General features: G+C 42.9%; 15 protein-coding genes, 2 long non-coding RNA genes, 4 other non-coding genes and 1 pseudogene across 30 annotated transcripts; 12 read left to right on the top strand and 10 right to left on the bottom strand.

Annotated features, from left to right (window-relative positions):
• The first annotated feature begins 5,781 nt into the window (after positions 1-5,781).
• LOC119647734 (peroxidasin) lies at positions 5,782-221,468 on the top strand. Of its 3 annotated transcripts, none has more exons than XM_038048843.1 (11): positions 5,782-6,098; positions 48,171-48,592; positions 108,802-109,017; positions 133,487-133,558; positions 148,357-148,592; positions 148,826-149,404; positions 157,599-157,814; positions 193,544-193,719; positions 200,980-201,149; positions 213,679-215,522; positions 219,443-221,468. In XM_038048843.1, the coding sequence occupies exons 2-11, from the start codon at positions 48,441-48,443 to the stop codon at positions 220,171-220,173; spliced, it is 4,392 nt and encodes a 1,463-aa protein (XP_037904771.1). In that variant the 5' UTR covers positions 5,782-6,098; positions 48,171-48,440; the 3' UTR covers positions 220,174-221,468. The 3 variants fall into 3 exon arrangements, with proteins under 3 accessions (XP_037904771.1, XP_037904769.1, XP_037904770.1); XM_038048841.1 differs by having other exon boundaries at positions 5,782-6,253; XM_038048842.1 differs by having other exon boundaries at positions 5,782-6,271.
• On the bottom strand, positions 114,340-115,561 carry LOC119647736. The gene is made up of 4 exons (XM_038048846.1): positions 115,241-115,561; positions 114,718-114,849; positions 114,528-114,665; positions 114,340-114,465 (listed from the first exon to the last, which is right to left on the bottom strand). The coding sequence occupies exons 1-4, from the start codon at positions 115,518-115,520 to the stop codon at positions 114,443-114,445; spliced, it is 573 nt and encodes a 190-aa protein (XP_037904774.1). The 5' UTR covers positions 115,521-115,561; the 3' UTR covers positions 114,340-114,442.
• On the bottom strand, positions 126,213-127,409 carry LOC119647735. The gene is made up of 4 exons (XM_038048845.1): positions 127,113-127,409; positions 126,747-126,878; positions 126,554-126,694; positions 126,213-126,489 (listed from the first exon to the last, which is right to left on the bottom strand). Exons 1-4 carry the CDS (start codon positions 127,390-127,392, stop codon positions 126,440-126,442), a joined length of 603 nt encoding a protein of 200 aa, XP_037904773.1. The 5' UTR covers positions 127,393-127,409; the 3' UTR covers positions 126,213-126,439.
• A 4,910-nt stretch (positions 221,469-226,378) lies between the features above and the next one.
• LOC119647737 (acyl-coenzyme A thioesterase 13-like) lies at positions 226,379-239,762 on the bottom strand. Its single transcript, XM_038048847.1, has 3 exons — positions 239,561-239,762; positions 226,805-226,986; positions 226,379-226,733 (listed from the first exon to the last, which is right to left on the bottom strand). The coding sequence occupies exons 1-3, from the start codon at positions 239,645-239,647 to the stop codon at positions 226,577-226,579; spliced, it is 426 nt and encodes a 141-aa protein (XP_037904775.1). The 5' UTR covers positions 239,648-239,762; the 3' UTR covers positions 226,379-226,576.
• A 13,075-nt stretch (positions 239,763-252,837) lies between these two features.
• Positions 252,838-264,384, bottom strand: LOC119649356 (acyl-coenzyme A thioesterase 13-like). The gene is made up of 3 exons (XM_038051465.1): positions 264,193-264,384; positions 253,239-253,429; positions 252,838-253,181 (listed from the first exon to the last, which is right to left on the bottom strand). The coding sequence occupies exons 1-3, from the start codon at positions 264,283-264,285 to the stop codon at positions 253,025-253,027; spliced, it is 441 nt and encodes a 146-aa protein (XP_037907393.1). The 5' UTR covers positions 264,286-264,384; the 3' UTR covers positions 252,838-253,024.
• Positions 263,998-275,555, top strand: LOC119649355. 2 transcript variants are annotated; one of them, XM_038051464.1, is made up of 5 exons: positions 263,998-264,078; positions 264,276-265,430; positions 274,215-274,689; positions 274,762-275,137; positions 275,341-275,555. In XM_038051464.1, exons 2-5 carry the CDS (start codon positions 264,404-264,406, stop codon positions 275,506-275,508), a joined length of 2,046 nt encoding a protein of 681 aa, XP_037907392.1. In that variant the 5' UTR covers positions 263,998-264,078; positions 264,276-264,403; the 3' UTR covers positions 275,509-275,555. The 2 variants fall into 2 exon arrangements, with proteins under 2 accessions (XP_037907392.1, XP_037907391.1); XM_038051463.1 differs by having other exon boundaries at positions 264,044-264,184.
• A 6,040-nt stretch (positions 275,556-281,595) lies between these two features.
• LOC119647459 (enkurin) lies at positions 281,596-288,806 on the top strand. The gene is made up of 2 exons (XM_038048391.1): positions 281,596-282,423; positions 288,325-288,806. Exons 1-2 carry the CDS (start codon positions 281,731-281,733, stop codon positions 288,505-288,507), a joined length of 876 nt encoding a protein of 291 aa, XP_037904319.1. The 5' UTR covers positions 281,596-281,730; the 3' UTR covers positions 288,508-288,806.
• Positions 288,543-441,633, top strand: LOC119647460 (cleavage and polyadenylation specificity factor subunit 5). Its single transcript, XM_038048392.1, has 5 exons — positions 288,543-288,999; positions 300,264-300,528; positions 300,630-300,795; positions 440,904-441,018; positions 441,087-441,633. The coding sequence occupies exons 1-5, from the start codon at positions 288,863-288,865 to the stop codon at positions 441,106-441,108; spliced, it is 705 nt and encodes a 234-aa protein (XP_037904320.1). The 5' UTR covers positions 288,543-288,862; the 3' UTR covers positions 441,109-441,633.
• LOC119647461 (transcription factor Adf-1-like) lies at positions 400,658-403,375 on the bottom strand. Of its 2 annotated transcripts, XR_005248876.1 has the most exons (4): positions 401,842-403,375; positions 401,625-401,787; positions 401,204-401,571; positions 400,658-401,139 (listed from the first exon to the last, which is right to left on the bottom strand). XR_005248876.1 is itself a non-coding variant. In XM_038048393.1 (3 exons), exons 1-3 carry the CDS (start codon positions 401,951-401,953, stop codon positions 401,373-401,375), a joined length of 474 nt encoding a protein of 157 aa, XP_037904321.1. In that variant the 5' UTR covers positions 401,954-403,375; the 3' UTR covers positions 400,658-401,372. The 2 variants fall into 2 exon arrangements, 1 of the variants encoding a protein (XP_037904321.1); XM_038048393.1 differs by having other exon boundaries at positions 400,658-401,571.
• Positions 400,658-406,548, bottom strand: LOC119647462. The gene is made up of 2 exons (XR_005248877.1): positions 406,355-406,548; positions 400,658-401,035 (listed from the first exon to the last, which is right to left on the bottom strand). It is a non-coding gene; the product is annotated as an uncharacterized LOC119647462 (long non-coding RNA).
• A 7,567-nt stretch (positions 441,634-449,200) lies between the features above and the next one.
• On the top strand, positions 449,201-449,742 carry LOC119647919. The gene is made up of 2 exons (XM_038049243.1): positions 449,201-449,330; positions 449,398-449,742. The coding sequence occupies exons 1-2, from the start codon at positions 449,298-449,300 to the stop codon at positions 449,662-449,664; spliced, it is 300 nt and encodes a 99-aa protein (XP_037905171.1). The 5' UTR covers positions 449,201-449,297; the 3' UTR covers positions 449,665-449,742.
• Positions 449,728-450,452, bottom strand: LOC119647918 (probable small nuclear ribonucleoprotein Sm D1). Its single transcript, XM_038049242.1, has 2 exons — positions 450,297-450,452; positions 449,728-450,178 (listed from the first exon to the last, which is right to left on the bottom strand). The coding sequence occupies exons 1-2, from the start codon at positions 450,308-450,310 to the stop codon at positions 449,821-449,823; spliced, it is 372 nt and encodes a 123-aa protein (XP_037905170.1). The 5' UTR covers positions 450,311-450,452; the 3' UTR covers positions 449,728-449,820.
• A 5,675-nt stretch (positions 450,453-456,127) lies between these two features.
• LOC119647917 (neuronal calcium sensor 2) lies at positions 456,128-1,084,921 on the top strand. 2 transcript variants are annotated; one of them, XM_038049241.1, is made up of 7 exons: positions 456,128-457,591; positions 608,912-608,953; positions 645,663-645,727; positions 904,616-904,728; positions 950,046-950,189; positions 1,052,796-1,052,924; positions 1,068,521-1,084,921. In XM_038049241.1, exons 4-7 carry the CDS (start codon positions 904,618-904,620, stop codon positions 1,068,695-1,068,697), a joined length of 561 nt encoding a protein of 186 aa, XP_037905169.1. In that variant the 5' UTR covers positions 456,128-457,591; positions 608,912-608,953; positions 645,663-645,727; positions 904,616-904,617; the 3' UTR covers positions 1,068,698-1,084,921. The 2 variants fall into 2 exon arrangements, with proteins under 2 accessions (XP_037905169.1, XP_037905168.1); XM_038049240.1 differs by lacking the exons at positions 456,128-457,591; positions 608,912-608,953; positions 645,663-645,727 and adding an exon at positions 670,574-671,320.
• LOC119647704 lies at positions 462,380-467,738 on the bottom strand (annotated as a pseudogene).
• Positions 557,449-557,522, top strand: Trnai-aau. The gene has a single exon. It is a non-coding gene; the product is annotated as a tRNA-Ile (tRNA).
• On the top strand, positions 558,784-558,857 carry Trnai-aau. The gene has a single exon. It is a non-coding gene; the product is annotated as a tRNA-Ile (tRNA).
• On the top strand, positions 559,152-559,225 carry Trnai-aau. The gene has a single exon. It is a non-coding gene; the product is annotated as a tRNA-Ile (tRNA).
• On the top strand, positions 570,094-570,167 carry Trnai-aau. The gene has a single exon. It is a non-coding gene; the product is annotated as a tRNA-Ile (tRNA).
• On the bottom strand, positions 687,662-688,423 carry LOC119647702. The gene has a single exon (XM_038048787.1). It carries the CDS (start codon positions 688,421-688,423, stop codon positions 687,662-687,664), a length of 762 nt encoding a protein of 253 aa, XP_037904715.1.
• Positions 1,084,922-1,085,088: 167 nt separating the features above from the next.
• On the top strand, positions 1,085,089-1,100,553 carry LOC119647916 (neurocalcin homolog). 2 transcript variants are annotated; one of them, XR_005248965.1, is made up of 5 exons: positions 1,085,089-1,085,690; positions 1,085,753-1,085,871; positions 1,094,460-1,094,648; positions 1,099,469-1,100,139; positions 1,100,502-1,100,553. XR_005248965.1 is itself a non-coding variant. In XM_038049239.1 (4 exons), the coding sequence occupies exons 1-4, from the start codon at positions 1,085,621-1,085,623 to the stop codon at positions 1,099,661-1,099,663; spliced, it is 573 nt and encodes a 190-aa protein (XP_037905167.1). In that variant the 5' UTR covers positions 1,085,089-1,085,620; the 3' UTR covers positions 1,099,664-1,100,553. The 2 variants fall into 2 exon arrangements, 1 of the variants encoding a protein (XP_037905167.1); XM_038049239.1 differs by having other exon boundaries at positions 1,099,469-1,100,553.
• A 23,837-nt stretch (positions 1,100,554-1,124,390) lies between these two features.
• On the bottom strand, positions 1,124,391-1,140,250 carry LOC119649683 (flightin). Of its 4 annotated transcripts, none has more exons than XM_038051947.1 (4): positions 1,140,104-1,140,244; positions 1,131,678-1,131,919; positions 1,131,464-1,131,616; positions 1,124,391-1,124,567 (listed from the first exon to the last, which is right to left on the bottom strand). In XM_038051947.1, the coding sequence occupies exons 2-4, from the start codon at positions 1,131,887-1,131,889 to the stop codon at positions 1,124,438-1,124,440; spliced, it is 495 nt and encodes a 164-aa protein (XP_037907875.1). In that variant the 5' UTR covers positions 1,131,890-1,131,919; positions 1,140,104-1,140,244; the 3' UTR covers positions 1,124,391-1,124,437. The 4 variants fall into 4 exon arrangements, with proteins under 4 accessions (XP_037907875.1, XP_037907872.1, XP_037907873.1 ...); XM_038051944.1 differs by lacking the exon at positions 1,124,391-1,124,567 and adding an exon at positions 1,130,836-1,131,033 and having other exon boundaries at positions 1,140,104-1,140,250; XM_038051945.1 differs by lacking the exon at positions 1,124,391-1,124,567 and adding an exon at positions 1,130,836-1,131,033 and having other exon boundaries at positions 1,140,016-1,140,130.
• Positions 1,140,251-1,140,390: 140 nt separating this feature from the next.
• On the top strand, positions 1,140,391-1,146,561 carry LOC119649684. The gene is made up of 3 exons (XR_005249175.1): positions 1,140,391-1,140,462; positions 1,140,537-1,140,763; positions 1,146,221-1,146,561. It is a non-coding gene; the product is annotated as an uncharacterized LOC119649684 (long non-coding RNA).
• Positions 1,146,562-1,153,433: the final 6,872 nt, after the last annotated feature.

The following is a 1,153,433-nucleotide window of genomic DNA, read 5'->3' as shown; positions in this document are numbered from 1 at the left end:
AGGTAGGACTCGTCAAAAGAGCCAGCAATGCCCATTTGTTGGCATTTATATTGCTTCTTCGGTAATCGAATAAACATTTCAACCTTACGGTTTTGGTATCATTAATCGGCTTAGTTGATTCGAAAATTAGTCATTTAAATCAAGGTTTCAGGGTGGTATCTTAAAAATTTTAATATTTCATTCTACTTGCCGATAGGTTCCTCATTCAGATTCACTCCAAATCATTTATTCACCTCTTCCAAGTTGTTTGGAATAAAAGATGCGTATTCAACAGAAAAGCCAAAACTTTTTGGAAATTTCTTAATGAAGTATCTGTTACTAGGGGCTATACGCTTCTATAATCAGTAATTTTGCCAAGAATTGATTTGAATAAAGAAACCATAGTTTGGGCCCCAACCCACCACTCTTACATAACAAGGATAAGATATTCTTCACTTATAAAAAGATCCAATCTATTGATTTTTATTTCCCAACAAAGTTTAAAATCAAATCACTCAACAAGTTTTCATTTGGTATTCACCATGAAGATACTGACTCCCAAAGAATTAATTTATCCTTCAACAAAATTCGGATACTTGAGAAAAGAAATCATCACCGATAGAATTAAATAGATACTTAGACCCGAGGCCAAATTGTGTTATAAAAATTTCAGTGCGGATTAGGCGCGGACTCAATCGAGGAACATCCATAGTTGACATCCAAAAAAAAAGTTTATTATTCCATACACGACTCATCCGAGGGATACCTACATCATAGCCGGCTTTACTGCATGGGGGTAGGTGGGCTAGCGTGGTTTGAATTCCAATGGCCATTGGTCACTACGGTTCCAATTCAACTGATAAAGATACAAGATACACACGTGACGGTGGCGATGAAGCGATCGCAAATAAGAGATTATAGACAAGAATATACGAAAGACTTATCGATTATGACCGAAAACAATGTGCTCACCGGAGGATATTGTTGTTTTACGTTTTCTTGTTACAGGAAAAGTTTTCCAGTGCATCTCACGTACAGATGGTCTAGGTCCAGAGATTTTGGAGTGTGAAAACCAGCAAATGTTAGTCGGAGAGAGTGGATGTGTGACAAGAGCGACTACGGTCTTCTGTTGTGGGAAATTTACACTGGATATCACGAGTATCTTCCTTTTCTTGATATTCGTTATTTCGTCCGAATTGAACAGAGTTTACGGTAGAATTGTATAACATAATTTCTTTTTTGTCCCGAAATTTAATTATATCTGTCTTGTCAAGAATTTGGCTTTTTATAGCCCAGGGCAAAACTACAAGTCTTAAATTTTGCATCTTGGGTGCTTGCCCAAGAACGAGGGTTCCGTGGACCACAACCGCGAAAGTATGTTGCTTTGCAACTGGCCCGACCCGCCATTAACTGGATGGCGGACTTAGAAATGCATCAATTCCTAAACAAATTTTTTTTATTGGTCTTGTTACCCGGGCTCGAAACCGCTTGAATCAGTTTCGACATGGACTTTTGCGTTCTTCTTTGTGCTCATCCAGTGATGGCTGCTTTTACTAAACCCCTTATGATTTAATTGCCTTACGTGTCTTCCTATCAGGTCCATCAACAGCAACATAACTCTCTTTACTCTACTTCCCACTATCATTTATCAAATGTTTCGCCACCTAGCTTTCTAACCAATTCTTCAGAGTTTCAGAGTGGTTGTTAATGTGGTTCCTGCACTTCAAAGCAAGGAAGGAAGAAGTTCCCAACGCTCTTTATTAGGCCCCTTATCATTTCCTCATTTTATCGTGATCCCTCTACGAAACTCATATGACCTCAATTTCTTTGCTTCTATTCTACTTAAATTTTAATTGCGCTTTCCTGCTGACACTAAAGTCGGTAAATACTATTTAATATGTTATGTCATGTTGCGCCTTAAGGAGGAGGAGTTCTCGAGATGCCCGTAATTATCCTCTACACAAAGTTCTTTTGTGGCAACCCACTCATCGGGCAACTTGGCAGAAGGCGAAGCCCACCGTCCTCAAATGCAATCGATCTTAAGATGAGGTGGAACAAAAGCACACGCGGAGCAGAGTGGCCAAGAGCTCGGACGCTAAACAACGTGGCCAGCAGCTACTCACGTGTGGCGCGGGCGAATGGTAATTCCGCTAGCTGGGAACTAGTACCGGAAGTGTGGACTAGTGTTGAGGCCAGTCTGTCGGAGACGGTCATTGAACGTCTTCTGGACGCCAGAGCGAACACACGGGATCCATTCCCTGCTTCGATTCCTCTCAGGTGGTCCGTGGATTCCACGTAAGAGCTTACGAGGACCAATTCTCCAGGGACTTCCTTGGTTCGTGCGTCGCTAAGATTAGCGACGCTTGGGAGGCCGTAAAGCTCAATGTCATCCCCTACGACAAGATTCTCAGGTGACTGGTCGATCGCATTTGATTGCTGAAGATCCGCATGTAGAAGGACAAGCTCGCCCAATCCCTGCGCCTTCAAACCCCCAGGATTCCCAAGTAGGACTGGGTTGTTATCAAGCAGGAAGAACCCCAAATAAACAGCTGACATTTTTGCTCCCTATAAATGGAAAGTGCCGGGAGGCTTTAAAAGGCAGACTATAAAGTGCGGTTCGGAGTCAGGAACGCCAAGCTGAAAGTGTCCCGCGCTGTAAAATCGAAGATCATGCTGAGTATGAAATGCGCCTGAGCTAATCTGCTTGTCTCCTTGATGAAGACATTGACATTACACTAATATAGGAGTCTTCGGCCGGAGGCAACCCAAGCCTCAATGGGCTCCAAAGCAAATATTATAATTTAATTTAAAGCACAGGAGACGGACCTAGAGCATGTATCCTCGCAAGGAAGAGTCTGCACGCTTTTCTGTGTCCGCATCTGAGCTCCAGCGACCTAGTTGAAGCCAAACTGCTGGGGGCAGGAACGTGAATATTTCCTCTGCTTACATGAAGAACAGCAACACTTGATGAGCACCATAACAAGGAAGGATGGCCAGCCTGTTGATAGACTGCGGCGCCAATGCAAGTATATGCTTTGGATCAGCTCGGAAATCAACGAGAGAGGTGAGTCGTTCTTTGATTTTATTATTACTATAAGCCTATCAGTGTGTAACAGGTTGGGACGAGATCTTTGATATCATCCTAATAACCGACAATGGGATTCTTAGGGTGGAGAACTGGAGAGTGTCTGACCAGATACTTTTCAGTCTAGATCTCACTGCAGAGGTCTACAAATCCGTCATAGACTCCAGGAAGATCGACTGAAGAAAGTTTGGTCAAGAAATTAAGAACAACCTCTCCGGTGTAAAGATTGCCAAGCGGCATGGCAAGCGAACTAGAATGAAAGGTCGTGGCTCTGGAAAAGGCATTCGACACCGCCTTTAAAATCTCGTACCCTGTTAAATACAGCGAGAAGACCATGCCATCATGACGGAATGAAGATCTCTTCAGTCTCAGGAAGCAGCTTCTCCGCATATAAATCTCCGGGTCCAGATGTCATAATGCCAATCATGCAGCCGAAGCAGCAGGAAAGGATAGTGTGTGGCTTGGTGAGATTTTCCGGAGCTGCATCTCATTAAGATACGTACCGCATCCCTGGAGACGCGCACGAGTGGTTTTCATACTGAAAGTGGGCAGGTGTAGCCATGAGTCCGCGAAGGACTTTCGATTTGCTCAAAGAAGTTCATCATCGAGTCGAGCATTAAACCAAGGTATTTAACAGCTGGTTTTGACTCTATAGCCAACTCGCCTATGGGACGCAAGGTCGAGATTCTCTTTCTGGTCAAGATGACTACTTCGGTTTTTTCCAGTTCAAGACTGAAGCCATGAGCAATTATCCGTCCGTTTAACCGTCGCATCAATGTGGCAAGTCTGCTTTGCGCCTGTACAACTGTGCGTTCGGCAACAAGTACCACAACGTCGTCTGCTTAATCGACCAGGCGCGACTCGGGCATATCGAGTCTCCCGATGTGATTTCCATCCCCTTCTATCCCTCTAGCGTCTCATGGAGTAGGGAGCGGTCTTTCACATAATCCCCCAATATTTGCAAGAGATAGCTTGGCACGTGGAATGAGTTTGCTAATATGCCTAGCAATCTGCCCATCTTACGGAATGGAAGGCATTTCTGACATCAAGTGTTATAAGAAGCACTATCCGCGGAGATTGGCGACTACGACCTCCATAATAGCATCCACTGTAGATTTCGCTGTTCTAAACCTGAACCGCCTTGGGGATACGTCCCCGGCAACGCGGATCATTTCAACGAATCAACTCCTGATGAGCTTCTCGAGCACTTTCCCGGCCGTGTCAAGCGAACACAGTGATCGGTATGTAGACGGGAGTTCCGTTTCTTCTTTACCCTTGCTGATCAGCGCGAGTCTGACCACTTTCCAGCGACAAGAAAAGATGCCTTCCTTTAACCAAGCGTTGAACGCCTCAAGCAGCAAGTCCGCTGTTGGCGGAACATCAGCTTGTAAACTTCCGCCGGGATGCCATCAGGACATGGCGCATTCTTGTTTTTCATAGAGAGAACTGCTTCTTCGAGCTCTCTTTCCGCGCTATTGACATCAACCCGTACAGGATGTCTGGAGAACAATGCCCGTAGAATGTGGTCCATCTGGTTGGTAGTTATTATGCATGGCCTACGTGGAGCCCCGATTTTCCGGGTGGCAAGGTTATAGGCCCCTACGGGTCCTCATTTACCTCGTTGACAAAGCTCTGCCAGTCACGAACTTTGCTTTTGTTTATAGCGCTGCGGAGTCTCCGTTTTGCTAATCTATACTCGTTGGTTGTGCCAAACGGCGGAGCATGGAAGCCTCATACGTTGTCGTTATCAGGTTCATCAGTGAATTTACGACGGTGTCAGCTCCTGCAGCGCGGCTCAGCCTGCTCCAAGAGCTTCGATGAATTTCCCGAGAACGCAACTTTCGCTTTCATTGAAGGTCTTCACTTGATAACCTACTTGGCCGCATCTCCGGCATGCTGTCCTCCTGTCCGGTACCTTGCAAGTTGCTGATATGCGTAACACTTGGCAGGGACTATCAGCATTCTACCCATCTAATTTTGATTCTCCCGCTGCTAAGGAGTTTCCCCGCATATTGCTCGACTGAACTTCCACCACGACGAGTTTTTGGCCTCGAGCATTTACAGAGCTGATACCTATCCGGACATTGGTTACCTCTGGATATTCACGCCTTATCGCCTATTTCACTTCAACCTTTTCAGTGAGGCATTTTTGTGCTGCGCCCAAACGCACTCAGGTCTTCCTTCTTTCCTGTTATTTCGTCGATTTTCTTTTTGTTGGTTTATGTGTATTCTCCACGATGAACCCAAATGGACGTATCAACTACTTGGCGTATGAAATTGACACACCGGTCAGTCTAGGATAATTAAACAAAACCACAAATCCTTAACTATGTTTCGGTCATAGCCAAAATACAATGGAATCTTGGGACGTCCTATGTTGCTTTCATTAATCGTTTCACCTTCTCTGAAAAACCGAACAATTGGGGGGAGGACAAGGGATCAATATAGTAACCCTTTCGCATTATTTAACCGGAGTGTCTAAGGCTGTTTTATTAAATCAGGCGCTCGAAGATTGTCTTCACTTCAACGCTTGGCTCCTTGCCCACTAAGAAGTTTATTTCGTTACCACATGGAATAGTGAATTTACTCCCCAAGAAAGTTCCAACATCCATGAAAGCTTACTCAGATCATATAGTGTAAATGCTCCATGACTGCTCCATCTCGTCCACAGCATCGCGAGTTGTGTGTTTCTCTTAAGCAGAATATCCGGCATAGTAGAAGCCCATCGGCGTCGAGGCGAGCTCCACATCAGAGCCCCACAGCTCCAAGAGTCTTCGTTCGGAAGTCTGTCTGGACGGTCGTGAACTTCGTGGCTCTTCCCAGAATTCGATACCGGTCCTTTGGGAGGAAATTGAGATAATTCCTTGGTAGCGATTCGATTCCCAAAGTGCGTTGGAGTGTTCGTGGAGCACCTGTTTGCTTACTGTCGTTGTTACGCGGCTAATTCCCGTCCACCCTCCAAGTGCGGTCCTGGAAGTGTTCAGTGCTTGCGGATACTACAGAAACGCTTGGAGCGTGTACCTGTACACATATGGTTAGCAATTAATTATCACCTGTTCCATGTTAATTAGTGTTGAGTGCAGAGTGCTGATCCATTGAAGTGATTCTAATGAAATTTTGGAGTGCACGTTCCTATTGAGTTGGCCACATAACATGGACCACTAGTGCGGATCGATTGTCGGCTGCCAGGTAGGGGAAGCCAGTCAGGTAGAACTTTTTGTCTGGTATCTAGACTTTGTATTTTAGATGGGGGAGAAGAATAATTTAATTCGGTGATAAAAACGAAATTAGCTCATTTTCGGTAAGACAGGGTGAGATTTAATTAAAACCCCTTTAGGCGAGAGCGTTAATTAAATTTGTGGGATGGTTCCTTTTGAAGAGACCGTTAAAATTTTCCTCTTTTTCTTTCCGTTTTTCCGGTTTGTTTTTTGACTTCAGGCTATTTGCATTTTCAACATTTCACGGTGAAGTCGTGCAAGTGTAAGACATCTGTTCGAAAACTCTGGTTCGCGAATGGTTGAAGTCCACAAAGGACTATAGTTTTCTTTGTACGGTTTCCAGCACATAGCTCTTGAAGGGCTGTTCTAAAAATATTTATTTCTAGGAAATTCAGTAATAATTCAGAAAATGTCTGAGTTTAGATCAGGGATTCAAATATGGGAGAGTTACGTTAGGTTGTATTTGGGTGTACTTTGTAGTGTTTTTTCGACTTTTTTTAATGAGATAATCCTTTGTAACCATGGAAATCCTTTAGAGAAACTACTATTGGAAAATTCAGAAAATTAACTGAACGCAAAAAGAAGAATGCGTGGCTATAAAAACATGCATTCCTTTAAAAAATAACATTCTCTTCGATATCTTTTTCGAGTATGTAGTATCGTGTCAATGTAATATTAGGTTGTTGCACATGAAATGGCCAATTTGGTACTAAAATTTTAAATGAGCTTAAAAAAATTAATTTAATTAATAAAAATCATTGCCAGTCGATTCAAAACACTTTTCCCAACGAGGTACTAGCGAATGTATGCCAGTTTCGTAGAAGTCCAATTTTCAGGTGCTGATAAACTAGTTGAAGGCAATTTTGACAGCCTCTTCGTTCCTGAATTGTTTTTCCGCCAAAAAATGATCTAAATGCTTAAAAAAAAGGTAGTCGGTTGGCGAGAGGTCCGATGAATATGGTGGATGAGGCAGAGTCTCATACTGCAATTCGTTCAACTTTTGAACCGTTGTTCTGGAAACATGAGGTCGTACATTTCCGTGAAGGAGTATCACACCATCTCTGGTAACCAATCTCGGCCGTTGAATACTCAATTTTTGGTGCATTTCCTCGAGTTGGGCACAGTATTTCTGTGCATTTATCGTTTCTCCAGGTGCCAAGAAAGAATAGTGGATAACTCCAGCTGTAGACCACCAAACAGTCACCACCACCAGTCTTCGGATGGAGGCTCGGTTTCGGCATATGGTTCGGTGACTAATCAGCATCTAGCAATTGTGCTGATTGGCGACTATCGTCGTATGATATCCACCTTTTATCATATGTCACTATTCTGTGCAAAAAGGGATGGGTTCTGTTGCGAGAGAGTAAAGAACTGCAAATTCCCATTCGAAGCGCCATGTTTTACTCCGTAAGGGCATGCGGAACCCATTAGTCGAGCTTTTCACCTTTCCAAGTTGTTACAAGTGCGGGGAAACTGTCGAATAGTGTACGCCCAGTTTCTCTGCAATATTCCTCACAGACTGACGTGTGTCGGATTTGACTAGCAAACGCAGCTCGTCGTTGTCAATCGATGGTCCTGGATGTCCACGTGGCTCACTTTGAAGGTTTACGTCGCCTAACCAGAATTTTTCGAACCATCGCCTTGTGGTTCGTTCGGTTACCGTATCAGCTCCAAATGCGCTGTTAATGTTCTTGGTCGCCTCCGCCGCTTTATGATTGAGTTTGAACTCATACAGAAAAAGTATACATTCTTAGCTCTTTTCCATCCTTTTTAAGGTTTTGTGTAAACACAAAACCTTATTAAAATCGGTTTACTGTCTGTCTGTCTGTCCATCACACGCATTTTTCTCGGAGGTGGTTGAAGCGATTGACACCAAATTTGGTAGAAAGCTGGGATCTGTGAACGCTCACGCATACAGTGAGTTACATCCTTTTACGACGAATTTAAGGTGGGTCCCATGCAAAAAGGGGGTTTTCGAAGCCGGTCATAGTTTAGTGCGGGGTGTTGAAAGTGATCATTCCTCAGAAACTATCTGAAAAAAATCAGGAGGCTGCCACTGTATGGTGCCTGGGCTCCGAAATACCCTCCATATTGATTTCTGTACAAATAAAGTTAATAATTATATATTACTATAATTTTTAGTAATTGGTAGCAAAACCCCTCTTAAGTTCATGCTAGCACCACGAACAACAATATAGGGTATAATATAGGGCATGATCTCACCAATTTTGGTGGAAATCGCACTATCACTAACAAAATTATAATACGTCAAAGTTGTCGCTTCTTTCCAAATTCAAGACTGTGAATGTCAATATAACCCGAAAGTGAATATTTTCACATAATATATGCATCCATTACGTGCTACGTACTAAGAAATACACAAAACCTTTGGTACCTGAAGCGTCCAGCTTCCGGTTTCCGGACCTGTTTTCCTTCTTATTTTTTGTTATCACAACGATGGTCAAAACTGAAATGACTCCTTGATTAAATGTAGGAGTATTTATATTTCATTATCCTATACCAACAGTGCTAACTGGTGATGGTTTGATACAGCAAAATCGCAACTAACTTCACTTGATTGCCAAATCGGCCATTTCATATGCAACAACCTAATAAAAGCCCAGAAATATCTGCAATAGAAAGATTTCTATATCAAAAAGGAAAGATACTACTCGATTAATATATAATTATTTGTAGTCATAGTTTTTTCTGACCCGGTAGTGTTGTTTCTATCTAGTATCTTGTGTAGTTTACTTGCAAGTTCAGTTTTGAGTTAGTATTTTCCACATACCCAATTGTCTTAAATACAATATCCTTATTATTATTAATTCCATAATGTGACTTTGGTGATTCAGGTCTACGTTTCAATAACGCAGGATTGAAGTGATTCTTCTATTCCACTAAAACAAACTTTTGTTCATTTTAGGACATAAATTATTTATATGGGAATGTGGCCAAGATTCTGGACCGTATTATTCGCTATTATACGTACGTTAGATAAAGGTGTTTTAGTGGGCGAGGATGATATGATTCAGAATATTTATAGTTTTTGTTCCTCTCACTTTACCTTATTGGAATAAGAAAATTCTTTAGAAACGCTTTCATGACAGTCAGGATTAATTGAAATGAAAAATAATGGGAGACGAAAGATGGTATGTAAGTGTAGTAGTGTAGATAGTAGAATACTTTGATGCTTGCAGATTTGAGAAGAGGTAGCGATGGGTAGATTATCAATGGAGTTTGGAGATTTGGCTTATTTTTTGATCGGTTGACCACGGGCAAGGAAAGACTGAGGATCAACGTTCACCTTCTGTCTCGGTTGTCGCAATGCGTCTTAAAAGAACTATTGTCCCCCCTTACTGTTCATAGTATATTTATAAACTATAGTATGCCATATAAATCTATAACCGACAGAAACTTTGTTGTGTTCCCTACTTCCAAATGTTTCAACCTAGCATCTGATATTAAATACCCTCCCAGGTACCTGAACATATTTTGCACAAGTGCCGGACACCGTTCCAGAACATGTGTATAGTTGTCATCACCATCACAAAATCTACAGACAGTGTCCGTAGATATCCCTAGCTTTCCAGGTGATAGCTTAGCCTGCAGTGACCAGTGAGTATTCCCACTATGATCCGGAAGTTCTTCTTGGTGAGGGTTAAATAATTTTTCGAGCGTTTGGGCTCGTATCCTCCATGAGCACCCTGCATTGTTCCACTCCTGGTAAGTTCGCCTGTTTAAGTTCCCTCAGGCGTTCCACTTCATTTGTCGGTATCGTAGTCATTTCCGACATTACAGAATGACTCTGGTCCGTATAGCGAGGTCGCTGCTCCTTTCTTGCACAGCTCGTCCATGTCTTATTGCCTTCTAACCCAATATGACCTGGAACCTAGAGTATCCAGACCTTACTGAACGAGCCGAGTGTGTTCAGTAAGTACCTTAATAGCCGCTTGGCTCTTGGTTAGAATAGCAATGTATTGCCCCATATAGTTCCTTTTGAGGGTGAAGGAGACACATCTGTCCATGGCGTATATTTCCGCCTGAAATATAATGGCGTACTTACCCATTGGTTCAAAGTGTATTTTCCTTTGACCAATGAATCCCCATTGCCCCACTGACCCAGTCTTTGAAATTTGTGTAACTCTTTTGCTGTTGTGCTGAGCTCCATTCTTTCTGCCCAGATTATCAGATTAATCATTGGCCTTACTATTACAGTGCAGGATTTTTGGGGTGCATGCCCATTTTTTCCCTGCTATGGACTTGGAAACTCCTCAGAGCTCTTGTGGCTTTCCTATATATGTATGGAACATCTGTTTTCCAGTGTAGTTTTTGATCTAGTGTGATTCCCAAATATTTGACCTCTGTTATTTGCTTTCCGTCCATGTCATGTAATCTAATGACTTTCCTGTTATTAAGCTTCTTAATGAATGGTATTACATATGTTGACCGTAGCTGGATTCATGTGCAGCTTCGCTTTCCTGCACTAGTTACTAATGATTCGTAGTCCAGTTTGGATTCTGTCACATAAGGTATCCTTATATTTGCCCTATAGATGGAAAAAATGTCATCAGCGTAACCCTGGACTAGTATTCTTGCGTTTGTTAGCTCGCCTAGGAGTTCATTTACTACCATGCTTCATAATAATGGTGATAATACCTCACCTCGAAGGCTCCTTCGATATCCAAAAACGCACATCTGTCAGCTGGTACAGAGCAGTTTCGGTTGGCGGTTGGATCCTACTCCGTAAGCGTGCTGACATGGGTGGATGGGATTGAATAATACAGGGTGCGGCAGCATATTGTATGCATCGGAAAATATTTATTTATTTTTTATAATGTAGGTACATGTCTAAAGTTTTTATTTACATTGTTTTGAAGATCAAATCTGTTAGGTGACGTCCTCCATTCTCCATACATTGTGTAAACCGATTTCTGGTGTTTTTCATGACTCTTGTTAGCATAGCAGGTGTTATGTTGGCAATTTCTTCTTGGATGTTGGTCTTCAAATCTTGTAGGGTTCTTGGACGGTTCAAACGGGATTTCAAAAAACCCCATAGAAAAAAATCACAAAGGGACACATCGGGAGAGCGTGCCGGCCATTCCAAATCGCCTCTAATTGAGATAAGGCCATGGGAAAAAAAAATTCTGTAGCATGTTTACATACCGGTCCGAATTCACTGTCACTGTAATCTTATTTTCCTCAAAAAACCAGGGATCAATAATTCCAGCTGAGGAAATTGTACACCACACTGTGACTTTGAGTGAATGCAAAGGCTTTTGATGCAATTCTCGAGGGTTGGTGTCAGCCCAGTAGTGCATGTTTTGTTTGTTAACCGACCCACACAAATGAAAATGGGCTTCATCGCTAAAAAAACAATAGCACCCTCGGGAACGACATCAAGAAGAAGCTCACACGCGTTCATCCGAGAATTCAAGTCACGTTCTGGAAGTTCCTGCACTATCGCCATCTTATAGGGATGAAAATGAAGATCATCGCGAAGAATTCTTCTCACAGAACGATCGAATAGTCCAAGGGCAGATGCGTGTATGCACGCAGAACGCCGTGGCGATCGCAACGTTGACGCTGTCACTGCTTCAATGTTCTCAGATGATCTAACGGGCCGAGAGACTCCAGTTCTTCCTTCTGTCGCACTTGCAGTTTGTCTGAATGTGGTGACCCATGTAACAATTGATTTGCGGTCTGGGACGGGAACCAACGGGGCTAAATTAAAGCGATTCCGAAATGCACGCTGTGTTGCAATAACCGAATATCCGCTTGAAAAGTAAACCTCAACGGCAAAGGCACGCTCCTCACTATTCCAACGCATGATGGCGACTGAACCGTGTCGGGACAAAACTTTACAGTATCCCCTCTTGAACGAGACCACTAGCGCTCCGCTATGACATCAACTAACTGAGTGGTGCGCATTTTAAAAAAGGAAGTTATGCTGCCGCACCCTGTAGAACTTTAGTTCTGTGTCTATGACCTTCTCCATCGTCTTAAGTACGAACGATGTCAGGCAAGTTGGTCTGAAAGATTTAGGGTGAAAAGGATCCTTTTTACTCGCTTTCAGAATAAAGATCACTCTTTCCCGTCTCCACGTCCTCAATATAAATCAGAAGGCTATGCTGTCCCTTACTACTCTTAACAGAGATCCTAAGATAATTTCTGGGCCTCTCTGGAGTAGTGCTGGGAAGATGCCATCTACTCCGAGTGATTTCAGTGGTTTAAAAATTACCACTGCCAATCTTACGCTAGCTATCGAGTATACCTCTTTCGTTAGTTTCCAATTCAATTTTTTCCCGTTCTATCCGTTGTTGGGATGTCAGGTAAACCTTCCGCAGTGGAATAGGACACCGGCAAATGAGTTGTTGTTTTGTTTTACTTCTCTGATTGCGTTGCTATACGTCGTCAGTGCGCTTTTGTACCTCTGCCAATCCCTCATTTGTTTTGCCCGGTTCTTCTTTTGATGCGCAAAGAAAAATATTGAATACGACATATTGGATGGATCCTTTACGATTTAGAACTCTCTATTTCCAATATTCAAGGACGAAATTGTAAAAAGTCGTTTCAAAACCTGTGCAAATTGCGTTCTCTGGCTGGAGCGTATACAAACTCAACTCCAAAGTAGAACAACCTCCAACCAAATGAAAGCAACTTCATTTTAATTTCCTAGTTTCTACACAACTAGAAAGTTGCAACAACGTTACTTTCCGGCGAATAGGCCTCGCACGTACACTCACCCAGCATACCATCATATTTGAGCAGCAGTCCTCCCAAATTCAGTTTTTTGTAGTTGCCTTAGACGTATCACGTTAAAAATCACTTGCTTATACACAGCATGGGCTGGGCACGCAAAGTATAGCGAAATCAACAACAAAAAAGGTTAATGATCCCTTTTGGTTATTTGAAAATCTCTGTATTATAATTGTTTAATATTTAAATAGGCTTAAGGGTTTTGGTAAATTCAAAAGAATTTAAAAGGAGAATAAAGCACGTGGATGCTAGATGGGAGGGAAAGGGGAAAAGTTAGACGCCGGAAAATAGATCTTTTCACCAGCTGGTTGCAGGACATATGCCAAACTGCTGCGAGGCAGCGGATACTAAAGACGCAGAGAGTGGTAAGGTTTTGAGACTTATCATGATGGTGTATCCAAGGAGTACCGACCGTCATTCATACGTGGAACACATTCTTTCCCAAGCTTTCGCGATCATACACTGTAGTAGACAGTGTTAACAGTCTATTCTGGAGATATATCTAAACTTCGCAATTTTCATCGAAGACGACACTTTTCATTAGCCAATTATAGTTTTCTTTTCATTCAGGGACTCCTAGGATGTGAATTGGCATACCATAACCCCCTGATGGTAAAATTATATTCTATTATGTTAGCTTTCATTCGACGGTTAGAGACAGTTCGCCTTTGTACATGACTGATATTTTTGTCGGACTGTGGTGAGCGCCCCAATTAATTAATATCGGTATTTTTTCTAGCTAGCTTCCTTAATTAATTTATTTATTTACTGAGGATAATACACAGAAAAAAAATTCCTTATTACATATTGTCCTCAGAAAGAGGAGCAAGTGAATGGCTTATTTTACGCTTAAAACTAGAGAAGGAAATAGAGTCAAAGGTCCCAAGCTGTAGGGTATTGTAGGACCGGCATAGCCTCAGGATCGGAGAGTTGAAGTAAATCTCGAGCTCCGCGAAGAGTACATCAAAAATGGCCGCATTACGTGTGTTATGAGACGAGGCGATACGGAAAGTGATATCCAAATTGGCGGAGCAGTCCATCAGACAATTGCAGAGGAAGATGCGGCGTTGCTACAAGGAGGGGAGATCGAGGGTGCGGAGTCGTGACGGATAATCAACCCGTGGAAGGTTCTTTTTGTAAAAAATGGTCCGGGTGAATTTGCGTTGTACAATTTGGCAATCACGAATGCGGAAGGGGGACCAGACTACACAGCAATATTCAGGGATGTTTCTGACAAGCGAATAGAAGAGTGTTAATGAGGATTGAATTGAAGTAAAGTCGGAGGAGGAAAGTAGGATGAAACCAGACATTTTGGAAGCTCTATTGATGATGTCAACGAAGTGGGAATTGAAGCGAAGTTTGTCGTCAAATATTGCACCCAGATATTTGAAAGAGGTCAGTAGTGGATAGGGTTGTCCACTGTGAAAATAGGAAAAGGATGTTGGGGAGGGTTTAAGGGAATAGCACATCCAGTGGCATTTGTTGACATTCAGTGTTAGCTTGTTGACCGAACACCAACGGGCTAAATTATCAAGGTTGGATTGTAAGAGAGCACAGTCCAATGGAGACGAAACAGAGGCAAATAATTTAAGGTCATCTGCATAAAGCAAATACGGACAGGTGAGGATGGAGGCGAGGTCATTGATAAAAAACAGGAAGAGTAGGGGCCCAATTGTAGAGCCTTGGGGAACACCAGAGGAAGGAGAGAAGGAACCAGATGAGTGACCATGAAAAGAAACTTTGCTGGAATGGTATGAGAGATAGGAGGAAAGCCAGGAGATGACTGAGGGAGGGAAGTCTAGCGAAGAAAGTTTAGAGAGGAGAATATTATGGTCATCGGTGTCAAAGGCTTTGGAGAAATCGGTATAAACAGCATGTACCTCCTGTCGTGAATTCAAGCGTTTAGCAACAAAGTTGGTAAAGACCAGAAGATTTGAAGCCGTTGATCTATGTTTCACGAAACCATGCTGCTCTTTGACAATGAGGTGACCGAAGTGCGCGGCCAACCAGTCGTTGACGTATCTTTCTAGGATTTTGGAGCAAGAGGAGAAAAAGGAAATGGGGCTTTAATTCAGAGCAAGAGAAGGGTCTCCACTCTTTCCAGAGATGGAGAAAGTAGCATTCTCCTTGACTTTTGTTGTAGATTATACTCAGGGGGAGGGAAATGTGTTTTTTATAGTTAAAGATTAAGAGGTTAGAAAGTGCATCGGGGCCATGTCCGACATTGGGGTCAAGATTACCAATGAGGAACCCAACCAAGGAAGGCGTAAGGAGAGGAATGGCTAGTGATTCGGAGGAGTCTGTGGTTAAGAAAGGTGTAGAGGGTGAAGGGCTCGAGGGAGAAAACACTGAAGAAAAGTAGGTGCAGAGAAGGTCGCAGGATTATTGTGGGGAGTTGGCAGTGGAGTCAGCGAAGCTGATAGAGGAAGGGACAGATTGAGTTGGATTACGAGAGTTGCGAGCGTGAGACCAAAAGGGTTTTAAGTTACCGCGGGTAAGGGCGGCTTCGACGCTCAATAGGTACCTTTTACGCGCTTTTCTGACCATTGACTTCACAGTAGATCGTATAGCCTTAAAGTGAGCAAGTTCGGCGTCATTTTTAGATGCCCGAAACTTCTTCCGTGGTGTATGTTTCAAGCGAATGTTAATATGAAGTTCCGTTGTGAACCAAGTTGGGTACGAACGTAGGCAGGGAGGGGAAGAAGGGACATAACAGGAGAGGAGATCAGAGAGGATATTGTAGAAGGTGCTAAGAGCTTGATCACACGATGAATTACTTAATATATGTACCCAGTTGAAAGACGCTAAAGCTGAGTTCAGACCGTCAAAATTGGCTTTGCGGAAGTTGAACTTACTGGGTTTACGCTTAGTTTTGGGTTTTGAACGGGGGAGCTCGGCTTCAAATTTAACCGCGGTATGGTGAGCATCGGTTTTTACATACGGGGATGTGCCAGGAAATAAAGAGAGGTGGTGCTCGGGGAGGTTGGAAAGGAAGAGATCGAGAGTGCGGCCCAAGGAGTTTTTGGTGGTATTGAAATTCAGGGCAGAGCAAGTATACATAAAGGAAGAAAGTGGGAGGGAAGAATGGGAGAGGTTGTTGAAAGGAATTGGAAGGCTAGGATGATTAGGCCAGTTGAGCATGGGGAGGTTGAAATTTCCACAAAGGAAGAAAGGGAGGGAAAGGAATCTGACGGCAAGGAGTTCAGACAAACTGTCAAACAATTCTTCATACAGGTGAGAAGGGCTAGCACAGGGGACATATACACAAGAAACAATGAACGGGAGGAAGTTGGGCGGGGAGACGCAAAGAGCAACACAATCAAAAGGAAAGCCAGAGGAGGAGAAGACGAGTTCAGAGGGGAGTGAATCTTTTATAGCAATTGGGACTCCACCGCCAGTGGACTTACGAGAAGCATCCCGGCCCCTGTCACAGCGGAAAGTGGAGTACCCTTCGGGGAGCTCGGAGTATAATATGGCATCGTCTAGCCAGGTTTCGGAGATACAGATGGCATGGTGTTGCTGAGCCAGCGCGGATAAATTGCAGGCCCCCAGCTTGGTTCTTAAACCCCTGACGTTCTGATAAAACAGACGGACAGTGAACATGGATCCAGTTATATAGCTCGGTGAGGCAGGCGGGTTACCCTGAAATTTACCCGCGAATTGGGGCGCTTATATGGCTTGATGAATACACCTTCAGGCCAGAAAGAAGGGTTGCTGAGGACAACTTCGTGTGGATAAGTAACCTTGAAAGATGCAGTCACCTGGTCGGTGTTGTCGTCTGTTGTGAGTTTAATACAGGACAGAGGAGAGAGTAAACCGACTTTGCTCCTTATATACTCCAGAACATCATCCGTAGAAGTTGAGAACGCTAGCCTGGAGATGAAGAGCTGTTTAGGTGGGGACGCCACCTTTAACTAGGAGCCACTGGTATGGATGGATGAAGTGCCAGGATATATGGCGGTAGCGGGAAGCGGAGCTTCGTTGGCGACAGGAACGATATCAGAAAGTGGGGCGGCTGTGTTCCGATTCGAAAGTTGCTGAGGAGGGTGCGGATATTGTCCCGTCGTAGGCGCGATGGAGCGAGACAGGATCGGAGGCTCGGTGGACCGTAACTCGTCGCATGGGGGCCGCTGGATTAGGGATGTAGAGCCAGTGGAAGCAAACCTGATGTAGAAGGGCATTGCAGGCGAATTCAACACAGATTGAGAGGCCTGGTGCATAGACTCCTGAGATGATGTTGCGGCTACATTGTTATGCACAGTAGGAAGCGCTTTTTCGGAAGTCACAGTCTCGTCTAACGGATTCCTGAGCCGTCGGGAACACGCAGATGACAACGTCGATCGCTGCATTTTTGGCACTGCACCAGTGTTGCGATTCACGTTCTCAGGTTGGAGGTAGAGGCAGCGTCTGATGAACTGCTCTGCTCTGAATGAAACCGTAGTCGTCTATCTTTTTGTTAATGCCTTTGTGGCTGTCAAATGCGGTGGTGATTGTACACGGTAACATCGTAGCTATTTATACGAACAATATTCTGGGAAATTGTACAAAAAAGGAATATTCACGTGTATCTTATTATGTTGTTGAACAGATTGTACAAAAATCCTCGGCATAATTCCTTGATATTATAGCCAATAAAGGGCGTAAAATGAATTTCTTTGAACTCGACTCGAGTATAGATATTTTCACCATGGTCCTTCCAAATATACCATAGTATCGTATACAATCAGAAGCATATTTTGCATTCCTTTAATAACAGAAACCAGCTCTGGTTCGCAATCACTGTTTCACTCCAACCAGGCACACTCTCCACCGCATCCTATGAGTTACAGTAAATGTTTAAAAAGTTGTGGTTGCCTTTTATGGAATAAATGCTGCAGGTTAATCGGCAAATGGTTTAGTACGTACGAGTACCTTTGATATTTATTCATGAGTTTGTTTTTTAGCTTTGTGTTCTGCAAACTAAGTAACAAACTTGAGTGAAATGTTGCAATCATGTTATGGAGATTGGAGCATGGAAGGTTTATAAATAGAATGCGAGTAGATGTTGGTGGTTTTTCCTTTTCTGTCATTTTCTTCTAGAAAAGAAGGATAAAGGCACTGAGAGCAGATTCCATTAAATGTTGAGTCCCATATCACTCACATCAGGATCGATGTATGTAGGTTATTAGAAAGAATTAGGATGAAATGTTCGAATGTATTGTATGTGTGTACTGAATTCATAGTTATATATAGATCATGAAAACATCCCTAAAATGAATTGACTTGATTAGAAGAAGGCCTTTTTCGTTGAAGGAACTTGTCCTTTACTGCTTCACAGTGCGGTTTTGTTTGAAGCTAAATCTCCTTTTATTTCTGCTCCTACATCCAATAAAACCTTGTAAGTGGAAATCTGTTTCCGTATTCTTTGGGGTGTGTTTTCCCCTATAAACAGGCATTTCTGCCTCAGTCAAGATAGGCCATGGAGGTTAGGGAATGTGAACCCCGGACAAGGGGAAAATAAATTTCGACCGGTCCGTCTCCCAAATGCCAACATCTCCTCAGGCACCTGTAGGGTCACAGTTCAAAAGCCCAACAGAAATTGGTGGCTATGTCCTAACCAGGAAAAAGAGAAGGGCTTCGAGGAGTCTGCCAATATCCTCAATCTAGTCTCCGACGATTAAACAGCAAAAGGTTTTTGGAATTCTACCAACCATGACTCAACTCAAAGCTTTCCCTAAGGTTACCCAGTCTGAGGACCTAAGCAAAACCTTTTCTCCAATGGAAAAGCAAAATATAGTTCTTATGGAGCGAGACGCGAGAACGCTCAATGTAAAGCGTACACAGTATGTGTGGAGAGAAGCAACCCCACGACATAGATAGATAAAATTAACGGACAGGAAAGAATTGAGGCTTTCAAACCCCTCAATTTCCATAAACTTACGAGGCGTCTTAACCTCAGAGAGCAGGTAATTACGGTCAAGGAAGTTTTTTGTAAATCAGCGTCCTATGCGAACAACTTGGCATCCGACAATCTATTGGTCACATTAGGGCTGAAAGCATACATTTCGTTGAGAAATACCCATAGATTTGGGATTATCAAAGGTATCCTCACGGATTTCTCAGAAGATGAAATACTACAGGATATTAACTCTCCGATTAAAGTGGCGAAAGTGCAAAGGCTGAATTTCAGATCTAAAGGAAACAAAGATGTCTTCCTTCCATCTCGAACAGTCAAACTGACCTTCGTTGGGTCTGAGATTCCCAAACATATCTCAATCGGTAGCGTGAGGGTAGAGATTGACCATTACTTCAACAGACCGAGGCAATGTTTTGCTTGTGGTAGATTGGACCATATTGCCACAAACTGTAAAGCGAAATCGAGTAAATGTTTAAAATGCAGTGGTCCTAAAGATCAGTGTGATGGCAACACTTGCGAAAAGAAATGTGCTCTATGTGGTAAGTCAGACCATGACGCCAGAGACAGGAATTGCACCATCTGGGTCGACATGAGACGGCAGCAATAAAAAATATCTCCATGAAGGAAGCTACCAAAGAAGTTAAATAATAATTCTGACTCACTGGACTGCAATGTTGCCTTCCCTCCGCTGGAGAAAAGAACAAGTTCGAACAACTGGACGAGAAATCCTCAAGATGAGTTCAACATAACCATCAGAGGGAGTAAAAAATTCAGTTCTGCTGTCAAATCAAATCCACGCCCGAATACAAGAACACCCTTTCCCAAAGGCAACTATCAAGAACCACCTACGCCAAACCATCCTGTTTTCGAACACCCAACGTACACGGTTGTATCCGAGTATCAGAAAGTATTGTTGCAAATCCTTAAACTCCTTGGCAGAAAACATACAAAAGATCAAAAAACAGACTGACAAACTCAACATCACAAGCGACTTAACATTCGTAGCGTAAATGCTAGGCCAATAACATATGATAACGAGATGGACATCATTATCGCTAAGACCCTGAACCTTACTCCAAACATCACCATTACCCCCATATACATGCCCCCACATACAACTACGACTACTTTCAAAGCAGAACTGGACAAGCTATTTCAATTTCTGAACAATACCCCAAACACAATAATAACGGGCGACCTAAATGCCAGGTCATTGATACTCGGGGATTCCATCGAGAATAGTAAAGGGAGGCATCTCTCAAACACAATATGCAGATCAGACTTTAGACCACCCAACAACGGTTCACTAACCTTTGTGGACCAGGTAACAAATGGCAAAACAAGAGCATCTGTCCCAGACGTCACCCTCACTAATTCCAATACTATATCCTGGTCCTGGAACGCACTGGTACAACCGATTTCTAAGAGCAGGCATAAACTAATAGCCATGCACAGTAACACCATTGTAATTCAACAGAAAGACAAAATAGGCCTCTTGCATCTAAAAAGTGCCTTGCAGTCCATCCCTCCCACGGAGAATTTGAACGGTCTGACATCGGAAATCCAAAGTAAAATTAAAGAGTCGACATTCAAAATCCGCAAGGGCTCCTCCCACAAACTATGGTGGAACAGTGATCTGAAAACACTATTTGTAGAGAAAAGGCAAGCTCTGAGAGCCTACCACAGTAATGCCAATCATAGTAACTTCATGTCCTTCTCAGTTGCAAACAAGAAATGGGTACAGGCGGTGAAGGCGGCTAAGAAAAAAGCCTGGGACGAAATTTGGGAAGAACTTAGTGCTGAAAAAGACGCTAAGGTATTCTGGAAAAGCATAAAAAATTTTAAAAATGTTCAAGAGGAAGAAACCAGAAACCGGAGCTGGGGCTCTGAAAATGACCAGAAATACCTAGACTTTCTTAGCTCAAGCTACAACAACCCAACTCCAAATAATTTTACATCCCACTTACTGTTACCATCGCTGCAACAAAATTTTACTCCTGAGGAATTCACTCTGGTCCTCAACAAACGGAAAAAGAACTCCACACCGGTCAACTACCAAATTACATACACGTACATCCAGTGGCTAAACCCATCGGACAAATCTGCTCTGTTAACCTTCATTAATGAAACTTGGCTAAATCTGAACCCTCCACAGGAGTGGTCTATTATTAAGATAGTTCTTCCACTTCAGACCCATATCCCTGATTAATGTTTTCGCCAAAATCCTCAACACATTAATCAAAAATAAACTAAATCATTTCATTCAAGAGCACAAAATTCTCTCTTCCAACAGCCATGCCTATCAGAGCGGATTATCCACTGTGACATGGCTAAACGACAGCCTTCTCTCAATCTCTATAGCCAAAGGAAACAAACTTCAGGCGCAAGCGGTAGTTCTTGATGTATCCAAAGCATATGAAAGCGTTGATCTAAAAACCCTTGAATCTAAAATGATCTTATATAAAATACCAGACGAAATCATTATCTGGATCTCAAGGTTCCTGGCTAACAGGAAACTTAACCTGGGTGATGCGAAGGTGGAAATTATCATAGTAATCGTATACCCCAAGGATGTGTCTTGAGCCCCACACTATTCAACATTTACACGGCCTCCCTTCATAAACCAGTCAACCCCAACATAAAAATCTACCAATATGCTGACGATTTTTTCATATTAGCCACTGGCAAAACAATTCCGGAAACTGAAGCCTCCATTAAAGTCCTCATTAACGAATGCAAAAACCTAAATCTTCATCTTCAATCTTCGCCTGAAAATAGTATCAAATTGTTTAGAGTGCTAATACGACCCATCCTAGATTACGCCGCTGCCACATCTGTAATAGCACCCAAACGCCTAAATAACAAATAGCGGCCACAATCCTAAAAAGATGCCTAGGGCTTACCAAAACTGCCCCTCACCTGTCCACGTTTGCTTTGGCAAATGAACCACCCATCTCAGAATAACGATTTTAGCAACTAAGGAGCTATTAAGGCTTCATGCAAATCGACCTCATGTCTTTCGGAATGTCCAAAAGAGTGCAGATGATAAAAATGGCCACTCTGCAACTTACAAACGTTTCTCTCACTTTTTTGACCTCCTGAAGGCTGACAGAAAATCAAGCCCCCCACATACCCTACAGGTAATTATAACTCAGGCGACAGGCAGAAACATTCCAAAAACTGCGTTAACAAACGGGATCAATGCCACCATATGCAACTACAAATCCAGAAACTTTGAAATATATGCCACCGATGCCTCTATCAGAGGACTCGGTGTAAGCATTGCAGTGGTCAATGATCATGCTGAAACGGTGGAGCAACACAAGCTTAACCAAATCACAACGTTATCAGCAGAACTCCAAGCGGTTTGGCTAGCCACAAAATATGCGTTGGAAAAAGGTCATAAGAAAGTGGTCATAATTACAGACTCCTTACACGTGTGCCGGATCCTAGGCAAAGAATCTACCGCTCACTACATGGTCAATGAAATTCACAACAACATCAAATACATGAACTGCGAAGCAGTAGTCATAATGTGGTGCCCGGCAAGGAGTGTCATCAAATTAAATGAAAGTGCACATCTGACAGCTACTGAAGGCCAGAACAGCGCCGCGATGATGAACTGTCACCTAGCACCCATTGATATAAACCTTCTGGTGGCCAACCAAATAGCAGGGGAGTGGGACTCAAGCTATCAAAATGACATTCGCTCCAAAGGGAAATTCCTCCGAAACCTCCGAAAGACCTATCCAAACAAAAGGTGTCGCAGATAAAAACTGACTCAACCATGACTCAAAAAAAGGAGAATCATAAGAAATAACAGGTGCAATAAAACATGCAGGAAACCTTAGATCACATCCTCTTCAAATGTACTAAGTATATCCAAATCAGAAATAATTTTAACTGGGATAGATCCACCAACTCTGTAGAGCACCCACTTGCAGAGGACCTAAATAAACACCTTGAACAAGCAGAAATAAAACTTTAGCACTTAAATAAAGCCTAGGTAAAAGCCTACCACTTTACACTTATAAGTCAGATAAGGAGGAATTTTAGTCTCTCGAGTCATCGTAGGTGGTATCTGGTGTCATACATCGTTAGCCTGCCAGTACAACGTGGGACAAATCAATAACACACACACACACTGCTTGACTATGTCTTTTATAAATCAGTTTTTTATAGGAAGAAAGGGCAAAACAATTTTACATCATCATCAACGGCGCTACAACCGGTATCCGGTCTAGGCCTGCCTTAATAAGGAACTCCAGGCATCCCGGTTTTGCGCGGAGGTCCACCAATTCGATATCCCTAAAAGCTGTCTGGCGTCCTGACCTAAACCATCGCTCCATCTTAGGCAGGGTCTGCCTCGTCTTCTTTTTCTACCATAGATATTGCCCTTATAGACTTTCCGGGTGGGAATTATTTAATTATTGTTTCCTAAATTACCTCATATACCCTATTTCGGGAACCATTTGTTTGCTTCTTCAGTACAATATTTTTGGGAGTAAAAATACCGAATTGAAGAAGGAAACTACTGGTTACTACAACACCCTACATGCGGTTATTCTATGAAAAGATATTTAGCCAAAGAAAGAAGCTTCTCTTATTTATCTACATTTAGATACTTTTCTTCTACAATCACCAAAACAATTGGTTCGGGGAATTTTAGGAAGTTATCAAGAACGGGGAATTAGTAATTCTTGTTCAACTGATGGAGCAACTCTGAAACATGTACAACTAAGCTGAGTAAATTATATGATATAATGCCCGGATCCATGGATATTATAATATATTTCATGAAATAGTGTATATCTGAGTACATATGATGGCAACGAAAAGGCGCTTAAATACCGACTGACATGAAACAAGATTTGAGCTGTTTGGCTTTATAAAATGATAAGGAATTACTTTGGAAATCATAAGATTGTTCATATTCCTTAACGAAAAGTCAGAAACCAAGGTCAAAATTTCCTACAAACAAAGCTTCATTTAGATCTAATTTATCTATCTAACTTTGGACATGCAGTTTATTGGAATTTATTGGAAGCCAATTAGTGTTCAATCAAATATAGAAGGCGTATTTGGAAAGTAAGAGCTGTTTGGTTATTAAGAAAAATATATTCATTAGATATTTGTTTTATTGATGGATTTTGGTGTCATACAAATTCACTTCACTTTTTTTATAGAATCGCCATTAATTTATAAGCAATTTTCTCAACGCTGCACTAGATTCATTAATCAATTTCGATACTATTTGGCCGCCTGGGAAATAAATCAGATTTTAATGGTGCTGCTGAGTTCCTCCTTGCCACTATCCACTACTTTGCTTCACTTGCTTTAATCACCCGAAAAGGAAATAGTTGTTGGCAACAAGGTCCGGATTATTGGGTGGGTGATTGAAAACTTCCCTCCTACATATGCCAAAGGGGGTGTTATGTGGTGTATCTGGGAATCATTCTATATAACAGGCCTCTTTGGAGCAAACATATAAATGCATAGATATAGCGAGCTTACACAATCCAGTCCATTGGTTGCAGGCGGACAAATATTTGTTTATGCATACGTTTTGTGGTCGGTTAAGGCGAATTAGGCGAATGGAGCGATCCCTTCGTTTGCCATCCTGGGAGAGCATGTCGTATTCAGCAACAAAATTGTCCACTTCCATTAATATGTGACCTATCCACGGCCACTTCCGCCTGATCTTGGTCACTTTCCATCTGCTACTCCCACATATCAATACCGAAGCAACATTAGCACAGAACAATCTCAGCTTGATCTTCGTGTTGAGGTAACTTCCCCAACTTGCAATGAAAACGCATCTAGCGCTATTAATGCGTTGGGCGACATTCAATTCGGTATCACTATCGTCAGAAGCCATACTTTCTAGATATACAAATTGATTGACACCTTCGATACTCTGCTCATTAATGCAGATAAAGAATGTACGATGACTACCGTCAAACTGAGAACCCTAGATTTGTTGGTCCTCATGTTCAGTGCAACTCTACTTGCCTCTCTTTCCTAATCCAGAGTCTCTGGCCAAGGTCCACAGCCCGCAGGAAAAGCAAACATCATTAACGTAGTCGAGGTGTTTCAGGAAAGGTGGCTTAGTCAATTGAACTCCTCCACGTCCCTCGGGCAAAGCAGCATGAAGAACGTCATCCATAACAAGAAGAATTAATATCGGTGACAAAATGCAATAATGCGGTGCAGCACATGATATTTTGCGTCATCATATGCGCTTGTAACAGTTGTTAGTTTCACCGTAATGGCCCTGCTGTGTAGAGCCCGACAGATGCACTTCTTATTCACGTTGTAGAAAACATGCATATTGAGGTGCAGGTAAAGCAAAGATCTAAACTACGTTCACTGTTCCAAAATGATTTATAAGAGATTGGTGCGGTGGATGCAGGAAGATTTTTAGACCAGTCTGCTGGACTAGCTCCGCTAAATTGGTTGCCACTGCTGATGACAAGGATGTTGTTTCCATGATAATTGACGGAAGTGTGACATAGAACTTATCAGCAATGTGGGCTATAGTTTGTAATGGTTGACCATCCATCGTCGCCATAATTGGTTCAAGAGCAGATGGCAGCCGTCTTAACTTATAGACTTTTTACAGCGGCTTCGGAACCTTAATACCGCCGAGACATTGCAGGGGCGGAGGAAATGAGAAGGTTTCTGATCACTCATATATGTGACGTCCATGAGCTGTCTCATTTTCCTCTCCTGGCTGGCATACAACCGCTTTACTAATTGCTCGCGCAAGCTTTTATATGAGCTATCTGTCACGAACTCCTTAATTATATTGGGACTTCGGTGACATATCGCGGTCACAGCACTGTTATGTTGTTGTGGGTCTTTTATGTTATACCTCACAAAATTTGCCTCTACTATTTTCAACCAAATCTCAGGGTCGTGGAGATTGAAGTCTGAAAAACTTGGTACCCAGTTTACCGCAGTCTTATACTCGCGGTCATACTCACAAAAAAACAGGTTAATGATCATTCTTTTTTCGGAAGGGCTTCTTTTTTTCTTGAGCCTTTGTCCCGTTCACAAGCGAGGTCGGCACGTCGTGGTCGGTTTCGCCGTCTGGTTCTGTCAAATGCCTGATCTGGATGCCTTCACGAAGCTCTTAAATTCCCATTCCGCGTATCAAGCCACCATTGCTTTGACCAGCCTTTTGATCACTTACCATCGACTACGGTGTTCAGACCAATCTTGACAAGCGAATTCTCGTTAGCGCGAATTACGTGACTATACCATCGAAGACACCTCTCTCGCAGATTTTCCACAATCGGTGCAAGCCTCATTTTGAATGTGATCAAAACGTATCACGCCGCTAGTCCAACGCAACACCTTCGTTTGCATAACCGCCAGGCGCCGTTCATTGTTTTTTATAGTCGGCTAAAAATCGCTCAGATCTGGGCAGGTCACTGCCGCTAACAGTCATTGCGCCTGTTTCATTGGGATCGGTCGTCAAAAATTCTATTTTATTCAGATTCAATCTGAGACCGTGTTGCATGAGGCGATCATTCCATTTTTGGAGAGGTTGCTCGAAATCAATTGAATCCAGCGCCCAAATTCTTCTGGTACTAAATGTTGTCTTAGAGCGTTCCAGACAAGTTCGTGTGGTACATGGTCAAACGCTTTCTCTAGATCAAGAAATGTAAAGAGATCGATGCTTCCCGCGGTGTTTCTCCATGAGTAACCATGCAGCGTGTAATGCGTCAGTAGTTCCGCAGTTTTTGACAAATCCGACTTGATTCATGGTTATTTCAACGATTTCGCGAATACGGTTTTCAAGAATGCGTTCAAAGATCTTTATGATGTGGGAAGGTATTCGGATCGGACGGTAATTTGAACATTCTGCTGGATTACCTAGATTCTTGCCAGTCAGATGGTGTTCTACCTTCCTGTATAACTCGATTAAATAATTTACTTAACCACAGTGTTGGGTCCCACCTCTTCGCTTTCCAGAGCTCAGATGCGTAAGGTCCTGTTGCCTTCCCCGATTTCATTCGTTTTATTACTTCTGGAACTGCTAAAAATGGCGGCAATGATTGTGGAAATGGAGGATGAACAAATTCTTCAGTTGAAAGCTGCTCAAAATATTCTCGCTATCTATCCGTCACGGCTCGACGCTTGGTAAGCAAAGTACCGTTCTTGTCATTAACACAACAGAAGTGTTCGACTTCCTGTGTGCATTCTTGTCGGCCTTTGGCAAGTCGATACAGAGATCTCCCTGGCCATCCCCAGTGTCCAGTTTATCGTAAAAATTTTTGCAATGGTCCGCTCTTGTGATAGCGATCGTTTTTTTTTTGCTTCCCGGTTGGCGATCTTATAAATTTGCTAATTGGCGAGCGTTTTATCGTCGAAAAACTTGTGGTAGAGGCGTTTCTTTTCACGGGCTTTAATTTCAACATCGTCATTGCAAAGCCAACTATCTCGGTTGATGTACCGCCCGCTAACCTGGCTTGGTAACCACGAGCGCTCCATAGGCCGCTTTGTGGACCGGGTCTTTAGTTTGATTCACGATTCTTGCACATTCGTAATGGTTGGTAATCGCACAAGTCAGATAATTTCTTCTTTCTTCTCACGAAATCGATACCGTCACCGGCAATGATGATACAGTCATCAGCAGGCACGTTACAGGTCTTTGCATTAAGAAGTTGCCAGAAGGCATCTTTCTCGGCATCAGGTCGACCTGTCTGTGGTGAATAATGCGCAGCTGATATAATGGTGAGTTTCATATCGTTCAACTTCTTTAATGGCATTACGGAAACCCTCGTAGATGGCAATGCCAACACCGTATTGAGTATGTGGGCTACCAAAATAGAGAAGTTTATAGCCAATTTTACCGTGTTCGTGTTGTATGTCGCAGCTTTTGGCATCAGAGCGCAGATATTTCCGAAAGGCTCTTGCGAGTTCCTAAGTTACTTACGTCCTGATGCCGTTCATGCGTCAAGAGCCTATTTCTCGACGGGGCCCGTCCTGCCGCGTCGAATGATGTGGACGCCCTACCATTTTCCCCGTGATCTAGATCTGCTACAGTTAATGAATCATCCAAGAGATATGTTTCAATTACCAATAATGTATCTATAAAACAAAACGATAGTGTGAATCTCCTTCAATGGAACGATAAAATAATTCCTCTAACGGGGTTTTTTGGAGGGAAAGAAAATGGCTATATGTATGTATGATGTAAATCTACTCAAATAAAAATCACACCATCGAACCACATCTTTTCGAGTTAGGCAACCTATCAGCCAAATAGGGTCCAATCAAATAACGTTCATACACAATTGGGAAAATCGTTCTCTCTATGCGGAAGTCCCATGTGTACACCAGATATAACTCACTGTATGCGTGAGCGCTCACAGTTCCCACCTTTCCTCCCAATTTGGTGACAATCGCTATAACCGCCTCCGAGAAAAATGCGCGTGACGGGCAGGCAGACAGACAAGCAGACCGACAGACAGGCAGACGGAGTTCGAGCTCCGGCAATCGAATCGGCAAAATCCAAGGGGAATGAAAATGGTGGATGGACAAAAATAACTAGTAAAAAGGCGAAAGTGCGAATTCGCTCAAGAGCAATTGTAATCTCCAGCAAGGGAAATTTGTCCTACGCGGAGATACTGAAAAAAGTCAAAGCTGACCCCAACCTAAAACATTTAGGCGAAAATGTCAGCAAGATTCGAAGGACCCAGAAGGGTGACCTCATGTTTGAGCTGGAAAAATCCAGCTTGGGAAGAACTGATGACAACCGAACTCAAGTTAAGAACTCAATTAGGGAGAATGTCACAGTGCGAACCCAAAAATATGAGGTGTACTTACAGTGCAAGGATCTCGATGAAGTGACATCCAAAGGAGAAATTTGCACTGTTTTGATGGGATAGTCCAAGCTGGAGGAACTTGCCGAGGAGTCGATTGTGAGTTTGCGGAAAGCTTATGGCAATACTCAAACGGCCACATTGCGATCACCAGTGGACCCAGAGCAAAAGTTATTGGCGAAGCGTGCATGTCAGAGGGGATATTTTCAGCGGCATGGAAGCGGTAGAAGTTAGTACTTCTGCCTAAGTCTGTTAAACCTTCAGGTGAACTATCCTCATACAGACTCATATCTCTTTTGGACTCTGTGGGGAAAATGTTAGAGCGGGTAATCTATAATAGATTACTCCCGATTGCTGAAAGCCAAGGCGGTCCAATCCTTGATGTCATTAAATCAGTTACTTGCTTGGCGGAAGATGCAATTCACGGAAATGGTAGTGCCAGCAAATATTGTATGGTAGTAGCCCTGGACGTGAAAATCCATTCACTTCGGCCAATTGGAATCTACTACGCAATCCCTAGCGAGGGTTGGTATTTCCGCATATCTCGCTCCTATTGTCGATAGTTATTTAGCTGAAACGAGGCTCTGGTATGACACTGATGATGGACCTCAGGAGTTGGCTGTTTCCGCGGGTATCCCTCAGGGCTCTGAATTGGTCCGCTGCTGTGAAATATAATGTACAATGATGCACTTAATCTTCCCCTTCCAGGAAAGCCACGGTGGTGGGTTACGCTGACGACATAGCGGTGGTTGTTATTGTTAAGTATCTCGAAAATGTCAAGTTATACTCAGGCGAGGTAATCGGTGCGGTTAAAAGTTGGCTAGGGAGCTCTGGTCTGACACTTATGAACGAAACAACGGAATCGGTCCTCATCAGTAAGCGCCGGAAGAGAGGGTGCTAATAGGCAGTAAGTTCAGTTATAGGCAACACGTGCAGTATGTTTGCGACAAATCAGCCACTTCAACTATGGCCCTGGCAAGGATAATGCCAAACGTGGGAGGGCCACGGTATACCTCTAGGTTGCTCATAGCCAGGCTGGTGACCTCAATCATGCTCTATGCGACCCCAGTTTGGAGGGAGGCGTTGCGGATGCCAGTTAACGCTAATAAACTGAGTGCAGTCAACAGGAGGGCAGCCCTGAGGGTATGCTCTGCCTTCAGGACTGTCTCAGATGATGCAGCATTCGTGTAGAATGATGGTCATTGACATCTTGGCAGATGATGGCCAATCTCTCCCTCATCGCAAACGAAGAATGCTGAGAGGGAGAGATCCATAAATAGATGGCAAGAGCGGTGGGAACACTCGGGAAAGGGTCGGTGGACTCACAGACTTATTCCTGCCATCAAGAAGTGGTTGGAGAGACGACACGATGAGATTAATTATAATCTCACCTCGGAGAATATTACCAATACTTGCGCAGGTTCAAATTGGAGATCTCACTCGACTGTCCAAATTGCGATGGAGTCTCAGAGGACCCAGAGCATGTATTCTTCCACTGTCCCAGATTTGTGGAAGAAACGAGGAATCTAGAGGAGACTCTAGGACAATGAAAATGATAAAAAATGCTATGCAACGGGAGAATGCTGCATGCATGATGAATCTTTTTGCTAGCTCGACGAGCGTATTTATTCAACATTACCATAAAAATGGCATTCACGTCTGTATTGCGTGAGTTCATCTACTTATCAACGCCCGCGAGATATCATGTGCAAGTTCTGTATGCGATGCGATCTTCAAAACAATTCATCCGAGGACAATGGGAAACAACTGCGCTGAAAGCACAACTTCAGAAATTGCCTGTATTAATGAAGGCAACAACTCATTTCTAGTGTGTTGCATCTTCAAAGCGAATTTAGGTCATCCTCGTCGAGTACTTTACATCAAGGACAACCTCCCGAGCAACGAAATACACTTTGCCACTAAGTATATTAGGATCAATTTAGTGCTGTTGAAATTCCGAAATGGCATTTAATAGTGCTACCATGGGATATGGTCTGGGGGATTCATGGGAATTGCCACCCGTAGGATATTCGGTAATTCTTTGCTTCCAGGTATGTACATAGGCTGAAAAGTAAAACAAATTTCTTCCCCTTACTTGTGCAAGCTTTAGTACAGTAATGGCAAATGGTAACCTCTCAGCTGCTGCTCTTCAAGAGGATAATGATTACCAACATATTTGATGATGATAGGAAGTAGTTTCGCTTATAACCATATTATATATATGTACACGCTTCCTACATGCGATGTGAAATCTATGACTGATAGACTAGATACGACTATATAAGACGAACAGTCGTAAGAGTTGAGTAAACAACTTAAATTTCCCCCCAAATAGTGGTTAAACCACTTTCATCCTGTGAGATATTTCTTGTCAATCCTTGAAATTGAACTCTGAATATGGGTTACCCCGTTCCTCCCTCATCCTTTGAAAACTCCACCACATAAAATACCTTCCAGATCCTTTCAAGTTCTGAAAATAAACAAGGGGTGGATTTGATGCGCAACATCTATAAAAAGCAGCCGTGGGGCATTTAGATACATGAACACATTCCTCAGCGAACTAGCTACGAAGTCAAAGTGTGGCGGTGCTGGGTTGTGTCTTCAGGCCGGAAATGCAACATGAGGAATATGTGCATCACAAGATTGAGCAGATACAATATATGTAGTTTGTTTTCAGTGAACTGCAAGTGGGTGTGTGGGATGCCAAGATACATTTCGAAGAATGTGTAAATGAAATCGTTATCGTGGATCATGAATTTTCTGCACCAAGCAACAACTGGAAGCACATGTTATTTTTAAAAGACATCAGGCAGTGGGAAGAGTTATGCGGACGCTAGTAGAGCCAAGCTGGACCTGAAATATTAAACCAAATGCTAACATGGATAATGGCACGTACAGAAGAAGATGGTAGACTTTTTGTGATGACATAAGAGCCCTGTTTATCTCCTTATTGCTTTGTTGATTATCATATGTGCGTACATATACGTGTTCTGTGATAAAAATTGAAGAAACCATAATGAATACAATAGAATGGAGAATATTTAAGACTCCTCAGCATAAAAGATGCCAATCATTATCATTGTGTAAGGAAAGATACCCGGGAATGGGATGGGATATTGATCTCGTTTGTTATGGATAATAAGATTGAATAAAAGTCTGGGCCTTTCTTTATTGAAGTTCATTCGTTTACCATAATATAGTGAACTTTTTGCCCTTTTTTGCAGTTCTCACCTTATATACCTGCTTTTCACCTTTTTGTGCAGTATAGGACATCCAAACAGCCCCTTGGTTCTTATTGTTATTCTTGTCCATTCTATTTTCAATGAGACTGTGTTTCAGTTTTATTATCATCATCATCAACGGCGCAACAACCGGTATCCAGTCAAGGCCTGCTTTAATAAGGAACTCCATACATCCCGGTTTTGCGCCGAGGTTCACCAATTCGATATCCCTAAAAGCTGTCTGGCGCCCTGACCGACACCATAGCTCCATCTTGCCTCGTCTTCTTTTCCTGCCATAGATATTGCCCTTATAGACTTTCCGGGCTGGACCATCCTCATCCATACGGATTAAGTAATCCGCCCACCGTAACCTATTGAGCCGGATTTTATCCACAACCTGGCGGCCACCGTATCGCTCATAGATTTCGTCGTTATGTAGGCTACGGGACCGTCCATCCTCATGTAGGGAACCAAAAATTCTTCGGAGGATTCTTCTCTCGAACGCGGTCAAGAGTTGTCGTAGACCGTTGTTGATGTCGAATGGTCTTGAGAGTGATCCTGCTGCTTTTATCTGGCCTCGCCCATTGGTCAGGGTCAGCTTAGTCAGTCTTACCAATTTCGTCGGTATACCGAAATCTCTCATGGCCGTGTACAGTTTTACCCTGGCAATGCTATCATAAGCGGCTTTAAAGTCGATGAATAGATGGTGCAACTGTTGTCCATATTCCAACAGTTTTTCCATCGCTTGCAGCAGAGAGAAAATCTGATCTGTTGCTGATTTGCCTGGAGTGAAGCCTCTTTGGTGTGGGTCAATGATGTTCTGGGCGTATCGGGCTATCCGGCCTAGCAACATAGCGGAGAATATCTTATAGATGGTACTCAGCAACGTGATACCTCCGTAATTGCTGCACTGTGTGATATCTCCCTTGTTATGTATGAGACAGATAATGTCTCGTTGCCAATCGTCAGGCATTGATTCGCTGTCCCATACCTTCAGCACAAGTTGATGAACCACTTGGTGTAACTGGTCGCCTCCATATTTAACTAATTCGGTTGTAATTCCATCAGCTCCTGACGACTTATGATGTTTAACCCGATGACTAGCTCGGACTGTTTTTCCTATACTTGGTGGTGACAGTATTTGTTCATCGTCTTCAGTTTGCGGGACCTCCAACTCGCCGATGTTCTGGTTGTTCAGTAGCTCATCAAAGTACTCAACCCATCGCTCCAATATGCCCATTCTGTCGGATATCAGATTTCCCTCTTTGCATCGCCAGGATGAACATCGAGGTGTGTAAGACTTCATCCCAGGTTCTCCCAGGTTTCCTTTTTCCGTCTGTGAATTCGCTTCCCCTCTCGCCGGAGTTCGTGATAAGTCTCCGCGCCTGCCCGCGTTCTTTGAGAATGCAACATTACTCGGCATGCGGCATTCTTCTGTTCCGTTGCTAGCTTACATTCATCGTCAAACCAGCCGTTCCAACTTCATTTGCGGCTGGGGCCAAGCATGTTTGTGACCGTATTTATGATAAGGTTCTTCAGGTGATTGTGAAGATCATTTGTTGATGCTTCGTCTCCAAGATCTCTGTTGACTGCGGTTATTGCGGCATCCATGTCCTTCTTATAGGTGTTGCGGAGGGCTGAGTTGTGGATGGCTTCAGTGTTAACTCTGAACTGATTGTCAGAGGGGATTCTGGGTGGTGTTGTTATTCGAGCTCGTAATACTATGCCAACGAGATAGTGATCCGAGTCTATATTGGCCCCCCTACATGTTCTGACATTCATCAAGGCGGAGAGGTGGCGGAGTTCGATCAAGACGTGGTCAATTTGGTTGAAAGTGGTCCCGTCTGGAGAGGCCCACGTATGTTTATGGGAGCGCTTTCCGCGCAAACCAGGTACTTCCAACAACCATTTTGTTTGACACTGCTAACTGAATGATCCGCAGCCCATTATCATTTGTATTTTGGTGTAAGTTATAGGAGCCAACGTATAGCCCGAATACGGGCTCCCTCCCTACTTGGCTGTTAAAATCCCCAAGTATGTATGATTTTGATATCATACTTGGGACAGGCTTCGAGGGTCCGCTCAACTGCCTCGTAGAAGGTATCCTTCTCCGACTCTGCAATCTCCTCTGTAGGAGCGTGAACGTTAATGAGGCTTATTTTTCAAAATTTGCCACGCAAGCGCAGAGTGCATAGCCATTCGCTTATGTTTTCAAAGGCGATAACAGCAGGTTTCAAGAAACCTACTAAGAGCACATGGTTTACTGGATGGCCACTGTAATATATGGTGTAGCGACTCTTCTCCAGGAAACTGGTCCCTGTCTATCGCATCTCTTGCAACACTGTTAGATCAGCCTTATATTGGGACAGGGTATCGGCTAGCTGCTCAGCAGCATTCGGTCTATACAGGGAGCGCACGTTCCATGAGAAAATGCGCAAATCGTTAGTCCGTTGTCATTGCAGGGTTCGTCGTTGTAAAATCCATCCTGTCCGAGGTTCCTTCGTAACTTCGGTTTTCCGTGTAGGGCTGTCAGCTCTACCCAACTCGAACCTGGAGGACCAGTACAATTTATCCCGTCTTTAGGCGCGGGAGACTCGCCTTCATCTTTCTCCGTCTGTAGCTTTTCGTTAAGAAAGAGCTCCCAGCGGTCACCACGTGGAGGTGGAGATAGGATTTGGTAGTAGAGCTATTGGTGTTGATTGAGCAGGCGTTTCCCAGGTTTTATGCTCCATCGTGGGTACCAATCCACGTTTCGCCCTGGGACTTATACTACCTTTTGACCACCAGTTTTATTATCGTCATGCTTAATACTCAAATCAAGAGGCTTTTTGGTCCTGATATCTGATGGTGCGTTCATGCGTGGTAGGTCTGGATGCGGCGCAAGTCTCACGTTTTCCTTTGGATGTCAGTTCGGTTTTGGCGGCTGACCTTTTTGCCGTGCTTCAGGCCATCAAGGCGGCTTTCAGGATCGGTGAGGAGAAAGTTGCAATCACTACCAGCTCTCTCCATACTTGCAAACAAAATACGTCACGCATGCGGGGCACCCTTTAAATAAACTTGCCCATGTAGAGCTCCGTAAGGTTCTTGGTTCTATTTTCTTAAGAATTGCGAGTTCCAAAGTCCACATCCACCCGATATCACACCGGGCCATATGGGGAGCAACTTACTCCCTCTTTTTTTGGTCCACGGACCTCTCGTTTAGGACTTAGGTTCCAAACTTTAAAAATATTAGGCGATGATGGCTTTACGGTTCCTTACCAGGGAAGAGGCAAATCGTTAGAACCTTACATCTGCCTTGGGAGTAGCGTGACCGAGGTCGTAGATGTTAAGTACTCCGTTATATAATTCGCAGAACACAACATGACTTCGAATGATATTGAGCGTAAATCCGCCCACATTTTGACCAAAGCTTGGCTAGAGCTGAACATATTTTTTTAAGAATTGCGGGGTGCCAAGTCTGTATCCACCTGATGTCGGGCCGGACGAAATGGGTTCTAGTCTCACAATTTTGGTCGAATTCTCCCTTGTAGGCAATTCAGGATCACTTCAATAGAGAGTGGGATGATTACATTTTGGCGATATCTCGTGTCAAAGGACCATTTTTGACACATTGACGCTGTTTTACCCATAATTCAACCTCAGGCTACGCGTATGGTGCTCCAAAGTCATTGCCGATCATTTCAACGCGTGGGCTTTAGACGGGGGTAGTCGAGTGACGAACACCAGAGGCTAAATCCTGCTTGAAATCTTCGCGAAGCTAGACATCGTGCTCGCCAATGCTGGATGCTGCGACGCAAGTTCTATCACAGTAGGAAACCAAACTACTGGTGGAACCAAGAAATCGCGCTGTTAAGAGTATCGTGTCTGCGAGCGAGGCTTTTGCCAAAGAACTAGAGGGAAGCCAGAACGTCGGCAGTTGGAGAAAGAATACCGCGATCTTCGAAGTAGCCTTAAGAATGCTATACGGGAAAGTAAGTGAAATTGCTACAAGCAGTTGTGCCTTGAAGCAAAGACATCGCTGCTTACAAGATTGTAATGAACAAGATTCGTGGATAAAAATCACCTCAAGTGACGTCTCCGCGACTCTTGTTCCAAATAATCGTATTTCTTTTCTCAAAATAGGAAGAAAGTGGGCCTCAGCCATCGGTTCACCTGGATGTCTTCTCAGTCTTCGTAGTGGCCGAGGTGGAACTTCAAGAGGTCTGCTGCTAAAATCAGTCCCGCATGGTTCAAGGCAGAGGTTGGTTCTACTACCAAAGCCCCAAAAACCACCTGGCAGACCCTCTTCATACCGCCCTATGTGCCTTTTAGACACTATGGGGAAGATGTTAATTTGAGAAATATGGCACCTCATCTACGCTTCTAATGAGGATGCCTTCACTGACCTTAAAAGCCGACACTTGTAATGAAATCGTCCCAAGTCCGTAGTAGAGCCAGCAGGCAGCTTGTTTCCGGTTCAGCAACACCGACAGCAAGGAAAGTTTCTGGCCTATCGTCTTTCTCTTCTGTTTTGTTGCCTGGCGACAACTATATTTTTTTGGATACCAAATGGTTCCAGAACGTCACTTTTTGAACGATGGCAGCTCAAAGTTGAAGAAGGAGTGGTACTGCCGTAATATTTTAGGTTTATACTTATCGAATCGGAGTGAAGCTTGACTCCTTGTGAAGATAAAGTCCTTATAGCTTGGAAGTTTCTTTCGAAATTATTCGCACTGCTCAATGCCGTAACTGAATGGATTGATGTCGTCATATAAGACCCATCCATCGGGTTCGATAGTCTTAGCTGCAAATGAAAACTTAGCCGTTGTCGGCCGAGTCTTCTTTGCTACCCTTTGGACTAAGGACGAGAGAGAGCCGATGTCGTTTCGGTTTGCCTTTAACTGCAGATGCCCCGGATAGTCTTTCCCTTGAATTTTGACACAGCCCAGCAGTTGCAGTTTGCCATAGGCGGTTTGCCCGAAGGTGGTCTTCCTGGAGGCGGTTGGTTCAGACACATTATTTTGCCTGTAGGCTGTTTTTGCCCGAAGGCAGATACTTATCCGTGGACAAGACTTTGGCTTCAGCAGGTAGCGCCCGCTGGAGTCCGGGGTCAGGAGAACTGACAAGAAGGTCCTGTTTTAGATTGTCTTTAAAGATTAGCTCAAAATTGGATTTATCCTAAATTGAATCTGAGTCTAGACACATCAACAAGCTCAAGGTTGCTCCTTTATTCAGAGCAACATTATATTTTTGTTTGTAAAAGTTTTCATGGTTGGCTGGGTAAGGGCCAGATGAAATTGGGGGTTAACGGCCATTGTGACCATTGAACCTTTGGAACGATAGTTACACCTTGGCTTAGAGTTATCGCTTAGCTTCGGTCACCTCTGGTTTCCTAGAGGTTCGTCCTTACTGAGCTCCGGAAAATGGAAGGAATATATTGCTACAATTATGTTCTAATTGTTGTTTTTAAAATAATCCGATATGATAACTAAGAAGGCATCACAATATCTGTTTATTGTAAATGTGGACCGATAGGAGCTCTTAAATGGGTTGAATTACTGAAGGTTCATAAAGTAGGAGAATTAGATCCTTCAGTCAATTTCTAACAATTGATAATTTGTGGGTGTTGTTTGCGGGAACTCTCAGTCTCTACTTCCGTGTTTTTTGGCACTCAGAGCTATTTTTGCTAGGCGTTGATAGAACTTCTATCAGGGGGGATGTATGAATGACTTCCTCTAAGAATTTCAAAGAAGTATATTTAGAAGGCTAAGATAACATTCCGCAAGATAAAATAAACTAAAAACTGTGAGATGCTGACTCCCAGTGATCATCTAAATTTTATACTAAAGTAATTATCGCACATTTCCCTTGCGGATCTTCCGGGGCTCATAGTATATATATTCAAACACTAGTGAAACTCCGGAGTGGTTCCTCTCCAGTCGCTATGTCATGGGCTAATAATACTATTTTCGCAGAAGCACGAAAACCATGATAATAATCCCAAATGGCCGAGCATAATCATCGTGGTATCCATGCAATGCGGCTGGGGTAGTCACATGAACAGCATCAACACAATTTCTACACAATAGTGGAGGCACAAGATAACCAGAATTAATCAAACATTTTGGCGGTGTGGGAAGTATCGCCTAGAAATGAGATGACCGCATTTTAAACTCCATTCCGATTAGTGTTTATGTCATTTTAAAGTGAAACGGGTCATGACTATCATGAGTTGCGTTGGGCAAACTATAAAAAGAAAAACAATAAATAAAAGAGTCATGTGACAAAGATAAAGTTCGCCGAAATGGATCTTTTCTATCAAGCACTCAAGTGTCCTTTAAGAATATCCTTATTTATGAAAGCATGACATTCTTTCTTCTTGTGAAACAATGAATGTTTCAGTTGAAAATATGGAGTTTTTCTGACGAAAGGTAGCTTTTATTCCTGATGCTATTGTTCCACCCTGGTTGCCATGTCCTGGAAATACCTATCCACTTGTATAGAGATATAGAGCATTTGTTAGCATATCTTCAAACAATATTTTTTTGTGAATTCGTCTTTGATTTGCTTGCACGTTTTGAATTTCCTTTTCCTGATTATAAAGCAGATTGAGCCAAAAAAAAAAAGTAGAAATGATACAACTTTGGGGAGACTTGACATCTAGTAAAGTGGTAAAAGGATGACCTTTATCCTGAACTTTCAAGTTTCTTTTCTTTTGATTTACATTTTGACTTTTTACGATTGGTGTTAACTTCCTCTGCTACAAAGGATAACAGCATCTTAGAACAAAAGAAAATAAATCATCCAACCTTCTTGTCGCTTTATTGAGTAAACTTTTCGGAAGGAACAATATATTTTCCGATTCTTGTTTACTGAAGTAGATGGAACTGCGTTTTTTTGTGGTTCATGACAATAATCCTTGATAAATGGAAGATTTCATTAATACCTTCATGTGTGACTATTATTAGCAGGAGAGCACAGCTACAAGAAATCGAAGATAACTGCAAAATTCCAACTTTCGTTGTTCTGACTACTCAGTGGGGCTTTTGCCATCCAACCCCAATGTGTTGGGGTAAAGCCACCAGATTTTGTGAATAAGTGTTATACTTATGTCACTCTGGAAAAAGCAATAGCATTGTTGGATCTGAAACCTGAAACTATAGTTAGTAAGTAGGGTCATCATGCCGTAAATCGCAACCTCCAGGTCGGACTAGAGGGGGACAATTGAGGCTAAATCCCTCCGGGCCCGAAGTTTTCTCTGAGATGTGAACCCTATCCACCTTCGGCTCGGACCTCCTCTCTACGGCTTTGCTCATTTATGAATATTTGTTAGTTCAGGAAACCCCTTGCCATCTGGCCCCTCCGCCGGTGAGCTCAATCTGCTTCGCAACAAGAAGAGCTCGAACATAATGCGTAACACGACTCCTTCAGCCAACGCTCCTAAACATCTCCCTCACCATGGTGTCTGGAGATAACTCCCCTGTATCTGCGTAAAGCTGCTAATGAAAGTCGTTCCACCTTTCACAAGAAACAAAGGTGTGTTCCACGTTGACCGCTTTTCCATTGCAGAATACACAATCAGGAGATCATGCCTTTCCAATCTTGTGCAGGTAAGACTGAAAACCTCAATGCCCACTTAAAAGTTGGATGAGGAAGTAATCAACCTCACCATGCGTTCAGTTCAGCCATGGATCCAAATTGTCGATCAGCCGCGCAGTTCATCTGACTCTCGACTCATCTTGCCAAGAGATTTGCCACTCGGTAAGTCTGCATTGACGTTCTTCACGGGCTCTTAAATCTTTGTTCTTGTAGCTGAAGATAGCTCTGCGTTCCTTGTCAAGGCGATCAACATGACGGTCGGTTCTGAGGTAGTGCGATAAACAGACGCCACTCGCAAAGCTCCCCGTCTCTGCACTTGTACACGGCGCTTACGATGCACCTCCTTGTCAAAAGCATCAGCCCATAACTCCACGCCATAGAGTAGAAGGGACTCAGTTGCTCCCATAAGGGAACATCAGCTGGAAGATACAGGGCCTCCAAAATTCACCATTAGCCCACTCAAGGCCGAGACTCCCGCTGCAACCTTGTTCGCAGTTACTCTGATTTGCTCTAAGAAGCTCATCTTCGAGTCGAGCATTAATCCAAGGTATTTAACCGTTAGTTTTGACTTTACAGTCAGTTCAACGATCGATATGGGACGCAGGGCCGGCCATCTCTTTCTGACCAAGATGGCTTCTCCGGTTTTTTACATCCGCTTACCCGTCGCATCAATATGCCAAGTCTGCTGTGAGTCTGTTCAACAGTGCCTCCGGTAATGTCCACATAATCGACCAGGCGAAACTCTTCTGGCTTGTCGAGCCTTAGCAGATTATGGTAGGAAGCGTTCCAGAGGTCCGGTCCTAGGATGGATCCTCGTGCTACTCCCCACGTAATCTCCAACTTTCTCCTGCCCTTTAACGTCTCATAGAGCAGGGATCGGTCTTTCAGATATTGCGGCTGTGTGCCTCGGCTCGTTGAACGGTATCCACCGTGGATTTTCCTAATCTGATCCTTAACTGCCTTGGGGATAAGTCGCTGGCTACGCGGATCGCTTCAGTTAGCCTACTCCTGATGAACTTTCACAGCCATGTCAAACAGACGTACACAGTGGTCTGTATGCAGACGGCAGCTCAGGGACTTCTTTTCTTTTACTGATTAGAGGGAGTCTCGCAACCTTCCAGCGACAAGGAAAAATACTCTCCTTCAGGCAAGCATTGAACGCCTCGAGGGGTAAGTCTGGTCATTGGCAGAGCACTAGTTTGTAAACTTCCGCTGTGATACGATCAGGACCTGGCGCCTTCTTGTTTTTCATGGTGAGAATTGCTTTATCAAGCTTGGCGATTTTCCGGATGACAAGTTTATAGTCAAGCCCCCGCGGGTCCTCATTTACTTCGTTGACTAGGTTCTGCCAACCGCGAGTTTTGCTTTTGTTAATCGCACTGCGGAGTCTCCGTTCTACTAATCTATAGTCCGCCTTTATGGCGCATGCCTCTTCGCAGGCACGTAAACGTTGTGCCATATGGCGGAACTTATGACACTCCTTCCATAGGTTAACAATGTCTGCTGTCTACCAGCACAAAGAAGACTTATTACGGCTGGCGTGGCCTCACACGCTCTCGTCATCAGGTTGGTCCATCATTGAGTTTACGACCTGGCCAACTGTAACGCAACCACCCCCCGAAGTGCCCTCTGGTGCAACTCTGCCCGTTCCAAAAGCTTGGATGAATTTCCCGGGACGTTGCACACACAAGGGAACATCGGGTTGGTGCACGCCGGTAAGTAGCATCAAATACTTCGAACGCGATATATTAGTGATCGCTTGCCGGGAACTCTTCCAGGACTCGCTACCCCGTCTACCAACGGTGCCGGAGGTTGCGATCCAAAAGCTATATCAGAGAGTCTTCCTTCACAGCGTTGGCATGCTAGTCGTCCACGGGACTAGTTCGACGATAACTCTGCCACTCTTCGCTTTCCATATGCAAGACTTCCATTGCACAAATGTCTTGGCTTCCGTCGGCTTAATGAGCAGTGCCGACGGTCTACCCTACCGTAGCCTCCTTGTCTTTGGACAGATGGTCATCTGGCGGCGTAGCGAGTTTCCTCCTTTTATCCTTCTTTATCTTCCTTTTTAGGCCCTGGAAACTACTTGGTCTCCTCCAGGCACGTCCTCCTCTTTCCACCTTTTCCCCAGTTCGCTTTACAGTGGGCTATCTGTGAACTGTTTGGAGCTTGCAGTACTCTGAACGGGAAGTACGGCTGTCCTCGGGGTCCTCCGAGATTCCCAGTGTATCCCTACATGTACTAGTAATAAAGAAATAAAAAATAAAAAAGTTTCCCACTACTGAGGCACAATGCTCGCTTGATACCGATTGTCAACAACTTCTACCCATTGCTAAAATTGACAAAGGCCTACACGAGTGATAGTATAGGTTTCGGTGCAGCTACTCCTCTGTAAGTGCAAGAAATCTGATTGCAGATTTTCTAAGATTCCAAGCAAATTCTGTGTTCTCATTCCTCCCCGCTAGAAGTGAAAATGCGTTGAGCTGGGTGAATTTCTAAGGAATTATGGGTGCGTTGGCCGTAATAGATATATCACGGCCTGGCGTGTTTTTATTTTTCGTAGGGAGAACTGCTTATTCAAGCTTTTTTATGGTGGAAACCGGCAGTCCTCAACGCCTCCCCCATCACCTCATACGGGATGTTTAGAAAATACCGCCCGCACAATGCGATGTATTTGATCGGGGTTAAGCACGTAGGGTTTCCCCAAAGCCCGAATTTTTGGAGTTACAAGTTTATAACTGAGCCGCCACGGATCTTCATTTACCTCGTCGAATAGGTCTCACCAGCAGTAAGCTTTACTTTTGTGCATCGCGCTACAGAGTCTCCCTTTGGCAGATTTGTACTCTGTTATTGTAGCCCGTGGTCCTTCCAGACGTTTAAATATTGTGCCAACCGGTGAAGACTATGACAATCCTTCTGGAGACTGACAATTTTCGCGGTCCCGCCAGGGCATGGAAGTTAGGTAGTCTATCGTTATTAAGTTCATCACTGAATTTACGGTAGAGTCAACTGCTATGCGACCAGTCCTCAGAGTGCCTTCAAGTGCAGCCCGCCTTACCAAGAGTTTCAATGAATCACTCGTTGTTCACCGTCAGGACGTTCTACGTGCAGGGGGAGCGCCGGGCTACTGCACTGCGTCAAATAGCTTGAACCACTTCGAACAAGATGTATTGGTGGTTATTTGTTGAGAAGTACTCGCCACGTTTCCGCCGACGGCGCCAGTGATTCTGATACAAAGGTTACGTCAAGGATGCAAGGTGTGTACCGCAACGTTGAAGTGGATTCGGTGTTTAAAACTACAAGCCTCATTCTAGCCTCCATCTCTGGGATCCGTTTCCCTGTGCAGTCTGGTTGATGCATGCTCCATTCAAGAGACCTAGCATTGAACTCGGCATCGAGCAGGATTCATTTATGTGTACCCACAACCGCGTCGAATATCCGGCGTCGTTTCATTTATTGCTAGATAAGCGTATAAAAAAAAACATTATCCTTAAACACTGAATCCAGACAAAACTATCCTCGACCTTGGTTAAGGACCTGTAGTCAGTGCCGTCTTGGACCCAGATGCAGCGGTAGCCAATAAGCCTAGGAGGTATGAAACTCGGTCCATGTTCTGGTATTGCTCCCTTATCAGCACTAGATTACCTTTTACCTCCGCAGTGAACTGCGTTAGCCACTCGGGACAAGTTGAGCAGATCATGTCAGCCGCGTCCTAATCCTTTTCAGATCCACCCTGAGGACTCGAAACTGCTCTGGTCCCGCAGTGACTTGACCGCATCTACGGCATGCCGCCTTCCTATCAGATGTTCGGCAAGCTGTAGATGTATGCCCATAGTGTAAGCGTCTGTAACACTTGGTGAGGGCTATACGCGTTCCTATCCTACATACCACCTAGCCAATTTTGGTTTTCCTGCTGTAAAGTTTCTACCAAGTTGGGCTCTAAAATTCGCAGAGGTGATACCTGTGCAAGCATTGGTTAACACCGGACGTTCACGCTTGATGTCCTCCTCCACTTCGACCTTTTCTGTGGAACAGTCAGGATCTCGGATTTCAAGAGAGCACGTACGCGCTAGACTGTTAGCTGTTTTCGGGTCTAATTCAACGACACCTTCACCACACTTTGTCTCCTGATTTAATGAATAGAACCGGCGGCTAGTCTTTCTTCGTTTCCTCGTTTTTTCCGTTGGCGATTTATCATTCGTAACCGCCTTGAATTTGGGCATATGGTTTTTCAACGCCGTGGCGTGTCCTTTTGTCTTGTTTCTCTTTTTGGACCCTGAAGACTACTTGGTTAAAGTCTCTTGTAGATGCGTATTCTTTTATCCGTTTTTTCTCCTTTGTAACGGACTGCCTTCGATCCGTTTGTCGTTTACGGAATTCTCATCGGGAAGGGGTTTCTACTTCTGCTGTTGTAGAATGAAAGGAGGTCCAAAAGTTCTTCCAGTTCGGTCGACCAGTTTTTAATGCCTTTGCTGACTTTCTTCCGGAAGAACATTGTGGACTGCCTGTGCCTTACTGCTTCTGCGCGATTTTTGATAAGCCTTTTTCCTTGGAGAGTAGCCAAGACAGTTGGTTACTCTCCCATTCGGCATATGTTCGAATTCATCTACCCTAGAATTGAAATTTCTCTACGCTTTTTCTGGATCAAGAATACTGCAGGATACTAGATGGAAAAAGTGATAAATTCTGTTTTACGTGAGAAATCTCAGGGTTTATAGTACGAATTATTATTATTCTGTTAACGGAAAGTCGCACAGCGCCCTTGAAGAACTATTGTGCCCCTTTTACTGGTTATAGTGTACCTATTGATCATAGTATCTCAAGCAGGCCTGTAACCGTTAGGAACTTTAGTATGTTCCCTACTTCCAGATCTTTCAGCTTTGCATCTGGTATTAAGTGTTCTCCCAGATGTCTCGACCTACTTTGCACAAGTGCCGGACACTTTCGCAGGACGTGTATAGAGGTTTCGTCCTCCTCCTCACAAAACCTACAGGCAATGTTTGTAGATATCCCTAGCTTCAATAGGTGATAGTTCAGCCAACTATGACCAGTGACAATTCCCACTATGATTCGGAGGCTCTTTTTGGTGAGATTTAAGCAATCCTTTGTGCGCATGGGTTCGTATCCCCCAATAAGCACCCTGGACTGCTCCTTCCCTGGTAAGCCCGCCCAATATAGTTCCCTCAACCGTTTTTCTTCGTTTCTTAGATTCACAGCCATGAAACCGTTTCCGATTCCACAGAAGGGTTCTGGCCCGTGTAAAGACGTCCCTGCTCCCTTCTTGGCTAGTTCGTTCGCTGCCTCGTTGTCTTCCAACCCAGCATGGCCTGGAACCCAAAGTATCCAGACCTTGTTGGACGAGCCGAGTGTATTTAGTCCCTCAAGGCATTCCCATACCAGTTCAGAGTTCACCTGGTTGGACCTAAGTGCCTTGATCGCTGCGCGGTGAGAATAGCTATGTTCTGCCCGCTGTAGTTCGTTTGCAGATTAAAGGAGACACATTTGTCTATGGCGTATATTTCCGCCTGGAATATGCTAGCGTACCTGCCCATTGGCTCAAAGTACATTTTTCTTGTACCAATGACACCCGCACCCGCTCCCTCTGCTGTGAGGGATCCGTCAGTGTACGAAGTAATCAGTTGCTGGTTTAAGCCTTATGTCGCAGCCACGCTCTCCCAGTTTACCTTGTTACTCCAACTTGTTTCAAACTTCTTATCGAAGTGAAACTTCGTAAATTTTGGTCGAGCGTAGTTCCCAAATATTTGACTTCTGTTTCTCGTTTCACCTCCATATCATGTAATGTTATGGCTCTCAGGTGATCCAGCTTACGCCTCCTAGTGAATGGTACTATGGTGGTTTCGGTTGGGTTGATCCGCAGTCCCACCTTCCTGCGCCAGGCACTAGTAACCCTTAGTCCAGTTTGGATTCTATCACATAGGGTATCTTCATATTTGCCCCTACAGATTAAAACAATGTCGTCCGCGTAACCCTGGACTTGTATTCCAGTATTTGTTAACACGTCCAGGAGTTCATCCACTACCATACTCCACATTGGCGGCGTTAGTACTCCACCCTGTGGACAGCCTTGAGTGGTGTTCATGATAATAGAATTTGTACCTGTCGGTACCTCTATTTGCCTGCTTTCCAGCATTTTGCCCATCCAGAGTGCCAGAGTGTTTCCCACTCCTTTGCGGCTCAGGGCATCCTGTATCTCTGTGTGCGATGTGTTGTCGAATGTTCCTTCGATATCCAAAAACGCGCACAGTGCAATTTCTTTTGTTTCTATGGCATCCCGTAGTACCTCTGTCAGCTGATACAGAGCAGTTTCAATTGACCGTCCTGCCTGGTAAGCGTGTTGACAGTGATGTAGGGGAGTACGCTTTAGAACGTTAGTTCTAATATAGTTGTCTATGACCTTCTCCACCGTTTTGAGTACGAACGATGTTAGGCAAATTGGTCTGAAAGATTTAGGGTGAAAAGGATCCTTTTTACCAGCTTTCGGAATAAAGATCACTTTTGTCCGTCTCCATGCCCTTGATATGTAACCCAGTGCTATGCTCACCCTTTCCACCCTCAGAAGAGACTCTAAGATAATTCCTAGGCCTCTCTGGATAACTGCTGGGAAAATGCCATCTACTCCGGGAGATTTCAGTGGTTTAAAAGTTCCCACTGCCCATCTTAGCCTAGCTTCTGAGCATACCTCTTTTGCTAGTTTCCAGTTCTCTTTCCTTCCCCTTTTACTCGTTGTTGGGGTGTCAGGCAGATTGTTGTCGCTTGCCGCCGAGGGGTAGGACCCCGGGAAATGAGTTCTTGGAAGCAGGTGTACCCTGTCCTCCTCATTCTCGGTGAATGTCCCATCTTCCTTTTTCAAGCAGACAGAGGATATTCCCCCGTCTTTGGCTACAGCCTTGTACAGCCTGGTTGCTTCTGTGATCTGTTCGATCCCTTCACAGAATTTCCTGAAGCTGTTCCGTTTCTCTTCCCTGATCGCGTTGCTATACGCAGTCAGTGCATTTTTATACCTCCGCCAGTCCCCGGTTCGTTTTGCCCGGTTAAAGAGTTTTCGTACCTCCGTTCTCATTCTGGCTAAGTTCCTGTTCCACCATGGTACATCCCTTGATGACTTGACTGTCTTAGCCGGACAGCTAGCCTCATATGCGTCAATGACGATTGTGTTGAGGTTTTCTACCACCGTTTCTAATTCCAGTTCGCTCCTGATGTCACCGCCCCCTTGAAGGTGGGCAATGTTATTGCTCAAGTGCGTTGTGTAGGATTCTCAATCCGTTGTAGTACGAAAGATCAACGTCGCTAGAGCTGAAAATGTGGTACAAGAATATATGGTACTTGGGGAGATGATAAAATCGGAAGAAAGCATACTTTTATGTAGTTATTTTCGTAATTATAAGAATCCAGAACGATCTGTTGAAGGAGAGAAAGGTTGGGAGGTTTAAAAAGTCAAAATCTTGAGGGTCAAACGGCAAGAGTAACCCAAAGAGTGATATTTAAATGATTGCCGTGTAGACGCAAAGTTAGTGGGGCTGGGATTAGCTTCTAGTGTGTGAGATTCCCTTACGCACTTGTTCAAGCTCGAACGTTTTGATGAAGCGAGTGCATCCTTTAAAGGTTTTTATCATGTTCACTTACAGATATCCTGTTCGCTTATGATAACAAACCATAGATCCGTTCTTTAATAATCTAGTTCTCTCTTGACATATAATAAAATATATAGTTATCTGGCTTAGGTGCTTCCAGGCTATGTATTACTTCTCCTTGTCTCCGCAGAATAGACGGGAAGCGAAGCTGAATCTCCTGACTCACCAATCTGATTATTACAGCTTCAGCTATATCCTTTAAATGTGTTAGGAATTGAACCTAAAGCAAAAGTAAATGTCGAATGTCAAAGAGTCCGCCATTCCAGAAAGGTGGTACCAATGGTTAGCTATTCAAAGCGTAATGTTTTATTCTTCTTTCCTCGACAATATGAACATATCCTTGACTTCTACAACAAGAAAATTTACGAGGCTCAGTAATTTTGCCCCGGAGCTTTGCCTTGCTGATACGACCGGCAAAGTCAGGGTGAACTCCACTTATCTTCTTCCTGCCTATTATATGGATGTATGTACATATCAAAAAAACGAAATCCTTCTTTTTCCGGACTGCACTGCAGATGTTGTCCAGAGATACATTTAACACCACAGAAAATCCGCAGCTAGAACGTAATCACCATCACTATCGGTGCTCGAATATGTTGGATTTTTCGTAAGGACCTTTCATGAAGTTCACATTCCTTTTCATCTCATCTACATATACCGTATTCTGCTGTAGGTTGCATTCGCTAGTCTCGCTGAAAAATTCGTTTCGATTGTATAAATATTGAGTCAAATTGGTATTCATGGATTCGTTTCTAGAAATGTTATAACGTCCTTTCAACTAAAATACGTTTCCACGATCTAGATACCAGCAAAAAGCGGCTAAATCCGCATACATACGTAAATCCAATTCTAAATTTCATTAGAATCTCGACATTTGATGTGAAATCAAAGTGTCAACTTTTCGCTCCTTTTTCAATAGCAAGTGCATCCTTTCTTCTTTCTATTGCAGTTTCGATGCTTCCAAGGAACGTGGAGTGAATACGGAAAATACACAAGAGACAACAGACAGACGGGAAAAACGTTAAGTGGCTAATGGAACAAAAGGGCATTCAGTGATTTTGTGGTGAAAAGGATAAAGAACGAATTGAACGTTTCCTTTGTTAAAGCCCTCGGTGAAAAGTAAGGCTTAAAGGAACATCGAACTCATCGCCCGGGAGGACGATAGACCGAGTGGAACTGTGGAGCACTGATACCATCGTATATAAGAATCAAAACAAGGATGCTGGCGCTGGTCTTTTTCGTAGCAGCATTAATTGGACCGTCCGTAGGATTACCATGTCCGAGAGGATGTACGTGCGAGCAGGGCCGAGTTCGTTGCATAAATGTTCATTTATCAGCAATCCCTGCGGTGCCATCGGACACAATAGTGCTGTAAGTATAATCCTAGAGAACTAGACATTCCATAGCAGAAGATACGTAGAACTGTTAAGCGATAAATTCCTTGTCTGTTTGTTCTTGTAGTAGTGCTAGGGTTCTCGGTCAGTTGTAGCCAGGACCATTGGGTTGTAGTTTTTCTTTCTTCTAGTCGCAACATAATCATATTTATCCTTTCATACATTTTGGAATTCAGGCTGTTTTGTGGAATGATTATCAGGATTTGTGCCGGTGCTACCATTTCTTTGAAAGTTTAAAATTTTTTTTGTATCTATTAAGTGGTTATCTATTTCTATTGAGGTGAAGATAGAAAGAGAAGAGATATTGTGTAGCCCTAACAGTCATTATTCTGAAAACAATATTGCATCTACAAAGTTGTCCCCTAGGTCGTTTGACAGTGTTTAAGCAAAGCATTATTACAGCCGATTCAACGGCTGTCTATCTGTCTGTCACTTTCGAAATACACTGACCATGGCATACTAATATATATTTCTATCCATTGACCTCACAACTCACTGCTCCACTCCATAAGCTGGGTATTCACTCCAGTTAGTTCGAGGTTTACCTTCTTCCATTCACGGTTCGTTTTCTTGGCTTTCTCTGCTACATAGTTTATGTTGAATGGATCCAATCATTGAGTTGACCTCATCTCAATCCTCTCGTTTCGCTGGTACTACCAATTCACCTAGGTTTTTCTCCCAGCAACCTTGACAAACTTTTGCCATCCGTGTTCTCTGTTACTGTGGCTTTTCCGGGACAGGATGATTGTACACCATACATCATTGAACGTTATGTTTCACCAAAGTTGTTTCAAAACATAACTTTGTAGACCATCTACAATGTACTCCTTAGGTCCCCCATCGGCATAGAACCAAAGTGTTCTTTCAGCTGTCGATAATAACAACGAGATAGCAGGGAGTACCAATTGTTTCCAGGATCTTCCATATTAAGCTCCGGCATCCCGAATTATAAGAATTTCTCATATCTAGGGCAACTGCTGCGGAAAATTTGCTGGTGTTACTCTTTCTGTCAACCACATCCTCGGCTAAACGAAAAACCAAATTGATGTCATCATCATCATCAACGGCGCCACAACCGGTATCCGGTCTAGGTCTGCCTTAATGAGGAACTCCAGACATCCCGGTTTTGCGCCGAGGTTCACCAATTCGATATCCCTAAGAGCTGTCTGGCGTCCTGACCTATGCCATCGCTCCATCTTAGGCAGGTTCTGCCTCGTCTTCTTTTTCTACCATAGATATTGCCCTTATAGACTTTCCGGGTTGGATCACCCTCATCCATACGGAGTGACCCGCCTACCGTAACCTATTGAGCCGGATTTTATTCACAACCGGACGGTCATGGTATCGCTCATAGATTTTGTCGTTGTGTAGGCAACGGAATCGTTCATCCTCATGTAGGGGCCAAAAATTCTTCGGAGGATTCTTCTCTCTAACGCGGCCAAGAGTTTGCAATTTTTCTTGCTAAGAACCCAGATCTCTGTGGAATACATGAGGATTGGCAAGATCATAGTCTTGAACAGCAAGAGCTTTGACCCTATGGTGAGATGTTTCGTGCGGAACAGTTTTTGTAAGCTGAAATAGGCTCTGTTGGCTGACAACAATCGTGCGCGGATTTCATCATCGTAGCTGTTATCGGTTGTGATTTTCGACCCTAGATAGGAGAAATTATCGACAGTCTCAAAGTTGTATTCTCCTATCCTTATTCGTCCTGTTTGACCAGCGCGGTTTGATATTGTTGGTTGGTTCGTTTCTGGTGCTAACGTTGCCACCATATATTTTGTCTTGCCTTCATTGATGTGCAGCCCAAGATCTCGCACAATTGCCGCCTGCTCAATCCGGATGCAGGCAGTTTGTACGTCTCGAGTGGTTCTTCCCATGATGTCGATATTGTCAGCATAAGCCAGTAGTTGGATGGACTTAAAGAGGATCCTACCTCTTGCATTTACCTCAGTATCACGGATCACTTTCTCGAGGGCCAGGTTAAAGAGGACGCATGATAGGGCATCCCCTTGTCGTAGACCGTTATTGATGTCGAATGGTCTTGAGAGTGATCCTGCTGCTTTTATCTGGCCTCGCACACCGTTCAGGATCAGCCTAGTCAGTCTTATCATTTTCGTCGGGATACCGAATTCCCTGATGGCCGTGTACAGTTTTACCCTGACTATGTTATCATAGGCGGCTTTAAAGTCGTTGAAATTGATGTCATCAATATTTAATCTGTGCAAACGACAGTCTGCCAATTTGGTAGGCCTCCAAAGTAACCTTAAGAAGGCTATACGGGCAAGTAAGCAACATTGTTACTAGCAAGTACGAATGCTTGGGGCGCTGCTTACAAAGTTGTAATGAATAAGATTCTTGGACGAAAGTCACCCCAAGCGACGTGCCTATAACTCTTGTTCAAAAGAATCGCATTTCTTTTCCCACAAGAGGAAGAAAGTGGATTTCAGCCAAAATGGTTTACCAGAACGTCTTCTTAACTCCCAAAGTGACTGGAGAGGAACTTCGAGCGATTTGTGAACGAATTGGAGATAATAGGAATCTAGGATTGGACGGGTTTCCGAGCAAAGCCCTGAAGTGATTGCTACAATCTCAGAAATGAAAACTCAACACTGCCTCTGTCGCTAGAAGTAATTTTTATTCAACATATATCGATATTTCGGGAACAACTTGTTCCCTTCACCCGGCACTGAAGAAGCGAACAAGTTGTTCCCGAAATATCGATATATGCTGAATAAAAATTACTTCTAGCGACGGAGACGGTGTTGAGTTTTCACTTCTTAAAACTTTTTGCTAGAAATACCGCGAGCGCGCATTGATGTTAAAATCTAGTCCGCATGATTCACAAGTACATTGGCAGGAGTGTTTCCCGCTCAGTGGAAAAGACAGAGGGTGCTACCGAAGCCCCCAAACCCACCCGCACTATTGCTCTTACTATTGCTCTATCTGTCTTTTAGGCAACGTCGGGAAGACCTTGGGGGTATGATATACAACCGGCTGCTTCCGTTCGTCGAGCTAGCGGATGGTCTATCGGAGCGGCAGTATATATGTTTCAAACGGCGCGGTCTACGGTCGATACAATAGCAGAAGTTGTGGACTTGGCTCCAGAGGCTGTCAGGAATGCCTTTAATTTGGCCAACTGAGGTTGGATTAAAGGTATCCTGGATAAACTGGGTATCCCTAGTTACTTAGCTAGCATAATCGAGAGTTACCTCGTGGAGACACTTGTTTAATACAAAACGGATGACAGTCTGAAATAATCTGTTGTGACAAGCAAGTATTCCTCAAGGCTCTGTATTGGGGCCCCTGCTGGGCAACATAATGTATGACGGAGTACTCGGCCTTTGCGTGCCAAAGGAGGCAACGTAGATTGGTTTTACAGACGATGTAGCGGTGGTGGTAGTTGCAAAACACCCTGAGGACGTTGAACTGTATGGAAGTGAAACCATTCATGCGATCGAAGCATAGTTCTATGGATGCATCTAGCGGACGATAAGATGAAGGACCGCCTTCATTATTAATAATCGAAGAAAAAACAATACTGTCAAAATCCAGGTTGGTAATCACGGGGTCGTTTCAAAATCGGTCATTGGAGACTTGAAAGTGAAACTTCAAGGGGCACCTGGACTATGCAAGTAAATCGACCACAAAGGTTATTTTACCTCTAAATCTGATGATGCCTAATATTGGAGGCTCACAATCTAGTCGCCGCTGCTTATGGCAGGGGTGGTCAAATCCATCCTTCTACACGCGGCTCCTGTCTCGGCAGGAGTCTGTACAACATGGTGAACTAGAAAACAATGAGTTCGGCATACCGGCTAATCGCGCTGAGGGTGTGCAAAGCAAATTGGACAGCATCTGGTGAGGCAGTGTATTTGGGGGGGATGGTTCCCTTGGATCTTCTAGCAAATAAGGCGCAATTTCTCAAAAGGGAATCAGGCCAAGTACATATTGAAGCGATTGGTTGAGTATTTTAATGAACTGCCCCTCAGCTAGAATACCGGAATTTCCGCAAACTGAAATAGTCTGCCAATCTATCCACTTAAGAATCATAAGTTCCTAGGAACCGGAAAAATTACAGTTGAATATGGGGGCGACCATCATCCACTTATATATGCTTGAAGTTTGGAATAATGACGGACTGATCATCTATAGGATATACACTCAGAATATCATCGGTCCACAGTAAAGAGGCTTCATTCTAACAACAGATTAGATTTGAACTCTGCGGCAACATTATCGATTTCAAGGGTGCATATGATAGCATTTATGGTTGCCATTTACCCCTTACCATTTTACCGTGTTGTATAGCGCGCCAACCACACCTATGCACCATCGTTCGCGGTCACCTGAAATGAGCTTCAGCTCCCCCACAATTTCCTGAGATCCCTACACTCCCTCGCTAATATCCAGTGCAAACAACTCTTAGGGCTCTTGGTCTATCTTGGAAGAGTGGATTCCACTGCGCCGCATAGCTAGCAATATAACTGTCGTACCTCCTTAATATGTGACCTATTCACTGGCACTTTAGTTTTGCGATCACAACGCATGCACCGGATGCCAGGCATGTGCGTCGTCCAAATTTTTCTTTTGTAATAATATCATGCCAGCATACTCCTATCATGCAACGCAAACGGGTGTAGACGGAGGCTTGGAGTTTTTGGGTAACAGTGGGGGTCATGTGCTACTTCCACATAGCAACATAGAAAGAACACTAGCACAGAACAATCTCAACTTTATCTTGATGTTGTGATAATTGAATTTCCAGATTTCAGACAAGGCAGCGAAAACGGATCTAGCACTCTTATTGGGGACGGGTTGGGCAACAGCCAGTTCGGTGCCATCGCCAGCAGAAATCACGCTTCCTATATATACAAATTGATTGACGCTTGCGATGCTCCGTCCATTAACACAAACAGGGAGAGTACCATAACCTGTCAGACTGAAAACCTTGGTTTTGTTGACGTTTGTCTTCAGTCCAACTCTACTTGCCTCTCTTTCCAAATCCAGAGCCCTTTCACCAAGGTTCATGATCCAGCGATAGAGCAAACAGATGTCATCAGCGTAGTCGAGGTGGTTGAGAAAAGATGTCATGACCCATTGAACTCTTGCACGTCCTCGGGACAAGGTAGCATGAAGAATGTCACTTAATAAAAAGAAAAATAATATCGGTGACAAGATACAAGCCTGGCGGACTCCGTAGTGAATCTTAAACTCCTCTGAGATTCTACCTCAATGCAGCACGCGACATTTTACGCCTTCATATGTCGCTCTGATGATAGCTATTAGAATGCCCCTCCTGCGTAGAGTACTCCAGATTCACGCTATCGAAAGCTTTTTCGAAATCGATGAAGATCAGGGGATGCGAAGATCTAAGATGCTGTGAATGTTGGAGAATCCGGAGTGAAAAATAGGCTGCTCTCTCTCAGTCTAGCTTCCGATATGTTCTTTAATACGTTCCAGGATTATTTTAGCTATTATCTTTGTGACTGCAGAGAACGCCCTTCTAATTGTCACACTCAAAACGAGTGCCCTTCTTTGGAATCTTAACGCTCATCTCTTCTTGCACTTTCCGAGAAAGGCCTCAGATTCTCAGGCTCTCTTGCTGGGAAACGTCAATTTCCTCCGCTTTAGTCTGTTTCAATGCATTGACAGCGGAAATGATTTGGCTGGAGGAACAGTCCGTATCCGCATGTTACGGTGACTAGCCATTTAATCAAGAAGAGGAGGAACCTCACCGGTTAAGAATCGCGGTGAAGTGTTCTCTCGCCAGTTGCTGGCCATCGAGGATGAGAAATCGATCGTTAACCTTCTTCACAGGACCATCGAGCGATTTGAGACCGCATGCAAGCTCTTTCGTGATGCAAAAATTATTACGATCAATGACATCTCCCGATTCCCTGACCACTGCATTCGTAGCGGTCAATAGAACCTTCAATCCCTTCCTTTCATCGATTAGCTTCCACGCATCCGCAGTCAGCCAGATCCGACACGGCCGACGACCTGTGTGGAACCGGGGAAAAGAGCTTTTTTTTATGAGTATCCAGACCTTTTTGGACGAGCCAAGCGTATTCAGTCTCCCAAGGCATTCCCATACGAATTTACAGTTCACCTGGCTGAACCTTAGCGCCGTTATCGCTGCTTGGCTGTTGGTAAGAATAGCTATGTTCTGCCTCCTGTAGTTCCTTTGGAGATTAAATGAGGCACATCGGTCTGTAGCGTATATTTCCGCCTGGAATATGCTTGTGTGCCTACCCATTGGCTGGTCTATCCGAAGCCTTCTTCTTGGTTTCAGTCCTTCCTTCAGGTAACGCAGATACCATTTAGCGCCGCGTGCCTTTGCTTGTCCTTGCTTTTTGAGCACTGGTGTTTACTGGTTGTTGTCCTCCCCGTATACCTTGAATGCACTGCTTGACGTCCCAACTACTTCTTTCTTGGGTGTAATCGTCTGGCTCTCAGCATTTCGGAGATGTGCCTCCGCCTGGTTAACCAGTTTTTGTGCGGTACGGTGTCCCGCTTGTTTGGCTGCAGTTTATTATTTTATTTTATTCCACGAGTATGAGGGTTAGGAAGTCCGCCATGCCATTGCTCCTCGTAGCATGGTAAGGTCTAATTTACTCACTGAGGCGACCAGGTGTCAGTGAGGCTCCTTTCCAGTCAGTTGCCCCCCAACTGCAAACTATCCAATGGGCGCGGTTCGCATAATACCCTGGATTGTGGGAGGTGTTTTTCGACTCCCTATTCTAGATCCGTATCGTTTTGTTAATAGTAGGGTCACCTCGTACAAAGTGCGGCTATTGCCACTCACTAACGGTCTAGGTAGACGAGAGGCTTGGCCCCTGGAAAGCCACACATCGTCCTAGAGGAGAGACAGCTCACCCTCAAAGAGAGATAGTTTGGCCTCAGGGTGCTATATTTAGCATCAGTCTATCCTGCAGTGCACTGCTTGACCCCTTGCAATTTTGTTCTGTGGGAATACCTTAATCCAAATTTTATCGTCTCCGGTCCTTCCCTTGAAGGCCTCAAAAACATAATCCGGGCTAATATCGCAGAAATTTCTGCCAAAATACTTCAAGTGTGGAAATCTTTGAATTGATATCCATTCTCTTGCTTTGATATCTTCGTTATCCTAAGCTTGAATTTATGCGTTGAATCGACCAAATGGTGTAACCACTTGCATTAAGGATTAAGAAGTTAGGAAGTGAACCCCTCTAATATGTGGCGCAGTGAAACCTTACAACAGTAGAGATGTATTCCTTTTATATAAGGACGCGTGAATTCACCCTCTGGATGCCTTTTAATATCCTCAATCGATTCCAAACCGGCATCCGCCAAACCCAAATTACTCGGAGACAGCTATTTTTATGAAGTTGCGATTGCGACAATAAGTGTAAGTACCATCATATTAATTTTACAATTAATGAAGAAACTAAAGTTAGCCGACTCCTACGGGTGGCTGAAAAAAACCGTACTTCGCCCGATCACAGAAGTTAAGCTTTGTAGAGTGATTGGTACTTGGATGGGAGACCATTGGTGAACTATTTTATTTTTCTCAAATTATACGCTACAATTGTCGTCAAGTCAGTAACTATCGTGTGCTGTCCAGGTTATCCTTGGAACTGTGCTCTTGAATTTTTGACTGACTACAAAAGATACAGACATACTCCGCCCACTTTCTACATAAGAAAATCATAAAATCTGTCATATCTTTTCATTTTTAGATGTTTGCATTACGATGTAGATTATTTCGGCTCTAAAGTCCATCCTGATGCAAGTCCCAATGTGCCGAAGGTGAATTTTGTAAACTATTAAAAACCCTGCCCACTTTTGACGGTCAGTTCATTAGAGGTGCACTCAGAGTAAACCAAAACGACGAATATTGCCAATTTTCCAAACATGGTGTATATACCTTCCTTGATGATGAACCATAACCAACTTAGGTTGATAATTTGATCATCTCCCAACTATATGTTCATTATATCTTACTCTTGATATAAGTCAAAAATAAATCCTATCTCCTTTAAATACCACGACTAATCTATATTAATTTGACCTACATCGTGAATCCTGTTCTTACTCCCAACCTCTGTAATTTCCTTTAAGATCTGAAAAATATTAAACTCTATTGAATTTGAACTGATGGCATTCCTTAGAAAATCAAGTATCCATGCATTGTCCGTATAATGTCCTTTAGATAAGTATCTGAGTTTCAACACATAAGATAGATAGATTCATCCACCACTGACAACCCTGATTTTCATAATCCTGACTTCATCCCTCAAAGTCCCATTTACAACAATTGTGTTAGAATGTACAGTCATGAATGTTGTTTGCCGAGCGAACAACAAACATCGATGTCCAGACATTATTCAGGATGAATCCTAGCAGCAGGTTGCATATGGTGTGTGCTATACGTTCCACTGAACGCTGATCCGATTTTATCCGCTATTGGTTTTATGTCAAGCGTTATACTGCTCTGCTGAGGTTTCCATATTTTTTTCACCATTCTCATGTGCACAGAGAGAGAGTTGTTGCCTTGTCGACTCCGGACCTTGGGCAAGAGCCCGTGATTTTACCTAATGGCAAAAAGCATCTGAAATGTATCCTTTTAGTAGCTAAGTGGATTAGACCTCAGATATTTTTCATTCTTTTTGTGAAAAGGAGAAATCTCATCGATGGAGAACCATCCAAGTGGATCGGGAAACTTAATTTGTGTTATTGATTCAATTGAATTCACTATAATGGAATGTAGCCGTCCGGTGGCTGCAATCGGGTTATTTGTGCTCCTTTCATTTCCACTGGAAGCGAGCATTATCGGAATAAATCGATTTTTTATTAGCCTCGCTTGGGGGTGGGATGATGAGGGCTCTATTAGCTTCAAGTACTATTCAGCCTAGAAAAATTTCTTTTAATCTGCCAGAAGTGCATACCCTTCGTACTCTTGCAGTGAAGTGCATATCCTGAATATCCTTGTGGTGAAGTATTCGATAACCTTTTATTTTGTATTTATGATTATCATGGCCCTTGTTCAGAAAATCATTTTTCCTCTGCGCTTTTCTAGAGAAATGCAATGTAAGATTGTTTAAGGAACAATAACACTCGGCGCTTTTGTCGGAGCTACTCAAACAAAGGACTCAGAAATTTTCTTTTAAGAAAAAGTAGAAGGCTACAGACTTAACATGAGAAAGATTAAAATTGTTTGGTGGTTAAATGGTTTCTACTCTAATGTGATATGTTTAATTCGAATCAAAGTTTTTTTTGCTTCTTGAAGGTGGGGATTTATGTGTGCTAAATAGTTAAGCTTCTAAAAATTGCCTTCGGAATGTCCCTCTAACGAAGAGCACTCTAGAAACACTCCCTACTGATGCTGATGCTGTCTCAAAATTTATGGAGCGGAAATCTTGATCAGAGTTTATCCTGCGCTCATGTCAATATTCGCGTTCTCCTCTCATTCATTCTTCCGGCTGACTTCTTCCTGCCTAAGTTTCTTACAGGTCCCTGCTATCACTTTTTCGACTTCAGTCTACACAACCTACATTTCAACATATAATGCATGATATTTTAAGTGCTGCTCGGTGATAGCTACCAATGCATTCGTCTGAGCTGCGAATCTTAGGCAATAAAATAAAATATGTTCTGAGTTCTCTGAAATATTCGGGCACTTTGGACAATATAGCGTCAAGCCCAAATCGATTGAGATATGTTCGATAACCTCCGTGTCCGCTCGAAAACTAAGTTAGGTCGAAACCTTATTCGCCGTGGGGTCGCTCGGTTTATTTCCGTCCCATATGATTCTGTGGTTCCAGCATCAGCACTTCGAGAATTTATTCTCGTCAAGTCCAGCCTTACCTGTGTTAACCACCAGGCTAACTGTATCCATCGTAGACTTTCCCTTTCGAAAACTGAACTAATCCTCAAAGAAACCATCTTCTTTTTCGGCAATTGGAAGTAATCTGTTATAGATTATTCGTTCGAATAGTTTGCCATTATTAAGCGGCGCCTACCGCTGGAGCTAGGAGCTAGGAGTGCATCTGGCTGAGAAAAAGCCAGTGGTGCTGCATCAACAGGCTGCTGTTTGACTGCCTCAAACGCATGGACGGCCTCAGCAGATCACGCAACCTCGCGGGAGTTTCAAGTTTTGGGCCCAGACAAGTAGGCGTTAAAGATCGCTTGGTGATGAGCGGCATTGGGCATGAAACGACGATAGAAGTTCAATATACCCCAAAACCTTTGGAGATCTTTCACCGTGGTTAGCAGGGGAACGCTCTTAATCACCTCAGCCTTGTCTGGTACAGGTTGGATACCATCAGGGGTTACTAAGTGGCTGAGCAATTTTACCTGACGTTTGGGGAATCTGCATTTCTGAGCGTTTAGGATAAGTCCGGCCCGAAGTAGACGTTGAAAAATGCACTCGAGATGTTCCAAGTGTTCAGATTCTGAAGAGGAAAAAACCAAAACATCATCCATATAAACGAAACAAAAGTTCAAGTTTCGCTAGACAGAAAGGGTGAACCTCTGGAAAGTCTGCGCAGCGTTGCAGTCGAAAGTCATCCTGGTGAACTCGAAAAGTCCGAAAGGTATGCAGATAGCCGTTTTTGGAATGCCTTCGGGAGCGACAGGGATCGAAGATCGTAAAAATACAGCAATTCGTAAGTGAGTGCGCAAAATCATGGATGAGTGTCGTGGAGAGGTCGGGAACTGTGCGAATATTCAGACGCCTATTAAGTCATTAAACACTTTCTTCGCAACAGGGGGGTGAAAGTGGACGCATCCTTGAGAAGATTGGAGAGCCGGTAGTGTTGATGTGGTGCTGGAAATCGTGTTTAATTGGCGTGGAGAAACTCCTTTCTCTAGTAATGTTGCGGTACTTTCTGAGGAATGCGAGAATGCGGTCGTCGGCAACGTCCTGGAAAATAATCGAAAGAGTGTCATCTTTGCAGGTAGAAATTTTCCCTGACGTCTGCAAGGCCTTGTTTTGCAGGCTCACTAACAGCCCATAATGACACAGGAAGTCTGCGCCTGATATATGGATGCCAATATCCGCCAGATCGAAACGGCTCGAAAATGTTCGGGGCAGTCCGAGACTCAAGTCCACCCGCCTATAACCATAGGTGCGATTGGGAGAGGAGTCCGCGGTAGCCAATCGTAGGTTTTACGGAATTAAAGTGTTCGGACGGTGCAGGGAGAGTCGACACCTCAGCGCCTGTGTCGTACCAGGAAGCAGCGTCTGCTTAGGGGGTCGAAGATTGTAAGGCGACGTGGTACTGCGCTTCGGGTAGCCGTCGGCAAGGCACCCAGCGAGCCCAGTTTTTTATTGCGTTAAACGTGCATCCGGTGGTAGATTTAGTCGGTGAGGCTCTGTATTTACGGTGGTACCAACAAATCATCGATGCCGATGAGGGTCTGAGGGTCTGACTGCAAGCTTTTGGTCTTGGGTAAGGAGCATAATTTTATAGTGATACGCACCAACGGAGAAGAAGAGGCTTCCAAAGGTAAGTAATCATCATCAAACCTCGGCATAGCAGGGTCGCATGCTCACATTATGCGTCTTATGCTCTACCTTTCCTGATGCTGCACCGCCGGCATTGTGGCCTCCCAAAAGCACTCTCAATGAATGCATCCTCTTTTCACGGACCAGCCCTGGTTTCCAGCTGTACGGGAGCACACATTGCCTCATGGGCCATATTCGATCTAGAGGAAAATTGCCTGGTGGTCGCTGTAACTATAACATTTACTGACAAACCAGGCCATTCTCCTCGTCAATGTGGTACTCACATATGTCACACCGACCTGGTCCTACGAAAGGTGGACACATTTCCCGTATTTGCAAGCACCAAGTCTAGCTCCACGAAAGCCTCGAGCAGGATGCGACACCTGGTGTTCGTAGTTTGACTACCACAATCCACAACCCATGCATTGAAATCACACGCAATGATTTTGGGGTATCGACTTCTGCTATCGTCGTGCTTGGTGGAGCATAGCAACTATATATGTAGATGCCAGCTATTTTTGGCCTGACGAATTCACCTTCTTAAAACTCCACCACTTCTTGAATACTTAATTTTCACACGCCCATACTGCCGTGGTACCAGTTACATCTGTAGCCCAGGTACCACTTTTTTTGTTGCTGATTATGACCGCTTCGATTTTCTTCTCATAGATGGTCTGCGAGAATAGGTCTTGCGTTGCCTCGCAGTCGTTGAGGTTGATTTGTATCCACCTCATTTCTTTACTGCATCCAAGGGTCTCTTAAAAATCTGCTACCGTTCACAACGCGCCGACAGTCGACGCCCTTTTTCCCTTTGCAAAGCTTACATTCAGGCCTAACCTTGCACTCCCTGAACCCCAGATTTTCGCTTTCTCCAAGGTTCATAAACTTCGGATTGGATTTCACCTTCGTGATATAAGTATATATCGTATCACCTTTTTTCAAGATGATAATCAATTCCCTTTCCTTTCCACCAACTTTATTCCATGCTTCCTTGGTTCGTTTTGAGGGCTTGACCTTCCTTAGGACGATTGGAGTCTGTTTCCACGATTTTGGTCGCTTGTTTGTTTGCCTTCCCCTTTTTCGATGGGAGGCATTTTCTCGTCCTGCAAAGATCCTAAAGAATTATTCGCACCCTCTCTACTCATCTTTTCAAGCTTACCGCGCTTTGGATTTTGAGGGGGTGTCACTTGCGTTGCCTGAATGACGCTTGCTTTCTTTGAGACATTTTTTTCGTCCTTGGCACTAATTTGCAGTACACAAATGGCTCTGATCATGTTTTTGATGGCCTGGTGCACATTGTGTTTGTCCTTTATGAATTCAGACCACTCTATTTTTTTCGAGTAGAGCAAACGATTTTCCCACTGGAAAATTCCGTATTCATTAGCCTTCGGGAAGCTTCCCTCATTTCCTTCCTTCACCAACGTCGACTTTAGGAGAGATTGCAGGATCGTTGATATTCCCCTAATTGGATGACCAGGCCTCTGGTCTGTTTGTTCCTCTCTCTGTCACACGCACTTTTATCAGAAATGTATATACCGATTCACACGAAATTTGGCCAGAAGGTGGAAATTGTGAATGTCCGCGTCTTTTTACATTGAGTTTAAGGGGGGCTCCTCATACATTCATGTTGGGTAGCAAATTAAAGGTCTCGATTTGTTCTTTCCGAATCCAGTTTTAGTTTTGACGTATGTTGGAAAGGCGGGGACTGCGAGTACTAGAAAATAATGATTCTTTTAACGGAGCCTTTCTTAGAAACTACCCAACCAGAAAACCTGAAATCCCCCCAATACAGTGAATGTAAGCCAGCAACGGAACGGAAGAATGCAGCATAGGGAGTAATGTTGCATTCTCAAAGAACGCGGGCAGGCACGGAGACTTATCAGGAACTATGGCGCGTGGAGAAACGGCTTCACAGGCGGAAAAAGGAAGCCCGGGAGAACCAACACTAGGTGCTCATCCTGCCGAGACAAGGAGGAAAATCTGATTTCTGACAGAATGGGCATATTGGAGCGATGGGTTGAGTACTTTGATGAACTACTCAACAACCAGAACATCAGCGAGTTGGAGGTCCCGCCAATTGAAGACACCGGACAAATATTGCCACCATCGCCTTAAAAATCATAAGTGGCCAAAAGCCGATAGAATTGCAGCCAAATTGTTATACATGGTGACGACCATCTACAGCAAGCAGTTCATCAACTTATACTCAAGGTGTGCGACAGCGAATCAATGCGTGATGACCTGCAAAGAGGCATTATCTGTCCCATACATAAAGAGGGGGATATCATGCAGTGTAGCAATTATAGAGGTTTTGCGTTGCTGAGTACCATCTATAAGATATTCTCCGCTATCTTGCTAGGTTGGATAGCCTCATACGCCCAGAACATCATTGTCCCATACCAAAGAGGCTTCACTCCAGGTAAATCAGCAAAAGATCAGATTTTCGCTCTGCGGCAAGCGATGGAAAAATTGTTGGAATATGGACATCAGTTGCACCATCTATTCATCGACTGGGTAAAACTGTACACGGCCATGAGAGAATTCAGTATCCCGACGAAATTGATAAGACTGACTAGGTAATGTGCGAAGCCAGAAAAAAGCAGCAGGATCACTCTTGCGACCATTCAACATCAACAACGGTCTACGACAAGGGGATGCCCTATCATGCGTCCTCATCAACCTGGCCCCGGAGAAAGTGATTCGTGATGCAAACGTAAATGCGAAAGGTACCACCCTCTTCAAGTCCACACAACTACTGGCCTATGCTGATGATATTGACATAATGGGAAGAACAACCGTAGATGTACAGTCTACCTTGATCCAGAGGTCTCGAATCTACACCAATATTGACTCGTTCATCCTTCCGATTTCCGTCGGGGGTGAAAGTGTTGTGCAGGCTTTCTGAACAATTCGGAGAGGTTGCCGTTACATCTGTTGGAACCCTCCAGAGGCTTCCCGATACCGCGAAAAAGCAACAGACCGCAGATTGTACATTGTTGAAATTTTTTTTATGTTAACTAAATTTTCACTTGTAGGAAAGTACCCGTTAGTCCCTGCAAAGCTCTTACAAATAGGGACATCCTCAAGAAGGGGAGGGAACCACAGGGGCCGTGACTCGATGGCCAGCTGAGGCAGAGGAAAGAAGAATCGAGACTGTGATCCATCGTGGATCCCTCTTCCTAGATCGCGGCATTCGGATCCGGAGATTTACGCTTAAACGCGCGCGGTCGAGCCGTCGTTTTTAAGATTTTGTGTAAACACAAAACCTTATTAAAATCGGTGTACTGTCTGTCTGTCTGTCCGTCACACGCATTTTACTCGGAGACGATAATAGCGATTGACACTAAATTTGGTAGAACGGTGGGAACTGTCAACGCTCACGCATATAGTGAGTTACATCCCTTTACGTCGAATTTAAGGGGGTCATCCCGTGTGAAGGCAACTTTTTCGCTTTTTTTTCGAAATTTTTTGTGAAGAACTAGATGAAGATACAAATTAGAATTTTTCACCATATATTTATTAATATCTTGAGCATGCGTAGTAATTTTCCCAGCCGGATGGCATAGTTCAATATTGAAATACAGAGAAATTTATACACCCATCTCCAAAAAAATGTGTTTTCCTGCTGCCACGCTAGAGGGCGCTGCGATTATTTTAACAAAAAAAAACTAAACGGCATTTTAACGTACAGACTTAACTACAGTCCGCAAACTAGGATTACTAAGAAATAGGAAAGGCTAAATTTTTGGCAGCGTTTTAACCTTTTTTTTTGTGAATTTTGGTGTTTTTTTTTTAAGGTTTCTTTAACGAATAAAAAAAACTACTGAACAAATTGCAATTATCCTAGTTTGTGGACCGTAGAAATGTATTCTGAATAAGTCGTGAAAATTTCGAAGAATTCCGTTTGGTAGATTTTGAGCTATGGTAGCAGCCGATTTTCAACATGCGATTTCGAGAAAAACGCATTTAAAAAGTAGAATGCGATTTTTAGCCATAAAACCTTAACTGGCCATTAATCTGCTATACCTAGTCCATAAACCTTAGGTTTCTTGAAGAAACACATGCACAGCCTTGGCTTCAATTCTTGTCCTTCAGTGATTCGAACGTCATTCGACCCGAAAAATACTTGCTTTATTACGGCGATCGACATAAATCTGGCATGTGACTTATTACGTGTTTAACACTATAATTTCCGAAGGACTCCGAATATAATAAAAAATATTTTGCCCATATATTCTACACTATATCCAGATGCAATTGATGTAAAAAAAAAATCGTTTCCGCGGATCCGGCACACGGGATGACCCCTTTGATACTTAAAATTATCCGATTTAAGTGAAATATGCGCCGTTTTTTTCGCAAACTTGTTGCCATTTAGAAGACAATTCCATTATCCCCCTCTTATAACCCCCCATTTTTGCAAAAAACTCAGAGAGCCAGTTTTCGCAAGCCTCTTTTGAGGCAAACTTAGTAGCACAAAGAGCGTTTTGCATGGACCGGAAGAGATGGTAATCACTTGGTGCCAGGTGCGGACTATACAGTGGGTGTGATAGGACATCCCATCCGAACTCCCGTAGCTTCTGGCGGGTCATCAAAAATGTGTGAGGCCGAGCGTTGTCCTGGTGGAACAGAACACCATTCCTATTGAACAATCCTGGCCGCTTCTGGTCAATCGCCTGCTTCAAACGGCCGAGTTGCTCACGTAGAGGACCGAATTGAGGGTCTGGCCATAGTTGGGCAGCTCATAGTGGATGACTCGCTTCCAATCCCACCAAACACACAGCAAAACCTTCCTGGTCGTCAATCCGGGCTTGGACTGTCAAAGAGACACCTGTAGCCCAGATTGTCGTCTTCAAATCGCCGTATAGTATGACCCGATGCGATAAGTACAACACAAGATATGTTTAAGTGACGCCATCTATTGACAAAATACGACATTATTTTTTCCCCAACCTAATATTACGTGCTTCATACTAATGGGACAAATGCACAGTCAAATCTCTCCATAAAAGAAACACACAAAACCTTTCATACCTGAAGCGTCGAGCTTCCGGTTTCTCAACTTGTTTATTAAGGTTTTGTTTGCAAAACCTAACGTTATTAAAATCGGTTCAATGTATGTCTGTCTGTCTATGTGCCACACGCACTATTCCTTAGAAACGGCTATACCGATTGACATGAAATTTGGTGAATAGGTGGGAACTGTGAACGCCCAGACTTCCATTGAGTAGCATCTCTCTAGGTTGGTCTGGTGCAAAGTGAGGGTGCAACATTTTTTCTCACCGAGCGTAGTCATGTTGGGTATCAAGGTCTTGATTAGTTCTTTTCGATGCCGGTCTTAGTTTTGACATTTGTTGGAAAGGCAGGGAGTGGGAGGGGTCGAAAGTGATAATTTCTTTCATAGATCCTTCCAGCCGAAAAATCTGAAAAAAATCATGAGGCCTCTATACGGTGTCCTGGCCTCAAAGTACTCTCCATATCGACCATCATCATCAACGGCGCAACAACCGGTATGCGGTCTAGGCCTACCTTAATAAGGAACTCCAGACATCCCGGTTTTGCGCCGAGATCCACCAATTCGATATCTCTAAAAGCTGTCTGGCGTCCTGGCCTACGCCATCGCTCCATCGCTCCATCGCCGAGGTTCTGGTTTCCCGATTTGTTTTTATTTTCATCTTTCAAATTTCAGCTCACGTTTTGGTTTAACTCGTTAGGTTATATGAATGTTTGTGCGATTATTTTCAAGATCCGGTGCGGATCCATGCGTTGGTATAGACACGTGAATTTTGTATAATGATACGTGAGGCATCGTGGCGCTCAAATAATCCCGTCCCCCACATTCCCGGCCCTGGCTACCACAGAGGCGTGCAAGCACATGCCGACCGATCGCTTTAATGGAGCTTCAGTATTTGCTGGCGGACCTTCACAGTCAATTCCGTCAACTTTTTCGGCTTTTGGAATAACTCTTTCCTTCTAGGGGTGCTTCGGCCACTCAGGATGGTTGTTTGACCATCGCATATCCTCTTAGTTCATTACAACCGTAAGTAGTCTAAATTTTTTTTAAGAAAGTGTGTTTCCCTAAAGTTTATTGGTTCGAAAATGTTTTGGGTTCACCGCTTTGATGTTTGAATGCAAAGAGGCAATACCTCATCCAGATTTAAAAAGTGAGGCCTTAGAAATCCTTTAAAAAAATTCACTTTAAATTCGAATATAGAAGTTCCAAACTTGTTAAATATTAAACAAGTGAACAGAATTTTGAAGTTGTTATTTTCAGATTGCATGCTTAACTCATAGATAATCGTGTTAAAATAAATATTAGGAATTCTAAAAGCCATAAATGTGTAAAACTACGAGAAAACTTTAAATGCGAAAATCACGCATAGAGAAACGGTTGCGTTCATCCTGGCACGTTTCATCCATTGAATTAATTTCAAGTGTTTTACGTTACATTCTTGAATATTGTTAGTCCACAAAGTGCTCAAAGTGCTAAAATTTAATGACCGTTAAAGTCTACACTGACATCATCAAATTATCACATTTCTTGGGAGGCACTGGAGACTCCCTGCGCACACTTTCTACCACATTAGAATCCGAGAAGTGGTCACATGATAAGCTTGAAATTCAACGAGGCGGATAAGTAACCTTTCCATTTTCTAATCACGTTTGAAAATCACATACTCAACCCGCTACACTTGAAGTACCAGACATAAATTGGCAATGCTCCGTCGACCATCTAAATTTGATTAACATGTAAATAATTTATATTTATTGACTTGTGGGACAGAATCTGGATTAGAAAAGATCTAAGAAATCTGCTTATTATCGAGAAGTCAGCTTTGGTACCTCTTGGAAATGTGAAGTTATTGGAATTGGCACTGGAGTGCTAAAAGTAAGGAAAACATTGCATGAAGGTATTAGATTGGTCTGTCAATTTTCATTAATATACCAGTGATAATTTTCGCAAGATGACTACGATTGGAGTTGCATAATTCATCATATCTAACGAACTTTATTTGAGAAGTAAATAAAGAACGATGAGTTCTAATTGAATAGCATTCCAGCATTATTTTGAATATGTTTTAGTTTGTTTACATATTCAAAATAATGCTGGAATGCTATTCAAATAGGAAGCTTTTAGGTATAATATTTGTCTTATTTTGAAATCATTTTTAGTTTGTATCTTCTTCTTTTCCTACATAAGATCAGATCGTGTCACACCACTAGTCCAACGCAGCATCTTTGTCCCCATTACCGCAAGACGTCGTTAATTGTCTCTTATAGTCGGCCAACACTCAGAACCATAGAGAGGGACAGCACGGACGACATTGGAATAAATGTTAGATTTGAGATGTTCGTTGATATGTCGATCACAAAGAACACCAGGCGGAGATATTTAAATCGGTCAGCTCTGGACAAGTCACTTCCATTGACAGTGATAGTGAATGTTTCATTGGGGTCGGCCGTCAAAAATTCAATTTTATTCAGATTAAGTCTGAGACCATGTTGGATGAGGGGATCATTCCATTTTTAGACAAGTTGCTCCAGATCATTTTTCCTATGAGACGCCAGAAAAACGCCATCTGTATAAAGCAATGTACGACGTTGAATATCCAGTGTCCATAACAAGAACAAAGAGGAGTGGTGAGATTGATGAACACCAATAACGACGCGAAGCGGTTTTGATACACCCAACATACTTCGAACCTTACCTTACAATTGAACCCAGCGCGCGATTACCTCTGGTGTTGGATGTTGTCGTAGAGCAAACCAGATTAATTTACATGGTGTACGGTCAAACGCTTTCCCTAGAGCCAGAAATGCAATATAATGAGGGTGATGTTTCTCACGGTGTTTCTTTATGTTCTTGTTCCACAGTTCTTGGCAAACCCGGCTTTCGCGCTTTGGCGATTTCGCGAATACGGTTGTCAAGAATGCGTTCAAACATCTTCATGTTATGGGAAAGTAACCGGGTCAATAACAACAACCAAGTTGTACAGCGCAAGTCCACGCTTCAGCTCCACGGAGGTCTTCCCTTGATGTAGACATTACCACAACCGCCATGAAACTCTCATAAAGCCAACTGCAAATAACGTGGGAACGGCACTCTCCAAAGGGTTAACTGGAAGTAACTCGGAGTGGAGAACCGTAACGAAAACTTTCCACCAGTCAACTACCGCTCTGCATACAATACGATACATAAGATGTCACAAGACCATATTATCTCAAAACACACAAGACTGGTGACTGCCCGCGGCCACTATGGCCAGTCACCCATTATACTGCAGGCGAGGCAGCGTCGAAGAACTTCTTCTTTCATCGGAAGGCAGCACGCACATATTCATTAGCGCATCGGAGTGTCGCACTGCTAATAAAACACTGGCTAAAATCATAGATACCGTTCACCACGTGAACGTCTATGTCATCTAGATTCCGGAACCAGTCTTCTGCGTCTGCCCCACATAGAACGCAACCCTGACTGGAGGTAAGGTTCCGCGAGAAGAGAAACTCATTCAAGCTATTTCCCGTCAGGAGGAAGTCCATCTCAAGCCCGAAGCCAGAACGGAACTTCCTCTGGCAGACACATTTTTGACGTTCTCATATGTGACCCGACCTTTCCTACATTCGTTCGATCTAGATGTTACACCTTCATCTAGCAACCTTCTGACCGCAAGCGAGCCAAGACCCTCCAACTGATCTACCCTTACTAAATCCGTTGGCAGTAAAGGTACTAACCCTATCGGTCGTGGCAGGCCGGACTACTTCGAGATCAAGAGGAGGAAACGCCCAACAAGACCTGCATAGTCCTTATGACATAAGGAAGACACGCTAACAAACCCACTTACTGACAAGCGTAGAACAGTTTTCGCTGTGCCGTCATCGCAAAGTCATACAACATAAGGGGCCCGTATGTAGAAAATGCAAAGAAGAGTCCCACATATATGGATTTGGCAGCTCTCCTCCTTAGGCCCCATTCGAACCTCATCACAGACCTCAACATACCTAACAATTTAGTTAACCGTGGCTTGAGCTCACGCAGGTGTGGGCCCAAGGACATACGCTCTGCAATCGTGACTCTCAAGTATGTCACTTTCTGCTAGTATTTCAAATATACTCCATTCGATTTGACCAAGGGCGGACGTCGAAAGACAGCTTTCAGCATCATCGCGACGGTTTTATTCGTTGAGACCGCGACACTGACTTTTAGGGACCACGCGTTAACAAGGCGCATGTACTCAGTACCCCGCTGCTCGAGCTTAAGTCTATTGTTTCCCTTAACATGAATGTGGAGATCACCCGCGTGGGCAACACATTCAGCTACGGTAGGAAGCTCACCCAACAGTTCATCTATCATCAAGTTCCATATAAATCGACCTGTGATAGATCCCTGTGGGCAGCCCCGCACACCTCCCGTTGTGTAGTAAATCCAGTCCGAAGTTCCTTTTGTGGCTTCATAATAAGGTGTTTTCTATGTAAGGTTGTCAGGCCTACCCAATCGCCAACCTGAAGGACCAGTTGCTACAATTTGTCCCATTTTTAGGCGTAGGAGACTCGCCTTCATCCTTCTTCGTCTGCAGCTTTTCGTTAAGAAAGAGCTCCCAGCGATCATTGGTGTTAGTTCAGCAGGCGTTTCCCAGGTCTTATACTCCATCATGGGTACCAATCCAAGTTTCACCTTGGGACCTATACTACCCTTTGACTACCGTAACCGTATTATATTCGGTGAAATTCCTCCTCTTATAGATAAAATGGTTGGTCACAGTAACATGCAGATACGGATTTTTCCTCGAATTAGAAAAAAATCATTTGGGCAATCAATTCCCTCAAACGACGTAATACCGCCTGGCTTGACGGTCTCCCCGCAGAATTATGTATCGTTGCACCTAGAGGTCTACTATTTTTACTCGTACGGAGATTCTGGGAATCCGAGATCACAGAAACTGAAGAAGGGGATGATCGTTAAGATTCCAAGGAGAACACCCGTTTAAATTATGGCCATTGTAGAGGTGTCTGCGTGCTCCTTGTTGTCACAGATATAATTGCTAAAATATTCCTGGAATGAATCAAGGATCATCGCGAAAGCGTGATCGGCAGAGAGCGGGGTGATTTCCTATCCGGACCTTCCTGCACTGCGGATCGTTTTGAAACAGTGTGTGAATTTTAGATCTTCGCTTCACCTGGTCTTCATCGATTTCAAGAAAGGTTTCGGCAGGGTGAACCGGGACTATATCTGGTGTACTCTAGCTGTGAGCGACATTTCGGAAACGCTAATAGCTATAATCAGAGCGACATATGATGGCGCAAAATATCATGTGCTGCATCAAGATGAACAGAGGAGTTTGATGTTCAAAGCGGACTCCGCCAGGGTTGCATCTTGTCACCAATTTTATTTCTTCTTGTTATCGATGACGTTCTTCATGCTGCCTTGTCCGGAAGGCGTGAAGGAGTTCACGATCACGGACCTAGGCCCAATGGCTATAGATTTTGAAGAAGAGGTAAATATCGTTTGACTGAATATAAACACTAATGAAACCTAGTTTCTCAGTCTGACGAGTAGGCGTCGATCAATTTGTATATCTAGGAAGCGTGGTTTCTGGCGACGGTGGCATCGATCTGGATGTTGCCGACGTATTAATGGCACTAGATCAGCATTCCCTATTTTATATAATATCTGGAGATGCAATTATCTCAACACCAAAATTCTCAACTTGATCTTAGTGTTAGTATTAGTGAGACCTGCATTTCCAGATTTTATACAAGGCAGCGTACCAGTGTTTTTACTGTGTAGCTACGATAGAGCAGTATATGGAAAGTAACTGTCACTTAAAAGCCCCAATCTTTCGTCAACATCTGTATACTTCGTATCATTGGAGTACGCTGGCCTGATACTATTACAAACGAAGAACTTGGTCGGCGCACATGTCTGCCTTCCGTACGCGATGTGCTCGGAAGGCGAAAGTGGTAGTGGATAGATGACACATTAAAGAGGGGTGACAATTGCATTGCTACCTTCACCATGCAGGCAAATCCACTGTTCCAAGATGCCGACGAGCGAGTCCACGAGAAGTCGCGGGAGTAAGCTGAAGTGTCTTTCAGGTAACCACCAGCGATAGCGCATAGGTTTGGTTGACGCACTATACCCCTCCAAGTGTAAATGGCAACCATAAATCTCTATATCCCGGAAGGCAGCATGGGTATATTACCTGTAGCGTAGCGACCATTCAAGTGTACTAAATACCCCTTGAAGAGCGGTTTCTGTGGATTTGCTTTAAGGTGGACTTGCTGGGATTTCGACAGAGGTACCCTACCTATGACCGGATCTCCGACACGAAAGAGGTGAAGCTGATTGACCGAAAGTCGTTGGAAACTCATGGGCGCGGCTACCTGCTTTCAGTACCAAAATCTGTTGTGCATTTCTAGGACTGCAAGAATTTTACTGAGACCCGCTGATGTTTTTAATTATTGAGACTCGTTTGGTGTTTCTGAACTGGTACTTTTTAAGACAGTCCTTGTATAACTACCAGTATTTCTCCCTGTATCAGATATTGAAGGCTTCCCTAGTTAGTTTCCTGAAGTTGAAAACATCTTTATTCTACCCAGTGACAATGTCTTCTCCTGTATTTAGCAGGGCACGAAACTGTAAAGGCGGTTTCAAATCCTTTCTGCTATAACGTTACACCAGTGGTCTACCTAGGAGGAATCAAAACAAGGAATACATCTCCCTTCACATCTTCACCGCCAAATTGTCGGCACCGGAATTATGTTATTGTTAGCTTTTCGGTTTTTAAATCGGAATACCCTGGTCCCACGGGTAATCCGGGGAAAATGTCCACCCTGGCTTACTGGGTTGCTAGATTAATTCTCTTACTTGAAAGTAAAGGTGTCCAAGGTATTCAGACTCCGCATATTACTAGTCTTTGGCCCTTGGCCACGGAGTCCTCGGTGTATGCTATTCCGCATTAGGGTCCTCTTCCAATGCAACTCGGAGACCATCTCCGAGTTGTTGTTTCGGTCCATCCCCCGCCAGATTCGCTTGGCCCTAAAACATGCCCAATGGGCGAACAGATCCTCATCATATATATAATATATTATGAGTTACATACGAATGGAACCATTGTGCACCCTTATCTTATACTCAAATACTCTTGCAAGTGAAATACATATAACCTTGCACAGCTGAAGCGACGAGCTTCCGGTTTTCGACCTTATCGCTATTTTTTATTCTATTCAGTTTCAATGAGGTTACTCTTCAGTTTCATTATTATCGCACTTAATTAGAACAGCTGCAAGGTAATAATTTCCACAAATATCTGCAGTGCAACCTGGATTTGAACCCGGGGCAATAAGATGGAAGGGTTGAAGCTTAGCAAACTCGGCTAACGCACCGCCAGTGGTAAAACAGATGTGCATATTGTTATCTCGCAATGTCTTTTATGGAGCTGGAATATTTTCCATACACTACAAAGGATCTTTCTTTCTATTTCAATAAAAATAAAACTTATCCCACCTTCAATTAAACATTCCACATGGCCAATGTGCATTGCTCAACAAATCCCCCCCCCCCCCCACTAATACGATATATCATGGTGAGAAGCAAATATACTGTAGCAATGATAGTGGGGGATGTTTCACATGATTTTAAAAAAACGCCAGAAGAAACCTGACGCCCTTATGGAAAGGATACCTTATTTAAGTGAAAGCTCCTGGTGCTCACTTTCAGCCTGAATGGCCTTGGGGTATTATTTTATCATTATCATCTCAATGCACTCGAACAGGAAACCGCTGATTTTTTTAAATATATAATTTACCCTCTCATGTGTAGTTGCTCCACCTTAAACCGTGTCAAGCAAAGGAAAGAAGCAAATAAATCCTTCCCATGTTTGCAAGTGGATTTACTGACTGCATACCACCCACTTTTTCAAATGACTGCATTTCCGTGAAAGTGAGCGTCTATTTCCCAGATCCTGCACAAGATTATTTATATGTACATAGCAAGAGCCATCCTGAATGTCCCGCCGCATGTTTAAATAACACAAAGTGGCGAGTGTAACCTCATCATACAGGATCCCTTTTAAAACTTCACCACTTCAGTCAATGAGTGAATTCAAGGCCCTGTCGGAAGTTTCAACCAGAACTTGGTCATGCATATTCACATTTTCCTATGCACTTTGTAGTTGCAGAAGTGATTTCATTTTAATGATGGAAACCAACAGTACTTATTTGAGGTCTGAAAAACCTTTTTCCCGGTTGACTTTATGTCTGGATTTCAGCTTTCATTAGCAGTTTTTCCAGTAGAATCGTCAGAGTATGTATGAATTTTTGAAAAGTTATACACATTTGAACTAAAACTGGCCAACATTAAGTGCGTAAAGTGTGCTTTGAATATTGGGCAGTGTAATCACAAGCTATGTGGGGTTACTTTTTGAGGTTCTGTTGGAAACAAAGCCTTTTAAAATCGGTTTATTGTCTGCCTGTCTTTTTTTTTGCTTGGGGAAATCCATCAGGGATATGCATCTGCAATCGGGGGCGCGTAAGCCGGACTCTTACCGGCTAAAACCTTCCATATTTTCTCAACACTCTCCCCACCGGACCACCCTTCTGATATTGTTTCTGGGAGCTGCTCAGTTTTTAACTGTTCGCTCTACATGAGCTGGTATATCTTTTCGTGGTGTTAATCGCAGTAGCTTCCCTTCTACGCCTCCGCTCCGCTCCGCTCCTGCTTCTTTTTGTCGCTGGTGCATCCATTTCACCATTGCAACCACCGCATCTCATGCTGAATTCGACCACCTTACCAGATTTTCCACCGTTATGAGGATATGAAGCTCAGTTTCAAGGTTACTTCTTGAACCGGTGAAGAAAATGTTCTGTATTTTCGGCTGCACCATCACATGTAGGAGTCATTTATCAAAACGAAACCTATACCCAACCTGTACCCATCATGCCCAGTTAAGAACTGAGTCAAATCGTAACTCGTCTCACCGTCGTTTCGCGTAGTTCATATATTTACCTATGTTTGGGATAAGCCAATATGTCCAGCGGGCATTCTTCGCCCAGCCCCGTGCTACTTGTCACGTAGCTGCTTCTCGTGCGATTGGCTTGTTTCATCAGAGTTGTTCGTAGAGCGCTTAGCCGATATGCAGATTGAAGCTGCCTGCAATTTTTTTTAAATGGGATTTAAAACTCAGCTTTGAAAGTTACCCCTAAATATTTCAGCGATGGCTGAGAGTGAAGCATATGTGCTCCAAAGCAAATTAGAAGCACCGATTCCGCTGTCTGCTTCGGCCTGAAGTCTTTAAGCCAAGACGACTCGTTCGCATTCATCCCGACTTTGTCGGTGTGATTGGATGCTATGACCAGTTCAAGATCATCTGGGAATCCGACAACAGCTTGCTTAGGTGCTGGAACCTGCAGAACGCGATCATACATTATGTTCCATAGCATAGACCCCAGAACAGACCCCTGAGGAACTCCTCAAAATTTTTACTGCCGCGACGGGCGCTTCGAGCATATATAGTTCCATCTGGCCGAACTGAATGTTGAAAGTCACCAGTGACGCAGTATTTCGTCAAAGGATTTTCTGGCTAATTCAAAAGCCACTTTGGTAGCAACTGCTTACCGAGCCTTCCGAAAATCAAACGACCAATCTGATAAGTAACTGCCACTCTCAATTACCTTGCCTATTGTATTCAGAAGGCAAATAGATCTATGGGATGTTGGTTCACTTATCTGCGAGGAAAACCTCTTCTTTTAGGCAGGCTGTGAACACCTACGCGAACATGCAAGATACCATTCTTATTGCTAGTTTCAGCACCTTGTTGGGAATTCCATCAATACCGTGGACTGCGTTATTCCGGGCTCTTGTAACTGCGTCTAGAGCTTCGTCTGCGATTAATGAGAGGATACCTCCGGCATTCATTGCTATCATTAGGAAAGTATCCGTTTTGACAAATTACCTTAGGCGAGGCCTATTCAGTATAGGAGCAAAAGCCCATAGATTTAAAGAGTCTCAACTAGCCTGGCATCTTTCCTATCCATCTTCCTCTTTTTCGCCTTAAAAATGCCAAGTGTAACGTGCCATCTGGGCTCCACTTGCCTTCGCTCTAAAGTATGGCCTCAGTTATGGTGTCCAAGGACGCAAGACACCATTCCATCGAAGGATAATGGCGATGGCGCTCCCACCTTCTGCAGAAGAATACGTTGTGGCAGGCATCATCTAGCACATCTAGCAGACGATTGAACCCCGGCCGCAAGTCTTTGGTAAGATGCACGGTTTATCTACCTCTCGATTCTCTTTCCCAAGATTGCTGCCATGCGCAGAGAGTATGGGCTCTATCATCATAAGTGACAACTTTCTTATTCCCCCTGCCTTTCCAAAGGTATAGGTATTAAGTATATTATTCGCATGGAGAGCGAGCGGAATAACTCTTGCTATCACCAGCACTGCTGGCTCCGAAAAAATACGATATGCGGACACAACTCACAGGGCCCTTCGTCTTTGTGCTTTTGCTAGGCCCTTGCGGTAATCTCCTTACTGAGGGAGTCAACTCATACTTCGGAACCGTAAAAAAAGACGGTCTGAACCGAACTCACCCACGCCTGCTGGATAAGGGACCTACGATATTGGATATCAGCCAGCAAATCGCAAATTTTCTAGCCGCATTCTTGTCTGCGGCTCCGTAAATCTACTCGAAAAAGTTCATTTTCGTACCTGCTATGATGCCGAGGTTTCGACAAGATCGCGGTTTCATCAACCTGAATAGGGAGTAGTAACCCTCTTCCTAATCAGGACGACGGCTTCTTTTTTCTCCAGGGCTAGTTAGAATCCATGTTCAGCCATCCAGCTGCATCACCATTCTCAGCTTGCGCTGAGCTTGCTAAACCGTGCGTGCGATAAAGAATGCCGCAATTTTATCAGCGTATCCGACCAGATGCGCCAGAGCCATCAAAGACTATCGTATAAGGCGTAACAAACATCCGGGCCAAGGAGTGATCCCTTAGCTCTCATACGGCAGAATACGGTCCTTTAAATAGCCCCTCAATATCCACAATAGGTAGGCTGGAATAGTATGGAAACGATTTTCCAGTGCCTCAGGCATGTGCCGACACCTCGCAGAATTGAAAACGTTTCTTATGTCTAGGGTCACAAGGGGCACCACTCACCACCTCCGCATCCATTATGGATCGCGCCGCTCCAAAACTATGTTGTGTTGGTTAGTTGTCTCCCGTTGCACGTAGTCAGTCTTGGCTTGATGGGCGTCTCTGACAGCCTTCGAGGTAGTCTTCATCCTTGCTTATCAGCACAAGTCTCGCAATCTTCCAGGGGCAGGGAAAAATACCCGCTTGGCTTGGCTTGTATTTACATACGAATTTCAACACTTCGCTGGGAACACCATTTTTTATCCTTCATTAACAAGACCGCATCCTCCAGTTTCTTTCCAGTGCAAAATGGGCATTCCTCAGTACTCATTCCCTCATCAACAGCGTCAGCTTGTGTGGAGTGGATAGGAAAAAGGACCTGAACGATTTTTTCCATCTTCCCTGCTTTCATAGAACAGGGTGACCAATGGGCAGTGAGTTGTTTGGTTACCAGGTTATACCCGGGGCCCTATGGCTATCTGTTAACTTCGTTGATTAGTTTCTGCCAGCAGCGTGCCTTCCGCTTATTCATTTCGTGGCGAAGTTCGTTTTTCCTACTCTTGTACTCTGCAGTTTTAAGCGTCACCTCGTCTTGGCCTCTTGCGCGCTGAGCAATCGACCGAAGTCTGGGCCAGTTCCTTTGTAGGCTTGCAATTTCAGCTGCCTACTGGTAGTAATTGCTCGCGATATATTTTCCTTTTGATAGCTGATGCATTACTAGCTGTGGTGTTAAGGGTCATTTTTGAATAAACTAGCGATTTAGTCACGGATCTTTTGTCTGCGGTTAGGTTGTGCTTCGATGAATTCTGCAACGTCGATTTTCCCAATGCTCCACCCGGTAGTGTTTGCGTTAAGTCAGCACATCTGGAGGAGTCGTTCGTCACTGCGAAAACAATGTAATCTCTGTGTCTCGAAGATCTGGTTGAGGTATGCCGGTTTCGAAAGCCCTGGCCCTCGGACTTTCCCTTGCGTGTTTCTAATCTCATCCTCCAAGGCAGCGAGCTTATTCCGAAAAGCGGACATAGATTCGCTCCGTGTGAGGTAAATGCTGAAAAATGTCACTTCCCCAAAACGAAGTCATCTCCTCGACTGTGGGTTCGCATTCGCAAGTTAACCGTATCTCTAACCCAGATGGCAACAGTGCCAGCTATATCGACATACCATGATAGTGACCATCAGTTCTTCTTTCTTGCACCTTCTACCGCCTCAGGTCGTGAAGAGTTGCACTCTTGCTGGATTGCATGATGTACACCATGGTGCTTTGCTTTCGCTTTTTGTAACTCTTCTTTAAAGACTTGGACCTGCCCAGAACCGGGAACATGAGCTACATATTCTTTCTGCAGACCGCGGTCCTTCCAGAGGACATAACACTTTGCCAACTCACTAGTAGTCTTCACATATAATAGGAGACCACCTTTACCTTTTATTGCTGACATAACCGACGCGCACGGTGATGGTCCTTATGGGTATACTCTTCGCTAATATGCCTGTTTGACTAGCGAGTAACTTACGAAAGTAAGATCCTGGACGGAGCCTAAACGTGTTTACGTTTTCAACATTGGCCAGGGTGATGTTTAGGCAGGAGAACACCTCGAGTAGAATTCTTCCCCTTTCATTTGTTTGGTGCCCTCCCAACTTCACTGGTCAAGTGTCGAAATAACCAGCAATAGCGGAGTTGCCCTTTGTGGTTTCACTCGCTAGTCTATCTAGCATATGGCAATGCTCTGGCATTTTATACTTGGAGCGGCAAAGCAACTATAAATGCGGAGGTCATCGATCTTAACCTTCATAAAGATGTACTCGCGATGCTTCATTACTTGCTGGAAAGCTAGATTACTGCAAGTCCACATCACAACCCTTCGGCTTACATGCATTTTCCAAGCGCCTTGATGAACACTCTAGTGTTGTTCACAGACAATAGCAAAATTTATGCAAGGCACTTAAAGCGACCCTGTAGGCTGAACACTTGGTACTATTTGTTATGATTTCTCTACAAAAAATACAATGGGGGTTCTTAGTGCAGCTCGTGGTTAAATGATTTTCCCCTTTACATTTTCAACAAAGCTTGGATCTATCGGTAAATCGGACTGTACCTTCCCATCGGTTCAAACCCGAGGCATTTGAAGCACATTTTTAGTAGAAATCGCTCGCATAACCTGCAAACGACCTGTCCGATGTGGACTTTACCCGCAGAAAGTGCTCTCTTAGCTGGCGTCACAGACATGATTAGGGTAACCGTCTGCGTTCCGCCGTACGTTCTCCTTAGACCCTTGATATCCTTTTCCTGCACGCACCCTCCTTCCTCCTCCTCCTTTTTGTGGTCGCCTTATTCGTGTCACACTGTCGCTGAGCTCCTTCAACATAAGATCTACCTTAATTCTGCGTAGCATATCAACATAGAACATGCCTTCTTTTACTGTTATTACCAGTATTTCCTGGCGGTTTCGTTTCCGAGTTATCCTCTTGGCTTCGCCTCGCTCCTTTCTGGTTTTGGTCCAACTTGGACTCGGATCCCTTTGGCTGCCGTCTCTGTCTGTCACACGCACTTTTCTGGAAAACGGTTACTTTTACTGAAACGACATTTGATAAGAAAGTTGGAACTATGAACCTCCACACATGCGCTAAATTACATTGCTGCCAGATGAACTTAAGGGGGGTCGCCATACATCTACAGGAGAGGTGTAAAATTTTTTTATCGAATATAGCCATGTTAGGTATCAAATGAAAGGTCTCGAGGAGTAGTTTTCCAGACAGATATTAGTTTCGACATTGGGTGCAAAAGGGAACAGTGCGGAGTCCAAAAGAGGTCAATTACTTCCAGCACTCATTCTGAGAGACTACCCAACCGAAAAATCGGAAAAAAATCATGGTGTTCTATGCACATGGTATCCAGGCTTTGAAATACTCTCCGTTTCGATATCTGCTCAAATGAAGTTAATGATATTAGATTGTTTTATTTTGAAAATCTAAATTGCTGTAACATTGGCTTTGATATTAAGCCTAATACTAGAAAGTTCGGTGAGAGTGCAACTATTATTAAAAAAGTTACACCAGGGTAAAGTTGCCGCTTTCGCATCACATTACTCCCCCTTAAGGGATAATATGTCAATACAAGATCGAGCTATATATAAACGGAATCAACACCAGGAAATCTTTCATATCTGAAGCGCCGAGCTTCCGGTCTCCGCCTTGTTTATGCCATATTTTGTAGCGAGAACAATTCTATCTAATTGCACCTAGCATTTGAAGAGCTATAAATCATCGCCTAAACGGATTAGAGCTCTTAACGACTGAATTTGATATTGCATGATGAATTGTGTCCAAATTCTAATTAATTTCAGAGCATTTTCGCTCTACTTCATTCTGACTACGCCTTGAATCATAGAAGGCAATTAAATCACCCTTTTATCAAAGTCATTGGCACCCACTACTTTCCTCTTGTTACAGACCAAACTTAAATAAAACGTCCAAATAAGAAAATCTAATTTGTTCTTTCATCAGCCTCTAAACTGTTTGGAAATTTCAGAAAATCTGACACCAAACAATTAAGTAAAAACTTCAATTAGTTTTAATTAAAGCAACGTAAACTTATTCCTCATCAGCCCACACCGGGTCCGAATTGAACAAAGGGAGGAAGCTTGCAGAAGTAGTGGTGGTGGGACAGGGGGTAGACATTGCTAGGAGGCGTCTGTCGTCTACGATTGTGGCCAATTTTTCTCCTTCAGATAACATTCCTCCACTTTAATTGGCTTCTCGAGTTCACAATATCTGAGGCAGTTCACGTTGACTTTTACAGTCTTGGAAAATGGCCCAGCGGGAATTGTATTTTACTCGAATTTAAAAGATATATTTAAGTTGGTCGTGGTAACGTGGACAGTTAACTTTGCAGAAGTTTCGTCTGATAAACGGACAGGCCCAAATCTGTATCGATAAGAGAAAATATTGCAATTGTTCTGCGGCCTTTTTGTCCTATAAAATTTGAATTTTATGGTAATCAAGACAATCTGGCCAGCAATTGCGTCCGAAGTGCTCTAGCAAATGGCGAATGTAGCATATCATACATTTTATTAAAAGTATTATATATTACAGTGAACTTTTTTTTACTTTCACTTGCAATGAAGATACATCCGCAAGGAACAACAAACGTGGAGATGATGGGGCGGTCGGTCAAATGAACATTTAGAGGTGGAGTAAAATTGATTAAAAAAATTGTAGAAATTCACAATACAATTCCTTAATCAATTGGTTACTTTGTTTATTGATACACGAAGGTGTAAACATCTTAAGAAGACACGTTCGCTCCAGCTCAGCCGGGAGAGGTTCGGAGTTGGAACGCCACCGCATCAAGGACAATCCGGGTAATCATCGTAGCCTAGATCCAGATATTCTCTGCACCAGGGAAATGGATCATACCACTCTAGATTTTTTTTTCTTTTTGAGGAGGTGGAAATCTTCACTGGCCTGGACACGCCAGCGTGTGGGATTCTTACCCACTAAAACCACCCCAACTCCCCCCAAGCCCCGTGGAATCACCGTAGAGTATTACATCACGGGGCGGAGTGAGCTCATTTTAGCTTGGTCCCCTTCCGTCTCTACAAGGCGTATGTAACCGCGCTTTTCTAGTCTCCTCTGCCTTTCGCAGTTTTCTCTGGATAGATACGACCATGGAGTTGATCGCATCCCAGTCTTCCTGGCATGCTAACATTCTTCGCACCAGATTCTCTGGTACGAGCTCCTCTCCTAGAGTCTCCTCTAGGTTCTTCCTTTCCTCCACAAACCATGGACAGTGGAAGAATACATGTCCTGGGTCCTCTGGGACTTCATCGCAGGCTGGACAATCGGGTCCAAATCTAGTTTAAACCTGAACAGGTACTATCGATATCCTCCATGCCCCGTGAGAAACTGAGTAAGATTATAATTAATCTCACCGTACCCTCTCTCCAACCACTCCTTAATGGCAGGGATGAGTCTGTGTGTTCACCGACTCTTTCCCGAGCGTTCCGAACGCTCTTGCCATCTATTTAGAGATCTCTCCCTTTCGGCGTTCTTCATCTGCGATAAAGGCGAGATAGACTTCGCATTATATATAGTCGTCATCTCATCTGCCAAGTTGTAAATGGGCATTATTCCAGAGATAACGAATACTGTATCATCTGAGACAGTCCTGAATGCCAAGCACACCCTTAGGGGTGTTCTTCTGTAGACCGAACTCAGTTTGTTAGAGTTAAATGTAACCTGCAATGTCTTTCCCCAAACTGGAGCTGTATAGGGCAGGATCAGACTCACTACCCTAGCTATAAACAACCTGGAAGCATGCCGGGGCCCTCCCACGTTCGGCATCATCCTTACCAGGACCACACTTCCGTGGATGCTTTCTCATAAACATACTGCACGTGTTGCTTATAGCTAAGCTTCCCGTCTATCATCACTCCCAAATATTTGATGGCAGGCTTAGAAGTGATGATTTGATTCTCAATTTGAATACGGGCAAAATTTCTTTTACTGCGCTTAATGATAAGGACCGCTTCCGTTTTTTCCTCCGCAAGTGTCAGACCAGAACTCTCTAGCCAACCGTTAACAGCACTGATCGCTTCGCATGAGTATACCTTAGCATCTTCGAGGTGCTTTGCGACCACAACTAGCGCTATACCGTCGTCGTAGCCCACCACCGTGGCTTCCTCCGGAAGGGGAAGATTAAGTACATCGTTTTAAATGATGTTCCACAGCAGTGGGCCCAGTACGGAACCCTGTGGGACACCCGCAGAGATAACGTACTCCTGGGGTCCGTCATCAGTGTCATACCAAAGCCTTCGTTCTTGTAAATAGCTGTTGACAATAGCTGCAAGATAAGCGGGAATACCAATCTTCGCCAGAGACTCCCGTATTAGATTCCAATTGGTCGAATTGAATGCATTTCTCACATCCAGAGTCACTACCACGGAATATTTGCTAGTACTGCCCTTTCAGTGGATTGCATCTTCAGCCAAGCCAGTAACCATTTTAATGGCATCAATGGTGGATGTACGGAACCCATACTGCCGATCTGAGAGACCTCCCTGGCTCTCAACAGCCGGGAGTAATCTATTATAGATTACTTGCTCTAACATTTTGCCCTGTAGTAGGAGGTTTGCTCACCTGAAGGTTTACCAGCCTTAGGCAGTAGCACCAACTTCTGTCGTTTCCATGATATAGGAAATATCCGCGCGGACATGCACGCTTCGAAGAACTCAGCGAACATGTCCGGTTTTGATTTGACGGGAAGCTTAAGGGCCCTATTCGGCACGCCATCCAGACCCGGAGCTTTGTTATTTCCTATTTTAGCGCAGATCTTCAGCAGCTCGTTACTGGCGGTATTGGCGTGTCGTTCAGAAGTCGCTGGAAGCTGTCTACGCCCTCCTCTTGCTAGGGGAATAACCCCTGGATAATTTTTAACAAGAGTGAAGGGCCCATGATCTGCGGAGGTGATTGGCCTCTGAACCATCCCATCACGATTCTATAGGCGCTCCCCCACGGTTTTACGTCCGCTTCTGAACAGAGCCCCTTAAAGCATTCCCTCTTGCTCCGTTGGATGGCGGGCTTTAGGGTTTTGCGGGTTTCCTTATAAGTGCGCTCTTTTTGCCCTTGGTCGAGTCTGCCTACCGCTCTCTGAGCCGCTCTTCTGGCTGGCAAGTTCAGTATTGCATCAGTAGTTTGGTCTTCTACTGGGCAATGAGGACCTCCTAGGCATGGACGCGTCACACGCTTTGGCGATGCATTGGGCCCCATGGACAGCTCTTTTCGTAGAGGCACCTATTGAATTAGATTGGTCTAACCACACCTCTATGAAGGTCTGCCCATCCAGAGCTTTAGCAGACCAGCCTGACATTTTTCTCGGTTTCAGGCATGATGGTTTCTGCCCGGTGACTCCATCCATAGCCCAAAGAAGATTGCCTGGGGATCGCTGTGGGTGTAGCCATTGCTGACGCACTGTGGCAACTGTGCAAAAGCGTCTAATAGACTGCGTCCCCTTGCATTTGTCTCTATGCTACCCCACTCATGGGCCCAAGCATTAAAGTCACCAGCAATCACCCTTGGACGACGACCCCTTGCGTCGAGAACAAGACTGTCAAACATTTCCTCGAACTCGGGCAGTGTCAGGCTTGGTGCGGCGTAAAAGCTATACCACGTTTATTTTCGCCCACACAAAGCCGCTGTATGTCTGTACCCCAGTGCATTGTATGGATTTTCGATTGCATTCCAATATTGCCGCTACCGTGACGGTTTCTATAGGATTGGCTAATGATGGCAATTTCCAATTCGGATTCGTAGATGGTCTGTTCGAGTAAATCTTGAGCGACCCTACAATGATTGAGGTTTATTTGAATAAACTTCTTTTTTTCATTGAAGTCAGCGCCTTCCTAAATTCCGGTCGTTTAGCACTTCAGGCAATATGCCGATAATCCCGTTCTTCACTTCCTTCGCACAATAAGCATTTGGGGTCCCTATTGCACGTTTTAGCAATATGGCCTTTCTCCCCACACCTTCTGCATCGATCAGACCGATCAATGCCGCTGGTGCATGCCTTCGCGAAATGACCAAACGCGAGGCACTTGAAGCACCTCTTCAGAAAAATCTGCTCTCACAGACGGCAAACAACCCATCGGATTCGAATCTTTCCGCCCGCCAATAACTTCTGCGCTGCGTCCACTGGCAATCGCAATGTGACCGTTGGAGTATTGCTATAGACTTTCCGCAAATTCACAATGGACTCTTCGGCAAGTTCCTCCAACTTGAACTGTTCCATCAAAGCACTGCAAATTTCTCCTTTGGATGTCACGTCATCGAGACCCTTGCACTGTATATAGAGCTCATGTTTTTGGGTCCGTACTGTGACATTCTCCCCAAGTGAGTTCTTAACCTGAGTTCGGAAGGCATCAGTTTTCCCCGAGCAGGTTTTTTTTTTCAGCTCAAACGTGAGGTCACCCTTTCAAATCTTGCTGGTATTTCCGCCTGGATCTTTTAGGTCGGAGCCAGCTTTGATCTTTTTCAGTATCTCCGCGTAAGACAAACTTCCATTGCTGGAGATTACAATCGCTTCTGGGCGAATTCGCACTTTTGCCTTTTTCTTAACTACCTTGGTCTTAACCGTTTTCATTCCCTCTACATGAGGATGGACGATTCCGTAGCCTACATAACGAAATCTATGAGCGATACCATGACCGTCCGGTTGTGGACAAAATGCGACTCAATAGGTTGCGGTGGGCGGGCCACTTAATCCGTATAGATGTGAATGATCCAGCCCTGAAAGTCTATAAGAGCAATATCTATGATAGAAAAAGAAGACGAGGCAGACCCTGCCCAAGATGGAGCGATGGCGTAGGTCAGGACGCCAGACAGCTTTTAGGGATATCGAATTGGTGGACCTCGGCGCAAAACCGGGATGTCTGAAATTCCTTATTAAGGCAGGCCTAGACCGGATACCGGTTGTTGCGCCGTTGATGATGATAATAAACGGAAAATTCAATATTAAGCAGCAAATAGAGCATACTTGAGAAAAAGCGTCCACCACGAGTATCACTCTAGCGATGCCGAACGTAGCAGGACCGCGGCATACTTGCAGGCTGCTCATAGCCAGGGCGGTGTGTTCTATCATGCTGTATGCAGTCCCAGTTTGGGAAAAGCGCTGTACGTTTTAGGTAATGCACATAAACTGAATGCGATCTAGAGAAGATCAGCCTTAATGGTGTCTTCTGCCTTCAGGAGCGCGCTTGTTATTTTGTAAGAATGATGCCAATTGATATCTTGGAAACTGGCATGGTGGACATATATAAACTCAGGTCCATCTCTCCTTTACCGCAGGTGAAAAAAAACCGAAAGGGACAGATCCATAAGCAGATGGCAAGAGCAATGCGACCAGTCAGAAAGGGGACGTTGTACTTCCAGATTGATCCCGTCTATCGAGGATCGTTGGGAGGAAGCATGGGATGATCAAATATAATGTCGCCTAGTTTCTAACCGGCCATGGAGGAGACCGTCAATATCTGTACAGGTTTAAATTGGACAGCTCACTTAATTGTTCAAACTGCGATGCAGTCCTAGAGAACCCAGCGCACGTATTCTTCCAAAGTGCTAGATTCATGGAAGAAAGGAGGAATCTGGAGGAAACTCTAGGTGAAATTTTGTCCGGAAAAGGAGGATTGGGATTCAGCAATCGAGGATAAATTTCGAAAACCAGGAGAAGTGAGCAAGGGGCGATTACGAACCACGCGGATAGATGGAAGGAGACATAGTTAAAACAAGCTAACTCCGTCCCTTGATGCAATACTTGAAGGTGGTTCCACGGTTTAGGGGGGCGTCGGGGGTGGTTTTAGTGGGTAAAAATCATAGACTCTGGCGTGCCCTAGTCGAAGTCTTTTGAAGATTTCCACCTGCTTAAAAAAAAGAGGACAGAATTCAAAAGTCCTGTGCCACGGTATACGTTACCTTGTAATTTTCCAACTTTAACTGATGACTACGTCCCGAGAAATTTCAAGCCCCTTCATTTATAGTATTTTCGATATTTTCTCTAAAGCGATGCCTCTACCAACATACGATACAACTACATGGTTAAACGGAACAACATCTGCACTTTCCTCAAAAACAGGAGCCATAATTTGGTTAAATGGTGGCTTTAAATGCAATCATTAATCTTCCCAGCACGGTAGACGACTATCGTTCCAAAGCGAACAAAGATATTAACAGTACAAGAACAGCTTTATCAGCTATCATTAGAAAGGCATCACATCTAGCACCCAACAACCCTCCCATTCTGCAATCCATGGATTTCACCACTCCGGATAATTAAGGCGAATCCAACGGGGAGCAATGAATACCAATAAAAATCCAACGTGACAAACCTCTCTAATAAAATATTGAAGCAATTGAATGTAAAGGAGATTTGCGTGATGCTAAAAGCGAATTATCATCCGAGTCCTGCTGATTTCGCTCTGATTGATGTAATCGGCTTGAATCAAATTTGCCAGGACGGAAGGAATCAAAGGAGGAATTCAACAATTTCTATTATGCGATGTGTCCTCTTTTGTCTCGTTGCTTTCTCTCTGCTGATTGCAAGGGCGCGGGCGCTGGCTGGTTCGGTAGATCTCATTGTTATGTAAATTACTATGTCATTTCAGACGGAGTTGATTATGTCTATAGTCCTGAAATGGGATTTGCTTTTGCAATGAAGGTGGAGGGTCAACGCATTTGTCCTTGTAAATTTCATGAAAAATGTAACAATAGAGCTTTATGTGTTATTTATGGTGGGGAATGGTGGGAGGATAGTTTATAGGTGAATAGTTGTGCACGCTCCATTTACTCCTGTTCGAATAACAACAGATTGACGAAATCAACTGGAACGGAATGGTAAACATATATAACCTATTCCCATATCATATAAACAAAAGGCTTCTTCGTTAAAACAACATCATCCTTAATGGTGTAAAGTGAACAGTTTTCCACTTCCCTCAAGCAAGTTGATAAATTATGGAAGGCTACATACTTACGAGTACAACGCTGCACAACCGTCAAAAAGTGTATTGAATAAATTGATAATTTACTGGAAGATATATCGATTGCATCCCTCCTTTGAGTGTGAGGATTTGAGAACCAGATGGAACCCCAGGGTGTACTTGAGTCAACCAATTGTGCCGGGATCCCATCCCCTAGAATTTTTTCAGTGAAAAATTGAATTTATAGCTTCAAAGCGGAAATACTAAAAGAGATACAATTGGGGATGAATGTACTTATGCATATTTATTCATGCCTTTGTGAATAGTGGAACTGCTGTGCATACATTTTTAAGGTTTTGTTTGTAAAACAAAACGTTATTAAAATCGGTTCAATGTCTGTCTGTCTGTCTGTTTGTCTGTTTGTCTTTTTTTCTTTTTATTTTTTTATACGTTGGAAGCTGGAAAGGTTCAAAACCTACCGCTGGCTCCTGCCATACGGTTATGTGAGACTTTTACTCACTAAAACTACCTCCTTCTCCTTCGCTTACCCCGCGGGACTGCCATTTCGGTATTACATCGCGGGGCAGGATCAATTATGAATTGCGGCTTATGTCGTTATTTATAACTTTCCTCCGAAGCTCCTCCCTCCTCAACAGATTATGGATCGCCCTCATTAATTTTTCCACCGCCCTCCAAGATGTTTCAGAGGCTAGCATGGGGTCCATGATATTCTCGGGTGTCAACCGTGCCTCGGCATCAATTTCCGCTTCCGCTCTGTGTGCAGCGAACCGCGAGCTTTTAAAAACAACATGCTCCGCATCTTCCAGAATCATCACGCATGTCGGGCAATACGGGGAGTCGTCACACCCGAAGCAATAAAGGTGTGCACGGTACCCTCCGTGTCCGCTTAGGAATTGATTTAGGTGGCAACTAACTCACCGTGCCTTCGCTTGATCCATTTAGAGACATCTGGAATAATCCTGTGTGTCCAGCGTCCTTTAGGTAAATCATCCCACCTTTTTTGCCATTCAAAAATAGAATCACTTCGTGCCAAATGCCGACGATTGGTATAGGACTCACCGATTGCATATGATGGGTCATAGAGGCGTCGGCCCTCGTTCGCCAAGATGTCGATGGGGATCATGCCGGCTATCACACAAGCTGCTTCATCTGAAGCTGACGTACGTAATGCACTCAATCGGTATGGGGCTGCGATTTTTCCTCTGTTTGCTTCCACTTTCAAAGACGATGCCCAGACTGGAGCTGCATAAAGCAAGATGGAGCTAACAACACTCGAGATCAGGAGCCGACGGCTGCCTAGGACCACCTATATTTGGCAACATTCTTGCCAACAATGTAGCCAATCCGGAAGCCTTGGTTGGTAAATTTTCAAGATGAGACTTGAATTTCAATCTTTCGTCCACCATGACTCCTGGGTACTTAAGCGTTGGCTGCGACTGTATTATGTGTTCTCCAATCCTGATCTTTATCGACGTTTGCTTCCTTCGCTTTGTAATAAAAACTGCCTCGGTTTTATGCTCCGCGAGTGTCAGACCAGCTTCTTCTAGCCAAGAACTGATTTCAAAAATTGCCTCGTTTGTGAGTACCTCGATCTCATCAATGTCTTGTGCGACGATAGTTACTCCGATATCGTCTGCGAAGCCAATGATTGTCACTCCTTTGGGTAGTTGCAACTTTAAAATTCCGCCATACATTATTATCCACAGGAGAGGAGGAGAGGACCGAGGACTGATTCTTGTGGAACCCCGCAGGTTGTTGTATACGTTTTAGGTCCATCGTCCGAATCGAAACACAATATCCTCTCCCGGAGAAATTCCGTGCACCCAATTATGTGCACCAGATATTTAGGAGCGCCCAATTTAGTTAAAGCCGCAATTATTTTGTTCCATTTTGCCGTATTAAAGGCATTCTTCACATCAAGAGTAACTACCACGCAAGATTTATTGGCCTCCATTGCTTTTTCCGCAATTTCCGTCACCGTGCTGATGGCGTTGACAGTAGATCTTGCCTTTCGGAATCCGAACTGCCTGTCTGAGAGACCACCCTCCCTTTCTGTGATTGGTACAAGCCTATTGAAAATGACCCGTTTGGAAAGTTCGCCGATGCCGTTTAGCAGGCATATAGGTCTATAAGACGAAGGACCACCCAAAGGTTTATTTGGCTTCGGGATTAGCACAAGCTTCTGTTTCCGCCACTCTTCCGGGAAAATCCCATCTATGAGGCACGTCGTACATGTTTCAGAAAACCACCTTGGATCTATGTCTCTGTCTGTCTTTTTTTTTTTTTGCCCCGATGGAAGGTGGAAAGCTTCAAAAGCTACCGCAGGCTCCTGCCACACGGTTATGTGGGACTCTTATCCACTAAAACCACCTCCTTCTCCTTCCAGTCTCCCCGCGGGACTCCCATTTGGTATAACGTCGCGGGGCTGGATCAGAATTTATTCTGCGGTTATATCAACTTTCGTGTTCCTCTCGCGTTCATTCTTTCGGATGACTTCCTCTTGCCTAAGCTTCTTTCCGATGGCTGTAATCACTTTTTCAACTTCGGTCCATATCCCCTTGGCTTTCACCATAAGCTCCATGATATTTTCGGGTGTAAAGTGCTCCCCGGTTGTAGCTTCTAATGTAGCCCTTTGGGTTTCGAATCTGGGGCAGTGAAAAAAGACAATATGGCGAATCATCACGCCCAAATCGATACAGATATGCTCGATAGCCTCCGTGTCCGCTCAAGAATTGAGTTGGGTCGAAACCTACTTCGCCGTGAGGTCGCTCGATCCATTTCCGGATATCCCATATGATTTTGTGAGTCCAACGGCCTTTTTCTGACTCGTCCCACTTCTCTTGCCATTCCGCGACAGTTTCAGCTCGTGCGAACTGTCGCCGACGAGCAGAAGATTCTCCGGTGAGGTACGTTCGATCGTAAAGTCGTTGTATTTCTTTCGCCAGAATCTCAATCGGGACCATTCCTGCTATCACGCAAGTTGCTTCATTGGAAATTGTTCTGTAAGCGCAACATGTTCGGAGTACACTTATGCGATACGTAGCTCCAATCTTTCTCTTATTTATTATATTTTCCAGTGCATCTGCCCATACTGGGGCTGCATACAGTAGGATCGAACTGACCACCCTTGAAATAAGGAGTGGACGGCTCGGCCTTGGGGCACCTATATTTGGTAGCATTTTCGCAACCAGCGCTCCGATGTTATATGCCTTGGTTGCTGCACCTTCTACATGCAATCTGACCTAACCTCTGGTCAATCATTACACCTAAGTACTTAAGTGCAGGCTTGGAATAAATTGTTTGCTTTCCAACTTTGAACTTCATGGAAGTGGACTTTATCCGCTTGGTAATAAGTACTAGTTCCGTCTTATGCTCTGCGAGCTGTAGACCAGCATTTTATAGCCTCTCTCTCTGTCTGTCTGTCTGTCACAAGCAGTTTTCTCAGAAACGGCTATACCCGTTGACACGAAATTTGGTGAGAAGTTGAGACCTGTGGACCCCCAGACATACAGTGAGTGATATCCTCCTACGTTGAGATTTAGGAGGGGTCCCCATACATGTAAAAGGGGGGTGTAACAATTTTTTTCATCAAATATAGTCATGTGGGGTATCGAATGAAAGGTCTCGATTAGTACTTTTTGAAGCCGGTCATAGTTTTGAGATTTATTAAAAAGGCGGGGAGTGGGAGGGGTGCAAAGTGATGATTTCTTTAACGGAGCCATTCTCAGAAACTACCCAACCGAAAAATCTGAAAAAAATCATGAAGCTGCCTCTGTATGGTGCCCAGGCCTCAAAATACTCTCCATATCGATATCTGTTCAAATTAAGTTAATAATAGTATATTATCATATTTTTGGGAAAATTGAGAAAAACCCCCCTTAAGTTTACCTCAGAGTTATAAAAGTTGGTAGTAGTATAAAATATAATGTGAAGCATATTATCTCCAAGTTTGATCAAAATCATACTATTAGTAACAAAGTTACAGTAGCTCAAAGTTGTCTTTACCGTGTAAATTTATAACCCGAAGTACTAAATATGATATGCTAAATTCTACACTCAAATATACTCACACTAGAAGCAAACAAAACCTTTCATACCTGAAGCGTCCAGCTTCCGGTTTCCCGACTTGTTCTGGTATCTCATTTTCTGATCAAACCGTCCTCATACTGTCACACGAGAAATATAGCATCATTAAAAGAGAAAATCTCACATGTGAAAGTTCAATCCGATTAGCTCATTATAGTAAGTAACCATATCTACCCTTGTATAAGTGAAAGAAATAATATCTACCATGGGTGGTTTTACCTTTTACTTGCCATTATAAAAGGGCAGTCTTGGATAAATCAACGGGAGAGCACTAGATATTAATTATCCTTTTGAGTATCACTACACAAACAAACCCTTATAACCTTCAAGCTCCTGCTAGCGGGTAGCGTATTTAACTTTTAAATCTTCATGGTATGTGGATGAAAAAGTCCTGATCCTAGAACTTTTGATTAAGTTTATCGCACTCAAAGTACTCCTTTGAGCTCCAACATACAAGAGTTTGCACTTATTCTATTTGATCAAAAAAAGGTTGTTAATAGTGTGCTCGTCGGAACTTTGTATCTATCCTTCTATTAGCAAGATGTGTACATGTAGGGAATTAACAGAAGATAGCATGGATCCGTAAGTGTAATTATTTCTGTGTGATAGATCCCTTCCTTTGTAACTTTTTTTCTGGGTAGACGCTACCTGTCTTTACAATATCTACAAGATTGAACTATTCCTAATGCAGTTGAGGGGAATTTCAAGTAAAGATACATCGATTTTAGAAAATGCAGCGAATGTCTAGTCAAAATAATGGACCACAGATGGCTTAACGTCAGTCAGAAATCAATGAGTTCCCGGGAAAACGTTCTACTTGTTAGCTTTGCGTTTTACAGAACAACTGACGAATCAATCACCGCCTTTGGTCTGCCCACAGAGACTAATTCAGAGAATCGAACCAGCTAGTCATGGGTATTTTAATTAGAGTATTTTCATCACCATCATTACAATTATTCTGTCCAGAGAAAGTCGCATCGCGTCCTTAAGGAACTATTGTGCCCTTTTTGCTGGTTATAGTGTACCTATTATAACCGTCAGGAACTTTAGTATATTCCCTACTTCCAAATCTTTCAACTTTGCATCTGATATTAAGTGTTCTCCCAGATGCCTCGACCCACTTTGCGCATGTGCCGGGCACTGTATAAAGGTTTCATCACACTCCGCACAAAACCTGCAAGCAGTGTCCGTAGATATCACTAGCTTCACTAAGTGATAGTTTAGCCGACAGTGACGAGCCAGAATTCCCACTATGATTCGGAGGTTCTTTTTGGTGAGGTTTAAGCAAGTTGGACGAGCCGAGCGAATTCAGTCTCTCAATGTTCTACCTCCTTAGTTCCTTTGGAAATTAAAGGAGGCACATCTGTCGCGTATATTTCCTCTTGGAATATGCTAGTGTGCCTACCCATTGGTTCGAAGTACATTTTCCCTGGACCAATGACACCGGCACCCGCTCCCTCTGCTGTGAGGGATCCGTCAGTTTGCTATACTGTAATCAGTTGCTGAATTAAGGCCGTATGTCGCAGCCACGCTCTCCCAGTTTGCCTTGTTACTCCAACGTCTTTCATACTTCTTATCAAAGTGAAACCTTGTTGTCATGTTATCCCTTGGTATCAGTTATTCGGGATACCACCTTGAAAGAATATCAATCTTCCTTCGGTTTAGGCAGCTCCCCGCCTCACTAATTCTCCCGGCCATCCTGAATATTGCGCTCCTCGCCAGCATCTGCATATGCAGATGGAGAGGGGTTAATCCAAGAAGGACCTCCAGGGATGCTAATTCAAAGTAGTATCTTTGCGGTGCAACCCCATTTTTTCTCTGCTATGAACCTGCAAGTCATCAGAGCCCTCGTGGCTTTCCGACAAGTGTTTCCGACATGTGTCTTCCAGAGTAATTTGTGGTCTAACGTAATTCCCAAATATTTGACCTCCGTTTCTAGTTGCACCTCCATGCCATGTTGCCTTATGGCTGTCAAGTAATCAAGCTTACGTTTCCTAATGAATGGTACAGTGGTGGTTTTGGCTGGATTGATCGGCAGTCGCACCTTCCTGCACCAGGCACTAGTAACCCTTAGTCCAGTTTGGATTCTATCTCATAGGGTATCTTCATATTTGCCCCTAAAGATTAAAACAATGTCGGCCGCGTAACCCTGGACCTGTATTCCAGTATTTGTTAACACGTCCAGGAGTTCATCCACTACCATACTCCACATAAGCGGTGATAATACCCCGCCCTTTAGGCAACCTTGAGTAGTATTCATGAAATTGTGCCTGTCGCTACTCTCTAGCATTTTGCCCATCCAGAAAGCCAAGGTGTTTCTCTCTCCCTTGCGGCTCAGGATATCTTGCATTTCTGTGTGCGATTGATTGTCGAATGCTCTTTCGATATTCAAAAACGCACACAGTGCTATTTCTTCTGTTTCTGTGTCATCCCGCTGTACATCCGTCAGGTGATACAGATCAGTTCCGGTTGACCGTTCTGCCCGGTAAGCGTGTTGACAATGATGTAGGGGATTACGCTTTAGAACGTTAGTTCTAATATAGAAAGTATGTAAGTATGTGAGGCAAATTGGCCTGAAAGAGTTAGGGAGAAAAGGACCCTTTTTACCCGCTTTCGGAATAAACACCATTTTTGCCCGTCTCCATGCCCTTGGTATATATTCCAGGGCTATACTCCCCCTTACCATCCTCAGAAGAGACTCTAAGATGATTCCTAGTCCTCTGTGGATTAGTGCTGAAAAAACGCCATCTACGCCGGATGATTTCAGTGGTTTGAAAGTTCCCACTTACCCACCTTATCCTTACTTCTGAGCATACGACTTTCGCTGGTTTCCAGACGGGGTTGTAACTCGAGTCTGGAACACAGAGATAGTGATCGGACTCTATATTGGCTTCCCTATATGTCCAGACATTCATCAAGGCTGAGAGGTAGCGGCGTTCAATCACATATTTAGTTGAAAGTGATCCCGTATGATATTGCTCGCTGAATAATCTGCAGGCCGTTATCATTTTTATGCTTATGTAAGCTATGGAAGCCAACGTACCCCCGGAATACAGGCTGCGTCCCTACTTGACTGTTAAAATCTACAAGTATAATCTGGATATCATACTTGGACAAGCTTCAAGGGTCCGCTCAACTGAATCGTAGAAAGTATCCTTCTCCGACTTTACAGTTTCCTCTGTTGGGGTGCGATCGTTAATGAGGCTTATATTTCTAAATTTGCTTCGCAAACGCAGTGTGCATATCCTTTCGCTTATGTTTTCAAATTCGATAACGGTTCGTTTTATTTTTTGGCTGACTAGGAAACCTACTCCCAGCACCTACCGGATGGCCGCTATAATATATAGGACGTAATAACTCTTCTCCAAAAACCGGTGCCTGTCGAACGCACCTCCTGCAACGCTGTTTCGTCAGCCTTATTGGGTCAGGTTACCGGCTAGCTGCTGTCTGTACAAGAAGCGCACGTTTCATGAGAAAATGTGCAAATCGTTATTCCGTTTTCCTTCCCGAGTTCGTCATTGTAAACTCTATCCTCCCCGAGGCTCCTTTCGTTTTCGTTTAAGGTTGTCGGCCCCAACCTTTTTTAGGCGTTTTTAGGCACGAAAACCTTGCCTTGATGTTTCCCCGTCTACATTTTTTCATTAAAAAAGAACTCGCAGCGATCACGACTTGGAGATGGAGATAGGGTTTGGTAGTACTTACTTCATATTTATGTACAGTAGCCCGATGACTACTACAAGTTCTTTGGTTACCCAGAGGTGGCCCACACGGACAACATGAGACGCGAATTACAAAGCGGCTAAAGATCCACTATGGAAATTATGGAAGATTTCCAACGGAGACTTGAATCGCGAAAGACTGAACTTCAAGCCTTCAAGGAGGAGATTGCACATTTCGTCATGCCTGAAGATTCTGACTACATCAACTCAAGGTTACGGGACACCTATACGTCATCACTGTTAGTTCGCGTCAATGTACTAATGCCCCCTCCAAGATGCTTGTAATCCGCTCCAACTGTTTTACGCCACATAGTTCTAGAACAACCCGCTCGCCGACTATCCAAGGACATTGAGTTAGATTGCATGGCATTATCCGCAATAGAGTTGTTATCCTTTTTTAATGTGTCACTTACCTGTTGCACTACCGCTTTCTCATCAGCATTCCTTATTAATTATTGTCCCAATGAAACGATGAAGACATTTGTCTCTTTCTCTGATCTCAGCATTTTATTTTTGTTTTACTGAGGATAGTACAAAGTACGTTGCCTGAAACCCTCCTCTTTTACCTGGACTGGGACCTAACACTGTGGCCCAGTGGTTTCTTTATTCGGGTTATTCAGAAATCTAAAATTTATCGCGATGTCGTTCGTCCTGTCAGTTTCTGTGGTTCTGAGTGTTAGTCGACTATAAAAGACAATGAAAGGCGTCTGGCGATAATGGAGGCGAGGATGCTGTATTGGACTAGTGGGGTGACATGTTGATAACATCCGAAATGAGGATACCCGTGATCGATATGGGGTAGCACCGATCGGAGAAGCTGCGAAAGAGGCCTCTTCGATGGTATGATTACCTAATTCGCGTTAGCGAGAATTCATTTTACCAAGATTGGTCTGAACATCGAAGTCGATGATAAGCAACCAAAAGGCCAGCCGAAAGAACGGAGGCCTGCCACGCTGGATAGAAATATAAAAGCCTCGCGATTGCATCCAGGTCGGGCATTTGATAGAATCAAATGGCGGAACCGATCACAATGAGCCCAGCCCAGATTTGAATGGGACAAAGGCTGAAGAAAAAGAAGAAGAAGGAACGATGAAGACATGAACTAATGAAAGCTTGGAATACAGTTATAGTCACTATTCATGTACTACTCCCATATAGCAGCTAGTGTTGGGATAGTTGCAAGGCGGTGAGTATGGATTCAGTGCTATTAATTCGTTGAACGGCATCTAGTCCGATGCTGCCACTGGCGGAAATAATACTCCCTTGAAATGCAAATTGTTCGTTAATGCAAAGAGACAACAAAGAGTACATAAATATCCTCCTGTTCCCAGTTATCGCACTCAAGACAGGTGCCTTTTCAAAGTCTTAAGAATCACCCCCTTCTTCCACCCATTGGAAAACAACTCAGATTACCAAGATTATTTATGAGGAGTAGCAACAACTCAGCGCAGACTACAACATGGCTACACACCATCGCTCACGGTTATCAGAAATGCATTTCAGCTTCCCACGACTTCCCAAAATACTCGCGCTCCCCCTTCCCTGGTCTGCCTCAAGTGCGGGGAGCCGACGCACTCGTCCGCCATCTTGAAAGAGTGGATTCCACCGCATGGCATTGTTAGTCCTGCTCCTGTGTGAGCTATCCACTGCCACTTCCGCCTTCCAAGCTGTTCGTTCGAAATACTACAGTGTAGATCACTTTCTATGTACTGCTCCCATGCGAATGCTTCTAATAAGCATCGCCCCCTTGTGTTAGTCTCATTGCTGCCCCACTCGATGACCCACACATCAAAGTCACCGACTATCACCTTTGGATCTCGTCCCCTTGTGTCATGAATAAGGTCGTCTAAGGTCTTCAAACTCAGGCAGTGTGAGGCTCGGTGGGACGTAGCAGCTGTATACGAATATACCGCTTATTTTTGCTCACACAAAGCCACTAGCTGCCTGACCCATGCTATCTTATCTGGCTTGACGGCCGCGCACCCATATCGCCAGTCGAATCTGGTTCACTAATGATAGCATCGCGGATTCATAAGTGATCTGAGCAAGTAAGCTGTATATAGATCTCATGTTTTTGGAAACGAACCGCGACATTCTCCCCAAGTGAGTTTATAACTCGGTTACGAAATCTGTCAGTTTTTTCCACCCTGGATTTTTTCACCTCAAACATGAGATCTCCTTTCTGGCTCCTCCGGATTTTGCTTACATTTCCGTCTAGGTCTTTCAGGTCAGGGTCAGATTTCACCTTTTTCAGTATCTCCACATACGTTAGATTTCCTTTGCTGGAGATTACAATTGCCTCCGGGCGAATTCGCACCTTTGGTTTCTTGTTCCTTTTTTTGTTCACGACCTTAGTCCAACCACCGTTCTCATTTTACTTCGGTTTCGCTTCGCTAGCCGACATTCCTACTTGTGGCACTTTGGATCCTTCTAAACTTTTGGTTCCGTTTGTGTGACAGGTCCTTTTTGATGCCTGTTGATTCTCCAAACCTCTCTTTGTCTCGTACTCTCTTACTTGATCGAAGGTCGATGATCTTGTGCTTTGGTATCACTTGGGTCGCCTGTGACACTGTTGGGGCTGGGATGTACGATTTTTATTTCTTTCGTCTTCCTGTGACCTATTGTAAAGCACCCTGGTGGCTCTCACTATGTTCTTAATGGCTTGGTACACGTCGTGCTTTTCCTTGATGAATTCGGACAGCTCAACTATTTTATTCCCAAGCTGCGTAAAAGGTAGTTCTTCTGGGTCAAAGCTCTGTTCTTGGTGAGTCTTGGTCAGATTACTTCTTTTACAGACTCCTTTTTCAATTGCTAAACTCCCATGAGCTTTCTCTTTTGTCGGCTTTGGTATCGTAAAATTTATGAGCTTCTCCTGAATGGATCTATTTGCTGCTGCTGGATCAGATCCGGTGGGTATCGAAATCGCCTGTTTTGGCCAACTACCTCCTTTTAGCCCATCATTGTTTGCGCTTGCAATTGGTGTCCTTGGCAGAGCTTTACTTCATTCGAACACCTCCTTCTCCAAATCTAAAACATTTGTAGCAATAAATGTCACGGTGGCCAAATTGTCCACCACCGAGGCACTGCGGTCGAGGGATATCGAAGGCCGGGAGCCCGCTTGCTCACTCCCAAAAGCCATCTGCACTGGGGTTCCGAGCCCCTGCACCGTAACTTTACTCCTTCTTAATTCGTCCATGTTGGTTTTATTTTCTGGGTGTCTTTCTCATAGCCATTTTGGTCCACGAACCAGAGATGAGCAAACACTAGCCCATGCATAGTCAGAAAAGAAAAGCGCATGAACACATATTTACACATCAATAGGTATGCGCCTATCCGCCTGATGGGAGTTCCGGCAACTCCTCACAGGCCCACCCCAGGGTACTTGTCCGGACCTTTTCGCCAACTCCTTTCAGCCATGCCTAGAAAAAGGAATATTCCCTGTCCAGCAGGAAGAAGCAAAAGTTAGTGTTGCTTCCTAAACCTACTAACCCATATGGAGACCCAGCATCAAATCGCCTGTCTGCTGGATAAAATTAGTAGAGATGAGAGAGGCGGACATCTACAACAGGCAGTTACGCATCGTCGAAAACGGCAACAGGCCGCAAGGCCAGTATCGGTTTCGACGCGCCTACTCTACAGGGGATGCAATAAACAGGGTGACGAGTATGGCAAAAGACGTACTATATTCTGACGGCTGCTGGGTCATTTTGGCATTGTATGTCAAAAACGCATTCAATTCCTCAAACTGGGGCCGAATTAAGGACGCATTGGCTGACATAGCTGTTCCTCAGAGAGAACGCTCTGATACAAGACGGATAAGAGTCCCAAAGAGTTCATCGTCATAGCGGGTGAACCACAGGGCTCGGTACTGGGCCCCTTACTCTAGAATGTAATATATACCGTGAGTGCTTGCACTTCCCATCCATGAGAAGGCTAGGATTGTCGGCTTTGTCGATGGCCTGGCTACAATTATTGCAGGAGGAGAGGATGTGGAGAATTACGCGACGAAAATGGTGAAAGTGGGAAAGACCTGTCTAGAAACGGTCGGGTTGACTCTGGCGGAAGAAAAATGGAACTATGCATGTCAAAAAGCAGTTAGTGCCACCGCGGCGCTTGCAAGAAGTTTGCAGAAGAGCTTGTGGAAGTTTGCTTATAATCGGAGTATCATCTGTGTGAACGGATATGCTTGCAAACTTCCTGAGAAGGAAGGTAATGAATTCGTTTTACCAGCTCATGGCTCTGAGGATTTGCAACACTTTTAGAACCACATTAGATTAGGCAATATTGGTGGTGGCGAACATGATGCCATTCTACGAGTCTTCGGGGGTCGATGGACGCACAGATTTGTTCCCAAAATTAAGGTACGGCTTGAGCGAAAATACGAAGAAACCAACTAACCCATTAGCTACCTCATCTCAGGACATAGAGGTGGCTACAGGCAGTACCCAGATCGCTTTGATACTAGATGATTCACCGAATTGCCCTGTGTGCAATGGCATACCCAAGGATCCACTGTCCAAAGTTCGCGACGGAGATAGGGAGCGTAAATTAAACACTGGGAAGGAGTGTAGGCCTGAGGAGTATAGTTACGGAGATGATGAGATCGAAGAAGAATTGGCTTACAGTTTCTTCTACAATTGTAAAAATACAAAACGAGCTGGTGAAGGAAAGCTCAAAGGATGAGGAGCACGAGTGCATAAAGCCAAACGCACTACGCGAATTAACGCTTAAAAGGTGGCCCGGCGTGCTGAGGTTGGTCAGATCGGGAGTGGATTTTAGTGGGTGCGAATCCCACACGCGCCAGATCTAGCTCAGACGCAGCAAAAATTTAAGCCATGATTGTTCGAGAAACAGAGTCAATAGTATTATATATCTGCAGATATCCCACTTTTAGTTGTGTCCGAAAGGCTTACAGGGCAGATAATCGGTCTGACCACAAAGAGGGTTGTATTGGGCATCAGTTGCTCTTTTATCTAAACAAGTAAAACACTCGTCTTTTGACTATACACACATATATCTATATTAAAATAAGATGATACACTAATTATTATGGTACATTATCGCACTTTTTGAAAGTCTTTCAAATGTTTCTGAAACTATAATTTTATACCTCGATTCCAGCACTTCCGTAATTTCCCAAAGTTCTTTTTGATTCCTAAAAGCAAAATTCATTTGTAAGTGACTCCTAATTGCAGCCAACTGAAGTTTCCACAACTTCCTTTGCATCTCATTCTGAAGGCTTTTCTCCTTGAGTTTCTTCTCATATCTTGCAGCCAATTTATCCCGGGACTTTTTCAGTTTGTAGATGCAACTTCGCAAAAGATTCATTTTCATGGTTTCACGATTTGATTCGCAGTCTGTACTGCTTTTGAGATACAATTTATGTGTTTGTGTTGTCCTCGTCATTGTTATCCTTCCCAGATTGAATGCCGCCTCAGAATCAGTTTGAACCGCAATGGTTTCGCTGCTTACATTGCTCCCTGCGAATTGTGCTCTGCTGTTGTTGATTATATCATGTAGAGCCTGTTGGATGCGTCTTTCATAAACTTGTACCCTCATTTCAACATCATTACGGGGCTTGCTTTCAGGCAGAAACCTCAAAGCGGGAATGCTCGCTGATTTGCAGCTTAAGGAGCTAACTGAGCGCGAGTACGTCTCCAAGGAAATTGCGATGTTATCCAAGAAATCAAAAAACGTGGACTCAGAAACTTTAAGCGCGTTGGAGATACTCGCGTCCCCTTTTGGAGAAAGCTGTTTATAATTGCTTCCGCCACTCATTCTTCCACCTAAAATCCTTTTGTGGGAGCCATAGCTTTCAATAATGCTGTTAATTCTCTGGGATAATATATTTCTTGCTTCGATGCCATAAGGTGAAGGGAAAGAGAGCGCCATGACCGACTTATCTTCAGTTTCAACCGGGGGCTGCCTCAAAATTCCTCTCAATTCAATATCTTTTCTCTCTACTTTCATCTCTAGAACACTCTTTTCTCTTTTAACTTGCTTCAACTCATTTAACAATAAATGATTTATGTTCCTCATATTTACGATGAATTTTGTCAAATCATCAATTTGCGCCAGATGCCGATTTGTGATTGGAATTGCTTCGACACTTTGGCTCAAATTTCTAGGAGTCTCAGAAGCTCCATCAGATCCTAACCCATCAATAAGTTCAATCGAAGTTAAGGGAGTCTTTGTGGAAACCAGCTCTTGAGTATCGTCTTCCATAAACAAATTGTTGAAGTTCCAGTAAATTTTGGATAAATCGGTGAAAGGGTCTGACAGCTGCCCGTCCCCATCTAGTTGCTGGTACATCAGCGAAACCAGGCAGTTTCGAACGATCTTCTGGTCATCTCGGCAGTTATTGAATGCCTCAATCCATCGCTTGCAACAATTAACGTCTTCCATATTATGGAGTTTCAGAATAAGATTCTTTAGGTTTGCCAAATATTGAAAGTATAAAACGTCGAGATCCTCTTGTTGCTCCATTTGTATCTCCATAGTAAAATATATTGACTACAAATTATATTTTTTAATATTGAATTATTGGTGAAATGGAAATATTCAACTGACAGTTTCTGTCATAATTTGATTTTTGAAATTTGGGCTACATGGGAGGCCTATCCTGACTGAAAGGAATTGGGTTTCAATTTCAAGGTGCTGTTTTGATCATCTTTTCTAAGGGTTAGGGGCTGGGCTCCGGATGAGATACATAAAGGACAAGTTCGGGAATTAAAAGCTAGAGATTGGTACTAAGAATGGGTGGGTTCTGAAAATTGGGATTGGGAGTAACTAGCGGTGTAGAAGACTACTCTACCTTGGGGATCGAAGAAGTGGTTTTGGAATTGTATGGGTATTGGAAGACGAGGGAACAGATGGCTACAAAGAAAGTTCTCTTCGTCGTCCTCAATCTGCATGATGACAAGGGGCTGAGGTGTGTCTTGCATTTGGTTGAGAAGTTAACAGCATCGATCTCTGGAGTTTGATAGAAATCATAGAGGCTCTAGAAATACCTTTGCTTTTGTAAATATTAGAGAACTCGCGCAACATCTTCCCTGCATGTGAGAGACATGAAACCTTCCTATTGGAAACTATCGGTGCGGGAGATGAAAACGAAAATGTGGAGGGGTCTAATCTGCTATTGATACCAGAGTAGATTTATTTTTGGATTACTCTATTTTGGAATAAGGGACCGAGATTTGCAGGCACCGTTTGCACAGTTCAGTACTTTGAAAAGTGGGATACATGGGAGACACAGGAGTTCATTGTCGCCCGTAGGTGGGTGGCTTCATTCAATTGGCAATGGGCGTCTCATGGATTGTGAGAGAAAGGAAGGTGGTGTTTAACCTCTTTTTCGACGCATCTTCATGTAGTCGCAGAAGACATTTGCTTCACATTTGTCGGGTGTACGAGACAATTTCCAACAAGTAAAATGTCGGTACGTGTCCGAATGGCTCAAGTGGTTAGAGGGGGAGGGAGGGAGGGGCTGTCGTAGCGAAAGGTTCCGGTTCAAATCTCGCTGGTGGCAGAAAGATTTGGTATCGTGACTGGATATTGGCTACCAGTCGACTCAGCTGTGAATGAGTGCCTGAGTCAAAGCAGGGTAATAATCTCTGGCGAGCGCAATGCTGACAACATTCCCTCTTACAATGTACTGCAGTGTAACGTTACGATCTTGAATGAAATGCTCTAACGCACTCCAAGGCCCTGATCCAATTTGAATTGCTGCGCCAACGATTATTACTATTATTATTAAAATATCTGCAAAGCTCTTCCAAATAAGAAGAGTTTCGCCGTATTGTATAATTTTGATGGGATTACGTTTGGGACCCCTCTTAGGAAGGTCAGCGGTAAACCAAGAAGTCAAGATAGCTGAAAGCACCCCTTTAAGGGGGGATGAAAGTTGTTGTTGGATAGATTTCCTAGATTTCCACCAATCTAGGAAATTAACTTTCAGAGCTGCGAGTGGAAGTTAGAAATTTCAGACCATATAAAAGCGAGGCCGTATTATCATACGCAGCTGTCCAAAGTTTATAAGTCGGACTATCGTTAAAGTTTTCCGGTTGATACCGAGAAGAATGTTTATTCTATGGGCAAGAGGCCCGTTCTAGACCTAGCGTTTAGGTCTACTGGCGAACTGGAAATTGGCAAGTCTGCTCATCGATCATCGTCATCAACGGCGCAATAACCGGTATCCGGTGTAGGCCTGCCTTGATAAGGAACTCTAGACATCCCGGTTTTGCGCCGACGTCCACCAATTCAATATCCCTAAAAGCTGTCTGGCATCCTGGCCTACGTCATCGTTCCATCTCAGGCAGGATCTGCTTCGTCTTCTTTATCTACCATAGATATTGCCCTTATAGACTTTCCGGGTGGGATCATCCTCATTCGTACGGATTAAGTGACCCGCCCCCCGCATAGTGTTGAACCGGATTTTATCCACAACAGACCGTCACGATATCGCTCATAGTTTTCATCGTTATGTAGACTACGGAATTGTCCATCCTCATGTAGGGAGCCAAAAATTCGTTGGAGGATTCTTCTCTCGAACACGGCCAAGAGTTTACAATTTTTCTTGCTAGAAACCCAGGTCTCCGAGGAATATATAAGGTCTGGCAAGATCATAGTCTAGTACAGTAAGAGCTTTGACCCTATGGTGAGACGTTTCGAGTGGAACAGTTTTTGTAAGCTGAAGTAGGCTCTGTTGGCAGCCAACAACCGCGCACGGATTTCGTCCTCACAGCTATTATCGGTTGTGATTTTTGAACCTAGATAGGGGAAATTATCAACAGTCCCCAAGCTGTAGTCTCCTATCTTTATTTTTCCCGTTTGACTAGTGCGATTTGATGTTGTTGGTTGGTTGGTTTTTGGTGCTGACGTTACCTCCACATATTTTGCCTTCCTTCATTGATGTGCAGCCCAAGATCTCGCGCCGCCTGCTCAATCTAGATGAAGGCAGTTTCCAGTCCAATGATGTCGATATCGTCAGCATAGCCTAGTAGTTGGATGGACTTAAAGAGGATCGTACCCCTTGCATTTACCTCAGCATCACGGATCACTTTCTCGAGGGCCAGGTTAAAGAGGACGCATGATAGAACATCCTCTTGTCGTAGACGGTTGTTGATGTTGAATGGTCTTGAGAGGGATCCTGCTGCTTTTATGTGATTTCGCATGTTGGTCAGGGTCAGCCTAGTGAGTCTTATCAATTTCATTAGAATACCGAATTCTCTCATGGCTGTGTACAGTTTTATCCTGGCTATGCTGTCATAGGCGACTTTAAAGTCGATGAAAAGATGATGCAACTGATGGAGGTGGAGAGGGTTTGGTAGTAGAGCTGTTGGTGTTGGTTTAGCAGGCGTTTCCCAAGTTTTATGCTCCATCGTGGGTACCAATCCAAGTTTCGCCTGAGACCTATACTACCCTTTGACCGCCAGAAATGCTTTTGTTGTTGTAAATATTAGAGGGCTAGCGCAATATCTTCTCTTCATGTGAGAGACATGAAACCTTTCTATTTGGAGCTATCTGCGCAGAAAATGAATACGAAAATTATGAGGGGTGTTATCTGCTATTTATAGCAAAATAGCTTTAGGATTGCTCTATTTTGGGATAAGGGAGAGAGACTTGCAGGCAATGTTTGCACAGTTCAGTACCCCGAAATATGGGATACATAGGAAACACAGGAGTTCATTATCGCCACTAGGTTGGTGACTTTCTTGAAGTGGCAATGGATCATGGATTTTATGGGAAAGGGCGGCGGTGTCCCATATCCTTTCCGATCCATCCTCGTGTTGTTTCGTATTTTTCGGAACTAGGGGACAATTTCCAAAAGGTAAAATATCACTAAGGCTTGTCCAAATAGGAACTAGACAAGCTTCATCAAGAGAAATATTTTTTGAGGAAGTATAAAGGATCAGATCATCCCCGTATTATAAGATTTTGATAGGATTATGGTTAGGACTCGGTTTAGTAAGGTCAGCGGTGATCCACGAAAATAAGGTAGCTGAAAGGACTGACCCTTGAGGGACGTTTGAAGGGCATATATATGGGGATGAACGATGTTGTTAAATGTTGACTTGAGGTTTCCACCCATCTTGCAGACGTGCAAAAGTGCGTATGGAAGTTAAGAAAAGAAGCGCGTGCTAGACAGGGTATTTAAGTAGATTAGCGAACTGGAAATGGGGAAGTGTATAATTATTGTACGCATCGATCATATACTTAATTATCCACTCGAAGTTCTTGGCCGAGGAAGGTAGGGTAAATGTAGGCTTGTTTTATTGAGGTTATGAGGGTTTTCGTTTTCTTAGCGATGGAAGCAATCTTTCAACCGGACGGGAAGTGGCCGTTGAGGAGACAGTGGTTAATAATTGAGGAAAGGAAGGTGGAAATGCTTGGAGGACCTATTTTAAGGCAGCTATAAAGATATTCCGCAATACGATAGTCGATGAGGTGATTGAGAATCCATGGGGGTTTATTACCTGGGAAATCGGCGCTCAGGGGAAACCGTGCTCACTTAGTGCCGAACAGATAACCCTTCTTGTGACAGCACTAACAGCGACTGTTTTTAAATTGACGGAGACATTCGATGCTTTGCGTTCGAGAAGTAGGACTAGATCACGGTCGACAAATGCCATAGCATACCTGGCGCTGGCAGTTCGCGGGAAAAACTACGAAATGTACCAGCCGTTACACTGTTTCAAAAACTAGATTCGCCCGGAATTCTCGCGAAGGCTATCTGAAATATAGCACCACGTTGCCTGACGAATTACCCCTGGAGCTACTGCCTAATAGATACAGGTGATGAAGTCTCGTTTTCTCCCATATCCCGGAATCATAAAGTAACGCCGCAAACCTTAAAACTCGCAACAGCAGATTCATTGCTTTTCCACATATGTGATTATAGGCAGGAAAATATAAGTCTAGGACTTTGATGATCATTTTTTTGACACTCTCTTATCGCGGATATCAGCACTCCTATCTTAGGTGCAAACTTAGTGTACCACTATGGATTGCTAACGAAATACGTAACAGATTCCTCACTGACCCCATAACCTCCATATGGTCATCAGGACCTAGACGCCCAAAACCTCTTTTATCGTTTTTGAAGATGTTGCCAACTCATGTATTCTGTGCAGTTTCTCTAAGCCAGTTAAGGATGTTATTCAGCACCATCCCAACACTACTGGCTTCCCTATATTTTCTAAGCTGCGTCCGTTACCGCAGAAACACGCAGTTGCGCGGAAAGAGTTCATGCTACTTCTCAAGGAAGGTTTTGTGAATCTTCAGACAGTAGTTGGTCGCCACTTCACAGTGTTTTAGGGACCCAGTGGCGAATGACGACCTCTTGGCGATTATAATCGTCTAAATGCTCGGACAATTCCAGACCAATACTTCAATCCCTTTAACCACGACTTTGAGCACTCTATCGCAAACTGCCGTAATTTCTCAACCTTAGACTAAGTCAAGGCATATCGCCAAATCCCTGTAGCTTCCGAAGGCCTCCTAAAACGGCAATATGCACAACTTTCGGACTCTTCAAATTCACTTGGGTGGCCTTTGGATAGTGCAATGCGACGCAAATCTCTTAGAGATTCATTCACTCTGCGCTACGAAACCTCGACTTTTATCTCGTCTACTTCGATGATGTTTTCATGACGTGCTTCTCTTAGTTCTGGCGTTGAGAGTGCATTTTTCAGTGTCTGCTCGGGGCCGGTCTAGTATTCAACGTTGATAAATAGAAGCTTTTCTAACCGCAGGTGAAGTTCCTCAGCCGCCTGATTACCCCCGTCATCAGTCAAAGTACAAGCGGTTTCAAGCTTCGCGCTTCAGGGAGCAGTTCCGAATCTGAAAATGTTGTAGCACATGTTAAACTTCCATTGTTGTATCTTACCCAAAACCATCAATTGATCCTTAACTAACATGATTGCGTAGTCCCCAGAGGCTACCCAAGAATTCACAAACCACAAAGCAACAGCTGGTTGAAAATACACTTTTCCTCAAGAAGACCCACCCCTAACAATATCCGTCAATGCTTCCGACATTGCCATACGTGCTGCCTTTCTTCGAAAGGTGAATCAAATCTGGCAACCATTTCCTTTCCTTTCCTTCCTTCCTTTCTTAGCAACTGAACCCCAATCAACGGAACTACTGTACATACGATCACAAAAAAATACTTCCAGTATTCACCTCAAGGCCATTCACAGTGTTAGTGGTCCATAAGAAGCCCCATTCAGTTCAATTCCGCCGCATCTGGAAAGAATACCTTAATTGCGAATAGTTTGTCACGTGCTCCAGAAGTCAAGATATCCACCACCATCTATTTTCCGGTAATCGCAGAGGCGCTGGAGACGCAACTCCTAAGAGCTTCCGGACCAACTCCTAATACAAATTTAGGGAATTTTTTATCTTTTTATCTTCGGGGAAAGGTTCAGTATATACTGCTAGACCTCAGATAAGTGACCAAGGCCATATATTCCGGCCGGTTCCCACGAAGAAGTATTTCAACCGTTCATGATGTAGCGCACTCAGGCATCCGGATCGGTTAGTGACCGCAAAGTATTTCCGGCTGTCCATGAACAAGGACATTAATTCTTGGGTCAGACAGAGCATTTGTATCCAAGAAGTGCAAAACTACAAAACATTAGATGAAAAAGTTCGGGCGTGTTTCCCCGGTCCGTAAAGCACTTCTCGAGAGTCACACGGTTTCAGGTATTACCTCACAATCATCGAAGGTTAACGTGGTGGGCTGAAATGATACCTTTTAAAAACATTACTAGACAATCTTGTGCCGAGGTCCTCTGTCGAAAGTGGATTCCTCGTTTCGGTGTTCCGGCAATGATTCTCATTGGTCAGGGAATGCAGTTCGATTCCTCCCTTTTTTCGTAGTTAGGCAAACTCGTCGATTTCATAAACTGCCGAACAACCGTCTACCACCCGCAGTCCAATGCTGGTAAAAGGATACAGAACGCTGAAAGAAGCTATTATGGCCCAAGACGATCTTTCTTGTCCACAAGTCCTGCTATTACTTGGCGCCCGGAGAGCCTGCCTTAAGCCACTATCACCCGTCAACTAGACTACGCAGAAAAAATTGCCCAGGAATCTCGAATTCTGCACACACATCCTAATTAGGACGGACGTCTCTCGCTGCAGCTACGTTACGAGGTGGTCCTCGATCAATGTCCACACCAAGTTGGTTCAAAAAAGTCTCAATGGCCTGATTACAGCCTTTCTTCCTGGAAGAATGTAGCTAAAAAGATGGGTGCATAGCGCATCCACTTTGGCTTGCGGCATCCAAGCTGGATGGAGCCATACGTTTGGTTCCTCGCTGAAATTCTTTTGCTGGTGTGGAGCATTGTGATGAAAAGGGGCCCAAAGGAGACTACAATCAGAGTCCCGCCGTGACGGGCACAATGGTACTGGTTTATACCCATTGCAGGTTCAGCATTCATAACAGTGGATGCGAGGCCTATCTAACACCTTTGTCGCAACTACGGGAGTACGACGGCTGAGTTGTGCAGCGCAACTCGCGCTTGAGCCCAAAAGCAGCTCTTCTTGCAACCACAACCACCATGAAACTCCTGCAAAGTACCGAGCCGATAGCACATTCCCCAGGAATTTTCTCGGAGAAAATCCCGGTTCCTATGATACTAGATAACCTCTTGCGAGGCTTCGTGCCAACAGCCACTTCAGATAAGTCCTATCGCAGACTAGGGTCTGATTGGCTCCTCGGGTGCGTGGGGATGCCCCATGATATACAGTGAAACAATTAATGCGCTTCGTTCCTAGAAGCACCTAGGTGAGGTTCTATATTTCCACGAAATAAATAAAGGCATATTCATCCGTTATGCACTACAGAACTACATAATTTATCATCGCAAATGATGTCCATGACCCCTTTTAACTTTCCTCCGCTGGTGTTGTGAACACCTTTCAGTGCAATATTCCAAATGGCCGATGATATATTGTTGCTAGGCATCAGGGCGGGCATGCAACCCTTAGCTATTACATTTTTAAATACCTCCATGTGAACCACACATGCGACAATACTTCTAGTAACCACATTCATCCATTATATAGTTTCAACTTCCACCCGGACACCACTCAGCATCCCATTCCACCCACGAAATAGGTTTCCAAGTTGCTTTACAATTCACTAATGACTTCTATCATTTGACTTTATCATCAAAAAGCTTTCACATTACTCACAGCGGGTTTTCTTATCCTAAGACCGTCGCTCTACTTCTTATCCTAATCTAGATGTTCTCTACTATCTTTTCAGAGATTTACGATTCAATCAGATTCGAGCACTACCAACTAATGCTTTTGCCGGTTTTCCAAATCTCAGTACGATTTTCCTAAGTGAAAATAGGATCGGAATAATCCATGATGACGCTTTCGCGGGGTTGTCCCACCTTCGCAACCTCTACTTGAACGACAACAGAATCAGCAAGATCTCGGCGGATGCATTCCGAGGATTGCCACAGTTACAAAATTTGTAAGTATCATTTTCCATTGTATCTACACATTTCCATCCAATCTTTTTGCTCCAAATACATTTCGTCGAATGAAAAGCTGAATGCATGGCAGATAAGCGTGGGAAATGTATTCAATTAAAGTTTCTTAGAGTGAAGGGAAAAAGTCGGATTGGAGTCCTTGTTGACGATAATCACCTGCGCTACTTGTACTAGGGAGACGGCAAGGAAGATTGAATTGAAAGAAAGTTTCGTTGAATTGTTAGTTGTAGTTTATTTTATGCATTCATTTTAATAGTAAGAAGGACGACTTTTTGTAAGGCTTCAAACTTTTTTAATTTTGATATGGTGATGGGGCTGAAAAAGGGAGTGGACTTACATTTAAATCATGATTCTTGTACAAATTAAAAAATAACTTGTCTGAGAACGAAAACTACATACTATATTGGTTGTCCGAAAAGTTTCGACCGACAAGATGAAGAAAGAGTAAGTAAATCTGATTTCAATTTGTTATTTTGCTACAAGACCTCGCCCAAATAAGATCGATAACTTGTCAACCCTCTACAAATTATAACATATGTGACTCGCGAAATGTGCAACAATAATCACCTCTATGTCATCGGCGTAACCCACGATTTTGGCCTCGCTAGCAGCTGGAACCTTGAGGATATCGTTATTCATGATGTCCCATAATAGTGGTCCCAGCACAGATCCCTGCATAGACAATGTTTGTGTCGTACTAAAGTCTTCTTCCTGTTAGGCACCTGTCAACAAGTTCAGCTAAATAACTGGGTACACCAATTGGCATCAACCCTTTTTGACAAGAACATCAGCTTTTGGTATTTCCATACCTCAGGGAAGGTCCCATTCACCAAGCCTACTTCCATCAACTCCACAAATATGTCCGACCTCGTCTTAATAACCACCTTAAGGGCTTTGTTAGGTATAATGTCGGGGCCCGGCACTGCAAATCCCCAGTACTTCTTCCGTCACTACTGGAGATATTACAATCACATGGTCTTGGAGACTGTTGCTGGGCTTATCCTCCTGAGGAAGTAAACCTGGAAAAATTTTCGGGACATGTAATTTGGGGAGCTGCCTGACCTTTGAATCTCCCCACTGCAGCCTAGTGGGTGTTTCTCCATGGGTTTATATCCGGTTTTGCACAATGTTGTTTGGAGCAGTCCTTCTTACTTCACTGTACACGCGGCTTCACCTCCTAGTCAATGTTAGTCATTGCTCTCTGAGCCGCTCATTTGGCCCGTTGACAGGCCGACCAAAGATCAGACAGGTCACTTTTCTACCAGCATTTAGGCCTTTTACTCGGTATAGATAAGCTGCATGCGTCGCAATGCACTTCGCGATATAGAAGGCTCTCTCCGAAGATATGCCCGGGATAGCCTCCTGGTCAGACCACACATATAACTAGTCTTCAACTTAATTCGAACCGTTTGCTAAGAGATGCCGTAACTTAATTATTATTCCATCAAACCATCAATGAAGAACGCTACCGAACATAATTAATCCATTTGAAGAGAGCAATAGTCGAAAAACGACCGGAATATGCAACCAGACATGAGACCATAATTTTCCACTCGGCTTCCTATGGCGGCACCAGTCAAACACTATTTGGAAAATAGTGGCTTGGAAGTTTTGGTTCACCCGCCCAAACCTTGCCCCATCCGACTATCATTTATTTCCATCGATGTATAATAGAACGCCCTCGCTGGCATATGGTTCACATCAGAACAGGATATCAAAAATTGGCTTGATTCATTCTTGGCCGCCAAGCCGACATATCGTGAGCTACTAAAGGACTAATAAAAGCCAAATCCACAACCGAACCAGGCCCTTCTTTGCGGTAAGTATTAACCTGACCATCGCTAGCCCATATGATGTCCAACTATGCGAAATTCTACTTGCATTTGTCAGTATGCTTCCCCCGAATTATCTGCAATGACTTTTGATCTCCGCCCTTTTGCACTCAAGGTCAACCTGCTCAACATGTTCCCGAAACCAATCAATGTCACGCTTGGAGGAATATAGCAACCATAAACTTGTATGGAACTGCTAGAAGAATAAGTCAACAGGAGCACGTATTGCTTCAACAAGCCTAATTCGAATGAGTTTTCTAAGTACTCTTCCGGTCGTGTCAAGCTTATAAAGCGGGCTTAGAATCGCCTTTCATCTTACTGATCAGTCCAAATCTCGCCACCTTCCAACGAGAAGAGAAAATGTCCTCTTTCAGGCAAGAAGTGAACGCGCCGGGCAGTACGCCTAGCCGATGTTGGTTTACCAGCTTGTATACCTCTGCCGAGATAACATCGTGTCCTGGCGCCTTTTTATTTATGTAACTCTTTTGTAGAGGAAAGTAGGCAGTTCTCGTCGCCCTCACCACTGCCGTCATCATCCAGAGAATAGTGCCCGTACTATGCGGTCAATCTTCTCGACCTTGAGTGAACAGAATTTATGCAGAGCCCCGTGTTTGTAGGTTTCCAGTTTGTATAACTGGTCCTCACGAGTCCTCATTCACTTCGTCGACCAGGTACTACCAGCAGCCAGTTCTGCTCCTGTATATTGCGCTGCAAAGTCCCTTTTTGGTTGTTCTGTACCCTGCCATTATGGCACTCTATTATTATGGTCGTTTAAACATTGTGTCAGGCGGTGGAATTTGTGACACACCTTCCGGAGCTCTGCAATTTCCGCTGTCCACCAATACATCCTAGGAGTGAAAACTCGGAAGCCCTCGTTATCAGGTTCATAACTGAATTAACGACAGTGTCACTTTCACCACCACCACCTGTAGGAGTACCTGTAGCCCCATTTGATCCAAGAGTTTCAACAAACCTCCCGGTGCTCACCCTCGCAACGTTGCACGCACAGAAGGAACGACGGGTGGCGCATACCGAGAAGTTGTGTCAATCACTTTGAAAGCAATGTATCAATGGACGCCTGCCAAAAAATCTTCCAGAACTCGTCACCCGTCAACTAACGACCGCAGGGATTCTGAAGCGAGGATTGCGTCCGAACATTAGCGTAGATCCGCTTTTTAAAATTACTAGTCCTATTCTCGCCACCATTTCGGGAATTTGTTTTCCTCTGGAGTCTGGGTGAGGCATACCCCATTCAAGCGATGAAATCACCCCCGACCAGGATTCGCCTCTCTGTGCCCAAGCTAGCGTCCTCCAGAGCATCAAGTTTGTGTCTAAAGTTCGGCATCATCTGTATGATAGACAAAAAGAAACTTACCCTTAAACATCGAATTCAAACAAAGCGGTCGTCCCTTTAGTCTTGGGCAAGAACTTTAAGGTGGGTATTATCCCGAACCCCGATGGTAGCGATACCTGATATATCGTGGTACCATGAAACTGGGTCCTTATTTCGAACTGCACCAGCAAATCAGAAGCTGTTACATTCCGGTGCATTGTGATCTTGGGAATGTGGATGATATTAACTGCGTCCTGGCTCTCGCAGTGTGCGCAAAGTTCTCAGTAGACACGCTACGATCTTTGGATAGAACGAAACCCTCCTTTATATTTCAGGTGTTTGCTTTGACCTACCTGGCTGCATCTGCGGCATGTTGCCCTCCTGTCAGGCCCTTCGCAAGTTATAGACGTGTGGCTATAATCTACATATTACCCAACCAATTTTGATTTTCCCGCTATTAAGAACCGAAGGGACGGGTGGGTCGTCTCAAAAGTATTTTGGCAGAACAGTAGAGAAGGAGTGCAGGGATCTGAGGAATTCGTGCGGTAAGCTGAACTGAAGCCCACTTCAGACAACCGCGAACGATGACACATAAGTGCGGTTGATGCGCTATACCCCACCAAGGGTAAATGGCAAACACATATATAGGACAGGCAAACAACAGACGACCAAAACCACGATCGGTTCACCGACAAGACTGACACCCTAACCTTCCCTGATAATAAAGATAGAAAGAAACTTTTAACTATTTTACTATTTTTAACTTTTATGCACAACGTTATAGAATATGGGCCTCAATAATGACTCTGAGGAGCTTCTCGCATGATAATGTTCCGTTTGGCCTATCGTTCCTTAAGGACAACAGAAAGCTATTTAGGAGTACTCGAACTAACTAGCTAGCATTTAGTTCAATTCAAGTTTTGCGGCATTCTAGTCCAATAGACTAACTTGAAAATCTGTCGTCCATCTCCAACATCCAAAACTACTTGTGCGAGCTTCATCGCATTCCGCGGAAATTCCAGCTCCCAACGTTGTATGGTAGTAGTACCAATCCACGTTTCGCCCTGGGAGCTATACTACCTTTTAACCACCTGACCAAGAGAACATAGAAAGATTAAAATCGCCACAAAGGATGAAAGGAAGTAAGGGGAACAAAACGATTAGGACTTCAGATAATCTGTCAAAGTAATCCTCGCACAGCGAAGGGAAAATGTACAGGATATGATAAAGAGGCATACATTTGGCGAAATGACTCGTATGATGACCGAATCATAATTGGAGTAGGCAAAGATCATTTCCGCACGGAGAGGAGACTTAACAGCTATTAGGGCACCTCCGCCAGTTGTCGTGCGAACCGCAGTGCAGGAACTCGGAATCTAAAGTCCTGTCATCCAACCAGGTTTCAGAAATACAGATGGCGTGATGTTGGAATGTTAAGGCAGACAATTTGAAACCCAATAGCTTATTACTTAGTTTCCTTACATTTTGGTAAAACAGTGTAAAGTTGTGAAGAACATTTAAGTTCGGCGGGCGGCTTAGAAATTTTCTCGAAGCATGGTCCTGTGATAAGGCTTGACGAAGATCACTTGTGGCCAAAAGGAAGATTCAACGATAGCATCGAAGTCGTGGTGGTATGTCACTTTGAAGGAAGCTATCACTCCGTCATTAAAGCCATCTTGTCAGCTTCACACCTGGGAGAGGGGACTGAGTTGATTTGGCCTTGCTTCTGGTATAGACCAGATTTTTGCCGGAAGTGGTGGAATACGCTGGCCTTGATATGAACAGTTGTTTCGATGGCGAGGAAACGTTCAGCAGGGACCGCTGGAGTGACATGAGATCGGAAAGTCCGCAGGTGTGCCCTGCGATTCAACGATGGCACTAATGCGTCGACAGTAGGACAATCGTCAGAACTGCGTAGCGTATCCGATGCTGAGTAGAGAACATGTCCTTCGGATGGAAGGCGATTGTTGGCTTACGGATGTCATCGGGCTGATACGATCTTTTATAAATGGACTGGAACATTGCGTAGCATATAGAGGCGGGGGATTTGTCGACCAAAATAATATCTTGGTAGTCACCATACGCTTGATGCCATTTGATGTTGTTGGCCAACTTCTTATGTTTAAAAAATACATCTATTGAAATTTATTTTATTTATTCGCAGCATTGAAATTTACTTCACATTATGTCCTTTTGCTCTGCGATGAGAGTCTAGTTTAGTGTGGACCTATTTTGCGTCTACTAGCAGTAGAGATATGTGTGTACTGAAAAAAGATTGGGAGGAAAAAATCATAAATATTTCTAAAACATGTTTTTGATGTACAACCGTCATCTTCGTTGCAATTGTAAAACCATCGACCCTCGCTCAGATTGTTAAGGCACAGTGATTTCATGTCCAAATCTGGGGCATCCGTTCTCAAAAGTGGGTCTACAACACCAGGAATAGCGACCGATAGCTCTCCGTCTAATATGGAAAAAGTGATCATCGATTTTAAATCACAAATTATCTGCATTACTGTATTTTTGGCGCACTTCTATGGGGGTTGGCCAAAGGGGTGAAAGTATTCCAGTCCTATTGCTGTACATTCCTGCTTTGTTCCCAGTCGCGTTTTGAATTTGAGAGAATGTGTTACTACTGCCACCCACAACTGAAAAATTAATTTCCTTTAGAGCTAAAAAAAAATATCTTTTCTGATGCTTGTAATATCTTTCCTAATATTAATAAAATCTCGCAGCTTTTTCCCCTACAAAATATCTATTTTATGAAAATAACTATTTTGCAGGTACACAAGTATATGTGGACGTAATTCGGGAGCCAGTTACTCTCTTGTTCAGTACTGGTAGCCAAAATACTAAGGAAGGGAATAAACAGTTCCCGAAATATGGCTCTACATGAAATAACTATTTTTGTAGGAGGTTTCAGTTGCTTTTCAAAGTAACTTCTCCATAACAATTTATAAAGGTCTTTTGAATTTCGAAATCTGTAGGGTGTTTACACTGTGCACAATTAATATAAAAATATGAAATCCATTTATTTACCAATTGTATACAGGACCATTTCTGCATCTCGTCCATTAGAAAGTTTAATGCTAGCATCACTGGCGGTCATCACGTAAAACTTTAGATACAATTTGTATTCACTAGATTGGTTGTTTTTAAATACATCAATGGGAAAAAAATGTTCACAATGGTCCGAGTTTGTCACAAGTTCCTTGCAAGTTGCCAATTTCCACAATGGAACTGAAGAACGCGCGTTAGATGTTGCACTCGATAATGAATTTACGAGAAACGTAAGACAAATCACCTTCCAAACAATCATCTTCTACTTTTTAGTCACTTGGTCGAGATATGACTGTCTTATGATCGCTAGCAAAGTATTTATACTGAAACGTTTCCAAGATTAAGATTTTTACTAGCTTGCGAGCATGCGCATTTGACCTTTTCATAGACAAAGTTCTGATTGAAGCTTGCACGTCTTAGATAATTAATAGTTAATTAGAATGGATGACGTGATGCATATTGTCAACCCTGGTGTTATCTGCCTTTATAGCGCCTCATTCCTGGAAAAGATGGCTTGAGTGAAAGGAATCTAGGAATTCAGCCAAACATAAACTAACGCAGTGTATATCAAGCCTCAGCCTATTTTGTAAAGAATTGACCTTCCAACGAATGTCAGGAAACTTTCCTTTTTGCGTTCTTGCATTTTTTTTGTTTCATGTAGGCAGGTGAAATGCATTTACGCACACAGTGTAGAACTCCTGTCTCATACAGACTATCGGCTAAAACACGCCCTGGAATGTCTAGGACTCTGACTCGGAACAGTTTAACACATTACCTCAGGCCAGGTCTATTCAGTATAGGAGCAAAACCCCGTGGATTCAGTGAGCCGCAGCTATCCTGGCATTTCTCCTATCCATCTCCCTCTTTTCCACGGTCTGCAGCATGGCCTCGATTATGGTGTCCGATTGTGTGCAGGTAAGATTAAAAATACCCATGTCCGCTGGGCAGCTGGGTTAGGAATAGTCAACCTCACCGTACTTTCGTTTGAATTCTGGCTGCACGTCTTTGATGAGATGCATGGCCAACCAACTTCTTGATTCTGTTTCCCAAGATTGCTACCATGCGTAGAGAGTACGGTCACTCTCTTCACAAGTGGCAACTTCTTTATTTTCCTCGCCTTTCCTGAGGTATATAAGCCTCCGCTCGATAGCATGGCGAGCGATCGGAATAATTCCCGCCATCACCATTACAGCTGGCTCCGGAATGGTACGATAGGCGGACACAACTTGCGGAGCCCTTTTTTTCGTATTTGCGCTAGGCGCTTGCGGCACATTTCCTTACTGAAGTCGTCAACCCATACTTTGCAACCGTAAAGGGGAATGGCAACCACAAGCACCAATCGTCGACAGTGGCGACTGTGTGTGCCCCATCCAGGTTCATCGCCTGGACCAACCCTTCAATGGCATCAATTGTGTATCTCCCCGCTCTAAAATCTTATTGAGGTGGCGGGGAGGAAGATGGGGCGGCACCCCTATCGGCCAAACCAAAACCAATTGGCCGACGAGAACCTCCATAGTGGTTGCACCGGGAGACGCTATAATCACTTTGGTTTGCCGGCCGTGATTCATTAGGCGAATGCTCCAAAGGCCTAATCAGGGCGATCAGAGCCGAGTCTGCACGGGGACTCATCTGAAGTGGCAAATTGGTCGCGAAACCTTACCAAGGGTATACTGGTACCATGGACTACCCTGGACTCACATACTCCGGGTGAACTTCTGTTGTATCTGAGGACAGCTCGGTTATTTGCGGTTGGCCCCCCTAGTGTGAGTTTCATGGTGGTTGTGGTTATGCTCAAGCGAGAAGAGACCTTCGGGCCTCGACATGGTGTTGCGTATCAACACGGGTGCCGTACTCCATAGTTCGGGAGAGATTTAGGTAATTCTTGCATCCACCAATATGAATACTAAGCCATGCACTTGGTAAGACTGGTACCGTTGTTGCTTGTCTCAGCGGGGCTCTGATTGTGGTCACAAAATCAATCCGTGTCTGAAGAGGACCGTAGGATTAAGTCTCACGACAGGTGCCTACGTAAAACGCCAGGGGCTTCACTGTGTTTGTGAGTAGTCTCCCGCAGCACATATTGCGTCAAGCAGTCTTGACTTGATTTCTCAACCAGCTTCCCCGCTGTGTCTAATATACGGAGCGGACGCCATGCTGACGGCACCCCGGGGTCACATTTGCTGTTGCTTATCAGCACAAGTTTCGCAACCTTCCACCGAGGTGGAAAAGCACCTGCTGTGAAACATAGGTTGAATGCTGCAAGTCCGGTTTGTATTTACAAAAGAGTTTCAACACTTCGTTGGGAATACCATCCGTTTCTGGGGCTTTTTTCTTTAATGGACAGGACCGCCTCCTCTAGTTCCTTAACAGTCAAGATAGGGCATTCCTTAGTACTCACTCCTTCATCGGCAGCGTCAGTTCGAATTGCGTGGACAGGAAAAAAGCCTGCCTTTCTTCCATCTCCGTTGCTTCCATGGAATAGGGTCACCGATGGGCACCGAGCTTTTTTGGAAACCCAAGGCCCCATGGCTCTCTATTTACGTTCTTGATTAACTCCTGCCAACAGCATGCCTTCTACCTTTTCATTTCATGGCGGAGTTCCGTTTTCCCACTCTCATATTCTACGATTCCAAGCATCACCTCGTCTTGGTCCCTTCGCGCTGAGCAACCCGCCGAAATCCGAGACAGTTCCTTCGTAGGCTTGCAATTTCAGCCGTCTACCAGTACACGAGTAATTTCTTGGGACGCAGTTTCCTTTTGGGACCCGATACATTGCATACTGCCGTACTACGTTAAGGCTTATTGTTGAATGAACTAATGATTCAGTTGGAGTTCTTCTGTCTGCGCCTGGATTTTGTAGCTGATTTGCAATACCTATCTTCAGAGAGCTTCGACAAACTTTCCAACGTCGATTTTCCCGATGTTCTATCCGGTAGGTGTTTGCCGAGCAGCAGAACATTGGGAAGAGCTGTTTATCATTTCAAAGGAAATGTAATGATCACTGGCCGTGAAAAATTCCAGTACCTTCCATCGTTGAACCGCTGATGCTAAGGACTCCGTAGCAAAAGTTACGTTTCTCTCTCTCACAACAAAGCCTTTGGAATGCCGAAGTGCCACCGAAATTTATGCTAGGACAATAATTCCTGTCTTGGTGGCCATCCCTAAAATCTGTGAGCCTGAAAAATCTGGTTGAGGCATACCCCATTCGAGAACGTTTAAATCTCCTCTGACCAGAATTCTCCCTTCCCTGTTTCTAATCTCGTCCTCCAAGGCCGGGATCCTGTTCCGAAAAGCGGGCCTAGATTCATTCTGTGTGAGGAAAACACTGAAAAATGTGACTTCCGCACAACGATTTCACAACAATTTCCTCGACTCTCATCCAGATGCCAGCAATGCCAGATATATCAGCATACCAGAATGCTGAGCTCCTATCTTAGTACTGTTCTCTGAGAAGCAACAAGTCAGCTTTTCTTTCTTGCACCATCTGCTCCCTCAGGTCGTAAGCAGTTGCACTGCTATGCATGTTTGCTTACGCAATGTGGATTCTGGTGATTGATTTTTTCGCTTTCTGTAGTTCTTCTTTGAAGACTTGGCAACGCGCTGAACCGGAGACTTGAGCCATATCTTCTTTCTGCAGTCGACTTACAAGTCACAAGATGATAGTACCATTGTTCATTTAAGTAAGTTAGCCCGAACAAAACAAATACGTGTCTGCACGCTAAATGTTCGCACCCTAACTGGAAAGAACGAGGAACTCGCAAGGGCCCTTCGGAAAAGTCGCATTGATATCTGCGCTCTACAAGAAACCCAATAGTCTTGGGCCAAAAGCTGCGACATTGAACACAAACGCGGTAAAAACGGCTACAAACTTTTCTCAATACGGTGTTGGCATTGCCATATCAGGGGGTTTCTGTGATGTCATTAAAGAAGTCGAACAATTTGATGATCGGCTGATGAAGCTCACCATTATATCAGCTGATCGCACTATTTACTTCTTCACCGCGTACGCACCACAGACAGGTCGATCTGATGCCGAAAAAGATGCCTTCTGGCAACTTCTCGATGAAAAGACTTGTCATGTGCCGGCAACCTTAACGGTCATGTGTGTGAAAAGGCAGATGGTAACAGGTGCCATGGAGGAAAGGTTTGGAGCGCGTAATGAGGGCTGCGAGCGTATAATCGATTTTGCGGACACCCATGACCTTGTACTTATGAATACATTGTTCATCAAACGATTGTCTCATCTTCCTACATTTTATAGTGGGAATAGTAAAACGCAAATCTACTATATTCTCATAAGACGCCGCCATTTTACTACCGTCACTGATTGCAAAGCCGTTCCCTATGAGACCATCGCACCTCAACATCGACTGTTGATTGTCGTCCTGCGAATTAAACCACCGATAAAACAACGTAAGGGACGCACTGATGCGCCGATCTCACGTACGCGATTACCAACCATTACGAATGTAGAAGAATCCTGGAACCAAATGAAAAACACAATCCACAAGCCGGCCTCTGCTACCTTCGGGGTCACCAAGCCAGGTAAGCGGTAGATCAACCGAGATATTTGGCTTTGGAATGACGACGTTGAAATGAAGGTCCGTGAAAAGAACTCTATCACAAGTTTCTCGACGATAAAACGCTCGCCAATTGGCAGATTTATAAGAATGCCAACCGAGAAGCAAAGAAAGCGATCGCTGTCACCCGAGCGGACCATTATGTATCAAAACCGTTTCGTGTCTCTGTTGGTGTTCATCAAGAAAGCGCCCTCTCACCACTTCTCTTTGTTCTTGTTATGGACACCGTCACACGGGACATCCAACGTCAAGCGCCCCATACACAGCTTTATGCAGATTATGTTTTCCTAGCATATAATAGCAAAAATAATCTCGAGCAACTTGTCCAAAAATGGAATGATCGCTTCATGCAACACGGTCTCAGATTAAATCTGAATAAAACTGAATTTTTGACGACCGATCCCCATATGCAACGGGCACACTCATTGCCAGCGGCAGTGACCTGCCCAGAACTGAGCGATTGAAATACCTCAGGTCAACGCTATCAGCCAATGGAGAAATGCGTTATGAAATTGCTTCACGCATTAACGCAACCTGGATGAAGTGGCGTTCCACAACTGGTGTTCTTTGTGATCGACGTATCAACGAACGTCTCAAATTTAAAATTTACCGCAATGTCGTCCATCCTCTCGCTCTCTATGGTTCTGAGTGTTGGCCGACTATAAGAGACAATGAATTGCTTGCTGCGATAATGGAGACAAAGATGCTACGTTGGACTAGTGGCGTGACACGTTTTGATCACATCCGAAATGAGGATATCCGCGGCCGGTATGGAGTTGCATCTATCGTAGAAAAACTGCGAGAGAGGTGTCTTCGATGGTATGGTCACGTAATTCGCGCTAACGAGAATTCACTTGCCAAGATTGGTCTGGACGTCGAAGTCGATGGTAAACGACCAAAAGGCTGGCTAAAACAAGGGTGGCTTGATACGCTGGATGGGGATTTAAAAGCCTCGAGATTACATGCAGATCAGACATTTGATAGAGCCAAATGGCAAAACCGATCACGACCAGCTGACCCTGCTTTTGAACGGGACAAAGGGTGAAGAAAAAACGAGATGAAGGAATAATTAGTGTTTTTATCCATATACGAATGCAAAAATGTGCGGAGAAAGTTTCTCACATAACTTTATACCCGAAGCGCCGGCTTCCAGTATTTCGACTTGGAGTATCTTGTTGGGCAAGTGTCCCTTATGATCAAAAAATTAGAGACGATCGAAATTCGAAGACGTTTCAAGGACTAGTTGCATTTTCCACACTTGCAGTCATGCTTTAGTTTCACATGTATCTCACTGTCACGATTGATTCTGTCCCGACAGATAGTGCACGCGTTTGCACTATGTGTGTTTTTAAACTCGGCGAATTTCGCAGTGACTTTTGAGAAAGAACACCTATTATGCTTTGCAAAGTAGCCGGGTCGGAAGTCTACCAGTGAGCCAGTCACTTATGCCAAATTAGGAAGGTAGTTTGCTCCGTGATCGTAGCAGTATACGGTCGTTATTGTGACTCTCGAAAGCCTCTCGCGATCATTCTAAGGCTACAGACGTTATCCATAATCAAGGCCTACTTTTGAGCGGAAAGAATACCTTGTTGGTTTCGCCCAGCATAAGCTTGGTTCTTAGGTCTAGAGCCAAAAGTTTTGTTCTCCAGCCTGATCGCGAGATATTCTTCCTCTCGCCATAGCCAGCAACTGTTCGTCTGGGCTTATCGATACTTGTTTTACTTCGGCTGGCTTTACCGTCCTGAATTGTCTACTATGCAAATGCTTTTGAAGTTACTTCTTAGGAACCACTTTATTCTGCATTAGGTAGGCCCGAGGTTTGCTCGTTACCTGCTTAGCAAGATAACAATTCTTTCAATGCTCAACAATAGCCCTGCTCTCTGACAAAAGTATGCAGCATCAATATGCAGGTGGAAATGCTGGCTACTTTTAACAGCAACACGCTGGTATTGTAGTCAAAAGTAGCCGCTCGTTACCCATGTACAAAAAGTAAGTCCGTATTAATGACCACCATACGATCTGACTCCAACAAGTCAACAGGATGAAGCCTTATACACCTCGATGCTCATCCGGCCGAGACAAAGAGGGAAATCTGATTTCCGACAGAATGGGCATATTAGAGCGATGGGTTGAGTACTTTGATGAGCTACTGAACAACCAGAACATCGGCGAGTTGGAGGTCCCGCCAACTGAAGACGATGGACAAATACTGCCACCACCAAGCTTAGGAGAAACAGTCCGTGCAATTCATCGGCTAAAAAATCATAAGTCGCCAGGAGCCGATGGAATTACAGCCGAGTTGGTTAAATATGGAGGCGACCAGTTACACCAAGTGGTTCATCGACTTGTGCTCAAGCTATGGGACACCGAATCAATGCCTGACGATTGGCAACGAGGTATTATCTGTCTCATACATAAAAAGGGAAATATCACACAGTGCAGCAATTATAGAGGTATCACGTTTCTGAGTACCATCTATAAGATATTCTCCACTATCTTGCTAGACCGGATAGCCCCATACGCCCAGAACATCATTGGCCCATACCAAAGAGGCTTCACTCCAGGCAAATCAGCAACAGATCAGATTTTCTCTCTGCAGCAAGCGATGGAAAAACTGTTGGAATTTGGACAACAGTTGCACCATCTGTTCATCGACTTTAAAGCCGCCTATGATAGCATAGCCAGGGTAAAACTGTACACGCCCCAGAGTCGGTATCCCGACGAAATTAATAAGACTGACTAGGCTGACCCTGACCAATGTGCGAGGCCAGATAAAAGCAGCAAGATCACTCTCAAGACCATTCGACATCAACAACGGTCTACGACAAGGGGATGCCCTATCATGCGTTCTCTTTAACCTGGCCCTCGAGAAAGTGATCCGTGATGCTGAGGTGAATGCAAGAGGTACGATCCTCTTCAAGTCCACCCAACTACTGGCCTATGCTGACGATATCGACATCATGGGAAGAACGACCCGAGACGTACAAACTGCCTTCATCCAGATTGAGCAGGCGGCTCGCAATTTTTCTTGCTAAGAACCCAAGTTTCCGAGGAATACATGAGGACTGGCAAGATCATAGTCTTGTACAGTAAGAGCTTTGACCGTATGGTGAGACGTTTCGAGCGGAACAGTCTTTGTGAGCCGAAATAGGCTCTGTTGGCTGATAACAACCGTGCGCGGATTTCATCATCGTAGTTGTTATCGGTAGTGATTTTCGACCCTAGATAGGAGAAATTGTCAACGGTCTCAAAGTTGTATTCTCCTATCCTTATTCTTCTTCGTGTTTGTGTTTGACCAGTGTGTTTGATGTTATTGGTTGATTCGTCTTCGGTGCTGACGTTGCCACCATATATTTTGTCTTGCCTTCATTGATGTGCAGCCCAAGATCTCGCGCCGCCTGCTCGATCTGGATGAAAGCAGTTTGTACGTCTCGGGTCGTTCTTCCCATGATGTCGATATCGTCAGCATAGGCCAGTAGTTGGGTGGACTTGAAGAGGATCGTACCTCTTGCATTCACCTCAGCATCACGGATCACTTTCTCGAGGGCCAGGTTAAAGAGGACGCATGATAGGGCACCCCCTTGTCGTAGACCGTTGTTGATGTCGAATGGTCTTGAGAGTGATTCTGCTGCTTTTATCTGGCCTCGCACATTGGTCAGGGTCAGCTTTATTAATTTCGTCGGGATATCGAATTCTTTCATGGCCGTGTACAGTTTTACAATGGCTATGCTATCATAGGCGGCTTTAAAGTCGATGAACAGATGGTGCAACTGTTGTCCATATTCCAACAGTTTTTCCATCGCCTGCCGCAGAGAGAAAATCTGATCTGTTGCTGATTTGCCTGGAGTGAAGCCTCTTTGGTATGGGCCAATGATGTTCTGGGCGTATGGGGCTATCCGACCTAGCAAGATAGTGGAGAATATCTTATAGATGGTACTCAGAAACGTGATACCTCTATAATTGCTGCACTGTGTAATATCTCCCTTTTTATGTATGAGACAGATAATGCCTGTCGGAAATCAGATTTCCCTCTTTGTCTCGGCAGGATGAGCATCGGGGTGTATAAGGCTTCATCCTGCTGACTTGTTGGTAAAACTTCCGCGCCTGGTGCGGTTGCTCCCTGTACTTTTCTAGTTCACAGACTTGTTGGTTCTCCCAGGCTTCCTTTTCCCGTCTATGAAGTCGCTCCTCCGCTCGACGGAGTTCGTGATAAGTCTCTGCGCGTGCCCGCGTTCTTTGAGAATGCAACATTACTCGGTATGCTGCATTCTTCCGTTCCGTTGCTAGCTTACATTCATCGTCAAACCAGCCGTTCCGACTCCTTTTGCGGCTGGGGCCAAGTATATTTGTGGCCGTATCCATGATAACGTTCTTCAGGTGGTTCTGAAGATCATTTGTTGATGCTTCAGCTCCAGGTCCTCTGTTGACTGCGGTTATTGCGGCATCCATTTCCCTCTTATAGGTGTCGCGGAGGGTTGTGTTGTGGATGGCTTCAGTGTTCACTCTCACCTGATTGTCAGAGGGGATTCTAGGTGGTATTGTTATTCGAACTCGGAGCACCATGCCAACGAGATAGTGATCCGAGTCTATATTGGCCCCCCTATATGTTCTGACATTCACCAAGGCTGAGAGGTGGCAGCGTTCGATCAATACGTGGTCAATTTGGTTGAAAGTGGTCCCGTCTGGAGAGGCCCACGTATGTTTGTGGACCGCTTTCCGCGCAAACCAGGTACTTCCAACAACCATTTCGTGTGACCCTGCTAATTGAATAGTCCGCAGTCCGTTATCATTTGTTTTTTCGTGTAAGCTATGGGAGCCAACGTATCGCCTGAATAGGGGCTCCTTCCCTACTTGGCTATTAAAATCCCCAAGTATCATTTTGATATCATATCTGGGACAGGCTTCGAGGGTTCGTTCTACTGCCTCGTAGAAGGTATCCTTCTCCGACTCTGCAGTCTCCTCTGTAGGGGCGTGAACGTTTATGAGGCTTATATTTCTAAACTTGCATCGCAAGCGCAGAGTGCGTAGCCGTTCGCTTATATTTTCAAAGCCGATAACAGCAGGTTTCATTTTTTGGCTGACTAAGAAACCTACTCCGAGCACATGGTTTACTGAATGACCGCTATAATATATGGTGTAGTGGCTCTTCTCCAGGAAACCGGTCCCTGTCCATCGCATCTCTTGCAACGCTGTTATATCAGCCCTATATTGGGACAGGGTATCGGCTAGCTGCTTGTCAGCTTCATCTCTGTACAGGAAGCGCACGTTCCATGAGAAAATGCGCAAATCGTTGTTCCTCTATCGTTGCCGGGTCCGTCGTTTTAAAATCCGTCCTATCCGAGGCTCCTGTTGTGGCTTCGTAACAAGCTGTTTTCCGTGTAGGGTTGTCAGCCTTACCCAACCCCCAACCTAGAGGACCAGTTGGTACAATTTGTCCCGTTTTTAGGCGCGGGAGACTCGCCTTCATCCTTCTCCGTCTGCAGCTTTTCGTCAAGAAAGAGCTCCCAGCGGTCACCACGTGGAGGTGGAGATAGGGTTTGGTAGTAGAGCTGTTGGTGTTGGTTCAGCAGGCATTTCCCAGGTTTTATGCTCCATTGTGGGTTTCGCCCCGGGACCTATACTACCCTTTGACTACCTTTTACATCGATGACTCAAAAACAGAAGAGCCAGAGTCTACCCCTGGTATAAAAACGAGAAGTGGGCTTTTCCTTTGGGACAATATGCAACGGTTTTTCGAGCCGAAGTTTATGCGATCCTAAGGGCGACAAACTGGATGATTGACGAGCGGTTGAAGGGCAGGCGCATCGCAACCTACAATGATAGTCAAGCTGCATTGAGGGCGTTGAGTAGTCCTTTGATCACACTCGTTTGAACTCTATCTCTAGATTCAATACGGTGGAACAACTTCGGATGTTTTAGCAAAAGGGAGTTCAATCTCCTTCATGCCGGGACCGTAACCAGTAATCGGAGAATGAGTAGCATTGGCTAAGGCTACTTTCAAAAACTGGGAACAAGCTTTCCATAATGACAGCTGGCAGAGCCTAATTGCTGATAGAGACACCAAACTTTTCCTGTCAGAACCGAAAAGCAGGAGGATTTGCAGAAGTATTGTGGACATTCTGACAGGCCATAATTCACTAGCTGGGCACATATTCAGAATAGGAATTATTCAAGATGATACAGGTCCCTCCTGTAATGACGAAGCGGGATCCACGGAGTATTTCCTATGTGAATGCCCCGCCTATGGACGAATCAGGCATCAGATCTTCGGTGCCGATGTTCTCCATTTGCGACGAGTAGCATCAGATCCACTAACGGGAATTGGACGGAAATAGAAATACAAGATTTGGTACTATTAAAAGTAATAATATAATGCACAATTTTGGAAAGTTTTAAGGAAATAGAATTATTAATCACAAAGTAATAGAACATAAAAATTTTGTATTTCACGTAAATTAGTCAGAATCTAGGACTTGTATGACGGTGAATGGCGGAGTTGGATATATCAAGGAATATTTTGAATTTCTAGCTATGTATGAACATTCGAATTTACTTCACATTTTGTCTTTTACTTTGCCCTCTCATCGCAGTTGTTTATTTAGTTTACTGGTAATTCTATTTGGCATGGACTAACCGCTGAGATAGATTCTGAAAAAAAAAATTGGGAAGAAAAATTCGTAAATTTTTTTAGAACGTATTTTTGGTATATTACCGTCATCTTCATTGCAATTGTAAAACCATCGACCTTCACTCCTCCATACGTTCAGGCAGAGAGATTTCACGTCCAAATCGGGAGTATTAGCTCTCAGAAGTGGGTCTCCAACACCAGTAATAGCGACCGATAGTTCTCCATCTAATAAGGAAAAAGTGATGTTATCTTGGAAATCACAAATTATCTAGATTACCATGTTTTAGGCGCACATCTATGGGGGTTGGCCAAAGGGGTGAAAGTATTCCAGTTATATTGCTGTCCAATCCTGTTGTGTGCATAGCGGAGTTTCGAATGCGAGAGTATGTGTTATTATGGCCACCAACAACTGGAAGATATTGAATCTTTTAGATCTAAGAAAAAGTTAACTTTTCTGATGCTTGTAGTTTTTCCACCAATAATGAAAACTCGTAGCTTATTCAGGTAATAAAGGAAGGTAGTCCTTCTCCGGCGTTTTAATTGCTTTTATCCATAAGAATCTACAAGGACCTTTGGAATTTCGGAATAGATGAAGTATCTACACTGTACACAGTCAACATCAAAATAAATAGATTTTAATTACCAATTGTATACGGGACCATTTCTACATCTTGTCCATTAGAAAGCTTAATATTAGCATCAACTGCGCCCATCACGTAAAACTTTAGACGGAGTTTGTATTCACTAGATTTGTTGTTTTTAAATACATCAATGGGGAAAAAATGTTCACAAGGGTCCGAGTTTGTCACGTACTCCTGGCATGTCGCCAGTTTCAGAAATGAAATTGGAGGACGCGCGTTAGTTATTCCACCGAATACTGAGTTTACAAGAAACGCTAGACAAATCACCTCCAAAGCAATCATCTTCTACTTTTACCTGAATCGGCTGAAGGCATGATGATCACTAGCGGAGTATTTATAGTGAAAGCTGAATGTTTTCAATATTAAGATGTTTACTAGCTTCCGAGCATCCGTATTTGACCTTTTCATAGTTCTGATAGTACAATAATTGCATGTCTTTCATAATTAATAGTTAATTAGAATGGATGACGTGATGCATATTGTCAACACTTGAGTTATCTGAATTTTTAGCGCTTCATTCCTGGAAAAGATTGCTCAGATAGAAAGAATCTAGGAATTCTACCAAACATAAACTAGCAAAGTATTTATCAAGCCTTTGTCTATTTTACAAAGTGTTGAACCTCCTAATCAATGTGGCGTTTACTTTTTGCGTTTACGCTTCTCCTTTTTCTTCAACCTTTGTCCCGTTCACAAGCGGGGTCGGTTCATTGTGTTCGGTTTCGCCATTTTTTTTATTAAAAGGCTAACCTGGATGCAATCGCGGGGCATTCAAATCTCCGTCCTGCGTATCAAGCCACCGTTGTTTCGGCCGGCCTTTTGGTCGCTTACCATCGACTTTGATGTTCAGACCAATCTTGACGAGTGAATTCTCGTTAGCACGCATAAGGCGACCACACCATCGAAGACGCCTCTCTCGGAATTTTCCCACGATCAATGCAACCCCATAACAATCGCGAATCATTTTGGATGTAATCAAAACGTGTCACAAGACTAGTCCGACACAACATCTTCGTCTCCATTACCGCAACACGCCGTTCATTGTCGCTTATAGTCGGTCAACACTCAGAACCGTAGAGAGCGACAGGACGGACGACATTGCGGCAAATTTTCGATTTGAGACGTTCGTTGATACGTCGATCACAAAGAACACCAGTTGTGGAACGCCACTTCATCCAAGTTGCGTTAATACGTGAAGCAATTTCATTACGCATTTCTCCATTGGCTGATAGTGTTGACCGGATATATTTAAATCGCTCAGTGATTGTGCCTTTTTCATGGAGATACGTTGCCAAAAATTCAGTTTTATTCATTTTCAATATGAGATTGTGTTGCCTGAGGCGATCATTCCATTTTCGAACAAGTTGCGCGAGATCATTTTTGCTATTGGATGCTAGGAAAAGATCGTCTGCATTAACCAGGGCACTGCGCACTAGATGTCCCGTGTGACAGTGTTCATAACAAGAACAAAGAGCGGTGGTGAAAGGGCGCTTTTTTGGTGAATACCACCTGAGACACGAAGCGGGTTTGATAGGCCCACCACACTTTGAGCTTTACTTTTCAGATCATGGTAGAGAAATTGAACCCAACGCACGAGTTCTTCTGAAGCTAAGTGCTGTCGTAGAGCATACCAGATAAGTTCGTGCGGCACACGATCAAACGCGTTCTCCAGATTCAGAAATGTAATGTAAAGAGGGCGATGCTTCTCATGGTATTTCTCCATGAGTACCCGCGCAGCGTATTTTGCGTCAGTGGTTCCGCGGTTCCGGCTTGATTCACGGTTATTCCAACGATTTCGCGAATACGGTTGTTAAGAGTGTTTTTAAAAATCCTCATGGTATGGAAAAGTAACCAGATCGGACGGTAATTTGAACATTCTGCTGGTCTACCTTTCTTTTTTCATATTGGAACCGTGGTACTTCCTTCCCAATCAGATGGTGTCCTACCTTCCCGAATACCCCGATTAAAAAATTCACTGAACCACAGTGTTGGGTCCCAGCTCTTCGCTTTCCATAGCTCAGATGCAATGTCGTCAGGCCATGTGACCTTCCCCGATTTCATTCGTTTTATTGCTTCCTCGACTTCAGGTGCGGTGACAGTTATGTCCTTGAGGGTTTAACGTGAACACCTGTCTTGCGACTTAATCCCACGGTCTCCTTAAGACATGGATTGATTTTGTGACCACAATCAGAGCCCCGCTGAAACAAGCAGCAACGGTACCAGTCTATACCAAGTGCATGGCTTAGCATTCATACTGGTGGATGTAAGACCTACCTAAATCTCTACCGAACTAAGCAGTACGGCACCCGTGTTGAAACGCAATACCACGCCGAGGCCCGAAGGTCTCTTCTCGCTTGAGCATGACCAACAACCCCCACGAAGCTCCCACTAGGGGGCCAACCGCAAATAACCGAGCTGTACTCACATACAACGGGAGTTCATCCGAAGTAGGAGAGTCCAGGGGCTATCTCGGCTCCCATAGTACCAGTATACCCCTGGTGAGATTTCGTGGCCAAATACCTCTTCAGATGAGTCCCCGTGCAGACTCGGGTCTAATCGCCTTAATTAGACCTTTAGATCATTCGCCTACTGCATCATGGCCGGCACAGTAAAGTGATACAGCGTCTCCCAATGCCACCACTATGGAGGTTCTCCTGGCCCACCTGGTTTTGTTTCGGCCGACAGGGTTGCCACCCCATCTTCCACAAGCTACCTCTGAACACCAGTTGGGCTGACAGGTGGAACTGCTCCAAATTTCGGCAATAATTGTGGAACTGGCGGATGAACAACTTCTTCAGTTCAAATCTGCTCAAAATTTTCTCGGCATCTATCCGTCATGCCTGGTTGGTCGGCAGGCAAAGTATCGTTCTTGTCATTAACGCAACAGAAGTGTTCTATATGCTGTTGGCGCTAGTGTCGGCTTTTGGCAAGTCGATAAAGATCTCTCTCGCCATACCGAGTGTGACAGTAGTGACTGCGATCGCTTTCGTGGTTTCCCGGTTGGGATTCTTTTAAATTTGCCAATTGGCTAGCGTTTTATCGTCGAAAAACTTATGATAGAGGCATTTTTTTTCACGAATCTTCATTTGAACATCGTCATTTCAAAGCTTACTATCACGGTTGATGAACCGCTTACCTGGTTTGGTGACTCCGAGGGTTGCATAGGCCGCTCTGTTGATTGTATCTTTAATTTGCTTCCACGATTCTTCCACATTCGTAATGGTTGATAATCGTGTAAGTGAGATCATTTCTTCTTTCTTCTCGCGAAATCGTCAACATTTAATGCGCGGGGGTTCAGTCTGCTCATGTGCGTGTTTTATCGGCGGCTTAATTCGGCAGACCGCGTTCAACGGCCGATGTTAAGGGCCGGTTCTCATAGGAAAAGGCTTTGCTATCAGTAACGGTGGTAAAATGTCGGCGTCTAATGGATTTGCGTTTTACAATTCCCACTATAAAATGCAGGAAGATGAGACAATCGTCTGACGAACCGTACGTACAAGGTCATGAGTGTCGATTATACATTCGCCACCCTCATTAGGCGCTCCAAACCCCTTTCCTCCATGGCACCTGTTACCGTCTGCCTTTTCACCCACTTGATCATTAAGGTCGCCTGCAATGATGATACAGTCGTCAGCAGGCACATGACAAGTCTTTTACCTGAGCTTGGGACCAGTATCCTATGTTAATAGTATGGCGAAGTTGACGAACCCGGCAACGAAAACGGAATAATAAATTGCGCATTTTTTCATGGACAGTGCGCTCTCTGTACAGACCGAATGCTGTTCGGCAGCTAGTCGGTACCCTGTCACAATATAAGGATGATGTAACAGCATTACAAGAGATGAATTGGACAAGGACCGGTTTCCTGGAGAAAATTCACCACACCATATATTATAATGGCCATCCAGTAAACCATTTGCTCGGAGAAGGTTTCCTAATCAGCCTAAAAATGAAATCTGCTGTTATCGGCTTTGAAAATATAAGCGAAAGGCTATGCACTCTGCGTTTGCGAGGCAAATTTAGAAATATAACCGTCATTAACATTCACGCCTCTACAGAGAACACAGTAGAGTCGGAGAGAAGGATACCTTCTACAAGACAGTAGAACGAACCCCGAAGCCTGTCCCAAGTATGATATTAAAACCATGCTTAGAGACTTTAACAGCCAAGTAGGAACGGGGTCCGTATTCAGGCGATATTTAGCTTCCATAGTTTATATCAAAACACAAATGACACAACCTATCACGAACTCCGTCGAGCGGAGAAGCGACTTCACAGACGAAAAAAGACTCGAGAACCAACAGATCTATGAACTCGACAAGTACAGGGATCAACCGCACCAGGCGCGGAAGTTTTACCCACAAGTCCGTAGATTGAAACCTTACACACTTCGAGAAGGAGGAAACGTGGCAGAATATGCCTCATGGATGGAAAGATGTCATAGGTCAAAACACCAAACAATTTTTAGGGGTGTGGAATTGGTGGACCTCGGCGCACCTCAGGATGTCTGGAGTTCCTTACTAAGGTAGGCCTAGACCGGATACCGGTTGTTGTGCCGTTAATGATGATGATGTATTCGTAATCAGTATTATTTGCGCATTTTAGTTGACAATGTTCCCGCCGCAGTTGAAAAAATTGGGGAGTATCGTCGCAGGGTCATATTTCAACATGGTAATAATCCTAAGCTCCAGGGAAAAAAATCGTAAAGCCTTCTATTTAAAATGTCAAGTCTATGTAAAGTAGTTTTCAATATGTGATTACCATTGTCATCTTTTTGGTTAGTACACTTTGCCTTGCCTGTAAGCATTCTATTTTCTACACAGGCGACAGGGGTTAATTTTGCGTGACTCAGTTTATCGTTTCTCGGGAGCAACCAACTTTGTCAACAGTATTCCTTTACGTCTTAGCTTCTGTAATTCTTTTGCTACTTCACAGCCTCTATAATTTGCTGGGTGTTACCCTTTATAAGTTACACATTTTGCGGGGGATGCCCTGTTATTTCGCCATTTTGATAATTCACAGTCACCAACACATTTCACACAGCTTGGGTTTCATCAGGTGCTGCCAAAACTTGGTCTACTGATCGATAAATTCCTGATGTTGGTGTCAAGGCACTCAAAACTTTGCCGTTAAAAAGTAGCTGACAGACTGGCTCACCAAGACTCTGGATCCACAACCAGCTTTTGGTATCCAGCTATCAGCTGTCAAATCCACTCTCAGGGGGAGGATTCACGCAGCTGAATGGAGAAACTAGAACTGACGTCAGCCGAAAATTATTTTGAAGCAACCGTTGTCCCTTAAAAAGCGGGACATGAAAACCCTAGTAGGGGTTTTAACAGGACATTGCTCCTTAAATTACCACATGGAAAAAGTTGGAGTGGTTGCCTTGAATTATGCAGCGAATGTCTGGAAGAGAAAGAGACGTCCCTGCACTTCGTATGCAGCTGCCGGCCTCCTCACTCCTCAGACGAAGATACCTTGGTAAAGTTTTCCAATAGAAAGGATCTGCGCATTCTCTGTCTTCGGAGAATATTTTCAGATCCGCGAAAGCCTTTGAACGGCGTTGAATAGGCGATCTCTTGGGATAATACAATGGGCCTTGGGGTTCCGCCCCCCCCCCCCCCCCCTGTAGACTTGTAGCCAGAAAAAAGTGTTGGGGATATATTTTTTTAAATATGAATGCTCCCGCAAAGAAGGAAATTCAGAAGGTCTTTTTTCGTCGAATGATGTGAAAATTTCAGTAACAGGAGAAAGAGAAGTTTTCTAAAAGATATTTTTTTTCTACGGTATATATGTGTCCTTTCCACCCCTCTACTGATACTCAACCAACCAACCAATTCCCTAGTGCACCACCTCCGTTCTTAAATATTCATATGTTAGGGAGAAGAAGAGGGGGGCTTTTGACGATTACAACATTAACAACATTACATTTGAATCGTGAACATGACACCAGCTGACTTCGTTTTCAACATTTTCTGTTGAAAATTGTCCACTGCTAGCCATTAAAGAATATCCACAAATAAAGAGCAACTTGTGATAGTATCAAGTCCGAAAATGACATTTATTATGCATGAGGCCTAAAACACGCCAATTTTCCTAAAATTCTGACAAAGTCATTCAAGAACATTCTCTTAATCCGCAGATATTCCTTCGCCATTTATCCAGGTACCGTGCAAACTTTAACCTTTCTCTATAAATAAACTTAGATTAAAAGCCATGTTTAAGTGATTCATCAATATATCCTCCAGAGAAGGCCAATACTTCGCTATTCAATTTGCTACATTATAGTCACGAGTACTTAGTTCCGCCACTGTATGAATTGCTTCCCCCAAAGTATAATCCAAGTCATCATCTTTTTTTTTCGTTTGTCTACTTTCAGGTACTTGGAGAACAACGACATTTGGGAAATCGATGCGAAAACTTTCAACAACTTGCCGCATCTTGAAAGACTGTAAGTACCTCGAAGATGATGATAATCAGCCTTGTTCGCCTCGAATAACAAACCGTCATGGAATGGATGTGATGGGCTCTACGTCCTTTTGGAGTACATTGTTATGATACACTCAGCGTAGATTACTTTTGTCAAAACTCTCCCTCTCAGGAAACTTTCCGTATACAAACAGCAGGTACAGGTACAAGTGAAGGGCATTCCTGGTGGAGTGATTGGAATGGGAGGAACCTGGGAAAACGTAGTCAAGTGCGGGAAAGATTATCAATCTACTTCTTAGTGGAACTCTCGTCACTCACGAACTTGCTGGGGAATTACGGAAAGTTTGATTGAATTCAGTATTAAATAGTAATCCACTTAGTCCCCTTTGTCTTGTGTCAATTGAAGATAAAGTTATGCATCAGAATTATTTTCTGTTAATGCCTAATTGCCTTGGAAAGGATTTCGTGTAGAAATATAACTTTAGTAAACCAAGTGATTCCTGCAAGAGCAATGAATCCAAACTAACTTTTTTAATCCTGAGAAACTTTGATAACTTAAATGGACCCATACTAGTGGTGGCAATGGTATATCCACATTCAACATGAGAGGCGACTCCCCCTCAAATCTCCACTGCACTATTTTGCCTGGATGGAATAATATACGTTATACACCCCAGAAGTTACCCTATATTGTTCTACTTAAAAAGACCCCCATCATCAGCGTCCTTAGAGGAGTATCTTCGCAAAAAATGAAAAAGTATTATAGCAAAATGCTGGACTGGACTATTACGAACGTTACTACAATCTGTAATGCTCATTGTTCCCTTCCCTACATGTATACTAGGTACATCTCCTCGAATTCGAGACTTGAAATGTGGAAATAGGGATCCCAAAGCCCGCACCTTTCCAATACCAAGGACTTTTTTTTACTGTAGCAATCAGATCCCGGACGAGAGTATATTTTTTATATCACCTCGATTACTAGCTCCGCTGGTTTCCCCTTCCAATCCGTCTTCCAGAGCCTGGTTGACATAAATATATGCAAAGTGTGTCGCCTGAATACTTCAGCGAGGCTACGCCATTTATTTTCACCAAATTTGTGGATTCCCGTACAACTCTTTCCTTGGCTGGTTCTAGTCAGTCCTGATGATCATTCTGGCTATCATATTCATAGTATTCGCGTCATTCGGATGTTCCATGCAGGTGAAACTGTGAGGTGTAATCAATTCCAGCATTATACCTCGTTGTAAGTTTAGTTTCCCGGCAAAGTTCATCTTTGGAAGCTTGCCCTTTCATACCTACATGACGATTCTGAACCCAGTTGAAGATGGACGAAAACAATTAAGAAGAAACTGTCTCCCACGTTTTTGGACCTAATTTTTCCAAAAACTAAGAAGAGGGTTCAGAACAGATGCAGCTCATGAGATGTTGCCCCACTTCCGCTCTGGAAGCAGTCTGACCGGAAAAGGTTTGCAAAGCTCTGTCTACTTTGCCCACCACCCTTGCCCTCTCTCCAGGTCCTACTGAAAAGCCTACACCCCGCCTCTACTATCCTGCGATCCACGTCGGCTACCTTGGGAAAGTGGGTTCCATTCCAGGGCACAGCCAGCAATGCATACGCTGCCTTTTTGAAAGTGTTACTTATCCACTGCCACTTCTGCCTCTAATTAATACATATTTCCTTAACTAGTCCGAAAGCCGACTTGGCCATGGTTCGAGAATTTCTCAAGCCAGAATACCAATAACATGGCGGAGGCACGTGTTAACAAAGTCTTGGAGCTTTTGAGTAACAGTGGTAGTCACCTTACCTGCTTAAATATAACATCACAGGGAGGACGCTGACGCGGGAAAATCTGAATTTCATGTTGTTGTTGAAATTTTGGGGAAAAAACAACGAACTTGGATCTAACGCTATTAAAGCATCGGGCGGCATAATGTTCGGTGCCATCGGCTACCAAGATAGACAAATTGATCGATGCCTTCAATATTCTGTCCATTCATGCAGATAGGAAGATTGCAATGACCAGTTAGACTGAGAATTTGGCCCCTTCACACATTTTTTCAGACTCTGTCATGATCGGCACGCGCTCTGGAAAACGTGTTCGGGAATCTCTGGCAAAATCTTCGTCACGGGTGATTCGAAAAAAGGAGCGGAGTCGGCTCACCTTGATTGGTTACGTAATTTTGCTCGGTCGAAGGCCTGATCTGGATGCACTCACGAGGTTTCCAAAACAGCATCCAACGTACCAAGCCACCGTGGTTGTGCTAATGCGTAAAGCACTTTCATAACGCAGTTCACCACTGGCTGATAGAATTGATCCAACATATTTAAATCGTTCGGTATTGGGCGTTGCCACTGGTTTTCATTAGGATCGGTTGTCAAAAATTCTGTTTTACTCAGTTTCCATCTGGGACCGTGTTTCATAGGGCGATCATTCCATTTTTGAACAATCAGCTCGAGTTCATCTGTTAGACGCAAGGAGAACATCATCTGCATAAGACAGTGTATGGGGCGGTGGATGTTGGATGTCCCGTGTAACAGTGTTCATTAGAGAGAGAGATAGAAAAGAGTGGTGAAAGTGCACTTCCAAGATGAACACCGACAGAGATACGAAGCAGTTTTGATATGCCCGCCGAACTTTACTTTTCTTTACATTTCAATTTCCGAGGTTTTCCGCGGTACCGGAGGTACGTTCCTCCTCATTCGCAGCGACAATAAGCGCTTTTAATACCCTAGGCTCCTGGATCCGCTTCCAATATCCTGGAAGTTAGCAGTTTGTATATCGCCAGTAGCTTCATTTGCACCGAAAAGAAGTGCACTTTCAATGGCGACCCAGTACCCCACAGTCTCACTGTCAAAAGGCAGCTGAATCTTCTTGAAACTTCCACCCTTGCGAGAAGATATACACCCGATACTAAAGCAGCCAGGTCGCTCGAGGCCTATATCGCCGCTTTTTTTATTTCGTACATCCAGAAAACAATGCCTAAATGTTCGGCTGACCGCAATGTTATCAATCTGATTAGGTGTACGCTCCGTGCTCGAATAATGAAGAGGCGATGGAAGCTGGCTGAAGCTGCTAACGTCTCACCACTGTCTTTACGGTATTCAAGACTGCGTTTCCGTATCACGTGTTCAAACAACCTGTTATCAGAGCACACCCTGACATTCAGATGTATCATCACGATCGCCATGTCCTTTTTGGTAAGCTTCCTCTGAACTTCATTGAATTGTTCATAGGAAGCCTCCTTCTACCCTGCATCAAAAGTCTCCGTTGGTGAACTATTGAAATGTTGAAAATGAAATGTGACTGCACTATTGAAATGTTCCTCACTGTGGATCAGAATCTTGCAGTTAGTATTCGGTTTACAGGGCAAAATGGCGCGGCCAGCATCTGAAACAAGTATTATACTGACACCGTCTTCATACTTAATTTTCCGGCAAGCTTGCTGGATACAAAAGCACAGTGCCGCAGAAGAGAGGCGTACTCCCTCAGAGTCCCAATATCATAGCTCACGCAACCCCAGAATGTCCAGACTGTATCGCTGAAATTCTCGCTGAAGTTGAACAAATGGCCATTCCGGGCAATCTCGATACTGTAACCGAGAAGCGTAGGCACATTCCAGAATCCAATCATAAACCGTTCGGGAAAGTTCGGGTAAAGGCCGAGGCTCCCATTGTCTATTTCCCGTCTTCCGAGGCTGAGTCCTGACTAGTCGACCTGATGCGAGAATCACATCTCAAGTAGAGATACCATACTATTTCTCTCGCCACCGTGAAACTCCTCTATTGATCAGATGCTATCACTGAGAGTCAGCCGTAAGATGCCTGACATTCGTCGGTTACCCTAGTAGCAAAGCCCGGCAAAATCCGCCTTCGCCTTGATGTGCACGAAGTATCCTCTGTAGCTAGATTTATCAAAAGTCCAGATCAAAAAAGTATATTCCTAAAAATAACGCTTCATAAAAAGTCCCATTAAATTCCCTGATCTGCAAACTTTAACCTGAACGAAAAAATCTCCTAATTCTTTTCAATTAAAAGATTATTAAGAACTGCATTGAAGTCCTAACAATGACCTGAGATCCTCTCCATAAAACTAAAATTCTTTCAGATTGTTGCTGTCCTGCTTCCTTCTGAAAAGCTGATTTTATAGTTTTCCTAGTGCATGGGATAACCGACAGCTTAATGTAACATTTTAGTCCGCTCCATTCTGTAATTTCGTCATTTTGTCCTTCCTCCTTTCCGCGACTTTTACTTTGCCCCGTTGCTGTACAATATGAAGAACATAAGTAATCATGCAAATACGACATTTAGAATCCATTACCGTCTATGGCGCGGCAGGATTCGCGGCATTCGAAATTTATTTCGAATGTTGCGAATGCGGGTCCTGCCGCGCCACAAGTCTTTACCAGATAACGAGATATTCAGAAAGACCACGGTCATCCTGTTTCAACGAAGATCAAGCCTTTCCAAAAAAGATATCGTTTCATTATAACTTATGTATTATTTAATTAAAAGAAATTGCCTTTTTCTGAAATGGTGCCCAACGTGGGTCTTTAGAAATAATTTAATCTCCTTCAGCCTTTGCCCCGTCTAGAAATAAGGTACTTGATCAGTTTTACTATTTTGCTCCGCCAAAAGCCTGATCTGGACGGAGTCGCCAAGTTCCCATCGTTTTCGATGTCCAGACTAATTCTGGCAAGTGAGTTTTCGTTAGCGCGAATTGCATGTCCACATTATTGAAAATGCCTCTCAATTTTCCCACGATCAGTGCAACCCCATATCGATCGCAGCCACTGGTTCAACAGAACAACTTCATCTCTACATTACCGCAAGGCGCCGTTCATTGTCTGCAATAGTAAGCCAACATTCAGAACCATAGAAGGTGACAAGGTGGACAACGGTATTGTTCAATGAGTAACCGCATAATGCGTATTCCGTCAGTAATTCAACATTTATTGACAAACCCGACTTGGTTTACGGTTATTTAGACGATATCGCGAAAACAGTTGTCAATAATGCGTTCAAAAATCTTCATGCTATTGGAAAGCAACCGGATCGGACGGTAATTTTAACACTCAACTGGACTACCTTTCTTTTCCATATTGGAACGGTCGTGTTTTCTTATCAGTTAGATAGTGTTCTACCGTCTTCAATAACCCGAAGAAGAACTGAACCATAATGTTGCTTTCCAGGCCTCAGACATGATACCGTCAGGTTCTGTTGTGACAGTCTCTGTTCGAACCACATACTGCCAATAACAAACTCGAAATTCTTTCAAATGGTGTAACAAAAATGCTGTCCAGCCTCCTTGCGAAAAATTATTTTTGTAATTTCCCTAGTGCATGTCTAAACTAACTGCTAAATCCAGAAACCTCGGCGGTTCTTTTTTCTTATCCCTCGAATTATAATCCTACCATTAACGCCTTTAAAAAGCCGCTGACATTGGGGCATGCAACTCCCTACATTAACATATTTCCCTCACCCTGAAGGAGTTGCAAGAACCGTCAACTTTGGTACCCGTTCTCCCGGATGGTGTACTTCCGGAAGGGTCTGTACTGATTCCAGTCTGGAGCTCGTAAAATTTCCACCGAGTTTCCTAAGAGAGTCCGACTTGCCCAACTTATCCCTTTGAGGACTTCTGCACAGCCTTGAAGTCTCTCTTTCGCTTTTCAGTTCCTCACAGGACGCTCTAAAGGAATCTCGTTTCGAACATTTAAGGAGCCTCTTATGTTCACGCTAGGAGTTCCGCAAGTTCAACCAGTCTTCGTTTTAATTACTTTTGCAAACACGGTTCAGAAGTCGCCTAGTTGATTTCTTGGGTTCCACCAAGGAACCTTTTTACCGCTGTGGCCTCGGAAAATAGGAGAAGCCTGTTCATAGCACTCTAAAAGTGTGCAGTGCAGAATTTTCATTTCATCTTCAAGCGCTAAAGGAGTCTTTAGTCGTCTAGGAAGCTGCACTTTATTCCCAAGAAGTTCATTGAACTTTGCCCAATTCGTTTTCCTAGGATTCCGTCTTTGTATTGCAGACTGTTCGCCTGCGGCGACATAACAGTGATACCTCGTCTAACAACTGCCGGTGTGCAATCAACTCCAACACTTTTGAAGTACAGATTGTTAGGTCAATTATTTCACTTCTTCTCGTCCCACGAATATAGGGACGCACCCTACGTTTGCAGGCATGAGACCAGCTGAAGTGATGAAATCAAGTAGCTTCTCTCCTGTTGGATTGCATTTCCTACTGCCCCAACGAATATGTTAAGCATTTGCATCGTAACCTATTAAGAGTTCGAGACCACTTGATTCTGCGTTGGCTATCAGATCCCTTAGTTCTTGCGTCGGTGGAGGATACAAAGAATCATAGATTAAATATAGATTGTAGATTTGTCCTTCCTGGCATTCATGAACTTTACCCTCCAGTGTCCAAAGTCCATGCTCGGGTTCTGTTCGCCCAACATGCGGATGATGTCCTCTGCCTTCCTTCCAGGGGGCGGTAACCAACATCCGATATGTTCTGTCCTGCGTAGCACAGTGTTCACAATAGTGAACTTGGGCCGATCAACAGAACTCAAAGGCGGGATTAGCTGCTGGAGCCACTTTCAGGTAGCCTCATCAGTGTTTAATTAATCAGTATTTTATTTCATATTTGGTTATGGATTAATTTAAATTCCCTGTTGTATCAGCCATGTTTGAAATGACATTGACGACTTTTAACTAATTAACTATATTTTGAGTTAAATACAATGGAAACAATAAATTGCAAGACAACTCTCCGGAAATTGACGACTCTTTTCCTCGTACTGACAACATACTAAATTCATTTTTACAAATTTTATTATTTTTTTAAATCACGGCCTGCTCCGCCACGGAGAACACCGATGGTAGCCACTGTCAAATTTATTTCGAATGTTGTTAACCCCACTGCGCCACAAGGCCACTCTAAATAGAGAAACCCATCGCGAAAACCTTGATTGTTAAACCTTAACTTCGTTCCAGGCTCTAACATTTTTTCCACTGGCATTCCCGAAGGATGATAAATTGTCCCTCTGACATTTTGCCATCCTTGGAGGAAACTCCCACGACAGCGGTCAGAACTGAGGTTGTAGCTTGCGCCTATGACCTGTTCCTTCCCGTCTTCGTGTCTATATTCCTATGGGAGGGACCAGCTTCATTGAGATCTCTCTCGCTGCTTTCAGCACCTCCCGGCACACTGGTTCTAATCCACGCCGGACACGTAGATGTAAGGCCTGGTGCGAAGCACAGTAAAACGTTGGGCTTACACTTTTTGTGTGCATTATCGCTGACAGTAGGGTCTGGTGCATCCAATGTAGATCTAACAGGGGTTACCCGTTAATCCCCACCTTCCGCCGAAAATTCCGTTTCTTTGCGTCTGATTTCTCTGGACAGTACCGAGCTTAGTAGTACAGTCACGTTCATATCATTTTCAAGGTGCGTCATCTTCCTTCGCAGCGCCTTCTTCTGCCGTCAGCTTGGGGCTTTCCCAGGTTCACGGTATCCAGGCGGCTTATATCCATTTCCATATACCGGCGTAAAACCAGGAGCGTACACGTCACCAGCTTCGCTTCCTACCGCTCCTCCCGGTAAGGGTGAAAGAGAAGGTTCTGACGGGCAGGATTCAGCCTCTAGCCCTCCCCCTTAGTGGCCGAAGTTCCCTTCTGCCGAGTCTTCCCCTTCCTGTTGCGGATAGATTTGGGCTGTAGCACCGCAGGCCAGACGGCTGTAGTCGGATTTCCAATTTCTTGCAAGTTGAGAGTTTCCATACTTTCCTTTCTGGTTAGCTTCGCCGAAAGTACTAAACGCAAGCTTTCCACTGAGTCGGAAAGTATGCCTCTACAGAATTCTCCATAGGACGGTATGAAATGTAGTGAGGCCTCCAAAATCCGCGCCTCGGCCGCGACATGATTACTCATGGTCACGGTTGGATTCGAAGTTTGTGACTTATTACTACTTGGAAAGCTTAAATCCTTTGTTTCCATATTCATATTCACAGAATATGTAATTCCGATTATCTCATACCTCAGATCTGTCTCAGGTTACACGAAGGCCAGACTTGTCTTTGATCCTTTGTCGCACAATTCACCACGAACATTTCGGTAGAACAACTTGGGTAGAACATTTTCCATATAATCACAATCACCCAGTCGAGTACCACCAGCATATTCCAGAATACAATTCATATCGGTGGTCCTTAATGACATATAGCCTAACGTGGGCACATCTTTGTTCTCTCCGCAGGCCAGCACTCCGAAAGTGAATAATTTATTCTCTTTTGAGATCTGTAGATTCAAAAGAAAGGGACTATCAAGTTCACATTCATGAGTTGTACTCTGCGTTCAGCCAAGTTAATACCCCCACACCAGATTGCATGCGGAAAAAGTGTAATTGCTCATGGTAGCTGATTGTCCTTAAAGGGAAGTGTGATGTGTAGGGATAGGCTGATACTCCTTTCAACGTTATTCGAAATCGATTGAGTAAGTCTTTGCAAGTACAATTAGGATTTCAATTTCGCTGGTTTCAAGTCGAAGATATTGAACGCAAACATGTGGAACTTATCCCAATGTAGCGAAGGAAACCATCAAAATGCCAATCTGGATAGGATTTCCTAAAACGGAAATGATTGAACCCACTGAATATCTTTAGAAATAAGCGTGAAGGGGATGAGCCACTTTCATTGCCATTAACCTAAGAAGCAAGAAAAGTGCCAGCTTCAAAATTAACTTTTAGTCATGGTATCCTTCCGTGTTTCCTTAGAAGCATCACTATTTGCAGTTCCAGCGGTTCGAAAAAAAACAACAAAATCTGCACCCAAGGGCTCTGAATGAACTTTCTCGACTTGCCATATGTGATTCTCCTAATTTAAATAAATAATTCAAGAACTATTTTATCTTTGCAATTCCCGACAGGATAATCTATAGATTTGCTAGTCCTCAGAACGTTCCCTCAGAATATCTGAGAAATAAACAGAATTTTAAAATGGAAACCAGAAAATAAATTTTCTAAAACCACTAAAGACGCTTTAAACCATGTTTCAAAAGATATCTTCTCCCTATGTACTTGTCCCCCCCCAACCCCTTATCCATGATGAGCAAAATCCATATACATACATTATATATTCCTTTAATCTATCCTTGAAAGCAAACTTCGCCACAATTTCTAATCAAATATTGAATAATTAAGTACTTGGAACTTATACGAACAAGTAAAGAGATTTTAATTGCAATTAATTATAATAGTAATTATTGAAATTGGCAGTGGGTTTATAGAAGCCTTTCTTGCACAATATCCTATAAAGGGGCTTCTTTAATGCTATTTCTATGAGAAACATCTTCAGCTAACATGGATGGGAGTCGTCCCCTCTCAGGGGTCGTCAGCCACCTTTAATGGGTCGCCTTCGATACGGGGTGTGACGTCCCCGAGGTGTCCGAGTAAGAAGTTCTGACTCCCTAGCTGGCAGCATACCTGCGTCCTAGATAGTAGCCTCGAGAAAGCTTCTCGGTGAAGAGCGAACCACGAGTGAGCGGTACACATCCGGACACACTGGGAGTCTCCGGAGCCGTCGAAAACTCTCTGTCGACGTCGGCGGGGTGATGTGAGCGTAGCTCTGCCAAGGTGATAGTTGTGACGTGTATCAGGAGCCAGCTACTTCGGGACTCTGGTCGGCTAGTGTGCATTGAACCGATGTTAGTAGACCGCTACCCGAGCGAACGCTGATTCGTCCGTGAATTCCGGGATCAGCGAAGAGTAGGTCAGGCCTCAGAGAACTGGTATAGGGGCTGTGTCCCCGAGGGTACACCCGTTACTGGCTATTGCGGCCCACTCCCTTGCACACGATGTGCTGATTAGTTTTCCATGGAGATTTGGATGATTGTCGATGGAGATTTATAAAAAAAACATCGACGAAACAACAGGGAAGGAGGAAGAGCTGAATACGTTTGGGCAGAGCACAATAATGCGTCGTTCACCGTAGCGATCAGCGAAAGAAGCAGCGAGGGCTGACGTACCCGATACGATACCGGGGCGCCCAAATTCCTCTTTATTTATCCTTATCAAGTGGCGCGACTGGCCGTGAGGAGATGGCAACTCCAATACCTTGTAGTGCCCCTATTTCGAAAGAAAGCTCAATCAGAATCGCTAGTCCTGAGCAGAAGGGTTCAGACACAAACCGAGTGTAAGTGCAGTCGACTGTTCTAGCTAGAGCTGAAGAGGAAAGGCTCATCAGAAAATGCGCAGCAGTGTTGAAGCGTATGCGGTCGACAACGTTCCTCCAGAGGAACGTCAACAAAGGCGTCAAAAACAGGCTGATGAAACTGGAGGAACTATTGGACCGTATCTCCTTCTACAGGCGAACGTAGAGAGCAACGAAAGACGATTGGAAAGCAGAAAGAGGAGCACTCCCCGCTAAGAATGCTGCTTGCATCAAGCGGACCGCATATAGCCCAGTGCAACGCGAACTGAGGAAAAGGAGGAGGACGACATACCCGAAGAAGACTTTATCGAAGTAGTTTCCAGGGTCCAAAAAAGAAGGCGAAGAGGGGAAAAAGGAAACAAATGACAAGCAGGCTGCCAACCAAAAGCCAGGAGTAGAAAAGATGAGGAATCGAAGAAGGACTAGACCGTCGGCTCTGCTCATTAAACCGACGGAAGGCAAGATATTTCCGAAAGTTCTTAGTGAAATCCGGTACAGGATGAAGTCCAAAGACAACGGAGCAGAGGTGTCTTTCATACGGAAAACGAGGAGTGGCGGAGTTCTGCTCGAACTGGGCCCAAAGACGACTAACGAGAGTACATTCTGCGAAGCGGTCAAAGGGTTATTGGGGGAGAAGGCTCTTGTTACCAGCCTAGAGCCCTTGTGCTCTCTAGAAATCCGGGATCTTGACTGCCTCACAGAAAAGGTCGAATTGGAGGAGGCGATACAGCGTGAATGTCCAGAGGTAACCATTGCCCGGATAGGTATCACCTCTGTAAATGCCACAAGCTCCCCGTGGTGGAAGTCCCCGATCAATATGCGAGAAAACTCCTTAGCAGCGGGAGAATCAAAATTGGATGGGTAATATGCAGGATACAAATGCGGATAGTCCCCACCAAGTGCTGCAAGTGTCTGTACTATGGACACACGTCAGCAGCTTGCAAGGTACCAGACAGGAGGACAGCATTTGGAGTCAGCTACTAGTCTATCAATTTTAGGCTTGACTACAAATAGAAGACAATATGTAACCTCTCATCAAGCGAAGACCTGAAATGAAAGCGGGAGTTGCGTTCTCTACAGGGATCGTGGTGCGTCTGATGAGAGCGTCGCATACACCGCGGGCTCGGGAGGGTGTCCAATTTTCAGGCCGGAATTGAAAAGGGCTAGGGTCCGAATAGCATGATCCTCATTTTACAAATTAACATGCACCGGAGTGCAACCGCTCACCAGTTGCTAGCACAGTTCGCTGCGGAAGTCAATGCTGATCTAGTGCTAATTAGCAAGCAATACCGAAACAAGTACCCGGCCTCATGGTATCTCGACTTATCAGCGGTGCCATCTGGGTTTGAAACGACGTTCGACTTCGTGTTGACGTTCGACCGAAGGCCGAGGGAACGGGTTTGTCTGGATCCTGTGGTTTAGGGATAACGTTTTTTAGCGTTTACCTGACGCCGAACGAGGCGATGCCGGACTTTCGGCGCCGGCTTAATGCTCTGGAATACGCCGTTTCGAGCACGAAGGGACCAATCCTGGTAGGCGGTGATTTTAATACCAGGGACCTTGAATGGGGCATGCCTCAGTCAGACTCCAGAGGGAAACGGATTTTGGAAATGGCGGCGAGAGCCGGGCTCGTAGTTTTAAACACCGGATCCACGTCAACGTTTTGACGCCCAGGCTGTGAAGGAAGCATTCCTGACATCACTTTTGCGTCGGAAACTCTGGCATCATCGTCGACGGGTGGTGAGTCCTAGACGACTTTTCGTCAAGTGATCACTAGACTTTGCATTCGAAGTGGTCGACGCTACTTGCCGGCAAGCACCAACGCAACGCTCCCCCTGCCTGTGGAATATCGCGAGGGTAAACATCGCGTGCTGGAGAGCGCTCCGGGGGATGGTAGCGTCGCAGCTGACACCTTCGTAAATTCAGTCATGAACCTGATAACGACGGCGTGTGAGGCTTCCATGTCCCGGAGGGGCCTCAGGCGCGACAAACCTTATATGTACTGCTGGACGGCAGAAATTGCTGACCTACGAAGGGAGTGTCATAAGCTCCGCCACAACGTTTGCACACCAACGAGGAGGCATACGCCATAAAGGCGCAGTATAGATCAGCAAAAATGAGACTCCGCAGCGCTATAAATAAAAGCAAAGCTCGCGGCTGGCAGAACCTTGTCAAAGGAGTGAATGAGGACCCGTAGGGACTTGGCTATAAGCTTGTTACCCGGAAAATCTGAGCTCTGCAGAGGCCATGCATACTAGGTATAGACCAGTTCGACCGCATTGTGCGGGCATTGTGTCCCAGACACCCTGTACGGGTTGATGTCAATAGCGCGAAAAGCGTCGAGGATTGCTCCCTTTTCATAATGAGGGAGCTCGAAGAAGCGGTTCTCACTTTGAAAAACAAGAAGGCGCCAGATCCCGGCGGAAGTTTACTAACTGGTGTTCCGCCAACGGCTAAATTTTCTGCTTGAGGCGTTCAACGCTTACTTGGAAAGTGGCCAGACTAGTGTTGATCAATAAGGATAAAGGAGACCCGGAGTTCCCGTCTGCATACCGACCGCTGTGTATGCTTGACATGGCCGGAAAAGTGCTCGAGAAGCTCATCAGGAGTAGACTCGCTGAAGCGATCCGCGCTGCCGGGGACTTATCCCCAAGGCAGTTCGGGTTCAGAACTGGGAGATCCACAGTGGATGCTATTATGGAGGTCGTAGATGCGGTTCATCGAGCCGAGGCATACAGCCGCGGATCTCAACGGATAGTGCTCCTCACAACGCTTGATGTCAAAATGCCTTCAATGACGTAAGATGGACAAATATGCTAGGCACATTAGAAAACTCATTCCACGTGCCAAGCTACCTCTTGCAGATATTGAGGGACTATCTGAGGAACCGCTCCATGCTGTATGAATCGCTAGAGGGCCAGAGAAGGATGGAGGTCACGTCAGGGGTAACACAGGGATCCATTCTAGGGCCGGACCTCTGGGACGCTACCTATGATATTCTACTTAAACTCGACATGCCAAAAGAGTTGCGCCTGGTCGGTTATGCAGATGATGTCGCGGCGCTTGTTGCTGAACGCACTGTTGAACAGGCGCAAAGGTGACTCGGCATATTGATGCGACGGGTAAGTGGATGGATGACTACTCATGGTTTCAACCTTGCACTGGAAAAAAACTGAAGTAGTCATCCTGACTGAAAAGAGAATTCCGACCCTGCGTCCCATATCGTTCGGCGAGTCGATAATCGTGTCAAAACCAACGGTAAAGTACCTCGGGCTCTTGACTCAAAGATGAGCTTTTTCGAGCAAATCAAAGCAGCAGCAAACAAGGCTGCAGCTCGAGTTTCGGTGTTTAGTAGGCTAATAGCCAATATTGAAGGTCCTACGTCTAGCAGGCGACGTCTCCTGATGAGTTCAACGCAATCTGTCCTGTTCTACGGCGCAGAGGTATAAGCTGACGCTCGTGGCAAGCAGGAATATCGTACGCGTCTCGCGCAAGTACAGAGATGGGGAGCTTTGCGGGTGGCGTCTGCGTACCGCATTGTCTCTGAACAGGCAGTGATGGCGATCGCGAGAGTCTTCCGTCGCCCTTCTTGCTAAGGAGCGTCAACCCATATACAGGCGCAAGGGAGAAGAGCCAAGGGAGGTGGTGAAGAACGCAACGCACCTTAGACGAGTGGCAACTCTCTTGGCAAAATGAAACTAGAAGCAGATGGACTCTGCGGCAACTTAGGTCTGTGGCTGAATCGGAAGCGTGGTGAGACTAACTATTTTCTTACCCAGTTCTTAAATGGGCATAGAGGGTTTCAGTCTTACCTGCAGAAGATTGGAAAGGCACGATCTCCGGATTGTGCGTTTTGCAATGGAGTTGTGGACCACGCCCATCACGCTTTTTTTCTTGTAGAAGGTGGGATGGGATTCTTCAGCAACTCTATTTAAACACAGGGGATCTCTCTCCAGACAACATTGTCCAGGAGATGCTGAGGAATGCTGAAAGGTGGAGTCGTTTTGCCGTTCACGTTCGGGTCCTTCTCGTTGCTAAAAAGATAGAGCTCGACCGGTGGAGTAGCCGAATGGCAGGGTGTCCCTTGCACTGACAGTTCCTTTCCTCCTCTCTCCTCCCGTTGGTGAAAGGAATTCTGGGACTACCCCGAAGTAATACGACAAACGGTTCCAGGCTAGCTCTCTGACAATGGGGAGGTGTTTAGTGGGTATTCCGACGACATACCGAGTCGGGAGTGCAACACTCTGTGCGTAAATGCATTCAGCTACCCTACCCCAAAAAAAAATCAACTTTACCAAAATATAAATTTAGATATATTAAAGTCGTCCTTATACTTTGATCCATACCCCAGCGGTAACCGCAAAGGCACGCTATATATGTATGTATATAATTGTGTAAGCTCCACGTATTTATTCTTGTAGTTGATCATAAGAGATTATCCTGTTTGTGGCGAGGGTTCTACTTCATAGCAAAAACATGTTTTTCGTATTATCACGATGTCTGCAATATTGCTCACAATAATCAAATATACCTTGTTAGTAGGAAGCAGTATTTAAAACAATATTTTGCACATCTTGAAATTCGCTGTTACAAACAAATATTTTCGCCAACAGATATTTACAAAACAACAAAATCAACATGATCCCGGACGGAATATTTCAGGATTTACCAGCTCTGAAGCGGTTAAGGCTCGACCAGAATCCCATCGACTGCGATTGCGGTATTCATACCCTTCGCCATTATTTCACAAACAACAACCTGGCTGCCATGGTGAACCTAAAATGTATTAGCCCACCTGAAATATTCAACAAAACATTCGAGCAGCTGCGGGAAAGCGACTTCCATTGTCGTAAGTATTCTGTATGGAATCCACCAAGTAGTAATTGGGAGTCCATGTTAGAAAGTAGGAGCATTCCAGCTTCCTGGTTGGGACAATTAATCTTGCTTTCGCAACCATGGAAAATGGTCCTGTAAAAGTAGAATCTAATAATGTTAGTTAGACCCTAATTGATAAGATGAAAACTAACACGGATACCTTATTCGAAAGTTGTTGAATTCACCGGAATTTTCTCCCATTTTCAGAAAAGCCACAAATTACCATGGAACCCGAAGATGTCGAAATGACTGCAGGCGTGGATGTAACTTTACCCTGTGCAGCATCCGGCGACCCAACTCCTGAAATCGTTTGGATTCAAAACACCAACTTGCTGGAACAAGTTGGTCCTCGTATGCAAATCCTGGAAAATGGTACATTGAAAATTACTCATAGCAATCCCGAGGATACTGGAATTTACGAGTGCAAGGCTATGAATGCATTGGGTGAGGCTCGATCCAGGCCGGTACGAATGGTCATTTACGATAATAACACACCACCTGGTGGGCGGCAAATCAACCCCCGAGTAATTCTGTCGCCGACTAATTTAAGGGCGCCTACAAATGAAGCAATTCATCTGTATTGTAGAGGATTCGGTCTACCTGCACCGCAGCTTACATGGTACTTTAATGACAGGAAGCTGTCGCAGTCCACTGCTCACAGGCAACTTCATGCCAACGGCTCACTAATCATTTCGAATCCCGAGGAGAGCGACGAAGGAACGTACAAGTGTGAGGCTAGCAATCAACATGGAACACATTCGGCAGTTGCAAGGGTACAAATCGTAGGTGAGTGGCTTGGAGTAGATGTACTGCAGTTTCTTGTAAATTGTTCCGACAACCGTTGCTTTTGATGATTTAATGAGAGGCAGTGTGGTGGTGCTTGTCTTGATTTAACAAACATGATGTGTAGCAACCTGTGCAAACCAAGTCTATTAAAGGGTTGTTTCCATTGTATTGGCAACAGTCCACCATTTAATGGAACTATGAGAACTATGAGAAAACTATCCAAATTTGCTCAACCGGTTGGTACTACCATATATTACTTCTGAAAGTAGATCCCTTTTAAATAATTTCATCCAGTGAAACCCTTTTTACTAGCCTTTCCATTTTAATACTTTATCACGGATAGTACGTATGTTGTATGGAAGGTGGAACTATTAACAAATTTGTAGAATTCCTTTGTTTTTTTAAATCAGACACCAAGCAGTTCATCAACTTATGCTCAAGGTGTGGGACAGCGAGTCAATGCCTGACGACTGGCAAGGAGGCGTTATCTCTCCCATACTTAAAAAGGGAGATGCTGAGTACCACCTATGCGACTTTGAGAAATCAGATCGTGGCGAGGAACGGACTTTGGAGGCCTTACTTAATTCCTGTTCCCCCACGGAGAAATATGTGGAAGACAGGCTCTCCACTTCAGTGGAAAACCTACAACCGGTGTCTACAGCGCGGTCAGTCAAGAATAGTACAGTAACTCCCTTAATGAGAAAACCTGAAAATCTGCCTACGGCCGGCCTATCGGTGACACTGTTACCTAACTCTTCTAAAATACGAGAGAAGCAGGCTGGGCAGAAGGAATCCTTAGCCGCAAAGGAGAAGGAACTACAGGCTTACCTATCAGAACCTCCTCCTCGGCTTGTACCAGGAAAAACGGAAGAAAGGGAAACTGGTAATGTGGATGCAGCTGGTCTAACGTCGGTATATGAACACAGATCCATGCAGCCCGAACTCCGTAAACCTAGGGGGCTTCTAGCCGACGACAACGGAAGGCACTACGAAAGAAGGCGAAGTTTCTTCGAACTGAGGACATGGACTTTGCTACACCACCAAGAGAAATCGGCCACAAGAAAACGGAACTTTCGGCGGAAGGTGAGAGCAAGCTGGTAACCCCTGTGAGATCCACACTGAATGCAGCAGACTTTTCAGTTAGCGTCAGTTTTCATATTAGGCTGCACTTATGGCTAAGATTCTTCCTATCTACTAGCGGCAAAGCTGCCAAAGTGGCAGGACTGTCCTTACATATATCTGATTCAAGAGCCATGGGTTCGTTTTAACAGAACCTGCGGTATTGGGTCAGTCAAGGGGACTAGGATCTTCTTCGATGAAAGATCCTCGGGGCCGATGGCCCACGTTCTGATGTCAAAATTGTTAGAGGCAACCATGCTGCGACAATTCTCTCTCGGTCAACTTACAATACTAGGCTAATGGTAAGAGGAGAAACGTCATAGTTGCCTTTGCTTACTTACCCTATGATTCTTTATGCCCCCGACCGATGCAAGAACTAAGGGATCTGGTAGTGTATGCAGAATCAAGTGGTTTTGAACTTTTAATAGGTTGTAATGCGAACGCTCAGCATATTTTTTGGGACAATAGCAAATTCAATCCTAGAGCAGAGAAGCTTTTTGATTTTATCACTTCAGCTAGGCCGTAGGATGCCCCCCTACGTTCGTGGGGTCAAAAAGAAGTGAAGTAATTGACCTAACAATCTGCACTTCAAAGTTGTTAGAGTTGATTAGAAACTGGCGAGTGCTAGATAAAATCTCATTCTCAGATCACGGCTACTTAGAATTTAGTCTGACTATTGCAAGCGACCAGCCTGTAATACAAAGACGGAATCCTAGAAAAACAGATCGGACGAGGTTCAATGAACTTCTTGGTAACAAATTTGTGCTCCCTAGACGACTAAGGACTCCTCAATTGAAAACTCTGAACCGCAGAATTTTAGAGTGCTTTGAAAAGGCATGTCCTATTTCCCAAGATCAACGTGGTAAAACGGTTCCATGGTGGAACCAAGAACTGCAGAGACTGAAGAAATCAACCAGACAATAAAGGTGAAGGCTGGCTAATCTTCCGGAACATGAATATAAGAGGCTCGTAAAACGTTCGAAACGAGACTCTTTTAGAGCATACTGTGAGGAACTGGAAGGTGAAAGAGAGTCTTCGAGGCTATGTAGAGCCCTTAATAAGAATGAGTCAGCCAAGTTGAACTCTCTTAAAAAACCGGATGGTACTTTCACGAACTCCAGAGTTGAGTTTATATGGACTCTCTTGGAAGTACAACACCCAGGAGAACAGGTCTCAGAAGTGGAAAGAAGTGAATTGACGGTTTCTGCAAACCCTTCAACACGAAGGTGTTGCAAAGGGAATTGGGGCACTGCGATAGCGGTTGTTACCAATGAAAAGGCGAGAGCACCTGGCATAGATAGCGTCTACCCAGCGATGCTAAAGGAGGGTGTAGAGCACTTAGAGCAACTTACATGAAATATTTTTCAAGGATGTCCTGCTCTGGGTGAAATGCCTTCCTCTTGACAGGAGGTGAAGGTAGTCTTCATACCAAAGCCTAGAAAAAATGACTATTCAACAAAGAACTTCAGGCTAATCAGCTTATCATCATTTTCGCTGAAATGTCTGGAGAGACTGATTGAGCGTCACACTCTCGAGAAAGCGTTAAGGTCGCACCCACTAAATGAAAACCAACATGCTTGCTAATGTGAAAAGTCCTGTGAGTCTGCTCTTCTTTTTCTGGTTTCAAAGATAGAGGATGCAACTCTGAAGAGTGAGCACGCGACGGGTTGTTCGTGGACATTGAAGGGTTTTTGACTGTGCGCCCTTCCGAAAGCTCTGTGACGCCGCCAGAGAGTATTGTGTTGACGAAACTCTAATTAAGTGGCTCTACGCTATGCTAAAGCAGAGATTGCTGTGTGCTGAAGTAGGTGTTGATCGCTACCTGATAACGAAAGCAACAAAAGGCTGCCCCCAAGGAGGTGTGCTATCGCCACTTCTGTGGAGTATGCTGAACAACTCACTACTATGCGAACTGCAAAATCTGCCAACACACGTTCAAGCTCATCCGGATGAAATGGCTTTGCTGGATGTTGGTCGAAATCTCAGAATGGTGTGTAGAAATACACAACGTGCCGTTGATTTGATTGATAGTTGGTGTCTCAGGAATGGACTTTCAGTAAATCCAAATAAAACCACTATGGTATTATTTAAAAAAAGGAGCAAATTGAACGGCCTTTGTCTTCAGGAGATGAGGGGTACACAGGTGTTTATGAAAATGGATAAAAGAAGGAAAGAACGGGTAAAGTTATATTGGAGGACAGAAAGGCCGGGAGTAGTAGGCCAAGAGAGCATAGGAAGGTTAAAGTCGCCACAGAGGATGAAAGGAAGAGAAGGGAAGCTTCGTACAGAAAAGGGTGACTGAGACTGGGAAAATATACACAAATGACTCATTTGTTAACAGAATCGTAGGTGAATTAAGCATTAATAACTCTTTAATTGGCGACGGTACTGACGAGACATTGTAGGCAGCGGAGAAACTGCAAGAGTTTCTCGTCGCCCGTGGAAATACTCCCCATAACCTGGTTTGTTTTCTCCTCCTGGCTGGCACACAACCACTTTATCAATTGTACGACTCTGTCGTACGCGGACTTCGATTATATGACGCTGTTTGACTCTTTATACTAAAAATATAGTTTTACCATGCTTAGGTCTGAACTAGGCGATTTGAACACATTCCATAATTCATATTCAGGGCGTGCTTATACAGCCATATAAAGGAGCAAACAACACTTGATAATACTCTGCCTCTATCTGCCACGCACTATTCCAGTGCGTCTATAAAAGATCGTATCAACCCAATGACGTCCGCTAGCCAACTGAAAAACTGTCCTCCATCCGAGAGACAGGTCCCCTTCCGGCATCGGTTATGCTACGCACTTCTCGCGATTGTCCTACTGTCACTGTATTACCACCACCACACTCTTCCTCCTGTGCATCATCGACGCCCACCACCGCTGAACCGCAGGGGACCGCTCGGGCAACATGAGGTCGGAAAGACTTCATGTCGCCCGAGCGGCCCCCAATTGAACGTCGCCTCGCCTCCGAAACAGTTGTTCGTGTCAAGGCTAACGTACTCCACCACGTCCGACGAAATTCTGGCCTATATCAGAAGCAAAGCCAAGTCAACTTTGTCACCTCTTTCATTTTTGAAGCTGACGAAGGATGGCTCTTCTGACCGAATGATAGCTTCCTTCAAAGTGACATATCCCCACGACTTCGATGCTATCGTCCAATCTTCCATTTAGCCACAGGGGGTCTTCGTCAAACCTTATCAGAAGACTAAGCTTCGTGAAAATTTCCGGCCCGCCCGCCTGCCTCGCCGAACTTAAATGATTCCTACCACTATACACTATTTTATCAAAATGTAAGGGGTCTAAGTACCAAGCTGTCGGATTTCAAACTGTCTGTATGACAGGATTTTAAATTTTGAGCTCGTCGAAGGTTACTCTATCTTTCGTTGTGACAGAGACTGCACTGCGTTTTGCAAGACAACTGGCGGAGGTTCCCTAATAGCTGTTAAGTCCCCTCTCCATGCCAAAATGATCTTTTTCTCCTCCTCCCCCAGTTACGATTCTGTCACCATACGAGTCATTCCGCCAAACGTATGCCCCTTTATCATATCGTATGTATATTTGCCCTGCCTCAGCCTGCCTTCTCTATATGAGGATTTCTTCGACAGATTATCAGAGGTCCTAATCGTTTTGTTTCCCTCAGTTCCTTTAATCCTCTATGGCGACTTTAATCTTCTCATGCTTTCCTGGTCTTCCCTCCCTCCCTAATAACTCCACCCACCTTCTCTTTCTCTATCCACTTTCATGTACACTTGCGGCGCCATCCAGTTTAACCTTTCTAGAAACCGCTTAGATCGCACTCTTATAGCTTGTCCTCTCTAGCCTTCCTGTGCATTGCCTTTCCCAATCCCTTCATCCGCCGTCTTCCGTTGCTCCTCACGCCCATCATCCTGTTCTCGAAATCGATGCTCAAATATCCCGACTCCATTCTCCTGTCGTTTGGAAGCGTACCAAGTTCAAGTTTCGTATGACGAACTTCGAAGGTCTGAACTCAGCTCCACTCCCCCCCCCCATACGTGTGACCAAGCACTCAACACCTTCTATACCATTTTATCTGATCTTCTTCCTTGTTACGTTCCTTCCTCTCCTAAGTGCTTACGCTTTTACCCAGTCTGGTTCACCACTAAAGTTCACAGAAAACTACATCAAAAGCAGACTGCGAGGAAGAAGTTCCTGTCTTCTAGAATCTATGCTGACTTAGTTTTTCAAATCTCTACGTTATCCCCTCGGTCCATTAAATTCTTTGGTTCCTTAGCTAACTCCCCCTCACTACCTTGTGATTTACTCTGCCGCTACTTTTCCTCAGTCTTCCCTCCCCCCCCCCCCCCTCCCTCCGAATCCCTCGCGATAGTGGATGTCGCCTGCCCCGCATCGCCTACCATTCCCCTACTTACCCCTATCCTTGTCGAATACCTCATTGGCGAACTTGATGCCAAGGTCGGACCTGGCTACGATGGTCTTCCAAACCTCTTTTTGCTCAAAACTGATAAGTCCATTTCTCTTCCCATATCTTTTATTTTCAACAAAAGCCTCGAAGAGAATCATTCTCCTGGCCTGTGGACAAAGGCTCTCATCATCCCCATACACAAAAGTGGCGATCGTACGCTTGCCGAGAATCACACCTCTACACATGTTCCAAAATCCTGGAAAGAAATGCCATCGAGTGGTTGTCCGCCCACTTTGGCCACCACATACTGAAAGAGCAAGACAGCTTCGTTAAGCGTAGGTCCACTGCCTCCAACCTGCTTGACTTTACCAACTTTGTCGCCAAATGTCTAAATTCACGTCAAGAAGTACATACAATTTATACTGATTTCGCAAAAGCCTTCGACACTGTAAATCATAAGATATTTTTATCCAAACTCTCGTCTCTAAGCGTTCCCATACTACTTGTTTTATGGCTTGCCTCTTACGTTTCCAACCAATCCTGCCGCGTCTCGTTTGACGGACTGCACTTCCCATTCCTTCTCCTCCTCCTCTGGCGTCCCACAGGAATCTATTTTGGGCGCTTTGTTATTTTTATTTCTTATTAACGACCTGCCCCCCCCCTTCCTTACTCGTCCCTGTTTCGCTCTATACAGACGACCTTAAGCGGTTTTCCGCTATATCGTCGCCTATGGACTGTGTTTCCATTCAATCTAACCTAGATACTCTAGTTCGTTGATACTCGACTAATGGTTTAGCGCTATCCTCACCCACTTCTTTCTCCTACTCTCTTAACGGACATTCCTTATCTGCTTAAATTTTACTCAAGACCTCGGAGTCACTTTTGACTATAAGCTCCGCTTTGACACCCATTGCCTCGAAATCACCAGTCGTGTAGCAAAATTGTCAGGCTTTATACTTCGCCCCCCCCCCCCCCCCCCCCCGATTTTCACTCCTTCCAACCCTCCTTAGCTCTCTTCAATTCCCTCGTGAGGAGTACGGCTCCGTGATTTGATCACCCTTCCGTAACTGTGATTGTTTTGCCCTTGAAAATGTGCAACGTAAATTCACCCGTTCGCTTTTCTTTAAGAAAAGCTTCCCTCGTGTGGACTACCCTCTCTCGCCTCCACTTTCTGAACCTTTTCTTCCACAGCGTAGATCCTATCTGCATCTATGCACATTTTTTAAACTTTCCTCGGGTCTGATGGACTGCTCCGCCGCTAATGACATCACCTGCCGTCCTGCGTTTTATCACACACGTAACGCAGACATTTTAAACGTGTCCTTCGCAGAGCCCGAAGTCTATTTTCATTCCACGATTCCTAGACTTTGCCGAAATTACAGCGCACAACAGCTTGGTCCTTTTAACTTCTCTACTCTAAGTAATTTTAAGCATAGGATAAGATTATCGCTTTCTCCTCCTCCTGAGAACAATAAGTAATTGGAGTTCACTCTGTTTGTTGTCCGCTAAATTAAATAAATAAATAAATAATCTTTTTGGATAACGCTGTTTCCCCGGCAAAAGTAAGGCAGTATCTGATGAGTTGCCTTTCTCCTGAATAAAACCGCTAGTCGTCTTTTTTGAAAAGTTAACTCTTGGCCTCAAAGTAAGGGGTCTGTGAAGAAGTTAGGTGTTTGCCCCAGCATTCCTCAGTCCTTTAACAAAAGCAAAAGGCAGTGGCATCTGCAATGCATGGATGATTGGAGAATCCGTAGGTGCATAGTAAAAGCCAAAGTCTAAGGAAAACTTCTTAAAGGAGTAACATGCAAAAGACGTTAGAACGCAATTGGCGCGTACATCAAATCAGTGGAGGATGGGGTGTTTGAAACAAGAAGACTCGGGGCCCCATTTGGTCCGGTCTGACATCAAGTGGATGCGGAGTTAGGATCCCTCAACAGGATCCGTCAATCGCTGAGAAAGAAGAAGAAATTACGTATCTTAGCAAACCCATATGACCAAAGTGACGACTGGACGATGTAGTTATTGGGGGAAGGAAACAAAATATCGGTGTTCACTGTAAAATTTGGAAAGGAAGCAGATGTATGTTCTGCAGTCACCTGTATCCTATGGATTACTGACATGTAATAAACACGAACCACTAATAAATACTTCTTTATGAGGTGCGGAATATTAAATTATCAAAGGCCCCAGAATCGACGTTGGGAACCCATCTGTACCGAGAAAATCAACCAATTTTAACAAGAATTTTCTTCACATATCTGAATCTTAATCTTTAATTTTCCTTCCAACTACAAATCGATCTCAGTGTCTTCCAATGGAAGGACGCTTCTGTTTTATTATGATTGAATGTTCACAAAATCCGATGATGCTAGTTCAGATTCGTAATCCTGGATGAGCGCCATAAACTAAACTAACTAAAGAATTTCCAAAAAAAAACTTACATGGATGGAATAGCATCGAATGAAAGTTCAAAAACCATAAGTTAAGGAAATCCCTCTCTATCTCTCCACCCTCTTAACTTGTTGGAAACAAAATTTACGAACGGTTACCACACTCACATATATAATTTCTCAGCATACCCTGAATTTATTGCCAAAGATTTTTCGAGGTCGGAAAATCCATAAAATATCTCAACCCATATTATGTACAATAAATGAAACCTTCTTCACCTTTACAGAGGTTCCGAAGTTCATCCGGGAACCGGAAAGTCAAAAAGTGATGAGTGGCGCAACGATTATCCTTGAATGTGATGCCGAAGGCAATCCTGAACCGAAAATCTTCTGGAAACGTAATGGAACTGAATTGACACCATCCAACCTAATAACAAATCGAATAAAATTTGGTGAAGGTAACACAGAGCTACAAATTCAACACATCAAGGAATCAGATACAGGTAAGATTGCGACAGTTAAGATATGTTGAGTTGATTGATTCGAGTGTTTTGAGTGAATCTTTTAGAGTCATCAATAATTTGAGCTTCTAGTTTTGGTTTCTTTTCATTTGAGTGAGATATGCAAATCAAAAGTAACTAAAGTTTGCACACGCCCTCTAGATACACTCATACTTGGAACCGATATTCAGTTACCTTTAGAGAAAAAAATGCAATTAGCAAGGATGTGTGATGAGGGTACGTAACAGCCAACACGGAATTTCCAGTTCCTTTCAAAAATTTGTATTAAAAGGAATATCTACCGGAAAATTGGATTCATTGACGAAATTAGGGACATAAATTGAATATTCTACAGTTGTTTCCTAGAACCACAGGATCCTACATAAATATGTGCGTGTCGTTAATTCCATGGGATAGTAGAGGGATGAAAGTGGGGCCAAGGCCTTATTGCCCACAACGCTCCTGCCTGGACGTGGGCTTTAAAACCTTCCTGACTTACATCACATAAAACGCTCCAGTAACTTCAATCAATTTCCCTTCAAAACCCTAAACCCGAACTAAAGTTTTATTGTTTTAAGTTATGCCATAAATTTGGTGATTGAATAACACAAAGTCAATTCTGGGTGCACTGCACTCTTGTAATATATTTCAAAGGACATGTCGAACGTCCATAAAACAGAATATCGATTTTACTGTGTTGTATTGGTAGGAAGGGATCGTCGATTTCCTTTGTTGAGTGTAAATTGAATTATGATGTCGAGACATAACTATAATGTATATTGAGGAAGCTACATTAGGACCAGACATTGAGTTCCTGTCTGCACAATCCTGTGCCAGGATGAGTGATGTAATGCGCCACTACAGCCCATTCAATTTCCGTTCGTATTTGTCAGAAACAGTTGCGACTAAATAATGAAAGGCTCCTGGGAATTGCATATTAATGGAAGTAAGAGTTGAGTAATTATCCCGTAGAGAAGCCCTTCGCGAGGTGTGGGAAAAGATTCTTCAATTGGCAATCAGCGTCCAGAAAATCAGCGTCATAAAAAGTGTATTTTCCCATTAATTTTGTAATGAAGGTGTGGATTACTACGTTCAGGATGAATCATCTAAATTAAATGTCCAAAAAACGAACTCTTACTCACAAGAAGCAATCTTTGTTGCTATAGAACAATGACCACTCGCGAAACTTTTTCTGTTTAAATCAATTTATCTGAGTAGATTTTCCATACTGTGTTTTGACTATTGTGAATTATCGATGTTCAGAGACCATCCTGGTTAGCCGGAGTCGACCTAGAGAGGAGATATATGTATGATTGCCATTTACCGTTTAGTGGGGTATAGTGCGTCAACCGCAACTAAGCGCCATCGTTTGCCGATCGCTGAAATGCGCTTCAACTCACCCCAGGACTCCCTAGGATGACCACACTCCTCCTCTACTATTTTGCGTCAGGTACTCATGGGGAAACCCACTCGTCGGCTAATGCAATTATCTCCCCTCCTTAATGTGTGACCTATTCACTGCCACAGTGCGTACGAGTGTCTGGCCTGTGCGCTGATCAAGTTCTTCATTTGAAATAGCGCGTACTCTGATGACACAGGCAGGCAATGACAGTGGTGATCACTTTCCGCGTGCTACTCCTATATAGCAACACACAAACACCACTAGTCAAGAACAGTCTTAACTTTATCTTGGTGTTGAGATAACTGCATTTTCAGATTTTATACAAGGTAGCGCAAGCGGATCTTGCGTTGTTAATACGTCGGGCAACATGCAACAGGAATCTCGATTCCTAGATATACAAATTGATCGACGCCTTCAATGCCCCCCCCCCCCCTTTTAATGCAGATAAGGAGATTGCAGTGACCCGCCAGACTGGGAACCTTAGTTTTGCTTGTATTTATCTTCAGTCCTACTCTATTTGCCTTACTCTTCAAATCCAAAGCAATCTGGTCAGGGTCCATGACGCGGTGAGAGAACAAACAGATTACTTCAGCATAGTAGAGGTGTTTAATGAAAGATGCCACAGTACATTGGACACATACATGTCACACTCAAAACGGGTCCCCTTGTTTAGAATTTTAATGATCATCCCCTTCTTCCACTCTCTAGGTAAGGTTCCGGATTCCCAAGATTTCCTTCGAATATAAGCAGCACATCTGCAGTAATTGCAGGTGCAGTATTTATCGCTGCACCTGCACTCTGCAAGGAGACCGTCAAATCCAACGGCTTTACTCTGTTTGATGGCCGAAATGATTTCTCTTCTGCTTGGAGGAACAGTCCTTACCCGCATGTTACGGTGACTAGCCATTTCATTCACAAGAGGGGGAACTTCACTGGATGTGAAACAATTAAGAACCGTAAAGTGTTCCTTCCACCGCTCCAGTTGTTCATCATCGTGGATGAGAAACCGACGGTTAATGTCTTTCACAGGACCATCGAAAGATTTGCGACCACATGTAAATTTTTTCGGTATACACTTCTGACATCATTGTATTCTGCAGCATCTACCTCTTCCCTGACCGGGGGAATTAGGTCCTGGCTTAATATGAGTTCCTGTAGTATAAACTTAACCCCATGGAGAAGAAACTGATTAATTTTATGATCACAATCAGAGCCTCGCTGTAACAAGAACAATGGTATAAGTCTATACTGAGTAGATGGCTCAGCATTCATACTAGAGGATGCAGGTTCTTCCTAAATCTCTACCAAACTACGGAGTACAGAACCCGAATTCAACCGCAACTCGTGGCCCGAAGGTCTTGTCCGCTTCGACGTTAACTACAACCCCATGAAACTCCCACTAGGGGGCTAGCCGCTGATAATCGGGCTGAAAGTGCATAAATCAGGAATTCTCCTAAAATACATAAATTCAGAGGTCTATCCCGGTTCCAATGCTACCGGTATACCCCTAGTAAGGTTTCGTGGCCAAAGCCACTTCAGATTAGCCTCCGTGCAGGCTCGGGTTTAATCGCCTACATATAAGGTTTGATCACTCGACTACTGCATCACGGCGAGCAAGTCATACTAAGTACAGTATTTTCTGGTGCCACCTCGTGGCAGACTTTTGCAATACTGGTTAAAAGATCGTTGAAATTCACATACCTAAACTGTATAATAATGGGGTGCTGGGATTCCAAATACGTAAAAGATTCTCTTCCCCAAGTAATGCTTGGCATGTTCACGGTAAATCATTTAATCGGCTCCAAGGATGAAAAATTCGAGAGGAATCGAGAACAACTATTGGACCTATGTTTCCGAAGCGTGATCTGGGATATGAGCCGATCACATTGATATACAAGCTTTGAAATACCCGATCGGAAATGAGTATTCTTCCCATTGGACGTCGGAGCGTTTGGTTGGGAGCTTTTGACGCCTAGAATGTTTCACAATTACGGATGTGGTTCCTGACCTATGAAACCATTTTAGTCCGCAGTCAACGCAGGGTTTAACCAACCACATCATGTGCACTCAAAAGATGATCATGGGCACAGGCGATCATCTGAGCGTCAGCTTCTCCAGAATCCGAAGCTTGCAAACCTATTGCCCTTACAGCTTATCTTCTATAGCATGCTATAACATGATATATACCAATTTTTAGTGTAAAAATTGTAAATTAGGGAGTTTGATGGAACTCTCGGCATTCTCGTTTCTCTCAAAAGCAACCACTTTCGCTGGTGATTTGATACGAGATAGAGAATCTGGAACAAGATGTTCGATGTGTAACAGGAAGCGAGAAACCCTGAAGCTTCAATTCCCATCTGGCCAGTCTACCATAAAAGTTTGACTGCTTCATCGTCCCGGATCTATGAAACCAATGTTATGTTTGGACGTCTCATTCAGTAGAATTTGCCAGAAAGCAACCTTCAGATCTGGACTTGAAATAAATCTAACCTTCGGGGGACGGTTGAAAATCCCCTCTATGAAAGGTGAAGGATAAGAGTGACACTGTTCACCTTACGCGCATCAAGGCAAGGCAATTTTTCAATGACTCGCGAAACCAGCATTCGATCGACCTCTATATAGAATTGCTGCTCGATGGCGGGAGTGCCTATGTTTGATTATTAACATTGTGTTGTAGGGCTTGGCTCAAAAGACGGAAAAATGCCGGTGACAGCATTTTGTTTTGTTCGAGGGTGTGTCGTCACCTGGTGTTGGTTGACATCCTGTACATTGTCTATTGAACAAACTGAAGGTGCAAATAATCCTTGTGCGATTCTGCACTTCAACACAAAATCAGAACCAAGGTACAGATTCAACGTAAAAAACGGCGTAAGGAGGAACAATACCGATTCTGTTTGACGCGTCTAATGCGATAGTTTTTCTACTGTCGAGTGGCAAGTTCCGTCAGCTGTCCTGAGATTGACGATAAATATCTCATATTTTGTACCGACCATCGTTAATGATTTTCCAAGCAAAATCCAAAGCCAAATAACTAGTTACTGCGGTATGAGACATTTCCACCCAAGGCTGTGACATCCGCATAAGGAGGGATGTCATGACTGATAAAATTATTGAGAACGGTAGAGTAGTGAAGAATTGAATGTGCGTACAGTCCTCGACAACGGTGCTGAGAGCCTCCAGAATGTTTGCTTTCTCAAACTCGAACGAGGATTGCGACGATCTTCGCTAGGCATTATAAGCCTAAGCGAAGTAAGATGGTGGTCCTCAAGAAAGTGTTCCTCTCCCTCTTGCGGCGATGTGGTTTTGTGCTCCGGAAAGCCTGGCGGTAGCATATACGAGTGCTATGTCGACCTGCCCTGAGAACCAGTTTCTGACAGAATTCTGACTACGAGATTCCAATCCAGGTTTAGAAGCACCCCAACTTTAACCTCCGGGTAACAACGTACAGGATTGTTATGAAGAAGATAAGAGGGTGGAGGAGAACGAACAGCATAACTGACCATCTCGCAACTTCTTCACGATAGAAAGAAGGTGAAGTATAAACAAGCACTGGACGTTTTCACCACTATAATGCCGTTGTGGTTCATGCTTCCGATGCGCCGTTGCATCACCATGTCTGTGATAATTAACTTTTATAAGAACCTGCACAGGTCTACCGGACCTCAATTTGGCTCTCGTCCTCAGTAAACCTACTACAATCGCTGTAAAGAGCATCATTACCAACGCTTTAGAGGCATACATGGGAGAAGGAGTTTTCGTCTCACGGTAGAATCTTCATGCCGCCCAACTTGCGGGAAAGGGTAATTAATAACAGACTTCCCCCTGTCATAGAATATGGGCATGCCCTATCAGAGTGACACGTCAGGCTCATTCAATAGTTGACCCCATAGACATAGTTCTAAAGCTGACTGATGACACTACCATACTATACAAAAACAGCTGCCTCCAGTTACTTGATTAAGCTAGTCGAGATCTCTGTACCTCTCGAAAAGATTAGTCGAGTGCACAGTCTCGGCAGGAGTATAGGTCTCAGCGTTAGATAATCTCCTATGGAACCTTATGTACAATGATTTTTCGAATGCTCTCTTTGCGGTTGTTGAAGATGTTGATAGCGTACATAAAATCGAGCCTGGAGGTGATCCTAATTACTAACCGAGTGGGTGACCAAACGTCACATCAAACCCAGCTCCAATACCTGTGTGTGAAAAAATTTCAAGGGTTATCTGGAAAGCTTGTCAATTTTCCTGTTTTTGAAGTTTTGAAGGCTTTGTGTAACGCAATAAAATCGGTTCACTACCCCTTTGTCTGTATATCTACCCGGAAGTGAAGATGTAGGATCTTTACCCACTAAAACCACCACGGCACAGAATTATCTATCTCTGACTAGGTCTTCTTTCTTCTACATATGCACGGCGGTGGTAGTCGCTTTTTCCTGGTCTCTTCTAGTTCTTGTAGTTTACGTTGAATAGATCCGATTGTAAAGTTGATCGCATTCCATTTTTCGTTGTCCTCCAAGCTCCGTAAGAAAGTGGGTGAGAGCATATTTGATCTCCTCATGTTTTCACTCTAACCACTCCCCATCAATCTTACCATTCATTTATAAATTTCTTCCTTTCGGCGTGCTTCAGTTGCGTTATCGTAACTAGACTTCGTGTTATAAAGCATATGGGCGTCATCTCATCTGCCAAGATGTCAATTGGAAATATCTTCGAGATGAGGGATACTGGTTTATCTAAGACAGTCCTGACAGCAGTATATACCCTCAAGGTTGTTCTTCTAAAGGCCAAACTTAATTTATATGTACTACATAAAACATGCAATACCATTTCCCAAATTGATACTCTATTCAGCAAGATGCAGTTGATAATCCCGGCTATAATCACCCCCACAGATATACGGCGACCCCCCATATTCGGGGTCATCCTTGCAAGTATACTGCACGTGCTGCTTAAAACTCTCATTTTTATGAACTTCTTGCCACATGGGAATCAATAAAATTTACATGAAATCCATATCCTTAGAAAGATACCGGGCCCCTTTGAAATGGAAACTCTATATCATTGCAGAGATGAAAACTTTTGAGGGTAAATTGACATTCATTTTCCATTCGAACTTTGCAGATCCCCGGCCTTATTTCTGTGTGGTTTATTGAAAAGTTGCGAGTGAGTTTGCATATTTTAATATCTTTGACCAAACTTCAATTCCATTTCGACTGAATTACCACCTACACATTCCACTGGTGGTAATGATATTTTCGTTGTGCAATAATTGAGGCTTCAATTACGTGACATCCCACATCTCATCATTGCCTGAGATGGAGTGATGGCGTAGGTCAGGACGCCAGACAGCTTTTAGGGATATCGAATTGGTGGATCTCGGCGCAAAAGGGGGATGTCTGGAGACCGGATACCGGTTATTGGGCCGTTGATAATGATGATGTATTACCCCAATTCTAATACAAACATACACTATTTTACAATGTTTTGTAATGATGACTTGAGCTTCCCAGCAAAGTATTTAATAATAATAATAGTGTCATTCGGCCAAATGTATGCCTGTTTATCATATCTTGGGTATATTTTCTCTCCCTCAGCCCCCTTCTTTCTTCGACAGACTATCAGAAATGCTAATTTTTTTGTTTCCCTCACTTCCCACTTCCTTTTATCCTCTGTGGCAACTTTAATCTTCCTATGCTCTTCCTGGCCTACTATTCTCCTTCCTTCCTACCCTAACAACTCCACCCACCTTTCCCTTCCTTTATCCATTTTCATGAAAACCTCGCACTCTTGATCTTGTCCTCTCTAACCTTCCGATGCGTTGCCTTCCCCAACTCTCTCATGCCACTCTTACGTTGCCCTGACACCCATCATCCTGCTCTTGAGGTGCTCAGATATTCCGACTCCACACTAATGTCGCGCGGAAGCCTCGCAAATCTAACTTTTTTGAGCCAAATTTCAAAGGTCTGAACTCGGCGCTGGCGACAGTCAACTGGGTTCCCTCCTCTCTCCATTAACGTGTAACCAAGCACTGAACACCTTCAATACCACTTTATCTGATCTTCTTCTCTGTTCTCCCATCCTAAATCGCTGCCTTCTGGTTCACCACAAAGGTCCAGAAAAAACGTCAAAAACATACTGCGAAGAAGAAGTTCCTCTCCTCTCTAGAACCTACGCTGATTTCGGGGTAATAATACTTAAGTCCAGAAATGAATATCTGATCAGTGTTGAAGACTCAGTTCAGTGTGGAAACTTCAAACCTGTCTGGTCCCACATTCGCAACTATCGCAGTCCTGCTCAGCTATCCCTTCCGCACATTACACTCTCTGGTTCCTCAGTTAAATTCGCCAACTATCTTGTGATTTACTTTGCCCCTTCAGTCTTTGCTCCTTTTCCTACTTCCTCTTCTCCCCCACATCGCTAATTATTCCTCCTTACCCCTCTTCTTGTCGAGTACCTCATTGGCAAACTTGACGCCAATATCAGCCCTGGCTACGACAGTGTTCGAAACCTATTTTTGCTTAAAACTAATTAGTTCATTTCCCTTCCCTTATTCCTTATTTTCAACAAAAACCTCGAAGAGGATCATTTTTCTGACCTGTGGAAAAGGCTCTCATCATCCCCATTCACAAAAGCGGCAATCCCACTTTTGCTGAGAATTACTGTCCCATCCGTAACTGCATCGGCTGAAATGATAGATGATTGCCTCTGGAAGAAGGTTCTCTGTTACGGGACGGAGGGGATAGGACAAGGCTACGGTTTAGCGGATAGGTTCGCTGTGGTTTTGATTGCAAAATACCCAGCAGAGGTGGTGGTCCCAGTCAGGACTGGGAAGGATTGAGCTGACTCTGGTTGATAAGAAAACGAAAGCTCTCTTGATTACCAACTGCAGAAAGAAGAACACTCTCAAAGTGGAAATCGGTAGATATACGGTCTTCTCTAAGTCAGCCATCAATTATTAGGAGATGATGATTGACGCCAAAGTAAGTTTTAGGGAGCAGGAACGTTGACAGACGGAAGCACTGTCAGAGATCGTTTATAGTTGAAGTGATCCGTTCGGCTATACGTGCCGCCTGTGGGGTGGAAGCGTTTGCAGATTCTCGGAGATGGAAGCAGATGAGTTGGGTAGATCTTGCAATGGCTCTGAGTGGCGGGCATGATCTCAATCGAAATTGTGTACCATGGAAAAGGCATGGATGGGTGTGCAAAATAGAGAAACGCAGTGATCTTCAAAGGGTCTGGATCTTAATCTTAGAGCATGGATTGACCAATTACTATATTAAAAAGTGGTCACGCCGCTTTAGATTAGATGATACCTTCAATTGTTTCGGATGTGGTTTCACTACCGAGAGCCCCAAACGAAGTAAGAAACATGAACGTTTAGGGATGGATGCAGGATGCAATTGCATCCGCAATTGTATAAATGCAAAACGAGCTACCGAAGTAAGCTAGAATGGGTAGAGCTGCCTCTCAAAACACGAGGATATAAAGTCAAATTCGCCAAGCAAAGCAATACTTCAATGATATTCTCAAGAGCGGTCAGTTCTGGGAAAATCCGGGGATATTTTTAGCGAGTGCGAAACCTCTAGCTATAGCTTCGACATTGACACTCCTTGCAAAAAAAAAACGAATTTTGTGATATTGATGGTTCGTACTCCTCTGTCTGATCTAATCTTCATTGTGATCTTGAGGGTCTTATCAGGTACACCTTGGAATAAGGCCGCATTTATAAATCTATGTACATGATCACAAATCTTCTCTTGCTAAGGGAGAAACTCCTTAAGGGGGTCATCCCGTGTGAAGGCCGTTTTTGCCTTTTTTTGAAAATTATTTTGGAGGACTGGATAAAGATAGAAACGTGATTTTTTCACCATATGTTTACTGATATCTCTAGTATATGTGTTTATCTGAGGAAAAAAAAAGTAAACGGCATTTTAGTGTGGACAATATTCCACGGTCCGCAAACTAGGATAATTAGAAAATATTAAAAGGTAAATTTTTTTTGGGCTTTTAAACTTAATTTTTTGGATTTTAGTGTTTTTTTATGGCTTTTTTTTATGAATAAAAAAAAACTACCCGTCCGATTGCAATTATCCTAGTTTGCGGACCGTAGAAATATGTATTAAAGAAGTCGTGAAAATTTCAAAGAATTTGGTTGGATAGATTTTGAGCTATGGTGGCAGCCGATTTTCAAGATTTTAACTCACCTTTAATCTGCTATACCTGGTCCATAGAGAGCACCCTCCGTGTCTTCAAAAAAGTCTTGTAAGGCCGATTGTTGCTCTCTGGTTTCAATTCTGGCTCTTTTAGCGAGGTCAGTCGATCGTCGTTCGGACCGCCAAATTCGCGCTTCATTACGGCGGTCGACATAAACCTGACATATGTGACCAACTTGACATCCCTAGGACATCACTAGGATTTTGAGAATGCCATTGAATCCTTCATTGAAAATAATTACAGCCAGAAAAGTGACTATTTCTACGACCTTGGCCCCAGAATGAAGGTGTTTAGGAGCGAAAGTCCAGATCAATGCATTTAACGACTCATCGTTATTCTGGGTCTCTGCTCCTAAACATCTGTTCAAGAGATCATCTCGTGACAAATCTTCGTAGATTGGATTGATGACTGTTTGAACTATTTCAGTCAAAGGTGCCTACTCGTGGTGGAAACTATCTAGTTCTCTTTTAGCTTCCGCTTTGCGCCATTTGCACCAATTGTCCTCGCCTACTGGACAATTTTGATGCTGAGGATTTTCGTCTGTAGAACATTTATGGAAGAAAGTTGATTCATTCCTTCTATCGAATTTGCGTGTCGACGAATAGCTAGCCCAAAAAATGCAGTGAGGTCGTTAATTACCTTATCAGTAAGTTTTCCAGCCCCTTTTCCACCAATGCCTTTGTGATTCTTCTCTGCATTTCTAAGCCGCGTTCCCATTCTTTTCTCGACATGTCCTACGCATTCCTTTTTTAAGATTTTGTGTAAACACAAAACCTTATTAAAATCGGTTTACTGTCTGTCTGTCTGTCCGTCTGTCTGTATGTCTATCCGTCACACGCATTTTTCTCGGACACGGTTATAGCGATTGACACCAAATTTGGTAGAAAGGTGGGAACTGTGAACGCTCATGCATATAGTGAGTTACATCTTTTTACGTCGAATTTAAGGGGGGTGCGGGGGGTTGAAAGTAGTCATTTTTATAACGAACCCATTCTCAGGAACTACCAAACCGAAAAATCTGAAAAAAATCAGGGGGCTGCCACTATATGGTGCCTAGGCTGCGAAATACCCTCCATACGGATAGCTGTTCAAATAAAGCTAATAATAGTATATTACTATAATGTTTAGTAATTGTCAGGAAAACCCACCTTAAGTTCACCCTAGAATCACAAAATAGCAATGTAGGCTATAGTATGGAGCATGATCCTGCCAAATTTGGTGAAAATCGTACTATTACTAACAAAGTTACACTAGGTCAAAACTGTCGCTCCTCTGCAAATTCAAGACTATGAATGTCAATATCACTTGAAAGTGGCTATTTTCACATAATATATGCTACATGCTAATGGGACAAATGCACACTCAAATCTCTTTATAAAAGAAATACACAAAACCTTTCATACCTGAAGTGTCTAGCTTCCTGTTTCCCGACTTGCTACTTGCTACTACGTATATTTTATTATCTACAGAAATTTGCAGAAATACCGGAGAAAATTCCAGCAAAACCCAATATACAATATACAAAACTTGTCGCAATTGGAACATCCATGTTCATGCTTGCTAAAAGTTTCTTTGCTGATATTGATGCGAAGTCCTTTTTCTTCTCTGATAAGTATCGATTCCCATGAAATACTCGTTTTTTAGTGCGAGCATGACGTTGAACCTTAAAGCGATCTCCCTTCGTACGATCCATTTAAAAAAATCACTGAACACACAAAAAGCACAATACTTACAACAAAATATAACTGAGTAGCTTGAAAGCCTTTCAGTGCTCACTCTAGACTGGATTATTCTTTTTATTCCAAACAGCAAATAAGTTTAGACAATTGATTGGTTTTCCATCTTTTTATATTTATACCTGTGTTCGAATTTATAAGGCTCAGGTAAAAAACTAGCAGGTAAAAAACCATTCGATGCTCTTTCTCATAGAGTACTCTAGCCGCTGCTGCAAACTCCTTACCTGTTTAACAGTGTAATTTCTGAACGACTCGGAATATCGGAAAATCCCTTTGCCCACATATTCTCCACTATATATAGATACAATGCATGCAAAAACAAAAAAAATCGATTTCTCCAACCCGACACACGGGATAACCCCCTTAATAATTCAAAAAAGCTAGGAACATGAATTCCGTAGATTTAGCTTCACAGGCCACCCTTACCACCTATCCACCTCAGTGTAGTTGGATTCTTCCTTTCTTGTTAATCCTACCTACCTTCCTATGGGTCCTATTTTCAGCCAAAATTTAAGTTGCATTAAAGCTAGACATTTCAATATTACTTCAGGTGTTGTGCCTTCTATTGGTAAAGCATATATATCTTCTCGGTATTGGGGGATCGTAGACTTTCGTGATGAATTTTATGTGTGTAATGCGTAATACTTACTGGGCTCATAATTTCAGTTGGTTAATCATCATCATTCTTCATCATCATCAATGGCGCAACAACCGGTATCCAGTCTAGACCTGCCTTAATAAGGACCTCCAGACATCCCGGTTTTGCGCCGAGGGCCACCAATTCGATATCCCTAAAAGCTGTCTGGCGTCCTGACCCACGCCATCGCTCCGTCTTAGGCAGGGTCTGCCTCGTCTTCTTTTTCTACTATAGATATTGCCCTTATAGACTTTCCGGGTGGGATCATCCTCATCCATACGGATTACAGACATCCCGGTTTTGCGCCGAGGGCCACCAATTCGATATCCCTAAAAGCTGTCTGGCGTCCTGACCCACGCCATCGCTCCGTCTTAGGCAGGGTCTGCCTCGTCTTCTTTTTCTACTATAGATATTGCCCTTATAGACTTTCCGGGTGGGATCATCCTCATCCATACGGATTACGTGACCCGCCCACCGTAACCTATTGAGCCGGATTTTATCCACAACCGGACGGTCATGGAATCGCTCATAGATTTCGTCATTGTGTAGGCTACGGAGTCGTCCATCCTCATGTAGGGGGCCAAAAATTCTTCGGAGGAGTCTTCTCTCGAACGCGGTCAAGAGTTCGCAATTCTTCTTGCTAAGAACCCAAGTTTCCGAGGAATACATGAGGACTGGCAAGATCATAGTCTTGTACAGTAAGAGCTTTGACCCTATGGTGAGACGTTTCGAGCGGAACAGTCTTTGTAAGCTGGAATAGGCTCTGTTGGCTGACAACAACCGTGCGCAGATTTCATCATCGTAGCTGTTATCGGTTGTGATTTTCGACCCTAGATAGGAGAAATTATCAACGGTCTCAAAGTTATATTCTCCTATCTTTATTCTTCTTCGTGTTTGACCAGTGCGGTTTGATGTTGTTGGTTGATTCGTCTTCGGTGCCGACGTTGCCACCATATATTTTGTCTTGCCTTCATTGATGTGCAGCACAAGATCTCGCGCCAATTACCGCCTGCTCGATCTGGATGAAGGCGTCTCGGGTGGTTCTTCCCATGATGTCGATATCGTCAGCATAGGCCAGTAGTTGGGTGGACTTGATTTACTAGTGGACTTGCATTTACCTCAGCATCACGGATCACCTTCTCGAGGGCCAGGTTAAAGAGGACGCATGATAGCGCATCCCCTTGTCGTAGACCGTTGTTGATGTCGAATGGTCTTGAGAGTGATCCTGCTGCTTTTATATGACCTGGCACATTGGTCAGGGTCAGCCTAGTCAGTCTTCTTAATTTCGTCGGGATACCGAATTCTCTCATGGCCGTGTACAGTTTTACCTTGGCTATGCTATCATAGGCGGCTTTAAAGTCGATGAACAATGGTGCAACTGTTGTCCATATTCCAACAGTTTTTCCATCGGCTGCCACAGAGAGAAAATCTGATCTGTTGCTGATTTGCCTGGAGTGAAGCCTCTTTGGTATGGGCCAATGATGTTCTGGGCATATGGGGCTATCCGGCCTAGCAAGATAGTGGAGAATATCTTATAGATGGTACTCAACAACCTGATACCTCTATAATTGCTGCACTGTGTGATATCTCCCTTTTTATGTATGAGACAGATAATGCCTCGTTGCCAATCGTCAGGCATTGATTCGCTGTCCCATACCTTGAGCACAAGTTGGTGAACCACTTGGTGTAACTGGTCGCCTCCATATTTAACCAATTCGGCTGTAATTCCATCGGCTCCTGGCGACTTATGATTTTTTAGCCGATGAATTGCACGGACTGTTTCTCCTAAACTTGGTGGTGGCAGTATTTGTCCGTCGTCTTCAGTTAGCGGGACCTCCAACTCGCCGATGTTCTGGTGGTTCAGTAGCTCATCAAAGTACTCAACCCATCGCTCCAATATGCCCATTCTGTCGGAAATCAGATTTCTTCTTTGTCTCGCCAAGATGAGCATCGGGGTGTATAAGGCTTCATCCTGCTGACTTGTTGGTAAAACTTCCGCGCCTGGTGCGGTTGCTCCCTGTACTTTTCTAGTTCACAGACTTGTTGGTTCTCCCAGGCTTCCTTTTTCCGTCTGTGAAGTCGCTTCTCCGCTCGACGGAGTTCGTAATAAGTCTCTGTGTGTGCCCGCATTCTTTGAGAATGCAACATTACTCGGTATGCGGCATTCTTCCGTTCCGTTGCTAGCTTACATTCATCGTCAAACCAGCCATTCCGACTCCTTTTGCGGCTGGGGCCAAGTATGTTTGTGGGCGTATCCATGATTCAGGTGATTGTGAAGATCATTTGTTGATGCTTCATCTCCAGGTCCTCTGTTGACTGCGGTTATTGCGGCATCCATTTCCCTCTTATAGGTGTTGCGGAGGATTGGGTTGTGGATGGCTTCAGTGTTCACGCTCACCTGATTGTCAGAGGGGATTCTAGGTGGTATTGTTATTCGAGCTCGGAGCACCATGCCAACGAGATAGTGATCCGAGTCTATATTGGCCCCCCTATATGTTCTGACATTCATCAAGGCTGAGAGGTGGCGGCGTTCCATCAACACGTGGTCAATTTGGTTGAAAGTGGTCCCATTTGGAGAGGCCGACGTATGTTTGTAGACCGCTTTCCACGCAAACCAGGTATTTCCAACAACCATTTCTTGTGACCCTGCTAATTGAATAATCCGCAGTCCGTTATCATTTGTTTTTTTCGTGTAAGCTATGGGAGCCAACGTATCGCCTGAATACGGGCTCCTTCCCTACTTGGAGATAGGGTTTGGTAGTAGAGCTGTTGGTGTTGGTTCAGCAGGCATTTCTCAGGTTTTATGCTCCATCGTGGGTACCAATCCACGTTTCGCCCTGGGACCTATACTACCCTTTGACCACCTCATCATCATTCTTGCTAATCATAAAGATATCTTCACCAAAACTCTGTGTAAAGAAAATCCGCTTGACATCCCCATTTCTATAATACTTTTTTCACCCTGGAATGCTCCTTATTTATTGTCAATTACCCTGAAATAAAAATGATTTATATTCGATATAAACACAACCACCATTAGAAGTAATCGTGTCATGTTATAATACACTATACAGAATGATTTTTCACTTCATAGAACGTTGTGTCAACAACTTTGAGATACTTCCCTCCCCCAATCGCTTATCTATCGCATTTCAAATTCATGGACCGTATTAATCATGTTCACGTCTGTAGTATAGATGCGGCATCTATCGTGATTCTGATTTCTGTGTTCTGCTGTGCCGAAATGAAGGCAATGCCAATAGCCCGGATAGATTCAAAGATAGCATGCACGAACCTGGAATAGATGAAGCCTTTGACATATTTCTGATGATGAATGATATTTAGAACGACGACAAGCTTATCTGTTGCAGCCGTTGATCAATCGATACTTTGACTGCCTGTGACAGGATTGTAATTTGCCTCTCTCCTAATAGAACGCCACAGACGTTCTGTGATTTATTTCGCATGAAGGCGGTACAGTCAAAACGAGAATTCATTTGTACATGTCTAGTTCGCAAATGTTGCAATAAAGTATCTGAGAGCGAAGTATCTGAAAAAGCGCAAGAATGACGTATCTGTAATAACTTTTGATAGCTCCAGACTAAAGGGTAGAAAACATGAAACAGTGAAATTAGTTGAAATTTCTATTGAAAGTGTCCATCCTCTCCTATTTTTAGTCCAATATCAAATATCCGTGTAGGACTTCGATACTTTTTGATATCGGCTGCTCATTTATGCATAAAAAAGACTTGATAAGCAAGCGTCCATAAAGCGAGACAGCTTCTCTTATCAACATTCAAAGGGTCGCTTCACACAAAGTGAACCAATTTTACGAAAATAACTCGAAAGATACTTTGAACACCTTTCAATTTTCTGCCTAGCCTGAAGGTCATGCCCGATTTCAGTCCTGAAATCTTTCCCATATTCCTCCAAACAAAGATGGGTTTATATTTCTATAGGTGAGCTTCTCAAATTTCCAGGAAAAAGTTTCCCGTTCAGTCAAATTTCTATTTATATTTCGATTATCACGGATGGTAACTGCTCGTCAGAAGGCCTAGTTGCCGATGGTCTTTAGGTTGGAGGCGCAAGGAAGGAAAAAGGAATCGAAAGTTGTCTGCTGAAAATAACTCTAATTGTTGTTGTTTGCGGATTTTTGATTTACTCGAAGAGATTTTCCAATATCGGGGGCTGTATTCTATCCCATGTGCCTATATTTCGGAAGCCAGTTACATTTTTCTAATGCTTCCGAAGGCTCCTTTGTGAGTAAATGACCTATGGAGGCTTTGTAGACTAACAAGGAAACTGACTGTAAAACGACACCTTATTTAAATCGTCTGTCAGTCTATTATAAGGGACATTAGATAAAGATTTTGAAACTGAATCTCCATTATTTTATCTTGGGTGAAATGGGGGTCGCGCATATATGCAAGACAGGAATGTATAATACACATTTTCTCACTAAATACAGTCGTGTGGAGAATCAAATGAAAGGCACAGATTAGATCTCTCCAAGCAGTTCGTAATTTTGACAACGGTTGTAAAAACAAGTGGGAAGACTTCAAAGTTCACCCTTAGATTCTCAGACACTATATTACCCAAAAATTTGGGAAAAATCATAGTGATGCAGCTGCATAACGTGTAGGTGCAGAAACAATGAAGAACTACGTCGACGTACGGACCGATACCACGGATACCCGTGGACATGTTGATGAGAAGGCGGAGCTGGCAGTAGATTCGTCATGCACTGAGAAAAAGGGTGAACTCTATTGCGATTTATGGCATAGAAAACAGCCCACTACCTCAGAATGACCGGTAAGTGAGTGGTGCTAGAACATGGCGTAGTAAGAGTGTAAGCTTCTGGGAAAATCAAAGAACCAGCAATAACGCAATCTGACGCACACGGGAGTTATATTAACCGTGTGAATTTGCTGCACACACATAAGACATCATAAGGACATCAGTATCAAATTAAAGAAAAAAATCTGACACACTAATCTCAGCGTACATATCTTCCGGTCCTTGGCCCCCTTCTCGGTGGAAAGGCCACGGTCTTCAATTTTGGATCTGTTTCGCGGCTCTCTGGGTGGTCGATTACCTTCAACCTTTGCTTTGAATAAGCACCTACGAATCCCTATGCGTCCAAGGCCTCCACATCCACATAGTTTTGCTCATTGGAGCTTTCCAATCTTAATATATACGGCTCTTTCTGGTTCGTAATATAATAGGTTGACTTCAATGTTTTACCTCATTCGCCATCCGCCGTCACTAGACCTAAGATTCTCGTGTTAACTCGGCGTTCGAAAGTGTTTATTTTTATGCGCTCCAGTATAGTTTACCATCCACAACCAATTCAAAGTTTCATACATTTGTTAATGCCCGTACACATTCGTCCCCGCGTACTCGAGGTGGGTGATCAAACCGAGTCTTCAAGGGACTCATCTGAAGTGGCTCTGCCACGAAGCCTCACCGGAGGTTATCTGGTACCATGGGCCCTCTGAGAGCATATGCTCCAGAAGAATTCCTGGAGGATATGTTCTCGGCCCGGTTATTTGCGGTTGGCCCCCTAGTGGGAGTTTCATGGTGGTTGTGGTTATGCCTATATCGCGGGCAGAGCTCCTCGGAGCTCAAGCGTGGAGTTGCGCTGTACAACTCGGGTGCCGTACCCCTTAGTTGCAGCAGAAGTGTTAGATAGGCCTCGCATCCACAGGTAAGAATGCTGGGCCTGCACTCAGTATAAACCAGGACCGCTGTGTTTGCATGTGGTCCCAAAATCAATCCGTGCCCGAAGAGGACCATGGGATTATGCCTTCATGGCAGATACTCACGTTAAACCCCCCCCCCCCCCGAACTTTCACGCCCGTACACATTGGTGCTCAAAGGTGGCGGTGAGGAAGACAGGGCGGCAACCCTGTCGGCCAAACCAAAACCAAATGGCCGAGGAGAACCTCCATAGTGATGGCACCGGGAGACGCTGTACTCATTTTGGTTTGCCGGCCGTGATGCAGTCGGCGAATGCTCCAAAGGCCTAATCAGGGCGATCAGACCCGATCTCATCTGAAGTGGCAATTTGGTCACGAAACCTTACCAGGTACCATGGGAACCCGGATAACCCCTGGACTCTCATACTTCGGGTGAACTCCCGTTGTATGTGCGTTTAGCTCGGTTGTTTGCGGTTGGCCCCCTAGTGGGAGCTTCATGGGTGCTGTGGTTGCGTTCAAGCGAACAGAGATCTTCGGCTCTCAGCGTGGTGTTGCGTTTCAACACGCTTACCGTACTCCTTAATTCGGTAGAGATTTAGCTTGCTGCGACGAGGCTCTGATTGTGGTCACAAAATCAATCCGTGTCTTAAGAAGACCGCGGGATTAAGTCCACGAGACAGGTACCCACGTAAAACCCGATGACGTAACTGCCCGCACACATTTTTATTTGTTAGAATTGTATGTTGTATGATCTGTCTGTCTGTCTGTCGATGTGGTCCTTTGAGTCAATTGTGCCTAAATGTGTAAAACTGCCGCTACTTCATTAAGCTTCGCCAGGGTCTCCTTCGTTCTCTCTTTCCATCGTTTCAGTATCTGCTCTGCTGATTTGTACAGTAACGTATCATCTATATCCACTGGTATTTTGTGGAGTAGGATTATGTACTACAACTCGATGTTAATAAATCTTTACTTTGCTTTCATCCAAAGTCCATGCCAAAAAATCTTTTTAGTGTGTATCTTAACTTCATCGCCAAAATGACTCTTTGTCATTCTACTTTGTCTATTGTCTTCAACACTTTTTTTTGAGGAGGTGGAAATCTTTAAAAGACACTGGCCTGGACACGCCAAGGTGTGGACCACTTCGACTTCCTTCTTGCCCCGCGGAACCACCATAAGGTATTACTTCTTGGGCGGAGTTAGCTCGCTCAATTTGCGTCACTCTTCTTCTCGACATGACTTGTGCGACCGCGCTTTTCTCCTCTCCCCTACCTTTCGCAGTTTGTTCTGGATAGATGCGATAATGGAGTTCAACGCATCCCAATCTCTGGACGCGTCACTATTCTCGGCACCAGATTTTCTGGTATCAGCACCTCTCGTAGAGGCTCCTCTAGGTTTTTTCTTTCTATGGCAACAACTTCGATATTCTTGCCCTGCAAGAAACTTGTACTATTAACTATTTATTTTTGGTTTTCATTTAATAGCAAAGTTTAGGGAAGGCAGCTATGGTGGTGCCATTTTAGCATTCCGCAAATCCATTCGTTTCCGCCAAGTCAGCTATAATATCTTCCAAATTATGATATTGTCATAGCTGAGACACTTAACCTTACTTCTAATTTCTTGATTGTGTCAGTCTATCCCGCCTCCCAGTATGGATGCTGAAAATGGCCTCTCCTCGATCTATAAGTCGTTCCGCAGCTTGTTTGACACTGTAATTCGCAATATTATTCCCGCAACCTTTAATAAGATTCAGGTTCTCCTGTCGTATGATTTCGGCATCTCATGCTGCGTTCATGCGTGGTGAGTGTGCCTCTGCGGTGGTTGGTCCCGATGGGACGCAAGTCTCACGTTTTTCCTTGGATGTCAGTTCAGTTTTAGCGGCTTAACTTTTTGCCGTGCTTCAGGCCATCAAGGTGGCTTTCTGGATGTGGGAGCAGAAGGTTGCTATCATTACAGGCTCTCACCGTACTTGTACATTACTCAAACAAACTACGCTATTGCATTGTTAGCAAAATACATGCCCTTGCTTCAGACCCCCTTTTTAAATCTTTAAAATTTCTGTGATGTTCGACGCACGCGGGACACCCATTAAATGAACTCGCCCATAAGGCTCTGGGCTCTAGTCCCACAAATTCAATTCAGGAACACTCCTATAGAGAGTGGGAGGATGACTTTTTAACGATACCACGTGTCAACGGACCATTTTTCTCTACTTTTCAGGCTGCTTTACCCATAGTTCAACCGGAGGCTACGCGCTTTCGAAGAAAAATTACTGAATCGCCTTCAGACCAATCATACATATAACAACCTTTATCTCAAAAGGTTTGGAAACATAGATTTAGACAAATGCAACACTTGCATGGTTAAGGAAATTAACTATGTCGATTCGAGGGCATTGATGAGCTTTTATATTTCTTGAAGGAGACTAGAATCAAATATAATATATATAGTTTCAGTTTCTTCGCGGCACGGCACTTCCTGCCACCCCCGTTCTTGTTTCTTGCATTGATCTATTATTACCCCTCGGCGCTACAATAGTTCGCAACGGTTAGAAAAGTTGCGGGGAAGTACCTGATCCACACGGTGTCCTTTAAACTACCGAATAGCCTCTATGTGTTCGGTATAATCCTTGCCAGGGCCATACTAGCAAGGGATGCTTTGTTGCACACATTCTGCACGTGTTGCCAATAACTGAGCTTCCAGTCTACCTTCACTCCCAAGTATTTGATCGTCGGCTTGGAAGTGATTCTATGATTGTCAATTCTAATACAGGCGTAATTTCTGCTTTGGTGTGAGTGACGAGGACCGCTTCCCTCTTTTCCTCCGCAAGTGTTGACCAGAGCTCTCTAGCCAACCCTTACCAACCCTGATTACTACGGCTGAGTATAACTTAACATCTTCGAGATGCTTTGCGACAACAACCAGCGCTATGTCATCAGCGTAATCTACCATATGGCTTCCTGTGGAAGGTTAAGAGTAATTACATCGTTCTACATGATGATCCACGATATTGGGCCCAATACGGAACCTTGTGGGACATCCGCGGAGACAACGTACCCCTGGGATCCCTCAGCGGTGTCATACCAGAGCCTCCCCTCCCTTCAGCTAAATAACCATCGACTATAGCAGCAAGATAGGTGGGATTACCAATCTTTGCCAGGGATTTCCGCATTAGATTCCAATTGGCTGAATTGATTACATTTTTCACGTCCAGGATTACAACCACGCAATATTTGCTGGTACTACCCTTTCCGTGAATTGCATCTTCAGCCAAACGAGTAACCAATTTGATGACATCAATGGTTGATCTGGCTTTCCGGAACCCATACTGCCGATCTGAAAGGTCTAAAATTTTCCACGTAGTGTCCAGAAAACATATGAGTCTGTAGGAGGATGGTTCACCTGGAAGTTTACCTGACTTAATTTACCAACTTCTGCCGTTTCCATGCCGCTTGAAATATCCTCTCGGATATGCACGCTTCTAACAAATTAAGCAAACATGTCTGGTCTGGATATTACGGCGAACTTAAGAGCCTTATACGATACTCCGCCCAGGTCCAGAGCTTTACTGCCGCCTATTCTGCCGTAGATCTCCAGCAGCTCATCTCTGGTGGCTGGTCGCTGAAAATTGTCCGTATCCCTCTCTTTCAAGAGAAATAACCCCTGAATGATTTTCAGCAAAAGGGTGGAGCATGTGACCTGCGGAGATGAACAACTTCTAAATTGTCCCATCGCGATTTTGTGAGCACACTATCATGGGTTTATTCTTTTGATCGGAGCTCCCTAAGGCATCTCCCCTTATTTCGCTGGATAGTGGGCTTGAGTTTTGCAGGCTGCTTTATAGGCGCACTCCACCTCGGATTCATAAGTGGTCTGTTCGAGTAAATCGTGAGCGGCCCTACAATAATTGAGGTCTATTTGAATAAACCTAATCTTTTCATCGAAGTCAGCGAACAGTTAGTACTTCCGGCAATATGCGGTTGCCGTGTCCCTCCTTTCCTTCGCACAATAAGCATTTGCGGTCCCTATTGCACTCATTGGCAATATGGCCTTTCTCCTTACACGTAAGGCACTTAAAGCACCTCTTTAAAGAAATTTGCTCTCTCAGATGGCAAACAACCCATTTGATTCGAACTTTCCTGGCCGCCAGTAACTTATGCGCTACATCCACTGGTAATCACAATGTAGCCGTTTCCATAGGCTTTTCCAAAACTCACAATGGACTCTTCGGGTAAGTTCTTCCAACTTGAACTATTCCTTCATGGCAGTGCAAATTTCACCTTTGGATGTCACTTCATTAAGATCCTTGCACTGTATATAGACCTCATGTTTGTGGCATTCTGGACAAGCTGGATTTTCTCAGCTCAAAGATGAGGTTACCCATCTGGGTCTTTTAGGTCGGGGCAGCTTTGACCATTTTTAATATCTCCGTGTAGGCAACTTGTCCTTGCTGGAAATCACAATTGCCTCTGAGCGAATTCACACTTTTGCTTTCTTGTTCTCATGCTCGGAAAAGGAAGGTGTAATTTGCCACTTTTTTTCCACTGAATACGGTCGTGTGGGGTATCAAATGAAAGGCCTTCTTTTTGAGTTCGTATCCATTTGATGTCGGACTGTACAAATTGAGGAAAAATGTCCCTGTTTTTTGTACACAGCCTGTAAAATGTACTTAAACTAAAACAAAATTGTTATTACAACAAGGACAGAGGCGCCTTGCTTCTACTCTTGGAGCAGAGACCGCAGGAGGCTTCCAAATGTTGGTTACCTAATTTCTTGTAACACATATTATGTATTTTCGTCTACACTAGTAAGGACAATTGGGAAGTTCTAGTATAGTTTCCTGAATTGTAGTATTCAGATTTTACCTCCGGTTATCAGGACTTTCGGCCGAGCAAAGTAATATGCAAACTGATAAAAATCATGATTCCTTTCGGTCACTTCAGCAATTTCTGAAGTCTAGTGGTGGGCAATTTGCAGATACAGATATTTCATTGTTATCACCATCACCACCACCATGAATCTCTCTCCCTACTTTTAAGATTTTCCTTATGCAGGGTAATGTAGTCACTGAGAAGCTTATGCTCGATTTCATTAGGCATTGGTCATGGAAACGCATTAACCAAATAAAAATTAAGATCTCGCAATCAGATTGCTCTGAAATCTTGAAGGGATATCGATATCACCCCCACGCTTTGCAATTACTATTATAAACATCTTCGGTTACTTTCAATATAGAAAATGACTTCCAACATTTTAATATGACAACAAAACTTTTATCGCGAATGAAACTCAATTGAAAATCGAGTTAAGGAACTTCATTCCCTTTAAAATGGCGTCAGACAACACCATGATTTATCTTCGAGTCCCATAAAAATTAAATTATGTGATTTTATGGCTTTGAAGATTCTTTTTACGATTTGAACCTTTTATTACATAATATAGTATATATTAAATTTGGAGGGTGGTCAAGGATGAAAACTGTGCACCCTCACTCAAATACGCCAACACCTCAATGTCATCTCTGTTAGAGCTATCAATAAAATCCGCAAGCTACTTCATTAAATTGCTATCAACAGAATTATGTTTCGCTCCTCCGTTGTTATGGTCCAGCCTGAGTTCTTGACATGGAATATCCATAAAAGCCAAAGCAATTCAAGAATATCATCCAGAGAATAACCGTCTTAGTAGGCATTGTAGCAGAATTGAGAGAAAGTGTCCATGCCATTAAATAGAATGTAGGCTTCGAGATGATTCCCAAGATTCGCAGGATAACCGGATGTGAGAAGCTATAAAGTGACTCCATGTATGCAGTAGGAATTTATTTTATTTATAATAGAATGTGCATTACTTTACGGGGTCGTCTATTTTAGGCTATACATATAGACATAAAAGACAAAACTTCAGCTGATAAGTGTACTAAAGCCTCTTCCAATATAATGTGCCAGAAGTAACAGGCAAATAAGACAAGAAAATGTTACACTTGGGTCGTATTTTGCGAGGTGCCTTCCACGCACTTTCCCAAAATGATCGGTATGATGTGGACAATGCAGGATCTAGAAAGAAAACCAGCCTGCTCTCTGTCCATCAAGCTTTCAAGATGTTCTTTGATGGTTTCAGCATTAATTTAGCTTTTATCTTTGCGACGGCAGAGACCCTTCTAACTGTCACTTTCAAAACGGGTCCCTTCTTGACGATCATCCCCTTCTTCCACTCTCTGGGAAAGGTCTCGGATTCCCAAGATTTCCGTACGAACGGAAGCAGCAGATCGATAAACAACTTTGCGGGGAGTTTAAGGGCATTGATGGCCTAAATAATTTCTCTTCTTCTTAAAGGAACCTCACCGGAAGGGATACGGTTAAGAACCATGGTGAAGTGTGTTTTCCACCTCTTCAGTTGCTCATTACCGTGGATGAAAAATCAACCGCTGACATCCTTCACAGGGCCATCGAAAGATTTGCGACCATGCAAGCTCTTTCGCGATGTGATGTACAGTTCTGAAATCATTACGGTCTGCGGTATCTTCCACTTCTCTGACCAACGCAATAGCAAATTCTTTCTTTTCACGGCGTACACTACGCTGAACTTCTTGGGATTTCGCACGGTACCAGAGTTCAAGCGCGCCACGTCACGCCTGCCATCACTCACATCAGTCAGTACGATCCGCTTTCACGGCTTCGCAGTTAGCCAGATCTTATGACGCCCCTTCGGAACGTGGCCGAAGACCTGTGCAGCTTCTCAGGAAAGAGCATTTTTTATGGCAGCCCAATGCTCATCGATATTCTCAGGTGGATTTCTCAGTATATCTGCTATTCCATCAACGAGATAGCTCTCCCACTGTCGAATGACAGCTGAGTAATACAAACGGTCGATGTTGAACTTTAAAGATCGCAGCTCCCCAGCCCTGCGAGAAATGGAGGATGCAACACCCAAGCGAACGTAAGGGCCCATCAGATGGAGATCAGTTCTGAGCCCGATGTCCGCACCTCTCTTGTTACGTACATACAGGGGACAACTCCTAAATCTTCTGCTGATCGCGAAGTGGTCGATCTGATTGTTGGTAAGGCGTCGGTCAGTTGAAACCTAACAATGTGCCACCAATGAAGATGTGGTGGAAGTTACAAAAATGCACGAACCTCCCACCATTATCATTACGGTCGCCAAGATTGTGCTTCCCCATCATATGCCGAGCAAGGTGCTGTCCTTGGCATTCAGATCACCCATCATGGTCACAATGTTGCCTTCAGGAAACTTTCCCTAGACTACGTTTAATTGCTCGTAGAAAGCATCTTCCTCCACTATATCAGAAGTCCCCGTTGATTCATAGCATTGTACAATTGTAATGCTCCTTAATTTAGACCGAAATCTTGCAGTTAAAAGTCTGTCTTGCGGTAGCCGTCGGAAGCAGTCGGACACCAAATTCGCTCCTGCTACCACTTCGCTTTCCAGAGTACAAAAACACATTGCCGCAAGAGGGAGAGGAATACTCTCCAGAGTCCTATCATCTGACTTCGCTTAGGCCCAAAATATCCATATATCGCTAGATTTCCGGTTCAAGTTGGAGAAAGCGAGCATTCTAAGGGCCCTCGCTAATGTTATTGATGTTTCGATAACAATAAAGTTTCAAAATTTGCAGGCTGCTAGCCCACAAATTTCTATTCCTTTTGGTCGCCCCTTTCTACGCGGTGGTGCCCTCAGATATCAAAAATGCCTTTTATTTTACCAACTGGGATCGGATTTAAGACATTTAGGCTAAACTGCATAGGTCTACCTGACTAATTGACTTGGTTCATTGGACGTCAACTTTCAGAAAGGCTTTTCTGATGCGAAGCGAAAAAACACATTTGACAGCAAATGCACCTTAAGGTTCCATGCTGGGACGAATCCTGTCAAACGTAATGCACGATAGAGTACTTGGTCTTCGCGTGCCAAAGAAGGTAAGGTTGATTACTTTTGCATTGCAGACGACCTAGCGATGGTTTTAGTTATAAAATACACAGAGGGCGCAGAACAGTATGGAATTACTCACCAAATTATGGTTACGCATGGTGAAACTGAGCTTGGCTGACGTAAAGACGATGGCAATCTTCATTACAAATCACAAAACGAAAACCAGACGCTATACCATTCAGGTTGGTAACTACGAGGTCGTCACAAAATCAATCATTAAATATCTGGGGGTAACGTGCAATGCCAAGCTGCGCATTAAGGGCAATTGGACAATGCGCGAGAGAAAATAGCAAAAGCAAATTCATCTCTAACGAAGGTGAAACCTAATAATGAAAAGCTCCAATATCGTCACCAGTTCGTTGTCGCAGAGGTGGCGAAAGCCTTTCTGTTATAAGCGGCTCCTGTTTGGGAGGAGGCAGTTGGCAACCCTGTGAACGGAAGAAGGGTGAAATCGGAATACCGAGCAATCGTACTAAAAATTTGTTCAATGCATATAGTATAGCATTAGGAGAGGCACTGTCTGATTGGATCTTTTGGCGAATGAGGCATGCTCTGTCTACCAGAAAGGGAGGATGAATCCGTCGAAGGTTCTTTCGGACGATTAGAAAGGAACTGTATAGGAGATGGCAGCAAAGGTGAGATGATTCTCAAAACTCTCATTTAACAGCCAAGATAATGGTAACATAGTATTTTTTCGTCTCCCCTTACTGCCTATACCTCTAACTCTACTAAGTCCACCATCGATTGAACAGCCCGAAATAGCACGAATCACGGCGAGGGCGCGTATTGAATTTGGATGGCCGACAATCTGTTCCCCTACGAGCCCTTCTGGAAACATCGGTGTGTGACCCTTCACCTTCTTTGTGAAGAGGATCACTACTGGTCACATTGATCGTACCCTTATTCGCAGACACTTGGGTATATATGTTTCGCCAGCAATTTCAAGCACTCTCCTGAGATACTCCACTTTCTTCTGTTGAACTGTTCACACAGGCTCTTCCCCAGTTTCCCCTGCTCCATATTTTGAATGGCCGTTTTTAGTGTCTTTCTTGGCTCACCGTTCTGCTGGATGCTTATATGTCTCTTCCATTACGTTGACCTTATATTCAAAGGAATGAAATCACGCAGTCCCTTCATTTTATTATTCAATGTGATGAACGCCATTCCCGATTGATCACTGCATCTTACGTCTCTGGAGTGATTAGTGATCAGAATTTCCTTCTTCTAGTTCTTTCTCGCTACGCTCTCCTCTCTATTGATACATTCTCAATGGCGAGGGCTGCACCTTATACAGAGAAAATCTGCAATGAATCTGTCTGGGATCGTCGGTGGAATCGCTGAGTTCAAATTCTGTCACAGTAGCCTAACTTCCCACCCCCACTCCCAGAAACTGCCGGTGCTAGGTTTCCAAGCCGATATATCGTAACTCTCACTTCCTCTTCCATGCTTGGATTTATTTGTACGTATTCTTCCCATAGTCAATTTTTATCCAAGAATGAGCGTTTTACAGCTACCTACCAGGTCTATGCATAAGCATGCCCACACAGGCACATCTTCGAATGAGTGCGAACGTTTCCGCCCGAAGGAATGACCTTGATGACTGAATTTTTAAATCCACTCTAAAAGCAAGAAATCGCGCTGTTGAGAGCATCGTGTCGGTGAGCGAGGAGGCTTTGCCAAAGGACCACAGGGAAGCCAGAACATCAGCAGTCTGAGAAAGAATACCACGATCTTCGAAGTGGCCTTAAGAAGACTGTACGGTAAAGTAAGAGGAATTGCTACAAGCAATTGTGTCTTGGTTGTAATGAACAAGATTCGTGCCCGCGACCCTTGTTCAAAATAATCGCAATCCTTTTTCCACAACAGGAAGAAAGTGGACCTCATCCAATGGTTCAACAGGACGTCTTCATAATCCCCGAGGTAAATGAAGAGGAACTACGGGAGATCTGTGGCCGAATTGAAGACAATAAGGCTCCGGGATTGGACGGGATTCCGAACAACAAAGTTGGCTGCTAAAATCAGACCCGCATGATTCATAAGTACATTTGAATCATGCATGGTTGAAGGAGTGTTTCTCGCTCAGTGGAAAAGGCAGAGGTTGATTCTGCTACCGAAACCCCAAAAACCTCCTGGCGCACCCTTTTCATATCGCCTTATCTGTCTGTTATACACTACGGGGAAGATGTTGGAGAGCATGATATACAACTGGCTGCTTCCGTTCGCCGAGCTAGCGGGTGGTCTATCGGAGCATGCAAGGGACTCATCTACTCGGGGTTAGTGAATGGACTTGACAGTGATGTTATGCCGTCACGTTAATCACCCCCCTGCCTCCGATGCCACGAGGCAGATTCATCCACTCCACAGAATTTGGATATAGTAGTCCGTATCCGCCGCTAGACGTTTTCCAGATCGGTTTTCGTTCACGGCAATATTCCGAATGCATAAGCCAGTGAAAAGCTAGCGAATACATTAAATTCTTCTCCGGCAGATCCGATTTCACTCATCGCAGAAATTTGGACAGCAGAGCATCCTTCAGATCGCCAACTTGAGTATGGATTCCGTGCAGAATTCCTAGGTATTTGTAAAAGTCTGCCTCGGCCATAGCTTCGATATGCGGAGTGCTATGTCCGGCATGCAGCTCTTGATGACCTTTGCGGATGGCTTGGATTCCACACTTGTCTAATCCAAACTCCATCCGAATATCACTGCTACACATATCCACTATTCGCAGCAGACTTCTAAGAATACAGCTTGATGGCATCTTAGCACATCAAGTGTGTCAGCTCGCGCTTTGCATGTAGGCCATTTTTAATTGCAAAACCATACCCTCTCGCATCATTCAATAGCCATAAAAGGGGGTTCAGTGCCATGCAAAACCAAAGGGAACTCAAAGAATCCCCCTGGAAAATGCCTGTCCGTATATGGATAGGCTCTGAGGTATTGGCACTCTCAGACGAAGGCACTGATAAGGTGGTATGCCACCCTTCCATGACTGTCGCCAACAATTTTATTAGTTTCCGATCAATGCGATACAGATGTAGCACATCGATTAGCCAGGTATGCCCGTCCCGCATACCAAGCCTTGGCATAATCTATATATCAACTAAAGAGGTTTCTTTGGCCTCTAATTGCTGCTAGTCCTGCAACTACCGAGTCTATAATGAGCTACTCTTTCCAACCCCTTGAGCCAACTCGGCAGCCCTTCTGCTCTTCGGATAGAATGTTGTTGGCCTCGAGGTGCGCATTGACCCTTCCACTAATGATGAACCTTATGAATTTGTAGAGGGTTGGTAAGCAAGTAATCGTAAAGTCCACCCCAATACTCTTTCGCTTTGGTCACCGAAAGCTGGCCGGTCTGGGATGTTGGGATTCGACAGAAAGTTTCTTCTTTAGTGTGTCCAGAATTTATATACCCTCTGCGCTTTATTTTTCATCCGTCTGCTGGCATTGCCAGTGCTGATTTGAGTCAGCCTTAGTGAGTCACGCTGCAAGTAATGGAAGGGTTCTGATCTGTGATTCGCTATACAGTTACGTGTATGTACTACCACAAAGGACGGTAAGATGTTGCTCCTGCCCCGCCGTTATTTTGTAGTAGGAGCGGATGATAAAGAGGGTCATTTCCTCAGTCCACTTCATCCGCTGCCTTGCGAACCTTGCCGGTTGCTCGTACCGGACCTTAAGCTCCTCCGTCTTCTCATTTTTGGATTTGCATTTTATACCTAACTGCCAGGCGTGGTGATTGCTTTCTTAGTGAGTAGTTCGCAAGACCACAAAGCCTCTGCACTTTCTTTACCTACCCCCTGACACACTGCGATGGCGTACCACCATTCAGACTGAAGCTAACCATCCATCCTCCTTTCACATCTCAGCTTGGGACCGGATACAACGAAGTTTAGCGCCCAATGTGGGGCAAAGTAATAATTATTATTATTGCTTCATCAAGTAGGATCCCTTATATACCAGACAAAATGTTCTCTGCCTTAAAGGTAAGATAATTCGACAAACTAATAAATCCTTAATCACTAGGAGCGCGTATTAAGCCTGCCAGATAAAAGACATACCTTATAATATCCTCAAAATTAAAAGCACGGAGCTTCCAACGTGATAATGAAAAGCCAGTATCATTGTATGCAGGATTTAAGCATATTATACTCCAAAAAAATCATCGCGTATAAAACCAGTAAACCCTTAATTTAATAAACTTTATTGGAAAACTTCCCAATAGCAGTTTTTCACTCCTAAATCCTCGGTGCCTAATGCAATGTATGAAAAACTGCTCTGATTTAACATCAAGCCACTGTGTAATAATATCCCGCCCGAAAAGGATTTTCTTCCCGTTCCTCATAGTATCGACCATTAGGTTCGTACTTGCGAATATATTGTAGAAAATCGAATGCTCATTTAAATGTGAAGCTCAACCGTTTTGGCTCTACGCCAATTTTTCACAATTGCAAAGGATATTAGCGTATTTAATGTATAATTTGAATTCAGGGGAGACTGTACGTACTACCCACTTCGTGGAAGTATCTATATATATATTTCTGGCACATATGCACGTTCAACATTTTTAGTTGGTCAGAATGTCTTGCTTTTTACGGTTTTGTGTTAAACAAATCATTAGAATCGGTTTACTGTCTGTCTGTCCTGTCTTTTATTGTGGAGGTGGAAATCTTCAAAAGACATTGGTCTTGACACATCAGTGTGTTTGATTTTTACCTACTAAAAGCACCCCCGACTCCCTCCCTGTCCCGCGAAACCACCATAAGATAGTACATCACGGGACGGTGTCAGCTCACTCTAGCTTAGTCACTTTTCTTCTATACGCGGCGTACGTGACCGCTCTTTTCTCATCTCCCCTGCCTTTCGCAGTTTGTTTTGAATAGAGAATGAATGGAGTTGACCGCATCCCAATTCTCTTGATGTGCTGCCATTTTCGGCACCAGATTTTCTGGTACCAGCGCCTCTCCTAGAGTCTCCTCTAGATTCCTCCTTTCTTCCACAAACCACGGACAGTGGGGGAATATATGCTTTGGGTCTTCTGGAACTCCATCGCAATTTGGAGAGTCGGTTGAGGTCCCCAATTTAAACCTGTGGAGATATTGGCGATATCCTCCGTGCCCCGTGAGAAACTGATTATAATTAGATTATAATTAATCTTACCGTGTCGTCTCTCCAACCACTCCTTGATGACAGAAATGTGCCTGTGAGACCACCGATCCTTTCCCAAGCGTTCCCACTGCTCTTGCCATCTATTTATTGAACTCTCCCTCTCAGCGTTCTTCGTCTGCGTTGAGGGAGAGATTGGCTTCGCATTGTATATGTTCACCATTTCATCTGCCAAGATATCAATCGGCTTCATTCCAGAGATGACGAATGCTGCATCATCTGAGACATTCCTGAAGGCAGAGCATATCCTCAGGGCTGTCCTCCTGTAGACTGCACTCAGTTTGTTAGCGTTAACTGGCATCCGTAACGCCTCCCTCCGAACTGGGGTCATATAAAGCATGATTGAGATGCCTAGAGGTATACCTGGCCCTCCCACGTTCGACATCATTCTTTTCAGGGCCATATTTGCAGTAGATGGTTTGTCGCAAACATACTGCACGTGTTGCCTATAACTGAGCTTCCAGTCAATCACCACCTCCAAGTATCTGATGGTCGGTTTGGAAGTGATGATATGATTCCCGATTCTAATACAGGCGTAATTTCTCTTCCGGCGCTTAGTGATGAGGACCGTTTTTATTTTTTTCCTCCGCAAGTGTCAGACCAAAGCTCTCTAGCCAACTTTTAACAGCACGGATTGCCTCGCCTGAGTATAACTCAGCATCTTCGAGATACTTTGCGACAACAACCAGCGCTATGTCGTCGGCGTAACCCACCGTGGCTTTCTGCGAAATTAATTTATTAATTAATTAAGTACATCGTTGTACATGATGTTCCACAGTAGTGGGCCCTGCGGGACACTCGCGGAAGCAACGTACTCCAAGGGTTCATCATCGATGTCATACCAGGGCCTCCTTTAAATAACTATCAACTATAACTATCTCACTGCTATAGGCAGGAATACCAACTTTCGCTAGGGATTTGCGTATTAGATTCCAATTGGGCGAAATGAATGCATTTTTCACGTCCAGGGTTACTACCACGCAATAATTGAGGGTACTACCCTTTCCGTGAATTGCATCTGCGGCCAAGCCAGTAACCAATTTGATAACATCAATGGTTGATCTGGCTTTACGGGGTCCATACACTACGATCTGAAAAGCCGCCTTGTCTCTCAACAACAAGGAGTAATCTACTATAGATTACCCGCTCTAACATTTTCCCCACAATGTCCAAAAAACTTATGGGTCTGTATGAAGATAGTTGACCTGGAGGTTTACCAGCCTTAGGCAAAAGTACCAACTTCTGCCGCTGGAAATATCCCCTCGAACATGCATACTTCGAAGAACTCAGCAAACATGTCCGGTATGGATTTTACGGAAAACTTAAAGGTCTTATTCGGTACTCCGTCCAGGTCCGGCGCTTTATTGTCTCCTATTCTACCGCAGATCCCCAGCAACTCGTCTCTGGTGACTGGAGGAATTACCGTCATATTCAGAGGTGGTTGGAGTATGTCGGTGCGCTCCTCTTGCTGGGGAATAACTGAATGATTTTCAGCAAGAGGGTAGAAGATGTGATCTATGGAGATGAACGGCCTCTGAATCGTCCCATCATGATTCAACAAGCACTGCCCCACGGGTTTACGTCCGCTTCTGAGCAGAGCTCCCTAAAGCATTTCCTCTTGCTTTGCTGTATGCCAAGCTTGAGAGTTTTGTGGGCTACTTTATAGATGCACTCTTTTTGCCCCTGATTGACTCTACCAACCGCTCTCTGAGCCGCTCTTCTGGCTCGGTGGCAAGCTGATCGAAGGCTGGCCAGTTCACCATTCCATCAGTAGTTTGGTCTTCGACTGAGGAATGAACACCTCCTAGGCATGGACGCGTGACATGCTTTGGCTATGCATTGGGCCACAAGGACGGCTCTTTCCGTAGGAACGCCTGCTTTATCAAGTTGATCTAACCACACCTCTATGAAGGTCTGCTCATCCAAAGCTTTTGCAGACCAGCCTGTAATCTTTCTCGGTTTCGGGCATAATGCGTCTTTGCCCTGTAGCTCGATACATACTTCAAAGAAGATAACTTGGCGATCGCTGTGGGTGTAGCGTTCGCTGCGCTGAGGCACCAGGACTTACCACGCGTCCGCGCAGGGCTGACAATAGATCAGGTCTACAACCGAGCCTAACCCCCCTTTCTGAAAAGTATTTACAGCAACTTCGTTAGCCAAAAATAGGTCGATCTGCACAAAAGCTTCTAATAAAATGCGCCCCTTGCGCCCATGCGTTGAAATTACCAGCAACCATCTTTGGACTTCGTCCCTTTGTGTCGAGAACAAAATTATCAAGTATTTCATCGAATTTAGACAGTGTCAAACTTGGTGGGACGTAGCAGCTGTATACATATACACGACTTATTTTCGCCCACACAAAGCCACTGGCTACCTGACTTGCAGTACATTGTATGGCCTGTCGACCGCAAGACCATATCGTCGCTTCACCAGTCGAATCTGTAACCCATATGCCATCGTGACGGTTTCTATATAATTCACTTATGATGGCGATTTCCATCTTAGATTCGGACGTGGTCCGCTCAAGTACCTCATTTTCTCATTGCCGTCAACGCCTTCCTGAATTCGGGACATTTACCACTTCCGGCAATACGCCGGTCATCCTGTCCCTCCTTTACTTCAGCCAATAGGCATTTGGGGTCCCTATTGCACTCCCTGGCAATATGGCCTTTCTCACTTGTTCTGTATCGATCGGATCAATCAAAGCCGCTGATGCATGCCTTCGCGAAGTGCCCAAAAATGAAGCATTTAAAACACTTCTTTAGTGAAGTCTGTTCTCTTAGACGGCAGACTATCTATCCAATCCGAATATCTCCGGCCGCCAACAACATCTGCACTGTCTCCGCTGGTACTCGTATAGTGGCCGTTTGAATACCGCCATAGGCTTTTCGTAAACCACAACAGACTCCTCGGTAAGTTCTTCATACTTGAATTGCTCCTTTCGATATCAGTTCATCGAAATCCTTACATTGTATGCAGATCTTATGTTTTTGGGCACGCACTGCGGCATTCTCCCCAGGTAAGTTTTCAACTTGACTACGAAAGTCATCAGCTTTGCCTAAGCTGGATCTTTTCAGCTCGAACATGAGATCCCCTTTCTGGGTTCTTCGGATTCTGTTCACATATCCGCTCAAATCCTTTAGATCGGAATCAGCTTTGACCTTTCTGAGTACCTCCGCGTGGGACAGATTGCCCTTACTGGAGATAATAATCGCATCTGGACCAGTTTACACTTTTGCTTTTCCTTTCGCTATTTTGCTGGTAACTTTAGTCCATCCATTGTTTTCGTTCGTCTTGGGCTTTGCAATGCTGGTTGAGTTTCCTACATTCACTATACACTTTCCTCCCTGTGAGCTGTTGGTGCTGGTTTTCTGAATGTCCTGTCCGCCTTTTTTCTCTTAGGCGCCTGCTGATTATTTAGAGGGTCCCCCTCTTTTTCGGGTACTCGTTTATTTCGCCGTGGTTCGATGGCAGTACGGTAAGGCATCACTTGGGTCACTTGTGACACTGTTAGCACAGCAAGGTTCGGCGTATCTTCAGTATTCTTTTCCTCCATCTGCGATCTATTATAGAGGACTCTAATAGCCCTCACCATATTCTTTATGCCTTGGTGCACGTTGTGCTTGTCCTTGATAAACTCAGACAGCTCAACTATTTTTGCCCCAAGCTGGGTGAAAGGTAATTCCTCTGGATTGGGACTCTCCTGTCTATGAGCCCCAACAGGGTTACTCCTTTTATACGCTCCTTCACTTTTGACGTTTATTGACCTTGCCTGAACAGATGCGGTGGGTGTTATCACAGTTTTAGTTGTCCAACGATCTGCCTTCAGTTCATCTTTGTTTAGTTTTGTTACCGGTGTTCTCGGTAAGGTCGTACTTCGCTGGAACACCTCTTTCTCCAGATACAAAACACTTCTAGCATTATATGCCAAGGCGGCTAAGTCGTCCACCACCAAGGTACAGGTCGAGGGATATCGACGACCGGGAGCCCGTTTGCTCACTCCCAAAAGCCGCCGGTACTGGGGTACCGAGCCCCTGCACCGTAAGTTTCCTCCTTCTCTAGTCTTCTATGGTGGTTTTATGTTCTCGGTATCCTCCCCATAGCCATTTTGGTCCACACAACCTGGCTGTCTGTCTGTTTGTCTGTCCATCACACACATTTTTCTCGGAGGTATTCTCACATAATATATGCATATATTATGTCCTAGGTACTAATAGGACAAATGCACATTCAAATCGCTCTATAAAAGAAATACTCAAAACCTTTCATACCTGAAGAGTCCAGCTTCCAGTTTCCCGACTTGTTATTTATTTGTCAGACCTTCCTTTATTCTTCGCATGGCGGAGAGGTGTTTCTCTAAAGCTTGAGTGCAATTTAAAAAGTCAGACTTAAACGTTTAAAAAGTTCGCCCCAGTTAGTTGCAATTTCAATAATTCAAGTTTTGCATTATTTTGTAAGAAGGTTTGAGTGTCATCATTTGTACGACTCCCAAACTCATTTGAAACTTTCTTTCATGAACTTTTTTTTGTAATACCTCATCGTACGTATGTTCATAAAACAAAGAGAGAGCATTTCAACCCCATCTAGATTTCCACATTGACTACACCTTTTTCAATGCACAGTTGAAACCGTTGCCATCCCCTCCTCTTCCTGTCTACCGTAATTCATAGAATAAGAACACAGCATTCCGTATTCACATGTTTCTTGAATAGAACCCAAGAAACGACTATAAACAGATATAATTTTCATGAAAATAGAATAAAATCCTCTGCATTCATTTTTATTATGACACTAAGAGCATTTGAAACATCAGAGACCTCCTGAAAGCTGGAAGAAAAGAATTTATTGCATGCTGTAGTCTATGCAAAAAAACATATGTACTCCTATGATCCCGTTAAAATAGTCCTGCTGTATGATGCTGTTTTCCATTTACAGGGAAATATACATGCGTGGCGGAAAATGAAAATGGTGCCGTTGAAGCAATTGCAGATATAATCGTCGAGAGCTCCTGGGGGCCACCACGTCTCATCGTCGAACCTTATAATATGGATGTACTTCCGGATACTACAATCGAGATTCCTTGCCGGGGAGAAGGAGATCCTGCACCACAGGTAGGGAAGATTTTATTGCATCCCGTGTAGGAAAAAACTTAGTGAATCCACGTCCAATGAGATGGTTACGAGTATATGGAAATTAGAGTTTTCAACATAGGAATACCCATACCTATGCTAGTCTGCGATTCAACAGAATGTAAAAGCACGTTGAAGTGGAAAATTATGCATAATAACCCGAATTTTGACTTCGTTGACAGGATTCATATTTTCCATAAGATAGAAATTGAAATTTTATCAAATCTTTCTCATTTAGCGAAGATTCTTCGTAGGAATTATATATTCAATACCAATCAATTATTGAGAGATCAGCTAATTTTACTATTAATCAATTTGTTCGGAAGCATCTTCTTTTTCTTCAGCCTTTGTCCCGTTCACAAGCAGGGAAGGCTCGTCGTGATCGGTTTCGCCATTTAGCTTTATCGAATGCCTGATCTGGGTATAATCTCAAGGCTTTTAAATCCCCATCCAGCCTATCAAGCCACTGTTGTTTTGGACGGCCTTTTGGTCGTCTACCACCGACTTCGATGTTCAGACCAATCTTGGCAAGTAAATTCTCGTTGGCACGAATTGCATGACCATACCATCTAAGACGCCTCTCTCGCAACTTTTCCACGATCGGTGCAACCCCATAACGATCGCGGATATCCTCATTTCGGATGTGATCAAAACGTGTCACGCCACTAGTCCAACGCAACATCTTCATCTACATTACCGCAAGACGCCGTTCATTGTCTTTTATGGTCGGCCAACACTCAGAACCATAGAGAGCGACTGAACGGGCGACATTACGGTAAATTTTAGATTTGAGACGTCGATCACAAGAACACCAGTAGTGGAACCCCACTACATCCAGGTTGCGTTAATGTGTGAAGCAATTTCATAATGCAGTTCTCCATTGGCTGATAGCGTTGACCCGAGATATTTAAATCGCTCAGAGTTTGACAGATCACTGCCGCTGACAATGATTGTGCCTGTTTCATGGGGATCGGTCGTCAAAAATTCAGTTTTGTTTAGATTTAATCTGAGACCGTGTTGCATGAGACGATCATTCCATTTTTGGACAAACTTGTCAACTGCTCGAGATCATTTTTGCTATTAGACGCTAGGAAAACATCATCTGCATAAAACATTGTGTAGGGCACTGGTCGTTGGATATCCCGTGTGACAATGTCCATAACAAGAACAGAGAGGAGTGGTGAGAGGGCGCTTCCTTGATGAACACCAACAGAGACACGACGCGGTTTTGATACACCCGCCATACTTCGAACTTTACTTTTCGGATCGTGGTAGAGCAATTGAACCCAGCGCACGAATTCCTCTGGCACTAAGTTTTCTCGTAGAGCATACCAGATGAGTTCGTGTGGCACACGGCCAAACGCTTTCTCTAGATCCAGAAATGCAATGTAAAGAGGGCGACGTTTCCCACGGTGTTTCTCCATGAGTAATCGCGCTGTGTGTATTGCGTCAGTAGTTCCGCAACTTTGGACAAATGCGGCTTGATTCACGGTTATTTCAACAATTTCGCGAATACGGTTGTCAAGAATGCGTTCAAACCCGGATCGGAAGGTAATTTGAACATTCTGCTGGACTACCTTTCTTTTTCCATATTTGAACAGTAGTACTTTCTTGCCAGTCAGATGGTGTTCTTCCTTCTGGCAAAAAAGTACCACTGTTCCATGATCGCCTATATATGTATGGTTGCCATCCACCCATTGGTAGGGTATAACGCGTCAACCAAACTAACGCGGCATTGTTTACGGTTCGCTGAAATGCACTTCAATTAACCCCAGGTCTTCTCAAGACTCCCGTACTCCTCCTCTTCCACTCTAGGCAAGTTTTCTTGGAACGACTCAATTATTGGTCATCTTGGCAGAGCCGGTTCCACTGCGTGACGTAGCCAGCAATGGAACTGTTGTTCCTCCTTAATGTTTGATCTATGCAGCGCCATTTCCGTCTCCCGATCACATTGATCGCTGCACCGACCAAGTTCATCGTTTGAAATAGTATCAGGCCAGCATACTTCGATGGTAAACTTGGCGCTGCCACCGTTGCCAAAAACGACGCTTCCTAGATATACAAATTGATCAACATAGATAAGAAGAGTACGATGACCTGTCAGACTGAAAACCTTCATGTTGTTGGTGTTTATCATCAGTGCAACTGCACTTGCCCTTCTGTGCCAAATCCGGAGCCATTTGGCCAAGGTCTATAACCCGGTGAGAGAGAAAATAGATGTCATCAGTGTAGTTAAGCTGTTGGAAGAAAATTGTCTTAGCGCATTGAACTCCTCCACGTCCGCCGAATGAGGCAACACGAAGAACGTTACCATTAACAAGGAGAAATAATATCGGTGACAAGATGCAACCCTGGCGGACTTGGCTTTTGACCTCACATTTCTCTCAAATTTTATCTCGAAGCAAGCCGCCTCATTTTCCGCCATCATATGTCGCTGTTTATTTCTCTAGAATGTACCTTCTGCGTAGACTACGCCAGATACATTCCCTACACCCTGTAGAAGACACTGCTCCAAAATAAAACGGGAAGTGGCAAATTACCAGGCTGGAATGGGGAAATTTCAAGACTAAAGAAAGGGTTCAACAGGACTGGAAGAAAACCGCAAAAGGCTAGAAATACAGCCAACTCGGATGAGAGCCTGAGGAGTTCAAACTCCGCCGCAAAGCCTATAAAGACGAGCTGAGAAAATCCAGATTAGAAAGTTGGAGAAAGTTCGCTACTGCAGTAGGAAACGGAAATCCCTGGGGATTTCCTAAAAGTCTGCGCTGGAAAGGCTGCAGAGCGAGGAACCGCTCATCTCTCTCAAAGTTGGGGAAGAATCCACAAGAAAACGCGGTGAATCAACGTATTCTTAGGGACTCAATCAGGAAGCTGAGAGGCCGTCCGAAATTGCAGAGCTGGAAGCTGCAGCCAACCAATTTCGGAATGGTAAGGCACCAGGGACCGCTCAAATCGATGTGAAAACTCTTAAAAGAGCGGTCGATGCGATTCCACACGTTTTCCCTGCAATATGGAAAGTGAGATCGATTCGAGCCATATATAAGGAGGAGGGAAAGGACAGTGCAAAGGTGAAGTCAAACAAGCCAATACGCTTGCTCCCGATGGCTGGAAAATTGCTGGAAAGGCTCATCCTTAACAGGCTGAAATCATTTCTTAACGGTGGACCTAAAGTTTCAAAGCGACAGTTAAGATTCCGTACAGGGAAGGGTACCGAGGATGCAATATACGAAGTGGTGATTATTGTGAGAACCAGGCAAAAGCCCTATGTGCCTGCAATCGCCTTTGACATTGAAGGAGTCTTCGAACATCTTTGCTGGCCAGCGATATTTAAAGAGCTGAAAAGAACCTGCGCTCTATTGGCTCATCTTCAGCTATCTCCGCGACCGCATTATAGCTATAGGAGGCAATTTCGAGAGGCAAGAAAAAAGAGTTAGGCTGCCCTCCGGGTCCCACACTTGGGCCGAGTTTGTGGTATCTTGTCTTTGACCAATTAGTCATCAAGCTGTCCGGTATATCGGATCAAATTACTCTGGTTGCCTACGCAGATAACATTATCATCCTCGTCGGAGGTAGAAGTTGGAGTGAAATTGAAAACCTTGCCCGGAACGCCACAAACAATATTACCTCGTGGTGCAGCGATGTCACGCTTAAACAATCAGCGAAACTCAGGCAATCGTCCTGAAAGGGAAATTGCCCAGGAGGTACGGCTCAGGTACTCCGTCGGCAGCGTGCAGTAGATACAGACTCCATGCTCGAAAATGATCGGTGGGTTGTTTATGTGGTCAATGCAGGAGGATCCAGAGCGAAAACCAAACTGGTCTCCGTCGAATAAGGTTTCGAGATGTTGGAAGAACCATAAAAAGTCAAAGGGCAGACGACATTGCGATAAATTTTAGATTTTAAACTTTCGTTGATAGGTCGATCACAAAAAGTTGTGGAACGCCGCTTTATCCAGGTTGTGCTAATGCGTGAAACAATTTCGTATCGCAGTTCTCCATTGGCTGATAAAGAAATTTGAATCGCTCAGTTCTGAGTAGATCACTCCCGCTGACAGTGATTGTGCCTGCTTCATGAGGATCAGACGTGGTCAGGTGAGAGGTCATCGACATCACGGTGGCATCCCCTTACATTGCGGTCGGAGAGTATCAAATGATATCACCTTCCCAGATCACAGAGGCCTTGATTTCGTAATGAGCATGGATCCACCTCCACCCACTCCAATTCGGAACCCGCGGAAAACAGATTGGGCGACGTATACAACAGAAATAAGCGCCCGAGTCACGATTCCCTGGGAAACGCATTAAATCTATTACTGGAATTGAGAAGATAGCCCCACCTTTCCCCAGCTTTCCAAGAAAGCTGTCCACTCAAGATGCCAAAGAAGGATAGAACACCACGATGGAACTCGAATTTGGCTAAACAGAGGGGAACGACAAGGATACTCCTCAATCGTGCTCTGAAGTCTGATTCAGCCGCTGGCTAGAATTGTTATAAAGAGGCAGAGAAAGCTCTAAAGCGCATAAAGTCGGCTAAACGACAATCATGGAGACGTTTTTGCGAAAAAGCTAACTCTCTTGAGGCAACCTCAAAGCTGAAGCAGATTCTAGTTAAAGTAGGTAGTGAGAAACTGGGTTATTGACATTTACAGAACGAGAGATACACAGAAAGCGATGAAGCAACGGCAAACTATTTGATTGGAGTGCACGTCCCAGGGGCCGATCGGTGCACACTATCCTCAACGGAGAGACTGGAATCTGGCATCCAAAATAGTATCACAGTAAAATGGGCATTTAACTCGTTTCATAGATACAAGTCTGCAGGTCCAGATGGTATCATTCCTGCGCTAATAATAAAGGGAGGATGCCCTGGATCTACATATTCGGAATATATATCGCGCATCCCTAGCACACGCTTATATTCCAATTAACTGGCGTGATATGAAGGTGTTATTCATTCCCAAACCGGGGAAACCCACCTACACAGACACAAAAAGCTTGCTACCGATCAGTCTAACGTCTTTTCTACTAAAAGGACAAGAAAGACTAGTAGATCGGTTTATAAGGGATGCACACATTCCTTAGTGGCCACTTCACCATAGGCAACACGCCTACCAGAAAGGCAAATCCACGGAGACAGCACTCCATGAACTCACGGCAAAAATTGAAAAGGCGATGTTCGAAAAAGAATACGCCGTAGGTGCATTCATGGACATCGAAGGTGCCTTCAATTATGCCTCATTTGCGGCAATTTGTGATGCGGCAAGACAGCATGGAATCGAACCGCTGCTAATCAGTTGGATCCTTCACATGCTAGAGTGGAGAAAAATCCACATATCGGTCGGCCAGAAGTCTATTGAAGCAGGATGTCTTAGGGAATGCCTACAGGGAGGGGTCCTCTCTCCATTGTTATGGCTCTTGGTAATGAATACCCTGCTGTGACTCCTGTCGGACAAAAAAAGTCTTCGCGCAGTCATTTGCGGACGACCTGGCCGTAATAATTACCAGCAAGTTTGCGGACACAGTATGTGATCTCTTGAATGCAACTCTGCATGAAATCCACAGTTGGTGCCTCCGCAATGGACTCACGGTCAATGCTAGAAGGACTGGACTAGCTACGTTAACTAAGAACGTCAAGGGGGGGCAGCTATACGCTACCCGCAGGAGCGGAAATCCAGCTGACACAGACAGTCAAGTATTTAGGAGTAGATTTGGACTCCAAGTTAACGTGGAAGCACCATATCCAGGAACAATATTAGAAATCCTGTAGATTACTCTGGTGCTATAGGAATGCGATAGACCTGGGGACTTTCACCAAAACGGATACGCTGGATGTATACATCCATAATAAAACCCATTTTGGGCTGGTGGCTAACAGCAGGAAGCAGATTCAGAGGTTTGGTTGCCTAAGTATTACTGGAGCAATCCTAAATCTACCGCCGATTCACTTGGAGGTGAAACGGAAAGCCGCCAATGACGCATATAGACCCGATACCATTCGAGCATGCAAAATGTCTGCGACAAAAATGGAGGGGTCGCACCATTCAATTTTTTTTCTATATTTGGGTGGCATTATCAGCACTAAACAGCAATGCCATATCAAGCCAGTTGGTGTGGACTTGTCATCAGGTGCTGCTGAAACTTGGCCGACTGAACGAAACATTCCTGATGTGGGTGGGTGGGTAGTACTCTAACATCCCTGGTAAAGAGGAGGTTGACAGACTGACTCGCCGAGGGTCTGGATCCACAATGGTGGGGACAGAACCACTGTCAAGTCTACTCTGAAGGATGAAATTGCAAGGATTCACGCAGCCGAGTGGAGAAATTTGGACTCTTGCCGGCAGGCGAAAATCCTTGTGAAAGAACCTAGGGTCACTAGAGCGGCATTTTTGTTGTCCCTTAAGAAGTGGGACATGAAAACCCTAGTAGGGGTTTTAGCGGGACGATGTTCCTTAAACTACTATATGGAAAAGATTGGGATGGTGGTTTCGGCTATGTGCAGCCAATGTGAGGAGAAGGAGGAGACGGCCCTGCACTTTTTATGCAGCTGTCCGGCCTACTCACATCTCAGACGAAGACACCTTGGCAAGGTTTTCTTCAATTAAAAATCTGCACACTCTCTACCTCTGGAGAATGTTCTCAAATTCGCTAAAGTCTGCGAAGGCTGTAGGTGGGAAACCATTGAATAGGCGATTTACGGGGATAGTACAATGGCCTGAGTGCTCGGAGCTGCGGCTCCCCCCAGTAAACTAAACTAACTAACATTTTGACGGAGGAGTTTCAACACAGAAGCGATATGATAGGATCCGGTAGATATTCATCGGAAATATGCGTATAACTTTATGTGTATGTTTTTACGAGTGCATTTTTATGTATATCTAAATATTATAATATAAAGACCGTCAGCCTCTCAAGCATTTGTTGCCTCTTAAAAGTTCACCCATCAAAATTTTCTTAGCAAGCCTACACATATGTATGTGTTCTTGTTTGTTTTGAATTTCTAAAAAAGAGATGTTTTCATGGAAAATTCAGATAACAGAGCACACATAGAACAGTCTATTAGAAACATTCTAGCCTTATATACGTAGATTGAAATGGGCACTGATGCATTATATGCATTCCTTCTTATGAAACAAACCGTGCTCTATTGCCACGTGGAACTACATACAAATATACATATATATAAGACTCTTAACCCAAAATGAGATTTAAACCTTATCCATGCGTTACCTCTCCTTTTTGATAGGTGAAATGGCGAAAGGATGGTCGAACAATCACAGCCGATAGAAGAATCCGCATTGGTGCCACAGGAAGTCTCTACATTCAAAACGTCACCGTTACAGATGGTGGCCGCTACGAATGTTCGCTGACAAATGAACATGGACGCAAGACAGCAGCTGGACTAGTGACTGTAAGGTAAGTGCATCCACAAATATTCATATATAACGCATAGATTCCAATTTAGGTTTCCATTTTTCAAATTTGTTCATGCATAAATTGGGAAAATGTCCACGGTTATGCCCAGAAAACTTCTGCTTCCTAATATTTTTTTCCTAGAAATTATCAGTTGATGTATATTGCAGAGAGGTTGGGATCAGGACATTCTAGAGAATTCAGAAAAAAATAGAAAACTGAAAGTTTGACATTTAATTTTCATTTGCAAGCTGTGTTGGTCTCTGATTTTACCCATGAAAATAATTCATGAGGTAGCAATATCTACGTATAAATAGGACTTGATAGGGCACTAAATGAAAACGTACCTTCCTTCCTTCCTCCCCTTCCTGTTTAGACATCCATTTGTTGTCTCTAAAATATTTCCTGAAATTTTCATTACTCATACAAAATCTCTGAACACTTTAAAACACCTGCAAACATCTCATCATGAAATTTTAATGAGTAATAGAGATGAGTAAGTGATGTATGTAATATTACAAAAGTATTATCACCTTAAACTATAATATCATATTGTTATCACCGAGCGCAATACAAACATTACAACATCACCTAACATTTCCTCATCACCTACCGCATTACCCAACGTTACTGCATTGCAAAAGTGATGTTGTAATGTGATAACACATTTCAAAACATTGCCTAACATTACCGCTTTTCATAATACAACCCTCGGTGGCAATTGTCGACGGCGAGTATCGGACTGCTTTGGGCTTATTTTAGGCTGGCTCAAAGGTGACTTTTTGGCTGATTTCGGGCAACACAAAATTGATTTACATACTTAATCTCGAATGAACGCTTTGCTCAAGTCGACCTCTTGAATTCGACAAAGATCTTCCCGACGCCCTTTCCAAAAATGATGGCCGTCTCGTGAAGAAGCACCGAAGATGTATAGCAAAACGATGTCCATTCTTAACAGTCTACCAATTTGGAAAGAAAAGGGACTTGTCGTTACTACTCTTTACCTGCCCTATCATCAAAGATCACATAGCCACAAGTACTGATTCTTATACCGAATCATAGCAGAATATGAAAAGTGGCGCCTTTATGAATTTAAGACAAAGAAAGAGATGGGTGAGCCCAGGGGTTCACCAAAGCTGTAATAGGCCATAAAAACGGAGCATGACTCGCATAAGCCAACCTAATGTTCGACAAAAATGGGCCCACAACAAAGATCATGTTCACCCTCTCGTACCAGAATCTTCCGTTTTATGTTGTAATTCGCCGAAGCATTCCTTACGTTCTGGGTTACATTTATTTTGACTATCCTTTCCACGAATTTTATTTTCTGCCAAGTCATAGACGTTTTCGGTACATCAAACTCATGTAGCAGCGCCTACATAAAGGTTATTAAGGTTAACTAATTCATTACTTCTGCAAACCGCTTAAGAAAAGATTCACTTCCGAGAATTTCGTGTATGCTCTTTGGAATTCATCCTGAACCTCAGCGGAAACTTCAGATTGACGTTGAAGAAGAGGGTTACGAAAAGCACTGAAACTGTCGCCTGCAGTGCGGCGTGATGTTGTTGAAGCCGTCGTCTCCTCCCCTTATTGATTCTTGGTCAACAGTTTTCACGATAAGTTTATATGGAATGTGGTACCTGATGACGGCCGGGATTGTGTTGCTGTGAATAATAAAGCGGTATTCGTCTGAAACTCGCTGCACAGTCATATGCGGATATTACAAGAAGCGATAAGATGTTGTACTTGCCTCCGCCATTGTTATCTCGTAGTAGGAGTGCATGATGAAAAGGTTCACTTCATCCGTTGCCTACGCGAAGCTGCTGAAGTGGATGCCACAGATTGTTGCGAAACAGTTGCAGCAGGCGGAACCATGCCCTTGGTCAACGTTGATCGTAACCCAGTCACCAAATCAATCGACTAATGCCGATTATCCGTACCGGACCTTAAGTGCCTCCTCCTTTTCATTTTATGGGAGCGTCCTTTCTATTTAACTACCAGGTGCACTGATAGCGTCCCTCAATTCAGTGAGTATCTGCAAGACCGCAAAGTTCTTGCAAGCACCTACATAGACACACGCTTGACCAGTCGCTCCAGACATTTCAACGAAAATGATGTTATGCTGAATTGTCTGAAGTTTTTTGGATTTGAATAATCACCTTTCCCAGGCTTAAGTATAAAGACTACCTTAACCTTCTGCCAGGAGGTAGGTACGTAGCCCAAAACAAGACATCCTCGAAAAATATTTGTTAGAAGTTGCTCTAAGTCCTCTATGCCCTCCTTTTGCACCGTTGAATAGACGCCATCCAGACCATTTGAGGTGTTCAAAGGAGAGTGTAGCGGCTATTACAGTCACTCTAACAGTGTCCTAATTCTCCTTCTTGAAAGGTTCCGCCAATTCCCTCCCTCTCACTTCTATCACCTGTTCTACCGGGGGGTGTACTTCCTGTAGAGGGTCTCACTCTCGACTCTGAAAATTCTATCCGGTTTTTTAAGAGATTCCTACTTGGCCGGGACTCTGCACAACCTGCAAATCTCCCTTTCTCCTTTCAGGGGGAAAATCACCAGCAATCACCTCAGAATGTTGGCACTGTTGTGCCGGAAACCTCAAATTCCTACAATGTACCTTTACGGCAAAGTATGCATGTGACAGTTGAAATATCCCTTTAATGAAGTATGCTCCCTTAGACGGCAAACATTCCAGGGTATTTTGAACGACCTTGCGCGTAGGCCATTCGGAGACCCCAAAAACATTACCGTAAAAACAATTTCAAGCAACGAAAAATTTTTCTACATAATTACTTCACCACGGCATAACAAGCGCCTTTCGGTCTAGGCCTACCTTAGTAAGATCTAATTACTTTCTTGCCCACAATAAATTACCCTTCAATTGCCTACAACTTAAATCGCTCCTTCAGAGCAAGAAAGATTTCTATCCTCGAAGTAAGCCGTCCCGAACCCAGAGAGTAGCGGTATCCAATAAGTCGAGCGATTGCACTCCGGTACACGTTACTTTGTAGGATGCAGATGGTGCTAGTGGCGTCCTAGTCCTTTCTAGTTGCGCCCTAAAGATTGGACACCGACCCGAACCCGCAGTGTATGTAACGCTTTCACCAGACGCGCTGCGATTATTGCAGAGAACGCATTTTTCGCACTGCAGGTGTTTGCTTAGTGACCTACCTGACTGCATCTGCCGCATGCTGTCCTCCAGTCCTTCCGTCAGGTCTCCTGCAAGTTGCTAACGTGTATCCACAGTCCAGACACCCATCCGATTTTGATTTTCCCACTCTACTTCGACCCTCTCTAATGGGCACGTAGGCTCTAGACTAGAAACGAGAGCCTTCTCGCTCAGACTCCGCCACCCTTCGTTTTCCGTATGGAAGACACTTCTGCTCCATTGTCTTGCCTTCCGTGGGCTTAATGAACAGAGTCGACAGTCCAGTCCTCCTGGCTTTTGGTTTGTAGCCTCTTTGTCTTTGGGCAAGCGGATCTCAGACAGCTTAGTGAGTTCTTTCCTCTTATGCTTCTTTATCTTGTTTTTTTTGGGTGCTGGAAACTATTTGGATAAAGTCTCCTTCAGGTACGTCTTCCTCTCTCCGTTTTCTTCCATTTCGCTTTGTTGTGGGCTATAGGCGATCCGTTTGTCTTCTGCTGCTCTCCACCCCTCCGCCTATAGAAAGAGATGCGGTCCAATAGTTTTTCCAGTTCCATTAGTCCGTTTTTGACGCCTTTGTTAACGTTCTTCTGGAAGAACTTTGCCGACCGCACTTCACCAATGTCACGCATTTCCTGGTGAGCCTTTCCTCTTCGGCTCTAGCTAGGACGGCTGACTGCACTTCCACTCGGTTCATATCCACCTGCTCAGGATTAGCGATTCTGGCTGAGCTTTTTTTCCAGAGCGGGGACACTGCAGGGTATTGGAGTTGCCATCCCCGCACCATCAGTCGCGCCACTTTGCAGGGCTTTCTCTTTATTTCGCGGTCGCGGTATTACATAAGGTTTTTCAGCCTTCGTCGCCTCTTTCACTGCTCACTGCAGTGAGCGGTGCATTTTCGTGCTGCACCCAAACCAGTCAGCCCTTCCTACTTCCCTGATATTTCGTCGATTTTTTTTTTTGTTTTAGCATGTTTATTGGTCATGGACATTTCACCAGCGCATCGTGTGCAAGGGAGCAGGCCGCAATAGTCAGGGACGGGTGTACTTTGTTTCTCTTGAGTTTCAACCAACAGTCGCCAAACCGGTTCTTTACCTTCCGAACCTTCAGCTCCATTCATAGCAACGACCAATATGTCTTTCCAGGTTTTATTGAGTTATTAAAATCGACTCCTTGGATGTTTGCCTACTTGTCTATCACACGCACTTTTCTCAGAAACGGTTACACCTATTGACATAAAATGTTGGTGGAAAAACAAACTGTGAACCCTCATGCATGCCAAATTATGTCGTTCCACGTTAAAGTTACCGAATATAGCCAAGTGGGGTATCAACAGAAGGGTCTCAATTAGTACTTTTCGTAGCAAGTCTCAGGACTAATTTTCAGAAAGTATCCAAAGTATTAAATACATCGTTCCCGACGTGTTTTTTTAGGTGAGTGTTGGTTCCCCAATACGACTCCTTCCTTTTCCCGCACTCTTTTATTACCTCTTAATTTGCTAGCAATCCGTTTTGGTGCCATTTGCACTCCCTGTGATACTAGCGACCCAACAGGATCCAGCTTTTCGTTGGGCCCTGGGGTCTAATGTAAATATATAACCATAAATCTGTCATCATGTTTTTAAGGTTTTTTTTCAAAAATTGATTCGCTGTCTGTCCAGATGCCTATTTGTCCATCTTTCTCCATGTTCTAATCTAATCTTGATAGGGTCGCGGCTTTGCTCTTTATAGGTCTTAGCTGGGTGATCACCCTCATCATTCGAGCTATGCAGGAAGCTCCCCTGACCTTTATCCTTCATCTTCTTTGATCAGAGATGAGTTAAGGCTGAGAAGCTTTTTCTGCATAAGCCATCTCATGATCCTGAACTGCCTCCTGCCCCCTCCCATCTTGTATAAATGAAGCGGAAGTCACAACCACTTTGAATGACCAGATCTCTTTTTGTGGCTCATTATTCTACGTCCTTCCTCCTGCCAGTTTTGAACACTTCCTCCTCTAATTTCTTCTAGTGTAATGTATAGTAGATGCCAAGTACATAATCGACCACCGAAGCCCTACAATCAAGAAATCTCAATGGGGCACTGACAAATTTCATGCCATATACAAATGAGCCATCAGATATCCTTAATTATTTATGGAAAATAACTGTCATCGACGCCTTTCCCCGATAATATAATTTTCACTAAATGTTTCTACTTCACAGTATTAGAGATAAAGTTCTTACAACGTATAATCTCCTTTAAAAATTATTGAGTTAACCATGAATCCTTTTAAAAAAAAAATCCTACAAACTCATTCAGGACCTTCGTGTTTTTCTGAATAATCCCAACTGACACGGAAATTACTTTTTCAAATCAGGATTAAGTTTTCCGCAGCTATACGTTTCTGTGCCTCATACCACTCATCTTTCTGTCATTGTCCTGTGTTTTAAGGATTTATATATGCATATATTCTCCAACAACTGCAAAACATCATACCAAAACTGTTTCAACATTGTTCTTCCACCCCAAAGCAACGAATGACCCTTACCATAAAAGTACTTAGAAAAAACAACAGAAAAAACACTCGGTTGAAATAGTCCTAGAAAAAGGATACTCTCCGCAGTTTTAAACGTTCTGATTTAACTTTGGCAGAAGATTTCAAACCCGTTGAGATCGTAACCCAAAGTGTGGAGCATCATTAGCACAGCAGATGCTACATAGAAGTTGGTCCTTTTTCGTCGCAAACAAATAGAACCTAAAAGGGACGGATATTAAGATTTGCAGTTGGTTGTTTACTTTCCTTGAGATGTGTACAGAGGCTAACCGGGAATACCATGATATACACAAGCAAAAGAGAAACTTTGTCAGGATATCTTCAGTCTTCATTCATTCGAATTTTAGGATATGCGATTTATTCCATATTATCATAGAAATTTTTGAGTTGAGAGGAAACCCGAACTAACATAAATGTTTCAAATGAGAAACGAGAATGGATTGAAGGAACCCTTTGATATACGATTAAAATGATAAATGATGAGCGAGTAAGGAGTTGGAATTTTGGTTTTGAAACTATGCGGAAACAGCGGAATTGATTATTCATCAAAAGAGGGTCCAGAAGATTTGTAATATTGACCCGGTTTCCAGCAAAAACCCCATCGTTTTTAAGCATCAGAGAAAATTTATAGTTTTCGAATACGCTCGAGATATTTTCGAGCAAACATAAATTTTAATCCTTGCTTTCCTGGCACGTCATCACTTCATTGCCATTCAACTTGATGAAAGATAATAGGAAACATGAATGAATGAAAAATTACAATCAGGCTATATGCATTCTGATGTAATTACACAGCCCATCCACAACCTCAACCCGAGGACCTCCACTCCGTGCACAGGACAACAACCCCATTGTCGGCTTTTACAAATTCCGGTACTTTAATCGAACATTACAGCCGTAATTTTCATCTCTTTGACATAATATTCCAGATAAATATGCGTAAATATTCTGGGAAAAATGATGATGTACAAAAAATCATCCTTCCTTGTTAAAAGCGGGAATTAATCGATATAAACAGAATATTCGGAGCATTTTGGGATATGGGCCATGGTAAAATTTGTATTTTTAGTTTTTCCTATTTCTTCGGACATGGTGGTGGCGGGACTACTATTTAGATATTACTTCACGGGGTGGTTTGGCTTTTGACAATGACCCATCTGCCCAGCGCTTGGTTCAGATCCTCTCCTCCTCTCCTCTCCATTGCGAACCTTGGACAGTAAAACATCACATGTGCTGGATGCTCCGCATCTAGGATAATTCGGTGAATCATCCAACTCAAAGCGGTTCCGATACTGCCTGTAACAACCACCTTGCCCCGTGAAAAACTGAATAATGTGATAGTTGGTCTCCTCATGTTTTTACTCAAGCTACACCCTATTTTTGGGGATGAGCCTATGCTTCCACCAGAGGTCATTCACCAGAATGTCAACAGGAATCTATGTGGTTTGAAAAGCACTGCAAACCCTCAAAGTCATCAACCCGTAAACCGAATTCACTTGTTTCCGTTCCTGAGAGTTTGCAGGCACTTCTGTCAACACAGGTGACGAGTAAAGCAGGATTGACCACACCATCCCGGCTAGAATCAGCCTCCGATCGTGTTTCAGGCCGCTAGTATTCAGAAACATTCTTGCAAATGCCGCGGTGGTACTGGTTTCCTTTTGGTGTGCGAACCCTGAGTGTTCCCTAAGCTACCTGGGGGCTTTCTTTTGGTATGCATACTCCCTAAGCAACCTAGGCGTATTTACTAGCCGGCTTTGATACGACCGTATATCCATCGGCTTCCCCTTGCACAGTGTTCTTTTTCCTACTGCACTACTTCCGTCCACATCCTCTGCAAAGCCAACAATCTAGTTGTCTCTGGGAGGAAGAGCAAGCATCCCATTCCACATAATATTCCACAACAGAAGAGCCAGTGTCAATACCTGCGGTATATCCCCGCTGTGACAATGTACTGTTTGGATCCTTCATCCGTTCCACACAGGATAGTCCACTCTGAAAAGTAATTTTCAACCAGATTCGCTAAATACCCGGAAACGCCTATGTCAGCCAACGCCCTTTAGATTCTATTCCAGTTGGTCGATATGAATGCGTTTTTGATATCCAATGCCAACATGACACAGCAGGCGTCAGAAACAAGTACGTCTTCTGCCAGATTCACGACCATGGTTATTGCATCCACCGCTGACTGGGCACAACGAAAACCATTCTCTCGCTCCAACAAACTATTGCTGTCTTCTATCATGGGTAAGAGTCTGCTGACTCTCTCCGTTATCTTCCCCATGGTATCCAAAAGGTGGTTTGAGCGATATGATGCTGGGCCTCCAGGTTGCTTGTTAGGTTTGGGAAGAAACACCAATTTTTGCTTTTTCCACCGCTGAGCATGAAATATTAATATTATTAGCCAAAATGTTGGGCCTAATCTCCTGTGGCAGCTTCAAAGCTTTGCTGGAAATGTCATCTCAATCTAGTCTTGTCGCTGATTCTACCACATATTTCCTGCAGCCCACGCATAATTACTGGAGGTATTATATTATGGCCTCGTTGAGCTGAACAATCGCTTGCCTTCTATTACTTTCGTGGTGAGGAAGCAGAATGGTAACAATCTCTTTCGGGAAATGTGGGAAGATCACCTGGAGTGGTCTTCGCAGCCTTTTCATTAATACACTGTAGACCCCACTCCAAGGGTTTATATCGACATGGTCGCACAACTGTCGGAAGCAGTTCTTTACACCCCTCCGAAGGTTTCTTCTAAGTGGCCACGCAGTTGCCTGTGTCTCCTCTCGAACGTCGCTATCGCACTTTCCCCTTCTTGTCCGGAAACATGCGGCTCGCAAACTTGCGATTTCGTTCTTCCACTAGTAGCTGGGTTCGCTACTGGGTAGTAACCGCCTTCTGGGCGTAGTAGGCTTTGAACATAGAATTGGATGACTTTTTCTTTTGCCGTACCATGCGAAGATATTGTATGTCAGACTTCAGCACCGCGGAAAGCATGTCCCTCTCAAAAGCTTCCGCAGTCCAGCCAAGCAAATGACCAGGCATTCTGTGAAAACTCTTTTCAAACTCGATTCGCTTTTGACTTCCATGCAGATGACATAGTGGTCACTGTGAGTATAGTCCTCACTAACTTGCCAAATGAATCTATCGACCAAAGCAGCGCTCACGTATGTCAGGTGCACTACAGACCCTAGCATGCATAAAGCCCCAACATTCGCGAGTACCACTTCCAGCTCCGCTAATGCTTCGGACAGAATACGTCCTCTCGCATTCGTTGCCCGGCTGCCCATTCAAGATCCCAAGCATCAAAATCACCTTCCATAAGTATCGGCCAACGTCCTCTTGCATCCAAAACCAGAACACTCAGAATCTGCTCATACTTCGCAATTGTAGCACTGGGTGGAGCGTAGCGGCTGTAAATGTGAACTCCTTCACCTTTACTTTGATAAAGTCTTCCTCCGGATGGTCCATTATTTCCTAGAAGACTTGTCCTTCACACGCTCATAGCGCAGCCTGGTCCGTTTGGTCTTTCATCCAAATGCCACCATCCAGATTTCGATATGGCTTACGAATTATCGCCACATCTATGTTTTCGATAGTGAGTCCTGCGTTGATTTGTACCAACCTCATCAGCAATTTATGTTGAGGGCTGTTCTGTATTCCGGACACCGGCTGCTGTCTGCAATATGCTCATGGTCCACTTCCCTTAAAGAATTTTGTTTCAACTTCACAGTCCTTGCTGATATGGCGTTCTACTCCAAATCTCCTGCATTACTTTAACCTGCCATTTGAGCTGATAAATACCTTCGCAATATGACCGAAGCCGACACATAACCCAGCCTATTCTTATTCTCCCTGCTCCCAACAGTTTGGGGGCTATCTCTAATGATAGGCGGTTTGTGTTCTGCCGTAGGCTTTTCTGAGCGTTTTCATCACTTACTCTATATTCCGACAAGATCAAACTGTTTCTCCAACCCGTCGTAGTGATTTCAACTATATCTTTGCAAATTATAGTGATCTCCAGCCTGCTATCCCTTATATCGGCTTTCTGTCCTAACGACTTTCAGATTTGGCTCAAGAATTTCTCCATAGTTACAGCCTTGGATTTCTTAAGATCTTCTTTCTACGACCGTCTAACGTGGCTGACATTATCTCCTAAGTTTGTGAGTTCGCGGTCTACCTTCATTGTCCTGAGAATGTCAGCATGTGACCTTTCACCTCGTTTGGAAATGATAACTACCTCCGATCTTATCTTCCTCTGATCCTTTTTTTGCCAGTAGCCACATTTCTCCAGACTTCCACATCCGCCTTGAGAGATTGACTCCTTTCCCAGGAGTTACGGTTACATGAGTTTCGCCGACGGCTTCAGCCGTTGTCGTCAAGTACTCCACTTTTTTGGTAGTTGAGTCCTTATTTTTTTTTGGTCTTTGCTTACCTGTTAATTCGTTCAACCTCCCTGGCTTCCCCTTTTTTGTGTTCTGAACAGGCATTGCTCGTAACCCCTGGTTCACTTTTTCCTTCGAAACCTTCACCCCTCTTCCATCTTGAGCCTTGCCGTACACCTAATAGATGCCCCTTATCATGGCCCTTATATTCTAGTGAATATTCCAGCGTTCATTTATAAATTCACATTTTACCCAGTGCCATAAATGCAGCTCCCGATTGGTCGCTGCCACCAATATCCCTCGGGTGGTTCGACGGTAATAATGCCCCACCTAGTCGCCAACCTACCATACCGTACCTTCTGAGCATACATCAGATAGCTGGATTTACATGCGTCAATGCGACTCTGTTGTGGTCCATTGTTTCTAGTTCCAGGTCGCTCCTAATATCACCTCCCACATGCAGATGAGCTGTGTTATTACCCAATCTACTTTCCTTGGATTTAGGAGAGTTGTTCTCAATGTCGAATCCGTGAGTGTGTGGTACGGCATAAAGGGCTCATTCGACACCCTCCAATTCTTGACCAGCACGTTCATCAGAATGTTTCCTAGAGTCATGTTTAGTACCTCTTGCCGGGCACTAGTCACGAATGTTGGCATCTTCCCTAGATTATATATTTCTGGCCTTTTACCAAGAATGAGTTCAAGAAGATACTCACCTCTTCGATTGGCATAGTTGCACCCCAAGATCTCGTGTTGGGCATTAGCATCACAGCCGAAGAAGAACGGTAGCGCCCTCCTCTCGTAGAGCATCACTAATTTAACGATTAAGTCCTCTAGGATTCAAATGTAGTCTGATGGGAAGTAGCGCTATCCCACGACTGCCTCCCTGCCTCAATGGGAAGCTAATCTTTTCTCCTGCTCGATCCTGCCCTTTCGACCTCTATCGCCTCCGTGATTCCTACGGGAATATCGGTAGGCTATCCACCCAATGTGTCCTCCGCAGTATTTTTGTGCTTTTTGTACTCATGCACTTTTTTGTGTTCATGCACTTTTTGTGCTCATGCACAGGAATGTTGCCAAGTCTGTAATTGAGGCAATTACAGCGTTTAAATCCCTCCAAGAACCAATCATCTACCCGTATCGTGAGGTGTTTGCCTTTGCTCTCCATCTTACTTCTAAGGACTCTCTACAACCACGTGTGGAAATTTTTATTCTGAACAATTTAGAGGCCCAGAAGATTCTCCGTCGCCATGGTCACGACTTTTGGGAAGGTAGACTGTCATCATGTGGGACCCTGATATATCATCCAAACTTCATGTCGACATTATTCTTCCATTCCAACGTAGTCTTAAGTCTATAGTTCTAAGCCAGTCCACCGTGTCCTCCGTCGCGCAAACCACTAGTATGTTTGAGACCTTGCTCATCTGCATGACAACAAGGTCTTCGATGATTTCTTGCTCCTTACGACTGACTACCTGTTCCGGAAATAACTTGGGCACTGCAGCCAGTCACCGCTCTAGAATAGCTTCCTTCAGATAGCGTAGATACCATTTTGCGTCTGCATCACTGCTGGTCGCTGCCTTAATTGGTTGTGATCTTCGCAATAGACCAATGTTAACCTTGGTTCCAATGCTTGACAGGAATAAATGTTCTACATAAGAAGGACATTCCAAAAAAACCCGTAGCTATTATCAAAACGACATATGACGTCCAAAATGCCACGTGCGGCTTACAGGTAAATTCTCACAGTACTGGGAAGTTGAAAGCAAAATCTGCGTGCTACCTTGGCTGCAGGACGGGGAGGGTTTCAATGGATTATGACAACGGGTGCGGTGGTCGAGATGGTGGCGAGAGCTCCTTGACCCCACTGCCTCGAGTTCGAAGTCTGCTGCTCCCCGTTCCAATTTTGCCTAAGACAATATCTAACAAACAATGTGGTGTGTAGTATGCAGATATGGGCCAGATGTCCGTAGACGTGTTGATCAGGAAGCAGGAGCGGCAATGAATAGGTCACAAGTGGAGGAAAGGCAATAATTCCATTGCTAGTTACACCATGTAATGAAACCCACTTTCGCAGGATGGCAGAAGAACCGATCGTCCTTAAATTACGTAAAGTGGAATAGTGGAGGACAAGTGCAAGCTTCTTGGAAAATCGTAGAGGGAGATGTAGGGAATTGCGGGGAACTGACCGCGATGCCACAAAGGTGTGGTTGAGACTCTATACATCCTACATATGCGTCTCTGACAACCATATATTCCGATAATGAAGCACTCGAAACTGTCTATACGAAAATTTGCTTTAGTGAGATAATAGTCGCTTGCTTCATTTCGAGATAAAATATCTTACTTCTTACGATTGGTCGTAGCTGCAGGTATATAGCTAGCCAAAAGTCTGGGGGATGTTTCTTGAATAAGTCATTATTTTAAAAAGAAATAACTAATTATTTCTCATCATATATTCTTTCAGAGATAATGACATCCTTGCACCTGGCGATCGCTATGTTCACATTGCATATGAAGAAGCCTCTAATGACATCGACCTGGCAATCGGTCGCACAATGGAAATGTTATTCACGAATAAATCAGCGAATGGACGAAACCATGGCGATCTTTTCCGCCTCTTCCGCTATCCAAACCCAGCTGCACGAAACCTCGCTCGCGCTGCCGAAATCTACGAACGAACCTTGGTCAAGATTCGTAAATACATCGCTGAAGGTTCAAACCTCACTATGAATAGTTCAGATTATGAATACAAAGAAGTTCTATCACGGGATCACTTGGCCCTTATTGCTGAGCTGTCAGGCTGTACTACACACACCAGGCTTCTGAACTGCACGGACATGTGTTATCACTCTAAATACAGATCCATTGATGGTACATGCAACAACTTAAACAACCCCACATGGGGCTCAGCTTTGACAGCGTTCAGAAGAATCCACAAACCAATCTATGAAAACGGATTCAGCACACCAATTGGATGGAACAAAGGAAAGCTCTATAATGGTTTCCCGAAACCAAGTGCTCGTCTGGTGTCAACCACTTTGATTTCTACGAAAGAGATAACATCAGATACAGAGATTACCCATATGGTGATGCAATGGGGTCAATTTCTGGATCACGATTTAGATCACGCTTTGCCATCGGTGAGCTCCGAAAGTTGGGATGGTGTCGATTGTAAGAAAACTTGTGAATACGCTGCTCCTTGCTACCCAATCGAGGTACCGCCAAATGACCCTCGAATCAAGAACAGGCGATGCATAGATCTAGTTCGCTCAAGTGCGGTATGTGGTTCAGGAATGACATCAGTTTTCTTCGACACAGTTCGGCCAAGAGAGCAAATCAATCAACTCACCTCTTTCATAGACGCTTCCCAAGTCTACGGGTATAGCGAAGCCTTTGCCCAAGAGCTGAGAAATCTTACTACCGAAGGAGGTCGACTGCGCACTGGAGTACATTTTCCTAATCAGAAAGACATGTTACCGTTTGCGGCGCCCCAAGATGGAATCGATTGTAGAAGAAATGTGGAGGAAAGTAATATCAACTGCTTTGTTGCTGGAGATATCAGAGTAAACGAGCAAATAGGATTGCTGGCAATGCATATCATTTGGATGCGGGAGCACAACCGCATTGCAGACAAGCTGAAGGAAATCAACCCCCAATGGGATGGAGACACCGTCTACTATGAAGCGCGGAAAATCGTTGGAGCTGAAATGCAACATATAACCTACAAATATTGGTTGCCAATAATCTTAGGCCCAGAAGGAATCGAAATGTTGGGCGAATACCGTGGATACAATGCATCCCTCAATCCATCCATTTCAAATGAATTCGCAACTGCAGCACTCCGATTTGGACACTCGCTCATCAATCCCAAACTGCATCGGTTGAACTCTAGTTACCAAGAAATTCCCGAAGGACATTTGGACTTGCATAAAGCGTTCTTCTCTCCATGGAGGCTGGTATATGAAGGCGGTGTGGATCCTCTTATGCGAGGAATGATAAACACTCCCGCCAAACTTAAGAGACCAGAGCAAAACCTTAACAAAGAATTGACGGAGAAACTCTTTCATAATTTCCATGCTGTTCCGCTCGATCTAGCTGCCATTAATATACAAAGAGGACGTGAACATGGTATTCCGGAATATAATCATTACCGGAAGTTCTGTAATCTTCCAGTTGCTGAGACTTTTGAAGATTTGAAAAATGAGATAAGTAGCGCAGACGTAAGGAACAAGTTGAAGAAATTGTATGGCCATCCTGCGAATATTGACGTATGGGTTGGAGGAATCTTGGAGGATCAAGTTGAAGGAGGTAAGGTGTTTTTAATTTTTTAATGTCAGTGCCCTTATGACTTGTACATAGATGTCATTGGTTTCTACTTATCCTCATACATGTATACAAATATGAACTAAATAAAGTGATAAGAGCAGCGGGTAAGCACTCAAAGACTCGTCAGTGCCACCCATCTAAACCTATGTTAAGTACGCTGTTAGGTCGCTTTTTATTCTGCCTCTTGTGGCCATTTTCAAGATGACAATTGAATTGTCCATTCTTTTGGTTTTTCAACTATTCGTGCAAGTAGATAACAAGCTGACCAGTCTGGTTTAGTTGACCCTCGAATAACCCTCCTTTGTCATCATCGATGGCACTATAGCCCCATCCCGATTCTTAGTGAAGGTTCTCTGGGGGGTTTGTTGCCAGCGTCGATAGAATCCTCTGAACGCTTACTTGCCGGTGTACCCCATAATCTCCTTCGAGTTAAAAGACGCTGAAAACCCATAATACCCTTTATTTACCCCCGAATGATAGGGTCACAGCTTTCCCCTGCAGAAAATCATGCCTAGTAACGTGGCTCACCGATTAAGGAACGTACAACTGCCGTTCCCATTTGCATTCTACTTAGGAATTAGCCAAAAAGTTGAAGCCCTGAATTTTTCATCTTTTGATCAAGAAGATTATCAACTACATCTTAAATGTATCGTGCTCTAGAATGTCCTTTTGTTCCAGGTGACAAAATGCGTTCACGCCATTTCCTTCATGTCTGAATCCGTTGCTCGTGTTCCCAGAAGGGCGGACGGTTCTAGCAGCTCGTGGCTTATTTGACCAAAATTACACTCTATGTTACTCCAGTCCTACCTCCAAGGAAGTCTACACTAATTTAACTGTAGAGATCGTGAAATTTCAATCCGATTTTCTAGGAGACAACCTATTATGAGTTCAAGACGTGTGATGTGATTGATGTCCCTATGTGTCCTGCAGCTTTTTCAGCCTTGCAGTTAACAGAAAGGAAGAGGCTTTGACATGCTGCATGGTGATTTGACCAACCAACGATCCCCACATGATCGATTTCTCTAAAAGATGTCAGCGGTAATGCGCGCAAGAAGCGTAAGACCAACACATTTGTTGTGGCCAACGCTTTATTGTACCCTCCACCAGGGTTTACATCCACGCGTCCCGCGGGGATTAGGACCGGTGTGCCGGGAGGTGATCAAATCAGCGAGAGATCTCTCAATGAAACTGGGCCCTGCTATAGGAATACGGACACGAAGGCGGGAAGGAAGAGGACGTATGCGCAAGTTGCAGCCTGTGTTCTGACTGCTGTCATGAGAGTTTCTTCCAAGAATGGCAAAATGTCAGAGTGACCATTTACCATCCTCCGGGAATGCCAGTGGAAAAAATGCTTGAGCTCGGAACAAAGCCCACGATTTAACAATCAAAGTTTTCGCGATGGGCTTCTCCATTTGGAGTACACTGATGAGGCTGCGTTAAAGTGGCTCCAGCAGGCAATCCCGGCTTTGAGTTCCGGCGGTCGGCCCAAGTTCACTATTGTGAACACTGAGCTACGCAGGACAGAACATGTCGGATGTTCGTAACCGGCCCCTCGAAGGAATTCAGAGAATATCATCAGCATGCTGGGTGACAAGAACCCGGGCATGGACTTTGGGCACGTCGCGGGTAGCACAGGGATCCATCCTAGGCCCGGTTCTCTGCAACGCTTCCAATGATAGGTTGCTTAGACTTGACATACCAGAGAAGAGTCGCATCTGGTCGGTTATGCAGATGATGTCGCGATGCTTGTTGCTGACCGCACTGTCGAACAGGCGCAAGGCAGGATTGGCGTATTGATGCGACGGGTAAGCCGATGGATGCCCATGCTCATGATTTCAATCTCGCACTAGAAAAAAACCGAAACAGTCATCCTGAATAAGAATAGAATTCCGACTCTGCATCCCATGTCGATGGGTTAGTCAATAATCGAGTCAAACCTAACGGTAAAGTACCTTGGACTGACCTTTTTCGAGCAAATCAAAGTAGCAGCGAACAAGGCTGCAGCTGGAGTTTTGGTCTCAAGTCGGCTAATGGCAAGTATTGGGGCGTCTCGTGCTAGATGTCGAGACGTCTCCTGATGAGTTCGATGCAGTCTCTCCTGCTCTACGGCGTAGAGGTATGGGCTGACTCTCTTGGCAAGGGGGTATATCGTGAGCGTCTCGAGCAAGTACAGAGAAGAGAAGCTTTGCGGGCGTGTCTCCGCACCGCTCTGTCTCTGAAACGGCCGTGATGATCCTCGTAGCCCTTCTTGCTAAGTAAGGTCATATACAAGCGCAAGGGAGGTATTTGTGAAGAACGGCAACGTACACTAGATGAGTGGCAACTCCCTTGGCAAAGTGAGACTAGAGGCAGATGGACTGCGCGGCTCATTGACAACTTGCGCGGCTGAATCGGACGCATGATCAAGCTTCTAAGTTCGCATGAAAATTTCCAATCTTACCTTATATGTTTTGCAATGGAGTTGTGGATGACGCCCATTACAGCTTTTTTCTTGTGGAAGGTGGAATAGGATTCGTCAGCAGTCTATTTAAACATAGGCGAGCAGATGCTGAGGAGCGTTGACAGATGGAGCCGTGTTGCGCATTACGTTCAGGTCCTTCTCGTTGCAAAATTGTCGAGCAGATACTGAGGGGCGTTGACAGGTGGAGCCGTGTTGCGCATTACGTTCAGGTCCTTCTGGTTGCAAAGAAGATTGAACCAGACCGGTGAACCGATCGGATAGCAGGAGGTTTCTTAAACTAACGGTTGCCTTCCTCTCTCCCCCCCCCGTGCGAAAGGAATTCCCTGATTTGAAAGCTTCGCGGCGGAAGGGCTCGAGGTCTAGCCCGAAGTAATGTGGCAAACGGTTCCACGATAACTCTCTGACGATGGGAAGGTATTTAGCTGGAAATCCGACGGCGTATCGTTACGGGAGTCCAACATTACGTGCTTAAATATATTCACTCATCCTACCCCAAAAAATTTTTCAAATGCGCTCGGCACTAGCATCTAGTTCCGCACTTGTCACGAGGAACAGAACCCGTTTGCCTGCAGATGATAAAATCAGCGAGAGAGATTCTAATGAAGCTCGTTCCGCCCGTAGGAACACTAACATGAAGGCGTCAAAAAAGAGGATGTATGCGCAAGCTGCAGCGGTAGTTCTGACCGATACCGTGGGAGTTTTTTTTAACGATGGTAAAATGTCCGAGGCACTATTTGTAATCCTCGTGAATGACTGTGGAAAGAAAGGTTGGAGTCTACGACGAAGCAAAGGTTTAATAATTAATGTTTTCGCGATGGGCTCCTCTATTTGGCGTGCACCGATGAGGCTGCTTTATAATGGCATCAGCGGGTAATTCCAGCTTTTGGCTCTGAAGGTCTGCTCAAGTTCACTACTGTGAACACCGAGTTGTGCAGGACAGAGTATGTCAGATGTTGCATACCCGGCCCTCTAAGGAAGGCAGGGGACCTCGTTCACATGCTTGGAGAATAAAACGCGGGCATTGATCTCGGATATTGGAAGGGTAAAACTGGTAAATGATAGGACTCCACAAATATAGAGGCTTTCAGCTTGGTTTTCGAACTGAACCAAAGACCCTCAAGGTGTTCAGAGGCAGTTATAATACGATGCTCTACAGAAAAGTCTGTTACGTCCGGTGTGGATTTCACCGGAGTTTCCAGTTTATTCCCACCTTCCGCCGCAGATTCTGCTTCCTTGCGTCCGATTTCTCTAAGTATAGTAGTAAACTAGTGCAAGCTACCCTACCACAAGAAGGTGGTTTCCGAAGGGGGTCTTTAACTCATACTCAAACTTTAAAAACCAATATCCCCCCTCCACAACAGGAATCCTTAACGGAAATCTAAATTTAAGTTTATATACAATATTTTGAAATCTTTTATAAAAATGTCTTCTATCTTTCCAGGCAAAGTTGGACCACTATTCCGATGTCTTCTCATTGAACAATTCCAACGATTGCGTGACGGCGATCGTTTCTACTACGAAAATCCTTCATCATTCCTTCCTGAACAACTTGCACAAATAAGACAAAGTAGTTTGGCTCGAGTGCTGTGCGACAACGGTGACAACATAACTGAAGCTACAGACAACGTCTTCCTCTTACCAAGCCTTCAACATGGGTACAAGTCCTGTGAAGAAATACCTGGTCCCAATCTATATTTCTGGCAAGAATGCGACACATGCAACTCTCTTCCACCTCTCCTTAGCTCCTATGTCCCACAAACATATCATCGGTCAAAACGCTCAGCTGCAGATGACCCCAAGTCCGTTGTTGACTTTGTCGATACCACAGAGGAACGTATAACAGGACTCGAAGAACTGATCAACAGCTATCAAAAAGAACTTAAGAAATTGAAAAAGAAGTTGAAGAAATTAGAGACTTCGTGTAGTGCGAACACCAAGCATCAACATCACCACTGTCAGGATTCATCGGGAAATCGTAGATTGAATAATGAAATCTGGAATCAGGACGAATGTACCAAGTGTCAGTGCAAACATCCACAGGTTACCTGTATCACTGAACGGTGCGCACCTGTAACATGCCCCAATAATGTGCAGCCTGTAAAGTATCCTGGAGAGTGCTGCGAACAGTGTCCGAGTACTACCCCTAACCCGGAGCCAGCAGTTGCAGCTTGAAATTGAAAATTTATTAGTGACCAACTGTTCGTTACCACAGAAAATAGATTGTGTAAACTTTGAATAGAATGAAAACAGGTGGAAATTGTTATAAATTGCTACCATAGATATTATAAACTAAGAACTCAACCCTTCTTAATAGACAAAATTTATAAACAGATTTTAATGAATATGAGAATACGAACGAGTTGAGGTTGAAGGTATATCGCTGAGGATGTGGGAGAAATTTTCGGTTAATTTGCAAAAGATATTTTTATTTGCCTTTCAAATTTTAATGATGATGAAAATCTTCAAATTTTAATTAGTTTTGAACTAACTTATTATGATATGATCATCACAAATCCTTTGAATGTTTGATTTCCACTTCGTCTTTGTTATGTATAACACTCCTAGTGATATATCCTCACAGAAAAATCTCGCTTAAACCAATCCAATTCAAGCTCACCAACTTGCGTGAAAATGATCAACGAAAATGTAATTTTTCTAAATGTTTATTTTTACCTTTGTTTTTTATATTTCTTTCCACTTTGAATTTACAAAATAAATAATATACTTTGAAGCTAAATTTTTATCTTTTATTTTATTTTAACCCCAGATACTTCCATCATTCTTAACAACTAAGCTGATACCAAGCCTTTGCTTTCCCTTTTTCATTAAGTTTTCCTGGATCGTATCATTCCAGAAACTTAATAACTGACAGTAGAATGAATAGTCCAAACCAAAAAATTAATTTATTGGCCTTATCCAGTTCCACCCCCATATAACTTGTATCTTTCTTTACAAAAAAATTTAAAGATAATCGAACTATCTAAAATAGTAAAAAACCGCAGTACGAAAGTGTATTTTTGACGTAGTGCTATTCCTTTAGCTGAAGGTATAGATGCAAATTGTGGAAATATTTTCGTTTAGTCCAGTATCCTTATAGTGATATGATGTGATTTTAGGACTTTCTCTAATTTGCCTTTTACTGAATTCATCTTAAATTCCATAAAAGAAATTGGAACAGATTCAGAATCTGAGTCAATTCAAAATAAATTTTAAAAATGTCTAACGCACAAATATTTTTTTTTCTTCCTTCTTCCTATCTACCGAGGGTTTTTATTTATTCAAAAACCAGAACTTTATAAAAGTTTTCAAATGCTAACAACTCCAAAAACCCAGTAAGCACTTTACGGACATTGTTAATAAATGTAAAAATATAGGACCCTAATTTTAAGTGTCGTTCAAATGATAAAACCGTATATGCATTTACGACGACTGTGAAATTACATTTAATAAAATAAATAGAAAAGAAACAGAGTCCTTTTTTGTGTTATACAAATCCTTCTGAAAAAACATTCTTCATCCAACTTCAGGACTGTATGAATTATGGTGGTCAAAGAATAGTATAGGTCCCAGGGCGAAACGTGGATTGGTACCTACCATGGAGCATAAAACCTGGGAAATACCTGCTGAACCAACACCAACAGCTCTACTACCAAACCCTATATCCACCTCGACGTGGTGACCGCTGGGAAGGATGAAGGCGAGCGCGCCTAAAAACGGGACAAATTGTACCAACTGGTCCTCCAAGTTGGGGGTTAGGTAGGACTGACAACCTTACACGGAAAACCGAAGTTAAGAAGCCACAACGACGATCCCGTCAACGAAAAAGGAATAACGATTTGTGCATTTTCTCATGGAATGTGCGCTCCCTGTACAGATATCGGCTGCCAAGCAGCCAGCCGATATCCTGTCCCAATATAGGACTGACATCATTGCAGGAGATGCGTTGGACAGGAACCTGTTTCCTGGAGAAGAGTCGCTTCACCATATATTATAGTGACCATCCAGTAGACCATTTGCTCGGAGTAGGTTTCTTAGTCAGCCAAAAAATGAAACCTGTTGTTATCGGTTTTGAAAACATAAGCAAACGGCTATGCACTCTGCGCTTGCGAGGCAAGTTTAGAAATATAAGCCTCATTAACGTTCACGCCCCTACAGAGGAGACTGCAGGGTCAGGAGAAGGATACCTTCTACGAGGCAGTACAACGAACCCTCGAAGCCTGTCCCAGATATGATATTAAAATCATACTTGCGAATTTTAACAGCCAAGTAGGGAAGGAGCCAGTATTCAGGCGATACGTTGGCTCCCATAGCTTACACGAAAAAAACAAATGATAACGGACTGCGGATTATTCAATTAGCAGGGTTACACGAAATGGTTGTTGGAAGTACCTGGTTTGCGCCGAAAGCGGTCCACAAACATACGTGAGCCTCTCCAGACGGGACCACTTTCAACCAAATTGACCACGTGTTGATCGAACGCCGCCACCTCTCAGCCTTGATGAATGTCAGAACATATAGAGGGGCCAATATAGACTCGGATAACTATCTTGTTGGCATGGTGCTCCGAGCTCGAATAACAATACCACCTAGAATTCCCTCTGACAAACAGCTGAGACTGAACACTGAAGCCATCCACAACACAGTCCTCCGCGACACCTATAAGAGGGAAATGGATGCCGCAATAACCGCAGCCAACAGAGGACCTGGAGATGAAGCATCAACAAATGATCTTCACAATCACCTGAAGAACTTTATCATGGATACGGCCACAAACATACTTGGCCCCAGCCGCAAAAGGAGTCGGAACGGCTGGTATGACGATGAATTTAAGCTAGCAACGGAACGGAAAAATGCAGCATACCGAGTAATGTTGCATTCTCAAAGAACGCGGGCACGGGCAGAGACTTATCACCAACTCCGTCAAACGGAGAAGCGACTTCACTGACGGAAAAAGGAAGTCTGGGAGAACCAACAAGTCTGTCAACTAGAAAAGTACAAGGAGCAACCGCACCAGGCGCGCAAATTTTACCAACAAGTCAGCAAGATGAAGCCTTACACACCTCGATGTTCATCCTGCCGAGACAAAGAGGGAAATCTGATTTCCGACAGAATGGGCATATTATAGCGATGGGTTCAGTACTTTGATGAACTACTCAACAACCAGAACATCAGCGAATTGGAGGTCCCACCAACTGAAGACGACGGATAAATACTGCCACCACCAAGTATAAAAGAAACAGTCCGTGCAATTCATCGGCTTAAAAACCATAAGTCGCCAGAAGCCGATGGAATTACAGCCGAATTGGTTATATATGGAGGCGGCCAATTACACCAAGTGGTTCATCAACTGGTATGGGATAGCGAATCAATGCCTGACGATTGGCAAAGAGGCATTATCTGTCTCATACATAAAAAGGGAGATATCACATAGTGCAGCAATTATAGAGGTATCACGTTGCTGAGTACCATCTATAAGATATTCTCCGCTATCTTGCAAGGCTGGATAACCCCATACGCCCAGAACATCATTGGCCCATACCAAAGAGGCTTCACTCTAGGCAAATCAGCAACAGATCAGATTTTCTCTGTGCGGCAAGCGATGGAAAAACTGTTGGAATATGGACAACAGTTGCACCATCTGTTCATCGACTTTAAAGCCGCCTATGATAGCATAACCAGGGTAAAACTGTACATGGCCATGAGGGAATTCGGTATCCCGACGAAATTGATAAGACTGACTAGGCTGACCTTGACCAATGTGCGAGGCCAAATAAAAGCAGCAGGATCACTCTCAAGACCATTCGACATCAACAACGGTCTAAGGCAAGGGGATGCCCTATCATGCGTCCTCTTTAAGCTGACTCTGTCCATAGAGACACTTGGGCTTTTCTTTTTTAGATTTTTTTAGTTATTTGCATGTTAGTATCAATTACTGGAGACAGGTGTATGTATACGTATATGCTAATGAAATTTGCAGGTAGTGTTTAATAAGATGAACGCCTGTGGACGTACAGAGTAAAGTGGGCATGCATGAATATGCGTTAGATCAATTTTGTGCACAATATTTAGAGAGTCCTTCACATAAGATGAACACAAAACCTTTATACCTGAAGCACCGAGCTTCCGGTATTCCGACTTGTTCCACCTTCTTTCTTCTACCAACCACATTTCTCGTTGCAATCAACATACTATTGCAATTTTTAACAAGGCCATTCTAGCCGCCAATTTTGGCATCCCACCTTCCCACAGCGATCAAACACACCTTACGATCCCCAATCGAACTCTATCCTTGGATGGATATAGAATATTCTGTTGCTTGAAATGATAAACAGCCACTAAAGTTTAATCCCAATATGCCCAGTGTAAGCCATAAGTTCTGTCAGTAAATCGCAAAACATCGTAGCAAGAGATATAAGAAACGAAAAACAATGGCAACACTGAAGGTGTAATGTAATATATTTCCCCTCTTTCCCCCCACTTAAGTTTCGGCCCGCTTCAAGTAGTTGTTCGTGAGCAGCGAAACGATGAGGTTCGGCAACTACGAGAAACGCGTGGCAATTGTTGCCTTAAACAAGTGTGGAAAGACGGCTAAAGAGATTCATAAAACGCTGAATTGGCTGCACACTGTTCGGCCCCGCACTCTTTCGCAAATTTGAGGCTTAGATTTTATAAAGAGACGCCATTTTGGATTTTTCGTTTGGATAGTTTTTTGGGGGTCTCATTTCGAGCCTTGAAACATAGGGGAGTCCCTGTGTTTCACCACATATAAAAAATAAATCAGTTTGAAAAAGTACTAATTGAGCCCTTTAATTTGATATCCGACACGATCATATTCTGTGGAAAAAATACACTCCCCTTTCTCATGTATGGGAAGCCCCGCGATAAAATCAATAGAAAATGGCCCAATGAAGTCAAATTTATACAGAATTTTCCGCAGTGTACCGATTTTACTAAAACAGTTGAAGATAAGCAGTCACCAAACACCTACCGAATACATCGGGCATGTTATATCACTATGCCACAAATTTCATTCAGACAAAAGAGTGAATCAGTTGGTGGGGCGCGAAGACCATAAAGTGCCTGCAAGCCAAGAACAAAACCCTTGATAGCGTTAAGATCTATTAGCCGTTATTAAGCTAGCATTAAGTAATCATTGTCTAGTTGTAAGTCACTATCAGTAAATAAATGAAATGAAATGAAAGAACAAAACCGTGGAGTTCTAAAGCAAAATAATCAGAAACAATCTAACCCCCGAGTTAGACAGAATCTCCAATGAAACATTTAAACTGGCAATTAGAGAAACAGCAAGCATATTTGCTCAAGTATACAGACAAATTTAGTCATTTCCTAAATGAATAGACAAGTTTGTATGGTGCGATCAATTGTTGAGGCTGTTAAAATGATGGACGATTTAGCTGAAAAAGCGTTCGACGATGCGACATGAAATAAAGCAAATATTTATACCTACTTGGTTTGGATGAACGTATAAAGTTCCATCTTTTCTTCACCTGCCCAAAATTTCCGAGGATAAAGTAAACCTTGAGATAGAACTCGGACCCTGCATTAAGAATGTTTTTTTTTTTTAATTTTTCGGTTGTCTAGCTTCCACTTTAAGTTTGTACTTTTTAACTCCTGAAAAGTACTAATCAATACCTTCAGAAGAAAATGGCTTTATTCAAAGTAGTAGGCAAAGTAAAGGGTACATCGTGAAGGGAATCAAAAAAAATTTTAAAAGATACTGAGGTATGTGAGTATAAATAAAATTATGTATACTTATAATACAAACTTCAAAGTTGCGGCAATGCATTAATAGCTACACCTAACCACCATTCCTGTCTGTTTCTGGATATGTATTCCAGTTCCTCAATAAGTTAACATCCCTTATTTCCCCCACACCATGCACAATCGTCCCAACGCAGAATTCTTGTAGTTTTAGATTAGATTATGGACGGATTATGGATATTGACTGCTCCGCCAACTCGGATATTACTTACGGTACGGCCTCGTCTTATAACACACGTAGTGCGGACATTTTTTATGTACCCTCGCGGAGCTCGAGATTTACTTTCACTCTCCAATGCCGAGGCTTTGCCGGTCCTACAATGCTCTACAGCTTGGGTCCTTTGACTCTATTTCCCTCTCTAGCTTTAAGCGTAAAATAAGCCGTTCACTTGCTCCTCCGTCTGAAGACAATATGTAATAAGGAATTTGCTTTCCGTGTATTGTCCTGATTAAATAAATAAATAAATAAATGTAATGCATTGCGGCCCATGACGATGAAATTGCCGATTCCTAAGATTGTCCACTCCCTAAAACAACCCCTAATACTTCTAACTACTCATTTCTCATAAACTATTGAAACTACATATATAAATACTCTTATATCCCAGAAATAAATTATTTATTACCCCCTTCTGTTAATTTACAAGCACCAAACCTAAATTTCACCGGCACAAAACATTCACTGGTTCTATGGTTTTCGACAAAAAGCATTTACTGAGTTGACGCAACTAAAAGCATTACGTCAATGAAGATCCTGTCCATTAATCTATTGAATGAGAATTTTTCCCGCTCGTTAAAGGTCAATGTATTTGGTTTGTGTTCCTTTTGCAATCACTGAACCATCTTTTTTGTGACGTAACTCGCATTCAAGATAGGCTAAAGTTTTTCCAGCTCGTATTGTTTTTGCATCTACCACAACCACGTCGCCAAGTCGAGCAGCTTTCATGTAACTGTTAAAACAAATGTAAGTTGAAATGTATTTTTCAAATTGGTAAAAAGGAACTACTGTTTCGATTCCTACCTAACATGTAAATCGACCGTAACCCCTGGATGCTTATCCTTTGTCATAAGTGCATAGGTGGTGACATTATCAACTATAGTTGCTGTGAAGCCTCCGTGAAGGCCGCCACCTTGGTTAAGATGTTCCTCAGATACTGTGAATTCAGCAACACAGTTACCCTCTCCGCCACTAGTGACTGTGAACTAGAATAAGAAAAATATTTGATTAAATTAAATGAAAAAAAAGTCGGGAAACCGGAAGCTGGAAGCTTCAGGTACGAAAGGTTTTGTGCATTTCTTAGTACATAGCACGGAATATATGCATATACAATATTATGTGAGAATATCCACTTTCGGATGATATTGACATTTATAGCCTTGAATTTGCAAAGAGGCGACAACTTTGACGTATTATAACTTTGTTAGCAATAGTGCGATTTCCACCAAACTTGGTAACATCATGCTCTATGTTACACCCTATATTGTTGCGAAATTTCGTGGTCCTAGCATGAACTTAAGGGGCGTTTTGCAGCGAATTACTAAAAATTATAGTAATATACTATTATTAACTTTATTTGTGCAGATATCAGTGTGGAAGGTATTTCGGAGCCTAGGCACCATATAGTGGCAGCCCACTGATTTTTTTCAGATTTTTCGGTTGCGTAGTTTCTGAGAATGGCCCCCGTAAAGGAATGGTCACTTTCAACCCCCCGCACTCCCCACCTTTCCAACAAATGTCAAAACTAAGACCGTTTTCGAAAAGTACTAACTGAGACTTTTAATTTGATACCCCATATGTCTATATTTGATGAAAAAAAAAATTACACCCCCCTTTTGCATGTATGGGGACCCCCCCTTAAATTCGACGTAAGAGGATGTAACTCACTGTATGCGTGAGCGTTCACAGTTCCCACCTTTTTACCAAATTTGGTGTCAATCGCTGTAACCGTTTCCGAGAAAAATGCGTGTGACGGACAGACAGACAGACAGACGGACAGACAGACAGACAGACAGACAGACAGACGGTAAACCGATTTTAATAAGGTTTTGTGTTTACACAAAACCTTAAAAAGGGAACTAGCTATTTAACTATTAATAAAAACTTTCAATGCAAAAAGCCAACTAGTCTCAGGAACCCAGCTGCCCCGTAGTATCTGTGCTTCGTGGCATAACATGCCTCCAGAGAAATTCACAAAATTGTATGCACCATTACTTCTTTCCCTATAACACTGTTTTTTCCATCTCATTATACCAAGTCCAACTTCCTATACGGCATCCCCACACCATATCCATAAAAATTACCATAATTTAAACATCAATCTCAAAAGGATCAAATCAATTGAAAAAATTCGCCATCTTAGTGTTTTTCTAACAACTGCACGCGATCAAATGCATTTTGCCTAACGGCGCAATTCAGGAAATTGAAAAATTTTTGCTTATTGCTTTGTAATGAAACTGTGCAATGCCCGCCGCTGCATGAACTTTTTGTTGTTGCAAAGTGTTAAACTGATGCAGTGTAAAGAATCGATAGAGGACCTTCGACCTCTATGATTGTTCGGGTTAATTTTTGTTTAAAAAGGATGCAGAAAGTTTCCAGAAATATTATTCCGGTATCAAAAGCAACTCCATCTACTAGATGTTTATTTATGCATCCTGATTCAGAAGCTTGTGATCTGTTCAAAGTGCAGAACACCTTCTCAAACAAAGAATTGTATAGAATTTCCAAAAATATCCACCTACTCCATATCAGTCGACTCAACTGTGTATGAGTCAAGTGAGGGTGATAATCACGGAGGAGCACAATGCTGACCACATTGCCTCCTACACTTCAAAGTTTAAATCCAATTGGACTATTATTTTTCAACTTGCCACAATCTCGGCAAGTGCCGAATTTTACCTAATACTAGCAATAAGTCCCAAGCATTTAGGCTCGGACGATCCTACCTACTTGAAATATACATGGACACTGGCGGTGGGGGCTAGCGGTAGGTTTATCAGAGAATTCGTTGTGTCAGCTCGGATGGCGACTACGTCATCCTGAATGGTACACATGAATCCCTCCGTCTCAGCAAAGAGCTCCCTAGCACACAGCTATCTGTTCGACAAATGCAAATCAACAAATGGCTGCCAAAGGCAATTCACGTGTATTTGCCGTACATTATTTTCCACTTTCACGTTTGACGTCACCCCAATCAGATGATTGAAAAATCAATCCTTCAAATTAAGTGAAGTCAGCCTCCAATCTCCCTTACAAACAGTACCCTGCAAGGACTCGCCTGCATTTTGCTGTAAAAATAAGCGCGTAGCGAGTCGACTTGGCGTTGATGTCGTGTCGCCACGTTCACCACACTCCTGCCTCTGATGTGAGGTTCATCCGCTCCACCGCAGTGTTTGGATGATACATTCCGCCGCTATCCGTTTTCCAAATTGGTCTTCATCCACGGCAATATTCCGAATGCATAAACCAATGAAGGGAAAGCGAATAAATTTAGTGCGCTTATTTTATTCTTCTCGGAGGAATACGACTTCAGCACCAGCTTTCCTTTCAGTACTAACATACAACTTGATGTCATCTGTATATCAAATGTGCCAGCTTATTGCAAAACCATGTTCTCTAGCATCATTCAATGCCATATAGAACCAAAGAGAACTCAACGAACTTCCCTGGAAAATGCCTGTCCGTTTACGGATGCAAGTGATTGTATTATAGTTGAAGCAGCGACAATACAAGCACACAGTCGAGGTGCAAACTCATCATTGATTTGAGATAGAATTCTCGGAATTGCTGGAGATACCTAGAACCTGGGGATATTTAGTCCTTGCAAAGGATCCATTTCCGAAAATCTCCGGAACTTCGTCCGGACGATGGAAACGAGTGCTTCGGCAAACACTGAAACTGTTGATGCATTGCGGCGTAGTGTTGTTGATGCTACCGCATCTGCCTCCATTGACTTCTAGTCACAAGTTTCTGCGATGGCCTCAAGTAGAACACGCCCTCTGATGACGGTCGGAATTGTATTTTTAATATTTACACATGATAGATTTTACTTCTTTTAATTATTATATATTCTATATACCCCTTGAGCGCAATGGTGACCACATTCCCTCCTACAGTATACTGTAGTGTACCGTTACGGTCTTGAATGAAGTGCTCTTACACACTTTAAGGCCCTGATCCAATATGGATTGTTGCGTCAACGATTATTATTATTATACCCCTTAATGAGGTACAGCATCCCAACCACACTTATGCGCCATTACTCGGGGTTACCAGAAATGCGCTTCAACTACCCCCACGAATTCCTAAAAATCCCGTACTCCTCCTCTACTGTTCTCCGCCAAGTGATCTTGGGGCGAAACACTCAAAGGCCACCTCGCGCTCTTCCGCATCTTCCGCTTCCCTGGCTAACGCAATAAAAACATCAATTTTCTTACACCGCACACTACGTTGAACTTTTCAGGACTTCATTCGATGTTGAATTTCAAGCGCGTCACGCCTGCAGCGGTCAAATAGAGTCCTCAGTCCCAGCCGTTAATCGATTCTTTTCCACGATTCCACAGTCAGCCAGATCTTATACCGCTCCTTCAGGACATAGGCCATCCGAGATATGAATATTAGGGTGTAATTCATGGTTTCTGACATCCGATCAGCAAAATAGCACTCCCACTGTAGAGCGACAGCTGGATCCTATAAGAGGTAGATGGGAGTTACGGTTCTCCGACCCTGTAAGAAGTGAAGGACGCAACACACAAGCAAAGGTGACCCCTTTCGAAGCCGATGTCAGCGCTTCTCTTGTCACGCACACCCAGGAGACAAATCCTAAATTTACTGCTGATTGCGAAGTGGTCGATCGGATTATTCGCACGGTTTCGGTCAGTTGAAACCCAACTGACCTCATGGCAAGCTCTGTGCTAGAATAATGCGCTACCGATGACGACGGTGGAAGTTGCAAAAATCCACATCCCAGAACTGCGTGTAATTTCTCATAGAGAGCATCCTTCTCCACTATATCGGAAGGAACGGAGACTTCCAATTGTGATACTTCTTAAACTGAGCCGGAACCTTACAGTCAGAAGTCTCAGAAACCGGCTCCCAAGTCAGGTGAGCGCACCTTGCTGTAGCCGCCAGAAAACCCCGACACCAGATTTGCGTATATATGCTACCACTAGACTTCCCAAAGTACAAAAGCACATTGCCACAAAAGAGAGAGGAGCATTCTCCAGAATCCGACCATCATTCTTTGTTTAGGCCCAAAAGGTCCAGCTTATATCGTTGGAATTTTCGCTAGAGCTAGAGACGGCGAGCATTCTGGCGAACCTCGATGTCATTGTCAAGTAGTATAGGCACATTCCAGAAACCAATCATAGTCCGGCAGCCAAAGGTCGTAGCCGTGAGCGATGTTGACGCTTCGGTATCAGTAAAGTTTCGAAATTTGAAGATTGCCAGCTCACAAATTTCTACGCCTTTTAGGCGCCTTTTACGACATGGAAGGACTTTGAATGAATTTTTAAGCCCCTCCCAACAGGGTTCATATCTTGAAATTTTTTTTTTTTTTTACGTTAGGCTAGCTTTTAGTGGTCTGGAATTAAGGCTTCCAAGGCATGGTGATTTGTCATTTTTTGGGTGTTTTCCGAATTTTGGGCCAGGCAGTTTGTTTCTATCTCCACCGTTTCTTGGGCTCATTTCTTCAGAGTTGATCGAAAACTAAAACTCAGGGTCTGTATGCTTTGAGCCTAGATTTGATGTGCTCCCTAATTAATTAAATCATAATATCCAATAATGAATTTATGGAATAACTTTGGTCCCTCTTAATATTATTTGAGTGCTTTTTTATCTCAATGGTGAGGCTGTTTTTGACAGTACCTGGGACAAGGAGACAAGGAGAATTGATGCCCCGATACTAATTTGTGCTCCGCTAGGGCTGACTCTGTGAAGCGGTTGTGTTCCACATCGCTTTCGTGCTCCTTAGTTCGTTATTTTATTGTCCAACCGGTCTCTCCTATGCAGGGGCAAGGAATTCTATACATTCCTAGTGGGACAAGTGGCGGCTTTTTATCCTTCGGGGTTTTTAATATTTACCCTATTTTGGTCGGGGACTTGAAGATGGTGCGGATTTTGTGTTTTCAAAGAATTCTCCGGATTTGCTTCATCCTACCTTTTATGTAGGGTAATGCCGCGACTGCCTTTGATTCGACTTCTTTTTGTGAATCCTTGCTCTCTTTGGGACTCCTCTGTGCAAGATGGGGGATCCCATGGCAGTTGCGGATGTTTGTTCGTAAGATTGGTTGTTGTTCAGGAAGTACGTACTGGTAAGACAATGTCCTATAAGGGGATTGAGATGTACCGGGAACTTCGGTTTCTTTTTGATAATCTTCATGGTTTCCAGGATGGACACTTTCGTAAATAAGCATTCGACATCAAAACTGGCTAGTATATCCTTTGCTTGAATCGTTGAATTTTTTGTCTAAAAGTGTATGTCAGTGTTTCCACTGAATGGTGCTAATCATCTCATCTAAAAATCTAATCATTCTGTCAAGTAGCATGCCAGTTTATATCTATGTTGGAGAGTCGATGGCGCTTACAATCGATCTGAGTAGAACGTTTTTTATGCACTTTTGACAGGCCATATAATCGTGGGATTATCGGATTCCTTAGGATGAATTGTAGGCCGGAAAGATGATGATATTGAAGTTTCGGTTTAATTCTTGCAGTACACGGAATTCTGGTTTCATTAGGTTGGGTCGTGGAATGTTGTTTTTGGAAAATATGTTAGCGATTCTTCTCTGTAGGTCATTAGCTTCTTCGGACGACTTGGCTGATTATTTTTTGTTTGGTAATTTTTTTGGTGTGATGGCAAAGTTGTGCCCTTTCCATAAAGCTCTTATGGCCCAGCAATTAAAGACACATTCTCAATAATCATGGCCGGAAGATGCCAAGGTAAACTGAGGACCCGAAAGAGTACTATAATCTGAGACAGGAAAAACATGGGCTGACGATGCGATCCGTTATGGATCTTCCCTTCCGATGACGATATTCAGATCATGAGTTTTACAGTTCCAGGCGCGGTAGAACTGTTTTTATATTTTTCCCATTTAGCAATGCTTTCTGCGTAATATTGCTTCATTACTCCTTTTAATTTCTAGTGCTGTCCTAGCCATCAGATAAGGACACATGAAATTTTTGAAAATAACGTCAGAGAAACTGAAAAGCCCAAAAGAACCCCCATATTTTTTAGCCTGGCTAAGAGGCCTGCAAGTGCGCACCGGCAGGACATTTAAGTAGAACTGCTGACTACTGACTTACGCTTGCGGTCAACTCCGCCATTTTCTTTAGGTCAGGATAGCTCAGCGAGGATTGTAAGTGATTTTGAAGACTACATTAAATGATTATCGTGATAAACGAAAAATACTTTAATAATTAAAAAATAAAACTGTTCGTTATTCTGCACGAACCTAATAAATGAATATTATAGTCAGCTTCCAAATTAACTTCCTGTTCCTGTTCCCATCCACAAAATTGCAATTTTCTCTCTCCGCTTGAATCAATTCCAAAAAGCTGTCCTTTAAATTGTACAAAACCAATGGTTGATTAATTATCCTTATCAGACAGTTTTATATCAATGGAATTTACCATTTAAACAAATACCCATGAGCGCGTGCATGCTGAAAACACCAAGGATATACGGAAGTGCAATTACTCCCATTCAGTTTTTCTGTAGCATTTTATTGATCACTTGAAATCGAGCATTAAATGTTTGCTTTCATTTCATCATTTTTAATTGAAAACACCTGGAGCCCAATTAAAAGAAATGGTTCGAATGTACCGATGAATTGAAATTTGTAATTTAATAGCACGCACCGATTAAAGGATTCAACATTGTAAATTTGCTCGTATCAGATATGTGGGATGTTGGAAGGGTTTGGGAAATTTGTATATTGTTAAATATTTGTAATAAATTTCAAAATGCAATAATTGTTTCAGAAAATTAGGTCATACTTTCATGAGACAATAAACAGTTTTTATTAGTTATTAAAAAATAAAACGTAAAATATTCAAGCGAATATGGGGACATCGTTTAAAATCATTATCGTTGCAGCACTGCAGACCCCTAAAATTATTGTCAATATTATACATGACATACGAGGAGACTAACAAAAATTCGATAAAACTAAAATAAAAAAAATACACAAACGGCAAATTTCCCAATCCTTATTAGTTTGTCTTTTTTCGTCGCAATTGATTAAGTTTAAGGGGGGCTCCCCATACATGTGAATGGAGGGTGCAAAATTTTTTTTCACAGAATGTGACCATGTGGGGTATCAAATGAAAGGCCTCGGTTAGTACTTTTCGAAACATATTTGATGCCGGGTGAAAAATAGGGGAGTGAGGGCTCAAAATATGACCCTCGAAAAGTTTAACAGGTCTCGTTCTCAAGACCTATCTGATGGGTTCAAATGAGGGAGGCCGGCAAAAAGTCGAAGTTAACAGAAGCGATGCGGGAACGGCGTAGATAGCTATAGATCCGCTTACACGAGGAATACAAATCGAACTATTGCAGAAAAATATATTGAATAAAAATACTTTCTTTCTAGGGATTTTTTCGGATTTCCAATTTTTCTTTTTTTTTCTTCATCTTTTGTAGGTTTTCTTTAGGGACGAATGTCATCTCGAGGCGATGACTGAGGTAGCAAATTATGTTTGGAGAAGTAAGGGTGGATCCTTGTCTGATGCTTGTATGGTTAAAAAGAATAAATATCCACCAGCAGTACATTCCTAAAGAAGGACCTGATCCAACACAATTTATTGAAGATACATCGCGTTCTGGGCAGTACATTAACATAAAACAAAGAGTCTTTGTGTCATATATCAACAATCTGTAGTTTTTCCGTACAGAATATGCCTCCATGCAGGATGTCGCACCCTCTCATACATCCGTAGCTAGCATAAATTATCTAAATGCACGGAATCTGGATGGCCAGGCAATTCTCCGGACTTAAACCCAATAAAGAATTTGTGGTCTTATCTGAAATCCAAATTAGTACGGCGCATTCAGTAGACGGCGGGTGATGTGAGTTCAGTTTGTATGACAATGACATCACACATGTCGAAGTACAATGAATTCATATGTAATACACAACTTTAACCTTCTATAAATTTTTCCACAATTGTGTCTTATTTTGTCATTTGCCTTGATGCCACTGATTTCGTACTTCTAGAATGAATTTAAGGAGGGTTTTCAGGTAAATTTCCAAAATATAGTAACATGCTATTAGTAACTTTATTGGAGCAGATATCGGAATGGGATGTATTTTGATACCTAGATTTTGTATAGGTGCTTCACCGAGATTTTTTCTAGATTTTCCGGTTAGATAGGTTTTGAAAACGAAATCTGTTTCATTTTCTGGGGCACACATCTTGAGTCCCCACTCCGCTGGATTTCACCCAATGTTAGGAATAACATTTTCGAAAAGTACTAATTGGGCCCTTTCATTTGATACCCTACATGACCAGGATGAAAATTTGTTCCCTTCTTTCATATACAGGGTGCGGCAGCATAACTTCCTTTTTTCAAAACTCAATAAAAACTATTGTATGCATCGGAAAATATTTATTTATTTTTTATAATGTAGGTACATGTCTAAAGTTTTTATTTACATTGTTTTGAAGATCAAATCTGTTAGATGACGTCCCCCATTCTCCATACATTGCATAAACCGATTTCTGGCGTTTGTCACGACTCTTGATAGCATAGCAGGTGTTATGTTGGCAATTTCTTCTTGGATGTTGGCCTTCAAACATTGTAGGGTTCTTGGACGGTTCACATAAACACGGGATTTCAAAAAACCCCATAGAAAAAAATCACAAGGGGACAGATCGGGAGAGCGTGCCGGTCATTCCAAATTGCCTCTAATTGAGATAAGGCGCTCTGGAAAGTGTTCCCTCAAAACAGCCATCGATGCTCTTGAAGTGTGTGCTGTTGCACCGTCTTGTTGGAACCAAATGTCCCCCAAATCCAAATTTTCTAGCCGTGGGAAAAAAAATTCTGTAGCATGTTTACATACCGGTCCGAATTCACTGTCACTGTAACCTTATTTTCCTCAAAAAACCAGCGACGAATAATTCCAGCTGAGGAAATTGCACCCCACACTGTGATTTTGGGTGAATGCAAAGACTTTTGGTGTCAGCCCAGTAGCGCAAATGAAAATGGGCCTCATCGCTAAAAAACAATAGCACCCTTGGGAACGACATCAAGAAAAAGCTCACACGCGTTCATCCGAGAATTGAAGTCACGTTCTGAAAGTTCCTGCACTATCGCCATCTTATAGGGATGAAAATGAAGATCATCACGAAGAATTCTTCTCACAGAACGATCGGATAGCACCCTGTATATGGGGAGCCGCCGTTTAAAGTCAACACAAAATAATACAACACATGTGACAGATGGACAGACAAACAGATAGACGGACAGACATCGAACCGATTTTAGTATGGTTTTGTTTCAGACAACGGCCCGATGAACCGAAATTAGCTTAGTTTACGAACCATAGAAATATGATCTGGATAAGCCGTGAAAATCTCAAAGAATTTCGTTGGATAGATTTTGGACTATGGTGGCACCCGATTTTCAGCATGCATTGCTTTTAGTCAGCAGTATGAACTGTCGCATTTCTGTGGAATTTTTTGGCTTGTCTACAAGCAAATTTTAGTAAACTTGTGATAAGCACATTTCTCTTCGCTATTACTGTTTGACTAGTTTCAAAAGGGGTAGTAGATGAAACTTTGCTTTGGTGACATCATCACTTTTCTTACAGACTTTTGCTGCCTTGCCTTGTTGAACGGATTAGCTCCTTCTCGACTTCATACCGTTAACTGCCGTTTGATTTTTGGATCGTACTTGTAGAATCAAGCTTTATCATCTATAATGATTTTCATCGAGAAGATTTTTCCGCGCATCCCAGATACTGATCAAACATTCGTGGCGCAGCATGACATTTAAGCCCAGTTCATTAGCAATCATCTTGGGTCAATCTGGCATCTACGTCTATTTTAGCTTTTGTCATCAGTGCTTCCACATTTTGGGCAACCTTCACGCGGTTCATCCTTTGAAGAAGAGTGCCCAGTCTGGAATCTTCCAAATACTCTGGCATGGTTTTCAATGAAGCCGAATTCGTCCATATGCCTTTCGGCATTCATTAGAAAATTGCATTGGCTTTAGACATTTGGCTTTAGACGTTAAAGGATACCGCATCGAATATCGTCTTGTGTTGACGGTATAATATGTACACGCATACGTTTCCTGGTCTCCGTTTTCACTGATCTTCCTAAAATTTCCTACACAACTATGACAAATAACCTACAATTTTTGAAATCACCCTAACTAAAAATGAACATATAAGTTCACCGTCATAGGCAAACCTTTTTGAGAAACCAGGAGTTAATTGTAAAGTGTTTCGCATCGGTCACGCAACTCAACTGTAGATGCAGACACCTTGTAAACAACGTAAGGAAATTGGTCCTTGTGTTCCTGGAAGTGGCAACCGAAAGTGACCAAAATTTCATCAGCATTCACTTCTTGCAAGCTTCTTTCAGAATTTACGAGTGACGAGTAAATTCTTTGGATTTTGAACCCCGGATAACTATGGGTATTGCTTCCGTGAAATTGTCGTACAACACAGTGATTTATCTCAAAAATTATGGACTCTTTCCTCCGACTAAAATTCAGTCTAAGCATTTCCGAAAAGTGTGGTATCCAATGCAGATATGTAGATTTCTCTCGTAAGAATCATTAGCTTAAAGAAAACTTGTCGTTTTACCTTCACCCAATCCAGTATCCGGCCGATGCGAGGGGAAGATTTAGAACCGTCGAAAGTACCCTCTTAATACGGTATCGATTCCGAGCTCTTGCCTGACGCTCTCATTCAGATCGGAAAATGTTAAATCCTGGGTACTTTTTTCCTGTTCTGTTTCATGTTTTTCTTTTACGATTTTTACAGTAGAATTTGTCGTTCATGTACAACCGTATAGATAAGATAATTGTAATTTAATTGGACCACTAGATAGCATTCCCAACACTGAAAACTCTAGCCAGCGGTGAAAATTAAAAAGCACTAATGGGGTTTTCGTCCAGGGAAGAAGCAACTCATCAGATGCTGCATCACCTCTGCCCTGGGAGCAGCGTGACCAAACACGACATGAGTGCAAATTATAAACAAGTGAAATCCGCCTTATATATTCAGGCCCAAACTGGGCCCAAACAAAATAATTTCTATTTCAGGATTGAGGGAGGCCTAAGTCCGCATCCAGTTGATGACAAACCGAAGCAATTGGAACGAAACTTTCTTCCACATTTGTTGGCCACGGACCCGTCTTTTTTGAGGTAAATAGGCAAAAAATTCAAAAAAGGGGCTGACGCTTTCGTCCAGGGCAGAATATCACCTGTAGTCACAGCGCCTGATGAGTTGCCTCTGCCCTGGACAAAACCGTCAATCAGTTTGTTTAATTTTTTTGGGTATTTAGCTCAAAAAAGAAGAGATTGTAGACCACGAATGTGGAAGAAAGTTTCTTCCCAATTGATCAGGTCCGATACCAACTGGATGCTGACTTTCTCAATCCTCAAACAAAAATAGAATACATTTTTTTTTTTAATTCAAAGTTTAGCATGACTTCACTTTTAGTCGATGATAGCTTTCAACTTTTTGATACGGCTTCAAGCAATTTCCGTGTAATTTGGAGAATTAATATTTTTTATTATTGGAGTAAAACATTTTAAGATCATTTTTGCTCGAAATTTGGGGACAATGGATTTTTTTTATCCAAACAGATGGCTATACTGGTGATTTGATTAAGTGAGAGCAATCCTAAATTAGACAAAATTGAATAAAGCTCGATTTATATTTTAAGTAATGATAAAACCGAAAGTTGCGTTCCCAGTTTTCGATACCCTGTATCAAATTTGTTTTTAATATGTTAAAGTATGAAGTTTTTTTCATAGTCTTCTTCTTTTTCTTCGGCCTTTGTCCCGTTCACAAGCGGAGTCGGCTCGTCGTGATCGACTTCGCCACTTGATTCTATCAATCCTGATCTGGAGGCAATCGCAAAACTTTTAAATCCCCATCCAACGTATCAAGCCACCGTTGTTTCGCCCGGCCTTTTGGTCGCTTACCATCGGCTTCGAAGGTACTTCCTATAAACTCGAAATTTTCAAAGCGGACTACTGACGTGTGAACTCAAACCGTGGCACTGCTACCTCCAGGTTTAACGGTCGTTATTAGATTTTTATTTTGCAACTGCGCCAAAACATAAGACTGGCTGTCAGAGCTGAACATGTTAAATTTGATCTCGTCAGAGAATATGACTAACAAAAAAAAGCCGGCGCCCTAATTTGGGAGCTTATACTTTAAGGATTCAGCACAAAAGATAAGTATCCTTCGCATGAATACGCAGATGTCTATTAAGCCTAGGCATGAAGTAATATGTATCATCATAGAGTCAGAAAACGTACTTTGACCTGCTGGCAAAACGTCACTCTACGCCACTGGTGCGGCCAGTGACTTTTCTCAGCCAGCTGATGCAATGCATATGTGTAAACATAACCCGGCCGAATAGAATCTGTACACATTAGCATATCTCGAGCCCATTTACAACATATTCATGTTGATTTTCACCAAAAACTTCACTCAAACCTAACACGTCATGTAAACCTTCGAATCACGTGTAAACCCATTCATTAATCCCTGCTAAAATGCGTTAGAATACAGTTAGGTCAGTGATACTCACGTTCTTCAAACAACCACTAAAACCTTTTGATTTAGACGCGTAGTCAAACACAGACTTAAGTAACTCCACACCTTTCTTCGCAGACATTTTATTCGCGCTAGATCTCAAGGACTGTAAGTCAGAAAAACCTGCTTATCGAGAATGGAGAATAAATAATTCTTTCCTGTTGTGTAATATAAAATACGGAATGTCATTGTTCCAGCGCTTGCCAAAATGTCGAGGGTCATATCTGCAAGTGTGCTTCAAGTGGGTATGCAGATGACGGCTACTTCACAATGGGAAGTGACGCTCGAAAAATAACGATAAAGCTGCAAAAAGTTGTTGATTAAAGTATTACGACCAAATTTGCTAAGCGTCGATAATGACTATGACATCAACATATAACTCCATAAGGAGTACTAATACTTCAATTCAAACCTCAGCACTGAGGAAGGCGACAAGTAGTACCCGAAATATGCATATTTGCAAGGAATACAATTTTATTGTAAAGGAAAAGGTTTGGGTTTTTCATTTACTCAAGCGCTCTATATAAGTTGTGTTATTTAAAAAACAGGCTATTTGAGTGTCTTATACTTCCCAAAGCAGTAAACCGCACAATTAGAGAAAAAAACTGATAAATGTTATCCACTGGAAGATGAGATGTTAATGGTCTATTCATTTAATTTTATTTAACCTTATGGTAACAAACAACTTCAAACTACCAGTAGTAGCAGTCGCTTCGCATCCTGTCCTGTGCCATCATTCCATCTGAAGCAGACTTTTCCACTTCTTTTTTTCTACCATTGTATAGACTTTTATATTGCTTCCTTCTTTGATGATACTGTAGCCTTAGCTAAGTGGATCATATGGCTTAGATAGCAAGCATTTATCTTCCACTACGGGACCAAAAATTCTTTTTCTTTCTTCTCAAAGGCGATTAAGAAGAAAAGAAGTGGTCATCGTTAACAAGGATATGTATAATGACCTAATATGGAAAAAAAATCAAAGAAGGTAAGGTTCACCTTAAAACGAAAGATTCCTTTCCGAATCAATCAAGTGATCAAAGAAGTGGACAAGATTCTCACCGAATCCAACCCAATTATCATGAAAACCTCTGGATTCAGAATGGTTCTGCCCAAAATTAAATATCTCCCTAAAATTCGCAACCTAGGCAACGAAGACAGAGCAGCAGGAATAATTCACGGCCCAAAAGTTACATAGTATTTCCTGGATGAAGTTAACATATTAAGTCTAAAAACAGGAAAAATCACGGTAAAAAAGGCAGATTCGAGCTGGGAGGATACAAGGTCAAAAAATTATGTTCTCTTTTTATGTAAAGAATTTGTACTTATTCGAAGAGTAGGTTAAGATTCATGACGATTGAGTCGAGTAGAGTAAGAAGGACGCACCGTGGACATTCAGGAGTGCATTCTACAGAAGAACTGCCGAGCTAGCGATAGGAAACCCTCTCACGTCGCTTTATGCGAAATATTTACGGTAAACCTGGAGAATAAGCTCGCGGAGGCTTGTAAGCTACCGAGATTCTGAATTAGATATGTGGACGATAGGACAATAACAAAACGCACAGAAACATACCATTCACAATAAAAATGGATTTAAAAATAATCTGGAAAAGTGAAAGGTTTGAATTCAGGATATATAGGATTCAATGATCCATTAAATACAGCTCAACCTATGGCTTTCATCACAAAATCGGGCATACAATTTTACGATCCATGGAAAGCTTATTAATAATGTTGTCAAGGAACATCGCATTGCGTCCTAAAAGAACAATTGTGCGGCAGGAACTTTATTATATTCATAGTTTGAATTAACAGGAAGTTCGTGAGCCGAAATTTTAAGTGAAAGATTTGACTTTGAAGGTATTTTCCTTTATTGACTAAAAGTATTTTGAAATGTATACAAATACGTATTTTGGGACCTTCACCACAGTAGCACTCACATAACTTTCTCATAATTAATTCATAATATGAAGAATCGGCTCGGGAAACGAAGATTCCAAGTTGCTTTAACCAGCAGACTCATCTTATTAAGGGTACGGCTTAATCCATTAAGGTTAAAAAAGAAAGAACTGAACAGAGTATTTTATTTTAAGTAGAACAAACGAAAAGATTGCCCTAAGAACAACGCCCTGCATATAAAGTCAGCAGTAGCCAGACGTAAAGCGGAACAAGGACATCATCTGAAATAGAAAAACGCCGAGGTCATGATGGAAATAAGCAAAATAAGGAGTTGAATTCTCTACATATCACAGATCACCCCGGGAATGAAAAAAAATTAATGAATGAATGAACCTACATAATAATTTTCCTATCTTAGTTATGTTTTTTTGTCTCCATTTCTTATATTCTTTGTTTTTATTGATTTCGAAAAACCATTCGACAGCATCAACAGAACATGTTGCAAAAATTAGAAGCTATTATCATTATTATCAAGTGACATACGGCGGCGGAAAACATATCGCACTGTATTCAACATTTCTGATAGACCCCACCGAACAATTCAAGGATTGGAAGTCCGAAGAACAAGTAATCATAAGTGAAAAGGAAAAAAACAATACCGGGTAAAATTGCGAGGGAAAGTGGAGAAACGGAGAACTGGGCTTAGGAAAAACCGAAGCCTCACAACCAGAACCTCGGCAAGGATGGCGTAATAGCCTGGCTAAAAAGAGCTTGGACGAAATAACCAAGCAACTCAAGGCAACCCAAGAAGACTTACGCTAGCAGCGGAAACTGAATGAACATTTAACGGAACTCATCAAAGGATTTCAAAAATCGTTTAAAACAAAACAAGAAAAATCGGCATACAACAAAAGGATAAGGCCATAATCACCGCTCACCGAATCCAGCGCATCCTCCTCCGAAGAAGAAATGTCAACCGACGTCTCAGAAAGCCCATCTGAAGAACAGGAGGACTACACCGAATTCCCAGCATTTCCTCCCATGAAGCCCATAATTAAAATCGTACCATCATCAAAAATAGCAAAACCAGAGCTCAAAAAGGACTCGTAAGTAATATTAATAATTTAAGCAAAGAAAATGGCACAGTGCCAATTATATTAAAACAGGCGGAGAAATGGCCACAAGTACAAAAGAAACTGAAACGTCTGAAAATCCGAGTGTTGCATGCGCAAACGCATACACTTAGGCATTCGAATAACCACCGAAGAACTGGCAGACCATAGAAAAATGTGGAAGTTCGTCAGAGACCACTCAATACCATACATACCTTTTCTCGAAAGATAAAAACCTCAACATAATAATTAAAGGTCTTGAGAGAATCGCCCTCGAAGACATTAAAGGCGACCTAAAGGAGCAGGATTTTCATTCTATTGAGTGCTTTTTCCTCAAAACGACAAGCAAATTTTCCAGGATTGTAAAAGTGCTCCTGTCTAAAAACGAAACAGATATCTTTAATGTCAAGACAATATCAAACAATTGCTTTGCACAAGCAAGAGGCGTGAAATGCGAGGGTAACCACCATTTCATCGAAGGCAAGAAAAAACCGAAAAAAAGCGAAGTGCCCTAATCGAAATGGCAGACATCGATTAAGTTATGGAAGCTATCGCACAAAAATTTCTAAAACAAAATTCGCACAAATAGCGAAAACCCCAAAAAATCCCAAACCAGCGACCAACAACACACAGAAAACACCAAAAAGCCCTAATAATCCCCCAAAAGCCTCCAACCCAGTGTAAATGGAGCAAATTTTTGCAAACATGCAGAAACAGTTCTAATCCATGATGGAAACAATAATGGACAAAATGGTTCAAAACATATTTAATACACAAATCCCCCAACTATAACCCTCAATAAGCCAAAATGGTAGAATCTAATTTTACGATTCTAAACCAATTCAATTCAATAAAAGGAGAATCCAGAAAATTAGAGCAATTCCTAATAGACAACAAACCAGACATCCTTCTCATACAGGACATTTTTCCTAAACCCAAGGGTCCATTTCAAAATCCCCAACTACAGCATATACCGGAACGACAGGGGGAAAAGGGAGGAGGAATGGCCATCATAATAAAAAGGAATATACTTCACCACCAAATTCAAACTCCAGCCCTCGCTGAAATTAAAGCCACCATAATAGGTATAAAAACAGAGGCCCATGGGATGAACATCATCTCAACACACAAACCGCCAAGTTCAGTAAATATCATTCCAGCGTTAAAACTCCTTTTTGAGCAAGATACACCTGTAATTTTAGCAGGAGACATAAACTCTCACCACTGCAATTCATCTACGATAACGAACTCACTATCCACACCCCACTAGAAACTACCTGCTACAAAACCGGGCAAAAGGAACAATAACTTCTGGAGTCTGACCAAGTATTTTAAGAATGGCGCAAGACTCCCCATGAAGACACAAAGAAAGAAAACAACGCCACACCACCTCTACCACACCCAACAAACCACCAGGAAAATCAAGGATACCAGCTTGAAACTGATTTCAATGAAATTGAATAGAAAAAAAGCCCCGAGATGGGACAAAATTTCAAATGATTGCCTGAGCTACCTCCCAAACTACATCATACAGGCTCTAACTGAAATAATAAACTCAGCGTTCCAACTGAAATATTACCCAATCATTTGGAAGATCACGACCATCATTGTCATTCCAAATCCAAGTAAAGACCGGAAATTCCCACAGGATTGGCGACCAATAAGCTTACTCTCAAACATGGCAAAGATCGCCGAAAAGTTATCCTCTCCAGACATAAAAACACCCTCACAGAACCGAAAATCATCCCGGATTCGGATTTAGACCAGAACACTCGTGCAAACTACAACTTACTGGAGCTGCGAATCACGTCCACCGAGGTCTAAACCAAAGAAAATCCACAGGACTAATCATGTTCGATATTTGCAAAGCTTTCGATAGAGTGCCCCATCCAAAACTAATTAACAAACTAACAAAATTTAATATTCCCGCCCCACTAACTGATATAATTAACACATTTTTGAAAAAACAGAAGATTTAAGGTACAAATCGAAAACGATCTTTCTAACGAAAAAATAAATGAATCTGGAATCGCACAAGGATCTCCACTATCTCCCCTCTTATACACAACATATACAGCAGACATACTCAAATTCAAAAATCATCATCATCCTTTGCTGATGACACAACCATGTATCATACCTTTCGCTACTCTCACCTGATTACTAACAACCTACAATCTGCCACAAAAATACTAACAAATTACTTCAGGAAAAATAAAACAAAAACAAATCAGGAAACCGGAAGCTTGACGCTTCAGGTATAAAAGGTTTTGTGTTTCCCTATGTGAGGAGCATAACGTAGTTCTCCATTGGCTTATAGCATTGACCCGAGATATTGAAATCGTTCAGTTCTGGGCAGGTTACTGCCATTGCCAGAACTGAGCGATTTAAATACCTCGAAAGGCAAGTTACCGACATTGCCAAAACTCAGCGATTTAAATATCTCGAGGGGCAGGTTACTGTCATTGCCAGAACTCAGCGATTTAAATATTTCGAGTCAATGCTATCTGCCAATGGAGAACTGCGTAATGAAATTATTTCACCCATTAACACAACCTGGATGAAGTGGCATTCCCCAACTGGTGTTCTTTGTGATCGACGTATCAGCGCACGTCCCAAATCTAAAATTTACTGCAATGTCGTCCGTCTGCCGCTCTCTATAGTTCTGAGTATTGGCCGACTATAAAGATCAATGAACGGCGTCTTGCGGTAATGGGGACGAAGATGTTGCATTGCACTGGTGGCGTGACACGTTTTGATTACGTCTGAAATGAGAATATCCGCGATCGATATGGGTTTGCATCAATCGTGGAAGAGAGGCGTTTTCGATGGTGTGTTCATGTAATTCCCACTAACGAGAATTCAACAACCAGCATTGGTCAGAACATCGAAAGCAATGGTAAGCAACCAAAAAGCCGGCCAAAACAATGGTGACTTGATATGCTGGATGGGGATTTAAAGGTCTCAAGATTACATCCTGATCAGGCATTTGATAAAATAAAATGACGAAACCGATCACCACAGGCCGACCCCGCTTGTGAACTGAGGGCTGAACAAAAAGAAAAAGATGTGAGGAGCGACGCGTGCACGACAGCTCCGTGTAATATAGCTAAAAATTCCATTGCCCTCTATTTTCTAGAAAGCGATTTCATTTGATGGAAAGCCCTGTGTTGATAATGGTCAACCTCATACGCCTCACACCCTGAGTTTAATATTATTAGCAAATGCCAACAATTTAACCAACATCAAATATAAACAAGTCGGGAAACCGGAAGCTGGACGCTTCAAGTACGAAAGGTTTTGTGTATTTAGCACGTAATATATCCATATATTATGTGAGAGTATCCACTTTCGGGTGATATTGACATTCATAGTCTTCAATTTTCAAAGAAGCAACAAATTTGACGTTTTATAACTTTGTTAGTAATAGTGCGATTTCCACCAAACTTGGTAAGATCATGCTCTTTATTATAGCCTATATCACTGCAAAATTCCATGGTACTAGAATAAACTTAAGGGGGGTTTCTAACCAATTACAAAAAATTGTAGTAATATACTATTATGAACTTTATTTAAACAGATATCGGCATGGAAGGTATTTCGGAGCCCAGGCACCATATATTGGCAGCCTCCTGATTTGTTTCAGATTTTTCGGTTTGGTAGTTTCTGAGAATGGCCCCCTTAAAGAAGTGATCACTTTCAACCCCCCGCGCTCCCCACCCTTCCAACGAATGTCAAAACTAAGATCCGCTTTGAAAAGTACTAATCGAGACCTTTAATTTGATACCCCACATGACTATATTTGATGAAAAACAATTTTACACCCCCCTTTTGCATGTATGAGGACCCCCTCTTAAATTCGACGTAAAAAGGTGTAATTCACTGTATGCATGAGCGTTCACAGTTCCCACCTTTCTACCAAATTTGGTGTCAATCGCTATAACCGTCTCCGAGAAAAATGCGTGTGACAGACAGACAGACAGACGGACAGACAGACAGACAGTAAACCGATTTTAATAAGGTTTTGTGTTTACACAAAACCTTAAAAAGGGCTAGGCAGAATTAGATTCTTCTTGAATGGAATTTTAATATTTCACTCGAATTTCAATTATTCTCGTTAATTATGACGTCAGCATCTTATTTGTATGGTTTAGGTTAATTAGCACGAAATTGATAAGTTTGAACTGCTATAACTTTCCCACTAATAGTTGGATTTTCATGAAACCTGTGTATGCACAAGGCTGTCCTCTATGTCGGTGCAAAATTTAGTACACTTAGGATGAACTTAAGGAGAGTTTTTTAGTCTATTTCTAAAAGTTGATAATATACTATTAGTAAATTTTTTGAGCAGATACCGGAATGGGACATCTCTCAAAGATTAGATTTCACATAAGTGTTTTACACAAAGCCTTAAAAAGGGCTGCAGATAAATAGATTCTTCATAAATGTGACTTTAATATTCCACGCGAATGTCAATTTTTCCGGGTAATTATGACGTCAGCATCTGATTTGCATGGCTTTGGAAGCAGTAAGCTCCCGCGAAATTGCTAAGTTTGAACTGCTATCACTTTGGCGTTAATTGCCTGATTTCCATGAAATTTAGCACATATATACGAAATATTGTCCCCTATGCTGGTACAAAATTCCGAAGTCCTAGGATGAACTTAAGGGGGGTTTTTCAGTAAATTTCTAAAAAGTAGTAATATACTATTAGTAAGTTTATTTGAGCAGATATCGGAATGGGACATATTTTGAGGCCTAGATTTCATCTAGGCGCACCACCCTGATTTTTTTTAGATTTTTAGATTGGGTAGTTTCCGAAAATGAGTTCTGTCTCACTTCAAGTGCGTACATTTTGACTCCTTACTCACGCACTTTGCAATTTATGCCAAAACTAATGTCAGTTTTGGAAAGTACAAATCGAGACCTTTCATTTGATACCCTACACAACTATATCCGGTGAAAAAAAATTTTTGAATCCCCCCTTTGAAGCCCCCCTCTAAACTCCACCTAAATTTATGCCACTCCCTGTATGCGTGGGATTTCATAGTTGCCATCTGTCCACCAAATTTCGTTCGGATCGGTTTAGCCGTTTTGGAGAAAAATGCGTGTGACAGACAGACAGACAGACAGACAGACATTGAATCGATTTTAATAAGGTTTTGTTTTACACATGGCCGAATCGTACAGAAAGTAGTAATTTACATGAATGAATGAGTTTTACTTCACATTTAGGAATGAATTCTACAAAACAACTACCGATACAGCAATAGGGAACCCTCTTTCATCGCTTTATGTGAATTATCTAAGGAAAACCTAACGAATGAGCTCGGGGTTAAAAGACAAGACGTAGTAGCAATTCTCAGGAAACCAAACAAGGCACATAGAAACATATGGTTTGCCCTATAAATTAAGGCTTAAGAATACACTCAAAGTCCTGTCGTAAGAGGCGTCCAAAAGGGATAGAAATTAGTGGGCTTGCAACCTGTAAATTTTGAAATCTTCTTGCTACCGAAACGTCAACAGCGTCTCAGTTAGGGACTGACCTCACGTACATGACCTTTGGCTATCGAAAACGGACTATGATTGCCTTCTGGAATATGCACACGTTTCCTCAACAACGGTACCAGGGATCCTCAGAATGCTCGCTTTCTTCAAATGTACCGGGAATTCAAACAATATAAACTTGACATTGTGGGCTAAAGCGAAATAAAATTTGTGGGACTCCGGAGACTACTTCTTTCCCTTTTGCCGCAATGTGCTTTTATACTCTAAAAAGCTAAGTGATAGCATATGTCGGGTTGTTTCTGACGGCTACCGCAAGGCGCGCTCTCTTGAATTGGGAGGCGGTTTCTGACAGACTTCTAACTGTAAGACTCCGTTGCAGGTTAAGAAGCATCACAGTTGTACAATGCTACACACCAACGGAGACTTGCAATAAGTGGGGAAGGCTGTTTTGTACGAACAATTAAACGTAGTTTAGGGGAAGCTTCGTAAAGGGGAAATTCTGATAGTAATAAATGATCTGAATGGCAAGGTGGGATCTGACAACAACTTCCATCGCCTCGTCATTGGTGGCACATGGTTCGAGCACAGAGCCTGTCATAAGATCAGATGATCTGACCGACACAGATCGGCCACTTGGCGATCAGTAGCAGATCTAGGAGTTGTCTCCTGGATGTGCGTAACAAGAGGAGAACTATCTTGCTGATTGAACGGCAAATATTCTGACCAACCCACCTGAGAATATCGATGGACATTGGGCCGTTATCAAAAATGCTTTTTTTTCGGGTGCTACACAGGTCTCGAAGAAGCGTCATAAGATCTAGCTGACTGCGGTGTAGAAGCGGATCGCTGCGAGTGATGGCAAACTCCGATACCGAACGAAATCCCGGCAAGTTCAGCATAGTGTGCGCCGTGACAAGAGAAAATTTGTTATTGCGCTGGTCAGGGAAACGGCAGATGCCGCAGACCGCAATGATTTCAAAAATATATACGGCATTACGAAAGAGCTTGCATGTGATCGCAAATTTTTCGATGATCCTGTGAAGGACGTCAACAGTCGACTTCTCATCCACGTTAATCCTCGTATCAATGAAATGGCTAATCTCCATAACATGCGGATACGAACTGTTCCTCCAAGCAGAAGAGAAATCATTTGAGCATTGGGTGCATTGATGTAGTAAAGTCGCTGAGATTGATAGTCTCCCCACAAAGTTATTTATCGTTGCATTTGCGGTCACGGCAGATCTGCTGCTTCCACTATAACGGAGATCTTAGGAATCCGAGGCCTTTTCCAGAGAGTGGACGAATTGGATGATTGTCAAGATGTCAAAGAAGGGGGTCCGCTTTGAATGTGACAAGAGACTCCTCGCCTCATTTTCACTAATAGCAGAAATCATTTCTATGATGCAACAAATTGTCAAACACCTTTTTTGAAAAAAAAACTTTATTTTCTAAATTATCAGAATTTTGAATTTCAACCAAATTTAAACGCATTGAAAAACCCGCGCCATTGTGTCTCACTTCATAAGTCGCGGCAAGAAACTTCGAGAGGCCAACAACTGAGAGTTGCTCATTAACACCTCAAAATGCCAAAATTAATTTCGCACGCATTAACTGCACTTCCCCACTGCATTGTCGCTAGACCTTTAACGCTAGCATAAGTAAATCAATTATGTAACAATATGGCGAAGATTTGCATTAATTTAATTTATCGCACTTAAAAAATGTAAAATATATTTGAAGTAATCGATGGAGGCAGATATAAATCAACATCACAACAATATTATTCTGCTTAGTGTAATTAATATGTTGAATTCTCCATGTTGATACCTTTCTTTTCGAGGACGTTATAATTGCGAGAATTTGCTATACAGCTTGTTACCACTACTGCTGATACGTAAGGTATATTGAACGATTGTTCTTTCGCGCAATAATTCCCCACTTTTCTGTTAAAAACTGATTGATTACTTAAACAGTAACAAGTAACAAGCACTAATCCGTACACTTTAACGTAAATAAGATTCAAATTCCTCGCTCCAAGACGTTACATGAAGTGTGAGTCGATCACCGCGTTTTCTTTTCCGCCTTGTGAGAATTCAATTTTTAAACTATTATAATTAATAAATAAGCGTTCCGAATTGTTTTTTTTCAACGGATACGGTAATTGAGCAGGTGAAACTACTGTTTCGGCGTAAAAAACATATAGTTATTTCCTAACACGAGTCTATTGGAGGGGTATCAGCATGGTCCCTGCCATCGCAATGATAATATCTAAAAAAATACTGGAACGCATTAAAGAACATCTCAAAAGCTTGATCAACAGAGAGCAAGTTGGTTTCCACTCCGAATCCCCCTGCATCGAAAACATGAACATCCTACGGATCATTTGGGAACAGTACGTGGAGTTTAAATCTTCGCTTCACCAGCTCTTCATCGATTGCGAGAAAGCTTTCGATAGCGTGAATAGGGAGTATATCTGGATTATCTTACGCAGGAGCGGCATTCCGAAAAACCTGGTAACTATTATCACAGCGACATATGAACGCACAAAATGTCACATACTGCACCGAGGTAAAATCTCGGAAGATTGTGAGGTCCAAAGCGGAGCCCGCTAAGATTATATCTTGTCCCCGATATTATTTCTTGTTGTTATCGATGACGTTCTTCATGCTGCCTTGTCCGGTAAACGTGGTGGAATTCAATGGACAATGGTGTCTTTCCTCAAACACCTCAACTACGCTGATGATATGTTTGCTCTATGACAAGATCATGGACCTTGTCAAATGGCTCTGAATTTAGAAAGAGAACAAATAGAGACTGTTCTACATTAGTGTTGTTTCTGTGGTGCTATATGGGAGTAGCACATGGAACGCGAACTCCACTGTTACCCAACAGCTCCAAGTTTTCGTCAATACCTGTCTCGTACGTGTAGGCTGGCCTGATACTATCTCAAAAGAAGAACTTGGTCGGCACACACGCCATTGCAATGGAATCCACTATCCCAGAGTACGGTAGATCGCCTTAGAAACATGTGGCGCAAAACAGTAGAAGTTTAGTGCAAGCTTCCCGCTAAAGTCTAAAGAGCGCTGAAAAACACTTGAACAAACTGACGCCGATCGCACGCTACGCGTCTTTTTAGGGATAATATAATAGCAAACATATTTAATACGAAGAAACCACGACTGCTAAAAATCACGATACGATTCTTGACATTCTACTCCGTTTCGTAGCTGTTATTTTAAGCCTCCATTTTGGTTCCAGGCACTCGTGCATTGTTAAAATCAACATCCCTAAAGTCATAGTCGATCAACCTCCGCAATTTAGTAGTCAGAAAATGTCATAAGAACTAGAAGCTATTATTAAAGTGACACGCTGCGGTGGAAAACATATCGCAGTGCTTTCAACAACTGTTATTTACTTATAGTAAATGTTGAAAATTACCTCCTTTCATTTCAATACATTTCTGATGAACGACCCAGGTCCGGCGTACTTAGTAGCCAAATATCTTAGGCTAAGAAGTGACAGAGTAAAATTAAACAAATTAAGCCGAAGTTAATCAGGGGGCGTGAATAGTAAGCAACAATGATGAAATTTTAATGGAAGCTGAAGTTAAATTTAAAATCCAACGAGATAGCTTTCTCTCGCCATTGATATTTCTTACTATTATTCACAACATATTTCATTTTATCTTGGCTCTTTCAGACATCTGCCTGTTCTATCATTGAGCCATGAATCTTGGTGAAATTGCTTTGGATTTAACACAAAAGGAAGGAGTTTTAACTTAAAATTAAAACTGATGAAATCAACGTTTTCAGTTCAATTAATATGTATTAGTTGACAGGAACTAACCCACTTAGATATCGCCACTTCGCGCCTGCGAAGTAATACTTTTCTGCTACTTCTGCATTAGGGTAGTTTTCCCTAATCAAAAACTAACCAGTTTTCGAAGCAGGCCAACGAGTTTTCCACCCTAGAACCATATAGCTCAAATTATTGGCGGGTAGTGTAGGCGGAAAATTCTATCAAAGTCTATCAAGCTTTGAGCCTGCAATAGACGTTTTTACCAGTACTAACTACATCCTTGTAAAGCAACCCAATTTAGAGGGGAATTTCTTAAATCATACTTTTATCAAAAACTAAGCTTATATTCAATTTCTAAAGTTACCTCTTGGCCGCGTTCGAGAGAAGAATCCTCCGAAGAATTTTTGGCCCCCTACATGAGGACGATTCCGTAGCCTACACAATGACGAAATCTATGAGCGATACCATGACGGTCAGGTTGTGGATAAAATCCGGCTTAATAGGTTACGGTGGGCGGGTCACTTAATCCGTATGGATGAGGATGACCCAGCCCGGAAAGTCTATAAGGGCAATATCTATGGTAGAAAAAGAAGACGAGGCAGACCCTGCCTAAGATGGAGCGATGGCGTAGGCCAGGACTCCAGACAGCTTTTAGGGATATCGAATTGGTGAACCTCGTCGAAAAACCGGGATGTCTGGAGTTCCTTATTAAGGCAGTCCTAGACCGGATACCGATTGTTGCGCCGTTGATGATGATGATGAAAGTTACCTTAATCCTACTTCGTTTGAATTCCTATCTGTTTGGCCTGATTAGATTCACCAATTTTAACGATGATGGCAACATATGAATCGCTACTTCCTAGCATTCAAATGGATTTAACGGAGCTGTGAGTGAATACGTTTTCCCCAAAACCAAATTATTTATTAGCCGTGAATATTATGTGTAAAAAACTTAATCTGAAATACATTATTGACTTGCATTTTCACTTCATTGTTATGAAAAACTAGACACCGAATTACGTTTCCATCAACAAGAAATACCAAATATACTTAGCAAAAAATAACATGGATGGATTTACCATTCAACTGCATAAAAACTTTTTATGATTTGATGGGTGAATCAACTTCTTCCTGGTTCCTGCATCCTAAACACCAACGTACTTTGTTTGTGTACCTTTCGCAATCAGTGATCCATCCTTTTTATGACGTAATTCGCATTCAAGGTAGGCTAACAATTTTCCAGCTCGAATGGCTTTCGCGTCTACAATTACCTCGTCACCTAGTCGGGCAGCTTTCATGTAACTATAAAAAAAATGCACATAGATATGTTACCGAGAAGAAATATATCTTAGCTCTTACCTAACATGTAAATCGACTGTAGCACCTGTCGCCTCTGTCGGCCTTTCCTTCGTCATAAGTGCATATGTACTAACATTATCAATGATCGTTGCTATCAAGCCGCCGTGTAAACCACCAGCTGGATTTAAATGTTCCTCTGCTACTGTGAATTCCGCAACACAACTGCCGTCCCCGCCACCGGTAACCCTGAACTGAAATAATAAGGGCTAACTAATAACATATATCAGCATAACAACTCCATTTAAAGTACCCCCCCATTTTCGTGTCAGTTGGAAAGGATTCAACCAAGGTATTCAAACAAGCTTCCCTATTTTAGAATCTTTAACTAACCCTATTGGTTAACAATTCAGTTTGTTAAAATTTGAAAGTACTAAGACAATAACAGAATTTAGCGTATTGCTTCCTTGGCAGTCTCGAATCGACCACAACTGTTTTACGCAATGGCAGAAGATTCACCTTTCAGTACATCATTATTATGGACCCTCAGATATTCCCTTTTGACTGCTTGTTTTCATCATCATCAACGGCGCAACAACCAGTATCCGGTCTAGGCCTACCTTAATAAGGAACTCCAGACATCCCGGTTTTGCCCCGAGGTCCACCAATTCGATATCCCTAAAAGCTGTCTGGCGTCCTGGCCTACGCCATCGCTCCATCTTAGGCAGAGTCTGCCTCGTCTTCTCTTTCTACCATCCTCATCAATACGGATTAAGTGACCCGCCCACCGTAATCTATTGAGCCGGATTTTATCCACAACCGGACGGTCATGGTATCGCTCATAGATTTCGTCGTTATGTTGGCTACAGAATCGTCCATGCTCATGTAGGGGGCTAAAAATTCTTCGGAGGATTCTTCTCTCGAATGCGGCCAAGAGTTCGCAATTCCTCTTGCTAAGAACTCAAGTCTCCGAGGACTACATGAGGACTGGCAAGATCATAGTCTTGTACAGTAAGAGCTTTGACCCTATGGTGAGGCGCTTCGAGCGAAACAGTTTTTGTAAGCTGAAATAGGCTCTGTTGGCTGACAATAACCGTGCGCGGATTTCATCATCGTAGCTGTTATCGGTTGTGATTTTCGACCCTAGATAGGAGAAATTATCAACGGTCTCAAAGTTGTATTCTCCTATCCTTATTCTTCCTTTTTGACCAGTGCGGTTTGATGTTGTTGGTTGGTTCGTGCTTGTTTTACATTGTCCAAAATCCAGAATTGCGTTTTTCTTATATTTTTGATTCAAAACGAATGCATCTCGAAAATTTGAGGATAGAGAAAGTAACATTGATAAAACAGCGAAAGAGTATAAGGTAAAACTGGACGAAAGGATAGTTCTCCAGAATTTTGCGAGGAAGCCCATAGCCCCCCTCCGACCATTACCTAATAAAATATTAACAAACGAAAACTTTTTGACGATGAATTAAAGAAAACTGACGACAACATTGCGAGCAATAACACAGGACAAGCCTACCGAATAGTGAAGAGCCTGGGCGTGGATATCAATTCAAAACCATCCCTTGTAAAAGGAAAAACCAGGCAATCATTGAGTGCGAAAGTGAAGCATGTGAGAAATAGTCATCTTAATTCAATAAGCTCTTCAGCTTCACACACCAGAACCAAAAATTATATATTATATTACAAAAATTATGGTCGAACATAATGGTAACATTGAATCGCCAACACTGTCAAAAAATGAACAAAGCACAAGGCATGGATGACATCTTCGCTGAACTTATTCCTATCCATAATTTAGTTATTTCTACCTGGAACCAAGAATAGATTTCGCAAGAGCGGTCATGTTCTATCCATCAAAAAAGTGGCAAGTTGACTTGCAAAAATTACAGAAAATTATAATACCAGCAAGAAAAATGATGTCCACCAGGCAAAATATAACGATTGATATATACATAGGTAAAGGATGGAAATGAAGTGAACGATATAAAACGCCGGATTTAGCTCGCAAATAGAGCCTTCTACTTGGTCCTGCTGTATAGACAGGAAAGTTTCAAGTATACAAAACGATAATAAAACCTGTACTATGCTACCGATGCGAAACATAGACCCTAAAACAAACTTCCAAAAAACGGGTCAGTACCTTCGAGAGAAGGGTCCTGAAGAGAATAATAGGAGCTAACCAGAGGACGAACAGTTGCGAATCAGGCGCAATCAAAATAATCAAACGTGTCCAAAATAATAAAACTTCGGAAACTGCGATACACTGGCCGCGTTCAACTTATGGACAACACTCGGATATCAAAATGGGTATTGGAAGAGAGAACAAGAAAACGAAAACCGGTAGGAAAGCCCTGGACAGATTCTGTTGATGATTACAGTGCTTGAATTTCGGTGGATCGAGATGGTTGAAAGAAGTCCTTCTTTCTTTCTATCCTCAAGGCCAAGACCCAAAATGGCCTCCAAAGCCTTCCTCATGCTTAAGCTTTTCAACTAGTTTGTTAGAAACATTCTGGAGTGTTGCCTTATGATTTGGTCCCTTTCGGTAGTTATAAATGCAAATCCATCTACTTCGGCTCGTTTATGGCTCAAAAGGAGCGTGATAAAGCGGTCAAAAAGTATAAAATAAGGTTGCAACCATACCCACGTGCTACCGGGTTTATATTAATGTACTAGACAATCCAGTCAAATACCCTGCTTAAGAAGTCCTTCGAACTCTTTGTTCACTTCCGCTAACGATGTCCTCGGTAACTACTGTGCCGTTTTGGCGTTTGAGCCCAACAGCACGGTTCCTCTACCTGGAGGCCCAATTCACTTTGCCGGCGTCACAACGGACGCTGTTCGTTTCAATTACGTACTGGTCGGGCTGGACGAGGAGGCATCTTGTCTCCGACGTCCTCGAGGACTGCTCATATACTCGACTAAAAGAACAGCTCATAAAACGCTAACGCTAAGTGACAGTGCACCAAGCCAACTGCTGCATGAAGTGACGCAGTTGGGTGGTGACAAATTCGGCACCGAGCTGGTACAGTCTTTACCGTTGCAGAGGATCCCGGAGAACATGCATCCTGCAAGCCAGGTGGCCCAGCTACAACAGATGGTAACAGTATTAACAGCCACCGTCTCTGAATTGGTAGAGGCTGTCGGTGCTTCGCGTTCGGGAAATAGGACTAGATCACGGTCTAGATTCGCCTCCCGAAATGGGCAATCGAATAGCAGGCCATCGCAGGATCTTCAGCAAGTATTTTGCTGGTACCACTGTCGGTTCACTGAGAAAAAATAAAAATTGTACCAGGACCGGCAATTTTTCACCAAAAAAATCAAACTTGCCCGAAGTTCTGGCAACTGGCATCATCCCTCTACCCGGCGTAACTACCTGGATACAAGCGTAGAATTTTTGGTTCTTCCCATATCCCGGCGTCATAATGTAATACCGCAATCATTAAAACTCGCGGCAGAAAACTCTTCGTCGACCTGCCCGTATGGCTCCGAGTTCAGAACTCCGATGAGCGTTTTCTTAGCGCTTTAATGGCACACGATGACTGTTCACGGTCGCAAGTCTCGTCTTTCGTTCTACTTGGCCTACGTACAACCCATCGTGAGGAGTTTGTTGCCATCTCCGGCGAGCTAGTATACGGGAAGAATTTGAGACTGATTGAGTGATTTGAATAATCCTGTGTTCGATACCAGGTCAGCCCTTTCCACCAATGAACATTTGTGCTTGCTCCGGGACACCGTGATCAAATTAACGTCACCCCGCCATCCCGTCATTCTTCGACGAAGACTAACGCCCCCAAGGGCCTGGACGTCTGCCGTGTTAAAACACTTTAACTTTATTTTTCTGATATAATTATTAAATTATTAGCATATTAAAATATTATGTTTTTTCTGAGTTGCCACAATCTCGGCAGATGCCGCATTTTACCTAATACTAACACTAAATGTCAAGCATTTAGGCTCGAACGATCCTACCTGCTTAAATTATATAAGGGCGCCGGTGGTAGGTTAATGGGAGAATCCGTCTAGAACTCCTCGCAACATCAAACACGTATGTAGAATGGTATATTTCTGCATGGTTTGAACCAGACTGTGTGAGAGTACCAGAACATCAAAGGAAGCCGTGAGAGATTTAGATTATTTTACAACCACTTTCTCGAGGTGCGAAATTTCTTTGATTTCCCGAACCAGTTACTCATAGTTCATCTTCTTCTCCACGTATTTCGGTTCAATGTTGCTATTAAGGGGGATAGCAGCATCAATAATATATGCGGAGCCACCCGTCTTGTCAACTAACAACACGTCAGGCTTGTTGTGTAGAATATCGCGATCAGTTAGAACTTGCCGATCCCAATACATGCTATAAGTAGAACTATCAAGTACTGCTTGCGGGTCATATCGGTAAACCGGACATGTTTCCCGTGATCACACATTCTTATGGGCTTTTTATAAGCTCGGGTGGCGACCACACCGTCCTGAATAGAACACATGAATCCCTCCGTCTCAGCAAAAAGCTCCTCAGCACAAAGCCATCCGTTTGACGAATAGCTACCAAAGACAATTGACGTGTTTACCACGCATTGCCTTCGAGTTCCATTCATCGATCCACTCTTAGTCCGACTTCACCCCACTCAGAGGATTGAAAGGTCGATCCTTCAAATTAAGTGGAGTCAATCCACAGTATGCCTTACATGCAGCCGCATGCAAGGCACTCGCCTGTTCTTTGGTGTAGAAATAAGCATGTAGCGAGTCGACTTAGCGATGATGACGCCCCAACCTCCGATGTCACGAGGAAGTTCATCCGCTAAACGGCAGAGTTTGGATGATGCATTCGGAATTTGTCCATATCGGCCGCTGAAGGTTTTCCAGATCGGCTTTAGTCCACGCCAATACTCCGAATGCATAAGTCAGTGTATCACTCGCGAATACATTCAAAGCGCTTATTTTATTCTTCGCCGAAAGATGCAATTTCAGTACCAACTTTGCACGTCACAGGAATTCGGACGGCAAAATATCCTTCAGATCACCAATTGGAGCATGGATTCATTGCAGAAATATTAAATTAAATTATGATTATTAAATTAATAATTATTAGAGGGGAGTCTTTCTGCTCCTCATCTCTATGACCAGTCGTTTCGTTGTCCGAATTCCTGGGTGCGCAAGATCGTGTATTGTAGGGAATACTTGCTTGCGAAAAGTGGCCAAAATATATGACCTGGGTGCCTTTTCAGAGGTCTCGCGGAGTATTTCGGTGGTTGAATTGAAATTTGTATTTGGGGTTGTCGCTGAGGCTTTGAGATCAAAAAAGCGACCGTGGCAGGGATTTTAACCTCTGAAACGCGTGACAAAGCGTCTGCAACTACATTGTCCTGATAAAGTTGGCTAGGGGACGCGTTGTCGAGCTTCTGCTTAAAAGCGAAGGTAAGAAGCTTGTGGCCCGTGAACACTGTGCGTTGAAACTCCCCTGGAGTATCCAAACCGATTTCTGTCAGTTGACATATTGTAGTTCCAACAAGTCATTGTTTTTTTAGACACTTAGAAAACGAAAAAGCTTAGAACGGAATAAGCAAATCCTTCGAAACAAACGTACAAACGATATTTGGTTGCTCCATAGCGAAATTACTTTTCCTATTACCAATATATAAAGCTATTTTACGTATCTGATCAGCCTACATTTCTGTCCACTGAATTTCAATAATTTCTTTTAACCAATTTAAGGGAATAATAATAATTTATTAATGATTTTAAATTAATTTTTAACAACCCCCAACCGAGTTCCAGTAAAATGTGTGCAAATAATTTCCATTTACTACACAATTGCAGCAGCAAACCCGCTCCATTCTGCTCCCAATCATGTCCGGAAAAATTAGCTTTCATGTTTGTAAAAATCGATGGTTGATTAATTACCTCCATCGTATGGAGGGTGAGTTTGCTATAAATGAAAATCACCATTCGAACCAATATCACATTTTACAATACATATCCGTAAATGCAAAAACGACAAGCGTGTACTGAAATGCAATTAATTCGATTCTGCTCTTGTATGGTTTTTAATTGATCACTCGAAATCGAGCATTAAATGTTTGCATTCATTTCATCATTTTCAATTAAAACACCTGGACCTCGATTAAGGGAAGCGATTCGAATGTACGAATGAACTGAAATTTGTAATTGAATGGCGTGTACCCGTTAAACAAGATTGAATCTGGCAAATTCGAGGTTGTTTCAGATATGGGGTATGTTTCGCGGATGCAGAAAATTCGAATAATGTTAAATATTTGTCGTAAATCTCATTATACGACATTTTTTTATAAAATTGGGTCAGATGTTCATCCGCTAGTAAACTACTGATGGTGATCCTTAAAGTAGAGCAAATAAAGCCCCCAATGGGGGAAGAGGCTCTTTATTTTAAGTAATGTGGTAGAGCTCAACACGGGGACATGTTATTATAGTTTATTCAAAATACAAGCAATATGGGGAGACTTTTTCATGAAGCATGCTTAATTTCGATCTATCATCAGTGAGGCCATAAGTAAATAGAAGAAAAATCCATATGCAGACGGTATAACCGAGTACCACAAAATTACACGTATGTAATAGGTGTTGAGCAAGCCCTACTCTGGCAGGACTCCAACCTCAGATGACGTAGTGAAAATAGATTAATTCCTCACGATGAAATGGTGTGGTATACTTCTTAACTGCTCTCCTTAAGGTATAGATCAAGGTCAAATTCGCTATTTCAAATCCGCGCTAAGGATATGATGAAAGGCAATTCATTGCAGAATCCAGCACGGGACCTCCCCTTTCATTACATATATTGTCCTGGTTTATACATGTCGAGAAGTCTTCTTGGACTCGCCACCCGTCCAACGATGGTGCCAGAGATTCCAACGTCAGGTAAATGTTAAAGTATATTGTCCCTAAGCAGCAAATACAGACAAACCCATTCCCACTTTCTTGGGCAAGAACACGAAGTCGAACGCCGTCCGGAACCCAGATGACAGCGGCACCCGGTAAGTCGAGATGTCATGAAGCCGGGTCCCTGTTCCGGGATTGGTCGCTGATTAGCACCAGATCAGCGTTGATCTCCACAGCGAACTGCAATAGCAACTAGTGAGCGGTTTCACTTCGGCGGATGTTAATGTCTACGACGCAGATCATACTAATCGCATCCTAGTCCTTTCTAGTTCCAGTTTAGTTAAAAATTGAACACTACCTCGAATCCACCACGCCTCTTGCAGAGAACGCAAATCCCGCTTTCATTGTATGTCTTCGCTTGGTGACTTACCTGATCGCATCTGCGACATCCTGTCCTCCAGTCCTCCTATCGGGTCCCTTGCAAGTTGCTGACATGTGTTTATAGTCCAAACACCTATAGCACTTGGTGAAGGTTATCCGCATTCATACCCCGCATACTTCCCATCCAATTTTGATTTTCCCGCTGCTAAGGAGATTCCTCGCATATTGCTGGGGGAATTTTACCACAGCGAGTTTTTGGTCTCCAGTATTCACGGTAGCATCCGTACCTGTCCGGTCATTGGTTACTTCTGGACATTCACGCTTTATGGCCTCCTCCACTTCGAGCTTTTCTGTGAGGCAGTGAAGATCCCGGATTTTTAAAGAGCACATAGGCTCTAGACTAGAAACGAGAGCTTTGTACCCCAGTAATCACTTGACCGCTTTGCAGAACGTACTCTTGCTAAGTCGCCTTCAGGCCTAGCTCGAGGAGAACTCTTCCCCCTCCCCCTTCGTTTTCCATATAGAAGACACTTCTATACTTGTCTTTAGGTTTCTTCCTGTAACGGATTTCACTGAGGACTTCCGCAAATGTGTTGCCTTCGCAGGTCTAGTACTTGTTCGTTTCCTCGTCTTTTCTTTTACTGGTTTTTGGTTTGTAACCTCCTTGTCTTTGGACAGACGGGCGTCTGGTAGCGTAGCGAATTCTTTCCATTTATCCTTCTTTGGTGTTTTTTTGGACGCTGATAACCATTTAGATAGTATCCTTCAGCCATGTCTTCCTCTTTCCGCTTTTTCTCCAGTTCGTTTTGCAGTGGATTGTCTGGGATCCGTTTGGCACTTGCAATGTTCTCAGCAGGAAGCTTTCATTTTCCGCGCGTCTTCCGCTCCCCTACACATTCGCTTGTAGAAGGAGATGCGTTCCAGCAGTTTCAGGCTGGTCTGCAAAATCTTTGGATGAGCAGACCTTCGTAGAGGTGTGGTAAGATCAACCTGATAAAGCAGGCGCCTCCACGGAAAGAGCCGCCCATCTGACTCAATGCATCGCCAAAGCATGTGATGCGTCCATGCCCAGGAGGTGCTCATTCCCACGTAGAAGACCAAACTACTGGTGGAATCATGAACTGACCGGTCTTCGATCATCCTACCACCGAGCCAGAAAGGCGGCTCAGAGAGCGGTAGGTAGAGTCGATCAGGGGCAGAAAGAGTGCGCCTATAAGGCAGCCCGCAAAGGAGCTCTACTCAGAAGCGGAGGTAAACCCGTGGAGGAGTGCTTATAGAATCGTGATGGGACAATTCAGAGGTCGTTCATCTCCGCAGATTACGTTTCCAACCTTCTTGCTGAAAATCATCCAGGGGTTATTCCCCCCGCAAGAGAAGAACATCGACACATTCCAACCACCTCTGAATGTGACGGTAATTCCGCCAGTCACCAGAGACCAGCTGTTAGAGATCTGCGGAAGAATAGGAGACAATAAAGCGCCAGATCTGGACGAAGTACCGAATAAGGCCGTTAAGCTTGCCGTGAAATCCAGACCAGACATGTTTGCTGAGATGTTCGAAGCATGCATGTCCGAGGGAATATTTCCAGCGGCATGGAAGCGGCGGAAGTTGGTACTTCTGCCTAAGCCTAGTAAACATCCAGGTGAATCATCCTCATATCGACCCATATGTCTTTTGGAGACTGTGGGGAAAATGTTAGAGTGGGTAATCTGTAATTGGTTACTCCCGATTATTAAGAGCCAAGACGGCCTTTCAGATCGGCAGTATGGGTTCCCTAAAGCCAGACCAGAAACCATAGATATCATTAAATTGGTTACTGGCTTGGCTGGCTTTCCACTGAAAGGGTAGTACCAGCAAATATTGTGTGGTAGTAACCTTGGACGTGAAAAATGCATTCAATTCGGCCAATTGGAATCTAATACGCAAATCCCTAGCTAACCTTCACTAGGGATTTGCGTATTTTCGCCTATCTCGCTGCTATTGTCGATAGTTACTTAACTGAGAGGAGGCTCTGGTATAGCACTGATGACGGACCCCAGGACTACGTTATTCCCGCGGGTGTCCCGCAGAGCTCCGTATTGGGCCCACTACTGTGGAACATCATGTACAACGATGTACTTAATCTTCCCCTTGCGGAGGAAGCGACAGTGGTGGGTTACACTGACGACATAGCGCTGGTTGTTGTGGCAAAGCATCTCAAAGATGCTGAGTTATACACAAGCGAGGCAATCTGTGCTGTTAAATGTTGGTAAAAGAGCTGTGGTCTGATACTCGTGGAGGAAAAAAACAAAAACGATCTGCATCACTAAGCGCCGGAAGATAAATTACGCCTGCGGAATCATTTCATCATTTCCAAGCCGACATCAAATACTTGCGGGTTGTGATAGACAGAAAACCCAGCTATAAGCAACACGTACAGTATGTTTGCGATAAATCATCCACTGCTAATATGGCCCTGGAGAGGATGATGCCGAACGTGGGAGGACCACGGCATACCTCTAGGTTGCTTATAGCCAGGGTGGTGACCTCAGTCATGCTCTATCCGACCCCAGTTCAGAGGGAGGCGCTGCGGATGTCAGTTAACACTAACAAACTGAGTGCAGTATACAGGAGGACAGCCCTGAGGGTATAGTCTGCCTTCAGGACTACCTCAGATGATGCAGCATTCGTCGTCTCTGGAATGATGCGGATTGACATCTTGACAGATGAGATGGCGAATATATACAATGCGAAGCCAATACCTCCCTTATCGTAGACGAAGAACGCTGAGAGGGAGAGATCCATAAATAGATGGCAAGAGCGGTGCCAACGCTCGGGAAAGGGTCGGTGGACTCACAGGCTCATTCATGCCATCAAGAAGTGGTTGGAGAGACAACACGGCGTAATCTCATCCAGTTTCTCACAGGCCATGGAGGATATCGCCAATATTTGTACAGGTTTAAATTGGAGACCTCACTCGACTGTCCAAATTGCAATGGAGTCCGAGAGGACCCAGAGCATGTATTCTTCCACTGTCCGAGATTTGTGGAAGAAGGGAGGAATTTAGAGAAGACTCTAGGAGAGGTGCTGGTACCAGAAAATCTGGTGTTGAAAATTGGGATGCGGTCAACTCCATGATCGGATCTATCCAAACCAAACTGCGAAAGGCAGAGGAGAGGAGAAAAGAGCGGTAACATGCGCCGCGTAGAAAAGAAATGTAACTAAGCTAGAATGAACTAACTCTGCCCCGTGATGTAATACTTTATGGTGGTTCCGCGGGGCAAGGAGGGAGTCGGGGGTGGTTTTAGTGGGCAAAAATCTCACACGCTGGTGTGTCCAGGCCAGTGCCTTTTGAAGATTTCCACCTCCTGAAACGAAACAATGAAATAACTCAACTTCTGAACATCTAGGATCTAAATTAATGAACGAGTTACAATATAAGGATACTATCCTACTGATAGCACGGAAGCTAAAATTGTATACTCGTAATTATAACCAGATATTCGTGACTCGTTACACTACCCACTTTCCATGAATGTTCTATAGGTAAAATACCGCTCTACGCCACTGGACTGGTTCGTGACGTTTCCTCAAACAGATGATGCAGCCCAGTTGTAAACATAACCTGAGTGACTTGGATTCTCCGGCGATAATTTAGCGTATCTAAAGTGCATTTATGCCGGTAAATCAGTTCATTTCCAAGAAAATTTTACTCTAGTATAGTACGTTGTAAGCCTCTCCGGTCAGACATATTCAATATTTTCCGTTAAACTACCGTTAACCGAATGGTACTTACATTCCTCAAACAATTGCTGAAACCTTTCGATTTGGCCACTTCTTCGAAGACAGACTTTAGTAACTCAATGCCCTTTTTTGCAGACATTTTCATCACTTAAAATCCCTCGGATCCTTACTTCGCAAGACGCTCGGTGAAAGTGGACAGCGGTAGCCGCCTTATTGTTATGTAAACTAAAGAAGGAAGCGTTATCACCTCAGTGCTTGCCAAAATGTCGGGGGCGGTATTCACAGACATCTCCCAAGTGGACTTGCGGATGGAGGTCACCCGGCAGTTTCCGTTTCTACATGCAGACGGAACTCGTTGGACGGTTATCAAATCTTCCGACGGAGGAGCAGTTGTCTTCGAATTAATTAAGCTCGCAGCCGGGGAATCATCCTTCCAGCTATCAATTGGTGAAGTTCAACCTCCCAAACAGAAAACTATAATCGATAGGAAGGATGCTCCGGACATGATGTGTGCTTACAACCGCTCGGGCATATTGGATCGTCAGATCCTAATTCTCGACCCAGTTTACGCAAATGTTGTGGCCAATGAACCAACGCCGCCAACAATCACAAACATCTCATTGGCTCCGCCGGACCCGAAGTGTAAACTCGAATGCCCGCTGGCAATTGTATCGAGTGCAGGCGTTTGTGAAGTTCGCGGGCGCAAGGACGACATACGCCGCTACGATCACGTCTTGGTGAATGTTTCCGAAATGTGGGAAAACCAGTATTCGGCCAAATCCCAGAAGAATTACGATTCCGTTGAAGACCTGACCAAATACTATTCCAATCTCATTTTCACAGTCACCTGTTGGACCAACTCGATCAGTGAAGATAATCAGCGGACTCTATTCTGCGGAACTCGGTCCGGACTTATTTTTACAATTTCCATTTCTGCTTCAAACTCCAAAATTTTATCAGTAACGGAAAGCGATGTAAAACCGTTGAATTTCCTCAAATACTTTTCATTTGGGGATCAAAATGAAAATGAATTTTTGTTTTCTGCGTCGATAGCAGGTGTATGCAAAGTGTTCCGAAGGGTTGGTGTTTCGGAACTCAAAGAAGTAGCGACGCTTTGGGGAGTGAAGGATAAAATGGCATTCCATTGTGTAGAAGTCCACTACGACAAGGACAACAACCAAATTGTTGCAGTAGCATCTAAAGGATCTCATTTTCTTGCATTCATTCTGACGCCACAAGGAGAATTGCTTCAGAAGGCAACGCATTATATCGGAAACCTGGTTATCACTGGTAAGTTTATTTAATTAAATGTGAATCGTTTTAAAAAAAATGATATAGGCTACATTTAGTTTGTGGAAAAATGCAGATCTAAGAATTTAACTTTTTGATAGCCCCCATCACTGCGGAATTGTTATCATTATCATGTTTGTTTGGAATGTTTGTGACGCTTCTATTATTCCTCGGTCGGCAACTAATATCTAATCCAGCTAATCATCTGGCGGTCCAGATCGCATCAGAAACGACGGAACTTATCCAATCAACCACCATCAATTTCGTTAACGACCGAGGAATAATAGAATCGTGACAAATATACCGATGATAATGAACCCAACGGTGATGAAAATTGAATGGTAATGATAAGTGGTAAATGAGAAACTCAATGTTTATGATTCTTTGTTATGGGATGATGGTACAACCTAATTTTCCCACAGTGGTAATTCATGCGCCTAACATCTCTTCCCTTAAAATAAAGTTTTAGTTTAGTTTACTGGGGCAGCCACAGCTCCGAGCACTCATTCAATGGCTTCCCAAATACTTTGTTCGCAGACTTTAGCAGAGAGTGTGCAGATTCTTCATTGAAAAAAACCTTGCCAAGGTGTCTTCGTCTGAGGAAGCCGGACAGCTGCATAAAAAGTGTAGGGCCGTCTCCTCCTCATCACATTGGCTGCACATAGACGAAACCACCGCCTCAATCTTTTCCATATGGTAATTTAGGAGCCAGTATCCCGGTAAAATCCCTAGTAAGGATTTCATGTCCCCCTTCTTAAGGGACAAGAACAATGCTGCTCTGGCGACCCTAGGTTCTTTCACGAGGATTTTCGCCTGCCGGAAAGAGTGCAAATTTCTCCACTCGGCTGCGTGAATCCTTGCAATTTCACCTTTCAGAGTAGACTTGACAGTGGATGGCCGGATTCCAAAACCTGGTTCTGACCCCACCATTGTGGATCCAGACGCTCGGCGAGCCTCCTCATTACCAGCAATGATAGAGTGCCCCGGCAGCAACATCAAGAATGTTTCGTTCTGTCGGCTTGATAGGTCAGAGAGCTACGTGATGTTTGTCAAGGAGTTTCCAGATAGACGCATGACCGTATGATTAGCCGCCTTTCCACGCTCCAATGGTATCGAGTCTATATGCGTCTTTCCCTGCTTTCCGTTTCACCTCCAAGTGAATGGAGGGTAGATTTAGGAGAGCTTCAAGTGCCGCAGTCGGCGTAGTACTCATTGCTCCAGTAATACTTAGGCGAACAAGCCTCTGAATCTGCGTTAGCAGCTTCCTACTCTTAGCAAAGTTCTGTCTCGGCCACTAAACGATGCATACATCAAAATTGATTTTATTATGAATGTATACATCCAGTGTATCTGTTTTGGTGAAAGTTCCCAGGCCTTACCTATCGCATTCCTACAGCACCAGAGCAATCTGCAAGATTTCTAATATTGTTCCTGAATATGGTGCTTCCACGTTAATTTGGAGTCGAATAAATACTTGACTGTTTGTGCCAGTTAGATTTCCGTCCCCGCTAAGGTAATGTATAGCTGCCCCACCTGACGTTTCTAGTGAACATAACTAGTCCAGTCGGAAGCTTTTTTCATCTGTGTAGGGAGGTTACCCTTGTTTGGTAATAAATATCATCTTCACATGACGCCAATTAATTGGAATATGTGCGCTAGGCATGCACAATATATATTCTGAATATGTAGACCCAGGGCATCCACTCCCTCTATTACTAGCGGAGGAATGATGCCATCCGGACCTGCAGACTTGTATTTATGGAACGAGTTAAATGCCCATTTTACTCGCTCTACTGATACTACTTTGCATGCCAAATTCCAGTCTCTCGGTTGAGAGCTGTATGCACCTGTCGGCTCCGAGATTCGATTTTGGATGCTACCTGGGAAGTGCACTTCAAGCAAATGGATTGCAGTTTCTTCATCGCTTTCTGTATACCTCCCGTTCAGTAAACGTAAATAACCCAGCTTCATGCTGTTCATGTTCTTTAACAAGAATCCGCTTCAGCTTTGAGGTTGCCTCAAGAGAGTTAGTCTCTTCGCAAAAGCGTCTCCATGACGATCGTTTAGCCGATTTTATGCTCTTCTTTGGAGCCTTCTGTGCCCTTTTATAGCGATTCCAGCTAGCGGCTGAATCACATTTCAGAGCGCGATTAAGAAGCATCCTTGTCGTTCTTCTCTGTTTTTCCAACTCTGAGCTCTACCATGGTGTTTTACCCTTCTTTGGCATCTTGAGTGGACAGCTTTCTTCGAAAGCTAACCAAATTAGCCTGAAAGTCTTTTAAGACTACCATGCTGGAGCGGGACCGATCACTTCCATTGGCACTCAACAGGTCAAGATGTTGGACTACCCCACCAACAATTCACGGTTTTTGCATGAGGTACATAAATGTCTTGCAGCTATTGACCCGACGACTGATAAGTGCATTATTTGGGAAAGATGTCGAGGGCTGCACGTCCCCTTGAATGGTTTTAGGAGCCGACACTTGTAACGTGACAGTATCTAGCTCGTAGTAGGGCCAGCAGCCCAATTGTTCACGAACCTTCTTAACATCGGGTTCGGGAACGCCGATAGTGAGAAAAGTTCCCGGCCTATCGGCTCTCTCTCCTGTTTTACTGCCTAGCAGCATCCAGGTGGAGGTGTTGAGGTTATTCTGCACATCAAGTTATTCCAGAACCCCAGCACCATTCCGCTCTTGTTCTGGAAGCCAGAGGAAGCATTTTTTTAACGGTGTCAGCTCAGAGACTCTTTTCAGGATTAGACGCGCATCCTCCCACACATTGTTGAGGGAAGAGCAGTACTGCATGAGCCAGCTTAAAATGAAAGTTTGTATTATGTTTTGGGTAACACTTAGAATTTTAAAAGGGCCAAATCATTTTTAGGTGCTATCCTTACGGGCTTTTTGGCAAATTAGCACTTGTTTTCCTATCATCAGATCGTTCTTTCTGCTTTTCTTTGGTTTTCCCATTAAATTGTTTCGCATGCTCTCTCATTTGTTTTAGAATTCGTAGCGTCTTATTCAAAGTATCGTCTTGCCCTCATTCGCTGAAAGGGATTTGTGGTAATGTTTTCCTCCCAAAAAGTAGTTTCAGTTATTTCAGGGTCAAAATCTTCCCCATTATCTATTTCGGATGAGTCTGAATTAATCTATTTCCGGAAAGACTTCAAGAGGATTTTCGTAGATTTCGGGAACAAGTTCAGGAAGGTTCTCATCGATTTCGGGAACAAGCTGAAGAGGGTTTTAATCGATTTCCCTGCCCGCCGGGTGAGAAGGATCGTCCTCGATCTCTTCATCAATTTCTGATAACTGCATATTTTTGATTGTACCGTGTTTGAAAATTCTAAATATTTTGTCATTTTTTCTGTATATAACCTCACCATGTTTGTTGAATGTTATGTCTTCTATCATTTTCCTGTGCTTGTATTCCAGTATTTGTTCGGATAGATCTCTTGGATACGCCCCACATATTCCTCTATAATTAAATCGAGCATGTCGTCTTGTTCGCTCCCTCGTATATTGCGTCGATGGCGAAACTAAGAACCTCATCGATACTTAATTACCTTAAACGATCAGCATCATCATCATCAACGGCGCAACAACCAGTATCCAATCTAGACCTGCCTTAATAAGGAACTCCAGACATTGCAGTTTTGTGTTGAGGTCCACCAATTCGATATTCCTAAAAGCTGTCTGGTGTTCTGGCCTACGCCATCGCTCCATTTCAGGCAGGGTCTGCCTCTTCTTCTTTTTCTACCATAGATATTGCCCTTATAGGCTTTTCGGACTGGCTCATCCTCATCCATACGGATTGAATGATCTGCCCACCGTAACCTATTAAGCCGGATTTTATCCACAACCTGACGGTCAGGGTATCGCTCATAGATTTCGTCGTTAAGTATGCTACGGAATCGTCCACCCTCATGTAGGCCAAAAATTCTTCGGAGGATTCTTCTCTCGAACGCGATCAAGAGTTTGCAATTATTCTTGCTAAGAACCCAAGTCTCCGAGGAATACATGAGGACTGGTAGTAAGAGCTTTAACCCTATGGTGAGACGTTTCGAGTGGAACAGTTTCTATAAGCTGAAATATGCTCTGTTGGCTGACAACAACCGTGCGCGGATTTCATCATCGTAGCTTTTATCGGTTGTGATTTTCGACCCTAGATAGGAGAAATTGTCAATGGTCTCAAAGTTGTATTCTCCTATCCTTATTCTTCCTGTTTGACCAGTGCGGTTTGATGTTGTTAGTTGGTTCGTCTTCGGTGCTGACGTTGCCACCATATATTTTGTCTTGCCTTCATTGATGTGCAGCCCAAGATCTCGCGCCGCCTGCTCGATCTGGATGAAGGCAGTTTGTATGTCTCGGGTGTTTCTTCGCATGATGTCGATATCGTCAGCATAGGCCAGTAGTTGGGTGGACTTAAAGTGGATCGTACCTCTTGCATTTACATCAGCATCACAGGTCACTTTCTCGAGGGCCAGGTTAAAGAGGACGCATGATAGGGCATTCTCTTGTCGTAGACCGTTGTTGAAGTCGAATAGTCTTGAAAGTGATCCTGCTGCTTTTATCTGGCCTCGCGCATTGGTCAGGGTCCACCTAGTCAGTCTTATTAGTTTCGTCCGGATATCGAATTTTCACATGGCCGTGTACAGTTTTATCCTGACTATGCTATCATAGGCGGCTTTAAAGTCGGTGAAGAGATGGTGCAACTGATGTCCATATTCCAACAGTTTTTCAGAGAGAAAATCTGATCTGTTGCTGATTTGCCTGGAGTGAAGCCTCTTTGGTATGGGCCAATGACGTTCTGAGCGTATGGGGCTATCCGGCCTAGCAAGATAGCGAAGATTATCTTATAGATGATACTCAGCAAGGTGATCCCTCTGTAATTGCTGCGCTATGTGATATCTCCCTAATTGCTGCACTGCGTGATATCTCGCTTTTTATTAATGATGCAGATAATGCCTCGTTGCGAGTCGTCAGGCATTGATTCGCTGTCCCACACCTTGATCACAAGTTGATGAACCACTTGGTGTAATCGATCGCCTCCATATTTAACCAATTCGGCTGTAATTCCATCAGCTCCTGGCGACTTATTATTTTTAAGCCGATGAATTGCACGGGCTGTTTCTTCTATACTTGGTGGTGGCAGTATTGGTCCGTCGTCTTCAGTTGGCAGGACCTCCAACTTGCCGATGTTCTGGTTGTTCAGTAGCTCATCAAAGTACTCAACCCATCGCTCCAATATGCCCATTCTGTCGGAAATCAGATTTCCCTCTTTGTCTCGACAGGATGAACATCGAGGTGTAAAAGGCTTCATCCTGCTGACTTGTTGATAAAACTTCCGCGCCTGATGCGGTTGCTCCCTGTACTTTTCGAGTTCACAAACCTGTTGGTTCTCCCAGGCTTCCTTTTTTCCATCTGTGAAGTCGCTTCTCCGCTCGCCAGAGTTCGTGATAAGTCTCCGCGCGTGCCCGCATCCTTTGAAAATGCAATATTACTCGGTATGCAGCGTACTTCCGTTCCGTTGCTAACTTACATTCATCGTCAAACCAGTCGTTCCGACTCTTTTTGCGACTGGGGCCAAGTGTGTTTGTGACCGTATCAATGAAAACGTTCTTCAGATGGTTGTCTAGATAATTTCTTTATGCTTCATCTTCAGGACATCTGTTAGCTGCGGTTATTGCGGCATCTATTTCCCCCTTATAGGTGTTACGGAGGGCTGTGCTGCGAATGGCTTCAGTATTGTTTCTAATCTGGTTGTCAAACGGGATTGTAGGTGGTTTTGTAATTCAAGCATGGAACACTATGCCAACGAGATAGTGATCCGAGTCTATACTAGCCTCCTATATGTTCTGATCATCAAGGCTGAGAGGTGGCGGCGTTCAATCAACATGTGGTCAATTTGTTTGAAAGCGGTCCCGTTTGGAGAAGCCCACGAATGTTTGTAGACCGGATTTCGCGCAAACCAGGTACTTCCAACAACCATTTCGTGCGACACTGCTAACTGATTGATCCGCAGTCTTTTATCATTGGTATTCCTATGTAAACTATGGGAGTCGACGTATCGCCCAAATATGGACTCCGTCCCTACTTGACTGTTGAAATCTCCAAGTGTGATTTTGATATTATACTTCTAACAGGCTTCGAGGGTCCGCTCAACCGCCTCGTAAAAGGTAGCCTCCTCCGACTCTGCAGACTCCTCTGTAGAGGCGTGAATGTTAATGTGCCTTTTTTTAAATTTGCCTCGTAGACGCATTTCCAAAGCCGATAACAGCAGGTTTCAATTTTTTTGAACCTAGAAACCTACTCCGAGCACATGGTTTAAAGCTTTAATATATGGTGTAGTGTCTCTTCTCCAGGAAGCCGGCCCCTGTCCAATGCATCGGTTGCAGCGCTGTTACATTAGCATTATATTGGGACAGGACGTACGTTCTATGGGAAAATGCGCAAATAGTTATTCCATTGTCGTTGCCGGGTTTGTCGTTTTAAAGTCCATCTTGTCCGAGGCTCCTTCTGTAGCTTCGTAACATCAGTTTTCCATGTAGGGTTGTCAGCCCTAGCCAACCCCCAATCTGGAGGACCAGTCGATACAATTTATCCCGTTTAAGCGCGAATTACCTTGCCAATTCGCGTGCCATGTGGTGTTCAATTACATGTTTGGGTCTCGTGCGAACAGTGAGTGAGATAGTTAACAATTATATATAAAAAAAAGATTTTACATTATGAAATGATTCATCTTATACCTAAAATGTTAAATGATGTTAACATGCTGGAGGGCGGCCGGCTAGTTACGCTCCGTAATTGTTGATACAGCGGGGAGCCGTCCATCGTTTCTGCAAGTTCCATCTGCGGTGGATTCTGGGGCGGTCTGGACCACCAGTTAAATATCTTCTGTCGATAAACGAAGAATAGAAGCGTTATCACTCTCCCAATGATAATAGCCCCAAGACTCAGACCGGTACTGACGAGGTTTCGATGCGTTGTGAGTTGAAAATCGGGAGTAATCTCGATGTGTACTGGGCGAAACACCTGATGATCGATTTCTGCAATTGGCGGTGAACTAGTGGGTGAATTGTCCATCCATATTTTATTTAATTTCTCCGGCGGCATGGTCAGCGCGAAAGCTGAAACCACATTCCTTGTCTCCGAAAGTATGGATCCCGATGCCTTTTAATGCAAGCTCCGGCGCTGCCCGTTACAAGTTAGACATATAGCCAGCTGTTGCTCGCCATTAGCTCCTTCCAAGCCGTCCTGTTACTCGAAACAGCATACAACGGGCATGTCGGTTTGTATGGGCGTTCGAAGATTTTGTCAATCACGCAGTTCGGCACCTCATCTATGTTCTTAATGACCTTGGGTGAACATAAAAACCTCTCGCTGAGGCGGTTACACAATGCGAACTCGTCGTTGAGCTCGAAATAGTTTTCGTGGCCGTAGTCAATGGCGATCGTGGGAACGTTGATCTGAGAAATCAAATATCGCTGTTCCCATCAGCTCGGGGAATTGCAGTAACATGAAGCAACCAATAGTCATGTGGTCCAACTATGCAGGATCGCCCTCTCTATGAAACAGCATCCGTTCTAGTAAAATTGGTAGTATTTCAAAAGAAGGACCAATTTTGTTACGGTCGTCATCCACAGTTTTGGTAAGCGTGTTTTTTGTTAACAGACCCAGGTGATCTCTGCGACCATAGAGCGTGGATAGAATTCTGAAGTGCTTAGTGTCCAGCTCGTCGTAATAATCTACAGCCGCTAAGTATGCGGACACTACCTGAACACTTAGACTCGCCGAATCGGCTCGCCTAAACCAGCTACTCATTTCCTTTACTCTCTGATGATACAGTTCAGTTTTTCCCGCCAAACTCTTCCAGTCGATCAGAGACCGCTGAATGATACGCCTCAACCCGAGGGTTCAAGAGGACATTTTGTCGAGTTGAAGGCTGCAGTCCCACAAGCTGGTCGTGCCGGAGTTCATCGATTTCTCTTTATATAATACTTCGTCGTTTATGCTAAAAAGAGCGGTTAGTGCTTTGCCCAGTAACCCTCTTTTTTGTCTTCTCGCTTCCGGAACGATGAGTACCTCCTCGATCATTCGGACAATGTCTTCATATTTGAATTGAAGATCCTTTAACAGGGCGTCGCAGTGTGTGGTCGATATAACTTTTGAGGTTTCACGGCACATCGTTATCGAATCAACGAAAAGAGTAGCTGATTTAGGCAAGTCGATTCGGCGAAACTAAGTGTTGAGGTAGTGTCCGTATACTTAACATCATCATCATCATCACTAAATAGTCCAGAGTTCTATACATGCTCTATGGCCGCAGAGATCTCGTGGGTCTGGTAACGAAAAACACGCTTACCAAAGCTGTGGATAACGTCCATAACGACATTGGACCCTCGTTCGAAATACTACCAATACCGCTAGAACGCATGCTGTTCCATAGAGAGGGCGATCAGATGAAGATCTTCGGCTTCCTCTGCATAGTTGGACCATATCACTATCGGTTGCTTCATGTTACAGCAATTCCCCGAGCTGATGGGGAAGGGCAATATTTGATTCCTCAGATCAACTTCCCCACGATCGCCATTGACTACGGCCATTAAAACTACTTCGAGGTCAACGAGGACGTAAAAGTAATTCCCTGATTTGTCGGCTCCGGAAGGCGGGAGAGCGGGAGGGCTAGCCAGACGTAATGTGACAAACGATTCCATGCTAGTGCTGGGAAGACGTGAAAATCTATACAATAAGTTATTAACAAATTATTTTTTCATTCTTACAATTCCAGGCATTCAACAATTAGAAGGCAGTCAGTTCATCATTTCTACAATAAATTCTCATACGATGCTGGTTACAATCAATACAGCTTCAACCCCAATTCAAATCGAATCCAATGAAATTAAAAACGATCTTGATTCGAAATGTTATGAAGTGCTTGGTATGGTAACCACCACGAATAGAGTAGCCTGGATATTTCTACAGTTCCCCATTAATTTGTTTGAACATGCGTTTAAAAGCCCAACGATGCTTACAATTTGCTCTTTGAATGTGAAAGACGCTCTGGAGACGATGCAATTGAAAGTAGATTCAAGATTTTGTGAATTCGCTGATTGCGCGGAAGTTGTCAGATGTACATATTTGAAATTTGGACTCCCAGATGCACCACCTTACGATATTTTCACCGAAAACACATTTAATAATAAATTTATCAGACAATTGAAGATTTTAGCGATAGTTCTTGCTGCAAGGATTTCGTATTTCAAGTGAGTTGAGATACCTTCCCTCCATCATTATATATAATTTTTTTGTTGATCTTCTAAAATATATATTCACAGGAAGAAGCAACGAAGTGAGGATATGTTTAACACACAAAAAGAAATAAATAATGTACGCAAAGTTCTAGAAGTTCATATGGCTTACAGGCGCCTTAGTCATTTGGCGACTTTGAAAGAATTTACGAGAGTTCAGAAAATATCGAGCGCCTATTTTCGTAATAAAATGGTTGCATTTTGTCAAGATGACTCCATTGAATGGATGCAACATGTCCGCCAGGGATTTGTTCAAAGACTATCAGATCTACTGAAGAGAACGGAAGGATTTAATCAGGCAGAATGTGAGCAGTGCATTCTTTGTGATGACTACATAAATTTGGCAACGGGCGCTTGTAAGAACAATCATCAAAGGCCGAAGTGTTGCATTACTTTCTTGCAGGTATTATATGCTCTTCATTTTGTGAATTGAAATCCACATATCGAAGCCATAAAAGAAACACGAGTAATCTTTTCGAAAGCAACTAAACTAGTCCATGCAAAAGTAAAATATGAAACACATTTTTATGGTTTTTATTTAGTAAATTCCTTCATTAGCTTATAAAACTACAAATAACATTCAAAATCATATTCTCCCATTTTCAGGTTCCATTATTCGGGGCCATAGGTTGCGAGTCATGCCAATACGCAGCGATCAATGATGCTAACTTGTTAAAGCAAGTTTTATGTCCAGACGAGCCAATTTCATGTCCTCTATGCGATGGACCACTGACTGGTGCGAAAACTCTAATTTACTTTGATAAGCCAAATTAACATGATTCGAATGTAACAACCACAAAACACTTAATAAAAATTATAAAATTCACAATTACAACTGATACTGTTATTGTCCCATAAATACGAATCGCTCTCCCAATTGCTGTACCAGGCCGAAAACTGATTGAAATGGCTCTCATCAACAAGCAAGTTCCGGGCCAGATCATGATCGATCCTTACACGATTTTTCAATGCATTTACAGTTTGGTGACTAAGATTGTGTGTTAATAACGCGAAAAATTGATCGTAGGAAATCGCTTCTTCTTCATTCAAAACGAGACTCAAGGCCTTGATATAGTTTCTGGCCAATCGCAAAGTTTCTATTTTCGATAATTTTTGATTCGTATTCTCACGATTTACAAAATTTTGCCGAATAGGAATGCATTTCCGGAGAACATCGAACGCCTCGTTTAGTTGATGCATGCGATTTCTCTCACGAGCGTTGGCTTTAGTACGGCGCGTCCCGGCCCGCGAAACCCGGTTGCGATTGCGATACTTTCTTGGCACGTCCATAATATCTCCAGTCGTTCCGACAAATAATCACGTTAAACTGATAATGGGGTATCATAGAAGAATTCGGGTCCTTTTATAACGTTGACGGCCTACTCGTACTTACACACGTACAGAGTATGGTAATTAATCGTTATCAAATAACTGACGACCAGCGTACCGTTCGTTATCTTTCAACCGTGATACGGATATTAATTTATCTCTTGCACTTTCACGGATTATACGTATCGGCTTTATACGGAAAATTCTTCTTTCCAATTAGTTATAATTTCCCTTTATTGATTTGTTTGCATTTGATTATATTGATAATGAAAGCAGAGCTGCGCTTACCATATTATTATATCGACCAATTTGTCCGCAAAATTTGATGAGGATTAGATATTTGAAAACTGATAATAATAATAGAGAAACGTTTCTGGGAATTTTTCTAAGTTCAGCTATTCTGAAAAGGTGATACCTTCAGGCTCATTGTTATAAGTCAGATTCGTCGTCCGAAAGAGTCAATACCAAAAACAATGCTCAACAATACCCCGAAATGACTAGACCACTCGAAACGAGGTGAATGACGTACCCCAAATAGAGGAGAAGTGAAAACCTAATCGATACCTCATCCAAACGGGGAGGCGACCCAGATTCAGAAAAACCAAGCATTTTCACGCCAAGGTGCCCTGAAAGCGAGATATGGCAGAAAATCCACGGTCAAAGGAGCACATCAAAATCGAGGAAAATTGAAAATTTACACGACCCTGGGTCGTAAAAATTGGCAAAAACGCAAGATCGTCGGATCGCTGTGAAAGATACTTCTTTCGAACGGGGAGGCGGCCCAGATTCAGGAAATGCAAGAATTTTCACTCTACGGTGACAGGTGCTCTGAGGTGGCGGGGAGGAAGGCGGGGCGGCAACCCTCCCGGCTGAACCAAAACCAAGTGGCCGAGGAGAACCTCCACGTGGTGGCACCGGGAAACGCTGTATCGCATTGCGCAGTAGGCGAATGCTCCAAGGCTTAATCAGGGTGATCAGACCCGAGTCTGCACGGGGACACGGGGAGGTGGAAAATCTTAGAAAGACACGTCCGCCGCAGCTCCGCCGTCCGAACGGCGGAACAACAGCGGGCGCGTGTGGGATTCACACCCACTAAAAACCACCCCCGGTCTCTCCAGCCCCAGCCCCGCGGGACCACCATTGAGGTATTACTTCGCGGGGTAGGTTTGCTCTTAGGCACTCATCCTTCTCCTATTTGCAGCTTTCCTCCTTCTTTCTTCCTTCTGCAACTCCTCCTGCATTTGGATGATTGCGGAGCCAACCGCAAGCCACTTCTCCTCGGACTCCAGCATCTCAGTAACCAAGCTCTCCGGGGTCCCGCTCCTGCCCAGCACCTGGTTTAAGCTCCTTCTCTCCATCGCAAATTGTGGGCAGTGAAACATCACTTGCTCTGGATCCTCCGGTATGCCATCGCATCTGGGACAGTTCGGAAAATCATCCAACCCAAAGCGGTGCAGATACTGCCTGTAGCAACCACCGTGCCCCGTGAGGAACTGGGTAATGTGGTAGTTGGTCTCCCCATGTTTTCGCTCAAGCCACACCCCAATGTTGGGAATGAGCCTGTGCGTCCACCGACCTTTCGCAGACTCGTCCCATCTGCGTTGTCAGAGATCAAGCGACTCTGACCTTGCCGGATTTCTACACTGTGCATGCCCCTCCATATGTCTTGCATTGTACAGGACACTCATTTCTTTGGCCAGAATGTCAACCGGGATCATGCCTGCCACCACCAATACTGCCTCATCTGATGTGATTCTAAAAGCACTGCAAACCCTCAAAGCCATCCGTCGGTAAACCGAGTTCACCTGCTTCCGTCTCTGAGAGTTTGCAAGCGCCTCTGCCCACACAGGCGACGAGTAGAGCAGGATGGAGCGCACCACTCCGGCTAGCACCAACCTCCGGCAATGTTTCGGCCCGCCAATATTTGGCAACATTTTTGCAAGTGCCGTGGTGGCACTGGCTGCGTTTTGGCATGCATACTCTAGGTGCTCCCTAAAACTCAATTTGGTGTCAATTATTACCCTCAGGTATTTGATAGCCGGCTTTGATACAACCGTATGTCCACCGACCTCCACTTTTACAGTGTTATTTTTCCTGCGTTTCGTTATCAAGACCGCTTCCGTTTTCGCGTCCGCCAAGGTCAGCCCGGCCTTTTCTAGCCAGGACTTTACCGCTCTCACTGTTTCCGTTGCGTAAACCTCCACATCTTCTGGGTGTTTTGCTGTAACAACCACAGCTAGGTCATCAGCAAAGCCGACAATCGTAGTCCCCTCTGGGACGGAAAGAGCAAGCACCCCATTATACATGATATTCCACAACAGGGCACCAAGTACCGATTCCTGTTTTACCCCGGCTGTGACAATGTACTCTTTGGGGCCCTCATCCGTCCCGTACCAGAGAGTCCTCTCTGAGAGGTAGTTTTCCACCAAATTCGCTAAGTATCCGGGGACACCCATGTCAGCCAACGCCCGTTTAATTCTATTCCAGTTGGCCGAGTTGAATGCGTTTTTGACATCCAATGCCGCCACGGCACAGCAGCCGCCAGAAATCAGTGCACCTTTTGCCAGGTTTACCACCATGCCAATTGCGTCCACCGTAGAGTGGGCGTGTCGGAAACCAAACTGGCGTTCCGACAATCCATTGCTGGCTTCGACGATGGTCAGGAGTCTGTTGTTGATGACTCTCTCCATCATCTTCCCCATTGTATCCAACAGGCAGATAGGACGATACGACGCTGGGTTTCCAGGTTGCTTGCCAGGCTTCGGAAGCAGCACCAACTTTTGCTTTTTCCACTGGGCAGGGAATATTCCTTCTTTTAGGCACGCCTCGAAGGTGTTGGCGAATAGGTCGGGCCTAGTCTTCACTGCCAGTTTCAAATCTCGGTTGGGGATGCCATCCAAACCTGGGGCCTTGTTGTCACCGAACCTACCACATATTTCCCGCAGCTCCTCCACAGTTACAGGCGGTATTAGGCCGTCATTTGGCTGGACAAAAATTTGCCTTCCCCTATTTTCGTGGTGAGGGAATAGAGTGGTAACAATCTGTTTCAGGAGGCGCGGACAGGTCACCTGGGGTGATTTCCGCAGCCTTTTCATCACCATTCTGTAAGCCTCGCCCCAAGGGTTTATGTCGGCATGGTCGCACAGCTGTTTGAAGCAGTTCTTTTTGCTCCTCCGAATGGCTTCCTTTAGGCGGCCACGTAATTGCTTGTGTGCCTCCTCTCGACCGTCGCCACCGGGTTTTCCGCTGAGCCTCTGGCAGCCTCCTTGCCCGAAAACATGCGGCTCGCAAACTTGCGATTTCGTTGTTCCACCAGTAGTTGGGTTGCCTACTGGGGAGCAATCGCCTTCTGGGCATAGTAGCATCGCATGCTTCCGTCACCCATCGAGTGATCTGGGTGGCTTTCTCTCCAGCCGTACCATTCAGGGATATGTCGGATTTGAGCACCGCGGAAAACGTGTCCCCCTCGAACGCTTTCACTGTCCAGCGAGCTCGATCCGCCCTTGATCTCTATGCAGATTGCCTGGTGGTCGCTGTGAGTATAGTCCTCACTGACATGCCAAGCGATTCTACTGGCTAAAATGGCACTCACGTATGTCAGGTCCACTATAGACCCCAGGCCCCTTCCCCGGAAAGTGTACGAAGACCCAACATTCGCCAGTACCACGTCCAGCTCCGCGAATGCTTCGAGGAGAACACGTCCCCTGACATTAGTTATCCGGCTGCCCCATTCAAGAGCCCATGCATTGAAATCGCCTCCTATTATGATCGGCCAACGTCCTCTTGCATCTAAAACAAGAGCAGCAAGCATCCGCTCATACTCGACGAGTGTAGCGCTGGGTGGAGCATAGCAGCTATAGATGTGGATGCCCTTCACCTTCGCTCTGATGAAGCCCTCCTCCGGGTGCTCCATTATTTCCTGGAAGGCTTGTTCTCCACAAGTCCACAGCGCTGCTTGGCCACGGGGACTCATCTGAAGTGGCTTCGGTCACGTAACCTTACCAGGGGTATACTGGTACCATGGGAACCGGGGTAGCCCCTGGACTCATATACTTCGGGAGAATTCCTGTCGTATATGAGTACAGCTCGGTTGTTTGCGGTTGGCCCCCTAGTGGGAGCTTCATGGGGGCTGCTGGTGATGCTCAAGCGAGAAGAGACCTTCGGACCTCGGTTTGGTGTTGCGTTTCAACACGGGTGCCGTACTCCTTAGTTGGGTAGAGATTTAGGTAGGTCTTGCATCCACCAGTATAAATGCTAAGCCATGCACTTGCATTAACTGGTACCGTTGTTGCTTGTCACAGCGAATTTACGTGTTCAATCGAGCATTAAATGAAATTAAGTCATTTAATGTTCCCACTGTCTTTATTCACTCGATCGGAGGAGATCCGATCTTCAAACAACTTAGTTTAAATGAAGTTAAACATTTATTAAAGTAAAAATACTCCGTTTATTTCACAAATTTATACTTAGGCTTTAAGGGTTATTTTACCCAAGACGCGGTTTTTCAACCAGAGCACTTCGGTCTTCCACCGTTGTAACAGGACTGGCTAGATCCTTTGTCGTGTTCCTGAGGAAAGATACTGATCTGACTTTCCAATTAAGTTGGCTGATAACGTTCTCCTTGGGCGGATGCCAGGCGAGTTTTAATTAGTGTTGATAAGGTTCTCCTTAGGCGGATGCGAGGCGAGTTTTTAATTTGTGTTGCATCCGCTTTTGGGGCTCGGGTCGTAACTAGTAGTGATTGTGACCAAATGCTTTTGTCTCTGGGGCATTGGTCGCGTCGTGAGCGAAGATTGGCTTAGGGGATATTGTGTTGACGTGGGAAGCCGCGTATGTAACCGCGGAGCTCTGATTGTGGTCCCAAAATCAATCCGTGTCTTAAGAAGACCGCAAGATTAAGTCTCCACTCCAACTCTACGATGACAGAAACGCGAGATATCGCGTAAAATCGACGGTCAGAGGGACTGGCCGAAATCACGGAAAATTTAAAATTTACACGACCCCCGGGTCGTAAAAATTGGCAAACCGCAAAATCGTTGGATTGCTGTGAACGATACCTCGTTCGAACGGGGAGGTGGCCCAGAATCAGGAAATGCAAGAATTTTCACTCTACGATGACGGAAACGCGAGATATCGCGTAAAATCGACGGTCAGAGGGGCTGGCCGAAATCACGGAAAATTGAAAATTTCCACGACCCCCGGGTCGTAAAAACTGACAAAAACGCAAAATCGTCGGATTGCTGTGGACGATATCTCGTTCGAACGGGGAGGCGGCCCAGATTCAGATTCAATGTATCCTGATGGCCGAGGTTCGATTCATAGTAATGGTATCGTGTCATGAATGCTTTTTAAAATCGGACCGGATGTGAATGGACGATTTCATCGAATGCTGCTCTGCATCGTAAAATTATTGATTCAACTGAAAAGCAAAATTGAACATTTTGCGTGTAAAATCCTGAAATGTTTACTGCACTTGTTGGAATCAACATTCGTTCCTAGGCAACGCGATTATTGTTTTATCGATTAAACTGTTTGCTCAGTTGCGACTTTTGCACGTCATTCAGTTGAAACATTTATATTTTGAAGCATTTTGAAGAGGAGGTGGTAAATTTTGCAAAAAGATTATTTTTAGTACAAAAGGAGAAGGAAGCAAATCAGCATTTCGTAATGGCTATGGTATATTTAAAAGAACACAACGAAAACATTTACAACGCAGAGAGGATAATCAATGAACCACAATACCAGCATTCACTCCCGAATCAACAATCCCAGAAATCGTCGAAGAAGGGTTATCAAAAAGTGCTACCTCCTGATGTCTACGTCTCCAAGTTTCGTGCAATGGTCGAATCAGAAGCAAAGGCCCGAAAAGCAGGTCATAGAACGATGGGATACGCCAATACTCCATTGTCTCCACCGGACAAGTTTTTGAAGAAGAACCAAGGAATACGGTGGAAAAGCTCCACGGATCATAAGTGCATTAAGAAGAATATACCTCCTGTGCCGCGACATGATGAGGTTCCTGCAAAACCGCCAGCCCCAACAAAGTCGAAGGATAGCGAACAAAAGTCGAAGGAGACAATCAAATCCATTCCTAAACGTCCGCCACCACGCTATGTTGATACCCGTCATGGCACTGTACACGATCTATATTCGTCGGGTCTAATGCCCCATTATGTTTTCCGGCCAGCCTATGGTAAGATACCTGACTATATGTCACCAGGGAAAATACAACAGAGATACAAGGAAGGTTTTAAGGAATCAAATCAAAAACGTAACGGTGGGAATAGTTTTGGGCAACAGAATCAAGGAGAGAACGGCGCAAGGTATATTAGCCAGGAGGAAAGATGTTCTCTATTGACTGTAAGTATTAAGTATACAAACATTAGCTTAATTGTTTGGACGGGTAGACGCCAGTCTCCTCTGGGTTTACTCCGTATGTTGTCGCTACTCCTAGGCCAATTAGAATTTTTTCGGCGTTCTTTATTTTCATTTTAACAAGCTTCTGATTGTCAAATCTATTTGGAGAGCCTCGAGATCCAGAGGCGTCACATAAGGCTTCTCCGAGCCCTCGGTGCCACTTGATTTGAAACGTCCTGGGAGATTAGTTGCTCGGCGCGCTCAATGTCCTATTTCTGCCTTTGCTTCAACTCGCGAAGTTCCGCTCGATTCGCTATTTGTCGTCTTGGTTCGACATGTTTTCCTGGAGCAAATGTAGAATACGTGTCTCTAGACGTTGCCGCACCTTTCGGCCTCCCCTGGCTCAGCGCCCCTTCTTTTCACTTACCAGTGAGTTTTGCCTGACTGTGAGGTACCAAGCCCGATACTGAGCTAATATGATGGCTTTCCTTGGACGAGATCCAGAGTTTTGCTGTGGAAGAGCTGTGGTCTACGGCTAGTAAGGCGTCGGTCCTAGTCTGGAAGGGGCTGGTAATTGTCCGGATACATAGACCTTGACCGGGTATAGCATCAGATGGCTGCCTGAGAATAATTCTCTCTACTAGGAACCCTGGAATGGCTAAAATTCAATATATCCTACGGAACTGACTGTTTTTAGATAGCACTAAAAAGTTTTTGATATCTCAGTGAAACTCTTAGAAGTAGTTCCCAGAATTTATTCTGGAAGAGCAATGAAAGATTCTTATTGTTACCTTTGAAGGTTAAGGGATTGAATACTTCCTAGTGTTCTCGGGCCCCGACAGATGAGCTCAAGAGGTCCATCACACGAAACCGTAACAACTACTTTCGCTCAGGGCTAATTGGAGTTGCTACGCCTTTTTTTTTAACAGAGTCTCAGGCATGAAACCAGCAGAACTCTATCCCTAAAAAAGGTCAAGATCGGCTTGAAGCCAACTGGTGACCTACCTACTTAGTATAGAAGTCTATCTTTCAGTCGAATTTTATTTTGCATTTGCTAGAATCGATAGAAATACATAATTGCCGATTCTGAAATTGAGTACGGAAAGTTCAGACATCAATCTTCCTGCAGCCATAAAAAGTGCAATTAATCAATATGGATGAAGCGCATAAAAATGGTTACATAAAAAACAACGATTACTCGAAGGACATAGTGAGAACTGATGGGCATTGTTTAGATGGACGTATGAGTATTCGGAGTAAATCAGCACGGGAGATTCATTCGCTCTCTACGTTGACTCGCTTCAGGATAGTACTTTTCTATTGCTACGTACCAAAGCTTTTGGCGGAGACTTTCCATATCCTAAAACTTCCTTGAACTGAACCTTAATAGCCTGGTCTTCAGCAGACCGTAAATGGTGGCTTATGGTGCTCTATGTTTACCCTTTTATTATAGAGCCACGGCTTTACGCTATAGAAGCGTGTAGGTGCCACACTTGAGGTCAACACTCTATTGATACTTACCTTGGCACGTATCGAATGAGACACCGCCAGACAAAAGTATTCATACGTAACAATACGTTGCGTGTCAGCCACAAAAGTGTTCTTTCATATATTCACTATGCGAGTATTCATATTTACAAGCAGTAAATGTACCGTATCAGGCACAGCATAAACAAAAGTATATGGGCTTACTTACAGCTACGCGTAGCAGATATATTATAGGCCAAAACGTTCATACAAAATTATTCGTATAGGCGTCGTATGAAAACCAATCGAGGCTTCGTTTTTACCCTTTCAATTAAAGTAAACGTAGTAAATTTAATTGAGAACAATTTGCACTATTGCCACAACCAGTCGCACATCAAAGTATTCATCAAACCATACCAACAAAGTAATGTATCAGACATTCACAAACCGGTATGCCGTTGCACTACTTACTAAACACTTTCCCATCATCAGAGAACTAGCCTGGAACCGATTGACACATTACTTTGAGCTAGTCCTCCCGCTCTCCCGGCTTATGGAGACTTCAAGTTAAGGACTTGCTTTCACCAGTGGGAAGGGAGTTGTTAGCTCAAGGAATCCTTTGCCATCGGGTCCTTCCACCGGTCGACTCGATCTTCTTCGTGTCAAGTAGAACCTGAATGTAACTCATACCAGGACTCCATTTGCCTGCGTTCATTAGCGTCTCCCTGACAAAGTTCTCTGGAGAAGGCCCCCACGGATTTTAATTGCCAATGGGCAGCGTAGTCCATTTGGCTGGTTTTTCCAAGAGAGTTGCCACTCGGTAAGTGTACGTTGACGTTGTTCACGGGCAACCAACTTTCTTGCTCCATTAGAAGATATCTCATGGCAGATATAGGACCCCCAACAACATTGGGCTTAGCGGATTCAAGGCCAAGGCTGCTACTTTGATTTTCTCGAAGAATCTTATCTCGCTGGTTTTGACTCCATAGTTAACTCGTCGATCGATATGGGACGCAGGTTCGGGACTCTCTTTCTGGTAAAGATGACTACTTCAGTTTTTTTCCAGCGCAAGGCCGAAACCATAAGCTGTCATCCATCAACTTACACGTCTCATCAATATGCCAAGTCTACTTTCCGCCGTTTAACAATGTATCCGGCAATAAGTGCAGCAACATCGTATGCACAACTGACCAGGCGCGACTCTTCTGGCATATCGAACCTTAACAGGCTATCGTAGGAAGCATTCCAGAAGTTTGGCCTTAGGATGGATCTCTATGCTACTCCCGACGCGATTTCCATCCTCCTTCGGCCCTCCAACCTCTTGCAAAGAAGGGAGCGACCTCTCAGATAATCCCTCAATACCCGCAAGAGATAGCTCGGCACGTGCAATAAGTTTTTCCCTAGCACATTTGTCTATCTTTTGGAATTGAAAGCATTTTGAACATCAAGCGTTATGAGGAACAATATTTGTCGAGATTGGCGGCTGTGTGCCTCGTCTCGATGAACTGCTACATCCTCGAGGTCCATAACAGCCTCCACCGTGGTTCTCCGTGCTCTGAACCCGAAATGCCTTGGAGATAAGTCCCCGTCAGCATGGATGGCTTCAGCGAGTCTACTTCTGATGACATGTACAGAATACAGGGCAGTGGGTATGCAGAAGACTACTTAGGGTCTCCTTTTCCTTAGTTGATTAGCACGACCCTCGCTTCCAGCAAGAAGAAAAAATGGCCTCATCCAGGCAAACGTTGAATGCAAGCGGCAGGCTTGGCCGTTGACAGAACCCCAGTTTGGAAAGTTCCGCCGGAATACCATCAGGAGCTGTGCATTCTTATTTTTCATGGTGAGAACTGTCTCTTCGAGCTCCTTCACCTTCTGCGCTGTTGACATAAACCCATACAGGATGTACAATGAAGTCCATTTGATCATTACTTAATATGCAAGGTTTCCACAGAGAACCGATTTTCTGGGTGACAAGTTTATTGCTAAGTCCCCACAAGTCCCTATTTACCTCGTTGATTAAGTTCTGCAAGCTTCTGCTAGTTCTGCTTGCTCTTATCGCGTCGCGAAGTCTCCTTTTGGCTGATCTGTACTCCATCTTTGTAGCGTATGTGTTGTATCAAACAAAAGAGCTTATGACACTCCTTCCGTAGGTGGGCAATTTCTGCTGTTCACCAGTTATACATGCCCCGACGTGCGTGACAACCCTGCGGGCATGGAAGTTTATCGAAGTTTTCGAGACTTGTGCTGATAAGCGACCCCGAGGCGCCGTTCGCTTATCGTCCGCTTTGTATGTTCGACACAGCGGGGAAGCTGCTTGAGAAGCTCATCAAGCCAAGACTGACTGATACAATACATTCGCCAATACAATATTGTTTTAGAGCGTGGCGATCCACAATTGAGGTCATAGAGGAGGCGGTCCAAGCGGTGAAACTGGCTGAGGCATACGGTCATCACTGCTGCAAAGTGCACCACAGATGACACTAGATGTATGGAACACCTTCAATTATATGAGATGGAGCCACATGCTCGAGGCACTGGAAAATCGTTTCCATACTCCAGGCTACCTATTGCGAATATTGAGTGATTATTTAAAGAACCGTGCCATACTCTAAGAGACCCGGGAAGCGCAGCGTAGAAAAAAGTCACATCGGAGGCGGGTAAGAGATCTATCTTTAGTCCGGACCTCCGAAACGACTTATACGATAGTCTTCTACGGCTCGAAGTGCCTGATGAATAGCATCTGGTCGAATACGCGGATGATGTTGCGGCACTGGTTACCGCACGCATGGTTGAGAAAGCTCAACGCACACTGGGAATGGTGATACGGCGAGCAAGCAGATGGTTGGTGAACATGAATTCTACCTAACTCTGGCGAAAATCGAAGTCGTTGTCCTGACCAAGGAGAGGGTTCCCACAGTTTGCCCTATTCAGGTTGGTGACATCATGATAGACACGAAAATGAGCTTCTTCGAGCAGTGTCGCAACATGGCAGAAAAAGCTGCAGCTAAATGTTTTTGATTTGCGGCTGATGTCCAACATCGGAGGTCCCGCATCCAGCAGGCGTCGCTTGGTGATTATTGCGATTCAGTCTGTCTTTCTTTCATCATCATCATCATCAACGGCGCAACAACCGGTACCCGGTCTAGGCTTGCCTTAATAAGGAACTCCAGGCATCCCGGTTTTGCGCCGAGGTCTACCAATTCGATATCTCTAAAAGCTGTCTAGCGTCCTGACCTACGCCATCACTCCATCTTAGGCAAGGTCTGCCTCGTCTTCTTTTTCTAACATAGATATTGCCCTTATAAACTTTCCGGGTGGGATCATCCTCATCCATACGGATTAAGTGACCCGCCCACCGAACCTATTGAGCCGGATTTTATCCACAACCGGACGGTCATGGTATCGCTCATAGATTTCGTCATTGTGTAGGCTATGGAATCGTCCATCCTCATGTAGGGGGCCAAAAATGTTTCGGAGGATTCTTCTCTCGAACGCGGCCGAGAGTTCGCAATTTTTCTTGCTAAGAACCCAAGCCTCCGAGGAATACATGAGGACTGGCAAGATCATTGTCTTGTACAGTAAGAGCTTTGACCCTATGGTGAGCCGTTTCGAGCGGAACAGTTTTTGTAAGCTGAAATAGACTCTGTTGGCTGACAACGACCGTGCGCGTCATCGTATCTATTATTGGTTGTGATTTTCGACCCTAGATAGGAGAAATTGTCAACGGTCTCAAAATTGTATTCTCCTATCCTTATTCTTCCTTTTTGACCAGTGCAGTTTGATATTATTGGTTGGTTGGTTTTCGGTGCTGACGTTGCCACGATATACTTTGCCTTGCCTTCATTGATGTGCAGCCCAATATCTCGCTCATTGAGCTCGCTTGAGATTAGTACCCTGTATTGACTCAGATACTCATTCACAGCTGAGTCGGCTGTTATCCGACGTCAAATCATGATACAAATGCCACCAGCGAAATTTGAACCGCGACCTTCCGTACGACAACCTGTGCTCTAACCACTCAGCTATCCCGCGGGGATATGAGCGGAAAAGTGAGGGTGGTTTTAGTGAGTGAGAATCCCACAAACTTCTGAAACCTAGCGCAACAGCATCTTTTTAAGACCTCCTCTTCCTCCAAACATTCAGCCGCTCAAAACTCAGTGCAATAAATTCTCGTGAAATACAAGACTTTGACTTTCTATAACTTTGATAATAATAGGTGGATTACCTGCAAACTTTCCAGAATTATTATTGCCCGGATACGGTAGAACCTCGCTCAAAAAAAAAAAAAAAATCAAAGAAAAAAACAGCTCCCGTACCCGGAAGTTCATTACATAAAACAGAGGGAAAACATACATTTTCCTTGAAAATTTATTATCTAAAAGATCTTTAATTTCTTCTGATTTTACTTATGCAAAGTATATTTATATTTTTTCACAGGGTCTCAAGCAAAATTGGCAAAAACTGCAACAACGATATCAAGGTCTCTCCGTTCTCACCGATACAGAGCCCAAGAAACAAGTCAAAATGAATCTCGAGCGGGAACTCAAACAACTCGAGCAGGACATAATGCTTCTCGAAAACAATCCACATATTTACGTTTGCGATAATGCCAATCAATGAAAATCAGTCGTTTTAACATTTTCTCTAAATCTGCATTTGCAATCAATCATTTGAATTAAACTTGTGCAAATTTACAGCGGTTCCTTCACTGCATCGCCGTCTGGCGTGCAGAGCTACCAACTTGACGCACGCACCGCTCATTTCTGTGTGGTTTTGTTTTCATACGTCCAAGGCGTGCGGGTATAGTTCGAGAGGGAGCTTGTCGGCGGAGTGTAGTTTTTGATTGCAATTTATTTTCGTTTAAACGAGTAATATTGTGCTTTGTGCGGTTAATAAAGTTAGGAAAAAGCGGAATAAGATTCAGTTGTTTGATTTTTCTTGTTTGGTGTCGAATAACTTTGAAATTCGTGATAAAATGGCGTCAACACAAGTCTCGAATAAGCCGGGAACCGGCTGGCCGCGGCGGAGTAGTCAAGGTCCTGATGGCCAACAACTGAATTCGCATAAAGTTTCGCCTAATCAATCGGTGACCATTAACCGTACAATTAATCTGTAAGTATTTTGCGTTTTGTTGGGAAATTATGATGATGGTTTACTTAGCGAATGTAGCCGCATATTTGCGTCCATGTTTTCATTTGACTCTTTTAAATTTGCCAGGGGATGGTTTATAGAGATTGTCCTCAAGTTGTTATCAAATTCTATTACCAAGGCAAGCATTGCTCTTGCAGTTTATAAAGTTTCAGGCGGTAATAGTTACCCATAGGTGCTTTGTTTTATTGGAGGTTATGTTCGTCCTGATTTAAGTCTCATTTCGAAAATAACGGGAAGAACGCGGGTAAGAGATCAATTGTTGTAGGTTGTAATGCGTATTCTCCGGGAAGTAGCGGTACATCGCTTAGCTGATTGCTGAAAGAGGAATTCACCTCCATCTCAGCGGCCTCACCCGACTTCTATCGACCCACAAATTGTTGATTTTGTTTTGTTTTACGAGGTCCCGGCAAGCTAGCAAGGCTGTACCGCATCGATCCGGTTTACGATGACTCCCGCCACCAATGGAATGGCAAGCAGTGTTGCCTATGATGCAAACGTTCTGGATGTGTTTATGATGCAATTCATAGAAATGTTCTACGCAGTTTTGGGCAGTCTTACTAGGTTAGCAGTCAAAAGTATGACGTCACGGTGTCCCGTTGATACTGGTCCACATCTTTGAAGATGCTGGACAGGGAAAAGGAGACTGATTGGAACTTATTTCACAGCTGTAAAGAAAGTGGAAAAGAAAATAAAACAAGCGCGGGGTGTGGGGCTTTGGGGTGATTATTGAAGCAGAAATACAGCACACGAATCGTAAAAAAAGAAAAGCGGCAGGATTAGGTTAGACATGGAAGGTAAAAGGGGTGAAAACATCAGTAGGAGAGGGAAGCAAAACTGGTCTTCGGGCTCGCCGAAACCCATATTGCCGCTCTGAAAGGCCACCCGCAAGCTCGATGAACGGGAGCAGCCTGTTGTATATCACCCTCTCCAACATCTTCCCCATGGTGTCTAAGAGACAAATAGGGCGATATGAAGAGGGCACGCCGGGTGGTTTTCGGGGCTTCGGTAGCAAGACCAGCTTCTGCCTCTTCCACTGGGCGGGAAACACTCCTTCCGCCATGCATGATTCGAATATGCTTGCGAACCACCTTGGTCTGGCCTTGACCGCCACCTTCAGAGCCCTGTTCGGAATTCCGTCCAATCCCGGAGCCTTGCTGTCCCCAATACGTCTGCAGATTTCCCAAAGTTCCTCTTCGGTAACATCAGGGATCGAGAAGACGTCCTGCTGAGCTGCCAGTTGGGGTTCTCTTTCGTCCTGCTCCTGCTGCGGGAAAAGAGTTGCAATTATTTGCAACAAGAGCCGTGGGCATGTCACCTGAGGTGATTTTCGCCCGCAGATCTTCTTCATTACAACTTGGTAGGCTGTACCCCACGGATTCGTATTAGCCTCCATGCAGAGCTTCTGGTAGCATTCCCGCTTGCTTCTCCGAATGGCCTTCTTAAGGTTGCTTCGCAAGTCCCTGTATTCCTCTTCACGCTCCTGGTGCTCCGGCCTTCCCCTTGTCCTGTGGGAAAGTCTCCTCGCTCGGAGACAAGAGGATCTCAAGGCAGCGATCTCCGTGTTCCACCAGTAGTTTGGCCTCTTGCCGTGGTGCAAACGTCGTCGTGGCATCGTAGCGTCGCATGCTTCGGTTACACACTGAGACAGCTGTTCCATCCGGATCATGGGCTCCCTCCAATGCGGCCAGGAATGTCTCCTCGTCGAAAGCTCCGATAGACCAGCAAACTGCCTTAGTCTTTCCACCTCCAGAGCGTCGTTGACTGCTTCCCCGGTTCCCAATGCAGAGGAAGATGGCCTGGTGGTCACTGTGGGTGTAGTGCTCACTCACTTGCCAAGCCATCCCCCTCACCAGTGAAGTGCTAACAAATGTCAGGTCAACGATCGAACCCGACCCTCTTCCTCGAAAGGTGGGCACGCATCCAACGTTGGCCAGCACGATGTCCAGCTCCGCAAATGACTCCAACAGAATTTGACCTCTGGTGTTCGTCGATCGGCTTCCCCACTCCAGGGCCCACGCGTTGAAATCGCCCGCAATGATTTTAGGGCTGCGGTTTCTAGCATCCAACACCAGACTGTCTAACATCTCCTCATATTCTGCTAAGGTTGCACTAGGAGGAGCGTAGCAGCTGTAAATATGGACACCGTTGACCTTCGTCCTTATAAAACCGGCTGCCGGGGGGGCCATGACTTCCTGAATGGCCTGTCTTCCGCACGCCCAGATTGCGGCGTTGCCAGACGCATCCACCGCCCAAGTCGCACCGCCGTAGTTTCTGTACGGCTCGCAAATAACCGCGACATCGACATTCGACTCTCGAATGGTTTGCGAGAGCAGGTCCTGAGCTGCCTCACAGTGATTGAGATTGATTTGTATCAATCTCATTTGCCTGTGCGGTTCAGCTCCCTCCTATATACCGGACATCTGCTGCTTCCCGCAATATGCCGGTCGTCCACGCCCTCTTTCCCACTACATAACATACACCGTGGATCTCCGGTGCAATCTTTGATGAGGTGGCCCTCTTCCCCACACTTCCTGCAACTCCTCGACCTATCATGCTGGCTAGTGCATGCCGCCGCAAAATGGCCGAAATCGAGGCATCTGAAGCATCTCTTTAGAGAGATTTGCTCCCTGAGCCTGCACACGACCCAATCTACTCTTACCTTGCCCGCGGTAATTAACTTAATAGCTGATTCCGCCGGCAAACTAATAATAGCGGTCTGTGTGCCACCATATGCCTTCTTCATCCTTCTTATGGAACTCTGGTCTATATCACCAAGGTTGAACTGTTGCTTCAGCGCAGCACAGATGTCCTCCCGTGAGGTGACTTCATCTAGGTCCTTGCATTCGACCACTATCTCCTGTTTCCGAGCTCTTACCTCAGCTTCCTCTCCAAGTACACTTTCCACCTTCCCGCGGAAGTTATCGGCCGACTTGTCGGCGGATTTACTTAACTCCAGCATCAGATCCCCTCTCTGTGTTCGCCTGATACGGCTCACACTATCCCCCAAATCCTTCAATTCCGGGTCTGACTTCACCTTTCGGAGGATGTCGGCATAGGACATATTTCCCTTCTTGGAAATAATTATTATTTCCGGGCGGAGCTTCTTTTTGTCCTTTTTCCTCTTGTTGCTCACCTTAGTCCATTGTTCGGGCCTCCGGGCGTTGGTTTCTTCCACTTTTGTAGGTGTTGTGGCTGCAATCGTGAGATTACCGAGTTTCGCGAGTACTCTCGCCGGCTCCGCCTTCTTTGGTGAAGAGGCTTTTTTCTTCTTCGGGACTTGCTGTGGTCCAAGAGGCTCGCTGGTATCGTCTCTAGCCCGTTTTCCTGTCTTCCCGCCTGCTTTATCACGGGGAGGTGTCACCTTCGTTTCCCTTGTGATCTTGCCAACTGACGCTTGGGAATTCTTTTCTTCGAGTGCCTTGATATAAGACAATTTAATGCCTCTTATCAAGGCTCGAATATTTTGGTGGATATTCCGCCTCTCCTTGATGAACTCGCACAGTTCATTTATTCGTTCCCCGAGTGTAACGAACGCCATTCCGGTATGTTCCCGTTTGCTTTCGCGCCTTGCGCCACAAGGAATGATCTCGATTAAGGGACTATTCGTATTTCTTTCAGAATCCCGCGACGAATCTCGACTACCAAAAAGAACCATTGTTCTCGGTGGTGATCTCCCAAGCTTCGAACTCCTCCTAAAGGGATCCGGTGTGGACCTAATTTCCACTCCACCATTATCTCTTGTAGCATTAGATGCCACAGTAGCCAAGTTTCCCACTACTGAGGCACTGCGGTCGTTGGATATCGACGGCCGGGAGCCCGCTTGCTCACTCCCAAAAACCACCGGCACTGGGTTTCCGAAGCTCTGCACCGTAAAAAAACTACTTTTCTCCTCTTCCATATTTGGTTTAATTTCTGGGTGTCCTTCCCATAGCCAATTTTTATCCACGGGTGGGCGTTTACTTCCCACCTACCCGGCCTGCGCATAAGCATGCCCATACACGCACATCTCCGGATGCGTGCATGTGCACGCCCATGACACATTCGCCGAGCATTCCCTTATCCGCACGAAGGGACGCGCCTGATGGGAGATTTGGCAACTCCGCACAGGATGAGGACCTTAAAAGCTTGAAGAGGGTCAGTGATATTTAGGATTTTCTTTAACTTAACCGTACCTAACAATTTGATTGCTTGGACACTGGCCAGTAGCTCAACCGGGAGAACCGAGATTGTGAATGTCCAGGGCATAGAGCAGAGCTATTGCACCTTTGAGCACTTCCGGCGTTTGAGCCGTCGACGAGGTCAGGATCCTAAAATCATGAGCTTCCCATTTTTAGGTTTCGATTTCACAACGTGAACCAAGATCCGCTTTGAAAGAGGATTCGTCGCCTTCGTAGGGGTTTAATATCGAGAAGTGCTTGAACTCGATGGGGATTACGTCTGCCCCTGAATTTTCTAGAATTTGCTGATAAGGGCATAAACGGAAGGGAACATTTTGGCATTCTCTTTTGCCACTAGTAAGGTTTTCCTGTATGAGAGGAAGGAGGAGGTTCGCCCGCTAGAGCAAAGATGACATGTGTCGGTGAAAGCTAAGAGTGAGCAGTGAGAGATTCAATTTTCTTCTCAATGGGAGCGAATACTGCGGCGGAGGCACAGTCAAGAATTGGTCTGACAATCTCTCTAAATAGCTTGAGGGCTTCTCTAAGGTGGAGTCCACCGTGGCGAAATTTATGATCCTGGTCGCCTTTTTGGCCTTGTCCGAGATATATTCAATGTACTCCTTGATTGTGAGAGAGGCGGTGATGATTTTTTTTCCAGGAAAGTGGTTGACTTTTACGCTCAGATGTCATTGATATGTGAGCTTGAGTACATAGACCCGAGAACGATCAAAATAAATCGTGCAGAGAGGTCATAAAAATTTGTGGATTACCCGAGGACACATTCTTGGTGGGAATGTCGTTGTTAATCGGGAAGTGATGGCCCTGCATGGTTAATTTTCTAATCCATAGGATGTCAGCCATGATTCCTATGAAAGATAGGTCTATCCTCTCGTAGGCTTTACCGATGTCCAGGGATAGACCAAGAACAGGTTTTTGTGGCCTTTCTAAATGGCGATGTGATGCGAAATGATTGCGAAACTTGCTGTTATCGGCTTTGAAAATATAAGCGAAAGGTTGTGTACTCTGCGTTTGCGAGGCACGTTCACGCCCCTACAGAGCAGACTGCAGAGTCGGAGAAGGATACCTTCTACTAGGCAATTGAGCGGACCCTCGAAGTCTGTCCCAAGTATAATATCAAAATCATACTTAGAAATTTCACCAGTCAAGTAGGGACGGAGCCCGTATTCAGGCGATGCGTCAGGTCCCACAGCTTACATAGGGATACCAATGATAACGGACTGCGGATTATCCAATTAACAGTGTCATATGAAATGGTTGTTGGAAGTACCTGGTTTGCGCGGAAGGTGGTCCACAAACATACAAGGGCCTCTCCAGACGGGACCACTTTCAATCAAATTGACCACGTGTTGATTGATTGCCGTCACCTCTCAGCTTTGATGAATGTCAGAACATATAAGGAGGTCAATATAGACTCGGACCACTATCTCGTTGGCATGGTGCTCCGAGCTCGAATTACGACACCACCTACAATTCTCTCTGACTATCAGGTGAGACTGAATACTGAAGCCATTCACAACACAGCCCTCCGCAATACCTATAAGGCCGAAGTGGATGTTGCAATAACCGCAGTCAACAGAGATACTCGAGATGGAGCATCAACAAATGATCTTCACAATCACTTGATGCGGCCACAAAGATACTTGGCCCCAGCCGCAAGAAAAGTCGGAACGTCTGGCTTGACGATGAATGTAAGCTAGCTACGGAACGGAAGAATGCTGCATACCGAGTAATTTTGTATTCTCAAAGAACGCGGGCACGCGCAGAGACTTATCATGAACTCCGTCGAGCGGAGAAGCGACTTCACAGACGAAAAAAGGAAGCTTGGGAGAACCAACAAGTCTGTGAACTAAAAAAGTACAGAGAGCAACCGCATCAGGAGCGCAAGTTTTTCCAACAAGTCAGCAGGATGAAACCTTATACACCTCGATGCTCATCTTGCCGAGACAAAGGGGGAAATCTGATTTCTGACAGAATGGGCATATTAGAGCGATGAGTTGAGTACTTTGATGAGCTACTGAACAACCTGAATATTGGCGAGTTAGAAGGTCCCGCCACCACCAAGTATAGGAGAAACAGTCCGTGGAATTGATCAGCTTAAAAATCGTAAGTCGCCCGGAGCCGATCGAATTACAGCTGAATTCGTTAAATATGGAGGCGACCAATTACACCAAGTGGTTCATCAACTTGTGCTCAAGGACCAAATACGCGAGCATGGTTACCAACGTGAATAAAACTTTAGATATTTTAGAGACACTACTTCTGGGCTGCGTCCTTCGTTTCCTCGCTCTTGGCGATTCCTTCACAGTCGAATGCTCCTGATTGACATGACGTTCTTTAATCTGTTGTAGCGTCCAATTGGTGACTTGTTCGTCCTTCGGGCACACTTTGGTGATAGGACGTTTAATGAAATTGTGAGCTGTCTTGATGGTTACGAGTCTAACTAAGTCATCGCTTCCAGAATGCAACGCTGGGATTCTGCCCAGTGGCCAATGCATTGATCGACAATTTTCAATCCTGATGAGCACCAAGTCTCCTTCATGTATCTCCTGGTTTGTCGTAAACCATTTTGCCCTTTGCTGCAGTTGTATCAAGTACTCCAGATTCCATCGTTGCTAAAATTGTTCGTTTAATTTCTGCACTAACTGCAACTTATGCGTGAGACGACCTTCAGTGTTATCATCTGGTACTTACACAAACATTGTCCGGTTAAGAAATGACCTGTAGTTAACGCTGTGAAATCGTTAGGATCGCTGCTAACCGGTGTTAAAGGTCTTGAATTCATCAGGCTTCAATTTGCGTTAGCACCGTGTATATTTCCTCTATGTTTAGGACGTGGCTACTGATTGTTTTGGATAGGTGCCACTTCATAGATTTTACCGCGGCTTCCCAGATACCGCAGAAATGAGGGCTGCCTGGTGGGATGAATTTCCAATTTATATTACTTCCCGCCAATGTTAGCTGCGCTTCATCGACCATGCTTTTGAAATTCTTTAGCAATATTTTATTTGTTCCAATGAAATTCCATCCATTGTCATTGAGCCGGGTATGAACCATTCCTCTGCATGCCACGAAGCGTCTAATGGCCGCGATCCATGTATTTGCTGTCAAATCACTTACCAATTCGAGATGTATTGCTTGCGTAACCAAACAGACGAAGAGGACGATGTATCCTTTCAGTGTTTTAGTTCCCCTTCCACTGCTCGATTTGATGGATATAGGGCCAGCATAGTTAACACCGCTTCGTGCAAAAAGTTTCCCTGGGCGAACCCGCTCGATAGGCAATTCCCGCATCAATTGTTGGGTCGGTCTGGGAAACATATCAAGCAGTTCCTTATTAAAGATTTTATCGCAGTCAAGCCGTTTATGATCCAATACTTCTCTCGTATTGTACTAAGGACCAACTGCGCTCCTCCATGAAGCATTAGGTGGTGATTATATTTAATTATCAGATAATTATCAGATTTTGTTCTCGCAAACCGAACTCGGTTGTATCCTTCCCCCGACCCTGAGCAAATGCTCTGAATCTACAAATGGGTGAAATCGAGTCCTCGATCAATGTTCGTATTCATCAAGCACGACTTGTCATTACGGATTTCCTTGTTGACCATGGCTTTGTCGGTGTACACGTTTGTTTTTGGCAATTTCTTGCAATCTTCCGATAACCACGTTGCTCCTTCCCACCATAGGCTGTTTCCTATTTAACTCTGAGGAAAGGTTCCACGAGATATCAGCTGGATTGATCTTGCCATTGAGCGACATCAGAATTCGAATGTATTAGGCTGATTCAATTAGCGACAAATGTTTTCCATTTAAATGTTTGTTTTTGTATCCACTGGAGAACTATGGTGGAACTTGTCCAATAGTATGGTTTGATGTAGGAACATCTGTGTGCTTCCAATGTAGGTTTCATGAGTTTGGCCAATAAAACTACTCCACACAACTTTAATCGAGGAGTCGATAGCACCTTCAAAGGGACCACTTTGGCTTTAGACGTGGGTAGCCTTGTTGTAATCGTACCATCGGAACCCTGGATACGGTCGTATATAACTGCTGCGTACGCAGACTCTGAAGCATCACAGAATCCATGAATCTGAAGACGATCATTAGCCTCATATCGTAACCAAGGAGGAATTGACACGCTTTGTAAGGTAGGCAACTGCTAACGAAATGCCATCCATCTCGTACTGTCGTTCATCGTCAATAAGCTCATCCCAGCCCGTTTTGTTATCATTTTTCCTATGATGACGCATGGTTGTAGCCAACCGATGGGATCAAACGGTTTCAAAATTTCTGACAGCAATTGCCGCTTCGTCATTTTTTCCCTTCTAGTTCTGGGTTCAAATTTACTTTGAAGGTGAATGCGTCCTTAACCAGATGCTACGATGGCATAGTGTTTTGATATCTTCCGTAGTATTGATATCTGAGGCAATTGGACTTCCCGGTCATTTTCTGGAATCTTCTCAATTGCCGAGTCGTCGTTCGCGATCCATTTTCGCAGTTGGAAACCTCCTTTGCTGAGTAAAAAGTATAAAGTCCTGTTGCAGCTGACTAACTTCTTCGATGGTGGCACCACCGGACAGAACATCGTCAACATCAAAGTCTTTTTCCAACACTTGACATGCTTTAGGAAAATTCAAGCGTTCGTCATCTACTAGCTGTTGCAGAGTTCGAATCGCCAGATAGGGACACTGGCTGTTCCATAAGTGACAGTCGCCAGTTTGAAATGATTCAGTGTTTCCGATGGATGATTTTTCCATAAAATGCGTTGAAAATCTTGATCCTTTTTGTGGATATCGACTTGTCGATGCATCTTCTCGATGTCTGCGGCAATGACATACCTGAACGTACGCCATTTCGCCATTAGAACGTGGATAATGTTCTTCTGTAACGTGGGTCCAACCAGCAAGAGATCGTTGAGCGATTTGCCGGTGGGAGGTTGTCTGTGATGCGTTGAACACCACTCTAAGCTTTGTTGTTGTGCTCTTTGTCTTGCAGATTGCATGATGTGGCAATAGTTGCGCTTTGCTTTTGGCTGTTGCTCCTCAATTTCCCAAAATTTCCACAGCAGCTTCTCCGTGCTTTCTTCGGTGCTAACCATGGATATTATGCCTGCACCTGTGTCTATTGCATGTGTTGGCCCAAGCAGTAACCATCCAATTTTGGTGTTAATGGCGCGTGGAGATCCTTTCTTAAATCCATGTAGGAGTAACGAATGGTACACATCTGCCCCTAGTAGCACGATGATGTTGCCGTAAGCAGGATCAGCCAGATCTTCCAAGTTCAATCTGTTGGGTAGCTGGGCCTTATTCTCCAGAGCAGGGCAGACATTTTTGATGCTCGGTATGATTGAGCTTCAGATCACCATTCCTTGCTTTGATCCACCAGGAAACTTGACCTCTGGTTTGTATTGCCGATTTAGCACCCAAACCAAATATGACTTTAGCGCTAAGCCGTTTGACGTTAAGCAATTGCGCAGCTGCCTCCGTGATAAAGCTTCATTGGGACCCGGAATCAATCAATTCTCTGAGAAAAATAAATTGTCCGATTGCGTCCCGTACTTGAATTCTTGCTGTAGCCAGCAGAATGGTTGACTCGGTATCATTTTTGGCTATCAAGGCGTGTATATCGGGAACAAACGGCCTCTGATGCCTTTACCGCGTCGGTATGTAGCAGCGTATTGTGTTTCCGAGAGCGCAGCCGACATCGACTATTGGATGGGCATTTATTTACGTTATGCCCCTTCTTAAGGCAGTTATAACACAATCTCCTGTTCCGAACAGTGTTCCTTCGTTGCTGGAGGACTTGAACTTGCTGCATTGGTGTATATGATGATCCTTTTGACACATGTCGCATTCGGTAGCGTCGTTGGCCACGAACGTTTCGATCCTTTTGCTCTTCTTCGGAGAACCAGGAGCTTCTAAAGTTCGCAAGAGATCAGTTAAAAAATCCATAAATACTGATAGGTTCGGAATATCGAGTGACGCCCCTTACGATGTCTCCCATAGACGTTTCGACTCTTGATCTAGTTTCTGAACAATCGTGTAAGTTATCAGTAGATCTCAGTATTCAACGTTCAGGCCGATTCCTTCCATATTAACTAGAAACTCAGAGGTTGCGTCCATGGTCAGCTTGATAGTTGCATCTTCTCCTTTGCTATTGGCATGCTATGGAATTTCCGCAAGTATTCCAAGCGATCGCCCCTTTTGTTTTCAAAGCGTTTTCGTAAGAGTTTCCACGCTTTTCGGTAGTTATCGTTGCTGACCTCCAGATGTGGCACTATCCTGGCATCCTTCCCCTGTAGGTGAGTTTTTAGGTATTACATCTTCTCTACAGGAGAGATTCCTTCGTTGTTATTCGCGATAGACTTGAAAAGGTCGTTGAAAGCCCTCCATTGGCTATAGTCTCCGTTGAACTTGAGAATAGCCATTCGCCCCAGCCGTATCAGCCCTGGGCCAGCGGATGATTGCCCATCCTTCCCTTTTTATCCCTGTCTGGAAGCAGGTGAGAAGGTCTATGTAGATATCCTCCGTCAGTCCATACTCCTTCGTATATTCTTCCCGCTGGTCCGAAGTAAGTTTTATTTTGGATAGTACCACGGAGTGTAATTCCGTGCATGAAGTCCACAATTGCTTAAGCCGTTCCACCCTTGCTTCGAAGTACCCTAGTGAATGACGATCCTGGCTGTCCTTCCCAAAATTGCAACTCAGTTTGGCGATGCTCGCAAAATTGTTCCGTTGGAGAGTCCTATTGCTGGTTTCTGTCATTTTCGCTTGCACTTGCACTAAGGAAAACAAAGGGATAAAGTAATCAGTAATTCTTTATATCAGTGGAAGTTACAAATTCGTCTGCACCAAATTATTTGGGTAATAATTTAACGGTGGAGATTGTAAATCGTACTTTTCACTAAAGAATCCAATTACTTTCTCTGATAGCCGGCTCGACGGACCACGTTGATTAACCAGTCAAGCCCCTTATTTCAGTATTTAATTGTATTAAAATAATGTAACTTTTATCAATAATACATTTTTTATTTTATTAAATTTCCAGATATCCTCTCACAAATTATACATTCGGAACAAAGGAACCACTTTTCGAAAAAGATCCTTCAGTTCCTGCTCGGTTTCAACGGATGCGCGATGAATTCGATAGAATCGGAATGCGTAGATCGGTTGAAGGTGTTTTACTCGTACATGAACACGGTTTACCGCACGTACTTCTCCTACAACTCGGTACAACATTCTTCAAATTGCCTGGCGGAGAATTGAACGCCGGCGAAGATGAAGTTGAGGGATTGAAACGTCTCTTGTCTGAAGTAAGTTTTCAGTGATTACAAAAGATTGTTTTTCTTGTTCAGTTAATGTAGATTCCGTCTTCGAGTTCCAAGCGTTGCTTATATTGTATTATTTTTTTCAGACTTTAGGCAGACAAGATGGCATTAAACAAGACTGGATTGTTGAAGATACAATTGGAAACTGGTGGCGACCGAATTTCGAACCGCCCCAGTATCCTTATATTCCACCGCATATTACGAAACCCAAGGAACATAAACGACTATTCCTCGTGCAGCTTCATGAAAAGGGTAATGTGATCAAAAATTATTGTAAAAGTTTAGTTATTATTTAAATTCGGGTTCAAATTTATATCAAACATATCCGTTTTCGCAGTAGATTAATTTAAGAATCATAATTGGAGTAATTCATGGAATTCATGGGCATAAATAATTGTTCATCATCAGTTAAGGAAGGAGACAAATTATTATAAAATGAATGAATTTTCAGTCGAATATCGCGAAATCTATGCTAAATTTGCTTCGGTACTTTCCGATACGTTCAGGTCAAAGTTAATAATTTAGAAGTAATATTTTAGTTTCTAAGACGGTGAAACTATTAGAAACGCTATCAAGTGGTTTCGATGGATATGAAAAGATAAAGAAATTGATTTTTCGCAAATCAGATAGGACTATGAACACAGTGCAGTTATTTGCCAAATCATAATTTACAGGAATTATCTAAAACTTCAACAAATCTGAAATTCCGCATTCACATCTAGCAACATTGAAAAATCTTAGTTTCTTCAATTACTTTGAAGTGGAAGGTATATTATATGGTTTCCACAGCATTTTAAGATTTATCGATTAATGATTAGATATTTACTCGTGCATTTTCCTTTTTTTCTTTGGTCTAATGGTGGCTTCTGGCTACAAAAAAAGAATCTTTTACATACTGTATACGTTTTTAAAACCTACAGCCGCTTATACTTCATGGTAGGCGCAGTAAAGTGTCGAAAACGCGAAAATTTACACAATATTTTATTTTTACGAGTGAGAATGACGGTATCTGGATGTTATATCCTTAATGGAGCTGCTGACTTACTCCTAGGGTGTGTTGTTAGCGGCGACGGCTGTGCCTTACGTTTTCTCTCGCGGATACTTTATTAATTCCAAGAGGCAAGCGGAATAAAATGGCAAGAGAAATTCAAGGTTAACAAAATACTAAATTAAAACGGCCTGCCTGGTCGATGGTTCACAACTCCCTATCTCTATTCAATTATTTTTACAATACAAATCAGTTGGCAAGGCGTACTACGCCACGGAGAGCACCAGTGGTGGCATTTGGCATGTTGCTAGCCCTGCTGCGCCACATCACTCCTCGAGCTGGAAGAAATGTTCTCCCCGCTCGAGAACACGGTACGGGTCTTCGTATGTAGGCTGCAGCGGCTTCCGGACAGCATCCGTCCTGACCAGGACGTGCGTTCACGTGTCCAGCTCTTTCGAAGCACAGGCAGGTGCGGATGTGTGATGGGTGGGAGGTGTGTGTTTAAGGCGGTGGAGGTCGTCTCAGCAGACGCAGCAATCCAGAGTCTGTGAAACTCGATCCTTGGGGGGCCTTAGGTTCTCCCCGTATACCAGCTCCGCGGGGCTGGCAGCAAATTCCTCTCCGCAAGTTGTTTGTAGGACGAGAGATAAGACTTGAGCCCAGGACGTATCGTCGTGGACGATAATGGCGGCTTTCCGCGTCCGGTGCCAACATTCTAGCATCCCATGAATTGCAGGTGGTATCCCGTAGTCCGCTAGCGTTTGAACCCCAGGACTTTGCCTAACTCCGAGAAAAGGGTGGATTCAAATTGCATTCCCTGGTCAGTGATGATCACTGCAGGGACGCCAAAGCGAGGGATCTACTCTCGACAGAGGGCTTCGGCACAAGACTGCACCGTAATGCATTTCAGAGGTATTGCCTCAGGCCACCGCGTAAACCTGTCGATGATTGTAAGGCAATACTTGAAACCGTGCGACACTCGCAAAGGGCCTACGATGTCGAGGTGTAAGGTGTGGAACCGCTTGGTAATCGCGGGGAAATGAGCCCACTTCTTTTCTTACATGTCTGGTGACTTTATACTTCTGGCATGCGATGCACTCTGGCCCAGGAGTTGACATCCTTTTTCATGGAGGGCAAGAAGTTTTTTTCGGTGACTAGCCGCTTTGTCGCCCTGATGCCTGGATACACTAAGTCGTGAACTGCATGGAACACTTCCTTGCGAAAAGTGGCCGGAATGTATGGCTGAGGCCCCTTTCCCAAGTCTTCGCAGCAGAGAGAGCTTCGAGCCGAAGATGGGCAACTCCCGAAATTTGGATTTGAGGCTCTAAAGCACTGCGTCGTCCTCTTGCGCCTTGACAATAGCCGAGAAGTCGAGTGAGGCGGGGATGGTAGGTGCTGTAGTTCCGTTGAGCGGGGTTCAACTGTTTAGAGAAGAAGCCAGACTTGATTCACCTTTTGGTGTAGAGCAGCACCTACTGCGATGTCAGAGGCATCAACAAAAACGGCTAGGGATGCATCTTGTTGAGGAAATGCCAAGAGTGTTGCATCAGCCAGTTGTTGTCGGGAGTTGTCAAACGCGTGTACAGCCTCTTTAGATCACACAATCTCTCGTGTGTCTTTTGTTTTGGGGCCAGACAAGTACGCGTTCAAAACGGACTGGTGTTTGGTGGCCTTGGGCAGGAAACGACGATAGAAATTTAGCAAGCCCAAGAACCTCCGCAACTCCGCTTGTAATCGCTTGCAGCTTGTCTAGGTCGGGCTGTATTCCGTCATTGGAAATGAAGTGGCTGAGTAATCTCACTTATGTCTGGAGAAACTTGTATTTATCGACGTTTAGGACCAAACCGGAATTAAGGAGACGTTGAAAAATGCACTCTAGATCGGCTAAATGCTCAGTGGAAGAAGCGATCATCCAAATACACAAAACAGAAGTCGAGCTTTCGTAGGACTGAGTGGACGAACCTTTGAAAGATTTGCTCCGCATTGCACAACCCGAAGTATGTTCTGTAATCCCCACAGGGGCGCCATTCGCCGTTTGGCTTAGGGACAATATGAAGTGGGGAAGACCAGCAGCTGTTTGAAGGTCTGCAGATAGAGTTCAAACTCTTTCCGTGCAATAGCCAACTTCTGGGGTGGTAGAAGACGCACCTTTGAGAACATCGAGGAAACAGTGGTGTTAATGTGGTGCTCCACATTGTGTTTTACTGGTTTCGAGAGACTACATTCGGTAGTCATCTAGCTGAACTTTTGGAGGAGTGCCCGAACACGAGAGTCAATAATGTCCTCCAAAAGTACAGAAAGATTGTTGTTGGGGTGTGATGAGATTCAGCCTGACGAGTTAAGATTGGTTGTGGAATCTATAAGGGACGTGTTCTGCAAGTCTTTTATGTAAATCGTTCTCGGCGCACATGAATACCCTGTAATGCCTGTTATCTGCCATTCAATTGATTTACTTAGCAACAACCACACTCGCGTCGTCCTATTGTTTCCGTTCGAAATAAATTTCGACTGTTGCCAATCCTGCTGCGCCACGAGTTCATTAGAAACCCATAGTGACACAAGAAGTCTGCGCCTAAATGTGGGAAGCTGACATCCACCAGAATGAATCGTCACGGGAACGTCCTACGCAAGCTAAGACTCACGCCCACCTGCCTATAATCGTAGGTGTTAATGCGTGAGGAATTTGCCGCCGCAAGTTCGTGGGAATAGTCGGTGATGCCAGGGTACGCGAAGAACTGAAACCTCCGCACCAATATCATCAAGATAACTGTGCCTGCTGAGAGGGTCGTAAATTGTTAGGCGACGTGGCGCTGCGTTTTGAGTGCTCGTCACCAGGACCCCCCGCGGACCTAGTTTTTTGTGGTAGGCGCGAATTTACATGGGAGCGTACATCTGGTAGCTTTTTCGTCCAGCCCTCAAATCCAAGGATACTTTATTAATTCCAAAAGGTAAGCGGAATAATGGCAAGAGAAATTCAAGATTAACAAAATACTAAATTATCTCTATTCAATTATTTTTACAATACAAATCAGTTGGTAAGACCTATTACGGCACGGAGAGCACCGGTGGTGGCCACATCTTCTGGTCGTCCTGGTTGCTCCTCATTAAAAACGGATGTTTAAATACGTTCAACCAATATCGAACTGTGGTCATAGATGGCGAAGTGTCCCCATAAACAGCATTCAACTTTGCTTTTATTTCCTCGCATTTTTCCCATCTAAAAACCAAAAGCGAATTATTGAACGATTCTTGTTCTGTTCTTTTTCCAGTTTAGCGAAAATCACGAAACACGTCTTACTCGAATGCCTGCCAAATTCAAACTAAAGTAATGCGGTAATGTGATTTGGAAGCCTTACGACATTGATGACATTTGCCTTGTCCAGGGACATTCTGACGGGGGAATGCATTTAATAATATGCAATATTCCTTCGTTTTCTCCCGTCCTAACATTCATTAGCCTTCCTCAATTTGCCCGTAGTTTTATTTGTTTCATAAAAAAACTACTGTTTTTCCCCTAACCCTAAGAATTTATTTACATTTGCACAATTCCAAATTTTATTTTAATTTCCCCATTTGTACTATGCAAGCGAACAATGGGATACTGTACATTCACTTGACGTTTGTCATTTGCTACCAAAAATTTCGAATTTGAGCTCGTTGCTCCATTCCCATTCTCTAATGGACCAGTTATTATTTTCTCTTGCGCATTTGAGTCGTTTGCGAATGTTTACCCGTCGTAATAATGGTTTTTTTTGGCAACGACCCGTCCATACAAACCGACGTCTGAGCGTTGTATTGGATATCGGCTTCGGTATCGTTTGATTGATCTCGGCTCTAATATCTGGCACTGCTTTCAGTCTACACCGCTTACTTAACACTTATATAACTAAAATTAATAACACTTGAAGTTATTAATTTAATATATTTTATTGATCTTCATCCTCTCACAGTTCCAACTAGACTCCTCCTTTTATTATCTTACTGCTACCTTAATACCTACGATGCTCGCTCATTTGTGCATCCGTTATGCAGGTGCACTTAATAATGTTTATGATTCTATTGGTTTGTGCATCCGTTATGCAGGTGCACTCAATAATGTTTATGATTCTATTAGTTTGTGCATCCGTTATGCAGGTGCACTCAATAATGTTTACAATGTTTCGGAATTAACTGTAAATGGGAGATAAGCGACCCAAGCGGATATTTAACCTATATATATCTTGTAATGAGCGGCTACAATTATGATTATCACACAACCATTCTGAGTGGCCGAACACGACCTAGAGGGGAGAGCTATCCGAAAACTTAAAATAAATTGGCTAAGTTGACCATGAAGGTCTGCCCGCAAATATTGAAGCTCTGTCGACACGTGCTAGCTAGGCTCGGGAATGTGGGGATCCTTTGAAAGCTTCAATCCTTCACGTGTCATTCTACAAAATGCACGTGTTTTTTCGCGGTCGAAATCCCCCTGTCCATCTTGTCGGCACAATAAAGCGTACAACTCTCAAAATCATGCTCCTCGCAAGGCCCAAATCGGACCTCACTCTTCAACAGCCAAAAATGATATGATCGCTCTGCTCATCAGCTGTCTCTCGATCAGCCGGTCCCGCTAAACACAAATTACGAAAGGAAGTTATCAACTTTTCGCATGAAAAAATTTTTCACATAATTGAATGAATGCAATTTGAAATGTAAATTGAAGAATTTGCTACAACTTGAACTAGGAAAGAAACGAATGATTGATGAATTCATATTACATTGGCAAGTATTGATATTACAGGCTGAGGCTATTATATGATGAGCACTTAAAATTTCAAAATTGTTGACAAATTCCCATTATCACCGATGTTAATCGGTACATTGACATCATTATTGATATCAGATGCTAAGTTCATGATAGAACTGAATCTTTGCCTCCCTTGAGTCTTGGAGAGTTTCTGCGACCACTCGCGTAATTAGTTGCATTTCCACTCGCACCCGGAGGGTCTAAGTTGGATAACGCCTTGGCTAAACTATCCATATTTAACTGCGCCGTAAGAATTAAGTTGTTGGGGTTCGACATAATTCGCGGTTAAACATTAACTTATATAAATACAATTCATTGATTCCTCATATGGAGTCCTTTGGTGGAGATAATTCCTGTTGAGTCCTCGGGCAGGTCGCTGTTATTATGGGTATTGTCGGAACCACTTTATAATCCTTTGGCTTTGTCCTTTTTATCTCGTTCTGTTACATGGAAGTTACTTAGCAGCCAAACTATAAAGACATGCGTGCTTCAGAATTCGGTTAATTCTGGATTTCTGTTTTTTCCGATCGTGTTTATCTAAGTACGAACGCGCAACTTTATCTGTAAACTAACCAACTTCTCGGAAATTACGGACGAAATTACCAAGACCATCGGCCAGTCTCAGTACGATGTTAACACCTTTTAGACTTGATAATTTTTATTATTTTGTCAATTCTTGTAATTTGCAATTTGTAATTTTTCGCGGGCTTATCAAGTGGTCCCTGCTCGGGCGCCAGTTAATAAGTAAAAACAGGGATTGTGGTTAAAAAATATTTTCAGGGCTGAGCCTGATCTGTATTTAATCAAGGTTTACAAAAAACTGACTTAATTCTAAATATAACAACGTCCGATATTGTGCCAGTTCGTGTGTATGTTTGCATCCGATGGCAATTCTACATTAAGAACTCGCGATGTCTTATCTCTACAATGCACATTCCGGTGTATATTACTTTTCATCTATAATTTAGGATTTCCTTTGAGCGCTTTGATCCCTCACGCTTCATTACTCAAAACAACGTGTCTATTCCGATGCGTGGGTCCGCACCGGATTCTAAAATAGACGTTAATTAGGATTTCGCGACGGCCTATCGAATGATAACCAGAACGCGAACTAAATCGGAAAATAGGAAAGAAAAAAAACCGGCTCGACCGCGCGCGTGGAGCTGCAAGTCTCCGGACCCGAGTGCCGCTATCAAGGAGGGGAAGATCCACAACGGATCACCGTCTCCAATTATCGTCTCTTCCGCCTCAGATCTTGTATGAGGCGCGGCCTCTGAGGTTCCCACCCTTCCTCGACATCCTCAGGCCAGTTATTCACTTTGAGGATGTCTCTTTATAGAACACTTAAGCAAACATTGAAAATTCAAAAATTGGCCCTTTGACTGGGTCACCAATGAAATTCTCCCTAACCAGGCCGCAGAATACCGAGAATTTCATCGCGAAACCCACAAAGTCAAGGTCTCCAGGGACACTTTCTAAGAATATTGCCACCCAAGGTTCCTTCCAAATTGTTATTCTAGGAAATATTTCGTATGGCAATGTATGAAAATGGCAAAAATATGATAAGTGGAAGATTTATTATAGTTCTGGGCCCTCATATTCCCATGGGCGCCATCGATCTGCGAGAAACACTACACTATTAACGATCTTATGGATAATTTTATGATGGCTCTACCACCAACGATAGAGCTTCTCAAAAACTTCCATTCATTACTTTTGACAGGTCTTGAAACAAAATTTACAGGAAAATCCCCGAGCAGCATATACCGTTGCTGCTTAGCGGTACAACGCGCCACGACTGACTAACACATGTCAGTGTGGAAAAAACCTAAATCGTCGCGTCCGTTACAGCTAGCCGACGTGGTGTATGGCCACCCTTGAACATGGGAAACGATCGATCGGTTGAAGGACTATAGAGCAGGTACGTGGAAAGACACTTCGAGTGTTTTTTGGCCAAGATATGGAGGCACTATATCCGTTCAAATCCCAGCGACCCGGTGAAGAATAATTTTTTTTTGTTGTGGGCGAAAACTTGCATTCTACATTGCAAGCTGGCTTGACCCGCCACTATTCACCTATTATTTGGTATTCTCGTGAAGAGACATCCAAGCGAAAACAACAGCTGTTACTCTCTTGCGTGGTCCCACTCCTATCGGTACCGGGGCCTCGCCGTCGACAAGCACTTTTCTGCTGCCGCCTGGTTACTAGCTCATCCTATTGTAGCTAGTATGTTATGCCGTACAGGCTGCTATTGATTACGAATCGTGGTATTCTTCATATTCACATTACATCAACATATCTGGGGCTAACTCTTATCACTTCCAGATATTCTAGTGTAAGAATTCTTGAAAGTAGGCACCGATTCATTCCTCTTGCGGAAAATTATATAATACCAGGCACTCACTATTACCGTGTAAGTATAGAAACATAGAAGTTTTGGTTCCTTAGCAGAATATCATCCTCCAACCTTGATAAGGTCCCCTCCCTCTCCTAACTCTTGCAAAATGTAGAGACCTCTGCCTTGAATTGGTGTAATTCTTATTGATTTTCCCATTACTTGAAACTAGTAAGCTAAATCTATTTAAATGCTCGTGAAAAGCTTTCCCTAGCGTGTGTCTGGTTTGACACGCTTCAAGACGGGAGCGGAATTTCATTCGCCTCTTTCTAAACTAATTTGCTCAAATAATGCATTTAATAATGTGCAATTACCTTAATGTTCGCCACAGATTGCAGATTATTGCATATTGCTGTAACATGAACTCTTGGGTTTTAACAGAGTTCAAGACGAGCATCGGGGCATGGGGACCGGTTCCTGGGTGGAACGACCGGTGAGATGAGAGAAAGGTTTGGATTGGTACTGGAGAGAGCCAGGAGTATAAAGGGATACGGGTGGTGGTGGTAGTGGTGGTAATTCGGGTGATTGCTTCATTTAAATTTTTGTAGCGTTTGGCTTGGTTTTACATTTGGAACAGAGTCTACTAATGATAGCGAATGTAATGCAACCCCCGATTATGATAAGTATTTCGTACGTCGCCACTTGATGTATGCTGGTTTCGGCTCGCATCAATTGAATCTCACTGGTGTTGTTTATATGGAGATCTTCCATCATCTCGAGTGAGAGTATTTCCTGATACGCCTTGATTTCCAAATATGGCGGGCAGTACCTTTATCGCTGTAGCTTCACGGTTAATAAAAGTTCTTCCATTAATTGCCAGGCTTTTGTCAGGTTTTTAATTAAAACATTTTATTTATTTTACAACTTATATTTAGTTTTAGATAAAATACAAATGAAGTCGACCAGTCCGGTCGATGCTTAACAACTATTTCACAATCTAAATTAATTATCAAGGTCTACTACGCCACGGAGAACACCGGTGGTGGCATCTGTCAATTGAATTTATTTCGAATGTTGCCAACCCTGCTGCGCCACAAGTTTGGTCTTGGTCAACATTTTTTTCATAAAAAAAAAAACCAAAACATCACAAGCGCTTCAGGGTGTTTTGATCGAACAACTCGCTATTCCCGTGTTTGCTTCGACATAAACTGTCGTCTGCGCAAAACGTAGGATTTACACCAGAGATCTTCTTGGACAAGTTGACGGATAAGACGGTGAGAAACATTAAACTCCCTCGCAAGGGCCCTCATTGATATTGAAGGGTCGCGCCCTGTATGTATTCCAACATATTCCCAACTGGCGGCATGAAAAAGTTCCAGGGACCAAGCAAAGATTTATGGCCTTGTAGAACACTTGGGCAAACATTCGAAATTCAAAATTTGGCCCTTTGACTGGGTGGGGGATGAAATTCTCCCTAACCAGACCGCAGAGTACTGGGAATTTCACCACGAAAACCGCATAGTCAAAATCTGGAGGGCAATCTCTGAGAATATCGCCACCCAGTGTTCCTTCCAAATTGTTATTCTAGGAAATATTTCGTATGGCAATGTATGAAAATGGGAAAAATATGCTAAGTAGAAGATTTATTTACAGTTCTGGGCCCTCATATTCCGATGGGCGCCATCGATTCCCGAGAACACTACACTTTATCCATGTTATGGAAAATTTTATGTTGGCTCTACTACCGGTGATAGAGCTTGTCAAAAAAACTTCCACTAACTTCTTTATGACGGATTTGGAACACAAATTTGAAGGAAAATTCCGGAGCAACTTATACCGTTGCTGCTTCTCGGTATAACACGCCGCCACTGGCTAACACGTGTGGAAAAAAGCCAAAGACGTCACGTCCGTTACAGCTAACCGACGTCCTGGAAGGTCAAATCGTACAAAAAAAGCCATGTTTTTGTGATTTTTTTTCTAACGACACAGTTAAAATTTATTTACTCAACCAATGGTACATTAAAGTATGACATTCGAAGTATGTTTCATCAAATTTTTACAAAGAAATATTAAAAAATACGGCAATGGCAGCAATTGTTCGGACGTGTCTCGAAAAAAAGTTGAATTGCGGTGCCCCCTCATAACTTGGTGCTGGATCATCTGAAATCAAAAAATCAAAGTTCATTCGTTAGATAATAGTTTTCCCCAGGTAACGCTGTCGAGTTTTTTTTTTTCCCAAATTTTTTTCATTTTTTCGAACACTTTAAAGTGAAAAACACAATTTTGTGGAAAAAAATCGGCTAATTTGTTATTGCAAAATCAAAATTATGAATAAAAAAAAAACTCGACAGCGTTACCTCGTAAATGATGTACAGAAATAGTGTTTAAAATTTCAAAAGGATCGGTGCAGTAGTTTTGGAGTTATCAGGGGCACCGACTTTGAAAACTTGAGTTGTGGGAAAAACGCTTTAAAGTTTTAAGCACAAAATAATCTAGTTAAAACGTTTATAAGCGAATTTTATCGACATACCTCACACTGAGTCATCAATGCCAGGTCCATAGAGGATGTTGCTATCATCGATGATGTCTAATGCATCTTTTTGCTCCTGCCTACGAAGAATCCTGCCTTTTTTGGTTTGTCGTTCAGCTTCCTGCTCTGCTCGGCTTATGCGTATGGAGTCAGTGGATCGCGCCCAGTCATGAGCGCTTGATCCACAACTGATTTCCATGTCTTGCATGAAGGTGAGTAAAGCAAACGAACCTTCATTGAAGACACTGGCTGCCACATAAGCTGCAATTTCAACGACGACAGAGGTTCCACTCAAGTGCTTCGGTGAGATTTTCCAAATAAGTTGGTTCAAACTCTCATTGTTGTTCTGCGTGAAGCCTCCGACACATCGTTCCAGGAGGGCATCTTTGCTCAGATCTTCGTAGATAGGCTTGATTGCATCCAAAACATCCTTGGGAAGAGCACAATACGTGTGTTTGAACGAATCCAATGCATTAGCAGCTGCAGCTTTTTGCCATTCGCACCAGGAGTCCGCGCCGCTCGGGCATTTTTCGTGCTGTGGATTCTCGTCCGTCGAACTGTAGTGAAAGAACGTTGCCCAGATAGCGTTCTTCATATTTTCTACGGAATCAGAGTGACGTCTGATAGCCAATCCGTAGTATACCGTCAATTTATCGATAATTTTGGCCGTAAGCTTCCCTTTACCAGACAGACTCTTTCTTTTGATTTTCTTTCCAGCCTTAGTTTCGGTATCTACAACGGTCTTTTTGACTATTTCACGTAGACGAGTGCCCATTCCTTTTTGAACATGCCCTACACATTCTTTTTTTACTATTGAAAAATCATCACCATAAGGTTTAGAATTCACTAACCCGGAGTAAGCTTTGGAGTCACCGTCGCCGATATAGTTGCGATATCGTACACCATTATTTACCGAGCGTTGAAACATTGTTTTTATCGCTTCGACCTACATATTTCCAGATGCACCAATATGATTTGCCTGACAGTTTCCAGTATCTACATGAGCTTCATGCCATTCTTCGTATTCGGCAGAGTTCAATTTGTGTTCCCAAATTTTACATTCGTGGCAGTATGAACTTTTGACGAGAATGTCAAGCACTTTACCAGTAAAGTAACCGATTAGCGAGGTGACGCCGAATAAAGATGAGTAGCCTTTTTTTCCATGTTCCGTCGCCTGATACACTGAGTTCGCCGGCATCTTCAGTTTTTTTTCTTCGGCTGTTCCTGCTCTTTCTTCTTTTGTAGCAGATGAAAAAAACCGATTCGCTACTTCTCTTATAGTCAAGCACATTTTCGTCACGTAATTATTGTAAGTCGGTCTTGATAAAAATGAACTAGACAAATCCATCAAGCCGCAGAACTTATCACAGCCAACTAATCCAAGGCCTAATATCCTCATCACGAAGACAAACCGATAATTCACTTCGTAAATACCAGAGTTTATTCGAGCACTAGACGGAACGTTTGTAATTTGTTTACAACTTTCGCACGACACTTTGATGTGAAATCCAAGACCTTCTTTCTTAGTCGAATGAAAATTTACTTTTCCATCACACTTCACACACTTCACTAGCGTAGCAATTGTTGCAAAGACCAATAAAAAATCAATTACCCTATAATGTCGTTCAAGATCCTCCCTAATTTGATCTTCAACGGTCATTTTAATTTTTTCAGCTGACGCGCTTCTTGTCGTAATGTCTTCGCTTTTCCGTTTGTGGGGAGGTAAAATTTTTTTGCGTCGATATAATCTCGAACCAGTTGATTGTCTATCAGATCTTCCAATTTTTTTGGGCATTTTTGTAATAATTTAGCAACAAAAATGAATGAAAACGGAGGTGAAATTATGCGAAAATAAGAACACGTGGATACGTCTACTCGATAGGATATTGTCGTAAACACGCTAAACACAAAACAAACACTAACTGACAAATCGAATTGACACTGATCCGCCCAGGCAGGACGCTGGCTCTTTTCCTTCGCTGTAATGATTAAACCGATGTCCTCGTCGTCCAATTGAGCCTTGCGTATTTCTTCCGCAGACCATCCGATTTCTGGGTCCACCGCTAACGCGTTGAGTTCGATTTCGGTCGCCTTGTGTTCCGTCTTCCAACAATGTTTGCAATCCTGTGGACAAGGCCGTCGAGATAATGCGTCAGCATTGCTGTGGGTGCGACCTTTCCGATGTACGATTTCAAAGTCATAGGCTTGCAATCGTTCGATCCATCGGGCAATTTGTCCTTCCAGATTTTTAAAATTTAACAGCCATCGTAGTGCTTCATGGTCGGTCCGGACTATGAACTTCTGGCCATACAGGTATTTGTGGTAATGTTTCGTCGCCTCTACAACCGCCAATAATAGGTTTGCAGATCGTAGCCTTAGGAATACTTCTCGAAGATTTTTCAGATGTTCCTCGAAACTCCGACCAATCACGATTATGTCGTCGAGATACACTAGACAAATTTGCTAGCTGTCCTCGAAGTACGCATTCCATCAGCCTTTCGAACGTTGCTGGAGCATTGCATAGACCGAATGGCATCACCACAAACTGCCATAGCCCCGATCCAACAGAAAAAGCAGTCTTTTCTCGATCGCTTTCCTCGATTTCCACTTATTAGGTCCAGAGTCGAAAACCATACTGATCCTGCAAGTGTATTCATAATGTCATCGATGCGCGGCAGCGGGTAGTTATCCTTAGTGACATCATTTAGTTGCCGATAGTCTACGCAGAATCGAGTGCTTCCGTCCTTCTTTTTGACCAAGACCACCGGTGACCTCCATGGACTATTTGATGGCTCAATGATTCCCTGTTTTTCCATGTCGGCCATCATTTTGTCGACTTTAGGTTGCTTAGCGAGTGGTAGTCGACGAGGTGCCTGCCGGATAGGCTTTGAATCTCCAGTGTTGATTCGATGAGTTACCAGTTTCGTCCTTCCGCGATCATCGCTGCTTTCGGTAAAGACGTCAGAAAACTCGTCCACCAGATTCGCCGCCTTCTGATATTCTTCAGCTGACAACCGGTTTGGTTTCAGAACCTCAGTAGATACTCGTCGCAATGGCACCTCAGCTTTCATTTCACTCGATTCCAGCCTCGTTATCGTTGCCACTGGTTCGCAGAGACCGATTACGTCACCCTGTTTTATGGCTACTGGCCTTTCCGATGTGTTTAGGACTCTTATCGGTATTACATTGTCGTCGCGTGGTTTGATCAGTATTCTTGCGAGCATTAGATTTTTGACGGCTGGCGTTTCCATTGGCTCCACAAGATAGAACCTGTGGCCTTGCGGATTGCCGTCTATTTTTGCAGATATTAAACTTTCCGATAACGGTGAAATGGTCGTATTGCTGTCTATGATCACTCGCAGCCTTTTAGCTTCCATATGTGTGATTTCTATCGGAACTTCGACGTTCTGCCACTTAAGGAGTCGCTCTTTGAAGTCGAGTGAGAAGCCGTGCGCTTTGAGGAAATCCATTCCGATGATGCATTCGTCAGTAATATTCGCCACTAGGAAATCGTGCCTGAATTCCAGGTCGCCAAGCTGAACCTTTCGGTTGACCTCTCCTAGTACTGGTACTGCTTCCCCTGTCGCTGTTCTAAGCACGTAGTTACTGGATCCAAATAACCTCACATTCGCTATGTCTGGCCTCAGAATCGACTTCATTGCGCCAGTGTCGATAGTTATAACTCGCCATTCGCCGTTGATCCGTCCGCTTAAGCTCAAGTCATGATCGTTTTTGTGAAGACGGGCGATTATGATGATGTTGTCGTCGGGGCCACAGATTCTATTAGCCAACTTCTGCCCCACGAAATTGGCTTTTACTCGTTTCCCGCTTCCTCGACGGGAGAGGTGGGAGAGGCAGAATTGCGCGCCGTTCGTCTGCGCATAGCTGCACAATGTTGGCAGAAGTATGCCCGTTGTGGCTTTTTACAGTCACGTTTTAGGTGACCCTTTTCTCCACAATTCCAGCATCTTGGTGCTCCTGCTGCCGATGACTCCTTTAAAATTTCGGCTCGTCGTAGTGTCGTAAACACGCTAAACACAAAACAAACACTAACTGACAAATCGAATTGACACTGACAAGTTTGACAAGTTCCACACTAACAGGTTCCACAGACTGCGAGAAAATCCGGCGAATATTCGAGACCACAGTATACACAGTGACGTAAGTGTTCTCGCAAAGCGGAGAACATTCTCGCACACATTCGGCGAAAAGTGTGTGTGTAAATAAAACGGAAAATAGTGTTTTTAATCCAAACGAACCCAGAACGCATATAACAATATTTTCTGCTAACTGAATTTTGTACACTACACTGACAAAGTATACAGATCAGGTATAAACCCGTTTGTCCTTGCCTTGAAATTTCGATAGATGGAACTGGGAGGTAAGGTACTACATTAATAGAGAGTGAAACATCTGCCGGGTAACAATAGCGCGCTCGGGTCGGGGCGTTGGGGTTGGTTCGGGTATAGGTACAAAAATCCGGCAGGTATAAAAATACTCATAACTTCGTCAATTTTGCTCCAATTGACTTGAAAATTTAACACAATATTCTTCAGATATTACGGATTGAATTTCGAAAATAAAAAAAAATTAAATACCTAAATGTGGGGGGGTCCTTTGAGCGCTTTGATCCCTCACGCTTCATTACTCAAAACAACGTGTCTATTCCGATGCGTGGGTCCGCACCGAATTCTAAAATAGACGTTAATTAGGATTTCGCGACGGCCTATCGAATGATAACCAGAACGCAAACTAAAATCGGAAAATAGAAAAGAAAAAAAACCGGCTCGACCGCGCGCGTGGAGTCCTAAGTCTCCGGACCCGAGTGCCGCGATCAAGGAGAGGAAGACCCACGGCGGATCACCGTCTTAATTATCGTCTCTTCCGCCTCAGATCTTGTATGAGGCGCGGCCTCTGAGGTTCCCACCCTTCCTCGACATCCTCAGGCTAGTTATTCACTTTGAGGATGTCCCTTTATAGAACACTTAAGCAAACATTGAAAATTCAAAAATTGGCCCTTTGACTGGGTCACCAATGAAATTCTCCCTAACCAGGCCGCAGAGTACCGAGAATTTCATCGCGAAAACCACAAAGTCAAGGTCTCCAGGGACACTTTCTAAGAATATTGCCACCCAGGGTTCCTTCCAAATTGTTATTCTAGGAAATATTTCGTATGGCAATGTATGAAAATGGCAAAAATATGATAAGTCCAAGATTTATTTATAGTTCTGGGCCCTCATATTCCCATGGGTGCCATCGATCCGCGAGAAACACTACACTATTAACGATCTTATGGACAATTTTATGATGGCTCTACCACCAATGATAGAGCTTCTCAAAAACTTCCATTCATTACTTTTGACAGATCTTGAAACAAAATTTACAGGAAAATCTCCGAGCAGCATATACCGTTGTTGCTTAGCGGTACAACGCGCCACGACTGACTAACACATGTCAGTGTGGAAAAAACCTAAATCGTCGCGTCCGTTACAGCTAGCCGACGTGCTGTATGGCCACCCTTGACCATGGGAAACGATCGATCGGTTGAAGGACTATAGAGCAGGTACGTGGAAAGACACTTCGAGTGTTTTTTGGCCAAGATATGGGGCGCGGCGCATTCATCATATTGTCGTGATCAATTGTTGGGAAGCAGAGATTTGGTTCCTATCCAAAAAGTATTATTAGGGCAATGTATGATGATGATCATTTCGATCATAAATCTGAGAAGGTCTGAATGGTTTCCTTGCCAGGTAGTCGATGTGTAGGAGAGTCAAAGCCGTAGAACTTTTCAGCTTTTACTTCTGAACTAAGGAGGAACTATATCCGTTCAAATCCAAGCGACCCGGTGAAGAATAATTTTTTTTTTGTTGTGGGCGAAAACTTGCATTCTACAATGCAAGCTGGCTTGACCCGCCACTATTCGCCTATTATTTGGTATTTTCGTGAAGAGACATCCAAGCGAAAACAACAGCTGTTACTCTCTTGCGTGGTTCCACTCCTATCGGTACCGGGGCCTCGCCGTCGACAAGCACTTTTCTGCTACCGTCTGGTTACTAGCTAATCCTATTATAGCTAGTATGTTATGTCGTACAGGCTGCTATTGATTACGAATCGTGGTAATCTTCATATTCACATTACATCAACATATCTGGCGCTAACTCTTTATCATTTCCAGATATTCTAGTGTAAGAATTCTTGAAAGTAGGCACCGATTCATCCCTCTTGCGGAAAATTATATAATACCAGGCACTCAATATTACCGTGTAAGTATAGAAACATAGAAGTTTTAGTTCCTTAGCAGAATATCATCCTCCAACCTTGATAAGTTCCCCTCCCTCTCCTAACTCTTGCAAAATGTAGAGACCTCTGCCTTGAATTGGTGTAATTCTTATTGATTTTCCCATTACTTGAAACTAGTAAGCTAAACCTATTTAAATGCTCGTGAAGAGCTTTCCCTAGCATGTGTCTGGTTTGACACGCTTCAAGACGGGAGAGGAATTTCATTCGCCTCTTTCTAAACTAATTTGCTCAAATAATGCATTTAATAATGTGCAATTACCCTAATGTTCGCCACAGATTGCAGATTATTGCATATTGCTGTAACATGAATTCTTGGATTTTAACAGAGTTCAAGAGGAGCATCGGATCATGGGGACCGGTTCCTGAGTGGAACGGCCGGTGAGATGGGAGAAAGGTTTGGATTGGTATTGGAGAGAGCCAGGAGTATAAAGGGATACGGGTGGTGGTGGTAGTAGTGGTAACTCCGGTGATTGCTTCATTTAAATTTTTGTAGCGTTTGGCTTGGTTTTACATTTGGAACAGAGTCTACTAATGATAGCGAATGTAATGCAACCCTCGATTATGATAAGTATTTCGTACGTCGCCATTTGATGTATGCTGGTTTCGGCTCGCATCAATTGAATCTCACTGGTGTTGTTTATATGGAGATCTTCCATCATCTCGAGTGAGAGTATTTGCTGATACGCGGGCAGTACCTTTATCGCTGTAGCTTCACGGTTAATAAAAGTTCTTCCATTAATTGCCAGGCTTTTGTCAGGTTTTTAATTAAAACATTTTATTTATTTTACAACTTACATTTAGTTATAGATAAAATACAAGTGAAGTCGACCAGTCCGGTCGATGCTTAACAACTATTTCACAATCTAAATTGATTATCAAGGTCTACTACGCCACGGAGAACACCGGTGGTGGCATCTGTCAGTTGAATTTATTTCGAATGTTGCCGACCCCGCTGCGCCACAAGTTTGGTCTTGGTCAACATTTTTTTCATAAAAAAAAACCATAACATCACAAGCGCTTCAGGGTGTTTTGATCGAACAACCTCCTGGATTGATTGCACCGTTGGTCCAACGCTGTCTTCCATTGACAAGTTGAGTATTCCCAAACACCTTGTTTCTCACTTATCACCACTACATTAAATATTCACCTTCTTATACACTTTTTACAGTAACAACTGTTCATCTTGAACTTCCAGTATGAATTGGACCATTCTTCGGCCATTCCTTGTTTTTATACTGCTTGTTCCAGTTTCATATGTTCCGGTTTTTTACCGTTGCTTTCTTTATGTGTACGGTGTTTTTTATTGTTGTGTAAGTGGTGGGCTCTTGCATTGGACAAATGCAGGCTTTACTTCTACCTTGTAAGTTTGGGCTTTGGTTGACTTAGCGGACTTTTACGATTCTTATTACCTCATTATCTATTATCCCAGCTATTTCATCATACTTCCTCTTACCTATGTGCTCTTATTGCTTTTTTCTAGCTGTTTATGACTTGCCGATCTACCTATCCTTGAGTTTTAATTATGTTTCGTACTAAGTTAGATAAGTCAAATGGTCACCTATCCTATTTCCTAGTGAAATAGGAGGCTGACGTGCAGGCACGAGTCAAGGCCGTAGAACGTGTGGATTGTGCTGTTCTCATCAGCTTTTTTCTGACCTAAGGAGGCACTATTTCAGGGGTCTCTCCTCGTAATCAGCTGAGCACTATCCGTTCAACCCCCAGCGACTCAGGTAGGATCAACTTTTTTTGGGTTGGTCAACAACTTGCATTCTACCTTGCAAGCTGTCTTGTCCCGACGACAATCAACCTATGACCATTTTTTGAAAAAATTAAATTCATTCTCGTGAAGAGATATCCACGAACTGCAACTGCTGTTACTCTCTTACAAGGTCCTCCCACTCACAGTACAGGTCCTTGTCGTCTACAAGCACGTTTCAGTTACGTTCTGGCTACAGGCTCATTCTATCATTTATTGCTATCCTTATCTGCCGTAAGGCTGGAGTAGCAATCTTTAATGCGTATCTGGTTTACCATCTTACTACCAGATATTCATATTGTAGAGTGTAATTGCACAGTGGGTGACTGAGACCACTACACATGGGAGCAAACATCCCTCTCATCTGGACATAGCAAGAGAGTCCAGTGTTGAGGAACAGCTACATCTTGCTAGAGGGAGCCCGATGTTAAGAGATTGAATGGAGTTACCAAAACCCAACAGACAACATAAAGAGGAAAAAACTCAAAAAATTCCCCTGAACACTTGAAAAGGTTCAAGGAGATTCCAAGAGGATCCACAGACGTCATCCGAATAAGATTTTGGAAAATCTTAAGAGTTCAGGTGCCCAACTGCTTTCAGAAGAGCTGCCTTACATAGTCTGTAAGGCCCACGACTCTAGGTAAAATGATAAAATGTTCCACTTTACCTACAAATTATAACGAAATGAAATTATTGTATGAAATCATCATCATAAATCTTGCTCTATAGAGCCACATATACGTAAGCGAAAGAATGCAGCGTCTTTGCTTAGCTTCATGTCTAAAATACGTTTATAGATAATAATTATAACAACAACTCGCAACTATTAATAACTTGTCAACAATAAAAACAACCTTCTTCCATAATCTTGCACAAATACAAGTGCATGCATTAATTATAGCGTAGAAATTGCAAAAAAATATATGCAAATTCAACAATTTACCATGTACATTATGCAAATTTGCATAATCAATTAAGCATCGATCGCGCCACTGTGCGTAGACACATGTACAGCGATCAGGAGAAAAGTCATGTAATATTATGACGTGGCTCAAATGGTTAGGGCACTGGGATAAGTTTTTGTAACAGGAAAGGTCACGGTTCACATCTTATTGCTGGCGGAGAGTAAGCAGAGTCCAATAGGAATGTTCTTTTTTATGTCAAAAACAAATATATCAAATGAAATGCATTCAGGATTAATGTCTTGCAATTTAGGAGGATGCAATATGAAAGCTTTAGAGCTATAGAGATGGCAAAATAAGAAAAGAATGGAAATCAATGTTCAACGGCATCAAAGATCACAATTCCTTTAGGTAGTTATCCGAAACACCACAAATGTAAGTTCAACGGTCACTTCATTCACTAACAGAGACCATTTAGGATACTTATGAAACACACATTGCTATTAGCAATTGAAAAAATTTCACAAGTTCTTCTACAATCCTATCCCGAGACCGCACAGTATTGGTACATGAAGAAGGAAGTTGAAAGGAACCAATAAAACACGTCTACGGTTAGAAACACTGAAAATCTTTATTAAACTATTTGAAAAGTGACCTAGTACATGTGACAATGGTTGATTAATTAAGAAATGTTATCATGCTTTCATCGTTGAAAACAGTTCCACTGAGGGACATCACCTAAAAAGAGTTAATAATTAATACATTAGTTTTGATATTGAAATGTAAACACAACACAAATTTGACATTTGGTAAACAAGGCCAAGCTGCATCAACCGGAGCAAATATTAGGTTGTTGCAAATGAAATGTCGGATATTTGAGAAATTTCAAAAAACTACAACTTTTATGAAAATTAATTTTATTAGTCAAAATAAGAACCAGCAGCTTCAATGCACTTCTCCCAACGAGATACAAGGGCATTTATTCCAGTTTCGTAAAAGTCTGGGTTTCTAGAGCTAAGAAATTCTTCAAAGGCACTTTTGACAGCTACTTCATTGCTGAATTGTTTCCCCGCCAAAAAGTGATCCAAATGCTTAAAAAAGTGGTAGTCGGTTGGCGAGAGGTCGGGTGAATATGGTGGATGAGGAAGAGTCTCATATCGTAATTCATTTAATTTTTGGACCGTCATTCTGGAAACATGAGGTCGGGCGTTATCATGGAGCAGTATCACTCCATCTCTGTTGACCAATCTAGGCCGCTGAACGCGTAATTTCTCATGCATTTCATCAAGTTGGGCACAATATTTCTCTGCATTAATTGTTTCACCACGCTCCAAAAACGAATAATGAATAATTCCAGATGCAGACCACCAAACAGTTACCATTACCTTCTTCGGGTGAAGGCTCGGTTTTGGCATGTGTTGTGGAGGCTGATCGGCATCTAGCCATTGCGCTGATCTGCGACGGTTGTCGTACAATATCCACTTTTCATCGCATGTCACTATTCTGCGCAAAAAGGGATTGTTCCTGTTGCGGTTGAGTAGAGAACTGGATATTTCCATTCGCAGCGCCATGTTTTGCTCGTTGAGTTCATGCGGAACCCACTTATCAAGCTTCTTCACCTTTCCAAGCTGTTGTAAGTGCCGAGATACTGTCGAATAGTGTACGCCTATTTTCTCTGCAATGTCACGAATCGATGATCGGGGATCAGATTCCACTATCAAACGCAACTCGTCGTTGTCGATCGATGGTCCTGGGTGTCCACGAGGTTCACTTTGGAGGGTCATGTCGCCTGATCGGAATTTTTCGAACCACCGCTGTGTCGTTCGTTCGTTTGCTGCGTCAGCTCCAAATGCTCTGCAAATGTTTCTGGTTGCCTCCGCTGCGTTGTGACCAAGTTTAAATTCATATATTATAATTTGCCTATAATACGCTTTAAAAGAGTGTATTATCCCTTGATCCAATGGTTAGATCAAGGAGGTAGTATTGGCCGGTAGATACTGAATATTAATGTTTTTCAGAATTTTTGTTGTTTTGTGAGATGCAGCATTATCCACGAACAGAATAATCTTACGGTTTTGTTTGGCCATCTCCTCGTCTAGAGAGATTAGAATACTTTCCCAGATTTCCCTCGTCATCCACGCTTTTTGGTGGGGATAGTATTTAAGAGGCACAATTTTATTTTTAAAACAGCGTGGATTTTTCGGTTTACCTATGATAATTACTTTTTTATAATCACCGGTGGCATTACATATGAAAAGCAAAGTTAAACGATCTTTTGACGATTTAAATCCATTATTATGACTTTCTTTTCTGCTTAGGGTTGATACCGGTAAAGCTTTAAAAAACAGACCACTCTCGTCGGCGTTGAATATATCTGATGATTTGTAACCTTCAATCAAATTCGGGAAAAGTGTGTTGATGAAATTATTTGCACTTTTCGAATCGGCAGATGCAGCTTCTCCATGAATTTTTTTCAAGGATATTCCCTCACGTTTCTGCCAGCGCCACAGCCAGCCGGTAGTGGGATTAAAATCCTTGTTCAATGTCACAGCAAACTGTTTTGATTTTTCCAAAATCATATTTGTTGAAATGATTGCACCCGATGCTCTCATTTGATCAAACCAAATTGAAACATCTCGGTCAACATGCACCATTTCTAATTTGCTTGCTTGACAGGTTATGCATTTTGGAGTTTTCTAAAATGTTTTTTTCATTTTGGATAATTCTATTGATCGTAGACATTGAGCATTTGTATTTGACACACACTTCTGTTTGGTTTTTTCCTTACACTTGATTTCCTTAATGATTTGCATCTTTTGTTTTAAAGATAAGGTTACGTGTCTATTAGGACTCATTCGTTTCTGAAAAATATGCAAAGTTTTGCACTTTAGATATTATCACCATGTGTACATTTCTTAAATGCGTACCTTTTAGATTTTTCCGTTATTTCACAAGAAATTTAAACACTTAACTTGCTTTATGAACTTGCAGAATCTTTATAAACACTGGAAGCTTAAGTGACACATTTGACAGAAAAAAAACAACATTTCAGTGATGCCATATACATTTGTTGGGTTTTCTGTATTACAACTAATATTCATTTAAGTCTATTACGATTTCTTCAACCAATTTTTAGCTGTGCATTTAAGCGGGAAGACATGTGGACATTTTCTTAGGGACAAAAATTTGCTCTTACTTTTAATGCAATAAAAAGGGAAAATCAATTAAAAGGGACGCAATTAACCGAGAAATACTGTATATCAAATGAAATGCATTCAGGATTAATGTCTTGCAATTTAGGAGGACGCAATATGAAAGCTTTAGAGCTATAGAGATGGCAAAATAAGAGAAGAATAGAAATCAATGTTCAACGGCATCAAAGATCACAATTCCTTTAGGTAGTTATCCGAAACACCACAGATGTAAGTTCAACGGTCACTTCATTCACTAACAGAGACCATTTAGGATACTTATGAAACACATATTGCTATTATCAATTGAAAAAATCTCACAAGTTCTTCTACAATCCTATCCCGAGACCACAGTGTATTGATACATGAAGAAGGAAGTTGAAAGGAACCAATAAAACACGTCTACGGTTAGAAACACTGAAAATCTTTATTAAACTACTAGCTGACCCGGCCACGCGTTGCTGTGGCTAAAGTTTTTGTTATATTACATTATAGTAAACAATCTAAGAGGAACAATAAGAGAACATCAGTCACGGAGTCCACTATGCTTTTTCACACAGATGGTATTTGTAAAAAAATATGGTGATCTCCTTATTTGACTTTCTACTACTATAACCCTTTAGTACAATGAAATTATTTACGAACAAAGACGAAAATGTTGATGTTGGTATACAAATTCACTGGATTGAGATTTGAAGGGGAAGTACGTTGAACACAATTACGAGTAATTAAAATGTTCTTACACTTGATATTAAGCAGAAATCAATAGGTACAAAATAAAAATTTATCAGATTTATTATTTCCATTTAATTTTATAACAAATATAAGTATATTACAGTATAATACAGTAAATAACATGTGACGCTTAAACTCATGAATGAGGTAGGCAAGGCAGACAGTCTTAAACTTTTAAACATTAATATCTATTTTTTTGAATTATAAATACTTTCAATTTAATTTAACACCAATCGGTGCACAATGTTTTTGGTTAACCTGTCTTTAGCTAACACAAATAGATTCGACGGTTTCCCAACACGTGAACACGCAACATATAGTTGCCCATGAGAAAAACATGGATTTTCCAAATCTAAACCACAAATGGACATTGTTTGACCGAAGATGGGCAACTCCCGAAATTTGTATTTGGGGTTGGACTTGAGGCTCTGAAGTGTCGCATCTCCACATCCCGAGTCGAAGCAGAGGCAAGAAAAAACGCGAGAAAACTTTCTCTACGCAGTGTACTGCGTGACCCACGACGGACCCTCACCAGAAGTAGATTTTCACGCGACTTCCCGTACGCGCGCCCTCCTGCACAACACCTTTCACGCACCGGACCAGTCATCATTGCCACGACCTTCCGACAATCTTTGCAGGAAATACTATCCGCGCTTCAAAAGTGTTCCCAATGTGTGTGGTCGGATTAATGACGTAAAAATAATAAATCCGGAAAATCAGAATTGTGCAGAGTCCAGCCAGCGAGCAGGTTCAGAGCAATTTGGCGCTGCATCGTTCGGAAAGGATAAGTTGAACAACCGCCCGGTCTCCTCGCAGTCAGTGGCCGCGTCATTGCCGTCGTCATTTTGGGATATCTTCCAATAATTTCTAACCCCAGAATAAACCAACCATTTTTCCTCGGCTAAGACATCGCAAAATATCATCCCCGGAATAGCAATGACAATTTTAATGGAGAATTAAGCTGCCATAAACTCCTTGTTGAAATCCTCGCTTTATTTCACGCGAAAAGCCACAAAGTAAAATATCTTCCCATCAAAGACGAGCCAAGATTTTTTCTGCAGCAGAACAGACAACTCATACGTACAAGAATGGTGGAAAAGGGCAAAACGACAGCGAAGAAAAATAAGAGATTCCAAGGAAGTCGACGTTGCTGAAGAATAAGAAAAACTGACTTGTATTGTTGCTTCTCAAACGTTAGAGGCAGAAAAGACGTCTCGCTTCATTTGTTTCTTTTCTGCCCCTAACTCATGGCACACTTTTCTCGCCGGTCCTCCACTCCCGTGTCGTGCTCCGCAAAGTGGATAGATCCGCGCCATCTATTCGTTCGCACTCGCAACATTCGAAATAAATTTCGAATGCCGCGAATCCTGCCGCGCCACAGTATCATCGGAATACGTGGCAGCAGGACCACTTTTCCTTTAAACTTCCCAGCCAAAATGGTTGCTTCAAGAATGTTTCCGGAGGTCTTTTTGATGACCAAACGCGTACCGTTACATAATTGAGGTGGATTCAAATTACGGAGGAGAATAATAGGGGAACCAATCTTTAATCGAAGATTATGTGGTGGCATTCCAGGGATATCTAATGAATTTAAAAATTCAATCGGAAAATTTACACTTTCATTTTCATCAACAACAGTATCGATTGATTTAAAAGACATCAGATCACCTGGTAACAACTGTTGTATCTGGAAGTTAATTTCGTCAACATCAACGTTTTTGGCTGCCAAAATCGCCCGTTGACTAAGCCATTCATGATTCAAATAATTATTCTGTATATCCGAGAAAATACTCTGAATCAATTCATTTTTATCCTGAACAACAGTGCAAAAATTGTCTGGTAGTTTAATGTATTGCGTATTTGGTTGCAGTTCTATTTTACCGTTCCCAATATCTAGTAGTTGTTCGGAAAATATTTGTGCTGATGGATCATTTTGCAATTGTACTCGCATATTTATGGTCAATCGAAGTGTTTCAACACTTCGCCATAAGAATGATTGTTTCAAACATGCATTAACCTCATCCGCGAAAGTAGAGCGAGGTATAACCGGTAAGGTCTGCCGGAAGTCACCAGACAAAAGTAAGATAGCACCACCGAAAAGTTTATTATTGCTGTTTAAATCTTGCATAGTTCTGTTTAATGCTTCAAGTGAACATTTGTGTGCCATTGTGCACTCATCCCAAATTATTATAGAACTCTTCCGCAACACTGCAGCTATTCCACTATTCTTTTTGATTTTACACATTGCATCTGGTTTATTATGAACGTCCAATGGCAGCTTGAATGTTGAATGTGCTGTTCGCCCACCATCCAGTAAAGTAGCCGCAATGCCTGACGATGCTACTGCTAATGCGATTTTTTGTTGCGACCGTATTTTGGCAAGAATCAACGATATTAAAAATGTCTTACCGGTTCCACCGGGTGCATCCAAGAAAAAAAAACCGCCTTGTTCAGCAGCAACAGCCAGCATAATCCGATCATAAATAATTTTTTGTTCTGCTGTCAGTAATGGTTCACTGTTCATGATAATTGTTGCTAAACTTCCATGGTCATATTGATTTTCTCGTTGTAAATCGGTATTGACTAAGTCGGTGGCTGGACGATTAGGTGATGGCATACCATAATGATTAAGTGGTAAATTTGAAATAAGAACACATAAATCCTCGATCAAGACCAATGCTTCATTGTACATCTCTGGTGTAAAATCTATGTTTTGGCATTGATTTGTTTGTCTAATTCGGTGCAAGATGTCTTCTGTCATACAATTTTTATATTTTTCCCACAAAGTTTGTGCTTGCGAGGGATAACATGTCGTCAAAATAATTGCAAACAACTGACGAATGTTATTCGGTGTTGATGTCAACGCAGCATCCCAATGGTTATCGTCTTCTAGCAATTGCAGTTCACGACATGCATCCTGGTATGTATTGAATACTCGACCATTAACTGTTCGTAAAAATTCAAAAGACGTTGGTCCGGGAACATTCACCAATAACAAACGTAAATAGAAGCACTCACGTTGCTTTGGATATACCGTGTAAAGTCTCCCCAATGTCTTAGCTTTGAATATGCCTGTAATGGAAGGATGTGGTTTTCCTTGTTTCCGTGGCTCCCATTTTTTACTGGATTTGTTCCATGTGAAATAACGTGGAACATCACCAAACACCAATGTCTTTGCGAATTGGCCAAAAACATCAGGTTTTTGACACAATGTAAAAAATTCAGTTAGAGTCATTTTCGGAGCTTCGAACGCTCTTTAGAGAACATTTTTTTCAGTGAAGTATACACGTTGACCGTTTTCAAGATGTATTGCCAGATGTTGGACAGCAGGATCTCTTTCGTGGATGGGAAAGCTGGGAATATGCCAAATAGCTTCATTGCTGCTAATGTATCTGCCCATTTGGTATCGTGCTATTTCGTCATTTTTATTTATGTTTTGTACTTCAAATATGGCCAAATCACTGCCTTTGTTTACATATTTACAAATATACTTAATTGATTTAACAGAACTGCAAAGCTCAACATTGATATGAGCTTTGTAAGTTTTTGAAAGTAGTGGTGAGTATGGTGCCACCCACTGATTATCAAACTCAACTTGATTTGGAAAGTTCGGCAGTCGCATTGTAAATGTGTGGCCACCATTCGCAGTACTTCTGCGGCGATACATTGGATAACCATCAATATCCGTGATCGTGTCATTCGTATGCGGCTTTGGGAAGTTTTTTTTACATTTTCCATTTTCCATGCACGGTGACGTCATGTTGAAAGCACCGCATGGCCCATGGATCATGTGTTTGGTGACAATATCAAATAATTCTTGATCAATTAATGGGTCTGGAATTTCAACTGAAATTATTTGATCGATTTCTTCAGGACGGATTCTATCTTTAAGCCAAACCAAAATGTGGGCATGAGGCAAACCTCGCTTTTGCCACTCTATCGTATACAGCCAACAACGTGTGATACCAAAAATTGAATATTTAACAATAAAATCAATTAAGGATTTCAATTTTTGTTTAAACACACGTGCAGTTAAATCATGACGATGAATGGCTTGTTGTCCTGGCAATAGTAAAGTTTGTATCTCTTCCCAATTCGGATTACATGTGAATGTAATAAATAAATCCGGTCGGCTGTAATGACGTACGTAAGTCATCGCATCTTGTATGTATTCCTGCATGTTCCGTGGACTGCCGATGTAGCTTGAAGGTAAAATGAAAGCATTACCGATGTCATTGGGATTTAAATTTCCATCGATGTTTCCAGCAACAGCATCTCGTAAGTGAATATATTCTTCCGATCGTAGTTTTGCCTGGTTGAGTCGAAGGAATCGCAAGCGTTCGCTTTCGACCTTAGCATACATATCAACAATGTATTGATGGAACAGCTGACCATATCGAAGGATATAATTGTCTTGATGTTGCCTAACCATTATTCGGTGTGCGTAGTAGTTCATTGAGCTAACTTTATTATTTCTGTAATCACCTAAAAAAATAAAAAATAAAATGCAATACGAAATTAAAATCTATACATACAGTAAGAAAGTAAATAGATAATTGTCAAATTTACCGGTATTGGGATCATACTGTTTGATATTCATCTTGTCCTTGCCAAAATATCAATGGATATTGTAGTGCGTCATATGAACGGTGTAGATCCGAAATCGTACTGTCAGTGTTGTCTCGCCGTGTAATTTTTATAGATATTTTGTCAACTGGATCACCAACCATGATAACAACAACCTCATCAACAGTTGGAGCGTTGAATCTACCAGCATGTTCACCTAATGGTACTTTGTCGGCTTTTATGATGATTTGATAATTGTCATTTTGCAGTCGTGGCGAAACTCTTTTGATCAATTGAATTAGTTGATTGTGATCTTCTAAAAAATTTTCCAATAATATCACAATTGCTCTTTTCTCTGCTTGTTCAATAAAATTATACAGGCACCGAGTCGTCACGCGCTCTTCACAATCGCCCATAAAATAAATTTGAAGAAATTTCGGATTGTTATCAGGCATTGGCATCAGTGATCCGATTTTATGGTACACCTGACCTTGAATTTTGAATGTAGTTTCAAAATTACGTCCATCGGATGCACGGTCGCAAATTTTAGTTGCCACAAATGACGTCATTTGGAAGCAAGAATTAAATTTGCGTATCTTACGCAAAAATAATTTGGAATCATCTGAATTGCCAGTAAGAAGGGATAATAAAGGCTCCGGCGGAGCGGGTAAAGGTGACAGCACAACTTTTCCTGATGCGCAGCACATGCCGGCTGCTTCATTCCGAAATTTCAATGCCTGACAATATTGACATACTTTATCCATTCCACCGATAGCAATTTTTGAATGCGCTGAGTAGTTAATATCTGGTGCATATTCAAAGGCAAGCCGAACGAATGATGCACGTGTTAATGAGCGGCTGATCCGTTGCCTTTGTCGATCTAGTACTCGTACTGTAGCTATGTTTCGTTCTCGTGCCGCTCTTGTTCTCGTAATATTCTGTTGCAGACGTTCGTCACGCTGTTCTTGATTCTTTGAGCTGCATTTCTTGTTTCGATTTGTTCTGGTAATTGCTGAGCTCTTTCAACACGTTTGCGTCGTGACCCTTTGCTGCTCGCGTTGTTGAGGTTAGATTTTTTCGGTGGCATTTGACTGAAAATAATAATTTAATCATTTAAATATTAGAAAGAGGAACTGAAAAACATGTTATCATAGCACATTGAAATAATAAGTGCTAAATATTTTTTAATAGAGGTTAAATAAAAACAATAAAAAAAAATATTTGTACAACTATTGAAAAAGTGTAGGAAATTGTGTATCATTTTTGCATTGACATTTTAATTAAATTTTATAATTATGTGATATATTCAAATTAAATTATGAAGTTTTGATCAATGAAGCACAAATAAGTAAAAAACAGGATTAATTTCACTGTATTATCTTCATTATAATATGAATTCAATTTACACTTCAGTCTAAGTAACACGTGGCCGGCTATGCTAACACCAAAAATTTAAAAAGTGGAAATAATTGAATTATACGGTATTTCGTTCACTACAAAATAAATTTAATTAATTTTATAGCGTCAACAACACGTGGTAATTATGCTGTTAAAATGTAGCTTATATGACACGTTCGTAGATTTACCATAGCAGCGCCATCTATTGATTACTTACTCAACCCAGTCGAAAGGTATCGACATCTGTTAGAATCATTTGGAGTTAACAGATAATTGTGACTGTCAAATAATAACAGACAAATAATTAGCAATAAATTAAAATTGCAACTATAATTTGAGATTTAAACTATCCTATCTCTCAAGTTGGATCGAACTGCACATGGTGTGCGAATTTTATTATAATCGGTTAAGTGGTTTAGGAGTCCATTGAGGACAAACATTGTGACACGAGATTTATATATATTAAAAGATTTGAAAAGTTACCTATTACATGTGACAATGGTTGATTAATTATAAAATGTTATCATGCTTCCATCGTTGAAAACAGTTCCACTGAGGGACATCACCTAAAAAGAATTAATAATTAATACATTAGTTTTGATATTGAAATGTGAAATAAATAGTAAAACATCTTTTTAAGTTAGGATGATACTGTATGACAGCATTTGCTTGATGAATAAAAACAATGATCATGTAAACTCTAAGCACATATAATACTGAAATATACAGGGGATGAACAAATACGCGGGTCATGAGAAAATAGAAAGATCGTATTTCACACGAAGAAGAATTGACACAAACAAGCAGTAGAGGAATCAAAACTCCATACCTGAATGAACACACGTAAGAACATTCAACAACCCATCGGTATGCCTTCACTTTGTCATCGGAATTGTGATGCGGCATCTGAAAATCATAAGTCGCCAGGAGCCGATGGAATTACAGCCGAATTGGTTAAATATGGAGGCGATCAGTTACACCAAGCGGTTCATCAACTTGTGCTCAAGGTATGGGACAGCGAATCAATGCCTGACGATTGGCAACGAGGCATTATCTGTCTCATACATAAAAAGGGAGATATCACACAGTGCAGTAATTATAGAGGTATCACGTTGCTGACTACCATCTATAAGATATTCTCCACTATCTTGCTTGGCCGGATAACCCCATACGCCCAGAACATCATTGGCCCATACCAAAGAGGCTTCACTCCAGGCAAATCAGTAACAGATCAGATTTTCTCTCTGCGGCAAGCGATGGAAAAACTGTTGGAATATGGACAACAGTTGCACCATCTGTTCATCGACTTTAAAGCCACCTATGATAGCATAGCCAGGGTAAAACTGTACACGGCCATGAGTTACGAAAAGACAACACAAACTTTGCTACTCAATATTTATTTTAGACTGCCTGCTGCCGATTTACTTAGATCTAATGTAACCTACGAACGTACATCTTTTCCTTACAAACTAAAGACAATTCCCAGTCCATCTTATTATCTAATGGTACAGGGCATATCTTATCGGGAAATGTATAATATAATATAGATATCCGTTTCAAACCATATGTAAACGTAGGTACATGAGTTGTTAAAGATTTATGATGCTGCCGATGACTCAAGAGTAATTTTCTCATCTTATCTGTTTCCCAGATGTTAGGATTCAGTGTATAATTGTCAAACATTCTCTGTTGAGAATTTTATGTTTGCCATATGTGGGTTTTGCTCATAACTCACGTCCACTTGCCTGTACCCGTAAGTATTGATGCGGGAGGAATTTGCTACCGCCAGTTTGAGCGGCTGTGGATAAAGTCGATGATGCTGGGGTACGGCAAGAATCGAAACCTCCGCACCAGTGTCTACGAGGTAGTTGCGCCTGCTGAGGGGGTCGAAAACAGTTAGGCGACGTGGCGTAGCGCTCTGGGTGGCCGTCGCCAAGACCCCCCGCGGACCTAGTTTTTTGCGGTAGGCGCGAATTTACAAGGTAGCGTACATCTTGTCGCTTTATCTCCGAAGTTACGATGGTACTAGCAAATACCTGTGTCCGCAGGGCGCTGGTGTTGGCGGCTGTTGCGGTGGCGATGGTTGTGGCGGCGGCGGCGCAAATGTTGGAGCCGGCGAGCGTGATTGCGGTGGCGGCGCTTTGCTCCGCGTTCTCGGGGTCACCAATATAGAATTTGATTTTTACAATTCTATTTTGCAACATATATTTCCTTTTCGCTCACGTCTTGATCGCTCCGTAATTGCAGTGATTTTGGAAATTCGTAAAAATGTCGAACGAAGAAACGTCAGCAGATCGCAATGTGGAAATCTCAAATTATTCGCAGCAAAATGAAGAAGACAAAGCGAATGAAACCATTATATGATATAATAGTAAATGGAAAATATGTTTAACAGAAATTTTGAAATACAAAATCACTTTAATTGAAATTATCAAATTTAATAAATATAAATTGGTACAATTCACTGTTATCACTATATCTACTACTATGCCGGCCACTTCCTACCTCCTTCGTTGGTGGTTGAGACAGAAGAGACCGGCTTATTTCCATGCGGTCTCTTCTGTACCAACCAACGGCACTTTCTCACCGCTAATCCTCCACTCCCGTGGCGAGTTCTAAAACGAGTGGAGAGTTCCGTGCCATCTACTTGGCCGCATTCGCAACATTCGAAATAAATTTCGAATGCTGCGGATCCTGCCGCGCCACAATTTCATCGCGAAAACCACAGAGTGCAAATTTATGGAGGCAATTTCTTAGAATATTGCCACCCAGTGTTCCTTTCAAATTGTAGTTCTAGGAAACATCTCCTGTGGCAATGTGGCAAATATTAAGGAGCATGTAGTGGAAGATTCTGGACTTATCACTATTTGCGACTTTATGGCAAATTTTATGTTGGCTCTACCACCGGTGGTAGAGCTTCTTAAAAACTTCCACTAACATCTTTGTGTTGGAATTTGGAGCAAAATTGAACGGAAAATCCCAAGCAGCTTATGCCGTTGTTGGTTCTCGGTATAACTCGCCGCGACTGATTAACACGTGTCAGTTTGGAAAAAACCAAAGAGGTCGCGTCCGTTACAGGTAACCGACGTGCTGTGTGGCCACATATGATTATGTAAACGATCGATAGGGTAAAGGATCGACAGGTACGTGGTTAGACACTTCGGGTGTCTTGTGGCCAGGATATGGGGCGCGACACGTTAATTAAATTGTTGCGATTGATCGTTGGGAGACAAAGATTAGGTTCCTATCCAAATAGTACTATTTGGGAAATGTATGATAAGTGATTCTTTGGATCATAAGTGTGAGAAGGTTTGAATGGTCTCCTAGCCTGATTCCTATCGAACCAGGTGACCGATGTGCAGGAGAGAGTCAAGGTCGTAAAACTCATGGATTACGCTTCTCTCATCCGCTTTTACTTTTGAACTAAGGAGGCTCTATATCAGGGATCTAATTAGCTGAACATTATCCGTTCAACTCCCAGCGACCCGGGTAAGATAAACTTCTAGATTTGGATGGGCGACAACTTGCATTCTACATTGCGCAAGCTAGCTTGACCCGCGACTATCCGCCTATTATTTGGTATTCTCGTGAAGAGACATCCAAGCGAAAACAACAGCTGTTACTCTCTTGCTGGTCCCACTCCTATCAGTATCGGGGCCTCGCCGTCGACAAGCACTTTTCTGCTGCCGCCTGGCTACTAGCTCATCCTATTATAGCTAATATTTTATGCCGTACAGGCTGCTATTGATTACGAAACGTGGTAATCTTCATATTCACATTACATCAACATATCTGGGGCTAACTCTTATCACTTCCAGATATTCTAGTGTAAGAATTTTTGAAAGTAGGTACCGATTCATCCCTCTTGCGGAAAATTATATAATACCAGGCACTCAGTATTACCGTGTAAGTATAGAAACATAGAAGTTTTGGTTCCTTGGCAGAATATCATCCTCCAACCTTGATAAGGTCCCCTCCCTCTCCTATCTCTTGCAAAATGTAGTGACCTCTGCCTTAAATTTGTGCTAATTGCACTAGACTGTTTAACGATTTCCAAATGTAATTCCAATCCTTTTTAACAGCGCGAGAGATCCGTCGTTGTTTCAGGCTGGAGGCAGAAAAGAACGATTTGTCTTCATGTGTTTCTTTCTACCCCCAACTCATGGCACACTATCTCCGTTAGTCCTCCACTCCCGTGGCGAGCTCTACAACGTGGAAAGTTCCGCGCCATCTATTTGTTCGCATTCGCAACATTCGAAATAAATTTCGAACGCTGCGAATCCTGCCGCGCCACAAATTGGTGTAATTCTTATTGATTTTCCCATTACTTGGAACTAGTAAGCTAAACCTATTTAAATGCTCGTGAAGAGCTTTCCCTAGCATGTGTCTGATTTGACACGCTTCAAGACGGGAGCGGAATTTCATTCGCCTCTTTCTAAACTAATTTGCTCAAATAATGCATTTAATAATGTGCAATTACCTTAATGTTCGCCGCAGATTGCAGATTATTGCATATTGCTGCAACGTTAACTCTCTCGGCGTACCATACGCCGAGATTGGCCAAGCTTTGTGACAGCTGTGTCACTGTGTGCTTGGCTCGGGAGCTTTCATTAGCTCTTCTTTGTTTGGCAGCGTCCTTTCTAGCTACCATTTCTTTGTGAGCCGGCCACCCGTGATAATTCGCTGGGTGGCCTGTTTGACTGCAGTTGCAGCAGAGCAGTCCTTCGTCTGAAGTGTGTGTGAGGGTGTGTTTTTGTGCACTTGACACATTTGCCCACAATGGGATTATAAGGGACTGGTTATGAAGAGAAGGGGGGTCTTTGTTGTGGCGTTAAGCCTTTGCTCTTTCATGAGCCCGAAGACCTTGTCGTGTTCTTCCGCCGTCTCGGTAAAATGTGAGGGTTCTATCCGCCCTCGTGTTTTCAAGGGATGCTCTCAGTCCCTTGATTTTGAGTAATTCTAAAAAATGGGGCACATTCAGATTGTACCCGCTTATGGCTGGAATTTTGTCTTTTTTTTGTTTTCGGGGAAGGGGTAGGATTAGCGGATGCCTGTGGTGGGACAGTTACAATTTTAGCACCAACCTTACTTTTAAGATTTTTGCGTCTCCGGACGAAGTTAAACGGGTCTCCTTCCCTAGCAAGTGTCTGGTTTGACACGCTTCAAGACGGGAGCGGAATTTCATTCACCTCTTTCTGACTAATTTGCTCAAATAATGCATTTAATAATGTGCAATTACTCTAATGTTCGCCACAGATTGCAGATTATTGCATGTTGCTGCAACATGAACTCTCGGATTTTAACAGAGTTCAAGACGAGCATCGGGGCATGGGGACCGGTTCCTGGGTGGAACGGCCGGTGAGATGGGAGAAAGGTTTGGATTGGTACTGGAGAGAGCCAGGAGTATAAAGGGGGGATACGTTGGTGCAGAGCAAGTTGCTGATTATTTTAAAGGCGCCGATTGAGTTGTTGTTCTAGCGGGTGTGCCATGTAAACCTGGAATGACCCGAGATGATTTTTTCAACATCAATGCTGGTATCGTTGCGGATAATTGTCCAAAGGCTTTGATTGTGATTATTACAAATCCTGTGAACTCATGTGTACCGATTGCCGCGGAAGTTCTAAAATCCAAAGGAAAGTACCATCCCCGTCGTCTCCTCCGTGCTCGTAAATTCATTTCTGATTCATATAAAGTTGATGTGAATACCGTTGATATTCCGGTGATCGTTGGACATTCTGGTGTTACAATTATTCCCGTAATATCACAATGCATTCCAAAAGTGTCGTTTTCGCAGCCCGATTTTGAGAAAATGACAGTGCGCATCCATGAAGCTGACACAGAAGTTGTCAAGGCAAGGGCTGAAGCGAGAAGAGGGCTGAAAGGAGTTTTGATCTGTACCCGTTCCGCGGAACAACGAGTGATTTTGGCGATGAATTTTCGTTCATTTTGGAGAGATTAGAGTTGGGTAGTGCAAGAAGCGCGATACCACTGTATGAGGTACGAGTGCAGTCGAAGGATTCGTGAGAAGGTTTTTGATTAAAGCTGAGTTGTGTAAGTCGCAAATTAAAGCGCAATACTGGGTCTAATTGCAATGCGAAAGGGTTGGCATTTGTAATTGCCTAGTGGCTTATTTAATTGGGCACGACGCGATACTTTCCTCTGTGGGCAGTAAAAAACGAGAGAAGATGAAGACGAGCAGCTATTAGCCGTTGTGTATTATTATATGTGTGTATTAGGGGTTATTGTATTCAGGGGCGATTTTTAAAAAAATATGGTTTATTCACATTTTATGTACTATACGTTGGCTCTAATCCGGCCGTAGAGTATAAACTTTGTACCTCAATAACTTGTCTGTATGAGCACACAAGTTCCGCCGATCCTGTTTTGTTTCACCCGCGCGTTGTATTCTACATACATACTTTCCAATTCCTATCCACCACACGTTATATATTCGCATATCATTACTATCAGATGAGAGAGGAGATGAGTTCGCGACCGCCAGACGTAAATTTTCCGGGAATAGGGTGTTCGGACGGGGTACAGGGAGAATTGACACCTCAACCGCCCGTGTCGATCAGCCTCGTTTTTTGTTCAAACCTATACCCGGTGGTACATTTAGTCACTTGGGCCTTCGTATTTCCAATGGTACGAGCAAACCCTCGAGACCGATGAGGGTTTCGGCGTACGACTACCCGGGAAGCAGACCTCGACCCTGATTGCAATTGAGATCTACCTCCCGAACGCAAAGTACCTACCTTCGCAGCGAGCCTGGTGACCGCGTCACCCAATGTCGTCACCATAGATTTTAAGGGATCACCACTTTGGGGGGTTTATTCCCTAATAATCATTATCTCGATTCAAATTTTTATTTAAAGTTTATTTTATTTACTCCACTTTCTTATTATTTTTAAGGGTTTGTGTGAAACAAAACTTTATTAGAATCGAGTCTATCGAGTCCGTCTGTCTGTCACACTCGATTTATTCGGAAACGGTTAGACCGATTGTCACGAAAATTGATGAGAGCGTGTGATCTGTTGTTCTCTTTACATATAGCAAGTGGCTCAATTAGTACTTTTTGAAACAGGTTCTATATTTGATATCGGCTCAAACGTAGGGGAGTGGGGGCTCAATATGACGCCCAAAAAGTGTAATAGGTTTCGTTCTTAGAACCCATCCAACCGAAAAGTCGGAAAAAAATCACAGTGGTGCATCTCTAGGAAATCTAGGCCTCAAAGTACATCCGGTTCCGATATCTCCACAAACAAAGTTAATAATAATATATTTCCACATCTTAGAAATTTAGCCAGCAACCCCCCTTACGTCCATTCCAATTCAGTATGGGGATAAGGGATAACATGATGCACAATTTGGTCCAGTTTGAAGAAAACCCAACTATTATTAACAAAGTTATAGGAGGTGAAACTTTGCCATTTTTTGTGAATTTCGTGCATTCTACAACGTGTATGACGTCAACATCATATATCAATTCGTCAATACCACAACGAAGTAAGTTCATATGATATGATTTTTTAGTCATTTGTATATGCATATCAATTACTCTAAACAGACGTTGATCAGCTGTCCCCATGAACCAGTGCCAGCTGCCGATGGCATCGCCAAGCATGTACTTGTTTGCATCCGAAGTCGTGGAGTTAAAACAGCCAAACTGTTTCGGCGATATCCTAAACGGCCTCTTCCAATGGGCTACCCTGCTTGGGCGTTGGCCAAGCTCGCGCACTAGCTCCTGGATTTTTAATTAGAGGACCGTGGTTGCTCTCGTTCCGGGCTGCCGAAACTTAACTTCGGAACGATGGGGTAATCAAAAACTACTGGAACAGAAAAGGCTAACAGGTTAGGAATTATACTTACGTAGATTGACTTGGATTTAGTTAAAAAAACACTCGCGTTTCCACTTCTACAAACCTTTTATTACTACAACACACTATTCTACTTCTTTTTTTTTACAATTTCACTAATTAATTCTGTAAGTGAGTTCAAGATATTATCGCGCGAAATAAAGTGTTCCCGGTTAGAACACTTTATTTCTGTTCAGAGGCTTTTTGACTACTAAAAATTAAAAGTAATGCTATTCTTTAAGTCACTTATGTTTGACCCTTCCGTGTGAGGGAGTTCCCCTTGCAAGAATTGCGGTCCCTGGAACTACAACTTGTGAGCTACAAATTTCCGGGGACACATGCCCCTAGATGCACAATCTGCAGGGTTATGGCTTGACCTTACGTGGTGGATATCTGTGGGTGATCGCGGCTACTCGTCGCTTAACCAATTTGTTTTCGATATCCTTCCGACTCCGAATCCAGCAGAAAGCCACCGCGGAATCGGTATACGCCGTGAACTTTACTGGGCTAGTCCCTAGGTTTTTACGGACGTCGTTGAACAATTCCGTTAATAGTACTACACTTTCCAACTCGAGTTTGGGGATTGTGCATGCTTTGAAACTTATATTCGATCGTGTCTATAAAGGCGTGACGCGCCCTCGGGCTGCGATCAACCGCACGATGTAACCCGTCTCAATTTTGCGTCGGCTATAGATGACCGCGGCGTAACCATCACCGGATGCAACGCTGAAGCCTACTAGCTCCATCTCTTCATCCTTGGAGGTGTGTCCACTCCAACGTGGAACCCGTATTCTAGGGACGAGAACACATTTTCTAGTTGCCTTCGGGACGGTTCCTCAATAATGTCGTCCCAGTCGTAACCTTCCTGCCATAGACGTTGAATTTCTATTCTCAGCTTCATTACAACTGGAAGCAATCAACCAACAGGATCGAAAATAGAAGCGGCTATACTAAGCACTCTTCGTTTGGTATGCCCAACATTTAAAATTGGCTTGGAGAAACGGAAGTATTTGATGGACAAGTACGCGGCGAGCAGTTCGCGATCGTAGGTACTGTAGTTTCGTTGAGCGGGATTCAACTGTTTCGAGAAGAAGCTCAACGGCTGCCAAACTTGATCCACCTTTTGGTGAAGGGCAGCACCTACTGCGATGTCAGAGGCATCAACAAAAACGGCTAGGGGTGCATCTTGCTGAGGAAATGCCAAAAGTGTAGCATCAGCCAGTTGCTGTCGGGATTTATTGAACGCGCGGACAGCCTCTTCAGATCACACAATCTCTCGTGTGTCTCTTGTTTTGGGGCCAGACAAGTACGCGTTCAAAACGGACTGGTGATGGGCGGCCTTGGGCAGGAAACGACGGTAGAAGTTTAGCATGCCCAAGAACCTCCTCAATTCCCTCACTGTTTTTGGACGCGGGAAGCTTGTGACTGCTTGCACCTTGTCTGGGTCGGGCTGTATTCCTTCAGAGGAAATGGAGTGGCCGAGGAATCTGACCTGTTGTTGAAGGAATTTGCATTTCTCAACGTTTAGGACTAAACCGACCTCAAGGAGACGTTGAAAAATGCACTCAAGATGGGCTAAGTGCTCAGACTCAGTGGAAGAAGCGACCAAAACATCATCCAAATAGACGAAACAGAAATCGAGGTTTCGCAGGACTGAGTGAATGAACCTTTGAAAGGTTTGCGCGGCATTGCACAATTCGAAAGTCATTCGGGTGAACTCGAAGAGTCCAAAGGGTGTGCATATTGCCGTCTTTGGAATGTCTTCAGGAGCTACTGGGATTTGGTGGTATGCCTTGGCTAAGTCCAAGGTCGAATAGATGCGGCAATTCGCGAGGTGATGCGCAAAGTCGTGGATGAGTGGAATCGGATATCGGTCAGGAACAGTCTGTGCGTTTAGCCTTCTGTAATTCCCGACAGGGACGCCATTCGCCATTTGGCTTAGGGACCATATGTAAAGGGGAAGACTAACAGCTGTTTGAGGGCCTGCAGATACCCTGTTGAACAAGTTGTTTAAATTCTTTCCGCGCCATAGCCAGTTTCTGGGGTGGTAGAGGACGCACCTTCGAGAAAATCGGGGAACCAGTAGTATTTATGTGGTGCTGCACATTGTGCTTCACTGGTTTCGAGAGACTACACTCGGTTGTGGGGTTGTAATGATACGAGTGGAGATAGGAGATTAGGTCGATCATCCTTAGTGGCCGATAACGACCTAGAGGGCAGAGCTATCCCAAAAATCTAAACAATTTGGCTAAATTGACCGTGAAGGTCCGCCCACAAAGATTGAAGCTCCATCAAAGTGCTCGGTCGACATGTTCTTGCACGCCTCTGTGCTAGCCAGGCTCGGGAATGTGGGGGGGTCCTTTGAGCGCTTTGATTTCTCACGCTTCATTACTTAAAACAACGTGCCTTTTCCGATGCGTGGGTCCGCACTGGATTTTAAATTCGCCATTACAACGAATTTCGCGACGGCCTATCGATGGGCAAACAGAACGCGAGCTAAAATTGGAAATTAAAAGAGAGAAAAAAAAACAAAAACGGCTCGACCGCGCGCGTGGAGCCGTTTGTCTCCGGACCCGAGTGCCGCGATCAAGGAGGGGAAGATCCACGACGGATCACCGTCTCAATTGCTGTCTCTTCCGCCTCAGATCTTGTATGAGGCGCGGCCTCTGAGGTTCCCACCCTTCCTCGACATCCTCAGGCCAGTTATTCTCTTTGAGGATGTCCCTTGTTAGGAATTCTGCGGGAGTAAGGAGGAACGAATGGGAGGAAGTCCTCAAACTACGTTAAGATTATTCAGTCAACCTTGTACTTGTTCAAGCATTCAATACATATTACAAAAAAAAATTATTACAAAAAAAAAAAGAAATGAAAATAAAGATAACCAAAATGTAAGTTTAAAGAAAAAAAATGAAAATAAAATAAAAATAAATAAGCAAAATGTAAAATTTACAGAAAAAGAATGGAAATAAAATAAAAATCATAAAAAGAAGAAGAAAGAAAAGAAAATAAACAAATAACTTACCCAGATGTCATTCCGAGCTCGGATTGATGCTTCTGGTAATTATTTCCTTTTTACAATTCAATAGGAGGAACGCGTACGGCGAGGGCGGTCACTTGCGGGTCCGATGGGCCTGCCGCGTCTTTACTGTCGAACGACATCTCGAGTAACAACAAAAAAAAAATAATAGTTTTCAATGAACACGCGGTGAGTTTATGATGAAAACGCGGTGAATTTTGCTCCGACACGGCAGGCCGCACCCACAAATGCACACACGAACAGAGAAATGACGACCGAAGCGGACGCTCTCCAGCGCAGACCGAAATCACCACCAAGGAAACGGAGAACCCGCGATGTGAAACACTTCAACGCCGTCTCCTTTCCTGCGAAACTCCTTGCGAGGGAAGCAATTATATATTTTTTTTTATCGGACATAATTAGCACGTTGCCAACTTATGATGTTTCTCTCCTTCAAGTAATGAAGATTTTCAAATCTATTCTGAATATTTAAATTTTAATTTACTAATGAAGGGCGATACAAAACAGAACAAAGATCGGTATTAAAATTCATGTGTTCACCGCCGCGGTTGGAAACAGAAGAGACCATGCGGTCCTTACTGTCCCAACCAACGGCATTTTTCCACCGTTAATTCTCCACTCCCTTGGTCCGTTCTAAAATGCGTGAGTGGAGAGTTCCGCGCCATCTACCCGTCCGCATCCGCAACATTCGAAATAAATTTCGAATGCTGCAGATCCTGCCGCGCCACAATACTGTACAGGAAACAGTCATCCCTGGGACTATAGTGTAGGCTAAGGATTTTAAGGTCCTTATCTGCCTTATCAACCTCAACATATGAACTAATTCGGTGATTTTCGTCAATATATTTTAGGACTTCAGGGCAATTCGTCGCCCACTTCGTTAGCGGAAGTTTGCCTTTTCCTAGAGTTTCTGTGATTTTACGGATGACCTCTTGAGCTTCTTTTATACTGGACGCCCCGTACAACAGATCATCCATATAGAACGCGTTCTTGATGATCCAGTTGATCTCCTCATCAGGAGCATTGTCGTCTGCCACCTGGTGAAGCGTTCGAATTGCTTGCCAGGGTGCACAGTCTAACCCGTAGGTCACCGTTTTCAAGCAAAACTCTCTTATCGATTCTTCAGGCTTTGCCCGCCAGAGAATCCTAAGCCTGATCTGATCCTCCGGTCTCAAAAGTATCTGCCGATACATCTTAGTAATGTCACTAGAGTATACATACGCAAACCTGCGTATTCTAGTGAGAATGTCGAAAATATGGTTTTGCAACTTTGGACCGGGATGGATCATCTCGTTAAGGCTCACATCATTTGATGTTGGACTGGAAGCATTAAAGACATTCCGCAATTTCGTCGAAGTGGCCTCTTGGCGAACCACGCTTAAATACGGGATATAATATACCTCGCCGCTAGTGTCAGACTGATGACCCTTTGGAACTTCAGCCATGTGGCCCAAATTAAAATATTCTTTCATAAACTCATCCGATTTGAGCTTGCGGTCTCAACCACCTTTTCTCCTGACCGAAATAGTGCGGCACAGCCTTGTGGTAGGAGTTTCCTAGTTTAATATTATCTTGTCGCCAAGGGGTCGGTACCACGTATCGGCCATCATCCTTTCGGTAATGATCCTTTACGAATAGGTCCTCACAAATTTCGTCATCTATGCGACTTTTTGGTTTGGGGGCGACTTTTCCCAATCTATACTGGGCTTCGTCTCATGGCCGCACTCGCTGGTCAGTGAATTTGGCTGAAGTTTCAATTTATTTGGATGAGGGGTTGCTGTGTCAGCAAAGGGTTGTAGATATCGGAGGCTAGGAGCTTTTATGAGCAAAGTGCCATCTTAGGGCTATGTTTCTTGGGGTTTTTGTCTAGCCTATATGTATATTATTGGGCGTATGGACAAGTTTGAGATCAGATGAAAAAATATGTGTTTACAAGTCATGAGCGGCGATGGCTGGAGTAGGATAGGGTGATCATGACTTATGTATGGTTGCTCTGGTGTTTGTGGTAATTGAGAGGCAAATGATGATTTGCAATTTGGCCGTGTAGGCTGTTGTTGGGGTAGGCTGGATAAGGTTTTAGACCTTAATTTCCCAGTACAGCGTTCCTTTCCTAACGGAATTCTGTATACACTTTAACTAGTCCTTTAAGGACCTCATCAAGCGTTCCTAAAGGGGTGTGTGTCGCAATTTGCTGAAAATATAGATCGAGCAATGATGGGAGAAAAAGGCAAGGCATCGGGTAGTTTGCTATATTATCAGTATTTATGTAAAAGGAGAGATTTTTATTCAATATTGAATAAGGAATAATCTTTGGGCTGAGACTCATTCACTCTGTTGTTCTTCCAGTCTATGAAGGACAGGGAGAGGATGTGAGTTCATTACAGAATATTTTGGGTTTTCTGTTTGTCCCATAGTTGGGTATTACACTTTGTACGCCGAATTATAGGAGCAAACCTAGACTGTACCTGATGATGATAGCAGGTACCCATATGTGGATATTTAAGAGGAGGAGAGTATATGTGCAAATTGCAATTTCTTGGGTGAGCAACAATTTTTGGGTAAATTTGGGGTTTTTACTATTAAGAGGATATTAAGATATGATGATTTTAGGTTGAAGATGTGTTTTGTTGCTTTGTGATACGTACAGTATTATGGGGTGAAAACATTTTGTTCAGGATTTGTTGAAGGTTCTGGTTTTTCCAGAGTGTGTCTGGTGGGTATTGTATGATGGTTTTATATATGATCAGAGGCAGGTAGCTGTTTTTGTTTACGTGGTGATAACTGGCGTCTGTTGTGGAATTTCAGACGATTAATGATTGATGTATGTCGCGACGGTATCATTAAAACGGTGTATTGTGTTGACGCGTTTACCGGGGTTTTTATTTCGGGAATAATAGATTATGTGGATCGATTGAATATCTATGTTTCTGGGATTTTTGCGTTTTGTGTGTGTCATCCTCAATATTTGATGAGGGGTGAAGTATATTTGCGGTACAAATGTTTTGTACATGTAGTGTTAGTTTTGGGGTGTTTTCCAGTGTTATTATCAACGTAGAGATGATAATGGGGGACACTGTAAAAGGAGAATATGTGATATAATCCATGCTGATGGATATTTGAAAAATTAATAAAGTCCTAACATTTTACTCAATCGCTGTGTTTTTGTGGTTGAGAGATGTATGGGAGCCTGTTTGGCTATTGGAAATTGTTGATTTGGCCAAGGCACTTGTAATGTGCTGAGGGCCTACTCTCATGAGAAGAAGCGATATAGACGAGTAGCTCAAATATGGAAGTCTAAAATCGAAAAAACGACAAAAAAGGTGGGGTGGTAGAGGACGCACCTTTGAGAAAATCGGGGAACCAGTAGTATTTATGTGGTGCTGCACATTGTGCTTCACTGGTTTCGAGAGACTACACTCGGTAGTAATCTGGCTGAACTTTTGGAGGAGTGTCCGAACACGAGAGTCGGAGATGTCTTCCAAAAGAACGGAAAGGTTATTGTCAGCGTGAGATACCATTTGGCCCGACGAATTTAGTTTGGTTGTGGGGTCTATAAGGGACTTATTTTGCAAGTCCACCAGCAACTCATAGTGACACAAGAAGTCTGCGCCTAATATGGGGAAGCTGACATCCGCCAGGATGAAACGCCACGGAAACGTCCTACGCAAGCCAAGACTCACGTCCACTTGCCTGTACCCGTATGTATTAATGCGGGAGGAATTTGCTGCCGCCAGTTTGAGGGGTTGTGGGTATAGTCGATGATGCTGGGGTGCGGGAAGAACCGAAACCTCCGCACCCATGTCGACGAGGTAGTTGCGCCTGCTGAGGGGGTCGAAAATAGTTAGGCGACGTGGCGCTGCGCTCTGGGTGGCCGTCGCCAAGACCCCCCGCGGACCTAGTTTTTTGCGGTAGGCGCGAATTTGCAAGGTAGCGTACATCTTGTCGCTTTATCTCCGAACTTACGATGATACCAGCAAATACCTTGGTCCGCAGGCTGTCTTGACGACCTGCTACCCGAACGCCCTTTTCGTGTGGCAGACCGTGAGCGAGCTCGCGACTTGGCACTCGAACGCTGAGCGTCCAACGTCGCCCGCATCTCGGCCACGCTGGCAGTTAAGGCCGCGATCTCGCGCCGTAAGTCGCTGACCTCATCCGACGGTGGTTGAACGGCCGCTATGGTTGGGCGAACGTACACCTCCTGTACCTGGTCGGCCGTCGCTGCTAGTTCCTCCAAGGAACCGGAGACGCAGGCTAGGATCGCCTGGGTGCCCTCCGGGAGCCGACGCAGCCAGAGCGACTTGATCAGATCGTCGCCGATCTTGCTCCCACCCAATTGCCTCATTTCACGAAGCAATTTTGCCGACTCGCTTGCCGACAGGCGATTGATCAACTCGCTCTTGAGCTGCGAGTACGATGCCGACTTCACTACGTCGGACACCAGAAGTATGGACTCTTCGTCCAGGCCGACCACCGCGTAGTTGAAACGGGTCGCGTCCGATGTGATGCCGGACATTTGGAACTGTGCTTCCAAATGCACGAACCACAGCTCGGGGTTCCGCCTCCAAAACGGAGGAACGCGTACGGCGAGGGCGGTTGTAATATTAATGTTGGATCGCCATGTGGTGATAATTTACGAGAGGCAGGATTGTAGAGTAATAATTTGTGCGGGCTAACAGGATCGTAGTTCAAAGTGGAGCCGTCTGAGTTATCCTCAGATGATGGCAAGGAGCTAGCGAAAGAGTTCAAATAATAAGAAGGGAACACAAGGAATTAGAATTCCTTACCTAACGAAGCGGTGGGACCGCAGATATGATGGCAATATGTCCATCCCTGAACACTTGCCGTGGTTGCTAATTTGGATCTTAAGTTCTTTACTTATGCCGCGAGGATACGGCATGCAGAAATAAACCGCATGAAGTCAGAATCAATAAGAACGTATATTGTAACTTTTCATTCTCTTTTATACAATTTCTTAAACCTAAAATAACACTAAATCTACCAACAACAATATTGACCTAATTGGTTCGAAAGTAATTCAACACCAAATTACTTCGAACACTGCACTCACTAATAATTCACATGAGGCGCGTGCTCTCAAATTTCACATTTCATTCCGTGTGCATATGCATTACTCATATCCATATGCACACATTTTATTCGAGCTAGAAATGCATGCAAGAAATGCAATGCATGTGATTTATTCACACTGGCGTTTTTTAGAATATTTATTTCTAGGTCGTATCGAGTTCAAGTACCTTGGGATGGTATCTTGTAAAGTTTTGTTTACTCGATTACGTAATTTATTGTTTTGATGATGACGCGGGTTGGAATGAATGTTTACGATTTGATAGCTTACAGTGCACGGTAATAATATTGCGATAGCTTGTAGTACAGTACACTACACGGTCACTTGTGGGTCCGATGGGCCTGCCGCGTCTTTATTGTCAAACGACATTTTTCTTACCGAAAAGTACTAGTTTGTGATGCAGACGCGGTGAGTTTATACTGAAACGCGGTGAAATTTACACCGACACGGCAAGCCGTACCCACAAATGCACGCACGAACCGAGAAAAACGACGACCGAAGCGGACGCTCTCCAGCGCAGACCAAAAACACCAAGGAAATGTAGAACCCGCGATGCGAAACACTTCAACGCCGTCTCTTGCAGCGATTTTACTTTTATTGATTTTCCTTTTTTTTCTATTTATAATATTTAAATTTAAGAGGAGAACGCGAGTGTTCACCGCCGCGGTTGGAAACAGAAGAGTTGCAGATCCTGCCGCGCCACAAAAGTTTTATTTCGTAAGGAATGTTCCAGCGATCGAAACAAATGATAATCCGATGGGACAATATCTAGTGAATAAGGTGGATGAAGTAGAACTTCCCATCCTAACTCCTTTATTTTTTCTTGCGTGATTCTTGCTGTGTGAGGCCGGGCATTGTCATGTTGCAAAATGACTCCTCTTCTATTGATTAGAGCTGGCCGTTTTTCAATTAGCTTTGATTGAAGTCGTTCCAATTGTGAACAATATGAGTCTGCTGTTATCGTTTCGTCTGCTCTCAATAGCTCGAAGTGTATGATTCCACTGCAATCCCACCAAATTGAGAGTAAAATCTTCCTCATTGTCAATGTTGGTCTTGATGTCGGTCTTGGCGCCTGATTTGCTGAAAGCCACTGTCTAGAGCACCTGCGGCAAATTTTCTATACCAACTTTGACACTTGTTAACTTCCAACACTTCGCCATACGTATCGCAAATTTTTCTAGTCGCAGCAGCTGCGTTCGAACCAGCGTGCCATTTTGTCAAAACAAGTTTAATCTTGCTATGCACTTAGTTATACGTTACTCACTACCTGCTCTACTTGAGTTCATTGTAAATTAGATGTTATCACTTTCGCTGTTAGTACACGACTGATGACAAATTACTCATCCTCAAATAATTGATGACTTATGGGTACCCCTAATAATAATCACTAACCCACGTAAAATTCTTGTGTATAAATGACTTGTAAATAAGTGACTAATCAAAATTAACAACAGACCGGCGGCAGAAAGTCACGGTCAAGAACAAGAAAGTCATGTCGAGGCCAAATATACCATTTGGTAAGTAACATGCTGATGCAGTGGCGGAAAAGAATCTCGTGATGTCCAAACAGGCCATTTGTATAGCATGTGATGTAACGACGGAAGAGGTTAAATGCGCAAGCAGACTGGGTTTCATGGGGCTAGCTCCAAAGATGCGGCTGCTGGAGAAAATCCGGCGAAATCGCTTAAACACAAACTAATTACGTTTGTCGTGACCTCCACTTTCACTGTCCACTTCTTTTTAACACTCAAACTCTTTATTTCCATTTTTAATGAAATTTTATTATTTATTACACTTAAATTTGTTATTCATTACACTTAATTTACACTTTACACTTATATTTACGTTACTTTACATTACTTGAACTTTTCCTACCTTGCGAGTTCGCTTTTAAAAATCGACTAACACTAACATTTCCGTATGCTTATCTTAGACCTACCTTAACCTACTTTCTTATTCTCATTTGCCGACCCACGATTACCTCAAAACATGTTTAAGAGGTCAGTGCTGTTATGCAAACACTCAGCATTCTACAACACAAACTGACCGACAAGTATGTTCCGTATATTGTAATACAAAGCTTCCACTTTCTATCACAATATCGGTTACATACTTCCAGGTCGCGCCCAATGAGTCACCTCACGTTCAATACCTTTTAATATTTTATTCTACTTAAATATTTAATTGTACATATTCACAAATCTGTGGCGCGGCAGGATACGAACAAATAGATGGCGCGGTGAAACTGTTCTAGTCGACACGGCAGGCCGAACCCACAAATGCACGCACGCACAAAGAAATCACCTCCCAGAATTTCGCCCAGAGAGCGGACGACCAACGTCGGCGATGGAGGCGACGGTTGCGGTTGCTTTCTCGCCTTTTTGGTGCGTGTTCCGGGGTCACCAAATGTGCAGTTGCACAAATCTTCTGTAAATGTCAAACTCTTGTATATTACGTCTATAATCAGTAGAAGTTAGTTCGATTTTTCTATTTACTTTTGTGGGACTAGAATGTTATTGAGAATGTTCACAAATGTCATTGTTAACATTTGTCAAATGTCATTCTTGACATATCCCATATTTCATGACAGTCCCTCAGCGGTTTCTGCGACCATTGAATTCAGCGGCGGAGAGGAATTCATGATGGCACCTAGTTTCGCGCTTTCAATGTGCTGCCACAACACCACGATAATCTTGGTTTGGCTTTATTTTTTGCACGATATTCAGTGGTTTGTCCGCTGGTTTCCCAGTCGTTAACATAGATCTTTGCGGTTGAAGGTTGTTTTCGCAAAATACGTTGATACTCTGTCTGTCGAAGAAGTCGTTCGGTTTCAGCACAACCGTCTCCTTTCGCTGTCCTCCGAAGAATAAGGGAAGCGTGGGCCATACTCTACTCAAAGGACATGTCAGGGGTTGTGTTACGAGGAAAGTTCGTCGTTGCATTTCCTTGGCACCAACACGGTCACCCAGATTGTCTATCAACCAAACTCCCCTAACAGGTTTGCCAGTCGTGAACACCGAACGCGCGAAATAATATGTGGAATCGAACGGCACGTGCTGGAGCCGGAGCTCTTAGTTCACAAATATTATCTCCCTGTCAGGAGACAGACATTTTATCCACGTGCCTAGACCCAATACAAAAACAAAACTAAACCCACTAAACTGCTCTACTTGAGACATGGAGTCACGAGGCAGGTTCATACTTTGGATACTAATTTTTTAAACCACAAGAAAGGTTTTTTTTTGTTTTAGAGTTACCCTTTATTTGTAAAATATTTCACTACTTATTACAAATTTACTATTTCATTAATTGGATGAATTAATTATTGAAAAACTTATTTTTTTTTACCTTGACTGGTCGACGGAGTCGAGTCCAAATGTCACCCCAGTCTCGTGTTAGGCCGTCAGCTAGGCGTGGATTCTGAAATCTACGAACCGGTCAATTGGAAATACAAGGTCGATATTCCCTTTTGTCCGGTCGATTGAAAAGCACAATTTCTTCGATTTTCTTGACGTGTTGTTCTTCAGTGGAGGTTGATGATCGCCCAGAACCCTCTTTTCCTTCAACACTTTCACAATCTTCTTTGAACTGTTTATACCACTTGGAAACATTCCTTACTTACAATTTTTGGATCATCCTTGTCCAAAATTTCATTCAGTAAACAAAATTTAATGCAGCTTCTTTGCTCAATATAATTAGACATTGCAAAAATCGCCGAGTGCACTTTTAGCGTCGTATATTGTCGCGTAGGAAGGCCTTAGCAACTTTTAAAATGTGCTTTGGAATATTATCTGGTGTATTTACAAGATACGCATGTTGAAAACACTAGTATTGATTTATGTCTGACGTAGGTAAATGTTTCTGTCCGTGTCAGACAGTAGAAACATGTTTGTGTCCGTTTCAGACATCGGCCAGACAAATATCTGCGCCGGTTTCGGACAAATTTCTGCTTCAGGGTAATTTCTGTTTAAGGCAATCTTTTCCTGTATCTGTGTCATATATCAGGCAGACAGATGTCTCTCCGAACCATACAGTGTAGTAGCGCGATAATGAAACACAAATATTCGTTCGCTAACTACAGCGTAAATATAAATTTATTGAGACACGATAAAGTGCACGGACAGAAACAACGTGAACAACTTCAATCGTGGAGACGGACGGAACGACTTTTTTCAAAATGATGACGGCGGTTGTCCACTTGCGATGTGTAGCACTCCAAGCGGTGAAATTGAGAACGGGAAATGTCAGTTTCGGTTGCCACATTATCCCCCTCCTAGCGAAGACATGATGGATTGTCAACAAGACAGAATGTTGTTTGCGATTCGTTTGTCAATAATCGAGATGATCGAGATCATTGAGCGATTGTGACTTTCTTGCTTTTCGGTCCAGAATATGTTCGCAATGGTCGATTTGTACGATTTGTCGGAGTACAGATCTTTGAAGACGAACATGCTGTCTGCTCTATGATGTTCGACCGGTGTGGCGCGAAGTTGCTGCATATCTCGCCTGAATTTTTCGACGAATATCTGCGGATCGTTTTGCATTTCGGTGTCGAGAAATACGAGGGCGGTCCGATAAGTACTTAGCCTACCAAAAAAAAACGAAAATTTTTGAAAAGTGGCGTTTTATTTCTCGACATAGTCTCCTTTTAACGCGATACACTTCTCCCAGCGATGCTCCAACTTCTTTAACCCGTCTGAAAAATACGTTTTCTCGAGGTCTGCAAAGTGGGCTTCCGTGGCGGCTATAACCTCCTCATTCGACTCAAATTTCTGCCCGGCGAGTGACTTTTTCAAGTTAGGAAATAAATAATAGTCGCACGGGGCCAAATCTGGGGAATACGGTGGATGGGGCAGCAGTTCGTAGCCCAATTCGACCAATTTGGCCGTGGCGACGGCGGAAGTGTGAGCCGGTGCGTTATCGTGGTGGAAGAGCACTTTTTTCTTCACCAAATGCGGCCGTTTTTCCGCAATTCGGCGTCAAATCGGCTCAATAATTCGGCATAGTACAGCCCTGTGATCGTTTTGCCCTTCTCCAGGTAGTCGATGTAGATCACACCTTGTGAATCCCAGAAAACGGCGGCCATCACCTCTCCTGCCGATTGCACAGTCTTTGCCTTCTTGGGAGCACGTTCGCCGGGTAAAGTCCACTGTTTCGACTGTTCCTTGGTCTCTGGAGTGTACCAGTGGATCCATGTTTCGTCGACGGTCACGAAACGACGAAGAAACTCCTTCGAATTGCGCTTAAACAGCGTCAAACACTGCTCTGAAGTGGTTTCACGGTTGCGCTTGTTGTCCGGAGTGAGCAAACGCGGCACCCATCTCGCCGACAGCTTTCTCATGCCCAAAATTTCGTGCAGGATATGACCCACGCGGTCTTTTGAGATGCCTACTGTCTCGGCTATCTCGCGCACCTTCAATCGGCGGTCTGCCAATACAAGGTCATGGATTTTTGTAACGTTCTTCTCCGCAGTAGCCGTTTTCGGGGCACCGGGGCGTGGCTCATCAAAAACTGACGTGCGACCACGTTGAAATTCATTAAACCAATTTTTGACGGTCGCCATCGAAGGAGAAGCGTCATCGTACACAGCATCCAAGCGTTCTTTGATTTCGCTGCGCGATTTCCCTTCCAAAAACAAGAATCGAATCACCGACCGATATTGTTCTTTTTCCATTTTTCTAAAATTCGCCCGCACGCCCGCTTCTACACGCGCTAAAAACAAAACTACAAGTCCTATTCGACTAAAATTTTGACAGTAGCCGTCTACGAGAATGTTCTACACGACAGTAAATACTTGCGATAGTAGCGCCATCGGGCGGAGAGGCTAAGTACTTATCGGACCGCCCTCGTAGTTCGCCAGGCAAGCGAAGTGTTGTGCCGTATACGAGTTCGGCTGGTGAGCACTTCAAGTCGGATTTTACTGATGTCCGTAAGCCGAGTAGTACTGTTGGTAGAGTCTCAACCCATCGGTGATTCTCGTGGCACATAAGCGCAGTTTTTAAAGATCGATGCCAGCGTTCTACCACGCCGTTGGCCGCTGGGTGATACGGAGAACTACGTGTTCGCTTGCATCCAGTCAACTGAGTGAGAGCTCGAAAGAGGGAAGATTCGAACTGCGAACCCTGGTCTGTAGTGACGGTGCGTGGGGATCCGAATCTTGATATCCAATGCGAATAGAATGCTGTTGCGACAGTGTCTGCAGTTATATCGGATATTGGGACAGCCTCTGGCCATCTGCTGAATCGGTCGACCATTGTCAGTAGGTAGCGATGTCCTTATCATGGTGGCAACGAGCCAACTATGTCCAAGTGGACGTGCTCGAATCGGCTGCTCGATTGTGCGTACTGCAGTGGTATGTTTCGGACGTGGCGATGTATTTTTGCCCTTTGGCATTGAATACAGTTTTTGGCCCAGGTGGTGGAATCTTTGGCGATTCCGGGCCAGACATATTTCTTCCGCATTGCTTTGCTGGTTGCTCGGCCACTGGGATGTGATGGGCCATGAAAGACGTTGAATACTCCCCGCCTGAGAGAGCGCGGTACGTATGGTCGTATGACTTGCGCGGACGTGTCACAGTAGACTGGCTTGTCGCTGTTGCTGAAGGTGAATTGCTGCAGGACAAGCGAGGATGTGGATTTTAGCAATTCTTGAAGTTCTTGGTCGTCTGCCTGTGCGTCGGCGATTTCAGTGATCGTGATCGCTTCTAGACAGTGCATCCGCGACACAATTCTCCTGACCGGAGACATGGACGATGTCGGTGGTGAACTGTGAGATGTACTGAAGCTGTCGGCACTGTCTCGGTGATGCTTTCTCCAATTTTTGTTGAAAAGCATATATCAGCGGTCGATGGTCGGTGCGTATCGTGAACTCACGTCCTTCTAGCACATGTCGAAAGAATTTAACGCCATTGTATATTGCGAGTAATTCCCGGTCGTATGTGCTATATCGGGCTTGGGTTTCGGATAGCTTCCTGGAATAAAACCCAAGTGGTTGGCGAAGTCCATTGTGGAATTGCTCGAGAACGGCACCAGTTGCGACGTCGGATGCATCGGTGGTAATTGAAAGTTTGGCGCCGGCAACTGGGTGTGCCAACATCGTCGCGTTAGCGATTAGTCGTTTTGATTCTTCGAAAGCATGCTCGGATGCGGGATTCCAAACGATCGGACGTTTGTCGTTCTTTCGGCTTTCTCGCAGATAGCTGTTGAGGGGTGCGAGAATTGTAGCTGCTTCCGGCAGAAACCTTCGGTAAAAGTTGATTACACCGAGATATCTTCGCAACTCGATGATGTTCGTAGGTTTCGGATACTGTCTGATCGCTTTGACCTTGGCCGGAGATGGTTCGATTCCGTCACTCGAGATCTGGTGAGACAAGAATTCTATCTTGTTAACACCAAATACGCATTTGACTGGGTTGATCTTTAGTCCATACATACGCAGTCGTTCGAAAACGATTTTGAGGTGTTCCTCGTGTTGTTCTTCCGAATCGGACGCGATAAAGATGTCGAGGTATGCCCAAACGAAATCGAGACCACGAAGTGCATTATCGATATGTCGTTGAAACGTCTGTGCAGCATTACGGAGTCCGAATGTCATTACCAGGAATTGGAATAACCCGAAATGGGTTATCACAGCTGTCTTTGGAATGTCTTCGGGCGCGACTGGGATTTGGTGGAAAGCTCGTATAAGATCAATCACCGAAAAAATCTTTTTGCCACCGAGATGTTGTATGATGTCGTGGATGTGCGGTACCGGATAGCTGTCGGGCACGGTGATTTTGTTGAGACTGCGATAATCACCGCACGCACGCCATTCGCCAGATTTTTTTGCTTTTAGCAACAATGGACTCGCCCACGGACTGTTCGATGGCCTGCAGATGCCTTTTTCCATCATATATTCGAATTCGGCCTTAGCTGCTTTATATTTGTCGGGAGACAGTCGTCGGGGTTTTTCCGAAACCGGTGGTCCGGTTGTAATGATATGATGACATACCTGCGGGCTGATCGTCGTAGGCTGCAAGACAGTCGTTGTTATTTCGGGAAACTGTGCTAGAAGTCGATGGTAAGAGTTGTTCGGATCGATCGTTGATATTGTCGGATCGGCGCCTCTGAATCGGTATGCTGTTGAACTGAGGGATGTGTTAGAGTCTAACAGTCGTTTGTTCTTGATGTCGACAAGTAATCCGAAATGTCGCAAGAAATCTGCCCCAAGGATCGGTCGGTTGACTCGGGCGATGCAAAATTTCCATTTAAAGGCACGTCGAAGTCCGAAATCGAGATTCAGAAGCTTTTCTCCGAATGTATCGATGGGAGATCCGTTTGCAGCGAACAGTTTCACATCTGACGGGCTAGTGTTTTTCGAAAACATCTTCATCGGAACCACTGAGACGTCGGCTCCACTATCGACAAGAAAACGCAATCCATGACGGTGATCTCTTACGAGTAGGCGGTTTGATGGAGTCTCGTCGTCCTCAACCGCAGAAAGTGACGACGAGGTGATTAGTTTTCCGGCTGGCGAAAGGTGCATGGCGCACGACAATTCCTTGCGCCGTTGCCGAAGCGGCGATGATAGTAGCAAATATCGTTGGCGCCGGGTGACGATGGCAACGATGTGCTGGTTGTTCGTCGCCGTCCCGTAGAGCGAGATCGAGATCGTTGTCTCTGTTGGTTGTTTCGAAGTTCAGCCGTTAGTTGCTCGAATTTCTTGTTGATGACCGTAAGCTCTTGTTCGAACCGGTTTTCATTAGACTCGGACGAGCTGATGGCGGCCACGTGTGAATCGTTCACGCGTATGATCTTGTTGGCCATTTCGGTCAGGGCGTCTACGTCGATGTTGGTCGCTACCATTAAGATTTCACGCGCTCTGCTTGGCAGCTTTTTTAGCCACAACGTTTTTAGCGTATCGTCGCTAAGCTGACCGTCGACCATACTCCGCATCTGACGCCACAGGCTAGACGGCTTCAGATCGCCCAGTTCTAACTCCGATAGAGCCCTACTTAGCAGATTTTCTGGTGAATCACTGAACCTGATGGCGAGTTTCCGCTTGATTTCGTCGTATTTTTTCACTTCAGGCGGCTTCTCCACTATGTCGGCTACCTCCTCCATGACGGTGGCATCGAGCGCCGCGACAACCGCGTGGAATTTGTTGTTGTCGCTTGAAATGCGGTTCACAACGAACTGCGATTCAATATGAGCGAACCATAATTGTGGTCGTTGTCTCCAAAAATTCGGAAGCTTTAAGTTATGTATGGCTTCGACGAACTGAGACACGGGTTGACGAGCTATAAATGGATTGGGGCTAGCGCAGTTTTCTGCCAGCATCTCGTCCAGGACTTCGGTATGCCTGTTGGTGTAGGTAGCCATCTTGACCAACCTCGCACGATTCGAATCAGATATTACGACGCGGTTTTCACAATTCAGAACTTCCGAAACAAGGGTCGCACCGGCTTCCGAAAAGCACGTCGGGGTCACCAATTGTAGTAGCGCGATAATGAAACACAAATATTCGTTCGCTAACTACAGCGTAAATATAAATTTATTGAGACGCGATAAAGTGCACGGACAGAAACAACGTGAACAACTTCAATCGTGGAGACGGACGGAACGACTTTTTTCAAAATGATGACGGCGGTTGTCCACTTGCGATGTGTAGCACTCCAAGCGGTGAAATTGAGAACGGGACATGTCAGTTTCGGTTGCCACAACAGGTGTTTCCGTCTGAATGAGCAATTGACTCACACAGCACATACATATAGACAATTGCCACTTACGAAATAGACGTTTGATAGATATTTGCTTCTGAATTGGGAATCTTGCAGCTTTATTTTCAAAAACTGTTAGTACATTTATGACTGAAAGTATTGCCCACACTGGTCACTACTTTTTCCCATCCGGTAGCGACATTCATTATGCAATTGTTTAAAATTGTTCGATTCCTCGGCAGTTATTATGAATTCATTACACAAAATAATTTGAAAAAAATAAGCTCAATTGTCGTTTAAGAGATTTTGAGATTTTCGGGAAATTGCGACTGGATTCGCTGGCGGGCGAAAGAGAAGTGAACGAGTTGTCCCTCGTTCCGTTGAGTAGCGTCGCGAAAGCGATAATTTATTTATATAAGAACCTTCCCGTGGAAGAATTGCTTTTTTGCGCAGTCGCAGATGGTGCGGACGCCACATGTTGTGGGGACTTATGGGAAGTTGAGGTAAAAACTCGTGATGCCTCAAAAATGGGTTGTCCAACGTCTGCTATGACGAACCGCCATCGGAAGTCTGAATCAGAAGTGAAGCACAAGGAAACTCTCATATGGGACATCATACTCCTAAAAATCATAGATAGGTTCTTCTATAAGGGCCATTTCTAAAATGTACCCACACACGAGATATTCATACAGTAAAGCCTACTGATAAGACTCTGGACCTATCCCGACACCGCACAGAATTGATACATGAAGAAGAAACATACCAAGAAGAATCAATAAAACACGTCTACGGTTAGAAACATTGAAAATCTTTATTGAACTATTTCAAAAGTGACCTATTAATTACATGTCAGAATGGTTGATTAATTTACAAATCTTATCCATGCTTCCATCGTTGATAACAATTCCACCACTGAGGGACATCACCTTAAAAGAGACAATAATTAATACATTAGTTTCGATATTCAAATGTAAAAACAGCACAAATTTGACATTTGGAAATATCTTTGTAGGTTAGGATGATATAAGTATAGGGTTTATGGGTCCAGGAGTAGGAGTATTAAAAGAATGATAGTTTGGTTAAACTAAAAGTATTTTATTGATTTTACGCGCTTAAAGTATTACGTACGTACAGGATGATGGTGTGAATAGCTACTGCCGTTTTAATTACAAAGCATTCTATTTATATCCTAAATCTAATTACCCCCACGCGCTCGCATCTACTGCTAGGTACATGCTGTACTTGCGTGACCTACTTACTCAGGGTTTTCCCCCCGGGGGCTGCCCCGCAATGACCAGATGTGATTGTCTGGGGGTTTCCCCATACTTAATGAGCGTCGCTCTAATTATACTCTACGTACCACATAAGTATGGCAGCACTTGCTTGATCAATAAAAACAATGATCATGTAAACAACTCTAAACACATACAATACTGAAATGCGCGGGTCATGAGAAAATGGAAAGATAGAATTATTTCACACGGAGAAGAATTGACACAAACAAGCAGTAGAAAAATCAAAACTTCATGCCTGGATAAACACACGCACGAAGAAACCTCAACCCATCGGTACGCCTTTACTCTGTCATCGCAATTGTGATGCCGGCATCTTAAAAGGAAAACACCAGCAAAGATTCGAACGAAAATCGGGATGATACGAACCTGAACCTGAACCAGCAATAGAACGATCTCCAGCTCTTAAAAGACTAGGACACAACACTACAATCGACCTAGAAGAATTAATGGAAAATTAAGACAAACCTACTTACTGTCAGAATCGGTTAAACACAACATAAATAAAACAGAAAGCGCCATTTTGGAAATTAGAAATGTCATAGCTAGGTTAGAAAATTGAACAACAGACTGAACATTAATAATGACAATATACTAAATGTGTCCAAAACCATCAGAGAAAATTACCTAATCAAAAATAAAAGATAATTTTGCTGAAAACATCCGCCAACAAAAAGGTTTTACCTGATCCCAATGTCGTGACATGTTATTTCGGGCGAATTCCAGTCGAGCATCCTTATGATGCTGCTGTAATCGTGGTGATTTCCTCATTTTTTCCCGTACGAGATTAGGATTTCGATTTATTTCCCGCCATATGGTCGGAATCGATACAGAAAGCTTACATTCGTTCCTTATGTCTCTTAAACTGTTCGTGGAATTTGAAGTCGCTTTGCTTATGGAACGTCGATCTCTATCGGAAAGCACTCTAGGTCTTCCTTTTCGCTTTTTAGTACCGTAATTGTCCACATTATTTAAATAATTACGAACTACTCGATCCGATCTGCCTATTCTTGACGCTATTTCGCGTTTTGATATACCTTCTTTAAATAAGGCACTAATTTGCCCTTTTTCATAATCGGTAAGCTTAACCCCTCGTGGCATATTTAAAAAAAATTAATCAATGAGCAGAATCGATCAAAAGAAACTAACAATTTTACAAAAATATGTTTTTTCAGCAGCCTACAAACAGTATCAGTCGCGCGCGGTTATACTTTTGAAATAGCACAAAACCGGTTTTCTGTGAAATATTTCTGAACGGTTGCGACTAACACCGTTAGTCGGTATATTTCGAACAACAGACTATTACACTAACTGCTGAAAAAATGAGACAGCTGCATCTATATCGAGAACTATAGAACTTAGAATTTTGCCGTGCGGTTATAATTTTGAAAAGGAGTGTATATGAAAAATGCAAAATTGTCAGTCAGTCGTTTCAGTCCGAAATGGCCACGTATAGTTTTAAGTTCGTTGTCGTTGGTGGCGTTCCTGCACTAGGATGCGGAATCAGCGAAACATCTTCCCCCGTGTCGATAAGGAATCGATAATTTGTTCTCTCACTATTAGGCGGGTTTGTTGAGGAAAGTCCTTGGCCGCCTTAACCGCTGGTGATCATCCTAGTTTTTCTGCTGCCGCCGATTTTGCCATTCGCAGGACACCACATTTTCACGGCTTAGCGCCGAATTTGCGGTGGTAAAAGCAAAGCTGTGGACCTATGAAGTCGTCCTGATCCCTACCGGGATAATTAGTGAATAACTTGCTGCAGCAATTCCACTGGCGTCTCCTGAAATGTGTCATGAGCGGGCGGCTTGTCAGCCGTTGGCTGCACTGCTGCGATTGTTGGTGGCTGCTGATTCTCAACGATACGGTCTGCGGCTTCCGCCAACTTATCCAAGTCAACGTCGTTGTCAACGACTGTCAGAACACATTGCGCGTACTCGGGCGGTTGGTCCATGGACAACGTCTTAATCACGGTTGCACACGGCGAGGTTGCGTAAGTCCAGTGGATAGTGCAAAGGCTTTTTTCCCCATATAATGTCGTTTTAAGAGTCGTTTGAGACGTGTTTTCTCCGACTCCTGATCCGGCTCTCGATCGCCTAATAGGGGTTCACTCTCGGTAGGTCCTTGGCAATCGGTACAATTAGCGGCAAGAACTCTGGGTCCGTTTGTTGAATTACATACTCGAACTATGTTTGCGCGTGATCCCGGTTATATTAAACTCCGATCCTACTTGCGTGAACCAAAATTGTACGTCGGCTTTGTAAAACACCGGAAATTTAACCATCCTTACTGCCTGCACTTCCAAACGTTCGTCGGACACGGACTGTGCTCCGGAGGGGTTCCGGCCCAATTGCCTATTGCGCACTTGCTCCAGTTCTTGCTGCTGCCAGTTATGAGGATACTTTTCATTTCTTAAATTATGAAATACATAACCACACGAGTTTTAACTTCAACTTCCCACCACTCAATTTACCATTTCGGCCTGCAGCCAATACGCTTGTAGATATGTATATGTCGTCAATCATGGCTAAAATTATCTCACAAAAATTCCAGTCTTTCTGGTCAATCAGCTGGCTTCAACTCGTAGGTCAACTGAATTTTAAATGGCTGAATGTTCAGGTTTTCTTTTTCAGAAAAGATCGATGTACTGATCTGCGTAGGCTTGGTATCATTGCTGCACTTCGTTTTCGAGCTATGCATTAATGTCACTGAAGGTTGTAACTAGAGTTCTCCCATTTCGGGACGTACAGCGACTCAGATTTTTTTTCTTTTAGGCTTATGATATATTTTTTGAATAATTGAAGACAAAAGTAACAAAGCTACTCAATAGTGTCCACTGAAGGTCGTAACTAGAGTTCTCTCATTGTGGGACGTGTAGCGATAGCGATTTTTATTTGTATTCAAAAAGTTTACATTTCTAATTTATTTTATTGTATAAGAATATGAGCCTCAATCTAGGTGGAATCAAATTATCGAAAATACGACATTCTAGTTAAGGACCATTTCGTTAAAACACACGAAAATCGTTAAATCAGCCCACGTTGAATAGAAATCATAATCCAAAACGGAAGACGAAAAATTTCAGTTTCAATTTCTATTACAATATTCTCAGAATATATTCTTATGTTAGCGTTACAATTTTTCTTTTTCGTTTTTACCCGGGTTGGCGGACCTGACTCGATTTTTTCCGTTGTTGACACAAAACCTGTCATTTTAGCCGCCCCAGTTTCATGTCAGACCGTCAGCTGTTTCCGCGGCCATTAAATGCAGCGGTGGAGGCGAATCTATGTTGGCGCCTAGGTTCGCGCCTTCGATGTGCCGTCACAGTTCAATGAATTGTCGTTGTCGACGAGGTACCTGTCCGCAGGGTTCACCAGATTAGGCACTGCCAAGACCAGATTCCACGACCAAACTGCGCACATCAGCTCCAAGAAGGACGTCAATTTTTGCTGCAAATGTTGGAAATTGAAGTTCGTGAAGATAAGGTCATCGCGACTGATCTAGCTGTACTGCCGGGAACGCCAGAATAATCATCGCCAGTTCCACCGCCTGGGTTGGGAATGGAGGGAAGCAATATGTGCTTAATTTATACAGTTCACTTCAAATCTCGTTAAATGCTTTGTTAGGGACCACGCGCAAGGACTTACATGAGAAATATGTGTAAATAACATGTGAAAGAAAAAAAATTCATAAATAAGCAAATCAATACAGAAAATAGTCTTAGCATGGTAACTGGTTTCTATTAAAATTATTAACGAACGCGATCCAAAAGACTGCAATAACAGATCATCAATCACATCAAAATGAATACTTTCACCTTCTATTGATTCAATAAAGACACCACTTTCAATTCGAAAACTACCGAAATCTTCTGTTCAATACTACTTTTAACTTTAAATCACATGCAACCACTTGCAAATTTACAATGTGTAAAAAATCGACTATTCAATATTACTCTTACTACAACTATTCAATGCGCTGTAAATCACATGCAACCGCAAATCAAATTGGAAACTTAAGCATTCATTGTTCATTCGATCGGATCAATACACCACACGATTCATCAGCAATGAATTCTGCTGCAAAACACCTCCTGTTCTAAGATTGCACATACTTGAATGCATTCGGGCGAATTGATCTTGACAAGAGGCGAATGATTTGCCGCAGGCGCAGGCAATGTAGCGGCGAACATTAGGGCAATTGCACATTATTAAATGCATTATTTAAGCAAATTAATTAAGAAAGAGCCGAATGAGATACCGCTCCCGGCGCGCAACCGCGGTCATTACAATCTTCCTTTTCATTTCTGCTACAGCTGACATACTTTCCACTCAAAGTACGAACCGCGATGAAAAAGAACTACGAGATTTGTACCAAGAAACCACACTCGAGACATTCGCGTGGTAAGAAAAGAAAAACGCTGCATTTGTCTTTCAATTGAAACAGAAAGTCAAAACTTCCCGCAAATATTGCTTATTTGAAACAAGACTCAATATTTTCAACGTAATAAAAAATAAACTTTTTGTGCGTAACTTAAAGCATGTAAGCACTATTTCGTTGACAGATGGTTGACACTTCACGATTCTCCAAAAGTCAGCTCTTGCTGTCAAACATCTAAGGATATGGACTATTATCCAAAATTTTGTCCGCTATTTCAGCAGATTGTTGTCATCAACACGGTCACCAAGTCTGTCAACCAATCAAACTCCTCTTATAGGTTTGCCAGTTGTGAACGCCAACTACACGTGATAATATTTTGAATCCGGCGGCACGTGCTGGAGCTAACCCGGATGCTAGCAAATCGGTGTCCCTGTCAAGATACTCGGTCGAATGGAGACGTGAAACCTCGAGGCGGGTTGATACCAAGGAAAATTTCTTTCCCATGGAAGTTAAATTGCCTAACCGCCTAAGAACGGAAGTTGCAAAAACACAAAAAAATCTAAAGCCCGAGTGATCAACGGACAAGGATTAGCCCCGAGTTAACTCTGGCACCTACGCGACGAGAGGCTTCCTTCTTCATGGGGGGCCTGATGACATGGTGGCCCTGTAACGACCCACCCCAACCTAAATGTTCGACCACTTCAAATATAATTGGGGGGAGGGAGGGGGGGACCTAAAAATCTAGGAAGACTGACGCTTTTCGGCAGTGTTAGGGGGAAAGACAACCTTAATTAAACGCATTGTTATCATTTATATTTCGAGATGCTTATTCACCATTGCTAATAGTCACAATTATTTTTATTTTCCCTTGAGAACTGTTCATTACTACGGTACGGGGTCACCATTTTGGAGAGTTATTTCCCCCAATCAATTGAAAGATATTTCGTTCTTCTAATTTGCAATTTATTCACTACTTAATTGAGAATGTATCACAGCCTTTTACGGATTGGTTTTTGACTACGTCTTCAATGTCCTTGCTAAATTCAGCCACCTCTTCGCTTGCGAGGCATCGGGGACCGTTCCATCATAGTGGATTGCACTGCACTGCGAGCTCCTTGGGGCTTATTCCTGTGAAGGCACAATCTGCCGAGTTATTCTTTGACTTTATATTCCTCCAAGACCAGGATTTATCGCTAATTTTCCGAATCTTGGTTACCCGATTACTGACATAATTTTCCGCTGCATCCTTTTTTAGCCATGCTAAGACTATAGTCAAGTCACACCAGCATTGTACATTTGGTATCTCCAGTTGCATCGTCGTGAACACTATTTTCATCAATTCGGCTAATAGTAGAGCCCCGTTCAGCTCCAGGGTTACCTTTGCTTTCAGCGGCTTCACTCGAGTTTTAGCACATAATAGGGTAACATTTACACCCCCACATATGTCCACTGTCTTAAGGTAGACGACAGCGGCGTACGCAGCCTCGGATCCATCAGAGTATCTATGTAGCTCACTTCGTTGGTCTTTTGAGCTTCCAAGCGCCTCCATTGGTTCAGAAGCTCCTCCACTGGAGTGTCATCCCACCGAATTCCGGATTCCCATATCTTCTGCATTAGGATCTTCGCGCCGACGGTCATTGGAGCTAAACACTGCAATGGGTCGTATATGGCTGCAATATTCGACAGAAGTTGCCGTTTCGTCAATTTTGGGGGACGGATTATTTGCCACGGTCTTGAACTGGAAGTTGTCGGCCACTGGGTTCCAAAGAAGCCCCAGAATGGCGACCGGTGCGTCTTGTACTAACTCTCATAGTCCAACGTCTTTGTATTGGAAATAAATTTCGAATACTGCGAATCCTGTTGCGCCACAGACTTACCGCTCTTGATCGCCCCGTAGACAGTCTTCCCATAATTTTCGGGATCCCGAATAATATTACAAACGGCACATCTGCTGCGCTTCCTAATCCGAGCAATTTCCACTATGGGCTTATCTTCGTCATGTAATGTTCGTATAATCTTTGATTCCGGAGTAGTCAACCCATACCATCTCTGATTTTCCATCGTGCTTAGTAGTGGCTCGAGTATTATGGGGACTGAACCCAGTATGAATTGTAACATCAAATCTGTACCATCCGTACTTATCGGGGACTATTTAATATTTTAATATAAATAATTTCATTTTATTTTGCCAAATCCTATCACCTGGTACCTTTCCCTAAAACTCTAAAACTCATTTATATTTAAAAAAAAAAATACCAAATTTGTACCCTAATGATAACTCTTGAATATTGCATGACCGATCAAAAAGGAACATTGACCTTGCACATAAACTTGCCGAGGTCACATATTATTGGATTCAGGTTTAACGTTTTGCTTCTGGTTAAGGCGTGTAAATGTATTTTACAATGAGGATTAGCGAGACTGGGACCGGCTGACCGATGGACAGTTGATCAATTGGACCCGGGGGGAGTTCATTGTTTGTCTGGAAAAGAGTCGGATGATGCTTGTAGGAAACTTGTGAACCCTCTCAGGACCTTAACAAATTGTGTTGCAAGACAATGCCAAAGGAACTATTGTTAATTTGAATCGAATACGGGAATTAAAGAAATTAAACTAAAAATGGACAATATAGCGGCAAATAAGGTAGATCCTGTATCACTCGGTGATGTCCAACAGGGTCCTGTTACCACATTTAGAATCACTCGAGAGAATGATGCAGCCGATGTTATGTTTGCTTAAGAGGGAGGAGTTGCTCAAGGAACCACAGGGATATTATTTTCAAGTTTGTTTAGAGTAGTTTGAGAGTTTGAGAAAGAGGAATTTTCACTGTCAAAAATTACTTTTCGATGTCATGGCCGTCACGATTCACATTTCACGCAAGTTGCTTGTTCCACCACAGGATCAACAACGATGACGTGGACTGCAACGACAGCATAAGTATTGCAAAGAATCTGACGAGAATTCACGCCACCGTTAGTATATGCCTCTCCACCACAGTAACTCAACTTCGCAGCAGGTGTCCATCATCACTAAATGACAAAATTTTTGTGTAAATGTCGTGGAGGACTCCTCGTACCAGGGCGCCAGGCAATGCAGTCAATGGTTCTTGCCTCCGATGCACTGCCACAGTTTCCCGCAATAAATTGATGGTGTTATAACCGTAATGTACGGCACTTTACTATAACTAATACACGATGAAGTGGTTTCGTTTTCAACTGCACTCTGCGGCGGTCACAGTGAGAAGAAGGAAGCGTGTCGCACCGGGCTCGTGCCAGGCCGCCAGATGTGTCGGCGGTAATTCAGTGCATCGGCGGAGACTTTCACACTACCGACGATGCAGTGGGTGGTTCACGTCTCCATCTCGGCACATATGTTGGTGTCTCCACTGTAGATACTGCCTCAGCGATATATTCTTCTATCTTGTTGAAGATCTTATCAATCTTCGCAATGTCTTCTGAACTGAAGATTTGCAATTCGTCTATTTTGATTGGTAAGGATACCATATGATTGTGTTATGGCAGGAGTGCTATAAGATCACTTTATTGAATGTCTTTCAAAAGTTTCAGTATTATGCCGAGATATTGGGTAGGTGCCGAAGTCTATCCGAAGTATCTGTCAAAACAGAATACTTAGCTAACACGGCGCAGATAGGATGGCACCATGTTAACGTTACATGTAAACATTTGCCGTGGTTTTTAATATTCACAAGGAGAATCTGTAATGTCCGCAGCTTAGCGATAGAGCGGTATTTCATTCGCCTTTTTCGGGGTTAATTTGATCAAATAATGCATTTGATAATGTGTAATAGCCCCTTTATCTTGACATTTTTTTGTATCCCTTTATTTTTTCCAATTATCCTTCTCTACTTCACAATTTCCATCCGGTCTTTCATTCAAGCTACCCGGAAATGTTTCTTTCAAAATATCGGTTGTGACTCGATCAGTGTGCGCCGTTGCATGGTCCTGTTGGAACCATTTAGGGATATGTTTTCCCCCGATGAAAATAAATAAGAAATTCCATTTTTTTTTTTTAATAACTTTTCGAAACACCATTGCCGGGGGACGGAACTTGAGAGTGAGGTCTTTGTCATCCTAAGATTCCTCGCCTCGATCACCTGTCAGGCCGTCAGCTGTTTCCCGGCCGCTCAATGTAGTGACAGAGGCGAGCTCGCGATGGCGTTCAGGTTTGCGCCTCCGATGTACCGCCACAGTCATATGTTCGCCAATCCCAATTCATTCAGTTGAGGAAGAAAAAAATTCGGTAATCATGGCTCAGTAGCGCGCGCCGTCCAGAGTTGTCGCTTGGCCCGTGGCGTTCTCAAAGAAAAATGGTCCCTCGACTCCTCTAACGTTAACAGCACACAGATATATGTTTCCTTGAAAATGAAAACGCACGATTTACTTATTAATATGATTTTATTTCTTTCGACAAACTCAACTCTAACACTCAACTCTAACAACTCAACTGCTCGATCCATGTTTTTTTTGTGTCCTTATGTGTGGACAACATTATCTTAAAATCAACCTTTGAATTATTGACTAGATAAGAAAAATGAAACGCTCATTAGAATTATCTGAAATACATTATCGCGTCGACTCATTAAAATGCATCTTTCTGCTCATACGCATTTTAATTAAAATTGATTCTCGCATCTCAAATTTATCTCTATTTGTCGTTGTCGTGGTCTGGTTTATGACTACACCACGCAGTAACTTTTTCATGTTTGATATACGGACTTTCGTTGCCCCAGAAACAATTATTTTGTTTATTCACGTAACCATCAAGCTGGAAATGAGCCTCATTATGATAATTTTCAATGAAAATCGTCCTTTTCGTTCGAGATTCAGGATAGCTTGGGTGTAGATTAGACGCGTTTGGCGGTCAACAGTTAACAGTTGATGTGCTATCTGCACTTTGTAAGGGAATATCTAAAAATCTTCCACTAAAATTCTACGTAGGGACCACCAGCTAATGTCCAATTCCCTGACTGGTCGATGTTCATGTACATAGCGTATATCCGTAGTAAACAAGTTGATACAATCCTAAGTTCAATGCTGTCTTTTCGCATTAACAACATTCGAAACAAATTGCGAATGTTGTTAATCCCGCTGTGGCTGGATCAAGGATGCCTTGTTTGGTTAATAAATTTCAAGATGTGTGCTAATATTCGCTGTTGTTTTGAGAATGCTGCGCTTTTCTCTCCATGATAACATTGATGGACGACCAGAACGGATTTTCGAACAAAACTTATCTGTTGAAGTTGTTAACAATCCGTGTGATGGATGAATGTTGTCTATCGACGACTCCCACAATTTCCCTGTAACTTGTTCCCTCGTTCCATAATTTAATAATGATTTTTCTCTCGCTAACAAAATTGTTTTTCTTTATTTGCCATTGCAATAAGAACACTTATTCCACAATATAAACTTTACACAAATTTTCTAATCACGTGCGTAAATAAAAACTCCAGCGGCCCCCGAGGAACGTCCACCCCAATGTACACTAATTGATTCTAGTTTTGGATTGGCGATTTATGACTGTTACCCGCAACGGTTGGAGACCCGTGGCGAGTTCTAAAACCAGTGGAGAGTTCCGCGCCATCTATTTGTCCGCATTCGCAAAAGTCGAAATAAATTTCGAATGCTGCGGATCCTGCCGTGCCACAGGTATTCATATAATCATGCAATTCCGGTTGATTTACAAGAAACCAATTAATTTTAGAGTCCACTAAATGGGTTATTTTTAAGAGAGTGTAATGATATGAGTGGAAATAGGAGATCAGGTCGATCATCGTGAGTGGCCGATAACGGCCTAGAGGGCAGAGCTATCCCAAAAATCTAAACAAATTGGCTAAATTGACCGTGAAGGTCCGCCCACAAAGATTGAAGCTCCATCAAAGTGCTCGGTGGACACGTTCTTGCACGCCTCTGTGCTAGCCAGGCTCGGGAATGGGGGGTTGGTCCTTTGAGTGCTATGATCCCTCACGCTTCACTACTACAAAACAACGTGTCTATTCCGATGCGTGGGTCCGCACCGGATTCTAAAACAGACGTTAATTAGGATTTCGCGACGGCCTATCGAATGATAAACAGAGCGCGAACTAAAATTTGAAATTAGAAAAGAAAAAAAAAACGGCTCGACCGCGCACGTGGAGCCGTAAGTCTCTGGACCCGAGTGCCGCGATCAAGGAGGGGAAGGTCCACGACGGATCACCGTTTCAATTATTGTCTCTTCCGCCTCAGATCTTGTATGAGGCGCGGCCTCTGAGGTTCCCACCCTTCTTCGACATCCTCAGGCCAGTTATTCATTTTGAGGATGTCCCTTCTGATGATTGCCACACATCCACACTTCCACACTTTCTGATTATCACTTTTAGTTTTTTATCACAATTATTAGTTTAGGAATCACGTTCCTGATAACGTCGACGATGTCAACATTTTTCTAGTGTTCACTTTCCAATGATGTGGAATAATACGTGGTATTAATGTAATAGTTGAGTTCCCGTTTAAATTTAAATTTTATAAAAAATGTTCATCATTATTACCGTCATTATATTGTTTATATTCTTGTATTCAGAATCGGCTGGTTCGTTCTCCTTTGAATCATTTTACAGAAGTTTCTCCTCCGTACATATAGTTCCTCTGAGAATTGCGGAAGCAAGCATCGGACCGAAGAGGTAAATGAATGCAATCCCTCGAAAAATACGTCCAGAGGTTTCCTAAAATTCCAGGGCGATCCTGTCCAAGGCCATCTTGCATCTCTTGTCCGATTATGCGTATGAGTTACTATATTTGTACTTCAGGGAAACCAGTAAAGATCAGTTCTTATTTGACCATGGATCCTTATTTCTTCATTTCTCCGTTTATTTAAACAGCTTATTCCCCGGATAAGCACGAGCAACTTTTCCGCTCCGACTCCGACGATGCCGGCGTGCCTCTTCCAGCCAACAACTCCTCTTGCGCACTCCTTCAACGTTCCTCCACCTTCCTCTTTTCCATGCACCGCTTCAACCTCTTCCCGCCAACAACTTCTTCTTGCGCACTCCTTCAACGCTCTTCCACCTTCTTTTCCATGCACCGCTTCAACCTCTTCTAGCTAACAACCTCCTCTTGCGCACTCCTTCAACGCTCCTCCACCTTCTTCTTTTCCATGCACCGCTTCAACCTCTTCTTGCGCACTCCTTCAACGCTCCTCTACCTTCCTCTTTTCCATGCACCGCTTCAACCTCTTCCTTCCTCCAGCCAACAACCTATCCTTCCAAAAGCAAAACCACAACTCCCCGTTCTTTTTCACTGCACCGCTTCACTTCCCGCTACATAGCCTTTCTCACTCTAAGCAATGTTGCGGCAACATGCGCATGCGCGTGCGGATGTGGCAAATCATTCGCCTCTTGTCAAGATCAATTCGCCCGAATGCATTCAATAATGTGCAATCTGCGGCGAACATTAAGGCAATTGCACACTATTAAATGCATTGTTTAAGCAAATTAATTAAGAAAGAGCCGAATGAGATTCCGCTCCCGTCGGGCAGCCGCGGTCACTACAAGAGCTGTATTGAGACATACATAACTTGCGCGAGAAATTTTGCTAAACTGGAGCGGGACTCTCTTCCTCGCCGACCTCATGCCCTCTCGCGCCCAAAGTAATATATTCGTGTTTAACGTAGATGCCTTGCCTTGTTGTCATGTAACATTGGAGACCACAGGAGGTAGTCTTCTAGGGCATGGATGCGTTCATCCGCCTCCTCGATTTGATGTCCGTTTTCATAATTCTCAGAAGTTTATACCGGCGTGTAATGGTATGGGTATAGGCACGCTGTATGTACTGTAAACCACACTTTCCATTGAGACAATCCCAGTTCACGGGCGACAATATTGGCGGAAATGATTGGATCTAATCTGTCACTTAAACTCTGTTTGTTTCGAAGTCTAGGAGTACACTGAACACCTCGACTACAGTATATCTAATATAAACGCCTTCTTTGAGCTCTATTCATCCTATCCAGAATGTATGTGAGTCTTAAAGTATGGCACAGGTCGTCTCAAGTCCAGCCTCATATTTTACTAGGCGCGAGTTATGTCCCCATAACAAATAGCATAGACACCTAATTTCCCACAATCAAATGTAATCAAATACACCAAATGCACCTAAATTCAAATGTAATTAAATACACCAAATGCACCTAATAAAAGCAATATTGCACTTTAACAGTAATGAAATAAAATACATTCATTCCGGCTAACAAACTCTATGTAGCACATGCCGGATGTGCATTATCAAAATCAGCATAATCATGTTATAAAATATTGTAAAGAATGAAATGAAAGTCATTAATGTTTTTACCACGAAAATAAACGGTTCTTTCCTAAACAAAATTCCGTTTTATTTATTTTTTTATCCGACGTGTCTATCAGACACATAACTGGCGCAGTCGGTAGGATATTATTAACCTTCTTCGAGTGTCACATTTAAATACCGAAGAACAGAAAGGCTTGTTCAAAGTTTGTAGAGAATTTGACGATATCTTCCTCCGAGAAGGACAAGACTTGACTTTCACTAACCAAGTGAAACATCGCATCAGAACTACCGATGAACTACCCATTTATACAAAATCCTATAGATATCCTTTCATACACAAACCTGAAGTACGTAATCAAATCTCCGATATGCTTAACCAAGGCATAATTAGACCCAGCTACTCACCATGGAGCTCCCCTGTCTGGATAGTTCCAAAAAAACCAGATGCGAGTGGTAAGCAAAAATGGCGATTGGTTATAGACTACAGGAAATTAAATGAGAAAACAATAGGGGACCCACTCCCAAACATTAATGACATTTTGGACAAATTAGGGAAGTCTATGTACTTTTCGATATTGGATCTCGCTAGTGGGTTCCATCAGATCGAGATGGATCCACGCGACGTTTCTAAAACGGCCTTCACGGTCGAAGGTGGCCATTACGAGTATGTACGCATGCCATTTGGGCTGAAAAATGCCCCTTCGACTTTTCAACGAGTCATGGATAACGTTTTAAAGGAATTGCAAGGAACAATCTGTCTAGTGTATCTAGATGACATTATTATATTCTCTACCTCCTTGCAGGAACACGTAGAAAATTTTCGAAAGGTATTCCAGAAACTTCGTCAAGCAAACCTTAAGGTTCAACTCGATAAGTCCGAGTTTCTCAAAAAGGAAATAGCTTTTCTTGGCCACTTGGTCACAACAGAAGGTATTAAACCAAACCCTAGCAAAATCCAGGCTATGACCGACTTTCCCATTCCGAGAACCCCGAAAGAAATCAAATCATTTCTTGGGTTACTCGGCTATTACCGTAAATTTATTCGGGATTTTGCAAAATTGACCAAACCACTCACAGAATGTCTAAAGAAGGGACGACGTATTGATCTAAACGATCGCTATTTGAGAACTTTTAAATCTTGTAAAGATATTCTCACCAACGATCCCCTTCTTCAACATCTGGACTTCAAAAAACCCTTTGTGCTCACAACAGATGCGAGCAACTTTGCAATTGGTGGTGTATTATCACAAGGGCCAATCGGCAGTGATAAACCAATCTGCTATGCTAGTAGGACCTTGACTGATACCGAGATCAACTATTCGGCAATCGAAAAGGAGCTCTTGGCAATTGTGTGGGCCACTAAGTACTTCCGACCATACCTCTTCGGTAGGAAGTTTACAATAGTGACAGATCACAAACCCCTTATCTGGATGATGAATCTAAAGGATCCAAATTCTAGACTGATACGTTGGAGGCTCAAGCTAGAAGAGTACGATTATAAATTGCATTATAAAAAGGGTATCCAGAACAGTAACGCAGACGCCTTAAGTCGAATAAAAATCAATAAAGAGACGAACAATAAAAATTTAACTGAAGTTTATGTTAATGATACTCCAGGTACATCCGCACAAAGTACCATGGGTTCCACTGTGCATTCCGCAGAAGAAAACCTTAATACAGGAATCCCTATTTCTGAACGCCCTTTAAACGAATTCTCTCTTCAATTGGTTCTTGAAAAAACTAACAATAGACCCCAAACGATTCTCGAAATGCCATTCAGAAATAAACAGCGACGTATCATTCGAATGCAAGAATATACGGAAACAAACCTTATCGACATCTTCAAAAAATTTATTGCTCCCAATAGACTAACTGCAATATATACCACCGAAGAAATTTTCAGAATAATACAGGAAACTCATTCAAACTATTTTTCTCAATCCAAAAACTTTAAGATCGTAAGATGCATGGAAATCTTAAAAGAAATAAGTGAGAGCGATGAACAAGATGCTTTAATTACTGAATACCATCTAAAAAGTAATCATCGAGGAATAAATGAGGCTCTTGGTCATCTCAAGAGAGAATATTACTTAACTTTTATGAAGAACAAAATCACACAAATAATCAACAATTGCGAAAAATGCCAAACACTTAAATATGACAGAAATCCTCAAAAACCGAAGCACAAAACCCCAGATCCTCCAAAAAAACCTTTAGACGTACTCCATATGGACATATACATAATAGACAAACGCTACATACTAACCATCATTGATAAGTTCTCGAAATTCGCGGCAGCCTACACTCTCGAAACCCGAAACAGCCTAAATATTATCAAATCACTCAAACATTTCATCAGTCTACACGGTATTCCCAGAAATCTAGTCACAATCGTAACCGATCAAGGAACCGAATTTACATCTTCTATCTTTAAAGATGTAATGATAAGAGTGGAGATAAGAGATCAAGTCGATCCCTTGAGTGGCCGATAACGACCTAGAGGGCAGAGCTATCCCAAAAAGCTAAACAAATTGGCAAAATTTGACCGTGAAGGTCCGCCCACAAAGATTGCAGCTCTATCAAAGCTCTCGGTCGACACGTTCTTGCACGCCTCTGTGCTAGCCAGGCTCGGGAATGTGGGGGGGTCCTTTGAGCGCTTTGATCCCTCACGCTTCATTACTTAAAAACAACGTGCCTTTTCCGATGCGTGGGTCCGCACCGGATTTTAAAATCGATTTTAAGTAGGAATTCGCGACGGCCTATCGAATGAAAACCAGAACGCGAGCTAAATTGGAAAATAAAAAAAATAAAAAAAAACCGGCTCGACCGCGCGCGTGGAGCCGTTTGTCTCCGGACCCGAGTGCCGCGATCAAGAGTAGGGTAAGATCCACGACGGATCACCGTCCCGATTGCCGTCCCTTCCGCCTCAGATCTTGTATGAGGCGCGGCCGGTGAGGTTCCCACCCTTCCTCGACATCCTCCGGCCAGTTATTCGATTAGAGGATGTCCCTTTAATAAGAATTCCGCGGGAGTAAGGAGGAACTAAGGGGAGGAAGTCCTCAAACTACTTCGGATTACTCAAAATTCATTGTTTATAAAAATTCTATGATATTATCCATTAACACAAAAATGAAAATAAAATAACCAATTATACAAATACAAAAAGGAAATAATAAAGCAAATGAAAAATATTAAAAAAAAAAAAGAAAATAAAATAAAAGAAAAGTCCAAACAATTACTCACCCAAGTCGTCACGCCGAGCTCGGTTGGCGGCTGGTGTACCTATTTTTTTGTTTTTTAAAAAAAATTCAAAGTATTAATTATTTCAAAATAGATAATCGCACAGCGCGGGAATTCAAAACTCTATTTCGTCGCCAAAGATTAACTTTTAACTCATTTAAAAAAAATTCAATTATGCGTTCTTTCAATTGTTCTCTAAGTCTTAGTTTCAAACCACTGCCTTCTGATATTTCTCCTCAGAATTCTCCGCCAAGACGCTCCAACCACCGTCCTCCAGATCCAAAACCAAACTCCTCTTCCCGCCAAAACTTTTCTCCCCAGCAACATCCTCGCTGTCTTTGTTCGTGCACCGCTTCTATTCCCGCTACATAGCCTTTCTCACTCGGCAATGTTGCGGCAACATGCGCATGCGCCTGCAGATGCGGCAAATCATTCCCCTCCTGTCAAGATCAATTCGCTTGAATACATTGAATAATGTGCAATCTGCGGCGAACTTTAAGGCAATTGCACACTATTAAATGCATTGTTTAAGCAAATTAATTAAGAAAGAGCCGAATGAAATTCCGCTCCCGTCGCGCAGCCGCGGTCACTACAAAGACTTCTGTAAACAATATACATTAAATCATTACTTAGTTTCTTACCAGCAGACAAGCAGCAACAGACCTGTAGAAAGACTTAACTCGACTATCACTGAAACTTACAGAATAATACACGACAAATACCGAGACAAGGACCCAGAAGACATACTTAATAAAGTAATCATCACTTACAACAACGCTATCCATTCAGCTACGAAATACACTCCCTTTGAATTATTCTACGGCAGAACCTACAAGTTTGACAAAGACGCGAAGTACACTAGTAATCATGAATATCTAGAAAAACTTAGATGTTTGTGTGTCTATCAGACACATAACTCGCGCTTATTTCTTGGGAGTGACGGTCTCCTGTCCCTTTGTCCCTCGCTGCTGAGTACAAATGATAGCTGTGGAATAATTCTTTTTATTTAGGGTCTTACCAGAATTCCTTTCTTCCTTCCCGCGGAGTCGTACCAGTGAAACACTTCATCAATCACCGTGTGAGGGCTGTAGCTATTGCTTCCCCTTTCCAATACTACGACAGTGCCTAACTCAATATTAGCTCTAATGATAACTAACTCTGAAATTTTTAAATAATTACTAGTGTAAAATGATGCGCATTGGACTCTACCTTGAAAGAAATTCTTCTTATCCTACTCTCACTGTATTGTAGAATTTCTTTCAAGCCGAATCCCCATTTTGTCATCATTTGTTTGTTAAGTGATCCTGCTCTTTTGAGTTCGCTTCCAAATATATTATTCTAGGAAACTCGATTGAAGCAGTTCAAAAGTAATGTGAATTGCTACTTATAATACTAATCCCACGTTGAACTCTTAATTCCCACATTTCATGTTAAATGTTCTAAACCTAAACTAATTCGCGACACCGTTTTCACACCTACATGGCACTCTGCTCTTCACTCGTGTAGCGAGGTCTAAACTGAGTGGAGAGCGCTGGTGACGTCATCTGCCCGCTGGTATTCGCAACATTCGAAATAAATTTCGAATACCGCGAATCCTGCCGCGCCACAACATCACTTTTAACTTTTTGAACGAATTCAATTTTCTAATTGCGAATTTAATGTTTCGATTATTGCCCGGCGCGGCTGACTGCGTGTCAGCTTTCAAGAGACCCGACACGTTCCGACTGATCGTCATATCACCCATAGCAGCAATGAAACCATCGGTAGACAAATCAGAAACTACCTCTAAGTGACAGGCCGTGGTTGTTTAAGCCTTGTTCTTTGATAAGAGCGAAGATTTTGTCGTGATCCTCGATGGATTCGGCGAAAATGAGGGTCTTATCCGTGTGATGTAAGAAGTCTTTAGACTGTCACGGTCGCTATGTGATGTTGCCAGTCCACTGATAGTTCCTCTGATCCCAGCCTCTTTACCTTACCGTCTCTCTGAATGAGTTTATGGAAAGGCGGAGCAGCTAAAGTGCCAAACTCCAGGCTAACCGACTTTGGGAGCAGCAATTTCTTAAACTCCACAAGAAACACGTAGGGTGATCCTGGGAGTAGCAATTGCTGAACTCTACAAGAATTAAACACGTCGTGATTGCCTTTGATAGTTCTGACGAACAAAATTTACATATACTTAGTAGGTCTGTACTTTTAGATACATATGAATGTACAGTATATGGGGGAAAATATAACGTAGTAAGCAATGATAATGTGGATAAGTTTTACAGTATTTTACATCCGCCCTCGTGTTCTTGAAAGTCGCCTTTATCCCTTTTGCTTTAAGGGACCTTAGCAGAACAGGGACATTTAATGAATATCCGGTAATTATTGGTATCTTTTGCTTCTTTGGTTTCTGACCAGGGGTTGGGGTAATATTTGCCTGGAGAGTTATTTCACTAATTTTAACACTTTTGGCATTAACCTTACTCCTTTTTGGCTTACGTATTGTGACGAAGTTGAATGCGTCTTCGTCCTCTGATGTTGCGACAGTGATATTGCTGGTTACAGTCTTGTTGGCCCCAACGTTGTTGTCTTCGATGTTGCTGGCTTCTACGATGTTCGGCTCTATCAAGACAGGTTCGGAGAAAGCAGACGCACATCCCACGATGTCGTCCATTTCAATCGGGTCCAGCTTGCAGGTTTTCCTTCTCCTGCCGTTTTTCCCGTTCTGCTCTGAGCTCCGCGATCTCCTCCTTCAGCATCTTGATTATTTCGAGCAAATTTGCTGAACTCTCCGGGGCTCGAACTCCCTTCTTCGTCAGAGGGGCCCCCCGCGTGGATGTCAGGAATTCTCCGGTTCACTGAAAGAAAACAGAAAAAAAACAATTGCATGTAAATTGTACTTCTGTCAATAATATTGAGATTCACTGTATATTTCACCGCACTATACTTTTGTCACTGTTGTTATGCTTTAGCAGAGCACTCTGCCTGCTCCGTCGCTTGTCACTTATTTTTTGAATTTTAACACCTAGATATATGTTTCCTTGAAAATGAAAACGCACGATTTACTTATTAATATAATTTTATTTGTTTCGACAAACTCAACTCTAACAACTCAACTGCTCGTTCCATGTCTTTTTGGTGTCCTTATATGTGGACAACATTATCTTAAAATCAACCTTTGAACTATTGACTAGATAAGAAAAATGAAACGCTCATTAGAATTATCTGAAATACATTATCGCGTCGACTCATTAAAATGCATCTTTCTGCTCATATGCATTTTAAGCCTAATCAGAAAATTGATTCTCGCGTCTCAAATTTATCTCTATTTGTCGTTGTCGTTTCATTTTTCTCATCTGGAGTGGTCTGGTTTATGACTACCTTCACTTTTTGTATCTATTTCGCAGCGCACGTCCACTCGCCTCGAGATCTCGAAGCGAACTGACGACACAATTTACACACCCGAAACTGCACACTTTAATCATAACAGACGCCCGATTTTGTGTCAGTTTGTGTGTTTGTGCAATGGGCCGGCACCGAAATTGCACATTAAACCGGCGAATTTCTTAATCCATACGCGATGGATTTTACTTTACTTACACAACCCGGTGTGTACTATTAATTCCATATACCGGTGGCGGATTCATTGGTTTCATGGATTCATTAGGTTGTTGCAAATGAAATGTCGGATATTTGAGTAAAATTTCAAAAAACTATAACTTTTATGAAAATTAATTTTATTAGTCAAAATAAGAACCAGCAGCTTCAATGCACTTCTCCCAACGAGATACAAGGGCATTTATTAAAGTTTCGTAAAAGTCTAGAGCTAAGAAACTTTTGACAGCTACTTCATTGCTGAATTGTTTCCCCGCCAAAAAGTGATCCAAATGCTTAAAAAAGTGGTAGTCGGTTGGCGAGAGGTCGGGTGAATATGGTGGATGAGGAAGAGTCTTGTGGCGCGGCAGGATCTGGGTGGCCGTCGCCAAGACCCCCCGCGGACCTAGTTTTTTGCGGTAGGCGCGAATTTACAAGGTAGCGTACATCTTGTCGCTTTATCTCCGAAGTTACGATGGTACCAGCAAATACCTTGGTCCGCAGGCTGTCTTGACGACCTGCTACCCGAACGCCCTTTTCGTGTGGCAGACCGTGAGCGAGCTCGCGATCTGGCACTCGAACGCTGAGCGTCCAACGTCGCCCGCATCTCGGCCACGCTGGCCGTTATTTGGCGCCGTAAGTCGCTGACCTCATCCGACGGTGGTTGAACGGCCGCTATGGTTGGGCGAACGTACACCTCCTGTACCTGGTCGGCCGTCGCTGCTAGTTCCTCCAAGGAACCGGAGACGCAGGCTAGGATCGCCTGGGTGCCCTCCGGGAGCCGACGCAGCCAGAGCGACTTGATCAGATCGTCGCCGATCTTGCTCCCACCCAATTGCCTCATTTCACGAAGCAATTGGCTGGGAGTTCGATCACCCAACGTTAAACCCGCCAGCAAGTGGTCTAATTTTGCCGACTCGCTTGCCGACAGGCGCCTGATCAACTCGCTCTTGAGCTGCGAGTACGATGCCGACTTCACTACGTCGGACACCAGAGTATGGACTCTTCGTCCAGGCCGACCACCGCGTAGTTGAAACGGGTCGCGTCCGATGTGATGCCGGACATTTGGAACTGTGCTTCCAAATGCACGAACCACAGCTCGGGGTTCCGCCGCCAAAACGGAGGAACGCGTACGGCGAGGGCGGTCACTTGTGGGTCCGATGGCCCTGCCGCGTCTTTATTGTCAAACGACATTTTTCTTACCGAAAAGTACTAGTTTGTGATGCAGACGCGGTGAGTTTATACTGAAACGCAGTGAAATTTACACCAACACGGCAGGCCGTACCCACAAATGCACGCACGAACCGAGAAAAACGACGACGGAAGCGGACGCTCTCCAGCGCAGACCAAAAACAGCACCAAGGAAATGGAGAACCCGCGATGCGAAACACCTCAACGCCGTCTCTTGCAGCGATTTTTGATTATTATTGTCTGAATTATGAATATAATATAATAATGTACATTAAATATACAAATGCGGAATAAATAGTGTAAATAGTGAAATTTATTTCGAATGTTGCAGATCCTGCCGCGCCACAGTCTCATATCGTAATTCATTTAATTTTTGGACCGTCATTCTGGAAACATGAGGTCGGGCGTTATCATGGAGCAGTATCACTCCATCTCTGTTGACCAATCTAGGCCGCTGAACACGTAATTTCTCGTGCATTTCATCAAGTTGGGCACAATATTTCTCTGCATTAATTGTTTCACCACGCTCCAAAAACGAATAATGAATAATTCCAGATGCAGACCACCAAACAGTTACCATTACCTTCTTCGGGTGAAGGCTCGGTTTTGGCATGTGTTGTGGAGGCTGATCGGCATCTAGCCATTGCGCTGATCTGCGACGGTTGTCGTACAATATCCACTTTTCATCGCATGTCACTATTCTGCGCAAAAAGGGATTGTTCCTGTTGCGGTTGAGTAGAGAACTGGATATTTCCATTCGCAGCGCCATGTTTTGCTCGTTGAGTTCATGCGGAACCCACCTATCAAGCTTCTTCACCTTTCCAAGCTGTTGTAAGTGCCGAGATACTGTCGAATAGTGTACGCCTATTTTCTCTGCAATGTCACGAATCGATGATCGGGGATCAGATTCCACTATCAAACGCAACTCGTCGTTGTCGATCGATGGTCCTGGGTGTCCACGAGGTTCACTTTGGAGGGTCATGTCGCCTGATCGGAATTTTTCGAACTACCGCTGTGTCGTTCGTTCGCTCGTTTGCTGCGTCAGCTCCAAATGCTCTGCAAATGTTTCTGGTTGCCTCCGCTGCGTTGTGACCAAGTTTAAATTCATATAGAAAAAGTAGACGTTTTTGACTCCCTTCCATGCTTTTTTCTTTGAGTTTCACTTGGAACTTCAATGACGATTGAAACTGAAATGACTCCTTTAACCCAAAACAAAACACTCGCATTTTGCCAGCCGGTCAGTTGGTGCCTATTCTATTCTTCCCTGTTTATTTATTAATTCTGAATTTCGTTTGCTTGATCCCTTTGCCTGTCCATCAGGTAGAGGACAGGGTGCCCTATATATGAGAGTGGGGTGGGATACTGGTTGGAGCTTTTTCGGTCAGTGGCCATCTTCCGCCCAATTGCTTATTAAACAGAGGTTATCCTTTGAGTGTGTGGGCAGCATGACCTACTTCACCAGCCCCTAACACCAGTAAGGTTGGGAGTTGCCTGGTATATCAAGAACTGCTTGTTTGGTTTGGTCGGATTCCTCAGTGCTTTCACCTCAAGCGGCCTTCTTCCCTCACATGTGAGCTCGTGATCAAGCATCATTGTTGGCTTTGATTCCGTTTAGGAGTTTACCCGTTCCCACAGGGATTCCACCCCCCTCCCATAGACTCGGTTGGTAGCCACCCTAATCAAGCCGACTAGGCCTATGATCGCTGCGGTTGGTCAGCCAACAATGTTCCGGCTACAGTCTAGATTTGCATGTTGCCGTGAAGGTTACGTTTGAGCCTCTATTGGGACCTATTAATTGGCTGCTTTTTAATTTAATGCATGTTTAGCAGCTAATTTATCTTGAGCAATTTCTCTTACCCTATTCCCTAGACTATCTATATCATTTTATAGTCCGTACAAGTCAAGTCACACTAGCTATATCTCAACTAGATTCCACTAATGAAGAGCTGAACAGCGCAGAGAGCCTGTCGTACCGGCTTGTCATCTCCTTCAGGGAGGTTCTCAGTTCTTGGACCTGTCTCCGCAGGGCGGCGACATCGTCGTCTGACGTTTCGCGAGCCATGTCCGACTCGCTATCTTCTCGGGCGGGTTCCCGACTGGCTTCGGGACTTGATGCCTCGCTTTCGCTGTCCCCAAGGGGGTGAATCCCCTGGGGCGACAGTAACCTGTCTTCAACCGGGCGCTTTGACATAGCGCCTCGCCGCTGAATGTTTGATCGAAAACACTACGGTCGCGATTGTGTTTTGTTTTTCACTCCGCACTTTGGATTTTTCACTCGGCACTTTCGTGAGCACACGTCCGATCGTCTCGGACGCTTGAGACTGACTGACCCGCTAAGTCGCTTTAGGATAGTATTTTTTTATTGCTGCGTACCAAAAGGGTCTACAGTTTCCGGCAGGGACTTCCCATCTCGTCACACCATACTCATTTTCTCTGGCGAATTCATTGCAGTAATGTCTGCGCATTGATTCTCGAGCACTACGGTAAAGTGCCATTATAAATCAATATTAGCGCTGACTGTTTTAGTCCACCAGGATTATAAAATCTCTTTGTCCATTTGGCATTTGTCCGGATGGCTTAGTGGTTAGAGCACTAGACTGTCGCAACGGAAGGTCGCGTTTCAAATCTCACTGGTGGCAGAGAGAATCGTATCGTGATTGTATATCATGCCTATGACCACTCTTAAATACGCGAAACCACTTTTCAACCTTCAACTTTGATAGGTTGAAGTCCAGATAACACTTTTAAAGCCATTGAAGCGCTGGAGCGGTATTTTTTCCCATCAAGTATTCACTTGTTTACTAATAACGAAAGTAGCGTCACAAAAACACTTCCCAGTCAATCATGGAATCAGGAATCATTTGTGGCTTAACATTTTTCGAAAATAAGATACTTGTTGCGTACAGGGGCTGCCAATCTGTAACAGCTTGAGCAATGACGTGTTACACTGGAATCATTTACATTTCATCATAATAGAGAGAATGTGTTTACATGCTTGCTGCATGCTGATGGCAACGCTTATGGCGATCAATCGCTGAAGGTGGGATCGTTACATGCCTTATGCTACAGCGGCGCCATCTATATGTGCATTTATTGATTGTTGTCCCCATTTTCCTACATCGATTACTGACGATTTTTGACTCATGTCAGACGTTTTGCTCACATCGCCCACGTCAATTCCAGCTTTCTAAGGTTTTTAGTGTGAAACAAAATAATATATAGCACAATACTGGCAAGTTTCACAGTAATCGTATTGAAATCAACAAAGTTATAGTACATCAGATTAGTACGTCTCATGAGAGAATTATCAATTACTATACAGTCGTTACCAATTGGAGACACACATGCTATAACCCTACACCATAAATCATGCCATTGCATTACCAATTGCTGAATAAAGTTCGCTATCTGCGAGTTGTTTTGATGTGTAAGACGCGCCGTCGGGTTAAGCACTTTCTGCAAGTTGTACTATTTTGCTGGGGGCGATATGGTATTTTTTGCACATTTTTTTTGCGTTTTACTCAATCATAAAATGAATTCATAAGAAAACATATGGTACCACCAACTTTGAACAGAATTCTATTAGTATTAGCAAAGTTAAAGTGTCAAATTTGTCTTCTTTACTGCATTCTAAAACATCAGAAAATGTCGGTAACAAATTGAAGCCAATAGTCTGATATACACTACACCAGAGCCTTAACCGTGTATGTAAGACGAACGTTTCCTTGCTACCTGTAAACTATTGGAAAATTTCTTTAAAACGATTTCAGCTGGAAACTATTTACTAAATGTATTAATTACCAATTACAAGCTAACCCTGTTTCTGAACCGGGCAAAGGTTAAAGAAAAATAAGATAGAAAGATTTGTGGCTCTTGTAACCAAAAATGAAAAACACCCGGTTTTAAACTCAATAAATAATAATTTATTCGCCTCACCAACGGTGGCTTGACATTTTGAATTTCGAACTACTCGTTAGGTTAGGTTATGATACGTTCTCTCCAAAGATTCTCAGCGTCGATCTCTGCGCCACCATTCTCTAACGGTGCAACTGTTTTATCATAGGGCAACACGGCGATGCGGCCACATGCCACTTAACCACTTCACATGCTGAGGATTATTTTGGTGAATTGGATTTCGGGGTATCGCTAAAGATAAACGTCCTTTTTTGCTTTTTTATTAAGGTTTTGCGTGAAACAAAACAAAATGGGAAGTTTGAAGGAATCTCAACTATTATTAACAAAGTTATAGAATGTGAAAGTTTTGTATTTTATGTGAATTGATTGCACTCTACGACGTGTATGGCGTCATCCAGATGTAAAGTGGGTTCATCTGAACAGAAGGAATTGAACATCTTATTTTTACCTTTTTTTAACTTCTTTTAGTTATTTGTATATCAACATCAATTAGTCGAAGCCGATACACATATGTCTATGTATGTAGTTGCGGATAGTGCCCAATTTAAGTAGATATACACAGCCTGTCTCAAAGTAAACAGGACTTTTTTAAAATAACAACAACAAATTGTTTTCTCACTAAAATTGTTTTATTTTATTCAAAATAGTCTCCTTCCGCTTCGATACGCTGATTTACTCGATTTAAGGAGAGATTCTACACTTGAGAGGCAAAATCCTAGATAAAAACGGTATAAAACTTGATTATCCAGGGGTATCAGGGTGAAAAATAAGTTTAAGTACAATAACTCATAACCTGAACTGACGAATAAATCAACTAATTGGCGATCATTTAAAAATGAAACCAACAATAGTAGTTCGTTCCTCAAGCAAGAAGCACTCAATGACACCACAAAACAGCTAAATCAGCCTCCGATCAGAAGTCTGATATTCAACGATTCCTGGGCTGTTGTCTGCTTCTGAATCCAGTCACTAGTCGTTGTAAAATGCAGCCAAAACATTTAGAGAGTCCCCGCTAAGAACTACCGTAGGAAATTGGATTAAAAGTAATGGGGACAAAGGCAAAGCATTCGTAGCCCATTTGGAAGAGGTATTTCATCCAATCAACCTTCAAATGCCATTTCAACTTCCTAGATGTCCAATTAGCGCCAAGCTAAGTCAGTTGCAAACTTCCCTAAAAGATGTTGAACGCATCACTAAAGAAAAAGTCAACCGTAGAAAGGTTCCAGTTTTGACAAGCAGGTCTTATTAATATTCACAATCTGTTAATATCGTACTTAACGAAACGGATTTTCCAGGTGAAATAGGGAAATAGGGATATTCGCAGAGGAGTGTACTCGGAGTGTAGTGTACCCTATCTACACGGCCGATTTTCCTGTTAGCGGGTTAACCACCACAGCTACCTTTGCTAATGATCCCACAATCTTAAGTTCGCACGCAGACCCAAAACTAGCTTCTTTGCAACTGGGATGGCATCTAAAGGAAGTAGAAAAGTTAAACTTAACGCATCGAAGTGTATACAAGTAACTTTCACTTTTCGAAAAGGAAATTGTCCTCAAGTGAAAATCAACAACATCGTTATACCCCAAATGGATCAGGTTAATCTGCTATTCCAGGGCGGTAAAGATCACTCTCCCGAATTTACTCCAGGTTGACCACATTCCTTTCCCTCTGCTCAATCGGGGCCCTTTTTGCCGCATCACTGACTCTGCGCTCAGAGCGGTTTTCGTTGAGTCGAGCGGTGAGTTAAGGGAGGGGTAGGGTCAAGCGTGCAAAAAAAAAAACACTTTTTTTACAAATTTTTTTAGAAGATATAGTTGAAGTAACATTTGAACTATATTCGGTAATTTTTTTATTCAAAAATATCGATAAATGAGCGAATGGCAGTGAATTTTCGATGACGTCTTTTTGAAAACTTGATTTGCGGTGTTCAACGTAATTCAATTCAGGATCATCTGAAATAAAAAAAGCAAATGAATTTCGTTAAAATATGATATTTTTCTTCCCCCAACGATGCAAAAACTAAACAATAATGATGGAAATTTTTTTTTTCTTTACCTTACACCAAGTCATCGATTCCAGCACCATAAAGGACAGTTCCCTCTGCAATATACTGATCTTCCTTCATTTTTTTGTCAAGTCTTTCTTGAATTCTCGCCTCTTTTGTCTGCGTAGTTGCATTGAATTCTGCCCTTCCAATTCGTTCTGCGTCAACTTCTTTTATGTAGGCGTGTGCACTCGGTCCAAGGCCGATTCCCAAATCATGCATACAACTTAATAGAGCTCCTGGTCCCTCATTGAATGTAATAGCTGCGTATTCGACGATTGGAAGGCTGCCAGATAACTTTTTCGGCGCAATTTGCCAAATCATATGATTCAGTGACTCGTTTGCATTTTGCGTGTAGCCACCAATGCATCTTTCCAGGAGTTTTTCATCTTTTAAATCTTTAGTCACAGTTGTATAACAAGTTGCAACGGAATACAATATTTTAAATTAAAGGAGAAAACGCGAGTGTTCACTGCCGCGGTTGGAAACAGAAGAGACCGACTTATTTCCATGCGGTCCTTACTGTCCCAACCAACGGCATTTTTTACCGCTGGTTCTCCACTCCCCTGGTGCGTTCAGAAAACGCGTGAGTGGAGAGTTTCGGAGTTCAGCGCCATCTACCCGTCCGCATCCGCAACATCCGAAATAAATTTCGAATGCTGCAGATCCTGCCGCGCCACAAATCTTTGTAGATTGGTTCGATTGCATCAATTACATCTTGTGGCAGCGGAGAATAATCATGTTTAAAGTTTTCTACGCCTGTTGTAGCTAACGCTCGCTGATAAGGGCACCATGACTTTTCGCCGCTCATACATTTTTCATGTTGTGGGTGAGCGTCAGTTGATTGCTGGTGAAAAAATGTAGACCAAATGGCATCTTTCATCTTTTGAACTGAGTCACAGTTATTTCTAATAGCCGAACCGTAGTATCGACTAAGATTATCGATGGTTATTGCCTTTACCTCCAAGAGTTTTAACTCTTCTTTTTTTTCCAGCATTTTTACCTGTTTTGATGGGAACCTCCCCAACAGGACTTTTAACTAAATCTCGAAGACGTGTGCCCATCCTCTTCTGCACGTGTCCCACGCATTCTTTTTTAGCTACAATTAAATCATCGCCGTAAGGCTTGGCTTTGATTAGATTGCCGTAAGTTTTGCTATCTCCATCGCCTACATAGTTGCCCATCTTGACGTCATGTTTTTCAACTGAACGTTTGAACATTTCAATAACTGCATTTACCTCCATATTCCCGGATGCTCCTGAGTGATTAGCTGTACATTGACCATTACTCTCATGTTCTTCAAACCATTCCTCAAACTCAATTGGCGTCAGTTTTTTTCTCCAAATTACACACAGTTGACAAAATAGGCTACTGATAAAGATGTCGAAAACTTTTCCTGTCCAGTGACCAATCAGTGAAGTTACACCATACAAAGAATTAAATCCTTGTTTTTGCCAAGTTCCGTCGCCCGAAGCAGTTATCTCATCTTTATTTTCATACTTCTTAGTCAATTTTTTTTTCTTCTTCAGCAGCAAATGAGAAAAAGTTTTCGGCTGTCTCCTTTACTTTAGTCACAATTCTATGAATATAGTCCGAATATGTGGTTTTCGTTACAAAATTTTTTGTCAAATTCATCAATCCACAAAATTTGTTACAGCCTGCGAGTCCCAGTCCAAGTATTCTCATAACGAAAACAAATCTACTGTTTATTTCAAAGGTTCTACCAATTTTCGTACTTGATGGAACGTAGCGTGGATTACACTTAGCACATGTAACTTGAATATCAAAACCAAGCCCTTCTTTGCCAGTACATGTAAAATTAACTTTTTCACCGCACTCAACACACCACCAAGGTAGAAATTGATGAGAAAGCTAATAAAAAATCAATGATGCGGTAATGTTTTTCTGGATCAGTTGGCACATTTTTTGTGGTACTCACTTTAATTTTACTTGCAGACGCACTACTCGTGTTTAAAGTTTCCCGTGGTGTTTTCTTCGGGTTTGGTCTTTTCTTTACTCTACACAAATAACTTCTTTCCTTACTTCTTTCCTTTCTAGAAACTTTATAATATCTCGGCATTTTAATGTTTAAATAAATGCTGAATAATATTACTTGTCACGAATACCAAAGGAACCGTATCCCAATAGTAAAATGGAGTGAAACAGCTATACACAGTATACCTGTTCGACAGCTGCTCCGCGCGCTCAGCTACGGCAGGTACGCTGTTAGAGTAGAGGGGACTAAAACAGCTATAACTTTAAGAGTTTTGCTCCGTTTGACTTGAAATTTTGACACAATATTTTTGAAATGTTTATCTACAAGAAAATGTAAAAAAATCGATTTTCTGACCCTACCTCTCCCTTAAGGGACGCTTTTAGCCCCTTATTTTTTAAGAGTCTTAGAAAAGATGGTACGTTTAAACCGTACCCAGTTATAGCGGGGATTCTCATTTTCTTGCACTTGGTAGGTTTGGGAGCTTTGGGGGAGTAGCCTGTTTAGGAGCGGTTACAGTTTTTACACTAACCTTTATCTTGTTACGTTTCCTCCTCCGCACGAAGTTGAACGGGTGACCTTTGTCGTTGACTTCGGGGTTTGGTGATGGTGATGTCTGTCGCTGTCCACCTCACACTATTCGTTGGCTCTTGTTGAGTCCTCTATTGCTGCTGGTGCTCCCCCGCTGTCGATGACGATCGGTTCACGACTATTTCTTGCTACCCTGGTTCGCACCGCCTCTTGTAGCGCTGCTACCTCCTGTTTTAGCTGAATTATCAGCTGTTGTTGGCACTCCAGTTGCTGTGCGAGGGCTGCTTTCTCGCCTCTGAGCTCTTCAAGCTCTTTCCTCAGCGGGTAGTCGTAATTTTCTGAGGGGCCCGTGCTCCCCTCCTCCTCAGACGATAGCTCCCCAGGGAGTGCCATTTTAGACCTCTTGGCGGACATTATTGTCCCCAAGCCCGTCCTCAGCTCTTCTCCGAGTCCTCACACAGTATTCACTGAAATTAAAGAAAAACAATTAACAATAATTGCACTTTGGTATACAGTGTCTCAATAATATTGAGATGCACTGCATACTTCAATCAACTGTACTTCCTTTTGAGAGTACTACACTTAACACTTCACCACTTTTTTTTTTTTTATTTAAGTCACTTGTTTCCTTTCACCGTGCTCCGTGCCACGTCTGTCCGCTTCGATGTCTCGGAGCGAACTGTGGGCGAGCTGACCATCTTGCATGACATTTTATAGAAGGTCAGGCTCGTACTTTGATCCTTACATTTACATTTCGAACTTATCACTACTTACATACACATGACTCATGAGTGATAGGAGTCGATGCCTATCTTATGACAAACAGATGTGAATGTGTTTGTCTTACAGTTAGTCTCATCAGCACTGTAAAAAGTGCTGAATCATACAAAAAGAAAGAAATAAAAGGAAGGCTTCGGGATACTTCGGGCTTTGCAGAGGTATGCCTACCGACATGGTTGGTCTATGGTACTTATAACGGAATGGGAAAATATATAACGATACTCCAGTAGAGCATCATTCAGAAAAGAGGAGGGACTCATACATAAATGTAGCCCTACCATGAAGTGAGGGAAGTAAATTGTCGAAAGACAGACTTCTCATGCACCCTGGGACACCGAAAAGATTAGGGGGATTTTAATAAAGTATCCAAAAAACCACAAACAACATAAGGAAACCTCAAAGAAGTCCATCGAAAACTTGAAGAGAGTTGAACGAAATTCCAAGAGGAATCACAAATATCATCTGAAGAAATCTTGGAAATATTAAGAGTTCGGGAGCCCAACTGCTGTCAGAAGGGCTGCCTTACACTGTCTGTAAGGCCCACGACTCTAGGTAAAATAAGGAGGAGGAGTAGACACCCCAGTAGGACATCAGCCTCTCTACATCTGATGGCACATGACTACGATCTCCCCTTTATGAGTGGAAGGAGATGTTAAAAAATCAGAAAAACTAAACCAACACCAATGTTCCAACTCATAACCCACAGAGATTTTCGCCAAGATCCCCAGCTAAATCTCAAAAAGACAAAAGATTGCCATTAAAGCAAAAATTGAAACCAGACATATGGCTAATGTGACCAGGATCTATCATGCTACAATGATGAAGGTCATCGCCATGAAGAAAGCTAAAAAGGAGAAGTTGTACTCACGGTATTATATTGGAGTACCCCAGGGGGAACATGTCCCAACTAACAACTCCATAAGATGCTCTCATCCACCGTATAGGTAAAACATCATACAACTATGTCCTGGTAAAATATATAAACTCCCGACGCCTCCGACTTGGAGCCAGACAGACAACCCCACAAGACCAATGAAAAAGAAAAGGAAAAACTATGCCATTGAAAAGGAATAGTTAAAACCTATTTCGGACATAATTAATACGATTATGATGAAGAGCAGAAAGAACAAGTCGGAATACCGGAAGCTCGCGCTTTGGGTATAAAGGTTTTGTGTTCATCTTATCTAAGAAATTTCAACGGACATTTTTCTATCCGTATGCAGCTACAAAACTACGAGACATACGTACATATTACAGCCGTAGATGTTACACTCACCCTAAACAAACAAACTGCCTATTTCCGAATACTGTACACATATATGCACGTATAAAAATTGATCGTACCCATATTTCCGATTTACTTCTTATATCTATCTGAATTAGGCGCTACCTGCAAAGTCCATTAGCACGCATATACTAATTATGTTTTTCACTTCGTTATAAAAAACAGAGTTTCCGTTCCTAAGATCATACGATCTTCTTTATTTCCGAATCAGAACTCTCCACTAACATGTAGGATCTTAACTATTTATACTATATCTACGCAGGCCAAATATTGTTCTTTTCTTATGAAGAACAAGTCATAAAATTGATTTCTATTTTTGACACGCAGGTCAAACTCTTATTCAACCATCTGCGATGCAGATGTCATAATATCTAATACTCGTACATTCCCATCACGTGGTACACAAATGTTACACTGATTGGGTCAGAGTGCATCTTGTAATCATGCGTTACACAGATGTTACATTGTTTGACGCGCAGGTTAAAGTACAAAGATATCTTATCTTAGAACTATGGTATTGTAGATTTCCTTAAACAAATAATATTATTGTTGTACTATAGTTAGTCCTCAAACCACTATCACACTATTCACACTTCATTGTTCAAATCAATTTCATAACAATTATTAAAAATAAAGAAAATGAAGATAAAATTCAACAAAGGAAAAGAAAATCAATAAAAAAAAAAACAAGAAAAGAAATAAAATAATAAGAAACTAAGAAAAATAAAAATAAAAACAATAACTCACTCCGAGCTCGGTTGGCGGCTGGTTTACAAAGTTCTAAAAAAACAAATTTATTAAGGAAAACGATTAAAAAAAAAATTAATTTCATTTAGATTTGAATATTATTAGCAGGCGTATTGCTTTAAATCTTACGTAACGATTAATCATTTATGCTAGAATACACACGTTTCTCATCTGTACAGCAATGGAACTCTTCCTATTTGCGAAGGTCTTTCTGGGATTTATCCACTATTTCCGACACTAACGATCCATCCCGTCACAAATTAAATCACATCACTTTTGTCGGCTTGAATTTCTTCATCATTCTTCCCTCCAAATGTCAATTCTTACTTCCTCTCCTTCTTTTCTCCCGTCTGGGCTATTTCGCCTCACTTCCTTTCCTTCGCACGGCTCCTTCAACCTTTCCAGAAAAGCCTGTTTCTCCTTCCTCTTTTTCTTTCGTCCAGCTCAATTCCCCCAAAAGCAAAATCCAACTCCCCCGTTCTTTTTTTTTCGCGCACCGTTTCCACGCTCACAAAGCAACACTCTCCCCGTTCTTTGTTCGCGCACCGCTTCTATTCCCGTTACATAGCCTTTCTCTCTCGCTAGACAATGTTGCGGCAACATGCGGATGCGACAAATCATTCGCCTCTTGCTAAGATCAATTCGCCCGAATGCATTCAATAATGTGCAATCTGCGGCGAACGTTAATTGCACACTATTAAATGCATTGTTTAAGCAAATTAATTAAGAAAGAGCCGAATGAGATTCCGCTCCCGTCGAGCAGCCGCGGTCACTACAAAAGAAAGGATAAAAATTAATGAAGTCCATATAGATTGCTCATAAAATGTAGTGACGAAGATTAATTAAGGGATTTTAATAGAGTTCCCAAAAAACCACAAACAACATAAGAAGGAAGCCTCAAAGAAGTCCTTTTCGGTTTGTGGGCGACAACTTGCATTCTACATTGCAAGCTGGCTTGACCCGTGACTATCCGCCCGTGACCATTCTCTATTTAAGTGTTCTCGTTATGAGATATCCACAAACTACAACAGCTGTTACTCTCTTACAAGGTCCTCCCACTCACAGTACAGGCCCTTGTCGTCAGGCAAGCACTTTTCTGTTGTGTTCTGGCTACAAGCTCATCCTATTATTTGTTGCTATCAGTGACTACCGTAAGGCTGGTGTAGCAATCTTAGTGCATATCTGGTTTCCTATCTTACTACCAGATTTGCGTATAGGTGGCTGAGACTACTCGTATGGAAGCAGCTACCCCTCTCATTTGGATATAGTATGAGCATCCAATATGGAGGTGCAGCTACATTTTACTTAGGGCAGCTCCATGTCCTCCGACCTCTTATTTCAAGATTTAAGTATTTAACATTCTTTATTTTAAATATTTATTGAATACTTATTATTTATTAATAACAAATGAATTATTGAATTCGTTCTATTTTAAACTTTTATTACAAATTAATTGGCATGAGGAATTATTGAATTCATTCTATTTTAAAACTCTAATAACAAATTAATTGGCATGAGGAATTATCGAATTCATTCTATTTTCAAACTCTAATTACAAATTAAATTGGCATGAGGAATTATTGAATTCGTTCTCGAACTCCTGGCACACTTTTCTCCGATCTTCCACTCCCGTGGCGTGCTACGCAAAGTGGATAGATCCGCGCCATCTATTCGCTCGCATTCGAAATAAATTTCGAATGCTGCGAATCCTGCCGCGCCACATCACTCCGCCCCCAGATGAAACCTAGGGGTTTCGGCGACTGATCCCCGAACTTCGTTCGCCGTTAATCCACAAAGCGGACACGACCTTGCTTCGGGGCGCACGCGGGTTTCAGCCTGGACAAAGAGACCGCCTTTTTGTGACCACCGATCTCGAGCTGGAAGAAATGTTCTCCCCGCTCGAGAACGCGGTACGGGCCCTCATATGGAGGCTGCAGCGGCTTCCGGACGGCATCCGTCCTGATCAGCACGTGCGTGCAAGTGTCCAGCTCCTTGGGCGAACAGGCAGGTATGGACGAGTGTCGAGTGGGTGGTGGCGCCTTGATGCGTCGGAGACTGTCCCTCAGCAGACGCACCAACCCCGACTCCGTGAGTCCCGATCTCTTGTCGAAGACCGGATCGCTTGGGAGTCTCGGGTTCTCCCCGTATACCAGCTCCGCGGGGCTGGCAGCAAACTCCTCTCGGCGGGTTGTTCGAAGGCCGAGTAGGACGAGAGGCAAGACTTGAGTCCAGGACGGGTCGTCGCGTGCCATAATGGCGGCTTTCAGCGTCCGGTGCCAACGTTCTAGCATTCCATTGGATTGCGGGTGGTATGCAGTAGTCCGCTGGCGTTTAAAACCAAGGAGTTTGCCTAACTCGGAGAAAAGGGTGGACTCAAATTGCATTCCCTGGTCAGTGATGATCACTGCAGGGACGCCAAAGCGAGGTATCCACTCTCGGCAGAGGGCTTCAGCACATGATTGTGCCGTAATGTCTTTCAGAGGTATTGCCTCAGGCCACCGCGTGAACCTGTCGATGATTGTGAGGCAATACTTATAACCGTGCGAGTCTCGCAAAGGCCCTATTATGTCGAGGTGTATGGTGTGGAAACGCTTGGTAGTGCGGGGGAATGAGCCCACTTCTTTCCTTACATGCCTGGAGACTTTACACTTTTGGCATGCGATGCACTCTCTGGCCCAGGAATTGATATCCTTGTTCATGGAGGGCCAGAAGTATTTTCCGGTGACTAACCGGTTTGTTGTCCTGATGCCGGGGTGCGCCAAGTCGTGAACTGCGTGGAACACTTCCTTGCGAAATGTGGCCGGAATGTATGGCCGAGGTCCCTTTTCCGAGTCTTCGCAGCAGAGCGAGAGGTTTGAGCCGAAGATGGGCAACTCCCGAAATTTGTATTTGGGGTTGGACATGAGGCTCTGAAGTGCTGCGTCATCCACTTGCGCCTTGGCAATAGCCGAGAAATCGAGTGAGGCGGGGATGTTAACTTCGGAGACACGAGACAAAGCGTCAGCAACAATGTTGTCCTTCCCGGACACGTGCTGGATGTCTGACGTGAACTGGCTTATGAAGCTCAGGTGTCGAAGCTGACGAGGGGACGCTTTGTCAGGCTTCTGTTTCAAAGCGAACGTGAGAGGCTTATGGTCCGTGAACACTGTGAACGGCCGGCCTTCTAGGGAGAAACGGAAGTATTTGATGGACAGGTATGCGGCGAGCAGTTCGCGATCGTAGGTGCTGTAGTTCCGTTGAGCGGGATTCAACTGCTTCGAGAAGAAGCTCAACGGCTGCCAAACTTGGTCCACCTTTTGGTGAAGGGCAGCACCTACTGCGATGTCAGAGGCATCAACAAAAACGGCTAGGGGTGCATCTTGCAGAGGGAATGCCAAGAGTGTAGCGTCGGCCAGTTGTTGACGAGATTTGTTAAACGCGCAGATAGCCTCTTCAGACCACACGATCTCTCGTGTGTCCTTAGTTTTGGGGCCAGACAAGTACGCGTTCAAAATGGACTGGAGATGGACGGCCTTGGGCAGGAAACGACGGTAGAAGTTCAGCATGCCCAAGAACCTCCTCAACTCCCTCACTGTCTTTGGACGCGGGAAGCTTGTTATTGCTTGCACCTTGTCTGGGTCGGGCTGTATTCCTTCAGGGGAAATGAAATGGCCGAGGAATCTCACCTGTTGTTGAAGGAATTTGCATTTCTCAACGTTTAGGACTAAACCGGCCTCAAGGAGACGTTGAAAAATGCACTCGAGATGGGCTAAGTGCTCAGACTCAGTGGAAGAAGCGACCAAAACATCATCCAAATATACGAAACAGAATTCGAGGTTTCGCAGGACTGAGTGAATGAACCTTTGAAAGGTTTGCGCCGCGTTGCACAATCCGAAAGTCATCCGGGTGAACTCGAAGAGTCCAAAGGGTGTGCATATTGCCGTCTTTGGAATGTCTTCAGGAGCTACTGGGATCTGGTGATAAGCCTTGGTTAAGTCCAAGGTCGAAAAGATGCGGCAATTCGCGAGGTGATGCGCAAAGTCGTGGATGAGTGGAATTGGATATCGGTCAGGAACAGTCTGTGCATTTAGCCTTCTGTAATCCCCACATGGGCGCCATTCGCCGTTTGGCTTAGGGACCATATGCAGTGGGGAAGACCAACAGCTGTTTGAGGGCCTGCAGATACCCTGTTGAACGAGTTGTTCAAACTCTTTCCGTGCAATTGCCAGTTTCTGAGATGGTAGAGGACGCACCTTCGAGAAGATCGGGGAACCAGTAGTGATAATGTGGTGCTGCACATTGTGCTTCACTGGTTTGGAGAGACTACAGTTGGTAGTAATCTGGCTGAACTTTTGGAGAAGTGCCCGAACACGAGAGTCGGTAATGTCTTCTAAAAGAACGGAAAGATTACTGCCTGGGTGAGATACCATATGTCCCGACGAGTTAAGGTTGGTCGTGGAATCTATAAGAGACTTGTTTTGCAAGTCCACCAGCAATCCATAGTGACACAGGAAGTCTGCGCCTAGTATGGGGAAGCTGACATCCGCCAGGATGAAACGCCACGAAAACGTCCTACGCAAGCCAAGACTCACGTCCACTTGCCTATACCCGTACGTGTTTATGCGGGAGGAATTTGCTGCCGCAAGTTTGAGCGGTTGAGGGAAAAGTTGATGATGCTGGGGTACGGGAAGAACCGAAACCTCCGCACCAGTATCGATGAGGTAGCTGCGCCCGCTGAGGGGGTCGAAAATAGTTAGGCGACGTGGCGCTGCGTTCTGGGTGGCCGCCGCCAAGACCCCCTGCGGACCTAGTTTTTTGCGGTAGGAGAGAATCTACACGGTAGCGTACATCTTGTCGCTTTATCCCCGAATCTGCGGTGGTACCAGCAAATCCCTTGGTCCGTGGACTGTCTTGACGACCTGCTACCTGATCGCCCTTTTCGGGTGGCAGACCGCGAGCGTGCTCGCGATCTGGCGCCCGAACGCTGAGCGTCTAACGTCGCCCGCATCTCGGCCATACTGGCTGTTAAAGCAGCAATCTCGCGCCTCAATTCACCCACCTCATCCGACGGTGGTTGAACGGCCGCCAAGGTTGGGCGTACGTACACCTCCTGGACCTGGTCGGCCGTCGCTGCCAGTTCCTCCAAGGAACCGGAGACGCAAGCGAGGATCGCCTGGGTGCCCTCCGGGAGCCGACGCAGCCAGAGCGACTTGATCAGGTCATCGCCGATCTTGCTCCCACCCAATTGCCTCATTTCACGAAGCAATTGGCTGGGAGTTCGATCACCCAACGTTAAACCCGCCAGCAAGTGGTCTAATTTTGCCGACTCGCTTGCCGACAGGCGCCTGATCAACTCACTCTTGAGCTGCACGTACGATGTCGACTTCACCACGTCGGACACCAGAAGTATGGACTCTTCGTCCAGGCCGACCACCGCGTAGTTGAAACGGGTCGCGTCCGATGTGATGCCGGACATTTGGAACTGTGCTTCCAAATGCACGAACCACAGCTCGGGGTTCCGCCGCCAAAACGGAGGAACGCGTACGGCGAGGGCGGTCACTTGCGGGTCCGATGGGCCTGCCGCGTCTTTATTGTCAAAAGACATTTTTCTTACTGAGAAGTACGAGATTGAGATGTAAACGCGGTGAGTTTATACTGAAACGCGGTGAACTTTACACCGACACGGCAGGTCGCACCCACAAATGCACGCACGAAACGAGAAAAAACGACGAGCGAAGCGGACGCTCTCCAGCGCAGACCAAAAATACCACCAATGAAAATAGAGGACTCGCGATGCTAAACACCTCCTCGCCGTCTCTTGCAGCGATTTCAATCTTTTATTACTATTTTTTTTTAACTTTTAATGTATTGAACAATAATTTCACTTAAAATAAATTACAATAATGATTCGCTGCTGCGGCCTCTTTGGTGAAGACGGCGTCGATGTGAAGGCGGCGGCGGTAGCGGTGGCTTCTGCTGCAGCGATGGTGGCGGAGTCTTCGGTTTCTGCCTGATAGCGGTGGCTGTGGCAGTGATGCTGGTGTCGGTCAGCTGCGCTGATCTTGACGGCGAGGGCTGCAGTGACGGCGGCGGCTTCGACCTCTGCGGCGATGGTGGAGACGATTCCGGCGGCGGAAGTGGCTGCGGCAATGATGGTGGCTGGGGCTGCGTTGATGGCGTCTGTAGCGACAGCGGTGGCAGCTGCTGCGTCTGTGTCAGCTGCTACGTCTGTGATGGCAGCGGTGGTGGTTGCGGCGTCTGTGGCGGCAGCGATGGCGGCGACGGGGACAGCGGGGCTGCAGTGACGGGGGCGGCTTCGACCCCTGGAAACGACTGCGGCTGCGGTTGTTCACGCAATTATGGTGCGTGCTCCGGCGTCACCAATATGTGTTATTTGCGCTGCTGCTGTTCTTCGCCCGGGCCGTTGTGCCGGTTACAAAAAAAAAACGACCCCTGACGCTGTCGGAATTGGATGGTGTCTGGGGCTGCGGTGCTCTTCGGGGTCACCAATTAAGTATTTAACATTCTTTATTTTAAATATTTATTGAATACTTATTATTTATTAATAACAAATGAATTATTGAATTCGTTCTATTTTAAACTTTTATTACAAATTAATTGGCATGAGGAATTATCGAATTCATTCTATTTTCAAACTCTAATTACAAATTAAATTGGCATGAGGAATTATTGAATTCGTTCTCGAACTCCTGGCACACTTTTCTCCGATCTTCCACTCCCGTGGCGTGCTACGCAAAGTGGATAGATCCGCGCCATCTATTCGCTCGCATTCGAAATAAATTTCGAATGCTGCGAATCCTGCCGCGCCACAAGATCAAACAGAGGTAAGAGAGAAGAAAAGGAGTATAGTAGGAGTATGAAAGGAGAATGCTACTGATGGAGACAAGACCTTCCCTGATGTACTTACACTCCGACGTACAGGGAGGGCAGGTCGTTCCAAGACAGCATCCTTGTATCCGTCAGATGACGAATACCGATCTATAAGATCAGAAACAAAGTTGAGGAGAAGAGTAGTGTGAAAATGAAATGAGAATGCTCCTGATTGAGCAAGACTCTCCCTATGTGCTTTATACTTTAAAGGCAGTGAGGGGCTGGTCGTTCCAATGGGCATCCTTGTATTCGTCAGTTCAGCCAGGAACTACCCCAGGCAAACCTACGGCTGGGTGAAAGGTCAGACAGGAAGTGCCCCAGGCAGACCTTTAGCTGGGTGACGAATACCGATCTCTCAGTGAGGGTCTTGGGGGAACTATGAGTTGCCCTCTGAGTGTGGTTCAGCTCACACAGGTCAAAAACAATGCAGGCTGCAAACAGTATACCTGTGCAACCTGAGAACATCCCCAAAAAAGCTTGGGATGTGTATACAGTTGGTTGGCCCAAATATTCTAAGGTACCTAACATGATTACTTATTTTGGAATAAACTACTGGCTTGTGACATAATACATACACTAGGCAGAAAAAGTGTGCGTACACTCAGTAGTATGATACTTTTCCTTAGTAAAACAAAAAAATTAAGCTAACTTTTTTGGCGAATTTATTATCCAAACATTACAAATAGTTTCGTAGTTTTAGTGTATTTAATTCACTAAGTTATAAGTCTTACAAAAACCAGGTTATAAAGCCAAAAATTAAAAGAATCGCAATAATTCAGTTGAAAAAGTTTGCGTACAGTAAACAAATATTTAAAAAAAATTATATTTGAGTAAATATGAAAAGCAAATCAGTAGCTTGTAGGATACCCTTTTCTTTTTATGACCTCTTTTAATCTTTTCGGCATAGAAGATACAAGTTTAGATGTTTCTTCAACACTTATTTTATTCCATTCTTCTTGTAATACATTTTTCAGCATATCCTTTGAAGTTATATCGTATTGGCGAATTCTGCGTTCTAATAAATCCCACAGATGTTCTATGGGATTTAAATCTGGCGATTGTGGGGGTGTATGTATGATAACTGTTTGGGAACATTATATAATAGCCACAGCTTATTAATCTCAGCCGTATGCTTAGGGTCGTTGTCATGCATAAAATAAAATTCGTCACCCAGGCGTAAATTTTCAGCACTTTGTTTTAAATTACGTTTTAAAATATTTAGGTAGTCATATTTGTCAATGGTAGACTCTATAAATTGCAGATTTCCTACGCCACCACTTGCCATACACCCCCAAATCATTATTCCGCCACCACCATGCTTTACCGTTGGCATCAAATTTTCTTTATTCAATGCTGTACATGCTTTTCTCCATACTATTTTTCTTCCTTTTATTCCAAAAATGCAGTATTTACTTTCATTTGAGAAAAGCACATTTTCCCAGAATTGATTTGATTGGTTTACGTACTTATTCGCAAATTTTATTCGTTTTCGCCTATTAGTTAATGAAATAAATGGTTTCTTACGTGCAACTCGCCCATGGTAACCAGCTCTCTTGAGTATTTTCCGTGCAGTATCAGCACAAATTTTTTTGTTGAACTTAAGTTCAATATCTTTCGCGATTTGTGGTGCAGTTATTCGTGGATTCTTTTTCACCGAACCTATAATACTTCGCCTTTCCCTAATCGACAACTTCGATGGGCGACCAGATCGTGGCTTCGATGTTATTATTCCCGTCGATTTAAAGTTGTTAACTACCCTTTGAACAGATGAATGTCGCCTTCCTACTATCCTGGCTATTTCGCGGAAACTTTTCCTTCTTCCCATAATTTTATTATAACTTTTCTTTCACTTACACAAATCTCTTTTCGCTTCAATTCCATAATAACAATTACTCGTATACACACAAAATAACGAAAAAACGTCCTTATTTTTCACACTTCAAACACAGCCATAAACCAATAACTCACAATCAATTTACTCCAAATGGCAAGGATTTATATTTCGGGGAATCACCTAATTATGTGGCTGAACGCAGACTTTTTCTACTGAACATTTGTGACTTTTCTTATTTCCCTTTTTTTATTTCAGTTTCCTTGAATTCTAATTTCGTAAAAGTGGCCTTATCAAAGCAACAAGACCACAAGCAATATGCAAACAATAAAATGTTTTTAAAAAACTAATTTATTCGTGTGTTTTACTAACGAATAACCAGGAACTGCTTAGTGTACGCACATTTTTTCTAGCGAGTGCATATAAATTCCCGAACTCCGACTTGGAGCCAGACAGACAACCCCACAAGACAAATAAAAAAGAAAGGGAAACTATGCCATTGAAAAGGAATAGTTAAAAACTATATTGGACATAATTAATACGATTATGATGAGGAGCAGAAAGATGGTAGATTGTCAACAAAAGAGTGATAATCAACCAAAAAACAAAATGCAAGAAGAGTAATGGTGGTGTAGAGATACTACCTCTTGCTAAAGGGGGCTTTACACGCAACGATACATTGTAGCAATTTATCGTAACGATCAGATTGTTACAATTTATCGTTGTGTGTAAACGGGAGATTGTAGCGATTTATTGGGATTGGAGTTGGAGTGGATGGTTGATGCCGGCCGGCATCAATTTCTGGGAATCGTAACGATTCTTCACCTTTCTCACCAAACAACCGATGTACAGCGACAGCAACACTACTTCCTCCATGGTTAAAGCTTTTATAAAGACTGGGGGGTCGATGTAAGGTGACATTTGACAAGAAATCGTTACAATTTAGCGTAGCGTGTAAACAGTGCTCTACTCTTTCGATTTGTTGGAGCGATAAATCGTTCAATGAATTGTTACGAGTTATCGTTGCGTGTAAAGCCCCCTTAAGAAATTAAGGGATAAAAGAAGACAAAAAGAATTCGAAAGGTGGCAATTAAGGGAAAAGATAGGTAATAATATACAGTTACTCAAAAAAGTATCTGGACATGACCGTTGTATAGATATTTTCAAAGAAATATAAACAATTGTGGCACATTTGCTTAATGATTATTTGTTATATTTATCTTTGATTGGTTTATAATAAATTTCCAAAAAAAAAAATTTCTCAGTTTCCGCTTTTAAAAAAAAAGCTCTGCTGTTAAGAACGCTACAAAAAATAAAGTCAAAAAAGTATCCGGACAGAAAGCGTTTGAAGGAAACTTACCCCTTTAATGTAAAATTTAATATCTTGTTGGACCTCCTCGATTTTTTATTACTTCGATTTGACAAGTTTCTCACAAAATTGTGGACTGATCGTCGCCCACTCTTCCTTCAAAGCTTTTCTAAGTGTAATTAGACTTGAAATTTCGCAGTTTTGAATTTTTCTTTTCAAATGTTCCCACAAATGCTCTATTGGATTTAGATCCGGACTTTGCGCCGGAGTATCTATCACTTTTGGGCAATTGTACAGCCGCCAAAGTCCACAAACGTAGGAGTTATGTTTGGGATCATTGTCCTCATAATAACAAAAATGCTCCATTTGCATTTTCCTTGCGCTTTGAAGTAAGTTTTCCTTAAGGACTGTGAGATGCTGATATTTGTCATATTTCCCATTTATAAACTTTAAATTGCCAACTCCCGCTGCTGACATACAGCCCCATACCAACTGAGAACCACCGCCATGTTTCACCGTGCACTTTAAATTTTTCAAATTCAGCTCCGTATTTGGCTGCCGCCATACAAAATTACTTCCATCTGATCCAAATATGTTATATTTGCTTTCGTCGGCAAATATAACGGTTTTCCAAAAATCGTAAGACCTATTTATATGTGCAATAGCAAACCGTAGCCTTTTTTGCCGATTTTGCTTACTTATATAGGGCTTTTTTCTGGGAACTCTACCGTGGAAATTATTCTTTCGAAGAATATTTCTAATTGTTTCGACACTTGTAACTTTACCAAACCTCATTTCATTTTCCGCACGATCCATCTTTCTTCTCGGTCATTAAACTTTCGTGGACGGCCTGATCGCCCTTTCTTATCGATGAAACCCGTTTTTTTTAAAGTGTGTAATTATTTCATGAACCGTCGATTTATTCACTTTCACGATTTCCGCGATCGCTCGTATCCGTTTATTGTCCTTGAAAAGATCAATAATAACTTTTCTAACATCACTACTAATCTCCCGCGTTTTCCGACCCATCTTTATTAAACGTGTGTATACACAGAAGAATTAAATGCGCTACTAATCAATGTTTAATCACCATGTTAAATCAAAAGACAACTCAGTTGCAATATTGTGCATTTTCCAAGAATTCATCGCTGTCCGGATACTTTTTTGACTTTCATAACAAGCATGTATACATAAATTCTCAGAAAAACAACTGTAATAAAACGAAATGATGATTTTTTTTCGCTCATTCGAAAGTGTTGCTATAAAATATTATTATCGTGGAAAACGAAATTATGTTACTATTTTACAAATCTATGTTTTTCGCATTACAATTCTAAATTAACCATTGTCCGGATACTTTTTTGAGTAACTGTATGCCATACAATGTGGAAGTCACACTCTCACTGAACCGCATTCAAGTGTAACAAGGAAAATGAGATATAAGAAGTCATAAGTCGATACAGGTTAAAGGGAGATATGTGGGACAATATAAGAAAAAAATTTTAAAAATTCTTAGAGAACCAGATTTTTTTTTTTTTATTCTACATTTTAATTAATTACAGCAAGAATTAGATCATTACTTAGACCTCTAACTTACTTTGTTACAATTCTTAACCTAGGATTTAAGCGCTAACAGTGCCAGTGCATCTGTGAGCTTTTTGTTTAAAAATTTAAAAATGGCCTCAAAGCATCATTTCTCAAGATTCAGGGTTATACCTGTGGAGATTTAGCACTGCCCGAGCTGATTATGTTGGATATGTTGGATATGTATCTCTTTTTCAGGCTCCTGCGATAGTCCTTATAGATCTGATATCCAAAGGAAATGCCGACAAGCGATGTTAATATGATTAAGATAAGTTCAATTTGTTTTGACTGGACGTCTACCGGGTTAACTATTACTGAATTTATCACCTCGCCGGTATTGTCGACTTGTTTGGTTTGGCCGCCACCCATGTTCTTTGTGGTCTGTTGTTTGCTAACTGGAGCGGGTCTGTTCTGTTTAGTCTTAGGCGCTGGTTATAGCCTTTCAAGAACTTGACAAAAATTTCTGGAACAAATGGAAAAGTGCAATTGTTGATCATTTTACTTGAATGCCGGTTATAGCTTGTCAATTTTCTGTCAGTTGAAAAGAACTGTTGTGGTTCCAAGTACCTAGTGAAAAGTACAAAGGAAAATCAATATGCGAGTACAAAATAGGAGAAAATATTTAATGTACTTAGCAATTCTCTGTTGTTTTCGAAGAAAATATAAAAGAGCCAGGAAGTATCAAGTACATCCGCTAAATATGGAAAGAAGAAAATACGGTAAATATTTCACGTTAATAAACAGATTGGTGAAATACCCCATGAAATTTTTTGAATACTTCCGTATGAGTCGAAGTGCATTTAACCTTCTTCTCCAAAAAATTGATCCATTGATTCGACCATCGGTGATTCGTCGAAACAATCTCTCTTTCTTTTGCTATTATTATTTGCAAACAAATTGCCTGGTTGGTGGTATTCGGAGTCACGAGAGTTGTCTTCGCTTTGCAAAATCGTATTAGCGGATAGTTCTGGCGAGTTGTTCGAGTGATTCCCACAATCACTAGGGAAGATAAAAAATAAATATTTGATTGAACGAAACAGAAAACCATTTACTCTTCTGGCACACGAATATATGGAATCAAAAACATCATCGCTTTGAAGTGTGGCCATTTTACGGTCTCTGTTGCCCCCGATCCACTTGGAGTATTGCATAACGAACGATAGTAGCCGCGAAAACTGTCTCGAAGTATATTCCATTTCGATTGACATTCTGAAACTTTTATAAAGTTTTTAAGTGTTTAAATCCAGTTAATAATAATAATCTACCTACCACTTCTATTTAGAATGCTGGAGATGTCCTTCCACGCGTCTTCGCGCTTCGTTTTATTTTTGTAATCTTCTTTGTCTTTTGCATATAAGCATTGACGGCTTTCGACTTCCATTATGAGTATGGTTTCGAATTCAATTTTAATATTTCGGGCCTCTTGTGATCGACGCTTCCTATTTTTCCGATCTATTTCGATATTTTTTTGCCGAAAACGTTTAAGAAAATAATAATCCCGAAAACGCTTTGAGGTTATAAACGATCAGTAAAACTTTCTTGACAGGTACACTATCAGTGGAACGGTTGAAAAAGGAAACATTCAAAAATAATCAGCTGATCAGGAAAATGATTTTCTAATCAAGAAAAAACCAAATTGGATTTATTATATTGTGTGTGATATGTCTGGATTTTTTTTCGATTGAAATCGTTAGTATAGTTAAATACGCATACTTTAGTTCATATTTGACAAGCTTAAGTTTATTACCTTAGCTTCTGTAGTGAATTGAAAAAAATACTTGATCAAGTACTTGAAAGGCTATAACCAGCACCTTAGTTGATGCCTTGATCAAGTTATTTGTTATTATTGGCATTTTTCCCAATAAAACCCAGCCCAGCTTGGTTTTCTGGGCAAGAAGAACTTCTCCTTTTTTAATTTCGGGCTCAACGATGTGCTCATACACATCGGCCCCTAGTATTGCATCGATATTCATTGAATTTTCAAAGTTCGGATCTGCAAGTTGCAGAGTATTGACCCATGTCGGTCTTTCCAACTTCATGGATTTTTCTGGCAGTGTCATGTTCAATGACGGCATTATGTGCATATCAGTGGATAAGTTAAACTTATTTTCGTACGTTGACGAAATGTGCACATTAATCTTTTTTCTTATTGTAGCAGCATGTATGCCGCCAATACCTGTGATTTTTGCCAATACATTGTATTTTTGCAATCCCAGCTTATTTGCTGCGGCTTGGGTTATAAATGAAATTTGTGAACCGGGGTCAATTAACGTTCGGATGGTAACTTGACCGCCGGTCTTATTGTTCACCTTGATTAGTGCAGTGGCTAGTATGACCGTATATGTTTTTTGCGAATTTTTTTGTTTAGTTGCAAAATTAGAATTTATTGGAGAATTTTTATGAAGCAATGTATGATGCGGGCCATTGCACTCGAAACAATGCAATTTACTTTTGCATTGTAAACTGTTTCCATGTGACAAGCAGTTTAGACATAAATTTTTGCTGTTTGCAAAATCAATTCGTTTTTCGACCTCGAATTGCTTGAATTTCTCGCAAGCAAATAGTCTATGTTTACCCTTACAGAGAATGCAATTGGGTTTTGCGGTAGCAGATACGAGAAACGATTTTTTTTTTGTTGCGGGTGAGTAAAATTATTTTTGTTTTCGAAAATTGTGGGCTTTTGTTTTATTGTGGATAACAGTTGATATCTCTTCAGTAGAAAAGAGCATAGATTTTCGACGGATGTGAAATCTTTGTTGGTGCCCAAATTTTCTTCGAATAATCTGAGTGTTTCAGTGTCGAATTTTCGCATGATAATACGAATTATGATGGGATCCCAATGGCTAGTCGCGTACCCCAAATTTTGTAGACCGGCAAGGCAGTTTCTGATTGTATTGTACATGGATATGACATCGTTTGTGGATCTATAATCCAGCTTTTTAATGTCCAGTATTGAATCTAGGTATTCGGTAGCCACCTGCCGAGGGTTGGAGAAACGTTCTTCCAGAATAAGAAGCGCAGCTTCGTAATTGCTACTTGTGAGCTGGAGATGTGCCACGGCTTCTTTCGCTTCTCCTCGAAGATAACCCAGCAAGTATTGTGATTTTTGGATATTTTTTAGAGTTCTATTCTCGTGAATGACTGATTTGAATAATTCAATGAATTGGCTCCATTCTTTACTAAGACCGGTAAAGAGTGGTATCTGGATTGCTGGGAGTTTCGGTAAGTCTTCACTTAAGTCATAGCGCTGATTTTCATTGGCAGACGGAGTAACTGCCGTTGAAAGACCTTCTGGTCCAAGGCTAGTTGGAATTTTCGTCGGTAACTGATACCGATCTTTTTCCATTAGGTCTTTAAATGAGGCGAACTTGGCTTCCACCTCCTTGTATAATTCGAAGTTTGGATCTTCTGGATCCAATAAGAGGAGAAGCTGTTGATGATTCGAGCGAAATATCGAAACAAGCTCGTTAAGCCTGTTGATTTTCCTCGAATAGTATTCGTCAGTTTTACGCGAAGGGCCATCCTTCTTATAATTTCTTTCTATGATTTCTCCTTCTTTCGCGATGTCCTGCTGGTGTTTTAGTAATACTTCCGCCATTTCTCCGCTTAAAATGATGACGGTATTGAACGCTTTTTAATTTTGGGAGACTGGGAAGTTTTGGAGACTCTGGTTTAAGGAATCGGTACGGAGATAAAATTGTTGAAGGATTTGTTCAAGGATAAATTTGTTCAGGACTGTTTCTACCTATTTTTGAGGGTTCGATTGACCTCTCGTTTGGTAGGCTCGACGGACCATTTGTTGGATAGCTTATAGAACGACCGCTCCAGTCGTTGTATAATCTAACTTAAGGAAAGCGATAGGATCCAATTGTAGTAGGATCAAATCACTTGTGGGTAAAGGGAGTGAGGAACCTTTGTGTAAATATTTGAATTATAGAAAAGACTGTTGTTTCTATATCAACGTTATAATCTCACTGATTTTTGTTAACCTAACAAAGTGTATTTATACATGAATAATCTTAATATTAACTGTGTGAAAAATAGATAATGTTTACATTGCAAATTTACAGGGCTTGTGCATTGATTTTGATGGGGTCAGCTATTTATTGAAGAAAAAATTGAACGATCGATCCAATTACATTAAATTACATTTGGATCGGAACGTTATGATAAATTGAAATATGCTAACTTTAAATTTTTCCAAGACGAAATGTGAAACCGGAATGTTGCAATTGATTTTAGTATATTTGAAAATTTATCGATTAAATTTTGAATATGATTATTTTATATTGATATTATAAAATATTGGTACAATGTTGAATGGATTCAACAGGCAATATAAAATATATTATGCCTGCACCCAATAATATTTATTCTATATGTATGTCCTAAATATTCATATTGTGCTATTACTTACAAGGTAGCGTACATCTTGTCGCTTTATCTCCGAATCTCAGATGGTACCAGCAAATACCTTTGTCCGCCGGCTGTCTTGACGACCTGCTACCCGAACGCCCTTTTCGTGTGGCAGACCGTGAGCGAGCTCGCGATCTGGCACTCGAACGCTGAGCGTCCAACGTCTCCCGCATCTCGGCCACGCTGGCTGCTAAAGCAGCTATCTCGCGCCTTAAGTCGCTCACCTCATCCGACTGTGGTTGAACGGCCGCTATGGTTGGGCGTACATACACCTCCTGCACCTGGTCGGCCGTCGCTGCCAGTTCCTCCAAGGAACCGGAGACGCAGGCTAGGATCGCCTGGGTGCCCTCCGGGAGCCGTCGCAGCCAGAGCGACTTGATCAGATCATCGCCAATCTTGCTCCCACCCAATTGCCTCACAAAGGTTTGGTTGGGACGAGGATGACGATGGCGGAATCACCAGACTTGATGGCCTTGGGGTTCGCCTCGGCGGCGGCGCTGGTGCGAATTCGAGCGTCGGGGTCACCACTTTTAACACGTTGTCAACTTTTACAAAATATGAATTCACTTTAACGAAAGTTATAGAATTTATTTTTTTGTTTTTGTAGAAAAAATAATATCTTAAAATAAACAAAAATTATTGAATACACGTTTTCGTTTTGTTCTGTGCAAAATTTGCTTAGACAGAAGTGAAACATGCAAAAAGATATTTATTCGGTTTTGTTTTTATCTAGATGTGTTCACCGCCGCGGCTGGAAACAGAAGAGACCGACTTATTTCCATGCGGTCCTTACTGTCCCAACCAACGGCATTTTTCCACCGCTAATTCTCCACTCCCTTGGTGCGTTCTAAAATGAGTGAGTGGAGAGTTCCGCGCCATCTACCCGTCCGCATCCGCAACATTCGAAATAAATTTCGAATGCTGCAGATCCTGCCGCGCCACAAGTTCATATGAAGTAAACTAATGACATCAGGCCAAGATGTACATCGTCCTGCTTTTCTTAATATCTTCGCTGCTTTGCCTACAAGTTTATCAAGGATCACTTGGTACAGTTGATCCTTTTCTAACTCATCCAAATTATGAATTTTTATTAGAATTTTGTTGGCTTGAGCTGTCCAGCTTTATATGTCACATCTCTCATTATCGCCATCAAATTCTGGCATCCTTATAGCTATTTTGTAGATATCATCATATGACAGCTGGTTTCTTTGAAATGATGCGGTTGAGGTAGATGCCTGTGGTAAGTCCGTAAGTCTAGGACTTATATGTAGTTGGAACCCCAGTTTCAGGACCACTTGCTAACAGCTTACTCATTTTGGTCACTAACTCATCAACCATTTTCAATTTAAATTCGAAATTGACTTACTGTTACTATTACACTTATTGTTTTCCACGTAGGGATACTTCACCGATAGAAGCTTTAAGGGTATCGTCTTAATGATGCGAATAAGACCCAACTACGCGAAACTTTTTTTTTCCGACTGCGCCAGTTACGAAAAGACAACACAAACTTCACTACACAATATTTATTTTAGACTGCCTGCTGCCGATTTGCTTAGATCTAATGTAACCTACGAACGTACATCTTTTCCTTACAAACTAAATACAATTCCCAGTCCATCTTATTGTAGTGATATCATTCCAAACGATAGATTTAATTCATTAGTAATACGAAACCTTACCCGACCTCACACAAATAACTTACCCGACCTCACACAAATATTCAAGTTACGTAAACAATAGCAATCAGTCATTAACTGACCTATATTTCCTCATAAGTCACTAGAGTTCACTTTGTATCTACCGCCGAACAAAACACATGAAATAAGACCCACTTGAGTCACAACATGCCATGCATACATTACCCATCTACATAGCTACATGACTATGCATAAGAAATGCATACAGGCATATGACCAGCACGACCCGTATGTTTATAGATTGGTAAATTGAAAGAAAGAGAAAGTTATGACGTCACAATCATATATTGTTATGTACAGACCCAATTGGTCAAGAAAATTGCAAGTAAGTAATTAAAGGAATTTGATTGGTTAGTGCATAGAAAATAAGGAATTAACATATGTTAGAATGTAAGTAAGAATCGTATAAAAGAACTAGAGCCCCGAGGCTCGACACACTTGATTAGTTGCTTTTCATAAGGATAGATAATTGCTATACAGCGATATCTTTCCTGAGCAATTCCAGTGTGATTTAGACCAACGGCAGACTGCTGCTGATTGTAGCTTCCGCAGATTGTTGCGGAGTTAGGAATCCAAAAAGAAGGTTTTTATTTTTAATAAAGTTATAATTCTAAAGTAACTTATGTAGCTTATCTTATCGGGAAATGTATAATATAGATATCCGTTTCGAACCATATGTAAAGGTAGGTACATGAGTTGTTAAAGATTTATGATGCTGCCGATGACTCAAGAGTAATCTTCTTATCTTATCTGTTTCCCAGATGTTAGGATTCAGTGTATAATTGTCAAACATTCTCTGTTGAGAATTTTATCTTTGCCATATGTGGGTTTTGCTCATAACTCATGGTCGGTCTATGGTACTTATAAAGGGATGGAAAAATATATAACGATACTCCAGTAGAGCATCATTCAAAAGAGAGGAGGGGCTCACACATAAGTGTAGCACAAACAACACAAGAAGGAAACCTCAAAGAAGTCGTTCGAAAACTTAAAAAAGAGTTGAAGGAGATTCCAAGAGGAACTACAAATGTCACCTGAAGAAATCCTGGAAAATATTAAGAGTTCGGGAACCCAACTGCTTTCAGAAGGGCTGCTTTACACTGTCTGTAAGGCCCACGACTCTAGGTAAAATAGGGAGAAGGAGTAGACACCCCAGTAGGACATCAGCCTCTCTACATCTGATGGCACATGACTACGATCTCCCCTTTATGAGTGGAAGGAGATGTTAAAAAATCAGAAAAAACTGAACCAACACCGAAGTTCCAACTCATAACCCACAGAGATTTTCGCCAAGATCCTCAGCTAAATCTCAAAAAAGACAAAAGATTGCCGTTAAAGCAAAAATTGAAAACAGACATATGGCTAATGTGACCAGGATCTATCATGCTACAATGATGAAGGTCATTGCCATGAAGAAAGATAAAAAGGAGGTATTATATTGGAGTACCCCAGGGGGAACATGTCCCAACTAACAACTCAATGAGATGCTCTCATCAACCGTATAGGTAAATCATCATAAAACTATGTCCTGGTAAAATATATAAATTCCCGACGCCTCCGACTTGGAGCCAGACAGACAACCCCACAAGACAAATGAAAAAGAAAGGAAACTATGCCAATGAAAAGGAATAGTAAAACTACTTCGGACATAAGCAATACAATTATGATGAAGAGCAGGAAGATGACAGATTATCAACAAAAGAGCGATGATCAGCCAAAAAACTCAAAAATGCAAGGAGAGTAATGGTGGTAGAGAATACTCTATCTTGCTAAATACATATGGGATAAAAAGACAAAATTATTCGAAAGGTGGTATTTGAGGGAATAGATAGGTAATAATTTATGCCATACAATGTAGCAGTCACACTCTCACTGAACAACAATCAAGTGTAACAAGGGGAAAAGGAGATTTAAGCAGTCATAAGTAGTAAAATATAGGTTATAGGGAGATGTGTGGGAAAATACTAGAACATATACATATACTCGTATGCACGTTGACACCAGCGGTATTCAATTCAATTTTCGGGTAGAGTACGTGCATATATACACATTTTTGAATCGTGAAAGCTACTCCGACACCTTCGATCGGCTCAAACACTTGGCCATACGCAGTTTACATCATTTGAAACGTTTCTGATGCATGTTTTACGTACTTCAAAAATTTAATTGCCGCTGTCAAGAATTTCAGAGCGAAAGAGCTGTCACTGTTAAAATAAAATGATTTAAAAAAAAAAACACTGTATGGACTACCCTATATGCCGTGTGTGGCATTTGGCTTGTTATCAATTAATACTTGTTTCCAAGTGTAGAGATGTGTAACTCATGAGTGATTCGACTCAAATATGCCGACGGAAAAAACAGACGTAGATTAGATTTTACAAGAGCAAAACATCCGCACTCGGCGACGGCGACTAGACTCGTGTCAAGCTGTCAGATCCGCCGGCGATAGTTCAATGTATCGACGGTTCTCGTCGCCGCTGCGTCATCACAATATGAATTTGGGATTCAGTGTCAATAACGAATGCTTTTCTGGTTATCACCATACTTTTCTTTTAATTGAAATTTTACATTTTCAGGTTTTATAATATTTATTCCGATTCTATGAACAAAACACTGAAACTATTAATGACAAGCAATTGGTCTTTTTTTTTTTTAACTGAGCAATTCTTCGGGGACTTTTGAGGACGACTTCACTCGACGATGAGAAGAGAAAGTATCTTTTTGCGCCTGCTTCATGCTAGGCCGCCAGATGCGTCGGCGGTGGTTCAATGTAGCTCCAGGCGATGTCTGTTCGTCTTCGGGGTGGCACTTTGGGGTATCACAGTTCTATTATGAGAATTTACTTTTAAATTTGCGGATGAAGAAATGGAAAGTATCCTTAAATAATTTGGAAGAACCTGAAACAGGTGTGTGGTGTTCTTTGAAGGTTTAATTTTATATTCTTCACGGCGACTGCCTTGGTGCACTGCTTGACTGCTAAAAAACCGACTCGTTGTCAGCGATGCAACGTCACCGCTAGATTCAATGAATTGTTATTCGCCGAATCGAGCGTCGTGATTGGGCGCCGCTCTAGTACTCCGCTGCAGGCAAATTTTACGCTATGACAGATTTTATTACAGCGATCTCCACAGTCGCCTTACGAGACTGGGGTTGATTTGTAGTGGGTGCGGATCCCACACGCCCCGATGCTTGCGCAGTGGAGCTAGAGCAGACGTATCTTTTCAAATCCATAGTAGCACATATTGTTTAAGGATAAATTTTAAAAAATATTAGGCGAAGACGGCCTTACGTCTGATGCGGGATGCTTTTAGCTCTCTTTACGTTGGAGTAATTTCAGCCTACGGGGGTATTTGGAAAAGTTGGCTGGGTGACCCCAGTCGGATACAGTTTGCACATTTGAGGGGCGCCGCCAATTCCTTGCTGGGGTTGTCTTATACAGTCGAACGGAGGCAATCCCTAGAGGTGTGTGGGCCCGTGCACTTGACCCATCTGGGGTCGCATCCGCAGTTTGAGGCAACGTGGCCAAATTTTTGGCAGTTAAAACATTGGGTCACATCCCTTTTTCTAAGTTTCTGCCATCTAATCCGCTGATGTAGTAGGTAATTTTGTTTAGTGACTATGTTGGCATCTGCCTCTTAATTGAGTGTCACACGAAAGTTGGCTTAAGTTGGTGTCGCAGCCTAGATACGTGGATCGTCGTAAACTGTGCCAACTCCTTAATTTCTGATGCCACGTCTGCAGGAGTGCATTCATGTGAGGAGATTCCTCTGAGGACGAGGGATGATGATTACGTGGAGGGATGACCATCCATGTAACGCACGAATAAGTGATTATATGGACGGGAAAAATTGCCGTCATAATTTCGGATCTCAAGCTGCGTCACAGGGTCTCAATCAGTTCAGTCTCCTTGGGCGATTGCTGGAGTCTAGACACAAAATGTCGAATATCTTTTTAGAACTCCGCGAAGGGTTCTCAGTCGTTTTGGGTCCGGATTCGGATCCGCTCCCAGAGATCAACATTTGTCAGACAATCCCGAAATTGATCCCGGATCCGACACCGGGTGTTGAGCAATCAGTGATTCTTAAGTAATTAACATTACTTATATTTTTATTAAAATATTTAAGCGAACATTTAATATTAATGGTTTTACATATTATTAGTCCTAATTCTAATCAGCGAACTCAACATCAATTCTAGTCAGCGAACTCAACTCCAATTCTATTTTTCAAATCAAAAAGACTTCAGTGTTCTTTTTTCAATTCCAAACTTAATATTAAAAATCAGTGACAGGTCTGAAAAACATAATTACTGCGATCTTCCACTCCCTTGGCGTGCTACGCAAAGTGGATAGATCCGCGCCATCTATATTGCTCGCACTCGCAACATTCGAAATAAATTTCGAATGCTGCGAATCCTGCCGCGCCACATCACTCCGCCCCCAGATGAAACCTAGGGGTTTCAGCGACTGAATCCCGAATTCCCAGAACCTGCAAAATTGAAAAACTCAAGCACATCATCATCCCCATCAACAAATCGCAGTCTGCGCAAGCACAATCGCTCAGCAGGCAGCCGCAACAACCGATTGGAGATAAGTAAGAGTTCTGCAGCCGCAGCCGCCATCGCTGCCGCAGCCACTTTCGCCGCCGCACTCAACTCCACCATCGCCGCAGAGGTCGAAGCCGCCGCCGTCACCGCCGTAGCCGCTACCGTCGCAGCCGACACCAATATCACCGCTGCAACCATCGCTATCGCAGCAGGAGCCGAAGGCTCCGCCACCATCGCCGCCTCCTCAGCAGGTGCCGCCGTTTTAGTTGTTATAAGTTAATTGTATTTCACTCTAAGTCAATATTAAAAGTGAATAATTGTCCACCATCGCCGACATTGGTGAAGTTCTATTAACGACAAAAATTCGTCCGAGCAACACGGCAGAAATAGAACTTCCAAAGACTGAGAAATCCTTCCAAAACATCAGTAGACCGTACGGCAAGCGATTTTCACGCGTTCGCATCTACAGTTGAGTGTGGAGTGATGTGGTAAACATCACGAAAACGTGTCGCATCTTCACATCCCGAGTCGGAGCAGAGGCAAGAAAAAACGCGAGAAAACCTTCTCTACACAGTGTACTGCGCGACACACGTCGGACCCTCTCCAGAAGTAGATTTTTACGCGACTTCCCGTACGCACGCCCTCCTGCACAACACCTTTCACGCACCGGACTAGTCATCATTGCCACAACGATCAACAACAGCAACAAACGGACGTCCCCAGCACCGCCAACGCCGCAGCTGCAGCCGACAAACTCGACCAGCGCCGCCGTCAAGGAGTTATACTTACGTGAAATTATTATTCATTTATATATAATATTTATTTATTTATTCAGTTAAAAAAAAATAGTAATAAAAAAATTGAAATCGCTGCAAGAGACGGCGTGAAGGTATTTAGCATCGCGAGTCCTCCATTCTCATTGGTGGTGTTTTTGGTCTGCGCTGGATAGCGTCCGCTTCGTTTTTTCTCGTTTCGTGCGTGCATTTGTGGGTGCGGCCTGCCGTGTCGGTGTAAAGTTCACCGTGATTCAGTATAAACTCACCGCGTCTACATCTCGTACTTAAGAAAAATGTCGTTTGACAATAAAGACGCGCCAGGCCCATCGGACCCACAAGTGACCGCCCTCGCCGTACGCGTTCCTCCGTTTTGGCGGCGGAACCCCGAGCGGATCTATCCACTTTGCGTAGCACGCCAAGGGAGTGGAAGATCGCAGTAATTATGTTTTTCAGACCTGTCACTGATTTTTTTTTTTTTTAGTTGTTCAAAATTAGTATATTTAACTTATAGTTTCAACAACATTTATATTTTGGTTATTACATTTTTAACTTTTCATTTTATTTATTTATAACAAAACTTTCTAATTCTATTTTTCAACTCTCTTAACAAAATTTTCAATTGACATCAGGAATATATTTTTTAATTCGTTTTTTCTCTCATGGCACACTTTACTCCGATCTTCCACTCCCGTGGTGTGCTACGCAAAGTGGATAGATCCGCGCCATCTATTCGCTCGCACTCGCAACATTCGAAATAAATTTCAAATGCTGCGAATCCTGCCGCGCCACAATTCCATTATTATGTGAATAGGACTAAACAATTTTTAGATACTAGTTGTCGATATTACTTCAGTGCAAGAGGACTAGTTCTCTAGAACGCTGAAGTTTTTCACTAATTCTAGCTTATTCTGCGCTCAAGTGGGACTGTTGCCTAGTGTCCTGATTACTTGTAACGCTGGACCAAGAAGACTGTATGCAGGAGTTTCTAATGTCATTGCGTATTTGCGGATTAGGTACGAGGTAATAAACTGGCCCGTGGCCCTTGTGATTCATGAATTATATGCTGTCGTGGCGATGGCTGTATGTATAATATTTAGATTGTGGGAAGTTTCAAGGTTGACATTAATTTTTATTATTACTATGTAATGGGGACAATTTAGGTATTTTGCAGTAATATTTCCATGCGCGATTTTAGTTAAGGCGACCAGCACGGTCGACTGTGATGTGCCACCTTATGTGGTTGTTGCCAGTCCACTTGGCAATCCCTGTGATGTGCCACCTTATGTGATTGTTGCCAGTCCACTTGGCAATACCTTACTCTTCTTTCTTTCTAGATTAGATTATGGTTAGTCGGAGCAGCTAAATGCCAAAACTCCAGACTAACCAGCTATGGGAGCAGCAATTGCCTGAACTCCACAATGATCTAGTCAAGCAGTGTAAATTTTGGGAGCAGCAAATTGCCTGGACTCCACAGAATAAAACACGTTAAGCTTGAGTTTGATAGTTCCAACGAACTACGTATTTTTAATTTATATTTCCTATTTTATACAATTTTTACCTATACTTAGTAGGCCGGTACATATGAGTTTACAGTATTTTAGAGAAAATATTACATAGTAGGCAATGATAAGTTTACAGTATTTTTAGAGAAAATATTACATAGTAGGCAATGATAAAGTGGATAAGTTTACAGTATTTTACACGACTGTTGGCAACTAAGTCAAGTAATTTTTTAAAGACCGGTTGGAAGACCTGCTTAGCGAAAACGGATTTTTCAACCGTTGGATTTCCCCTCTCGTGGTGAGTTGAAATACGCCACGAAAAGCACCGGTGGTGGCATCTGTCTATCGCATTAACAACATTCGAAATACAATTAATTCTTTTTAACACAATACAAAAGTAGATATACAAATAATACTAGTTTAGTATATTAATCACTTGATTTACTATAATTGCCTGCCGCGTCTTTGCTGTCGAACGACATCTTGAGTAACAAAAAGTAGGAGTTTGCAATGAACACGCGGTGAGTTTATAATGAAAACGCGGTGAACTTGCTCCGACATGGCAGGCCGCACCCACAACTGACTGCACGAACAAAGTGGATAACACACCCGAAGCGGACGCTCGCTAGCGCAGACCGAAAATAAATACTCGCCGAGAAAATGGAGAACCCGCGATGAGATAACACCTTGAAACACTTCACGCCGTCTCCTGCAGCGGGTATAACTTTTATTGCTGCTTTTTTTCACTAATTTACATATATAAAAATATCAAATTCATTCCTGAAAATAATTAACAAAATATTTGAATTACTTTCTAATTATTATGAATTATAATAATGCGATGAAGTATCAAATTCATTCAATAATGCGATGAAGGTGTCGGTAGATGTTGTGAATTCTGCTGATGTTGCAGCTACCGCTGTTCGATTCTCTTTTTCATTACTGTTGCTGTACTATGGGCCTCCCGTTGACGACCGACGAATTGTATAAATACAAATATTTCCGAGCGGATGTAGATGAAAAACGACGACTTTGATGTTCACTTTTTCAGGTCATTTTCTTTTGTGTGTGCTCTTGGGGTCACCACTTTAATATATTAATCACTTGATTTACTATAATTTTTTGGTCGCCAATTCTGCTTTTTCATTTACAACACTTTTAGTTGATTAAGATCTACTTTTATTAGAATCACAGATGAATTATAGTTATTGTAGCAACAGTAAATGGAAGAATAAAAATGAAACGTGCAAAATAAATCGGACTCGATTCGATGTGTTCTATATCACGGTTGGAGACAGAAGAGACCGGCTTATTCCCATGCGGTCCTTTCTCTCACAACCAACGGCACTTTCTCACCGCTAACTCTCCACTCTCGTGGCGAGTTCTAAATGAGTGGCCAGTTCCGCGCCATCGAATGCTGCGGATCCTGCCGCACCACACTAGCAATTAAATATAAATAAATAATGCTAGTAATTAAATAATAAAACTTACCTTCTCAGGAGCTGTTCAAATACGTAAAAACACTCATCACTTTTCAGTATTTAAACAACAACATTTAACAAAACATCACTGTGTATAAAACAACACTTTATTAACCGATAGAACACTTAAATTCTATTTACCGTTTTACTGATTAAGTTCTATTTATCGCGGTATCGGCAGATAAAAACAACACTTGTCAATCGATAACACACTTCAATTCTATTTCCTGTTTTACTAACTTCTATTTACCGCTGTATTGGCGGACAAAACTTCAGCGTTCAACTAAGGTTACAGTAACCAACTAGCGTCCTTTATATCCACTTCAATGATCCAAGGGTATTCGAAAAAAAGGAAACCCCTAACGAAGATAAGGAAAAAATTTACAATGTCTAGCTTCAGGAAAATACCACATCGTTTTACTGAAAACATCAAAAACCGGAAGCAAGTAAAAGAGCTTGACCAAATTCATCATCATTACTTTGTTTTTGAAGGGAAACACAAGGCTAGTGGTGGTTCCTTGAAACTGACATTGGTACAAAAAGATGAATAAATAATTTAATATTGTACGCAAACGAACTATTTATTGACTTCCTAGGAAGAAAGGTGAATGATTTCACATAAACGTAATATGAAATATCGGTATACATAGACTCCAGCGATTCTTCCTACGAGCAACCAAGTCGCAAAAGTCAACCTTAAACCAAAACGATTTGAGAAAAAAACTCGAACTTTACTGAAAAGCCCCATTGACAACACTACCGCCACTAGATCCTACTCGTTCTACCATCCACATGCTCTGCGGAAGTAAAAACGATATAACAGTATACTGTCTAATCCTTCTTCTGAACCTTCATGCAAACTTCCACCTAGATCCACACGTTCTACTATCCGCATTCCTCGCGAAAGTAAAAGCGAAACGACAATGAAGTATTTCTTCCATCGACTCAGGCCCCACGCAAAATAAACCTGCCTGGTAACACCACAGTATCTCATGCTCATAACCCCAGCCAATCAGCAGCAGGCAGCCATAATTGCAGCAATCAAACACCTGTCGCCCAACCAACCAACGTCAACCGTGTCTTATCCTCATCCTTCTTTCAAACCATTTTCTTTATGCAACGATGCTTAGGGGGCCACGCAATACCACCCTTATGACCAATCGGGGGGTCTCACAACGCATCTTATCCCTATCGCACCTACTGAAATCTCAAGGCTTGATTGGTCTATTACTACTCACATTGTTACAATTTTGAGGCCGTATTTGTCAGGTTTACAGGCTATATACACCCTGAAAGGACATTTTCGTCGAAAACCAAGAAGTTCAATAATCGTCAAATACATGTGAGGGGTGTAGTTTTTGCGACAGTTATCAATAAAAACAGACCACAAGGCACGAATGGGCGCATACTTGTCAGACCTGTCACGTGTATTTCTGTCATCAAATCTCAAACACATTTAGTTGCTTATCTGTCTCATTTAATATTACTGAAAACATGAAGGATATACGAGTACAATGACAATTCAATTAAACTGAAAACTTAAAATTAAAGAATTATTCGGTCACTTTATTATTTTATTTAGATTATATCTCAGTTAATGGAGATATGATAAAAACCGAAACAAAAAGATGAATTCTTAATCACTGGTGAATTAAACGCGACCTAATAAGTTTGTTCAGTCACGAGCGATCTAATGCCGATGTGTTCAGCGCCGCGGTTGGATACAGAAGAGACCGACTTATTTCCATGCGGTCCTTACTGTCTCAACCAACGGCATTTTTCACCGCTAATTTTCCACTCCTCTGGTGCGTTCAGAAAATGACTGAGTGGAGAGTTCGCCATCTACCCGTCCGCATCCGCAACATTCGAAATAAATTTCGAATGCCGCAGATCCTGCCGCGCCACATCACTCCGCCCCCAGACGAAACCTAGGGGGTTGTGGGTATAGTCGATGATGCCGGGGTACGGGAAGAACCGAAACCTCCGCACCCGTGTCGACGAGGTAGTTGCGCCTGCTGAGGGGGTCGAAAATAGTTAGGCGACGTGGCGCTGCGCTCTGGGTGGCCGTCGCCAAGACCCCCCGCGAAATTTCGAATGCCGCAGATCCTGCCGCGCCACAGAATAATATGAGGAGTTCTTCTCCTTTCTGTGAATGACGAGTAAATTCTTAAGTTTTAATGCGACCAGTTTGGCCGAACGCTAGCAACTAACTTAAAATGAATATTTTCTGTTAAATTAAAACAACCTGCCCGGTCGGTGGTTTGCAACTTAATCGGTTAGTTGGCAAGGCCTACTACGCCACGGAGAACGCCGGTGGTAGCATCTGTCAGTCGAATTAACAGCACTCGTAATAAATTTCGATCTGTGCGTTTAGCCTTCTATAATCCCCACAGGTGCGCCATTCGCCGTTTGGCTTAAGGACCATATGAAGTGGGGAAGACCAACAGGTGTCTGAAGGTGTCCGTACAATAGCCAGCTTCTGGAGTGGTAGAAGACGCACCTTTGAGAAGATAGGGGAACCAGTGGTGTTAATGTGGTGCTGCACATTGTGCTTCCCTGGTTTAGAGAGACTACATTCGGTAGTAATCTGGCGGAACTTTTGGAGGGGTGCCCGAACACGAGAGTCAGTAATGTCCTCCAAAAGTGGGGTGTAATGAGATTCTGGCTGACGAGTTAAGATTGGTTGTGGAGTCTATAAGGGACCTGTTCTGCAAATCCACTGACAACCCATAGTGACCCAAGAAGTCTGCGCCTAAAATGGGGAAGCTGACATCCGCTAGGATGAATCGCCACGGGAACGTCCTACGCGAGCGAAGACTTACGTCGATGTGCCTGTAACCGTAGGTGTTAATGCGCGAGGAATTTGCCGCTGTGAGTTTTAAAGGTTGTGGGAATAGCCGGTGGTCCGGGGGACGAGAAGAACCGAAACCTCCGCACCAGTATCAACAAGATTATTTACACTGGATCGTATATGTGGTGGCTTTTTCGCCGAATCTGCGATGGTACCAACAAATGCTTTGGTCCGTAGGTTGTCTTGACGACCTGCTACCCGATCGCTCTTTTCGAGCTCGCGACTTGGCGCCCGAACGCTGAGCGTCCCACATCGCCCTCATTTCAGCCATACTGGGAACTAGCGTGTCTATTTCACGCTTCAACTCGCCAACTTCGTCAGAAGGCGGCTGAACGGCCGTTATTGTTGGACGCGCGTGCGCCTTATCGGCCGCAGCTACCAGTGCCTCCAAAGAACCGGAAACGCATGCGAGGATCGCCTGAGTGCTCTCCGGGAGTCGTCGCAGCCAGAGTGATTTCAACAAGCCGTCGTCGATCTTGCTTCCACCCAATTGCCTCATTTTGGACGGTTCGATTCCCCAACGTCAAACCTGCCAGCAAGTGATCCAGCTTAGGTGACTCACCGACAGGCGCTTGAGCAACTCGGTCTTCAACAGTGTGTAGGAGGCCGATTCGACAGTGTCTGCCACCAGGAGGATAGACTCTTCCTCCAGACCTAGAATCGCGTGGTTAAATTTGTTCGCGTCCGCCATTATTCCGGACATCTGGAACTTCGCTTCCAAATTTCGAAATAAATTTCGAATGCTGTTAACTCCGCTGCGCCACACACGCTCAGACGAAACGATACACCTTTTCATGCATGCAGCCGGTGTTCATCAATTTATAAGAAGTTATCACGTCAAAACGTAGTATTGACACCTTTCTGCAGGAAATTTTTTCTACTGCAGTCGTGAACCAAGAAGATCAGCTTTTACTTTAGTCAGGTCTAAATCCCGGACTAAGTCGTTCAATTCTTCTGGTGTGAAAAGTTTTGGTTCGTTCGAATCTGTTCGAGAAACGCTTCAAATACAATGTTCGAAAAATGCGTTCTTTGAAAATACTGGGACCGGCTTTCTTTCAACATTCAACCAAACTCGAGGTTGGGTGAGAACGAGATGATATGACAAACAAAACGAAAGATTAGTTTTGATTAATTTTATTGCCCGCACAAAGCAGGATGAGAAGAAAGAAAACGAAAACGAGAACGAGAAAACAGTAAACAGCGAATTACGCGTCGAAACAGATCTGATAAAACATCAAGCGGAGATGTAGAAAAAGAACCGCTGTAAATTTACACAAGTTGGGTTCATAAGAATGATGTCCTGGTGAATTGCCGCTTGAAATCCATTTTGACTTTGTTGAGAAGCGGGAGATTTGAACAGAATCGTTAGGCGTGAAATTTTTATCTTCATCTATCCTCCTCTTCCGGCGGTAGCGCATTCTGTTCAGTTGTTGATTTTTCATCATCAGCATGTAGTTTTCGGGTGGTATGGGCACAGGTGACAAATTACTATGTTCGATGGGTCTAATTGCCGAAAAGATATTCGATTATAGCATGTTTCGATTTTTGCGAGAATCCAGATATTGCCGTCATACAAAAATAATAGTCCACGGGATGAGGGGTAGGCTCACGCCCAGACCATTGGTACCGCGAATGACATTGTGCGTGATTCCCCAGGTAACCACGAACTTAAATTAGTGCAACATAATTTTGGGGCCCACGCCTTGTCCTGATCCCCGACTTTACAACCGAAATAATGCTCATAAGCTTTCCGAATCAATGTATCCTTAATCGTTTGATTCTTAAAACTCACTTCTCCACAAATGTCACAGAAAGAACTCACATCATTCTTACCAGAACGCAGAATTATTTATTACACCGAAAAATTTATGAATTATAAAGAAATGTACTCGAAGAACAGAAACAAAAACCACTTTTGCTAAACGCAAACATCGTATTTTTTTTCGAAAAAGATAAAGGAAAACTTACGAAGTAAGACAGTCTGTCTCGGAGCACATGCTCACTGCAACTGAGAGGTGCTTGCGAATTCAAGTAACGCAATGGGTTTGATGAGTAAGCGGACAGATTGCAACTATTCATGAGCTTGTCATTTCTTGCACTTTCTTGGAGCAACGTGTTTCAAATCCGCATACTTTTTCATCCTCCTGACACAAAGAGATAGTTTGCGAGATTGCAGATACCTTCATTGGACAGTTCTGAACAATAACGTAGTCTCCCGGACTTTCGTTTAACAACGAGTCCAGCAAGCGACGCGCATCGGCAGAAACTTCCCGAGAAGCGCCTTTCGTGCAGAATGTGGGCGTGAGGATCAAAAGCGCCTCCGGACGATCGATTTCCATCTTTAATTTCTTCCCCGTTTTTATTGAACCGTTGGCTGAAGGGTTCGATGGCCCCTTCTGTGCCGCACTCGGAGCAACATCTACTTCTTCCGCCGAATGCCTCCATGACACTTGCAAGTTCCTTGGCATTTTGGGAAGACATATATGCCCACTGGCGGCGGAGTTGGTATTAAGCGATATCATTTGACCAACCAGTGTTGCTTTACAGATGACATTTAACAGGGACACTCCTGGCGGGAGAACATTATATGCAGAAAATGGCATGTAAAACGCTAAATGGTCCACAGGTAACGAGACCATAGGAGTTAAAAACTTTGTTTGTGAGTTGCTGTAGCATTTATTTGAAATGGAGCGTTTCCCCACGATCGCAAACCGAATGAATTTTCATATCGGAATGTTCCGTTTTCAAAGGAGAATCCTTTTAAACGATAATACTGCAACATGGTCTCTGTTATGCCGCTTCCTCCAGAGGGCCCTGCGGCACTAGTTGTTGCATTTCGATCTCTCCTGGTTGAGAAACGGGACTTCTCTCACTTCTCTATCAGACATTGCTCTTGATGGCGACACTGAGCTATCACTTCTGTTAACACTAGCTGCACTTTCTGATGAGTTTGGAGCAGCCGTGGTAATACTTGTCGGTGGTTCACGGGACTCAGGCTTGCGAACAATTTGCGACTGATCGAGTTTAACTCTCTTACGCGACTGAACTTCCGTTGTAGGTCGGTTGCTTGCCATACCACTTAGTCCAGGTTGGGGATCGATAGGTTTCGGCAAACTTGATTCGGGCGTGGTAGAGGATAACCCCATATCTTCCGTTCTCCCCAAGTAAAAATTGTAATGATAAGAGTGATAATAGGAGATCAGTTCGATCATCCTGCGTGGCCGATAATGACCTAGAGGGCAGAGCTATCCCAAAAATCTAAACACATTGTCTAAATTGACCGTGAAGGTCTGCCCACAAAGATTGAAGCTTCATCAAAGTGCTCGGTCGACACGTTCTTGCACGCCTCTGTGCTAGCCAGGCTCGGGAATGTGGGTGGGGTCCTTTGAGCGCTTTGATCCCTCACGCTTCATTACTCAAAACAACGTGTCTATTCCAATGCGTGGGTCCGCACCGGATTATAAAATAGACATTAATTAAGATTTCGCGACGGCCTATCGAATAATAGAACGCGAACTAAAATTGGAAAATAGAAAAAAAAACCGGCTCGACCGCGCGTGTGGAGCCGTAAGTCTCCGGACCCGAGTGCCGCGATCAAGGAGGGGAAGATCCACGACGGATCACCGTCTCAATTGCTGTCTCTTCCGCCTCAGATCTTGTATGAGGCGCGGCCTCTGAGGTTCCCACCCTTCCTCGACACCCTCAGGCCAGTTATTCACTTTGAGGATGTCCCTTTTTAGAAATTCCGTGGGAGTAAGGAGGAACGAAAGGGAGGAAGTCCTCAAACTACGGTTAGATTATCTGCGCATCATTATTCAACATTTCATCCAATTTCATAACAAGTTAAGACAAAGAAGATGAGAATAAAAAAAAGTAAACAATAGATCGAATTCAAATAAATAGAAGAAAATAAATAAAAAAAAAGAAAATAAATAAAAAATAAAAAAAAAAAACAAATAAAAAAAAATAAAAACAATAACTCACTCAGGACGTCACTCCGAGCTCGGATTGATGCTGGTATACGAAATTCTAAAAACGATATGATAAGGAACACAATTATATAAAAAAATTAGTTTATCATTATCAATGTATGTTACGCTAATTGGATGCTTCCATAGTGAACACAATATGAATCACTTGGCGTTCCGCAGATGTTTTGCGTAAATTCTTGCAGAATCACCATCAATCCCGTCACAACAAAGCAGAGCAATGTTTTCTTCTGCCGCTTCACTCGCTTCCACAAGAAACTCTTCTTTTTCTTTTGCCTTCAAACAAAGCTCAACCACAACTTTCTTCTTCACCTCCGCACAGCTTCATCCGCTTCCACAAGAACCTCTTCTTTTCCTCTGCCTTCAAACAAAGCCCAACCACAACTCCTCGTTCTTTTTCACTGCACCGCTTCACTTCCCGCTACATAGCCTTTCTCACTCCTAGGCAATGTTGCGGCAACATGCGCATGCGGATGCGGCAAATCATTCGCCTCTTGTCAAGATCAATTCGCCCGAATGCATTCAATAATGTGCAATCTGCGGCGAACATTAAGGCAATTGCACACTATTAAATGCATTGTTTAAGCAAATTAATTAAGAAAGAGCCGAATGAGATTCCGCTCCCGTCGCGCAGCCGCGGTCACTACAAAATCGCTTGGAAAACGTTGCTTAAAAAAGTTGCCATGTTAATCGCAGTTTTAAATTGACTATACGTAGCCTTCGTGCCACCTTTATTATACCCGAATATACCCTTGTAATTGAAGCTAGTTATACGATCCTCTATGGTATATTTTCCTTGAGGGCCCATTTTAGGATACAACACTACAACGTTATAGCTTCTACTTGCCTATTCGTCTCGAGACTTACTGCTCCGACAATCGAGTGAACATTTTCATTTTCTACGGCATCGCCTACAAAATCAGAAACAGCATGAGCGTCACTTTTTTTAACCATCTCATGCTCTCTAGCTATTTCATCGTCTAAATCTACAGGTGATTGATTATTTAATTCATTACCAGGCTCTAGATAATTATGTCCAGAAGCACTAAAGTCAGAACTACCTTCGCTGCCTCGACGGTCAGAGGGGCTGACCAAAGTCAGGCAAAATAGAAAATTTCCACGACTCCCGGGTCGTAAAAATTGGCAAAAAAGCAAAATCATCGGATTGCTGTCAACCTCATTCGAACGGGGAAGCGGCCCAGATTCAGGAAATGCAAGAATTTTCACTCTACGATTACAGAAACGCGAGATATCGCGTAAAATCGACGGTCAGAGGGGCTGGCCGAAATCACGGAAAATTGAAAATTTCCACGACCAGGGGGTTGTCAAAGGGTAGTATAGATCCGAGGGCAAAACTTGGATTGGTACCCACGATGAAACATAAAAACTGGGAAACGTCTGCTGAACCAGCAGCAACAGCTCTTTAGTTTAAATTAAAAACATTTTATTTTTATTTACATCAATACTTACAACTCTTTCTTGAAAATCCCAAAATGTCATTAATAACTTTTTACTTTCAATCATTTTTCGCCATACATCAAGGCCTACTCCGCCACGGAGAACACTGGTGGTGGCAACTGTCAACCCTTTTGCGCCACAGCTCTACTTTCAAACCCTATCTCCACCTCCACGTGCTGATCGCTTAGAGCTCTTTCTTAACGAAAAACTGCAAAAGGAGAAGAATGAAGGCGAGTCTTCCGCGCCTAAAAACGGAACAAATTGTACCAACTGGGTTGGGTAGGGCTGACAACCATACATGGAAAACAACTTGTTACAAAGCCACAACAGGAGCCTCGGTCTGGACTGATATAACGACGAATCCGGTAACGACATCGGAATTACGATTTGACCTTAGTCGACATGGCACGTCACACCCACAAATGTCCACACGAGCGAAAAATCGAAAAACGAAACCACCGAAGCGGACGCTTTTAAGCGCAGACCGAAAATAATTCTAATACCTCGCTAAGAGGAGAACCACCGATGAACAATCCCCAAAAGACGTCGACGCCGTCTCTTGCAGCGGGTACAACTTTTATTGATTCTTTTTATCGTCGGCGACCATTCAAAAATGTTAAATCAGAAGGTTGCATGTTCAAATCACGTCGGGGTCACCACTTTGGTGTCACGAAATTCAAACACTTATGTTAATAGCAACTTCACCATAATGTATTTTAACTTCCAATATTGTTCCATCCGTTAACGTTACATTTCTTTCTCTCCGGTCGGTGGACATGACTCCACTCTCTTTTGACACAAAACTGTCATTCTTGACATTTCATTCGCCTCAGTCTCATGTCAGTCCGTCAGCTGTTTCTGCGACCATTGAATGCAGCGGTTGGCGCATAGGTTCGCGCCTCCTATGTGCCGCCACAAATTGTTGAGCACGGAACAACGACGCAGCATGTGGCTGACCACCTCCGTATTCCATCAAGTATTCATCTCACCCGTAACTTCATGACTACGAAGAAGAAAAAATATTAAATTTTTCGAATTCTGGAACGAAAAGATAGCCGTTTAACATAAAGGTAGGGAAGGGCACTCCACAGATGCTCGGACTGCAATAACTTTCGACCTATAGCCGCAAAGGCCCGTAGATCAAGAGGCTTCTGGAATGCAATCTCCAGGACATATACAACAAACGACTCTTGCCTTCATAAGTCGCTCTTATAATAGCTATTTGTTCCGGAATGCCCTCCTGCGAAAAGTACTCCACACAGATTCCCTGGCGATGCTGTTTAAAACCTTTTCGAAATGGATGAAAAGCAGGTGAAAGCATACAATCACCTCGCTAAATGTCGCACTCAACACGGGTGCCCTTCTTTGTGTAAGGTCTCGAATTACCAAGATTTCCATATGGATGAAAATACTACAGTAACGATTGATAGTTCTATGGAAGGACCAAGCCTCTAGTTCCGTTTGAGTGCATCGAAAGCAGAGATGATTTCTCTTCTATTTGGAGGAGCAGTTCGCATCCGTATGTTACGGTGACCAGTCATCCACAAGAGGTGTAAATTCATCGGATGTGATACGGTTAGGAATCTTGGTTAAGTGTTCCTTCCACCTCCTCAGGTACCCGTAACGATCGTTAACGTCTTTCATATTTGGAACCACATGCAAGTTCTTTTGTGATACAGTATACTAGTCTGAAATCACTGCGACTTGAGGCATCTTTCACTTCCCTGATCAGCGCAATAGTAAACTCTTTCTTGTCATGTACGCACTGCGTTGAATTTACCAGGATTTCGCTCGGTAGTGGAGCTCGAAGGCGTCACGCTCGTTGTTACTTACAGTAGTTGAAAGACCCTTCAATCCCTTCCGTTTATCAATTCGCTTCCATGATTCCATAGTTCGTTAGATCTTGTAACACCCCATCAGGATGTGGCCAACCACCTGCGTATCTCTAAGGAAAAATTACTGATCGATATTCTGAGGAGGGTTACTCAGAGTATTTGTGGTACGATTGTTGAATCATATAATCGGTCGATGTTGAACTTGTGGGGTTTGAGTTCCCCAACCATACGAGAAACGGCAAGTGAAGGCAAGCCGCAATTGAATGATGAACCCTTTTGATACCGATGTCAGCGCCTCTTTTGTTACGCACATTCAGAAGACAACTCCCAAATCAGTTACTGGTGTTCTGGCCATTTATGATTGCTTCTAAGGTGTCGGCCAGTTGAAACCCAACTGACCTTATGGGAAGCTTTCTCCTTGAACAATACACCACCAGTAACAAAGCGGTGTAAGTTGCAAAAATCCACAAACCTCGCACCACTATAGTTACGGTCAACGAAACTGCTTCCCCATCACATGCTATCTTAGCATTCAGATCACCCACCAGGATCACAATGTCACCTTAAGGAAGCCTCTCCTGCCCCCACGTTGGGCGCCGTTTATAATTACTAAATGGGTTGAAGATGGTGAGTGGGCCGCATACGACCTACGTTGAGGAGATCCGATTGTGACAACTTTGTGGTTGACAAAAAAAAAACCGGGCATTTCCATGTTTACGTCGTTGCCATGTTGGGTTATTACAAGTTCTTATAAAATTGAGTAAAATGGTAATACTCGTATATAAGTTGGAGCTGGGTAGATGCTGGTTCTTGATCCTTAAATATTATTTCCCTGTCAGGGCACAGATTTTACTCATGTGCCTAGACTCAGTATTTAAAAAAACCAAACTCACCCGGGGTAAACTACTCTAATAGAGATGTGAAGTCTCGAGGCGGGTTGATACCACCGTAAATTTCTTCACTAAAGCAGCTAAACTGCTAAACGGACTAATAAGGGAGGGGACAAAATAAAAAAAAAAACTAACGCGTGCGGGATTGACGGGGAAGGACTAGCCCTGAGCCGATTCTGGTACCTACGTGACGAGTCGCCCCCGTCATCCTTTCTAGCTTATCGGAGTCAGATGACGTGGTGACTCTGCGGTAGCTCACCCTAATTGTAATGTTCGAACGACGTCTGACTAAGCACAGTCAATCGGTCTGCATAAAAATCTGCATGAACTGCACGATTTGCTTAGTTTGTCGCTTAGTCATGATGTCGCAGTTTAATCGCAGGTTTGTAGACCCCTATTAACGGCTCAATTGTTCCGGAGATCTTATATTTGGCGCTGGTTCTACTTCAATCCGTCTTATTGAAAAAAAAAACAATTTCAACGAATCGTACTTGTTTTATTTTTAATTTTTACAGGGTCACCAATTGTGATAAAATACTTTATTTTTCTTTAGGTATAATTGACATTTAATATTTATAGGACAAACGATTTCGTCCAGGGCAGAGGCAACTCGTCATACGCTGCCTCACCTCTGCCCTGGGAGCAGCATGACAGCGGGCCCTGGACGAGACCGTTTGTCCTATAATTTTTTAATGCTTGGGTGCCATGTCCCAAACGAGGGATCCGCGCACCAAAGAGATGTGGGCGTAAGTTGCTCTCCATTTGGTCCGGTCCAACAACAACTGGTTGTGGACATAGGATCCCTCACTTATCCTAAACAATTAATTTAATATTTATTATATTTAAAATTAACAATTGACTGAGAGGAGTCCTTCTCTCCTCGGGCTCGCCTTATCTCGAACTAACACCGAAAAGCAATTTTCGCTGTCAAAAATTGTTTTGCGATGTCATGGCCGCCACGATTCACACTTGCGTCCGTTCGACATCGTCTGGAATATAACCGTCGAGGGCCTTGTTAACCCACAACGTAGTATTATTCATAATCAAATCCTCCATGTGGTGCTTGAGGCTGTCGGACCTCATTACGTAAAAGGATTGTGGGTGAGCCACACCTTGTTGGCTTTAACATCACTTGTTTAGCACTTTAATGATTTGATTACAGAGCATTGATCACGTAGCAACTCCTTTTGAGTAGATGTCAACGTTGGCACCTTTGTGGCGTCAGTGCTTGCACTTAACCTTTTCCTGCCGCCTGCTGACATGACTGCTACCGTGAAAGCAACTGCTTCATTCGCGAACAGCTTTGTGTAGATGGAAACCACATTTCTCTTTCCTGCACAATAGTTCGTTTGAAGATAGTCGCATTAATTCCATTGTCAGGATTTCGTCGTTGGTTCTGGTTAGCTTATCTCCTGGCTCTGGAATTTTCGCTATTCGCTCACTATTGTACGTTAGAGTTTTCCTTTCGCTCGAATCGTGTTTAAAGTCACCAATTGGTTTATCCGTTGGCCTAACTGGTATTGTTGATGGATCAGGTTTTTGTAATATTAAAGGTTGGATGGCAGGATCGCCATGTAATATTAAAGCTGGCAGGATCGCAGTTTAGAATGGAGCCGTCTGAGTTATCCTCAGATGATGGCAAGGAGCTAGCGAAAGAATTCAAACAATCAGAAGGGAACACAAGGAATCAATATTCCTTACCTAGTGAAGCGGTGGGACCGCAGATAAGATGGTAATATGCTCATCCCTGAACACTTGCCGTGGTTACTAATGGTATCTTATGATCTAAACTTAGCCGCGAGGATACGGCATGCAGAAAGTAAACTGCCCAAAGTCAGAATCAATAAGAACATTTATTTCTTCCTTTCGTTTTCTTTTATACAATTTCTTAAACCTAAAATAACTTTAAATCTACCAACAACAATACTTGACCTAATTGGTTCGAAAGTAATTCACCACCAAATTACTTCGAATACTGCACTTACTATTAATTCTCATGAGGCGCGTGCTCGCAAATATCACATTTCATTCCGTGTGCATATGCATTACTCATATCCATATGCACACATTTTGTTCGAACCAGAAATGCATGCAAGAAATGCAATGCATGTGATTTATTCACACTGGGGTTATGTAGTGTGATGTGAGGCGATGTCACGGTCGTCCGCTGATGTTATCTCAGAGGAGCCTTGACGTGAAAACAGCTTCAAGGGCGGATAGCTCGGAAGATGTTGTCCGCTCTCCCAGAGGAGCTCTAGCACTGTATTTCTGGCATACGCGGAATCGTAGGAACGGACAGCTCGTAAACCCTTTTCCGTATAGACAGAGGAACCCAAAATCTGTACCTCTGCCCTACATTTAGGTTCAATGAAACAAAGTTTTCACTTTTGAAACCTAAGTTTATCTGTGTATTGTTCTAATTCCTTAGTCTTGTTGGGATTTTATTCCCCAATAATTATTATTTCGATTCAAATTTCAATTCAAAGTTTTATTTTCTTCACTGCACATTCTTATTTTTTATAACACGATTTATCATGTGGGCGGACGTGAACTGAGGGCTTTTTTTTATCAAAAATTGTCATAACTGACATTTGTCTTCCAGCCGCTATCAGGCCACATATCGACTTTGCGGTGGCCATTAATACAGCGACGGAGGAGAATTCATAATGGTGCCCCAGGATCACGTCTCTACTGCACCGCCACAGCCTCATATGTCTAACTTATTTGCTTACCTAATCTAATTTTTTATCAAAAAAGAGATTTAGAGAGATTTGTTTTTATTTCCCTTTAAGGGTGGGGGGGGGGATGGGTAAGGTCAAATCGTACAAAAAAAGCCATGTTTTTGTGATTTTTTTTCTAACGACACAGTTAAAATTTATTTACTCAACCAATGGTACATTAAAGTATGACATTCGAAGAATGTTTCATCAAATTTTTACAAAGAAATATTAAAAAATACGGCAATGGCCGCAATTGTTCGGACGTGTCTCGAAAAAAAGTTGAATTGCGGTGCCCCTCATAACTTGGTGCTGGATCATCTGAAATCAAAAAATCAAAGTTCATTCGTTAGATAATAGTTTGCCCCAGGTAACGCTGTCGAGTTTTTTTTTTTTCCCAAATTTTTTTCATTTTTTCCAACACTTTAAAGTGAAAAACACAATTTTGTGGAATAAAATCGGCTAATTTGTTATTGCAAAATCAAAATTATGAATAAAAAAAAAACTCGACAGCGTTACCTCGTAAATGATGTACAGAAATAGTGTTTAAAATTTCATTTCATTTCATTTCAAATCAATTACCCTATAATGTCGTTCAAGATCCTCCCTAATTTGATCTTCAACGGTCATTTTTATTTTTTTAGCTGACGCACTTCTTGTCGTAATGTCTTCGCTTTTCCGTTTGTGGGGAAGTAAAATTTTTTTGGGTCGATATAATCTCGAACCATTTGATTGTCTATCAGATCTTCCAATTTTTTTGGGCATTTTTGTAATAATTTAGCAACAAAAATGAATGAAAACGGAGGTGAAATTATGCGAAAATAAGAACACGTGGATACGTCTACTCGATAGGATATTTTCTGCTAACTGAATTTTGTACACCACACTGACAAAGTATACAGATCAGGTATAAACCCGTTTGTCCTTGCCTTGAAATTTCGATAGATGGAACTGGGAGGTAAGGTACTACATTAATAGAGAGTGAAACATCTGCCGGGTAACAATAGCGCGCTCGGGTCGGGGCGTTGGGGTTGGTTCGGGTATAGGTACAAAAATCCGGCAGGTATAAAAATACTCATAACTTCGTCAATTTTGCTCCAATTGACTTGAAAATTTAACACAATATTCTTCAGATATTACGGATTGAATTTCGAAAATAAAAAAAAAAATGAAAAAAAAAAATTAAATACCTTACCCCCCCCCTTAAAGGAGGAAACGCAAAAAAAGTATGGAATAAACCATATTGAAATTTGTGCACATTTTGCTCATACCACATTTCATCTTATATGTAATTATTTTAATACAAAACCTTAAAATGGTCATTTCACTAAACAAACGTGTACGGTACAAGGTTGTCCTGTCACTTCACTGCCCCGGAGCGTACATACACCTCGTGGATTTTGTCAGCGATGTTCTTTAACACCTCCAAGGATCCGAAGTCCGTACAAGCCAATATGGCTTCGGTGTTGGGAGTCGCTGTAACCTTAGCGAATTCAGAAGCTCAACCTCGACTTGGTCCCAGTTGGCTCAGAAAGCTTTGCTGACTCTTGACGCTTGATGTTTCAGCGTTCTCCTAAACGGCCTCTTCCAGTGAACTACCCTGCTTAGGCGTTGGCCAAGCTCGCGCACTAGCTCCTGGATGTGTAACTAGAGGACCGTGGTTGCTCTCGTTCCGGGTTGCCGAAACTTAACTTCGGAACGTTGGGGTAATCAAACACCACTGAAACAGAAAACACTAAAGGGGTTAGGAATAATACTTACTTGATTGACTTGGCTTAAGTAAAAGAAAACACTCGCGACTCCACTTCAACAAACCTTTATTTTCTAATCACAATATTCTATTTCTCTCTTATTAATAATTTTTACTTAATTAATCTCAAAAGCGATTTAAAGTAATTCCCGCGCGTAATAAAGTGTTCTCGGATAGAACCCTTTAGCTCTGTTCAGAGGCTTGTTAACAACTCAAAATTAAAAGTAACGTTATTCTTAAAATCACCTATGTTTGACCCTTCCGTGTTTACACATTGCTTTGAAAGTGTTCTTGTACACAACACAATAACACTTGTTTATTATTATAAATTTGGTTGTCGGCGACAAATCGACACCTGCTGTTGCGCTGCGAACTGCTGACACGGAAGAAAGTCATGTCGAGGCCAAATATACCATTTGGTATGTAACATGCTGATGCAAAGGCGGAAAAGAATCTCGTGATGTCCAAACAGGCCATTTGCATAGCATGTGATGTAACGACGGAAGAGGTTAAATGCGCAGGCAGACTGGGTTTCATGGGGCTAGCTCCAAAGATGCGGCTGCTGGAGAAAATCCGGTGAAATCGCTTTAACACTTGATGTGAGTTGCCCTTTAACTCTGAGTAGGAACACTCCTCGAGCATGTCGGCGACGAGCCCAATCGACTCCTCGTCCAGGCCGACGAGCGCGTGATTAAATTTTGTGGCATCAGACCTCCGGGTTACGTCGCCAAAACGGTAGCACTCGCACCGCTACTGCGGCCACGGAGAGTGCGGAGGCGTTTGCCACGTTGTTATTAAACGACACTTGGGGAAAATAAACGGATTACCTAGAGAAAACGAAGAGTCGTCCGATCCGGAAGCGGAAGCACTCGAGTCCCACTATCAATAGCGGAATGAGAACCAGGAGAACCCGCGGAGCAACAGACTCACAGTCTGCCCAACTTTGTTTGTTCTAATATTCGTATTTAAATAATTAAATATTTAAAATAAATAACTAATGTAATTTAATCTGTAAATGGTTGTAATTTACTTGCGTGTTCAGACCACGCCGGAGTCACAAATTCACAATGAAGCACATTAAGTAATGTTTAGCTCACTAGCTCACGGGCAAACTATTTATGATACTATACAGTCGCGGCCAATGCAATGTTCACAAATTGAAAAAGTTAAATTACATCGTTTTATGACCGAAATTTTCAGCCACATTAAGAAGACAGGGATCGGAAACGCAAATTATTGCGCTTAAAAATTTTTACCTAAAAATTTGCAGACTATCTACAAACAACAAAATTATGTAAGATTTCCACATGTTTATTAAAAGATACTTTGCAATACATTGTCGAATTTTACTTGTATTAAATTCCTTTAAACCTTTTGACGTTTGATCTTTCAAGTGGCGATGTTGGTACATATTAACCGCACTTTTCAATATTTTGTTGAACCGCCTCTCGCTTTTATAACCGCCATAACTCGACGTGGCATTGAACTGATTAAATTTTTGAAGACTTCCGCTGGAATGCCTTCGTACTGTGGCGAATTCTTACTGGTAGCTGCGAGATGTGTTGACCGTCCGTTTTGGGTGACGGCTGGAAGCAGAAGAGACCGGTTCTTCTTCATGCTGTCCCTCTGCCTCCGACCAACGGCACTTTCTCACCGCTAGCTCTTCATTCCAGTGGCGTGTGGAAAGCACCGGTGGCGCCATCTACCCGCTCGTATTCGCAACATTTGAAATAAATTTCGAATGCCGCGAATCCTGCTGCGCCACAATACCAAACCGTTTGGATTATTCTGTCTAACTCTTCTAAATTAATCGGCCCCTCTTTCGCTATCTGCACTTTCATTATGCGCCAAAGTTTCTCTATTGGATTAAGATCTGGACTGTTGTCAGGTCATAATCAACAGGAAACACTGAGTTCGCGTAAATAATTCTCTACCTGTTAAAAATTAGGAAAGGTAAGACAGTTGAAATTGCGGACTATTGTTGAGGATGGAATAAGAATTAGCGGAAAAAATTATCCTTACCAATTGAGCTCGATGACAAGGAGCAGAATTATCTTGGATCTTCGAAGGCAGGTATTAAATTTTCTTCCAGGATGTTTTTATAATCAACAGCCTTGATCGTCCCTTCAAGCATAGCCAATCGTCCAATTTGGTGATACGAAAAGCATCCTCAAATCATTCTGCTCACTGCTCCCTATATATTATCAAAGGGATTGGAGAGTTGCAGAACTAAGTCAACATTAGTGAGAAAATGGTTGGGGTTGGTACAAAATATACTCTAAACCGCGTCAATCTTTTTAAAAAGGAAAAGATTAAATTCGAGAAACGATCAGATCATAAAAAATTCACATTCGCGAAAGAAACAGATCAGAGAAACCGCGGATCCTTTAATACTCAAACTCTCTTATAACTGCAACTGCGTATTATAATTTGATGAAGAAAGGTGGCAGTTGCGAGTTAACTTAAAAAGTTAAGTTGTACTATCAGTCAGAGGTGTAGAGAAGTTCTGGGTTTTAGGTTGGGAGTATGAGTTTTGGAAATGGTCTGCAAATAAGTTCCAAAATTCCTGTGGACTAGAAGAGACAGTGGTCCCTCTGGACATGGAAGTTTAGAGTCTTTTATTTAAACACTTCAGCTTTTAATGAACAACATGTTTACACTTTATTATACTTTTGTTCATTCCTGACATTGGTCACCCCTGTTTCATGTCAGTCTATCAGCTGTTTCTACGGCCATTGAATGCTGCGGCGAGGCGAATTCATATTGATGCCTAGGTTCGCGCCTTCGATGTGCCGCCACAGAAGCACGGAAACCTGTAGTTTTTCGATTCAAATTAACGAAGTTAAAAAATTTGTTAGGGTCGTTGATAATTTTTTCTCCATTGAGTTCACATATGTATAACTCATATACTTCGCGGCATTTAATGGAAAATTCTTTGACCAGTTCATCATATTTCTTCTTTGAGTCCTCTACGATGCTGGGATTATTTTGAATAGCTTTTTAGAAAAATTATGTTTGGCTTTGACGGATTCGATCGATGGAAAAATGAAAAAATATGGTTATATTTCCTGTTGCACTTACTCCCAGAATTTTATTTCTTTCTTTTCGTTTTTATTATTTTCGACAAACATACGTATCTTCCGATACGTCAAATACAACTGGCGAGCTGACCATCTTGCATGACATTTTATAGAAGGTCAGGCTCGTACTTTGATCCTTACATTTATTGTCAAACGACATTTTTCTTACCGAGAAGTACGAGATTGAGATGCAGACGCGGTGAGTTTATACTGAAACGCGGTGAACTTTACACCAACACGGCAGGCCGCACCCACAAATGCACGCACGAAACGAGAAAAACAACAACCGAAGCGGACGCTCTCCAGCGCAGACCAAAAACACCAAGGAAATGTAGAACCCGCGATGCGAAACACTTCAACGCCGTCTCTTGCAGCGATTTTATTTTTATTATCACTTTTTTTTTTTTTTTAAATAATATTTCAGCAAACAATTATTTTGACAGAGATGCGGCGAATTGAATGCAATTGTTGCAACATGTGTACACACAATAAAATAATAGAATGTATGATAATTAATCAAAAGGCAATTCCTTCACCCGGTCCGGTCACGTGAGGCTGATGAGAATACGCAAACAGGATTTTTGAATTTGACTTTGACTTCTTCTTTATCGGGGTCACCACTTTAGCAAATGACTTGCCTTCGTCAATTGAAAACGATTCAACAAATTCGAATGAACACGTAATCGAACCAGATCGATGGTTGGCCGGAGAAACAAAGTGGGCCGGAACGAATGAGATCTATGCGGATGTTGGAGCGTGTGTTAATCCAAATTCTGTGATGCCACTTATCAATAGTTCGCTGCTCAATTCCCCACGAAGTAAAATTAATTTAAACACGAATAACTTTCAACTCAGCAACTCGCCTTTGCCTAGTCCGAAAGAAAGCAAAAGTCATTTAACTTTCTCGCCAAATCAAATTAAAATTCGTCCAATTGAAGAGACTAAACGCCAGTCGGCTAATCTGTTGTCAACTTCTCAACAACAAAAATTTAAGAGGAAAACGCTAAAACTTTATTCAGTCACGAGCGATGTGACGTTACGTGTGTCTCGCGCCGCGGTTGGATACAGAAGAGACCGACTTATTTCCATGCGGTCCTTACTGTCCCAACCAACGGCTATTTTTAACCACTGGTTCTCCACTCCCCTGGTGCGTTCAGAAAACGAGTGAGTGGAGAGTTTCGGAGTTCAGCGCCATCTACCCGTCCGCATCCGCAACATCCGAAATAAATTTCGAATGCTGCAGATCCTGCCGCGCCACAGATTCATTGGGAAAATATACAAAACATATTTCCCTATGACCCGTGAATTTTATTGCTTTACAACATAAGATACACAAGATAAGGTTTATCTGCTAATGTGTTGTCGCTAACATGTGTTTCGGCATCTTTCTTGGAAGAAGGGTCGTTTGTGATCATCTTCTCATCACGTGATGACTCGTGCTTTGATCCCTCACGTGTAATGCTCCATAGAAAAATTATACTGATTTGACATTTCTAACGCGGGCTGTCACTTGTCATTCTAACATCGGGCTGTCATTTTATTCGAAAAAACATCGGGTACCACAAAAAAAGCCATCCTGTAGTAGTTCCAGATAACAACTATTGCATAAATGTCAGTTTAGAAAAAAATATGGATTTTCTGCCAAATTATGTCGTTTTATTAATTTAAAAAAGTGCGTAAAAATGTTAAAATGTTTTTTCACCGAAAATTGAGATTCATGCGATAGATGGATGGTGTATAAGTATGTATAAAAATTTTGAAGTAAATCAGGCCATTATTTTTCCAAATTCTTATGACGCGCCTCGCAAAACTGCCTTTCGTGAAAAACGCTTTTGAAGCTTATAATGCTGCAAAAAGAGAGGAAGATCGCACTTCTAAGCGAAAGTAAATATCAATTCGTTGTATTAAAAATTAACTCATTTTTGAACCCTACTAAGTATCGTGTTGCTATATGTCGAATCCTTTCGTATTGTATGCCTTGTATAAAAAAATAATTTTAGGGAGGACCTATCCCTCCCTTTCTTTAAAGAATTATTTCAATATTATTTTATTTGGAATTCTGCACTGTGTTTGATTTCTCGTCCGTTATCGACGTTACTTGGATCGTATAAAAAATCTCGTTTATAGATAGAGGTATCTCCATGGATCCTATCTAAAAACAAAGCTAATTTGTCTCTATTCTTTATAATATTTTCACTTTTACGATTTACTACATCGCTTCAAAAATGCCATGAATTCTATTAGTTATTTTATGTGAAGGAAAAATGATTTTAAATACTCATAAATGTGTTATTTATCTATGTGATTCTTATGAAAACAGATAATCTTTTTTATATTCTCATTTTGTAATAAATTAATGTTGCATACTTTTGCCATTGAAGCAAAAAAAAAACGATAAAATCGTGCATTGTATATAATTTTGTACAAAAGAATTGTGCAACAAAAGATTCTTACGAAAATGGATGAGAAACTTTTATTGTGCATTCTTTTTTTGCCTAAAAATCACAGAAAAAATGCTGACATTTTAATTGTAAAAATGTTTGTATAATATCACTCGGATTGTTAACAAATTTCAATATAATGAGTAAACTTGCAAAACCCTAATAATGATTGAAATGTCATTTTGTTCAGGATAATATTCTATTTAAATTTGCCTTGGGGCCACTTTTTTTTTACAATAGGCAGATTATTAATAAATGGAAATGCAAAGGTAATTTTATATAATTAAATAAATAGATCTTTAACGAATTAATAATTAGTCGATTCTTTTTAAAAATCATAATCGTGGTGACATCTCATCATTTACCATCTTACAATACTCTCTAAAAACATCATTTCATTTGATACGTCCTAGACAGTTTCGGCTTTCAGTTAATAATATCAGAATTACGGGTCCTAGTCTGTTGTGGCCAAGATATACACCTTCAAGTTCGCCGCAATGATTTCCATGTTCTTGTCGACAATTCCAACTTTTTCGAATCGTAACATCACCTTTCAATCACAGCTTAATATGAGAGATGTATAGGAAAACTAAAAATAACAGTAGCTTGGAGTAGTAAGTGATATATCTTTCCATAAGGTTCTGTGTGTTAGAGAGAGATAACACAATAAAACTTTGGACTTTCCGTTGCTATCTCCCCCTGCTGTTTCGTGTTTATTAACTTAAGCTAAAAAAAAGAATGCACGACAGCATTGGCGACGTGAGGCCGAGCATTGTTATGCATAAAAAAAGTGAGGGCCTACTAGTGTGGCAAAAGGAAGAGCATACTCCTCGAGCATATCTCTTATGTAAGTTTGTACATTGAAGGATGGTCTCCTGAGCGCGTCTTTCTTCGCTTCTAAACTAGTCCTTCTCACACAATCACCGACCCTCCTCCGAACTGTACTGTATCCACAGCACTCTATTTATTCAACACTGAGTGTAGTGTTCTCCTCTTCTTCGTCAAACTCTAACCCGGCCATCTGAAGCATAAAAGGCGATTCTACACTCGTCTGAGAAGAGAACAGAGGCTTATCTAGCCTCAGTACAGGCAGAACTTTCTCGAGCAATGCGCAGTCTAGTTGCTATTGCAAATATCTGGCAGCGATTCCTTAGAGCCTCTATTGTAATAAATCGGTCGTCAGCTTGGTCTGTTTCTCCGGCCCGGCCTGGTCTCGGCTTCCGCCACTAGCTGCTTGTCTTCTAGATCGCCCGCCGAACCGTCGTTTCCGGTATGTTGCCCAGAAGAGCTCAACGGTAGTCATAACATCGGCGAAGGAGAGACTGAAGAGCTTGTAGGAATCTCCCATGAATACTTCGAAGGTCGAGGCTTAATGGAGGGGGGGTTCGGTGGGGACGTGTTATGGCTAGAGCCTAAACGTGTTTGCGGTTCACCAACGACGGAGGAGTAGCATGAACCCGTTTGAATGAAAGGGGGCGCGATGGAGGGTGAGCGGAAATGTCGATAGTAGTTTCGAGGACGGTGTGTTGGTTATTTGGTATCTACTAAAAGAAACAGCTATCGTTCCGATGCTTGTAGTTCTTCTAAATAAAGTAAAACTATGTAGCTTCTCCTACTACAATATATTTTTATAATTTGTCGATACGAATTTCGAATTTCGCGGTCGTACACGCTGTATTTGGCTTCCGTGTTTATTTTGTTGTTGCTCCAGGACTGCGCCGACTGTGAGCTCGGAGGCGTCGGTATTAAGCCTCAAGGGGCGTTGGCTTGCAAATGTACGAGTAGTATGCCGTCGGTACCCTTGGCTTCTGGCTTCCACGCGATGACGGTTTTGTTTCCCTTCTTGGTCCTTGCATAGTATTTGTTGAGCGAGGCTTGCAGCGTAGCAGCGTTGCGGACGACACGTCGATAAAAGTTGATGATCTCCAGGGATCGTCGGAGGTTCCTGACGGTGGCCGATTTCTTGAATTTGCGGATTACATCTACCCGAGACGTGGGTGACGAGGACTCTTTTTCGCTAATAATATGCCCGAGATACTCGAGCTCGTTCACACCGAAAATGCGTTTGGGATCGTTGATGAGGATGCCAAACTTCGTGAGAAGTTCGAAAATCAGGCGCAAGTGCTCCAGGTGCTTTTGGTTCGACTCTGATGCAACCAATATGTCGTTCCTATAGGCAAAGCAACAGTCCAGTCCTTGCAAGGGTTTGTCCATAAAACGTCGAAAGGTTTACGCGGTGTTACGCAGATCGAAGGTCATCATCAACGGCGCAACAACCGGTATTCAGTCTAGGCCTGCCTTAATAAGGAACTCCAGACATCCCGGTTTTGCGCCGAGGTCCACCAATTCGATATCCCTAAAAGCTGTTTGGCGCCCTGGCCTACGCCATCGCTCCATCTTAGGCAGGGTCTGCCTCGCCTTCTTTTTCTTCCATAGATATTGCCCTTATAGACTTTCCGGGCTGGATCATCCTCATCCATACGGATTAAGTGACCAGAACCGGATGGTCATGGTATCGCTCATAGATTTCGTCGTTATGTAGGCTACGGAATCGTCCATCCTCATGTAGGGGCCCAACAATTTTTCGGAGGATTCTTCTCTCGAACGCGTTCAAGAGTTCGCAATTCTTCTTGCTAAGAACCCAAGTCTCCGAGGAATACATGAGGACTGGCAAGATAAACTCAAACAGATCGAACGGTGTAATGATCGCCGTTTTGGGGACATCGCTTTCGGCGACGGGTATTTGATGGAAGGACTTCAACAAGTCAATTTTTGGAAACACACGTTTGTCAGCAAGGTGCATGGTGACATCCTCGATGTGTCACATCGGGTATTTGTCCGGGGTGGTCACAGCGTTGAGGCAGCGGTAGTCTGCGCACGGGTGCCAGGAACCGTCTTTCTTTTGCACGAAATGTAGAGGACTTGCCTAGGGATTTTTGGAAGATCGAAAGTAACCTTTATAACCAACGGCCGTGATGCAGTGCCGTAAGTAAGGACAGCTGTGCTTAACGCAGGATTTGCAAGCTCTGGGAAATTCTTCAATAACGCCGAGTACGGGGAGTTCCTGCTGACAGTGGATACAGTCTGGTGGAAATGTTGACTGACCTTGCCGAATGCGGAGACGTGTGTGGCAGGGTCCAAGAGTTTCCGGTTTTTAATTTCGTGGAGTGGAGTCCAAAAAGTTTGAGAGAATCGGCGCCTAGGATAGGGCGCGACATCTTGGAACTGCCAGCGGAACGGACACGTGAGGCATAGTGAAAAGATGAGGATTTAAGTCCATACTTGCTGATGGGGTTCCGTTTGTTGCAAACAACTTGTCAGAGGACGCCTTCTGGGCATTAGGTACGAAGGGGGCTGGAACGACGGAAGCATCTGCCCCGTATCCACTAGGAATTTCATCCGCGAAGTTGGGTCGTAGACCTCCAGGTGATTCCTCAAGAAAACACTAGTTGTCTCCTGCTCGGCTAGTGTTTCGATGCGTTTTCCATCTATCGCTTCGGAAATTACACGGTGAGTGGCACCGGTTGCCGCGATGTCAAACCATCTTTGCAAATAGCAAACTTGGTTGCGTGCCATGAGGAGCCCCACGCGCTACAATTTGATGAGCTGCCCTGGCGAGATCGTGCGCTGATGTGGCTTAGTTCCAACCGCAGCTCTTCAACCTGCTTCGCCAAGGAGTCGATTTCGGGGACAGGCTGCGAGCTAGTGTCGTTCTGAATCCTTGATATGACGCACGGTGCGGAGACGCTGGCGACGCGATCTGAGGCGATAGCTAACCTCCTCTGGTCATATTGGTCGTTAGCGGCTACAATGGCGTGGACGTGGGGTGGAAGGCGCTGTAACCAGCGATTTCACCAGAGACCCTGACATGACTCTGGATGGTGCACTGCAGGCGCCGGAATTGCAACGGGCGCTGGTCGTCCCGCTCCAAATCGAAAAGGAGCTGGCACGTCCTCTTGTCTTCGGTGACGCCAAACACCGTGGGAAGCCTTTGCTTAAGCGCGCCTGGTATCTATCAGTGTCAGGCGGCGTCTCTAGCTGGGTCAGAATCGCTCGTAATAGATTGTTTCGGAATTGCGCTCGACGCGTACCAACCACACATTTGGCTTGCTTTGCCAAAAGGCAACCTCCGGTCGACACAATAGTTTCGAGAAAAACACGTTAAAAGTTTCGAGTCTCGTTTCGCAGCAGAGACATTCTATGGTGTGAGAATTACAAGGGACTTTTTTTTGCACAAGAGCTCTTTTACTTTTTCCCTTCATTTGGAAGTAAAATTTAAAATCAACACTTGTAATTTGATGAATTCAAATTTCCTTCTAAACTGTCACATCTTTACGGTTTCTAGTGAAAATGGGGAGTTTAGAGAGGAGCCAAATTGGTGACCGCTATCATGTTCAGTCGCCAAACGAAAAAAAAATCGCGCCGAAATAAAGATCAATTTATTTTTAATACAATTCGCATTTCCATTTATTTCCGTAGTTTATGAAAATCTGATTATAGAAAAAATCGCTAAAAACAGGGACTTATTAAAACATTATGGTGTTGTTATCCGCGGTGACTGTAAAATAAAAAAATGTCTCCTTGCTCTTTTTTATATTTTTGTAAACACCCCGGGTTCTCTATCCCCTTATATAATAATGTGATGCTCATGGAAAGATTAAAAGTAAAAGGTAAGAAAGTGCCAAATTAAGCTTACTTTAAACAAGTACCGCAACAAAATTATACAATGTATGATTAGTGTAAAAAGCAGCTTCACCCCACTATTTTACGACGAACTGTGATTGTGTACAAAAACTGTAGATCTAAATAAACTGCTTTTCAACAGAACAAAATTAATTTTAATTTATCTTATTTCTCTCCATGTCTCAATCAAATGTTCCTCTAAATTCGAAAAATATAGCTCTTTTCGCGGTCCCGAAAAATTACAAGTTGGTAGCTGCCCCTCTATTCGAATTGTACGACAACTCTCAAGGATACGGTCCGATTATTTCGTCCCTTCCACAGGCGTTGTGCAGGTAAGTGTGCAGTGATACAATATCCAAGCCACAACACCTTAATATGACCACACTATATTTTTTTTTAGATTCAATTTCATTTATATGTGAGAGACAGCAACGAATCATCACCACCAGAACGAGCAACAACAACCTTCCCAACATCAACAGTCCAACCAGCAAACTCGCTCTCATTCGCATAGCTACCATCAACAATTGCACGAGGAGGGCTACTATCGGTGGCATCGATGATTCCTGAAAGCATTCTTTCATAATATCAAATGGAATATTGTTAACAAAATCAGAATTAGGATCATTTCAACCGTGTAAAGATTATTCGGCGAAGATTATGAATGTTAAAAAGCGGAAAGAATAAAATCGAGATAAATTATATAAAATATTTCAAATAGATGTAAACTTGTAATTTTTAGTGGAAAAGTATCTTTATTCACGTAAATTCTATATCTAGGCATCAGGTTAATTGTGTATGGCAAGAAAAAAAAAACAAACGAGAAATTATTGTGCATTTTATTTTTCTAGATTGAACATCTCAAATGAACACGCCTCGAAAATCCAATTCCATTTTATTTTCCTCATAAGTAGCATTATATTCTAATACAAATAAAATTTATAATTGACGCTGTCTTTGTTTCTTATTCTTTTTGTTATCACAGCATTGTCCTATCAATACCCACAACTTCTTTTTCTTCTTCAGCCTTTGTCCTGTTCAAAAGCGGGGTCGGCTCATTTTGAACAGTTTCGCCATTTTGTTTTGTCAAATGCCTGATTTGAATGCAGTCACGAGGCTTTCAAACTCTCCATGCAACGTGTCAAGCCGACTTCGATATTTAGACCAAGTGAACTCTCGTTAGCACGAATTACGTGACCACACCATCGAAGAATCTTCTCTCGCAATTTTTCCACGATCGTTGGACCCCCTTATCTATCGCCGATATCCTTATTTCGAAATTGATCAAGGCGTGTTACGCCCCTAGCAAAAAGCAACATCTTCATCTCCATTGCCGCGAGGTGCCGTTCATTGTCTATTATAGGCCGCCAGCACTCCTAACCATAGAGGGCGACAGAGCAGACGGCGTTGATCACAAAGTTCGTTGATACATTGATCACAAAGAATGTCCTTCATCCAGGTTGCGCTATCCGTTGGGGAGTTCCGTCCCCACGTACTCGAGGAGGGCGATCAGACCCGAGTCTGCAAGGGACTCATCTGAAGTGGCCCTGTAACGAAGCCTCACCGGAGTTTATCTGGTACCATCGGACCCGGGATGGCCCTCTGAGAGCATATGCTCCAGGAGAATTCCTGGAGGATGTGTTCTCGGCCCGGTTATTTGCGGTTGGCCCCCTAGTGGGAGTTTCATGGTGGTTGTGGTTATGCCCACAGTTAGATACTAGACAGCTACCTCACTCCCCCTTGCCCCTCAAGGGGGGAAATCAGTGCGAGTACACACGATTTCAAATTGTTTTGCCCTTGAGCATGAGCGAGATGTACCGAAAACCCGATCAGCTGTGTTTGACATACCGCCCGGACTTGCCAATGTATTGGTGAGATTGGCAAGTTTTTGCTTATGTATAAGTGAATACGTGAAACAACTTTTTGCTATATGGGTGAGCACGCCGTAGTACCAGAATAGCAGAAGCTCACCGATCTCTCTCTTACCAATACGATTTGACGAAGATTATGCCTTTTCCTTGTTTAGCGTCTCTGATGTGTACAAATAAGCTTCTGCAAGCACATTTGCAAGTGGGGTCATTTTTGTAAGGGTACTGCCTATAGTAGATCTACTGTGGTTATGCCTACATTGCGGGCAGAGCTCGAGCGTGGAGTTGCGCTGTACAACTCGGGTGCCGTATTCCTTAGTTGCGGCAGAGGTGTTAGATAGGCCTCGCATCCACTGGTATGAATGCTGAGCCTGCACTCAGTATAACCCAGGACCGCTGTGCTTGCATGGCGGGGCTCTGATTGTGGTCCCAAAATTAATCCGTGTCCGAAGAGGACCGTGGGATTATGCCTTCACGGCAGGTACTCACGTTAAACCCCCCAGGACTTTCATCCAGGTTGCGCTAATGCTTGAAGCAATTTCATAATGCAGTTCACCATTGGTTGATAAGGGCTATTCCAGTTCCTATGGTACCAGATAACCTCCGGGCGGCCTTCCGCAACGGGTTGACTGGAATTAGCTCGGTGCCGAGAACCGCATAGAAACTTGCCACCAGTGAACTACCGCTCTGCGTGCCAGTCGCGCTGGCAGTTACGTCACCGGGCTTACCGTGAGTACCTGCCTCGTAGACTTAATCCGACGGTCTTCTTAAGACATGGATTGATTTTGTAACCACAATCAGAGCCCGCGGCTCTCATCGGCCGGTTTTGATTCAGCCGACAGGGTTGCTGCCCCGTCTTCCTCCCCGCCACCTTTGAACACCAGTCGCGCTGGCAGGTGGAATTGCTTCAAATGTCGGCAGTGCTTGTGGAAGATGAACAAATTCTTCCGTTGAAATTTTCTCGAAATATTCTCGCCATCTAACCGTCGCGACTCGTCAATCGGTAAGCAAAGTACCGTTCTTGCCATTAACGCAACCAAAGTGTTCAATATCCTGTCTGTGATGGTGTCGGCTTTTGACAACTTGATACAGATGTCTCTTGCCGTCCGGAGTGTCGAATTTATCGTAAAGATTTTTGTAATGGAACTCTCAGGCAACAGCGATCATTTTCTATGCTTCCCGATTGACATTCTTGTAAATTTGGCAATTGACCAGTGTTTTATCTACATGAACCTTATGGTGCATTCGTTTCGCCTCACGGACCCTAATTTTGGGCATCGTCATTCCAAAGCCATATATCACGGTTGATGAACCGCTTACCAGGCTTGGTGGCCCCGAGGATTGCATATGCCGCTTTGTGATTCGTATTTTTAACTAGGTTTCGGCATTAGTAGTGGTTTTAATTGCGTAATGGAGATCATTTCTTCTTCTTCACTACCATTTAATGCACGGTGGCCCAGTGAGTTTCTCACGTTGTTTTTTTCGATTCGCAATCAATGGCCGATTTAAGGTGCAATGTTCTCATAGAGAACGGCTTCACAGTCAGTGATGGTGATAAAATGTCAACTTGTTATAAGAGTAGAGAGAGTCGATATGCGTTATACTGTTCCCACTATAAAATGCAGAAAGCTGAGACAATCGACTGATGAACCATGTATTCACAAGTACAAGGTCATGAGTGTCCAGAAAATTGACTGTACGATCGCCACCCTCATTGCGTTACAGGTCTTTGTATCGAGACGTTGCTATAAGGTATCTTCCTCGACATGGGATCGACCTGTTTGGTGGTGCGTATGGTGTGGAGAGTAAATCGTGTGATCGGCTGATATAATAGTGAGCTTCATAAGGCGACCATCAAATCATTCGACCTCTTTAATGGCATCCGGGAAACCCTCTGAGATGACAATAATAATTGTTCGCGCAACAACCCTTATTGGATCAGGACCTTGAAGTGTGTTAGAGCACCTCATTCAAGACCGTAGTGATACACCACAATACACTGTAGGAGGCAATGTATTCAGCATGGCGCTTGCCCGTGATTATTACCCTGATATTGTCGCCCCTCCCTAACGTGTGACCTATCCATTGCCAGTTCGGTCTGCTGATCAAATCGTTCACGCTCAGCCCATTAATGCAGCTAGAAACAGTGCGATGATCCGTCAAATTGAGAATCTGGGTTTTGTTGGTGTTTATCTTCAGTCCGATTCTCTATATTCTGTCTGTTTCCTTAAAATCAAAAGCCATTTGGCTGAGGTTCAGAGCAAACAGGTGTCGTTGCTTGTTCACTGAAGCCCTCCACGTCCTTCGGACAAGGCAACATGAAGAACGTCACTGACAACAAGAAGTAATAATATCTGTGACAGGATAAAAGCCTGACAGACGTCGCTTCCGACTTTAGCTCCGTGCTGCATGCGACATCATATGTCGCTCTAATATGGCTATTAGTATCTCCGGAATGTTCCTCCTGCGAAGAGCACTCCAGATACTTTCCCTGCAGACGTTGTCGAGAGCTTTGAAGCGGAGATCTAAACTCCGCAAACTATTTCAAAATGATACGCAGAGTTTTTATGTGGTCAATGTAGGAAAATACAGAGTAGAACCAGTTTTCTATCTGTTGAGCTTCTGAGATGTTCTTCGATGCGTTCTAGAATTATTTTGACTGCTATTTTTGAAACGCAGGGGATGACACAGATACTCCTCCAATTGTCGCACTCAACATGGGTTCCCTTCTATGGAATCCTATCGATCACTCCCTTCTTTGGAATTTTAACGACCATCTCCTTTTTCCACTTTAGAGGAAACGATTCTTAATCCCAGGAGTTCGGTGCGAGTGGAAGTAGCAGATCTGCACAAACTGCGACCCCATTCCGTTTGAGCGCATTGACGGCCAAAATGATTTCTCTTCTCTCTCTTTGGCATTCCATCTACAAGAGGCAGAACTTACCGGATGGGATATCGTAGGGAAATGCTCCTTCTACTTGTACAGCTGCTCATCATCGTGGATGAGTGGATTGCATTCTGCGGCACCTTCCGCTTCCTTGATCAGCACAATAATAAATTTTCCTTTGTCATGGCGCATATTACATTCATATTCAGGGGATTTTAGACGGTGTCAGAGTTCGAGCATGTCACGCGCCTATAGGGCCTTCAATCTCTTCAATTCATCCATCCGCTTCCATGATTCCGCATTCAGCCAAATCTTAAGACATACAGCCCATGCCCATCGATATTCTAAGGCGAGTTACTCAGACAAAAAGCTTTCCCACTGCCGAGCGACAGCTGGATCATGCAAGTGGTCGATGTTGGACTTGAGGGGTAGCAACTCTCCAAATTTGCGGGAACTAGAGGACGCAACACAAAACCGAACGTAAGCGACCATCAATTATTGACCCCTTTTGAGGTCAATGGCAGCGCCTCTCTTGTTACACACATCCAGGGGAGAACTCCTTAATCGACTGGTGATCGCAAAATGGTCAACCTAACTACTCGTACGGTGTCAGTGTCAAACCTAACTGACCTTATGGCTCTGTGTTCCACCAATAATCAAGTGGCGAAAGCTGCATAAATCCATAAACCTCCCATTAATAACGTTACGGCCGCCAAGACAGTGTTTCCCCATTACATTTCTGTGTAAAGGGTTGTCAAAGCCCATCTTGGCATTCAAATCATCAATCACATTCACAATATCACATTTCTTGAACTGCGTATGATTGCTCATAGAACACATCCTTCTCCATTGCACCAGAAATGTCCGTTAGTGCGCAGCATTGTACAATTGTGATGCTTCTTAACCTGGGCCGAAATTTTGCGATTAGAAGTCTGTCAGAAACGGGCTCCAAAGAGAGCACGACTTGCAGTAGCCGTCAGAAGCATCCCGACTCCGGATTCGCGACTGCTACCATTAGTTTTTCCAGAGTATAAAAGCACATTGTCATAATTATGGCATGATTGAGAGAGTCCATCTTACTTAGCTTAGGTCCAGAATGCTCAGCTTATATTATTCGAATTCTCGCTCGAGTTGACGAAAGTGAACATTCTGAAGTCCCTCGTTATTTTTCTCGAGGAGCATACACACATTCCAGAAACCAAGCGTAAGGTCAGTCCTTATCCGAGGCTTTGTTGACGTTTCGGTAGCAGTAAAGTTTCGAAGTTTGCAGGTTGCTAACTCACAAGTTGCTATCCTTTCAGTCGCCTTTTACGGCAAACAGGGAAGACTTTCTTTTTACGACATATTTATTTTATTGTATCTTTTTAATTAGAAGTTAACAATTAGTTTTCAAATCTTAGAGCTGAAATTCAGATATATTGCTCGCAGTGCTATAGAATATTCTCAAAATAAGATTACGGATTAGTCTATATAGACAACCTTCTGTTTGTCTTTTTTTTCAATTGATTCTCACTAGCCTGTTGTTGCAGTCTCCTGGTTAAGGGGTTAAAATAGGAAGCGAACCTTGATTCGTACTTTGTCATCTGGAATGAGATCTCCTCTCTAACTGTCTTAACTTGAAGGTCCCTGAGGATGTTTTCGTTTTTCATATACCAAGGTGCACCGGTGATCATCCGTAGTATCCCTTTGCAGCAACTCGATGTTAGATGCACCCGCTGAACCCTACAGCTGAATTCCGTAAGTCTATATTGGCTCAATATGTTTTCTTCACGTTAGTTTTCTATCCAGGTGTAAACCGAGATACTTTACCTCATTCTGTTGAGGGATCCTTACACCATCGATTGAGATCTTAGCACAATTTTGCTGGTTCAGAGTGAAAGTGACGTGGGAGCACTTCGTTTCGCTTACCAGAATTTTCCATTTTGTAAACCACTTTTCTCTGTGTTTTTTTGTGTAACCTGAGGATTGGTATGGACACTTAAAATGACAGTATCATTTATAAATGTTGAAGTTATCAGATTAGATCTGCGGTATAGATGAGATAGAGTGTCGATCCACAGACACTTCCTTGAGGGACTCCAGCTTGAATGCTGTACTCGCGAGACGTGAAGCTTTTGTATTTTACTCTGAAATCGCGCTCTAAGGCAAAAGATCCCAAAAATCCATGAAATTGTACTGGAAGCAGCTTCTTTATTTTAAAAATCAAACCTTCGTGCCACACTTTGTCGAAGGCTTGTGCCACATCCATAAAGACCGCTGAACAATACTTTCTATCTTCCAATGCACTCCTTATCTCAGAGACGATCCTGTAAACTTGTTCAATTGTACCATGCTTCCCACGAAAGCCAAACTGTGCTGAGGAATTAGTTTGTGCTCCACTAGATGTGGTGATATTTTTGAAAGTAGTAATTTTTGCGAAAACCTTTTAGAGGATGTATAGCAGACGTATGGGCCTGTATGATGCAACCTGCGTTTGATCCTTCTCACATTTACGAATCATTGTAATTTCTGGCCAACTACTGGCCTATGCTGACGATATCGACATCATGGGAAGAACGACCCGAGACCTACAAACTGCCTTCATCCAGATCGAGCAGGCGGCGCGAGATCTTGGACTGCACATCAATGGTGGCAATATGGTGGTATATGGTGGCAACGTCAGCACCAAAAACCAACCAACTAACAACATCAAACCGCATTGGTCAAACAGGAAGAATAAGGATAGGAGAATACAACTTTGAGACCGTTGATAATTTCTCCTATCTAGGGTCGAAAATCACAACCGATAACAGCTACGATGATGAAATCCGCGCACGGTTGTTGGCAGCCAACAGAGCCTATTTCAGCTTACAAAAACTCTTCCGCCGGAAATGTCTGACCATAGGGTCAAAGCTCTTACTGTACAAGACAGTCCTCATGTATTCCTCGGACACTTAGGTTCTTAGCAAGAAAAACTGCAAACTCTTGGCCGCGTTCGAGAGAAGAATCTTCCGAAGAATGTTTGGGCCCCTACATGAGGATGGACGATTCCATAGCCTACATAACGAGGAAATCTATGAACGATGTCACCACTAACAGTTTGTAGATAAAATCCGGCTCAATAGGTTACGCTGGGCGGGTCACTTAATTCGTATGGATGAGGATGATCTAGCCCGGAAAGTCTATAAGGGCAATATCTATGGTAGAACCAACAACAAATTTCAATCTATAATTGGAGCTAAAAGATCACAGCATCCGCACTTTAGGAGCATAAAGGAATATCTGGCTAAGGAAGGCAACGTCAACGTGGCCAAATACTGTGACATCCTAAAAAAGTTGAAAACAATTCAGAATAAGAGAAGGGGCATGGTTGCGAAGCAAGTCTGAGTGCTGCATGACAATTGCAGACCCACATAACCAACGTCATGAACCAACCAGCTTCGCTTGGACGGGCCGTTTTGAACTACCTCTTGCATTCCCCTGACTCATCTGGCAAGATGAGATCACAAATTTTTACTTTTATTTGGTTCCTCATCGTGCAGTCAGCGACATATAAATTTTTCGTTCCATTTGCAAAGTTAGAAACAATTATTTGAAAATTTGGTAAATTTGATGGAAAAGCAACAAATTATGTATTATATTCACAGGCCACATCGAAATTGAGGATAACGAATTTTATACCGGCCATTCTCTCGCCTTCAGTCCCATACGTCATCTACACCATGTCTGCCATCTATGTGTCAACTTGCGCACCTTCAAAACTCACCAGAGTACCGTCCTCAAGAGCTGTGAGACAAGTTGCCACTTTCACTTTCTTACTCTTAGTCACTTAAGACGAAACATTCCTCGCACAAATCTTACATTTTGCAGAGACAAAATGAATAGCCACTCCTGTCCCATCACTAACCAGGTAGGCGCCCGTCTCTCCACAGAAAGAGGTAAAAGTTGAAGCAACATTCATTCATCTTCCCCCGCAGATCGAGTCCATAAATGACAGCATCACAAGTCTGACCCTGAGGATTCGATCCCTCGAGGACATGCTAGATCACCCGAACCTCCCGGAGAACAAGCGGATAGAAGTGGAGACCGAGCTGGTGGAGATCAAGAAACTCATCGACACTAACAAGGAAGTGCTCGCGAGCCTCCACAAGGAGAATCGGAAATCGTTCCTCGTCGCCGCCTGCCTCATGTTCGTTTGTTTCTTCGTCTATGGCGTCTACTGTATGCTGAGCAACGACTTGTGAATCTCCCCGCAAGGACCTCGTCAACCTGTTACCATTCTCTCCATTTGTACAAATATACAACACTTTACACTTAGGCAATTCAGTTTAATTTAATTTCTGTTCGCTTCGACAGTGGTCTTAAAGGCTAGATGTACACAAAGTGAGGGAACTGGAGTGTTAGCGTCGTCCGCGGCCGCGGGAACCTCTGCCTCGGGGCCCGCCACGTCCACGCGTGCCTCTGCCCCGTCCCCTGGGTCCTCCACGGGCGGCGTCTTTCTTCTTTGCTTTCGACTTGGGTGTGTCGTCGATCAACAGCGTCTCGAGCGGGAGACTGTCCGGCAGAATGTAGTATCGAATGTTGTTACCGCGTATGCTCAGCGACTCCAACTGGACGGGATCGCGGTTCTTTATGGTCATTTTCACTGCTTTCAAGTGTGTATTCATGGCCACGTCGACTCCAGTGATTGTTCCGTGCACTTGGGTGCCGTTTTTCAGTTCAATTGTCACAGTTTCGTGACTGAGTTTCATCAAAAACCTGAAATAGGCGGAAAGCGTTCAGTGAGAGGTTATGTTGACATTGATAAATTGATGGCGGGATTGTTACGGTGCCGGTGTCCCCACGACAAGGAGGTTCTGTACACGCTATTACTTACCTTACTAGTTTCATTGTGGAGTAGTATCTATGTCTACGATATTCTAAACTCGAAAACAAGCCGCGAATACTATTACCGTCGCCTTCCTAACCAAACAAACAATCGCCGGTGACAGCTGCCGCCGATGGCATTACCATGCATTTCGTTTCCAGATATTCGCCGAGTGGAACTGTGGTGAATTATTGGGGACGAAGTTATCTTTTGTCAGTTGGACGAAAAGCAATCAAAGTGAAAATCTAGAAAATAGTCCACTCAAAGGATTTTTCATTAACTCAATACTAAGTTACTAAAGACAGCACATCAGGTAGGACAATTTTTTATTAATAATTTTACCCCCTAAAACCACCCCTCGCCAAACTACGACTGAGTTGTCCCCATCCAGCTGCTTTTTTGCATATTTAAATATCGTTTTTTTTGGGGGAGACCCTGTGGTCAACCACAGCACTTAAGTTAGAACTGGCTGTTCCTCAGAAGTTTATATCACTAGGCATTTGGCTTTACTCTTTTCAGTCGTCTCATTTTATTAGAGATGTCAGCCAATTTTCGGACTTGGTTATTTTCGTGTGATCGTAGTCGATGTCTATGCGTAATTGCTTGGACGATTTCACTAACTAACTGTACTTTCAAGCCCCTATCCAGATTCTGATTATGTCTACTAGGTTTCCAAGCACCCCCCTCAAGGTTCGTTAGCGATCTTTAACGGGTGGGTCGCTTGCCCTACGGGGTGTGATGTCCCCAAGATGCCCAAGTAAGTAGTTCTGACCCTCCAGCTGGCAGTATACCTGGCTCCTAGGTAGTAGCCTCAGGAAATCTTCTCGGTGAAGAGCAAACCGCGAATGACCGGGACACACTGGGAGTCTCCGGAGCCGTCGACAACTCTCTGTCGACGTTGACGGGGTGATGTGAGCGTAACTCTCGAATTCCAGGATCAGCTAAGCCTAGGTCAGATCTCAGGGAACTGGGGTAGGGGCTTTGTCCCCGAGGGTACACCCGTTCCTGACTATTGCGCCCCGCTCCCTTGCACACGATGCGCTGGTTAGTTTTTCAAGGAGAATAAACATACATCAATAAAAAAAATCGACGAAACAACAGGGAAGGAGGAAGAGCTGAGTGCGTTTAAGCGGAGCGCAAAACTGCGTAGTTCATCGCAGCGATCAGCGAAAGAGGCAGCGAGGGCTGACATACCCGATGTGACACCGGGGCACCCAAATAAAGAGGAAGCTTTATTAAGTAACGCGACTGACCGTGCAGAGATGGCAACTCCAATACCTTGTAGTGCCCCTATTCCGGAGGAAAGCTCAGTCAGAATCGCTAATCCTGAGCAGATGGATTCGGACACAAACCGAGTGGAAGTGCAGTCGACGTGCTAGCTAGAGCCGAAGAGGAAAGGCTCATCAGGAAAATGCGCAGCAGTGGTGAAGCGTATGCGGTAGGGAATGTTCCTCCAGAGGAACGTCAGCAAAGGCGTCAAAAGCGGGCTGATGGAACTGGAAGAACTATTAGATCGCATCTCCTTCTATAGGCGAACATGGAGAGCAGCGGAAGATGGTTGGAGAGCAGAAACAGCCGCACTCCCAGCTGAGACCGCAGATAGCCTACTGCAAAGCGAACTGGGGGAAAAGCGGAAAGATGACGACGTGCCTGAAAGAGACTTTAGCGAAGTAGTTTCTAGGGCCCAAAAAAAAAGGAGACAACGGAGCAGAGGTATCCTCCATACGGAAAACGAGGAGTGGCGAAGTTCTCGTCGAACTGGGCCGAAAGACGACTAGCAAGGTATTGGGGGTATTGGGGGAGAAGTCTTTTGCTTCCAGCCTAGAGCCCATGTGCCCTCTAGAAATCCGGGATCTTCACTGCCTCACAGAAAAGGTCGAAGTAGAGGAGGCGCTAAAGCGCGAATGTCCAGAGGTAACCAGTGTCTGGGTAGGCATCACCGCTGTAAATGCTCGAGGCCAAAAGCTCGTCGTAGTGGAAGTTCCCGAACAATATGCGAGGATGGGTAGTATGCAGGGTGCGAATGCGGATAGTCCCCACCAAGTGTTACAGGTGTCTGGACTATGGACAAACGTCAGCAGCTTGTAAGGGACCAGGCAGGAGGATAGCATGGAACATGTGGCAAAGTAGGTCATCAAGCAAAGACCTGCAATGAAAGCGAGAGTTGCGTCCTCTCCAGGGGTCGTGGCGCGTCTGGTGAGAGCGTCGCACACACTGCGGTTTCGGGACGGTGTCCGATCTTCAGGGCGGAATTGAAAAGGACAGGGGGCGAACGGCATGAACCGCATTTTACAAATTAACATGCATCGGAGTGCAACCGCTCACTATCACGATCTAGTGCTGATTAGCGAGCAATACCGAAATAAGGACCCATCTCTAAGGCATCTCAATTTATCGGGTACCGCTGCCATCTGGGTTCGGGACGACGTTCGACTTCGTGATCTTGCCAATGGCCGGGGGAACAGGTTTGTCTGGATCCAGTGTTATTATTATTATTCTGTTAAGGGAAAGTCGCACCGCGTCCTTGAAAAACTATTGTACCCCTTTTACTGGTTATAGTGTACCTATTGATCATAGTATCTCATGCAGGCCTGTAACCGTTAGGAACTTTAGTATGTTCCCCACTTCCAGATGTTTCAGCTTTGCATTTGATATTAAGTGTTCTCCCAGATGTCTCGACCTACTTTACACAAGTGTTGGACACTGTCCCAGGACGTGTATAGAGGTTTCGTCCTCCTCCTCACAAAACCTGCAGGCAGTGTCCGTAGATATCCCTAGCTTCCCTAGGTGATAGTTCAGCCGACAATGACCAGTGAGAATTCCCACTATGATGCGGAGGTTCTTTTTGGTGAGGTTTAAGCAATCCTTTGTGCGCATGGGTTCCTATCGCCCAATAAGCACCCTGGACTGCTCCATCCCTAGTAGGCCCGCCCAATATAGTTCCCTCAACCGTTTCTCTTCATTTCTTAGATTCATAGCCATGAAACCGTTTCCGATTCCACAGAAGGGTTCTGGCCCGTGGAAAGGCGTCCCTGCTCCCTTCTTGGCTAGTTCGTATGCTGCCCCGTTGCCTTCCAACCCAGTATGGCCTGGAACCCAAAGTATCCAGACCTTGTTGGACGAGCCGAGTGTATTCAGTCTCTCAAGGCATTCCCACACCAGTTTAGAGTTCACCTGGTTAGACCTAAGTGCGTTGATCGCTGCTTGACTATCGGTGAGAATAGCTATGTTCTGCCCCCCGTAGTTCCTATGGCGTATATTCTCGCCTGGAATATGCTAGTGTATCTGCCCATTGGCTCAAAGTATATTTTCCTTGGACCAATGACACCGGCACCCGCTCCCTCTGCTGTGAGGGTTCCGTCAGTGTACCAAGTAATCAGTTGCTGGTTTGCTGGATCCAGTGTTTAGGGATAACGTATTTTAGCGTTTACCTGACGTCGAACGAAACGATGCCGGACTTTCGGCGCCGGCTTGATGCTCTGGAGGACGCCGTTTCGAGCACGGAGGGACGAATCCTGGTAGGTGGTGATTTTAATGCCAGGCTCTTGAATGGGTCATGCCTCAATTAGACTCCAGAGGGAAACGAATTCTGGAAATGGTGGCGAGAACTGGGCTCGTAGTTTGAAACATCGGATCCACGCCAACAATTCGGCGCCCAGGCTGTGAAGGACATCACTTTTGCGTCGGAATCTCTGGCATCATCGGTGAACGGGTGGCGAGTCCTAGAAGACTTCTCGGCAAATGATCGCCAGTACATCGCGTTCGAAGTGGTTGACGCCACTTGCCGGCGAGCACCAATGCGACGCTCCCCCTGTGGAATGTCGCGAGGATGAACATCGGGATGTTCGTCGAAGTTCTTGGAGCAGGCAAGGCCGTGCTGGAGGGTACTCCCGGGGGTGGTAGTGTCGCAGTTGACACCGTCGCAAATTCAGAGATGAACCTGATTACGACGGCGTGTGAGGTTTCCATGCCCTGGAGGAGCCCCAGGCGCGACAAGCCTTCTATGTATTGGTCACCATCGTCATCATCAACGGCGCAACAACCGGTATCCGGTCTAGACCTGCCTTAATACGGAACTCCAGACATCCCGGTTTTGCGCCGAGGTCCACCAATTCGATATCTCTAAAAGCTGTACTGGTGAACGGCAGAAATCGCCGACTTACGGAGGGAGTGTCATAAGCTCCGCCGATTGGCACAACGTTTGCACGCATGTGCCATAAAGGCGTTTGAGGCATGTGCCATAAAGGCACAGTATAGATCAGCAAAAAGAAGACTCCGCAGTGTTATAAATAAAAGCGAATCTCCCGGGTGGCAGAACCTTGTTAACGAGGTGAATGAGAACCCGTGGGGACTTGACTATAAGTTTGTCACCCGGAAAATCGGGGCTCTGCGGAGGCCCTGCATACTAAGTAACAACCAGATGGATGGCATTGTGCGGGCATTGTTCCCCAGACACACTGTACGGGTTGATGTAAATAGTACGGAAAGCGTCGAGGATTGCCCCCTTTTCATAATGAGAGAGCTCGAAGAAGCGGTTCTCACTATGAAAAACAAGAGGGCGCTAGGCCTTGATGGCGTCCCGGCGGAAGTTTACAAACTGGTGTTCTGCCAACGGCCAGAATTGCTGCTTAAAGTGTTCAACGCTTGCTTGAAGGAGGGCATTCTTCCTTGTCGCTGGAAAGTGGCTAGATTCGCGTGGATCAGTAAGGGTAAAGGAGGCTGGGAGCTCCTGTCTGCATACCGACCGCTGTGTATGCTTGACACGGCAGGAAAAGTGCTCGAGAAGCTCATCAGGAGTAGGCTCGCTAAAGCGATCCGCGCTGCCGGGAACTTATTCGCAAGGCAGTTCGGGTTCAGAACAGGGAGATCTATAGTGGATGCTGTTATGGAGGTCGTAGATGCGGTTCATCGAGCTGAGGCACGCAGTCGCCGATCTCGATAGATAGTGCTCCTCATAACGCTTGATATCAAAACTGCTTTTAATGCCGTAAGATGGACAAATATGCTAGGCACATTAGAAGACGCATTTCACGTGGTAAGCTGTCTCTTGCGGATATTGAGGAATTATCTGAAAGACCGCTCCCTGCTCTATGAGACGCTAGAGGGCTAAAGGAGAATTGAAATCACGTCGAGAGTAGCACAGGGATCCATCCTAGGGCCGGACCTCTGGAACGCTTCCTACGATAGTCTGCTGAGATTCGATATGCCCGAAGAGTTGCGTCTGGTCGTTTATGCAGACGACGTTGCAGGACTTGCTGCCGGACGCCCTGTTGAACAGGCACAAAGCAGACTTGGCATATTGGTGCGACGAGTGAGCGACTCGGGACAAAAACTTGTTTGCACTGATGAAGGGAACAATTGGTTCCCGAAATATCGGTATTTGCAAGAATAAATACCCACACCAACGAAAAAGAAACAAGTTTTTATTATTTCATTTAATTAATCGTTGGAAACACCGCATAATTTCACTCTGATATAACTTTTGCTTTTATTTTAATTTTTTTTTTCAAAATATATTTGCAGGATTATTCCAACTAAAGATGTGCACATGCATTTAACATCTTGTGTGTGTATTTGATGTTATCATCCAAAAAGTCAATAAATAAAATTAATTCCCCTGATTCCGATTGCAAATGCATTTCTTATTATTCAAGGGTTAAATTGGCTATAATTCCCGCCCCAATTTGAATCTAATCGGAACGAAACACACCTTTCTCTTATCTCTTATCACCACCGTCTGCATCCAATTGGAAGCGAAACACCTGTCTGCAAATGCGAAATGTCACTAGTCGGCACCCCGCCGACTGCCGGACAGATCGAATCGCAAAACAGCAGCCAAAACATTCTGCATCCCAATCCCGGTCGTTCGCCGGCACGTTCCGCCACGTTCCTCGTTCCATGTTTCACACGCTACACCACAGTCGACGACCGCTCGCGTTTCTGCAATGTTTGCTTCTGCACATGTCAAGTTGCCTGCTGTCATGCACACACAAACACCCGCACCCTAGCCGTACATGTACACGCCGCAACTGCCGCGGACAGTTTCGCACACAGTCGAAGGGAAAATATGGCGAGTTGAAGTCGTGAGTCGTGTCTGCGTCGAATTCAGGTCCCAGTTTTGCGGGTCGAAAAATGCAAATTTTCGAGAACGATTTAAATTAAAAGTGATCACTGACGAACCGGTAAAGGTGCCGCTTGCAATTTCTGGTGAGAGTGCGACGGTTTTGTGTTTGAGTGCGTGTAATAAGCGACAGGACCGTGCGACCGCGGCGGTTCCGTTCTATTGCGGGCCCGTTGGAACTGGCCATTGAGCTAGGCCCGGTTGGGTCCTCGTTGGGGGCGCCCGGGGATCGTCCGTGCCCCTCGCTGCCAGCACCCAGCGGCCCGCGCTAGCGAGTGTGAATGCGAAACGCGTCCAGTTCTTGTGTTTTTTGTTTGACATCTTGGAGCTGTCAAAATTCTGTATTTTGCATGGATCCTTTGGGGGCCGCCAGGAGCCGATTAGCGGTTAAAGCTCGTAGCCGATACCAGGCTGCGAAAAGGTCTCCTTCGTCAGAATGAGTCGTCCAAGGAGGCCACTGTGGGCCTTGTTTCCGGCAGATCAACGGCTGTTTTCAATCCGAGCCGCCGAAACGGGCGAAAAGTCCTTATCCTGGTCAGGTCCTTTCCTACCTCCAAGCCCCAATCCTCGATCCTCCGCCGCCCAGCCCAGAAATCCCACCTCAGACGGCAGATCCCTGTACAACTGGCTCGAATGGCCAGGATCCCTGTTTGTTTTGCCAAATTATTGAAGCGCGAAAACGCGAATTTGTGCCAAAAATTGATTTTCTGTTGTCTCGGGGAATTATGTAAAGAGCAAGTAAAAATATCTCGGAATCGTAATTGCTTCAAAAAATAGTGGGTCTGGCTGCAATTAAGCAATAATGTGTAGTCGAAATGATAAGAAAGTAGCGAGAAACGGGAAAGAATGCGGCGAGCGAGCCAATGTTTAGCGAAATTTGTAAAATTTGTAAAGGACGGGCGCAGAGCATGCACCTGTCCTCCTCCTCCTTTCTATGTTCACCTTGACCGCAGCCGCTTGTAGGGAACCAGCTTCGAGATTAGTTTCGGTGTTTTCACCTCTGTTTTCTGCTTTGGTTTTTTTCTCTTGTTATTATGATACTAAGTCGCGATATTGCAACGGAGGCTATGAACTCAGCCCATCGTCATCGCCGGCCCCTCTTCGCAGCTGTCGTCGTTGGAGCTCTACGCGCGAAAATGTTTTTGGATTACATTCCCCGCCGTCACCAGCCAGCTAATATTCGGTGAGTAAGAAAAATAAATATTAAAGCGCCGATAAGGTCTCATCCCGTGCTCTAGGCGGCATTGTGGGTTCTTTTTTATGATTTAAAGCGTTCGCTCGCGGGGACGACGACTTGTAGGGGTGCCTTCCCTACTCGCTCGTCCCTTAGATGCTGTCGAATGGAAAAAAGCGGCCCCAGGCGCTTGTTGTGCTTGATAAGGTCCTTTACACGAAAGCCATCGCCACGCGATTTAGCGCTTTAATTCCACACACTTGTAGCGGATTGAATAGTTTCATGTTTGGTTGTTGGTTAACTGATTATGGAAATGGATTTGGTCAACTGAGAGTGGAGGAAAATTACCATTGCATGGCGCAGGAGGGCGAATAGCTTTCATGCTTCGAATATTGAATTAGAGGCGTCCTCGGCAGTGTTTTGTAATTCCAGGCCTCTGAGTTTCCCCTCGTCGTCCTTTTCGAAAAGTATCGCGTGATGCATTCATTACAATCGAACCAGGCTCCTAAATGCATTCTTGTGCCACAATTCCCACTTCGAAACTAATTAGGGAAACAATGTCGCTGGGTCCCCAATCTCCTTTCTAATTGACACCGAATGCAATGCGAGTATTGCAGAAAATCTATTATTTTCCGGAAAATCATATCCGTTTTTAGTTTCATTACATTCGCATCTTCTTCAAGACAAAACATTGCAAGGAAATGAGCGCCAAGAGAAGTTGAAATGACTTCCGCAAGTTATTTATTCTGAAAGTCAGACAATTAGCAATGCCAGCTATTTTGAAAAGCTCTCTTAGCTCGGAGATTGTCATTAAGAAGAAATATTTCTGGAGGAATAATTGAATTAATGATATTCTGTGATTATGCTTCGTTGGATTGTTATCTTCCTTTCTTTCCGTGGGTCCATGATATCCTTCTTTATTCATTTCAGCTCCTTTGCCAGTTTCTATCAGTCCTAATAACCCACGGATTACGGATTTATTGGTTCTTTGAACGACAGCCTCTCGATATCGTCGAAATGAGCTTTAGCTCCCCCCACGATTTCCCGAGACGCTAGCACTCCGTCTCTACTGTTCTGCTCCAAGCGCCCTAGGGGCGACCTACTTGACGGTCATCTTGGGAAAGCGCATTCCAATGAAATTGTCGCCTCTCCTCAATTTGTTATCTATCTGCACTCTTTCCGATCATAGTCATTGTATCTTGTGTATATGCCCCCCGTGTTTGCCGTTCTCATCTGTATGAAGACTTGTTTGACAGTTTGTCTGAACTCCTTACTGTTAAATTCCCTTCACAGTATTGGAAACTTTCTCGAAATCGATGAAGAGCGGGTATAGTGAAGGTTTAAATTTCACATCTGTTTTAAAATGATCCGTAGGGTACTGGTGTGGTGAATGTAGAAGGATCTGGAACGGAAAGCAACTCGCTCTCTGTCGATCAAACTTTCCAGAGAATAACTTTAGCTATTATCTTTGCAACGCCAGGGAGCACGCAGATTCTTCTCCAGTTGTCACGCTCAAAACGGCTTCCTTTATTTAGAATCATAACAATCATTCCCTTCTTCCACTCTCTGGGAAAGGAATCGGTTTCTTAAGATTTCTGCACGAGTGGAAGTAGCAGATAAAGCAGATTTCGCAATATTTCGCATTCCCAATATCGTAGCGCAAAAATTCTTGAATTTCCGAAATCTGGGTCGAAAGCAGATAAATAACTCTGTGGGGAGACCGTCAAGCCCAGTGGCTTTACTTCGTTTGAGTGCATTGATGGCCGAAATGATTTCTGTTTTGTTTTGAGGAACACTCCGCATCCGTTCTCTCTTCTCACGGAGCACACTACGCCTAATTTCCCGGAATCTCGCTCGGTATCGGAGTTTGAGCGCGTCACTCCCACCATCGTTTGCAGTGATCAGTAGAACCTTCAACCCGTTTTGTTCATTGATCCGCTTCCACGATTCCGTAGTCAGTCAGATCTGCCACCTGCGTATCATCTGAGAAAAGAGCGTTTTTATGATGGCCCAATGCTCATCGATATTTTTAGACGAATTCTCCAATGTATCTGCTGCCCGATCAGCAAGATAGTTCTCCTACAGGGGGGCTAGCTCATACAGGGGGTCGTTGTTGAAATTGGGAGATCGCAGCTCCTCGATCCTGGGAGAAGCGGCGGCCACAACAGGTAGGGGAACGTAAGCGACCATCAGATGGTGATGTCCTTTGAGGATGATGTCAGCGCCTTTCTTGTTACGTACACCCAGGAGACGTCTGTTAAATCTACTGTTTGCAGTCAGAAATCTGTCAGAAACCGGCTCCCAGGTCAAGAAAGCACGGCGAAAAGACTATATATTGAATTTTCAACAAAGGCGACTAACGGTTTCGTCCAGGGCAGAGGCAACTCATCAGACGCTGCCTCACCTCTCTCACATTCCAAACAAAAATCTCGCTTTGGCTTAGCTATTGTCGAAGAGCAGGAGGAGGAGGAGTTTTTATCCGAGGCGCTATTGATCGTTTCGGTAGCAATAAAGTTTCAAAATTTGCGGGTTGCTAGCCCACAAATTTCTATCCTTTTTGGTCACCTTTTACGACAAGCAGGGAAGACTTCGAGGGTATTCTTAAGCCCAAAGCATTAAGAGCGATGATAATGGAACTGCAGTAAAATCTCAGAGAATTTTAAATTATAAAAAAACAAGTCGGGAAACCGGAAGCTAAACGCTTCAGGTACGAAAGGTTTTGTGTATTTCTTAGTACGTAGCATGTAATATATCCATATATTATGTGAGAGTATCCACTTTCGGGTGATATTGACATTCATAGTCTTCAATTTTCAAAGAACCAACAAATTTGAGGTATTATAACTTTGTTAGTAATAGTGCGATTTCTACCAAACTTGGTAAGATCATGCTCTATATAATAGCCTATATCACTGCAAAATTTCATGGTACTAGGATGAACTTAAGGGGGGTTTCTAGCCAATTACAAAAAATGTAGTAATATACTATTATTAACTTTATTTAAACAGGTATCGGCATGGAAGGTATTTCGGAGCCCAGGCACCATATAGTGGCAGCCTCCTGATTTTTTTCAGATTTTTCAGTTTGGTAGTTTCTGAGAATGGCCCCCTTAAAGAAGTGATCACTTTGAACCCCCCGCGCTCCCCACCCTTCCAACGAATGTCATAACTAAGATCGGCTTTGAAAAGTACTAACCGAGACCTTTAATTTGATACCTCACATGACTATATTTGATGAAAAAAAATTTTACACCCCCCTTTTGCATGTATGGGGACCCCCCCCTTAAATTCGACGTTAAAGGATGTAATTCACTGTATGCGTGAGCGTTCACAGTTCCCACCTTTCTACCAAATTTAGTGTCAATCGCTATAGCCGTCTCCGAGAAAAATGCGTGTGACGGACAGACAGACAGACGGACAGACAGACAGACAGACAGACAGATAGACAGACAGTAAACCGATTTTAATAAGGTTTTGTGTTTACACAAAACCTTAAAAAGCAATATCAAAGGTGTGCCTTGCATCAAATCAAATCAAATCGATAAAACATATAAGAAAAGAGTTTTACCAAATTAGTTTGTTATGGGCTACCAAAAGCTATAATTTTTGCCACTCCGACGTCTCTTCAAAACATCTTACTTCTAAAATCATTATCCACTACCACTTTCCAGGCATGATCTACTCTTTTTGCATTTGACTTTCTATATGGGTATACCGGAATATCAACTTTTTTTCAACAAATTTAACTTTCATTTCATCTAAGCTGGAGAAAATTTATCAAACTTTGTCCCACTTCTTTTAAGTTGGTAGGTGCAGGTGAATGGCCCAGAGTTTTGGGCTGCCACAACGGTACGCCTACCCGTCGTCAGAGAACTAGCCTCGAACCATTTGAAGCAGTACTTCGGGCTAGCTCTCCCGTTTTAGGGAACCTTCAAATGGAAGAAGGGGTTTGTTAGTTTTAGAACCTTTTGCCATCCAGTCCTTCTGTCGAGCTTTATCTTCTTCGCAGCAAAATCAATCCGAACGTATTGTGCAACACGACACCATCTGCTAGCGTCCTCTAACAGTATTGTTCGGTGAGAGCTAACCTGTGTTTGGAAAAAGTTGTTGACGAATCCCATCACACCTTCTGTAAGGAAAACAGGTGTGATAGACGTTCTTTTCTTCAGTATGTTTCCTTCTGAAAAAGAAGGAAAACCACTGAGAAAGCAAGCAGATTCCTGTTTCCCCCGTTTTGTTTTCAGGTTTCAAATCTGGGCCAAATAAAGAAAATTTGTTCTGTATCTCTCGGGTATATCTTCACATATAGGACGGTCAAATGATTCATCTAAACGATAGAGGTACTTCTTGTGTCCGCTTAGGAACTAAATCAAATCGTAACTCTTCTCGCCATGATTCGCGTAATCAACATTCCTATGTTCGGGATAATCTTTCGTGTCCACCGACCATCCTCTGCTCAGTTTATTCAATAAGGCTCGCTTCCAACAGGATCATCTCCGCAATTACGAGTGGTGCCTCATACGATATCCTAGGGTAGGCACAACATGTTCCTTAAAGATATCTGCTTGTTTCCTCGTCCGTGTGTCAATCTATCCACTTGTCTGACGGTCTTTCTATCAAATACAATTTTCTAAGAAATGGTTGGACAGGACATTCCGTTGGGAAGATTAGAATTTTTTGGTGGGGGAGAGGAGGCATCAAGTTGATCCTAAAATCATAATGCAATAACATAAACCATAATACGAAGTACGAAACTGAAAAGTTTGGTAAAAATCCTTCCATCATTACCAAAGTTATACTAGGTTAAAATTGTCAGTTCTAAGTAAATTTTCTGTAAAGCAAGACATGAAATATCAATATCATACTAGAATGAATAGTGTAGCATACTAGATGCATATACGTTACGAGCTACGAGCTTCACCATGCATCTGATTTTTTTCGACTCCAGCATCTCCCCTATAATGTTTTGTGTGGTTATACTAACTTTCAGAGCATTTTCCAACCTTTGCTATCCAAATAACATCGCGAGCAGTAGAAGATGATGTGCGCTGGATTTTCAGGTGCGCTATCACATTTAGGGCAAAAGCGAAAATCGTCCAACATGAGTCGAAGTGGCTCAGCTTAATCAGTTATTTTGTCCCGAAAGAAATTGTGCCAGGTATTATTTCAAAGTGCGGTGTTGTCGTCAATCACGGTCACCAATACGGCTAATCAGTGTATCAGTTCGACAATCCTTAGCAAATCCTGCGCATTACATTTACCAGAAGATCCATGGGGACTAGTCCTGCAATCAAGTCTTTTGACTTATTTAAAAAGTTTTATTACTCGGAAGCATGTAGCAGCCAACTCCGCGATCTCATTCTTTCACTAATAGTTTTGATAAAAATTAGTCTTTTCGGGGAAGGAGCATTGCATGCTTTTGTTATGAGTCCTGTTATCTATCCGGTTTTTTCTGTAGCTATACCTTCAGGATCATGACCTCCTAGTAGTGAACGCATTTCCGTCCAAAGCTTTCACCAAATAACCTGAACCTCTTCTTCGGAAAGTGGATGTATTTTCAATTTCCACCATACTTAGTTTCACAAAATTCTTGACCAGGACGTGATCTCGTGTTCGTAGCTCTATTCCCCGGCCCAATTATTAAAATAACCAGGGATTTTTAGTGTCTATAAATATACACTCGTATAAATTATCTAATTTTATTCCTTGTGAACATCATCATCATCAACGACGGAACAACCGATATCCGGTCTAGGCCTGCCTTAATAAGGAACTCCAGATATCCCGCTTTTGTGCCGAGGTCCACCAATTCGATATCCCTAAAAGCTGTCTGGCCATCGCTCCATTTCAGGCAGGGTCTGCCTCGTCTTCTTTTCCCATCATAGATACTGCCCTTATAGACTTTCCGGACTGGATCATCCTCATCCATACCGATTAAGTGACCCGCCCCCGTAACCTATTGAGCCGGATTTTATCCAGAACTTGATGGTCATGGTATCACTCATAGATTTCGTCGTTATGTAGGCTACGGAATCGTCCATCCTCATGTAGGGGGGCCAAGAGTTCGGCATTTTTCTTGCTAAGAACCTAAGTTTCCGAGGAATACATGAGGACTGCCAAGATCATTGTCTTGTACAGTAAGAGCTTTGACCCTATCGTGAGACGTTTCGAGCGGAACAGTTTTTGTAAGTTGAAATAGGCTCTGTTGGCTGCCAACAACCGTGCGCTGATTTCATGGTCGTAGCTGTTATCAGTTGTGATTTTCGATTTTCGAGGTAGGAGAAATTATCAACGGTCTCAAAGTTGTAGTCTCCTATCTTTATTCTTTTCGTTTGACCAGTGCGGTTTGATGTTGTTGGTTTTTAGTGCTGACGTTGCCACCTTCATTGATGTGCAGCCCAAGATCTCGCGCCGCCTGCTCGATCTGGATGAATTCAGTTTGTATGTCTCGGGTCGTTCTTCCCATGATGTCGATATCGTCAGCATAACCCAGTAGTTGGGTAGACTTAAAGAGGATCGTACCCCTCGCATTTACCTCAGCATCACGGATCACTGTCTCCAGCGCCAGGTTAAAGAGGACGCATGATAGGGCATCCCCTTGTCTTAGACCCTTGTTGATGTCGAATGGCCTTGAGAGTGATCCTGCTGCTTTTATCTGGTCTCGCACATTGGTCAGGGTCAGCCTAGTCAGTCTTACCAATTTCGTTGGGATATCGAATTCTCTCATGTTCCGTGTACAGTTTTACCCTGGCTATGCTATCATAGGCGGCTTTAAAGTCGACGAATAGATGGTGCAACTGTTGTCCATATTCCAACAGTTTTTGTATCGCTTGCCGCAGAGAGAAAATCTGATCTGTTGCTGATTTGCCTGGAGTGAGGATTGACGCATCTAATACGTCATTTGAATTATTGCTGTTACAGATTTGTAGATCTAATCTCTCCCCGATTGACGTTAGTTTTCGCTGCTTGAATGTATTTACACAATTTACAGATATTTTGATCGAAATCTACTTTTTTCAGTGACGAAGTAAGACAAAAGAATCAATGAATTATTTCGACTTCGTTATATGGAAACCTGCATATTATATTTTCCTCACAGGTCTGGGTTTGCTAGTCCCGAGAAAAGAGAGTAAAAACAATTGGTATAGAATAATACAATAATATGCTTGCTTTGTAGAAAAGGAATGTACAATCGAAATAAGGTCAAAAAGGTTGTATTTGACTTCATTGGTCGCATTGTCGATTTTTGTGTTTTTTTTTGTGCTCGACTCTCTGATCATCCGAGTTGACCATGGCCAACCCCCAGCTCGCAGAAAACATAAAGGAAATTGCTAAAACTTGATCGTCCGCCTGCGCCCAAGTGGGTCGATACGCTCTTGTACGACTATATGCTAGTTAGCTTCGGCAATATGCGAAGTCATTTTGCATACTTTAGTCCCTCTCTCGTCATTTCCACACATCCGGTGCATTGGGACCGCACCTAAACCTATAATCCAAATGTGGGAATACCGAAATAAATTACGCAAACAACGCGCAGGTTAAAATTGGGCAGAAAAAATCATCGACTCGAAAGGATAAAATGATAAAAGCGGAGCATTTCGGCCGACCGACTTAACTTCGCCGCTCTGTATTTTGTACCATGTTCATGCCCGGTGGCGGTAATATCTTTTTGAATCTAAAGTCGTCTCTTTGCATGAAAGAAAAGGACATTCGAAATTCGGCGGCTTCAACCATTAGCCGCGGCGACAATGATGACGTGGAGGATGCTTTTTCGGTATTGTCGACATTGAGTAGGTTAGCAGATATGTATCTGATTACATGCTAGCATGCTAAAGAACATAGCATTTTATACTATATATATAGAGAAAGTAGGTCACTGATTATATATGTGATTGTAAAATTGTTAAATTGGATTTCAGGATTGCGGGGGACTTGAAACATTCGCATGAAACATTTTCAATTCTACTCAAGTCATTCCCAGTCTCCTCGAGCTCGCTGGTTCCTTTGATTCTTCTCAACTTGCAAATAACTTTATTTCAGATTTTGGTTGAAGATTATGATGAAAATGTCGCGGATAGGGGACTATCGGGACTGGATTCGACATTGGTTTCAGGATTGTCATATAGATTACACCAAGAGAGACCCAAAGAAGAATCGCAAACCCCCAGATAGGAATAAAAAAAGAAAAGAATGCGAAGTCACATACCAAGGAGACGTAACTACAAAGTGAATCATTAGATTTTTCTCGAGAGTGATTCAACGCTGCAGGACTAAAACTAGGAAAAACGTTTGCCTCGAATTAACTATGCAAACATACATTGAAAACAAAATGCTATCCCCTTCGGTACAAAATATCAATCAAACTTCGTCAACACTACACATTTTCCAATGGACGTGCCATCCGTCAAGCCCTTCACGAATGATAGCCGTAAAATACCCTCAAATGTCCGCGTGCTAATCAAATACCCTCCTTTCTCGTCCTGTTCCTTTCAAGGCGAAAGCGACTCGCTATCAACGATTAGGAATTGCAAATGTCCCAACTGAACGAAAAGGTCAGTCTAGCCGCGGCTGTGGGGGCGGACGTCTTTCGATGAGGAGATTTACATTGGCTCATGTCAGGGCATTAGGTCAAGAAATGCATGTTGTGGTGCTTTACTGCGATAGCTCACGAATCGCGTTTCTACAGTTAATCGGAGTTTTTTTCCTTTCGATAGGAGACCGTAGTAGGTCGAACTGGAAAGTAGGTAAATAAGAAGAATGGTTAAATGGCGAGACTTGCTCTCTATTGAGTTGTCTGATATATGTGTGGACATAGACGTGTATTGCATTTTTCATCGTGTTTCTACTCCTTAACAATTCAAGAATTTATCGTGGTAATTACTTGGTTAGAAGTTGGTATCGTTTGTAGGCTTTAGTGGAGTGTTTCCAACATTTTCTGGAAGGAGTTCATTTTTCATGAGAAATAATGCATTTTAAAGTATTCTCCAGTTTGTAGGTAATATAAAGACGTTTAGTCCTAGATTTCTGGTGCTAATGGCCTAGTAGCTAACTCCCTTTGTCCTTGTAAATTTCCCCGGAATATTTTGGGAGAATTTGGAAAGTTTCACGTTTATTTGGCTTCCTTCCCAAGAAGGTGATTAAGACAAGAGATTTCCTGGCATGACTCAGATTGGGCTTCATTGACGTTTTTGTTGGGGTTGCTGGCTTATTAGTATAAAATAGTAATTCATGAAATGCGAAAAGAGCATAAAGGTTGCAAACTACCCCAACTCCTGCCTGCTTGACTCATTCCCCTCGACTGGGGCGACACGGACGAAACAGAAATTGATGAAGTGACTTTTGGTGTAATGTTTATGATTTGGATTAAATTTTCACAATTAGAGTGTTTAAAAAAATTGTAAGCATTGGGCTTACTTTCAGCTTTGGACGACTCCTTACTTTTTTGGTGAGTTTAGTTCCCTCAGATAATAACAACTAAGCCTTGTACGAGTGCTGTGGACTTGAGTCAGTCCAAAATTCTGGAAATAGAGTGGCGAGGTTAACACATTTTTCTGAACTCCATGAGCTCAATTAGCGCTAGCATCTTGTCATTTTAACGTCACTCCTTGATAGACCATGAAGTCTCAGAAATATATTAGGACCAGGAACTTAATGGCCGGCGAGACCAATTGCAAAGCAACATACTTCCTCGGTTGTGGTCCACAGAATCCTCATCATTGGACAAGCACATAAGTTACAAAAAATATGGCTTGATGCTGCCTCACCTTTGCCCTGGGAGCAGCGTGACTGAAGTGATTACAAGTTTTGATTTTTTGACGCAGCTTCCCATTAATGTTTGGAAGCACACCACCGATGCTTATTCCAGACAGAAGCTTGTTCAATTCTTCCTTGTTACGAATGGCCAATTGCAAATGGCTTTGGATGATTATCGTTTTCTTTGTTGTCACGGGCAGTGTTACCGGCCAACTCGAGAACTTCAGCAGGTAAGTCCTCCATCACGGCAGCCAAGTACATTGGAGCGCCAACACCAACACGTTCAGCATAGTTTCCCTTCTTCAACAGACGATGGATACCACCCACGGTGAATTGAAGTCCAGCACGCTTTGATCGGGACTTTGCCTTTCCTTAACTTTCCCACTTTTGCTACGGCCAGACATTTTTAATGAAAATTTACTTGACCTCGATTCTCAAACAAAATTCTAGTTTAGCCTCGGCCGGCTTAGGCCTGAATTTTACAAGACGGTTGTTGTTTTAATTATACTTCATACACATGTCGTGTTTTTGAATTAACATAAGGAAGCAAATGCCAACTTGTTCGGTAACGCTGTTCTCAGGACAGAGGATAAGTTGCCCCTGTCGTGGACGAAACCGCAAGTCATATTCTTTGCAATTAGGGAGCTTGCCCAAGGAGGAGGGTTCTGTGGACCAAAACCGAGGAACTATGTTGCCTTCCAATTGGTCCGCTCTGCCATTCCACTTAATGGCAGAGTTAGGAATTCCTCGATTCTCAACAAAATTCTTCGTTTGTTGCTTTTCACTTCAAAAGTTAGTAAGTCCACTCCACGCTCTCGAGCAATCCGGCTTAACATGTATTGTTCATTGACATCACAATGGTTTAAGTTGGCTGACAGTCAGCCTCTCGGTTTCGTTGCTCTAAGCTCGAGTCTCGGCCGTCATAGATGTTTGTGTACCTCTTTGTGTTTATCTCGCTGTTGTAGGCTTATCACCTGAGATCATTAACTGTGGTTAATTCAATCCAACTTTCATAGAAAATTGAATGGGGCGAAGATGTCTTATATTTAAAGGAGGAGTGAACGGGAGAGTCCACTTATAATTTCTATTTTACGTGGGCAACTGGTTGGAGGAAAAAAAGGCAAATGTTTATTTTTGAACGACTAAAGTGGATTCTCAAAATTGTTTTACCCGCGGAAATTTCTCTAAGAGGGTCTAAGCTTTGTCATTTTCAACAGGAGTCACTAAAAATGGAGGGAAATTATCCTAAGTCTCCAAAGAAATTCGCTATCATAGTATCAGTAAAAGGTCATAAAAGTTAGGAGGCTGGAGTTTTTAATAAATAACCAATACTACTTAGGCAGGCTAATGAGCAGGATCAAGTCAGCATGGATGTTCAAAGAAATTATTAATATAATACTAAAAATTATTAGGTTGATTTTCCTCACTCCCAACATAGTTCAAGTTCGTTACCAACTGCGCACTACTTTTAATGACCTTCACTGACCGATTTGAAATTATAAAGAATTCTATTAACTCTGGGATGGTCTTTTGGCCAATCTCAATACGCTTGAAGGTAATCAATCAAAATATAAAAGTGGCTGGAATAATGTAGGAATCAGTGGCCGCTCCAAAGAGTTCAATTAGCTCTGTGGTGTGTGGTTTTGATGCCACAAACTCCTAAGACCATGGCTGCTGTAGTAACAGCAAGGAGGTTGAGTCCAGTCGGTTCAGATCTGCAAAGGCAGCCCGTAGCATTCACGAAGGAAAGCAGCCCTCCCACCATGCAGCTAGAGATCTTTCTGAGGCTCTCAAGGAATGGTTTACCTAGGGTTCGTAGCATGGTTTTAATGGCTGCCTGGCTGTCGGTCAGAATGCCTTTGTTATGCTTGGGGCTCAGATTATGCTCCAGACATCGACAGTTTTCCAGTATTCTCAGTACTTCCACTTGGAATACACTGGAAAATTCTGGGAGATCATACGGCTCGCCTACACTATATAGTTTCGCACCGAATCCGCAGACCATATTTGATCCGTCGGTGAATAATAATGTGTCATAACCGCCGCTGGTCTTTCACTCTGCTCTGGTTAGAAAGTCCACTGCAAAGATTCTCTTTAAGTTCGGCTTGCTTGTGGCGTAGTTCGTGATAAATGCCCAGACCACTCAAGACACTTCGTCTAGGATGCTACTTTAGCCGTAGGGCTTCGCTGTCGAACATCAGGACTCACGTAGCTTGACACACTGGAAGGTGGGATCCTACCCTATCTTCGTATCTAGAATGTCAGATCCTACCCTTTCCTCGTACATAGAATGTCAAAGATTTTATGTGAAAATGCATCGAAAAGGTAGAAAATATTCCATTTTATGGGTTGAGTTAGGAGATAGTTTGTTAGCCAAGGATTAAATAAGCACTTTGGTACTTTCCTTGAATTTTTGAATGGTCCTCTGATTAAAGAAGTTTAGGGAAGAGAAGAGACAAGAGTTAATCTAATTAGATTTCTCCGGCTGTTCACCTCACTTTGCGAAGGTTGATACAAAGGTCTTTATAGAGGGGTTGCCTGTCAGATAAATTCATCATGATAGTTTGAACAAATTTCAGTGAGAAACTTTTGGATTTCTAATCTCTTTGTTGCAAGATCAAGAGGCTATGCGATTACGTGTTTTCCAGGGGCATTTTCACTAGAATTCCAAAGTTGATTTCCAGTTAATTTAGTGGCGGCGGAGGTTCCATTTCGCCTGGTTTGTGGCTTGGGTTCACGATTGTAGTCCAAACTACATGCAGAGGTTGGTTAAGTTGCCCAGCATTCTGACTGCTAGCGCCACACGCTATTTCCGTAGAGCGTCATCTGTCTTTCTTAAGGTTTTGTGGAAAGCAACGCTTCTTAAAAGCGGTTCACTGTATGCCTGTGTACTCGTTACTCTGGAAGTGGTAGCAGACGCGACGACAGTCAACGCAAAGCGCGCTCTCTTGATCTGAGAGCCGGTTTCTGGAAGACTTTTGACCACTAGATTCTTGTAGAGGTTAAGGAAGATTACAATTGTACAGTGTTATCCATCAACGGAGACTTCCGATATAGTGGGGAAGGATGCGGATTGCGTTCGAACTTCGATTCCAATGCAAGGTCCCAGAAAGTTTAACGTTCAAAGTGATAAGAGAGAATTTGCTTTTGCGCTAGTCAGGAAAGCAGAAGATACCGCAGGATGCAATGATTTCAGAAGTGTATACCGAACGTCTTAAAAGCTTTATCGACAGAGATCAGGCTGCTTTCCGTTCCGGTCCCTCCTGCATTGACCATGTCAACACCCTACGGAACATTTTGGAACAGTGCGCGGAATTTAGGTTTTCACTTCACCTGATCTTCGTCGATGTGGAAAAACCTTTCGATAGCTTGTGGACGGGACAAAGGCTGAAGAAAGAAAAGACGCGTGAACAGGAGGGGCATTCCGGAGCAACTAATAGCTATTATCAGAGCAACATAAAGGCGCGAAATATCATCTACAGTACTGAGATAAAATCTCGGATGATTTTGAGGCCCAAAAAGGAGTCTGCCAGAGTTGCATCTTTTCACCGATATTATTTCTTCTTGTTATCGATGACATTCCGGAGGACGTGGGAGAGTTCAATGCACTATGATATGTTTTCTCAAACACTTCGACTATGTTCATGAGATATGTGTGCTTTCTCACCGTGTCGTGGACCTTGGCTAAACGACTCTGGATATGGAGGTAGACCAAGCTTTTCAGTCTGACATGCCATCGTACTCTCCCTATCTGTATTTATGGGCAGAGTATCGAAAGCATTGATCAATTTACATATCTAGGAAGTGTGGTTCCTGCCGATGATGGCACCGAATTGGATGTTGCCCGACTAATCAAGAGCGCAAGATTCGCTTTCGTTGCCTTGTCCAAAATCTGAATATGCAGTTATCTCAACACCAAAATCAAGTTGAGATTGTTCTGTGTTGCTATATGGAAGGCGCACATGGAAAGTGACCCAGTGTTACTTAAAAGCTCCAAATCTTCGCCAACAACTATCTGCGTCGCATCATCGGAGTACGCTGGCCTGATACTATCATAATAAATGAAGAACTTAGTCGGCAGATAGGCCTGGCATTCGTACACATTGTGGTCGGAAGGCGAAAGTGGCAGTGGATAGGTCACACATTAAGGAAAGACCATAATTGCATTGCTGGCTATGCCATGCAGTGGAATCCATTTTCTCGAAATGGCCGAGGGGGGGGGGGGGGGTAGAGGGGGGGTCGGGCAAGGGTACTGTCACAGATAGTAGAGAAGAAGTAGTGTGGCTTTGCAAATTTCGACGTCCCTGAAAAGTATAATAATTTATTGACAAAAGAGAGATTGCTGATAAATAATATTTTGAAACTATTTTTTTTAAAGGAAAAATAGTTTGCTAGACCCACAGTTTTCGGAAAGTGTGTGGTGAGAAATGAAAGAAATTTCTTCTGAGTTCTGTTATTCATAATTCTGACATTACAGGATAACCTATTGCCGCAACTGAAACCGAGGAGCCAATAAAACGAATGAAATCAGAGAAAGTCACAGGACTCGACGACATCGCATTTGAGTTCTGGAAAGCGAAGAGCTGGGACCCAACATTGTGGCTTAGTGAATTCTTTAATAGGGTTAATCAGGAAAGTATAACACCAGCTGACTGGCAGCAAAGTACCACTGTTCCAATATGGAAAAAGAAAGGTGGTCCAGCAGAATGTTCAAATTACCATCCGATCCGGTTACTTTCCCATACCATGAAGATTTTTGAACGCAGTCTTGGCGACCGTATTCGCGAAATCGTTGAAATAATCGTGAATCAAGTTGGATTTGTCAAAAACTGTGGAACTACCGACGTAATACACGCTGCGCGGTTACTCATAAAGAAACACCGTGAGAAGCATCGCCCTCTTTACATTTCATTTCTGGATCTGGAGAAAGTGTTTGACCGTGTGCCACACGAACTCATCTAGTATGCTTTACGACAACACTTAGTGCCGGAAAAACTCGTGCGCTGGGTTCAACTGCTCTACCACGATCCGAAAAGTAAAGTTCGAAGTATGGTGGGTGTATCAAAACCGCTTCGTATCTCTGGTTGGTGTTCATCAAATAAGCGCCCTCTCACTACTCCTCTTTGTTCTTGTTATGGACATCGCCATACGGGATATCCAACGTCCAGCGGCCTACACACAGCTTTATGCAGATGATGTTTTCCTAGCATCTAATAGCAAAAATTATTTCGAGCAACTTGTCCAAAAATGGAATGATCGCGACATGCAACAGGGTCTTAGATTCAATTTAAACAAAACTGAATTTTTGACATGAAACAGGATGCCCAGAACTGAGCGATTTAAATACCTCGGGTCAACGCTATCAGCCAATGGAGAACTGCCTTATGAAATTGCTTCACGCATTAACGCAACCTGGATGAAGTGGCATTTCAAAACTGGTGTGTTTTGTGTCCGACGCATCAACGAACGTCTCAAATCTAAAATTTTCCGCAATGTCGTCCGTCCTGTCGCTCTCTATGGTTCTGAGTGTTGGTCAACTATAAAAGACAATGAACGACGTCTTGCGGTAATGGAGACGAAGATATTGCGTTGGACTAGTGGCGTCACACGTTTTGATCACATTCGAAATGAGGATACCCGCGATCGTTATGGCGTTGCACCGATCGTGGAAAAGTTGGGAGAGAGGCGTCTTCTATGGTGTAGTCACGCAATTCGTTCAAACGAGAATTCACTTGCCAAGATTGGTCTGAACATCGAAGCGGATGGTAAACGACCAAAAGGCAGACCGAAACAACGGTGGCTTGATACGCTGGATGGGGATTTAAAAGCCTCGAGATTGCATCCAGATCAGGCATTCAATAGAGCCAAAAGGCGAAACCGATCACGACGAGCTGACCCCGCTTGCGAACGGGATCAAGGCTGAAGAAAAAGAAGAAGAATAACCTTTTCCCGAGGTTTATGTAACAGTCGCAGATATCTCTTATCAATGTCTGTTTAATTAATTAAGGGGACACGTATAATAGCCAATCATGTCAGTGTTCCCGGCATGTCAATAAATTAAAAAGCAAATACAATCACTGCTTGCTTTTTCAAAAGAACAATTCAAGCCATTGAAAGATTAAAATCTAATTCAACATCACAATTAAATCACTCCTACAAATACCTTGCGATTGTCGGTCGATACTTTTCAAATCGTTATCTCGTCTAGTCTCCAATAAAGATACACATTTCCGACTCTTTAATAATTTTAACTAATTTACACACCTACCGATAAAGGGGTTGACGAGTGTTCGGGTATAAATTGTGGGAAAATTCCTATTGATAATTGTCCATTGAAATCCCATTTTAAGTAGGAGTGTAATTGCATGATTTAGATTGCGAGATATTAACAGCCTTGGCGACTTAGCCCGACATGATCGACCGAATAATCTATGACATATGGGTATGGCAGTGAATAAGATAGACTCGGTTTCGAAGATGTTTTAATACTTGCCAAAATTATGGAGTTGGAAGCCTCATAATTCTGTCAAGTCAGCGCTGAATCTATAAACAATGAAATACTCTTGCCATGCAAGTTCAATAGAATTGCGAAACTGCAAGAATTTATGGAAACGTAGACGTGAATGGAACACACGAATCGATGGTGGTGAAAATTTTATTGGATTTGCTGTCGTGTGAAATCTATTATCTTTAGCGGATCTGAAAGCTGCTGATTGAAAGTGGCGTAACAGATTAAAAACAAATACATAAGGAGCATTAATGAAGTCATTGTTCACACAAAAAATCTAGTGATTAATTCAATCTACCATTAGCACCAATTTCGTCCAGGTTTATTATATATTTTAATATTTATCTTTTTTTATTTTGCAAAGTAAATCCCATCGTTATTATTGCAAACACGCAGAGGTCATAGTTATTCTTTGGAGAGATTCATGTCGCGAATTCTATCCAAAAATCATACAATTACGAGTTTGCATTGGGCTTCTGTGGAAAGAAACAATAGATACGTTTTTATTGGCATGGAATTTTTAGATTCCTTTTTGTATGGATTCTGCTGACTAATCTTTCAGTTATTTCACATGCTGAATTTATTTAGATAGCTCCACCTATTCATTTTAAGACTGATGGTCTCCAATATGTCTAATTTCTTGATTTATCCCATTACATTGCAAATACTCGGTTAAGGTTTTAAAAAAAAGAAATTTTCTTTCAGAATTTAAAAACACTTTTCATCATTATTTCAATTGTCTGAAGAACCTAAAACACAGATATTTCAAATCGGATTTCGATTCAGATAGCAAATAATCATCTGTCTGAGATCATAGCTATAATATCAACCGGAAAATTGACAAATTTCGATCGTTTGCTATCATCTAATTGTGGCCCTACCCAACAATATTCACCTGTATAATGTTTGGGCTAGCTAGTACAGACACTTCAAGACCTTTTACGCCGATAACGAAAACCTGAAGGGTTTTAGTTGTTTGACAAAATTCTGGTTGTTTTGCTGGGTGCCTTATTTTGAAATATTGACCGTAATAGTCTTCAATCTTTGAATTTCCTTTTTGTCTATGTATTCTCCCCTGCAACCCTCGACGTTAGCAGGTCTTTGCGAATTTAAGGAAGTCTCCTAATTTTAGAGAATATATCCAGTCCTCGTTGATCGATCCCACGAAGCTGGGTAGTTGCCTATGAAGTTTAGGAACGGTTTGTCCTCTTTGGACGAATACAACTTATCACTGCGATTCCGTTTAGAAAGCCATGTGCTGACATTAGCGCTGCTCCAGTTTTCATCCAAGTTGGCAAAGCCCCTGTTAAAATTGAACTTGCGCGCAACGATCGGCAAATGATTCCGATTAATAGCAAATGAGTGTGTATTAACAAGTATACAGTGAGAGCCATCATCCCTGAAGATTTTGGTACGTATGACATTTATCTACGGCTTGTACTGCTCATTCTATTAGGCGAGCAAGAAACAAGAAAATCATTTAATCGAGATGCATGACCAGAATTTCTTCTCTCTGGCTTCCATTGTCACATGGTGATTTTGGTGTTAATAGCGCCATTCCAAAATGCAAAGATAATCAGTAGAATGGTGGTCTTCTTCTTCGCCGTGACGAACAAAGAGTTGCATGCAAAAACCAAGATGAAGACCATGCTAATCATATTTTTCGATATCCACTCCAATTTTGACTCAACGTGGGGTCACTATATCACAACCTCATTCCTACTCTCCAGATCTGTTCCTCCCTCAAGAAGACTACATCCAACAGGAGAAAATCGAGTTTCTAGGCGGCATGAAATGTCATTGAATATACGCAGGTACGTGGTAGCTAGCTCGCAAGTTTTTCGATGACGCGTAGATGGTTTTCTTGTGAATGGTTTTCCATCCCATGCATCACATAAACGATACCAATACCAGAAAACAAATGCGCGGAATTTTTCACGCGTAAGTGATTGAATAGTGTTGAGCATGCGCAATACTTTTCTTGCACCATGCAAATTCAAACAATGCGCCGGGAGACGAATCTCCTGTATCTTCCAAGCCCATTGGAAGAAAAGACGCCGGATGAGGGGTCAATTGATTCCAGGCGTATAGTATCTGCGGTGAACATAAAAAATATTTATCCCAAAAATAATACTTCCGCTACTCTAAAGATGTCGATTAACAATACTGGGTGCTATTTTATCGATTTCGTGTAACATTTTAGCTTTCAATGGATGTCGTGAAGTTGGGCGTTCCATGACATCAATTTAGGGAATTCTTCATAGAGATAGCAGTCATTTTTGCATCAAATATTTGAAGCCGCAAGATTTTTTTTATGATGATGCCAAAGCTCAGGGGATGCCCTTTGATGCTATAAAGCTACAACGCAGCCTTGGCGAGGAGGAAGGAAGTTAGGGATTGGAATCGAGAAGGGCTTGAACGTAAAGGAAGTGGCGATGCACTCCTTGTCTCATATCACCGATCAGTTTAAAAGCTCTTCGTTGAACTTTATCAAGAGCAAACAGTGCAATTATACCTGCAACCGCCCAAATGTGCGAGTTGCATTCGAGTCTAGGTCTAACCTGAGTCTTTTAGATCTGCGCTAGGTTGAATGGTGAAAAATATTTTTTGCAACGATTCAGAAACACCAAACATTTCATCGCCTTTTCGCAATGCCGAAGATGTGGTCGGTCCAGCTAAGCTTACTAGAGATGTTAATACCCAGAACAGAGCTTTGAGAGATTAATTCTAATCCAGGCGTGGATGAACTCCGGATTAGCGGTAACATAAATAGCAATCCCTCTTTGGAGAGAGAAAAGAGGCACTAAGTGGTAACCAGGGACGTAATACTGGTTAATGTCAGCATATGAGCTGACCTTAGTTTCACTTAATGCAAAAATAGCCGGTTTACGGGTAGTCAAGTGTATATATAATATATCGAGATAAAGATAACTTCTTTCAGTGGATTTTCTTGTACTACATTTCGAGTAATTTGACTCAAGACTGCAATGATAATAGAATAAATAAAATAAAAATAAAAAAAAGTACCGCATGAAGCCGTCACTGAACGTCGCTATCGAGGATGAAGTTTGATGTTTTCTCCGCCTTAGACCCTAAGGAGGCACGATCTTTGAAGTCTCCGCGTTATCTGGGCATCTTCCGACGTCAAGAATTGATGACTCTTAAATTTAGTGTGAAATTTTTGGGGACATTCTGCACAGGATCTTTTATTCATTTTAAAGCTTGGTGTAAAACAAAACGTTATTCAAATCGGTTTACTGTTTGTCTGTCCGTCTGCCTGTCTGTTTGTCACACGCATTTCTCATGGAAACGGTTATAACGACTGACTGACTGACTGAAAGACAAATTTGGTGGAAAAGTGGGAACTGCGAATGCTTGCGCATACAGTGAATCACATTACTCTACGTCGAATTTAAGGGGGGGCGGGGTCCCCAAACATGGAAACAAGGGGTAATTTTTTTTTCACCAAATATTAATATCAAATTGAAGGTCTCGGTTAGTACTTTCCGAAGCCGGTCTTAGTTTTGACATTTGTTGGAAAGCTAATGAAGACGGAGCGTCGAAAGTGATCATTGCTCTCAAGGACCCATTCTCAGAAACTACTCAACTGAAAAATCTGAAAAAAATCAGGAGGCTGCCTAGGCTCCGAAAAAACCTCCACACAGATATATGTTCAAGTAAAGTTAATAATAGTACATTACAATAATTTTTAGTAATTGACAGGAAAACCCCCGTTAAGTTCACCTTAGAATCACGAAGTATCGCAGAAGTATAGGCTATGACCTCGCCAAATTTGGTGAAAATCGCACTATTACTAACAAAGTTGTACTAGGTCAAAGCTGTCGCTTCTGTGCCTATTCAAGACTATGAATGCCAATATCACTTGAAAGTGGATATTTTCACATAATATATGCATATATTCCGTGCTACATACTAATGGGACAAATGCACGCTCAAATCTCTTTATAAAAGAAATACACAAAACCTTTCATACCTGAAGCGTCTACCTTCCGATTTGTCGACTTGCTTTATGCTTTCTAGAAAAGTTCCACCAGTTCCTTGACTCACTTTCGTGGAAACCTTTTCGTACTCATGTGTACCGGAACTGAACAGATGCTAATCTGAAGGCGCCATGTCAGGCTAATGCAAGGGAAGAGTTCAAAATGTCCCATCTAGAGAATCCGGGAGTTGCTTCGGTGCGTTTGTCATGTGCGATCTGGAAGCTCCTTTACCAACATGCTCCTCCTTTTATTCTGTGTCACCTTTTTTATTTCATAACTGCCTCGAATTGATCTCATTTTGAAGGGGAATAATAATCAGGCTATGCGGCACTGTCAACATGTTGAAAAACCATTCTCTAAGGCCGTGGGCGCATCAGTACACTTACTTTCTGGACGTTTCTTGCATTTGCAACGAGGAAGGGTGAAATATTTACTGTTTAACGATGACTGTCGCTCTCGGAATAAATTACTGCACAAAATTCTTTCCGATACCCTTATTTGATCAAACTTGTAGTTTTCTGTTGAGTATGCTGGGAGTGCTGAGTCCGCATCCACTTGATGACGGACCGGACCACTTGGGAAGCAACTTACTTCCTCTCTTGTGGTCTACGGTTTCCATCCCAAGTGCAAATGCACACATCATAAATTCCCCGGTCCAGCTTTTTCGCTGTCAATCGATCAGCCAGTCTCGGTCCCGCTAGCTTTCGTTCCCGCTCCATGGCTTTGAATTTAAAAGTCCATACCGGACTTAGCGTCAATAGCAAAGTACACTGTTGTGTTGAAGTGTGCGGCAGGTCATTCCCCTCAACTACGATCAGTCACCTGCCTGCACCCAATAATGTGCAATATGGGCAACGAACAGTTGGCCCCGTCAACAGTGGCTGGCACTATTGGAAAATTATGAAAAAAATAGAATTTGTAATTATTTAATTGAAATTGGCCTATGAAATTTAGGGGAAAGAAACCAATTGTTGGATTGTTTTTTTTTAAATAAGAAAAATTAATTATTTGAAATGCTAAATACTGTAGTTGAATGAAGAACGGGATGTGATTGTGAAATAGAGAGTGATAATTGGGAAAACTAAAACGGTAGAAAAAAATGTGAGGATAAAGGGACTATCAAACATTATTGAATGCATTATTTGGTCAAATTGACCGCGGAAAAGGTGGCCGAGATACCTCTCCTGTCGCTAAGCCCCGGATACTACAACACCCTTGGTGGTTCTTTCGCGATACAGAAAGCCTTTTTTCTCAAATATTGGGACAATAAATCACACAAAAAATTTTCTCAGAAACTTCCCAAATTGCATCCCGATAACTGTAGTTTGTACCAAACTCAATTTTTCAAAACTTAGTTCTTCTCTCTAATTATCGATCAAGGTCAGGGGTAATTTCCTCGAATTACCGTCAGACTATCGAACTAATAACTAATCTGACGAATTAAGCAAGTGTCTCGTGCACTCCAAAAATTTATCCATTGCCTGTATTGAGCTGTTAGGCAAAATACATCGAATGGCATGCAAATAGGAGGAACATACGAGTGGAATGATCAGTTTAATTGTCAATTTATATACATACTGGGGTAGTTAAATGGGTTCCCGAGATTTTTGACAAAAATTTCGAAGCAAAAGTAATTTGGTCATTTGAAATTGATGTTTAAAGATTGTTATATCTTATGGATTTGCAGTCGAAGATAAAGGCAATTGGACATGGGAAAATGAATGAAAAAAACCCATTTTATAAGAGAAAAGAGGGAATGATGCATACTATTCAATGAACTTCTCTGGCGGATGAAGACAATAAAGAAATAGATGACTGGCATGGTATGAAGCTGCAGATCCTACAAGCTCCGCAGACTGATGAAATTTTTAGGTCTACTTTCTTTTATAATCCCGACATGCGAAAGTCTTGGAGCCGTTCTTCTATCTTCGTTATCAAAGATACTTGCTGGTATTATAAAAAGTGTCATACTTAAAGAAAAATCCTATGTATACGCTGACGGACTTCTCAACTTTCCATTAGCAAAATATAAACATTCACACCAATAAATCATGAGAAACACTAGTAAATATTAAATGACGATTTAAATTACAAATAATGACGTACATGTGCACATAATCATTGCAATTAAATACTTGATAAGTGAAGCACATCTGGCGGTTCTCTGGATTGTTTATAGTTTAAGTTTCTTATGGCGTGCGAAAGTTGTAACATTTACAATTGCAAATAATTTGCGGTAGCTGACTTTTTTCAGTTCTCTTTATTAGGTGGGTATGTAGGCTTTCTTATTCTTTACTGGTAACCATTCATAGAGGGTGGTTCCTTTGTTTGCGTAGGTCAATAAGGGCTGAAAATGAGAGAGATAGAAATCTATCTAATAGAAAAAAACTAAACAGATTTCTATGAATAGGGGTCGGAAATATAGGAATTGATACTACTATTTTCTATAGCGACTTAAGTTTTTGTCCCCGATTGAAATGCATTTTTTGCAATTTTTTTACCTAATTTCGAACATGATTGGAATAAAAGTAAAAAGACACGTAGGCCAGCGTCGTTAAAGATGATATAGCGAAAATATTCCTTTTAGTGATATCGCTTGAATATTGCTGGAATACTTCTAATTGCACTTAATTTTTCCATTACGCTAAAGAGTTTGTTTATTTAAATAATTTTCGTAAGAGTTAACAGGACGCGATAATGATGTAATACCACGATTTTGCTCAAAGCCTATTGCAACAGATATTTTTGAAACAATTTTTTTGGGGGAACCATACTGGTGACCGTTATAAGTACCACGTTCGCAAATCAATATCATTGACATTGGGTAATGTCGTGATATTTAGGCTATTTATTTTTATTTTTAATGAATCGAAAGGTGGAATATTCACCCTTCTTGCAGGCAATAATTTTATTTCATTTATTTGGTAAGAAGAAAACAAGTTTATAGAAGGGTAAATGAACCAGACTTTTTCAATGCGGAGAGGCTGAACAATTTGGCTTTTCATTTGCTTTAAGTCGATACTGTAACAAGATCCTTCGTGTTTAAAACGGGGTTCTGAGGTTCTCCTCTTGCTAGGACAAGCTGAAAGCCCTTCACGTTGCTTGTTACCTTTCCGCGTCATTGTTTTCATCAAAACTACCGTACTCCTCCTCGTCTAAGATTCTTCTTTTTCTTCAGCCTTTGTCCCGTTCACAAGCGGTTTCAGCTCGTCGTGATCGGTTTCGCTATTTGGCTCTATCGAGTGTCTAATCTGGGTGCAATCTCGAGGCTTTTAAATCCTCATCCAGCGTATCAAGTCACCGTTGTTTTGGCCTGCCTTTTGGTCGTTTACCATCGACTTCGACGTTCAGACTAATCTTGGCAAGTGAATTCTCGTTAGCACGAATTGCGTGACCATACCATCGAAGACGTCTTTCTCGCAATTTTTCCACGATCGATGCAACCCCATAATGATCGTGGATATCCTCATTTCGGATGTGATCAAAACGTGTCACGCCACTAGTCCAACGCAATATCTTCATCTCCATTACCGCAAGACGTCATTCATTGTCTTTTATAGTTGACCAACACTCAGAACCATAGAGAGCGACAGGACTGACGACATTGCGGAAAATGTTAGATTTGAGACTTTCGTTGATACGTCGAATACAAAAAACACCAGTTTTGGAATGCCACTTCATCTAGATTGCGTTAATGCGTGAAGTAATTTCATAACGCAGTTCTCCATTGGCTGATAGCGTTGACCCGAGGTATTTATCATATATTGCTCAGTTCTGGGCAGATCACAGTGATTGTGCCTGTTTCATGGGGATCGGTCGTCAAAAATTCAGTTTTGTTTAGATTCAGTTTGAGACTGTGTTGCATGAGGCGGTCATTCCACTTTTGGACAAGTTGTTCGAGATAATTTTTGCTATCAGGTGCTAGGAAAACATCATCTGCATAAAGCAGTGTGTAGGGCGCTGGACGTTGGATATCCCGTGTGACGGTGTCCATATCAAGAACAAAGAGGAGTGGTGAGAGGATGCTTCTCGAGACACGAAGCGGTTTTGATACACCCGCCATACTTCGAACTTTACTTTTCGGATCGTGGTAGAGCAATTGAACCCAGCGCACGAGTTCTTCTGGCACTAAGTGTTGTCGTAAAGCATGCCAGATGAGTTCGTGTGGCACACGGTCAAACGCTTTCTCTAGATGGAGGAAAGCAATGTAAAGAGGGCGATGCTTCTCACAGTGTTTCTCCATGAGTAACCGCGCAGCGTGTATTGCGTTTGTAGTTCCGCAGTTTTTGACAAATCCGGCTTGATTCACGGTTGTTTTAACAATTTCGCGAATACGGTTGTCAAAAATGCATTCAAAAATCTTCATGGTATGGGAAAACAATCGGATACGACGGTAATTTGAACATTCCGGCGGACTACCTTTCTTTTTCCATATTGGAACAGTGGTACTTTCTTACCAGTCAGATGATGCTTCTCGGCCTTATGGCTAAGATCAAAGTGTAGTTGCGCTGACAGCGAAGCCCATAGTGTTTTACGTAGGCACCTGTCGTGAAACTTAATCCTACGGTCCTCTTCAGACACGGATTGATTTTGTGACCACAATCAGAGCCCTGCTGAGACAAGCAACAACGGTACCAGTCTATACCAAGTGCATGGCTTAGCATTCATATTGGTGGATGCAAGAATTACCTAAATCTCTACCGAACTATGGAGTACGGCACCCGTGTTGATAAGCAACACCACGTCGAGGCCCGAAGATTTCTTCTCGCTTGAGCACAACCAAAACCACCATGAAACTCCCACTAGGGGGGCCGACCGCAAATAACCGAGCTGTCCTCACATACAACAGGAGTTCACCCGAAGTATGTGAGTCCAGGGGCTTTCCCGGTTCCCATGGTACCAGTATACCCCTGGTAAGGTTTCGTGACCAATTTGCCACTTCAGATGAGTCCCTATGCAGACTCGGGTCTGATGGCCTTAATTAGGCCTTTGGAGCATTCGCCTACTGCATCATGGCCGGCAAACCAAAGTGAATACAGCGTCTCCCGGTGCCACCACTATGAAGGTTCTCCTCGACCACTTGGTTTTGGTTTGGCCGACAGGGTTGCCGCCCCGTCTTCCTCACCACCACCTCTGAGCACCAGTTGCGCTGACAGGTGGAACTGGTCCAAATGACGGCAATGATTGTGGAAGTGTAGGATGAGCAAATTCTTCAGCTGAAATGTGCTCTAAGTTTCCTCACCATCTATCCGTTGCGGCTCGACGGTTCGTAAGCAAAGTATCGTTATTGTCATTAACGCAACAGAAGTGTTCGATATCCTGTGTACGTTCGTTACGGCTTTTAGCAAGTGGATATTGATCTCTCTCGCCATCCCGAGTATCCAGTTTATCGTAAAGATTCCTGTAATGGTCCGCTCGGGTGACAGCGACTGCTTTCTTTGCTTCCCGGTTGGCATTTTTATAAATTTGCCAATTAGCGAGCGTTTTATCGTCGATGAATTTGTGGTAAAGGCGTTTCTTTTCACGGATCTTCATTTCAACATCATCATTCCAAAGCCAAGTATCTCGGTTGATGTACCGCTTACCCGGCTTGGTGACCCCAAGGGTTGCAGAGGCTGCTTTGTGGATCGTGTCTTTCATTTGGTTTCACGATTCTTCCACATTCGTAATGGCCGGTAATCGCGTGAGATCATTTCTTCTTTCTTCTCACGAAATCGCCACCATTTAATGCGCGGCGGGCCAGTGCGTTCCTCACGCTGTTTTATCGGTAGCTTAATTTGCAGGATGTTGAGGTGCGATGGTCTCATAGGGAACGGCTTTGCAATCAGTGACAGTGATAAAATGTCGGCGTCTTATGAGAATATAGTCGATTTGCGTTTCACTGTTCCCACTATAAAATATAGGAAGATGAGACAATCGTTTGATGAACCATGTATTCATAAGTACAAGGTGGAGGGCTGATATAATGGTAAGCTTCATCAGCCGATCATCAAATCGTTCGACTTCTTTAATGGCTTCCCCGAAACCCTCTGAAATGGCAATGCCAACACAATATTGAGTGTGTGGGTTACCAAAATAGAGAAGTTTATAGCCATTTTTATCGCGTTCGCGTTCAATGTCGCAGCGTTTGGCACCAAACCATCGGGTTTCTTGCAGAGCACAGATATCAATGCGCCTTTTTCGAAGGGCTCTTGCAAGTTCCTCGGTCTTTCCAATTAGGGTACCAACATTTAGCGTCCAGACGCGTATTTGTTTTGTTCGGACTAACTTGCTTACGTCCTGACGCCGTCCATGCGTGAAGAACCCTTGCCCATTTCTCGACAGGACCGGGGCCCGTCCTACCGTGACGACTGAGGTGGACGCCCTAGCACTTTTCCGAGGCTTGTGACTCAATCTGATCATCTTGTTTGTAACGACATTGTATGCATTTTTTTGGTCGGCCTGTCTCGGGACCTGTCACCAAGAGAGATCAGGTGCGATTTAGCATAGTGGAATAACTCCAACTATACTTTATTTTTCTGTTTCCTGCTGAGCTCAGCATTTTATTTTTGTTTTACTGAGGATAGTACAGAGTACGTTGCCTCAAACCCTCCTCTCTTACCTGGACTTGGGGCCAGCATACTGTCTAAGATTGTGACACTAAATCTACTCTTCATTCTAGCCCAGTAAGTGATTAGAAAACCCTCTCTTTCATGTAGAAGCTCCTGGTCATTCCTCCTGGTGCCACATCAGGCCAAACAATTCCATGCGTATTTCGACTTCCGCAATCGGTTCAGCCAAAAATATCTTGGTTTCAATATATTCTCCGTAAGTTTTCGTTTTTATTGTGCCAAATATTGATCACGCCACACTAATTTGTTTTCCTACCACGTTTTCTGACTTGTATTGTTCAGGTGTTTAGCTGGATTGAAGAAATATTTGTTAGCCAACAATATGCGTCTTCTTTTGTCGTTACACCATTTTTTGGTTTCGCCGATGGTTCTGGAAGTTTCAATTAGAAGTTACTTTGAAGCTCTCACTTGCCGCCGATCATTGTGAAGTTTTGGTGCAACAAAACGCCTCATATTTCATCCGGGGTTATCTATGGTTGCTTCGTTATTTTTTCGTGGTTTGTTGTGTGCTTAACGAGCCAATATGCATATTAACAATGCGAATATGTAGTATATTTTCTAATAATATTAAGAATGTTAAGAGGAGGAGGTAAAATTTCTGCTTTGCGGTCGCTGATCTTCCTTGAAAGCTGCTTTCCTCCACGGGGGTGCTCAAGCAGTTGACCTAGCTGCATGTAACAAACATAATTTATATGGATAACGTGGATTCGTTAATTAATTCGAGTTCGGCTATGAAGATTTTTAATGGCTTTTAGCATTGAAAGAGAATCGACTGCGCAATTTGATCTATTTGGATTTATTGACTGACACTTTTCCTTTCAAAAAACATAAAAATAAAACGTGAATTCGATTAAGTCGTAAGGTCTGGGTGGCCTCCCCATTTCAGTATTCAATAAATTTATTCGGCCACTATATTTAGAAAGCAGTAGATGTTTTCAGGTGTTGTCCACCTCATAGTGTTAGCGCCTCTTTGCCTAAATCGTTTCCAATAGATTTATTTTTGCCATTCAAACTGCTAAATATTTTTAACCAAAATGTTGCATTAATAGGAACGTTCACTGTAATTCAAGTAAAATTTTCCTTCGCCTAGCTTAGGCCTGAATATTTGGATTTATCCTCAATACAATTTGCACTATATCTACTAACCAACAATGGGATTCTTAGGGTCGAGAACTGAAGAGTGTCTGGTCAGAGATGCTACTCAGTTCACATTTGAATACTTGTCAGTCTAGATCTCCCTGCACAGGTCTCTATCCCTTTCAAAGATCCCAGGATGATCGAGTGTGGGAATTTTGGTCAATTAATTAATTAATTAATAATTCAAATTATCTAGAATAAACTCTGCGATGCGCAGATTGGCAGGACAAAGAACTGGAGTCAAAGATCGGGGCTCTAAAAAGGGCATTCGAAACCGCGTTCAAAGTTTGGTCCCGTACTAAATATTGCAAGAAGGCATTGCAGCCGTGGTGGAATGAGGATCTGTCCAGCCTCAGGAAGCTGACCACGGGGGTCTTCAACATCTGTTACAGGCACAGATATTGGCAACCATGCGAGAACTGCTTGAAGAAGTATGATTCGGCGATCAATACTGCCAAGAGGTGGTCTTGGTGGGGCTATTGTTAGAATATTGAAAGCACCAGCGAATCTGCGAGACTCAGCAAGATTCTGTCCAAAGAATATTGCAGCCCATCCTTTCGACGGGCTCCTGGCTCCTGGACAGAATTTCTCCGCCAGCGAGAAGAACTGTGAGTCTTGCTTGGAGGGTATGCAGTCCCAGTCGTGTCAGACAATCAAATTAGTAATTACTGAGGCCGGACTATAAACAGCTTTTCCGCTTATAAATCTCCAGGCTTAGATTGCATAATATCAGTCATGCTACAGAACTAGCAAGAAAGGGTTCTGTCGTTGTTTTGAAGCCGTTTCTAACCCCAGTGTTAATGATTCTTTCTTCTTCAAGAATCGTTCTACACTGAGGGAGTAGCTGAGAACAATCTGTGGATCATTTTTTTTTTGCGGGTGGGAGTAGTTCGAACTTTCCGGAATTGTTCTTTGTGTATAGGTGGACCTCCTATAAATGTCAAAGAAAATCCCTATTTTCCGTTTAATAATTTGTAAACCTAAATAAGGGAGTTTTCCGCGGTCTTCCATTTCCATAATAATTCTCGATGCATTTCCTTCAGAACCTGCATATCTCCACCACTTTATATTCACGGGTAATTGCAAGAATTTCATCTGCACATCTTGTCCAGATTTTAGGAAGTAAGTCTTTGGATTGCCGGTCATTTTCGATCCTGATTATAAACAGGAAGAGTAACAGGGGTCTCCAATTGTTACACTCGCGGGTGTTTTGTAAAGTTTTCTATTGTTAGGTAACAATCTGTCATGTGAATCTCCACGTAAAGGGTGTAGAATTTTTTTCTCAATAACTACTCCTACAGGTAAAGGAGTGCCACCTTTACCCGGATGTTTGGAAATAAGGCTTTCATATCGAATGACACTAATGGTTCATTCGGTGACGTAAACTCCAAATCCATTAATTTTATGCTCAGTTCCTAGTGTATCTTCTAAAGTCTACCCGCACAGTTTGCAAGATCTACCTAGTAGTACTTAGGGATATTTTCAGTGGACAAGTTTGTAGCTTCTATAATTCCCTGAAATCGGTACCGGGCTTACGAACTCTAGGTAGATCTAGATTTGGCAGTACGAAGTTGGGCATTTTTAGTTGGCTTGGATTCTCTAGGTCTAGCACTATCCGAAGCAAGTACTAGTTTTGATAGCATTTGAAAAGGGAGAATATGCGGATCAAAAAGTGGGCCGGTAATTATTGCGGCTAGATCGTCCGAAACCTTCTTGCCTCAACAGACTTCTGGCCGATCAGCATGTGGATTTTTCTCCACTTCAGTATATGAAGGATTCAACTGAGTTAACAGCGGATCGATTCTATACCGCCTTGCTGCGTCTCGAAGGCAGCTTCGATGTGGATGAATGTACCTAAGTCGTATTCTTTTTCGGACATCGTCGGTTCCACTTTTGCCGTGAGTTCATGGAGCGCTGTCTCCGTGACTGATCGGAAGCTTTTCCCGTCCGTGTAGGTGGGTTTCCTTGGTTTGCGAATAAATATCACCTTCACATCACGCCAGCTACTTGGAATTTAAGCGTGTGCTATGCATGCACGACATACAGGTGTATTCTGAAAATGTAGACAAAGGGCATCCATTCCCTCTATTACTAGAGCAGGAATGATGCCATCTGGACCTGCAGATTTGTATCTAAGGAACAAGTTAAATGCCCATTTTACTTGTCAGCCCGAGATGAAATTTCGGATGCTGCCTGGGAAGTGCACTTGGTGCAAATTTTTGACGTTTCTTAATGGCTTGCTGTGTAGATCCCCCAGCTTCTGGCTACGTTCTTTGACAAAGATACGTTCCAGGTTTGTGCTTGCCTCAAGAGAGTTAGTGTCTTCTCAAAAGCGTCTCCTTGATGATCGCTTAGCCGATCCTATCCTCTTTTTTTGGAGTTTCCTGAGCCTCTTTATACCGATTTCAACGAGTGGCTGATTTCAGAGCAGGATTGAATTGAAAGGATTGATCTATTTTGTCAAATCTGAGTTCCACCAAGGTGTTTTACGTTTATTTGGGGTCTCGGGTAAAGCCCTCTTCGAAAGTTTCTCTCATGCTTGTTGTGATCATCTCTTTTTCTTAATTTCTGCTAAGGATCGTGAGTATCGTAGCTCGGTTGCTCAGCTCTATTTTATACGTCGCCTAATCTGTCTTTCGCGGATTTCAAAATGAAGTGAATGGAGGTAGATCCATGCCTATTCCGAAATTAGAGCGCCTGTGATCCGAGAGTATATCGTTTTATATTCTCGACTATCCGACAAGAGCCGCAATGTCAAGGAATTCCACCTTGAATTCGATGACCTTTCCCCTGACCACGTTGAAGGAAGTGGATTTTTTACCCAATTTGGGGATGTGTAGATCGGTTTCTACCCGATGCTCTAATGCTCTTGATCCTTTTGCGTCGATGTTGGTATTTCCTTAGCATATGTGCATGCCCCCTTTGAATGGTTTTGATGGTTGACACTTGTAACGTGACGGCCCCAGGGCCATGGTAGAGCCCGTTTGTTCCTGAACCTTTATAATATCCCAGCCTACCGGCTTTCTCTCCCGCTTTGCTGGCTAGCACCGTTTTAGTTTTGGACATCAAGTTGTTTCAAAACTTCAGCTCTATTACGCTTCTCTTCTGGAAGCCAAAGGAAACACTTTCTGAACGATGACAGCTCAAAGACCCTTTTTAGGGTTACTCGTGCATTCTTCCACATATCGCTGAATGAAGAACTGGAGTACTGCCTGGGCCATTCGTTCGAGTTTTCGTCGGCAAAGTTTAGCTGTAACATTTTACGGTATACACCTACCGACTCAAAGCGAAGCTTAATCCCTTGCGAGGATTCAGTTCTTACTGTGAAGAGGAACCGAATGGGTTGGTGTCGTCATACAAGTCCCATCCATCGATTTCGATAGCTTTGGCTACAAATGAAATCTAAGTCGTTGCCGACCAAGCCCCCTTTTTAAGGTTTTGTGTTAAAGAAAACCTTATTAACATCGATTCAATGTCTGTCTTTCCGTCTGCCTGTCAGTCTGTCATACCCGATTTACTCGGAAACGGCTGAATCGATTGCCACAAAATTTGGCTAGAATATGCGGTCTGTGTGATCCTTTACATGCAGCGAGTGGCGCTGTTTTGTGTTAAGTTTGAAGGGGGCGTCCCCATACATGCGAGAGGGGAGTGTACATTTTTTTCACAGAATATAATCATGGTGGGTATCAAATGGAAGGGCTCGAATATTTCATTCTTATTTCTGATATTGGGTAAAACATAGGGGAGATAGAGCTTGAAATGTGTTTCCCAAAAAGTGAAACAGGTCTTGTTCTCAAAACCTACTCAACCGAAATATCTGAAAAAATCAGGTTGATGCATCTATATGAAATCTAGGCCTTAAAATACATCCCTTTCCGATATCTGTACAATTGTATATTGCCATATTTTAGAAATTTCCTGGGAAACCCCCTTTAGTTAGTTTAGTTATCCCAGAAGTACTAAATTTGGCATCAGCATATATAGGAAATAATTCTGCAAAATTTTAAGGCAATCCAACTATTATTAACAAAGTTATAGAGGTAAATTTATTGCACCCTACGACGTGTAAGACGTCATCATCATATAAAGTGAACTTATATGAACGGCAGGGTCCATGGCGACGTTTTATTTTTTCTTTTTTGGCTTAGTTATTTGCTTATCAGTGTCAACTACTCAAGGGAGCTTCCGGGTAGTATATATTGGTTACGTAGACATTTATGGTTGGTTACCAAAGGTTTTTAATTTACGTACGTACGTTTGTGCACGAAATAAAGTGGAAATGCGTGAAGATGCGTTAGATCAATACAGTATTTATGTCGTTGATATGTATGTATATAAGTGTATCTTGGAGTTTGGCAAAATGGGACGTAATATTTCGTATTCTTGGCTGTGTACGAATGGAATCTCTCATATAAGATGAACACAAAACCTTTACACCCGAAGCGCCCAGCTTCCGGTATTCCGACTTGCTTTGCATTTGATATCGAAGAATTTGAGGGCCGCTGCCGCTTCGGTTTGCCCTTAGCCGCAGGTGTCCGAGATGCTCCTTTCCCTTCAACTTTGGCACAGCACGCGGTTTGTGATTGGTCCAGAGGCGGTCTGTTCGAAAGCGTTTGTCTGAGGTGGTTTGCCTGGAGACTTTTTCTTATCCGAGCACAGATGTTTACCCGTGGAGAAGACTTTAGCCTCAGAAAGGGGTGCCGATTAGACGCAGGGGCGAGAAGTGCTAACAAAAGGGGCTTGCCTCGGCTCGTCCGTTAAGGATTGGGTCCCAATTGGATTAGTTTCCAGTTGAATAAATGGAGAATCTAAGCATAGACTCAGGTTCTCCACCGTTGAACTTAGGGTTGCCCCTTCACTCAGGGTTGGATCGTCATGATCGAGATTTAGTTCTAGTTTTTGTTCTTCTATAGGTTTTTTGTATTGCGGTCTTTCATAATTGGTTCCCATGGTCTTAGTTTTACCGAGGAAAGTAAATCGATCTCGGTAGAGCCCGTTTTTGCCGAGATAAGGTTAGTTGAAATCGAGGTTCGCCTGGTCTCCAGAGTTTACCGTTCACGGCCACATCTTAACCGCTGTGACAATTCAGCCCTCGGTATAGTAGTCACATTTTGGCTTGGGGTTTTGATTACCGCTTAGCTTCGGATACTACCTCGGGTTCCCGAGAGCATCTTCCTTACTGAGTTTCCTCACCACGAGAAGGCAGATAATCGTCGAGGAAGATAATGTTTTGCCACTGATGTCCTGTGCTAAAACGACTACAGATGGGCATTTTTGATCATATTGATAAGCAACGAAGAACAATTAAAAGTTACGTTTCCTAGAAAAATTACATACATTAAATTACATTTTTTTTTGTGACAGTAAAAGATTGCTTTCGATAATCCGGAATTCTGCGATAATCAGGCGATTGCATAGTACCATGTGTGTGAGATTACCAAGATTGAAATCTAATAAATAGTATGAATGGCATTCTTGCCACATATGAGAATTGACGCCCAACTTAGTGGTTGGAATATCAGTTCTTAGGTGGATTCTCATTTAATCAATTTCTTATCATCCCTTTAAAGTCAAAGAATAGTCAGTTCACGGAGACTGCGCTTTAGCTTCAATATCATCACATCTGTCTGTAGGTGATAAACCCAGAGCAACTGCACAGTACAAAGGCGAACAAATGTCGGTTATGATGTGTGTTTTTGTTCTCTCGATTGACAGAAGTCAATTTAGAGTGGATTCTTCATCACTATCATGGGTGAAGGTCCTATGTTCCGCAAGGGAGGACAGGAGAAAGACATTATTGACTAAATGGCGCTCTCGCACTGTAAGGGTTCATTGGCTCTTTTCTGACTATAGACCTGGTTTGATAATACAGTAGAATCCCGGTAGTTCGTATGATCAAAGGGCTGACGGTTTGCTACGGAATATTAGTATTACCAATTATCAAACGTGCTAAATAAAGAAGAACCAGGAATTAACTATGAAGACCCGCAAATTTGTACGAATTATCGGGATTCCATTGTAGAAGTCGTTTATGATGTCCATTTTGAACCGCTAGTAAATCTGGTTCTTATCCGTCAACTTATTGACAATTATTTATTCAAGCTTAATCTACATTTCATAGTATATCCCTGACTTAATTTTCTTCGATCTTTTTTAGTACAGGAACGTTTTTAACGTCGAAAGTTATGTGTAATTTCAATGAAAATCACGGAATGAACTAAAAACCATTTTGTATCTTTTCATAGACACCTCCGTGATCATAAGTGATCGATTTCCAGATGCAACTAGTAAATTTATTTATTCGAATAATCCAAGAATAATTGAAAATTTCTCATATCCTCGTGTATCTATCTGTTCGTTTCCGTGTAAATTTCAGGGTTTTTGAATCTTGAATTTAGATTTTGGGAAATTCAAGATGTATCTTAACTGGGTGTTTGCTTATTTTCACTTTCACTCTTATTACACAAAATATTTATTCTGTTGCTTTTTGGGTGTATCTTTAGGAAATGTATTTATTTTCATAAAACCAAAAATTTCAAAATAAATATGCAGTCTGTGTTGGTTTGTTAAATTTCATAGATTTGGCTCAACTGTAAGAATTCTTTGATTGAATCTTACCACAACTTCTAAAGAAGTGTCCATTCTGATAAATTTTTAGTTGCCACTTTCTTGGACATTCAGCATTCAACACTTTCCGTTCGTGATTGTTTATCTGTAAACATTCTAGAACGTAACGTAAACAACCACTATCCCCCGAAATGCTAAAAGCATTTAGTTCATGGGTTCTTCCAGTGAAATGTTGCTTCTAATAATTCTATCATGCTTACCATAAAAAATATGACCTTGACCGAAAACTAGCATTTAATTAGATTCTCTGGTTGAAGTTATCTATTTCCATATAAAAAAGATAAATTTCATAATCGTTTTAATGTGCAACGTATCGAAAGACACGACTAGCACTCATAAATATACTGGATATGTTGACTTTGTGCAAAATACACTCTTGAAAAAGTTTCAGTTCATTGAATGTTGTGTTTCATTGACGTCATTGCCAAGCTTGTTTTGATTGCCCTGAATATATATTAAAAAAAAAAGCGGCTTGAGAAAAAAAAACCGAACTTTGTCGCGTTATCAACAGCCTAATGAAAAGGCTTTGCTATTTATATTTTTTCTATTTTTGTTTTGATAACATTTTACTTAGACAGTACTCAGTGATAAGGAAAGCGAAGAGCTTGTGGGGTTGAAAACTAGAAAGAAATTGTTGTTTGATCCAAAGGGTTTTGAAGTGTTATTGTACGGGCTTAGTTTCACGTCATCAAATCAGTTATATGAGGCCATGCCTTGCTTTCGTAGCCGGATATTGATAGGGTTCTGCATAAGTAAAAGCCGCGCTTATGACTTACAAGCTATGGTGTGCCATACAAATGCCTTACGTTTCATTTCGTGGTTAGTTAATTGCACTAATAAATGTAATGAATGCCATGGTCAAATGATGATTATTGAATTATAAATGTTTCTCGAAGGCAATTTATTATCTCTGTTATGACGTTCAAAAAGTGGAAAAAAGCGGGGGTATAATCGAGTGCTTTTAAAAATCATAAGAATTGAGTGAAAAGAAATGCAAGAATACATTTTATCCTTGAAGAGTATATTTTATCCTTCGAGCGACAAGTGTTATTTATGCAAATTCGATATCCGACTTACCTGAGCATGGTATGCTGCGTCTTTATATACTAATAATAATTTGTTTTCCATGAGGAATGCGCAGTTGGAATCGGCAATAAAAGTAGATGATGCCGGGGGTAATACCCAACCATAATAGATACGGATCCGCACATTCTAAAAATTCGTAATTAATCAACAGGACCGAGAAATTGAGAAAGTGGTGAAATGTATGCCGATATGGGTAGAAAACATAGCTTTTTCTATACCTCATTCCTTTTTTTCAAATAAGTGACATGCTATCTGCATGTTGCCACGTTACTCCGAATGGTCTTTCATGGGAAGATAATGTTGTTTCAGTCAAGGACGAATTGTGCGAATTGCAAATATTCGGCTGATTGCTAGAATGGTGGCTTCCGCTGTTACTAGTTTTAATTTGATGACTTTCACTTTGTTTCTACCAGCTTGTGAGTCGGAGAATATGTGGGAGTTTACATGTGTCAATTTTCTAAGATCATGGACTGTAGCCCATCAATGCTAACATGTTTTCAAACTTATACCAATGTAAGTCAACTGACGCTTCTGTTGATGCTGTATGTCTTCTATTGTGGAGCTTGTCACTTACGTATCATGATCGATGTTCGTGGAACACCACTAAGAAAATGGAATAGGAAAAACTTAAAACTTAATAAACCTGAAGAAAATGAAGGGATTGTGTTGCCAATTCGACATCCCTAAAAACTGTCAGGTGTCCTGACCTACGCCATCGCTCCATCTCGGGCAGGGTCTGTCTCGTCTTCTTTTTCTACCGTCGATATTGCCCTTATAGACTTTCCCGGCTGGATCACTCTCGTCCATACGGATTAGGTGACCCGTCCACCGCAACCTGTTGAGCCGGATTTTATTCACAATCCATCCGAGGAATACATAAGGACTGGCAAGATCATTGTCTTGTACAGTAAAAGCCTATGGTGAGACGTTTCGAGCTAAACAGTTTCTGTAAGCTGAAATAGGCTTTGCTTTCAGCCAACAACATTTCATCGTCATAGCTGTTATCGGTTGTTATTTTCGACCCTAGATGGGAGAAATTTTCAACGGTCTCAAAGTTATAGTCTCCTAACTTCATTGTTTTTGTTTGACCAGTGCGATTCGATGTTGTTCGTTGTTTGGTTTTTGGCGCTGTCATTGCCACCATGTACTTCGTTTTGTCTTCATTAATGTGCAGTCCAAGATCTCGCGCCGCATGCTCGATCTGGATGAAGGTAGGGTGTACATCTCTGGTTGTTGTTCCCATAATGTCAATATTGTCAGCATAGGCCAGTAGTTGGTGGACTTGAAGAAGATGGTACCTTTTGCATTTACATCTGCATCGCAAATCATTTTCTCCAGGGCCAGGCCAAAGATGACGCGTGATAGTCGCCATCCCCGGTCTTAAACCGTTGTTGATGTTGAATGATGTGGAGAGCTGCTGTTTTTATTTGGCCTCGCACATTATTCAGGGTCAGTTTAGTCAGTCTTATCAATTTCGTCGGGACATCGAATTATCTCATGGCCATGTACAGTTTTACCCTGGCAATGCTGCCATAGCGGCTGTGATGTTGGTGAAAAGATGATGCAACTGATGTCTATATTCCAACAGTTTTTCCATCGCTTGCCGCAAAGAGAAAATCTGATCTGTTGCTCATTTGCTTAGAATGAAGCCTCTTTGGTATGGGCCAATGATGTTCTGGGTCCTATATCAACTAGGAGACGTCTCCTCATGGGAGCAACGCAGTCGGTTCTTCTCTATGGTGCGGAGGTATGGGCTGATGCCCTTGACAAACTGGGTCCGGTTGGATTCTTTTAGGGATAATCAGGTGGCCGAGGAATCTCACCTACGGTTGTAAGAATTCACATTCCTCAGACCCGCCCCACGGACGCGTTGAAAAATGCACTCGAGGTGTTCTAAATGTTTGGACTAAGGAGGAAGACGTAACCAGAATAGAAAACAGAAGTGGAAGTTTCTTAGCAGAGTTGATGAATCCTAGTCAACTCGTTTTTGGAATGCATTCGGTAGCTAATGTCCGGATGGCTCAAGCGGTTAGAGCGTTGGGCTATCATAGCGGAAGGTCGCGGTTAAAATTTCTCTGGTGGCAGAGGGATTTGTTATCGTGGCTGGATGTCGGGTGCCAATCGACTAAGCTGTGAGCCAAATTAGGGTAATAGCCTCGGGTGAGCGCAATGCAGGAAACGTTGCATCCTTCAGTGTACTACTATAGTGTACCGCTACGATCTTGAACGAAATGCTCTAACATACTTCAAGGCCCTGATCCAATATGGGTTGTTGCTCCAACGATTATTATTATTATTCGGGAGCTACAAGTATTTGATGATATGGCTTAACTAAATCCAATGTCGAGCAAACACGGCAGTTTCGGACAGAGTACGCAATATCGTGGTGGAGTAGAATGGGGTATTGGCGGAAGCCAGTAGTGTCAATGGGTTACTAAATTGCTTAACGGACTCAGAGAAACTTCGCTCGGTATTTTTTAAGAAGTGCGCAAATACATGGATCGGTAACGTCCTTGAAAACGATGAAAAGAGTGTTGGGCGTGCAGGATGAGAATCTTTGTTATGAATGTTATGTAGATCAACTAGCAATCTATAGTGGCACAAGAAGTCTGCGCTCAAGATAGGAGTGCCGATATCCAGAATAATGAAATATCAAGGAACGCTCGCGGAAGTAAACTCATGTCTACCTGACTATATTCACACGTGCCGATCGACGAGGAATTTGCTGCCGCGAGTTTTAATGATTGCGTTGTTAAATTATGGTTTCAATATACATGATGAACTGAAACTTCAGCGCTTGTATGGACTAGATAGTGGTGTCGGCTCAAGGGGCCGCAAATTGTGAGGCGGTGTGGTGCTGCATTTTGGGTAGCCATTACCAGCGCTGCCGGCAAGTCTAGTGTTTTTAGGAGAAATTGCAGGGATTGGTGTATTTTCACCCTTTCGGCGAACCTACGGTGATACCAGCATGACAGCGGTACTTGCTGAAAGTCCTAACAACCTTTTTTGGAAGGTGTATCTAGCCCGTGGCCTAGATTTTTTGTGGAAATCGACTTACCTAGTTATTCCCTGAGAATACCAATCAACTGACTGAATGAAATAATGTAGTCAAAAGTCGAAAAACATGTAAACCATATTTTTCCCGCGAATTCCAACAACTCCGTGTCATTTTTAAAAAAATATCTCACCGAATCGAATATTTTGTCGTTACTCACATATAACTTCAATGTATGAAATGTTTGCACCCATAAAGCAATAATTGCATCCATCATGTCCACTAATTTTAATAAATATGGATCAGAAGGCATGAAATTGACAATAAATCGATTTTATGAATAAAACTGATTCTGTTTTCCCCCCAAAACAAAATAGATCATAGATGGCGGAAATATAGATTTATTACCAAAACTATAAACGTCAATAGAACATTTCAAAGTGAAATCAAAATTAGCAATCAGAATATTTTGAATTTTGATTTAGCTTTTGGAAAAGCGGCATGTTTAGTCGAATTCACAACGGTGCTACTAATGCTCAAACGTTAATTGAAATAGAGGCGGAGAAATGTGGGAAATCATTATTATTGTTGAGTGAAGCAAATTGCGCTCCTTTATGTTCCAAGCTCTTTCATAGCCAGATTCGGATGCTGTTTTTATCGGAATCTATAAATATCAGCAAAGTACTATCTTGGCATATGAGGGATCAAGGCCGTTAGAAGCCGTCAAAATCCAAGATTTATGAAATCTTCTTCGTCTGAGAGATTAAATCTAAGATGTGCCGATGTTGATAGGTATTTGAATTATACACACAACCCCCAAAATAAATTATGATTATTTGGCAGTAAACCAGCTATTCGTTTTTAGTTTACCAAATTGATACCATAAAAACAACTATAAAAATTCCCGGGAATCATAAAATGCCTATCAAATGATATATTTCCTCGAAAATAGCCATCACAGATAGTAAAAGTACTATCCCCGACCACAAATTGAGAAGTCCTGACACAAACCACCACCACCAGCACCACCCACAATTCCAAACATGCACCGACCACAGTCCGTAAATGCCACTGGCAAGTTTTCTTGAAAAATTGAATTGCAACATTACAGGGCATGAGTCTGTGGCATTTCGGAGAGAATGCGTACGTAAAGGCTGATGGACAGAATATATGGCGTCCTTGCGTTTCAAAATATTTTCATTTCTATTTGGAACTCTTCCAAGAAAGTAACAAGCACTATTAGCGGTCAATAACGATGCAATGAAGTGATGCATGATTGTAAAATCATCGATAAACGGGAGCGTCCCTCCTCCGGTGGCAGCTTCGATTTTGAAATTTATTTCTCAATTGTGATAGGAATATGACGAACGTGTAATAACAACGGGGAGTTTTCATAATATTTTCATGGATTTTCGAGGCATTCGAATAGATGGGTGATGATTGGAAATTTAATGAAATTTCAAAAATAGATACAGTGTATGCATTTTCAGCATTAAATATCTATTTTTTCATTACAGATTTCCTCAATCAATCAAGAAGCATAAAATAAACACAACTCAATTTTTGGGATCCAGTAGGCTTACTCCTCCTCCAATTAGCAATCCTATCCGATACCATAGTTTAGACAGAAAGTGTCACAAAGTTTGGTGACCAGATTTTCTTTATTTTGAAACAACCATTGTTCCTTTTTAGTATCGAGCAAAACTTCCCAATTTTGCTGCTCAGATTATTATTTCTATTACCATTGAGTCATTTGCAGTCTGTAGAGGAACTTAGATAAGGAACCAGATAATAGAATGTCTTATATCTTACGCTCATACTTTCTATCTAATGACATGGAATTTTTTATATCCCTCAGAAGAACAATTTCTGTGAACCAAGCATGCCATAATCTTCAAATAAGCAGATACTGTTTGAATTCCTGCTTCCTTACGTGTACAGTAATGGCATTGTCAGATGTCCTATATGACAACATACTTGGAAAGAAATAGTTCCCGCACATATGACGAGATTCTCTTAATATGCTAAAGAGGTAATATTGATTTTTTTCGTAATTTTTGACAACCTCTCGCCATAGTGGAAACCGGACCATAATTCCATCGTCATACAACTGCACTTTACGCTAAAAAGAAACTCTAACAAATATTCTGGTCAATCACTTCACTTCATTAGAGACTTTTTGAGGGATGAAAATAAATTGATGTCTCGCAGTGTAATGCCAATTCAGTACGATGGAGAGATCAAAATCTATCTATCTAAGATGATACCACTTTTTCCTGTTCCGGGATAGCTTAGCCTTCAGCCTACTCAATGACGTGCGCGTCGACACAGAGGATGGTGTCCTACAGTTGGACAGTCTGAAAATTGATCTGCTGCCCCCATTAATTGAATCTTCTCATCTTTTTGGTGGTGCTCCTCTAGATAGTTTTCTTTAGACTCTAGTTTTTAATGTGTATCTAAGGCCACTCCACTGACAATGCCTGTCATATCGCTGATACTGTGCTTCAACTACTTCCCCCTTTTCCAAGAAACTTGCACTACTCCCCCACTGCTCTATACCACGTTGTTCAAAAGCAATGTCAGCGATATCAAGAACAAATAATATCGGTGGTTTCAAATTCCTCTGAGATTTTTTTTGGGTATCACAAGCCGCTCTGACAAAAGCTATTTCTTTCTTCAAAATGTCCCTCTTACGTACAGCACTTCCGATAAACGCTCTAATGACGCTGTAGAAAGCCTTCTTTACTAAGAACAGGTATGTAAGGTGGAGATCTAAACTCCGGACACTGTTCCACAATGATTCGAAAAATTTTGAAGCGATCGTGGCAGAAGGATCCAAGGATGGAGACCATTGAGGTGTTCCCTCATGCAGTCCAGGATGACTTTAGTTAATATCTTCACGACAGCAGGAAGCACATAAAAATCCCTCCATCTTAACGATAAAAAAAGTCAGGGATTCGATTGTGAATGAGTGGAATCAACAATTCTTCAGACAGAGACTGGAGGAGTTGAAAACAAAAGTTCCGCAGGGAGACAGTGAAGACCAAGGGCCTTACTCTGGAACGTTGATGGCAAAGATAATTTCGCTTCTAATTAGAGATATCCGTACGTCACAGTGGCTTGCCATATCATTCATAAGAAGCGGAACTACACCGGATAATATACGATTCAGAATCGTCGTGAAGTAAATCTTCCACAAATGGCATCTAAAAGTGCGTCAATTCTATTGCTGTTCTTAGGTAGGCTCATCAGATCAAAATCAATTTTGTGGCTAGACTGGAGCATGCGATATCCGATTTGTAATACAGTTTTTGCGATCAATTTTGTACCGCATATCTTCATCTTTATAGTCCGCTTAGACGACCTTTTTCGCTTGATGTGATCACACCAGATCGATTTCTCGTCATGAGCGCCAAATCATCCCAATAATTGACTGTTTTCGAACCAATTCAACGGGTGTAAATGACAGTCAGTCGACCAAGTCTCCTTAGATTGAAATCAAGTGGTTCCCACTTAACTAACTTCGTGTTGACTTTTTTGTAACCTAGACTGGCGCGAAGCACATTTTTGACCCAAAATCTTCAATAGAGCATTCGGTGAAACCACAGTTTTGTTTCTCGGACTTAAAGCTAGAAAATTTCACTTCAGAGTTAACCGCACACAGCACAGTAAAAGACAAAAGCTAAACACATGCTGACAGGACCGCAGAGAGGAAATACGGTTTAAAATTATGCGAAAAAACCGGGCCCGAAGCAAAAATTATTAAATTTGCATTCCGGTTTCCCGAGAAAACGGCGCGCGGGGAATTCCTCCTTCCACTTCCTTTTTTGTTGTTTTTTTATGGATGCAGGTAGAAATCTTGCTTGCACCAATATGTGGGATTCTCACCCATTAAAACCACTCCCACTTCTTCGTCCAGCCCCTGTGGGGCCATTGTGAGGTATTACTATACAAGGAGGGGTCCGGTCTACACCAGCACGATTAAGCCCCTGTGGGGCAATTGTGAAGTATTACTACGCAAGGAGGGCTTCGGTCTACACTATCACGATTAAGTCACACATCGGTTGCGCTTTCCAACCTCGATACAATTACTACAGCTTCCCATGAATCGCAGTTATTATTGCGTTTATCACGCTCCAATTTGCTTCCGATGCGATGCATATAGGATAATATTCGCGCGGTTGGCCGGTTTGCCGAACTCACCTTCCTCTGGTTCGTCGTGTTGTTCAGGGCTCTCGCCCAGACAGGAACTGCGTATAGCAAGATGTATTTCACCACTCTTGCGATCAGCAGCCGGCGATTAATTCTGGTCCCTACAATATTAGGCATTATTCTCACTAGAGATTAACTAGCCTTTGCTGTCTGTTCCATGCGCCCCTCCAAGCTTAACTTGATATTATCGATTTTGAAACAATCGCGAGGTCCAGTTTAACCATTTATAACCGCCAGGTCGTTTGCAAAACCAATTAGCGTTGCGAAGACCAAGCACTCCGTACAACATTATGTTTCACAGCAATGGCCCCAATACGGAGCTTTGGGAATACCTGCTGTTTCAACATATTCTTTCGGCCTGTCATTTGTCTCATACTAGAGAAATCTCACTCGCTTATCCGAGCTAAGTAACCAAAGATATCCAGTGTCTTTAAATCAGCCCCATTTGGGCAAGTTGAAGGCATCCCTGACATGCAGCGTCACTATCGCGTAGCACTTACCAGGGACCCATGTTTTCCGAAAATCACTAGCTCGACGTACGGAAGCAGCCAGCGACTCCAACATCTTCCCCATCGTGCCTAAATGGCAGATATAGTGATATGAAGAGGGTACGCCGGTTTTCAGGGCACCGCTAGCAACACCAACCTTGGCCTCTTACACTGGGCGGAAGGCATTCATTCTAACATGGACGATGTAACCATGCGGGCCGAAATTCCATCATATTCTGGAGCCTTATTATCCTCAATTCGTCAGCAGATCTATCGTAGTTCCTCCCCGTTCAATCCCGGGGGATCGAGAACCGTTGACTGAAGTCCACCTTCCGTTTTCACGGACACGTCACTTGTGGTGATTTTTGCACACGAATCTTTTTCATTACAAGCTTGGAATTACCCCACTATTATCTCTTGTATCATTAGATGCCAGAGTAGCAAAGTTTCCCACTGCTGAGGCACTGCGGTCGTTGGATATCGACCTCCGGGAGGCCGTTTGCCCGCTCCCAAGCACCGCGGATACCGGGTATCCGAAGTACTACACTGTAATCAAATTTCCTTTCTCGTCGTCTATATTTGGTTTGATTTCTGGATATCCTTCCCATAACCAATTTTTGTCCACGGGTGGGCGTTTGCTCCTACGTAGACTATATACATATACGTAGCTATTTATTTCTGTAACCCCCGAATTATCTGAGACTTTTTCTGAGACAACTTGAGAACAGTCTGAAATGATCCAATGTTCACTATCTACTTCTAAAACGCAAATGCGTGACACCCCAAATGAGATCACTCTTTTAGGGCTTTTTATTGTTTTTTTTATATTTTGCCAGAATTCTTAGGATTTGTTATCAAACCATTAAGGTTGGTTCACATTATTTTTGGAAAGGTAGCACAAAACCTCTACTGTTTACTTGTTACTTATTTACACTTGATCACTTTTATTGTAAGATATTTCTGAGAAAAAGTCACCACAAATTACAAGCACTTTGATTTATCCGAAACCGCAAGATCATGAAATGTTAATGGTGAATCTCGAAATTCTAAAAGATTTATGAGATTATCAACCACAAAATCAGTTGGATGTATTGAGAGAGTTGGATGTATTCAGAATTTTTATCAAATTTCCTGATATTCTTTATGTCATCTTTGAATAGCTAGAAATTTGTCTTCTTTTTATCTATATATATTGCAATAAGGTTTTTTCAGTGAAACGCCAGGATCAGTTAGCGTCAACTGTCAGACTTATTTCAACCAACTTCGAAATTCAAAATCAATTATCGTTGCCCGGGAGCACCTAAGAACCATTACACCGAAATGACGTTGGGTCAATCCCCAAATAATCATCATCATCATCAACGGGGCAACAACCGGTATCCGGTCTAGGCCCGCCTTAATAAGGAACTCCAGACATCCCGGTTTTGCGCCGAGGTCCACCAATTCGATATCCCTAAAAGCTGTCTGGCGTCCTAACCTACACCATCGCTCCATCTTAGGCAGGGTCTGCTTCGTCTTCTTTTTCTACCATAGATATTGCCCTTATAGACTTTCCAGGTGGGATCATCCTCATCCATACGGATTAAGTGACCCCCCACCGTAACCTATTGAGCCGGATTTGATCCACAACCGGACGGTCATGGTATCGCTCATAGATTTCGTCATTGTGTAGGATACGGAATCGTCCATTCTCATGTAGGGGGCCAAAAATTCTTCGGAGGATTCTTCTCTCGAACGCGGCCAAGAGTTCGCAATTTTTCTTGCTAAGAACCCAAGTTTCCAAGGAATACATGAGGACTGGCATGATCATAGTCTTGTACAGTAAGAGCTTTGACCCTATGGTGAGACGTTTCGAGCGGAACAGTCTTTGTAAGCTGAGATAGACTCTGTTGGCTGACAACAACCGTGCGCGGATTTCATCATCGTAGCTGTTATCGGTTGTGATTTTCGACCCTAGATAGGAGAAATTGTCAACGGTCTCAAAGTTGTATTCTCTTATCCTTATTCTTCTTCGTGTTTGACTAGTGCGGTTTGATGTTGTTGGTTGATTCGTCTTCGGTGCTGAATGTCATTGGTGGGATTCGAATCGGAAGTGTTGACCTTGTCGTGAACGGGTTTGGAACCCAATGCTGGCAACGTTGCCTTCTAGTTTACGGTCTCGAAATGAACTATCCCGTCATCTATTATTATTATTTACAGTATCCTGGCCTGAGACTATCTCAAACATAGAACTTGGTTGGCACAGACTTGACACTTGGCGCAGAACAGTGGGGGACAAGTGCGAGCGTTTCGGAAAGTCGTGGGGGGGAGCTGAAGCGTATTTCAGGGAACCACGAGTGACGGCGCGTAGGTACGGTTAACGCGCTATACACCCAAAAGAGGTGGACCATATAAACTATTACAAACAGAATTTATGATATCTGAGATGGGGTCCTCCAGAAAATTGCTTCCAGTTAGGATTTCCTTTAGAAAAATTGAAGAGATTTTAGTCAGGGTAATAATTGTAATTATTGAAGTACAAGCATGGTGAGAAGGTCCCCGTGAGTATTCCACGGGATGATTCAGGGTTTCTTCCATGGTAGAGGTAATGCTGTTTTGGGAGCAGAGCATGGTTACAGGTGTTGATCGTTCCCTTATATATATTCGCAAACGCCTAAGTGGGACTTATAACCAATGTACTGTTCAAACCTAAGTTTAGTTGAAACGCTTGGGTTCACGAAGAAAACCGTCAATCGTTCTTTTCTTTTTTTTTTTAAAGGTGAGAAGAGGTTTGCCTCAAATTATTAGCGGTTCATCTTCACTGAATGTGGACTTAGGGCTTTCAAAGTGAATGGGGATTCTCCCATTCCAATCGATTATTGAACCAGTCTTTTTGGCTGGGTGGCGAGATTTCGAGACTTGACCGCATGTGATTTTTACATTTGGGTCATATAAAAGACTTAGTGCACAGTACACGAGAAGAATCTGTTTTAGAATTAAACAAGTCGGGGAACCGGAAGCTGGATGTTTCAGGTATAAAAGGTTTTGTGTATCCCCTATATAAAACATTTGTGTGGACATTCGCCCCATTCAGATTTTTCGGTTGAGTAGGTTCTGAGAACGGGTCTATGAAAGAAATGATCACTTTTCAGCCGCTCTCCCCCTGTGTACACTAAATGTCAGAAGCTTTGAAAAGTACTAATCGAAACCTGTGATACTCCGCATATCTATATTTGGTATACACTGAAGATAAAAGGATGTTCACGGCGTTCACAGTTCCAACCTTCCCATCCCAATTTAGTTTCAATCGATATAACCGTTTCTGGGAAAAATGCCAAAAGACAAACAATAACCCGATTTTAATAAGGTTTTGTTTTACACAATACCTTAAAAAGCGGACTTTAATGCCCGCTTAGCACGATTTCTGAAGTATGTCCCAGGCGGTCCATTTTCATACGAAATTCGAAGAGGACTTCCCAAGTTTTAATTTCTTTGTCATTGCCACTGTTTCAATTAAATCTGTCATATGCTCAGTTTATTCCATTTTTTCGAACCGGGGCAAAACTACCCCGCGCTTCAAACCTGTTATATGAGTAGCTCAGCTTTTTGAAAAATTATTAAAAAAAAAAAGAAATATATCATTTAGTATTTTTTATTCCCGAGGTTATGAGAGCTTTGAGGAGTTTTTATGAATTTAAAGCTTGGAGTGGAGCAGTGTTGTGAAAGTATTTTTGGTAAAACGCCAGAAAATGTTCAGACAAGTTGAAAACCGGAAGCTCGGTGCTTCGATATGGCGGATATTTTTAGGCCCAGATGTCATATAGGGGCATCATAATGTTTTTTTTTAATTTTTCAGCTAGATATTTTCTGAGAATTTTATTTATTTATTTATTTTTTCCTTTAATTCAACTGCATTCATTCTAAACTGCGCCTTGTCACTTTGCAGTTCATGCCAAAACCATAACAGGCATGGGAAAATATTAATCGATAACTTTAATTTGATACCCCACGGACAACCGAAGCGAGGGAAAAGCCAACGATGGTTGTACCTGATTCTTTTTCAGCCTTAATAATAATAATCGTTGGCACAACAATCCATATTGGATCAGGGCCTTGAAGTGTGTTAGAGCACTTCATTCAAGACCGTAACGGTATACTATAGAACACTGTAGGAGGCAATGTGGTCAGCATTATGCTCGCCCGAGATTACTACCCTGATTTGACTCAGGTACTCATTCACAGCTGAGTCGACTGGTATTCGACGTCAAATCACGATACGAATCTCACTGGCACCAGCGAGATTCGAACCGCGACATTCCTTACGACAGCCTTGTGCTCTAACCACTCAGCTATCCAGACAGCCTTAAATATTGTTTTGGTATGCCTTCCGTTCATGTCATCTCGGAGGAAGTCCTGCCGGGGGCTAAAAGAAGGAGGAAAACATTTTAGTATTCAAAGCCAAGAGAGATGTCTTGCTATCTAATAACCAATTCATAATGCAACACTCTACGAAATTCACCGCAATGTGCGAAGTAAAACGTCACCTTTTGATCGGAATTTAAGAGCGTAAATCTCTTTAACCGTGAATAATTGACGATTTAATAAAACTGAATTAACTTGCTTCAAAGAATAAATCGATGTAATCAAACCCATCAATTCACCTGGTTGACCATATTTTTCTTTCAAATCTTTTCGTTATTTCCAGCAGAGAAGAAAGTATTGAGTCTATTGCGTCTTATCTGGTAAATCGATCGCTTCTTTTTCTTACTCACAGTAGGACTGTGCTTCAGCTTCATTATCATCGTATCAAATGTTTTGTAAGTGATACATCTATAGAAGCAGGATAAGCACAAGGACGGATATAACAGAAGACAATACAGACAAAAATCCAGATTTGTACCTGAGGCAGTTTCCCACCTGCACAAGAAAGCACATTTCAAGTTTTCATAATAATCGGAAATTTCCCTTTGTCTGTCTGTCTGCCAATGTATCTTTTCGGTAAAAAAATATCCTATTGCCCGTGGAGTGTCAGTACACCTTTGAATTTCAGGACCTAGGAGTTTAGAACTTACACCATTCATAAAGTTATATTGCTTTCTAGGTATAAGGTGACCAAAGTGCACAATTTACTGGGCGTTGATATACCTCTGAAGAATTTCGGAAAAGAAGGAGAGGAGAGAAATCGTATTACAATTTTTAGCGAGAGTATGATCACCACTGTTGTATATAGGAATAACGAGAGTGTCTTTCTAGGAACCAATCTTCGAAGGTTTTATTTAAAATTATATATACATATGTAGGGAGAGAGAAGAAATAAATTGTTTGTTTTTTCGGAAAAAGAAGTTAGGAAGGCTTTCAGGATCGAAACTAACATTGGCATCAAGGTTGCTAATGAAGTACTCGATTAAGGAAGGGGTATTGCTGAAGACGTGAGGTGATCGGCACCTTGTCGGGGGAGGGAAGAAGAACGATGAGAGTAGTATACACGGACGAAAAGTATTTTCAAGGTAAATCACATGATTATTGTGACGAGTCAGCAGCGTGCAAACTTGATAGATGTCGAAGAAGGTTGGGCGGAATTTCGGGTGTTGCTGATGTGAGACTAAAGGCTTCAAGCTTCCGCATTCCAACGCGGCTTCAAAGCTAGCCAAATACTTTTTCCTAGACTTAGATATCAGTAACTACACTGAAGATCGCAGAGCTTTAAAGGGAGTGAAATCAGGTATAAGGGATAAAACCTTTAGACGTTTCGAAAGAAGCCTGCTAAGCTGGCGTATAGTATTAGAATTTATACGAGCGATTTGCGCTCCGAACTTAAGAGCCGGATGATGAACATCAGGGGCAATGTAAGGAGGATCATTTGAAAATTGGATAAAGCTATGAACAGAAGGTACAAGATTTCTTTCGACAATTTTACGAAGAATTCCTCGCCCAGATGAGAGGGGCCAAGACAGTAATATATACACAGAGAATGACAAACCGGCTTGCATTGTGCAATTGTAAGGAGAAGAGTAGGAAGCAAAGATGTATTCAGCACAGAAGGGATATTTCACCCCGATTAGGCCACCTTCGTTTGTGCCTTTACCCAAAGGTGCGTTATTTCTGTCACAGCTTAAAGCCAAGTGAACTTCGAGGAACTCAGGACCCAAAATCTTATCATTAACCCACGCTACAGATGATGTGTTGCCGGTAAGTCAGGATGAATTCGAACGTGAAAAGCTTGGTTCTTAGACGTCTTACATTTTAACAGAAGAGTGTAAAGATAAGTTAGTGATTCGTTCATGTTGGAGGACCAGGTAGGCGGTAGGCATGGAAATTTCACCTTGATTTCTTCCTATGATAAGGTTTGACAAAATCCCCTTGCGGGCAAAAGGAGAATTAGGCGATGGCGTCCAGACCATGTGTATATGTTACCCTGAAGGATGCTATTACACGGTTGGGACTGTTATCCTTCGTCAGCTTCACACATTTGAGAGATCTGGAGATAAGCAGGTTTTGCTCCTGATGTAGTTGAGAAAGTCTTCCGAGAAGGCCAACCTGAATACGAAAAGTCGCCTAGGTGGGGAAGCAATTTGTAATAGCGGGTCCGTGGAGTACGTAAAAGAAAAACAGCCCAACGTGCTGGCAATTGTAGCTTGTGGTGCTGCAGTGGTTATTTTCAGTGAGACGTTGGAGGAGAAGCATTTTGGAGCTGGTTCGACGTTATCATCAGGGTGTTACTGCGTGGCGCTACTATGATCGGGAGGTAGGGTAGGTGAATGCATTTACGCATACAGTGTTAGACACCCGGTTCGGTACGCCGTCGGACTACCAACTAAACACCTCCCCATCGTCAGAACCTGGAACAGTTAGTCACATTCCGTCGGGCACCTCCCGCCGTGTGAAGCCTTCAAATTAGAGAATTCCTTTCAACAACGGGAGGGAAGAGGAGGAAGGGAACTGTCACTTCAAGGAACCCCCTGACATCTGGCTCCTACACCGGTCGAGCTGCATCTCCTTAGCAACGAGAAGGACCCGAACGTAATGGGCAACACAGTTCCACCTGTCAGCACTCCTCAGCATCTCTTCGACAATGTTGTCTGGAGAGAGATCCACTGTGCTTAAATAGAGCTGCTTACGAACCCCATCCCACCTTTCACAAGAAAAAAAAGTGTGATGGGCGTCGTCCACAACTCCACTGCAAAACACACAATCCGGAGATCGCGCCTCTTGTGCAGGTAAAACTGGAAAAGTCCATGCCCACTTAAAAATTGGGTATGGAAATAGTTAGCCTCACCATGCTTCCAATTCAGCCACGCACCTAAGTTGCCGGTGAGCCCCGCAGTCCATTTGCCTCTGGTTTCATTTTGCCAAGAGAGCTGCCACTCGTATAGAGTGCGTTGCCGTTCTTCACGAGCAACCATCTCCCTTAGTCCATCTCCCTTGCCCTTGTATATGGCTTGACGCTCCTTTGCAAGAAGGGCAACGGGGATTACCATCACGGCCAGTTCAGAGACAGTGCGGTACGCAGACGCCACCCGTAAAGCTCCCTGCCTCTCTCCACGCCGACGTCATCATCCCATACGGGGTGCGCAGGGAATAGTTTCCTTACAATGCAGTCCATCTGCTCGGCTTAAGGGAACAGGGTTTCCGCAGAGCCCCGATTTTTCGGGTTATCAGTTTTTAACCGAGTCCCCACGGGTCCCCATTCACCTTGTCGACCAGATCTTGCCAGCAATGAGCTTTGCTCTTGTTTATTGCGCTGCGGAGTCTCCTTTTGGCTGATTTGTACTCCGTCTTTATGGTACATGCCTGCTCCCGGTCGCTTAGATGCTATGTTAGGTGGTGGAGCCTGTGACACTCCTTCCGGAGCTCTGCGATTTCCACCGTCACGTATCGATACCCTCCTGGGCATGGAGGCGCCGCAGGCCGTTGTTATCAGTTTCATAACTGAATTTGCCCAATGTCAGCTGCGGCGCCCCCGCCCTAAGGGGTACCCTCCAGCGCGGACTCACTTGTTCCAAGAGTTTCAACAAACCTCCCGGTGTTCACTTTCGCGACGTTCCATGCACAGAAAGATCGCCGAGGTGGCGCACAACGAGAGTTTGTGTCGACCGCTTCGAAGGCAATGTATCGATGGTCACTTGCCGAGAAGTCTTCTAGAACTCCCCACCCGTCCACCAGCGACACCAGTGATTCCGACGTCAGGGTCACGTCTGGAATGCTTTCCTCGCAGTCCGGGCGCCTGAACATTGGGTGGATCCGGTGTTTAGAACTACCCTCTGGAGTCTGTGTGAGGCATGCCCCATTCAAGTGCCCTAGCATTGAAGTCACCTCCGACCAGGATCCGACCATCTGTGCCTAAGTACCTTTCCTTTTCATTACAAGTGATCGCTCTATGGCCTGCCTGATCGGATTTACAACATGTTGCCCTTCTGTCAGGTCCCCGACAGGTTGCAGACGTGTGCCCATAATCCAAACATCGGTAACATTTGGTTGAGGCGGCCCGGATTCGTATTCGATACACACTACCCAATCAATTCTTAATTTCCCGCTGTTTAGAAGCTTCCTCGCGGATTGCTCGGCAACTTCCACCATTGGTTACCTCCGGATATTCGCGTTTGATGACCTCTTGTATCTCGTTCTTTTCTGTGAGACAGTCAAGGTCTCGGATTTCCAGAGAACACGTGGGTTCCAGGTTGGAAACCAAAGCTTTTTCTCTCAGAAGCCCCTTGACTGCTTCACAGAACGTAACTTTATTTATTGTCTTCCGGACTAGTTCGACTAGAACTCCACCACTCTTTGTTTTACGAATGGAAGACACTTCTGCTCCGTTATCTTCAGGTTTAATCTTGTAACGGATTTCACTGAGGACCTCCGCAAAAGACTTGCCTTCCGCCGGCTTAATGAGCAGAGCTGGCGGTCTAGTCCTCTTCCGTCTCTCCACCTTTTCTTTTGGTGCTTCGTCTTTCACGTCCGCCTTAATTTTAGGCATTGTAGGCGCAGGTTTTTCTGATGGCGCGGCGTGTTGTTGTCTCTTGTTCCTCTTCGCCTTCTTTTTCTGAGCCCTGGAGAGCACCTGAGTGAAGTCTCCTTCAGATGTCCCTTCCTCCTTTCTTTTTTTCTCCAGTTTGCTCTGCAATGAGCTGGCAGTGATTCGTTTAGTACTCGTAGTGTTCTCGTCGGGAGTTGCAGTTGTTTCTGCTTCCTGCGTCTTTTCTCTTACTTTCCATGTCCACCTATAATATGAAATCCTGTCCAGGAACTCCTCCAGTTCCATTAGCCTGTTTTTCACCCTCTTGCCGACGTTTTTCTGGAGATCGCATGCTCTTCACAACTGCCGTGCATTTCTTAATAAGCCTTTCCTCTTCAGTTTGCCAGAGCAAACAGCCCTACCACTCGGCTTATATTCGAAACCATTTGGTTAGTTGCGGCAGTTTCCACTGTGCTTCTTTCCGCAATTATAGCCCTGCGTGGTATGGTCTGGGTTCCTGTCTCTGTTGCAGGTGCCGCATCACTTCGCGAGTCCTTCTTTCCATCTGCGCCTCTCGGTGTCTCGTGGAGTATTTCAGCCCTTGTTGCGTCCTGTCCTGTCCCTGTTGCGCTGGGGCGGGCGGCGCATTTTCGTGCTGCGAATAAACGCAGTCAGCTCATTCTCCACTTCTACTATTTCCTCGTTTGATTTGTTTTTGTTTTCCATTTTAGTTGTTTACCAGCGCATTGTGTGCAAGGGAGCGGGCCACAATAATCAGGAACGGGTATACCCTCGGGGACAAAGCCCCTACCCCAGTTCCCTGAGGTCTAACCTACGATTAGGTGATTCCGGAACTTACGGACGGATCAACGCTCGCTCGGGACAACGCGGTCTGCTAATATCGGTTCAATTCACACTACCCGACCAGGGTCCCGAAGGGGCTGGCTCCTGATGTACAACACAACTACCACCTTGGTAGAGCTAGGCTCACATCACCCCGTCGACGTCGACAAGGAGTTGCCAACGGCTCCGGGAAGTCCCAGTGTGTCCCGGCGCGTATCGGTCTCTTCACCGAGAAACTTTCTCGAGGCTACTACCTAGGATGCAGGTATTATACCAGCTAGGGGGTCAGAAGTACTTGCTCGGGCACCTCGGGGACGTCACTCCCCGTATCGTAAACAACCCGTTAAGGATCGTTGACGATCCCTGAGGCCAGGAGAAGGTCATGCTCCATTTATGAAGGAAAGAGGATTGATGGAACTTGATTCGAAGAACAGTGGGATCAAGTTTTCTCAGAAGTCGTGTGGAGCTGGCAGAGACGGAGTGTTTCACCCTTGGGTGTTGTGCCGCAGTAAACATTGCAGTGATAGGAAATATTTTATGAAAACTTGGCACGGATGTCAAAAAAACTGACAGAGAGATCGCAGTCAAGCAAACAAAGAACGTTGAAACCAGATGGCCCTCTGAACGAATTTAGTAGAAGGCTAAGGCGAAAAGCGTCACAATTGCGGTCACACACAACTTAGCTACTAATTATTACTGATGGGATGCTACTTCATTTATTAATTTATTATTGGAAAATTTAATTTCTAGGGAAAACTCTCAAAACTAAGCTGGCATTTCGGCCTGCAACTTGGGTTTTTTGCTTTTTAAGATGAGTCTACGTTACTTTATCTCAAAATTAAAATTGCATTAGGTCAGATTTCCCACCATTTAAAAAAGGGGGTTGTCATTCATTTTCCCTATTAGCTGGTGCCTAGAACCCGGAAAGACCGATAACGTAGGCGCACTAAGCCTTTTATGTAAGCCTAAACCTTGTTGGAAAGGAGACAACTCTTGGACAAACCTGGTTATTAGGCTATTCATAGAGCTTGCAATACCAAATTTCCCTGAACATTACATGAAAATTTTCCGCATTTCATCTGCAATACCAGTTCCAGCAATTTACCCACATATTATCTTTAATTCAGTCAATTAGCAGCAGCATCGTCACTGGATAGCAGAGAAACGCCCACAGTCCCTCAATGTTTGTCATTATACGTCGGTGACCAATTAAATTACTCATGTGTGTAGTTGGTGTTTTACCGCCAACATGCTAATCTCTTTACACATATCATTTGTTTACTTTTGTTTAGCAGCCCATAAATTACCATAATGCAAACTCCCCAGTATTGAAACTTTGCATTCTGGCCGATTCTCCCGCTGTTACTCATATGATGCTCTGAAGACACGTCCACATTCTCGTGATTTTTCCACCTCCGAATTGATTTCTTGAACCATCAAAAAATGTTATTTAATTAGAAATTCAAGTAAAATTGCTGATTTCAATTGCTATTTTTAATTAGACTATTTGAACACATGAAAATCCCGATTTTCCTCGTACTCTGTAGCTGGTGGTTAAAATAGTTTTAGTCCGGTCCATTGTTTATTTTCCTTAGACATAATGTTTATAAATGTATATCGACGTGGATGTACTACGCTTTTGTATATAGATACTACGTGCAGATGAAAATTGTGTAGGTGATTATCGCTCATGGCAGAATATTTTAAGACCAGATTTCTACATTGTGGGTCTCAGACGGTCATTTAATAAGTATCAATTTCTTGTATAATAATGACGTTAGCTCTTCCAGAAGAATATCAGATGTTGGGGGAGCTCTTCCTTGCTTTCTGAAGAACAAAAGAAGAGGGACTTTGCTGGTGTTGGAAATAAGGGAGGAAATAAAAATGAATGTCCTCTTTTACTATTTTTAAATTCCTATCGTCAAGACTGCGGCTATAAGGGTTGTCGCTTTTGGAGGTGGTGGCACACGAAAGATCTTTATAGAAAGTGGCGACCTTCACTCGCTCAACTTAAGATAAAAGTACAGATGTGCGCTTGGCATTGAAACGTAATTACCACTGTAAAACGTATCAATAAAGTTTGGTTTACATTTAGCCAAATTTTGTAAAAAGTAGCTCTTCCAGGCTACAAGACGGATAAAAATAATTTCTGAAGTGTTGAGCAGCAGTAGTGTAGGAATAAAGCATAAATATTTTCCGTATACATTTGGTGCCAATAGATTTACCTAAATTCCGCATGCAGACATGAGCTTTCCAACCAAATCCGAAGATATGCTCTAAAAATCTGTTTTTTCCAAAAGTTGTTTATTGTTTTTTTTTTCTCTGGGTTAAAAATTAAGATGTATTTTTCCTTCCTTCTGGTAGCTAGTAAAAGATATGCTCTTATAAAGTTGTATCCTTATAAAATTCTGCTCAATTTAAAACAAAATTTTTCCCTTTTTTGCAGGTATGTTATCCTTGAATCCCAAATCCTTTGGACCATAATTGTAAGTTAAGTTATGAAAACTACAAATAACGCTATTACATTGCAAAGTTTCTAATGTGTTAATTGCAGAAATTGTTTATTATTATCTATTGAGAAAGGAATAAAGATACAAATATCTCTAGAATAAATTTCTATAAATATTTTATTTTTTTATATGGAGATTGCTGCAGTTTAAAGGTTTTCTTGAAGGACATCTGGAGTCAAAACTATTTCATTTAATTTTTTAGTATAATAGCTTTCCTGAAAATGTGGAATATTCACTCATTTTCTTTTGGTATACCACTAATCGGATTAAGGGAAGCCCCACGTAATTGCTTAATCTATACAGCTTTGTTGAATTTAGGTGTATAGATATGTGACTTTCATAAGGTTTGTAGGATTATAACAAAAAAATTATGGTAATCTCTTCCTGTGTGAAATATAATCAACTGGTCTTTGGATATGAGCGCTTGTAATGTATAATACTAGACAGCTCAGCAATTATATGGAAAGATTTTTGGTAGGATAGAAACGCTACTACATATTTCTCATTTATTCTGGAATTGGAAATTGATGGAAATTAATACGAATTCTTGTTGCAGCAAAATTTGAAATTACGCAATTTCTACTACAGTTCAAGCCTTTTAAAAATTCTTCTATTTTTTGTTCAGCCTTTGTTCCGTTCAGATGTGGGGTCGGGTCGTTGTGATCGGTTTCGCCATTTTAAATCCCCATCTAGCGTATCAAGCCACCGTTGTTTCGGCCTACCTTTTGGTTGTTTACCATCGACTTCGATGTTCAGACCAATCTTGGCAAGTGAATTCTCATTAGCACGAATTGTGTGACCATATCATCGAAGACGCCTCTCTCGCAATTTTTCCACGATCGGTGTAACCTTATAACGATCGCGAATATCTTGATTTCGGATGTGATTAAAACGTGTCACGCTATTAGTCCAACGCAACATCTTCGTCGCCATTACCGCAAGACGTCGTTGATTGTCTTTTATAGTCGGTCAACACTCAGAACCATAGAGGGCTTCAGGACGGACGACATTGCGGTAAATTTTCGATTTGAGACGTTCGTTGATACGTCGATCACAAAGAACACCAGTTGTGGAATGCCACTTCATCCAGGTTGCGTTAACGCGTGAAGCAATTTCATAGCGCAGTCCTCCATTGTCTGATAGCATTGACCTGAGATATCTAAATCGGTCAGTTCTGGGCAGGCCACTACTGCTGACAGAACTGAGCGATTTAAAAATCTCTATGCTATCAGCAAATGGAGAATTGCTTTGTGCTCTTCACATAGGGAAACACAAAACCTTTTATACCTGAAGCGTCAAGCTTTCGGTTTCCCGACTTGTTGCCATTTATTCTACAATTAGTAGACATTAAGAATATTATTAGAGCAGTTAAGTTTTTTTTTCATGCTACAGCAAAGTTTGAAGTTACTATATTTTCAATAATTCAAACCTTTTCAAATTTGAGGTGGTTGTAATAGCACTTATAATTATTTTGTTGACTAAAAGCAGGAAATTATCATTAGAAGCAAATACCAGTAAGTAGAAATCGGTTGCCCAAACATTATTAGAGCGATAAGAATCGGAACCAGAGCTAACCTTAATTTAATTTCCCATTTCACTTGCGTGCCATCGGCACGTAGAAAGTCAACCAATGGTGCGGTCATTTCTGTTGCGCCGAGAATCCTCTAAGCAATCTCAATGTTTTTGGATTATAGTGAATAAAGGGAAATTTCAGTGTTTCTGTACGCTCAACTTTCCAGAAAATTCGTTTTGGTTAGATAGTGTAATGATACCTAAATAACCCGTTCTTAATATATCACCGTTTAATCTTCTCACAGGTTTTTCAAGCACTAAAGAACAAAGAATAAACTCCGCTTTCTCTCAGCTTCACCAAAGATACTTTTATCAACAAATATTTCGAAAATTTTCCTGACAATCTCAGGCGGTATTTTCAGTGGTTTTCGCAGCAGTTTATCCATACATCAATTTCCCAGAATTGCCCGAGACGTACCACTAAAAATGCATTTGTTAAGATGCAGCATGAGCACGCATATATTAGTGCTATGCAATGTAAACAATAACAAAAAGACATGTATGAAGATTTGAAAGGAGGATAATAGAACTGCTAAAGGATGACAGATTTAAGGGAAGGGAAAAATACTGCATACAAGCAAATTAATCTTCCCGTCAGCTCGGCGTCGAGTCAGGTGGCTTTGATGCCTCGAATCGTGTGATTTACAAATTTGGTTTGAGAGAAGACACACTTGTCTGTAGTTACCAAATGAAGATGACTGTTGTCAGACGGCTATGGATTTTTGGGGATTATGTTCATAACAATCTTCAAGAAAATAGGTCAGTCATAGGAGAAGATTAAATTCAGGGATTTAGAGATATTTCCGAAAACATCAATTATAGAGCTGGCTCAGTTTCTATGGAAAAATGATGTCTCTATTTCAGACAGAGGTATACACAATTTTACTGGAGTCAGAAGAAGATCTGTAGCAAAACCAATGTTATCTCAAATGATGCGATACGAAGCCAGTTGATATAAAACTGAGATCAAGTGTTACTTAAATTCAGTCCGCAGAACGAAACGAATCGAAATCTGATCTAGGTGCCAGATCACTCGAACATCATTGGCGTTGAGGAAACTGACGGACTCTCACAAGGGCAAAGTTGCGAAGCTTGTCGTAGCCGAATGAAAAAAATTGAAACCATGCAGTAGGTGAAAATCTTTTTATAATCCATTACGAAGGGGAAACATAAGAACCCTAATAGATATTTTAACAGGGTACTGCTTCCTAAATTATTCGTCATCATCATCATTAACGACGCAACAGCCGGTGTTCGGTCTAGGCCTGCCTTAATAAGGAACTCCAGATATCCAATTCGATATTGCTAAAAACTGTCAGGCGTCCTGACCTACGCCATTACTCCATCTGAGGCAGGGTCTGCCTCGTTTTCTTTTTCTTCAATAGTTATTGCCCGCATAGGCTTTCCGGGCTAGATCATCCTCATCAATACGAATTAAGTGACCTGCCTCCCGCAACCTATTGAGCCGGATTTTATTCACAACCTGACGGTCATGGTATCGCTCATAGATTTTGGCATTATATAGGCTACGAAATCGTCCATCTTCATGTAGGGGGGTCGAAAATTCTTCGGAGAAAAGTTCGCAATTTTTCTTGTTAAGATCCTAAGTCTCCGACGAATACATGAAGGCTGCCGACATTATTGTCTTGTAAAGTAAGAGCTTTCACCCTATGGTGAGACGTTTCGAGGAAAACAGTTTTTGTAAGCTGAAATAGGCTCTGTTGGCTACCAACAACCGTGCGGCTAGTGGTTTTCTGTGGGCAAAAATAAGCGGTATAATCATATACAGCTGCTACGCTCAACCAAGCCTCACCCCGTCTGAAGACCTGTAAGATGGTCTTGTTTTTGACGCAAGAGGAAAAGGTCCAAAAGTGATAGCCAGTCACTTTAATACGTGGGCCATCGAGTCGGGTAGCAAAGAGACTAGCGCATGGGGACGGTGCTTATTAGAAGCATTCGCCCACTTGGATATAGTTCTGGCCAAAGAAGGTGAGGTTAAAACCTATCGGAAAGGGGGAGTGCGGTTCAATTGTAGATTTGAAATTTGTCAACCCTGTGCTGGCACGTAATATATCCTGGCAAGGAGGCGAGGACTTTATGCACAGCAACCACCAGGCAATCACTTTTAAACTGAAGACGGAGACACAGGCCAGGAGACCCGCACCCGGATGTCGAAATTCAATAGAACGCCAGGATGGTCTACAAAAACAGTAGATGAACAATCATCCATGGGGGTGTGGTTAGAACAGCCTAACAAAGCAGGCGCTTCCACGGGTAGAGTTCTCCATTACACACAATGCATCGCTAAAGTATGTGACGCATCGATGCCTAGGAAATGCTCATTCCCGACTAGAAGACCCAATTATTTGTGGAATAGTGAACTGGCCATCCTGCGATCGATTTGCAATCGATCCAGACGAACGGCTTAGAGGGTAATAGGTAGGAAGCCCGCAAGAACCTCAAGCTCGCTATCCAGTGGAGTAGGAATTAATGTTTTAAGGAACTCTCTTCGCAGGTGAACATAAACCCGTGGGGTAGCGCCTATAAAATCGTGCCGGGACGATTTAGACGTCGTTAATTTCCACAGTTACGCGCCTTGCCCCCTTGGTAAAAATCAACTAAGGGTTATTTCCCCAGCAAAGGGGTTATGACACTATCCACCAGTCCCTGAATGTGACGCCGTAAAGCTCCAGGGGAATCATCCTACATAGACCCATATGTCTTCTAGACACCCCCTTCTATCGGAGATTGGCTGGAGAGAAAGCATGGGGAGATAAATTTTAATTTCACCCAGTTGCTCACCGGCCATGGAGGATATCGTCCATAACTGTATAGGTTTAAATTGGATATCTCACCTGATTTTCCAAATTGTACTAGAGGACCCCGCGTACTTGTCCGAGGTTTGCTGAAGAAAGGACTAACTTAGAGGAAACTCTAGGTGAAGTACTATCATCGAAAAGATTTGTCCGGAAAATGGCTGCTTGCCAGGGGGGATTGGGATGCGATGAACGTAGCAATCCAGGAGGCTACTGGCGCGGGGGCTAGAAATAAGGAGACCTAGCTAGAGACTACCATTAGGTATTACCTCACGGGGTAGAGTCAGCTCTTAGCCAAGGGGGCGGGGGGGGGGGGCGAGGAGTCGCGGGTGGTTTTAGTGGGTAAAAATACCAGACTCTGGCGTGCCTTAAGCAGCGCTAGTAAAGCTCCAGGGGAATCATCCTACATAGACCCATATGTCTTCTAGACACCCCCTTCTATCGGAGATTGGCTGGAGAGAAAGCATGGGGAGATAAATTTTAATTTCACCCAGTTGCTCACCGGCCATGGAGGATATCGTCGCGGGTGGTTTTAGTGGGTAAAAATACCAGACTCTGGCGTGCCCAGGCCAGAGTCGTTTCAAGATTTCTACCTTCTTACAAAAAAAGACAGACAGGCTAGGGTAGGATAGGGATAGGGTTAATGCTACATCTTGCCGTAGACTAACTCAATTCTCTCCCTCTTGGAACAACGTTGGAGGACAATTCGTGTAAATTCAACTACCCATATGTCGGGGCCCAGCCGCGACAAGCCTTTTATGTATTGCAGGACGGCGGTAATTTTTGACCTGCTGAGAGAGTACCATAGGCTGCGCTATTTGGCAGAACATTTAAACGATCTTTAAAATGTATGCACTTGACTGACTCAGGAGACTCCGCAATTCAATGCTAGAAGGGGGTCCTATAATATGTTAATTCTCCGAAAGTGGAGGCTCTGTAGAAACACTTTTACTTAATACCCACTAGATGGACTGGAATGTGCTAAAATTATTCCTTACGGACAGAGGCATCAGGACCCGACGGTATTCCGACAGAGGTATATAAACTGATATTTCATCATCGGCCTACTGCTCCGTGCATTCAATGCTTACCTGAAGGGGGGCATTTTTCCTTGTCCCTGAAATGTGATGATGCATGTTAGTATTTTTAGTTGGTATTGTAGTTGAGGATGATGACTGCTTTATAAGTTTTAGTATACAAAAAGATGAGTTCCAGATCCTTTGAAGAATTGAGGATGGTTGAGATCTGGAAAACCAAGATTCAGTATTCCTTCGGGTGAAATAAAAGGTTGTCTGCATCCTCCATCCGAAAGACCCCCAGCCCAGACCAGAAAGCCGGTAGCAACTTGACGCAGGACCACATAGACGCTGCTCGTTACTTTAAAGGTATCTGACACCGTGTGGATCAGGTACTTCTCCACAACTCTACTAACCATTGCGAACTATTGGACCGCCGAGGTGTAATGATAGATCAATGCAAGAAAAAAGAACGGGGATGGCAGAAAATGGCGTGCCGCGAAGAAACTGAAAATATGGGTATTATAATCTGACTTTAGCCACCTTAAAATGTAAAAGGTCATCAATCATGCAAGGATCTCTACCCAAAAAGATTTGCTCAAGGTTAAAAGCTTTATTATACCATCTACACTTAATCCGAAACCGGGCATAATCCTGAACCACCAAGTGATAGGTTTGGGGATTTCTTTTCTTCAATTTAAGAAGTTCTCTGGCTGCCAGGAGGGGTCTTTAGAAACGGAGAGGCTGCTCGTTGGCTAAAGGAAAAATCTACTGCAATGGTTCTGGTCAGCTCCAAGCATCTTCTCAGAATACAAGCAGGAATTGAGTTTGTTTTAAAAATATTTTGGCGAATTCATAGTGGACGTAGTAGCATACTCTATAATGGGCCTTACTATAAATCTATAGATATTGATGGCCTTACGGAGTGTGAGACCCCAAGAAAAACCAGTTGAAAAATTAATCAACTTGCCTGTCTTTACGGTTTTAGGAATAATGGAGTTCAAGTGGTCTCTGACCGAAGTCGTCCTCGTTATCTCCCTGCCTAAAAAATCTTAATGAGCAGGGGTGTTACCCTGCTTTTCTTGAAGGATATAGATTGGGATTTGGTTATGTTGATTGGTAGGACCAATCTTCGAGATTCATCAACAAACACAGTTACCTGCCTTTGCAAACATTTGGAAGTCGACAACCGATCGTCTCCAGTGGCCAAAATGAGGAAATCGTCCGCATATAGGGAAATTTCAATGCTATCAGAGCTTTTATTATTATTTATTCTGTTAAGGGAAAGTCGCATGTTGTATAGATTTTAAACAACATTGGACTTAAAACGCATCCTTGGGGAATACCATTTCCAACTTGAACGTTGTCTAGCCCTAGTTGTAGGCGTCGATTGGACATTATTCTTGACACCCATAGAATAATCTCAGCAGGAAAGTGGAAATTTTAATTGTGTCGCTAAGGGTAGCCAGATTAACCTTCTCATAGGCGTTCTTCACATCCAGCACCACATCTGCTGACCTTTACCTTTTGCCATCGAAATGTGTATAAGGATATCATTGATGCAAGCTGAGGTGGATTTGCCTGCTGAATAGGCATATCAGTTAGCAGGCAGGACTTTGTATTCATCAATGAAATTATCGATACGAACTTTGATCGTGGAGTTAAGCAGTTTGACGAACACATTAATGAGAGCAATAGGGCGATAACTGGTCAAAAGTTCTGGGCCCTTAAGTGTTTTTGGGAATAATAGACCAGTCCTCAGGAGGACTCAACCTGTACCAGATGAGGTTAAGTCCTTGTAGCAGTACAGAGAATGCTTTCGGCGCTAACCAGCATATATGTTGATAAGTGATATTATCCGTACGAAATTCAGAAGGGCTGAGATTCAGTGGGATATCTAAGGATATCCGGAACAGACTCTAATTAAATTATTGTGTTGTTTCTGATCACCCCATATCTCTGAACCCCAGGAAAGTCAAACGATCATCCCGGATCAGCTTTCTAGCACGAACAGGATCCTTGAAGAGGAATTTCACAGTCCTCCAACTCGTTTGTACAGAGTGGAGCTCTGAAGATTATGCAGTTTGATTTGAGTGAGTTTAAGCAAAGAGGAGTCGTTTATGTAATCTTAATTCTTTCCACTAAGACCGGATAACTTTTCCTCTGGGTTAAGAGATCATACAAGAGTGGGACTTCAGCTTTATTAGTAGGAGCCTGGTCCACCAAATTTCGGGGAGCTAAGTTTGGAGCTTCCACCGGAACAGGTTCTGAAGGTGGAGAGACAATTCCCTGACAGGAAATGTTGTCAGTGTTCAGGCTAGGGGTAAGTATAGAGATTTCAGTGGGAGTAGTGGTAATAACTGATAGTTTTTGGGAGATTGATAGCAAACTCATTCGCCACCGCTACCGGAGAATTTGCCACAGCAGTCATTGGCTCACTGAGTGCAACTTTTGAAACTGGGTTGCAAACAATACCCTCCAAGATAGTGTCAGGATATTTTAGTAAATTCAATTTTGTATTATTTTAAATTGTAAGTGCCAAATGAAACTTCCTAACGTTGATTAGGTGTCAATTAACTTCAAGATTACTTCGTCAGTTTCTTCATACGAAAGTTTTTTCAAACGAAAGATTTGGATAACCTTTTCATAAAAACCCTCAATATTGTGGAGAAAAACCAACGTATATATATATTCTAAAATATAATAAGTAATTCAAATACTGGTTCACAACATCCTTTAATAACGCACTTGAACGAGGAGGCCTGCTCAATTACCTTATCATTAGCTGCATACACCATTTCAATGCCATTTTTAAAAGATTCATCAGCATCCTTTCCTCCTGTAATACAATCACCGCTGAAAGATGGAAAGCCGAGCTATTTGCATTGATTGGTAGCTTTTAGAGTGCAGCCTTTCCACGATTAAATAGCCCTTCCGCTGCTAGCATCCTTGTCATATTCTACCCAGAAATAGCATTGAGGCATGATTTAACATAATTAGGAACAGGAAATTCGATCCTGGCTGTAGAAGGGCATCGTTGCTCCGAGTTGCTATCAACATCTAATTTGACCCGGATACACTCGTGTATGATGTAACCTTATCATTGACGTCTGTACAAGGAGGCCGAACGTGCATCCTAGATAAAGTGAAGCCGGAGCTAATTGCAATTTAATATTTCAATGAGAAAAAGATAGATGCGCTGTGATGGGAGAGTGTACATCCTTTCCGAGGAATGATAGCCGTAGGGGCGAATCAGTATCATTTTCGTTTTTGTTTCACTTGACAAAACGTGAATAGAAATCAAATGTATGGAAATTAGATTCTCTTTTGAGTGCTATTTTAAGAGCTCCGTATTGATTTGGATAGGTATGATTCATCTTGGGGATGGAGGTGGCCTGCAGCTGTGGGGGTCGGGCAAGTGGAGGGAAATAATAATTTCATCCTATTTGTTGGAGCTTTTGTCGGGAATAGGGACATTATGCCTCATAGCTGTGCGGGAAAATGCGGAGGACGAGTGTATTTGAAAGATATACGTAACTCTATCGACTCCAGGCTATCACTAAGTGTATTACTCAATCGATTTCATATCTAACTACTTAATTTCAAAAGGTTTCATATCACTGAGTAGCATTTAATGTCGCTATACGGGCTGTAGCACAACACGCCGAGTACACACAGTTGTTGCTTTCATGTGACGTCAATTGAAACAACTTTTTTTAAGTAGTTTGCATTTTTGATTTTCGGTCTCTTTATTGGCATTCTGTGCATATTTGGAAGTTAGGTTTGGAGCGTGTGAGCGAGTACGCTGAGGAATTGAGTGTTATTAATGGGTCTGCGGGCTAGTGGAAGCTTCTGCGGTTCAGACTTCTATCTTTTCGGCCCCCATTCAATCCGTCGCTTTGTTTTGCTCTCTGCAGTCCATTCGCTATTTTCAAAAAGGACGGCATAGGTGCGCTTGATTTGGTCTGAACCGCAGCGTCTGCACAAATGAATGTTATTCTTATATCTTTTTTTTTCTGGATAGTAGTAAGAAAAAATCAGCTGTCCTTCTAGATTCCAACTTCAAGTCGTTCTGCGTCAGATAATGTGACTAGTGACGTAGGTTACGCTCATTGAATGGCGGTACAAGGTCGCAGTGACGCGGAAAATTTACACCTAGCTAGATCAGGTTTAACCGAAATTCATATAAATGTGAATAGATGGAGATTTTAAGCAAAATTTAGGAAGCAGTCAGCTGTTTTTGTTATGCATGTCGCTGAGGTTTGATTCTGGAAATTGTTTGTTTTTCGAATTGTCGAACAGTGCGACCGTGATTTATTGTTTCGTGTTGAAAAGCGAATGAGAAGGTGAAGCTATATTTATTCCAGAGAAATTTGAATGGAGCGTGTGGAAGAAGCGCTTCCTGTTGGGACAAAATTTTTTGGGGTATGACCGTATTGAGATTATTTTTGTCAATTTTAAGAAGTCAAACAGGAAGGAGGTTTGGCAAAGGAAGGCGTAGCTTACCAAACATGGCCATCAATTTGGGGTCGATGATGAGCGCCTTCTAAGAGTCGCCTGATGTTGCATTTTACGAAAGATGTTGTTTTTCGACCCAACCCTAACATATCTAAACTTCTATCCTATTGGGGTACACGGATTTGTGTGCTTGGACGTCCCCCCCACGAGTCCAATTCCCATGGTCATATTTGTCGTTTGTGTGGTAGGGTCACTACTACAATAAGAACAGTAACTACTTACTGATTTAGGAATATGGGGACGGCACTTAGTTGTAGGGTGGAAAAACCAGGTGCGAGTTGGAAAATATGCGCTCCACCCGATGTTAGAATCGGTCGATTGGCAAGGACGATTTCGTTTCAGTGGATTTCAAATCCCAGAAATTCAATATTTGGGTCACTATCTACCATCACCGTAGAGCGTTGTGGGTAAGTTGTAGGTCAGTTAGAAAGAGCTCGGCTAGATCTAAGAGCTACTGCGAGATTCCCTCGTGAAAAGCCCTCTTGCTTTTCACTCCTCCCTGCTATTCGTGAGAGAGAGAATTGAGCCTTTCTTGTTTGGAATTAGAGAACAAAGTGAGGATGCCACAGCAGAGGTTTGGATGTAAAAATCCTCTTCTTTTTCTTCAGCCCTTGACTTGTTCCCAAACGTGGTCTTGATGTAAAAATATTTGGCTATACGAGGGTTCTACTTATATATAACTCGTTGTGTAAATGCGTTGAATATACCCGATATTCAGTTAGACGTGGTACTTGCATTTTAGCTCTTAGCAAGCAACGCGATTGGAACAACTTTGACCTTTGTTGATAATAGTACAATGTCCACCAAACTTTCCAGTTTGGCGCTATTGTGGGGGTTCACAGTTTCGACTTTCTCACCAAATTGCGTATTAATCGATACAATCGTTTCTGAGAAATTTGGTACTCTTAGGATGAACTTAAGGAGGGTTTTCCAGGCAACTTCCAAAAGTTGGTAATATACTATTAGTAAGTTTGTTTGAGCAGATATCGAGACGGCATAGATTTTGAGGCCTAGATTTCGTATAAGCGCATTACTCTGAATTTTTAGATTTTTGAGCGTGTATTTTCCCCGATATCTCGCGTTCCCGGCATCGCAGAGTGTTTGAACGAGGTATCGCCCACAGAAATCCGACGATTTTATATTTTTGCGAATTTTTACGACCCGGGGGTCGTGGAAATTTTCAATTTTCTTCGATTTCAGCCAGGTCTTCTGAGCGTGGACTTTCCTTGGTTTCTCGCTTTCCCGGCATCGCAGAGTGGAAATTCTTTCATTTCCTGAATCTGGGCCGCGTCCCCGTTCGAACGAAGCGTTTTGTATTTTTGCGAATTTTTACGACTAGTAATTTCTGAAAATGATCCTTGTCTCATTTTAAGTGTGCACATCTTGGTGCCTTACGCATTTTGCAGCCTATGCCAAAACTAATAACAGTTTCGGAAAATACTCATCACGGCCGTTAATTTGATACCCCACATGACTATATCCAGTGAAAAAAATGTACATCTCCCTTGCATGTATATATGTAAATTTGTTGTCACTAACTGTATGCGTGTAATTTCATGGCTCCCATATGTCCACCAAATTTCCTTTGAATCAGTGTAGCCATTTTGGAGAAAAGACCGTGTGACACGAAACCTTAAAAATGACAAGTTCTGGAGGGATACTAACGAAGGAATTGGAAGGACCACCTTTCTCTGCCAAATGGGGTAGATATAAGGCTAGGGAACATTTGCCTTATGGTGGAAAGGCATATAACCTGCAAGAAATTGAGATACTAATCTATCTCCATCCGACACAACTGAAAAGACTATTTTGAGAGCTAGAAAATGCTGTTTTCGACTGATTCACTTAGTAAGAGCCTAAGAAATTTGGGACCCCTGGTTGGATCCCAATTTTTATGTAACTATAAGTAGAAGATCGCCAGAATGACGATCCGAATTGACTGTGGGGAAATGATAAGGCCTCTATTGCTACTGAAAAATCAACAACGCCTCGGATAGGGACTGACCTTACAGCTACGACCTTTGGCTATCGAAAATGATCTACGATTGGTGTCTGGAATGTGCGCATGCTCCTCGAAAACAGCAGCGAGGGATCTAAAAATGTTTGCTTTCTCCAACTCGAGCGTGAATTCCAGCGATATAATCTCAACCTCCTGAACCTGAGTGAAACAAGATACTCTGGAAAGTGGTAGCAGGCATGAATCCGATGTCGTTTTGTTTTTGATGGTTGCCGCAAGGCGCGCTCCCTTGACTTGGGAGCCAGTTTCTGACAGATTTCAAGAATCCGATTCAGGTTAAGGAGCATTACAATTCTAAACTGCTATGCATGAACGGAGACTTCCAATATAGTGTAGAAGGATGCTTTTTACGAGCAATTAAATGCAGGTCAGGAGAGGCTTCCTAAAGGTGACATTGTAATCATGATGGGTGATCTGAATGCCAGGATGGGATCTTACACCACCTTGCTCGGACATGTGATAGAAGCCACAACGGCAATGGTGGAAGGTTCGTGGATTTCCGCAATTTCCATCGCCTCGTTATTGGTGGCATACTCTTCGAGCGGAGAGCTTGACCTTGGGTCAGTTGGGTTTCAAATGACCGACGCCGTACGAACAATCCGATCAACCACTTCGCGATCAGTTTAGATTGAGGAGTTGTCTCGTGGATGTGAGTAATAAGAGAGACACTGCCATCGGCCTCCAAAGGGATGATCATCTGATGTCCGCTTACATTCGCTTGTGTGTTACGTCCTCCACTTCTCGTAGGGTTGAAGAACTGCGACTCCTTAAGTTCAATAGCTGTCGCTCGATAGGAGAGCTATCTTGGTAGATATTCTGAGTCCGCCTGAGAACATCGATGAGCATTGGGCTGCCATCGAAAATGATTTTTTCTCAGGTGCCACATAGGTCGTCGACCACGTCGTAAGATCTGATTGACTGCGGAATTGTGAAAGTGCATCCATGAACGGAAGGGTTTGAAGGTTCTGGCGACCGCTAGGAGTCATGGCGAGCGAGCTGTGACAAGAGAGAATTTACTTTTGCGTTGGTCAGTGAAGCGGAAAATGGTACAGTATGGTGGTGTATATCGCATCACGCAGGAAAATGTGGTTGTGAGCCATCTTTCGATGGTCCTGTGAAGGGCGTTAGCGACCGACTCCTCATTCACGATGACGAGCAGCTGAATAGGCTGAAGGAGCACTTTACCACGGTTCTTAAACATATGACGTGTCACATCCATACCTTAGCCATATCAGATCCAGATGAAATGGTGAGTTACCGTAACATGCGGATAGGAAATGTTCCTCCAAACAGTAGTGAAATTATTTCAGCCACCAGTGCACTAAAAACGGAATTAAGCCCCTGGGCTTGACGGTCTGCAGGCAGCGTTATTTATCGCTTTGCTTGCAGTTTCTGCAGATCTGCTACTTCCACTCATACGAAAATCTTGGGAATTTGAGATTTTTCCCAGAGAGCAGAGATCGTTAAAATTCTAAAGGAGGACACCCGTTTGGAGTATGACAAGTGGAGGGATATCTGCGTATTCCCTGCCAATGCAAAGGTAATAACGAAAATAATAATGGAACGCATTAAAGAATATTTGGAAAGCTTGATCGCCAGAGAGCAGGCTGGTTTCCGCTTCGAATCCTCCTGCAATGACCAAATCGAGACTCTCCGGATAATTCTGAAATCGGGCGCACACTTTAGATCTTTGATTAACCTGCTCTTCATCGGCTTCGAGAAAGCAAAGGGGCATTCTGGAGAAATTAATACTGGTTATCAGAGTGACATATGATGGCGGAAAATATCACGTGAAGCTCCGAGATAAAATCTCAGAGGATTTTGGCGTTCAAAACGGAGTCCGGTTGCATCTTTTCACCGTTATTATTTCTTCTTGTTATCGGTGCTATTCTTCATGCTGCCTTGTCCGGAGAACGGGGAGGAGTTCAATGGGCGATGATGCATTTCCTCGAACACCTTCGACTACCCTGATGACATCTGTTAGCTCTCTCACTCGGTCATGCATCTTGGTCAGATGGCTTTGAATTTGAAAATATAAGCAAATAGACTTGACCTGAAAATAGAAACTAACAATTATTATTATAGGAATCAACAAAATCAAGGTTCTCAGTCTGGCAGGTCATCGCACTCCCCCTCTCTGTATTGAAGAGGGCAGAGCATCGAAGGCGTCGATCAATTTGTATATTTAGAAATCGTGGTTCTGCCAACGGCGGTACCGAATTGAATGTTCTCCGATGCATTAACAGCGCGAAATCAAAAATCTAGTAATGTAGTTATCTCAATACCATGATTAAGTTGAGAATTTTTTGTGCTGGCTTTCTTTCTGTGTTATGATATGGTAGTAGCACATGGAAAGTGAACCAACCTGTTACCCCAAGCCTTCGTAGACACTTGCCTATGACGAACCGCACACGAATGTCAGTCGTACGCCCTGTGTTGGGAAAACGAATGTGGCAGTGTATAGGTCATAATTGCATTGCGGAATCCACTCTCCCAAGGATGCCAACGGATGGGTCGCCCACACACAGAGAAAAAGTATCGGCGTCTAAGAGAGCCGTGGTGTTCACCAACCCGAATTGTAAAGCACAACTCCAAGCTTGAGCCCAACAGGAGCTCTGCCTGCGATATGGGCATAACCACAATCACCATGAAACTCCCCGTCAATCGCAAATAACCGGGCCGAGAGCACATTTTGCAAGAATTCGCTCGCAATATGTGCTTGGATTCCTCCAGATAACTTCCAATGAGGCTAAGTCGCCCTTGCAGGGTCTTTCTAGCCAAACGGAAGCAGGGTAGGTTAGAAAGAGGAGTATGTAGTGTGAGGCTATACGTGGCATTTCGCGATATTTTTTTCTTTTCTTCTACTCGGATAAGAACATATAAGAATTAATGATTAAACCCATTTACATTTTAGTGGAAATATGAAGTAGCTAAATTTTCGTTCCTGGAAATAAGAGAATCTCTATATCATTTATGAAGAGCCACTGCATCCACCCAAAGTGTATGGTTTCGAGTTTATTCTGCAGGCGGTCAAATAATAACTGAATGGTGAGCAGTATACAGCCATGATTAATGATTGGATGAATTGGGACTAGATAATTTGCGATTTCAGCAGGAGACGACATAATGCACAGCCTGAGGGCGGCGTTTCCAGTCCGTTTGATGTCCTGTTTTTGAATGTGAACTGACCGGCAAAACCACCATATAAATGAATAAACCTGAGACAGGAAGTTCTTAAGGAGAATATCCATAAAAAATCCAGACCCTATCGTTAACAGTGTCGCGAAGAAGCACGAAGAATGCCGTAGAACTGGCCCAAAAGTTAACTAAAATGGCGGTGATCACTTAACTGACATCATTTTCAAAAAAATGACGATGATGATTCCAAAAAAATTACACCATTTTTTGGAGCGCCTGGATCCTTTTTTGAACGTGGTTGTGACTTGGCGTAAGAACGCTTACGCTCATGTTGAGGTCATTGGCGAGAGAGGTTACTAGAATTGTAGGGAGAAGTAGCATTTCAAATATGTTAAACAAGAGGTGCTAAGAAACATGAGGACCCAGAGGCAACATATAGACTTGGATTTTTGCCCTTTTTCTCAGACTGGAGGTACATAATTTTTTTAGTGGCGTATAAGGGATCGTAAGAGGTTGTGGTGGTTTTTCCGGTAGGAAGTGAATGAATAAAGGGAATGTAATGAATGGCTTAAATTTATCAAGTTCTCGGATCGTTTGACAATTTTGCTCTCGTGGTTCACCATAGCCAACCCAGATGTTCATTTGGCCGTCCTTTATTTTTCGTCCAATCAAAAATAAAATAAAAAGGGCAATAAAAAAAATAAAATAACATGAATGGATTAAAAATTAAATGAAAAGAAAATAAATTAAAAAATTAAATAGCAAAAATATGAACAAATAGAATTAAATTAAAAAAAATCATTTAAAAAGAAAAAGTATTAATTCCAGAGCAAGAAGTTAGAAGAAATTTACCACAATTTTATAATGCAATTGTTGAAAATTATTGAAGCATTAAAAGGAGAAGATTATTCAGGTTGTATTTCAGTAAATTTAAATCAAATCCTTGTACATCGAGCTCTAATAGGGTACCAATTCCTAGATTCAAATCGGACTAATGACCAGTCGATTATTATTATAAATTCAAAATAAAAAGTTGTTGAAAGTATCAGGTATTGAAAATATTGTTTTTGCATTTTTTTATTGATTTCATTGCAATTTTATTACCAATAAAATCTATATTTTGTGATAGATATTTGTTTATCTCTCAATTTCGCAGCCCTGGTCCAGAACCTCCAGATCCCGACTATTGTTGTCATTTGCAATTTTATTCTCGTTTTATTGGTATTTAATTCAATCATTTCCTTTGATTTCAGTTTGTTATTTAAACGCTTGCTTTTAATAGATTCATTTTGTTTAATTTTTTTAGGTATTTTTTTAGCTATAGGTTGTTTTAATGTTGTCATTATGTTGCTTTATTGGCTGTAAGGCGTGAATCACTTAAGTTTCCAGATACCGATGTCTAGGAATTGCATAGCTGTGGAATAGGACCCGCATTCATTGGCATGAATGTCAAGCATGTACTTGACAAAGGCTAGTATTTCCCTAAGATAGAAACATTTTCTTCCAAAGAACTATGTCTATGTCTATGAAAGACACACGTTCGTGTATTCAAATGTCAAAAAACGATGGACATGTTACTAAATATGACAGAAAATCTGGAACCAACCCTGGGCGTCCCTAATGAAGAATCTGATATCAAGTAACTCAGACTACTCCCTTCAATGTCAAAATGCCGTAAATTTGTGCGAAACAGACAATTTTTGACCTATCTTCGCAGTTATTTTTTTAATTTTTGATATTTTTTTGATTCCTTACTTGGCTATATTCAGTTAAAAAAAGTTTTAAAACTCCCTTTTGCAGATAGATATCATTTACTGTATCCGTATGAGCTCACAGTTTCAAAATTTCTACCGAATTTCCTGGGTGTGACAAGCAAATCCTGGTTCAATAGCGTGGAGTAGACTCACAGCGATCATCACGCAATTATTTTCGAACTGTGAAGGGGGACCAATTTATTAAGCCTTCACGGAACTTTGTTTTTATAATACAAAGAATCAGCTACTGGTGAAATAGTGAACTGGTCGATTAGCTTGCCATCGAATAGAACGAACGTCGAAAGATCGGTAGGTAGGCAGATCGGCGGGCAGAGGAACATACCTATAAGAGGAAAGGAAGGGAAACGGACGTCAACCGGAGGGGATGAGGGGGAGAAGTGCCATTGGTAAATGTCGTGATTAATATTTCAGTAGTTAGGCACGTGCACTAAGCCATCTTAATCTCGAAACAATCGCAATGTTGAAACCAAGTGTGGAGTATAACCGAAGAGCCCCGATAATTGAAAATGTTAGTACTGAGCGGTCGATGACAGAGGTCATTCGGTCCTTCGGGCTCTTGAAATCGATGGTGTATTATCTCGTTGGAAAGTACAATGAGTCGGAGAAATCCAACGAATGTTTTGCAACACGTACTCAAAAGAGTGCATTGTCCGAACGGTCGCTATTATTCGACAGGCTCAGAATACAATTATTGACGATCCGGGCAGTCAATTCAAAAATTGTGGTCTGTTATATGTTCGAGCAGAAAAACTATGCATCCGGATAGCTGAGTGGTAAAATCACGAGGCTGTCGTACTTAATTTTGTGGTTCAAATCTCACTGGTGGCAGTAGATTTATATCGGAATTTGACGTCGGATACCAGTCAGCTGTGGATGAGTACCTGTGTCAAATCAGGGTAATAATCTCGGGTGAGCGCAATCCTGCGGAATTCGTCGATGTGGACCGTGGCCTGTTCAACCACTTCTACGCATACTTCAGACCGAGATTGGAAGCGATGAAGGAGGAAATATTGAATAAATGTGCCATACAAACAATGTGATTAAAATAAAAAAAAAAAAAAATTAAAAACCTTTTCGCTTTTTTAGTAGAAAATATGTTTGGAAAAAGGATATAGTTTGTTCGGAACGACTCAGAGACTAATCAGCTCCACAGCTATTCCTACAGTAAAAAGGGCACTGACATCTTTTTTTTTTCTTTTTTTTTTGTGCGTACACGGAGGTGGAAAATCTTAGAAAGACACGTCCGTCGCAACTCCACCGCCCGAACGGCGGAACTACAGCGGGCGCGTGTGGGATTCACACCCACTAAAAACCACCCCCGGTCTCTCCAGCCCCAGCTCCGCGGGACCACCATTGAGGTATTACTTCGCGGGGTAGGTTTGCTCTTAGGCACTCATCCTTCTCCTATTTGCAGCTTTCCTCCTTCTTTGTTCCTTCAGCAACTCCTCTTGCATTTGGATGATTGCGGAGTCAACCGCAAGCCACTTCTCCTCGGACTCCAGCATCTCAGTAACCAAGCTCTCCGGGATCCCGCTCCTGCCCAGCACCTGGTTTAAGCTCCTTCTCTCCATCGCAAATCGTGGGCAGTGAAACATCACATGCTCTGGATCCTCCGGTATGCCATCGCATCTGGGACAGTTCGGAGAATCATCCAACCCAAAGCGGTGCAGATACTGCCTGTAGCAACCACCGTGCCCCGTGAGGAACTGGGTAATATGGTAGTTGGTCTCCCCATGTTTTCGCTCAAGCCACACCCCAATGTTGGGAATGAGCCTGTGCGTCCACCGACCTTTCGCAGATCAAGCGACTCTGACCTTGCCGCATTTCTACGCTGTGCATGCCCCTCCATATGTCTTGCATTGTACAGGACACTCATTTCTTTGGCCAGAATGTCAACCGGGATCATGCCTGCTACCACCAATACTACCTCATCTGATGTGGTTCTAAAAGCACTGCAAACCCTCAAAGCCATCCGCCGGTAAACCGAGTTCACCTGCTTCCGTCTCTGAGAGTTTGCAAGCGCCTCTGCCCACACAGGCGACGAGTAGAGCAGGATAGAGCGCACCACTCCGGCTAGCACCAACCTCCGGCAATGTTTCGGCCCACCAATATATGGCAACATTTTTGCAAGTGCCGTGGTGGCACTGGCTGCCTTTTGGCATGCATACTCGAGGTGTTCCCTAAAACTCAATTTGGTGTCAATTATTACCCCCAGGTATTTGATAGCCGGCTTTGATACGACCGTATGTCCACCGACCTCCACTTTTACAGTGTTATTTTTGCTGCGTTTCGTTATTAAGACCGCTTCCGTTTTCGTGACCGCCAAGTTCAGACCGCCCTTTTCTAGCCAGGACTTTACCGCTCTCACTGTTTCTGTTGCGTAAACCTCCACATCTTCTGGGTGTTTTGCTGCAACAACCACAGCTAGGTCATCAGCAAAGCCGACAATCGTAGTCCCCTCTGGGACGGGAAGAGCAAGCACCCCATTATACATGATATTCCACAACAAGGGACCAAGTACCGATCCCTGTGGTACCCCGGCTGTGACAATGTACACTTTGGGGCCCTCATCCGTCCCGTACCAGAGAGTCCTCTCTGAGAGGTAGTTTTCTACCAAATTCGCTAAGTATCCGGAGACACCTATGTCAGCCAACGCCCGTTTAATTCTATTCCAGTTGCCCGAGTTGAATGCGTTTTTGACAGCCAACGCCACCACGGCACAGCAGCCGCCAGAAATCAGTGCACCTTTTGCCAGGTTTACCACCATGCCAATTTCGTCCACCGTAGAGTGGGCGCGTCGGAAACCAAACTGGCGTTCCGACAAACCATTGCTGGCTTCGACGATGGGCAGGAGCCTGTTGTAGATGACTCTCTCCATCATCTTCCCCATTGTATCCAACAGGCAGATAGGACGATAAGACGCTGGGTTTCCAGGTGGCTTGCCAGGCTTCGGAAGCAACACCAACTTTTGCTTTTTCCACTGGGCAGGGAATATTGCCTCGAAGGTGTTGGCGAAAAGGTCGGACCTAGTCTTCACTGCCAGTTTCAAAGCTCGGTTGGGGATGCCATCCAAACCTGGGGCCTTGTTGTCACCGAACCTACCACATATTTCCCGCAGCTCCTCCACAGTTACGGGCGGTATTATGCCGTCATTTAGCTGGACAAAAATTTGCCTTCCCCTATTTTCGTGGTGGGGGAACAGAGTGGTAACAATGTGTTTCAGGAGGCGCGGACAGGTCACCTGGGGTGATTTCCGCAGCATTTTCATCACCACTCTGTAAGCCTCGCCCCAAGGGTTTATGTCGGCATGGTCGCACAGCTGTTTGAAGCAGTTCTTTTTGCTCCTCCGAACAGTTTCCTTTAGGCGGCCATGCAATTGCTTGTGTGCCTCCTCTCGACCGTCGCCACCTGAAAACATGCGGCTCACAAGGCCACTGACATCTATATGTTATAGTTACTGGAGACATATTGTTAGAGACCTGCAATAGAACAGGCGACAATAAATCGTCGGGTCTAGACGGTATAGCGAACAAGGTCCTTAAGCTGTTGTGAAGTAATATTTACCTAAGTTGCTAGAAACATGCATGTCCATGGATATTTCCTTCAGTATGGAAAAGGCAGAAGCTAGTACTGCTACCTGAAGACGGCAAACCTCCAGGCAAGTCATCCTTCTATAGATTCATATGATTTCTTGACCCATTAGATTGCTTCCAGCTGTTGAGAGGCAAAAAGGCCTTCTAGATCGGGAGTATCGCAACGATGTTCTTGTAGGCTGTATATACATACTTAGAGTGGTTGTAGGTAGTCGGATCTTGCTCTGTACTGCCCCAATTTGTGGGAAGCACTTCAGATTTCATGTAATACGCGTAAACTAAGTGAAGTCTATAAAGACCCCTTAGGGTGTGTTCTGCCTTCAGGACCGATTCAGATGACACATCATTCATCACCTCGGGAATAATGTCGGTTGACATATTGGAATTGCAAATAAAGAAAGCCGAAAGAAGACATCTATAAATTGATGCCAAGAATGTTGAAAACGCTCAAGAAAAGGTCGGTAGTTTACGTGTTGGTACCGGAAAATCTGGTGCAGAGAATCCTGGCATGACAAAAAGACTGGGATGCAAATTATGAAAAGCGGAGAAAGCCAGGAAAACGTAATCATGGGCGTCGCGTATAGGAGAAAGGAGACTCATCTGGAGTTGGCTAACCTCGCTTCGTGATGTATAAAAATCAAGGGTCACAAGGGTTTTTAGTTCGAAAGAAAAAACATTTTTAGGCCAGTGTTTTCTAAAGATTTCCTTCTCTCCTTCAACGGAAGGCAGGCAAGCAGATAAACAGACAGTGAACTGATTTTAATAAAATTTTTCTTTTGAATTTTATATCTCATGAGCGTAAGTGTACCCTATTTTTAAAAAGTGTTATTTCTCCTTTATTATATAACATAACTAGTTATTAAATTCATTTGATAAGATACATTTTACTCCTAATTTATTTTACAATAACCTACTTTTTATTTTGTTTCAGGTATGTCCTTCAACCTAACGCATATATTCGTTTCTTATTTGATTATTTCTTAAAGTAAATTGGGATGGATTTCGGTGCCATGTACTGTAAGGATTAGAAATTACTTAATCTAATTTAATCTTAATGAAATCATTGATAGTTGAAGTTTGAATATTATTTATTGGCGAATGATTAAACAAAAGAAACAACAGAAAAGAGTGATCAAACAAAGTAACAAAGAGAACTTTCAGAGAGCACGGTGAAAGGAGAGTTGGTTCTTGAAATACAGTAGTTATGCCTTCTAAAAGATTTTTTTTAAAGAAAATTCGCTTTGAAATTGTTTTTTTTTGTTAATTATTGAAGTTTAAACATATTATTAAGTTAATATTTCTAGTTTGATCTAAATGCACAAGTTCGTAATATTTTTGGTTATTTTAAATCGTGCTCTATGAAAAATTAAACGTGATTCAGGAGAAGCTTTGGTGGTGACATTGTGATTCTGATGGGTGGCCTGAATGCCAAGGGGATCATGATGGGTTATCTGAATGCCAAGGTGAGATCTGACAACACCTTGCTCGAACATGTGATGGGCAAACACGGTCTTGGTGAGGTTTGTGGATTTCTGCAATTTCATTGCTTTGTCGTTCATGACGCACTTTTCCGAGCACAGAGCCTGCCATAAGGTTAGTTGGGTTTTAATTGACTGACACCGTACGATCGATTTCGCGCCCAGTAGTTGATTTAGGAGTTGTCTTCTGGTGTGATCACCATCTGATGGTCGCTTATGTTTGCTTGCGTGTTGCGTCCGCCACTTCTCGCAAGGTTAGGGAGCTGCGACCCGATAAGTTCAACATTGACCACTTGTATGGCCCAGCTATCGTTCGACAGTGGGAGAGTTATCCTGCTCATTGACCGGCAGATCTACTGAGTAACGCGCCTGAGAATATCGATGACCGTTGGGCCGCCATTAAAAATGTTCTTTTCTCGGGTGCTGCACAGGTCGTCGGCCACGTCCCGAAACAGCATCATAAGATGTGATTGATCGTAGAGTCGTAGAGGCGGATCAATTAACGGAAGAGGTTGAAGGCTGTACTGACCGCTTCGATGGTGGGCGTGACGCGTTTGAACTCCGATACCGCGCAAAATCCTGAGAAATTCAGCGGAGTGTACGCCGTGGTCAAAGGGTAGTATAGGTCCCGGGGCGAAACGTGGATTGGTACCCACGATGGAGCATAAAACCTGGGAAATGCCTGCTGAACCAACACCAACAGCTCTACTACCAAACCCTATCTCCACCTCCACGTGGTGACCGCTGGGAGCTCTTTCTTGACGAAAAGCTGCAGACGGAGAGGGATGAAGGCGAGTCTCCCGCGCCTAAAAACGGGATAAATTGTACCAACTGGTCCTCCAGGTTGGGGGTTGGGTAGGGCTGACAACCCTACACGGAAAACAACTTGTTACGAAGCCACAACAGGAGCCTCGGGCAGGACGGATTTTAAAACGACGGACCTGGCAACGACAACGGAACAACGATTTGCGCATTTTCTCATGAAACGTGCGCTCCCTGTACAGAGATGAAGCTGATGAGCAGCTAGCCGATACCCTGTCCCAATATAGGGCTGATTGCAAGAAATGCGATGGACAGGGACCGGTTTCCTGGAGAAGAGCCACTACATCATATATTATAGTGGTCATCCAGTAAACCATGTACTCGGAGTAGGTTTCTTAGTCGGCCAAAAAATGAAACCTGTTATCGGCTTTGAAAACATAAGCGAACGGCTATGCACTCTGCGCTTGCGAGGCAAGTTTAGAAATATAAGCCTCATAAACGTTCACGCCCCTACAGAGGAGACTGCAGAGTCGGAGAAGGATACCTTCTACGAGGCAGTAGGACGAACCCTCGAAGCCTGTCCCAGATATGATATCAAAATCATACTTGGGGATTTTAACAGCCAAGTAGGGAAGGAGCCAGTATTCAGGCGATACGTTGGCTCCCATAGCTTACACGAAAAAACAAATGATAACGGATTGCGGACTATTCAATTAGCAGGGTCACACGAAATGGTTGTTGGAAGTACCTGGTTTGCGCGGAAAGCGGTCCATAAACATACGTGGGACTCTCCAGACGGGACTACTTTCAACCAAATTGACCACGTGTTGATCGAACCCCGCCACGTCTCAGCCTTGATGAATGTCAGAACATATAGGGGGGCCAATATAGACTCGGATCACAATCTCGTTGGCATGGTGCTTCGAGCCCGAATAACAATACCACCTAGAATCCCCTCTGACAATCAGGTAAGAGTGAACACTGAAGCCATCCACAACACAACCCTCTGCGACACCTATAAGAGGGAAATGGATGCTGCAATAACCGCAGTCAACAGAGGCCCTGGAGATGAAGCATCAACAAATGATCTTCACAATCACCTGAAGAACGTTATCATGGATACGGCTACAAACATGCTGGGCCCCAGCCGCAAAAGGAGTCGGAACGGCTGGTTTGACGATGGATGTAAGTTAGCAACGGAACGGAAGAATGCCGCATACCGAGTAATGTTACATTCTCAAAGAACGCGGGCACGCGCAGAGACTTATCACGAACTCCGTCGAGCGGAGAAGCGACTCCACAGACGGAAAAAGGAAGCCTGGGAGAACCAACAAGTCTGTAAACTAGAAAAGTACAGGGAGCAACCGCACCAGGCGCGGAAGTTTTACCAACAAGTCAGCAGGATGAAGCCTTATACACCTCGATGCTCATCCTGCCGAGACAAAGAGGGAAATCTGATTTCCGACAGAATGGGCATATTAGAGCGATGGATTGAGTACTTTGATGAGCTACTGAACAACCAGAACATCGGCGAGTTGGAGGTCTTGCCAACTGAAGACGACGGACAAATACCGCCACCACCAAGTTTAGGAGAAACAGTCCGTGCAATTCATCGGCTAAAAAATCATAAGATACCAGAAGCCGATGGAATTACAGCCGAATTGGTTAAATATGGAGGCGACCAGTTACACCAAGTGGTTCATCAACTTGTGCTCAAGGTATGGGACAGCGAATCAATGCCTGACGATTGGCAACGAGGCATTATCTGTCTCATACATAAAAAGGGAGATATCACACAGTGCAGCAATTATAGAGGTATCACGTTGCTGAGTACCATCTATAAGATATTCTCCACTATCTTACTAGGTCGGATAGCCCCATACGCCCAGAACATCATTGGCCCATACCAAAGAGGCTTCACTCCAGGCAAATCAGCAACAGATCAGATTTTCTCTCTGCGGCAAGCGATGGAAAAACTGTTGGAATATGGACAACAGTTGCACCATCTGTTCACCGACTTTAAAGCCGCCTATGATAGCATAGCCAGAGTAAAACTGTATACGGCCATGGGAGAATTCGGTATTCCGACGAAATGAATAAGACTGACTAGGCTGACCCTGACCAATGTGCGAGGCCAGATAAAAGCAGCAGGATCACTCTCAAGACCATTCGGCATCAACAACGGTCTACGACAAGGGGATGTGCTACCATGCGTCCTCTTTAACCTGGCCCTCGAGAAAGTGATTCGTGATGCTGAGGTAAATGCAAGAGGTACGATCCTCTTCAAGTCCACCCAACTACTGGCCTATGCTGACGATATCGACATCATGGGAAGAACTACCCGAGACGTACAAACTGCCTTCATCCAGATCGAGCAGGCGGCGCGAGATCTTGGGCTGCACATCAATGAAGGCAAGACAAAATATATGGTGGCAACGTTAGCACCGAAGACTAATCAACCAACAACATCAAACCGCACTGGTCAAACACAAACACGAAGAAGAATAAGGATAGGAGAATACAATTTTGAGACCGTTGACAATTTCTCCTATCTAGGGTCGAAAATCACAACCGATAACAACTACGATGATGAAATCCGCGCACGGTTGTTGTCAGCCAACAGAGCCTATTTCAGCTTACAAAGACTGTTCTGCTCGAAACCTCTCACCATAGGGTCAAAGCTCTTACTGTACAAGACTATGATCTTGGCAATCCTCATGTATTCCTCGGAAACTTGGGTTCTTAGCAAGAAAAATTGCAAACTCTTGGCCGTGTTCGAGAGGAGAATCCTCCGAAGAATTTTTGGCCCCCTACATGAGGATGGACGATTCCGTAGCCTACACAATAACGAAATCTATGAGCGATACCATGACCGTCCGGTTGTGGATAAAATCCGGCTCAATAGGTTACGGTCGGCGGGTCACTTAATCCGTATGGATGAAGATGATCCCACCCGGGAAGTCTATAAAGGCAATATCTATGGTAGAAGAAGAAGACGAGGCAGACCCTGCCTAAGATGGAGCGATGGCGTGGGTCAGGACGCCAGACAGCTTTTAGGGATATCGAATTGGTGGACCTCGGCGCAAAACCGGGATGTCTAGAGTTCCTTATTAAGGCAGGCCTAGACCGGATACCGGTTGTTGCGCCGTTGATGATGATGATGTACGTCGTGAAAAAATCGAATTTACTATTGCACTGCTCAGGGAGGATGTCCCTAATTTGTTAGAGTTTTGAGGGGTTAAGGAGGAGGAGGTTTAGGTATTTGGCAGTTCGATTCAATATGTATGTATAGGGGGAAGATTCTGACCAACTCAGTAAGAAAACGTCAACGTGAAAACTGATAAGAGTAGAGAGATGGCATATCATTGGATTGGATAGATGATAGTTGTCAATGATGTTCGCAACGCATCTGTGCACTCTTGGTGATGGATTTCCAAGAAGTACTTGCGTGATACGACCAATCTCCTTTCTCGACTCTTTTGTTTAGTCGAAATACCCAGAACGGTAAAGGTGTAGCGTAGCAGTAATCTCATTAGCTAAACGATTAGCCAAAATTCGATCAACGGCAGCAATGATATTAGTAGTTGCCGAAGTAAACTTCCGTTTTGGAATCTTTGGCCTAGCATCTGGTAGAATCTCAGCATATTCTGTGAATGCGACCTGGAATGCGGTCAAAGCCTTATTATAAATTGGGTCGACATCCCCAGTTACTAAGCTTCTCCTGACTACTGAGTTCATGGAATGTCTTACAGGTTGAGTACTTGCGTTGCTCCTTTGACTAGTCCGGTAATTTGATGACTCCAGACCGAGCTTAAGTGAAACTTGTTGAAAGATTTGTTACCTAGTTGGTAAGGCAACTCGGGTGTTATTCACTATCACCTGGTACTGGTTGACGAGGTTCTGTTCCGGAAATCGGGTTATGAACGCGTCATGTAGTCGGTGTCTGTACCCTGATGGGTTCCATTTCAAATCCGTGACACGGTAATAGGCGCGGACGATAAATTCATTGAGTTGGTTCGTCTAAAGCATACGACGTCTAGGTCTTCCGGACCTGGTGGTTGACGCCATAATCGCTAAAACATCCAAGGGCGAAGAGTCCCCAATTTTGTTCCCAAGAATATTGGGGAGGTAGTTAACCCTGCAACAGAGCCCCGATGTTGCAATGCCCCATGGTTACCTCCAAAGATAGGGAAGGTATTTGGAGGGGAGTCGCTGAAATACAGTGTAACGTCACTGCAATTCGTCCGATAGGTGCATCGATTCCTTCACCCCGGATTACGGATTTGTTAAGGAGGTTTACTCCCCCTGAAAGGGAAGAATAGGTAAGGGAAGACGAACAGAAATGGAAACGTTCTGCTTGTCCGCGGCTACTTATTTTCAAGATCAACTTGCGATATTCCTATCTGACCCGGTTGGCCATGTCGTTATCCGCAACCCATGACACACGCCTGGTGGCATGCAGCTCTGCGTTTGCCACTTAGGCCGGGATTAACCTGGTACGCCAGGCATATCTATAGATATCGTGCCCAATTAGATGTTTCTAGATAAACTCACAAGAAATCGGCTCTGACTCCTGTCATTAATGTCCTTCTCTTAATATCAGTTAAAAATTGTTATTTTGAATATCTAAATATGCATATACTTACTGTTTCCAACAATTATGACGTTCGTTCCATAGCAAGATACCTCTTGATGCAATGACATGTACTTCACCCTTCAATGTTGAACGCACGTACTATATGTTTCGTATTTCAAAATCGGTAGTAATCCAGGAAATCCCTTTTGGAAATGAATTAATTCGATTATGTATGGTATCTGCTTGCTTTTCATCCAGTATCATGAATTCACAGTCCCAAGGGGCACTGTGCATACCATGTAGTGTATTTGCAGGCCGAATTACCTAGTTACTGGTGACAGTTGGGTATCAGACACTAGTGACAGCAATTTAAATTACTTTTTCATTAATTTCTCCAAGCAGATGGAAGTAGTACGATATGCTTTTAGGACGGTGAAGCAAAAACTTCCATTTTATCCGCAGCTGGGGGGTTGACTGTGGGGGGTTGACTGACATATTTTTTTGCCATTTTAAACTACGAAAAAAAAAATGGAGCTGGAAAAAATGCACATTACCTCAATTTCTTGCGATATTACAAATATTTGTTTATGCTTTAATAGCTGGTATTCATCATATTGATTTTCACCACGCCTACATAGGCATGTGAATGGGAAATGAGCTTCCAACTTCAATTATTTGCCAAAAAACCGGCATTTTGAAACGGAATGTATCATTAAAAAAAATATTTTTCTTATAAACCAAAATCAAACTTTCAAGAATGCATACATATGACTATGACTATGAAAAGCGGAAACTATAAATCGACTGGAAAATCCAACATCTCTCCTAAACAATGTAGATATCTGAAACACATTTATTTTTCCAAAATTGTCGGAAGCAGTCTGAAAATTTCGTAACAGAAAATGTAAACAAAAGTGTCGGCAACGGGGTAGGCGCCTAATGGAATGTATCTGAGCCTCCCATAACGTCACTCATTTTCATTTTGAGATGCCAGAAAAAGCAATGATTAGTTTCTTCAGTTTTAGCTTTTATTATAATTCGGTAGAAACTTAGAAGAAAATGAAAAGCAAAAAACAATGGATCACACAATGCCTGTGATGACTGTCTCGTTCTTTTGTGTTTTTATGCTTTTTTCAGTGATTTTGTGTATTGATTTGTAAAAAATTAAAGTGAAACTGGCTGTTTGACTAATGGCTTTATTTTTATTTTCTTTAAACTTGAACAATTCCCGATAAAAGTCAAGGCATTTCAAATATGTGCAACTACAATATACAAATCATTCAGGGGGTGCGATTGAAATTTGAAGCTAATGCTCTCCATTCATCTCTCAGTATTTAAACTGATGTTCGAGGCATGCTAAAAATATGTTTATCAGCATTTCTGGATACTCACTAATGAATAGCATATTAGCGCTAATATTGTTGGGTCCCGTGCGGAAGTTTTATCCCGCTGTGCTCAGCATGAAACAGGATAAGATTGCTGGGGGTTGTGATGCGTTACTTGATTTTTAATTTGCGGCTCAGTTTGTATATTAATTTTCCCATTTATGATTTCAGTATACATCAAAAGTTTAGGTTGCTGTTGCGGAAGTCAAGGGCTCGCTTTTCATCTTATCTCAAAGGACTTGTTTAGGCTATCTATGAAGTTTTTAAGAATATTCTGTTTATGAAACGTGCCCTTAGCAAGGAAAGGAGATACGAGTATCGTACCATCTGCCTGACTAGAGTGTTTTCTCTGGAAACTATCAGGATGCCTCCAATATAAGCAAGTAGCGAGACCCTACTTGTGACATATTTTATATAGAGAACCTTAGGTATCGTTTGGCCTTCGTCACATCAGAAGTGCCATTACGAAGCGTTGTTTTTGCACTTTTTGAAAGGGAAATACCATGTACTGCGGCTGATAAATACATGCCAAAGACATTCCTTAATGAATTGGTCAAATGATATCCCAAAGGAAAATCTGGTTTGTTGGAGCGTGGTACTGTGACGGAGCAATACCGAGCGAAACCTGCCACGAGTTCCCCGCTTGATAATTTTGGAAAATGAAAAAAGAAGAAATTTCTAGCTTGTAATTCAAGGAATGTAGACGTCTCCCTTTTAGATTGTTTTTCAATAACATTCGATGATTTGATATGTTTACGACAGGGAGAGGGAGGGGGGGGGGGAGGCATTACATTTTACCGCACCTTGTTGCACCAGAGGGTCCTCGAGCGTTATCTGGGACATTCTGGACAAACTAAAGCAGAAATTTTCTGTCGTATACAGCCGGTTACGACGATATGGCGAAAGTCATTCCAGGCGTGCCCAGAATGCAACGTACACGAGGAACCAGCGGAGTTTTTTCAGATCACTCAACCAATCCCAACAGAGCGTCCAGACAGTGGAGTTTACGGTCATGGAAGCGGACTTCGGGGGCTACCCGCCCAGCATGTTGAGTGGATCACCGTCGAAGGCACCCGCTATTTCTTCCAGCTCGAGATCGGTGGACACGAAAAGGCGGTTTCCCTGTCCAGGCTGAAGCCCGTGTGCAACCCTAAACAATGGCGCGTTCGCTTCAAGGACTGATGGGGAACACAGTTCCGGATTCGGTCGCTGAAACCTCTCGGTTTCATCTGGGGGCGAAGTGATGTGGCGCAAATTTCAAATGCCGCGAATACCAGCGGACAGATGACGTCACCGGCGCTCTACTCAGTTCAGAACTCGCTACAAGAGTGAAGAACAGAGTAGGTGACGAAAAACGTCAGATAGGAAAAAAAAGAATTAGAAAAGAAAAAAAAGACAGTTGGTTGGCAGTCACGGGAAAGGAAAGATTTTCGTGCAGAAAGAAAACAGTTACATATGGAAATCAGTATTATTTCTAATATCTCGGAGTTATCAGATTTTCGTGCAGAAAGAAAACAGTTACATACGGAAATCAGTATTATTTCTAATATCTGGGAGTTATAATAAGAGTAATTTGTTGAAATTGTGTATTGAACGTTGTTAAATACAAGCTCCTAAATTTGACTGAGAACTCTTATATTGCTATGCCAATACGCCTGGCATGAATTTTGCGGGCGCTACCAAAGAGGAAGTTCGACGAGCCATAAACAGCTCGAAGAATTGGAGGGGCCCAAGTCTGGATCAGGTATAGAACTCCTGGTACAAAAAGCTCACCAGTATACATGGTCCGCTGGCACAGAGCATAAATCAGGTTATAAGTTGACTGAAGGACTTTCCATGTTTCCTCACTGCGGGGATTATCTACCTTATCCCTAAGAAGGGCACGGTGTAGGATCTCGCAGACACAAACCAATTACTTCCTTACCAAACCTCTACAAATTCATAACGTCCATCATTAGTGGAAGGGTCAATGCGTATCTCGAGATCAAAAACATTCTGTCCGAGGAGCAGAAGAGCTGCTGCAAAGAGCAACTCATTATCGACTCGGTAGTTGTAGCACAAGCAACTAGAGGAAAAAGAAACCTCGTTAGTTGCTATATCGATTATGCCAAGGCTTTCGACAGCGTCCCGCATACCTGGGTAATCGATGTCCTACATCTGTATCGCATTGATCACAAACTAATAAAGTTTTTGGCGAGAGTCGTAGAAGGGTGATACACCACCATATCAGTGCCTGAATTTGAGGGCGAAAATACCTCGCACTCTCATTTCAGCGGAAAACGGCATTTCTCAATGAATTTTCTTCATTTTTTTAACTCTCTTCTTCTGACCTCGGTAATTATTAATTATCCTGATAATAACCTCCGATTCTTATTTTATGGCAGGCTCTACTTCACCCAAAATGCCAAAACGATGCTGCCTCTTCCCAGACAAAAAACCATCTCCTTCGGTTTAATTTCCGTTACAACGGAAAAGGTGGCGTGGTGTGGTGAAAATCGTTTTCTTTGAACATTGAATCGGCCACCGATCATTCCGCTATCTACCTTCCGCATCTCTACCTTAATAATCTATTTTTCCGCTAAAGATTTTTTATACTTTTATTTTCCATAAAAAAACTTTCACAAAGAACATAATCTCTAAAAACTCCGTACCCAATTTTTCTGAATTCGAATCCCAGAATCCGTACGTTTCCTAGCTGTCCATCCGCGAACCAGTCCCGATGTCCGCGATGCTCGCCTTAAACTCCGAGAGTTCATGTTGCAGCAACATACACATGCGCCTTTGGATGTGGCAAATCACTCCCCTCTGTCAAGATCAATTCACCCGAATGCATTCAATAATGTGCAATCTGCGGCAAAAGTTAAGGCAATTGCACATTATAGAATGCATTATTTGAGCAATCTGACAATCAGGTGAGAGTGAACACTGAAGCCATCACAACACAGCCCTCCATAACACCTATAAGGGGGAAATGGATGCCGTAATAACCGCAGCTAACAGACGTCCTGGAAGTATTAATAAATAATCTTCACAATTACCTGAACAGCGTTATCATTGATGCGGCTATAAACGTACTTGGCCCTAGCCGCAAGAAAAGTCGGAATGGTTGGTTTGGCGATGAAGATAAGCTAGCAACGGAATGGAAGAATGATGCATACCGAGTCCACAAAGAACGCGGGCTCGCGCAGGAACCTACCAAGAACTCCGTCGAACGGAGAAATGACTTCATAGACGAAGCCTGGGAGAACCAGTAGATCTGTGAACTCCAAAAGTACGGGTGAGCAACCGCACTAGGCGTGGAAGTTTTAGAAAGAAGTTAGTAGAATGAAGTCTTATACACGTCGATGCTCATCCTGCCGAGACAAAGAGGGAAATCTGATTTCCCACACGATATAGGCGATGGGTTGGGCTCAACAACCAAAATATCGGCGAGTCGGATATCCATCCATCACCAAGCATAGAAGAAACAGTCCGTGCAATTTATTGGCTTAAAAACCATAAGTCGCCAGGAGCCGATGGAATTACAGCCGAATTAGTTAGATATGATCTCGGGTTGCACATTAATGAAGGGCAGACGAAGTACATGGCGGCAACGTCAGCGCCAAAAACCACAGAATGAACAGCATCGAATCGCACTGGTCAAACGAAATTCTGATACGACGAAATCCGCGCACGGTTGTTGGCAGCCAACACGGCTATTTTAGTTCACGAAAACTGTTTCGTTCGAAACGTCTCACCACAGGGTCAAAGCTCTTACTGTACGAAAATATGATCTTGACAGTCCTTATGTATTCCTCGGAAACCTGGAACTCTTGGCCGCGTCCGGGAGGAGAGTCCTCCGAAGAATTCTTGGCCCCTACATGAGTTCGGACGATTCCGTAGCCTACATAACGGCGAAATCTATGAGCAATACCATGACCGTCAGATTGTGGATAAAATCCGGCTCAATAAGTTACGATGGGCGGGTCACTTAATCCCTATGGATGAGGATGATTCAGCTTGAAAAGCCTATAAGGGCAATATCTATGGTAGAAAAAGAAGACGGGGCAGACCCTGCCTGAGATGGAGCGATGGCGTTGGTCAGGACGCCAGACAGCTTTTAGGGATATGGAATTGGTGGACTTCGGCGCAAAACTGGGATGCCCGGAGTTCCTTATTAAGGCAGATCTAGACCAGATTCCGGTTGTTGCGCCGTTGATGATGAACAATAAGTTTTGATTCTATTTATCGCGCTGCGGTCGCTCCGTTTAGGAAATCTGCCTTTTGTCATTTTGATGCATTCCTATTCCCGATCGTTTAACAGTTGTGCAAAACGATAGAGCTTATGTTATTTTTTCTACAGCTAAGCAATTTCCGCCGTCTATCAATATATAAATAGCTTGTCACGCTAACAATGTCTCGGATGTGGACTGACCTTACAGCTACGACTTTTGGCTATCTAAAATGGCCTGGAATGTGTGCACGCTCCTCGACGCGAGGGTCGTCAGAATGCTCGTTTTCTCCAACTTGACCGGGAATTCCAAATTTCGGGATATAAGTTGGCCTTCTTCAGTGGGGATATATAGCTGGGCATTCTGGGCTTAAACGAAATAAGATGATGGGACTCTGGAGAGTACTTCTCCACCTCTTGGGGCAATGTGCTCTTGTACATTGGAAACCGAGTGTCGGTGGGCTTTGACATCACCTTGCTCGGACATGCGATGGGAAAGTACGGTATTGGTGACTGAAACGATAATGGTGCGAGGTTCGGGGATTTGTGCGACTTTCACCGTCTCGTCATTGGTGCCACATTGTTCGACTATATAACCTTCCATAAAGTCAGTTGGGTTTCAACTGTTGTTGGGTTTCAGCTGACCGACGTCGTACGAACAATCAGATTGATCACTTCGCGACCTGCAGTAGATTTAGAAGTTGACTCTTGAATGTCCGCCCTGATGGCCGCTTACTTTTGCTTGCATGTTGCATCCGCCACTTCCCGCAGGGTTGGGGAGTTGCGAACCCCCAAGTTCAACATCAGCCGGCTGAGTAATCCGCCTGAGAATATCGATGAGCATTGGTCTGCCATCAAAAATGGACCCTTCTCAGGTGCTATGCAGATCGTCGGCCTCGTCCTGAGGGGATGTCATAAGATCTCGTTGTTTGCGGAATCGGAAAACCGGATCGACGAACGGACTGCTGCGAGTGATATAGGGCGTCGAACTCCAAGGCAGAATTTCCTATTGCGCTAGTCAAGGATGATGCTGGAGAACTCAATGGTTTCCGAAGTATATATCGATCGCATCATGAAAGAGCTTGCATGTGGTCGCAAACTTTTCGATGGTGCTGTGAACGATGTCAACGGTCAACCTCAACTGAAGAGGTGGGAAGAACACTTCATGATTCTTAACCGCATCACATCCAGTGAAGTTCTCCTCTATTGATGAAATGGCTAGTCACCGTAACATGCAAATACGAGTTGTTCCTCCAAGCGGAAGAGGAATCAATTTAGCTTTCGTTGCACTCAAACTTAGTAAAGGCGCTGATCTTGACTATCTCCCGGCAGAGTTATTTATCAGTGGAACTGTAATTACTGCAGATTTGCTACTTCCACTCGTATCGAAATCTTGGGAATCCGAGACTTTTTTAGAGGGTGGAAGAAGGGTGAGTGTGACAATTGGATGCTTCCTGCCGTTACAAAGAAAGACCACCTAGAAAGTTTAATCGACATACAGCAGGTTGTTTTCCGCTTCGAACTCTCCCTCATTAACCACATCAACACCATGCGGATCATTTTGGAATAGTGCGGGGAGCTTAGATCTTCGCTTCATCTGCTTTCATCTATTTCGAAAAAGCTTTCGATAGCATGAACAGGGAGTGTATCTGGTGTACTCCAAGCAGGAGGGACATTCCTGAGAAACTAATAGCTATTATCAGAGCGTTATGTGATGGCGCAAAATGTACACCGAGGTAAAATCTCGGACGATTATGAGGCTCAAAACGGAGTCCGCCGGGGTTGTATCTTGTTGCCGATAATACTTTTTTTGGTTATCGGTAACATCTTTAATGCTTTAATGCTTTTCCTTTAAACACCTCGACCGCGCTGATGACATCTGTTTGCTTTCTCACAGGGTAATGGACCTTGGCCAAATGTGCTCTGGATTTGAAAAGAGAGTAGAGTTGGACGTAAGATAAAATCCAACAAAGGTTCTCAATTTGACGGCACATCACTCACTCTTCCTATATGCACTAATGGGCAGAGTATCGAAGGCGTCGATCAATTTGTATATCTAGGAAGCGCGGTTTCTGTCGAAAGTGGCACTGAACTGGACGTCGCCTGATGTAATAGTAGCGCTAGATCCACCCGGTCCAAAATCTGGAAATGCAGTTATCTCAACACTAAGATCAAGTTGAACCTGTTCTGCGCCAATGTTCTTTCTGTCTTGCTTTATGAGAATAGAACATAGAAAGTGACCTCCACTGTTACTCAAAGCTCCAAGCTTTCATCATCACCTATTTGCGTCGTATCATTGGAGTACGCTGGTCTGATATTATCTCAAATGAAGAACTTGGTTGGCGCATAGGCTTGGTAATCATACGCACTGTGACCGGAAGATGGAAGTGGCAGTGGGAAGGTCACACATAAAGGAGTGGCGACAATTGCATTGCTGACTGCTAGATGGTCGACGGGTTGGCCATCCCAAGGGCACACCCATCACTAACGACAACAGTGATTTCAATGCTAATATGACGTCGGCACTTGTTTTGCAGCCTAGGGTTGGAATGTTGGGGTGGATCCTATATTGACCTTTTCCTTTGAGAAGCAACTAAAAGAATGAAGAGATCTGCTCAATGCAAAGAAGTGATACGAAAGACCTACAAATGGTATTTTCCGCCTGTTTAAGGCAGATTGAGATAAGATTTCGAATTATTACTTTCGGCACGCCTAAGAGGAGTTTTTCATTTCGAATCAAAGGTGTTGCCCGACTCATCAAAGAGAAGGAAGACCCATAGGAAGCCCCAGGGTAATTTGCAACTCCACTTAACATAGGATCAATTGAAAAGTGGCTTACAAACTGAAGAATTGAACTAAGTGATATCAAGTGTTGTCATGTCACTTCCACCTTGAAGTGACAAAAATTTGCTAAGGACTCAGTCAATAGTGAGAGAGGGAGAGATTAATTATCTCGGTATAACCGTGGATAAATGAGCAACTCCAGACATAAGTGCTGCAAATGGAAAACATGTATTAGCTCTGAATAAAGACTCTACGCTAGGACGCGAGCGTGTTCTGGAAAGCCGTGATAATGCCAATTTGGACTTACGGAACTCAGCTCAGGTGTCCAATCTATTATAAATAATCACCGGTCGTGCACATTGGTATACTGGAAAATGTAGACATCCACATGGGTCTCAAAATTGCGAAAATAAGAGAGGAGAGAGGGATGAGCCTCCCACCTTAAATCCTTAGCGAGAAGCCAGCTCCAAGAGCCTAGTGTCACCCGTTTAATTGACCTTGTCAAGAAATATTGAAAAAAAAACTGGAAACAAAATCTACAGATCCCTGGATAATCCAGAACCTTGCATATATATTCAACATCGGGTTGACTTCAAAATGCTTTCCTTATTTCAGTTGCGTAGATTTATCTAGAATAATATCCCTCTCAGACGGTTTTGTCGTTATTTTATAGGTCAAAGTAGTTAGGACAGAAAGATATGTAATTGGATACAAATGTATGTAGTATGTCCCCCTTTTGGAATGCGCTTTCAATGGGTGGAATATAAAAGCGTCCCGAGTGGAACGCAGCATTTAATTTCGACTCTTAATTGCATGAAAACTATGCCACATGTCTGCATCCTTAAATTTTCTCACATGTTGTATAACATATACTGTTTCAATCTGGGAAGAATATGCACCAGATATTTCTTGCTCTGAATTTTAATGTCCTTTTTCCTTCCCGAAAAATGTTGCTGTTCATATTTCTTATTCACTTATTATATGTGGATGTGCATCTACATGTCTCTTGCTCATTCTTTTCGGAATTAAGAGTGTCTACAAAATCTTTCCATAATTTGGTGTGTTTTTGTTTATGGTGGTACCCTCCAGCTCCTTCCAGGCTTCATTATCTTTAGAGCCGATCCCAGGTTGCATCAACAGGATAAACTGGAAGATACAAATTAACACTTATGAACTGGAGTTGTGAGCTATGCTTTGAACCCAGGACTTGATCGTTTATGCGATTCGAGAGGTTGACTTCCTCGTCAAATGGTGGGGGTTGTACTTCTCAAAGGGTTATCGATGATTTTTTCTTTAATGCAAACCCGGTGTTGAACGTTTGCTGCATTCTTAATCCCCTGTGTAATCCTTGATTACATGCAGTCTAAAATCACAGCATCTGTGCCCGTTAAACGTATTAACAACGTTGATGAATATTAAAATTCACTTCCACATCACATATACGAAGGGGAGAATGGCACAGTTCAGGTGATACAAGAAAAGCAGAAAAAAAGTAGGACAAATGTCAGTAAGTCCTACACAAAGCTTTCAACTAAGTGCACAGAACAATGCATCTATCTAAAATGTTGTTGCAGCGCAAAATCAGATGCACATGTAGAGAGCGTGTCGCATGTTGTATTTTTAAAGTGAAATGAGAACTTGGCACAAAAGTCGGCAGACATGATTAATTGGAAGCATATTTGACTTGCTGCTGAATTGATTTGTTGTACCAATAAACTTGAAGCGTCTAAACTGGTAGAGCGAAAATGGGACGTTGAATACTGAAATAAGATTCCAGCGAAGGTTTTCATCAAACAGAATGCATTTGCAGTAATGGGTACTTTATCATGGAGACGCATGGACGTTTACATGAATTGCTGTCTCAGCGTTTGTAGAATTTTTAACGTTGTTAGAGTTTTTCCTAATTACGAAAAACTACACTCTATTCAGCATTTGTATATTAGACATGCGTCAAATCTTCAAACCTGAAAAGACCTAAATGTCAAAGTGACGTTCGTCTTGCCATCCGGACTATTCTATATTGTTAAGTAAAATGCCGAGGAGAGAAGTGAATCACAAATTCAAAAAATGCAGGCCCAATTTACATTAAATACCGACCCTTTGTGGGATTTCGGATCAGAAATTTATTTTGTGCATTGTTAAGTTAAAGTTCAGAACCAATCTTGAAAAAATCTTATCTGATAAAGCGCTTGATAAATGAACCCGAACAAATGAAATTGAAATAAAGTCCCAATTTCTAGTGATACATTATCATCCTTTCTGTCCACCTGTCCCATTCAATCTACCCGGAAAATGAGCCAAGGAAACCAAGAAGTCAAGCCGGGTCAATAGTGTCGAGTAAAATATTTTCAGATAGTGATCAGCAACGTGGCATGTTTGACCTATCGAATGGCATTTAATAGTTGGCCCAGTGCCCATCTGATTCACTACAAATTTCTTGAAAACTATTCGGCAGTTTTCGCTTCGTTCATAGTATTTCACATGTCTACCGTTATGTGCCTTATTGTCTGCACAAATGCTCCCTGAATTCGTATAATTGTATTTTTAGGTTTACACTTTCTTCCTGGCTTTCTTGCAATGGTGAATAATGTATTATAAAATAGGACTGCAATGTTGGTCTTCGTAATGCAGCTCTTGGGTTGGCGTAGAATCAGATTTTTAATGACAGGAGACAAATGGATGGAATAGTATGTGCTGAGTTTAGACAATGAAAACTCCTCGAAACTCGTGCGAATATAAGAGAAACTGCATCATTACATTGTGCTTGAAGTTTGTAGATTAACAGTGAAAATTCCTTTTCAAATGAATTACTGAAAATGAACTAAGTTCAACGAGGAAGACCGAAATACACTGCTCCAAGTAAGGAACAGTTTTTCCTCATCTGAAGTCTCATCGAAAACCAAAATTCGAAGCGCATCGCCATCGCGTAATGAAAAAGGTCACATCCCTGCAGTGAGAGTATATTCTCGCAGTGGCATATGTGTAGTGCGGATACCATTATATCGCGGAGAATAACATTAGCATTAGGGTAGGAGGGATCAAAAATTGAAGATGAAACGTCAGAGTGTCCATCATAGCTATATCTCGATAACTCATTGAAAACGTCGGTATGGTCATTTATCTTGTGAAGAAAGTTCTAGGACCACCGATAGTCTTATCGATCCCACATGACAATTGTCGAGGGTTGACGATATTCCAGAATCAATAACATTGAGTGTTCGTTGCGATTATATAGCCTCTCAAAATCGCCAAACGTATAAATATACTGGAACAAATTAAAAACACTTTTTTCACGCTTGTGATTTAGTCGTTGACGATTTTCGGATAGAGGATACCATTGCAACGCGTAATCAGTTGCTACCGCAGTGTCTCAAGGTGTGGCTTATCCACTGTCATTCTCGTCTTTTCATCAACATTTCTACAGGTGTGCTGACGAAGCTCTACATACGAAATATATTAGACCAGAGTACTCTTGAAGGCTTTCAGCAAGAGCTCAGTCCATTTTTCATGTGCTGCTTCCAGACAATTAGCAAGAAATAGTCTCAGCTTGATATTAGTGTTCAGATAGTTGTATTTCCACCTTATGGACAAAGCAACGATGACGGATCTAACGTTGTTAACGTGTCCCACATTGAAACATATCAGACTCTCAGGAATTACGAATACGAAAAAATAGTAACCCTACAGAAACTACAGGGGCTACACGAAACATTTTTGCAGAGACCGTCAGATTTCGACGGTTTTACCCCGGTTGAGCGCATCGATGGAAGAGATTATTTCATTTCCGGTTGGATGAGCAATGCCTAGTAGTACGTAACAGGGCTTCCTCAAGAGGGAACTACGGTTGAAAGTTCTTTGACAGTGATCAACAGAGTTCTCAGAGCTTCTTACGTTCATCGATCCTGGAATTGGCTCACTCTTGTGACGTTCTTTTGGGACGTGGTTGACAACATCATCCGCACCAGAGATACTATGAAGACACTTTTGATGGCGTCCTAGTTTTCATCAATATTCTCGTTGGGGTTGTTAATAAATCGTGTCGTTTGCGAAATAGGAAAGTTTTCTCACTACTGTGTAGACCTGCGCTCTTCGTCCCTTCGATGGTAGGCCGTCTCCGCCCCTTCGAAGGTAGGCGAATATCAAATGATGATCATTAGGAAGACAAAACCTAGATTTACTGCTGATCGTAGTCGGTCGAAACACATTAGCCGTCAAAGTTGTAGAAATCTCCAATTCCTTCATCATTGTATGTAGTTACGGCCATGAAAAAAAATCGCTTCCCATCACAGGCTCGTGCATGGTGCTATTCATCATTCCTTCTTTACTATATCCGAAATGTGGGCGCAAAACACTGTACAGTTAGCCTGGACTGGGATCCCACCGTCTAAATCCTTTGATAGAACGGCTATCATGTTGGAAGAGTGCAACTTGCGGTAGCTATTAGAGTCAATCAGTCAGTGTCACTAGACTTATCAGAATCCAAAAGGATAATGCAACAAGAGCGAGTGGAGTACTTTCCAGAGCTCCATCATCTCACTTCGGTTAGGTCAGAATGTGTAGCCTATATTGCCAGAATTCTTGCTCAAACGGGAGGACGCAAGCACTCTGGCAACTCTCGATGCCTTTATCGAGGAATATTTTTTTCGTTTGAGGAATGAGGGGTGTTGGACCTTTCAGAAATGAGATAATTTCGAAATTCAGGTTGCTAGCCCACAATTTTCTATTTCTTTTAGTCGCCTCTTGATACCCATATATGCAATGTGTAAAATTTCAAACTCCGCTCGAAAGACCAAGGTTGGACATTTTCTTCACCGCCTTCCATTTACGACTAGCCTTTATTCCCTTCTTTCATAGTTGTAGATGTAGTTTTTGATCAAGTACCTATTGTGCTTTTTTTATATAAATTGTCCTAAAATCTCCTATTTTTCGAAAATTTTGGCATCAGCACATAAATCCGGCGATGGATGTCAACATTATATAGGATATTACAAACTTCGACGTAGCCAAGGGGGAAAAATCCCTTTTAGTTTTACTTTAATAATATTTTTCCTTCTTTAATTCAGATTTTATATTCTCTTATGAAGCCATTTTCAAGTCATCTATTAGGCCTCGGGGGCAGCAAATGATACTCTGACTTTGCGTTTGCTAGGCAAATTTCAAAATATAACCCTCATTAACGATGACAGAGGAGTCTCCAAAGTTGGAGAAGGATACCTCTCTGAAGCAGTAGAGCAAGCCCTCGAAGTCTGCGCCTGGTTTGATATTAAAAGCATATTTGAAGATTTTAATAGCTAGGTAGGTGCGGAACCGGTATTCAGGCGATAGGTCGGCTCCCATAGCTAAAGCAAAACTGCAAATGACAACGGACTCCAGGTTATTCAACTAGCAGTGCCGCCGGAAATAGTTGTTGGAAGTATCCAACTAACTGTCACCTCTCTGCCTTGGTGAATGTCAGAACATATAGGTCAATTACAATACTGCCTAAAATCCCCTCTGGCAATCAGGTGAGAGTGAACACTATAGCGACCCATAGCAAAGTCCCCCGTAACACCTATAAAGGCGAAATTAATGCCGCAATAACTGCGGCTAACAACCACGCAGAGAACGTTATCATTGGTACGGCCACAAACATACTGGATCCGGTCGCAAAAAAGTTAGAACGGTTGATTCGACGATGAATATACGGTGAGCTGAAAAGTTCGTAGCCTAGCACACATGAGGCGGTACTAGCATTAAATCTATATGATTTTTAGTTAACCCTGCTCTTCAAAAGACACGTTCACAAATTTGACAGTTGTCGTTAAGAAGTGGTTTGCTAAGGTTAAAACGCTCGAAATGAGTACCGAAGGCGATGGCGAAGGCGATGGCCCAAAGAGGCTGTTACCGACGAAAATATCAAAAAAATATAAAAAATAATTATGGATGATCGCAAAGTGAAGTTGATTGAGACAGCTGAGGCTCTAAAGGCATCAAATAAACGTGTTGGACATATAGTGCATGAATGTTTGGGTGCCGCATGAGCTCACAATCGACCAAAAACAACGAGTTGGCGATTCTGAGCAGTGTTTGAAGCTCTTCCTTCATAAAAAACTCCGATGTGTAATGATGGATGAAACATGGCTCCTTTATTTGGCACCAGAATCAAAACGATCGTTATCTGAGCGGACTACATGTGGTGAACCAACTTGAAAGGCACAGTAGTCAGCTGGCAAGGCTAGTGGTATTTTGGGATGTGGATGGTGTAATATTATCTTGAGAAGGGAGAAGCCATCAACAGGCATGGTTCCTTAAAGTGGGACTGTATTCACCTCAAAACTTTAGGCTTTAATTTTGAGCTTTATCCTTGCAGAGTAAAGAGGCTGCCACTATATGGTGCTTAGGCTCCGAAATATGTTCCATACTGATATCTGTTCAAATAAAGTTAATAATAGTATATTACTATAATTTTTAATAATTGGTTGCAAAACTCTCCTTGAGTTCAACGTAGCACCACATTTTGCAGTAACGTAGGCTACAACATAGAGCATGATGCCACCAAATTTGGTGGAAGTCGCACTGTTACTAACAAAGTTTTAATACTTCAAAGTTGCCGCTTCTTTGCAAATTCAAGACTATGAATGTCAATATCACCCGAAAGTGGATTCTCTCACATAATATATGCATATATTACGCGCTACGTATTAATGTGGCAAATGTACACTCAAATGTCTTCTTCTTCTTTAGAGTTTGCGTCGTTTTCACAGCGAGAACATTTTTCATCCCGTGTTGAATTTTGGAGTAGATGTAGTGATGACTTGCAAGCGAAGGTAGGCGATCATCGAATAATCACCTCTTTCGAACACGAACGTCACTTTCATTATACACATTGAAAGGACAATTGCCAAATCTACTGCTGATGGCGATATGGTCAATCTGATTAGATACTCGTTGTCGACCAACCGAAACCCAAGTAATCTTGTAGCAAGCTCTGTATTCGAACATTGGAAATCTACAAGTTCTTCATTATAAGGAATGCTTTTTCGGAACCCACCGAGGCATTTAAATTAGCTGCCACGATTACAACTCCGCCTTTAGAAGGCCTTTCTAGTATCCAGTGTTCTTCTCTACATTGGAAATCTCCGTTGGTGCTTAGCACTGCTCAATTGTGATGTTCCTTGACCTGAACCGGAATTTTGCAGTCAAGATCATGTAGGCTCACATGTGAGAAGAGTGCACCTTACGGTAGCTGTCAGAAATAGTCAACTAGATTTAGAATCCAAAAGTATAATGCCGGAGAAAGGAGAGGAGAACTCGAGATTCCCAACTATCTCGATTCGGTTAGGTCCAGAAAGTCCACCCGAAATGGCCGGAAGTCGTGCTCAAGTTGGAGAAGGTGAGCATTCTGGGTGCCTTCGTTACTATTGCCGAGGAGCGTGCATGTATTCCAGAAACCAATCGTAAACTATTTTCGATAGTCGGAATTGGTAGTCGTAAAGTCAATACCTTCCCGAAGTGTGTTTAAGACTTTGGAAATGTATTCCAAATTTTAATGTAGGAAAAGTTACAAAGTTCCTTTAGAGAGTTTTGCCCTAATAATATTTTTGTTACTTTAATTCAGATTTTGTGTTCTAGAATGAAACCATTTTTCGAGGAAATTGCAGTCTATACCAGGTCTATTGTTTATCGTTGTTTAAGGCTACTCTTTCGCATTTCCAATCCCTAATATGTTTGAATTTCTCTAATATCTAGGTCATTGTCTTATCCAGCTGAAGATAGGTTGGTCTCACAGATTGCCAAGTAGTTTTCACTAGGACTTTCCTGTATGATTCCTACAATAAATACTTTACGACTTTAAATACTTTTAATTTCACAGAAAACGTAATATAAAGTGAATAATCCAATACTTAATCCCATCCGCGGTAATCCAATTGTATGTTAGCGCACTTTATTCGAGACCGTGACAGTACACTACGGGGGTACACTGCAGGAGGCAATGTTTTAGGAGCTTGTATTCTTTTATAATTCGAAATAGGTTTCTGACATGTTTTTCGTATTTAACAAAGTTCAATACACAATTTCAAAAAAGTACTCCAATTATAACTCCGAGATATTAAAAATTATACTGATTTCCGCCCGTAACTATTTTCTTTCTGAACAAAACTCGTTCTTCTCACAATGACTGCCAACTGTCTTTTTTCTTATTATTATCATTTTTTATCTGACGTTTCTCGTCACCTACTCTGTTCTTCATTCTTGTAGCAAGGTCTGAACTGAGTGGAGAGCGCCGGTGACGTCATCTGTCCGCTGGTACTCGCGACATTCGAAATAAATTTCGAACGCCGCTAATCCTGCCGCGCCACAATGTAATCAGTACTCAGCTCGTCCGGAACTATTAAATTGATTTGGCCCAGGTACTCATTTACAGCTGGGTCGACTGGTATTCGACATGCAGCCACGGTAATAACTGATAATTGTCTTGGTTCTACGACCATTTTTACTTGTTTAGATAACAATAAATCCAATCGGACTGCAGCATTATATGTGCGGCCCATTAGCTCAGTTGGTTAGAGCGTCGTGCTAATAACGCGAAGGTCGTGAGTTCGATCCTCCCATGGGCCATTGATTTTTTTAATACCTTCATTTGTCGCATTCATTATACTGTTGAGACATTAACCATGGTAAATTTGAAAACTCACATTAACCGATTTCCTCAATACTGCCCATGATAATGGTGATGAAGTCAGCTATACGCTTATATAAAACAGTATATGACGTTCGAGAAGCATCCATGACCAGGCCAACGAATGTGTCCGCCATCTATGGGTAACAGAATCAAGGCAAGATTCCTTTATGATTTCTTCAAAATCCTAGCGTGTCGTTGAGATGATACTTACAATTTCGCCTTAGTCAGTTAGGTACCATAACTGTGTAAATATCCTTATGGAGGAAGGAATTTATATTTAGCATTGTCTGGCTAGCTTGTTTGCTATCCTCGAACTGAACAGATAGCGCTTTTTCCTTTTAACCTTTGCCTTCCTGAAAGCAGAGTTGACGCCTGTCACCTCTCTAGACCTGTGTTAATATAGGTATTCGATGTTCCGGGTAATATCGACGGTGTTGATGTATCTGCCACACCTTGAACTCTGAGCTTTGGATCACCTAGTAGATAAGTTCCTCTTACCATTGATTTTACTAGAATATGCTTCTATGTTCAGCTGATTTGACGTGACACAATGCACATATGTAGATTAGTCAGATTGTAAAACGAAATTGTAATGAATGAGTAAATGAGTAACTTTGTCTCTGATTTAGAATCCTCGTTGTGTTTCCCCTTAACTCTCCTAGGAATTGGAGTTTTGTGAACTTTCGTTCGGCATAGGTTGGTCTTCGCCGAAGGCTGACACTCGAATAAAATTTTAGAAGACGATGTAATACTCCCTTGAATTTACTTCCTTTAATCGTGACATCCCATATTCAACTCAACCTCCGAGTTACACCTTCTACCGCGAGGTCAGCTGGGTTTTTGGATTAGGAGACTCATTTTGTTTTAAGGCCACCGATTTCATGTTCCTAAAAGCTATCTCGAGTCTACTATCGCTCCATTGAAGCAGTGTTCGCCAAATCTTCTTTTGTTACTATAGATATTATCCTTATAGAATTTTCGGGATGGATCATCCTCACCCATGCGGATTAAGTGACCTGCCCACCGCAGCCTACTGAACTAGATTTTATCCAGAACTAGGCGGTGGTTGTATGGCTCAGAAATTTCTTCGTTACCTAGACTACCAAATCGTTCATTCTTTAATATATGTATGAAATATAATTGGCTTCTTCTTCTTCTTGAATTGAATCAGGATTCCCACTTTAGTGCTTAGTGTGCGGCCCATTAGCTCAGCTGGTTAGAGCGTCGTGCTAATAACGCGAAGGTCGTGAGTTCGATCCTCCCATGGGCCATTATTTTTGCTATTTCTTCTCATGCCTAATATTTCTGTAGTAGATGCGGTGATGCTGGGAGATGGAATAATCGATATCCTGATGAAAATAATTAAAACTGCTATCGCTTTCGAAAATTAGATATCTGGAAGTCAGGCGCCAGTTCCAGTATCTATCTTCGATCTTAGGTATTCATTTTCAAATTTTTGCTATTTTTGTAGAGATTTGATTGAAAATGGTCTTGATTTTAAAATATTATTGATTATCTACTCTAGATAACGATAAATTGTATCAGGACTCCAGTATTGCATGTACGGCCCATTAGCTCAGTTGGTTAGAGCGTCGTGCTAATAACGCGAAGGTCGTGAGTTCGATCCTCCCATGGGCCATTGTTTTTACTGCTTCTTTTCATCTCACTAAGGTTCACATATTAGGGATGTCGATGACGCAGCGATGCAACTCGCGTTTAGGCTGTTCCAGCTAGACGATTTCAAATCAGTTATAGAAAGTATCAATTGAAGTTTGAAGTTTTTGTCATGCAGCAGAGGGCTTTAGAGTATTGAAGTAAGATAGGTAGATACTGTTCCGAAGGCCAACTGAACCCTTCTTCGTCTGTACGTTTCATTTCGATATCCCCCAAAAGCTGTCGCATCTAAGAATGTAACTCACTAAAGAAAGGAACAATTGGTTTCCGAAATACAGTACTGTGAACAATGAAAATTCTTTTAATCAAAAATGGAGCAAACGACCAAAGTTCGGCGAACGGCTTATTCTGAACTGACAACTTCAATCTCTTTCATCATCTCATGGAACATTCCTCGTCCGACTTTACCTCAATCCAGCCCTCCTTAACACTCTTCAATTCCCTTGTCAAAAACATCCTTGAATACTGCTCTGTAGTCTGGTCCCCCTACCGCATCCGTGACGGCCGCGCTCTTGAAGCTGTACAACGCAAATTCACCCGGACCCTCTTTTACAAAAAGAACCTTCCACGGGTTGATTATCCGTCACGACTCCGCACCCTCAATCTCCCCTCCCTACAGCAACGCCGTATTTTCCTTGATATGTGTACTCTTTTCAAACTCTGCAATGGTCTGATGGACTGCTCCGCCAACTCGGATATTACTCTCCGTATCGCCTCGTCTCATGACACACGTAATGCGGACATTTTTGATGTGCCCTTCGCCGAGCTCGAGATTTACTTTCACTCTCCGATCCCGAGGTTTTGCCGGTCCTACAATGCCCTACAGCTTGGTTCATTTGACTCTATGTCCCTCTCTAGCTTTAAGCGCAAAATATGCCATTTGCTTGCTCCTCCCTCTGAGGACAATATGTAATAAGAAATTTGCTTTCTGTGTATTGTCCTCATTAAATAAATAAATAAATAAATAAAAGATGGACCAAATGTCAATGTGTCTACCTCGTTTATTATATATGGGGACCGTCCCTGTTTCTAACTTAGAACGATGTGATTGAATGTTTGGAGAAACCGTTTTCCCCATATGAGGTTTCATGTACCAAATTTTCTTTCCCTAAGTTGTGGTGCTGAATGATGCTGCATCCCTATTTATTTATTTCCTGAACTAAGGTTTTCTCCGGTGCTCTGAAGACCCAGATCTTCCCTTCTTCAGTGGAGTTTCTGGAAGTTCAATTTTAGGACGTTCCCTTCATGACCGTTTGAGTGATATCTCCAGGATATGGACGGCTTGTTGTTCTCTATTAGAACAATGATAAACTATGACGCGAGAATAAAATCCACTTCTATTTATTTGAAAAATATACTTAAAACTAAATCACTATAAATTAGTTTAATACACATTACTGTTATTACTTTTTGTGGGTCGGCGGGCGGGACTAAAATCTAGAATGAGATTGTTGACAAATGTCATTGTTGACATTTGTCACTCCTGTCTCATATCAGTCCGTCAGCTGTTACTGCGGCGATTGAATGCAGCGGCGGAGGCGAATTCATACTGGTGCCTAAGTTCGCGCCTCCGATGAGGAGCGAAGCAAATTGACCACGCGATCCTGCCAATGGGGGTCACCCGGCCAATTTGGCGTTCATGGGCGCTTTGTTAAAGCGGCCGCCGGCTCGTCGAAGGCCCTCAGCCTCAACAAGGAGACTCACTTGGGCCCGCCTCGGACGTCGAGTTTGAACGAGTGATCGCCTCTTTCCAGAATTCTAAATGGGCCCTCGTATGGTGGTTGCAGCGCCCTACGAGGAACGTCTACCTTAATGAGGACCTGTCTACACGTCCCAAGATCCCTGAGGATGTTGACCTCTGATGTCGCGTTTTGGGACGGTGGAGTTGGCCGCATTTTCGACACTGCGTCCCTGAGCAGACGCAGCATTCCTGAGTCGCTAAACCCTGCTCTGATGTCCAACACAGGGTCGGCGGCGAGGCGCAGATTCTCCCCGTACACCATGTCCGCGGGGCTGGCCGTGAACTCCTCTTGTTGGACTGTACCGGAGGCAGAGGAGGACGAAAGGTAAGGACTGCGATCACGACGGATTGTCGCGAACCATTAGAGCGGCCTTCAGCGTCCGCGAAAAGAGTAGATTCGAATTGCATTCCCCGGTCCGTGACGATAATAGCTGGAACACCAAAGCGCGGAATCCACTCTTGATAGAGGTCCTCGGCACATGATTGCGCCGCAATGTCCGACAGAGATAAACCTGTCGATAATTGTGATGCAATGCTTGAATCTGTGCGAGTCTCGCAAAAGGCCGATGATGTCGAGTTGGATGGTGTGGAAGCGGTTGGTTGACCTAGGGAATGCACCTACTTCCCTCCGGACGTGCTTGTTGATATTGAACTCCTAGTACGCGATGCACTGTCTCGCTCAAGAATTTATGTCCTTGTTCATGGACGGCCAGAAGTATTTTTCAGTGACTAGCCGATATTCGAGGCATAGCGCCTGCAATAACATTGTCTTTTCCAGACACGTCTTGAATATCAGATGTAAACTGGCTGATATAACTCAAGTGTCGAAGTTGGCGAGGGACGCTTTATCGGGCTTTTGTCTAATTGCGAACATGAGGAGCTTGTGGTCTGTGAACACGCTGAACGGCCTGCACTCAAGGGAGAAACGGAAGTATTTTATAGCGAGGTACGCGGCGAGTAGTTCACGATCGTAGGCGCTGTAGTTACGTTGAGTTAGGCTGCGCTGTTTTGAAAAGAATCTCAACGGTTGCCACATTTGATTCATCCGTTGGTGAAGAGTGGCTCCTACCGTTGTATCTGAGGCATCGACGGACAGAGTTAGGGGTGCATCTCGCTGAAGAAATGCCAGTAGTGTTGCATCAACAAGCTGTTGTTTGATTCTTTCAAACGCATGGAAGGCCTCAGCAGACCAGAAGTTTAACATGCCCAAGAACCTTCCCAGATCCTCTACCGTGGTTGGTAGGGGAAGGCTCTTTATCGCCTCAACCTTGTCTGGATCAGGTTGGATACCGTCAGGGGTTATCAAGTGACCGAGAAATTTTACCTGCCTCTGGAGGATGGTCTGCAGATTCACTGTGTCATTAAGTCATCAAACTCTTTTTTTGCAACAGCAAGCTTCTAGGGTGAAAGAGGACCAGTTTCAAGAAGCTTTGAGAGCTGGTAATGTTGATGCGGTGCTGCACATCCTGCTTAACTGACTGGGAGAAACTACTTTCCGTAGTAATGTTGCGATACTCTTTGAGGAGTGTGCGAATGCGGTGGTCGGCAACCTCCTTCAAAAATTATCGTCTGTAATGAGGGTCTATCAAAGCCTTGTTCTGCAAGACCACCAGCAGAACTAAGTAATGAAGGAATGAAGACCAGGCTCCCAAGATCTTTCCTACTGGTAAGCACATTTGTTTTTATTTAGAGGGTATGGCCTTAATGTCTAATGAGTTTCTCTCATTTTTTTTTTTTGTATTTGAATAGTCATCCTTTCCAAGCTTTGCCATAAGGCTATCTAAACATTTTGCCGAGAAGAAAAGAAAGCCAAACATGCTCGAGTCCGACCCATTCCATTTTTTACTATCTCGGAATAGATGCCATGCATCGAAGGAGACTATTTAGCTGCTCTGACTTATGCAGTAGTTCTGACCCCTGTTTCCTTCCGGTAATAAGCAAACCTGACAGAAAATCATGGGATAGGTGCACGGGGGCAAATTTTTGACATTTCTCCTCATGTCATTAATCTGGTATTGTAAGATGATCAAGTCTGAGTATCGAATTGTGTTAGCATGGTTGCTTCTAACTATTATATGGTATCTGAGCATTAGCTGTTGGGTTTGTTGATCCTTTGTTTTAAAAGGGGCTAGCTCCCTCTAGCTCCCTATCCAATACCAACAATTTTACTGAATTAAGGCGATAGCTTTTGTATCACAAAGATAGGAAGATGTAACTTTATCAGCATGAAACTGAAGATGCTGTATTTTCCGAGTTTTTAGCGTTTTGTGCAAAACAAAACTTTATTAAAATTAGCTTACTGTCTGTCTATATATCACACCTATCAGAAACGGTTACAACTGTTGAAATGAAATTTGGCAGAAAAGTGTAACATAGTTTGACGTTGAGTTTAAGAGGGGGTTCATATACATGCAAAAGGGGGTCTCGATTAGTACTTTCCGAAACCAATATTAGTTTTGACATTGGTTGCAAAGGGGAGAAGAGCGGGGGTCCGAAAAGGTTCAGTTATTTCAAGCATCCATTCTCAGAAGCTACAAAACCCAATTTTGAAAAACATTATAGTGGTCCATGCACATGGTATCTATGCCTCAAAATACTATCCATACCGATACCTGTTCAAATAAAGATAATAAAAATATATTAACCATATTACCCTCGCACCCTAAGTTTATCCTAGAATCAAGTTGCAGTCAAAAAGGCTAGACTATAGAGCACAATACTACCAAGTTCGGTGAAAAACGTACTATTACTTACAGTGTTATAATAGGTCAAATTTTTCAGTTTTGTGCAAATTTATTGCATTATAGGACTTTGAATATCAGCAGCATACTAAAAGGAATGATCTGACAAACTAAATGCATAAACCTTACGAGGTAGGTATAAATGGGATAAATGTCCACTCAAAACGGTTTTCATGCCTGAAGCCTTTAGCTTCCGGTTTCTCGACTTGTTGAAGTAATTGTGGTTCCGTATATGCTAAAAAAGAGTTAGTTCATTAGTTTTTGCCATAACCTGGCTTCAATGCATGTCACTTTAAATTCGATTTCTCTGAGAGTGCAGCTTCTTTCTAATCTCTTCTCCGCTCTGCTTTGGGGTAAGAAGCTCTCCCCCTTTCGTTTATTCTGTTGAAGGCTTTGAAGGAGGCGTTGTGTTTGGACGTTTCAAGCCCTCAACTTCAACTGGTTTTTTAAGGTTTTGTGTAAACATAAAACCTTATTAAAATCGGTTTACTGTCTGTCTGTCTGTCTGTCTTTTTTTTGTCATCGTTGGAAGGTGGAAAGGTTCAAAACCTACTGCTGGCTCCTGCCAAACAGTTATGTGAGACTTCTACTCACTAAAACCACCTCCTTCTTCTTCCACTCTCCCCACGGGACTGCTATAAGCATTGCATCGTGGGGCTGGATCAGTTCTTAACTGCAGCGCATTATTGTTCGCTGCCTTTCTTGCTTTCTTCGCAGTTCTTCATGCCTTAACTGTTCATGAATCATTTTCAGCTCAATTACCACTTGATTCCAAGCCTCCGTTGATTCCAACATAAACTCCACTATATTTCCAGGTGTTAAGCGCCTGTCTGCGATCGCCTCCAGCCTAGTTCGGTGTGCTGTAAACCTTGGGCACTCAAACACAATATGCTCCGCATTCTCAGCCACGTTACCACATCTTGGGCACCATGGTGACTCGTCGTGTCCAAATCGATAAAGATAAGCCCGATAACCTCCATGTTCACTTAAAAACTGCGTTAGCTCGTAGCTTAGTTCCCCGTGATTCCTTTCCCTCCATCTTCGAATGTGTGGAATGATACGGTAGGTCCAACGGCCAGTTTGTGCCTCGTTCCATCTCTTTTGCCATTTTGCTATGGATTCTCGCCGTGCTAGTTGCCGTCGAAGTACAATAGACTCACCGATTGCATACATATTGTCGTAGAGACGCCGACTTTCATCCGCCAAGATGTCTATGGGGATTGTCCCTGCCAGTACATATGCTGCTTCTCCTGATGTCGTTCGATAAGCACTGCATACCCGGAGTGCACTTAGTCGATACGCCATTCCTAGTTTTCCGCAGCTTGATTTGTTTTCCAGAACGGTTGCCCAAACTGGAGCTGCGTAGAGTAGCACGGAACTAACTACCCTTGAAATAAGACGACGTCGACTTTGTCTTGGTCCACCAATGTTCGGTAGTATCCTCGAGATCGTTACAGCGATGGAAGATGCTTTAGTTGCAGCGCACTCAATGTGTTTTTTAAAGTTGAGTCTTTTGTCAATCATTACTCCCAAATATTTAGGCGACTCTTGGGAGTAAATTGTTTTTTCACCAACTTTAATTTTCACGGTCGTGTCTTTCCTTCTTTTGCTGATTAGCACTAGTTCCGTTTTATGTTCAGCAAGTGATAGACCGGACTTTTTCAACCAGGAATTGATTTCCCATATCGCTTCATTTGCATAGATTTCGATCTCGTCTAAGCGTTTTGCCACTATTGTTACCTCGATATCGTCCGCAAAGCCAATAGTTGTCACACCGTTAGGAAGGCGTAGCGTCAGCACTCCGTTGTACATAATTAACCACAGTAAGGGACCTAAGACAGACCCCTGTGGTACGCCGCAGGTCATTGGGAATAATTTCTCTCCATCGTCCGAGTCGCAATATAATCTTCTTCCAAGAAGAAATGCAACAACGATGCGTACAATGTACTTTGGAACCTTTAGTTTGGTTAGAGCCTCTACGATTTTCGTCCACTTTGCAGTGTTGAAAGCATTTTTTACGTCGAGGGTCACCACTGCGCAGCATTTGTCATCTTGTATTGCAGCGCGAGCCAGGCCAGTCACCATGCTGATTGCATCGATGGTTGATCTCCCCTTACGAAACCCGAATTGCTTGTCGGATAGGCCTCCTTCCTTTTCCGCAACAGCGAGCAACCTGTTGTATAATACTCGTTCAAATAGTTTACCAATGGTATTGACCAAACATATCGGTCGATATGAGGAGGGGTCTCCCAATGGTTTACCTGGCTTCGGAATAAGTATCAACTTTTGCAGCTTCCATTGCTCGGGGAATTCTCCTTCTCTAAGGCATGTCGTAAAAACTTTGACAAACATACCTGGTGCTGACCTGACTGCCACTTTCAGGGCGATATTCGGGATTCCATCTGGCCCTGGGGTCTTATTTTCAGCGAATTTCCTTGCTGCATCAAAAATTTCCTCTTCTACCATTTCAGGAATTTCGTCGGGGTTTACATGCACTTTAGGCAGATTTGTGTAGTTCAAATCCTCTGGGAAGAGAGTGTCCACTATGTTTTCTAGTCATTTTGGGCAGGTAATCGGTGGGGAGCGCTTGCCTTTCAGTGATGACATTACAGACCTGTAGGCGCCACCCCATGGATCAAAATCAGCTTCGTTACACATCAGCTTGAAATGTTCGAATTTGCTCTTCGTGATAGCTACTTGCAATTTTTTCCTCGCGTTTTTGTATTGCATGTGCAGCTCAACGAATTCAGGTTGATTTCTTCTGCGCTGGGAGCATCTCCTAGCTCTGAGGCAGTTTTTCCGACATTCCTCAATTTCTGAATTCCACCAGAAATTGGGATTTCGTCTTCGGAAAGCGCTACGCCGTGGCATACAGGCATCGCATGCCCGCTGCAATTTTTCCGCGGCCTGTAAAGCTTTTTCTTGTGCGCTTCCCGATACCAATGTGTCATCTAGAAGTACCTCCTTGAACATTTTTTCATCGAATTTGTTAGTTACCCAGCTCATCGTTATTCTTTTTGGTGGCTTCATATAATTCCTACGCGAGGTTTGGAAGACAATAGCCTGATGATCGCTGTGTGTGTACTCTTCGCTAACATGCCACTGCAAGTCTTTGATAAGGGTGTCACTGACGAAAGTGAGGTCTACTACCGATTGCAATTCTCCCCTCCGGTATGTGTTGACTCCCCCAGAGTTCGCAAGTACGACATTTAGACGCGAGAATGCCTCTAGCAGTATTTGCCCCCTTGCATTTGTTTTTCTGCTTCCCCATTCTTCTGACCATGAGTTGAAATCACCGGCAATTATTTTGGGATTATAGCGGCTGGCATCAAAAGATAGTTTCTCAAGCAACAAAGTGAATTCCTCCAGCGTGAGGCTCGGGGCTGCGTAACAACTATAGATGTATATACCTCCTATTGTGGCACGTGTGAATCCGTTCTCTGGATGTTTTTTTACATCTTCTATAGCACGACTTCCGCAGCTCCATATCGCGGCTTTGCTGTTTTTGTCAGCGACCCATACTCCGCTATGAAGATTTTCATATTGTTCGCATACAATAGCTACGTCGACATTATTTTCAAACACGCTCTGGGAGAGCAGGTCTTGGGCCGCTCGATAGTGGTTTAGATTTAGTTGCATAAACTTCATTTGTGCTTATTTATGAACGCCTTTCTGAATACTGGGCAATTACTGCTTCCTGCAATGTGGGCGCTGTCGCTATTTTTCATTTCGACACAGAACACGCATTTGGGCTTTCCGTTGCAATCCTTCGCAAAATGGCCTTGCTCTCCGCACTTGCGACACAGACTAGATCTGTCTTGTGAGCTGGTACAGGCTTTCGCAATGTGGCCGAACTGCCAGCACTTAAAACATTTATGCACCTGACTTTGCTCTCGTATCCGGCAAACCACGCATCCAATACGAACTTTACCTGCTGCTATCGCCTTTTTTGCTGCTTCGACTGTCTGTCTGTCTGTCTGTCCGTCACACGCATTTTTCTCGGGAACGGTTGTAGCGATTGACACTAAATTTGGTAGAAAGGTGGGAACTGTGAGCGCTCACGCATACAGTGAGTTACATCCTTTTACGTTGAATTTAAGGGGGGGGGGGGTCCCCATACATACAAAAGGGGGGTGTAAATTTTTTTTTCATCAAATATAGTCATGTGGGGTATCAAATGAAAGATCTCGGTTAGTACTTTTCGAAGCCGGTCTTAGTTTTGACATTTGTTGGAAAGGTGGGGAGTGCCGGGGGTTGAAAGTGATCATTCCTTTAAGGGGGCCATTCTCAGAAACTACCCAACCGAAAAATCTGAAAAAAATCAGGGGGCTGCCACTATATGGTGCCTGGGCTCCGAAATACCTTCGATAACGATATCTCTTTAAATAAAGTTAATAATGGTATATTACCATAATTTTTAATAATTGACTGCAAAACCCCCCTTAAGTTCATGCTAGCACGACGAAATTTCACGATAATATAGAGTATAATATAGAGCATGATCTTACCAACTTTGGTGGAAATCGCACTATTACTAAAAAAGTTATAATACGTCAAAGTTATGGCTTCTTCGCAAATTCAAGACTATGAATGTCAATATCATCCGAAAGTGGATATTCTCACATAATATATGGATATATTACGTGCTACGTACTAAGAAATACACAAAACCTTTCGTACCTGAAGCGCCCAGCTTCCGGTTTCCCGACTTGTTTATCCTTTACTTCGTTTTGCAAGCGTCGTTGTTGACAGAAGAGTCCCTTGGGTTGATTATGCGTCCCAGTATGCATACTAGTTTGTTCCCACCTTTCGTCAAAGTTTTCCTTTACTTTGATGTCTGGACGTTGTTCTTGTAATGTTTCTGGACGTTGTAATACCAGGAGGTATAGCAACATCCATGTCCTTCCACTGCCATAGTCTAATTTTCATATAGAGATATCAAATGAGCTGTCTTCATAACATCAGTTTCCTTCTCTTTCGCTTTTGCTGGCAAAGGTGAAGCAGAAAAATCTGTCAGCTTAAAATTTCACTTTATTTCTACCTTCGTGGTGGCGGAAGCTTCCTTACCTTCGTCTTCTATTTACTGGAAAAAATAAGCTATGATGCCGCAGATGGGTTGTCCGTAATCGAGCTCTTAACTTCCCCCTCTAAGGGAGTTTTGGTACTCCCAACAGGCTTCTATGGTGGACGTCAGTACGAGCATACAACTTGATGTCATCTAAATACATCGAGTATGTAACTCGCACTTAGCACGTACAATTTAATTGCAAAACCGTGCCCTCTAGGATTATTCAATAGCCATGAAAGGGGACTCAACGAATCGCCCTGGAAGATGCCTCTTCGTATATTGATAAGCTCTGAGGTATTGGTACCCTCAGATAAACGCACTGATAAGGTGGTATGCCGCCCTTTCATGACTGTCGCCAAAAAATTTATTGGGATTGGGATTTTATTGGGATCAATGCGATACAGACGTAGGACATCGATTAGCCAGGTATGCGGGACGCTGTCGAAAACCTTAGCATAATCGATATAGCAACTAAAGAGTTTTCTTTGGTCTCTAGTTGCTTGTCCTACAACTACCGAGTAGATAATAGGTTGCTCTTTACCCCTTGACCCGACTCGGCAGCTTTTCTGCTCCTCGGAAAGAATATTGTTGGTCTCGAAGTGCGCATTAACCCACTAATAATGGATGTTATGGATTTGCAGAGAGTTGGCAAGCAAGTAATCGATCCTGCGTCCGCGGGGTCCTGCATCGTGGTCTTTTTAGGAAATTCCTCCGGTTAACTAATGACCTGATTTATGCTATGTGTCAACCGACTGTGTATGCTGGTAAATTTTTTATACCAGAAATACTGCACCCGATCCAGACCAGGACCTCTCCAGTTCATCGAGCTGTTTATGGCTCGCTGAACTTCCTCTTCGGTAACATCCGAAAAATTCATGCCAGGCGTAGTAACATGACGAATGCCTTCGGCGGTGATTCACTCAGCATGCTCAGAATGCTTGAAATTAGACTATCAAAAAGCTCATAAATGAAGTTAAACAGCTGTTTATCCACATCTAAAATTTGATTCCTCAATGCTTTTCGGCTATAAATTTGTTGAAGGTCTACTTCAACAATACAAACATCACAACCCTCGCCAAATATTTGAATGTGACGAGAAATGATGTAATAAAAAAGAAGATAATCCACTATTTAATTTCATCAATCTATTTGGAAATGCTTATCATTTTTGCGAAGATTCGATTGATAACTGTCTTTATTTGAAAATAAACCTAGGTTGTTATATATAGGTATGTAGATAAGAAAAAAATTGAATCAGATTCTCGTTTTAGTGCCTCATGTGCGGCCCATTAGCTCAGTTGGTTAGAGCGTCGTGCTAATAACGCGAAGGTCGTGAGTTCGATCCTCCCATGGGCCATTATTTTTAAAACTTCCTCGCATGTCAAATATTTCTGTGAAGATTTTGATGTCAAGCTAGGTGAAGCCATATTTCTTTAGCGAAGTTTTGCATTCAATTTACACATTTATTTAGAACGGGCTAATCAATGGAAGGAAAAAAATATGCGTTGCTTGCTCGCATACTGATAGTTATCACTTTAAGCCTTTGCTGCCAACTTCAAGTCAATCAATATCTAAATGTCGAAATAATTAGATAATTTTATTCGCTGCGAATAAAAATACTAGCGGCAAAAAGGGAAAACCGTCTAATTATTTCAACTAAATATCAGTAGTCTCCTGGCTTTCTCCGGCAGTTTTGCGATTTTCCAGTTTCTTTCCCTTAAAATCCTTTAGACAAATAATAAACTAATTCCAGTTTGATAAATCCATATACACCTTTTAATCTTTAGCTCTCAAATATATTCTATTTCTTCTATTATTGTTATGTTTTTGCTGTTATTATGGTCAACTAGATGGGAGGTAAGAACATTGGATGACGAAAGGATGATTGCGGGTAAGACTAATCATCTGATTGCTCATGTAAACATTTCTGATGGCGCTTTATGTATTAATTGGAAGGAAAGGAAAAAATTAAACTTCCATTGTTAGAAATGAATCCAGTCCCGTGGGGAAGGAGGAAAGAAGCATGATGTTATTCTTTGCTTTCTATGGTAGAACGGCCGGGGCTATCACCTATGTTACGAGTTTTCTATCATTTGGCCTAAAAAACAAGCTTACCTTTGCGATTTTTTTAAAGATTTATTGATTTAATTCCTTTTGGGTTACATCAGAGGGGGAGATTCGTGGCAAAAAGGCATAATTTTGTGAATTTTTTTTGACGACCCAGTTAAAATCTATTTATTAGAACCAGTGGTACATTATGATGTGGCATTCGAAGAATATTATGTAAATTGTTCATCAGGAACTATTAAAAAATAAGGCAATGACAGCAATTATTTGGAAGCGTCCCGGAGAAAAAGTAGAATTGCAGTGCTCCTCATAAGTCAGTGTTGGATTATCTAAAATCAAAAAATCAAAGTTCTTTCATTAGATAATCGCTTTCCCCAGGTAACGTAGGGACGTTTTTTTTTAAATTTCAATTTTTCATTTTTTAGAAACATTTTGAAGTGAAAAACGTGATTTTTGGGGAAAAAATCCGCTAATTTATTATTTCAAAATAAAAAATTGTAACAAATTTGAGAAAAACTCTCCAGCGTTATCTCATAAATTATGTTCAGTGCTTTAAAATTTTGAACACAAAAAAATTTGGCATATGCGAGTTCTATCGGATTAGCTTACAATGAGTCGTTGATGCCAGCTTCACAAAGAATGTTGCTATCATCCATGATGTTTAAAACACCTTTTTGCTCCTATCTAAGACGAATCCTCCCTGCTTAATCTGTTTTTTCAGCCCCTGGCTCCGGTCGTTTTCTCGCGCCACTACTCATTCTCATGTCTTGCATGATGGTTAGTAAAGCAAAGGGCCTTCATTGAAGACACACGCTGCCACATAAACTGCAATTTCAGCGATGACAGAGGTTGTACCCTGATTTAGTGAGATTTTCCCATTAAGTTGGTTCAAAATCCCATTGTTGTTCTGCATAAAACCTCTGACACAATGCTCCAGAAGGTCATCTTTGCTCAGATCTCCATAGATAGGGTTGATAGCATCCAAAAAATACTTGCGAAGGGAAATATATGTATATTTGAACGAATCGAATCCATGCGTCCTCTTTAACCTGGCCCTCGAGAAAGTGATCCGTGATGCTGAGGTAAATGCAAGAGGTACGATCTTCTTTAAGTCCACCCAACTACTGGCCTATACTGACGATATCGGCATCATGGGAAGAACCACCCGAGACGTACAAACTGCCTTCATCCAGATCGAGCAGGCGGCAATTGGGGCGAGATCTTGGGCTGCACATCAATGCAGGCAAGACAAAATATATGGTGGCAACGTCAGCACCGAAGACGAATCAACCAACAACATCAAACCGCACTGGTCAAACACAAACACGAAGAAGAATAAGGATAGGAGAATACAACTTTGAGACCGTTGACAATTTCTCCTATTTAGGGTCGAAAATCACAACCGATAACAGTTGCGATGAGGAAATCCGCGCACGGTTGTTGTCAGCCAACAGAGCCTATTTCAGCTTACAAAAACTGTTCCGCTTGAAACGTCTCACCATAGGGTCAAAGCTCTTACTGTACAAGACTATGATCTTGCCAGTCCTCATGTATTCCTCGGAAATTTGGGCTCTTAGCAAGAAAAATAGCGAACTTTTGGCCGCGTTCGAGAGAAGAATCCTCCGAAGAATTTTTGGCCCCCTGCATGAGGATGGACAATTCCGTAGCCTACACAATGACGAAATCTATGAGCAATACCATGACCGTCAGGTTGTGGATAAAATCCGGCTCAATAGGTTACGGTGGGCGGGTCACTTAATCTGTATGGATGAGGATGATCCCACCCGGAAAGTCTATAAGGGCAATATCTATGGTAGAAAAAGAAGACGAGGCAGACTCTGCCTAAGGTGGAGCGATAGCGTAGGTCAGGACGCTAGACAGCTTTTAGGGATATCGAATTGGTGGACCTCGGCGCAAAACCGGGATGTCTGGCGCTCCTTATTAAGGCAGGCCTAAATCGGATACCGGTTGTTGCGCCGTTGATGATGGTGTGATTGTATTTGAAGTCCCATCAATGATTTGGAAAAAAAGGTTTTGGTTTAAAAAATGTTGGTCATCTTGGTGTGGCCAGAGGTCTCTGGCATTCAGGTGATACTAGCTGGCGATAGCTAACACACTTTTGTCGTTTTTAGAAGAATGTGATTTTTTTTGGACGACGTGTTATCAAAAGTCTGTTTTAATTTTTATTATTCCAAACGAGGAGTTGAGGCGATTTGCATATTTTGAAAGTAGATGATTTTGAGAGGACACCTGAAAAAGGATTCCGTGAAAAGCACTTTCTTTCATAGGTATTTCGGAGCGGGAACAACTGTGGCCTTTTCGAGCGCTTAGTGGCGTGTGACCACTTCGCTCACTAAGTGGCGTCAGGTCGTGTCCCAAGGAATTTCGACAAGTTTTCAGCATGTTAAAATTCCTATTGATTCCAATATTGTACAGTTGATGAAATCGATGTACACGAATTATATGTTAGAAAGATTTTTGGGTGCGCACATTCAAAACAGCAACGAATTCCATAATAGCTTTATTTGGACTTTTGCCTGCCCAACATTTGTACTCGGGGAAATGAGTGGTTGAAATTGCTACCCCCCTAGCAGTAATGATCTGTAGCGAAGGTTTTTTGTCCACTTTGCAAGTTATGGACATATTGATGATTATTTTTGGGCAGACGCATGCGGCTTAACTCGGCGTGAAGTCCATCTACTACTCAGGGTCAGTGACGCTGAAAAAGGACGCAGATTCAACAGAGAAAGGAAAATGCGACCAAACGGGAACATTTTCCTAATGAGGAAAAAGAATTCTACGGCCTTGACACTGCGCTAAGGGGCTCTAAGGGGTTAAAAAAAACTGCAAATTACAATTTCTTATAAAATGATGCATATTTTTGGAAAATTTCAAAATAATATAAATCCCGAACAGGAAGACAGCCGGAGGACTTATTAATAAGAAGTACATTTTTTTTATTTCGAATAGACATGATGACCATTCGGGTGCCTCAATGTTTCCCATGCCATTTTGACAAGGACTCCGATAGGGACATTTCAAGGACATAGGGAAAACGATGTGTATTTTTCAGAAAAAAAAATTTTAAAAAGTCAAAAGATATACAAGTTTGTGGTTCCTTTCCAATTAATTTGCAAAAATAGGCCTCCAATTTACTCTTGACGGTAGAAGACTTTCTTAAGGACTCCACGATATGACAAAAATGTCAATTTAAAACAGACAATGCATTGAAGCCCGTCCAGCTGTAGAAGCAGGGTTCATGGATGTCTTGCGCGTTCAGCCATGGTATTATATGTACGTCAGATATAGTCTTGGTTTTCTACTATTCTTGTAGCATTTGACATATGCGCTAGGGCTTAAGAATACATTCAAAGTCTTCTCTGCCTCGGATAGGGGCTGACCTCACACATTCCACCATTGACTATCGAAAACGGGCTATGATTGGTCCGGAAGGTGCGCACGCTCTTCGACAACGGCAGCGAGGTTCCACAGAATGCTCGCTCTCTCCAACTCGAGCAAGAATTACAACGATATATTCTGGGCCCAAGCGAAATAAGATCGCAGGACTCTGGAGACTGGGGAGACTTCCTAAAGGTGACATTCTGATCGGGATAGGTGATCTGAATGGTGGGCTGTGACAACACCTTACTCGGACATGTGGGGAGGTTTGTGGAATTCTGTAACTTCTACCGCCTTGTCATTAGTGGCACATTCTTCGAGCACAGAGCTGCCATTAAAGGGTTTCAAAGGACCGACACTGTACGAGCAATTAGATCGAAAACTTCTCGATCAGTAGTAGATTGAGTTGTTGTTTCTTGGATATGTGTAACAAGAGCGGCGCAGATATCTTCCTTAAAAGGGATCACCATTTTGTGGTCGCTTACATTTGCTTGCGTGTTTCGTCCGCCACTTCTACTGGGGTTGGGGAGTTAAGACCCCCTCAAATTGTACATCGACCGCTTGCATTATCCAGCTGTCGCTCGATAGTGAGTAACTCGCTTGCGAATATCATCACCATTGGACAGCCATCAAAAATACTCTTTTCTACAGTGTTGCGCAGGTCGTCGACCACTTCCCAAAGGAGCGTCAGAATATCTGGCTGACAGAGGAATCGTAGAAGCGGACCGATTGAAGGCTCTATTGACCGCTGCGGGTGATAGGAAGCGTGACGCGCTCTAGCTTCGATATCGAGCGAAATCCGGAGAATTTCAGCGAAGTGTGCGCAATGACGAAAGGGAATTTGTTATTACGCTGATCGGAGAAACGGAAGATATCGCAGAACGGAATGATTTCAGAAGTCTATACCGCATTACGAAGGAGCTGGTTCCTCCGCTTGTCGATGAAGTGGCTAGCGACCGTAGCATGCGGATACGGACTATTCCTCCAAGCAGAGGAGAAATAATTTCAGCTGTTAGTGCACTTAAATGTAGAAAAACCGCTGAACTTGAGTTTCCCCCCGGAGAGTTATTTATCTCTGGACCTGGTATAGTTACCGCAGATTTGGTACTTCCATTCATACGGAAATCTTGGATATCTGAGACTTACCAGAGAGCGGGATGTGCTACCGAGGTAAAACCTTGGAGGATTTTGAGGTCCTAAGCGGAGCTTGGCACAGTAGGCATCACTTTCCCAAGATGGTCGGCTTGTAGGGCGCTTCATGGGCACTTGGCGCAAATCAGTAGAGGAGGAATGCGTGCATATCAGCAAATCGTGAGGGAGCTGAAGCGCACTTCAGGTAACTGTGAACGATGGTGCGTAAATGTGGTTGACGCCCTGATTGGCAACTACAGACATAATCGCGGTCTAATCTGCTCGCCAGATTTATCCTCCTTATACTGCTATGCTTCTATGATATAATGGTCTCCTTTTCATTCGATATTCCCCACCGGTTTTTTGACAATTTATCGAGTTTCCCCAAGGAAAATACCATCAGAACTGTTCATCATGTTTATGTAATACGAAGTGTTAATTGTCCAATTTGACGGAGTTCTGTATTTTCCCATGATTCCCATGAAAAGTTATTGCTTTCCTGACTACTGCGTTAAGTTATCTAATCGCAGTTTTAAGAAGCACAACATGTACCACAACCATTGAAAATCCATAAGATATGCGATGCAGCTTCGAAATGCAAATTCTTTTGCATCTATTGTTTGCACTACACAATAGATGCATTAAATTGCATTGCTCTCTCAATCACTAACCAGTGTTATTGCCGGATTGCATTGCGAATACAAATCACATTGCATTGATTGCTACCCTGCCAGGATTGTCGCATTTAAATTGTATCTTGCGCTTCATCACGCTTGATTTTTGCTTCCGGCTAAGCTTTCATACCAGCAACCCTTGTCTGTACTGTGTGGTTGGATTTGGACGGTACAAGGAGGGATTTATCTGCATATCCATTCGTAACCGGGTAATATGCATAAATGTTGTAGCGACTAAATATTTGGTCAGGCTTTACAAGCTTCTACAAACTAAACACCGAAAGCTTATTAGGTTGCGGGCCATATTTGCTTGTAGTTAAATTCAATAAACTCGTATTCGTATTTCTGTACAACACCTCGAATTTCGATAATACATATTTGATTTGGAAATCGACTTAGGTCTCGTCCAGAGAATAGTCGTAGGTTGTGTGGAACCCCCCAGGCTAGGGCAAATGTTTATCTTGCCTAATGGAATGCTGCTGGCCATATTTTTGGTTCGGTTTTTATTTCATTAGTTGGACCTAGTTTCCAATATGTTGATAGTTTGTAGACATTAATATCTTTTTTGCATTCATGTAAGCCGCCCTTTCAAAGGATTCCCTATCTATTTACCTATTAAAAGCAGAGCACGTCCCGGTTCCCTTCTTGAAAAAGTGATAAGCTTTGCTATTGTCAGAAGTTCGTTAATAACTCCACTCACTCCAACGCTTCCTTGGCTCAATGTGCTACTTTCCTCGCATATTTGTCCTCCATTTATTCGTTCCCATCGTCTATGTCCTGATTTTTCAGGAGAGAAGTTTTCCATTTTCTTGCAAGTTTTTTACCAGAATTCTGTGCAATCCGTTCAAGTTTTCCTAAGTAGCAGGGGAAGTTGTATTTAGAGCAACACATTTTAGATTTCAGCACAGCAGAAGCAGATGTAGCACAAGGAAATATTTCGTACGCTCTAAAGGAAGTTTTTCAGGAGGAATTATTGTATCTTTTTGTTATTGACGTCGCTTAACCTCGAGCCTATAAAATTCGCTGACGTCTGACCTTTTGTTGAGTGTAGCAAAGTTTGAAGAAGTTATTGTTAGCATAACATAACTTGGAAGTTAAAGAGAGTTTTCACTGTGCGCACATGTGAGACTTAATTTGTTTGTGACCAAATTCAAGCTTATTTAAATGTTTTTTAGCCCCGGAAAAATGATGTTGCAAAGTAACCTCAGTTTTAAAATCTATGGAGACTATGAAATTCAGTGCCATTAAATTTGGGCGGATCTACCAGAAAAATTAGTGAAAAGTTGAAGGCGAAAGTTATTGCGTTCAGACTTGCTTACAATATTATTTCTAAGAGCCTATTATATAGTGGCCGACATTAACCAAACGTCGATTCGACGAAAAGTGCTTTAGCTCTGTCCAGGCCTTGTTGAGAAGACTACACTCTTTCTTTACTACTCTACCTTATGATTCTAGGGCCCCCATTCATCGACCATCCAGGGAAAGTGGATTTCATTGCGCGGCGTAGCCAGCTGCAAACTTGATCCGTCTCTCTGGATGAAGTTATCAAAATTACCAATCGTCATCATCCCGCGTAGCCACGCCGCACGAGATACAAGCCTTCGTTTCTCTTGGTGTGTCGGTCGTCCTTGCTGATTGCTTCTCATCGCCATAGGATGTCCACAGACAGAATGGAGGTAGGTTCCTCAATGACAACCGTGGCGGGTACCATTGTTTTGGCGTAGAAGTGCGGCAGATAGGTTTCGCCAGCTGGTGGCGCAGGTCGCTCTAGCTAGCGCCACAATGGACGCAACACGATTTAATTACGCGCTTGTCGGGATGGATGAGGGGACAATTGGGTTTATCGCTGACGTGCTCGAGGACTTTTCCTACCAGAGGCCAAATCAGCAGCTTATTATGCGCCTGTCAGTGAATGTTACTGGCAGAGCTAAAGTTTTGTGACAGAGCGATTGTTGTGCGGAATTAAGTAGTTGGGTGGGTACACAGTCTGCACCGAGTTGCTGCAGTTTTTCTGGCTGCACACAGCCCATCCTAGCATGCGCAGATTCTGCGCCCCTGGACATGTTAGCTGCCACCCCAGACAAAGTCCACGAGGTCCACTCGCAACCCGTGATTGTTCAGGTATGACACGTCGAACCACGAAGCAGCGACAGTCGGGCGATCGGGTAGTAAGTCATTAGGAACCTCGTCGAAAAGGCCATAAAATGTACCAGCCCCTGCATTTTCTCGCCACAAAAAAGAGACTCGCCTGGAGCTCTGGCGACGACTATCCGAAATGCAGCACCATGTCGCTTCACGATTTACGACCCCTTGAACTGGCGCTACTACCTTGTCGATACAAGGGCTGGAGTCTTGATCTTCCCGCATTTTGAATTCATAAATTAACACCAACTCGCGTTAGCAAATTCTTCGTCGATCCGAACGTAAGTCCACAGATAGGTAGATATGAGTTTAGACCATCGACAAACATTTTCATGGCGCTTCATTGACGCGGATACCAGCACTCTCACCTTAGGCACTGACTTCATGTGCCACTATGGATTGCTAATTGATCTGCACAACAGATCCCTCGTTGACCCCGGAATACTCCTTTAGGTCATCAGGAAGAAGCTGCACGCTCAACACTCTTTCCATCGTATTTAAAGATGTTGCCGATCCATAAGTGCATTTTTCAATGCCTCCGTGGTCTAGCACTCAACGTTAAGAAGTACAAATCCTTGCAAGCGCTGGTGAGATTTCTCGGCCACCTGATTATCCCTGCATCCAAAGGGCGAGCGATCTTGAGCTTCCCGTTTCCGAAAACAGTTGGCCGCAAGTTGTAAACAGTTGTAGTGCGGAAGGTAAAGCCATCAGCTCCCGCTAATCACACGAAAAACGTAGTTGAAGTGCTCAGTGATCTCAAATCCTGCGGGCATGTACTCATTAGCGCGGACGCCGTCGCGCGGAGTAAAGTCCGTATCATTTTATCCTAGAGGATGTCCCTGGTCCAATTAAAGCTTTAAGTCCTAGAAGAAGGCACACCCAGGAAAAGGGACGTGCGATACATCCATTTTGACTTGCGCGGCTAAGCTGGGGGAGCCATGCAGCTGGCTCCTCGCCGAAACATCCTTTGATTTCAGCTGAGGGTGGAGTGCTGTGACGGAGCGAGCAATTTGTGTCACGAGTTAGAATGAAAATAAAGTTGATAACAATAAGCCTGGTAGTAACATAAAAGGTATATTCGGAAGCTAGAATTATATGGACCATGGGTAGCTTGAAATCATAAAGATCACCCATTTCAGAGCACATTTTATCAGCACTTCTTTAGAGCGTAATAGCTTCTAGACTTTTGGACCGTAGGTCTCCCATTGAAAGTGGTAAGCAAAGATGTTATATATCGAGGACATGAAGGCGAGGAAAAGTTGTCGTTGCGGATATTAAAGAAAGTCCTAAACTATGATATCAAAACCAAAGTTTCAACACATAATTTCTTATATTTGTGTCATGCATGCATAAGACGCTGGAAGGGCACTACGTCACTTGACAAATGCAATAGAAATAGAAGAGGCTGCCTTGTGTGCATTGTGTGCGGCGTCTGCAGAAATAAGGAACGCTCTTATCCATAAAGTGGTGAAGGCTCCTTTTGTCTTGTGAGTGGAAGGTATTGAAAAATAGGCTAGTGGACCTACTGTAGCCATAAGGAAGACCAAAGGTTGCTTAGACGATGGGATACAATCACCATTAATGTAAAATATCATAGTGGTCGAACTTCTGGAAGAACTGAAATAGGAGGCTCAGACTATGCTGATGACGTAGTATTAATCTGTAGGGGCAAATCCAACTAGATCTAAGAGTGAAGGAGAGTGCTGGAGAGTGTGGCTGAACATAAATTGGATGAAGGTCGCCACAGTTCACTAGGTAACTCAAAAGCTAAAACCCTTGAGAGCCATTGGTATGATGGATATTGAGGTTAAATATCCGCCAATCATTTAAGATAAAAATTTAACCTAGAGGAGCCATGTCAGCAACGCTACCAAAGCGTAAATGTAACTCAAAAATATTACGGTGGATATTTTCTGTAAATGTACGACCAATGGAAGTCCTGTCAGTTGCGCTTGGACAGTTCACAGGTAAACTTTGTCCGAAACGAGTTGGTCTCGGCTGTTAGCCCGTGATCAACTGACAAACAACGGTGCAGCTAGTCGGTAAAACGGCAGGAAGTGCAGAAAGGCCTGTGATATGAGTGGGATAAGGCGGCAGCTCGTCGGACATGCTGTCTAGGTAGTGGGTGTCCTGTTTACCATATGAATTTTATGTCCAACGCTTCTCACGGCCAGGGATCAACAGATGTTGCCATCTAGTTTGCCGGTATGTATAATGAGTTTTCAGTTCAAGAGACGGCCGGATGGACAGTTGACTTTTCAGTGTTAACTGATAGGCCCGCCAGAATACGAAGCAGGTGTAGAATATCTTTTGTCAGGAAATACTTCGAGTTAGTGAGTTCCATAAACACATAAGTATATTTGCCTACTTCAAGGTCGCCTAAGATAGCATAACAATAACTGTACACGGTCAAGAAAGAATTCGGTATTCTTTCTTTCTTTCACTCAAAGTCTTCTCTGCTTGTCGTAAGAAAAGACTAAAAGGGATAGACATTTGTGGGCTAGCAACCTGCAAAATTTTGAAACTTTATTGCTACCGAAACGTCAACACACCTCGGATAGGTGCTGACCTCACCGCAAAGACCTTTAGCTATCGGCCCATGATTGATTTTTGGAATGTGTGCACGCTCCTAGGCAAAGGTTGGGAGGGTCGTCGGAATTCTTGCTTCCTCCAACTAGAAGATATAACATAAGCTGAACATTCTGGGCCTAAGCGAGGTAAGTGGTGGGACTCGGGAGAGTACTCCTCTCGCATGCCCTCGAGCAAGAAGGCAGTTCCAGCAATCCCGGGGAAGACCCGATCACGAGGAGTATGAAGGACATTTTCGGACGTTGCGTGCAGAATAAATGAGGCCATTCGTAGGAGTAAAAGAGATTACTTTAGGCGACTGTGTGTGGACACCAACATAAACCCCTGGGGCATGTCCTGAAAAAGTTGAAGGGCAAATGTCGCGCTGAAGCTGGCGGTGGGGACCAGACCTGATTGGTTTATAAATACTTTTGAGACGTGCATGGCGGAAGGCGTATTTCCTCCGCAATGGAAAAGGCAAAAACTGGTGTTGTTGCCCAAACCCGGCAAGCCACTGAGAGACCCAGTTTATTGGACACTATAGGGAAGATGTTCGAGCGCATCATCTATAATAAATTGTTCCCAATTGTGGAAGATTGGAAAGGTCTTGCGAATGAACAATATCGCTCTACTGTTGGCGAGGTGGGAGGAGTGGTGGACTTGGATCGAGAGGCAATGCTTTCTGGCAAGTGCTATGGCGTGGTTACACTGGATGTAAAAAATGCATTCAACTCCGTCAACCGGGGCCGCATTAAAGAATCATTGGCTAGAGTTAATGCATCTGGTTACTTAGCTAAGCTAATTGAGAGTTACCTGTCGGACATAGCTCTCTGGTACGTGATGGACGACGGACCCGATGAATACATCATCACAGCGGTGGTACTAAAAGGCTTGATGTTAGGCTCTATACTCTAGAATGTGATGTATAACGAGGTACTCTTGCTTCCCGTAGCACGTCGGTCGATTTTGCAAATGACCTGACCATATTGATCTGTGCAAAACTCCCGGAGGATGTGGAGGTTTATGCCACCGAGATTATCATGGCTGGAAGGCCCTGGCTTCGGGGGGGGGGGGGGGGCTTACTGAGCCTGGCGGCGGAGAAGACAGAGACAATTCTCATTACAAATCGCCAGAGAAAAAATACCATCAGTCTGTGGGTTGGAAGCCATATGATCGTCTCAAAGCCGACCATCAAACACCTTCGCGTGACTCTTGATGCCGGGCTGAGTTTCAAAGGGCATATATCGTACCCCTGTGAAAAACCTGCAAAGACCACCACGGTTCTTGCCAGGATGATACCGAACGTAGGTGGGCCAAAACAGTGCAGCAAGCTGCTGATAGTTGAATTAAAGATGAATTCTGCCCATCGTCTGGTTGCACTGAGGCTATGCAGCGCATGTCCAACTAGTTCGAATGATGCGGTGTTCGTAATCGCAGGGATGGTCCTTATTGACCTAGAGAGGAAGATGCGATGTCTGTTCAAACGGAGGCAGGTGTGTCCGCCGGGAACGGAAGCAGATCACCGACGAATGGCAAGAGAGGAGATGCATAGACTCTGGCAGCGACGGTGGGCCGAGGTCGGTTTGCATACAAGCTTATTGCTGATATTAGACTTGACCGAGGACATGGGGGGTGAACGATCACTGGCTGGAATTCGTCACTGGACACTGTGGTTGCTACCGAACGTGTTTACATCACATCGATGCGGATGATTCCACGAGCTGTTACAGATGTGCTGGGATTCCGGACAACCCGGAACATATGATGTTTGAGTGCCTGAGCTTCTGAAAGGAGAGAAGAAGCTAGATCGAGGCCCTGGTAGACTTCAGGCTCCTGAGAGAAGCACGCGCACGGATGCATTTATATCCTTCTAAAGGAAGGAGAACCCTGTACAGGTTGGCAATTGGGGATGGGAAATGTTGAAATCTTAGAAACTAAGATTTGGGAAATCTGATCGCAAGCTTGCAACCAAACGCACTGTAAAGATTTCAGTAAGTTGAGTGCTATAACTCCTGACGTTTCATTATTATTTGACGTGAGTGTATCGAATGTTAGTAAACTCCTTCCAGTAATTAGGATTTTGAGTCCATATTAGTAAAAATGTATTATAGATTAGCTATCAACTCCTGAGATATAATTGACAAAAACCCCTATGTGGAGCATATTGCGATTTTCGCACCTACTGGACATCGCTGTCCGTTCCTGGTCATGGGCCTGTGGTTGATACAGGCGGATTTAAAGCGAAAGCCGGCCTACTTTCTATCGATCAAGCTTTTGGACTGTCCTTGGATGCGTTCCAGGATTTTATTGCGATTTTTGTATCAGCAGGAACAGTTGTCCGCTGAGCTGGACATTTGTCAAACAGATGAGTTGAATTTCACTTGAACAAAACACATTATCTTATAATTGACAGGAATTCGTGGATTTCAAGAAAGACATTCTCCTTGACAGTGCAGTAGTCGAAGAGGTTAAATCTTGGTTTTTTGTCCATGTTCGAATTTTTGTTTCGGTGGCGAATATTTCTGTTCGTCTTTGTGCTGGTCCTGCTGTTGCGAGGTGAGGTACCTTACCAAAACTGGAAAAATGGTGGTAATAGAAAGGAGACAATCTGAATATCCTTACAAAAAAGTAATCTGGTCTGCAATGAGAATGCTTTTAGTAAATGGCCCAGCCCCCTGATTGCCTGGTTGCAAAGCTGTAGTCCATTTGTTGGGTAACGCCTTGTTTGTTTTTGCCATAATCCTTCACCGGTCTATCGAGTTCAGTTTGGATATCGCTTTAAACTTGACGTTTATCGACGTTGACGTTTTATCAAATTTAGGCGACTATTCTAGATGTGTGTAGAGATCTTGAATTTTTAAAATGAAGGAGAGCTATTTATCCTCCTTATGCAATTCTCGAATGAACGCTCTTCTAAATTTAGAGTAATTATAGATTGTTTGTAGGGAACCGTCAGAAATAGAGAGACTTCTTCACGTCAGCCCACAATCTAGTTTCATATTTCGGGTTTCCTAGATTGCAACTGGTTATCCAATTCCTGTTTAATATTGATCTGATACTTATCTGAATTTCGTTAAACTTCGAGTAATTGATCTTTTGCTTTTCAATTTCACCCGAATATTATAAATTCAGAATATCTTGGTCGCAAATCACTGAATACCCTTTTGAATAAATCGATTAAACAAATTATGTAAATGCTTGGATCATCGATTATGGCTCAATTCCAGAAAGAAACTTTTAATTTAAAATAAATTTCAACTTTTCCCGCTCAGTGAAATTTCCAGTATGAAATTTTCATGACTAACACGAAGTTTAGATTGGAAATTCGTGAGAGGGAAACCTGGGGTTTTGCCATGACCGTTTGCGGCGCCATGCTGCCTGTATTAAACACAACCATCTTATGAACCATTAATTATTCAATGTAAATAATACTTCTTTCCGTTTGGATTTGCTCATCAAATAGAATGTTATGGGAAATGTTTTGCTGGTTATGATAATGAAGTTATCATAGAAATGGGGAGTGCGAAACACCTTGTAGATGACACCCGCGGTCACGCTATTCCCGAGGTAGAGGCGAGGTCGTGTCTATCTATCATGTTGGGATGCCTGTTGCACCATTTTGGGCATATTGTTGTCTGTATTCCTACTGAAACCACCCTATTAGCATACGTTTGTACTAGAATACAAAACCTATTAACGTTCGCAATTAAAGTAGATAATTCACCTGGCTGTCGTCGCAGATAAAATTATTTTAGTTGGCGAAGCCTATGAACACTTAATCCTATGATTTGAGATAAATATCTATTCTAATCTGTTTTGGAAATTTGACTTGGCTATCAAAAAGTGCCCAAAAACCAAGTCAAAAACATCCCGACCTACTTCCCCTTTAAATCTGAAAATCCAAAGATGCAGAATCCATCTAAGCGTCCATCATAAATTCACTTTTATGGTTCGGACAAATGACAAGTATATGCGTTCCTCTACAATGGATAGCGTATGCAAAACTAATCACATGAATAACTTAAAATGCACTTAAAACTGTTTTTGTGCAATAGCATTCCAGCGACATGCACTCGACAAGTAATTGTAGCTGCTATGTACTATCCGTCAAGGTGGCGCCTCGAGGACGGCAACGGAGTGACGATAACGATAACGCGAATGATTTTACAACCCTTTCTTCATATGAGGGTTGAGACAAGTGTTGAGTAGGGACTGGATGGGGGACGCCAGCTTTCTCACAAGGTCAAGTGGTGAGTGCACTTAAATTACTTCTTGTCGCTGAATGGGTCGCAATTCTTAAGTGGTACGATACAAGTCAGAAACTTAGCGGTGAACAGGATGCATGCAAGTGTCCCTTCACACGAGAGAGAATGCAAGTCCGATTAAACCTAGTGAGAAAAAGTCACGTATCTTTATCATTGAATATCTTCAGACACACAAATGATTGTTGGAATGTTGTCTAGAGGATTTTTACTCGAGTTTTTACTTTCCCTGTTCCATCGCTGGGCATTACTTTTAATTGTACGCAGGACACAACTGCATCTAGGCAAAATGGGGTGGATTTTTCTTCTAAATATAGTCGAATATAGTCGAAATTTTATTTGATATCGGTTGCGAAAGAGAAGAGAAGAGAGATCAGAGAATACAGACTTAAAGTGAACATTTCCAGAAGCTATCTAATTGAAAAATTAAAAGAAAATTGCGATGAGGTTCCAACATGAAGTCTAGTCTTTCAAATATATTCCATCCAGACATCTATTCAAATAAAATTAATAATAGCAAAACACTATAGTTGAAATCTTACTGCAAAGCTGAAACTTCAACCTACAAGTACAATACTTTGTAAAGCTACAAATCAGAATATAGAGAACGATATTAGAAAGTTTGGTGCAAAACGTACCATTACTAGGAAGTTCATAGTGGGTCGAATTCACGTTTCTCGCTTAAATTTGTTAATCCTTAAGGTAATGTCGAAGATTTTAAAGATAAAAAAATACTGAACTGATTCATATCTTAGAGTGGCATCCTTAAGCTTAAGCTTCTTAATTGCTTCAAGGATAGGATTGGCAGGTAAATTGGTTTGTGTAAAGACGTGTAATGGTGCATTCTCAGCTTCACTGTTGATTTGTGTTGTGTTACAAATTACAAATACAAACAAGGGTCCAGTGTTTGAACATCCTGGCTGTGCAAGAAACCTATGACGTTCACTTTATTCTGGTTTCCAACGTTATAACAGGATGCTGTTTAGTGCCCAGATTGAGGAATGATGGATGTGGCGGAGTGGCGCTGGCCTTTTGCAACAGAAGAACCTTCAGACAACTCAATTTTGACACTGAACATGAAATACTAAGTCTTAAACCCAACATCATTGTAACGTCAATTTAAAAAGAGAACTTTCTCTGCAACCGTAATAATGACTTCAGACCTCTGAATACTAGGGGGAGATCACCTTCTCGACAATAATGTACGTACAAGTTTTCAGTACCGGATATATCACTAACAAATGCAGTTGCCACGTCCTGGAACTGGGAAACACTTGACACGTCCTAGTCGAACAGCAGTCACAAATCTATCTTGATGCACAGCCTGGATGTCAAGCGTAAATATGTCTTCAGAGTAGCTAACATCAAATTGGAATTGATTTAAAACCACCAGCCTTAGGGAATTGATTCGAAATCACCAGCCCCAAGATGACCTGAGGAACTTCACGGTTGAAAGGTAGGAGCAGATCAAGTTGGCGGCATAAAAAGTTAGGAGAACCACGGACCTCAAAGCCTGGTGAAATAAAGAACTAGGATCCCATCTAGGGGGAAAAATGGAAGCAATGAGAGCTTTCAGACAAACTCCAAATTACGAGAATTTCCTCAGCACCAAACGGGCAACTAAACGATGGAAGGAGGAAATCATAAGGGCAGAAAGAAACTTCTGGGATAACCAATGGCAAGAAATATCGAACCAGACCGACATCAAACAGTTCTGGCTAAAGATAAGGGGGTTCAAAAACTGTCAGGAAGAGTCCATGCAACTCACATCATGGGATAAACACATTTTATGCCGCATATTACTAGGCAGACTTAAAAATGGATGGTCTGAACAAAGTTCTCGATAAGCACAAGAGACAGTCCGCTCCAAGGAATGATAAGATACTGCACTCTTATGTAAATTGACTGAATGAAGAAACCAAATTACACTTTCTGAGCGCGCTTAATGGGGCCACAAGAATGGAGAACAGTCAAGATTATTCCAATCCCGAAAACCACATTGATCTGAACCACATGAACTTTAGGCCTATCTCTCTAATAAACACTTTCGCCAAAATTCTAAACGTGGTCAAGGAAAGACTTTCCTTCTTCTTAGAAACAACAAACCTATTTGCGAACATGGCTATGCGTACAGAAAAGGGAAATCGACCACGACCTGCTGCTGAAAATATCTATAACCAAGAGTAAGGGCAGAGTCGTGAAAGTGGTGTCTTTTGACATCAGCAAATCGTACGAAAGAGTAGACCTACTTCTTGCCGAAATTATGAGATAGAAAAACTTGCCATCTGACATATACTCTTGAATCCTGAGCTTCCTGGAAAATAGCGAGCTGAAGTTGGATAAATAGTCGTGCTCGGTAAACAGTGGCCTACCTCAAGGAAGTGTTTTAAGCCCAGTACTTTAGAATCTCTACACAATCTAATTTTACTTCAAACTCAATGACTCAACTGACATCTACCAATACGCAGATGCTTTTATCATACTAGCGATGGGGATGGAAGATGATCAGGTGGATAGGCTATTACAAAAACCGGTTGACCTTTTTGTGAATAAATGTAACACCCTGAAACTCCTAGCAAACAGAGATAAGTTTACTGCCATTGCCACAGGTTTCTCATGGGGATTAAAACCATAGAGAGCCGTAATACTGTTTAAGACCATTGCTTGATTATGCTGTTGGTTCCACGCTTTTGCTGCTCAAATACCTGGCCAACAGAATAGCCACGATTGTGGTGTCTCAGTTGAAAAGATGCTTAGGCTTAACTAAGCCTTCACCGCATCATGTGGCTCATGCTCTGGTGGGCGAATCTCTCCATAAATTCAGAAACGCGCTATTGAGCTGATAAGACTCAAAAGATCTGCTTCCTCCTCCTATAGTTTAGTCATAGACAATCCCATGGCTAAGAATGTTCTATCGGTAACTTATAGGAATTTGCGGCAAGCCTTTAATAAGATTCAAGATCTTTGAGGAGGAAAGAAGAGTAGGACACCTGCTGGAGTCAGTCAGGGCAGGGAAGGAATGGGAACAGGAACTGCTCGGTTGTTAAATTCTAAAATGAAATAACCGAACCCAAGAACAGTGTTTTTTGCATATTTGAGACTGATCCAGCAACATCGGCTATGACAGTCAGCTGTGCGGTGGTGTCTGACCACTTTCGAGTCGAAGCTGGCCACAGGATGCAAACAATGACGGTGCTCTCTGCTGAACTGAATGGCATAAAGATGGCCACGTACATCAAGATTAAAAGGGAAAGATTTCATGGTAATCTTTCCGGAACTGCCTATTAAAATACCAGCTTCCATCACAGCAGATAGTGTAGCAATTGTAAAAACTGTCAATAGAATATTCAAACCATGTCTACAGCAAACCTTTCCTTCGGAAAATTGGCAACATCAACAATGACAATTGTCTAAAGTGTGGCGTGCAGGAAACAATAGACCACCTTATTGAGTGTGGGAGGCATAGTGTGGCTAGGAACAAATTTAATTGGAAAGAATCTTTCAACTTCCCTAAGAGTGAGTTGGAGAAGGAAACCAACTTCATCAACTGACGTAATAACAAAACGTCGAGTGGCAAATAATACAAAATCTAGAACAAGTAATATACAACATAACCTAACCACAATCATATAAAAAAGTTAGCTGTGTCTAAACTTGTAACTCGTGGCCTGCCTGTTCGGACAGTTTCCGATACAATTGTGCTTGCACAAAAGGTATTGAAGCATACGTGGGTTATCTAACCTACAACGAGTCTGTCAACACAGGGCCTAAAAAACCGAGTGTCAGCTGGCACACATAGGCCGAAGGCTTGGCAAATTCTCTCTCTGTTAGCTTGCCGGGACGAGAGCTTGAATTCATTCCGCGTTGTTCTATGTCACGTGTTTCGAGAACGATTCAACCTATATCCAGGTAGATTGTATTGCGTTGCATTGATCTTGGGTGATAATTACTTGTTCCGTGTTCTTGTCCTTTTTTTTCGAATAATTGCTGGAAGCTCCGTCGAGTATTTTCTTTCTTAAATATTCTGGCCTATCTGTCATCCTCTGTTGGAATACAAATTTTACTTCCACTTAATGGCTAAATTCCCCCGTCCTTGCGTTCATACCAAATCTATCACTCCTTGGTATTTAGCTTCCACAGAGTTCATGAGTTTATGCTCTGTTTCCCATCATATTGTGCATTGACTCTATCGAATTGTGCATTGAATCCCAATGACCACATCCTTAATTTTAATTTTAATTTTTAATTTTTTTAATTTTTTTTAAGGGACAGCTTTCTTTTGCCTGTTGTCCAAAAATCCTTTTTCACAGTTCGCTGATTTCCATATTAATTGACCCAAAATACATCCATGACATGTGAAGTCCAAATTGAAAATTTATCATGAAATCAAGCCGGACTTGTCAAAAATATTACCAATATTGTGCGAGGGTTGAAGGCCAACTGGAAACTCAAGCTTTTCTAGCCACATGTCCATACATTCGGCTCCTCCTGCGGTTGATATAAAATCAGCTAATTCTTTTAGTTGTTTTCCTTAATTTGCATGTAAACTTCTCTTAGGTCAATTTACTTCAGTCTATGCTTCTAACCTTTCATCTCATTTCTCTTCCGATAAAACGCAGTCTCAGGTTGTTCGTCTTCTATTTCTCTTCTGAAACTCTTTATTTCCGAATTTACTATGAGTAGAGTTAATTAATTAAGGCCACAATGGCCTGGTTCATTTCTTCAAAAACTGGTCTTACCATATATGTATGTAGAAGAGAAGTAAGAGGATGATATGCTCTTACCATATATGAAAAGAGTGATATTACACTACCCGAAAACTAGCAGTCAACGTCATTCTTTTACATAGTTTATTGTGAAGGACCCGCATAGGTCTTGACGAAGGCGGTTGACTGCCACTACTTTGATAGATTTTACCTTTGTGGCGAAGTAAACCGAAGAAAGAAAGCCAATAAGATCTCTACAACTTTGTACTTCACTCTTCATAATTTACCTCTCAACAAGATGTTAGTGTAACTTCTATCAACTGTTCTTTCTTAAATTTGATCTCACTTAAGTTGTAGATAAACAGAGTGTTCTTCAATGGCTGCGCCGCAAACCCTGTTCTGATGGTTAGTCTCTAACGTCATTTGTCTCTTCATTATGTCGACATCATCCGCTAATTTCTAGGATGTCTGGCTCCGCCCTTCGTTCTTTCTGCCAGTTTTCCGATATCTATTCGTTGGTCCCCATTCCTATTAACTTGATCGTCTAGTTTCCTTTAGTACGACATCTCTACAACATGGAAAAATTCAGCGTGTATCGTATTGTATTCCTAAGGATTAACCGTGAAAATCCACTTTTTCGTATTTTGACTCAGAAAACCGTTCTTAACGAGAAAGAAAAGATCTGTAACTACACGTAACAAAGCTGAACGCAAAGGTTGTCATCACCAAGAGAGGCAAAGAGAGATACTTTCAACAAGTTCGAACGGCGGGTGGTGGGGTATAGCGCGTCAACTAAACGAGCCATTGCCCGTGTTTATTTGAAATACATTTCAGCTCCCTCCAGAACTTCTCGAGACGCCCCCTCCTTGCCCACTGTCCTACGACAAATGCCTTTGGGTCAACCATCTTGAAAGAGTAGATTCCACTGCATGGCGTAACCAACAATGCCACTGATGGCCTCCTTAATGTGCCACCCATCTATTGTCATTTCCTCCTTCCGATCAAATCGCGGACGGAAGTGAAGCTTGTATGACGACCAACTTCCTCATTTGTAATAGTATCAGGCCTGAGTGCATCCAGGAAGGCTTCGCAACTTGATTTTGATGTTGAGGTAACTGCATTTCCAGATTTTACAAGGCAGCTAAAGCGAATCTAATTCTGTTACCGCATCGGGCAACATCCGTTTGATGCTATCGTCGGTAGAAACCACGCTTCCTAACTATACAAATTGATCGCCCCCGATGTTTTGCCCATTAATGCAGAAAGGGAGAGGACGATATCCCCCAGACTGTTTTTGCTTACCTTTAGTCCAACTCTACTTGCCACTCTTTTCCAATCTAGAGCCATTTGGCCAAGGTCCATGATTCGGTGAGAGGACCAACTAAACTTTCGACCTCAAATTCCTCTGAGATTTTACATCGGTGTGAGACGTGATATTTTGTGCCATAATATGTCGAGTGGAAACCAACCTGCCTGTCGATCACATTTTCGGGATGTTCTTTGATGCGTTCCATGATTTTTTCAGCTTTTATCCTTATCCACGACAAATCAGATTATCCATCGATGGGTGCCTCTGGTATCCATGAGCTGTGGCCTCTGGGGTTGGTATCCTCAGACCAGTGAGTTTTACGGGTTCGAGAGGGGGACTGGATGAGGAACCTCTCGTTAATTGCGTAATGTCAGTAATTGCCTCGTAAAAAATGTTAGAAATATCACTTTTTCTTATTTAATTGTATAACTTTTGCTAAAAAGCACGCCTGAAATCTAAGCAAATATGGTATTGCGTGTTGCGCCAGGCGTATTTACATTGACCTAGGTCATGTCCGAAGAAACAAACTGATTTTACTTTCCTTTTCTCAATGATTTAAGCAAATAAATTGTCAATGCATTCCCAATACTATTCTATTATACTAAATGATAAAAACAAAGCAGTCTCCTTGAATTGCTTGGCAAAAACGAAAATACCAAACATGACTCTTCGAGTCCTTCCACTACAAAATTCACCTTATCCAGAATACAAAGAACTTGCATGATTGCAGACCTTGAATAGCTGGAACCCCATAGCGGTTAGATGAACTCTTTTTATTTTCCGTATGCAGAATATTTCCCTTTAGTCAGAAACAAGCATTAAATATTCATTTAATAATATGCAATATGCTTAAGTCTTTGTGAAAACAACTGTTTGGCATCTGCGAGTTTAGAAAAGCTTAAAATGTTTCTTTATATTTATTTTACCCATCCGAAGTCGAAATCCTGCCTAGCGTTTCTCAAGACAGAGCATGTTGGACCTGCATTCTAGCTGCTTTGTCCTGGTACTCTCTCTCTCTCTCCTGGTTTCTTCCCAAATCATTTTTGAAGATGCACAAGCAGCTTTCCATGCTTGCTACGAGTGCATCTCCATAATAATCATTAGTAGTTCGGTTCCAACCATTGTCATATAACTTTTTCCGATAGGTCAATGCCAATGCCATACATTCTTTTGCTTCGGGTCCAATCATCCGCGTAAATCACCGACCAAATCAGAGGAGCAATCTCCCATGCGTGAAAAGTCAACTTCTTCCTAGAAAATGCCATTGTTTCCTTCCATTTCAATTCAAATACTATCGAATACTATCCTCGTTCGCAAGTATCTTTTCCATCACGCTCGTTAATTAACTGGTTCGCGACAAACTTTATTATTAGCTTGTTGACAGGGAAACGAGAAACTTTCAGTTATGCAGAGCATAAAGGGGAACATCGCTAATTAATTAACTTTAGAATGTGTAACTGAATATGAATGAATCAAGAGACCATCAAGCCTGTGTGTGGTATGCCCCTCTATGAGTGCATTACCATATGCTGACGAAGAAGGGTTAAGTGAACTAGTATCAGACTAATGGTGTAATTATGGCATTGAAATTCATCAGGCGGGTGAGCTTTTATTGCTTCCTCCCATTAGTGGTTAATTTCATTTACTCGAGTAATGTGGTGCCGATGAAAAACATTTTCCTGAAATAAAATGTGCACAGCGGTTTGGTGTAGGCTATCCTTTTGCATGCAGATTTCTACGATGTAACACGATGTACGCATTAATTAAAATTACCGATGTGGGCTTGTAGATGGTATCAATATCAACACCGTCATCGAGGTGATTTCAATTGGATATTATGGACTGCATGGAGTGTTGTGAAGAGTTGAAGGAGATTTAGATTTCATTCATAGGGGATAATTAAAGGAGTACTGAAATGATCCATTTCATTGAAGCCAATCCGTATATCAGTGATAGAAAGCAAGGAGTGCTAATCTAAGTCGATTTTGTAGGCTTATATGGTGAATAGATGAGTGTGATAGTAGCAGGTGGTAATTATCTACCGATTTTTGACGTCACATCTTGTGCTGATAACACTTTCTGGTGACGTGATTATTTGCTATAATCTCATACTAACGTCAATTATCTCTGGCAGGTTTTCTTTTCTATTTGTTCGTAATGGTAAATAAAAATGTCTGTTCTCCTTGGAAACTTTGCTGACCCCATACTCTTCGTTGGCCGTTCTCAACTCGCACTATCATAAAACTATGAAACAGGCACAATCACTATCAGCGCCAGTAACCTGCCCAGAAATGAGCGATTTAAATACCTCGGGTCAACGCTATCAGCCAATGAAGAACTGCGCTATGAAATTGTTTCACGCATTAACGCAATCTGGATGAAGTGGCGTTCCACAACTGGTGTTCTTTGTAATCAACGTATCAAGGAACGTCTTAAATCTAAGATTTACCGCAATGTCGTCCGTCCTCTCGCACTCTATGGTTCTGAGTGTTGGCCAACTATAAAAGACAATGAACGGCGTCTTGCGGTAATGGAGACGAAGATGTTGCGTTGGATGAGTGGCGTGCCCCTCACCAGGGGTATACTGGTACCATGGGAACCGGGATCTTCGCTTGGTGACCTACCTGGCCGCAACTCTGGCATGTTGTCCTCCTATTCGGTCCCTCGCAAGCTGCTGAAAGCACTTGGTGGGGACTATTCGCATTCGTACCCTGCATACTACTCATCCACTTTTGATTTTCCGCCACGCCGAATTTTTGACCTCGAGCATTTACAGAGGTAATATCTATCCGGACATTGGTTACCTCTTATATACCACTTCAACCTTTTCTGTGAGGGAGCCAGGATTTCCGATTTCTGGATAACACATAGGTTTTAGGCTACAAACAAGAGCCTTCTTTCGCAATAACCCCTTGACTTTGCTGGTTGCCTTCGGGTCTAGTTCGATAAGAATCCGCCACCCCTCGTTTTCCCTATGGAAGTCACCTCTGCTCCGTTGTCTTCGGGTTTCATTCCGTATTTCACTAAGGACTTCCTCAAATGTCTTGCCTTCCGTGGGTTTAATGAGGAAAACCGACGGTCAAGTCCTTCTTTGTTTCCTCGTCTTTTCTGCTACTGGCTTTTGTTCGCTTTGCAGTGACCTATCTGCGGTCTGTTCGGCGCTAGCACCATTCTCAGCGGGGAGTGCGGCTGTTTCGTCTTCCACTGCTTTCCACGTTCGCCTGTCGAAGAAGGTCCAATAGTTCCTCCAGTTCTATCAGCCTGTTCTTGACGCCTTTCCTGACGTTCCTCTGGAGCAATGTTGCTCACTTCATACGCTTTATCAGTGCCGCGCATTACCTGATGAACATTTCCACTTCGGCTCTAGCTAGGACGGTCGACTGGACTTCCACATGGTTCGTGTTCGAATCCACCTGCTCAGGAATAACGATCCTGACTGGTCTTGTTTTCAGAACAAGGGCCCTGTAGGGTATTGGAATTGCCGTCCTCGCACTGTCAGTCGCACCACTTGGTATGGTTTCCTCTTTATTTGGGCGTCCTGATGTTACATCGAGTATGTCAACCCTCGCTGTCTCTTTCGCTGATCGCTACGGTGAACGATGCATTTTTTCGCTGCGCCCAAACGCACTCAGCTCTTCTTCCTTGCCTGCTATTTTGTCGATTTTTTTTGTTGGTTTAGGTTTATTCTCTATGGAATATTCACCAGCGCATCGTATGCAAGAGAGCGGGCACCAGGAACGGGTGTACCCACGGAGGCACGGCCCCTATCCCCATTGCCTGAATCCTAACCTACGCTTAGCTGATCCCAGAATTCACGGACGAATCAGCGCTCGCTCGGGGCAACGCGGTCTACTAACACCGGTTCAGTACAAACTACTCGACCAGAGATCCAGAGGTGCTGGCTCCTGATGCTTGTCACATCACCCCATCGGCGTCGACAACCTGTCCATGCCTACGGGGTCTTCCAGTGTGCCCCGACGTGTAGTGGTCATTCGCGGTTCGCTCTTCACTGAGAGGCTTTCTCAGGCTACTACCTAGGACGCAGGTATACTGCCAGTTAGGGGGTCAGAACTACTTACCTGAAGTTGATGAAGGGTAGGTATATTCATTGCAGGGACCACGCTTACTAGAACAGTCAACAGCATTTCACGATCTTCGCGATGAGCACTGCATATACTATTGCCGGAAAAAAAGAAGGCTGAAAAAAGGGCATTTTTAAGGGTGTCCATAAGAAGAGGATGGGTTTCTTTTGCTTTAGATCCTTGTAATAGATATCTTCGTATGGCTTCGTTTGAAAAAGGAAATATAATACCATTCGAGCTTGTCAGTTGGCTTTATCAGCACTAAAAGGTAATGCAGAATCATATCGTTCGTTCGGATCTGTCACCAGACTTTGATCGTTGTTAAAGTCAAACCGCACAATAATGAACGGAGCTGGGAAAGTTGGCTTTTGGCGTCGCGTTTTCTGTTCTGGTCTGAAATACAATGTCGTAAGGATTTACGCACTTGATTGGGGGATTGTTGTGAGTTGAAAATTTTAATGAAAAAGCTTGTGATCGCAAGGTCGAGATTTTTATTATCCCTTAAGAAGACCCTAGTAGGGTTGTAACTCTTGTAACTTTATTCTATTCTAACTTTAAATTCGCAACATTTTCATTCACGAAGCAGTTTAGGTTAGCGAAAAGGAACGATTTTTAATAAAGATGTGTTTTCCTGTAGTACCTTTTTCTCCAATCTTTTCTCAACCATCTATAAAAGACATTTCTTTACTGGTTTTAAAAAAAATCTTTTTCAAAGTTATGGCCGACCCTTTTTACAATGCTCACAATTGCCACAGAACTTCACCTCCAGCTGAACTAGACGGCTGCCACAGGAGAAAATGGATGCGTTTCGCGCCCTTCTTTCTGGCTACACTTTCTTCCTAAAAGAAAGGCTTGACGCGGGCCGAGAGAGACGCTCTTGATTGTGCCTTCAGCGTCGAATTTAAAATAGTGTGAGTTTCGCTTAAGAACTTCTAAGGTACCCTCATAGGGTGGCTGAAGCGATTTTCGGGGAGCATCCGTCATAATTAGGACATCCAAGCGGGCATTGAGATCTCTGGGCACGGTGGCTATGCTTTTGGCGTAGTTTGTGGGTGGTAGCGACTTCAACTTCCGCACAACGTTCTTGAGCAGATGCAACAATCTGGTGGTGTTAAAGCTTGACCTAATGTCAAGTACAAGGTTGCTCGAGAGTGTCAGATTCTCCCCATACACCAGCTGTGCGGGACTTGTAGCAAACTTTTTGTGATTGACTATCTGAAAGCCGAGTAGACTGTGGGTGGTACGCGGTTATCCGGTGAAGTTTAAAGCCGAGGAGTTTGCCTAACTCGAAGGAAGGAAAAGCTCAGATTGCATTTCCAGGTGGGTGATCACAACTGCCGGTACACCGAACTGTAGCATCCACGCTATCTAAAGAGCCTCAGCACAATATTGTGTAGAAACGTTTTTCAGAGCTATCGCCTCAGGCACCGCGTGAACCTATCCACAATTGTAAGGTAATACCTGTGAGTCTAGTAAATGGCTGATTATGTCGAAGTGGATTGTGTGGAAGCGGTTGGTGGACTGAGGGAACATGCCTACCTCTTTCCTATGTAGTTTTTCGGTTCTGACGTGCGATGTACTGTCTGGTTTAAGAATTAATGTCCTTACTATACTTTGTGGTGAATAAAAAATTCGTTGTCCGGATGCGTAATGACCGTAAATGACGGGGTTCAGCTGCTTGGAAAAGAAGCTCAACGACTGCCAAATTTGGTTCACCTTTTGGTGGAGGGCAGCGTACGAATGTATGAATCATCGAGTTTCTGTTTACTTTCTTACAAATTTATTTTTTGCAAATATGCATAATTCGGGGACTACTTGTCGCCATCCTCAGTACGTGGGTTTGCCGGCTAAGGGTGCTGCTGCTGAGGGAACGTCAGAAGTGTAGCTTCCATCAGTTGTTACCTGGTGGTCTCAAACGCCTGGACAGCCTTTAGGGAGCACAAAATAATGCGGAAGCCATTGTTGTTCGGCCTAAAGAAGTAAGCGTTAAGGATCGATTGTTGGGAGGCCCTGGCCAAGAAACGAAATGAAGGTAGGAGTTTAATATGGCCAAGAATCTTCTCAAATCCTTGATTATTTTCGAAACCGGGAAGCTTGAAATAGCTTCCTTCAGGGGTTGTGTTTCACTTCCTGAGGTTTCACTTGTCCACGTGGTTGGCCGGGCGACCGTTTACTCGCTTGATACCACTGCAGATAGCGGCTGCCTCAAACAGAAGTTTGAATAGTATTATGCACTTTTGAAGCTCCTTTTCGACGGTGGTACCCCTTTCGTATTCCGAAATTTCCAACTGGATTTGCTCTTCTCCAATGCGTTGAATAATTTAACCCCTTCTGGAGGAAATCCAACGTAATCGACGCACGCCCTCCACATTCTCCTTACAGGGCCACCATTGTTTACTCTGCATTAGCTGTTACCGCTTTGTGTTTAGTTTAATTAGCTCCAGTGGCTTTCCTTCTATGCTTCCGCTCCGCTTCTGCTTCTTTTAGTCGTCGGTGGATTCGTTTCACACTTTCAACTACCGCGTCCCATCCTGTATGTGATTGCACCATGTACCTTATCCAGGATTCCATCTGCGGTAACTTAAACGATGTCTTCGACGCTCATTGGTATAATTGAAAAGATAGTTTCCGGATGTTGGGGAAACAATGTCGAAGGGGGACCCTTTACTTATTATTGCCGACATAAGCGACTTGCACGTCTGTCACATGCTCTTTTTTCATGGTTGTACCGATCCCACAAGGGAAAGTGGGAACTTTGAACGTCTACACTTGCATATCAGACCTCGGTCAAGGTCTCGATTAGTGTTTCCCAAAGCTGATATTCGTTTTGACTTTGGTTGCAAAGACTGGGATCGTGACCATCTCTTTCATTGATCCATTCTCAGAAACTACCCAACCGAAAAGTCTAAAAAAATTATGAAGCTGCTTTGGTGTCCAGACGTCAAAATACCCTCTATATCGCCGGTATAAATGGAGCAAATATTAGCCGGAAAACTGTTGTGTTTTTTTCTCGAAGGGGTCATCATCTGTCTATACTGCTCGATCGACCACATCCAAGAAAATTAATAGACGTGGAGTCATAGATAAACCATATTGCGCTACTTTGAAACAGCTTGTGATATTTACAACCGCTGAAACCACTTCCACTTACTTTTTCCTTTTGCTCCTTGAGTTGTTCTGTTTGCTTTTCTGGCCTTCTCCGCCTTGTCTGAGCCCTCGCTGTAATAGGGTTGACTATACCAGTTAGTGACTCTCATCTTACGTCGCTTTCCTGCACAAATAGCCCACCTCGCCTTCAGGGTCGCCATGGTAAATAAAAATCTGCAATAATGACCCCTTCTAACGCCTCTCCTATCGAGTTCATAAGTAAAACAAAACAGTATATTGATACGTCTCCCAACTTCCGCTTCTTCTATTGACCGAGAGAATTAGCGGCAAACCAGTCGGACCTCTTCTTGACAAAGAATTTCTGTTGAGAATGACAGCTAGCCGGGGGACTTTATTATTTTCGACTGGAAGCGCATTTCAGGTAATCATGAGCGCTGACGCGCAGGTTTGGTTGACGCGCTATACCACACCAAGGGGTAAATGACGGTCATATGCATATATATACATATATGCCTTTTTCATCTTTAATCTAGGTGTCGCTGCTGTTGTGGAGGTAAGTTGCGGTAAGATACCTTATATAACCTTCTTGCAGATAGTCTGTGAGAGGAAGCCTTTCGTTACCTTACATTGGTTGAGCTGGATTTGTGTCGATCTAGGTCGATATTAGGCTTTTGATATTTTCTGTGGTATGCTGGTAGTCGATCAACTTCGTACTCTGTGTGTATGTCTGTCTGTCTAGCACATGTAGTTCTTTTGAAAACGGTTTTGCTATTGGAACAAAGTTTGGTAGGAATTTTGGAACTGAAAAGGTGACCTCATACATACATATTATTTGGGGGGCGAAAAAGCAAAGATTCAAAGCGGTGCTGGACACAATCTCAGTAATTGTCAACTAAAAAATTATGATAGTAACATAGGTAAACGTGTTTGAAAAGATTCAAAAAAGTGAAATGATCAGGGGATATATCCCTTATATCACTTCCTTTATTGTGCAACCTAAATTTTTAAGGGTCACAAAATCATCCACAAAATTTGGTAACTTAGCTTGAATGGCATATTAAAATAGGCTTGAAGCTGTATTAATATTGCAGATGGATCTTGTGGGTGAATGGATGATACTTAGGTGGAAGCTGATGTTAAATCCCTTGCCCTTACTACTCGTGTTTCGTCATAATTCTTTTCTTATCTAAATTGATGCGTTAAGCAACATTTACAAATATGCATACATCTGTCGGAATAGTCCAAACGCCGTATTAGCAGTTAATTGCATTTGGCTCTTTAACTCCTCCGAGTGTAAGTGCATGAAATTGGATGCATAAATTGGGTATATCCAATTATAAGACCATTTTACGTGATTTGTTCAAAAAAAATAGGATTGGCAGTTTTGTTTTAGCAATAATGGCTGCGTGGTGATTGCCAGCTAGATCCCATTTTGCGTCATTCTAAATATGATGATTTTTGTTCTAGCTAAAACCAGCTGGTGCTGAAATCTGTGCCAGCTCTTGATGCAGTCGAATGGCATATTAGAGTTAATTTTATAAATGCGTGAAATAAGAACAGAATTTTAATTTGCATTTGTGAGGAATAATGAATTATTGTATAAAATGCTACAGCATCCGACAATAAAATATTTTCAGTGTTTGGGAGAGTTACGAATAACATTGGCAATTATAAATTGAATTTTTTTAAGGAGGATTGCCTTAGTCATACCATTTCGCTCATGCAAATTCAAATTGAATTAATACTCGAAACTTTCATAACATTAATCAAAATTTGGACTCGGAGCACTGCGTTGAGATCCTAGCATCGCATGCTATTCCTTTCAAAGATTGGTCAATTTTTCGGACCCAAAATAAACTTCATCAACCTTATGCTGGATCGTGTGTGATCATTCTGGGCCCCCGCTGCAACGCACCTCCTCTTGGTTGCTTTATAAGATATCCTGGGCTACCAAAGTGCTTCCGCTTCGCTGTCCATCTAATGTCGTGGCGAAAATTGTTGCTAATATTGTCGCTATACCTAAATCACCCACCATCTTTGTTTGATTTACACTGTTCCGGGGAAACCCCAAATGCTTTCGCCAATCTGATGGTCTTTTCAAATCAAACTTCACTTTAACCGGTGACAATAGCGGTATCCCCTTGCAAATCATCCTGTTGACATTAAACCGGTTCCCACATGCTGCCTTTGGAATGGTCTATCGATGTGTGCCACCGCGCAAGCGACCCTTCATATTCAGATCAGTTTCTTCTACGCAGGACGAAGGCAAATCAGTCTAAACGAAACGAATCCATGTTTGCATGGCAAATATTAGTACTCTTTATAGTATTGCGTGTTGCGCCAGGCGTGTTTCCATTGACAGAATTCGTGTCCAAATAAATAAACAGATTCTAATTTCCTTTTTGTCAATCCACCTGCTGCGATCTTCAGCGGAATCCCCTGAAATCATTGACAAAAAGGAAATGAGAATTTGTTTATTTGTTCGAACATGGGTACACTTGTTGGAAAGGCGAAGGAATTCCAAAGAGCCCTTCGAAAAAGGCGCATTTATATCTGCCGTCTACAATGCGGTAAAAATGACTAATGTGGTATCGAGGTTGTCATCTCTGACGGTTGGCTTGACGCCGATAAAGAAGTCGAGCGATTTGATGACTAGCTGATGAAGCTCACCTTCACGGCGACCTCATAACAGATAAGTTGACCTGATGTCGAGAAGGATACCTTCTAGCAATTAAGTGATGCAGAGCCCCTTAATCTGCCCGCCAAAGACAATATCGCCATTGTGAGTCATCTCAATGGTTGTATAACTGAAAAGCGGACGGCAATAACTGTCACGGAGGAAAAGAGTTTGGGGCACGCAATGAGGGTGACATTCGTATAGTTGATTTTGCGGGCACTCGAAACCTTGTACTTATCGATGCCCGGTTTATCAAACCATCTCATCCTTATCCTTATCCTCATCTTCGTCTCATCCTACGGGAACAATAAAACGCAAATTGACTATATCCTCATAAGACGCAGATATTTTGTTATCGTTCCTGACTGTAAAGGTTTATTGCTGCCTTGCGACTCGACCCACCGATAAAACGACGTAAGGAACGCACTGGCACTGGTTGGCAGAAAAGCAGGATATTGGCAGAATGGAAAAATAAAGGCAGTCTCCATTCTGATGATCACTGTAATACGAGACATCCAACGCCCAGTGCCCTACACTCCATTCTACGCAGATTAAGCGAATTGTGGAATTATCGTCTTATGCAGCATAGTCTTGACAAAATTTGAATAAGACGGAACTTTACCACAACCGACCTCAATGAAACAGTCGCTATTACTGTCAGTGAAAGTTACCTCTCTAGAACTAAGCGATTTTTGTGTCCCGGAATAACGCCAACGGCGAACTGCGCTATGAAATTGATTTATGAATTAACGCAACTTGAATGAAGTGGTGTTCCACAACTAGCGATTTTTGTGGTCGACGGATCAACAAATGTCTCAAATCCAAAAGCTACCGCAGTGTCGTCCGCTTTTTACACCTCTTTGGTTCTGAATGCCAGCTGACTACCAATAAAAAGAGCGCTGCCTTGCGGTGATGGAGAGGAAGATATTGCGTTTCAACAGTGGTGCAACACATTATTATCACATTGGAAATGAGGCCATCCGAGATCGGATGAATTGGATCCATTGTGAAAAAATTATGAGAAAGGCGTTTTGGATTGTAGGTTATGTAATTGGCAGGAACCAAAAGGGGGAAAGACCAAAGGCTGAGGAAAACAATGATGGTTTGACATGCTTGCTGGTGATTTGAGTGCTTCTCGGGTTCACCAGAGCTAAAACTTTGATCTGCTCTGCTCTCTGTAGGGCCTCTTATATAAGAGTAATTCAATTCGGTGTTGTATTTACAGTGTGTTACGTTTTTTTTTTCTCAGAAATAATGAAAATTTCCGAAGTCTGCTAGATTTTTTTTGTCAATCAATTTCAATTATTGGTCGATTTTTTGCCGCTTGTGTGAGGTGTCGTGCGTTTTCCGGAGCATTATGAAAGTCACCACGGTTTCAGCTTTGGTTTTAAGGATTTATGTTTGCTTCACCCGATTTATTTGGAAAGGGGTAACGCTATTGCCATGAAATTTGGTGAGAACATGTGGCCTGTGAATCCCTTTACATACAATAAGTGGCACCATTTTCCATACGGGGCGCAGGCATGTGGAAGGGGTACACTTATTTCATAGAATATGATCATTTGGGGTTATCAAATGAAAGGGCTCCATTTGTATTTTTCGAAACTGATCTTATTTATTTATTTCTGATATTGGGTGAAACATAGGGGAATGAAGGCCCAAAATGTATGCCCCGACAAGTGTAAAGGGTCTCGTTCTCAGAACCTATCCAACCGAAACTCTGAAAAAAATCATAATGGTGGACCTATACAAAATCTAGGCCTTAAAATATTAGGTTGTTGCAAATGAAATGGCCGTTTTTGTACAAAAATTTGAAACGACTGTAAAGCTTACAAAAATTTATTTATTTCATCAAAATAGGTGTCAGTCGATTCAAAAGACTTCTCCCAGCGAGATTCAAGAGCATTTATGCGTTTCGTAGAAGTCCAATTTTCAGGAGTTGATAAACTCAATGAAGGCAATTTTGCTGACCTCTTCTTTCCTCAATTGTTATTCCGCCAAAAAATTATCCAAATGCTTAAAAAAGTGGTAGTCGGTTGGCGAAAGGTCCGGTAAATATGGTGGATGAGGCAAAGTCTCAGACTGTAATTCGTTCAACTTTTGAACCGTTGTTCTAGAAACATGAGGTCGTGCATTGTCGTGAAGGAGTATCACACCATCTCTGTTGACCAATCTCGGTCGTTGAATACTCAATTTTTGGTGCATTTCCTGGAGTTGGACACAGTATTTCTGTGCATTTACCGTTTCTCCAGGTGCCAAGAAAGAATAGTGGATAACTCCACTTGTAGACCACCAAACAGTCTCCATTACCTTCTTCGGATGGAGGCTCGGTTTCGGCATATGCTTCGGTGGCTTATCAGCATCTAGCCATTGCGCTGATTGGCGACGATTGTCGTATAATATCCACTTTTCATCACATGTCACTATTCTGTGCCAAAAGGGATCGCTTCTGTTGCGGGAGAGTAAATAACTGCAAATTTCCATTCGAAGCGCCATGTTTTGCTCCGTGAGGGCATACGGAACCCATTTGTCGAAATTTTCACCTTTCCAAGTTGTTGCAAGTGCCAGGAAACTGTCGAATAGTGTACGCCCAGTTTCTCTGCAATGTCTCTCACAGACTGACGTGTGTCGGATTCGACTAGTAAACGCAGCTCCTCGTTGTCAATCGATGGTCCTGGCTGTCCGCGTGGCCCACTTTGAAGGTTTATGTCGCCTGGCCGGAATTTTTCGAACCACCGCCGTGTGGTTCGTTCGCTTACCGTATCAGCTCCAAATGCGCTGTTAAGATTTTTGGTCGCCTCCGCGGCTTTATGACCGAGTTTGAATTCATACATTCTTGGTTTTTTTCCATCCTTTTTTTCCTTTCTATTCCCTGTTATCCCAACGATGGTCAAAACTGAAATGACTCCTTTATTAAATGTAGGAGTATTTATACTTCAATATTCAACACCAACAGCGCCAGCTGGTGGTGGTTTGATACATCAAAATCGCTATTAACTTCACTTGATTAACAAAACGGCCATTTCATTCGCAACAACCTAATACATCCCATCCCGATATCTATTCAAATAAAGTTAATAATACTATTACTCCGCTTAAGGTTATCCTTGAAGTACAAAATTTGGTGCCGTCATAGGTAATGATGTAATACACAATTTTTGGAAGTTTGAAAAAATACAACGTTTAGTAAAGTTATAGAAGGTCAGAGTTTGGTATTTCACGTGAATTTACCCCAATCTAAAACGTTTATAACGTCATGATCATATAAAGTGAACTCATATGAACGGCGAATATAATCAAGAAATATTTTGAAAAAGTTGACATACGGTTTCGTCCAGCGCACCTCACCTCTGCCCTGAGAGCAACCTGACCGAAAGTGGCGACTGGTGGTAATCGCACTTTATATATAACCGCAAACATAACATGAGTGCGAATTATATTGAAGTGAAATCTGTCGTATGTTCAGACCTAAATTAGATCGAAGTGAATTTTTCGTTGAGGATGCTGAGAGTCCGGACCACTTGGGAAGCAACTCACTTTTTCTCTTGTCGTCCACGGACCACCATTTTTGAGTTAAACATCCAAGTTTTCAAAAAAAGTGACTGACGGTTTCGTCTAGGGCAGAGGTAGCTCATAAGACGCTGCCTCACCTCTGCCCTGGGAGCAGCATGACCGAAAGGCAGCGGCTGATGAGTTGCCTCTGCTTTGGATGAAGCCGTCACTGTTTAACTCAAAATGGGGGTCCGTGGACCACAAAAGAGCACATAAGTTGCTTCCCAAGTGGTCCGGTCAGTCATCAACTGGAGTGCTTGAATTCGGTCACATAACCTTAGACGAATATGTCAGTTGTGCTTCTAATATTAGCCAAATATCTCTGGAAGTATCACGGGAACGGGCTTAAGAACGAGTCTTCTCTCTCTACAGTTCCTGAGAAGTGTCTGAATTCTCGCAAATGATTGAAAATCGGCTTTTAAATTTTTCCAGTGGAAACAGTAGAGGAAAACCGATCAATGAGATATTGACACTTGGTGTTTCGCAATGAAAAAAGTGAGACGTTGGATTCATTAAATTTTTCAGCCCAGGCATGGTCATGGCCAATTCTGTTCATCTTGTCGGCACCTTAGTGATAATTACAAAGAGAGTTCCCTTCTCCCTAAGTTCTCCCAACTAAAGCAGATGTCATTTTTGAAAGTCTTTCAGTGGAAATTTTATCTAATTTATTCCCAATCAGACCAGAACCTTACCAAACCATAACAATTATCATTTCATATAAATATCCACGAATAATACCCACAATCCTGCCTCACAATTAATTTTCAAAAGACACCCAAATACGAATCAGTAAAAATACGACTTTCTCTTCATCCTTCAGTGGGTGTAACGTGTCCTTCTTACCTACCCCAAGGCATAGTAAGTCGGTTTTCTCGGTATAGAATGAGTTCAATAAGTCTAAGGTTATCGGAATGTTGGCTTTCCCGCGAATTTTACTTTATTTTTGTTCCTGACATTTGTACGTGTGTACATAGAATCGTGAAAAATGCGGAAATCAAGGAAAATTGGCTTTGTTTTCGTGCTTTGTTGAAATTGGCCGTCGGTTCTGCCGTGTTGGGAGTGTCTACTATTTACTAGGAAATTTCTTGGTATGATACTAGCAGAACTTAGGAATTGTTTGAACGAGACTTTGTTTGCCTTTTGTAGGTACGTTCAGCGCTTTATTTGAAATTGTATTTGGATGTATATCGGATTCTAGTCTGGTTTGTCATTCGTTAGAATCAATTTAGCCCAATTTTACCGGATAAAATAAAATATGTATTGTGTTTTTAGGGATTTAAGATGAAGTAATTACAGTTTAGTTCTTTATTTACTTAATGGAACAATACCCAGAGGATAGAATTTTCAATTACTTATTACCCTTGGGGGGAGGTAAAAAAGTTGCTTAAGACTAGAAAAAGAAACATCGTTGAAACGTTGAGGGAGCCAAACTGCAGCGCGTTTTAAAACCAATGTAATATCGGAAAAGGTACCTGTCGAACTCCGCAAAAGAAACTTCAAAATGACGACACTACGTGTATTACGGGAAGCAATGCAAAGGTAATAACCGAGGAGGTGGTGCTGTCTATCAAGCAATTAAAGCCCCTAAAAAGACTGATAAAACTGAAATCATTTATTTAGCAAATATCGTCTTTCAGGAATCAGTTGTTCCCTTCTTCTGTGTTCAGGAAAAACACTGAAGAAAGGAACAATCCGTTTTCGAAGGACGATATTTATTGAATAAGTCACTTTGCAATCGAAAACGGAAGAACTTTCCTTAATTTCATTATTTGAAATACTGATAACCAAACCTCTATGAAATATCTTGAAAAGGGTATATCTATCAAGGAAGATTTGACGTTGTTGCTTGTAAGGGTAATTGAGCATGCGGAGCTGGAAATGATCCACGCGGGGATTTTGTTTAAAGTAGAGGGATCGGGAGAATTTGCACCTTGCAGATTCAACGAATCACGGAAGGGAGACAAATATCAGAGCAGCGTTCAAGAATTATTTCTAACGAGACAGTTAAAAATTATTCAAAAGGGATGGATTGAGGTAAAGAGGAACGCTGAATAATTTGGAAGCCCGGCTACCAAGGCGCAGTCGTGGGAGTCCAATATAAGCTTACTGTCGATGGTTCAAATCCAGTTTTGCTGGTATTTGCTGGCCTATAATGTCAACTTATTTACTAAGCTCCAATGCAGTGTCTAAAGTATGATAGATTAAAAGAAGGCGGGGCCAACGGAGCCGACACAGAGACAAACAATTTAAGCGTAAAGTGTGCACGGGTTGACGAGTTCATTAATAAAAAATATAAATCATAAGAGGCCTAACGCAGGTCTTTGGAGAAATTCTAAAGGAAGAGCAGAAGTTGAGTAAATATTTCAAAGAAAACTCTGTATATTTGGTTAAAAAGGTGGTACACGAGCTATTTGATAATTGATGGAAGATGGAGTAAAAAGTATTTGGGGACGAATCTGTTGCGATGAAAATATTATATATAAGGGGTCGGATTCCTGACCCAAAACTCATATGTTTTCAGGTGAAGGAAAGTACTGCAACTGAGGCGACACAGGGCTGTAGAGAGAACATTCGGGTCTGGGATGAGAATTATTCTCTCTTACCACTTTTTCATTGAAATTTCTTTTCCGTGCCACGTGATTGGAAGCGCGTCGTTAACCTAACCTTCCAGGATTTTGAAACAAGAAGTGCGGAGTGAGATAGGCCGGTAGTTCACAGTTAGAGTAGGGCCATCGCTTTAATAAATGGGAGTAATAAGGTCTTCCTGCAAAGGTGTTGAAAGTAGCAGTTTGCGAGACTTTCATTGAAAATTATGCATAGAGGGAAGAAGATATAGTGTTCATAGTTAACTCGGAAATGAATAGAAAACCAGGTCGACCAAAGAAAGAATTCTTAGGAATAAGAATGGTCTCTATCTATGAGAGGCTTAGTGGAACTCAATCAAGGAAGGAATAAGGGGGCAGAAAGTCCATAGATAACAGACTGAACGAAGAAAAAACTTAGAAGAGCCAAGGAGTTAGGAAGTGAACACGGAAAAGAATCAAACAAATTCTAAATCACTGGGCTTTGTTGGGTATTTACCGTGAAGCCAGCAAGATACATAGGTGGAAGTCAGGAAAGATTTAGTAAGGTTGCAGGAATTGATAGCGTGGGATTAAGACGGCTTGACATTTTTGGGTGCCGTCATGATACTAATCAAGATTTAGATGATGAGCGTCGATTTTAGTAAACGACAATGTAGGAGAAAGTAGGGAAAGGTAGCACTCAGGCACGATTGAAAGAACATATCGGGGATGCGGTCCAAGTTGTTTTCAGCGTTGTTGGACCATGAGTCAGACCAAGTGTTCATGAAAGAAGAAAGTGACAGGAGGGTTACTGAAAAGAATAGCAAAGCTAGGATAATTAGACCAGTTGCTCATGGGGTTAAAATCGCCACATAGAAAGAAAAGAGAAGAGGGGAATGTATGTTCACTTGTACTTGTGGTCTGAAAAAGGATTGACGATCAAGTCTAACTTGTGGATAAGAGGCACTTTAAGCGAAGTTATTACATAGTCGTTATTACTTGGCACACGAGAATAGTAAATTTGAGCCAGTCGACTTTATTTTTTATGTACTCCAGTACCTTGCCCAAAGAAGTACTGTATATTAACTTGGAGCCAAGGGCTGACATCTCAAGCCCCAGTCCACAAGTGAAGTACCTAGATTGAATGTAGATGCGGGAGCTGATGCCCCGTCGCCGACAACCTCGATGTCAAAGGGGTGGATATAATGTTGCATTGTATAATCTGTTACAAAGGCTACTACTTTTATCGTGTTAAAGACGATTTTTTTCGCTAGGGCTTTAGTAGTCGGCTGTCCAGCATCTAAGGTGCCTGAAAAAGAGGTGGGGAATGCAGTCGGCCATAAACTCAGCTGCTATAGATGAAGTTTTTGATGCAATAGATGAAATTTGCGAATATTTACATGGTCTCTATGTCCCTATTTAGGGGAGCGCGTAGCGAAAGGACGTTCAGTCGTTTCTTTTATATAGCGTCTTCATCTGGTATCCTTTAATCTGTGTCTCCGTGAAATAATACATTCGAGAATAGATATGTGGAATGAAATACGACGATTATGAATCTAACCCAAGAATTAGTTCAAATGCTTGCTGGCTTACCTTATGTCAAAGCGAGTGGTGCAGGATTCAGTGGAACTATTAGGAATGGGGAGGTTCTTTTCTTTTTTTAAGAGCTAACTGTCCTTGTGCTACAGGGATAGGAGTAATCTAGGGAGAACCTCATAACTAATGGTGCTATTTTTTAAATTGTTTCACAGAAGTTTAAATATTTTACTGGTGAACACCATCTCAGGATATGTGGTATAAAATATTTAAGCTGTTTAATTTTTCCTTCAATAATCCTAATATATCTTCTTTCTTTTCCAGGCTGGGACAATGATTTAAAGCATAAAATTGCTTGACATATCTGTAAGTCATTCATTCTTTTATTGTTAGTTTTTAAGTCCATTAACTGCCAACAACAGAATTATTGACTTCGGTTTATGTGTTTTGTATTGAATAAAGTTTCCTTGACAGGTGCGGGTCACTGTTTCATACAAATGGGACCGACTCCGGTTTTCTGTGTCCGAAGAGAGATGTGTTCTGAAAATATCTGGGATCAGGAATGACGGAGAATCTTCCATTTGAGTTCTTAGACAACGGTTTTGACGTTTCATACAACGTTGACCCTAGTGATGTTGTGAAGTGGGATGACTTTGTCTTTTCGATGGGGCCTTTCCACTCAAATGACTTTATTTACACAGTGCAACTGGGCTAACTAGAGGTGCTGGCTGAAAGTTATGTTTTTCTCAAATATTCTTCAACATACATACCAGAATTTTCCAGTTCCATAAACTGGAATATGTTCGGTATGCAAATCGCTCCTCATAGCTACGAGGTACTCGGCATTGGCAAGATGTTGAACAATTTCTGGGGCCCCATTCGGTATCTGACGTATCGTTAAGGTCCAAGTCACCCTTTTCCTGTGCTTGTAATATTTTCTCCGTATACATCAAGGATCTTATGAATTGCTGCGGCAATTTTAACAAAACCAGAACATTGGGAAGGGGGGAGGTGAATAGTTGGATTAAAACCGAACATTTAAATAAAAAGATCCGTTAAATTAAAAAGAATTGGTGGAAGAAATTCTATTAGGGATAGGGAATACTTTACCCGGTTAATCCTTTTGGGGCAGTGCAGAATTGGAGCTAATAATATTTGAGAAAGAAATTTCAAAAAGGGTTCCAGAGGCGTACTTCCCAGGTAAAAAGGAGTGGTGAAATTCTGTTCAACAGGGTAAACAAAGACGATTAGAAATTAGCTAACTCGATTGTAGCTTTTGAGTAAGTTGAAATGGACGGTAAACATATGTGTACCCTACAAATTGCTTGGTCCAAATTTTGCCGTATTTTCTGGTGGTTGCAATTTATCCTACGGCCATACGACAGTGGATTTTATTCATGAAACAACAACACTTCGCTACATATGGACCACATGGAGTCAGCTTATTGTGGTCTTCACAGAAAAGCTAAACCAGGGCCAATCCCGGGTCAAAGTTAGTAGAGCAATTAATCTGGCTTACTTCATGGTAGAAATTTTAGAGAAGCCGGTGGAGAACCATATCGGTTTGATATCCTACCCTCTGCATCTCAACTAGTTTAGTTGGCAACTGTAAGACTGCATCCTTTTAGTGTGAAAAAGACAGTTATCATAGTCCTAATGGAAATACTGGAGGGGTTCGATTGTCGTTTTAGCGTATAATATTAATCTCCAGAAAGCACAATGGGAAGGCTATAGGCTGATTATTACCATACAGTGAAACAGAGTTGGCTTAATTACATTTGTTTGATAAAATCATGTGCACTCTTTCACGAATGGAGTGTTCACAGGGGGGCGTTTTGTGGAACTTATAGTAAGCGAACTGCAAGTCTTAATAAACAAGGCAAGTAGTGCCCATAGGCATATGTTGATGCACACACTCTATTTGTTGATAGGTGGATGTGGTCTAGAACTTCTCTGACAGTCCTGTCTGTATCCGAAAGATAAATCTGGATGAATTCGAATCATATCTTTTTAAAGAACAGCTTTGACTCATCAAATGAGGCCAATATTTAGAAGTGACACCGGATACAAAACGCATTTGAAGCATGTAATAAATAAGGGCAAGTGGGGCCTTTTCTACAAGAAACCCGGTAGGTAAAACTTGGTGGGATGGATACGACTCGTGTTTATCGGTGGAACTCAGTATGGGACCAAAGGTAAAAAAGAGGGAAATTATTAAGGTCTTATACTGACTACAATGGCTCGCCAGTCTCTCCATTATGGGGCCATAATAATTATACCCATCTATCTTTGACCTGGAGTTCTTGTTGCAACTGTCACTCTTGGGAAAGGGAGAGGCGAGGCTTGCATCACACATCAACTTCAATTAAATTTCATTTGGGTACCTTCGACACTCACACGCAGAAATGTCGTTCACGAAATTGCAAACACAAGTCTGAAAATGGATAGTGATTTTGAGTTACCAAAGTTCTGCAGGGATTTCAGAATAAAGACATCAATAACTAGGGGGAATTGGAATTCTTGGAGGCAGCCATATGAGGCATCAAATCTGTCGCACCCATGAATTTTGGGTGTACAACTTAATTTGGTCCGTTTCCAAAAGATAGCTCTAACTGCTATAGATGGTTGACGACGATAGCCGACTTTTGTTATACTTTCAAGTGTCACGTTTGTCAACCAAATATTGTTTAGAAACTTTTGAGTTTTGCGCAACAAGTTTACTTTTTATTGCGTTGAAATGAGAAATTCAGGGTTCACTTACTTGATAGTCTTTACCTCGCCCCTTTCGACTGCCATTTATTTTGATCTATCCAGAACGCTTTGATTAGAATACGTTCTGCTTCAGAACAGGGTGCCAAAAATTGGTTCGATTCATTCTTGACTTCAAAAAATGAATCGTTGTTCCGCGACAGAATCCATATGTTTCTGGCTTACGATGGCTAATACTTCGAATAATATATTATTTTTGGTATCTTCAAAAACGGGCCAAATTAAGTTGTACACGCGATATTAAACCCAGAAAATCTATTACGAGCAAGAATTTATCTGGCCGCAATTCTGTTATCAGTGCATGCAGTAAACCTCTGTATTAGAGAGTATCTACGGCTGGATTAAGGTAAAGTTCATCAATAAAAAAGTAGGAATACTAGGGGGCCAAGTATTGAGCCTTGGGGAACACCAGAGAAAAAGGAGAAGAGAAGGGATTAGTAACCACGAAAAGAAACTCTGCAGGAACGGTTTTATAGGTAGGAAGATATCCATGAGATGATTGAGGAGGTGAAGTTGAGTGGAAGGAGAGTTTGGAGGGGAAAATATTGTGGTATTAAAGGCTTTGGAGAAATCAGTATCAATAGCGTGTATCGCCTATCGTGAATTACGGCATTTAGCAACAAAGTTGGTAAAGGTCAGGAGATTTGAAGCAGTAGATCGATGTCTCACGGAACCATGCTGCTGTTTACTATGAGGTGACAGAAATGTGCGATCAGCCAGTACTAGGCCTATCTTCAGAAGATTTTGGAGCTAGAGTAGGGTAGGGGAATGGCGAGAGATTTGTAGCAGTGTCCACCTACAAGAGGCGTAGAGGGCGCAGTGGTCGAGGAAGTAAACGTCAGAGAAGCTAGAACATAGCAGGTCGCAGGATTGTGGGAAGTTGACTGTGGAATCAGCGAAATTGATGCAAGATGGTAAAGATTGAGTGATGTTCCGGGAGTAGCAAGTGTGGGACCAAAACCGTTACAAATCATCGTGAGAAATGGCAGTCTTGACGCTCAACAACCGTTCTAATCATAGACTTCACAGTGGAGCGCATAATCTTGAAATCAACAAGGTCGGTGTTATCCTTAGAAACGAGAAACCATTGAGCATGCGAAGGTTAAAGTCCCTGCAGAAAAAGGAAAGTAGAAAAGGGAATCTGACAGTAAGGAGTTCCGACAAACTGTCAAACAATGGTCCGTACATGGGAGAGGAAAAACCATAGGGGATATATGTATATAAAAGATAAAATGAACGGGAGAGAGCTCGTCACGGAGGCACGTAAAGCAACACGATCGTAAGGAAAGCCAGAGAAGAAGAAGACGGGTTCGGAGGGGAGTGAATGTTTGATTGTAATTAGCACCCCACTGCCAGTCACTTGAAGCATAGTTTAATCCATAATTGAGAGAAGTTTCCTCTTGATCAGTTTCCGCTGCCTTTGATTTTTTGTCCAGTACGCTGTATATAATACCGATAAGGTGTCGACCGCTACAGAAGACATTGACAGGAACAGGACTTGAGCTTTTGTTTGGTCCTTGCTTTGACAGAAATGGAATTAGTTTCCGATTGAATGTGAGGGAAACCTGAGTGCAAATTCAGTGTTTCCAACAATGAACTTGAAATGCCCTTTCTCTGGCGTCATGATCGTCTGAATAATTCATTATTATTATTTTTAATTAATTATTTCAGATCTTAATTTCAAAGTGGAACTCGAAGGAGTTCTTATTAACTAGGCGATTCTAGCTTCAACTGGGTAGCTCAGAGTTTATCTTTCATAATTACATCTGCAAGACTCAGTACAGGGTCGTTTGCTGTGGTATGTAATTCACAATGAACCCTATCCAAGAAAAGGATACAATTGTTGACTTTGCGGATAATTTGGTAGTTTTTTCACAGTGACAAATCCAAAGGATATAGAGATCTATGCTATAGAAATAGTGTCTTGGTTGGAAAGAATTCAACTGATGGCTGATGAAGAAAGCTACTCACACGGCGTATGAGTAGCGTAGTTGATCCATTCTGTTATATTGGTCACCTGTAAGAGCGGAGGAGCCTGCAAACTCGCAGGTCAGTCGACATGTTCGCTTATACACAGAACGCAAGCCTGTGATAGTGTTAGAGTCGCATAATCTCAGGCAACGCAGTTTGGGCAGGGTCGGTGGATGCATAAACTTATTCCTCACATTAGAGAATGTTTTGAAAGGGGACCAGGCCAAACCAATTACCGTGTTACCCAGTTTCTCATAGGATCTGCTGATTGTTATAGACAACGCCTTGGATTGGATGATTTGCCGAACTGTCATGGATGCGATTGAATTTTATAAAGGGAAAGTTTGAACGATGCACTCAAAATGAAAGATATAAGCGAGCTACTGAAGGAGATGTGTCGGAATAAAGTTGAAAGAGGCTGAAACACAAGGGCGTCAAGTTAAATCGTGTGAAATAATATTCAAATGGTGGTCATGAAGGTTCAACGCTGGTAAAATCGGAGCTGATTTTTAATGGGTCCAAATACCACATGAGCTCGTTTTAGCTCCGACGATCTTGGGGCTGATCTGGAATGAATGTTTCTTTTTAAGATTTTTACAACCCTCGGAGAGGAATAAAAAAGTCCCCTATTCACCCTTGTGCCAGTAAAAGCTCCCCACGAAAGCGTACCTATTGTTGTCGTTGGTCAGTAGTTGATCGCACTTTATTTTGAACGTTTTCCGTAACAGTTCTGTTTACTCGACGAGGATTCCTTTGCATCTGAAAACATGTATCTATATCTGCACTTTTTTTTCCATTATCGTTAACAAGCAGAATATCCGAGGTTGAAGTGTTACGACTAATGTTATTATAGTATGCAGACATCATATGGCAGAACTAGGTATTCCAAGGTGAAAAATCGCAGACACACCTGCCCTCGCCACATATCGATCGTAAAAAAATCTTTATGTTTCAGCTGGGAAAAAATTCGTAAGTAAGTCAATTTGGAGGTTGAGATTGCATAAATGAATGCAAATGTAGCCGAAATTCTTTACTTAGTTAATGGCTGGTCTTACTTTCAATAAAAAAATTCCACTTGTTTTCACCCCTGGTGGTTGTGTGGTGGTGTTGCTTGGTTGTTACCGTGGATACATTAAAATATCGAGCGTTTTCTCAGGTCAGCAATAAAGCCACATGACTCCTTGCAGCTGTCGGCGGGGCTAAGGTTTTTGGTCATTTCCTTATAGGTGGAGTTTCATGAATTGCAAAAAAATTCCTTCCTTAACTTTGGCTTTCAAATGGTAACTTTCCCCAAGAATTCTACCCTAGAATTTAACGATACAAATCGTGGTTTCGCTTTATGATCGAATTATTACCCTAATTAGTATGCAAACGGTAACTAACCGCCGCATGATGGATTTCTTTCCAACAGGTGAAGTTACGGGGTCAATGCGTATTAGCGAAAGAGTTGAGCAACGAACTTCATGGTTACTTCTTGTCACGCAATCGCCATCCAGTCGACGTTGCTTTTTCTCCCAAATAGACCAGACACCCTCGCGTAGAACTGAAAACTTTCCGTCAGTTTTGTTGACGCAAACAGTTTTGGTTTTCATCCCCTACGCTGTATTACGCTTCCTTCCTATGTCTAAAGTTATCCCCATTGTGAATAGAAAGTAATTAAAAGATTTTCACGGTATCTGTGCGAAAGAGATAAACGACATCAAGATTTTCCTTATTGAGTTTGGATTGTGCTCAGTTGAGGGGAAACGACAAAACTTTTCGACATCCATTCTGTTGGCGAAAAGTACACAATTTCCGGAGATGTAATTAGGTTTGAAAATTCCACGCTGTTTTGACTTAGTTTGGGGTTTTCCCTGTGCCCATACACCGCCAAGTGGAATGTAATTTGTGCTATCGTGATTTTACAAGTTAGCAAGCAACCGGCGAAGTTTTTAATAGGGAAACTTCTCTGTTTTATTCATGACTTTTGGGGGGAATTGATATTCAAAAATTGTCTAACTAGGTGAATAGTAAGGTGTAGAAAGCAGAGATGTCGGTGAAAGGTTAACATTTTTTTGTTCTATTTCGACTCCTGGTATGTCGTAAGGATTTGTTACTTTACGAATGGAATCGTTGAAGACTAAGAACGTAATACGATATTGGATCGTTAATGGTTCAAGGCACCATATGTACTCCAAATACCAGTGGCCTAATCTATTCTTACGTCGGATTCAGTCACGTGGACGAAGAGGAAGTAGGGACCCATGACGCATGCATTCATTCTACGTATTCACTCGTAGCTTCTTTCGTCACGTGGAAGCGTATTTTATTGATTACTTTTCTCCTTACACAACCATTTTCTTATTTTTCACGGAAAGCACTCTAGTAAGGAAAATTCATTGATAGAAGCGATAAATGAGCCAACTTATGTGCACCTCGGTATCCAATGCAGTTTTAATTTATGCGAAAACAAAACTTTTTAATTAAGAAGTATTTGTAGAAGGTGTTCATATCTGGTTCCCTGACAGGGGATTTCTTGGTGTTTGAGCTGTCGTCTCCGGTCATTGATGTGAAGTTTTACTTTCATTTTCGACTTACTTGTCCGATAAAAGTCATCGGTTTCGGCTGTAGAAAGTATATTCCCTAAAAGTACTGCTTCTACATCGATCACGTTGTATCAGCCTGGTGTGCCCTAGATCCTTCAGTGACGACTAGTGGAAAGGCAAGTGTAGGTTTAACAAAGTAGGGGAAACGTGATTTCAAGCAATCTGGCAATATGAGACTCAGAGTGCTGCTCCCAGGCATTATCTATTTACAAAGTTCTTTGTCTGCATCACTTCCTTTTTCACATCTGGGGATCTTCTCGGCTACAGATAGCTGAATCCAACACCATTTTCCAGGCGATTTTGTAATAGGTTACCCTTAAAAGGTCTACTAGGATTATCGTGTGACCTTTTTTGAGAAATAACTAGAATGCTGCTGTAATGGTTCCAAATTCTTTCACAAGACGATCTTCGCCTATCGGCATAAGGTAAAATTAGCCCATTCGACTACGTACATCCTTGCAATCTCACCCTCTAGATCCACCTTGACAGTAGATGTCAGTATGTTAACAGCCGGCTTTGTTGTCACTATTCATCGACATTTCTATTCTTTCGTCTGGCAGGCCAATCTGCCAAATAACGATGGTCGATGGTCAATTGAAATATCATTCAAAGTATGAAAAGAAAGTGCTGATTTAACAAAAGAACTTCTGAAATCTTGGTAGTAACTAATGCACTTCGCCAACTCTATCGATTCATCTGCTGTATGTCCCTTCTACAAGGTCATCTGACAAACATCCTTTTGAAACTTACCACAGATTATTTCTTTGCACGGACGAATCTTCAAATTATATGGTTTGTGGACGTTACAGCCACTAGAGCTATGGGTTTCTATTAGCAGCTTCAAGCTGTTGCCAAAGTTGGGCCCCAATTACCGGACATCCAGTGAATTTGTTGTAGCGAAAATCCCCAAGTCTTATCCATCGTATTCCTGGAACACCAAAGCTGTCTGCAGGATTTCTGGCATTGATCTCTAGTCAGGACATATTCGTAACTACTTGCCTGTTTGGACTGCGTTTATTTTTCCCCGACGAGAAAATGGGTGTGGCGACTCCACATGGAAAGTATCAAAATGATTAACAGCGGGTCAATTTCATATTGTCTTGCCGTGGCAGCGATTGCTTCTTCGATATAAAAAAAGTACCCAAAAGGAATCCTACTCAAGTGTTGCTGCCTTGTCATGCCCTCTGAGTTTGGGCGTAAGAATACACTCAAAGCCTTCCCTGCTTGTCGTAAAAGGTGACTAAAAGGGATCGAAATTTGTGGGCTAGCAACCTGCAGATTTTGAGACTTTATTGCTACCGACGTTAACAACGCCTCGGATAGGGGCTGACTTCACGACAATCACGTTCAGCTATCAAAAACCGAATATAATTGGTTTCTGGAATGTGTGCACGCTTCTCGGCAAGGGTAGCAAGGGTCCTCAGAATGCCTACTTTCTCCAACTTGAGCGGCAATTCCAGCTTTATAAGCTGCAGATTCTGGGCGATGGCGACCGCAAAGGTAATGGTAAGAGGTTTCGTCATCGGTGGTACATTGTTCGGGCCAAAAGCCTGTCACAAGATCAGTTGGGTTTCAACTGACCGACGCCGTACGAGCAATCAGATCGATCACTTTGTGATCAGTAGTAGATTTAAGAGTTGTTTGTTGGATGTGCGTAACACGAGAGACGCTGACATCGACCTCGAAAGGGATCACAGGGTAGGCCCTTATTTCCCTTGCGCAAGATCGGCGAGCTGCAAGATACCTAAGATCAACATCGATCGCTTGTATAACTCAGTTGTTGCTCGACAGTGGGAGGGCTATCTTGCTGATCGGACTGCATATATACTGAATAACCCGCCTGCGAATATTGACGAACATTGGACCACCATTGTCGACCATGCCCCGAAAGGGGCGTCACAAAATCTGGCAGACTACGGAATCGTAGAAGCGGATCGATGAACGGAAGGGGTTGAAGGCTTTACTGACCGCTGCAAGTGATGGCGGGCGTGACGCGCTTGTACTTCGATTCCGAGCGAAATCCCGAGAAATTTAGCGTAGTGTACGCCGTGACAACAGAGAATTTGCTATTGGGCTGGTTAGGGAAGCGGATTATCCCGCAGATCCCACTGATTTCAGGAATGTATACTGCATCTCGAAAGAGCTTGCATGTGTTCCTGTGAAGGACGTCAACAGTCGACTTCTCATCCACGATGATGAACAACTGAAGAGGTGGAAAAAACATGGTTTTTAAACATATCACATCCGTTGAAGTTTCTCCTCTAGTGGATGAAATGACTAGTCACCATAACATGCGGATACGGACTGTTCCTCCGAACAGAAGGGAAATCATTTCGGCTATCAATGCACTGAAACGGAGTAAAGTCACTTAACTTGGCGATGTCCACGCAGAGTTATTTATCGCTGCACCTGCAGTTACTGCAGATCTGCCGCTTCCGCTCGTGCGGAAATCTTGGGAATCCAAGACCTCTCCCAGAGAGTGGAAGAAGGGACCGTGTCACCTCCTTTGATTCCAACCATTCTTGGCGGACCACTCCTTCCTTTGATTCTATTCACTTCTTGTTAGGAAATATGATAATTTACAAGAGGACTAACATAGTCTTTTGCCTTGCTCGCACTGACGAAAGTGGATGCCTTGTCCATATTGAGAATTTGCCTTTCTGTTCTTATTTATTCCAGTAGTTCAGGAGTGTTGACATTAGAACTTCCACAGAAAAATAGGGAAGGAGGGGGTTAGGTTTACACAATTTTATTAAATTAAATATTGGATTTTGCATTGGATTCAATTGCTCAGAAGAAAAGAAAGAAAAGGATATTTCTTACCTTTTCGTCTAGAAGGAGTGAATAGGGGCCTTCTTAGGTGGGTAAAGTTATTATATAGGTCTACGTTGATTCCTGTTTTCGAACTCTCATATGCATTAAGCTTATTGGGGTTGTTTAATTATTTTATCAAGTCTGTATCTTCCCATGTTCTTTAATGATCAGCTCGAACTTGCATCCTTAAAGTATTTCAAAACAAGAGGTGAATCAAGTTTTTGTATTACTCTACGAGCAGGTCCCGCTCCACCGAACCAGATAAACGGCTCAGAGATCAGATGAATGATTCGATTAGGTGCAAAAAGTGCATGCATGTAAGGAAGTTTTAAAGAGCTCTGCTCGGAGGTGAATATAAAGTCTTGAGGGCACTCCTATAGAAGATGATAATCATTCTCACAGAGCACGTGCTTTATCCTCTTTGTGAAAAGCATGCAGGGTATATTCACGCAGCAAAAGAGAGGCGTTGGCACCTTTCTAATATCCCTAAATGTGAGGGCAATTCCTGCAGTAACAACGGACGAGCTGTTGGATATGTGCAGTAGAATGGGCGACAACAAAGCTTCGGGTTCGCTGCGAAATCGAGACCAGACCGGTTCGCCGAGGAGTTTCGAGAGAATATTTCCTTTAGCATTGAATACAATTTTGTACTGCTTTCTAAGGCTGGCAAATCTCCAGATGAGCCATCCTTAAATAGATCCATTTGTCTTCCAGACACTATGGAGAAAATGTTAGAATGATTGCTCCCAATTGCTGAAAGCCAAGGAAGCCTTTCAGATAGGCAGTATGGATTCTGTAAAGCTACAACAACCATTGATGCCATCATACCGGTTATTGGGTTGACCGAGATTGTGATTTACGAAATGGTTTGTATCAGCAAATATTGCGTGGTGTTGATCCTAAATACAGCCAATTGGAACCTAATACGAAAGTCCCAGTTGGTAGCTAATTAGTAGAAAGAACACTTTGCTAGGGCACCGACGATGGACTCCAGAATTACGTTATCTCCGCGAAATCCCACAGGGCTCCGTTCTGGGCCTACTGCTAGAAAACAGCCTGTGCAATAATGTATCAAATCTTCCGGTTTCGGAGACGCCACGTCGATAAGTATTCAGAGGATGCTGAGTTATACTCATGTGAAGCAATCAGTGCTGTTAAGGTTTGCTTAGAGAGTGTAGGACCGATACTTGCGGAGGGAAAAAAAGGAAGTTTCTTTACCATTAGAATTTGGAATCGTTATTTCTAAGCCGCCCACCAAATATTTGGCAATGATGACACTGACCAGAACAATGCCGAATCTGGGAGGGTCGCGGAATATTGGTAGGCTATTGCCATGGAGGTGATCTTGCTTCATATAGCCCCAATTTGAAGAAGGGTACTTCAAATATACAATGCGCATAGCCTGAGTGCAGTCTATAGGAAGACAGTCCCAAGGGTGTGTTCAAAACAAATTACACCTTGGCAGATGAGGTGATGAGGATATGCATTGTGAAGTCTTTCCTTTACCACAGACGAAGAACGTTGATGTGGAGAGCTCTGTAAATAGAGAGCATGAATTTTGGGACCACTTAGGAAAGAGTCGGTGGGTCCCTACCACCAGGAAATGTTTGGGCAGATTCCATTGAAAGATTTATTATATCTCAGCCGATTTCTTACGAGGTTTGGAGTATATTGCGTGTTCATGTACAGGTTTAAACACTACAATAGAGGCCCGTAGGACCCACAGCATGTATTTGTCTACTGGCCAAGGTTAGTGGAGGAAACTTTAGCAGAGATGCTGATTTCGGAAAATATGATCACTTCGAGCACCCATGTCGAGTCAATGAAAAATACCTACCTTCGGTCATGCTACCCCCAAATCAGGGATGGGGTAGCCCCTGATGAATTGCCTCTGCTCTGGGCAAAGCCGTTGATTCTTGTCGTCCTCCGATTGTAGAAGCCAATCAGCATGTGGCTAATGCAGTCCAGCGCCATTATTGCTCCGGGTTTTTCTCGGTTGTCTTTTGCTTGCCACTTTAGCTTTGAGTAGGCTTTTAGAAATTATTCGGTTATTCATGCCTACTGGAGTTTTGATAAGGGTAGCAACTTCCAGTTTCTCCTGCTGCACCCACATATTTCACTATATGAATGCCGCCTCCCTGAATTGTGGTAAATATTACTTTTAGTATTTGTTGTTTTAAGATATTGATTTCTCTTCACCCTAGCCTATTCCGCTTATTTTGCTGCCATAGCACATCGAAAGTTTTATGGGATTTCGTCCATTTCTTTCTTGTGCTCATTGTGGAATCTTACTGCACAAAACTACCGTTATTGGTACACTTTTGAGCTAACCTGGCTCGTATCATCTGCTTAAACCATTAACTGAGATGATTTAGGAAGCAGTTCGCTATTTATATCTGCTGGTATTTTCAGGACAATATATTTTAGCGCGATGCTAAGCGGTGATGAGCCCAAGCTATCGTGAAAGGAAACACCGGATATTCTGTTATAGTTTTTCCAAGCCACGTCGTAGCTGGTCTTTTCGAATTTTAGATTCTCCAGCTTTACCCCCGTACGATAACACTCTGCTTTCATTAGTTAAATAACTCACTAGCAGGGCATCAATCTTGCTTTTTTGGATCTACTCCTGTTCCCATTTATAGTTCCGAGTATTTGCCGACTATAAAAGACAATGAACGGCGACTCGCGGTAATGGAAACGAAGATTTTTCATTGGAATAGTGGAGTAATATGCTATGTCCATCCGAAATAAGGATCTTAGAAAAATTGCGAAAGAGGCGTCTTCGGTTGTATATTTACGTAATTCATGCAAACGAGAATTCACTTGCCAAGTTTGGTCTGGACACTGAAGTCGATGGGAGACGCTGGATGGTGATTTAAAAGCTTCTCGACTGCATCCAGATTCGGTCTCTGGCAGTGCAAAGTGACGTAACAGATGAAGATGAACCGACCCCGCTTCTAAACGAGACAAAGCAGATCAGTTTCGAGCTGCCAAAAAATAAATTAACGATTAGTCGGTTTATCGCCTGGCACTTTGCATTGCCCATGGTCTGTCCTTGCGGAGGTGGTAGACAAATTCAGTAGTTGGGCTCAGGCGTATTTTACTCACAGTAGGCATATGCGTTACATCTGCAAAGCTGAAAAAACATAGTACCCTGCGAACCCCGAAGTCAAATTCTAACATGGGTATGATATCTACCGTTGAAAATGAAAGTTGGATTCTGGATATTAGTTAAACACAAGAATTGACAATTTTCTGTCGGAGGATGCTCAATTTACTTTAAGGAGAAAGGAAGTTCACCAACGATATTAATTGGAGAAAACATATTGCTGTGAAGAAAATGCCCGCCGAAGATCGGCGAACGACATACCAGTAATATTACTATAATAGATCCTGCTCCTTCGTGCACCAGCATTCATTCAATACTGTGAGATCGTTTACATGTAAAGAAATTTAGCTCTCTCTGGGTCTCTGGGTTACCCACATAAGAGCAGTGACAGGTGACGAGACTTGACTTCTTTATTCCTATGTGCATACCAGAGATTAGGTTGGATGTGGGGACACATCAGATGAGTCCAAGAAAACGGTTGCCATATTTGTTAAACGAAATGGAGTTGTAGAGCGTGTCGTTTTGAACACACAGGAGACAGCCACAGTTAAGTGGTATACTGAACAGTGTTTGCCTCGAGTCATAGAGTCTATGAAAAACTTGCGCGCAACGTCAGGAATGGATACTTGAATCTTCCAGTTGCAAAACTTTTATTGTTCCCTTTATCTTCGCTCTTGAAGTAGAAGTTTATGCCTTTTTTCAAAAACTCAACTATTCCGGAATCATTCTTCTAATTTCCCCTTCCTCATTCTTTCCTATTTATTCCTTCCTTTATTTTCCTCCAAATTTTCCCAATTTTTTATATTTTTCAGGAAGTCATTTCTACTTTTTACTTTATGCGTCCCACGTGCTTACCCAACGTTATATCATAAATAACAAGCGGCCATAAATGTTGGATGCAATTAACATCGCTGTTAACAGTATCAGGACCGAAAATTAATTTCCACGGACGAATCGTTCCCCAGAACTTCATAAATTTTCTAAAGATTATCAACAACATTTCGTATTCGAGTCGTTCTGCACTGGCTCGTTAGTACGGTCTTCTGCCCCCGTAAACCTTACCTTGTCATGATTTATTAATGGCCACATACAAACTACATACATATATCTGTATTTTTGGTTGGATAATCCAGCTTCTTCCCTAACATATTCGCCCAGGAATATGGAATCGTTGCTAAATTACGGATGCATGAAGGCAACCTGGCGCTTATCTTTTGAGTTCTTCAAATTCTGTCTAATGTCGGCACCAGTGCCAAAATTCGTTTATGCTTTCCTTTTTCCTGTCGATAGCCGAGACTATTTACACATTCGATAGAGTATCTGCGACGATTAATTAAAGTCGATGGGAATCAATTCAAATAAATCTAAATTCAAATTGGGTCCGTTTACCGGATAAACAAGTGGCTTGAAGGGATGCTTCGGAATTCAAGGTGTGGAATAAGATTGCGTTCACGTTGTTGTGGGCGTTGAATATACTCAACAGGAAACATTGATGATTATTGTATTTAGATTAATATCTACAAATGTTTCTCGATATTCCGGCATATTTCAGATTTTCACAATCACTTTAGTAAGTGATATTTCCTGGTGTAATTAGAAACCAAGCATCTTTTCGAGTTATTATTAAAGTTGATTGCGAAGGACCTTTATGTAATTCAAACGCTGGGTGCGTTCTTGGCAATCTGTCTTAACTCTCCGCAGGAATTCCAGGGAAGCCTAGGCGATCCAGCAAGCAGTTGCGGCCGACTCCAATTTGCAGCTACCAGCTGTACCCCCGGGCTTACTTCCGCTATCCGGCGCTTTATCTGGCATCAATATATCACCGGCCATTTGACCATCCCTGCTTCGCGCTTCAGCTCGCATGCCCGCAAAAGCTGCGCAAAATGCGGATACTATACCTACGTCGTCCTCCTATGCAAATAATTCGCCTACTCCAACTGCTTCCCACTGTTTTGGTGCGGCTCCGATAGCTTCGACTTTCTCTGCTTCATCAGGAGAGGCTGCTGGAGTACTTGGGAGCTCCATAAGTCTTTCAGTAGCAGCTAGCCAATATTTAGCGCGCTTTCTTTCCACTAGATTATCAATGCCTTCCGTCGCAGTGCACCAGCTATCAGGCACCTTCATCCCTCTCGTTCGTCCTTAAGGTGACCCTCTGCTTTAAGTCGCATCACCGCCTAATCAACTTTTCGTTACCAGACCTGCCTATTCTACTTCTTCTGATGAAGTTCTTAATTACATCAGAAATAAAGCTGGTTTATCTCCATCGCCTCCTTCGTGTGTGAAACTGACGAAGGATGGCTTGCCCCTTGCCTCAGTCCCTCCTATCTGTACGATGAATTCTTAGACAGTCTTTCAAATGTCCTTACTGTAACTTTCCCCTCTCTTTCCTTCATTGTCTGTAGTGCCTTTACCACCCCCTTGCTCTCCTGGCCTAAATTCCCGGTCCGCTGTAACTTCCAATTTGTTCCTCCCATTCGTCTCTCCCTTTATTCATTTTCATGAACACCTGTGCTGCTCTTCAGTTCAACCACCGTTGAGCCTAGCCGTTTGTACGTGTTAATGGCTAAGATAAACCCATTTTTGTTAGGAAGATCAGTCGGTGTATGCATGGTGCTCCTCCCACCTCACGAGCAGCTTATCGCCCTGGATATGGTGCTCATTTATTTCTGTGTCGAAGCCCATCATTAGAGCTTTCGGTCTCTTATGCTCGTTGATCCGTTTTCGTCCTTTTAGGGTGTGGTCGTGAATTTGATTAGTGCTAGAGAATATACACTTCTGATGACGCCTCAGTGCACCTCAGTGTTTTAAGGCAAATAGTTTTGGATATCGCCGTTCGGTCGAAAAGATATTTATCTGACTGCCGAATAATATGATTATGAAAACGGTCCAAACACACAAACAACCAGCGGCAATCTTTGTCGAAACCGATGCTAGGCTCTATTTTGTTTTTGAAAATCCAGAAATTTAAATTTATTGATAAATCGCGATAGGGTCATTGGCTTTGGTCGTATGCTTCCATTGTTTCAAACCTAGCTGACTTTGTAGCAGGCCCTGTGCTCAAAGAAAGTGTCACCAATGGCCAGGTGGTGGGAGCTTCAACAATTCACAAACCTCTCACTGTTGTCGCGAAGACCACGTTTCCAAACAGCGTATTTTCGAAAACCACTTGGACATTCAGATCAACCATCATGATCGCAATGTCGTCTTTAGGAAGCATCTTCTGGACCACATTCAGGTGTTTATAAAAGATTCGTCTTCTGTTTCGTAATTGAAGTGCTTACCATTCTGGGCCGAAATCTTGTAGCTGGTTTCCAGATCATCACAGAGCGCTTTGCGGTGGTCATCAGGATAATCCATCACTGGATTCATGCTTGCTTCCGTCAAGCTTTCGAGGGTGCTGCTGCAGAGCGGAACGCGAGAATACCCAGCCTGTAGCGCTGAAGATCTGGCCTTAGATGGGAAAAGTTGTCAGGGGGAAGAATTACTTGACAATTTGTCTGAACTCCTTACTGTTAGATTCCCTTTCTTCCTTTGCGGAAATTTTAACCTCCCCAAACTCCAGTGGCCTAATTATCCTAGTCTTCCAATTCCTTCCAAAAGCCTCTCCTATTCTTCCATTCTACTTTCTTGCTTTTTTGTTGAAAACAAAACCTTTTTAAAATCGGTTTACTATCTGTCTGTCCGTCGGTCTGTCTGTCTTTCTTTTTTTTTTCTTTTTGAGGAGGTGGAAATTTTCAAAAGACACTGGCCTGGACACGCCAGCGTGTGGGATTCTTACCCACTAAGACCACTCCCGATTCCCCCCCAAGCCCCGTAGAACCACCGTACGGTATTACATCACGGGGCGGAGTCAGCACATTTTAGCTTGGTCCCCTTTCGTCTGTACGCGGCGTACGTAACCGCACTTTTCTAGTCTCCTCTGACTTTCGCAGTTTGCTCTGGATAGATACGACAATGGAGTTGATCGCATCCCAGTCTTCCTGACATGCTAACATTCTTCGCACCAGGTTCTCTGGTACGAGCACCTCTCCTAGAGCCTCTTCTAAGTTCTTCTTTTCCTCCACAAACCTTGGATAGTGGAAGAATACATGCTCTGAATCCTTTGGAACTCCATTGCAGTTTGGACAATCGGGTGAGATATCTAGCTTAAACCTGAACAGGTACTGGCAATATCCTCCATGCCCCGTGAGAAACTGAGTAAGATTATAGTTAATCTCACCGTGCCGTCTGTCCAACCACTCCTTGATGGCAGGGATGAGCCTGTGTGTCTACCGTCCCTTTCCCGAGCATTCCCATCGCTCTTGCTTTATTTAGAGATCTCTCCCTTTCGGCGTTCTTCGTCTGCGATAAAGGAGAGATAGACCCCGCATTGTTTATATTCGGCATCTCATCTGCCAAGATTCATCATTCCAGAGATGACGAATACTGCATTCTCTGAGACAAATTAAATATAACCTGCAATGCCTTTCCCCGAATTGGAGCTGCATAGAGCAGGATCGAATTCACTACCCTAGCTAATAGGAACCTGGAAACATGCTGTGGCCCTTCCATGTTCAGCATCATCCTTGCCAGGGTCGCACTTGCAGTGGATGCTTTGTCATAAGCATACTGCACGTGTTGCTTATAGCCCAGCTTCCCGTCTATCATCATTCCGAGTATTTGATGGCGCTTGGTGATGAGCACCGCTTCCGTTTTTTCCTCTGCAAGTGTCAGACCAGAATTCTCTAGCCAACCCTTAACAGCACTGATCGCTTTGCATGAGTATAACTCAGCATCTTCGAGGTGCTTTGCGACCACAACCAGCGCTATATCGTCGGTGTAGCTCACCGTGACTTTCCTTCGGAAAGGGAAGATTAAGTACATCGTTGTACATGACGTTCCATAGCACTGGGCCCAGTAATAAGCCCTGTGGGACACCCGCGGAGACAACGTACTCCTGGGTCCATCATCAGTATCATACCAAAGCCTTCGTTCTTGTAAATAGCTGTTGACAATAGCTGCAAGATAAGTGGGAATAGCAATCTTCGCCATTCACATTCAGAAGTCACTGGAAGCTGGCCTCTTGCTGGGGGAATGAATAACCGCTGGATCGAAGGCTGGCCAGTTCAGTATTCCACCAGCAGTTTGGTTTTCTACTGTGGAATGAGCACCTTCTTGGCATCGACGCGTCACGCGCTTTGGCGGTGCATTGGGCCACATGGACAGCTCTTTCCGTAGAGGCGCCTGCTTTATTAGGTTGGTCTAACCACACCTGTATGAAGGTCTGCTCATCCAGAGCTTTAGCAGACCAACCTGACATCCTTCTCGGTTTCGGGCATGATGGTCTTCTGCGTCGAGAACAAGACTGTCAAACATTTCCTCGAATTTGACCAGTGTCAGACTTGGTGGGGCGTAACGGCTGTACACATATACTCCGTTTATGTTCGTCCACACAAACCCGCTGTATGTCTGATTCCCAATACATTGTATGGCTTGTCGATCGCATGCTTATATCGCCGCTCCACCAGTCGAACCTGTAACGGTTTCTATAGGGCTCGCTCATGATGACAATTTCCGCCTCGGATTCGTAGGTCGTCTGCTCGAGTAAATCTTGAGGGACCCTGCAGTGATTGAGGTTCATTTGAATAAACCTCATTTTTTCATTGAAGTCAGTACGTTCCTATTTTCCGGGCATGTAGCACTTCCCGCAATATGCCGGTAATCCCGTCCCTCACTTCCTTCGTACAATAAACATTTCGGGGCTCTGTTGCACTCCCTGGCAATATGACCCTTCTACCCACACCTTCTGCATCGATCAGACCGATCAATTTCGCTGGTGCATGCCTTCGCGAAATGATCAAACGCGAGGCACTTGAAGCACCTCTTTAGAAAAATCTGCTCTCTCAGACGGCAAACAACCCATTCGATTCGAACCTGCCCGGCCGCCAATAACTTCCACGCTGCGTCCACTGGTAATCGCAATGTGGCCGTTTGAGTATTGCCATAAGCTTTCCGCAAACTCACAATGGACTCGTCGGCAAGTTCCTCCAACTTAAACTGTTCCATCAAGGCAGTGCAAATTTCTCCTTTGGATGTCACTTCATCGAGATCCTCGCACTGTATATAGACCTCACGTTTTTGGATCCGTACTGTGACAGTCTCCCCAAGTGAGTTCTTAACCTGAGTTCGGAAGCTGCCTCATGTTTGAGCTGAAAAAAAAGCTCAAACATGAGGTCACCCTTCTGGGTCCTTCGAATCTGGCTGACATTTCCGCCTACATCTTTTAGGTCGGGGTCAGCTTTGACCTTTTTCAGTATCTCCGCGTAGAATAAACTTCCATTGCTGGAGATCACAATTGTTTCTGGGAGAATTCGCATTGTTGCCTTTTTCTTCGCTTTGTTATTAGCATCCTTGGTCCATCCATCGCTTTCATTGCTCTTGCATTTTGCCGATAAGATTGCCGGAACTCGCACTTGGGGGAACTGCTTTCTCTCTTCGGTGCTTTTAGTTCCGTTTTTCGGAACAACAGATTTTAACTTGCCCTTGGAATTTCGTGTCCCCTGCTGCGATTTGTTGTAGAGCATTATAATAGCTCTCACCATATTTTTTATGGCTGGGTGCACGTTGTGCTTGTTCTTGATCAGCTCAGACAGCTTCACTATATTTGCACCAAGCTGTCTGAAGGGTAATTTCTCTGCTTCAGGGCTCTGCTCTCCATGAGTCCTAACCGGATTACTAGTTTTAAATAGTCCTTCACATTTGGTATTCATTGACTTTTCCTTCGTTTTATCTTTTTTGATGTTTGGCATTGGCGGATCTCAAAGTTGACGAACTTCTTCTGAATGGGTCCTTTTCCTGGTCCTGGAGTACCTCCAGCTGCTGCTCCTCATGAATATGTGCGGTCGATGTTGTTGCTGTTTTTGTTGTCCAGCAACCTGCTTTCAATTCATCCTTCTTCGACTACTGGTGTTCTTGGTAGAGTGGTACTTCGCTTGAACGCTTCCTGTATCAAATCTAAAAATGTCTGTCTGTCTGTCTGTCAGACGCACTTTTCTCAGAAACTCTCTTCTCATCAAATTTCGATTGACACGAAATTTGATGAGAAGGTGGGAACTGTGAACGCCTATCCATGCAGTGAGTGATATTCTTCTACGTTGAAATTAAGGGGGTTCCCATACATGCAAAAGAGGGGTCTATAATTTTTTTCACCGAATATAGTGATGTTGGGTATCAAATGAAAGGTCTCGATTAGTACTTTTCAAGACCGGTCTTAGTTTTGTCATTTGTTAAAAGGGCGGGGAGTGGGAGGAGTGGAAAGTGACGATTTTTTTAACGGACCCATTCCCAAAATATGGCCAACCAAAAAATCTGAAAAAAAATTATGAAGCTGCCTCTATATGGTGCCCAGGCTTCAAAATACTCTCCATATTTGCTCCTACTTTGAGCGGATCCCTAATCCAAGGTTCTCAGCAGAATCACCGTCTAAATAGGGCGTAAGAGGCATTGAGTTAATAGTGGTTACTATTTATAATGCATGAAATTTCCTCATTTACTCCCCGGGACACCTTGACGTTTCTTGGTTGCTCTGAGAGTAGTGTCTCAATTTGGCCTTATAATAAGCATCAATTGGTTCAGTTTGATCGAAAATAGAATAAGTCCTGGGGGTCTCAAGGGGGCCAGGTAGATGAAGTGTTATATTGCGACATATTATAGAACTAACTTCTAGTGTCAAAATTAATATCATAGTAGCGACGTTATAGTGGGATCAAAACGATAATAGAAGGCTTATTCAAAGCTTTGAGATTAGCGAATTGGAGAATTTTTGAATTAAGCTCCACTTGAACGAACAATTTCCTTAAGATTCCTTGTCCTTTGTATCTTCTTGCCGATATACGACCCACCTCCCATGACCAACTTTTCGTTCTTTGTTTAAGTGTCTCATGTGGCTTTCGGCTCTCCACTCAAGTGTGTTTAGCCCCATAAGTATGCCTTTGTAAGCTACATGAAATACACGATGCCTCCAGCAAACAGTTCTCAATATCCATGACGAGGACATGATATAAGATTGGTGTGCATTGCGACATTGACATCACTACGGAGTAAGATTTAGCAGTCATGCAACCATATTACGTCCGCCACTTATCCGTTCGGCGGTAATGCTATTGTGTCCCTCACCTCCAGATTACGCTATTTAAATCTTGGCACTTCACATGTTATTTTCTCACCCCCCACTCTGCCGGCAATAGTTTGCAATGCTTCGTCATTCTGTGGGTTATTTTATGTTGTGTGAAGAAATTGGGGCATACTTATTCGGTAACAATAGAGACTTACCGATGGTGGGGTAGATGCACGCCAAAGGACGTAGCCAGGAGTCTGAAGGTCGAGTATGGCGACAGTGAAATATTTTCCCATAATATGTGCGGAACGTAACAGACAAAGTAAAGTTTGTAATATATATGTACGTACATTATGGATGTACGTATGTATCATGGACTCGTAGTTATTACTAAGAAAGGTTGGCTTGAGTTCCACGCGACCTTCGAGGAGAAAAGAAAGATAATTGATGTTTGGTCATTCCACTCCAGTGCCTTTTTCTTGACTGCTTTCCATTGAATCGATAGTTTTCTTCTTCTTTTCGCTTTGTTATCATTTCCTTTTGTTGGCCAGGAGTGGAAATATGTCCTGTCATTGGACATGAGGAGACAAGATTTATACTCGCTTTCACAAGGCTGATGCCTTTTAAGAAGTAATATTTTTTGGCATTTCCACAGGAATTGATTTATGCGGCAAGAATAATGTAGAAATTTGGTTTTTATATTAAAATGTTTTTGTGAAGCTCATTATTTACTTGGTTATTGTGCGAATATGGTACGGAGTTGAATTGAATCGGGGTGGGGGTTGGTTACAGAGAACATTTATCCTATGCGGTTATGTCGAGCTTCCTACAAATTAGATTCTTAAAACGTCAAAATACATTGCAAATACCTGTTTCCCCTCACTTTCATTCTCTCACAAAAGTCCTTCAACTATTTAACTAGGGACGAAGCTTCTCTCTTCAGTCAGAAAAATGTGAAAGTCTCATATGGAGTAACCAGAAAAAGGAAGATTCTGAATAGCAAATGTCAGAGGTCATTTTTAATTACTCCCAAACATGTCGTCATGACAGTGGTGCACTCCGTTAAATCCGAAGGTGGATATTTGATTGCTGTGTATCCTGAGCAAAGCAACAATTACCATTATTTACTTTGCTGTTAGTTGCTTCCTTGCGCAATTATGACTTCTTCCTTGCTGGATATAGAATCCTTACAAGTAGAAAAGTTCAAAATATCACTAGCGGGTGACAATTTCCACATCTGTACGAAAGCGCGTGGAAAACATAAAAGTCACGTTTATCGAATATCGGATTTCACTGCATAATTATCTTATTAATTTGTAATACCTTAAGAAAAAAATTGTTCATGGATACTTGAATCCTTGTCGTCCTTTGCCAATAGCAAATTATTCATCTTTAAAGTAGATTCTATCAAAGCTAACCAGGATATCAACCAGAGATAATTTCATTGAATAACAGTTGCTGTTTTCATCTTCTCAGTCCTCCTTTAATCGGATAAAAAATCGATGCTACAAGGACGTTTGCTCTCCAATTATTACTCTATAAAAGAAACTCAATTTGAGGTGCTGTCTTGTGCCACTTCCTTCACTTAGAGATATCCGCGTGAGAATACCAGTCAACTGTGACCTAGCATTCATTAAGCGTTCATTAAGTTTAGATTGCACTTTTCCAAGTTGCCTTCATAGAAACTATGCGAAAGCGGTGGAGGTTCGAAGGTTTGTGAGGCAGATTTCGTGTTGCTGATTTAATTTACCATGGGAAATATGCCCATAATAATAACTAAGTGTTGAAATTGAGGATAAAACTAAAGTCTAAGGAGAAAATTTGTCCTGGATTGTAAAGCGCCCAGATGAAGGGTTAAGGGTTAAAAATATTAAACGTATCTAATAATAGAATTATTAGTATTATTGTAAGAAAAAATACAGAAAACCGATTGGTGGGCACTATATTGGCTTTCATTAACATCACCCTGACGTGTGATATCACATTACCATTTCCAAGTGATCCAGATATCACCATCACAACATCAACTAGCATCACAACGCAGCTGCATCGTTATCCAGTAGATAAATAATGACGATAGTACTCTTGTGATAAGTAATGCTTTGTAGTGTTCGTATCGATGTGATATCGCATTACAAGAAATCACCGGGTATAAGGTATAAGTAGCGGTGACGACTATCAAGTGCTGATATAGACTATTGCTTGCGAATTCGTTAGTGTTATTGTTCCTTTCTCTGTATTTTCGGCTGGGTTTGGCTTGAAAAAATGATTTCAGGTTGGTGTAGGTAATTTACAACTTCGACGATTCTTTGCTAAACCGAACAAAGGCAGTTGAAAATGAACTTTTCAGTGACAAGTAACGCTCGTTTTCAAGAATTATAATAGCATTCGTGACAAAAAAAGTCGAGGTGGCAGTTCATCTTGATTGGGATAACTCTACTATACTTCGCCCTACCTGATTACATCCCTACGTTAAGGTGGTTTAAAGCCATTGACTTGGTCTCCGAAGTGGAGGGTTCGCAACGATAAGGTTACAGCCCGTTATCCACCAAAAAATGAAACAACAGCGCAAACCAAGGACTGATTACGCTCTTAGTTCACTAAAAAAAGTGGGAAGCTATCAGGGAAAAGTGAGTTTGGAGGCACTTTCATCATGAATAGGGACTTTAAAGCAAATGTTATTGACTTTAAACTTATACACGAACGCGGCCAACGCCTCATTGATCTTACAAGCACCAGAAATTAAATCATAAAATCGACCTGCTTCCTATACAAGCGCATTAGAAACTATTAGCAAATCACGGGGAAGCTCACATGACCTACCATAGAACGCGTTATCAAAACAACAGTAAAGGAAGTGGTTGGATGTGAGAGATGTGAGAGAACCTGCAGACAGTGTCCTTAGATATCCCTAGCTTCCCCATGTGATAGTTTAGTTGGCAGTGACAAGAGAATATTTCTACTATGATCCAGAGGCTCTTCTTGGTAAGATTTAAGCAATACTTCGGGCGCTTGAATTCGTAACTTACCATCAGCACCCTGGATTGTTTCATTCCTGACAAGTTTGCCTAGTACATTTTCCTCATCGGTTCCTCTTCGTTTTTCAGCGTAGTAACCATTAACCCAATTTCCAAGTCCGCAGAGGGTTCTGGCCGTGTGGTGGCGTCACTGTTCCTTTCCTGGCCAGTTCGTCCACTGTCTCTTTGCTTTCTAATCAAATGTGGTCTGGAACCCAGAACAGCCAGACTTTATTAAGTGAGCCAAGTGTGTATAGTCTGTTAAGGCATTCCCATGTCAGCTTGGAATTCACTTGATTGGACCTAAGGACCCCAATAGCCGCTTGTCTGTCAGTCAAAATAGCCAGGTTTTGCCCCCTATACTTCCCTTCGAGGTTGAAGGAGGCACAGCTGTCTATGACATATATTTCCGCCTGGAATATGATTGTGTACTTACCCATTGGATCTCCTCCACGGTGGGTAATCATTGGCCTTACTGTTGCAACGTATATTCACAGTAGTATTTTCGGGGTGCATCCCTATTTCCACCTGCAAGTCATCGGAACCCCTGTAACTTTCCGATATATGTTTTCAACATGCGCCTATCAAACTAATATTTGGTCTGATGTGATCGTCAAATGTTTGACCTCTGCTATACGTTTTACCGGTATGCCGTGTAATTTAATGGCGATGAGATGATCAAGCTTGCGTTTCCTAGTGAATAGTTCTATGTTGACCATGGCTGGATTGATGGGCAGTCTTCCTGCGCCAGTTACTAGTGAATTGTGGTCCAGTTTGGATTTTGTCACATAGAGTATCCTCATATTAACCCCTACAAATTAGATCGATGCCATTAACGCGACCCTGTATTCCAGTGTTTGTTAGCTCTCCTAGGAGGTGAAGGGCAGAGAATCGTTTTTAGTTCGAACGATGTCGGGCGAATTGATTTAGGAGGAAATTGATCATTTTCACCCGCTTTGGGAATGAAGACCACTTTTACATATTTCCTGCTCTTGATATATATCCCAAGGATATATTGCCACTCTTAAAAAAGACCCTAAAATGATTTCTAGGCTTCTTTAGAGTATTGCGTGAAAAATGGTGTCAATTCCTGCTGATTTTAGTTGGTGAAAGCTTCCCACTGCCCGTCCTGCTGTAGATTCCGAGCATACCTCTTTTGTTTGTTTCCAATTCACCTTTTTTGCCCTTCTCTTTGTTGTTAGAGTGCGAAGCAGAATGCCCGGGTAGGACTCCAGGAATTGAGTTACCAGGAGTAGATGTACTTTGTCCTCCTCATTCTCTGTAAATGTTTCATCTTTCTTCTCCATACAGACAGAAAATGTTACCCTGTCTTTGGTTGCAGCTTTGTATAGCCAGGTTTGTTATATTGTATACGGCGTAACTTGGCAAAAGGGAATTTGTTGTTGTGTTACCTTGGGAGGCAGAAGCTGTCGTTTCCGTTATCATCATAATGAAAGAACATTCAGGTGGTCGATCGTCCTATGAGAGACGTTGTCGGTAGATCCATCATTCACCGGGACCAGCAGCTGAAATGGCTAGTCATTGAAACATGCGGATGCAAACTACTCCTCCGTCGAGGAAAAACCGTTCGGATTGACAGTCTGTTCGCGGAGCTGCTCATCCTAGCTCCTGCTATCTTTTTAGAGCTGCTTCTTGCACTCATTCATAAAACCTGGGAATCTGAGACCTTTGCCAACGAGTGGAAAAAGGGGATTATCATCAAGATTCCGAAGAAGGGCACCCGTCTTGAGTGCGACAATCGTAAGGGCATTTTCATGCTCCGTGCTGTCGCTGGGATATTAGATAATATCATCCTGGGATGGATTAAGGAACATCTCGAAAGTTTGATCGACAGAGAATAGACTGATTGACGCATTTGGAATAGTGTGTGGAGTTAAGATCTACACTTCACCTGCTCTCCATCGATTTCAAGAAGGCTTTCGATAGCGTGGATTTGTAAGTAAGCTGCAGCTCTTCTCTTCAATTGGCTCAAACGTTTTCCAGCCAATAGCGTGTTTCAGACACTTTAGCATTCCTTAATAACTATTTCCACTTGTTTTGCGAGCTGTGATTGAAAGTCGGTCCTGAATCTGCTATACGTTGTATTCCTAATTTTATTTTTTTGACGGCGCCTATTGTGATGGGTTCTCTCTGTTCTGGAGTGATAAGTGATATCGGGGAGTATGCATTGATTCTCGCCTTTACACAATTCCAAGGGAACCGTAACAGTTATCTTATTCGAAATATTTTCCATGGCTTTGTATACATTTTTCCACCTTTCTGGTAATTTGTGTATACCACGCCAGTAGAATTGATTGTCTTTGGAGGTGAACCACTCAGTGAGCCATTTCCGCAAATTTTGGTAGGAGTCGGAGCGCTTCTCAGAAAGTGCGTGACCCAATGAGGCAAAGAGGTGGTAATCCGATGGGGCCAGGTCTGGTGAGTAAGCCGCATGGTTAAGTACCTTCCACTTGAGTTTTTCCAGCGTGTCGTGAACGACTTTCCACTTATGCGACGGTGCATTGTCGTGGAGCAAAATCACGTTCTTCTGTCTTTCGCGATATTCTGGTCAGTTCTCCGCAATCGCTCGGCTTAAATCTTTCATTTGTTGTTTGTAGCGAACGGCGTTCACAGTTCCACTAGGTTTCAGCAGTTCAAAGTAGATTACACCGGTCTGGTCCCACCCCACACACAGCATGACCTTCCGACCGTAACGATTTGGTCGTGCAGTCGATGTCGATGCTTCACCTGGACTCACCCACGATTTTTTGCGTTTAGGGTTCTCCAAGACAATCCACTTTTCGTAACAATATGATGGAGAAAAGACTTTCTTTTGTCCCGTTGAAGCAGCATTTCACACGTCATTTTTCGGTCCTACATTTGTCTCTCGGTCAGTTCATGCGGCACTCACTTTTCGCACTTCTGAAATTTCCCATGGCTCGCAAACGTTTCGAAATTGCTTGCTGTTGAACTCCCAACGTATCTGCAAGCTGTCATTGCGTTTGTGTGTTGTCTTCATCTAATAATGCTTGCAATTCGGCGTCATATAACGATTTTCGCTTGCCAGAACGTGCGGCGCCGTTCAGGTCTATATCTCCATTTTAGAATTGTTGAAACCACGTTTCACATATTCGAAGCTTTAATGCATGATCGTCATAAACTTCCACAAGTGCACAGCGGCTCTCGGACACTTTTTTCCTTGATTGAACATGAAAAGCAATGCATGGCGCATATGCTCGAAATTCGGTACGTACGCCGATATATTTGACGCGCAATAAAAATTTGCTGGAGGAACTTTTTGGGGAAACGTCAACGCAATTTAGACACTCGACACAACTAAACAAAATGACAGGTATGTGTAACCAACAGCGACACAAAGCATAGAACACCATCTATCGAAAAAAACCGGAAATTAATTAGGAGTACACCTGGTATGTCGGTAATGTGAGGTGAAATTTTTACTTGACATAAGGTCCAGTCACTCTCCTTTGACCGGTAAATTTCAGATGAAATATGCCTCTAACGTTTTTCTGTCCACCTTTAATCTAAGGATAACACTTCGTTTTCTATTTTAGTTATTTTAATGCAAGTGTTCTCAAGTTAGTGCAATGACTCTTGATTTTGGAAGATTTGCATTTGCCAAGAAACGCGATTTCCTTGCTGAGCGATGCAATTGCTTTATTCAACCTAATGAATTTCCTCGCCTCTGATGTTTGTTTGGTTGCCAAGATTAACAATAACAACCTTCCTTGGGCCTAATAGTGAGGAGAAAGCAAAAGAAATTAGACCTGGAGATCGACAGGAAACTGACAGATACCAGACGAGTTATCCACGGCACTTTGAAATAAGTTCTTCCATTCGTTGAAACGAAAACTGGAGAAACTTCGTTTAATCGTGGTTTTCAGCAGCAGGAACAGCTAAGTCAGCTCCCTGCTGGGATCGACCAAGTACCTAATTGATCCAAATCCGGGACATAGGAAATTCCCTGCACAGATTGCAAAAAAACATCGGGCAAATCGGGCAAATCAGGCAAATCAGGACACTTTTGGCAAAAAAGGAGGGTGCGACAGTCTTGAGATAGAAGGTAGCGGACCACATCGTCTTAAATAACCACGTCGTTTTCAGGGAAAACGTAAGATTGGTGAAGCACGTAAAAAAAGCAAGGAAGTTAGATGTAGCTGAAAATCTGGGAATTTAGGAAACCCGACACACACAGACCCGAGACACACTTCTCAACAGGGTTGCAGACAGTTTAGGAGACGTACTTGTGAAGACGATGATTAACATGAATACACATGCATGTCTTCCGTTCAATTCTTTGTGGATAATTTGGATTTATGTAGTCCTAGTTTTCATTGGAACGGTGTTTCAGTTTCTTTGTCGCTCCGGATAATGCTGTGCAGGAGACAAGCCCACAGCAGCAGAACAACACAAAGATGAACAAAAACATCCATGACGAACCCGGGCCGACGAGATCAAGAGGCTGACGCTTGATCAACTAAAAACAGGTTCTCTGGCTTTTTTTTCCGGGGTGCAGAAGAGTAAAGGAGGAGTGTAAGCTTCTTAGATAGAGAGTTATAGTGGATTTTGTCGAACCGGGACCAATGGCATGTAGGCGATGTGGGCACTATGCTGAGTTTAAGAGATATTGGCTACCATATATTTAGAGCGCTATAAAAAGAATGTTACCTTCAATGTTCAGTGACCAGCGCTACTTCTAGAAAGACACTGGCGATATGAGTCCTGCAAGCTATTCAAGAATCAATCTCTTGGACCAACTTCGGCATTTATCAAGCTCAATCTATTCTCTATTTCTCTGAGTATCAAAGCAACGGTAACACTTATAAATTTCTCTCCATTTCTTTTTGCAATACCTAGCAAGGCTGCATCGCTTAATTAGTGGCGTCTGAAAGCTTTTCTAAGAAGTATTATGAACAATACTTGTGAGGGTGCAAGGTTTAAGTCAAATAACTTTTCACCCTTAACCGGCACAGATTAACTTCAATTCTGCCCATATAAATTCTTCATCTTCTGCAGAGCACTTTGCCGTGTTTATGTTTACGGTTTCAATGGGTCAAGGCAAAAGTTCCCAATGGCTCTCAGTCGAATCTGAAAACTAAAAGGGAAAATGCGGAAACTCTCAGCTCTTGGGGGACATGAGTTTGCCCCAAGTTTTAATGGGTTAATGTGAATGGTTAGAAGATAGGAATGGGCAATGAGCAATTTGCTAGTGCCTTAGCTGCAGAATTAATTGGCGGCTGAATAATGTAGGTGGTGCGGTGGAATTTGCGTATTTGAAGAATTATGGAAGTTTATTGAAATTTAAAAATAAATACGCAGTTGAGACATTGTTGCAGTGTTCGGAAAATTGAGCAGGTTAATCTCGAATTTGTTTGTTGCAATTTTATTGCATCATCAAAAGATAGATCGAGCTCTTTAACTGAACCAAAAATTCAGTCACCTTGAAAATTTGTTGCCCTGATTCGGACGAATTCATCATTAAATAATTATTTAAAGCAATTTTTAATTAAATTTAAAATCTCAAGTCGTTAACTTTGTCTGTATAGAATTTTATAAAATATTCATTGATAACTGCAATTCAGACTGCAGCAAATTTATCAATAAAATAAATGAAAATTTCTTTTTGATAATTTGAAAAATGGGGTTTGCTTATTCTATAACTACCCAACGTCTCAGTATATATTTTTTGCTAGGGAGGAGCTAGAATAATCTTTTCACATTAAATGTATGACTTTTTTTATGTTCCCAACACCATTACTTGACCTTTTTCAAAGGCGCTTATTTCGTCTTATTTTAGTATTTGGATTTGTTTTCTGGTCCCTTGAGGAATTTTAGCTGCAGCACTTGCTTCCTTAGATATTCCTAGCTTCCCCAGCTGATAGTTTGGTCGGCAGTGACTATGAGTATTCCCACTGCAATCCGAAGGTTCTTCTTGGGGAGGTTTTGTGCGCTTCAGTTCGTATCTCCTGGATTGCTAAATTCCTGGTAGGTTCCCTCAGTCGTTTCTCTTCATTTTTAATGTCATAGTCGCCAATCCATTTCCGATTCCACAGAAGGGTTTTGGCCCGTGTGTTGCTGCTTCTTTCCGGGCCATTTCGTTTGCTGCCTCATTGCGTTCATGCTCAATCTCCCAAGGCCTATACCAGTTTAGAGTTGAACTGATTGGACCTAAGTGCCTTTTCGCTTGATTGTCGGTCAGAATAGCAATATCCTGCCTCCTATAGTTCCTTTGGAAATTGAAAGAGGCACATCTGTCTATAGTGTATATTCTGCCTGGAATATCCTAGTGTGCTTACCCATTGGTTCTAAGGGCATTTTCCTTAGACCAATGGCCCCGGCGCTCATTTCCTTTGCTGTGAGGGATCCGTCAGAATACTAAGTAGTTAGTTGCGAATTTAAGGCGTAAAAGCCACGCTCTCCTAGTTTGCCCTTTTACACCAACGTGTTTCAACTTCTTATTGAAATGAAATCTCGTTGTCATGTTATCCCTTGGAATCTATGATTCAGGGGACCCCCTAGAAAAAATTTCTATCTTCCTTTAATTTAGGCAGCTCCTCGCCTTACTGATACTCTCGCCCATCCTGAAGGTTGCCCTTCTGCATCTATATATGCAAATGGAGATGAATTAATCCCAGAAGGACCCACAGGAGTGCCGTTAAGCATGCCCCTACCGACACGCACGCAAGCCAGTCTTTGGAAGTTGTGTAACTCCCGGGCTGCTGCGCTGAGTTTAGATCTTTCAGCCCAGATTATCGCATCATAGGTAATCATTGGCCTTACTATTGCAGTGTATATCCAAAGTAGTATCTTCGGGTGCAACCCCATTTTGTTCCTGCTATGTAGCTACAAGTCATCAGAGCCTTTGTAGCTTTCTCTTGGTCTAGTGTAATTCCTAAATATTCGACCTCTGTTTCTCGGTTTACCTCCATTCCATGTAACCTTATGGCTCTCAGGTGATCAAGCTTACGCTTCCTAGTGAATGATACTATGGTGGTTTTGGCTGGATCGATGCGCGGCCCCGTGTCCCTGCATCAGGAACTAGTAATTCTTAGTCAAGTTTCGATGCTATGCTATCGCATATGGTATCCTCCTATTTGCCCCTACAGGTAAAGTGTCATAACCCTAGGGCTGTATTCCAGTATTCCACATAAGCGGTGATAGTACCCCATCCTGTGGACCTACCATGAGTAGTATTCATGAAAATAGATTTTGCACCTATCGGTACTTCTATAATAGTTGCCTACTCTCTAACACTCTTGCCAACGAGAAGGCCAGAGTGTTTCCCACTTCCTTCCCGATTAGAATATCTTGCATCTTTATGTGCGATGTGTTATCGAACGCTCCTTCAATGCACACAGTGCTATTTCCTTCGTTTCTATGTCGTCCCGTAATGCATCCTGCAGCTGATATAGGGCAGTTTCGGTTGATCGTCTTGCCCGATAAGCGTGCTGACATGCAGTAGGGGATTGTGCATTAAACCTTGATTCTAATATAGTTGTCTATGATTTTCTCCGCCGTTTTAATTACGAACGATGCCAGGCAGATTGGTCTTAAGGATTTCAGATGAAAAGGATACTTTTTACCCGCTCTTGAAATAAAGACCACTCTTGCCCATTTCCATGCCTTTTGTATATAACCCACGGCTATGCTGCCTCTTATCACTCTTAGAAGAGATGTGATTTCTTGGCCTCTACGGAGAAGTACTGGGAAAGATTTTCCCGCTTCTGTCTGTTGTTGGGGTGTCAGGCAGAATGCTATTGCCTTCCGCCATAAAGTAGGACCCCGGGAAATAGGTTGTGAGAAGCAGATGTATCCTGTCCTCCTCATTCTGGGTTAATGTCCCATCTTACTTCTTCAGACAGAAGATATTACCTTGTCTTTGGCTATAGCTTTATGGAGCCTGGATGCTTCTGTGGTTTGTTTTATCCCTTGACAGAATTTCCTGAAGCTGTTGTTTTGTTTTGCTTCCGTGATCGCATTAGTATACGTCGTCAGTGCTCTTTTGTATCTTTGCCATCCTTGATCCCCTGTCCAATTGAAGAGTTTTCGCACCTCCTTTCTTATTCGGGTTCAGTTCCTATTCTACCAGGGTACGTCCCTTGATGAGTTGACTATCTGGACAGCTGGCCTCATGTGCATCTATGACGACTCTGGTGGTATGGCCTCCTATCACTATTTCTAGTTTTTTCCTGATGTCACCATTGACCTGTAGATGAGCCATTCAGGTGTCGCCTGTAAAGTCAGTGTTCTTCTGGGATTTTTTATTATTCTATTTCCATTTCCGAGTTGCTCACAATGTCGAATTCGATTATTCTGTGATTTGACATGAAAGGTTAATCCGAGACCCTTCAATTCTTGACCAAGCCACTTATCAGAGTGTCCGGTGGAGTTATGTCTAGTACCTCTTGTCTGGCGCTAGTCACGAATATTGGCATGTTCCCTACATTATGTATTTATCATTTATTACTGAGGATGAATTCTAGAAGGTACTCATCTATTTGGTTATGTCGCCATTTCGCTAGGCTTCATGGTGGGCATTGCTATCGCAACCGAGAAGAAGTGATAGCGCCTTCCTCTCGTAGAACTAAGTAGAACGCCAATCTAGCAGCTAACTCCCTTGCGATCCGGATGTTGTCTTCTGAGTAGTACTCTGATGCCACGACTGTCTCGCCAATTCTGCCTATGGCTTCCAGTGACACTTGGTTGCCCACAAGGTTTCCAGTCAGGAACTCTGAAAGAGATATATATTTTACGTTTAAGAATGATTCAAGCTCTTCGTTTTTCGCAAGAGGAGTTCCAAACTATCTGCATGCTTCCTGCTTGCAGACCGAGAATCTGCCCCCGGTGGACCCAGGGCACCTGAGCCACCCCTATTCCAATGTTATCCTTCGAACTTGCCCTTGCAATTCCGGCAGATAGAGCTTTTGCATGGTGGGGATTTATCCGGGCTATCTTGAAGCTTTCCATTGGCTCCGTTAGTGTTTGGAGCTCTTTTCCACTGTCTGAGTATCACCCAATTCCTTGGACATGGCGTTTTCCAGCACGTCGTTTTAAATCTAACTACCCTAAACTCTATAAGTTCTAGGCGTAGATCGTCCAGCTTCTCGTTTTCAGTAGCAGGTCTACCTCCCTGTTTGATCTAGTCCTTTCAGCTTCAATGGGGACCTCAGTAGACTTTCCACCCGATGTTTCCTCCGAAGTGTCTTTCCACGGCTTCTCTATCCTCCTACATAGGTATGTTTCCAAATCTATAGTTGATATAGCTATTTTGATTTTCTCAAGGGATGGGCCAATCATCCTAATCGTGAGGTGTCTGCCCTGGCTCTCTATCTTGACTATCCATAATCGCGTATGGAGGTTCTTATTCCGAGCAATTAGCAATTCTATAACTTCAATAATAGTAGTAGTGTTCGCACCAAATTTTCCGGTATTATGCCTCATATTTTAGATTCGATATAGATTCATCATCATTACTATTCAGTGCAGAAATGGAACCTTGCTATTACGAGCGAGCACAGAAATAAACATTTTCATTTGAAGTGCTGTTTGGCTCTGAAACTTTATGCGCAACTCACTTATGGACGTCTCCAGACAAAATTAATTTTTGGTTACACACAGTCTAAATTAAGCTCACAGCCCGGAATGCGAGGTGGTTGTTTCTAGGGTGGGTTCTGGTATGGCTAGATCCTGGATGCTGAATTTAATGGAGGAGGCGATTTTAGAGGCGTGGCAGTTTTAGATGCACGAAGTTGATCCAATAAATACGCGAAGTGAAGTTATGCGATGGAGATGATTTATCCAAAGGTCATGATCATTACGAGCTCAGTTGGGTGACACCCTTTTAAAGCCTTATCAGCTTAGTGTACCGGCAATTTTTTTTTTAAATCCTCCTATTTATAAATGAATGAGATGTTGAAATTTGTTTAAAGGGATAACCCGTTGAAGGCCACTTTTTTCAAGAGGATTATTGTCTACGTGAGAACCGGCTCATGAAAACCGACTGTCCTTTTGTCTAATGAAAGCATTGATTTGATGAAAGCTTTTAGAATTGAGGAAGGTACATGGAAGGTTCGTTCCATAAATGATGATTGGATAGGGACAGTCTTAGTGGTAGCTTACCAAGATTTCTTACATTACTGTTGATTTTGAAGTGATCAAAGGACTGTTCAACTTCTTCAAGGCAGCTTATCTATCACCGCTGATTGTGATGTACTTGTCCATCAATCGCTCCTCAATTATTCAGATTGCTGCTCTTAGAACCACAAACATTCCATTTTATCCCAAGAAAAAAGTGCTCCAAAATCCTGTTCTGTTTTTGAGCCATAGGTATAGAAGACCTCAGTATCTCTTGCCAAGCATTCTTCCTCTGTCAGGAGGAGGAGTGGTCGCAACTTCAACCTTGCGAGAGATACAACATAAAAGCGAACGTAAGCAATCATCAGATGAGATCCCATCCCATCCCATCCCCAGACAACTCCAAAATTTACTGCTGATCGCGAAGTCGATCTGATTGCTGGTTCAGTGTCGATCAGCTGCAACCCAGTTGAACTTATGGCAGGCAGTGTTTTACCAATGACGAGGCGGTGGAAAGTGATGAAATCCACAAACCTTCCACCATTATCTCAAAATTGCCGTATTGGTACAGTATTCCTCTTCTAAAAAGGATCGCGTCTCCTCAAGTAAAACTTATTTTTATTTTAGCGTCTTTCCTGGTTCGCAGTATTCTGCTCTGTTAGCTTTTCTTTTTTCCGCTGGTTACTTAGAGGTAGGATCTGCCCTGTAGCCACTTCACGGCATTGAAGATGTTACAATTTGTTCTATCTCGTATGAGTCAAAATCCAAAATCAGAAGCTTGTATTATTTACTGGGGCAGTTTTTCTATAGGCATTCCCGCAGGATGGTAAATTGTCATTTTGACATTTTTCATGTTCAGAAGAAACTACCACGGCAACGGATCGTCGAGATTCCTCTCCAGTGTGTTGGCCTTGGTTCCCGCGGAAAGCATGGAAGCGGGTTCTATTACGGAGTACAGTGAAGTGTTACCCTCAACAGATGTGTTGGTCAATCTGTTTCTTCCACGCATTGCTGCTGATCGAAGAACCTGCTAATTTCAATGAGGCTATCACCGGGGTTACCAGCTTGTGCCACCTTCGGCCCAAGATTCCGAAGATTCCTTGCATCAAATTTCTCTGCATATTGTCACAACGGGAGATGCGTTACTTCGTGGCTTCATTTCCAAGGAGCTTCATATGCTTTCGCAGTGACTTCCTCTGTGGCCGGTGGGAAGTCTTCCCTAGTTCACGGTACACGATCTGCATGGCTCCATTTTGGCATACCGGTATTAGACCAGTTGCGTCTACATCACCAAATTCCTTTTCTTCGACTCTTCCTGGTAAGGGTGGAGGAAATAGTTCTGACAAGTAGGATTTAGCATTCAGTCCCCCTTCTTACTGGCTGAAGTTTCTTTTTGCTGAGCCTTTCGTTTTCTCCTTTTGGTCGATTTAGGCAGTAGTTCCACGGAGGGGTCTTCCGTAGTCGCATTTCCAGCTTCTCTCATCATGAGGGTTGCCGTATTTTGTTTTCTGGCTGACTGTGCCGTGGGTACTAACTAACTGCAAGCTTCTCGCTGAAGACCATGGAGTTGGGGAGGATACCTTCGATAGATTTGTTCATGAGAGGGCATGAACCTAGTCAGGCTTCCAAAACCTACTACCTATTTAAGTGAATTTAAATAGGGGGACGGACTGCAAGTTGGATTTTATTGCCTTTTTATTATTTTGTCTCCCTATTTCCGCTTCCCTTAAGTGCTCAGTGAACCATATAGTGGTCTATCCTTTATTCGCTAGATCTTTAGCGTAGACTATGACTATGAAATGGCATTGTATCAGCTACTATTTCTCATGCTAGTTTGTAGGCAATAAAAGGACGAGAAGATAGTCTTCCTACCCAGAGAATGGTTATTGGTTAGTTGAAGGAAGGATATTATATGCGAATGTGTTCAATATAGTTGACAAGGCTATCAAAATCTTTTGACCACGTAAAGGATTTTATTGAAAGCTTGGTTCGTTAGGTTGATTGGTAGGATGTTTTTTTTCTTTTGTGCACTATGCTTCCCTGTCGTTCATTCATTTCGGGAAAACTCCCGTCAGAATGAGAGTTGAAATTAAGAACTTACTAAGCCATGATTTGGAGTTACATGACCGGGAGTTCAACATCTGCCAACCGAAATGACTCTCGTTGAATTTCATTCCGAATAGGCATGCATTCAGTTTGCTTTATGCTTGCCCTTCGTTTAACACAGAAGTGAACGGCTTAGGCTCAAATTTCAGTGTGGTTCGTGCATATTTCTGGTTGTGAAACAAATTAGTTATCAACAAAGCCGATTGTTCTGCAAATCATATTGACCGTTGGGCTTGTTGCAAAGGACAGTAACATCGGATTTTGAATGGAATGATTGATACAGTTGTCAAGAGAATTCAGCATATTTATCTGTTACCCACAGTCATCGAGTGAAAGGCATTTGCTTTATTTGATGGAAATCCATATCGCAGATGGGATGCCTGAATGTGTAGGTAGCAAAATAGGGACATTTTCTATGTAACATGTTATGATTAAATGGCTTCTTAATTAACTATAATACTTTTAAATGTCTGTTGACATTTGGATAATAATCATTTTTCTTATTTTATTTCAGATCACTCCATTGCTATGAGAACAGTTGACCTTTGGGCTTTAAGAGAAAGTTCACCCTTTACTAAGGTAAGTACTTCGAATGCATACACGTAGCCATCTTTGACATATTGCTCAATGTTATTATAATGCGGGATTTGAAATGTCAATCCTCTATATGCCATTATCCTCGTTCGTTTTCCTATGGGAGTTACATCAAAGATGAGTACTTAAGGCCCTTTGCTGAGAAATCCTTTTGACTAAATACCAGGAGACTGATCATTTTTCCAATGGAATATCCTTAGACTGCCGTAGGAATTAGTTACATAGAAATATCATTTTATTTATACACTTAATCTAGAATGTATCGAAATGTTATGATCGTTTTTAAGGTTTGGTGTAAAACAAAACCTTATTAAAACCGATTCACTGTCTGTCTGTCTGTGTGTCATCCGCACTTTTCTCCAAAACGGCTAAACCGATCCGAATGAAATTTGGTGGACTGATGGGAACTATCCCATGCATACAGCGAGTGACATAAATTTAGGTGGAGGTTAAAGCGGGGCTCCCCATACTTGCAAAGGATCCCCTCTTTGTATGTAAGGGGAGGGGGAAAAACAATTTCACCGGATATAGTCGTGTAGGGTATCAAATGAAAGGTCTCGATTAGTGCTTTTCGAAACTGATATTAGTTTAGGCGTGAATTGCAAAGTGCGCGAGTACGGAGTCAAAATATACGCACTTAAAATGAGACAGGACTCATTTTCGGAAACTACCCAACCCAAAAATCCGAAAAAAAGCAGGATAGTGCGCTTAGATGAAATCAAAAAATGTCCCATTCCAATATCTGCTCAAATAAACTTACTAATAGTATATTACCAACTTTTAGAAATTGACTGACTACTGAATTTTGCACCGGCATGCATACGCTTTCCAAATTTCAACTTTTAGTGTCAAAGTTATAGCAGATCAAATTTATCAATTTCGTGCAAATTAACAGCATCCTAAGCCATCCAAATAAAATGCTGATGGCATAATTAACGAGAATAATTAACATTCCAGTGAAATATTAAAATTCCATTAATGAAGAATTTACTTCTCTCCAGCCCTTTTTATATCTGAAGTAGGTTAAATTTTTGGCATTTGCTAATAATATAATATTAAACTCAGAGTGGAATTTTTAGCTATGTGACACGGAGCTGTCATGCACTCGTCGCTCCTCACATCTTCAGCCTTTGTCCCGTTCACAAGCGGGGTCGGCTCGTCGTGATCGGTTTCGCCATTTTATTTTATCAAATGCCTGATCTAGATGCAATCGCGAGGCTTTTAAAACCCCATCCAGCGTATCAAGCCACCGTTGTTTCGCTCGGCCTTTTGGTCGCTTACCATTGACTTCGATGTTCGGATCAATATTGGTATGCGAATTCTCGTTAAAGCGGATTACGTGACCACACCATCGAAAACGCCTCATTCGCAATTTTTCCACGATCGGTGCAATCTCATATCGATCGCAGATGTCCTCATTTTAGACGTGATCAAAACGTGTCACGCCACATTTTAGTCCCCAATACCGCAAGACGCCCTTCATTGCCTTTTATAGTCGACCAACACTCAGAACTATAGAGAGCGGCAGATGGATGATATTGTGGTAAATTTTAGGTTTGTGACCAACACCCAAGTTTTAAAAAAAGGTTGACTGACGGTTTCGTCCAGGGCAGAGGCAACTCATAGACGCTGCCTCACTTCTGCCCTGGAAGCAGCGTGATCGAAAGTGGTCAAAGTGAATTTTTGTTGAGGATGCAAGGAGTCCTGAGTCTGATTGCAAATTAAATGATTCTGGTAGCAAATCAAGTACGTCGGGATTATCAGCGCGGAATCTATGTACTTGTACCTGATCGAGCTCAGGACACGTTTAGTTAAGCTGTTTTGTGTTCAGAGATGTGTAATGAGGTATGCATGGGTTCTGAGTGGGAGAACTGCAAGATAAATATATGTGAAGCCTTTTCTTGCGTGGTAGGGCGCAGGAGTTTTCTTTATCCCTGGCAGCGAGTTGCTTCGCTATCACGTCCTTCTGTAGGTTATACGGTTTCCATCGATTTCATGCAGGAATTGTTTGGTAGTCTTGCTTTTAATTTATCGGTAGTCCTACCGCGGCCTACAAGACCCAAGAAAGACCTATTTTTGGTGAAAAGTAATCGTTTAAGTAATAGAAAAGTAGATGGACTAGCACCGCTTACGGCTAAAAGGTTGTCGAGTGAGAATGTTACATCTAAGTGGCTGATTACGTGGAATGAAAGTAGCGGTAGTAGGTCGGGTAAAATACGAGTACCTACATATCTATCTGCTAAAGGGAGCTCTATCGATATCTGTCGGCTAGAGATGCACTTCTTCCTGATTAGGGATAGTAGTTCGAATACGTTTCTCTTCTCGGGGAATCTTTTTACCAGGCAGGGGGCTACTTACATGTTTTCATGTATCTTAAATGTTAGTCAGCGTCTTGCTAGTAGTGAAACGCTGCGATGCCGGGGACGCGAGATATCGCAGAAAATCCACAGCCTTCGATGCCTTGTTAGAAAGGGGGGGGGCCCGATATCAGAAATGCAAGAATTTTTACGCTACGATGCCTTGACGCGAGACATCGCGGAAAATCCGCCGCTTCCAAGGCTACTGGAAATCAATGAAAATTGAAAATTTTTACGACAAAATGACCAAAATTGCAAAATCTACGGATCCGCCCCTTTCGGGTCTACCGGAAATCGAAGAAAATTGAAAATTTCCACGATCAAAAAATGCAAAATCGACGGATTCCCTCGAACGATACCTTTTTAGAAAGAGGAGGCGCCCCGGATATCAGAAATGCAAGAATTTTCGCGCTACGATGCCGGGGACGCGAGATATCGCGGAAAATCCGCCGCTTTCGAGTCTACCGGAAATCGACGAAAATTGAAAATTCGCACGACCCCCGGGTCGACAAAATGGCCAAAAATGCGAAATCGTCCGATTCCCGCGAACGGCTTGCAGAAATACAAGAATTTTCACGCTACGATGCCGAGGGCACGAGATATCGCGGAAAATCCACCGCCTTCGAGGCTACCGGAAATCAAAGAAAAGTGAAAATTTCCACGACCCTGGGGTCGACAATATGGTCAAAAATGCGAAATTGTCCGATTCCCGCGAACGATGCCTTGTTAGAAAGGGGAGGCGCCCCGGATTGGAGAAATGCAAACATTTTGACGCTGCGATGCCGGGGACGGGAATTTTCACGCTACGATGTCGGGGACGCGAGATATCGCGGAAAATAAGCCGCCTTGGAGGCTCCCGGAAATCAAAGAAAATTAAAATTTTCCACGACCCGCGGGTCGACAAAATGGCCAAAAATGCAAAATCGTCCGATTCCCGTGAACGATGCCTTGTTAGAAAGGGGAGGCGCCCCGGATTGGAGACATGCAAAAATTTTCACGCTACGATGCCGGGCACGCGAAATATCGCGGAAAATCCGCGCTTTCGAGGTTTCCGGAAATCAAAGAACAGGGCCCCCGGGGTCGACAAAATGGCCAAAAATGCAAAATCGTCCGATTTTCGCGAATGATGCCTTGTTAGAAAGGGGAGGCGCCCCGGATTGCGGAAATGCAGAAATTTTCACGCTGTCGGGGATGCGAGATATTGTGGAAATTAAGCCGCCTTAGAGGCTCCCGGAAAACAAAGAAAAAGAGCTGTCTTGCCGGCCATTCTATGTGTTTTGTGTTAGCGTTTCCCCTTGATGTCTTATCTGTTGTATTGCACGTATTGGTGGAAAGGTTTGGATATGGTTCGCTGGGTGGTCAGATCCAAGACTACAAAGAACTTACCTGAAGTAGTTAAACTAGGCACGAAGCCCCGTCAATAGTTATCTGGTGATATGACAATCTGGATGTCCTTCGGAGATCATACGCTCCAGGAAAATTCTTGGAGATGTGCTTTCGTCGTAGTGGTGGGAGTTTCATGGTGGTAGCGGTTGCTCCCATATCACGGATAAAGCTTCTTTTGGTTTCAACACGTTCAACACTTTATAACTTTGAGTCGGTATTCCATTGCGACTAAAATGTCAGATGGGCCTTGCATAGACTGGTATGAATGCACTGTGAACCAGAACCACTGCGCTACTCACGGTGAGCTCTGATAAAAATCAAAACAATCCTTGTCGGTAGGTATGTATAGCGTCTAAGTCAGCCCCTAAGATAAAAGGCTAGGATTTGTCAGTCCTGCTTGTTTAGTTTGGGTAGTTCATCTACTGTCTGTCTGATAGTTAAGAGTGCGTGCCTACGGTTCAAGGAGCTGCTTCGGGAACGTCGGATAAGAAGCTGGACGTAGTTTTGATTGAGACGATGGTGGCCCCTGAGAATTTGAGGATTTTAGCAGGAAGCAAGAATGAGGACAGAGAATTTTATCAGAAAGAAACAGTTTGGCGGCGTGCGACTTCTGGAAATTATTATTACGATGTCTCCGTCAGGATGAAAACTAAGATTTCTCGACTACTACCTAGTTTTTGAATTTGATAGTTATTATCGTTTACTTACTAACGATTACATTTTTACCTTTTTCAACTCACGTTTAAAGAGCGGGGGACATGCCTGTCGTTTACCCATCGCTGCTCAGAGCTGCTCCCCTTTCCGCTCTCTAACTTTAAAATTTAATAATTTACGGGGTTGATCAATTATTTTGGCTTAATAGGTTATATCTCCTGTTTACCTCTTTCGAGAGTATAATGCATCCACAAAGTTTCTATTGCCCAATTGTTATTTTCCCTCGTTTCGCTTCCAATGAGACCGTGTTTCTTTATTCCATTATCATTACTGTTTCTAGTCCCAGTTCGCTCCTAATGTCACCGCCCTCTTGAAGGTGGGCCATGTTGTTGCTCAGGTGTGTTGCATACTTCAGCAGTTTGGCGACTTATTCCGGTGGGACACGGAAGTATCCAGATGCTACGACTGTCTTTCTTGGATAGCCACAAGGGTCCCGTTCAGGAACTCTGAAAAAACTATATATTTTAAATTACGTTTAAGAATTATGCAAGCTCATGGTTTTTCACAAGAGGAGCTCCAAATTACTTGCGTGCTTCCCCCTTGCAGACCTCGAATCTGCTCCGGTATACCCAGCGCGCCTGAGCCAGCACTATTCCAATGTTCTCCTTGTAACTTGTCCTTGCAATTACCGCAGAGATGCAGTTTTCGCATGGTGAAGGTTTATATGGGCTATTTTAGTGCTGGTCATTGGCTCTGTTACTGTTTGGAAGCCTTCTCCACTGTCGGAGTATCGTCCTCCTCCTCCGACATGCGCGTCGCTGTTCACCCTAAGCCCTAGAAGTCCTAGGTCTAGTCCTGCTTCTGCTCTTCACTGGGCAACAGGCCTACTTCCCTGGCTGATCCAGTCCTTTTCGCCTCTATGGCTTTGAAGAGTTCTTCGGGGACCTCGGTATGCTTTTTACCTGGTGTCTTCTCCGAGGTGTCTTTCCCTGCGCAGATATGTTGTCAAATCGATTGCTGATATAGCAACTTCGACGTTCGATTGCCTCCAGGGATTGGTCATTTACCCCGATCGTGAGGAGTCTAGCCTTGCCTTCCATCTTGCTTCTGAAGACTCTCCATAATCGCGTATGGAGATAGTTCATTCTGATTAGGAGGTCCATAAGATCTTTCGTCTCCATTGTTGCGGCTTTCGGGAGAAAAACTGTCACTATGTGTGCTCATGGTGTACTACCTTGATCAAGAAGTTTCCGGAATTCATTAAAAAAATAAACAATACTTGTTTATTATTGAAAATCCATATTGTCCCTTTCAAAGTAGTCCCCATCGACTGCAAAGCACCTATGCTAACGCTTGATCCAGTCCTTGAAATATTTTTAAAACAACATATTAGGTATCTCTATTAGGGCCATCTTCAATTTTTCCATTATCTCCTCTCGGCTACTGAAAAGCATTCCTCTCAGTGGTTGTTTGATTCGATTGAAGAGGAGGAAATCGCATAGGGCGAAATCAAGTAAATTTGGTGGTTGTTGGATTGTAATCATGTGGTTTTTAGCCAAAAAGTCGCAGATAATGATGGCATTGTGCGCGATGCATTATCGTGGTGCAAGATCCACGAGTTGTTCGCCCACAAATGCTTGCGTTTTTGACGGACTGATTCACGCAAACGTCTCAAAACACCCAAATAGTATTCCTTGTTGATAGTCTGGCATTGTAGCAAGAATTAACTATGTACCACATCGTGGTAATCGATGAAAATCGTGAGCATCGCCTTCTTCTTTGATTGGAAACGTCGGGGTTTCTTCGGTTTCGGCTCATCCGACGAGTGCCATTCACTCGCCTGATGTGTGGACTGCGTGTCGTTTTCATAAACCAACGTCTCGTCTCCAATAATAATGCGTTTAATGAATGTTGGGTCCGAATAAGCCATGAAATTCATGTCTTTTTTTATGTCTTTCAGCCGAGTGCTAAGAGCGCCACACGGCGATCATTCCGGGAACTTTTTGATCAATGCAGTATCATTGCCAGCACATGTTGACAGTTCTGCCCCTTCCCAGCCTGGCAATTTAGGAACTATGGTCCTAAGCCACTCTGCAATGTATTCCATCTCGCAGTTCACCAGTATATGACCTGGTCGAAAACGTATCCCGGTGAACACAAGTTTCGCAGTTCATCCCCCTCCATCCATCTGTCTGACGACAAGGTCTGCGATGATTTTCTGCTCCTCATGAGTATTTGCTCGGGAAACATTTTTGGCAGTATTGATTTTTTGGGAACATTCCCTTCATGCCAGTTCATCTAAAGTGCTCCTCGCTTTCTTGGCTCCGATAAAGATGGCTTACGTCTATCCTGAATCTCCTTAAAGGCCTCGTCTGGTTTCAGGCCTTCCTTCAGGTAACGCAGGTACCATTTGGCACCTGCACCACTGAGACCTGTCTCCTTCCTGACGTCTGATATGTTTATCTCAGACGTGCTTTTGCTAGTCCCTGTATTTTGAGCAGCGGGTTTTGTTGGTTGTTGTCCTTCTTGGATCCAATGCCAGTATTTCGGAGATGTGCCTCCTTGTGTTGTGCGAGTGATAAACCTTCATCAGAAGCATGATCACAAGTATAAGCACGAGCATCCATGACGCAACGAGAATCGAAAGTGGAGCATTAGATCGAAATGAACTCAGTAGATCACACAGTCAAATTTTGTTTAATATAACATTCAAATCGGGAGACTGGTTTTTTGAAAAGGACTAACTGAAAAGCTGGAAACGTTCTTGAAATGCTTAAAACGATCTTTTTGATTTGAAAAATATTTTGTCACATAAGTTAAGACACAAGAATGTGTCTATGCTATTGCTAATTTTGGGCTTTTTATAAGACTTGACTTGACTTTCTCCGAACATTTCTCCAGAATGTTGACCTAAACCGCTACTTTGAACGAAAAACAAATTTGACCCGTCATGAGCCGCCACTGGCTAGGAAAAGCTCAAATTTACCGAAAAATTCATCATTCCAAGACGCCCACCATGCAAGCTTGGAATGCAGCTTATCGAAAGAAAAATTTCCACAGACACAAACTCCAAATATCCCATGAAAAGCTTAACGAAACGCATTTCCCAACTGAACGAAAACCAAAAGCTCCTCAAAGCACCTGAATTTTCGAAAATCCAAAATATCCGGGGAAACTCCTAACTACCTGTTTGGATATGTCCGTTGTCGCGGAAAACTCCTCGTTTTTCCCAGCTTTCCAATGCTTTGCTCTCGGCATATGGCGCCGTGTTGAATGAAAGTTACCTTTTGTTTTGTCGATTGCCTCCCGGCTATTTACACATCAACGCTTTGATAAAGGACGCGCTTTGGCAACTGTACTTCCAGCCGCCCTGTTGTGGGCAAAAGGACATTCTTGCTGCCGGGGTAGCTACGAGTACAGCTCGAGCTGTTTGGGGATGGTGCTCGGAATCGGGTTGGAATTGTGGAAGGCGTTGGGTTCCGTGGAGATTTTACGTTGTCTGCAAAATGTTTCGCCGTTATGTTTTCCACGTTTCACCTGCACATGATTGTTTTTCAATGCGTACGTTTGATATCTTTTAGTACTACTTTTCAGCTTTATGAATTTCGTGATTATTTTATGACAGTGGCGTAGATATTTGTTGATGTCATGTTGTCTTGATTTGGGGATGAAAGTTTTGATATGTTTGCAACGTTTTGTGGTATGTATATTAGCGAGTATTAATGGAGAAGCGACCCTGATTATAATGTCCTTGGCAGAACTACTTTTTTAGGAAGTTAACAAACATTTTCAGATAGTGCTTAGTGCACTGATATATGTGGCCCTCTAACCCCGATGAGAGGTCATCCTCACCTTTCTTCTATGCTTTCCTAAAATATCGGTTATCGTGTATTAGCCGCATTTAGGTGAACCCATTCCTTTGTAGTTTCCAACACCTTTCCCACCAAAGGGTTGAATTGGTTCAAAAGTTCAATTATTTCTAAAATTAACTAATATGGATAATTTTCACCTTTGGTTAAAATAACGTGTGTTTTTCACTTCGGGCTTTGAAGGGTATGAATAAATTATGCTGACTTTGCTTAAGTAAGGGTTGATCAGGGAAGGAAGTCGAAGAATCAATTTCAAATGTTCAAATGCTTTCCGACATTACGGTCGAAACTATAAGTTTTGTGTTAGCTTATCCATGATTTTCCAGCTGTGAAACACTAAATCTTTTAGTCGGCACCGTTTGCAGATTTGGCAAAAAATCTTGGTCCTTCTTGTATAACAAATTTTATTTCTTCTCTTAGTCATTTGTGGCTTCTTTTCTTCTATTTGATAGGATGTAGTTCCGTCGAAATATTTCTTTCTTTTTTCATTCATATAGCAAGGAAAGCAATTTGCTTGCATGTGACTATCTTATTTGCAAGACCAAACCAAATATAGAATTTGGAAATTTTTTGGTACCTTTAACACGTAGAGGAGGGTCCTTTTGCACTGATGTTTATAAAAGTTCTAGAAATGTTGCAAAAAGTGTGAAAAGAATTCACGAAAGCGCTCAAGATTTTTAATTTAAAGAATCGTAAACATTTGTTTTTTATTTTACATGTTTTTCAACAATTAAATTAAATAATTCAGTTGGAATTCTTTTTAAGGTTTTGTGTAAACACAAACGCAAACATTACTTCGCGGGGTGGACTGCGCTTTACGCGACCACGCCTTCCGTTCTTCGCGTCCTCCTTGTGCGCTCCGCTCTTCCCAGTTCCTCTTGTATTCGTTTGATTGCGGTGTTCACCGCACACCAGTTTCCCTCCGATTTCAACATTTCCCCGACGATGTTCTGCGGGCTTAGAGTGATTTTCAGGGAGTCTTCCAGACTCCTCCTTTCTGAGAGAAATCGTGGACAGTGGAACATAACATGCTCCGGGTCCTCAAGTGTACAACCACATTCAGGACACAAGGGAGAATCATCCAGCCTGAATTGGTGCAGGTACTTCCTGTAACCGCCATGTCCTGACAGGAATTGCGTCAGATGGTAGTTAATCTCACCGTGTCGTCGCTGGATCCACTCCTCAATACGGGGAATCAAAGTGTGGGTTCAGCGACCCCTCTGCGAGTCATCCCACCGTTTCTGCCACTTCTCCAGCGACTCTCGCCTTGCGGCCTTTCGGCATTCTGCATTCTTTTCAAGAGGATTCATTTTCCTTGTCTTATACAGGCAGCGTGTCTCACTTGCCAGAATGTCTATCGGGATCATTCCCGCAATAACACACGCTGCCTCGCCTGATATTCTTCTGAAGGCGCTGCACACCTTTAGCGCCACTAAGCGGTAAGTCATATTCACTCTCCTACGATTACTCTCACACGCTAATGCTTCCTCCCAAACTGGTGCCGCGTATAATAGTGTGGAGCGAACCACTCCGGCCACAAGTAATCTGCGACTGTACCTTGGACCTCCAATGTTAGGCATCATCCGCGCTAATGATACGCTGGTATTTGCCGCTTTCTCACAAGCATAGTCCAGATGTCCCTTGAAATTGATTTTAGCGTCAATCATTACCCCTAGGTATTTGATAACCGGCTTCGAAGTGATGACGTGACCACCAACGCGAATATTAATCGTATTCCTCTTCCTACGATTGGTAATCAAGACCGCCTCCGTCTTTTGTTCCGCAAGGTCAAGCTGAACCATCTCCAGCCACGCTTTTATGGCGCTAATGGTTTCATTAGCGTACATTTCAACGTCTTCAGGTTCTTTCGCGACGACAACCACAGCTAGATCATCTGCGAAACCGATTATCGTGGCCTCCTTTGGCACGGGAAGGACAAGAACCCCATTGTACGTGACGTTCCACAGGAGAGGACCCAACACTGAGCCCTGTGGTACTCCTGCGGTGACGGTGTACTGCTTGGCTCCCTCATCCGTGTCGTACCACTGTGTCCTCTCCGAAAGGTAACTGTTGAGGAGCTTAGTCAAGTAACTAGGGACACCCGTTTTAGCCAGTGAACTTTTTATCCACTCCCAGCTTGCGGAATTGAACGCATTTTTGATGTCCAATGTCACTACGGCACAGCATTTTTTAGACGACATCGCGTCTCGAGCCTGCTTCAAAACAACGTCTACGGCGTCGACCGTTGAGTGGGCTTGACGAAATCCAAATTGTCGCTCCGATAGTCCATCCTTATATTCGATGATAGGGAGCAGTCTGTTGTAGATGACCCTTTCGAGCATCTTTCCTGCCGTGTCGATAAGGCAAATCGGTCGGTATGATGATGGGTGTCTGGGTGTTTATTCGGCTTCGGGAGCAAAACTAGTTTTTGCCTTTTCCACCGGTCGGGGAAAACTCCTTCTATCATGCATGTTTCAAACACGCTGATAAACCAGTCGGATCTGGTCTTAACAGTGAGTTTAAGCGCTCTATTGAGAACAGCATCCAGACCGGGTGCTTTGTTATCACCAATTCTCCGGCAAATTTGCGTAAGTTCCCCCTCAGTTACCGTCTGTCTGTCTGTCTGTCCGTCACACGCATTTTTCTCGGAGACGGTTATAGCGATTGACACTAAATTTGGTAGAAAGGTGGGAACTGTGAACGCTCACGCATACAGTGAATTACATCCTTTTACGTCGAATTTAAGGAGGGGTCCCCATACATGCAAAAGGGGGGTGTACAATTTTTTTTCATCAAATATAGTCATGTGGGGTATCAAATTAGGTCTCGATTAGTACTTTTCAAAGCCGATCTTAGTTTTGACATTCGTTGGAAGGGTGGGAGCGCGGGGGGTTGAAAGTGATCACTTCTTTAAGGGGGCCATTCTCAGAAACTACCAAACCGAAAAATCTGAAAAAAATCAGGAGGCTGCCACTATATAGTGCCTGGGCTCCGAAATACCTTCCATGCCGATATCTGTTTAAATAAAGTTAATAATAGTATATTACTACAATTTTTTGTAATTGGTTACAAACCCCCCTTAATTTCATTCTAGTACCATGAAATTTTGCAGTGATATAGGCTATAATATAGAGTTTGGTGGAAATCGCACTATTACTAACAAAGTTATAATACCTCAAATTTGTTGCTTCTTTGAAAATTGAAGACTATGAATGTCAATATCACCCGAAAGTGGATACTCTCACATAATATATGGATATATTACGTGCTACGTATTAAGAAATACACAAAACCTTTCGTACCTGAAGCGTCCAGCTTCCGGTTTCCCGACTTGTTTTTCTTTTGTGTAAAACAAAACCTTTACTGTCTGTCTGTCGGTCAGTCTTTTTTCCCAAGGAGGTGGAAATCTTCAAACGACACTGGTCTAGATACACCAGTTTGTGGGATTTTTACCCACTAAAACCATCCCTGACTACCTCCCTGCCTCGCGGAAACACCATAAGATATTACATCACGGGAAAAAGTCAGATCACTCTAACAACAAATTCAGTCAACGTTTTTCTGTACGCGGTGTACGTGACCGCGCTCCTCCTCCCTTTGCCTTTCGCGGTTTGTTCTGGATAGATGCGATCATGGAGTTGCCACATCCCCATTCTCTTGAGGTGCTACTTTTTTTCGGCACCAGATTTTCCTTTCTTCCTCGGACAGTGGAAGAATATAGGTTCATACAGTCGGGTGATGTCTCCAATTTAAACCTATGCAGGTATTGGCGATATTTTCCGTGTCCTGTGAGAAATCACCCAGTTTCTCACGGGACACGGAAAATATGGCCAATACTTGCATAATGATATAATTAATCTAATCGTGTCGTCTCTTCAATCACTCCTTGATGGCAGGAATGAGCGTGTGAGCCACCGACCATTTCTCGAGCATTCCCACCGCTCTTGTCATCTATTATATTTATGGATCTCTTCTTCTCAGCGTTCTTTGTCTGCGATAAGAAAGATTGGATTCGTATTATATATGTTCGCTATTTCATCTGCCAAGATCTCAATGGCCATCATTCCAGAGATGACGGATGCTGCATCATCTGAGACAGTCTTGAAGGCAGAGCATATCCTTAGGGCTGTCCTCCTGTAGACTGAACCAGCTTCTTTAGAATGGTTCCCTTTCTTGGTCCTGGATTGCTTCTTGCTGTCGCGCATTTTGAACATATGCGGTGGGTGTTATCACGGTTTTTGTCGTCCATCGATTTGCTTTCAGTCAATCTTTGTTTGGTCTTGTTACCGGTATTCTTGGTAAGGTCTTATTTCGCTTGAACAAGGCGGCCCAGTTGTCGAGGGATATCGACGACCGGGAGCCCGCTTCCTCACTCTCAAAGGCCGTCGGTACTAGGGTTCCGATTCCTTGCACCGTAAGTTTCCTCCTGCTCTCGTCTCGTCTAAAACCACCATATGTTCTGTGTATTTTTCCCTTTAGCCATTTTGGTCCACGCACCAGTGATGAGCAAGCACTAGCCCATGCAGTCAGAAAAAAAAGTGCATGAACACATATTTACCCATCAATAGGTCCCGCCAACTGGGGTCACGCCTGATGGGAAATCTGGCAACTCCTCAAAGGTCTCTCCGTCTGTCTGTCCGTTACACGTATTTTTCTCGGAGACGGTTAAAGCGATTCACACCAAATTTAGTGGAAGAGTGGGAACTGTAAACACTCACATATACAGTGAGTTACATGATTCTACATCGAATTTAAGGGGGTCCCCATACATGCAAACGTGGAGTGTAGGTTTTTTTCATCAAATATAGTCATGTGGGATATCAAATACGAGGGGGGACCCATAAGTTCCGGAAATTACGCACCTATTGTTTGACCACATGTCCGTTAGTATTACGCCACCTGCGTCAGTGTGCGAAGTTGTATCGCTGTGATTAGTAAAACAACTTTTTATATTTCGGCGAAAACGTAATGACAGATTGTCGAGAACAACGCGCGGCGGTGAAATTTTGTTTCCTGTTGAGGGAATCAGCCGCGGAAACTATTGTAATGCTTAAGACTGCTTATCGGGATGCTGCCTTAAATAAAAGCAGAGTTTACGATTGGTTTTCACGTTTTAAAAATGGAGAAATGTCTATTGAAGACCAACTTCGTTCAGGACGCCCCTCAACGTCAAGAACTGATGAAAACGTCGACAAAATCAATGCCCTCGTTCGTGAAGACCGTCCCCGAACTATTGATCAACTCTGTGAGATGTCGGGAATGTCGGGAATTCAGAGAATTTTATCCGAAGGAGGAGGTGAAACAAAAATCGCTGGAAGGCTTAAAGGACATCCAGATGAGTGAATTTAAAAAATATTTTGAACAATGGAAGAATCGTTTGGAGAAGGGCGTTGTAGTGAAAGGCGAATACTGTGAAGGTGATCAAAATTTGGTGTAAAAATATTGAGAAATAAAGAAGTTATGACGAAATTCCCGTTTTTTTGGGACCCCCCTCGTAAAAGGTCTCGATTAGTACTTTTCAAACCCGGTGTTAGTTTTGACATTTGTTAGAAAGGTGGGGAGTGCGGGGTGTCGAAAGTGATAATTTCTTTAACGGACCCATTCTTAGAAACTACCTAACTGAAATATTTGGGAAAAATCAAGAGAGTGCTCTGCTGATCAATCATTTCCAAAAAAATAACGAATTGGCCATCGTTTGCTTCGTTGAACACACGTGTAGTTCGAGCGCAGTTGATCAAAGAGGTCTGTCCCACATTTTGTTTCATTGTAGAAAGCAGCTTACCGCTCTTGTGCTTCGAGGACAACATCAAAACCATGCAAACAAATGCAAGCAAAATATTATCCCCGTCATATCCATATTTGGTTGTACCAATCGAAGAATTACATTTGAAAAATTGAAAAATCCAATGCTTAGTGTCTATAATTTTTGTTACAAAACGACAGTGGCGACCTCTCGACACGATTCCAAAAATTACAGCTACATTTTATTTTCGGCCGAACAAAAACGACTCAGGTTTACGAGTTAAGGGCTAGTTATTTGTATTATTTTCAGATCAGGTAACTCTTGCTCTGCCTTCACTGTCGTCAATAAAATTATATTTATATTTTAATTACTAATTTTTAGTAAAAGTGCTCGTGGTGTGGCGATTCAGCGATTATGGATAACCGATCTTTTACTTTTAATGTAGAATAATGCAATAGAAATATAAACATCATACTTTTCTCTTTTTTGTTTAGGGATTGAGTAAATCCTGGGTCCGTATCCCCTTGATGATAGACCGGATCGATTGGGGAAAAACGTTCTCCCATTTTTTGGACCAGCGGCTCCTTTTTTGGGCTAAGCACCCAAATTTCCATTCTTCGAGTTGTACTTTACAAGGACATCATACATGGTCGACCTCAGGTACCTGGAGGACCGAATGATTTTTGTAAACGAGCGCCCAGTGCGAACATTTTCGATAATCGTCGCTTGATCTATTCAATTTAGGAGGATACAGCCGGCGATTTAGGGAGCTTCAGATGCCCTGTCGTGTCTTCTATTCAAGATAAAACCGAAAATGCTCATTGCGGCGGTTGAATAATAATCAGTCTCCCGATTAAACTACAATAGCGCACCCTTGATGAGCTATGCGATCTATCTACCTTTCGTTTCGCTCCCACGCGCTGAGAGTGCAAGCGCCCTACTAAGATATATGGCTCCTCGCTCAATAGCGTTTACGCTAATATAAATTGCTTTTGCTATCACCAATATCGCTGGCGCCAGAACATTGTGGTAGCCGGACTCACGAAGCCTTGCTTTGTTGAATCTGTAGTGGGCATTTTAAATACACAATAATAAGGACCCCAATCCACACCTCGAAGCCGTTGAGAAGCATGGACTAAATAACACTCATTAGCAAGCGACGCCTACTGGATATGACGCTCGCAACATTGGCCACTAGTCATCTGCAGCCTTGTCCGCAGTCCTCTAACTCTGCCAGAAGAAGATGATAGCCGAGCATGCCATTCAGGCAAGCTTGGGCTCGAACCTGGTATCGTCAACTTGTATAGGAAGGACTGTAGGAATCCTTTCTTTCATCAGGATGATCAGTTTTCCAAGCCTCACTTGCTGCATGACCATTGCCAGTGTATGCTTGGCTGTTTAAATAACACCGCAATATAATCTGCTTATTCGACTAGGTTAGCCATGTTAACTCCCTAAAAACCATCATAAAAGGCATTCAAGATCCGGGTGAAGAATAGATCCTTGGGTCGCCCCGATGGCACTTATATTCTAGTTTGTCCTTCTCGGATCGAGAATAAGTCGGAGTTCCTTAGGTAGTCCTCTAATATCCACAAAGGATAGCCTGGAACATGAAAGTGTTTTTCTAATGCGTTACGTATGTTTTCCAAATCAAGGAGAGACTAACCAAATAATGGAAACAACAGTCAATTTATTAAATTGAAGACAATGCAAATTGAAAAAGATGCCAAATAAAAAATCTTTGGACTATAGGAGGAGTCACAATAATGGTGACATTTTAACATAATCCTCAATGTATAATATGGCAGAGGTTGAGAGTCTTAATCGCTTCATGTTATTCTCGCAGGGTTGACATGAAAGGAATGGATTGAATTGGATCTTCCGAGGCACTTTCCTAGTGCACGGACCTTTTTCTTTTGGCTAAAGGCATTCATTTTTTCAGATTCCGTGTAAACCAAAATCTTCTAAATTTCAATTCACTGTCTATCTGTCTGTCACATGCATTTTTCTCCAAAACGGGGACATCGATTCAAACGAAATTTGGTGAGCATATGGGTACTGTGAAATCCCACGCATATAGTGAGTAACATAAATTTAAAGGGGGCTCTCTATACATGCAAAGGGGGGATGTAATTTTTTTCACCGTATATGCCATGTATCAAATGGAAGGCCCGATGAGTGATTTTCGAAACTGTTATTAGTTGTGACATAAATTGAAAAATGCGCGAATAAGGGATTCATTTTTGACAACTACCCAGCAAAAAATCAGGATTTTGCACTTATACGAAATCTAGGCCTCAAAATATGTCCCTCTCCGATATCTGCTCAAATGAACGCACTAATAGTACATTACCAGCTATTAGAAATTGACTGACGCCCCCTTCTCCTTTTCATGAAAATTCTATTTCTCCCCAGCCCCTTTTAAGGTTTTATGTCGGTCTGTCTGTCATACGCACTTTTCTCCAAAGCAGCTAAACCGATCCGAACGAAATTTGGTGGGCATATGGGAACTGTGAAACCGCCCGCAAATAGTGAGTAATATAAGTTTAATGGGGGCTCCCCATACTTGCAAAGGGGGGATAGATAGGTATTAAGTACAACTATACGAGGCCTACATAGGTTTTTTGGTTGATTGAATCGAAGCTTACCTAATGGGATATCTTATTATTCGCAGTTAACAATATAATCCAGTAAAAGGTGCTTTTATTTTTTTTCTTTTGTTTGTGTTCCGCATAAACTGTCACATCTTAATAAATATTTTTTAAAGCGAGTCCTATTTTCGACGCTGGTTAACAAGGAGGATAGATGGTGAACGAGATCTATCTAAAGAAAAGCTTGGACATGCTCTTTTGTGAACTCAAGCGTTAGGAATACCCTGCCCACTAATAGGCAGGTTATAACTCGAACAATGGACATGTTTCTATGGACATACATGATTCTAGTTTTAACAGTATAAAGTAGCATATCTACATATGTTTCCAGAGGAGGTACCGTGATATAGGACTCCGCCTTTTGATTTCGTTTCGAATTTAGAATTCTTATGAATCACAAGTGAGATCTCCCTTCGGTGACTGAGATACTTTACATCGATTTCAAATAGACGCGATATGTATATATCAGTCAAATAAACAATTAGTAGCGCTGATAAAGCACCACTGCAATTGAACAAACTTTGCATTCCCAGTTAGATAATGACCGATTATTAGTTCACATTAGTCAAATTGGAAAATTACCGATAACAGCAGTTTGCTGTTGTGATAGAGAAAATCCGAGCCTAAGGTTGAAATCATTCTGAAAAACTAGGTCCGAGGAGAAAATTATACGGACCCCCCTATTCACTTTTCTCTTATCTATTATATTTTGAGCTCCAGAGGAAATTCCGGGACTAGGGGATGCGATTTGAAAGATGATTGAAAGAATAACCCGAGTTGCTTAGTATCAATCACGAAGGAAGAGATATATCTGCTAAACCTCTTGTTTGAAAAAGTGGTATTTATCCCGCGATAGTGTGTAAGCACAGCTCCAACAAAATGCCCGTCAACAGATGCTTCTGACTCCCTTTGTCAGTTAGATCGGGAAGCCAGACAAAGTGCTTGGTGTGTCGGTCCTTCAATAAGTCTTAACGTCCAAATTTCAAGCGAAATTGGTATATGAACAAATCGGCATGCGCGGTAGCTGGAATGAGGCAATCGTCGAGGGAGGAAATGTATTTCAAGAGTACAGAAGCGATGGCAGGAATATAATAAATAAATAAATAATAAATTGCAAGACTATTATGTTTCATGTACGCAAGAAATATCTACAATTTCTGCCTTTCACTTTCATTCTAAAGGACTATTTGGCGCTTAAATAAGCCCCGCTTACGATGAGACATAAATTTCTTCAGTTCTGCCCCTAACCACTCGATTAAATTGGTAGGATCATATGTCATGCCAGAAGTGTCCTCAATGTTATGGTCACGTAATTCGCGCAAAAGAGAGTTCACCTGCTAAGATTGATCTGAAACGACCAAAGGCTAATCGAAACAACGGTGGCTTGATACTCTGGATGGCCATTTGAAAGCCTCATGACTGCATTCAGATCAATTCTTTGATAGAGCAAATTGAACCAAACGATTAAGACGAGCCCCGACTACGCTTCTGAAAGAGCCAAACGCTGAAGAAGAAGAAAATATGTCAACATGCATGACAAACTTTCTTCTATTACCCTCAAACAATGGAGGATCATGTACTCCGGAACTTAGAGTGTAGCGATGTATTTAGCACAATTAAGAGATTTATTCAAACCAAAGCGATGCTAATACGTTCCGTAATTACTGCAGTACGTAAGGCGCTTCGTTCGCACAGCAAGATCTACATGTTGGGGATTCCAGGCCATTTCGGGTTGGAAGACAATCATGCGTTAAATGAGTTGACTCGGAAAGGAGCAGGGACGCCGCTATAGGGACCGAAACCCTTTTGTGAAGTCGGGATTGGGGGAACTATTACGCGCGAACTTAAATTGTGAAACAGCCCAGGGTGCTTATAAGGATATATGAACCCAAGGGTTTGCAGGATTGTTGAAACCTGACCAAAAGGAGGCTTAGGATCATCGTGCGAATACTCACGGGTCATTGCAGGCTAAATCACTTCCAGATTTCTTTTTAGACAAAACTTTATTGAAACCGGTTTACTGTCTGTCTGTATGTCTATCTGTTTGTTTGTCTGGCATTTTCCTCGGAAATGGTTATAAGGATTGACACCAAATTTGGTGGAAAGGTGGGAACTGTGAACGCTCAAGTATACAGTGCGTTACATCATTCTACGTCGAATTTAAGGGGGGGCCGTCCCCATACATGCAAAAGGGGGGTGTACATTTTTTTTTCATCATATATAGCCATGTGGGGATGAAATGAAAGGTCTTGGTTAGTTTCTTCCGAAGCCGGTTTTAGTTTTGACATTTGTTCTAAAGGTGGGAAGTGTGGGGGGGAGGGAGCAAAAGCCCACCCAACCAAAAAATTTTAAAATAATCAAGAAGCTACCACTAGGCCTAGGCTCCGAAATACCTTCCATACCGATATCTGTACAAATATGGTTAAATTATATTACTATAATTTTTAGTAGTTGCTTCATGCCGGAGACTCTATTTTAAAAAAGGCGTACCAACTTCAGTTGGCCCTGAGCCGAGGGTAGTGACTGCGCTTTCGTTCAATGTACCTCGTGTGCTTATCAGCCGGTAGGATGATAGTACTGCTGCACTTTAGGAAAGCGGTTCCAAGGTGCATGGTGACAGTATCTAACATTAGCAGCTGCAAATCCCCCTTAAGTTCATTTTAGAATCAGCATTGTGGGCTATAACATAGAGGATGATCCTACCAAGTTTGGTGGAAATCGCACTATTTTTAACAAAATTATGATAGGTCAAAATTGTCAGTTCAGTGTAAATTCTAAACTTTGAATGTATAGGTAGAATTGCAGCACCGCTTCAAGGGTTGGCACCAACCTCGGTGAAATGGTCACGAAATTTTTCGTACCACTTTATTTAACACCCCTCAGTCCAAAAGACGCCGAGGGATTTTTTGAGTTTCAGTAGTAAGTGAATTTCTTTTCGAGCAGAAGCATTGATTCCATCAAGCAGGATTCAGAAGTGAACCAATTGGACCTGGCCTTAATGTAGCTAGCTTGTAAGTCCTATTTAGAATTTCGTTTAAGGGAGGAAACCATATTAGGAGGTTTTCGGAATCGATTTCTATTATTGCTTAGATCGTTAGCCAATTCCAGATTACGCAGCAGAAATTTCAAAGCGAAATTCGTGGTCCTTTAGAGTTTATAGGCCTAGAACTGAGCAATTATTGGGTACATGCTTAGGGTCAACCGATCAGGAAGCAGTCGCTTTATGTCCTTGCGAAATTTTGAAGTGTTATTTTGAAGTGTATTTATAAATACTTGGCGTCAGTCCCTTCTATAAGTGCATTTGTATTTGTTGTAACTGTATTTTGTTCGTAACTAAGAATGATAATGTCTTCATATCTGAAAGGGGGATTTTCACTAGTTACAGTGACATTGAGGTTCATATCCTTAGAGAATAAGTTAGTGATCTAAAATTGAAGGCTTTTTGGTTTCTGGTGAAAATTGGAGTTGCTACGCGGCTCGCAGTTGGAGAACTCTAGTTACGGCCTTCGGCGGATGTCCGTCGTACTTAAAGCTGAGATTCATCCTCCTTCTGTTTTAAAAAAGGGTTATTATTATTTTCAATGAGAGCCATGGACAGGTCCCTTGACTTGATTTTTCCTATGAGTCTTGTTTATAATAACTGGTTTGGTTGAAGCGAGTAGTTGTATTTCCTGCTTAGGAGAAAACGCTTATGTAATTCTGAAATTTTTCACATTGGGAAACAGATCTTCAATATGCCTCCCATTACAATGGAAGGATGACAAGTTTGATTCCTTTCTTCATCGCATCTTAAAAAAGGTCGTACTCTCACTATAAATAAATTGAAATATTTAAAGGGTGGTGTAGGTCGTGTGGGATTCATGGTGGACCCTAAAAGCTAGGAAACGCCTGCTAAACTAACCTCAACAGGTCTACCTCCATGTGGTGGTTGCTGGCACTTTTTTCTTAAAGAAAACTGTGGGCGGAGAAGAACGAGCGCTACAGTAAAACTCACTTGTTATGGAACAACGAAAGGGGCCACTGACCAAAACGAACAAACGATTTAAGCATTTTATTTTAGAACGTGGCTAGTATAGAACAGGAGCTAGTGAACAAATAATACCCTTTCACAATATAAGCTTAGACAGCTTTACAAGAGATGCATTGCGCAGGAATCAATTTTTGGCTCTTCTCCAGGAATGTTTGTGTGTTATAATAGCCATCCATAAACCATGTGCGAACGGCTATGCATGCACTCTGCGCTTAGGGAGTATATTTCGAAATGTAAGATCCATTAACGTTCATGCCCGTACAAAGGATATTGCATATTCAAAGAAGGATACCTTTTACGAGGCGGTAAAACGAGCCCACATTCTGGTGATATGTGTCGTGTTATTGAACTAGCAAGGTCACAGGAAATGGTCGTTGGAAATACCTGGTTAGCGTGAAAAAAGGTCCATAATTAAACCTGGGTTTCTCCAGACGGAATCACTTTTAACCAAATTGACCATGGGTTAATTGAACACCGAGACTTCTCAGTTCATTCACTGGTTTTTGTTCCCTCCTCAGTGGAATATATATAGGGCAAGGAATATAGGATTAAGAGGTTGATGTTCTACCCACGCAACCATCGTTGTCAGAACATATACGAGTATCCAATATAAACTCGGATGACTATCTTGTTGGCATGGTGTCGCGGGTTTAAGTAACAACACCACCTCGACTCGCCTTTGATAATGAGGGTGAGGTGAAAGTGAATACTAAACCTATTTATAACAGAGTCCTCCATAACACCTATTTGGGGAAAATTAATGTCGCAATAACAGCAGCTAAATGAAGCATCGACAAATGATCTTCACAACCAACCACGGATTGGAAGAATGCTGCATACCGATCAATACAGCAATCTCAAAGTACGCGGGAATGCGCAGAGATCTATCACGAACTGCGTCGAGCGGGGAAGCGATTTCAAAGACAGAAAATGGAACATGAGAGAACCAATAGGTATATGAACTCGAGAAGCGCAGAAGAACAATACCAGGTGCGGAAGTTTCACCAACAAGTCAGCAGGATAAGGCCTTATACACCACGATGCTCATCGTCCCGAGACCCTGATCCCCCCGATCGCATGTTTATATTGGAGCGGTGGGTTGAGTATTTGGATGACAAGTTCAACAACGAGACGACGGACAAATGCTGCCATTGCCAAGCATGAGGGAAACGGCCGTGTCCTTTATAGGCTTAAGAATAAAAAGTCAGAAACAGCCGATGGAATTACAGCCGAACTGTTTCAATATGGAGGTAACCAACTGCACCAAGTGGTTCATCAACTTGTGCCCAGGGTTTGGGACATCGAATCAATGCTCGATGACTAGCAAGGGGGCATTATCTGGGCGAGGTCAGATGAAAGCCACAGGGTATCTCCCAAGACCATATACTATCAACAACGGTCTAATACAAGATGATACTCTATCATGAATCCTTTTAAACCTGGCCTTGGAAAAAATGGTCCGCGATGCTGATGCAAATGCGCGAGGCACCATTCTCTACAAGTTCACACAACTGCTGGCTTATGGTGACGATATCGACATCCCGGGAAGAACAACCCGAGATATGTAATTTACTTTCATATAGATCGAGTAAGCGGCGCGCGATTTTGAGCTGCACATTAACGAACACGGGACGAAATACATGGTCGCAACGTCACTGTCACGCTGGTCAAATGGGAACAATAAAAATGGTATAATACAGCTGTGAAACCGTTGATAATTTCTCCTCTCTAGAGTCGAAAGCCACAACCAATGACATCGAAATCCGCGTACAGTGTTGACTTATTTCAGTTTACAAAAACTGTTCCGCTCGAAACGTCTCACTATAGGGCAAAGATTTTACTGTACAAGACAATGATATTGCTAGTCCTCATTTACTCTTCGGTGGCTTGAGTCCTGTATATGTTAGAATGATCCAGCCCGGAAACTCTACAAGGGCAAGGCTATGGTAGAAAAAGAAAACGTGGCAGACCCTGTCTGAGATGGAGCAATGGTGCAAGACACCAGACAGCTTGTAGGGATTGGTGGACTTCAGCGCAAATCCAGGATGTTAAGAGTTTTTTACTAAGACTTTTGATAATGAAACAAAACGTTATTAACGTCGATTCGTCTGTGCTGAGTTTAAAGGGAGCTTTCTATACATGCAAAGGGAGTGAAAAGTATATTTTTTTTCAAGATATGACCATGTAGGGAAACAAATTAAAGGACTCGCTTAGTACTTTTTCAAATTGGTTTAATTTTTAATTTGACTTGGAACATAGGCGATTTAGGGCTTTAAGTTACAATATAAAAACATTGAAAATTTTATGACTGAGTCTTTATGATCGTTGGATTCCATTCCAGTATCCCCCTATTTTCTTAGATAAAGGTAGAACTACTACTACTGTAATTCACTCGAAAGCATCATCTTACAAGTATAGAATTCTGTAGTTACAATGTAGGGTATGATACTGGTAAGTTTGGTGGAAATCGTGTTAGAAATTTCGAGTACGAATGTCGTTTGGACATGACAACAATGTATGATGATAATGAAACCTAAAAACCTTAATATTTGCCGCCAAACTTGACTTTATTTAGATGTTTAGCTAGATCTGGCTTGGTATGAGTTAGGGCCGGAGTTAAGCTTACCTAGCAAGGTCGACTAATTGATCCGGGCCTAGCTAGGCCTTCATAGACAGGCGCAATATATAAACTAAGGTCTTAATTAAACTTTCTCTTTTCGGCGACATTAAGGCTATCTTGAGGTCCCTTTCATTTTTTGACGCGTTATTATAACAGGTTTCATTACTTCACGACGAATTGTACCCATCCCGATGCTTATATTGGTTTTAGCTGTTCAAGCTGGCACTAACGATAGATTGAATTAGCATACTAGCTGCAATTCGCCTAGCTTATAGTTAGCATTTTGATGTTCTTACTGTGACAACCTAAAGATTCTTTGTCTGTTAAAAAACACGTTCTACCTGAACTATATTTTTCCATAGAATAAATTGAAAATTAACTATGATGCTCCTGCACCAAACCATGGCCAGACCACCTTTGAAATCATGGCAAAGCCACACTGAAGTGAGTGATTTGGCATACCAAAAGCTTGTGTGCAGTTTCATTTGAAAGAGCATGTGTACAGAAAAAACTGTGTATCTAAAGTTCTTTGAAGATAATCATAAGATTTACTTGTATCTAACCTGAAATATTCAGCATCTTGTTTCCCACTTGTTTCATCAAAATGCAAATTTGAATAATCGAAGAGATTTTAATTGGGATTGAATATGAATTTTGAATGATACTAAATTTTGGTATTCTAGTTCGTCCAGTTTTATTCAAATTGATGGCATTTAGAATTGAAATTGACCCTTACCTAGGAATCTGCCAATTATTGTAAGCTCGATTGGCTGACATTATTGCAATTAATGTAATACCTTCGGCAGGGCAACCGGTCTCTACTTAAGTATGTATGACGGCGTATTGAACATTGTTTGACGAAATAGCTACGAATTGTATTCAGGCTCATAACGAAATTTGAATACAAACCAATTTGAATTATTGATGCAGAATTCAATTAAAATTACAATAGCTCCGTAGTTGACATAATACGAAAGAACGTCTCCTTTAGGGCAATCTCCGTCACTGAACAGAATTTTTATAAAAGGACACGACCATGCGCACTAATCTGTCCCGAAGGTCCTCTCGCCGCATACAGCCCACCGGCGAATTTTCCGACATCCACTCCACTTTCCAGACTATACCGACGCAAGCAATTTGTTGCTATGTCTCCTATGTATCTTTTAATATTCTGGAAAGAAATCCCCAAACGTAATCCACTTCCATTATTTCCAGTAATTTGAGTACGCTCCGGACATACAAAACAGGAGCATGAGGTGGACCACGTTCGAAATTATTCTGCTTGGGTGGGTTTGTTTTGTGGGGTAAAGACTCCGGGAAGGATATTGACGGGAAGCTGTTCCGTTCCACACGTGAATATTTTAATATTCGAGAAATTCTTCCCAAGTTTTCGGAGGCTCGAATAGATTCGACAATGGAGGTGAAGCTTTTCCAAGTTTCCACAGGGGGGATATGTGGAGAAACGGGGAGGCCGGAACGACCTTACCACCTGCCGTCCGGAACGGTCGAGCCGCCGCAGCCAGTTAATCAGTCATTGAGTGGAGATCGCTTCGTACGGGAGCCTCTTAGTCGGAATCTTTCTTGTATCGAAAATAACTACATTTTCCTTAAGAAAATTCTTATCGAATACAATTTCCCCGTGAAATTTTTGCACTATCGCAGTCGGATTCGAGCTTTCCTCTCGATACAATAAATTTCCTCGGGCCGCCGTTAAAAGGTTACGATTGAAATTTCAAAAATGCAACATCGATAGGTTTGGAATTTTTGCACGAATTTCCGCAAGTTTTGCGAGAGAATTTTCACCAAAGCGAAATAAGAAAATTAGATTGGAAACGGTGTGCTGTTGTGCATTGTGTCGGGGGAAACAACGACTCTGTTGCGTACAACACCTGTGATTACCTACGTGAGGTGATTGGAAAATTTTAACAAGAAATTGCCTAGGGCCCGAATTTCTTTTCCGCGCGAAGAGAAGTTATTCAAACGGAAAATAACATAGTGGAGGGAAGTGAAAATTCTTGAGGAAAAATAAATTTATCAGCTGTGCAGAAGAAAATCATATGTGAATGTTTATAGCTGAAATTAGTTGGCCATTAGTTTCGATAGTGCTAATAGTGTGGTGGATTTTCTGATTAGCGCCGGCGTCGTTGAAGATTTTGTATCTGGAGCTTGTTGCTGCCTCTGTTACAGGGTGAACAAGTTGCGCGCACACTTTTGGATTATTACTTTGTGTTTCTTTGCAGTCGAAGCGTATTAAATAAAGCGTAACCGGTAAGTGGAAATGTTCTAGTATTTATGGCTCCCACGGCTTGTCCAAATGCTGGAAAGATTGCGGGGGAAGTTTATGTATTTCTTCATGGCGCAGTCCTTTTTAAAGTTTTGTTTCCAAAACAAAACCTTATTAAAATCGGTTGAATGTCTGTCTGTCTTTTTTTTTTAAGGAGGTGGAAATCTTCAAAAGAAACTGGCCTGGGCACGCCAGATTGTGGGATTTTTACCCACTAAAACCACCCCCAACTTCCACTAAAACCCCCCAACTCCCTACCCCGTGGAACCACCTTTAGGTATTACATCACGGGGCGGAGTTAGCTTACTTTAGCTAGGTCTCCTTCCGTCTACCCGCGGGGTTCGTAACCGCGCCTTCTCCACTTCTGCTTTTCGAAGTTTATCCTGGATCACTGCGATCATGGAATTGATCGCATTCCAGTCTTCCTGGTAAGCTACCATTCTCCGGACAAAATTTTCTGGTGATAGCACTTCACCTAGAGTTTCCTCTAGGTTCCTCCTTCCTTCCACGAACCTAGGCCATTAGAAGAATACGTGCGCTGGGACCTCTGGGACCCCGTCGCAGTTTGGACAAATAGGTGAGGTGTCCAATTTAAACCTGTACAGGTATTGACGGTATCCTCCATGGCCGGAGAGAAACTGGGTGAGATTATAATAGATCTCCCCGTACTTTCTCTCCAGCCACTTCCTGATGGAAGGGATCAACCTGTAAGTCCAACGACTCTTTTCTGGCTGGTCCTATCGCTTTTGCCATCTGCTTATGGACCTCTCCCTTTCGGCTTTTTTCACCTGAGGTAAGGGAGAAATGGATCTGGTGTTATAATTGTTCATCATTTCGCCTGAGGCGGTCCTAAAGGCAGAACACACCCTTAGGGATGTTCTCCTCTAAACCGTACTCAGTTTATATGCATTGCCTAAAACCTGCAGCGCGTTTCCTAAAATTGGGACTGCATACAGCATAATAGAACTCACCACCCTGGCTATGAGCAGCCTGCAAGTATGCCGCGGTCCTCCTACGTTCAGCATCATCCTTGCGAGAGCCATACTCGTGGTAAATACTATTTTACAAGTATGCTCTACGTGCTGCTTAAAATAAAGTCCTCCATCTATCATCACCCCCAAGTATTTGATGGCCGACTTGGAAGTGATGATACGATTCCCGATTCTGTTGCAGGCGTAATTTCTTTTGCGGCGCTTAGTGATGGGGACCGCTTCCGCCTTTTCCTCCGCGAGTGCCAGTCCAACACTTCCTACCCAAGCCTTAACAACACTGATTGCTTTGCTTGAGTACAATTCAGCATCCTCGAGATACTTTGCGACCACAACCAGTGCTATATCATTGGCGTAACCCATCACCGTGGCTTCCTTCGGAACCGGAAGGTTAAATACATCATTATACACCCGCGGAGACAACGTACTCGTTGGGTCCATCATCGATATTATACCAGAGTGTCCGCTCTTTCAAGTAGTCATCGATAATGGCGGCGAGTCACCAATCGTCGCCAGAGACTTTCGTATAAAGTCTGTCCGTCTGCCTGTCTGTCTCTTTTTTCACCAGCGTATGGGATTTTTACCAATTAAAACCACCCCCGACTCCCTCCGTGACTACGCTTTTTTACTCTCTTCTGCATTTCGTTGTTTGGTTTGGATAGACCGCATCCCAATTTTCTTGATGTGCTACCATTTTCGGCACCAGATTTTCTGTGTACCTCTCCTAGAGTCTCCTATAAATTCCTCCTTTCTTCCACAAATCTCGGACATTGGAAGAATACATGCTTTGGATCCTCTGGGACTCCATCGAAATTTGGACAGTCGGGTGAGGTCTCCAATTTAAACCTGAGTAGGTATTTGCGATATCCTCAATGTCCCATGAGAAGCTGGGTGAGATTGCAATTAATCTCACCGTATCGTCTCTCCAACCACTCCTTGATGGCAGGAATGAACCTGTAAATCCATCGACCCTTTCCCGAGCGTTCCCACCGCTCTATTCATGAATCTCTCCCTCTCAGCGTTCTTCGTCTGCGATAAGGAAGAGATTGGCTTTGCATTGTATATATTCGCCATCTCATCTGCCAAGATGTCAATCGGCATCATTCCAGAGATGACGAATGCTGCATTATCTGAGACAGTCCTGAAAGCAGAGCATACCCTCAGGGCTGTCCTCTTGTAGACTGCTTGTTGGTCTTAACTGGCATCCGTCGCGCCTCCGCCAAACTAGGGTTGCATAGAGCATGATTGCGGTTACAACCCTGGGTATAAGCAACCTAGAGGTATGCCGTGGCCCTCCCACGTTCGGCATCATCCTCGGCCCATACTAGCAGTGGATGATTTATCGCAAACATACTGTTCGTATTGCTTATGGCTGAGCTTCCTGGCTATCACCACCCCCAAGTATTTGATGGTCGGCTTGGAAGTGATGATATGATTCCCGATTCTAATACAGCCGTAACTTCTCTTCCGGCGCTTAGTGATGAGGGACTGCTTCTGTTTTCTCCTTCGCAAGTGTCAGACCAGAGTTCTCTAGCCAACTTTTAACAGCACTGATTGCCTGGCTTGAGTATAACTCAGCATCGTCGAGATGCTTTGCGACAACAACCAGCGCTATGTCGTCAGCGTAACCCACCACAGTGGCTTTCTCCGGAAAGGGAAGATTAAGTACATCGTTGTACATGATGTTCCACAGTAGTGCGCCCAATGCGGAGCCCTGCGGGACACCCGCGGAAACAACGTACTCCTGCAATCCGTCATCAGTGTCGCACAAGAGCCTCCTTTCAGTTGAATAACTATCGACGATAGCGTCGAGATAGGCGGGAATACCAACCTTCGCTAAGGATTTCCGTATTAGATTCCAATTGGCCGAATTGAATGCATTTTTCACGTCCAGGGTTACTATCACGCAATATTTGCTGGTACTACCCTTTCCGTGGATTGCATCTTGGTTGATCTGGCTTTACGGAACCCATACTGCCTATTTGAAAGGACGCCTTGGCTCTCAACAACCGGGAGCAATCTATTATAGATTACCCGCTCTAACATTTTCCTTACAGTGTTCAAAAGACATATGGGTTGATATGAAGATGGTTCACCTGGAGGTTTACCAGACTTAGGTAGAAGTACCCACTTCTGCCGCTTCCATGCCGCTGGAAATATCCCCTCGGACATGCACGCTTCGAACAAGTCAGCGAATATGTCCGGGCTGGATTTATCCGCAAGCTTAAGGGCTTTATTCGATACTTCGTCCAGGCCTGGTGCTTTATTGTCTCCTATTCTACCGCAGATCTCCACGAGCTTGTCTCTGGTGACTGGTGGAATCGCCGTTATAGTCAGAGGTGGTTGGAATGTGTCGGTGCTCTTTTCTTGCTGGGGGAATAAGCCCTGGATGATTTTCAGCAAGAAGGTGGGACACGTGATCTGCGGAGATGAACGGCCTTTGAATCGTCCCATCACGATTCTATAAACACTCCCCCATGGGTTACCGTCCGCTTCTGAACAGAGTTCCTTAAAGCATTTCCTCTTGCTTCGCTGAATGGTGAGCTTGAGGGTTTTGCGGGCTGTCTTATAGGCGCACTCTTTCTGCCTCTAATCGATTCTACCTACTGCCCTCTGAGCCGCTCTTTTGGCTCGGTGGCAGGCTGATCGAAGGCCGGTCAGTTTATCATTCCACCAGTAGTTTGGTCTTCTACTGGGGAATGAGCACCTCCTAGGTATGGGCGCGTCACATGCTTTGGCGATGCATTGAGTCAGATGGACGGCTCTTTCCGTGGAGGCGCCTGCTCTATCAGGTTGATCTAACCATACTTCTAGGAAGGTCTGCACATCCACAGATTTTGCAGACCAGCCTGAAATCTTTTTCGGTTTCGACAAAGAAGATTGCGTGGTGATCGCTGTGGGTGTACCCTTCGCTAACGCACTGGGACATACCAAGCGCCAGCGCAGGGCTGACAAAATTTTGATCTACGACCGAGCCTGACCCCCCTTTATGAAAGGTGTTTACAGCACCTTCGTTCGCCAACACTATGTTTATCTGCGCAATAGCTTCTAATAAATTGCGCCTCCTAGCATTTGATTCTCTGCTATCCCACTCTAGGGCCCAAGCGAAATCAGCAGCAATCATCTTTGGACTTCATCCCCTTGCGCCGAGAACAAGATTATTAAACATTTCCTCGAATTCAGATAGTGTCAAACTTAGTGGGGCGTAGCAGCTGTATTTATATACACCACTTATTTTCGCCCACCCGAAGCCACTGGTTGCCTGACTTGTAGCACATTGTATGGCCTGTCGACCGCAAACCCATATCGTCGCTCCACCAGTCGAACCTGTGACCCTTATGCCACCATGACGGTGTCTATACGGTTCACTTATGATGGCAATTTCCATCTCAGATTCGAACGTGGTCTGCTCAAGTAAATCCTGAGCGACCCTGCAATGATTCAGGTTGAATTGAATAAGCCTCAGTTTCTCATTGCAGTGAGCGCCTTCCTAAATTCTGGACATTTACCACTTCCGGCAATATGCCGGTTATCCTGTCCCCTTTTTACTTCGCACAATATGCATTTCGGGTCCCTTTCGCGGCCTTTCTCCCCACACCTTCTGCATCGGTCGGATCGATCAATGCTGCTGGTTCATACCTTCGCGAAGTGACCGAACATGAGGCATTTAACGCACCTCTTTAGTGAAATTTGTTCTCTTAAACGGCAGACAATCCATCCAATCCGAACCCTTCTGGCAGCCAACAACATCTACGCTGGTTTCGCAGGTACTTGTATTGTAGCCGTTTGAGTGTGATCATAGGGTTTTCGTAAGCCCACATCAGACTCATCGGTAAGTTCTTTCAACTTAAATTGCTCCTGAGCAGTACAAATTTCTGCTTTCGATGACACTTCATCGAGATCCTTACATTATATATAGATCTCATGTTTTTGGGCACGCACTGCGGCATTCTCCCCAAGTGAGTGCCAACGCTGGATCTTTTCAGCTCGAACATGAGATCCCCTTTCTTCTTCGGAATCTGTTCACATTTCCGCTCAGATCTTTTAGGTCGGACTCAGCTTTGACCTTTTTGAGTATCTCCGCGTAGGACAGATTGCCCTTACTGGAGATAACAATCGCATTTGGACGGGTTCGCACTTTTGCTTTTCCTTTCGTTTTTTGCTGGTAACTTTAATCTATCCATCGTTTTCGTTCGTCTTGGGCTTCGCAACGCTGGTTGAGTTTCCTACATTCGTTGTACGCTGTCCTCCTTCTGAGCTGTTGGTGCTGGTTTTCTGAATGTCCTGTCCGCCTTTTTTCTGTTAGGCGCCTGCTGATTATTTAGAGGATACCCCTCTTTTTCACGTACTCGTTTATTTCGCCGTGCTTCGATGGTAGCACGGTTAGGCTTCACTTGGGTCGCTTGTGACACTGTTGGCACAGCGGGGTTCGGCGTATCCTTATTATTCTTTTCCTCCATCTGCGATCTATTATAGAGGACTCTAATAGCCCTAACCATATTCTTTAAGGCTTGTAGCACGTTGTGCTTGTCCTTGATAAACTCGGACAGCTCAACTATTTTTGCTCCAAGCTGGATAAAGGGTGATTTCTCCGGATCTGGACTCTGCTCCCTATAAGCCCCGGCAGGGTTACTCCTTTTATACGTTCCTTCACTTTCGGCGTTTATTGACCTTACCTGCACCTTATCCTTCATCGTCTTTGTCATTGGTGGAGATCTAAAATTTGACGAGCTTCTTTTGAATGGATGCCTTCCTTGTTCCTGGAGCACCTCTTGAACATATGCGGTCGGTGTTATCACTGTTATTGTCGTCCAACGATCTGCCTTCAGTTCATCTTTGTTTGGTCTTATTACTGGTGTTCTTGGTAAGGTCGTACTTCGCTTGAACACCTCCTTCTCCAGATCCAAATCACTTGTAACATTATATGCCAAAGTGGCCAAGTTGTCCACCACCGAGGCACTGCGGTCGAGGGATATTGACGACCGGGAGTCCGGTTGCTCACTCCCAAAAGCCGCCGGTACTGGGGTTCCGAGCCCCTGTACCATAAGTTTCCTCTTTCTCTCGTCTTGCATGGTAGTTCTGGGTATTCTTCCCATAGCCATTTTGGTCCACGCACCAGCGATGGGCAAACACTAGCCCATGCACAGTCAGAAAAGAAAAGCGCATGAACACATATTTACATATCAATAGGTATGCCCCAATTCGCCTTCTGGGGTAGCGCCTGATGAGAGATCTGGCCACTCCTCACAGGTCTGTCTGTTTGTCACACGCACTTTTCTCAGAAACAGCTGTATGATTGACACGAAATTTGGTGAGAAAGTGGGAACTGTGAACGCCCAGACATGCAGTAAGTGATATCCTTCTACGTTGAGATTTAGGGGGGTGGGGGGTCCACATACATGTAAAAGGGGGGTGTAAACATTTTTTTCACCGAATATAGTCATGTGGGGTATGAAAAGAAGCGCCTTGGTTAGTGCTTTTCGAAACCGGTGTTAGTTTTGAGATTTGTTGAAAAGGCGGGGAGTGGCAGGGGTGGAAAATGATGATTTCTTTAACGGACCCATTCTCAGGGTCCCTTCACATCGTTAATGTTCATTTGGATATTATAATTTCAGTATTTTACCAATTTGAGACCATTGTTATTTGATGCTACGATAAACTATCTAAATATATCCAGTATTTCATCGATGATTTTTCTGACAAACGTGATGTATACTGAAAAATTAACGTATTGATGATAATTTTCTTTTAGCGGTCGCCGATAACTTGTTACATGTGCAGCGCTAAACTATTGCCAATTTAAATTCAACTTGCCAAACTCCAAACTCTCTTTTTATTGTTGCATATGATGATATACCACAATATGTATCTGGAAAAGTGTACATTTTTCTGTGTAATGGAATTCATTCTGGGGAAGGCCAACTATTGGGTTTCTTTTTTAGAAAAAGTACGTAAGTGGATCTTCTATCTTTAATTTATGTTTACCTGAGCAAGATTATATCATTATTGCCACTTTACAGCGCATCGGTGTGAGATGATATACCCTTCAATCTCATAACTGAACGATGATTAGACTAACCTGTAACTAAATATTGCAGAATCCGGTATATGTTAATTATTCTGAAATTCGATTGGATTTCTAATCTGTATTAATTACTTGAAGCATGCCATGCTGCACAAGCTTTGTGGCAGGTTCTATTTGCCTTTATACGAATCACCCCTTACTGACAGCAAGGAAGGTTTATTTCAAGCATAACCATGAATAATTCAGGTAAATTTCATGTAAATTTTATTATCAATTGAAACTTCATAGCTACATAACGTTCCTCAATTCGTACGTCTACACTTTGACAGCTGAATGCGGTCATGTTTGAGGCACTACTATTACTAAATGAACGATTGTTTACTATCACGGCTGCCAATCAGTTGCACAAAATAATGTTGTTCGTCAACGAGTCAGAATTGTGGACTGGAAAAGCTCACGAAGGCCAATCAGTTGTTAGTCGGACACAGCCTGGGTGCAGCTGGTACCATATTATTGGTTAATAAAGATGATGCACGTGGACCCCAAATCTCCCAGTTTTCTGGTGTTCACAAGGACGGTCATTCATCTATACAAACGTCGTGAGGATAATCCGTCTTTATTCTATACAAAATGGAATCGAGAACTCTAATCATATCATTTTCAATTTTCCGAAATTATCTTCAAACTTGAGTTGACCTTTGAAATGAAAATCGTGTAATGAGGGGACAATTTGTTCATCCCTGAAGCAATTTTTCACCTTATTCTGCATTTTAAAATAATTTAAACTGTTTTATTATTCAAGCCAACATATATAGGCATGGGGAAAAAGTAATGTCGTATTTTGTCAATAGATGGCGACACTTAAACATATTTTGTATTGTACTTATCGCATCGGGCCATACTATACGGCGATTTGTGCTACAAGTGTCTCTTTGACAGTATTGTGATCGTACGTTTCAATCTCAAGTTATAGCGCATCAAAAATGGAGTCCACCAAGCAAGAAATTCATCATATTTTACGTATTTACTACCTGAGAAATCAAAATGCAACGAAGACGGTCGAAAAAATTTGTGAAGTTTATGGGCCCGATACTGTAACGATTCGCACAGCGCAGCGTTGGTTCGATCGATTTCGTTCTGGTGTAGTGGATGTCGAAGATACACCCGGTACTGGTAGGCCAATCGTCGTAGAAACCGATAAAATCGTCGAAATCATCCAAGTAGACCGGCATGTGAGCATTCGTTCGATTGGCCAGGAACTGGGTATAGACCATAATACCGTTTGGAACCATTTGGAGAAGATTGGATTCCAAAAAAAAACGGGATGTTTGGGTGCCACATGAGTTGACGGAAAAATATCTCTTGGAATCAACGCCTGCAATGCACTGTTGAAACGGAACGAATTTGACCCATTTTTGAAGCGGACTGGTGATGAAAAGTGGATCACGTACAAAAATCTCAAGCGAAAAAGATCGTGGTCGAAGCGTGGCGAGCCGGCCCAAACTATCGCCAAGCCCGAATTGACGGCCAGGAACGTTTTGCTGTGTGTTTGGTGGGATTCCACTATGAGCTGCTCAACTATGGCCAGACCCTCAATTCGGTCCTCTACTGTGAGCCACTCAACCGTTTGAAGCAGGTGATTGACCAGAAGCGGTCAGAATTGGTCAATAGGAATGGTGTTGTGTTTCGCCAGGACACCGCATCAAGTGATTACCATCTCTTCCGGTCCATGAAAAACGCTCTTAGTGCTACTAAGTTGGCCTCAAAAAAGGCTTGCGAAAACTGGCTGTCTGAATTTTTTGGAAATAAGGAGGGGGGGTTTTATAAGGGCCGGACAATGGAGTTGCCTTCTAAATGGCAATAAGTTTGCGAACAAAACGGCGCATATTTGACTTAAATTGGATAATTCTAAGTATGTTAAATAAAGCGTCAAATTTCGATGACAAATGCGACATTTCTTTTTCCCCAACCCTATATTTGCAGTGTTCCTTTACAGGCTTTACAGGATTCTTAACTGCTCGAAACTGCTCACGGCCTCTGTAGAAGCTTCTTGTTCAACCTAATACTAAATTGTAATCTGAAATTCGTTCAATACAAAACTCTCTTAAAGTTTGGTGACTTTCTGGTAGTTTCTGTTTGCAGGTGCCCACAGTCGATACTAGAGGTACGTTATTGGTAAAATCCTCACAACAGGTGGCGTACGCAGACGATGTGGATATTCTTGCCCGATTGATGCTTCGTGCGAAGGAATTGTTCGAACAGGTCGAGTCAGCAACGAGTGAAGGTTGAGGTGGGGGTCAATGAATTCAAAACGAAATACATGGACCAAACTCGAAAGGCGGCTGCTAGAAGCAAAACATTGTAATGAGCGAGCACAATTTCGAACAGGTGGACCAATTCGTCTACCTACGAGGCCTACCCTTGAAGGACGGAAAAGAAAAACACGAATCTCAAAGGTGGATTACTACTGCTCAGAAAGCATTTTATACAGTCCACCCCATAATGAGATCGAAAAAAGTGCTCAGACGCAATAAACTACACGTCTACAAGATATTAATTCGTCCCGTGTTGCTGTGTGAATGCGAGACGTGGAGTTTGACACAAATGCCAGAAAAGCAGATCGATATATTGGAGAGAAAAGTCCTTCGGAAGATTTTCGGAGCCGTAAATGAAGGAAATGCCTGACGAATCACATGCAGTCATAAATTGTATGAATCATTGACAACCCACCAGCATCGACACTAGTCAAAATCCGGAAATTGTAATGAGCAGACCACATCAAACGAATAGAGGAGGGAAGGATTCCGAAACCAGTGCTGAAAGGCAGAGCTGATGATAGCCGACCAAAAGGGGAGCCAAGGACGCCAGTGGACCCAGATTATATTCTACAATTCTAAGATTTTCTAACCGGAGGACGCGATCTTTGCATCGAGATAATAGGAGACGGTGCATCCTGGAAGTCAAGGCTCGATTTGGGCTATCGAAGAAGTAGGCAGATTTCCAAGACTTTGGACTTCTGTCGCCTTCAAATCCCATTTTGTTCTTGCTCTTTATTTGATTAAGCCCAGAAGAGTGCTACATACGTAGACATACAAATTTGTATCAATGGAATGAGTTAAATGTCGATTTGAATTCGCTCGAATGACACAATTCAGCATGCCAAACCCCAATCTCCGGTTGAGCTTCCTGTCTGAATACCGGCCCGGTGTATGGTCTAATATATTTTACCCTGATTATTTGCTTCTCCCATTTATCAGGATCTATTCTAATTTGGAAGCTACTTCAACTGAATTTGTTTCCTCAGAAAAGCGTCCCGATCTATCTATAGTCGCTTAAAAACTTTCTGATCTTGTGTGTAACGTCTTTTGGCTTCGTCGCTCTTCCAGAGAAGACGTTATACCAGGGGATGTCACTCTAATATTAATAAATTCTTTCCGGGCGGCTTTGGAGAAACTTGATTCAATGGGATTATGCAGTTACGTGCCAGAGAGATAGCGTTGTAGTCTAAATACTCCCTTATTGTTGTTGGAACTACTCAAAGGAATTTGGTGGACCTTAACAACGTTAGTACCTCCATGCATTTGTTCTTGCAGGCTAGCATTAAGGAATGCTTCAGAAGGGATTGTGTTGATTCTCTATTATTTGACTGTCATGTGTGATGTCATGTCTATAAATACGTGGTAGTAATTAATCCGATGGTTGGCAGTGGTCGCTGAGACTAATGGACCATGCATACCCTCCACTATTATTAAGAGTTGACGCCTATCGTTTAGGCTGAGTTTGTCGAAGAGTTAGCAGTCCATATGTTTCCGAAGTTCCTTAACGTCAGTTTCGGGAAAACCAAAAATCCATGATCTGTCGGCATTGTATCTTCTATCCATTGCCTACAATCAGTTCGCTTTTCATCTGAAAATCCAAGATTGTTTGCAGACCCTCTCACATGGGTAGCCGTTAGTTCGTGCTTGCGTTTGTAAAGTTTAACCATGGAGCTCCATGGCTAGCAATAGAGTCTTGTTTTGCCGTCCGCCGAGGGCTTCTATACCATAAGTAAAATTAGTTTTCGGTTGGGTCTGTGGGGGATCTGAGTCTGAACTTTGAACTATCAATAATAAACTTAGGATTGTCTCCTCGCTCGTATTAAGATTGAGAATGGCCAATCTAAAAAACCTACGTTAATTAATATTTTTTATACGAGTAAATCTGGCGGATCTAGGACAATGTAAATCATAAAAAAAAAACATTATTCCAATTTGGGCGTTTCAATGTAGGTTTTCACGGGTTTGGAGCATGAGGCTGAGCGCTATGATACGGGGGAATTACTTTTTCGTGCCCCTGCTCATATTTTGGCCGCCTTTCGCGCCGTGTCAACTTAAGTCGATACCATTCTTCAGCGATGGTTTCGTACGGTTTCAACAGTTCATAATACCTGGTCCCACCAAATACACAGCATAACCTTGGCAGCGTGTATATTCGGCCGCGCCGGCGATGTAGAAGCATGGCCGTTCTTTGGCCTCAAGTCGTAAGAAATCGAAGTCCTTTGTTTCTGCATCATTTCCAACGTTTGGTTTTGCTCGGAAATGGCTTGGTTGGTAACTCCTAGTACCGAAGCAGGCTCTTCCTGCATTTTGGCGTGGCTCTTCATCGAGCAATTCCTCCAATTTCACGTCTTGGAAGGTTTTTGGCCTTCTTTCACGTGGACAACCATCAACATTGAAATCACCATCTTTAAGGGGACGAAATCAATGATGATGATGATGATGATTTGTCTCAGGTGCTCACTCACAGCTGAGTCGACTGATATCTGACGTCCAGTCACGATAACATATCCCTCTGTCGCTAGTTAGATTTGAACCGCAACCTTCCGTTACGATGGCCCAGTGCTCTAACCACTTGAGCTATCCAGACTAAAATGGCACTCTACAATTTTCAAAAGTGGTCAAATTTTATTTTTTGCCGGAGAAAATCGAAGATCATATGCTAAATGTCTCTGAGAACCCTCAAACTCCTTTGATGCAGTTCAAACAGCAAACTGAAATTCTCTTTGTTTGTGGCTTCCTCCTTCTACACATTTATGAACTCTAGTCTCCCATATCGCCGGCTGGGTTCTGGTCACTAAGCATATGGATGATGTTCCCTACCTTCTTGTCACCACCAACTTTGTCTGGATAGTCGCTTTGCTCAACTCGATGTTCATGACGGTGAATATAGGATCGCCACCAGAGCTTATCGCTGGAATTCTATCACTGAGTCATTTTGAGGCGGGTTGCCTCGTTAGTGCATTGCAAATGGAGAAGTAACATCGAGAATACCTGGGCTATTAAATTTGGCTTTGGTCCATGCTGGGGTTTTTTGTCATTGTCGCACTGAAATTTTGCATTCTTACAGGAAGCTTCCATGACCACAGTCCGAAATGGCCCTGTCTACGCATATATTCTCTTCTTTCCCAAGATCGCCTTTATTGTAATCGCTCTTGTTTTATAAAAGAGCGGCCTCAACTCCCGCAGAAATCGTAGAAGTAGGCCCTGCGTTGATTTCTATGGATATTGCTGATAATCAAAGAGTCTCTTGCTTTCAGATTGGGTCCTAAAAGGATTGCCAGCTTGTCCCTATATTCCGCCAACGGTCAGCTTCTTTGTGTTTGATTTCTCCAGGTATTATTATACTTGGTGGTGCAGCAGTGGCTATATTCTTGTTTCATCTCCCATCAGTTGGGGTATTTTCCAGGTTCAAGGTGTCTGGTCCTGGAGATGTAGGAAAAGGTGGCGGCAGTAGTTGAAGTCTCATTCTACCGTGCGCTTCCTTTTTCGCTCTTTGGAAGAGGTGGTAATATTGCAGACAAGTCGGTCTTAGTTGGGCTTCCAGTTTCCTCCTTTAGAAGAATCGCATTCTGCTATAATAAGTGCAAGTTTTTCATTGAAGTGACTTCATTTAGGGAGGTCATTATCCCCATTTGTTGCTCTATGCTTTTGGGTGGGTTTGAAAAATTTGTAAAATGGGAAGTTGAAGTTTTATCCTCTTCTATCAAGTACCGAACCTTATAATAGACCGTCTTATCAATATAAACGTACACGCTGTGAAGACATTTTGTCGGAGACGTTTTCGCAGCGCTTCGGGATGACGAGAATAAATAACCAATCCAGACGGTTACTCTGGTGAAAGTCTCTTCATTCCCGGCGTAACTGATAAATCTGAACGTTGGCTGCGAGTTATTTTCGGCCTACCGACGAATATGTGCAGTAGTCTTTAGCTTGTTCATGAATCCTGCGATATGTTCATACATCATGAGGTTCAAAAGATCAATTATATCGAAGATAATGATAGCTTTATCGCACTGAACCCATCAATTCTTGATCCTGCCTCATTGTTGCTGTCTTAAGATATAAATCGGTCACATAATTAAAGGACATCGAAGCAGCCTCAATTTCTCTATTAAACTGTGCTTTTCTTCATCATCGCACTTGATGCTGTGCAAGTGATAAATCTACAGTGTCGGAAGAGCACAAAGACGAATATAAATACCAATGACGGCCGAGATTCGAATCTAGGCAACTAGACCTTTCATACAAATTTTGAAATTATTGTTACTAATTTTGATGGAATCAAATGTCCGCATGTAATAAATATAAACACGAAAAGACAATTTCAACTTTTATTCTGAATACAATTTTATTGAGTATCAAATGAAAGCTTTCGATATCTGCAAAATTGGTCTCAGTTTATTTTTAACATTATCTGAAAATTGGATTAGCGATGGGTCGAAGTGGACCTATGTAGACTGTGCTATATAGGAATCATCCCATTTGGATATCTGGATGAAATTGGGCAAATCTGTAGATGGGTTGATGTAAATTGTGTTTGGAATTGAATTGACATAAAACGTCTGCATGTAGCTTGACCACACAAGACACCGAGTACAACCACTGACATTTCATCCTGAATCAGACACTAAATCTGCAATGGTTTTGTGTCAGCTCAAAGCTTATGGTTGGTAATTTGATAAATGGAATGAATGTTTGGAATTCGAAAGTAATGGGTGTCATTCTGTTTAATTTTGTCGTTTGTAACCTTACTGTTGGAGGAACGCTTCAAAAAAATGTCCGAAAAACGCGTTCTTAGAAAAATAATGGGACCTTTCAAACCAAACTCACGGTCGGGTGATAACGAAATGATACAACTTATACAAGTTTGGTTCAGAAGAATGATGTCCTGCTGAATTGCCGCTTGAAATCCATTTTGACTTTGTTAAGTCAGCGTTAACGCAGGAAGCGGGAAATTTGAACATTCTCCCCACCTTCTTCACCCGTTAGGGAAGTTTAACTTGATGATAAGACCTGCGGCTGAGAATCGCCCTCGGTGGTGGAGACTGGCGGTAGTACTAATTTTGATATTGGTCGCGTATGTGTCGAAGTTGAAGTTTTGAGGGCTACCACTCGAGTGAGACCATCTTTACCGGAATTACTTTGAATAACTCTGGCGAGCGGCTACTTTGATGAAGGATACCGCTCGTCAGAGATGAGAACCAATGATCCTTCTTTGATGTCGTGGTGCGATGTTTTCCATTTAGGAATGGATTGATAAGACTGCGCTGACCAGCGTTCCCAGAAATATTGCAAACGTTCCTGGATCCGTTGGAAATGAGAGAGTCGTGTAGTAGGTACATCAGTCAGTGTAGGCTCAGGAATGATGTTGAGGGGAGCACCTCTAATGAAGTGTCCAGGGGTGAGGGCAGAGAGATCATCTGGATCCTCAGTGAGAGTACTCAGCGGTCGTGAGTTGAGAACGGCTTCAACTTGTGTGAGGAACGTCGAGAAGTCTTCGTAGGTGAGAAGCGTGTCGGCAATCGTTCGTTGTAGATGGTATTTTACGGATTTTACCGCTGGTTCCCACTTTCCACCCATATGTGGTGCTCTAGGTGGATTGAATTTCCACTGGGTCCCGTCATTTGCGAGAATTTGGCGCAAATGTTGCGATTTTTGTACATTCCTGTTGAGAAGTTGTTGAAGAGTGACGTCAGCACCCTTGAAATTAGTACCGCAATCACTAGTGAGTGATTTGCAAATCCCACGGCGACTAGTGAAGCGGCGAAATGCCTTGAGAAATCCCCCGGTGCTGTAATCCGTGACAGCCTAGAGGTGGACAGCAGATGTTGAGAGACATATAAAGACGACGATCCAGGCCTTGTAGATTCGAGCTCCGCGTCCTTGATGATATTTGAGAGAGGTGCTGGTCCCCCGTAGTCAACTCCTGTATGCTCGAACACCAATGAGGATTCTACTCGTTTCGCAGAAGTTGGCCCATTAACTGCTGAGCATGTATTCCTCGTTTACGTGTACAGGTGATGCATTTTTGAGTGAATGATTTTATCGGGCTCTGCCTTCGATGATCCAGCAGTATCTACGAATGTAGTTCAGAGTGAGCTGTGTTCCTCCATGTAGAGTGCAAGAATGAGCGTTGGCGATGATGAGATGTGATAATCCTCAGCCCTTCGGAAGTATAGGCGGATGTTTTCTAGAATATCTTCTTCAAGCTGAGAGTTCTGAAGTCGATCACCGAATCATAAGAGTCCAGTTTGATCAATGCGAGCAGTGAGACGTGATACCACAGGGGGAAAGGATGCGAATTTCTGATGAGAAGTATCCTTGTTGTGTAGTACGAAACCAGTGGGTGAGACCCGCTTCCAAATCCGCTGGAGTGAGAGCCGAGATGCTGAGTTTGGAGTCTGGTGTCCGTTTGAAACTGCTACCGCACGTGGTAAAGTAGCAGCGACTCTGACAAGTTTTGTGAGAGTGGTGCATCGAGTTATGAGATGATCCAATGGCAGAGATGGAGCTGTTGAGACGACATGTACTGTCGACGATCGCATTTCCATGTCTTCATGAGAGACGTAAAGTGGTGAGAATGAAGGCCACTGGTGAGACGGTTTGGTTAGCCAATCTGGAGCTGACCACCATAGAGAGTCCCTGATGAGTTAACAGGGGTTTAAACCCCGTGATGCGTAATCAGCTGGATTCTGCTTGGTGGAGATGAATTTCCACACTTCTGACGGTCAGATTTCATGAATGTCATGTACTCGATTCTTAACAAATTCCTTCCAACGAGTGGGATCACTGTTAACCCATGCGAGGGTGACTGATGAATCTGTCCACAAGATAACTGGCACGTTGATCAAGTTGAGAGCCTTTTGCGTGCGTGAGATGAGCTTCACGAAGAGTAACGCGGCAGATAATTCTAATCGTGGAATTGTGAGACGTTTGAGAGGAGCAACTCGAGTTTTTGCACAAACAAGAGTGCACTGATGCAGCCATTGCAGTTTATGATGCGTCCGGAAATCCATGTATCTCGACGTGTGAGAGGTCAGATGTGAGATTGAGCCAGCGTTTTATTTTCTGGCTTGCGAGATCAATCAATTCATTCCTGAACGTCTTCCAGCGATGAGTTATCTGAGGAGTTAGTGGGTCATCCCATCCAATCTTTCCTAGCCATAAGTCCTGTATCTGAGTTTTGGCTCGAATAATGACTGGTGAAATTAATCCAAGAGGATCAAACAACTGTGCTGTTTCTGACAGTATGATGCATTTCGTGATGGCCGAAATTTGAGATGTATGGCCTGTAAAAGTCAAAATGTCCGGAGAACATTTCCAGGACATATCGAGAATTTTACACGTAGACTCATCGAACTGGTGAGATGTGTTGCTGCTGAGACTTGATGAGTTGACTTTACAGAACGATGGATGATTTATTTTCCACTTTGCTACTGGAAAATACCCGGTGAGATAGAGAGCTTCAACCTGAGACGCGATTTCGTTGAGACGTGAGAGAGTATCAGCACCTCCGGTGATGTCGTCGATGTAACTACCCTTTTCAAAAGGTTCGATTGCTAATGGGAGCTTGTAGCCCTCGTCGCTGAGAAGTTGTTTAAGAACGCGACCTGCTAAGTATGGTGCTGGCTTTGTACCGTAAGTAACGGTAGCAAGACGGTACACTGCAGGCTCGCTGGTGCTTGATTGATTATCAGTCCAAAGTATTCTCTGGAACTTCCAGTCATCTGGATTAACATCGATTTGACGGATCATTTTGGTAATGTCCGTCGTAAAGATGAATTTGTGCTGCCTTACATACAGCAGTACATCGAAAATGTCTACTTGAAGTTTCGGACCGGTATGCAAAGTATCGCTGAGTGAAATTCCTGTGCTTGATTTAAAGGACCCGTTGAACACGCCCCTCAGCTTCGTTGTGAGACTATCTTCACGCAATACGCCGTGGTGAGGAAGGTAAAAGCTCTCAGTAGGTGATGCCTTATCTTCTGAGACTTTTTTCATGTGACCCAGAGATTCGTACTCTTTTAGAAAATCTGAGTACAACTTAAAGAACTCAGGCTGGTGAGAAAGGTGAGGTTTTATGAGCCTGGTGAGCGATTTTTCTGCGATATGCTTCATTTGTCCGAGTTGTGGAGGATTTGATTTGAAGGGTAAACGCATCACATACCGACCTGCACTGACTTTATTTCACGCGCAAAACACGATGAGAAAAGAACGCACGCTGCAGCAGAAAAAGAACAAAGCGAAGAGCGCGTCAAAATGATATTGATAGACGTCAAGCGGTGATGTAGTTAGCTGGTGGAGCTGGTGTTCGACACCTTTGCTCCCCTTTTCTTTGTGGACATTGTTGTCCATCTTTAATCGGTGCGTTGTTTTCTTTATTCTTTATTCTTGTTTTCCATTCGATGGGCTGATTGTCAATTTTGATGTTTCCCAGTTTCTGCTTTCTTTTTCTTGTGATGAAGATTGCCTGAGTCTTCTCAGGGTTGATTTTGATCTTCCACTTCTTGAAGTATTCTAACGTTGTGGAAGGCGACCAGCCTTCTGGAGATTGTCTGGGATGAGGCGTACTTGTTTCGAAGTGTGGAAGATGGATATGTCGTCCGCAAATAAGGAGATCCTTGTGAGGCGGTTGAATTTTCTTGGAATGTCCGCCGTGTATACTGTGTATAACAGTGGTGAAAGCGGTGATCCTTGGAGTACTCCTGCCTCTATCCTTCTTTCGGTTGATTGGTGCTGCTCCAGTACCACCCTAAAACTCCATTCTGTAATAAAAGATTCGATTAGTTTTACCAGTGAATGAGATATTTTGAATTTCTCCAGTTTGGCTATGAGGCCCGCGTGCCAGATTTTATCGAAAGCTTTCAATATGTCGAACATGATTAGTCCGGCCGATTTCCGCTTATTTAATCCGCTGCGAATGTGCTGGACTCCTCTGGTCAGTTGTAGCTTGCATGAATGCTCTCGTTGAAATCCATATTGTTCCTCTGGGATGATGTTGAGCGCGGTGAGTTGGTCCTGCAGTCTGTTGTTGGGAGTGGGCTGATGGGTCTCCAGTTCTGTGGGAAGGTTCGATTTTATCCCGATTTTGGCAGAAGAATGATGATGGACTTTTTCCATGCTTTTGGATATGTTCTGAGACGAATTACCGCATTTATTACTGCGGTGATTAATTCGGCGATGTTATTCGGTGCGTTCTTGATTATTATTATTATTATTATTTTGTTAAGGGAAAGTCGCACCGCGTCCTTGAAGAACTATTGTGCCCCTTTTACTGGTTATAGTGTACCTGTTGATCATAGTATCTCAAGCAGGCCAGTAGCCGTTAGGAACTTTAGTATGTTCCCCACTTCCAGAAGTTTCAGCTTTGCATCTGGTATTAAGTGTTCTCCCAGATGTATCGACCTACTTTGCACAAGTGCTGGACACTGTCCCAGGACGTGCATAGAGGTTTCGTCCTCCTCCTCACAGAACCTGCAGGCAGTGTCCGTAGATATCCCTAGCTTCCCTAGGTGGTAGTTCAGCCGACAATGATCAGTGAGAATTCCCACTATGATTCGGAGGTTCTTTTTGGTGAGGTTTAAGCAATCTTTTGTGCGCATGGGTTCGTATCCCCCAATAAGCACCCTGGACTGCTCCATCCCTGGTAGGCCCGCCCAATATAGTTCCCTCAACCGTTTTTCTTCGTTTCTTAGATTCATAGCCATGAAACCGTTTCCGATTCCACAGAAGGATTCTGGCCCGTATAAAGGCATCCCTGCTCCCTTCTTGGCTAGTTCATCCGCTGCCTCATTGCCTTCCAGCCCAGCATGGCCTGGAACCCAAAGTATCCAGACCTTGTTGGACGAGCCGAGTGTATTCAGTCTCTCAAGGCATTCCCATACCAGTTTAGAGTTCACCTGGTTGGACCTAAGTGCCTTGATCGCTGCTTGGCTATCGGTGAGAATAGCTATGTTCTGCCCCCTGTAGTTCCTTTGCAGATTAAAGGAGGCACATTTGTCTATGGCGTAAATTTCCGCCTGGAATATGCTAGTGTACCTGCCCATTGGCTCAAAGTACATTTTCCTTGGACCAATGACACCGGCACCCGCTCCCTCTGCTGTGAGGGATCCGTCAGTGTACCAAGTAATCAGTTGCTGGTTTAAGCCGTATGTCGCAGCCACGCTTTCCCAGTTTGTCTTGTTACTCCAACGTGTTTCAAACTTCTTATCGAAGTGAAACCTCGTTGTCATGTTGTCCCTCGGTATCAGTAATTCGGGATACCGCCTAGAAAGGATATCAATCTTCCTTCGATTTAGGCAGCTCCCCGCCTCACTCATGCTACCGGCCATCCTGAATATTGATCTCCTTGCCTGCATCTGTATGTGCAGATGGAGAGGGGTTAATCCCAGAAGGACCTCCAGGGATGCCGTTGGGCATGTCCTCATTGCCCCACTGATACACACGCAAGCCAGCCTTTGGAGCTTATGTAATTCCCTGGCTTGTGTGCTGAGTTGGGTTCTTTCTGCCCAGATTACCGCTCCATAGGTAATCATTGGTCTTACTATTGCAGTATATATCCAAAGTAGTATCTTCGGGTTACACCCCCATTTTTTTCCTGCTATGGATCTGCAAGTCATCAGAGTCCTCGTGGCTTTCCGACAAGTGTTTCCGACATGTGTCTTCCAGAGTAATTTTTGGTCTAGCGTGATTCCCAAGTATTTGACCTCTGTTTCTCGTTTCACCTCCATATCATGTAATGTTATGGCTTTCAAGTGATCCAGCTTACGCTTCCTAGTGAATGGTACTATGGTGGTTTTGGTTGGGTTGATCTGCAGTCCCACCTTCCTGCACCAGGCACTAGTAACCCTTAATCCAGTTTGGATTCTATCGCATAGGGTATCTTCATATTTGCCCCTACAGATTAGAACAATGTCGTCCGCGTAGCCCTGGACTTGTATTCCAGTATTAGTTAACACGTCCAGGAGTTCATCCACTACCATACTCCACATCAGCGGCGATAGTACTCCGCCCTGTGGACAGCCTTGAGTGGTGTTCATGATAATAGAATTTGTACCTGTTTGTACCTCTATTTGTCTGCTTTGTAGCATTTTGCCCATCCAGAGTGCCAGGGTGTTTCCCACTCCTTTGCGGCTCAGGGCATCCTGTATCCCTGTGTGCGATGTGTTGTCGAATGCTCCTTCGATATCCAAAAACGCGCACAGTGCAATTTCTTTTGTTTCAATGGCGTCCCGTAGTACCTCTGTCCGCTGATACAGAGCAGTTTCAGTTGACCTTCCTGCCCGGTAAGCGTGTTGACAGTGATGTAAGGGATTACGCTTTAGAACGTTAGTTCTAATATAGTTGTCTATGACCTTCTCCACCGTTTTGAGTACGAACGATGTTAGGCAGATTGGTCTGAAAGATTTAGGGTGAAAAGGATCCTTTTTACCCGCCTTCGGAATAAAGACCACTTTTGCCCGTCTCCATGCCCTTGGTATGTAACCCAGTGCTATGCTCCCCCTTACCACCCTCAGAAGAGACTCTAGGATAATTCCTAGGCCTCTCTGGATAAGTGCAGGGAAAATGCCATCTGCTCCGGGAGATTTCATTGGTTGAAAGGTTCCCACTGCCCATCTTAGCCTAGCTTCTGAGCATACCTCTTTTGCTAGTTTCCAGCTCTCTTTCCTTCCCCTTTTATTCGTTGTGGGGGTGTCAGGCAGATTATTGTCGCCTGCCGCCGAGGGGTAGGACCCCGGGAAATGAGTTCTGAGAAGCAGGTGTACCCTGTCCTCCTCATTCTCGGTGAATGTCCCATCTTCCTTTTTCAAGCAGACAGAGGATATTCTCCCGTCTTTGGCTACAGCCTTGTACAGCCTGATTGCTTCTGTGATCTGTTCAATCCCTTCACAGAATTCCCTAAAGCTGTTCCGTTTCGCTTCCCTGATGGTGTTGCTATACGCAGTCAGTGCATTTTTATACCTCCGCCAGTCCCCGGTTCGTTTTGCCCGGTTAAAGAGTTTTCGTAGTGCGTTCTTGATGCACTCGTTTGTAATCATATCCCAGCCTGGGGATTTTTTGCTGCTTAGTCCTTGGATGATGGCTTAGACTTCCAATTGGTCTGTTTGCAGTTCCAAGTCTTCTCTTTGTGTTGAGTCATCTTGTGTCTCCGTTTCTGACTCGTATTCATCTTCTGATTCGCCGTCCGATATGGTGTTCTCCCTGAACTGGAGTTCGAGTGAGTCCGCGAAAGCTTCGGCCTTTCCTTCCTTGTAGAATTCAAGGCCGTTGGGACCATGAATTGTAGGTATTCGTCTTTTCGAGCCTCTTTTGAAGTATTTGGTGAGCCGCCAGAAGTGGTTATTTCCTGGCTCTAAGTTTTGGAGGAAGTATTCTCAATGTTCGTTCTTGAATCGGTCGATTTTTTCTCTGATGGCGTTGGTGAGCCGACTCGCTTCTATTTTCAGATTGGGATCGGCTCTGTTTCTTCCTCTTTGCCTGATGCGGTTTCTCTCCCTTATTCTTTCTTAAATATTCCTTGGGAGCCGGTAGTATTGTTGGTCGTTTGCTTCTGCCTCCGTTGTGCTCTCCTGTTTGATTGAAGTTATGTGGGTGGTTAGGTTTTGGATTTCTGTCTCTACCTGTTCCGATTTTTCTAGTTTTTTTGTTGTGGTGTATTGTGTTAGAATGTGGTGGTAGGTGTCCCAGTTGGTGTTTTTGATCGTTTTCGGCGGATTTTCAATATATATCGGTTTGTGGTCCGATGAGAGGTCGTCCAACACGTTGATTGTGATGTGGTTGTTGAAATTCTTTGTTATAGCCACATCGATTATGGTGTCGGTTGTGCTGCGTCCATAATATGTTGGTTCCTCTGGTGCGTGAAGAGTTACAACGTTTCCGTTTAGGAAAGTGAGTAGTTCTCTCCCCGCTTTGGTGTTTCGTGTTGCTCCCCAGTCGTTTGTCCTCGTTGAGCAGCAGTTGAAGATCCCCTGGGAAACTATCTGCTGATGGTGGTCGGTAGGCTGATATAATTTTTACATCTGCTGGTCCTCTCATTGCTACGATGACTGTAGCTTCCATTCCTGTGATGGGTTGTGTTTCCAGGCGGTGATGCTCGATATTTCTCTTGTTGATGACTGCGGTTCCTCCTCCACGGCCAATAAGTCGGTCGTTTCTGTAAATTTCGTAGTTGGGTATTTTTAGCCGGTCTGTTGGTTTTAGGAACGTTTCTTGGATGAGCAGTATGTCTACTTCTGCCTCGTAAAGGAATTCTTTCAATTCTCCCATTTTTCCTTTTACGGAATTTGCATTCCACCAGAGGATGTTAAGCTTAATGCTTTCCATGCTGATTCTTGGTTGTGTTGTTTAAAGGGATCTGCGAGTTAAACAGATTTTGGATCATTTTTGTCACCATTGACTCCATCATATTTTGGTTCTGTGTTTGCATGCTGCTCAGCACTTGGTCCATTTGTACGGGCTTCGGGTTCGCTGTGGAAAAGGAAGTTTTTGGTGATGTTGCGTTTTTTCCTGTCGCCTTGTTGGTTGGTTGGGATACCTGTGGAAAAGGTTTAGATTATGCCATCTGGGCGAAGGTTTTCTTCATGTTCTTGTGATTTTTTGGGCATTCGCCGTAGCTGGCTGGATGGATGTTCCCCCTTGCAGTTGGTGGAGTTTGCCCTCTGCTCCTGTTTCCTTTCGCGTTTTGTGTAATGATGCGATTCCTCGCATTTTACACAACGTGCTTCGGCGAAGCAGTTGTTCGCAGAGTGCCCAAACTGCTGGCAGTTATGGCACTGCGATTGCGATGTTCTAGGTTTTTGTGGCCCGATTTGCACAATCAGGTGGCAAATCGACTTCAGGTTGTAGATGCCGGTTTCATTTTTCGGCATAAAAACTTTCAGTAGCCTGGAGGGTCGGTTTTTCATTTTGATCAAAAACACTCGATTGGGTGGAGGCCCTGGTCCTCGAGGTCTTCTTTTACATCCTCGGGCGTTATTCCCTCGAGCTCCCGGATTATTATATTAATATTCTTCTCTTCTTCTTCTATTCTCTCTTATCCTTACACCAAGGTGTATCCTCCTAGCCTGAAGGATATTGAGTTTCCTCTTTCTTAGCTCCTTCTCTATCGCGGGCCATTTTGATGGCTGCCGTGGAATTACGGGTGACGTACCTTTTTCCATTTATTTTGCCTTAGGACTTTCCTGTCCTGTTGGCTTCGATTGTTTTACCGGTGACTTAGGTTTCTCTACTTTCTTGAATATGGACGGCAGAGTCGGCACTGGTTTCGGTGGCGGCAGAGGTGGAAAGTCCACATCTTCCTCCGCTTCGATGGCGGAGTTGTCCGTGTTGTCGGTGGGCATCTCCTTTTCCGATGAGGAGTTACTCTCTGTGTTCGGCACTTGTGGGCTCTCGATCCGAATTCTCTTGCCGTTTTCCTTCTTTTCACAGTTTTGCAGGGTCGCAAACTCTTGATGACGGTTTTCAGACCCTCGTTTTGCTTCCTCTGTTCTTCGATTTCTTCTTCTATCGCTTCTAGCGCTGCTGTCCAAAGATGTCTGCTGTGCTCGGCTGCTCTCTTGAGAATCCGATGTAGTTAGAGAACCGCTGTAAATTTATACAAGTTTGGTTCAGAAGAACTATGTCCTGCTGAATTTTCGCTTCAAACCATTTTGGCCTTATTAAGTCAGCGTTAACACAGGCAGGGTGCTATCGCGACTACGCGATGAGAAGCGGGAGATTTGAGATACTTACCATTGGCCAGACTCTGCTTCCAAAACGACATTGATAGCCGAAAGGACTAACATCTTTTCCGATTTGATACCGGTTTGGATCTCCTGTCTTTCCTCAAATAGGCTTTGAATGGATGGAATTTGAATATATCTTTCAATTTCCATCAATTTCCTGCTTTGTTTTCCTGTAGTTATACAACTTCCTAAATATCCTTTTTCGGCTAAACCCCTATTTTTATCTAATTATACCTCCTGGATCTTGTATAAACTTGACATCAACCTAGACATTCAATGTTTTTATCATAGTTCTTTATATTCACTCTCTGATTGATGAAGGAAGGACCTTCCGTCTTCCACAAAATCGATTTTGTCGAACATAGTAATTTCAACCTCAATGTAATTCAAGCGATTATTATATCCTTCAGCATATTATTCATCATATTCTGTATAATATTACAGAATTCGCAAGGCTACAGTCGTGGCATTTTGAGTAGGTGATTTGTATACGTTTGTGTATAAGAGCTCGGTAAAGTTCTCCCTCTGGAGCATGTTCGGTCCTTATTTGTAAGCCACATGATTGATGCATACTATGAATACGGTGATTATGGTTGAGGAAGCCATTCTGATTCGAATTAACTGAAGCGTCTGAACCCAAACAGATCAAGAGGGTTTTGGTGGTCTTTACAGAATGGTTTCAGAGACTATCCTTTTCGGACCTGCTGGAGTGCTGTTGCATTCTATCTCACCAGTGCTTGTATTGTCATTTCGATTATGCAGAAGTTATAATACTTTTAAGATTTGTCAGTGATGATATAAATTTCAGCTGAGTCCTTGGAAAGCATTCCGTTTTTTCTAGTATCTTTCTAAGTGGCTAAGAGTATTTCCTGAATAAGACCATTTAGTGCCGGAAATTAATCTGGCTCGTTTTTGAAATAAAGCAAATTGTTTTCTTCCTCTACGACTGTGCATTTTGGCTTCCCTAACATCCTTCCATGATTGAATCCAACGATGCCTCCTGGCAATATTATCCTAATGAATTCATGAATTCGCTTGGCTTTGCTCAACATCAACAACTTTCACCTCGATTCGTCCTATACGACTGTCGACCTAATTTCATTATTTGTTCGAGTAATCCTCACCGCTGCTAGTACAAAGACCGCATTATAGGTACGTACCTACACTGAATTTCCTACTTTTTTTTTGATTGACGGATTTTATGGCCTTCAGTGACGTAAATTCTACTTGACGATAAATGGATCGATGCTATTTAAGGCATGGAAGGATGTCGCAAACGCGCCACACAATCCAATACGCTTTTCTCTTTGCTGCCGTAAATGTTTTTCTTTCATGTACGAGTATTGCTTTTTATTATTTTCTTCTTCTCTTCACGATGATCCTGGCGAGGGTAGGTACCGAAAAGGCGTGCGGAGGCGAAGGATAGAAAGCGTATTTTCTATCTTTTCTGGGTTATGACGTTCAAAAGGAGTTTTTGAAAAGTGATTTTTGTTTTTTCGCTCGAGGGATTTGGGCAAAGCTTAAATATCTGGATTGGAATATGATTCCATTTCAGGATATCATAGTCATGTCAAGGATACATTTTCCATTTGAGAGATTTCAATCGATTTTGCGATTCAGATCAAAGGCGTAGTTGATTGATTGGAGAGTTTCCTTTAGAAATTAGAAATAGTGAGCAGTTCAAACCCGAGTAGGGGAGCTACCATTCAGTAATTTTGAACGTGTTCATCAAACCTTATGGAAGTATGCTTATCGGAGCATAAGCGTCTTTAGACTGTCATAAGGTAGTCGCATTAAAGGAAGCTATTTAAGTTTAAGCAAAAGATGTTCTCTTTTTTTTAGCTACAGATATTTTACCATAGAAAACGTATTTCGGGAACCAGTTGCTTTCTTCTTCATTGTGAGATTTGAAATTGGCGGGATAATTTATTTCAATAATTTATAATAATTATTTTTAATAGACAAGAAGATTATTTTTTAAATGAATGTGCGGGTACAATTTTTGTTTCGGCATAGAAGTATATCGTAATTTCTGGAACAAAATATTCTATCAAACTATTTTTTAATATTTTGAATAGCTGTGGTCAGTTCTTATTCAAATTCACCTGTAAACTCGGGTTTCATGACTTTCTGTATTTCCTTACTCAGGAAACAATCCTTTTGTGTCTAGTAAATCATGTCACCACTGCCATCTGTGCCAGTCGTCCGTCTTCGTAAAAAGCATTTCATTGTGTCTAATTTTGACATCATATCTCATTCTTGGCAGATCGTTTTATAGATTCTAGTTTATTCCTGATGCTCCTTGATGAATTTTCCGCAGATTGTCACTGTTTATATTGTTTATTTGCGTAGTACGTGTTAGGTACTAATGGGACAAATGTCCACTCGAATGTTTTTATAAAAGAAATACAGAAAACCGTTCATATCTGAAGCGTCCAGCTTCTGGTTTCCCGATTTGTTATAGTTTTTCTGAGGAATTTGGCATAGGTGAGCTGAAAACAACAATCTTCCTTGCGTCATAATATCCATTACCTTTACATTTCCTTTTTCCACATAAGAAAAGTAGTTTTGATGGGTGTAATGACATAATGGGTTGGTAGGAGTTGATCTAGAGAGCTATCCAGAAAACATGAAAAATTGGAGAAATGGACCGTAAAGATTTTCCGTTAATACAGAAGGTCCACTGTCCATGTGGAGATAGGATTCCCTTTTAGACACTTTAGTCACTCAAGGGTGATTGTATAAAACTTTATTTGTCCGGGAGACCTCTCCGGCATCTAAAGAAAAAAAACCAACATCGGAATATCATGCAAAAGTAGCGAAAAAAGACAAGAAGGAAAACCACCAATGTAAATTGTGCCGAGTGCCGTGATCAAGGGGCAAGATACACGACGGACGACACCTTCAATCAATGCTTTTCCTGCCTCAGATGTTGGCCAATAGAAGGCGAAGAGGGAACCTTCAAATAAAAGTAGAGGAAAAAAAAATTCCGTAAAAAAATATTCAACCAAAATTACACTATAAATCACTCTCGTGAAACTATATTTCTTACTTTTTTCCATAACCGCAATACACTTGGATAATTCACAAAATTATTCCAGTGAGAAACAGGGGCAATGCCAGTAGGATACTTGATAAATACCTCAGTTGAGAGCAAATTTCGGAAAACGTCACTTTATCTACTTTAGTTTTTGAATTTAGACAGAAAAATCACAAAGACTATGCTACGCAGGCAAAACACCTGAACAAAGTTTCTGTAGTCAGCTGACTGTTTAACCACCAAAACTGCACTCAGCCAACTCTTCGAGCAAAGCACCGGCTTACGCATCCTTCAAAGAGTCATCATACCCAACAAGAACAATCCCGTAATATCCTGGCGTTTGCACATGCATGCGTAAAATTTCGCCTTAGCCAGAAGCAAACGCTAGAAATGCATTTCATAATACGAAGCATGATCAGGTCTATGCAAAAAAACAACAACAAGAAAAATGCTAATGATCATATTGGAAATATTAGAACTAATGGAGTAGTTAAGGGCTGTTGAAAAGTGAAACAGGAAAAATGCCGCATATTGCAATAAATTCAAATAAATTTCTCGCCAGCTCATCACAGGAGAAAACAAACGGAATAATGCATTTGTTGCGAAGCTATGGACACTACACGGCTGACCTCAACAGAGCGTTTTTGAACTTTGATTCTGGAATGTTAAGCAAGGCGCAAAAATTTCAAGTGAAATGATTGCTTCTGAAAGGTTTAAAAATTGTGACGGACAGTTCCGCCTTGGTCCGAGGGCTTGGGAGTACCGTGACCGAAAGAGGTAGCCAGTTTTTGGTTGCTCCCTTTTATTTATTTGTAATCATGATTTGAAATCAGGCAGTCCTTGCGTTAAGTTAGCTTCAACCAGGCAACGTTTGCTCCGTGTTCAATATTTTTAAAACAAATTATGTTTCATCATCATCATCATCAACGGCGCAATAACCAGTATCCGGTCTAGGCCTGCCTTAATAAGGAACTCCAGACATCCCGGTTTTGCGCCGAGGTCTACCAATTTGATATCCCTAAAAACTTTCTGGCGTCCTGGCCTACGCCATCGCTCCATCTTAGGCAGGGTCTGCCTCGTCTTCTTTTTCTACCACAGATATTGCTCTTATAGACGTTTCGGGCTGGATCATCCTCATCCATACGAAATAAGTGACCCGCTCCCGTAACCTATTGAGCCGGATTTTATCCACAACCGGATGGTCATGGTATCGCTCATAGATTTCGTCGTTATGTAGGCTACGGAATCGTCCATCCTCATGTAGAGGACCAAAAATTCTTCGGAGGATTCTTCTCTCGAACGCGGCCAAGAGTTCGCAATTTTTCTTGCTAAGAACCCAAGTCTCTCAGGAATACATGAGGACTAGCAACATCATTGTCTTGTACAGTAAGAGCTTTGACCCTATGGTGAGACATTTCGAGCGGAACAGTTTTTATAAGCTGAAATAGGCTCTGTTGGTTGACAACAACCGTGCGCGGATTTCATCATCGCAGCTGTTATCGGTTGTTTATTTTCGACCCTGGATAGGAGAAATTATCAACAGTCTCAAAGTTGTATTCTCCTATCTTTATTCTTCCCGTTTGACCAGTGCGATTTGATGTTGTTGGTTGGTTGGTTTTTGGTGCTGACGTTGCCACCATGTACTTTGTCTTGCCTTCATTGATGTGCAGCCCAAGATCTCGCGCCGCCTGCTCGATTTGGATGAAGGCAGTTTGTACGTCTCGGGTCGTTCTTCCCATGATGTCGATATCGTCAGCATATGCCAGTAGTTGGGTGAACTTAAAGAGGATCGTACCTCTTGCATTTACTTCAGCATCACGGATCACTTTCTTGACGGCCAGGTTAAAGAGGACGCATGATAGGGCATCCTCTTGTCGTAGACCGTTGTTGATGTCGAATGGTCTTGAAAGTGATCCAGCTGGTTTTATCTGGCCTCGCCCATTGGTCAGGGTCAGCCTAGTCAGTCTTATAAGTTTCGTCGGGATACCGAATTCCCTCATGGCCGTGTACAGTTTCACCCTGGCTATGCTATCATAGGCGGCTTTAAAGTCGATGAATAGATGGTTCAACTGGTGTCCATATTCCAACAGTCTTTCCATCGCTTGCCGCAGAGAGAAAATCTGATCTGTTGCTGATTTGCCTGGAGTGAAGCCTCTTTAGATGGGCCAATGATGTTCTGGGTGTACGGGGCTATCCGGCCTAGCAAGATAGCGGAGAATATCTTATAGATGGAACTCAGCAACGGGATACCTCTATAATTGCTGCACTGTGTGATATCTCCCTTTTTATGTATAAGACAGATAATGCCTCCTTCCCAATCGTTAGGCATTGATTGGCTGTTCCATACCTTGATCATCAGTTGATGAACCAGTTGATGTAAGTGGTCGCCTCCATATTTAACCGATTCGGCTGTAATTCCATCGGCTCCTGGCGATTTATGATTTTTTAGCCGATGAATTGCACGGACTGTTTCTCCTAAACTTGGTGGTGGCAGTATTTGTCCGTCGTCTTCAGTTGGCGGACCTCCAACTCGCGTTCTGGTTGTTCAGCAGCTCATCAAAGTTCTCAACCCATCGCTCCAATATGCTCATTCTGTCGGAAATCAGACTTCCCTCTTTGTCTCGGCAGGATGAGCATCGAGGTGTATAAGGCTTCATCCTGCTGACTTGTCGGCAAAACTTCCGCGCCTGGTACTTTTCGAGTTCACAGACCTGTTGAATTTCCAGTCATCCTTTCTCCGTCTGTGAAGTCGCTTCTCCGCTCGATGGAGTTCGTGATAAGTTTCTGCGCGTGCCCGCATTCTTTGAGAATGCAACATTACTCGGTATGTGGCATTCTTCCGTTCCGTTGCTAGCTTATATTTATTGTCAAACCAGCCGCTCCTTTTGCGGCTGGGGCCAAGTATGTATGTGGCCGTATTTATGATAATGTTCTTCAGGTGGTTGTGAAGATCATCTGTTGATGGTTAATCTCCAGGATATCTGTAAACTGTGGTTATTGCGTCATCCATTTCCTCCTATAGGTGTTACAGAGGGCTGTGCTGTGGATGGCTTCAGTGCTAACTCTCACCTGATTGTCAGAGGGGTTTCTGGGTGATGTTGTTATTTGAGTTCGGAGCACTATTCCCACGAGATAGTGATCCGAGTCTATATTGGCCTCCCTATATGTTCTGACATTCATCAACCCTGAGAGGTGGCGGCGTTCGATCAACACGTGGTCAATTTTGTTGAAAGTGGTCCCGTCTGGAGAGGCCCACGTATGTTTGTGAACCACTTTCCGCGCAAACCAGGTACTTCCAACAACCATTTCGTGTGACACTGCTAATTGAATAATCCGCAGTCCTTTATCATTGGTATCCCTATGTAAGCTATGGGAGCCAACGTATGGTCTGAATACGGACTCCGTCCCTACTTGGCTGTTAAAATTCCTAAGTATGATTTTGATACTTTGATATAATACCTGGGGACAGGCTTCGTGGATTCGTTTTTTACTGCCTCGTAGATGATATCCTTCTCCGACTTCGCAGTCTGTGAGGCACTTAATGAGGCTTATATTTTTAAATTTGCTTCGGAAGTGCAGAGTATATAGCCTTTCGCTAACGTTTTCAAAGCTGATAACAGCAGGTTTCATTTTTTGGCTGACTAAAAACCTACTCCGAGCACATGGTTTACTGGTCCCTGTCCAACGCACCTCCTGCAACGCTGTGACATCAGCCCTATATTGGGACAGGGTATCGGCTAGTTCTATCTGTGTACAGGGAGCGCACGTTCCATGAGAAAATGGGCAAATCGTTATTCCGTTTTCGTTGCCGGGTTCGTGGTTGTATATTCAGTTCAGTCCAAGACTCTTTTGTGGCTTCGTAGCAGTTTGTTTTCCGTGTATGGTTGTCAGCCCTACTCAACCACCAACCTGGAGGACCAGTCCCGTTTTTAGGTGCAGTCTCATTCGTCCCCGTCTGCAGCTTTTCGATAAGAAAGATCTCCCAGTGATCATCACGTAGTAGTAGAGCTGTTGTTGTTGGTTCAGTAGACTTTTCCCGGGTTTTATGCTCCACCGTGGGTACCAATTCATTGACTAACTATACGGAAATAGTGGCGATATTATTCTTGTGATAAATAATACCAGGTAATATCCGTACCGATGTGATATCACATCACTAACTATCACCGACTAAAGCTGGAATGTATCGATCGATACCACACATCGCCGCCGTAGTCACAACATCAGAATTTCACCCCAAGATCATCCTGTAGGGAATAGTGGTGATATTATTCTTGTGATAATTGATATTAGGTAATACCCGTGCCGATGTGATATCATATCACTAATGATACAACACACCGTCGTCGTATAAGCGTCGGTGACGATGGCGATTGTTTTGTTCTTGCGAATCTCTTCTTTTGGCTGTATTTCTTAGAGCATGAATATAATTTTCTTGGGTTTTGCGAATATGATGATCGCACTGGTTTCCAAACACAGAATGACCGAGGACTCTTTTAGTTTGTGCTGTCCTGGAGGTTTGTTTTGGCCGTTCGAGAATCTCTAATTTCTCATTTGCAACTCACATACTTGTTAGGTGGTCGCAAAATTGGAAGCACGGAAATCGGAACAGTCCTGCGGAAAGGTTCCTTTCGGCCCTAATGATTGGCGGAAATATATAAATAAATAACGGAAGAGAACTCTTTGAGTTTAGCTTGGAGTTGCGTATTTTTCAGTCCTCCTCGATACTCGTAGACAGCAGAGGTTTTACTGTTACATAAACCTACTATAACGTACCCTTCGCATGGATTAGTGTTCTCGTTTTGGGAGGTGGGAGGGCGTTGATGGACGTACCTCCTCCATTTTTGTATCTTTTATGGGCAGTGGAGTTAGGTGCCTTGGCTAGGTATTCATCAAAATCTATCCTTTTGTGCACATGTCAAATAGACAGAGGGTATTTGGCACTGTTTTCGAGAACAATTTCATTGATACAAAATTAGGTGAAGATGTAGAAACTGTAAACCACTTTTACTCCGAATTTAATGGGAAGCTCCATACAAGCGAAAACGGAGTGCAAAATTTATTTCTCCGAATATAGCAATTTGCAATTTCAGATGAAAAATTTTGGCTGGTACCCTTTGAAATGCTCTGTCATAGTGGAATGAGGGATCAGAAAGTGAGAAAGACCTCATTCTCAGAAACTACTGAACTGAAGTCTGGAAGACATTAGAGAGGAAACGAAGAGATTAGAGGGGAAGATTATATATAAGCGGCACTTCGATGGAAGAACTATCAGGCATGGGAGTGACCAGCTGTGTAGAGGACTACTCTATCATCTCTGTCGAAAAGACTGTTATTATTTTTATGACAAAGCTGGATTTGCAGGAATTGGTAGTAGCGAAGGAAGTTTTCGTTGTTGATCTCAATTTGTTGATACTTGGTAACTAAGGGGTTAGGGTGTGACAGATATCTGTCAAAGAATTTCATCGCGTACCAGGCCATGCATATATGCTTGGTGTTTTGTACCAAGCCAGGCATACATGCGTGGTGTTTTGTAGGTTTCATAGAGGATCTGGTTGGATATGTATTTTGCACCGCCGTCACTTTTGAATATAATGTCAGAAACTATTTTTGGTATCATTTCCGTTTTGCCATTGAGGGGGTGTTTTGGTAGTTTGGGAGGCATTTTTCACTCGATGGATCGGTAGACCTCGTTTAACAATATATTGAGAAAGAAATGACGGAGAAGTCAGAGTCTTGTTAGATTCCAAATGGATTGCTGTAAGGAGAGGACAGTTGTTGTTGAACTTAGGATTGCTGGCTGTCTAGAAAGCTAGAGATTATAAACGAGTTCGTATGAGTCTTTATTGACATACAGAGTCCAAAGGTTTCCTTATGTCAAGTAGGCAGGATATTGTAGGTCTCCTACAAATAATTTCGAGTAGGACTTCGGCTTTCAGGGCCAGGAGGGCATGCTTAATCAAATGACCCCTTCGATTGGCGAATTGAAAATCCAGGAGAGAGTTATAATTTTTCAATTGCAGTGTTCATCTATCATTGGCTGGGTCCCCTCGAAAATTTAGAAGTTTTGTTGTTGAAGCATACAGGCTTCTAGCCTAGGCCCAGGCTGCTGATTGAGTAGAACAGTGCGGATCGAAGGAAGTAAATTGAAACATATGTTTCAGCTTCAAAGTTTTTGTTACCATGAAGAGTACCATATGAAGCAATTTTTAAATGTATTCACATAGAGCAGTTCTCCTAGTATAACTAAACCACAAAACCTCGTATAACTGCAGGGTCCAGTTTACGGTTTTTATTCTGCCTTCTATTGACTCTCGTACCTAAAAATGGGGAGAATGGGCTACAGGCGTTGCGTCTGTTAATGTTTTCGGGTACACCGCAATAAAAATGTATCCAAGATAAAAACTGGTAAAGTTATGACTCAAATTTTGCACTCAAATGAAAGCTATCATTGAAATAATTATTTAAATGTTGCCGGTGGCCGAAAAGTATCTTTTTCGGTTCTCTTGCTATCTTGAAAGCTATGTTAACGCCAAGTTAAATTCAAATGAAAACCAAGTGTTGCTGAATCCATTTTTAATTAATTCCGTTCATCCCCGAGCTCCTTGGGATAGAAGCAAATTTAACTTTGCTAGGGCGGGATTCCACTCTTGTACTTGTGCACAATCCTATTTACTTTTGTGGGTGTAATGAAAATAAGTTTTAATTTTGTTTCTTTGGTCGCTAGGAAATTTTTTGAATAATTTATGGGATGAATTAATCGAAAGCATAAAATTCTAGATTGATCCGATGAATTTGTAAGAAGGATCAGGTTTTCTAGAAATCCAATTTTAGGAAAATTGATGATATTTTTCAATTTTCCGGTATTTCTCTTACTCATCCTGGGCAGCTAGAAATCAATCACTACGCCACTGCTTTTAGCAGGAAGATTTACCGCTGAGGAAGCCTAAACCCTTGCGTGGGGTAAGTCTAAGCTTCCATTTTCTGTCTTTTGCGAAACCAAACCAAGTGCGTGAGTCCACGTATGTGTCTAATCGAATCCAAGGTAATGTCGCATGTGTTTCGAAAATTGAGCCCGCCGGAGTGTCATGACATTTGAGTAGCATTTTTTTTCCTGGAAAACGGGCTTTTTTCACTTAGAATTTTCCAAGCGGATTATTCGGGGCGGGTGAGGCAAGAAGGATATTAAAGAAAAATGTGAAAAGCACTCATCGCCAGTCTCATATCAGTCGATTTTTATTGCCTATCCGCATGCACAATGGCCATCAATATGAAATCTGTCAATGTCCTAACGAGCGTCGTTCGACTCACAAATTGGAAACTTATCATGCGTCTAAAATTATCTGCTTGTTTTCCACTATTGCTACCTATAATACAATTTCTACGCTAGGGCGTTTGTCGATGTCTGTCTGCTTGAGCGGGCCTTGTCCTGTCCCCTTGTCTTAATCAATATTTCGTTATCGGAAAATAACTTGTAATTTTGGAGAATGGAATTGAATTTTACCGATATAAATAACAACAATACGATTCAGCAGTTATTGGAAACCACGAGGAGTAACCTATATTTGCCACGCGTGGCTGTAAAAAAGGCCTTAGTGGAGTTTATATCCTTTTCGTTTTATCCGTGCAACTCATGTAGATATGTGAGGAAGCCACGAGTGGGTGGTTTTCCTCCTCCTTCCTCCTCCTTATCACCACTTAGATAATAGGAACGATGAATTGAAGACAGGTCCTTCCTAAAACAGAAGATGAAATAAGGTAAAAATTGTGAAATCAGCGGAAGCTCTTTAACAGACTCGGATCCACTACAAAAAAAAGTTCAAATTGGAACTTGAAATACATTAAAGCATTATATTTATAACTTTTCTCATCAAAACCAACTTTTTGAATCTTCGCCTGACATCAAGAAGATTCCCAACCCTCCTGAAAGCCATCAAAGAATGAAACGCCTACACAACTACCTGTCTAGAATTGAAATAATTGTCCTGGTCCTCTCTGAAAGTCAACTCCCCAAGCAAGCCACCCCACTCGCCCTTGAGAATAATGGAAAAGAGAAACTTTTTATACGCGCCAATAGAATTGTAATTACTAGATTTTACATCCTATATACACGTACCCCATTTAATATGGCTTGCTTCCTGCTTGTCCTTAAGCTTTACATTTATATATGAATGCCAACCTGGTAACTTTCCTACTTAAAGTCACTGATGGTTGGGGACAAGTTAAAAAACTTTCAAACTCACGAAAAGGCTTTTCAAAACGCTTCACTGACTTGGAAGGAAATGAGAAAACTGAAAAGTTTTCGATATCTGCCGTCGTATAACAAATTGCCTTAATTAGGGTAATTTAGACGACGCTATTCACAGCAATGGCGAGCATGTCAGGGGAAATTTACCCGTCGATATGATATTTCTTTGCTATTGGGTGAGAGAGAAAAATTTAATTTAAATTTGCGTCAAAATTTTTTCCTTGGTAGATGTTGAAAAATGGCGGTAAAAATGTAAAGGATTCCGTCAATAAAAGGACTTTTTCTCCTGAGGAAAAAAATATTGCTTGCCAGTGGAAAAAAACAGGAAGCCATGAATGAAAGAAACAGAGCAAAATTGTAGATGCAATTGCTGTGTATTCTGTGTCTTACGTTAAATAATTTCTATCAATTTGTTATGAAAAAAGACACACAAAAATGTTATAACAAAAGAGGTCTTAATGAAGCATATTTCTGGATCTTCTTTTACGGATTCGCACCCGCTAAAAATACCCCCAGACTTTCGTCCTTTTCCCGCGGGATCAGCGTGATGTATTACTTTGTAGGGCAAACTCTGGTCCACATATAGGTCTTTGGCCTCAGCACCTCACCTATAAAGCTGTGGAGCCCGATGTCTGAATTGAGAGCGTCATTCAGCTTTCATCTCTTCCCCACAAACCTTGGACAATAGTGTCCTTACGCAAGGAATTGGGTCCTGTGCTAATGCAGTTCCCTGGGCCCAGCTAAACTTTTAAGAATCGTTCTATCTTACCTACCATCTTCTATACAACTCCTATTGGCTATCCGGAAGTCCACAGTTATCTCGGATGGATTCGTCTCTCTTCTCTGGTAAAAATAGTGCGCCTCATTCGTTAGAAGATCCAAGGGGATCATTCCTGGGATATGGCACACACTACCTCACTTGATGGTCTACTATATATACTGCATACCCTCGAAAGAACTAGGACGCGGTTAACATGATCCGCATCCTACACACCAAAACCACAGTGCAACCGCTCATGAGTTGCTGGCGCAGTTCGCTGCGGAGACCAAAGTTGATTTAGTGCTCATCAGTGAACAGGCCCGAAACAAGGACCCAGCTTCATGGCACCCTGACATACCAGATGCCGCTGTCACTTGGGTTCGGGACGGGGTCTAGCTTAGGATTCTTTCCCTAGGCCGAGGGCATGGCTTCGTCTGGATTCGGTGTTTAGGGGTAACGTTTTTCAGTGCCTATTTAATACCGAATGAGACGATGCCGGATTGTCGACGCAGACTTGATGCTCTGGAGGGCGCTATAAAGGGTAGAAAGGGATGGATCTTGATAGGGGGACTTCAATACTAGGGCACTTGAATGGGGCATGCATCATTCAGACTTCAGAGGGAAATGAATTCTTGAAATGACGGCGAGAATAAGACTCGTAGTTTTAAACATTGGATCTTCTATCGTCTACGAGGTGGTTCACACAATCTTTCGGTGCGCGCTACCCCTGGGCTTTCTCTGTGTATGGAGCGTTGCGAAGGTGAACACCGGGCAGTTTGTCAAAACTCTTGCAGCAGGTGGGGCTGCGCTGGAGGGTACTCCTGGGGTTGGTGGTACTGCAGCTGACAGTGTCGTAAAGTCAATTGTAAACCTGATGACGACGAGCTTCCAGGCTTAGGAGGACATCGAGTCGTAACAAACTTTCTATTTATTGGTGACGGCGGAAATTGTAAACCTCCGGAACGAGTGTCACATGATAACATTTAAACGACCGGGAGGAGGCATGAACCATAATGATAGAGTACACAGCGGCCAAAAGGAGACTCCTCAGTGCAATAAACAGGAGCTAAGGCTGGATCCTGGCAGGATTTGGTCGACGAGGTGAATGGTGATCCATGGGATTGGGTTACAGACTGCTAACCCGAAAATCGGGACTTTGCGAAAATCGTATTCACTTAACAGCAAGCAGATGGACCGCATTGTTAGAGCGCTATTCCCCGCTCATCCCATACGAATGATGACAGTAGGACACAAGGCGCCGAGGGATGTGCATTTTTCTCAAAAAAAAAAAAAACAGTTGAAAGAGGCAGTCCTCTATATGAAAACAAGGAAGGCGCCAGTATTTGATGGCAGAGGTATACAAACTGGTGCTCCAGCTCGGCTCACTCAACGCTTACCTAAAAGAGGGAATTTTCCCTTATCGTTGAAAGGCGAGGTGAGGCTTGAACCGATCAGCAAAGAGAAAGGCGACCCTGAGCTGCCGTCTTCATACCGACCACTTGGTATACTTGATTCTGCCGAGAAAGTGCTTGAAAAAATCGCCAGAAATAGAACCGCTGAAACGACTCATACTGCCGGAGACTTATCCCCACGGCAGTTCGGCTTAAGAACAGGGAGGTCTACATTTGACCGAAGATTCAAAGCCGCCGAACTCGATGGGTACTGCTCCTCGTAACGCCTGACGAGAAAAATGGCTTTAATTTCATAAGATGGAAAGATATTCTAAGCACGCTAGGCAATACTTTCCACGTGCTGAGCTATCTCTTACGGATATGGAACAATTATTTGAGAACTTGTTCTATGAGAACGCAGAGGGCAAGACGAGGATCGACGTCACGCGAGGGGTAGCGCAAGGACCCATTCTAGGGCCGGACTTCTGGAACGCTTTCAAGAAATGGTGTACGCGCCGCAACATGATCCTTATGCGATTGTGAATCAAGACCCTCTTCCTCCAATGCACTCAATGCATCCAATGCAACGTTCCTCATCTCTTAGGCAGAATTACTCTGCAATAAATTCGGAATACCCGTGCACGGTTGTACCAGGGATTCTGGAGCGCTGGCGCCGGACATTAAAGGGCGCCTTAATGGCTCATGACGATCCGTCGTCGTTGCCTTTCATCATGTACTGGGAGAATATGCGACTCCCCGTCTACCCTTTATTGGATATCAGAGCAGGCTTAACCGACTCCAGTATGCTGTGCCTGCCCAGGAACGCGGTGTCGAAACTGCGGCCGACTCCACCTTTCTGACATACGGCGCCCAAGGTCGACACCAACAGGGACCTCGAGACATGCTCACAGATCGTTATTAGGGTGGACGCTCCTCCAAAACCGCTTCACCCACCATACGACGGCCCCTTTAAAATCCTGGAGCGTTGGAATCACTTGTTCAAACTCGACCTTCCGGTTCCACCGCTGAACCCGCGCGATTTCAGTTGGGGGCGGAATGATGAGGCGGCACATCGGAGGTATGAATCACGAATGCATTGATGCACTGTCGAACATGCGCAAAGCAAACTTTGCACATTGATACGACAGACGAGCGGATGGATGACTGCTTATGGTTTCAATCTTGCACTGGAAAAACCGAAGTTGTCATCCTGACTAAAAAGAAAATCCCCATCCTGTCTCCCATAACGATCGGCGAGTCTATAATCGAGTCGAAATCAATGGTTAAGTACCTCGGATTCACACTTGATTCAAAGATGAGATTTTTCAAGCAAATCAAAGCAGCAGAGAGCAAGGCTGAAGTTGGTGTTTCGGCTTTAATTCGACTAGTGGCGAATATTCGATGACGACGACGTAGTCCAGCAAACGATATCTCCTGGCCCAAATACGGAGACGGGGAACTTTATGGGTGGCGTCTATGTAACGCACTTTCTCTGAACTGGTCGTGTTGGTAAACGCGGAAGTGGCCCCCGTTGCCCTTCTTACTAAGGAGCGTAAAGCCATTGAAGAGCCAAGGGAGGTGTTCGTGAAGAACGGCAACTTATACTAGATGAATGACAACTCTCTTGGCAAAATGAAACAAGGCGCAGGTGGACAGTTCGGCTCATTGGCAACTTTGATTCGTGGCTGAATCGGAAGTATGGAGAAATTGACCATTTCTTAAGTGGGTATTGAGGTTTTCAGTCTTCTTGTACAAGATTGTGAAGGCCTGATCTCCTGATTGTGTGTTTTGCAATGGGGTTGTGGACGACGCCCATCACATTTTTTCTAATGGAAGGTGAGTTGGGATTCACCAGCAATGTTATTTGAACACAGGGAATCTCTCTCCAGACAACATTGTCGGGAAGATGCTGAGGATCGCTGACAGTCATGTTGCGAATCACGTTTGGGTTCTCCCCGTTGAAAAAAAGATAGACCCCGATCGGTGAAGGAACTGGATGGCAAGCGGTTCCTTGAACTAACAGTTCTTTTGTTCCTCTCCTCTTGTTGATGAAAGGAATTCCTTGATTTGAACGCTCCGCAATACGGGCGGTCGAGGGCTTGCCGGAGTAATGTGACAAACAGTTCCAGGTTAGCTGTCTGACGATAAAGAGGTATGAAGAGGTAGTCCGACGGCGTACTGCTGTGCGTAAGCGCTTTTATCTACAATACCTCAAAAAAATAACTTCAACGCGATTGGAAGATATGCCAAATTCACCTTCCTTTAGTCCACACAATGATGTCTCATGCTCTTGCCCAGACAGGAACCACCTACAACTGAATGGAGTTCACTACCTCTGTGAGAAGAAGCTACCATAATTTGGCCCTGCATTGTTAAGCACCTTTCTCGATAGAGATTAACCAACTTTTGCTGCATTCTTTTACGTATAGTGTCCCCTGAAACTCAATCTGGCAATGATTATCACCTCCCTGCATTTAATGATCGATTTGAAGACGACCTCGTCCTGGAGTTACTAACCTGGAGTTCAACAGTATTGCTTTTCCTGCGATTGATAATAAGGAGTGCCTCTGCTTCTTCGTCTCCCAAGTCTAGTTTAACCACTCTTAATCATTCATTGATGGCATGAATGGCTTCTTCTCCTATTTCCTATTTGCTCCATATTTTTTTGGGATATTTCCCATTTACATCGACCGCCAACAAAACCAATTAATGTCGTCTCTTTCAACACGCAAAGGCTACAAATTTACATATACATGGCGTTCTCCAATAGTGGCCCTAATATAAAACCTTGAGGAATACTTGCGGTCACAACGTACTCTTTCGGTCAACGTTTGTCGCATACCTCTCTGATAAATAATTCTCGATTAAGCTAGCCAAGCAGCCAAGGTCAATCAGTTTCTTTACATGGCTTTATCCTCAGTTTACATCCTGCTGATAGTATCATATGATTACTCTTATTGTTTGCCTCCTGCCAAGTACTTTCGGAAGTTCTTTTGATGTAATGTGGTTTTCCCCGGTCTACACCTTTATGAAGCATGCCCAGAAAGTAAAATTACGGTGAACTGGCAAATGAATTTGTGACTCGAAAACGTCTTTCACCAGCTCCTTCGTTCACTTATGCACCTCCTCCTCCTTTATAGAAAACCTTTTTAGGGAAGTGAACAAATATAAATCCGAAGGTGGCAGGAGAGTGGAATGCGCTTTGTGGTTCAGAACGTCTAGGAGTTGCTTAGTGGCTTGGCTGTGTGAGAACGGGCATTGGCATGGATGTGGCAGACTCTTTGTCAGTATGCCCCTCATTTTATTCTAAATCGCAAATAATTGGAATATAAATTCGATAATTGACCATATCCAGCACAATAACAATTCAGTTGCTCGCCTTTAGCGGCAAAATTTTTACTATTCAATCTAGTGCTAAACATGGCAACGATGTTTAATAGACAACTTATTTAAGATCATAGAAATGAACTAAACGTTATCGCGACCGATCGAATCAAACGTACTCTGCCGGAACAACGCTATGACTGACCGCCTTTAGGTTCTTGTCGATCGATCAGGTCGCCCGAGAGAAAGAAAAAGACGTTCTTTCCCTTAGGTTGGCTTTGATAAAACACATTTAATTGTGCGTTAGTATGGAAACGTACATAGCAAGTATCAGTTGATGTGTTGATTTGCCTAGAACATTATGTGATTGGTGTTTTTCGGTTGGTTGTATCGTCCCGATTCCTACTGACATCCGCCAACCAAGATAATCATTTAATCATCCTCAGCTTCGTTTTTATGCCAGATGGTATGCAACGAGGATACCTTAAATCATCGAATTTCGCAAAACCGAAGTCCTGGAAGTAACCTTCCAATGACTGATGCAGCTGTACATAAGCAACCTAAGTATCTACTTAAAGGTAGGATTGGAAAATCTTAAAATATTGTTGTCCACCATTTAGGCTTTACATGATTGTTAATTTTTTTGGAGGTAATTTTTAATGTATGGTTGAGGACGGTTTGGGTGAACAGTATTTTTTCGTCATTAATCGACAAATTTTTTATCCTATTCCAGCAATCCACGGAACTCTTTACGTTGAAATTTGAATCTGCGACTAAGTTAAGTTCCATAAAAATGGATAACGCGTGTAATTGGTCTTTTCGAGTCCGAGTCTCACTCAGCAAATTTGTCTTTCCCTATCGGAACGGTGACTTGTCAATGTCAATGTCTTGTTGGCATTTTAAAAATCTGTGTCATCTCAATAGTTTTAGTCTTTGATCTTTGTTTTTCAAAAGGACCATGGCAGTATGCACGTGCCCACACCATTATATCCTGCACCCCGCTGTCCTTCCTCTTTCAAAGTCGTTACTTCCTCTGTAGATGAAAGAATGAATTAAAAAAGTATCTGATTTATCTAGAAAAGCTAATCTTTTTCCATCTGGCGGTGATAAATAGTTTTGAGGAAATATAAACCTACCTTCTATGTAATGCATAGGGGGACTGAACTGCCTCATTTGTTGAGGTGACAGTGAGGAATTTTAGGCTTCTCTCAAAATACTGCGCCACCACCTTTTCGTAGTATCTGTTTTCAGCCCTCTTTTCCGTCGTTTGTAGTTGTATTTTGTGTCCACTGGTGGCAAGGACAATTGATGCACGATGGGGATGTTCTAAATTTATCATCAACTGGTCTTCTAGTCGATAGTGAACTAGAATACAGGAAGAGGACCGGAAAAGTAGAACATCCGCTTATCAGTTCTCACTTAGTGGTTGTTGCTTAATATCCGCTGTAGTGGATTTAGTACTGGGAAAATCCAATTAAATGCCGAAAAAGAGTTTTTCTGAATGCGATTGGTGTGGGTGGTGGAAGTGGCGCGAGGGAAAGCACATCATACAGCGGATGGGCGGAAGTATTGCTGTATGGAGGATTTTACTCTGCTCCCTTTTTAAAATCTCTTATGCACTAGCAACAAAACTAGGCTCGTGGGTGTACAACCAAATGCGTGGCGCGTGTAATTTGCACTCTATAAAGCAGGAAGTCCTTCCGATATGAACCCCAATGACGCTTTTATCATTTAGAATTTCATTCGTATGGACATTTTAGAATCATGGAGGTAAGGTGTGCCACAGAATTTTTGAAAAAGTGAGCTCCAGTTTCGTCCAGAGCAGAGGCAATTCCTTAGACGCTGTCTCATCTACAAAAGAATGGCAGTATTGGAAAAAAATCTATCACGTCAAATTTTTTTTAGGATGAAAATTACTGTTTTTTACCTATCCGTATATCAGTATGTAAAGGAATTATTTATCTTCTAGGTTGTAAGTTGTGGCAACCACTGCAGTGGCGAAACAAATTCACAAAAGCAATAAAATCTTATTTCCCACAAATCTTTGATAAAATCTCGGTGGTGATAAAACACAGATATTCCACCTGCATCACCTAGTACCGCATAATTTTTTAAGTAAAGCAACCTGCTGACTCCCTTATGACCTTATAAATTCGTAATTTTCTTACACATGAAAATTGTAGACGCTAAGGCTGTTTTTCGGGTATGTAAATATCCAGGATGGTTTCTATCTTATTTTGGTGTTGGTTCGTTATCATTTATTTTTGTTATCCTGTTTATGAATGAACCAATGGATAAGTGTAGACAGGAGGTGTCTTACAGCATTGTTATCTATGCCGCAAGGTAGTCCGCAGGACAATATCAACGCTAACCACCGAGAGAAAAAATCACTGACTACATCCTTGGGTATGAATCTACATAACAGGCGGCGGTTCACCATTCTCCATTCTCCATTCGTTGCCAAAGGATGCGTGGTATCAACTTGAAGGTATCATCTGAATTGAAACTATAATGTGAAATGCTAACACTGTTTCTTGGAGCAGATAACAAACACATGATTGTATTTGCGGTAAATGCATTTAATTTATGGCTTTACCTCTCCTATCTGTCAATAGTTCTGAGGGTGTTCTCAAGACAGATGGTGGTTGTTTGTATTAAACACGATGTCAAATGGCTTTTCCTTGTTATTTTTAAAACTATCTACAACTGTCTGTCGTTTGAAATACAAATTGATTGATTGATCGATTTGTGTTGATTTGGATACTATGAATCCGCAAGCAGTACCGAACGAAGAGTGGTCATGTAGACCATCAGCAGGATAATTTAGGGGAGCTCAAAGAACTTTGTAATTAAAAGTCTCCGGTTGATTCACTATATGTCAGTGAAACTGGTACTGAAACGCGAAACAAATGGCAGAATGTAAAAGATGAAGTTCGTAGTGATGAAAGATGTCAAACTTGTGGTGTCGTATATCCTTGGATCCTGAAGATTAAGTGTAAGAAACTAAAAGGTGCTGGTCAATTTGCAGAGGTACGGATGATAGTTTAGTGATTGTCTATTTTTGTACATTATTATACAGAAATTTCATTCGAATTGCTGAGGCAAACTATCCTGACTTGATCTTTTCTTCAGGGGCAAAAATCAACAAACTCTCAAAACGAACTCCAAGAGCTGAAAGTTGGGGAAAACGTGCCTGTAAAATTTAGGTAGTACGCAAAAACAATGGAAATTGAATTTCCTAAACGGATTTAAATCGGGGGAATCCTTGACAAGAAGCCAGTTAGATTGCCTTACTCAATATAAACTAAATGAAAGTCTACGGGATGAAACGTGAGTAGACATAATAGGCCTGATTGAAGACCTCTGTATGTAATTGAAGATCGAAAACATGGATTGGATGACGCCTAAGACTATGGAAATTTTAAGGTACAGCCACTAAGAGGCAGTAATTGAGAGCAATAACCACAAAAGGTCCGTCAATCATTCTCCACTTTGCGTTCATTGTTTTCTACAACGTTTTGTGAGGTCTCGCTCTTCATCGATCCTGCATCGCATCAACTTAATAATGGTTTACTTAGTTCATTAGTCGCATCGTCTCTGCTGATCTTGCAACCTTCATTGGTTTATTAACGTTCTAATAAGCAACATTGAGCACGTATGCACAATGGTATATTTCTGCATGTTTTGAACCAGATTATGTGACAGTCCCAAGACATCAAAGAAAGCCGTGAGGGGTTTAAGTACAACACCTGTAGCTACCAATATTATGGGAACTACAACTCCCGTAAACTACAGGATTGCAGTACCTGATTTGACTTAGGTACTCATTCATGGCTGAGTCGACTGGTATCCGACGTCAAATCACGATACAAATCCCACTGCCACCAGTGAGATTTGAGCCACAACCTTCTGTGCCTTGTGTTCTAACCACTCAGCTTTCCGAAGCAACACGTCAGACTTATTGTGCGGCATGTTCCCCTGGTCAGCCCATGCTTCTATGCAAGGTTTTAATGAATGACCTTACATACAGCATTATGCCTGGTGGTGTATTGTACCGGTGCCATTACAGTGCAGCCAGAAATTAGATGGTATAACGTCTGGAACGCCGAACCACATATTCTGCACTGGTCGTTCTCCTCCCGCTCTTTCATTTTGAGGTTTTTATAAGCTCGGGTGGCGACCACGCCGTCCTGAACGGCACACATTAATCCCTCTGTCTCAGCAAAGAGCGCATTAGCACACATCCATCTATTTGACATCGACAAATGACTGCCAAAGATAATTCACGTGTTTACCGTACATTGCCTTCGACTTCATCGATTCGTTCTTTGTCCGACTTCACCCCAGTCAGAGGATTGAAAGATCGATCCTTTAAGTTATGTGGAGTCAGCTTACAGTCTGCTTTACAAATAGCTGCATGCAAGGGATTCGCCTGCTCTTTGCTGTAAAAATAGGCGCATAGCGAGTCGACTTTGCGGTGATGTTGTGCCCCCACATCAACCACGCCCCTACCTCCGATGTTACTGGGCAGGTTCATTCGCTCCACCGCAGAGTTTGGTGATGCATTCGGAATTTGGACATAATAGTCCGTATCCGTCACTGGACGTTTTCTAGATCGGTCTACTTCCACGGAAATATTCCTAAAGCATACCCCGCGAATGCATTCAATGCGCTTATCTTATTCTTCTCTGAGAGATGCGATTTCAGAACCAGCTTTATACGTCGTAGGAATTCGGACAGCAGAGCATCCTTCAGATCACCAACTCGAGCAGAATTACTAGGTATTTGTAGAAGTCTGTCTGGTTATAAGTAACAGAGAATTTTAGGCTTAGATTAAAATTGTTGCAAAAAGAAAATCCTGATACACAGTTTGGTTGAATGATCCTGTTTGCTCTGTCACTTTTTGACAGTTCCTCTTAGAGCACTATAAGTTAGGTAGGTCATATACATAATACTCATTTAAGGACAGCGCGGTGTGTTTACTTGAGCGTCAACTTCTCGATCTCGTTGTCCCATGTGTGAATCCTGGAAGTTTGTGTTTGTTTCACTGCTGTAAGCTCATCACACAGCATCAAGTGCGATGATAATGACAATGAAGTCCAGTATCATTAAGCCATAAAATAATAATAACAATGAAGGAACTATATGGATGCCTTATACTCCAAAAAAGAATGAGCAGAAGACATACAATTCAAGAAAATGTAGTTTTTATCTATACTGCTTATTTGCTTGGGTCTTAGAAATTGAAAGCTTGTTTCACTTCCAGAGGATATTTCCCTTGGTAACTCGCCACATTGCCTCAATGGAATCCTCCTACATATTTCCAGTGAAAAACAGGTTCCAGCTGTCTTCTTTGACGTACAATACCTGCATGAGTGCGTCGATCTAGGGATCCGCAATGAAGCTTGGTATACCCCATGAAATAATACTGTGGATTTTCAAATTCTTGTCACGCAGGGCATTAATCCTTAAAGGTGCCTCTTCCATGATAAAGAATGGACTCCCTCAAGCCAGCTGCCTCAGCCCCATTTCTTCAGCTTTGGTACAGCCGTACTTCCCTCAGTATGGGACGCCACCACACAGCTTTTTTCATTTGATTTCTCATTATTCAGCAACCACTCCGCCCTAATTGGGAGGCCCTGGAGAATTGATCGCATCCTATGACATGGAACCCACAGACCACCTGGGAGATTAGATCCCCCCAATTACCTTTTGCGTACTCGATGATTATATCTGACATTGATTTAATACTGGTTTGCACTTGTCAATGCCATACGTAAGTTATTCTGGCCATTTCGCTGAAGGATTTTTGCAGTTCTTGTCTTGTCGTCCCTCTGTTGCTGTTCCCGTGATTGGTTGGCATCCTAGCGCTTGCATAAGATACTCTGTTTGTGTTAGTATTCGAGTTCATCTTGAGATCAATTGCACTTGAAGGCGGTAGGCTTCGCCTCCTATTTTCAGGCGTTTGTTATTGTTTTCTTCGAAAGTTACCAGGTTTTTAACGAGGTCCTTCTCATCCGATTCGTCGATAGTGTCGACATCTTTAATCTTCGCAATTTTGCATAGAATACTATATGTATGACCTTCTGCTACTGACTGTTGGGCAGAATTTCAGTGGCCTTACGCCTATTTGCTGGCTTCCGGTGGCCGAGATATTTTTCAGTTCTTGCTTTTAGGGGAACCACCGATGTGAACGGTTTCAGGTTAGGAGTACTATGGCTGATACTAGTTACATCCAGTTCGACGATAGTGGTTTCTAGTTGGAAACTAGTAGTTCGTCTGCTTTACTCCCAGAAGGCCTTATTGTTGATTTCAACACCGCGATGCTACCGATGGCACCTATTGTACTGCCTTTAATGTCCCCTGGCTGGATGCCGGCAATTCGTCCTCCGAAGATGCGCCTGGCATTGCACTTCCTTAGTTGCCGCTTGTAACACATGATCGGCAGGTAAACATTTCCGTGGTAGTTGGATGATGCTACTTACAGCCGTGTCTGTTTGAAGACGGTTTCTAGCGGCCACTAGGGGGGGGGGGGGGGGGGGAGTCATGTGAAAACTGTGAAAGCCACCTTAATTGGAAGTATAATTGACCAGGCTGTCCCCGTAAGTACTTGTAACATATTTGCTATTTGCTTTTATCAATCCGCTACCTTTTTGTCTTGTTAACTTCTTCGGGCGTATCCTTTTTTTCCAAATGTGTTTGAGGGAGAGAGAATTTGAATATTTGGCACCATTAGCTTCTCCATTTGCGTTTTGCTCAAAGTTTACGCTACAATAAAGCTGAGAAACACATTTGCTTCTGCTTGCTTCTCAACTGATAACCGCAGAACATGTAGTCAACCACGCGACCTTCTCACATTTTTTGGAAATTGGTTTTCGTACCGAGCGTTATGCAATTGTTATGTTTCTCAGAAAAAACCGGGAATGTGACTTGGTACAAAATTTTTGCGCCGTTTTGGTATCCTTTCGGGAACGAGCCTTCATTTGTTTCCATAACGTTAAGGAAAATATGTTAGTTCCTATAAACGAGGGGTTTCAATCTGCGGAAAATTCTCTCGCTGTAAAAGGATGGAATCCTTCCATGGATTGCTGAAAAGTATGCATCGGCTTTTCCTTCTACTTTACTCTAGGTGCCAGGTGGAGATGTTGAGACTATTTTGGACTCCAAGTTGTTCTAGGATCTCAGCACCAGTACGCTCTCTCTTCTAGAATCCAGGGAAAGCACGTTTTGAACGATAATAGCTCAAAAACCCTCAGAGTCAGTCGCACACCCTCTCACATCGTTGAAGGAGGGGCAGTACAGTGTGTGCCACTCATTTGTGCTTTCGTCCGCAAAGTTTATCCATTTTACGGTATGCACTTACCGACTCAAAGAATAATATAATTCTTGCAGGATGCAGTCCTTACAGCTAAGAGGAGTTTCCTCCAACTCGTACTGCTCTGTTTCATAACCGGATGGCTTGGTGTTGTCATACGAGACCCATCCATAAGCTTCGATAGCCTAGGCTGCAAATGAAGACTTAGCCATTGTTGGCCGAGCCTTCTTTGCAGTCATTTGAGGCGAAGAATTGGGATCGTCAGAATACAATATTGGCACAGCCCGGGGATTGTGTTTTGACTGGAGGTGGTTTGTTCGACGGCTGTTTGCTCGGAGGCCTTTTGCCCGGAGGTATTATTTTGTTCGAGGGCCATTTGCTCGGAGGCTGCTTGCTGCTCAGCCTCAGCAGGTGGCGCCAATTGGAGCTCGGGGTCAGGGTTGCTGGCGGAAGGGGATTGTTTCGACTCGTCCGTTAAGGACTGGGTTCCAATAGGGTTGGTTTCCAATTGAATAAGTGGAAAATCTGAGTCTAGACTTAGATTCTCCATAGAAGAGCTGAGGGTTGCCCCTTCGTCCAGGGTTGGATTGTCATGATCAAAGTGCTGTTGGTTACCGCTTAGTTTCAGGTGCCACTTCTAGTTTTCTGGAGGATCTCCCTTACTGAGCTCCCTCACCAGGATAAGGTACCTTACGTTCATTATGATCGGTTTCATTTCGACAAGAAGTTTGAAAGACTTTATAGTAACAGCAAATTTGCTGTGTGACTTACGGGTTGAACTAGCAACTGATTACTTTTTGCACTGATGGATCCCTCATATCGGAAGAAATGGATGCAGGGGTCGTTGATACAAGGAAAACGTAACATGAACCAATGGATAGACACATTAACATATTCCAGGCGGAAACATACGCCATAGACAGAGGTGCCTCCTGCGAGTTCCGAAGGAACAATAAGGGCCAAAACATACCGATAGCCAAGCGGCCTTCAAGGCACTCAGGTCTAATCAAGTGAACTAAACTGCTAATGATATACCTTAATGTACTAAACACGCTCGGCTCAGTCAGACCTCAGATGGAACCCAAAGTATCCAGACAATATTGCAGCGGACGAGCCGGCCAGCAAAGGAACAGGGACGCCGCTATACGGACCAGAATCATGACAAATGAAGAGCTAGGGCTGAGGGAACTACATTGGGTGAAATTACCTGGAACGGAATAGTCCGGGGAGTTCATGGGGGATACGAGCCGAAGCCTTCAAAAGGTTGTTTAAGCTTCGCCAAGAAAAGTCTTCAGACCATAGGAGAAATACTCACTGATCATTGCCGGTTAAGCTGTCACTTGGGGAAGCTAGAGATAACTATCTACACTATCTGCAGATTATGTGTGGAGAGTGACGAAAACCTCCATTCATGTTCTGGGCACTTGTGCAAAGTAGGCTGATGCACCCGGAAGAATATTTAATACCAAATATCTATTTATACCAAATGAAGTTGAAAGTAGGAAACATATTAAAAAGTAGGAAACCTATTGAAAAATATGCTATTATTATCATGACGCATGCATCAACAAATATCGTAAATCCGAAATTTACCGTGCCATTTTGCCCTTTGTGGCTCTGGCGACTACGAAAGATAATGAACTACGCCTCGCGATTATAATAATAACCAAGCTCGGTTGTGAAAGGAGGAAGGCTTTATAGCTACAAGTAATTTTAGGGTCGAGAAAGATAACCAGCGGGAGTCGTTTCACTTGGTGACTAGAATGCCCTCTCGTAATGGACAGCGCGACGTCGAAGCCGCTAATCGTGGTGCGGTTTGACTTGTAGGCGCCACTATGGCTAGAATCATGACTCTGTCCGCTGTAGCTATCTCGGCGCAATCTGTGGCGACACTATCAGTAGGTTTGCGTAGGCCATAGAAGAAGTGGACTGAGGATATGAGCGTCTCTATCATCCGATCTTACTAGGAGATAGCAGCGATGGATGCAGATACGACATTGTACCACCGCATACTGCAGCAAGGATTCATAGATCGTTTTCCGCAATACGTGCAGCGGCTAGCAGTAACACAATCCCTGTCGCCATCAAAGAGCGTGTTCGATAGGATGTCATCACGGGAGCTAGTGACCAACAGCTGATAAGGGCAGAGGTGACGACATGAATAACACTACAACCACCGCGGACAAGAGTTTTAGTATTTACTGGAGTAGTCTTCTTTACCATTCGGCTGAGGTCTCCACTGAGATTCAGGACGAATTTCAAAAAACCTCTATAAAATGTTCGGGAATGGATCATTTGGATAGATAAGGTATTCCCAAGCTATGTATCTATAAGGACTGAAGCTGAATTTTGGGATAGTTGAAAATTGTTACTGAAAACAGGGTTCGTCCCTGTTACTTCTTCTACTAGAAATTACTCGTAATATCCTCGACTCATAAATTAGGGAACGGCGCATTGATCTGCTGACTGCTTACCCTTGAGTTCGCTCGCAAAGACCACGCCACTATTTTTGAGATCTGGACACCTAGACTATTTTCAACCGCCACCATACGCATTAAATCCAAGATATTTCGCATAGATTGGTATATTATATAAAATGGAGAGATATGATGCTTGTATAGGTGTCTATCCCCGGGTTATCTCCACTCAAAACGAATGTCAACCTTTTATGTTACCCTATTTACATACTTTTTATTCCACATGCTAATCTCCATACGTATCGATTTATCAAAGCAAATTTCAGATACCACATCGTACCTAAACCTGAACCGAAAGCCACTTGACGGGTTATCAAGAAACTTTTCGATGATTCTACTGTCATTCGAAATAGATAACCCAGTACGGTATCGTTCAGCGGAATTCCTCACATTCAACCCCAAGACAAATGACTTAATGTAACAAATGGGGGGCTGAATGGCGAATTGAAAAGTTCTGTCTTATCCGTCTTAGGGGCCAAAAGGACGAGGTTCACAATAACCACGTCGAGGACAACGACGAATGACAATGACGACATTACAAAGAAAAAACCATCCAAAATTACACCGAGAATGAGATAGTCCATTTTTCCTGTGCCAGACATTTCAGTGGACATCTTTGCGGCTGGCAATCTCAAGTCATGATGACGATGCCAATGAAGTCTGATAAGGAAAAAGTTGAGGACCGAAAACGGAAACGAAGCCAGAGAGTTTGTTGAACGAAATCCTTATGTCTCCCTCCCTTATTTCGCTTCGGGACTTGAAATGAAATATACATAAAAGCATGCAAATTGTGTTAGATATAGCTTAGGGATCATGACAAATATTTAAATGAAATGGATTATTGGATCCCATTTTTTTCTTCGCTCCTTTTCGTTTGCATTTAAATCCTGTTGCTTTTTAGCGAAATTTCCATAATAACTTTTGAGTGCCTCTTTTGTTGGATACGTGGAACGAACATTTCAACTTACTTTTTTATCCAGTAATGAAGTTGAAGTTTATTTAATGCAATCTAGTGGAGGCGTAGGAATGTGAGAATGCTTTTTTCCCTCAAATTTATTCTGAAAGTTTAAGGGTACGTCCTGGTTCGTTAGAATTTTATTCCTTCCCATAATGAGGAAGGGGATTAGAAATAATTCGCAACATTGATTGAAACGAAGGTGCAAACCAGCAAAAATTCAATTGATTCGCAGAGCAGAAGGAGCAGACAGCTGGGTCACTGTTTCAGCATATTCCAGGCAGAAATATAGGCCATAGATGGTTGTGGCTCCTTCAACCTCGAAAGGAATTACAGAGAGCAGACCATTGCTATTCTAACCGACAGCTAAGCGACTATTAAGCCAATTAGGTCCTACCAAGTGAATTTCAAACTGCTATGGAAATGGCTGAACAGATTAAACACGCTCGGCTCCCTCAATAAGGTCTGTATACTCTCGGTTTCAGGCCGCATTGAGCAAGAAGGTAATGAGGCCTGCTTGTCTGCGGCCAGGAAGCCAGCAGTGACACCGCTAGAAGGGTCAGTGTCGTTGTGTGGAGTCTGAAATGAACTCATGGCTATAACGTTAAAAACTGAAGAAGAACGGCTGAGGGACCTGTACTGGGCGAACTTACCGGGAGGTACGAACCTAAGCTCTCGAAAGATTGTTTAAACCACATCAAGAGGAGCCTCTGGATCATAGTGAGAAAATAAAATAAAAATATCATCTGGAAAGGCTCCGAATATCTAAGGACATTCCCTGTAGATACTGGAGGGAGAGTGATGGAACCTCCACACATCTTCTAGGACAGTGTCTGGCATTTCTGCAAAGTAGGTTGAGGCACCTGGGAGAATGCTTAATATCAGATGCCAGGTTAAAACACTTGGAAGTTGGAAACATAATACATTTTTTTTGACACTTTATTGGTTTTGATTACAAGAATTAGGTTGGTGGCCAACATCTCTCTTCAGCGTCCAGGCATCTGCAATTGTTGGTTTTACTGGTTAGGTCGTTGTTTCTGGTGAGGTGGGGTATCCCTTTCCAAGCTCAGTAAGGGTTTGTACTAGTCGTATATTTCTTTTTGAGGCTCCGTCGGTAGTCTTTATAATGCTGATACGCGAGTGAAGCTTCAACGGGTGAAGTTAGTACCAGCAAAGTAGTTTCGATTTGGTATGATGCTATATGTTATCTACTGGACTCACGATGGACGTGTTGATGATTTCTCCCACGTTAACTTCCATCGTTTGAGGTACTCCCATTTTGCCAGTGTGTACTACTAAGTGGTATTTATGCGATATAAGAATGCCTCTGGCCTATTTATTTGGATGGCTGCGCAGCCTTTTATGTAGTTTCTGCTGCGGATAGCACATTCTTCTTGGACAGTGCTAATAAAGGTGTCACGTGGTATTTTTGTATTGTTCACGTAGCGAGGTGCCCCAAGTATTGATCTAATTATCTTTGTTTGGATTCGCTGTGTTATTGCAAGATTGGATTTTCTGGCTGATCCCGAAAGCTGTATCTCTCTCATAAGACCAAATTGACTTCAGCGATGTTTTACATACAATAATTTTTTGTGACCTGAACTGAACCTAGTTTAGATCTTCCATTTAATAGCCAATAAAGTTTACTGAATGCAAGTTTGACTTGGTCTCTTTTCTTGTGGATATGGGTCTTTCAACTCAACTTCCTATCCAGGTGTATTCCTAGGTACCTCACTACTTTCACCTGCTTTATTGCTTTATTGTTGATGCTAATTGGTCTGCAATTGTGTTTCCTTAGAGTAAATGAAATTTGCTCTGTTTCAACCTTGTTTGTCCATAATCCATCCATCTGGTAAACCAATCCATGAGCTTGTTAGCATGTGCTTGGAGCTCCCTTACAGCCTGTAATGCTGTAAATTAAGGCTGTATCGTCAGCAAAAGTTGTGGTTGCGATGTGTTCACTGGTTGGTATATCGGCGGTGTATAAAAGATAAAGGATCGGTCCTGCCCTCTTGTACGACTGCTTTTATGGGGTGGTGCTTACTGACTCTGTCTTTGTACTTAACTTTGAATCGTCTGTTTCCAATGTAGCTATAGAGAATCTGGTGGAAGTTATTAGGAAGGCTTGAGCCTATTTTGTCCTTCAGACCTTGGTGCCACACCTTATCAAACGCTTGAGCTACGCCTAGAAATATACGAAGACATATTTTTTTTGTTGGAAGGCTGCTTTGAGACAGTAAGTCTTGTGTACCTGCGCTTTGGTGGAGTGTTTCTCTCGAAATCCAAACTGCTGTTCTGGAATAAGGTTTGTGCTTCTTATTATTGTCATTAGCTTATCTAGCAGGAGCCTTTCGAAGAAGAGGCAAAGCAGAAACTGAGTTGCCCAACGTTATTCGGTATATTGCCTGTAAGTGGTAGTTCTAAGTTTGTGAGTTTTTTATGTTTGCAATGAAGGCTTCGGCAAGATGCTGAGCAAAGGCCTCAGCTTTGTCCAGATTGCTTATAACTCATTTACCTTTAGCGTCCTTAATAGGTGTGTCAACGAGTATCGTTTTTTTAATTCGCTTAGTCACTTTCCAGATTGAATAGTCTGTGTCGGCCCTATGTTCCTAGGGGAGGAGCAAGGATTTTAATTAAATTAGGTTGATCGTTCTATTCCAAAGGGAAGGGGGATTTATAATTTGGAGCCCAGGGCGGGGTTTTCATCCCTGCGTGAGTGGCACAATTTGCGCAGTATTATCTCGTATGTGAACATCCAGGCACACAAAAACGCTTGGCAAAATGACTTTATCTTCTTTGTGGGATAGGCATTGGGTTCTGGAAGATGAAGCTTGAATTGAAGCTTGAGTAGCGGGTCCTTGGTAGAAGACACTTCAAAAATTAACCCTCAAACGTGGCAGTCTCATTCTTGAGGAACATTGAAAGTGTGTCGGCAAATTGGTAGCAAATCAACTTTGCGGCAGATTTGTTGATGGTATCAGGTAGGAGGAAAGTGACCTAATAGAATAGTTAGTAATCATCAGTACACTGCCTTCCGAGATAAGTAAAGTTTCCCAGCGCTCTAGTATGTTGAATGTACTTAAAGGACAAAAAGCCCCAGTCTGATCTGATGCTCAGAATATTCAAAGCACATCAAAGCTCATCACAACGGATATCGTTCCCTTAAGCTGGCAAGTTGCAAATCATGTCATATTGAGTTAGAGAGTCGTAAAAAGCCCTGATAACTGACAAGGTGCCACCTGGAATTTGGTGCTTACTTTTAATGCTGAAATCACCCATTCCCAAGTAGAGTTGATTGATCAAGACCTTGCTACATAGAGTGAAAAAACAAATCCTTGGGAGATCCCAGCCTGTTTTTGAGTTGGCGAATCCTACTCGATGCCACCACGTAGATGTATAATGTGTGACCCCTATTCTTCTTTTCCTTTCCAAGTTATTAACGAGGGATATCTTTGTCCTCATTTTTTTGCCGTTTTACCTTTCTCCACATCAGTCTTTCAATAGTCGACCGTTGGAAGCCGTTTTTCACTCCGGTGTCGATTATATACTCTTTTCTTTCATAAATCTTTCAGCACTGAGGGGCACGGTGAAAGGAGCTATTTCATGTAAATGGGGGAGTGGTTGGGATCCCCCAAGCGTCGCAGATTAAAACGTGGATCCAGTGGGATATACAAAGTGACATGTTCACATTGTAAGAAGTGCTACATAGGACAAACTAAAAGACAGGTATCGATACGCTGGGGAAAGCACCAGAGAGAAGCAGAAACGACCAGGAGAAAGGAAAAGAAGAACACAATGCTGGAATCAATGATAGCATGGCTCATGGTTGAAGAGAGATTTAGCATCACACGGGACAACCTAGAAGTCATTAAGGAACGCGGAAACAGGAGGTAGTTGGACGCGCAAGAGAGCTTGGCGATCTTAAGGGAACCAGAAGAGAACAGATTGAATCACGACACGGGCAACGTACAATCAAAGCTTCTGAGAGAGGTGGCATTGTCATTCTCTTAATAAGATCAGCAGTGCTTCGGAGGAGACTCTATTTAGATGTAGACCACACAGTTTACTTGGACAGAAATTCTTCAACCTATCAAACTCCTCCTTCTTTTACTTCCTCAGGATCGCCCCGCGTCTGAGTTAGTACTACCTCCTCGTCCAATATAGTGCGGCAGATTTCCCAGAATTTCGGCTATATGACAGCTCAGCCATACGCAATTTGTGAAACCGGCAACGATGGCTCGTAGGTGTAATTGCAAAGTTCACTCGCCATTTCTTTAACAATGGAAATCTATTATGACCACAACATTAAATGTTACCTGCTTGAAACCTATTCCTTAATCTTCCTCCTCCCTTCTCCTTCCTCCTTATAAATATCAGGATTGCCTGTTTACACCAGTAACCTTTTAGCATTTCAAAATGTTTTCCATCCTCGTAATTTTGTTATAACATTTTCGCAACCGTAGGAAATTTGAACATGTTCTTGGCAAACGTAACCTTTTATTTCTGGTGAAATAGACTCGCACGACTTGGTAATCACTTTCAAACATTTTCAGCGGTTTCTGAAGATTTTATGCAATTAATCTCAAATAAGACACGGGAAACTGGGACCTTTTTCGAAATGTGAGTGACAGACTTAATTGTGTCTTATATTGTCAGTTATCGACTGTCAATGCGATGTATAATGGGGGTAAAGGTCATGAAAGATGAAAATAGAAAATGGATATCTTGGAGTCAGCTACGAAGGCAGAGCTATCAACAACAAATATTTTGAGTGTTTGCGTCGCAACCTATTAAGAGTTCGAGATCACTTGATTTTCCATACGCTATCAGATCCCTTAGTAATTAGGGCAACTGGGACGTTTTTCGTCTCTCCGTCATCCATATCAAATGGCCGTAACTAGGTCCTGGGAACAGAACTCTCTCAGCGTGGTTGCCTCTAACAGTTTCAACGTTAGGACACAAGCTCTCGGCCTTATGGATTTTTTATCGTAAAAGATCTTTGCTCCTCTGTATAATCAGTTTTCCTTCACACTGTACCTTCAAAGACTCGATCCTCTCATGATTGATTTTTCTGAAAATTTGCGCATTTGGAGGTGCCTCAAGTAGCATATCATCCATTAAGGATTTCATCTCTTCATGTTGAGTATTCTTCTGTTTTCCACTTAACACGTTGCCTGGTTTGCAGTGTCCGGTTTGCGTAGATCCGATCCCACACAACCTGGCATCAAGCCAGTTCCATTTACGTCTTTGACTTTCTTTTCTTCAAAGGTGTAGAAGAAGTTACTAACAGGTAGGATTTACTCTGTAGTGCTTTCGTTAGTGCGGACCCACATGTTCTGTCCTGCACAGCTCGGTGTTCACAATGTTGAACTTGGATTGACCGTCAACTCATGTCAAGGTATACCTCCTGGAATCACTTTAAGGTGGAGTAGCCTATCGCGAAATCCTTGATTGTTAAATCTTGCCTTCGTTCCAAGTTACAACATTTTTTCCTATAGGCAATCCCGGGGGATAATATTTTGCCACCTTTGGTGGAAACTCCCCTGGCAGCGGTCAGAAATAAGTCTGTAGCTTGTTCATAATACCTCTTCTTTCCCGCCTTCGCGTCAGTATTCTTATGGGAGGTAGTTGATCACCTCCCGGCACGCCGGTTCTAGAACCTGCCGGGAGTGTGGGTGCAGGCCCTAGTGTGCATTGCCCACTCCAGATGTGTTGATCTTACGCGTCTTGCGCGTTTGACAGAAGAGTCTGCTAAGTCCAGTATGGGTCTCACCGTTGCCAGTTTGTTCGCTCCTTCTCCCGAAGATTCCGCTTCCTCGCGTCCAATTTCTCTGGGCATTTTTTGCGAATAGAGTAGGTGAATGTGTTTACGCACAGAGTGTTGGACTACCAAATAAACACCTCCCTATCATCGGAGAACTAGCCTGGAACCGTTTGGCTCATTACTTCGGGCTAGCCCTCCCTCTCTTCCAGCTTTGGGAGTCTTCAAGTCAGGGAATCCCTTTCACCAACATGAGGAGGGGAAGAAGGGAGTTGTTAGTTCAGGCAACCCCTAACCATCCGGTCCCTCCATCGGTCGAGTTCAATCTTCTTCGCAATAAGAAGAGCCCGAACATAATGCGTAACACGACTCCAGCTGCCAGCGTTCTTCAGCAGCTCTCTGATAATGTTGTCTGGAGAAAGCTCCCCTGTGTCTGCGTAACACTGTTGATGAAAGCCGTCCCACCTGTCACAAGAGAAAAAGGTGTGTTCAGCATCTGCCATTCCATTCTAGAACACATAATCAGGAGATCGCGCCTCCCCAATCCTGTGCAGGTAAGACTGAAAACTCCATGCCCACTTAGAAGTTGGGTAAGGAAAGTCGTGCGTTTGGTTCAACCACGGGTTTCAATTGTCGATGAGCCACGTAATCCTTGGCACATTTCGCCAAGAGAGTTGCCACACGGTAAGAGTGCGTTGACATTCTTCACGGGCAACCACCTCCTTTAAGTTTTTGTCCTTACGGCGGTAGATAGCTTTACGCTCCTTGTCAAGGACGGCAATGGGACCACGGTTCTCAGCTCTGAGACAGTACGATAAGCAGACGCCACTCGCAAAGCTCCGCGTCTTTGCACTTGAGCAAGGCGCTTACGATGCACCCCCTTGTCAAGTACTGCGTTGCTCCCATAAGGAGACGTCTCCTGGTAGATATAGGGCCCCCAACATTCGCCATTAGCCGACTCGGGGCCGAGACTCCAGCTGCAGGCCTGTCCGCTGCTGCTTTGCTGCTTGCTGATATTCGAGTAAACTAAGGAATTCAACTGCTGGTGTTGACTCTATAGTCAACTCGCCGATCGATATGGGATGCAGTGTCGAGCTTTTCCTTCTGGTCTAGATGACTTCTTCGGTTGTTGCAGCGCAAGGTTGAAATCATGAGCAATCATCCATCCGCTAACCCGTCGCATCAATACGTGACGTCTGCTTTGCGTCTGCTTTGTGCGTCCGGCAACAAGTGCCGCAACCGTCCTCTGCATAACCGACCAGGTGCGACTCTTCGGGCATATCGAGCCTCAGTAGACTATCGTAGGAAGCGTTCCAGAAGTCGGGTCCTAGAATGGTTCTCTGTGCTACTATCGAAGTGATTTCCATCCTCCTCTGGTCTTCTAACTTCTCATAGAGCAGAGTGTTTTAGATAATCCCTCAATATCCGCAAGATATTGCATCGATTCATTTACAAGCATACAGTGTGGATCTCCCTGTTCTGAACCCGAAACACTAGTTTGTAAACTTCCGCAGGATGCCATTAGGACCTGACGCCTTCTTACTTTTCATGGTGAGAACCACTTCTTTGAGCTCTCTCATTGTGAAAAGGTGGCAATCCTCGACGCTTGCCGCGCTATTGAGATCAATCGTTGAGCAGGTTCTGCCAGCCGCGAGCTTTGCTTTCAATTATCGCGCTGCGGAGTCTCTTTTTGCTGATCTATACTGTGCCTTTATGGCGCATGGCCCCTCGTTGGCGTGTAAACGTTCCGCAAAACGCCGGAGCTTATGACACTACCTCCGTAGGTCGGCAATTTCTGCCGTCCTCCAGTACATAGAAGGCGTGTCTCGGCTGGGGCCCCTCCGAGGGATGGAAGCTTCACAAGCTGTTGTTATCAGGTTCATCACTCAATTTACGACGGTGTCAGCTGCAACACTACCACCTCCCAGTGCCTACCAACGCGGCTCTGCTTGCTCCAAGAGCTTCGAAGAAATTCCGGATGTTCACCCTCGCGACATTCCACAAATAGGAGGAGCGTCGTATTGGTGCTTGCCGGCAAGTAGCGTCAACCACTACGAACGCGATGTACTGGTGATCACTTGCTGAGAAATCTTCCAGAACTCGCCACCCGTCCACCGATGGCGCCAGAGATTCCGACGCAAAAGTGATGTCAGGAATGATTCCTTCACAGCCTGGGTGACGAAACGTCGGCGTGGATTCGGTGTTTAAAATTATGAGCCCGGTTTTCGCGGTCATTTCCTGAATCCATTTCCCTCTGGAGTCTGGCTGAGGCCTGCCCCCATTTAAGGGCCCTGGCATTAAAATCGTCGCCTTCCAGGATTCGTCCCTCCGTGCCGGAAACGGCATCCTCGAGAGCATCAAGCCAGCGCCGAAAGTCCGACATCGTCTCATTCGGCGTCAGGTAAACGTTAGAAATCGTTATCCTTAAACACTGAAACCAGACAAACCCATTCCCTCGGCCTTCGGCAAGAACACGATGTCGAGCGTTGTCCTGAACCCAGATGGCAGTGGTGCCTGATAAGTCGAGATGCCATGAAACCGGGTCCTTGTTTCGGTACAGCATTTACCTCCGCAGCGAAATACGCCAGCAACTGGTGAACGGTTGCGCTCCGGTACATGTTAATTTGCAAAATGCGGATCATGCCATTCGCGCCCTAGCACTTTCCAGTTCCACCCTAAAGATTGGACACCGTCTTGAGCCGTCTTGTACCTTGCAGAGAACGCAGCTTACGCTTTCATTTTTTCTCTGGACATTTTCGTATCTAGTGATGTAGTCACATCCATGTCTTCACCTCCAAAGTTCTTCACCTTTTTCTATAGTGCCTTCCTCTGTTATAAGCTGGGGTGTCCAAAATCCACGCCTCGACCGCGATTATGATTGCTCATAATCGCGAATGGATTTGAAATCTGTGACTTCTTACCACTCGGAGAGTTTATTTCAAAGTTACTGTTTATGTTGTGGTCATCCTACCCAAGGTGCGGTCGTTAGAGCTCCTCCATTGTACTCCCTACTTTCAGCTTACCTCCTTTTAGTCTTTTCTGTTAAGATTTTATTAAGAATAAAACCTTATTAAAACTGATTTATTATCTTTCTGTTCTGATTGACAGATTGTTAATAACATTCTTTATCTAACTTCTTTTTTTATCTTTTCAGGTAAGCGCCTACAACCATTTCCCAAGAACTGGATGCTCGTTTAGAATGCAGTAAGATATTTGTTTTTTTTTTGAAGATGTGGTTCTGCTTAGGTAATGAGATATAATTTGCATATTTATTATTCTTTCCGATAAAAGGCATCACGTATTACATGACCTATCACAGAGAAAAAAAGTGAAGCGTTTTTCACTCAAAATTGATTTAGCTCATTTCGATGATTGCATGAAAGAATTAAGTAAATTGACTTTAACTCAAAATGGATTAAGCTGATTTATCATAAACTCCAGTCTTCCTACAATGCGTGAAAGGGACTTTAGCTAAAAATTTTCCACAGCTAAATTTAATGCATTCATTGAATTCAAATTTGTACAGCGTTCACCTATCATAGGAGCTCTGTAGGTAATCATAAACCAATTTAACTCAATTTGAGTGAAAAATAATATTCCCTGTAATGAATGATTTATGATTGGCGCAAATCTCTCAAGGGTGCATGGAAACGACTGTAAAGGTTAGAGTTCATGAATATATTAGATTCACGTTGCGGAGGTTTCAACAATGCTATAGCTAATGTTTAATCAATTTGACTCAATTTGAGTCAAAATCGGCTTGGTAAGCTATTCCTTGCGAGCGCAGATTTAATTTTGTATTTTATTTAAAACAAACTGATGCTTGTGGTGCTATTTTTTTAAATAAGAATCTCTTTTGATATTTTAACTATTATTATCGAGAATGAAGCACTTGTGTAGTCCCATGTGCAAGAAAGTGCGACGGGAGAGGTCGAACTATTTGAACTCGAACGAACTATGAAGGAAATTTAGTTTATTGAATTTAGAACGCATTATCTTGTTTGAATCGTCATCTAGAAAATCCTAATTGAGGAGTAAGGTGAGTTAGAACCCTTAGAGCCCCCTCCTTGTGCACGTGCCTTACATGGAAGTCAATGAGAAATGATCAAAAGACCGACCGAAATATCGATGGCTTTATACGCTAGATGGCGATTTGAGACTGTCTTGACTTCAACCGGACCAAGCATATTGCCGAGGAGAATGGAGCATTCGGTCAAAATGAACCGACCTGAAAGACATGACACTCAATGGGCCAAAGATTAAAGAAGATGAAAAATTAACTTATTGAAGCTTATAACGGTTTGAGGCTTTTGAGTAACAGTGGAGACTAGGCAACTATACAGTTCCTTTGGGATGAAATAATTATGAATATTTTTCAGGGAATAATAGACGTCCTCAGATATCTGAGAAGGGGCCGTTTAAATTTCCAGCTGTCTGGAATAACTACGTCGTAAATGCTTGGGGTTGCTTGCTTTGGAAAACCAGTGAAGTGTTCCATTTTTTTGATATCATAGGGATAGTCCTAAGTCTCAATCCCATAAACGCTAGATTTCACCGGTTAAAAAAAGGAAATTTCATTGTGTAATCTGTATGGATCCTTGTTTTGTTCAAAATGTCCTAGATTTTTAGGATCCAGAAATTCAATACTGTGTAATACTCTCTCTCCCGGGAGTAGTGTCAAATAGAATACTCTCCTCTCCAGAAAGCGATGTTGATTCTGATGAATGTGTGAAGGAATTTGTATGTATGACTATCTAGAGAGAAAAAAATCTACGAATAACTGCTAGAGGAAACATCTGATTTTTAGGATTTAATCTCACATGAGAAGGGTATTGTATAGATTTCGCTGTACTTCCTCAGCCTCTTGTGAACAAACGATGGACTTCTCTTCGCCGAAAACGATTTTTCAAACTGACAAGTGCACTTGCAGTTTTGACAATAACTTCTGAAAAACTACAAAAAAATCCTAGATGTATGTCTTGTTTGTTATAGTTGCACTATGTATTTTGCAGTGTATATGTACATGGATCGTAGCTCGTATGGGGACCAAACAAACCTTGCCACTTGGCACAAGTTCGCCTACAGCAAAGATTTCAATCGGATATAAAACTTTTGCATTGCACTTGGTTTGCTTGCACTTCCACTATAGTCGTGGAGTTTTATTGTTGTTTCTGCTGCAAGTGAAAATGATTTTTATCTAGTACACACTTGAGAACCATTTCCGTGAATTTTAGGCTTGGATAGAATAAAAATAGCTTGGACGATATTAAAAATATATTTGAGGACTATTCAGTTTTCATAAAGTGTGTGAGAGGATAGTGATAATATATGTATGTTGCATGGAACTAGTTCTTTACGACATGCATTTTCAGTATTTCACAATTTTCTCTGTAGTTTTGAGAAAACACTGTTGAAAATTTATTTTCTCGGAAGTGGTATTAAGGTTTAAAATCTATAGATATGCCGCAGATAAAACTTCTAAGAAGTTAACTCCCAAAGAACATCGGATTTGAACATTCGTAGCTTTGTAGGTACCCCGAATTACGTAAGGATGCTTTTTCATGGTAGAGTTGCTTTCGCTGGTTTATTTCCTATTCCGGTTCAGTTCATTACTGAATTCCCTTTAAGTGCTGCTCTCTAGGTAACTGTGCTCCCTAATATAAGTTTCCAGCGGCTTTGGAAATGTATTTAGATGTGAATATGCACAAGCATGCAACATAGTAACAAGCTTCATTTTTGGGAATAATGACGACCGCTCCTTTTGACAGTTTTCATCTCATTCAACAGCTTACTGTCATAGGCACCTTAAGAGCTGAAAGCTGAGGGCCTACATGGGTCATCATGGATGATGGCGTATAAAAATGGCTGCAAATCAAACTGTAATAATTCCTTGTAATTCGAGCTGAATTTTATCGGAAACTCTCAGTTGTTCTTAAGAAACGCTCAGATTATAAAAGTGCTGAATTGTTTTCCGTATTGAGGAAGCCAAATTCTCACATTCTTGGACAGTTGTTTTTCAGAGTCGAATACTGGGGCTATTTAATAGCGGGATAAAGTATCTTCCGCTTTTATTAGTCCTTGGAAGTGAAATGAACCATTGAGCCGTGGATTTTCCAAATGAAAAACCTTTGTACAAACTTTTCGAAAAGATGCAATATTTGAGCGCTCATGGTCATTATTAGCCAAGTCGGGAAAGTAAATTAGGTCTTTTAATGCTTTATTCCCTTCTAGGTCATTATCAAAACTTACGTGCCTTAAATCTAGTGAACCTGACCTTGGACCTGTGCGGGCTAAAAATCCTAATCATTTAACCACTATCATGGTAAATTTGGTAGTGGAAAAAGGTTCGAAATAAGTGTAAACCACAAGTTCAGGATTTGGTGGATCCCTTATGTAAAAATATGTAGTCCCATTTTCACACAGCTTTACTGTTTTTAATGTGATGCTATGTCTTAAGGGCACTAGATATACGCGAAAGAGATACTTTATATCTACTATAACTCTCCTAATCATAGTACGATTTCCACCGAACTTTCTAGTGTTGTGTTCTACGTTATGACCTTGCATACATTTAGGACAAAATTAAGTTAGTATTCGGTAATGACTATTGTTAGCCTCATTTGCGTCGAGATCAAAGTAATGAGTATTTTGAAGCCTAGAACGCATACAGGTGCGGCTTTCTGATTTTCCTAGAAATTTTCAGTTGAATAGTTCCCAGGATTAGGTTCATGATTTAAGTGAGCAATTTCTAGAGGTTGAAAGTATTGAGAACACAAGAAGGGAAAACATTCAGGTAAAATAGCCACGCGCAAAATGATGTAAATATCAGCGGTCTAGTCAGAAAGTGCATCAATTGGTAATGGACTTCTCCATAGATGCATGTCACCTAAAGTTGGATATCAGTAATCAGCTTGCGTGTTCTACTTTCTTGTGAATATCACCCTTGCATCCTTGCCACAATCGCATTGTGCGCGGTTTTTCCTGTTGCCACCGCTCCTTGGCACTATGCCCCATTATCTTGCAATTGTGCATCCTTCGCATCTACTGAGCCAAAATATAAATGGGCATCATCCCCGTAATTAGCGCTGCTGTACCTTTCTCTGCTTCTTCGTTCACGTAAATAAGGTGTTCATTGAAAGTTAACTGATGTTCCAGCGTAATACCAAAATATATAGTGTATTTTTAGGACCTTATCATGCTCCACACGAAACTTAGAGGGTGCCTTCAACTTCCAACTACTGACTACAGCAGCTTGAGTCTTGTGTTCCGGTAGCTCCAGCTCATGTGACACCAGCCTTTGCTCGATCAGCCTGACCGATGTCCCAGATGTCCCAGCCCAAACGACATTCTCAAGGAGTTTACCATGATGTCGCTGGCATAGTCAATGAGTATTGCTTGCCGTATAAGTTTGACCCTCAATTCAACAAAGTAGTTTGTCCAGTACTCATTACTGGGTCACTCCAGCGGGTATTATATATTCTCTTTCTGCTTTTCTACACTATCCAGTAAACAAATAGAGCGATACGAGGATGAACCTTCACCTTGGGTGAAGTATACTTTCGCTGTTGCGGTTTGGTCGCGTGGTAACATGCCAGTGAATAATCCCTCGAACATCCCAGCACCCTCACAAAATAAGAATATCGGGCATGAAATCCTGCTATTAAGGTTGATGGGCTGTTTCCTTTTCTCTGCAAATGATTTTGTGGCGTCTAAAATTGTTTAAAAGAATCCACTTTTCTTCCATTAGCGACTAAATAGACAGAAAAAGCTTCCGATTGTTGTCTATGTTATTCAGGTGGGAAATATAATTGTGCAGACGGCCTTCGTATTTCCAGAGTTAAAATTCATGGAGAATCCAGTAATCATAACCTTGCGATGGGATTTTTTTTCCTATGGCGGTACGGCTTACGTTGGACGTCTCTCGTATTTCAGCGACAATTAATTTATCCTCCTCCTCCAATGCCTTTAACAACCTGCCGCTTTCAGCTCTGTGTGTCTGAAAAAAGAACCTGCATCCACTCCACATACCATCTTTGATCCGGCGGTGAAGAATATTGTGTTATAACCCGTGCTGTCCTGGTCGGAAAGACCATAGCAAAGTTCTTCGTGAAGCTTTGTAGTCTGATGGGGATGCTTAAAGTTTTCGAGTTAATTCGTAAAGGATGTGCCTTAGGGCTTCATTGTCCAAAATCCGGGGTCACATAGTCTGACAGCACTGCTGGTCACAGCGAGGTTCAGGATGAGGAGGTGGAAGAGTACATTGGGGGCATCTGAGAGGAATGCAGAATCCCAGTAGTACCTGCACACGCGGTTCTTTGAATCCGATTAAGCTTAGACTATCCTCGGTAAAAGACTGCATTTTCTTACGAAGGTCCCCTTACTTGCGTATGTTCAGTTTCCAATCTAGATTCGGATCCAGGACCACACCCAGGAAGAAAGAGCCAATCTTTCTCTCATTTAGCCGCAGGAGAAGGAATTCGGATGAATGTCGCCACTTGGGAAAACGGGAAAAGTTATGCATACACCCAATATTGTACATAACTCACAAATATTATTGCTTGGATTCAAGATCACTCTATCCGTCCAAAAATTTGTTGCCTAGGCTCCTGGTTTGAGAAACCAGCATCATCTGTAGCCGCTTTCGGCTCACTGCTCTGCGAGGCAGGTTTGGGGCAAAACCTGATTACTTTTGTCATCAAGCCGTCAGAAATTGTTTGGAAAAGTTAGGTATACCGCGCTGCCCCTGTGTTATGTTGGCTCCTAACTTAACTTAGACAAACTTATAACGTCTTTTGCTATAGCTGAAGTATGTTTCTCTAATTGGACAAAATGTTGAAATTGTGCAATGGGAACCTCATGTTGTATGTAGTTTAAGGGAGCTCTTTACACACGCGAAGAGGCAGGCCGCATTTTTTCAATTAATATAGTTTTGCGGGTCATCCCTCGGAGTCGGCCGTAATTTTGACATTGGTTATAAAAGGGGGGGGGAAGGCAAAACATGTGTGCTTAAGTCCAGGACCTATTCTCAAAAAGTACCCATTCGACTATCAAAGTGTAGTACTGGAGAAGGTCTGACCAGAGATCCTTCTCAGATCACAGTTAGATACTTCTTAGTATAGGTCTCTTATGCAATGGATAGTATACATGCTAAGATCCAGGATAATCCAATCTGCTCTGGGAGGTAGCCATTTGGTGAGAGCTGTGAACAGAGAGACGCCCCAGAGGAGTCATCTCTCTGGTGTTCTATTTCATAGTGATGGATGAAATTTTACGCATGTTGAACAGGAGCGGGGAGAAGGTGGCGGCGTATGCTGACGACTGCGTGATATCGCTGCCAGGAATGCTTTCCTCCGTTATGAGCGAAAACATGGACCGCGTGCTCGCAAAATGTGGACTAGGCGTAAATTCAGCGAAATAGAGTTGATGCCATTTAACATTAGGTAAGGATATTCGGATTCCGCTTCCCACGATTAACTTGATAAAGATTGGCATCGGATCCAAAGTCAAATTGGAGACTAAACATAAAATTCAGGGCAAGAGAACTTTTGTAAAGAAATAAGGTCTTCGGCCGCGGATGCTACTATCCTTATGAATATAGTAATATTCTACACGAAGTACCTCGGGAGTTTTAGGTATTCCTAACGGACTATGCCACACGCAAACCGTCAGGTCAGAGTTTAATATAGGACTGAAGACGTGATAGATGTTTACGGAACAAAGATATGTACAGTCTCCAAGGGTTTGCCTATGTATTCCAGGTGAAAGTCCTGAAGATACTGGAAGCCCAACGATGGTTGCGACATCCTCCAGGCTGGTGGAACAGTTCAGGGCAATTGCAGAATTTAAATAGTGAAAACTAACCACCTGCGTCAAATCGGGGAGGATTTGTCCTTCCAATAGCATAACCCGATGGTAAGATTTTTTAGGCCAGACAGATGTACATCCATACACATCCATGTACATTCATACGCAAGGCGCTGGAAAGAAAGGAAAATCCTTCAGGCACTTTCTTTTTTTCTTTGGGGAGTTCCAAGAAATCGCTAGTTATAGGTTGGGGAATCTACTATCCTTGGTGAATGCTCCTGGTGAGCCGGTTGAAACTGCTCGCTTTGTTCTTCATAGCAATTATGATCTGGGAGTTTATGGTATCAAAACAGTGCACTACAGCGCTAATTGGGCGCCTCGCCATAGGGCGTACCCATCCAAAAAATAAGAAGAAAAGTTATGATAATGTAGCCATCCTCACTAATTTGATCTTACTTGAAGATAAGGTTGGATTACTCTATTCTTCTTCTTGTGATAGCTCCTTCCACCTAGTGTAAATGATGCTAGTGTTATCCTTTTTTCGGCAATTATTCTGAAATTCTCCAAAAAGAAACTTAAATGGAAGACTTCGAAGGTAGTACCTTATACAATTATTTAAATTTATTGTGTTAATAAATATATTAGACGGTTGTGGAGGAATCGTTGGTTTGATTTATCTAGCTTCACCTTCTGTTGCGGTATCTTCTGTTGCGGATCGTTCCTTAGTAGGGAAACATTGGCTGAGGAGTAGAATGACGGGGATAGTTCGAACCGAGGATAGTTCCAAGCCGATTTCTGTATGACGCTGGAAGACAGCCTTGGAGTATGGTAAATGCGGTCCAAATATAATGGGACCTGGCGTACCGAGACTAAAGATAATATATTCGCCGGTGCATCTTATTTTCCCTCTGGCTGCTAAAGACTATCAATTTCTAATATAACATGTCCACTGTTCTCTCGTTTGTTGACTAGAGGGCGTGCATACAATCTCCCTTTGGTGCTAATCGACTATCGGTATCCGGTCTAGGCCTACCTTAATAAGGAACTCCAGACATCCCGGTTTGGCGCCGAGGTCCACCAATTCGATATCCCTAAAAGTTGTCTGGCGTCCTGACCTACGCCATCGCTTCATCTCAGCTAAGGTCTGCCTCATCTTCTTTTGCTACCATAAATATTGCAATTATAGACTTTCCGGGCTGGATCATCCTCATCCATACGGATTAAGTGATCCGCTCACCTGAACCTGTTGAGCCGGATTTTATCCACAACTTGACGGTTGTGGTATCGCTCACAGATTTCGTCGTTATATAGGCTACGGAATCGTCCATCCTCATGTAGGGGGCCTCCTCTTGCTGACATTGTATTCACTGCGTCATAATTATCGACTTAATTGACCTGTCATCCATCTAATTGTTAATAGAATAACGCAGACGCATAGCATAACAGCAACATACAGTAAAAAAGTAGCTTGAGCTTGAGAATTAATGAATTTGGTACTACCAGAAAAGTACAAAGGAGTAGATGGACGTAGAAGTTTGGAAAATCATGAAAATGCTATGCTGTGGAGAAGGAGGCAGGAAAAGGGGGTGTATGCAGTTAAAAATTCTCGTCGTTAATCGGAATTATGCATTTGGTATTCAAGTAGCTCAGCAGCTTCTCCAAGTTGGTTATAGTCCAACGGATGACTTTGCTCTGAAGTGGCTTAAGTACGAGGTGTAGTACTCATAATTATGGAAGAAAACTAAATTGCAGGACAATTATCAAGAACAAAGGCGAGAAAAGGATTAGATAGGTTGATGAGTGTTACTGAAATGGAATTCGGAAGAAGTACTAGATACTCCACAAATGAATGAACATGGGACACAGGACAGTATTTTCGGAAGTGCTCCATTTGGGGAAATGAATGTCCTTTCTCGATAATATGGGTTCTTCTAAGTACCATCACATGCACGTGTTGCCATTTACGACCTTATCTCCTTAATATTACTCATACTATTTTTCGAAAATTGTATAAAATTTATTTTTAATTTCAATATCAAGTTTATATTTGAAAAATCCTGAATCCCACAATTATATAAATAAATAGCAGTGCGAATTCTTTTAATGCGAATACAGAATTAGTTGTAAACTTTCTATTATTCTCGTGAATTTTCGACCTCGTAAAAGCATCTGTGGGAGCCAGATATTTTCGGGAAACATTTGTGGTTAAGCTCAACAAAACGCATTGCCCTCATTATTTATATAATACCAAATTTATATTCGCCCCATAACTGATTTAGTTCTATTTTTACAATCTAAATGGACAGGTAATAGCTCGTTAAGTATTCTGCAGAGACTTTATTATTTTCAGTGAAAATGAAATGTATATAAACTGCCAATACCTTGACTCCGGTAATGTAAACTCAGGCGAATCCGATGTTTATCTTCCAGTGCAATCAGATGAATCCAAAAGTCCATTATTCTGGTTTGCCCGTGTCTTGTTCCGGGTAAACCGCGATGTAGGAGTTCAAAGTAAGCAAAGCTCAATATGTAGGAGGGATGGGGGCTATTTGCCGCTGCGATGATGGCCACTTCATGTTCCACTCGGAACAGCCGTGAATTTGTAATTTTACAAAATTCGAATCTCACAGTGTGAGTATCTCGAATTGTCGTGATGAAAAATTTATGGACTAGTTCGCGGCTGCCAAAAAATTAATTTTGCAAAATTAGAGAATCGCATTAAATAAAATGTTGTAATTAATAAGATTTTGATATGGTGGGTGGAATATTCAAGTAGAGAAATTTGATGATCAAACGTTAGAAGCTATTTATTTGTATTCTGGACCAAAGGTAATGTGTAGCGTTGTAGGTTTTCTAGAAAAACCATAAGAATTATAAATTTTAGTCTTCTAAGAAAGTCCTTAAATATTGAATGAACCTATAGTAACAGGACAAGCACAACTACAAATATCCATATCGTTACTGACGCAAGATGGTACGGTGACCAGCTGTATCATCTTGTAAGCGGTCTTGGGCGGCATGGGCGATACAGCGAACCCGTGTAAGATTGTAGCTGGTCGGTTGAGGTGAACAGTTCCTGCGGGATCCGGAATCCAACACGCCACTTTGAAGCATTCCTGAGACGGGTGAACCGCGGTTTAGGGAGGTAGCGGACCTTAAACTAGGGGAAACACCTGAGTTAGTAAAACTAAAAGGACGGACAGGCAGACAGACGGACATTAGTTTAAGCTAACTCAGGAGACGTGCAGGTTGGATTACTCCTGAAGGTCTACGGAAACTTCAGCAGCTGCCTGCTAATGATAGGCAGGCAGTTTAAAGAGGAGAAAGGACGGCTGGAGGGAGGGATAGGACAGAGGGCTTGTAAAGCCAAACGCCGGTGGTTTCTGGGAACGATCGAACCGGCTCCCGAACCACTATGACCGACGACCGTACTACCTCGGTTGCAGGTGTTCAGGAAGGGACACCTAGTTCGATACCGGATCTTTTCAGAAAGAGTTCAGTGCTTTTTAGATCGCCACCTGGTCGAGCGAGATCGCTAGAGGGACGAGGTGTTTGTCAGATGATGACAGAGAAATTTAAGGAAACCAAGTCCAGCGTTGTGATTCTGATACCAGATGAGTGGTGTGACGAATGTCAGCGAGTGAACGACCGCCCAGGAGCGGCATTTGCCGCACTGGGTGAGAAGATAGTGAAGCTTTTTGAGTTCATAACGGATAGCAAGAACATCCACCAAAATATTAGGGCTATGATCAGAGGTATCAGAATGGCGTATGGCAGAGCCCAGGAGGAGAAAGGAGCGTGTAAACCAGGTAAGAAAGTCACCCAGGTGAGACCTCCTCTGCAAAGGCTACTCCGCGACAACTTTCGGAAAAGAAGCCGCGAGGAGATGAATGAAATACCTGGACCCCAACAGATCCCCAAAAGGATGAAACGTCCTTCTCCAAAGAAACTGGAGCAGGCATTGAAAACAGCCAAAGATGTTAAATACAAATGCAGGCAGAGCGTGAAGTGTGAGGCACGGAGGCATGGAGTAAGGTTGTCCCTCCAAGAAGAGGAAGTTGAGAAGGAAGGTACGGCCAGAAGTGATCGTCATTTCCAAAAGGGGGGAAGCAACTTATGCCGACATCCTTAAGCAAGTTAAGTCGGACTCAGAGCTTAAGGATCTAGGAAACAGCGTCAACTGATTTAGGCAGTCAGAGAAAGGACACCTCATGCTGAAGCCAAAAAGTATAACGGCAGGACAGCGGAGACATTCCTCGGTCAGGTGGAAAAATCCCTTGGCCAGCAGGCTGTAGTAAGTGCAGGATGGTAGGAGGTAACTATCGCGTACAAGGACATCGATAAGGTTACCACTAAGGAGGATGTCCGCGCAGTACTGGAAAATGTGTTCGGAGTTTCCGGGACTACAGGGGTCGGCAGTCAAATCGATGCGGAAGGCTCATGGGGGGATGCAGACTGCAGTTATCAGCCTTCCAGCGGAGACGGCGTTGCAAATACTAGCGGTGGGTAGAGTGAAGATAGGCTGGGTCAACTTTCGGCTCAGAGAGCGAGTGGACATGAAGAGATGCTTCAGGTGCCTCGACTTTGGGCACATAGCCACACTATGCACCAGCTCCCACGATAGATCAAAGCGGTGCAGAGGAGGTGGATCCAGGGAAAGACTCATTACGAAGAGCGCGAACGGGATTATACGACGTTGCGTGGTAGAATAACGGACCGGAGGAGAGGAAGGAGGAAAGGATTCGTAGGCGCAAAAAAGATTGCTTTAGGCGACTGTGTGTGGATACCAAAATAAACCCCTGGGGCATGGTTAGGCTGGTTATGAAGAAATTGCAGGGGCAAAGGTCGCCCCAGGTGACCTGTCCACGGCTTCTATAAAAAAATTTAACTACGTTCTTTCCTCACGGGAAGCAGATATCAAACGAAGGCCCGATTTCAGGTGGACGTAATACCTCGCGTTACCAAGGAGCAACTTCGGGAGGTCTGTGGAAGTATCGGCGATGGCAAGGCTCTGGGTTTGGATAGCATCCCTAATAAAGCGCTGAAGCTGGCGGTGGGGACCAGACCTGATTGCTTCATAAATATTTTCGGCCCGTGCATGGCGTAAGGCGTATTTCCTCCACAATGGAAAAGGCAAAAACTGGTGTTGTTGCTCAAACCCGGCAAGCCATCGGGGGAGCCACCATCCCATCGGCCTATCTGATTGTTGGACACCTTGGGGAACATGTTCGAGCGCATCTTCTACAATAGATTGCTTCCAATTGCAGAAGACGGAAATGGTCTTGCGGATGAACAATATGAGTTCCGGAAAGCTCGCTCTACTGTTGGTGCGGTGGGAAGAGTGGTGGATCTGACTCGAGAGATAATGTTTTCTGGCAAGTGCTGTGCCGTGGTGACGGTGGATGTAAAAAATGCATTCAACTTCGCCGACTGGGGCCGTATTAAGGAGTCATTGGACAGAAATAATGCACCTGGTTACTTGGCGAAGCTAATCGAGAATTACCTGTCAGACAGAACTCTCTGGTACGGGACAGACGACGGGCGCAATGAATACATGATCACAGCGGGGGTACCGCAAACTTCGGTGTTGGGCCCTCTACTCTGGAGCGTCATGTATAACGGGGTGCTCTTGCTTCCTGTAACAGAGGAGGCCACGTTGGTCGGTTTTGCAGATGACCTGGCCATAGTAATCGTTGCAAAACTCCCGGAGGATGTGGAGGTTTACGCCACCGAGACGGTCATGGCTGTAACGTCCTGGTTTGCCGGAAAAGCAATACGATCATTTTGCGGGTTGGAAGCCATATGATCGTCTCAAAGCCGACCATCAAATACTTTGGCGTAACTCCCGATGCCAGACTGAATTTCAAAGGGCATATATCGTACACCTGTGAGAAAGCTGCAAAGGCGACCACGCTCCTTGCAAGGATGATGCCGAACGTAGGTGGGCCAAAATAGTGTAGCAGGCTACTGATCGCTGCCGTCATGCGGTCCATATTGTTGTACACGTCGGCTGTGTGCGCGGAGGCTTTGGACAACGTACAAAACTGGAGGAAGATAAACTCTGCCTGTCGTCCGATTGCGCTGAGGGTATGCAACGCATTTCGAACTAGGGATGGTCCCTATTGACCTATTAGTGAGAGAGATGCGATACCTGTATGAACGCAGGCAGGCAAACGGTAAGAGAGGAGTCGCATAGACTCTGGCAACGACGGTGGGACGAGTCGTGGAAGGGTCGGTGGACTTACAAGTTTATTCCTGATATGAGGGAATGGCTTGATCGACGACACGGGGAGGTGAACTATCACCTTACGCAGTTTCTCACTGGACATGGTGGTTGCTATCGAACGTATCTGTATCGTATCGGTGTGGATGATTCCCCGGACTGTTACAGATTTCGTAGGATCCCAGAGGTCCCGGAGCATGTGCTGTTTGAGTGTCCGAGATTCCGGGCGAGAGAAGAAGTCTGAGTGAGGCGCTGGGAGTCGGTGTAAGCCCCCAAAACTTAATCTTGGAAATACTCAGGTCGGAGGTAAACTGAACTTCGGCGTTCCACACAATTGTGCGAATACAAAGCCGGCTGCTGAGAGAAGCACGCACAAAAAGAGCGTAAAGAAATGGCGAGGTTGTAACCCAAAGACAGAAAGGAGCTGCTGAAGGAAGCAAAGAAGCGAAAGAGTGCCAAGTTGGAAATATGAAGCCCTACGGAAGGTAAGCCCGCCCCGCTAACTAATGCCTAAATGGTGGTCCCGCGGCGCAAAGGCGGGAGAGAGGTGTGTGGGTGTGAATCCCACACTACATCCATGCAAGCTTTGACGTTCACACAAGAAAGCTGGAATGGATGCGTCTTTCTAAGATCCGCCGAAATCGAAGGAAAAGACGGAGAAATTGCAGGGTTGGTAGTTGAGTCGCATTTCAATAGTTGATGTAGATCTACATTTCTTCTCTTTCCATCCTTCTAGTTGTGGGTGAACTCGAACCTTGTTGTTTTCAAAAATTTTGACAAAAAACTATTTATCCAGTGAGAAAGTAGAAAAATCTATAAAAGCTTGAACTAGTTACTTCTAATATTGTAGAAAGAGCTGTTAAAACCACAAATAAATTTGCAAAAATCCCTTTTCAAATTAAAATTATGAAGCGTTCAAAATGCCAATCTTACAGCCCACACCATGTATGAGGTGAAACATCAATGCCCGTCAAATTTCGTTTACTGAAAATGTTTATGGAATTTCTCTATAAATTTTATATGGAAACACGCACAGGACATGCATACTTCATGCACAGGATCCGCATAGTTTGATTAGATATTCAATATCCGCATTGTGCTGACATCTAAAGCTTCAGGTTGTGAATATTGACTTCCTGCAGCAAACCCATCACATTTTATAATATTTTCGTTGTAGGGGAGTGAAGTGAATATTGAGGTCCTTTTAACAATAGGATGTGAACTCAAAATTTCAATACTTGGTTTTCCTATGAAGCAATATGGGATCCTTATGAAGCAGAAAGGAAAAATGATATGAGACTGAAAGCAATGGAGTATTCAATCTTATAATGGTTGATACTTGCCTACATTTTGAGAATTATTGTACAATATTTGGGTAGTCGAAAGGAGAAGACTCGCAGCAGTTCATCATTGAAAATACAGATAGAAGAGGATCTGACAAATCTCCAAACACAAAGGTCAATTCGCCAGTAGTTGCATAAATGAAATAGATATAGTTTCGTCGAAATGTGAGTCGTTGTATCTCATAATTAGATAACAGAGGCTCAAGGACATCCATTTTAGCCTCCCAAGATTGAAATCTTGTAAGTTGTATATTTATGATGGGATTTATTCTCTCTGGTTTGGTTTGAAGATTGATTGAATTTGGTGAAGAGTTCAAGTGGAGTCCTGGAGTCCGCAGACAAGTGTGGCAAGTCACCCAGTGTTACTCAGTCTTAATAAGGTTTATTTTGCCAATTTAATGAAACTGGCACAATTGTCAAAGTGGTCTTAATTTTTTTTTGGGAGATTATTTTAATCCAGGAAGAAAGTTGGCATTGAAGGAGAAGACCATCTCATAATGGAACTCAAAAAGTTTAGCGGTAGAAGCAGCGCTCAAACTGCGGTTAATTGGTAACCAGGAAAAGGCCTGAATTCTTTCTCGACTCTTAAAGTAGGTGCTCCTTAAGCGCTGTTCCGGAAGTCTTGAATTTTTCGACATGGTGGTATTATGCTCCAGTAACTGCAACAAGTCAAAAAGTACTGAAAGTGGGGCGGAGAAGGCGATTTATTCAAGGAATGGAAAGCTCACTCTGAAGGCATGCTTCGAAAGGCAGGCAGATGCTCAGTATTTTTGAAAGCAATGAAGAAATGAGGTTAACGCAAATGAACCTGACTATTGCGAAAGAGTATACGATGTTTCTCATTAATCTACATGAAAAAAATTCAAAGTGGCCATAATCAGCAAGCCTTCACTTAACAATTGAAGCAGGGCCTAGACGAGAGATGTGACTGGCAGGACGCCAAGAGTGGCGTTTGCAAATGATGGAGGTCCTGGTAGTCGAATTTGTCGGATTTGCTTTGTCCCACAAAATGAAGCCATGTTAGACATGCTAGTTTTTTGCATCCGAAACTAAGTGATGATTTAAACACTTGCCCTTTGGAGCTGTTGAACTACAAGTGTATCTGGTCGGGGCTTTCGCTGAAGTAGATCTGGCACTTGCAAACGGCGAAAATCGCAAATTTTCTTATGGGACAGGTTCGAAATCGATAGTCGATGTGACGTATATGTGTACCACATTAGCAAGGGAATTGCAGACGTCTTCCTTCGTACTAACTTTATCATTGTATGGCGATCCCCTGCTTTTTGCCTGTGCTTGAGCCTATCCTCCTGAGAAATTCTTCCTCTTATAAAGAAACTTTTCCTCCATCTTATCGGAACGCTACTTGAAGTCCGACATTTAATTTCCCTTTTGGGAGTGCCTGATTTATTTGGCATTTTCTGCAAGATCCATCAATTCCGGATCGGATTTCACCTGAAAGATCTGAGGAACCCAGCAGCTGCACGTGAAATGCAGGGCCGTTTTTTCCTCATCCTCACATCGTCCAATTACAGCTGAGACTCCCACCCCTTTTCTTCCCATGTGGTAATTAAGCAGTGCTTCCTTAAAATCCCTGATAGTGTTCTCGTATCTCCCTTCTCAAGGGACATTAAAATGCCGCTCTAGGGGCCTGGGATTCTTTCGCAAAGGTGTTCGTCTACCGGAAAATTCATATTTCTACATTGTGCTCTGTGAATCTCTGTAATATCACCTATCAGAAGTGATAGTCGATGACTTGACGTTCGATGCTGGCTCCGGATCTACCCTTGTCGTTCCGAACGCTAGGCGTGCTAGTCTGTCAGAATATTGTTAGTGATAGTGGTTGATGACGGGAATATCATGAGGATTGAATGGACTTGTTACTTTTTAAGGGACCTCTTTGTGTTAACTGATGCCATGGAAATGTTACTGGGACAAAATCAAGTATACTCAGTAGTTAAAGCGGAACAAAACCCAGAGTCCTCTCATTACCAACTTGAAATCTCTTTTAGTTGTTCCAACCATGATTGATGAGCCTATTTTTCATCGGATGTAAGCCAGTGTTGCATTTCTGGAACCAGCTGTTCCCTTTTCGCAAGAGGAGATTTATCATATCGAACCGAAATTTGTAAGTAATTGCATTGCTTCATCTCGCTCAATCAGAACCTTATCGTATTTCTACGTCGGTTAGTGACTGTTGATGAAACATATAAGGGTCGGCCCATTCTATTTGGAATATGATATCAAGCAAAAGGTTAAGTAGAAGCGAGTGGAAGGATGCAAACATGACAAAAGGTCAACAATGGGAATATCAATTGTCCTTAGATACCTCGTATTATATTACAAAAGTTTGAAGGAAGTGCTTTTCTCGCATCTGGAGTATTCACTACATTATATCTGCTATCTTTGATCTAGCTTTCTAAAAACTGTATAGCTAAGTATATATTAATAGGCTTCTCATCGCTTCAACAATCGGTGTAATCTGCTGCAAATTACTCTTCTTGCGTTTCAAACACATTAACAATCAGGAGTGGGAAGTCAACCAGCTTTTCGCACCGATGCGAGTTTCTGATGCTTCAATTATACACGAAATAACCTCCTAGTATCCCCGAAACGGAATACGGCTCCTAGTATCCTCTAAACGTGACATAACAAGTCAACAATATCTAAGTGCCATCGATGCTAAAATGTGTTCCAGCTCCTCCCATGAGTTTTGCGAGAATTCTGACAGAACTCTGACATTCACTCTTCGAACTACTTAACGATCATGTCTTTTTCTAAACTTCGCGGGGTGCTTAAAGATGATATTCTATATGCCGATTAGGGTTACAGTTTTGTTGTCAGATTTCCTGCGGCAGATCTAGTCGGAAATCACCATGGCAGTCACAGGTTTCTGGAGACTTATATATGGTATATGGCTGCCATTTACCCCTTAGTGGGATTTAGCGCGTCAACCACACCTACGCGCCATCATTTGCGGATACCTGAAATGCCTTTCAGCTCTCCCCACGATCTCCTGAGGCTCATGCATTCCTCCTCTACTGTTCTTCGCCAAGTGCCCGGGGAAAGCTTTCTGGACGTATAACTTTTTCAATTTTAAATTATGCTTATGCTCGGGGAGGGTGTATGCTGGTTGAAGTCAACTAGCGCTGATTTCGGCTTTAAGGCTTTAATCTTTGAAGAAGGAAGACAAAGAGCACTTTCAAGTTGTAGACGAGATATTTTTCAGGCCTGTTTGAAACAACTGCGACATAAACAAGACCTCTCGAGACTTAGCTGACAGAAATGTTTTCCTTAAAGCTTTGTAATGCTCAAATCTCAAGAACGCTTTCTTACTATGGAGTGGATGATAAAAAGGATGCCTTTCTCGGAGCGGCGTATTGTTTTATCTAGCATTGGGCTTTCCGTATCTTGCAAAAAAATGGAAGGAATGGTATTGTAGGGAAAATTTTTTGCGGTCATGTAACCTTTTAAGAACGGTGCTTGTCTCGAGTTTCCAGCGGGGATAGAGAGGGGAACCTTTTTCCTCTTTCTGCCTTCTGGATATGCGTAACAAAACATCGGCCTCGAAAGCTATCACTATCATTTCTTACAGGGTTGGAGAGCTGCGACCTCTTAAGTTCAACATCGACTGCTTGTATGATTCAGCTATCGCTCGACATTGGGGGAGCTATCTTGCTGATCGAACGACAGATAAAATTAGTAACCCTCCTGAAAATATGGATGAGCATTGAGCAGCCATCAAAAATGTCCTTTTCTCGGGTGCTACACAGGTCCCAATGGGGAGTTCTTAAGATTTGGCTGATTGCGAAATCATGGGAGCACTTGAACTGAACAAAATCCTGGGGAGTGCAGCGTAGTGTACGCCTTGACAGAAAGGAATTTGCTATTGCGCTGGCCAGGGAAGCAGAGGATACCGTAGACCGCAATAATTTTAGAATTGTTTACCGCATCATGAAAGAGCTTTCTTGTGATCTCAAATTTTTCGATGGTCGTGTGAGGGAAGAGCAATTAAAGAGGTGGAAAGAACACTTCATTATGGTTCTTAACTGTATGTCATCCTCTGAAGTTCCATCTCTTATAGATGAAATGGACAGTCACCATAACAAGCGGATACGAAGTATTCTTCCAAGCAGAATAAAAATCATTTTGGCCAACATAGCATTCAAACGGAGTGAAGCCACTGGGTTTGATGATCTCCCCGCATAGGTAATTATCGCTGTACTTGCAGTTTTTGCAGATCTGCTTCGAAAATCTTGGGAATCCGATACCTTTGCCATAGAGTGGAAGAAGGAGATGATCCTTAATATTCCAAAAAAGTTTACCCGTTCTGAGTCTGACAAGAAGATAATAGCTAACATAAACCTGGCGCGCATCAAGGAGTGATTCAGGACTAGCAAATGGATATATTCATTGCACGGGGCATCAACTTACATGATTCCCCATCTAGGGGAAGAAACGCTTTGGAAGCGGGATTCATGCTACACTAAGTACCAGCGGATTGCTTTATAACCACCAAAAAGCATATGATAATATATAAGCCACGACCAGTCGCATGGTACCAGCAGAGACAGTGTAGCATCTGTTGGGTGATGCAAATCTTCACATTGAATGGGTTGTCTCTCGCTGAAGTATTTTTTTTTACTTACTGATTTTTGGATGAATATTTATTTGGGTAGTGAATTTGTTGACAAGTAAGTGCAAAACCAGCATGAGTTCGACGAAATTTTCCAGAATCCGGGACCTACCTTGCAGTCGGTTCTATTCACGCCACCCGCAGGCAATAAATCTCGAATACATAATACAGCGATCAGAGATTACGTCAGCTACCAAAAACCTACTTGTAGAGAATAAGACCATTCTCTTCACGTTTAGTTATCCTTTGAGAGAACCATCAACTCGTGGTCTGGATCACATATATCATATTCCGCATATGAGATAGCCGCAGGTCTGAAGGCTCAAGGCATTATGAATGCTACTTGTGAAATCTCTTGTTATAACCAGGGCGAAGTTGGTGAACCATTAGCTGAACCTATGGCTGCTTACGCTTCGCACCTTCTTCAATGGTGAGGGGCCTGCTCCAATGAAAAGTGCATCTTAATCTCGAACATGCAAATATCACAGTCCAAGGACTGTTAACCGATTCAGCATGTATATTCGTACTAGCGCTTCAAGTATCGTTGTGCCAAATGTTAGATAACGCTAGGATCTATTGAGTGCCTTAATACGACGATCGCTAGTTTCAAGTGCGTCAACTGTGGGGTAAGCGACCACTTTTAAACTACTCTCAAATTTCTATTCTAAGTCGTTAATTAGCCGTAACCGGTTGATCATATCAACCATGTGAGCACGGATCGACCGATTCAACCCAAACAGGTCGTTAAGCAATCTTGACAATCTCAGCGGTATGTTCTAGTGGTTAATCCATTGGTAAACGCACTAGCATTCAGTTATGAACACCAGGTTCACTGAGTTTCACATGAGGTATAAGTTCGACTGAACGGTAGTACGTTTCCAGATTAGGCATGCTGTTGTCGTTGGTATCTATCTTCAATCCGCTTAACCTTTTAAGAACGGTGCTTGTCTCGAGTTTAAAGTGGGGATAGAGAAGGGAACTTTTTTCCTCTTTCAGCATACCCTCCTTATTGTTCCTCCTTTCGGGGTTGGGATTGGCAGATCACACTTTACCATGATGATATCAAAATATCCTCTATTTGAGGAACTACAACTTTTCCAAGCTGGAAGGGCGCCACGATTTTTCAACGCCCGTAGGGGGGGGGGGGGGAATAAAGGACCTCCCGCTTCTCCTCCCAAAGTACCCCATTTTAAGGTGCCATGGCTTTTAACGAGGCTAAACTTTTAGGGGGAAGTAGTTTTCGAGGCTGTGGAGGGGGATCCCCTCCATCCATCTTCATAGCCTGCTCACCCCTCTCCATACCTCCTCGGGAAACATTTGATCCCTTACAGAAATCGTAGGACAAAATAGGGAACAATAGATATTTGTGCTAAGTAATGTCTGTTTAGAGCATTTGGGAATAAATTGAGCTAAAAATGTGAGATATTTTTCTAAAGAATACATTTTAATATTGAAAGAACAGAAAATATTTCCACCATCAGCTTGACGTCACGAAAATATACGGCTGCCTAACACAACTTTTTCACTACCACACGATTGAAAATTTAATCAGTCCATTATGAGGTGAGGAATTCAGATTGAATAGTCAATGGATTCAGCTGGCAGCAAATTCGTCACATGTCACAACTTAGAAGTCAAATAATTTGGATCAGAGACAATTTTTTTGTTCATTATTTATTTATATGATGTATACAAAAAAAAATACTTTTAACACACATTTTGACATAAATTTGAAGTGACATTAAAAATTCTAAAAATACAAAACTACATAAAACAAGCGAGAATACGTGAAATACGTGAAGTCCTGCTATTTCCGGGCAGTTCTGATATAAATTATGTCGCGGTGACTAATCTACTCAACGAACTTGCCGCCTTTTTTTCAGATAAAAGATATTCAAAGGAATTTTTTAGATTGTGGAGAAGCTTTGATCATTGTATCTACAAAGGGGAATTTGTCGTTATCATTGACATATAAACGTACGCCTGAAAGTCTATTCAGAAAAACTCTAATATTTTCCTATTCCACCTGTTCATTAGGACACATTTAGCAATTACGTTGCATTTTGACCTACATTTCCAGCCATTCCTCTACAAAAACGTATAACCACGTCCTAGAAGTTATATCATTCCAATGGCTGCGTAGTATCCATCGATACCATCGAATTCCTCTTCCTGCTACATGCAACTGTGGTATTCAGGTTGTGCAGTCCTTATGGGCTTTGTGTATCCATGCACTCCACCGCAAAGGAAGCTTTGGCTTGATGAAACCATTCTTGTGCATACATTCATTTTGCGTTTTCGTGGCCGAGTCCGTAAACCCTTGCCCGAAGGAGAGGTATTTGAATCCACCAACAAGATATGAATAGTATGATATCTTTACATATGCTCCTGAATAGTCTGCCGCCGCTCATTCAATTGCGTTTAATTCACTTGAGTGCGATAATTCACCTGCGTAAGAGTAACCACAATCCTTTTGGGGCCAGTTGCAGCAACGGAATTAGAAATTCCTTGTGTTCATAGCGTTTGCATTCGCGTGTTCCTTGCTGCATGTATGGGGACATTTTACTGTATCTTTTTTTCTCTCATCCCCTCAAAGATTTATTATTAATGCGATAGACAATATAATACGATACAGCAGGACGGAAAAATCATTTCAGTGAATTCTTTAGTTCTCGAATCATTTTTATGTCTGCCTCGATGGAATGCATTCAGCTTGACAATGACGTTGAATAGGATGGATGTGAGTACTATGTACATCTGGCAGGAAGATTATTTATTGTCATTCTTTCATGTGCTGAAACTCAACTAAGGTTCGGTAGAGAAGGCGGAACTCCATCAATGAATTCCATCCCCATCTGTTTCTGTTAAAATTTTTGAAATAATTGTCGTAAATTTGAATACAAAAAAATATTAAAAGCGGAGACTGAATAATCAACTGAATTCCATTCTGGATTTTTGCCATGATAAAGGGTCATATGTTGCCGGGCTATCTGTAGACGAACTGAATAAAGGAATGGGGAAATATTGTGGTATGTTGTACGCACTATAGATAATAGGAATGCGTATGATTCGAGATTCGCATTCCAGTTTCATTGAGCGCAGCTTATGTTGATTGTTAGGAGTATGTACCCAATCCGTTGTTTAATTCATTGGGGAAAACATCTTTTGAATTGTTGGATTAACAGATATGGTTCGCGAAATGAACCTGCTGTGTATCGTAGAGGGAGATAGGAGTTTTCAATACCTACTACTATTCAGGATTTTTTTCGTGTAGGAGCTGTACATACAGTTTTTTTTTTTTAGTAGGGTGGGTGAATGCGTTTACGCACAGGGTGTTGGACTCCTGCAACAGTACGCTGTCGGACTATCAGCTAAACACCTGCCTGTCATCAGAGAAGTAGCCTGAAACCGTTTGACACATTACTTTGAGCTAGCCCTCCAGCTCTCCTGGCTGGGGAGCCTTCATGTCAGGGAATTCCTTTCACCAACGGAAGAGCAGGGGAGGAAGGGAGTTGTCAGTTCAGGGAACCCCTTACCCTTGGTCCCTCCGACGGTCGAGTTCAATCTTCTTCGCGATAAGAAAAGCCCGGACATAATGTGCAATACGATTCCAGCTACCAGCGCTCTTCAGCATCTCTCTGGCAATGTTGTCTGTAGAGAGCTCCCCTGTGTCTGCATAAAGCGGCTGACGAAAACGGTTCCACCTCTCGCAAGAAAAAAAGGTGGGTTCAGTATTGTCCGCCACTCCATTGCAGAACACACAACCAGGAGATCGCGCCTTACTAATCCTGTGCAGGTAAGACTGAAAACCTTCATGTTCGGTTCAACCACGGGTCTAAGTTGTCGATGAGCCGCGCAGTCCATCTGCCAAGAAAGTTGCCACTCGCTAAAGGTGCGTTGACGTTCTTCACGGGCAACCACTTCTCTTAACTTTCCGCCCTTACGGCGGTAGATAGCTTTGTGCTCCTTAACAAGGAGAGCAATGGGGATCATTTCCTGGATCATCACCACAACCGGTTCGCAGGCGGTGCGATAAGAAGATGCGATTCGCAAAGCTCCTCGCCTTTGCACTGCAGAGCGCTTACGATACACCTCCTTGTCAAGGGCATCTGCTCATACCTCCGCACCATAGAGCAGAACCGACTGCGTTGCTCCCATAAGGAGACATCTCCTGGTAGATATAGGGCCGCCAACATTTGCCATTAGCCAACTTAAGGCTGCGACTCCAGCTGCGCTGTCCTCTGTTGTTCTGATTTGCTCCAAGAAGCTCATCTTCGAGCCGAGCATTAAGCCAAGATATTTAATCGTCGGTTTTGACTCTATAGTCAACTCACCGATTGATATGGAACGCAGGGTCAGGATTCTCCTTCTGGTCAAGACGACTACTTTAATTTTTTCCAGCGCAAGGCTAAAACCATGAGCAGTCATCCATCCGCTTACCTGTCGCATCAATATGATACGTCTGCTTTGTGTCTGTTCAACCAACCAGGCGCGACTCTTCAGGCATATCGAGTAGGAAGCGTTCCAGAGGTCCGGCCCTAGGATGGATCCCTGTGATACTCCCGACGTGATTTCCATCCTCCTTTGGCCCTCTAGCGTCTAATAAAGCAAGGAGTGGCTTTTCGGATAATCCCTCAATATCCGCAAGAGATAGCTTTGCCATATGAAATTAGTTTTCTAGTGTGCCTAGCATATCTGTCCATCGTACGGAGTTGAAGGCTTTTCTGACATCATGCGTTATGAGGAGCACTATCCGTCGAGATCGGCGGCTGTGTGCCTCGGCTCAATGAACCGCATCTACGATCTCCATAACAGCATCTACTGTGAATCTCCCTGTTCTGAACCAGAACTGCCTTGGAGATAAGTCCCCGGCAGCGCCAATCGCTTCGGCGAGTCTACTCTTGATGAGCTTCTCGAGCAGTTTCCCGACCATGTGAGGCATACACAACGGCTGTGCAGACAGGAACTTCGGGTCTCCTTTCCCCTTGCTGATCAGCGTGAGTCTGACCACTTTTCCTTTCCCTGCAGATGACCCAGTTGGCCGCATCTGCGGCATGCTGTCCTCCTGTCCGGTCCTTTGCAAGCTGCTGATGTGTGTCCATAGTCCAAACATCTGTAGCACTTGGTGGGGACTATCCGCATTCGCATCCAGCATGCCACCCATCCAATTTTGATTCTCCCGCTGCTAAGGAGTTTCCTCACATATTGCTCAGGGACTTTGCACCACGGCGAGGTTTTGCCCTAGAGCGTTTACAGAGGTGGTACCTACCCGGGCATTGGTTACCTCTGAACATTCACGCTTTATCGCCTCCACCACTTCGTCCTTTTATGTGAGGCAGTCAAGATGCTGGATTTCTAGAGAACACATGGGCTCTAGGCTGGAAATAAAAGCCTTCTCCCCGAATAACCTCTTGACCGCTTCACAGAACGTACCTTTGTTAGTCGTCTTTGGGCCCAGTTCGACGAGAACTCTGCCATTCCTAGTTTTCCGTATGGGCAACACTTCTGCTCCGTTGTCTTCATGTTTCATCCTGAAGCGGATTTCACTAAGGACTTCTGCAAATGTCTCACCTCCCGTCGGCTTCATGAGCAGAGTCGACTGTCTAGTCCATCTTCGTTTCCTCGTCGTGTCTGCTCCTGGCTTTTGGTTGGCAGCCTCCTTGTCTTTGGGCAGATGTGTCTCTGGCGACATAGTCGGTTGTTTCCTTTTTTCATTCTTCGTTTTCATTTTTTGGGCCTGCTGGTAAGGCTTCCTCTTTATTTGGGCGCCCCGGTGTCACATCGGGTATGTCAGCTCTCGCTGCCTCTTTCGCTGTTCGCTGCGGTGAACGACGCATTTTTGCGCTGCGTCCAAACGCACTCAGCTCTTCCTCCCTCCCTATTGTTTCGTTGATTTTTTTTATAAATTTATGTACATTCTCCATGGAAAAATAAATAAATGAACCAGCGCATCGTGTGCTAGGGAGTGGGCCGCAATAGTTAGGCACAGGTATACCCTCGGGGACGCAGTCTCTACCCCAGTTCCCTGAGGACTGCGCTTAGTTGAACCCGAAATTCACGGAAGAATCAGCGCTCGCTCGAAGCAACGCGGTCTACTAACATCGGTTTAATGCACCAGGGGCCCGAAGGGTCTGGCTTCGGCTTCGGCTCCGGAGACTCTCAGTGTGTCCCGACGTGTCCCGGTCATTCGCGCTTCGCTCTCCACTGAGAAGCTTTCTTGAGGTTACTACCTAGGACGCAAGTATACTGCCAGCTAGGGGGTCAGAACTACTTATTCGGGCACCTCGTGGACGTCACACCCCGTATCGTAAGCGACCCATTAGCGACCCATTAAAGGTCGCTGATGATCCCTGAGAGGTCAGAATTTCGGTTAGGATTTTTGGATCATACCCTTGAAACTGATATAAAAAACAGCTGCGACCATGCCTTATCATTCATGACAGAGAAAACTTGCAATGCTTTGAGATAGACTGTCCTTATTCTGATCACACTATTTCGTTTCAACTTTTTCTAATAAACTCGTCTTCACTTGCTCTTAATTCCTTTCACTGACAGTGTCTTAAAATGAATGTATACAATTGTCTTGTTCAAGTTTCTTTTTGTCGTCTCTTGGAGATGCATGCGCGTGGTTTTTATGCTAAAAGCAGGCAGTTTCGTCCATGTGTCCGCAAAGAATTTTCGACCAATCCGCTTCATATCTGAGGATCCTAAAACTCATCTTGGAAATCCACCACAGGATTATAATGAAAAGACCATCCTCAAAGATAAATCCACAGAAACCATTGTTTTCGAGGCAGTTAACATGCTGAGTGGTCACTGGAGTACAAGAAATATTCTCTAGCTGCCTTCCTGGATAAAGAGACATTCAACAACGTTAATACTAAAGTCATCAAGGAAGCCTTAACCAGAATAGGATTGGAGAGGTTTTTTATGCATTGGATAATATCCATGCTAAGAATTATTTTAATCCAGTCCTGATCTGAGAGGTAGCCACTTGACAAGAGCTGTAACCGAAGGTATGCTCTAGTGTGGCGCCACCTGGTTGATAGTAATGGGCGGAACACTGCATATTGGACAAGAGCGCGGTAAAGGTGGGGTTGCTCCTTTCTTTCAATGTAAAGTGCCTGGGTGTGATCTTAGGTCCTAAGTTAACTTGGAGATGGAACATAGAATTGAGGGTTAAGAAGGCTTATCTAGCCTCTTACACCTGCAAGAGGATCTTAGCAAGGAAATGGGATGGCTGGTCGAGGAGGATTCTCTGTATGTACAGCAGTTTTTTTCGTTTTCACACAGCGCATCAAAGTCGTACAATGACTCAGGATTCAGTATATTTCAGGTGGAAATAGTGGCGATATTGAATGCCTGTTGATGATTGGGCCATTGATTGGCCCTCCCCCGACCCTTGAAGAGTACGGCTGCAGAAAAAACGACTCAAATCACCCGATGGGTGACGGAAGCATGCGACCCTACTATGCCACGAAGGCGATTGTTCCCCAGTAGGCAACCCAACTACTGGTGGAACAACGAAATCGCAAGTTGGCGAGCCGTATGTTTCCAGGTAAGGAGGCTTTACCAGAAGCTCAGGGGAAAGCCCGGTAGCGACGGTCGCGAGGATATACAGAGGCGACTGCCTGTCCGCCTAAACAAAGCCATTTGGACGAGCGAAAAGAACTGCTTCAAACAGCTATGTGACCATGCTTATATAAACCCTAGGGGCGAGGCCCGCCCTATGTGTAATGAAAAGGCTGCGGAGATCATCCCAGCTGCCTTGTCCGCGCCTCCTGAAACATATTGTTACCATTCTGTTTCATTACCGCGAACATAGGGGAAGGCAAATGGATGTCAAGCTAAATGAGGGCGTAATATCGCCAGTAACAGTGGAGGAGCTGCAGAAAATATGTGAAAGGATCGCCAGCAAGGCCCCAGGTTTGGATGGTATCCCCAACCTATCTTTGCAACTGGCAGTGAAGACTAGGCCCGACCAGTTGAAAAAGTACAACTTGGTGGTGCTTCTGAAATCCGGTAAGCCACCTGAAAACCAAGCATCATATCGTCCTATCTGCCTGCTGGATACAATGGAGAAGATGATGGTGTGAGTCATCTACAGCAGACGTCTGCCCATCGTGGAAACCAGCAATGGTTTGTCGGAGCCCCAGTTTGGTTTTTGGCGTGCCCACTCTACGGTGAACGCAATTAGCATGCTAGTAAACCCGGCATAAGGTGCACCGATTTCTGGTCACTATCCTCCCCTGCTGGCGCTGGATGTCAAAAACGCGTTCAACTGAGCCAAGTGGAACAGAATTAAAGGGGCGTTGGCTGACGTAGGTTTCCCCGGGTATTTAGCGAATTTGGTGGAAAATTACCTCTCAGAGGGTACTCTCTGATACGGGGTGGATGATTGCCCCAAAGAGTACATTGTCACAGCCAGGGTACCGCAAGGGTCGAAGTTGGGTCTCCTGTTGTAGAATATCATTTATAATGGGACACTTGCTCTTTCCGTCCACGAGAGGACTACGATTGTCAGCTTTGCTAATGACCTAGTTGTGGTTGCTACAGTAAAACACCCAGAAGATGTGGAGGTTTACGAGATGGAAACAGTAAGAGCGATAACGTCCTGGCTAGAAAGAGCCGGGCTGACCTTGGCGGGCGCAAAAATGGAAGCGGTTTTAATAACGAACCGCAGGAAAACATTGTGAAAGTGGAAGTTGGTGGATATACGGTAGTATCAAAGCCGGTTATCAAATACCCGGGGGTGATAATTGACATTAAATTGAGCTTTAGGGAACACCTAGAGTATGCATGCCAAAAGGTCACTGTGGCACTTGCAAAAATGTTGCCGAAACACTATCGGAGGTTGCTTCGATTCTGGTTTACTCGTCAACTGTGTGGGCAGAGGCGCTTGCAAACTCTCAGAGACGAAAGCAGGTGATCTTGGTCTACCGGCTGATGGATTTGAAGTTTTGCAGTGCTTTTAGAACCAGATGAGGCAGTATTAGTGGTGAAAGTTGCATGATCTCTGGAAACGCAGATGGGGCAAGTATACGAAGGGTCGGTGCTCATTTCCAACATTAGGGCGTGACTTGAGCGGAAACATGGAGAGATCAACTACCACATTACCCAGTTCCTCACGGGACACGATGGTTGCTACAGGCAGTATCTGCACCGCTTTGGGTTGGACGACTGCCCGGATTGTCCTAGATGGTGTGGCATACCGGAGAATCCAGAGCATGTGATATTTAACTGCCCAAGATTCGCAAGAGGAGCAACCTAACCCATGTGTTGGGCAGGAGCCTGAGCCAGGAGAACTTAGTTGCGGAGATTGTGAAGTCCGTGGGGAACTAGCTTACGGTTTACTCCGGAATCGTGAAAATGCAGGAGGAGTTAATGAAGGAGCAACGAAGGAAGAAAGCCGAAAGGAAAAGGAGAACGAGCGTCTAAAGGCAAACTTACCGCGTGCAGTAATACCTAAATGGTTATCCTACGGGCCTGGGGCTGAAGAGATTGAGGTTTTTTTTTAATGGGTTCGAATCCACACGCGCCGCATTGTGTTTCTTTTTTTCACGTTAAATGACGTAGCCCTTTTTGTAAGATAACGCACTTCAATCCTTCTGGATCCAAATTTTGAGACGATCTACTTACTTTTGGAATTATTACCAATGCAATCCTTTTCAATATAATCATTCTTGATTTTTTGTCTGTATCTCTCTACAAGATATCCCGAGATTCATAACTAATTGATTTACTTAGACTCTTAGTTAAGCTGAGTTGAAACATTTTCCCCACAAAGCCTTTTTAATCCCATCGTAGGACGAAAATTAGAGAGTGTAAATGCTGGTGAAAGCTAGGCAAACCATGATTTAAATCTAATTTCGGTAGATTTATCAACTCCTACATTGCAACAAAGTAGCCATTTGATTCCCAAGGACATTTATTAATAATTGGCTTCATTCCTCTCTGACACTTTCTTGGTAAAAACGTCAGCAATAACTGAGGCACTAAGCGTTCTAATCCTATTTTCTGAGGCTCACATAATGTGGAAATTGTGTATCTTGAACGGCGGGCATAAACTTCGTAAGAACTGAACTGAAAACTCCTTAATGATTTTGATAAGCTTTCTTTCGGCTTGGAACCCACACGTCAGTGTGTCCTTATAAAGTTTCCCACTGTGCAAAATCCTCTGCAAAACCTGTACCCAATGAATAATAATTTTAGTGTTTGCACATGCAAATTAATTGAAAATTGCCATGACATATAAGTTTATTAATCCACCATACTATAAGCCATGAGCTGCCGGAGAAGCAATTTACATAGCCACCTTTCAACTATTGGGGCTCGGGCCACCACCATTGGTGGGGGAACATGTGAAGTTATCCTTTCCCACTTGTCTGAAGCCTTTATGAAACTATATTTGTCATGACTTTTTGGTTAAATTTCAACGCTTTCCTGAAATTCTGGGAAGTTAATATTTTTCGAGTTGCTCCTGGAGGGAGCGAATCCTAACCGCTGAAATACGGAGAAGTATTGCTCGTAAATTCACTTATGTTATATATACCCGCTCAAGGAGGGTAAACATGGAGTACAGCGTAAATAAAAAGGATGCCTGCATAAAGTTGTGGGAAGCACCCCATCAGAGCGGTTGAGTGTAAAATATGGCACTTTACTAACAATACTGCCAGCGTTAATAACTTTAGTGCGGAGAAATTAACGGTGGTATGATATGTGAATAGTTGTGTGTGGTTGTAAAAGCGCTCCCTACAGGCTTTGTGGAACTTGGGTTCGGTGACTTGTGAATGTCTTGTTTCGTGGTATCGCACATAGTGGCAGACTAAAATATTCATTCTTATTTCGGGTTCATTCACCATACGTATGACTGAATGTCTCAAAAAATTCAACGCACGAAGAATATTTTTAAGACCATCAATTATTCTCTGATTTGTCTCTCCAACATTTTCTCACTAGATACATACTCTTTCCGAATCTTTCAGTTATACTGTGGCGCAGCAGGTCGTGCGTAGGACGTTTCCGTGACGATTCCTCCTGGTGGATGTCAGCTTCCCCATTTTAGGCGCAGACTTCTTGTGTCGCTATAGGTTGCTGGTGGACTTGCAGAACCGGTCCCTTATAGATTCCATAACCACCCTTAATTCGACAGGCCAAATCTCATCTCTTCCTAACAACAATCTTTCCGTACTTTTCGAGGACATTACTGACTCTCGTGTTCGGGCACTCTTCCAAAAGTTCAGCCAGATTACCACCGAATGTAGTCTCTCAAAACCAGTGAAAAACAATGTGCAGCCTCAGCACCAACACTACTGGTTCCCCGATCTTCTCAAAGGTGCGTCCTCTACAACCCCAGAGGCTGGCTACTACGCGGAAAGAATTTGAGCAAGTTGTTCAACAAGATATCTGCAGACCTTTGGACAGCTGTTGGTCTTCCCCACTCCATATGGTCCCTACGCCAAATGGCGAATGGCGTCCCTGTGGGGATTACAGAAGACTAAACGCGCAGGCTGTTCCAGACCGATATCCTATTCCGCTCATCAACGACTTTCCGCGCCATCTCGCTAACTGCCGCATCTTTTCGACCTTGGATTTAACCAAGGCTTATTACCAGATCCCTGTAGCTCCAGAAGACATTCCAAAGACGGTAATATGCACACCCTTTGGACTCTTCGAGTTCACATGGATGACTTTCGGGTTGTGTAATGCGGAGCAAACCTTTCAAAAATTCATTCACTCGGTCCTGCGAAACCTCGACTTCTGTTTCGTGTATTTGGATGATGTTTTGGTCGCTTCTTCCTCAGAGTCTGAGCACTTAACCCATCTCGAGAGCATTTTTCAACGTCTCCTTGAGGCCGGGTTAGTCCTAAACGTTGACAAATGCAAGTTCCTTCAGAGACAGGTGAGATTCCTCGGCCTGACCCAGACAAGGTACAAGCGATCTTAAGCTTCCCGCGTCCGAAAACCGTGAAGGATTTGCGGAGGTTCTTGAGCATGCTAAACTTCTATTGTCGTTTCCTGCTCAAGGCCGCCCAACACCTGTCCGTTTTGAACGCGTACTTGTCTAGTCCCAAAACAAAGGACACACGAGAGATCGTGTGGTCTATCCTGTCCGCGCGTTCGATAAATCTCGACAGCAACTGGCTGATGCTACACTCTTGGCATTTCCTCGACAAGATGCACCCCTAGCCGTTTTTGTTCATGCCTCTGACATTGCAATAGGTGCTGCTCTTCACCAAAAGGTGAATCAAGTCTGGCAGCCGTTGAGTTTCTTCTCCAAACAGTTAAACCCCGCTCAACAGAACTACAGCACCTACGATCAAGAACTGCCCGCCGCGTACTTCAGCATTAAATATTTCCGCTTCTCCCTAGAAGGCAGGCCGTTCACAGTGTTCACGGACCATAAGCCTCTCACATATGCTTTGACACAAAAGCCCGACAAAGCGTCCCCTCGTTAGTTTCGACACCTAAGCTTTATAAGCCAGTTCACGTCCGAAATACAGCACGTGTCCGGCAAGGACAATATAGTTGCTGACGCTTTGTCGCGTTTCTCCGAGGTTAACATCCCCGCTTCACTCGACTTCTCCGCTATCGTCAAGGAGGATGATGACGCAGTGCTTCAGAGCCTCAAATCCAACCTCAAATACAATTTCGGGAGTTGCCCATCTTCGGCTCGAATCTCTCTGCTGCAAATACTCGGAAAAGGGACCCCGGCCATACATTCCGGCCACCTTTTGCAAGAAAGTGTTTCACGCGGTTCACGACGTAACGCAGCCAGACATCAGGACGACAAATCGGTTAGTCACCGAGAAATATTCCTGGCCCTCCATGAATAAGGACATCAATTCCTGGGCCAGAGAATGCATCGCATGCCAGAAGTGTAAGGTCACCAGGCATGTAAGGAAAGAAGTGGGCTCATTTCCTTGCATTAGCAGCGGTTCCACACCGTACACCTCGACATCGTAGGCCTTTTACGAGACTCGCACGGTTTGAAGTATTGCCTTACAATCATCGACAGGTTTACGCGGTGGCGCAATCTTGTGCCAAAGCCCTCTGTCGAGAGTGGATCCCTCGCTTTAGTGTCCCTGCAGTGATCATCGCTGACCAGGGAATGCAATTTGAGTCCACCCTTTTCTCGGAGTTAGACAGCGGACTACGGCATACCACCCGCAATCCAATGGGATACTAGAACGTTGGCATCGGACGCTGAAAGCCGTCATTATGGCACGCGACGATCCGTCCTGGACTCAAGTCTTGATTCTCGCCCTACTCGGCGTACGAACAACCCGCCGAGAGGAATTTGCTGTCAGCCCCCGAAGCTGGTATACGGGGAGAACCCAAGGCTCCCAAGTGACCCGGTCTTCAACAAGAGATCCGGTCAAGACAATCTTCGCCGCATTAAAGCCACACCTCCCACCCGATACTTGTCCGCACCTGCCTGTGCTCCCAAGGAGCTGGACAAGTGCACGCACGTCCTGGTCAGAACGGATGCTGTCCAAAAGCCGCTGCAGCCTCCATACGAAGGCTCGTACCGTGTTGTCGAGCGGGAAGAGCATTTCTTCCAGTTCAAGATAGGGGGACATAAAAAGGCTGTCTCCTTATCCAGGCTGAAGCCCGTTTGCGCCCCAAATCAACGTCGCGTTCGCTTCACAGATGGGGAACGCAGTTCCGAGTTCAGTTGTTGAAACCCCTAGGTTTCATCTGGGGGGCGGAGTGATGTGGCGCAGCGGGGTTAACAACATTCGAAATTGTTTTTGAAATTTATTTCGAATGTTGTTAATTCGATTGACAGTTGCCACCACCGGTGTTCTCCGTGGCGGAGTAGGCCTTGATGGGTCGAAAAAAATAATGGAAAGTAAAAAGTGATTTGACATTTTGATTTTGAATGAAGGCGAACTTGAGATAGTCCATAAAGAACTTTTCAGTTTCATATTTTCAATTTTGTTTTTGAATAGTTTATTGGACACATGCGACATTTATTACACAGATGCGTGTTTCGGGAACCAGCTCTTTCCTTCATCAGTGCGGGTCCTTTTCTCTCACTAGTTTACTTATCACGCCCCAACATATAACAGAATTTGTTATGAATTACTTATATCTCGGACAGCACTATATCATAATTTATTCAAAATAGCTTCACCCTTTACATTTAAGTGCTAATCAAGTAGCTCAAATTCACTTCTAATCAGTTTTCCCCCCTTATCAAACATCAATTAAATATTAATCGCATAACATCAAAAACCTTTTCATCGTCACTGTACTACGCACACTTATCATCTCCTTCAGCTTTTTATCATCTCGACACCGTACTGTGTCTCTGATACGGTAAAGTACGTCGTTATCGTAGTACATCATTAAATTCTGCCTTTAATTATTCCTTAGATACCTTGGCCCGCTTAAGACGGGGCCCCGAATATTCATACCATCTACGTCCTCCCAAAGAGAAGTTCACCCAACCGAATATGCGGTCGGGATCTGTGCACCAAGGCTAACACAAAAGCGCTTATGAAGGTTAGAGAGCGTGTGTTATGCCCTCAGTGCCTCTCTTCAAAAAAGTCCTTTTTTCCCAAGGAGAGAATGTAAATTACGAGCGAGTGCACGCTTTGCCTAATTAACAGAAAATTAAAATAGATTTTACTAAGTACTCGTTTTTCCATTTCATATTAACTTACCCTGATTTTTGAGGACAAGGAAAAAGGAGACGCTCCCTTTCGTTTACAATTACGCCAACGTCAACAGGAAGATTACCTTTTACGGTGATTTTAATGCTCTGTCGTTGTGTGAAAGGCACTCACGGGATGGGGCCGTAATTTTGTCAAGGGTAAAATTTAGGGGGTCGTAAATTTTCGTTAAAACTGAGATTTGCCAAATTTTAGAGGAGAATATCGTTATAAGCCGGAACTACAATCCTTTGGAATAGGCTCTAGGCATGAAATCGTGAAGGGAAAATATGAGAGAGGCATTTTCTTTCATCAGCGAGAAATTTATGCGGAAAAAATTAGGCCGGGTTTTGGAAGGAAATATGAAAAATTGCCAGGGAAAATGTAGGTCCTTTTGTAGCAGCTTTTGATCAAAAAGTTTAGTTCTGGATTTTAATAGGTTATGAATTTTGTTTTTCATCATGTTTACTGGGGACTGTCTTCATGAAAAATTTATTACATTGAAATTTGGAAAGGTGCCAGCATTACTTTTTATCTATTATGAGTTAAGTGCTAAACGGTATATCTTTTTCTTGCAGGTAAGTTGCGGATACCTTTTGTTCTACGGAACGACTAAGTGGCTGGTTGTAAGTACTAACAAAAATTATGACCATTAGATTAGGATGTTTCTCCTAACATAGTGAGAGATGCTAAGTATATCGCTATCGTCCCTCGAGAGTCGATTACTATCGAATTGTGCTCCTCAGTATGATCCTGCTCCAATGGTCCTAATTCTGCGAACTAATCCATCAGTTGTCTATTCGCATATGAATCTCGTATTTATGTTAAGCGCATATTGATACGATTGGTCTAGGGTGGGGGAATAGATCACTGACGTCAGTGAACTAAGTAAGCTAGGGGAGAGAAAGAGTGAAGGGGATCAGAGTTTCAGGCGCTTAGGCTACATTAGGTTATTGGGCTCTATTTGCATAGCTTGGTCTCTAAAATTTTGTGTAAAAACACTTGCCTGGCCATTATAGTGTCTGGGATTTTTACCCACTAAAACCACTCCCGACTCCCCCTACCCCTGGAACCTCCTTCAGGTATTACATCACGGCGCGGCGTTAACTTAATTTAACTGGGTCTCCTTCCGTCTATCTGCAGCAATCTCGCAACTCTTCCGTTCCTCCTTTCTTCTTCGAACCTCGGGCATTGGAAGAATACGAGCGCTGGGTCCTCGAGACCCCATCGCAGTTCGGACAATGAGAGGAGTTGTTCAATTTAAGTCTATACAGGTATTGTCGGTATCCACCATGGCCGGTGAGAAATTCGGTGAGATTATAGTTGAGCCACTCCCTGATGTTAGAGATCAATCTGTGTGTCCAACGACCTTGTTTGAGTGGTCCTATCGTCGTTGCCACCTAATTATAGATCATTCCCTTACGACATTTTCCGCTACCAAGATTTGATGTTATATATATTCGTCAGTTCATCTGCGAAGATGTCAATCGGCACTATTCCTGAGATGACGAACAACGCATCATCTGAGACCGTCCGGAAGGCACCCATAGGGCTGTCCTTCTGGAGACCGCACTCAGTTTATGTGCGCAAGATAAGATATGCAGCGCTAACTCCCAAACAGGGGCTACATAGAGGAAGATGGAACTTCCTACCGTGGCTACAACCAGCCTGCAAATATGCCACGGATCTCCTACATTCGGCATCATTCTTGTCAGAGCATGATGATATAACTCCCAATTCTAATTCGAGCGAAATTTATTTGCCGGCACTTGGTGATAAGGACCGTTTCCGTATTTTTCTCCGCGAGTGCCAGTCAACCAAATTTTAACAGCACTGATCGCTTCGCATGAGTGCAACTCAGAATCAGCAACCAGAGAGATAATTTCGCAAAAAGGAGCTTAATTCGTGATCACTGCTATCGGGGGAGGGTCTGGGCTTGAAAATGGTATATAGTTTGGGGGGTCTGAGTGCCAGGAAAATTGGTGATTTTTGGAGGAATCTCGGGAAAAACTTTAAACGCTTATATCCCCGTTAATATTGAGAATTTCGCAAAAAGGAGCTTAATTCGCGATCACTACTATCGGGGGAGAGTCTGTAGTGTTCAAAATCGTATATTGGTTGGGGGGTCTGAGTGTACAGGATGTTCCATAGTAGTGGGCTCAGTATGAAGCCCTGCGGGACACCCGCGGAGAGAAAACGTACTCCTGAGGTCTATTATCGGTGTTATACTAGAGCGTCCGTTCTCGCAAGTAGCTGTCCATAACGGCAGCGAGATAGGTGGGAATACCAATCGTTGCCAGGGACCTCTGTATGCGGCTCCATTGGATTGCTTTTCTCATATCCAGGGTTACTACCACAGAATATTTGCTGGTACTATCTTTGATGGTATCAATGGTTTATCTGGCTTTACGGAACCCATATTTTCGATCTGATTATAGATAACCCGCCCCAGCGTTATTCCCATGGTGTCTAGAAGACATATAGGGATATAGGAGGGTGACTCACCTGGAGATTTGCCAGCCTTGGGCAACAGTATCAACTGTACAGACTATCCCCCGCCCCGGACATGTAACGCTTCAAACAATTCGTCAAACATATCTGGTCTGGATTTCACGTCGACCTTAGTGGCCCTGTTTGGTTTTCCGTCCAGGCCCGGAAGTTTGTTGTCCCCTATTCTACTGCAGATCTCCAATAGTCCGACTGTGGTTACTGCCGGACTTGCCGTCTCATCCAGAGTTTTCTGAATGGTGTCAGCGCCCTTCTCTTGATAGAGGAGAAACCCCAGGATGATTTTCAAGAAGAGAGTACGACACGTGATTTAATATAACCGGTTTCTGAATCGCCCCCTTAAAAACTGTGTAAGCGCTCCTCCGCGGATTTATATTCGCCTCAGAGCAGAACTCCTTAAAACGTCCCTTTTTGCTTCGCTGATGGAGCTTGCCCAGTTTGAGATTTTTGCGGGCTTCCTTGTATGCGTGTTCTTTTTGCACCTGATGGATCCTATCTACCTTTGGGCTATTCGTTCGGCTTGGTAACAGGTTGATCAACGGCCGACCAGTTCACCATTCCACCAGTAGTTGGGTCTTCTGATGGGGAATACGCACCTTCTCGGCATGGACGCGTCACATGCCTTAGAGGTGAATTGTTTTAAATGGAGAACTTTTTCCGTGGGGATCATCCAGTGCTTTTGCGAACCAGCCGAATGTTCCTCTCGGCTTTGGGCATGTTATTTGACTACCGTGTTGCTGTCTCTTTAATTCGAAGATAACCGTCTGTTGATCACTGTGGGTGTAGTCTAAACTAACGTGCCAGGTCATACAATGCGTTAGTGCAGGGCTAACAAAGGTCAGATTTACGATTGAAGCAGACCCTCCTTTCCGAAAGGTAGTTACGTCACCTTCGTTTGCTAGAACAATAAATCTAATAGGCCTCTGCGCTATTCTATCAACTTCCCCATTCAAGGGCCCACGTATTAAAATCACCGGCGATCACCTTCAGACTTCGTCCCCTTGCATTGTGAAAAAGGTTGTCCAACATGTCTTCAAACTCAGGCAATGTGAGACTAGGTGGGGCGTAGCAGCTGTACACGTACACGCCGCTTATTTTTGTTCACACAAACCCATTGGCCGACTGACTCATGGTGCATTGTAAAGCCTGCCCATCGCAAGCCCATATCGTCGCTCCACGAGTCGAGTCTGTGACCCATATGCCTCGTGACGCTCCTTGTATGGTTCACTTACGATGGCAATTTTCATCTGAGACACGTGGGTGGTCTACTCAAGTAAATCCTGAGCGACCCTGCTTGAGATTTATTTGGATGAACCTATTTTTTTCATTGCAGTTAACACCTTCCTGAATTCCGGGCATTTGCTATTTTCGGCAATGTGCCGGTTATCTCGTCCCTTTTTAAGGTTTTATGTAAAACAAAACCTTATTAAAATCGATTTACTGTCTGTCTGTCTGTCTGTCCGTCATACGAATTTTTCTCGGAGACGGTTAGAGCGATTGACACCAAACTTGGTGAAAAGGTGGGAACTGTGAACCCTCACACATACAGTGAGTTATATCTTTTTATGTTGAATTAAAGGGGAGTCTCCCTACATGCAAAAGGGGTGTGCAAATTTCTTTGCGTCCCCAAACTTCCTGATGGGCGTTGGCGTCGCAGCCGTGGAGTGGTAACGCCCTCTTCTCACAGTAGTTCACCAGTTTAGCGATTGACCCGGTGCCACGGCTGCCTCGAGTATTCCTCTCGGTTTCCAGTAAAACTTGGATAGCCTCAAATTCCCGGGCAGGAATTCTAAAAAACATATTTTAAATTACCTTTAAGAATTATGTAGGCTCTTGGTTTTTCATAAGACGAGTCCTAAATTACCTGCATGCTTCCTCCTTGCAGACCGTGAATCTGCCCCTGGTACACCCAGGGCTCCTGAGCCGACACTATTCTAATGTTCTCCTTGGAACTTGCCCTTGCAATTACCCCAGATGGAGATTTCGCATGCGGGGGGCTGTATTAGTGCTGGCCACTAGTTTCGTTATTGTTTGGATCTCTTGTCCACTGTCGGAGTATCATCCTCCTTCTCCGACATGACGCTTTGCTGCGCGTCGCTATCTACCCTGAACTCTAGGAGTCCTAGGTCTAGGTCGTTCAGCTTCTGCTCTTCATTGGGCAGCAGGTCTACTTCCCTGCTGTTCCAGTCCTTTCCGCCTCTATGGCTTTCGAGAGTTCTTCGAGGACCTCGATATGCTTTTCACCCGGCGCCTCCTCCGAGGTGTCTTTCCTAGGCTTTTCCCCTACGTGCACAGGTATGTTGCCAAAACGAGAGTTGATATGGGAACTCCGACGTTTGATTCTCTCCAGGGATAAGTCATCTATCCCGATCGTGAGGAGTCTACCCTTTTCCCCCATCTTGCTTCTGAAGACTCTCCATAATCGCGTATGGAGATCCTCTTTCTGAGCAATCAGCAGGCCCATGAGATCTTCCGTGTCTATTATTGCGGCGTTCTGGAGAAACACGGTCATCATGTGTGCTCCTGGTATATTATCCCCAGCACATGTTAACAGTTCTGCTCCTTTAAACCCTGGCAATTTAGGCACAATTGTCGTAAGCCGTTCCGCAGTGTTTTCCGTCGCGCAGTCCATATGACCTGGTCGAAAGCGTATCCCAGTGAACACAAGTTTCGCAGTCCATCCCTTGCACATCTGCCTGACGACAAGGTTTTAAATATTGGGGGAAAAGTAATGTCGTATTTTGTCAATAAATGGCGACACTTAAACATATCTTGTGTTGTACTTATCGCATCGGGTCGTACTATACGGCGATTTGAAGACCACAATCTGGACTACAGGTGTCTCTTTGACAGTTTTATGATCGTACGTTTCAGTCTCAAGTTAAAGTGCGCCAAAGAGGGAGTTCACCAAGGAAGTTATTCGTCATATTTTACATTTTTACTACCTGAGAGCTAAAAATGCAACGAAGGCGGCCAGACAAATTTGTGAGGTTTATGAGTCCGATACGTTAACGATTCGCACAGCACAGCGTTGGTTCGATCGATTTCGTTCTGGTGTAGTGAATGTCGAAGATGCACCCCGTACTGGTAGGCCAATCGTCGTAGAAACCGATGAAATAGTCGAAATCATCCAAGTAGACCGGCATGTGAGTATTCGCTCCATTGGCCAGGAATTGGGTAAGGGCCATAAAACCGTTTGGAACCATTTGCGGAAGAGTGGATTTAAAAAAAAGCTGGATGTTTGGGTGCCACACGAATTGAAGGAAAAACATCTCTTGGACCGAATCAACGCCTGCACTCCACTGCTGAAACGGAACGAATTTGACCCATTTTTGAAGCGGAAAAGTGGATCACGTGCGAAAATCTCAAGCGAAAAAGTCTAGATTGACGGCCAGGAAGGTTTTGCTGAGTGTTTGGTGAGATTGGAAGGGAGTCATCCACTATGAGCTGCTTAACTATGGCCAAACCATCAATTAGGTCCTCTACTGTGAGCAACTCGACCGTTTGAAGCAGGCGATTGACCAGAAGCGGCCAGGATTGGTCAATAGGAATGGTGTTTTGTACCACCAGGACAACGCTCGGCCTGACACATCTTTTATAACCCGCCAGAAGCTACGGGAGCTCGCATGGGATGTCCTATCGCACCCACCGTATAGTCCGGACCTGGCACCAAGTGATTACCATCTCTTCCGGTCTATCCAAAACGCTCTTGGTGCTACTCAGTTGACCTCAAAAGAGGCTTGCGGAAAGTGGCTGTCGGAGTTTTTTGCAAATAAGGAGGGGGGTTTTATAAGAGGGGGATAATGGAGTTGCCTTCTAAATGGCAACAAGTTAGCGAACAAAACGGCGCATATTTGACTTAAATCGGATAATTCTAAGTATGTTAAATAAAGCGTTAAAATTCGATCACAAATACGACATTACTTTTTCCCCAACCCAGTAGTTTCCTACCCCCCAGGAGTGAGTATTTGCTCGAGAAACATTTTTGGCGGTACGTCCAGTCGAACGCCCTTGACCGCACTAGCATAGCTAATGGTGGGCTTCCTGATTCCTGACTTCGCCCCTGACCTGCTCGGGTTTTCTCCCCTCTTGGGTTCAGGTTTGCATTTTTTTGTGAGCATTCCCTTCATGTGATTTCTTGGCTCCGATAAAAATGGCTAGGATCTGTCCTGAGCTTTCTTCAGGGCCTCTTCTGGTTTTAGGCCTTCCTTCAGATAACACAGGTACCATTTAGCACCTGCGCCACTGAGAGTTGTGTCCTTCCTAACGTCTGATATATTGATCTCAGACGTGTTTTTGCCTGTCCCTGCTTTTTGAGTAGTATTCTTTCTTGGTTGTTGTCCTTGCAGTATACCAATGTTGATCTTGGATCAACTGCTTGAAGTCCCAACTTCTCTTCTTGGGTGTAATCACCTGGCTCTCAGTATTTTCAAGATGTGCCTCCGCCTGGTTAATCAGTTTGTGTGCGGTACGTCTATATAGGTAGCGTTCTGTTAATAATAGGATCACCTCGTGCAGGGTGAGGCTATCACCACTCAATAACGGTGAGATGAGAGGCTTGGCCCCTGGAAAGCCACACATCACTCTAGTGTGGAGGCAGCTCACTCCCAGAGAGAGATAGTTTGGCCCCAGGGAGCTATTATATATTCCGTGTGAGTCTATCCTGCAGTGCACTGTTTGATCCTACAATATGCAAGCAGACATACTTAATTCCAAATGCCAGCCAATGCGATATGTATGAACTATTTAAATACACCCAGTAATTGGAGAGAATACAACCTAAACCCGGTGAGAAAAAATTCAGAGATGCAACATGTCATTAGCAAATGTTCATTTCTGGCAGCAAAAGTTTAATGGTTTGTGCAGCGAATACGGAAAAGCCGGATCATATGTAGGAGTATGTGTTTCCCGGCAAGAATTTTCATCAAAACTCACAGATGTAGAATTTCCACCGGGAATCCGACAGAAATAATTAAAATTCACCCCGGTTCATACCGGAAAAGTTCATTCCGTACGATCCCAGTTGATTGGAGTAATAAGGCTCAGTCACTCGTATCTTCCGTCTGAGGAATAGTTACGTCAGCTGAAGTGATTTCGTGTACAGCTAGCACGGAGCTTACTTCATTACTAAATATGGCAGCTACGTCCGAATGAAGCAGCAGAAATGTACGGATATCATATTGCAGTCGTTAGAAGGAATTTATGGGAATTTAGGATTGTGGTAATTTCGTAGATCCTTATACAACTTCATACGTAGTGATTACCCGCAAAGTAGATACTCAACAACTGGAAGTCTAATATTATATTGGAAGGATGGGCATGGTTTATTCTTTGTGACCTCGTATTAACGTCCCCAATCGTAAATTATTCTATGGCAACCAACTCCTAATTTGCTAATTGCATTTCTAAAATATGATAAACATTCTTAAATGAAAATCTGCCTTCCAAAAAACGTCCTAATTAAATTACGTAGATTTTCCTAGAATTTGTTACCTTTGAAATCTATTTATGACTCCATTCATAATAGAATTACCACATCACTGGCTACGTAGGTACGTGAGCGTACGTAAATTGCATCAATAAAACAAATTGCGTTCGCTATTGATACGCATTAATGAAATTACTTTAGTTGTTATGGAATAGACCGACTTGAATTGAATGAAAAGCACCGATAAGTAGTTGGAAATGGAGTCGAAAATCTAGCAAACTGAAATATGATGCTTTTCAAAACGCTTATTTGGAATTCAGTATGAGTGTGAATTGTACATGCATAAAATTTACCTTGTTCCACAATTTAATGCAATTTTTATTGATAAGGAATAGTGAAATTTATGCCGCATACAATGTGATATGTCATTCATTGTTGTATTGTATGTTAATGTGTATTTGCATTGTTTTGAAATTTAGAGGAATTGTCAATTTTCTAGGGTATTCGAGAACGTGTAAAAAGCGCTACTCATTAACCATGCCATGTGATGATAGACATCGCTACTCTCAGGGCACTTTTCGGCGAAGTGAAAAATTGGTAGAACTCGAAGAGTCAAGATGCGATTTTGTGTAAGATCCTTGAAAGATTAAGACCTTAAAGCTGCTCCGAGACGATCCTAAAGATAGAGTACATTCTCTAAAAGAGGACCCAATACAGGAGATTTGTCTCCGGACGCCTTGCTTAAATTTGTATGGTAAAAGAAAAGCATTGCACATATTCGACGCTTTTGAATCAGTGTTAGTGCCGGGTATATGGTACATGGGATGGAGAAGCATATACAATAGACCTATTCAGTTAACTACCTCTATTTGCCGTGTCATGTCGCTTAGAAGCTCGATTTGTGCCTCCTGTATGCAGTCTTTTTGATTCTCAGGAAGTTTATAAAAGCAACCCCGGCATTGATTGATTTTTTGCACTGATCAGATAGCTCTAAAGAACATACGAGGGCATCATTTTCATTGAGCATTTGCCATTATCCTGTCAGGGTCACACTGATAGTATCTCAGTTTAGTCTAGTGACTATTATCACTTCTATATATTTCATAACTGGTTTTGTGATAACATAGTTCGCTGATCTTAGATGTAGATGTAGATTCTTCCTCACCAAGTTTTATAACGGGCCTTGTTTCTATTTTACCTTCCACAAACCCCAGCTTTCCATATTTTCTTCCAACAGTGTTTTATAACGCATAATCGAGGCTACGTTGTCATTGTAACTTAGCAATAACTACAAAAAAGTCATTATACGAGCTATTCTACGGTATTAGGTCCAGTACAGAATCACTGCACAGCCGTGAAATCAAGGTGCTTTTCGAGTACGGCATCCAATACTTGATCATGCTACCGTTGCCGTGTATTGCATTTTTGGCCAACACTGTAACCAATTTCATGGCATTGATTGCCATGGGATGAAGGACGGAAAGTAAATTGTAGCCTGAATTCCCCGTGCGCTCATTGGTTATAAATTCCTTACGCCAGCACTTTTCCCTTGGGGTCGAAAACAGGAGTCGAAATGGGTCTGTAAGACGATGTTTTACTAAGAGATTTATCAGCTTTCTTTTGGGTCCTATGACGCACCAAGCATACCTTGAATAACTGCACAAATATATCCGGCCTTGATTCGAAAACCATTTTGAGAGCATAATTGGGCCTATCGTTGAGGCCTGATGCTTGGTAGTCGCGACGCCCGCCCTTCTGATGAAATAACTTCTGAAAAGTCATCAGAGGAGGAAACCAACCATGGAGATACATGATTTTTCAATCTTGACCTTGCAACTGCTTAGGAGCTTCCCAGGAGTTTACACATGTCCCCAAACTAATATTAAGATTTCTGCGGACGCTGCCACCACTCACGGGACGATCAACAGTTGACTTATCTACTGGCAAATCTTTGTCATCTAGGAATTGATACATCCAACAACGTCGCAATACACTGTGTTTTATGAAGGGTACCATCTGAAAGTGTCCCAGGGATGTTATTCTGCTCCGGCTAAACTTCTATACATTTTCGGTTGGCCATCCCTTTCACTGACCACGCGACTAGGACAACTAGAAAATGTAAATCCAATCCGTTGGTTTCTTTTTAATTGCCTGGCGATCGTTGCGGGTGTTGCCTGTGTTGAGGTTGCAAGGTATGTCCCGAACACTGGGCTATCGAAAGTTACATGTATTCCGGCATCTATTGTATGGCTTCACCTGAGATTTATTCTTTACGCCGATATTTCTGCTATCTAGGCTTTCCTTGTGATCGCGTGACATGTACTTGAGATGTCTAGCACATCTCTGTATGTCCGTCAGATGTATCTTTCAGATATACTTCCATACATATCCATACATCCGACAGATACATGAAGTATTTCTTCAAAGAGGTTTCCTCTGTAAGTTGACGGGTCACTCATCCTGTGTACCACAATACGCTTTCTTCGAGCTCAAGGTCCTATATTTCAAATAGTTCTGTGAAAGTAGAACAGGTTTCTGCTTTCTATGTGGTTTCGTCCAGGCTCTTGAACTATATGGAAATCTTATGCCTGTGATTCTGCGCCGCGGACTCTCTTTAATCAATTTTATTTATTTAACTTGAAGGTCCTATCTCCGCCAGCTCTGCCCTGTCCCGCCCGGTATGCTCATCCTGCTTAAAAATTTCTTCCTGCTGTTCCACACCTTCTCGCATGGCCTCGTCCTGCCATTTTATACTTTCACCTATGACCTCCCTTTCATTGCTTATTGCTTCTTGGTAGTTTCGTTCCTGCTCTTTAGTCATCCCTAGACTGATTACTTCTTGTGATTTCTTAATATCCAGACTGGTACTCTCAAGCAATTTGGCAGCCTTCTCTTGCTATTTTTCAACTTTTAATCAGTTTTAATCGGTCAGTTATCAGCTCGAATGACGTGATTGTTCTACGTTCTGTTTTTCAACTTCGCGGATATCCCCATTTTGGGTATGATGATAACGGGCTATTATGCTGCATCTTCGTCTTTGGTCTTTGGTTGGTTTGGTTGTCTCTTAGGACTCGAAACTCTGAAGGATATGGACGACTTTGGGTGGATTTAAACTTTAAGACAACGAACGCCTAGGATGACGCAATGACAGAAGGCAACCGGCCGCAGTGCACCATTGGCTAGAAAGTTCCGTCCCGTGGAAGAATCACTCTCATTAACAAAAGTCGGTCGTCGGTCTCGAAGAGTTTGTTCATAGGAAAACCATCTTCTCAGATTTAGCCATAGACTACGCAGGCGAGAGGCGATCATTCTAAATTTGGAAGAATTGCCTAAAAGTGGCTTTATCGTGAGAGACAATTTATGGCAAGAGGGTGCATCAATGATGTACAGATAATTTTACGGGACTACGAAATAATTTTGCCTTTTGGGTCCCGTTTGAGCATTTTGATCCGGCAAATGCCTTCCTCTGGTAATAGATGTTCTCACAGTGCATGTTGGGGCAGTTTGTGTTGCACGCAATCCAACGTCTGCTCTAGATAAAGAAAGGCGACGTAAAGGTGTCTGGCTTTCATCATGTTTCTCTATGAGCAACCCGGTACCGTGATCAAAAGCGCTGCAGTTCTTGACAAGTCAAACAAATCAACGAGACTGACCACCATATTCTCGAATAGATTTAAATCTGGAGATGCGATAATTTCATTCTGTTTGGAAGAATAATTCGAATTCGCGCGTTACGGTGACAACCCATTTTAATCTTAAAATGTGGGACTTCACCGGATGCTATACCCTTGAGAAGCGTGGTGAAGTGTTCCTTCTATTTCTTCAGCTGCTCATCATTGTGAATGTCTAATCGGTCACTAAGTTCTCTGATCGGAGCCTTCGAAAAATTCGTGATCACCTCCATGACGATTAAAAAAAAATGTTGTTCTTTAACTAAGGAGAATCCTAGTATATTTAAACGCTTATATCGATATTTCGCTCACACGAGTAAAGTAAAAGAGTGCCGCATACCAAGTACTATTGCATTCTCAAAGGAGGCTTGCACGAGCGGAGACTTATCACGAACTCCGGCGAGTGGAGAAGGGTCTTCACAGACGGAAAAAGGAAGCCTACGAGAACTAACAGGTGTGCGAATTCGAAAAATACGGGGAGCAACCGCATCAGGCGTGAAGGATTCCGTCGGTTACCAAAAAGCGAGTAATATGGAGCCTTATACACCTCGATGGTCGTTCTGCCGATACAAAGAGGGAAATCTGATTTCCGACAGACCGCGCATATTGGAGCGATGTTTTGTTGAACTGCTCAACAACCAAAATATTAGCGACTTGATGATCCCACCAACCGAAGAGGACGGACAAATGCTGCCTCCACCAAGTATTGAAGAAGCAGTCCGTGCATTCTAGTGGCTTAAAAACCATAAGTAGTCAGAAGCCGATGGAATTACAGCCGAATTGGTAAAATATGTAGGCGACCAACTACACCAAGCGGTTTACCAACTGATACTCAAGCTGTTGGACAGCGAATCAATGCCTGACGACTGGCAACGAGGCTTTATTTGTTCCATATACAAAAAAGGAGATGTCACGCAGTGCAGCAAGTATATAGGTGTCACGTTACTGAGTACCATCTATAAGATATTCTCAGTTACTATGCTAGGTTGGATAGCCCCGTACGTCCGGAACATCATTGGCCCTTACCAAAGAGATTCCCTCCAGGCAATCAGCAACAGATGAGGTTTGCTCTCTGCGGAAGGCGATGGAAAAACTGTAGGAATATGGACATCAGTTGTACTTGTCTTTTCATCATTTCATCATTAATGCCACCTATGATAGCATAACCAGGGTAAAACTGTACACGGCCTTGAGAGAAGTCGGTATCCCGACGAAATTGATAAGACTAATAAAAACAGCAGGATCATTCTCGAGACCATTCGACATCAACAATGGTCTAAGACATGGCAATGCTCTATCAAACGTCTTCTCTAATCTGGTCCTGGAAAAAATGATGCGTGATGCTGAGGTAAATGCAACAGGCACGATCCTCTTTAAGTTCACCTAACTGCTGGCCTATGCTGACGATATCGACATCATGGGGAGAATGACCCGAGACGTACAAACTGCCTTCATCCAGATCGAGCAGGCGGCGTTTTAATAAGTTAAGATTTATAAGGCTATAAAGTTAAGTAAAATAAATTAGTACAAAATCAGCACTGAAGGATGTCACATGTTGTGTCCGCAACCCGTGTCTGCAATTCTCAAAAAAATACACAATACATCTATAGTTAAACCGGAAAATTCTCCTAGTTTGCTAGTTTTACTAAATTCAGTCAGATCCGGGATTTTCGTCGATCTGCCGGCCAAGAAGTGGACTATCCAGAGGAGATGATGTCTAGCCCAGTGTCTTGAGCTGGCAAGTCGCACAACTGTCGTCCTTTGAGAATGATGTGCGAATCGCCGTTGTGTGTCATTAGCATTCATGTCCCCAGCAAAAAATCTGCTTCTCGAAGTGTGGAAATATTCTTACACTTTGGCCAGTAATTAGAGAAGAACCGTTGGAAATGTACCGTGGGCCGTGAAGAACCAGGGCTTCCGTCCCGGACGGAGAATGTGATGTGTAGTTCAATTTCGTGGTGTAGACCAGCCCGTACACGTTTTGCAAGCTGGTACCTAAAGTTGGTAAACCTTCAGGTAGGCCTTCCTCTTATGCCACCTATATCTTTTAAGCACTATGGAGACTGCCCTGAAGCGGGTAATGATTGCTTTGGGTAATTAATGGTCTGGAAGCTTTTCAGATTGACAATCTGATTTTCGTGAAGTGACCTTACTGTGGAAACCATAAATTTGATTAATGGCTTGGCTGTAATGTGTGCATGTGGGAATCAAATTTGGACAGGAGTTTTGTGTCTATTATACGTGCCTTGCAATGCCTAAGTCTTTCAAACAAACTTCCCCTTTGAAGAGACGGCTTTTTTTGGTGAGCTAGTTAGAAGATTTCGTGAAGAGTGCGTACAATTCATCGTGGGTACAATTCTAGTAGGTTGACTTATTAACACCACATCCACTACGAGTGCTACGCCACCGTTGATTAACACCTTCTCCCTTCATCCTCATCTTCTCTTAAGCTGGTGCGATCGTCCACTCAATTCCTTAAGGAACCTTGTTGGATTCTGAGCGCATTTCAATCCCCACCAGCTTATGCCGTCCAAATGCAAACCGAGGAACCGTCCTCCAGTTGGAAGTCGTTGTGGCATGCTTGGATACCGTGCGTGTATTGGCAGTTACAGAGTTGTAATATCCAAGATATGTCAAACCCCATTTTCTATGTTCAATGTATGGTACAAGTCCTCCAAGGAACAATCTGCGCACCGAACAATCATCTACTCGAACTCCCTCTAATTTAAGTCATGCTATTGGTCCAGGATGTTTCTTCCTAAAACTGGAGATTACACCGTCCATTTCTGAGTTGGACAATATGTAGGTTTAAGGATGGGCGCAACTTTATTTTAAGCCGTGACCGCAGTGTACTCGTTATAAAATATTCGGCGACAGTATGATCCAGACGAAGATAGTGGCAAAGGGACGAGATATGTCGTATACATTTAGGTTACTTAGGTCTGATATGTCGTATACATTTAGGTTACTTAGGTCTGATAGGTCTGATAGGTCTGAGGGGAGGAGAGGAAGTGGTGACTCTCATTAGGCCGGAATTTTCTCAGGGAGTTGGAGTGGAGACGAGGATGCACGCGGTATACTTCTAGACTACTTTGGCCTCAGAAGGGGAGGAGAGAAATAGGGAATCCTCTTCAGGATATAGAAGCTTACAACGAAATAAGCGAAGAGATGGTTCACATAATTTTCATCCTGGACTGGGTTTATGTCACTACGGTCCTATGTTCGATTTAAACTCTATATTGACTATAAAGGTGGGACTTAATTTTCGTTTCTCTTACGGCTTTCTGTTTTTAAAGCTTTTATAAATGACAAGTCGCTAGTCCATTGTTTCGAAAGTCAATGCGAAAATAGTTTTCATTTTCGGGCGCTAAAAATATGCCTTATGGTGTTTTTCATCTGTTGCTCGTGTGGGGTCCCTGTAGACAACACATAAAGGTTCTCTTTAATTTCTCTTCGTCGCCTAATTTTGTCTATGCTCCTGCTTTCTTACGACCTGCTATTAATGCCCTCTGCATACAGTACCAAACAAATGAAGCACTGATATGAACTATAGAGTGACTTCCTACTTGTCAATTTAAGGAATAAAGGAAAGGATGGAGTGGCATGTGCTCAATGTAAGAAAATCACTGTCCCGCCCATTAAGTAGTTTTGTCTCTTAAAGATAAAAGAAGTAATCCATTTGGAGAAATTTGGTGCACAATGCAACACAAATAGGATTTATTTTGTTTGACTTCTTACAAAAAAACCGCTTTGATTGCGAACCCTGTTGTTGACTATTCGCTTCATGAAAATATTTGGACTAAACATTTGAATTATCTGGAACTTTATTAATATTCTTCCATTAAGTTAAATCGATACACATGCATTTATGTAACCAACGCAGTGGGCAGTCTATCAAATTTGGTAACACAATTCATTCCTTTGTTGTTTATAACAATCCCATCAACGAATCGTTGTAATTAGAGAATGGCTTTATGGTCTATTTTCACATGATGGCCATCATATGCTGAAAATAGATCTAGGAATGATGCAATCTAGGGCATTCTCTGATATCTGCATATTTTAGTGGAGCAAATATAATATAAAAGTCCCAACGCGGGGGCGCCATTAAATCGTACCCCGTCATTATTTGTTGTTCGATTGGCACCGAACTACTTGCACAATGTTTTGATGACGTCAGGACCCAATGTTGGTGTTTATCAGCTTTCATTTCAGCACTCTTTGAACAAATATACACGGTGGCCATGGGGGTGGGAAAAATAAACCAGCAAGCAAGCAAAATGATGAGGATTCTGTATAAAGTTTCTAATTGACTCCTTTTCATTCTATTCAGTCAACTTGCCAGTTCTCCGTAATATGGTAAGCACATTCGTCTGGAGAGAACATTTTAATAAACGAATGGATATGAAGTCTGGAATGGATACGGGTGGCCTTTGTTTATTAAAAACTTTCGTGGCAGAAACTAGAGCCTTTTAAACGCTATAAATATTAATCGTTGGGGGAATTGTTTTGACTATTGCTGGCCAGGATTCCAGGATATGGTAGCTCTTTAATACGCTTGGAGTTCTGGTACGAATGGAGGAATGATTTATTTCGGATGAAAAGTTGGTGGTTAGCTCCAGAGAGTTTCTATAATTTGAGCTTTTGTACTACCAGATTCAAGCCTCAGCAAAAACAGAGTTCACTAGTTCGTAATAATAGTCCCTGACTAGGGCTATCCATGTAGGACCTAGATGCAAAGTGGTATTTTATCTTAAACTAGCTTCGCAATTCCATAAATAAGTGTATATTGCGGTATTTTCTAATAATACTTTCCACCGCAATTCTAGATTTTTTGGCACCGTTTAAGTGTCACCGCAAGACGTCTAGCGAGCTACCCTGGACCATGTAACTCTCTTCCTTTTCCTGCAAAAATCCACCATAGAAAACCAATAAGCTTTACATATAAGCATCAAGAATTTTAGCCATAACACTTGACATCAGGAAAAATAAAAGCATTGTGGCTAGTTGTGCCAAGAAAATCTCCTTAAAGAACAGTAAATACGCCTCTGAATGGTGTCTGCACTTTGAATAGTTTCTGGAGATAAACAGTCTGCAATGCAGCAGGAAAATTCTCTAGAACGTGTAAAATTTTCCTTTTTTTTCTGTAAAGCTATAGAAAATTCATATCATTCGAGTGGCGTCGGAAAAGCTACGCAAGTGGTGAGAAGATGGCTTCAAATCTATCAGTGGCAGAGCAGGGATGACTTTCGCTTTAGATACCAGCCGTCAGGATAATAGTTGTATTCGTTGGATGCTGTAGTTGCTGGCAAACGTTCACTCGTGCGACAGCAGGGAAAAGACGGTGAATACGTAATGCTACACAACATCATAATGGGAACGGAGTGTACATCACTAGATGCAGATGTAAGATAGTTCTGACCTTCCCTTTTTCTGCAGTGTACTTCAGAAACATGAAATCTGTTGGAAGGACTTTTTTTTTCATTTGATGTCATGAAGTTTTCATTTCGTTCATTGCTTGCTATATTACTTTGTCATGGATTTGACGTGTTGGAGTAATAAAATATAGATATTTCGATCGAATGCTCTTATAGAACTGCTCCTGTACATCATGGTCCTTTTAACAGGGAACACTCCCAAATACACAGCACAGAATAGATGTCCCTCTCTATAAACTTCAAAAAGGGCGTACAGATTAAAGCAACGTCGTTAGCACTTGATTAACTATTGAAGCAATCGAAGTAAAGTAAAATGGTTCTGAAAATTTCAATTACTGGCTTCGCTCATCTTTCTACGAAAGGAAGAAAAAAGTGAAAAAGAGCTGGAAAAGGTCATGCGGAAAAAAAGGCCTCTTACGATCCTTTTTAAAGGAGTATTCCATGAAAATGGGATTGGAGAAGGTCACTATTGAATTATAGGATAAATGTGTATGTGAACTATTTACACATTGTGTTTGTGACGTGTAGCGATACAAATCGGGATTCTTGTCCAGATATCGGAAATCCATAAGGAGTTCTAACCCGTTTAAGTTGTCTACGAGACTTTACAAAAGCCTATAACAAATTGCTAATGGAATTTTATTTGGGTATTTACAATGAAAGGGAGAGTAAGTTTAATGAATTGAGGAATCATGGGTTCACTATATATCTTAAATGATGGGGTTATCTGAGCTTGCTTGTTGTAGGAAGAAGATACTTCGATAAAATATTGCTTAAATTAATACTTCTGAAAAAAAGGTTTCTATGGAAGAACCCACATGCTCTTGAATAGTTCATTTTCAGTATGGTTCCTGGAAGGGCGCACAGGTCATTGAATTGAAAATGCAGTCTCAGTCAAATACCAAGTTAGGATTCTTATCCTTTGTAGCAATACTTTTAATTAACTGATTGTTTTCCGGTAGACAAAAAGCCATTTGGAATTGACTTTTAGCATCCTCGAAGAAAAAAAAAATTATCCTAAAATTTTATTTTGAAAACAACTACCGCATTTGAGAGAGTAAGATCGCATTTCGGGAAGCAGTTAATTCCAGTTATATAAATTAAGAAGTTCAACATCTGTAGTCCGTATTGAGCAATCATAAGTAGTTAATAATCTACAGGCTGCACTAAAAACATGCACATGGTGCATGTGAAGAGGTCAGTCATTGGAGGGAAATTTTTGGCCAATACTAAATGTCAATTTAGAAGGAGACCTACTCAATGTAGTGAAAGATCGAGCACCTAATGGAAAGTCTAATAATTTGGGACGCCTATTTCAAAGTGGATTTGGCCTGGGGGGGGAAGTCGTGAGCTTGCTTTGTACGGTGTGTTAGTTTAGGTGTTGTGTTATATGAAAGTCCTCTTATTTCCTAGCCTGCCCTTTTTAGAAAGAACACGGAGCCGACTGTCAGTTGGATAGTTTCTAGGAGACTGGCTTGGAACTTTTCCGTCCAGTGGCTGTTTCTATCTGCGTTTATCAAATCAGGTAGCGCCCTTTGGTGTTGCAGAATGCATGTTCTATTCCCCCAGTCCTCTAGATTACCAAAAAGATTGGAGCAACGGGACATCTGGAAATCCTTTCTGATCGGATATGCCGCACATTTGTTGTGTGGTTCGGGGTTATCCATGCTCTTTTAGTAAACTTTTGTAGGATTTATTTCGGCGCACATGAATACCCTGTAAGCCAATGAATGCATGCCATGAATAAGAAACAGCACGCCTTTCTTTTATTAATAGTTGATCTATTCACTTAATTGTTACACAAATATCTCACTTAACTTACACAATTCTTTTCGTTACTAAGAATAAAATCGTGATAAACAACTGCCGCGGTACCGGTAAAAAAACTTTTACTTTTTCCTTACTAAGAACTGAATTACGCATGCGACTTCGACGAAGGCTGGAGGAGAAGAGACCGGTTGGTTTTCCAGGCGGTCTCTCTATCTCCAACAGCTTTTTCACAGCTGGCTCTCCACTCCTATAGCGAGTTCTAAAAAGTGCGGAGAGCGCCCGCAGCGACATCTATCTGCTCTCATTCGCAATATTCCAAATAAATTTCCAATGTTGCCAATCTTGCCGCGCCACATGACTTCGCCCTCAGATGAAACCTAGGGGTTTCATCGACCGAACCCAGAACTGCCTTCCCCATCATTCTGCGAAGCGAATGCGACGTTGTTTTGGGGCGCACACGGGCTTCAGCCTGGATAGGGAGAACGCCTTTTTGTGTCCTCTGAACTCGAACTGGAAGAAATGTTCTCCCCGCTCGAGAACGCGGTACGGGCCTTCATATGGAGGCTGCAGCAGCTTCCGGACAGCATCCGTCCTGACCAGGACGTGCGTGCACGTGTCCAGTTCCTTGGGCGCACAGACAGGTGTGGACGAGTGTCGGGTGGGAGGTGTGGCTTTGATGCGTCGAAGATTGTCCCTCGGCAGACGCACCAATCCCGACTCTGTGAGACCCGATCTCTTGTCGAAGACTGGATCACTTGGGAGCCTTGGGTTCTCCCCGTATCCCAGCTCTGCGAGGCTGGCAGCAAATTCCTCTCGGCGGGTTCGTAGGCTGTGTAGGACGAGAGGCAAGATTTGAGTCTAGGATGGATCGTCGCGTGTCGTAATGGCGGCTTTCAGCGTCCGGTTCCAACGTTCTAGCATCCCATTGGATTGCAGGTGGTATACCGTAGTCCGCTGCCTAACTTTGTTTTGGGGCCAGACAAGTACGCGTTCAAAACGGACTGGTGTTGGGCGGCCTTGGGCGGGGAACGACGACAGAAGTTTAGCATGCCCAAGAACCTCCGCAACTCCTTCACAGTTTTCGGACGCGGGGAACTTGTGATCGCTTGCAACTTGTCTGGTTAGGGCTGTATTCCTTTAGGGGAAATGAAGTGGCCGAGGAATCTCACCTTTTTCTGGAGGAACTTGCATTTCTCAACGTTTAGGACTAAACGGCCTTAAGGAGACGTTGAAAAATGCACTCGCGATAAGCTAAGTGCTCAGACTTAGTGGAAGAAGCGACCACAACATCATCCAAATGTACAATCCCGTGTAAATTCGCGCCTACCACAAAAAATTAGGTCCGCGGGCGGTCCTGGCGAGGACCACCCAGAACGCAACGCAACGTCGCCTAACGATTTTTTTATCTTCTCAGCGGGCGCAACTACCTCGTAGATACTGGTGTGGAGGTTTCGGTTCTTCCCGTTCCCCGGCATCATCGGCTTTTTCCGCAACCATTGAAATTTGCGGCAGCAACTTCCTCCCGAATTAATACCTACAGGTATAGGAAAGTGGGGGGTCAAGCAGTGTACTGCAGGATAGACTGATGCGGAACATAGCTCCCTGAGGCCAACCTATCTTTCTCTAAGGATGAGTTGTCCCTCCTCTGGGACGGTGTGCGCCTTTTCAGGGGCCAAGCCTCTCGTCTACCAAGACCGTTAGTGAGTGGTGATAGCCACACCCTGTACGAGGTGACCCTACTATTAACAAAACGCTACGGATCTAGACTGGGGAGTCGAAAAACACCTCCCCCAATCCAGGGTGTCATGCGAACTGTGCCCATTGGATAGTTTGCAGTCGGGGGTAACTGACTGTATTCGAACGGAGCCTCACTGATACCTGGTCGCCTCAGTGAGTAAGTTAGATCTTACCGTGCTACGGGGGGCTATGGCACGGCGGACCTCTTAACCCCCATACTCGTGGGAATCAAATGAGTACAAAACTGAAAAAAAAAAACAAAAACTAAAAAAGCGGGGCCCCGTACCGCACCGTGAGTCTTGGCTTGCGTAGGATGTTTTCGTGGCGATTCATCCTGGCGGATGTCAGCTTCCCCAACCGATAATATTGTTCGAAGTTTAGAGTTTAAGCCATGTAATTTTTGGACGACGACCTGTATCCACAGCCCAAACTGGATAGCATGATTTAAAAGTAAAGGACAGGCCTGTATAGCAGGGTCTCGGCTTTAATCCAGTATGGACTATATTTTCGTTTTCGAGATCGATAAAAATTAACTTAACTTTTGATTCTTAAACAACAAAAGAGAATTAAACAATTGATGGTGGCAATATTTCCCACTCTGCTGGAGTACCATTGACTTTCTAAGCTGTATTTAATTTTTCATGGTATGGAGCGGATTTAGTCAAATCCATAGAAGGTTCGAGTAGATAGGTCAATGGTTATGAATTGTCTTTAACTTTGAAGGGAACTAGAAGACCGCTAAATACTAAGTCTGGAAAATGGTCAATCATGATTCATCAAAACGGTGTCTGTTCCATTGCCAAACAAACACCACATGAAGGAACTTTCATTTTGATGTAGTGGTAACTCCTTAGAATATTTAGATATTTCCGGGAATGAATAACATCCTATGTCCAAACTTGCCATTGAGAAAATTACGGTGCCTTAAGTGACACTTTATATCCTATCAGCCCTTCAAATTTAATCTTTTAAAGGACATGCTTTAATTATTTGACCCTATGTGTTCTGTTAACGGGGAAATCTCAATTCTAATAAAGACGTAGTTTGTGTTAAAGAAGCTCCTTACGATGTTACTAGTTGTCACTCTCCTATAGCTTTTGGTATGCTGGTGATAATTATCTTTGATTTCAATTTTCATTGCCAGAGCTATCAGTCAATGGAAAACTGCGTTATGAAATTTCTTCACGCATTAACGCAACCTGGATGAAGTGGCGTTCCACAACTGGTGTTCTTTGTGATTGACGTATCAACGAACGTCTCAAATCTACAATCTACCGCAATTTTGTCCGTCCTGTCGCTCTCTGTGGTTCTGAGTGTTGGCCAACTATAAAAGACAATGAACGGCGTCTTGCGGTAATGGAGACGAAGATGTTAAGTTGGACTAGTGGCGTGACACGTTTTGATCACATCCGAAATGAGGATATCCACGATCGTTATGGGGTTGCATCGATCGTGGAAAAGTTGCGAGAGAGGCGTCTTCGATGGTATGGTCATGCAATTCATGCTAACGAGAATTCATTTGCCAAGATTGGTCTGAACATCGAAGTCGATGGTAAACGACCAAAAGGCAAGCCTCAAAAACGGTGGCTTGATACGCTGGATAGGGATTTAAAAGCCTCGAGATTGCACCCATACCAGGCATTCGATAGGGCCAAATGGCGAAACCGATCACGGCGAGCCAACCCCGCTTGTGAACGGGACAAAGACTGAAGAAAAAGTAGATTGACAGAGCTGACGAGATGGTTATGTTTTGCATTTGCATTTAATAGGAAATAGCTGAAAGGGATTCCGTGTGGTAATTGATCGTCGTAGGATCAATTGTCACACCGTTATTGATGAATCTGGCATGGTACACCAGAATTTGAAAAAATCGAAATGAGGAAAGCTACTTTTGTTCATCTCCTAGATTTCGCTAGATTTTGCACAAAATATAGTAATACCACAGAACCAACAAATTATCTAAAGATAGCATATATATGTCGGACATGATTGAAAGGACTCTAATTAGACCGAATCTCTAGCATTCAGAAGGACTATTTTCGAATAATCCACCACAAATCGCCAATTTTGTTGTATTTGTATGCAAACAATAAAATAAAAGAAAATAAGGAAAGCCTACCTTGATTACTAATTGATCTGTTCCCTTACTTAATTCCCTCATATTGTACACAAATAATGAGGTTACTACAATAAGTTTGCGTCCCTACTCTTTCTTTCCTCGAATGCGAAAGTCCTTCATCTCATTTTATTCAAGCATTTATTAGGCTTCACTCCATCATAATTGAGAAACTAATTATTTCGTTTGGACCAGAAATGTTCTGCAGAGATAAGATAACACGTCCTCGTAGCTGGCTCTCATCATTAATTGCGGTTTAAAAATATCCTCATAGTTTGACGAAGGTGATATTAGGCGTATTAGGTGCAATGAGCCGGTTGGAAACAGTAGAACTACCCCTAAGTCATATCTAAAAATAGGGTTTTTTCAACTCTTAATTCTATCTTTTCCCTAGAAGTTAGATGACACTTGCTACTATATCTGTAAAAAAACTTTTATTATTGAGGTAACTAACTGAGACAATCATTAAAGTTTAGTGACAGCTAGATTTCGTCACGTATGTGTGTTCTTCCTTTTGTTTCTACTGAAATGTGCTTGAAATTGATTCCTTTTAATATATCCGAAAACGTGTCTTGACTAAGTTTTTCAAACGACGTAGTAATAGTTGACACGTTTGGTAGAAAATTAATGGCTGGAGACGACCAAATTACTTTTGACAAACTAAATACGTGACTTTTTAGAGCATTTCGAGTTAGAATTTGGAGGAAGCTGTCCCTACCGGTTAGATATAAATTTTTTGATATTTATCTTAACGACAATGTGCATGCAATTTGAGCAATAGGTTGGAAAAGTTTCTATCGGAGGTCCTTTGAGCGAATGACTTCAAAGGCGCTAGGCTTATATTTTCAGGGAGACCACCACATTAGCAACTAACAAAATTTGAATAAAGGGGCTTGCTTTACATCTTATTCCCATTTTTTGGCTGGGTGACGTCTGATCGATAAGGCGATGTCTATGATAGAATAAGAAGACATGTCAGACACTGGCCCAGATGGAACAATGGTGTACGTTAAGTAGCCACACCACTTTTACAGCTGTCGAATTATTGAACCTCAGCACAAAACCTGGATGTCTGGGCTTTCTTCTGCTGTCTCCAACAGCACGTGCTTACAGGCCTTTATGTCAGCCAGCCTTGGCAAGATGGGTCGGGTTTTCTTGGTATTTCAGTTCCTATTGCATCGTTAAAATCTTTATGTTTTTTAAGGGGAATCGCGTAGATTAAGACAAAAAATGGACGGACATACAAATTTGTTAAAAAGCAAACAGTTGGACCGCGTGCGTGAGCGGAAATCTCGAGACGCGTGGGCCACGAGAGAGAGGATGCATCAAGGACCACATGCCTTGTCGAGGCTTTGAACGCTTCATGTAACGATGGGCCGTAGCCTCCAGAGTACGTCTTCCCGCTTGACATATCAAAGCCAGAAATTACCAGGATGCCCCTTGGAATTTTAATGCTGCGAGTTCCCGAAAAGAGGTGATCACGATAAGGGGCAATCGCAACGGAAGGTGGGGGTTCAAACCTTGCGGGTGGCAGAGGGATTTGCCTCGTGACTGGGTGTCAGATACCATTTGATTCAGCTGTAAATGGGTGTATTATTACGGCCTTGAATGAAGTAATTTAGCACACTTCAATACGCAAATTAATTTGAATTGTTTACTTTTGGAGGCCTTTTTTGGTACGACTAAAAAAAAGACCCATACATGTAAGTGAAATCAATAGTAAAATCCTCAGATTCATTTATGCATTACGATCGATAGTCAAAAGGTTATCTGTTAAGGGTAGTGAACTCACCTTGAATATTCCAAACGAAAAATTGAGAAACGAATAGTACATACGCCTAGTCTCCAATCCTTCTACTGATACGCCTCCCCAGGGAAGAGTGTTTTAGCCGGCCCAGGGAAACTCTCTTGGTGGAGCCTCCGAGTGTCCGTCCTAATTAGGAAATGCATGCAAGGGTCGAAATTTCTGGGAATGTCGGCTATGGTTAGCGGGTAGTGGCGGCGTTAGCTTTTGCCCGGTGCCCTTGAGCAGATACATCAAACCAGTGATGTTAAGTTCTGATTTAATGTCGCTGGAGGATCTCATGTTCTCCCCGTATGCCAGCTCCATCGGACATGCAGAAAATACCTCGTAAGTGGCGGCACTTGCAACATACATAATAGCCATAATAGTGGCTTTCAACGTCATGTGCCACCTTTCAAACATTCATTGAACTGATACGCGATTGCCCTATGGCGTTTGAATCTGAGGAGCTTCCCCTTGGTCCGGGGAGTTTCCCCTTGGCGATTATAACTGCCGGCACACCAAAACGTCGAATCAACTCTTGACAGAATGTCTCCTCAGCACAAGCTGTCTGGTCCAGACATTAATGTCCTTGTTCATTGATGGCCGGAAATACATCGCCTGGGTAAATAGATCGTTAATGGCGTCAAATACTTCCTGATGGAAATCGGGCAGAATATATGGTTCTGGTCCATTGTCTGAAGTCTCGTCTGTACTAGACGGAGAGTTGAAGATAGGAGACTTTCCAAATGCCTATTTGTCCTAAGGCTATAAAGAACTGCGTCGTCCTGCTGCAGTTCTGTAATTGCCGGAAAACCAACGGATGCAAAGGTGGCGGGTATCTTGACCTATGCAATATATGATTAAACGTCAGCAACTACGTTATCTTTTCCGAATCGACGAGCGAACGCTTTGTCGGGCTTCTGCTCCAAAGCAAAAGTGAGTGGCTTATATTTTGGGAACACTATGAACGGCCTGTTTTGAAAGGACTACCGGAATTAGTAAATTGCGAGGTACGCGGCTAATTTTCTCAGGATTGTAAGTGCTGCAATTCCGACAAAGAAACGAAACAGAAGTGGAGGTTTCGTAGCATAGAATCATTCTAGTGAACTCGAAAGAGAGTCGCAAGGGTGTACATATTGCTGTTTTTGTAATATCCTTAAGAGCTACAAGGATTTGATGATATGCCTTGAAGTCCAAGTGCGCAAAAATCGTGGATGAGTGAGATGAGGTATCGGTCTGGAATCTTCTTGGCATTTAGTGTAGTCGTCACAAAGTCTGAAATCGCCATTGGGCTTAGGGATCATGTGAAGTGGGTACTAAAGGAGTTCTTCGAAATCTCTCCGTGCAGGTCAGAGCTTCTGCGGTGGTAATGGACGTACTTTAGAAAAGATGGAAAAGTCAGCAGTGTTGATGTAAGGCTGAAAATCATGTTTAAAAGGCGCGTTTTGACTGCGCTCGAGAGCCGTGTTACAGTATTTGTAAAGAAGAGCGCGAATACGTAGGTCGGTGACGTTGCCTAGATCCACCAGCAATCCATAGTTGCACAAGTCCGCGTCTAAGATGGGAATGCTAGTGCCCATGACAAAGAAACTCCAAGAAACCGCTCGCCAAACTCATAGACTCATGGCCATCTGCAAGTAGCTATACTTGCGGTATTTGGATGATTCCGATGTTAAATAATGAATTATGAAAAGAACTGATATTTCAGCGCCTCCATTGACTAGGTAGTAGTAGGTAGTAGAATATGAGGTGACGTGGTGTTGCATTTCAGGTAGCCGTCGCCAGAACTCCCGGAAAGTCTAGTATTTTGAAGTAAAAGTGCAGGGGCTGGTGCATTTTGTGGCTTTTCTGGCAAACCTACGGTGGTCCAGCATGCTCCCGTATTAGATCTTGATCTAGCCCTACTTTTCGAACGCATCCTTGATCTGGTCCTACTTTCAGAACGCAAAGCCTCAACTACCTCTGTCAACTTACAAGTGGTGGCTGTTAACGCCGCGACCTTCTGCTGCAGCTGAGCCTCCTGGTCTGACGTGCCTGACGAAACACCTCGCCAACCATGAGTCGTGCGTGGAGCTTATGGATTTAATCTACGGATGTGGCCATCTTCGCTAAAGACCTCGAGTTCGTGTATACCAGGGTAGCCTGTGTGCTCTCCAGAAGCCTCTGTAGGCAGAAGCACTACAGAGGCTCAGTACGAAATTTGTCGTTACCCAACTGCTTCATTCCACCCAGCAGTTCGCCTGGCGCACGTCAATCGAGTGTAAGAGGCTTTAGTAAGTGGTTAAGTTTGGTTGTCTCATTTACTGACAGGCGCTTTATCAGCTGCTTTTTTAGTCTTGAGTTCTTGAGTATGCCAGACAAGTGGGTGGTTGAGCCGTGTCACGGAGGCTAAAACGCTTCGAGCTAGCAGAGCCATGCTCCTGGGGATTTACGGCAGAATGCTGTACTGCTGCAATTGCCGATGGATTTGTCCTGCGCCCTCTCTCGTGGGGTTCTCCTTTTTTATTTATGTTTTTCTAACAAGAAATTTTAAATTTCGTTTGAACAACAAATGTTTTAGGATTGTTGTTGTTGCTTAGTTGGTTCTGGTTTCGCTTGTCTTTCGTGGTGTCTTTTCCGTGTGTCTTGGCAAACAGGCACTTTGCTGACGGATTTCCAGGTGACATTGAACCAGAGGTTGAAACAAATGTCGTCCTCTAAACTCGTTTCCTGATCCTCGATGACTTCTGTGACTGTCGGAGCAGACGGTAGAAATTCTAATTACTTTTTTCTGCTGACCTTTGGGGATGATGTCCAGGTTTACACGGAAATTGTGCACTTTTCGAGTTCAGTTTTCTGTGTTAACAATTTGGTAAGACAAATTAATTTTATTAATTATTTAAATTTGGTGGGATAATTAACTTTTTTAACTCTATTTATGACTCGTTTTTCCTCATTATTTCTCATTTTCTTCTTTCTGACTTTTGTTGACTTCAAAAAACAATTTTTATTGTCAAATATTCGACACGCTAGTTGCTCGTTCCGGCACAATGCTATGAGATGAAGTTACGGGGCAAGCCAGTAGCGTTCACAAAGGATAGGAGCTACCTCTCTCTGTGAATTCTACTAAGTAAATCCGTAGTATGGCTTTAACTAGAGCTGGCCAATCTCAAAGGAAGTGTCTGAATGTCTCTTGATTGATTGGGGAATTGTTGGGTATGCCAAATCTGGTGGTCCAGGAGTTCTCATATCCGTTGTTGTAGCGAGCGCCTTGAATTTGACTTAGCATAGGTGGTTAAACTTCATCATTCGGAGTCAAATGCGGAGGAAACTTTTTGGACTCTGTCATTATTTTTATTACTCAACTATAAGAAGTGCAGCCTTAGGTCAGCTTTTATCTAATCCATTTTAATTTATGACCACCACTGATGATTTTGTTTTTATTCTTTAGTCGTTGCCCCTTTGAGTGGCAGGCTCGACTCGTCTTAATTACATTTCACTTGATCATAGGCTCTCGAATCTGTTTCTAGTATTTTAAGCCTTCGCGGTTGAGGTCGTCCATGGGAACGTTTTCCATCGAGACTTTTGAATTCTCGGCAGCGCAAATTAGGTGACACTACAATCGAGTGTGCCTTTCTCGCAATTTTTCTATGGTGAGTCCAATCCTATATCGATCTTGGATATCCTCACTTCGTGATCATAACGTGTCATGCCACTGAACCAACCAACCATCATTTAATCACCAGTCCCGAATGCACTTCCCTTTGCAGTCAGCTCATTTGGTTGTAGAACCTATCAGAGGTGGTACTTCCTTTAGTCTCCTTTTCTTTTTGTTTAGGGATTGAGGAGTCCTAAGTCTGCATCCACTGGATGATCACACCCTTGTTGTGTTTTGCAAATTGTAAAAGGGAATGTATCACAGCTGCTCCCAGGGCAGAGGTGAGGCAGCGTCCGATGAGTTGCCTCTGCCCTGGTACGAAACCGCAACCATTTTCGTCCCTCTGTTGACTCCTTTTCTTTTCCCTATAAGATTCAGGTATTTTAACTTCTTGTTATATATGATTTGCCTATTTTGCCAATAGTAGCATATTCCTATGAATCTAAAGTGTCAAACTATATGAAGGTCATCCCTGCTATTCACATCAGATAGGTCATTTCGTATTCAAGTGTTGGCTGCCAGGAGTTTCCCTTTTTATGCAAAAACGAAAACTAACCATCCGAAAACATTCCACTTGCTTAATTCTATTCCGAAAACTTGTTGGAAATTTTTCCCATCCTTTTATCATTTCGTATTTTCTTTTGCGAATTTTGCAAATTTTTGGTGTTTAATGGGATATGCTTGCGTATTATCTTTCGAACCTTCCAAGAGCGCTCTTGATGGTTTAAATTTTTCATCCGCTTCGTCGTGCTTGTCATTTTCTTCATAAAGTTATTGAGTGGGATATCTCCGATATCCTTCAAGAGAGAGAACTTGGTAACTCTCCAAAGAAGTTTGCATCATAAAGTGTTGAAATTAGGATGTTCTTTTGATGAAACTTGTCCTTAGGCTGAAGTTTTGATAAATTGTTTGTCAGCCTTTGAAGGAATTTTGTTGTCTGTGGGATCACTTGGGATAAAATTCTGAAAACGGGATAATTAACTTTTGCCAACCCTCTGAAGTAAGTAATGATGATACTTTGAATAATATGAGGTTTCTTGGTAATTAATGGCATGCCTTTTACCTTTTGCCCGACTTTATTTGATGTTTGACGATCTGTCAGGAGCAATTCACTGGGAAAGAGTTGAATCCAATCCCTAACTTTTGGCTATGGGAGAGAAACTAGAAATTCATAGAACTACAAACTTGAGGCAAATAGGAAATGGGATTATTCCTTTGCCGTGACCATAAAGGAAGCTCTGCACACATCCGAAAAAGCAGTGTCAAAGTTTTCCTTTCGAAACATATTCACATTTGGTTTCGAATTGAAAATCTCGAATGGTATTTTCTAAGATTTTAGTTTTGATAAGAGTCGATAGAAATTACAGCCCAGATAGTGCTGCATGTTTCGTTTTCTGGGTTGGAAATGCAATCCTTTCAATATCTTTCAAAATAATGCAGAACAGCTATCTCCGTCCTAAAAGCTCTGGAATTCTAAGAGCAGGAAACTAACCCGAATCCAACATTTTATTTTCAGGATAATAATATGGACAATAGAATTTGGAGTTTATGAAAATCCTACTTTTATTGATAAAGTTAGATTGGATTCTCTTTGCTATGGAAATCTGTTGCACTATAAAAGACCCAAGTTTGACCACAGCACTTTCAAATTGAAGGTCATACCGGAAAATGCAATACTATACGATTGCAGTTTCAGTTGAGTGCATACCCATGAGTTGCTTTCAGTATTTCTTACATAAGGAAACTCATAAAACCTTTCGTGATTGAGATTGAGAAAGGGGATCGTTTCCGACAGGTTTAACTTCCACCTCGTAAATAGGGTTATTGACTAAGCCAGCAACTTGGAAATTTGGAAAATTCAAAAATAACTTAAATGAAAAATTAGGTTCGTGCAAACTTATTTTATTTTCGAAATAAATATTACTGGAATTGGAATGTGCAGGGTTCTAAATCAGATTGCGTGATTGACCATTTCAGGACCAATCTGTGATAAAAATGTCAATAGGATTGCCTGTACAGGCCGACAAAAGCCTTATTGTCAAATTTCATGATTCTTTCATAAACATAACTATTCAGTAGTTGAAACGAATTTGTTAAGTACTTTTAACATGAGAGTTTCATCCCTTCAATGATGCCTTTTTGGCCTATTTATTTTGTTGATTTTCGCATCTACTTGGCTACTTCAAAGCTCTTGAAATTACAGTTTTGGGTATTACCTGTTGAAGATGAAATGGGGAGAAATACCAGCGAGATATTCTGGATGCATTATTTTCTATAAAATAGTAAAGAAGAGAAAAAAGAGACAAAAGCCCTCGAAGGGGTCAATATTACGTTGACATTGTTGATATAAAAGTACCCGACATTTTACAGTATATAAATATATGGTTGCCATTTACTCTATGCTGAGGTATAGCGCCTCAATCACAGCTGAGCACTATCGTTCACGATTCACTCAAATGCCCTTCAGCTCTCCTAGGACTTTCCAAGATGCCTGCACTCCTCCTTTACTATTCTGTGGCAAGTGCTTTTATGGTGAACCACAGTAAACAGTAGTCATACAGACCAGTAATGCAAATTTTATCCCTCCTTAGTGTGTGGCCTATCTCTGCCATGTCTGCTTTCTGGTCACATGGCATATCGCGAGGCATGTGCCCTTCGTTTATAATAGCGTCAGGCCAGCGTACTCCGATGATACGACGCAGACAGGTGTTGACGAAGGCTTGCAGCTTTCGAGTCATTAGTGGCGGTCACCTTCCATGTGCTTCTCCCACTTTATAGAGGATAGTTTCCTGTTCTATTTCGGGTAATATACTTCAGAAGTTTTGGTATTCTTATGTTTGTCCTGGAGGCTAAATTTTGCAATTGATTGCCATTCAGAAGTCTTTGGCATTTTCCGCCCGAGCTTGGAGGTGTTTTTTCTTGCCTTTTTGTGCATGTCGGTTCTGCCAATTGAAACATCTCCTTTTTAAGGTTTTATGTAAACACAAAACCTAATTAAAACGGTTTACTGTCTGCCTGTCCGTCACACGCATTTTTCTCGGAGACGGTTGTAGCGATTGACACCAAATTTGGCAGAAAGGTGGAAACTGTGAACGCTCACGCACACAGTGAGTTAAATGCGTTTACGTCGAATTTAAGGGGGGTCCCCATACATGCAAATGTACATTTTTTTTTCGTCAAATCTAGTCATGTGGGGTATCAAATTAAAGATCTCGGTTAGTACTTTTCAAAGCCGGGCTTAGTTTTGACATTTGTTGGAAAGGTGGGGAGTGCGGGGGGTTGAAAGTGATCTTTTTTTTAGGGGGCCATTCTCAGAAACTACCCAACCGAAAAATCTAAAAAAAATCAGGGGGCTGCCACTATATGGTCCCTAGGCTCTGATATACTCTTCATACCGATACCTGTTCAAATAAAGTTAATAATAGCACATTACTATAATTTTTAGTAATTGACAGGAAAACCCCCCTTAAGTTCACCCCAGAATTATAAAATTTTGCAGCAATGTGGGCTACATCATAGAACATGATCCTGCCAAATTTGGTGAAAATCACACTATTACTAACAAAGTTATACTAGGTCAAAACTGTCGCTTCTCTGCAAATTCAAGACTATGAATGTCAATATCACTTGAAAGTGGAAATTTTCACATAATATATGCATATTTGACGTGCTACATGCTAAAAGAAATACACAAAAACTTTCATACCTGAAGCGTCTAGTTTCCGGTTTCCCGACTTGTTTATCTCTGTTGTAGGTTCAATTCTTCGTTGGTAATAATATTAAACTCAGAGTGTAAAGCATACGAGGTTGACTGTTATCAATACATGGCTTTCCGTCAAATGATTTATTTAAATCGCTTTGTAAAAACTAGAGGATGATGGAATTTTTAACTATGTGACACGGAGGTGTCATGCACTCGTTGCTCACATATATTCTTCTTTTTCTTCAGCCTTTGTCCCATTCAGAAGCGGGTTCGTCTCTTCGTTATCCGTTTCGCCATTTTGTTCTATCAAACGCCTGATCTGGATGTAATCGCGAAGCTTTTAAATCCCCATCCAGCTTATGAAACCACCGTTGTTTCAGCCGGCCTTTTGGTCGTTTACCGTTGACTTCGATGTTCAGACCAATATTGGCAAGTGAATTCTCGTTAGCGCAAATTACGTGACCATCGAAAACGCCGCACTCGCAGTTTTTCTACGATCGGTGCAGCCCCATATCGATTGCGGATATCCTCATTTCGGACGTTATCAAAACGTGTCACGCCACCAATGCAATGCAACATTTCTCCATTACTACAAGGCGCCGTTCATTGTCTTTTATAGTCGGCCAACACTCAGAACTATAAAGAACGGCAGACGGACGACATTGCGGTAAATTTTAGAGTTGAGACGTGCGCTCATTCGTCGATCACAAAGGACACCAGTTGTGGAATGCTACTTCATCCAGTTCGCATTAATGCGTGAAGCAATTTCAAAACCCAGTTCTCCATTGGCTGATAACAGTGACCCGAGAAATTTAATTCGCTCAGTTCTGGACAGGTTATTGAAGCTGAAAGCACTGAGCAATTTAAATATCTCGAGTCAATGCTGCCAGCCAATGGGGACTTGCGTCCCAATTGGGCCATTTCCGTTTATCTAATCGAATGAATCGAATTTTATTTATTTTATCCTATATTTCATGGAATTCTCCTTATTCTTCTTTCATTTTGATAGGCAGTACATACATACATACAACATACATGCTTGGAACTGCGGTAGTTTTTAGAACCACTTAGAGGTTCCTGGGTAGATGGGAGTTGAAAGTTATGGACGAGATAAAATTATTTTTCTTTTTTGGGCTTATTTCGACTGTCGAAATAGGAGACTATCATATCGAGTTAGTTGGTTTGAAAATATTTCTTTTCTTTCTCTCTCTCTCCCTTTCTCTTTCTTCCCGTTTCTCTTTCTCTCCCTTTCTCTCTCCCTCTTCCTTTCTCTCTCTCTCTTCCTTTCTCTCTCTCTCTCTCTCTCTCTCTCTCTCTTCCTTTCTCTCTCTCTCTCTCTCTCTCTCTCTTCCTTTCTCTCTCTCTCTCTCTCTTCCTTTCTCTCTCTTTCCGTTTCTCCCTCTCTCTTCCTTTCCCCCTCTCCCCTTTCTCTCTCTCTCTTTTCTTTTCTCCCTCTCTCTCTCTCCCTTTCCCTCTGTCCTCTCGCTCTCCATCTTTCTCTCTCCCACTCTCTTTCTCTGCCTCTCTCTTGCTTATCTTCTTTCTCTTCTTCTCTCTCTTTCTCCTTCCCTCTCTCCCACCCACTCTTTCCCCTCTCTCTCTCTCTCTTTACCTTTCTCTTCTTCTCCCACCCTTCCTCTCTCCTTGCGTTGCTCATTATAGCTTTGAGTATTAGTGGTCGAGTTATTTCGATATGTTGGATTGTTCTGGTTCAAATTGGTTTTCTTTCACCATTTATCGAATGACAAGGACGAATGATCCATATTTTTCCTAGTGTACCTGTAAATTGCTTTCTAAAGTTGATTTTAGATCAGTTACGTCTGAAAGTGTGAAACTTTGCCGTAGCACTGTCCAAATCTTGAAACTTTCTTATATCTCCACTGCCACTTCTTTGAATATCATTTTGATAACAATAGTTCGTCACTGAGGAGGAAGAGAAGAAGTTTGTGCATTGACCATCCCGTCAAAAAATACGATTGCGACTTGTGCGCAGCCAAAACGCCAGCTTCACAATGGAACGCAGGAGGATTCGGGCTATCCGAGCACGGCTTAGACGAGGGTGAGTTTGACAAAGGTTAGCGCTGATGCCTCTGTATCTGAAGGAGTGCCACCAAGCACTCCTTTCCCATCTGCATACCTTAAGTCTAGATTTAAGCCTGTGTTGAAGCTTATCGTAAAAGAAGTCTTAAACGTTCTGAACGCTGTCGCTGCATAATAGTTATCACTAGGCGAATTACTGTTACTGTTCCCTTCCACCATCCCCATCCGACCTTCCCTGTCACATGAGTTTGTGGTACAGATTCCCGGGGGTTAAAGTTTACTGTTATAGGGGAGAGACATTAAAAAAATAAACGCTCCAGAGCAATTGCCACCCTATAATTAAGCATGTTCAAACGCTATTTGGTGGTAATACTGACAATTGGTGCTGGGCCAAGGACGATTGAGTTTCTAAGGAAATAAGGGTAACCTCAATAGATTTGAAGCCATTGCGTGGAGGGAACAATTGTTTGACAAGGAATTTGTTAGAAATAAGGATGGCCGTTCCACCACAGATGTCTCGGCTTTGAAGATTGGACTGAGAACGGTCAGTTCTAAAAAGCGCAGCTTGGTTTCACATAGGAGCACTATGTGGGGATTGTGCTCGCCAAGAAATAGCTTGAGTTTGTGCCTGTGGGCACGGTCGATGATCGAGTTAATATTCAATTCAATGATGTTAATGGACGCAGGAATTCCTGCGATTTCCTGGCGAAATCAAGGAAATCTGGGTTGGAGATGTTCGGGGGATTTGTGAGTTGAGATGTTGGGGCAGACGGGTTTTTACTCCGCACAGCATTTGTGATTTTTCTGGAAGTAGGACTAGGATGGGAGGGTGGTGCTCGTTTTTGAGCATTCCTTCCCCCTCACAACTCTGATGAACGTCGGGCAGTTACGGTAGTTTGCGCAGTTCACGTACTTTGATGCTTGCCCAGGTGCTTTGGAGCATTCGCCCGGACCATGAACCTGGGCACACTTCAGGCAGCGGCAAGAAAGATGGCAGGTCGTTCCTGCGTGACCCACTCGTTGGCAGTTTTTACGAGAAGTCAAAGGTGACCAGCCACAGACCTAGCTGGACGTTCATGGTCTTCGTCCAAGTTGTGACGAAAGGCTTGACGCTGATCACGCTGGAGACTCCTTGCGCCTTCAGTTCGCAGTTCAGTCGATAATCTCAGCAGGTTGTTGTTGTTTGATTGGTTCGAAAGCAAGCATAAATCTGAATACATACATGCATATGTACAGATACAAGTTCGTGGAAAATATCTGGATATTTGGGTAAAGTTGATACAAAGCTCATGTTGGTCGATTGGTAAGTTTACTTGTTTGATACTTCAGCTACTGTTCGTTATACTGCCAGCATTTATTGGATTATCTTAAAATGGTACAGCGTAATGGCTTCTTGTTCTGGTTTATAATTTATGAGAGATTTATGCCCATCATGGAGGACGAATAGTGAACATTGATGCTGCTGATTTGATGAGCAATATCCAATTTTTGCTGGCCGAAATTTTTGCACACAACCTTCAACTTTTTGCAGCTTCAATCATTACATTTCCAACAAAATACTATGACTATTCGAAGATTTTTAAACGAACTTACTTAAGTATTCCAATAGAGTCTTCCAGTCACAACATTTGATGATAATCATTGCACATTACTTGGAGTTTCAAAGGAATGCAGTAGCATAAGACAATTGAATTATGGCGACATGTCAATAAAAGTAAATTCAATAGCTGGAGGGTTACATCATATACTATTCATATAACACAAATCGACGTCAAATCAAACTGATTACAATTTTAATTCGCGTCGCGCTCTCTTACCACTTAACCTCCATGACATGATCTTTCGTCATCGAGTGGATACTTCTTCGCGATATCAAGTCTTTGTCGGCATTTTGTTTGAAGAGGTAGCCACGATACAGATTATATTTATGATTGCTGAAATGGCGAATTATGTTACTACTATCCAACGTAATAATTTGTAAATATTTGGATAGCTCTTGTCTTATTTGGAATTTATCTGAGATGTTAGCGTAGTTCTTTAATTTTTCTTTTAATCTTCATAACCATTAAGATATGCTGTCTATTTCCGATTAAGTGGAGAGGACCATATTTCAGGTGGTGGATAAAAGACTTCCCGCTCATACCGTTCTTGAGAAACGAAGAAAAAATATCGAACATCTTCAGACTTCTACCTAAATTTAGATTTGTGCCCAAACCTGTCCAGAAGAAAATTATTGGAAAAGTACTGAATGAATAAAGCTTTCTATCATAATATCAATTTTCTCTACCATTCCCATCACAAATTGGTTTAGTAGAGGAATGTACTCTTGCAGAAATCCTGAATGAAATTCAATCTTTTATTTTCTATAAGAGCTTTTTGTACCTTTTTCGTTAAGTCAACCTACATTCTATATTATTTTCTGATGTTTTTCTTTAACTCAGAATTACCGGTCGATTTCCATCGGAAGCCAGAGAAGATTTGTTTTTATCTTCTTATTAATCTTTTTTTGAGCGTACGAGCTTTTTTCCTTTACGATTAAGGATGTTGAGATTTTTTTTTGTTTATCAAAGATCTTTTACAAATTCCTTTTTTGCCTGGGTTCGCGTTGGTGGAAATTTCAATATATTTCTTGAGAATTAAATACGGGTTTGTTTTACTGTTTTTTAAATAAATTAGTAACGACATAGCTCAAAGGCTGTATCACTCCTTTTACAAAGAAAGAAAAGAGATAAGAGGTCAATCAACTAACTTCTGTACTTCAGTTCTTTTAAAATCAAGGTGTTCTTTGATGTAAATCAATTTTTTGCCAATATTCTAAGAAACCGTCAGAAAATCTTCCGGATAACGAAAGGTTTCAATTACGTGGTCAAATGTCGGCATTCTCGGCAGTGATTGTACCTTCGTATCTCCCTCGGACACCAGCTTGTCGTGGTGGCGGCGTACTACAACACTAAGAGTGTCCAAAAACACATAAAGATGGAAACAAAGGATTCTAACCCAAAGTGGTAAGAAGTCACAGACTTCGAATCCACCCGCGACTCTGAGAAATCAGGTCGTGGTGTCACCTAATTCATGTTCCCCCACGGAGAAATTTGTGGAAGACAGGCTCTCCACTTCAATGGTAAACCTACACCCAATGTCTACGGCGCAGTCAGCCAAAAAGGATAGTACAGCAACTCCCTTAATGAGAGGAACTGGAAATCTGACTACGACTGGCCGTGACACTGTTGCCTACTCTTCTAAAATAAGGGGTAGGAAGGCTCGGCGAAAAGTTACTTTAGCCGCAAAGGATAAGGGACTACAGGCTTGCCTGTCAGAAACTTCTCCTCCACCTGTAACCGGAAAAACGGAAGAAAGGGAAGCTGGTGGACGTGGACGCAACTGGTCTAACGCCGGTATGTAAAACCAGATCCATGCAGCCCGGACTTCGTAAACCTGGGAGGGATTCTAGCCGACGAAAACGGAAGGACCCACCAAGTGTGGTGTGAATTTCCAGAGAAATCGTATGCAAGAAAGCGAAACTTTCGGTGGAAGGTGAGGACAAGCCAGTAACCCTTTTGAGATCCACACTGACCGGTTTTTGATATTGTTAGAGGCACCCATGCTGAGACAATTCTGTTCCCAGGACCTTGTTGCGGTCAACTTACAATACCAGGTTACTGGTAAGAGGAGAAACGTTATAGTTCCCTCTGCTTACTTACCCTATGATTCTTTGTGCCCTCCGCCGACACAAGAACTAAGAGATCTGAGAGTGTATGCAGAATCAAGTATCCTTGAACTTTTAATAGGTTATGATACGAACGCATCAGCATATTTGATGGGGCAGCAGCAAATGCAACCCTAGAGGAGAGAAGCTGTTTGGTTTTATCACTTCAGCTGCGCCCCTTCGTTTGTGGGCCCAAGAAGAAGTGAAGTAATTGACCTAACAATCTGCACTTCAAAGTTATTAGAGTTGATTAGAAACTGGCTAGTGCTGAATGAATTCTCACTCTAAAATCACCGTTACTTAGAATTTAGTCTGACTATTTCAGGCGAATAGCCCGTAATACAAAGACGAAATCCTAGGAAAACGGATTGCCTGAAGTTCAATGAACTTCTTGGCGACCAAGTTGAGCTCCCTAGGCGACTAAAAACTCTTTTCGCGATAAAAGGTCAGTTAAAAACTATGAATCGCACCCTTTTAGAGTGCTTTGAAGAGGCTTGTCCTATTTGCCGAGGCCAACGTGGTAAAAGGGTTCCCTGATTGAACCGAGAACTGCAAAGGCTAAGGAAATCAACCTGACGACTTCTAAATCGTGCTTAAAAAAGCAACAAGGATAAAGACTGGCTAAACTGCTGAAACTCACAGTGTGATTATAAGAGCCTCATAAAACGTTCGAAACGAGACTCTTTTAGAGCATACTGTGAGGAACTGGAAGGTGAAAGGGAAACTTCCAGGTTGTGTAGAGTCCTTAATAAGGATGAGGCGGCCAAGTTGGACTCTCCTAGAAAACCGGGTGGTACTTTCACGAATTCCAGAATTGAGTCTATACAGACACTCTTAGAAATACACCACCCAGGCGAACAGGTCTCAGAAGTGCTACACTATCATTTGAACACTTCAAATCACCTGGCATGCATGGCATCTACTTAACGATTCTAAAGGAGGGTGTAGAGCACTTAGAGCGACTTTTAAGAAATACTTTTCGGAGATATTTTGCTCTAGGCTACGTGCCTTCCTCTTGGCAGAAGGTGAAGGTAGTCTTCATACATAAGATTGGGAAACATGACTATTCAAATCCAAAGAACTTCAGACAAATCAGTTTAACATCATTTTCGCTGAAATGTCTAGAGAGACTGGTTGAGCGCCGCATTCGCGAGAAGGCCCTAAAGTCTCACCCCCCAAAATGAAAACCAACATGCTTACCAGCGTGAAAAGTCCTGTGAACCTGCTCTTCATTCTTTGGTTTCAAAGAGGATGCAGCTCTGAATGGTGAGCACGCAATGGGGGTGTTCGTGGTCATTGTAGGGGCTTTTGTCTGTCCGCCCTTCCAAAGGCTTTGTGATGCCGCCAGAGAGCATGGTGTTGACGAAACTCTATTAAAATGGATCTATGCTATGCTAACACAGACATTGTTGTGTGCTGAAGTGGGTGTTGATCGCTACTTAACAACGGAAGCGTCCAAAGGCTGCCCACAAGGAGGTATGCTATCGCCACTTCTGTGGAGTATGCTAATCAAAGTTTATCCTGTCGAAAAGCAGCAAGACTTGCAGAAGTATTGTGGGCATTCTGACTGACTATAATTCACTCACTGAGCATATGTTCGAAGGCGACCCCGATTCAGGAAATGCAAGAATTTTAACGCGAGATATCGCAGAAAATCGACGGTCCGAGGGGCTGCCCGAAATCGACGAAAATTGAAAATTTCCACGACCCCCAGATCGTAAAAACGGGCAAAAATGCAAACCGGCGGATTGTTGTGGGCAATATCTCGTTCGAACGGGGAGGCGATCCAGATTCAGGAAATGCAAGAATTTTATCGCTACGATGACAGAAACACGAGATATCGCGGAAAATCGACGGTCCGAGGGGCTGGCGGAAATCGAGGAAAATTTAAAATTTCCACGACTCCCGGGTCGTAAAAATGAGCAAAAATGCAAAATCGTCGGATTGCTGAGAGGTATTCAAATTAAACTATCAAGGAGGTAACTCTCTTGTTCCTGTATATAGTCTTCTTGGTTTGAGGTTATAAGAACTGAGTTGACAAAATACTGCGAATTCTTGACAAGAGCCGGTTCAGATAAGTTACTTGTAGATTCGGATCTGATCGCCCTCTTTGAAATGGTGGTTCAAGTGCACAACTCAGTTTTCGATTTCGAGAGAGCTTTCAATGGCGTGAACAGGGGCGTGCTCTACGCCGGAGGGGCATTCCGGAGAAACTAATAGCTATTATCAGAGCCACATATAATGGCGCAAAGCATCACGTACTCCACCGAGGTAAAACCTCAGAGGATTTTGAGGTCGAAAGCGGCTTCCGCCAGGGTTGCATCTTGTCACCGCTATTTTCCTTCTTGTTATCGGTGATGCTCTGTATGCTGCTTTGTCAGGAGGACGTGGAGCAGTCTAATTGACTGTGATATCTTATCTCAAACACTTTGAATATGCTGATGAGATATGTTTGCTTGCTCACCGGGTCACGGACCTTAGCCATATGATTCTGGATTTGAAAGAGAGGAAAGTTTGGCTGGACTGAGGGTAAACGCCAATAAAACCAAGGATCTCAGTCTGACACCAACAACACCAAGGATCTCGGTTTGACGGGTTATCGCACCCTCCCGATCATTAACGGGTAGAGCATTGAAGGGGTCGATCAGGAAGCGTTGTTTCTGCCGACAGCGGTACCGAACTGAATATCGCCCGGCAGATAAGCAGCACCTGCTTTTGCTGCTTGGCCTAAAATCTGGAAATGCAGTTACCTTAATACCAAGATCAAGTTGAAAAGTATTCTGTTCTGTGCTAATGTTCTTTCTGGATTACTGTATGGGAGTAGGACATTGAAAGTGACCCTTACTGCCACTCAAAGACTTCAAGTCTTCATCAACATCTCTCTGCGTCGTATGATCTGAGTGCGCTGGCCTGATGCTACTACAATGGATGAACTTGGTCAGCATACAGGCCTGCCTCTAGTCAGAAAGCGGAAGTGACAGTGTATAGGTCACATATTAAAGAGGGGCAATAATTGCATTGCTGACTAAGCCATGCAGTGGAATTCTCTCACCTAAGATGGCTGGCGAGTGGGTCACCCCAATGGATGTGTGGATGCTTCGGGAAATTGAGGGGGGGGGGGGGGAGCGAAGCGCATTTCAAGTCACCGCAAACGATGTTGCATAGGTGTGGTTACTGTGTATATAAGGATGCTTGATTTCATTATCGTCAAACTTGATGCTATTAAATTGATAAGTCAACATCAGCGGGAAAAGCGCACAAGTAAAAAAAATCCACGACGCAACTGAAATTCGAACCCGTGGCATGAGATCGAAAGGCTGCTGGAAGGGAGAGGTTATCTAATTTCATCTTATTTATCTGTGATCACTTAATACACTCCTACTTTTGCGACTATTTAAGCTCCTCATATTCATAGCAAATCATCAATTAGATAAAGTGTAATATATTTTTTAACCTTCAACACTTTTGATGATTCAGCGCGAAGCAATCACATTCTTGTTCTGCCAAACAAGAACCTGTAAAATGTTATTCTCAACCAATTTCATAGATATTTCCTCATAAAATTAACTTCTAAGAAAAATATTTGAATTGGAATTTTCTCCTTCAAAATTACATTTTTATTGAAATCTCCCACATGCCCAGATACATACATATGCTTTGTAATTTTGATTTTAATTTCGTTTCACTTCTCTTCTTCTTTCAGGTAAGTTCTGGATGTCCTGCTGGGAAAACAATTAATTGTGAGTGATTACAGGAGGTGTGGTTTCTGGTGTCTAGTGGTTTTCTTTAGAAAATGTTTCATGAAAATTTGTTTGTTGAGTAGCTGCAGAAGTTTTTCTGCTACAAAATTGCAATATTTCAAATTTTTATCGTTTTTCAGGTAAACATTTCATTTGCAGTTTACAGAATTCTGAAATGTTGTTAATTTGTTGTTTGTGTTCAAAACAGAAAAAATTTTTGAAAGTGAAACATTTTGAAAGTTTATGTTGATGTGTAAGTTGATTTCGATTTCAAAGAGAATTTAGTATTGATTGAATCATTCAATACTAGAAGTGATAAAAACTAGAATAACGTATAAAAAGGAAATAAATCGAATCACGTGCATGTACTGAAAATAATCATTAATGGAGCTTCATATATTGAAGAAATACGAATGATTAAAGAATACAAAGAAAGAAATATAAAAAGATATATAAAAAAAATTTACAAAAAGAGTTGGCTTTTATCAACCTTAGTACAGCTTTGCAGAACCTTCAGGCGCCCTTGGTCTGCCGCTGCTGAGTTAGCAAATGGTTAAAAAATCCTAGTCCGTGGAAAACAACCTGCCCCGTGGAAAGTTTTCGGCGAGGCAATAAATACAAAAGAAAATGACAGAAAATTTTTCGACTAACCACTTTGGGCCGAACTTCTGCCAAACCCAGATGACGCAATCGTGCCGGAGGATACGATCATAGATTCAACTGACAATTCCTTTTCTTCAGAAGTTAAGAAGATGTGAAGTGGGTTCCCGCCTTCCTGACACATACAGTTCGGTCTCCGATTGAATCTAAATAAAATAGAGTTCTTGATGACCGGTGCCCATAAACCAGGCATCAGCTTTCGGACTGAGCGATTTAAGTATCTCGGATCAATGCTATTAGCCAATGGTAAAGTGCGCATCTTGGATGAAGTGATACTTCACAACTGACGCTCTTTGTGATCGACATATCAACGAACACCTGAAATCCAAAATCAATGAACGCCGCCTCGCAATATTGAAAATGAAGGTGTTGCATAACACGCTATGATGAAATTTGGACATCCTTAATCGATATAGGGTTGCACCAATCATGGAAAATATGCAGGAAAGGCGGCTTCGTTTGTATGGATATATAATTCGCACTAACGAAAATTCACAATCTAAGTTTGAAGTAAGCATGGAAGTTGATGGGAAACGATCAAAAGGCCGACCGAATCGGATTCCGGATTCCAGATTTCTGATTGGTAATTATTCCACGAAATAATCATGATCTCGTGTGCACGGAACTTCTCCCTGAGGCTACCACTGACAGCTCCCAAAAATCCTAAAGCTGGTGAGGACAAACGATGATCCGTTTATTTATCCAGTGGTGCTTCAATTTGGCAACCTTCAGTAGCGAATGGACAGCAGCAGTCCTGATCTTTTTTGGCAGAAAGCTGGGACACTTTAATAGCATTTGCGATGATGCTGGTAGCGATTCTACTAATAAATTTACTCCTTAAATCGCTCCTCTACCAAAAAAACTTGATGGGGTCTTGATTTCCTCAGATTCTGCCTATCTACCCTTTCACGCTGTCGCAAAAGCAAATCGGATGATTGAAATTGAAATGGTTTGCCGTCTGCCATTAACTTGTTGGACAACATCCGGTTGCCCGAGGTGATGACTTTATAATCCGTTTTCACTCTATTACTAGGATGCTCGGTCAGTTAAGCCTTTGAAATTAAAGGATAATGGTTAGAAAAAGAAGGACGTTAGATTGCATCAGAAAGTGTGCTTACAAGAAAAAAGCAACAAACCGTCAAATAATTAGACAATGGAGCCAAATCGAAGAATGAAGGGGATGACAACGTCGACCCTGTTAGAAATGTCAGGATCAAACGAACTCGAGACTCCAGATTTCTTCTTGACCCTATTTGAAAAAAAGAAATTTTTTACATAGAAATGAGAGGTCTACACAGAATTGGAATAGGTAATTTAGTTTCTATTACAAGATGATGAATGGCCATATTCTGAAACGAGGAAAGGGAATTCACGGAAACAGATGTTTGGTGCTAAGGTATCCCAGTTGCAAGGCGTTGCACCATATTTACTAATGGACATTCTGTTCTATTTAAACGATTGCAATGTATCCCTACGATTTGACTATTCAGCCTCTCCGCCATACACTTCCACACAAGTTAACAACGGTCTGCGTTGAGTAGGGAGTACAGCAGGGTTAACTTTCTCAGGAATAATCGCGCATACTATTGGGACTATAGGGTCTTACCTAGTGGACGCGCTCAACGTATTCCTGCGTCTTCTGCCACTCAACATATAATGCTACTAAACTCCTGAATTAAGGTTTCGGACAGCGGGATATTGCAACATTTTGGGGCTGTTACGAAGAGGACTCTCGGCGGCTGCGCATCACGTAGGCTTGGCTTCGGGAGTGCCTTCGGTACTGGAATATACTGCCAAAATCGACATGTTTTATAGTACTCATCACTTAAGTTGCGGTGAAGAAGACCCTCATGTACTTCCTCCGCTTTGGCTATGTTCGTTGTAAGAGAGGGAGGTTAAAAGACAAGAGGACAAGTAGAGGGAACGGGTTAATTTAACTTCCAGATTTCGGATTCAGGGCTTCCTCAATTCCCATCAAAAATTATTTCAGCTTCGGATGGCTTTTGGTCAGAAACACTTGGCGGTTTTTCCCCTGGATACAATTCGCACCCATGACGTGTTTTCGGAACGAACTACATATGGTAACCACTTCGGTCGTGCTGCATCCAAGGCAGAGGCAGCGTCTGATGAGTCGTTTCTACTCTCCACGAAACCGTAGTCGTCTGTAAAAATATTTTTTAATTTTGGGTGTGAGCTCAAAACGAGGAGCACATTGACCAGAAAAGTTAGAGGCAGCTCCTCTCTAATTGGTCCAGTTAGATTCAGGGCTCCATTAGTTTAGTTTCAAGCAATAATTTTTTAAACAGAGACAAGTAAGGAGAGAGGAAATGTCGTTCATAAAGGAAAATAATGATAAAAGTTCCAGAATAGAGCCTTGTGGGATGCCAGAGGAGGGGGAAAAGGAACGGAATCTGCAGTCATCAAAATAAAGGTGACTGGATCGGTTGGGAAAGTAAGAGGCAAGTCATGTTACAAGTGATATTGGAACGTTGAGAGATGACTTTGGATGAAAGTATCAAGCAATCAATCAAATCAATGTAGATAGTATGCACTTCCTGCCGTAAATTGAGACATTTGGTAATTTCATTGAATGGGTGAAGTCAAGTGGGTTGGAGATAGTGGACATGCGTTTAATAAAGCTGTGCTCCTCTTTCGCTATGGAATGCCCATAGTGAGTGAGCAACCGATCGTAATTCTTGGCAAGGCAATAGGGTTGATGAGAGCCTCTTTCCCCAGGCTAGGAGAATGATCCACTGCGAGGCTGCGAGGTATATAGACCGGTTTCAATAAAAAAGAAGTTGGTTGGTCGTGACTAGGGCCACCATTGGTGTCAATGCTGTCGTTGAGGTACTCAACAAAGAAAGAGGTCAGGAGAGGAATGAGAGGAGATACGGTGCAGGCTGGATCTTATCGCGGCCGAAAAGAAGGGGGAGGAGCTGGAACATAAACTGACGAAAAGTAGCGGCAGAGTGAACAACAAGATAGTTGGGGGACTTAGCAGGGGAACCAGACTATTTAATGAAAGGAAGAGATAGCTAGGTGGGTTTGCGGCAGCTACGAATGTGTAACCAGAATGATTTGAGGTTTCCGAGCTCCAGTGAGGTTTCAGCACTGGCTGAATACTCTTTTCCGAAATTAAGTATCAAAGATTAGCCCAAGTAATGCCAAATTTTGGAAAAAAAAGAAGTGAGCGGGGTTTCTAGAAGACAGGAACTCTTGCCTAGCAATACGTTTTTAACGAAGTTTCTTGTTGAATTCAAAACTAAACCATACTAAGTAAGAGCATAACGACTTATAGGAGGAAGAGACTTAACAAGGAAAGGGGTCTGGTAAAAGGATATAGAGGATTCTGAGTGCTTGGTCGCACGTTAGTGGAGAAAGGAGGAAGTTCCACTTGATTGTCGCAAACACTAAGTTCAGGCCTTCGAAGTTCGCCTTACCAAAGCTTGACTTTGGCGGGCTCGCATCAGACTGGGGAGTGAAGTCGACTTATCTGATCATCAAAGTCGAGTCAGGATGATGAGCGTCAAAACAAACGGTAGAGGGTGGGGGTATCCGGAATTCTGGAGTGGTCCAAGTGTTCATGAAAGCGGATAAAAGAAGGAAAGGAAGAGTGGGAGGAGGTATTGGGGATGTAAAAACGACCGGGAGTAATAAGCCAAGAGAGTATATGTAGAAAGGTTAGAGTCGTTGCAGAGGATGACAGGAAGAGGGGCGCCAAACTACTGCATAACATAAGCTTAGATGGAAGAGGAGGAGCAAAAGATAGGAAGTGGATTTAACATCGTCCGTCGGTTGAGACATTTTAACTTTCGAGAAGCTCGGAATCTAGAATTCTGTCATTCAACGAGGTTTGGATGGTGTTGGAATGCTAAGGGGGATAGTTGAAACTTATCAAGTTGATCCTTACACTTCTCAAGGTCAGCGGAGCAGCTTGGAATTTTTTTGAAATTAGGCCCTTTGATAAGGCTTGTGATCTCTTTCTTCAATACGTTCCATACGTTCTGGGAGTCGCCAATCTACTTGTTTTCTCACGCCTCGTTAGAAAATTACCGTTTGGAATTTTCAGAAAAGTGGGAGTTCTGATCAAGTGAGGAAGTTTTGACATGTGACAACAACCGAAGTAAGACAGATAGCATTGACCAAATCTTTTAAGAAGCGGACAAGAACGGCAGGGTGAGAGAATCCTTTACCGGTGCTCACATTGACTCATAATTTTATTTGTATCATCTCTCTTAGGTAATACCTCTAGCATAGATCGACAGCTATTCGTGGAAGTAATCCCATGTAGATCGGACACTGTCTAACCAAAAAATTTCCAAAAGGAATTTTAAAGGCTTCTGTGAATGATGAGAGCAAATTAGCAAAGAGCTGAGAATGCCATGATATTACAACTAGACGTCCTTCGTTTTCCTAGTTCCTTATTCCTTCCGATTCACGTAGAGGTTCCATTATTCAATTTTACCATTTCAGTTCACAGTCTGAACTTCATCTGTTTCCAAAAATGTTCCACTTGATTACCACCTGGAAATTCAGACGGGTCAATTTAATATTCCTACAAGCATACAATTCTGTTTTCCATGTCGAATGCAAATAACTTTATGATGGACGTGTTACCTTCTTTTGAAAGTCAGGTGTTTTTTTTACATCGCATAACATCCTGCAGACTTCAATAATCCTTTTTTTGTAGAGCTCAGTCATTTTCTCTCCTGTGAAATTCGTGATAAAAACAAGTATTCCTCCAGCACTCTTTACAATGGCTGACAGTGGAGCATGAAGTTTTGAGGAATACTCTGTACCGTATTGCATCAATATTTGCAGGCACACCTGATGCTACGAGTGCTTTATATCATGGAAGTTTGTTCATCTGTGAAAATGCCATTGTGTCGATTCCTGTCGACATTTTCGTGAATCCATCAGAGTTTCCTTTGTTATTTTCTATTAGCAGCTGTTTTGATGTGCATATTTCTTCCTTTTCTTTTCTTAAGAATTCTATGGTGGTGTTGGAGGAAGTATCAATTTTTTCATCCTTTCGTCCTTTTAGTTTTGTCAAGAACTGATATTATCATGGAGCGTGGGTGCGCTTTCGTTTTCACTATATCATATTATTGACAAATCGTCCTTTAATGGATCCAAAGGATCATCCACATTTTCCTTCCAGAAGTTGAAGTTATTTTTTTTAATTAGTAACGTATTGAGTATCCTAAATGCAAGTTAGTCACACCGGTTGAACGTCAATTTCTTCTATCTCTTCTTCTATTTCGTCTATCTCCAAATATCTAATAAGTAAATTCCTTGAAGATTGTTCTTGTTTGATATATACGCTTTTGACGCTTGACCTGTCGAATCATTTCCAATCATAGTAATCGCTTTCAGTCAATATTTGATTTTCCCTCTTGACGAAATTTAAGATTAGCCCATTGGAACACATTGTTTATAGTATCATTGAAGCAAAAGAGAGCATTCATTTTTCCTGGAAGAGAAAATATCTGAGCCGGAAAGCAATTTCCTCCTGTTGAGTACTAGCGAAGAAAACTTATCTAAGATTCCAAGAACGATATAATTTTCCATCCTTATGGGAGAGATGCTCTTATTGATTCCATGGAAAAATACAACTCTATATTTTCCTTCAAACTGAAAACTCCACAAAAGTCTTTTTCTGTCCCTGTGGGGAATCTCATATCGTCTAATAGCTTGTGGCGCTTCCTGATTACTAGCATATTTCTATGTTGTGTAAATATCGCCTCTAATTAAATTTACTCGAACGGATACATGACAGATACCCTCACCTCGAAGTCTCCTGAGTCTCGCCCACTTCGTAGACCTTCTCAACTTCCCGGAATTGAAGAAGGCCTGGGTGAAATATTTCGGCTTGTAGTGATGGTAGGCATTTTGCTTGTACACTGTCATGTAGGTATATCTTGTTAGGCTTGAATTCTCAAATTCCCGGAACAGGATTCATGTACCGTATCGTATCGTCAGGCACTCGACCTAGGATCTCGAAATTGAATCGGGACCAGGATCTTCCCTTCGTTAACTTCATTCCATCGGAACCTTTGCAGATTACGTTAATGTTGACTTCTTACGTCGGAAAAAGAAATCAATACTTCTTACTTTCAGGACGAGTGTATAACATGACATTCAAGTTTGTTGATCGAAAACTTGGTTGCAGACTGACGTTGAGTTGAAATAGAGATTGGAATAGGAAGAGAGACATGAATGCCGCATTGAAGTGTGGGCTCGAAGTTGAAAGTAAATACTTTCTTTGAAATGTAGAAGATTATCTGTGAGTTCGTTTTTCGACATTCCATCTATAGACTGAGTGTATTGCACTACACTATGTGAAAAAACTTGAGATAAAGATATTCTTGTAACTAATCTGGGATTAATGAAGTAGTAACGGTGGATGTCATTATTGTTTTACCTGCAGCCAGGGAAACAGTTTTTCACTACATATTACTCCCTTTGCAAAATAAATAGCGTATTTACTCGGCTATGATTCGGTTATTAGTAGTAAGATTTACACCAAATTTACCAGTATATTTCCTTATTCAGTATGCTAGACATCCCGAAAAGGAACTTCAGAGGGTTTCTCATGCATAGATAGATTTCAGATAGAAGCATCTTCTCTGATTTTTAGATTTAATGTCTTCTGAGAATGAGCATGAACTAAAACTTCTCTTTAGTACTCGACACATCATTTCATCATCATCATCAACGGCGCAACAGTCGGTATCCGGTCTAAGCCTGCCTTAATAAGGAACTCCAGACATCCCGGTTTTGCACCGAGGTCCACCAATTCGATATTCCTAAAAGCTGTCTGGGATCCTCACCTACATCGTCCCTCCATCTCAGACAGGGTTTGTCTCGTCTTCTTTTTCTACCATAGATATTGCCCTTACATACTTTGCGGGCTGGATTATCCTCGTCCATACGGATTAGGTGACATGTTCACCGCAACCTTTTGAGGTCAACCAGATGATCGTGGTATCACTCATAGATTTCGTCGTCATGTAGGCTACGGAATCGTCCATCCTCGTGTAAGGGATCAAAACTTCTTCGGAGGATTCTTCTCTCGAACGCGGACAAGAGTTCCCAATTTTTTTTGCTAAGAACCCAGATCTTCGAAGAAGTTGTAGTCTCCTACTTTCACTGTTCTCGTTCGACCAGTACGATTCGATGTTGTTCGATATTTGGTTTTTGGTGCTGACGTTGCCACCACGTGCCTTCATTAATGTGGAGCCCAAGATCTCGCGCCGTCTGCTCGATCTGGATGATGGGATGATGTTCTTCTCGTGTTGTTCTTCCCATGAGGTTAATATCGTCAGCGTAGGCCAATAGTTGTTTGGACTTGGAGGATGGTCCCTCTCGCATTTACATCGGCATCGTAAATCACTTTCTCGAGGGCCAGGTTAAAGAGGACATATGATAAGGGGAGTGTCCGGATGGCTCAAGTGGTTAGAGCGCTGGGCTATCGTAGCGGAAGGTCGCGGTTCAAATCTTGCTGGGGGCAGAGGAATTTGTTATCGTGATTGGATGTCGGACACCAGTCGACTCAGCTGTGAATGAGTACCTGAGTCAAATCAGGGTAATAATCTCGGGCGAGCGCAATGCTGACCCCATTGCATCCCACAGTGTACTGTGGTGTACCGTTACGGTCTTGAATGAAGTGCTCTAACATACTTCAAGGCCTTGATCCAATATGGATTGTTGCGCCAACGATTATTATTATTATTATGATAAGGGCATCCCTTGTCATAGACCGTTGTTGATGTGGAATGGTCTTGACAGTGATCCTGGTGCTTTTATTTGGCCTTGCTCATTGGTAAGGGTCAGCCTAGTCAGCCAACCGAATTCTCTCACCGTGTACAGTTTTACCCTGGCTGTGCTATCATAGCTGCCTTTAAAGTCGATGAAGAGATGATGCAACTGAAGTCCATATTCCAACAGCTTTTCCATCGCTTGCCGCAGAGAGAAAATCTGACGTGTTGCTAATTTGCCTGGAGTGAAGCCTCTTTGGTATGTGCCAATGATGTTTTGGGCAAATGGGGCAGCAACGTGATACCTCCATATTTGTTGCACTGATATCTCCCTTTTTATATATGAGACAGATAATGCCTCTTTGCCAGTCGTCAGACATTGATTCACTGTCCCACACCTTGAGCATAAGTTGATGAACCACTTGGTGTAATTGGTCGCCTCTATATTTAACCAATTCGGCTGTAATTCCATAGGCTTCTAGCGACTTACGATTTTTAAGCCGATAAATGATGTTTCTTTTATACTTGGTGGTGACAGTATTTGTCCGTCTTCAGTCGGTGGGACCTCCAAGTCGCCGATGTTCTGATTGTTCAGTAGTTCATCAAAGTACTCAACCCATCGCTCCAATATTCCCATTCTGTCGGAAATCAGATTTCCCTCTTTGTCTCGATAGGATGAACATCGAGGTGTATGCGGCTTCATCCTGCTGACTTGTTGGTAAAACTTCCGCGCCTGGTGCGGTTGCTCCCTACACTTTTCGATTTCACAGACGTGTTGGTTCTTTCAGATTTGCTTTTTCCGTCTGTGAAGTCGCTTCTCCTGCTGGCCGGATTTCGTGATAAGTCTCCGCGCGTGTCCGCGTCCGTTGAGAATGCAATTGCTCGGTATGCAGCATTCTTTTGTTCCGTTGCTAGTTTATATTCATCGTCAAACCAGCCGTTCCCACTCTTTTTGAGGCTGGGGCCAAGTATCTTTGTGCCGTATTTATGATAACGTTCTTCAGGTGATTGTGAAGATCCTTTGTTGATGCTTCATCTCCAGGGTCTCTGTTGACTGCTCTTACATATGTTGCGGGAGCTGTGTTGTGGATTGCTTAAGTGTTTACCCTCACCTGATTGTCAGAGGGGATTCTGGGTGGTGTTGCTGTTCAAGCTCGGCGCACCATGCCAACGAGATAGTGATCCGAGTCTATATTGGCCCCCCTATATGATCTGACATTCATCAAGGTTGAGATGTGGCGGCGTTCGATCAACACGTGGTCCATTTGGGTGGAAGGGGTCCCGTCTGGAGAGGCCCATGTATGTTTGTGGACTGCTTTCCGCGCAAACCAGGTAGTTCCAACAATCATTTCGTGTGACACTGCTAATTGAATAATCCGTAGTCCGTTATCATTTGTATTTTGATGTAAGTTATGGGAGCCAACGTATCGCCTGAATACGGGCTCCGTCCCTACTTGGCTGTTAAAATCCCCAAGTATGATTTTGATATCATATCTGGGGCAGGCTTCGAGGGTTCGTTCTACTCCCGCGTAGAAAGTTTCCTTCTCCGACTTAGCAGTCTCGTCTGTAGCGCGTGAACGTTTACGATGCTTATATTTCTAAATTTGCCTCGTAAGCGCAGAGTACATAGCCATTCGCTTATGTTTTCAAAGGCGATAACAGCAGGGTATATTTTTTGGCTGACTAACAAACCTACTCCGAGCACATGGTTTACTGGATGACCGCTATAATATATGGTTTAGTGACTTGTCTCCAGGAAACCGGTCCCTTTCCAATGCATCTCCTGTAACGCTGTTACATCACCCTTATATTGGTATCGGCTACTTGCTTGGCAGCTTCATCTCTACACAGGGAGTGCACCTTCCATGCTATTAACATAGTAGTAAAGAAGGAGGGTTTGAGGCAACGTACTCTGTACTATCCTCAGTAAAACAAAAATAAAATGCTGAGGTCAGGGAAAGAGATAAATAAAGTATAGTTGGAGTTATTCTACTATGCTAAATCCTACCTGATCTCTCTTGGTGATAGGCCCCGCGACAGGTCGACCAAGAAAATGCATACAATGTCGTTACAAACAGGATGATCGGATTGAGTCACAAGCCTCGGAGAAATGCTAGGGCGTCCACCTCAGTGAACGCGGCAGGACGGGCCTCGGTCCTGTCGAGAAATGGGCAAGGGTTCTTGACGCATGGACGGCGTCAGGACGTAAGCAAGTTAGTTCGCACACAACGAACAAAACAAATACGTGTCTGCACGCTAAATGTTTGTACCCTAACTGGAAAGACCGAGGAACTCGCAAGAACCCTTCGGAAAAGGCGCTCTGCAAGAAACCCGATGGTCTGGTGCCAAAAGCTGCGACATTGAACGCGAACGCGGTAAAAATGGCTACAAACTTCTCTATTTTGGCAACCCACACACTCAATATGGTGTTGGCATTGCCATCTCAGAGGGTTTCCGTGATGCCATTAAAGAAGTCGAACGATTTGATGATCGGCTGATGAAACTCACCATTATCTCAGCTGATGGCACTATTCACTTTTTCACCGCGTATGCACCACAGACAGGTCGACCTGATGCCGAGAAAGATGCCTTCTGGCAACTTCTCGACGAAAAGACTTGTCACGTGCCTGCTGACGATTATATAATCATTGCCGGCGACCTTAATGGTCATGTGGATGAAAAGACAGACGGTAACAGGTGCCATGGGAGAAAGGGGTTCGGAGCGCGCAATGAAGGTGGCGAGCATCGATTTTGCGGACACCCATGATCTTGTACTTATGAATACATGGTTCATCAAACGATTGTCTCATCTTCCCACATTTTATAGTGGGAACAGTAAAACGCAAATCGACTATATTCTCGTAAGACGCCAACATTTTACCACTGTTACTGATTGCAAAGTCGTTCCCTATGAGACCATCGCACCAACATCCGCCGTTGATTGCCGTCCTACGAATTAAGCCACCGATAAAACAGCGTGTGGAACGCAGTGGCCCGCCGCACATTAAATGGTGGCGATTTTGTGAGAAGAAAGAAGAAACGGTTTCAATCATACGATTGCCGACCATTACGAATGTGGAAGAATCATGGAACCAAATGAAAGACACGATCCACAAAGCGGCCTCTGCAACCCTCGGGGTCACCAAGCCGGGTAAGCGGTACATCAACCGAGATACTTGGCTTTGGAATGATGATGTTGAAATGAAGGTCCGTGAAAAGAAACGCCTCTACCACAAATTTCTCGACGATAAACGCCTGCTAATTGGCAAATTTATAAGAATGCCAACCGGGAAGCAAAGAAAGCGGTTGCTGTCACCCGAGCGAACCATTTCAAAAATCTTTACGATAAATTGGACACTCGGGATGGCGAGAGAGATCTGTACCGACTTGCTAAAAGCCGTGATGAACGCACACAGGATATCGAACACTTCTGTTGCGTTAATGACAAGAACGGTACTTTGCTTACCAACCGTCGAGCTGCAACGGATAGATGGCGAGAATAGTTCGAGCAGATTTCAACTGAAGAATTTGCTCATCCTCCACTTCCACAATCATTGCCGACATTTGGAGCAGTTCCACCAGTCAGCGCAACTGAAGTCGAGGAGGCAATAAATCAAATGAAATCTGGGAGAGCAACAGGACCTGACGACATCGCATCTGAACTCTGGAAAGCGAAGAGCTGGGACCCAACACTGTGGCTCAGTGAATTCTTTAACCGGGTTATTCAGGAAGGAAGAACACCATCTGACTGGCAAGAAAGTACCACTGTTCCAATATGGAAAAAGATAGGTAGCCCAGCAGAATGTTCAAATTACCGTCCGATCCGGTTACTTTCCCATACCATGAAGATTTTTGAACGCATTCTTGACAACTGTATTCGCGAAATCGTTGAAATAACCGTGAATCAAGCCGGATTTGTCAAGAACTGCGGAACTACTGACGCAATACACGCTGCGCGGTTACTCATGGGAAAACACCGTGAGAAGCATCGTCCTCGTTAGATTGCATTTCTGGATCTAGAGAAAGCGTTTGACCGTGTACCACACGAACTCATCTGGTATGCTTTACGACAACACTTCGTGCCAGAAGAACTCGTGCGTTGGGTTTAATTGCTCTACCATGATCCGAAAAGTAAAGTTCGAAGTATGGCGGGTGTATCAAAACCGCTTGGTGTTCATCAAGGAAGCGCCCTCTCACCACTCCTTTTTGTTCTTGTTATGGACACCGTCACACGGGATATCCAACGTCCAGCGCCCTACACACTGCTTTATGCAGATGATGTTTTCCTAGCATCTGATAGCAAAAACGATCTCGAGCAACTTGTTCAAAAATGGAATGATCGCCTCATGCAACACGGTCTCAGATTGAATTTAAACAAAACTGAAATTTTGACGACCGATCCCCATGAAACAGGCACAATCACTGTCAGCGGCAGTGATCTGCCCAGAACTGAGCGATTTAAATACCTCGGGTCAACGCTATCAGCCAATGCAGAACTGCGTTATGAAATGGCTTCACGCATTAACGCAACCTGGATGAAGTAGCGTTCCACAACTGGAGTTCTTTGTGATCGACGTATCAACGAACGTCTCAAATCTAAAATTTACCGCAATGTCGCCCGTCCAGTCGCTCTCTATGGAGTGTTGGCCGACTATAAAAGACAATGAACGACGTCTTGCGGTAATGGAGACGAAGATGCTACGTTGGACTAGTGACGTCACACGTTTAGATCACATCCGAAATGAGGATATCCGCGATCATTATGGGGTTGCACCGATCGTGGAAAGTTGCGAGAGAGGCATGAAAAGTATCTTCTGCTTTTTAAGCCCCTCGAAGTGGAACGATATTCAACTGAAATGCATTTATCCTGAATGTCAACTGACATTTTGGAATTTCAAACTTCGTTTCCTGGAGCTTCAGAAAATTTACCATAAAATGAATTAATTTTATTTAGAAATAAGTTCACTCTCCATTTTCTGCTTTGACAAAATTCCCAAAATAGACATAGTTTCAGAACAAGCCAGACTTCAGTTTCAACTTAAAGCGCATCCAACATTTTCCTAATTGCCTAAACTTTCCTGGAGCTAATGTTCCTAAATGGAAATTCCATCATTTCCAAGACTAGAAGTTTTCCCAAAAAAAAAAAAAGAACAATTTTACGGAGAAAGAAACAATTTGGAAAACTTTAAAAATTGACGCAGGAGTGGGAGTTCGCTTGCCATTCTAGTTGAAACTTTCCACGATATCCAATGAAATTGTTCGCTCACTTCACTTTCTTGGTGAACGCAAACCTTTTTCATGTCTCGTGAAGCATCAAATACGCTCATTACCTCATTTGCTGTTTTCAGTGCTACTTTATTTTTATTCGGCGAGCCATTGTCGTTTAAAAAACTGTGCATCACATAATACAGGACAGAGAAGTGGAACGGCTATGTTGGATGTCTGTCCAATGGTTAATGATGTGGAAAATTGAATGGAAACGACGAGGTTAAATATGTTGCTGCCTTGAATCCTTGATGTTCATGTGACATAATTTTCAAATTTGATTTTTTCTTGCGTCAGTAGCTTTATCCAATCAACCGAATTCAAAAATAACATTATTGATTTTGATTGAGTCGGGGGGATGGTGGACAGTAGGAGTATTGGAGCCGCTTTGTATTTATAACTCGGCTCCATGGCAATCTGAGTAGAAGTAGAGGTATTCCTTCATTAAATCGGATATTTTTTAGAGAATAAGATACAGAAGGTTTAGATCTCCGAACCTTCATTAGTGTGGTTAGAATATGAAAAGGGAGTGGTCGTCTTCTTCGTTGATGGTTCTCCCACTTTATTTTTATTATATGGTAAATGCTATTCCATTTTCACGGATTCCATTTCCATTAACTTAACTTCAATAATAATCTGCTTTCCCGGAGAAAATTAGGACTTTATGCTAATTTCATTGATACTAGCCCTGCCTTACTCAGTGCTTGTTGTAACGTATCCTGATTCGTTCATGCACACAACAGAGGTTCTATATATAGTTGCACACCATCCACAGTACATGCAAAGCCAAATGTACTTTAAATTATAGCTCTGTTCACTACAAACTCCTCATACGTTATACCTCCTGCACAAAACCCACTTCATCCTAATTGCCTTGAGCATGCAACGTACATTTCCACCAAATGAAAATGCCATTTCGCGTAAACTTAGCATTGAAGAAATTTCCACAAACTGGAAAACAATACACCAACACAAGTTAAAACCACTCAATTAGTTCATGAGAAAACTGAAAGGATCTAGACTTCCTGTTATGGCGAAAGGACAACACACATCCAGACACTTTTCTGATTTAAAATTTAATTAAATTTCGGATTAGCAAGAAAGGAAGATAGCTGAAAGGAAGAGATTGCCTCTTTGTACGTATGAATCTTCAAAGCATCACCAGCAAGGATAAAGAAGGAGGTAAGGAGAACTAGTCGTGAATGAGCTTCAGATCATCCTTTTGCGAAGAAAAACTGAATCACATTTAACCATGAAGTGATTGCATACCCTTCTATTATCCTTCCGGTAAATCTTTGAAATTACGAAGGACTTTCATGGAAACCGTCTTGGTATTATATTGCAGGAAATAAGTTATTTCGCAGTACACAATGAAGTGCTGCTGTGGTAAAACAAATGCTCGTCATCATTTATTTGTTACCCTCAGCGTCTTTTTCCTTGTGCCATAAGTTTCAAGTGGAGCTAATTCCGAAGGAGTAACAAGTTGAGAATACTATACTGGTCTGGGGAGCTCGTTTGGACGAGAGTTTTCCTCCAAACGATAATCCTTGAAATCTTCTTGGAAAATGACTTGAACGGCATTATATAAAGAAAAACGACACCAGCTTATCAAGGAGAATGCAATCTAAGATGTGAAGAAAGCTGCTGCTTCCAAAGAGATTTTGAGACTGTGCATCCGCTTGCAAGGTGAGTCGTCGTAATTCCCTTCAAAATATTGACAATATACGCTACATACAGTGTAGCATGAATCGATCCGTACAAAGAAATAAAACGTAGTATGACTACGCATGCCCACCGTTCGAATAAACAGTCAATAAATCTTTGTCAAGCATTACCTCAATTAATGTTAAATACTCAACGTAAACCGAGCCAAGTTGTACGTCGTGTAGGTACGAGTATTTATACTGAGTCAATTAAAGGCCACATACCATGCAATCTAATATGTGTAATTAATGGAGTGATTAGTTCTGAGCTATGTCGTTGACCAGAGACTACAACAATTCCCTGTGGCATTCCTTCAAAGATCAATAAATTCCGGACCACATCAAAGAAAGGCGAATTCATCGTAGAAATTTCCGCAGGAAGAGGACATTCAGTTTGAGCGGAACAAATCGACTTACTTCCACATATATGCGATCATATATCACATAGAGTTGCCTTTACCAAACGACAAATCTCGTCCTTCTTCGAGCAGTCAATTCGTACGGTCCAAAGGACAATTGGAATTTAGTTTGTGTGGATATTTGTAAGTCCCATTTGAAAAGAAAACGAAAACCATATCAAATGGAAAAGCTTCAATGAACATTGAAAACGGGAATACAAGGAGATTCAAAGAAAAATATTCCCATTGCAATTATCCTTGCTGTTTGCTTGTTGTTTTTTTTAGTAACTTGACACTAACATCTTAACACCTCATTGCGATTATCTACCTTCTTGTAGTAGGAGGATTTAATGGGGACTTATCTACTAGAAAATCACGAAATAAGCTAAGCGAAAAGCAAAAAACTCCATCAGGAAGTGATATGCGAAACGAATAAATAGCACGAATAGTATTATTATTATTCTGTTAAGGGAAAATCGCACCGCATCCTTGAAGAACTATTGTGCCCCTTTTACTGGTTATAGTGTACCTATTGATCATAGTATCTCAAACAGGCCTATAACCGTTAGGAACTTTAGTATGTTCCCACTTCCTAGCCTATGGGGGAACACAAACCGCCATCATCAGCCTACCAGTGGAGAACGCCTTCAAACTGTTAGTAGCAGGGAGAGTGAGAAGAGGCTGGGTTATGTGTCGCCTTAGGGAACAGGTGGCGTTAAAACGGTGCTTTAGATGCCTTGGCTTTGGTCACATTGCGAAGGCATGCACTAACCCAAATGACAGGTCAAAGCAATGCAGGAGATGCGGAGTGGAAGGCCATATCAGCAAGGACTGCGGAGCTGACCCAAATTGTCTACTGTGCAAAGGAAAGGAGGGTGTGGACCATCGGCACATTGCGGGCAGCAGCAGGTGCCCGGAATACAGGAGAGTCCTTAGCACAAATCGCAGATGAGGTTGATACAAATCAACCTCAACCACTGCGAGGCGGCGCAGGATCTACTCGCGCAAACCATCCGCGAGAAAAACATCGATGTGGCCATACTAGGTGAACCATACCGAAACCGCGGTGGTAGCGTTTGGGTCAAAGACCAAATGGGCCAAGCAGCGCTGTGGACTTGTGGAGACCAAGCCTTCGAGGAAATAATGGAGCACCCGGAGGAGGGCTTCATCAGAGCGAAGGTGAAGGGCATCCACATTTACAGGTGCTATGCTCCACCCAGCGCTACACTCGTCGAGTATGAGCGGATGCTTGCTGCTCTTGTTTTGGATGCAAGAGGATGTTGGCCGATCATAATAGGCGATTTCAATGCGTGGTCTCTTGAATGGGGCAGTCGGATAACTAATGTCAGGGGACGTGTTCTCCTCGGTACTGGCGAATGTTGGGCGTTTGTACTATAGTGGACCTGACATACGTGAGTGCAACTTTAGCCAGTAGAATCGCTTGGCATGTCAGTGAGGACTACTCGTATACTCACAGCGACCACCAGGCAATCTGCATAGAGATCAAGGGCGGATCGAGCTCGAAAAAGAGTTTTCGCAGAATGCCGGGTGATATGCTTGGCTGGACAGTGAAAGCTTTCGAGGGGGACACGTTTTCCGCGGTGCTCAAATCCGACATATCCCTGAATGGTACGGCTGGAGCGAAAGCCACCCAGATCACTCGATGGGTGACGGAAGCATGCGATGCTACTATGCCCAGAAGGCGATTGCTCCCCAGTAGGCAACCCAACTACTGGTGGAACAATGAAATCGCAAGTTTGCGAGCCGCATGTTTTCGGGCAAGGAGACTTTGCCAGAGGCTCAGGCGAAAAACCGGTGGCGACGGTCGAGAGGAGGCATACAAGCAATTGCCTGGGCGCCTAAAGGAAGCCATTCGGAGGAGCAAAAAGAACAAACAGCTGTGCGACCATGCCGACATAAACCCTTGGGGCGAGGCTTACAGAGTGGTGATGCAAAGGCTGCGGAAATCACCCCAGGTGACCTGTCTGCGCCTCCTGAAACAGATTGTTACCACTCTATTCCCTCACCACGAAAATAGGGGAAGGCAAATTTTTGTCCAGCTAAATGACGGCATAATACCGCCTGTAACTGTGGAGGAGCTGCGGGAAATATGTGGTAGGTTCGGTGACAACAAGGCCCCAGGTTTGGGTGGCATCCCCAACCGAGCTTTGAAACTGGCAGTGAAGACTAGGTCCGACCTTTTCGCCAACACCTTCGAGGCAATATTCCCTGCCCAGTGCAAAAAGCAAAAGTTGGTGTTGCTTCCGAAGCCTGGCAAGCCACCTAGAAACCTAGCGTCGTATCGTCCTATCTGCCTGCTGGATACAATGGGGAAGATGATGGAGAGAGTCATCTACAACAGACTCCTGCCCATCGTCGAAGCCAGCAATGGTTTGTCGGAACGCCAGTTTGGTTTCCGACGCGCCCACTCTACGGTGGACGCAATTAACATGGTGGTAAACTTTGCAAAAGGTGCACTGATTTCTGGTGGCTGCTGTGCCGTGGTGGCGTTGGATGTGAAAAACGCATTCAACTCGGCCAACTGGAATAGAATTAAAGGGTCGTTGGCTGACATAGGTGTCCTCGGATATTTAGCGAATTTGATGGAAAACTACCTCTCAAAGAGGACTCTCTGGTACGGGACGGATGAGGGCTCCAAAGAGTACATTGTCACGGCCGGGGTACCACAGAGATCGGTACTTGGTCCCTTGTTGTGGAATATCATGTATAATGGGGTGCTTGCTCTTCCCATCCCAGAGGGGACTACGATTGTCGGCTTTGCTGATGACCTAGCTGTGGTTGTTGCAGCGAAATACCCAGAAGATGTGGAGGTTTACGCAACGGAAACAGTGAGAGCGGTCAAGTCCTGGCTAGAAAAGGCCGGGCTGACCTTGGCGGACGCGAAAACGGAAGCAGTCTTAATAACGAAACGCAGGAAAAATAACGCTGTAAAAGTGGAGGTCTGTCGTATCGGTCGTATCAAAGCCGGCTATCAAATACCTGGGGGTAATAATTGACACAAAATTGAGTTTTAGGGAACACCTAGAGTATGCATGCCAAAAGGCAGCCAGTGCCACCACAACACTTGCAAAAATGTTGCCAAATATTGGTGGACCGAAACATTGCCGGAGGTTGGTACTAGCCGGAGTGGTGCGCTCCATCCTACTCTACTCGTCGCCTGTGTGGGCAGAGGCGCTTGCAAACTCTCAGAGACGGAAACAGATGAACTCGGTTTACCGGCGGATGGCTTTGAGGGTTTGCAGTGCTTTTAGAACCACATCAGATGAGGCAGTATTGGTGGTGGCAGGCATAATCCCGGTTGACATTCTGGCAAAAGAAATGAGTGTCCTGTACAATGCAAGACATATGGAGGGGCATGCACAGCGTAGAAATGCGGCAAGGTCAGAGTCGCTTGATCTCTGGCAACGCAGATGGGACGAGTTTACGAAAGGTCGGTGGACGCACAGGCTCATTCCTAACATTAGGGTGTGGCTTGAGCGAAAACATGGGGAGACCAACTACTACATTACCCAGTTCCTCACGGGACATTGTGATTGCTACAGGCAGTATCTGCACCGCTTTGGGTTGGATGATTCTCCGAACTGTCCCAGATGCGATGGCATACCGGAGGATCCAGAGGATGTGATGTTTCACTGCCCACGATTTGCAATGGAGAGAAAGAGCTTAAACCAGGTGCTGGGCAGGAGCGGGACCCCGGAGAGCTTGGTTACTGAGATGCTGGAGTCCGAGGAGAAGTGGCTTTCGGTTGGCTCCGCAATCATTTTAATGCAGGAGGAGTTGCTGAAGGAACAAAGGAGGAGGAAAGCTGCAAATAGGAGAAGGATGAATGCCTAAGAGCAAACCTACCCCGCGAAGTAATACCTCAATGGTGGTCCCGCGGGGCTGGGGCTGGAGAGACCGGGGTTGGTTTTTAGTGGGTGTGAATCCCACACGCGCCTGCTATAGTTCCGCCGTTCGGGCGGCGGAGCGGCGGCGGACGTGTCTCTCTAAGATTTTCCACCTCCGTGTACGCATAAAAAAAAAATGTTCCCTACTTCCAGATCTTTCAGCTTGGCATCTGGTATTAAGTGTTCTCCCAGATGCCTCGACCTACTTTGCACAAGTGCCGGACACTGTCCCAGGACGTGTATAGAGGTTTCGTCCTCCTCCTCACAAAACCTGCAGGCAGTGTCTGTAGATATCCCTAGCTTCCCTAGGTGATAGTTCAGCCGACAATGACCAGTGAGAATTCGCGCTATGATTCGGAGGTTCTTTTTGGTGAGGTTTAAGCAATCCTTTGTGTGCATGGGTTCGAATGCCAATAAGCACCCTGAACTGCTCCATCCCTGGTAGGTCCGCTCAGTATAGTTCCATCAACCGTTCCTCTTCATTTCTTAGATTCATAGCCATGAAACCGTTTCCGATTCCACAGAAAAGTTCTGGCCCGTGTAAAGGCATCCCTGCTCCCTTCTTGGCTAGTTCGTCCGCTGCCTCGTTGCCTTCCAACCCAGCATGGCCTGGAACCCAAAGTATCCAGACCTTGTTGGACGAGCCGAGTGTATTCAGTCGCTCAAGGCATTCCTATACCAGTTTAGAGTTCACCTGGTTGGACCTAAGTGCCTTGATCGCTGCTTGGCTATCGGTGAGAATAGCTATGTTCTGCCCCCCTGTAGTTCCTTTGCAGATTAAAGGAGGCACATTTGTCTATGGCGTATATTTCCGCCTGGAATATGCTAGTATGCCTGCCCATTGACTCAAAGTACATTTGCCTTGGATCAATGACACCGGCACCCGCTCCCTCTGCTGTGAGGGTTCCGTCAGTGTACCAAGTAATCAGTTGCTGGTTTAAGCCGTATGTCGCAGCCACGCTCTCCCAGTTTGCCTTGTTACTCCAACGTGTTTCAAACTTTTTATCGAAGTGAAACCTCGTTGTCATGTTATCCCTTGGTATCAGTAATTCGGGATACCGCCTAGAAAGAATATCAATCTTCTTTCGATTTAGACAGCTGCCCGCCTCACTCATACTACCGGCCATCCTGAATATTGCTCTCCTTGCCTGCATCTATGTGTGCAGATGGACCTCTAGGGATGCCGTTGGGCATGTCCTCATTGCCCCACTGATACACACGCAAGCTAGCCTTTGGAGCTTATGTAATTCCCTGGCTTGTGTGCTGAGTTGGGTTGTTTCTGCCCAGATTACCGCTCTATAGGTAATCATTGGCCTTACTATTGCAGTATATATCCAAAGTAGTATCTTCGGGCTGCAACCCCATTTTTTTCCTGCTATGGATCTGCAAGTCATCAGAGCCCTCGTGGCTTTCCGACAAGTGTTTCCGACACGTGTCTTCCAGAGTAATTTTTGGTCTAGCGTTATTCCCTAATATTTGACCTCTGTTTCTCGTTTCACCTCCATATCATGTAATGTTATGACTCTCAGGTGATCAAGCTTACGTCTCCTAGTGAATGGTACTATGATGGTCTGGCTGGGTTGATTCGCAGTCCCACCTTCCTGCACCAGGCACTAGTAACCTTTAGTCCATTCCTACAGATTAAAACAATGTCGTCGGCGTACCCTGGACTTGTATTCCAGTATTTGTTAACACGTCCAGGAGTTCATCCACTACTATACTCCACATCAGCGGCGATAGTACCCCGCCCTGTGGACAGTCTTGAGTGGTGTTCATGATAATAGAATTTGTACCTGTCGGTACCTCTATTTGCCTGCTTTCTAGCATTTTGCCCATCCAGAGTGCCAGGGTGTTTCCCAATCCTTTGCGGCTCAGGGCATCTTGTATCTCTGTGTGCGATGTGTTGTCGAATGCTCCTTCGATATCCAAAAACGCGCACAGTGCAATTTTTTTTGTTTCTATGACGTCCCATAGTACCTCTGTCAGCTGATACAGAGCAGTTTCAATTGACCGTTCTGCCCGATAAGCGTGCTGAAAGTGATGTAGGGGATTATGCTTTACAACGTTAGTTCTATTATAGTTGTCTATGACCTTCTCCACCGTTTTGAGTACGAACGATGTTAGGCAAATTGGTCTGAAAGATTTAGGGTGAAAAGGACCCTTTTTACCCGCTTTCGAAATAAAAGCCACTTTTGCCCGTCTACATGCCCTTGCTATGTATCCCAGTGCTATGCTCCCCATTACCACCATCAGAAGACTCTAAGATAATTCCTAGGCCTCTCTGGATAAGTGCTGGGAAAATGCCAACTACTCTGAGAGATTTCATTGGTTTAAAAGTTCCCACTGCCCATCTTAGCCTAGCTTCTGAGCATACCTCTTTTACTAGTTTCCAGCTCTCCTTCCTTCCCCTTTTATTCGTTGTTGGGGTGTCAGGCAGACTGTTGTCGCCTGCCACCGAGGGGTAGGCCCCCGGGAAATGAGTTCTGAGAAGCAGGTATACCCTGTCCTCCTCATTCTCGGTAAATGTCCCATCTTTCTTTTTCAAGCAGACAGAGGATATTCCCCCGTCTTTGGCTACAACCTTGTACAGCCTGGTTGCTTCTGTGATCTGTTCAATCCCTTCACAGAATTCCCTGAAGCTGTTCCGTTTCGCTTCCCTGATCGCGTTGCTATACGCAGTCAGTGCATTTTTATACCTCTGCCAGTCCCGAGTTTGCTTTGTCCGGTTAAAGAGTTTTCGAGCCTCTGTTCTCATTCTGGCTAGCTTCTTGTTCCACCATGGTACATCCCTTGATGACTTGACTGTCTTAGCTGGACAGCTGGCCTCATATGCGTCAATAACGATTGTGTTGAGGTTTTCCACCACCGTTTCTAATTCCAGTTCGCTCCTGATGTCACCGCCCCCTTGAAGGTGGGCAATGTTGTTGCTGAAGTGCGTTGTGTTCTTGGGATTGCTTATTATTCTTTCTATTACGGAGTTACCCTCAATGTCGAATCTGATTATCATTGACATTGAAGGTTCATCCGACACCCTCCATTTCCTGACCATTCCGTTCATTAGGGTATTTCCTAGATTTATATCTAGTACCTCCTGTCTGGTGCTGGTCACAAATGTTGGAGTGTTCCCTACGTTGTATATTTCTAACTTATTGCTAAGAATGAATTCGAGAAGGTACTCACCTCTACGATTGGTGTCGCTGCTTCCCCAGACTTCGTGGTGGGCGTTGGCATCGCAGCCGAGAAGAAGTGGTAACGCCCTCTCCTCGCAATACTTCGTCAGTTTTGCGACTTGTTCCGGTGGAGCCTGGTTCTCGTCTCCTGGGAAGTATCCCGATGCCACAACTGCCTCTCGAGTGCTCCTCCCGGCTTCCAATGAGACTTGGATAGCCACAAGGTCCCCGGTTAAGAACTCTGAAAAACATATGTATTTTAAATTACGTTTAAGAATTATGCAAGCTCTTGGTTTTTCACAAGAGGAGTCCCAAATTATCTGTATGCTTCCTCTTTGCAGACCGCGAATCTGCACTGTTGCACTATTCCAATGTTCTCCTTGGAATTTGCCCTTGCAATCACAGCAAATGCAGCTCTCGCATGGTGGAGGTTTATCTGGGGTATCTTAGTGCTGGCCATTGGCTCCGTTATTGTTTGGAGCTCTTCTCCACTGTCGGAGTGTCACACCTCCTCTTCAGACATGGCGCTTTCCTGCACGTCGCTGTCCACCCTGAGCCCTAGGAGTCTTAGGTCTAGGTCGTCCAGCTTCTGCTCTTCACTGGGCAGCAGGTCTATTTTCTGGTTGATTCAGTCCTTTCCGCCTCTATGGCTTTCGAGACTTCTTCAGGGACCTCGGTAAGTTTTCCACCCGATGCCTCCTCCGAGGTCTCTTTCCTCGGCTTTTCTCTGTGCACATGAACGGATATGTTGCCAAATCGGTAGTTGATATGACAACTCCGACTTTAAATGCCTCCAGGGATCGGTCATCATACCCCGATCGTGAGGAGTTTACCCTTGCTTCTATATAGTCGAGTATGGAGATCTTCATTCTGAGCAATTAGGAGGCTCATAAGGTCTTCCGTGTCTATTGCCGCGGCTTTTGGCAGAAAAACTGTCACGACGTGGGCTCCTGGTATATCATCTCCAGCACATGTTGACAGTTCCACCCCTTCCTAGCTTGGCAATCTAGGAGTTATGGTTCTAACCCATTCTACGGTGTTTTCCGTCACGCAGTCCACCAGTACAAGGCCTGCTGGAAGGCGTATCCCGGTGAATACCAGTTTCGACGTCCAACCCTTGATCATCTGCTTGACGACAAGGTCCTCAATGATTCCACGAGTGAGTATTTGCTCGGGAAACCTTTTTGGCAGTATGGCCAGTCGAATGCTCTTTACCGCACTAGCATAGAGAATGGCGGGCTTCCTGGGTCCATGTATCCTAGCAAATATTCTGTTTCTCATTGGTGAATTCATGGAGTTCCATTATTTTATTACCAAATGGGATAAATGCTGTTCCTGTCTATTTTTTTCATCTGGCATCACCCAAATAATCAGAAGCTGGAGCCGAAAAGAAACCGGCCTCATTCTACTAAACTCTTGCTTCGTCTGAAGAATGTTGTCCCTGTAAGTGCTAATTTATGGAACATCGAACTACTTCTGCATGCTCTTAAATTCAGATAGCACAGTAGCCAAGTCCTAATTATTAAAGTATTGCGATTGTTGGATATCCGCGAAGATTGGTTTGTGGATATTTTTCCAGTAGTCCTTCACGGGAGCGTGGTTTGTTCCCATCTACGCAATATGTACATAAGTGTCCGTATGTCCTGCGGAACCAAATAAATGCGCACTGGTACACATCCAGTAAGCATCCTTCTATCCATAAGAAGGGGTGGGAGATAAGAAATGTAGAACAAATTGTGTTTGTAGACTCAGCTGTGACGCGTCGATGCCTAGGAGATGCTCATTCTCCACTAGAAGACCCAATTATTAGTGGAATAGTGAACTTGCCAGTCTTCGATCGATTTGCCACAGAGCCAGACGAACGGCAATAGGTAGAATCGATTAAGGGTAAAAGGAGCATTCCTACAGGGAAGCCCGCAAGAACCTCAAGCTCGCCATCCAGCGGAGTAAGAGGGAATGTTTTAAGGAGCTCTGTTTGGAAGCGGACATAAATCCTTGGGGTAGCGCCTATAAAATCGTGACAGGACGATTCAGAGGCCGGTCATCTTCGCAGATCACGTGCCCTATACTCTTGTTGAAAATAATCCAGGGGTTATTTCCCCAACAAGAGGGGGGTACTGACACTTTCCAGCGTGCCCTGAATGTGACGTCGATTCCACCAGTCACCAGGGACGAGCTGCTGGAGATCTGCAGTCGAATAGATGACAGCCAAGCCCCGGGTCTTGACGGCATACCGAATATGGCCCTCAAACTTGCCATCAAATGTAGACCGGCTATGTTCGCGGAGCTGTTCGAAACGTGCATGTCCGAGGGTATCTTTCCAGCACCGTGGAAGCGGCAGCTTCGCTTAAGGCTGGCAAACCGCCAGAGGAACCGTCCTCCTATAGACCCATATGTCTTCTAGACATTGTAGGGAAAATGTTGGAGCGGGTTATTTATAACAGACTACTCCCTGTCTTCGAGAACCAAGGGGGCCTTTAAGATAGGCAGTATGGGTTCCGTAAAGCCAGATCAACCATTGATGCCATCAAAATGGTTATTAGCTTGACCGAAAATGCATTTCACGGAAGGGGTTGTACCAGCAAATATTGTGTGGTGGTCACCCTGGATGTGAGGAATGCATTCAACTCGGCCAATTGGAACCTTATACGAAAGTCTCTGGCGACCATTGGTGTTCCCACCTACCTCGCCGCTATTATAGATAGCTATTTGCGTGAGTGAACACTCTGGTATAATACCGATGATGGATCCAAGGAGTATGTTGTCTCCGCGGGTGTCCCACAGGGCTCTGTACTGGGCCCACTACTGTGGAACATGATGTATAATGATGTGATAAACCTTCCGGTTCCGAAGGAGGCCACGGTGGTGGGTTACGCCGATGATATAGCACTGGTTGTGGTCGCAAAGCAACTCGAGGATGCTGAGTTGTACTCAAGCGAAGCAATCAGTGCTGTTAAGGCTTGGTTAGAGCTGGACTGGCACTCGCGGAGGAAAAGACGGAAGCGGTCCTTATCACTAAGCGCCGCAAAATAAATTACGCCTGCATTAGAATCGGGAATCGTACCATCACTTCCAAGCTGGTCATCAAATACTTGGGGGTGATGATAGATAGAAAACTCAATTTTAAGCAGCACATAGAGCATACTTGCAAAAAAGCATCCGCCACGAGTATGGCTCTCGGAAGGATGATGCCGAACGTGGGAGGACCGCGGCATATTTGCAGGCTGCTCATAGCCAGGGTGGTGAGTTCTATGATGCTGTATGTAGTCCCAGTTTGGGAAAACGCGCTGCAGGTTTTAGGTAATGCATATAAACTGTTTACGGTTTACAGAAGAACATCCTTAAGGGTGTGTTCTGCCTTCAGGACCGTGTCAGACGATGCAGCGTTCGTCATCTCGGGAATGATGCCGATTGACATCCTCGCAACCGAAATGATGAACATTTATAACACCAGGTTTATCTCTTCCTTATCGCAGGTAAAAAAAGCCGAAAGAGAGAGATCCATAAGCAGATGGCAACAGCGATGGGACCAGTCAGAAAAGGGTCGTTGGACTTACAGGTTGATCCCTTCCATCAGGGAGTGGCTGGAGAGAAAGCATGGGGAGATCAATTATAATCTCACCCAGTTTCTCACCGGCCATGGAGGATACCATCAATACCTGTACAGGTTTAAATTGGACACCTCACCTAATTGTCCAAATTGCGACGGGGTCCCAGAGGACCCAGTGCAGGTATTCTTCCAATGTCCTAGGTTCGTGGAAGAAAGGAGGAAGCTAGGGGAAACTCTAGGTGAAGTGCTATCACCGGAAAGTTTTGTCCGGAGAATGGTAGCTTGTCAAGAAGACTAGGATGCGATCAATTCCATGATCGCAGTAATCCAGGAGAAACTGCGAAAAGCAGAAGAAGTGAGGAACCTCGCGGGAAGACGGAAGGCTACCTAGCTTAAGTAAGCTAACTCCGCCCGGTGATGTAATACCTAAATGTGGTTCCTCGGGGTAGGGGGGGTGGGCAGTCGGGGGTGGTTTTAGTGGGTACAAATCCTACACACTGGCGTGCCCAGGCCAGAGTCTTTTGAAGATTTCCACCTCCTTTAAAAAAAAAAGGACGGACAGACAGACAGTGAACCGATTTAAAAAGGGTCGAAAATGTCGACATGCTTTTGCGGTTGTTTGAACCTTTGCCAATTGGACTATTACCTATGCCGAGGGAATAATTGCTCGTGCAGAGCTTCCCATTTAGATGAGACACCATCTAGTAACTCTTACCTGGAAGGTCGCAACAATGGCCCCAAATTTTCTCAGTTGTCACTGCGTTTCTGTATGATGCATAGAGTCCTGGAAGTAAGAAGGGTCGAGTGGTTACGTGAAGTTCAAGTCTGTCCTTACCTTCCTGGTTCTGAACTATGAGTGCCGTTGTGAAGGAACGACTTCTTTGAATCTATCCGTCCAGGATTTAGTTGCGGGAGAGTACATTTTCCATGTCAACCCCTGGTCTACTGGGCAGCTTTAAAAAAATTCTATTTCAGAATAACTGAATAAATATGCGCATCATAATTTATCCTTAAAAGTCCGTACTCAAATGCGTGTTTCCACTTTTTTCGTGTTTATCCTTTTGAGAGAGTAAAACGTTAAAATAATTCTGACATTTGCATACAGGGTCAATAGGATGCAAATGAAATTTGAAAATTATTCCGTTGGTGCCTGGAACGATTTCGGTCGTATGCTGGAAAATTAATTATACATAAATTGCAAAATTATTGAAGTCAACGCAAGGCTTTCATAATATCTCTCCCTCTCTCCCGTCGTTCATATTTTTTTGTAGGCTATATTGACTTAACAGGGAGGCGAAAACAGCTTTTGCCGATAAAAGTTTGAAAAGCGATCATCCAATTTCCGTGGAACTTCAAAGTCATGTGTCTGACTGGGATGTCAAAATATCAACAAGTCCTTTTTCAACAGATTATAGCGGACAGCAAAAATCGCAAATCATTTTGGTGATACGAACCAAGATGATTTGCAATTTTTTGCTGACTGCCTCAGACGGGATATTTATCTGATTTTTTCTCGTTATTGCCAAAGTACATGTCTGCCTATTTTTTGCTAATGGTCCATCAATGAGTTTTCATACTAGCTCAAAACAAGATGGAACTCTCTTTCGACGTTATAATCACATAATGGAAGGCGAAAGTCGGCAAAGAGAATAAGCAAACTTCTTTCAAGGCTCCGAGTCTGCATCTGGTATGAACATGTTTGGTCTTTAACTATGTCATGTCGTTATCTGCATTTGAATTTTCAAGAGTCCTTCACGATTCATGAGGTTAAGACTACTACTATTCATGCTTTCCTTGAAAAATTCAAATATATGGAAATAGAATGGAGAGAATAATGGCTGACCTTAATTATTTTATTTTTTTTTTATAAAGAAGTTTGTGTAGCCTGGCCTGGAAGCTTGCCCTCCCTGTTCCTTTTGCTGTTGTGGATAGCTCCAGCTTAGTTTGCTATTTGATGCATAGCCAACACTCTAAGACGGAAACAATTATGTAAATAGTTGTTTAGCATCCATTGTTTCCGAGCCGCTGGGATGATTCAGTTCGAAGTTTTTCAAATAATGCCTTCAGCACGTGCTTTGAAATGCAATTTAACTCTTCCTATTGTGTGTACTCAACTATTGCTTCCTTCGGAAGTTATTTCCATATCAAGTGGTATTCCGAGTGAGCTGACACATCTTTAGTTGAGAGAAAATCTTGTGAGCTTCCTGACCATTTCGACCACATTTTGGGAAATAGTTTTTGGATAGCTTCCATTGGCTTTCCCACAGGATATGGCCTGCTATTAAGTGACTTCGTTATAGTTTCATTCTGCCGGATATCTTGCTTGAAAACTGGTCATATGGCTCTCGATTATTATTCATAAGTGGAACACGCTTAAGGATCTCTTTGTTCATCTTATCTCGACTTGTGTGCTCATGCCGTCCCCTTTTTCCCATTCGCCCATGTTTAGGAGAGCTTGCGAACTGCCTGCACTCAAACGAAACTTCAACTTTTTCGTCATCTTTCAATTCCCTACGTTTAAATTTCTCATTTGTCGGTGAAAACTAGATGGAATAACTGTTTCATTATTTTCCTGTAACGCTGCCTTGGAGTATATTCTACACCCTTCCGGTTGCCAAATCAAAGCTGTCTTCTGGCAACTTCTATCCAACAATCAGGGTTTCCTATAAATGATGGCTAATTCGAGGTCCAAAAATATTAAGCTACATAAAAATGGGGATTACAGAGATTGCTTGCTTTGGCTGCAAATATTCGCTTCCATTGTTTGGCAAAACCTTACTCTAGGCTGCTTCCAAGCCATTATGGAGAAAATTCTGTTGCATGTTCCATCCCTCTTAATGGCTGATTCCAGTTAACCCGTTGGAGAGTGCCGTCCCCACGTACTCGAGGAGGGCGATCAGACCCGAGTCTGCAAGGGACTCATCTGAAGTGGGTCTTGCCACGAAGCCTCACCGGAGGTTATCTGATATCATGGGATCCGGGATGGTCCCTTGTGAGCATATGCTCCAGGAGAATTCCTGGAGGATGTGTTCTCGGCCCGGTTATTTGCGGTTGGCCCCCTAGTGGGAATTTCATGGTGGTTGTGGTTATGCCTACATCGCGGGCAGAGCTCCTCGGAGCTCAAGCGTGGAGTTGCCCTGTACAACCCGGGTGCCGTACCCCTTAGTTGCAGCAGAGTTGTTAGATAGGCCTCGCATCCATTGGTATGAATGCTGAGCCTGCACTCAGTATAAACCAGGACCGCTGTGCTTGCATGGCGGGGCTCTGATTGTCGTCCCAAAATCAATTCGTGTCCGAAGAGGACCGTGGGATTATGCCTACAAGGCAGGTACTCACGTTAAACCCCCAGGACTTTCATCCCTCCTAATGAAGTAGTCTTTTTTGTCCTTTTCTTTGGTAATACCCTGCATAAATTTTGTTCTTTTTTTCTGTATTTGAGGTTTATGCCTAGTAATGGGTTGCCTATCAGAAGCCTCTAAAAATCCAACTATTTGTGGCTATAAGTTGGCAGATTTACGCGTCTGAAACTCTCGAGAGAAGTGTCCTTTTTTACCTTTTTGTAAATGGCAATTCGTTTATTACGAAGAGCCATGGATGGATGTTTAATTTTGTTGGAAATACGGTGGTAGGTGGGTATTACCGTAATTTTCCACATAGAATGCTTCCTCCTTCCATTGCAAGTCTCAAATAAAGAACGAATTTTCTCGTAATTCCTTTTTTATTTTCGGCTTGCTTTTTAAGTTATTTGGCGACGAGACGAAATTCACATTTTGCTTTACTTTTCAACTTCTGTAACTTGGGGTAGCCGTGATCCTTCGGAAAGTTTAAAGTTAAAAATTCAGAGAGAAAGTATCAAATTTCGCAAACATCCTATGTTGCTTTTTCCTTATTATTTTTGTATAGATATATTTAGATACTCCTCTACTTCGAGCAATCTAACGCTCTTCGCTGAATTGAGATCTTTTGTTCTGTCTCAGACTTTGTATTTATTTAATTCTTGAATTATTAATTTATTTAATTCGTGAGTGAGTGCACCTACCTATATTTAGGTAGGTTTCAAGTAGCCTATTTCCATTTAAGTTTCCTTCCCCTTTCTTCACCCTATAATGGAAAAACGCATATCCTTCGATTGGCCACAACCAATGGTGTCCCTAATCATAATGGTAGGGTATTTGTCCATCTCACATGATGCGCCCTAGGAGGTGTAAAGGGAGAGTAGTGTAGTGAGCAGTGTTTCAACCCTGAATCGTCCTTCACCTTAGTCAATTCTTTCAGCCGACCCCAAAACACTTCAGGCTCGTAAACCTCTCTGGGTATATCCAATAATTTCCGGGAGAGGAGGTGAAACATTACCTAGGTTCAGTCTCAGCACAACGCAGTAACGATCGAACATAATGGCATTGGACCCTTTTGATCTTGCTCAGAATTTCGGTGGGGCTTTGCCTTGGGCAACTTCTCAGTCAACTTTGGGTACTTAGAATTATCAACCCCCTTCGACCATGAGCACACTCATCAGCCGAACTGCGCTGGTACATTAGGTACATTGGTGCACGATCGACTGTAGAAGAAGTTGGCTGAACTAAAGTTTTCAGCTATGTTACTGTCGTAAGCAAAGAACTTCACTGTACATTTATTATTCCCTGCCTCTCCACCACGATCCACCTTTACATAGTTTACTGTTTTCACATTATTGACGTTTAGAATATTGAATCCGGAGGAGAAATGGTTGAACACTTCCCATTCCAAGTTACAACCATAGCTTCTTCCGTACTTAATGGAAACCTAGAATTGTCCGGTAATGACACCTCAATAGGTTTCTAGGCACGGTTTCAGATGGGTACTAGAGACGTTACCGACGAGTGTGCAGCTTGGACTGAGAGATTCACTTTGCGGGCCCCTTTCGGGGATCAATTGCCTCACATGCAATGCTGGAGTATGTTCCAACAGTGATTCCTGCGCCCGGGAGGAGAATTCTATGATGAAGTTCAAAGAAGAATGGAGTGAAGGTCCTGGATGTTCAACGTAGGCATAAGCCCACGGTTCTCTTCAAACACGGATTGTTTTGGGGATAGCGAAGCACCGTCATCACTAGTACTACGGTACTGATTTAATCTGAGTGCAGCCTCAGCATTTAAACCAGTGGATGTGACACTCAGTCACAACCACATCAAACTCCCATCATGAGGCCAATTTCTAATAACCGGGCCGGGAGCATGTCCTCCAAGAATTCTCCCGGGACATATGCGTTCAGGGGGTATCTCGGTTCTTATGGTACCAGATAACCTTCGGGAAGGCTTCGTGGCAAGAGCCACTTCATATGAATCCCTGATAGATTCGAGTCTGATCACCCTCCCTGTCCCGTTGGGACGAAGAGTAATGGAGTGGAGAAAGTACTCTGCCCGAGAGTTTCACTGAACCGAAATAATAAGATGGCTGCACAGAGAATCAACCTCAAATATTAATAACATTCGCTCGTGAGTTTCGCTTAAACTTGGAAATACGCATGCTTTTCGGTCTAAATCATCATCAAATCATGAATCATCAACTTTTTATTACAAATATTTACAATTATTCTAATATATCCCCTTTCAAATACTCCCCTTGGGAGTTAATACAGTTCTCCCACCAGTGTTTTCACTGTTTCATGCATCTGGAAAACTGTGCATGGATGCTGTTCAGCTTTTCCATTGTTTTTTCCTTGATCTCCTCTATTGTATCACACCGCTGGTCCTTCATTGAGTACTTGAGTTTTGAGAGCAGCCAGAAAACACACGAGCCAGGTCTGGAAAATAGGGGGGATGGCGAAGGATTATCATCTTTCACAAAAAACTGGTGACTGAAGAGCGCGGTGTGACAAGGCGCGTTATCGTGGCGGAAAAATCACTCGCCTGTTTCCCATAATTCTGGCCTCTTTCGACGAGTCTTTTGGCGTAAAGTTCTCAGAGTTTGAAGGTATCGATAATGATTGATTGTCTTACCTTGTGGGAGGTATTCATGATGGGTGCAACCTTCCGAATCGAAGAAAACAGTGAGCATCATTTTAACGATTGATCTCACCTGGCGAGCTTTTTTTGGTCTAAGTGAATTTGTTGACTTTCACTGGGACTACTGTTCCTCGCTAGATATAAACCCAAGACTCTTCATATTTAATGATGGTTTCCAAGAAGTTTTCATTAGCATTGGCCATTTCCAAGAGCTCCTGACAAACCTCCAGCCGATGCGCTTTGTGATCCTTTGTCATCACTTGTGGAATGAACTTGGGTGCAACCTTCTCATCTCCAATTTTTGGGTTAAAATCTCTGAACATGACCCCAATCAGATGCCACACTCCTCTGCCATCAAAGTGATGTATTGATGTTGAAGGTCTCCCTGAACGGAGGTAACCTTCCATTGATGTTCTGCGTTCCTTGAACCGTTTAAACCACTCATGACACCGTGAACGACTCATCACTTCATCACCAAAGGCTTGTTGCAGCATTTGAAAAGTTTCCGTGGACGATTTGCCCAATTTAACGCAAAATTTCACGCAAACACGTTGTTCTTCCTTCGTGTCCATGATAAAAAAATACCCGAAAAACACACTTCACTAAAACAGCTGAACAATCGGTATGGAGAAGGCTAAAGCAACAAAACAAAATGAAGATCACTCAGGAAGGTTTACGCTAAAAATAAGCGCCGAACCAGCTGTCAACGTTAACGCGAAGCCGTGCAATTTAAAAAGTCCTGGAACTTTTTGATCAGAGCTTGCATAAGGAAGTGAATAACACACGGAATCAGTTTCGGCCACGTTGCTGCCAGGGTACCAGTGAGGCATTGGCTGATGAGTTTGCCTCTGCTTGGACGAAACGGCAGGTCGTCCTTTTAGAAGAGTTGGGTGCTTAGTTCAAAGGAGGAAAAGAGGAGTCCTTGAACCAAAAAAGCTGGAAAAAGTTTCTCTTTAATTGGTCTGGTTAAGAGCTCCCTCGATCCCAAAAGTAAAGGTTATTCCCCCTTATTTCCGTGATTATCATTAGTGGATGTCATGTTTATCACCTCCAAAACTGATGTATCCATAGGCAAGCACATAGGATTAACACGCATCTGATGAATTCCTACTCCGATAATACATATGCGCAGCTGGTTAATTATAGCCCAATAGTATGCCTCCAATATGCTGCTTTTAGGATCGTATATCTTCGACCATAAAAGACCATTGTGCTTTCTCCCAAAGAAGAAGCCCATTGCGGAGCAGAGCCCAACTACAGAACTTTTTCCTAATTTTAGGCCATCGGTGCAGAAGAACTCTGTATAATTCGCGAAACATACTTCTTGTTCGTACCAGTTTTCTTTGACCTTCAACCTAACTTTATGTCTTCTACCAAAAATTTGAAAGGGAATCCTAGAATCAGAAGGCATTTGAGTTCTTCCGAAATTTCTTCTAATGGTTAGTGGCCCTAGGGTAGTGGACATGCCCTCATTCATGAAGGAACTCTTCTTTTCATGCAAAGCATTTTTCTACTATCGGTTCTCCCCCTTCTCTGGTTCGCGGTGCCCGGTCAACATAGTTCTGTTTCTAAGAGGTGGGAAGAAACCTTCGCCTTTGGGAGGCCTTATACATAGTTTCTGCTAATGTATCCTCCATCTTCCCGACAGAAATCCATTGCGGAGATGTAATGTCAATTTTTTCAGAAAAAGAGTAGGATATCCTATGGTGACTGCCCCTGAGCAAGTTCATGCTTTACTTTCTCCTTTGTATTTCTATTAGTATTCCTATGGGAAACTAGCTTCACTGGGATCTCTCTCGTTGATTTGAACAGATCCCATGAAACCGGCCCTAACCGCCGTGGTAACTATACGGAGCACTTCGAAGCTTTGCCTTCCACAGAAATGTTAGTTTTATGCTTTTTACGCGCATTGCTTTTGATTGAGGAATCTGCTGTGTTCAGTGTGGATCCCACTAGGGTTTCTAAAGTTTCGATTCCTTGCGTCCAATTTCTAGGGATATTGTCACATCGTCATTGCAACAACGGCCATATCCTCATTCCGATTGAGTTTCGCCTTTCTTTTGTTATCAAATCAGTTCACCGTGCCCTACCCTCACTGATCCTTTTCACATACCAATTTTGAGCCAGTCACGTCTGAATTATCGGCTTCTCTTTCTTTCGCCTTTCGTCCTAGAAGTGGGGAACAGGCCGTGACAGGTAGGGTTTAGTCTGCAGCCTCCTAAAGATGGGAATTTCCTTCTGTCATATCTTGCTTCTCGGCATCTGTATAAGACATGTGAAGTTCTGAACATAACTTGAGGGGGACTGAAGTGTCTAAAAGGATTCTCTAATATTCTCAACCCTGGCTATCACAGAAGTATCACTTGTTCACAGGACACTTCAGTGGAACTGAGTTTAGAGCTGGCGAACTTACACGGTTAACTTTCGCTACTGTTCAGATTTTTGGTGCAACTGTTCCCCCAGGATTGAACACTGTCAATTCGTATGTTCATTTTGGACATCCCCAGCACCAGCGTTCACTACACAAAGATGACGGAGGAATGATCACTAGTTAATTGGTACCAGGGACGAAAACTAAAATTTTCTTTTGTTGGTGTCTTTGCTTCCCAAGATCCCGTTATGCGTAATAGCATTGCAGCAGAGAAGGGGTGATGGCGCTTTCCTCTCCTAGTACCTCATTAGTCTGATGGCCTACTCAGGTGGACCCCAGGTATCGTCTCCTGAAAAGTAGCCCACCGTCACGACTGCTTCACGAGTTCTCCCGGCGGCCTTCAATGGAACTTACGAACACGAAACTTTCTAACAAGACCTCTGAGTTTTCACAAATTTGCATGCTCCTTCCTGATAGAGCGCAGATCTGCTTCGATGTATCCAGGCTTCTTTAATCAGCACAATTCAGAGTCAACCTTGAAAACTTTTCTTACATTTGTATGGCTGAGTTTTGTCTCAGCTGTTTTAGTTCTAACCACGCCCCACTACTGGTTGAAACTCCTCATTAGTGTTAGAGTATCGTCCTCCTCCTCTAACATCACACTCGTCTGTGATTCGTTGTTCGCCTAGAATGTTAGGTGATCCAGGCCGGGATCGTCCAGTTTGCCCGTTTTCGTGGACCATAGGCTTGCCGTCTTACTTGCTCCCGTCCTTTAAATCTCCGAATTCTTCACGATCTTTTCAGTGATCTCGGTAGATTTTCCCCTTGATTTATCTTCCAGAGAATTTTTTTATTTGTTTTCTTTTCTTTTTCCTTATGCATGTACATCGAGACATTATCGAATTTGCAGTTGATATAGCGCCTATTCTTCCTGATTACCCCCTCAAGTCGGGCATTCACCATGATCATGAGTAGTTTCCATTGCCTTGTGTGTTTCTTCTGAACACTTTCTGCAGCCAAATCTCCTCGATCCTACATTCGTCTGACGTTTCCTCCCTCTTAAATTTGGACGTGGATTTCTTGGGAGCAACGAGCTAATGTTGAGCTTAGCTCCGTTTCCATTTTCTTTTTTGGTGTTGTCACCTCGTTATCAGTATTGCGGGTATATGACGTGACGTGCATTGCAGTCCTTGATAGAATAGTCTGTAAGTAGAGAATATTCGTTTATGGTTATTTTCTGCTGGCCGCTTGGGTCATGCTTTTGGTTCACAACACATTGACCCTGAGTTCTACTTCACTTACCCGTCAGTCCAGCTCCTGCACGGGAACTGTTGATGGGACTATAATATCTATATCGTCTGCATATGCTGCTAATGCATCTGTCCACTGAGGTCAAGTTCCTGGCGCCGAAACATCATTGTGAACCATTTTAAAAAAGTGAAGCAAGTAATGCTGGGATTCGTAGTTTGTTCATTATTGAAAGAGGTAGATATTTGTTTTCAGCTCGTCTTGTGAATCTCGGTTTGAGGATTCAGTCGTTTAGAAATGGGTAGCTTCAAGCGGTGAAATTTCATTTTTGCGATATTATCGTACATGAGAGCTACTATATCACCAATATCGTGTATTGCACTTGGCGACCGATTTTTCCATATATTACTTATCGTAACGTAAAATCAACAGCAGTACCAAGTAAATAATGAATGAAGGAAATTTATAAAATAAGAAAGCAAAGTGTGTTCGAATACTATCTGCAATATATTGCAATATGCAAAGAACAGGGAATCATGATTCTTGCGAACGCATAGTCACCTAATTGTACTGTATAATTCACTTCTGCACAAAGAACACTGCGATGAATTCAACGCATTACAATATTTAATATAACGTACTACAATATTATTCGGTGATGTTTGGTGATATTTTGTGATGCAATATCGCACCGGTATCGACGCTACTTATCACTTAGAATGCATTTCCTTCTTATTCTTTGCTTGATATTAAAAGAATCTCCAGAATGCCATGATACACAAACCGGAAGTCTATTTCGCAGGACAGAATCAGTGAAGAGGACAGGGAATCATAACACTAATGGATTCACAAGCGAAGCTCAGCATCAGTACTCGGCATCCGCCATCACCATTTGTACTAGGAAGAGCGGAGCAATACAGTGTTACTCGGTGATGTTTAGTGATGCCTTGTGATGTGATATCACATCGACACGGACATTACGAAATATTATCTATCACAAATGTAATATCATCACTCCTCCTTTGAGTGTTGATGCGGTATTATTGTTATGTTAAGTGATGCTGTGGTGCTTGGTGATGTGACAGTTATTAGATATGCTGTAGTCACGAACAATCTCTGTGAAACTGAAACTGTAAAGCAACATTTATATTTTCATCAATTGAAAAGGTTGAAGATCGCCCAGAATCAGAATCAGATTTTAAAAATCAATCTTTTACTGTCAAAGTCGGGCAAACAAGAAGTATTTCAAAAATTTTTGGAAAACTTGTCCGCAAAAAAGCTGCACATGAATTGAAGAACTGAAGTTCGAGAGAAATTTAATTAAACGTGGAATATCAAATTGGTACATAATAAAGTGCTAACCTAGAGGCAATATTATTGAAACTCCACACAGTACACTCCATTATTTCATTCCCATTGTCCAACTTTATTTATTCGTTTTTCACTTAAATTTCCATCATTCCCCGCCAACGTCATCTGCAACTATTGAAACACAAAACAAAGCCTTTCTTCTCTTCCATTTATTCTATCGGAAATATTACCTTATGGCATGCAGATTCTTTGTTTTCCCACCGACAGGACGTGCTTTTTCAAAATGGCGTGCAAAGGTACATGTACATATATAACTCAAATCTAGGTGGCTATCAATTTTGAATGCTCCGCAATTTATTCTTTATGTAGAGGAAAGTAATGACATTTCTCGGTTGGAGGTGCAATTTATTTTTAGTTTCATAATTTTCTCTCAAGGATCCAAAACACAAACGGATTCTTAGTAAACGGGCGCCGACAGCGTCATTCGACATCATTCGTGACAGCGGCCAAGGATACTAAATGGTTCAGCTCAAGGCAAAACAAAGGTTGAATTTGTATAGTGGCCGTTTTTTATGAGCAATAGACAAGGTGTGAAATTATATGTTGTTTGTCCTTACGAGAAGGTGGGTGTTACCATACAGTTTTGTTTTATTGTAGGGTAAAGTAGACGTAGTAAATGAGAGATTAGGGACGAATTCATCATGTGAAAGGTCATAGGTTCCCTTTTTAGACGCCTTCAATGGGTCAGTTTTTCATAGAATTCTATGACATTAAATGTTTCATAAATGGTAATTAATAACTATCATATAACGGAACTTCAATCTATTTATAATATTAAAGTAGAATGCCAGATAGCAGCCCTCCATGAACCAATTAATCTTATTAAAATCAGTAAATTAGCCCCCTTTGTAGCCTAGAGCCCATATACTCTCTGGAAATCTGAAATCTTGGCTGATTTACAGACGTATCACATCTGCGAATACTCGAGTAATGCGCGAGGAAACTTCCTAAAGGTATTACATGTGCTTAAACTGATAGAAAAGTAGTATGCCACAAATATAGTCAGGTAAGTCATAAGATGCAGACTTACAGACAATGCTAAGGAGAGTTGCATTCTCTGGGGATTATGGTGCACCTGGTGAGAGTGCTGCACATAGTGTAAACTCTGCGCGGTGTCCACTAGTCAGGACGAAGAGGCTAGGACGTGGCTAATATCCTTTAAATTAATATGCACCGAACTGCAAGGGCTTAGAAGTTGCTTGTTTAGGCCGCTAAGGGAATAAGAACTGATCTAGTGCTATTCAACAGACAAGGACCTGAATGAAGGACCCGACTTTATGGCATCTCGGCTTATTATGTATCGCTCCTATTTGGGTTCGGTACGGCGTCCGACAACAGGTTCTGGACCAAAGTGGAGACGATGGCTTTGTCTAGAGTCGGTATTTAGGAATAACGAATTTCAGCGTCTCTTTGACACCGAGTGGGACAATGGCAGATTTTCGAGGCGGGCTTGATGCTCTAGAGGACGCTCTCCTAGGAATGAAAAAGCGGATTTTGGTAATAGTAGGGCGCTTGAATGGGGCATCTCCTATCCAGTTTCTAGATTGAAAAGGATCCTAGAAATGGTGCCGAGAACGGGACTTGTAGTGTTAAATATCGGATCTACGCCAATGTTCCTGCACGCAGACCGCCGGAATAACTGACGTCTTCGGTGGCCGGGCGGCGAGTTGTAGAAAATTTCCCTGCAGGCGACCAATAATACATTCGAAGTACTTGATGCCATCTTCCGGCGCGCACCAGCGCCTCATTCTGCTTGCGCGTGGAACCTCGCGAAGATATACAACGGGAATCGAAGCTCTTGGGACAGGCATAACCTTGCTTGACGATACTTCGGAGGGTTGTGATGCTACAGCTGACATTGTCGTCAGTTATGAACCTAATATCGCCAGCTCCGCCGTTTAGCACAACATTGAGACGGGGGACAGGGGGGGCACGCACCACAAAAACTATTTATCAACTAGGAGGAGACTCCACTGCACGATAAAAACAGTAGCAGAAATCGCTGTCACAGGAGATGGTTATTGAAGTAGACGGTGATCCGTGAGGATTTAGCTATAAACTTCTTATCCGAAAAGCGGGACTTGGATAGCATTGCACGAGTATTATTTCCTATGCATCCCACTCGGGTTGATGACAACAGCGGAGAAAGCGCCGAAAATTGCCCATTTTTCATTATGGAAGTCCGGGAGGAGGCTATCTACTCTACAAAAAATAAAAAGGTGCCAAGACTGGACCGCTGAAACATGGCAAGGCCTGGCCGATTAACAAAGGCAAAGGAGAATCTGAGCTGCCGTTTACATATCGACCACTCTATATTCATGGCACATTCGGGAAAAGCTCGAAAAGATCATCTGCTCCCAGGGACAATACCAAAGAGGAGGTGGTGGATGCAGTTCAACGCGCTGGGGTGCTCGGCTGTCGATTTAGGCAAGTAGTGCTCCTCGTAACGCGTAACGGACGTTTGGAACGCTTGTTACGATAGTCTGCCAAGAGTCGATAGACAAGAAGAGTTACCTCTGGTCAGTTATGCTGATGTTGCCCTACTTATGGCTGGATACACTCTTGAACACTCGGAAAGCAGATCTGACAAGTGGGAAAGCGTATGAATGCAAAAATATTTTAAATGGCGTCCCATGTTGATTAGCGAGATCCTTTTAAAATCAAAACCAAGGGTTAAGTGTTATACATTACATTGACATGCGACTCGCAGATGCGCTTTCTTCAATCAAAGCAGCGGCGGACAAGGCTCCAGCAGGGTTTTTCGGCCTTAAGTAGGCCAATGGCTTACTTTTGGGCTCCTATATCTAGGTAAAGATGTCTTCTCATGAGTGCAGCGCAATCGGTTCTACTCTATGGTGCAGAAGTATGAGCTCATGCTCTTGTAAGTGTGTCGTAGACGGCTTGCCTAAATGCCGACACGGGGAGTTTTGCGGGTGGTGCCTTCCTGTTTTAATAATAATAATAATCGAGAGCAAAAGCAAGATCCTCTGGTAAATCTCTTGGGAGTCACCAGGCATATGGACTGCCCATCTTATCGACAACTTAGCTTCGTGGTTGAACCGGAATTTTGCTGAGATTAATTGTTTCCTTACTCAGCTTCTAAACGGCCACAGACGTTTTCAGTCTTACCTGTATAGGATTGAGAAGGCACGTTTTCCTGACTCTGTGTTCTGCAGCTGGGTGGTGGGTGATACCGAGTATACCTTTTTTCTGTAGAAGGTGGGATAAGATTCTCCAGCAATTTTATGCAGATACAGAGAAGTTATTTCGGAACAACATTATCACCGGCAGAAGGATGTTGCGCTTTAATTTCGGATTCTTCTTCGAAATATTTTCTTGGTCGAAATTTGAGCTGCAACGAAAGGCATGAAGTTCTTTGAACTAGCAATTGCTTCCGTCTCTCACCTCCGATTGGTGAAAGGAATTTCCTAACTAAGGTGGGGCAGCGAGAAGGCTAGCCTGGAGTGATGTGTCAAACGGTTGAGCAGTTTAGCAATCCAACCTGAGTCAATCTGAGTTCAAAAAGGCCAGAATCTTTAATACAGACCTCAATCCCGTTCGTCATGGAAAGTATACATTTTTATCTCCTTGGTTACATGCTGAATCTCTTGCAGCTTTTTAAATTCAGTTCAAAATTTTGGGAAAATATCCTTCTTTGGACTCTTTTGTTTATTAATTTCTAAATAAAACCAAGACTTTTATGTTATACAACGCTTGGAAATTCAGTAATTATTAATTTTTGGCAACTTTTTAATTTATACACATAAAGGGACACGCAAACAATTGTCTCTAAAATTATAACTTCTTAACTTCTTTACATTTTACACTGGAATGCGGTCGTAAATTAAATTGTTAAAATTGTTCTCAATTCTACTTCCTGATGTTTTAGCTAAACAAATTTGACAGTTGATCAGCTGTCTCCTCCTGCCCATGTCAGACCGTCAGTTGTTTTCCGCAGCCATTGGAAGCAGTGGTGGAGGCGAATCCATAATGGCGCCCATGTTCGCGCCTTAGATGCCCCGCCACAGAGCGATTTTCAGTCTTTCCTTGTTATGACTAATTCAAACTTTCTTGAAATTCAAAACTTTTCCAGTTTTCGTAGAAAGAAGAGAAATGAAATATTAAAATATTTGTCAGACCATTCCATTCCATCCCATATTCTCGGGAACCATTCAAAGGTGTAGAAAAATCCACAATTATGCTCCTTATGTTGGCTTTATGATAGTTTTAAAGAAGTGGTTTTCCTCCAGAGCAGAGATCACTTATCAGACACTGCTTCACCTCATTGGTGAGAGCTGCTGCTTGACTATCAAAACCTAGTCGGATGCTGGTTGCTTCCTTTAATCAATCCGTTAACCTAAGATGGTTGAGAAAGAATTCATTTAGTTCCAACCGACCGATGCATCAAGAAAGTGGCAGACGATTTCACCCCTATCAATGTTGTCCGTCACCAACTGGATACGGCCTCAAGACTCCCCCAATCTCCAGAAAACAAATGTACGATTTTGAACACTCATTGGAAACCCTTCCTATTATTTTTTCATTGCAGTTATGATATAACACAAGTACTTCAACCCGCAAGAGTCTACTTGGAATCGATTTTCGTCCTTTGTTACTATTGACGCAAATGCTACCATTGAAGTTTATTGAACTTCTGCTGTTGTGTCTAAAAGAATTCAAATATCGATCGTCCTTCCTACGCTACGTTAATAGTGGCATTAGATGTTATTGTACCTGTCTATGCCATGGAAGTGTGGTAATTATATTTATCGTGAATTATCCCTTACTGCTGGTGCACCTCATCAATCAAGTTACCGACTGATTGTATGGTAGCCTGCAACTTGCACCTACCATCAATCAAAATGTTGACTGGTATCATTATTGCTTGCATTTGCAATCTTTGGTGTGACAAGTATTTTTGAAATGTGTCGCTGCTCCTATTTGCTCCAATGAGCACTAGATTATATGGCATTTGGCAATTAGATATGTAGTCCTTTTTGAGGTTTTGTGCAAATAAAACATTATTAAAAACGACAGGCAATTAGATAGTTGTCTATCTAACTGCCACTAGTAAATCAATCAGGACGCTGAGGATTGTGACAAATTTCGATATGAAAAGGGTAATATGTAGCATATGTTGATATTTTAAGAGGAATATTGTGATGACAGTTGATATGTGACGATTTTCCAAGTTTAAGTTAACTCAGTTAAACTCAGACAGCCAGTTTTCGGAAGCCTCTTTTGAGGCGAACTTAGTAGCACCAAGAGCGTTTTGCTTGGACCGGAAGAGATGGGTGCGATAGGGCATCCCATCCGAGCTCCCGTAGCTTCTGGCGGGTCATCAAAAATGTGTGAGGTCGAGCCTTGTCGTGGTGGAACAGAACACCATTCCTATTGACCAATCCTGGCCGCTTCTGGTCAATCGCCTGCTTCAAACGGTTGAGTTGCTCACAGTAGAGGACCGAATTGAGGGTTTGCCCATAGTTGAGCAGTTCATAGTGGATGACTCCCTTCCAATCCCACCAAACACACAGCAAAACCTTCCTGGCCGTCAATCCGGGCTTGGCGATGGTTTGGGCCGGCTCGCCGCGCTTCGACCACGATCTTTTTCGCTTGAGATTTTCGTACGTGATCCAGTTTTCATCACCAGTCACCATCCGCTTCAAAAATGGGTCGAATTTGTTCCATTTCAGCAGTGCATCGCAGACGTTCTTTCGGTCTAAGAGATTTTTTTGCGTCAACTCGTGTGGCACCCAAATATCCAGCTTTTTTGGAATACAATCTTCTGGAAATGGTTCCAAACGATTTTATGGGCCTTACCCAGTTCCTGGCCAATCGAGCGAATGCTCAGATGCCGGTCTACTTGGATGATTTCGACAATTTTATCGGTTTCTACGACGTTTGGCCTATCAGTACGGGGTGTATCTTCGACATCCACTCCACTAGAACGAAATTAATCGAACCAACGCTGTGCTGTGCGAATGGTTAGAGTATCGGACCCATAAACTGCACAAATTTTTTTGGCCGCCTTCGTTGCATTTTTACTTCTCAGTTAGTAAAAATGTAAAATATGACGAATTTCTTGCTTGGTGGACTCCATCTTTGACGCGCTATAACTTGAGACTGAAACGTACGATCATAAAACTGTCAAAAAGACACTTGTAGCCCAGATTGTCGTCTTCAAATCGCGGTATAGTATGACCCGATGCGATAAGTACAACACAAGATATGTTTAAGTGTCGCCATCTATTGACAAAATACGACTTTTTCCTCAACCTAATATGTAATAAACAGCTATTTCAGTACCTCCCTTAGTTAGAACCGATTTTTCCATTAGAGAAGTGAGACGGTAGGTGACGTTGGAAAGAAGATTCGTCAAAATTCTCGGATTTGTCAGAATCAGGAAACAATGTGCATCAAGATAAACATGTGGATGTGAGAAGATGTGCAAGTTCAGTCGCGGGGAATCTGCGGAAATTAAAGATCTTTCTGACCTATGACTCAAAAAAAGCTGAGGACTTAGCTCTAAGGGATGGAGGGATTCTTTTCGTGGACCTAATCCTTACTCCTTAATGAGTGAAACAATTTTGGCATGGTCCCCTATGGAGTCCGCAAAAATTAGGGTTTACTCTTTTACCCGCGTTTTTAGGGCCACCCTTAGGCCTTTGCCCTTTAGTGATTTCAGTAGCTGCGGGACATTAATAGTATATGCCAATTGGAGGAATTTTATCCTTTTTGGGCTTTAAGGCACTAGCAGAGGAGGGACTGACATTTGCGGAGCACTTACACTTGCTTTTTGAACTTTTTCTGCCGACAGACGAAGTTGAAAGGGATTTCTTATTGCTCATCGTCGACGATCTCAAGCCACATCTTTTTTGGTTTGGCTCCCTGATTTGGTTGACTTGCGGGGTTCTCCCGCGTCTGATGGACTGACGAAGTCGTTGCTTGAAATGGTTTGCGCACTGGAGAATAGTCAGGTAATACTTCTGTTAACTTGGTCAGGTCAGCAGTGTGCTGTCCCACGTTCATAGCGGGGAAAACTGTCGCCAGGATTGATTGCTGGGATTGCATTGTGTCCCTAAGTTCGCTGTTCGTTTTCGTCTGCAGTTTGATTTGATTACGCTGATTCTCATTTTGTCGCATTACATAATCATACTTATTTTTCGCATTTCGTCGAGCTCGCTGGCCTCCGTAGGCATTTGGTGGTTTTGCGGCGCGTAGGTCCGCTTTTTCCATATTCATTGCCTGGGATTGCTAAGGTCTATTTTTAAATGGCGTTTTCTTAGTTTATGAAAGAAAAGGTCGGCGCTTTTTTGTTGTTGTTGTCATGTTTTCAGTTGTCCCACAATGCCCCGGTAAGCTACTTCAAAGAGATCTAAGTTCCCTGATCCGGCTTACGATGAAAGACCTGGAGTATAGGTGATCCGAATAGAGTCTGCTGAGGGTCTTAATTGTGGGAGCTGTTTGCGCATCAATGAATTCTATTAATTCCACAGGCAGTGTGGGGAAGAACCTAGCAAAAACCCTGTCTTTTTGTCTGGATATTTCTTGATACTCTAACTACCAGTCCTCGTTGATCCTGTTTTGAACGTACCATGTTATATCATTTTCAGTAAGTGTGGTTGTTAGTTGGGACCCACTATAGATTCTATTTAAGTGGATTCCACTATTTGCCGGAACTCATATGACTTTTATCTCTTGGTTGTTCGAACTCTCAATTTCGCTGACGATCTCCTTCCCATATGATAACTCTTTTGGTTTTTCACCAGTTAACAAACTTTTTGAGAGTCCGTTATAATGACTGCTTTCTCCTGAGCTCTATCTTTGGCCAGCATCGCTCTCATTTTATAGCCCTACCTTTATGCGGGGAAGTGCTGAGACCACAGCAGAACTAGTGAATTCTTTTGTTGTTGCTGCGTCGGTGGCATAAACCGCGAATCCATTTCTTCCAGACCAGTTTAGTTTGTTTTGGATTTTCTCCAACCATTCTTGTTTGGTTTCCCGAGCTGTGCTGTTTGACCAATTCCAGACTTCCAGCCTTCTAGTTGAAAAATGATCCTCGTGAGATACCAAAAACTTCGCTTGAAACATTGATCCGGGTTTTCTGTCACTAGTTTATAAGAGGATGGTGAAGTTGTTTTAAGCCTAATCAACTTTTTGGCTGCTAGGAAGTTTTTTCCAAAATTTTTGTGGGGGCTTATTAGCAAAAGCATGGGTAACGTGGAAAGGTGCTGATTTGGTTACCCCCAGGCACCTTTTGAGTCGGGTGTCAACTACAGAATCTATTTTATTTTTAAGATAGTTGGGTGATCCAACAGCAGAATTGGCAGCGTAATCGAAAACCGGTCGTACCACTGCTTGAAATAGTTTAACCGCTTTTTTGAGTTTAAGACCCCGGGAGAAGTTTGTAGAGAGGTTGACAATTCTTACGCTCTTATTGGCTTTCCGATCATTGTGTGGTTGTGATTTTTAAATGACAAAGAAGCAGTTATTGTCCTTCCCAGAAAAGTGATTTCCCTATTTTGCCTGAGCAGGTTTCGATTGACCAAAATGTGACATGGTCCGATTCTGATTTTTTTGAAAGTGATTACAGTGGACTTGACGAGATTAACTGGTAAGCTAAGCGCACCACATTCGTTAAGAAGGATGTTGACTTGCTCCTGAAGAAGTTTGTCGACACACCAGTTGTATTTATCTGTTGAAAGTAACAGTCATCAGCCTATTGGTATGCATATACTGATTCATGCATTTTGTTATGGAGAGTGGTTGTGTATACAGTGAAGAGTGTTGGGATCAGAACGCTTCTCTGGGGTAAGCCATTTCTAACTGTTTCAGACCATTCGTCGAGCATCAGGTGCCCAACAACAAAAAACGTGTAGATGTCAGCTGTCATTTTATTCGTGTCTCTGTTGGTGTTCATCAAGGAAGCACCCTCTGCCCACTCCTCTTTGTTCTTGTTATGGACACCGTCACACGGGATATCCAACGTCCAGCGCCCTACACATGATTTTATGCAGATGACGTTTTCTTCGCATCTGATAGCAAAAATGATCTCGAGCAACTGGAATGATCTTCTCATGCAACACGGACTCAGATTGAAAACTGAATTTTTGACGACAGATCCCCATGAAACAGGCACAATCACTGTCAGCGGCAGTGATCTGCCCAGAACTGAGCGATTTAAATACCTTGGGCCAACGCTATCAGCCAATGGAGAACTACGTTATGAAATTGCTTCACGCATTAACGCAACCTGGATGAAGTGGCGCGAACACGCTGGTGTTCTTTGTGATCTACGTATCAACGAACGCCTCAAATCTAAAATTGACCGCAATGCCGTCCGTCCTGTCGCTTTCTGCGGCTCTGTGCACTGGTCGACTATAAAAGACAATGAACGGCGTCTCGCGGTAATGGAGACGAAGATGTTACGTTGGACTAGTGGCCTGACACGTTTTTATCACATACGAAATGGGGATATCCGCGATCGTTATGGAGTTGCACCGATCGTGAAAAGTTGCGAGAGAGGCGTCTTCAATGGTATGGTCACGCAATTCGTGCTAATAAGAATTCACTTGCCAAGATTGGTCTGAACATCGAAGTGGATGGTAAACGACCAAAAGGCATGCCGAAACAACGGTGACTTGGTAGGCTGGATGGGGATTTAAAAGCCTCGAGATTGCATCCAGATCAGGCATTCGATAGAGCCAAATGGCGAAACCGATGACGACTAGTCGACCCCGCTTGTGAACGGGACAAAGGCTGAAGAAAAAGAAGAAGAAGAAGAATATTGACCAAGCTTTTGAGGTCAACTTTCTCATAGGCCTTGCTGATGTCCAATGTAACAGTTTTCATTATTTTCTCTTGACTCTTAGCGATGGACACCTGAAGCAGAAACTCATTTATGTACGATGCGGTCGATCTACCTTTTCTGTAGGCAGAAGAGAGAGAGTATCCTCAGGCACAGAGTGCCCAAAAACTTTGTTGACAGGTCGCAACGTCCGGCAACAATCTGGCGGCAATACAAATTTCTGCTCCTAAAAGCTGACAGTTGACAGCGGCGGTGAGAATTTCTCCTGGGTAGGCACGGGTGCAGGTTGATGGTAATCCACTTTTTTTTGAGCCCGAAAAAAGCATCTGTCGTCCACGGAAGTTAGATGCAGAGTGGTCGTTTCTGTTCGTGGTGGAACTTTCCTTCTGCGATGGTTTACTCGATATCAAAAAATGCTAATAAACTTTACCTTTCTACACGGTGCTGTAATACTAGAGAGAGGGAGAAAGTTACGACGTTAGGAGATCTTGAACCTGAAGGGCTATTTCATTATCAAGAAGATATCAATTCTTACATAGATTCAAGTGGCTCATTTCGTCTTTTGGGTCGACACTGCACGTGCGACAAACCTACAGCAGAGAGAATTCAAACGTTCCACGCAGATAACAAACCTTTTCATTTTGAATATCTAATTTTGCCTCTAACATTCAATTTTCACCAGAATTTTCCACCAATTTTCTCCTGAGGAGCCTCAATTCCTAAAGCCTTTCTGTCTTACATTTTTGCCTACCCATCTTGCCAAGTTACAAAAATAAATTCAATTAGTTGAAAGTGAAATTGTACCAAAGCGCAATATTTGCTATCGCTAAAGGTAATTTACTTAATTGAGAAGGAAATTGTATCTCCCGAGAAATTCAGAGGGAATTCGCAGGAGTAACGGAAATAAGCTCGTAGTAGGTTTAATGGTAGCAAAGTTAGAAGACGTAATTTCTCTAGCACATGTTGGTTATATGATATACCAATTACACTTTCCACTGGAACTTTACCTTGATTTAGGCGTGATGATACCAACTACAATCAATAAAGCTCGGCAATTAGTATCGCTAATGATGTGCGAAAGTTGTTCAGGTCTTGTTTAGGGACGACTACGTGTGGAAACCCATTGTAACTTAAACCTTAAATATCAGGGCTTGTACGAGCAAATGGCTCAGGTTTTGCTATTTATGTCCCAGAATTGATGATGCTGTTTCACGGAAATGTGGGTCTTGCTTTTGTATCCTGAAATATAATTCTAAGCCGATTTGTAACCTAATTATTTTCGCTTGCCTTTGTGTACGTTACTATATATGGTACGGAAGACTTAGAGCGGGTAAAGCTCCTTTGGAGGGAATGTTTGCTGATGTATCTGATAAATTTCGTGTATAGTATAATATAATTCGGATTTATTTTCCGCTTCGAGAGCTTATTTTCTCTAACATTGTTAACTACAGAATGTGAAAGTGGCTCCTTTTTAGGGGATCATAAAATTTTGTGTCACTCCGAGCGTTAATCAGCCCCAAATGAAAGCATTTCTTTCTCTACTTTTGCTCGCAGCTTTTCATAAGAAATTTTATTTAATTTTAATGATTTTCCAAGCAGGCCCAATATGAGCGCCACGTGCGTTGGGATATGCCATAGTTTGCAATGACAAGGACCTTTTTTGCTCAGCAATAAATGAAATCGTAGAAATCTGTATCTCTGTATGGGGTCGGTGCATGGTCGATTGATTGAATGTCTGAGCTTTCTGGCCTTGCCTTGATTTTTGTGATAATACCATTCCAAAAGTTTTTTAAGGATCCAGATAGGAGTTCAAGAAACCATTTACAGAAATTTGTCCAAACCAAGGACCATAAGAAAATATCTTGGCATGACTTTCACATACGCTCTGTGCCCGATAATAATACAATTTATCCCCTTTCGGAAAGAGATAACATCGATGGCTGTCAAATCTCAATCGACCATAAATTGAATTCAGCCAACTGAAGGCATCAGATTGATTCAAGGAATTCATTCAAATTTCCCAGTTTGCCGAAATATTTCGACTCTACGAGCACATAACAGTTGATACCATTGCCTCCATTGTCGAAGTTATTGCGATTGCCTTTCGATTCCCTGAAGCACAAGAATGGACGAACATATTGATTTTGCCATAAACGAAAGTCAGCCCCGTCTTTAGGTCAAGGCTTCCCATTAAACTTGGCTTATGTTCGCATAGTGTCCTCACGTGAAGGCACCCTAGAGGATTACCGCTTTTACCGGGATTAGTATGTTGTATATTGTTTGGTTTTAAGGAATTTCACTCGATTCAGGGTTATAAATCTTTAGGCTCATTGTGTATTCATTGGTATCGTAGTTTTACGATACGTTTGAAACTTAGCATAGGATTTATCGTATTTAGGATGATATAAAGCTTTCCTGGGAAGTGAACAGGATGGAATCTATCGGCGAATCTTAAAAACAAATAAAGCATAAACCATCGAGGAAGGGTTCAGAATGGTATACACGGTACGACGATAGTTACGATTCGTATACTGAATCATCTGTATCAACCACTGTCAAAAGGCTTCGAAAACTGCTGTGTGTTGGGCATGTGAAAAGTATGGATGGATGTGCTGTCATACATGGAGAGATATAGAAAGATAGGAAAACGACCAAAGGGAGGATCGCCCGGATTCTATTAATATCGCCAATAGATTGCTTTTAAGATTATCTAATTGAGGGATATCCCCATCGATCCGAGAATGCTCAAGGCAAATCATTCTGGAGGTCAAGGATCGATTCGATCTGCTAACCTATTGAAGAAAATGGAGAAGATTTCCGCGGAGTTGGTAGGGGTGAAACTGGAGCCAAAACACTCTAAAAGCCAGGAATTGATTTAGTCTACCGAATTATTGAAGGGGATGGAAAATTTCTATTCCAGCTTCCAACCCCAATGAATTATGTGTTATTTGTAAAAGTTGAACATTTCCAGCCAAGGCAAGAAGCCTAACCGGTTGACGCATACTGAAATTAACTAAATAGATCTGTCATTCTTTGATTTTATTATTAATACATATCTATCGGTGCGTAGCAGGGGCAGTACACCAAACCTCGATTTTCCCCAGGTTGGGAGGAGGTCCTTAACGTCACCTTACTAACCAACAATGTGATCCTCAAGGAAGGAAACCAGTGCCTGATCAGAGTTCCTCAGGTCACATTTGGATGCTTGTCAGTCTAGATCTCGCCGTAGAGGCCTCCTAACCTTTCAGATACCCCAGGGGATCGACTGGAGGAAATATTGTCAAGTTATCAAGAACAAATTCTCCGGCGCTCAAATTGGCACGATAGGGGTCGGGGCTCTGGAAGGCACTCGAAATCGCCTTTAAAGTCTCGTGCCCTGGAATGAAGATCTGTGCTGCTTTAGGAAGCTGACCAGGCAAATTTTTAACATCTGCTATAGGTACAAATATTGGCAGTCATATAAGGACTGTCTGAAAAAGTGCAAGTCGAACATCGAGACTGCAAATAGGTGGTGCTGGTTGGACTATGTCAGAAAATTTAAAGCCCCACCAAATATGCAAGACTTACTAAGATTCTGCCTAAGGAACATAGTAACTCATCCTTTTTTAAAAGGACGGAAAGCTCTTAGACGGAACCTTCTGGTGAAATCTTGGGGCTGCTGGTTCATCTGCACTTCCCCGCCAACGAGGAGGACTGTGAGTCGCAGCCTTGATTAGAGGGTATGCACTCCCAGTCATGAGAGACTATCAAATTGGTAAATATCATGCATAAAATCGATTGGGTTATAAGCAGCTTGCCCCAACAAGGAGGAGCAACAATGTAAAATATAGATTGAATATAGAACTAAGGGTTAAGAAGGCTTGTGTAGCCTTTTACGCTTGCAAGAGGGCCTTGTTAAGAAGTCTTGCGTAAAAATTAGTCCTCTGGATGTACAGAGTTCTAATACGTCCCATCCTAACGTACAGTTCTATGCCGTGGTGGCAAGCGTTGAGCAAAAAGTACAATAGAGCAAAGCTCAATAGAATTCAAAAAATCCCGTGTTCAGGTCCTGCCGGACCTCTGCACTCCTACACTGCCCCTCTCTAGACCTCCACATTAAATAGATAGCTTTCAGTGCCGTCAGAGTACGTGAGTCCGAATTCTCTCAACGAAGTTCTTCGGCCATAGTAACATCCTAGACAAAGTATTTAGGGAACCCTGGTCATTTTTCACGAATTACGCCACACGCAAGTCGAATTTCACGAGAATCTTGGCTTTGGACTTCTAACCAGAGCAAAGTGGAAGAACGGCGTCGAGTTGCAAGGCTTTGACACAGTTTTTTTCACCGACGGATCAAAGATGGTCTGTGGAGTCAATGCGGCAGTTTTTTTTTTGATACACAAAGTCTACAGAGTCTCCCGGGATTCGCCCATGCATTCCAAGCGAAGGAATCAGTTATATCAGAAACTTTTCAATGGCTGGGGTATGATCCATGCCTCAAGCGTAACCAGCGTAAACATTCTGATCGACAGCCAAGCGACCGTTAAGGCCTTGTACACAGCGGCGACATCCTTCAGGCTGGTGGGACAGAGCGGAAACCCGCTGGAAAGTCAAGGCGGCATCTTCAAGGTCACCCCTCTCTGGGTTTCTGAGCATAGGAACATAGAGGGGAGTCAGCGGGTGGATTGGATTGGCCAGGCAGGGTTCTGCTCTTGGCAGCCCTTCGGCCGATACAGTCGGTGTTTCGCTGGCGGCTGTCAAGGGCGAAGTCTACTCGCACTACTTAGCAGCCGGGGGCCTTAGATTGCGAAGGCTCACCACCTTCGTCAAATCAAGGAGGATCACACATCATTGGATCATCTATTAATCCTCGTTTCTCGCTTCTCGTCTCTCATTTCATCTGTTAGGTCCAGGGAAATACGAGACAATAGTTGCATAATCCCCGGGAAAATCCGATCATTGCCTAATTATTTCTTAAGTTCGAATCTCTCCTGAATTAATTTCATCCATTTCCGGGAGTTTATACAGGTATAGAATGAATGAATACGTTGCTGGGACAGTTCGCGATAAAGCAAAGCGTTTACCTGGCTTACGAATTTAGATGTTGCCTAGAGCAAAGCCGAATTTACAGCATGAAACCACGGTAGTTTCATTATACGCCCAGGTGAATGTAGCAGAGGCTTTAACTCCGCCGTTAGTCATTAATGTTTATCTTCTCTTCTGCTAGGTTACCGCGTAAACTGGTTCTACTTTTAGTTCCAACAATTTTTTACTGTTTAGAAACACACATATGCGACATCATAGGGAACTGACTGCACAATTGAAGATCTACCCAATTAAGGTTATAACAGTATTCAAAGCGATGAATCTATGGTCCGCGTTATATTGGATCGCGTATGTATTTTCTTAGACCCTTTAAGGTTTTCTCGAAAACTAAATCTTAATAAAGGTGGTTCACTGTCTCTCTGCCTGTCTGTTCTTTTTTCATGCTTTTTTTTAACTGCCTATCCGTCTGTTACACGAACTGTGAAACCCCATACAGGGATTATATTATTCTACTTTGAGCTTAAGGGGGTCCCCATACACGGAACCGTAAGTTTTTTCCTACCGAATATAGTAATGTGGAGTATCAAATGGAAGGTCTCGATTTGTAGTTAGTTTTGATATTGATTTTAAGGGAGGCGAGGGGAGTGCAGGGATCCCAAAGGAGTCAATTACTTAAAGGATCTCATAAATTATTGACCCAAAAAACCGAAAAAAAATTGTCTTGGTTAATGCATATAACATCTAGGCTTTAAAACACTCTCCGTTATGATATCTGCGCAAATAAAATATAGTATATTATTCTATTTTGAAAATTTACTACATACCCCCTTGAATTCATTCATCCGCAGTAGTATAGGTTTTAATATGAAGAATCATACTGAAAAATTTGGTGGAAATTCTACTGTTATTAACAAAGTTATAGTAAGTCAAAGTAGCCCGAAAAAAATGTCAGCTGCGTTCTCTGAAACGATTTTATTAAAATCGGTTTATTGTCGGTTTTTTTCTCTGCTTTCTGAAGGCGGATATGTTCTAAAAGCCAATGACGGATAGGCCATCGGCTTGTGAGTGTTTCACCTACTAAAACCACCCCCACTCCTACACCTTTTCTCATGAAACTGCTGGAAACTATCATATCTCGGAGCAGACTTGGCTGTAGCTAATTCCCGGCTTGTTTGTTAACATATCTTCCCAGCCTCCTCAGTTTTCCTTAGTTTGGCTTTGGGTTACCTTACCATATCGTTGACTGCAAAATAGGTTTCATGGTTTTCCCACTATATATATATAATTTGCTATTGTCTTATTCATTTGCAACTGCAGGCATATATACTGCCTATTTTAGCCCAAACAAAGCCAGTTATGGGCTCATCATCATCAACGGCGCAACAATCGGTATCCGGTCTAAGCCTAGGGAACTCCTGACATTCCGGTGTTGCGCCGAGGTCCACAAATTCAATATCCGTAAAAGCTGACTGACGTCCTGGCCTACGCTATTGCTTCACCTCAAGTAGGTCTGCCTCCGCTTTTTTGACTACCAGAGATATTGGCCTTGACTTTTTGGACTGGGTCATCCTCATCCATACTTATAAAATGACCCGCCCACGCAACTTGCTGAGCCGGATTTTATCCACAACCTGGTAGTCCTGGTATCGTTCATAGATTTCGTCGTTATGTAGGCTGCGGAATCGTCCATCCTCATGTAGAGCGCCAAAAATTCTTCGAAGGATGCTTCTCTCGAACGCGGCCAAAAGTTTGCAATTTTTTTGCTGAGAACCCAGGATTCCGAGGAATACATGAGAACTGGTAAGATCAGTTATAAGCTCTGTTGGCTGCCAACAACCGTGCGCGGATTTCATCGTCATAGCTGTTATCGGTTGTGAGTATCAACTCTAGATAGGAGAAATTATCAACACTCTCAAAGTTGTGGTCTCTTATCTTTATTGTTTTCGTATGACCAGGGCGATTCGATGTTGTTCGTTCTTTCGTTTTGGGCGCTGACGTTGCTACCAGGTACTTCGTCTTGCCTTCATTAATATGCAGCCCTAGATCTCGCGCAGCCTGCTCGATCTGGATGAAGGTTAACTGTGTATCTCGGGTTGTTCTTCCCATAATGCGAATATCGTCAGCGTAGACCAGTAGTTGGATGGACTTGAAGAGGATGGTGCCTCTTGCATTGACATCTGCATTGTGAATCACTTTCTCCAGGGCCGGGTTAAAGAGGATGCATGATAGGGCAACCCCTTGTCCTAGGCCGCTGTTGATATTGAATTGTCTTGAGAGTGATCCTGCTGCTTTTTTCTGGCCTCGCACATTGGTCAGGGTCAGCCTAGTCAGACTTATCAATCCCGTCGGGATACCGAATTTTCTCATGGCAATACAGTTTTCATTTTTTCAGTCGATGAAAAGATGATTATTCTAACAGTTTTTCTATCACCGGGAGTGCAGCCACTTTGGTGTGGGCCAATGACGTTCTGAACATATGGGGCTATTCGATCTAGCGAAATAGCGGAGAATATCTTATAGATGGTACTCAGCAGATACAGAACAGATAATGCCTCGTTGCCAGTCGTAAGACATTGATTCCCTGTCCCACACTTTGAGCATCAGTTGATAAACCGCTTGGTGTAATTGGTCGCCTCCATATTTAACTAATTCGGCTGTAATTCCATCGGTTTCTGCCTTTGACCGAAATCTCATCTTCTCCTAATTTTTCTTAGCCTTTTTAACTTAATCTTAGTCCAATCATTATTCACTTTTTATTTGAGTACCAATTCCGCTGCTGACACTTGCACATTAATGTTTTGGATGTCGATTTTAACGTGGGCCTCATGCATCTATTTTCCCTGCGCCCGCTGATATGGCGGTACATCAGCGGTTTCGTGTAAAACTAAATCTTATTAAAATCGGTTCGCCGTCTATCTGTCCATCGACCCGTCTGTCTATCTATTACATCTTATATCGCAGAAACAGTTACTCCTATTGACGCGTAACTTAATGGTAAGATTGAACCAGTGAATTCCATTGCGTGTATTGAGTTACGTAGTCCCGCGTTAAGTTTAAGAAGGGGGGCGGGGGTATACCAAGGTTCAGAAGTACCAACCTTCAGATAAGATGTGTCAAAATTTGATGTAATTCGAAACATAGCCAAAAAAGCTATAGTGGTTAAACTGACGCTACCTTTGTAATCGTGAAAAAATGGACCAAAACGAGTTTCGTGTGTTGGTAAAACATTGTTTTCTAATGGGGGAAAAACACTGTTCAAGCTCAGCAATGGCTTGAAAAACGTTATCCGGACTCTACTCCGTCGAAAACAACCATTTGTCGGTGGTTTTCGACGTGAAACGCGGTCGTGCTGATACAAATGATGCGGAACGTTCAGGTGGGCTAAATGAGGGAGTAACTCCCGAAAACACCAAGCAAGTATTGAAAATCGTGATGGGTGACCGCAAAATGAAAGTGCGCGAGATAGCTAAGATGGTGAACATATCAACTGGTAGTGCATTTACTATTTTGCACCAAAAATTGGCTATGAAAAAGGCTTTTTCCAAATGGCTGCCGCGTTTGCTTACAATGGAACAAAAGCAACAACGTATCAATGATTCGGAGAGCTGTTTGGCACTGTTTACTCGCAATAAACAGGATTTTTTGCGTCGATATGTGACAGTGGACGAAACATGGATTCACCATTTCACTCCGGAGTGAAGTCGGCAGTCAGCTGAATGGCGTACGACCGGTAAAAGCCGCCCGAAGCGTCCAAAAACGCAACAGTCGGCTGGCAAAGTGATGGCGTCCGTATTCTGGGATGCAAATGGTATAATTTTCATTGACTACCTCGAAAAAGTAAAAACCATCAATAGCGACTACTACATGGTGTTATTGGATCGTTTGAAGGCCGAAATAGCGAAAAAACGCCTACACATGAAGAAGAAGAAAGTCATCTTTCATCAATACAACGCACCGTGCCACAAGTTAATCAAAACGATGACCAAATTCAACGAATTAGGCTTCCAACTGCTTCTTCCTCCTCCGTACTCGCCGGATCTGGCCCCCAGCGACTGCTGGCTCTTTGCGGATCTCAAAAAGATGCTCCAGGGAAAAAGATTTGGCTCAAATGAGGTGGTGATCGCTGCTACTGAGGCTCATTTTGAGTCAAAAGACAAATCGTTCTACAAACATGGCATTCAAAAGTTAGAGAAGCGTTGGAATGATTGCATAACCCTTGAAGGAGATTATGTTGATGAATAATAAAGAATTTTGCCGATAAAACGTTGTTTTCATGTTGTTAGTCCCGGGACTTATTGAACGATGTGTTAGTTTTGACATTGGTTGCAAAGGAGAGGAGTGCGGGGGTCCGAAAACTAAATGCAGAACTGATTTTCGTACAAATGGGACGAATGCCTACTCAAATGTGCTTATGTAAGAAATGCACAAAATCTTTTATCTCTGAAGCGTTCAGCTTCCAGTTTACTGACTTGTTGATAAATTCAAAATAGGTGACAAATATCAGCCTCATGGAGAACGAAGAATAATCCTTCGTTAGCTGCTCCTTTGCCATGTTTTGTATCGGATTAGCCGTTTTTCCAACTTCCTGGTATTTAGAGGTGTCCAGGAAGTTTCCCTGAGCTACATTTCTCTATCATTCGAAGGGGTTTTAAAATCAACGAGTTTCTCCTAAATGAATCTTGCTCTACTTCATGATCGTGTTTAGTAACCCTCTCTGTTCAGATGCTGTTGGTATCACTGCAACTTATATCACTTACGCTCTTCCTTTAGCACACTCTTCCGTGCCTTTGTTACTGACGCGGTATAGACTTCCACACCACGTGTGAATATCTCCTCGAATTGTTTCTCAGTCAATTACACTATTACTACACTATTACACGCAATTTATTCAGGACTATTTTATTATTATAAATTTATAGCGCTTATTTATGCAGTCATTAGAAAGCCCTGACATTCATGACAATTATAAAAGAAGAAAACCTGCTCAACGAGTTATAAACAAAGCTAATTGCATGCCACGACTTACATAAATTTCTATGCACAAAGGCCACATGCAAGGATGCACTTAAATATTGATGAAATTGTGGCTTTCAATGCATTCGCTTAACATATCCTTCCGACGCAAGAAATCCACCTACCTTTTACAGAAATCAATTACCCTTTGTACTGTGGAAGGTTCCGGCCTTCCTCGGTTAAATAAATTACCACCAATTTCCATTTTTCCATAACTAAAGCCAACACCTTTTCCCCCATTAAATTCATTGCAAAAACCAGACGGAAAATGCTTAGAAAGCTGCCGTCCAAGGATTAAAATTTATTGAATATAACACATGTTCTGCTTGGCACTAATCATAATCCTCTAATTCAAGACCATATAAAACTGCAAATTGCAATTTAGTGCAAATGTGTGGCCAATGCTTTATATTGCATTTGCATGCACTGGGTGCCGGCAGAGCTTGTGGTTGCTTTGAACTTTAGGAGTTGGCATTTGAGGCTTGAAGTTTTCATCAAGTTGAACAACTTTTCATAACATTTTGTGGGATATGAGGCATATTAGTTGCATACTGCATATGTTCATCTATGACGTAGGCTATGCATGAATTTTGTTGGCTAGTTTATGATGTACTTATTCCTCTTGTTTCTGATTTTGTAGAAATGAAACCTAGACAAAATTGAGTCACTGTCTGTTCGTATTATTCAATTGAGAGGAAAATATTTCTAATTTTGGCATTACCTTATAGTTGAGGTGAAGGGCCAACATTTAAGGCCTTAATGTTCCTCCTTATCAGACGTTACCTCGGTCGAAAAATTTGTTTAAAAACACCGGTATTAGACTTAGAGAAAGTCTAGGCCTTAAAAAACAAGCCATTTCAATTTCTATCCAAATAACAAATAATATAAGCGGCCGCTCCGAGAAGTTCAACTAGCACGGTGGTTTCGATGCTACAAAAACCTCTAAGATCTTAACTGTCGCAGAAAGGACAAGAAAAGTAGAATTTCTTCGGTTCAGATCGTCAGAGCCAACCCGTAGCATTTAAAAAGGATAGCAGCTCCTCTAATTTAGAAGCGGAAAGGGATCGCCAAAGATTGGTTCACAATCTCTCTTTTCTGTGCACAACTTCCGCAAGACTGTGCTGAGTCAAGTGGAATAGTCTCCTATAGGTTATTGCACCGTGCTCCATAATCCTGCACGCGTTTGGATGCCCCTGGCCCAAAAGCTCTTGCGATTGGATTTTGTCCTAGAAGGGTCAGATCTTCCGTGACATCGTGCAAGTAGCGAACTTTTGCCGTCTGAGGTCAGCGGTTCCAAGTAGTGGGAGTAGATTCCACGATTTACATTTTACTAGCGGAAAACGGAATGCATCCACCAAGGGACTGTCAAGATCGAAACCTCGCCTGGCCAGTCCATTGGCCTGCTCATCCCTTTTACTGTTCCTATGGGGAGGAATTCAGAGTATCTCTAAGTACAAACTTAATGGTTAAGGCACGGTATCATGCCTTAGTCATAGCAAGGCCTCCAGTATCGCCAGTCTATACTCTTTAAATGGACTGCATGTATATGTACGAGGCGGCTACAGTTTCGCTGCGGCCCCGCAGACGATCCTTAATTCGTTGTTATCGGATACTATGTCGTAATACCGCAACATATCGCCGGTTACTTTGCTCTGGTTGGAAAGCCCAGCTCAACATTGGGAATGCGCTCACAGGTCATGTGAACCAGGATGTTAATATGCCTTCGCTGCCCAGGCATAAAAACATAAGAAAGCTGACAGCATAGCACGATACAGCGCATTTAACATGTAGGTCTAGTGGGAGAAAATGTGCGAATATATTAAGGCAACCTGCCTTGGAAAACTGTAGAATAGCAGTAGCATTTGCTAACACAACACATATGGACCAGAAAATCCTGTGATTACTGATCCGATAATTTCAAATGATTGTGGCTGCAAACCATTAAACGGGGTTTCGATACACAGTTCTTCAAACTCGCAGGGAAGCTCAACAGGACTAGTAGTTGCAAGAGCTGACTAGAAGATTCCTTCCAGGATCCCTTTGAAGTTTTTAAAAAATGGACTCATATCTTCCTTGGCCAAAACTGACCTAACCCCCGCAAAATTGCCAATACTTGACGTTAGCCCTCATGGCCGACGTATATCTCTTCAGGCAGCTCTTGCATGCATACTGCCAGTATTTATATCTGGGGCAGATGTTGAGGCCCCCCTTATCAGTTTCCTCAGATTGGATAGATTTTCGTTCCATCATGTTGGTAATGTCTTTTTGCTGTGTGTTATCCGCCAGGGGACTCTCTCCATTTCGAATGCCTTCTCCAGGGCCCCGATCTTTGAATCTGTCCATTCGTCTATTGTGCGGATGTCATCATTGAGAGCACCGAAGAGTTTGATCTTGATAGCTTGACTAAACTTTGTTCAGTTGATCCTTCTGGTGTCTCTGGGAGTATAGGAAATCGCCACATCGAGATTCAGATTGAAAAGTTTCCAATTCTCTATCCTGACAGTCCCAGTGACAGTTAATAGTTAACTTCAAGAACCTCTTACCAACCGTTGCCATTTGCCGAGTTGGAGAAGAGAAGGTAATAAATCATGTAAGCTTAGCTAAGCTCTCATCTGCTTCAGTTTGACCAGGGCTAAATAACATGAAGATACGTACTTTAGGCCAGTACAAATTAGTGTCACTAGTTCTGTGGACTAAATTCAAATATTTGCTTCGGAACTCTTTGATGGCGGGGCGCTCACCGATCCAGGAATCTCGTTTTAGTACGAAATAATTGGGTTGATTGTGCTAGTTTGTTCTTATTCATAAGGATCTTCGACAACCAAATGCGTGTGACTGGTTTCCTGGGTAGTATGATGACTTCTTGGCTGATCTTAACAACGCACGAATTAAGAACGTCGTTGACGAACTGGTGCAGTGGAAGCCAAGCGCGGAATGCGCGCCTCTACTCCGCCTTTCCGTCCAAAACATGCCTCAATACTAGTCGATACCTTCGACGCTAGGTTGCCGCTAGTGCAATTATAATCTGCCAACGCAGCCTTAAGCAACTTCTTGCCCCATCGCTGAAAGGCTTCTCAGTGCACGTTCCATTGGTGGGCTTATGCCCAGGAGCGGAAAATATATTATTCCAGCATAAGGCACACTATGGACACAAAATCTGAGGAATGATGAAAATCTAATTGTTTTCAATGAAACTTTAATAAATCGAAATTGCAGTGGTCTGTGAAGGAAAGCGATTTTCTCATTGTGGCAGTTGAAACGTCATTCCGTTTTGAAATTGATGAGTTCACCGTTCCTGTAAGTTCCTAGTGAAGTCATGTCTAGTCAAAACTTCAATTGCAAGGCTTGCTAAGTATGAAAACTTTCATTTTAACGGGGAATCACCTTTTATAAAAATTACAATAAGTCCTTAACCAAGAAGCTTGTTTCTGCAACACTAGCGAGTCTATCATCAGATACTCAGGACATAGAGGGGAAATCCGGCACGGGCGAAAATTATGTGGGCTCGCTAATTATTCCTTTATTTCAATAAACACTATATCTGAGGCTTCAGTCAAAATTGCGGGCAGGGAGGGAAATCACCTCCTTTCCTTCCTTCTCCTTCTAGTTAAATTTACTTCTCCAATAAAGTCCTCTGGAGTTGATAATTGTTATGCCTCAAATCAACTTGCCACTTATCTCGAAAATAACAAATTGGGACTATCTTCAAGTAAAAAAATGTAAAGCAGGCGCCAAAACAAGATCAACCAGATGGGCTCAACGTTAAGTTAAGTGTCCCACATTTGTGAATTTTAGGAAACACAAAGCGATGCCCGTGGCCATCCCAGCAAGTTCCTCCAAAAGAAGAACTAAAAATTGAAAGGGATTATCGGAAGGAGGCTTGAGAGAAGGCGCCAGGAGTAAGGAAACTTTTACAAACTTGGATAGATTGCCTAATTCTAGGGAGAGGCACATATCAAAGACGTTGTCCACAAGCCAAGTTAACAATCGCCTTCAATCCAAGGGAAATGATCTCTATTCGACTGCGCTACGGAGATGCGACGAACATCCTTCTTTCACTGCATTGGTGCCCTCGGGTTGAAGTTACCTTAGCATTCCAACATAACGTCGTCTGCATTACTGAAACCTAGTTGGCGTACAGGAAGGTTACTTTATCTTTCGTTGTGACAGAGACTACACTCCGCTTGGCAAGATAACCAACTCCAATGGCTGTTAAGTCCGCTCTACAGGCCGAAACAATTTTTCCCCTTCTCCTTCACCTAGGATTTTGTCACCGTACGAGTCATTCCGCCAAACGTATGTCCATTTATCATATATTATGTATATTTCCCTGCCTCCTTCTCTGTGCAAAAATTTCTTCGACAGATTATCAGAAGTCCTAATCGTTTTGTGTTCCTCTCTTTCTTTCATCTTCCGGGGCAGTTTTAATCCTCCTTTGCTATCTTGGCCTACTGCCGGCCGCCATTCCCTCACCAATAACTCCCCCAATCGTTCCCTTCTTTTACTCACTTTCATAAACAGTTGTGCCACCCTCCAATTTGGCCTTTAACTTAATTTGCACTCTTGATCTTGTCCTCTCTAACATTCCAGTGCGTTGCCTTTCCCAACGCCCTCATGCAACTTCTTACGTTGTTCCGGGCGCCCACCATCCTGCTGTCGAGTTTGACGCTCAGATCTTTCGACTCTACTCCCCTACTCCCTCCATTAACATGTGACCGAGCACCGTCAAAAATACGCTGCGAGAAAGAAGCTCCTGTCCTTTGAAGCTTATGCTGACTTAGTTTTTTTTTCAAAACTCTGTGTTCTTCGGTTAAATCCTTAATATTTAAGTCTAGAAAGGAATATCTGGCCAGTGTTGAAGACTCCCTGGATTGCGGAAACCTCAGACCTTTCTGGTCCTACGTGCTACTCGCTAAAATCATCACCCATTTCCTTTTACTAATATTAGAAGTCCAACTGCCTCGATGTCACCAATTGAACAGCAAAATTATCGGGCTTTATACTTCGCTCCTGCTCTGATTTTGACTCAATCCAACCCTCCTTAACTCTCTTCAACTCCCTCATGAGAAGTACCCTCGAGTGCTGCTCCGTGATCTGGTCACCCTTCCGTAACACAAGGTAGCTGGATTTTACTCTGTTTATTGTTCGATAATGATAAATAAATAAATCAATAGAAAATCTTCACTTCGGGCCCGGGTTTCCTTCCTCTGACCATTTCAATGTTTGACGAAATGGCTTCATCCGCTTTGTGCGGTAAGTGTCGTTCGATGCTTGGTAGGGCCAGTTCTTGTTAAAAAACAACTCTCGTGACATTCAAGTTTGCCCTTAGTAGTAATATTCCAACATTTTCACGATCTGCTTGTGGGGAAATTGTTTTTGGCTTGACTTTAGCATCAAAGTTCTCGGTCACAATTACATGGCAGCAAAGGTTTTTAGGACGATAGCCAGTGAAAAGCCGAGACTGGAAAGTGCTAAGAATTGGAGGGTACCATTTTCACCCTAGTTAGACAGCTTCTCCCAATGACCTTGGTTACCTGTCTATTCAACAATTGGATCCGTATTGGATCAATTTCCAGGAGGAAATCTCCCTCTCGTTTGACTTTTATTTGAGATTTTAGAAAGATTAGTCTAGACGGATAGATTCGGATCATCCAAGTATTTACAAAATTTTGCAATGACTCAGAGACGAATTTTCTGCGATTTGTCAAAGATTACATATGTCTACGCTCTATTACTTGGTTCAGACAATTTTTTCCTAGCGTCTCATACTAAAGCCGATCCCGAACAGCATGTTCAAAACTGAAATGTTCGCTTCATGCAACGCGGTCTCAGACTGAAGCTAAAGAAAACAGAATTTTTGTCGATCGGTCCCAATGGAAGGGGCAATTTCACTGCCAGTGACAGTGACCTGCCGAGAACTTGGCAATTTAAATATGATATCATGGATCAATGCTATCAGTCAATGGTGAACTGCATTGTGAACAAGCTTTGTGATCGACGTATCAACGAAGGTGTCATATCCAAAATACCAATACGGTAGTGTCGTTCGTCCTAACGCCCTCGGTGGTTCTGCCTTTCGCTGGACTATAAAAGATAATGAACGGCGCCTCGCGGTAATGAAGGCGAAAATGTTCGGTTGAACCTGCATCCAAGACTGCTCCTTTGATCTAGCAAAATGGCACAACCGATCACGACAAGTCGACCCCGCTTCTGAGCGAGGTAAGGCTGAAGAAGAAGAGGACCTGTCACATTAAGTGCAAAAATTCATCTTAAAAGGATACACCACACGAATTTCAAAAAATTAAAAAATATTTTCGAATTATTTTTCTTATCAAAAATAGGGGACCAAATTTAAAATATCTTAAATTGGATTTAATAAAAGATATAAAATAAAAAAGTATTATCTCATTTTTTGAATCAGTCGTGGTCTTAATCCTGAAAACAGAGTGAGACTTTTATAGCAAATACTGAACTGGAAACAGTACGCTGGGCGATTTCAGTAAAAATTAGTATATTCCAAAAAATATCCCCGCCGAAATAAGGCTAGAAAACTTTTTTCCCTCAATTTAAATTATAACTTCATTGGGAGCGGAAGAATTCTGATAATGTATCTGAAAGTTACTTTTCATTATAATGAGCATGAAAGTAACTAACCATAAATGTGGTAGGAAACAATATAGTTAAACTTATGCCTTTTTGATTTTCACCCCCAATTAGAAGTGCGCCTACCGAATAAACTTTTCCACCATTAACCCGGGACTTACACCACCGGAAAAAGACTGGTCCTACAAAATATATATTTTAACATTAATTAATTTTGACGGAAGAGTAGAGAGAGTCATGAAGTGTTAAAAGCCGAGAAAACAATCAGTTTTTCCGTCACTCACAGTTGTTTTCCTGTTTTCGTGCATCAATATACATACAATAGTATGTACTTTCGCCCTTATATGCACGGATGTACTCGTACTATAGATCCGGCGAGGTTCCAGCTTTGCCCGGGAAAAAAATCTGAAAATTGTTTGCTCAACTGCGTGAAACAAATTGGAAGGAGCTGCCATGGGTACAGGTGCAAAACAATAGTCCTTTAACAATTCCCTTGAAGTGCTTTATTGTCGTGCATTGTTTAATGGAGGTATGTGTGTTTGTGTGTGGAGGATTCAGGTGAACGATTTTGATTCGTATTGTTTCTTCTCAACTTAAAAACTTTCCTGTTTACCCGGTGAACAACGTTACTTCCGTGATAACTAGAAATCCTGTTTACCACTTTTAGTAGAGCCTTTGAGGAACATTTAAAGCTGATGAAAGTTAAAGTTTATCTTTTGAATTCTAGTATCAAACTCATATAACGACAGTTTTTCCAGAGTAATTAAATTTTTTCTACTTTTTAATTTCAGGTAAGTTGTCAGTGTGGATGACTTCAATGTTTTCTGACTTCCTCGGAAAGTAAGTAATGAAACTAAGTTCGTAGTTTAATGAGCTCCTTTTTGTTTTCCTGGTTTTCACATTGGTATCGATTATAGAGAACAAGGGATGAAAATCTATTGTGCAAGTCTGACTAACTTTGAGTGCCTAGTGTAGTGATACACTTCACTATAAATATATTTTTTATTAATGGTTTTTTTATATCTGAAGATTGTTGATTAGTCCAAATGAATTGGAAAACAATATGAAGCGCTATTTCTGCGAATTCAAAGAAAAGTGCTTTTTAAATGGATCCAAAACAATTGCGGAAACATGTAATAAATCACAGGGCACTCATTCTCCTCGAGCGTTGGAAGGAAGTGGAAAAATTAAATACATCTTCACATTGGGCAACATATCCTTTTTCTATCCCCTCAAAATTAAAATTTTTTCATTGATCAGTAAATGATCCAAATTATTGTAAAATTTGTTCATTTCCCAGTTTTACTTAGAGCCGAGGACATGATAATCCGTAGGTGGGAGAATATGACGAGTGAGGAAGTGATTCTTCCAGTCCTCCCATAATAACGATGTATTCGACGACACGGTGCTCAAAATATGGACGGACAATATTATCATTTGAAGCGAAATATTTGTTAAGTGTAGTTTCATCGAACTTCCTTTTGATACACATTTATAGCAACCGTGCCCGCTGTAGGTTTCTGACAATATACTCCAGTTGCCAGTTACAAGACCACAGAAAATGGGCCATATTTCTGCCTCGCATACGATAACGAAATCGTTGCTATTTGCGGAAGCCTTTGCTTCCCTCGCCGATGAAATAAAGGAATTCCTTTTGTACACAATACGCTGCACTTCTCGTAAATTTGCACTCTAAGGAAGTTCGACTCTCTACTCCTTATGTTCGATACCGCTCCACGTTTTTGTAATCAGTTAGGTCCTGTAATTTCCTTTTGTTGCGTGGCCGATAACTTCATTAGCACTAGAAATAAAGACCTTTTTGATCGCGGCCCGATACTCATTCATACTCTAGGGGTTTTGTGTCCTTTCCCCAACAAGAAAGTTTTTTCATCGTCAGACGACAGCACAATCGCGGAGACGGTGTATATTGAATTTGGGAAACCGGTATTTATTTTCCTGATTAAATCTGTGCGGAAGAAGGCCACTATTGCGAGTAAAAAGGAAAAAAAAATATTAAATTATTTACTGCTGTTTGCACGTAACCTACGTCTTCACTTGTCGGCTGCCGGAACCAGAAGAAGGAGGAAGCGTGTGTGCCGGTCTCGCGCCAGGTCACTAACTGTGTCGATAACTTCACCACCGGCATAGCAGTCGGTGGTTCTTACCTCGGATGTGCCGCCACATCACTCCACCCCCAGCAGAAAGTAACCCGGGACGTGATTCTGCCAATGGGGTTATCGGCAAACCTGACATTTCGCGGACACTTTTTTGGAGCATCCCTCGGTTGGGCGAAAGCTTTCAGCCTCGACAAGGAGATTCATTTTTGCCCACCCCGAACGTCTAACTCGAAGGAGTGATCCCGTCACTCCAGGACTTTAAATAGACCCTTATAAGGTGGGTGCAGCGGCCTCAGAGGAGCTTCCACCGATTGGGTGAGCTGTGCATAAGAACTATTTTCTTCAACGATTCCTCCACCCTCTACACCTCTTCTAACTGCTGACTGCTCCGAATCTCTGGCTATTCCTCTCCCTACGTCTTCCCTGGTTGAGTTCCTCATTGGTTATCTTGACCTCAACAAATTGCGAGAGGCGTCTTCGATGGTATGGTAATATGATTCACGCTAAAGAATCCACTTGCCAAGATTGGTCCGAACATCGAAGTCAATAGGAAACGATCGAAAAGCCGGCCCAAAACAACGGTGGCTAGACACGGTTCCATCCAGATCAGGCCGTTGGCAGCTCAATATAGCACAACCGATCAAGATGAGTTGAGATGAGAGCAACGAAAATAAGGACAATATCTATGGTAGAAAAAGAAGACGAGGCAGACCCTGCCTGAGATGGAGTGATAGGTCAGGACGTCATACAACTTTTAGGCATATCGAATTGGTGGACCACGACGCAAAACCGGGATGTCCGGATACCGTTGTTGCACCGTTGATGATGATTATGAACGAAGAAAGTTGACCTACAAATAATTGAAGAGAAGACGAGATTGGAGCAAATATTTTTTTTTATTTCAAACTTGGAGTCGTCAGGAGAATCTTAGGCCCAGTGAGGGTGGACGGCGAATGATGAATTGTAAATGTTATATCTTTTATACGACGAACCAGAAGCCGTTATCCACATTAAGATATGAAAGCTAAAGTAGACAAGTTATGTAAGGTGAATGGAAGTTAGAAGAATTCCCAGACTCCTATTCACAAGCAATGTAGATGGAAAACGACCACCTCGAAAACTTTGGAACAAATGTGAAGAATCAGTGGACAACGGCGCTTATTGCATGCATGAAATTGGGGGCACTGCCGCTCGACCGAAAACAATGGAGCGTCTTCGGGAGGCCAAGGACTTACACCGAATTGTAGCTTCATTGAAGAAGAGGATAAAAAAAGGACTTCATATAGGTCGTGATAGTTTAATTAGCAACCTAGGTTGTAGAATCTTGAATCTAGGGTGACGTGAACGAAAAAGGACCTGTTAGCATACCCGTTTACCACTCGCTTTGTACAGTTTGGTTGTTCTTGGAATCGGGTTTGCGTCTAAAATATTTAAAGTACTAATGCAGAGATTTACCGTGAGTCTATGCCATGTAAGCATAAACCCACGGTTTCTTTGGACACGGATTTAACTTGTGACGATGATCAAAGCATAATAGCGGCACCGATCTATACTAAGTGCTGGTGCAACATTATTATAAGTGGATCCGATGCGCGGTAAAATTGTACGATCCTTGAGTGATAAAGTCCGACTCCCAACGTTTGAGCCCACAAGAAGCTTCGCCTAATCTCAAATACCATGAAACTTCCACAACGGGACGAACCATATATAACCGTGTAGAAAGTATATTCGCGAAGATTTCTTTTGGGGCATGAGCTCTCAGAAGACTATCTCGGTCCGTATGGCACAAGTTCAGATGGCTCTCATACAGACTTAACTCTGATTGCTCTCCTCGAGGACATGGGGTGGTGCTCCGCCACTTGCGGTGGTGCAGCTCGTCCCTCCTGTCACGTGTGATTGTTGATTATTCACTCTACAAAAGGACCCATACATTGCAAAGAGTTCCACACATATGGATCCAGTTGTCATTTGTACGCGACACTTTCTACAATCGAACTTAGTTCGCACAACAGGCCATTATTCTTCAGGTTTCAAATTAAGGGATTTTTGTGGAGCACAACGGCTCATGAACATCTTGTACGAATGGTTTTGAACCAACAAATGCAGCTCTTTCACAGAGATAACTCCCATCAGCTGAATACCCTAAGTCTTAAAAGCGAGGAAGACTAATTAAGTATTTAAATTCATCTTTAAAATTTGCATAGAGTCCAAGGACATATTTGTATGAACGACTTCCAAAAAGCTCTTGATAAGTTTGAAGTTGTTATCGTTGGACCTATAACCAGAAATTCCATTGTCTGTCTTACACTAGATAAGGAGTTTTAAGCTTCAATTCCTGGCCCATAGTTCTTTCTAGGACTAAGAGAGGAGGTATGCCTTGTGCTGCAAGGGATTACTCCAATCCTTCTCTGGTGGCTTCAGTAGTACAACAACCCTTATAGTCTTCCAGGATAACCCTCATTATCCTCTCGATTTTGACTACTGGGTATCATTAACAGTTGCATCATGCATGTTTGTGTACGTATCCGTGGTTGCTCCGTTGCTGGAGATGGGGATGCGATTATATACTACCAGTTTGACTTCTTGATCTATAGTGTAGTGTGAAGTTTTGTAGGACAAGAACTGCTCACCAGATGCGTGCAATACGTTACTGCCTACAGGTACTTGCTATATCTAAGTAGCAGCGGACTGGAGGTTTGACCTGTTAAGACGAGAACTGAGTTATGACTGTGAAGTTACGCTTTAAGTTATTTTGTCAGTTGCTGGGGATATCCTCGTTACACGGTGGAATATTTTAGCAGAAAAGTCAAAATAACATGCTCTAGAATTGGTATGCACCCTGCAGTTCTTATTTTCTATATTGTGAGAAAAAATGTTCAAGAAAGACTGTTACATGTACTAATTATCAAATCAAATCGATGAACGTTTTCTACTAGATATACAGGGTATAACCAATAATTATCTCATATATCATGCTCATATATTTTATTTTAAATTTCGTCTGCTTCCATGTGCTTGAACGTGAACAAAGCATTCCCCCTTTTGTAAGGATAATAACAATCTTAATCGAACTAACGGGAAGGAAACCCGTAAAACAACACAAAAAAATCGAAATAACCACAACCCCCAGGTGAAGATTAGAATCAAGCACCATAAAACAGAAAGGAAAATTTTCTCGTGAGAACAAAACACCTGAAGCTAGACCGTCCTCTGACACTCCGCCCACCCCCCGTTATCTAGGAAGGCATATTTTTCTACGATTGTCCTTCTTCACTTCTTTGCTTTATGACATTTTTGCATCATTTTCGGCAATTTTCCGCCGGGTTTTGTCCTCCCGCTCTATTTTTATGGGATTGCACCTCGTTTTCTTAGGGTTCACGGTCTAAACTGTCATAAACTGAATCACCCTCTGTTGCTTTTACCAGTAAATTAAATTGACTTAAATTGCGGAAGTTATTAAAGGGCAAGCGAACGAACCACCTTCATGTTGAAAGTATCTAAGTATTCGGTTAGAGTGCTCCTTGCCGAAAAAGCCATATTCTCTTTATATATTAGGGGGGAAGCTCAAACATAGATAATGGCATGACACACTTCAGCTGTAGTTGGACGCAGATAGGATCTTGGTATTAGGAAAAATGGGGAGAATCGCTGAAATGGCACTGAAACACGCAGCCGCTTAAATTTCACAATTGCAGGTAGTTTGGTATATAAATAAAGGTGAGAAAGCAGGGTTGTCACTTTGATTAAGCCAAGTGAAATATTCTCTGCATTTCCTTATTATAATGGTGTCCAATTTCGCAGGCAGCAGCGGGCAAATAAGGGGATAGTATGATGTTGGTTCGATTCCATTTATAGAAAAGCCTTCAAAGGACATCCACTTGGTCATGTAAGTGGAAGATTTTTATCTATCTATTAAAACACACCTATTTTAAACAAGGCCAACCTTATCTGAATTGACTAGTGGTTTTTCTATCACGTCTGCAAATCGCGTGTCTTTAAAAATTTATGACTACAATAATTTTCCATAATTCCTTAAAATGATTGAAACCATTAAGTCATGAGGTTTTCGCCTTTCTAGCCAATGAGGATTGATTGTCGTGATTAAGGACCAATTGCATTTTCGTGCTTTCGTGATGATTAAGCAACTGATTAGACTCCAGAACATATTTTGTAATTTCTGTCATGCGAAACCCATTTGTCAGTTTCAGTTGAAGGCAATGCCTAACAATCGACACAGACGCTTGATAGTTACGATTTCCCTTCGTTCCCTCAGAAGATAGTTTTGTAGGCTTAAAAAGATTTTAACCCCTTATGTCGATTTTCTAGGAATGGAATTTGCTCACAGTTTGGATTTCAAGTAGGACTTTAAAATGATGCCTCAACTGTAGGGAGTTAGATGGACTCAGTTTTCAACAAGCTATTCCCTGTACCGACAAAATTTGTTTCGACATTGAATCTTAACGAATCCACTAGCGCTCGGTACCTGTCGTGAAGAATAAAATTCTTATTCTCAAGCCCAAAAATGGATTGTACTCAACTAGTCATTCCATACGAAATAAATTCGCTAAAAGTATCTTTTATCGAGAGCCAGTTCCTGACATATAACCTATGTCGCAGGGAGTTTAGACAATCTTTGAAAACCTCTCTCGATAATTATGCCCAAAGTATTGGTTAAACCCTCAGGAGTTCTGATTTGCCTCGATTTTCATCACTCCAGCTTGGTTTAAACTGATCCGAGTTTTTTGGTAACTCGACCTTTCCTGAATTTGTAATTTAAAAAAAAAGCTTAATTCAGTTAACTCAAACTGCCGCCTTGTCAAAATTTCTTCTGTCCTCGGCAGGACAAAATATAGCCTTTCTTGAGAGCGTCACAAGCATCTAGGTTGCGCTTTTGTATCTGTATCTTAAGAAAACCAAGCTTATCTGCGGAGTATGCAATATTTCAACAAGGTTCGAATCATTCACAGCGTTCAACTATCCAAAGGGGTCAAAGGTACTACCATGAATTACCATGTTTTTCGTAAGCACGAGACACGAGACGGGGGGGGGATCTTGGAATATGCCTCACTGAACGAAGAGGTCAGCTGATCGACTGACTTCTCAACAGTACTGATTTATAATCTTATAACTAACAGTGAGTGGTTGACCTAGTAAGCGTTGCCTAGTAGAAATGCAAAACGGTATACAGATGTATGCTATTTTTCGCTACGAGATCACTGAAAGCTATGGACTTAATTTAAACTCTAATATCACATGTTACCAATTCAGGGACACCAGACGCCTGAAAGATATTCTTCTCTAAGTATTCATTTAACCCGTTTATAATAGACTCTTACAGAGTTTCACGAATGAAAAATTTGACAGAGAATTGAGAGCGCTTCAGTACTACCAGTGCAAGGCCCATAATATTGCCCCATCTAATCTATATATATACTTGTTCGAAGTTGTTCGCTTTACTCATTGGAGAGGCCGGTACTTGTTTGGGACCTTTTTCGATGGTTTCGTAAATTACACCGTAACCCTTGATCTGTGAAGTGATTTTACTCAATAGAACCACAAAAGCGATCAAGCTAATGGTATTCTTTTTTTAGGATAGGTGAATGCGTTTATGCACAGAGTGTTGGTCTCCCGCAATGATACAGTCTCGGACTAACAACTAAACACCTCCCAGTCATCAGAAAACAAGCCTGGAACCGTTTGACAAATTACTTCGGGGTGGTTCTCTCCTACTTTAAAAGGGAAGAAGCCCGCCCGTTCTCCCGGCTTAGGAAGCCTTCAAGTCATAGAATTTCCTTCACCAACGGAAGGGGAGAGAAGAAGGGAGTTGTTATTTTGAAGAACTCCTTGCCATCCGGTCCCTCCATCGGTTGAGCTTAATCTTCTTCGCAACAAGAAGAACCCGAACGTAATGCATAACACGACTCCATCTGGTAGCGTTCCTCAGCGTCTCTCTAACAACGTTGTATGAAGAGAGTTTGCTTGTGCCTACATAAAATTGCTTACGAAACCGATTCCACTTTTCACAAGAGAAAAAGATATGTTCGGCGTCATTCGCCACTCCGTTGCAGAACATACTATCAAGAGATTATGCCTTCCCAATCTTGTGTAGGCTAGACTGAAAATCTCCATGCTCACTTAGAAGTTAGGTAAGAAAACAGACAATCTCATCACGCTTCGGTTCAGCCATGGATCTAAACTGCCGATGAGCCGCGCAGTCCCTCTGCCTCTTGGTTCACCACTCGGTAATTGTGCGTTGACATTCTTCACGGCCAACCACCCCCCTTAAATCTTCGCTTTTTCGGCTGTAGATGGCTTTACGTTCCTTAGTAAAGAGGGCAACGAGAATCACTCCCGCGATTACCATCACGGCCGGTTCTGAGACAATGTGATAAGCAGATGGCACTTGTAAAGTTTCCCGTTTCTGCACGTAGTCGAAGCGCTTATAATAATAATAATAATAATCGTTGGCGCAACAATCCATGTTGGATCAGGGCCTTGAAGTGTGTTAGAGCACTTCATTCAAGACCGTAACGGTACACTACAGTATACTGTAGGAGGCAATGTGGTCAGCATTGCGCTCGCCCGAGATTATTACCCTGATTTGACTCAGGTACTCATTCACAGCTGAGTCGACTGGTGTCCGACGTCAAATCACGATACAAATTCCACTGCCACCAGCGAGATTTGAACCGCGACCTTCCGTACGACAGCCTTGCGCTCTAACCACTCAGCTATCCGGACACTAGCGCTTATGATACATCTAATTGTCAAGGGCATCAGCCCGTATCTCCGTAGAGCAGAATGATTTGCGTTGCATCCATAAGACGAGGTTTCCTGATAGATATAAAACCTCCAGCATTCGTCAGTAGCCGATTCAAAGCCTCGAGACTCCAGCTGCAGCCTTGTCCGCTGCTGTTCCTCGAAAAAGCTCACCTTCAAAATCATTAGACCAAGCTTTTTAATCGCTGGTTTGTACTCTGTAGTTAACTCGCCGATCGATATGGGACGCGCGGTCGGAATTCTCTTTCTAGCCAAGATGACTAGCTCAGCTTCTTTCCAGCGCACGATTAAACCCATAAGCATTAATATGCCAACTCTGCTTTACGCCTGCTCAGCAGTGTTCGCCTGTTCAGCACTAGGGTGGATTTCTGTGCTACTCCTGTCATAATCTCCATTTTCCTTTGCCCCGCTTGCGTCTCATACAGCAGGGAGCGACCTCTCAGATAATCTCTCAATATGCGCAATAGATACCTCGTAACGTGAAATGAGTTTTCTAATGGGCCAAGTATTTCTGCCCATCGAGCGTTGTGGGGAACACTATCCGTCGAGGTTGGCGGTTGTGTTCTGCGGTACAATGAACTGCATCCAGGGCCTCGATAACAGTATCCATTGTCGATCTCTCTCCCCTGAACCCGAGCTGCTGCCCTAGCAGCACGGATCTCTTCAGCGAGTCTACTCCTGGTGAACTTTTCGAGCACTTTCCCAGTCGTATCAAGGATACACATCGGTCGGCATGCAGAGGGCTGATTAGCGCGAGCGTTGATACTTTCCAGAAACAAGGAGGAACGCCGTTCTGCATCCAAGCGTTGGACGTCCCGAGCAGCAAGTATGGTTCTTGGTGGAACGCCAGTTTATAAACTACCGCCGGGATATCATCAAGATCTGGCGCTCTCTTATTTTTGTCGTGAGAACTGCCTCTTCGAGTTCTTTGATGAAAAATGAGCCATCTTCGACATCTTCCGCGTTGTTGACATGTATTGTTTGCTTGGGGAATAATGCCCATACAATGCGGTCCATCTGGGCGGTACTAAGTATGCAGGGTTTCCGCAGAGCCCAGATTTTCCGATTTTTTTCGCTAGGATTTTAGGTACCATTTCCTCGGTTATCGAGGTTTCAGCGCCTTCCTCAAAGTGGGCGACACGCCTTTTTGTTGCTGACCTCCCGGTTGTTCGTTTTCCTTTTCCCGAACCCCTACGAGTGTATAGTCGAGTGTTAGCAGGGCTAATCTACTTGAAACAATAATAATGTACCTTATTATGAAATATATATGTCAGCGGTGTATTCAGGGGGAGCATAATTAAGTGCAAAGAGTGTGGTCAAAATGTGTGATAGCCCTGTCCACAAAAGACATCACAATGACAGAGGCATCTCAGTACTTTGTACGTCCTGTAAAATCTTTACGAAAATAGAAGAGAGAAGAATTACAGAATACGCCGACAAATGACGGTCGGTGAATATCAACAAGATTTTTGGGCGACCAGTAGCGAACCAGACACAACCATGAATTGTAACGTGTATTTGACGACCTTGAAGTCTCCAAAATAATCAATCTCAGAAGAATAGTTTGGCCACGTTCAACGTATGGACCACACTTGGACACCTAAGAAGGTATTCCAAGGGAGAACAGAAAGGCTGGGAATCTTCAAGGTGAACGAAAATTTAACGGCGTAAGTGCTGTCAGAAAGTGCTTTCCCCATCCAGGATCCTAAAATATCACACATTGTAGCTTGGGAGCGCTAGGTACCCTAAACAATGTTGAATAGTCTCTGGATTTTCTTCTTTTCTCTCTTAAGTCCCGAACGCTGGAAATGAATACAAGAATCATCAGAATCACTACAATATTTTCCCGCTGACTCGCTACAGTTGGCCTTCAATTCAAACATCAAAATCTTCTTCTTTATTCAGGATTCTCTTTATGATCATGCTCTGCTAAGATATCGAACGTTCTTCCAAATGCTAAACAAAGTTGTGCATCAAGTTTTTTTAAGGGTTGGCTATTTTCACTTATATGTTCGAAGAAGCATATGAAGCACAGTTTTTAATTGTTGATGTCATGTAAGTCCTGGAAGTTAGCCCCTTCTCATCCGCAACGGGAGTCTTCTGCTACATATTGGAGGTTATTACTAAGAACTAAGTGTGGAGCTGCTTGTCTCCTGGGGTTGGGGGATTGTGTTTGTGTCTGCATGTGGACTAATTACATCAAGAGTTGTTCAAGCAATTGAATCTCATTGTCATTGTCTCATTGTTGTCATTTTAGGGAATCTTTCCAAATTTCTTGCTTGGGCCTTAGTTTTTTTCTTCTTAGATATTAGCAAGTACCTCTTTCTATGCCAGTTTGGGTATGTTTCCTTGCTAGGTTTGTATTTAGTGATTAGATTATTCACGTTTTCTAACTCTATGCAGTGCGACGTGCTATCCTGCATAGCGTTTTTTGCCATTGGAGCTGCGGCGATGACAATTTTATTATAACCAAGCTTAGCGCAACTATACACAGGAGACAGGAGGAGGCTTACCGAAAACTATACACAGGAGACACAACTCCTGATCCAAGAGAAAATCCGCAGGAAGCAGAAACAACCGCGCCTCCCGACGAAAACACTACGAGTACCAAACGGACGACAGAGAGCCCATTGCAGAGCGAACTGGAGAAAAAACGAAAGGAGGAAGAGACATCTGAAGGAGACTTCACTCAGGTACTCTCCAGGGCTCAAAAGAAGAAGGCGAAGAGGAACAAGAGACAACAACACGTCGCACAATCAGAAACACCTCTGCCTAAAATTAAGGCGGACACAGAAAGAATGAGGTAGAAGAAGCTATCAAACGCGAATGTCCGGAGGTAACCAACGCCCGGATTAGTATCGAGGAAGCTTCTAAACAGCGGGAAAATAAGAATTGGTTGGATAGTGGGTAGAATACGAATTCGGGCCGCCCCAACGAAATGTTACAGATGTTTGGATTATGGGCACACATCTGCAACCTGTCGAGGACCTGACAGAAGGGCAACACGCTGTAAATGCGGTCAGGCAGGCCATAAAGGGAACACCTGCAATGAAAAGGAAAGTTGCGACTGATGAGAACGTTGCGCACATTGGGGGCTCGGTGCGGTGTCCAGTCTTCAGAGCAGAATTGGAATGAACTAGGACGCGGTCAACATGATTCGCATCCTACAAATCTACATGTACCAGAGTCGAACCGCTAACGAGTTGCTAGCACAATTTGCTGCGGAGACCAAAGCTGATTTAGTACTTATCAGTGAGCAGTACCGAAACAAGGACCCAGTTTCATGACACCCTAACATATCAGGTACCGCAGCCATCTGGGTTGGACGACACCCTCCTTAGGCTTCTTACCCAAAGCCGAGGGGACGGCTTTGTCTGGATTCGGAGTTCAGGGATAACGTTTTTTAGTGTCTATCTAACGCCGAATGAGACGATGCCGGACTTTCGATGCAGGCTTGATGCTTTGGAGGACGCTATCCTAGGCACAGATGGGCGGATCCTGGTCGGGGGTGACTTCAATGCTAGGGCACTTGAATGGGGCATGCCTCACACAGACTCCAAAGGGAAACGAATTCTGGAAATGACGGCGAGAACAAGACTGGTAGTTCTAAACACCGGACCCACTCCAACGTTCCGGCGCCCGTGCTGCGAGGAAAGCATTCCAGACCTAACCTTCGCGTCGGAATCACTGGTGTCGCTGGTGGACGTGTGGCGAGCTCTGGAGACTTCTCGGCAAGCGACCATCAATACATTGCCTTCGAAGCGGTGGACACAAACTCTCGATGTGCGCCACCCTGGCGCTCTTTCTGTGCTTGGAAAGTCGCGAAGGTGAACATAGGGAGGTTTGTAGAAACTCTTGGAACAGAGGGGGCCGCGCTGGAGTGTACTCCTGGGGGCGGTGGCGCTGCAGCCGACAATGTCGTAAATTCAGTTATGAACCTGATAACGACGGCCTGCGGAGCCTCCATGCCCAGGAGGCCATCGAAACGTGGCAAACCTTCTATGTGTTGGTGGACAGTAGAAATTACAGAGTTCTGGAAGTTCGCAGGCTCCGTCGCTTAACGCAACGTCTAAGCGACCGGGAGGAGGCACCTACCAAAGTGACGGAGTACAAATTAGCCAAAAGGAGACTCTGCAGGGCAATAAGCAAGAGTAAAGCTCGCAGCTGGGAGGATGTGGTTGACGAGGTGAATGGGGACGCGTGGGGACTCGGTTACTAACTTGTAACCCGAAGCGCCGCGGACTGTCCACTTTTCTCTATAAAAGAGTTGGAACAGACAGTTCTCTCTTTGAAAATCAAGAAGGCGACGGGACCCGATGGTATTCCAGATGTATCTCCCCGGCAATTTGGTTTTAGAGCAGTGAGATCCACAGTTGATGCTGTCATGCAAGTCATGGATATCGTTCGACGAACGGAGGCACATAGCCGCCGAACTCGTAACGCTTGATATCAGAAACGCCTTTAATTCTGTAAGATGGAAAGACATTCTAGGCACATTACACAATACTTTCCACATGCCGAAAAATCTCTTACGGACTATCTGAGGAACCGCTCCCTGCTCTAGGAAACATTAGAGGGTCAAAGGAGGATGGAGGTCACTTCGGGGGTAGCAGTGGGATCCACTCTAGTGTCAGACCTTTGGAACGCTACCTATGATACTCTATTTAAACTCGACATGCCAGAAGAGTCGTGCCTCGTCCGCTATGCAGATGATATCGCGGCACTTGTTGTTGGACTCACTGTCGAACAGGCGCAAAACAGACTCGGCATATTGATACGACGGGTAAGCGGATGCATGACTACTCATGGTTTCAGCGTTGCACTGGAAAAAAACGAAATAGTCATCCTGACTATAAAGAGAATTCCGACCCTGCGTCCCATATCGATCGACGCGTCGATAATCGACTCGAAACCAGCGGTAAAGTAACTCGGGCTGACTCTTGGCTCAAAGATGATTTTTTGAACAAATCATAGCAGCAGCGAACAAAGGTGCAACTGCAGTTTTGACGTTAAGTAGGTTAATGGCAAACATTGGGGGTCCTACGTCTAGCAGGCGATGTCTCCTGATGAGTTTAACGCAGTCTGTCCTATTCTACGGCGCAGAGGTATGGGCTGACGCTCTTGGCAAGGAAGTATACAGTAAACGTCTCGCACAAGTACAGAGACGCGGAGCTTTGCGGGTGGGGTCTGCGTACCGCACTGTCTCTGAACCGGCCGTGATGGTAATCGCGGGAGTGATCCCCGTTGTCTTCCTTGCTAAGAGCCAAGGGAGGTTGTTGCTCGAGAAGAACGGTAACGCACTTGGCAGCTCTCTTGGCAAAATGAAACTAGAGGCAAATGGACTGCGCGGCTTATCGGCAACTTAGGTGCATGGCTGAATAGGAAGTATGGTGAAACTGACTATTTCCTTGCCCAGTTTTTAAGTGGGCATGAAGGTTTTCTGTCTTACCTGCACAAGATTGGAAAGGCGCGAGCTCCGTATTGTGTGTTCTGCAATAGAGTTGTGAACGACGCCCATCACACTTTTTTTTCTTGAGAATGGTGGGATGGAATTCGTCAGCAGCTCTATTTAAACACAGAAGATCTCTCTCCAGACAAAATTGTTGAAGAGATGCTGAGGAGTGCTGACAGGTGGAGCCGTGTTGCCCATTACGTTCGGATCCTTCTCGTTGCTAAAAAGATAGAGCTCGACGGGTGGAGGAGCCTGATGGCAGAGGGTTCCTTGAACTGACAGTTGCCTTCCTCCTCTCCCCTTCTGTTGGTGAAAGGAATATCCTGATTTGAACGCTTCACAAGGTGGGAGAGTTTGGGAACAAGCCCGAAGTAATGTGTTTAGTTGGTAGTCCGACGACGTACCGACCGGGAGTCCAACACCGTGTAAATGCGTAAGATGCATTCATCTAGCCTACCCCCCAAAAGAGCGGAGCGCAAAAACATAGTGGACATTGGTGTTGCTATGGGTAATTCATTATGGCGCAGTGGTATCTGCGAGTCATCGGACCCTTGCATCACGTCCCAACTTTCGAATTTAAGTTTACCCTGATCCACTTCTAGGTCTTAAGTTGCTTCCTGCGAAATGAAGCAATTTTTCTATTTTCTATTTCTTGCTATTTTATTTTGAGCCTCGATTGCGAGTCACTTACTGAGAGACAAGGCTTTAATTATCGAATTAGATTCCTTCGACAATATAATGGAGTTCGTTTATTAATGACTTATATAAATCATATCAGCAATGATATCTAACAAAACGCAAATTTTTTCTAGATAAATACTTGAATTCAAGGGTATCATTTCTATACTGACGCGGGATATCAGTAGAAAATAACGTACACCACATAGCATGAGGAAAGGTAACTGCAAACTTTTGCAATGGAGAAAAGGAAATGAAATATAAAAAGATCAAAAGCGGATATAGGCAGACAGTGAAACACCTTAGAAAACATAAACTGAACGCATATACCTATAGGTAGACAGTGTCGTATCTGGAATCGTATACTGAAAAAGGAACACTGAGCATGCGAAAAACCCAATCAGTCGATGAAGTTTGGTATGAATACAAATTAAGGCAGCAGTTTAGAATCATGCATATCTGTCTGTATGTTACATCCTTATACATATATGTCTACATGCCTTGCATGATTATAGGGAGAAGAAATGCGGCAGTTTTCTTGGAATGCTGATTGATTCCCTAGACAGAGGCTTGATTGCATATGGCCTAGCGTCTGCAAATGTTTCAGAGCAGGGTGAGATAACAGAAATATATCAGAAAAACTTCGACTTCCAAGTAAATGTTTTGATTGCTATGGTCGATATCAAGTAGTCGGTGTTTTACATCTTGAATTGCATACCTGAAGAAAATTTTCTGTAGACGGAATATTCCCAAAGTCCTATCGAAATAGAAGTATGCAAGCACTAGGAATAGATAAATATATAATGGAAGGTAAATGGCATTGAGGACCTTCAACTTCGATGTTTTTTGACTTCGCAATGGATATACATGCAAATTATAAGGAGTAGAACTTGAGAAAAACCTCAGTTGGATATAAATGTTGATTCAGGACCGTCGAGAGTTGGGTAGGGAGGGGGGATTCCCCCGGGCCCAGAGTTATCTCAGAAGTCCCAAGTAGAGAAGCTTTAACAAAACCGGATTAATTTTACAAATTTTGAGGGGCTCGCGTGATTTTCGCCCTGGTTCGTTTGTTCTCCTCTTTCTACTCTGATTTGATTGGATAATAACGAACTAGAGAATTTGTGGAGAAGCGGTCGTTTACAGGGTATAACAGAAGAAGAGGCGGTACATTGTAATGAGTGACGCTACTAGCCAATGAGGTCAGTTAATGGATTGCATTTAAAGGAAGGGGAACTTATCTATCCTAATCCTCAACCATGTAGTTTTGGACCGGTAACTTGAGATTGGAAGTAGTTATAATGTACTGGACCTGAATTATTTTTTATTTTTCGTACATATTTTTCAGATTCACTAATTAGTTTTCTAAAGTTGCAACTTGAATAACTTGAATTACTATTCCCCAGATTAATAATAATAATCTCCGCCGTAGCCGGTGCCAACCCCGGTTGTGAAAGGAGGAGGGATAGATAGCTTTAGTCTGAATGGCTGTACGCCACCATAGCGTCTCAGGAGGGAGGTGAGGAAAGTGCAGGAACTTCACATCAACAACACCACACCGCACTGCAGGCTACAGTTTCAGAACTCGCCGAAGCACTCTTCTCCATCGTCCAGCTGAGGTTTCCGCTGAGGTTCGGGACGAGTTCCAAAGAGCGTGTATAGAATCCGCGGATATGGATCCGTAGCATATACCAGGTATTCCCAGGCTTTATGCATCTCCAGCAACTTCGCGAATTCTATCTCAAATCAATGATGAGATTGTACCTTGGCTATGTGCTGATATGTCGCTGCTGCAACTACAATCACTTGTGTATTATGGTACAGTTGCAGCTATCAGATTGCACGGTCAGAAGATTCGCTTTAATGCTATTGGTTTGAGTGACCAAAGAGATCTACCATGGACAATTCGTCTGAAACGTCGGCGAGGCTCCCTAAGGCAGGAGATTGCTAGACTGATTTCGATTAGCACTGGCAATGCCAGCAGAAGGGTGAAGATTAAAGTGCAGACGGTTTACAGAAACTATGCCATCCCCAATGAGACACCTGTAGTTGAAATTCTGGACATACTGAAGTTTCTGCTTTCTGTCATATGCAGTCGGTTACTACGGTATAGCGAAAGTCATTCCAGACGTATCCAGAATGCAACATACGCATGGTTTTGCAATAAAGTATGGCCTACGTGCTAAGTACGTACTGACACTCTTGATGTACTTAGATGACATGAAGCTGTTTGCTGGTACTCACGACCATCTCAGAAGTAATTAAATTGGTCCATACTATGCTAAGGCAGAGATTGCTGTGCGCTGAGGTGGGTGTCGATCGCTATCTGACTGCAGAAGCAACGAAGGCGAAGGTGTGCTTTCGCCACTTCTGTGGAGTATGCTGGTCGACTCACTACTGTGCGAACTGCAAAATTTGCCTCAGACATGGTCTTTCAGTTAATCCAAATAAAATCCTAAAGGTATTATTCATAAAAAGGAGAAAACTGGATGGACTTTGTCTCCCTGGGATGAGGGGTACTACTCTCCGAAGAAGTGAAATATCTGGGAGTCACTCTAGATAAAAAAACTTCTTTGGAACAAACATGTAGAGATGAAGATGAAACGAGCTTTCACAGCTGTATTGACGGGCCTTTCGACATTCAGACTCAGCCCTCATGTGGTAATGTGGATATATGTTGTTATCATTAGGCCGATGTTCGTTTATGCATCCGTAGTGTGGTGGGTTAAGGTGAGACAAAAAGGTTTTCGCGGTAAACTGTGTGTCTGGGCATCACTGGTGCCATGAGCACGATATCCGGCGCAGTTCTAAATGCACTACTCAATTTGCAGCCCCTGGATATATTTATTGAAAGCACTGCAATGACTGCAGCTCATAGACTAATTCGATTAGATCTATGGCGAAACAACGGATGTGGGGGCACAGAGCATTGGAAGAGTTACTGGGAGTACTGAATTAAGTTCTGACAATGTCTTCCGATTCTCGTGTCCCCATACATCTGTTTTGTGCGTGACGGGATGTACGGGAAAATCTTCTACACCGATGGCTTAAAAACAGAAGAGAGTTCTGGAGCGAATAAAAACGAGAAGTGGGCTTTTCCTTTGGAAGAATATGCAACGGTTTTTCAAGCCGAAGTTTATGCGATCCCAAGGGCGGCAAACTGGGTGATTGACATGCGGTTGAAAGGCAGGCGCATCGCAATCTTCAGTGATAGCCAGGCTGCATTGAGGGCGTTGAGTGGTCCTTTGATCACCTCGAAAATTGTTCAGAAATGCAGAAACCGTTTGAACTCTATCTCTAGATTCAATACGATGGAACTACTCTGGGTACCTGGTCACTGTGGCGTAGAGAGAAATGAAATCTCGGATGCTTTAGCGAAAGAGGGGTCAATCTCCCCTATGCCGGGACCGGAACCAGCAATTGGAGTAACAGTAGCATTGACTAAGTCTGTTTTCAAAAACTGGGAACAAGCTTCCCACAATGACAAGTGGCAGCCTAAATGTTGCTCGACACACCAAACTTTTTCTGCCAGAACCCAACATACGTACCGCAAAGTTTATGCTGTCGAAAAACAGGAGGACTTGCAGGTGTATTGTGGGCATTCTGACAGGCCATAATTCACTAGCTGGGCATATGTTCAGAATAGGAATTAGTCAAGATGATACGTGTCCCTCCTGTAATGAGGAAGTGGAATCCACGGAGCATTTCCTATGTGAATGCCCCGCCTATGGACGCATCAGGCATCAGATCTTTGGTGCCGATGTTCTCTAGTTGAGACGGGTAGTATCCTGGGATACGTTAACGAATCCGGAATATTCCGTTAGACGGGGGTGGCGAGTACAATGGGCCAACACGGCCTGAGTGCTCAGAAGCCATAGCTTCTCCCCCACCACACATACACTCATTCCCTTCTCCAGGTAAAACAGAAATATGAAAATTTCTTAGAATTTTCTATAAAACAAAACGGAGTCTCGAATTCTTAATGAAGAAGGAGAAAATGTTCATTTTTTATATCCACATCATCAATCCATTCTACATCTCTCCTATGTACATATTTTTTCTGTAAAGCAGTGCATTCAGCGCTGAAATATCTCAAGTTCTTGCTCAGAAAAGGTAAAAATTTCAGTAGGTTGAGCCTTTCATTCGAAACATTCGCGGTTTTCCATAAAACCCTAGTCAAGAGGTCAGTTAGCACCTTGAGTGCGTTGTACGAGGTTTAAGCTTCCGGCCTCCTTGAGTATCGATCGATCAAAATCAGGGCATATCGATAGTCTCTCGATGTTTGGATAAAAAGAGCTCCAAATGAATGGTACAGAAATGGTTGTTCGGGACAGTGGTAAGCTCGTGTGGTAGATGAGGTCTTCCTCTTCTGGTAATGACGGATACGGATACAGGCAGTCCCTAATATCCTGTGAATCCAAACGAATATATTATCTTACTTGTGGCTCGTCCATCTGAGCGAGAGGCACTACGAGGTTAGACAATTAAGTAATGAGACTGAGTCCATAAAAACCGTATATTTTAAAATTAAATTTTTTAACTCTGCCATCCCCTTCAAAGTAGTCCCCTTGGGCAGCTATACAGCGATTCCAGCGCGTTTGCCACTCTTCGTAACATTTCTGGAACACTTCCACTAGGATGTCTGCGAGTCGTCACGGCCGCTTGGATTGGATGTTCGTAATTGACTCAAAATGGATTCCTTTGACAACCGATTTTGTCCTAGGGAACAAAAAAATTACAGGGTGGCATATCGGGCGAATAAAGCGGCTGTTGCAACATGGAGATCCCTTTAGACAGTAAATACTGGGACACGCTGAGGGCGGTGTGGCACGGCGCGTTGTCGTGATGAAGGATCCAGCTACGAGCGATGTCTGGGCGCACGTTATGGACTCGTTTTCGCAATTTTTCGAGTACTTGACGATAGTAGGGTCGATTTACGGTTTACCCCGGTGGAACAAATTTCTTGTGGAGGATTCCACGTCTATCAGAAAAGGTAATAATCATCGTTTTCACATTCGACTTGCTCATGCGATGTTTTTTCGGGTGGGGGGCGTGTGGAGACAGCCATTGTGAGGTTTGGCGTTAGGTTTCCGGGTCGTGTTGGAAAAACCAACTCTCATCGCCTGGAATACCTCGATCAAGCAGCGTGGGACCGTTTTTCACTTGTTCCAAACAGTCTTCTGCGACGGTCACACGATGCTGCTTTTGCTCCTCAGAAAGGTTCTTTGGAACCGTCTTCGCGCACTACATTTTCACTCCGAAATCGCCTGTTAAAATTTGTCTGACTGTTTCACGGTTCATACCCAGTTCCGAGGCCAACATTTGAACTGCTAAACGTCGATCTTCACGGATTAGGGCGTGCACACGCTGGGCATTCGCGTCAGTCCGTACCTCGACTGGTCTCCCACTCCGCGCCTCTCTTCCACGCTTTCACACCCCTCATTAAACTCTTTATGCCTTCGAAACACCTGGGCACGACTAAGAGCACTATCACCATGCACTTTTATAATTTTAGCGTACGTTTCCGAAGCTGTTTCGCCCAATCTGGTGCAAAATTTAATCGCGACGCGTTGCTATAGATTTCGTTTCTTCATTTTCGTAACGAGCACCACCAACACACGTCTACTCAACACGACACAGCAGGCGAAATAAACAAGCTAAAGCGATAGTGAATATATCAATGGAGAGGGGAAGGATGCCGGGGAAGGGCAAGGGAATTTGAAGGTTGCAGGTTCACCACAAACGCGGCAATAAAATCAGTCTCATTACTTAATTGTCTAAACTCGATGTGGCTGACCTAGATTTCTGTTCTATGACTAGGAAATTTGTCGTCTCTTTAATCGGCGTCCAGTTCGTGAATGGTAATGATGATTCTCTTGAATTTTTATTTTCCCTTTTTTCGAAGTGGAAATTACACCATCCTCTTATTTTCTGCTTAGTTGAGCTCTATTGACAGTCCCGGGTCGATGCTCGAATGTAAACACTATCCTGTTCCTCTTCAAAGTTTGCAGATAAACACCGCAACTCGTTAAAAAAAATACATTCTACCTTGACTGACATTTCAAAGGCCTCAGTAAGTCACCAGATATTATTCTGTAAATAAATGAGGGTTGGTTTTCCCTAATCAGTCCTCACCTGGATCTCCTCATATTGTTTTAAAATTTATTCCTAATAATTTTCACTCCCTCGCCGTCAGCAATATTCCTTAATATGGCTTCCCTGAGAAACCCTTACAATCCAATAGGTTCAGTGTAAGTTTCTTTTTGGTTTAGAATTAGTTTTCCCAGTCAGTCCTTAGTATATGGTGGCAAAGCAACGGCAGGACAAAATGGGCTAATAAAATTCAAGTCTGTACCGACCGAAGCTAATCTAGATTTTGTTTAAGAAATTGAGGAAATCCTGAGACCGCCATTCACTTGATGGCGTATTAGCTTACGAATTTATATGCGGGAGCACATACACCCTTGTAGTCACTTCGGTCCCGCTGCTCCCAGGGTCGAGGTGAGGCAACGTCTGATGAAATGCCTCTACCCTGGATGAAACCGCAAGTCAGATAATTTTGCAAATTTGGCGCTAGCCCAAGACTGAAGGCTCGTGAACCACACTGGAAGTAAGTTACTTTTCAACTGGTCCGGTTTACCAGCAGATAATTCACTTGGGGGAGTATTTTTTCCAATCTGAATATTTAAAGAATTTTCTTCCAGACTAATGGCTAAAACACCTTCTGTTGCTTCTAGGATGTTCACCTGAAACCGCTTGGCTCATTTAATTGAGCTAGCCTCATTCAGATTAGGGGTACGCAACCCGTCATTCAGGGAACCTCGGTTATTCTGCCATCTCTCTTATCTTCTATCCTTTTAGTCTTGGCTCGAGTACAACGCACCACTCGATCCCTTGACTTCCAGTTTGGGCTCGATCATCGTTTTGCCGATTTACATACACATGATTGTGGGAATCACGTCTTTGTTAAGTTCGAATACTTTCGGTTTTCTCCGGAGGTAGGGAGTTTCCGTCCTCCATCTATTACAATTTCCAGCTTTCCCTACACTTGTTTGACTGCGCGTGCGGTAACTAGTTCCACAATGTCTTCTGTGTATCTCATTAGGTACAATTCTTCGGGCATCTAGAGTAGCAGTAGACCACCACTAGACTCTTGTGTCGCCCTTGACGTGACCTTAATTCTCTATTGATTTTTTCGGGTCTCCCCTGGAGACAAATCTACCGCAGTATTGGTTGTGTTATCTATTCTTGGTTTGACGACTATCTCAAGTAGTTTTCTCGCTGTTTGACGCTTTCGTTTGTCAGAGCAGAGGTAAGCTCATTAGGCGCAGCCTCATTTCGGCCCCGCGGAGCAGCATGACTGATAATTTGTTAGCTTCGAATAAATTAACAAAAAAGAGTGGTCCACGCATTAGAAAGAAGGAATACAGGTAAGTCGCTTCTCAGAATTTGTGTAGTTCCCTATCAAGGGTTTAACGGATTCAGGACCACTCTATCGTTAAGCAAAAAAAGTTGTTTTCATTTGTTTATTACCACAAGCCTCGCAGGTTTTTCTATTGCGAAGGAAAATAACCTGCTACTCAACAAGTGTTGAAGTGGATAGCATGATGGGGTTATCATTTTGCTTTTCATAGACAAGGATGACCCTTCCAATTGCTTTACGAAGCCTTTGAAATTATTTTATATCGACCTTTGGCCATCTGAAGCTGTTCTTTTATAAAGTGGCAACTTCGGTTGTTTTAGTACAGAAACGACTACCTGTGCTGAAGTCTCCTTCCGGGTTCTGAGAAATCGAAACTTACTATGTCAAGGCTAACTCTACCAATGATTTGGAAAGTTTATCTATATGAATTTTTCCAGGAGATTGACAGGAGTCGTCCTTGATTTGTAGGAAATATACTGGTGATCACTAGGAGTGTAATTTTTGTATATTCAGATCGTTTTGCTGGTGTCAATAAGGAACTCTTGGATAGTCTTGACCCTAGTTCGACAAGTATACCATCAGTTCGAGTCCGCCTTACAGAATTGGCAGCTTTTTCCAGGATTTTTTGATTTAACGCTTCTTTAGACTTTTCAAAGCGTTTGTACAAAACACCTTCCATTGAGCTCGATGAGAATGGGATATATAATAGTGTCCGATAAAGTGAATGGAAATATTGATGCTGTTGTGAACGTGAAAATTGTTATCCTGTCAAACATTCGAAATGTTCCGTTGCTGAATATTTGGCACCTAAAAAATTACGCATTACGTAGGCATTTATCAAATGTGGATGTGGTTTTATTAGCTACTTCTTGGTTGCTTGTGTGTGTGTGTTTTTTAGCTTCTATAAAAGACATTAGTATCCTTATTTCTGGCATTCTTTTTTTCGATTAATACTTTTCGTTCCCCTTCTAATTTTTTCCACGTCTAGACTTTTTCGAAACATTAAGTTCCCACTTTCCACTTTTCTTTGAAACATTGTCCTTTTTTCCGCAAAAAATTGCTTCCTCTGCAATTTCTGAAAGAATCGTACCTTTCCGCTCTTATTAATGATCAGCTTTCATGACTCCAAGAAATTCTCTTCTCTGACAATTTTTCCAAGGACTCTGGGACTGAATTAATGACGAAATTATTTTCTATATTAAGGAAAGTTGGAAGCATCCTTTGCCTTTTTTTCGGATGCCAATTCACAGAAGGGCAGATCACAGCCACTATGTCGCATTCAAGCTTCAGAGTGGAACCTCTGCAAATGAATGGGGCCATCGAATCTATTCCAACACCCCCCAGCGAGCGTTAACGTCACCACCATCACCTCTTACAATGAGTAGTTTGGCTACGTAGGTTTCCTGTTTGGTTGAAGGCATTCATTCGAATTCCGTACAGATATCATTTCCCTTCGTGAATTTCTTATTAGCCATGCAGATTGTGCCTTTCCGTTTCGCTGTGCTCTAAAACAATCTCTGTACTGAGCAAAAAAAAAGGCATTGCGGGTAGGAATACTTAAGTGTTCTGGCAGTAGTAACGTTTCCAACTTTTCCCAGGGCTAAATAAAGTGTTTCACTGAAAATGTTTTTAGATTTATTCTGGTGTGAAGCTCATTGAATAATTGAGCACTTCCTTCCCAAGCCTTCCATCAATTTTTATTAAGAATTCTGAGAAGATACAATTTGTATCTATTCGATTTCAATTCATGGCTCTTATAGTAGATCAATTTTTCCGAATTATCCGAAAACGGAGTAGAACTTTTGGAAAGACTTTCCACTAGGTTGGAAGCATCCTGAAAGTCCATTTTGAAACAAATTTATGAACCATAAATATGCACTTCGGATAGTTGTCTGGAGGATGGGTATTAAAATTCAACCTACTATCTGAAAACCTTGTCCTGATTAAATTTTCCAGTGTAGACTGTGCCAATACGAGGACGAACTCCCTCAAAGATTCATTTCTGCAGCCCTTATATTTGCGGACCCGACTTTTTGTAGGCACAAACATCATGGGACTCAGAAGTAGGTCGATTGGTGCAGAATGGCAAAACAGCCTTTAAAGGCACTACGTACTTAATATATCTCCACCCATGAATGTACATAAACTCACATAGAATACAAAATACTTCCTCATACGGTGCTCCTACCTACTTAACAGATAATAATTCCATGTGCTTTGTTTCTGATTCGTTTCCTAAAGAATTTTTTCTTTTCGGTTTGCATTAAGATTTTAAAGCACACTTAGCCCCTTTTTAGGAATTTTGTGAAATATTCCAGGGTTCGGAATTAGAGAACGAGTACCCTTGAAAGATTGGGACAAAAGCTTCTGAGGCGAACCTGTAAACCGCAGTACGCTGTTATTGAATATTTTATACAGTTGGGTGGGTTTATTCGAGCCAAATTGGAAAAAAGGACTTTATTCTAATAACAAATGGAGGGCCTCATTTCCGCATATAATAGAAATTTGATACCGTTGCTCTTCGATATAATTTGGATTAGAGAAAAAGACTAGGCTCCCTGGATGCATACAGTTTCGTGAGTCTCATATAACACGAAATATAGGAAACATTTGACGAGCGATTGGAGCTGTTGAGTGACAGCTGCGACTCAGTTCACAGAAACAACGTTACGCCACAGGACTCCACAGAGGATCGTAAAGTTTGAAGGTAGTGCTCTGAGCCACATAAGATTTCTCAGAACATCAGCGAATTCCACGGGACTCGATGAGTTACTAGGTATTATCATCAGTTTCTGGAGATGTGCTACCCAGGACTTTCTGCAAGGCATCCACTCCTCTACTGTCCTATCTGTCTGTTTTTGAAACGACTTCCTCATTGTCGTACGAAATTCCTCTGCATAGCACACCCAGCAATGATGTCACTCTTTCTTAATATAGGACCTATCCACTGCCACTTCTGCCCAATATTTACACGAATATTTTGTCGTACGTAGATTCTATTCTTTGCGACTGTGTAATGACCCGGTAAGCTGAGAACTTTGGCTTTGCAAAGACTCATTTTCAAGGTTCATATCTGGGGGAGAGAGCAAGGATATGCAATCATTCTATTAAAAGCGTGAGGAAAAATGTCATATGTTGTCAATTGAAGCTCTTCATGTCCTTTGCTTAAAGTAGAATGAAGGACGTAAGTCAGGTTTGTGGATGAAGTTAGCATTAATCTGATATCGAATCTATATCAATTTCCTTCAGGCTCTCCAGAATATAGCAACACCCCGAGACCCACCATCTTATCTCCCTGAACTTCAGGATTCCTAGTCTATACCACTGGAATCTCCGCTTAAGTTGGAGAAAACAAGCAACAGGCCTCGATACTGTCGTCGAGGAGCGTTCATACAGTCCAGATCTCATTTCCAGTTCGTTAACGAATTCATAAGGTCGTAGATTTAAAGTTAACGCCTAAGTCATATTTGATTGTGGTTAGCAAAATAGATTTCGACTTTGCAGGTTGTTGGTCTACAAATTTCTATTTCATTTATTCGCCCATTTTGAAAATCATTTTAAACGAAATCATTGCTTTAGCAGAATATCAACTTCTGAGCTTACCACTGACTATTATTAGTCCGGTAAGGATCACCGATCTACACCCTTAGATGACTAGAAGTGAGATGGTGAATCAGATTATAGTGAGCCCCCTCCATCTTTCTTAAACGGGCTTGGCGGCCTTTATGTCATAATAAAAGTAGGCAATGAAGGAGGTGACCGTTGATGGACACCATGAAGCTTGAACAATCTCCAAAGGAAGGAAAAAATGACCGGGATATGCAGTGGTCAACAAATACCTTACAGAGTGGATTAAATACAAAGACAGCAGGCAAGAAACTGTCCCCACAGTTTCCTCAGTGTCAAATTGAGTTTGAAAAGCGCCGGATAAAAAAGGTGACACCTTCCTAATCAGACGACTCAATAACGGACAGTCAAAGTCTATAAGTTCTTTTACTTCCATCACGCAGTTGATATTGATAGGCAGTCAGCGCTTTTTTCTTTGTCAATGAGCTTCATTTCATCCCGCAACAATTTGTGTCACTCAAAAACCAACTCCTCCAACTCGGAGAATTATTGGAGAATTATTAGCAGTCCCCGCAAGACTCTGAAAGAAGTAGCTGAACAATGGAATTGGGATGATGCCAGCGATCTAAGTTACTTCTGTCATTTTGTCTTACCTCCGTTTATTAGCCCAGCATATACGTATCAACACATCTGATTTCCCTGCCTAATTTATCATTCAAACTTTTCCCGGACAAACTTGATATTAACATGAATAATGTGTCATCCGGGATCTTGACTGCCTCACAGAAAAGGTCGAAGTAGATGACGCGATAAAGCGCGAATGACCAGAGGTAACCAATGCTCGCCATGGTGGAAGCCTCCGTGCAATATGCGAGAAAATTCCTTAGCAGCGGGAGAATCAAAATCAGATGGGTAGTGTGCAGGGTGCGAATACGGATACTCCCCACCAAGTGCTACAGGTATCTGGGCTATGGGCACACGTCAGCAACTTGCAAGGGACCGGACAGGAGGACAGCATGCCGTAGATGCGGCCAAGTGGGTCATCAAGCGAAGACCTGCAATGAAAGCGAGAGTTGCGTTCTCTGCATAGATCGTGCCGCGTCTGGTGAGAGTGTCGCACACACTGCGGGCTCGGGACGGTGTCCGGACTTCAAGGCGGAATTGGAAAGGACTAGGATGCGAACGGCATGATCCGCATCTTAGAAATTACCATGCACCGGAGTGCAACCGCTCACCAGTTACTAGCACAGTTCGCTGCGGAAGTAAATTGTGATCTAGTGCTGATAAGCGAGCCATACCGAAACAAGGACCCGTCCTCATGGCATCTCGACTTATCGGGCACCGTTCGGTTCGGGACTACGTTCGACCTCGTGTTCTTGCCGAGAGCCGGGGGAACGGTTGTGTCTGGATCCTGTGTTTAGGAATAACGTTTTTTAGCGTTTACCTGACGCCGAACGAGACGATGCCGAATTTTCGGCGCCGGATTGATGCTCTGGAGGATGCCGTTTCGAGCACGGAGGGACGCATCCTGGTAGGACGCGATTTTAATGCCAGGGTTCTTGAATGGAGAATGCCTCAGTCAGACTCCAGAGGAAAACAGGTTCTGGAAATGGCGGCGAGAACCTGTGAAGGAAGCATTCCTGATATCACTTTTACGTCGGAATCTCTGGCATTATCGGTAGACGGGTGGCGAGTCCTAGAGACGTCTCGGCAAGGGGTTGCCAGTACATTGCGTACGAAGTGGTTCACGCTACTTGCCGGCGAGCACCAACGCGACGCTCCTCCTGCCTGTGGAATGCCGCGAGGGTGAACATCGGGAAGTTCGTTGAAGCTCTTGGAGCAGGCAAGGTCGCGCTGGAGAGCGCTCCGGGCGGTGGTAGTGTCGCAACTGACACCGTCGAAAATTCAGTGATGAACCTGACAATGATGGCGTTTGAGGCTTCTATGCCCCCAGGCGCGACAAGCCTTCTATGTACTGTGAACGGCAAAAATTGCCGACCTACGCAGGGAGCATCATAAGTTCCGCCGTTTGGCACAACGTTTGCACGCCAACGAGGAGGTATGCGCCTTAAAGGCACAGTGTAGATCAGCAAAAAGGAGACTACGCAGCATTGTCAATAAAAACAAAGCTCGCGGCTGGCAGAACCTTGTTGACGAGGTGAGGGCAGTTCGGGTTCAGAACAGGGAGGTCTACAGTGAATGCTGTTATGGAGGTCATAGATGCGGTTCATCGGGCCGAGGCACACAGCCGCCGATCTCGACGGATAGTGTTCATCATAACGCTTGATGTCAGAAACGCCTTCAATTTCGTAAAATGGACAGATATGCTAGGCACACTAGAAAACTCATTTCACACCATGCTATCTCTTCCGGATATTGAAGGATTATTTGAAAGACCACTACCTGCTCTATGAGATGCTAGAGGGCCAGAGGAGGATGGAATTCACGTCGGGAGTAGCACAGGGATCCATCCTAGGGCCTGACTACTGGAACGCTTCTTATGATAGTCTGCTGAGACTCGCTATGTCCGAAGAGTCGTGGCTGGTCGGTTATGCAGACAACGTTGCGGCACTTGTTGTCGGACGGACTGTTGAACAGTCGCAAAGCAGACTTGGCATATTGACGCAACGGGTAAACGTATGGATGACTGCTCACGGTTTCAGCTTTGCGCTGGAAAAAACCGAAGTAGTCATCTTGATCAGATGGAGAATCCCGACCCTGCGTCCCATATCGATTGGCGAATTGGCTATAGAGTCAAAACCAGTGGTTAAATACCTTGGTTTAATGCTCGACGCGAAGATGAGCTTCTTCGAGCAAATCAAAGCAGCAGCGGACAGGGCTGCAGCTGGAGTCACGGCCTTGAGTCGGCTAATGGCGAATGTTGGGGGCCCTATATCAACTAGCAGACGTCTCCTTATGGGAGCAATGCAGTCGGTTTATTTATTTATTTATTTATTTATTTATTTATTTTAGGTATGGGCTGATGCCCTTGACAAAGAGGTGCGTCGTAAACGCTTTGCTCAAGTGCAGAGGCCGGGAGCTTTGCGAGTGGCGTCTGCTTATCGCACCATCTTGTAATCGGCCGTGTTGGTGGTCGCAGAGGTGATCTCCGTTGCCCTCCTTGCCAAGGAGCGTGTGTGTGTGTGTGTGTATGGTGGGGGAGAAGCTACAGCTTCTGAGCACTCAGGCCGTGTCGGCCCATTGTACTCGCCTCCCCCGTCTAACAGAATATTCCGGGTTCGTTAACGTATCGCAGGATTTTCGTTAGTGGATGTGATGCTACCCGTCGCAATTGGAGGACATCGGCACCAAAGATCTGATGCCTGATGCGTCCATAGGCGGGGCATTCACATAGGAAATGCTCCGTGGATTCCGCTTCCTCATTACAGGAGGGACACGTATCATCTTCGGTAATTCCTATTCTGAACATATGCCCAGCTAGTGAATTATGGCCTGTCAGAATGCCCACAATACACCTGCAAGTCCTCCTGTTTTTCGACAGCATAAACTTTGCGGTACGTATGTTGGGTTCTGGCAGAAAAAGTTTGGTGTGTCGAGCAGCATTTAGGCTCTGCCACCTGTCATTATGGGAAACTTGTTCCCAGTTTTTGAAAACAGATTTAGCCAATGCCACTGATACCCCAATTGCTGGCTCTGGTCCCGGCATATGGGAGATTGACCCCTCTTTTGCTAAAGCGTCCGAGATTTCATTTTCCTCTATGCCGCAGTGACCAGGTACCCAGAGTAGTTCCACCGTATTGAATCTAGACATAGAGTTCAAACGGTTTCTGCATTCCTGAACGATTCTCGAGGTGATCAAAGGGCTGCTCAATGCCCTCAGTGCAGCTTGACTGTCACTGCAGATTGCGATGCGCCTGCCCTTCAACCGCTCGCCAATCACCCAGTTTGCCACCCTTAGGATCGCATAAACTTCGGCTTGAAAAACCGTTGCATATTGTCCCAAAGGAAAAGCCCACTTCTCGTTTTTATTCGAGAGGTAGACTCCTGCTCCAGAACCCTCTTCTGTTTTTGAGCCATCGGTGTAGAAGACTTCCGTATATCCCGCCACGCATTCCTCTGGGTCTTTCCAGTCCTCTCTACGCTTCAGGGTAACTACATATCTTCTACCAAACAGATGTATGGGGACACGAGAATCGGAAGGCATTGTAAGAACTGGATTCAGTCTTCCCAGTAACTCTTCCAATGCTCTGTGCCCCCCACATCCGTTGTTTTCCCATAGATCTAATCGAATTAGCCTATGAGCTGCTCTCATTGCAGTGCTTTGAATAAATATATCCAGTGGCTGCAAATTGAGTAGTGCATTCAGAGCTGCGCCGGATGTCGTGCTCATGGCACCAGTGATACCCAGACAAACAGTTCTTTGCAGTGCAGCTAGTTTACGGTGAAAACCTTTTTGTCTCACCTTAACCCACCACACTACGGATGCATATACGAACATCGGCCTAATGATGGCAACGTATATCCACATTACCACATGAGGCCTGAGTCCCCATGTCGAGGCAAAGGTCCGTCTGCACAGCCCATAAGCTGTGAGAGCTCGTTTCATCTTTACCTCTACATGTTTGTTGCAAAGAAGTTTTTTATCTAGAGTGACCCCCAGATATTTCACTTCTTCGGAGAGTTGAAGGGTAGTACCCCTCATTTCAGGGAGGCAAAGTCCATCCAGTTTTCTCCTTTTTGTGAATAAAACCATTGTGGTTTTATTTGGATTAACTGACAAACCATGTCTAAGGCACCAGCTGTCTATCAAATCAACGGCACGCTGTATATTCCTACACACCGTTCCAAGATCTCGATCAACAGCAAGTACAGCCACGTCATCAGCATAAGCTTGAGCGTGTATTGACAAATTTTGCAGTTCGCATAGCAGTGAGTCGATCAGCATACTCCACAGAAGCGGCGAAAGCACACCTCCTTGGGGGCAGCCCTTCGTTGCCTCCGTAGTCAGGTAGCGATCGAACCCTACCTCAGCGCAGAGCAAGAGTTCTTGCACCAAAAAGATATATGGGAAATCCTGCAGCTTTGTCATTCTCGCTGCCAACAGGTAGGAGGGAGCTTTGGCATGCTGCAGGTTGGTTTGACCAATCTTTATGTTTTTCGACATAAACTTAGTCTATTGTCTTATGGAAAACAGTTAGAAGCGTATGCGGCAGTCCGCGTATGACGGGGTTTCCCCCACACCGTACCGCCAGAGACACGCTCCCCTCGTGATTGATTTCTCTGAGAAAAGCCGTATTTGGGAATACCGCAATTCCCATGCGCAGAGCATTCGTCCGTTTTCTACTTAGCACCTTACTTGGTTTGCGGTGTGCGGGTTGCATAGATTCGATCACTCGAACTGGCATCAAGTCAGTTTCGTTCACGTCTCTGGCTTCCCTTCCTTCCGCCTGTTCCTTGGAAGGTGTAGGAGAAGTTACTAGCAGGTAGGATTCACTCTGTAGTCCCTTCCCCAGTGCGAGCCCCCATACGAGGGTTCCGCCCCTGTATGCACTATCCTCCGCGCACGTCTCCATTGTGGGAGAGCGCACCGAAGATGCTGCAATTTGCTCTATGTTGTGTGAGTCGAAGACCATCATTGTTCTTCGCTCTCAAAATGGAGATGCTGCCCTACAGTCTCCTGATATGACTGAATTTCAGTCTATATAGGAAAAAGTGGAGCACCATATGGTGACTTCCCCTGAGCACATTCAGACTCTGTTGGTCCAGTTCGAATACCAAGTTGAAGCCCTCCACGTTTGTAGATTGGTCCTTCCTGGCATTCATGAAATTTACCCTTCAGTGCCCAAAGTCCATGCCCGGGTTCTGTTGACCCAGCAAGCGGATGATGTCCTCTGCCTTCCTTTGAGGGCCCGGTAGCCAACATCCGACATGTTCTGTCCTGCGTAACTCAGTGTTCACAATAGTGAACTTGGGCCGACCGCCGGAACTCAAAGTTGGGATTACCTGCTGGAGCCACTTTAAGGCAGCCTCGTCAGCGCACTCCAAATGGAAAAGCCCATCACGAAAACCTTGATCGTTAAATCGTGGCTTCGTTCCAGGCTCCATCATTTTCTTCCACAGGCATTCCTGGAGGATGGTAAATTGTCCCTCTGACATTTTGCCATCCTTGGAGGAAACTCCCACGGCAGCAGTCAGAACAGAGGCCGCAGCTTGTGCATACGTTCTCTTCCTTCCCGCCTTCGTGTTCGTATTCCTGTGGGAGGGACCAGCTTCATTGAGATCTCTCTCGCTGATTTGATCACCTCCCGGCACACCGGTCCTAATCCCCGGGGGCGCGTGGATGTAAGCCCTGGTGCGGAGCACAATAAAGCGTCGGCCACAGCAGATGTGTTGGTCTTACGCTTCTTGCGCGCATTACCGCTGACTGAAGAGTCTGGTGCGTCCAGTGTGGATCTTACCGGGGTTTCCAGTTTATCCCCACCTTCCGCCGGAGATTTCGCTTCCTTGCGTCCGATTTCTCTGGGCGTTTCCGCGCCTAGTGGTACAGCCACGTCCATGTCCTCATTCCCAAGGTGCTTCATCTTCCTTCGCAGTGCTCTCTTCTGCCGTCGGCTTAGGGCCTTTCCAGGTTCACGGTGTTCGGACCGCTTGGTTTCATTTCCACATGCTGGCGTTGAACCAGTAGCGTCCACGTCACCAGTTTCCCGTTCTTCCGCTCTTTCCAGTAAGGATGGCGGAGACGGTTCTGACAGGCAGGATTCAGCCTGTAGTCCCCCCTCCTTAGTGGCCGAATTTCCCTTCTGCCGGGCCTTCCTCTTCCGCTTGCGGGTAGATTTGGGCTGTAGTACCGCGGACGGGCCGGCCGTAGTCGGATTTCCAGTTTCTCCCAATTTGAGAGTTTCCGTACTTTCCTTTCTGGCTAACTTCGCCGTAGGCACTAAATGCAAACTTTCCACTGAGTCGGAAAGCATGCCTTCTACAGATTGCTCTATAGGCAAATATGAATGTGGTGAGGCCTCCAAAATCCGCACCTCGGCCGCGACATGATTGCTCATGGTCGCGGGTGGATTCGAAGTCTGTGACTTCTTACCACTTGGAGAGTTTATATCCATCGTTTACATATTCATATTTTTGGACACCCTTAGTGTAGTAGTAAACTACTACAGGCTCCCCCACCACGACAAGGTGGTGTCCGAGGGGGAGTGCCAAGGAGCACAAAGCTATCTACCGCCGTAAGGATGAGAACTTGCGAGAGGTGGTTGCTTGTGAAGAACGTCAACGCACCCTTACCGAGTGGCAACTTTCTTGGCAAAATGAGCCAAAAGATCCGTTGTTGAAGCGAACGCACGGTGAGATTGATTACTTCCTTACCCAACTTCTAAGTGGGCATGGAGGTTTCCAGTTCTACCTGCACAGGATTGGGAAGGGGTCATCTCATCTGATGCTCTGCAATTGGGTGGCGGACGACGCTATACACACCTTTTCCTCTTGCGAAAGGTGGGACGGCTTTCGTCAGCAGATTTATGCAGACACAGGGGAGTTATCTCCAGACACAATTGTCAGAGAGATGCTGAAGAGCGCTGGCAGCTGGAATCGTATTGGGCATTGTGTTCGGGCTCTTCTTATTGCGAAGAAGATTGAACTGGACCGGCGGAGGTATCGGACGGTAAGGGGCTCCCTGAACTGACAACTCCCTTCCTTCCCTCCCCTCCGTTGGTGGAAGGAATTCCCTGATTTGAAGGCTCCCAAAGCCGGGAGAGCGGGAGGGCTAGCCCGAAGTAATGTGTCAAACGGTTCCAGGCTATTTCCCTGTGCGTAAACGCATTCACTTACCCTACTCCCAAAAAAAAAACAATACCAACAACTATGGTTATGGCGCAATGATTTCCCGATTCTATTCCAACACATTGAAGAAGGTTAGAATGGATTCCTTAATGCAGTGCCTTATGGGAGCCGTCTTGACATTCAATAGGAAGCTATTATTTCTGCCTTGGGTAAAATAACTATTTTGAATTTTTGAAAATTATATTGACTTGGTCGTTTTCACGAGTATCCAAAGGCTGCTCCCCCAAACCTGTTAGTCGACTTACTTTACTGAAACATTTTAGGAATTTGGAAAACAATTCCGAATACAAATATCCAATTTACTACAAATTCCCAAACTCATAAAATGTGTCAACTTTCTTCTTTCATTCCAGAAATGGGTTGTCTGGGCAGTAAAGATCGTCTCACAAAAGAGGACATGGAATTTTTAAAAACACATACAAGATACGATGAGGCTACGATAAAGGAATGGTACAAAGGATTCAAGGTAAGTTTATGTTTAAATATATTCTATCAAGCCCCAGCGAGAAATACTTTAATCCGAAAATGGCACCATAAAAACTGAGCGTATACAATGTGGTTCAACGGACACTTTCTTTCGCTCCCTGAAGCAATTACTATTCCTTCTGAAGTTTGGACGGTATGTAGACGACCCTAGTTTTGTCCCCTGATGGACATTTCACCGTTTGAATTTTATTGTTCTCACTGCATTAGGAGCGCTATACATACTTTCTTGTCATGTGGTGTAACCGCACGATTTTCTCATAAATCCATTCAACCGTAATAGGAGCGAATGGTTACGACTGTCTCTTCTGTTAGAGGTGTCCTGAGGTTATTATAATGTGAAGCACTCGGAAAACTGTTAAGGTTCGTCGCAGTTCGTATAAATTTCTGCGCTTGTAAATGTTGCCACTGCGGTTCCTGTATTGGCACATATATTTTTAAAAAAGGAGAGAGCAGAAAAAAGGGTCCGAAAAATATAACAACAAAAATACTTGAGGTGTAATGGTTTCAAACAATGAATCTATTCAACATCAATTCTTTTTGGAAGATGTAGATCGGGAAAGAAAGGATACAATGACGTCTACTAAACAAAGGAAATGCTATTCAAGTCCCGGAACAATATCCTAGAAATTCGATACTATATTGACAACACTAATGCAACGTCGATTAACACCGGATAGAGACTTCATCGTTATCCTGGAGCACTCTGTTTGAAATTCAGAGCATGTACAACATGTTGCTTCTGGAAAATTTCATTTGGCAGTCATTGTACGCTGTTGTGACATCCGACAGGATACGATGAATGAAAAACTTCTACTAAAAATTGTCTGGTCATCCTCATCAATCTTCCTCCCCCTTCCATACTTTAACGCAGAACTGCGGTGGAAGCCCTCAAAAGTGAATTGCGATACTGTTTTCACCCTTGCTTGCTGGCTTCGCTTCCATCTTCCACTATTTTGAAATGCTTTTAAGAAGATGGAAAATTGTTGGGCATGCTCCTGTCAAACTAACTTACTGATTGATAGTGTCCTTTTCACTGGTGATAGACAGACGATGTTTTGTTTTATGTGAGGTTTTTCTGGTTCTGCAGCCTGGAAGGGTGTCAGGATAATTTTTGAGCTTTGAACATTTCCAAACCGTTTTTTACTTGGTTAATTGTCAAGTGGTCTAAATCATGTGCTGATGGAAGATTGAATTTTGATGCGTTTAACCATTGGACAATGTCCTTTCACAGTTCAATTAACAAATTATGATCAAATGTTCTTTTTGTAGCGCGATTTTTGATGGTGCGATTTAATTTTTTAATTACAAAATTGAATTATTGAAGACATATTATGAAATGGCAGCTCTTTTATGCGGAACAAAGGATAAAAGTCTTTCCTGTAAAATAATAATTTATTATCCTTATAAGACGTTTTTATTGCATTGACCATAAATTCGTTCATACTCGCAAACCTTCACACTTTTTATCCTAAAATATGAGACCTGAACGTAGCCTCCATACATTATCGATAATGTTGCAGAAGTAATGTTAAATGTTCGTCCTTTTATTACTGTCATACTGTCATATTTTCATTCCCATTAACAATCTGCCATTAGAAATTTTGTTGGTGTACTTAAAGGAGTTCTATCTGATTTTATGCTTCAGCTGTAAAGTGGAGAGTCGTATAGCACAATATAAGGGAACGTCGTAGATTTTCTGAATTCTAGCTTTTGCAAGGAAGGGCCGAATCCTTTTTTTGCAGCCATAAATTTAAGGTCTTTATTAAGAAGGAATGCTCACTTTAGTGGTATTCATGACGAGATAAATTTCTGGTTTAATTGGATCCAACTTCCGGGAGCAATATGAGTGGATGAGTTATTATATTGTGAGTTTGATGGAGAACTTTCAATCTTTCCTTGGAAAGATTACCAAATTACCAGTCATTCCACAATTCTCATAAGCTGAAAACGGGACAGTCTTTGACTTCTTCGGCAAACAGAGTTTTGGCGCAAGTCGGACTTTTCGCAGGATATGAATGGCTTTCCATAAAGAATTTCCAAACACTGTCCGCAGATATGCTTAGCTTCCACAGATGACTAGACTAGGTGTTTCGCTTACAGTGACCCAGGAGTACGAGTATTGCAAATATTTCAAGTTAAAGTGGATGCACCTGTTTATGACATGTATTTCTGCCATTGGTTCCAACTACATCCTCTTTGGACTATTGACCTCTGCGCTCGCTGCCTTACATAAATTCCCGCGGTCCGTCTGTCATGTTGGATTTTGTAATTTCGAAATATTTGATCTCTGATGGATTGATAAAAGTTGTGTCATTTGAATTCTGCCATTTAGGGGTCCTTGTATTTCCTCCTGCAGATGAAACTTCATTCCAGTATTTGCTAGGTCTTTCAAGACTTCCTCAACCAGTATACTCCACATCAACGGTGATATTACCCCGCTCTATGGACAACTTCGGATTGTATTCATGACAGTTGGATTACTTGTTGGTCCTTCTAATTGCCTGTTTTCTAGCATGTTGCCCACGTAGAAGGCTACGGTATTTCTGATTCACTTATGAATAACGCATTCTATATTTCTGTGTACGCGGCCTTCAAGTAATACCCTACGATATTCAAAAACGAACACTCAGCTATATCCTTAATGTTTCTTACATCCCATAATACATCTGTCAACTGATATGGGACAGTTTTGGTTGATAGGCTTGCACGGTAAGCATGTTGGAGTGGCTATAAGGAATCGTAAGTTAGAAAGTTGCACCTGTTGCCTGGTGGAGGTTTACCGGGGTTAGATAGTCCTAGTTACTGGCTCTATTGATGATTGAAGCTGTCACTGTCACTATTGATGATTGAAGCTTTTCTCGAGGATTGATATATCATTCTTCTTCACTAACATGGCACTTGTGTGTTACTCACTTTTCTTTTTGAGCTCTAGAGGATCCAAATCGAGATCGTCTAGCCTCTCTTTGTTAATAGGAAAGATGTCCACCTTCTTATTTGATGTTATATGTCACCTCTTTCCAGTTTGACAATAAAAGGACAATGGTCCTGATGTATTCTACCGTGTCCTCCGTTGAACATACTGGCAGCATTAGTTCTCGTGGAAAACAAGATTTACACCCCATTCCTTATACATCAACGATTTGGTTCCCGATAATTATCTGCGCTTTACGGGTGAGGAGAAGTTTCTACCTTCACTACTGACCTTCCCTTTTCATCCTTCCTGGATTAGCAACAAGAGCCATTGCCCTTTCGTGGGCTAATCCCCTTCTCTTCGGTAAAAAAATAAAAAGAAGAATCACCTTGGAGGCGAGCGTGAAGGCCCCTTCATTATACCAGTCAATCAGTTGGTGCTTTAAGCGATAGGCCACTGCCACGCTCTCTCAGTCCGCGCTCTTCGTGTTTTACATTTTTTTCTATCAAAATGAAATTTCATTGCCTTGCTATCCCTCGGTATCAGTAAGTCGGGATACCGCCTAGAGAGAATGTTGAATTTCTTTCGGGTGTTCTTAACTCCCCTTCGGATAGGGGTATTCTGTATTTCTGCATGCGACATATTGGCAAAAGTGCCTTGGGTATTCAAACTGCGTGATTCAAGGCGGTTGCGATGGATTTAGCGGCCAGTTGGTTCCAATGTATTTGTCCAATATCTTCTCTTCTGTTTTCAGTACGGCGGATGCTGGGTAAATCGGTTTAGAAGATTTGGGGTAAAAAGAATTCTTTCTATTCGCTACGTTTGGTCGTCTCTATGTCCTTGGCACGTGCCATAAGGATACATCGCCCCTTAGCACCCGCAAGAGAATGATTTCTAATTTCCTTTGGCGTAGAGCTTGGGAGATACCATCTAATCCGACCATATGGGTGGCATGTTTGGCACTTCTGTCCTTACATTTCATTTCCTCTCGAAAAGCGATTTTTGCGCCACCAATTATAATTTTTGCTTTAGCATAATTTGGGCGAAGGTCAGATTCATCCAACTGGGAGTTGAGGCACTTAGGTTTCATATGTGATGCCTATTTGATCCTCCTCTAGAACGTCTATTCGAGCTGCCCTTGTTTGTGTCGCCTTTTACACAGAAAGATGATTTTATTATCCCGTTTTTGCAGTTGATAATCTAGGGAGCAGTGTTGGGTTTTTCATATCCTTCTTCTAGGAAGGTCGTAAAAATATTTATTGAGTCGCCTTGGGTGGTTTTACAGAGATTTTCGTCTACCCTCATGAGTTCAAATTTTTCCGATTCATTCAAATTATTGAAGACGAGCAGCACTGCCAGGCGATTCTGTGCGAGTTCGGCCCGATCTCTTCAGAAGAGACAAAGTTCTGTGTTCCTTGGGTACTTGAATTTTTCAGATGGATTGACAGAATTTCAATTTAGTAGTCTTAATTATCTGATTAGAGATTTCAAGGCATCTTTTGTTGGACCGTCAGGATTTTGCTTGTCGTAAATATTAGTGATATCCCTAGGCAGTTTTCTGAGGTCGGAGATATTTTCAACCCTCTCTATAACCCTATAGTCATTCATAGCCTGCTGCAGGATCTATTCCTTTGAATCAAATTTTCCTGGGGTGTCAATATTAGGATTGGTTGTTCTCGTCAACTTGAAACTAATGACCTACTGGAATTTCATCTAGTCATTTTTTTTCGTTTCGAAATCTCCTTTTTTTGTGTGGCGGGACTGCCATTTCGGTACTACGTCGCGGGGCAGGATCAGTTACGAATTGCGCCTCGCGTCATTTCCTACTTTCTTCCGAAGCTTCTCCTTCCTCAACACTTCACCGCGCTCCAAGTTTTTTCAGAGGCTAACATTCGATTCTCGGGCGACAACCGCGGCCCGGCTTTAATTTCCGCCTTCGTTCTGTGTGCGACGAACTTCCGCATCCTCCGGAATCATCTCGCATGTCGGGCAATATGAGGAGTCGTCACGTCCGAAGCGGTAAAGGTATGCACGGTACCCTCCGGGTCCGCTTAGGAGTTGAGTTAGGTCATAGCTTCGCCGTGCCTTCGAGTGATCCATTTTGAGAGGTCTGGAATAATCTTATGATCCTAGTGTCCTTTAGTTGAATCATGCCATCTTTTTGCCACTTCAAAATAGCTTCATTTCGTGCTAATTGTCGATGATAAGTACAGGACTCACCGCTTGAGTCTCTATGATGAATCATAGAGGTGTCGACCCTCGTTCGCCAAGATGTCGACGGGGATCATGCCTGCTATCAGACATGTTGCTTCGTCTGATATTGTATGATAAACGCACGATGTTCGAAATGCACTCGATCGATATGGGGCTGCGATTTTCTTTTTATTTGCTTCTTGCTTTAAAGCCGATGCCCAGACTGGAGCTGCATAAAGCAAGATGGAGCTGATAACTCTCGAGATAAGAAGTTTACGGCTTTGCCTAGGACCACCTACATTTTGGAACATTCTTGCCTTGGTTGCTAAATTCTCAATATGAGCCTTGCATTTCCGCCTTTGATCAACCATGACTCCTATATATTTGAGCGTTGGTTGCGAATGTATTATGTGTTCGCCAATCCGGGTTTTTGTCGACGTTTGTTTCCTTCGCTTGGTGACCAAAACTACTGCGGTTTTATGCTCTGCGAACTTCAGAGCAGCGTTTTCTAGCTAAGCCTTTATTGCAAAAATTGCCTCGTTCGTGCGGACCTCGATCTCCTCAATATCTTGTGCCACGATAGTCACTCCGATGTCGTATGCGAAGCCAATGATTGTCACTCCTTTGGGTAGTTGTTACTTTAAAATTCCATCATACAATACATCCACAGGAGAGGACCGAGGACTGATCCCTGTGGAACCCCGCAGGTTGTTCGATATGTATTAGGTCCATTGTCCAAATCGTAACATAATTGCCTTTCCCGGAGGAATTCTATGACCATACGCACCAGGTATTTGGGAGCGCCCAATTTGGCCAAATTCGCAATTATTTTGCTCCATTTTGCAGCATTGAGGCATTCTTCACATTGAGAGTAACTACCGCGCATGATTTATTGGCCTCTACTGGTTCCTCGGCAATTTTCGTCACCGTACTGATCGGTTTGGTATTGTAGATGACTCGTTCGAAAAGTTTACTGACACCGTTTAATTGGCATATAGACCTATAAGACGAAGGATAACCAAAAGATTTACTTCGCTTCGGGATTAGAAGAAACTTATGTTTCTCTACTATTCCGGGAAAACCCCTTCTTTGAAGCCCGTCGTAAATGTTTCAGCGAACCACCTTGGAACCGTTTTAACGGTAACTACCAGAGCTTTATTTGGAATACCATCTAAGCCTGGGGCTTTATTTTCCACAATTTTCTTTGCGGCTTCCAGGAGTTCTTCAGTGGTTATCTCGGGAGGTTCGATTCATTTGAAACTGTTGGAAAGAGCATCGCAGCAAATCAGAGTTGGTGATCGGTGGTGATTGATGGCATGACTGCCTTGTATGCACGTCCCCATGGGTCGGAGTTCGGTTCCTTGCATAACTTCTTGAAGTGTTCAGTTTTACTTCTAGTGACGGCTGCTTGCAGTTCTTTCCTCGCCTTCCTATATCGGTTGTACAATTTTCAGATTCAGGCCGGTTTCGGCTATCTTGACTGTGTCTCCTGGCTTTACGGTAAACTTTGCGAAGTTCATCGATTTTGGCATTCCACCAGAAGTTGGGCATTCGGTTCTTGAGTACAGTGCGCATGGCATGGGAGCGTCACATGTTTTTTGTATCCTTTTAAGAACCTGCGTCACCTTTTCTTTTGCGTTTCCCATCCGCATGGTTTCCTGCAGAAGTATTTCCTCGAAAATTTCCCTGTCAAGTTCCTTGGATGTCCAACCCGCTACTGCCGTTTCTTAATACGTTTTGCACCTGCGCTACGCTCCATCGGAAAGATGATCGCCTGATGTTCGCTGCACGTATATTCCTCGCTCACCTGCCATTGAAGATCCTTAGGTAATGTGTCGGTTATAAACGTAAGGTCTATCACCGATCCCGTCTCCGAAAAATATTGACGCCATCAGCATTTGCCAGAACAACATTCAGACGTGAAAATACTTCGTGCAATACGCGTCCTCTTGTAGTTGTTCCGCGACTGATTGTCGGTCCATCACTCGCATTTTTTTCGGAGACGGTTGTAGCGATTTACACCAAACTTGGTTGATAGGTTGGAACTGTGAACGCTCACGCATGCAGTGGGTTACATAATTCTACATCGAATTTAAGGGAGGTCTCCGGACATGCAAATTGAGGGTGTATATTTTTTTCATCAAATACAGTCATGTGGGGTATCAAACGAAAGATTGGTTAGTACTTTTTGAAGCCGGTCTTAGTTTTGACATTGTTGGAAAGGTGAGGAATGCGAGTGTTCGAAACTGATCATTTCTTTCACGGACCCATTCTCAGAAATTACCTAACCGCAAAATTTGGAAAAAGAATCAAGAGGCTGCCACTATATGGTACCCAGCCTCTGAAATACCCTCCATACCGATATCTGTTCAAATAAAGATTATAATAGTATATTACTATGATTTTTTTAGTAGTTCAAAAAATCCTCTACAGTTTTCGCAATCACTTCTTCATTTAAGCCAAATCTCTTTGCCTGGAGTATTGTTTGCATCCTTGAAATGAACTAGCAATGATATAGAATATTCCCTATTGGTGATTCTTTTTTTTCATCGTTTTTTTTCTTGATTTCATTTTTCTCTGTCCACCCAGTTAATTGCTGATTTGATCCTAGAGTAGACCTACATCTGTTAATGCGCTGGAACAGTTTCAAATATCATCAACATGTCTTCGCTACTGAACAGTTTTAAGTGAACACAAAACCCACTTCAAGCAGAGCTTTCTAATGGAGCAACGTTCACATAGAATAGTGAATGCGCTGTTATCTGATGTCTTTTGTGATGGACAAAAATTACAAATGAATGGAAAACTACTGAAAGTTGTGAACTAAACGTCAGATCTTCATAGAATTTCGGCATATATAGCAAAAAAATGTGGACATTCTTGGGACTTGTTAAAATCAAACGTTTTTTTACGCTTTCATTTTTGCAGCCCACAGAACTTACGTGTCCAGAAACTAAGGGCCAAAATGCGGTCAAATCGGTAATGACGTTTCTCCAGAAATTTGTTGATCATAGTGCCATCCATATGTCATCTTAGAAACTTTATCAGTCACCTATTATATGTTAGCTATGACTCCGGAAAAAGTAAATCCTTATCTTATTTTGGTTCCTATTGACATATCCTTACCTCGGCGTCATACACCATCCCTACTAAAACATTTTGAACATTATATGTATAACAATGAGCAGGAAAGCTGTAATTTATCAGATAATCATGGGTTAAATTTTGATTAGTTCCCATTCAAACGCAATTTTCATATCATTATGAAATAACTTTTTATACTACTTTGAAAAGTTTTATTCCCTTTAACTATAGAGCTCTGAATGCTAAATAAAACTATCTCCACCCGACAGACAACCTCTTACATGTACGATATTGGAAAAGAAATTCCAGTTTCCCATTTGATAGAAAAGATTGCACAAAGGTAATCACTTCTTCAAAGAGACTACGCAGACTTCAAGGTATTGGCTTGAGGATATTTGGAAAACATCCAAATGGATATTGTATCAAAGATGTCCTGCAAAATGCTGAGAGCTTTGCAAACCCCTAGCCTGCGGGCTACTCCAAGTTTACAATAAAAGATAATGTCGCATTCATGCGGCCGGTGGGCTTCTTCGGAATGATTTCAATCTGATATAAATACACTTTTTAGATACTCGTATTTGACTTTTCTTTTACAAGTACTTTCTCTCTCCATGTGAACCCAAGACTGCAGATATGTAATAAAAATGCTATATCCTTGGCGATCTCCGGACAGGCTGGCTATTTGTAAAGAAAAGGTTGCAACCTATCTCTGGCTTGAATCGGAACATTTCGAATTTTTTGTAAAATGCTAATACACGGGGGACTCGTTTGACGTCGTAAAATTACTTACCTTGTATGACCGCCCCAGCATGTTTTTTGTGAATTTTTAATGAATGAAGAGAAAGCAGAGAGTCGAAATGTCATGCTTTTTTGAAGTGGAAATTTCAATGCAACCAAGTACCATTCAATGGATTTAATGTTAAACCTTATAGCTTTGGAAGGCTTTTTGTAATGGTATGAAAAGGGATGTTTTTGCTTAAGTTTGTGGGCTGGTGATTTATTTTTTAAATCAACAAATTTCTGATTTGTATCTCTCTGGATAATCGTTTTTGACCCAATTTTCGGGAACACAGGCCATGGTTTTATGACCAGACTATTTAACTCGAGTATTTGGTCATTCTTTTTGCATAATTAAGGTTCAGTTTAAATGTTTACTACATTTTCATCTATTCTATGAGGGGTTTATATTTTTTCTTCACCATGACGTGAGTGAATTCTTCTTTGTCGATTTGGATTTTGGAGGGCAACCATGGATCAATGTTTTATAAAACCCTTTATTTCCTTTCCCAATTATTAAAGAATTTCTCGCTGGTTTGCAAACAGCCCTTAATCCATTTGTAATAAATGCTGACTCGAACTCTCTAGTTAAAATTGACCTGAACATCGAAGCCAATGAGAAGCGACTTCATTCAGGCGAACTCGTTCAATATAGACGAGCCGACGTCGAAAGGGACGCAGGCTAACGGAGAGAAAGAACTTCCTAACTCATAGGGTCTTATAATTACGAGGCTTTTTGATAATTTCATGGGAATCCCCATGGATGATAGCTACCGCTGGAGCAACCTCGTCAACATTAAACTGCCCGTCGTTTTGGGAAAGATCACGGGCTTCAGGGATGTTGCTATCTGTGAAGCTTGACCTTGGGCGACAATCATAGCTGCTGTTTTTTGGCAATTTTCATTTCTGCATAAACTCACAGCCTCAATGAAATACTAGGGCTATATAGATTAGCCACCAATTTAACGCTCTCATCTCTCTGAATAAAACACATCTCATTCTGGAATCTGGAATTTTTATAATGCTTGAAAAGGTAATAACCCTTTGTCGCCAGGTGTGGACTATATGGTGGGTGCGATAGAGCCTCCCATTCGAGTTGTCGGAGTTTCTGGGGGGCCATTTTCAGGATGTGTATCGTCTGGCGTTGTCTTGATGGATCGCCACCTTTTGGGCCATTGTTTTCTTATGTCACCTACTTTAAATTGCTTCATTTCAGCAAAAAACCGCGGGCATCAATCAGGTCCCAAAGGTCCCTTTGCGTCAATTTGTATTGAACTCCTATATCGAGCTTCTTCGTGAGACCTATCTTCTGCAAATGGTTTATGTTTAGTACCTGAACAGTGGGATAAGTGCATACATATTTATCTGACGCAACGATTTCTATGATTCTATTGACACTTTTGAAGATTGACCTACCAAATCGGGTTACATCTCGGACATCTATATTATAAGAACGGAATCATCGTTTTGCTGTTGCATTTGATATGGTACTTGGTTCATAAATTGCATCTTTTCTTTTTACCGCCTGCTTCACCCTTTCTTCCTCAATCTTGAAACGCTATACCACACAATTAGCTTTATAGGACAAAAAACTCTTTAAAAAAAATTTGGAGTGTATGTGACCTTTGAACCACTAAAGACATCTAGCGAAAAACGCTCAAAACTTTCCACTATCTATTATCACTTCGAATACTTTATTTGCTTTTAATTCACTAACTTTTAATGCATCTTTAATCTTCAAACTTCTGAGAAGCCGAACCAGATCACTGCAAATGTCCCTAATTTATTTTAATCTAAAAGACATAACTCGATAACAACTGAAACAGATAAAAGTGACTGACGGTTTCGTCTAGGGCAGAGACAACTCATCAGCCGTTCTTACTGTTGCCGGCATAGTTCAGACGACCCACCCGCTTATCAACTTAATTGGAAACTTGACACCTGACGGTACTGCTGAACCTTTCGACCGCTTGACCCTATGAGCACCTTGGATTGTTCCATTTCTGGTTTGTTCGTCCAGTTCCCTCAGCCGTTCGTCTTCATTTTTCAGGGCAGTAGCCATGAACCCAATTCCGGCTAATAGAATCACCTAAGAGTACCCAGACTTTACTGAGCGCTCGGTTCGCTCGGCTTTTCAGTCAGTTAAAGGCATTTCCACACCAGTTTGGAATTCAAATGTTTGGATCTATATGCCGCGCCAGCCTTTTGGCAGTCGGTTAGAAAAGCAGTATTCTGCTGCCTATAGTCCCTTTCGACGTTGAAGGAGGCACATCTGTCTATGATGTACATTTTCGTCTGAAATGTGCTGGTAGGCTTACCCATTGGCGCCTTCAGTGTACCAAGTAATCAGCACTGGTTTAGGCTGCATGTCATTGTCACGTTTTCCCAGTTTGTCCTGTTACTCGAACGCGTTTCAAACTTATTATCCAAATGAAGCCTTGTTGTCATATTAGCCCTTGGTACCAGTAATTCGAGATACCACATAGAAAACATATCAATTTTCCTTCGATGTAAGCAGCTCTCCGTCTCGCTAGTACTCAAGTATATTTTGAAGATGGCCTTCCTTGTTTGTATCTGTATATGCAAATGGAGAGAAGATAATCTTAAAAACGCCCCTAGGGGCATGTCTTCGTTGCGGGCATGAACACACGCTGGTTGTTGCACTGAGTGCAGTGCCGTCTGCCCAAATTACCGCCTTATAGGTAATCGTTGGTCTTTCTAATGTATATCCAGTGCAACACTCTCGGGATGCAACACCAGGTCACGCGCCCGTCGCGCTCTCCGAGCTCGTCCCAGTTCCTTCAGCTTCTCTTGTATCGCAGTTCCGTTTACCGCACTCCAGTATATCCTCCACGAAATGGGGGGTCGATAACTGCGTTGAGGGCATCGTTTAATCTCATCTCATATCCACCATGTCCCGTAAGGAATTGCGTTAGGTGGTAATTTAATTTTCCATGCTTGCGCTAACGCTAGCGGCCCTTTTCGGAATTATCTCACCGTTGCTGTCATCTCCTGTACAGCTCCTTTCTAGTGGCCTTTTGGAAGCCCGCAGTCACTGCGGCCGGATTCACTTTCCTTCTCTGGTAGAGACAGTGTGTCCAATTCGCCAGAAGGTCCAAGGGAATCATTCCCGCGATGACCCACACTGCCTCACCTAATACCGTTCTATATGCACTACACACCCTCAGCGCGATTGGCTGGTATGCCGAACTTACCTTTCCCTGATTCGCTGTGCTATCCAGTGCGTACGCCCAGATAGGAGACGCGTACAGCAGGATGGTTTTCACCACCCTTGCGATAAGCAGTCAGCGGCTAGATTTTGGCGCTCTAATATTTGGCATCATCGTTGCTAGATATAAACTAGCCTTTGCTGTCTTTTTGCGCACATAGTCCAGGCGCCCCTTGAAGCTCAACTTGGCACTGGTCATTACCCCCACAGCAGGGGAGATGTATTAGTTCTCAGAAGCAGATGAATCCTGTCCTCAGACAAACAGATGAAAGGTACTGCCTTGTCTTCGGCTAGCTTTGCACTTGCCTGGATTTTTCTGTGTTAGTATGTGATCTTGTTTTATCTCTTCACCGTTTCGGTGTTTCGTTTTATTTTTCTAATCGCATTGCCACACGTCGTCAGTGCAGTGTTGTACCTCTACCAGTCCCGGTTTGTTTTGCCCGGTTGAACAATTTTTGGACCTCTTTCCAATTCTGGCTAGATTCCTGTTCCACCAGAGTAGGTCCCTTGATGAGTTGACTATCTGAGCCGAACAAGTGGACTTATATGCGTCGATGATGACTTTATTGAAATCTTTCACCGCTGTTTCCAGCTCTATTTGGCTCTTGATGCCATCGTCCACCTGATGAGCCATGTTGTAATTCAGTTGTTCAGTGTAGGAGTCCCTGTCTGTTCTGCTGGAATTCCTTATTTTCTATCTACTACTTCCGAGTTGCTCTTCATGTCGAATCTGATTATTCTATGATCCGTCATAGAGGGTTCATCCGACACTTTCCAATTCACTTTCCAAGCCGCTCATCAGAGAGTTCCTTGGAGTTAAGTCTACCCCTTGCCTGGTGCTGATCACGAATGTTGACTGCGCCCTACATTATGTATGTATGTATGTATGTCTCTGCGATTGGTGTCGCTGCTTCCTCAGATCTGATGGCGGGCGCAGCCGAGGAGAGGTGGTAGGATCTCATTCGCGCAGCCAGTTCAAAGACTGATCCCAATGGGGGTGGCGTGTCGTCTTCTGGGAAGTGTCCCGATGTCACGGCTGCCTCTCGAGTGCTTCCTCGACTTCAAATTAGACTTGGAGAGCCACGATGTCTCCAATCTGAAATCCCTCTTCAAGACATATATTTCTTAAGTTTCGTTTGAGAATGGTGCAAGCTCTTGGTTTTTTCCAAGAGGAATCCTAAATTACTTGCAGATGGTGAATTTACCTCAGGTACACCCGAGGTATCAGCACTATTCCAAAGTTATCTTTGGAACTTGCACTTGCAGCTTTTGCGTGGTGGAGGTTTACCTGGCCTATTTTAGTGCGGGCGGTTGGCTTCATTACTGTTTGGAGCTCTTTTCCAATGTCATGATATCATACTCCTCCTCCGACATGGTGCCTCTTTACGTTCGACTGCCCGACTTGAGCCCTAGAAACCCCAGGTATAGGTGGTGCAGCTTCTCCTCTTCTGTGGGCACCGGGTTTAATTCCCTGTTGAGTTCTGCCTTTTCATCCTCTATGGCCTTCGGCACCTATTCCAGTTTTTTCTTCACTTGTAACATGATCGTGGAGCGTTTACCTTTGCTCTGCTTCTTGCTTCTAAAAATTTTTCCATATAAAAATAAAACTAGGTAGCGTGCTCCTACTACAATATATTTGAATAGTTAGTAAATACGTATTTCGAAAGCTACTTACTTCCTTCCTCAGTACTTAAACTAAGTACTAAGTAGCTTAAGTACTATCATCCACAATATATATGATCAGTTCCGTTCTCTTTCAGCCTGGACTATAATTCTAAGTCAGTCTGTAGTGTCCTCTGTCGCGCGCTCCACCAGGGTAAGAATTGGTTGGAAGCGGATGCTGGTGAACACGAGCTTCTTATTGCATCCCATACACCTCTCCATAGCGTTGGGGTCCTCAATGATTTCTTGCTCCTCACGAGTGACTATTTGCTCCGGAAATACTTTCGGCAATATGGCCAGTCGTATGTTCTTTAGCGCGTTAGCATAACTCACGGGGGTCTGTTGACTTCTAACTTAGCGTCTGACCTCTTTGGAATTGCGGGCTCGGGTCTCTTGATATTTCCCTCTTGTGGGTTGATCTCCTCTGCTTCCCGCTTTCTTCGCTCCGCTGCTGTACGCTTAAGTGTGTCCTGAGTCTTCTTAAGGGCTTCTTCGGCTTTCAGGCCTTTCTTCTGATATATAGCATTAAGCACCTGCATCATTGAGGCTGTCTCCTTCCTGCAGTCCTAAGAATTGAAAAATATTTATTCTTACGCGGTTCACATGGTTGATGAAAATAGAACCCATCTCTTGCCTTCAATTCTCCTTGCCTGTCCTTTACCAATTGGATTAACGAGGTAGGATGATCAGAAAAGCGCTGTCGCTTTGGTTTATGCTTAGCCTCAAATACCTGGGAAAATTAATTCCCTTAAAGCTTGATAGAACCTAGAGGTGTGTTTATCCGGAATCCGTTTGCCCAGTGATTTGGGCTTGCTCTCAAGCTCAGGGTTGGATCCTGAGGATCGGAATTGGGTTTTCGTTGTTTCGACTATTTCGTTCGCATAATTGCCCGCCATGGTTTTATTTTTACCAGGCAAAGAAATTTGACCTTCTCAAAGACCGTTTTGTGGAGACAAGGCTAGTTGAAATTAGGAGTCCTGATTTCAAGAGTTCTATTCTCGTAGCCACTTGTTAATCCCTGTGCCCACCTAATTCTCGAGACGGTAGTTACACTATTATTATTATTCTGTTAAAGGGAAGTTGCACCGCGTCCTTAAAGAACTAATGTGCCCATTTTCCTGGTTACAGTGTACCTATTAGTCATAGTATCTCTCAACTATTAGGAATTTTAGTATATTCCCTACTTCCAGATTTTTCAACTTTGCGTCTGATATTAAGTGTTCTCCCAGATGCCTCGATCTACTTTGCGCAAGTCCCGGACAATGTCCCAGACTGTGTATAGAGATTTCATCACATTCTGCACAGAACCTACAGGCAAAGTCCGTAGATATACCTAGCTTCCATAGGTGATAGTTTAGCCGACAGCGACCAGTGAGAATGCCCTCTTTGATTCGGAGGTTCTTTTTGGTGAGGTTTAAGCTCCGCTTTCTTGGTTCCGATAAAGATGACTTAAGTCTATTCTGAGCCTTCTTAAGGGCCTCTTCTCGTTTCCGGCCATAACCAAACTCATCAAATAACCTGCCTTTGATGAAGTTCTGCTTTTGAAGTCGTTTGGGGTGGATCATCACGTCGGGACCAACACCGTTAACGTTGCCCATTTTTGAAGACGACTCACTTTTCGTCATCCGTTATCATCCTTTCCAAAAAAAGTATAGTTTTCTTCATATTTCAGCAGCATATCGCGCCTTCGAATGAGTTCATGAGGAACCCAAGTTCCGAAAGTTGTCTCTGTAATGTCTCGCGTCGGGCACCGTGGGTTGGTTTTGATTATTGCCATATCAAGCTCAACATTGCTCAACTTTTTCTGACAAATGAAGCCTAAACTGTCAGCTGTCAAACAACTTATGGGGAACATATATACGAAGGACTCCAGTGGTGCTAAAATTGTACCATCACCATCTATTGGCAAAATCATTATTTACTCAATTCAATATTATAATCATATTCCTTGGTGTGATCCTTTTGAATAAATCTTCCTTGCCTTTAAAATAAGTTGTGCGCAGAGTTTGGCCCCTGCTGTACATTATAATTAACGATCGTCAGCTAATGAAATCTAAATGAAAGCATTTTTTTGGTTGGTTAGTATTCCTTATATTCATATTTCATTAAAAAAAAGGAACCTTTTCAATTACGTTCATTATAATCAGTCCAACTTACGTTACGCAACCCTTGTCTTACCTTATCCTTTAAATTTTACGTTAAGCTACTTAATTTCCTTCTAAATCGTGAAAAACTTTCCGAAAGATACCTGGGAGCAATTTTAATTTACATTTCAATCCGGCATCCCCTCGTATAATGTCAGTCAAATTTTTTTCCGTTCTTTCACTTTTTTCTGCAAAATGCCATGTTTTCCCCATTTTTCCATCCTTTCCGTTCGAAAGTTTCGTAAACTTAAATTAGCAAACACAAAACTCAGAATTCATCTCCAAATCCCCGAGCTCGTTATATATATTGTGAGTTTCTAATTTTGGGGGTAAGTCAAAACAGAAGGATTATAATTCAATTTCGAAACGGATTTTCCCTGCTTTGTATGCCGTCTACGGAATCCTGTCGGTTACTGGAATGCCCAAACATTTATAATTCAAATCGATTGCTCGAAATTTATTCTAGAATTTCGCATTGCATTGTTTGGTTTTGAAGGAGTTATTGGAATCCCGTCGAAAATGTGCTAGGGATGAATAGTGGCGTTCAATTCTCAATGGGATTGGGGGTTGAAATCGATTAAAACACTCCAGGTTAAAATTTTCAATTCAAACTGGAGACGTGTATTTTGCGGTGAAATCGATAGAGGACCAATGGAGTCAGGCTACGATTTTAATGGGATAATCCCTGGTTTGGGGCTACGAATTGAATTGTTATTTGAATGTGTACCTTTGGATTTCCGAGTTATTAGTTCCTCTGTATCTAATATTAAAGATAAACGTGGAAACTTCCAAAATGAACTAAGTATCCTGGAATCGTCTCCTAGTACTTCCTTCAATACTCCTGCAAAAACTAGATTTAAAGACATCTATCCCTAATCCAAGTAATCCTAACGAAAATGAGGGTCCTTTACACACCATCGAACTAAATCAATTCCTCTCCATTGTTTCGTAAGGACTACGCCTTGTTCCGGGTTTTTGCCTACACGTCCGACAATTTGCACGTTTTTACTCTTAATTGTGTCGATTGGTTTGTGTGGAATTTGTAAATCGTTTTTTATTGGAACAACGGAGAGGTAATAAATTTTGGTTAGAGCTCCCTAACGGACAATAGGAAATACACGTGGCTTGATTGGTGCCAGCACCAAACGATACTAAAGTGATTTGCAGAAAATAGTAAACAAATTGTAGTTTGTCTTTACCTTTAATAACTTGTTTATATGTAGATACTGAAGGAAGTTGTAGAGTGTTTACGAGCAGATACAGATAAAAGTTGAAATGTTGACTCATTCAATATTATTGTGGGAATGATTAGGTACACTTTATCAAAAGTTTTCCTCAAATTGGTCCCTTGATGTAAAATGGTTACAGAATTAAGTGATATAAGGCATATTTATCTCCCTTGCCGTATTTCACTTCACTATGTATTCCTAGAGGACATGGATTGGACTCAATACCTCTTTCCTAGTCTTCCTCTACCATCCTTTTTCTGCATGCTCGAGATTGATTCGTTTCTTAGATTCCTACGTTAATCCCTGTATGATACGATGAATAAGTTGGTTGAGCATCAGCTTCTCATTCTCGTGTCGAAGGTTGCTATAGATCATCATCATCAACGGCGCAACAACCGGCATCCGGCCTAGGCCTGCCTTAATAAGGAACTCCAGACATCCTGGTTTTGCGCCGAGGTCCACCAATTCGATATCCCTAAAAGCTGTCTGGCGTCCTGAAGCCATCACTCCATCTCAGACAGGGTCTGCCTCGTCTTCTTTTTCTACCGCAGATATTGCCCTTATAAACTTTCCAGGTTGGATCATCCTCATCCATCCGGATAAAGTGACCCGCCCATCGTAACCTATTGTTATTGTGTAGGTTACGGAAATCGTCCATCCTCATGTAGGGAGCCAAAAATTCTTCGGAGCATTCTATTCTCGAACGCGGCCAAGAGTTCGCAATTTTTCTTGCTAAGAACCCAAGTTTCCGAGGAATACATGAGGACTGGCAAGATCATAGTCTTGTACAGTAAGAGCTTTGACCCTATGGTGAGACGTTTCGAGCGGAACAGTCTTTGTAAGCTGAAATAGGCTCTGTTGGCTGACAACAACCGTGCGCAAATTTCATTATCGTAGCTGTTATCGGTTGCGATTTTCGACCCTAGATAGGAGAAATTGTCAAGGGTCTCAAAGTTGTATTCTCCTATTCTTATTTTTCTTCATGTTTGACCAGTGCGGTTTGATGTTGGTTGATTCGTCTTCGGTGCTGACGTTGCCACCATATACTTTGTCTTGCCTTGATTGATGTGCAGCCCAAGATCTCGCGCCGTCTGCTCGATCGGGTTGAAGGCAGTTTGTACGTCTCGGGTCGTTCTTCCCATGATGTCGATATCGTCAGAATAGCCCAGTAGTTGGGTGTACTTAAAGAGGATCGTACCTCTTGCATTAACCTCAGCATCACGGATCACTTTCTCGAGGGCCAAGTTGAAGGGGACGCATGATAGGGCATCCCCTTATTGTAGACCATTGTTGATGTCGAATGGTCTTGAGAGTGATCCTGCTGCTTTTATCTGGCCTCGCATATTGGTCAGGGTCAGCCTAGTCACTCTTATCAATTTCGTCGGGATACCGAATTCTCTCATGGCCGTGTATAGTTTTACCCTGACTATGCTATCATAAGCGGCTTTAAAGTCGATGAATATATGGTGCAACTGATGTCCATATTCCAACAGTTTTTCCATCGCTTGCCGCAGAAAGAAAATCTGATCTGCTGCTGATTTGCCTGGAGTGACGCCTCTTTGGTATAGGCCAATGATGTTCTGGGCGTATGGGACTATCCGCCCTAGCAAGATAGCGGAGAATATCTTGTAGATGGTACTTAGCATCGTGATACCTCTCTGTGATATCTCGCCTCCATATTTAACCAATTCGGCTGTAATTCCATTGGCTCCTGGCGACTTATGCCGATGAATTACACGGGCTGTTTCTCCTAAACTTGGTGGTGGCAGTATTTGTCCGTCGTCTTCAGTTGGCGGGACCTCCAACTTGCCGATGTTCTGATTGTTCAGTAGTTCATCAAAGTACTCAAGCCATCGCTCCAATATGCTCATTCTGTCGGAAATCAGGTTTCTCTCTTTGACTCGGCAGGATGAACATCGAGGTGTATAAGGCTTCATCCTGCTGACTTTTTGGTAAGGCTTCCGCGCCTGATGCGGTTGCTTTTTGTACTTTTCGAGTTCACAGAGCTGTTGGTTCTCCCAGGCTTCCTTTTTCCGTCTGTGAAGTCGCTTCTCCGTTCGCCGGAGTTCGTGATAAGTCTCTGCGCGTGCCCGCGTCCCTTGAGAATGCAACATTACTCTGTATGCGGCAGTTTTCCGTTCCATTGCTAGCTTACATTCATCGTCATACTAGCCGTTCCGACTCCTCTCCAGTCCTTGTCCAAAGCATCCCCTGCGATGCTGTTGCATCAGCCCTATATTGGAACAGGCTATCGGCTAGCCGCTTGGCAGCTTGAGCTCTGTACAGGGAGCGCACGTTCCATTAGAAAATGTGCAAATCGTTATTCCTTTGTCGTTGCCGGGTTCGTCGTTGTATTATCTGTCCAGTCCGAGGCTCATGTTGTGGCTTCGTAACTTCGGCTTTCCGTGTAGAGTTGTTAGTCCTATTCAACCCCCAACCTGGAGGACCAGTTGGTACAATTCGCCTCGTTTTTAGGCGGGGGAGACTTCATCCTTCTCCATTGGCAGCTTTTTGTTCAGAAAGAGTTCCCAGCGGTCACCGCGTGGAGATGGAATTTACGATCACGCCTTCGTTGCTTCTCGTTGCTCCCCTTCATCTATATTACATGGGCTAGTACCATATGTGACGTAGTAATCGTTGAGGGGGTAGAACGCCAGTCTGTTAATCTCGTTGTCCTGGGTTCGAATCCCGCTCGTCCTGGTTATTTATGTTCGTCTTTGTGTTTTTCTGGCTGCTGTGTGCTAAAACACAGCCTCACTAAAAATAAAAATGGAAAAAAACCGGACAGTGTGGATGCCCTATATTCAGAAGGATTTCATTCATTTCTGCATTTCAGTTTTCGTGAGAAATTGGATGCGCTTATAGTTAATCTCCCTGTATTATCTCTGCGTCTGGACATTAATGTTGAGAACTAGCTGATTTAGCCAGAACTATTGTCAGCTATTCAATGACTCCTCTGATTTATGCTTTCACTTCTTCATGTGTCGATCAGAAGAGCTAGCCTTCCCATCGTTGATGCACATAATCTCATCGGCTTGAATTTGAACTTCGGGCGCGCAGGGCAGAGAAAGAGGCAGCGTCTCATGAGTTGCCTCAATAAATTTCGATGCGAACGGTCGATCCCTTTTCTTTTTATGAGCGCTTCCGATTTCTCCTCTTTGGCCTTTTTTCTGTTCTTATTTCATCCATCCATCATTTTTTTTATGGGTGGAGGTGGAAATCTTAAAAAGACATTGCTGCGCCAGGTTGCCGGAGGGTTTTGGTTTACACCAGCGCGACCGCGACCGAACTCGTTCCAGTTCCTTCAGCTTCTCCTGTACCGCGGTTACTGTTCCGCTTATCCCACTCCAGCTTGCTGCGGACCTTAGCATCCCCTCCACGAAATTATGGGGTTCGATAACTGCGTTGAGGGCATCGCTTAACCTCCTCCTTTCATTCGTGAATCTCGGACAGTGGAACATAACATGCTCCGGATCCTCGGGTGTAGCAGCACAATCGGGACAGTCTGGACAGTGCGATTTGCAGGTATGCCTAACTTATCCTTCTTTGGTTCACTGTGTTATCCAGTGGGTACGTCCAGACAGGAGTCGCATATAGCACGATGGATTACATCACCCCTGCGATAAACAGCTGGCGACTAGATTTTGGCCCTCCAATATTTGACATCATCCTTGCTAGAGGTGCCCCTTGAAGCTCAACTTAGCATCGATCATTATCCCCAGGTATCTAATGATCGATTTTGAAATGACCCCGTGATTACCTGCCCAGATTTTGACAGTGATGTTCTTCCTGCAATTGGTAATAAGGACCGCCTCTGTCTTATCTTCCGTCAGGTCCAATTTCACCATTTGCAGCCGTGCTTTGATAGCATGAGTGGTTTCACTTGCATACAGTTCCACGTCCTGGTGGTCTTTCGCAATTACTACTATTGCCAGGTCGTCAGTAAAACCAATCAATGTTGTCTCCCTTGCCACGCGCTTTTGATGCTCACTAGACTGCCCCCTCCCCCGTTCCTGATATCGAGAAAGATAGCCTGGTGGCCATTGTTGATATAGTGCTCACTCATGCCAGACCATCCCTCTCGCCAACGAGGTGCTGAGGTAGGTTACATCAATGATTGAGCCTAGTCCTCTGCCTCGGGAGGTGCGCACGCATCCAACGTTGGCGAGTACGATGTCCAGCGAAGGTTTCAAGCAAGATTTGGCCCCTGCAGTTTGTCATTCGATTTCCCCAGTCTAGAGTTGAAATCGTCGTCAATGATTTTGGCATTGTGGTCTCTAGCGTCTCCTCGTCGTTTAGCATCTCCTCATAATGCGCTAATGTTGCACTAGGAGGAGCATAGCAGTTGTTATGGAGTATACTCGTACATAATGACTGCAGGCTTCGTACTTTTTGCCACGTTCAATTTTTTACATTTTTATCCATTGCTGTTCTTTGTTTTATAATGAGGTCGCCACCTCTCATCCCTTCTTCTAAAAACCTAACGATGCTCGACATCGCAGTTAGTAAATTTCAGAAAGGTACTCTAATTGTATCGTTAACAGGCCTAACGGAAAGGATGTGACGAGGGGTGGGAGATGGGTTCCCCCGAGCCCCGAGATTCTTTTGCTGCCACCGGGTTTGCACAGTTTCTTCCGCTGGTTGGTCCGGTTCCTCCTCATAATTTTCATCCCGGGCAGAGATTTTTTCTCTACGGTTCTGCTCGAGTACGATAATTCGAGGGGTATTTGCTTGCTCCCTGTTGTTACAAAGATAATAACAAAAAAATCTAGGAACATATCAACGAAGACCCCGAAAGCTTGATCGACGTTTAACAGGTTGACTTCAGCTGTAGATCCCCCAGTGTTGACGATTTCAACATCCTGCGGATCGTCCCGAACAATGGGCAAAATTCAGTATGCTGCAGCGTGAGTAGGGAGTGTATGTGGAGTGTTCTGTGCAAGAGGAATTTTCCAGGGACACTAACTGCTGTTATCAGAGCGACATGTGATAGTGCAGTGCCACGTGCTGCATCGAGGTAAAATCTCAGGGGATTTTGAAGTTCAAAGCGGAAACTTCTCGTTATAGGTGACATTCTCCATGCTGCTTGTCCGAAGGAGTTCAACGGATCGTGGAATTTTTCTTTAAACATCTCGACTATGCTGACGATATCTGCTTGCTCTTTCATGGGTCGTGCACCTTGGCCAAAGGGTTCCGGATTTGGAGAGGGGGCAAGAAGGGTCAGATTGAAGAACCAAATCAAGGTTTTCAGTGTGACAGATCACCGCACTCTCCTTATTTGGATTAATATAGAGAACTTCGAAGGCCTTAATCAATTTGCATATTTAGCAAGCGTCGTTCCTGTTAACTTAACTTGAACTTAACTCATGTCTGCGTCGTATGTCGGAGTACTTTGACTTGAGATAATAACAAATGAAGAACTTCGTTGTCATAGGGACCAGATACTCGTGGACATGTTGATCAGGAGGCGGAAGTAGCAGTGGATAGGCCACACATTGGGGAGGGACAGAGGATGGCTACTTTATGTAGTGGACCCCGGTATCTCAACGTACCCAACAATGGGTCACCCTAGAACTACGTGCAGTAGGGCAGTGGAGGAGGAGTGCAAACTTCTCGCAAACTCGTGGAGGGAGGATGAGGAACTGACAGCGATGGTGCGTAGGCGCGGTCGTCGCACTACGGGAAATATATACTTTCAGCCAGCCACGAACCTACGTATAAATCGTATAAATCCGTTTAAAAGAGTTACTTGTTCACTATAAGGATTTGCCCAGACTTACACACTCAACAAACTTCGCCGCTGCAAATTCATGCTTCACCGTCGTTGCTCCAATCTAGGGGTCCCCAGCTGTTTTCCTAATTCTGGACTATTGTACCCGGTGACGATATCGGAATGAATACCTGTGAGCTATTTTACTTTATCGCTAGGTCACTTCTGCTGTTCCTGTAACCAGCGTTACCTCCAAGGTCCGTATTTTTAAAATTCCATCCACTACCAGGCTGTTTACGTTCCGTGCAAGTTTGGAAGTGAGCATATTAGTGGCATTCATTGTGGGAGCCAGTTCATGCCCTTTCAAAGTAACCCCAATCTCACGCCCTACGGTGTTGATATTCCCGAAGGGGTTGCTATATGTACCAAACTTTCCACTTTTGTTCCAAATCATTTTTGGACTTATGTCCTCTTATGTAATTTGTCGACGTGGGTCCTTTTTGTCATTGATGTCAATTTGGATTGATATCATACATATTTTTCCTACGTGATTTTCATTACAATGTTTTTGAATTAAATCTACCAGTTTTCGAGTTTACTCCTTGTATCCAGGTTTTACGAAGGTTTGGTATGAGCCAAAAACGAATTGCACAAAATAGGTCCTCCAGAAGTTTGTATTTGGAATCTTCAGTTCCTTTCACCTTTTCTAGATCTTAAATTCCAATTTTGCTGCATTGCAAAGCAATTTCGATATTTTACTTCATCCGGAATACAATCCTCTCTACATCCGGAATACCATTCGTTCAATATGTTCACATCGCCAATCCATATAATGCTGAGAACAGAATATGTCCTTTCCTGAAATATACGACCCAACTATGTTCGGAAACCGGCACTTACACAGCAAATCATATCTCTTATCTCCAGGCGCCAGGCTATTTTCACATTGGCAAGAGACTTTTTCAAGGCCATTTTGAATACATAGTGGGGCCGATTTTGCAAAGTCGTCTATCATGCGGCTGGAAATCTGCCCAGGGAATATTCTCCAATTCTTCTTTTATATTTTTATGCTTCAGATCACCAACAAAGTACATTTTGCACGCACGACTGGCGTTTTCTAAAATTATCCTTTTGAAGTGGTTTTTTTTCTATAGAAGCCGGACAAGAAGTTTGTAGAAGAGAGCACCCCTCTATGATTTTCAACATATTAGAGAGAGACTCATCAGTTTCAAGAATTACAACGAAAACCAAAAGTCCTGCAGGATAAGGGATACAATTTTTTTTGTCCCCTGATTAGCATTCTATTGCCGTCATTGATGCCTTAGGGGGTAGTAGCGGACGCATTTTTGGGTCTATATTAGAATATTTTTTGGAATTCTTTGCGATAGACAAAAGGGTTTTGATATGAAATAATCGGGAAGTGTGAGTGATACTATAATGTAGATAACCTAATATGTGTATCTATCTAGCATTTATTCTTTGATGAGAATAAGGATCATTCTTCGATGTCCATTTCATTCCTTCAAGAGCCAAACTATATTAAATTGATGGCCTCTCAGGCCTGGAAGGGAGGGGGGAGGGATGAACAAAGGGATTCCCCCAGGGTTTGGACTTCTTTCGGAGTCCGAGAATAGAGAAACTTCAACCGAATTAGGTCAATTATGCGATTTGGTAGGGGAGGAGTGTTTCAAGCATTCACATACTTAAAAGGTAGGTAAAAAAGCTGTCAACGCTAACCGGAAACTTTTCTCGTTAACTGATTGGTGGGAAATCTCGGTTTCGTCCAAGGCAGAGGCAACTCATCAGACGCTGCCTCACCTCAGCCCTGGGAGCACGGTGTTCCGATCCGTCATCAAGTGGGTGCGGACTCAGGACTCCCAGCATCCTCAACAACAAATCATTAATGGTAGTTTGAAAGTTTTAATTAGGACGATATTTTATCTTACAATTCGGTAATCGGACCTCAGAACTAGCCATTGAGTAGATAAATTGTACTTAGAAAGGCTTTGCTCTCGAATGAACCTTAGGAGCAAAATGTCACATCAACGGGTTGAGAGTTTCCCGTATCCATCATCATTGCTTGTCGTATTTTTCTCTTTGGCGTCGTTTTCCTTATTCCTGAATTCGAACCCTTTCATTCGAAGAAAAACTTGGTCATCTTCCTTAGCACCCAAAAATTGAATTTTGTGAATTCGCGTAAACTGAAAGTTTGCCAACTATGCATTTCCTTTTCCCATCTGTCATATTGGTCTGTAGAAGGCGAACTTTTTAATGATGTTTTCCTTCTTGTTCCACTGTTGTACATGTTTTCCGGTGCAATTCTATAAATTTAAGATATTTGCTCTCCAATGAAGAGTACATTAGAGCACAAGTTATATTTAAAGTTCTTTCATCAAAGGGAAACATCGAATGCTGAGCTGCACTCTCCATATAAATTTGCTATCGGTGGAAAGGGGTGTGAATGGAGAAATGAGAGATTTTCTCCCCTAAAGTCAGTTTAAGAATCAAGGGAGGCCTTGAAAAATTTATGACGCTTCAAAGAAGGGGGGTGATAGGACAATCGTTATAATGCATTTCTAAAAAACCATGACCGTTTTCAGTTTGAGCGGGGCAGAAATTCTTTCTTACTCTTACATGCTCTCTTTACCCTTTCCCCTTCCAAGGGTGGGGTTGGTAAATCAAAGTTTACCATAGCGATATAAAAAATCCTCGCATTTGCAGCGCCATAAAATTAAAGGGGACACAGTGCTAACAACTGATGAAGGGAACAAGTGGTTCCCGAAATATCGGTATTTGCAAGAATAAATATCCACACCAACGAAAAAGAAACAACAAGTTTTTATTATTTCAATTAGTTGTTGGCGTTTGCCAGTTGACATGGTCCCTAAACCCAATGGTGAGACCTTGTGGCGACCACAGACGTCTAAAAGCTCAGCCGACTCCATCGCACTCAATCACGATTTTGCGCACTCTATCGCCGCTGCCGTATTTTCTCGACCTTAGACTTTAGTCAAGGCGTACCATCAGATCCCTGTAGCTCCCGAATACATTCCAAAAGCAGCAATATGCACACCTTTCGAGCTCTCGAGTTCACTAGGATGACTTTTGAACTGTGCAACGCGGTCCAAGCTTTCTGAGATTCATCCACCCTGCACTTCTGTTTCTTATATTTGAATGATGTTCTGGTAGCGTCTTTCTTTGAATCCAAGTATTTTTCAACCGGACCCAGTCAAGGTGCAAGCGATTTCGAGCTTCCCGCTTCCAAGAACTGTGAAGGATCTGAGAAGATTCTTGGGCATGGTAAATTTCTATAGTCGTTTCTTGCCCAAGGCTGCTCACCATCAATTGATCCTTAACGTCTTCTTGCCTGGGTCGAAAATCAAAGACTCCCATCTGATTGTGTGGTTCCCAGAAGCAGTCCAGGCGCTTGAGACCCCCTAGTAGCAGCTTCTGGCATTCCCTCAGCAAGATGGCCTTAGCCGTGTGCATCAATGCCTCCGACATTGCCGTGGGTGCTGCTCATTATCCTAAAATTGAACCAAATCTGGCAGCCCTCGAGTTTCTTCTCCAAACAGCTGAATCTCGCTCAACAAAACTAAAGCATCTACGATCGTGAGTTACTGGTCGCATGCCTTGCAATCAAATACTTCCGGCATTCTCATCATAAGCCACTTCCTTTTGTATTAAAAGCTAAACAAAGCGTCCCCTCGCCAACTTCGGCACTCCAGCTTTATCAACCAGTTAACTTCTGAAATTCAGCACGTGTCTGGAAAAGATGGTTGCTGATGTTTTGCCACATGCTTAAGAGGTCAAGACCCTTTCCACTGTTGATTTTTCGGCAATCGCCGAGGTGCAGAAGGACGTCGCAGTTCTTCAGAGCTTGAGGACCGACTCTAAATACACATTTAGGGAGTTTGCTGTCTTCTGCTCAACATCCAGTATATACTGCGGAACCTCAGACAAGGGACCAAGGCCATACATTCCGGCCGATTTCCGATGGAAGTATTTCACGCCTTTCACAATTTGGTTCACCCAAGCATTCGGACAAGGAATCGGTTAGTCAGAAGAGCAAGCACCCCATTCTACATGATATTCCACAACGGCGCCCAAGTACTGATCCCTGTGGTACTCCAGCTGTGGCAATGTACTCTTTGGGGCCCTCATCCATCCCATACCAGAGAGTCCTCTCTGAAGGGTAATTTTCCACCAAATTCGCTAAATACCCGGTGACACCTATGCCCGCCCCTTTAATTCTGTTCCAGTTGGCCGAATTGGATGCGTTTTTGACATCCAGTGCCAACATGGCGCAGCAGCCGCTAGAAATCAGTGCACCTTTAGTCAGGTTTATTAGCATGCCAATTGTTTCCACCGTAGAGTGGGCACGTCGGAAACGAAAGTGGCGTTCTAATAAACCATCACAGTCTTCACTGCCACTTTCAAAGCTCCGTTCGCTTGCGATTTCATTGCTCCACCAGTTGGGTTGCCTACAGGGGAACAATCGCCTTCTGGCATAGTAGCATCGCATGCTCCCATCACCCATCCGGTGATTTGGGTGGCTTTTCTTCTAGCCGTACTATTCAGGAATACGTCGGGTTTGAGCGCCGCGGAAAACGTGTCCCCCTCGAAAGTTTTCGCTGTACAGTGGAGCATACCACCCGGCATTCTGCAAGAACTTTTTTTCGAGCCCTAACTTTCGCCAGTACCACGTCCTCTTACAATAGTTGTCCGGCTGCTCCATTCAAGAGCCCACGCATTAAAATCCTCTGCAATTATGGTCGGCCAACATCCTCTTGCAAAGCGACAAGCATATACTCATAATTGGCCAGTGTAGCGCTGGGTGGAGCATAGCAGGTTTAGATGTGACAAGCCTACAGCGCTGCTTGGCCCGTCTGGTCTTTGACCCAAATGCTTCCACCATGGCCTCGATATGGCTCACTAATTCTGGCCACATCGATGTTTTTCTTGTTGATGGTTTGCGTGAGTAGGTCCTGCGCTGTCTCGCAGTGGTTGAGATTGATTTGCATCAACCTCATCTGCGACTTGGTTTAAAGGCTCTCTTGTATTCCTGGCATCTGCTGTTCCTGTTATTATAATATCTTAATTAGGCTTCTATTCTTCTCCTAGTTCTTCCTAAAAGTTTCACCAAAGAGGAAAAATTATTGCCCATATTCCTGGTTTAGCTTTTTTTCGGGGGGGATTTTCGAGATGTGGAGACTCTGGATGGATTCCAGTTTCCTAACTCAAATGGTGAAGGACATTTTTCAGAAGATAAGGCACTGAAGAAGGAGACAGTTTGTCCCCGAAATGCGTATTTGTATAAATTAGATACACCTATCCGGCCTGCGAATAAGCATGCCCATAAACGTGCATCTCCGGATACGTGCATGTGCAAAACCATGACACATCTACCGAGCGTTCCCTTATCCGCACGAAGGGGCGCGCCTGATGGCAGATTTGACAACTCCACACAGATATCATAGGGATATATGATGGCCTAAAAGGTTCATGTTGCAACGAGGTAAAATTTCAGTGAAATTTTAAGTCAAAAGTGGGTATCTTTTTGTCACCGATATTATTTCTTGTTATTATCGGGGACGTTCTTCATGCTGACATGTCGGGACGACGTGAAGGAGTTTATTGACCTATGGCATCTTTCCTCAAATACCTCGAATGAACTGATGACATCTGTTTGCTGGCCCTGAATTTCGAAAAAGAGAGGCATGTAGAGTTAGAGTGAAGGGAAACACTTTTGTGTGCTAGTGTTCTTTCTGTATTGTTTCATGAGAGGAGCGAATGGGACGCGACCACCACTGTCACTCGAAGGCTTCAAGCTTTCGTGATGATATGTGTGTAACGTATCGTCGGAGTACGCTGGCCTGATACTATTTCAAAAAAAGAACTTGATCGCCATAGGGGTTGCTTCCCGTGGGCGATTCCATCGAATGGCGAAAGGGACGGTGGATAGGTCATGCTTTAAGGAGGATCGACAATTGCATTGCTGCCTCATGCAGTGGAACCCACGCTCTCAAAATAGCCGACAAGTATAGCACCCCAAGGTCACTTCGCGCAGAACAGTAGAGAAGGAGTGCAGGCGTCTCGGGAACTCCTGGCGGGAGTTGAGGAGCATTTCAGCGAACAGCATGGCGCGTAGGTGTGATTGACGCGCTATATCCCACCAAGTGGTAAATGGCAACCATATAAATTTCTTGTGCAAAAGAGGATTTTTTGAAAGACTAGTGTCCGAAATATGACTGTAGTGCCTTAAAGAAGGAAAACATCAACTTCTAGTTAAGATCGCATTATCCTCTTCTTAGGCTCAAAGGAAATAAATTGTCCGATGGCTAACATAGTCAGGTTTTCTCCGACTCTTGGTAAACGGAAAAGAAAAGTGAAGAATTACTTCATTATATAATAATAGAAGCAAAAAGAAAATTAACATTCAGAGAAAGCACTAACCTCTTTAATTAAAGCCAGCTTCAGAAGGAACAGAGTCCGAGGTCAAAACGTACTTTTCCATCTCTTATGTACAAGTATATGCGAGTATTATGGCTTTTTTGACCCCCTGCGTCCACTGCAAAGATATGCCACCTACCCTCCCAAAACACACAAGAATAAAACACCATCTAATTAGTTAGAACAAAGGCACCTGTAATTCCAAGTTTTTTTCCCTTATCTCCATGTTGTAAGAAAATTCACTCGAAGAATTTTCTTCTTTCAGAAACACTGACCTTTATCACACTTTAAATTGTGCACTCCTTAAGGATCAAAGTAAACCTCTTTCATTTAATTTCTGTGTGTAATTTCTTGAAATGGAGCTTCCATTTTCTTCTAATGAATCAAATAAGCATCAAAGTTTTATTAGATTTGTCCTGGAAGCTACTTTTCCGTCTCTCTTGGTATCTTTTTTCATTTTCATTTACTCTGAGTCCTTGCAAATTGGAATATGAGTACTCTGTCTGAGCGTATGTAGGGGATGATATAGAATGTTGTCGCCATCAATTAGATAAGAAAATGGAACTTTGTGCTTTGTATTCTCAGCGGTATGATCGATCGAGAGGGAGAAATATGAAAACTTGCTTAGCTGGCTTTCATTGCTAATTAGATGGTTGCATTGGTGGATACGATAAACGAGTTCCTGCACGCTTCAGCTATGTAAAAAATTGTCTGGCTTGTGGATGTTTTTATGTGCCTGATATAACCTGACTGTCTTATTGATTTGGGTCCGTTTGAATCCTACCCTTGGCAAAATACAAGAGGTGTCAGCATTACAGGCTCCTACCTTGCAATGAGGACACCTTTTGGTTCCACCTAAAAGTTCTCTTCTGCAAGTGTTCCATTACGACAGTGAATCCTTGAAACAGTCAATGTATCAAATTCAATTACGTGTCCTACGAGAATCTGAGCGCTGTCAAGAAACAAAAACGAGTGGGGAATGAATTTAATCTGATTTCGACCTGTCGAGTTACTTCGTTAGCTCCCCTAATGAAACACACCAGTCAACTATCCGATTAGTGCCACCGAACGAATTTGCATTTATTTAAAGTAGATTCTCATCGATTCATCTCCTTTTCCATTCTAGTCCAGGTTGTCTCTGGTTTTTTTCCTTTTACTCATTTGTTCTTGCTTTCCCAACCACCCTCGGGGCATAAAAGCTCCTCCTCCACCTCTCAAAATTCAACCTTGCCATTACTCAATCTCGCTTTCACTCCGAATTTCTAAATTGAGCTCTCGTCCCTGCCGCAAATATTCGAAATCTCCATGTCTATATTTCACCTGTATCTCGACAATGACATCCTTATTCCCATCGTTCGACTTTAAAATGATGCTAACGAGACAGAAGTGTGAAGTAGGAAAAAGTGAAAGAAAATGCAAATAGATAAAAACTCACCGTCGAAGTTCGCTCTTGCCTTTCAGCTTTTCCAGATAGATGAAAGGAAAGGTTGATATTTCGTTGTGGCCGTGGTGGGGGGAGGGAGGGGATATTACACTCGCCCTTGCAAGAAGTGTGCTCCGTCTCAACCCTCATTTACTTAAACTTTCTTAGTCCTGAAATCGAAGTGATGTTTCATTCACATGGGTTGGCGCCTTGAGCTATTTTTGGCTCCACTTTTGGAAAATTGACGATAACGAGAGGAAAGAAGAAAATTTTGAATTTCATCATGTATGCGCAGACCCTTGTTTTTGTAAGTAGGATTCCAAGGTTATTGGTAGGGTCAGGGAGGATGGGATGACGGTTGGTTTTAGTGGCGGTTGCGTTTCTCTGGAAAATGTTTTTCTAATTGATATTTCGGAATATAATTGAGCAGAGGTTGGGACAAAAGAAATTCGATTAAGCCGATTTCGCTGTCCTTGTTGAAAGTGAAAAAGGTAAACCTGAAGATGTATTAATAGCACTGAGGCTGAGTATTGAATTTTCACGATACCTGACTGTAAACTGAACGAAATAACATGGGGTTGACAAGTTCCTTTTTTGCAAAGAAGTGGAAATCGTCAAAAAGTTAACATAGTGTGGGACTTTTACCCTCGAAAACCTTAATTTGATATTTCGGCTTCCCATTTGAGATCCTATGGTCAGTCCCAAAAACACCTTGGTTGGTTTATTGTGGAACTGGTTGTTCTCTAAGAGAGCGAATAACTTCGACTAATCTCTTTTCGGTCGTCGTAACAGACTGTTGATATCTGTATGTCAACTTTTAGCTTCGTTATCCTCATGGAGACGTCACCGCTAACTATACCTAGTTGCACGGCCCTTAGTGACCTCACTAACCATCTGTATTCGCATTTCGCATGTATCACGGAATCTCTACTATGTTTTTCTATACTTTGTCACAGCCCAAAAGCTGCACCAGGTAATGTGGAACCATACGTGTGTCAGCATCTCTTAATGAATTAATAATTTATTGTTGGTGATTCACTGGGGATTCCTCCCTAGTTTGATTTCCGAAGCCTTGACCCTTTCTGTGAATAGCTTTTTGCAGCTCCGTTGTGGCTCTCCCCCGGGAAAAATAGACGCATCGTCCCTAAATGTCGCTGTTTTGATTTTGTCGCTGGAAGGCGTATCATTGATAACGAAAATAAAGTGTTGAATACGAAATATTGCTCTATGGTACACCAGGTGTAATTTTTTTGAGTCGGAGCATGTTCCTCCATGTTTATCTCTAAATAGTCGCTCAGATATGTAAGATTTTGGTATCCTGAAACATTCTGTCACAAGATCCTTATTCAATTTGTACAGCACATCGTAATGCTACACGTTATCGAAAATAGCCTTTCAGGTAATTTGGTCGCAATGGAGAAAAGCGATATTGGCCAATATGACTCCCTACGTTATCATCATCATCAATGGCGTAACAACCGGTATTCGGTCTAGGACTGTCTTAATAAGGAACTCCGTAGGACGTCGCGGTTTTTGTCTTGCTCTACCAATTCGATATCCCTAAAAGCTCTCTGGCGTCCTGACCCTATGCCATCACTCCATCTCAGGCACGGTCTGCCTTGTCTTTTTTTTGTACCATAGATATTACCCTTATAGACTTTCCGGGTTGGATCATCCTTAAATTTTTAGCGGTCTCAAGGTTGTAGCCTCCTATCTTTTTTATTCTCGTTTGACCAGTGCGATTGTATGTTGTTGGCTATTTGTTATTTGGCGCTGACGTTGCCACCGTGTACCTCGTCTTACCTTCACTAACGTACAGCCCAAGATCTCGCGGCGCCTGCTCAATTTAATTGAAGACAGTTTGTACGTCTCTGGTCGTTTTTCCCATGATGTCGATATCGTCAGCATAGGCCAGTAGTTGGGTGGGCCTAAAGAGGATCGTGCCTCTCGCATTTACCTCAGCATCACGGATCACTTTTTCCACGGCCAGGTTAAAGAGGATGCATGATAGGGCTTTGGTATCGACCAATGATGTTCAGGGCGTATGGGGCTTTCCGACGTAGCAAGATAGCGGAGAATATCTTGCATACGGCACTCAGCAACGTGATACCTCTATAATTGCTGCACTGTGTGATATCTCCCTCTGTATGCATGAATGGCTTTCGTAGGTCGCTCCTGATATAATTTATATTAATCGATTCCCCGTTGGCACCCTTCGTCAAATCATTCGTTTCTTTTGCCCCGAAGTTTGTATCCGCTGGCTTTCTCTGATTAGGTCTTTTAGCCGACCCCACATCCCATCAATTCTACCGGTATCATGGTGTCGGTTCAGCATCTGCAGGATTTGTTCCTTCCGACATATTTGGTGCCATGTTTTCGTTCTGCAGCTTTTTATTATTGAACCTGATAGCCGGTTGGGAGGCTACTATTTCCGTTCTTTGCTTTCCGACATCAGCATCTTGTTTTGACATGATAGTGTTCGCTGTCATCTTCTATTATGCTAGTTCATCTAGGGTAGATCGTAGAATCATCCTATGAAAAATCAGCGACCTCCACTTCTGGTGAGGAATTAGGACAAACGGTATTTGGTCTCCCTTAGTCTGCTCTAGCCGTTCTTTATTTGAGCAATGGGCTTATGCCACCACTGATTCTCCGACGATTATTCCCATCTATGGAAAGTCATTTATCGTGCGAGAATGTCGAATGGAATCACATCAGCCACTAACAACGCTTCCTCATCTGAAATATGAAGCATATCATTTCAGCTATAAGCGATCTCTGACTGTATTGGGATTCACCGACGCTCGTCGAAATTCTTGCAAATGTAGCAGTGGAGCGGAATACCTCTTATTTGACAAGCCAACTCAAGCTGCCCCCGTAAAGCTTAATTTCAGGTCAATTCTCTCCGCCAGGTATTTGACAGCCTGCTTTAAAAAGGCAGAATATCCTTCGACTTTGACAGTGTTGTTCATTTTATATCATGTGATTAATACCGAGTTTGTTTTCTCATTCGCCTGGATCAGTGCGGTTTTTTCCAGCCACATCATTAGACGGCTGCGGCGGGTATACTTTAACATCTTCTGGGCCCTTCGCTGTATTGTCATGTCATCTGCAAAGCCAGCAATCGTAGTCTCGTTTGGGAGGGAAATATGAATACTTGGTTATGCTTCATATTCCACAGCAGGTAGCCCAGTATCGAACCCAGGGGGGATCAATGTACTCTCTCAGGCAGTCATCCATGCCGTATCAGTGGGTCCTTTACAAGACATACTTTTCGACTAAACTCGCCAAGTATCCAAGAACAACTTTTCTAGCCCATGCACCTTGAATTTGGAGTTGAATGCAGTTTTGAAATCCAACGTCACAATATTCTCCAGAACTCACTATCTTGTCAAATTCACCACCACTTTTATAACATTCACAGTGAAGTGGGTGACAGGCTTTTGCCATTTTCTATTGTAGATCACTCTCTCCATCATATTTTCAATTGCGTCCAGCAAAGGAACTTATTGCTGTTACTTTTTCAGCTAGACAAAGAGGATTCTCATGGAAGCATTGGCGAATAAGTCGAGTCTAGTCTTTACTGGAAATTTCAAAGCTTTGTTGGGAATCCAATTTTGCGGCATTATTGTCGCACATATGTCGCTTTAGTTCCTTCTCAGTTAATAATATTTTTATCTGTATGCCCATTGGACTACAGGTTTACTTTCGTTGTTTTCGTGGCAAGGTAACAGAATGTCAATAGGTCATCCGCGGCAATCTTGGCTCTCGCAGCTTTTTGATTGTCACCCTGTAAGCTGCAACCAAGGATTTATGCCGGTACCCTCGCAGAGCTGTAATAACCAATTTTGTTTTTTTTTGGATGGCCTTTTTTAGTTTATCTCAACATCGCCAGTCGCCTTCTGGGCATAGAAGCATCGCAAGGTTCCGTGGCCTGTTGGGTAATCTGGGTGGCTGTCTTATGGCCATACCGTTTAGGGATGTTTCTTAATCGCCGCGTAAAGCGTATTTTCCACAGAATCCTTCGGCTTCCATCCGGGTAACCCATACGATATTAAGGCAGAGCTCTCCCTCCCTTATTGGAACTCTGAGTAGAGTGCTGACTAGCACGCCACGGACCGATCAGGCCATTAACAGTTTGGTCGGCAAAGTGAAGGCCAAGCGCTCACCAGATTTACAGCCTAGAAGGAAAATAACATCAGAGTGTAAGGAAATATTCCTCTTGTTGCAGCAAACCTGTGAAAACATGGTTTGGGCTTCTTTGTCAGTAACAAGAATAGTCAACTTAAAATTCCTATGGAAGGACTCTATGACCTCTATGACTATGGACTCAATTGATCAAATGGCCAAGTCTAGAGTATGAACAAATTTCCTACCCTCATTGCAATAAAGTGTACATCGAACCAGAGAGTTGGCAGATCGATTGTGATGGAGTGCATCGTCTTGAAGAACCACACGATTTCCAAGGACAACGTAAAATTATTGATAGGCATGAGGATTGTAGGAATTAATCATGGTCGGATATTTGTAAAGGACCAAGGCATTTGATATATCTGGTTGCCCGAATTCCCCTGGAGTCATACTGGACACAAGAATTATAACATGCCTTCCGCCGGCAGGACAAGAAACCAGAAACGAAGTGCTAATAAGGATTCAATTTCGGGTCAAATTTCTACCCCGTTTTTGAGACAAGAAGCATAAATGGGGTATCCTAGATTTCTTTTTTTATTCCAAATCTAACACTCACGAAAAGGACGAGTTGTCCTAAAAAAAACTAGCAGAGTTAAATGTTTATCAAATACGTCTGCCACTATTCAAGGATCCACTTATATCGTTAAAGTTTCAGATGCTGGAACACGCTGCTAGTGCTCTGAACTTACACCATACATAACATAACTGGAGTGGGAAGCGAGTTCCGTGAGAAAACTTGCTCGAGCTAATATGTTCAGTCACGAGAAAGCCCATCTCCAGTACCAGAAACAAATTTAGCGTAGTTGCAAATTACGCTCTAACATGCGGGTCAAGAGAAAGGAAGCCTAATAATACCTATCTGATGTTAAAAACCCCAAGCAACAAACTGCTGCTGTTTTTACAACTGAAATCCCGATTATGACTTTTTCTAGTCTTTCAAAGCGGTTTCTTGCCTGTATGGATCCTGTATTCTAATTACCTTTTACGGTAGTGTAATGGACCGCTCTGTCTCTATTGGGATTACCTATCATTATGCATCTTGTTACATACGAAGTGCAGACATCTGTGAAATATTCTTGGTGGAGCTTGAAATCTTTTCTTTGAAGGGAAGAAGCTGGAAATTCATTTTTACTCCCCGATTCCGCATCCCTTAGACTTGGATTTATATATTTATTGCCTTCATTAGTAAATAAAATGAAGAGACCGTCAACGTATGTGTCATAGCATACGACGGAATTATGTATATTCCAAAAGTAGGTCATCTATCATCAGGTTCTTACTAAATGAAGCTGCAATGAATTCCTGTGGATAGTCTGGCGTATTGTTCACTTATGTATACTCGTTGACACTCTGGGTGAATGCCTTCCTAACTGCTGTACCGAGCTCATTCTTGATAACCGCACTGACAAAGTTTGAATTACACAGGAGATCACTTAAGAAACCTTCGCATTTGAAATGTGTGTCTGACCGCTGACAGATGGGAAGTTTTCACCGCCAATCACTATGCTCTTGATTAAGCTCAGGAGGAAAGATTTATCCCTTCACGACCGGTGACCGCAGGACCCCTTTTGCTTTGAAGGACCTTGCTAAAGGTAGAGGGCAGAGATTCAGCCGTCCTTCACTGGTAAACTCTTTTTCAAGGCCTGTTGTTTCATGACTAAGTGGTCTGTCCTAACTTCTTTTATTTATGGATAATATATTGACCATTGCTTACTCAACTCGGAAGAACGCAGAGGCTTTGAGAAGTTGCCGCTTTTTTATTAACAATTAAACAACGGTGTCGGTGGACATTGCTTTCTTTCATGTAGTAAATTTGGTTCTGATATTGTGGAAAGTATTCTAAAGGCAGGAACGAATCGATTTGTGGAGGGACACTGCTATTACTAAAAGTATGCCAGCTTTTCTGACGATTTTTGCCCAGGTCGTTGCCATAAATTCCATCCCTCAAAGCTAAAGCCACGTGATTGACTTGATAAAAATCCAGCGAAGTACACAAAAGAAGTGCTAACCTATTTCAGATACAAAATTTTGTTCAGAGTTCCAATCGCAAAACGTGCAAAACCAAAACACGTGAAGATCGTAGTACCTATACCTTGCGCAGTATCAAGTCCACTGCAGCAGCTAGCGGCATATATTGCGACGGACGTTAACAGAAAAGTAGCATCAAATCGCCAATGTACAATATTTTTAGAGGCGTTGAAGTTACTTATTCCTGCGCTTAGCTAGTCATCCAGCTGATCACTTCCACACAACCGATTAGGACAGGTAGTAGGCAGCACTCATATATTAGGTCCTTTGCTGTCCTACCTGAAAGCGTCGCAGGTCTCTGCAAATCTGAGGATGCCTCTCTGAGGCATACAAAAATGGTTCACTCTGAGGTGTTTTTGACTGGAGACTGAACAAGCTGTGCAGCAGGGATATCTCATCGTCTTACTCTCATTGGTTGCCTCGTTGGAAGTTTTGCGGAGGGTTTCAGGGTTCCTTTTCCTCCTCCTTCTCCTCTTTCTACTCTATGTAGCTTCCTCTTCTTTCTCTTTCTCTTCTTCCCCTGCTTCCCTCATTTTCTCTGTCTCTTTCTCCAAGTCCAGGTTCCTATCTTTTTTTGGCGCTCCCAACGTGTTCCACCAACAAATTAGTTGTCGTTGACCTCTCGCTGACACTGCCCACTCGTACAAGGTAATTTAATGCTCCATCCCATCTAATTACGCATAAGCCTAGCAGTACATAGCGAAACAACAATCAAAGATAAAACAACAACAATTTATATGACCAAAATAATAAGAAGGTCAACTATGTAGTTGTACTTTCACCGGTGATAAACAGGCCAAAGGAAGAACTAGATCTGTCAGCGGCGCTGACAGATACTATAGACTCGAATACCGAAAAACAGTAACTCTGTTTTCAGAATTTATTTTTGGAACTTTAGACTGTAATTATGCATAATCCTCATTTTTCGGGAAAAGCAAATTAAATTTGTTAATTAGTGCAGAAAAACAAGGAGATATCTGACATACTCTTATCAATGTTAATGAACCCCCGAGCAAGGGGCAGCATTCAAAGGCAGTTCAGTGCATTTGACCATATCATAATTTCCTGCATTTGTCCCAAGTCAAAGTCACGCAATTTCCCCCCCTATAACATTTATCCTTGAATGAGGTTATTCACTCTAACCATCTGAAGACAATGCAGATAACCCTTCTAGGTCCTTGCCCTCAATAACCTACTTAATAACAGGAGCCAATTTATGTTTGCATTAGAGTTGTTTCTAGTCACACTCAATTGTTCGCAGGCTATGAACAATCTATAAACACTCCAAGGTATTTCCATAGATGTCCTTAACAGGTCCCCATCTTAGTTTATGTAGTGTTCATATGTCACTAGCAGAATGCTAATTCAATAATGATTAAGTAGAACATTCGCTCGTGCTGAAGAGGTATCAATATTCGATTACTATTGATTGCCTTCTGCTCCTTTCATTTCTAGCTATTGAAATTTTCAAAACCTCAATTCATATTAAGTTTTGAAATCGATTTATACTTCAATTCAAACATTTTCCGAGTATTGGTTTGAGAGAGTATAAGAATCATCTTGGTACCTATTTTCGTGTGGGAAACTATAGAGTTCTTCTGTGTAGAAACCAATTTTCAATTTTAGATTAGTCTATGGTAGTTTTGTCAAAAGAGAAATATTTAGTTTCACAGGCACTTACCTCTGTATGTACTATGTACTTTTGATGCTCAATCTTGTCTTTGGCAGGCTTTGCAGGATTCAGAAGGCTGTATTCCAGACCTGGGGGAAGGGCTAGGGAATGGTGACTTTCCTTAGTCCGGACGAACGCCCAAAATAAAAATATAAATTATTTATAGAGATAACAACCCTCATAATTCTCACCCCGGCCATGGATTTTTTTCTTGTGCGCTATCGTTCTAAACCACTAGGATCCATTTTTGTACTCTAAGTAACAAAAATGTGATTTGTGAAGTCTCCCACAATTTTACTTCGGTTTTGGAGTTATAAAATGTTCAAAGCTTATCCTGAGTAATTTCTTTTAACTTGCGTAATTTTGTTAGAGTAGGGCGTTTTTATGTGCTTCATCAACATCACCCGTCAGTGAAACATTCTTCTACGTGGAAATTGATAATTCCGTCTGACGCTAGAAGGAAGCACTACATTCTGGGTGACATCATAGCAGTTCTCGGCTCAACACTATATACTGTCATACTCTTTCAGCTATAGGGCAAGATATTAATTGCTATGGTAGGTATCAGTGGCCGCTCAGAGGAGCCCAATTAGCGCATTGGTGCGCCGTTTTGATGATTAGTTGCTATACGCGCTTGAGTATGGTAAGCAGCAGATCCGATGGTGGATCAAATCCAGCTACGGTACCAAGGTGAGGTGTGGCAATTTGTTAACCTTCAAGTGCATTTAACAAGTCAGAGTGGTGCCAATTTTTAGTTATCCCAGAAGATAATATACTAATGGTCAGTAGCTATTCTACTAGAACTTTTCATTGCATTTTCATTGCAACCAATTTGCAGATACTTTTCAATTGTTTTCAAACAAAACCCACCTTCTTCAAAAGCCAAAGCTTACACTAAGAAACAGATGAGGTTACCACGAAGGTCGTTTGAGCGAAATTGAGACTCAGGGTAAAAATTATGCAGGCTTCCCTTGACTTAATTTCCTTAAAGTCTCTATTCTAACATCTGTTACCTCCCCCCTTTCTGTTAGCGGAAGGGGGCCCATCGGCAATGTGAAGTCACACATCCTGGAAATACAATTGGTGAACTCATCGCTGTCTAAGTGTTCGGATTATTAACGAAGTGGTAAGGCGAGGTATTGCAAAAGAAATTGGGCAAGTTACACTTAGACGGGAGAAAGCAAAAAAGGAGGAACAGGGTGATGTACCGAGCAAACATACTAAAGTAGTTTAAGACTTGTGACTTGAGCATCACCTGAACTCTCAATGCAGGATGATGGGCATCCGGCGTGACGTAAGGAGGGGCATCTATAGACTGCAAAAAAACCCATAGGCAAAATAGAGAGGACAAAATGTTTGTAATTTTGGTAATTCCTGGTGAAGTTGAATGACGTGAAGTGGCGCAAGTGCAGGAGGGAATGATATCTACCACAAAAGAGATGAACATCAGTCCAAACAGTGAAGGTAAAAGGGAGAAAAATTCGTTAGTTAGGACTTTTTTGTTTTATTTCGATATTAATATAAATCAGGTTATTAGATCCTCGTTCCTATTGGGTGAAAACTCATTCTGACAAGCGTCTTCTTAGGTCAATTTTGTATTACCATGAAAAATCTGCAAATGCCTGCACCATATGCAAGGGCTCGAAGAGTGCAAGCTTCGCAGCTTTTGGCAAGTCATTAAAAGCTTCGTGTGCTGGTTGCGTAGAACAAAACACCCTTGCTATTGATCAATTCTAGCCACATAAGGTCAATCGTCTGTCTAAATGTGGTCATTTATTCACTGTAGAGGTCAAAATTGAGTGGTTGGCTGTCGTTAATCTGGTCTTGGCGATAGTTTAGAATTGCTCACTGCAATGTAGATCGCGCTTTTGTTCAGTCGTTCTTCCAGTTTTTCAACCATCTTTCATCCCTAGTAACCATCCGCTTTCAAAAATAAGTCGACTTATTTACGTTTTGCAGGCATTGACATGGTTCAAAAAGCTCTTTTATGTCAATTTGTATGAGATCCAGATATAGATATTCTTCTTGCCTTATGCAAATGGTTCCAAATATTTTCTTGCCTAACCTTTAGTTCCCGGAGAGTGGAATAAGCGCTCACAAGCTGGTCTGGCGCGGCTATTCTCATGGTTTTATTGACATTTTCGAAAATTGATCCACTAAAATGTGAACCATTTTCTGAGTCTGTACCACCAGAATGAATTAATTGGAACTACCGTTTTGGTGTTGCATTCGATACTGTATTGAAGTCATAAACTGCACTAGCTTGTCCGCCTACTCATCCTTTTTACTTTTGCGTATCGGTACTGAGTGACATCGATTTTTTTGATTTTTTATCTCCAGTTTGGAACGTTCATCAAACACGAAACTGTCAGCTGTGAAATGTACTGTCACATTTTGGTATAACCCTATGATGTATACATCACATGGTATGAATCACTAAAGACCTCTAGCGAAAAATGCTCTGAACTTTTTATTTTGCCCGATAAATAACCTTGCGTTGGGGTAGGGCAAAATACCTAGAAAGGGGTCTTAGTAGCGTTCCTCCAGCAATAGTCCTAGTTAGGGCGGCGTGGTCTTGTCACAGCTAAAGATAAAAGAACCATTGAATTGTTCAGAATTGAGCACGTTATTATTTTGCAACTGTGATTCAGAAAGAATCGAATTGGTGGACTTCAGCGCAAAGCCCAGGCATCTAGAGTTCCTTCCCAAGGCAGGCCTACGCCGGATACCACTTGATGATGATCATAGTATTTCAGAAAGGCAGATAGAATGAAGTGCATCTGCTTGGGCCTTAGACCTCTCACATTCTGATGAAAAGGTCCTAAGTTAAGAAATGGCACATTGGTGTAGATCGGCGAAGTAAGCAGGCGCCACGTAAAGTTCCTCGTTTTAGTTTAGAAATTGAGGGAGTCCTAAGTCCGGACTAGTCCGGAAGAAGCTTTTTTCCATTGTTTGTGGTCTATGGAACCATTTGTTCTGGGCTAGCACCCAATGTGCAAAAATGGCCGACATGTGGCATCCAGGGCAAAGGTAACTATACCACATACTGTCTTATTTCAACCTTGGGAGCAGTGTGACCGAAGTGGCTACAAAATGGTGTTTGCTCCATAAAGGAGTATATAAATACATCCATGAACACGACATACTTATGAATTATAATCAGGATAAAAAAAAAATTCTCCTATCCTGCTCCCAGACTAGAGGGGTTTTGTCCTTTCGATAAGGTTTGAGGAAAACTCCCTGTAGAGAAAGGAAGTTCCTTTGTCTTCTGTCTTCTTTCCTCTGTGACATATATATATGAGTCCTTTGTCTTCTGCCCTCTATGCTCTGTCCTATGCATGACATCCCCTAGTTTGGTTGATAGGGTTACAATAGTTCAAAGTTGTCTCTTCCATGCAAATTTCCTGCAATGCTAAATATTGATTATCATCGCTAGAGTGAGTAGTCTGCAATGCCTAGAATCCATATATGCTACGGGCTACGTACAAATGGAATAGTTCTGCAATCAAATATACTTATACAGGAAATACATAAAACCTTTTACACCTGAAACTGTCGCTTCGATAGGCATCCCTACAGTATATGGTAAGGAGTATGTAAAAGACCCTTTCAAGTATCTTCCCTGCCTGTCTATAAGGCAAATGGTGTGGAACGATGATGGATGCTTATTGGGCTTCTCTGTAGCAAAACTAGCCTCTTCCGGCGAGCGGGCATGCCTCAAATACAGTGATAAACCAGTCGGGTCTAGTCTTAGCAGTGAGTTTGAGGGCTTTATTGGAAACATCATCTAAACTGGAGTCTTTATTATCACGAATTATGCAGGCAAATCTCCGTAACTTCCTGTTTAGGTACCGCAAGTGTGGTGAAGACGTCCAACGCTAGCTTACAATTTTTGCGCTCCCTTTTATATGCGGGCAGGCCAGTTGTGGTGTTCGCATCCTCATTTTCTTCAATCCTGTACGCTGTTTCCCAAGCGTTTTCTTAAAGCATTCTCGATTGCTTGTGCTTACAGCCGTTTCTCTCTCAATATTGGTTTTCCTCTAGATCGCTGGCATATTCTTCTTACTCGGAAGCAAACAGTCTCCATCTCTGCAATTTCTTTGTTCTGCTAATAGTTTGCCCGCCTATCACCGAGGACTGGCTGCTTCGTTATGGGAGCATTTCATGCTCTCGCATGCCTTCATGGTCTGTGCTAATTTTTCTGAAACTGCACCGTCGGAATCATGGGCTCCCAATAGCATATCTATGAATGCATGCCCTCCAAAAGTTTACACGGTGGAAGCTTTGATTTCCAGACTATATTCCTCGCCATTGTGATACTCACTATGTCAAATCCGATATTGCGTCCTCTGTCCTTTATCGTCTACCCGCTGGCCTCTGTCCCTGTCTTCTTTTCTCTGTTCTTTGTCCTTTATCCCCTACCCTCTGTCTTCTATCCTATCGCCTTTGTCCTCTATCTTCTGCTTGAGGTCCATTGTCCTCTTTCTTCTGTTCTCTCTTCTGTCGCATTGTCTCTCTGCTCTCTGTCCTTTGTTCTATGACCTCTGTCCTCTGTCCACTGTTCTCTGTCCTCTGTCCACTGTCCACTGTCCTCTATCCTCTGTCCTCTTTCCTCTTTCCTCTTTCCTCTTTTCTCTTTTCTCTTTCCACTTTCCACTTTCCACTTTCCTCTGTCCTCTGTCCTCTGTCCTCTGTCCTCTGTCCTTTGTCCTCTGTCCTTTGTCCTCTGTCCTCTGTCCTCTGTCCTCTGTCCTCTGTCCTCTGTCCTCTGTCCTCTGCCCTTTGTACTTTGTCCTTTGTCCTCTGTCCTCTGTCCTTTATCCTCTGTCCTCTGTCTCCTGTCTTCTGTCCTCTGTCCTCTGTCTTCTGTCTTCTGTCCTCTGTTCTCTGTTCTCTGTCCTCTGTCCTCTGTCCTCTGTCCTCTGTCCTCTGTCCTCTGTCCTCTGTCCTCTGTCCTCTGTCCTCTGTCCTCTGTCCTCTGTCCTCTGTCCTCTGTCCTCTGTCCTCTGTCCTCTGTCCTCTGCCCTCTGTCCTCTGTCCTCTGTCCTCTGTCCTCTGTCCTTTGTCCTTTGTCCTCGGTCTTCTGTCCTTTATCCTCTGTCCTCTGTCTCCTGTCTTCTGTCCTCTGTCCTCTGTCTTCTGTCTTCTGTCTTCTGTCCTCTGTTCTCTGTTCTCTGTTCTCTGTCCTCTGTCCTCTGTCCTCTGTCCTCTGTCCTCTGTCCTTTGTCCTCTGTCCTCTGTCCTCTGTCCTCTGTCCTCTGTCCTCTGTCCTCTGTCCTCTGTCCTCTGTCCTCTGTGCTCTCTCCTCTGCCCTCTTTCCTCTGTCCTCTGTCCTCTGTCCTCTGTCCTCTGTCCTCTGCCCTCTGTCCTCTGTCCTTTGTCCTCTGTACTCTGTCCTCTGTCCTCTGCCCTCTGTCCTCTGTCCTTTGTCCTTTGTCCTCTGTCTTCTGTCCTTTATCCTCTGTCCTCTGTCTCCTGTCTTCTGTCCTCTGTCCTCTGTCTTCTGTCTTATGTCCTCTGTTCTCTGTTCTCTGTCCTCTGTCCTCTGTCCTCTGTCCTCTGTCCTCTGTCCTCTGTCCTCTGTCCTCTGTCCTCTGTCCTCTGTCCTCTGTCCTCTGTCCTCTGTCCTCTGTCCTCTGTCCTCTGCCCTCTGTCCTCTGTCCTCTGTCCTCTGTCCTCTGCCCTCTGTCCTCTGTCCTCTGTCCTTTGTCCTTTGTCCTCTGTCTTCTGTCCTTTATCCTCTGTCCTCTGTCTCCTGTCTTCTGTCCTCTGTCCTCTGTCTTCTGTCCTCTGTTCTCTGTCCTCTGTCTTCTGTCCTCTGTCCTCTGTCCTCTGTCCTCTGTCCTCTGTCCTCTGTCCTCTGTCCTCTGTCCTCTGTCCTCTGTCCTCTGTCCTCTGTCCTCTGTCCTCTGTCCTCTGTCCTCTGTCCTCTGTCCTCTGTCCTCTGTCCTCTGTCTTCTGTCCTCTGTTCTCTGTTCTCTGTTCTCTGTTCTCTGTCCTCTGTCCTCTGTCCTCTGTCCTCTGTCCTCTGTCCTCTGTCCTCTGTCCTCTGTCCTCTGTCCTCTGTCCTCTGTCCTATGTCCTCTGTCCTCTGTCCTCTGTCCTCTGTCCTCTGTCTTCTGTCTTCTGTCCTCTGTCCTCTGTCCTCTGTCCTCTGTCCTCTGTCCTCTGTCCTCGGTCCTCGGTCCTCGGTCCTCTGTCCTCTGTCCTCTGTCCTTTGTCCTCTGTCCTCTGTCCTCTGTCCTCTATCGCCTGTCGTCTGTCCTCTGTCGTCGGTCCTCTGTTTTCTGTCTTCTGTCCTCTGTTCCCGGTCCTCTATCCTCTCTCTGTCCTCTGTGTTCTGTCCTTTCTGTTCTGTTCTCTGTTTATACACGATTTGTACACCTTAAGTTCCGTGAATTTTCATCTCCCCTGCCCTATTTTCGATCCGTTCATGTGTAGAATTCTCTGAGTTCAAATTTAAAGAAATTCCTTTGCTGTCTTTCGCTGTCGTAAGAATTAAAATGTAAGCTCCTCTTGAAACATTTTGTTTAATTTTAATTACATATCTTGAATAATTTATTCAATCTATATTTGCATTTATCTTTACAGCAAGACTGCCCAAATGGTCGACTGACACCAGCTAAATTCGTCGACATGTACAAAATGTTTTTCCCTTCTGGTAATGCCGAAGAATTCTGTGATCACGTATTTAGAACGTTTGATATGGATAAAAATGGATACATCGATTTTAAGGTAAGTGAAATTAGTTCTTATGATTGAATCCTTAATGGCAGTTTGTATGGTTGTCTTATTTTTGACTGGAAAGGGTTTTTTCGCCAAGGACGTTCAAGGTTTTTCTGTAGTCCTTAATGCGAATACGATATGAGAATTCATCTTGTGTTTCATTCAATTCCAATTCCAAAGGCATCGAAATTCCTTCGGGTAATAATTGCAGGAAATATCGAAATTTATATTGGTTGTTAGCGAATGATTGATGAGGATATTATGCCAGTCGTCAGATACCTAGGAAGATATAATTTCCCATTTTCATTTTGCTTCGGAAAGAATAATGCGATACACTTAATAAACTCCTTGATGTGCCAAGATATCGTTTATCGAATTTCTACCCATTTTATTGCTTACATGTACGCCTTTTCGGAATCCCATTTTCCTCCATTATCACTCATTTTGCTTACACTAGTTTCGTGAAATATTAATTTTTGCAATAAGGCGGGAAATTAAGCATTGTGTCGACACCGTAATGCCTCGAAAATGAACGTGCCGTGAGAGTGAGATGTACTCGTAGTCTGGAACCAGCTTGGAAATTGCTAATAGACAAACCCTCTCTCTACTTCGGAGGCTTCGCTGGTGAAGATTATTTCGATCAATAAATCACCTGACAGACAGCGCTTAAGCCTTGGATATTATATTTGTATTGTTTTCCCCATTTATATTTTTCTTCCCTTCCAAGGAGCTTTGTGGTGAAAGGAAGTATTAGTTGGTGCGAGGTTCCTATGACTAGAACATTTGCTGCGTTTCCTAGTGTCCCTGGAGAGCAAGGGTTGGGGGTGTAGAAAGCGTTTAGTTTCTCTTGGGGGAAAATTACTGCGTAATATTTAGATAATGACATTTACTTGGAGAGATTTTTCATTTTTAAAATCCTTTTGAGGACGATTTAAGCACGTTTATGAAGTTGGTATAAACAGTCCGTGTTTTTTTTGGTGATAAATCTAAAGGATTAGAAAGGGTTATTTCGAAAAATTAATGCCGAAAGGGTTATGAAAAATTGTTTCATCGGAATTAATTAACTTTGTATGATGATCTATCATTAATTGCATTTTGCTCAAAGTAAAAGATAGATGGGAGTCAGCAGAAGACATCCGCAAATAACAGACGTACGGAAATCTATTTTCTCATGTTACCTAATATTGTAAACCAAAAGCCTACCCTCTTCTTGCTGACCTGCTGTAACTATTCGTCTTGGGGGAAATTGTTTCTAGGGTGAACCTAAGGGTAGTTCTCGGACTAATTTCTAAAAGCTGTTAATATCCTATTATTAATTTTATTTGAGCAGATATCGGACCCGAGTGTATTTTGAGGACTTCATATAAGTGCACCATTGTGACTTTTTAGCTGATTATATTCTTGGAACTCCTCCTGCATGACTCTTTGAGATACAAATTTTGAGCCCTCTGTAATCATTTCAGTGATTGAACGATGGCCAAAATTCCATCCGAGTTAATCGAAACTGTACAAGAGAGGAGAGCCATCCCAAAAGCCTTGAGAAATTTTGAAATTGACGGTGAAGATTTCTCATGTCGTTAGCAAAATTCCACATGTCCTTTAACCGATATTTAGGGCGGAACTTAAATGTGAAACACAAAATGGGATATCGTGTAAAGTGAAAACCGAAGCTAAAATGGCAGAATAAAAAGAACGTTTCGGCTCGATCACATGCGTGATGCCGGGAAAACTCTGAACTTAAGCACCGTGATCGAGACTAAAAATTTACGATGGATCATATCCTCAGTGGATGCTTTCTGTGCCTCCTAAAATGCTCACCGTTTCGAGCCCTTTCTTGGCATTTTTAGGCCGTATAAATGGAGGATGCTCCTTGTTATTAGAGTGTTCTGTGGAAGCTAGGGAGAAAACATCTTCTGAGCGCTTCTGATTGCAGAACATTAAAATCATGTCATCGCGATGATTGGTATTGACATAAGTCCGAACAACAGGATGCTAGGGAGACGGACGACCCTATCACTTGACGAGTTGAAGGATTAGTTCGAGAGCGATTGTCTGCGCCTCGAGCTTCGAACACAAAGACGCACTTAGTGCATCAGGTAGCACAACATCAGCCTCCTTCAACTTTGAGTACAGACGTGACAATGAACTTAATATAGACAATTTTTACAGACATAACGATGGACTTAATGGGAAGGACATGACGATATTTCCGGACTCGACTACATATATATATATATGACGACGATGACGGTTCGCCGCACGAAAGCTAGGCATGACCGCTTAATACGTTCTCAGTGGATTGTGCCTGCACAATTTTGGCACCCTAGGATCTGGTTTTCGATGGCACATTATCATCTTTACCTATCAACCAGTTCCTCTTCCGAGTGGAGGCCTTGACCGACATAGTCTTACAGGGGATTTTAGCCTGCTGTGTACTTATGTACACACTCTTTTCAGAGACAGAGCAGCAGATTGGTATTGGGATTATCACCAGTCTGTTCGAGTGGACCTCATTTCGTGAGGCTTTTCATAAAGAGTTTAAGGATTCTCTAGGTGATTGGGATATCCTTGAACTGATGCTAGGCCGCATCCAAGGTCCCTCCAGAGACTATAGAGCTGTGCGTTTGCTAGCCAATAGGTTAGAAAATTTCTTAATGGAATCTAAATTGGTAGAGTTGTTACGTCATGGGCTAAGACCCGACGTTCAAAGGCAATTTCTCTACTTTCCACCTAGTATGATTCGCGAGCTGCGTAAGTTAGTGCAGAGCGAAGTTTTAGAGGAGCGTTTCTCAAGCAGGCTCTCTCACCAATTACATAGCTATTTTGCTGAATCTGAAGAGGGTGTTGACATGAAGTGTATCTCAGGAAGTCCTCAGCCTGGGAATCAAGATAGTGAGTCTGATTTGGTCTGCGGGAATTGTCGGCAGATTGGACATTTGTTCGAAGATTGTTGGGAGGATCCTAAAGTCGGTTGCGGACGCCCAAATACTCGCGCGCTCGCACGCCCAAAATGTCGAATTCCAAAACCCAGTGCCAGTCATCAGGGCGTTCTTCCATTGGACGTACGTCACTGCGCAGGCATTGTGACGACAGTAACTCCGAAAGTTACCGTGTTACAGCAGTCCGACAAATTGAATATGACTTACCTTGATTTTACCCCACGACCTACTATTTCTAGAAAATCGATGCTTTCGGTTCTGAGGCCGTTGCGAGATCGAAGCACTCAAAGGGCACTCTCTTCCCCCTACATTCCCGAGTCTGGTTAGCACAGAGGCGTGCTGGCACGAGTCGACGGAGCGCTGGGATGGAGCTTCAGTATTTGCGACCGTTAATTTCGTCATCTTTTTAGGTTTTTGAGATAGCTCTTCCCTTTAGGTCATTCAGGGTGGTCCTCTGATCATCGCAATCCTTTTAGTTCATTATAAGACGCTCTCTCTCCCACTCCACCTTGCTCTTTAAGCCATGTCTGAATTCTCTTCAATTATATAAATTAGGCTGCTTATGAAAATATATTTCGCACAACTCCGTTTACAAAACTCTGTATTGGCATTCTCCTTTTCACGCTAAAATTGGGAAACAAAGTCAATCACCGATATATATCCTGGAAGATTCAATTTGAATTCTAATCGCATCGGGAAAATTTGAGTTGGCAGCTAACATAATACACTTTCCACGAAAGAAAGGGGAGATCACGATTAAGGTTGTCGAGATATCAAGTTCGATGTTTCGCACAATCCTCACAGTTGGAACAGACCGACGAGCAAACCGAGGATATTCGCGCCGGCATCCTTTCAATTTAAGCCGAGAAATCCCATCCCCACAAGTTGTACTTCGTTCGGGTACCCTTCCTACTCCCAGAGAAGTGCGTATAATTTTCATACCGAAAACAGATAGGCGCGTCCGTAAGTCTGGGAAGGATTGTCGGTTAATCAGCAGTGTTGAAGATCCTAGAGTTCGTCCTGAATATTCGCTTAAGGAGGATCTGGGAGAGGGCGTGCCTCTATACATTTCAGCACTCCTACCTTAAAGAGTAATCTGCAAAAACTGCTCTTGACAGGTAATTTTCAGGATGACCGATCGCTACACTGCAAGCAATATACGATAGGTACCATCCTGAATAAAGGATGAGAATGTTAGTACCAAAGCCATCAGATCGGCTTTAACTAGAATAGGGTTGGAGCGGTTTCTTGCGCTTGGATACTATCCATACTAGGAACCAGGATAATCCAATCTGATCTGGAAGGTGACAACTTGACCAGAGCTGTAAGTAGAAGGATGCCACTGGATAGCGCGATCCCTCTGGTGCTCGGTTAATGATGGATAAAATTCTACGGATATTGGATGGGAGCGGAATGAAGATGATGCCTTATACTGGCCTTGGCAATATTGGTGTCAAGGATGTCCGAGAGTAACGTCCTAAATGAAGTACCTCGGGAACTCTGGCCATTCCCATCGGATTATTCAACACGCAAATGGAGCTTCACGAAGAATCTCAATGTAGACCTTCCAACCAGGATGGAGTAGAAAATTGAGAACGTTTTGCAAGGTATTCCAAACCGAGTTGCTGACGATACTGAGAACCTATCGATGGCTAAGACATGATTTGACACTTTGAATGATAGCGAATCGGCCATTAAAATCTAAACTCCGTGGCAAAATCCTCCAATGTAATGCTATGGCGCGGCGAATAGTTTGGGGGTACGCTCAAAGTACACTCTTTTGCGCTGACGAACTGACCAGAAGGGGCTCTGTTCTTAATAGTTCCTCGGTGGTCGCAATCAGCTTTCCGCCGTGGACTGTCAAGGGTTGCGAGTAGATACTCGCACTACTAACAGCCGCTGACTTCAAATCAAAGTCTTTCCACCCGCGTCAGACCGGGGCGGATTTGACCCTGTATAACAAAATTCGATCACAAGAGCTTTTGGGCCAAATGAATGTAAATCTGTACAGAATTACAGGGGTTTGCACGGCGCACTGGCTAATAGGGAACCATACCGCCAGACTTCGTATACCCTACAACTCACCCTGCTGAAGTTGCAAAGATGATGGAGAAATACTCAGACACTTCCTTTGCGATTGCCTAGTTCTAGTTAGGTGAAGGTTTTTTTTCTAAAATTCATCAGCCATTCATTCAACCAGATCCAGGGGAATCGACATGCTGTTGTTACCAAGATATTAAGACTATCTTGATATCTTCCGGTAGTCAGGAATCCTATACCTGTGCCGATATGACACAGATGTGACAGTTAATTAGCCACACAATGAAGAACTTCGCTTTGTTCTAATCCCGCAGGTCTTTCATTTTTCGGTACAAATTTAGTTATATATTGCTCGAGTACGTTATTTCCCTCATTTTTCAGGTTTTGTGTGAAACAAAACCTTATTAGAATCGAGACGGTGTCTGTCTGTCCGTCTGTCCGTCTGTCCGTCTGTCCGTCTGTCCGTCTGTCCGTCTGTCCGTCTGTCTGTCTGTCTGTCTGTCTGTCTGTCTGTCACACCCGATTTATTCGGAAACGACTAGACCGATTGTCACGAAAATTGGTGAGAGTATGTAATCTGGTGATCCCTTTACATGCAGTAAGTGGCGCCATCTTGTGTTAAGTTTAAGGGGGGGGGGGGGGGGCGCAAATTTTTTTTTTCACAGAATGTAGCCATGTAGGGTATCAAATAAAAGGTCTCAATTAGTACTTTTCGAATCTGGTTCAATATTTGATATTAGATGAAACATAGGGGAGTGAGGGTTCAAAATATGACCCACAAAAAGTGTAACAGTTCTCGTTCTCAGAACCTATCCAACCGAAAAATCTGAAAAAAAATCACAGTGATGCATCTCTACGAAATCTAGGCCTCAAAATATATCCGGTTCCGATATCTGCACAAATAAACTTAATAATAGTATATTTCCACATTTTAGAAATTTACCCGGCACCCCTCCTTATGTTCATCCCAGAAGTACAAAATTTGGCATGCGTATAATGAAGAACATGGTACATAACTCGGTCAAGTTTGAAGAAAATCCAAATATTATTAACAAAGTTATAGGGGGTGAAACTTTACAATTTTTTGTGAATTTCGTGCACTCTACAACCTGCATGACGTCATCATCACATAACAATTCGTCAATACCACAACGAAATGAGTTCTTATGAATTGGGTTGCAGAGAATTATTTTGTTTTAGTTTTTTAGTTATTTGTCAGCCAGACATGTGTGTATGTAGGTATATAATAGATGCGTGCTAATGAACTTTGCGGGTAGTGCCTAATTCAAATATAATAGATATAAGAAGTAAATCGGAAATATGGGCACGATCAATTTATATACGTGCATATATGTGTACAGTATTCGGTAATAGGCAGTCTGTTTGTTTAGGGTGAGCGTGATATCTATGGCTGTAATATGTACGTATGTCTCGTAGTTTGGAAAAATATGAAGGATTATGTTGGATTTGTAGCTATATACGGACAGAAAAATGTTCGTTGAAGTTTCTCACATAAGATGAACACAAAACCTTTATACCCGAAGCGCGAGCTTCCGGTATTCCGACTTGTTGATGACTGTTTCACGCTACTAAAGATTGGTTGAGACCACCCATCGCCGATTTCGTGATCAACATAGTTCCTTTATTGAAATGCCAGAAAATAGTGTGGATTTATAATATTGCTTGCTTAACACGTCGCCATGGATGCAATAAGCTCTACGGCTTCTGTCTCGGTTTTATGGCAATTTACTGTTTAAGGGAATATGTTGCCGACGCCTCGCCCTTCTTAAGGCCATGTGATCTGGCCAATTGAATTGACTATGGTCGGAAACTCTCCAGTGAAGTGTCCTGTTGATACTTGAACTCCTCTATGCTAGTCAGGCTCGGGATAGTAGGGGGAGGTTTTTTTACAAAGCTCAGTCACTCAAACGCCATTGTACAAAAATTCCTCTACATCTTATTCTCGTAAATGGTATGTTGCAATCCCAACCGAACTTAAAATTCAAAAGAAAAAATGGAGGAACAACTCAACAAGCACTTTCTTTGCACAAACCTCTTTAGTCCAGAAAAATACTCTACTTGGACTAACTACCATCAAAAACAAAACTTCCCCTAAATCAATCAATCATCAGACTGTCGCTTCTGTATGCAAACACTGCAATTCACATCTCAAAATTTCATAAAAATATGTAAATAATTATTTTTATACGGCCTGTGTGAATTCCTTAGGCAAAATGCATTTGACTGTATGCTAGCATGGCAATATACATAACATTGCTGAAATATAAGAAAAGGAGCCAATGATAATTTTGTTAAAAATGTATACAATTGTAGAATTATTAAATATGTTGAAAGGCTTTAGGTAAGCATTTCGATTTAAATTGAGATTTAAAGGACGTTAATTAGAATGTAATATATTGGGGAGTCAAGAAGGAATACAGGGAATTAAACATGGGATAATAGAAGAGATAAAAACGGTATAAGACATGTCCTGGATTTAACTAATTTTGGCGGATTCCATATAATTAATAGATAACATTTCATCTTCAAATCTGCTTAAATAATCATCCGTTTCTAAAATAGATGTTACCTAATCCGATTTGTAAATTTACTGGAAAATATTTCAACTTTACCAAACATTGCTAATACAGTTAATACCTTTTGCTGTTTTGCACCTATCCATCTCCTTCCTGGAGATTTCCACAGAAATTTGCGCGTTACGAGACGGACATGTATCTGCTCATGTGTACTATGAAAAATTACACTAATACGTGCTTTTGGAAAATTTATCTAAATTATGGGGATACCTCCAGACAGCTGGTTCCAAATCCCTTAATTATGTATTCCTTCTTACCACCGAAAATTTATAGTGTTTTTACTCGTGTGTTACCCCCGAAAACGTGATTGAGAAGAAAATTGGCATCGTGTTTTGCGTTTTCAAGAATACGTGACGAGCTGCAAACCCAAACCCAACGGAGTTATAAGTATCTATTAAGGTACCGACACGTTACCGTCACAGAATGCAGCCACCTTGCCGCGCGAAGGGTACAGAATTAGCTAATAGCAATCTGAAAATTTGATGGCTGGATAGAGAGGAGAAAATCCTTTTTCGGAAAGCTTTTTTACGAGAATTTGCATTACATTTGGCTTGGATGGGAGCTGTTTGGACCATAAAAGATTTAGTACGACTGCCAGTTAATTCTCTAATTTTGATTGCTTTCGCTAATGGAATATTAATGGGAAGGGTATATTGTTCTAGTTAATAATATATAGGTAGATGCAATTTTTAAAATTCATTTATACAGAGATGTGCAACAGATCTTAAGAGCATCAAATCAGAAGCAAATTTTGGGTAAATTAAATATGTAGTCTGATTCTACGCGGCAAATATTCATAAAATTTCCCTAGATAGTCATAAAAGATTGTGTCGCCGTTTCCAATATTACATAGGATATGGATACTTGTGTGTTATTTTTTGAAAGTGGCTTTCCTTGCGGTCAATAAAGATATTAGTTAACTTTCCAGTAAGTCATTTACCACAAGAAATACCCGTATATCAGCCCTGAATGCCAGCGCGGAAATTACCAGTCAATAATACTTTGTTACTGACAATCAGGATTTATTGTTAATTAAGTTGAAGAGTTTTTATCATGAGTAATTAACCACACACTGAAATTGAAATTGAATTAAATTGAAATCATGCGAAAATGGCGCAATACATATTCCCTTCGACGGACGTTTTTCCGAACCTATTAAATGGAAATAATCTCGCAGCTTTCCTCTTGTCATTGCCAGATAATCAGAGCTCAGATGAATAAGCATCCAATCACTTTGGATATCATTATTTAATTTGTTTCCATTTTCACGACATATTTTTGATAGCCTTTCAGTTTTTTTTATAAGCCAAATGTTGGCATGGCTCCCCGGGACTAGAATTCGAAGTCGGGGTATTAAACTGAGAAGTTGATGGCCAACAAACTACGTACCATACCGCCAGTTCAGATAAGGAACGGTGTGATTCCCCGAGTTTAGAGTTCTATCAGGGGCTCGGAGTAAGTAGACTTTAACAGAATAAGAATTTTGTTTCTACGATCCTGATCTAGGAGTAATAAGGGTGGATCCAACATAGTAATAAGTCTGGAACCTGCACTGGTGTTGAATGTTGTACTCGTTCATTTTTCTCTCATATTCCGTTAGTAAGAAACCTCAACCATTCCCAGCTCATGCCAAAACCTGCCTGCAACCTTCGTCGATAAGCTTTGTTTTAATTACCATTTTCTCGGTACGGAACAGCGTGTGTGCAGGTTACCTTGAATTCCTCCTGAGATTTTAAACTGATCCTGCTTTCCCTAAACTTTAACTCTCCCATTAAAAATATTTTCCAATATTACACGATTTAATCCACCTTCTGCAATTGTGTTGGTCTCGTTCTTGCTTGGTAGAACCCAAATTCGCCATTCTTTTTGAGAGAAAGGAGCTTTTATGTGGGTTACCCTACCCCACTTCGCACTTTCAACCTTCTTTTCGTTCCTTTGGCCAGTTTAGGTGTTGGTGGGATTATAACCACAGCTGTCCTCCTCCTTCTATTCTTATCAATTCTTTAGTTTACTTCTATTCCAAGTTTTAAGATCTACAGGGTGCGCCAAAATTCTCAGTATACGTTTGGTGGATGTCACAATTGATATTTAAATATCTTGATACATGCACTAAGCTATGCTAACCTCGAAACATTCGAAATGTTGAAACCAAGTCCAGAGTAGACCGAAAAGCCGCGATAATCGAAGTTTTTCCTGCTGAGCTTTCGCGGAGAGAAATCATTCGGCTCTTCGGGTCTCCGAGATCGACCATAAACGATCTTGAAAAAGTCCAAGGAAGGTTTTGCAACATACGCGAGGAAAACACTCTTGAAAAGTGGATTACCAAAACGCCCGCCATCATTAAACGGGCTCGGGAGCTAATTTTTGAGGACCGAGTGGTCGGTTTTAAAATTGTCGTCAGTACGAGCGGAAAAGCTTCATTTTATACTCCTTAAGAAGCATCTTTGCCGGACGACTCAGGTTTTCCTCTGACAAGGAAATTGTTACTGTGAGTGCATAATTCAACCGAAGATGTCTGCAATGGTGCAAAAGAAATATTTCCGGCGAATATTCATGTTTTAGGTACCACGTTCAGTGAGTGTGATGTGACGCTACCGCATTTCCTTAGCAAATAGGAAAACGTCACAAAATAAGTTTATTTACGAATGCAATGAAGCCATGAATGGATACTCTTTCGTCTGGAAATTTGTAAGTTGTCCAGCACGGTGGTGCACTTGTCCACGCAAGTCATTTGCTTCAAAATTGACTGTTGGATAACTTTGACACGTTTTGGTCGAACTATGGCCTTCAAACTCCCAGTTTTAAATCCTTTGAACTTTTATGTATGGAGGGCGATTGAATGATTAACCAACCAACCCGGACATCCAACATTCGCACTATTGAAACCTGTTATTGAAGGGGCATTCGCCGATATGGACCGAGATATGATAAAGCACGGCTACGCACGCTTCAAACCGAAATTGCGGGCGATTACAGAACTTGGCGAAGGATATATTGCATAAATATATTTTGATCTCACAAATAATGTGAAATAAAATTAAAAACCTTCTCCTTTTTTTAGTAAAAAATATGTTTGGGAACTAAATATAACTCAACTGAATTTTGCCGCCGCACCCTGTATATAATATAGCTGGATTTGTTCAAAATAAGCATTTACAACATTTACGTGATACATATACTTGTAAAGTGTTATCTTGAATGTACTATCACCCAAAGACTCCTTATTCCTACTAGCGAAAAAACTCATCGCAGTTTTGATTTGTTGCTATTGCTGTTATAGAGATCAGCTGAATTCACTGTTTAGCATTATGACTGCGAATTGTGTTTTGTGTATTCGACCAATAGTAAATAGTAGTGATAACCGGTTGAGATTGAGATTAACGAGTAATTTACCAACTAGTTCATTATCCAGCTAGTTGTTGAGAAGATGAAATAGGTGATCGTCGTTAATAATAAGGTTGGTAGAATAAGAATAAGGTTGGTCCCAAAAAAGAATCAAGAAGCTCGAAAACCAATTCGCGAATGGCATGCATCGCACTTTTGGCTTTGTGTGCATGCTCGTTGTTCTTCTAAAAGAAAATCCTTGATGATTCCCATATTTTCTAATGTGCTCTGCGTGGGTGTTTTTAAGCCCGATATAACTTTAAATTGTAAAAGGAAACATCACAGATAAATAAATTTTACTTCAAATAATTTTTTTTCGAAAGATCAATACATTAACATTTAAAAATTATTTCGGGCATATGGCCACCGCGGCTGTTTTTGACGAAGTGTGGACGTCCAATTTTGGACCAAGTTTTCGAGCAGTGTTGGCCATATATCATAATCAACACAAACACTGTTGCCCTCCAAGGCGTCAATTGCTGTTGGCTTATCAGCATGAACCAGGAAAATCGAGAGGTCTTGAATTGCACGATCTTGGAGCCACTGAGCAGCTTCATTTCTCGAAATCATCTTATGGTCAAATTTCAATAAGTCGATGGTTGCAGTCACCGCATGGCACGTAGCGCTATCTTACTGAAACCGCCCGCATCAACGTCATCATATTTTCAGACAAAAAATTATAGATCAGGGTGCGATAACAATCTTTATTAACCGTAACGCGAGCTGTGTCTTCATTTTTAAGGTTTTATGTAAAACAAAACCTTATTAAAATCGATTCACTCTCTGTCTGTCACACGCACTTATCTCCCAAACGGCTAAACCGATCCTAACCAAATTTGGTGAATATATGGGAATTATGAAATCCCACGCATACAGCGAGTGACATAAATTTAGGCAGAGTTTAAAGGTGAGCTTCCCATACATGGAAAGGGGGGATTCAAAACTTTTTTCGCCGGATATAGTCGTGTAAGGTCTCGGTTAGTACTTTTCGCAACTGATATGAGTATTGACGTGAATTGCAAAGTGCGCGAGTGACGAGTCAAAATCTGCGCATTTAAAATGAGACAGGACTCATTTTCGGAAACTATCCGAGCAATCCGAAAGAAGTCAGTGTGGTGCGCTTAGATGAAATCAAGGCCTCAAAATATGTGCCATTCCGATATCTGCTCAAGTAAACTTACTAATAGTATATTACCAACTTTTAGAAATTTACAAGAAAAAAACCCTTAAATTCATCCTAGGACTTCCAAATTTTGTACCAAAAAACCTTTTATACCTGAAGCGTCAAGCTTCCTGCTTCGCGACTTGTTTTATAAGCCAAATGTTGGCATGCGTGACCGGAACTAGAATTCGAAGTCGGGGCAACTCAGAAGTTGATGCCCAACTAACTATATACCATACCGTCAGTTCGCGCCTTTTATTGACGATTCTTATCACTGTCAAGGGTCTTCAGAATGTTGTTTTCTCTAGCGTGAGTGGCTACTACAATAATGCAAAGCGGCCTTTCTGGATCCAAACGACGGCAGATATTAGATTTGTGGAAACTCTCTTCTCTCTCCTCGAACTCTGTTGGTGTACTCTGGTGAATCTAGCGCAAAGACATAGATGCCGTGTCGTCTTAAGGTTTTAAATGTTTACTAGTGTTAGTCGCTTTGGATTTCGACTTTCTGATCCACTTTGAGTTCAGACTGCCAAGTATGATTATGGCGCATCTTAATCTTTGAGCACACAACATATTAGGATCATCCATAGATTTAGAAGTTTCCTTTTTTTTGTGTCTACACCAGGATTAATTTCATGTTTTCATAATTATAAGTTTATTGCGGTCTTGTGACCTCAAGGTGAAAATGCCTAATAATAAAATGTGGACACATTTTCAGTTCCCAGAAACAAATTAAGTCAGTTGAACCACATAGACAATGGAGCATAACGTGGTCTAGGTCCTCGGGTGAAGTGGTGCCTTCGGGGCTATAAGGAGATTCGCCGAATCTGAAGCGATTTTTGTTTTGGCTAGGGTAGGTGAGAGGAGAAAGAGAACTGTCAGTTCAAGGAACCCCCTGCCATCCGGTTCCTCCACCGGTTGAGTTCTATCCTCTTTCCAAAGAGAAGAACCCGAACATAATGCGCAAAACTGTTCCACTTGTCAGCGCTCCTTAGCATCTCCTCGACAATGTTGTCTGGAGAAAGATCCTCTGTGTTGAAATAGAGCTGCTGACGAATTCCATCTCACCTTCCACAAGGAAAAATGGGCGTCGTTCACACACACACACAATCCGAAGAACGTGCCTTTCCAATCTTGTGCAGGTAAGACTGAAAACCTCCATGCCCGCTTATGAACTGGCATCTAAGTTGCCAATGCGCTTTAGTTTCATTTTACCAAGAAGGTTGCTGTTCATCAAGGGTGCGTTCCCGTTCTTCACGAGCAACCACCTTCTTTGGCTCTTCTTCCTTGCGCTTGTATATGGCCTTACACTCAGCAAGAAGGGCAGCGGAGATCACTCCCGCAATCACCATCATGGCCGGTTCAGAGACAGTTCGGTACACAGACCCCATCCGCCCCCCATCCGTCTCCGTACTTGCACTAAACGCTTACGATATACCTCCTTGCCAAGAGCGTCAACTCATATCTCTGCGCCGTATAGCACGACAGACTGCGTTGAACTCATCAGGAGACGTCGCCTGGTAAACGCAGGACCCCCAATATTTGACATCTGCCTACTTAACGCCGAAATTCCAGATGCAGCCTTGCTCAGAAAAGTTCATCATGGTGTCATAAGTCACCCCAAGGTACTTTATCTTTGGTTTTGACTCGATTATCGACTCGTCGAAAGATATGGGGAGCAGAGTCGAAATTCTCAGAATGACAACTTCGGTTTTTTCCAGTGCCAGATTGAAGCCATAAGCAGTCATCCATCCGTTCACCTGTCACATCAATATACCGAGTCTGCTATGCGCCTGTTCGACAGTACGTTCAGCAGCAAGCGCCGCGACATTATCTGCATAATCGACTAGACGCGACTCTCCCAGCCCAGAGGTCCGGCCCTAGGATAGATCTGTGTGCTACCTCTAACGTGACCTTTATCCTCCTCTGATCCTCTAGCGTTTCATAGAACAGTTCCTCAATATCCGTAGCAGATAGTTCGGCACGTGGAAAAATACTGTCTTCTGTGCCTCAAATGTATTTTCATCTTATGGAATTAAAGGCGTTTCTCTCTGCGGCTTTGCACCTCCTATCATCATCCCAAAATGCACAGGGAATAGTGCCCTTACAATGTGGTTCATCTGCTCGGCCTTAAGTGAACAGAGTTTCTACAGGGACCCGACTTTTCGGGTTACCAGTTTGTAACTGAGTCCCCACGGGTCCCTATTCACCTCGTCGACCAGATTCTGACAGCAGCGAGCTTTGTTCTGTTTGTTGCATCCCATTTTTGCTCTGGTTCCTGTACTCCCTGTTGGGGAGTCTCCTTTTGGTTGATCTGTACTCTGTCATAATGGTCATATCTCTTCCCGGTCGTTTGCATTTTGTGTCGAGAGGCGGAGTTTGCGACATTGCTTCCGGAGCTCTTCAATTTCCGCCGTCCACCAATACATAGAAACTTTGCCACGCCTCAATGCCCTCTGAGCATGAAAGTTCCGTAGGCCATCAGTATCAGGTTCATAACTGAGCCAGCTGCAGCGCCACGACCACCAGGAGTACCCTCCAGCGCGGGTCCACTTATTCCAAGAGTTTCGACAACGTTTCATGCACAGAAAGAGTGCCGAGGGGGGGACCATCAGACTTTTGTGCTCCACTTCTAAGACAATGTATTGATGGTCGCTTGCCGAGAAGTCTTTCTGAGCTCGCCACCCGTCCACCAGCGCCACTAGGTTACGTCCGGAATACTTCCTTCACAACCTGGGCGCTAGAACGTTGGGTGAGTCCGTTTTTTAAAACTACATCTTACATTTTTCTCCATTTCCAGAATTTGTTTCTCTCTGGAGACTGGGTGAGGCATGCACCGTTCAGGTACTCTGGCATTGAAGTCACCTCCGACCCGGATCCGGTCCTTTGTGCTCATGATAGCGTCCTCCAAAGCATTAAGCCTGCGTAGAAACTCTGACATCGTTTCATTCGGTGTTAGATATATACTGAAAACTGTTACACCTAAACATCGAATCCAGAACCCTAAGATGGGTGCTGTTATGAACCCAGATTCCGGCGGTACGTGATCTATCAGGATGCCATGGAACTGGGTCCTTGTTTCGGTACTGCTCACTGATGAGCGCTGGATCAGCTTTGTTCTCCGCAACCAACTACGCAAGTAACTCGTGAGCGGCTGCACTCCGATGTATATTGATTTGTAGGATGTGAATCATGTTGACCGTGTCCTAGCTATTTCCAGTTCTGCTTTGCCCCGAGCTCGCAGTGCGCGCAACGTTCTCATAAGACGTGTTACGGTCCCTGCATAGGAGGCAACTCCCCTGCAGGTGTGACTTGCCTGAGTGCATTTGCGGCACGTTGTCCTTCTGTCAAGTCCCCGACAGGTTGCAGACGTATGCCCATAATCCAAAAATCTGTAATATTTAGTTGGAGCGGCTCGGATTCGTACCCAGCCAACTCTGATTTTCCCGCTGTTTAGAAGCTTCCTCGCGTATAACTCCGCAACATCCACCACAACGAGTTTTTGGCCTCTCGAGTTCACAGAGGTAATAGTAATCACAGAGGTAATGGTTATCATTCGCGTTTGATGGTCTCTTCCAGCTTGTTCTTCTCTGTGAGACAGTCAAAGTCTCGGATTTCCAGAGATTCCGTGGGTTCTAGAAACCAAAGCTTTCTCTCCCAGAAACTCCTTGACTGCTTCACAGAACATACCTTCATTTGTTGTCCTCGGCCCTATGCGAATAGGACTCCACCACCCTTCGTTTTTCGAATGGAAGACACTTCCACTCCGCTACTTTAAGCTTGCTGTTGTAACGGATTTCGCTGAGGACTTCCGCAAAAGTCCTGAATTTCGTCAGCTTAATAAGCAGATCGTCAATCGTCTCACAACCGTTTGTTTTAGTATCCCATCCTTCGTGTCCGCCTTAATTTTAAGCAGAGGTTTTTCGATGACGCGGGGTGTTGTTGGCTCTTGTTCTGGCTCCTGATATATGCGCTATAACTATCACCTTGGTAGAGTTAGACTCACATCAGCCCATTGACATCGGCAAGGATTTGCTCCGGGGACTCTAAGTGTATCCTGGCGTGTATCGGTCATTAGCAGTTCGCTTTTCACCGAGCAACTTTCTCGAGGCTACTACCTAGAACCCAGGTATTATGCTAGCTAAGGGATCAGAGCTATTTTCTTGGGCACCTCGGGGACGCCATTCCCCGTATCGTAAGCGACCCGTTAAGCATCGTTCTACCGAGTAGTTAAGAAGATACGATTTCTAGATTCCATACGAGAATAAAGGACGAATGCTGCTTCGAAAATCAGTGGAAATTCACTACGTATGGTCGGGAAAACTATAGTAAATTTGGGGTGGTTTTCTTCTTGAAATACGAAAATATTCGAATTTCACAAAAAGGACGCATATGAAATGAAGAAAGGGATAAGGGTCACCCAACCTACGCTTCCAAATTTAACGTCAACAAGCTGAACTTAAAATTGAACTTGGACTCAATTTCCTTATTGATTCCTTCCTGCTTTCCTTCTAGGCTTCAGGGTACAACATTTTATGGGCTGTATAATATTTTCGTTGGGATCCTTTTCTTGGAAGTAGCCAAAGGGTTATTGTTTCATTATTCACATTTTTGTTTATATTAAGAGAAAGTTTGAAATGAGTAATTGTTAGGCAACGACATACCAACAAAACAGTGGGGGGAAGTCAACGAATTGGTTATTACACGCGAATTGTTGGAATAACATTGTTTTCCTTGGAAACGTAGATTGATATTTGCACTTGTTTCATTTTAATTTGTTCATTCATATTGTGTACATTTTCTGATTACTCCGAGTTTATTATATCCAATTGTATGAGTGAAGCCATATATTTCTTTATGGCCACAAACAATGCCCTATTTATCCTAGAAACGTTGAAAGTATGTATTGTTATAACTCAGTAGTTTCGTGACTATTTCTCACAAGGAATTCATTTAAAAATTATAATCCTGCGCGATTTATTTGTAGTTTGATGAGAAAACGTAGACGCAGGGCTAGGGCAGGTTAGACAACCCTTTCCATTAGGGTTGAGTTGCTAGTAACCTTTTTTGTTTAGAAGGAGTCGGTTGAACAAATCAAGCTCGACTAAATGTTTAGAATGTCCTTGAATATCGAATTCGTTTGAATCCAAGTGGTTAGGCTTGCTTTTTTCAAATCAGGACTAGCAAAATAAATGACAAAATGGAAGTACACCATAAAATGGAACTCTGCAGTAATAAATTTACAAGCAAGTTGTTACCTTCAGGATATGAAAAGTTTGGTGGCTTTCTTAAGAAGAAGAAATTTCGGGCGTACAGCTTTTGAGTTAACAATGTAATATCAGAAATTCAGTTACGTACCATTTGCATCTATTTTAATGTCAGACTATCCAATTTGAGGTGATGCAGTCATTGTATGAAATTAGGGTAGTATAATTTCTTCTGTAATTAATTATGAGGTTCCACCAAATTTTTCGTTTTTGTTTTCTCAAAACTACTATAAACTTCAAATGCGGTAAACTCGTGTAACTTAGGGAGTCCTTTCTTTCTTAAGGCGTTTCTCTACTATTTCATCTATGATCTTCTTAAAATTATTTACGATTTATTCACGAAAAAGTAATTTTATCACTGACCAGTCCTAAATTTCACCTAAATTCGATTCTGTGTAAAGGATCAGATTTTATTGTGAAAATCAAGAACCATTTTGAAAGTTCGGTGACTGGAGAAAGAAGCTTTGCAGCGTAAAAGTAGGAAGTGGGCTGGAAGTAAAGGGAAAAAGAAAATAATTTAACGAGCTTGTGCCATAATTTTCCGAGTGATATCTGTGTTCTAGTTTGTTTAAACCGAGCCGGAGAAACAGCAAATTTTTAAAATCTGCAAAAAATTACCATTCTCGAGAAGAACCTTGGCGCCGAGGTACGGGTACGGTACGATTTTCTGGGAAGATTCAAACAAAGAAAAATTATTTCATTTGCGATAATGAAAGAGCAGGATTATGTTGCTTTTGTATATATTGCTGAAGTGAGGTCGGTAACATGATTTTATTTTTCTTTAGAATCGACAGAGAAGATCGTTTAAGTGCCTGCATACCAAAATGTATCTCGTATCCTCATTGTAGCAATAGCATTCGGCGGATGCAACATCTTAAAATCCGGACATCTTCGATGCGTTAAATAAGGATAAAAAATTATTGTCATTTCCGATTTCGGTACACTATCAGAGTAGTCCATGCCAAATTCTATTGAAACAGATCTACTTGTGAACGCGATAACTGTCGGCATTCGACAACCGGACTAGAAAGTAAGGTATAAGGCATAAAATTATATATTACAATATCACTCGGTGATGTTTGGTGATATTCTGTGACGTAGTATCACATTGACCTGGGCATTACAAAATAATACTTATCACAATGGTAATATTATAATCACTTCTCTGCTGGGTGGTTTGTGTTGGATAGTTAGTGATATTTTTTTGAGAATTGTGGGCTCCTAAGTCCGCATCAACTTAATGCTGTGTCGGACCAAATGGGGAGCAACTTTTTTTTGGTCCACGGACCCCTCGTTTAGGGCTTAGAACCCAAACTTTCTAAAAATTTGGCGATGACGGCTTTACGGTTTCTTACACTCAACGTCTGCGAACCGCTTCGGTCACGCTGCTCCCAAGGCAGAGATGAGGCCGCGTCTGACGATTTGCCTCTGCCCTGGTAAGAAACCGTAAAGTCATCATCGCCTAATTTTTAGATATTTAGTGATGTTCTGATGATTGGTTCCAGATCGATGATGGTAGCTTAGATATAGTTTAGTTAGCGTTTTTAGTATGAATAGAACCGTAGAATCGCAATTGTTTTCAGTAGCTTTGTATTGATGAAGAGAGCAAGTTGCTCCCGAAATATATATATACATAATAAAATAAAAATGTAGTTTTGAGTAAGCTACTGGTCTATCAATTTTAGACTTAACTACAAATAGAAGACAATATCGAACCTCTTATCAACGAACGTCTCAAATCTAAACTTCACCGCAATGTCGTCCGTCCTGTCTCTCTCTACGGTTCTGAGTTTAGGCCGACTATAAAAGACGATGGACGGCGTCTTACGGTAATGGAGACAAAAATGTCGCGTTGAACTGGTGGTGTGATACGTTTTGATCATATCCGAAATGAGAATATCCGCGGCCGATATCGGGTTACACCGATCGCGAGAGAGGCGTCTTCGATGGTATGGTCACATAATTCGCGCTAACGTGAATTCACTCAGCAAGATTGATCTGAACATTGAATTCGATGGTTAGCGACCAAAATCATCATCCGGTCTAGGCCTGCCTTAATAAGGAACTCCAGACAGCCCGGTCTCCGAGGAATACATAAGGACTGACAAGATCATAGTCTTGTACAGTACGAGGTTTGACCCTATAGTGACATCTTTCGAGCGAAACAGTTTTTGTAAGCTGAAATAGGCTCTGTTGGCAGTCAACAACAGTCAGTCATTTTGTCGCGATACCGAATTCTCTCCTGACCGTCTACGATTTTATCTTGGCAGTATTTGTCCGTGCTTTTCAGTTGGCTGGTCCTTCCACTCGCCGATAATTTGATTGTTGAGGAGTTCATCAAAATATTCAACCCATCGCTCCAAAATGCCCATTCTGTCGGAAATCAAATTTCCCTCTTTGTCTCGGCAAGATAAGCATCGAGGTTTGTAAGGATTCATCCTGCTGACTTGTTGGTGAAACTTCCGCGCTTGGTGCGGTTGCTTCCTGTACTTTTTGAGTTCATAGACCTGTTGGTTTTCCCAGGGTACCTTTTTCGTCTGTGAAGTCGCTTCTCCGGCCGCCGGAGTTCGTGATAAGTCTCTGCGCGTGCCCGCGTCCTTTGAGAATCCAACATTACTCGGTATGCATCATTCTTCAATTCCATGGCTAGCTTACATTTATTGTCAAATCAGCCATTCCGAACCTTTTTGGAGCTGAGGCCAAGTATCTTTGTGGCCGTATCAATGATAACGTTCTTCAGGTGATTGTGAAGATCATTTGTTGATACTTTATCTCCAGGATCTCTGTTGACTGCGGTTATTGCGGCATCCATTTCCCTCTTATAGGTGTTGCGGAGGAGCATGTTGTAGATGACTTCAGTGTTAACTCTCACCTGATTGTCAGAGGGGATTCTGGGTCTTATTCGAGCTAGGAGCACCATGCCAACGAGATAGTGATCCGAGTCCAAGGCTGAGGGATGGCGGCGTTCAATGAGCACGTAGTCAATTTGGTTGAAAGTGGTTCAGTCTGGATAGGCCCACGTATATTTGTAGACTGCTTTCCGCGCAAACCAGGTACTTCCAAAAACCATTTCGTGCGATACTGATAACTGAATAATGCGCAATCTGTTGTCATTGGTATCCCTATGTAAGTGAATACGGACTCTGTCTCTACTTCGCTGTTAAAATCCCCAAGTATAATTTTGATATCATATCTGAGGCAGGCTTCGAGGTTTCATTCTACTGCCTCGTAGAAGGTATCCCTCTCCGACTCTGTAGTCTCCTCTGTAGGGGCGTGAACGTTAATGATGCTTATATTTCTAAATTTGCCTCGGAAGCGCAGAGTGAATAGCCGTTCGCTTATGTTTTCAAAGCCGATAACAGCAGGTTTTATTTTTTGACTGAATAAACCTACTCTGAGCACATGGTTTACTAGATGGCCACTATAATAAATGGTGTAGCGACTGTTCTCCAGCAAACCGGTCCTTGTCCAACGCATCTCCTGCAGTGCTGTTACATCAGCCCTACATTGGGACAGGTAATCGGCTAGCTGCTTGGCAGCTCCAGCTTTGTGCAGGGAGCGCACGTTCCATGAGAAAATGCACAAATCGTTATCCCTTTTTCTTGCCGGGTTCGTCGTTATAAAATCTATCCAGTCCAAGGCTCCTTTTGTGGCTTCGTAACAAGTTGTTTTCCATGCCGGGTTGTAAGCCTTACCCAACCCCCAGCCTGGAGGACCAGTTGGTATAATTTGTCCCGTTTTTAGGCGTGGGAGACTCGCCTTCATCCTTTTCCGTCTTCAGCTTTTCGTTAAGATAGAGCTCCCAGCGTCATCACATGGAGGTGGAAATAGGGTTTGGGAGTAGAGCTGTTGGTGTTAGTTCAGCAGGCGTTTCCCAGGTTTAATGCTCCATCGTAGGTACCAAGCCACGTTTCCCCCTGGGACCTACACTAACCTTTGACCATCTGCTATGATATAGGAAGGTATAGTTTGCTCTTCAACGTGATTGGGCATAATTTGTCTTCCTATCCTGGGTGATTGTCTTCAGTTCCACGTTTCAGATCATCAAAGGATTTAATTGAATCCTATACGTTATTAATGCACATGCACTTTTCTCAGAACGGTTACTTCTATTGATACGAAATTTGATGGGAATCAACCCAGCGGTTCTCCTTTTGGACTCGGGGTCACCACTTTGAGAAGTACCAGGTGAGATTGATGGTTGATAGCAAAAATTCAATGGAATTAGTGTTTATGTATTTGGTTTGTTTATTTAAATGCAAAATTTGACCTGCTTCTCATTGTGGTGTTCACAAGGTGAGTCAACACCCTCTTCTATCGAGTGGCTGCTATACTTGACCCTCTAGCAATTAGCTAACATTTAGGGAGTCGATCACTTCGGTTGAAAAGAAAGCCAAGTAAAAGTACTCCCTTACCACTTTCCCTCCAGCGAGGAGGACTGTGAGTCAGAACCTCGCTTGGAGGGTTTGCGGCAACCCCAGCTGTGCGAGACTATCAAATCGGTAATTACCGGGGATAGGATCGGCTGGGCTATAAACAGCTTCTCCGCATACAAATCTCCAGGCCCAGATGGCATAATGCCAGCCATGCTACAGAAGCAGCAGGAAAGGGTTGTGCCGTGGCTTGTTGAGATTTACCGGAGCTGCATCACTTTAGGATACGTACCGCAGTCCTGGAGGCGCGCACGGGTGGTTTTCATACCGAAAGCCGGCAGGCGAGGTCGTGAATCCGCGAAGGACTTTCGGCCAATCAGCCTGACCTCTTTCGTGCTGAAGACCCTAGAACGCGTCCTGGACATTCACTTAAGGACGATTATGGAGAGAACGCCTTTCTCTAAGTCGCAGCATGCCTACCTCAAAGGAAAATCCACAGAAACCGCCCTCCACGAGGTAATTGGCACGGTTGAGCGGTCGCTGCAGTACAAGCAGTATACCCTTGCTGCCTTCTTGGATATAGAAGGAGCTTTCAACAACGTCAGTACCAACGCCATCAAGGAAGCCTTGACCGGTATTGGATTGGAGGGGTATCTCACGCATTGGATTATATCCATGCTGAGTACCAGGATAATCCAGTCCGATCTGGGAGGCAACCACTTGACCAGAACGGTGAACAGAGGCACGCCCCAGGGTGGTGCTATCTCACCGGTGCTCTGGTTAATAGTAATGGACAAAATTTTACGTACATTGGACAGCAGCGGAGTGAAGGTAGTGGCGTATGCCGACGACTTGGTGATATTAGTATCAGGAATGTTTCTGTCCATTATGAGCGACATCATGGAAGGAGCGTTGCGAAAGGTGTGCCTGTGGGCCGCAAGATGCGGATTCAGTATAAACCCAACCAAAACGCAACTGATGCTATTCACCACCAAGACAAGGATACCTGAATTCAATCTACCACGGCTGAATGAACAAAGATTGGTTCTTTCCTCTAATGTAAAGTATCTGGGTGTAATCCTGCATCCTAAGCTAAATTGGAGGTTAAACATAGAACTGAGGGTTAAGAAGGCCTGTATAGCCTTCTATGCCTGTAAGAAAACCTTTGCGAAGAAATGGACGGATCAAAGATGGCCTATGGTGTCGGCGCGGGGGTTTTCTCGAATACACACGGTGTATCCAAGTCGTATGGTCTCCCAGGTTTCGCCAGTGTATTCCAGGCGGAAGTACTGGCGATATTGGAAGTCTGTCGATGGCTGGAGCGTGATTCGAGCCCCAAGCGTAACATAGCCATTCTGACCGACAGCCAAGCGGCCATCAAGGCCTTGTACTCAACGACGACATCTTCCCGGTTGGTGGGGCAGTGCAGAGACACGTTCAACCATCTGGGTGGCACGCTCAAGATCACTCTCCTCTGGGTTCCCGGGCATAGGAACATGGAGGGGAATGAGCGGGCTGACGGATTGGCCAGGCAAGGCTCTGCTCTTGGCAGTCCCTCGGGGAATACAGTCGGTGTTCCGCTGGCGGCTGTCGGGGGCCGAGTCTACTCGCACTACCTAGCAGCCGCGGGCCTGAGATGGCGAAGGTTTACAAGCTGTGCCAAATCAAGGAGAATTTGGCCCGCTTATAACATAGTCCGATCACGAGAGCTCCTGTGCCAGACGCGTGCAAATGCATTCAAGATTACGGCGGTCTGCACAGGGCACTGGCCCATAGGGGACCATGCCGCTAGGCTCGGCTTACCCCACAACTCGCATTGCCGAAGCTGCGGAGAAGGAAGGGAAACCTTCATGCACTTTCTCTGCGATTGCCCAGCTCTGGCTAGAGTCAGGCTGCGGACACTGGGTAAACCATTCTCTGGGGACCTCAGTGAGATTTCTAGCTGCAGGGTCGGAGAGCTGCTTTCCTTCGTGAATGCTACGGGCTGGCTCTGAAGATCCGAGCCAGCTGGACTCTGCTTCCCTGTTCCTATAACAACAGTCACGGTCTTAGGAGTTTGTGGCATCAAAACGGCGCACCAATCCGCTAATTGGGCTCCTCGGAGCGGCCACTGATACCTACCTACCCTACCTTAACCTGCTTCTCATTGTGGTGTTCACAAGGTGAGTCAACTCCCTCTTCTATCGAGTGGCTGCTATACTTGACCCTCTAGCAATTAGCTAACATTTAGGGAGTCGATCACTTTGGTTGAAAAGAAAGCCAAGTAAAAGTACTCCCTTACCAGTGATTAAGTGCAATGAAATTCAGCTGGCCGTCCCGTGATGTCAGCTGAGGGCTTGTGGTCTTTTTATTGTTGAACTGCTAGGAGTGTACGAAATTAACTCGTCTGTTGGATTTCGTTGGGTTTGCCACTGCAGGTTTCTAAACCAAAGCTAGATCGTTTTTTGGGATGTCCTTCCTGGGAGTGTGTATTGACACCATAAATTCTTGGTGTTGGTCCAGGTTTTCTTTCAATGCCGTAAGAAGATTCGCGTCCATCTATGTTACTGATAGACATGCTGGTCATTGGGGTCACCGTCTAGCAAACTTAAGACAGCAGCACTGTTTGCAGATTCATTTTGCGGCGTGCTGTGTTGAATCGGTTGCTGAAATATTGTTGCCACTGCCTCAACCTCTTGGTCACGTAATGGTTGGGGAGTTTGCGGTTGCTGATGCTATTGGCCTTGAATGATTATATGGTGGCCTTATACCTATAATAGGCAACGGCTTTTTCGTATTTCAGTTGGACATAGACAGACGTCGTGCAGGGGATGAAAGGGGCCATTCGCATTCACCAATGTCCAATTACATGATTTCGTGCACTTGATGACTTCGGAATTCAATCTTCAGTGGTACCAGCATATACTCTTGGGGCTAAGATTTCTGGAGCTGCGCTGTGTATACTACCTGGACCGAGAACGCGGAAATTTCTGCCTGGATGAATTCACGGAATGAATGTGCTGTTTAACTACGCGTATCTCCGCCCGCGTCGGTTTGTAAAGGCTGCTCATTAACCTTCGCCATAATCGGTTGGAGAGTAGATGGTAGATGTCTTACCAATAGACTACGAATCATCGGCTCAGAACTTTGGTACTGCTGAACATTGCAGACTGCGGAGGGACTGGGAGGGTTTCTCGTCACCCATGGTAGTGCTGATACTGAACCACACTAGGTGGGGCAATTTGACAAACTAAATGCATAAATATTACGAGCTAGGTACAAATAGGGTAAATGTTCCCTCAAATATATAAAAAATACACAAAACCTTTTATACCTGAAACGTCCAGCTTCCGGTTTCCCGATTTGTTTAAAGCTTAAGGATCTGCTGTGGTTCTGTTTCTTTTCGCACCCTTTCGAGAATTTTGTCTAAATATCTGCAACTAGGTCTTCTCCAAAGTTTTTCAGGTATTTTTGTGGATATACCGGAAAAAGGCGGACGAAAAAGGTAAAAAACTGAAATGTCAGTGGGACTAAATATAAATCGATTTTTTTTCTCTTTGTGACTATATTCTCACTTGAAGAAAACATCACGATTTTAATTTGCGTCGTAATATTGCTCATAATTTAACAAAAAAAAAATTATGTAACTTAACATCTTCTTGTGATTATTTCATAAGTGCTATCAGTAAACATTTAAGTAAACGTGTTGGTTTGACAATTTGGCGTACAGATTCATAGATGGGTAGTACAGAAAACGTGAGTGGCACTGCCTTTGCATTAAGTCACCGTAGTATAGATATTCAATTGTTGTTAAACTTCTTATGTAAAAGCGAGAGATTCTTTGCCTGAATGTCTGTACATTTTAACTTATTCTTCACTCATATCTTGAGCAGTTCCAGTGAAGTAAAATCTGCTTAAAGACCATTGCAAAATCAGAGACAGGATCAACCAGTGTCAAATACCAAAAGTACGACTAGGGATAGATTCTGATTCAGATTCCTGCTTAAAAGCTAACCCAAAATATATATGAAGAGCCCTTTACTCTCATCGCGTCTCGTCGAAATTTTCATAATAAAATATAATATTTAGCGAATTAATTATGTGCAACAGACAGACAAATAGACAGCAATCCAATTTTAACACGACTTTGCCTCCGCAAACAGACATTTTGGAAATATTCAATTACCTCAAATCATCCTGTGGAAGTATGCGTCATCAGGAATAACGCACAAAGCAATTGCTTCTCGCCAACCCATAAACTACCCCAAGGACTCAATATATAGTGGATCTGCGGATGTACATAAAATCGAGTAATTAGTGAAATTAAAGTTTATAAGTGGAAGTCGTCAGGATGTTGGAAACATGGCAGCAAATTGTATTTTCACTAATTATGTCATAATGCGAGCAGACTACCAAGCAGACAACATACACTGTCCCAGCCATGAAAAAAAAACCCTGGGTTTAGTGAGTTTGGGGTAAATGTTGACTGTAGCTGACTATATAATTTAAATTTCAGGTTAATGAAGTTTTAATCGAAACGGTAATAACACATTTTTGCATATAGTACAAGCCAGAGACGAAAGTATGGTCTAAAAAAGCGGTGAACGCCATTATTTCGACCCACGCAACAATTCAGTTTCATTATAATTTATTATAGAAAGGAGTTTTGTGTAATTATAATACATTAGGCCAGTTTTGTACTGTTGAAGTGCGATTAATGCAGTAGGACTTTTTGCAACCCTCCACTGATAGAATATTCAGGTACAATTTACTTTTTATTACGGTTACTGCCTAGCAAAATTCTGAACAGTTGAATAAATTACGTTCCTAGGAATGTGGGTACCAGAAAAGATTTGAATAGATTTGAATGCCAAGTGTAAAGTTCATTAATCAAACTCCGCTAGGTCCGATTCTCGATTTTCTCGACCCCAAAGCAATCCTGTGGATTATTTGAAATTAAGGATAAAATCTTTCATACATATAAAAATATCGTTGAGAGCAATGATAATCAGATGTAAATTTAAGATACCAAGTACCAGGCGTACCAAGTCCGATCTGAGTTGAGCGAAATGTGTCCGGGCGCAGATCATTGCTCAAGTTCTTATAAGGCTAGCAATGGGATCCATTCTACGGTCGGACCTCTGGAATGCTTCCTACGATTATTATTATTATTCTGTTAAGGGAAAGTCGTACCGCGTCCTTGAAGAACTATTGTACCCCTTTTACTGGTTATAGTGTACCTATTGATCATAGCAGGCCTATAACCGTTAGGAACTTTAGTATGTTCCGTACTTCCAGATCTTTCAGCATCTGGTATTAAGTGTTCTCCCAGATGCCTCAACCTACTTTGCACACGTGCCGGACATTGTCCCAGGACGTGTATAGAGGTTTCGTCCTCCTCCTCACAAAACCTGCAGGCAGTGCCCATATATATCCCTAGCTTCCCTAGGTGATAGTTCAGCCGACAACCAGTGAGAATTTCCACTATGATTCGGAGGTCCTTTTTGGTGAGGTTTAAGCAATCTTTTGTGCGCATGGGTTCGTATCCCCCAATAAGCACCCTGGACTGCGCCATCCCTGGTAGGCCCGCCCAGTATAGTTCCCTCAACCGTTCCTCTTCACTTCTTAGATTCCGATTCGACAGAAGGGTTCTGGCCCGTGTAAAAGCATCCCTACTCCCTTCTTGGCTAGTTCGTCCGCTGCCTCGTTGCCTTCCAACCCAGCATGGCCTGAAACCCAAAGTATCCAGACCTTGTTGGACGAGCCAAGTGTATTCAGTCTCTCAAGGCATTCCCACACCAGTTTAGAGTTTACCTGGTTGGACTTAAGTGCCTTGATCGCTGCTTGGCTATCGGTGAGAATAATTATGTTCTGTCCCCTGTAGTTTCGCTGGAGATTAAAGGGGACACATTGGTCTATGGCGTATATTTCCGCCTGGAATATGTTGTGCACGTACCCATTGGCTGAAAGTACATTTTCCTTGGACAAGTCTCCCGCTCCCTCTGCTGTGAGGGATCCGTCAGTGTAGCAAGTAATCAGTTGCTGGTTTAAGCCGTATGTCGCAGCCACGCTCTCCCAGTTTGCCTTGTTACTCCAACGTGTTTCAAACTTCTTATCGAAGTGAAACCTCGTTGTCATGTTATCCCTTGGTATCAGTAATTCGGGATACCGCCTAGAAAGAATATCAATCTTCCTTCGGTTCCTACGTTAGTCTTCCTACGATAGTCTGCTAAGATTCGACATGTCAGAAGAGTCTCGTCTGGTCCCTTATACAGCGGACCTTGCGCCACTTGTCGGACGCACTGTTGAAGCTCCTAAGTAGGAATGGAGGTTTTCAGTTTTAGCTTCAGAAGATTGGGAAGGCACGATCTTCTGATTGAGTGTTCTGCAATGGACTGGCGGACGACGCTGAACACACTTTTTTCCCTTGTGAAAGATGGGATGGGCTTCGTCAGTAACTTTACGTAGACATAGTGGAGTGCTGCCAAATGGAGTCGTGATGCGCATTACATTCGGGTTCTTCTTGTTGCGATCAAGATTGAGCTCGATCTGCGGAGGGACGGAATGGCAAAAGTTTTTTTGAACTAACAATTCCATTCCGTTGGTGAAGAAGGCTCCCTAAGCCAGCAGAGTGGAAGGGCTAGCCCTAAGTTATGTGTCAAATGGTTCCAAACTAGCTCTGACATCGGGGAGGTGTTTAGTTAGTAGTACGACCGTTGTGGAAGTCCAACACATTGTGCGTAAAGGCATTCGCCTACCCTACTCTAAAACAAAAGAATAAGGCTAGTGGGATTCTAAGAGAGTATTCTTCTTCTTTCTTTTGTCCCTTTTGCTAGCGGAATCGGCTTATCTGGAGAGAATTTGAATTTGGGTGAAATCTAAGGGGTTTCTGCTGATTTAGATATTTTTGACGAATTTGATTAGCAATAGGAATGTTCTTTACCGTTTCCCTGAGTTTTTTGCCCATTCCGCGTTCCCAAACTTTGTATGAATCTTTGGATATCATGGAGCCGAAAGATCTTTAACCCTTCATAATTGGGAAGGAGTTCCACCGAGCACTGTCATAATAGTGTCGCGGCTGGTTAGTAGATCTGTTGGTGTCCAGCGACATAGGCAAATAATAATCTTGCTTTTAAATATTTTCTTAAGATTAAATATATTTTTGTTGGTAATATTAATAACCTTCCATTTCTCATTTCAGGTTAGTTGGATTATGTTTGAATTCTGTAAGTATTTGATATAAATCTAATATATCTATATAAGGAAGGTTCGAGTCGTGTTCTTGCCGAAAACGAAGCAACACCTTTCCGAATATTTTAAGGTTTTGTGTAAAAAACCTTATTAAAATCGAATTATTGTCTGCCTGTCTGTCTGCCACACGCAAACCGTTCTCAAAACGGCTAAACCGATCCGACCGAAGTTTGGTGGAGATATGGGAACTATGAAATCGCACGCACGCAGTAAGACACATAAATTTACGTGGAGTTTAAGGAGAGCTCCCCATACATGGAAAGGGGGATGTGAAAATTGTTTCACCGAATATAGTAATGTGGGGTGAGGTATCAAAGAAAAGATCTGGATTACTCCTTTCTGAAACTGATATTGGTTTTGGCGTGAATTGCAAAGGGCCCGAGTAAGAGGGCAAAATATTCACACTAAGAGAGAGAGAGACAGACTCATTTTCGGATACTACTCAACTCAAAAATCTGGAAAAAATCAGGTTGGTGCACTTATGTGAAATCTAGGCTCCAAAATAGATCCCATTCCGATATCTGCTCAAATTAAATTAGTAATAGTATATTACCAACCTTTAGTCATTTTACAAAAAAACAGTGTCCTCTCCGCTGCATCGGATCCTGAAAAAAAAACAAAGAGGATATTTGCTCGACATATCGAAATTACCTGAAATAATAAAAAACTTGTTGTTTCTTTTTCGTTGGTGTTGATATTCATTCTTGCAAATATCGATATTTCGGGAACCACTTGTTCCTTTCACCAGTGCTAACAAGTCTGCTCCTCAGTATTTTAGATTTTTTAGGTTTTCGGGAGTACTTGACAGCCAACTCTGCCTCCTTCGTATGCTCCCTAAATCTGGTATTTACCAGTCTTTTCGTTTGTCCGATATACACCTTCGGACAATCTGAGCAAGCGATTTTATATATGATGCTCATCTCCTCTACGGTTTCTCGGTCCTTTTTCCTAGCTAGCTGGGATTTTAGCTGGTAGATACGACTTGATACTACCAGTTGTATGTCAAACCTTTTCAATGTCCGTTTTATATGCTTGGACAGATTAGATCGTTTTAGAGGGGTAGAGGTCGATTGTTGGGTATACAATATAGTGGGATTACTACGTTCTAACCTTTGTGTGTGTCTCCTGATCATCGTGTCAATGGTGGTGCTAGCCTACCCGTTCTGCCTTGTAGTGTCCACAATGTAGAGTTTTTCGCTCTGGTAGTCTTCCTCTGTGAGCGAAATTGTTAAGAGGTCGTCGATCATCGTGCCATGAGCTGCCATTTTATGCTGGTAGCTATGGAACGAAGTGGCCGGGATTATACGCTGGGTGCTGGTGGGTATCCTGAAAATAGAAAAAGAAAATTATCCGTTTTGACGTTTAATAAATCTAAGAAAGGCAATTGGTTGTTAACTTCAATCTCATGAGTGAAGGTTATTTTAGGGTGTAGCGTGTTGATTTTATCCAACATATTTTGGATACTTGTATCCGGGATCACTGTCAAAATGTCATCCACGTACCTCAACCATATATTAGGCAATAATGCATCCTGCTCCATTTTCTCCTCCAGTGATGCCATAAAGATTTCACTTAGGAGTGGGAAGAGAGGATTGCCCCCGAGGTTGAATGTGAAATAATTAAATATTAAATTAAATTAAATAAATGTGAAATAATTTTCTTTCATGCAGAGGGAAGCCAACCTCGCATATTGTTTACCCTTTCTCCTCCATTCTAGAGTCGAACCAAACCGTAGTAGGCACTCTTCAAATTTTGCTATTGCCTACTTTACAGGCGTTCTGGGAAATAGAGCTTTGACATCAAATGCCACTAGGCGTTCATTATCCGCCAAAGCATCCACTGCCCTCAATCTTTCAATCAATTCTTTCGAATTTTTGACAGATTGGTTTCTGTTGATAGATCCCAATTTTTGCCATTCCTCAACCAACCACTTCGTAATGTTGTAAGTAGGGTAGTTAGAATCTACAATAATCTCCCTCATCTCATTGCCTGCATTATTGGCCATCAGTGTTCTTGCTGCAGTCTCCGAAATTCCGAATCTGCTCAAAAAAGTTAATCTTCATGACTTTCATGATATCGAGGTATTTTGCCACCGGCTTTGTCAAGATCATGATTTCATCAACCTGAACAGCGAGGACTTTGGAGACCCTCTCAGGGCGACCACTTCGGTTTTTTCCAAAGCTATTGAGAGTTTATACACAGTCATGTATCTCCTGACTCGACGCATCACGATTCCCAATGTGGACTGAGTTTGTTCGACCATAAATGCTGCAACATGATCCGCTTATCCAACCGATTGCCATTTATCAGGCATCTTGAGTCATAGCAGACTATCGTTCTAATGGTACGGACCAAGGATAAATTCCTGAGATGCCTCCGATATGACCCTTATTCTACGCTCTCCTTCCTGCGTCTTGTAGAGAATGGTGATGCCCTTTAAATAGTCTCCCAATATCAGTAAAAGTTAGGTTGGAATGCAGCACCGTCTGGTAAAATTAAAGGCATTTTTTATATCTGGCGTGACAAGAAGCACCACTCACAGCCACAGTGGCGACTGTCTGCCTCAGCCAGTTGTCCCACTTGGGCCGCTTCCTCAATCGTATCAATGGGTACACGGTAAAGTAATATTGTTTTGGTGGGAAGCCTTCTTGGCATGTGTTGCGATAGCTACTCTTGGTTGGAAGAGCTACTCAGACGGTTTCCTCGATGTATTCAAAATACTGAGCGGGTGGTATCGCGTCCTGCGAGCTTTCCAGCGGGAGGGAAAACATTGGCTAGCAAACATGCGTTGACAACGCTGACTAGATAGCTCTCCCTGTTTCTTGGTGATCGGTAACCGGTAACCTCATTATACCCGAACCCCCTTGGGTACCTGTTAACTTCTCCTAACAGTGTGCTTCTTGGCTTTTGATTTCATGGCGTGGATCTAAGGGTTGCCACGTTTTAGCCTAAGCCTGAAGCAGTTCGTTTATAGATTTACAATTTCAGCCATCCACAGTATATACTGTCTGTGATGAAGTCTCATTTTAAGCGTCGATGTATCGCAAGTTGCGGTGATAACGCTTATTGCTGAGTTTACCAACGATCCAGTTGCAGTTCTTCTATCCGCGTCCGGGTCTTGTGAATCGTTTCCCCTCTTAAGAGAACTTTGGCAAGATTTCTGATGTAGACGCTGACACTAAGGATTTTGTACCAAAGGTCATGCCAGGGGTAGTGCCTTTGCAATAAGGAATGAGGAATGGAATGTCGGAGTTCTACCGATATTTAGAATAATAAGTCCTCTCCTGGCGACCGTTTCCAATATTCACGTGCCTCGAGAAACTGGTGGAGTCATGACTGATTTCAGGGCTCCGGCCTTAAAGTCTCCTTTGACTAGAAGGTGCCTAATGTTCTAAGGTGCCTAGCCTATTCGTTCGGCGCGAGGTATACGCTGAAAAAGTCACTTCCGCTCAACGCCATCCTGCAAGCTATTAAGATTGGTCTAAACTCATGGTTCGATTTATTTTGATTTGTTATCAATTGGTTCAAGTCCACTTCCCTTATCTTCTCATCCCCTGCGTCCTTTTCAATAATCGTACTTGACAACACTCCATATAAATACACTTATCGCCCCATAAACAACCTTAATAATGCTAAGTCATCCTTTTTTTAATTCATTTGACCTTTATAATGAACCCAGCAAAACTCATCACTTAAGCGAACATCGATTAAGGAATAGCTAAACGGGTTAATTTAGTTATAGCCGGCGATAATGGACATTTTACCACCCAGGCCTGTACGTAATCAATTTGCTGGGCGAGCTTTATATTACTCCGTGGGTCCATGAAGATGTCATTGCGTCCTTATGTGTGGCGTTGTTTATGACATTGCCGCCACACATGACTCCCAACCAAATTCAATTACTTCGATGGGACACCACGCCGTCGATGATGATGGAGCCGTTGGTGACGTTCACTCTCCATCCAGTTTAATGGTTAGTCATACAATGCAACTATTGTGCCTTTGTGGAAACAGTAGCCCCAATCTATATATGCCCAATTAATTTGGACATCAGCGTTGCGGGAGGAGTAACCAATTGTGGGTTCCTTGAAAATTTTCGATGATTAGGTAGCTTTGTGGAATGATAGGTGCATTCAAATCAAAATCGGCGGTTGTTCATGACACAAAGCACGTTTGTCATGAATGTAGTCCTTATATTAATTAACAAGGGGGAGGGGGTGAAATCATCAAAGTAAATCATGATATGCGGTACTTTCACTATGAGTTGAGTAATATGTGCCTTTTGGAGTACATTCAGCTGTTTAGATATTTCCTGAGGGGACGTATTGCAGAAGCAGCGAAAGAAGGAGGCTTAGTACCAATCATCGGAATTTCATATTGCGAATTGTATGGAAAATTCAGACAAATTAATTCAAGTTAAGGACTGCCTTCCAATTCTTTTTTAGCTCGTTAACTCCTAAGTACATCTGCCCAAATTTCTAAAACTTTGGATGAGTAACGAGAATAAATGAACACATATCCCCAAGTAGCTTCTAAAAATTTTGTTATAAGAGTCCTCCTGATATTAAGTTTCCTCATTAATTAGTTAGTGATAACGTACATGGCAGGATTTCGGGTTCCCGTCTTCTCCATCAAGTGGAAATGATATGTTGAAAGCAAATCTATTCAGCATTGAGTGCACGGCAAGCTGTGTTAAGTATACGATAGCAATCCTAGCAATTAGGTCTTGCAGAGCCACTTGAGTTTAATGAGTTTATTTCATAGAATGCTAGCGCACGCATTCTCCCCAAGTCAACAAAAGTCTCAAGGGCTTTCCATTATTCGACGTCTACCCTCAACCTTATATATATATATATATGTAGTTGGTGAGCAATAATTCGTGAAATTATCCATCATTTGGTTTACCTGAAATCGCTTCCTTTAGCCGCAAATTCCGACCACACAAGTGTATATCACAGCACGACATTCCAACCCCTGTCAAAATAAAGCACAACCGCAAAATGCAATCTGACATTGAAGATAAATTGGTTCCTTGCCCCCAGGCACCATGCAAGCAATTACAAATTAATATTCGGCTTTCTTCCAAAATATTACTTATTAGTACTCTTGCGAACTGTACTCTGATGTCACCGTCGACTTGCTGGCCTAATGTGATTTACGTGGCCTTGTCATAATGACTTGCAACCATGGACTCTATTTCAGGTCTGTTGCGTGCGGAACGAATATCCTTTGGAATTAAAGAAAATGGTTAACGATAATTAGCCTATATTACGTAATACGTAGTATGTCATTGCACGAATAATACACTTACATAGGTACATGGGAGGTTTTATTTAGACCTTTGTGTTCGCTATATCAAGAGTGTCATCATATAAACTAAAAATTGCCTAGATTCTGTTGCGATAAAGCAATTTATGTTCCCACTAGAATGGTGACGGAGATGGTCATAAAAAATGGAAAATTGGAGACAATCCTTGAGGGGCCTATTTTGACCAAATGAAAACTGCTCTTTTTATTTGCTAATATCGAGCGAAACTGAATCCCTGGTGAATCTAGGTAGAGCCTAGGGGTTCTCAAATCAGCATTTCGCGTATCAAACCAGCATTGTTTCGGGCAGCCTTTTGGCCAACCGTCATCTTTGATATTCAGACCAATCAAAATAAGTGAGTTCTCAGCGCTGATTATATGACCATACCATCGAAGATGGCTCTTCGCTATTTTTCCACGATCGGTGCAACCCCATACGGGGTATGCTCATTTCAGATGTAATTATCGTATGTTATGCCACTGGTACAACGCAGCATCTTTGTCTCCATCATTGCGAGGCGTCGTCCATTGTCTGTGATTCTCGACAGAGCGGAAGACTATGCAATTTTGGATTTGAGATCTTTGTTGATACGTCGATCACAAATAGCACAATAGCACAACTTTATCTGTAGTTCTTCCTTGGTTGATAGCATCCAAGCTATTTAAATAGATCAGCTCTTGGTAGGTCACTACAACTGTAGCGTGTTTCATTAGCGCCGGTCACCAAAAATTCTGTTTTATTCGGAGTCAATCAGAGTTTGGACATGAGGCGATCATTCCGCTGTTGGACAAATTCCTGAAGATCAGCTTTATTATGAGATGCAAGGAAACCGAATTTGCATGGAGCAACGCTGGATGTTGGAATTCCTTGTAGCAGTGTCAATGATAAGAAAAAAAGCAGTGGCGAGAGGGTACTTCCTTGCTGAACACCAAGTGAGGCACAAAGCGGTTTCGATATATTGGCCATGTTCACTCGTCGGATCTAACACTAGGTGTTACCGCAAAGCATACCACATGAATTTGTATAGCATTATGTCCAAACGCCTGCTTTGGATCTAGGAATGCAATGTAGAGAAGGCATCTACGCAGCTCTGATGATCATCCTTCTGTCACCACCCGAAACGACTATTCGTGTCAAGGCTAGTTTACTCCACCATTTTGAACTGATCTTCTACAGACAGATTTATTAAGAAATGCCAGGTGGCTAAGAAACTCAGACTCGAACTAAGAAACTGAAACTCAGTATCTCCTACAATCAAAGGACTCCCCAAGATCCACAAATCAAGTATGGAGATCAGTGAATTTTTTTCGCGAAAATGTCTTCCAAGCATCACATAGCTAAATGACTAGCCAGAGTATGAAAAGACAGTTTGAGACTAGATCGGTCCAGAATTCAATTTAATCGAGGACGACGAATTCTTGGTGCCCTTTGACGTTGAGGCTCTTTTCCCGGGTGACCAATCTAGTAGAAGGATTGGCTACAACAACAACAAAAATATCCAAAAGGTGAAACAATATATGCAGCTAGGCAAATCTGTATAGAGGAAAACTGTTTTAATTTTGGTGATTGAGTACATATTATAAACATGAAGGTGGATTTAAGTGAATATCTGTTGTGTAGGCATACGGTCTTCTTTGGACACGGGTTCATTTAGAGACCACAACCAGGGCCTCGTCGTGGCTGGCACAGCGGTAATAATTTATACTGAGTGGAAGCTCAGCATGCATACCAGTGGATGTGAGACCTATCTCTCTGTCGGAAGCAACAGGTACGTCGCCCAAGTTGTATTGCGCAACTCTACGCTTGAGGCCACAGGGAGCTTTGCCCACGATATGGGCACAACAACAAACACCACGAAACTTCCACAAGGAGTTCAATCGCAAATAACAAGGACAACGATATAACCCCCAAGAATTCTCCTAGAATATATGCTCTCGGAAGCCTATCCCGGTTCCTATGGTACCAAATAATCTGCGAGGTTTCCTACAAGAGCCATTTCAAATAAGTGCCATTGTAGACTCAAGTCTAAGCGTCCTCCTCGAGTACGTGGGGATGGCACTCCCCAACGGGTTAAATAGACTGCATCCCAGTATCGAGTTTACCCCAGAGATGGAAAAGGAAGGTCAATCATCTTTCTTGGACATGTTGTTGAGGAGAAAGCAATAGAAATTAGAACTTGAAATCTACAGGAAATGGACAGACGCCAAACGAGTTATTCAAAGTACTTCGAATTACGCTCATGAGCAAAAAGTCGTCCTTCCAATTTCCTGGGAAGGCGCTATGAAAGAAACGAAGCATATTTTTGAGATCACCAGACTAAACGGATACACTGGCCTGACCATCAGCATCTTGATCAGCAAATGAAATGAGAAATGAAATGAAATGGATGAGAATGCTATTTCGGCAAACGCTCACAAAATCACCAACCAAGGATCAACAGACCAAGAGAAGAATAGCTTTGGAATTTAACGGAATTTCCCTTTCATTGAAACGGTAACTGGGAAAACATGGGGTGGACGTAATTTTTAGCGGCAGAACCAACCAGCTTAAAATACTTCTGAGATCGAAGACCAAATCCGGAATGTACGAAATGTCCTCCGGCGATTTCCGAAAAGAGTACATCGGACAAACTAGAATGTGCGAACCACGTCTAGGGGACCATTCGAAGGAAAGAATGTCGACCGAAAAAAGCGAGCGATAGTCTCTCACCACGTCGTGAATGTGAAACACGTAAGAAATGCAAAGAAGTTAGACGTGGCTTTACTCAGAGGCTGTAAGTAAGTTGACTAAGGATATCTCTCCTGATGGAATTATAGTCTCTTTCGAAGCGACATGTTCTCCCGATCAATCATCCTTCTTACCGCAAGGGCTTGCATCAAAACGATAAAATTATGAGAAAATGTCTGGTCCAGTCATCTACCGCGCCGACCGCGAATAATTTTTCAAATAGCATAAAAATTGTCTCCGAAATGTCGGGGGACTAAGGACCAAGCAAGTTTCCCCTCATCCGCCGTAACTTTCCAAAACCACGTTACCTGTATTACTGAAACCTGATTGCATTCCAGGATTTTCAATTCTGAGCTCTTTAAATGTTACCCTGGTTTCCGTTGTGAGAGAGATTGCATTGCAATAGGCAAGTCAACCAGCCAGACGCATGCCCCTGTATATATCCCCCTCCTGTAAGGAAGATTTATTCGATGAATAATCGGAAGTCCTAATCACACTGTTCCTCTATAGCGATTTTAATTTCCCTATGTTGTCCTCGCCTTCTAACAATTCCTAATAAACCCTATTACCATTTCTTTCCTTACCCACCAGGATGATGGGCGGAAGGTTCATTCGCCCATCACCCTGCTCTCGAGTTTGATGTTCAGATCAACCGACTATACTCCCCTGTCGTGTGGAAGTCTACCAAGCTTAGCTTTCGTAAAGTGAAACTCAAAGGTCTGACCAAAGCCCGTGCTTTGTCTTCTCTCCTCGCCACTATCGTGCGACCAAGCATTCAGCACATTCTATACTTCCTCCACAAAGTCCCTGCACTCTTACCAAGCTGAAGTTAACAAAAACCTCCATCAAAAACTTTTTCCTAGGAGAATGTTCCTGTCTTCTGAGAACTATGCTAATTTCGTTTTTTTTTTTCAAAATTCTGCATTCATAGATCAAATCTCTAATAGTTAAGTCTCCAAGTCCATAAATTAATATCTGGACAGTATTGAAACCTCGCTGGAGCGCGGAAAGCAAACCCTTCTGGCCTTACATTTGCAACTCCTGCAATCCTACGTCAAGCTCTCTTCTTTTTTAGCAAGTTCTCTGTTGCCTCTGTTAACTCTCGCCAGCTGTCTTGTGATTTAACCTGCCACTACTGCTCTCTATCATTCTATGTTCCCTCTCCTTTCTCTTGGTCTCTCCCACAACTGGGTGCAGCCAACCAATAACTTGTTTACTCCTTTCCTAGTCAAGTACCTCATTGGTAACCTTGACGTCAATGTTGACCCTGTTCACGATGGTTTTCTAAACCGCTTTTTGTTTAAAACTGGTCAGCTAGTTTTCCTTCCCTTCTCGATAATTTTCGATAACAGTCTCGTAGACAACCATTTCCTTAGCATATGGAAAGAGGCTTTCATCATTCGCCCATTCACAAAAGGGGGATCTCATTCTTGCTGAAAACTACCCATTTTCTTCGTTTCATCCTGTTCTAAAATCGTTGAAAGGTATGTCAGCGGTTGGTTGTCCGTTCACTTTGACCACCTCAAAGTGAAACAGCGACGCAGCATTATTAAAGGTCCACTGTTTCCAACTTGCTGGCCTGCACCAAGTTTGTGGCCAAATGTCTAAATTCCCACGTTAGAAGTATCCTCGGATACTGCTTCTTGATCTGGTCACCCTCCCGTAACTGTTTGATTGTCTTGCTCTACAAAAAGGTGCAACGTAAATTCGTCTCCTCTTTCTTTAAAAAAGCCAGAGGGTTGGATTCTAGCTCTTCACTTTCTAGAGCTCAGTTGCGATTTCGTCAGATCCTCCTCCCAGGTTGAACGATTTAATAAAATTGAAGAAAAATGTTTCCTTTCCAGTTAAAATTTATATTTTTACCTAGGGTCCGTATTTCGGGAACCAGCTATTGTTTTTGACATACCGAAGAAGACCAGACTAGATAGAGAACAGATGCTTCCTCTTTACTTTTATTCAACCATTAATTCCTTACTTCCGCCTTGTATTTTCTTCATGTATGCACCTACAACGAAAATTGAACAGATTTCATTTGCACCTACAAATATGATAAACGTTTTTGCTACAAATGAACTTCTTCCATTAGAAGATTAATGGTTAATGGAAGAATAGCTACAATTTGCCGTTATGATTTGCATCTTATTGTGCAGGATCTCACCGGAGCCATTCTTCTCCTTTTATGTGCTGTCGTTATTTTAATGGAAAATGACTAAAAGTTTAGATGATTCTACCTCTCTAGGATAAATGGTCCTAATTACTCATACCAAATTTAGATTTTATATAGCAAAGCTGCAATAACAGACAATAAAGTAATAGTTCCACGACAGTCATATAATTTACATCTCTATAAAATAAAATCAGTACTTGACAATTTTCAACTTAATTAGGATTTTGAATCGTGGAAATGGTAGCAGCTATCAAAAGCAATGGAAAGATAACATATATTAAGTACAATTATCCACCCCCTGTGCTTAATTTACAATTAGATATAATAGCATCATATTGTCAAGGAAAGTTGCACGTCGTCCTTGAAAAACAATTGTGCTCTCTAATCCCTATATCGATCAAACCTGTAACCGACAAGAATTTAAATATGTTCCTTGCTTCCAGGTATTTCAGTCTAATATCTGGTGTTGAGTATTCTCCCAAGTGCTGGCGATTGTTTTAGAACATGTATGAAGGATTCACCACCTTCCTTACAGAATCTGCAGACAGTGTTCGTAGATATCCCTAGGTTCCTCAGGTGATAGTTTAGCCTGCAATGACCAGTGAGTATTCCTATTATTATCCCAAGGCTCTACTTGGTGAGGTGTAAACCATCCTTCAAATACTTGGATGCACCCCAGCTGTTCCATTCCTGATAGGTTGGCCCAGTCTAGTTCTTCGCTCATTTCTTTTCATTCTTAAGCGTCATAGCTATGAACCCCTTCCGATTCCACAAAAGGATGCTGGCCCGGATAGCAGCGTCCCTGTTTCTTTGCTGGCCAGCTTATCTGCTAGCTCATTACCTTTCAACTCAATATGGCCTAGAAACCAGAGTAACCAGTCTCTATTATACGAGTCGCACGTATTTAGTCTATTAAGGTATTCCTATACCAGTGTAAAATTCACCTGGTTAGACCTAAGGCCCTTGATAGCTGGACTAATCATCTCGGTGCCGGCTCCCTTTGCTGTAAGAGAGCCGTCAGTGTAGCAGATAATAAGTTTTTAGTTAGGTTAGGCTAGCTAGCTAAGCGTGTTACTGGAAGAGTTTAACAGTGACTTACGGCCTAAAGCTGCAAAATATACTCTCATATTAGTTGTTAGCTCCAGCAATTAAGAACTATGACCTTGGATCATTCATTCACGAAACAAAGGTTTAACAATCTTGTCCACCAGTTACTCAATCATAGTTGCTTTCTGTTATCCGCATCAATTCAGTTCTCCTATCCCAGTGGAACCTGGATTTAGTTAGTGGAATAATTGGACGGTTCTTTTTCGTTATAGGACGTGCAGCACTGAAGTAGAGCACAACTAGCTGCAGCATCACCTAGTGACGCTTCGATTTCCTTCCGTAGGTCGTCACCTCCATCTTCACCCGTCTGGTTCTCCTTTGTAATTCGGCGCGGTTAGTAGTCTTTCTGCTTACTGAAGTTTTAGGTTCCACCAACGTTGGTTTCTTCCATTTCCATTTTGACGTTCATTGGGAGAAATTGCACCTTTTCGTTAAGGCCTCTTTCGCACTTATTGCGCATTTCTGAGTTATCCTTACCTTCTTGAAATGTTTGTTTGCGAAGGAGTTGCTTGAGAAGAGATGACTTTAGCATTTTTTGTGTTGCTACTGCGAGCATTACTTTTTCTGTTTTTTCTTATAGAGGTGGAAAGTATCAAAAGAGACTTTAATCCATTAGAACTACCTCTTCTCACTCACTATGACCTACGGAATTATCAAGAGATATTATATCGTGGGGCAAATTAAAGCCTTACCGACTTACTCCTACGGTGATAATTGTTCCCTCCTTGCCGGTTTTTAGTAAGCACTCTAACCTTCGTAGCACCTCCTGAATACAGCTTATTGTGCCACTAACAGCATTCCACACTTCTTGGGATTCGAGCATTTGCGGAATGATCGTCTCCACTTGTAAGGGTCTCGTCAAGAGAAGTTGCAAATCTCGAACACACGAAGAGTATGTGCTCCGGGTCCTCGTATTCGTTTAGACATACAGGACTGAAGGGAGAATCAGCATGTCCAGAACGATGTAAATACCTACGGTATCTACCATGCTCAGCCATAAACTGAGCTGCGCATAATCAGCCTGTACATCCACCTCCCCTTATGGGAATTATCCCAATGTTCCTGCCATATCCTCATTGTACGCATTCTCTCCTCCTGTAATCTTCGCATCTCCTCAGCCAAAATATCAATGAGCACTATTCCCGCGATTACAAAAGCTGCATCATCTGACGTTGTTCGGAGTGCGCTAGCGACTCTTAACGCGCTCAGACGATATACTGACGTTAATTTTCTCCTATACGCCTGAACCTTAAGGGTTTTGTTAAAACTGGTGCTGCGTACAGTAAAATGGACTCTGGCTAGCAACAGTCTCCGCGGTGGTTTGGGTCCTCCAATATTGGGCATCATGCCAGTTAACACAGCTTCACCTTTTCCTGCTTTCTCTGTAGCTCAAGTGTTCTTTGAAGATCAGTCGATGATCCAGCATAACGCCGAGGTATTTGATGAAAGGTTTGGACTTTATCACTTGCTGTCCCAAACGAAACCGTAGAATTTTTCTCCGCCGGTTACCAAATAAGGAAGACATTCATCAAGCTTAAGGATCTAACTATATGCTGTCATTGTGCTGAAATGAAAGCATTCTTCACATCTAAGGTTGTTGATGGCGAAAACCGTATTGTTGTGTGGACATGCCCCCTGCTTTCTCTACAATTGGGAGCAGCTTGTTGCATTTAATGAGCTCCAGCAACGTTCCCATACTGTCCAGTAAACAAATGTGGCGATACGACAATGGCTCTTTGGTAGCACCACCAGCATTTGCCTTCCCCACTGAGTCGGGAAGGTGCTTTCTTCCAAGCAGTTATTAATAGTGGAAATGAACCATTTCGGTCTTCCTTTTATCACCGACTTCAAAGCCATATTCAGTATTCCGTCTAGCCTGGGTGTTTTTGTAGCCCCTACTTTCTAGCAGGCAAAGGTAAGCTCATCCTCTGTTATGCTTTGGATATCCTTTGGGGGATGCTCTCTTTCGACCGCAATATTATATTTGGTTTGCTGTGGAAATAGAGTGGTCACTATTCTGGGCGTGAATGGTCACAAACTATGCACTCGATCTGCCGGGCCCCGCTTTTTTTTAAATCAACTATTGCCGCTCTATAGCCTCTTGCCCACGGATTGATTTTGGCCTCTTCGTGGAGTTTTTTAAAAGAATTGAGTTTACTTTCACAAATCGCCTTCCGCAGCTTTTTTCCACCAGTTTTGTACATTGCCTTTCTCTGTGCTCATCATTCGTGTGTGGATAATTTATACTTGCTTGGCTTACGACACACAGTTGTCTCATTTCGTCATTCCACTACAGTCTCGATAATCTGTTAGCGTTATTTTTGCACCTTGGCATAGAGGCATTACAGGCTGCGACTATGTTTCCGACAATTTGCCCAGATTTTTTTCTCGCTATACCTGTTTGTGTGGAACTATCCTTAAATATTTTAGTGAACATTTCCGCGTCAAATATCTTTGAAATGCAGCGCTTCATCCGGCATGACTTTATGTCTCTAAGATGCCCCATTCTCCTGTTCTTCATTACACTAAGCAGTATTTCTTGATGGTCGCTATGCGTGCAGTTTCCAGGTAATGTCACTCATCAACGCACTGCTTACGGAGTTAATATCTACCACTGAACCTATCCTCCCTTCAAGTAAGGTATAGGTACTTCCGATTAAGCAAGAGCAATGTCCAACGAAGAAAAAGCTTCCAGCAACGTCAGCCCCATTTTTATTAGAAACCTTGCTCCTCCACTCGGTAGACCATGCGTTAAAGTGTCCCGCGATGACAATGGGGGATCGCACACTTGGGTCTAACGTCACTTCATGCAACATTCGCTCATAGTCCCCGCTTGTTGCACTTGGTGGAGTGTAGACATGAACACAATTTTAGCTCTTATGAACGCATGTTCGAGGGGATGGAAATGTTCTCTCCCAAATTCCACAGACAGTCCTTCTGGTCTTGACTTTGCCAGCTTCCACAGTTATCTCGTGGGTTAATTGCCTCACCGAAGCTAACACCCCAAATTTAGCGCTTAGATCTTCCAGTATTTCTTGAGGGTCGAGTTTTCTCCTCAAATATTGGCTTGAAATCTGTAAAATTGTAAAGCCTTGATGGCTTACCGTTGATGAATATGAAACCAGCGCTAGAATTTCTGAGAAGTTTGCACTTTTAATTATTCTGTGCAACTTCATGATATGTTCATTTTGTCTGACATTTCAGCGCTTGCTCCAGGAGGGTGTTGAGAGCTGTTGGTTTAGAGGTGGTTAGCGAATTCTCGATCCCGAGAGGACAGTCTATAGTTCGTTTGCACAGTCGCCGTTCACTCTTCAATAGTCCCAATAGTTTTCAAGCTATATAACAACATAAAATTAAAAACCCAAAAAGGATTAGTATGAAGGCCTCAAAAATATAGGAGTCCACACTCACTAGGGTCGCTGGTAGTATGAAAGAATAATGATTCGATTTTGTTTATCGGTGAGGGTAAGTTATCCGATCAGTACTATTTGTGGAGAGAATTCAACCACTCTAGTCGAACACAGCTTTCTAATCTTTTATATCCTTTTATGTACGTAATATCTATAACAGAGCATAGCTGTTTAAAGTATCTCAAACTGCTTTATTGCATAGTTCTTAATCAAATTCTATCTTTGTCCCCAAAAAATTTATGACTGACATCGAATTAGATAGAATTGGCGATTATATTCGAAGTTGATGGAATCCAATCAAAAAAATGGATTTTGTTACGACCATTAACAATACTCTGCAATTGGTAAGGATTCGATTTCCGCTGGCTGTGAAATATTGCATTAATGGCGTTATTGCCTCCACATAACATTGTAGGAATCGTTGAATGGACAAACTGAATAAAGTTGCAATGCCATTCAATTATTCTAGATTTTATCATCTACAGCTCCACAATATGAGCTAGAAACTGAATCTATCCAATGATCCTTTGTAACTGACCTCCTACCACCTCCTCCTACCGCCTCTTTTATGGCATCACAGTTCAATGATGACCCTTTTAAAATCTGCTTTTATAGTTTTTGTCTGTATTTTTTTTGTAAAAATCGATTCATGGCATATCTATTTATCTTTTAAAAGCAATTCACTTAAAAAACGATTGCATTTATTGTTTGGAAGTTTAGATGCGAGTATGGGCAATGAATTGCATTTTAGGGATGTCCCATAAATATGGAAAGGAAGGATATATTTTATCCTTCTTATATATTTCCAAAGATAGATGCACTATGTCAAATGGAAAACCGTAGCAAGTTATTTTTGAAGCCAATCTCAATTTGACAATGTTTTAAAAATATCTCGTTGTCTCGGCTTAAAATTCACCCTTAAATGTTTGAATAAATATGTATTATTTGTAATTACAAAATGAGATTGACGATGGTCAAAAGACCATCTTGAGTGGGCATAGACAGCCAAGAGGGAAGAGGTATCCCAAAAACCTAAAAATTTGGCGAAATTGACCGTGAAGATCCGCCCGCTAATACTGAAGCTCCACCGAAGTGGTCAAAAATGTCCTTTGATCATCGCTAACTTTAATCTCATTAAAAATGGCGTCCGATTTTATTATAATTATTAATGGCACCCAACGTGGATCATTTGTTATGACCGTTCTAAGCAAACGGAGACGGAACACTTCGGCCGGAATACTTCAGTATTTGCGGGCAAACCTTCATGGTCAATTTCGCCAAATTTTTAGTTTTTTGGGGTAACTGTCTTCTTGGTCGTCCAGGTCACTCAGGATTGTCTTTTGATCATCGTGAACCTTGTTTTCATTACATATGGCGTAAACCTCTATGCAAGTCAAGTTATAAAACGTCGATCTACTTGACAATTCCTAAGGATGGCCTCCACCTGCCTCCTTCTCCTAGATTTCCCAGGAAGTCTTATTTTTTTGTCATTGTGAAATTCATAAGCAGTATACTCGCAATAGAGTAATCATCTTCCTTGGTGTATGACCTACCCCGACAATTTTGTGGAGTATTGGACAACTCATTTTTATAATCTTTTCTTTTTATTCCAATGTTGATAAAACTTCAGATATATTCAATGTCAATGTAGGCTGCGAAATAGGGCGAGTGAACGGGTGAATACTCACTCCTGAGGGATACTCCTGAATTCCCGCTAGCTTGCTTCGCTAGTTCGCCTATTTCAGGAGGCGGCAGGTTCCTTTGGAGGTGATATAGTGTTTAGGCTACCTACGGCGGCATCGACAAGCCTTGCAAAATGACTTCCCCTAGGAGGGTTGTGAAGCCAAGTAATCCTCTCTCGAGCCATCTGGTCCCCGCTTTCAGATACGGTTTTAATCCTGGCCTCCCGCAACGCCTTTGACGCGTCCACCAGGTTCGTTTCATTGTCGGATCTGACAGTTCGCAAAAGCCCGCGATGGCTGAAAAAAACCTTTTAAATGCTGCCTGGTAAGCGACTGAACTGAGGTCTAAGTATATCTCGATACGGACTGCTTTAGTGAATGTACAAATAAAAACGATTATGTAAACCTTCACCGGTTTAACAATCCTTAACTTGTACGGCTTAATTGTAAACGGTCCACATAAATCCGTGAATGTTTCCGCAGGATTTACTCGATTCACGGGAAGGTCGGCTATTTTTGGAGCCAAAGATTACCCTCTCATTCGGATACACCTTACGAAGCTCCTCAGTATTTTCTTCACCCGCTGCTGAAGCGCAGGAATAAAGTACCTTTCTCGGGTAAGAGTCATCGTGAGCCCTATTTCGGAATGCTGATACTTGTTTTGAGTGTGGCAGATTAGAAGGTCTACTAAGATAAGCTCGGTTCAACCTCCCTTTCGAACGAAGAATGCCATGCTCCAAGAACGGGTTAAGAATTGACAGCCAGTGGTGCTTCTCAAAAGGCAAACCCATTTCTCAGTTGCTGGGTGTGCTTCACAACAAGGAGATCCTTTCTCAGCCGCTCAATCTGCTTCCCAACCAACACTGATTGCTGCCCGATAATGGTATGTCTCTCCACATCCTCTAGTTCCCCTACCGAGAATTGGACTTTCGGGTTCCCAACCTCAGGCAACGTACAACGACATTGACCAACTTAGAAAACTTGATGGGTCTACACATGTAATCACTGTTATAGTCTGCAGTTCGGTTGCTTCCCCAACATGTGAGACTGCCAATTGCAGAGGTTCCCAACCATCCTCCTCTTGGACTAGCAATTCTTGTTGGACGAACTGTGGTCCCGTATACCATAAGTCATGAACAGGGCAGGATTGGGTTTAGATTTAACAAGATGTACATTTTTCAGGGAAATTATTTTCCGAATGTTTTTCTCAAGGTCTCGTTGGCTTCGAATTCAGCACAGCGCAACTTCTGAATCCGGAAATGCCATGAAGTTAATGGATATTTCCCCAAGACTCTTCGGTATATCTCGATAAATCTCTGATAGAAGCACAACACGAGCTCTAGCTTGAGGACTGTGCAAATTTCTGGCATTTGATTGATCCGTATTTTACAAAGAGTTACTCGGGCTCTTACGGCTATTAACCGGATTCTATAGCCCCCCTCACTTTTCGTTTAAATTTAGACTACAGCGCCATAATCATTTGCACAGGCGTCGCTAAAATCTATGAGGTCTAACTTCTTTGTGCTGAGATCCCAACCATTTCGATGAGGGATCCTTATACCATTAAGCAATTCCAAGACGAGAACAGTTTCGCTAGTGGTCCCTGTGGCTCTGGCACTGAGTGGACATTCCGAATTATTCTGAGCTATAGCCGATCCTCTGGTCTTAATAGAATCTACTGGCACATTTTCGTAAGATCACTAGAAAATACAAATTCGAACTTTCGCACTCGCGTGACAATGTCGAAGATATGATTCTGGAGTTTAGGCCCAGGATAAATTATTTGGTTGAGGCTGACACCGTTTGAGGAGGGACTCGACGCGTCAAACAATTTCCGTATTTTGGCTGTTGTTGCTCTTGTCTGTTGTCTTATCACACTTAGATAGGGACTGTAATAGATATTTTCACTTGTGGCAGTTTGTAAGTTTGCCGGCACCTCCTCCATGTGAACCAACTCAAGATATTCAAGTATGAATTCGTCCGACTTCATCTTAAGCTTTTTATTTTTGCACCAGCGCTTTTTCTGTGCCAAATGGTATTGGACAGCGTTACGGTAGGAGTTACCCAGTCTCAGACCTTCTTGACGCTAGGGAGTTGCGACCACATGTTTCCCTCTTGCGCTCGATAATGACCCTCTGAATAAAGCTTCTCATATTTCAGCAGATGTCCTCAATGTTCTCCTACACCTTCCCCCTTTGAACCTCTACATTAAAATTTCTAGAAGAAGTTCCTGGGGAACTCCCAACGAACTACGCCACAGGCAACCCGAGCTTGATGAGGAATTTTTTTGTGGGCTTTCCAACCAGAGAGAGTGGAAGATGGGCGACATGTTACCATATTATGACTCAGAATTCTTCACCGGTTCAGAGATGATCTGTGGAGTTGGTGCGGAGTTCTGTCGGATACACATAGTGCAGCCGAGTCACCGGTTTCGCACAATTCGCCAGTATATTGCAGGTGGAAACGTTGACGATACTGGAAGCCTGTCGATGGGGTGACATGATCCATGCTTCAAGTGTAAAACTGACAGCCAAGCGGCCAGTCATGGTGGCAACATCCTCTGAACCGAATAAGCTGGTCGACATGCTTAAAATCACCCTCCTCTGGATTCCCGTGCATAGGAACAGAGAGAGGAATGATCGGACTGATTAGGCGGGGCTTCGGTTTTGCCGATTCTTCGACAGACACATTCGACGTATCAGTGGCGATTGTGAAGAGTGAGAGCTACTCTACTGACGAAAACTTTTGGGATCAGATGCGTACAAATGCGTGCAAGATTACGACGGTTCGCGCGGGGTAGTGGCCTGTAAGGAACCATGCTGCCAGACTTGACATACCCTACAATTTGCATTGCCGAAGCTGTGAAGAAGAGGGAGAAATTTTCAAACACTTGCTTTGCAATTGCCCAGCTCTAGCTAGTGCCAGCCAGCGGACAATAGATATACCATTTCTTGAGAACTTCAAAAATATCTCTTTGTTTCAGGGTTGGAGATCTGTTATCTGCCGTGAATACTATGGCTTAGTTCAGAAGATCTAAATCGACTGGACTTTCTTAGGAGTTTGTGGCATTAAAACGGCGCAATATAGCGCTATTGGGCTCCTAGGCCGCTGATATCTACTTACCTGCCTCAGATTAAGCCCACACCATGTTACATGAAACAATCATTTCTAGTTTCTCGAGGTCAGCTTTCGATCTGGCACTAGATGTTGCGTAGAGAGCATTAGATGATTTCGTATGGCACACGGTCAAACGCTTTCTCTGGAGAAAAAATGCAATGTAAAGAGGGTGATGCTTTTCACATTGTTTCTTCATAAGGAACCGCGCAGCGTGTATTGTGTCAGTAGTTCCGCGATTATGTATGTCGCAAATATCTTTGTTGAGAATGCGTCCAAAAATTCTCCTGGTATTATGACAGCAATGGGATTTGACGGTAATTTGAACATTCTTCTGCTCGATAAGCCACAGTGTTGGGTCCCAACTTTTCGTTTTCTAGAGCTTAGCTACGATATTTTGAGGTCTTGTTGTTGTCTCCGTTAAGGCTGGTGGATGTTAAGTACATCACAGTACAAACAAACTGCATCTGAATGAATCCTTAAAGTTATAAAGGAATTCGTGAAATCGATTTCAGGATATCGTAGCATCTGATTGCAACCAGATAATCTAAAAAAAATGCGTTCTAAAGTCACCGCTGCCAATACCTTGCCTATTTAATGCTGTAATTTCCGAGCGACTTCATTTTATACATATAATTGATGTAATAAAAAAAATCGATTCCTTGAGCTCAACACACGTTATGATGCGAAGCGTTTGCTGTTGTATTCCTCAACAATCGCCTGGTATTTAGCCAAGTCTTTTTCATCCCGCTCGTCAACAGTATTATTATTACCAATTTTCCTGAGAATATGCATAGCTTTCTGGTACTGGCTCTTGAGCAGGACACCAGAGGACCTTCCCTTCTTAGCCAGTTTACGGTGACCGAAATTCTTGTCGGTCTTTACTTTTGAGGGATCCCCCGACGGCGAGGGCTTCGGGTTTGGAGTACTATTTCTGGTACTCGCTACATCCAGCTTGACAGCAGTGGATTCAGGCTGGAAACCACTAGTCCGTCTGTCGTCTCGTCCGGGGGGGGTGCTTGCGGTTGGTTTCAGCACAGCGGTGCTACGGCTGGCACCGAGTGTGCTGCTCTCGACAGCTACCGTCTTCTGGCTGTATACCAGCAGCTCGTTCTCCTATGATGCCCCTCGCATCACCACCTCTTCTTCTATCGTTGGTTTGTTTGTTTTTTTTTTAATAATTGAGTCTATATCTTGGTTCCACGAGTACTCCAGGAAGCATGTCCACCCTGGCTAGTCCGGCACCAGGGTAAGGGTTTTATTTGAAACTGAACGTGCGCAACGTATTCAGAGTTCGCAAAGACCAAACTCCCTTTTGACCGCACAGCCCTCGGCTTATGCTGTTCCATCTGGGACCCCATTAACACCTTCTCCAGTGTAGAAAGAAGGATCCCCGGGCTGTTGCTTTGCTCATCCCCTCACCAAATCTACTTGCCCTTAACACATGACCAGCAGACAAGCAGATCTTCGTCAGTTGAATGAGCCTACTCCCAGCGCGGCCCTTCACACTCTTGGCCCGTCCGAAGACATTCTCCAGCGGCCACCACTAGGAGGTCGTGTGAGGGCATGCCGAATTATGCAACTCTAACCTGAAGCATAATAAGACCAGGCCGCCGAGTCTATTTGTATTATGGTCAAATATTTTCGGCCGTGAATCTTCCATCCTTCATTCGCCACTAGATCCGGGTCTTCCAGGACTACGCGTGGTAGAACCGTTAGTTTTTCTTTTGTTCCTTCGACAGCTACATTGAATTATGTTGTTGTATGTTCACATGTATAGCCCTCGATACTTTTGCTTACTGCAGTGGTCGTTCTAGGGGTATATTAACGTCACAAAATGGGATTTCAAATCCATAAAGGGTACTTTAATGCTTAGATCCTATTACCACTTCCATTTGATCCAAAGCCAATTTGCAATCCAATTTATTGCCAAAACATTCACGTCCCAGGGCTCTCCATTCAATTTCGTATAATACCACTGGCTACTTAGTATCATGACCATCCTATCATTCCGAAGCTATTAAAGTAGAAACATTTTAATTTGAAGAAAAATAAAATTTTCCGAATTCTGCTCAATCGAAGCAACTTGAAACTCAAAGCACTTGTGTCAATTATGATGGAAAACATCACTCAGCAGTTTGCATCCAAGCAATTGAACTGGGAACGAGTGCACCCTTCAGGAGTAGCATAAGGAAAATTTCAAGCTTTTACAGTCAATCAGAGAACGTCCATCGAGTGGAAAATCCGTTTATTGATGCAAATACTACATAATTAGAGAAATTAATCTTTGCTCGCTTGTATGCTTACATTCTTGGTGGCGGTCGCATTCATAAAAGGACTTGAAGAGTTTTCTGAATCGTTATAAACCGTTTACAGTCTTTAAGATGCAAACGAAGAAAGCTCCTTACTAGACAGTGTAAATTTTATGTAATGGGCAAAGGAGTCACGTAACGTCTAATTAGATGCTAATTTTCTTGATGTATAAAAATAAATGGGTTTTCTTGGCATTTGATTGTTGCCCATTTTACCAGCAACCTTCATATTTTATTGCATTTAAGAGATCCCATCAACTCTTTAATTAACAAGAGAACACAAATATTGCAATTACTCCGACAGGCACCGCAACTATCCCTAACTAATGAGACACTGGTAATTAACTACCCCATATGGGTCATGTCCTAGACATTCGTCTGGCAATAGCAAACATAAGTATCCTCGTAATGAGTTTGTTCAGTTTGCTAGATAGGTCTGGTTAAGCAATTAGCATAACTTTCTCGACTGGCCTCACACAAATTTGCTAAATGCGTTTCCATGGCATTATCAAATTAATTTCAACTTCACAATTTGCTTATCGCTTAAAACAAGAACAACAATTCCTTCTTGATGAGTCTAATTAAGCTTGCTCGCTTGGTGTTGGCACTTTCTTCAGTATAATTCCTGGTAAAATTGTTACGTCCTAAAATGATTGAATCAGCACAATTTTATGTCTGACATTTTAATGTTTACAGGACTAATTTAGTCATTTGAAATTCAGAAATATTTTTCTGTATTCTGAGTTTAAATATTTTTGAGATTTAATTAAGAAATTTATCTATTTTTCAGGTAAGAATTTGCGAAAGGGTTGATAAGCTTTCAGCTTACAATTTCCATTTAAATGATTATCCATAAATGTGAGTACAGATTGCAACTAAAAGCTTTCATCCTTGCATTACATGTCTTTGCAAAAACATATATACATATATAGAAAAGATATTTTTTCCACAGCAATATATAATAATAATGTTAGAAGTCGATAGCTGGTAACTGATAACATCGTGACAGTAGGTGCTAGGTTGGTTCCAGATACATATCCTTTGATCGTTCCTATTTCTACAATTATATCTTCCAGGCATCTTCTTCTTTTTCTTCAGTTGGGGGAAGTTGGCTCGTCCTGATCGGTTTCGCCATTTGGCCCTATCAAATGCCTGATCTGAATGCAATCTCGAGGATTTTAAATCCCCATCTAGTCACCGTTGTTTCGGCCGGTTTTTTGGTTGTTTACCATCGACTTCGATGTTCAGACCAATCTTTGCAAGTGAATTCTTTTTAGCGAAAATTACATGACCATACCATTGAAGACGCCTCTCTCGCAGTTTTTCAACGATCGGTGCAATTCCATATCGATTGCGCATATTCTCATTTCGGATCTGTTCAAAACGTGTCACGCCATCTCCGCCTCCATTACCGCGAGACGCCGTTCATTGTCTCTTATAGTCGGCCAACACTCAGACCCATAGAGGGCGACAGCACGAACGATATTGCGGTAAATTTTAGATTTGAGGCGTTCGTTGATAGTTGTCTTCCAGGCATAATTATCAAATTAAAATGCACGTGCTTTAGTCCTCTTAGATTAATAACAGAGCGGGGAAAACGGGGAACAAATTCTATCCTTGCTCAGTCCGCTCTCAGTGTCTGATGTCATGTCGTCAAGCATCCCTAGGCTACTTGAATCAGTGATGGATTGATACGGTAGACAATGACCTATGAACTGCTAAGCTTCAACCGTCAATCAAGCTTGTGACCGAGAGATATCACATACCTGGTCTAGAAGAGCTTGGACCCTTATTGAACCAGAAAAGGGCGGAGAAACAGTTAAAACGAAAGACAGACAGTGAAGAAACGACATTTCCTATTCCTTGAGTGTTCTCATGGAGTATATGAAATAAACTATGTAGAACCAGATTAATATTCTCGTATCGAAGGTCTGTTGTTAATTTAGCTGAACCATTTGACAATTCCTCATTGCCAATAGTCAGGCATTGATCCGCTGTCCCACACTATAATTGGTCGCTTAATAGCAATACTACTTCTATATTTTTTGATGTGCAACTAGACCTTATTTCTAATAATTTAAATTTACCACTTTCCTTACCTCTTCCGCTTTTTGCATTTGCCCATACTGTCGATTTGAAAGGTCTCCTTGGCTCTCGACGATCGGAAGAAATCTGTTGTAAATTACACGCTCCAACATTTTCCCCGCAGTGTCTAGAAGACTATAAGAGAATGGTTCACCTGGAGCTTTACCAGCCTTAGGCAGCAGTACTAGCTTCTGCCATTTCCATGCTGTAAAAATATCCTCTCGGACAATTCAGTGAACATTCCGGTCTGGATGTTACGGGGAGCTTGAGCGCTTTGTTCGGTATGCCGTGCAGGTCCCCACTTATTCTGCTGCTGATTTCCAACAGCTCGTCCATGGTTACTGCAGGCATTGCCGTCACATTCAGAGAGCTATGAAAAATGTCAGTGCCCTTCTCTTGTTGGGGGAATTACCCTTGGATGATTTTCAACAAGACAGTATGGCATGTGATCTGTTGAGATAACCATTCTCTCAACCGTGCCATTGCAATTCTATAGCCGCTCCCCACGGATTTACATCCGCTTCCGAGCAGAGCTCCTTAAAACATTCTCTCTCGCTCTGCTGAATGGAAAGCTTGAGGTTTTTGTAGGCTACTTTGAATGCATGCCGCTTTTGTCCCTCTGAGCCGTTCGTCTGGCTCGATGGCAGGCTGATTGATGGCTGGCCAATTCACTGTTCCACCAGTAATTGGGTTTTCTCCTGGGGAATGAGCATCTCCTAGGCATAGATGCGTCACATGCCTTGGCGATGCATTGTGTGACATGAAAAGCTCTCTCCGTGGGACCGCTGCCTTAGTAGGTTGGCCTAGCCACACTTCCAAGAAGTTTCCCTCGTCCAATGATTTTTGAGACTAGCCTGATGCCCTTCTCGGCTTTAGGTATCCCATTTCCTTTGCCTGTGGCTCTCTCCTTAGTTCAAGGATTATTGCCTGGTTACCGCTGTTGGTGAAGTCTTCGCTAATGTGCCAGGACATACGACGTACCAGTGCTGGACTGAGAAAAGTCAGGTCTACGATTGAGGAAGATTCCCTTTGCGAAAGGAGATTGCATCACCTTCATTTGCTAAAACTAAATCTAACTGAGCAAAAGCCTCTAAGAGACTTCGGTCCCTTACGTTACTCTTCCTGCTTTCCGACTCGAGGGTCCAACCTTTGAAGTTACCGGCAACCACTTTTGGAATTCGTCGCCTTGCATCGAGAGCAAGGTTGTCTAATATATCTTTAAACTCAGACAATGTGAGGCTGGATGGGGCATAGCAGGTGTACTTGTAGACATCCCTTATTTTCGCCCACAGGAAACCACTGGACGGTTGACTCATGGAACACTGTATAGCTTGGCGACCACACGCCCATATCGTTGCCCACCAGTCGAGTCTGTGACCCATATACCACCGTCACGGTTTCTGTAGCTTTCATTTATGATGGCAATTTCCATCTGAGATTCATAAATGCTCAAGTGAGTCCTGAGCGACCCTGCAATGATTGAGGTTTATTTGAATGTGCCTTATTTTTTGATTGCAGTCAAAGCCTTCCTGAATTCTGGGCATTTACCAATTCCGGCAATATGCCGGTTAGGCCTTCCTTCATTTTCTTCGCACAATAGGCATTTGAGGTCCCTATTACACTGCTTGGCAATACGTCCTTCCTCCCCAATCCGTCTGCATCGATCGGGTTGAGTTTGAGTATTACCATAGACTTTTCTCATGCTCTCTATAGATTCTTCTTCCAGTTCCTCTAACTTAAATTGTTCTTTTAGCACAGTACATATTTTTTCTCTGGGTGTCACTTCGTGAAGATCCTTACACTGTATATAGATCTCCTGCTTTTTGGGTCTGCACTGTGACATTTCCCCCAAGCAAGTTTTTCACTTCGGTTTTGCCCAAGCTGGATTTTTTTAAGCTCAAACAAAAGGTCGTCCTTCTGGATCCTTCGGATCTTGTTGGCATTCCCACCCAGATCTTTTAGGTCGGGGTCAGATTTCCCCTTTTTAAAAATCTCCACGTAAGACAAATTGGCCTTACTAGTGATAACAATTGCCTCTGGACGAATTCGCAGTTTTGCTTTCTTCTTCGCCTTTTTATTAACGACCTTCGTCCATCCACAATTTCCGCCCCGCCTTAAGTTTCCCTTCGATTGCCGACGCTTAGACTTGGGACACAGGTTATTAACCATCTGTGCTTTTAGTTCCGTTCTTCAAAATTGCTAATGTTCTTTTTTTGGTGCATGTTGTGTTTGTCCTTGATAATCTCGGACAGTCCAATTATTTTTGCTCCAAGCTACTTGAAAGGTAGTTCCTTCAGTTCAAAGCTCCGTTCTCTATGAGTATTGGCCGAATTACTTCCTCAAGAATTGAGGATCTTCTCCTAAATGTTTTAATTTCTTGGACTCGGAGTACCTCCTGTGGGCGTCCCTCTTGAACAAATGCGGTGGGAATCGAAATCATCTTAGTCGGGCAGCGATCTCCTTTCAGCCCATCATTGCCTTCGTGATTGGTGACAAGGTCTTGCTTCGCTTGAACACCTCCTTCTCCAACTCTAAATCACTTATAGCATTAGATGCCACGGTGGCCAAATTGTCCACCACCGAGGGGGATATCGACGACCGGGAGCCCGCTTGCCCACTCCTAAAGGCCGCCGGTATTGTGGTTCCGAGCCCCTGCATCGTAAGTTTTTTCCTTATCTCTTCTTCCATCTTGGTTTTATTTTCTGGGTATCCTTCCCATAACCAATTAGGTCCACGCATCAGAGATGAGAGATGAGTGCGGGAGCTGGAAAGTGATTATTTCTTTAACGGAGCTATTTGCAGAAGCTTCTCGACGGAAAATTTAAAAAAAAAAATAGGAAAGTTGCCACTTTACAGTTTCTAGGCAACGAAATACCCTCCATGTCGATACCTCTTCGTATGGTGGTCACTGTGAGAATAGTCCTCACACAAAGCAAGTCTACTGGCTAAAGTATTGCTCACGCAAGCCTGGTCACTACAGAACCCAGGCGCCTTCCTCTTACAGTGTATGAGGTTCCAACATTCGCGAATAGTACGTTTAGCCCTGCGAATGCTTCGAGAAGAACACAATCTCACACATTCGTTGCTCGACTGCTCCTGCATTTGCTCATACTCGGCAAGTGTAGCGCTAGCAGGAACATAACAGCTACATATGTTGTTTTCTTTCACTTTTGCTTTTCTTTCACGTTTTCCATCAATTCCTGGAAGGCTTGGTCTCTGCAGCCCATAGTGCTGCTTGGCTCGTTTCGTCTTCGACCCAAATGGTTTGTGAAACCAGGTCTTGCCTGGCAGTGATTGAGGTTGATTTGTATCCACCTTATCTGCGATTTACGTTGAGAGCTGATATGACCTTTCACTTCGCCTTTGCTAATTTGACCTGCCATTTGGACTGGATCATGTCTTCGCACTGTGACCAAAGCCAAGGTATCTATTTTAAACATCGTTTCAGTGTCACCTGCTCCCTAAGACGGCACATAACTCAGCTTATTCTTTCTCTCCCTGCTGTTATCAGTTTGAGGGCTGGAAGGCTGATGATGGCGGCTTATGTTCCCCCGCAGGCGTTTTCAACACTAACTCTTATAGTCTGATAAGATCGAATTGCTTTTACAAGGCTTCGGGAACTTTCTCCTTCGTTGTGATCTCATATTCATCTTTGTAGATTATAGTGATCTCCTGTCTGCTAGCCCTGTCGGCTTTCTGTCCAAACAACTTTCCAATTTGGTTCAAAAATTTGTTCACGGTTATATCCTTGAATTGCTTGAGTGCCAAGATAAGGTGTCGTTTCTGGGATCGTCTAGGGGGGATAACTGGGTGTACCTTCACTTTCCTGAGAATGCCATCGTATGCCCCTTCACCTCATTTGGAGATGATGATAACCTCCGGTTTTATCTTCTTCCGATTTTTCCTTAGTCGGTGTGTTACCTTTCGTCAAGTTTCCACATCCTCGTTGAAAGATTCACTCCCTTTTCCCGGAGTTGCAACTATGTGAATTCCTTCGTTTAACTGTTCGCGCAGCCTCTTTCCCAATTCTCCTTCTCTCGTATTTTGAACAGGCATTACCTGTGTCACCAGGGTCACTTTTGAGCTCCACGCCTACACTCCTTTGATTTTGGACCTTGCCGTTCGCCAACAGCATGCCTTTTATCGTGGACTTTATATACTTCTGAATATTCCCAAAGTTCCAAGTTTTTGTCCAATTGGCAGTTGCGTCCTACATCTCCCAGGTGGTTTGGCATCAAGGTTTCTTCCTCTTCGTATAACCCCACTACACACTCCCCATTGGGAGTAACATTTTCAATCGCGGGAGCCTGTGCTCGTATGGTGATGGAGTTGGTTCTAGCCTTTCCAGCGCGCTTGTAACATTGTAACATTAAGGGTAAAAGTAGCCAAGGTGCTCATAACAGTAGTTGCAGGATGGACACGGATCCTCTTGGATAATTCCTATTCTGAACATATGTCCAGCTAGTGAATTATGGCCAGTCATAATGCCCACAATACTTCTGAAAGTTTTCCTGCTTTTCGACAGGGTAAACTTAGCAGTGTTTGGTTCTGACAAAAAAAGTTTGGTGTGTTTCGCAGCATTAAGGTTCAGCCACCTGTCATTATGGGAAGCATGTTCCCAATTTTTGATAGCAGCATCAGCCAATGTTACTGACATCCCAATTACTGGTTCCGGTCCGGGTATGGGAGAAATTGAAGCCTCTTTTGCTTAGGCATCCGAGATTTCATTTCTCTCTACACCACAATGATAGGGTACCGAGAGTAATTCCATTGTATTGAATCTAGAAACAGAGTCCAATCGGTTTCCACATTCATAAACGATTTTGAAAGTGATCAGAGGACAAGGCCCTCAATGCAGCTTGACTATAACTACAGATTCCGATGCGCCCTTAGGATCGCATACACTTCATCCTGAAAGATCGTCGTGTATTGTCCCAAGGGAAATCCCACTTCTCGTTTTTACTCGAGAGGTAGACTCCTGCTTCAGAACCTTGTTCGGTTTTTGAACCATCGGTGTAGAAGACGTCAATATGTCCTGATACGCACTCTTCAGGTTCGTCTCCATTTTCTCTTCGTTTCAAGATAACATCATATCTTTTCCTAAACAGATATGAGGATCCGCGAATCAGAAGGAACTGGATGCAGTTTTTCCAATGCTCTGTGCAAAGCATCTCGAAGATGCTGAGTTATACTCAGGCGAGGCAATCAGTGCTATTAAAAGTTGGCGGAAGAAAAAAACGGAAGCGTTCCTCATCACTAAGCGCCGGACGGTCACTTCCAAGCTGACCATCAAATACTTGGGGGTGGTGATAGACAAGAAGCTCAGTTACAGGCAACACGTGCAGTATGTTTACGACAAATCATCCACTGCAAGTATGCCCCTGGCAAGGATGATGCCGAACGTAGGAGGGCCGCGGTATACCTCTAAGTTGCTTATAGCAAGGGTGGTAACCTCAATCATGCTCTATGCGACCCCAGTTTGGAGGAAGGCGTTGCGGATGTCAGGTAACGCTAACAAACTGAGTGCAGTCTACAGGAGGACAACCCTGAGGCTATGCTCTGCCATTAGGATTGTCTCAGATGATGCAGCATTCGTCATCTCTGGAATGATGCCTTCCACTGTCCGAGGTTTGGGGAAGAAGGGAGGAATCTGGAGGAGACTTTAGGAGAGGTGCTGGTACCAGAGAAGCTGGTGCCGGAAATGGTAGTACATCAAGAGAATTCGGATGATCGCATATATCCAAAACAAACTGCGAAAGGAGAGGAGAAAAGCGCGGTCACGTGCGCCGCGTATAGAAGAAAGGTGGCTAAGCTAGAGTGAGCTGATTCCGCCCCGTGATGTAATACATTATTTTGGTTTCGCGGAGCAGGGAAGATATCGGGGTAGTTTTAGTGGGTAAAAATTTCACACGCTGGTGTGTCTTTTGAAGATTCAAATCTCCTTAAAAAAAAGGCAACAATGTCCCCGACAGGCCGGTTGCAATCAAGTTTCCAGTTGCTTTCATTAAGGGAGTTGCTGTACTATCTTTTCTGACTGACCGCGCCGTAGACACCGGGTGTAGATTTTCCACTGAAGTGGAAAGCCTGTCTTCCACACATTTCTCCGTGGGGAAAATAAATTTGGTGAGGCATCCAAATTCCGTTCTTCGGCCACAAACTGGTTTCTCAAAGTCGCGGGTGTATTCGAAGTCTGTGACTTCTTACCACTTGGAGAGTTATAATCCTTTGTTTCCATCTTCATGTGTCTTTGGGCACCCTTAATGTAATAGTAAACTAGTAAAAGTGGGTGTCCGAGGACCCATCACACATCGGCCGAATATCCGCACGAAGGGACACTCCTGATGAGAGATTTAGCAACTCTACGTAGGGCATACTTTGAACCTATAAAGTCCATTGTGTAGGACATCCCGGAAGGAACAGTAAACAAATTCAAGTAAGCAAACAATAGGAAGTAGTCATTAGTCCCAAGCATTTTCTCTTATGAGTTTCCAGCGTTGAAATTCATTCGTTTGGCAAAATAGTCATTGTCTGACCCGGCCTTCACACTTACACTCACTTCAATTTTCCTAACTGCTAAATCAAATCAATTTTGCCTATCCCAGCAACTATAATGTAATTCTATGCTTGACAGTAATGCGATAATAGAAAATGCCTTGCCAAGGTGTAAAACGTTTCTAATTAAAAGTCTCTCTCAAGACGGTTTGGAAAATTTCATTTTACCATTAATTACTGAAGAGACTGGGTGGCGTAATGTATTTAATTGAACTTGTTAGGACAATATCGATGGTTCGATCGACAGGCGTGACAACAGATTTATTTTCGTTTCGTTGCTTTTTCTTGGTTTACACGTGCAGGATTTACATCCATTTGATTCCCAGATGAAATTTTCAACTGAAGGCGCTTAAATGGTGAAAACCAAAATGAATTTTTAATCTTGTTTCTTAGATGGAAGAGGATTTCATGGAAGAGATGTCAGGGTATATGGCATCCCTCCTACGTAAATCTCCTCTGGGAATGTTTATTCACAACTTAATCCTTGCTATCCTTCAAATAAATTACTCCATCTCGAGGTGCTCATTTCCTTTCAAATAAATTGCTTAAATTCTTCTCTGTAATGAAACTGCAACCATGGTGACAGCTAAGCCATGACTTATGGATGTATTGTCCTGGAAAAGTATTAACGGTGTGGAAGCATCTTGGTATTCACTTTCATCAGTTTTGTCGTTGCATTCATTTGCAGCGTTAGATAAACTATGAATCCATTAAATACAGTTTTGTGGTACCGACAAAATCTGGTTGGGATGGACTCCATATCTATCTTCAAATTGATGACGTATAGGAACTGAAAAGGATATTTTTTTATATCTTTGAATTTTCATTGATGAAATCAAATCTTGCTAACCGTTGACCAGGGTTAATACTTCCTAAAGAGCAAGGAAGTAAAAGCTTAAACTGACCTAAATAGATCAAATCCTTTTATTCCTCCCTTACATTGAAAATGCCCAGTTAGAAGTCGTTTGAAACTTTTCTCTATAAATAAATTATTGAAAAGGGAAAGTCAGATAAAACTATGGAAGGAACATTCTGCAGATGAGCTATATCCTGTACTACAATAATAGCGAATTCCGTTTCACTCCATCTATCACAAAAAATTCAAGGAAATTCATATTGAATGAAGGTGATTGATATTCCCGTCCATAGCCAACTGCATAAAGGATCAAGATTTACTGACCCATTCGTGACAACTTTCCCCATGCATCAAAGAAAATTCGATAATATGTTACCGTCCCAATTTCATTATTTGTGAGATGACATGGAAGCCATGTTATATTCTTTTCCTAAATATTTTGTCAGAATAAATGTCGAGAACGTTTGAGATACACCACATTTGTAGAATACAAATGGAATGCTAGTCGGTAACTCATAGGAACTATGGCAGCAGGATTTCATTTTGTTGCTCCTTTAATAGACCATGTTTTCCTGTATCATACACGTGCTGACTCGTTGCATGCTTTGCATACTGCTTGCTGGAATATGAGGACTCACAACGGGTTGCAGGTATATATGTAGCTATATTTCAGGAGAGGATATACTCCCATAAGGGAAGTGTTTTTGCATAAAATGCAACCAACTGAAAGAAATAAAGTAGGACGACAGCTGAATGCATACTGCAAGGAAGCTGCAGTTCGTGCGTTACTTGTATTTGAAGGGAACAATGAGCAAGGATCCCTCTGGACTAGAATAGTTCACGTTTATGAATGAGTTCAATGTTATGTTAGGTTTCCTCATTAAAGCAAAATGAATAAGTGAACTAGTTGCTGAGACTCTGCAAGGTTTTTTGGTTATTAAGCTGTGCTTACCTTCCATCTGTACGTGCACTGTGTGTTTTGCAATTTCTAGGAGATAATTGTGTGCCGTGAGACAATACAAATTGACGTTACAAATTCAAAATATCTGAAGGTTACATTCTGTTAGTTTCCTAATTCGAAGTCAAACGCTATTGGAATTCGATTGCGCTCGGAAGGTTAGATGCTATTTTCCAGGTGCTGTAGAATTCGCATTTATCTGTAGTGAAATATATGATAGAAAACCCTCGAAGGTGTTGAGGATAGTAACTACTATTGCAGGCTGGCAGTGAGTCTAACAACTTCTTCATTCATTCTTCGGTGCGATATACAGGATGAAGTTAGCAGAAAGCGGGAAAGGAGAATCGTGAACTAAGTGAGATATTCTTCACAGAATTGCCTTTGTGTTCCCAAAAATAGTCAGAACCTACCTGTTTCTTCTGTCTGAAACCAAAAATAGGGAAAAGATCGCAATAAACGTACTAAAAGAATTGTGACTGATATGAAAGCAAAGGTGGATTGGTACCCACGATGGATCATAAAACCTGGGAAACGCCTGCTGAACCAACCCCAACAGCTCTACTACCAAACCTCCACGTGGTGACCGCTAGAAGCTCTTTCTTAACGAAAAGCTGCAGACGGTGAAGGATGAAGGCGAGTCTCCCACGCCTAAAAACGGGACAAATTGTACCAACTGGTCCTCCAGGTTAGGGGTTAGGTAGGGCACAACTTGTTATGAAGCCACGACAGGAGCCTAGGACTGGAAAGATTTTACAACGACGAACCCGGCAACGAAAAAGGAATAACGATTTGCGCATTTGCTCATGGAACGTGTGCTCCCTGTACAGAGATGGAGCTGCCAAGCAGCTAGCCGATACCCTCTCCCAATATAGGGCTGATGTAACAGCATTGCAGGAGATGCGTTGGACAGGGAGCGGTTTCCTGAAGAAGAGCCACTACATCATATATTATTGCGGTCATCCAATAAACCATGTGCTCGGAGTAGGTTTCTTAGCCACCCAAAAATGAAACCTGTAATTGGCTTTGAAAAGATAAGCGAACGGCTATGTACTCTGCCAAGGCAGGCAAATTTAGAAACATAAGCCTCGTTAACGTTCACGCCCCTACGGAGGAGACTGTAAAGTCGGAGAAGGATACCTTCTACGAGGCAATAGAACGAACCCTCGAAGCCTTTCCCAGATGTGATATCAAAATCATACTTGGGAATTTTTAACAACACATAGGAGTGGAATGGATGCCGCAATAACCATAGTCAACAGAGATCCTGCAGATGAAGCATCAACAGATGACCTTCACAATTACCTGAAGAACATTATCATAAATACGGCCACAAACATACTTGGCCCCAGCCTCAAAAAGAGTCAGAATGGCTGGTTTGACGATGAATGTTAGCTAGCAACGGAACGGATGGATCCTGCATACCGAGTAATGTTGCATTCTCAAAGGACGTGGGCACGCGCAGAGACTTATCACGAACTCCGGCGACCGCACCAGGTACGGAAGTTTTACCAACAAGTCAGCAGGATGCTGACCTGCCGAGACAAAGAGGGAAATCTGATATCCGACAGAATAGGCATATTATTCGCCAAATTGCACAGTGGTGGTACTTAGTTTAGCTCTCCTAGCAATTTCTTTGGAGAACTTTTGCATTTTTCGTTGCCATTTTAAGCAACAAGGAATAATAATAGATCTCGCTGGTGCTTGGAGATGGCGCGAAGTACACACGTGATACGTAAAAGCTTACAAGAAAATCCAGAAACGTCAATAATGAGACATTCGATGAAAATTGGGTTATCACAAAAGTCAGCCTGTACAAGTATTAAATTCAATGAACTATCAATAGCGACCTAAATGTCATTTATTTTTGGCAAAAAGCAGAAAAAAAATCTAATTTAATTTCTAGTGACGGGGCCCATTTCCAATTAATTGAAGGAGTCTGTTCGTTAGCAAAACTGCGAAGGATGGTCTATGTAGAAGTTTCTTTCGAAAGGTTCAGGTGCTTTCAGGAACTGACATGAAGTTAGATTGCAAAGATACGTCGGCAATTGAGTTGTCAATCAATGCAGGTACAACAAAGTCGGATGCACAGCAAAAATTATTGCCCTTAAAAAGCAAAAATTATTGCCGTTAAAAGGCAAAATGAGAACCTCTTTTGCAAACTGCAGGTGGCTCCCAATAAACTCCGCTAGAGCAGTTAATTCGAGGAATTCAGGAAACAATTGCCGCTTTTGAAACAACCATCAAAACTATTTTCGAAGGAACCCGAAGGAGTGCAGCCATCTGCCGACATCACAGTCACTGCAGCCAAGGAAATTAAATGCCTTACAGTCAAGCCGAAACAGTAATCGAAGAAAATCCTTGCACCGATTAGGCATGGTCCTGACCGTATTTGCTCGGTGGAGGCGACTTTGCGGAGACGTAAAGCCCAAGCAATCTCCAGAGTAAAATGCGTCAAGCTTTAACGTCTAACTCGGAATGGAACCTTGCTTCCAGCTGCAGCGATTAGCCGTACTCTAGTCCGCTTTGGGTGAATTATGAATAAGAAATTTCAATACTTCACGAGCTACACAAGCCGTCATCAACCACACAGACAACCGTCGGCCTCGGTTCGCCTACGAACCCCAGCAACTAATGTAGGCGTCCAACACAATGATGACTCTACTGGCATCCAAACATGGATACTAGAAACATTGAGTTGAACACTAACTCTACAGTCAGTCGGGCTCGCAGCCTCGAGCTCGGAAACATAACCTTCAAATAGTGCTCCTATGTGAAACCAGGTTCCACTACTTTTACTGGCCCATATTCTCAAATTTTACACTGTCCCGCACAGATGGACATTATCCGAACCAACGACTCACATACTTCGGCGGGGGCGCAAGAAAGCTGTCAGTCGAAACAATGACCTTACCATAAAACATATCCTCTTCTGTTAAGGTAAATTCCTTGCCAATTACTTTGTGCATCATCAATCCACTCTGCATATTTTACCAAAGCTTTGAAGTCAATGTTCAATCCTTATCCTTCTACTCTCAACCAGTCACCTAAATTGGATTGTTTCAACGTACTCCTTTTCCACGCAGGTTTAATTTGGCTAATTAGTTTCGTCAAGCCCAAATGCCAAATTTCCATCAAATATGTAGATCCGAAAAAAAGCTCATCAGGTTGACAAAATCCCTTCCATATTTCTTAAGAAATGTTTTTTATCAAACAGACCCTTCCTATCTACAGTGTTCAACTGCTACTTGCTGGACGTCCACTTCTAGGTAAAACTTTACTCAGTTCACGCCCATTCCAGATAGAAATATGCTCAAATCACACCCAATCTCATAAGAATGACAATACGCCTGTTCCGGATAACCACAGGTCGACGTCTTACTCGAAATCAATGGCATCACATCTGCAATAACCTGTCCTTTTGGGACTTGTCACTTGGGTCGGTTATGACATTGTTGAGGCAGTAGGGTTTAATGTGTCCTTAGTATTCTTTTCCGTCATCTGCGATCTATTATGTAGGTTTCTAATAGCCCTCATCGTATTCTTTATGGCTTGGTGGACGTTGTGCTTGTATTTGATAAACTCGGACAACTCAACTATCTTTGCCTCAAACTGGGCGAAGGGTAATTCCTCCGGATCAGGACTCTACTGTCTATGAGCCCCGACGGGGTTACTCCTTTTATACGCTCCTTCATTTTGGCGTTTATTGACCTTGCCTGTACCTTATTCTTTACCTTTGACATTGGTGGAAATCTCAGTGTTGACGAGCTTCTTTTGACTCTTTCTGCTGCCGAGCCTCTTGAAAATATGCATTGGGTGTTATCACAATTTTTTTCGTCCAGCGATCTGCCTCCAGTTCATCTTTGTTAGGTTTTGTCACTGGCGTTCTTGGTAAGGTGGTACTTCGCTTGAACACCTCCTTCTCCAGATCCAAATCACTTGTTGCATTATGCGCCACGGTGGCTAAGTTGTTCACCACTGAGGCACAAGAATATCGACGACCGGGAGTTCACTTACTCACTCCCAAGAGGCGCCGGGACTCGCGTTCCAGTCGCCTGCACCATAAGTTTCCTCTTTTTCTTATCTTCCATGGTGGTATTCTGGGTATGCTTCCCATAGCCATTTTAATTCATGCTCCGGAGATAAGCAAATACTAGCCCATGTACAGTCAGAAAAGAAAGTGCATGAACACATATTGTATTTACACATCAATGGGTATGCCCCTATTCGCCAATTGGGGTCGCACCTGCTGGAAAATTTTATAAGTCCTCCACACGATTAATTCGGAAACGGCCAAACCGATTGTCCCGAAATGTTTTGAGAACGTGTAGAGTGTGAATCGCTTTACATGTAGCAGGGATCCCTTTACAAGTACAGGCGCCATTTTGTGTTGATTTTAAGAGGGGCTCTCCATACATACGAAAAGGCGATCCGACTTTTTTTGCAGAATATAGTCATATGGGTTATCCAATGAAAGGGCTCGACTAGCATTTTTTGATACTAGTCTCATATTTAGATATCGCGTGAAAAGTAGGGGGAGTGCAGGCTCAAAATATGACCTTCAAAAAGTGTAACAGGTCCCGTTCTTAGAATTTATCCAACCGAAAAATCTGAAAAAAATATCACAAACATCCTGTTCCGCTATCTGTAATAGATATTACCATATTTGCAAAATCTTCCCGGAAACCCCTTTTTTTTTTGGAGTAGGGTAGGTGAATGCATTTACGCACAGAGTGTTTGACTCCCGCAACAGCACGCTGGCGGACTACCAACTAAACACCTCCCTGCCATCAGAGAACTAGCCTGGAACCGTTTGACACATTACTTCGGACTAGCCCTTTCGCTCTCCCGGCTTTGGGAGCCTTCAAGTCAGGGAATTCCTTTCACCAACGGGAGGGGGGGAGGAAGGGAGTTGTTGTTAGTTCAAGGAACCCCTTATCGTCCGATCCCTCCGCCGGTCGAGTTCAATCTTCTTCGTAATAAGAAGAACCCGAACATAATGCGCAACACGATTCCAGCTGCCAGCGGTCTTCAGCATCTCTCTGTTGTCTGGAGAGAGCTCCCCTGCGTCTGCATAAAGCTGCTGGCGTAGGCCGTCCCACCTCTCGCAAGAGAAAAAGGTGTGTTCAGCGTTATCCGCCACTCGATTGCAGAACACACAATCACGAGATCGCGCCTTCCCAATCCTGTGCAGGTAAGACTGAAAACCTCCATACCTGATGAGCCGCGCAGTCCACTTGCCCCTTGGCTCATTTTGCCAAGAAAGTTGCCACCCGGTAAGGGTGCGTTGACGTTCTTCACGGGCTGTGATGGGGATTGCGGGAGACGGTGCGATAAGCAGACGCCACTCGCAAAGCTCCCCGGCTCTGCACTTGAGGGAGACGTTTATGATGGACCTCCTTGTCAAGAGCATCAGCCCATACCTCCGCACCATAGAGAAGAACGGACTGCGTTGCTCCCATGAGGAGACGTCTCCTAGTTGATATAGAGCCCCCGACATTCGCCATTAGCCGACACAAGGCCGCGAGTCTAGCTGCAGCCCTGTCCGCTGCTGCTTTGATTTGCTCGAAGAAGCTCATCTTCGAGTCGAGCATTAAACCAAGGTATTTAATCGCTGGTTTTGACTCTATAATCAACTCGCGATCGATATGGGACGCAGGGTCAGGATTTTCCTTCTGGTCAGGATGACTACTTCGGTTTTTTTCCAGCGCAAGGTTGAAACCGTGAGCAGTCATCCATCCACTTACCCGTCGCATCAATATGCCAAGTCTGCTTTGCGCCTGTTCAACAGTGCTTCCGGCAGTGCCGCAACGTCGTCTGCATAACCGGCCAGGCGCGACTCTTCGGGCATATTGAATCTCAGCAGACTATCGTAGGAGGCCCTTGGATGAATCCCTATGCTACTCCCGACGTGATTTCCATCCTCCTCTGGCCCTCTAGCGTCTCATAGAGCAGGGAGCGGTCTTTCAAATAATCCCTCAATATTCGCAAGAGATAGCTTGGTACGTGAAAGAAGTTCTCTAGTGTGCCTAGCATATCTGTCCATCTTACGGAATTGAAGGCATTTCTGATATCAAGCGTTATGAGGAGCACTATCCGTCGAGATCGGCGCCTGTGTGCCCCGGCTCGATTAAATGCATCTACGGCCTCCAAACAGCATCCACTGTAGATTTCCCTGTTCTAAACCCGAACTGCTTTGCGGATAAGTCCCCGGTAGCACGGATCGCTTCAGCGAGTCTACCCCTGATGAGCTTCTCGAGCACTTTTCCGGCCGTGTCAAGCATACACAGCGGTCGGTATGCAGACGGGAGCTCCGGGTCTCCTTTACCCTTACTGATCAACGCGAGTCTGGCCACTTTCCAGCGACAAGGAAAAATGCCCTCCTTCAAGCACGCGTTGAACACTTCAAGCAGCAATTCTGGCCGTTGGCGGAACACTAGTTTGTATAATTCCGCCGGGTGAAACCTGGTGCCTTCCTGTTTTTCATAGTGAAAACCGCTTCTTCGAGCTTTCTCATTGTCAAAAGGGGGCAATCCGCGCTATTTACATCAACCCGTACAGGGGGTCTGAGGGGGGGGGGGGGGGGTATAGTTGCAATTTCGTGGGTAGGGGGGGGGGGGGGTATAGTTGCAATTTCGTGGGTAGGGGGGGGGTATAGTTGCAATTTCGTGATTTCAGATTTTCCGGCTGGATCATAACAACAATTTTCCAGCTCCTGGTCTCCCTCCTTTTCTCTGTTATGAATTCATTTAGTCGCTTCGATTGACCCTTGCAAGATTTTGTTTTTCGGTGGCTGTTTTGTATATAATGTATGGATGCGACCTTGCCGAATAACCTGGTTTCACCTGTAGTTGCTTGTGGTCGTCTCATCTTCGATAACAAGTTATTTGCCTCAAACTTCTTTTCTTATTTTGGCTGAGAGGCCTCAGTGGTGGATGGATTTGAAAGCATTGTACATTTCCCAATGAGATAAGGAATCGGGAAATCATCATCACTTTGATGTCTATTTCCGCTGCCAACTCCTAGTTTATTCGACCGTCCTATTTTCCTATTTTTCTAGAGCGCCCATACCGGCGAGAGGCTTGTCTTCGAGATAAAAATGTCCTCTATTGTCTCCTTGTACTAACTTTATAAGCTAATGCTGAGGTGCAAGATATAAGAATGGTGTTCTGTTCGTACACAGCGCATATATTCCGAACCCAGATCTAGTTGCTTTTTCCGAGGGAAGGGGAATAAGAGGAAAAATAAAGGTTAGACAAATGAAAAGGGAGAACTAAAACAATATTACTTACAATATTTACTACGAGAATAGTAGATATGTATGACTGCACATGACACTAAAAATGAGATGAGTTCTCTCAGTGCTTAGAGGGTAAAACAAATTTACTTACTTACTGCACAGATCCTGTTTCCTTGGAATAGATTTCCATTTGTAGAAACCTTACATTCACAATTATTCAAATTTGAAGTAATCTAAGATTAGCTAAATCGTTCCTATTCTCCCTTTTAATTTGCATTTCTCCGAATTAAGCGTCTTAACCGTAGCAAACATTTCCCTACATCCTCCCATACTCTGGCAACTTTTGTAAGATTTTTGCCGTGTTCTTTGCTTTTCCTTGATTTACGCAGATCTCATTCCTTATTCTGGGCCCGTAAAATCTGCAAAATTAAATTCTATTCTAAGACAAGAAACGTTTCATTCAGATGCAAATTTGCTATTCTCATCTTGCTTACTGCTGAAGCGGCTCAGATGATGAACGTATGTCTGAGGACTCCTGCGCTATGCATTCTGTTCATCCTGCGAATACCGTGGGCTGCAGGAGAAATAACAATAAATTCTATGCATAGAAACTTGAAAATTGGAAGTTTCCTTGATAGGAGCTGCCGTTAAAATTTATGCAGCTGTTGCTAAGATGCTCCTGTGTATCCGCTAAAAAGGAGCTTGCAACCCGTTCAAGTTTAACAGGATGCACTTAAAGTAAGTAAATATAATTTTCTTCACTTGAGATTGTAAATATGCAGAAGCATAAATGTGGGGTGTGTTTAACTTGAAGGCAGACGGCGTTAGAGTGAATTGCTGTACACTTTGGTCGCTCAGGGTGAAGTGAAGGAGGAATTGGCTCTATGAGCCCTCTCAGCAGAGTCTCTGCATTTCAGTAAATGTTCCAAGATACATTCGGGGTTGGTAATATTTTCAAAGACCTAGATGTCTTCCATATGAAGTCCTGAGGATATTGGCGGGTTTTGCGGTTTAGTTACAAAATGATTATGATATGGAAATGAGGTTTATCTAATATTCGTTGCTATTGCCGCATAGATTCATTTGTCGCATCAATTAGTTTTGATGGTTCTCCGCTCTTTCGAAGAACATTTCCGCTAAGTTCAGAATTAACCCCCGCAGAGATTTGACGTTTAACTACTTGCTCGTAGATCTCTGCATTGCATCCACAGATTTTGGTGCTTCATTGACAGGACAAGCCCTGCAGTATCTCAAGAGAAGCAATCGAATCCTTCCCATTTTACTATAGCATTTGTTGAGCAAGTAATCCGGATGGGAGCCTTATCGAACGTTAACTTGGTTTTATCACTTAAACCTAATTTTATTTCTCGCTTTGCTGGTGGCGATTTCCAGCTGGCAGTTGATTTTCAGGAACCTACGAAGCTATACGAAAGATGCACAATTGGGTTTTTATATCGTCAATTTTTATGCCTAAGCTTAAAAAACATGTGGAAAGTTCTACAAATTGTTTCTCTATTCATGTTTAGCTACCTTATTGGGGTACAACCCTCAAAAGACCACCAATGTTACGGTTGAAATAGATCCTCACAGTACTCTCAAGGTTACCAGCAAGTGCCGGAAAATTCTTCTTCTTTGGGCCTTTGAATTCAGATTGAGTCAAGGGTTTTTTCAAGTTGCCATGCACGTGCTACCGTGGGCCTATTGCTGACCTTAAGCCGCATTCGAGCCGTCAAATTAGCAACTCAATAAATATTGCGCTTCATGCTTGACTCGGTTAGCAACAGGTGGTTTGAATGTGCAATGTCAAACCATCCCAGTCCAACATTCGGCTGTTTAATTCCCTAATTTCAACGCTGATTATGATTCAATGGAAAGCGAAAGATTCTCCCGGTCGACTACCTTTCCGTGTCACAAAGTTTCCAATAAAACGAAGTTGTAATTGCTGATGCAAGGTGTTTCATTGCCCCTGATATTTGCATAGTTTACTTCTTCTATTGTTATGAAGGCCGCGGATGATTAAGGATTGAATTCTCAAAATAGCTGAGATCCTAATTATAGCATACAGCCCATTCTCTCTAATGGAGGTAAATTTTCTGGCATCCTCCATCCTCCTCCAGTGAAAATAAGAATTCTGCCTGCTACTACACATCTGGAGTGTAGGGTCTATGCATCCTGTCAAGAGGATGAAGGCAATGTTTTCTTCAGTTTCCTGTCTAGCTGTGCTCCTGGTTACCGTTGGAGTCTATGAAGACATAATTTTAACCAATGCTGATTTTGGTCTGATAGTGCCTACATAAGGATAATATTAATAATCGTTGGTGCGACAATCCATATGGGATCAGGGCTTTGAAGTGTGTTAGGGCACTTCATTCAAGACCATAAGGATACACTACAGTACACCGTAAGAGGCAATGTGATCAGCATTGCGCTCGCCCGAGATTATTACCCTGATTTGACTCAGGTACTCATTCACAGCTGAGTCGACTGGTAGCCGACATCCAGTCACGGTAACAAATCCCTCTGTCACCAGTGAAATTGTCCTTCGACCTTCCGCTACGACAGCCCAGCGCTCTAACCACTTGAGCCATCCGGATATAAGGATGTTCAAATCAAAAGTTTGGCGCACGAATACTTTACCTTCCTCATAGTATTAGGTAGTTTTCATACAACGTCACAGTTTAGAATAATGGGCTTTGTGTCTGAATGTGTGCTATTTTTCGCAAAGAGTTCACCTAGTCTTCCTTCCAAAAACAAGTTCAGCTCGAGAAATACCAATGTCCTCCTTGATTGTTACTTATAGTACAAGCCCAACATTGATTTTTAATGCTACTCCAGATCCGGCCGGTGGTTCAATTACAGAAATTTTTCGGTTTCTAACCAGGTTTGGGATATTTCGCTAGACGAGCGTTCAGCGCAATGGACCACTCAACCTGAATGTTCAGCGGTTGAGCCTCTCTCTCTACGCCAAGTAGGACAGTGGACAGTACGTCAGATTACTCATGTAGTGGATCGCACATAATATTAGTGCTGCTAGGAATCTGGCCCACTTGTCTATCTTGCTATTCAGAGCCAAGTGCTAGGACCTTTTCTAGACCTTTAAGGAGCCAACAAGATTGGCCACTACTTGGAGAATACCCCAAACTGTGATTCTTTGATGACTGTCAATCGACGACTGCATTTCGACCCGTTTAATCCAGATCCTGTAGAAAGTATTGACAACTTCCTTGGGAAAACTACCTGGACCAGGAATTTCTAGAGCACTTTGGAAAAATCTGACCCAACCGGGAGCTCAGGACGCAAATATATTGAATTCATTTGTTATAACTTGGCGTTCAACATATCAAGTAAAGTTCATTGTTTAAACAAAAGTTAATTTATTAGCAAATTATTTGAAACAAATTATAAGAACGAAAGTGCGCGAGAGACGGCACGGAGCTCTTTTCCTCTGCCTTTAAGTCCTGGTTCCACTTCTTTGTTGTTTGTTGTTGCAGGTTAGACAAGGCTGAATGAGCAGCTCATTAAACGCCTGTCAGTAAGTTGCTTAGTAAGTGGAGCTAAAGCGCTCACTGACAGAGCTAATGTTTGGTGACCGTACTCCAAGCCAACAGCTCTGTAAGATAAAAAAGTCGGATGGAGACAAAGTTGGCATCGAGCTGCTACAATCTTTGTAGCTGCAGAAACTCCTGGATAGCACGCGTGCATTCCGTCGTTGGCGAGATTTCACGCAACACATCAAACTAGCTGGTCTGCAGCATCGTTTCTAAGTTGGTGTTCGGAAAGTAAAACTAGATCACGGTCTAGACTCGCCTCGAGGAAAGGGTAATCGCCGGAACCACTATATATACCAGCATGTGCACGTAGCTAGCACCTACGACCCCTTGAACTGGCACCACTATCTAATAGATATGGGCGTTGAAGTCACGGTTCTCCTCACATCCCAGAATAATCATCTGAAACGACAAGCTTTAGAACTTATGGCTACAGGTAAATAGATATGAACCTGAGACTTAGACGAACTCAGCACTTCTTTCTTATGGATTGCTTGTGTAATTGCAAAAAAGATCCCTCATCGTCTCGCAACTTCCCTTAGGTCATCAGGAAAAATCTCAACCTGTGTTCTTTCCATCATCTTTGAAGCACTTGCCGCTCCACTTGCTTGTTCGAAGAGCTTCTTACGCAATGTTTTTGCAGACCTTCGGACAGCTGTTGGTTTCCACCACTTCCCATGGTCCTCAACTTAAATTGCAAGTGGAAACCCTGTTACCAACTACAGACGACTAAATACCCAGATGATTCCAGACTGATACCCTATTCCAAACATTTATGATTTTGCGCATTCTATCGGAGATTGCCGTATATTCTCGACCTTGAACTTAATCAAGACATATCACCGAATCTCTGTAGTTCATTTCTGCTAATCGGGAGCTTTGCTTTTATTTATCGTGCTACGAAGTCTCCTCTTTACTGATTTGTACTCTGCCTTTATGGCGCATGCCTCCTTGCGAGCGTGTAAACACTCGTTCCATAGGTGGTTAATTTCTGCCGCCCATTAGTACATTGAAGGTTTGTCACTGTTTGCGGCCTTTCGCGGCAAGGGGGCTGCACAAACTGTCGTTATCAGGTTCATTATTGGATTTGCGACAGTGTCGGCTGCACCGCTACTACCCGCCGAAGTATTCTCCAACGCAACACTACTTGTTCCAAGAGCTTCGAGAAATTTCTCAATATTCACCCTCGCGACATTCCACACACAGAGGAGTGCCGGGTTGGTGCATGGCGGCAAGTAGCATTAACCACTTCGAATGCAATCTATTGGTGATCACTTGCCGGGAAGTCTTCTACGGCTCGCCCGTCCTCGGGCGAGGCCTAAAATTCCGAGGCAAAAGTTAAATCAGGGGTGCTTCTTTCGCAATTTGGGCGGTAAAACGTTGGTGTAGATCCAGTGTTTAAAACCACAAGTCTGGTTCTCATTGTCATTTCATGGATCCGTTTTCCTTAGGAGTCGGGGTGAGGCATGCCCATTCAAGGGCCCTAGCATTCAAGTCAGCTCCTACCAGGATTTGCCCCTCCGTGCCCAAAATGCCCACCTCCAAAGCATCGAACCTGCCTCAAAAATCCGGCATCGCCACATTCGGCCGTTTTAGTTCCGCCCTTAAGACTGAATACCGCCCCGAACCTGCTGTATAGAGTAGAAGGCTTTTACCGGACGCGCCATGATCCTTGCAGACAATCCAATTTTCGCTTTCGTTGCAGGTTTGCGCTACCTGACCGCATCTGCGGTATGTTGTCCTCCTGTCGGCTCCTATATATAACTCATTCAATTTTGAATTCCCCGCATTTAAGGAGTTTCCTCGTATATTGCTGGGTAAGCGAGTTTTCAGTTTCAGCATTCACAGAAGTGATACCTATCCGGGCATTGGTTACCTCTGGATATTTGCTCTTTACAACCTACTCCACTTCGACTTTTTCTGTGAGGCAGTGAAGATCTCGGATTTCTAGAGAGTGCATAGGCTCTAGACTAGAGACGAGAGCCTTCTCCTCCAGTAGCCCCTTGACCGCTTCGTAGAAAGTACTCTTGCTAGTTCCCTTCGGGCCTAATTCATCATCATGCCACGCTTCGTTTTCCTTATGTATGACAATTCTGCTCCATTGTCTTCGGGCTTCGTTTTGTAGCGAATTTCACTGAGAACTTCCGCAAATATCTTGCCTTTCGTGGGTTTAATGAGCAGAGCCGACGGTCTACTTTTTCGTTTCCTCATCTTTTCTCTTACTGCATTTTGAAGTGTAGCCTCCTTATCTTCGGGCAAGTGGGTTTTCGACGGCGTAGCGTGTTGTTTTCATTCGTCTTTCTTTGCCTTCTTATTTTGGAAACTACTTGGATAAAGTCTTCTTCAGGCGCGCCTTCCTCGTTCCGATTTTTCCCCTAATTCGCTATGCAGTGGGCTATCTGCGGTCCATTTGGCGCTTACAGTGTTTTCACCGGGAAGTGCGGCTATTTCAACTTTTTGCGCGTATTCTGCTGCTGCTCATGTTCACCTATAGAAGGAAATGCGTCCTGGTAGTTCCTCCAGTTCAATCGACCCATTTTTGACGCCTTTACTGACGTTCTTCTGAAGGAACGTTGCAGACGATCACTGGAATTCCACTCAGTTCATGTCCCAATTCACCTGCTCAGGTGTAGCGATTTTGATTGGGTTTTTTCCGGAACAGCGACACCGCAGAGTACTGGAGTTGCCGTCCGCGCATTGTCAACCGCGTCACTTTGTAAGGCTTTCTCTTTATTTAGGCATCCCGTTGTCACATGGGATGTTCCAGCTGTCGTTGCCTCTTCCTCTGTACGCTGCGGTGAGCGGCGCACTTTCGTGCTGCGCCTAAATGCAGTCAACTGTTCCTCCTTCCCTAATAATTCGTCGATTTTTTGAGTTTTATACCTTTGTTCTCCATGTGAACTTCATCGGCGCATCGTGTGCAAGGGTTTTCTTAACTTAGCTGATCCTGGGAGTCACGGACGGATCAGCGCTGGATCGGGGCAACGCGGTCTATTCATGCCGGTTCAATGCACACTCCCCGACCAGCGTCCCGAAGGGGCTAGATCCTGATACACGTCAGAACTACCACATCGGCAGAGCTAGGATCGCAGCACCCCATCAACGTCGGTAGAAAGTTGTCGACGGCCCCGAAGACTCTCATTGTGTCGTGCAGTGTATATTCGCGCTTCGGTTTTCATCAAGAGACTTTTGCAAGGCTGCTACCTAAGACGAAGTTAGGGGATCAGAACTACTTACCCGGGCACCTCGCTCACCTGTATTGTGAGCCAACAGACGATCCCTGAAGGTTACTTTGTTCATCTTACATTGGGACTCGGGTGTTCGCTAAATTCCTGCAGGAGAATTCAAAACCAAACAAGCAATGAGAAGGTGATTCAATTTAGTTTGATATCTGGTAATATCATGGTTTCGAAAAGTGATATCTGTTTGAGTGATCTAAAGTTCAGGATATCCTTCGTCGAAAGTGAAATATAATGCGTGCGTTTGGAACACCTTCGTGCAATCTAACGTCCTGGATGTGCTCGTTGCTTATCTCGGCATTTTCCACCTAGCTCTTATCAAGATTGTTGAGAGGTTCGTAGCTGGATACACCGAGGCGGGTGTTTCTAGTATAACTCTCATCTAAAAAGCAATAGCACAATGTCGCGAAATCTTTGCGTCGATACTGATAAACAATCTTTTTGCTGAGGTTAGAACGCTTTATGCCGACTCTTCGTTCGAATTTTTAAAAAATGGCTCCTGAGACGTGCATGAAGTACAAAAATTCTACCCACTTGATTCCTTAGTAAATTTCCTTCGATGTGTCGGTCAAAAGTTCAGTGGAATCGCTTTTTGGTGATTCCGTCATGTGAAAATTCGGTTTCTGACCGGCTCTTAACTTGCTCCCTGCAATCACGAAGTAGGTCCATTTAATGAAGTACTACATGTAGCTTTTCATACTATTTCTACAAAGCCTGGATGCTCGATAATAAAAATGTGACTCGCCCATTTTTTGCTGGCTCCTATTCCTCCTCATATTGAAGGTTATAATAGTGGAAAATTTGGTGCAAATGCAACTATTGTTATCTGAAAGGTCGATCGACATCTTTTGTTGCATTAAGCTTGCTTAAATTATGATAGAATAACATTACGGGGTAATAATAATATTTCTAACCGAGCACACACCAAAACGCTATTGACGTAGACTCTCCTACTTAAAAAAGGTCTCCAGGTTCATATCTACGGTACCCAGTTTTCGTTTCCAACTTGTTTTATTTCGGGGCCAGAAATCATTTGCTAGATATTGAGCGAAATAAATGCCTACGCAATTGGATGATAAGTTCTAAGGGCAATCTGTATCTAAATACATACATCATATATAGTCTTTAACCCTTCTCTGAAAAAGCCGAAATTGGCCAACATACAAATGATACGCTCAAAATATCGGTACATACCTTTCACGGGACATGCCCTTTACTTTCATTTCAACCCTTATCATTTTGAAATATTATGCAGCTTCCCTCACAACCTGAAATGTAAATTACCAGGTGCCGTACATATATATCTAAGTTAAAGCGAAAAGTAGCTTTGCGAGGAGACCGATAGCTGCAGGCTTCACACATATATAGTACGGGCGCAGTGACATTTATCTACATATGTCACATATAATGCCTCATATACTTTTGATATGAGCTAAAGCACAGCAGGCAGATGAATAAAGAAAAGGAGGTTCCATTTAGGACAAGTCAATGAGCCATTATGTGTACATGTGATGTGAGTAGCGTTCCATTTTTGCTGTTACGTGAAACCCATCCTTTTTCTCTGTACGGCGCCATTATAACCTATTTATCTTTTCACGTCTACGAAATGATATCAAAGCCAGAAACAACGATGATACCCTGGAAAGTATTAAACTAGAGATAGAATTGGGTCCTGACAGCAGCGATAAGATGTTACTCATGTACGTTTTCTATGTGAAGCTTTCAGGATGGTGCAGCAACAGTTTTATCTTTTTCCTGTTGGTGGTAAAGGAGCTCAATGAGTGCTGGAATGGAACTTTGTTGGTGTATGATATGGTAACCGTGTTTAAACCTTTGGAATTTAATCTTCAGGAGCGATAGATGCACTGAAATGAGTGTGGGTTTATATATTCAGTATTAACTAATCGAAGAGTTTGTCAGGTTGATAGCAACAGGATTTGGAAGAGCTTTCGGCTGCAATCCTGGATGTAGCGAACATTTTTTCAATAACCTACGCAATTGGCTTACTCTCTTTTTAGGGGCTCGAAATAAAAGTGGAAATGGAAAAAGTTTTTGATGTGTATTTTTTAGATTTGTGTATAGTTTTATTTAGATTTGTTTATGGTTGCTGACAATATCAATCCTTATAATATCCGTCACTACGGTTTTCGCTCCTTTTCTTGTATTGCTGCGCATCTTTTCAGCAAAGTTTAAGCTTCTTTTTAATGATCAAGGTTTTTTCTATCAGTCGCTCACTGTTATACCTGTTGATACGAAATGCAGCTGAAAAACTGAAAGTCGTAGTTTTGGAATAAGTTCTAAAGGGAGGGAAACTGGTCACTTATTCGGAGCACCCAATTTTTTCCAATTCGGGGATTTTTTCCATGAATTTTATATTTGAAACCTTCCATTGGGTTCTCGTAATTTCCCCTCTGGCGACCAGAAATCATTCTCCTAATTTTTCGGAGTTTTCCGGATATCACTCCTTACAGTTTTCCATTGAATTTTCATATTTTTCAGAGTTCTGTAATTTCTTTTTTTTCCCAGCTTTTTTTCTCAGTTTCAATTCGGTGATCAGAAAGTTTCTTGCAATTTTGAATATTTATGGAGATGTCATGTTATTTTTCTTCTACAGCCAACATCCTATATTTTCGCCTTTTCGGAGAATTTCCAGTTCCAGCCTGTATTTGTTTCATTTTAAAAGCTTCTATGCATTAAACGAACTGGCTATGACTTTTTAAACCATTGTTATGGACACTATCGAATCTCTACTAGGGGTGCAGTGCGCAAATATCGATTGTATTTTCATAGAAGCCGCAGCATTTGAAGTATTGACTGTCCAGTTTTGCTCAGATGGCTAACGAGCCTGTCAGACCCTCACATTAAATTGGTCAGATGGGGATTGAAGCTTAAAAGAGAGAAGCAGTTGAGTTCGGTTTACCCGTTGATGGCCTTTAAGGTTGGCAGTGCTTTTATAACCACATCAGCAGGCATTACTGGTAGTAGCGGGCATGATCCCTGTCGACATTCTGGCGAAAAAAATGGGTGTTCTATATTGTGCAAGACATATGAAAGGGCATATAGAACGCAGGAATGCGGCAAGGTCCGAATCGAATCATCTATGGCAACGCAGATGGAACAAGTCTACGAGCGGCGGTGGACGTATATGTTCATTCTCAACATTATGGCACGGATTGAGCGGAAATATGGGGTGACCAAATACTAAACCACCCAGTTCCTCACGGGACACGATGATGACTACAAGTAGTATTTCCGCCAATTTGAGTTGGATAATTCACTGAATTGTCCTAGATTCGGTGGCATACCGGAAAACCCAGAGCATGTGATATTTTGCCGCTCAACGCTTGCAATGAAGAGGGGGGCTCTGATCCATGCGTTGGGCGGGAGTGTGAGCCCGGAGAATTTAGTTGCGAAGATCTTGAGGTCAAAAGAGAAGTGGCTTACGGTTTCCTCCCCAATCGTAAAAATACTACTGGTGTTCCTTAAGGAGGAAAGCAGAAGGGACCAGAAAGACGAGTGCCTAAAGGCAAATTCACCCCGCGAAGTAATACCCAATGGTGGTCCCGCGGGCTGATGCTGGAGACATGGGGGTAGTGTTTAGTGGGGGCGAATCCCATACGCCCTCGTTCTATCTTACATTTTTGCCACAGAGCTGGAGCGGAAGTATTATATATTCCTAAGGTTTTCGACCTCCGTGTACGTACACAAAAACGGAACATTAGGTCAAAGGCCTTTCCTCATCAATACCATAGTAAGCAAAACACCTGATAAGAATGAGATAAGTCGCGTCCTTTTATTCCTTGACTGCGCCTCCGATCGCACTCAGAAACAGTAAAATTTCCAAATTTTGGTATTCGTTGTGATTATTCATTTCTAAATTTTCAGCTTGAAAGTTTGATTGTGTGACATTACTTCTTTGTTAAAAAAGGCAAGTCCTATGGACACATCCAAAAAACTTTAGAGAAAAGGTTTATCAGGGAGAATGGCTTCATCAGAAAATAAAAAGTCAATAAGGCTTAGATTTATTCCTTCTTTCCTTTCCGCAGTAGAAAACTAAATAACAGCGTTATGTTGTGGGCTGAAAGGCACACATCAAGCCAAGTAAAACTGCCTGCAGCCAAAATGTCACCTCAACGCGCCTTTGAGTGCATAAGCTCACTCATACCGTTCGACGGAGGTTGGTATGAGTTGAGCGAGTCGGGCACTGCTTTCCCTCCTCGGCCATTATCTCGATAGATTGATATCCTTTGGTTAAAAAGTGATCTGACAACGGTAAGAGCACTGGTGTTTCGAAACGATACCACCAATGTTTGTAGTCGCCGATGATGGTAGGACACTTTTCGTACCCTGCGAATAGAGTTGGCGCACGGTGTTGGGCGGCTTGTCGATGGAACACAATTGACAGGTATGACTAGAAAACCCTGTTTAATTCAACATAATAAGCTGAGTGACCTTAAAAGTCAAGGTAATCGTGTTTAAGGCGTGGATTGATGAGGTAACTGGTTATCCTCATATATTGGTGGGCACGGTGACTGTCTCCGCGTGAAAAAAAGCATGTGCGACGGTGTTTATAACGCAGTTCTCCATGCGGGCCCCGAATTGACCAATGAAGTCGACCTGACTGTTTTTACGTCTGGTCAAGATATGTGATAAAATAACACGTCCAGATTTGATGAAAAAAACTTCATGGCCGTGAAAACTATTAAGAGGTCGCAGTCTTATTTGAAGTACTACTGTTCAGTCTCCGATAGCTTCCTGAAGAAAGAACCCATTGGAAGCCACATCAGGTCGCTATTGGCCAAGAGCCCTGTCAATGATCATGTTGGGAGTGTTCATGCGAACAGTCAACCGCTCTGCTGGTCAAGAATGCCGAAGTTGTGACCGGAGGAATGCCTTCCCTGCAACATTCAAAAGTAGTCTCGCCGTCAGGTGATCAATTTATTTCGGATTTCTTCGAATTATAACCCTTGAGAAGGGCATCTAGTCTGCCTGGAGTTTAGCAGCGTACGGAATGAATAGACGCTACTCCGAGGAAACTTCTAAGCTGTGAAGAATCCGCGCAATTTGCAAATTTCGAGACATGTTGCATTTTTGATTCTGGTACTATGAATTCTCTCTCACTGGGGTGATAGCAGGTGAGGATTCCTTTTCGTACACTAGTTTGACATTTGCCTCTGTAAGACGGGAGCTTTGATGCATGGAGTACCTCGAGGAGCTGTTGGAGATAACAGACAAGAAAAGAACAATTTCATGAGCAGATTTTTGTGTTTCATCATTTGTGCTACATTACGAAATCCGAGTAGCATGCCTAAAAACGGGAACAGTTCGAAAGGCGTGGTTACTGCAATTTTACATATATCTTTTGGGGCCATCGATATTTGGCAAAATGGTCGATAGAGCTCGATGACTGAGAACATCGAGTCATTGGTGTCTTGGAGTAAATCAATTCAATCAATTGGAGTAAGCAATTAAATTAAAGTCTTGTTAGTGACGGTACCTCCGGTGCTGTGCGCCCCTTCTTTGGGTACCATGCAGCGAGGGCTGGGCTATTGACTCGATGATGGCCGGATGACACCGCACTACAGAAAGATGTCTAACTCCCTTTTTGTAGGAGTAAGACGTTCATTTGATTTGTCCGGTGATGATAACTTGCCGGCAATATAGGCCATTTTACCAGGTGGTCTTCTGAAAGCTGTTTGTAGGTTCGAGTAGGACCCCCTGGGATTGCTTCACGGGTTGATTTTATGTCCGCTGGGGCAAGCGTAATCGTACCCCATTATGGGGCCAAGGTCTACCGAGCTGAAAGCACATGAGACAGGGATTTTTCTGAGAAATATGAATTCAATGGCTACCCCGTTCCCATGATACCCCTGGCATCGTGACCTAAAGCCACAGATGAATCCCCGTACAGACTCGGGTCTGATTGCCCTGATTAGGTCTTTAGAGCATTCACATACTGCATCACGACCAGCAAACCATAGTGGGTACAGCGTATCCCGGTACCACCATATGGAGGTTCTACTTGACCACTTGATTTTGGACTGGACGATACCCCACCTGTCCCCACCTTGTATGTATGTAATGGTATCAGATTCGGTTGCAAGTATTCTGTATAACTGTTATTAACAACGCATAGTCACATATCATGTTAACTTGACACTACAATTTTAAATATTGACTACGGTGGCTTAATTAGTGTCTCATCCTTACTGTTCTGTAGAATACATAATTGTTTTTGTTTGTGGATTGCTTTTATTCCATTATAAATAAAAATATGTGTTTATAATTCAGTTCCATTATGTTGATTATTAATAATCTGGATATGATAGCTCTACATCATTGGGATTATTATGACACAAGGAAAATTACCCATGACCCAAATCAAGACCCGAGCGTCAACCATCGAACATCCGACCCGGAAGGCTTGTTCCCTTCCCACATGGCTACTGATGATGACAATTTAATTGATCCAATTAATGAGAATTAAACCTGAGATTGAATCTGATATATGATACGTGCATATGATCCATGCTATTCATAATTGTGAAATTTTAACTTCTGATCAATGGAGAGTGTGACTGGGGCCGAAAAATTCTCAATAAAGAACATACAAAGCTTTTTGATTTTGTTTTCGATTCAATGAAATAAAGAAATAAACGCGGCATTTATTTATTTTTCCTGCTTTGAAATAAATCTTATTCATTCAGTTACAATGTTTTGTTTGATTTGAAGTTAGATTCGGTGTCCCTGTGGCGGGCTTTCACTTTTATCTTCAACACAATCACGGATCGTAAATTTCTTTTCGGATTTTATCATGAAAAATAATACCTTTAGGAATTCGAATCTTTCTTCAAATAATCGAACTATACTACTCTTGCTTATTTGTTTGTTGACCGAAAAACAATTCTACTTTATCAAAGGTATTGAGTCCTTGTTGCATCACCCTCGAGGATTGAAAAAATGACCCGAAACTGAAGAGTTATATTTACAAAGTTTTCTATGTCATTATAACTTTACTCTTTGTTTCAAAAAGGAGTTTTCTCAAACGATAAAGGTAGAAGTGTTACTATGGGTCTTCGTATATCTATATATCATTACCTCATGATTATAATGATAAAAAAGTAATTTTAATTAGAATTAGTCATGTCACTCTTTCTACCCAAAACCAGAAATAACAACTGACCTTATTTTATTTTTAATGTTGAGCGTGGCAATGCTATTCACATGCCCATGTCAACATACAATTCGATGCATTTTACCTAGAAGCTGGTTGTTGGCAACAGAGAAATATTTGTTACTACTGCTGTCAAGCTGTGAATACACACGGCAACGTTTGCAAGAAGTGAAAAGAAAGCCTTAGATTATTGTTATGAGCATGAGTGATAAATTTTTGTTGCTTATTGTTCGTGGTTGGGAAGGAAAATGGTTTTCATATTGTTCTGATTGGAAATGAGACTTTAAAACTTCGAAGATGAGCTGGCTTCTCATGCACTTGGCCCCCCGCGCCATCCTTGGGTCATAATTCGAAGATTTCAATTCACTTTACGCCATTTGCAGCCCCCCGGTTGAAGGAAATTAGCTGACATCTTCATCCACGCGAAAGTCGGCATTAAACATCATCCAGAATCTGCCATGGCTGAACATTGATCCAATCACAACTATGAAATTTGGCAGTCAAAATCTGCTCGAAGTAGCAGATACGAGATTTTATCTCATTGAATGAGGTGCGACTATCTTGAGAGATTTGTCCAGGTAAAAACCCTGCATCTATACAATTTATTGTTCGATTTATTTTTTTATTATTTCATTTTTGTTCCGTTGTTGTTTTTTTCTGTTTCTTAATACTAGCACTAAGTGCCAAGCATTTAGGTTCGGAAGATCTTACCTATTTAAAAAATATATAAGAAGGCTGGTGGGGGTGGCCAATGGTATGTTAGTGCAAAAATCCGTTGAAAATTCCCCACAACATCTAGCACGTTTGCAGAATGATGTGTGGTTTCAGAGTTCCAAGAAATCAAGGGCGTATATAGATGGTGGCCTTTTTGCCCTTGGTGGGGTATAGCGCGTCAACCGCACCTACGGGCCATCGCTCGCGGTTACTCTTCAACACCCCCTGTGACTTCCCGAGGCGCTCGTATTCCTCCTCTACTATTCTGCGCCAAGTGCTCTTGCAGCGACCCTCTCGTCGACTCTCCTGGGAGGGTGATTTCAACGGCATAGAATAGCCTGCAATGGAATAGTCGCCCCCTCCTTAATGTGTGACCTATCCACTACCACTTCGGTCTTCCGATTACAGTGCCAGTGCCAGGACTGCGCGCCGACCAAGTTCTTTGTTTGAGATAGTGTCAGGCCAGCGCACTCGAATGATAAAACGTAGACAGATATTGACGAAAGCTTGAAACTTTTGGGTAACCGTGGAGTAATCCTATATAGCAACACAGAAAGAACCCTAGCACAGAACAGTCTCAATTTGATCTTAGTGTTGGGGTAACTGCATTTCCAGACAGGGCAGCAAAAGCGGATCTAGTGCTGTTAAGCCCGACGTATTAACATCCATCCAATTCGCCAGAAACCACGATTCTAAGATATGCAGATTTATCGACACCTTCGATGCTCTCCTCATTAATACAGATAGAGTGCGATGTTCTGCTAGACTGAGAACCTTGGTTTTGTTGGTATTTATCTTGAGCCCAACTCTACTCGTCCATCTTTTCAAATCCAGAGCCATTTGGCCAAGGTTGATGACCCGATGAGAGAGCAAAGAGATGTCATCAGCCTAGTCAAGGTGTTTGAAGAAGGATGTCATCGTCCATTGAATTGCTCCACGTCCTCTGGATAAACAGCATGAAGAACGTTACCGATAACAAGAAGAAATAAAATTGGTAACAGAATGCAACTCGAGTGGACTCCGCTTTGGATGTTCGTTGGGATCTTGACATCCCCATCTTCCACTCTCTTGACATCCCCTTCTTCCACTCTCTGAAAAAGGTATCGGATTTCCAAGATTTCCATACGAGTGGAAGTAGCAGTTCAGCAGTAACTGCAGGTGCAGAGGGGAGACTGTCAAGGTCAGGGGCTTTATTTTGTTTCTCTTCTACTTGGGGAACAGTTCATGTCCACATGTTACGGTGACTAGCCAGTTAATTCACAAGGGAAGGAATATGATACGGTTAAGAATCATGGTGAAGTGTTTTTTCTACCTCTTCTGATGTTCACCATCGTGAGTGAGAAGTCGACCGTTGACGTCCTTCATAGGACCATTGAAAAATTTGCGATCACATGCAATATAATAGTTTGGGAACTGCAACTACTTTCCTGAGACGTCAAATTTCTTTGATTTTCCGAGCTAATTGCTCATAGTTTACCTTCTTTCCACGAATTTTCATTCAACGTTGTTATTATGAGGGTTAGCAATATCAGGCGGTATATGGCGATCAGTTAATCTTACCGGCCCTACTACATGCCGCGATCAGAGCTGCTCATATCGGCAAGACGTACAAGTTCATGTAATCAGCCCATGCTTATATGCCAGGTTTAGGTGGATTCTCACATACAGCATTATGTCTGTCCACGTATTCTATCAGTGAAACTCCTGCCAGAAAGGAGATAGTCCAACGTCTCCAACGTCGAATTACGTTGTCCACCCGTTTTTTCATTGTGAGCTCTCCGCCGCTAAGCTAAGAGTCACCAACACAGAGCCATCTGTTCAACACATGGAGATTGACAAATGGCTTCCAGAGACAATTCACTGCTTCCGATGTCCCGAGGAAGATTTATCTGCTCAACAGTGCTGGGCGGGTAACCTTCCAGTTCCATCCCAATATTCTTTTGCTTCCCTTACGGAAAAGTATACTGTCTGGACGCTCTGTTAGAATTCACTGAATGCTTTGAAAAATGCCAGTGGTTCCTCGTGTATGCTACATTCTGACCAGGTCTGCAGTGACTCTCGCCATATCCTCACAGCCGGCTGCATAGGGCGAAATGCTTTTGCTTTAGTGTGTCCAGAATTTTAACCACAGATATCTTACTGGGGATGGCATAGTTTCGGAACTATATTCTTTACCCGTCTGCTGGTATTGGCCCTGCTGACTTGTGTCAGCCTAGTAACGTCCTGCCTAAATGAGTCACACTGATGCTACAGACGACTTTTCTATGATGGATCCCTTCGGTCACTCATACCAATAACGCGAAAGCGAATCTTCGGACCGCGCAACATGAAAGCCACATCTGCACCACAATACACAAATAATTCTGATTTCAGGGCCGGCATGTCAGCACACAGCCAAGACGCAATCTAATCATTGATTCGAGATAGAATTTTCACAGTGGCCGAAGATGCATAGTACCTGGGAATACCTGGTCTATGCAAAGGCTCCATTTCCGAGAATTCGTTCCCAACCTCAGCGGGGGTTTCATTTGGATTTTGAAGAAGAGTGTTTCGGCGAGTACTAACACCAGCAGTGCGGCAATGCCGCCGTCTTTGCTCTTGGTCACCAGTTCCCGTGATGAGGTCATCACGGGTCGAACAACTCATGACGGTCAGGATTATGTCAGTGCAAGTAATGAAGCACATCCATACGCGTATTGCGGAAAACGCTGGACGAAACTTTGGTGCAACAAGGGCCGGTACAATGTTGTACCTACTGTCGCCGTTGTTATTACGTAGTAAGAGTGGATGACAGAGGGGTTCATTTCCCCAGTTCACCTCATCCGCTGCCCAAGTGGAGCTGCTGAAGTCGGTCAGACGGCTCCCGCCAGCTATTCGTTCTGGACCTAAGGTAACTTCTCCTCTGCATTTAACTGATTTGCATTTTAGCTTAGAACGTACACTCCATACTCGGAAATTATCGAGAGAGGAAATGTACCCGAGAGGCTGCGCCTCATTAAGCTCTACGGCACGGGGGACATTGGTCGAGGATACAACGTAGATGTTCCCTTTCGTTCCCTGTCATTGGTTTTCCAATTATTTGCACATTATGCATCCGTTTCGGTTTAAATGATATGCGGTCCAAGTACCGGATTAAAGGACACGTGAAATCTTTGTTAGTTACCTGAGAGGGACTGAAACACCCATAAGGAATGCGCTGCCACATTATGAGTCTAATTAGCACAAAAGCGTACAAGCGTAACATCCATTACGAATTAACAAAATCACTATAAGTGACGACCAGACTGTCTTGTAAATTTACAGGACCCAGCTTCTTTCCAGTTCCGAAGGCTTATCCCTTACGAGTAAGATTGTGTGGTCGGTTCAACTTTTGTAGCTTTCCTACTGTAGTTTTTATCTTTATATTATACGATGTCGATATATGGACAATTGACCCGACTTACCGATTGAATAAACGTAATTTTTCTACTATTCAGAAGTATCCTTCTAATACCCTGCTTTATTCATGGTTCACTGGAGTCGTATTGATTGTGTTTCCCGAAGGAGTACCATTCATTGATTCCGAAAGCTTTGCATATATTTCATTTGGTATGACGCATTGTGGCAGATTCTCCCTCGATGGTTTCACGCCCAAACGTAAAGCATTATTTTCGAAATACCTTTTGGTTTTTCTTTATATCCAACTCGAAGCCATCTTTATTTCGCTCATCGTTACACCGAATTTATTTTGTGCGTAAAGTTTCCTTTAGTGCTTCCCACGTACCGTCTTTCGTGGCAGATTTTATCTTCTCCAAGGCCCTTGGATTCGGCCACCTTCGCCTTCTTCAGGCGCCTTCTCCTTTCGGTTGTTTCTTTTTGGCGAAAATGAAGATTTATTGACCTGTATCATTCCAATGGCGCTCATTGTTCACAATTTGAAACGTTAGAAACGACTGTATTGAGTATCCTTCGATCGAAATCCCATTGCCCGACAAACTGTTGGCCGGAAGAGAAATTCAGTAAAAGTGAATGCTCTATTGAATGTGGACGTGATTAAGCGCACCCACAATGCCAAGGAGATTGTATATCGGAATTTTTATCTCTGATGTTCTCCGGCGAGCTGAAGGTCCTATTTTCAGATGGTGACATAATTGCGATATGGTTGCCGAATTGTCGCAAATTACCCAAAGGAATGATAAGAAATTCAGGTTGGACGTATATGGAGGTTGACCTGTGTCAATTTCACCGTATTTGCTCTCACAGGAATGGAAAACTCTAATAAATAAAGGTCAAAGTAGTTTTATGTGAAAATGTAGGCTCCACGTGCCGGTCAATACGGGGATGGTTTAAATTTGGTTCGGAAGTAAGCATGCAGCCTATGTTTTAAAGGATGGAATTATTTGGGAAGGATGACATTTTGCAAACGCAATTACCAGGCAAAAAATAATTAAGTTATTCAATAAATTAGTTAATTTCGCATACTCACATGTTTGAACTTATGAGGATGGGAAAATGATGGGAATTTTTGTGAACGTTTCCAAGGGATTTTAAATGAATTTCAGGAAAACAGGGCCTTTAGTCGCTCAGAGTAAATTTTGCAAAAATTATCCCCGCGTGCACGTTTGCTGTCTATTATCTATATTGGAAAGGGGAGACGTAAATCGGTTAGTCATTTGCAATATTTAAATCGATTTCAATCATCGATGGGTCGATCTCGTTGCGACTAAAATATACTGCCAAATTTGTTTGCCCACCCCAACTCTGATCCTCGTTCTAGTGTAAGGTAGAACTCATGTTTAAGAAGACCTATATAGTCTTTTACACCTGTAAAAGGATTTTCTTGAGGAAATCCGGTCTCATGGTTCGTCGGATTTTAACGTAGGGTTCTGTTGTGTAGTAATTAACACTAAGCGAAAAAGTAACTACAACCAAGCACAATAGAATCGAACGAACCACGTGTGTAGGTGCTACCAAGGCTCATCAGTCCTGTCTGATAAATGTACTCCTAAGCTTCGTCCTCCTGAACCTCCATATCGAATACCCTTTAGCGTGCCATGCTGCCACGTGAGGCTGGATATTGGACAACGATTGCGCCGCACGCAAGCTGTAGGCTTTCGAAGGAAGGCCAGCGATGTGTTGTGAGGTTATGACACAACAGTATTTCCTCCCGACCGATGACAGATTACAGATTCCGAGACTAGCCAGTTTATGCCAGGCTAAGATACTGACGATACTAGGGCTTGCTTCAAACCCCTAGCGTAAAATAGTGATTCCGACCTAGAGCCAGGCTATTATTAAGGCATCGTACTTAGTAGCGACATGCTCTAGCCTGGTGGGAGAGTACAGGGACATGCTAAACAGTCATGGTAGCACGTTAAAAGTCAACCTCCCCGGAGTGCCGATTCTTAGAGAGAAAGGATTACCCCGCGGTAGGCGCAATCGACTTCTTGCTGGCTACTGTGAAAAATAGAATCTATCCGCACTACTTAACTACCGCTAACTTCAGTTGGCGAATGCTCACAACCTGGACTAACTCGTGGAGGATGTGGCCCTTCTATAACAAGACGCAATTCCGAGAGCTTTTAGATAACTGGGTTTTGCATGAAGCCAGGTTAGGAATTCCGTACGATTTGCATTACCGGGATTGTGGAACAGAGGGTAATTCCTCCGACTTCACAGACCCAATTTAGATACCTATTAGCTCACCACTTCAGTCTGCGCTAATAAGTAGCGGTAATTTCATCAGGGCCAATAGCGGAGGATCACGTTTAAGCAGAAAGATAATTAACCGAAATGAGTAGGAGTTTCTCTTTCTAAGTGTTTATTTAATTTGACAGCTGAATGATACCCTGACTTCATCAAAACTGAAGTGTTATTGGTTTCCCCAAAGACATTAATACATCGAATAGTCAGCTCGTGTCCCACAGGCATTTCCATGAAGAATTCGTTATAGTAAAATAACTAAAAGGAGCGTCACCACTCACCTGGCGATAATAAACTCAAACTTCAGGACAGTAGTGACGAGGTGGCGATATCTATTGATGGAGCATTGTGAGTAAGGTGAAGTGGTACCAGAATCGTTCATCCGTATACTATCCAGTTTTCCGGACGACGCCTTCGTGAAGATGGAAGTCACTTTCCTTGCCTCAGGAAACGTGGACTGCAAGGCCGACGGCCTGGATACTATAGTTTTCATTCGCTTCTATAAAGCTGACACATCTTAAAGGCAGCTCACGGCGCTGTCCATTATAAGTCAAAGAGGCCGTTACAGCTCCACTGGGGACATATAGCCAGATGTTACCCGAAGGTGCCTTGTTACTCGAAACAACATACAATGAGCATGTGGGCTTGAATGGGCGTTTGAATATGCTATCAATCGCATACTTAGGAACCTCATTTATGCCTTTAATGACCTTAGGCGTGCACAAAAAGCCCTCACATAGGCGATTAACGATAGAGTTTGTGTCATCATATGCCGCTATGATTATAGCTATTTGTTTCTCCAAAATGTCCTTCCTTCAAATACACTCTCTGTTGATTTTATCGAAAACTTTCTCGGAGTAGGAATTCTAAATTCGCTGCACTTGGAGCAGTGCATGATCAGCAGGGTGTTGATCTGGGCAGTACAGCGGGACCCAGAAGGAAGTCAGCCTGTTCCTTCCCGATCATGCCCATACCCATAGTGGCAGAAGTTGCCTATACACAAACCTCTCCTTATCTGAATAATAGATAACTTTTTTTTCGTAAGAAAGTTTCTACCCTTTTCCCACAGATTTCTATCCTTTAAAGTAGTGAGCAAAACGCGCACCCAAGATGATTACCCTGATTTGACTCAAGTACTCATTTACAGCTGGGTCGACTGATATCCCAGATTCAGGTTTGAACCGCACCCTTTTACTACGACAGCCCAGCACTCTAACCACTTGAGTCATCCGGACACAAGTAAGGAATACTCTGAGTGAATTCTAAATCCACACCTTAAAGGGGAGTCACAATTTCGACAGGGGAAAAATACAGTCTTCATCCATTAATCTCTCTTTTATTTATGAAACTCACTTGAATCTATTTGTCCGTATGTCTATCAGTCTGTCTTTTTTTGTGATGGCTGGTGGTGGAAATCTTAGAAAGACATTGCCATGCCAGGTTGCAGCTGTTTATGGGATCCTCACTGACAAAAACTATTCCCCCCCCCTCCTTCCTTCGTCACAGAATCGCTACAAACCATTACTTCACGGGGAGGACTCCGTTTTAAGGATCCTACCCTTCCGCACTCCCCGCCTTCCTTATTTTCCCAAGTTTTGCCTGAATCCTTTTGATTGTAGAGTTCACAGCGCACCAATTTGCCTCCGACTTCACCATTGACCCGACGGTGTTCTGAGTGTTTATGCTTTGATAGTATGCAGTGGAATATGACATGCTCTGGGCCCTCAATCACTTTCAGGGAAAAGGGAAAATCATCCATTAAACTATCCAACATCTGGAATCGGTACAGATACTTCCTGTAAACATTAGGCCGTGAAAGGAATTGTATCAAATGGTAGTTAATCTTGTCGTGTCTTTTCTGAGCCGACGCCTTAATATGGGGAATCAAAGTGTGGTTTAAGCGACTCCTCCTCCTCCACCTTTCGGTATTCTCTATTTCGGGTAGTTTCATTCTCCTTTTCTTGCATAGACAGTATGCCTTCTTTGCGAGAGTGTCTACCGGGACTACTCCCGTGATAACACCTACCTTATCCATCCTACCTCGCCTGAAATTATCCAGGAGCGTTGCATACCCTTAACTTTATTAAGGAGTAAGGAGTATGTTTACTCTCCTGCGATTGCTCCTCCGCTCTAGTGCTTCGTCCCAGTTGTTGTATTATATGTATAGTGCAGAACAACCACTACGGCCAGAGATAACCTGCGACTGTACCTTGGAGCTCCAGTATTCGGCATCATCTGTAGTAATGATACGCTGGTATTTGCCACTTTCTCTCGTTTTCCTGCGCAGGGTCAAGCTGAACTATCTCCAGCCACACTTTTATGGCTCGTACACTTCAACATCCTTAAGTTGTTTCGCGACGGCAACTACGATTAGATCATCCACGAAATCCATAGTCCATCCATTCAAATCATCTGCTAGGATGCCGCGGTTTCGACTTCTTGACTCCGAGGCTAGCATGCCTAGCGTCTTCTCAAGTTATGCCATAGTCGCGCTTGGTAACCATGCTGTACCAAGCGCGACTATGGCATAACATGAAATGTCAGATTGTTGCTTAGGATATGCGGGATCCTAAGTCCACATCCACTTGATGGTGGAGCGGACTAAATGAGGAGCAACTTACTCCCACGTTTTTTAGTCCATGGGTCCCTAGTTTGGAGCGTAGCACCCCAAGCATTAAAAATCGAAAAAATTAAAAATTGACTGACGGTTTCGTTCAAGGCAGAGGCAACTCATCAGACGCTGCCTCACCTCTGCCCTGGGATCAGCGTGACCGAAAGTGCCAACAGGTGGAAAGACCCTCCCTTTTATCATCGCAAAAACACGACAAGGTTGCGAATTATATTGGACTTAAAACGCCAGTCGTTGTAGTCTAAGCTAGACTAAGGCTAAAGCTAGGTTGTTGTTTAGGATATGCGGGATCCTAAGTCCACATCCACATGATGAAATGTCGAATCATCCTTAACGAATCCAACTTCCGGAAACTCCATCAAATATTTGATGGCTTCATTTCTACGCACCCATATTGCTGCCTTGCCAGTTATATCTGTGATTCAGCCCCACTGCTATTATTGCGATATAGCTCACTGCTTTTGGCCACTTTGGCTAGCTTCCCGTAGTGTATCCTGCACTCCCTGGCAATAGTTGAAATTAATTTGCATCAACCTCATTTTTTCATGGCATACAAGACTCGCCTAAATACTAGGCATATGCTGCTGCCTGCGACCTGCCGATCAGGGGACGCCCCTTTTCGCCTTCAAAAGTATCAAAAGTATATCCTCAAGTTAGCCTTGCACTCCTTGAATATGTAACACTTTTTGCACCTCCGTGATCCATCACCATCCCCTGCGCATATCGCCGCCATGTAGCCAAATTCAAGGCATCTATAACAGCGCTTGAGGGACATCTACTCTCTGAATTGGCAAACGCCCCAACCAATTTTCATATTACTAACTGTTAGCAGGTTGAGCCTTGCTGTTAAGCTAATAGTGATTGTAGACTATTGCAAACAGAATGGTTCTACCTATTTTTTTAGTGCCTCGCAGAAATCCTCCTTTATCGTGACTTCATCAATGGCTTTATATTTTTGTCCTGTATTTATGCCTATTCCCCTAAGGACTTATCCGAATTTCCGAGAAAATTTTCAGTCGTCTTACTTTTCTTTCCTTACCTTTCTTAACCGATGCCTTCAGATCCTGGTTTCGTATTTTGATTGATTCCAGAATTTTGGTCTCGTTGATTCTTACTTCCTTTGCTACAGACTCCAGGCCTAGAAAAGTTGTTGATTGATTGCCTATTAGGGTACCATGGTGTTATTATCCTAGTTAGGTTGACTGACAGGAATTGTCTGGAGACATATGAACTCGGAGGACTATCCCGGTTTCCATTGAATCAGATAACCCCTGGGGAAGTTCCGTGGCCGAAACTACGTTAAATAGGTTCCTGTGCGACCCGCGATTTTCGTAAATTTCGGGGATGATAGTTTGGGCCAAAGTATCCACTGGAGTTTGAACTCCTTGAAGTATTGAGCCCATCTCGTTGTGATATTGCCTGGGTTACAATAATCTTTCTCTCTTTGTCTCTACAGAAGTCCGAGTATGGCTTGTTCTCTTGTTTCAGACTCTTCTTTACTGTATATGCGGCACAAACATCTTCTTCTTGTTGAGCCTTTGTCCCGTTCACAAGCGAGGCCGGCTCGTCGTGATCGGTTTCGCCATTTGGCTCTATCGAATGCCTGATCTGGGTGCAATCTCGAGGCTCTTAAATCCTCATCCAGCGTATCAAGCGACCGTTGTTTCGGCCTGTCTTTTGGTCGTCTACCATCAACTTCGATGTTCAGACCAATCTTGGGAAGTGAATTCTCGTTAGCACGAATTGTGTGACCATACCATCGAAGACGCTTCTCTCGCAACTTTTCCACGATCGGTGCAATCCCATAACGATCGCGGATATCCTCATTTCGGATGTGACCAAAACGTGTCACGCCACTAGTCCAACGCAACATCTTCATCTCCATTACCGCAAGACGCGGTTCATTGTCTTTTATAGTCGGCCAACACTCAGAACCATAGAGAGCGACAGGGCGGACGACATTACGGTAAATTTTAGATTTGAGACGTTGGTTGATACGTCGATCACAAAGAACACCAGTTGTGGAACGCCACTTCATCCAGGTTGCGTTAATGCGTGAAGCAAGTTCATAACGCAGTTCTCCATTGGCAGATAGCGTTAACCCGAGGTATTTAAATCGTTCAATTCTGGGCACAAACATCATTCGTTTTAATGCAGTCGTTAAGTTTCTTCATGTGCCATTATTAAATCCTCGCTTTCACACCTGTTCCAAGATCTGACGGAATCGACTATTTTGCTTTGCCGATGTCACTGTCATTCTTCCGATCCTGTCCAAGGCCGTTTTCCTGATTTCGAAACTCTAAGGATTTTCACGAAAGAGATGGTTAATCCTTTACAAATCGCCAATCTGGTAGGGCCTAAGTCTACGCTACTTTACTCCTATTTCTTCCATTGGAGTTTAATATCCGGGGATAATGTCACCTAATTTTCGAGCAGGAAACCACCGTGAAGTGTGAGTAGAATATAGAGAGAGATAAGATGCTTCATTGCATAGATCTATATTCAAATTGTACATCAGTTTCATAGACGGTACGGTTGATAGTAATCACAAAAATGCAGGATGTGACCACATTTAATGATGGTTCAATAGCTGATAACAAGGCCTCGAAACTTGAACATTTTCACTGTGGTTAGCAACTGAAACGCAATAGTGTTAAATGGTCCGTATCTTTTGGATTAAATTACAATCAAGATGCGTTAGAATTCCCATTCACCAAATTGATATCAAAATTCAAAGGACCAAAACATTCATCGCCTGCTTTGTGTGAATCTCTAGTGGCTCAAATTAACAACTCTTTTATGACTCGTCCCTAATCGATATCATCCAAAAGGATAATCGACGGCTCGAGCGCTGAAAATCTCATATCGTGTAATATTTCGCGATTTAGATTTGCTATTCAGATAAAACTAATGACTATCCATGATTTAACTAAACGCTTAACATTTATTTCAATTAATTGAATCAATTCATCAGAGAAAAATCAATTAAGCTGGCGACCATGCGACACAATAGGGTTCCTCTCTCTAATAAAGCTTCAGTAAACATTCTCCCGCTGGCAGGAGAGGCGAAATACAAGTAGGCGGCCCTGGTGCCACCTACGGTGCTGTTTAAGGCTCCTGAAATTTGTAGCAAGCTATTTTCACTAGTTGGAGGCTATTGGGGGGATGGAAAAACAATAATTTCCATGCATAAAGTTTGGTAAGAGAATGTACGTATCCTGTTAGATTCAGATGCGTTTGATTGTCTTAATTTATTCCGAGTTGATTATTCATGAGGATGTTATGTGTTGGTCAAATATGGGCCACTTTGCATGTTATGAGCCCCATTAATTGAAAGGTCGAAGATGCTTTTATACTCGTATGATGTGATAAATGTCCTTGTTTGAATGACGCGATTGTTACAGAAATATACTTGCAACAGGTCGTAAATGTTGTATTCGTTTGGTAAAGGTTTTAGGGTCAGGCAAAATGTTAGAAGTAAAATAAAATTGCGTATAACAGCACGTCCAGAAGGTGCTCTTTGGAAGCTGGCTATGTTAAAAAATTAGTTTTAATTCCTAACCTTATTGGTACAAAATTTATTGTAAGTATAAGAGTTAGCCAACGTTAGATATGTATCTGTGGAAATGTGGATATATAGTTCGTGATAAAAGTATAATGTTGGGTGTGATACAATACTATTCGGCCACCCAAAAGCAAACTCAAAGCAATAAGGAATGTTGGTTGGATATATTATGGTATGCTCACAAATTTATTCGCGGTTATTTTGGGATCGTTCGACCTTGGACTGACATCATCATCATCATCATCAACGGCGCAACAACCTAGGCTTCCCTTCATAAGGAATTCCAGACACCCCGGTTTTGCACCGAGGTCTACCAATTCGATATCCCTAAAAGTTGTTCTTCGTCCTGGCCAATGCCATCGCTCTATTTCAGGCAGGGACTGCCTGGTCTTCTTTTTCTACCATAGCTATTGCCCTTATAAACTGTCCGCGCTGGATCATCCTCATCCATATAGATCAAGTGACCCACCCACCGTAACCTATTGAGCCCGATTTTATCCACAACCTGACGTTCATGGTATCGCTCATAGATTTCGTCGTTATGTAGGCTACGGAATCGTCCATCCTCTTGTAGGGGGCCAGAAATTCTTCGAAGTCTCCGAGGAATACATGAGGACTGGCAAGATCATTGTCTTGTACAGTAAGAGCTTTGACCCTATGGTGAGTTTCTGTAAGCTGAAATAGGTTCTGTTGGCTGCCAAAAACCGTGCGCAAATTTAATCATCGTTGCTGTTATCGGTTGTGATTTTCGACCCTAGATAGTTGTAGTCTCCTATCTTCACTATTTTCGTTTGATGAATGCGGTTCGATGTTGTTCGTTCTTTTGGTTTTGGTTTTGGCGCTACCGTTGCCACCATGTACTTCGTCTTGCCTTCCTTAATGTGCAGCTCAAGATCTTCGCCTGCTCGATCGGGATGAAGGTAGACTGCGCATCTCAGGCTGTTCTTCCCATGACGTCGATATCGTCAGCGTAGGCCAGTAGTTGGGTGGACTTGAAGAGGATGGTGCCTCTCGCATTTACATCGACATCGCGAATCACTCTTTCAACGGCCAAGTTAAAGAGGACGCATGATAGGGCATCCCCTTGGACTGATAGCATCGATCTCATTCAAGTTCTATCATAGATATTGGCCTTATACAGTTTCCGAACCAAATGCGTCCATACGGATTAGGTAACACGTCCACCATAGCAGGAGCTTTGACCCTACGGGGAGATGTTCCGACCAAAACATTTTTTTCTAACTGAAATAGGATCTGTTGGTTTTGTTCCTAGATAGGAAAAAAATTTAAACGATCTTATTCTAATTGTTTGCATTTGGCCTGTGCTACTCGGTGCTGTATTTTTTTTCTGACGTTGCCACACTGCCTTGTTAAGGTTGTCCGTCTGTTAAAGTTGTCTATCTGTCTATCCTAATGGTGGCCTAACTATAAGCAACCTAAAATTTATCCGCCGCCTTCCTGTATTCGACGCTATCCTTGCTAGTGTCATACATGTAATGGATGCTTTCTGTAAGTATACTTCATTTGCTGCTTAAAATTGAGTTTTGGGGCTACCACTACTCACAGGTATTGATAGCTAGCTTGGATGATATGGTCATATGTCCCCAAATTCTAAAGCAAGTGTAATTTCTCTGACATTGGTGATGAGGACCGCGTCTTTTCCTTTGTCTGTCAATATATTGCTATCTAAGCGACAGCACTGATTGTTTCCCATGAGTAAAACTCAGCATTTTTGAGGTGCTTTGTGATCAGAACAAGTTGAACGTCGTCGGCATAGCACTCCACTGTAACGCTCTCCGCGACGGGCGGATTTAGTACGACATTGCACATGATGTTCTACAGTGCCGGGCCTAGCACGAAGCTTTGTAGGGCTCCAAGGGAGAACATGTACTCTTTACGTCCATCATCGGTGTAGTACCAGAGTTCGTGAGACCAGTAACGGACAATTGTCGCAAGGTAGATGGGGACAACAATCACTTCCGGGGACTTACGCATTATCCTTGAATGCTTCCACTCGGGTTCAGGCCCCACCATGTAATGATTGATGGTACTATTTTTCTGTGAATTGGACCTTTAGTCAGGCCAGTAATCAATTTAATGGAATCTGTGGTTGATCTTACTTTCCGGAAGCCACAATAAAAAAAAAACTCAGCTAACATATAACATAACATAATATATTTCTATATATTTGGTATGCCAGTCAGTTCCGGAGCTTTGTTGTCACCTGTTCTGTTGCAGTTATCAAGCAGCTCACGTCTGGTTACTTCAGGAACTACCATCGCATTTCGCAATCTCTGGAAGGGGACAGCGCACTTTTTTTCTGGGGGAATAATATTTTCATGGTTTTCAGCTAGACAGTATTGTAGGTAATCTGTGAGAATGGGCGACGTCTGAGTCATCCGTTCCACCATGAATTCACATCTGCCTCTGAGCAGAGTTGCGTAGACCTCATTAGCTTCCGAGAACATATTACACACCAGCCAGAAGACTGAATACAGGAGGAGCTTATCAATTGCCTAGGGGAATGGAATGCCATTGTGTATCCATGCGGTAGGGACGAGGTAGCTAGTCCGCCCGTTTCCCTTGTTGTTAATGCATTAGGGTAGCGGTGTGCCGATGGCACCTAGATAGTTTTCTTGTGTATGTTCCCCCATCCCATGTGGCAAACCATATGCTTGCAACCACGTAGGTGCACAACAATGCACTGAATTACATTCCATACACGGCACAAACCCCCGACCTAATGCGAGGAATTTTGCTCCGGCATTTACCGTAGTCCATGGAACATGCTCAGTAATTTTCCCCCACCATAAAATTTCGAACAATACGCTGCGGTTAGTCTTCTTCGACGTTAGTCTAGAGCTGACAGAATCAAATAATTGATTCAGACTCTGTGTGGAGGTTAGATTAAGGGCCCATTTTGATGAAAAACTGAACTCAAAAATCTGGTAGAAAATCAATGTGCTGCTTCGTGTAACATATACGCCACCAAGTACTACCCATTGCATTATCTGCTCAAATAAAGCCAATAATAGCGTATAGATCTATTTCACAAATTTTTCTTGACACCCCCCATAAGTTCCTTCAATAATAGTTACATTTCGCAATAATATAGGACATACTTGAAGCAACTCCAACTAAATAAAGATCATCCCTCCTCTTAACCAAGTGTCTGATTGTGGTGTCGAATGTCCGCATTTCCACTACCTATTTCCGTGACATATCCGTCTTATTGCCTACATCTCCTTCTTTTTCCATTGCACAGTAGTTTGATGACCCTTCTTATCCTAAATTCTCGTTCCCATTGCCAATTTTTGAATTCACATTTTAAAGAAAATCTCCTTTTCAACGTTTTAATTTGTCGCCTAGAGAGTTGTACTTTATTCCCGAGAAGTTCATTGAGCTTTGTCCAATCCGTTTCTCTAGGATTTCGTCTTTCTCCGATATAGTCAGATTGAATTCTAGGTATCGAACGTCTGACAGTGAGACTTCGTGTAGCACCCACCACTGTATAATTAACTCTAACACTTTTAAGGCACAGATTGCTAGGTCAATTACTTCACTTCCTCTCGTCCTCACGAACGTAGGGGCGCCCTCTACGTTACCAGTCATGGGACAAGCTGAAATGATGAAATTAAATAGCTTCTCTCCTCTTGGATTCCATGTGCTACTGTCCCAACCTATTAAGAGTTCGAACCCACTTGATTCTGCATACGCTACCAGATCCCTTAACTCTTGCGTCGGTGGAGGATACAAAGGATCATAGGGCAAATAAGCGGAGGCAACTATGATGTTTTTCCGTCTTAATATTAGGAGACAAGCTCTCGGTAGCTCGTAAAAGATCCTAGCCCGACTTAATGATCCAGTGCCACAGATTCTATTAAATCGAACCCATGGCTCTTGAACCAGAAAAATGTAGCGGCAGTCCTGCAGCTTTGTCAGCTTCGCCGTCAACAGATAGGGGCAATCTTTGGCATGCTGCAGGATAATTCGACCAATCTTTATGTTTTTCGACATAAACTTAGTCTAATGTGTAATGAAAAACAATTAGAAGCGTATGCCGCTGTCCGCGTATGACGTTTCCCCCACACCGTACTGCCAGGGGCTTGATCGCCTCATTTTTGATTTTTCTGAGAAAAGCCGCGCTTGGAGGAACCGCAGCTCCCATGTCCTCATCCAGGAAAAATCTCAGCTCATCCCGCAGAGCATTCATCTCTTTTCCACTTAGCACCTTGACTGGTTTGCGGTGTCCGGTTTGCATAGATTCCATCACTCGAACTGGCATCATGTCAGTTCCGTTCACGTCTCTGGCTTCCCTTTCTTCCGCCTGTTCCTTGGAAGTCGTAGGAGAAATTACTAGCCTTCACCAGTGCATTTCGCCATTGTATGCACTATCCTCCGCGCGCAGCCCCATTGTGATAGAACGCGCCGAAGACGCTAAAATTTGCTCTATATTGTGTGAGTCGAAGACCGTCTATATATAGGGCACACAAATAGAAAATGTTCTATGGATTCTGCTTCCTTATTACAGGACAATACATGTTGTTCTTCACGAGGAACCACCTTCCTTGAAACTTTTCCCTTCCTCTTATGTTCGTTAGCAAGAAAGGAAACGGGAATCACTCCTGCAGTCATCATCACGGCCGGTTCAGAGACAGTATGATAGGCGGACGCCATCCGGAAAACTCCTCGTCTCTTTACCTCGTAAGGCGAGTATGATACACCTCTTTGCCAAGAAAATGGGCTGATCCACTCTGTAGAGTAAAACAGAAGACGTTTATTAGAAGCAGTCATTTACTAGATATAGAACCATCAATGTTCAACATTAGCCGATTTAAGGCCGAAACTCCAACTGGAGCCTTGTCCGCTGCTGTTTTGATTTATTCGAAAAAGTTCATCCTTGAGTTAAGCGTCAATCCGAGGTTATTAACCATTAGGTTCGGCTTGATTATAGACTCGTCAATCGATATAGGACGTAGGGTCGGAATTCTCTTTTTAATCAGAATGACTACTTCGGTTTGTTTCCAGCGCAAGGCGGAAACCATCCATCCGTTTACCGTTGCTTCAATATTCCTGCTTTCCGCCTGTTTACATATCGCGATATGATCTGTATAACCGACCAGGTACAACTCTTATGGCATGTAAGTCTTAACAGACTATAGTGTGAAGTGCTACCCCCAACGTTATTTCCAGCGTATTGTAGAACAGGGAGTCGCATGCCAGATAATCCTTTAATATTCGCAAAAGATAGCTCGGTACCGGGAATGTATTGTCTAGTATGCCTAGAATGTCTTTTCATCATACCTAATAAAAGGCATTTCTAATATTAAGCATTGCAAGGAGTACCACCGGGTGTGTGCCACCGCGGACGTTATCAATTGTGGATCTCGCTGCTTTGAAAGCGAACTATCTTCAGGGTAAATCTCCGGGAGCACGTGTGGCGCAGTTTAGGATTCCTTTGCCGATCAGCGCAAGCTTCGCCACCTTCCAACGGGAAGGAAAAATGCTGATCTGACCGATATTAGAACACCAATTTGTATACCTCTGCTGGGATACTATCCGACCCTGGTGCCTTCTTGTTTTTCATAGAGAGGATTGCCTCTTCCCACTCTTTTTTAGGCAATAGTGGGCAATCCTTGGTGCCTTCCATGCTATTGTCGTCAACTCGTTCCTGATGTGCACCATCCGTACAGTACGGCTCATCTGTTCGGTCTTAAGTGAAAACGGGTTCCGCAGAGCCCTGACTTTTCGGGTTGATATAATGAACAGAATGAATCTGCTCAGTTTGGTGCAAATCACAACATTGTTAGCACATATTTTGAAGAGTAAAATCGAGTTTTAAATTGTAAATTATTCATATATTGAGAGTTGCTTCCTGAAATTGATGCTTAGGATAACCACATTTCGTAAGGGTCCTAGTACTAGACTTGGAATGAAATTAAAGGCATCTTTTATATCCAATATTTACAGTCAACTCTTAACATTCAAATTGAACCTGTTGCACAAGATTTCAATTTTATTGTGACCCAAAACTACAATATTTGCAAATTTCGGGGATAGAAAATTTGTTCTGAATATAAGAAGAATAATTCTCCTGAAAAGCATCGTCTCACTTGTTGACTGAGCCAACCATAGTAAAATCTCCATTTGACTTTTCCAACCGATTCCAATAACAGTTTCCTGGTTCAGAACAACCTTTACACATCATAAAACATTCCCTCTTAAATTATGTGAAGTTCGCACATTATGAAACGCTTTTACGTACTTTCCTCAACAAGTGCTATCCAAACTCCCTGGTTCAGACGTAGTTCAGTAAATCCATCCACCATTATCCTTGAGCCCGTTCTACCCTAGATTTTTTCCCACTACCAGTCAGCGTCAAGCGACACAAAAACAAAGGGGTGGGAAAAGGGTACACTTGTCTTTCTAATGGGAAAATTGCGATACGACAAAACTATGCCATTTGAAATGAAATGTCTCAGCGGAGAATGTTTACCGTCGAAAAATTGTGTGCGATGTTGGGGTGGGGGTAAGCGTGGGAATCAAAATCCCGGGAGTCATAAAAAACGGGAACATACCAACGGAGTAGGACAATATGTAGAGTTATCCTTGAATGGTTACCCGGAGGCATTCTACATATGGATAAGCCTTTCGAAGCTCGCTCGTAAAATATTCAAAGGAACTTTTATGCTCATAAATCTTTATCCTTAAGTTTTTTTCGTTCGTTTTCCGTTTCACATATTTTTTTTCGAAAAGAAATTTTCTCTTATTTGCACATGTGTACGAAGCTCATATGTATTGGGCGTTGTGGTGAAGCAGGCATCATTACTGCAGTGTCGCTTTAAGCAAAATAAAATCTGAACATTTTTACATTTGAAAACTCTCGGGAAAGTTTCCAAGTTTCGTTACTTCCATGAGGCTCTTCATCATCCCCGACTCACACTCTATCGTAAACTTGGGAAGAAAGAAAGTTTTATATATTACGTGCGAGGCAGTAAAAACTTATCAACTTTATAGAAAACTCCTGATTGGATGTCAAACTAGTGGAATGAAACTTGGAAGTTACAACGCTGAAGGTTGATGCGAGAAATAATGAAGTAGTTCACTCCACTGAAGGATAACGTCTTAAGCTGTTTTGCAGGCAATATGATAAAATAGCAATAAACGTGCTTGGCTTAGTGATAGAAGCAGAACCTGGGGCCTCTATGCAGGTATAACGTATTTAAACTCCGACTCACAATTCAAATTGATCTGACATATACACACGTCCAAAGGATCAATAAAGTATCCTTGTTTCCTCCGTCATTTTCAAAAGTTCACACACTCCACAAATCAACCAGTTTTTGCGAAACATTGATACACATGCATAATTTAACTTAACCTTTTCCAATATTCAGACACGTGTTCCTTTCATAGAATTGCATACTTGATATAGTATCAACGACCCCGCTACCTATATCACATGAAACAATTCATAGATTGGAAAGTATCTTTACTTTACCCGCGGCGTGTGATTTACAGAAGGTGTTTCCACTGTAATTTTCTTTTATTTTTCAGGAATTCCTTTTGGCAATCGATGTCACGTCAAGCGGTACACCAGAAGAGAAACTTAAGTGGGCCTTTAGAATGTACGATGTCGACGGCAATGGAGTGATAGATATTCAAGAAATGACAAAAATAGTACAGGTAAGGTTTCTTATTTCAAAAGATTGTTTGATTTATGTATGGGCAATGTATAAACAATTTTAACATTTGGAAAAGGTTTACGATTTTCATCAGAAGATGTCTATGCACGAATAAATGTCCTTGTATATAACACTTTGATATTTATGAGAATTTTTGGGTTCAATTTTGCATCATTCGTCATTGTCTTATAAAAGTTGATTCTATTTTAAATTCATTAAAGAAAAGATATTACTTCGGTATTGCCCAAATTTAGGATTGCTTTCCATTGCCACTAAGACGGTTTCGACAACATTTTGACATTCAAATTACCGATATCACCAAGAAATTGATCTTACATTGCCGACTTTGGCCGATAGCAATCCAAGATAGCTTGAAATGATTAAGACTTGTTTTTTAAGGTTTTGTGTAATACAAAACCTTATTCAAATCGGTTTACTGTCTGCCTCTCCTTCTGTCTGTCTGTCTTTTTTCTGTTTTTCTTTTTTTCCGGAGGTGGAAATCTTCCACAAACACTGGTACACATGTGGGATTTTTACCCACTAAAACCACCCCCTAACTCCCGTCCTCTTCCCCGCGGAACCACCACAAAGTATTTCGTCACGTGGTGGGCATGGCTCTAGCCATTCCTTTCGTTCATCGCGCCTTTCTCGCCTACTCTGCCTCTCTTAATCTGCACTGAATCCGCCCTACCATGTCGTTTAATCTATGTCAATCTAAGAAAACATGCTCCGGTTGCTCCGGAATATGGTCGCAGCTGGGACAGTTGGGTGAGCTATCCAGTTTAAACCTATAGAGGTATTTACGGTAACCGCCATGTCCCGTGAGATCATAGTTTATCTCACCCTGCATTCTCTGCGTCCACACCTTGATGCTGGGAATAAATCTGTGGGTCCATCGATCCTTTTTCGCCTGTTCCCACCTTTGCTGCCGCCTGCTTAAGGATTCCTCCCTTTCGGTGTTTTTTATTTGCCGATCAGAAGATCCGGGTCCATCAGAGATACGTGCCATCTCATCGGTCAAAATGTCGATCGGCATCATTCCGGCTACTGGCTAGGCCGCTTCAACCGAGGTGGCCCTATTACTACAGCACACTCTTAGGGCGGTCTTTCTAGACACCGCGCTCATCTTTTGAACATTGCATGCGGTATGCAATGCAGTTGACCAAATTGGTGCTGCTTAAAGCAGTATAGAACTTACGACTCTAACTATAAGCAGTCTACGAGTGCATCACGGGGCTCCAATATTTGGCATCCTTGCCAGCGCCATGCTAACATTGGATGCCTTATTATTATACAAATATTTTGTAAGTGCTGCTTGAAATTCAGCCTAGCATCTATCATCACTCCAAGGTGTTTAATTACTGGCTTTGAAGTGATGATATGCTTCCCCATTCTGATACGAGCTTTTCTTAAGCCGCTTCGTGATAAGCACCGCCTCTGTTTTATTCTCCGCAAGATCTGCATCTTTTAGCCACTTCTTAGCACTGATTGCTTCGGATGAATACAATTCCACATCCGCCAGATTTTTTGCAACAACAATCACCGCTATGTCATCGGCGTAACCCACTATTTTTGCCTCGCTAGCAACTGGAACATTGAGAATATCATACATGATGTTCCACAATAGCGGTCCCAGCATAGAGCCCTGTGGAACACCCGCGAAGACAATGTATGGTATTCTTTGGTACCATTATCTGTGCCGTACCAAAGCCTTCTATTTGTTAAGAACCTATCGACTAATGCAGTTAAGTAACTTGGTACACCAATCGCCGCCAATGACCTCCTTATAAGGTTCCAACTGGCAGAGTTGAACACATTTTGTACGTCAAGGGTAATCACAGCACAATACTTGCTAGTGCCACCCGTTCCGTGCATCGCATTTTCAGTTAAATCAGTGGCCAGTTTGTTGGCGTCGACCGTTGATCTAGCCCTACGGAAGCCAAATTGTCTGCCTGATAAGCCTCCCTGTCTTTGTATAGCCGGGAGTAACTTGTAGATTATTCTCTCCAACATTTTCCCCATAGTGTCCAATAGACATATAGGCCTGTAAGGAGATTGTTCACCAGGAGACTTATCAGGTTTAGCCAACAACACAACCTTTGCTATTTCCATGCCTCAGGAAAGATCCCATCCGCCAAGCATGTTTCAAACAACTCTACGAATATGTCTGGCCTCGACTTGACGGACAGCTTAAGGGCTTTGTTTGGTATACCATCAAGGCAGGGCGCCTTGTTGTCTCCCAGCCTACCGCAAATCTCCGGTACTTCTTTCTTCGTTCCTTTGGGTATTACAGCCAGATCTAAAGATGTATGTAGACTATAACCCCTTGTGTTCTCCTGAGGGGCAAACCCCGAACGATTTTCAGTAAAAGATCGGGAGGTATAATTTGTCGAGCTGCCTGACATCTAAATCTTCCCATCACAGCCCTGTAGGCATTTCTCTGTGGGTCTATATCCGCATTTGCGCAGATTTGCGTGAAGCAGTCCCAATTGCTTCGCTGTATAACCAGCTTCAGGTTTCTTCGGGCTTCCCTGTAAGCTCGCTCTTTTACCTATTGGGCAATCCTTGCCATTGCTCTCTGGGCCGCTCGTCTGGTCCGATGGCACACCGACCGAAGATCTGACACCAGCAGTTGGGCCTTCTACTGGAGAAAGTATAACGTCCTGATTCAACCACACATCCAGACTAACCTGATGTTCTCCTAATTTTTTTTCCATCCGAATATCACGACTGAACATGTCTGCTATTCGCAACATACTTATGGGATGGTCATCAGTGCCAGCATACAATTTGATGCCATCTAAGTAGATGTCAAGTGAATTTACTTCATTGCGAAACCATGCCCTCTCCCAAGAAAACTCAACGAGTCCCTCTGGAAGATGTCCCTCCGTATTCGGATAGGCTCTGAGATATTGGCACCCTTTAATGAATGCGCCGATAAGGTGGTGTTTCACCCTTCCATGGCAGTCGGCAAACAATCTACTGGTTTAGATCAATTTGATACAGACGTAAGACATCGATTAGCCAGGTGTGCAGGATGCTGTGAAAAGCCTTGGCGTAATCGATATAGCGACTAAAGAGATTTCTTTGGTCTCTAGTCACATGTCCTACAACTACCGAGTCGATAATGAGTTCCTCTTTGCATCCCCTTGACTCAACTCAACAACCCTTCTGCTCCTAGGATAGAATGTTGTTGGTCTCGAGGTGCTCAATGATCCTTTCACTAATAACGGAAGTAATAAAATTATAGAGCAATTCCCTGGCCTGGCCCCATTGGTCTTAGTATTGCAGTATATATCCAAAGTAGCATGTTCGGGGTGCAATCCCATTTTTTTCCTGCTTGGACCTACAAGTCATCAGAGCCCTCCTGGCCTTTCGACAACTGTTTCCGACATGTGTCTTCCAGTGTAATTTTTGGTCTAGCGTAATTCCAAAATATTTGACTTCTGTTTCTCGTTTCACTTCCATGTCATGTAACCTTTCACCTTTCAGGTGATCAAGCTTACGTATCCTAGTGAATGAGATTATGATGGTTTTGGCTGGATTGACCCGTAGTCCCACCTTCCTGCACCAGGCACTAGTAACCGTTAGTCCAGTTTGGATTCTGTTACATAGGGTATCCTCATATTTGCCCCTACAGATTAAAACAATATCGTTCGCGTAACCCAGGACCTGTATTCCAGTATTTGTTAGCACATGCAGGAGTTCGTTCACTACCATACTCCACATAAGCGGCGATAGTATCCCGCCCTGTGGACAACCTTCAGTAGTATTCATGACAATAGAATTTGTACATGTCGGTAGCTCTATTTGCCTACTTTCTAGCATTTTGCCTATCCTGAAAGCCAGGGTGTTTCCCACTCCCTTGCGGCACACAGTGCTATTTCTTCTGTTTCTATCGCATCCCGTACATTGATGTATGGGGTTACGCTTTGGAACGTTGGTTCTGATATAGTTGTCTATGACCTTTTCCGCCGTTTTGAGTACGAACGATGTTAGGCAAATTAGTCTGAAAGATTTAGGATGAAAGGGATCCTTTTTGCCCGCTTTCGGAATAAAGACCACTTTTGCCGTCTCATGCCCTTGGCATACACCCCAGGCCAAGCTCCCCCCTTACCAATCTCAGAAGAGTTTCTAAGATCATTTCAAGGCCTGTCTGGATTAGTGCTGGGAAAATGCCATCTACTCCGGGTGATTTCAGTGGTTTAAAACTTCCCGCTGCCCACCTTAGCAAAACTTCTGAGCATACCTATTTGCTAGTTTCCAGCTCTGCTCTCTTCCCCTTTTATTCGTTGTTGCGGTGTCAGGCAGAATGTTTTCACCTGCCATCATGGGGTAGGACCCCGGGAAATGAGCTCTGAGGAGCAGGTGTACCCTGTCCTCGTTATTCTCGGTAAATGTCCCATCTTCCTTATTCAAACAGACGGAGGATATTGCTCCGTCTTTGACTATAACCTTGTAAAGCCTGGTTGCTTCTGTGACTTGTTTGATCCCTGCACAGAATTCCCTGAAGCTGTTCCGTTTTGCTTCCCTCAACGCGTTGCTATACGCAGTCAGTGCATTTTTGTACCTCTGCCAGTCTCCGGTTTGTTTTGCCCGGTTGAAAGGTTTTCGTACCTCTGTTCTCATTCTGGCCAGGTTCCTTTTCCACCATGGTACATCCCTTGATGACTCAATTGTCTTAGCCGGACAGCTGGCCTCATAAGCGTCAATGACGACTGTGTTCAGGTTTTCCACCACTGTTTCTAGTTCCAGTTCACTCCTGATGTCACCGCCTCTTGAAGGTGAGCCATGTTGTTGCTCAGGTGCGTTGTATAGGATTCCCAATCTGTTTTCCTGGGATTCCTTATTATTCTTTTTATTTCGGAGTTACCCTCAACGTCGAATCTGATTATTCTGTGATCAGACATAGAGGGCTCATCGGGCACCCTCCAATTCCTGAGCAGCCCGTTCTTTGGAGTATTTACTAGAGCTATGTTCAGTACCTCCTGTCTAGTGCTGGTCACAAATGTTGGAATGTTCCCAGGTTATATATTTCTAACTTATTGCTAAGGATAAATTCAAGATAGATTCACCTCTTTGATTGTTGTCACTGCTTCCCCAAACTTCGTGATCGGTGTTGGAATCGCATCCGAGGAGAAGTGGTAACGCCCTCTTCTCACAGTACTTAACCTGTTTAGCGACATGGCCCGGTGAAACCCGGATGTACTCTCCTGGGAAGTATCCCGATGCTACGAATGCCTCTCGAGTGCTCCTTCTAGCTTTTAATGAGACTTAGATAGCCACTAGGTCTCCGGTCAGGAATTCTGGAAGACATATATATTTTAAATTACGTTTAAGAATTATGCAAACTCTTGGTTTTCACAAGAGGAGTCCTAGTTACCTGCATGCTTCCTCCTTGCAGACCGCGAATCTACCCCGGGTACACCAAGGACTCCTGAGCCAGCACTATTCCAATATTTTCCTCGAACTTTGCCCTTGGGATTACCGCAGATGCAGCTTTCACATAGTGGAGGTTTATCTGGGCTATCTCAGTGCTTGCCATTGGCTACGATATTGTTTGCAGTTTTTCTCCACTGTCGGAGTATCGCCCTCCTCCTCCGACATGGCGCCTTCCTGCGCATCGCTGTCAACTCTAAGCCCTAGAAGTCCTAGGTCTAAATTGTCCAGCTTCTGCTCTCCACTGGGAAGCAGGTCTACTTCCCTTGTTGATCCAGTCCCTCTATGGCTTTCAAGACTTCCTCGGGGACCTCGGTATGCCTTTCACCCGGTGTTTCCTACGAGATGTCTTTCCTCGGCTTTTTCCTGTGCACATGCTTGTGTATGTTGCCAAATCGATAGTTGATATGGCAGTTTCGACGTTTGATTGCCTCTAGGGATCGGTCATCTACCCCGATCGTGAGGAATTTAGCCTTTCCCTCCACCTTGCTCCTGAAGACTCTCCATAATCGTGTATGGAGATCCTCATTCTGAGCGATTAGGAGGCCCATGAGATCTTCCGCCTATATTGTCGCGGCTTTTGGATGAAAAACTATATCATATATATCATCCCCAGCCCATGTTGATAGTTCTGCTCCTTCCCAGGCTGGCAACTTTAGAACTATGGTCCTCTGCAGTGTCTTCGGTCGCGCAGTCCCCCAGTATATGACCTGGTCAAAAGTGTACCCCGGCAAACACAAGTTTCGAAGTCCATCCTTGCACATCTGCCTGACGACAAGGTCTTCGATGGTTTCCTGCTCCTCACGAGTGAGTCTTTGCTCGAGAAACAGTTTTGGCAGTATGGTCAGTCGAACGCCCTTGACCGCATGAGCATGAGTAATGGCAGGCTTCCTGATTCCTGCCTTCACCCCTGACCTACCCGGGTTTTCTCCACCCTTGGGTTCAGGTTTGGATTTTTTGGGAGCATTCCCTTCATGCGGGCTACTCTCTGCTGCTCCCCGCTTTCTTCGCTCCGATAAAGATAGCTTAAGTTTATTCTGAGCCTTCTTAAATGCCTCTTATGTTTTCAGGCCTTCCTTCGGGTAGCGCAGGTACCATTTAGCACCTGCGCCACTGAGACCTGTCTCCTTCCTGACTTCTGATATATTTATCTCAGACGTGCTTTTGCTAGTCCCTGAATTTTGCGCGTTTGTTGGTTGTTGTCCTCGCAGTATACCAATATTGACCTTGGATCTACTGCTTGACGTCCCAACTTCCCCTTCTTGGGTGTAATCAATTGACTCTCAGAATTTCGGAGACGTGCCTCCGCCTGGTTAACCAGTTTGTGTGCGGTACGGGGTGCCGCTTTATTGGTTGTAGTTTTTTTATCTTTATTACTAGTACTCATTTGATTCCCATGAGTATGGGGGCTAGGACGTTCGCTATGCCATAGCCCCCGTAGCACGGTAAGGTCTAACTTACTCACTGAGGCGACCAGGTATCGGTGAGTCTCCGTTCGAATACAATCACTTATCCTCGACTGCAAACTATCCAATGGGCACGGTTCGCATGACACCCTGGATTGGGGCAGGTGCTTTTCGACTACTCTGCCTAGATCCGTAGCGTAGAGTGACATAGAGTCAAAGAAACCAAGCTGTAGGGCATTGTAGGACCGGCAAAACCTCGGTATCGGAGAGTGAAAGTAAATCTCGAGCTCGGCGAAGGGTACATAAAAAATGTCCGCATTACGTGTGTTATGAGACGAGGCGATACGGAAAGTAATATCCGAGTTGGCGGAGCAGTCCATCAGACCATTGCAGAGTTTGAAAAGGTGGTCAGTTGTGAAAGGGGTTGACCACTGAGAGAATAGGAAAAGGATGATGGGGAGGGTTTAAGGGAATAGCGCATCCAGTGGCATTTGTTGACATTCAGTGTTAGCTTGTTGACCGAACACCAACGGGCTAAATTATCAAGGTTGGATTGTAAGAGAGCACAGTCCAATTGAGACGAAACAGAGGCAAATAATTTAAGGTCATCTGCGTAAAGCAAATACGGACAGGAGAGGATGGAGGCGAGGTCATTGATAAAAAACAGGAAGAGTAGGGGGCCAAGTGTAGAGCCTTGGGGAACACCAGAGGAAGGAGAGAAGGAACCAGATGAGTGACCATGAAAAGAAACTTTGCAGGAACGGTATGAGAGATAGGAGGAAAGCCAGGAGATGACTGAGGGAGGGAAGTCTAGCGAAGAAAGTTTAGAGAGGGGAATGTTATGGTCAACGGTGTCAAAGGCTTTGGAGAAATCAGTATAAAGCATGCACCTCCTGTCGTGAATTCAAGCATTTAGCAACATAGTTGGTAAAGACCAGAATATTTGAAGCCGTTGATCTATGTTTCACGAAACCATGCTGCTCTTTGACAATGAGGTGACCGAAGTGCGCCGCCAACCAGTCGTTGACGTATCTTTCTAGGATTTTGGAGCAAGAGGAGAGAAGAGAAATGGGGCGGTGGTTCACAGCAAGGGAAGGGTCTCCGCTCTTGAGGATAGGAATGATAAGGGCCTCTTTCCAGAGACGGGGAACGTAGCATTCGTCTAGACTTTTGTTGTAGATTATACACAGGGGGAGGGAAATGTGCTTTCTACAGTTAAGGAGGAAGAGATTAGGAAGCCCATCGGGGCCAGGTCCGACATTGGGGTCAAGGTTACCAATGAGGAACTTGTTGGGGAGTTGGATTACGAGAATTGCGAGCATGAGACCAAAGGTTAAGTTACCGCAGGCAAGGGCGGCTGCGACGCTCAATAGGTACCTTTTACGCGCTTTTCTGACCATTGACTTTACAGTAGATCGTATAGTCTTAAAGTGAGCAAGGTCGGCATCATTTTTAGAACCCCAAAACTTCTTCCGCAGTGTATGTTTCAAGCGAATGTTAATATGAAGTTCCGTTGTGAACCAAGTTGGGTACGAACGTAGGCAGGGAGGGGAAGAAGGGACATAACAGGAGAGGAGATCAGAGAGGATATTGTAGAAGGTGTTAAGAGCTTGATCACACGATGAATTACTTAATATATGTACCCAGTTGAAAGATGCTAAAGCTGAGTTCAGACCGTCAAAATTGGCTTTGCGGAATTTGAACTTAGTGGGTTTACGTTTGGTTTTGGGTTTTCAACGAGGGAGCTCCGCTTCAAATTCAACCGCGGGATGGTGAGCGTCGGTTTTTACATACGGGGATGTGCCAGGAAATAAAGAGAGGTGGCGCTCGGGGAGGTTTGAAAGGAAGAGATCGAGAGTGCGGCCCAAGGAGTTTTTGGTGGTATTGAAATTCAGGGCAGAGCAAGTATACATAAAGGAAGAAAGTGGGAGGGAAACATGGGAGAGGTTGTTGGAAGGAATTGGAAGGCTAGGATGATTAGGCCAGTTGAGCATGGGAGGTTGAAATCTCCACAAAGGAAGAAAGGGAGGGAAGGGAATCAATACAATCACATTACACACAATACAATTACCCTCCTCTTTGCCTTTTGTAAGCAGTCTCGGAAACATCTTGTTCTAAGGGGTTATCGCTTTTCGCAGAGCAGCAAAAGTAGGCAGCTTATTGCAGATATTTTTTGAGACGCCTAAAAGTTTTCAGTAGCTCAGGCAATGACAACAGTATCTATCTTCCTTTTGAACGGTGCAGTTATTTTCACAAAAGGAGGAACTTCATTCATGCTGGTTCTTAACCAAAAGTAATTGACTGATATTGGACGTTCCTAAGATTCCAATGAACTCAACTTTCTTCCCCGTCTTTTCCATTAAAACGATTTCAAATTCAATATCACGCAAAATTATTATATTCACTCAATCTATTACTTTTATCTAATTTAAATAGAAAAATCTTTTTGTCCGGAATATGAATCTAGGAAGGAACGTAAAAAAATCGATAATATGCCTTCTGCACGAGTGCTGTCAGACGAAAAAGCCGGGACGACGAAACAAGGAATCTGAACATTATTTCAGCTCGGCATCATTACAATCAAGCAGGACCAAACACCGTCGCTCCCGGGGGGATACATTATTTATGCTCCCTTATCCTAAAATTCAATTAACCTTCTTTTCGCTTGAGTAAGCAAAACGATAAGATGAACGTCGTCGTCGTCGCTTCCACTGAAATTAAGTCCTTTTTCATCTTGGCTCTCATTTTTTTTAACATTTATTTATAGCTGTACATCCTATGTCAGTAAAAAAGCCGCATTACTGAAGTTCTTCGATTTTTACAGACTTATATTGCCTTTTGGGAGGATTATCTTATTACCCTAAGTCCGGAGCTAAAATGTGATGATGAATTTGCGGTGGGTCCTTTGGTTTCAAGAGAAGTTGATGGCCAGCAGGCGCACTGCAATAAATACTTGGCTGTCAGAAAATATGCGGCTTGAAGATGGGGGACTGGAAATTAGATCGCCGCCTGAAGAGAATATCCTTTGGAATCGCTCCTAAACTGAGCTGAGTAAAGCCTTCTTTGTCAACATAATAAATGATAGGCAAGGTATGAACAGGTTTTCTAAGACATCGACTAGCCAAAATAGCCATTGCTGACTGAAAACAGTTTAGTTCTAAATAACGAGTCCAAATCAACCTTAATTGGACCTGGTGGAAAGGCTGTAGTGTGCAGAGGTGGAATGAAGGAATCCCTGAGGCTTAGCAAAATCAAATTTTCTATCGAAAACAGGTTCCGCTCTCCAAACACAAATATATCTGGATTGGTGAGTTCAGATTATCTCAGACAGTTTAAGTTTTCCGAGGGGTGTGCTTGCTTCTGGCATCGAATGTACCTACATAGGTAAACGAAAAAAGTCAAGAAAAACGTAAAGAAAAATGAAAATTATTTCAGCTTTCGGATATGAAGATTTTTTTCCTTTGATTTTTTTTATGGCAAAAGTTTTCAGCAAGCTGAGCGAAACCGAAATTCATGGCGAAATGAATGTTTTCATGCAAATATTTGTGTAAGCCACATATTACGAGTATAAAGAAAATCTCCAGAAATTGATTTTCCTTAGAGGTTTTCCAGTACGAACCAATTGAATAACGTTCGTCTGATTAAGAAATGAAGCGTTTCCTGGATGGATTATTTCTATTTGTCTTAAATCGATTTTCAATGGAAAGGGAAAGCGAGCAAAGTTTTGCTGGAGTTAGGGGAGGTATGTTGTGGAAAAATTCAATGTAGCGAATAAACTTGAATGGAAATTCGGAAATTGTATTAGGCAATGGTTCGAATGGTATTGAAATAACCACGAGATTATGCTCGAGGGAAGGCACATCCTTTCTTTAAAAATGTATGAGATTAAGACTAATGGACGGGAAGGTATATTCGAGGCGAGGCTTTTTCTCGGTCCATACCAATAAGTCAACATATACCGTAAGTTAATAGCATAAGCACCGCGCGGTACCTTCTCTGTACCACATCTTCCAAGAGCCATAGTTGGCCTAGAGCTTCTTCTAGGTTTTTCCTCTCGTCCACGAATCTCAAAAAGTGCTCTGGCGCTCAAAGGGTAGTATTGGTCCCAGGGCGAAACGTAGATTGGTAGCCACGATGGAGCACATAACCTTGGAACCAACAACAACCGCTCTACTATCAAACCCTATCTCCACCTCCACGTGGTAATCGCTAGGAGTTCTTTCTTAATGAAAAACTGCAGGGGAAGATGGACAAGGCGGGTCTCAAGAGCCTAGAAAGGGACAAATTACACCAGCTGGTCCGCCAGCTTGGATGTCGGGTGGGACTGACAACCCGATATAACGATTTGCGCATTTTCTCATGGAATATGCGCTTCCTCTACTAACCGAATGCTGTTCAGCAGCTAGCCGATATCTTGTCCTAATATAACAGCCTTGCAAAAGATGTGCTGGATAGGGACCCGTTTTCTGGAGAAGCGCTGGTACACCATATATTATAATGGCCATCCAGTAACCCATGTGCTTGGAGTAGGTTTCCTAGTCAGGCAAATGAAACCGGCTGTTATCGGCTTTGAAATCACTAGAAAAGGCTATAAACTCTGCTCTGCTCATTAGCGTTTACTTGTCTACAGAGAAGACTGCAGGGTGGGAGAAGGATACCTTCTACGAGGCACTTGAGCAGAACCTAGAAACCTGTCCCAAGTATGATATCAAAATCATAATTGGAGATTTCTACAGTAAGTAGGGATGGGGCCGTATACCAATGATGATGGACTACAGATTATTCAGTTAGCAGTATGGCACGAAAGAGTTGTCAGAATTACCTGGTTTGCCCAGAAAGCGGTCCACAAACATATGTGGGGACCACTTTCAACAAAATTGACCGCGTGCTGATTGAACGTCGCCACCTCTCAGCCTTGATGATTGTCAGGACGCATGGGGGGGCTAATATATACTCGGATCACTATCTAGTTGGCATGGTGCTCCAGGCTCAAATTACAACACGACCTACAATCCCCTCTGACAATCAGACAACACAGTCCTCCGTAAAACTTAGGGGGCGGAGGGGGGAATAGATGCCGTAATAACCGCGGCTAATAGGCGTCCTGCAGATGAAGCATCAACAAATGATCTTCACAACTAACTAAAAAGTATTATCATTGATACGACCATAAACATATTTAGTCCCAGTCGCAACGGCTGGTTCGACGTTGAATGTAAGCTAGCAACGTAACAGGAGAATGCTGCATACTGGGCAATGCTGCACTCTCAAAGAACGCGGGCACGCGCAGATGCCTCTCACGAACTCGGTCTCCGAGCGGAGAAGCGTTACAGAGGGGGAAAGGAAACCTTGGAGTACCAATAAGCCTGTGAACTAGAAAAGTACAGGGAGCAATCGCACTAGTCACCAGAAGTTTTACCAACAAGTCAGAAGCCTTATACGCCTCGATACTAATCCTGCCGAGATAAATAGCGAGATCTATTTCCAACAGAATGGGCATATTGGAGCAATGGATTGAGTACTTTGATGAGCTGCTCAACAACCAAAATATCGGCGAGTTAGAGGTCTCACCAACTGAAAACAACACCACCAAGCATGTGTGAAACAGTCCGTGCAATTCATCGTCTTAAAAATCATAAGTCACCAGGAGTCCATGGAGTTACAGTCGAATTGGTTAAATATGGAGGCGACCGACTACACCAAGCGGTTCATCAACTAATGCTCAAAGTGTGGGACCGAATCAATGCTTGAATACTGCAACGGGGCATTATCTGTCCCATACACAAAACGGGGAAATCTCGCAGTGCAGCAATTATAGAGGTATCACGTTGCAGAGTACTATCTTTAAAATATTTTCCGCTATATTGCTAGGTCGGATAGCCCCATATGCCCAGAAGATCATTGGCCCATACCAAAAGGGCTTCACTCGAGCCAAATTAACAACAGATCAAATTTTCCCTATAGGTTATGGAAAGATGGTTATGGTTATTTCCTGGTTATGGATGGTTATTCCCTGTAGGTTATGGAAAGATTGTTGATGGTTGTTGTTGGGTTTGGCTTTAGACACTCACGATTCTCGTCGTTTGGGCTTCCCTCCTCCGTTCTTTATCCCTTCATTCAGTATTTTTACAATTGCGGAGGAAACCGTAAGCCAGTTCTCCTTTGACTTGAGCATCTTCGCAACTATTCTCTCTGGGCTCACATTCCTTTCCAGCGCTTGATTCGGGCTCCTTGTTTTTATCGTGAACCTTGAGCAGTGAAATATAACATGCCCTGCATCCTCCAGTGTGTCACAACATCTAGATACTGCAAATAGCAACGACCGCGTCCCGTGAAAAACTCGGTAACGTGATAATTGATTTCTCCGTGTTGCCGCTCAAGCCATGTCTTATTGTCAGGAATGAGCCTCTGGGTCCACTGGGCTTTCGAAGTCCCATCTGCGTTGCTAGAGATCATATGCCTCTGCTCTTGCCGCATTCCTAAGTTTCGTGTGCCCCTCCATACTTCTTGCATGACTGGGATCATACCCGCCACCACCAATGCTGCCTCATCTGATGTAATTCTAAAAGTACTGCAAACTTTCAAGCCATAAGCCGGGAAACCAAATTCACCTGCTGCCACCTTCGAGAGTTTGCGAGCGCCTCCGCCCACAAAGATGACGCGTAGAGCAGAATGGACCGCACCATTCCGGCTAAAAGCAATTTTCTACAGTGTTTCGACCCACCTACATTCGGAAACATTCTCGCAAGTGTTGTGGCGGCGTTAGTTGCCTTTTGATATGAATCTTTACCACGCTCACCGTCTCCTTTGTGTAAACCTCCACATCCTCTGTGTGTTTTGCTGCAACAACTTTAGCCAGGTCATCGGTGAAGGCTACAATCGTAGCCTCCTCGTATCAGAGAGTTCTCTCTGAGGGGTAATTCTTGACCTGACTCGCCAAATATCCAGGAACACCTATGTCCGCCAATGCACTTTTAATAAGCCGCTGTTGGCGGAATTGAATGCGTTTTTGATACCCAGCGTCACCACGGCACACACGGCTCACCTATCCGATTTCAGTGCGTCTTTTGCTAGACTCACCACTATACTTATTGTATCCATCATAAAATGGGCGCATCGAAACCCGTACTGGCACTGCGGTAGCTCATTGTCGCTTTCGATGGTGAGTAGGAGTCTAATATGAATGACTCTCTCATCATCTTTTCCATTGTAGATTGGATGATATGATGCTGGATCTCCAGATGGCTTACTGGGTTCGGAAAGCAACACTAACTTTTGCCGCTTCCACTAGACAGGGAATATTCCATCCTTAAGGCATGCCTTGAAGGTTTTGAATAAAAGTCGAGCCTAGTATTTAATGCCAGCTTCACAGCTCGGTTAGGGCAGCCATCCAAACCTGGGGTATTATTGTCACCGATCCTATCACATATTTCCCGTAACTGGAGTTATCAAGCACTCTTTGACCTGGACTATCGTATATTTGCCATTGAAATCACCCCCAAAGATTAAGGACGACGATTTTGCCAGCTGGACAGATTGGTTTTAGCAGATCTGATAGTAGAGAGGTCGACCAGGTCAATAAGCTGACTAGGACAATAAAAGAATATAGATGTAGTCTCGTTAGAGGCGATAGTTTTCTCCAGGGATTTCTGGAACAGTTTGGTAGTGAGGAACTTATCGGAGGCTAATATTGTAGTGTATCTAGTAAGACGTGTTATGATTCGGTTACGGTCTGTCAGCTCAAATGAGGCTAAAATTGCCAAATGGACGCTCATGACAGTAGTGCAGTCTAGTTTCATATAGAAGCACTATTTGCGGGTTGTGCTCGCCAAGAAGCAGCTGAAACTTGTGCCTACGAGCCCGACCGAATAAAGAGTTTATGTTCAATGCAATAAGCCTAGACTAGATACCAGAAGGTTTGTCATCGTCTTGAACATCGCCATAAACTGTCGAGATTGTTCAGGAAATTGGCGAAGATCAGGGCTGGGTTGGTGAATGCTCGAGGAGTCGGTATGGATGGGTTGTTATTGCGAAGTGGAAGAGGGTATTGACATCGCGTGAGGTTTGTTGGGTTGGAGGAGGCAATTTATTTAAATTCCAAATTCTCTATTATTTATGGGTTTATCACAATATATGAGTTGCATGACTTTTTGGCAACTGTGCGCCCTATGTGTCCTGTTCCGGTTTGTCGGTATATACAAATATATACTGTCGTCTTTAAAGGACATCGAGTACTCATTTTGCCTTCCGTATTGAGGGAACAACAAGTGGAAAGAAACTAGTCGAACAAAGGATTTTAAAGAGTAGGCGAACGTAGCTTTATCCTTTTTACGTCTTTGCTAACTTCTCTAATATAATTCAGGGAGAGCAAAATGAATTATTCCTCTTAGCGGGAAGTTCGATATTATCTTGGGAGGGGGTTATTATTCCTTCCACCTCGATTATTTCTGTCGTTTCAGTAATATTCAAATCGGTCTCCATTGCTAAAATGGAATTACAGATTCGACCCCCCCGAAAATATTCACTTTGTACTTTTCCAGTTTTGAGAGTCGTATAAATTGTCCATCATTATTGTACTCTTCCAGAATTGAGGAAGTAAAATCACGAATGACAGCCATTTCTCATGATGTCACCCACCATTCTCACAGTCCATTTACATTTATGCTTCTTTTCCCATATAAATAAAATATATCGTTTGAAAAAATATAAACAAATTAATGCAGGCATAAATTTTATTTTTTTTCCTTTTCAGGCAATTTACGATATGTTAGGGGCATGCTCATCAAATCGTCCAGCCGATTCAGCTGAGGAACGGGCCAAAAACATTTTCGCGAAAATGGATGAAAATAACGACGGGCAATTAACACAAGATGAATTTTTAAAAGGATGTCTGCAAGATGAAGAATTGTCGAAAATGTTGGCGCCATAAAAATAGAAAGCAAAAGAAACAATTTACAATAAATAATTCCTTCTCTCCTTTTTATATATATAAATAAATTGAGTAATAATCCAAGTAATATTGTAAAGCGATAAGAAAAAAAAGGTGGAAAACATTTTCGCTAGATGTTAGGCAGAATAGAAACAGCTGCATGATGGGGTGGTAATTGTTGTGTTGTTTTGTGGAAAAAAAAAGTGAGTAAATAGTATCTCAATGCATTCTTTTCTCATTAATTTTTAAGTATATTTTGGGGTTGTTTGCCAGGCGGAAAAATTAACAGATAAATAGCTAGACATTATATACAAGGAAAATATCCTGTGGACTCATTTCCAATATGGTCTAAAGATTTGTTTCAGAGCCCCAAATTGACGAAAAGGTATCGTGCAATGACTTGTAATATGATCATTAAAAAGAAAAATTAAAATAATAAAAAAAAATGAATAGTCGTGACAAGTAAGAAGGGCAAAAGCCAATACTTAATCACTTTGCAAGGGATTCCGACAACATCATACATCGATTATATTAACACAAAATTCGAGAAGGACAACAGATCCTTATTCTGCTGCAATATTGGAAATTTCAAAAAATAAATTCATTTAAAAAAATAAAATTAAAGGGAAGGGACTAAAATTGAGGATGTACTTATAAATATCTGCCAGTGAAACTAAACAACAAAAAAATGTTAATCTAAACGGCACAAAGAAAAATTTGAAAATATATATATATATATATATGAATATATAAGAAAATCCTAGGTTTAAGTGGAACAATTTATCCAGTGAAGGAACCATAGAAAACCACAAGTGGAATAACAGAGAATCCCACTTAGTTCACCAATGCTGTAAATATTCAATGAATCATATACGAATCTAATTAATATTTTTTTAAAATCAATTTATTATGAATATTCATACTTTAAATTAAATTTAAATATGAATAGAAGAATGGAACAAGCAGCAAAAATGATAATCATAATTTACGCGTGTGTTAAGAAAACACCATCTTCTCTTTGTGTAAGAGTCATGAAAATATTATTCTAGGGATCTTCATATTTCATTCTTGATATTTTCTAATGTATTCAGTTTTGAACGATACGCATAATTCGAAATGAAAGGAATTTAAAATGAAGGGTGTCCAATTTATCCAAGTCCATTATTTCCGTGGGAAAGACAGGAGAGAAATGAAATAGTAGATTCTCGGTAGCGCATTCAGGCTTTATCGAGTTGATTTACTGTCAATGTTGGTATAGAGTTATACACATATGTTTTGCACTTTGAAATTCTAGTCCCAGGATTTCAATATGAATGATGTCGGGGCTAAACGCTCAAATAACGTGTTCAACTGAAAGTTCTACACCGTTGAGGAAGCCAACGTTAAGCCCTTGATTTGTGTTGTTTAGTTGGGATCCATTATAAAATTAGTTTCAAAGTTGCATGTACACGTGTATCCCTTATGCAGGTACCCCTAATCCAAACTAATTGCATCTAGTGAAATTTTGACCATCAGTGATATTTTATCTTTATTCACCAGAGTATTAAATTGAGATGGATTTAAACTTCAGAAGATTTATTTTGCATGGGAATGTTCATGCACAATCTCCTGTTTAAATCTAACATTTTTGACATTGACATTTTTTCGGGTATCCAAAACTCTGCATTGAATTGTTTAGATTCATTTATCATGATAAGAGTACTTTAATTCTCATAACCTTGGATGGTTTACTACAACATTCGATTGTTTATTAATTCATGTAACTAAGGATATCTTACGGGTAACAATTATTTTGAAATGATCAGTACCAATAATCAACCCATTTAATAGTTGGGGTTATTTTTCCAAATTGAACAACTAATAAAAAATGTAAAGCTTTTTGCATGATCTGTAAAAAATACTACAAAAGCTGATAATCTTACAAAAAATTATCAAATATCTATAAAAGCATATTACGCTTTTTATCAATTAATTTTCACTTTGATCGTAAATATCTAAAGCTGAAAACATTGGAAAATATCAAAAATCAATCAATTAAGGTAAAAAGTATAAAGAAATATATATCTAGGGAAAAATAATGAAATTATAATATTTATATACATTTCATTCTTATGCACTACCATTAAATTTAAAAATTATGATAGTTTTACACATAAAAAAAAATGAAAGAAAGTACTAAGAAATAACTTTTTTATACATATACATACCATAACATGCGAAGACGCGTACAATTTTGCGATAGTATATAATGTAATCGTAACCTATACATTTTTTTCCTATACTTCTTACTTTAATTTTAATATCCATGTATATATATTTCGGTTATTTACATAATGCAAAGTTAGCAAAATACAGGAGGATTCCAAAGAGGTAAATAAACAATGAATTTTTAGTCGTGTAACATGAATACGTTGACAAATGAACACGTAATTATTTCTGTTCATCTTTCTTTCTATATAATCTGAAATTTATGTGTATTATCTTCAAATATAATTTCAGATAAATGAATCGATTTCCTATCAGCTTGACGTAATCATGTTGGTTTTCGGAGAGAATTTTAGTAAATTTTTACATTGGCTTGAATCAAAATTATAATAACTGTGGAAATTGGAAGGCTATGGGCGAAATATTCTACTGAAACATAATATATAATATAAAATGTTATAATACATAATATAAAATATTATAATATTTTGTTTTATAAAAGGGACAATTTTAGAACCATTTCCTCTTGACAACAAGTAAGGTTTTTACCAGATATTTTCTTCTTCTTCAGCCTTTGTTCTGTTTACAACCCGGTGCGGTTTTTCTTGATCGGTTGCACCATTTTCCTCTGTCGAAGGTCTAATTTGGATGGAGTCGCGAGGCTTTCAAATCACCATCCAGCGTTTCAAGCCACTATTTTTTCGACCGACCTTTTATTTGTTTCCCATTGACTTCGATTCGAATTCTGGGAAGTGAATTCTCGTCACCGCAGATTATGAGACTATACCCTTTCGTAATTTTTCCACGATCGGTGGAACGTCATATCGATCGTGGATATCCTCATTTCGGATGTGAACAAGGCGTGTCACCCCCCGGGTCCAACGCAACATTTGCGTCTCCGCTATCACGAGGTGCTGTTCATTGTCTTTTATAGTCAGCCAAAACCTAGAACCAGATGTACAACTATGAAATTGCGGATTTTTTCCAAAAGGACTATTCCATTTCGGAAGAATTTTGAAATTGTTTCCCTTCCAGGCGAATCATTCATTGAATCATTTTTTCACAACTTCGTACGAACCAATGCGTTGTGTGCAACCCTTTCATGCAAACAATCGGTAATCTAAAAAAACTAAACTTGGTGTTTTGGGGCTCTTCCATTTCCGTCTCGTTCAACTCGTGTGGTGCACATCTGCCAATCTTCTGAACTTTTCCAATCTTTCGTATGCATTTGGAAAAAGCTTATTGACTAACCCTCAATTGCTCTGCGAATGGTTTTTATATTTGATTCATCTTCGTCCAAAAATAACTGCTATTCCACATCTTCGTACCTTTTTGGCAGTTTTCTGCGTTCCTCGACTATCACGTCGAAGTCACCACTTTTGAAACGCCGAAACCATCGTTCACGCATATTGTGTGGTAGAGGGTGCTTTCCATATGTTTTTCAAAGTGAGCGGTACAATTAGACAGCAGTTTTATTCAAAAGAAAGGGCAAAATATTAATGCTCTCCGTGAATGCTCCTTATTTGGTGGAAATTTCGACGTATTCAATATAACACTATGCGCACACGTTTTCATTTTATCACGCAGGCTCCTTTGATACTTGTGGATGGCCGAATGGCACAAATGTCAAACCTTTATGCCATACAATGCATTGGTGGGCTATGTGTCTTCTCAAATCCGCGGCAGCATCAAGTAGTTTAGTTCAGTTTGGTTGAAGGCCGCAGTTCCCAAACACTCAGGCCTTTTGTTAGGCCCATTTTTCTATCCCTATAAATGGTCCCCCGTTTGCTGAATTCGCTGGCTTTTACAAGTTTGAGCACATCTTCCAGAAGTAGAGGATGCGCAGATTCCTCATTAAAGAAAACCTTAGCGAGATTTTTGGCAAGCCAGTCTATCGGCCTCCCCATTGTTGGCGATGTTCGAGTGCCCTGCTATCCACATCAGGAATGTTCCCTTCAATTGTGTATACCTGGTAACGGACAAAGTTTTTCGTTCTTTGCATTTACTTTAAGCAAAATTCTGCCTGAATCCTCACTATTCTAGAGTTCATTATGCGTCAGTTTTCCATCGATTTCAGCACCTCCTGGATAATATTTTGTGGGATTATCGTAGCCTTAGAGCCTCTTTTAAAATCCGAGCGAAATTAGGAACAGTGGAATATGCTATGCTCTGGGTTCTCAGGGACGCTTTTGCATTCATGGACAAAGATAAAATCATCCAGTCTGAATATGTGTGGAGTGTGCATTTCCTGCAACAACCATGTCAAGAATTCCTATTTTTGACGTATCGTGGATAAGCTTAGAATTTAGTGAACAAACCATCCCACCCTTTGTTGTCACCTTTCTAGTGACACTTGTCTATTCGCTTCTCAGCATTTTCTTCCTTTTTCAGGAGGTCAACTCTGTTTTTGTCGTACAGATAACGCGCCTCACTTACTAGTGGGTTCATTGGGAGCATTTCTACAATAATGCATGCTGGCTCGCCTGGGGTCATCCCGAAGTCAGTCTTACAATCTAGTGCTTCCTCACAGACCTGCACTGCGCGACCAATTTCTACCCTATTGCAGCCATAACACAAATGACCTTTGGAATTGAACTTCGCCTAAATTATCAGCCCAGCAAAGGAAAATACCGCACGACACCGCTAAGTATATCCCGTCGATTAAAAACAATTTTTTACTATGGCAGACCACCGGTATACCTTCTCATAAAGGAAGACCTGTTGTAGATGGCCACTTACAACACATATTTCCCATTGTGTCTATAAGGCAGGTCGCCTACTGTGTCTAAGGCAGGTCGAGCGGGATAATGATGTCTCAGTGGCGCTTATTTGGTTTCAGCAGTTAGACTTCTGCCGTTTCCACCAAATGGCGGAAGCCCCTTCCACTATGCATGCTTGGCAAGCCAAACCTGGTCTTGACAGCGAGGTTAAGTGCTTTCTTGAGAATGGTATCCGAACCTGGAGCTTTCTCATGTCTGCTTCCTTGGCAAATTTTTGCCAGTTGCTGCAGATATGGTGAAGACAGCCTATTGCAATTTATACTTTTTTTGCAATCCTTTCGGGAAGAGAGCATTCACACTACATTGAAGCGAAGATGATGGCCCTTTGAGCTTCTAGTTTTGAAAGTATTCACGCTGGCCAGTGCGTATGGACTTTTTTAAGAATTCCCTTTCAGATTCGTGTCTGCTTTGTTCTCTCTCTCCGCCTGATTCGCTGGTAAAGTTTCTTACTTGGAAGCATGTGACCCCTCATGAGTACTTCCGTTTTGTGTCATGCTTCTTGTTAGTTGTGCTTTTCATTCTGTAGCCATGTCTTCGGAATTATGGTATCCTAACAGCACGTTTCCGAATGCAAGCCTCTCAAATGCTTTCACTGGTCAAACCGGCATTCTAACACTCTCTTTGCGAAATGGCTCTCTGTCGTATGATTTATTTTTGATTTGAAGGCAAGTTGTCTGCTAGTTACTGTGTTCACTAGCCCATTAAACCATCTCTTTCGCTAATGCGTTACACACATATATAAGTCGATTATTTAGCCTGAGCCTGTCCCTTGGACATTGGATACTTTTCCCGTATCTGGAAGCACTATATTCAATATTGGGGACTGAGTCGCTGGTTTTTGCAGTTCAATCGCTTTATTCTGTATGCCAAAGGAACGAAGACATTTGGTGATATTCGGTGGCTGCCTCGCTAGGAGAAGAATAGCACGTGTAGATATAAACATTAACTTTTATTGCCCTGATGAATCGCTCCTCCGGAAATTTTTCTCTTTCTTCGATGGCTTGAACTGCACAAGCCTGAATTGCTGTCGTATTAGATAGATCATTGACTAAGACCCTGTCTATCGTTGTTATGTAAATGAGTCTCTCAGCTTATGGCCTCTCCAATATCTTTCAGACAGATAGCTAGTGTAAATGGGTCTTACGCTGCCTCGCAATGGTTGAAGTTGATTTGTGTCAACTTCATCTATTCATTGTACGCATATATTCGAGATTCTCTAAAATACTGGGTCTCTGGCATCGCCTGCAAAATGCCAGCAGTCGACTTTCTCGTCGAGCTACTTCCCCTTGCGAGTCATAGATTCCAGAGCTGCTTTCCACTCTTTCTACTTGTCGGGAGATGTTGTCACCTCCAGTATCACATCTTCCTATTGCAAACGCCTAATTTGCTTGACATTTTCTTCGAGGTTCGTCTACTACCGAGCGGATTGAAATTTCCCGGTAAATGCCTGAGTCAGCTGGAACATATTTTTTGGAAGTAGTAACTAATTCGGAATCTATTTTATTTTTATTGGTCATTATTTCCTTTGATCCCCTCTTGATCCATGATCCTGTAGTTATTTTCTGAAACTTTATTTGCAGCCGTTGTGATGGTTGTGATGGCTACTTTTTTGGGCTTCCTGTTTTTTCTGTGAGAAGCCTTTCTATTGAAGTATCTTCCTTTATTCTTTAGCAAAACTACATTCTCGCCATCTGCTTCCTTCCCAGCAATTATATAACTCAGTCTTTACGCACCCTTCAAAATATCCGCCTCTGGAGCATTTTACAGTTCGTATCGCTCTTTAACTTTTGTAAGTCACTGCTATCAATTGTTGTTGGGCTTTCGAGTGATTCTAAGGCAGAACTTACGCTTTAGGTCAGAGGCACCACATACATTCACGCTATGAATGCTTGCTGACCTGGAACCTTGTGTCTCTGAGTGTCCTTCCTTCCTACTTGCGAAACTTCTGGACCCTTTTGCATCTGAGTCGATAATTGACTACAATCTGCGAAGTTGAATGTTTTCGAAATCTTTTTAATGCAAATGACCCTTGGCTAATCCTTATGAGATTCTGTTTTCACTGAATCAACAATTCCCACATTGTCGCATTTTGAAGTAATCTCGAAGTCTGCTCTGAGTTTTCTCAAAAACCCTTTTAGGGCTAAGAAATTGGTCTCCGTCAAGCCTTCGTCAACATACAAGACCAGTTATAACTTCTGACCTTTTTCTTCTCATATATAAATAACAAAGGATCCATTTTGCCCCTAGTTCATTAGAAAGCAGTAATCTCTGTGTCAAGGGTCATCTCTGTGAAAAGGATCTTTCAGCAGTTTCTTTACACTCATGATCTTGTAATTCAATTTGAGGATTGAAGAAATCCTCTGTCCCCATTTACTTCTTCCACTCAAGTGGTCCACGGACCCTTTTTTTTTTAAAGAAGGACGACTGGCGGCAGAGGGTGCAGCATTTTATGATTTGCCTCTACCTTGGACGAAACCGTCAGTGACCCGTTTTGCATTTCAGGTTTATAGGGTGGTCTTTCCAGAGTCGTTTTGATATTACCCATTTCTAGACAGAATGACATTGTGCTCTTTCCTGATGTAACGTCTCTTATGTTGGAGAAGTTCGCATAATATACGACTTTGTCCTGAATGGTGTTAGTAAGGATCATCAGAGCAACAATCCTCAGGACAATGCTGACCACATTGCCTCCAAGCACACCGTTATTTTCTAGAAATAAAGCCCTACAATTGATTCAAGCATGATTCCTTAATTCAAGAGAATAACATCACAATATTGTATCTCAATAAATTCTCTCCGAAACTATCCAAATTTCTATATTAACACTTGCATTAGAACCGGCACAAATTCGCTTTATGTATATAGAAATAAAAAAAAAATTCTTAAATCGCAATACATAGCCCTAAACTAATTCCGAATACTATTCTTGATAGCTGCTCGGCACATGCAAAGTTTTAAATTTTTGGGAAATCTTTATGTGAGTGTTCATAGATAAGATTTAAAGTTTTCAAACGAGAAAAGAGCAAAGAAACCAATGAATTCCACCCTAGGATCAACCAATAACTCGAAATAAAAAGATAATAAAACTTTGCAATTGACAACAACAAGTTCACTAAATGTGAGAATAATAAATAATGAAAAAAGAAAAAAATAAACTCGAATCACTTAATTCTCACAATCAAAATTTATGGGCCAGGGATAAAAAAGTAATAGAGATAGTAAACGATATTAACTAAAAGTCCTTTTGCATCCATAATTCACGTGGAAATAACGCTTACAAATAAATATTATAAGGTAAGAATGCTTGTGCTTAATTTTTAAGTTTTTATCCTGTGATTGTTTGCGGGGAATCGAGCAACAGTTCTCATCAGTCAATTGAAAAAAAAAAATCTCAGAGATATCCGGGTGTAGAATTACATCACTTCTGTCATTGTCCGTTGATTTTTGATTTAATTTTAAGATCAGAACCTTTGATTCCTAAAGGGCTGTTGAACTAATATTTTTCAGTCAGTAAGTCATGGAGAACACTTTGATCCTCCTTAAAATCCCACACTTCCGTGCCTACATAATGGAGCGAAATGTTTTTGGCAAAACCAGGTAAAAGGAAATTCTGAGATGCATTTAAGTCACCTGCTGTATGGCAATTATTAAGTGGGGAGCGTCCTTCTCTTGCCATCGTATCATCATCGTCCTGCCTTAATAAGGAACTCCAAACATCCCGGTTTTGTGCCGAGGTCCACCAATTCGATATCCCGGAAAGCTGTCTGGCGTCCTGACCCACGCCATCGTTCCATCTCAGGCAGGGTCTGCCTCGTCTTCTTTTTCTACCATAGATATTGTCCTTATAGATTTTCTCGCCTGGATCATTCTCATCCATACGGATTAAGTGCCACCGTATACTGCGTATAATACTTTCATGTACTTTTACTACGAAATAAAACAACGCACGACTCGATAGGATTCAAAGATCTTGAAATCACTTCTCACTTCCTTCCTAATGGCCTTTCAGAAGTCCTCAGTCATATCGGATGGATTTGTTCTTTCTTTTTAGTAAATACAATTCACCTCATCCACTACGAGCTTTATTGGAACGAGGCCTGTGATGGTTTATACTGTTTGACCCGATTATGTCTTAAATATGAGTAGATTGAACTGAATTGAAGCTGAATTAGGTCCCTTTTTAATGGGGGGCCTGATAGGATCTGAATATAAGAGGGAGGGTCACATTCTTTCTAGGAATGAGCTAGTCCTTGCTGCCTTCTCTTTCCATGATTTAAGTGTCACCTAAATTCAGCTTGATATCAGTTACTTTTTAACAACAAACTGGGGTACTGCAGTTGTTGATAGGGACCACCTCCATCTTTCCTTCCATCAAGTCCAGTTTGATATAATTTTTAATATTTGATGGGTTTAACTTGAATAAAATTCACGCAATCGATTAAAAACTCAATATAGTTGCATGGGAGTCCTAGTGAATTTTTGCCATAACAATGTAGTCTTTCGATCCGTTATGTTGTTATGCATATTTATCGCTCGACGTCCTTCTGACTCCCGAGTAGTTTGTTCTTCAAACACAAATACTTTCCCAATTGTAACGTCTAAAATCTTGTAGCGAGAGCTATTTCGGCTACTCTGTCAACATTCTTGTTGCAACCTCTCTAAACTTATCAGAAATATACCCTTTTCATAAGTTCCAGCGAAGCGTATAATATACTTTCCTGTTTCTAAAAATCCATTACCGTTTTCATCAGGATCGATGAAGATGGTGTGATAGTCGCATGTGGTCAATAGTGCTCACTCACATGTCAGATGATCTTAGTTAGTTTAGTTTACTGGGGGGCCATTGTTAGGCCCATTGTACTATCCCCGTAAATCATCCATTCAATGGCTTCCCGCCTAAGGCGTTCGCAGGCTTTAGCGAATCTAAAAACATTCTCCAGAGGCAGAGAGTGTGCAGATTCTCCATTGAAGAAAACCTTGCCAAGGTGTCTTCGTCTGGGATCTCAGGAGGCCGGACAGCTACATAAAAAATGTAGGGTCGTCTCCTCTTCCTCCTCACATTGGCTGCACATAGTCCAAACCACCATCCCAATCTTTTCCATACAGTAGTTTAAGGGCCAGTGTCGTGTTAAAAGTCTTACAAGGGTTTTCATGTCCCACTTCTCACGGGTCAACAAAAATGCCGCTTTAGTGACCCCGGGCTCTTTCACAAGGATTTCCGCCTACCGGTAAGAGTCCAAAGCCGAGTGGGCGTGAATCCTTGCAATTTCACCCTTTAGAGTAGACTTGACAATCCGGCCATCCGGATTCCAAAACCTGGTTCTTGCCCCACCATTGTGGATCCAGACCCTCGGCGAACTAGTATGTCAGCCTCCTTATTACCAGCGATATTTGAGTGCCCCGTGCCTGACCCACATCAGGAATGTTTCATTCAGTCGACTAAGTTCCATCTGATAAGAACTCCACACCAACTGGCTTGATATGTCGTTGCTGTTTAGTGCTGATAATGCCGCCCGACTTCCGGAACAGATTCGAATGGTGTGCAGCATATATATCGTGAACAGTTTTTTTCATATAAGGTTTTCCAGTGAATTTGTGATGTCAAACAATCTTTTGAAGCCAACAGTTATGAAATATTATTGGGATGATCCCTGAAAGGTCTTAGCATTTCACACGGAACTGCCTAAACCCTGAGACTCAATATTCCACTTTTATAAACTAAACTAAGATCTCTACAATGATGGTAGTATCGATGGCTGTCAAAATATTAAATAACGTAGCGTTTTCTGCTTTGAAGTTTTAACTTCATAAGATTGGCTGGCTGCAGGCTTACATCAAGTCAATAATTTCTTGGCGATTATCGTAGGTTAGGTAGACCATCGAAGTTAGCCTTTCCCCTAGGCAGTGGTCATACATCCAACGTAGACAAGTGTTTTATTTGACTTTAAAAAAGCTTCCCATAGGATTCCCCTTGGTCAGTACCAACATTTGCTACGCATATACCCATATCGTGCCGTTGTCCAATGCATCTCACTTTTGGCAAGCCATTACTTAACCTAGATTTCACATGTAAAGTTCATTTGCACCATCCATGACGTGATTGCAGCAGAAGGAGTAACCAATGGCACTTATAAAAAGTCTTCTCGAAAATGTTGCCATCTGAGTATTTGCCAAGTAATGTGAGCAGATTCTCTTCTCCATAGTCGCCTGGCCTGTTCGTCGACCGGTTTATTTTACGCTAGGCGCCTAGACTGATCAGTTCATCCCTGCGCTGATTTACCAGCTTGGGGGATGCTGCTATCTTGCAGGCTAAGCGGTTAAACAAGGTCGCATAGTCCCGACAGAACATACAGCTGAATTCTTTTGAGCAGATTCCTGCATTATGATAGATGGTAGGGAAAATTATGTCTATGCCCATTCATAGAATGACTTTCGTACGAAACCCCTACTTTCTTTTGAAGGTCTTTTTACAAGTGTAGAAAGCTACGTAGATTTTCCAAGCCGCAGTATATTTTTCCGAGGCACCGTTCAAAATCTCAGTGAAAAACAAATAATGAACACGAATTGCAGAAACATCACCGCTTTCTTGGTACATACTGCCATCCTCACCAGGTCCTTGTCTAGTTTCCTTAAGATTTTATCCTTGACTATTAGTTAGAGTATCAGAGAGTTGGTGCCGCTTGGGGTTGACCCTCTACTAATGGTTCTGGTTAAATGGCTGCCCCACAGATCTGTTTGGATTATTTTATCGTAGATACTATTCAGCGCATAACTCATCTGTCCAACCTTATTTAGGTTAGAGCCTTGTGTAATCCTTTAGCACTAACATTTGCTGCATTTTCTATGACCAGGAATGCAAGTAACATGCTTATGGTATATCGCCCTGTCTATTGCGCTCATTACCTTACGAAGGATTATATCTCTGTAGGTAACGTAAGGTAGATATGACGAGGGTCAGAAAGCATTTCATTGCCGATCTTAAATGAATGTCTAGGATGTGCTCTAGCATTTTCAAAATTGCATAAAGAACATAAGACTGATCGGCCTACATAAAGCCTTCCACCGCTTCATGATAAGGGGTGCCTGGCTCCGATTTGGACACTCTACGTATGCCCCTACAGGAATGCGGTACGTGCTTACCTGGAATACGGCTCGGAAAATTAACTGACCACATAACTAAGTTTCTAGCTCACAGACCCTACCGCTTGTTTAGAAATTCATTCGACCTAGTAGTTTTTCTATGCCTCACATGGCTATATTCGAAGAAAAAACGGCATCCATTCTTGGCTTGTCTGTGGATCCTTTCCCTCTTAAACTTCATATAAAATCTTCCACAATCAATTCACATGTCCATTAAAGATTGTCTTAACTAGTGCAGTCATTGCAAATAGACGGACGGTAAATCGATTTTAAATGGATGTCAAAGGAAGGAAGACTGATTGGTCTAAAGTCGTTTGCGGTCTCATGACCAAAGCATTCCTTTCTTTTGCCGCTGTGTTCAGTATTTTGGCAGTAGTTCAACCAGGATCGTCTCTTGATGGCTCTCTTTTATATCTTTAAACAGTCTGTCAGTATTTAAGTTTGTAGATCTGTTGCAAGCATAAATATAATGCAGACCTTGCAAATTATCTTCACCATCAAGATCAGAAATGTCTTGACTTCACTACGGCGGTACTGTGTCCTTGCTGTATTTCATTATAACCTTTGACTTCAATTTAGTTCTAATAAAATTAAATTCCGGTCATTCTAAAACCTTTGGGTGGCTAAGAAGGATTTAAGATGAGATTCAAATTAAAGAATATCCACCTGTGATTTGAGAAATATCTCTTACTGTCAGATAGTACCCTCCCACCCATAAAACCTCATAAAGCTGCTTACATTCGTTGATTTTCGAGCTTTACCAAATTCATAGATATGGTGTTGTATACTAAATGCTGTAGCTCGTCAGGTGGTGCTGTTGTTGGATGATGAAACATCTAAATCTTCTGCTCGCATCGCAAATCGCTACATCTTTAGTTATGGAAGCTTTTCCCGACTATCGACAGGCTCTGGGTTCATTCCGATAGATATATTGTCAATTATGCCTTACTTTTATAATCAAACCTCCAATCCAGGGGTCCATATTAGTGCAACGCCAAATTTTTCTTCCCTGAAGAAACCATATCTTTAGTCATTCTTAAGTCATGTGGATAATGTAGACAGACTCTTCTTTCTTTAATACTTCCTAGTCTTCTATAAGGATCGCAGAGCTGTGAATTTTGAAAAACAAAAATGGAAGGAATGCAATTCTCCTAAAAATCTCATTAGCTGAAACTAACTCTCTCAAGAGAACTGCTTCTTACATGTTATGGGGTGGTGCCCATTGAGAGAGTCAAAATATGGGATAAGTCTTCTCTTATCGTGACGATATGATGGTTGAGGTTGTTGGGGATCAGCCTTTCGATCTCGCTACCTGTGCTTTGAACTCCTATTTGCCATGGATGTCTGTGTTCGCCCTTGTGTTGTACTACCGTAGCCTTATCACTTGCATAGTCATACATAATTTTGGGTGTAATAATGAAACTAGAGAAAAAAAAACTATAAAAAGATAAAGGTGAGTGAAGAAATGGCTTATCCTCTATAAAGGAGTGAACAGAAGACAAGGAACTGCTCAATGACCATTTCAGACAGCTCGGGCCCCTCACTGTTTCACACCTTTCGCAACAGTTTTTCACTTGTTAAATGACCGTTCACCAGCGCTATCTGAAAATATCATCTGTTCGGTTTCAGTACTCTTGCCTTTGCGTGATTGATTTCCTTCTGAGGTCGATAACACATTGCTGAAATAGTTTGCACTTTCTCCTAGTTTTCCAGGAAATATCAGCGGATTCCTTAACAATTGCCAAATACTAGCTCTCGCAGTTTCGGCTTGCTTCTCAGCAGTTCGTCTTCAGACCTTATTGTCGTTGGCTTTAGTATCCGGGCACCGGCCACTATTTCCTGGTCTGAGGATCTTCTCTCCCTTAACGTTGATTTTTGGTTTAAAAATTGGTTCTATACTGGGTACCACGATTGAAGATTGAAGAGGTAAAGATTTTAAACAAAGCCGAAAGCGGTTAGGGTATATGATGCCGGTATGCTGACGATCAGGCTCCTCTTGTTGCTCTCAGGGTAGGCTTAGGATCCTACTAGCACCCTTTTTGATAGAGCAAGGACAATTTCTGAACGTTTCCTCCAGTTCATCTATCAACCAGCTGCCTTTCCTCCTAAAACGTGATGAGCAATCAAATCGGTCTTCGTCGGTCAAATGAACTTTGTGGCAACTTGAGACGTTGAGACGCAACTTGGTGAAATGACGTGACTCATCGTGACTTTTTGTAGAACGCCCTGTAATCAAATTTTATAGGTGTAGGCAGGCATCCTATACATTATCAACATAGTGGCGATAGAACTGCATCTCAACTTGCGCTCTACCTGCTCGCAGATGATTTCAGCCCCTGGTTTCCATGCTCTGATCAGCCCCAGCCTAAGGATTGCAAAGGGGTTTCATCTCCGAATTGGGCTTGTTAAAAGGAGAAATGTTCTTTGAGTCAGAACTTTTCTTTGGTTTTATCTATTACGTTAACCGAGCTAGGCATACACAACTTATGTACGAATCTTTCCATAAATTCATGGCGATGATATGTCGTATGGTACCTCGTCCTCCGCCCTTCGTTCAATACAGAAAGAGCGAATATGCAATATGATCACCTTTCGAATCCATTTTCCGATGAACACATTCTGAAAATTGATTTATTACAATCCACACTACAATCATCGAGAGCTCTTCCTTTGAACAATCTTTCTTTTCAGTTGACAGGAAAGCCATTTGCTGAAATTGTTTTTGTGGGGATACCCACCTACATCATGCAATCGGTGACCATTCAAAGCATCATATGCACCGGGTTAAGAGCATTTTTTTCAAATAAGGTGCTTGGGAAATACCATCGGCCTCCCTCCTCCTTTCTTCTCAATTGAAAATTCCAATATTGTTTAGCAGTCATCCCCTCCTCTAGAGCTCCATAGAGTTTTTATGCTCCGCTTAATAATCGAAGTTTCTAGTAGTTTTGTAGGATTTTGCCAGGAGTTGCTTTGTGACTCGACGATTGGGTGGACTTTTTGGATGGATGCAATATAAATTGAAATGATTTCGAATAGTTTGAGCAAAACTTCAAATGCAGGAGTTACAAAAGGTATTGGAGGAATAAAATGAAGCGAATTGGAAACTGCATATTTGAATATCCTGCACAGTGCAGACAGACAGAATAGACAGTATTGATTGATTTACTGAATTGGAAGAAATAAATGACATTGTTAAATTTCCCAGATAATGATGCCCCGGGCAGGTTCTCTCTGGATTCCTAACGAGAGGAAAATTGCAGTGAAATTTCAAAGGCAACTTCGTCGTAATTTTCATATCTTGCGCCCCATGACAGAGAGAATGCCCTCCCTTTGGCGATGATTCCTCCTTCTTTGTAAAATCTTTCTTCGTTGTTCTTTGGATTTTGTTTTGTGTGCTCGCAAAAAGGAGTCAAAGTTGGTGAAGAGTCAAATATATATTTTTTAGGGACTGTTTCTAGGCTAGGGAAAAATACAAAGCATTATGAACCCCCGTCGAAATAATCTGCTCTTAGTTAACAAGGATAAAGGTGTATTCTTTCGTTTTTCATTTCCATTGATTTTGTAGAAAATACTCCATTATATGGGCTCTCATTTTTTTCCAATCGCTACTACTCCCACACTGGAGCTCTGATATCTTTCAATTTAATAACTTTGATTTGAAAGCACAAGCAAGTAGAAAATATTTTTTCCATTCATCTCATGTTATTGCACACTAGGATATATTCGTAAGAACCCCCAAAGTTCACAAGTGAAAAAATGGCAGTCAAAATGGATAGAAAGTGAAAAACAATAAGAAGGGAAAACAAAACTATATGGGAGGACATGAATGTAAAAGAAAAGATTCGCCGAGATAAAAATAGAAATAAAAATTGAAACTTGAAAGGTGAAAATTATGAATAAAAAACAGAATTTTTTATATAATGTAAGTAACAAAGCCGCATAGTGAAAATAAAATAAATTAAAAGGAAAATCTAGAAAAAAAATATTCCAGTAAGTCTATGCATCATTGAAACTATAAAAAGAGGTAAATATGAATTATGGAGAATCCAAATATGAAATGCGAAATAAACATCCACAACATTTTTAATTTACAATCGAAGTTTTGATCTGCGTCTGAATTTGTATCCCCTATTCCCCTACATATCCTCCGAATCCAGAATTTCGACAGCTCAAAGATACAAACTGAAATCTATGAAAATGACGTTTTTTTGTGTGAATGGGAAAATATTTGTTTATTTAAGACAATCCTATCAAAACATAAAATAATTTTATCTTTTTAATCCACAGAAAGGTGCTGACTTCCCAAAGTTACCAACAAGCTAGCCCGGCTGCAGACCGTGTAGACAAAACGGACGAAAATCACACATTTATTTTACAGACACTTACTCATGTGCCATCGAAAAAACCAAAATATAAAGCGTCTATCAAATATCCAGTGCTATTAGAATTTAGATAAAAATCAATTCTTTATTAATTTCCTCGTTAAATTGGTGCAGATAAAATTGCAACGCATAAAAGATAGTGACAATCATCACAAGTAGATACTTTTGTGCGCGCCACCTGAAAAGGTTGTGCAGCACTGAAAGGGAATAGCTTGTTCACTGTTATCGTTGTCGATATATGTTTTTTTCCAACTAATCGAAACCGGTGGTTGTTAGGATTAAAATAAATTACCGAAAACAAACAATTTGCAATAAATTGAAATAATCCGTTCATACAAACTACACTTAAGTAACTTAGATTTAAATTTGCTAATTAACTTTTCTAATAAAGTCATAAATTAATACTTTATAAAAAAATGGGCAAACAGAATAGCAAACTTAAACCCGAGGTTCTCGAGGATTTGAAACAAAATACAGAATTCACAGGTAAAACTTATTGCAAAACCTATCTTGCGTTTCTGGGCTCAAATCTTGATCTCTCGTTTTAGATGCTGAAATTCAAGAATGGTACAAAGGCTTCCTCAAGGATTGTCCCAGTGGTCATTTGTCCGTAGAAGAATTTAAGAAAATTTATGGAAATTTCTTTCCTTATGGTGATGCTAGTAAAGTGAGTAGTCAATATTGTATTCTTATATTGAAAGTTAAGAATTACTTTTGCATTAAATTTATACCTACCAAGCCGGTTACTACTGTTACTTAACATTTCGAGATTACTAAACCTGGAATAATTATCGAATTTCCAGAACTTTCAGTTTCGTAATACCCCAAGTAGTCCAAATCTAGTCAGATTGTTGTTGTTGTTCCTCGAGGCGTTCTTCTCATTTGATTGTATGACACACTAACAAAAACTCGTTCATCTTCCACACAACTTTCATTCTCACTTTAATTAATGAACAATTACATTTTTTTTTGCGCGCTTATATTTCAACGTATTTCAATTTGTTGTTCAAAATATACTGGCCCTCAAAGCAGCAGAAGGGCTCCTTAATTTCATGGCGAACACGTAGGTGATGTCTAGCCAGGCCTGGAAGGGGGAATCCTTTTGGACACTTCAGTCCCTCACATGTTACTCGAAAAAACCAGCATCTGAAACCTAAATATTCATTTGTACGAAGTCAATGTCTTCTTCCTCTTCCGATTCTTTCGCTAGGTCACTCGAACTCTTTTGAGTTTAACTCTGTGGCCTACTACGCTGACTGACGATGCCACGGGCCCAGAGAAAAGATCCTCTGGACTGGGTTGATCCCTCCACGCAGAATGAAGGGGCGACGGATGCCTATGTCAATTGGCGGTGAGGGCCGGTGTTTAAAGTTTTTCAAAATCTCAAATTTCCAATTTTCCATCAATTTACCCAAATTTAACCTATTTTACCCTCCGCTGAAATCTCAATATTTTAAGGAAATATCAGCATTTACATTTTTGTAAAATATTTTTCCATTTTCTTCAATTTTCCCGACTTGATATGACATGACGATAAACTTACCCGATATAGATCTGGCAACTTTCGTGAATTCGACAAAAGATCTGGAATTAACAGTTTTTTTTAGATCTGACCAACTCTCTCCTCTCCTCTTTCCTCTCTTCTCTCTCCTCTCTTCTCTCTCCTCTCTCTTCTCTCCTCTCTCCTCTCTCCTCTCTCCTCTCTCCTCTCTCCTCTCTCCTCTCTCCTCTCTCCTCTCTCCTCTCTCCTCTCTCCTCTCTCCTCTCTCCTCTCTCCTCTCTCCTCTCTCCTCTCTCCTCTCTCCTCTCTCCTCTCTCCTCTCTCCTCTCTCCTCTCTCCTCTCTCCTCTCTCCTCTCTCCTCTCTCCTCTCTCCTCTCTCCTCTCTCCTCTCTCCTCTCTCCTCTCTCCACTCTCCTCTCTCCTCTCTCCCCTCTCCTCTCTCCTCTCTCTCCTCTCTCTCCTCTCTCCTATCTCCTCTCTCCTCTCTCCTCTCTCCTCTCTCCTCTCTCCTCTCTCCTCTCTCCTCTCTCCTCCCTCCTCCCTCCTCTCTCTTCTCTCTTCCTTCCTTTCTTCCCTCTCCTCTCTACTCTCTCCTCCTCTCACCTTACATTATACTTATTTGCAAGCTGCGATTGCTTAACTCCATTTCAGTGGATCATGCCTACTACATCATTATGTCCTGGGATCTGGGTTTTGATGGTATACAAACGTTTTTCCCTACCCTTCCATCAACACAACCCTCAGGGGGATTTTAGGTTGCCATTTTCAAAGGTAGAACAATACGCTAGCACTGAGGTCGCCACCTTTATGTTTCTTTTTTTTTTTGAGGAGGTGGGAAACTTCAATTACCATTGTGTAGGATTTTGTCGCTTTCCTAGTCTCCGCTGGTTTTCGCAGTTTCGTCCGATCATGGAGTTGCTTGATTTTCAATCCTCCTGACATGTTAGACTACCACCAGCTCTGTTAGAGTTTCCTCTAGCTTTCTTGTTTCTTTCATGAATCTTCGACAAGGGAAGGATACGTGCCCTGGCCCCTATGAAATCCCATCGCAATTCGAAATCGAGCGAGGTGTCCAGTTGAAACTTTTGCAGGGACTTGTGGTATTCTCCATGTTGCGCGAGAAACTAAGTGATAATTAATCTTCACGATACGGATCAGCCATGTTTCCAAAGTGTTTCCAACCACTTGCCACCTATTTAAAGATCTCTCCCCTTCGGGTGGTTGTATATATCGCCAATTCATCTGCCAAGATGTCAATCGACATTATTCCTGAGACGAATGGTGCCTCTTTTGAGATCGTTTTGGCAAAACACACCCTTAGGTCTGTCCTACTATAGACGACACTCAGTCTGTATGCTCTCGAACCAAACCTTAATAGCATTGATTGTTTTGGATGAGTATAACTCAATGTCTTCCAGATGGGTTACGACTACAATCAACGAATCCTCTTCCGAAATTGAGGCGGGATACCCACAGAGTTAACATACTCCTCGGGTCCACCATTGGTATCATATCAAAGTCATTCTGCTAAGAGTTTTCGTATTAAGCTGCAACTGGCCGAATTGTTATGTTGAGGGTCACTACTACGCAGTAGTTGCTTGTACTACCCTTTCCATGACTCGTGTTTTCTACCAATTCAGTAACGAATTTGGTGGTCTCAATGGTTGATCTGGCTTTACGGATACCGCACTGTCGATTTAAAAGGCCTTCTTGGTTCCCAACAGCCGGGAGAATCTATTGTAGGTTACCCGCTCTAGCATTTTCCCCATAGTGACCGGAATATAATTGGGTCTAAAGGAGGATTGCACACCTCAAGGTCTGCCGCTTCCATGTGGCGCAGGAAATATACTCTCAAACATGCACACTTCGAACTACTTAGCGAGCCTGTCAAGTTTGGATTTCACGGCGAGCTTATGCGCTTTATTCTGTACGCCATCTAGACCCGCGGCTTTATTGTTTCCGATCTTACAACAAATCTGCAACAGCTCATCTCTGATACTGCGTTACGCCTTGGATAACCCATGGATGATTCTCAATAAGAAAACAAGGTAAATAATCTGTGGAATGAGCTTTGAATCGTCCTATCACGATTTGATAGGCGCTCCCCCACAGGTTTTCGCATCCAACTCCGAACAGGGCTCTTTAAAACATTCCATTTTGCTCCACTAGATAGCCAGCTTTAGATTTTTGCGCCCTTCCTTATAGATATGCTGCTTTGGCCCTGATGAGTTCCACCTGCCACTCTCTGCCAGGCTGATCGAAGCCTTTTCACTAGTCTACTAATAATTCCGTTTTCCATTAAGGAATGCGCACCTCCAAAGCGTAGAAGTGTCATATGTTTGACGATGCATTCACTTGAATAGCTCTTTCTGTATAGACGCCTTCTTTATTATGTTCACTTAGCTACACCTCTACGAAGTCTTACTCATATCAAGCTTTTGTAAACCAGCCTGATTTCTTTCTCATCGGTTGCAGTCCTGGCTATCGTGCCAGGATATACGACGCAGCAGTTCAGATCTGACAAAGGTGAGATATACGAAGGGTGCTTACATTTCTTTCGTTGGCCAGAACTATATCCAAACACGTGAAAGTGTCTAATGAACTTCGGCTTTTCGCGTCATTCTCTCTGTTTTCCCATTCGATGTCCCACGGATTAAAATTATCCGGAATGAAATTTTTATTACGCATAGCAGCGATTTTCTTTTCATCACCAGCAATGGGGCAACGGCCGGTATCTGGTCTAGGTCTGCCTTAGTGCGGAACTCAAGACATTCCGGTTTTGCACCAAGATCAACTGATTTGATAATTCTAAAAACTGTTTGGTGTCCTGGTCTACGCATCTGAGGCATACTCGTAGTTTGCCATACCTCCTATTTCCTACCCAGTCTCCACCCCGGAGAAGTAGTTGGCAGAGTTTGTCTAGTTTTTAGACGCAAGGTTCGCCTTCATCTTTCTCCATATGCAGTTTTTCGCTACGAAAGAACTTCCAGCTGTTGACGTTGGTTTGGCCATGCAGGGGGTGTTTCTCAGGTTTGTAGCTCGACTGAGTACCTCATAGACACGCGCTTCCAAGCCTCAGAGCTAGCCAGGCTGGACAATGGAGGGGGAGTAATGTTTTTGGAAATTTCCATCTGGCACACGCCATCTACTCAAATGGCCTTTAGTTGATACGTAGGTATCGCGCCAATTTCTGAAAATCTAAATACATGTTTATATGAAATCAACGTCTCCTTCCTGCTTTTTTTCACCAGGCCCACTCAAACTGTTATGAGCTTGCCTGCTGCCCTGCGAATCTGCTCAAAGAAGCTCATCTTGGTGTCTATCATGATACCGGAATATTTAACCGCCGGGCAATACCATGATTTCACCTTGACTTGAATAAAAAGGATTGTCGGAATCCTCTCCTTGGTCAAGACGACCGCTTCAAAGCATGTTCGGCTGCGTGTCACGTGATCAGTCTCGCATCATTATCCGCATATCCAACCAGCTGCGCTTCATCAGGCATCTCAAATCATAGCAGATTATCGTATTAGGCATTCCAAAGTTCCCGACCAAGGATTGATCTCTGCGCCGCTCCCGGAAGGGGCCCTCATTCTACGGTGTCCCTCCCGGGTCTCATAGAGCAGGGTGCGGTCCTTTAAATAATCCCTCAATATTCCCAGAATGTTATCTCGACTAATAATAATTTGGGAATAATTTGTTAGCGCTTTGAAAATGTCGCATCAACTTAAAGCGATAAAGGAGTTTTTTATATCTAGCGTCATAATGAGCACCACTTCTTGACAATGGCGACTGTGTGACTCAACGATGAGATGATGAGAAGTCTCCCGAAGCACGTATTGCGTTAGTCAATCTTGTTTATATGAGCTTCCCAAGCAGTTTCCCCGCTGTGCATATCATGCTGAGAGGAACAACGGCTTGGCATCGCCTTTGCCTTTGCCTATCAACACGAGCCTCACAATTTTCCAGTGGGAGGAAAAAAAGTCCGGCTGGTACTCAAATACAAATTTTAGTACTTCGCTGGGAATACCATCTAGTCCCGGCACTTTTTTGCTCTTTATGGATAGTGGCCACTCTTCAGTATTCTTCCTCTTATCGACAGTGTCAGCTGGGATAGGGTTGACAGAAAAATGTGCTTGCTCAATTTTTCCCACCTTCTCTGCTTCCAAGGGATAGGATGATCGATGAGCAACGAGGTTTTACTCGAGGACCCCCCCTGTCCCTGTGAATGTCGCGGCGCAGTTCTTTTTTTTTGCTCTTGAAATCTGTGGATCTAGAAATTACCTCATCTTGGTCTCCTTCGCACTGTTCAATCCGCCACGTGGCCTTGCAATGTCAGCTGTCCGCCGGTAAATAGGTGGCTTCCCATGATGGATTCCTCTTTTAGGCGCCGCTGCTTCGCAATCAAGGCTCATTATTGAGTCCACTTGCGACTCAGTCGCAGTTTTTCTATCCCGGTCTTGTGCATCTTTTACTCTTTTTGAGAAGGCTTTGGAAAATTTCTCAATATTAATTTCCCCGATGTCCTGTCTGGTAGTTATTTGTTGTTTGCGACGAGGGTGTCGGATTATCGGAGTGCTACCGATATTAAGCATAATAAGCCCTGCCTGGCACCTATCTTCAAAATTTTAAGCATGTGGATGTGGTGCTGGACTCTTCCTTTCTTTCATCTCTCCTTTGAAGGTCTGCCACCGCTCGGAACCGGAAACATAAACTATATCTCTCTTTTACACACGGTGGCGCTCAAGTCTTTACTTTTTGCCCGGATTCGCGGGATTTGTTATACAAAGTGCTTCTGGCTTAACCTTTGCAAACTCCTGCAGAAGAGCTACTCTTCACCTTATCTTACAAATTATCCACCCGACCTTTATTTTCCTGCAATGAATAAGTCGACTCGTTGTCTTCTCAGGAACGGTGGCAATGACCAATTTTCATCCTCTGACAGATGTAACTCCCATCTTAAGGTCGCCTACATCTGAGTAACCTTGTTTTATCGCTTATCGCTTCTTCTTTGTTGACGACAAAGTCCAAATACTGTTATTGTGCCTAGAATGTTTTAAACAGTCTCGTAGAACGTATTCTCCCTGACAGTGTTCGACCTAAGTTCGACAAATATACCCCGATTCGAGTCCGCCGGATAGGTTTAACATATACTAAAGTATTTTCTGGTTGGCGTTGCTAAGGACTTCACGAAGAACTTCCGCGAAAGATCTCCCTTCGCTTGATGAGAGGGCCTCTGACCGTGGCTTACCCCTTCCCCATGATGTTGTCGTTAAATTTTGACCTCGATTTTGCTACAGTAAAGGGTTGTTGCCATTTTTGGACGCTGTTTAGTCCGTTTGGTTACCACATCGCGGAGTTCTGCTTGCTACGTCCTTGTCACAGATCTAATTGTAATTGTCTGTTTCGCATCTGGCGGGCTGAGAATACTGACTTGCTTTTCCCTCAGCTCCATTCCAGCGGTCTTGCAAGAGTTTTGTTTGCAAGAGTGTGTAAAAAGGTCCGGGAGTTCCTTGATGTCTATTTTGCCATTTTTGACATCCATAGAGATGTTTCGACGGAGGATGTTAGCAGCCTTTATTTTCCGTTAGACCATCTCGCTCTTTTCGAGTAGCCTTTCTTCTTGTGTCCTCCCTGATGAGGTGAAGTTGGTTTTCGCCTGGTTGGTGAGTTCGTTAAAGTCTTCCCCATAAGAGAGTGTCACGCAGGTCGAAGCTTGTCATTTTTTTCTCGTAGCTCCTTTTTTTTAACCTCCAGCTCGATGGGGTCTCTATTGTTTCACGAGGCCCAGTAGACCTTTTTTTTTGCAGGTTACCTTCGTAGCTTTGCGCATCTTGTAATGAGATTTATAGTAGGCAAAAGCGGTGAACGTGGCTCCTTCAAATAATTTCTGGTATTACCGATCTTATCGTTGTAATTTCTGTTCCTGTTGTTGTTAATATTATTGTTGTCATTGACTTATGGGTCCCAGCTCCATTTGCCTTAAATGAAGCCGTAATTGTCTTTGCAAGCGGAGAGATCATGCTCGGTCCGAAACAAATCCTTATGAGAGTTTGTGTTCAGTTAAGTCCTTGGAGTTTTAACGTAGGTACCTGTCGTGGAGACTTAATCCTACTGTCTTCTTTAGACACGGATTGATTTTGGGACCACAATCAGAGCCCCGCTGTGACAAGCAACAACGGTACCAGTTTATGCAAGTACATGGCTTAGCATTCATACTGGTGGATGCAAGACCTACTTAAATCTCTAGCGAACTAAGGAGTACGGCACCCGTGTTGAAACGCAACACCACGCCGAGGCACGAAGGTCTCTTCTCGCTTGAGCATCACCAACAGCCCCCATGAAGCTCCCACTAGGGGGCCAACCGCAAACAACCGAGCTGTATCCCCGTGCAGACTCGGGTCTGATCGCCCTTATTAAGCCTTGGAGCATCCGCCTACTGCATCACGGCCGGCAAGCCAATGCGATACAGCGTTTCCCGGTGCCACCACGTGGAGGTTCTCCTCGGCCACTTGGTTTTGGTTCAGCCGGCAGGGTTGCCGCCCCGTCTTCCTCCCCGCCACCTCAGAGCACCAGAGTTTGTGTTTAGAGCCGAGGCTACCAACTGGGACTTGATTCGGAAATAAACGAGTCATTGCCATACACCAACTTTGCCCGTTTGGCGCTATGGGGCTGGGACTCAAATCTTGGGTGTTAAAAACCTTTTTTTCACGACACAATTTTGGACATTGATTTTGTTGGTTAAAAAAACCGATCCTTTTTCTCTCAGCAGAATTCGCTATCCGTGCTACTAGCCTTACGTGTCAATGTTGAGTGGATGACACCAATCATTAACTACATCTATGCAGGTCTTCACTTCTTCGGTGGTAAGCTTTGCCGTGCCACTCCCGCTTGGACTACATAGTTAGCTATTCGTATTCGATTTTTTAGGTCATACTTCAGGCCATGTTTAGGACGTTTATGTTCATCCCTAAATTAAATGCAGCTCCACTTCTACTCTTCCCACAAAATATAAGTAGAGCCAACAAAAAATTCCAATTCGTCCTATATTCGTATAAAACTCCTTTGAAGCGTATTTGTCATTTATTCCTTTGTAGACTCCCCGTATTGATTTTAATGATTATAATTGTTCTGTGGATTCGTTCAGTGACTGTGGCTGGAAGTATGAACACAAAACAAAGTGAAAAATATGGAACAGTTGCTTCCACACTTCTCCGCTGGAAATGTTACTTCATTCCATTTCCACAAAGGATAAAATAAGTGCATGGAAATTCAATTGCTCTGTACAACCACACACTTTGTCACGCTCGTAAGGACAATGAGTTTCACACGAAAAGGGTTTCGTAAAGATCCTTTTTGTGCTTAAGGACATACGAACATTTCGTGCTTATTCGATGCACATTATGATGCCATTAACATACTTTCTCACGAACCATAAAAATACTCGGTTGGGCGACAATAACTTCTCTAAATATATCCAAGGAAGCACGGCAAAATATTGGTCCTGTTCAGGGTGCACGGAAAAGTGTATGAGCGAGTGCTTCAGTTATGGCCCTATAAAAGTTACATTTCTCAAGTAGTTGGCGTCCTGTGAAAACGTTACTAGGCGCTCGCCTGCATCTGGCCACACTATAACAAACTTTATCATTTTAATTATCTTTAGTGACGTAAATGTCGGTTGATGGCGTATTTTTAAGCCACTCAGCCATTTTGATGCCGTTGATATTTATTAAAAAATTCATTTTTTTTCTAGTTTGCAGAACATGTTTTTAGAACGTTCGATGCGAATGGAGACGGAACTATTGATTTTCGGGAGTTCCTTTGCGCTCTGAGCGTGACTTCACGAGGCAAATTGGAACAAAAACTGAAATGGGCCTTTTCCATGTATGATCTAGATGGTAACGGGTATATTTCACGTCAAGAAATGTTAGAAATTGTAACGGTAAGTACGAATATTTTAATTCTAACCATATATTTGCAAATTTTATGCAAACGGCAGGAGGATTTTAAAAACATCTGGAAGATTTGTCAAGATTTATATCTAAGTTCAAAAAAATCGAAGTACTAACGACAAATTTTGCAAAGGAGGGTAGGAGTAACTATATATTTGCAAGAAGAAGGGAGTTCGTAGTGGGAACATGGAAGTATAGATATTGCCGAAACGGACGATCGACTAAAACAACGGGGATATATTTTCGACATTCAACGGAAAAAGGCAACTGAAGACCTGATTTAGTTATATCTTCAGGCAGCAAGGGTTTGATCTAGTTATGTCGGTACATGATGATCGAAAAATTTACTCCTTTTCCCACAGTACTGTGTCCTTCAGTAGAAGGTGTCTCTAACGAAATACGTTTTACTGAACGTCCTCACTAACTTAACCATTCGGATTAAGACTGATTTATGCACGTGAAGTCCTCTATTAAAGACAGTTTACTTGTCCCCTATGTATTTGTTTGGAAAAAGGTGACTTACAAGTATTAGATACATGCAATATCCCATTATCAGGTGTTATCGACTCAGGAATTTTCCATAAATGCACGTGGTTCATGAATAAAAACTTGGAATGCCAATTTGAAATCAATAGATATAAATCGCTTAGGTTAGATAGATAAATTCATTCGGAGATGAGTTAATGGCTATTAGCTTTCGATAGCATTTTAGGACACAATGGCAGTCTAGTCTAAACTTCGCCCCTACTATCCTACCCTACCCTTCGGCGTCAAGTGCTCTTGAGGCGTCGCATTCGTCGGCCATCTTGGGAGAGTGAATTCTACTGCATGACCTAGTCGGCAGTGCAATTGTCGCCCCTCCTTAATGTGTGACCTACCTAATGCCACTTCCGTCTTCCTATCATTTCGCATACGAGTGCCAAGCCTGTGCGCTGACCAAGATGTTCGTTTGCGATAGTGTGATGCCAGCAGAGTACGCTGACAGGTATTGACGAAAGCTTGGAAATTTTGAGTAACAGTTTAGCTGACTTTCCATCTGCTACTCCCATATAGCAACATTGAAAGAGCACTAGCACCGAACAATCTCAACTTGATTTTAATAAAGCAGAAAAGTTGACTGACGGTTTCTTCCAGGGCAGAGGCAACTCATCAGACGCTGCCTCACCATGATTTTAATGTTGAGATAACTGCATTTCCATATTTTTGACAGGGCAACGAAAGCGGATCTAGCGCCGTAAATGCGTCGGGCAACATCTAGTTCGGTGCTAGGTCGGCAGAAACGATGCTTCCTAGATAAGCAAATTGGCCGACGCTTCCGATGCTCTGTCCATTAACACAGATAGGGAAGGTGCGATGACCCATCAGACTGAGAACTTTGGTTTTGTTAGTGTTTACCTTCAGACCGACTCTACTTCCGTCTCTTTCCAAATCCAGAGTCATCTGGCCAAGGTCCATGACCCGATGAGAGAGCAAACAAATGTCTTCAGCATAGTCGAGGTGTCTGGCTAAAGATGTCAGCGTCCATTGAATTCCTCCACGTCTTCCGGTCGGGACAGCCGGAAGAACATAACCGCCAACAAGGTGGAATAATATCGGTCATAGGATGCAACTCCGGCGGACTCGGCTTTACACCTCAAAATCCTCCGAGATTTTACTTCGGTGCAGCACGTGACATTTTGCGCCATTATAGTTTCTCCGGAATGCCCTTCCTACGTAGAGCACTCCAGATACACTTCCTATTCACGCTTTCGAAAACTTTCTGGAAATGGATAAAAAGTACAAATTCCGCGTATTGTTCCGAAAGGTCTCAGATTCCCAAAATTTTCTTACGAGCGAAGCAGCAGTATTTGCAGGTGTAGCGATAAATAACTCTACGGGGAGACCGTCAAGTCCAGCCCCAGACGGTCAGGCAAAAAAAGGTTCTAAATTTTGCTCAACGCCCCAAATTTAGGATGCGCCGTTCCCGGGATCCGACTATAATTCAGCGGCGAAAAACCTTTCTATTGTGTAAACGACTCAAACTATGAACAAGCCGCCCGAGAGGAGGTGGAGGTGGAAGGTAAGGAGCTGAGAGCCTTGTTGATGGTACCGAGCGGGATGGGGTGTGACAACCTGCAGCTCATATAAGTGACAAACTGGAAGAAATACACTATGCTGTACGCGGTGAGAAGGGAAACTCCATCATTGCGTTACCAGGAAAAAGCTATCGCAAATAGCAACGGTGTCCCTACCATATATCATATCAGGACACGCTTACAGGCGATCGTTAAACTTTCGATGGATTTGTGAAGAACGTTAGAACTATTCTTTTCAACAACTGCAGAGGATCACGGTAAAATCCCACGATTTCGATCACATCTGGTAAGTTCTACCTATTGTGAATGATATGGCAAGCCATCGTAATATGCAGTTATGGACTACTTCTGCCAATAGAAGCGAAAATATCTTTCCTATTGAGCGGAGTAAAACCGTCGGCGTTTCGACCTCCTTGCAAATCTGTAGTTTCTGTAGAGCTGCTACTTCCTCCTACTTATTCTGGGGAATTTGTGATCTTTTCGAGTGACTCGAAAGAGGGTATGATCGTTAAGATTCTGAAAAAGGGCACCCGTCCTAGGTATGAACATTGGAGGCATATTTTTGCGCCTTCCTAATATCGCAAAATTAATCCTCGAACGTATAGGAACGTTTTGGATCCTTTTGTATCGATCACGGATCGGATCATTGTGGAGCAGTATTTGGAGTTTAGAAAGCTTGAAGCTATGTGATCAATAATTGAAGAGGGCATATGCGGTACCTGACGAGTGTCGAGGCCAGCATATATTGATTTCAAGCCGTTTCAATTCCGTACTCCACCGCCAATACCTCACATGTGTGATTTACTTTGTTCTTATTTCTCCCTGTTTACATCCTTGCTTCCTCCTCGTTTACGCCTCTTTTAAGTACCGACTGTTCTCAAGCGCTTGCCTCCTCTCCTTATTCTTTCATAGTTGAGTTCCTCATTGACAAAAATGACACCAATATCGGACCTGGTCCTGATAGGCCTAGTCAATTGTCAACAGAAGATTTCTCAAGCTCTGTAATTGCTTAATAGACAGTTCTGTCTCCTCGGATATTATTTTTAGTATTACGTATTTAGTATTACGCTGCGCAGAGCATGCGTGGCGTGGATATTCTCAAAGATCCCTTCGCGGAGTTCCATAACTACTTTCCCCCAAATTCCGCGATGATGCCTTAGTCTGGAGGTTAGCTCTCAACGCTATCAGCCATTGGAAAACTAACGTTATGAAATCGCTTCACGCATTAACGCAACCTAGATGAAGTGGCATTCCACAACTGGTGTTCTTTGTGATCGACGTATCAATGACCGTGTCAAATCTAAAATTTACCGCAATATCGTCCGTCCTTTCGCCCTCTATGGTTCTGAGTGTTGGTCGACTATAAAAGACAATGAACGGCGTCTTGCGGTAATGGAGACGAAGATGTTGCGTTGGACTAGTGGCGTGACACGTTTTGATCACATCCGAAATCAGGATATCTGCCATCGTTATGGGGTTGCACCGATCGTGGAAAAATTGGGAGAGAGGCGCCTTCGATGATATGGTCACGCAATTCGTGCTAACGACAATTCACTTGCTAAGATTGGTCTGAAACAACGGTGGCTTGATACGCTGGATGGGGACCTAAAAGCCTCGAGATTGCACCCAGATCACCCATTCGATAGAGCCAAATGGGGAAACCGATCACGAGGAGCCGATCCCGCTTGTGAACGGGGCAAAGACTGAAGAAAAAGAAGGGGTTATTTGCTCCCCACTCCGCAGGCAATACGTAATTGGATTTTCAATCTTTTGTGTATGGATGGCAGAAGATGGGAATGGAAAATATTACTAACCATTTCCGATTATTAGCCACGTTCTAAACGGGCGTCATGAGATCTGTCTGACTGCTGGGACTTGGAAGCGAATCGTAAGGAAATGAAGGCTTCTATTGCCGCTGCAAGTGGGGGCGGACGGTACGCATTTAAGCTCCGATACCGTGACAAGGCGACAAGTATTCGTCGAAATGTGCATATTTACAAAGGATAAAAGCAAAAGGAAAGGTCTCGCATTTTTGTTTAAATTATCGTCGCTTTGCTAGAACGCTTTATATAGGTTTCGTTAATTGAGCAATATCCTGAGGGCTTCAGCGATGGGGGGCAGGTTAGTTTCACTGACGAGATCAAGACCCTGCAGTTAATTTTGGAACAGTGCGCGGAGTTCACATCTCCGTTTTAACTGCTCTTTATTGATTTAGAGAGGGGATGGGTCGATTCTGAAAACTCTGCGCGGAGGGGTGAGTAGTAATAGAAGGTGGCCTCCACGTTTACTTGAAACCTCCAACCCCTCGTCAACACTTGTCTGTGTTTTGTCTTCAGGACATTTTGGCCTGATACACATTTGAACGAAGAACTTCGTTCCGACTGGCGCACATGTCAGTTACCCGTTAATAAGAAAGCGGACATGGCAGTGAATATGTCACATATTAAGGAAGGGCAACTCCATCCTACGCCGTGCAATGGAATTGACTATCCCAAGATGACCGAGTGGATCGCCCCAGAAAAGAAACTTTTCAGGAAATTCAAAAGGCAGCTGAAACACTTTTCGGCAAACCGTCAACGAGGTCTTGCGGTCGTGATTTACGCGGGGGTAAGTGGTAACTGTATACTCCTCCATCAAGCATCAGGAGATGAACTGAATATAATAATTTTAGGCAAAGCAAGTTCAATTATTTTAAATTTTATCAGAAAGTATTAATTATAAATATTTATTTCCAGGCAATATATAAAATGGTGGGAACGGTCATGAAAATGCCCGAAGATGAGAGTACACCTGAAAAACGAACAGATAAAATATTCCGACAAATGGATCGCAATAAAGATGGAAAATTAAGTTTGGAAGAGTTTATTGAAGGTGCTAAGAGCGATCCGTCGATTGTTCGGCTTTTGCAATGTGATCCGCAGGCGCAGTGAATAATCTCACAATTTACAAATAATGAAAATATTAATTATAATTACAAAGAAAGAAAAAAGTTCCCTCTTCCTATAAACAACAAGCTAATTATTTTATAAACCTATACAATTAATTTACTTCGTTTAGTCAATTTATTCCTTCTATTTTTTCCTTTTTGTAATATTTCCAATAATTTTTATACTTTGATTTTTATTTATTTCGTAATAATTCTATTCTTGTAAATTTCGGTTTAAATATTTATTTATTCGAAATAAACAAGAAAATCGTTTTTTTCTCTTTAAATAAGCGTATAAAGTAATTAAAGCAACTATTTAAGGATATTATTTAAATATACAGTTGTGTAATAAAAAAAAAATCGAAGAAAAAAAACTACAAAAATAAAGTGAAACAAAAAAATGGGTAAATACTACGTCAGACACAAAGTCAAGAAAAAAAACTGCATGAAGACAGAAGTCACCTTTGTGCTAATCCAATTGTAAGTTAATTTTTAAAATTTTATTTTTAAATTATTCCGTTTTGCTAATATTTAATTTGTGTAGATGTGAACATTAACTTGAAATATTAAATTTTTTTTGTCAAATATTTTAAATTTCAATCCGTTTTGATGTTGTTAAATCTATTTTTTGTCCGTAGAGTTGCAAGTTTATCTCTGATTTCGTATTTTCTTATATTGTGTATATTTTGTCGATAATCATTCAAAAAGAAACATTAACAGAATAAATAGTGATAAATTATATAAATTTGAATTATAAATATTTCATGTTATTTTCAAATCAAGTAGGGCGTAAGTAAAATTGAATTACTAGAAAACAAATGTCTTATCAATCTTCGTTTCAGCTTTCCATAAGAAGTAATGTTCCAGCAATAAAATTTTCATTTAATTTTCAAATAATGTTTTTTTTTATTTGAATTCATTCCAACATTACCCTTCGTTCCTTTCATTCCATGCCGAACAAACAACTACCAGTCCTCAAGTTTTTGATTGATTGGTAACATCATTATTTTATTTGATTTTGAGTGAATTTTCCCAAGAAAAAAGTAACTACTAATTCTATTTTTTATATCAGCTTCCTTATATTCATATTTCATATTTTATTATAATTATTTAATGATTATAGTTTCACACATTTGAATTAATGCAATTAAATTTTATGCACTTGACAATTGATATGCAAATGAAATACCCTTTGAAAAGACCCATTCTTCGAAAAATAAAAAGAAAGTCTAATTGATTTGAAATGTGGTTACCACCCCAATTCCTTTCTATAACCATGAAAAAGTGATCATCCAAATTAACATTGCGAACACTGCTCATACAACCAACACTAGCCATCGAATGAAATAGCAAAATCAAATTGAATAGTTGCAAGACATTGCTCGTAATAAGAAAATAGTAAAATAGGAAAATCTTAGTACTCAAAGTTTTAAAAAATAGGACATTTCGTTTTACCGGAAAGTAGATATTTTCTTTTGGATCCGGGAAATAATGTAGGATTGCGGATGTTACCCTTAGTTTTATATTTTTTAAATTTTTTAATTAGTTCATGAATTTAAAACGATGTCGGAAGACAGCATGCGAAAATTCGTTTTGCATGGGATGTTATTTTCACATTGGAAGCTTAAACAAACAGATATGGGGCTCAATTTCTAAGATTCTCGTATATATATTGAACATGTCTTAGGAAATTTTTTCTGTTTTTGGTTTAAATATAGTTAAATAAACCAAAAAGGAAAAATTTTCACAAGAATTAGCGGAATCTTAAAAAGTTTTCTTTCATTTAATAAATATGTCAATCATAATTTTGATTTATTTTAGGGTAAATTTAAGATTCTTTATTTGCTGCAGTTACTATCTTGATTGATAGAAAAAGAAACACAGAATTGTCTAAAATCCTGAAGGTATTTCATGTGTTTATGAAGCCTAACCTCCTGGAAGTATCCTTGGCAATTTGTTCAATCTGAAAACCTTTGAAACGATTTGGTATACCTCTTGCACTCGAAGCATTGATCGCGATTTGATCTTCACCTCAATTCTGTGGATTTTACCAGCAACGTGACTATTGTGTCCATCGAGGTCACCTTCCATCCAGTATCATTTTCAAGACCATGGAGTCGGTACATCTATTTTTGGTTGAGTTCTGAGTTCACAATGCTACTCAACTCCCAGTGCTTTTGCCACTTTTGCTTTTGTTCGGATTTCAAATTTGGTCTTTGTTTTGCAAATTACGTCACGATCAATACTATTGCAGAAATAAACATTTATTGTGTTTTTCCTTTGAGAATAAACCGGTCATGAATCCACCATCAAGTAGATGACGGACACAAATTTTGAAAAGCAAGAACACTTTTTCTTGTACGAATACCAAATTTCTCAAAGGACCACTTTATTCTCAAACAAAAATAGTTGTTGTTTAGACCTAGACCAGTCAAGGTTTGAAACCGATGGTTTTCATCCAATTTAATCTATACGCACGTCGAGTTTTTGAATTAATATATTCGGAACAAACAACATCCGGAGGTAGAGGTGAGGTAGCGTCTGATGAGTATGTCTTTGCACTGGCTAAGGTCAGTAGAAAGGTTTTTGAATTAATGCATGTCAAATTTATATTTTCAGCATTTTTCAAGCGTCTATTTCGCTGAAAACGATTGATACTTCGTATTCTCATGTTGTCAACTCAATCTCTTATCTACCCGCACAAAATATTGGAATCCCTCTGTAGTTTTCGCAACGAAGATCGTAAACTGGTAAATTTTGTTGCACCATCTTTTATTAGCTCGATCGGTATTCAGTCAAGTTATGGGCCCACATCTGCATTTAGTTTATCTCATCATCATCATCAACGGCACAACAACCGGTATCCGGTCTAGGCCTGCCTTAATAACGAACTCCAGACATCCCGATTTTGCGCCGAGGTCCACCAATTCGATATCTCTCAAAGCTGTCTAGCGTCCTGACCTACGCCATCGTTCCATCTCAGGCAGGGTCTGCCTGGTCTTCTTTTTCTACTATAAATATTGCCTTTATAGACTTTCCGGACTGGATCATCCTCTTCCATACGGATTAAGTGACCCGCCCAACGTAACCTATTGAGCCGAATTTTATCCACAATCTGATGGCCATGGTATCACTCATAGATTTCGTCGTTATATAGGCTACGGAATAGTCCATCCTCATATAGGCAGCCAAAAATCCTTCGCAGGATTCTTCTCTCGACTGCCAACCACCGTGCGCGGATTCCATCGTCGCAGCTTTTATCGGTTGTGATTTTCGACCCTAGACCCAGTTGTAGTCTCCTATCTCTATTTTTGCCGTTTGACCAATGCAGTTTGATGTTGTTGATTGGTTGGTTTTCGGTGCTAACGTCGCCACCGTATATTTTGTCTTGCCTTCGTTGGTGTGCAGCCCAAGAGCTTGCGCTGCTTGCTCGATCTGGATGAAGGCAGTTTGTACGTCTCAGGTCGTTCTTCCCATGATGTCGATATCGTCAGCATAGGTTGGTAGTTGGGTGAACTTAAAGAGGACCGTACCCCTCGCATTTACCTTAGCATCACAAACCGCTTTTTCCAGAGCCAGGTTAAAGAGGACGAATGATAGGGCATCGTCTTGTCATGGACCGTTGTTGATGTCGAATGGTCTCGAGAGTGATCCTGCTGCTTTTATCTGGCCTCAGGTTGATCAGGGTCAACCTAGTCAGTCTTATCAATTTCGTCGGGATACCGAATTCTCTCATGGCCGTGTACAGTTTTACCCTGGCTAGCTATCATAGGCGGCTTGAAAGTCGATGAATAGATGGTGTCCATATTCTAACAGTTTTCCTATCGCTTGCCGCAGAGATTTCTCTCTCAGCAACGTGATACCTCTATAATTGTTGCTCTGTGTGACACTTCCGTTTTTATGTATGGGACAGATAATGCCTCGTTCCCAGTCGTCGGGCATTGATTCGCTCTCCCACACCTTGATCATTAGTTGATGAACCACTTAATTACACCAAGTGACTAATTTAGTCGCCCCCATATTTAACCATTTCAACTGTAATTCCATCGGCTCCTGGCGACTTATGATTTTTTAGCCGATGAATTGCACGGACTGTTTCTCCTAAGCTTGGTGGTGGCAGTATTTGTCCGTCGTCTTCAGTTGGCGGGACTTCCAACTCGCCGATGTTCTGGTTGTTCAGTAGTGCATCAAAGTACTCAACCCGTCGCTCCAATATGCCCATTCTGTCGGAAATCAGATTTCCCTCTTTGTCTCGGCAGGATGAGAATTAAGCTGTGTAAGACTTCATACTGCTAACTTGTTGGGAAAACTTGCACGCCTGATGCGGTTTCTTCCTTGTACTTTTCGAGTTCATAGACCTGTTGGTTTTCCCAGGTTTCATGCATATGGGACCTCACTTTCTCGTCGAGGAGCTGGTTTGGGGTTTGGGGTTATCTCAAAGTGCTGTTAATACGCGAGGAAGGCAGCTAATATTTCATTAAAAGTTCTCAAAATATCTGGCTCTGTTGTTGAAAGCTCTATCCGCTGAATTTATAGCAACCTGGAGTTGATCTATGTCATCCAAATTCATATTCAAGCTTCAAATTGTATAAATATTCTTCAGGGATGATTTCGATTTCATCCGCGACCGATATTTTGTTGCAGTGAGCCTGCATATTTATAATCGATTGCTGCAAGGGTTTCTTGATCAATTACTTGGCTAGTCGATCTCTCGATAAGAATGCGGATACTGATCCTGAGGTGGTTTCTGAAAATAGTAAGGGGGGGGGGGACTAATTCGACATGTGTTTAATGCCTGACCGACTCGATTAGGATGCAAGCGCCTTCGGGCAAGCAGCAATTTTTGTCACGAAAAAAGAAATATTGAATATTGATTTTAGTTGCAGCAGCGATATATCAGCACACAGTCGAGATGCAATCTCATCATTGATTTGAGATAGAATTCCTGGAGTTGCTGGAGATGCATAGAGCCTGGAATACCTGGTCTATGCGGAGGATCCATTTCCGAGAATTCTATACACGCTCTTTGGAATTCGTCCCGAACCTCAGCGGAAACCTCAGCTGGACGGTGGAGAAGACTGCTTCGGCGAGTACTGAAACTGTTGCCTGCAGTGCGGGTGGTGTTGTTGATGCCACCGCCTCTGCCCCCATCGACTCTCGATCACCAGCTTCCCCGATGACCTCAAGTCGAACACGCTCCCTGATGACGGCCGGGATTGAGTCGCTGCAAGTTATAAAGCGATACTGGTCTGTGACACGCTGGAGAGTCATGTGCGCAAATTGCGGGAAACGCTCGACGAACCTCTGGTGCAAGAAGGGGCGGTAAAATGTTGTACCCGCCCCCGCCATTATTTCGTAGTAGGAGCGGATGATGAAGAGGTTCATTTCTTCAGTCCACTTCATCCGCTGCCTACGGGAACCTGTGGTCGCCACAGTTTGTGGCGAAACAGCTGCAGCAGTCACCAAGTCAGACGACTCCCGCTGGTTATCCGTACCGGACTTTAAATTTCTTCTTCTTCTCATAAATGGATTTACATTTTATACCTAACTGCCAAGTGTGCTGATAGCTTCTTTAGTGAGTAATCTACAAGACTGCAAAATTCCTGCACTTTCCTCACCTACCCCGTGAGACGCTGCGGTGGCGTACAGCCATTCAAGCTGAGGCTATCCATCCCTCCTCTTTTCACAACCGGGCTTCGGACCGACTACGGCGGAGTTAAATTCTTATCTTATTATTATGTTTTTCACGATACAGAGTGATACCCCTCAGCGCAACAATGGAGATTTTTTTCTATTTTCAGTTTTCTTTCGTTGATGGCAGACTGCTTCTCACAGGTTGCTCCGCCGGCCACGTGGCTGTCAATAACAAATAGGTAAGCGAGCCACTCAGGCGGGTGAGTTGCGTTACTTTGGTGTGGAGTTCGAATGAATCTCCGCTAAGCGGTTCTACACTGTAGTATCTCCACATTGTTATCAACTCGGCAAAGGTCAACTTTTTCGAAATTGGGTTGTTACTAGGGGGCCAAATCAGGACTGTTAGAGGTATGACCCATAGCAGTCCAGTCGGAATCTGCATTGGCATGGAGTAGCCTCATTCCGTTGGACAGTTTCTTCTCTAGGGGTTTGGAATGACATGTCTGAGTTTTCTTAATGTGTTTCAATATCTATTACAGTTTATTGTTGTTTTAAGATAAATAAAGTCGCCCAAAATTGACGATGAATGTCTATTGGAGAATCCCGTTTTGCGCTAAATGCGTGTTTCACATTTAGCGATAATGACAATGAGGAGTTCGGTTTCGCATGGTTGCTAGGCCGACTCTGAAACGCGCGGTAGATAGGAAGAGAGTTGCTGAGTGTACCAGCGCTATCAGATTTTGCTTAGCACATCTCATTTTCAGTCTTCTGCTTTGGGCGCCTTATTATACAGATGATCTTCATAGGTAAAGAGTGGTGATCCTGTTTCTTATGTGGCGGCACATCGGAGGCAACAACCACTGACTGCATTGCCGGCATAGCTGTCAGCCTGGCCCGCAGCCGGCTTGTTGCTCTTCCACTTCCTTCTTGATCTGACCGCCGGCGAGTGCGGACGTATTCCTCTTGGTAGTCTACTGGTCGAGCACATAATTGTTCAGTAATTGTTTCTTTCCTACTCGCAATAATGGGCTGCTCCGTACGTATCTTTACATCATTATTTAGTGGTTACGTTGGAGTATTTGCAAAAGCACCTGAACGTCTTCGTACATGGCAAATTCAACTAGATATTTTGGGAAAAAATTTATCCCAAGTTCGCATTTCATACATACAAATTTGCAACTGATTTTCATTTTAAAAAATCATTTTAGTTTCATTCGCATGTTAAACCCTACAACCCCTAAAGAAATTGAGCCACTATAAATCTCCCATAAAATAATTAGTGTATCTGTATCATATCTGACCAGACTATAGGTAGAGGTAATTATGATTATTCGCTGCCTCCGCGGATTCGCATAGTGCTTGCCGTAGTCGAGAAAATAGATCTTAGTCAATAGAAGTTAGCCTTAGCCTTAAGAATAGTTATGATGATGAAATAACAATTTTCTAATAGTAAGTTAAAAGATATATATATATAATATATTACATATTACAACTGAACATGGCAATTTTACTCGAAATCGTTGAAGCAAAAATAAATTCAACAATAACACATTCGACACAATAAGCGTAATTAAAGGTAATCAAAGTTATAAAGTCAAATAAATTTCACATGGGAAATTCGATAAAAGATGCATAAAAAATTTTTATTGAATTTAGATAAGTTATACAATATGATATTATATTAGATGATATTATATTAAATGAAATGTGAAATAATTCATGAGGAAATAAACGATGTTCAAAGCAACAAGTAGTTGACAATTTTTACAGAGACAACAAATATTATATAAAATAGAATTACATACTAAATTAAAAAGAAAGTAATAAAGTTTATATATTGAACCAATAAAATTTGTAAATTGAAACACGTAAGGATTCACATAAAAAAAAAACCAACACAAAAACCCGCGTACACAGTTCTACCGTTGATTTTCACAAAGTTTTTCTCTTACTTTCAACTAAATTTAAGAATTTCATATTGGAAATTATAGGCACAGAAGAAAATCAAACTCGTTCTAAGATATCTGAGCAATGTTACATACAAATATATTAACGGACATGCATTTAGTGTCCAAGTAAATTACACTAAGTCTTGCTGTAGATGCTAACAAACATAGACACTCTTTGAACTCTCCTTTAAAACTACCGCCTACAAATATTTATAGGGAAACCGTGGAATTTGAAGAAGCAATATCTCTGGAAACTTGTAAATTTCATAAGTAAATTAGTAGCCCTACACTTCGGTGAATTCGAAGTTAATTTTCATTGCATTTTCAGCCGTAATTAACGTGAAAATCAACTAAACGGGTCTAGATACTTATAGCTATTATCAGATAGTCTTAAGAGGCACTGGTTCTATAACTTCTTTTGAGATTGTGAGACGTTTACAGCCCTCCGTTCGGCTGCTCCTTGACATAAGACCTCTGTTCGACTATTTCATCTAGAGACACTCCCTAGTAAATTTTGAGCCTATGCCTTAATTTTCCCCGAAACTACTGTTGTATATAGACTTTCCAATCGCACGAGGCGACTGACAATTCGCTTAGTCTCAGGTCTTTAATCCGCATTGCTCCCTGCTTTCTCAATATAATTTGGATTGATTAAATTCGTCAACCATCTTTCCATGCACTGGAGTTTGAAGTCGGTTTTTGGCCTCGCGGGCTCCTTGCCTTCATTCTTATAGAATCTTCCTTGCCTTAATTCTTAAAAGTGGTTTGCTATCCGCCCCAATGAAATCTTTGTATGATGCGCTTCTAGATCGATTTCTTTGGATTCTACCTTTTAATCGACGACTGAGCATTCTGCATTCGTCTATGCGTTGTAAATGACCAGCACACTGCAGTTTTCGTAGCTTCATGAGGATCGATGCAGATAGTTAGTCGGACAAATTGAACAGTTTGCTCGTAGCGTTGTTCAAAAACGTCTATGAGCGTTATTCCATCTGTGATGCTCCAGACAACTTATTTTCTGAATATAACATCTTCTAATTGGGTTAAGTTACTATCATCTTGGTATGACTACGTCCATTTGTTAATATGAAAAGCTTGCAGGATAAATTATGGAGTTTTCACTAGTTTAGTTAGTTAGTTTAGTTTTCTGGGGCGAGCTGCCGCTCCGAGCAGTCAGGCCATTGTTAGGTCAATTGTACTATTCCCGTAAATTGCCTATTCAATGGTTTCCCACCTACGGCGTTCACAGGCTTTAGCGAATCTGAGAACATTCTCCAGAGGCAGAGAGTGTGAAGATTCTTCATTGAAGAAAACATTACCAAAGTGTCTTGGTCTGAGATTTGAGGAGGCCGGACAGCTGAATAAAAAGATCACGGCCATCTCCTTCTCCTCCTTGCATTGGCTGCACATAGGCGAAACCAACACTCCAATCTTTTCCATATGACAGTTTAATTAGCAGTGTCTCGTTAAAAGCCCTACCAGGGTTTTCATGTCCCACTTCTTAAGAGAAAACAAAATGCTGCTCTAGTGACCCTAGGCTCTTTCACAAGGATTTTCGCCTGCCAGCAAGAGTCCAAATTTCTCTACTGGGTTGCGTGAACCCTTGCAATTTCACCCTTCAGAGTAGACTTGACAGTAGATGGCTGGATTCCAAAAGCTGGTTCTGGCCTCACCATTGTGGATCCAGACCCTTGGCGAGCCAGTCAGGAACGTTTCGTTCAGTCGACTAAGTTTCAGCAGCACCTGATGACAACTCCATACCAACTGGCTTGATATCTCGTTGCTGTTTAGTGCTGATAATGCCCCCCCACTATCGGCACAGATTCGAATGTTGCGACCCCTCCATTTTTGTTGCAAACATTCTTCTGCTGCCAACGAAATGGCATATATCTCCGCCTAGAATATGGTCGTGATTTTTCCGAGGGGTGGGACCAGCTCTATAATCGGATTCCCCGAGAAGACCCCTGCGCCCGATCCGCCCTCCATGACTGACCCGTCGGTGAAAATTATTGAGTCTGTAATCTGAAAAGACTCATGGTCATTTGTCGACCATTCTTCTCTTTCGGTGATTACGACAGTCTTTCCAAAGTCGAATCTGGAAACCATATGATAGGTCGGCATTAGGGCTACCGGATGTTTGTCAAGGAATTTCCAGATAGACGCATGACCGTGTGATTAGCCGTTTTTCTTTACTCTAATGGTATCGAGTCTATATGCGTCATTGGCTGCTTTCCATTTCATATTCAAGTTCAGTTGGGGGGGGGGGGCGCTTAAGATAGCTTCAAGTGCCGCGGTGGGCGTAGTACTCATTACTCCAGTAATACTTAGGAAGCCATGCCTCTGAATCTGCATTAGTAGCTTCCTGCTGTTAGCAAATTTTAGTCTCGGCCACCAGACGATGCATGCATACATCAAAATGGGTTTTATTATGGATATATACATCCAGTGTATCCCTTTTGGTGAATACTGTGCCCGCAAACTTGCCGGTAATTATTACGGGTAGGTCGTCCACAAATGCTTGCACAAAGATTTTTTTATCCTCCAGGAGCTATACCGGGGTATTCATTACCAAAAGCCATAACAGGGGAGAGAGAACCGTTCCCTGTGGGCAACCCCTAAGACCTCCTGCGTCAATAGACTTCGGACCGACCGATATGTGGATTCTCCATTCTAGCATGTGAAGGATCCAACTGATTAACAGTTCAAAAAAGCCAAGCGATGACGGCTTTACGGTTTCTTACCAGGGCAGAGGCAAATCGTCAGACGCTGCCTCTGCCCTGGTAAGAAACCTGGTTAGCCGCCATCGCTTGACATTTCTGTAAAGTTTGGGTGCAAGCCCCAAGCGAGGGGTCCGTGGACCAGGAAAGAGGGAGTAAGTTGCTCCCCATTTGGTCCGGTCCAGCATTAAGTTAATGCGGACTTAGGACCCCATCATTCCCAAAAAAAGATAGACAGAAGTCAGGCAAATGTCTTTCTGGAGTCTGACACAGCCATAGATATTTGTCAACTGCATAAAAAAATTTTGCCTGAAACAGACCAGTCAGCTAGAGATGAATTGTAAGCGTTAACGTCCGGACACGTGTTTCGCCAAAAAATTTGAAGCAGTTCATGGCTGTGTAGTGCTCATCAGATCTCTTCTACTTTACTTACTGCGGAAAATGTGGAGCAATAAGCTAAAGAGTATGAAGACAAAACGACTCCTTGTTTAAATCCTGACTTTGTGTCATTTGGATTTGCACTTGATCATTATTATTCCCATCCTAGTCTTTTCTAATCGAACTAATTTTGTTTGGGCTTTTAGCTCCACCGTTATTCTGTAAAGTGTATTACAATCTATACTGCTGTAGTATCTTCGATGAATGCATCAATGGACGTTGTAGGTCCACCACAGTGTCGTCCATCCTGTTGCCGTTTATAGTTCTGAGTACTAGCTTATTACCAAACGCGATGAACGCGACCCCGCTAACATAGATACAAAGATGTAGCGTTGGATAAAAGCGTATAACCACACATCGTGAAAGTGGGAGTAGGAGAAAGTATTTTTGATGATATAATTATATAATTCACATTGGTGCAAACTCGCTAGCTAAGATGGGAAATGACCAAAGGACCGACCGAAACACCAATGACTTAATACGGTAAGTAGTAATTTGAGAGCCTCTTGACTCTCTCCATGCCTATGGTCAAGAAAAATGGTAAATTCGATCGTGATTCTAATGTCTAATATGTGTGCCTAGGCACATAATGTTCCTCCATCAGTCATCAGGTATTTCTTCCATGTTTCATGTTTTGGATGAGTGCCCTCTCCGACCATCATCGCTCAGGAGCTCTGCTGGTATTCCACCTTTTGGGAGCTTTATATGGTTATATACTGATGTAGGGCTGTCTTTACCTCGTCGTAATTTGGTGTTGTGGATATATTGCCTTCATTGAGGGAAAATTGTTGGTTCTTGAAAGTGCAGATACATTTTTCTTGCTACTTAGTTTTGACCACTTTCTTCACTAGATTTCCTTATCTGAATAAAAACACTTTCATCTGAAATAAAAAGTTTTTTTGTGTCTTTTTTTCCCTAAAACGACAACAAGGGTGTTTTTATTCTTTTTGTTTTTATTATTTGAAGTATAGGCATGGAAAAAAGTCGAGAACTAAAAACTAGTATTATCTGAGTTATTGACGTCTTGGCTAATTCGTGTTCTCCTTTAACCCAGTAATCGGTAAACTTCGTTTCTTGGTTGATATTTCTCGAATATGGAGCTACCATTTTTAAGGTTTCTTTCTTTAAAACAAAACCTTACTTAAGTATTATTATTCTGTTAAGGGAAAGTCGCACCGCGTCCTTAAAGAACTATTGTGTCCCTTGTTATAGTTATAGGGTACTTAATAATCATAGTATCTCAAGCAAACTTATAACCATCAGGAGCTTTTCTTCACTGGCCAGTAGGTCTACTTCCCTGGTTCAACCAGTCCTTTCCGCTTCTAAGGCTTTTGGGACTTCTCCGGGGACCCCGGTATGCTTTTCACCCGGTGTTTCCTCCGAGGTGTCTTTTCTTGGCTTTTCCCTGTACACATGCACAGGTATGTTGCCAAATCGATAGTTGACATGGCAACTCGTTTGATTGTCTCCAGGGATCGGTCATCTACCCCGATCGTGAGGAGTTTACTCTTACCTTCCACTCTGCTTCTAAAGATCCTCCATAATCGCGTATGGAGGTCCTCATTATGAGCGATTAGGAGGCCCATGAGATCTTCCGTCTCTATTGTCGCGGTTTTTAGGAGAAAAATAGTCACCTTGTGTGCTCCTGGTATATCATCCTCAGCACATGGTGACAATTTTGCCCCTTTCCGGCCTGATAATTTAGGAGCAATGGTCTTAAGCCACTTTGCAGTGTCTTCTGTCGCGCAATCCAACAGTATATGACGTATCCCTGTGAACATAAGTTTCGCAGCCCACCCCTTCCATATCTGCCTGACGACAAGGCCTTCGATATTTTCCTGCTCCCGACGAGTGAATATTTGCTCGAGAAACATTTTTGGCAGTATAGCCAGTCGAATGCCCTTGACCGCACTAGCATAGCTAGTGGCGGGCTTCCTGATTCCTACCTTCACCCTCTTCATCGGGTTTTCTCCCTCCTTGGGTTCTAGTTTAGATTTTTTGGAAGCATTCCTTTCATGCGGGCTAATCTCTACTGCTCCCCGCTTCCTTGGCTCCGATAAAGACGGTTTCAGGCCTTCCTTCAGTTAGCGCAGGTACCAGCAACTGTGCCACTAGACCTGTCTCCTTCCTGGCGTTTGGTATATTTATCTCAGACGTGCTTTTGATAGTCGCTGCTTTTTGAGCAGTGGTGTTTGTTGGTTGTTGTCCTCGCAATACCCCAATGTTGACCTTGGATCCACTGCTTGACGTTTCGTTTCGACTTCTACCTTCTTTGGTGTAATCACCTGACTCTCAGTATTTCGGAGATGTGTCTCCGTCTTGTCCGCCGTACCGTAGCCCGCCGTAGCCCGGTAAGGTCTATCTTACTCACTGAGACGACCAGATATCAGTGAGGCTCCGTTCGAATACAGTCAGTTACCACCGACTGCAAACTAACCAATGGGCATGGTTCACATGACACCCTGGATTGGTGGAGGTGTTTTTCGACTCCCCAGTCTAGATCCGTAGTGTTTTGTTAATAGTAGGGTCACCTCGTACAGGATGTGGATATTGCCACACACAAACGGTCTTGGTAGAAGAGAGGCTTGTCCCCTGAAAGACCACACATTACCCTAGAGGAGAGACAGCTCATCCTCAAAGAGAGATAGGCTGGCCCCAAGGAGCTATATTCTGCGTCAGTCTATCCTTCAGTGCACTGCTTGAAAAATTGTAGTTTTGAAGAATTCATGTTAGAAGCCTGTGATAATCGGGTTATCCCACCACAGGTAATTCTACCCTATAGCGACATTTGCAGTCATTTTTCCTGAAATGTTTTTTTTACGTTTGACAGTCTTACAGTATAAAATATGAGACTTGAAGGTTAATTAATCGGTTTTTGAGTCATATATTTGGATTTGGGACTTTGTTGCTGGTTCGATGATATCATGTAGCTAAAATGCGGATTGATAGTAAAAAATATGTAGTTTGTTAGTTTAGTTTATTGGGGGATCCGCAGCTTCGAGCACTCACGCCATTGTTAGGCGAATCTGAGAACATTCTCTTTTACAAGGATTTTCGCCTGCCAGCAAGAGTCCAAATTTTTCGACTCGGCAGCCTGAATCCTTGCAATTTGACCCTTCAGAGTAGACTTGACAGTAGGTGATCGGATTCCAAGAGCTGGTTCTGGCCCCACCTTCGTGGATCCAGACTCTCGGCGAGCCATTCTGGTAGTCTCCTCATTACCAGCGATATTTGAGTGCCCGGGCACCCACATCAGGAATATTTCGTTCAGTCGGTCAAGTTTCAGCAGCACCTGATGACAACTCCACACCCACTGGCTTGACATGTCTTGGCCATTTAGTGCTGATAATGCTGCCCGACTGTCGGAACAGATTCGAATGGTGCGACCCCTCCACTTTTATCGCAGATATTCTTCTGTTGCCAATGAAACGGCATATATCTCCACCCGGAATATGGTTTCATTTTTCCGAAGGTCGGGCCAGTTCGGTAATCGGATTTTCCGAGAACACCACTACGCCCAATCCATCTTCCATGACTGACCCGACGGTGAAGATTATTAAGTCTGTAATCTGAAAAGACTCATGGCCATTTGCTGACCCCTGCTAAGGTGGGTAGCATATAGCTGTCCCACCTGACGTTTCTAGTGAATATAACTAGTCCAGTCTTCCTGGGGTTCACCGTGAGTCCATTGCGGAGACACCAACTGTGGATTTCATGCAGAATTACATCCAAGCAGTCACGTACTGTGCCCGCAAATATGCCGGTTTTTATTACGGGTAGGTCGTCCGCAAATGCTTCCCTTGCTTCCAAGAGCCATAGCGGGGTATCCAGTACCAAGAGCCATAACAGCAGAGAGGGAACCCCTCCCTGTGGGCAACCCTTAAAACATCCTGCTTCAATAGACTTCTGGCCGACGATATATGGATTTTTCTCCACTCTGGCGCGAATGAGGTATAATTGAAGGCACCTTCGAAGCCCATGAATGCGCCTAAGGCGTATTTTTTTCGAACATCTCCGCTTCAATTTTTGCCGTAAGTTCATAGAGTGCTGTCTCCGTGGATATTTGGTAGGCGTATTTCCTATGGTGAAGTGGCCACTTAGGAATGTGTCTATCCATTATGGGCCGATCTACTAGTCTTTCTAGTCTTTTTAGCAGAAAGGAGATTATACTGATCGGTCGGAAGCTTTTTGCGTCTGTGTAGGTGGGTTTTCCTGGTTTGGGAATGAACCCCTTCACATCCCACCATTTAATTGGAATATAAGCTTGTGCTAGGCATGCGCGATATATATTCTGAATATGTAGACCCAGGGCATCTATTTCCTCTATTACTAGCGCAGGAATGATGCCATCCGAATCTGCAGACTTGTATCTATGGAACGAGTTAAATGCCCATTTTACTCGCTCCAGTGATACTACTTTGCATGACAGATTCCAGTCTCTCGGTTGAGGGCTGCATGCACTCCGAGATAAGATTTTCGATGCTGCCTGGGAAGTGCACTTCAAGCAGTGCTAGTTGTGATCATCTGGGTTGTCTTCTCAATTCCAGTAATGGATTTGATGCGCTTCGCAGGGATCGTGACTCGGGGGCTCAATTCGATTTTATGCATCACCCAATTTGTCTTTCGCGGACTGCGAAATGGAGTGGGTGGAGGTGGATCCATGCCCATTACGAAATCAATGCGACTATGATCCGAGAGTGTGATATCGTTTGATGGTCTACACTCTCCGATCAGAGCCGCAATGTCGATGACCTCTCGCCTGACCACGTTGAAGAAAGTGGGTTCATTATCCAAATTAAGGATCTACAAATCGGTTCCTACTAGATACTCCAGTAGTCTCGACCTTCTTGCATTGATGTTGGAACTTCCCCAGCATATGAGTCATGGGGAAAATATGTAGAGCACCATATTATCACTTTAGCTCCCTGTTGACTTTTTATGGTTAACTTAGCCGATGTGATATCGCCATCACATAGGTCGTTAACCAAATTAGCCTGGAAGTCTTTTGAGACTACCATACAGGAGCGGGGTCGATCGCTTCCATTGGCATACAATAGGTCAGCATGTTGGAAGTTTAGGCAACTGACCACCCCACCAACAACCGACGGTTCTTGTATGAGGTATAAAAAAATATGTAACAGTACAATACATCAAATAACAAATCCATCTTGATTGCTATCGAATCGGTTCTCTGGTTTGGCCCAACGACATCACAAACAGCAGCTACAACCTCTGATTGCCTTTTCAACCACCAACAGCATATATTGCAGCAAAAAGGTATTTCCATCGGATACTTGGGACTTCAAAGAATAAAATTATGACGGGTGGTATCTCAGCAGCATATATGTGTTATGTACTCAACTTTCAGCTGGAATTCGAAATATTCCCCGCGATTTTTCACGGTCAATTGGTACTTCATAGGGATAAAAACTGCTAATAACAGTTTTTTAAAAATATTTTACATACCCTCGGGATGGATGGGTACAATGTACATTAGTGGTCCTCCAGGAATATGGATTTCAACATATAATATGTTACTGTAATTAAGGTTGTAATCTATTGAGATGGTTTAGACTCTTTGAAATTTTTCGAAATTTTCTATTTATCGAACTCAAATTTAATGTAGTTAGGGTAGTTAATTTCCCATTAATTCTGGTGAATATTGGTAGCTTCTCCCAACTTAGCACCTTCTTTAAAAAGGACTTTTCTTCCTTTGATCCACCCCAATTTTATGTCAGAGGATTGGATGTAAAACAATGTAACCCTCTTTCGGACTGATTAAGGGGTGTAATTGTTTATTTACAAGATTTGATGAGTTCTCTTGGTTATTGTTCGTGATACTACAATGAATATGATCCTTTCTAGATGTTTAGTTCTTTCTTTAAAAAAAATAAACTGAACAAAAACCAACAGCAAATAAGTGAAACGAATGCAACTGAGAAGGCAGGCCTTAACCTTTAATAAAAATTAAGAAATATTTCTAACATCGCCTTCATCTTCTTTTCCTAATGCATTACCTGTGATCGTTTCTAACTTATGAAATAATAAGATACATAGATCAAGATAATCAACAGCCTTGTATTTCCATGAATTTCAAAAATGTCGCTCAGCAACCTCATACCGTGTTTGGAAAATTCAGCATTAGAATTCCGCTTTAACTAATAAGCAATATGAAAAATTCGCGTAACAGATGTTGCTTCGAAAAGCCGTTTACACTTTCATCTTTAATTTTTTAGCACAGTTTCAAACTCCTTTAAGATTTTCTCACACACTGAAGTCAATTATTTGCAAGGAAAACCAAGAAAATGCTTTTCAAAATGAACATTGCATGAAACCCTCACAATATTTGACTTTCATAAAAACAACGGCTACAACGGAAAAATTAACACTTGTAAATAATGAATGAATAATACTCTTTGAAGAATAATAATCTTTCAATTCTCTAAGTAAATAATTCAAATATAGGATCTATATATATAGATTTATCATATTCAAGTCTTATTAAAAGTTAACAACTTTGCGTTATTTCTATTGAGAAAATATGTGTAAGTCGAAGTGCATCGTTGCATATTTTAGTGAAGCATTTTCCTCAGGACTTTCCCTCTCACTGCGCAAGTTTCTTAGCAACATATGTAAAGCATATCGATGGAAATTGAAGAATTTTACTCACGATAAACAATCATATCATCACCACGAATTTAAGATCAATTTGCAACTCAATCTATCAGCGCTATCCATGCCATACACTGGGTTCGAGTCTTAACGACGAGTGTGGCGTGGCTTTTAATTTCAAATTTTATCAAAATTCCAAAGTGCTCTCCTCTAGAAAACAGGAATCTTTATACTGGCATCTGTTCAACATATCTTCTTATTGGTTATTCATAGTTCGAGTGAAAAAAGGCTCCTTTCACCTGGAACTTTGAATTGCTAATGTTAAAGGAAAATAATTGAGAGTAGTGGGGAAAATTGGCCTTTGACCAAATATGCAACGGTGACGGTATATTAATGTATATTTGAATAAATTACAACTATAGATACATTTCTCTGCGTTCTAGTGTGTACATCATTGATTCAAATCATTTGAAATTAAAAGAAAATTAAGATATAATAATTATTCACTCTTCCTTAACTTTATAAAAATTACGCTTATATAATATAAGGAGACTTAATGAACAGAGAAAATAAATTATAACTTTGGTGAGAGTATGTTCGTTTCGTCCACGTTGGGTTATTTACCGACTTTCAATAATTTACATGTAGTTAAAGATAAAAACTAAGAAAAAGCAACAAATCATGTTGTAAAGACTTTATTGACGATTATATGTATGTATTAAACTTTCATTGCTAGTTAAAATGAATGATATTGAAAAAGCATGTAGGTACCCTACGCAAAATGATAAATCAGTTTAATGTTGAAATGAAAGCAAAAGGTAACAAATTGTTAACGTAAGCATATATATATATACTTCGAAATGTTTCTGCACAACTTGACTTGACACCTCTTTTCATACTTTCATTCTTTTTTTAAGTGAGTTACAATATATTTATCGCATACATATAAATAACAATTGTAATCAAAACACGCCTATATACTAGCAATTACCAGAAAGAGAATTCTGAAGGAACACGTTTTTATACAATTTCCAATGTAAGATGATTATATTGTCTATAATGAAACAAAAATAACTAATAAGGACTTTCCAACGACAAGATTTCTTCTCAATAAAATTCTAAGCAACAACAATTCGTTCCACAAACGTTTTTCCAAACAGTTAATGACAATTTTTGCATAGAGTGTTTCTAAAACTTACCTTTTCTCTAGGAAGTTAAAATTTAACGAATATATTATTGGACCTTAACTTACCCAACAATGAAAGTGAAAAGATTCGCATTCATCTAAAGATTGTAGCGTTAAGTTCTTACTTGGATAATTTCTATGTATCTTCCTTCTCTTCCGCCCTTTCTTGATCTTTTATTGAAATTATACTATTGGAGAAATATGAATAAGTTCAATAAATTTGATATGTACTTCGAAGTTATTTCTACATAAATATGGACATTTGTTTTGATTTAGTGATTATTACAAAACAACTAAAATAAAGAAATAAATACGGAATTTATGTTGTTTTGATGGTTGTGTTCACATTAGATTTAATTATCATCAACAGAGGTCATTGAATTCCATGTGAGGTGGGGAGAGGCATAGTTTCCGAGCACTCAGATCATAGTGCACCATTATCCTCGCGGCCGCCGTCTAGCGGGATATCCCTTAGTTGAAGTGATAATATCCGCTGCAACTGAGTACGTCACAACCAAAATTTTAAGTCTGATACGTTCATACGTGGAGTACGTATATGGGATCGTTCCTTAGTTTCCGCTTCCTGGCTGAAGGACGGACCCTTTTTAAGGTTTTGTGTGAAACAAAACCTTGTTAGAATCGATTCGGTGTATGTCTGTCCGTCTGTCTTTTTTTTTCAGGAGGTTCAAATCTTCAAAAGACACTGGCCTGGATACATCAGCGTGTGGGATTTTTACCCACTAAAACCAAACCACCCTAAGGTATTACATCACGGGGCGAAGCCAGCTCATTCTGGCTTAGTCACGTTTCTTCTCTACGCGGCGTACGTAACCGCGCTTTTCTCGTCTCCTCTGCCATTCGCAGTTTATTCTGAATAGATACAATCATGGAGTTGACCGCGTCCCACTCCTCTTGACGTGCCACCGTTCTCGGCACCAGATTTTCTGGTACCAGTACCTCTCCTAGAATCTGCTCTTTTCTTCCACAAATCTCGGACAGTGGAAGAATACATGCTCTGGGTTCACTGGGGCTCCATTTTAATTTGGACAGTCGGGTGAGGTCTCCAATTTAAACGATATCCTTCGTACCCCATGAGAAACTGGGTGAGATTATAGTTAATCTCACCATGTCGTCTCTCCAACCACTCCTTGATGGCAGGAATGAGCCTGTGAGTCCTCCGACCCTTTCCCGAGCGTTCCCACCGCTTTTGCCATCTATCTACGGATCTCTCCCTCTGGCTTCGCATTGTATATATTCGCCATATCGTCTGCCAAAAGTTCTATGAGCATCATTCCAGAGATGAATACTGCATCATGGGAGACAATCCTGAAGGCAGAGTATACTTTCAGGGCTATCCTCCAGTAGACTGCACTCAGTTTTTAGTGTTAACTGACATCCGCAACACCTCTCTCCAAACTGGGGTCGCTTAGAGTATGATTGAGGTCACCACCCTGGCTATAAGCAACCTAGAGGTATGCCTTGGCCCTCCCACATTAAACATCATCAGAGCTATACTAGCAGTGGATGATTTATCACAAACATACTGTACGTGTTGCTTATAGCTGAGCTTCCTGTTTATCACCCCCAAGTATTTGATGGTCGGCTTGGAAGTGATGATATGATTCCCGATTCTAATAAAGGGCGTAATTTCTCTTCCAGCGCTTAGTGATGAGGACCGGTTCTGTTTTTTCCTCCGCCGAGCGCGTGTCACATCAAACTTAGCGTCTTCGAGATCCTTTGCGACTACAGTCACCGCTATATTGACGGTGTAATCCACCACCGTGGCTTCCTCCGGAACCAGAAGTTTAAGAACATCGTTGCACCCGATGTTGTACAGCAGTCGCCCCAGACGGAGCCCTATGGGACACGCGCGCAGACAACGTACTCCTGGTGTCCGTTATCAGTATCATATCAATAGCTGTTCGCAATAGCTGCGAGATAGACGAGAATACCAATCTTCGACAGAGATTCTTCTATTAGGTTCCAATTGGCCCAATTGAACGCATTTCTCACGTCCAGGGTCACCACCACACAATATTTGCTAGTGTTATCCTTTCCGTGAATAGTAGTTTCGGCCAAGCCAATGACCATTTTGAGGTCATCAAAGGTTGATCTAGCTTTACGGAACCCATACTGCCGATCTGAAAGGCCATCTTGGCTGTGCTGCTTCCATCATGATGAAAATATCCCCTTGGACATGCATGGAACAATTTAGCGAACATGCCCGGTCTGGATTTCACGGCAAGTTTAAGTGTTATTCGGTACGCCCTTCAGACCCGGAGCTTTGTTTATCTCCTATTCTACCGTAGATGTCCAGAAGCTCCTCAGTGGTGGCTGGCAGTATTGCCGTCACATGCCGAAGTAGCTAGAAGTTTTCAGTGTCCTCCTATTGTTGGGACAATAACCCCTGGATGATTTTTAACAAGAGGGAACGCCCTCTGAATCGTCCCATTACGATTCTATAGGCACTCCCCCACGGGCTTACGTCCACTTCCGAATAGAGCTCCTTAAAGCTCCGTTGGATGGCGAGCTTGAGGGTTTTGCGGGCTTCCTATAGTTTGATCTTTTACTGGGGAATGGGCACCTCCTAGGCATTGGCGCGTCATATGCTCTGGTGATGCATTGGACTACATAGACAGCTCTTTCTGTAGAGGCGCCTGCTTTATTATGTTGGTCTAATCACACCTCCATGAAAATCTGCTCATCCAAAGCTTTTGCAGACAAACCTAAATTCCTTTTCGATTTCGGGTATGATAGTTCTTTGCCCTGTGGCTCTACACATACCTCAAAGAAGGTTGGCTGGTGGTCGCTGTGGGTATAGCGACACACCAAGGCATACCACGCGCGAGTGCAGAGCTGGCAAAAGTCAGGTCTACAACCGAGCAGACCTCCATTCTGAACGGTGTTTACAACACCTTCGTTAGCCAAAACTATGTACATCTGCACAAAGGCTTCTAATAAATTGTATTCCCTTGCATTTGATCATCTGCCACCCACCAGCTATCACCTTTGGACTTCATCCCCTTGCATCGAGAACAGGATTATTAAGCATTTCCTCGAATTCAGACAGTGTCAAACTTGGTGGAACGTAGTAGCTGTATAGACCACTCATTTTCGCCCATACAAAGCCACTAGCTGCCTGACTTCAGTGACAGTCGAATCTCTAATCCATATGTCACCGTGATGGTTTCTATACGGCTCAGTTTTAATGCCCATTTCCATCTCAGATTCGTACGTGGTCTGCTCAAATTAATCCTGAGCGACCCTGCAATGATTGAGGTTTTTTTGAATAAACTTTATCTTCTCATTGCAGTCAGCGGACATTTACCACTTCCGGTAATATGTCGATTATCCTGTCCCTCCATTTGGGGGGTCCATATTGCACTCCCATCGATCAGATCGAGCAATGCCGCTGGTGCATGCCTTCGCGAAATGTCAAAACACGAGGAATTTGAAACACCTCTTAAGTGAAGTTTGTTCTCTTAAACGGCAGACCAACGGTCGCCAACAGCATCTAAGCTTCCTCCGTTGGTACTTGTATTGTGGTCGTTTGGGTACCAACATTGGCTTTTCGTAAACCCACAATAGACTCCCCCGCAAGTTATTTCGATTTCAATCGCTCCTTCAAAGCAGTACTGTCGATGTCACTTCATCGAGATCCTTACATTCTATGTAGATCCTTTTTTTTCTGGTCACGCGCTGCGGCACTCTCCCCAAGTGAGTTTGCAACTTGAGTGCAGAAGCTGTCAGTTTTCCCCACGGTAAATCTTTTCAGTTCGAATATGAGATCGCCTTTCTGGGTTCTTCGGATTCTGTTCACTTTTCTGCTCAGATCTTTTAGGTCGGGATCAGCTTTGACCTTTTTGATTATCTCCGCGTAGGACAGGTTGCCCTAACTGGAAGTAACAACCGCCTCTGGACGAATTCGCACTTTTGCTTTTCCTCTCGTTTTTTTGTTGGTAACTTTAGTCCATCCATTGTCTTCATTTGTCTTGTGCTTCGCAACGCGGTTCGATGTTCGTACATTCGCTGCATGCTCTCCAACTTCTGAACTTTTAGTGCTGGTTTCCAGAATTGCCTGAGCTCCGACGGAATTACTGCTTTAATATGCTCCTTCACTTTTCGCTTTTATTGACCTTGTGTGTATCTTATCTTTTACCGTTTTTTGCATTGGTGGAGATTTCAGAATTGACGAGCTTTTTTTGAATGGGTCTCTTTCTTGGTCCTGGAGTACCTCCTGCTGTCGCGCCTCTTGAACATATGCGGTGGGTGTTTTCACCGTTTTTGTCTTCCAACGATCTGCCTTCAGTTCATCTTTGTTAGGTCTTGTTGCCAGTCTTCTCGTTAAGGTGGTACTTCATTTGAACAACTCCTTCTCCAAATCCAAATCACTTGTAGCATTATATGCCACGGTCGCCAAGTTGTCCACCACAGAGGCACTGCTGTCGTGGGATATCGACGACCGGGAAAACGCTCGTTCGCTCCCAAAAGCCGCCGGCATTGGGGTTCCGAGCCCCTGCACCGTAAGTTTCCTCAGGCTCATTGCGAGAATCTTCTTGCTCGAATGCACGCAGCCCGCAACTCCGTGATTTCATTGTTCCACTGATAGTTTAACCGATATGGCCGCCCCGACATAGCAGTGTCGTTGTACGCTTTCATTATGCATCTATTTGTATGTACAACCTTTTCTTAAGCCGCATCTTAAATTTCCGATTTGGATGGAGAATTTCATGAAGTCACTGTAAATATAGTGCTTGTGTATAGTGCTTGTTAATAAAGCAGGCTATTCTGCCCGCAAATCTAGTGTTCACATATGTCAGAACGATTACTGAGTCCTAACTTCGCCTCTTGCAGAATATTATCCTTAAAATCACCGGCTATGATTTTAGGATTTCGAGAACTCGAATCCCAAAGTAATATATGTTACTTGGCATTTTCCTACATTGTACCATTGTCGCGCTTGGTGAGGCATAACAGCTATAAATGTGAACCGCACTTAGTTTTCCCTTGACGAATCAGATTTCCGGAACTAACTTCTTGGGTGACCTAATTTGCGTATGTCCATATTGCCACCTTTCCAGTTAAATCTTCTGCCTCCGCTCCATTATTGTTGTTGCAATAAGGCTTGTTTATTACAACCCTTTCAATTCGCTTTTCATAGATAGGTTTGAAAGTAGGTTCTGCGCTGCCTGGCAATGTTTGAGGTTGATTTGTCATTTCTTTTTTTACGTATAAGCCTCTTCAAAATACTGGATTCTGTACCTATCTGCGGGATCAGGAATCCCTCATTCAGCTTTACGCTCACTTTCTGTTCCATTTTCACTGGTTGCAGTCACCGATTCTTGCTGTTGTTGCGTCAGCAAAATAATGGCGCTTCTAGGACACGTGTTCTCAAGTCGGTAAACAATCCACCAATTTTTCCTTTACTAATGGTCAGCTTCAGCTGGCAAGTTGACAGTTGTCGTTTGTTTGTCTTCATACACCTTCTCAATACCCCCGATCGCAGATTCATACAATCCGAGTGGTCCGAATAGCTTCGTGCTTGACTTCGCCACCCCCACCCCGCCCAATCCCAAGTGCATGGGTCTTCCGGAGAAGTATCCCAATTTGGCTTTACTACTTTTTTTTGCTTTCTATAACTACGTGGCTTCTTCTTGGGGCTTTCTCTCTCCTCTCCACTCCTTTTTTTTGAGTTCCTACTTGGAAAAAAATTTCTTTCAGCCATAATCCACAAGCCTGATATTCAGACCGTAAAGTAAGGGGGGGGGGTCTTACAGGATAAAACAATTCAGAGTTGAAGTAAACTAAGAAATGATATGACAATAATTAATTGAAACTACCGTAATCTGTTTTGAAAGTCCTTTCTTAAACCAAATTACAATAGTAAGTTTTGCATTGAATAAAGGATGTGATTTACAAGCAATTAATATATTTAAGATAATCGAATAGAGTAAGTTCGTAATTTAACTAATTTAGGTTAAATCTTATAACGTTAATCAAGAAAGGAAACAAAAATCTATTTCGGTTAACATATTCTCATCAGTAGAATCAAAACAATTAAAGTTAAATTTATAATTTTAGTAAAATAAAATTTCAGATAAGGTACTTCCAACTTTCTATATAAAAGTATGACTTAATTTATTATTATCAGCATGAATTCTTATCATTGAAGTGGTGGAGACAAGAAAAAAAGTATATTATCCAAATAATGTTTTATTGATTCCGATTTTCAGGATTTATATTTAAATCACGTTGGAATATTTAAGATTAATGTATGCCTTGGTATGGTAGTTGTAAGGCCTAATGCTAGCGGCGAGCACTTGAATTAAATGAGGGTCTTCTTTATGTCTGTGTGTCTCAAAACATCTCGAGCTGAAATACAAAATATTCATATTAACTTATGGAAGATAAATATTTGGCAATAGTGGCTTGGAATACAATCCATATTATAACCACTTAATTATACAAAAAACAAAAGATACTAAAATATCTGAATATCTTTTTGTTAGTTAGAGCAGCTGAAAAAATAGATACAGAGTCCGTTTGGCCACACTTTATATAATGGAGTTTAGTAGGCCATCGGGTTTCACAGGCCTTTTAGCTACCTATGTACAATTCAAAATGAATGAAAAAAAGGAGCCGGTTTAATGCGAAGCTACTTCTTCATTATTTGTGTAAAATTTAAAAAGTACATACAACCTAATCATTCGGCGGAGCCTTTAGCATTTGTCAAAGTTATAATCTTTTATAAACCACTGAAAACCGACTACTAAACTACTGTCAGGGCCTCAGAACTTCAGCCATAAATGTGTATTCCCCGCCCGTCAATGCAAGTAAAATATTATCATTGGGGTGATGCAGACATTTTGATGCAATTTGTAATTGTATTGTTTAGGATAAGTGAGGGATCTTAAGTCCACAACCACTTGCTGTTGGACCGGACCCCTGCCTTGGACGAAACCGTTTGTCCTATATTTTTTGTAATTGTAGTCTTTATTTTAATTGAAGCTGCTTCCTTGGGATCGGTTCACAAATCTTGAGCCTGTCGTTAGTGTTCAGCTTCATGTCATGTGTCTTGCTCAACTTCCCAGATTGTCAAATCGTGCATCTCACTTTCCCGATGTTTCACCGGCCCTTGAAGTACAAACTCTTATTCGTTCTGCTTCCAGTCTCGAGTCTCGTTCTTTAGATATTTCGGCAACTCTACTGACATGACAGTTGTCGTGCATGTGTGATTGATCTTCCGATGTTCGATTTTTTGGGCGGGAATATCTACCATTTTCGAAATTGAACATCTCACCAATCACAGTCATTATTTGTCATGATGACTGGTTGAAAGCTATATATGTTGATTCATTGTAGTGACATCTAGATGCAAGTTATAATAATGTGGACAACACCAAAATATTTTCATGGTGAAGGTAAGGATATGTATACCAACAATTTCCACTTTTATATAATTGATAAGTTCCTATAGAAATAGCAAAGTAGTCCCGCAAATTTGACGGGAACTGCTCAACTATCTTACTGTCTGCTGCAATAAATCTAAATAAGCGATTTCGACATGAAAACAATGAAATTTTAAGACAGTTATCGGAATCATCGACCAGCATGTCCTTGTAATGGCCGAAGTAGTTGGAATATCTACCTGAGGAGTTTTCTCCTGATTACGGCAGAAGCTGGAGTGTAAATTGCGATCATGTAACTATGTAGAAAAGCTTAAATTCCTGCGATTTGACTGATGGTTCTATACTCATGCACGCCTATTTGAAGTTTCCATAGAGGAACAGACAGGATATTTTTGCAATGTGGGATGAGTAAAAAGGATACATTAGGGACGGGGTTCTTTCGCATCCTCCAAAAGGAAAATTCAGCCTGTTAATCTAATCATACCGCTCAAGTCATTGCTAACAGAAACTCTTTCCCGGCTAAGAAATTGCAACCGCGCAAGTTGAATTTTGGGCCATCTGCGAAGGGGTTAGACGTGGAAATTAGAAGAATCTTCATTCCCAATGAGAAGCTTTTTAAGAAACATCGAGTCATTAGGGAACAAAATTAATCAGTTTTCAGCGATATTGTCCCCATACATGCAAAAAGAGGGTGTCGATTTTTTTTTCATCAAATATAGTCATGTGGGGTATCAAATGAAAGGCCTCGGTTAGTACTTTCCGAAGCCGATCTTAGTTTTGAAATTTTTTGGAAAGATGGGGAGTGCGGGGGGTTGAAAGTGTTCATTTCTTTAACGGACCCATTCTCAGAAACTAATTAACCGAAAAATCTGAAAAAAATCAAGAGGCTGCCCCTGTATGGTGCCTAGGCTCCGAAATACCCTCCATACCGATATCTGTTTAAATAAAGTTAATAATAGTACATTACAGTAATTTTTAGTAATTGGCAGGAAAACTCCCCTTAAGTTCATCCTAGAATCACAAAATTTTGCAATGTAGACTATAACATAGAGCATGCTCCTACCAAATTTGGTAAAAATCACACTATTACTAGCAAAGTTATAATAGATTGAAACTGTCATTTCTGTGCAAATTCAAGACTTTGAATGTCAATATCACTTGAAAGTGGATATTTTCACATAATACAGGCGTATATTACCTGCTACATATAAATAGGACAAATGCACACTCAAATCTCTTTATAAAAGAAATACACAAAACCTTTCATATCTGAAGTGTCTAGCTTCCGGTTTCCCGACTTGTTTACTCTTTGCTTATTCAGTAGTTGCGCGAACCTGAACGCCAACATAAAGGTATTTTCTAAATTTATCAAGCAAGCGACATCAAGCTTTACTTCAGTCACATCTGAAAATGCTTCTTTGCGAAAGCAGGCCCAAAGTGAGGAGAGAAAGGGAAGTAACTCCTCCTGGTTCGAAATTTTGTTGTTAATTGAAAAAAATAATTACTGATCCTCCTATAATATAAGAATTTTCCTAAAAAAAATTGATAATTCATTCAAATGCCCAGCCTGCTATTTCCTCAATAATAAAAATGAATCTTTTTAGTCGTAAATTTGAAGCCATTGGAAGCAGGGAATGAAAAAGTCTAGATAAACCTTCAGCATAATAAAACGTACGGAAGGTCGCGGTTCAAATACGGTCTTGAATGAAGTGCTCTAACACACTTCAAGGCCTGGATCCAATATGGATGGTTGTGCCAACGATTATTATTATTATAATAAAACTGCGGCGGCGGCAGTCAATCTGCTGATTGAAGCTGTGTGTCTGAACATAGTGTAAACCTCGGAATCTTGACTAGTGAATGAGAAGATAATCGGTTTCAGAACCCTAGGAGGCTAATTGATATATGTATGATATATCCTTTGGCAAGCCCAGGTCACTACCACTAAATGACATTTTTTCCATTGGCTTGACGGCAACACGTTTTAGGACAAAGGGGACAATAGTAACGATCGCCTACCTCCGGTATCCCCCGCACGCAACACCCACGAAGAAACTTACGGACCTGCTCAATTACTGCGCTTCCATCGCATCGATTTCCAGGCTATTGATTCAAAAACAGAACAGGATTCAAGAGCAGAAGCCTACCTTTTCGAATAAAAACGAAAGATTAGTTTTTCCATCGGGACAATATGCAGCGGTTTTTCAAGCCGATCCTAAGGTAGGTAAACTGCGAACGGTTAAAGGACAGGGGCATCACAATCTGCAATGATAGCCAGGCTGCATTGAGGGCGTTAAGTAGTTTTTTGATCACCACGAAAATCGTCCAGCAATCCAAAAATCGGTCGAAACCTATCTCTAGATATGTTGGAGTTTCTCGTGGTATAGAAGGAAATAAAATCTCAAATATTTTAGCAAAAAAGGGTTAAATTTGTCCCTGCTAGAACTGGAAGCATCAATTGGAGTATTAGTAGCATTGATTAAGACAGTCTCCATAAACTAAAAATAACCTTCTCATAATGACAGGTGGGTGAGCCTAAATGTTGCTAGACACACCAAACTTTTACTGCCAGAAATAAACATCATCATCATCATCAACGGCGCAACAACCGGTATACGGGCTAGGCCTGCCTTAATAAGGAACTCCAGGCATCCCGGTTTTGCGCCAATATCAATACGATATCCCTAAAAGCTGCCTGGCGTCCTGACCTACGCCATCGCTCCATCTTAGGCAGGGCCTGCCTCGTCTTCTTTTTCTACCATAGATATTGCCCTTATAGACTTTCCGGGTGGGATCATCCTCATCCATACGGATTAAGTAACCCGCCCACCGTAACCTATTGAGCCGGATTTTATCCACAACCGGACGGTCATGGTATCGCTCGTAGATTTCGTCATTGTGTAGGCTACGGAATCGTCTATCCTCATGTAGGGGGTCAAAAATTCTTCGGAGGATTCTTCTCTCGAACGCGGCCAATAGTTCGCAATTTTTCTTGCTAAGAACCCAAGTTTCCGAGGAATACATGAGGACTGGCAAGATCATAGTCTTGTACAGTAAGAGCCTTGACCCTATGGATCAGTTTTTGTAAGCTGAAATAGGCTCTGTTGGCTGCTAACAACCGTGCGCGGATTTCATCATCGTAGCTGTTGTCGGTTGTGATTTTCGACCCTAGATAGGAGAAATTGTCAACGTTCTCAAAGTTGTATTCTCCTATCCTTATTCGTCCTGTTTGACCAGTGCGGTTTGATGTTGTTGGTTGATTCGTCTTCGGTGCTGACGTTGCCACCATATATTTTGTCTTGCCTTCATTGATGTGCAGTCCAAAATCTCGCGCTAATTACCGCCTACTCGATCTGTATGAAGGCAGTTTGCATGTCTCGGGTGGTTCTTCCCATGGGTGAAATAACCATGCATATCGCAAGGTTTACCCTGCCGAAAAGCAGGAGGACTTGCAGGAATATTGTGAGCATTCTGAGAAGCCATAATTCACTAGCTAGACATATGTTTAGAACAGGAATTATTGAAAATGATTTGTGTCCCTCTTTCAATGAGGAAGCAGAACCCTTGGGACATTTTCTATGTGAATGCCTCGCCTATGGACGCAACAGACATCAGATCTTTGATGCCGGTGTACTCCAGTTGGAACAGCTGGCATCATTTCCACTAAAGGAAATCCTGCGATACAGGAATATTCTGTTAGATGGGGGAGTCGAGTACAATGATCCACCACGGTCTGAGTGCTCGGAAGCTATAGCTTCTCCCCGTCCTCCAACGCACGGGCATGCAGACCGCCAATTACCGCCGTGCTCACCATTCAACAGAGACGAAATCCCAATTTCTTTTTCAATTCTTCTGATCAATTAATAAGAAGAATAGAAAAACAAATTTTCCAAAAATGCAATTGCTTACGGGATGAGGAGATTAACCGTATCCAGAAAGAAACTACCTGGAGGTGTACACATTTTGAAAGAAGCTGTCTGGAACTAGAAATCTGTGTAAACGATCCCATCCTTCACCAAACACAACCAGTCGATGATTTCGAAAGACGCTTCCAACAACTGAGGAGCGTAAAAATTTTCCGGTTGAGACCCAGTGCATTAGCAAGGAGACATGCATCTAAAGAGGGCCGCGATGTCAAAAAATTATTCGAAAAAAAAGCTGCGCCCTGAACAAAGTAAGATTGTGCAAAAGGCTGTTCTGTTTGAGGTATGGAAGTGTGAGTTCTCCCACTGGGCCTCAGCAAGCCTGTAGTAACTTTTGTTTATAACCCACGAAAATTAGCAGGCTAGAGATTAACAGCAACCTCGTTACTTCACGGAATGGGGATTGGCAAGACCAGTGAGATGGTCAAAACCAACATGGCAATAATCCGCGCATTGAATGTTGACATCTCAGATGGTCAGGGTAGAGCGAAAGTTTTCGCTAAATCACAAAAGCGAAGGATGGAACGTCGTCGGCCCATATTCGCCAAATCACTAAACCTGGCCATCCACCAGAAAAAGATATGATACACATTAGGACCACAATCTTACTGTGGTTTATTTGATGGTCCAGTATTTGCTTTGATTATTTTGGTCAGTAAGTTAGTATGATCATCCTCATAATGTTATTTTTAAGCAACAAGTTGTTTGACATAGCGCAAATAGTTGGGTACTAGCAGCTATAAATAAAGTGATTTCTTTGTTATGACTTTATAGTAAACTATCAAGGTAAGTTCGAAGATTTATGAAGACATTTCACGTTTATATATTCATAAACCACTTATCAGTTGAAAGCATGCCAATGGCATAACAATAACATTATTTCGGCGTTATTTCCTCATCAGATAGGAATGCGTAAAATTTTTGAATTCGCCACCCTACAAATGTCATAGAACAAAAATCTTTGTGAGAATTTAATTACAAAATAAGATTTTAAAGTCTAAGAATGCTTCTATGCTTTTACTTTCATCTATTCACCTGAGGCTTGGCACGTAATATTTAAATAAAATAAAATTGCTAAAACTCTATTGTTAGTAGAAGCGATAAATCTATGAAATAGTTGAAGAATTAATCAAAGCAAAGAGCAAATCATAAGCTGAAGCCATTGGACGTCCCCAGGCATACGTCCATCATTACGCCTGCTTTGCAGTATTTGCGGACAATTTAGCTAATTTGCAAAAGTGAACAGATCATTAAATTGTGTAAATACCTCGCATGAGACACTTTTCAGTGAAAAATTTTCTTATTTTATTTATGCAATGGTTCAGTCAAGTCTAAGGATTGACGCCGAAAATAGCTGAACGCCTCATGGCCAACATTGACTTTGATCGGCTCAGAGACTTTTGTGCGGCACTGCGTTGGTAAGTGAAGGGTAGCGTGCTAGAATCCAGTGCTAGCGCCTTGACCGCGAAACGGTCATGCTCAACTGCATCCTCAACTTCATATTTCCTGTAGGAGTTAAATTTTTAGGAGTTTAAATGGAGCAGTTGCAAGTAAGACTTAAATGGAGCTCAATGTGTGCTTGTGTCTTTCATGTCCTTTTGGAAGAGTTATTTGGGAGGTGAATTGTCTGTAAATCCTTGCATAGTATGTGGATTATAACGTCTCATGTGAGTTAGGTGCTCCTTTTGTTTGATTTTCGATAAAATGATGTATTTCTGCATTTATAAGATATTTTTCAAAGAACTCATCGACTTTCATTCGATTTTTTATGTGACAACTCGCAATATCATATGTCATTCAAATTAAGTTGGATTGAAAGTGTGGGTGAAAATATTGTATGTATCTATGTAGATATAAGTGTCTAATTTAGTATTGTAATTTGGTTAAAAGCGTTTGGAGTTAAATTTAGAAAACCTAACAATGTCCTGTATCTTACCTGGTGTTTGTTCGCAGCACTCGTTCAGCCCATGTTTGCGCTCTTGGGGGTTCCCGTTTGACACCCTTTTGCCTCTTATCCAAGTAGTCAATGACATCATCGTAATAATTAGTTCTATAGTTGTACATGTACCTATATTGCAGGAATTGAGGTCTGCAAAGACATATTATGTATTGCGTGAAGCACTAAAGGGCGCATTGATGTTGGCACCTACCTCACCCAGTGCCTATACAATTGAACGGGCTTCCTGTATGAGTCATCTTCGGCGTGCGGACGTGTGTCACCTTGAGCCTCTCCTTCGGCTGGTGGTGCCCCTTCAGCACCTCCTTCTGCTGGTGGTGGAGCAGCATCTCCTCCGGCTGGAGCTGGGGCTGTTTCAGCGGTATCATTCTCATCGAAAGCCCATGGATCCTCTTCTTCTGCCATTTTATAAAGTTCTAGTTGTTAACCGAAAAGCTGAGGGAAAAGTAAATAAAAAGTTAACTTTATTTCTTTATATTGAATAGAAAAATTTGGTTCAACACACATTCAAATGGGTCAATCGAAAATCGTAAACGTATTATATAATATTCAACCAATAGATATGCAAGCATTATATAGTGATATAGACGATTAAAGGATAGTATGTGTTCCTTGCAAATACGGCGCAATCTTCAATTGCGGTAAATCATGCTGATTTAACACCTACAACTTCGGTAATCCTGCATCCACCAGCACGCTGGTCGCAGAATAAATTTTTTTAGGGTAGGGTAGGTGAATGCATTTACGCAAAGAGTGTTGGACTCCCGCAATGGTACGTCGTCGGATCACCAACTAAACACCTCCTCATCCTCAGAGAGCTAGTCTGCAACGGTTTGTCACATTACTTCGAAGTAGCCCCTGAACCCTCCCTTCTTGCGGAGCTTTCAAATAAGGGAATTCCTTCCACCAACGGGAGGAGAGAGGAGCAAGGGAACTTTCAGTTGAAGAAATCTCCTGCCATCTGGCTCCTCCGCGAGCTCTATCTTTTTTGCAGAGAGAAGAACCCAAAAGTGATGCGCAACAAGACTCCAACTCTCAGCGCTCCTCAGCATCTCCTCGGCAATATTGTCTAGATAGAGTTCCCATGCGTTTAAATAGAGATGCTGACGATTCTCATCCCACCTTTCCACAAGAAAAAAAGGTGCGATGGGCTTCGTCCATAAATACATTGCAAAACATACAATCCGGAGATCGTGCCTTTCCCATCTTGTGCAGGTAAGACTGAAAACCTTCAATGCCCACTTAGGAACTAAGTAAGGGAATAGTCAGTCTCACCATGCTTCCCCGTAGTTTATCTGCCTCTAATTTCATTTTGTCATGAGAGTTGCCACTTATCTAGGGTGCGTTGCCATTTTCCACGAGCAATCACCTCCGTTGCGCTTGTATATGGCTTGATGCTCCTTAGCAAGAAGGGCAACGGGGATCACTCCCGCGATACTCGCCACCCATAAAGTTCCTCGTCTCTGTACTTGCGCGAGATGTTTACGATATACCTCCTTGCCAAGAGCGTCAGTTCATACCTCTGCGCCATAGAGCAGGACAGACAACATTGAACTCATCAGGAGACGTCGCCTGCTAGACGTAGGGCCCGCAATATTTGCCATTAACCTACTTTGGGCCGAAATTGCAGCCTTGTTCGCTGCTGCTTTGATTTGATTTGAAAAACCTCATGCTTGTGTCAAGAGTCAGTCCAAGGTATTTTACCATTGGTTTTGCCTTGATTACCGACTCACCGAACGATATGGACACAGGGTCGGAATTCTCTTTTTAGTCGGGATGACTGCTTCTGTTTTTTCTAGTGTAAGGTTAAAACCTTGAGCAGTCATCCGCTTACCCGTCGCATCAATATGCCAAGTCCGTTGTGCGCCTGTTCGACAGTGCCTCCAGCACTAAGCGCCGCAAAATCACCTTCGTAACCGAACAGGCGCGACTCTTCTGACATGTTTATGTTAAGTAGACTATCATTGGAAGCGTTCCAGATATCCGACCCTAGGATGAATCCCTGCGATACGACCGACATGACTTCCGTCCTCCTCTGACCGTCTAGCGTTTCATGAAGCACGGAGCGTTTCCTCAAATAGTTCCTCTGTAAGTGATAGCTCGGCACGTGGAAAGTATTTTCTAGTGTGCCTAGAATGACTTTCCAGCTTACGAAATTAAATGCGTTTCTGATGTCAAGCGTTACCAGGAGCACCACCCGTCGAGCTCGGTGGCTATGTGGCTCCACCCGACGAATGGCAACCACAACAGGCATGATAGCATTAATTGTGGATTTCTCAGCTCTAAAACCGAACTGCCGTGGAGGTAAGTCGGAATAAAATTCATAACTGAATTGTGCCCTCCAACGCGTCTCCACCTGTTCCAAGAGTTCTGATAAACCTCCCGGGTTTCACCTTCACGAAGTTCCATGCACAGAAAGAGCGCCGGGGTAGCACATACCGAGAGTTTGTGTCAATCAGTCCGAAGGCAATATATTGATGGTCGCTTGCCGAGAAATTTTCCAGAACTTGCCACCCGTTCACCAGTGACACTAGTGATTCCGACGCGAAAATTAAGTCTGGAATGCGTCACTCGCAGTGTGGGGGCCGGAACGTTGGGGTGTATCCGATGTATAAGACTACCAGAGCTGTTCTCGTCGCTACTGGTTTCCTTCTGAAGTCTTGGTGAGGCGTGCCCCATTCAAGTGCCCTGACGTTGAGGTCACCCTCGACCAGGATCCTCCCCTCTGCCCCAAGATAGCGTCCCCCAGAGCATGGAGCCTACATCGCAAGTTCGGCGGCATCGTCGTACTTCGTAATAGACACTGAAAAACGTTACCCCTAGACACCAAATGCAGACAAAATCGTCCGCTTGGCCTTGGGCAAGGACCCTGAGGTGGGTCCGCGCCGAACTCAGGTGACAGCGGTACCTGCTAATGCAAAACACTAGACAAGATAGTATGAACGGGAAGTTGTGTGCGCCTTAACTAAATGGAAGACACGACGAATCAGCAAAAGACGAATTCTATAATCTTGTTTCATTTATCGCCGCCGAATTACGTGGAGATAGCAGTAAAGTAGTCATAGACTCTACGATATAATTAACGAGAGAGGAAGTAGGTTCATAGAATTCGCTGACAGCAGAATCATTCACAAGCGTGCGTGGGCCTCCCCAGATAAGACAACGTTCAACCTGATTGATTAGTTCCTCATTGAGAAACGGGCTGCATGCAGCTTCCTTGACGTGCATGACCACTTACTCGTTAGAGCAAAATATGTGTGTATGTATGATAACAAATAATGCAAGTAGGAGGCTCGCACCAGCTATCAGGTTCGATATTAAAAAACTCCAAATCTTGCATATCCTTTCGGCATAGACTGATTTAAGGAAGGCTATGAGCCGGCTCCAATATTATTCAACATGACCCTGGAGAATATAATCTGACAGATGCCAGTGGACCTACATGGTATGCTGTTGAACTCGGTGGAGCACCACATACAGATGGATATGAGTGGGAGTATTCTTTGTAGCAGATGTTTATGGTGAGGACATTCGACAAAGGACGACTAGAAATTGATTGTAACCCCACTCAGTCGCCAACATCGAGTAGTCGTTTTGTGTGGAAGCCTATTTTGAAAACACGCATTCAATCATCCAAGAGTGTCTTTCGTTGAATAATGCCCGCCGTGGTCGTATTCCCGAACAAAATCGAATTGTTTCGTGGATGAATGCATTGAAGACTACTGGAAATATGTCGCCAAACAAGGGTTTATCAGAGCATCGTCTCTTCGCCGTTGAATATCAAAACAGTCAAACATTCTTAGCATTTCAAAATGTTCCATTCACCGAATAGTTAAAGATTATTTTCATATGTATCCTTACAAAATGGTTGTTGTCCATGAATTATTTCCATGTGATTAGCCAGACAACTTGCTTGTAAATGCTCGCTGTACTCCCGCGGAACGCCGTAATTTTCTTTTCGGGGAAGGCACAGTTCCACTTCAGTGAATGTGTCAATAAACAAAACAGGCGTTATTATATCAAAAAGTGGGATCATTGGACAACCGAGCCGTTCCGCTCAACGCTACTCGTTACATGGCTGAATTGGATGAGTTTGAACTAGAAGACGTTTGGTTTCGGCACGATAGGGCTACAGCCCACACAGCAAGGATTGTCATGGACTTGGATGACATGGAGCGAGATTCCCCGGACGCCTTAGCAGTTTCACAAAAGATTTGAACTGGCCAGCGGGCTGGGGATACCTAAAATCCTGGCAGCCCTCGAGAACAATATCCGAGCCAATATCGCAGAAATTCTTGTTAGAATGCTCGGACATGGGTCGGTATAGAGGGGACTACTTTCAGAGAGTAAACAGTAAAACGATACATAACAAACTCCTCTGTAACATCTACAAGAAGGAAGTCGATACTCTAGTAAACCCATTTATTCGATCTTATGCAGATGAAGTATTGAATTGACCTTTACAACCACTCTGGAGAACATTATCATTGCTAAAGCCAGACAATACATTTAGCCCTAATTTGAAAAAAACCCTAAGATTGACGTCTGCCAAGCAAGGTAGCAATTTCCCGTAGAAGCGATTTGACTGACAAGAGGAAGCCTGGTGAAACCAACAAGTTTGTGAGCTCAGATACCAACATGTTAACAAAACCTAAATTGAGCCTTTGAGAAAAGCTATGATAGTTAAAATCACCATCTTTTAGCCCAACATAGCCAAAGTAACAATATAAATGGTAACAAGCGAGTTCAGTACAGCGGCAAAAGTAGTAAGACTGACTAGACTAACTCTGACCAAAGCGAGGCCTAATAAAATAGCAGAATCACTTTCGATCGATCATTCACCATAAATGACGGACCAGGACTAGGGGATGCTCTATCATGCATTATTATTTGAGTAGAGTAAACGAAGACATTCTAATTTGATATTGTCCAAAGAATGACAGCAAAACTTAGCGTACGCTTAAAATGCAAGAGTCTAGCTGACCAATGCATCAATGGGATGTGAAAGTGAAGTTGGAACTCCGCGAAAGGCAAATTGGAAATTTCGGTGTTGCGCAGACATTACAAAGCCATACAGTAACATATAGAGGCGGAACAGTCCAGTCGAAAGAGGGTATACATATCGAAGACGGTTCTACTTAATTTTAAGTAAGGAAAATGAAGAGGGTGGAGTCGGGTAGAAAAGCCCACACAATGGAAATTCTTTTAAAGAAAGAAGGATTGGGCGAATTGCTTTGACAAGAGCAATACTCAAGGATGTTTCGTACGAACCAGTTGCAAAGTATCAAGGAGGGTTGGGCCGAGCTAAAAGTCAAAATAGGAGGGCAATGTGAAGCCAGACATTCTCAGAGCGCGATTGCAGACTTTCAGGTAGCGTTTGCTGAAGTGGAGCTTATCAGATTGTGGAAGAGATTGCGGTATGATAAAGAGTCGTCGTCAAAAGGGTAGAAAAACATAATGGGAGAGAAAAGTACATCTGAAGATACTTGCTAACGTTTAGTGCCAATTTATAAAGCACCAGCGAACTATGATGCCTTATTTTGAGGGACCTAAGTGAAATATGCCTGAGGTCATCAGCAAAAGCAGGGTTATCCAATCATTAACCCATCTCTAACGAATTTGGAACTGAAAGATAAGCGGGAAATAGGACGACATTTCTCGGCGAGTGTATGATAACTTCTTTCGTGCATAAGGATAATGAGAGCGTCCCTTTACAGGCTACGAAAATGACAAATTTTGAAGTTTGGAAGCATTGTTTGCTTTTAAGTAAAAGAAGATTAGGAAGGCTCCCAGGACCAGAGTCTGGATGGGCATGAAGCTCGTTACTGAGGTGGCCGACTGAGGAAAGAGGAGGGGTAGTGCAGGAAATGTGGGGCAGGCTGTACCCCATTAGGGAAAGGAGAGGAGGAGACGAATTATGCACTAATGGAAGTCACACAATCAGTCAGCAGAGGAGCCTACAAAATGGCGAAATTGAGAGAAGGTTGAGCGAGATTGTGAGTATTGCAGATATAAGAGCAACAAGTTTCCGCAAATGCGGTCTCAAAACTAGCCAAAAACTTTCTTCTGGATTTCAGCGACTCTACTTGAAGAGCTTCGAAATGAGTGAACGGCATGATTTCCGGAAAAGTTGTATTTTTTCCTAGTAGCGAGTTTCGAACAGAATTTGTTATGGATGGCAGTGTTGAAGCAGAAGCAAAAGACGCAATAAGGAAGCAGGTTGGAGAGACTGGTATAAAAGGAGTCGGGGGCTTGGTTATAAATTAATGAAGTGAGGTTGAGATCCTAGTCGATGGCCGGTAGGGTTGAATTTGGTCCTTCAAAATTGACTTTGCGAGAGCTGAACTTACCAGGCTTGTGTATAATATGGGAATTTATACAAGCGATTGTGAGTTCGAATTCAAGAGCAGGATGATGTGCGTCAGGAACGATGTAAGGGGAAAGCAATGCACAGACAAGTTGGAAAGAAACAAATCAAGAGTACGGTCTAAGTAGGTTTTGCAGAGATTAAACTGAAGAATAGCACAGGTGCTCATAATAGTAAATAAAGGAAAAGGAGAATTGAAGGAGTTACTTATCAGTAGTGGAAGAGAATATTAGGCCATGTGAGTATTAAGAGATTAGAGTCACCACAATTAATGAAGGGGAGAGAGGGGAAAACTGCAGATAAGATTTCCGATAATCAGTCGAAGAATTCTTCGTATGGGTGAGAGGGGGCTAAGACAGGAAAAATATACAAAGGAAGTACCAAATGGACTTGCATTAGGTGAAGAAATGCGCAAGTTGACATAGTCGTTTGGAAAAGGGGAAAGGGGAAAGTGCTTCAGCAGGGGGGACTTTACAGTCGTTAAGAAGCCCCTGCCTGTGGTCCTATCCAAAGCCGCGTGATCACTGTCATAGTCAAAAACCAAGTATCTTTCTAGAAACTCATAATCTAGAATCTTATCATCCTGTTAGGTTTCAGAAATGATACTGATTCGAGCAAAAATTTCCTCGTGATTTGTTCCTCTGGTAAAGTTTGATAGAAACTCTACGCGGGCAAAAGGAAGGTTGAGCAACGAAGGAAGCTATTGCATGGCCCTGGATGCTATCATTCGTCAGCATCACATACGGGAGGGGTGCCCTTGGTAAGCAGCTTTTAGTTTGACGTAGGCGAGAATGTTGTCGGTGGAGAAAGTATAAGCCAACCTGGATTAGAGAGTTGATTTGGTGGGAAAGCGGCTTGCAGCAGTGTTTAATTGGCTCGCAGTGGACAGGTCACCCAATTAATTTGGGTCTACGGAAAGTCATAAGGGGAGAGAGCGATGGCATAGGCCACGACGTTAGGCAGCTGTTAAGGATATTTGAATTGGTGGACATCGGTGCAAAGCCTCGAGTTCTTTATTAAAGTCGACAAAGTCTTCGAACGTATCAGCATAGAGGTACTAGTGGAAAGTATATATGGCATATTGTGGCCTAGTTGAATTTACTATTCCCACCCCTCTATCCCATTCAATTAAATTAATAGTATCTCCCTTCTAATATCATGTACCTAGGTATTAAGATCAATCTCCATTAGCTGCCAGAAGTTGACCTTCAGATTAGCTTTTCCAATTTTCTATTTTGAGGAGAGCCCGTCTGATTTTTCATTACTACTGCAGCGGTAATTATAAAAAGCACTGCGTCATATTTTGACCGTCCATTATGTGGCCCTGTAAATGTAGGAGCTCATTTTTAGCTGCGTGGGTTAAAAATCTGGCTTGACGCCAAATTATGGGACTGATTATTAAACGAGCCTGTGGGTGGTTGAAAGGCCGACATTTTAATTATTGAATTATCATGTTTAACAACTGACAGCTTCACCGATTATCGAATTTATGATTTTGCTCGAGATATGCATCTTCGGGGTCGCAATTGATTTTGAGTGCCCAAATTGTTTTCGGATTTCGGTATTATTATTTTGAAAGGGTGGGATATATGAATATCTGCTCAGTTCATTTGAGTGACTTATCTATGATATTTTAGTTGAGAAATTTGTTCTTTTTAATTTTTGCTGATGTTACTAGTATGTTGCCCCAACTATAAAATTTTTAATTAATTTAAATTTTATCCTTGGAAAAGGATATATGGCTTAAATATCTGTTAAAAGGACTTTTAAAAAGTCGCTTTTAGTTTGGGGGAAATTGTTAGCAGTAGTCGAGAATACTTTCGTTTTTCCAGTATGTACTACATGTAGGGGTTGCATAATCCGTGACAACATTGCAGCACCCTCCGGATAAACTCAACACTTCCCACTGGGAATATTTTACCAGAATTTGAAATCGAACACAAAATAAGTTGCGCACTACATATAAGTATCAAGTAAAGATACTATTCATTCCGTTAGCTAGTCCTGATCATTCCATTAGATATCACTGCAAGGACTAGGACTAGGAATCATGACTAAAGGCAACTGATCTAAAAGTCTTATGGGTAGCAAACACAATAGCTCACATCACAATTCACAATAAACTCTTAATTGTTAATTAAAGTTCAGAAACTTGTTGATTTACATTAAAATGAACCGATTAAGTATCTTTGATTAAAAACAACTATTTGAACAAGAACCACTCTTAAAAATGATCATCCGTTTTCTCGTACCTTGCCGATGATACTGATCTTTATCCGCAGGACTGATTGAGGAGACTAACCTCAGTAAGTTTTAATAGTTGATTAGCTTCAAGTAAAATTCAAATTTAACTGCACTCAACCATTAGCAATTCAAATACACATAACATATGATTATGTGATTCGTATGTCTCCCATATGTTCGAAATCGAAATACATAGCTTAGAACAATACGTTTCTACTTATTGTCTATTTCTAATTACAGTTTCCGTGAGCTCTCAAAGGCAGATCTAGGGAAGATGTTCATCTAATGTGTAGTATTTACTTACAGTTTCAAGTGATAATATTCATCCACGAAGTGGCCATTTCGCGCAGCAATCTAAAAACGGCAAGTAAATAGCCCAAAGATAGGATGCAAGCCAAGTAAATAGAGTCGACTAGTGTTGTTTTCTAATAATATACATAGAAAAGTATTTTCCGAAATATAAATCAACACCTAAGACGTAGCGTCATCAAAGAGCTGGATTTTGGAAGATGTATACAACTTGAGGAATCATATTGGAAATGAGGCGAAACTTATCGAAATTGTGAATTGAATGGATCGATGCCTCGCATTTTTTTTGGGTCCGGAAAAGTTGTTTCGAAACACATAGTCCTGAAATTGAAGACGATTTTTCCTTTTTTGGCTCTGAAGTAAGTAAAATAAATGTGGTGTTTCGGGAACCAGTTGTGCCCTTCGTCAAAATTGTTGCTTCTGGAAAAAAAGGCAAGAAAGAAAAAAGGACTGAAGAGACCAAAACTGATTCCCGAAATACCGAACTTGTTTTAATAAACTTCTTTACTCCATTTCCCAAATTTAGAGACTAAAATTGCGAGAGCAGGTAGATACCTTCCACATAATTGAAGTATTTGGGAAAATGCATGTGAACGTTGTCAGTGACAAGAAGAAATACTATCCGCGGGAAATGCGATCCCGACTAATTCCGCTTTTGACTCCAAATTCCTCTTAAAATGGACAGCGCCGGAAATTTTAGCAATAAGTTTTTATGGAAAGCCACTTTCCGATATACTCTCTGCATACTCTCTCAAAGAATGTCTCGAAATTTACGATTTGAATTCCACACAAAGGTCCACAATGATCTGAAAGCGGATGTTAAGGATCGGAGGCGGTGGTGAAATGTTCCTTCTATTTTTCAGGTATTCATGAATAAGAAAGCTACCGTTAACGTCACTGAACGATTGATACGCTTAAGACCAGCTGCAAGTTCTTTCGTGATACAATATACTGTCCTGAATTCATTATTATTTGCGACAGCTGCTCCCTTCCTGACCAGCACAATGACACATTCTCTTTTATCAGGGCGCATGTTATGTTGCACTTCCTGAGACTTGCTGCGGTCCGGGAGGACAGATACATCACATTCGATCTCACTTACAGCGTGCTCGTTGATCAGCTTTCAAATTTCCAAAGCAAGTCAGATATTACGGGGCCCTATCGGGATGTAACCCATAACGGATGGTGACCCAATGTTAGCCAATATTCCCCAATATTTCCGAGCAAATTACTGTTTGACGAGCAATCTCCAGGTGATCATCTCGATTAAATGCACTTTTCTTGTTACATACACCAAGGAGAAAACTCTTGTATCTACTGCAGATCGTATTGTGGTCGATTTGATTAGGTATACAATGCCGGTCTATTCAGATCCAACTAACGTTATGGAGGGCTTTGCGCTCGAATACTGTATCGTCTATGAAGAGGCAGTAGAAGTTGCAGAGATTCACAAACCCCCTACCTTTATCATTACTCTTACCAGGACCGTGTTTCTTCATATGTCTGAACAAAATGTTGGCGGAGCACACATTGGCATTTAGTTCACCGGTCATGATCGTAATGCCTCTCCTGGAATCTATTCAGCTGCTTATAGAAATCCTCCTCTCTCTACTCTGGTTCGAAATTTTCCGTTGGTGCTTAACACTGCGCTATTGAAATCATGCATTCCATATCCTTTCCGAAACCTGTTTTCATCTTAGTTAATGAGGGCGTGTTTTACTGTCCCCGTAAGCATAAGTCTAATGACGAAATTATCCGTAGCATCGTCAAGCTTTTCAGCGTCTAATAGTACAGAGCCGCAAGAAGGACAAGGGTGTTTCCCAGAGTTCCACCAACTTACTTCATTCAACCCTAGAATGGCGCTGAAGCTCGAGCAAACATTCTCGGTATTTTTTATGCCGTAGCTCTTAATGATTCGCAGCTTCTAGAGTCCAAATATAAACCATAGACGAAGGCGCAGTATTGTAGTAAATCAGTCCGCCTCCGAACAAAGAGCAAATTCGAATTTTGCTGATTGCCGGCCCACAAGCCTACAAAATAATTACTCCTATTCCATAATAATGGTTATCAACGGTGTAACAATCCATTTTGGAACTAGGTCTTGAAGTATGTCAGGCCACTTTATTTTAAGACCGGGACACTACACTAGGAGGCATGATGTCAGCATTGCTCTTACTCTTACCAGTCTGTATTATCTGGAAATGGTAGGAACATCCATTCTACATTAAAATAGGCAATTGTCGCCCCTTCTTAAAGTGTGACCTATCTACTACCATTTCTGCCTTTCGATAACAGTGCATCCGAGTGAGTGGCAGGCCAGTAAGTTCTTTGTTTGAGATAGTGTCCGGCCAGCGTACTCCGATGACATGACGCACACAGGTATTGACGAAAGCTTGGAGCTTTCGGGTAACAGTGGAGTTCACTTTCCATGTGATACTCCCATAAGCCATACACAGAGAACACTAGCACAGAAAAATTGATTTTGGTGTTGAGATAACTGCATTTCTAGATTTTAGCCAGGCAGCGAAAGCGGATCTAGCGCTGTTAATGCGTTGGACACCTCCAGTTCGGTGCCACCGTTTCCAGAAACCATGCTTCCTGGACATACTAATTGATCGACGCCTTCAGTGCTTCGCCCGTTAATGTAGATAAGGAGAGCCCGTTGAGCCGTCAGACTGAAAACCCAGGTTTTGTTGGTATTTGCCTTCCGTCCAAATCTCCTTTCCTCTCTTTCCAAATCCAAATCGATTGGGCCAAAGTCAATGACCTGATGAGAGAGCAAGTGATGTCATCAGTGTAGTAAAGTAATGTCCAAAACTAGCTAACAAAGGTTGTGACATTTTTTTATGGAACCAATCAAAAAGAAAGTATGGTGCTGCAATCTGTTAGTTTCATGATCGATTCCAACCTAAAATAAATATTAAGATTGCACAATGCTTCATTTCTTCCTTCCTTATCCCACCTCACCTAGAGGTTCCCCTAAGTTTATCTCCTCTACCAAGAATCTCAGATAGTTGAGAAATAGGCACTCTGGACCCTCTGGGACTCCATCACAGTTTCGACGCTGCCGCACTACATTATTCGCCGTGAATACTTTCAACAAGCATATTGCATGTGCAGCTGAAAACTAAGCTGAGTATCTGTTATCACTCCCAAATATGTTATGAGAATGATGATGAACGTATTTCTCTTACGGAATTTGGTGATGAAGACCGCTTTGATTTTCTGTTTCACTGACAAGCCTCTAATCAATCCCTTACAGCACTGATTACATCGTATGAGTATAATTCAGCATCTTCCAAACCAGTGCTATTTTGTCAGTATAACCCATCACTGTAGCTTTCTCATGAATCCGATGTTATATACGATGTTCCACAATGATGGGTCTTTACGGAGGTTTGTTGGACGCTCGCAGTGTCATCATATTCCTTAGGTCCATCGTCGATGTTTTACCATAGTCTTCTTCCTGCTAAGTATATATCGACAATAGCAGGGGTTTTTAAGCTAAAATTGGTTGAATTGAATGTATTTCTCACGTTTAGGACCACTACGACACGTATCTACTAGTACTTTTTCGTCTAATTTTCGGTCAAGCAAATGTTGTCAGGTAAAGTGTCCGTGATCCTTTCTTCATGGTGGAAAACCGCTTGCATGCTTTCCAGCAAGGGGATAAGTTACGTGATCTTTGGAGATGAATGGCTTCTGTCGCCCTGTCATGTTTCTATGGACGTGCCCCTACGAATAATGTCCAGAGCTCCTTAAAACATTCTGTCGTGCTACGCTGAATAACGAGCTTGTGGTTTACGCTGGAGTCTTAATAAGCTTGCTATTTTTGTCCTGATTGACCCTACCTACTGCCCTCTGAACTGTTCGTCCAGGGTGGTGGTGAGCTGATCAAAGCCAATTCAATATTTCACTAGTAGGTGTTTTGCAGAGGCGATTTTCTTATAATGACTAAAGTTGTTGTTAATTTAAGAGAAAGAGGCAACTTTCGCCCACCTTGACTATAACGATTTCCACAAAATTCTCCAGCGTTGTACTCTATATCATTCTCCAGCCATCGACAAGCTTTCAAGATCGCTACCTTCGCTTGATATACATTGGCTAATCCTGGATGACAATACCATTCAGTTACCTATGCGTATCCGAGAAAGTTCCCCTACCGACTCCACAAATCATTTTTGATCCATTGGCGAAATATACTGCCCCAAAATCTTGAAATACATCGCCGACTTTCCACGTCGCTATGATTGGGAAGGCCGCAACAAAATTCGCTTTGAAGACCGGCTTGCGTGTGGCGTCCCAGGTATTCCGTCTCAGATGTTGCTATGGTCATAGGACTTCGCTGTCCAAAATTCAGATTCACGTGGTCTGACAGTGCTGCACCCTACAGCGTATTTAATGCGGCCTATTGGAAAGAGGTGCACCGCGCAGGACTGTAGACCCCTTAGTACTTGTATGCGTGGTTCTTTGAATTCAATTAACATAAGCTGGGTTCTGTTGTATTTCTTGTTTAACCCAGACCACTACATAATAGAAATGTAAGTTGGGATATCGAGGCAATTGTCCTTCGTTGAAGATCCAAATTCCTTATCAAGGCGTACAGGCGTCTATACAGGCTTTTTTTGTCCAGGTGAAATTTGGGTACCCTTGCCTGGGTGGTACGTATAATTAGCTCTGTTTTGGTTAGATTCATGGCGAGTCCTCATCTTGCAGCCCAAACCACACACCTCTCCCTACGCACCCTTTATGATTTCACTATTAACGGAGAGAAACTCCCCTGGCAGCAAATCGCAAAGTCGTCGGGATATGCCACACCTTGATCCCGCTAAGCTGAACTTCAACAAGCATTTTCAACAATCTTGTACTAAGTCGCCCAATGTCAGCATGCTAAATGTGGATGGCCAGCAATGCACCCGTGGGCTGTAATTAGAGTGGTAAACTGTATACTCCGTCATTTTGAGGATCTGTATTAGTAAGTACTCCTGCCTGAGAACCGGCTTTAGAGTGTAATGTGGCTTCAGAACTGTTTTTGCTAACGCGGCTTACGAGATAGCCAAAATTATACCAATCGACATTCAGACTGATGAGATGGTGCGCATTTCTGATGGGCCTGGTTTTTTCTCTGATCAGTACCTGAAAAATGTTAAAAGGAGGAATCGTTGAGCAGGATCCGAACGGGCAGAAAAGTATCCCGATCATTAGGGTCAACAGGCAAAGAAGGGAGGTGAGATAAACTAAAATCTCATGTAATTTCTCACGGAGCATGGCAGATGCCAGGAATACCTTTATTGGTTTAAACTAAATAGCTCACTGAACTGTTTTAGAAACGTCGGGCGTATCTTCTTTAATTTTTCTAGATTTACGGAGGAAAGGAAAACTCTGGAAATATTGAGGGACGCTAGCACCGAAAAGGCTAATTGGGGAGATGCTTGCGTGCCAAATGAACTTGAACGCAGTTGACTACGTGGTGGGGTGCATTCAATATAGGCTAAAGGTGGAAGGAATGCAGTCTATACACAAAAGGAAGAGTAGCTAGAAGGTCGTCACGTAATGTTTTGCATGATTTTCCGGGGAAAAGGATGGAAGTAAGGGGATATTTTAGCGAGTAAAATTCACGTATATAAGACCTTAAAAAAGAGGGGGAATTGCCTATTTTCCATTTTCAACTTGCTTTATTCGTTAAACGTTGAAATTTTACCAAAATCCATAATTGTTGATATAACAAACAACATATAAAGTAATGTTGCATTTGTACAAACAAAATGTTCATTGGCTGTATCTTTAATTTCCTTCCACTTATATATCTCTTTCAGCTTGAGGATGAAGGAGCTGTGACATAAACGCGACGCAGCATCAAACCATCCATTGTCGTTGGCTTGGTGTTTAATGTTATTTTTAACAATAATACATATGTTTCGTTTCTTTGTTTTTCCTTCTTTTACTGGCAACTACGGTAAAAACGAGCAAACTTGAGATATTCCTTTTTGTCGCTATTTCATAAGGAATTTCGGTCGAGTTTCCCTCTGTCGTCAACATCTACACATGTACATTCACATTTTCGTTTTCCCATGATGTAACATTGACTCTAAACAATTTTCCCAGCTACATACATACAAACCATTTTCAAATGCTACTAATGCACAATACATTTGGAAACAGCATACATAATTGAGTAAATAAATCAATCTTCTTTACGGTGGCAGATTTTTTCTTTAGAATGAAAAAGAATGAAACACGTGTCCAAATTGTTTATGAAATAATATTGAATGTTTAGAAAAAATCCCCGGAATTCGGAGGAAAAATATGATAAACATTTATTGTTGGAAATCGAAAGTATTGAAAAGCGTTGAACAGACACAAATTAGCAAAATCATCAAGGTTGAAGGTTGCTTTTCACCAAGGTAAACTTGTGCATTTATAAAAATCTTTATTTTTTTCGAAATTAACGTCAGAAAGTTGTGGTCCTTTCCCCTGGCATCTCTTCGATTTGCTTTTCTTCCTATAACATGTGTTTCAGGTTTAATGTTTTTAGAGTTCAAATTTTGATTCTGAAATTTTAACGTATTTCGACGGCTGTCAGAGGGGCTTTCTAAGAAATTGAGTGAACGTTTGCAATGTATGTAAGAGATAAATAATTTCTAGGAATTAACTTTTCCTCTGATAGTTTTTTAAGAGCTGAAGTCTAGAAAAATCCGGTAATTCAAATAAAGCTATTACCTTTCACTTGTTATTTTCCTAGCGCTTTAGATATACATACACGCATACAAAAGAAACAGGTTCAGCGCCAAAAACGAATTTTATAAAAGAAGCTGAAGGAATATCATTTGACTATAGAGGGGAATAGCCGACCAGCCTTCAGCCTTTGCATCAGACCATTTAAGGAGCCATGCTGTAACCATGCTCGTTCAGAGTTATAAGAATCATTGAAACTAACAGTAAGACAGTATGAATAGTATGGAAGTACATGAACCTTCAACCAATTTTCATTTTCTCCTTTTTCTTCAGCCTTTGTTCCGTTCACAAGCGGGCTCGGATCGTAGTGATCTGCCTAGTACCTAGCCATCCAGCGTTGCAAGCCACCGTTGTTTTGGCCGGCCATTTGGTCGCTTACCATCGACTCCGGTGTTCAGACAAGTGACAAGTGAATCCTCATTAGCGCGAAATACGTAACCATACCATCGAAGACGCCTTTCTCGCAATTTTGCCACAATCGAAGCAACCCCATATCGATCACGGATATCTTCATTTCGGATGTGATCAAAACGTGTCACGCCACTAGTCCAACGCAACATCTCCAACTCTATTATCGCAAGACGCCGTTCATTGTCTTTTATAGTCGGCCAACACTCAGAACCATAGAGAGCGACAGGGCGGACACAACAAAAATAAGTGGAGAGAGGGTGCTTCCTTGATGAACACCAACAAAAACATGAAGCGACTTTGATACACCGCCACACTTCGAACTTTACTTTTCGGATCATGGTAGAGCAGTCAAACCAAGCGCACGAGTTCTTCTGGCACTAAGTATTGGTACTTTCTTGCCGCTCAGATGAGGGTCTACCTTCCTCAATAACCCGACTGAAGAATTCATTGAGTCACGTTGGGTCCCAGCTCTTCGCTTCCCAGAGCACAAATGCAATGTCGTCAGGTCCTATAGCTTTTCCCGATTTGATTTGATTTATTGCTTCCCCGATTTCAGTTGCACTAAAACCCTTTTGACCGCAAGTGATCCTAGACCCTCCACCTGATCCACACTTACAAAGTCTGTTTGCAGCAAAGGTACGCCCCTTCTGATCTTGTAGGCCGTAGCACGCTGGACTGCCTGCAGATCAAGAGGAGGAACACCTAACAAGACCTGCATGATGTCGGTCGAGGCCCTACGACATACAGGAAGACACGCAAGCAACACCACTCGCTGACAAGCGTAGAACAGTTTCCTGCCCTGTGCCGTCATCGCAAAATCATACAACATAGGGGACCCGTACGTAGACCATGCGAAGAAGAGTCCCACATAAAGTTCCACAGTTCTCCTGCTTAGATCCCAATCACATCTGATCACCATACACACCAATTTAGTCAAACAAGGCTTGAACTGGCGCAGGTGCGGACCCAAGGACATACGAGTTTCTAAAATACGGTAATATGCTATTAATAACTTTATTTGAACAGATATCTTAATCGGATGTATTCCGAGGCCAAGATTTTGTATCACTTTTTGACTCCTCATTCTACCGCGTTTCACCCAATATAAGAAAGAAGTACTGATTGAGTTTTTTCTTTTGATACCTCACATAACTCATTCTGCGTATGTGTGATTGCGACCTGGACATAAATGACTATGGGAAGGATATTCAGGAAATAAAACTAACAAGGAAAAATGAGGAGTAAAATTACGGAGCAAGTGCTTCGAACCCCAGCCTCGCCGGCTTTTGGAAGTGAACCGGCGGACTCCGAGCTGTGGATATCCCTCTATTGCAGTGCCTCGGTGGTGGACAATTTTGCCACCCTGGCACCAAATACTACAAGTAATTTAGATTTGGAGAATGAGATGTTGAAGTGAAACAAACCATACCAAGAACACCAATAACGAAGTGACAAATGATGGACTGAATGGAAATAACTGGCTTACGAAGGCGGTTTCGACACCCACCACATCTGTTCAAGAATGGCAACTGCAGGAAATACTCCAAAATCAGTGGATTGAACCATTCAGGAAGAGGTCTTCAATTCTCGAATTTCCAACAATCACAAAGACGGCAAAAACAATGTTTAAAAAGGGCGATTCGGGAAAGGTTCATAAAGAACAGAGCCCTAATCTGACAGAACTACCCTTCATGCAGCTTGGAGCAAAAATTGTTGAGCAGCTCGAGTTTACCAAAGACAAGCACAACGAGCACCAAGCTATTAAAAATATGGTGAGAGCCATTAGAGTCCTCTATGACAGGTCATAGGAGGAGGAAAGAACGGCCGTTCAAACAGTGTCACACGCGAACCAAGTGATATCAAACCGTAGTGCGATCGACCTGCAACCGTGGGGTTCCGGCATTCTTCCAATGCCCGTTGCTTGTGAAAGAATTTAGAGGAAATTCTAGATAAAATGGGATCACCGGAAAATTTTATCCGAAGGATGGTACCTTGCGAGGAAGATTGGGACGCGATCAGTTCCATGACCGCAACGATCTAAAGTAATCTGCGAAAAGCAGAAGAGGTGAGAAAGGAGCGGTTACGATCACCGCGGGTAAACAGAAGGAGACCTAGTCAAAGTAAGCTAACACCGCCCAATATATAATACCTAAATGTGGTTCAATGTGCTAGGGAGTGAGGAGGGGAGGGGAGGCGGTGGAATTTGCCATAGATATCCAGCAAAGACTCACAAATAGAGGAAAAATATTGTTAGAAGGCTAGGTGGAAGATAAAAGGCTGTCAGAAGGGTCTATCATCACTCCCAAGTATTTGATGGCAGACTTGGAAGTGATGATATGATTCCCAATTTGAATACGGGCATAGTTTCTCTTATGCGCTTGGTGATGAAGACCGCTTCCGTTTTTTCCCCTATGCAAGTGTCGCACTAGAATTCTCTAGTCAATCCATCATTTTCGAGATCTGCTGCGACTGCAATCAGCGCTACCAGGAACTCCGGAACCAGACGACTGAAACACCTTTGTACAGCCGCAGTACGGAGCCTTGTGGGACACCCGCGGAAACAACGTGCTCCTTGGGTCCGTCATTAGCGTCATATCAAAGTTTCTGTTCTTGTAAACAGCTGTTGACAATAGCTGCGAGCTTGACTGGAACACCAATCTTCGCCAAAGATTCTTGTATTAGGTTTCAATTGGCCGAATTGAATGCATTTCTCAACTTCACTACAATGGAATATTTGCTGATACTACCCGTTCCGTGAATTGCATCTTCGGCCAAGCTAGTAGCCAAATTGATGATATCAATGGTTGATCCGGCTTTACAGAACCTATACTATCGATGTGAAAGTCCTCCTTGGTTTTCAACAACTGGGAATAATCTATTTAAGATTAATGACTCTAGCATTTTCCCTACATTGTCCAAAACATAGCGCTAGATAGTAGTACTAACTAATATCCCCTCGGACATACACACTTCGAACAACTCAACATATTAGGTCTGGATTTTACGGCAACCTTAAGGGCCCTAGTGGATATGTGATCTAGACCGGGGGCTTTGCGTCTCCTATTCTGCTGCAGATTTGCTGCAGCTAGTCTCTGACGACTGGCGGTATTTAGGTTGGCGGTTACATTTAGAGGTCGCTGGAAATTGTCAGTGCCCTCCTCTTGCTGGGGCAATAACTCTTGGATGATTTTCAACAAGAAGGTAGGGTAAGTGATCTGCTGAGATATAGACGCTCCCTCACTGGTTTACGTCCGCTTCCAAATAGAGCTCTTTAAAGCATTCACACTTCTTCCGTTGGATAGTAAGCTTGTGGATTTTGCGGACATCCTTATAGTCGCGCTCCTTTTGCCCTGATCGATTCTATCTACTGCCTTCTGGCTCAGTGGGAGGCTGATTAAAGTCTGGCCATTTTAATATTCCACCCCCTTCCCCCCAGTTAGGTATTTTACTAAGGAAGAATCACCTCCTAGGCATGGATGCATCACATGCTCTGGCGATGCATTAGGCCACATGGACAGCGGCTGCTTTATTAGGTTGGTGTAACCACACCTCTATTAACGTCTGTTAATTCAAAGCTTTTGAAGACTTGGGCTTGATGGTTCTTTGCACTATCGCGCCAATCGTAGCTCATAGCTCGCCTGGTGATCGCTGTGGGTGTACTCCTCGCTGACGCACAAGGACATACCACCCACCAGTGCTGGGCTGACAAACATTAGGTCTACCAGTGAAGCAGACTCTACTTACAGAACAGTGTTTTATCACCTTCGCTGGCTAGAATTATATCCAACTTCACAAAAATACCTAATAAACTGTCTCCCTTGCATTTGCTTCTCTGCTACCCCACTTGAGGCCCAAGCATTGAAATCACGGACAACCACCTTTGGACTATGATCTCATGCGTTGAGAACAGGATTGTTAAGCATCTCCTCGAATTCGGATAGTGTTAGACTTGTTAGGGCGGAACAGCTGTACACATATACCCGTTTTATTTTCGCCCACACAAAGCCACCGGCTGTCTGGTTCGCGGTACCTTGTATGGTTTGTCGACCGTATGCCCATATCGCTGCTCCACCAGTCGAATCTGTAACCCATACGCCATCGTGACAGTTTCTAATGAAGGCAGTTTCCACCTCAAATTCGTAGGTGGTCTCCTCGAGTAAATCCCGGGCGACCCTGCAATGAGTGAGTTTTATTTGAATAAACCTCATTTTCTTGAGATCTTTGCACTGTATGCAGACCTCTTGCTTTTGGATCCGTACTGTCACATTCTCCCCAAGTGAGCTCCTAATTTGCATTCAAATGACATCAGTTTTTTCTAAGCTGGATTTTTCAGCTCAAACATGAGGTCACACTTGTGGGTCCTTCTAATATTGCTGACATTTTCGTCTAGATCTTTCAGGTCGGGGTTAGCTTTGGTGAATGCACATTTTCGCTTTCATCTTTCTCTTTTTGCTAACTACCTTGATCCATCCACCATTTTCGTTTCCCTTATATCTTGGCAATTCGATTGCCAAAGCTCGTACTCGGGGGACCTACTTTCTCCTTTCCGTACTTTCGGTTTAGTTTTTTGGAACTATTGATATGCCTTTTTCCTCTTAGGCGCCTGCTGATTTCCCAGAGGATTCTCATCTTTTTCCCAGACTGTCTTTTTTGGTGATAGGTGGAAGGCAATATTCCATCTTTGCTATCATTTTCAGTTCTTTCTCAATGTACAAATCTGTTGTACCATACTTTGATGAATCCTCTACATACCCTTACTGACCCAGGTGAAGAATATCGAATATCAACAGACTAGTATTATATTTTTAAACATCGGTTCCTCCATTCTTTGCCAGCTATTAACCAAATTACAAATTTTATCTGCTGTTGCTATAAAAAATGGGTTCCTGATTACAATTTGTCTTTTTATTTAGGATATGCGGTCTCTGTCCCTGGCCTATGGTAGGTGGACTAGTAAAATTGGTCTACAACGAAATTAGTTCAATCTATTTTCAATTAATTCGATCCAAAGTGAACTTTACGTAACGTGATGTGCGCTAAGTGGATGCGATAGATTGAGTTCAAGTAACAAGTGGAATAAGACACGAATCGAGGACATTCTAATGACATATATAAACCTAGGGAAGTCAAAAACATCGCGAAAGCAGACGAATTTCCATTTACAATCATATTTAACTGCGTAGAAAAGACGACAAACAACAAATTCCAATAAGATACCGCCAAAAAATTCAATCGATCATTATATTTAAGATTACGAAATTCAACTTTTTTCTATGCAGATCGGATTGAGTTGCTCCCAATTTTAATTAAAGATCGAATTCTTGCAACTGGCGTCTATTTACATTTTAAATGGGAGCAATGTAAATAATGTTTTCAGATCAAATCTATTGTTCTTTAAGTATCTATGAACATACATGTGCACGTCAGATAAGATCTCAATCTTAAAATCCTGTCCCATCGAATGCGCTTACTTAAATTAGCCATAATTAAATCAACAAAAGTTGCCACTTATTTATAGAAGGATTCATTTTACATATGTACATCTCGTTGAACTTATATTGATGAAGATAAGTATGAAAGCAACATAAATTTTGCGTCACAATTAACAATGATTTAAACCCACTAAAAATTGCTTGGCTTGCTTACTGCCAATAATTTTAATTGAGATGCACTTGTGTGCATTTTTATAATAATCATGATTAGGGACAGTACATTGTGTTGCTTAAGTGAGAGCAGTCATTCACGGTCATAGTTTGAACGTAGGACTATCAATTTCAGTGCGCCAAGGGAGTATCTTCTCAAGATTGTTGACACCGAATTCTAATTGAATAAATTGAAATGGTGTTTTTTGACATTTGGTTCTTTAATTCTTTCACAGGACTG

Source organism: Hermetia illucens, chromosome 2 (assembly GCF_905115235.1).
Source record: "Hermetia illucens chromosome 2, iHerIll2.2.curated.20191125, whole genome shotgun sequence".
Classification (NCBI taxonomy): domain Eukaryota; kingdom Metazoa; phylum Arthropoda; class Insecta; order Diptera; family Stratiomyidae; genus Hermetia; species Hermetia illucens.
This window is presented reverse-complemented; position numbering and strand designations above follow the sequence as displayed.

What these genes read in the sequence shown, in the direction of transcription:
- LOC119647735 (XM_038048845.1), bottom strand. Translation starts at nt 127,392, where the DNA reads ATGATTGCTTTGGAGGTGATTTGTCTAGCGTTTCTTGTAAACTCAGTA. An exon ending in AATGGTCCCGTATACAATTG is followed by an intron (nt 126,879 to 127,112) that starts GTAATTAAAATC and finishes AATATCTTCCAG; the next exon opens with TTGTTGGTGGCCATAATAAC. An exon ending in CAATTGCAATGAAGATGACG is followed by an intron (nt 126,490 to 126,553) that starts GTAATATACCAA and finishes TTTTTTTTTCAG; the next exon opens with AATCTATCTCAGCGGTTAGT.
- LOC119649356 (XM_038051465.1), bottom strand. Translation starts at nt 264,285, where the DNA reads ATGAAAATGTCTGCAAAAAAGGGCATTGAGTTACTAAAGTCTGTCTTC. An exon ending in TCAGCAATTGTTTGAGGAAT is followed by an intron (nt 253,430 to 264,192) that starts GTAAGTACCATT and finishes TTATTATTTCAG; the next exon opens with TTCAGGGTTACCGGTGGCGG. An exon ending in ACAGTCGATTTACATGTTAG is followed by an intron (nt 253,182 to 253,238) that starts GTAAGAGCTAAG and finishes TTTTTTTTATAG; the next exon opens with TTACATGAAAGCTGCCCGAC.
- LOC119647702 (XM_038048787.1), bottom strand. Translation starts at nt 688,423, where the DNA reads ATGATCCGTCAAATCGATGTTAATCCAGATGACTGGAAGTTCCAGAGA.
- LOC119647917 (XM_038049241.1), top strand. Translation starts at nt 904,618, where the DNA reads ATGGGTTGTCTGGGCAGTAAAGATCGTCTCACAAAAGAGGACATGGAA. An exon ending in AATGGTACAAAGGATTCAAG is followed by an intron (nt 904,729 to 950,045) that starts GTAAGTTTATGT and finishes TTATCTTTACAG; the next exon opens with CAAGACTGCCCAAATGGTCG. An exon ending in ATGGATACATCGATTTTAAG is followed by an intron (nt 950,190 to 1,052,795) that starts GTAAGTGAAATT and finishes TTTATTTTTCAG; the next exon opens with GAATTCCTTTTGGCAATCGA.
- LOC119647916 (XM_038049239.1), top strand. Translation starts at nt 1,085,621, where the DNA reads ATGGGCAAACAGAATAGCAAACTTAAACCCGAGGTTCTCGAGGATTTG. An exon ending in ACAAAATACAGAATTCACAG is followed by an intron (nt 1,085,691 to 1,085,752) that starts GTAAAACTTATT and finishes CTCTCGTTTTAG; the next exon opens with ATGCTGAAATTCAAGAATGG. An exon ending in CTTATGGTGATGCTAGTAAA is followed by an intron (nt 1,085,872 to 1,094,459) that starts GTGAGTAGTCAA and finishes TTTTTTTTCTAG; the next exon opens with TTTGCAGAACATGTTTTTAG.
- LOC119647736 (XM_038048846.1), bottom strand. Translation starts at nt 115,520, where the DNA reads ATGATTGTTTGGAAGGTGATTTGTCTTACGTTTCTCGTAAATTCATTA. An exon ending in AATGGTCCTGTATACAATTG is followed by an intron (nt 114,850 to 115,240) that starts GTAAATAAATGG and finishes TTAATTTTTCAG; the next exon opens with TTGTGGGTGGCAGTAGTAAC. An exon ending in AGAAGTGCGCCAAAAATACA is followed by an intron (nt 114,666 to 114,717) that starts GTAATGCAGATA and finishes TTTCCATATTAG; the next exon opens with ACGGAGAGCTATCGGTCGCT.
- LOC119647459 (XM_038048391.1), top strand. Translation starts at nt 281,731, where the DNA reads ATGGCTATGGTATATTTAAAAGAACACAACGAAAACATTTACAACGCA. An exon ending in AAAGATGTTCTCTATTGACT is followed by an intron (nt 282,424 to 288,324) that starts GTAAGTATTAAG and finishes ATTTTTTCACAG; the next exon opens with GGTCTCAAGCAAAATTGGCA.
- LOC119647461 (XM_038048393.1), bottom strand. Translation starts at nt 401,953, where the DNA reads ATGGAAGTCGAAAGCCGTCAATGCTTATATGCAAAAGACAAAGAAGAT. An exon ending in CAGCATTCTAAATAGAAGTG is followed by an intron (nt 401,788 to 401,841) that starts GTAGGTAGATTA and finishes ACTTTATAAAAG; the next exon opens with TTTCAGAATGTCAATCGAAA. An exon ending in TATATTCGTGTGCCAGAAGA is followed by an intron (nt 401,572 to 401,624) that starts GTAAATGGTTTT and finishes TATCTTCCCTAG; the next exon opens with TGATTGTGGGAATCACTCGA.
- LOC119649355 (XM_038051464.1), top strand. Translation starts at nt 264,404, where the DNA reads ATGTCGGGGGCGGTATTCACAGACATCTCCCAAGTGGACTTGCGGATG. An exon ending in GCAAGGATTTCGTATTTCAA is followed by an intron (nt 274,690 to 274,761) that starts GTGAGTTGAGAT and finishes ATATATTCACAG; the next exon opens with GAAGAAGCAACGAAGTGAGG. An exon ending in GTTGCATTACTTTCTTGCAG is followed by an intron (nt 275,138 to 275,340) that starts GTATTATATGCT and finishes TCCCATTTTCAG; the next exon opens with GTTCCATTATTCGGGGCCAT.
- LOC119647460 (XM_038048392.1), top strand. Translation starts at nt 288,863, where the DNA reads ATGGCGTCAACACAAGTCTCGAATAAGCCGGGAACCGGCTGGCCGCGG. An exon ending in CGTGCAGCTTCATGAAAAGG is followed by an intron (nt 300,796 to 440,903) that starts GTAATGTGATCA and finishes CGAAAAATATAG; the next exon opens with CTCTTTTCGCGGTCCCGAAA. An exon ending in CTTCCACAGGCGTTGTGCAG is followed by an intron (nt 441,019 to 441,086) that starts GTAAGTGTGCAG and finishes ATTTTTTTTTAG; the next exon opens with ATTCAATTTCATTTATATGT.
- LOC119647737 (XM_038048847.1), bottom strand. Translation starts at nt 239,647, where the DNA reads ATGTCTGCGAAGAAAGGTGTGGAGTTACTTAAGTCTGTGTTTGACTAC. An exon ending in TTAGTGGTTGTTTGAAGAAC is followed by an intron (nt 226,987 to 239,560) that starts GTGAGTATCACT and finishes TTCTTATTCTAG; the next exon opens with TTCACAGTCACTAGTGGCGG. An exon ending in ACGGTCGATTTACATGTTAG is followed by an intron (nt 226,734 to 226,804) that starts GTAGGAATCGAA and finishes TTGTTTTAACAG; the next exon opens with TTACATGAAAGCTGCTCGAC.
- LOC119647919 (XM_038049243.1), top strand. Translation starts at nt 449,298, where the DNA reads ATGAATAGCCACTCCTGTCCCATCACTAACCAG. An exon ending in CCTGTCCCATCACTAACCAG is followed by an intron (nt 449,331 to 449,397) that starts GTAGGCGCCCGT and finishes CTTCCCCCGCAG; the next exon opens with ATCGAGTCCATAAATGACAG.
- LOC119647734 (XM_038048843.1), top strand. Translation starts at nt 48,441, where the DNA reads ATGCTGGCGCTGGTCTTTTTCGTAGCAGCATTAATTGGACCGTCCGTA. An exon ending in CCATCGGACACAATAGTGCT is followed by an intron (nt 48,593 to 108,801) that starts GTAAGTATAATC and finishes CTATCTTTTCAG; the next exon opens with AGATTTACGATTCAATCAGA. An exon ending in GGAGGATCAAGTTGAAGGAG is followed by an intron (nt 215,523 to 219,442) that starts GTAAGGTGTTTT and finishes CTATCTTTCCAG; the next exon opens with GCAAAGTTGGACCACTATTC.
- LOC119649683 (XM_038051944.1), bottom strand. Translation starts at nt 1,131,889, where the DNA reads ATGGCAGAAGAAGAGGATCCATGGGCTTTCGATGAGAATGATACCGCT. An exon ending in TTGTATAGGCACTGGGTGAG is followed by an intron (nt 1,131,617 to 1,131,677) that starts GTAGGTGCCAAC and finishes ATGTCTTTGCAG; the next exon opens with ACCTCAATTCCTGCAATATA. An exon ending in GTGCTGCGAACAAACACCAG is followed by an intron (nt 1,131,034 to 1,131,463) that starts GTAAGATACAGG and finishes TAACTCCTACAG; the next exon opens with GAAATATGAAGTTGAGGATG.